Here is a 1,153,433-nt window from a genome sequence, read left to right as displayed (position 1 = left end):
AGACCTCATGTAAATTAGGGCCGGTTCCTCGGCAAGTGGTTTCAGGAACTGGCTCTTTACAAGATGCTAGTCGTTGTTATACCAAACTGAGTGGCCCAGACAGCTGAGGCGCTGACCTTCTGACTCCAACTTCGCAGGTTCAATCCTGGTTAAGTCTGGTGGTATTTGAAGGTGCTCAAGTACGTCAGTCTCGTGTCGGTAGATTTAGTGACACGTAAATGAACTCCTGAGGGACTACATTCCGGCACCTCGGTGTCTCCGAAAACGGTAAAAGTAGTTAGTGTGAGGTTAATCAAATGACATTATTATTATTATTATTATTATTATTATTATTATTATTATTATTATTATTATTATTATTATTATTATTATTATTATTATTATACCGGAGGTACACCCTCCCCGGGCATTTGAAATAAACACCTTTTAGAAGACCATCTATAACATAAATCCTAAAACAGCTAGTAGAAGGAGTTTGAACGTTTTTCAACAGAGGTCTCTACTGTCAACCTAGGTGCTCCCTCTGATGAGAGGACGGACAATTAAAATTCAAGATAAATTTGGTATTCATTAGTTGGTAAAACTGAATTGTTTGTAGATTATTTTTGGTATTCTAAAATTATCAACACTTCTATCTCTTCCCGCCAACTTAAGATTGTAACCAATAGGAAAAGTTTTACTTTTATTTAATTAACCGATGAGGAAATTTTGATATTAATTTGATTGTCCAATGGAAAATGGGGGTGTGTCAGGGCTTCGGCCCAGAGAAAACTAGAACCTTCCTCTCCGCTATAAAAGCTGCGACCGTTCGGGCCATGTTGTCTTTTCGATCGCTCCAGACAAGAAGTTTAGAGTGTGTTCGTAACGGAGAAAGGGGGAAGGTCCACCAGCTCATGGTAATGGCAGACTCTGTGCTGTTATATAATAATCTCTGAAGGATATCCGAGGTAAAGGTTTAAAGTTATTTCGTAATATAACTTTTATTGTCTCAATGTAAATTCTCAAAAAAGTCAGAAGAACTTAAAGTAACTTAGGGAATAAAAAGTGGGAACCCTCTTGTATTCCCTTGCAACTTGGCACTGAGGTTACTATGATTTTGTAACCCTCAAAATCTACCTCGTAAAATTTTTCCTGTCTTCTAGTCACTTCCGTAGTATAGGATTAGCCTCTGTAACGTCGGGCCATAAGCCCACATACTGTAGTATTTTAAGTGTTTTCATGTAAATTTCAAGGAGTGCCAGTTTTCGCCTCCTGACATTTTTATTTTCGGCCAGTTTTTAAATAAGGCCGCGTAGAATGGGTACTTGTTCCCCCTCTTAAAGTCAACTTCTATTATTCATTTTCTTTCAAGGTAAATCAGACTGTCGAGCAGACTTGGCACTGTAAACTGTTTAGTTTTGGTGAAATGTAGATTGTGCCTTTGGAGGCCTGAACTTGTAATTTGTTTAAAATATGGTCCCATGGTGGGTAATTGTGTCGAGCAAGTCGCTCCTTCTGCTGGTGTAAAATTTCGAGCTCCGTCTCCTTCAGTATGTACTGAAGGGGGCAATGGTGCACTTGGTAAATTTGTGACGGGGAGTTTCAAGCTCATGTTGTTAAATTGTTGTTATCAGATTATTCTAGATTTTCTTGTACTGTTTCTCGAGTTCACGGGCTAGATCTTGTAGCTGATTATTTGTTAATTGCTTGGCAAAGTGTAAAGTTTGAAAAGGAAAAACTTGAAGAATGAAATATATTCCAGATTTTAAAGTTTCTAAATTGCTATTTAATCTTTTCTCTCTCCACCCATTCATGCCCGCATTTTCTTTCACCTCTGTTCACCACGATATCTCCGTAACAATTATTATTATTATTATTGTTATTATTATTATTATTATTATTATTATTATTATTATTATTATTATTATTATTATTATTATTATTATTATTATTATTATTATTATTATTATTATTATTCCAAGAATAGGCAACTTATGCATTTATAGTTGTGACATCCATAAGACGAGAGAACGCTGTTAGGGGCCAACTCTTGGATTTTATTCCCACAGAACACGTTTCTACAGACATAAATTAAGAAAAATATACTCATATGAAAACGGTCGCGAAAGGTGGTGATGACCCGCAAACAACTCCTTAGTTAGAACTGATTTGTCACTGCTGTGTTGGGTAGAGCGATGAGAGTTATGAGGGTAGTGAGAGGGGGCCTGCAGTGTAGGGGCGTCACGTTAGGGCCTGCAAGGCCCACATTGCAAGAGGGCTTTTAGGGGGCCCCGCAGACTTCTTGCAAAGAAATGTAAAAATATAATTGTGCTGGATTTTAATTTATGACTTGATAAATTTGGTGAGTAAGTTAACACTACCATAGCGCTTCGCGTAATCGCAGGGGGAGGGGTTCAATATACACTCATGTTCGTAAAAAATTAGAACACCTTGAACGACTAGAGATAGGAAGTTCATATTCACAGGACCTGTTCATTAGTATGTTCTGCAGAAACGATTACCATTTCAATCACCTAGGCTCGGCATGTGTCCTGTTGCCTAGTAGGCACTGGGTCCTCCATAACTTGTTCCGTGCCTGATGGCATCGACGCGTGTATGGCTAGATCGCGTCCTGGGGTATAGCATAGCATTTCATGCTGCATTCACCTGGTTTCTCAGTTCATCTGTGGTGGTTGGCACTAGGTCACAGCGCCAAACCCGTTGTTTCAGCATATGCCACATATTTTCGATTGGCGACAAGTCCGGTGATTAGGCAGGTCAGGGCAACAGTCTAAAATCCTTGGCACGTGTTCGTGCAGCAGCATGTGGTCGCGCATTGTCCTGCTGAAATATGGCGCCTGGGGTATCGTGCAGGAAGGGTACTGCTACAGGTCCCAGGATGTCATTCACATAGGTCGAACTGGTCACAGTGCCCTGGACACGCACCAAGCGTGATTTTTGGTTGTACCCAATAGCACCCAACACCGTAAGGCCTTGAGATGGCGCTGTATGTCTTGTCCGAATGCAGTCAATGTGATGCCTCTCGCCCTGTCTGCGGCGAAACGAAATGGGGCCATCATTTTTTAAACAAACAGAAGCTGGATACGCCGGAAAACACTGTCTGCTGCCATTCCTGTCCCAGTGACGTCGATCCATACACCATTGCCGTCTAGCAGGTTTATGCACATTAGTCAAAGGAGAATTTGACGACGCGCCGGTAAACCAGACCGTAATAAACAGCGATAGACTGTCACTCCTCATAGTGTACAACGTGTTACACTGTTCCACTGTTGTACCAGAGCAGAGGGAGATGCAGATCTGCCCTGCAATGCCATTCGGATGAGGTGTCGATCTTCTCGTGGGGGGGGGGGTGCTACCAGATCCATCTCTCCGTGTTCTACGGCCTTCTGTGAACTATTCCGTACACACCCGATGCACTGCCGTCACACTTCGTCCTACACGAGCACCAATTTTCCGGATTGATGCACCACGTTCTCTCATGTCAGTGATGTGCTCTTTATCTAACTTAGTAATTTGACATTACGGTTGTCGCATACGTCTGCGAGGCATCTCGCACGTCTACTCATGTCACACTGATCCATTACCTTCGCAGGCATATTTTACCAGTCGGTGGTGGTGGGCCGAGATATCGATATGGATCTTGAACCTGAGGGTCGACATGGTTCAAATTTTAATAATTTCTTCAGAAGATAACCCTTATTGCAGCAACTTTTCAGAAGACAATATACCGTACATACACTAGTGAAACAAGAAGCGTACCTCGTTTAAAACCTTTGGAAAATAATCCGTTAGTCTATTCTGTTTGTTACTCTGATCCTCTCCTTCCTTCACGTTGAAACTTCTCATCAGTACCTCGCAGCCGAGATTCGTAAATGGAGCTTACCATCCGCGACGTCAGGAGTTGCTTTCGCACGTACCGGTAATTAATTCACACCCGAGGAACAGCGAGGCTTCGTCAATTTTCCGATCATTAGTACCGGTAGTTTTAGTTTTTCGATTCCCATCACATTAGCTTCTAGTATCACTGTAAACCTTTCTCTACTTGCTAACTGTTCCTCACAAAACTCAGTCCGGATCCATGGCTAAATGGTTAGCATTTTGGCCTTCGAACACAGGGGTCCCGGACTCGATTCCGGGCAGGGTAGGGAATTTTAACCACCATCGGTTAATTTCTCTGGCACGGGTTCTGCGTGCTTGTGTCGTCTTGATCATCATAATTTAATCCTCATCATGAGGCGCAGGTCGCCTACAGGCGTAATATCTTAAGACCTGCATCTGGCGAGCCGAACATGTCCTCGGACACTCCCGGCACTAAAAGCCAAACGCCAATCATTTTCACAAACCACAAATGCCGCATTGCAAAGTTAATGATGCACAAAAATCGAGTTCCAGAGTATTTTTTGCTTCAAGGGCGGAAATGTTTGCTTCGAGAAATCGAGAATTTCGTGTAACCGAATTTCAAGTAATAGAGAAATAAATACACGCGAAGAATAGAACAAACGGCCGAGAAATTTAAATGACTTCGAGATACTGAAAATTCGAGTAATGGAGGTTCGAGATATCGAGGTTAGACTGTATCGACATACATACATTGCATAGGGATCGATTGGAGGGAGCGGCGTTTCGGTACTTTTCTGTAGGGAAAATGTACGATAGTTAAAACCATTTATTTAATCACATTACACTCTGTTGTTTGTGAGTGAACCTGCCCTATTACTTGTTACACTTCACGTAAAAGAACCATTCGCACGTCGTAACTATCGGTTATGATCTCAGGCTAGGGTAGTTTGTTGCGCGGTGCTATGGAGTATTGCGAACTACGACTACTTCATTGTGGCGAGTGATAGTATGGTGGGATGACGGGACAGTAGTCTGACTCATAGCGTAAATACATAGGTGATGGACGCATTGCGCAGCTGAATGCCTATTCGATCGCATAAGCCAATCAATGGTCTCTCAAAGTGGATACGGAAGTGTGTGCGTGATAAAACAAAACAAATTTTCTCATGTTACATATGGTGTTTTAATGAAGATAATATGAAGCTAAAATTAAATTTGTTATATACATAATAAATATTGCGAACAATGTGACCTTGCGCGTTGGGGTGGCTTGCGTGCCCCAATGAAGCAGATAGCCGAGCCGCAGGTGCAACCATATCGGATGGGTATCTGTTGAGAGACCAGACTAACAAATGGTTCATCGAAAGAAGGGTAGCAGCCTTTCGGAAGTTGCAAGGGCGGCAGTCTACATGATTGACTGATATCGCCTTGTAATAATACTCAACATGGCTTAGCTGTGTTGATACTGATACACGGCTGAAAGCAACGGGAAACTACTGCCGTAACTAACTCCTGAGGACATGCAGATCTCTCTGTATGAATGATGTACTGATGATAGTTTCCTCCCGGGTAAAATATCTCGGAGGTAAACTAGTCCCCCATTCGGATCTCCGGGTGGGGACTACACGAGAGGAGACGATCATCAGGAACATGGATACTGACATTCTGCGAGTCGGAGCGTGGGATGTTAGAAGTTTGAATCGTTGTGGTAGGTCAGAGAATCTGAAAAGAAAGATGGATAGACTAAAATTAGAAGTAGTTGGTATAAGTGAAGTACGTTGGCTGGAAGAACTGAATTTTGGGTCAGACGACTACCGAATTACCAACACAAAATCAAACAGGGGAAATGCAGGAGTTGGTTTAATAATGAATAAGAAAATAGGGCAGCGGGTAACCTACTACAACCAGCATAGTGAAATAATTATTGCCGTCAAGGTAGACACCAAACCAATGCCATCCACAATAGTGCAGGAATATATGCCTACTAGTTCAGCGGATTGTGAGTAAATGGAAAGAATATATGAAGAGATGAAATGAAATGGCGTATGGCTTTTTGTGCCGGGAGTGTCCGAGGACAGGTTCGGCTCGCCAGATGCAGGTCTTTTGATTTGACACCCGTAGGTGACCTGCGCGTCGTGATGAGGATGAATTGATGATGAAGACGACACATACACCTAGCCCCCGTGCCAGCGAAATTAACCAATTAAGGTTAAAATTCCCGACCCTGCCGGGAATTGAACCTGTGACCCCTGTGACCAAAGGCCAGCACGCTAACCATTTAGCCATGGATCCGGACTATGAAGAGATAGAGGATTTAGTACAATATGTAAAAGGTGACGAGAATGCAATTGTGATGTGTGACTGAAATTCAGTGGTAGGCCAAGGGAGAGAAGGTAATACAGTAGGAGAATTCGGAATGGGGCAAAGGAACGAAAGAGGAAGTCGGCTGGTTGAATTCTGCACTGATCAAAATTTAGTCCTTGGTAATACTTGGTTCAAACAACAAAAACGACGGCTGTATACGTGGACGAGGCCTTGAGACACTGGGAGGTATCAAATAGACTTAATTATGATTAGGCAGAGATTCAGAAACCAGGTGTTGGATTGCAAAACTTTCCCAGGAGCAGGCGTGGACTCTGACCACAACTTGCTGGTCATGACATGCCATCTGAATTTGAAGAAACTGAAGAAAGGAAAGAATGCAAGGAGATGGGATCTAGACAAGATGAAAGAAAAGAGTGTGAGGGATTGTTTCAAGAAGCATGTTGCACAAGTACTAAATGAAAAGTCTGAAGGAATCACAATAGAGGAAGGGTGGATAGTCGTGAAAAATGAAGTCAGCAGGGCTGCTGAAGAAATTTTAGGAAGGAAGAAAAGATCAACTAAGAAGCAGTGGATAACTCAGGAGATACAAGATTTAATTGATGAACGACGAAAATACAAGAATGCTAGAAATGAATAGGGTAGAAAAAAGAATACTGGCGATTAAAGAATGAAGTGGATGGAAAGTGCAAGGTAGCTAAGGAAGAATGGCTGAAGTAGAACTGCAAGAATGTCGAAGGTTGTATGGTCCTAGGAAAGGTAGATGCCCCGTACAGGAAAAACAAGGAAACCTTTGGAGCAAGGAACTCTAGGTATATGAATATTAAGAGCTCAGATGGAAAGCCACTTCAAGGTAAAGAAGTCAAGGCAGAAAGATGGCAGGGACATATCCAACGGTTGTATCAAGTTAAAGATGAAGATGATTTGGTTCTGGAACAACAAGAGGCTGTTGATGCTGATGATATGGGAGACCCAATTTTGAGGTCAGAGTTTGACAGAGCTGTGAGAGATTTAAATAGGATCAAGGCACTTGGAATTGGTGACATTCACTCTGAATTACTGACTGCCATAGGAGAAACCATCATGGCAAGGTTATTCCATTTAGTGTGTAAGCGCCATCCGATTTTCGGCAGAATTTTGTTATACCTATTCCAAAGAAAGCCGGTGCTGACAATTGTGAAATCTACCGCACCATTAGTTTAGTATCTCATGCCTGAAAAATTTTAACACGTATTATTTACAGAAGAATGGAAAGGCAAGTTGAAACTGAGTTGGGAGGAGATCAATTTGGTATCAGAAGAAATGTAGGTACACGTGAAGCAATCCTGACTTAACGTCTGATCTGAGAGGATCAAATTAAGAAAGACACGCCCATGTACGTGGCATTCGTAGATCTAGAAAATACATTCGATAATGTTGATTGGACCAAGCAATTTAAGATTCTGAAAGTGATAAGGATCAGATACCGAGAACGAAAATTATCTACAATTTCTATAAAAAGCAGTCTGCAGTGATAAGAATCGAGGGCTTTGAAAAAGAAGGCTGCATATTGTCCCCCTCCTTTTCGACGTTACATAGAACAGGCAGTAAAGGAAATCAAAGAGGAATTTGGAAAGGGCATCACAATACAAGGAGAGGAAATCAAAACCTTGAAATATGCCGATGATGTTATTTTATCTAAGACTGCAGAAGATCTCGAGGAGCTGCTGAATGGTATGGGTAAGGAGTACAAGATGAAAATAAATAAGTCCAAAACAAAAGAAATAGAGTGCAGTCGAACGAAGGCAAGTGATACAGAAAATATTCGATTAGGAAATGAAGGCTTAAAGGAAGAATGTATATATAATGTTACTTGGGTAGTAAAATAACTAACGATGGCAGAAGTAAGGAGGACATAAAATGCAGACTAGCACAAGCAAGGAAGAGCTTTATTAAGAGAAGAAATTTGCTCACTTCAAACATTGATATTGATATAGGAATTAGAAAGATGTTTCTGAAGACTTTCGTGTGGAGCGTGGCATTGTATGGAAGTGAAACATGGACGATAACTAGCTCATAAAGAATAGAAGATGTTGAAATGTGGTGTTACAGAAGAATGCTGAAGGTGAGCTGGATAGATCGATTCACGAATGAAGAGACACTGAATCTAATTGGTGAGAGGAGATCGATTTGGCTAAATTTGACGCGAAGAAGAGATAGTATGATAGGACATATCCTAAGACACCCAGGATTTGTTCAGTTGGTTTTTGAAGGTAGTGTAGGCGGTAAGAACGGTAGGGGTAGACCAAGGTATGAATATGACAAGCAGATTAGAGCAGATGTAGGATGCAATAGTTACTTAGAAATGAAAAGGTTAGCACAGGATAGGGTGGCATGAAGAGCTGCTTCAAACCAGTCTGTGGACTGATGACTCAAACAACAGCATAATAAATAACATCATTTGTTATTAAAAAAACTCTGTGGTGTAGTGTTTAGTGTGATTACCTGCCACCCCCCCCAGATACCCTGGTTCGATTCTGGGCTCTGGCACGATATTTGAAAAGTGGTACGAGGACTGGAACGGGGTCGGCTCAGTCTCGGGAGGTCTCCTGAGTAGTAGGAGTTTGATTCCCACCTCAGCCAATCTCGAAGTGGTTTGCTGTGGTTTCCCACTTTTCACCAGGTAAATCCGGGGATGGTACGTAACTTTAGGCCATGGTCCCTTCCATCCCTCGCAAGTCCCCTTTTCCATCTGTGCTTTTATTCTGTATAAGTCCACTTTTATCTTCGGTTACATATCACTTAACCTCAGTTTCAAGGAAAAATGCAAGTAAAATGTAGTAGATCATAAACATATAAATAGCTAAATAAATATAAAAGTAAATAAACGCCCATGGAAAGTAACTTTCAAGTTACTTTTCGTCGCACCGACACAGATAGGTCTTATGGCGACGATGGGACAGGAAAGGTTTAGAAATGGGGAAGGAGGCGACCATGGTTTGTTTGAAGGTCACTACCGGCAGCCTGGAAGACGGCTTTCCGTAGTCTCCCATTTTAAAACCAGAAAAATGCTAAGGCTGTATTTTAATTCAGGCTAAGTTCGTTCCCTTCCGAAGCCTAGCCCTTTCGTAACGCACAGCCACCATAAGACCTGTCTACGTCAGTGCGACGTAAAACAATTGTATAAAAAGTAATTAAGCTCCAGGTACATGGACAGGCTTCTAAAATGTCCGTAATTAAAGGATTCCTACCCATCATATGTTGGTATATGCTGAGAATAGACTAAATCTACCCGTGTTCTGAGGTACATCCATGACTAAAATGCCGAGATAATACTGTATATCTGTCTATGTGGTAAAAGGTCTCTCACTTGTCAGAAATTAACATACGACGTAGAATATCTAAATACTATTTGCTATTACGTGTCATGAACTCGTTATGTAAACAAATAGACGTAGCCTTCCTTGAGAAATCACTGACAAGCAAGACACACCTCTCCCCTTTCTACCGCCTGCAGCTTAATTACCGCCAAGGAGTTACTCTTGTTCCACCCTTCGCCGGAACATCATATTGAAATGGATTTTACTCACGGTCTGCTCGTCTCTAGAACCTTCTACCATTCGAGGTGAAAATGCTTCCTCTTCCTCACTACTTCCACGCAGTAAAGAAAATGTATATGTAAATAGAAACCCATATGTGATGTATATAACTTGTATAAATTAGAATTTCAAAAATGACATGTGCAAGTACAGTTGAATGCGGGCGGATATTTATGCGTGCGGGTGTGTGAGTGGTTGTGAATTAGCGTGTGTACAGGGATATGTGTGTGGGTATAAATTACTGAGTCGTCATACTGTAATATGTATAGTATAAATCAAGATAATTTTTATTCCAAGAGTACAGTGTTTGGAGTGCAAAAATGTAATTTGAAATTGTCTACACATAATGTAAATATTCAGCATAGTTTATGTAAACATACACGTGGAATGGAGGAACTTTCGTGTATTTGACATGTGCAAGTACAGTTGAATGCGGGCGGATATTTATGCGTGCGGGTGTGTGAGTGGTTGTGAATTAGCGTGTGTACAGGGATATGTGTGTGGGTATAAATTACTGAGTCGTCATACTGTAATATGTATAGTATAAATCAAGATAATTTTTATTCCAAGAGTACAGTGTTTGGAGTGCAAAAAATGTAATTTGAAATTGTCTACACATAATGTAAATATTCAGCATAGTTTATGTAAACATACACGTGGAATGGAGGAACTTTCGTGTATTTGAGACTTTCGCTTCCTCCTTCTGCCGGCCCCTTGGTGTAGGGGTAGCGTGCCTGCCTCTTACGCGGAGGCCCCGGGTTCGATTCGACTCGATTCGATTCTCGGCCATGTCAGGGAATTTTCCCTGGATCTGAGGGCTGGTTCGAGGTCCACTCAGCCTACATGAATAGAATTGAGAAGCTATCTGACAATGAGATAGCGTATCCGGTCTAGAAATCCAATAATAACGGCCGAGAGAATCCCTCGTGCTGACCACACGACACCTCGTAATCTGCAGGTCTTCGGGCTGAGCAGCGGTCACTTGGTAAGCCAAGGCCCTTCAGGGCTGTAGTGCCATGGAGGGGTTCTCCTTCTACTACCCATAGATTGTACATACATAATTTAAGGAAAATAATAAATAATAATAATAATAATAATAATAATAATAATAATAATAATAATAATAATAATAATAATAATAATAATAATAATAACTCCATTGTTCATTTAAACGAGGGTATCAAGGACAGAGACATTATAGAAACACACAAGATATTATTTAGTGCCAATTGTTAGTCACTTCTATGAATGCTGTTGTTTGTCTACCCACTTAGATACGTTTCTTGGCACGGGGTCATAGACGAGGTGAAATAAGTTTTATGGCACGTTTCTACGGCAGAATGCAATTCCTGAAGCCAACCTCATGTTGAGGAGCTAATGAAGATGAAACGAGTGATAGTTAAAAAATTGGGTAAGAGGTAGAAGGAATCGTCTGTGGCCTATGAAATGGAACTCTCCCGGCATTTGCCTGGCGATGAAAATGGGAAACCACGGAAAACACTTCTCAGAAGTTGTTTCTTTTTTCAGGTATTATATTCTTACCATATGGTTTCTTTTTCAGGTAGTTTATCCATATACTTGGCAAATTCAGGATTTTGGAATGAGAATCATTATTAATTGGAATATGCACTAGAAAACAGGTATCATAAGCAGAAATACAGTGAAAAATCAGAATTTTTTACTTTCAGCCACTTTTTGAGTAGTATCTTACAGAATACTTTGCCAAGAACAGCGAACCAGAGAAAGTAGCTTTAGATCCAGACCAAATGATTCAAAACAGATGTATATACTGCAAACATTGGATAAAATATTACAATATTGATGAATTAAACATAAATCATATAAATGACCATGATTAACAAAAATACTGAATCATACTTATGATTCAAAGACATTGCGTATGTCAATATCACCACTTAGGCCTACTTCATCTTCCGAGTTCATCACGTCTTCTTAATGAAGCTCAAAATTAGGACGATATATCTCTTCTGAGTTTTAAAATAAACTTCCTTCATCTGATTTTCCATCTTAATCTTTTTCTGTGTCAGATTCTTTCCCTTGAACTGTTGGCATTGAGAGTGTCTTCACGGCATGTGACTTATAAAGAATCTTCTTACGAAAGTATATGAAAAACACATTCATTACACATATTTTCACCAAAATGCAAATAATTAATTTATAACTAAAAACAACTAACTAACTAAACAACTAACTAAACAACTAACTAACAATTTGAGGTTACAGTTACGAATCTCTTGGGGCTTGGCAATGTGCCTTCTGAGATTCACTATTCGTAAGGACAGAAATTATTATTGTAATGGATTAGAAAAGATCTATGCAGGTAATAGGTAAAATGCTTCATTGATTAAATATATTTTGTGACATTTATTTGTAAATTGTAATCTACGACTATTTTCAAAAATAATGTTACTTACATATTTATTACTAAACATTTATTTCGGCAGACTAAAGTACCTAACATTTATACATTTTCTCAGAACAGCCGACGATGGGGTTCGAACCCACGTGCCTCCCGAATGCACACCATGGCGGCCGCTCCACTCGCTAGTCGCTTCTACAAATGCCAGTGTGGATATTGTTAATCTAATCTTACTTCCTATAACTTAAACACGTAATGAACATGTCTACTCGTCAGCACCTTCGTATCTGGATAAGTGGTAGTGTCGGCTTCTAGTGCAAACCCGTCCTATTTTTGAAGTACGTATGAAAACCCATTCGACACACGTCTGAATTTATTTTTTGTTTTGTTTTTTTACAATTTGCTTTACGTCACACGACACAGATAGGTTCATGACGACAAATGGGATAGGAAGGCGCTAGGACTGGAAAGGAAGCAGCCGTGGCCTTAATTACGGTACATGGCCGTGCGGTTAGGAGCGCGCAGCTGTGAGCTTGCATCCGGGAGATAGTGGGTTCGAACCCCACTGTCGTCAGCCCTGAAGATTGTTTTCCTTGGTTTCCCATTTTCACACCAGGCAAATGCTGGGGCTGTTCCTTAATTAAGGCCACGGTCGCTTTCTTCCCACTCCTAGGTCTTTCCACTCCCATCGTCTCCACAAGACCTATCTGCGTCGGCGTGACGTAAAACAAATTGTACAAAAAATTACGGTATATTCCCAGCATTTACCTGGTGTGAAAATGGTAAACCACTGAAAACCACCTTCACGGCTACTGACAGTGGGATTCGAATCTATTATCTCCTGGATGCAAGCTCACAGCAGCCCGCCCCTTACCTTGTGGCCAGCTCACCCGGTATATGCATTTATGAGATCTTGGTGCCATATTTCGTGTTTACCCCAAAATAATAATTAAATCTCGGCCATAGACGTTCAAGGGAGATTCGGATACGTCTGTCATCTAATGATTCTGGAGTAAAACGGAACGTCGAATTTATTAGTTTATAATTAGGTGAATAAGTAAACGTGGAAGGAGCATTTCTCTCTAATACTTATTTCGATTTGAAGTGGAATTTTCGACATTAAATTACTTCGTGAGTTGGTGAGTGAGAGTATGGTGGGGGTAAAAAACTATTCCCAGTTTGCTGGTAGGAGCGTTGACAGAAGCCACAGTGTTTGGGCCCCATTGATTCCGAAGTCGTTAAAACAAAACTTAACAACACTATCGGATTTCACTGCTCCTCTTCAGTTTTATCCCCAAGAGAACAGGAAGCGAAACGAATGAGTCTTCAGGTTAGTACACCGAGGAAACCAATGTCCAACACCCAGTTGTTTGGATTATCCGTCTCCTGAGGGACCTACGCATCACAACCATGCAATAACAGCCTTTACACAAGAGACTACAATCAGCACCCGTACCTACACAGAGATTAATCAATACTGTCGACGAGTCAATTCTCCACATCGCTCACTAAATACATTACAGCATTATTATTATTATTATTATTATTATTATTATTATTATTATTATTATTATTATTATTATTATTTGCAAACTGGGAGATATTCTATTGACTGTGTCTCTATAGCATCAAATGAATTAGAGAGAGGGTGAAACCCGGCATCAGCATATAGCCTACTGCTGTCGAATAGCATTAAAGAATCTGCTCCAAACATAACGTCACCGTCCGACGGACGAATCACCACCAACAGTACCATGTGCCTTTACTCCATATAAATACTGCGGAGACGTTTGCAACTTCACTCATGAATGAAGTAGCATAGCTAATTCCTTTATGTAGCCTACGCATGGTTTTAAGCTTAACCCTTGGAACACTGAGAGTAAATATTCATATGAATATTGTTTGACAATATTTTTTGCTCTCACCTCCGTGGCTCAGGCGGCAGCGCGCCGGCCTCTCACCGCTCAGTTCCGTAGTTCAAATACCGGTCACTCCATGTGAGATTTGTGCTGGACAAAGCGGATGCGGGACAGGGTTTTCTCCGGGTACTCCGGTTTTCCCTGTCATATTTCATTCCAGCAACACTATCCAATATCATTTCATTTCATCTGTCATTCATTAATCATTGCCCCAGAGGAGTGCGACAGGCTCCGGCAGCCGGCACAATTCCTATCCTTGCCGCTAGATTGGGGCTTCATTCATTCCATTCCTGACCCGGTCGAATGACTGGAAAGAGGCTGTGGTTTTTCATTTTCTATAGCTTCAAAATTGAAGTAAAATAGCAATTGCGTAAGAAAGAAAATACACAATTGGCAGCTCGTGCTGAATTATATTGGTGGTTCTGCTCTGTGACATCCAGTCCACTGCAGTAAGTGTAATAGACAAATCGCAAATCGTATTCCATACGGGAAGTGCCAGCTGAGCTCGTGCGTATCCGTCCTCCAACCCTGAAGAAAAGCTTTACTCCATGACCCATCAGTTTTAAGTTCCCGAAAATGTACAGAAAAAATACAGGTAAACATTCATCTCAACTTGTAAGACCTATCGACGATATAAATAACTGACTTAACAACAATTAAAAAGCTTTAAAAATAGCCTTTCATCCGCTTATCAAAAAAATGTTGATCTAGTAGCGACACACTCATATTTACAGAGGTTCCGAGACCTGCATACATCTTTGGGAGTCAATCTTCTTAATGGAGGGGGATCATGATCTGAAGTTACTGAAGTTCCTGTTTTCAGTTTCATGACTATCGGAAGAATTCACTACCATTAAGGAGAAACATATTCATGATTACTTGTAGGCCTTAGAACTCCTTCATTCGCTTCGTACGATATTGTTTTGGGTCGTTGAATATAATTATGCTTAAGTCTTGGCCATTTACACTAAAGATAGAGAAATACAGTATACGTACACCCTCGTCATCTTTTATTACGTTTTTCTCCTGTATTTAAACTATTTGAGCTTTCTTTCTACTGAACAGAAGCATCACAAGTATACTGTACTATCTGAGAATGTTGACATGAAAGCATTTTAAACCATATCAATATCCACACAGTTTTAAAAGTTCTCTATTTACACTGATGAGTAAAGCGGAGGGAGATTCTTACCAAACAGCTGAGATTTCAACTTTCTCTGCTTGGTGCAGTGATTATCTCGCAGACGGTTACGCCAGTGCTACCTCTAGTGTATTATTTACTAACTCCATGGTCTCAGCAACACAGCTACTCCAACACACGCGAATAGGTCAGCCGTGCTGCGAGGCGCGCAGTTCTTACAGAACCTCATGAGTGACTCTTGGCCACATTTCGGAAAAAAAATCTGTAGTTAAGTGTGATCTCCTAATGTTCTGTCGTTCACAGATCTAAACAAGGCTGTTAGATCACCAGTATCTGAATGGATATCGATCTATGGCTCGATAACAGCACTCATTATGAAGGACGGGATCGCTAATCGCTGTATGTTATATCTTTCATTCTGGCGGGTCTGCAGCTCTGCACATCGTATTATAAAGCCGCGGCTGAAATACACTAAACAGTTGTATGAAAACCAAATGAAGTATCACGAAAGAACAAGAAATTCCATGACAACGAAAGTAGAATAGAAAGAAACACATCAAAGCAAGAAAAAGAAAACAAGATAATTTAAATCCCTGAAGTTCAGTGTAACACAGTAGTCAGGGGCAAACCCTACCTCCCCATGTCGCAACAGCCCCGAAGGGTCATGGCATACCCAGCGACCACGGCTCAGAGCGAAGGCCTGCAGATTACGAGGTGCCGTGTGGTCTACACGACAAATCCTCTCGGCCGTTATTCTTGGCTTCGTAGACTTAGCCCGCCATCTCACTGTTAGATGGCTCCTCAATTGTAATCACGTAGGCTGAGTGGACCTAGAACCAGTCCTCAGATCCAGGTAAAAATCCCTGGCCGGGACGGGAATCGAATCCGGGCCTTCGAGTAAGAAGCAGGCACGCTACTCATACAACACGGTATTATTACAAGCAATTACATACGAAATCTACAGAAAATAACTTTCAAAGTATGCCCTTACTAATCAGTCAGCCATTCACTAAAATGCTTGCAGAATATTGTACAGCTTCAGACATTGCACAACGAATAGGGCAGCGTAAAGATTACATCTCACCCACATACAAGGGGGCAGAGAGAGAGAGAGAAAGATGATTTATTACTAGACATAGTAATCATCAGCTTCCCGAGTGCACGGGTTGTCAACAATAGACAAAAAACACTTTACGTTTTTTACTGCGCAATAAATGTTTTCTAACCCCAATTACAGTGGCAATTGTTTACATGTGTTTATTTGTTAATGTTTCAAAACAGTCTAATAACCTAATATCTAAACTTTTCTAAACCGAGCTCGATAGCTGCAGTCGCTTAAGTGCGGCCAGTATCCAGTAATCGGGAGATCGTGGGTTCGAGCCCCACTGTCGGCAGCCCTGAACATGGTTTTCCGTGGTTTCCCATTTCCACACCAGGCAAATGCCGGGGCTGTACCTTAATTAAGGCCACGGTCGCTTCCTTCCACTTCCTAGGCCTTTCCCACCCCAGCGTCACCATAAGACATATCTCTGTCGGTGCGACGTAAAACAAATAGCAAAAAAAAAAAAAAAAAACTTTTCTAATATTATACAAAGAGAAAGAAACAATTTTCATATCTAATCTAATTCATTCTCTGCAAGAAACAGTAAAATAAAAACTAAAAAACGTAATTTTATCCCTACAATGATTTTGTTCTAGTTCCAACACTCATTGTTATATTTGTAGGATAGGGCTTAATGTAGAAGGTTTGAGGTACAATTTGTGATTCAAATCAGCTTTAAAAGTTATTTAGAGAGTTTTCACGGAGATGATTAATTGTTGCACAAACAGGTCTAGAGGTGCACTAATAACAATAATTTCGGGTGGTTAAATCTAGCCGAGTGCAGCCCTTGTAAGGCAGACCATCGGATGAGGGTGGGCGACATCTGCCACGTGTAGGTAACGGCGTGTTATTGTGGTGGAGGATAGTGTAATGTGTAGTGTGTGAGTTGCATGGATGTTGGAGACAGCACAAACACCCAGCTCCCAGGCCACTGAAATTAACCAATGCCGGTTAAAATCCCCGACACGGCCGGGAATCGAAACCGGGATCCTCTGAACCAAAGGCCAGTACGCTGACCATTCAGCCAACTAGTCGAACTAGAGGTACACTGAAGTCTAAATAATTATTTTTCTGAACTGCACTGTTGTAGTGTGCACCCTGTAGAGTGGGAAATTTTTGTGAGCGGTTGTTCTGACTCTGTTATTCTACAATGTTACACTTGCCCTTACATTAAAACGGGACACGTTAAAGCTCAAGAGGCATAACAAGTCAGGGTTGACAATAATAGAACTTACAGTTTTGCAGAGCAACATCAAGATATTTTTTAAAAAAATATTGGAACTGTTTTATAACTGAAAAATATAGCAATGGATTTCAACAAACCTCTGGCCAGACTTGAGAACATAATTATCTGATGATATCAGTGCGGGTTCTCTGGAAGTATGGGTGAGCACCAGGGGGCGCTCACCTGGCGTGCGCAGTAGGATGCCTTTTCTGTCGCTCTGAGCGTGACGCTACTCTGGAGGCAACTCTAGCGGAAGTGTCAGCTGTTTTATCAGAGTAAAGCATCGTGAAATTGTGTATTACTTGATTTTGGAAAACTAGCAGTGCTTTGAACTACTCCTTTTTTAGTTAATTGGTTATTAAAACCGTTGATAGTGTGGGTGCGATTGTCGTAAAACGCTTGGAATTTGTTCAGTTTACTTATGCAAGTGGACGGTGTTAAAATACTAGATTTTTAAGTGTTTTAGTTTAATTAGGCCTAAAGTTGTTCCCATTGTCATAATATAATTATAGAGGAGAATCGGGTAATATGGAATAGTCGGACAATATGGAATACCACAATATCTTGCCTGTAAGGTACTCCTCTCAGGTGGAAACTCGTCGAATTACGGTAAATGTTCTCATGATGCTTTGTATTCAGTTTCGACATGCTCGTGAGTGAGGTTAGTGCGTGGAGCAAGAATATTTGTTTTTCATACTTGAAAAGTTTTTGCAGGTAATTCTTTTAAAGCTTGTATTAATTACCAACACTGAGTTTAGTCCTGGGAAATCCAATGTTACATATTGTACAAGAGTTGCTTATATTGCTACACCAGTGTAACTTCCTTGTTGTGCAAAGTTAATGGCATGACGAATCCTTTAATTCAAACATGGTGTGTCGGGATATATGGAATACTGTTTCAGTTTCAAAGTAAAATGAGGTTTAAAATTAATTAAAATTAATTGCATTAATCCTGGTATATTATAACATTTAACTACCTATAGATCTCAGTTTCTGCATCTGTGACGTTTGTCACTGAATGAACAAGTGACTGTAAAAAGAAAACTCTGAATAATTAGTGTATACAGATTATCATTTAAGTTAATTACCAATTTTATTCTTTCGATTTTTTAAAATTTCTGTACGTCCACCTGTAAGAACGTTCCTTAAATATAACTGAAAGAATTTATTGAAGCTGTATTTTAATTTACATATTATTTACCCTACTATTCCATATTAGCCGACTATTCCGTATTACCCACCAAGTGCAACTTTTTGAAAGAAATAATTTTGACGTGAAGACATTAACAATTTACAATTTAAAAATATAGAGAATCTTGGCTAATTATTTGAATTTTCAAACCATATTTATTTATATTTCATAACTGATTTCGGTAAGAAGTTATACTGCCAAAAGTAAATTGTATTCCATATTACCCGATTCTCCTCTATTCTTGTGTGAGGGTTCGTAGAAATGTTTAACAATACCAAATTGTGCTGTGTCTAAGTATAAAAATTGTAACCAAACACGGAAGGTACAAGCAACATCCTTCACGCATTTCCGAAAGACCCATTACCAGAAAGATTCATGCTTGAAAATGGGGCGATGAAGTTAACGTGAAACGTGTAACAATGTACAGTGCCCACTTTAGGGATTAAGTTTATATGCGTGATCTGAAATCGGAACTTCTAGGTTTATAGTCAAAGAAGTTGATGAAGCTCCATGTAGTGCAAGGTTTAAATTTAATTTTAGGACGCACACCTATATCTCTAGATGACCACAAAAATTCCCATGTTTAATTTTTACACTCTTTCCAACATACTAACAACGAACAGGCTGTCACCAGAAAAATTAGGTACTAAAAGAGTGAGACTCGAAAGTGTGCTATTAGTACACCTCTCTCTCTCTCTCCTCTCTCTCTCTCTCTCTCTCTCTCTCTCCCGCCCATAAAGGAGACAAAAGGCGCTGAAACCGAAACTGAACCATTCAGTGAATTGTCGAATGGACATCAATTAAAAAGTAAAAGTAAACGGTTATAAAGTGAGTTGATTAAACTTAGGGCTAAAACTAGAACAATTCAGTCAGCCTTGAACGCCAAAAGTAAGCAAATAACTGCCTTTTACAGGAAAGCAAGAAACCTCGCTGTACGATAGACAATAGGAAGCAAAGCACTGACTCATCGATGTTTATTAAAAAGGTGTACATTCTTAAGAAAGTGTCAGGCCATTCCTTTAGCAGCACTCTCAATTTCAAAGTGGTTTGTTTCTAACTCGGTTCAGTGTCATGCAGGGATATTTGTAGACGACCTACATTTAATGAAATTCCAGGCGAAGTGTTTAAATACTGTGGAAGTATTGTGTATACTGATCATCACCAACATGAATGTTGATTCTCGTATCTGCTATGACCGAGAAGAGAACAAAATGATCGGACCTCACAGTCATGAACAGGTTCTGGTGTTTCATAGCACGGACTAAACGTTAGGGCCTGCAATTCACGCGGTTCCGGGCCTTGATGGGCCCCCACAGACCCTAGTCTAATGTCACACTGCACGGAAATGGTCAGGGCGATTTTGTAAAATCAGTCGAAATAATTCGTTTTTATAATTTTCACGTAGAGAAATTGCTATTTGGTTCCATCTAGCAACAGACATTATAATATTATGTTGAGTGCCTCACAGCACAGGTTGCCGTCTCTCTCAACATCGCGACACGCCCCTTACAAAAACCTTTTACTTCTTCCTCTTAATCTGTTTACCCTCCAGGGTCAGTTTTTCCCTCGGACTCAGCGAGGGATCCCACCTCTACCGCCTCAAGTGCGGTGTCCTGGAGCTTCAGACATCGGATCGGGGGATAAAACTGGGGTGGATGACAAGTACGTCGCCCAGGCGCCCTCACCTGCTATGCTGAACAGGGGCCTTGTGTGGGGATGGGAAGTTTGGAAGCTATAGACAAGGAAGAGGGAAAGAAGTGCCGTGGCCTTAAGTTAGGTACCATCCGGGCATTTGCCTGGAGAAGAAGTGGGAAATCACGGAAAACCACTTCCAGAATGACTGAGGAGGGAATCGAACCCCCCTCTACTCAGTTGACCTCCCGAGGCTGAGTGGACCCGTTCCGGCCCTGGTACCACGTTTCAAATTTCGTGGCAGAGCCGGGAATCAAACCCGGACCTCCGGAGGGTGGCAGCTAATCACACTAACCACTGCACCACAGAGGCGGACTACAAAATACCTGCACCAAATTATTTAAACATAATTACAGCAGTTAAAATTGATGCCAAAATACCATATTGTAGTTCTAAAATGATACTTTCTTGATGTGCAATGCACCAGAGATCGTATTACGCAGAAAGTTTGCTGAAGATTTAACGTTTGTCACACATTTATTCGACAACAGTATATAATGCCAATAAGAATGTGGCGCAGTAACAATCAGTCAACTTACTGTATGTTCAAACGAGATCTCTCTGCACGAATTTAATAATAGACTACGGTTATCAGTTGTGCGATTTGACTTTTTTCAAACTTTATTTGAACAATTTTTATTTATTTTGTTCGCATACTTTTGGTGTTGTAATCGAGTAATTTTTTGTAACTGAGACTTCCGTATCGGTTACAAGGTATACTTACTGAAAAATTAAACCAATTAAAGTGGTAAAAGGCCAGGATCCGCCAGCTGTGTGAAGTCATATGTGACTACATTGGGAGCAACATAGAAGAGCAAGGAGATGAAGTTTATCATAGGACACCATTCTCTCTTTCTAGTGACGATTACCACGATGTGAACTGGGCAATTCTTCACAAGTGGTTCCACTGACCGCCCGGTACTTAAATCGTCTGGCAAGTAGAATAAAATATACGTATTTTTCCTACCTGCTGTGTCCGTTTACATGGCTGAATGGTTGGCGTGCTGGCCTTTGGTCACAGGGGTCTCGGGTTCGATTCCCGGCACGTTCGGGAATTTTAACCATAATTGGTTAATTTTGATGGCACAGGGGCTGGGTGTACGTGTCGTCTTCATCAGCATTTCATCCTCATCACGACGCGCAGGTCGCCTACGAGTGTCAAGTCAAAATACCTGCACCTGGTGAGCCGAACTTGCCTTCGGACACTCCCGGCATTAAAAGCCCTACGCCATTTCATTTCTGCCTGCAGTAATTAAATATACATTAGTTATTTAGAGGTGTTACATTTTATTTGAGGGTCTACTAGTAGTAGACTATAAAAGCTCGTGTTGTAGTAATCCTTCAAATGACATTAAACATATTGGATTATTTTGACGTGCCACATCTAATAAAACTATTGAGATGACGGTATTACACTTCCTGCAGAGGAAGATTTTGATAAACGTGCTGTGAAAACAACTCATGTCACTGGATTGTGGTGAAATCAAACTGTGTCCTAAACTTAGGCCGCTATTAGCCGAGGGCCAGAGGATTTAATAACCCGGCGATTAGTGGCGCAACTTGTGAATAATTGCTCAGTTCACGTCGGAGGAATAGTCACTAGAGATAGAGAAAATGGTGTCCTATGATGAACGTCATCTTCTTGCTCTTCTATTAAAAATGAAAAGCCGAAGGGTTAGGGAAATGCGAAAACATCCTATGTCTGTTTCTCGAGTGACTAGAGGATTATATTATACTTTGGTTAACGATCTAACTGCGGACTGGAGTAAATATTTCAGTTGTCGTCACATGTCGAAATCGTCATTTTACTAATTGATTGACTACATGAAGGAACATATAACAGGATATAGCACAGGACTAAACAAGTGATTCCTAACAAAAGAAAAATTGGTCCCCACACTGGGGTAAGTCATGCAATAGTCGTTACTTTGTTTCTCTTAATAAATATTTTACAATTGTCCGTAAATTTGAAAAGTCTTGTTATTCTAATCCATCATATATTACTTTTGGTTAATAATTAGTAACTGACTCATTAACTCCTCTGATGAGGTTGGCGTCAATAAAGGTACCCGGTCGTAAAAACTAGCTGCGAAGATTTATCTGACTTCATACCCGACCCGTAAAGAAACGGGACAAGCGGTTGACATACATACTGTACGTAAGTACATACATATACATGTTGTTAGGGGTATGCGTGCAGATATTTTTTAGCAATAGAGAACGATGTGACGAACCACTATATATAAAACTTTCAGTAATCCTCGGAAGTTATTTTCGAGAGCAAAGAGATACGATGCTTTTAGAATAGGTTGCCTTGTTCTTGTGAAGGAATAGCTTCCCCTTGATAACAGGCGAGTCACGCGTCATCCGTGCCAAACTGGTTTCTGTTTATGTTTACGAGCAAATGTACTACTGTGACAGCTGAACGCTACCTATGCAATGCACGAGATGTTACGTAACATACTTGTCAAACTGGTCTTATATTTAAGAGCAACTGAACTACGATAACAACTGAAGGCGGCTACTACTGTAGTGTATGCCATGTTACGTTACATTCTCGCCAGACTGGTTTTGTTGTTGCTAGTATTTAGTTTCCGTCTTAGGGGCTTCAGACAACCCTGGTCATCGGTTTCGAGCCCTGGAGATGTATCGAATTGTCAGCGTTAATACTGCTTCATTTGCTGTTAAGTCCTTTAGGGGAGTGGGATATCTGTGGTCGTAAGCCCCGTGGTCTAGTGAGTATGGAAATGACCTGAAAACCTGAATCGGTGCGGGACCTGTACGAGCGTGTGATATAATTACTGGTTGGGATAGGCACGCCGGGACGTGAAATACGGTACGATTCCCGTTGTGCATTGCGTAAAGGTAGAAGAAAGATGGCAGTTCCTTACGCCAACGAAAGCAGTCATGGGATAGGATGTCCAAATGAGTAGCATCGGAATTGAATTATCGAAACGCATCGAACGTTTAGTTTCAAAGGAACAATGGACATGTTATACAAGTAAATAAATTAAACGTACCTACATTTCGTGCCTCCTTCGGGGCTGAGTGGCTCAGACGGTTAAGGTGCCGGCCATTTGACTCCAAATTCATGGGTTCGAACCAGGCCCAGTCCGGTGGTATTTGAATGTGCTCAAATACTGTACGTCAGCCTCGTGTCGGTAGATTTGCTGGTACATAAAAGTAACTCCTGCGGGACTAAATTCGGGCACCTCAGCATCTCAGAAAACCGTAGAAGTAGTTAGTGCGACGTAAAGCACTTAACGTTATTATTATTATTATTATTATTATTATTATTATTATTATTATTATTATTATTATTATTATTATTATTATTATTATTATCAGGTCATTAAAAGCTGAAATACGTTTAAGAAAATAGTAAAATAAGCGTGGTTTAAGAGGAAACAAGATGAAATATATGTCACGTGAGGTACATCGGTCGCAGTAGTTAACTACAGATTACTATGCGTAAGACGAGAACCAGGTCAAGCTCGTGGGGATGAGTCAGCTGTAATCTCTTATTGTGTATAAACGTCAAACATACACATCAACAAATCTAAGAAACATAAACAAGGTTACACGTTAGAGACATGTAGCTATTAACTTGAACGCCAGGCTGACGGTCGCTTTCATGAGTACAGATGAGTTATCAAATTATACACAATTCACAGATGTCGAACATACCTAAGAAGATTCCGCCACAACTACATCCTACATTTTAGTGTGATGGTGCTAATAACAAATCGCAGCAGATTACGCTACTGCGTGTTAAGATTATGTCGGTAGAATACAGTATACCTGTTAAGACATAAGGCTGCAGTAGAAGAAAGGGAGCAAGAATGTAACGAGAGCCACATAGTCAAGCAGGACAGAGCCGAACAAGGCGCACATCAGTGACACAGACATAAGAGTGGTGTGGTCGTAGGAACTACAGTCGTATTAGTAACACTGTTGTAGAAAAGAATGAGCTAACATACAGTAGGGTCTCCGTAATTCCAGGTGGACGGTAACAAGACTATCTCGAATAGAAAAGCACGGATTTACGAACGTACACGAAAACGCCTGTGTACAAAAAATGTACGTATGTTAAATATTACAGTACAACAGTTTATAAAACAAAAACCTACAGATTGCTTTACACAAAATTTTAAACTTTCTTTTGTAAAATAACAAAAACACTCTAGGCAAACTTCTTAAGTTAAATCATTTTATAGAATTTTTTATACGTTATAATGATGATGATTATTGCTATTTTAAGGTCATCGGCCCAAGAAACGCAAAGTGTCTTCTGTTTTAACTCGTAGTGAATAAGAAACAAAATATAAATTGCTCGAACACACGTAAAGAACCCGAACCACGTGCAGGGTAGGATTGAGGTACTGCCGATCTGCGTTCAAGGTCAATGTCTAGCGTTTTAAAAAGCACGTCTTCCGTGTGTTGTGATCAGCTTTCGCCACGTACAAGGCACTCGCGGACTGAAACTCTCGATTTATAATTTTTGTTATGGGTACATCAGTTTCTCTACTCGGATTTATGAGAATATCGAACTATCGAGACTCAAAATACTAAATCGATTCTGTACTGTACTCCCAAGCCATTTCGTTGCAGAAATGGCGTAACGTCTGACATGTCACAGTGAAACTCGTGGCAATTGATCAAAGTAATCACCCTGGGCCTTCCTGCAGGCTTCACTTCTCCGAATCCGGTTGCGACGCATTCGGGTCAAGACACCAGGGTTGTTCAGAATATCCTCAGCCGCTTAAACAATACGTTAACGGAAGTCATCCGAAGTGGTTACTTCAGTTCGTTGTACTTTGCGTTTCATGTTCCCCCAGACATAAAAATCCATTGGAATAAGGTCTGGAGATCTGGCTGGCCAATTGATAGTTCCACATCGTCCTGTTCACCGTTGAGAAAATGTCTGCACCATCGTGTAAAATCCAGGGGCTGCCTGGCCGAGGCGGTAAAGGCGTGCTCGGTTCTCCCGGAAGGACGTGTATTCGAATCCACGTCAGGAAGTCTTAAAATTTAAGAACCGAGATTTCCGCATCCGGAGGTGCAAATGGCCCTAAGGTTCAATCAGCCTATACCAAAAATGAGTACCAGGTTAATTCCTGGGGGAAAAGGCGGCCAGGCTTAGATCTAACCACTCTACCCCATCACGTGCCGAGGTTACGAATGATGGAAGCCTTTACCTTCCACCCCTCCAAGGGCCTACATGACATGTACGGAGATGACTTCGCTTTGTTTTTTTTATGGTGTAAAATCCACGTGGTTCTGCGTAGTCGAAGCGACACGTCCTCTGAAAACTCCAGTAACCTACTGTATCTACATGAGCAAGGTAACATTAATAAAAAGATTATTAGTCCACGTAACCGACCTCCTACTACACCCATCCAGGTATTGATTCAGAACCGGTGCTGGAATATGGATGTTCCACAGCCCATGAGTGGGATATATTGGGTTCGCACCCCTCTGTATGTAGTCGTAAAGATGGTTTTCCGTTGTTTGCCAAGTTCACACCAGGCAAATATTGGGGCTGTTCCTTAATTAAGTCCACGGTTGGTTCTTTGCGATCCTTGCCCTTTCCTGTCCCGTCGTCGCCGTAAGATCTCTCTGTGTCGTGGCGACGTACATCAACTTGTATAAAAATGGTAATCAGCTGTGAAAGACACTGCACCCTTTGAATGTGGTCAGGATGCACTCGCTCTTCATGCAGTGTCCTACGTATGGTCCAAGTTGGTACACCAACGGCACGTGTTATACTACGCGTACGGTGCCCGGGATCATCGTTTACTATTGTCAGGATGTCTTCTTCCGCGTCTGGGATTACACGTTGGCGTTCAGCCCTCGCGTTTCAAAGCGTGAAGTAACACAACCTGTATTGCGAATACGCTCCAGTACAGCAAGTATCGTTGCTGGATTCGGCACCCGTGTGTTGGGAAGCCTTTCCTGATAGATTCATGTAGGGCGACCCGTGTTCTGTTTTGCCACACGATATATCATATAGCATGTCATGGTATTCGTGGTATTCATACACTGGTATTATTCAAATACTACTACTACTACTACTACTACTACTACTACGAAGTAACTCGCGTACTAGTATGGACGATAATTCGCATCTCTGACAGCTGTTATTCAGGTCAAGGTCAGACAGACAGCTCATACCTCTAGTACGGTTTCATGTAGGGGGGCGGGGAACCCGTCCAACCACATCCCCGTCGCTAGGAACAGCAGACAACCGAATTGGTACCTGACAGATCTAGTGATTTTGTCGAACTGCTTACGTGGAATATTCTCCCACAGTGTGATTTTAATACCATGGATTTTTTGGAGCCCAACTCGCCGTGTGCAGAAACACCCCGTGTTGACGTGCACGTAAATAAAGTTTCTGACGTCAACGAAAGAATGCATGGGATAGAATTTCCAAGTGAGTATTATATCGGAATTGAATGGTCGAAGCACATCGAACGTTTTGTTTTATACCAATAAGAGACATGTTATAAAACAAATTAATTAAACGTACCTTCCTTTCGTGCTTCCAAACGAAAAGAACATGTTTAATGACAAATAAAAGCATTCTAGCTTACTGCTGATTTTGCAGTGCCTATTAAACGTATCAAAATAAACGTTGCCAGGCTGAGTAGCTCAGACGGTTCAAGCACTGGTTTCATGAACTTATCAGGCTCGATCCTGGCTCAGTCCGCTGGTATTTGATGGTGCTCAAATACGACCGTTTCTGATCGGTAGATTTAGTCACGTTAAAGAATACCTGTGGGAAAAATTCCGACACCGCGCGTCTCCATTGGCACGTAAAAATATATTATTATTATTGTTATTATTATTATTATTATTATTATTATTATTACTGGGCGAGTTGGCCGTGCGATTAGGAGCCACTAGCAATAATTATTATAATAATTGTGTTAGTCTATTATTACTAAATCTTATGGAAATAAAGTTAATCGCCCCACTCAAACTTCGTAGCTCGTAATCTGTCAGAAAACACTAAAGAAAATAGTGAACTTTTAACAAGTCCGAATTATTATTAATATTATAATTTCAGAAATGTCTCCGAAATTACCGAAACATGTACTTACAAATTGTTTTACGTCTCAGCGACACAAATAGGTCTTACGGCGACGATGGGAGGGAAAATGGATACAAGTGGGCAGGAAGCGCTCGAGGCCTTAATAAAGGTACAGTCCCAGCATTTCACTGATGTGAAAATGGGAAACAACGGAGAACCATCTTCCCGGCTGCCGACAGTGGAGTTTGAACCCACTATCACCAGAATGTAAGCTCACAGCTTCGCACCCCTAACCGCACGACCAACTTACTCTAAGCTCTAATGTAGGTCTGAGTAGCTCGGACGATAGAGCGCTGGTCTTCTGATCCTACCTTGGCAGGTTCGATGCCGGCTCAGTTCGGTGGTATTTGAAGGTGCTCAAATACGCCAGTCTCATGTCTGTAGATTTACTTGAATTTAAAAAAATACTGCGGTACAAAATTCTGGCTCTTCAGCGTCTCCGAAAACCGTGAAAATTAGTTAGTGGAACATAAAGACATTATTATTATTATTATTATTAGTAGTAGTAGTAGTAGTAGTAGTAGTAGTAGTAGTAGTAGTAGCAGTAATAGTAGTAGTAGTAGTAGTAGTAGCAGGAACATTATTATTACGGAAGTTTTAATTAAACGGGTCCATTACAGTAATCATTTTACCTATCGGCACTTACTGTCCAGTAATTAGCCTTCTGTCCGCCTCTGTGGTACAGTGGTTAGTGTGATTAGCTGCCACCCCCGGAGGCCCGGGTTCGATTCCCAGCCCTGCCAAGAAATTTGGAAAGTGGTACGAGGGTTGGAACGGGGCCCACTAAGCATCGGGAGGTCAAATGATTAGAGGTGGTTCGATTCCCACCTCAGCCATCCTGAAAGTATTTTCCCGTAGTTTACCACTTTTCAAGGCAAATGCCGGGATGGTACCTAACTTAAGGCCACGGCCGCTTCTTTCCCACTTCCTTGTCTATCCCTTCGAATCTCCCCATCCCCCCGCAAGGCCCCTGTTCAGCATAGCAGTTGTCCGACTCGTTGGCTGAATGGTCAGCGTACTGGCCTTCTGTTCAGAGGGTCCCGGGTTCGATTCCCGGCCGGGTCGGGGATTTTAACCTTCATTGGTTAATTCCAATGGCTCGGGGGCTGGGTGTATATGCTGTCCTCAACATCCCTGCAAGTCACACACCACACATAACACTATCCTCCACCACAATAACACGCAGTTACGTACAAATGGCAGATGCCGCCCACCCTCATTGGAGGTTTCCCTTACAAGGGCCGCACCCGGCAAGACATAACCACACGAAATTATTATAGCATAGCAGTTGAGGCTGCCTGGTCGAGGTACTGGTCATTCTTCCCAGTTGTATCCCCGACCCAATGTCTCATGCTCTAGGACACTGCCCTTGATGCGGTAGAGGTGGGATCCCTCGCTGAGTCCGAGGGAAAACCAACCCTGGAGGGTAAACAGGTTAGGGAAAGGAAGAATAAGCCTTCTATTAGAAATGCCCGTCGGCAATTCCACAGTAGCTATTTTTACTTCGAGCAATGTTCACACATGGATGCAACTACTGTTTTTGAAATTTGTCTCATTAATAACAATTTGACTGAAAACTTATAGCCTTTTCTTTCAGTGTCCACCGTCCTTTCATTGACCTGAAAAGTTTATGAATAAGCATAGACAACTCGCATTGTCTATTGTCAGAAATTCATCGTCGACTGTCACAATAACAGCACAGACATGTTTCGCCCATTTTTCAATTACTCATTAACTATTTCCTTTCATTTTGTCAGCTTGGATCACTGATTAATGCCATTGACGTCGTATAAATCACACACAACTACACAACACTTGATTCGCATGTATGTGCTGGTACGGATCTTCGACGTCGCTGTAAGGATTCTGTGTACATTTCACACAGAGTACCCTAGACCGGTTTTCGAGTGCAGCAATTGGCCTGGCACGCGAGTCAACCTCTCCTACTTACCAAGCCTTTAGGGGAAGTGCACAACAACATGTGTTGCCCTGCGATAAGAAACAGGTTCAACAAGCCCTATACTCTGCTACTGCACTTCCACTACGCGTGGACAGAATGACATGACCGGCGTATCTTGCTACGGCCGTTCAAAACACATTAGGTCCTGAAATATTTGGCTCAGTTATGGGCAAACTAATAAAACAAGGTAAAAAGTACATAGCATATATTGTGAGATGTATTTTTCTTTGCCGACTAGCTTAATATCTGTACGTATACCCCTAACATTCTGTATACATTAGTTATTGACGGTGTCATATGTGTTGCGCGCTAAATAATTCTTCCTAACGAAATGTATTTTTAAATAATTCTAATTAGAAATCATGAATGTTAGTTAATATAAAGTAATTTCTCTAAAAGTATTTACTTTGCAATGAAAATAATTTTAGTAACTAGTAGTAAATAAGGTAGATAAAAAACAAGAAACATTTGTTTATAGTACAACTTTCATTAATGTTAAGTATTCTCTCTTATAAAATACCGAAAAACCTTGTGTCAATAATATTTAAGATTTTTCTAAATAAAACCAGGTCTACAAATGTTATTTGCTCTTCAATTTACCCAATCAATATGAGCTATATTTCAGATATAATTTACTAATATAGCAAGAAAATGAAACAATGGTACAAATTTAAATTATACATAATTTTTATAAATACCACATATTTCTACATTGAGTAGTACACGTAGTATAAAAATGAGCTAGAACACTCTTCTCGCCCACGGGTTTTCTTTGAATTATGGAATGAAGTTCGACAAATGGTCTTCCAAGGACTCAGTTTTTCTACTTTTGTCTGCGTAAGTTTCAATGCTGGATTCTGAAATTGCCGGATTTTTTAAAGTCAAAAATTAATTCTTCAGTGTTTATTCCACTTTCCTTCTCAATTAAATTTTTTTTTTCAATATGCTTTACGTCGCACCGGCACAGACAGGTCTTACGGTGGCGATGGGTTAGGAAAATGCTAGGCGTAGGAAGAAAGCGACAGTGACCTTAATTAGGTTACAGCCCCAGCATTTGCCTGGTGTGAAAATTGAAGACCATGGTAAACCATCTTCACTGCTGCCGACAGTGAGGTAGAACCCACTATCTCCCGAATGCAAGCGGATAGCTACGTGATCCATATCACAGGTGCACTTGCTCGATCAGTATTCAACTTTCAAACAGTTTTGTCATCTTCTTCATTTGTTGTGTTAGTTTATTTTATGTTTCCATGTTCATTAAAATAACTATCGCAATATGATAATGCAATGAGGGAGTAAAATATTCACTCTACCACCAACAATGGAATATTTGGGTGGAAAGCAAAAGCTCGAGTGATGTTCCGTATTCGCGCGCAGCTACATCGGGCGACTAGTTGCGCCACTAGTCGTCCATGGCTAATAGGTTTCATTTACTGCAATGCCATGTCATGCATTTGAGCAACTACGAGTCGCCAGAGCAGTTGCCGGCTCAGATGACGGCCGGCGACTAGTTGCTCAGTTGCGCTACTAGTCGCCCGCTGCTAATAGGTCCCATTTGATCCAATGGTTCGTGACATACGAGAGCAACTAGTTGCGCCACTAGTCGCCCACGGCTGATAGCGGCCTTACACTTCATCTCTTGCCTGTTTCTGGTAGAGGCCGTCAGCGTGTTTATCTTGCATGTCATCTGTTCTGTAATCATACTGCACAAGCTGTCTCATATCTTCTGCCAGACGAAGTAATTAGTTACTAAGTTTACAAAACTGATAAATGAAACTTTTGATGTACTGAATTCAGGAATTCTTATTTTGAAAGGCGTTCACTCGAAAGTTCTTTTGGGTTTGCATAGAGGTTTAAAAGAGCCGGGCTGAGTGGCTCAGACGGTTAAAGCGCTGGCCTTCTGACCCCAACTTGGCAGGTTCGATCCTGGCTCAGTCCGGTGGTATTTGAAGGTACTCAAATACGTCAGCCTCGTGTCGGTAGATTTACTGGCACGTAAAAAGAACTCCTGCGGGACTAAATTCTGGCAACTCGGCGTCTCCGAAAACCGTAAAAGAGTAGTTAGTGGGACGTAAAACAAATAACATTATTATTATTAGAGGTTTAAAAGGGAGTTCTGCGCACATTTTCCTCAGTGTGCGATTATATGAAAGTAGTCAAAATGCCAGGTGTATGGACATCTTTTCCGGTTTCTCTAAGGGATGGCGCCAGCGAACAGTACGCAACATATGTAGTTGACAAATACGTCAGTTTGTTCGTCTGACATTAACCTACCAACATACACAAGTTGAGTCCGCTGGTAGAAACATATGGTGACCACGCTCCACCGATTAGAACGTGTGAGACATGGTTACGACAATTTAAACGTGGTTATTTCAATGTGAACGTCAGTGCGTGCTCTGGTAGACCACAACACTTGAACCCCGGCGAAACCGTTAATGCACAACGTTATCGCCAACAAATGATTAATTTAAATCGAGCATTGACCGGAAGACGACCTGAATGGGCCAGAAGACATGGCAAAGTGCTTTTGTTACACGACAATGCGCCGTCTCACACACAAAAAAAAACAGTGAAAGTTACCTTTTAATCGCTTGGATGGGACATCCTTCCGCACCTGCCGTACACTTCCAACCTGGCGCCATCTGACTATAACCTCTTCGCATCAATGCGGGACGCGCTCGCAGAGCAGCACTTCAACAATTCCGAGAAAGTTGCAAAATGGATCGACGAATGGTTTGCCGCAAAAGACAAGCAGATTTCCTGGTATGGTATTCATAACTTGCCTGAAAGATGGGTGAAGTATGTAGCAGCCTATGGCCAATATTTTGAATAAACAAAATATGAATTTCCCTTTAAAATTACGTGTTTTCTTTACAACAAAAACCGGAAAAACTTATGCATACACCTGGTATAGCTTTACTTCCATTCCATAAAGGCTTCTTTACAAACATTCCAATTGTGCTGTGTTGTATTGCAGACTTGAAAATACTCTACAACTTAACTTTTTTGCTGACATATAGACTTAATCAGAATTGTTTGGAAAACTTTATTTCTCATGTTAGAGCAATATTGGACATACTAATAAAAATTCTCTTCCGATAGAATTCAAGGATTGCTTGCGTCTTATAAGTATGAGCAGAAATGTGGCAGATATAATTTTGAACGGCTCCTCTTCCGTACCAATAGAGGATAACGGGAGTGATTACGACATTTCTCATATTTTCACGGATGTACAACCTAGTATGGAAGATGCATTCTCGTTGAAATAAGGGGAAGCGCAGTTTATATATCTTACTCTTGAAGATTTGCCTTTGACTCCTACGATGACGAAGTCTCAATGCTCTATTCAAGGCCTACGCTACTTAGCGAGTTATGTTTCGTGTAATCTCCGGTACGTAGATAGATACCTGGGTCGTCTTATTGTTGAAAAACTAAGTATACCTCCAGATGACAGAGCTAATGGCTGGATTGTCAAAATTTCTTGAGAGGCATTAATAATTCCAGATATGATGTTGCTAAAGAGTTTGAAATAGTAATTTTCGTAATTTCACTTTTTCGAAGACACAGAAAGTGTTGACAAGTTTGTGGCAAGTACGCTGTGAGAAATACCCCAGCCTATACTCTTAGTCTTTAAAGACATATGTAATAATCAGAACCTCCATTCGTATTCGCCGTTAAAATCTGGCAGGCCAGGCTAAGAGTGTAGCCCTGCTTCATAATATCTTCAGTGGCAAGTTCCGTGTACCCCATTCCCACGCTGAATAATTCCGGTAGGGCTCATATAAATATTTTCATTTTCGTGTACTTTTGCCATTATTGTTGTTGTGATATTTAAACAAACCTTATTGTGTCGGCGTCCACCCGTATCCAGTCTTAACACTGACAGTTCTCTATATTCGACCTATGTTACGATTCGATCACTTTCACTATTATGATCTGAGGGCAAAGCTTTCGATGCATGAGTTTTCTAGTTCCATTTTCTCACTTATTTTTACATAGAGTTTTAATATATTGTGTTTAAAATACTTTGTATATGTTAGTTTTGTGAATTTATAATAAAAATAATCCTAATTTGTTCGATGTATTTTGTCGGATATATGAACATCCTTCCGTCTGTTCAAAATTGGGTCAAGGGATTACAACAACTTCACTTCATAGACTTTAACTTGAATTATGCGCGCCCAGAACTGTATATTTAATGTTGCAGTTGGAAATAGCCTCTCCGGAATGAGGTCAAGCATGGGAAGTATTCTATACCGCTTACGAGTGGTGCTATATTATTACTCTTCTATATACCTTGGGTGAGCACATACCATCCCCACTGACCCACAAATGACAGCTATTATGTCGCTGGACTGTTACCAGAACTGCATGAGAAATCCACTGTTCTAGACCTTCAGGCAACGCAGTGTTGGAAACATCCTAGGAATATGAGCTACGAATTTTAGGTGAATAAATTATAATAAAGTATGAGAATACATTCATTACTTTTTCGTAAAAGTTGGAATACTTTTCTTCATCATCGTTATCCGGTCGATTAGATTAACAATTTGGCTTTCTCGACCACTACAAGCGCTAACCAATGCATTGTTTCACTTAAGCATTACTAGCGCTAATGTGAGTCAATGCAGAGTTTCACTAGCCCTTATAACTACATTCGGTGTGGATTTTTTTTTTAAATCAGACAAATGCATGAGGGTATTGAACCAAGGAACACATTGCAGAAAGAATTATATAAATAATTTTATTTGTCTAGGATTTGAATAAGAAAGCGTGTAAGGAAACAAGCGAGTTTAGACTCTTTTCCCGTAACTGCATTTAGGCAGGAAGTGATTTCCAAAATTTGTTTTTAGTTTGGTAGATCTATCCATGACTCATAATTCGAAACCTTTCTGGGACTTCAGCCTTTAAACTTTTGGCACAATTGAGGAAACTGCTTAAATTTACGTTTTTCTTAGTTTGGGGACCCCTTCTTTTTTCTCCTCAGTTTTAACACTAACAATGTGCCCTTAGCATTAGCCCATTAAACTCCATCTCCTCCAGGCGGTGCTTATTGTTTAGGAAGGCACTGTAGCAATATAAGAGATCTTTTCCTCAGTAGCTGATGGAGTGGCCACGCGGATTGGGTCACGTAACTGTCAGCTTGCACTCGGGAGATAGTGTGTTCAAAACCCACTGTCGCCAGCCCTGAAGATGGTTTTCCGGCGTTTCACATTTTCATACCAGACAAAATTCTCAGTTCACTTTTTCAGTCTAACCTCCATGGATTTCGAATCGGATGGTTGAGTCAGTTATGTAGCCTTTCTTGTTTGCAGTACATCAAGCTGTAAAATCGGTTTTGTTTTTCTCTGCAATTGACTTAACGTCGCACCGACACAGGTAGGTCTTATGGCGACGATGGGATAGGAAAGGCCTACGAGTGGGAAGGAAGCGTCCGTGGCCTTAATTAAGGTACAGCCCCAGCATTTTCCTGGTGTTAAAATGGGAAACCACGGAAAACCATATTCAGGGCTGCCGACATTGGGGTTCGAACCCACTATCTCCCGGATGCAAGCTCACATCAGCGCGCCCCTAACCGCACGGCCATCTCATCCGGTAGTAAATTGACTTACCCTTAGGGTGACATAGGAAATAAAACACCATCACGAAAAAATGTACTCAAAATATACTTTACAGTACAGATTGAAGCAACTCTTTCAATGAAATCTGCCGTTTCCATTCAAGAGATACGTCAAAGATATATCCACAGTTTTCCTTATATTGAATTTTCTGTTTCTTTCCTTCTTTCGTTTTTCTTTCTTTTATGCCAGTACATGTACAGTAGGGGCTGCCTGGCCGAGGCGGTAAAGGCGTGTTCGGGTCGCCCGGAAGGACGTGGGTTCGAATCCCCGTCAGGAAGTCCTAAAATTTAAGATACGAGGTTTCCACTTCTGGAGGTGCATATGGCCCTGAGGTTCACTCAGCCTACCCCAAAAATGAGTACCAGGTTAACTTCTGGGGGCAAAGGCGGCCGGGCGTAGAGCTAACCAACCTATTCCATCACGAACCCTGGTTAAAATGTTGGAAGCCTTTACCTTCCACTCCTCCAAGGGCCTTCATGGCCTGTACGGAGGTGACTTTGCTTTTACATGTACATTGCCTGATATCAAGTACTAAGATGTTGGTCTCCACGCACTGCTTCAAAGTGCAGGTACTCTGACCTGTTTGGCATTTTTCTGTCTTGGTTAACTCTGACCATTCCTTCGGCCACATATTTACCAGAAGAAATGTGTGAACACGTATCGAATGTCCCAGGATGTGTCCTATCAACAGGTTTCTAGGTCTAAATAAATTTCTCCGGACTATTCTCTTCGCACAAAGGTGAGCAAGCATCATTTCATTTATAGGCTCACATTTAACATTCTTCTGTCAACAACACATTGCAAGGACCTCACTTCTATTTCCTTCTCCACCAGGTATCGTCAATGTGTTTCACTTCCAAATAGTGCCAGGCTCCAGAAAGAAGACTTTATAAACGACTTTTAAATATGTATGTCTGCAGTATGTTTGAAAAGAAGAAATGTATCATCCTCAGAGGCGTTTTTCCTTGGTCGTACATGTATTGGTCCCCAACCTTCAACACTCATTTAATAATCGCATTACTAACTTCAAGCCGCCTCTGTGGTGTAGTGGTTAGCGTGATTAGCTGCCACCCCCGGAGGTCCGGGTTCGATTCCCGGCTCTGCCACGAAATTTGAAAAGTGGTACGAGGGCTGGAACGGGGTCCACTCAGCCTCGGGAGGTCAAATGAGTAGAGGTGGGTTCGATTCCCACCTCAGCCATCCTTGAAGTGGTTTTCCGTGGTTTCCCACTTCACCTCCAGGCGAATGCCGGGATGGTACCTCACTTAAGGCCACGGCCGCTTCCTTCCCTCATCATTGCCTATCCCTTCCAATCTTCCCATCCCCCTACAAGGCCCCTGTTCACCATAGCAGGTGAGGCCGCCTGGGCGAGGTACTGGTCATACTCCCCAGTTGTATCCTCCGACCAATAGTCTGAAGCTCCAGGACACTGCCCTTGAGGCGGTAGAGGTGGGATCCCTCGCTGAGTCCGAAGTAAAAGCCGAACCTGGAGGGTAAACAGATGATGATGATGATGATGATTACTAACTTCAAAGAACCTCGTTAAGTGCAAATTTGTTACATATTACAAAAGCAACATAAGTTAAAGGAACATTATAACATGTTATTACATTTATTTTACGTGAATTCTCACATCACATTTCAGTTTCTGTTGTAGGTGTTTACTTCCTCGTAACAAGAAAACTAGCCAGTTCCAAGAACACCTGCAGTAACATTAGCGAGAAAAGTGTTTAATGCATTTTATGCAAACTGAATTACAGTGGAAATTGTCAAACATCATCTGACTATGTGTTTTTAAGTGGATCCCACCACCCAATACGATAGATTTAATAATTCATACATTTGCAGGTTATTTTACACTACAGAAACTTACGATACGAGTATTCTCTATCCCCTGGATGTTTCTCCTTTTGAGAGTTCAGTGCTTTCAAGTGTTATCTAAATCGCAACCAATTCTTTGATGAACGTTCACTTGCTTTACCCATCACTTCAGAGGCCAGAATTATCTGGGATTGAAAGAATAATCAAACGTTAAATTCTTCAGAGAAATTATAGCAATACAAATACACGCTAGTTGGCGTTTATTACAAGATTCCCATCTTATATTTAACATTCTTCTGTAAACAACAAGTTGATTAATTTGAAGTTAATATTATCACATTACAATGACTAATTAACAGCAGAAGTCAAGGAAAGTACTAACCTCCTTACATTGTCAGGATTTACCTGTTATAAATAGTCCATTCCAGCAACTTCAGCTGGTTCACTACACAGCTATTGTCCGAAATTTGTTTCAGTGAAATCAAATAAATACATCTTTATTATAGACCGTTATGCCTATCAGCGTTCAGTCTGCAAGTCTCTGTGAAGTTACTAAATGCCGCCACATCCACGGTTTGTATCTACTGTAGTTCTGCGGCATCTTTTATTTATATGCCTCTTTTCTTTAAATCATTGAAAACTGAGTCTGACCATTGTCGTCTTGATCTACCTCTACTTGTCGTACCCTCCGTAACCGAGACCATTATTCTCCTAAGTAGTCTATTCTCCTCCATTGGCCTCACATGATCCCACCACCGAAGCCGGTCAATTAATTAAGTGCTGGAAATATCTTCTGTTTACCACTAAGTTTGTCACTAATTGTGTGTCAAATTCTGTAAAAATCTCATATATCACAATGTTAGGTAAGAGGGAAATGGCAACCTCATGAATATCGTAATTAGTTTTGGTCAAAGGAAACACCATAGCATTCCTCGTGCTCTGTCCAAAGACATACCGCTGAAGTGTTAGTCTGTAAATTTTCTGAACACTGTCATACGACAAGCTCGTTCATACATTCGTGGTGTGCACTAATATTTAGAGAGGCTGCTTAGCAGAGGGAGGGCTGCCTGGCCAAGGCGGTAAAGGCGTGCTCGGTTCGCCCGGAAGAACGTGGATCCGAATCCCCGTTAGGAAGTCGTAAAATTTAGGAAACGAGATTTCCACTTCCGGAGGTGCTTATGGCCCTGAGGTTCACCAGCCTACACCAAAAATGAGTACCAGGTTAATTCCTGGGGGCAAAGGCGGCCGGGCGTAGAGCCAAACACTCTACCCATCACGTGCCGACGTTAACAATGGTGGAAGCCCCTACCGTCCACTCCTCCAAGGACCTTCATGGCCTGTACGGAGGTGACCTTGCTTTGCTTTGCCTAGCAGAGGTGGCAGAAGTGTGCTGTCACACAGAAGGACGAAGGTTCGACTCCCAGTTAGGAAGTGGAAAAATTTAGAAACGATGTTGGCAGAAGTGTGCTCTCACACAGAAGGACGAAGGTTCGACTCCCAGTTAGGAAGTGGAAAAATTAGAAACAATGTTTCCACATGGTCGTGGGTCCACTAACATTATAGCAGAAATACATACTAGATTAATTTGAATGAATGGATGAATGAACAACGTTCTCTCCCAGGCACGGATAATCACGAACTGAAGAGAGAGTATTAATTTATTTTGATCATGATTTAGTTTTTGTCAGTACTATAAAATGCCAAAGATATTTAAATGAGTGGAAAGTTACAGTCTGTGTGTTACGTCTTCAGCCCAGAGGCCCATTCGATCCTCAGATAGCACTTTCAAAGGATATACGGTTACGGGGAAACGACAACAGTTAGCGCTACCAAACTGAGGCGTACTAGTCAAGATGCCCAGAAGAGGTAGTTTCCCATTGCCTTCCTCACTGGGCCAGAAGGTGCTATTGCAGAATGACTAACACTAAGAGCAACACCTTTCATAAGAATCATACAAACTGGTCGTGCTCTCAAAGTGTCATTACTCAGCAGCTTCCATATTGTCATAGCGATGGATGAGACTGGGACTACCGGGCGAGTTGGCCGTGCGGTTAGGGGCCCGCAGCTGTGAGCTCACATCCGGCAGATAGTGGGTTCGAATCCCACCGTCGGGAGCCCTGAAGATGTTTTCCGTGGTTTCCCAAATTCACACCAGGCAAATGCTGGAGCTGTACCTTAATTAAGGCCACGGCCGCTTCCTTCCTAATCCTAGGCCTCTCCTGTCCCATCGTCGCCATAAGACTTATCTGTGTCGGTGCGACGTAAAGCATATAGCAAAAAAAATGAGAGAGACTGGGACTTCGGTGGAAGCTACACTTTGCTCTGGCCTGTACAAAGAAACCAGCGTTGCCAACCGCACATTTACGGTTTTTAGCCCTCTATGTACGGTGTACTGTTTTCAGTCCTCTATGTACGGTGTACAGTTTTCAGTCCTCTGTGCACGGTGTACTGTTTTCAGTCCTCTATGTACGGTGTATTTTCGGTCCTCTATGTACGGTGTACTGTTTTCAGCCCTCTATGTGCGGTGTACTGTTTTCAGTCCTCTATGTACGGTGTACTGTTTTCAGTCCTCTATGTACGGTGTACTGTTTTCAGTCCTCTATGTGCGGTGTACTGTTTTCAGCCCTCTATGTGCTGTGTACTGTTTTCAGTCCTCTATGTACGGTGTACTGTTTTCAGCCCTCTGTGTACGGTGTACTGTTTTCAGTCCTCTATGTACGGTGTACTGTTTTCAGTCCTCTATGTACTGTGTACTGTTTTCAGTCCTCTATGTACGGTGTACTGTTTTCAGCCCTCTATGTACGGTGTATTTTCAGCCCTCTATGTACGGTGTACTGTTTTGAGCCCTCTACGTACGGTGTACTGATTTCAGTCCTCTATGTACGGTGTACTGTTTTCAGTCCTCTATGTACGGTGTACTGTTTTCAGTACTCTATGTTCGGTGTACTGTTTTCAGCCCTCTATGTGCGGTGTACTGTTTTCAGTCCTCTATGTACGGTGTACTGTTTTCAGTCTTCTATGTACGGTGTACTGTTTTCAGTCCTCTACGTACGGTGTATTTTCAGTCCTCTATGTACGGTGTACTGTTTTCAGTCCTCTATGTGCGGTGTACTGTTTTCAGCCCTCTATGTACGGTGTATTTTCAGTCCTCTATGTACGGTGTACTGTTTTCAGTCCTCTATGTGCGGTGTACTGTTTTCAGTCCTCTATGTACGGTGTACTGTTTTCAGCCCTCTATGTGCGGTGTACTGTTTTCAGTCCTCTATGTACGGTGTACTGTTTTCAGCCCTCTATGTGCGGTGTACTGTTTTCAGTCCTCTATGTACGGTGTACTGTTTTCAGTCCTCTATGTACGGTGTATTGTTTTCAGTCCTCTATGTACGGTGTACTGTTTTCAGCCCTCTATGTACGGTGTACTGTTTTCAGCCCTCTATGTACGGTGTACTGTTTTCAGTCCTCTATGTACGGTGTATTTTCAGTCCTCTATGTTCGGTGTACTGTTTTCAGCCCTCTATGTTCGGTGTACTGTTTTCAGTCCTCTATGTACGGTGTACTGTTTTCAGTCCTCTATGTACGGTGTACTGTTTTCAGCCCTCTATGTGCGGTGTATTTTCAGTCCTCTATGTTCGGTGTACTGTTTTCAGCCCTGTATGTGCGGTGTACTGTTTTCAGTCCTCTATGTACGGTGTATTTTCAGTCCTCTATGTTCGGTGTATTTTCACTCCTCTATGTACGGTGTATTTTCAGCCCTCTATGTGCGGTGTACTGTTTTCAGTCCTCTATGTACGGTGTACTGTTTTCAGTCTTCTATGTACGGTGTACTGTTTTCAGTCCTCTACGTACGGTGTATTTTCAGTCCTCTATGTACGGTGTACTGTTTTCAGTCCTCTATGTACGGTGTACTGTTTTCAGCCCTCTGTGTACGGTGTACTGTTTTCAGTCCTCTATGTACGGTGTACTGTTTTCAGTCCTCTATGTACTGTGTACTGTTTTCAGTCCTCTATGTACGGTGTACTGTTTTCAGCCCTCTATGTACGGTGTATTTTCAGCCCTCTATGTACGGTGTACTGTTTTGAGCCCTCTACGTACGGTGTACTGATTTCAGTCCTCTATGTACGGTGTACTGTTTTCAGTCCTCTATGTACGGTGTACTGTTTTCAGTACTCTATGTTCGGTGTACTGTTTTCAGCCCTCTATGTGCGGTGTACTGTTTTCAGTCCTCTATGTACGGCGTACTGTTTTCAGTCTTCTATGTACGGTGTACTGTTTTCAGTCCTCTACGTACGGTGTATTTTCAGTCCTCTATGTACGGTGTACTGTTTTCAGTCCTCTATGTGCGGTGTACTGTTTTCAGCCCTCTATGTACGGTGTATTTTCAGTCCTCTATGTACGGTGTACTGTTTTCAGTCCTCTATGTGCGGTGTACTGTTTTCAGTCCTCTATGTACGGTGTACTGTTTTCAGCCCTCTATGTGCGGTGTACTGTTTTCAGTCCTCTATGTACGGTGTACTGTTTTCAGCCCTCTATGTGCGGTGTACTGTTTTCAGTCCTCTATGTACGGTGTACTGTTTTCAGTCCTCTATGTACGGTGTATTGTTTTCAGTCCTCTATGTACGGTGTACTGTTTTCAGCCCTCTATGTACGGTGTACTGTTTTCAGCCCTCTATGTACGGTGTACTGTTTTCAGTCCTCTATGTACGGTGTATTTTCAGTCCTCTATGTTCGGTGTACTGTTTTCAGCCCTCTATGTTCGGTGTACTGTTTTCAGTCCTCTATGTACGGTGTACTGTTTTCAGTCCTCTATGTACGGTGTACTGTTTTCAGCCCTCTATGTGCGGTGTATTTTCAGTCCTCTATGTTCGGTGTACTGTTTTCAGCCCTGTATGTGCGGTGTACTGTTTTCAGTCCTCTATGTACGGTGTATTTTCAGTCCTCTATGTTCGGTGTATTTTCACTCCTCTATGTACGGTGTATTTTCAGTCCTCTATGTTCGGTGTACCGTTTTCAGTCCTCTATGTACGGTGTATTTTCAGTCCTCTATGTACGGTGTACTGTTTTCAGTCCTCTATGTACGGTGTACTGTATTCAGTCCTCTATGTTCGGTGTACTGTTTTCAGCCCTGTATGTACGGTGTACTGTTTTCAGTCCTCTATGTACGGTGTACTGTTTTCAGCCCTCTATGTACGGTGTATTTTCAGTCCTCTATGTTCGGTGTACTGTTTTCAGTCCTCTATGTTCGGTGTACTGTTTTCAGCCCTCTATGTGCGGTGTACTGTTTTCAGTCCTCTATGTACGGTGTACTGTTTTCAGTCTTCTATGTACGGTGTACTGTTTTCAGCTCTCTATGTACGGTGTACTGTTTTCAGCCCTCTATGTGCGGTGTACTGTTTTCAGTCCTCTATGTACGGTGTACTGTTTTCAGCCCTCTATGTGCGGTGTACTGTTTTCAGTCCTCTATGTACGGTGTACTGTTTTCAGTCCTCTATGTACGGTGTATTGTTTTCAGTCCTCTATGTACGGTGTACTGTTTTCAGCCCTCTATGTACGGTGTACTGTTTTCAGCCCTCTATGTACGGTGTACTGTTTTCAGTCCTCTATGTACGGTGTATTTTCAGTCCTCTATGTTCGGTGTACTGTTTTCAGCCCTCTATGTTCGGTGTACTGTTTTCAGTCCTCTATGTACGGTGTACTGTTTTCAGTCCTCTATGTACGGTGTACTGTTTTCAGCCCTCTATGTGCGGTGTATTTTCAGTCCTCTATGTTCGGTGTACTGTTTTCAGCCCTGTATGTGCGGTGTACTGTTTTCAGTCCTCTATGTACGGTGTATTTTCAGTCCTCTATGTTCGGTGTATTTTCACTCCTCTGTGTACGGTGTATTTTCAGTCCTCTATGTTCGGTGTACCGTTTTCAGTCCTCTATGTACGGTGTATTTTCAGTCCTCTATGTACGGTGTACTGTTTTCAGTCCTCTATGTACGGTGTACTGTATTCAGTCCTCTATGTTCGGTGTACTGTTTTCAGCCCTGTATGTACGGTGTACTGTTTTCAGTCCTCTATGTACGGTGTACTGTTTTCAGTCCTCTATGTACGGTGTACTGTTTTCAGTCCTCTATGTACGGTGTACTGTTTTCAGCCCTCTATGTACGGTGTATTTTCAGTCCTCTATGTTCGGTGTACTGTTTTCAGTCCTCTATGTTCGGTGTACTGTTTTCAGCCCTCTATGTGCGGTGTACTGTTTTCAGTCCTCTATGTACGGTGTACTGTTTTCAGTCTTCTATGTACGGTGTACTGTTTTCAGCTCTCTATGTACGGTGTACGGTTCGAATGTCAAACCGTAAGCGTTATATACACTTCTGCGAGAGTTTTAAATTAACATCTTTTATTATTGGAAATTCTGAAATTTGTATGCAATTTCCCCCCTCCTGTTTGAACATACCTCATTTCCTGTCCATGTATGAGGTTGCCTCAATTTCTCTAGGGAAATCCCAAGCTTTGAATGTTGTGGTTCACCTCTGACCTTGTTTCAGATTATCCAATAATGCGTCTGTACAATCTGACATGTGGGACTTCCTGTCTCACCCTGCTGCTGGGATTACACTAATTCAGAGCCTCTCAAACGCTTAAAATCTCACGCGTGCATATCGAGGCGCAGAGACTCCGTGCACTGTGCATCGTTCCGCCTCGGCTCAACTCGGCTTGACTCGGATGGTGTAGTGCGCTGAGAGCGACGAAGCGTTCGGTGATAGACGGCTTGTGTATCAGTGAAATAGATAAGCGCAAGAAAACAACATAATAATGGAGCAACCTGTTTCAAAGAAAGCAAAGACTTCCGAAAGTCAATTTTAATCGAACTGGGAACGATAAAGCCAAATGCTTAATCCGTGAGACAATAATTATGCGATAAGTTAATCAAAAAGATCTATTTTCCAATACAAAGGCTTTGCTCAAATCTACGAGAATGTTTCGAAGGAAGATTTTCCTAAGCTGCATCGAGGAGCAGCTAAGATTATTTCTTTATTTGGTTCCACACGCATATGTAAAAGGATTTTTTTTCCTGCTTTGACTTGTACGAAAACTAAATTGCGTGTGAGTAGGCCTATTTCTGATTGTAATTTAAAGAAGGCTCTCAAATTGCTGTCAGCCGGTCCCTTGTTGCAGGCATAACTGCAAAGATAAAGGAAATTAAGAGCTAGAGAAGATAAATTGTCTGCTCAAACCAAATTGAAAGAAGAGTGTTTTAACACCGGTAACGTTGTCCCATACAGCAGTGTCACCGCTCACCGCACATAAACATTTCGCAGTGAGGGGAGAATCAGCGGGCAAGGTGGAGAAGGCGAAGACCGGGCGAACGGGTGAGACAGGTGTAGGGGAAGTGGAGTGGGGGTTTGCACTCGGGTCAACCTAGTGAAGTCGTCTCCTGCACCTTGCGCCCGTGCACTGCACGGTGCATGCACCCTGAGAGGCCCTGTTCTAATTCAAACTTTATCAACTGTGGATCTCTTAGTCCTATATATTATGTTCACAGTGACACTCTTGAATCATCTCACACCGAACTTCGTCAATCGTTCCTTAATAAGCCATTGAAATCGTGTAGTGTGGTATAACATCAAACGGGTAACAGTGCAGAATCTAGTTGTAAATTTTATGGATTTTATTTTGTCGTTCCTGTGAGTAATGCCGGCCCCGTGTGTTAGGGGTGGCGTGCCTGCCTCTTACCCGGAGGCTCCGGGTTCGATTCCCGGCCAGGTCAGTTATTTGTACCTGTATCTGAGGGCTGGTTCGGGGTCCACTCAGCCTACGTGATTAGAATTGAGGAGCTATCTGACGGTGAGATAGCGGCCCCGGTCTAGAAAGGCAAGAATAACGGCCGAGATGATTCGTCGTGCTGACCACACGACACCACGTAATCTACAGCCCTGAAGGGCTGTGGGGTTGGGGTCATGAGTAATATTGTGATGTACTTACAAAATTCTTCTGCTTCAGTTTCGTGAGGGTGCGCTTTCTATGTTAATAATTTATATTAAATAAATAAAGATGGTGTTCACCTCTGATTCCGAAAGTAAAGCAGGTCCTTCGACACCCAAAAATAAAACTTTCTGTTAAAACACCCAGAAGGAAACCAATGTACAGCCATTCGTGGGAGAGTATGGTAGAGTATAACAAATGGTTGCGTCCTGTCCTGATCCAACATGCTAGGATAGGGCGAAATGTAAGGTTTGTAACGTGACATTTGTCTCGGAATTAAGTAACATTAAAATACACAACAAAAGCGAAAATCGCATTAAAAGCATGAAGGCTGTATTCTTTTCACGTCAAAGCAATTTCAGAGCTGTTTTCAACAAACAGACTAACGTAGAAAGTTTTCAGAAATTAACACACAGTACAGAAATAAAACCGCCTCTGTGGTGTAGTGGTTAGTGTGATTAGCTGCCACCTCCCGAAGGTCCGGGTTCGATTCCCGGCTCTGCCACGAAATTTGAAAAGTGGTACGAGGGCTGGAACGGGGTCCACTCAGCCTCGGGAGGTCAACTGAGTAGAGATGGGTTCGATTCCCACCTCAGCCATCCTGGAAGTGGTTTTCCGTGGTTTCCCCACTTCTCCTCCAGGCAAATGCCGGGATGGTACCTAACTTAAGGCCACGGCCACTTCCTTCCCACTTCCTTGTCTATCCCTTCCAATCTTCCCATCCCCTCACGAGGCCCCTGTTCAGCATAGCAGGTGAGGCCGCCTGGGCGAGGTATTGGTCATCGTCCCCAGTTGTATCCCCCGACCCAGAGTCTGAAGCTCCAGGACACTTCCCTTGAGGCGGTAGAGGTGGAATCCCTCGCTGAGTCCGAGGGAAAACCGACTCTGGAGTGTAAACAGATTACGATACGATACGATACGATACAGAAATAAAACTCTCTGGGTTTCTCGCGGAACACAATATGGCGTTTTGAACCATGGACCATTTACACCGTACTAAAACCGGCATTTCCTATTCCTATTTTATATACTTTCTGTTTACTATTAATGCACGTATTCTATGCATTTTAATGTTTGTGGGTGAAAATCTTTTACGTTAAAGTATACGGTTTATTTATAATTTCGGTACGGTTTTTCAATTTTCGGAGGTTGGGAACGCTGCAAGAGACCGATTCAAAAGTACTGTATCCATCGAGAAATGGAGTAGGAAGGAAATGTTACCAGAATGCTTAAAACAAGTGATACGTACCCAATAACTATTATGCAAGCTTATCCTTCTGAGGCATTTCCTATACCTGAAGCATATTATAGAGCCCACGATACCTCTCCATGTACATTATTACTACATGTGTATAGACGGAGACAGTTAACAGAATACCCCTCGCCCACGGATGACACTAAATGTGGTATAAGCAACCGCCCATCGCAATCATAGCAATCACATGCAACTAGTTTTATTAGTAGTAAAAATACCGAACTTATTGCAACTAATAAACTGTCACAACGCGTGATTAAACTATAATTTTCTGGTACAGTACATATTCTATGAACGTTATTTAGACATACCTTTGGAAGTTAGACAACCTTAGCTCTCTGAGGTTTTTCCTGGATTTTAACTAAGTTACACTAGATTAATTTCGGGGGTGGGGTGGAGAAATTATTGACTGTGCATAGAGATAACCACTCTATTTCACAACCACAACTTTTGGGTGGAAGGGAATGATTGAGCCTAGAGACGACCACTCTATTCCACAATTTCTGGAGTGTAAAAGAATGGTAGAGCATGGAGATAACCACAATGTTCCACAACTTCTAGGGTGAAAAAGAGTTATTGAGCTTAGATATAACCACTCTATTGCACTAAGTGCTGAGGTAACGAATAGTTGTAGCTATTACCTTGCAATGTTCAGAGACCTTTCGTGGATGGCACGAAGGTGGTTTTGGCTTTCCTTTGATGTGCAGTATATACTGTTGAATATTTACATGGATACCATGGCATTTTTGCTTTGAATTTGGAATTTCAAATAATTAAGAAAATGGGGAACTACCTTTCTCATAATCTCGCGTTTTACATGGAAATCAAGAATGTTTTATTTCGTTTTTATGATTTATTCAACGTAACTAAATTTAGTAAGAAAGTCATGTTAAGAAAAGTGCCGAAAGAAAAATCCTTACCGTATTTTAGAATTATTTTTTGACAAGAAGTTTGAAATATTATTTATGTTCAATAACGTAAAAACGAGAATATTTTAGATGAAGGACTGAGCAAAAAATGACGTGCGTGTAATGAAACACATGTATAAATGAACCCAATACTCTGTATACGAGTTACGACATCGCCAGCGAGGAAACTCCATTCAGGAAATGTAGAGGCAGTCATACATCATCCTCTAGGCTCTACAGGACCTCATTCAACGAACTTTTCAATTCTCGCTTAGATGACACCTCCCCTATGAAACAGAAATTATTCATTAATGTTGAGCACCACTTTGTTCGGTTCCATATTCTATTTACCGTGGCTGACGAGTTGCTATATCAATCTCACACCAAGAGCATTATCGACGCATTACGTGTCCTGTGGGTTCGAACACCATCGTCGAGATCAGTGAATACGATTTTCGTGTTATCTTATTTGCACCTCTCTGGCAAATTTCTGCTGAGCTTTACCTGAAAGACCACGTCACTCTCTTCCAAATCTGGCCCTCTCCTTTCCTAACATCGCCGAGAAACTTGAGAGGTTTGTTCGACTTCAAACAAGTACGAAAAGATATGATCTTCACGCATGGTTGGCCCAGCTTTAATTCTGAGCGCTACTACTACTAAAATATTTTCATTCCTCCCCTGAAGGGGGAGGCGGACCTCTTAGACGGTGACGCTGTCTCTCAGGCCGGGAGATTTGTTACGGTGAAGTAGGTGTTCGGAGAAGGTGAGGGGTCAGAGTGCAAAGCTGTTGTACCACGGACCAGCCGTGGCCACTTATGGGCGCAGACCCACTCTGCATCTACCGACGCTGAGCGCTACAGTTGTTGTTGTTGTTGGAAACGTTTTCATTCCCCACCCTGAAGGGGTGGGGCGGGCCACCTGGAGAGTTACGCCCTCCCTCTGGCCAAGAGCTTGGGCGGGGTTGGGAAGATTAGTAAAAAGTGGGAGATGGGAAAAGGCGATGTGAAGAATGGGGTGGAAAACGGAAGGGCCCTTGGCTAAGGGGGGGTTAGTATTATGATGACCGGGCGAGTTGGCCGTGCGCGTAGAGGCGCGCGGCTGTGAGCTTGCATCCGGGAGATAGTAGGTTCGAATCCCACTATCGGCAGCCCTGAAGATGGTTTTCCGTGGTTTCCCATTTTCACACCAGGCAAATGCTGGGGCTGTACCTTAATTAAGGCCACGGCCGCTTCCTTCCAACTCCCAGGCCTTTCCCTTCCCATCGTCGCCATAAGACCTATCTGTGTCGGTGCGACGTAAAGCCCCTAGCAAAAAAAAAGTATTATGATGAGTTTTATTGCTTTTTTATTGTAATAACAATACAGAGATTCATTACAGAGCAGAGATGCAGCCTAATGATTTATGAGAGTGGGCTAGGGAGGAGGTGTAACGCGAAGGTATTGTAGAATGAAGAGAAGTTGGCGAGGGAAGTAAGAAGAAGGCGGAGTAGATCAGGGGCAGGTGGAGGCGAGGGGAATAGGGTGACGGGGGTGGGACAGTAGGTGATCGAAGATGTTGACGAGGTGAAATTGGAGGAGGGTCAGGCGTGTTCGGACGGTGCAGGGGTTGTGGGGGACAATGCGAAGGTTCCACACGATGATGGCGACCATAGATGTGAATTACGGAAGCGATGAGGCGCTGGACGGCGGCTGAAGTGGGTAGTTGAATCCGCACCAGGAAAGTTGGTCCGTCTGAGTAATACATGGGGAAGGCGCGCTGTACAGGAATGTCTGCCTGGCGGAGGTTGTGGGCAAGGACGGCGGGCGCTACGCTGCGATAGACCCCTCGGATGACACAGCTGTAGACAGATGGTGGTGAGTGCGGAGGTAGCCGTGCCAAGTTCTCCGGAGAAGCGACGATATATCCCTCGGCAGATGGCTGCGTAGAAGGAGGGTGAGGTGTTTGAGCAGTGGTGGGAGGGAGGGGGAGAGAAGCTTGCGAGAGGAGAAAATGATGAGAGATAGTCAGAGTAGCAAGAGAAGCAGTGGTACGAGCGACAATGGTGGTGGTAGTAGTTGTCATAGTAGTGGTGGTGACAGAAGTAGTAAGGGAAGCTGGAGTAGATACAGTGGTGGTAATGGGAGGAAGGGAAGGACAGGAAGATACTGGGAATGGGGGTGATGGGGACGGAGGGGGCGTTCTGCCAGCACTCGCAGCCAGTTCTTCATCAGCCTCTACTTCAGCAAGGATGTTAGGTGGTGTAGGCACCAGTGGGTAGATGCGACGATTGATGAGAGTGCAGGGGCAGATTGGTAAAAGAGCAGGACCTCCGGTGCTGGTTTAGTGCCTTCATAGAGACATTTAACAAACTAGACACCGGTCGAGAGATGGTCTTCATAAATGTCCTCTTCCGGGATGGCGGAGTCAATGTCATGGACTACGCAGGTATATAACATTGCTGGGGAAGGCCGTCAACCTACTTAGGGACAGCCGATATGCTTGTTGGCCCGGCGAGGTTCAAGTAAAGTTGAGGCGTCACCCCGGCAGCACAAAAATACAGGAGATGTGGCAAGATAGCAGAGCCCACGTAAAATGAGACTACAACGAAAAGCCAGCGCTACAGTAGGTTCTGTGAATGTTATTCACCCAGCGTCGTGAATACAGCAGAGAAGAGAAGTCAGTTTGAATTCGCTTTCGAGCATCCTGAAAACATTGTCCCATGTTCCTTACAGTACATTAAAATTAGACGACTAATGGTGCGTTAAATAATTCACATACCAACACTCCAGCCATTGCACGCAGTCCATTGCAACCTTGTTCCACACGCCGGTGAAGTATTACAATGTCCGCACTGGCTTGTCTCACTTCAAACGTAATCTTAAATACGAACCCTCCCCGTTGTTTCTTACAATTAATATTAGGCTTTTCATTGTTAAAGTGCATATATACATCATATTTAGCTTATAGCTTATGTACATAATACACTGTTTATTACCATACTTGTATTTCCATTACTTTATTATATATTGTGTTCTGTTTTCGCATTGGTGTATCTTTCTCAATTTGAATGTTACTTTTTCATTATGACATATTTTCTCTTTATTTTTTTACTTGTATTCTCCGGACTTCTTTGTATTTCATTTGTTGAGCTTTGCTTTCTTTCTTCATTATGCGTATGTTCTTCAAATCTGTTATTTAGGTTAGTTATCTTTGATTTCCTAATAGAATAGTACTTTTCCGTTATATTCGTAGTACACTGTAATGTACGTGATAAAGTGTGAGAGGGGGCTACGAGCCCGAACTTCACCATTGCTAAATTAAAAATAAATAAATAAATAAATAAATAAATAAATAAATAAATAAATAAATAAATAAATAAATAAATAAATAAATAAATAAATATTCCAGCTAATAAATAAAACAGGCTTAGCTCGTAAATTAGTGAACGTATGGCGTATGTTAATAGGGACGTTTATTATTTTTTTTTTTTTTTGCAATTGGCTTTACGACGCACCGAGACAGATAGGTCTTATAGCGGCAATGGTGTAGGAAAGGCCTAGGAGTGGGAAGGAAGTGGCCGTGACCTTAATTAAGGTACAGCCCCAGCATTTGCCTGGTATGAAGATGGGAAACCACGGAAAACCATCTTCAGGGCTACCTACAATGTGGTCTGAACCCACTATCTCCCGGATTCAAGCTCACAGCTGCGCGCCCGTAACCGCACGGCCAACTCGCCCGGTAAATAATAATAATAATAATAATAATAATAATAATAATAATAATAATAATAATAATAATAATCGTATGGCCTCAGCTACCGTGTGCAGACATTTCAATTTGACGCCATCTGGCTATCTGCTCGTCAATTTCGACGTTCCGTTTTACTCTAGGCCACCACTAGATGGCAGACCAAGTAAACCGAAACTCTCTTGGGCGTCTATGGCTGAGATTTTTGTTTATGAATTTTGTCGGGTAAACACCAAATGTTTCACCAGAGATTTTTTACATGCCGACATCGTACGACATGGAGTGTCGAATGGACTTTTTTCCGCCCTTCAAAAATCCGACTACCTCTGCCGGGTTTGAACCCGCTATCTTGGGATCCGGAGGCCGACACTCTACCGCTGATCCACAGAGGCAGCTAACTCGCCCGGTTGTATTGTATTTTAGGGTGTAATATCGCCTCCCTCACGCGATTACCTCCCACACGTTTGGGGATACACCGTATTTATATATAATTTTGCGTGGAGTAAAATATGTTTAACAGCGTGAAAATCTGTTCGAGCTGTCAAAATCTAATTTTCGGTGTACGGTTTTTCTATGTAACCCCAAAAAAGGACTGCTGGAATATTTCTATAGTGCATACGTAAAGCAAATTTTAAGCAGTGAATTAAAAAACAACACCGTTGACTTAACAAAAATATGGTTATTACCATTAGAGCGCATGTTAATTGGTCATTCACCCAAGTTTCATTGACATCATACTTGTCCAACAAACACGCTTCCTTTGCTAGAGGAGCTGGAATTTTGCTCTGAAAAAGAGTTCATTAATGTGCTATAGACGTAATATAGAAAGATGCGTTCTGACAGTTCTTAAAGGGAGGTCCCTTTGCTGCCTGCCTGGGTGGGGAGAAGAGAGTAGGGGGCATGGTTACCATGGAAACGAGGGCAAAACCACTGCAGTTGTCATGGAGATAAGCCTGTTGGCAGGCTCGTGTTGCTTGGAGTTGCCAAACTTCTTACAGAACACAGCAGTCTGAACGAAGGAACAAGTGAGACGGAAACAAGTGGAAGGGAAAATGAATGCAGGAATGTGGCAACACCGTAAAATATTCCTCCCTCCAGCCCTAACTGTCAAAACGCTTCTTTTAATATTACGGGTATAGAAAAACTAACGTGGTACGAACTTTGTACTATTTAGTACTGAATTTCTAGCCCTATACATTTGTAACAATAGCTTTTTTTTTTCAAAATATATCTAATGATTGTAGTTTTAAGGTAGAAAGGTTCATCTCGGGACCGACATTGACGGTGGTGATAACGCTGGGTGCAATGATTACTTTATAAGTTCCGCTCCCCTACTCTTCCCTACATTTGTACAATGTTCATTTTTAGGACGTGATTATAGAGTTTTCAATGGTATGATAATTGCAGGAGCATAATAACGTTTGCTTCAGAGAGTTTCTTTACTCTCAGGAAACGATAATTATTGCAGTTATATCACTTCGACAACTTATTTTATATATTCCCTCAAGAATTGTGTGACTTTATATCCACTAACGCACATTTTAGCAACGGAATTGTTAGGGGGGAAAAGGAAGGGATGTAGAAAAGTTGAAAAGAACGAGCGTGAGAATATAGTAACAGTAAATTCTTATTTCAGGGGAACAGATTAGATGAATACAAATGTAACACATTTACAGCTTCTTCGCCGCCGGTTTGCCGGAATTTTACCATGCAGGTGTTCTTCAATATGCCAGAAGCCTGCGACATGGAGTTGTCTCATTTCAACGCTTTCGAATGTCTCCATCCTCGGATAGGATTCCACCCACTATCATTTGAAGACATGAAGAAAAAAACTAAATCGCTGTGAAAATGAGACGGCGAACAGGTTGATGATGGAATTTAGAGATCCCTTCTGCTCTAAAAGTAGTTGGATCGATCCCTGCTGAGCTTGTTTGAATCCAACAACTGCGTGTCGTTAACTCCCACTACGTAGAAAACTTATTCAAGACAAAATTCCTACTTTCCACTGTGTGATAAAACCGTTAGTGCGAAGAATAGGCGTTAAACAATATTATTATTATTATTATTATTATTATTATTATTATTATTATTATTATTATTATTATTATTATTATTATCATTATTATTATTATCATTCATTCATTCATTCATTATCATTATAGACTGTTATGCCTTTCAGCGTTCAGTCTGCAAGCCTCTGAGAATTTACTAAACGTCGCCACAATCCTCGATTTGCAACTAGTGTTGTGGCCTCATTTAGTTCTATACCTCTTATCTTTAAATCGTTAGAAACAGAGTCTAACCATCGTCGTCTTGGTCTCCCTCTACTTCTCTTACCCTCCATAACAGAATCCATTATTCTCCTAGGTAACCTATCCTTATTATTATTATTATTATTATTATTATTATTTCTTTGTTTCCTTATTATGGTTCATGGTGTGGGTTACTGTAATCACGCCCTAGTTCGTGAACCATGGGCAACGGCTGAGTGGCCTAGTAAGTGGTCCTCAGAGTCGGGATACCAGTTGCTATGGAATGGGAGTGGGCATCTCGGACATATTCTGAGTCATGGCCCTCCTTGTGCTCAGACGGCTAGGACTATACAATTCACCGGTGGTCCATAACCCGTTAGAGGAGAGATCCTCACTTGGACTATGTGCATGTAGGGTAGCATCCTGCTTCATAAATTTACCGAGCTCAGAACATGGGAGTAACGGAGTCCCACTCCCATTTGACAGGCGAAGGACTCCTTTGAAACAGCATGGCGAACGAAATGGAATTCGATGGGGAGCTATCAATATTAATGGGGCTTATAGAGGAAAGAAAGTAGAACTGGCTGAGTCAGCAAAGAGGATGCATCTGGATGTGCTAGGAGTAACTGATATTCGGGTAAGAGGAGATAACGAGGAAGAGATAGGAGATTATAAAGTGTACTTGACGGGTGCTAGAAAGGGAAGGGCAGAGTCTGGGGCAGGGCTCTTTATCAGGAATACCATTGCACGCAACATAGTTTCTGTTAGGCACGTAAATGAGCGAATGATGTGGGTAGATTTGTCACTTGAAAGAATTAGGACTAGAATTATCTCCGTGTATTCACCATGTGAGGGTGCAGATGAGGATGAAGTTGACAAGCTTTATGAAGCATTGAGTGACATCGTGGTCAGGGTAAACAGCAAGGATAGAATAGTGCTAATGGGAGATTTCAATGCGAGAGTTGGGAATAGAACTGAAGGATACGAAAGGGTGATTGGTAAATGTGGGGAAGATGTGGAAGGTAATGGGAATAGGAAGCGTTTGCTGGACTTCTGTGCTAGTATGGGTTTAGCAGTTACGAACACATTCTTCAAGCATAAGGCTATTCACCGCTACACATGGGAGGCTAGAGGTACTAGATCCATAATGGACTATATCTTAACCGACTTCGAATTCAGGAAATCTGTTAGGAACGTACGAGATTTCCGGTTTTTTTTTTCGATGATACAGACCACTATCTGATCAGTAGTGAACTAAGTACCTCTAGGCCTAGGGTATAGAAAGTGAAATCTGTCCGCAAGCGAATAAGGGTAGAAAATCTCCAGGACGAGGAAATTAGACAGAAGTACATGGATACGATTAGTGAGAAATTTCGAACTGTGGACAGTAAGCAGGTTCAGGATATAGAAAATGAATGGGTGGCATATGGGGATGCTGTTGTAGAAATAGCAAGGGAATGCCTAGGAACAACTGTGTGTAAAGATGGGAAAAGGCGAATAACTTGGTGGAATGATGAAGTGAGAGCAGCTTGTAAACGTAAAAAGAAGGCTTATCAGAAATGGCTCCAAACAAGGCCCGAGGCAGACAGAGATTTGTACGTAGATGAAAGAAACAGAGCGAAACAAATAGTTATTGAATTGAAAAAGAAGTCGTGGGAAGATTTTGGTAATGACCTGGAAAGGCTAGGTCAAGCAGCAGGGAAACCTTTCTGGACAGTAATAAAGAATCCTAGGAAGGGAGGGAAAAAGGAAATGAACAGTGTTTTGAGTAATTCAGGTGAACTCATAATAGATCCCAGTGAATCACTGGAGAGGTGGAGGGAATATTTTGAACATCATCTCAATGTAAAAGGAAATCATCCTGGTGGTGTTGCAAACAGCCAAGCTCATGGGGAGGAGCAAATTATGTTGGTGAAATTACGCTTGAGGAAGTGGAAAGGATGGTAAATAAACTCTATTGTCATAAAGCGGCAGGAATAAATGAAATTAGACCTGAAATGGTGAAGTATAGTGGGAAGGCAGGGTTGAAATGGCTTCATAGAGTAGTAAGATTAGCATGGAGTGTTAGTAAGGTACCTTCAGATTCGACAAAAGCAGTAATTGCATCTATCTATAAGCAAGGGAACAGGAAGGATTTCAACAACTATCTCATTGACAGGTATACCAGGCAAAGTATTCACTGGCATCTTGGAAGGGAGGGTGCGATCAGTCGTTGAGAGGAAGTTGGATGAAAACCAGTGTGATTTCAGACCACAGAGAGGCTGTCAGGATCAGATTTTCAGTATGCGCCAGGTAATTGAAAAATGCTACGAGAGGAATAGGCAGTTGTGTTTATGTTTCGTAGATCTAGAGAAAGCATATGACAGGGTACCGAGGGAAAAGATGTTCGCCATACTGGGGGACTATGGAATTCAATGTAGATTATTAAAATCAATCAAAGGCATTTATGTTGACAATTGGGCTTCAGTGAGAATTGATGGTAGAATGAGTTCTTGGTTCAGGGTACTTACAGGGGTTCGACAAGGCTGCAATCCTTCACCTTTGCTCTTCATAGTTTACATGGATCATCTGCTGAAAGATATAACATGGCAGGGAGGGATTTATTTAGGTGGAAATGTAGTAAGCAGTCTGGCCTATGCTGACGACTTGGTCTTAATGGCAGATTGTGCCGAAAGCCTGCAGTCCAATATCTTGGAACTTGAAAATAGGTGCAATAAGTATGGTATGAAAATTAGTCCCGCGAAGACTAAATTGATATCAGTAGGTAAGAAATTCAATAGAATTGAATGTCAGATTGGTGATACAAATCTAGAACAGGTCGATAATTTGAAGTATTTAGGTTGTGTGTTCTCCCAGTATGGTAATATAGTAAGTGAGATTGAATCAAGGTGTAGTAAAGCTAATGCAGTGAGCTCGCAGTTGCGATCAACAGTATTCTGTAAGAAGGAAGTCAGCTCCCAGACGAAACTATCTTTACAACGGTCTATTTTCAGACCAATTTTGCTTTACGGGAGCGAAAGGTGGGTGGACTCAGGATATCTTGTTCATAGACATGAAAGTAGCTAGAATGATTGCTGATACAAACAGGTGGGAACAATGGCAGGAGGGTATACGGAATGACGAGATAAAGGCTAATTTAGGAATGAACTCGATGGATGAAGCTGTACGCATAAACCGGCTTCGATGGTGGGGTCATGTGAGGCGAATGGATGAGGAGAGGTTACCTAGGAGAATAATGGACTCTGTTATGGAGGGTAAGAGAAGTAGAGGTAGACCAAGACGACCATGGTTAGACTCGGTTTCTAACGATTTAAAGATAAGAGGTATAGAACAAACTGAGGCCACAACACTAGTTGCAAATCGAGGAATTTGGCGACGTGTAGTATATTCACAGAGGCTTGCAGACTGAACACTGAAAGGCATAACAGTCTATAATGATAATGTACGTATGTAAGTATGTTTCCTTCTTTCTTCCTTAAGTCCAGTTAAAGAGCGCTTTTGAACTTGTTAGCTTGGTCTAACGGCTTACCCTTCTTATTATTATTCTCTTCCCAAAATCCCTTCATGATATCGCTGTGGTGTTTTTGCGTTCTTCTGCCCACTGTTTTACAGTGGTCTTTTTAGCTTTTTCCACGAGTGTGTGACTCGCAACCAGAATTCCAAAGATTACTATTATTATTAATGAATTTATTACTTTCATTGACCTGTCTCAGTCTCATCCTTGGCTTTGAAAACATGAAAGTGACCGAGGTATGAGTGATGCTAGTAATACCATTCCTTATGCAGCCAGTCCCTGTTATGAATGGTATGAAAATATCGCTCATAGGTTCAGTTGGGGCATGCATTTCAGTGGGCTTGGCAGACTGATATGTAATAGCAACTTCTGGCTCAGTGAGGAAAGCAATGGGAAACTACCTCACTCTTCATTTCCCTAGTACGCCTCTTCAGTGACACGCAGGCTGTCTATAACAGCTGTTGGCGTATCTTTGGAGGATCAAACCAGCTTTCGGGCTGAATACCTAACATACAGTACAACATACATTATTATTTTTATTATTATTATTATTATTGTTGTTATTATTATTATTATCATTATTATTATTAACTAAGCTCTTTGTGTGCATAAAGCGTACAGTATTTCCTATGTACCTTCAAAGTCTGAACCAATGAGATATGAAAATATCGTACAATGCACCGTTGCAGATTTCAGATTCATGACACACAGGAGTATCTATTTTCTTCTAAACATGAATTGTGCAACTACCAACTACTACGGTATGTACTATGAGGAATGTGCGGTAAATGTTTCCTGTCTTCTAATTGGCGTTTCATCAGATGCGGCTAAGAAAGCTGAGCGATAGGCCGACTTCCACGGATGCCATCACTAGACATTGGATTTGTAGCCCGCCAAAACCAGCAAGAAAGTGGGTTTGAAGGTGAAACTGGATGAAATATTAAGTTTAATAGTGCATAACATATGCGTATTTGCATATATTTGACATTAATGCATACATTTCAAATTGCAGATTTATTATAAATGTTTTCGACTTTTATTATCCATATTTTAACGAGTTTTACGAGCAGGCATTAACAAAATTGTAAAGTAATGAATGCCGTGACCTCTTTCGGCAATGAAATGATTCATGGCGAACTGGCACTTATCAAGATACACTTCCAAATCATACCAGAATAAGTCAAGAAGGTATAGAAACACGTGGATTGCTTTTTTGTGATTAGCTGGACGTTATGGAAAACGTGAAGCGTGAAAATGGAAGGTATCCAAGAATCCTCGGACTCTTTCAGCAAACAAAATATAAGTATGTCCATAAACGAAATCCAGACTACGACATCATGGTAGCTATAAACAAATATTTGGCTGATACTGATAGTGTAGATCTATCAGAACGTTTAATATCTCTCTTGCTCCCGAACTCAAGTATTATCTTGTCACATACGTAGATGTAGAGAGATCACTCTCCGCACTGAAACTAGTTTTAACAAACACCAGAGATTTACATTGGAAAACTTGGGAGAAGACTGATGTAGGGTACAGCAAAGTAAATTATGCCCAGGAAAAGTGTAAAATGAAAGTGGAACGTGTATTTAAGTGCGTTTCTTCAATTTTGTGTTTTTTTCACACGGTTGTATTAAAACCTTACTGACTGGTTTATCATGTGTATTAATGAACACACTGGGTCTTGTCTAGGAAAAGTGAACATATTGTTTTAACAGTGGACACTGATAGATGATACGTCTCACAAACTATGCACCGGGCGAGTTGACCGTGCGGTTAGGGGCGCGCAGTTGTGAGCTCGCATCCTGGAGATAGTGGGTTTGAACTCCACTGTCGGCAGCCCTGAAGATGGTTTTTCGTGGTTTCCCATTTTCAAACCAGGGAATTAAGGCTACGTCCGCTTCCTTCCCAGTCCTAGCCCTTTCCTATCATATCGTTGCCATAAGACCTATCCATATCAGTGCGACGTAAAGCAAATTGCAAAAAGAATCTACATGAAATACAGCAAAACGTTTTAAAGGAGATTCCAAATACCTATCTCCACGTCTGTAACGTCTTCAGTTTTTGAGATATAAGTATTCTTATAAAATATTTCAACTCCTTCACTTATTTTCACCTCCGTTAAGTGGATTTCCCGAACACAAAATAAATATATGCTCCTTTTTTTTTTTTTTGCTAGTTGCTTTACGTCGCACCGACACAGATAGGTCTTGTGGCGACGATGGGACAGGGAAGGGCTAGGAGTGGGAAGGAAGCAGCCGTGGCCTTAATTAGGGTACAGACCCAGCATTTGCCTGGTGTGAAAATGGGAAACCACGGAAAACCATTTTCAGGGCTGCCGACAGTGGGATTTGAACCTACTATCTCCCGAATACTGGATACTGGCCGCACTTAAGCGACTGCAGCTATCGAGCTCGGTCCCTTATTTTATTTTAAAGGATATTCCAAATACCATTGTCCACGTCTGTAACGTCTTCAGTTTTTGAGATATACTGTAGATATATTCATTTCAAAAATTCACCCGCTTTCTCAATTCTTTCTGCCTTCTTAAGTGGATTTTCCGAAAACAAAGAAATAAATGGTTTTTTTAAACTTTTAAATGAGATTAAAGAAACAAATTTTAACGTCTATAACATGTTCCGTTTTTGAGACATATGTATCCTCATAAACAGAATTCAATATTTTCTTCATTTTTCTTCACCCCCACCTTAAGTCGCTACACAGAAAAAACTTTTCTTTATTTTTAAAGGAGATTCCAAATACCAATTATCGCGTCTGTTACATTTTTAGTTTATGAGATAAAATTTAAAATGTTCACCAGCTTTTACAATTCTTTTCATACCCTTACGTGGATTTTTCGAAAACATAAAGTACGTGTTTATATTTAAAGGATATTCCAAATACCAATATTTACGCCTGTAACATCTTTGGCTTTTGAGATATATCTTTGTTCATAAAAAGAAATCACCTCCTTCAGTACTTTTCACCCCTCGTCATTAAGTAGACTTTCCGAAAACAAAAATACGTGTTTCTCTATTTTTAAAGTGGATACCAGATACCAGTTTTCACGTCTGTAACAACCTCATCAAAAATTTTCAACTCCTTCCTCACTTCTTTTCAACTCCCATAAGTGGATTTTCCGAAAACAAAAAAAACCTCGTTTCTTTACTTTTAAAGAAAATTCCAAATAACAATTCTCACGTCTGATACATCTTATTTGAGATATATATCTCCATAAAAAATAATTCAACCCTATTTTCGGTCCTTTTCACCCCTCCCCCCCTTAAACGGATTTTCTGAAAACAAATTAATACGTGTTTCTTTATTTTTAAAGGAGATTCCATTTTCCAATTTTCACGTCTGTTACATCTTCAGTTTTTGATATATAAGTATCCAAATTAAATTATTCAAACCTCATTTTCAGACCCTCCCCCCCTCTAAGTAGATTTTCCAAAACCAATAAATACGTGTTTCTTTCTTTTTAAAGGAGATTCTCAACACCAATTTTGAAGTCTGCATCATGTTAATGTTTTGGGATATGCTCATTTTAAAAAAATCACATTTTCACTTTTTTAACCCTTCTTAAGTGAATTTTCCGAAAATAACACGTGTGTTTTTTTAATCTTAAAATGGTTTTCAAATACCAGTTTTTACGTCTGTAACATGTTAAGTTTATGAGATATACTCTTTTTAATTCACTCCCCTTTTCACTTCTTTTCATCAGCTTTAGTGGATTTTCCGAAAATAATACGTGTTCCTTTATTTTTAAAGGATATTCCATGCACCAATTTTCACGTCTGTAACAACTTCAGTTTTTGAGACGTAAGTATCCTCATAAAAATAATTCAACCCCTATTTCAGTCCTTTCTACAACCCCCCGTTAAGTGTCTCTTTCCGGAAACAAAAAATACGTGCGGCTCGCCTGAGCAACTAGTTGCCCGACTGGTCGCCCTCGGCTAATAGTGCTCTAACACTCCAATATTTGATAGCTATCCAGCTGAACAGCAGTCACTTTTGTAGGTCGCCGAATAATGAGCTGTGTATGTCATACGGTTTGGTTTGAGTGATCATCACTGGTATATGTGTTGGACTGGCTGTACATTTGAAGCTGTACCATGGGTACCGTAAAATTACAGTAACAGATTAAAGAAGCAAGCTACAAAATCGTACGATTCATGTGTGAATGACTATGCATTGTAGGGTTAAGTGCATTACCATATTGTGATAGTTCTTTTAATGGACATGGAAACATCAAATGAACTAGAACAACAAATGAAGGAGATGACAAATCTATATGAAAAATAAGTAACTTAAGGAAGTAAAATATTCACTCCATCATAGCATGACAGCAAACAACCAATGAAGAAATATGTTACTCAGTTGCGCCACTAGTTGCCCTCGGCTAATAGATCGCATTTGATCCAATGTTTCGTGACTCGCCAGAGCAATTATTTGCGCGACAAGTCGCCCTCGGCTAATAAGTCCCATTTGATGCAATGGTGCGCGACTCGGCAGAGCAACCATTTTTTCGCGACTAGTCGCCCTCGGCTAAGAGCACCCTAAAACACTTCAATAACCGAACGCCATCTAGCTGAACAGCAGTCGCCTTTGTAGCTCGTCGAATATGAACTGCGTATGTCATACAGCTTGCTTCGAGTGATCATTAGCCACGTATCGTAATGTATACATTGAACCACATGGAACTTGTCGGTTAGATTATAGTCTTCTCCGAGGATATTGCAGGAAATTGGAAAGGAAACATTTATGACCTTGAGGAGAAAAAACTATCCACTTATTTGTAGGCAGTTAAAATGCGAAACAATGGCCAACCATAACGAGTGGTACCCATAGGACCGCAGAGTGGCTGAACGCACTGAGCCATGCTATTCACTAGGAGTTGCCTTACCGTACCTCATGTTGAACAACACACAGCAGATAATTAGAGCTTCGCTTTGGACTATTTTTCTTCTTACATCTTGTAGGTGGAATTACCTTCATTAACTCCATTCCGTTTGGTTTGAGGCCTGCAGAGAAGCTAATTGCTGGTGTAGGGTGACTTTCAGTATTTCACATTCATTAAAAAAGCTTCTTTTGTCTCACTGTAGCCTCATCATTATCTAAATATAGGAACGTAATTAATTCAGGAGAAGATAATTTTGTTCGCAGGAGCAACATAAAAAAAATTCCAACTACTGTACATGCTTGTTTATTTCCTCTATCGCAAACAGTGCACCAGTTACTATTCAGCTTTTGTATGTTACACATGTTTTTGTGTGTTCAAATGTATTGAAATGCTTTCTCTGGTGTAATTAATCGTATTTTATTTGTTTAAGGAGAAAACATGTATCAAAGGATTCTCCATTTACCTCCACGACTCAAAATCATCTCTCAGATAATTTAAAAATGCTATCCCTGTTGAACTGGGCTAATTTTGAGAAGAAATTTTCCAAGGTAACTTTGATGGCATTGAAATCAACAAAGCAAGTAAAACAACACAGCATAAGAAACAAGCAGAATCGAACGCCACAATGTCATTTTGAATACGGTGGGTGTGTTGATACATTCTAGTCAGTCACGTGCAACATTCTGTGAGAGGCCAACGATATGTAGGGCCTCACTTTGACTTGATAGAACACAACGTCCTTTCTGTCCATTGGTTCTGGCATCCCCTATGGAATACGTTAAGTGAATAAAAAATAGCACCTACTAACTAGTTTTAGCAATTTCTCAAAATATGTTGAATAAATATGATGTTAAATCCTAGTAAACTCTTGTTTATGCTAGCCATATCTGCAGCAAAGTAAAGCTGACATACCTTCTACCATGCTTAAAATAATATAAGAATTTTCTGGGTTTATTTCCAAGTTTTATTCAAATCAATTTCTTAGGAAGAGCTAGACGTTTGGAAAATTCTAACAAGAGATAAGCCAAGTTAGAACTCAGTAAATTTTGTTCACATGAAAATCAGTGACATGCTTTAAAATATGTTTAAAAAGTACATGCCAATTTTTAACCCCTTGGCCCAGTGCAAGGGTATAATTTCTCCAAATTGACTGCTGTGCAACTTGAATTGATCGACCAGTTGTGCTGGAGAAGTTCAGAGTGAAGAATGTGGCTACAATGGAGCTACAAAATGTTTCACTTTTACCAAGTGATGTGGTTGCGCATTTCGGATCACGTGGCCTTGAGCTTGCATTGTGGAGATGGTAGGTTCGAGCCCTGAAGATGGCGCTCTGTGGTTTTCCATTTTCACACTAGGCGAATGCCGGAACTGTACCTTCATTTAGGCCACGGCCATTTTCTTTCCAATCCTAGCCCTTTCCAATCTTGGTGACAAAAAACCACTAGAAAACGAAATATTCTGCGCTTACCAGCTAGCGTACGACTCCTATGTAGAAGGAGCGCCCATCCAAATGTACGTTTTGTCGCTTTGACCTTGAATTAACTTCATCATCGTCGTAAATAGAGAATTCTCAGATTCATTTGCTTACATAGGTTCACGGATCACGTCACCAAAGTGCAGTAGATGAATCTAACACTTAGTTGTAAGAGATTGATAGTTAGATAATAACTTTAAGTGGTTTAAATGGTAGAGTGCTGGCTTTCCGAGCTCAAAGTGGATAGTTCGAAGGAAGGTTAATGTTTACAGATGATTTCAAGGGCACGCAATGCTTTCAACTGTAGATTTTGACTGGGGCCAAATGCCTGGACGGTTGAGAATTACTGGATATTTCACACAATTGTTCGCAATTTGGGGCGCAAACACGTGATAATGATAAAGAGCCTTGGAAGGGCAGCACATCTGGAAGGATTCAAATTCTCGCCCCTTAGCCTCCTCCAGCCAATGTAAGTAGAGATAGTGTGGTCTGACGGTCGAGTGATATTTTTATAAACTTCTCACCAATACGGTCTGCAACTTGGCCAGTGTATGCAAGGGTTATGAAAAATAATGAAAGGTCACATCCCTATGGTTCAGGTCTTACGGTATCACGCCTATGATCACTTTTACAAAGAGTCAAGTAAGATTGCAGGGAGATCCACACAGTATCTTGTGTGATGTCCCACCACAGGCAGATGACGTTCAGAAGCACAAATATAAGCGCGCCACTCACTCTCATTAATGCTACATCGTAAACGACTTCGTTTAGGTCATTGTGAGGGAGGCCGTATGTTATGCTGGGATATTGAGAATAGTAACATTGCGATTAAAAGAGATAGAACTACATACTTATGTGATACCCAAAAACGCACATCACAAAAACACCAGCCTACTCAAGGATCAGGGTGTCTATGAGACATCCGAGTAATGTTGAGCAGCTTTATTGGAATGCAAGATTCTCACGTATGTTACCAATCGAGATTGTCTGGGATCAACTGGAACGGAAGTTGTAAATATCACACAGTCTTAACGAATTACAAGGCTTATTGGAACAACTCTGGGAAGCCGTTAACAGGATCGAATAAAACCCCTAAATTTCCAGATAGAATTACCGTAGGCATCAGGCCAGAATCGATATTACGCAGTGGGAAGGCTAACAGGAAATTTGTCATTTCTCTCAAATCTGGAATCATCAAGCAGTGAATTCATAAACATTTACTTAGAACCACATTGCATTTAAATGTTGAAAAGGGGTTGTACCTTAACTAAAACCATGGACATTTCATCCCTGTCCTAATCGTTTCCTATCCCATCATTGCCGTAAGACCTATCTGTGTCGGTGCGATGTCAAATCAATAATAATAATAATAATAATAATAATAATAATAATAATAATAATAATAATAATAATAATAATAATGGTTTATGGATTCCGGAGATGCCTAGTGCAGGTCTTTCCTGTTGAAGTCCATGGGTGACCTGCTGCACGAAAACCCATTCTCCGAATCTGAGGTACCCAGTGAATGTTGAAATCTTGGATCGAAGGCCAGCTTGCTAACTAGTTAGCCATATAGCCCTACAAACCAATAGTAAAACCTATAGAGATGTGGAATATTAGGGTATACTCTTATTACAAATTGTTGGTGCATAGTTTCTTGTGTTTGTCATTGTGCAATGCACACACACAACATTATTTACAGTCACGTGACGCTCCAATGGATGAAATACCGGCTAGTTCAATGACATTTCCTCAGGGGCGAATATAAATAAATGGTCATATAAAGAAACAGGACATAAGAAAGGTATTAGAGAATAACAATCCAGATCATCAAACAAAAGGCAGACACTGAGCTATTAACAAGGGAGTTTCTCGGTCAAACATCTGAGCCCTGAGGAAGCCTTCCTGACATCTTATCTACCTTAAGACGCTTAGAATGTGGAATGTCAAACAAAACCCTCGCTCAACGATGCCTCCTGTCGTCATTATTTATTATAACACACATCCCATTATATCCATGTCTAGATGTTATGAAGTGTCAGCCACATTGTGAGAGGGAGACACGTACAGGATTTAATTATGACAACAACCTCAGTACCTGACGTGTTTTTCATCATGCACTCATATCAAACTGAGTGAAATGTCCCAACGTCAACAGCTGGAGACATGTAATGAGACAGAGATTGTTCTTCTCTCATTAACTGAGGAATTCTCAAAGAGGGTGGATTTGAAGACTCAGAGTTTACTCCCTTCAATTTTACACCGCAGGATTCAACTAGGAATGGAATAAAATAATATATTCCTTTTCTGAAACTCTCTCCCTTCTTCAGCGGAGATGTACTGTATTTTCTTCATACGGACTTCAAAACTGACAAGAAATTATACATTTAAGTAAGATCGGCATACGTACACACATACATACATACATACATACATACATACATACATACAGACGTTTTTTTTTTTTTGTTATTTGCTTTACGTCGCTCCGACACAGATATGTTTTACGGCGACGATGGGATTGGAAAGGCCTAGGAATGGGAAGGAAGCGGCCGTGGCCTTAATTAAGGTACAGCCCCAGCATTTGCCTGGTGTGAAAATGGGAAACCACGGAAAACCATCTTCAGGGCTGCCGACAGTGGGGCTCGAACCCACTATCTCCCGATTACTGGATACCGGCCGCACTTAAGCGACTGCAGCTATCGAGCTCGGTACATACATACATACATACATACATACATACATACATACGCACACACATAAATCTCCATTATAGACTATTATGCCTTTCTATGTTCAGTCTGCAAGCCTCTGTGGATTTAATAAACACCCCTAAAATACCATGTTACCTAGTTCTGTTTCATCGTTTACGATATCTATTGTGTTTAAATCTTTAGAAAATAAGTTTAAATATCGTTCTCTTTACTTCTCTTACCCTCAATTATCCTGGTAGGTAACCTATCCTCCTCCACTCGCCTCACATGAACCCACCACCTAACCCGATTACAGCGAACCACGTTATGAACAGAAATCATTCAAACTTAGCATATATTTCCTCAATAAAAGTACGATCCTGCCACTGTTCCCACCTGTTACTACCACCGATCATTCTCAGTACTGTCATATATGTTACTTTTAACATAGGAATAAATTGCCCTGAGTCCATCCAGCTTTCACTTCCGTACAAAAACGAGATCAATCCGGTGTAAAGAAAACATTTGCCTTGTTGCACCTTGATTTAATCTCAATTATTCTACTACCATCCTGGGAGAATGTACGTTGGGTATTCAGCCCGAAGGCAGGTAGTTTCCCGTTGCTTTCTTCACTAAGCCAGAAATGATCTACCTGCTCCAGTTATTTATTTTTCAAATTCCCAGATGTTATTTAGCAAGCTTTCAGCATAATCTGCCATTAAGATTAAATCTTCGGCATAAACCAAACTATTTACTGCATTTTCGTCTAACTCCCACCAAGCCACTTCATACCTCTGAATAGATGATCCATATAAACCCTGAACAACAAAGGTACAAGTATACAACAGGAATGTGATGTCATGATTATGCGGGTCCCCATGTATCCGGTTCTATTCAGCATACCTATTCTGTAAATTATTCGACATTGTTTCTGACTGCGCAGTCGACGGTCTTCGATCACCTTAGAAGAAGTGGAGGACATGCTGGGTCAACACTTGGTACTTGGTGTCCGACCATCTACGATTTTTGCAGACATTCATCAATACGTGGAGGAGGAATGGTAAAAATGTATCACGGGGTGATGACTTCGCCTGTGTGAACGTCTACCTATAAACGTACATGTATATTGATGCCCAACATGGCCACGCATCGTAATGACATGGTTCTCTGAATACACGTTGGCAAACTGTTTATTTTGGAAGGACCGGACGAGTTAGCCGTGTGGTTAGAGGCGCATGGCTGTGAGCTTGCATCCGGGGGATAGTGATTTCGAACCCCACTGTTAGCAGACCTGAAGAGGGTTTTCCGTGGTTTCCCATTTTCACACCAGGGAAATGGTTGCTGAGCCTGTACCATAACTAAGGTCATGGCCGCTTCCCCGCTTTCCCTGGTCTTTCCTATCCCATCGTCGCCATAAGACCTATCTGTGTCCGTGCGACGCAAAGCGAATAGTAAATATATATATATTTGGAAGGGTAGGAAGTTGTGACCAGCTCAGCGGCTTGCTTACTGGCTTCTCATTCGAATAATCGAGATTCTAATCTCGATAATTTCCAGGTTCATTGAGAAAATCAAGTGGTGTGATTTGGCCGAAATTCGAAATGAGCCATGTTGCTCTATGCTAAGCTGAAGAAAGTATATTCCTCTCTGCATCGGAACTTTTGCCCTGATTGAACTATATATGAAACTGTTTACCGCAACCTACCTTTAATACTTGCATGAGTAGACCTAATCTATACCCATTTATAAATGCAAAATACCAGTTACTCAAGCACATATCACGAGAGGTGGAGTTGCAAGCTTGAATCACACGTGTATCCCTGGTGGTGCTAAATAAGTAACAAAGCTGGGATGATACCTCTCGGTCGGAGTCCATGAAAGAAAATGCTCTCAGAGATCCTTTTCATGACTCTCCAGTTCGTAATTTTGGGACCAGTTATCCCGTTATATCAACACAATATCGAATACCTCCATTAACCTGGAAGGGATATCAAGTTGACGTCATCTTATCTCAGGACGCTCAGGGCGATGATGACATTCAGTTACGCTCTAGATGAAAAATCCCGTGATTCAAATCAGTGATTTCCAACAACCACCCCTCATATGAGTTACAAATGAGTTTCAACAATAACATCAGGACCTATAAGGTCCTGACATCAACTTCAGACAGTGATATCTTCACTCCCTCAGTCAAAGACGATGATAGAAATATTGAATTTCCACAAACCTCCGGGGATAATTTGGACTTTACCACCTCTGCCCTAGTTACGCAGTTAACTACCATTCCTAGTGAATTCAATAGTTAGCATTAAGGTTCGAAAGTCATATTCCTTTCCTGGGCCTATTTTACACGTAATCTGAAAAATAAGTGTAAATGTTTGGTCCCTGTCCCCATTTAAAGCAATTTGATGTTGCATATAAATGCATATTACGGCCATTTTTATTGTCTTGCTCATATTTTTCTCATTTTGGTGATGTAAGGTATATTTGGTTATAATTTCAGCTTTTTTGTTTGAGTCTTTAACCAGGTACGCGCATCTGCGTCGAGTTTAAAACACAGGATTTTCAAATATAGTAGATATATATTTTTTATTTTCCCGGAACAGACAGGTAGCAGGTTTAGAAAACGTGATTCCAAGGAGAAGCTCCTGTACGGACGTCTTTCAGCACATCATTTTAGAGGGGCTAAATTGCGACAGGATACGCGTGAGCTCACTGAACGTGATGATATTGTGTTTCCACATGTGTACACCCCCTGTGTAACATGCTCCCGATATATATATGTTTTCTTACCTCGTGCATATGCATCGCTTCCTCGTAGTGACATTGGACTGCTACGTTTACCATCCATCTGTTGCCTTGTCTGCCTCACGACTGTGTGTGTGCTTGCTTTCCTCTCCTCGCCACCCCCTGACGTCATCATTGTTCCCGCACATTCCACGCCTGGCTCTCCGGCCTATATAAACTTGCCCTTTCGCCGTGATCGGCGATCAGGTGTGTGCATTAAGCTATTGTAAGCAGTGGGAGTTTTATATCGTCCGCGTCTGGTCCGTGCTGACTTATTAACCTGTGTGGAAACCTTCTACGTCTCGCTGGGTGAGCAGACTCATGTTTTATTACATATTCATGTTGATATTCTTTCTAGCTCCGCATAGACTTTGTTACAAAATTCAAGCTTATTAATTTCGGCCTTTTGGACTTTACTTACCCTATGGAGCACTTCCTTCATTTCTGTGAACATTGAAAACTGTGATTGGGGAGTTTTCCTTGGCGGACCAATAAGCGAGCTGGGACCTTACATCGTGTGTTTAAACGAACTTAACCATCAACGGGGTTTTGCAGCCTGATCCCTGCCTGTTCCCTTAATGCCCTTACCTGTGCTTGGTTTCTTCTTTATCCAGTTTCCCTACCTCTCCTTCTACCGGTGTTTGCTCTTGTTACTTCCTATTCTTCTTCTTCTATGAGAAAAAGTAAATACACTAAAATGGATTAGTAATGGTCTGCGAATTTTGATAGGTGTTCTTTCTATTTAATGGTTTTTAAATTCATGTCAACCTTGTTCTTCTAGTTACATGAAATTCGTTATCGGGGGATTAAATATTCTGAAATATATTGTGGTGGTTTCTATGCATTGGTATCCCAATGTTTACTGAATGTATATTCCACTAGTAATGTTTGTTAAAGTATCTTCGGGGTACGACCTTGTTACGATGTTGGTACCACTGTAACTATTTGAAATCTAGTCATCTGTCTATAATTGTCATAGAGGACTTGTACATACGCCTTATTTCTTAACTTAATCTTCTAACTTGTCTACTATTGCAGTACCTGACCAATACCAAAGGTTATGAGTTTCAATTGATATGCATAGTATTTATAAGCTTTTCGTTTGATGCTGTTACAATATATGTCATAATTCTTAAAACCTGATCCCTTGCGCCTTTTATTTATTTGGTGTCCCCTTTTCATTCTAATGCTCCTACTACGGAACACCTCTGGGGAAGGGCCTTGATTTGTGTTCTGCGCGACTAACTGCGCACTGCCCTGTTGCACGCTTCCAGTTACTCTGCTTGGCCTGACACGTAAACATTGTGCTTTGTCATATGATTGAGGGAGACTCTCCTCTCCTTTTCTGAGAAATCGTGTTTTAATACATGATCTATGCTAAACCTACGTAACACCTGTGGGTGGGGGAAGCAGACGAAGAATACACCCACGGTATCTCCTGTCTGTCGTAAGGCGCAACTAAACGGAGCGACCAAGGGATGATCGAATTAGAACAATGATATTACTTGTAATTTTTATCATCACGCGGGGAACACCAGAGATCGCCTTTACTTGCCAGTAGTACCACTACGTTTGGTACATAATAGGTTTGTAAAAATGAAATGGTGTATGGCCAGGAGATCCCAGGACGGGTTCGGCTCGCCAGGTACAAGTCTTTTGATTTGACTCAACTAGGCGACCTGCGTGTCGTGATGAGGATGAAATGATGATGAAGACAACACATACACCCAGGCCCCCTGCCACGGAAATCAACCAATGATGGTTAAAATTCCCGACCCTGCCGGGAATCGATCTCGGGACCCCTGTGACCAAAGGCCAGCACGCTGATCAGTTAGCTTTAGGTTTGTGAATAGTATCAACATAGTGTGAATCAGGGTGGGATTTACAGTGCCCGTGATTAACACCACTACATGCGGAATGTCACGGGCTTACGTTGCCTGTAATTAGTACCCACTATATGAGAAACACCACGGGATAGTACGAATCCCTGTGATTAGTACACCTATGTGAGGAACACCATAGGTTTGCGTTGCCTGTACGTGGCGCCGCAATGTGAGAAACACCATAGGTCTGCGTCACATGCGCGTATTACATTACCTGTGAGTAGTACCATAATGTGTGGAATAACGCTAGTCTACACTACTTTTGATTAGTACCGAAACATGACAAATAGCGATAAGTACCCTTATGAGGGGCCGATGACTTGGATTTTGGACCGCTTTAGACAACAAGCATCACCAATTCAGGATTGTGCTTCAGAAGCAGCCCCTTGGTCAGTAATAGTCTACTGTTGCTTTATGATAGTTTCTGGGAATTCTCCAACATCTAAGCAACAGCAACCTTCCTCCCCTGTTCAAGAAAACGAAGGTAATGAAGACCCTCCCAATGTGGAAAATGATCACCCGATTGTGTTCCTTACTGTCTTACTGGATATATTGGAAAAATTGGTGTACAGTGGAATTTCTCCATCCATCAACAATCATTGCGGGTCGGATACACTGTTTTAAATTTATGTTCACCCACACATTCTTCGTCATCAAGTTTTGAATTCTGGTCAGTGGATGATTTTGGACTTTTAAATTGCCACTACATTTCGTCTCATTTCGTACCATTAGGGGCCGATAACCTAGGCCTCTTTAAACAACAAGCATCATCATCATCATCATCATCCGCCTTTGTATCACTACAGTAGATATATTTAGCTCAGAATTAATTGGCAAACAAGTAAATTCCATGTTATCTCTCACCCAGTTATTCCTCGAAGTGTCCAGTTACAGCTCACGAATTTCAATAGATTGGCCTCAATAAACTTCCTGTTAGGCAGTTTCTTCTAACTTTCGCCGACAGATACCATAAAGCATGCTAATGCTTCGTTTTATGGATTTATGTAGAAAAACCAAGCGGGAACTGCCCCAAAAGGTATGATATTGACTGAATGTTGAACGCTTGAACGAACTGCAGATCTCTGTCAGATTGTATGATTAAATGTGTCTGGTGTTTTATCGCTGACGACGTTTGGTTATTTAAAACGTTTACTGTTAGTAATGCTCTAATTTCCGGCTCCATGGCTAAATGGTTAGCGTGCTGGCCTTCAGTCACAGGGGTCCCGGGTTCGATTCCCGGCAGGGTCGGGAATTTTAACCATCATTCGTTAATTTCGCCGGCACGGGGACTGGGTGTATGTGTCGTCTTCATCCTCATCATGACGTGCAGGTCACCTACGGGAGTCAAATCAAAAGACCTGCACCTGGCGAGCCGAACATGTCTTCGGACACTCCCGGCACTAAAAGCCATACGCCATTTCATTTTCAATGCTCTAATACTTGCTACCTATCACTAAAATTCATGATATATTTTATCGCATTCTAGGTCATATTTTATTATTTTAGGTCATATTTTGCTAATTTTTGGGCACATTTGCTTGCGTACTTTGTACCTGCTTAGGTCATAAACTTCCGAAGCCATGTTATCATATATCCTCCGGGGATACCTAGAGATGTTGAACCTGGAGAAGAACGTGTAAAATGGATGGAAACTTAACACCTTAAACTTATTTACGTTGCTAATGGTAAGTCAGCCTTTCACTCTGAACGATGAAGGACTCACCACACATCTCCTGGCCAGAGAGTGGGCGTTACCGTCCAAGTGGCTCACCCTATCCCTGCAGGGTACGGAGTGGAAACCAAAACACAGCCGTTGTTGAAACAGCACCCACACGCCTGGTCTGTGTTGTTTCACAACCCAGTCTACTGATTTGTCCAACGATGCGCGATGTGTGGCGGACCGTAACTTTACCAACTGCCAGTACCAGATAGGAATGTTCATACCCATAATCCGTTCCTTCCTAAAGCAAAGACGGAACTTCGAAGAAGCCAACGGGTAAAAATTTCTAAAGCAGACAAATGCCAGCATAAACTGGAAAACATCTATTTACAGTAACGAGTTCATGGACATAATATAAAGCGCACCAAAACGTTGTATACCAAGAGGTTATTGCAAGGTATATGTCACAGAATGGAATGAAGACAGCTAAAGGCTCCTTAATAAATTCGAAGACAATGGCGATCCTACAACTACTTCACATTTGCTGCAGTCACTAAACAAAACAGAAGGAAAATGTGGCAAGGAACGGTAGTATCTTTGGACCACACCAATTCTAGCAGGAAATCATGGACTTTCATCAAGAAATTAGAAGCGAAAGAAGCTACCAACAACAGAAGACCGACATACATCTGTATGGCATGGCTAACCACATGATCTTCAGTTCTAAGGCACTGAAGAAAAACACATCGAAAGACAAGCAAATACCCTCTTGAAAGCTAGAAAACACTCAGCCCCACAACTTCCGAATTCTCTCTTCTGTTTGAACGAGAGGATGCCACAGAGACTTTGAAGAGCATAAAACCTGGGAAAGAATCGTGTGCTTGTGGCATTTATCCAGAGTTTCTTATGCACTGTAGGCCAGGTACTATCCAAATATTTATTCTCCAACATCTAAGCAACGGCAACCTTCCTCCTCTGTTCAAGAAAAAAAAAGGTAATAAAGACCCTCCCAATGTGGAAAATGATCACCCCATTGTGCTCCTTACTGTCTCACTGGGTATATTGGAAAAAATGGTGTACAGTGGAATTTCTCCATCCATCAACAAGCACATCCTTTTATAGCAAGCCGGCTTCGGGCCCAGAAGAGGATGCAAGGAACAGATTCTAGCATTAGTTACTCATAATCAAAGTAGCTTCGAGAAAATGATAAACATGAGCGTGTTTTCAAGCCTGGCAGACACACTATATCAAGACAAATTTCTCCTGAAATTGCTAAGTGGCATACCCTGTCTGAAACTAACCACTGGTATCAGCAACAACAGATACTTTGAAGTGTTCTCAGAGGATTCGAAAAGCAGATCATATAAATTCAAGAATGGACTTCCACAAGAATCCATGTTGCCACCCACCGAGCAGTTAAAATTGTATATGTGTGATCTTGCAGAAACGAAGGTCAGACATTTTGTCTACGCCGATGACATCCCTATAGTTACCCAGAATTAGGGTTCTCAAGCTGAAGCAACGCTAACCTCAGACCTGAATATACTGGACGAATACTTCAAACATACATAGTTCTCTTCAGCCGAACTCCCCAACAAACCGTTATATCATGCTTTCACCTAAGGAACAGACGCGCTAGCTGCAGATCCATCGTCCCCATTAGAGGACCTACATTCCAGCTCTACAATAACCCTAAATACTTAGAAGTGAACTTCTATAGATCACCAACCTTCAATAATCTCCTTACCGTCCGACTTGTTGGCTGAACGGTCAGCCTACTGGCCTTCGGTTCAGAGGGTCCCGGGTTCGATTCCCGGCCGGGTCGGGGATTTTAACCTTAATTGGTTAATTCCAATGGCACGGGGGCTGGGTGTATGTGTTGTCTTCATCATTTCATCCTCATCACGACGCGCAGGTCACCTACGGGTGTCAAATAGAAGGACCTGCACCTGGCGAGCCGAACCCGTCCTGGGATATCCCGGCACTAAAAGCCGTACGACATTTCATTTCATCTCCTTACCAGCGTCGCAGCCAAGAATGAAAGCCTGAAATATATAGTACAGTAGTTTCCAGCGCTTGGGGAGCGAACACTGGATTCTTATTGTCAATACTTGGGGTCTTTCTTTCTTATTTGCAGAATATTTTTGCTCAACCGCCTAGAACAGCACACGCACCAATGTAATTGATACTCAACTCAATCAAGCATCCTTATTGGATGCATGCGCACGACAATACACGCTGGTTACTAATCCTAAGCAATATTGCACCTCGATTCTTAAGATGATATCAGTCACTTCTGAACACTTGGAGCAACATTCAGAACAGTCCCGTACTACCAATATACGATGATGTAACTGTACCCTGAAACAATAGACTCAAATAAAAACTATTGTTGCGGCGCACTTCATTTGAACTGCAAGACTGGAAATCTCAGTGGATACTGCAGACCCGACTAACACGTCACCACATTATCGGGAATCCCTGCAAGCGAGCTCCCGGATTTCAACTACACCAACGTCAGCGAAGGATTGTGAATCACTCAGAACCCGCCAAGGAAGATGTGGAACTATACTTCATGAGTGGTGGTGGTGGTGGTGGTGGACCTTGCTTTTCTGTGACTGCGGAGAAGAGTAGAAAATTGTGGACCATATAGCCATTAAATACCCTATCCGTGTGTTGAAGAGAACGCAGAGGGAACTCGAAAGTGTATTCAGTGAATCAGTTTCCTGATTAATTCTGAGCATGACAGGAATGGAGCATATTTCTTTGCGAATATTATGCATAGGCTCTATATTTAACGTGTCGTTCTGGAGTTGGAAGATCCAAAATCAGTCTTCAGAAATGACTCATCCCTGTCGACAACGTTAGCTGCGATTGCAGAGAACCCCAGACCATGGAACATCAACTTGATTGCATGCTGTGCCCTGCATCTTGCACAGTTTAAGATCTTCTTCTTGCTACACGAAAGCTGTTCAGGTTGCATGTCACTGGTCCACCATGGCGTGACTTAACTTTTGTCGTTTGGGCATGTACATATTTTGTTTGTTTCTGAATCGAATAAATAAATTTAACGTGTATACTGTAAACAGTCTTCCATCATACACTAAATACATTTTCATATCATGGTATGTCTCAGGAACCACCAAACCAATCAGAGTGCAATTTGACATAAATTTCTTCTTAGGTCATAAGTAATAGTTTTAAACAGTTTTAAAGAAACATTTTGAAAGATTCAACCATTAAGGGGTAAAAATAAGAGGAGTAAAACTCGAAACTGGAAGGATTTCAGAGTGAAACGTCGCGGGTTGCTATGATTTTTCATTTTACGGCGATTGATAACATTCATATCCCATGCCATGGCCGTGGGGCAAGTATACCTTGGTTTGAGATGGAGCAGTTGGACGGCGCGGATCACTTTCTGTTCCGTTGGCTGAAAACTGTTTACACATATTCCTTGCAATACCAAGCTCGTTTTTCAAACATGCATAATTTATATAATATTTTACTAAAGAAAGTATTCGTGCGAAGAGCTGGTCATTGCACTTGTCGGTTGGTGGACTGAAACGTATGTTTAAAGTGTCGCTTTTATCAGGCTGTGTGTATGAGTACCATGTTCACTGGCAACATTTTATTCAAACTCAGACCTTGTTTCAAGTGCATCTCTATCTGATTTAATTACTCATTCCCGTATCCCACTCCCCATACCGTACATCTGATATCAACGAACCCGCCTCTTCTCTGTATAAATGATTTAAATATCCGTTCTGTCACTTCAGCTTCAACTGTATATATGACAGCGAAACCAAAACTTTGACATTTTGCCAACGGTGTTGCCAAGCACTGCTAATGAGAGAAGGGTAAACAAACGCGAGGGCTCAGTTCTGAAGCATGGTAGGTAACTTTACACTCATTGAACGAGAATTCTGGAAGTTACGAATGGAATTATTCATGCATGATTAATTTGATCACAAAGGCCGTAGGTTTGCTACTAGCCGGATAGTAAGAAATAAATATACACTGCTAATACAAAATGAGGGAATGAAATGGCGTATGGCTTTTAGTGCCCGGAGAGTCCGAGGACATGTTCGGCTCTCCAGGTGTAGGTCCTTTTTTGACACCCGTAGGTGACCTGCGCGTCGTGATGAGGATGAAATGATGATGAAGACGACACATACACTCAGCCCTCGTGCCAGTGAAATTAACCAATGATGGTTAAAATTCACGACCCTGCCGGGAATCGAACCCGGGACTCTTGTGACCAAAGGCCAGCACGATAACCATTTAGCTATGGAACAAAGTGAGGAAATGATAACCCAAGCAAGTAACTGTACGTGACATGACCACGGGACAAACAGCTTCACGTGGAATCTGAAGTATAAGGACTTGTCAATTCTATTTATAAAGTCCTTCGTACACAACATAGACGGGATTCAAACAACGGTCACTCTTTTGGGAGTTGGTGACGATATCAAGCAGATATTGGTCCTATAACTCCAATAATAATAATAATAATAATAATAATAATAATAATAATAATAATACCTGGTGTGGGTTACTATAGTCACATGGGCAACAGCTGAGTCGCCTAACAAGTGTTCCAGAGAGACGGAATACCAGTTGCTATGAAATAGGTGTAGGTATCTCGAGGAGCATATTGTAAGTCATGGCACTCATTGTGTTATGACGGCTAGAAATGAACGATCCACCGATGGTCCCTAATCCATTAGAGGAGAGATTCTCACTGGAACTATGTTTAAGTAGGATAGCATTCTGCTTCACAGAAGTTTTACACAGCACGCTTAGAACGTTTTATTATTATTAATCTCAATCAGTTGGCTGTGCAACTTAATTTTTTAAATATACATGCACACAATGTGCAAGAATGTGAACTTATTCTCTACACAGTCTTGTCAGAGAACAAACCTCTTCGTGCACTCCAAGGCGTGGTAGCGACCACAAAATTGTTCGCACCATCAGCACTCACAATCATGATTCGGTTCGTTAAAACTAAGTAAAACGCATGCCGTATGATGGAAACCATGGACCGCTGCACGAGTCACTGTATGTCTGAGATCGAAGCAACTTAGGCACCAGTTGTTTGTTGTCATTGCGTCCGTTATGTAAAAGTCACTCCAAATTTCTGTCTTCTTCGATTTTAATTCATGTAACAGCTCTTGGTATTCTTTTGTAGATTGTAGAGTCATAGTATGTAGTAGGACCTGAATGAGGAAGCATTCTCAAGTCAGTTCATACACAAGTCTTGAGGGTGTATGATTGGATACGCATAGTGCTGTTTTACCGGGCGAGTTGGCCGTGCGGTTGGGGGCGCACAGCTGTGAGCTTGCATCCGGGAGATAGTGGGTTCGAACCCCACTGTCAGCATCCCTGAAGATGGTTTTTCGTGGTTTCCCAATTTCACACCAGGGGAATGCTGGGGCTGTATCTTAATTAAGGCCACGGCCGCTTCCTTCCCACTCCTAGACCTTTTCTATTCCTTCGCCGTCATGAGGCCTATGTGTGTTGGTACTTAATAAAACAAATTGTAAAAAATAGCGCTCTTTTAAGGAAAATTACTTTCACCCTTTCTATCTCGTTCAGGACTTCCTTTTTCAGGAAGATCCATATGATTTCAAGATTGTTTTGATTGATAGTTGACTACGTTTTAAGCTAGCTTCGAACGTATAGGAGTAACAGAGACCCACTTCCATTTGACAGGCTAGGGACTCCTTGGAAACAACTTCGCGAAGAAAATGGAATTCGATCGGGAGCTAACAATTATTAACAGGGATTATGGAAGAAAGTAAGAAAGTAGATCTGATATAGTCAGTAAAAAGGATCTGTCAGGAGTTAACAGTGTTCGGCTGAAGAGAGATAACAAGGAGGAGATTGCAAAGTGACTTTAACAGGTCTTCAAAAGGGAAGAGCAGAGTGTGGGGTAGGACTCTTTATCAGGAATACTATGACACGTATCGTATTTTCTGTAAGGCAGGCTAATGTATGAATGATGTGGGTAGGTTTAGCAGTTGAAGGAATTAGGACGACGATTGTCTAATCACCGTGTTAGGATCAAAATATTGATGAAGTTCACAACTTTGACGAAGCACCGAGTGACATAGTCAGGGTCAACAGCAAGGATAAGACAGTGCTAATGGTGGATTTCAATGCGATAGTTGGAAATAGAACTGAAGAATATAAGAAGGTGATTGGTAAATTCTGGGAAGATACGTAAGGTAATACGATTGGGAAGCATTTACTGGACTTGTGTACGAGTTTGTGATTAGCATTTATGAATACATTCTTCGAAACTACACATGGGAGTTTTGGGCCACCAGATTCATGATGGATATACAATAACCGACTTCCAATTCTTACTTAATGATGTGATCTGTAGTAATCTAAGCTTCTTTAGGCCTAGGATAGAGAAAGTGAAATCTGTCTGCAGGTGGGTAAGTATGCAATATCTCCAGGACAAGGAAATCAGACAGAAGTTTATGGATATGGTCAGTGAAAAGTTCCAAAGACTAGACACTAAGCCAGTTCAGGATATAGAAAGCGAATGGGTGCCATACAGGGATGCTGTAGTAGAAACAGCAAGGGCATGCCTTAGAACAACTCTATTTAAAGATGGGAAGAAGATAACATTTTTGTGGAATGATGAAGCTAGGAAAACTTTTAAACGTAAAAGAAGGGGGTATCAGGAATTGCTCCAAGCAAGGATCGGTGCAGATGCGGAACAGTAAGTTGATGAAAGAAACACAGCGAAATAAATAATTGTTGACTACATCAGGAAGTCAAGCGAAGATTTCGGTAAAAGCCTGGAAAGGCTAGGTCAAGCTGCAGGAAAAACCTTCCTGGACAATAATAAAGAATCTTACAAAGGGAGGGGAATAAAAGAAATTGAGAGTGTTTTACGTAAATTAGGTGTACTCATAGTAGATCCTAGGGAATCACTGGACAGATGGAAGGAATGGTTTGGAAATACTATCAACGTAAAATAAAATTTTATTTTGTCGTCGCAGACAACGGAGCTCAAGTGGAGGAGGACAATAATACAGTGGAATGGCTGTACGGTCGCACTTTCTCAAAATAGTTTCAGCGATGGGTTATGAGATGGTCAGAGCTGGGAAGATGTCGTCTTAGCCTTAATTAAGGAACAGCCCCAGAATTTTCTTGGTATGAAAATTAGAAACCATGGGTAACCTCCTTCAGGGCTCCCAATGGTAGGGAAGGAACCCACCATTTCCCGACTACAAGCTTGCATGCAGTAATGTATTCAATAGACTCTGCACCGAACGAATTGGCCGTGTGGTTATGGTCGCGCAGCTGTGAGCTTGCATTTGGGAGATAGTGGGTTCGATCCCCACTGTCGGCAACCCTGAATACGGTTTTCTGTGGTTTCCCCATTTTCACACCAGTCAAATTCTGCTACGCGGGGGCGAAATGTGTCGTACCAACGCACTTGGACCTGTTTTACGTCAGTATTCTCTTCCGAACACCAACCCCATACGAAGAAATATATTTAATATTGCGTGTTTCTCTGGTGGACTGTACTGTAGAGTGCGGTATTTAAAGAAGTGTGTTAAAACAAGTACAAACACCCAGTCACCGATTCAGGGGAATTACCTTCATGCTATTAAAATCCACAGCCTGTTTGATAATCGAAACAGGGACTATCTGAACTGAAAGTCTCGACGCTGACCATTCGGTTAAGCAGGCTCAAATGTTCACGCGGGATTGCTGTGGGATACGGCACAGAAACTCCTAACGCAACAGTCATACAAGACAGCCAGCACCCTGCTGTATAAATCGAGGGTCTTACCGAGGGACTTTGGGTTCAGTGTCTGGCTCGTACAAAGTGCTTAATCAAGACAGAGGTATGAAATGGGATTCACTCAGCCTCACGTGGTGAAACAGGTTGATATTAAAGGTAGAGAATCCGTTCATCCCATTTTCTCTCCACCCATACCTTATCATGAGATAATTTTCGTTCAAAGAAAGTCAAGTAATACTGCTGAGAAAGTCGTAATAAAAAACAACGTAGGCCTGTAGGCCATTTAGCTGGGCAGGTAAAGGTTTTCTATGAGGTTTTTACAGTCTCACAAGAGATAAGAAGAGTTAATTAAGATTACGATTGATGGTATGCCAACTTACTGTGGACATTGGTATAGAAATATACACTGACTTAGCAAATGCCATGGGATAGTCACCTAATGGCGTGTGGGGCCTCCTCTGGCCCTGCGAACTGCGGTGTGACGCCATGGAAGTGAGTCGACAACTCCCTGGTAGACCTCTGGACACACCTGACACCAAATCGTTTGCAGAGCGGCCGCCAATACTGGTCTGTTTGTGGGTGCAGGATTCATGGCACGGAGCCTGCGTTCCAGGACATCCCAGATATGCTCGATAGGGTTCATATCGGAGCTCCTGGGTGACCATGGCAGTCGTTGGATCTCCGCTGCATGTTCCTGGAACCATTCTCGGGCGACGTGGGAGCGATGTGGCGGCACGTTATCATTTTGAAACACCGCAGAACTGTCTGGGCGCTGGAAGGCCAAAAATGGGTGGAGATGGTCTCCGCGTACCATTCAAAGTCTCTTCCAGAACAACTAGGGGGCCCATTCCATACCAGGAAAATGCACCCCAGACCACAACCGAGACACCAGCGCCCTGGACCACACCTTCGAGGCAGGCGGGATCCACTGCTTCATGTGGTCTGCACCATAAACTGTGCCTCCCATCGGCATGGTGCAGTTGAAATCGTGATTCGTCCGACCATATCACGTTACGCCATTGTTCCAGTGTCCATCCGTGGTGACTGGCGACAAATACGCGTCGTTGTGCCCGATGACGTTGGATTAACAGTGGCACCCGTGTGCGGCGCTGGCTCCCATACCCCATAGAACCCATGTTCCTACGGATTGTCCACTGGGAGACGTGTCTAGCACTGCCTGTGTTGAAATGAGCCGTGATTTGTTGCACGGTTGCCTGTCTTTCACTACTGACAATCCGTCTCAGATGTCGCCAGTCATGGTCATCGAGGGTGGCTGGACGGCCGGTCATTCGTCTGTTGTGGGCGGTGACACCCGCATTCAACCATTCACGATACACCCTGGACACGGTTGATCGTGTGAAGCCGAATTCTCGCACAACTTCCGAAATCGCACTTCCCATCCGTCGGGCTCCGACCACCATACCCCGTTCGATCGGTGTCAGCTCACGACGACGTTCCATGTTACACCTGTCACATGCACAGCCACTGCTTACAAAGTCTCCTATACAATTGCCGCTGGCACAGGGGGCGTGTGGTGCGCAGACAACACACCTGCGCATCAGTGCTCCGCTATCCCATGACATTTGCTCAGTCAGTGTATATTCTCATGGTAAATGTGAAGCGTAAAATGCTGAAGTACTGACTGAAAGTTTTGCAACGTAATTAGTTGCATTTTCACCAGCTGTGCAGAATATCACTGGTAGGAAGTAGGAAAAGAAACTGTACGAGAATCGAAACAGAAAAGGATGTGGTTCAACTTGAGAATTTCCTTGTGGTCTAGCAGGCCACAGTCCACAAGCTGAGGGACAATTTATAGGCAGTAAGGATGTTCTATTGCTCGAATGCTGCACAGGTATTACCTCTGGAACTTTCTCCAATTTTTGAACTGGTAGCAAACACGGTTTTCAACTTACAGTAAATGTAAGTAAATGTGTTTATTTTTGTTGAATTTAGTTTCTTGTTTAAGACCAGTTTTTACACCCAAGATAGCATAGCACTGTTTCAATACAAATTACTGCTACACAGTTATTAAGTTATGTAAACTCATCCAATGTTAAATTTATGTCTAAGTAACTTATAACTAGAACTAACGACAGCAGATTCTTCTTTGATACAAAACGGAGCTTCCAGTGTATGATTAATGAAACCGGGAAATCTAGAGCTCTACCAGTATCTTTTATCAGAGAGAAGGGGGTTACCCTTCATTCCGAAATGAGAATATTTATGTAATGAGAAATGATTATTATTATTCCGTGTGGCTATTGCTAGCCTAGTGCAGCCCTTGTAAGGAAGACCCTCCGACGAGGCTGGGCAATATCGGCCGTGTATGGGAAACTTTGTGTTATTGTAGTTGAAGATATTATTATGCCTATCAGCTTGTATTCGGGAGATAGTGGGTTCTAACCCCACTGACGACAGCCTTGAAGATAGTTTTCCGTGATTTCCCATTTTACACCATGCATCTTAATTCACTCATCGCAGGGAATAACAAGATAAGTCAAAATAGTAAAGTTCTCAGGAGAACCATTTTTCTTGTTTTAAACAATACGAGATCACAGATTCACCAAGTGTTGTCAAACCATTCTGAGTCTTAGAAAACAGACATTTTAAATAAAGGTTTTTGGTTGGATTTTGTTTAATTCAAAAACTGAATGAAGTATTTGCTTTGGATCGTAAATGAAAGTGACTTGTCCTATACTGACCAGGCATTACTTTCAGATGTGGACCTGTCAAAACCAAAGCATGCTTATCACACTTGTGTATTATTAGCCAGTAACAGAGGCAGCTGTGCAAATTCACCGCCAATAATTCATTTAAAAGAAAATAATGTCCACGTCCATACAATTTTACAACCGGACGCCCTCCCCGACGTAAACTCTATGTGCAGGAATGTCTAAACTCTTGCGTACTTCTGTGTTGTGTGTATAGGAAGAAGTGTGTATTTAGATGGACACAAACACCCATTTCCAGAGCCATAGAAATTAACCAGATGTGGCTAAACCCAGGTAGGAATTGAACCCATGCCCTCTGAATCTAAAAACTAGCCAAGGAGCGGATGTGTAAAATAATAGGTGTTTTTCAGTAACTGATTCCATACAAACACCAACGTCAAGTGTTATTTGCACTCATAAGAAGATTTAAACCTCTTCTCCATAGCTACTGTGTAGAGATGAGAAGAATGCAAGAATAAGGAATGTGGCCTGCAAGCACGAACTTCCTGTTCTGCCCAGACAGATCGGCCCTTATCTGCTCTATCTGCTACACGAAAACATTGACTCACACTTTGCAGTTAGCTGGATTACAACCGACAAGGACGAAGAGCTGTCAGTAGAAGATAATATAAAGCAGCCTGGGTAGTAGCGGAGTTGCTATGGCAACCATTGCGTCACTGGCTCTGGTGGTGAAAACCCCTTCGCCCCGTACCTCACCGGGCATGTGCATTCTTCTGATCTCCCAACAATACTAACGTTAGTGCTCTCTATCCTTTGACAAGAACGAGATACATAATTTCATCATAATATTGAAGATTATTCATGAACACGAAATAGTCCCCAGTAAGAAACAGACATTTTCTGCGGCGATCCCAAAATGACTGAGAAAGAAAGCCGGGAAAGTAATTAAATTGCTTCGAATGTCACAAAAGAGTTCTAACCGGCAGTTAAATGTTTGACAAGGTTTTTAAATGCCTGGGCGTTTACGCTGAGAAATAAGCAGCAAACTTAGGATGATGTTTATAATACAATGTATATGAAGAATGAAAGTCGTATAAGGTTCAGAACGCTAGGTTTGCAATAGGTTTTATGGAATATATAACACCAATAACGTTCCAATTGGCCCCTTGGTCTGCTGGTAGTAGGTCCCGTGTTAGATTCTCCGGTAGGTCATATATTTCTAGATGGACCTGTGGACTGAATCGTGGTCCACTCAGCCTACAACTACAGCGTACAGAAATCATACAAAATAATAATAACAATTTTATTGCTTTTACGTATCACTAACTACATTTGACGGTTTTCGGAGATGCAGAGTGCCGGAATTTTGTCCCGCAGAAGTTCTTTTACATGCCGGTAAATCTACCAACACGAAGATGACGAATTTGTGCACCCTTAGATACCATCGGACTGAACCAGGGTCGAGCCCTCCAAGTTGGGGTCAGAAGAGCAGCGCCTCAACCGTCTGAGCCACTCAGCGTGGCCCGTAAAAAAGAAACAAGCTATGAGAACAACCGATCACTCGGTAGGCCAGTGCCCATTCTTTGGTAACACACGGTTTTAGACGAAGTATGAAACATACTTCTCGTTCATGGAAGTACTTACTTTCTAAGACAAGTGGTATAAAGGACTTAATTATTTTAATTTGTATGAAATCCCGAAGTTTCAGGAACAAGGATCAATGTTTCTTCTGGTTGGTGCAGATCCAAGTACTACTGTGGCCTCTTCATTGTTAGATAGCAAAAATAAAACGGTGCTTGCCGTAATTGGAGGAGCGATAATCAGATGTTACACTAATTGGAAGGGAGAAAGTAAATTATGAAGAATGTTGAAGTCCAGTTTCACATTTCGTGCTTTGTGAAAAATTTAAACTTCAATTCTATTATGCATTTAATGCTAGACACATTTCACGTTTTGTACACTTGACATCTCTTCAAACTGCTTATAAGCCTGAAGCCCAGTCAAAACAGTGAGCATTAATACTACAGAGAACTAATACGGGAAGTTTGGTTGTTTGTATACATCTGAGTGAGCCATATAGAGGCAAGAGTGTGTGCAAAAAATACAGTAGCATGGAAATAAATAGAAAATATTTGTAGTTTTAGTGAAGTTATATCACTGTTGAACTTTCGAACAATCATGACGTCACAGTGTTGCCTACGCGATTCAAAAGAAAAAATGCTTGATTTTTGCGAAATGGAGTCTGAAATATCAAAACGGAGGCTAAGTTTATAATGAAAGTACTTGTAATGAAATTGTAATGAGAAGGTCGGTGTTCTCCAATTATTCATATAATTATAATATTCAACTATGCGGGATGTTAGTGGATTCGTTCTTATGTTTTGGTACTTATATGTCGGACATGCGCAGATCTTTTCTCTGCTTATCTACACCTACAATACTTGCTGTAATATTCACTGTCTATCAGAAGTAACTAGAAATTTCAGGGCTCATAATTTAATGTCTCACTCCTGAACATCTATGAGTAGCGTAATTGAAGACCTCCCGGCAATGTGGATGTAACCAACTAATGAGTAAATTTTCAGGAGAGAGGAAAATTATTTTGGTGTATATTTCATGGTATACACTACTTGAACCAATTGCATATGAAAGTATATTCATCTATTCGGGAGACAGTGGTTTCGAACCCCACTGTCGGCAGCCCTGAAGATGGTTTTCCGTGGTTTCCCATTTTCACACCAGGCAAATGGTGGGGCTGTACCTTAATTAAGGCCACGGCCGCTTCCTTCCCAGTCCTAGCCCTTTCCTGTCCCATCGTCGCAATAAGACCTATCTGTGTCGGTGCGATGTAAAGCCAATAGCAGAAAAGCATCTGTTAAAACACCATTTTATTGTTATAACTTAAGGTTTTAAAAACAACGTATGAATTGGAAGTGATACAATAATCTGCAAGTATGTGTTAAGTTTGAATATAACAGAAGAGAAATCCTGTATCTGCATTTGGAACAAAAATGAAAGCAAATCATATTCATCATCATAGGTTGTTCTGCCATCCGGCAGGTCCAATCACGGCTGTGACCTCTATATCTCTCGATCTTGTGCCCTTTTCTTCACTTCTGCATAATCTTCCCTTCTTTTTCTAACGCTGTGTAATAACTGATATCGTCTCCTTCCCCTTCCTCCTTTTCCTTTCATCATCCCATCCATTGCCACTCGTAGTAAAGTATTATGTCTTAGATTATGCCCTCTCCAATTTTTCTTCCTTTTTGATTTACGGTCAGCACTCCCTTCGAACTTCCTGATTTGATATTGTATCTTCCCATCGTACTCCATGAATTCTTTTCCAAACCCACATCTCAAATGCCTCTATACTTCTCTGTTCTTCCTCCATTAATGTCCATGTTTCAGGGCCATATAGAACTACACTCCATGCGTAACACCTTTCAAGTCTCTTCTTCAGATCTTTCTCTAGAGGGCCATAAAACAGTTTTCTTCTTGTTGAAGATTTACTTGGCTAAGGAAATTCGAGCTTTTATGTCTGTTATAGAGTGAAGCTGTTCAGTCACAATACTTCCAAAATACTTAAACGTATTCACCTGTTCAATAATTTCTCCCACTAACTTGATTGTCTCTTTTTCACATTAACCTCCAAGTATCATGAATTTAGTTTTCTTTTTGTTTATGCTCATTCCATATTCTTTACATTTTTTTTTGTTTAATTCACTCAGAATTTTGCGTAGGTTCCTTCACATTAGTGTAATAATAAACATAACAACAATAAAAATACAATGTCAAGAAAATATTTTAAAATATGGATGTGATTTCGTCTATGGCCTTCATTTAAATGATGTGTTACACGTGGTGATGAACCAACACATGCACTGTCCATCAACTTGGCTGATATTCCATCCTTACACCACGGAGGACAAAGTTGTGCTGGCTGTAAACCTGCTTGAAGTTCAAATGTGTAAAGATGACACCACACCATAGAGGTGTGATGATGATACACACTATTTCAACTGAAATCTCATTTTTCAAAAATGTGTTGGTAAAATGTCGTATGGCTTTTAGTGCCGGGATATCCCAGGACGAATTCGGCTCGCCAGGTGCATGTCTTTCTATTTGACGCCAGTAGGCGACCTGCGCATCGTGATGAGGATGAAATGATGATGAAGACAACACATACACCCAGCCCCCGTGCCATTGGAATTAACCAATTAAGGTTAAAATCCTCGACCCGGCCGGGAATCGAACCCGGGACCCTCTGAACCGAAGGCCAGTACGCTGACCGTTCAGCCAACGAGTCGGACAATGTGTTGGTTACATCCTTATAATCACTAGGAACTTGTAAACAACCGAGAGGTCCCAGGTTCGATTCCCGGAGTGGTCGGCAACTTTTACCTGCAACAGAGAACTGGTTCGATATCCAGAAAACAATTAGGAAATTCTCTGACGGTTGACGGTGAAATAGTGGCCGATGTCTAGAAGGCCAGTATCCAGTATTCGGGAGATAGTGGGCTCGAATTCCATTGTCGGCAGCCCTGAAGATGTTTTCCCGTGGTTACCCATTTTCATACCAGGCAAATGCTTGGGCCGTACTTTAACTAAGGCCACGGCCACTTTCTTCCTAATTGACTCTGGATGAAAGTTACGTGTTAGAGGGTTTGTTCCGATGTAATCTCATTTTTAAGTGTTCTGTGCATTATACGTGATATACCCAGGGTGGCCACCGAAATTTTCTTTTGAGGGAATCGGTTTCTTAATAGCCATACTTACAGCGCGAATGTCATTATAAACAGGAAACATATAAGAAGACGACCGCTGTTCTTTACGCACTTCACTGGCAGTTCCATATTCTCTGAACAGTGATCGGAATATTTCAGAGGGAACTTCCGAGGGAACATTGAAAACACGAACCGTAGTCAAATTCACGTCAGCTGGAGAGCTCTTGACGTAACACCGTTCCCCAGCTTCATAGCAAAATTGTACAGGATCCTGAAAAGTTTGTAAGCATTTCTGATAAATGGAATCACTGATTTATTACCTTGATGTACACGGCTCGCTCCCGGGCATTCAGTTGAATAGCTTCCACTTGGTCGACGGTTAACCTTAGTGTGTTAGCAATCCACCGATGAATTTCCATAGACGAAGGTCGGGGACTTTGACCATCCCACAAACAGCGTACGGTGTTTTTCCGTTGGTATGTTGACATTTCCCCGTTATTGTCTTTCTTTCACTACAGTTAAATCCAGAAGGGTTGTTCTCTTAACCTTGTATTACACTTCATTGATTACTGGCGTATGCTGTGTATACTGTTGAGACGCAAGCGGACAAGTAACACCTCCTTCCTCTACCACAGGCACAGCACTACTGTGCTAATGAGACAGCTCCCGCAGAGCACCGAGTTCATGCGACTTGTGCTTGGCCACACTGCACGCCGTTACAGCGTTGCCAGAGCCTCGTTTCTTAACTCGCAATTCTATTAAACCTATTGGTGGCACTAGGTTTTGCAAGATAAACTTTTGTCGCGAATTTCGACGAGCAACCGCATGCCGACCCCCACGTGCGGCATTTTTTGTTCACCCTGTATAATTAAGAAGCGAAAAACATGACCTGAACTCCTTTGCTAGTTTTCCTCCCCGTGGTACAGTGATTAACGTACTTAACTCTAACTCGGAGGCCCCGTGTTCGATTCATGGCTAGTCTACAAATTTTAATTCTGGACTGAACGGTGGAATAGGGTCACTCAGCCTCACGAGATCAACTGAGAAACTCTTTGATACAAGATCCAGTGGAACCGGTCAAGAAATCCATACAATAGGGCTGAGAATGTCGCCATGCTGACCTTGTGACCCTCTAGTAACTGCAGGCCATCTGGCTTGGCGGAAGAGTTCTTCGGTGGGTAAAATCTACATGGAATGTTGCGCCTCAGGTTTGCTTTGCTCTGTATTGTCATAATATAACCTTTAATAGTAACTGTCATGTTGATGTGTAGAAAAAAGCAATTACTGTATTTATCGTCGCGATGAAGTCTTTCTGTTGTAAACAACATGCAGATGGAAAGCAATCCATTTCTGTAGCAGAGATTAGAAGTGCGACCCACAGTATGCCTGGAAACAATCCGAGATAGCTGAGTACACTACAATGCGTCACTGCGGTTTGATGGGGATAAATAAGCAAATGTACAAGAAGTGAAATTGTTCAGCATTGTCTCGTGAGGAAGTGATACTGAACTTCTGTGTATTGGGAATAATTTTCATGACATCACTGTGTATATTGCCTTTTTGTCTTCTTCTTCTTCTTAATCTGTTTACCCTCCACAGTCGGTTTTTCCCTCGGACTCAGCGAGGGATCCCACCTCTACAGCCTTAAGGGCAGTGTCCTGGAGCTTCAGACTCTGGGTCGGGTGATACAACTGGGGAGAATGACCAGTACCTCGCCCAGGCGGCCTCACCTGCTGTCCTGTACGGGCCCTTGTGGAGGGATGGGAAGATTGGAAGAGACAGGCAAGGAAGGGGCAAGGAAGCGGCCGTGGCCTTAAGTTAGGTACCATCCCGGTATTTACCTGGAGGAGAAGTGGGAAACCACGGAAAAACACTTCGAGGATGGCTGAGGTGGGAGTCGAACCCACTTCTACTCAGTTGACCTCCCGAGACTGAGTGGACCCCGTTCCAGCGTTCGTACCACTTTTCAAATTTCGTGGCAGAGGCGGGAATCGAACCCGGGCCTCCGGGGGTGGCAGCTAGTTACGCTAACCACTACACCACAGAGGCGGTCGCCTTTTTGTCTCCGGTTCAAAATTGTGCAGCCATATTTCTTCTTCCGTCACAATTCCTGAAAGGAAAGAAGTTATCCCGATCATTCTCGCACAGCACATTAGAGTTCTCTGCTTCCAGACTTTCTTGTTTCTTTATGAGTAGCTGTCAATATCCTTGGAACTCATCTAGATCAAACCTTTTTCAACCACAGCTGTTTCTCTATTCTGCATATATTTGCTTCCCCAGATTCCAAATGGCGTGACATTTCCTCTACAGTTAAACATTGTTTGCAAATGACCGTGTTTTTAACGCACTGGAGTTCGTCAGGGGTTTGTATCGTATGTGCTGTAGACTGCCAGTGCGATGAGGATATTGAACCTTGACTTGCCTATTTTTGCCGAGAATCGCTGTGTTCAACGATATACTGTAGGCATACTGCGGTGGACAGACACTTGTTTGAACCTCCCGTGAATACTTACCGTGGTTTTAATCTTCACAACACAGAAACTCTGTAACAGCACATTGCTTTTGACGGACGTCAAGCGCAGTGGCCATTTTCAATGAGTGTTACGATCGCACCACGCGTGGGTACTGGATGAATTAAATTCGAATACAATTGGTGAGGATACTTGTATGTAGGTATTCCATAAATAGCAAAGGTACAGGCAAACGATTTTGCAGAATATGTGGTATATGACTTTTGGAGTGACCCAAGTAATTCGAATTTCTGGTCGTTATTTGGTTTCTGTAATAATCAAAAACATGGCGCAAGAGTCCCGAAGGGCAATGGCGTACGAAGTGACATCTGCTCATCCCGAAGGCCTGCAGATTTTGAGGTGTCGCGTGGTCAGCAGGACGGATCCTCTCGGCCGTTATTCTTGGCTTCGTAGAACAGGGCCCCCATCTCACCGTCAGTCATCTCCTCAATTGTAATCACGTAGGATGAGTGGACCTCGAATCAGCCCTCAGGTCGAAGTAAAAATTCCTGACTGGGCCGGGAATCGAACCCGAGGCCTTAAGGTAAGAGGCAGGCGGCCTACCTCAACACCACGGGGCCAGCTTTGTTTTCTGTATTGTATTTTAATTCTTTCCCATCTTCCTGTAGTGAGGAAATATGGGATATTAATAAATAAAATGATAATTCGTTCATAATTCATTTTTCTACCGTGATGATAGCGAATATCGGGCCGATGACCTTAGATGTTAGGCCCCTTTGGACAACAAACATTATCATCATTATCATAGCGAATATCAGTTCCATGCGCTCAAGAAACATGCTAAAACAGTCTGAAGACTAGGTGTCGGTTTATCAGTTGTGGATATCATTGATGTCCTCCTCTGTGGTGTAGTGATTTGCGTTATTAGCTGCCACCCCCGGAGGCCCGGGTTCGATTCCCGGTTCTGCCACGAAATTTGAAAAGTGGTACGAGGGCTGGGGGTCTGCTCAGTCTCGGGAGGTCAACTCAGTAGAGGCGGGTTCGATTCCCACCTCAACCATCCTCGAAGTGGTTTTCCGTGGTTTCCCACTTCTCCTCCACGCAAATGCTGGGGTGGTGCCTAACTTAAGGCCACGGCCGCTTCCATCCCTCTTCCTTGTCTATCCCTTCCAATCTTCCCATTCCCCCACAAGTCCCCTGTTCAGCATAGCAGGTGAGGCCGTCTGCGAGAGGTACTGGTCCTCCTCCCTAGCTGGATCTCCCGACCCGATGTCTGACGCTCCAGGACACTGCCCTTGAGGCGGAAGAGGTGGGATCCCTCGCTGAGTCCGAGGGAAGAACCAACCCTGGAGGGTAAGCAGATTAAGAAAGAATATAATTAAGGAAGTTGTCTGTCATTTGATAAAAAAAATCATTTGTCTGACGCTGGAGGAAAAAGTCTTTCGGAGAAATCTACATTTAGAAGAGCAGGTAAAAATCACCATGGACTAAAGTCAGTGCTTCAGTGAACGCGCTGCTATAGAGTACGTAGTACACAGACTATGTTAGCCGCACACTGAGCAGTATAATCCAAATCGTCGAGTGTAATGTGCGGTTTGGGAGCTTGGAGAAACTTGTCCCTTTTCCTAATGTGCTGCAGTCTACGTTCCCCTTCATCTCTGATTGCTCTAGCTCCCTCTTAATCTCTGTCTCTCCTTTCTCTTCATCACGTACTCCCTCAGTCTGTCACGAATGGTCAGGCACCTAGAGTTTGTGATAGTCTGCAGTTAATCTGTTCATTTGGAGAAAAGGAGACAATTTAGTACTATCGTCCGCAGTTCAAGATTCCTTTTAACTTAATCATGCTCCGTTCCATTGGAAAGAATGGCTCCGAATCTGCTATTTGCTTTACGTCGCACCTACACAGATATGTCTTATGGCGACGATGGGATAGGAAAGGCCTAGGAATTGGAGGGAATCGGCCGTGGCCTTAATTAAGGTACAGCCCCGGCATTTGCCTGGTGTGGAAATGGGAAACCACGGAGAACCATCTTCAGGGCTGCCGACAGTTGGGATCGAACCCACTATCTCCCGATTACTGGATACTGGCTGCACTTAAGCGACTGCAGCTATCGAGCTCGGTACTCTGAATCTGAACATGTAAATGAAGTGAGTTTGGTCCCCGATTATTACTTCTTAGAGAATATAATAAGTCCATTAGCTCTGTGTTTTATTGCATTAAGGGTTGTTACTTCTTCTTCTTAGTCCGTTTACCCTCCAGGGTTGGTTTTTCCCTCGGACTCAGCGAGGGATCCCACCTCTACTACCTCAAGGGCAGTGTCCTGGAGCGTGAGACTTTGGGTCACGGATACAACTGAGGAGGAGGACCAGTACCTCGCCCAGGCTGCCTAACCTGCTATGCTGAACACGGACCTTGTGAGGGGATGGGAGGTCTGGAAGGGATAGACAAGGAAGAGGGAATGAAGCGGCCGTGGCCTTAAGTTAGGTACCATCCCGGCATTTGCCTGGAGGAGAAGTGGGAAACCACGGAAAACCTCTTCGAAGATGGCTGAGGAGGGAATCGAACCCCCTCTACTGAGTTGACCTCCCGGGTATGAGTGGACCCTGTTCCAGCCCTCGTACCACTTTTCATATTTCGTGGCAGAGCCTGGAATCGAACCCGGACATCCGGGGCTGGCAGCTAATCACACTAACCACTGCACCACAGAGGCGGACACGGGTTGTTACTACGGTTTAAAAAATGTTTAATACGAGAACCGAATAATGAATGATAATTAATACTTACTCCATTCCTGGTGGCATTAATAATAATATGTTCTACCAATAGTGTTTCCGCCTTCCTCATAGATAGTAAAATCACTGTTTTAATTTGTTTAGGATATTAAATGAGAGTATTAGATCCAATTTACACAAAGCGATTATAACTTATATATAACACCCACTGTGCCATAACAAGGAAAATAACTTTCACAGGTTACTGCCCGAAAAAGTTGACTGTCATTACTTTCTCAGCGTGCTTCGTCTATAGATTCTTACTTACTCATGCCAGAGGTATGCTGAAATCGGGGAGAGGTGGTGGCATGATAGCCGAGTGACATCATCCCTCAGTTCACACTGGGTTGGCCAGGGTTGAAATCTAATCCAATGTTTGTAGGAAATTTTGAAATATAATCATTCAGATCCCTGTGATTCGTATTCTATGTGCAACTGTATAATTGTGTAGTTGTTAGTTTGTTTAAAAAGTTCTGTATAAAAACTTCACCTCTTCAAAGTTTTTGTAGAATAATATGTCCGTCAATTTGAACTTGTACAAAAGAAGTCAAGGTCCTTCAGGCCAATGTTCAGCATAAAAAGCAGCTGTGGCCAATTTCGCCAGGAAGTTCAAGTCCGAGGTTATTGACGTGGCCCTTATTCAAGAGCCATGGGTAGTCAAGGGTAGAGTAGCAGAACTGGCGGAATCTGGAGGTAAGCTGATGTACAATGCAACATCGGAAATACCCAGAACATGTCTTCTTGTGTACAGTAAATTAAAATGTCTTATGATGCAGGAACACTGTTCACGGGACTTAACCGTGGCCAAGATTAAACTTGGAAATTCGAAGGGACCCAGAGAAATAACCATAGGCTCTGCATACGTCCCATATGACTCAACTAAACTGCCGCCATCAGAAAAAGTTGAGAACCTAATTTGCAACGCAAAGAGGAAAGGTGAACACCCAGTCCTCGGAATACATGCAAATTCACACCACACGGCGTGGGGCAGCACGAACTGCAATGCAAGAGGTGAGCCTTTACTAGAGTTTATTATCGGAACTGAGTTGACGATACTAAACCTAGGAAACAAGCCTACATTTATGAATAAAAATCGTAGGGAGGTAATGGACATTACATTAGGCACTACGCATATTGCAAACTTTATTACAGACTGGAAGGTGCTAGAGGAACCATCATTGGCAGACCACCAGCACATCCAATTTGCAATAGATGCGAGACTATATGGAACTGAGATATGCAGAGACCCAAAATGAACTAACTGGGACAGATACAGAGAAGTTCTAGGCAAGGCTGTACAAAAAATTCCAACTAACGTGAGAGGACAGGAAGAATTGGATGAGGCAGTGGAACTATTAGATGAGGCCATTATAGACTTATTCCATGAAAACTGTCCTCTCGAAGAAAATAAAAACACCAAAAAGTAAGGTGGTGAACAACAAACTAGCCAAAATAAAAAAGAGGTGTGGATGTTGTATAAAATATAAATTAGAAATGGTATGTGGGACGCATGTCATAGGAAACTCACTGAGTATAACCTAGAGATACGTAAATCAAAATCAAAATTGGATACTGTTCTATGAGAAAGTGGAATCACACACTGAAACAGCAAGTCTCCAGAAGGTTCTGAAAGCAACCCATATAAATCAAATGGGGACACTGCAGAAACCAGATCTGTCATTTACTCAGTCGGGGAGGGACACTCTGGAGATACTAATGGCGTGTCACTTTCCTGAGGCTGAGGAGATGACAGAAGAAGAAACTGTTGGAAGAGAGATCGGAGCTCGAAGAGCAGACTGGAACTGTGTCAACAGAATAATAAAACCGTAATCATGCAAAATGGGCAATCGACACGTTTCAACCTATAAAGATTCCGGGGCCAGATGAGATACTTCGGATACTCCTGCTATTTGCTTTACGTCGCACCGACACAGATAGGTCTTATGCCTGGTGTGAAAATGGGAAACCACGGAAAACCATCTTCAGGGCTGCCGACAGTGCGATTCGAACCCACTATCTCCCGGATGCGAGCTCACGTCTGCGCACTTCTAACCGCACGGCCAACTCACCCGGTACCGATAATCCTACAGGAAGGACGGGAGATAATAGCCAATGCCCTGACGGACCTATTCACAACTAGTCTAGCTTTAGGGTACGTGCCGAAATCATGGTCTGAAGCTAAAGCAATATTCATACCTAAGCCTGGAAGGGAAAATTATGCCCAAGCCAAAGCATACAGACCTCCTTCATGCTGAAAGCAATGGAGAAAATTCGGGATAAATACGGTATATCAGAAGAACGGTGCAACTGAACTCAACGTTACATGAAAATCAGTTTGCAGATCCACTGAAGTAGCACTCCACCGGTTGGTTTGTAAACCAGAGGAAAGCCTAGAATATAACGAAATTGCACTGTCGGCATTTCTAGATATAGGAAGAGCCTTCAGCAATACATCCTATGACTCTATGATCAAAGCATTGGAAAAGAGCAAGGTGAGTACAACCGTCGTCAAATGGATTAAATCCATGTTAGACAGAAGGAAGATAAAAGCAACCCTGTTTGAAGAAATGCTGACGGTTAGGGCCACCCGAGGCTGTGCTCAGAGAGGAGTTCTTTCTCCTCTCCTGTGGGACCTCGTGGTGAACAAAATCATAGCTATGCTCAACGAACAAGGTTTTTATACACAAGGATATGCAGATGACCTAGTGATTGTGAAACAAGGCAAGGTGATGAGTGTTATCCAGGACCTCATGCAAAGATCACTTAACCTTGTGGAGAACTGGTGTCGGGAACAACAACTATCAGTCAACCCGAACATATAACTCTGGTCCTTTTTACAAGAAGGAGAAAATTAGGGGGAAAAAGATCACTGAAGCCCTTTGGGAAAGATATATATATATGGAAGAACAGGCAGTGCACCCAGGTGTAGTGTTAGATAAAAATCTAACCAGGAATCCACATATAGAAAGGTACATAACCTCGGCCAAGGACTTGCTGTATGCAGGTAAAAGAGCCGTTGGGAAGACATGGGGCCTAAGACCATCAATGGTAATGTGGATACATACAGTGATCATTAGACCGTTGATGGCCTATGCTTAAATCATCTGGTGGCAGAAAGTAAGCCAAGGAAAAGTCAGTAGTATATTGGATAGCCTACAGAGAATGGCATGCATAGCCATAACTGGGGCCATGAAAAATACGCCGACAAAGCCTTGAATATTTTACTAGACCTATCACTATGCAATATGATAAAAGGACAGGCTAGAATGAGTACATATAGATTAGCACAGTCAGAGTGCTGGAATGCACAAAGACCCAATCTAGGACACGGTAAAATTAACAGAGTAATAACAGAGGAAGTTCTACACACGCCTTCTGATCATATTATACCAAAGTACGACTTTGAAAAACCTTTTGAGACCCTGATAATAAAAAAAGAATACTGGGATATCAACAAATGGAATACTGAAAAAGAAAATATTGAGTGGTGGACTGATATCTCAAAGACTGGGGATGGCACAGGAGGAGAAATCAACGGGAGAAGACCTGAGAGACCAATCCAGATGAGCCTGAGCAAACACACTACAGTCCTTCAAGCGGAAGTGATAGCTATCACAACATGTCTTGAAGAAAATCTGAAAATGAACTATAGGAATAAGAACATCTTCATTTTTGCGGACAACCAAGCGGCCATTAAGGCACTAGAAGCAGTCTGGATAATATCCAGAATTGTCTGGTATGGCCGTTCACTAATCCTGAACCTCTCAAAGTAAAACATTGTCAGAATAATATGGGTACCAGGGCATGCAGGTATAGAAGGAAATGAAAAGGCAGATAAACTGGACAGGAAAGGGGCAGAAACACGTTTTGTAGGCCCAGAACCTGTATGCGGGGTTTCCTATCGACAAGCCCGACACTACATAGGAAAATAGGTACGAAAGAAACAAATGAAGAATTGGAAAAATACTCCAGGATGCAGGCTTGCAAAGGAACTGATAAAAGGACCAAACAAGAAGCATACTAAAGAACTGTTGAAACTGAGCAGAGAAAATATGAGGTGGGTAGTAGGACTGTTGACAGGACACTGCCATCTGATGAAACACCTACATAGAATTGTAGTAATAAGAGACAACATATGTAGGAAATGCAATGAAGCAGAGGAATCAGCTGAACACATACTTTTCAAATGTGAGACTCTGGGTAGAATCACACTCTCCACTCTAGGACTACCAGGTGAAGAGAGGGAAAAAATCCAGGAAGACCCAATAAGAACAACCTGCAGCTTTGTGAAGGGAGCAGGCATATCTAGGTGGGAATGAAGGAAAACCATGGTAGCAAAATATCTTAGAGGTCGAGGCTAATTAGAAACTAAAATTTTGAGGCCCCTTGAAGAAAAGAATAAGAACAACTTGTACAAAAAATGTTTTAATGTTTTAATGTGGTGCCGATGGTGGGACATGAACCCACTAACTCCCCAACGCAGTCTTACGATTACACGGCCCGTCCCGCACAGCCTACTCACTTGGTAACCTTCTTCTTCATTTTTTTCCTGTTATTCATCTTCTGTGGCGGCCCTGTGGTGTAGGGGTAGCGTGCCTGCCTCTTACGCGGAGGCCTCGGGTTCAGTTCCCGGGCAGGTCAGGGAATTTTATCTGGACCAGAGGGCTGGTTCGAGGTCCAGTCAGCCTACGTGATTAGAGTTGAGGAACTACTGACGGTGAGATAGCGGCCCCGGTCTAGAAAGCCAAGAATAACGGCCGAGAGGATTCGTCGTGCAGACCACACGACACCTCGTAATCTGCAGGCCTTCGGGCTGAGCAGCGGTCTCTTGGTAGGCCAAGGCCCTTCAAGGGCTGTAGTGCCATGGGGTTTGGTTTGATCATCTTCTACTCATTATTATTATTATTATTATTATTATTATTATTATTATTATTATTATTATTATTATTATTATTATTATTATTGTTGTTGTTGTCGTTCCGGGGTACGCGTGGAACGCAGAGGTTAAAGAAGGTGCCGGGGTGAATGGATCTAACTACAATGTCAAGAATTAAATTTAAAACTTAAACTGAAGCTTATATTTTCAGAACTTCAAACTTAACAGTATTTTATGACAATAATACAGGTACAAGTAACAATCATTAAACAAGATTGGGGAAAATCCAAGATTCAGAACCTTAACTCTTTGGGCATTAAGCCCCTAATTTTACAATTTTACGAAAGGAAGAGGTATTATTTAATGAGGGGCAGAAATCCCCTAATTCAAGAGCACTTGCTCCCTAAATCACAATATCTAGCCTTCCAGAGGCACACTTTACAGTTACAAAACTTGGAAAAGAGCTAACAGACTCTCAGTTTCTTACTGCCTACTGAAGGCAACCTCAACTTACAAACACTGGCCGCTCAAGGCACAACGTGTGATATGAAAACTGATTTAACAGGGGTATTTGATACCCAACCTACGGGGTCCTTCATAGAAAAGGAACAGGTTAAATAACTGGCCCAAACACAAAATGAATGGAGGCGTACCCTGCAATCCAAGATAATAAACACGGCTCTAGGCCAATGAAACAGGGGCTATTCCCAAACTGCTGAGGTGACTCGTATAGAAATTAAAATTACCATATATCAGAATAAAAACAGTTATGAAACGTAGTCACCACAAACCAAGATGAAGGGGAGCTCGAGAGGGTTCATCACTATCTATTCCCGATTTACAGTTAATGAGATTTTTTACATCAGCCGGAAGAAAGTTACAGTTTTAGAAAAGAAAGTTACATAATTAACGATTCGGAACTCTCCCTCGTATTAAACTGCGGAGGTAGCAAGAAAGAATAAAGTTATGTGGCCATTACCATGTAGACGTTCTGTTGACCGATGAAAGAGGCCGCCCGCCTCCTGCTTTGACATGCACACTCAGTAAGATGACGATCAATTGGCCAAGAATCGTGAAAAGCCGCAGTTTATAAACCCTCAGGGAAGGTTCGAGATCATTCAGGAATAAACCAGCCACACCCGCTCAATTTAATTGGTCAAATTCAAAGTTACACTTCAGGATCGAACAAGAAGCCTGTGATAGGTAGAAAATTAATTACAGAAATTAGGGATTGGCTAGATTCAAAACTGGCGGAAATAAAAAGGAAATATTTCCAACCCAAAAATAAATGAACATCATTCATTTACACAAACCTAGAAATACAACACTTCTTTAAATTATAAGTTCTTACACCTCGCACCAGGGTGCGTGATCACAGTCTTTTAGTAGTGTCATCTGTGGAAGGAAGTCCAAACTTCTTGATGAATGTCAAATAAAAACTAGTAGAAATTCAGTCAGTTTAGGCAACTGGACAATAACAAAATTACATCCTATTTCTGTGGTGACATCTTCTGAGTAAAGTCCTAAGTTGGTGTAGTTCCGGTTTCACTGTTTTACCAATAGAGGAGTTCATTTAGGCGCTGAATTTGAATGCGCGGCGTTGGTGTGTACCTCCCTGTACAATTATTATTATTATTATTATTATTATTATTATTATTATTATTATTATTATTATTATTATTATTATTATTTTCAAGTCAACATTCCATCATTCTGACGTCTCTTAAGATTGATAATATTGTAGTTCATTTTAATCAGAAATTTTCAATTCCGAGTAAATTAAGTACATGGCAATGACCAGCTCTAGTACATGTATGAGGTTCTGCGGAAACAGCATTTCTCTCTATATTCATTTCCTCTAAATCCCTTTGCTGTGTTCTCAATGGACGACTTGCCACAAGATGTATACTGTGCTGGCGTAGTCTCTTTTCTAATTTGTGGAACATGCTGCAGTCTGAATGTCGCCTGTCTGTGTATTGCGGTTGTTGCTTGTCGTTCATTGCTATTGCAGTCTCCAAATAGAGGCAGCATAGCTACAAATTCATCATTTCAGTGCACAGGTTCCTCACGGGGAAAATTGAGTTCCGTTTCGTCTGCAGCCCCTGCAAAGTCGGCAACTTTACACACTTTACGTTGATGCATGTAATTGCTCAGCACAGGGATGGCACACCTATGACATGCGGGCCAGTAGGTGAAACGCAAACACGACCTCTGTCACTCGTCAGACACATACCACATATTTCAATGTTTTAACTTGTAATAAATAGATCAAACATTTAGCAACATAGCATATTTTAACACAAGAATTCACTTTTTCACTTCCTTTCACACTCCCCCCCCCCTTTAAGTAAATTTCTTTCTTTCTTTCTTTCTTTCTTTCTTTCTTTCTTTCTTTCTTAATCTGTTTACCCTCCAGGGTTGGTTTTTCCCTCGTACTAAGAAAGGGATCCCACCTCTACCACCTCAAGGGCAGTGTCCTGGAGCGTGAGACATTGGGTCGGGGATACAACTGGGGAGAATGACCAGTACCTCGCCCAGGCGGCCTCACCTGCTATACTGAACTGGAGCCTTGCGGGGGATGGAAAATTTGGAAGGGATAGACAAGGAATAGGGAAGGAAGCGGCCGTAGCCTTAAGTTAGGTACCATCCTGGCTTTTGCCTGGAGGAAAAGTGGGAAACCACGGAAAACCACTTGCAGGATGGCTGAGGTAGGAATTGAACCCACCTCTACTCATTTGACCTTCCGACGCTGAGTGGACCCCGTTCCAGTCCTCGTACCACTTTTCAAATTTCGTGGCAGAGCCGGAAATCGAACCCGGGCCTCCGGGGATGGCAGGTAATCACACTAACCACTACACCACAGAGGTGGACTTAAGTGAATTTTCAGGAAAAATACTTGTTTCTTTATTAGTAAAGGATCTTCTAAATACCAGTTATTACGACTATAACATCCTCAGTTTTTGAGATATGTGTCCTCATAAAAGGAATTCAACTCCTTTTCACCCCCAAGATGATTTTCCCCCCAAAATGCGGTTTTTTTAAATGAGATCCAAATACCAATTTTCACTTCTGTAAACACATCAGTTTTTATTAGATATAAGTATCCTCATACAATTAATTCCATTCATTTTTCTATTCTTTCACCCCCATTCATTGGATTTTCCGAAATCAAAGGAATGCGTGTTTCTTTACTTTTAAAGCAGATTCGAAATACCAGTTTTCACCTCTGCAACATTTTAAGATAATAGTACCTTCATACAAATTATTTAAGTAATTTTTCAATTCTCAACCCCCGTCTTTTAAACGGATTTCCGAAAACAAAAAATTCGTAATTTTTTATTTTTAAATGAGGTTCCAAATACCAAACTTCACGTCTGTAACGTCTTGAGTTTTTGAGATATCAGTATCCTAATAAAAAGAATTAAACCCCATTTTCAGTCATTTAACCCCCCACCCAAGTGGTTTTTCCGAAACAATAAATATTTCTTTATTTTAATAGAGGTAAAAATACCATTTTTCACTTCTGTAACACGTCAAGTTTTTGAGATATACTGTAGACATGCCATTTTAAAATTTCACTTCCTTTGTAGTTCCCCTTAAGTGGAGGTTCCGAAAACAAATAACCAATATTTTTTTCTTTAATTTTACAGGGAGTCCAAATACAATTAATTTACGTTTGTAACATTTCACGTTTCTAAGATATACTGTAGATATAGTCTTTCTAAAAATTCACCCCACTTGTCACTCCTGTTTAACCCCCATTAATTGGATTTTCCAAAAACAGAAAAGAACTTGTTGCCTTATTCTTAAAGGAGATTCCAAATACCAATTTTCAAGTCTGTAATACCTTCAGTTTCTGAAATATAAGTATCCTCATTAAAGGCATTCAACCCATATTTCACCCTTTTTCACCCCTCCTAGTGAGATTTTCCGAAAACAAGAAATACGTGTTCCTTTATTTTTAAAGGTGATTCCAAATACCAATTTTTACGTCTGTAAACTTTTGAGATATAGATACACTCATTTTAAAAATTCAGCCCCCTTTTCACCCCTTTAACGACAGAATATCCAAAAATCCTCCCTTACCGAGTACCTACATTGTAATATAAACGTACCCTCAAAATTTCATTTCGTTATTCCAGTAGTTTAGGCTCGGTGATGATGATTTGTTCAGTGAGTCAGTCAGTCAGTCAGTCAGTCAGTCAGGACATGTTCTTTATATATATATATATATATATATATATATATATATATATTACGCTTTGATAAAGAATTAATGTTATTCCCATACTTTTTTACAAGTTTTACTAGGTTAAAGGAAAAATATACCTTATTCTAAAAATTTGCCTGTTTTTAAAATGCAATTTTCAGTGATGCTTGCAAAATAAAATCATGAAACATTCAGTCGAATGGATTTATACAGTATGTTACATAATCTAATACCCAATTGAAGTCAAATGACCGGGCGAGTTGTCCGTGCGGTTAGGGGCGTACAGCTATGAGCTTGAATCCGGGAGGTAGTGGTTTCAAGCCTCACTGTCTACAGCTCTGAAGATGGTTTCCCATTTTCACACCAGGCAAATGCTTGGGCTGTACCTTAATTAAGACCACGGCCGCTTCCTGCCCACTCCTAGGCCTTTCCTATCCCATTGTCGCCATAAGACCTGTCTTTGTCGGTGGAGCATAAAGCCAATTGTAAAAGAAAGTGGGTTTCATGATAATTTTAAAAGAAAATAACAGATGGCATACTAGACAGGAAAAAGTAAAACATAAGAATGTAACTGACACGTTGATCGATAAAGGTTTGCCATCTCTGGCTTAGTACATCTTAGAGAGTGATGAAACTCCGACACGTTGAATATTATTACACCAGATATTCGAAATGTCTATTATTAGCAGAACAAGAGTTGACCAAGAAGGGTCTGTTAGGAAAGATGACAACGAGGAGAGTGGCAGAAAAAAGGAGAAACAATTGCGAGGCTCAGCCCCCTAGATGCCAACCCCCGCCCGAAGCGAAGAGTCCCTGAGGGTCGCCCTTTCTTTATTCCGTAGTGAGGTGCACATAATTCGTTAACGTCAGTGGTTGCATGTCGGCCATTTCGCCGCCCTTGGTTCTTGTGTCGAAATTGTTGACTATATCGCGTACGTGGTTAATAGATCCTTGTAAGTCATAAAGAAGATTGAAAAAATTAAGTACATGCTGTTTCTAGCAATGTCGCGACTTTTTCCTTTCTTTTAGGATTGTTATCGCCTCCTCCTCCTGTATGCGTAGTAAACTAGAGCATGTTAATGATAAAACAGTAGTGTGGTAAATTTATACAGACTGTCGTATTATCTTTCCCTGAAACGGAAGTCCCGTCGGTATGTGACAAATCACTGCCGACGTTAAGTTCCTTATCAGAAAATTCATTCTCGGTGCCCTTGATATGATGCCATTCTTCCAAAATATCTTCTTCTCGCCTCATAGCCGTTAATTTCGTCTTTACCAAGGATCTCTTGTTAAGGGTTTATAAAGTTTATGAAGTCCTCCAACTAAAAAGATAATGTAGAATTGCAAAATGAAAACACTCCATCCCTAAAAAAAATCACACCTTCTTTAGAAGGCGCACTACGGTCTAAACGACCGACCATGTTTTTCTCAACACTTCACTCAAGAACAAAGCAAAAAGTATAAATAATATCGACCATAATGTATAGTTTAACAAAAGAACAGAAGCTCCAATGGGAAACAACAACTTAGGAGACCTTAAGTCATAACTTACGGAACGGTTAAAAATGTCAAAATCATCATATTTTATGTTTCCAAATTCTATTAATCCCTGAAGTCTGCCCTTTAAAATGATGTATAATACATGCGAGTCTAACCATTAAAAATGGCATTAATTTAATTTAAACATGCGCTAGCAATAAGAAAATTGCCGGCAATGCCAGCGAAAATTAGATGAATTATGTTGCCATAACTGGTGCAAACATGGAAAAGCAAAAGAAGAAAGAATTCGATATGTCCTTTCCAAACACGAACACATCTTCTTGCCTGTATGAAGGAAATTAAGCCCATATTTAGAAATAATTTTTTTTGCAATTTGCTTTACGTCGCACCGACACAGATAGGTCTTATGGCGACGATGGGATAGGAAAGGCCTAGTAGGAAGTGGAAGGAAGCGACCGTGGCCTTAATTAAAGTACATCCCCGGCATTTGCCTGGTGTGAAAATGGGAAACCACGGAAAACCATCTTCAGGGCTGCCGACAGTGGGGCTCGAACCCACTATCTCCCGATTACTGGATACTGGCCGCACTTAAGCGACTGCAGCTATCGAGCTCGGTATTTAGATATCTGTCCAGTCCCCTGCTGTTGGAGAAGAGTATTCATGGCAAATGTAATATACTACAAGAGTGTCAATGCCATGAAAGCAAGAGTCACAACCCCAATGAATCGGTAAACAATGTTGTATGGTTTCGCATTCCTAAAGGCACTTTTGTGGGCATAAAAATATTTAGATTTGGAGTTCTGGATGCAGTGTCCAATTTTAATAAATGTAACATTGCCATCCTGAATGATGTTCCCTCCTCCTTGCCTATTCCTTCCACACTCCTCATCCCTCTACAAGGCCCGTGTTCAGCATAGCGGGTGAGGCCACCCGGGCGAGGTACTGGTCCTCCTCCCGAGCTGTATCCCCCCGAACCAATGTCAAAAGCTTCAGAACACTGCCACTGAGGCATTAGAGGTGGGGTCCCTCGGTGAGTCCGAGGGAAAAACCAAGCCTGAAGGGTAAACAGACGAAGAAAGAAAGAAAAGAAAGGCAATATAGGACAAGTTACTTTCATTTAAGATTCAAAGCAAATATTTTGAATTAAACAAAATCAATCCAAAACCATTATTTCAAAAGCTGTTTCATATAAGCCAGAATGCTTTGACGACATTTGGTGAATCGGGTGATTTCGTATTGTTTAAAAACAAAACAAATAATGCTTCCTCCGAGATATTAACTATTTTGACTTATCTTGTTATACCCTGGGATGAGTGAAATGATAGAGTAGTTGATTAAAGAGAAAAAAATAATAAAATTATCTGCAAAGGAAAACTATTCTTGATCAAATGCAATTATTACGAGCAAAACTGCTAGAATGTTGCTAAAACTAACGGGATAGGTTCATCTTTGTCAGGCTGTCCCCTTGTTCTCCTAAGAACTGCCTACCTGACTACTACACAGCCCGATTCAGCCACGGCCGTGTGATTAGGAGCGCGCAGCTGTGAGCTCGCATCCCGGAGATAGTGTGTTCGAACTCCACTTCCAGCAGCCCTGAAGATGGTTTTCCATTTTGAAACCAGGCAAATGCTGGGGCTGTACCTTAATTAAGGCCACGGCCGCTTCCTTCCCATTCCTAGGCTTTTCCTGTCCCATCGTCGCCATAAGACCTATCTGTGTCGGTGCGACGTAAAACAAATAGCAGTGGGTGATTCAGCCGCCTCCTACAATGCAGTTTTATGCAAACCACAATATTCATTCCGTCCTGAAAACGTCTGTCCCGTCGGTATGCTCAGACAACACAACCGAATACCTTGGTATTTAAAGCCTCACCATGAGAGGACGCCGTAATGTTATACTCGTATTAAACACTGGAAGACATGAGTGTGCCTTCTAGGTCATATGACCCCGACACGCCGGCAGAACACTAAAATGATATTGTGACCGCAGTAAACCTAATACTTGCTATAAGCTGCGCAGTGTTCCGTCTGGAAACGTAGTGTAGTCGGTAAATTCGTGGCGGAGCGGGCTTGCATGTCAGGTGGGAGGTTCGAGTCCGGAGCGAAGATTACAAATTTTTTAAATATTTGTTTAACACGTACCGCACGCAATGTAAGTAAAATGCTTTCATGCAAATTGTGTGTGAATGAATATGTTTATGACCCTAAGAAGGTCCGATTAGTTAGCAGGCTGGACACATACAGACCGGAAATAATAGGAAAACAACTGCCTTGACAATGATTTATCGCAGTAAATGCTCGATGTGATGACCGTTTTGGTTTATGCACATGCGGGCCTGGTGTCCAGTAGATCGTCTTGCGCGCTGAAGCATTCCAGGTGTAATTGCTCGGCAGGCGTCCGTGATGAGTTGCCGGAGCTGGTCGGGGTTTTCCGGCGCTTGAGTGTAAACGACGTTCTTCAAATGTTCCCACAAGAAGAAGTCTAACGGTGTTAAATCCGGTGATCTGGCGGGCCAAGAAACAGGGCCCCATCGTCCTATCCATATCCCTGGCAGTTCCTCGTTCAGATGGTTATGAACGGGCAATGCCGAATGTGGTGGAGCTCCATCCTGTTGCAACCACATAATCAAACGGTCGTGCAAGGGCACATTTTCCAGCAGCAGCGGAAGTTCCTGGCGCAGAAAGTGCAGTAGCGTGGACCCGTCCATTGGCCCTCAAAGAAATATTGTCCAACAGGCGATCCTCCAGGATTCCACACCAAATATTCACTCCCCATCGTACTTGATGGGCCGCCTGTCGCACTCAGTGAGGATTGTCCGGACTCCAATAGTGCATGTTGTGGCGATAGACGTTCCTATTATTGTGGAAGAGTGATTCGTCCGAGAACAAGATATGTGATACGAATGCTGCATCACGGTCCATCCTGCCTAATAGCCACGACAGAACTCCATTCGAGCTTCGAAATCCCGCACATGGAGCTCTTGGCGTAGCTCAAGATAGTATGGGTGACATTTATATTCATGCTATGTTAGCCAGACGGACGGTTGGCTGGTGTTCACCTGTCGTGCAATCGTCCTTTTACTGATGTGTTGATTATTACGAGCTGCATCCAAAACGGCCCCTTCTGTTTCACCCGATGTAACGGGCCTATCGCGGACTGGTGGCTGGTTGGAAATCACGTCGATTCCCCTTAGGCGTTTTTCAACAAGGCGGAATGTCGTAGCAGCAGGGTGTTGCCCATCGGGATACCGTTCCTGGTACAGACGTAGTGCCTTGCACGCGTTTTGTCCTGCTTCCACATAAATGTGGAGCATGTCAACGTATTCCTATGAGGAAAAACATGCCGAATGACAGCAGAAATTACAGTACATTCAGGCCCTAACCAGCAGAGTATGCGCAGGGCACAAGATGAATAACAAGGTTATTTTACTGTTTGAATGTGGCAAACGTAGGCCTGTGTTTACGTATTCAAACATCGTACCGATGCAAAAATATATGAGCCATGCAGGATTCGAATCGCCGCCGTCACATTCCGTTGATTGCTAGGCGAACTACTAACCACATCCACTACGCTACACTGCTGAAAAAATACGACGAGATTAGTAGAGTACATACGCCATCTGGTGCGGTGTTTAAGACATTAATTACTGCACTATTACCTAGTTTTATGCATTGATTCCCCTGTTCGTTACACTCGGTCACGAGGCACGACACATTAACACAGTTACATGGTTAAAAGACGTTACGTTGCTACATGATTTCAATGCGCTAGGGTTCATAAACATCATCATCATCATCATCATCATCAGTTTACCCTCCAGGTTCGGTTTTTCCCTCGGACTGAGCGAGGGATCCCACCTCTACCGCCTCAAGGGCAGTGTCCTGGAGCTTCAGACTCTTGGTCGGGGGATACAACTGGGGAGTATGACCAGTACCTCGCCCAGGTGGCCTCACCTGCTATGCTGAACAGGGGCCTTCTGGAGGGATGGGAAGATTGGAAGGGATAGGCAAGGAAGAGGGAAGGAAGCGGCCGTGGCCTAAAGTTAGGTACCATCCCGGCATTCGCCTGGAGGAGAAGTGGGAAACCACGGAAAACCACTTCTAGGATGGCTGAGGTGGGAATCGAACCCACCTCTACTCAGTTGACCTCCCGAGGCTGAGTGGACCCCTTCCAGCCCTCGTACCACTTTTCAAATTTCGTGGCAGAGCCGGGACTCGAACCCGGGCCTCCGGGGGTGGCAGCTAATCACGCTAACCACTACACCACAGAGGCGGACGGTTCATAATCATGTGCAAAATATGCTCATTGAACCTTAGTACCATACGGTATGCTGCAGGGTATTACCACCCCTATAACCATTTGCACTTTAGTAGGGCTGCAGCAAAGGGCATTGGAAGGGGCTGCTGAATCACACTGTATATGATTTAGGTACGGTATCGCTACCGATTTGTGTCGTGAATCTCAAAGTAGAACTTGTATGTACGCTCTCTTATAACAAGAGTGGGCTTTTTTCATGTGGTGGGTTGCTGCACACGGATAACGAAGAGCATGTTACGGTAGCGCCTGGGGGGGTTCACTCTATGATGCTACTTTTACTATCTTTAAAATATGGAAATAACCTAGAGCTCTGGGCAATGAACCGTCCTTATGTATCGAACATGGTACTCGGTGGAACATGTTGGCTCGCGGATATTACGGTGATAAAATAATTTTATGTCACTGACGACTGATCTACCGTGACACGGCACTCTTCAAAGCACCCCCATTATGACTGATTATATTTATAACATGGAATACAGAGGTTAACTGAGAGAAGCATTAGGTGCAGAGGTGCGTTAAACATCAGTTTAATCGTACAGCACATAACGGTATCAACGATGATGACGATAATAATAATAATAATAATAATAATAATAATAATAATAATAATAATAATAATAATAATGTAATTGGTTTTACGTCCCACTAATGGTAGCCGGAATGAGGCGCTTGTCGATGGTACTTGAAGAAGCTGAAATTTGCCAGCCTGGATTCGGTAGAATTATCATTGCGGAAAAGAATTGATGTGGGACAAAATTTTGATACGTCACCGCCTCAGGAAACCATAAGGAATAAGTTAGTCGAACTAAACACTAATAATAATAATAATAATAATAATAATAATAATAATAATAATAATAATAATAATCATTATAATTATAGACCCTAATTATTATAATAACAATAATAATAACAATAATAATGATAGTAATAATAATAATTGTACATGAGGTACACCCGCTCTGCACATGTAAATTAAGATCCTTGGAGAATGCCATCTAAAATATACATCTTGCAACAACTAGTGCATTTCTCAACAGATGTCACTACTATAAACTTATGTTGTGCCCTCTGGGGTGAAGATGTACTATTGAAATTCTAGAGTAATTTTGTATGTAAAGGTTTCCTAAACTGGAATGTTTAGCGTTTGTTTTTTATTTTCAAAAGTTTCAATACTTCTATCTCTTCCCGCCAACTCAAGGCTTTGCCTTTGATAGGCCTGGACATTTTTGAAAACAGATTCCTGAATGTAAATTGATAGAGCAATAACGCTCATGTAAAATTGGTTATTAGGGAGCTGCAAGCTCAAACTTGCTCATTTGCTATTAGTTGATCGTTCTGATTTTCTAGAAGTTGTTACCTAGCTTCAGAGCTAAATTTTGGTTCCTGAATTTGTAAAGTCTAACTTTTGAAAAGAAAAAAAGAGAAGAGAATGAAATATGGCTCTAATTAATCTTCTGTCTTATATCCACCCATTCATGCCCACACCTTCTTTCACCTCTGCGTTCCACATATTCCGCGGAATAATAATAATAATAATAATAATAATAATAATAATAATAATAATAATAATACCGAGTTTGTTGCTTTACGTGCTTTGGGGCACGTAGCTATGAGCTAACGATAAATTCGGGAGATCGTGGATTCGAAACTAACTGTTTGCATCCCTGAATATGTCTTTTCGTGCTACCCCATGCAAAGCCTCGGTCCCTTCCTTACTAATTCTAGCCCTTTCCTACCCCATAATCACTATAAGACATATCTGTGCCGGTGCGACGTGAAAAAAATAGCAGTTTAATACTACTACTACTACTACTACTACTAATAATAATAATAATAATAATAATAATAATAATAATAATAATAATAATAATAGTGGTGATAATAAAAGCGTGATCGTTTCACCCGCATGGATAAGGGTTCAATTTCTATAATTTTCAGACTGGAACAAGAGCTGGGTGCAGTCAAACTTTATTAAAAAAATTAAAAAGAGGCATGGTAGGAAAATCCCATGTTCTCGCACTTATATAAATTAATGGCGCTGTTTTGATGCAAACTTATAATCCGCGGCCCCTTTCTAGCTTCAACTAATCGTAATTAAACACAAGATAGACACCACGTTATTTCAAATTAAGATTTTATATTCACTAAGTACGCGAGTCTGGAGACCCGAATTGACTCACGACCTCGTTGTATTCTTGAAAACAACCATCACCTCCAGTCGTGCTGACTAAGGTATCTCAAAACCGTCACATGGTGAAGCAAAAGAGAAAAAAGTATTAATAAAAATTCGTGGTAAGTCGCCAGATTGCATGCAAACCGAAGTTAACTTTCTCCTACAAGTCCAGGGACGCCGACAATCATGTGTTGACATTGATGGAAACATGGATCATTCGTGGATTAATTTTTACTTCTCAGATCATCTATAAGGCCAGATCTATCTCAGATGAGATATACGGTCTTCTAGCTTGTTTGTTACATTCAAGAATTCGTTCTAGTCTCATCCTTACATTTGGCAATAGGAAAGTGGCTAAGGTATGAGCGATACCAGTAATGTCATTCCTTCTGCAGGCAGTCCTCGTGATAAATGTCACAAATATTGTCATGTAGTTATGTATTTCCCGCCTTTGTGGTGTAGTGGTTAGTGTGATTAGCTGCCACCCGCAGAGGCCCGGGTTCGATTCCCGGCTCTGCCACGAAATTTGAAAAGGTACAAGGGCTGGAGCGGGGCCCACTCAGCATCGTGAAGTCAACTGAGTAGAGGGGTTTCGATTCCCTCCTCAGCCATCCTTGAATTGGTTTTCCGTGGTTTCCCACTTCTCCTCCAGGCAAATACCGGGATGGTACCTAACTTAAGGCCACGGCCGCTTCCTTCTCTCTCCCTTGTCTATCCCCTCCAATATTCCCCATCCCCTACCAAGGTCCCCGTTCAGCATAGCAGGTGATTCCGCCTGGGAGAGGTACTGGCCCTACTCCCAGTTGTATCCCCCGACCCAATGTCTCACGCTCCAGGACACAGCCCTTGAGGCGGTAGAGGTGGGATCCCTCGCTGAGTCCGAGGGAAGAAACCAACCCTGGAGGTAAGCAGATTAAGAAAGAAAGAAAGTTACGTATTTCCAAGACCGTCTGTACTAGGCGAGCCGATCATGTCCTCTGACACTCCCGGTACCAAAAGACACACGCTAAATAAAATAAAAATAGTTATTGGTTACACAAAAACGAATAAAACACAGCGCTCCACACATATGTCGCTAGTTACCTCTCTTTATAATTGGATGCCGTTATGCATCAGTAGACTAAGCGCCATTTGACGAAAATTGAGATTTTAGCGCCATCTTGTAGAGGAAGGCATGAACTATTTATAAAAAATTCCCCAATGCATTACAAGAGGCCGTTAGTTGATAGTAAACAGAAAACCTAAGCGACAAAGCGGAAATCAGTAAAAATGTAAATTGCATCAGTAGACTATGCGATGTTCCTGTTTGCATCATTAGACCAAGCGCCACATTCCTCACATTGCGCGCGGATGACAGCAAGGGAGCCCGCGTTTTCGATAGTGCTGACATTTTTACGTGGTGATACATTGAGTGGTTTATCAAATGACGAAGTCCAGCGATGTATCAAGTACTTCCAAAAGTAAGGAGAAGGACAATGCTACTAATCCAGCTTGCTAAGAAGGTTGCGTCTGAGAATCATTCTCTAGAATTTGATGGTGAATCTCAGGAAGTAAATCTAAATAAATCAAGACAGGAACGACCACGGGAAAGTAGAGTTCCCTTCCACCAGGCATTAATACCTTTGTGGCCAAAAGGAAAACCTATCTCTGAAGCCAAACTAAGATACTTTTGTTCGCTGATGCACCTAATACCTGCAGATGCCAAACAATTTTACCAGAATCTTCAAGCAGATTCTGACATCGTGGATGACGTAGATTGATTTAATGGAGATCCTGATTTCAGGTTTGAATGAACTGAGTGCAACTATCTTATTACCTGTCCAGTGATTTGTGTGTATTTATGGGAGAAAATATCTGGAATCACATTTTCTGTCTCAACAGAACAAAACTTACCCATAGGCTTAAAAATATCACGTCAATACTGTAGGCCTACTCTCAGAATATAATAGGCCTATCGTGAAGGAAATTCCATTCAAAAATTGTACAGACTACATTGGCCCATGTCTTACCAATGTATTTGACTCAGATAAGTTGAAATTCCTCAAATCAGTAAGTCGTCATAGCAACGACTTTAGAGAATAGCTTTCCATCTAGAATTTCTCCATCTAAAACTTGAATAATGTACCGGAGTTATGGCGCGGCTCGCGGTGGATCAAGCACTTAGCGGGCCTATCCAGACAGTAGGAGATTCAGGTTTTAATCATGGCTGCCGCCACGTCATATTTTTTGAAGTTTTACTCTGTAGATACTCAACAGTAAGGGGTTATCGGTGTAGCATCGTGATGCGTTATTCGTACTTGAGGAAAACCTTAAATTGCATCAGTAGACTAAGCGCCATTTCTTCAAGAAAATCTATGCAGTGCGAGTATGAAAATGTTGAAATTTGGTGAGAAGGTACAATCTATTATCCTACAACACCAGTAATAACATATTTAGCAAAATTATGTTCACTCGAATTTACACATAGAACCAAATTTAAACGCGATTATCTGGCAACCAACTTTTGGCGCTTGGTCTAGTGATGCATAACGGCATCCAATTATTCCTCCTCAGTCATCGCACGCTGAAGTCCGGCTCGTTAGCTGAAAGGTCAGCGTTGGCGCCAGTAGTTCAAAGGTTTCCGGGTTCGATTCCCGGCTGAGTCGGAAATTTTAATTTAATGTTGTTTGTTTTACGTCCCACTAACTACTTTTACGGTTTTCGGAGTTGGGGATTTTAATCTCGTCTGATTAATACTTGTGGCTCGGGGACTGGCTGTGTGTGTTTGTTCCAACACTTTCCCCTTCATACACCGACACATCACACTACCAACCACCACAGAAACACTCAATAGGTATTACGTCCCTCTACATAGGAAGGGCATCCGGCCCTTAAAACAAGGCCAAATCCACATGTGCGATATATTTCACACCCGCAACCGCAGAGGTTTGGGAAAAGCAGTAGAAAGAATAAGAATGAGAAGATATTACCCGCCAATCTTCGAAGTTACGGTGCATTGTAGCACTTCGTAGGAAGATTCTGATAACCTGCCAAACGAAACAGGCCCCGGTCCTTATTAGTTCGGATTAGTGGGTTTTTAATTTATATCCATGAAGAGATGTCCGTATTATATTATTTTCTGTAATAACAGTCCAGAAATCTTTCTAATATGTTGTAATGTTGTTTCCTGTGTCATTTATATAATGTACTTGTATCATTTAAAAACTAATTGGCCGTTATTGATAAATTAGACCAAAAAATGATCAGCAGTTAAAATTACTATTTTCGAAGCCGATTCAATTTACCGAGAAGTGGGGCAGCCACTGTCTGAGCTGGAGTAAGGATCGGTGCCCGGACTTCATCCCATCCACTCGAATATCCACTAGCTCGATATTTGATTCGTAAGGCCATGCCAGCCTGTTATTAAACTGGCGAACACACATTACGTTAATGATGCATGCGTAGAATATTGCTGCGATATATCATCCATTTCAATTTTATCTTCCGTATAACTTATATATGTCGGAAACCTGAATTAATTCCAATACTGATTTATGACGGCTTCATAAGCCTCATATGCATGCATGTTAGGTGAATTTTGCTTCTTCTTTTTTCTGTTCAGTGATTCGTTTCAATCTCTATTCACCTGCCATAACAAAAAATGGTATAAGGTGGCTAATTTTTTAAGAAGGTAGTATTTTCTAGTCAAATTTCCTTTATACTGTCAGCTGCACTGTTTGATACTGAACAGATGTTACCTTGGATGAGAATTTACCTGAGATTTCACAATGAAGAAGGGCCTCCGTGGTTCAGGTAGCATCACACCGGCCTCTCACCGCTGGGTTCCGTGGTTCAAATCCTAGTCACTCCATGTGAGATTTGCGCTGGACAAAGCGAAGGGGGGACAGATTTTTCTCAGAGTACTCCGGTATACCCTGTCATATTTCGTTCCAGCAACACTTTCCAGTATCATTTCATTTCACCTGTCAGTCATTAATCATTGTCCCAGAGGAGTGCGACCGGCTTCGGTAGCCGGCTCAATTCCTATTCTCACCACCAGATGGGAGCTTCATTCATTCCATTCCTGATCCGGTCAAATGACTGAAAGCTGAAAGCTGGGTGTGGTTTATTTATTGATTTATTTGTTATGATGCTGGTGATGCTTCTTTCTTTAAAGGGGCCTAACATCTAAGGTCATCAGCCCCTATTTATTTATTTATTTATTTATTTATTTATTTATTTGTTTATTTATTTATTTATTTATTTATTTATTTATTTATTTATTTATTTATTTATTTATTTATTTTACACTGAAGAAAATGCAGGAATAATACCTCATTTACAACACTACATTTATCCCAATTTGAAACTAAGTGATTCCAAATTAACGCAGTTCATTGCACGAGGATTATGTATCACCATGAGGCTAAGGTGGGCGGAAACGGAGTATATGCCATGTAGAGGAACTGGACTGGTACATCTCCAAGAGAAACCTGTGCCATTGATAGAATGATAATGTAGCAAATATTGATACCAGTCTGGTTGGTATAAATGGAGAACAGTTACGAGAGTCCTGTGCGACAAGAGGATACAATCAGACCTCCGGTATTTTATTTATAAGGGTATGATCCATCCTGCCTTGACGTATGGACTGAAAACAGTCCCAATGACAAGAGTCTCTGATCTGGAGATGGATGAAATGGAAATGTTGCGATTGGCGTGCAGAGTGTCGAGGAAGGATAAAAATCAGAAATGAAATGATACGGAGCTGGATAAATGTAACCAGCATTAAATGTAAGATCCTAGTCAGGAGTTATGAATAGGATGGTTCTTCACGTCATGAGGAAAGGAAATGCCTTTTTGGGAAGAAGCCTCTTAGATATGCCTCCTTCCGGGAAGAAGATGTTTGCTCCACAGGAAATGGAAGGACTCTGTCATATCGGATATAAGAGAACTTTTTTCAACAGTAATGAATGGAGAAGACGGATCCGCATCAGCGAAGTAGCATGTCAGTGGAAATAATCATGCTAGTGAAGAAGGAGGAGAGGAAGGCGAATTGCACGAGGATAATGTCCAAACATATTCCAAGCCTCTTATTTGATGAAGCAACAATAATATCCCTAACTTATCATCAGAACGAAGGACCGTGCACTTGTTGACATGAAATGCAATGACACTTTCAGCACATAACAACTAACGCCCAAAGCAACTACCAGTAGCCCAGACAAAGGAACCAGTTTTGAGAATACACGCTTAGAGCTACCATCTAGGAACGCTTAGTATAGCGGTCGGTGTGTATAAATGGGCGCTAATTAATAAATGGAATGACTAGGTGCGTGATAGTCGTGTGACACTGTCACTGGCTTCCAATCATGGTGGTTGCGAATCCCGACCAGTATATGTGGGAAATTTTAAAGTGGAATATTACTTTCTTGTGGTTCGGAAGCCACTTAAAACTGGAGGTCCCGTGGCTGTGAATATGATATCATGTAAAACAACAAACTTGCTTTCTTAATTAATTAACTGCGAGTGTTGTCACTATTCACTTCTCTGATGAAAATCAACAAAGTTTTGAGTTTATTTTCTCATTATACATTACCGTAACGTTGAGTCTGCTACGCGAGAATAAAACAAATTCAGAAAAAGTCAACCAAGAGTTTCTTACTGTGTGTGTGTCGCCGTGAACATGTTAGTTTCTCAGATGCCTGAAGTGCTGTAATTTGGTCTAATTCGATGATTTGTCACGCTCTTCGTAGGCAACTCGCACTCTAGCTTCTGATCAGTTTATCAGTGTACGGACGATTGTGAAACTGAGTATACCGAGCTCGATAGCTGCAGTCGCTTAAGTACGGCCAGTATCCAGTATTCGGGAGATAGTAGGTTCGAACCCCACTGTCGGCAGCCCTGAAGATGGTTTTCCGTGGTTTCCCATTTTCACACCAGGCAAATGCCGGGGCTGTACCTTAGTTAAGGCCACGGCCGCTTCCTTCCCACTCCTTGCCCTTTCCTGTCCCATCGTCGCCATGAAACCTATCTGTGTCGGTGCGACGTAAAGCAAATAGCTAGCTAGAAACTAAGTATTTTACACAGGTTGCCTTTGACCAATTCTCTAGTGCAAAAAATAAAGTAAAATGCAACTGTGATGCTCGTTGGGAATTACACAGCTGACTTTCTCTAGCCACGTACTAGCTTTAGGCATTCGAAGTTGGTACATCTCTATTAATGTTAAGAGAATGCCGCCACTTTTACATGTGTAATATATTCTACATTATGTAAAAAAGAATAATGTGAGATGGAAGATAATAGTTGTATGGTTAGGGATTCCATACGTCCGGATTACTTACTACTGTACAGCATTGGTCCGGTATTTCTAAGAGATTGATACAGGACTCTAAATGTACCAGCATTGTAACGGATCGAATTTAAAAAAAATCGTAAACGTAGTCTTTAAGCAAAACATGACTAAGTCACACTGCACACCGTACGTGAGTTCGAAAAATTGCTTTTCGGCACAAAATCAGATAAACTAGGGAAAAGTTTGTCTACCTGAAGAGCTTTTGGATCTACAGCGACAAAAGCTCCTCCTGTATTTCCATCCGTTTTGCCTTCTACTCGTCAGTCAATGTGCGTGGCACAAATGCAGAACAGATCAACCGTTGTGCTTGATGGTATTCACACGGTTCTTGCTAATACCCAATCCCTCTGGTGGTCTTACCAGAGACAGTTGCCGATTTTATGCCTGCATCTGTCGCACTTGCTTCATATTTTCTACACTTCTGCTTGTTGACGGTTGACCCGTACGTGGCGCATCATCAAGAATTTCCTGTCCATCCCGAGTGCGTTTGAACTAGTCGCAAACTTATTTTCCGCTCACGGTTTGTATTCCGTATACTTTCACCAGTTCGCCTCTGTGGTGTAGTGGTTAGTGTGATTAGCTGCTACCCCAGGAGGCCCGAGTTCGATTCCCGGCTCTGCCACAAAATTTGAAAAAGTGGTACAAGGGCTGGAACGGGGTCCACTCAGCCTCGGGAGATCAACTGAGCAGAGGTGGGTTCGATTCCCCCCTCAGCCATTCTGGAAGTCGTTTTCCGTGGTTTCCCACTTCTCCTCCAGGCAAATGCCGAGATGGTACCTAACTTCAGGCCACGACAGCTTCCTTCCCTCTTCCGTGTCTATCCCCTTCAATCTTCCCATCCCCCAGCAAGGCCCCTTCAGAACCGATTGCATCTTTTCCACAGTATAAGTCGAATTTGTGTCAGTACCCACTTGAACCGCATAGAGTCCACAGCTTGTAACCAAATATGATATGTTTCCTTTAAATGAATTGTTTGAGAGAATTGTAGCCATAATATTTGACAATCCTCTCATCTATGGCAAGGTGTTTTGAAAATATACAAAAGTTCTGGATGGAAGCATTTAACATAGATATAAGTGGTCTCCCTTTGGAACCTTTATCTTGCTTCATATCATTATCAAGAGCATCATTGTTAAAGTGAATAAATCTGATGAATATTGAATTTTCATGACCGCATTATAATCGTAACCGACTTTCAACCTATTAGGTCGTGTTACGTACATTTAGTACGTGTTGAAGAGATGTTAAGTGCAGAACAAAATTGGCCAACCGGACACCAGTGGGATCCGAACCCACAACCTCACAACCAACCAACCTGACGCGAAATCGGGAGGTTGTGGGTTCGGAATGCCACTGATGTCCGGTTGGCCATTTTGTTCTGTACCTAACATCTCTTCAACACGTACATAATGTACGTAACACGACCTAACAGGTTGAAAGTCGGTTTCGATGAATAAAGCTCTTCACTTTTAGGTACTGATTTCGATACATGGCAGTATTTACAAATGTATATTCGCAAATCTGGCTCCTCTGACCATTAGTGGCTCTCAGAAGAAAGTCTGTGGTATCCTTAAAGTAGCAATATGCCTATGGAAACTCTGAGATCATCAGATTTGAATGAGAAGTATAATGTGTTCATATACGAGGATGGATTTCCGTGATTTCCCATTTTCACACCAGGCAAATGCTGGGGGTGAACCATAATTAAGGCCACGGCCGCTTCCTTCCAACTCCTAGGCCTTTCCTATCCCATCGTCGCCATAAGACCTATCTGTGTCGGTGCGACGTAAAGCCCCTAGCAAAAAAAAATCAATTCAAAATTTTCACTACTATTTAGAATTTCGTCTCCGATCTCAAATGGCGTGCAATTCTTCAAACTTTATTTCATTTCTTACCATTTTTCATTTGAGGCGTGGTCATTTTCTTGAATTTTCGTATACTAGGGTGCAAATTTTTCGTATCTTGCGGTTTGGTTGCCGAGTGTTCATTTTTATATGATTTTTACCAGAAAAAGTCATTTCAGGTATGTCCGTCTTTTCAGAAGCAATGAAATGTACTTTAACTGGTCCCGGAACAGTATCCCTGAATGTAATCTAAAAAATAAAGAAAGAAAGAACTATTGAACTTCACGTATTATCATTCTCATTTTCCGTTCGTTTAGGATTGAAAAAATATCTCCGTAAACATTGCGAAATGCAATAACTGCACGACATATTTTACGGGTTACTTAGATGTTATCTTCTCTTCAAGGAACACATAACGCTGTTGAATCAGAATTCACTTTTATTTGAAATAATATCAAGTAGAAAGCAAATAATCCATGCTGCAGATGCTTGCTTAGCTGCCGCTCCACGCGACATATGCCGATGTGAGGATAACACAAGCGCCCAGCCTACAAAGAGATCGCTTTTCTGTTAGTTCATATTTTCTGTATTAGAATTGTTTACATCTGCGGTTTCTTTGTGTGATGTAATAAGAAGAAACTTAATCGACATATTTTGCTGCTTCATGGATACTTATGAGGGAAATGTAATAAGGAAAAACTAATAATGTTCTTTCCCAGGTGGTGTAGTCATTTGCACCTTAAAATTGTGAATTCATAAGTACACGTTATTCTAGTTTTTGAAAGATGATAATATGCTTACCCAATTAGATAACATTGTTGATGACATATACGTTAAAATTACCTTTTGAGTATTCATGTGACTTAAGTAAACATGTCGACTAATCACCGTAGACCTATTTTTCATATGTTCAAAATACTTGTACCATTTAACACTTTTTTTTTAATTTGGACAACAACGTTTTTACGCATCCTGTATTAAACAAGAAGACAACAAATGTTTGATACCATAGCAACGGATGATTTATATAAAATTCTCCCATACAAGAGTAGGGCTTACTTTTATGCCAGGAAATATGCAAGTTAATAATAATTGCGTACTGTACGCGTAAAAGTTTGTTTCGATGGCTAGCTGAACACGAGACTCGGCACAGGGGTGTCCAGTCTTTATCTGACTTGTTACAGAGGAGAGGGAAGTAAAATAAGTATAATGGAATGCTAATTTTTGTTAAAGTTTATTCATAAAATAAAGTCAGAATTTAACATCACCTCAGCACAGCACTTACAATGAGTACTTCTCCTCGGATTGAACTGGTCCTGGTACATTGCAGGATTGCAATGTTTGTTCATGGTGCCACCATCTTCCGAGCCGGTCTCGAATATCTAGAAGGTCTCGAATATCTAGGAGGTCTAGATGATCTTGGAGCACTCGTGGTCTTGGTTGTAACACTGCACTGGGACACGAAATGGATTCAAAGTAATTGATCTGCACAAATGAGATTATGGTTAGTAGCAATCTTTAACGAGTCACAAGTAGCAATCAATTGTCTTCACAGTGAGATTTCACTAATCAGAAGAACACAGTCATTACTGATGGATTAAATTGAACTCAAAATTAAACTTGTGATGTATCAATCACGTAAAATAAATGTCACCTCATTAAAGTTCTTTTTGCAAGTCGCTTTACGTCGTACCGACACAGATAGGTCTTATGGTGACGATGGAGCAGGAAAGGGCAAGGATTTGGAAGGAAGCAGCCGTGGCCTTAATTAAGGTACAGCCCCAGTATTTGCCTGGTGTGAAAATGGGAAACCACAGAAAACCATCTTCAGGGCTGCCGACGGTGAGGTTCGAACCCACTATCTTCCGAATACTGGATACTGGCCGCACTTAAGCGACTGCAACTATCGAGCTCGGTACATTAAAGTTCAGTGTGAGAACATTGTCCGGATAACGACGAAGAAAACCAGGTATCCCGTTCTAACACTTCACACAACATCAAAGGAAAAATAATAAGTTCCGTGAATTTAGTCCCGTTCACTATTGCAAATGGCAAAAGAAAACACTGTCCTTCCTGGAACCGCCCTGGGTTCGACACAAGTCTTATCGGGATAATTAAGGAATGTTAAATGCACCAGATCGTTTAAATACAGTACTGAGTTTATGCTCACAAAAGAATCTGGTCACTTGTAAAGTAAAATCTAAGTTCGACGATACTGTTAATTATGATTAATTGCATCAGTCATTCGTAATATAGACGTACAGTTTGATAAAATGTTCCAACACCTTCGGTAGAATAATTATGCACTGTGATGCTTCACTACCGTAAATTCAATAACCTGAACAGTCTGAAAATATTGGATTATGTTTCACCACTAGCACAGTTTATCATTTGTCAAGATTAAATAGACTATAGAAGCATGGACAGTTGTGACGTTTCACTGACGATCAAGTTTCAACACTTCCAGTATTCAATGTTAAATAAATCTCTAAAGTTAATCACTGTCGTTCAAATACGAACATCAAATTATATAAGCGTAACATCGTGTTGGTGAGAAAATGTAAGTTTCAGTCACACTGTTCTCGTAAATGGTAAAACTCTTCAACTGTTCACATTTCATCTTAGGCGCAGTTTCTATCACCGACAATGAAAATATTCTAAGTCTTATAATGCGTCGTAGTACGCGGACTTAAATTTTCGCAGAAGGTCGAACCTGACGACTTGCGTTATGACAGTAAAATACACAACAGCCGGCCGTCCGATCACGGCTGTGGTACAAAGTGAACTGGCTTGACAAGCGAAATGCCTGCCTTTATATTCGGTATCCCCATGAAATTGTAACTGCTAATATGCTCCGTAATTTTCAACAGATCACTTTGAAACTTGGAAGTCATGATTATAAAAGATTAGGCTACACGGTGATGCAGTTCATTTCTTCTTATCTTGATTCACTCAGAAGGAATCAGTGGTAGAAAGGAATCGAACATTCCATCGGCTGACGTAATATAGCCTTGACCAAGTTCCCCAGTTTGTGACGTCACACTTCCCCGCTGCTCTCAACTGACATGCTGTCCGACTCGTTGGTTGAATGGTCAGCGTACTGGCCTTCGGCTCAGAGGGTCCCGGGTTCGATCCCCGGACGGGTCGGGGATTTTAACCTTCATTGGTTAATTCCAATGGCCCGGGGGCTGGATGATTGTGCTGTCCCCAACATCCCAGCAACTCACACACCACACATAACACTATTCTCCACCACAATAACACGCAGTTACCTACACATGGCATATGCTGCCCACCCTCATCGGAGGGTGTGCCTTACAAGGACTGCACTCGACTAGAAATAGCCACACGAAATTATTATTAGCTGACATGCTTGCAGGAGAAGCGTGCTCGGCGGGTAACATAACTCCACACACATCTGGGACTTTAACTTAGGACCGTGTTACGGGTATAGTACGAATGGTTAAGGAGCTGAAACATCTTGCCACTGATATATCATCCAGCCATTAAAGAATTAAAAAAGTGATTTTCGGTTGAAAATGTAGATGAAAACCCATCAACTTGAAAAAAGAAACGAAATTTATGCGCCATAAGGCATTGCTGATACCATTACTAACATATGAACCACACACGTGGATGTAAACTAAGGATGAGGAAAGGCTCTCCACTTCCGAGAGGAACCTATCGAGAAGGTAAATTGAACTGACTTCTGAAATTTGAATCTGTAGAATCTTATATAACTAAAAATAAAACAGCTGAATAATAAAAGCGACGTGCCAACTTCCGTATTCGGCATTAATTTACGACGGTCTGTGCATATTGTGAGATTGTAAGATGGAAATTATTTCAATGATTCGAATTTACGGCAAACGTATTGAACACTTTTGGTCCACTATGAAGGAAACCTACCTTCCTTACCTGTCAGCAAAGTTCATGATATCTGTCTCTTGGGTCGTATCGGGTTCTTCGTCACTTGCTGAGGTAAAGGTAGGGTTCAGTAATTCTAATCTGTCTACTCAAATGAAAGGTCTATTTAAAATATTCCTATTTATTCAAGTAATTCCTGAAGAATTTATGATTTATCAACGGTATCATTGAACTCAATCGTGTCCACTGGACACCACAACCATTTTTACATAGACGGTCAGAACACTGGTGTGAGCCTTTGACGTAACTGCCTGATAGGCATCCTTACTAGAAACCATTGTCTCAATTATTAATTAAAGAAAGGAAAGTCTGGAAATCCTTAAATTGGGCATCCATGTGAGATTACATGTACCATCATAGTGATTCTTTATGGTCCAGCCCTCGTAACATGAACTCTGGACTCTGAGTATAATTAAGGCAGTCCAATCGGTGTGTGACACACAGTGGTTATACGACATGGACCCTTAATTGAATCGATGTGACCTGCGACTATGTCATGGACCGACATCTAAACTTCTCAGTTACTTTAAAGTCATTGTGGATGAAGACCGCAAGGAAAATGATTGTACGGCGGCATATGGCCCTACTCTAAGTCACTGAGGTTGATGACCTCATAACCGTCCAAGTTTTTAAGCTGAAGGCTAAACACAATTAAGTTACATCGGTTGATGACCAAAGTTTCCACTTTATTAACCCCAGCACCTTTACTGCTCAATCAATAAAAGTCAAATAATGCAACAACAACAATGCTCACAATACTTTGTGGCAGTAAAATCCATTACCTTCGGATATGTCCCCTTAATCGTTACGTTAACATTTATATATACCCCAGAAAATAAACTACGATTTCCAGAATGCATCTTCAAGTTATTCGCTTGATTTAAAATTATTTCAAAATACGGTTTTCACTGAATTTAATAATTAAATAAATTTAAATGTTTTAATGAAAACTTAAAAAACATAAATTATATTTCCACTGACGAATGGTTTCTTCACAAGTCCCTACACAATTCTTGACGTAATTTATTTAATCATGTTTGATGTTTATCTGTTGATTCCTGTTGCTGGAAAAGAAATATTACATCATTCGTGTCCAGTTTATATCTTGTTTCATGACCTCACACTTTAAATCTAATCTAACCCTAGCCATTATTAACACTTGGATAACCCTAATAATTACGTACAAACCAAAAGTAACTTGTCGTATAATGTAAGCCAATTACGATGTCATATCTCGTCATAACATTTCATAAAGTTTGCGCGCCCCTCACAAACTAAACAATCATCACTACTACCGTTTTATATTTTGGACAACCCTGAAATTGGCTAACCTTACTCATTATACTCTAAGTTCGTGGTCTCAAATGTACATTACGATCTCAATTAAACAAATTCACAGTATCCAACAACTCGCACGTTATTCCCGGATGGAAATTTCAACTAGATTCCGTAATTATTTATCTCCGTTACCAAGAATGCAATCTCCATCCTACACGTAAACCACTACACGTTCCGTTATACAAAACTGTCCCCCCCTCGATCAGCTGACGGTCTCGGCACAAACGACTTTTCACTATCTGTTAGTCTCGTTATGAAACATCTGTTCATCTTGCCTGCCTGACCTAAAAGAATGAAACATTTAATTTCGCAAAAAGACTAATTACAAAATACGATATATTCTGACCAACCAAGTATGCACATAGATTTACCTTTAAAAGTTCCACAATCATTGTACACGTCGCAAATTAATACTGACGCGGATTCTCGTATTCTGCTTTCCATTCCCAACATTATAAAATCTTCCAAACACCTGATTCACAAATCCTATCTCGACTCACACGACAAAACTAACCTCTGTTTTCCAAACTCACGACTATCACTGACAAAAGAACTGGAATAAAAATCCTTACTAGAATTCACGACGTCTAATAACGCACAATGCTTTAATAATGAATAACTTCGCACATAAATCATATCGTATTTTAATAACTGGATTTTCACAAAAATGGCTGACAAATTTCCTGATGTTATTGTCACTCAGGCACGGTTTAAACGGACATAGAATACATCACACTCGTGACAAATTCACCGACATGCGTTATTCAACACTACGTACAGCGCTTCCATCCGATTGAAAATGGGCAACCACGGATCCCTTTTGCACCAACTCCATCAAAATTCCAACTGAAAATTTTACGTCGAATGAACATCTTAATTTGACATAACAAAATATAGGCAATAAACACACGGAAATGACGATCTACATTGGATGTGATATAACTTCGAAACCCTATTTAATAACTTTTTACAACATCATACGGCACTCGCAAGACTTCAAAAATTTATCCAAGTGGAAAATAAAACAAATGACGTTTTTTCGTCGTATCCTGACATTTACAAAAACCACATAGGGGCGACCAACTGCGTCGTATGTACCCCCTTCAATTACATACAAGTTAGACATCATGAAACAAGATATAGTAGGCGCTAAGGTGGCAAGTCACATACCTTAAGTCAAGCCAGCATTCATCTTAGGGCTCACATGTGACCCTGACATTTTTATTTAGCCATTTTTACATTTCTGGCTGTACAGATCATTTTATCATCCGGTTTCCTGGAAATAAGGCATATAAAATATTAAAATGCCCTTCACTTGTCATTCTTGTTGATCGCACACGACGGATTGTAATTATTTCCCGCACACGAATTACTTTCTTTACCACACACCATTTATACAAATTTCTTCGGTACCTTGACCGTCCTTTTTGTACAATTACTTCCGCTCAGGAAAAACTATCTCCACATGGAGTCAAGACCCCAGCCACATCGGCTAAAATCTGTTAGTTGGACTTAGTCTACATTTGTCGTTCGATTTTACACAGCAGTTCAACCCTCTGTCTTCAGCCTCGTGATACAAAATGCAGGGGTTTCAACATGGCGCCCCTCCTATATTTATAGCCATTTACCCCCTCTCTCCAGGCATTTTCCCTTGCCGCCAAGAAAATTTCCGTAACTTTTCTGACTTAACTGAACTGTAATTAAAAGAGTTTTGAAGGTAACCGCATTCTTGCTACATTGCTGGCGGTAGTGTTCATGGACATTTTAAATTTATACATATTAAATTAGCTGGATAAATTACCTCATTTGATAGGCACTATATTTTTGTCGACTTGGCGTGGGTACGCCATACACAGGCGCTCTTCTGAAATAACCCATCAAAATGGCTTAGCAGTCTCAAACTTTCTTCGGTATCCTTCCACGTACGGCACGTGCGGATGACGTCACGTATCCCAGAGCGTGGGACGGAAAGTAGCTATCCCCTTGCCACGTGTCAACTCCGTGCTATCAAGAAATCGAACTTCTTATTCCAATTGACAATTTAATACATAATATTCTCAGGGCACAAAGGTCATGGGTTCAGTATTAAGGTACACAAAGATTGATTCTAAATATACTATCGAATATTGTTGAGGCAGATTTGAAGATACCTGAACTGAAAGGGTGGAGAAGGTGGGTGTTCAGCAAAAATGGAAGCATCTTTCATAGACGAAAACTCGGAAAGGAATGAGAATCCATAGCAGTAGAAGAATAAGAATCATAGAATATTATCCTGATGCATCATAGAAGTTCGTTCAACGGTCATAAGTTCCCTGATAGGCAGACCCGGTGACACGAGCTCAAATAATCTGATGATTGTCATGCGAAGTAAATAATATCGGCAAATACGACGTTTGGTAGTGGTGGTAGTTATTGTTCTATGGTGAAATTTAACAAGGCAACCATCCCTAAACACGAATATTCTCTGGAGGAAATGTTTAATTGAATCGTCAGTCTTTTTCTTTTTTCAATTTTATAATAATAATAATAATAATAATAATAATAATAATAATAATAATAATAATAATAATAATAATAATAATAATAATAATAATAATGTTTTACATCCCATTAACTAATTTTGGTGGTTTTCGGAGATGCCGTGGTGCCGGAAGTTTGTCCCGCAGGAGTTCCTTTAAGTGCCACGAGGCTGACGTATTTGAGCACCTACAAAAACCACCGGACTGAGCCAGGATCGAAGTTGGGATCAGAAGACTTGTGCTTCAACCGCATGAACCACTCAGTCCGACTTTCAATTTTCTTTTCGTCTCAATGACACAGATTGCTCTTATGGCGACGATGGGATAGGAAAGTGATACGAGTGGCAAGGAAGTGACCGTGGCCTTAATTAAGTATATAGCCCCAGCAATTGCCTGGTGTGAACATGGGAAACAAAGAAAACCATCTTCTGGGCTCCCGACAGTGGGTTTCGAAACCCACTATCTCCGGAATGCAAGGTGATAGCTACCTGACCCAAACCACGCAGCCACATGCTCAGTTAATCATCAATCCTCGACCGATTGGTCAGCGTTGCGACCTTCTATTCAGAGGGACCTGTGTTCGATTACTCGGTAGGGACGAGTATCTTAACTGTGTCTGCCTAATTCCTCTGGTTCGAGGAGGGAGTGTTTGAGTTTGTCTCTTTATATACATACAAAACAACAGAAACAGAATAATGAACGCATCCCTTCATATGGGACAGTCCGGCCCCATGCCTAAATGATTAGCGTGCTGGCCTTTGGTCACAGGGGTCCCGAGTTCGATTCCCGGCAGGGTCGGGAATTTTAACTATCATTGGTTAATTTCGCTGACACGGGGTCTGGGTGTATGTGACGTCTTCATCATCATTTCATCCTCATCATGACGCGCAGGTCGCCTACGGGAGTCAAATCAAAAGACCTGCACCTGGCGAGCCGAACATGTCCTCGGACACTCCCGGCAGTAAATGCCATACGCCATTTCATATGGGACAGGCGTCATGAAGGTTATCCAGCCCTAAAACAGGGCCAAATCCACATGGGTAGCATCCACTATCCCATTAGAGAATGGGGAGAGCCACAAGAGCAGGAGAAATAATCGCGAAAAAGTAGAGCATGTAAATTATGGTGAAACCCACGGATTTTCACTATCCACTGTTCATTTTTAGTTTTTACATAAACATACAGGTGCCACAAATTGAAAGCAGTCCTGAACTCAGCATTACAACCTCTTGCCGCATTGGTCATACTTCAACTAATGGATCTGGTGCAGATTAAAGGCTACTTTGAGGATATGTACAATCAGAATCAGAAGAATAACTAAACTGTGAAGTGGTTTGCAATCCTACTCTTGCTTGAGCGGTTTTCCATGGTTTCCCAATAATATTCCATGAAAATGTCGGAATATTATATGGGTCAGAGCTGTTTTCATCCTGATCATTGCCTCAGTTATAAATATACACGTACATATATCACAATCATTCAGGTTATGAGATAAAGTTTAGTAATATCGTCACTCCAAGGTGACTGACGTTCGAACAGCAGAAATTGCGTGCAAGATTTTTTGCAATGAAACGTCACATCCTTCTATTTAATAATCCACATAAAACTGGAGATTCTGTACCTATGATCTCGATAACTGTCACGAACAAGTAATTAACGTTATTGACTTTACGTCCCAGTAACTATTTTTACGGTTTTCGGAGTTGCACGAAAATCTGCAAATGTGCTTGTTTTATATATTCCAGGACTGATGATTACCGTACGTGAACTATTTGTAAATGTGTTGTTTTTGACAGGACGCCTACTCTTCTACATTGTTTTATCCTGTTTATTCTTGTTTATTCACCGTTTAGGGGAAGAGCTATCAGCAATTTTAAGAGAAAGGTTGGGAATTGAATTCTGACTCGGCCTTAATCGGATAACGTTCCACAGAACTTCTTGTTCTCCTCAGATTGTCTTCATTTAAAAGACAAAACTTCGTAAAGAAAATATACAAGAATTAAGGAGATTAAATTTCAGGCCTTCGGAGAGAACGACTCCGGGTTGTGACTAAATATAACTGTACGCTGTACGTTATGGATAGATTGATGGATCGGTAGACCGGTATATGGACGGATAGGGACATAAATATATAGGTACATAGATGAATGGATAAACATATCGGTAGATAAATTGATAGATCCATACATAGATAGATAGATAGATAGATAGATAGATAGATAGAAAGGCAAATAGATAGTTAGGTACATGGATAGACAGATATGTAGATAGACATATAGACAAATAAATATATGGTAAATTCGATGTAAAAATAAATAGATACATACATACATACATACATACATACGAACATACATCGTACTAACTCATACAGTTTCCATGATGGTGTAACGAGAAAAGCCTGGCAGTGGAAAATAAGTGGCCATGGTCGTAATTAACGATATCCTCGGTAATTTTCTGGTGTGAAAATGGACAAGCACGGAAGACTGGCATACCACATAATTAACTTGCTCATTATTATTATTATTATTATTATTATTATTATTATTATTATTATTATTATTATTATTATTATTATTATTATTGCTATTACTAATTCACTACGTTGCGGCTTTTAGTTATTTGCTACAGGAATTTCGCACAGTTTCATGTGGGTCATATTGGAGAAACTTCGTGTTTAGTTTCTCACCAACTTGAATGTTCTTCGAGATGTAGTCAATGCAACCGAATTTTCGGAATGTTAAGTCACATTTCATGTAATGTTGAAGGTCCTATGACTGGTAAACTAGTGTTTCAACCGCCCTTATTGTAGTAACCCATTCTTAGTCATCGTTTCAACTAAATTGTTCTCCGTGTTTAACAGCCACTAGATCCTACTTATATTTGAAATTTCATAAATTCTGTAAGGGAGTAGTCTTCTCTAAAATTTATCTCAGTAATTAGGAAACAGATCTAGTCATATATACAGTGTATTTCATGAGAAAACACAGTCTTTCACGTATTACAATATATCAGTAATTCAGAGAAATGGCTCGTTAGTCAATATAGAGAGACAGAAAGAATACTGAAGCTACTGAACTAAGGTAAGAAAGAAGTAGGAAGGATCAACATTTTCCTACCAAAGGAACTTCTGTGGGAGTATTTGTGAAAATCTACTTTTGTTGAAAACAATAACAACCTTCTGTTTTATATTTTAATAACTGCTGACAGAATTTACACTGCCTGATAAAAAAGTTAAGCACCCAGAAGGAGTGGTCCAATATTATCCCAATTCAGTATACATGCATACCATTTATGTGTGAATAAATTATTGTATTTACAAGGATCTGTAATGTGTAAAGCGCCCACCTTGTGTATTCGTGATGGCACCGTCCTGTTGTTGATAAGTTGTTACCAGTCAACTGCTGTGAGACGTGCAGAGAATACTACGTACAGCACGAAGTAGCCGCGATGCCTCGCAGACGCGTTAGACCGCCTATCCACCAACTGACAGCATTTGGCAGAGGCCGCATTGTCGGACTGCATGGGGCTGGTTGTTCGTATCGTGCAGGCGTGTGGGCAATTCATATGTCACAGTGGCCCGATGTTGTACTCAACGGGTATATAAGGGCACCCAATCACGTCGTGCAGATTCGGATAGAGCAAGAAACACCACCCCAAGGGAGGACCGTCGTATGGTGCGCCAAGCATCGCGGGGATCCCATAACTTCCGCACCCGTCATCCGCGATCATGTACTGGAGGCTCTACAACGTCCTGTGAGTTCCCGCACTGTGTCTCGACGACTCTCATCAGGCGGGTTTGGGTCCTACCACCCCATGCTTCGGTTGCCATTGACACCAGAATAAAAACGCCTGCGTTTGGAGTGGTGTCTTGCCCAAGAGGCATGGACAGAGGACGACTGGCGTCGCAACATGTTCAATGTTAAGTCACGCTTCTCCATAACCTCCGATGACCATCGTGTACGGGTTTGGCGGCGTAGAGGGCAGAGGGCGGATCTTGCCCATATTGCGGAAAGACACACGGGCGTAATCCCTGGCATCATGGTGTGGGGAGCCGTAGGATATGGGTTCAAGTCACCTCTAATATTGATTCGGCAGACTTTGATGGTACAACGATACGTCACAGACATCCTGATGTCACAGTGACCCGATGTTGTACTCAGTGGGTATATAAGGACACCCAATCAGTCGTGCAGGTTCGGATCGAGCAAGAAACACCACCCCGAGGGAGGACCGTCGTATGGTGCACCAAGCATTGCGGGGATCCCAAACCTTCCACACCCGCCATCCCTTATGGCACTGCACCCTGGGACAGTGTTCCAACAATATAATGCACGTCTACACACAGCACGTGTGTCCATGGACTACCTAGAATACGTTGAGGTCCTCTCGTGGGCAGCACAATCCCCGGACCTCACCATCATAGAACACGTATGGGATGACATTGGAAGTGCACTCCGTCCCAGCACCAAACTGGAGGGGCAGCTCCAACAACTGTGGACGAACTTGCCTCAGGGGGAGAATCCAAAAGCTACTGGACACCATTCCGAACAGCATAAGGGCATGCTTTGCGGCCAGAAGCGTGCGACACCCTACTGACCAGGCGTCAACATTCCACCTGCAGCCCTGGAGATGGTTTTCCGTGGTTTCCCATTTTGACACCAGGCAAATGCTGGGGGTAAATTATTAAGACCACGGCCGCTTCCTTCCCACTCCTAGGTCTTTCCTAGCCCATGGTTGCCATAAGACCTATCTGTGTCGGTGCGACGTAAAGCCACTAGCAAAAAGAGGAAGCCGTTGAGGACCGTTGGCAAGGCGTTTTCTGTGGATGACAGCGACGTGATGCCTTCCTGCGCGGAGTACAGATGCCTCGTTAGGAAATCGGCGGTCTCGGACGTGTTCCTTCAATTTTGGAAACAGGTCGAAGTCAGAAGGAATAATGTCTCGTGAGTATGGAGGTTGTTCCAAGACCTCTCAAACCGGGTGACTTGGCCGTGCGGTTAGGAGCGAGCGATTCTGAGCTTGCATCCGGGAGATAGTGGGTTCGAATCCCACTGTCGGCAGCTCTGAATATGTTTTACCGTAGTCTCCCAATTTCACACCAGTGAAATGCTGCGGCTGTACCTTAATTAAGGCCACGGGCGCTTTCTTCCCACTCCTAGACCTTTCCTATCTCATCGTTGGTATAAGACCTATCTGTGTCGGTTCGATGTAAAAGCCACTAGCAAAGAAAAGACCTTTCAATGCCACCGTTGCAATAAGACCTTGACGTCGTTTGCGGTCGTACGACGCGATAGGGCGATCGTCTCGCAGTATACGCGGATCTTTGCACCGCATAGCTTAATGCAGATATTGCTTCAGAAAACGACAATAGTAGTCACTGTTGACGGTTTGCCCTCAGGCACAGCATTTGTAGTAGTCGTATGCCACAATCAGCATAAGCTTCACCCGACTGGGTTCCTGTCGAAATTTCTGTGGACGTGGCAAACCTGGGTAACGCGATTTATTCGATTGACGCTTTAATTCAGGTTCGTAGGCTCATATCCACGTCTCATCAATGGTGAAATTACACTGCAGAAATGCGTCTCCTTCATTGCGGTATCCGTCCAGGTGGATGCCAGCCAGTGCATACCGGTGCCGGTTGATGTGGAGCCCAACGAGACTTAATTTCCTCGGTATGTGCCACACCGTGTGATGACTACGGTCAAATAATACGGATAATTCCCGGACACTTGATCGATGGTCTATGGAAACGAGACGATTAACGATGTCGAAGTGATCTCGTGGAGTGGACGGCTGAGCTGTGCGGTGCAAGTCCGCAGTTTCATTCTGACCTACACGAAACGCCTTGAATCATCGTACAGCCATCCTATACGGTAATACATTTTTGCCGCAAGCTTCACGTAATATCCGATAATATTCTGATACATTTTTGCTGCGGGCAACCACAATTTTAATCCATGAACGGTGATCACTTATTGAAAACATGCTTCAGAGCGGTGAAAATGACTCTCTTCAGTTCAGCTACACCACACATCAACAACAACAACACCTCCTGACCGCTCGCATATCTTATTTGTGCATGCCCGATCTCCTGCGAGTGTCTGGACTACGTTGCAACTACTTTTACAGTCCTCGTATAAATATGCATGATATAAATATAATATTTTATTAGTACAAATGGGGAAGCTTCTGGATTTCTGTTCAGAATCACTTATTTTATGATACCATGGATATCCTATGAAAAAATTGCAGGCGTTCAACAATGTTCCGATGTCTTACTTGATTATCCTACCAAGTTTCAGAGCAATTGAAGCCTCCAATTCACCACGTTCAATTTATATCTGCATGAGTAAATAGAGGCGCTTAGAACCATAAGGGCTTAAGATATAGAAAGACGGTTTAGATAAAAATGGATGTTTGTGAAAATCAATTTTGTGTCCAAGTCTTCAGTCTCATTATGCAAGACTATACATCCTAAATTTCCTATGAAGCAGACATGGACCCACTATATGTTACGAAGTTTTAACCCGCGAGTGGTCGCTATGTGAGATTTTCTCTCACATTATTTTTTATTGTGATATTACTTCACAGTGATGAAAGGGAGGTGACTGTTCCCTCTTCTAGCTGAGTTTATAACTGTCGTGATTACAGCGATTCACATTTGAAGGGTAAGCACCCCCTCCCCTAGTCAAAACAAAGGTTCCTATATATCCGTGCGCGCTGTGTGAGAGTTTCTCTCATCGCGCGACCAATGGCGTTGGCGTTATGTTGAAGTGGAGCGGAAAACTTACTCCTGTTGTACGCGTTAGTATTTGTATTATGAGCACTCCTTGTTTTTGAAAATGTTATTGTGTTCAGAAACCTTGCTTTTTACGTAAATGTTACTAGATATAATGCATGTGTGAGATTTTATTTTTTTTACAACTCCAGGATGGAAGTTATTTTTATGTACATTGCATATGTTATTTTAAGTAGCAATTTGTGTATTTAATAAAGAGCTAATCATTTCATATTTATGTCCGGCTCCATTGGCTAAATGCTTAGCGTGCTGACCTTTGGTCACAGAGGTCCCGGGTTCGATTCCCGGCAGGGTCGGGAATTTTAACTATAATTGGTTGATTTCAATAGCACGGGGGCTGAGTTTATGTGTCGTCTTCATCATCATTTCATCCTCATCACAATGTGCAGGTCGCCTACGAGAGTCAAATCAAAAAACCTGCACCTGGCGAGCCGAACTTGTCCTCGGACACTCCCGGCACTAAAAGCCATACGGCATTTCATTTTCTTTATTTCATTTTTACCTAAAATATATAAGGTAGAAGTTGCGTTTGATTTCAGTGGTAAATTTCAGCCTTATGCCCCACAAAACTGTGAAAAATGTCACATTTATTTTAACGTGAGAGAAAGTCTCACGCGCGACCACTCGCGTTACATTTTGGCTAGCGACCACTCGCGGGTTAAAAAATTAGCATTATTATTAATGTTAACGTACAGTTCAAGTTAGTCTAATTACACGTGTTAAACAAGCCTGTGATCTTTCAACGTTGTTGTTCATAACTCTGCTTGACAATGGTGAATATCCTTAAAAACACATTTCCTTTCTTCTCTTACACCCCATTTCGAAAACCTGAGTTCAATCAGACTTGTTTTGTACTTATCCCTTCCTCCTTGATTGTTTACGCTGGGAAGGATATCAGTAAGAAGCGCATCTCGCCGCTGTTCTCATAGCTCCGCTTCTGAAGCAGACACAAATAAACAATATCGATAGAACTGATAAATTCAAGGAATATAGCTCATTAACGAAGACGAGTGACTGTACATGTTATCTTTCTAGATATTTTTCAAGTTGCTTTACGTCGCACCGACACATGTGGGTCTTATGGCGACGAAGGGATAGGAAAGAGCTAGCAGTGGAAAGGAAGCGGCCGTGGACTTAATTAAGGTACAGTCCCTGCATTTTCCCGGTGTGAAAATGGGAAACACGTAAAACCATTTTCAGGGCTGCCGACAGTGGTTTTCGATCCCACTATCTCCCGAATCCTGGATACTGGCCGCACTTAATCACATGCAGCTATCGCGCTCGGTGTCCTTCTAGTTATAGGCTTGAAAGGAATACATAAATTTCTTAAATCATATAGTTACACGAGTATTTATTTTTACACAGCAATCAGTATCTTAACACGATTCAAATCAATTGTCGAGTCTGGATTTAAAAGCTTCGAGAGCAAAAATGAGTAATATTAATTTACAGATATGTACCGTTTTGGCAAAATGGAGTTGTGTTTGGCTCGGTGAATGTAATAATATGGCATAGCACGTGACTGTGATGTTGTCATACCTCATACTGGCCGTGAAAGTAACAGTTAACAATTGGATGGGCAAGGCATGAGATATCTGCGCATTTGATTGCGGCCAAATTATTGTTGTCAGATGCAGGGGGGCGTTCCATCTCCAGAGTCAAGCGGGCACGGGCTTCTCCATGGGCCACAGTGTCAAGGGTGTTCCATACGTACGTGTATTCGAGGAATACCGCCATCACGACCCGCAGGGTCAGCTGCCATGGAGTATAAAATGTTAAAGACGAAAATCACAGTCGGCTAGCTCGTATGGTAAAATCTGTGAGACAGGCTTAGACTGCAGCAGATAACTAGACAATGTAGGGCTGGACAATAATGAATGTTGAGCGCCCGTGCCATCCAGCACCATATGGAACAGGAGTCAGTATATTACAGAGGTGCCTCTGGCCACCGTGCGCCAGAAGGCCGAATGATTGATATGGGCAAAGGAACACCGTCTTTGGACTTCTGAAGTATGGAGAAATGTCATCTGATCAGACGAGTCGAGTTACCAGTTGGTACATTAGTCCAAAATGTTGGTGATATAAGTTCACAATGGACCGAGCGAATTGGCCGTGCAGTGAGGGTCGCGCAGCAGTGAGTTTGCATTCTGGAGATAGTGATTTTGAATCCCATCGTCGGCAACCCTTGAGATGGTTTCCGCGGTTTCCCATCTTCACACCAGGCAAATGCTGGGGCTCTGTCTGATTTCAGGCCACGGCCGCCACCTTCCCAGTACTTTCCCTTTCTTCCATCGCAGAAAATCTTCGATGTGTTAGTGCGACGTAAAACAAGTACCAAAAGAATGAGTTCAGTTAATAATTTGTCATGATATTCATACGAAAATGACCAAAAATATCGCTTACTACTGTATCTTATATACGATAGTGAACAAAGCGTTTCATTGTCGACCGTTTATCATTGTAAAGAAACACCGAAAGGAAACGAAAGTTTATATTCGGAAGATGGGAAAGAGACAACAGTGACTCAGCAAAGTTCTATGGAATTCCATTATTGTTAAGAGTGACGTATGATCCCCAACCTTACCGCCTCTGAAGTCATTTAAGAGTTGTCCTGCCATGAAATTCTATTTCCTATGAAGAAGAGTGCGTATATATAGGGGATAACTAGTCATAATTTATTTTGAGTTATTTTATTCATTAAGGTAACCCACACAGGCTCTGTTGAATTTCCTTTCAAAGACGTCCCTAGTCACTCCTTATGCTATTCATATCAACACGGACCCCACTTCAGCTCTTAAATGTCTGACATGAGATTCCAGTAACTCGCGTCTATAACCAAGAACATTAACGTCCCAGTAATCAGCTATCGTCACCTATTAAATAATATGCATAAGAGTGGGCCCGTACATTCTCAACCACCTGAACGTACATTACTTCCTACGGTGACCACTGGATTGCAACGAATTTCAAGATCCACCCCCGACATCTTCAAGTGGTGAGAGTCTTGATAGATCCAACAATACCGCATAATTCCACAAAAGCAGCATCCAATAGTGTGACTTAACTGCTGATTTGCCCTCTTGTTTCAAGGGGCGAGTGGGTCGCACACAGCAAGAGCTCTGGCGTGAAGACTTTGGCCCTATAGTTTCAATGCTCGGTTTGTCTTAAAATCACAGTCTCCTGTGACAACTGTCGTACATCGTCCATTTCAGTCTTGTATTGATCCCCTGAGGAGTTGTAAAATGATACCACTCTTCAGCTAATGGTACTGTCTCTTAGAACTATCACTAATGCTTTTGGACACATTAAGTGCGCTGGAGATTTAAGTTTCTGCCTATTCTGATTGCAGCCATTTAGAATGTTACTTTCTGCCATGTTACCGCCAAACTGTATGTACACTATCAGAAATGTCTGTTTATTAAAAGAGCACGAGAAGGAATGAATTTCGTATTTCCTTTTGACCACTGAGATATGATGAATCTTCAATGTTCTCCATTATACTTGTCCATACACATGTTTATGATAGATCTTTCTAAGTACCGCCCTCTTCCCTCCCCTTTAAACTTTATCTCCTACATTAATTATACGTAATATTTAGTCACCATAGTAGGAAAAAGACGCCCATTGATAACAAATTGTGTTAAAGCGGATCAGGGCAGTCAAATCGAAGATACAAATTGACCGCCTAACTCACAACTTTCAACCATACTCAACTGCGACAAAGTAAGGTAATGCAATGTTAAGAATAAAACGTTGACAGTTCTATTGGTTGAATTTAATCTAGTACACACAAACACAATTACACTCTACAAAGAATAATAGCACTTCACTAATTAATGGTCATTTACAAAAGTATTTTGTCCTCACAGTGAGTTCCCGGCTAACTCGTATTTACCTGAAACGGGCGATCCTTCCTTAATTTGCATTGACAGGTCCTACCTTTTACTTGGCTTCTCATTCACCAGTGATTTCACTCAGCAGCCCCATTTAGACAACGAACACGAACTTTGGCTACCCCAATGACGACAGTACACTTGGTTCGACTCCAGACATGACCGATAAGTCACACAATCAATTCGCATGACCGCTCCACACACAAAACTACCGAACACTTATCAGTTGACAACACATCAACACCAACTCAACTAAAATCTTCACCACTGCTCAACATTCCACAAATGCCCTCAGGCCAGTTGGGAGCTGAGTAACTGATTCCTGTCAGGAAATACCGAGGGATGGTGGCCGCGTGAGTTCATAATATAGTAGTAGTAGTTTTGAAACCATCATTTATCAGGTGGGAGTCTCCATGATCCTCATGCGTGGTCTCGGTTTGAGCTTTACCTTCTAGCAACCATAGGAGTGAATAGAGTATTGTATTCGTGCAAAAATGAGGCTTTAATAGGAAATAAGAGATGCTCAACTACCACTATTATTGTTCTCAAGTTTATTTACAGCTAATTTCTAAATTTATTTAGTCACATCTGTTGTGAATTGAGACACGCCTGAGATTTCTGATAAGATGCGGCAGAATCTGGTACAACGATTTGATACTTGTATTCAGGTTGGTGGCTCTCATTTTGAGAAACTGACGTGTTAACTCAGGTTTTTCAATGGTGCATTAGTAACAATTGTAAATACGATTAAAATTAACGGTTTCTAAACGCAAGTTAAAATTAGTTGCAATCAGTCCAGAAAACAGCAATAGTGATGAACATGATGAATAAGCTGTCTTCTCAGATCCCAAGTTGTTCAGTACGGCTTCCCCTAACTACTGTTTAATTTTTACACCCTTTTACTTAAACAGCCTGCATATTATGATGATACACTAATGCACAAGTAAGCGTTCCGTTTCATGCATTTGTGAACTTCAATGTAATCCTATATTCATGAATAAAACTGTACACTTCCCTACATCCTAGCATCTACCCTGAAATTTTTTAATGTTGACATTTTGTAACAGGGAGTCTTTAACTTCGCCTCCTTCGCCGCACATTAGTAAGGAGACTCTTAAAAATCTGGGATTATACATGATACCATAATTAAAATTCCATTTTGTATTAGTCTGTGATATTTATTATACTTTTTCCTTCCCCTCGTATACATACCCTACGTTACACCAATATATAAATATGTATATACGTAGTACTTCCACAGTCACCAAGTTCGTGGACTGGCGCCTACAGTGTAGGCCACACGGAGTACACTCATGTACTACAGTCAATGGGTGGTGTGAATAAAAATGAGTCTAAGCTAGTGAGCGTGGGCTCGCTGAGTGCCTGAGTGTCTTCCTGCCGATGAGCTTCCACTCCGCATTTGCGGTGAATAAAAATATAGAGCAGAAGCACAGCGTACACTTGAGTGTCTGGAGCAGCCAGTCAGTATCACTGATCAAGGTCGTGCACGTGCCATGTATATAACACCTTAGACTGTGATAACACTTTGATGACTTCCAGGTAGTTCAATGCTTAACATGGCAGACGACAGTGTGGAATTTCATTCCGCTTTTATCTCCATTTTAAAGGAACATACAATTATGCTTTCAAAGTCACAGTTACCGGATAAGAAGCACAGGAAAACAAGTTCAATAAATGCAGTTCAGTGTGAACTACTCGCTAAATTTAATTTAAATATTTCCGTCCAACAACTGTCTGATTGGCTGAATGGTCAGCATTGAGGCCTTCGATTCAGAGGGTCTCGGCTGGGTCGGGGATTTTAATCGCCTCTGATTAATTCTTCTGGCCCGGAGACTGGGTATTTGTGTTTGTCCCAACACTTGCCTCTTCACATTCGCACAACGCACTACGCTACCAACCACCACAGAAACATGCAATAGTGATTACATCCCTCCATCTAGGGTTGCATCAGGAAGAGCATCCGGCCGTAAAACGGGGCGAAGTCCACATGTGCGACACAATTCGCACCCAGGACCCCACAGAGGTGGGAAAAGCGGTAGAAGGAGAAGAAGAATTTCCGTCCAACAACTGTTGGTAAAAAAATTACAAAACGTGAAAACGAGACTGAAATATAAAGTAGCATTAAAGCGTACGGGAAACAAATGCACATCGTTAAAATAATGAGAGAAGCGGCTGATGAATCTGATGAAGGGGGAGAATAATCCTACTATCGGCCGTCTGAAAGGTAAGAAATCATAGCCTGAATATTACGACATAAATAAATTGAGGAAAAAGATAGGCCTATAACGTTAATGACATTAATTATGAGGAAAATAATACATTGACCATTGAATGAAATTTTGAATGAGCCAGATCTGCAGGACCGGATGAGCTTGGCGTGCGGTTAAGGGCGTGCAGCTGTGAGCTAGCATCCGGGAGATAGTGGTTCGATCCCCACTGTCAGCAGCCTTGAGGATGGTTTTCCGTGGATTCCCATTTTCACACTGGGCAAATGCTGGGGTTGTACCTTAATTAAGGCCACGGCCACTCTCTTCCTACTCCTACGCTATTCCTATCCCATCGTCGGCATAAGACCTATCTGTGAGCAATTTGTAAGATCTGCAGAAGTTGTTATCCCTTCGACCTCCTACAGAGGCGTCATAACTCTGCAAACATCGGAGTTTCTCCAAATTCGGGAGTCATAGACAAAGTCAGGCCGTGATACATCTACACTGGCTGAATTCTTCCTTTCCATTGAAAGTGGCCTGTACATTAATGCTAGGGAGGCCTTTTCTGTAAATGTAGTCATTCCCATGAACATGTGGCTTCTGAATTTGTACATGAGTACAGTCTACAGTTCCGACAGCATAAAGGAAGCTTGAACGTTCTTGCCACGTAGCCCGTGCTTCCTGCATCTAAACTACATTTGTTGGAATTTTATCTAATAATCTGCTTTCATTTCTGTTCATGTCAAAACCTGCGAAAATGTTTTTGACTCAGTTCTCCGAGATGTCTTCACCAACTCCACTCTGAAACCCAGGGTCACCAACATACGCAAGAAGATTTACTTTTTTCTTCATTTGTTAGTGCACCACCTCTTGTTTCTTTTGAGTGCCCAAGGAAATGCTCCGCTAACCAATCAATATGCTCCTTGAAAATCCACAGCCTGTTTCACGTCATCTGACCGGGTCAGGAATGGAATGAATGAAGCGGTGAGGATAGGAATCGTGCCGGCTGCCAAAGCCTGTCACACTCCTCTGGGGCAATGATTAATGGCTGACAGATGAAATATAATGATATTGGAGAGTGCTGCTGGAATGAAAGATGACAGGAAATACTGGAGTACCCGGAGAAAAACCTGTCCCGCCTCCGCTTTATACAGCACAAATCCCACATGGAGTGGCCGAGATTTGAACCACAGAACCCAAAGGTGAAAGGCCGGCGCGCTGCCGTCTGAGCCACGGAGGCTCTTCAGCGTGCTCTTTACTGGACATAACACCCTGTAATCAAGCCGAGATGATTATCTGCGAAGTTTATATCATTTTTTTTCGATTAACCACCACCATTACCTCTGCCATGCTATTGAACTTGACACTATCATTTGGAGTCACCTACTGAGTTAGCTCAAGGAAACATGAGCAGGCGCTTACCGGAAGGAGTGCCTGCTTTATCTTTATTCACCAGAAATCTGGAGCGCCCACACTGCTACTCGAGCGACTGAAGTATGTGCTCAAGGTCACAGGTCCGCTGTGAGTGACTGCTTCCGACAGGCGGTTTTTATTCACCTCATTGCGAGTGCCCGCTCTAAATTCGCGAGTAAAGAGTGCGTGCTCATTTTTATTCACACCACCCAATGAGTTCGTGGACTGGCGCCTACAGTGCAGGCGACACGGAGTACACTCATGTACTACAGTCAATGAGTTCGTGGACTGGCGCTAACAAGAACAAGAACAAGAACAAGAATAAGAACAAGAACAAGAAAGAGAACAAGAACAATAACAAAAACAAGAACAAGAACAAGAACAAGATCAAAAACAAAAACAAAAACAAGAATAGCAATAAGAATGATTACTTCTGGGCGGAGTGGGTGCCCACGGCTAAGTTATCAGACAGTGTCGCTATTCGTCTCCGAAATCGTGAGTGTGGGATTCAAACGTCTGATAAACCAACTTCTACAATCTATCATCAATATTTATTTATTCTGGTGTGAAAATGCTATAAGTACTCCGGTTCCAGTCATGGGATAGATGATAACTGAGTATTCCCTTTCATCTCCGATGCATTCACATATTCTGTAGATAGTGATGTGAAATACTAAGCAGGTTGACATTTCTCTCACACATCAACGGTAGAATACAGGCTGACTGTTGTTGGTGTTGTTGTAAACAACGAGACTATCAGTTGACAGAGGGAAATAATTATCAGAATGGGTGAGGAAGGACGCTGGTAACTGCAAACAGAAAATCTGTAAAGGCAGAATTTAGTGTAATAAGAAAATAAAAAGGAATGTTGATCAATTCCCGTGGTGTAGGGGTAGCGTGCCTGCCTCTCATCCGGAGGCCCCGGGTTCGATTCCCGGCCAGGTCAGGGATTTTTACCTGGACATGAGGGCTGGTTCGAGGTCCTTTCAGCCTACGTGATTAGAATTGAGGAGCTATCTGACGGTGAGATAGCGTCCCCGGTCTAGAAAACCAAGAATAACGGCCGAGAGGATTCGTCGTGCTGACCCCACGACACCTCGTAATCTGCAGGCCTTCGGGCTGAGCAGCGGTCGCTTGGTAGGCCATGGCCCTTCAAGGGCTGTAGTGCCATGGGGTTTGGTTTGGTTTGGTTGATCAATTATCGAGAGAGGTTAGTTGCCGTTAATCGGTCACCAAAATTAGGGACGGAATCTGCCAACACAAATCCTGTTAAGTCTGTTAGAAAGCTAGATGGATATGCATAACTTCCTAAAATATATCAGTGCATAAAATGCCAAACTACATGCAAACACGGAGTCAGGTATACTGTTTCCGGAGGATGTTACACAACATACGTGAATATGTCATCGTTAGTCCCTCCCGCGGGCTGTACCCATGCATGCAATTAAGTCGCAAACAATGCCACCACATGGTTCAGTAACAGTATCTGGATTCGAGTCTAATATTTAATTAATATGCTACTGTTGTCGTAATTGTAGTGAAAGGATTAGCATAGACTGTTCAATAATGAGCTATTTCGGTTTCATTATTACTATATGCTGTATGCCTGCCTGTAAGTCCATCTATGTAATATATATAGGGGAAGGTTTCTTAAATTATACAGTTTTCACATCTGATGTTTTCAAATTATTATGATGCATTGTGGAGTCATTTTTAAATTAAAAACTGGATATCTACTATGTTTGGAGAAATATTCATTAAAGGAATGGTTTGTAGGTAACCACCAAGAAATCTAGAGTCATTCTTCTGGAAGTCTGCAATCGGTAAAAATTAAGGAACTGGTTTCTTAAATTGTGTCAATGGGTTCCTAAATATGACCACAAATACTGTTTCTTGGTCAACACAGTACTTTCACTTGCAATGAGATCTATGGCCACCAAACAACAACAATACAGGCCTCCCTTTCGTATCAAATTATTTGAGTGAAGAACTTGAATCAGAGATAAGGCTTTCTGCGGATTATGTTATACTGTATAGAGTAATAAATAAATTACAAGATTGTGATCAACTGCAAGAAACCTCGACAATGCCATGAGATGGACTGCAGGCGATGGTATAAATGGAGTCAAACGTCAGCGTGTGTATGTCATTAATAGGAAAATTCCTCTCAGGATTAATTAATGTGTTGATGGGGTGAAAGTTGTTATGGGAATCACTGTAAGTACCTACGTGTTAATATAATGAAATATCTTCATTGAAGTAATTACATAAACGGTATTGTAAATAAAGGGTACAGATCTCTGCACATGGTTATGGGGGTATTTAGGGGTTGTATTAAGGGTGTAAAGGAGAGGGAATGTAAGTCTCTCGTAAGACCCCAACTAGAGTATGATTCCAGTGTATGGGACCCTCACCAGTATTACTTGACTCGAGAACCGTACAAAATCCAGAGAATAGCAGCTCGATTTGTTCTGGGTGATTTCCGACAAAGGAGTAGCATTACGAAACTTTTGCGAAGTTTGTGCTGGGAAGACTTTGGAGAAAGGAGACGAGTTGCTTGACTATGTGGTATGTTCCGAGCTGTCAGGGGAGAGATGGCGTAGGATGACATTAGTAGACAAAATACTTAGAGTAGTGTTTTTAAAAGTAGTAAAGATCATAATACGAAGATAATGTTGGATTTCAACAGGACAAACTAGGGCAAATATTCTTTTATATAAAGAGGAGTTAAGGATGGGAATGATTTATCACGGAAAATATTGAATAAATGTCTAAAGTTCTTTGAAATTATTTAAGAAAATACTAGATAATAAACAGAGAATATGGCGACTGCCCTAAATGCAGATCAGTGACGATTGATAGATTATGGAAACAGTGCTTTAGTCATGTCAAAGAAACGTTCCGAATGTATGTTTCCTGTTCCTGATATTGTAAATATGCTGTCCGGTGTAGCACCAACAGAGAGTATATTACCCGTCCTCTACCTACTGGAAATAATAATTATTATTATTAGCGGAAAGTTTTGGTACAGCATACCACTGCACACGTCCTCTACCAACTGAAAATAATAATTATTAGCTGAAAGTATTAGTAATGCATGCCATTGTACACGTCATCTACCAACTGGAAATAATAATTATTAAGTGGAAATTCATGGTACATCATACCACTCTACACGCCCTCTACCAACTGAAAATAATATTTATTAGCGGAAAGTCTTGAAACTGCATACCACTATTGTGTTCACTTCACTTTCTCCGTTAGAGATCACACCAACTCGTCTACATGCTCTTTAAAACAAAAGAAGAATTTTTGTTCCTTTATGTACCGCAGAGAGCTCACTTTCATTTACGTTGAATATCCTAGTGGAATCACAGTTGTAACTATTGCAAGGGATTTCCAGTGGATCAAGGAATTCAAACACTCCCCCTTTATTGAATCCTCTCGACTGAAGTATGGAGGTTGCTTCAGGCTGCTTATTTGATAGATTTAGGGTCCTTCCACATTAATGCATAGAAACATTGTAGCAACTATTTTTCCTAAACTAAGCAATTTCCATAATTAACGGTTTCCAACCTTTACCGGTAACATTCATGAAACAAACGCTGGTACCGGTACTTCACAAACATCGTCATTTTACCTTCTTCAGATCCTTGAAGCCGACTCATTACTTACTCACGACAGTAAGTACGTGAAAATTAAGACATATTAATGCATTTTCATATTATATGTATATATTCTACTTTCAGACGTTCTTATCCTCCCACCGTGATGAGAAATTTACAGTGAAGCGATGGAACGCAAACCTTTCTCCGTCAATTTGTGGCATATGCTACTGTATGTTGGACGAAGGTGGTACGATTTGGGCACCGGTACAAATTATGTAACTCTCCCTTAATTTATCTACCGTGCGACTGATGTCTGGCCGGAGCTACGACATATTTTGTGAGATATAGTGTTTACAGTGCACTGTATCTTCTAGCATGCGCTAGAAAGGGGTCGGTGACCTTCCCGACCCGGATCCTCCAAAGCGGCCCGTGAGGTTAGCTTTGCCCTCGTACGTCAGGGTATGATGTCATAAACTCACTTAGGGGTAAAAACCCCCAAGTTGGTCATTGAGGTTAGCATTGCCCTCGTGTGTATGGGTATGACGTCATAATATCACCTAGGGGTCGAAAGCAACCCAGATCATTACCTGACCAATTGGGCCCCTCTAATTCAGTCTGTGAGGTTAGACTTGTTCTAGTACGCAAGGTTATGACGTTATTCCGAGTTTTAACCTCACTGAGAGGTCATTGAACCCGCATAGGTACGCTACTAGGTCATTGTATCGAAACCGACATAGCTACACTACTCAAAAAAAGCGTGGGAAAATGCTAACGCAGCACCCATTATTTAAAAACATATTTTGCCCTTCTACTACATAGTATGCTTGTGACGTCACGTATTTAGCCTTACTTTGAAGCACTATTTCGTGAAAAATAAGTTTAAGGTTTTCAATTCCTTTTTTTTTTTGCAACAGGTAGCCTCGTCTGTCAATTGAGACATTAAACATAATTGTAAGTTAAATATTCTCGGCGATATGTGCGTTCTACCTAATCGCTAAAAGGGTCTTAAATTTTTTCCTTCCTTGTACTGGCTGTCGAGGAACGGACGTCTACGTTAAAATAAATTTCCCTATGTCCCTAGGACCCAGGTGTATCATTTAGGATTTAAACGACGTGTGGTGGGGTTTTATAGAAGGAAGCAATGGTCGTGGGAACTCAGTGTGCTGTCATCACCATGAACGAGAGGAAGATTCACCTCGCCGTTGCGTAACGCGTGATAAAATAATTTCTTGTTAACGAGAATATTAGCGCAGCTCAAATTCGCCGTTGTTTAGTTCCACAGTTTGGGAAAAGAACACTCTCATGGGCTGGAGTGAAACGTTAGTACAGCGAGTTGAAGAGGACGTGAACCTGTTGAAAACATGGCCCACCCACGTCGCCACCGCACCAGCATCGCACCACAGAACATCCCAGCTGTTTTAAGGCATAATTTTTGACGCATGTGAGGTGCCAGTGTCGTGTCAGCCCCAGATTGAAGCTCAGGACTCATTCTTCCGAGGATCGAACCCATGACCGGGACGTAGGAGGAATGGTGTCGCTGAGATATACGTTAATATTATAAGGGAAATTATAAGTTAATAGTAATGACTATGTAATGGCAACAAGGCCAAGGAATCATAATTATAATGCTGATATAAGTAAATTAAGAATCATACAAGATTTAAGAGTTGAAGGCACACCAAAAGCTGTGAGCCACAAGTTGTGTAATTAGAAGTAAGGCTTGGTCGAAGTAGGTGAATCATAAGCTGCACCCTGCTAAAGGTGCGTAGTATATCTTCAGAAAAGGTGGGTAGCGAGTGAACGGAAGAGGCAATTCCGTTTTCGTGTGTCTGAGGACATTCTCCATAGGATGGAAACTTCGATGGCCTTCTCGAAGGGAGGCGAAAGTTAGTGAAGGTATAAAACAGGGGTACACACCCTGATCGAGGCTTTTTGGAACACGTCGGCTAGAAGTGCGGGCGGAAGCCCTGTCAGTCAGGTCTCCGATAATAATAATAATAAGGTCCAAGTGTGGACTTAGAGAATTCACTTCAATACTTCGACCACGCCAAGTCTTCTATGTCAGCGTCATTTGAAGCTAGGAAGGAGATTGTAAATACTGTATATAATTATACATACTCATCAGTCTGCTATTAAAGGAAGGTTTTGGGAAATAGAGGACTTCGTCTCTTCACACGTAGCAAATCTCCCAGGCCCATTGAACAATCCCTCATTACCGCTCGGAGGAAGTCAATCTGATTATTTATCATTCTCGTCGTGGCAAAGCCTGTGTCACGACAGGAAAAACTAAACTGGTGTCAGGTGTGGGGTACTGGGTTCGATTCCGCCTCAGTGAAGAGACAGATTTTTAAGAGCCACGCAGAAGAGGCTAGCTCAAGCAAGAAGATTCGCAGATCCGGTCCAGAGCAGCAGACGAGAGGCCTACCGTTCCAGCCTACGCAGAAGGAAGCGGACATCAGGACAGGAGAGCAGCAGGAGGCACCTGGAGGAGCTCAACGCCGAGACACCGAGAGAAGACAGCAGATATTCGGGCAGTGGTAAGTACCCACAAGTGTTGTAAATATGGCAGATTCCAATGTACCCAATGATGTGCCAGATAATGTTTCTGACTATGATAGTGCTGGGGATGCACAGGATGGACATTTATACGTGTCAGTTACTGAGGGATATCGGTTAATAGGTCATGAATTTAGTGGTGCCAAACCAGAGCAATTGCGTGAGTTTATTGCTAATGTGGATGCCGCACAGAGTATGATCAAGGATAGGGACCAACCGTTATTCTTTAAATATATTTTGACAAAGATTACGGGTTCTGCTCGCGAAAAGTTATTATCTAGATGTGACATAATCAACTGGGAAAGAGCTAAGGAAGCTCTTTGGGAATATTATGGAAAACAGGGCACTTTTGACTTGTATTTGTGTCAATTGTTCCAAAAAAGCCAGGGACCGAAAGAAACCGTGGCCGAGTGGGCCCATAGAATTGAAGAAATGGCGCTGATGTTTCGAAACGCTATCCTGGAGAATGAACCAATAGAATATCGTACAGGGCAGCGCAGAATGCTAGTGAAAATCGCGATAGCGGCTTTCACTCAGGGGATTCATACAGCGCGAATACAGGGTAAGCTACAGGATCGTAGCCCTCAAACTTTTGAGGCGGCTGTAGCTATTGCTAGACAAGAAGAAGCCATGATTAATTCCCAGAAGGAGAGAGAGGCACTCCTCAGGAATAGTACGGCTTCTAGAAAAGAAGGCGCGCACACCCAGCCGGTAAGCTACACGAAGGGTCGGTGGCAAGGCAAGGCCACGCAAGGGGCGCAAAAACCTAGTAAATCTCCCCATTATAACAAGGTGCTGCTAATATGCTTTAATTGTAATAAGGAGGGACATATAGCTAGAGATTGTAAGCAGAAGAATCAGAGTTCTAAGACAAAGGAATCCCTTACTCCTCGAAGAAACGCCGCAGGAGAGATAAAATGTAATTATTGCGGAAAGCCGGGCCATTGGGCACGGCAGTGTAGAAAGAAATTAGCTAACCAAAACAGAAATAGAGAGACCGGTAAGACCGGTAACGAGGTGAACATAGTGCGCACCTCTGGTTACCAACAGAGCGCGAATAAGGTGGGACCGAAATGCTTTAAGTGTAATGAAAGAGGGCACAAAAAGGCAGAGTGCCCACGTAGAAATTCGAAGCCGGAATTCAGGCGTTGTTACGCTTGCGGCAAGGTTGGCCACCTACAGTGGCAGTGTCGCACCAGATGCGATAGCGAGCCCAAAGGTAGAACAGAGTTCTTGCCTAGAAGACAGACTAGGAATGTTCAGAGTTGTAACGGTAATAATAATAATAATTCCCGTGATAAAACACGCGAAAAGACGCGATGTAGAATTTGTAGGCGATGGTCGCATTCAGCTAAAGAATGCTGGTTTAAAACCGAGAGAGAGGCTTTAAACTAGATAAGGGAGACAAGTCAGGGACGCTTGAGATCTCCCATAAGACCATCAGTCCCAGTAAGGTCGGACAGCATGAAGAGGGTACCGTATTAATAACGGTAACCGGGCGTAAGGATGCCTTAAGATTTTTAATCGACACAGGAAGTGATGTCTCTCTTATTAAGGAAGGTAGTGTTCCTTACGGTGCTTGGGTTAACCGCAAGGAAATTCTGAAGTTAAGAGGCATAACGAAAGGTTCGAAGCAAACCAAAGGAAAAGTTCGAATTCCCGTTGGTGGTAGATGTCCAGACTTCCATGTAGTGGACAACGACTTTAATTTGAAACAAGACGGTATAATTGGAAAGGACGTGTTAAGAGACAGCGTCTTAAATTATAAGGAAGGCTATGCTGTGATAGCAGGAAAAAGATACCCACTAGGGGCGAAAGGGGATATGTGGGTGGTGCTCGAACCAAGAGTGGAGAAAATCGTAGCCATAGAAGTAGACAAACCGTCAGCCGAAGGCTTGATAGAGCGGCAGGAAGTAAAGCCAGGTGTATACCTAGCTGAGTGTTTAACGAAAGCCAAGGATTATGTCGCACTCGTTAGTATGTTGAACACTACTGACAGGGAGTGGCGATTAAAAAGCCCAGTAGTTAAGTTACTGGATGTAGAAAGCGAAAATACAGCGGAGGTACACAAGGTTGAAGAAACCATAGCTGTAAAGGGCGATAGTCAGGCCAAGAGGCCGATCGCGCAGAGGGATGATAATAATAATCATAATCAGGAAGGTAAATCTCGAACGCAGCGAATACGGGAGCTGCTTAGAGTAGATCACTTAGCTCCCCAAGACAGGGAGAAAATTTACGCTATCTGCACGGCTTATCAGGATATTTTTCACTTAGAAGGGGATAAATTAACGCATACGAATATACTTCAACATGCTATCCCCACACGCGTAGATCAACCTCCAATTCATGTGAGGCAATATAGGTTACCCGAGGCTCAGAAAGAAGAGATAGGTCGTCAGATAAATCAGATGTTACAGGATGATATTATTACTCCTTCGACTTCCCCATGGTCTAGTCCCATCCTTTTAGTCCCAAAGAAATTAGATGCTTCTGGTAAGCAGAAGTGGAGGGTCGTAGTGGACTACAGACTTTTGAACGACGTCACCATAGGAACTACGTATCCTATTCCATTAATTTCTGAAATATTAGATGCCCTAGGAAAGGCGAAGTATTTTTCCACTATGGATCTGGCCAGTGGATACCATCAGGTATTGCTGAAGCCTGAGGACAGAGAAAAGACAGCATTTTCTGCCTTAGGGAGGCACTATGAATACAAGAGATTAGCTATGGGACTTCGAGACGCGCCAGCAACTTTTACGCGTTTGATGAAAACAGCACTAGCAGGCTTAGAAGGCATTAAATGTTTGGCGTATATGGATGATTTGATTGTGTATGCTAGCTCTGTAGAGGACCACAATCAGAGATTACGTGATGTTTTTCAGAGATTGAGAGAGGTAAATCTCAAATTAGGTCCAGATAAATGCGAATTTCTAAGAACGGAGGTAGCTTTCTTAGGACATGTAATTACTAAGGGCGGTGTTCAACCTGATGATCGAAAGGTTCAAGCAGTAAGAGAATATCCTCATCCTACCACTACGAAACAGCTGAAAGGATTTCTAGGCTTGTCAGGCTATTATCGTAGGTTTATTCCGAACTATAGTAAGATAGCGAAACCACTGTACGAGCTGCTTAAGAAGGAAGTACCGTACGAATGGACGGATAAGCAAGAGCAGGCATTCCAGATCTTAAAGAAAAAGTTAACAGAGAAACCGATATTGCAGTACCCAGACTTTGAGAAACCCTTCATATTGACCACAGACGCTAGTAATGAGGCCTTAGGAGCAGTGCTGTCACAAGGACAGATAGGTAAGGATTTGCCGATAGCTTACGCTAGCAGGACTTTAAATAAGGCCGAAAGAAATTATTCTGTGACAGAGAAAGAATTACTAGCAATTGTTTGGAGTGTGAAGTATTTTAGGCCGTATTTGTTCGGCAGGCATTTTACGGTAGTAACAGATCATAAGCCTTTGAAATGGGTATTTAATGTCCAAGACCCATCTTCTAGATTAATTAAATTCCGATTGAAATTAGCAGAGTACGACTTTGAAATAGTGTACAAGGAAGGCAGGCGTAACTGCAACGCAGATGCCTTAAGTAGAATTCCAGTTAGGAACGAAGAGCCTGATCAAAAAGTGCGAGTAGTTAAATCTCGTGATAATAACCAAGAAACTAGTAATGAGGAGCGTGAAGCTAATGACCCCTTAGGAGCACCTGTTAGCTCAGATAATAATGTGCAACCACGGAGACTCAGCTCTGAATCCGAGGACGCCACGGCAGAGGTGACAGAGCCTGAGAGTGGAAGCGAAGAAGGTAGTGATAGTGAGGATGTAACCGAAGAGGCTAGGAACGCTAGCCCGGAGCTAACAGAACAAGATAAATTAGAGATTATTAAGGAATGTCATGAGTCATTAGTATCAGGCCATCAGGGCATATCCAGAACGTATGCCCGGATAAAAGACCATTATCAATGGGAAGGGATGCAAAAGGATGTAGAAAGGTATATACGCTCATGCCCATCATGTCAAAAGAATAAGATTACCGGGCCTGAAGTAAGAGCAAAAATGGAGATCACAGATACTCCGAAAGCAGTCTTTGAGAAAATAGCACTAGATGTGGTAGGACCTTTAAATGTAACGGAAGCAGGAAACAGGTACATACTCACCTGTCAAGACCAGCTGTCTAAGTATTTAATTGCAAGTGCTATGCCGGACCAAAGTGCAGAAACCATAGCACGAACTCTGATTAATAGAGTAATTAGTATATTCGGTATACCAAATATTATACTGACAGATCAAGGTGCAAATTTTATGTCAGATGTTTTTAAGAAGTTATGTAGAATATTGCGAATCAAGAAGGTCCATACAGCGGCATTTCGACCGCAATCTAACGGTAGTTTGGAACGCTCTCATAGGGTGCTCTCAGAATATTTAAGACATTATGTATGCAGTTCACAAGATGACTGGGATAGTTATCTTCCTATGGCAATGTTTGTGTATAACACGACCAAGCACACTAGCACAGGTTATACACCATTTGAGTTAATATTTGGGCGAAAGGCAAATATTCCTGGTGTTCTCCAAAGGAAACCAGAACCAAATTATAACGAATGCCAGAATGTCTTGGAGCAGTTAACCAGACAACTGCAAGAGAGCCATGAGATAGCTAGAAAGACGTTAATTAAAACCAAGGAACGAGATAAGGAATACTATGATAAGGCTAAGAATGAAGTTTCATTCAAAGTAGGAGATCTCGTGTTGTTACGTAACGATGCCCTACGAAGGGGACGTTCAAGAAAACTTTCTCCACCATATCAAGGTCCTTATAAGATTACTAAGGTATCGGGAGTGAATTGCACGTTACAGGTAAACAAGCGTGGTAGACAAATTATTGTTCACCAGAATAGACTCAAAATGTACATTAATTAGAGAAGAATGTAAGGTAATGGTTCTTATTTAGGTCGCAGTGAGTTACACTTCCATCACTCCAACGGCATTGTGGATTATCGTGTACCGCTGATAGAGTTAGTTGAAATACTCTATCAGGTCGCGTCGAAATCAGGAAAGTACTAGAAATTTTAACCTAAGTAAGAGAGGAACCTAGGAAATTGGGTACGGGAGTACCATGGTGAGTACGTCCTAAGTACCCGTCAGAAAGACTACAGGTGACGAGACTGTATGTCCAGATATCAACTCGTCAAAAATGAACCGCAGGGTTCAAACTGAATATGGAGAGAATTCGAGTTCTTAATGAGGATTAAAATTATCTACACTTGCTATATGCACGTTCTGAAAAGCCTTCACTTACTGTCACTAGAAATTAAATGAGTAAATTAGGTAGCGTCGTATGTAAAATAAATGAGATCTGCTTGTAATTATTAAAATCAGAAAGGGCGTGAAGCCAAGCTTAGTTCCACTGAAACGAAATTCATTCATGGTACAGAAAAATTTCACAGATAAATGTTTTTTGTAATCCATATGATATCTAATTGAAGGTCGTTATCATGAGGATAACCCCGTGTGGTGTCGGGGATTTACGCAAACAACACTCTACACTTTGGTACTCTTCTTCCCATACAGTTACACAGCCAGAATAACACCACGACTCGAACCTGTCTGTCGTAGGAGGCGACTAAAGGTTCCACTTAGGGAATGGCCTTGTATTTAGTCCTTTATGCACGAATACGGGCGCCCTGAGTGAGGCATGGAACCCAGTGAGGCGGGTTCTGCCTGGGAAATATCACCATTAGGCCGGTGATTTTCCACAACAGTGTGATTCTCGTGGGAACAGAATCCACTGAAGGGAATGTTCTCACCACGTTGAGGACCATTCACGAGAAGTAACTCAGAGATTAGGTCAACGCAATGAGGTTACCTCAGCAGGCTCAATATTAGCATTTGCATAGATGCCGTATTTTCGATTGGCAAGTAAGGAGAAGTGACGCAGGTACGTCAAACAGGAAGAGAATTTTTGAATGGGCTAATGATGGCTCTACAATTTTGTTAGAGCTGCCCAAGAGTGAAGTTTCACAGAGATATCGGTTACGAAAAGGAATTCGTAGATTTATTTAAATTGCTCACGAGTATACTAGTAGACTAGTACAGAGCATAATTATGAGAAGACAAACGTTACAGTAAGACAGTCAGTCACATTAAGTGTGTATTCAGGTACAGATAAACAGTTGAGGGTAGGTTCCACAACACCTAACAGTATAGTGTGTAAGGGAGAGTAACGAAGAAAGTGAAAGTCGTGTTTACCTTGCAGAGAGGTGAGCGAACCAAGCAGATGGAATGGGTGGCAGGCCGCACGACCTGGAGAATGCTGGTCGTCGCAGTTATGTTGCTAGGGGTGTCCATACCCACCAGTCAATTGGATTTCAAGATGAAACGGTACGAGAATACAGCCGGAGTCTATTTTGATTATCAAGGAGAGGTACAATTATACACTGTAGAATGGAAACTGGTTACTTATATTAATCTTACACGTTTGGCAGATCTATTTGTGATAGCCCGTAGAAGTTTACAGAAGACTAAAAACCTCTGTATTCAGATAGAAAAGGAAGTACATATTAAGTGCGAACATGAGATAATGTTAGTAGAGCAACAATTTCAAAGGATTCAAGGGATTAAAGATTTAATTAGGAAAATTACTAGGATCGAAACACCGGAAGGCAACGGGAAACGAAGCAAGCGCGGGTTAATAAATGCAATTGGTACCATCGCAAAGACGTTATTTGGTACGCTCGATGACAGTGATGCAATGTATTACGAGGGCAAAATTAAGGAACTAGAACAGGAACAATTGTCCATGATACAAGTAGCAAAAAGTCAAATGTTAGTTGTAAAGTCAACTTTGCAATCTGTCAATAATACCCTGTATGACATCACAGCAAATGAACTCAAGCTAAGTGAAAGTTTTGAGCAACTTAAGAGTTTCATTCAGAATGAAACAACGGGTATAAATGAGGCTTTTAGACAATCAGAAATGCAAATATCATTAAATAAACACTTAATTGAATTGCAAGGATTTCTGATGCAATTGCACGAGCATTATCAGATCTTATTAGATAGTATTGTAAGTTCTCAGACAGGCACGGTGAGTGTCCAAGTGTTAAGCCCCGATGATCTAGTAAGGGCATATAAGAAGGCCCAAAGAGATTTCCCTAAGGGTTATGATCTGCCATATGATTTGCAAGTCACTTATGGGTACTTGATTCTAAAAATATCATCAGTGAGTGTATATATAACTCGAGATACCTTGGTGTATATTTTACGCACCCCTCTTACTAACAAAATAAAGTACAATTTGTACCATTGTATACCTTTCCCCTCTCCCATGAAGAGTAATCCAAACCATTTTGTGTATATATCTAATGAAAAACAGTATGTATTAGTTGATCAAGAAAGACAGACATATGTAGAATTAAGTGATGAACAAGTGAAACAATGCAAGTGGACTGACAATGGACAGAGATTATGCAAGGCAATTTTTCCTATTAATAATGTAATGTCAAAGGGTAGTTGTATTGTCAAGTTGTTAACTGGTGTTAGCTTTATTCCAGAAGACTGCAAGAAAAGTGTGATGTCGATTTATGAACTCTTATGGATACCTATTGATGATAACATGTATATTTTTGTATCGCCTCATGAAACTAAGGTCACCAGTGTTTGTCAGGATATTACCAGTGATATAAGTTTAAATGGTGTGGGAATAATACAATTCACAGACTTGTGTACAGTTTACAGTCCCACAAGTAAAATTCAGAGTGCAGGTTCAGTGAATACGACAACAAGGAAAGACTTAGTGCCAGAAGTAATGTTAATATATGATTGTTGTGAACAATTAGACAGTGAGATCAAATTAGAGGATGTACCAGAATTAAATAGGGTTACAGTAGGAAGCTTACTGAATCATATAAGCGACCTAACGTTAGCCAGTCATAAGACTGAAGATGTAGAAGCACTGGTAATGCAGAAAGAAAAGGAATTTAAAATGCAAATGACCCAACAGTATACAAGTGTATATCAAATTGTAACTGGTATTATTTTGTTTGCAGTACTTATAATAGTCTGTTGCTGTTGTTGTTACTGTTGTGGTTGCTGTAGAAGGTGTAGACCTTTAAGTAAATGCATAGAAGATAGTAGAGAGCGCTGTCCCAACTTATGTATTTTTCAGAATGTGATCGCTAATGACCACAGAGCTAAGGTCTCTGATGAGGACATTACTGTCCATTTTCAGCATCCTCGACTGGCTGAAAGGGCCCTCAGCCACTCAGGATCGCTGTCGGGATTAGAGTTACACGAACGCCCTACTACAGGTAGAGCAAGTATCAGAGATAACTTGGCACAGCGCACCCACGAACAAGAGCATGGAGACTCTAACAGGATGTAAGAGTAAGAGTAAAAAATGAATGCAGAGGTATTGCATTCATTTTTCCCCAAAGGGGGGAGGTGTCGTGTCAGCCCCAGATTGAAGCTCAGGACTCATTCTTCCGAGGATCGAACCCATGACCGGGACGTAGGAGGAATGGTGTCGCTGAGATATACGTTAATATTATAAGGGAAATTATAAGTTAATAGTAATGACTATGTAATGGCAACAAGGCCAAGGAATCATAATTATAATGCTGATATAAGTAAATTAAGAATCATACAAGATTTAAGAGTTGAAGGCACACCAAAAGCTGTGAGCCACAAGTTGTGTAATTAGAAGTAAGGCTTGGTCGAAGTAGGTGAATCATAAGCTGCACCCTGCTAAAGGTGCGTAGTATATCTTCAGAAAAGGTGGGTAGCGAGTGAACGGAAGAGGCAATTCCGTTTTCGTGTGTCTGAGGACATTCTCCATAGGATGGAAACTTCGATGGCCTTCTCGAAGGGAGGCGAAAGTTAGTGAAGGTATAAAACAGGGGTACACACCCTGATCGAGGCTTTTTGGAACAAGTCGGCTAGAAGTGCGGGCGGAAGCCCTGTCAGTCAGGTCTCCGATAATAATAATAATAAGGTCCAAGTGTGGACTTAGAGAATTCACTTCAATACTTCGACCACGCCAAGTCTTCTATGTCAGCGTCATTTGAAGCTAGGAAGGAGATTGTAAATACTGTATATAATTATACATACTCATCAGTCTGCTATTAAAGGAAGGTTTTGGGAAATAGAGGACTTCGTCTCTTCACACGTAGCAAATCTCCCAGGCCCATTGAACAATCCCTCATTACCGCTCGGAGGAAGTCAATCTGATTATTTATCATTCTCGTCGTGGCAAAGCCTGTGTCACGACACCAGGTGCGAGGTCCGCCTCGCACATATGAGGAGTGTCTGTTCAAATGTTGCTATTTCCACCATGAGAAAGTTGTTCTCTGGCAGTGACGCTACAGTTCTGCAACAGCAAGAAGAAAACTCTACTAACTACCCGAAATCAAGACATTTTCTTTCTGACAATGCCAAAGTTTATCTATTGTGATCCGTAAGCCAAAAGGGGGAGTTATATAACAATGAATATACAATTAGAGTTATGAACATATTTTGACGTATCAATAAACACCTACTGCTTTTCTCCCTTTAAAATAACTATCACCACCACCAAACAACTACTTTCCTTCCTGCAAAGCAACGTAGAGCAAAGAAAAATTGTCTGCGGTGTAGGTATTATTAGGATAGTGCTACAGAATCACTTTTGTATTTCCCCTTTATCTTGATGTTTCTGTAGGTATGCCGGATATATTGCCACCATGTTTAATACTAATTTTGTGGGGAGGAAACAAACATAAATTTAATTTAAGCAACTACTACAAACAACTTCTAAGATTTAAACTGGAAACATATTAAACAATTCTTTATTTAATAGATTTGTGGGCTAAAGATCACCTGCCATTAACATTCACCACCACTAAGTAACCAGCTGATACCTGTTCGTTTTTCACAGGTACCTGTCAACGGGAGAATCATTCAGATCAGTAGGCTTCCAGTTCAGAACCACGCATGGCTGGATAAGTTGCATTGTAAAGAAGACAATGAGAACAATTTCCTGCAGGTTGAAGAGTGAAGCCATACCTGTGCTCACCGAGGAGGTCTTTAATGTAGTTTCAAATGTTTTTAATACGTGGACACACCCAAATTTTTGTGGTGTGATCGATGGCAAACATATACGAGAAAAATATGCCATTAAGACTGAATTACTGTCTTACCAATATAAAGGATATTTTCTAAAGTTCTGCTCTCTTTGGTAGACCAAAACTCTCGATTAGGTTCTTACAGAAAGTAACATGATAGTGGAATATTTAAAAAATCTGAGCTGTACAGAATGATAAAAGATGGAACATTCCTTCTTCCCCGACCCATTGCATTACCAGGAACTGAGAAATGTCTCCAACGTTTTGCTCCATATCATTGTAGGTGACGAGACGCTCTGTTTGACTATTACGCTGATGGACCTTGTCAAAAAAAAGCAATCGTGGCGTGATGAGGAAAAGCGTACAGTTATTCGACTTCATGCACAGTCGGGCTTGGAGGGAAACTGAAAATTCCTTTGCGATTATGTGTCAGTACTGAAGGGTTTCTTCACCCCTATAACAGTATCAGTGGAAGCTCTTGATGATCCTGCGATTTCAGCCTGCATCCTTCACAGCCTCCTCCGGAAATAACGAATTCCTTGCCCAAATGAACACGCTATTGACAATTTTAAACTATCAGGAAACAACATGATTCCTCTGGCAGCTGACAGTGAAGGAAATTCTACCCACTATAGTTTCATGAAACGTGACAGGTTCAAGCAATGCTTTTGTAGCAGGGGTAGAGAATTGGTATGGCAATGTGATTATGTTAACCGGGTGGAATTAATATTTTTCCTAAAATAAAAATATGTACTTGTTTACCTATAGATTACTTTTCCTGTTACCCAATTGACATAATAACTAAATTAACATAATTATTAAAACAATACACATGATTATATTAAATGTACAATACCGAACTCAAATTTCGTAAAGAAATAAGCTTACTGTAATATTTGATACTGGGGAAATTAATTTTGCACTGGTTGTTTTTATTTCTAACTTGATTCATAATTATAGATTACGATATTTCTCATTAACCTGTCGGCCATATAAAAACTAAACTAGAATTTTAGCAATATATTAACCCAATGCTCTAAGATAAAACGAACTGTAATTGTTCCATTTCTAAATCGTTTAATGATTTATCCCTTCGAAACTGCAATTAAAAATTGACTACCCGCTGGAAGAAATACTTGGATTAGATGGGTAAATGCGTGGAGGAAATAGAAATATTTTTATACAAAATTACTTTTGACTAATAAAATATGTATTACAAGGCTCGATTAAATTTGATCCACCTTAGTACACACGTACATACATGCATACGTACTGTATATACTATACACACAGACACGCATATATACTGTAGACATACGTAACAGATGTGTAGTGAAATAGGTTGCAGTTCTTGTCCTTTCTAGCAGATTCTTCACACTTAGGTTATATATTGAACCGGGAACGCTGTACTAGAAGTATTTCTAAATTAAAATACTCGCTGCCCTCGAGGAGAGCCGATCGTGAGCTCTCTGCTGGCCGGTCAAGGACAAACTACGTCACTTCGAACATTCCATTCCTTTTACGGTAACTAGCTCAGTAAAAATGGTACAATCACTCGAACAAGATTGCCGTATATTCAGTATTAGAATGTACATAACTACCAAGTTTTATGAAAATTCGTGAAGGATTACCGGAGTTATTGCAGGTTGAAATGATACCTGAATTCCGTGACGTATACGGCAAGTTCAGTATAATAGAAGTCAGTTGACAAGCCCGACTACAGTATTATCCCGCAGCCCAGCCATGCTGGTTGGCTGATGGAAATTCTACGACGTGATATTGCCAGTTTTGAAAGTCTACAGTTAATCTCTACGTGTCTGTCTGTTAGGTCATCAGCCCAGAGGCTGGTTGGATCCCCAAATATCACCACCAAAGGTTATGCGGTTATAAGGAAACCACTTAAACCAATGGCAGCACCAAAATGAAGATTACTAAAATATTTGAGTCGGTTAGTTCCAAAACTCAAAATGTCCACAAAAATTAGAAAATGAGATATGTTATATTCCATAACTTTTGAGGCCCTCTTTTTTATTCATGATAATGTTTTGTTTCAGAACTCTTTTTATTCCTTTGATATTAGACCTTAAATATTCGGTTCTGTTAGAAAACTTAGTATGTTCACAACATGTTCTATAATTGAACTTGTCCCAAATAACCTGGTAATAGAAGGAAACTCATTGTTATATGGAAGGATTGCTGTTAACAATCCATAGGTCATTTTTACCCCATTACAACATTCATTCAGCACATGTTTAAAAAACCGAGCTCTTAATCTTTCGTTTTGAAATATGTTGTGATTATAAACTACGACCCTGATGTAATTTTGTGAAATAAGACTCCACGCAGTACTGGACATTAAATAATAATACCCCAGACAGATTAAATGATAGAATTGAAAAATACATAGGAAGAAGGAAAATCATTGTAAAGTTGTCCGACTCGTTGGCTAAATGGTCAGCGTACTGGTCTTCGGTTCAGAGGGTCCCGGGTTCGATTCCCGGATGGGTCGGTGATTTTAACCTTAATTGGTTAATTCCAATGGCACGGGGGCTGGGTGTATGTGTTTTCTTCATCATAATTTCATCCTCATCACGACGCGCAGGTCACCTACGGGTGTCAAATAGAAAGACCTGCACCTGGCGAGCCGAACCCTTCCTGAGATATCCCGGCACTAAAAGCCATACGACATTTCATTGTAAAGCTAGGGGATTTTAGAGACATTTTTCAGAAATTTGGAAATGCAATCTGTTCCAGTCAATTTTTTGAATTGGAAGAAAACAGTTGGTGAATTTCTGAAACCACCTGCTAACTGTCATTAAAAATTTGCTCCCCTGAAAAGATTTTCATCATACCAAGGAACATGACCACAGTAACTCATCGGGACGAAGCAATATATCTCACAAATCTAAGGGGGCCAAAAGGTGTTTGCAGAAGAGGCAAGAACCTAAACCAAATATTTAGTGAACCAGTACAGCTTGGTGTAGTACCTTGAGGTAAAAAAGTCAATGACGTTCTAAATATGCTCAAAAATCATTATGGAAGTAAATGTGAATCTAATTCAGATGTCAGCTTCTACAAGGAACTGGCAAATTCTAGACAACTCAACTTCCGAGAGCAGGAAGAACAACAGGGGGAAGGTGGGCTAATGATTGACTGTGATGCTGTTTGAAAGCGTTCGCCAAGAAGACAATATTAATTTACTCTTAATACTGAAGTAACCATTGAAGTTGAATATTTTCTCATTGAAAAACTTAGCATTGTCATCAAAAATAGCTATTTAAACAACGTAAGAATACAATCATTTAGTTCTATTAAGTCTGTAACTTCCCCCAGAATCTATTCCAAAACACATTGTGCCCATTGTTGTTTGTTCCAAAACTGAACGTATCCACTTGTACTTTCAAAACAACTTTCGTTATTATTTAACACTAGTGAAATCCTACATTATTGCCATGGTTGTTATTTCAATAATAACTATTGACTTTATCACAACGCACACTCCCATCGGTTTAATAACGATATTAACACTGATAACAGTCTCTTCATTTTTTCTCAATTTACTTTAACATGGGCATGTTGAGTTTTGCAAACAACCGACTAATTTTCAGTCAGTAAGGAACTTAAAACTTTGCATCTCAAGTAGTGCATTTGCGAAATTGTACTTTTCCAAGTGACATTAAAAGTCAGTAAACATTCATTAGTGATTATGAACATTGAAATTGAACTTATAGTCAGATACTGAATTCAAATACTAGAACTTGTGTTTTCGAGTGGAAGTATTATGTCAGAATTTTTAGAACAGTGCACTGAAACTCAGTACAGCTGAAATGCTGGTTGGTATTTAACCTCATATTACACTTCAATGAACAGAGTAACTTCAGTGAACGGAACTAATTTCATTGGCAATTGATTAGAACATCTTATCACTATCTCCATTTGTGTTTAAACTCGACGTAGTAGTATCAATGAACCAAACTAAATTCACTCCATCTAAATAATCTACTAAGTGCCACAATTACGTGTGAACGGAAGTAATATCATATGTACGCATTTAACTTCTTCGACTGAAAGTAAAATTATTGCAGTGAACACTGACATAGCATTGTGATGTGCAGACTTGTTAATAATCCAAGGTAGGACGTAGTAAAACTCTATAAGCATTTGTGTCCTCTTTCGTCGAACAGTGAACAGTGGAATGCAGAAGTAAATTATTTATTTTGCAAACAATCTTTAAAACCGTGCCAACTGAAATTTTAGTTAAGGATTGCGTGTCCGATTTCATCAACCTTCGACCGCAGAATAGTCTATTTATTCCCTGTTAAATCTGTGACAAGTTCAGTTACATTAAAGAAATGTTCGTGTTTGGTTTTATTTAAATCCAACAACGTACTTACACATTTTAAACGGTAAAACCATTCAAACTTCACTTCAAATTTCACCTTAACTAAGTCGAGTGTTCATAATTTTACTGAGTGAGTGAATCCTGTAAGTCGATCTCCCAGATCGCCTAGATCTTCTAGAAATTCCATAATGTATAGTGCAGCTTCCGGTGGAGAATTACGTGGTTCCGTGGTGCTGAGAGCTGTTCTCTGATCTGTATGGAAGGAGCAGCAACAGTGTGGAACATCACCAGCCGCAAGACCAAGGAACAAAACACCTTTTCCAAAATCAGCTGTACTTAAAGGTGATATGAACTTGTCATTCTTGAATAAACAACTGTTCAAACTAAACATTCATTTAAGAGCAAAACCTCTCTCTGTTTACATTCCAATCCGATGTGCCGTACTCGCCCTGCGAAAAACCATGCTCTTCAAGCTAGCCAAGTACGGGCATATTTTTCCTAGTACAATATACAATATTTCTCCTCACACACCACCCGTGCTGCGTATTCACATTATTTTCCTAAAATCCCTCTGGGACACCTTAACTTAAATACCCGTAACTGAAAACACTAAATGCGCAAGAAATTTGGTCACTTTTGTCAAGATGCTTCACATGCGTCGCAACATACATGAGGTATTCCAAATGCTTCGTCATCCACACGGAGGCTGATATTGAGTCCTCAGCGCAAAGACTGGTAGGATTCCCAATACATTCACCATAAAATGACATAGAAATCCCTGATGTCATCAAGGACGTGCACTACATAAATGAGGAATGAGGTAGTTCCTCACTGAAGCAGAAAGTGCTGTTTATACCAAGCCCACTGAAACATGTAAAGCAACTGACCCTTCCAGCCGTATCGCTAATACCTCAGTCACTTTTATATTGTCGAACCTAAAGTTCTAGCTGATGACGATACCAAGCTTGTTCTATTCCAGACCACAAAAATTCAGTGCGCTATAAACATTAGATCTCAAAGAGCGGAGATGGGCTTATGGAGACTGATAAAATCCAACAAAAAGTGTTCCTTGTTCATCCCAGAGGTCGTTAAATGACTAATGTAGAAATACACTGGCGGAAAAATGCAATTCCAACACCAAGAAAACATCAGTTTAGAGGAATGCATTATAAGTTAAGCAATTGTCTAGGTCACATATTTATTTCATTAAATTATTCGGGTCACAGGTTCAAGTATGCACGAGAAACCACGTCACATGTTTCTCCGTTAATAAACTCTCGTAGTCGCCAAGATTTTGAATGCAAGGATGCAAACGTGCATGTATTGTGTCCTACAAATGCAGTGGATGGAGTTCCACGCCTGTTGCACTTGGTAATTCAAATCAGAAACGGTTAATGCTCATTTCTTGGATGATGCTGGACTTGTCGTCCCATAATGTCCCATACGTTCTCAATGGCGAACGTTCTGGTGATCTCGCGGGCCAAGGCAACTGATCAACACTGTGTAGAGCACGCAGTGATTTGAGGACGAGTGTTACCCTGTTGGTAAATACCGCCTTGAATACTGCGAATGAATTGCAGCACAGCAGGTGCAGTCACCAGTATGACGCACAAATCCACTGCAGAGGCTCTTTGAATAACGACGAGAGTGCTCCTGCCTTCAAAGGAAATCGCTCCCCAGTCCATAACTCCAGTGTGTCGACGCCGCAGACAGCTTGGTTTCAAGCGCTCACCTGGCCTCCACCTTACCAACCTGGACTGGACTAAGAAGGAAAAGGCTTTCACCTCAGAGCACTATAGATCTTATCTCCGTCCTCCACTGAGCTCTAGCTTGATACCTCTGAAGTCGCAGATGGCAAGGATTCGGAGTTAGTGGCATGAACTTTAAAGGACGTCTGGCTGGGAGCAGTCGCTCAAGTAATAGATTTGTTACAGTTCGTTGTGTAACTCTGGTGCCAACAGAAGTACTAATGGCTGCTGCAGATGCAGTATATTTCTTACAACTTGTTTTACGTCACGCCGACCCAGATAGGTCATATCGCGGTGATGAGATAGGAAAGGTCTAAGAGTAGGAATGAAGCAACCGTGTCCTTAATTAAGGTATAGCCTGGTGTGACAATCGGATTCCACGGAAAATCATCTTCCAAGCATCCGACAGTGGGATTCGAACCCACTTTCCCCGAATCCAAGCTGATAGGTACGTGACGCAAAGTGCACAGCCACTTGTGGATGCAGCACTATCCTCCATAGCCGTACAGCGAAAACTGCGATCTTCCACCTTCATAGTGGCCCGTATGCAGCCAGACCCCGATCTTCCTAAGACAGTGCCTTCCCGTGATCATTGTTGTCAACACCTTCACACTGTGGATACATCCCTGCCAAGTCTTTCTGCAATATCGCGGAAAGAACATCCACCTTCTTGCAGCCCTATTACACGCTCGTTCAATGTCAATGATCTGATGATACCATCTTCCTGTTCTCCTTAGAGGCATGTTTGACTTACACCTATCTCACAACATCAACATGGGATGATTACTAACGCTCACGAAGTGTACAGCACGCGTTTAAAGCAAACTTGCTTTACAAAGTCATAGTAGCGCTACTAGCACAAGTTTCCGTCGACTAACGCGCATATTTGATTAGGCGTCATCTTTCAGATGTGCAAATACGCCTGCCGAATTTCGTTTATCAACTCATTGGTGCTGAGATTTCATTTTCTGCGAATGTATTAGCACCGTGGAATATCATGCGGCGCTTGTAAGAGTGATTCCAAGGAGATAAACTTATCAATAAATAATATGGACGGTAGTTGTATTACTATATTCCATTTTCTAGCCAGGAATAAAATAGCATACTTTTGAATGCAATCTCTAATATATATATTCAAATTTAAATTCAAAAGAATTCATCCCGTCGCATTATTTATAATGAAAACCAGTAACAAATAACTATCAAGAAACTGAAGATTCACTATGAGAAGGAGCATTAGTCTGCTGAAATAAGAAAACTTTCCAAAATAATGAAATTTGAATACGAAAAATTTGAACACAAATATTACAAGTTACTTCCCTTAAGATGGCAATAATATTATGAACAAGGGAGCGAATACTTCATAACTTGCATACTCCGAATGAATCAAAGGGCTTGATGTAGATGTTGATTCCCATAGGGAACCTAAAATATTTGTCCCGAATGAGTAAATTTATAATCCCTATGGGAATCAACATCTACATCATTTGATGGCCAGGCAGGCATCAATTTTCGAAAATGAGACATAGCTCTCATAGTGCATTGGCACTGCTGGTGGCTGCAAGTAGCCTATGCAGTGGCCTCCACGGTATGCACTAGCCTTGCGTCTTGGGTGGTGTGCTAAGTCCCAACTGACGAGCCTAACTTAGCACACGAGGGCGAAACGCAGGCAACCAAGAATGAGTTAGCTGGAATATTGGTATAATCAAAGGGCTTTCCAAAATTCTTGATAAAGTATCCTCCTGTTATCTTGCTATAATTGTTATAGCAAAGACTTTAAGAGAGTAAACAATGAAGATACCTTGCTTACGTGCACGGGGGTTAATACCTAGAATTTCGCATCGCTGCAGTAGCTGGACTGAGTGGTTCAGAAACGTGAATACTTGGAGTGGATTCGAAATAATAATGTGCAAACTTCCTTTCAGTCTTCTTTCTATGTGCTTAGGAACTATGATTAACTCATTCCTAGTAATGGCCAAGCAGATTTTAGGTCAGGTGAGATAAAAGGGGATGTAGTTGAGATGATGTTAACGGATATTTCGATATTATCCGGACTGAGTGGCTCAGGCAATAGAGCATTAGCTTTCTGAGCAAAATTGTTCGGTTCAATTCCGGTTCAGCCCGGTGGTATTTCAAGATGCTCATGTAGATTTATCGACACGTAAAAGGACTCCTGAGGGACAAATATAAGGTTCTTTGACACCTCCGAAAACCCCAAAAAGTAGTTAATTGGAAATACAATCAGCAATATTGTTAGTTGGATAGTGACTACTTGAACTTGTTCAACATTACGGTTTAAATTGTTGTCACCGTGGTTGTTTACCTAATATATCAGAACTAAACACGCGTATCGTATGAACAAGTTATTTTGCAGAAGAATTCCTTTGCCCAGTGTAATTTTAGATTATTGTTTTCTTTATTCACGTAATGCACTAATTTCAGAATCGTATTACTTTGGGTTCGTGTTTCCTGAGGTACTACAATCGATTGAACTAGAAATAAGATCGCTAAAGAGCACCACCTATTAGTAACTTCTTAACCATTATCTGCTATGTGTATGTTTCATGCGTAGGTGCAGAAAATTCAAATTTCATGTGTCCAAAAGTTAGTGGAAAGGACTGGAATGATGGAAACGAATAAATGAAATACCCTATATCGTCGTCGTAGGACCTATCTGTGTTGGTGTGACATAAAACAAATTTAAAAAGTAATACCCTCTCCTCCATAATAACAGGAAATTAACAGAGCACGGATGGAGATATTTGCAATGCTTATGGTTTTTCGTATATATCTGCAATCCCCTTTTTATGCTACTAAAACGTACCCGATATTTTGCAGTTAGTCTCGGATTTACAAACTTATAAAACTTATGTGATAAAAAGACGATGATGATGATGATGATACTAATAATGATAATAATACTTTTCAATTACGCTGGACTACCTTTACCTCTCTTACCTTCTCTGACAAAGTCCATTATTCTCCTTCGCCCGGAAGGACGTGGGTTCAAATCCCCGTCAGGAAGTCGTAAAATTTAAGAAACGATATTTACACTTCCGGAGGGGCACATGGCCCTGAGGTTAACTCAGCCTACACCAAAGATGAGTACTAGGTTATTTACTGTGGGCAAAGGTGGCCGGGCGTAGAGCTAAACACTCTACCCCATCAATTGCCGAGGTTAGGATAGTGGAAGCCTTTACCTTCCACTACTCCAAGTGCCTTCATGGCCTGTACGGAGATGACTTTGCTTTTGCCAATATTCTCCTAGGTAACCTGTTCTCCTTTCATACAAGCACTGAAGGCGAGTAAATTTTACCCATTTGCATTAACTTCTATATCTTCTCCAAATTTCCCCATCACTTTCACATACCTTGTGACTTCCCCGCTCGGAGAACCATCATCAAATGATAAATGCAACCAAGCAAGCAAAGGGCGCCAATCTTTAAGTTGAGGACTTAAAGATAAAATTTATAATCAAGCTTGGACAGACTCTTATCACAGGGGTGAGGTGATAGTACACTAATCATTAAGTAGGAGAATTAGAAATCAAAAGGCTAATTAAGGCAGATTGATTACAATGAACTAGAAAAATACTATTTATTATATTTAATATAAATGACGACGGTTTAACGAGAACTGAATTTAAAATAGAAAATGAATTTAATAAAAAATTGAATGACTCTACTTCGCGAAAACTTGCAATATCTTTAACTCGCTTGCTCACCATGTCGTCTTGTTCTGCTGGTCCTTGGAAAGCTTCCCTCCTTGTAGCGGGAACATCACCGTTCGTCTTGGATATCTCTTCATCTGCAGCTCAGTACCATTCCTGCCTTACAAATTGCACCCACCACTAATTGGAAGATGACTTCAAAACTAACACTCCCTATTATGCTTTATCCCATAGATTGGAGATAAGCCCTATGTCACAGTTAGAAGAACCACCTTGGGTTATATGGAGAGGATACTCAATTAAGAATCCTTCCAACTTTACTGATAATGTTCTCTGAAGTTTCATTTCTATCTAGATTAAAACTATCTATTGACTTAGACTGGTTCAAACCGGTCTTGTAGCCGTGCTGTACGTACTTCCTCATGAGAGTGGCTATACACCCCTCATTCAGAATTTCTAAGTATCGAGACGCAGAATCAAGTAGAAAATCAAGTAGAAGCTGTAGAATAACTCGTAGAATAATGTAGAGAGCGAATAAGAATGAATAAGAATGAATAAGTAAGTCCTGCCACGAGCTCCAACACGCTCTTTTATAACCTTCTCTCGCGCTAATTACAGGTCGCTTACACGTGGTCCAATCAGATGACACCTCTCTCCCCACTCCAGATATTAGAGTTGACGGGCCAAAACCATGATATCAACTGTTCTTCTATTCGTCCTTTCACTCAGTATCCATGGCAACATGACGCTCCTTTGAAAATATAGGCGTTGATCAGTTCGAATAATTCTGGTCGAAATACGGTAGCTTACGTTAGGACGCGTGAACACGTGCTCGCTTTTCTCAGAACTTGGTGTCTAAATTCGTCCTCCCTTCCTCCTCGGTGATGTGGCAAGATAACTGAAATCTACTGCAAGTTAATTTTAACCAACTGTCGCAAGAATCTAAGTGAATATTAGGATATTCAGCCCTCGTTTATAAGTCGTAGTTACAAAGTAATGAAATGATAGTGAGCAAATGATTAAACATGAATTATAATACAATTACATACCAAATAAATATCATGACGTTAAATTCCTCAATTAATTACACATAATAAAATTAACATAATTACACTGTAACGTCTGGAACGTTACATACGCCCCCATGAGTTCTTAACAAATATTACATGAGTTGAGAACTCACACACTTACTCCCACATTGACTTGAAATACCTCAATTACCTGCCCATAACGAGCGACATTATTTTCATACACTTAATTATATCTCACTCTTTCCATATCTCTCTTAGACTGCTTCCCATTGCGACTGTCTGTTATTTCAGTTCATCTTGAGGTTTAGATGCTAAATTATGCCCATCATGAGCAACTTTTCACTTTTGTAAAAAAAAACAAGATTACCCTAGAGAATATAACATAATATATACAATTCAGATTACAAACTCTGCCGAGTGTCTATCTGTCCTTTGACTCCCCATCTTTCCGACATTCTGTGCTAGATAGCAGTAACACGTTCTCTTCCAATCTTTTACATTAAAAAAATGGAAAACATATGATACAAACAATTTACACTTTTATCACTCTTTCGAATGTTTCAGCCTTATCTTGAAGCATGATGTAAGACACTTCACACAAATACACACGTGATTTAAGCTCACGGTAAAATTATTGCAAGTTAGAAATGCACATACGGGAAAATTAATTATTTGCCGTCGTCAGCTTTAATTAGCCTTATGTAACATCTCAGAAAACAAATATATATAAAATTTCATGGCCTCACATACGTAAAACAAATGATCTATCGTTAATGAACGAGCGTAAATCTACCGCCACACAAACACTTTCCTTGTTTACAAACACAACTAGGAAATACCACCACGATTGAGACGTAAACACATACCGCTCGTAGTCTGACATAACAAGTAGCAACTTCCCCGAGTTACTGACCTATATCTCACAATCCGGTTCAGCCACCTCACACGACAGGTATCTCCTTAAACTACTAATGTTGTACGAACCATTCATTACGCTCTCGCCATCCGCTAACTTGTAAGCACAGGGTCCTAGTTTTCTATGTACTTTATAAGGGCCTTTATATAAAAGAAAAAATTTCTTCGTTACCTTATCCTCACTATTTGACAACATAGGAACTCTCACCAAAACCATATCACCTACCTCAAAGTTATCCATTACCTTACGTTTCTGTTGCCTTTTACGTTTATCTCCAGATTTAATCAGGTTCTCCCGTGCCAGTCGTACGTAAAATTCAGCATTACGAGGTGGTTCCTCAGGCAAACCTAACACTCTCACTAGTTCATTCTGAGGCTTACAACCAAAATGAACTTGTGACGGCGTCAATCTCGTGCTTTCATGTTGAACTGCATTGATCCATGTCTCTATGCGGGATAAATGAGCCACCCAGGCTGTATGCTTATCGAACACTAAGCATCTAAACATGCGAGATAACTCTTTCATAACGCGCTCACACATATTACCCTGAGGGTATCTAATAGATGAATGAACCTGTGTAATACCTAGCTCTCTAATTATGGACTTCCATTTTCTCGAAATAAATTGCGGTCCACTGTCTGATAATATTCTAAGAGGAGTACCTAATTCAGGGATATACTTCTCTTTGATCATACGACTACAAGATTTTCCAGTGGCTTTTCTCATACCGTATAATCTGACCAATTTCGAGAAGGCATCAATAATGACTAAAATATATTGGAAGCCGAACTGTCCCTTTACCACAGGTCCAAATAAATCAGTACACACCAAGTCACCAGGTCTTTCTGAGATTACTGCCTGACGAGGTCCTTCTAAATAGCGGTTAGGAATTTCGCTACGCTGACACAGATCGCAAGTGGAAAGAATTTTTCTTATATCTCTTCCCATCTTGTCCCATATAAAATTCTGTCGGATCTCATACAGAACTTTATTAGCTCCAAAATGTCCTAATTCCTTGTGGATAAACCAAATCAATTCCACACGTAGCGCTTTGGGTACACAAATCCCCCAGAGATCCTCGCCACATTTCCTGGCTAGAAACCCGTTAACCAGTTTGTACGTGTGTCTACCATGCGACACGGTGAGCTGCTCTCCTCCCTGAAGTACAGACAAAGGTTCCCGACATTCTTCGTCTACCGACTGTTCAACCAATAGGTTACGTAGTCTTTTTAGAGCAGTTTCATTTTCCTTAGACAGACATGTACATATAATAATGCCCTCACGTGGCTCTAGAAGGCTACCTTCTTCGCACAACTTCGGATCACGTGACAATAAATCAGCAAGGACATTATTCTTTCCCTTAATGTGAGTTACCTTAAAATCATACTCTTGCAGGGCGAGTATCCATCTACTAACTCTGTTAGATGATAATTTACACTTGGATACAAAAGAAAGAGCATGATGATCCGTCCTAATTTCAAATTCGGTACCTAAAACATACATCCTAAATTTACTCAGGGAGTATACGATAGCTAGGAATTCTAGTTCCGTGATAGTATAACGCTTTTCAGCAGCACTTAAACCTCTGGAAGCTAAAGACACAATCCCTAAATTACCATCATCCATCTACTTGACATAGTGCACCAGCGATACCACAGTGAGATGCGTCCGTCAGCAACACATACTTCCTGTCGGGCATGGGGTATCTCAAAACAACCGCCTGCCTGAATCCTTCTTTTAATTTTAGGAAAGCTCTATCATGATCTTGTGTCCATTCCCACTTACTGCCAGCTTTCAATAGTTCTCTAAATGGCTCTAGTAAGTTACCAAATCTCACTACAAATCGTCTGAAAAAATTACATACACCAATATACGATCTGAGCTCCTTAATATTTCTAGGTGTCGTAGTATTCAATATTTTTTCAATTCTTGTGCTCTCAGGCGTCACTCCCATTGCCGATACACGGTGCCCCAAAAAAGTCACCTCTCGTCTACTGAAAACACATTTGTCAAGTTTCAGAGTAAAACCAGCATACTCTAATTTAGAAAAAACCCTCTCCAAGTGGTCCAAGTGCTCTTCAAAGGTACTAGATCCTATAACCAAATCATCGATATAAATAGTAGCATAATCTCCAGTATCATCTCCCAAGGCAATACTAAGTGCGCGAATAAGAGCTGCCGAACTCGTACGGGTCCCAAAAGGAACACGCCTAAATTGGTACAAACTATGCTTATAGCTGAAAGCAGTAAGAGGCCTGTCTTCTGATCTTAAAGGTATCTGCCAAAAACTACTCCTGAGATCTAACGTAGAAAACCAACTCTTACCCTGAAAATTCTGTATCAACTCTTCAATGGTTTGTGATCTCAACTGATCAGCACCAATGCGTCTGTTCATCTCCCTGCCATCAATACACAAACGTATTGATCCATCAGACTTAGGCACAACAATTAAGGGATTAACATATTGACTGTTTGATAATTCAATCACATCGTCTGCTAACATAGCTTGAATTTGATCCTCTACGGCTTTTGCATATTTGTGTGGTATCGGATATCGCGGTCCGCTGAATGGATTCTTATCCAGCACAGAAAAAGAATGTTCATACAGATGGGTAACACCAGGTTTCTCGGAGAAAATCTCCACGTGTTCACATAACACTTCAAATAACTTGTCCTTCTGGACTTCATTCAACTCATTTCTACTTACGGCTTCTTTCAAGCCACATATTTTATCCTCATGAATCCACAACTGACACAACTTCAGGCCCTCACTAGCCTCTTCATTTACTTTAGAAACCTCTTTCATTCTCCACACTGTACTACCTTCCGTTTTCCTCTGAATTTCCTCCTCAAACTTGACCTTAATATCCTCATTATTCCACCTCAAATTTAGCACTAGATCATTGTAATTTAACTGAGCCAATTTTAACGTTAACCAGTCAGATCCCAAGATAAGATCAAATATTAAATGCGGAATTACCAAACATATCTGAACGCTAATAAAATTATTAATACAGATCGGGACAGCTACTTGTTTACAAATTTGCTTAGACCTCTTTCCAACAGCCGTAATGATGAAAGTAGACTTAACAGGCATTTCCTCCAACTGAATACCCTGTTTCACTAATGACTCATACCACTGAGAACTAATACATGATATTTGGCTACCAGAATCAATCAAAACTTTAACCCAAGCCCCCCAAACTTTCAATTTAACCACGGGATTGACTACTTTATTACTTGAATCTCCATTATTCTGCTCGGGTTCATACAACAAATCGTCTCTAACATCGAGGTCATATGGTAACACTTTCATGGCAAGACACTTCGCTACCTTCTTACTAGGCTGGAATTCTGACCTAACATTACAGCCTCTCGTTAGTTTAAAGGTTCCCTTTGTGTATTGACGTTGGACTCATTAGTACATTGCTCTGGCCTCCGTTGGGAATTTCCTGTCCTATATTCAGCTGCTCCTCTCCTGCTGTTCTGCTGAGGTCTGAACTGATTGCGAGCTTCGTGATTCTGTGTACTACCGTTATGTCTCATTCCGTTGTGATGACTAAAGTTCTGAATATTCTTCGTTCTACTTCTAAGGTTACCTAACGCATCAAAACTGCCTAGTAGATTCTCCATCTCCTGAATAGTTCCAACTTTTTGCATACAGGCCGCTTCTCTCACCCTGTCCGGAAAATGTCTCAAAAGTAGTCTTACTACATCAGACCCCTCGGTTATACCATCTAAGTTCTGACAAATCATGACATGTGCCAGGAAGTACTCGGTCATAGTAACTCCCTCATGCTGTTTGTACCTCCCAAATACCACCCTTTCTCTCTCCCTAGCTTGTATCGCTTCATTCCAGAATTTCTCTCTAAATTTATTTCTGAATTCTTTCAGGTTCGTCATCGTCTGCCTATATACCATGAACCAAGACCGAGTTTCTCCTACAAAAGCATGGTCAATATTTTCCATAACGTCTTCCCAGTCCATAGACCCTTCCTCTAGACGCTTTTCAAACCGTTTCTCTATCATCTTAAGGAAATCTAGCGGGTTCGTTTGTTTCCCATTAAATTTAGGTAGTTCAATTTCCCTAATGTAGCTATTTCCTAGACATTGCCTTCCCGTGAAAACCTGTTTATCCTTTGCCACCTGTTTTAACTGATTTTCTGCTTTCTCCATCCGGCATTCTACCTCTTTGTCTCTCCTATCAATTTCGCTCTCCAAGTTAACCTGCTTCTCTTTCAATGTCCTAATTTCAATCTTATTCTCTTCAGCTATCGCAAACCTTTCTTCCCTTGCCCGGGTCTCATCTTCTATTCTAAGCTTTACCGTGTCAATCTCTTGTTGGACGTGGTCTTTAAATACCCGTATTTCCCCTCTTTGAGTCTCAACTCTCTTATCAATACTAGTGACGTGCCTCATTACTTCCTCCCTAGTAGAGTTGTTTTCCTTCCCCATTAATTCCAGGAATTCACTTCTCTGTTCCGCAAACTTTTCTTCTACCTTTTTCCCTTGCCGTACATATTCACTTTCCTGGTCCTCTAATCGCTTACTAAAATGTTCATTTTTTACCACCAGATCGCGTAACTGCTTACTGTGTTCGTCCATTCTCCGATTCGCTTCCTCCTTATTTTCCCTCATCTCCCTGCTTAATTCAGCTTTAGTTTGTTCTAACTGTTCTTTAAGTTCAGATTTAGTTTGTTCTAATTCACTTTTAAGCTCAGATTTAGTTTGTTCTATATCTGTTTTAATTTGTTCCAATTCATTTTTTATTTCAGATTTACTGTCCTCTATCTTACTCAATATTAACTGCATCATTCCCATTAATTGATCATTATTATTACTTTCATTGTTAGTGTTTACTTCCGCTTCGCCCCCCATCCTACTATCATCTGACTCCATACTGACTTCTTTCTGTTTGCCTTCACTCTCCATACTACTTACACTTCTATCTTCAATTTCCTCTACAAGACTACACAACTCTTCCTCTGAACTCAATACATTATTGCCTTTTATCGCCCGTCCACTGCGCAACATCCTCTCCTCTTTCGTCTGATCAGCCATGACCCTTCCCACAATCAAACACTCTTAATGAAACGTGGATATCCAAATTTTGCCCATAATACGAATTCTGATATTGTTACTGTTATTAACTGCTCCGTACTTAATGATTTTCTCGCCACACGTTGGAGCGGCATTTATGTGACTTCCCCGCTCGGAGAACCATCATCAAATGATAAATGCAACCAAGCAAGCAAAGGGCGCCAATCTTTAAGTTGAGGACTTAAAGATAAAATTTATAATCAAGCTTGGACAGACTCTTATCACAGGGGTGAGGTGATAGTACACTAATCATTAAGTAGGAGAATTAGAAATCAAAAGGCTAATTAAGGCAGATTGCTTACAATGAACTAGAAAAATACTATTTATTATATTTAATATAAATGACGACGGTTTAACGAGAACTGAATTTAAAATAGAAAATGAATTTAATAAAAAATTGAATGACTCTACTTCGCGAAAACTTGCAATATCTTTAACTCGCTTGCTCACCATGTCGTCTTGTTCTGCTGGTCCTTGGAAAGCTTCCCTCCTTGTAGCGGGAACATCACCGTTCGTCTTGGATATCTCTTCATCTGCAGCTCAGTACCATTCCTGCCTTACAAATTGCACCCACCACTAATTGGAAGATGACTTCAAAACTAACACTCCCTATTATGCTTTATCCCATAGATTGGAGATAAGCCCTATGTCACAGTTAGAAGAACCACCTTGGGTTATATGGAGAGGATACTCAATTAAGAATCCTTCCAACTTTACTGATAATGTTCTCTGAAGTTTCATTTCTATCTAGATTAAAACTATCTATTGACTTAGACTGGTTCAAACCGGTCTTGTAGCCGTGCTGTACGTACTTCCTCATGAGAGTGGCTATACACCCCTCATTCAGAATTTCTAAGTATCGAGACGCAGAATCAAGTAGAAAATCAAGTAGAAGCTGTAGAATAACTCGTAGAATAATGTAGAGAGCGAATAAGAATGAATAAGAATGAATAAGTAAGTCCTGCCACGAGCTCCAACACGCTCTTTTATAACCTCCTCTCGCGCTAATTACAGGTCGCTTACACGTGGTCCAATCAGATGACACCTCTCTCCCCACTCCAGATATTAGAGTTGACGGGCCAAAACCATGATATCAACTGTTCTTCTATTCGTCCTTTCACTCAGTATCCATGGCAACATGACGCTCCTTTGAAAATATAGGCGTTGATCAGTTCGAATAATTCTGGTCGAAATACGGTAGCTTACGTTAGGACGCGTGAACACGTGCTCGCTTTTCTCAGAACTTGGTGTCTAAATTCGTCCTCCCTTCCTCCTCGGTGATGTGGCAAGATAACTGAAATCTACTGCAAGTTAATTTTAACCAACTGTCGCAAGAATCTAAGTGAATATTAGGATATTCAGCCCTCGTTTATAAGTCGTAGTTACAAAGTAATGAAATGATAGTGAGCAAATGATTAAACATGAATTATAATACAATTACATACCAAATAAATATCATGACGTTAAATTCCTCAATTAATTACACATAATAAAATTAACATAATTACACTGTAACGTCTGGAACGTTACAACCTAGTTCTACTTTCGCATTGAAATGACCCATACGCGTTGTTGACCCTGACTACGACGTCACTCAGCGCTTGCTTGCTTAAAATATTCTTAGTTCGGTAAATTTTGTGAAGCAGGATGCTACACTCTTACACATAATCCCAGTGAGAATCTTTTAGGGACCACGATATATTATGTTCTCCTAGCTGCCATAGTAAAAGGAGGGCCACGACTCAGAATGTGTCCGAGATGCCTACTCCTTTTCTATAGCAACTGGTATTCTGGCTCACAGGCCAGTTGGCCACACAGCCCACGAATTAGGACGTTGACTAAAATAATGCACAGTATAAACAACGAATATTTTTAAATTCATTTCATACCGATGAAAAAAATAAGTTAAAATATATACTTGGATATCTTATTCAGTCTTTTATTAGAATATATTGGCTAGTCATTTTGAATATAGATATTTTAATAAAAATAATGGATTAACTTACTAGAAATGCCATCAAACTTTCGGTATATGGTGTTATAAGTCCTCGAAACCAGTAACTCTTAAGTGCTTTGAATTTTTGCAGTAAGTAATTAAATTAATCTATGGAATACGTAATAAATGGTGCTAAAGTGCAGCAGACCCCTTTATAAAGAAAAGTACGGTCTACCTTTCGAGAACATCTCCATGATTTACTGCTGTTCTACGAATATACAATCCTGAGGTTGTATAAAAAGTGTGTAAAAGTGGGCAAGCACTTGCTTTTTTATGCTTTCACAACCATAAAATTCCATGCTTTTGGAGTAATTGTGTGGTTTATCAATGTATTGTGCGGTTGTATACCGCTCTTCGGTTTTAGTGACTGTCACGAACTTCTAACACCTTCCCGTCCGACTCGCTATTTGAATGATCAGCGTACTGGCCTTCGGTTCAGAGGGTCCCGGGTGCGACTTCCGACCTAGTCGGGGATTTTAACCTTCATTAGTTAATTCCAGTGGCTCGGAGGCTAGGTGTTTGTGCTGTCCCCAATATCCCTGCAACTAACACACCACACATAACACTATCCTCCACCACAATAACACGCAGTTACCTACACATGGCAGATACCGCCCACCCTCATCGGACGCTCTGCCTTACAAGGGCTGCACCCGGCTAAAAACTGCCACAATAAATTATTATTATTATCACTTTCCTAATTCTGCTGTATGTAAAACCTCCATTAAGTTACTTCCCGTGCTTAGCCAGATTGAAATCCATTCTTCAGGTTCCTGCAAATCTGTAGATATACGGATTTTTTTACAAGTTGCTTTATGTCTCACCGACACTGTCTTAGGGCGACGATGGGATAGGAAAGGCCTAGGAATGGGAAGGAAGCGACCGTGGCCTTGATTAAAGTACATCCCTAGCATTTGCCTGGTGTGAAAATGGGGAAACCACGGAAAACCATTTAAGGGCACCCGACAGTGCGGTTTGAACCCACTATCTCCCGGATGCAAGATCACAGCTGCGCCCCCCTAATCGCATGGCCAACTCGCCCGGTAATATGGATTTTAGCTGTCAAAATATACGAACAACATTATGGTGAATGTGAAGTTTCTAAGCGAAAATTTAGGCACAGCAAATTTCTTGAACTATAAGGAAATTGATTGTGTGCACTTTTCATTTAGAAACAGTCAGCAGGGTTCTAATGGCAGATTACGTCATGTCCTCCACAAGTGTATCGTGCTGCAATTATTAATTGATTCTTGACTCAATAAATTCTCCATTAACCTTGAAGCACCGTTTGAGGATACCGCTCGACATTGTCATGCATGTTGCAGAACCGGTGGTAATTCAACTGCTACAGCACAAATACTAGAGAACTGTGCCAGATAGTATGTGTTATGAGCAAGTGGGATGGAGATGGAAAGTTTTAAATACAGCAGCAGTTCGCACGGGAATAAAGGTTGGGCACGTCTTGTTCCGCACGAATATACGGTCATTTTTATAACAGATATTGTTCTGATTTTCTACAGTATTACCTTATGGCTCAGTGATCAATGTGTGAAGCTACAGGTCTTTGTTCATTGACAATTACAACACAAATATTTTGGAATCTGATTGATTATACATTTTATAAGAACGGATACCGTGCCCGTTTGGTGCACCAGCATGAGACATTCTTGCAGGATGTCTTTACTCCGTGCAACCATCAACTTGAAAAAAGCATATAAGGTTAAAGGCACTACAAAAAATTTAAAAAGAGCAAATATTAGTGGAAAAATAATAATTTATTGAAATCCAAACTTTGATGAAGTTACAATTTAGAATTTTTTTCTTAATTTATGACTGGAGGAATTACTTGACTTAATTTTCTAATCTGCCGATCTCATTTGAATGTTCAAAATTAAGTAATGAAGTGTTTAGGGCATTTCGGATGTTCCCAAAATGCCTTATTAGATTTACTTTATCACCACACACACAAAATTTCAGTAACAATGAAATTAAACAGTCATTAATAATAAACATACATCTTCTTCATAGACTGTTATGCCTTTCAGCGTTCAGTCTGCGAAGCCCTTGAGAACTGACTAAACGACTCCAAAATCCTTTATTTCCAAGTAGCACTGTGTCTCGTCTATTTCCATACCTCTTAGCTATAAATTATTAAAAGCTGAATGTAACCATCGTCACGTTCGTCTCCTTGACCGAGCCCGTTTTTCTCCTAGGAACTCTATCTTCTTCATTCGCATCATATGACCCCAACTCCGAAGCCGGTTTATGCGTACCGCTCCATCCATCGAGTTCATTCCTACTTTAGCATGTATCTTCTCATCCCGAGTACCATCCTGCCATTCTCCCCACGTATTTGTTCCAGTGACCATTATAGCTAGTAGTGTAAATAGGACAGTTCGGCCGCCTCCTCCCGCGGGAAATTTGAATTCTAGCGGGAAATTTGAATTTTTGGCGGGAAATTTGAATTTTGGCGCGAGATTTGAATTTGTAAACAAAGCCAAGTGCTTTTTGACAGCTGTCATCGACAACAACGCATCGCTAACCTCACTGCTGCCATCTTGACGGGCTAAACCTCAGTAGTGCCAACTTAACCTAACTAGCGCGAGTTAAACAAAGCCACGTGTTTTTTGACAGCCACGTGCTTTTTGACAGACAACAACGCATCGCTAACCTCAGTACTGCCATCTTGACGGGCCTAAACCTCAGTAGTACCAACTTAACCTAACTAGCGTGTGGTAAACAAAGCCACGTGCTTTTTGACAGCTGTCATCCGCCATATTTAAACCACAGAGCACTGTGCTGCCCTCTTTACCGTAATAGATGTAAAATTCGTCACCTGTCATCGGCAGTGCTGCCATCTTGGCGGGCCTAAACCTTAGTGCTACCAACTTAACCTCACTAGCTCGAGATAAACAAAGCCACGTGCAGCTGTCATCCGCCATCTTTAATCCAGAGAGCATCGTGCTGCTCTCTTTAGCTACTTACCTTGGAAATGAGGTGGCGGATAATTTGAAAAATGCTTTTTGACAGCAGCCATCTTTAATCTAGAGAGCACCGTGCTGCCCTCTTTAGCTAGTTACCTTTGAAATGTGGTGGCAGGAAATTCCACATGACAGCAGCCATCTTTCATCAAGAGAGCACCGTGCTGCCCTCTATGTGGTGGCGGCAATTTGAAAAATTCTACATGCTCTTGTTTGGAAACAAACTCACGCGCTTTTTTGACAGCCGTCACCCGCCATCTTTAATCAACAGAGCACAGTGCTGCAATCTTTAGCTAGATACCTTTGAAATGTGGTGGCGGCAATTTGAAAAATTCTATGTGCTCTTGTTGGGAAACAAAGCCACGTGCTTTTTTGACAGCTCTCATCCGCCATCTTTAATCAATAGAGCACTGTGCTGCTATCATGCGGGCAATTTCGTCAGCTGTCATCCGCCATCTTTAATCCACAGAACACCGTGCTACCCTCTTTATGACATGTAGTAGCGGGCAACTTGAAAAGTTCTGTTAGCTGTCATCCGCCATCTTTAATCAAGAGCGCACCGTGCTGCCATCTTTAGCTAGATACCTTTGAAATGTGGTGGCGGCAAATTGAAAAATTCCACGTGCTCCTGTTTAGTAAACAAACTCACGCGCTTTTTTGTCAGCTGTCATCCGCCATCTTACATCGCAAACCTCAGTGCTACACTCTTTAGGTACATACCTTTGAAATATGGTGGCGGGTAATTTTAAAGAAAAATTCTACAGCAGCCATCTCTCGACGCTAATTGCACAAGATGGTGGCTATACATGACTCCTTAAAGGTGCTTATGCAAGATGGCCGCTATACATAGGTTCTTATGAGACTCCCTTGGGATGTTTGCTCAAGATGGCGGTTATACATGGCTCCTTATGAGATGCCCTAGGGATGCTTGCGCGAGATGGCGGTTGCTCTTATGAGGCGGCTTAAGGGTCCTTGCACAAGATGGCTAGAGACGCCCTAAGGATGCTTGTGCAAGATGGCGGACACAAGATGGCGGCTATACACGTCTCCTTATGAGACGCCTTAAGGGTGCTTGCGCAAGATGGCTGCTGCTCTTATGAAGAAAGCTGGCTTAGAGGCTAACGTGTCGTGCTAGTTCGATTCATAAATTTGGGGCTTAAATGCAAAATGTTAAATATCTCGAAAGCGGTGCATCGTAGAGCAAAACGGACAAAAAAAATTCTGCCCAGTACCCCGGTTCGCAGTACGAGGAACAAGAAAAACATAGTCTAATGATGAGATCAACGGTTCGGTTCCTACTTAGGCCCTTTGGCATTCGCTCTGTTTTAGCTTGTATTGAAGCAAGTCTTCGTAACATGATCAGGTTTAGCTATGGTAGAGAGTATAACGTGCCGTGCAGGTTCGATTCATTAAATTTGGGGCTTAAATGCAAAATGTTAAATATCTCGAAAACGGTGCATCGTAGAGCAAAACCTGATACCTAGGTTTGCAGTATCAGGAACAAGAAAAAAAACATAGTCTAATGATGAGATCGACGGTTCGATCCCTACTTAGGCCCTTTGGCATTGGCAGCTATCTAATTCTACAAGATGGGGCTATACATAGCTTCTTATGAGGCAGCTGTCCGACTCGTTGGCTGAATGGTCAGCGTACTGGCCTTCGGTTCAGAGGGTCCCGGGTTCGATTCCCGGCCGGGTCGGGGATTTTAACCTTAATTGGTTAATTCCAATGGCCCGGGGGCTGGGTGTTTGTGCTGTCCCCAACATCCCTGCAACTCACACACCACACACAACACTATCCTCCACCACAATAACACGCAGTTACCTACATATGGCAGGTGCCGCCCACCCTCATCGGAGGGTCTGCCGTACAAGGGCTGCACTCGGCTAGCAATAGCCACACGAAATTATTATTATGAGGCAGCTTAAGAGCGCTTGCACAAGATGGCTGCTACTCTTATGAGACTCCCTATGGGTGCTTGCGCAAGGTAGCAGCGACAACACGGTGACTATACACAGCTCCTTATGATACGGTCTAGAGGTGCTCACACAAGATGGTGGCTGCTCTGATGAAGAAAGCTAGCTTTGCATCGTGCAGGTATCTTTACAGCACTAAACCTCATACCTTTGAAATGTGGTGGCGGGTAATTTGAAAAGTTCTACGTGCTTTTTCTTAAGCTGTTAAGGCCTCCTCTTATGTCAAGGCATAGCTCTATCGAACAAGTTTAAACCTGCATTGGGATTTCTAGAGTAAGCACGTGCTGCAGTGATGACGTCATTATGCATGTTTAGACTTGCAAATCACTAAAGAAACATAACAAGACTAGAATCGAACACTGCACTCTATGCCGTTAACTTTATCATGTGATCGGAACATTGATTGAAGTGTTTAGAACACTAAATAAGTGATCAAGTCTATAATAGAACACTGTACTCGATACAACATGTGTTTAGAACATGTCAGGGGATACCTTTGTTCTACGAAGATTAGATTACCGCACATTCCTTGTAGGGCTAATAGGCTAAAGGGCTAATGGGCTAAAGGGATAAAGGGCTAATGGGCTAAAGGGCTAAAGGGCTAAATGGCTAATGGGCTAAAGGGCTAGGGTGCCTCTCCTCTCTTTATCCGGGCTTGAGACCGGCTCTACAAATAGAGGCGGAGTTAACATAGCCACGTGCTTTTTTGACAGCTGTCTTCTTGACGAACCCTAACCTCACTTTGAAGGACAATAGAGCGTCGCTAACCTCACTGCTGCCATCTTTACGGCAGTAAACCTCAAGGCTACCACCTTATGCATGTTATAGCGCGGAATTTAAAATCCAACAGCAGAACGTCGCTAACCTCACTCTTGCCATCTTGATGGGCTTAAACCTTGTTGTTGCTACCTTGGTTATACGCTTTTGTGTTAGTTTACTGTTAATCGCTAAGCTGTTCGCATCATCGAAGTAGAGAGTAACAAATGTCGAGTAGATTTAAAGAAGAATCTGTTAGCAGAAGATAAAAGTTCGTCATGGAAAAACCTATTTCCATTTATATTTGCGAAGTGTGTGGAAAAGCATTTTCCCGAAGCTATCACAGGAGACGTCATGAGATATCATGTAGGACAATTTTTCAATGCAAATATTGTAGAAGAGAGTTCAAGAACGCATACAACGCTCAACGTCATGAAGCTGCGTGTAATGTAGCTTCATCGAGAACAAAATACAAAGAGCTCAACCATATTCCAGCGAACACTGATTTATGTTTAAAAAGTACACCTCTGCGAGAGATTTTTAATTCTCCCTTGTTGTCTAGGCCTGCTGCAAGTTCTGTTACTAAGCACAAACTTCAAGATAAAGAGAGGCAAGATCATGATTATGATAATAAGGATAATGATGTTGATCAAAACAGTAGTAAAGGGAAAGTAGAAGAAGAAGAAAATTCATTGCCATCACAGCTTGATGATTTTATTTCATTTCCTAAGCCTACTACACGTTCTGTCGAAGTGCAAACATCTCAAGAAGAGATGCAAGGTAAAGAAGAAGGAAATTTCAACGCTTCATCGCTATCAAAACAAGTTAAGTTTGTACCTAGAAACGCTACTGCTGAAGCACGTATTACATCAAAACAAGTCCCTGCACATCAACTGTCTGCATATAGACTCAAAGTTCACAACAAGCCTCTGTTACCCTATGTAGATATAAGCTACTGTAAGGCCCCCAACGTACTCGTAAAACGTTTACAACAACTAAGAGCCTATCATGATGCTGGTTACACACAGTACAAAGAAGATATTTTTGAAATAGAGTATGAATTACGTCGTGTAGGTATTATTAAGTAAGCGCTTACCCTCACCTAAGTCATCAATCTGTAGTATATAGTCGATCGAGTAGCTATATTCGTATAGATTATTTCCCAACATTCTCCCTTCCTTAGGGTGTTAACTCCGCCTCTATTTGTAGAGCCGGTCTCAAGCCCGGATAAAGAGAGGAGAGGCACCCTAGCCCTTTAGCCCATTAGCCATTTAGCCCTTTAGCTCTTTAGCCCATTGGCCCTTTAGCCCTTTAGCATATTAGCCCTTTAGCCTATTAGCCCTACAAGGAATGTGCGGTAATCTAATCTTCTTAGAACAAAGGTATCCCCTGACATGTTCTAAACACATGTTGTATCGAGTACAGTGTTCTATTATAGTCTTGATCACTTATTTAGTGTTCTAAACACTTCATTCAATGTTCCGATCACATGATAAAGTTAACGGCATAGAGTGCAGTGTTCGATTCTAGTCTTGTTATGTTTCTTTAGTGATTTGCAAGTCTAAACATGCATAATGACGTCATCACTGCAGCACGTGCTTACTCTAGTTATCCCGCTGCAGGTTTAAACTTGTTCGATAGAGCTATGCCTTGACATAAGAGGAGGCCTTAACAGCTTAAGAAAAAGCACGTAGAATTTTTCAAATTACCCGCCACCACATTTCAAAGGTATGAGGTTTAGTGCTGTAAAGATACCTGTACGATGCAAAGCTAGCTTTCTTCATCAGAGCAGCCACCATCTTGTGTGAGCACCTCTAGACCGTATCATAAGGAGCTGTGTATAGTCACCGTGTTGTCGCTGCTACCTTGCGCAAGCACCCCTAGGGAGTCTCATAAGAGCAGCAGCCATCTTGTGCAAGCGCTCTTAAGCTGCCTCATAAGAAGCTATGTATAGCCCCATCTTGTAGAATTAGATAGCTGCCAATGCCAAAGGGCCTAAGTAGGGATCGAACCGTCGATCTCATCATTAGACTATGTTTTTTTCTTGTTCCTGATACTGCAAACCTAGGTATCAGGTTTTGCTCTACGATGCACCGTTTTCGAGATATTTAACATTTTGCATTTAAGCTCCAAATTTAATGAATCGAACCTGCACGGCACGTTATACTCTCTACCATAGCTAAACCTGATCATGTTACGAAGACTTGCTTCAATACAAGCTAAAACAGAGCGAATGCCAAAGGGCCTAAGTAGGAACCGAACCGTTGATGTCATCATTAGATTATGTTTTTCTTGTTCCTCGTACTGCGAACCGAGGTACTGGGCAGAATTTTTTTTGTCCGTTTTGCTCTACGATGCACCGCTTTCGAGATATTTAACATTTTGCATTTAAGCCCCAAATTTAATGAATCGAACTAGCACGACACGTTAGCCTCTAAGCTAGCTTTCTTCATAAGAGCAGCAGCCATCTTGCGCAAGCACCCTTAAGGCGTCTCATAAGGAGACGTGTATAGCCGCCATCTTGTGTCCGCCATCTTGCGCAAGCATCCTTAGGGCGTCTCTAGCCATCTTGTGCAAGGACCCTTAAGCCGCCTCATAAGAGCAACCGCCATCTCGCGCAAGCATCCCTAGGGCATCTCATAAGGAGCCATGCATAACCGCCATCTTGCGCAAGCATCCCAAGGGAGTCTCATAAGAACCTATGTATAGCGGCCATCTTGCATAAGCACCTTTAAGGAGTCATGTATAGCCACCATCTTGTGCAATTAGCGTCGAGAGATGGCTGCTGTAGAATTTTTCTTTTTAAATTATCCGCCACCATATTTCAAAGGTATGTACCTAAAGAGTGTAGCACTGAAGTCTGCGATGTAAGATGGCCGATGACAGCTGACAAAAAAGCGCGTGAGTTTGTTTACTAAACAGGGGCACGTGGAATTTTTCAATTTGCCGCCACCACATTTCAAAGGTATCTAGCTAAAGATGGCAGCACGGTGCGCTCTTGATTAAAGATGGCGGATGACAGCTAACAGAACTTTTCAAGTTGCCCGCTACTACATGTCATAAAGAGGGTAGCATGGTGTTCTGTGGATTAAAGATGGCGGAGGACAGCTGACGAAATTGCCCGCATGATAGCAGCACAGTGCTCTATTGATTAAAGATGGCGGATGAGAGCTGTCAAAAAAGCACGTGGCTTTGTTTCCCAACAAGAGCACATAGAATTTTTCAAATTGCCGCCACCACATTTCAAAGGTATCTAGCTAAAGAGTGCAGCACTGTGCTCTGTTGATTAAAGATGGCGGATGACGGCTGTCAAAAAAGCGCGTGAGTTTGTTTCCAAACAAGAGCATGTAGAATTATTCAAATTGCCGCCACCGCATAGAGGGCAGCACGGTGCTCTCTTGATTAAAGATGGCTGCTGTCATGTGGAATTGCCTGCCACCACATTTCAAAGGTAACTAGCTAAAGAGGGCAGAACGTTGCTCTCTAGATTAAAGATGGCTGCTGTCAAAAAGCATTTTTCAAATTATCCGCCACCACATTTCAAAGGTAAGTATCTAAAGAGAGCAGCACGATGCTCTCTGGATTAAAGAAGGCGGATGACAGCTGCACGTGGCTTTGTTTATCTCGAGCTAGTGAGGTTAAGTTGGTAGCACTAAGGTTTAGGCCCGCCAAGATGGCAGCACTGCCGATGACAGGTGACGAATTTTACATCTACTACGATAAAGAGGGCAGCACAGTGCTCTGTAGTTTAAAGATGGCGGATGACAGCTGTCAAAAAAGCACGTGGCTGTCAAAAAGCACGTGGCTTTGTTTACCACACGCTAGTTAGGTTAAGTTGGTACTACTGAGGTTTAGGCCCGTCAGGATGGCAGTACTGAGGTTAGCGATGCGTTGTTGTCTGTCAAAAAGCACGTGGCTGTCAAAAAAACACGTGGCTTTGTTTACCTCGCGCTAGTTAGGTTTAGTTGGCACTACTGAGGTTTAGGCCCGTCAAGATGGCAGCAGTGAGGTTAGCGATGCGTTGTTGTCGATGACAGCTGTCAAAAAGCACGTGGCTGTCAAAAAACACGTGCCCTTTTTTACCTCGCGCTAGTTTTGTTAAGTTGGCACTACTGAGGTTTAGGCCCGTCAAGATGGCAGCAGTGGGTTAGCGATGCGTTGTTGTCGATGACAGCTGTCAAAAAGCACGTAGCTTTGTTTACAAATTCAAGTCTCGCGCCATAATTCAAATTTCCCGCCAAAAATTCAAATTTCCCGCCAGAATTCAAATTTCCCGCGGGAGGAGGCGGCCGAACTGTTCTATTTACACTACTATAGCTACTTTGATGTCCGTTACTTCTAACTTCCGCACAGCAAAGCTGGTCTAAAACAGGTCTGTGTTCTTTCTTAAAGAGAGCCGCATACCGCAATTTCAAGCAGACTGCATTAGCTTTGCTGCACCTTGATTCAGTCTCACTTACTATACTGCCATCCTGGGAGAATACACATCCACCCGGCAACGCCGTGCGGTACCATATGGTACCAGTGCGCCTTACTTCAGATTTTCTCATGCTGATCATTACTCGCGACGTAAATATGACAACTCTGCTTTTGATTGTCAATGTGATACTCCCTATAAGGTCTGAAATCAATATAGGGTTTTATTTTGAGCGTTTGTTTGCGAGAACAACTGCTTGGAATTTGAGATCGTGTTGAGAGGAATAAAAATGACTGCCCGTCTACGGTAAGTTGCTTTATTTATTTATAAATTTTCACAATACAATTTTTATCGCGTGGTTTATTATCTTGAAATATCAGTCCAGGATTTGAAATAACAAGCAATTGGTCAGCATTTCTGTGTTAGCTGTTATGACACTATTTAGTCTGTTGGTACCGTATGGTACCGTACGGCGCTTACCGTACCTCTCTGTTCCTTTTCTCCTCCATGGCTCTAAGGGCGATTTTAAAGAAACAATTCATATTGTAGTTGCCAATAATGATTTATATGTGTCATTAAATTGTATAATTGTGGATTTTACTAGAAAATGTCCACGTTATAACACACGTGGCGAGCGCGATGTATCGCGTCCAATGATACGTGAATTTCATTCGAGTGGTTTGACGCTTGAAGAGGTGCTACATGTTAGTGAAGAAGAGGATACTGATGCTGAAGCCATATACATGAGAAAAAGGAAGGGAGTCTCGCAGATAACCTTACTGGAGGTGAACTCCGAGCACCTGCTGAAGTAGTGCTGAGCGAGTAAATTCCGCACAGGAGTAGAGAATCCATGTCCGATAATGATTAATAGCCCGCTAAAAGAGAAAATCATCACCTCGTACACCAGCTGTCCGGATGGCGGATAACCTAGTTCCCACAACAATCCATTACCCTAGTGCTAAATGTTCCACTTTTCGAAATATGATGCTGCCCGGAATATTTTGAGTTTAATTTTAACGACGAAATTATGAATTTCTTGCGCTCTGAAGCGAGCAAGAATGCGCTTTTTAAATATGAAGAAGATCCTAAAGTAACCCCCGAAGAAATGAAAGTATTCGTCATGACTTTACTTCTCAGTGGCTATGTGCAAGTGCCACCATCAGAACTAGGAAGGTGCAAGATATGTAACACTATATATATGGGTGGTATTTTGAAGAGAAATAAATACAGTTGTTCACGCTTCTTTTCTTTATTGAATATCTGACACTTTGAGATTCAATGACCTACATCACTATATCGTTCCAACAAACCAACGCCGCCACAAAGAACGCGTCCAGTGTAGTGTGGGCGTCTGTGTAAACTACTTTTTGCCAGTCTGAACTAGTGAAAAGTGGGAATAGGTTAATAAAACCTGAAGTCTGTAATAGTATCATTACAATTTCCTAAAGATATGTCTCGTCTGAGCTAATATTATTTTTCGGAATTCGCAAAGGGATGTCATGAATGAACCTAAAAACACCGTTTTTTCTTTAATGTATTACTAAGCAATTTGTAAGCGATATTCTGTGACAATATTAAGCATAAAATTTTATGGTATTCGAAGGAGGTAACAATTTCTACGTTTCACCCAAAAGGTATGTCAAGCGCCGTGCGGTACCATACGGTACCATGCCCTCATTTAGAAACCAATCATCCAATTTTTAGAAAAATGACTTTTAAGTGATCTATAGGATGTGAATGCTGGGAATATTAAACAAAAATTTTCAAAAAAGAAAATTGAGAACTCCGGCGTTCCCGGGTTAATACTAAGGCATTCAGCACAGTCTTCTATTAAGAACAAGTCGTCCGCATATGCCAAACTGCTCATTTCAATCCATCTAATTGAATCCCTCCCTTTCACATTATATTTTTCAGTAGAAGATCCACTTAAAATATCCACAATGTTAATACACAGTTCAAAAAAATAGAGGAACATATTTTGAACGTATGCCATGCTCCACAAAACGGTACCTCACGCCAAGGTATATTACCAACTAAATCTTTATTATTTACCGTTGAAGTATACAAAATAACATCGATGGATTCGCTTTCATTTTCAGAACACAAATGGAAATGTCCAAATAGGGGCGAAAACAAAGTGATAACAGTACTCCAGGGTGGATATTTATAACAGTCGGAGAGATTCAGTATGGTGCATGTCTTCCACGAGCATTCATCACAGCTTGGCACCTACGTGGCATGCTCCATATACGTTGACGGAGATCACGTTGTGATATCAGGTCCCATTCTTCAATGAGAGCCTGTTCGAGGTCTTGGAGAGTCTGTGGTGGAACAGAACGCCCACGAACACTTCTGTCAAGCCTATCCCACACATGCTCGATGGGATTAAGGTCGGGACTCACTGATGGGCATTTCATACCTTGAATGTCCAATTCTCGAAAGACAACTCTGGTGATGCGCGCTAAATGAGCCCCGGCATTGCCGTGCATGAGTACGAATTTAGAAACCAACACATGTTGTAGCATTATCTGCTCGATATACCCTGCAGCGGTAAGAATACCAAGAACGACGACAAGATCCGTACAGCCATCAATACTAATGCCACCCCACCACATCACAGAACCTTGTCCGAATCGGTCGCCTTCCTGGACATCATTTGGCATGTACTGCTCACCATGGCGTTTCTGTACACGTTGACGTCCTTCACGCTGTGTCAGGGGAAATCTGGACTCGTCTGTGAACAACACAGGTCTCCATTGGCGAAGTTGCCAGTTGAAGTGGGTACGGTCAAACAGAAGGCGAGCTGCGCGATGTTGCTGCGTTAAACGGGGCACTCGAACAGGACGTCTGGGTCGTAAGGACATTTCTCTTAACCGGTTCCCTACTGCCTGATCAGACACCGTGACTCAAGTGACCCTTCTGAGGTCTTGTTGTAGTTCTCTGGCAGTTGCTGAACGACGCCGCAACGCACAGATGGTCAGATATCGGTCATCCTGTGGGGTTGTCATGCGTCCACGACCTTTCCCAACCCTCCTTGTGAACTGGCCTGTCTCATTTTAGCAATTCAGCAAGCGTCGAATAACTGACGGGGATACATTGATATCCACAGCAACACGACTAAAAGTCCATTCTTCCTTGATCAAAGCGATGGCCCCTGCGAATTGAATCTCCTTAAGATGTCTCGTGAGATGTGCTTGTTTTCGTACAACGTGCTCGGATGACCGCAGTAGTCTGTTCACCTCACAACGACACACGGACGCAACATTGCTCACTTTGTTTTGAGAGGTCAGACGGCATTTATTGAAAGGATACGCCTACAGGTGGAGTATAACTTCGATTTGACATTCCCTGAGTAGCTAAGGTCTCAAGGTATGCTGTATGACCATTGGAACCCCATCTACCACATTAACGTTCACATACCAGACGTTACAAACCATGCTCCCGTAATTTTTGAACTATGTAGTAATACTAATTTTTTAATGAATTAAATCGCCCTTGACTAGTCTGAAATTTATTCGCTACATGCATAAAATCAAAAATCATTATTATGGTATGCCCATGATTACAGTTCTCCATTAATATGCCGGCAGTTCACGATATAATGTTTTAAAATGTAAATGAAAGTAACTTTCTATCCTGGCCTCCTCCTAACTAAATTATACATTTCTCAGTCATGCACGAACGTCGTTGACCGAAGAAGGCGTCAAAACATTAAGCACACGACTCATAACACCAGACTAAGTACATACACTGCATGGCACGATTTAAGTCACTCAAATGAACCAAGTTTGCGATGCCAGGGTTATACCAGAAAATCGTATTAACCACCTTCTCCATAAATATCACTGATGGTTAGACCCTTGAAATTATTTAATGACTGTTACGGTACACAAAGTTCGCTCATGAATTAGTTATAAGTTATGCTGAAATATATCAACAAATGTACAAGTCAAATCTGGCGTCGCCCTAGCAGATCGGTGTTAAATTCTCTCTTCATTATTGGTATAATTAATTACTATCAAATAAGTTATAAGACCCATTAAGGGATTTTTATATGAAAGGACTTCAATTCTGGTTTGAATTCCTTTTGAATTCTCTGAAACTCCGAACTAAATGAAGTTACATTCCTGTCACAGCAAGTGTCCGGACTTGAGACTCGCATGTAACGTCATTTGCCCCTGCAATAACCTGATGTAGTATTCATGTTCACTGTGATATTCTAGAAACAGGTGATGGCCTATTATATACAGGTTCAGTAAAGTTTAAGAAATGTAATGTACCATCCTAGTATAGACATGCATATGCCACTAAACTGCATTCATGAAATTCTTATACTCATATTTAAGTGATATTTTGGATTGAAAATTCCTCTAAATTAATTATCGTTGCAGTCATCCCATGAGTGCATTTCATTGCTAAATTCATGCTATATCTTCTATACTAAATGTACCTGGTGTGAATTTTTCACAGGTGCCGATATACATTTCTAACCGCATATCTTGTGAATCACCCAATTATGCTTATTTGAAGCTCCGAGCACAACTTCGTGCTGATTAGAATGTTGCATACCAAACCTAGATTCTCCCAGCCGTTGGCACTGTGATTAGAATGTGATAATTAACGTGCACACGCCTGTCACCTGATAGACAAATACATTAAAGCGGTTTTTAATTTAATATATAGACTTATTAGAGCTTAACTTGATGAATTCTTGTTGCAATAACTTATTTCCTCATCACACAGCATCACTTGACTATCTAGAAAACATTCCAAGACTTTATGTTCTTTCAATACGCCAATGCCCGTCACACGTGAGTTGACCTTCAAATAAGTTCATTGTAAACGAAATGATGCACTTATTGGCACGACTGGGACGTAGAATGTTTATGTTAGGAGTGTAATGTGCACTAAATCAACCCTATAGTCATGTGATATTTACCCTCACGCTGTGCTGTTTTACAACGAGGCTAATCTGATTCAAAATCTGCAACCAACCGATGCCGGCCATTATGTGAGCGCGTGATATGATTTCACGAAACTTTATTTTTTTACATCATTCTTGTTTTCAGGATATAACCTAATCTACCTCAAACGATAGGATAGAGCGATTGCTTAGTGCGGTGACAATTGCCATCTTATTCAAGGTTGTTGAAGCATGTACAAACATTCCTACAGTTTCCACTTCGATAAAAAGGGATTTGAATGAACAATTTGAGTGATTAAATGGCTATTTTGGCCTGTTCGCGGTAGAGGTTAGCTACTGACATATTTCGCTTCTGCGTGAACCTGATTTACTTACCGTTTGAAGTGAAGACTGGCACCCTGCTATTTCAAAGTGTACTCCATCCCATGTTTTAGCCGTACATGACTACACTGGAGATGATGTGTCCAGAAACTTCTCCCTTCTATCTTTCCACACCTTGGAGGGGAAAATATATTTCTTGGGCTTCTGGTTGAGCTCGCCTAGTCAACAGCCACTTCCTACAGCGGTGCCAAACGTCTCTGGCTGCTACTTGAACTCACGTGGGCATTAGCCGCTTCCACTTCGTACAGAGGTGCCGGACGTCTCGAACTACAGTATTATTTGAGGTGAAGTGGCCACTTCAACTCCCTCCTAGTTGAGCTCATGAGGCCATTAGTCACTTCCAGTTCCTACAGCGGTCTCAAACGCCTCACCTTTATATCTTGAGCCAACCTTTCCTCCTCCATGCTACTAGATTTATCACCTGAGAAGTTCCAAATGTAATTAATTCACTTTCTCTAAACTTCTCTTCCACGGCGTTGGCTGAGCATGCAAATTTTGCTCGGAGATGGTTGCGATAGAATAAAATGAAGAAGATATGACATTATTTCCGTGCCTTAGTCCCTGTTCGAGTCTCCTCTGGGCAGATGAGTTTCGTTCTAGTTCAACGTAAGGTTTTGAATTATTGAAAATACACCCGCAATTCAATGATAATTACCAGTTCATGCCTAATTATTCCCGCGTAACATTTTCGTTCTTGCACTGCAGATGGTTCGTGGGAATGATTTATTTATTTATTTATTTATTTATTTATTTATTTATTTATTTATTTATTTATTTATTTATTTATTTATTTATTTATTTATTTATTTATTTTCAGCGCAAATTAGCAGGCACACTTCCATGCCTGCCGGCTTGACTTATGTTTCATCCGTCACAGGGGTTTCTCACGTACGATATCAACACAATGATTATTCAACGTTTTACTTACATGAGCACGTCTCCAGTATTTTCTTTGCGCCGATGACCTTAGATGTTAGGTCAATTAAAACAACAATCATCATCAAGCAGTATTTTGTTAGATATTTAACTTATATTCTTTCTTCATCCTTGGTCCCCGCCGAATGGAATTTCAGCATTTGCTGGAACTCATTTGATCAACTTTATGTTTGCCATTCCGTGTATCGTCTAAATTGAACATTAGTTCCATCCCTCGTTTCTAATGACCGAATAAATATGTTCGCCGTTGCCCCAAGGGAAAAATGGCACAATACCTTAAGGATCATCCACGTTCGTTTGAACAATATTAAAAGATTGCTTCAAACGTTTACTCACTGAGAATTGCAAATTATGCTTCACTTAATGTGTTTTATCTCTCATAAGTAGTTCAATAAAAATGAGCTAATTTGATTTAATGTATACTTAGTGTATTATACACGTTCATTTTATACTACATGCAGCACTTAGGACAATGAGATCCTGGAGGCAATTTTCATATTTAAATTTAAATTAAGTTTCTACCAATGAATGCGAATAACCATACGAAACGGCAAAAACAACAACAACAACAACAACAACAATTTACCAACGACGTTTAAACAAGTACAAATAATAAAAATTCTCTCTGCACCAAGTCAGGTTAGATTGCTGGTGCCCATAAGGTAAGGAATAATACGAATGTCGCAAAGAACAATGAACGTTAATGGGAATGAATTTGATTCCAAAGATTAAGCTAAAAGTGAAATTTTGAAAATCCAGTAACAAAATCCCCTCTTACAATGTAAGGAAATCATTAGTCGTAATAGCGAAGGAAATTACGCAGGGTGGAGTTGAAATGTCACAACTCAAAAACTGACTTAATGTGCTTTTGCTCGCACTCACACGATATGTGTTCCTACTTCCATCAATCCATACGTATTCACCTCTCCCTTCAAGAGATCTTATTTAATCCTCGTCTCGTAGACTCCGTATGAGAAGTTCAATTGAGGAACGCAAGGGAAGTCAGTTAATGACTTCCTATTGCTGAACGTTAGAGACTCTTCCAAGACGTTATGATATGTGAGATAAATATCTATATTGACAATCGTACCATAGATTAAGGATACACGAGTGCAGGTTGGAACATCTACAATAAGAAAAATTAATTTACATATTTACTGATTAATTAAAGGAAGATTTCGTGCACATATACTAAGTGTTGGAGAGGGGCTGTCTGGCCGAGGCGGTAAAGGCGTGCTCGCGTGTTCGCCCGGAAGGACGTGGGTTCGAATCCCCGTCAGGAAGTCGTAAACTTTAAGAAACGAGATTTCCACTTCCGGAGGTGCATATGGCCCTGAGGTTCACTCAGCCTACACTCAAAAATGAGTACCAGGTTAATTCCTGGGGTCAAAGGCGGCCGGGCGTAGAGCTAACCACTCTACCCCATGACGTGCCGAGGTTAACAATAGTGGAAGCCTTTACCTTCCACTCCTCCAAGGGCTTTTATGGCCTGTACGGAGGTGACTTTGCTTTGCTATACTAAGTGTTGGAGCAAACAATAGTGAATGATTGATCATGCTCATTGTTTCCTAAGCGAGATGCTGGAGTCAAATAACGCAGATAACGGATGACTCAGCATAGCTACTACATTTCTACTCCCGGAGGAGAAGAAATATTCTTGCTTCTCTAATACTCATCTTTTCACGATTCATTTAAATAGCTCTAAAATGAATGGAAGCCGCCTTACCATTACTGATTCGACTAAAGACCTTTATTTCAACAGTGAAAAATGCCAGTATTTACCACGAATGCAGAAGGTATCTCGAAATTCTGAATTGTTCACCCCTCCAACAGAGTCAAATTGGACTTTAGAAATTCTGTCATGATTAATAAAGTAGATATTTTGAGTCGTCATCTTAGGTGGATCATGATGAGTGTATCATTCGTTCCAACTGGTCTCTAATAATTATTGTAGTTCACTAGTTCTCTTCAGGTTTAACTTATTGCAGGAATTGCTATTACATAACCTATTGAAACACAGGTTACACGCGTAGGTTGGGCTGATGATTGAGTGTTTCCTGGGTTTTTAACAATAACAAGCAAAATAAAAACAAAAACAGAAACTACATTTTATACCGTAAATATACGCACTTAGTCACTGCATCGCACAGCTAAAACATTATATAATTAATGCTTTAGCTTTGTAAGTGCGAATTTGGTTAAAATATGCCTTGCAGTACAACTTTGTTACAAGAACCATGGTTTACGTGATATTTCAGGATGATAGAGATTATACTGTCATAAATAGAGATATTGGAAGTCCATAAGGACACGTGACTGTTTAAGCGAGAAGTAATCAAATATAGTGAAGATTCCTCGCTGAGTTCCATCGGTGATTGTGAAGGTAATAGTTTCAAAACCTTCTGATAGGAGTAATTTTCAGACACCTGTCTATTAAACTTTACTCATTAACTTAAATATTTTGATCATTTACCTTCAATATAATCAATTGGAATCTTGCTTATAGTTTACATCCATCCTAAGTTTGAATGAGAGTTTGAATAAGGATTGTCTCACAGTTTTTGTTATAGTTAGAACTAGAACCTTAATGCAAGCAAATGATGTTAGAAACATGCCTCCCCCCCCCTCGAACTAGTTGCGTTCATAGGTGTGTTTAGAAGATGCCAGTCATCAGATATACACTAAATGACAATAAACTATTTTACGTAGCAAACAACATATCTGCTACACTAATACTCATCACCTTTCTGTTGTTGATTTTTATATTTTCTGTAAGTTTACTTTAGGTTTCTTGGGTAAACTTTAAAATACGGCACTTTCAATATTCTTCCAAGGCATACTCTTCTTACATACACATTTTGAAACATGAACATATCTGCCTTGGTTCCTCTCAGCCGATATGAATTTTGGATCACATGATGTACTTCTTGATGAAGTTAGATTTGTTGGTATCTGTAAGATTTATTACTTCCTGTACAGCCAATGTCAATGTTGTTCTATGAAGATATAGAACGATCTCATGGACACTAATGTGCTTTAGCACATATAATACTATATACACCCTGTATACAGTATGGGTGCTTGTAGGCTACATCTACATACCGGGTGAACTTGCTGCGCCTATTTTTCTTGAACATATGCAACCTGGTAACGAATGAAACCTCGTAGTCGTATCTTACGCGATATCTTACAAAAACTGCATGTACAAATATCCTGATGTATAATTCTCCGTACAATGCAAAACCGTATATGAGGCAATAATTGAGGCCTATCTTAAAGGAACTGTACCCTTTTATGTAATGCGTAGTCCACTTGTCTAATATTTTTTTATGAAATGTTGCTATGTTTCACAAACTCCATCCACTCCAATGCCTGTTGCTGAGTGACTGCGTACCTGATTGGTTTAGGTAGCCATTTCCATTTGAGATAAATTGGAGGAGTCATGTTACAGAAACGTGATAAGTTACGACCAATTATTGACGTGAATATTCTCCACCATATCCTACATGCTCGTCATATCAAAAGTGATAGAAAAGATGATTTTATTAAGACAATTATCATTGTATAAGCTTTTTTTTTTTTGCTAATTGCTTTACGTCGCACCGACACAGATAGGTCTTATGGCGACTATCGGATAGGAAAGGGCTAGGAGTTGGAAGGAAGCGGCCGTGGCCTTAATTACGTTACAGCCCCAGCATTTTCCGGGTGTTAAAATGGGAAACCACGGAAAACCATCTTCAGGACTGCCGACAGTGGGATTCGAACCCACTATATCTCGGATGCAAGCTCACAGCTGCGGGCTCCTAGCCGCACGGCCAACTCTCCCGGTCATTGTAAAAGCAATGGCACGTAAATAGTATACAGTGGACGTCATAGTTTACACCATGCAATTAATTCTGTCAGAGCGTTGAGTAAAGGTCAACATCTGGGCTATAACGCATTAGCCCACAAGGAAATTTTCGAAGTGAGGAAGTTGTACATAGAGAAATATGTCATTTAAAGGAACTACTGTAATTATCTGTGAGTGTGTGTGGGGGGAATGAGTGATACCGTGAAAAGAAGTGTGTGAGATATTGTGTGAATGGCAGACGGGTAGATCGAAAGGAAGTATGTGAGAGAATTTCAGACTGCTAAAATGAACGGAAGTAAGTAAGCAGAGAAATGAGTGAATGAATGGGTGATTACTTATCTCTCCATAGGGAGAGAAATTATAAAATACATGTACAGTGAAACCTACAACCTGTTTTCCAGTCATTGAGCGGGTCAAGGATGTAATGAATGAAGCATGTATAGGCTGTTAGAACGATGGGGTCGCCACTCCCAAAGTGATATATTAATGACTGATAGATGCTATGAAATGAGAATGGAGAGTGTTGCTAGAATAATAGATGACAGGGAAAAGCGGAGTACCTGGAGAAAAACCTGGCCCACCTCCGCTTTGTCCAGAACAAATCTCACATGGAGTGACCGGGATTTGAACCACGGTATCCAGCGGTGAGAGGCCGACGCGCTGCCGTAGGAGCCACGGAGGCTCACATGTACAGAATACAGTATTATTTAAACCATGCAAATATTGTAGGTCATATCGAATTTTAAACATAGATCTATGAAAATTTTTATATTTGCTCGCCCTTTATATTATATAATGCTAGTACTAACTTCGGTTTTCTAGTGAATACAGAGTTATAATGCGGTGACCAGAACGCTTCAAGTGGCTGCGTGGAATTATGTAGATACCTAGCTTCTCAGAACAGTGAGAGTCCAAATCCTCCTTCACTCGTGACATTTTCAGTTTAGTTTTTAACGCAACTAGGTATTCCTTATGAATACTTTACTTTCCTGATTTCTTAGATACCCGTGTAATGACCATATAGTAAATATCGCGATGTAAACACCGACTACGGGCAAACGTATTATGTAACTTATACCACTGTCAGCATTATGGTGGCTCAATTCAATCAAGTATTAGTTACATCCTGCACTCGAGAGAATGTTTATTAGAACTACTGGGGTTTACGTGAGGCATGATCCAACACACTGTGGTCTTTTCAGCAAGAAAAACCCGTCAATACATTTCTTTTAACTAGTTATTTTCCGGACAAAGATTACCGTTTCGGATCCGTTTCTAAGGGTTTAAAGACGATTGCATTGCATGGGAATCACCTGTTGTGGGTGTTCCAGGGACGTCAGGTTATAACGAAGAGGATGTGGATAAAGAAACTGAGAACTAAACACATACCATCTCACAAGTCATGATCCGAACATCAGCCAGGCGTCTATACTGAGCATATCGTAGTTGTGCCCAGAAAACCCGCTCTCGTCACTGACTCAGACCAAAAGCTACAAGTATGGAAACACTACATAGAAGAGCTATTCAAGAACACGAAGCTGGGCAACCATCACATCCACGAGGCGGAGTACGGCCCTTGGATCACCAAGTCTGAGCTACAGAAGGCGACCACGAAAGCAAATTACGATAAGGCTGCGGGTCCTAATCAGGTTTATATAGAAGTACTGAGATTGCTAGCCCCAAGGAAATCTCAGCACTATTCCGCTCATTCAGTAAAGTGTACGGCAGAGGCAGTAATCCATCTGACTGGCTGAAGCCAACCTTCGTCACCCTTTTGAAGAAACCCATTGTGAAAGAATGCGATGAATATCGTACAATAAACTTGGTGATCAACACCATTCGAAATGCAGAATACACCGTGCTGATTGCTGATAGCCAGAGAGGACTACAGAGTTTATTGAATCGCGTTGTGACGGTGTGGGCGGAATTCGGATTGAGGCTAAATGTCTACAAAACCAAATACATGATCATGGCCAAACAGTCAGTGGCAGATCGAGGCATGTCGGTGGTGAGATTACATCTCCAGAGAGCTGAAAATAATGACTTTCTGTGAGTCTTCAGTCAGTGAGCATTGTGAAGATTCTCTGGAAGTTAAGTTACGCATTGAGAAGGCGAGAACCACATGTGTCAAGCGCCAGACAGTCCTCAACCTGGACCTCAGAGTACGTCTTCTCCGTTGCTATACCTCTTCAGACCTTATTTACGGATAAGAATCGTAGACACCGTAGAAGCATATTTGATATAACTTGAGGCACTAGAGACGTAGTGCTATCGCCGTACGCTGTGGATAAGCCGGGTAGAATTAAAGGCTCCTGACATGGATGGTAAAGGAACAGAACGTTATCAGCACCATCAAGACCCAGAAACTCACCTACTTCCGTCATGTAATGCGACACCGAGATATGTATGGCCCACTCCATCTCTCTCTGCAGCGAAGGATATGTGAAAGACGCTGCCCTGGCAGAAGGATCACTTAGCTGGGAAACCTACTTCAATGGTTCGAGATTTCCTCAAGAGCTCTCTTTAAATCAGCCATCAATAGGATGACCTAGTGAACATGTTTGCCGCTTACAAACGTGGCACTTCAAAAAGCAGAATAAGAAGAAAACTACTGTTTTAAGTGAGCCATTCTTCAGAATAAAGTATCCCATGATTGAATCCACTGAAACCGAGCTCGATAGCTGCAGTCGCTTAAGTGCGGCCAGTATCCAGTATTCGGGAGATAGTAGGTTCGAACCCCACTGTCGGCAGCCCTGAAAATGGTTTTCTATGGTTTCCCATTTTCACACCAGGCAAATGCTGGGGCTGTACCTTAATTAAGGCCACGGCCGCTTCCTTCCCACTCCTAGCTCTTTCCCTGCCCCATCGTCGCCATAAGACCTATCTGTGTCGGTGCGACGTAAAGCAACTTGCAAAAAAAAAAAAAAAAAAAAAAGAATCCACTGAAAAGTGAAGACAGTAAAGATTCTTAGTTTTAATGTTTCCAGTACTGCTTTACAAACAAGGAAAAGACAAAGTATTTATGTTACGGAAATTCCGTGGTTTACAGAGGTGTGAGAAGGTGAAAGGGTGGACAGAGTAAGGATGAGAGCATAACTTAAAACACTAAATTTTGAAATTTTATTTCTTTCCTTTCTTTGTTTCTGATTTTAAACTTTGATAGATTTTCTGAATGAGCAACAAGTAATAACAGTCCAAGGGCTCGTCAGCTCGGATAACAAGATTGAATGATAAGTCCAAAAATCAGGTAAAATAGAGAAAATTGTCGACACAATAATTTGCAAGAAATGAGCTTTGTAGCTCTAAGGTTAAGCTATTTTAAAGAGCACATTTCCTCCACTCACTTACATTCCAACTCAGAGGCTCAAGTTTTCCGTCAAATTTTGCTCTAGATAACCTTCAAAACACTTCAGCTCCACAGTCTGTTACACACTCGCCTATAAATAATTACATTTTAACAGGGGCAATGACTGCCCTTACTAAATGGTCTAGAAGTACAAAATAAATTGTTTAAGAGGATCGGCCATGAACAAAATGCTAGGAATACCCTTAAAATCCTACATGGGCTTATGACCTGAAGTTACAGAGGCTAAGCCTGTACTACAGAGCGGTGACTAGATGCGAAATATTAAGTTCCAAAAAAAGGTTTGAAAAATTTAGAGTTTTAGAAAATCCTAGTCACCTCATACCAAGTTGAATGGGAATAAATACAGGGCGAGCACCCTTTATTCCCTAAGTTACATATTTCCCAGCAGGGTTTCGAATTGAGTCCTTAGACTTGCCTGAAAATTATTAAACTTTAGAATTTTACATTAAGAGAGAAGTTTGAAACCGTACCCTCAAATTAACTGTCTGGAGCTATCACATGTTAAAAGATGTCCGCCATTACCTTAAGCTGTTGGGCCTTCTGACGATGGCAGGCTGCCCTGTCTCCGTACACACACTCAGACCGGTACAACGAAGGATGACAAAACTGTCCTAAAGCGCCCAGCTTATATAGAATCTCAGGTGGAAAGTTCCCGGACTCTCTTGACCTAGGCAGAAGACCTGTACGCACCCCCAGTTTTAATTGGCTTCAAAAATATATACAAGCATTTGTGATTGGTTCATAACTTAAGTAAGAAGGAAGCCGTAGTACTGCTGACAACCTCAGCACATCAAAAACAAACTAGAAACATTTACGGTTTACAAAGCTAGAAAATTAAACATACCCTTAAATAATAACTGTCCGTCCTCCCGCCAGAGGGGGCACATAGGCCGATAGTAGAGACATCTAAAGATTAAAGGTCCAAATATCTTCAGGCACATAGTTTCAGATTCATATCACAGATGGCTTTCTAGAACGCACGCAGTTCAAATGGACGGAAAAGGTGTACCCCGGTACAATTTACGTACCGCCAAATAATATAATCATTAGTATCAGCTGCTGCATGTGAAGTGGTTGTGAGTGAGCTGAATAACTTCTAACATCAGGTCAGCGAAGGATTGGTAGGTTCTGTTGCTTACAACCTCCATAGATTAGGACTCAGATAACTATTTTGTGATTTCTTCGCAGAATATTCTCCTGATGCTCACCGCCCTACTCGTACAGTCAATTTCACCACCTCTCATCCAATCACAATTTCGGAACACGGTCAAAATCTAATACAGTCTAATCGTTTCCTCGTCATAGAACCACGGGATACGCAATATCATTTATTATTTCCCCGGCTCGACACTGGAATACACTACCTGTCTCTATTAGAGGATCCTCACCAGCTAGTTTCAGGCTAATTTGTCAACGATATCTACCAAGTTAGAGATGAAGTAGTAAATCGTCGTTGGCGTGTAATTTATATTAGTCTTTCTTCAAAGACTGGACATTTCGTAATCACACTGTTTTTTTTTATGGCGACGATGGGACAGGGAAGGGCTAGGAGTGAGAAGGAAGCGGCCGTGTCCTTACTTAAGGTACAGCCCCAGCATTTGCCTGCTGTGAAAATGGCAAACCACGGAAAACCATCTTCAGGGCTGCCGACAGTGGGGTTCGAACCTACTATCTCCCGAATACTGGATACTGGCCGCACTTAAGCGACTCCAGATATCGAGCTCGGTCACACTGTTTTATTAAGGATAATAGAAATTAGCTAATTTAACATTATATTTATAAATAGGTACTATAATCATGTCATAATTGTATAAATAATAATTTCCATCATCATTTATTTTTAATTTTTATTATTCTCTTTATAACGTTGTTTGCTTAAAATGTTGTTTATGTTTCACAGATCTAGAGAAAGCATATACTTTTTTTGCTAGGGGCTTTACGTCGCACCGACACAGATATTTCTTATGGCGACGATGGGATAGGAAAGGCCTAGGAGTTGGAAGGAAGCGGCCGTGGCCTTAATTAAGGTACAGCCCCAGCATTTGCCTGGTGTGAAAATGGGAAACCACGGAAAACCATCTTCAGGGCTGCCGATAGTGGGATTCGAACCTACTATCTCCCGAATGCAAGCTCACAGGCGCGCGCCTCTACGCGCACGGCCAACTCGCCCGGTGAGAAAAAGCATATGACAGGGTACTGAGGGAAAAAATGTTCGCCATACTGGGGGACTATGGAAATAAAGGTAGATTATTAAAATCAAAAAAAGGCATTTATGTTAACAATTGGGCTTCAGTTAGAATTGATGGTAGAGTGAGTTCTTGGTTCAGGGTACTTACAGGGGTTAGACAAAGCTGCAATCTTTAACCTTTGCTCTTCATAGTTTACATGGATCATCTGCTGAGAGATATAAAATGGCAGGGAGGGATTCAATTAGGTGGAAATGTAGTAAGCAGTCTGGCCTCTGTTGACAACTTGGTCTTAATGCAGATTGTGCCGAAAGCCTGCAGTCTAATATCTTGGAACTTGAAAATAAGTGCATTCAGTATGACTAAATTGATGTCAGTAGGTAAGAAATTCAACAAAATTGAATGTCAGATTGGTGATACAAAGCTATAACAGGTCGATAATTTCAAGTATTTACGTTGTGTGTTCTCCCAGGATGGTAATATAGTAAGTGAGATTGAATCAAGGTGTCGTAAAGCTAATGCAGTCAGCTCGCAGTTGCGATCAACAGTATTCTGTAAGAAGGAAGTCAGCTCCCAGGCGAAACTATCTTTATATCGGTCTGTTTTCAGACCAACTTTGCTTTACGGGAGCGGAAGCTGGATGGACTCAGGATATCTTATTCACAAGTTAGAAGTAACAGACATGAAAGTAGCAAGAATGATTGCTGGTAAAAACAGGTGGGAACAATGGCAGGAGGGTACTCGGAATGAGGAGATAAAGGCTAATTTAGGAATGAACTCGATGGATGAAGCTGTACGTATAAACCGGTTTCGGTGGTGGGGTCATGTGAGGCGAATGGAGGAGGATAGGTTACCTAGGAGAATAATGAACACACCGAGCTCGATAGCTGCAGTCGCTTAAGTGCGGCCAGTATCCAGTATTCGGGAGATAGTAGGTTCGAACCCCACTGTCGGCAGCCCTGAAAATGGTTTTCCGTGGTTTCCCATTATCACACCAGGCAAATGATAGGGCTTACCTTAATTGAAGCCACGGCTGCTTCCTTCCCACTCCTAGCCCTATCCTGTCCCCCCGTCGCCATAAAACCTATCTGTGTCGTTGCGACGTAAAGCAACTAGCAAAAGAAAAGAATAATGGACTCTTCTATGGAGGGTAAGAGAAGTAGAGGGAGACCAAGACGACGATGGTTATACTCGGTTTCTAACGATTTAAAGATAAGAGGTATAGAACTAAATGAGGCCACAACACTAGTCGCAAATCGAGGATTGTGGCGACGTTTAGTAAATTCACAGAGGCTTGCAGACTAAACGCTGAAAAGCATAACAGTCTATAATGATAATGTATGCATGTATAATGTTGTACTGCTTAGTACCTGCAAGATGACTCAATTGTAGTCTTTTTACTTTAATTCTGCACATGTGAATTAATATGATATTTTCTGGTTAGATGAGTCGAAAGACATTAATTTTACCATATGAAATAAATCTATTGAATTATATTTTATTTCTCTGACCCTAGTTTTTTATGCTCAGTGATATTTAACATGATGTAATCACATACCAGTTACGCATTGCTATAAATACACAGTTCAAAAAAATTAAGGGAACATAATTTTGAATGTATGCCACGCTCCACAAAACAAGGTCGCATACCCAGGTATGTTGCCAACTAAACCTTTATTCTTTACCGTTGAAGTATACAAAAGAACATCAATGGATTCGCGTTCATATTCAGGACACAAACGGAAATGTACTAATAAGGGCGCAAACAAAGTGATAACAGTCCTCCAGGGTGGATATTTATCACAGTTGGAGAGCTTCAGTATGCTGTATGTCCTCCACGAGCATTTATCACAGCTTGGCATCTACCTGGCATGCTCCGTATAAGTCGACGGAGGTCACGTTGCGGTATCAGGTCCCATTCTTCAATGATAGCCTGTTCGAGGTCTTGGACAATCTGTGGTGGAACAGGACGCCCACGAACACTTCTGTCAAGCCTGTCGGGACTCAATTCTGGCTATTCAATCTCTTGAATGTCCAGTTCTTGCAAGACAGCTCTGGTGATGCGCGCTATATGAGCCCTGGCATTGTCGTGCATGAGTACAAATTCAGGGCCAACACCGTATGCAGCAACCAACACATGCTGTTGCAGTATCTGATCGATATACCCTGCAGCGGTAAGATTACTACGGACGACGACAAGATCCGTACGGCCATCAATACTGATACCACCCCACACCATCACAGAACCTTGTCCGAATCGGTCGCCTTCCTGGACACCATTTGGCAGGTACTGCTCACCACGGCGATTCCATACACGTTGACGTCCATCACGATGTGTCAAGGAAAATCTGGACTCGTCTGTGAACAACACAGGTCTCCGTTGGCGAAGTGGCCAGTTGACGTGGGTACGGGCAAACAGAAGGCGAGCAGCGCGATGTTGCTGCGTTAAACAGGGCACTCGAACAGGACGTCTGGGTCGTAAGGACACTTCTCTTAACCTGTCCCTTACTGTCTGGTCAGACACCGTGACTTTAGTGACTCTCCTTAGGTCTTGTTGAAGTTCTCTGGAACTTGCTGAACGACGCCGCAACGCCCAGATGGTCATCCAGTGGGGCTGTCATGCGTCCACGACCTTGTCCAACCCTCCTTGTGAACTGGCCTGTCTCTTTGTAGCGATTCCACAAGCGTTTAATAACTGACGGAGGGGCATTGATATCCACAGCAACACAACGAAAAGTCCATCGTTCCTGGATCAAAATGACGGTCCTTGCAACTTGAACCTCGTTAAGGTGTCTGATGGGATGTGCTGGTTTACGTACAACGTCATCAAATGATCGCAGTAGTCTGCGTACCTCACAACGACACACGGACGCACCGCTATTCACCTTGTTTCGAGGGGTCACCTGACAGTTGAATGCATATCTACGCCTACAGATGGAGTATAACTTCGATTTGACATACCCTGAGTAGCTAAGGTCTCAAGGTATGCTGTACGACCATTGGAACCCCATCTACCCACATATCAGACGTTACAAAACATGTCCTCCTAATTTGTTTATACTATGTAGATGGTTGTTCACTTTTGCTCGACATTAATTTCATTCGTCCCGTAACCTCCGAATGCTTCATTAATCGCACCATTGTATAGCAAGAATTTGCGTGTTGACTGACTTAGGATCAGAAAACAGCCATGACATCGACAGGAATATTTAGAGAGTGGAATGGGAGATATCCCATTATAAACGTATTCTTATGCCCATTATGCACTTTTCTGGTGATGAATATTCAAAACCTGTATACAAACGTAGCGAAAACTTTGCTCATGAACTACCACAGTTAAGGAATAATTTTGCTATGGCGAAGGCGCATTTTTTAACAAGAACGTAATTCATCAAGTAATACATAATGAGCTCCAAAATACTACGTCAGTGGGTTTGTTACCCTGTAATCGGACTAAGCTGCACCACAATCATTGTACGACAATTACTCTCTGAGCACGATCCACAAGTGAAGATGCATATTCATCTCCGCACACTAAAGCCCAGGTTCTACAATGTATCGACAGATCGTGCCTCACAAAAACTTCGAGGTAATAAATTATTGGAGATATTTTACAGCCCCTGCAATAAACAATGTTACATGCATGTTAATACATTCATAAAAATTGTACATACACCACTCGAAATTGAAATTCAACCACCATAAAGATATCTTGTTTGTATTCACTGAAGCATTGAGCTATCGATTGGTTATACAGCAGACTGTTTAACGACTGAAGATTCAGCCCTGAAGGATTGCTTCCAAGGCAGCATCACATTACTTGTAACAGAAAAACCAATCAAAATATTCTGGGATAAATACTAATTAACTTTTTACGATGAGTGTATGGGTTTTAATAATAATAATTATTATTATCACTATAATAATCCACCTCCGTGATATAATGGTTAGTTTGATTAGCTGCCACCCCCGGAGGCCCGGGTTTGGTTCCCAGCTCTGCCACGAAATTAGAAAACTGGTACAAGGGCTGGAACTGGGTCCTCTCACGCAAGGGAAGTCAACTGAGTAGAGAAGGGTTCGCTTCCCACCTCAGCCATTCTTGAAGTGGTTTTCCGTAGTGCCCCACTTCTCCTCCAGGCAAACACCGGTATGATACCTACTTTAAGGCTACTGCAGCTTCCTTCCCTCCTCTTTATCCATCCCCTCTAATCTTTCCATCCACCACAAGGCCCTTATTCAGCATAGCAAGTGAGACAGCCTGGGCAAGGTACTGGTCCTCCTCGCCAGTGTTATCCCCTACCCAAAGTCGCACGCTCAAGCACACTGCCCTTTAGGTAGTTAAGGTTAGATCCCTTGCAGAGTACCGGGGAAAAACAGCCCTGGACGTTAAACGGATTAAGATATATATAAATAAATAAATAAATAAATAAATAAATAAATAAATAAATAAATAAATAAATAAATAAATTATAAGAAGATGAATCATATGGTCTCAACTACCATGGCAGGCATATTGACTTGATGCCATTTAGACTGCCTGCGTGTAAATTTCTACGTTTCGTTTTGCTCTAACATATAACAGAGGAATGAATCACAGTTCGGCTATTTTGTGGGTGAGTATTAATTTATATTGCGAGGTAAACACCAAGTGCATCACAAGGGATGCTTTATATTTTGCCTATGTATGACGTGGAGTACCGAAAGGATATCCTTCCTCTTCTTCAAGATTCCGATTATCTCTCTCACGCTTGAACATCTGATTTTTGGATCCGGAGGCCGGCACTCAACCACTGATCCACGGAGGAAGCTAATAACTTGCGAAAGTATGCCCTGAAGACAAACTCCCATCATTGCCGTTTTTTGAGACGTGATTGTAAGTGATGCCACTGATGACAAAATACAAAGGCACAGGTACTCACAGTCCAGTGACTGACAGAGTAGTTCTGGATGCGATAAGGAAGACTTGTACAAACATAGTCCATTGGCCAGAAATCGTGACATTACTTATCTGTTACAATGGTTGTCAGAGTTCTATAGGTTTCAGAGCATGGTTGACAGTTCCTGCAAAATTTCGAAAGATCTGATTTTTTAAAATATTCCAGAAAATACAAAATTAGGTGGTAATCTTCTGAATTGTTCTGCGTCCTTATTTCTTAAATAAAAATAAGCAGGTGAAAATATCTTCCATTGTGCTCGAATGCATAGATGTGCTTAATTTTTTTCAGCTGCTATCGGTTTTAAGAGAAGCTATTGGACGCAGAGAATATATTGCTTCGAAAACGGATCATTAACGGGAGAGTGGGAGGAGTCTTTGGCATGTTGCCAGATGCCTGCACTAGGATATTAAAACAAGGCCGATCATGTCTTTCTAAAAGGGTTTTCAGTCTTGGAGAACAGTTTATACATCTGATGAAGAACTACATCGTAAAGAAGAGAGGAACGAAAAAGAAGCATAGATTAATAAATGAACATTTAGAAACTTTTTCTTGCATGTTTGTATGGAAAATTAATTTTAAAACAACCTTCAATTTTTTTTCAGTCTATCGCACATAACTACAAATTTATAAAACACCCCTTCATACCTACAATGAATAAAAACCGTCAGGTATGTACCAGAAATTTAAAATATTATTTCAGGTATTTCGACATTGAAAAGCATCACATTCATCGTTTAATAACATCATCGGTATCAGAGTGAATGTATTCTGTCATCATTTTAGGCGAATCATGCTGAGTGTATCATTCGAACCTCCAAACGTGACATTTCACCTCGAAAATCTGAAATGCATTCATCTTCCTGAGAGGTGAAGTGTGTATGTATGTATGTATGTTTAGTCCTCAGCCCGAAGGCTGGTTTGATCCTCAACAGTTCCGCCATCAACTGTCATAGATGGCCTAGGCATCACTGAAGAGACGTACTAGGGAAATGAGGAGTGACGCAGTTTCCCGTTGCTTTCCTCACCGAGCCAGAAGTTGCTATTACATATCAGTCTGCCAAGCCCACTGAAATGCATGCACTAACCGACATTATGAGCAATATCTTCACACCATTCATAGCAAGGACTGGCTGCAGAAGGAATGGCATTACTAGCATCACTAATACCTCAGTCACTTTCATTTTGTCAAAGCCAAGGATAAAGCTGAGACAGATCAATGAAGGTAACAAAATTGCTCTAGCCCATACCAGAAGACATAGTGCACTGAAAACACTAGGTCCCGCCAGCAAAGGCAGTAGCTTGCTTTAATGCTGTGCCATTACGCCCTCTTCCGAGACTCTGCTGTAATAATAATAATAATAATAATAATAATAATAATAATAATAATAATAATAATAATAATAATAATAATAATAATAAATTATTATTAATTATTATAGTTATATAATTATTATAATAATATAGATAGATTCATAATAATTCATGAATTATAATTCATAATTAATAATTCATGAATGAAGATAGATATATAATAATAATTATTATTGTTACGGAGATATCCGTGGTAGTTAGAGGTGAAAGAAGGTGCGGGCTGGAATAGGTCTCAACTACAAAATTAAAGTTAATTTAAAACTTTAACAAAGGTTATATTTTCAAAACTTAACAGTGGTAACATAGAATTTTGAGCGTACAACAAATAACAACAGTTAAATCAGGTACACAGCAACTTTATAATTCTGGGCTACAAGCCCCAAAGTCTGAGCTCCCAGCTCACACCCACAATTCAACAAAGGGCAGAAAACCCCTTCATTACCTGGAGCTCTTGCTCCCGCTGAACAATGTCAGGCCTCCTAGAGGCACTTTCCAAAATACCAGAAAGAGCTGACCTGCTCTCGGTTTTTTTTTCTTTTACCAGCCTTATCAAAGGCTACAACAACCTTTACTTCTAACTGCCCTCAAGACACACATACAGTGAAACAGCGGTATCTAATACCCAACCTACAGGGCCTTTGCTTGAAGAAAACCAAACATCAGGATGAGTTATTGGCCCAAAGTACAGAAGGAACTGGAGGCGTGAACTTGCACTCCAAATAACACCTTTAAAGCCTGAGTGGCTCTAGGCCGGTACACAGGGGCTAATCCCAAGCTAGGGAGGTGACCCGTATGAGAACTTTAATACATTAATGAAGAGAAGAAGCGGTTATGAAAACGTGGTCACCTCAGTTTCGAAATGAAGGGGAGTTCGAGAGGGAAAAGCACTCTCTATCCCCGCTTTACAGTGAAAGAGATTTTGCATAGACAGAAAGGAATTTACATTTTAACAAGATGGGTTACATATTAAAGGATTCGAACCCTCCCAGAGAGTTAAACTGCTGAGCTAGCAAGAAATAAAGATGTTAAAAGGCCATTACCTTGTAGAAGAACTGCTGCTGGAAGAAAGATGCGCTTCCCGCTCCCTCCTACATATCCACACAGTGAATTAGATGTTATACTGGTGGAACCGAGACAAGAAAATCAGCAGTTTTTATACCCTCGTGGAAAATTCGAGACCTTTCAGGAATGAGTAGACACACCCCCTCAATTTTATTGGGTCGCTAAAAGTTATACATCAACATCGAAGAAGAAAGACACTATTGGTCAAAAATTAATTACAGAAATTCGGGATTGGCGGAGTTCAAAACTGGCGGACAGGAAGATTAATATTGCCAACCCAAAAAATAAAAGAACAAAATTTAGTAAAGACAAAACTTAAGAATACAAAATATCTTTAAGAGAGTTCATTCCATTGCGCCAGAGTGTATTACCATAGTTTTCTTGGGTAGAGACATCTGTTAGAGAATGTTCACACTTCTTGACAACTGAAAAACAAAAGTAAATCAAAAACACTCAGTGGCATCTTCTGATAAACCGTAGAGTTAGTTCGTTTTTTTAAAGTTCAGGGTTTCTCCTGTAGAGTAGATTAAATTGGCGCAAGATTTGAACTTGCGTCGTAGAGGTGTACCGCCCGGTACAATTATAATTATAATTATATAATTATCATCATCATCATCATCATCATCTGTTTACCCTCCAGGTTCGGCTTTTCCCTCGGACTCAGCGAGGGATCCCACCTCTACCGCCTCAAGGGCAGTGTCCTGGAGCTTCAGACTCTTGGTCGGGGGATATAACTGGAGAGAATGACCAGTACCTCGCCCAGGCGGCCTCAACTGCTATGCTGAACAGGGGCCTTGTGGAGGGATGGGAAGATTGGAAGGGATAGATAAGGAAGAGGGAAGGAAGCGGCCGTGGCCTTAAGTTAGGTACCATCCCCGCATTCGCCTGGAGGAGAATTGGGAAACCACGGAAAACCACTTCGAGGATGGCTGAGGTGGGAATCGAACCCACCTCTACTCAGTTGACCTCCCGAGGCTGAGTGGACCCCATTCTAGCCCTCGTACCACTTTTCAAATTTTCGTGGCAGAGCCGGGAATCGAACCCGGGCCTCTGGGGGTGGCAGCTAATCACGCTAACCACTACACCACAGAGGCGGACATTATATAATTATAATAATTATAGGTATAATAATAATAATAATAATAATAATAATAATTATTATTATTATTATTATTATTATTATAATATAATTATAATTTTTATTATTAATTAATTAATATATTATTATAATTATTAATATTAATTTATTATTATTATTATTATTATTATTATTATTATTATTATTATTATTATTATTATTATTATTATTATATGGCACTGTGAACCCCTTGTGGTATAATGGTCTATTTCACTGATGGTTTTGCCCCATCAGCTCCTATCATAGACAACATAATTCAACGAAAGTATGCCATCTAGTTTGGACGAAATAAAGCTTCAGTGAGTATCTGCATTTAATGTTCGAGAGACTTACATACACCTGAATAGATTCAGTTAGACAATGTAGGCTACACAAAAAATGCAAAACAATCACTTATCAAGATGACTTGAAACAACTTTTTCCTGTATAAATTGTTCAGAAAAAAAGGCACAGCGATTCTAAATCAGAACAAAGATATGACGTCAACTGAAGACTTAGCCCTTGAATTCTCCACACGATGGTACTGCCAGTCCAGCAGTTAATAACGGTAATCTTTTTCCCCGGGGGATAATTTTGCCCTGGTATCCTCTACTTATATCACAAAAGCTGTCAAGAATGTACCTTCCACCTATAAAATTTCTCTTAGCTGGTGCTAAATTAACTTAATTGATTGGATATAGAATTAAATACTTTAAGACCCTCTAGTTGGTACAGTGTAGTATAAAAAAGACGGTTTGGCATAACAGCTTGAGCCACGCCATGTGAAATAAAGCAATAAATGTGTTGAATTTATTCATCCAGAAAATGTCAAAAGGAAGCTTCCGTAACACATGGAATAATTCAACCATCAACTGCCCTCGGATATTACTAGCATATTAAATCACCGGTGCCCAAAGCTGAAACGGGACCCTTGTGTGCATCTCTCGCGGTTGAACGACAGCGAGCCGGCTCGAAAGCAACAACCCTGCCGGCCACAGTCATATACTTAGCACAGGACCATATAAAACGATAAGAGGCTGGGAGGGTGGAAGAGAGAGAAGGAGAGAGAGAGAGAGAGAGAGAGAGAGAGAGAGAGAGAGAGAAAGAAAGTCGATGCATCAATCCAAAGATCGATATATAGACCCTCGAGAAACTTTTTTTTCTAACTTAAAGAACTGTGGCTTCTCGCATTACGGGGAAGAATAAACCTTTTTTTTATTGGGTTTCGCTACACAAGTTCATGTAGGGTAGGTAGATTCGAATTTCAAAAGATTCCATACACAGTTGCCTAATACAGATCTCTATGAACTAGACCCAGATGGTAGGTTCAAATCCCATTATCGGCAGCCATGAAGATTGTTTTCCGTGGGTGCCCATTTTCACACTAAGCAAATTCTGAGGCCACGGCCAATACCTTCCCAATCTTAGCCCTTTTCCATCGTTCGATGTGTTAGTGCGACGTTAAACCAGTAGCAAAAGAAATCTGGTGTTACAATTTATTACGTTACATAAACACGCAGAAAATCTAACCCTCTTGAATTAATTTCAATTCATTGTCCGTTTAACTTCGAGGGTTGGATTTTCTCTCAAACTCAGTCAGGGATCCCACCTCAAACTCCTCAAGGGCAGTGTCCTGGATTGTGGGACATAAGATTGGGAAGTCAACTGAGTAGAGGAGGGTTCGATTCTCACCTCAGCCATCCTCCAACTGGTTTCCCGTGGTTTTCCACTTCTCCATGCAAATTCCGGGATGGTACCGAACTTAAAGCCACGGTCAATTTCGTCCCTCTTCCTTGTCTATCCCTTCCAATTTACCCATATCCTACAAGGCCCCTGTTCAGCATAGCAGGTGAGGCTGCCTGGGTGAAGTACTGTTCCTCCTCCCCAGTTGTATCCGCGAACAAATATCTCACTTTCCAGGACACTGCCCTTGAGGCGGTACTTGTGGTATCCCTCACTGAGGCCGGAGGAAAAGCTAACCCAGGAAATACGCAGATGATGAAGTGAAATGGAAAGAAATGAAATTACTAGATCCTTATCTTATTTTGAAAATAATTTTACTCTATTTGTAAATGGTTCTCTGCCACCTTTGCGTTTTTTATGTACTGAAACTGTTTTCAATTTGCTTTACATCGTTTTATGACGACGATTGGATAGGAAAGGGCAAGGAGTGGGTAGGAAGCGACCGTGACATTAATTAAGGTATTGGCTTGGTGTGAAAATAGAAAACAATGGGAAACCATTTTAGGGCTGCTGAAAGTGGAGTTCGAACCCACTATTTCTCGAACGCAAGCTCACAGCTGCGCGCCCCTAGCCGTAATGCCAACTCGCACGATACCGAAACAATTACTTTGCGATCTGCATAGATTAAATATCACACTTTTCACAACATGAGCAAATATCATTGACCAAAGTAGCATAGAAAATGGGTTCTGGGATACTTCCTTTTGGAACACCTCTCATAATAGAAGTTACATCTCCTTAATATACAATCAAATTTAAACCGTACGTTCGCTCACACGAATAACTTTCAAAACCTTTCACTGGAGTTCTTCTAATCCCTATTTTGCTTCAGGTTGCTGTAATTTAACATGAGAGATTCAATCAAATAATAACCAAATGCCTTCAAAAATCATTAAACATAGCCAAAATTTGCACCCTTTGACTTTTTCTAGACAATTATTTTTACCCATGTGTTCTGTTAAGTTAATCGCTGTTCACTGATAATTTTATATTTGTCTAAATGTGAAGTTGGGTGACCAGCATTATATCCTTCAATAACTTTTCTTACTGTTTGAAGAATTGATATGTGTCTTTAGTTTTCATATTTAAATGTAAACCTTCTTTATCGGAAGGACTCACTCTGGCAGCCTTCATATCATTTGGGTAGATACCTGTCTGTATTATTTTACTAATAATCGTTCGAATTATTGGTGTTATTATGTCTACGTTATCTTTTGGATGTTTCAATGTTAATTTATCCATGCCTGGTTAATTAATTTTGCCCATTCGTTCAATTATATTTGTAGTAGCTAGTGACAAGTAAGATAATGAAATTCTTTCTGGGCTATGTCGTGGCCTTACCTATGTATTAACTAATGTAGTTGTTCCGGAAAATGTTTTTGAAAATATATTAACTAATGTTTCTAGTAAATATTCTCCACCTAATTAATATCTTACTACTTTTCCATTGTCAGTTTTTTTAAGTATTTATCACGTCATTTAACACTTCAAGTTTTCTTCATGTCCCTTTTACAACTTTCGAATTGCAATATTCAATACATTTCTACCTTTATAATTATGACCTATTATCTAATTTCTCCGTCTTAATAATTTTAAATTCCATTTTTTCTGAGTTTACATTCATAATTTTCTTCACCTTTTTATAAAGTATGTCCCTTTCCATGATTTTTTTCAGTTTCAACACCAGGCAGCCATGGTTGAGTGCCCCTTTTTCCTTTTGTTACTCTATTTTTGATATTTAATTTTCTTGTTTGCCTTGTTAACTACCTCTATATCTCACGTGAATTCATTCTGTCGTTAATTTATTTTCATATACTTTCTATTTCTGTTCCTAACATGGAATTACTCACCCCCATCCTGTATGTTTGCTATAACATTTTTACTTGGAGCTCTTTTTACTACACCTGGTAACATGTAATATCTGCATAGCTATCATATACAGATCAGAAACCTTAGCTTGAATTACAGAGGAATAATTCAAAATTTCCCGTAACCAACGCTTGGTCGATGCATGATTTTGCTATTTCTTCAGTTACGTACTTTTTCTTGTATACTTGTTCATCCAGTGAACTAATAATAATAATAATAATAATAATGATAATAATAATAATAATAATAATAATAATAATAATAATAATAATAATAATAATAATAATAATAAACTGTTAATTTATACACGCCTGGTTATTTAATTTTGTCCATTCGTTCTGTCAGGGTTGTGGTAGCTGTCACAGGTAAAAAATGAATGCATTTCTGGATTGAGAAATGACTTCTTTATGTAGTACATTATGTAGTTGTTCCGGAAAAATTTTTGAGAAGTTATTAACTATTTTTCTAGGGAATTTTCCCAACCTAAGTAATACCTTACGTATATTATTATTATTATTATTATTATTATTATTATTATTATTATTATTATTATTATTATTATTATTATTATTAAGGTACCCTTGGTCATTCAGTGCTCACAATTCTTATTACGTCTCTCCGGCATTATGGACTAGCCTTGGCGTACCAAGATGGTCAATCGAATTTGAAGAATCCCTTGTCGTCCACCATTTGTGGTTACCATCGTGTGTATCCTTCCCACTCTCTCGTATCTAGTCACATGGTGAGCCTTAGTATCGTCATGTGTTACTATAAAAATTCTTACCACAGAAATATCTCACTCTACCGTCGTATGTTTTTCATGCTGGGGTGCAATGGTGATTCCTTCTGGATTTGACAGTTGCCGAGATTTGTCGATAAAACTATAATTAATTTACGTAGGAGTACCGCAGGTATTGCTCTGGATACGACACGTTCAGTAATGCGTTAGGATATTCATTTTATTGTGTTGTTATTCACGCTCCGTTCTAGAGTTTAGACCAAGGATGGTGTTCCTTCACAATGTTGCATATTACACCACTCAATCTCTAAACCATTTCCGATCTAAATTCACTTATTTAAGAAATGAAATTAATCCTGAAAATATAATAAAAGAACATCATTTTTAAGAACATATTTTCTCCTCCTGAAGCCTTCGTGGCTCAGGCGGCAGCGCGCCATCTTTTAACCGCTGGGTTCCGTGGTTCAAATCCCGGTCACTACATGTGAGAATTGTGCTGGACAAAGCAGAGGCGGGATAGGTTTTTCTCCAGGTACTCCGGTTTTCCCTGTCGTATTTCATTCCAGCAACACTCTTCATTATAATTTCATTTCATCTGTCATTAATTAATCATTGCCCCAGAGGAGTGCAACAGGCTTCGGCAGCCAACACAATTCCTATCATCGCCGCTAGATGGGGGCTTCATTTTTTTTTACTAGTTGTTTACGTCGCACCGACACAGATAGGTCTTACGGCGACGATGGAACAGGAAAGGGCTAGGAGTGGGAAGGAAGCGGCCGTAGCCTTAATTAAGGTACAGCCCCAGCATTTGCCTGGTGTGAAAATGGGAAACCACGGAAAACCATTTTCAGGGCTGCCGACAGTGGGGTTCGAACCTACTATCTCCCGAATACTGGACACTGGCCGCACTTAAGCGACTGCAGCTATCGAGCTCGGTCGGGACTTCATTAATTCCATTCCTGATCCGGTCGACTTACTGGAAACAGGCTGTGGATTTTCATTTTCTCATTCTGGTATTTATGAACGTGTTCATGTTTGCGTAGAAGGTTACCATTGCCAATTTCTTAAGCACTCCAGGCTATATTAGCCGCTGTATGTCCGTCGTTACCGGTCACGTTTTGTAATTGTAGCAGTAATGTCTTGACGACGTTACGACAATCGAGGCTTAGGCTATCAATCCTCCCCCTCCCAACTAGTTTCTGACTCCCTCTCTCTGCACCTCATTCTTCGAGTGATCGTTCCTTCACGATTTTCTTCTCATTTCGGTCGTCGTTTTTATGAACTTCTGATTCATAGGAGTTGATGAGCACAAGTTTTGGCAGCTTATAAACACGATATCGACAACAACAACCACAACAACCAATTCGTTACCATGATGACTGGACAATATTTCTACGTCGGGGGATGTAAAACCTAAATACCTGCATATCTTCATTGGTACAATCTGATGTGCAATTGAATAGAGATACCTAGTTTGTTCGTGCATAGAGACTCACGCACATTGGATCAACTCGCTTCACAACTTGGACAGAATTGGAAAGAAAAGGTGCGCGTTCCGAGTTCCGTCCCACGAAATCCTGTATAGATAGCACTGGTGCATACTTGTCCAATGATGTTACATCTAGTTTTCTATTATGTCCAGATTTTGAAGCAAGTTGGTCCACTGTTATGGGTAAATATCCCTCCATATGGCATTGTGATACAAGAATTGCTGGCCTTCCGGAATAAGGATGTAACCAACAGAATTTTGAAAAGTGAGGTTCCAATGGAAATAGGGTGTATTATCACCCTAGAGCCTCCGTGGCTCAGGCGGCAGCGCGCCGGCCTCTCGCCGCTGGTTTCCGTGGTTCAAATCCCGGTCACCACATGTGAGATTTGTGCTGGACAAAGCGAAGGCGGGACAGGTTTTTTCTCCGGGTACTCCGGTTTTCCCTGTCATATTTAATTCCAGCAATACTCTCCAATATAATTTCATTTCATCTTTCATTCATTAATCATTGCCCCAGAGGGGTGCGACAGGCTTCCGCAGCCAGCACCATTCCTATCCTCGCCGCTAGATAGGAGCTTCATTAATTTCATTCCTGACCCGGTAGAATGACTGGAAACAGGCTGTGGATTTTCGTTTTCATCACGTCTCTATGCTGTGGTCTCATCCTATGTCTTACATCTGTACTTCAAGCAGAATTACAGCCAACAGAACTTTGCCCTCCGTGGTGTAAGGTTGAAATATCAGTCATGACAGTGGACAGTGCTTCAGTTGGTTCATTACTAGGTGTAATATATCATTTAAATAAAGGCCATAGACGAAGTCTCATCTATATACTGAAATGTTTTCCTGATATTTGTATAGTTATTGATATTTTTATTATTACACTAATGGTATTTACTATCATTTGTGTTCCAAGTGCATGTACAGGATTTCTCTTCGGTTATATACAAACCTAAGATATACTTTCAGATTATTTTCTATTTTATTACATCCAATTAATGCATTATTTCCAAGAACCTTAAATTATAACAATAATATATTGTTTTCAATAGTTGAATTAATTTGTACACTTGTATAAGCAGTTGGATCAGGTAGTTTATACCCTGAAGTAATCCCCAAAATTAATTTTTCTCTCTCCTGAAGCATTACTGGTTTGTTGGTTACATCTTTATTCCGGGGACGTCTCCAATTGTTACTACTTTGATTGCTTCTGATTAGTGAGAGGGCTAGGGCTACCTTAGTCAAGAGTTCCGATCCTATTATGGGCGTGAAGACTGTTAGCAATAATGTCCGTATAAAAGGATTTACGTTAAAATTGCATCAAATAGAACAATTTATTTATATTCTAACCATGTAGCTAAATTTTAAACTGATCAAACCATTAATGTCATTAACTTCGGCATGAGAGCATTGCTTAATTATGACATTTCCCCGAGGATTGTCAATAATTGATACACTGAGACGAAAGACTAAGTGAACTTCTGTCCAAAAATGAGATAATTTTTAATTCAGTTCTGCTTACCGCACTGTTTCATTCATCAGTGAGATTACACTAAATAGAATTACAATACACTGGCAGAAAACGAAAACCCATACCAGGAAGAACTTGTGCCAGATAAACGAAATTCGGGAGGCGTGTTCGTACATCGGAAATTCGACGCCTATTCAAATGTGGGAGCTATAAGACGATTACCGGTGCTGGTAGTGCCACTCTGGCATTCCAAAGCAAGTTTGCTTTAAATATGCGCTGTTCACTTCAACAGCGTTAGCCATCCTCTGGTGTTGACATTGTGAGATAGGTTGAGTCAAGCATCCCTTGGAGGAAGCGAAGAAGGCAGTATCAGCAGCTTACTGAGTTTGAATGAGATAGTGTAATAGAGCTACGAGAAAGTGGATATTCTTCTCGTGATATTGCAGAAAGACTTGGCACGGATGTATCCACAGTCCGGCCTCACACGGACCACTACGGAGAGAGAAGACCGCCTTATTCGTCGCATGGCTGTGGTGGATCATACTGCATCTGCAGCAACCTTTAGATCTTCAGTTTACACCGGAGTGACACATTGAACTCTAACGAATCGATTACTTGAGAGATAGCTCCGCGCCAGACGTCCTATAGCGTTCATGTCACTATCTCCGAATCACTACCATCTGCAACTTCAGTGGTGTCAGGCTAGAGCTCATTGGCGGGCGGAGTGGAGATCTGTTGTGTTTTCATACGAGAGCCGTTTTTGTCTTGGTGCCAGTGATGGCCGTGGGTTGGTGAGGAGGTCAGGTGAGCTCTTGGAACCAAACTGTCGGAGACGTCGACACACTGGACTTACATCAGGAGTTATTGTCTTGGTAGCGTTTTCCTATGACAGCAGGAGCATTCTTATCGTTATTCCAAGAACCTTGACAGAAGATTTCTACTTCAGAGTGGGGCTGAACCGGTTGTGCTGCCATTTATTCGCAGTATTCAAGGGGTTGTTTTCCAACAGAATGACGCTCGTCCTCATACCATTGCTGTCACACAACGTGCACTACAAAGTGTATACCAGTTTCCTTGGCCTACAAGATTACCAGAATTATCGCCCATTGAGCACGTATGGTGCATTATGGGATGAAAAATCCAATATCAGCATTCATCGTTGCTGATTTTACTGACCAAATGCAACAGGCATGTAACTCGATCCCACAAAGTGGCATACGGCACCTGCACGACATAATGCATGCACGTTTGCATGCTTGCACTCAAAATCGTCGCGTTACTACAGAGAGATACCACCATGTCAATTGTCTTCTCGAGCATACTTGAACCTACGACCTGGAAAATTCAATCATATAAATATAAAAACCAAACTCCATGGCACTACAGCCCTTGAAGGGCCTGGGCCTATCAAGCGACCGCTGCTCAGCCCGAAGGCCTGCAGATTACGATGTGTCGTGTGGTCAGCACGACGAATCCTCTCGGCCGTTATTCTTGGCTTTCTAGACCGGTCAAATAAATAAGTTACCTATAAAATTGCTTGGCCTGAACTGCATTCCTCCAAACTAGTTTCTTCTTGGTGTTAAGATTTCATTTTCCGCCCATATAATTCAGCCGGCAGGTCAGCTTACCAGATATGAGTATACTGTATATTCCAGGAAATTCCAGAAATTGTAAGACACTTTCTTTGCCTTTTCTTAGATAGAATCTTCTGATAGAAGAAATATTCTGGTGTGGTGGGATTCAAGCTATTGAAGGTGCCATGCCCGAGACCACACTGTCGCTATTAATTGCACTGGAGGTCAATAAAATGTGAAGCCAGGTGATCTTCAGGGAAGAAAAGTTACATTTATCCCTTCAAATTGTCAATGCAAATATTCCTCAATGATTGGCTGATAATGATGAAACGATCGAAATTTATGAGTGTGACACTGAACTGAAGGCATTTTCATAAGTGTAAAAATATCGAATTAAAATTTCAACAGGTTGTGATATAACGAGACTAAGACGGGTTTTAAATGACCTTTACAACGTTACAAGTATTTAATTTTCCCTCAGATGTGTTTCTAATCCTTTTTTCCCGATCATGTCACAAGAGCTGAAAACTGGTTTCTTTCGATACTACTGGGCTTAGTGGCTCAGATGGTTGAGGCGCTGGCCTTCTGACCCCAACTTGGTAGGTTTGATCCTGGCTCAGAACGGTGGTACTCAAAGGTGCTCAAATACGTCAGCTTCGTGTTGATAGATTTACTGGCACGCAAAAGAACTCCTGCGGGACATAACTCCTGCATTCCGGCGTCTCGGAAATGATGAGGAACACTCACAACTTTGAGTTCTTCGACTTTACGATGCATGGTGGAAAGTGCTAAAAATTAGTTTTATAATTGTGGCGCATGGCACTCGGTTAATCGCACGCCATATTAGCACTAGCAAACATTCAGCTTTGGATCGAGGGAGTTCAACTGCCCTGGTATGCTACAGTATATACTTACATATTAATTGATACGGCATAGATTCTTAAATAATTACGCGTTCAAGTATGGCAGACCAATACATGAAGGGATAGTAAACGAAATACAGCTTAAATGTTAACTCGTAACCATCTATGACAGCTGATACGGAGCTGAAGAGGTTCAAAAAAGCCTTCGGAATGAGTATTCAACACACAACATCCCACAATTTTTTCATATTGACTGGCTCCATTACTAAATGGTTATCGTGCTGGGCTTTGGTCCAAGGGGCCCCGGGTTTGATTCTCACCCGGATTGGGGATTTTAACCTTTATTGATTAATTCCGGGACAGGGCGTGTGTGCCGTCTTGTGCATTAAAATTCACCGTAGGCAGGGCCCCAACCTCACAGAAGCGCAGGTCACCTATCAGACGTCAACTCGAAAGACCTGTACCAGGCCTCTCCGGAGGCAACATGCCATTATTATTTGTTATATTACGTTTGAACTGTTAACACTCACAAGAATGAGAAAGGGGATTCTTCTGATTCTGGTGTGTTACTGTTCAATATATATATAGCAGGCGGTCCGCGAGCACCGTACTTTCTACTTACAATTGTCCCGCATGCACTAGTGATGCATGGGATGCCTAATCACTTATTTTCGAAGGGGCGCTAAAAGTTGCTGTACTTTGGATGTTGTGAAACAAATACCAGTCACTTTACTGCACACGTTCCGCAACAGGGTGCATATGTAAACACGACAAATATGCAGAAAAGGAAATTTAATAACTTATTCATTTATACGCGTGTAGATATTCCACTCCAAAAAAGAGATAATTGTATGAAACATAAACTAATACTGTTCAGCGAAATACATAAGTAGAAGGCAGACGTCTGTTTGGAACTTCGGCTGCATTCCAACCAGGTTCTCCAAATTAAAATGATGTATCTGTATTCGTTGTCTGAACACAGTAGCAATTGCCGATATGCAGACAGCAAATGTCGTGCTGCTGTACCATACACCAGCCTAGTATTACACGATCGAAAACAATGTTTACTAATGCAAGGAGTTGCATTAGAAGGGTAGCGCTGAGTAACTTGCTGCGAGTGACAGTCCGGTTGTTATCTCTTCGTATTCTAACGTAACCTTCCTGCTGGCAGTAGTGCCCATGTGAAAATCAGTTAGTAGACATCCCATTCATCATTTGTGAATGCGAGACATTTATAAGTAGAAAGTACGGCGCTCGCGACCCGCCTGAACCACCTGATATATATATATGTGTGTGTGTGTGTGTGTGTGTCTGTGTGCAGCTCGTGCCTCTTTGCCGAACGTGTTCATCATTCATAATATACAAGTGACCATCGAAAGAAGGTAATTCTCACATCACAGAGTTGCATGTAAATGTGCGGTGTCAGTAGACATTCTTTTGGAACCTAAAACGATTGCAGGGCATGAAATAAACATTGAATACGTTGAAAGACTATGTAGACTAAACTTTGATCGTAAAAGTTCAATACGCATTGATTGTACGGTTCTCAGAACTGTGCGTAGAAAAATATCAACGCTAATATTCCAATATGTGTCCTAATACGCTTGATCAGAAAATGGACGAAGACCTTTTGTTTTTCTCGCAGAACATATTTTCGACAATTGAGCACTAGATGCCCCCTTTGTTGAAAAAAATTATCAATTCATTCAAGTGGTGTTGAATGGGAATATTATTAAACACTTTAAAGCACGTATATGTATTTTCGGTACTTGTCGAACAGCACACAATACTCAAGAAATATTTCTGTACTCTTCTGTTAATATCTAGGTCGATTCGCAATGATACTAGATCTAATCTGTCCCGCCCGAGAACGGCGTATGAAGGATGACAGCATTAGCTGTTAATAATACACAGATTGTTTGTTTAAACTCTTTCCTTCGGCGTTAAGTTTGGACGACAGTATTAACTTCAAGGTTCAACGATGTTCCTAATTCAAAACGATGCAGCTCACAACGTTCCATCAAAATCGTAATGATCGAGCAGGTCACTGTTCTTTGTGAGGTTAACAACCAAATATCGAATATTGATTCATATATCGCTCAATCATTCGATCATTTGTTAAGTGAAGATAACCATTCTTAATTCTTCCAATGACATGTAACAGACATGAGTTAGTATGATATAAGCAATAAAAGACATTTTCCTGAATGGAAGAAACGACAAAATTGACATAAATTCGTTTGATTTCACTTATTCACTTATTCTGATATTCATTAAATAATATTTCATTATGTTTATTAATGGTATACTTAGAGCTGTCTGTTAAGACTTCAACTCGGAAGCTGGTTGGATCCTCAAACAACCCCACGAAACGTTATGCAGTTACGGAGTTGTAAGTTATAAATATTGTTCTGAAATAATTTCAAACTAATAGAAGGGGAAGTTCGTGTTACTTAAGGCGAACGAACACAGATGCAAATGCTGTTGTAATATGGAAATGTTAATCATTAGAGATTTACAATGGTTTGAAAGGACTGGTATACTGCCGAGGTCTTAATAATGAATCATTTCATGGCGTATTGTTCTTCCTATTTTCCACTACAAACTCATGAACGAATATTTTGCTGAAAATTATGTGGACGATGGTCCGGAATTTTCCAGAGCATTTTGACCTGCAGATCTAAGCATCCGCACTAATCAAAACTTAACCTAAACTTCGTGTAGGATATCATTTTTGAAAGAATTCTGAATCCAATGGGGTTGATAAGTTTTATAAACATTGAATCACCTTGAAATGTAATGAACTCAGATTGTTTCCTAATCTACAGGACTCGTACTCAAATATTGTGCCAAATGTTACCTGTGTTTATAATTCTGAATTTAGTTATTATATAAATTTTTGGAATAGCTGAATAAATCAGATTCAAAGATTCGAATATTGATTCATATATCTCACTCATTTGAATATTTGTTAAGTAACTTAAAGATAAATAATCTTCTTTAATCTAATTCCATGCAAAAGAAACATGATTTAGTACATCAGCATTAAAATACCTTTTCATTTACATTGAACTATCTGTTTCGAGGAAAAACGTTATTCTACAAATATATCGGTCCTTGAAATGAACACAAAAACACATTCCTTTAATGCAGTATTTCTCTAAGTAACGTTAAACTGCATCCCTCGTTTATTTTTTTTTTCAGATGAACAATGCTATTGTATGTGACAATTAACAAAAGCATGCAGTAACCAATTTACGCAGGACTTTCATAAAAACAAGCACAATATTCAGATACAACGTGTTGTGAACATCAGGCTTGGTGTGTCGCTTAATTTGCAGCTCAAGTGCGGATTTCCATTCTCATTATCTCATCTTTTATCTCATGTCGTCAGTGTGTTGTTTTCAACTCCCTTAGCTTTATACTCAGATAATTCTGACATGCATACTTTCAAGGGATAAATATATAATTAAGGAACTAGTCTGTACAAACCTATTCGCACAGATATGAATAAGTTACTTACAAACGAAATGTTCGTGTCCATATCAATTTACATTAAACTCGCACTCACAAGCTAGTGGAAACAGAGAAACAATTCCGAAATATCTCTCCTCCCTATCGCTTTAAACTTTTTATCTCACGTCTATGCTCACTGTCACCTATTTCTCTAACTGATGTTTAACTACGGTAAAATACTGGACAGCAGCGAAGATTCGCTTATGTTAGAATAGGTCGATCAGTACGTAGAGATTGCTGGAAGCGCGTTCTTCTAATTATGTATTCCAAAATAAGAGTTTTGTCTGTACATTGCTCAGAATTGAAAAAAGAATGGTATTTCTGTATCGGTCATGTCCACAGTAGCAAGGAAACGCATCTTTTAATTTTTAGTCAACTCTATCTGTCTGTCTGTTAGTCAGTCAGTCTGTACGCGCATCACGAGAAAATGGCAGAAGAGAATTTAATGAAAATCGGTATATAAAGTCAAGTAATGAGGTACTACAATCTAGGATATAAATAATTGTGTTCACGTAGAGAGAAATGGTAGTTTAGGGGAAGGACTAAATTTACATTCTCAAATATTTAAGTTATTATTGGTCCTATCGATAAATACTACATACCTAAAGCTATATAGAATTACATTTTCGATCATTTATGTAATAAATTTTCAGCATACCGGCTGTTATACCAGATATTCACGAATTCCGATTTTTTTTTTTGCTAAGTCCGTATCAACGCCGAACCACGAGAAAATATGTGCACAGTATTGAATGAATACCGGTATGTATAGTCAAGGAAAATGGCACTACAGTCTAGGCTATAAATAATTTTATTCACGCTGGACGAAATGGTATTTTAGAGGAAGACACATAAAACTTAATTTTTAAATATCTATGTTCTTGGTCGTATCGAAAGGTACTACATAACAGTAGGTATAGAGAATGCAATTTCCGATCATTTGTGTCTTACCTAGTTTTACAGTACCAAAGATGGTAATAGAATGAATGAATTTAGACTTGTGTTGTTTATTCCATATCAACGGCGAATATTGCTAGCGTGGATATATTGCAAAATCGTGGTAACTGGCGATGGTTTTGTCACGATTGTCCTAAGGGGTAAAACCGCATGGTCATCGGTCGATATCGACAAGGAAAATTGTGAAAATGATTTTTAAAATTGAGAAAAACTGCAAAGGAACGATTGCTTCACGAATAAGACATAAGGGCGTCATGAAAGAGGGAAGGAAACTAAATGTGAAAGCTCATAAAACTTATCAACGGTAACATTACATAGACCATTGTTGTGATGTGATTTGTCTCTTCTGCTGCCACTCATCTCGCATAGATGGGACTACTGCTGCGCCCCAAGTAAAACAGCCTTCATGAATACTAGCGGAGAGTAGCTGGGGAGTGAAATAACAATGCACATGTTATAGGATTGTCCCATCAGCGATGGGTACTTCAGCTAGTAGGAGCTGCCCTTCACGAGTTACATTACATGATGTGACCGCCTCTGTGGTGTAGTGGTTAGCATGATTAGCTGCCACCCCCGGAGGCCCGCGTTCGATTCCCGGCTCTGCAACGACATTTTAAAAGTGGTGCGGGGCTGGAACGGAGTCCACTAACCCTCGGGAGGTCAGCTGAGTATAGGTGGGTTCGATTCCCACATCAGTCATCCTCGAAGTGGGTTTCCGTGGTTTCCCACTTCTCCTCCACGCAAATGCCGGCATGGTACCTAACTAAGGCCATGGCCGCTTCCTTCCCTCTTCTTTGCCTGTACCTTCCAATCTTCCCATGCCCCCGCAAGGCCCCTGTTCAGCACAGCAGGTGAGGCCACCTGGGCGAGGTACTGGTCCTCCCTTACAGTTGTATCCCCGACCCAAAATCTCACGCTCCAGGACACTCCCTTTAAGGCGGTAGACGTAGGGTCCCTGGCTGAGTCCGAGGGGGAAACCAACCCTGGAGGGTAAGCAGATGAAGAAACAAAGAAAGATCATTACATGATTAGGAAGTCCCGCATCCATGCCCTGAAATTATAACAATCCTCTTATAAGTTTTATTCGAAGCTGTGTTTTCCCAAAGGGTAAATTTTGTGTTCAATGATGTTACGAGAGAAATAAATTGAAAAATTAATCAAATAGCTGTGATAATCTTACCTTATAAACGATGCTGGAAGTGTCATTCTTCCTGAGTTACACCGGCATTGTGTCTGGTAACCACATTCTGGCTGACGCGATTGAGTTTTGCCACTGTAATGTTTCTGATTTCATTCGTAATATTTTCTCAGTTCCTGCAATATGTGAAGATTTGCTCGACAGACTTTTATTTCAGTTTACCCCACAAGTAAAATTCACACAGGGTTAGATCTGGAGAACGAGGAGGATATAGATCAGCACTGTTCACTCTGTCTGCGAACACTTCCGATATTGTATGCTGTATGAGAAGGGGTTGAATCTTGTTGAAACCACTCATGTGATTTCTCTTCTTCCGTTAACTGATGGACGAACGGCGTCCAAATATCTCCTTGGTGCCTCTGTGCATTTCCTGTCGTCTCGAAAACAATAGGCCCGATTATTCGTCTTGCACTAAGAGGAAACCGAACGCCGATCTTCTTATCATAATAACGGACTTCATAAACGCCATCAGGATTTTCTGCACACCTATAGCGAGAGTTATGACTGTTCATACGACCATTAAAATGAAACTAGGACTTTCACACATTTACATACGAAAATACGCAGTTGCAATGTTAACAGCTGAGATTCAGACTGGAGACTGCTGCTTGCCAGGTCGAACACGTGCAGGCTGCTTGCAAGGTCAAGAACTATGCGCACGCCTCCCGTACTGCAGAGCCCCAATCGGAGAGTAGAAACCTCTCTTCGACGGTCTTAATTGATATGAGAGATCCTGTGCTGTCAACTCACTTACGGGTCTATATGTTCTTTATGGCCGGGCGAGTTGGCCGTGCGGTTAGTGTCGCGCAGCTGTGAGCTTGCATTCGGGAGATAGTGGGTTCGAACCCAACTGTCGGCAGCACTGAAGACGTCTTTCCGTAGTTTCCCATTTTCACACCAGGGAAATGCTGGGGCTGTACTTTAATTAAGACCACGGCCGATTCCTTCACACTCCTAGGCCTTTCCTACCCCATTGTCACCATATGACCTATCTGTGTCGGTGCGACGTGAAACAAATAGCAAAAAAATGTTATTTATGAAAGACAAACCCGTGGTGCTCTATTCATTGGGGTCCTGACCTTCCAATATGACTGCTGCCCAACCAGATGGCCTCCAGATACTTGAGTGTTACATGGTCAGCGTGACGATATCTTGAGCTGTATTGCATGATTTTCTGGACTAATTACGCTGTCTCTGGGGTTAGCAGCTCCTCAGTTAGCCTCACTAAGCTGAGTGAATCCCGTTCAAGCACCCAGTCTGAATATAAAATCCCTGTACTGCTCACGAATCAAACCAAGGTCTCCGGGTAAGAGGCAGGTACACTACCCCTACACCACGGGACGGGAATTATCTTCTCTATGATAGTACCGAATTCCAATAGACCGGGTGAGTTGAGCGTGCCGTTAGGTTCGCGCAGCTGTGAGCTTGCGTCCGGGAGATGGTGTGTTTGAATCCCATCGTCGGCAAACCTGAAGATGGTATGCAGGTGGTTTCTCATTTTCACACCAGGTTGTACCTTAATTAAAGCCACTGCTGCTACCATCCCAATCTTAGTCGAAAACTTTCGATGTGTTAGTGCGATGTTAAACAAGTACGAAAAAGGAAAGGAATTCTAGTATTTTTGCAATGATTTTTCTTTTTTGTTTTTGCTATTTGATTTACGTCGCGCCGATACAGATAGGTTTTATGGCGACTATGGGATAGGAAAGGTCTAGGAATGGGAAGGAAGCGACAGTGGCCTTAATTAAGGTACAGCCCCAGCATTTGCCTGGTGTGAAGATGAGAAACCACGGAAAACCTTCAGGGCTACCGACAGTGGGTTTCGAACCCACTATCTTCCGGATACAAGCTCACAGCCGCGCGCCCCTAACTGCACGGCCAACTCGCCCGGTGCAATGAAATTAAAAGTCAACAGCAGACATTCCCTTGTCTCTGATCAGAATGTGTTTAGAAGTTTACGAGTACAGCTCCATGATCAATTCATCTCACTCACTGTCGTGACCGTGTGTGATGGTTGAAATCTGCTGATCCGAGATCAGTGAGAGAGGGAGTGATGGGCGTATCTCATCGTTAGTGCATTAGAACATGAGTTTAATTCTTATGAATGGCCAGGTAGCCGCTGACAGCGAACGGCGAACACGCTACTTCATCAGCAATTATGACAGGTGACTTCTAGAAAGATGTCTCATACAGTTAACTTGCTATTGACTTCATAACAAGGTAAGAAGCTACAGCTTCTTTTTTAGTTGTAAGAGTTTCTATTATTCTCTCCCCGGGTTCGAATTGCCCCATTATGCAGGTTTATGACCAGACGCTCCCTTTGACCCAGCTATCTTGCAAAGCAAAGTTATCTCCGTACAACCCATGAAGGCCCTTGGAGTGGTGGATGGTGAAGAGTTCCAGCATTCGTAACCTCGGCACGTGATGGGATAGAGTGGTTAGCTCTAAGCCCGGCCGCCTATGCCCCCAGGAATTAACCGGGTACTCATTTTTGGTGCAGGCTGAGTGAACCTCAGGCCCATATGCACTTCCGGAAGTGGACGACTTCCTGACGGGGATTCGAAACCACGTCCTTCCGGGCGAACCGCGCACGCCTTTACCGCCTCGGCCAGGCCGCCCCTGCAGCTATCTTGAGAATCTGTAAAATATATTGTCTGTTAAGGCACTCAATTTTGTAGGCCGTGGTTCGAGAAAGAGTAATGTCCGAAATGTTGGCACAAGATAGCAATCGGGCCTTTTGTTTGACCTACTGACAATATTTTTAAACTGGCTTTCTTCCTCAAATAAAAACCACTGTCGGCAGCTCTGAAGATGGTTTTCCGTGCTTTCCCATTTTCACACCAGACAAATGCTTGGACTGTACCTTAATTAAGGCCACGGTTGCTTCCTTCCCACTCCTAGCCCTTTCCTTTCTCATCGTCGCCATAAGACCTATCTGTGTCGGTGCGACATAAAGCAACTTGTAAATTTTTTTCCAAGATACCTTATTTGTCACCATGATGGGAAAGTATTCAATTTGAAGCAATATTTTGACCAATGCCACTTGCTTCTCACCAAGTAGCTGTAGCGTAAACGTGAAAAAGCATAGAGCTTGCGGCCTATCACACGGAAACATTGCCCATTTCTCGTCACTGGCGAGGCCTACGGTTCAGAGGAGCCTGGGTTCAATTATCGGCCGGATTGAGGTTTTTAACTTTTAAGTTAATTCCTTAAGCTCGGGGACTGAGTGTTTGTGTTTACCTTACTACACTCTTCTTCTTCTTTACCGGGCTCGATAGCTGCAGTCGCCTAAGTGTGGCCAGTATCCAGTATTCGGGAGATAGTAGGTTCGAACCCCACTGTCGGCAGCCCTGAAAATGGTTTTCCGTGGTTTCCCATTTTCACACCAGGCAAATGATGGGGCTGTATCTTAATTAAGGCCACGGCAAAGATAGACACACAATTACTACTAATGAATTCGACAGGTACCTTTCACTCTCCAAATCCGGCTGTAGCTGTGCCGAAGTCCGGGATATTAATACCCGTATGCTAACTCCTAAAACCAGGCGGTGGCTGTGCAAATTTTACCACGATTCCTAGGTATAAAAATTATTCGAAATTATCACCTCGTACTTCTGGAAACTCAGTTCTTTGGCGTTAATCATTTTAGCTTGAACCCGCTAATCTGTTGCCTTCATGTGGAACAAGTAAAGCATTTTATAGCTCGGGACACATCATTGCAGGCCTGAAGGTCAACCGACTCACCACTCCGCTCTCCACACCTCGTCCGTCTTTGTCGCCACGCTATTCCACCGTACCTTTAGTCGCCTACTTTACTTAGATGCCAGAGTCAAAACTACTCTTTTAAGTATATTTTATTACCACAACACATCATTATAAGTTAGCATTAGTCATTCATAATTAAGATAAGTAATGTTTTAGCATTGTGTGTTGTTATTAAAGGTCTGCATTACTGTATCTCTGGTTTTTACCGGCGAGTCTCGCTCTTCTCTCTGGCTCTCGGGAGTATGTGGTCGAGCGTCTGGTGCAGCCGGTTGCGGGCTGCCGATCGCCAGCGACTGGCCGAGTGCGACAAACGCTCGGCCGGTCTCCAGTAACCGGCGGACGCAGTGCCAGCCAACCAGCGAGCTGCGCAACACCGGACTCCTTGAGATCATAGGCCACTACTTTAGAGTAACCCTCACCTATTTCTTTTACAAATTTCATTCGTTTTTTACTATCAGTTGAAAATGAAAACCTACAACCTGTTTTCCAGTCTTTGACCGGGTCAGGGATGTAATGAATGAATCATATATAGGCTATTAGTACGATGGGGTCGCCACTCCCAAAGTGATTTATTAATGACTGATAGATGCTATGAAATGATAAGGGAGAGTGTTGCTGCAATGACAGATGACAGGAAAAACCGGAGTACCCGGAGAAAAACCTGTCCCGCCTCCGCTTTGTCCAGCACAGATATCACATGTAGTGACCGGGATTTGAACCACGGTATCCAGCGGTGAGAGGCCGACGCGCTGCCGTCTGAGCCACGGAGGCTACTTACTATCAGTTCTATATCCTAAAATATTACAATTGTATACGTTACATTTGAAGTTAATTAAATTTCATTTCGTGTGGCTATTTCTAGCCGAGTGCAGCCCTTGTAAGGCAGACCCTCCGATGAGGGTGGGCGGCATCTGCCATTTGTAGGTAACTGCGTGTTATTGTGGTGGAGGATAGTGTTATGTGTGGTGTGTGAGTTGCAGGGATGTTGGGGACAGCCATTGGAATTAACCAATAGAGGTTAAAATTCTCGAGCCGGCCGGGAATCGAACCCGGGACCCTCTGAACCGAAGGCCAGTACGCTGACCATTCGGCCAACGAGTCGGACAAACTCGTGTCCTCATCCCGAGGTAGTGCAGCTCTTTTCAGGCACACCCCCATTGGAGGTGAGCTGCATGTACCATTTCAACCACATACCAGCCCTCCTGTCATTCTTAAATTTCTGGCAGTACCGGGAATCGAACCCGGGCCCCCAAGGACGGCAGCTAATAACACTAACCGTTACGCTACGGAGGCGGACACATTTGAAGTGTGTTAATATGTTGCAGACTATTGGATTTTCGTCTTTGAGGTGATCATGTATTCCAGTAATTGTAACGTTATGAACTGTAATGTCTTCATATAGTATTTTGTTCCGTTCGCTAGAAAAACGGCGACACTGTAATATTGGACTATGTGTAGCCTATCTCCAGACTCGGCTACATATACATTGTACTAATATCGAATGCAGGATCAAGAAGGAATGCAGGATAGTTTTTAAACGTAATACTCACCAATTTCCTTTTTAAAGCGTTAATTTATAAACAAATTATGACCCGTAAATAAAGTTGCATGTGAATCGTAACTGTACAATTCGTTTTTCGTCAATGGTCCTCCCTGATGCACAGGAGTCATGTGTGTTCCTGTAGCTACTACTACAGCTGGCGGTTTGTACTTCTTCCTGTGAAGTAAATGAAAGTGGAATGATACATTTATAGAGTTTGAGGAATGTTTCCTTTCTTGTGATTACATGGTATGTTCGGAATGCTTACGAAATTGTGATGGATCAATAAGAGATCATCCACCTTGTCTGATTCCAAGCACGATCTTTTGCTAGACAGCAGGTGACTGGCCTGGCTAAAATTTCTCTCGCTGGCAGCACTAGTGGCAGGAATTCAGAGAACTTTTCTGGCTGCTACCCACAGCCTTGGAAATAACTCCGCGTGCGTTTTTCACCACTTCAAAAGCTGTCCTTCGGCACAGCTACAGCCGGATTTGGAGAGTTAAGGTACCTGTCGAATTCATTAGTAGTAATTGTGTGTCTATCTTTGTCGTCCTCATCCGAACTCCAGTACACCTTGGACATTTTCATGGGAAGAACTTGGTCACTGTTCGCTTGAATAGGCTCTACAAATGAATGAAAACATCCGTTATGTATTCCTGTCACCTTTAAATATGTATAAATCTTAGTTAGGATTACTGGTTACTAAAAACTATATTTCCAGTGAATTCCCACATATATCGCAAAAATTAGATCAAAACGCATTGTGGAATGTTTAGGTTGCGAAACCCTTCCCAAATATAGTACATTTTAGACGAAGTAATTTTTGATTTAACGAAAGGTGGAAGATTAGACAAAGAAAAATTCGTTTACTAATTTGTTTCAGAGAATCAACCTTACCATTTACAGGCAGTTCGGAGCAAAATCGTTGAACTTCAGCATACGCGACTTGCTTTTCTTCTGCTGTGAGTTTCTTCAAATGACGCCGTGATGGCCATAGAACCGTTGTAATGTAATGTATAGACTCCAGTTTGCACTTCTCTCTGATGAAGTGTGCTGCTCTTTTTTATTTTCGTCATGCACTGAAAAGGATAAACAATATATACATAATTGCATTCCGATAACTCAACAGTTTTATAAATGATCATACCTTATAAAAAATTTCGTTGTCACTGTCTTCTGGTTCTGTTATAACGTACCAGCGTTGTTATTTTTGCACTTTCCAGATCCAAACTTGCTTCTTTAAAGAGGGTTAGAAAAACGACAACTTCTCGTACGCACTCTTCATGGAATGTTTCTAAGAGTTTCGATTGCCTCCGGGAATCTAGTAGATCTCAAATATCGTCGATTTGACTTATGGTGGAATTGAGAATTAACAGTATTCAGTTCCACCACGTTACAGCTTCTTGCTTCAAGGAGTGCTGCAGATGCCCCGAGTGACTCGATCTCTTCAAATAGCCTACTATAATATCTCTTGCCGGGCTGAGTGGCTCAGACGGTTAAGGCGCTGGCCTTCTAACCCCAACTTGGCAGGTTCGATCCTGGCTCAGTCCGGTGGTATTTGAAGGTGCTCAAATACGATAGCCCCGTGTCGGTAGATTTACTGGCACGTAAAAGAACTTCTGCGGGACTAAATTCCGGCACCTCGGCGTCTCCGAAGACCTTAAAAAGTAGTTAGTGGGACGTAAAACAAATAACATTATTATTATAATATCTCTTGCTGATAGCAGACACGACAGTATTTCAGGAGCTTCGTCTTCTAAACATGTCTCTTGAAATGTGCGACGAAGCGCAGTCATCAGGCAGTGATCAAAGCAAGGCAAACGGTCGTAAGATTCAAGTGCCTTCTTCATATTAGCTCCTTGATCGATGACAAAGTAACATTTTGTAACATCATTCCTGTCAATTGCTAACTCAAGCAAAAACGTTCTTCGATTTCGTGCCGAATGTTCTCTCCTGTCTTAGATATGTCCGGAAGCTAAATTGTTAGCAAAACAAGCGTTTCTAGCTGCCACTCATCGTTAACATAATGCGATGTCACAGTCAAAAATTTTCTCTTCTTGTAGTTATCAGACCACAGATCAGCGTCTAAAGCGCACATTTTGTCCTTTAGGGCAAATATTAGCTTGGGCACCATTGTCGCCCGTATTTTGTCGGCCTTTTCTTTAACATGCCGTGATACAGTGGTAGGGTGTGGAAGAACATCTATATTGACTTTACCGTAAGTGGCGGAAACATTGATGAGCTCCTGCGAAATAGTTCATGAAGCCAAGCTTACTACAAGTATTTAACGGTAACAAATCTATTCCACTCATATCCAGCAACTTATCAACAAGAACATTCTTTACGCTGCTTGGTACGTCACATGTTCGGTGGAATTTTGATCCGCAATTACTTTTGCAGCGCCGAATCATACCTGTTGTGCTTGACTGGTAAGAAAGTACAGTATCACATGTGGCACATTCCACGAAACCATAAGAAGCCTGCGTGACAGGATCCACTACAAGTGCAAACGATTTCCAAGCTTCACTTCTCGCCTCCTCTTTCGAGATGTCTTTCTTCTTCAGGACCCACGAGACGCTCCTAATTCTCTCCAGAATACTTCTCTTCGTTTCTTGAATGCAGCGTTTATGACCTATACTTGGTTGATCCATAACGCTGCCTGCACTGCTCAAATCCCAGTCGCGAACTGATTTTACACACGATTTCTAATGCAAATCCGCACTGTAGAGCGCCCGGCGGGTTTAGTGTCACCGGCCGGGATTATGATTACGCTCGAGCGCCCGGCAGTGCTCGACAGTTCCACTGATCACCAAGAGGTGAAGGACGGCCGGTCACATGGTCCATTAGACGGCCACAGCCTTATCGCAGCGTGGGCTATTCCCAGAGGCACGAACTGGGCAAAGCTCGAGCGGTTGTTTTCTTCCAAATGCAGAGCTCTAGTTGTTATTATTAAGACGATAGGTTTTTCAGCAGCTGAAGATGGCCCACAAATAGTGTCGAAACCGATACTGTTATATTACAATGTTTGAAGTATCTTATAAGGAATAAATGCATTCACAAGGTGGAAAGTTCCCATTTTTATATTTGCGATTAGCAGTGTACTTATTACGGTTGTTTTCTACTATGTGTAATTCTGACTGTGATAATTAGGACATTCCACGAACGCCAACGATGTGAAGGCCAGAGAAACGACTCGGCAAGAAAGAATTCAGGGAAGAGTGTAAATGTACAGTATTTTTACACATGTGTACTGGGTTCTCCAAACTTTGGCTGATCATCCAGACATTTTAAAAACTGTAAATTTCAAGCAAGTTCAAAACTGACTGGAGCATGTGGAGTAGATAGATCAACTGTTTAGAATATTAAAAGGCCTATAAGACAGTGCTCAAAGAAACAAGTCTCACTTTAATACGTCGCGAAAACGCACAGTGTGCCGAATCCCCGTTCTAGGTGGAAAAAATTAATAACGTCGTTAATAGTGCTGGGATCGTATTAAAAGTTGGCACTATACCGTTTTCGAGGTCACTGAATTCATGCCTGGCATCTTCTAAAGTGTACGATGTTCGGGGTTAAATATTGAGAATTTCCTAACTCTCTTACTAATTTTACAACATATGTAAATCTGCATTTTACTTGAAAAATCTGAATATCTGCATTTAAAATGGAAATTATGAAAATTAACATTCATTAAATAAAATACACACTCGTCGAACCTTGTACTCACACTTACTTGTTACCTGCTTACTTACACATGCGTTATTTGAAGGGCGCCAGCTGTCACTCAGTACAGCAATAATAGAATGAGACTCTTGACTATCTCTAGGGTGTGGGGTAATAAGCTTACTTTTGACAACATACCATATAAGTTCTGGGAAAAGGAGATTGGCGTTCGGTTTCCCCATTAATTTTGAGGTTAAGATATTTTACTGTCAATGAAATGAAACTATGAATTCGTTTGATAGAACAATATATATTCTTTAAATAATATATCAAAAAATAGTGAGTCTTGTTGCGATAAAACAGATGAGAATATGAAATTATGACATTGCAACTGAAAGAAACTAGGCATGAATTTGAATTCTTCTTGACCGGACATTTAACAATTTATACGAAATATTTCCCTCACTTATTCACTTGACTGTACCTTCAACACTTTAAGTGTAATTACGACGTAATCCATTGCTCTGGTGTTTACTGTAGATGTGTCAAGCCTAACTTGGTGATACATCCTTGTGACTGCTTCTTCTCCATATCATCTGACTTCTTTGTAAGTCAATATGGCATGACCTCTTGGCAGGTCCAGGGTTGCCCTCTCTGACTCCATGGTAAGCCTTGCGTCCGTGTCTTCCACTAAGTGACGGACCAACCTGTTGGTCTCACTCTCTCAATGACCAATAATGGCTCACTGAGTCTTCACCATCTCTCGTTCACACTGGTTGACTGACCACCTAAGGCCTCTTGATCTAGTAGACTACTTCACTGTACTGCATCCGTATAAGTAATGACTAACGCTACAATATGGAGCTACCTTATATAGACGTAGGTTGACACAACTACGTAATCTCCAGAAATAACAATGACATACTCCCACCTACGCGACAGATATTACATCCAGTGGTGAAATAGCCCCGCGGCGACTGAGTCCGTGCGCGCATTGCTAAATAAATACGATGACGTAGCCATGGCTTGGCGATGACTTGGCAGAATCGCCAACAATATTGCACAATGCACCAACGTCACACCCAATCTCTGATATATACAACAATTCTCACTGTACAGGTATTGAGTGTTATACTACACATACGTATATATGCATACATCTAAGTACAATCTTGCAAGCAACAGGCAATTGCAAAATCGAATTAAATAAGACTGATAATTACAATAATAGTAACAATATCACAGATAAAATAATAATAATACTGACATAATAATAATAATAATAATAATAATAATAATAATAATAATAATAATAATAATAATAATACAGATAAAATAATAAAATAATAAAAATACAGATATCATCTTGTAACGGGATTTGAACCGTTACAATTCGCCTCCCTCATAAATAAATCGAAGAACAAAGAATCGATTGATTTATGAACAAAATTATATATATACACTGACTGACAGAGCAAATGCAACACCAAGAAGGAGTGGTCAGAACTTTATGCCAATTGCAGGGTAGACTGACGTCACTGAGGTATGCTCATGATGTGAAATGCGCCGCTGTGCTGCGCACGTAGCGAACGATAAATGGGACACGGCGTTGACGAATGGCCCACTTCGTACCGTGATTTCTCAGCCGACAGTCATTGTAGAACGTGTTGTCGTGTGCCACAGGACACGTGTATAGCTAAGAATGCCAGGCCGCCGTCAACGGAGGCATTTCCAGCAGACAGACGACTTTACGAGGGGTATGGTGATCGGCCTGAGAAGGGCAGGTTGGTCGCTTCGTCAAATCGCAGCCGATACCCATAGGGATGTGTCCACGGTGCAGCGCCTGTGGCGAAGATGGTTGGCGCAGGGACATGTGGCACGTGCGAGGGGTCCAGGCGCAGCCCGAGTGACGTCAGCACGCGAGGATCGGCGCATCCGCCGCCAAGCGGTGGCAGCCCCGCACGTCACGTCAACCGCCATTCTTCAGCATGTGCAAGACACCCTGGCTGTTCCAATATCGACCAGAACAATTTCCTGTCGATTGGTTGAAGGAGGCCTGCACTCCCGGCGTACGCTCAGAAGACTACCATTGACTCCACAGCATAGACGTGCACGCCTGGCATGGTGCCGGGCTAGAGCGACTTGGATGAGGGAATGGCGGAACGTCGTGTTCTCCGATGAGTCACGCTTCTGTTCTGTCAGTGATAGTCACCGCAGACGAGTGTGGCGTCGGCGTGGAGAAAGGTCAAATCCGGCAGTAACTGTGGAGCGCCCTACCGCTAGACAACGCGGCATCATGGTTTGGGGCGCTATTGCGTATGATTCCACGTCACCTCTAGTGCGTATTCAAGGCACGTTAAATGCCCACCGCTACGTGCAGCATGTGCTGCGGCCGGTGGCACTCCCGTACCTTCAGGGGCTGCCCAATGCTCTGTTTCAACAGGATAATGCCCGCCCACACACTGCTCGCATCTCCCAACAGGCTCTACGAGGTGTACAGATGCTTCCGTGGCCAGCGTACTCTCCGGATCTCTCACCAATCGAACACGTGTGGGATCTCATTAGACGCCGTTTGCAAACTCTGCCCCAGCCTCGTACGAACGACCAACTGTGGCAAATGGTTGACAGAGAATGGAGAACCATCCCTCAGGACACCATCCGCACTCTTATTGACTCTGTACCTCGACGTGTTTCTGCGTGCATCGCCGCTCGCGGTGGCCCTACATCCTACTGAGTCGATGCCGTGCGCATTGTGTAACCTGCATATCGGTTTGCAATAAACATCAATTATTCGTCCGTGCCGTCTCTGTTTTCCCCCCAACTTTCATCCCTTTCGAACCACTCCTTCTTGGTGTTGCATTTGCTCTGTCAGTCAGTGTATATAACACTGACACATATAAACACTTTAAATAAGTATACAACAATAATTTTCTTTTTTAGCATCCATACATTTTATAATACATCACATATGAGAATTTTTCTCGCACATTGCCATCGTAGATAACTGTTCAGTGTCCCATTCTCATACAATTCACAAGAGCATAGCCCTTAATTTAACACACACAAATAATTTTCAATCAATATACAACATTCTTCTCCTTTTTTTTAACATATCAAAATATTTTGTGAAAATTCACTTATATGAGAACTGTTCTCGCATATTGTTATCGCAGATAACTGTCCAATGTCCTTTTCTCCGTTTTTTTGTCACACAGTACATGACAATGTAGCACGTATTCTTCCAATATACCAAAACGACACTTGGTTCACACGCAAATCGCAGATGTTAGTTTTATTTTGCCAGTTTCTTACAAAAATTAATCATCTTATTATTATCTCAACAAATCTCACGTGAAGTACTCCTTTACACATATATAATACTATAGATACCGACAATATCCCCTTCCTGATCTTTTAAGGAATTATGCACACTCCCGATACGGTTCACAATAGTGAAATACCCCTGATACAAAAATAACTTCAACATATTTCCCGCCTCTGCAGATGTTGAAATGGAACTCGGAGTAGCACTCTGTCACTCAAACTGAATCAATTTTGCCCTTATTAACTTACATCTCTCAATAGGTCACATCCTACTTGGCAACAATAATTAAAGAATCAATACTATGGCTACAAGATGGTTCAATTATTCCGTAATCCAGCATAATGCTTATTTGTTCTTAGACTTCACTAGCATTTTTAAGTTGAATGGGGTACTTACCTCCCATAAATGATGAATGGTCATGTACTACAAATTTATGTTCATATACGTGTTCTTCCTCACTTACCACTAAATACATCTCGATGCTTACCTAACATCGAACAAAATTACTCCTCCTGTAATTCACTCAAATTACCTCACGTCACTGCCTCATACCGACTATCCCTCGGATACTGGTCGTACAGGCACGTAACACACCCAACAAAACATTTCCTCTCACTAGGAACAACTTCACTTACCTCTCATATATTTCAAAGAACACACGTCACCAACACACTTACCTCAGACCATCATAATTAACACGTACTTCTTTGCTAGATTACTCCCAGAACAAACACACACTACCTAAATTAAAGTCTACTCTACTTCCATGATTTGCAACCAAGTCAGCTCCTAAAACAACTGAATACACAAGTTCTGGTACAACAAGGCATAGTTGAAACTTACAATTATCTTCAATTATGATTGGTACCGCTATCATTTTATTTACTCACTTTGACTTACCCAACGGCTGTTATAATATTACCTTCTTCACATCACAATTTCCATCATCGGAGTTACTACTTCACTACTTACATCATATTCTCGGCATTACAAGTACTTACATCACTTTAACAGATCACTTCTTACGTCGAACTTACTATTATCATTAATTACTTCATTATCTACGACTACGGTATTACTTAAATATCTCACTTAACATTACTTAGGTCACAATCACACTATACTCTTAAATCTACTTTCACTACATAACTACTTATACTACATACCTGTTCAACTACTACCCTCAGCCTGTCTACTTAACTTACCCGATTCCCTGTGAATCTGAGATACTCTGGCTCGATAAAGACACCTGGATAACATTCATATTCGGCTTATCATAATCCCTCTGATAACTCAAATCCGTACGCCTCCCATCTTCCGATTCTCTCCGACTACTCATCTGACCTTCTCTCTCATAACTCAAATACATACGCCTCCCCTCTTCCAATTCTCTCTGGTTACTCCTCTGACCCCTCTCACCATTGACACAACTATTAATCCTCTGCTCATCATGATCACCCCCTCTCCTCTGATACACGGCTAACATTTTTCCCTCTCTCTCTCTACTATACTACTTTCCCCAGTTATCATGCGCTCTCTCTCGCGCGCGCGCGCCCTAGCACACATTCCTCCCAAAGCCTATCAATGAACACTTTAATCTCTCCTAAATTAGACATATTATTCCAGTACACTCGAAACCATATTCTACTTTCACCGATAAAAACATTCGACAAGATTTCCAGTACGTATTCCCATTCAGTATTATTATTCCTCAACTTACTAGCAAATCTTTTCTCAACTACTTTTACAAATTCTATAAAAATGAAATGTTCTCTAGAAAACCCAGTTAAATCACGATCCCTACTGAACAAACCACTCGCTACTATCATCTCACCCGCCGACTCACCTGCAAATTCCTGCCGTATCACTTCCTGGCAACTCAAAATTTCTTCTACCGCTACTCTCTCAGCATTCTCTTTCTCTATTCTCACTTCTTCCTTCAATTCTTCCTCTCTTTCTCTTACCTGCTGTGATAGCGTTTCCTGTTCGTTCCGTAGTTCAGTGACCTCCACAAGTTTGCTTTCAATTTCATTTCTACTAATCTGTTCCCTCGTATCTTCCCCAACTGTATTGCAAATCTTGTCCAATCTTTCCTCGACTACCTCATGAAATTCTTCCCGATTACTAGAACTTTTATCACTTAATTCACCGGGTGAGTTGGCCGTGCGCGTAGAGGCGCGCGGCTGTGAGCTTGCATCCGGGAAATAGTAGGTTCGAATCCCACTATCGGCAGCCCTGAAGATGGTTTTCCGTGGTTTCCCATTTTCACACCAGGCAAATGCTGGGGCTGTACCTTAATTAAGGCCACGGCCGCTCCCTTCCAACTCCTAGGCCTTTCCTATCCCATCGTCGCCATAAGACCTATCTGAGTCGGTGCGACGTAAAGCCCCTAGCAAAAAAAATCACTTAATTCTTTGATATTCTCTGTACATGTTCCTTTGACATGCTCAATCTGAGTATAAAGATCGCTCCGACTCGACTCCATTTCATATTCATTTTCAACACACTCTTCATTTGACTTACTTTCTAACTTATATTCATGATCATTTATTTCTAATACCTTAGTATCTATATTACCAATGATTGCACTGCTCCTACTATCAATTATTTCTTCTACTTGTTTATTTCTAGTATCAATTTGTCTCTTACAGTTTTCATTATTACTACTAATTATTTGATCCATTTTACGAATACTTTCGTTATTCCTACTAATCATTTTATCCAGTTTGCTACTTATGGAGTCAATCTGTTTATTAAAATTTTCATTATTAGTACTAATTAATTCTTTCATCTCTTCCTTACTATTTTCGTTACTACTAATTATTTGTTCCATTTTATTACTTAGAGAGTTAATCTGTTTATTGCAATTTTCACTACTACTAGTCATTTTCTTACAGTTTTCATTGTTGAGCTCGGTCATTTTGGCCATCAGCAAGTTAAAATGTTGTAAGGTCATTGCCCCTGAAACTTCCTTTTGAGTTTCAGTGTGCTTCTCAATTTCTGCACTTTTCTGAATTACCTCAGAAGCTTCCATCGTCTTCACCTGCTCCCTACTCTGAATTTCACCTTGGATGTCCGCCGAAGCAATGACCTCGTCCTCACATGACTTGTTATTGTCTTCCTTGTCCATCTTAGGTTCACTAGTGATAGTACGCGATCTCAAATTAATTTCCCTCTTCAAATCCCTTGACATATCCCCAAAATACAAATATATATCACAAAGTTACACTCCTAATATTTACCGGTAATAATTCCGTTGGCTTAAATGTGCATACTTTTCCCAAAATGAACCTATGATATGCTGTCATTCAGAACAGATTCTGAATTTATTCGAGTCCCACGTTGCGTCGACAGATTGTAGACTTCCTAAGTCGCTGACTGACTTTACAAATATTATATAAAACTGCATTTTACTTTAAAAATCTGAATATCTGCATTTAAAATGGAAATTATGAAAATTAACATTCATTAAATAAAATACACACTCGTCGAACCTTGTACTCACACTTACTTGTTACCTGCTTACTTACACATGCGTTATTTGAAGGGCGCCAGCTGTCACTCAGTACAGCAATAATAGAATGAGACTCCTGACTATCTCTAGGGTGTGGGGTAATAAGCTTACTTTTGACAACATACCATATTGTGCCCGTCGTAGTCAGTCTGCGAACACGAGACACCCCAGGGGTGCTCAGTCCGGTGGCTGTAGGCTTATAAAATAAATGAATGTGGCAGGATTATCATAGGGTTCATCAAATAAGCACGTTCCAGGTATAGAACATATATGACACTTTTATTTAATTAAATGCAATATTGGCCATCCTGAAATCTGTGATTATGATTATGATCGTTACGTTATGGAATTTAATATGGCTCTTGATGTAACAAACCTAGGCACAATCAAATGGGATGGTACACGGCAGTTGTTTCCCTAACATTCTAACAGAGTATTTACATTGTGAATATTTTTTTGTCTTTAAAGTTATTTGTTTAAAGTTGAATTAAAAATTTTCATTCAGAAAAATGAGGTCTGGGCCAAGCCTTCATCGATAATCTGGAAAAAATGCAGTAATTGTAAGAACGAGTATAATAAAGAAATATCCAAGATTCAAAAAGTTATCATTCATGGCAAAAATAAAATTTACAGTCGTTGTCTTAACAATAAAATGAAAAATTGAATTTGCCTTGGTTTTCTCTAAGTTAATCCGAGACGTCCGATATACCTGTTCACGTCATCTCACATCTCTTTTCGTGAGAATTTATACTGAACGTTAAGTATTTGACCAATAATTAAACAAAATAAAACGCCTTCTGGGCTTGCAAACGTAAGTAAATGGGGAGAATACCATCCATGTGGAGATCCTGTCCACTATCAATCGATAATATCAGTGTCACATATTTCAGAACAGAACACATAAAAAATAATCCTCTAAATACTAACAAATTACTACTTCTATAGCTAACTACGGAAATTGTCAAGAAGACTGTAAGTACCAAGAAGAAAATATCTACACTATGTACATGTCGACGAGTGTCGATCAACCGTATTACTCTCCTGTTAACGAATTTATTGAGTTACAGCAAGATTGAGTTATCACATGAGAGCGAAAAATTGCATCAACGAATGAGCTGATATAGTCACGAATCAGATATTATTTAGATATTTCGTCGAAGACCTGTTCTTCAGACCTAAGGCCTTCTCGAACATTCATCTGTACCTTGAGCTTGAAATTACTGGATTACTTGAGAAAATTTGGGATATTCCCACGAATTAAAAAGTACATCAATTAACATGGACTTTCATTTTCTTCATTTGAAGACACTAACATTAGACTACACTGCATTTATCGCGAATAATCCACTAACATGTGAAAAGCTCAGTTTCACGAAGATTTGTGTCATGCACAATTATTCCATATACTCTACACGTACAGTGTACCACAATGACGACCCTAACTTGTCGCATCCTAATCTCAAATATGTGTAGCCGTGAAATATCAGGACCTACCATCGTCCTACAAATACATAATATCCACTTAAAAGTGTCTCGATGATTAATTACTCCAACTAATTATCACATGCTCCCAATGCACATGTTCACATTAAATTCGTACATAGAATTCGGACTCAATATCCCGATGACACGTTGTCTCAGACACGAGGTACAAGTAGAAGTTCCAATACAAGGAAAATATAGAAAATGTGGACGAAATATCCTACCATTAAATCCATCAGACATAAAATAATTCATATTCGTGACGAAATTTACTCAATAAGCAAAGATGGTGTCGATAACACATGGATAACTCTATCAGAACCCTCACTGTCAAATTCGTGGCCACATGGTCATTAAGTAATCACATGAGTCAGTTTTAAGACGTATTCGAGCAAATAAACAACCATAAAATGTGTCAAAATAGCTTACTAAGAAGAAAGAAAGAATAGAACAAAACTACAGAGAACAGATATAAATGAGACGTAATCGACTTAACTTATAGAGAAATCTTCATGTCTGGAAGTCTGGGTTCTCAATCAGCCATGCCAGGATGAAAGAATCTGCATCCCGACGCCGCTGACGATGGTCGATAGTTTAGAACTTCATGGTGAAGCACTGGTAATCCATGATGTGAAGTTCCGTCCTCTTCTGGAAATATTCACGTCCACGTCTTCCGCGTCCACTCGTGAGAAAGCTGAAACTTACACAAAATGCTTTAGAGTAGGCTCCAAACACACACGTAACTGTATTTTGGAAATGACACGTACTTAAGGGATTGATATCTGCACATTCGACGTCTGATCACAGCACTGTTCTAAATTGTATCCAATTTTCAGAGGTGTAGAGCACAGGAGTGAAGCCAGTATTCACGACGTTCCACGCTGAGCGACTGAAGGTGATAGTCCAGGAACACGCCAGTGTGTGTGTGAGAGTGGGTACTCGTATCACATGACTTAAATATCATGTCTGGTGCACATGCACGGAAGTAAAGTCAATTTAGACACTAAATTCTTCTACTGTACGAATCTACAACTTCATCACCATTTTAGCCACAAGGTCGTGCAAATTATTTCAAAATTTCAGTTTTTAATTTATATCCTCTAAATGTGCTATTTTTTTTTATCCAGTTTATTTTAATTTAGCCCTTGAGCCTTCCGTAATTATGCACGTCGCCACCAAAGATATTACAAATATGTCATTCATATCGTTCCTCGCAATTACAGGTGACACGCGCTGGCCTCCTTCTTTCACTCGCCAACCTTCATTTTTTTATTTTTATTCCGTTAGCCAGCCGGCCGCTCTCCGCACAAAAAAACTCGTTCTCGCCCTTGTCCAAGGTCGCGCGCACCCCATCTCGCCGACAAGCGAACACAAGCCGCACCAACACCTGTTCACTCATTTGTGGCCTCACGGTCACAATATAAGTTCTGGGAAAAGGAGATTGGCATTCGGTTTCCCCATTAATTTTGAGGTTAAGATATTTTACTGTCAATGAAATGAAACTATGAATTTGTTTGATAGAACAATATATATTCTTTAAATAATATATCAAAAAATAGTGAGTCTTGTTGCGATAAAACAGATGAGAATATGAAATTATGACATTGCAACTGAAAGAAACTAGGCATGAATTTGAATTCTTCTTGACCGGACATTTAACAATTTATACGAAATATTTCCCTCACTTATTCACTTGACTGTACCTTCAACACTTTAAGTGTAATTACGACGTAATCCATTGCTCTGGTGTTTACTGTAGATGTGTCAAGCCTAACTTGGTGATACATCCTTGTGACTGCTTCTTCTCCATATCATCTGACTTCTTTGTAAGTCAATATGGTATGACCTCTTGGCAGGTCCAGGGTTGCCCTCTCTGACTCCATGGTAAGCCTTGCGTCCGTGTCTTCCACTAAGTGACGGACCAACCTTTTGGTCTCACTCTCTCAATGACCAATAATGGCTCACTGAGTCTTCACCATCTCTCGTTCACACTGGTTGACTGACCACCTAAGGCCTCTTGATCTAGTAGACTACTTCACTGTACTGCATCCGTATAAGTAATGACTAACGCTACAATATGGAGCTACCTTATATAGACGTAGGTTGACACAACTACGTAATCTCCAGAAATAACAATGACATACTCCCACCTACGCGACAGATATTACATCCAGTGGTGAAATAGCCCCGCGGCGACTGAGTCCGTGCGCGCATTGCTAAATAAATACGATGACGTAGCCATGGCTTGGCGATGACTTGGCAGAATCGCCAACAATATTGCACAATGCACCAACGTCACACCCAATCTCTGATATATACAACAATTCTCACTGTACAGGTATTGAGTGTTATACTACACATACGTATATATGCATACATCTAAGTACAATCTTGCAAGCAACAGGCAATTGCAAAATCGAATTAAATAAGACTGATAATTACAATAATAGTAACAATATCACAGATAAAATAATAATAATACTGACATAATAATAATAATAATAATAATAATACAGATAAAATAATAAAATAATAAAAATACAGATATCATCTTGTAACGGGATTTTAACCGTTACAATATATAGGGGTGAGGGGCAAGGGGAGGTTTAAAAAATGACCGAAAGCAACAAACGAATCGTCCATTTACGGGAGTAAAAACACGATTTGGATGTGTATGTTATAGTTTATAACAGTGGTACACATACTATTTAAAACTGGATAAAATATGAATAACAATGAGAATTTCAGTCCAGTATTCTTGTTACACCTTATTTGAGGGAATAGACGAAGGCAGTGTATGTAAATTCTTCCAGATTGAAAACGTATTTTAAATTGGTATTAAACATAGAAAAACGAAATATAAACAAAAAATAACATTTATTGTTTAAGTAAAAATATATTCGTCAAAACCATAACAATATTTCTTTATAACAAAATTTTATTTTCGAGTCCTGTTAATGACGTAGTTTTAGTAAAACACACCTTACACACGAAAACAATAATATATATATTTCCATATAAAAAGTCAAGATTACACTCAGAAACATTTCATAAAAGACGTGAAAGGATCATATTACAGTATTTACAAGTAATTAACTCATCAATCTCATCCCATTCATAATAACAACATGTCAAATATTAATTCGTCCACTGATTCGTCTGTAGAGTCCAGAGAATCGTAGTCGTTGCTATACTGGTCTTCTTCATTTGATGTGAAAGGATCTTGGGAGTCAGTAAGTAACTCAATAGATTCCATAGGTAGATTACCAGGTGTTTTACGTGGCATTGTTCGGTACTTGTTTATTGAGGGATTTGATGTAATTAACAACATCTTAAGCAAGTCTCTATTCGTTGAATTCCTGCTACATTTTCGAGTATGAAGGTCACGAAACCTCCGAGAATCTTTATTTCTAGCTTCTTGAGCGTCTTAAGATAAAGTTCCTATTGGCACAAGAAAATGTTTAATTACTTGAGTACTGTGTACTAAAATGTTATGCACAGTTACGGGCATATAATACCATGGATATAGTTTAACATACAAAGCTGCAGTTTGCGCACCAAATTCTTTGAATTTATTCACATTTATTTCAGAGCCAGAAGAAAGAGCAGCTAGTAATACATGATATCTTTTTATTAAGCCTTCATCTTTTCCCGCTTGTTCGAAAAGAATCTTCAGTAGCAAACGCGACTTTCTCCAAACTACGCGATTCGGTAATATCACAAACATTTTGCTTCTTCGTCTTTACGGAAGAATCCTTAAATTCCTTAGGGTGACGGCCGGCTTTGTTAGGGACACAACTTGTTTTCGGATCATACGCTGGATCAATGTCGTCTTGTTCACTTAACACGATGAAATCTGTCACATTTAACCAATCACCGATATATTTTTTTTTTTTTTTTTTTTTTTGGAATCGTTGTTCTCTTCTTCCTGCACTCTCCCATTTTTGTTAATATCACGGGATAACAATTTAATTTTGTTCCTTAGCTCCTGAAATTGAGTGTCAGTAAGAGTTGTAGGCTCTAATTTATCCATAACATATTGAAATATGACTTCTGAACGCCCCTCTTCACGACATGACCGCCACGCGTTGAAATGTTCTTCTCGCGGTAACGCCTACATAGTCACTGAAAATAAGAAAATAAACCATCATGCGCATTCGTGCGCAACCAAACCACTACAGATCCTGAATCTACAATAAATTTCCCATCGAATGACGTTTAAAGTAAAGTGGCACTATGAGGCACTCATAAAGTTTTTTTCGAGCAAATCCTAAAAACAATCCAATTTTCTACAACTGCTTCCTTTTACAGCGCATTGTAAATAATTTATTTAGTGCAGAACGCTTGTATTATGCTTAAAAGTGAGAACACATACCTCTTTTCACAATTCCATGAGCCACAGATTACAACACCTCGTTGAAATCACTAGAAACACTACGTTGGGTTAACTCTGACACCTCCTATCAACTTAGTTGATAACTGCCAGGAAGACGTTTCAGCACCTGTCCCCTCCCTCGTACGCACCAGAAAGCGGAAAGAAAGACTGAAGGTCACCATCTGGTTTATTCACTATCGAATGACCCAGGTTTCGCTTTGATTTGCGACAGTGAATTTTTTCCACCTAGTTATGGGATTCGACACACTGTGAAACGCTTTAAAACACCGGGTGAGTTGGCCGTGCTGTTAGGGGCACGCCGCTATGAGCTTGCATCCGGGAGATAGTGGGTTCGAACCCCACTTTAGGCAGGTCTGAAGATGTTGAGCGTGGTTTCCCATTTCATACCAGGCAAATGCTGGGGCTGTACCTTAATTAAGGCCACGGCCGCTTCCTTCTCACTCCTAGACTTTTCCTACCACTTCGCCGCCATAATACCTATCTGTGTCGGTGCGAAGTAAAGCTAATTCTAAGAAAAACACTTAAAAAGAGAAAAGAAAGTATGGTGTGAAAATAGGAAACCTCAGAAAACCATCTTCAGGGCTGCCGACAGTGCGGTTCGACCCCACTGTTCCCGAGTCTGGGAGTATCTTGAACACAGTAATGCTCGTAGCTAAACACGTCGGGTCCTACAAGAAACTCACTTCTTTTTCAACAGTGCGTTTCCGCGCAATCTTTTATTTAAGAAGTGACATATAGATATACCATCTCTTAATAGGAACAGGCTTGCAAACTTTTAGGCGCTTTATTGTAATGCAGAGTGAGAAAAAGGGAAGGGAAAACGCACTAATTACGCGTGACCTTGAAATCTGCAATGTTGTATTCACAGCCATAGCATTTTCATTTTTATTATTATTATTATTATTATTATTATTATTATTATTATTATTATTATTATTATTATTATTATTTATCGGTTTAGCCTCCAGGGTCGATTTTTCCCTCGGACCCAGCGAAGAATCCCACCACAACCGCCTGAAGGGCAGTGTCCTGGAGCTTCAGACTCAAGGTTGGGGATACAATTGGGGAGGATGATCCGTACCACGCCCAGGCGGCCTCACCTGCTATGCTGAACAGGGGCCTTGCGGGGGATGGGAGGATTGGAAGGGATATACATGGAAGAAGGAAGGAAGCGTCCGTGGCCTTAAGTTAGGTACCGTCCCGGCATTTGCCTGGAGGAGAAGTGGGAAACCACGGAAATCCACTTCCAAGATGGCTGAAGTGGGAATCGAACCCACCTCTACTCAGTTGACATCCTGAGGCTAAGTCGACCCCGTTCCAGCCCTCGTACCACTTTTCAAATTTCGTGGCAGAGCCGGGAATCGAACCCGGGCCTCCGGGGGTGGCAGCTAATCACACTAACCACTACACCACAGAGGCGTACCATTTGAAAGTCACCACGACAAATTAGTTGCGCGTGAAATTGTAATATTATTTTTGATCTCTCTCTGGAGAAGATCGCCACCAGTTTATTTCACATCTGTTGGGGATCTGATAGAACGGGAAACCCAATTACTGGCTTCTGAACGCACATCCCCATCCATGCGCGTTAACATTTTTTGTAAAGCTGTCAGAATCACAGACCTCCCATTTCTACTGTCTTCCATTAGTGATTACATTTCATAAATAAGTAAATAACAAATTTATTTATAAAAATATATAAAATGCTGTAATAAACAGTGAATGTGATTTAGAGAGGAAAATTAAAGCGGAAATGACAGCCATGCAGCACCCTCTCTATAGAGCTGGAAGGGAGGGGAATTCTGAGATTAAAGGATGTGGAGAGATTAAATATAAATCAACATTTCTACTTCTGACTTCATGTGCTAATAGTTATTGACGCTGACTTATTCCGAAATTCCGAGCGTTTAAGATAGTTGTATGTCTGTGTGGTCAATGTACAGTCGTAAAGCAAAAAAAAACGTAATCTCCGTATAGGCCATGAAGGCCCTTGAAGGGGTGGAAGGAAAAGGCTTCCACTATCCGCAACCTCGGCACTTGTCGTGGTAGAGTGTTAGCTCTAATCCCGGCCACCTTTGCCCTCAGGAATTAACCTCGTACTCATTTTCGGTGTAGGCTGAGTGAACCTCAGGGCCATGTGCACCTCCGGAAGTGGAAATGAATAAAAATCCAAAGCCTTTTTTCCAGTCATTCGACCGGGTCAGGAATGGAATGTATGAAGCCTCATAAAGCGGCGAGTATAGGAATCGTGCCGGCTGCCGAAGCCTGTCGCACTCCCCTGGGGCAATTATTAATGAATGAGAGATGAAATGAAAGATTATTGGAGAGTGTTGCTGGAATGAAATATGATAGGGGAAACCGGAGAACCCGGAGAAAAACCTGTCCCGTCTCCGCTTCGTCCAGCACAAATCTCACGTGGAGTGACCGGGATTTGAACCATGGAACGCAGCGGTGAGAGGCCGTCGCACTGCCGCCTGAGCCACGGAGGCTCTTGAAGTGGAAATCTTGTTTCTTAAATTTTACGACTTCCTGACGGGGATTCGAACCCGCGTCCTTCCTGGTGAACCGAGCACGCCCTAATTTACAGTCGTACCGTTTAAAATATACAGAGGATGCAAATAAAATGTGTACACATTATCATAACGAAGCTGAATTCACACAAACACAAAATGATGAGCAACTTATCATCTTAGATTTTTCCAGTTTTCCAGTTATAACAGTTGCTCAAAATGCTCACCATCGACGTCGATACACTTCTGAGTACGTTTAACTACTGATCGAGCAACTTTTGCTAAGGTGTCCTCAGCGTCTGCAGCACATGTCATTCCAACTTCTTCCCGAAGGGCTGCCAGTGTAACTGGTTCTCTACGGTATACAACATCTTTAAGAGTTCCCCCAGATAGAAGTCCAACGAAGTTAGATCCGGAGAACGCGGAGGGAACTCCATCGGACCCTTTCGTCCTCTCCACTGCCCTGGACGATTGTCATCAAGGTACGTACGTACATGTAGGTGGTAATGTGGTGATGCACTATCCTGTTGGAAGTAAAATTCCTCATTTCCATAGAGTCTGCGAATAGCGGGTAAGAAGGTTGTGCGTATCATGTTCATTTGTTCATTGTTGTCTTTCACATAAGAACAGTTAGCATAACGTACCAGCAATTTTGCTCAATCATCTACCTCTGACGCGCCTCGTGCCTACTACTGTAGATTAACTACAAAACAACACAACACATTCTTCTGTCTGAATGCAATAGCAATGCAATGAAATACAATACAGTAGTGTGAGCTGGCGCAGCGTACCGCACGCAGCAGAGGAAATACCCGCGCGCGAGTTGAATTTTACATTAATTTACTTTACATGAAGTAAATGCCTAATTTTACACAAATACCTACCTAAAAATTCAGTAAAATACAGTATATCTGTTTACAGAACATAATACTACACATTACTGTTGTTCTTCGATCCAGCTTTGTGATTTATTAAATATATATCTCCTGCCAAAATGTGAATACGCTTTATTCGCACCCTCTATATGATATCTTGTAAGCACGTTCCGTCCTTTATCGCACTAACCTCTAAAATGACCGAATAAGTAGCTGCGCGGTTTGGGGCACGTATTTGTCAGATTGTATTCGGGGGATAGTGGGTTCGAACGCCGCTGTCGGCAGCCCAATAGATAGTTTCCCGTGGTTTTCCTTTTCTCACACCAGGCAAATGCTGGGACTGTACCTTATTAAAGGCCACGGATGCTTCCTCCTACTTACACTTTCCTATCCCATCGTCGCTATACGATATATCTGTGTCGGTGCTAGGTATAAACACACCCTCTAAGTCCGGCTCCATGGCTAAATGGTTAGCATGCTGGGCTTTGGTCACAGGGATCCCGGATTCGATTCCAGACAGGGTCAGGAAATTTATCATCACTGGTGAATTTCACTGGCACGGGGGCTGGGTGTATGTATTGTCTTCATCGTCATTTCATACTCGTCACGACGCGCAGGTCGCCTACGGGAGCCAAATCTGAAGACCTACACCTGGCGAGCCGTACATGTTTTCCGACCCTCCCGACACTAAAAGCCGTAAGACATTTCTTTTTTTCACACCAACTAACATGGCAAACCAGCTGACACAAGCGCCACTCCAGCGACAAGTATGGATCTGAGCATTCAGTCAATCAAAGACCGGTCCCTTGGCTTAGTGATCAATATCTTGGCCTTCGTTCCCCTGAGCCTCGTGTTTTATTCCCGTTTGGGTGACGGATTTTAATATTATGCAGTTAATATCCTTGTGTCGGGGACTGAGTTGTCTAATGTTCCCCAAAATATTATTGCAACTCATACACAACACATAATACTGTTCTCCACCACAATAACACGTAATTCACTATATACAACAGACGCAGACCACACTCCTAGGAGGGTGTGCCTTTGAAGGGCTGCACCATGTCATATTATTATTATTATTATTATTATTGTTGTTGTTGTTCCGGGGTATCTATGGAACAGCAGAGGTGAAAGAAGGTGCCGGGGTGAATGGGTCTAACTACCACATCAAAGATAATATAAAACTTTAACAAAGTTATATTTTCTAAGTTTTAACAAACAAGAATAACAAAACTTTAACAACAATAACAATGGTATGGCGATTTAGAACCAAGACTTATAAGGATCCAAGATTTCAACCTTTAAACATTCTTCGGGTAGCAAGCCCTAATTTTACAATTCTGAGCTCCTAGTTCAACTTTAACCAAGCAACAATTTGTTCAAAAGGGCAGAAAACCCCCAATACATGGAGCACTTGCTCACAATTAGAATATAAAGCCTCTCTGAGGCACTTTTACAACACATGAAAAGATCTGACACGCTCTCAGTTTTCCACGCCTATTCAAGGCAACACCAAAAATGTCTTATACTTTCTGGCCTTCCATGGCCTAGCTTACAAATAGAAACAGGGGTATCTCGTACTCAACCTACAGGGCCTTCCAGTAAAAGAAATAACCGTTAAATAAGTGGCCCAAACAAAAAGAAGGAGGCGGATACTTGCACACCTCTATGTAGCTTCTTAGAACCTAAAAGGCACTAGGCCGATGAAACAGGGGCTATTCCCAACCTATGGAGGTGACTCGTATAAGAATTATTTAAGACATTAAGGAAGAGAAGAAAATCAGTTACCAAATCGGAGTCACCTCAAATCAAAATGAAGGGGAGCTCGAGAGGGTAAATCACTCTTTATCCCCGAATTACAGTTACAGATTGAATTAAGTTTTTACATAATCCGGCAGAAAATTTTATGTTAAGAGAGATAGGTTACACGGTAACGGTTTCAGACCTTTCTCGCGGGTTAAACTGCTGAGCTAGCAAGAAATAAAGATGTTAACTGGCCATTACCTTGCTGAAGAACTGCTGCCTGATGAAAGAGGCACCAACCGCCTCCTGCTTCACAACCTCACACTTAGTTAGACGTAGATTAAGTGGCCAAGAGATGTGAAAATCAGCAGTTTATAAACCCTAGGGGAAGGTTCGAGACCTTTCATGAATAAGTAACCCACACCCTCTCAATTTTATTTGATACCTTACAGATACACACCAAATAGAAGAAGAAGCCGGTGATTGGCTGAAAATTAAATACAGAAATTCTGGATTGGCTAAATTCGAAACTGGCGGAAAGAAAGATAAATATTGCCAACCCACAAATGAATGAACGAAATTTAGTAAAGAACAAACTTATGAATACAAAATTTCTTGAAATAAAGTTCCTTCACTTCGCACCAGGGTGCATGATCATAGTTGATAAATAGTAAACAAAAACAAGTCGAAATTCACACCGTGACATCTTCAGAGGAAAGGTTTAAGTTGGTCCCGTTTAAGTTCAGTGTTTCTCCAGTAGAGGAGAGCCAATTGGTGCAAGATTTAAACGTACGGCGTAGAGATGTACCTCCTAGTACAATTATTATTATTATTATTATTATTATTATTATTATTATTATTATTATTATTATTATTATTATTATTATTATTATTATTATTATTATTATTATTATTATTATTATTATTATTATTATTATTTGTATTACTATTAATTTGATTTCTTTAGATCCATGGCGTAGCTTAGACAATGAAACCTGCTGTTCTGCCGAACCATATCTTACAACACTACATTTTACATAAAGTTTAACAATATATTACCCATATTAAAATCATAAACCTCACACAGTTATAAGGAAAAGATTAAAGGAAATTGAGAAAGAAAGAAAGAAAGAAAGAAAGAAAGAAAGAAAGAAACTTACAAAAATATCTCAAAATTAAGAAATGTGTCCTAATTTGTCAATAAAAATAAAATGAACACGAATTTTAGTAACACACGGAATGAAGGAAGAACACAGTAAAATACGAAGGGCGTACTCTATTGTTTTACACTTTATTCTTTTCAACCCAAATGAAGTACATTACACATCAGTTGTTACGTCTACCTCTTCAACATAATCTCCGTGTAACTGTATGCACTTTTCCCATCGATGTGTCAGTCTCTCCACGCCTTCCTGAAACCATTCTCCACCGGGTGAGTTGGCCGTGCGGTTAGGGCCACGCAGCTGTGAGCTTGCATCCGGGAGATATTGAGTTCGAACCTCACTGTCGCAGCCCTGAAGATGGTTTTCCGTGGTTTCCCATTTTCACACCAGGCAAATGCTGGGGCTCTACCCTGCTTAAGGCCATGGCCGCTTCCTTCTCATTCCTAGGCATTTACTATCCAATCGTCGCCATAAGACCTCTCTGTGTCGGTGCGACGTAAAGCAGATTGTAAGAAGAAACCATTATTTCGGAGTTTTGCGTACCCATGCCCTCACAGCTGTGTCCAGTTCTGGATAATCCGCAAGACGGCGACCAGGCAGAGGTTTCCTCGTGTTCCCGAGTAGGTGATAATCACTTGGTGCCAAGTCGGGAGAGTATGGTGGGTGTGACTGCACCGTGAATCGATTGTTGTTTCGTTTGTGGCTCATGGTAATGAAGCCATGTCTCATCACCAGTCACAAGCCTAAACATGAAGTCTGCTCGATCTTGAGCATGGCGTTGCAAAAGTTCTCTGCACACGTCCACACGCCTCTGCTTTTCGTCTGCAGACAAAAGTCTAGGCATCCACGTGGACTGCTCGGTGTTTTGGCTAATTCCCGTTGCTGCCTCCATTTCCGTATATGTGATGCATTTGTTTCCTTGGATGGCCAGTTCGACCCGGGCAATGTTGGCTGGTGTTGACACTGTCACATTCCTTCCAGAACTGGTTCCCTTGTCCACCGATGTCCGCCTTGGTTTGCAAACTTCCACCCAGTTTTAAACTGTTTCCCGTGACGGCGCAGGTTCTCCACAGACTGCCACCAAGCGCCGATTAATTTCTGCAGTGGTCACGCCTCCTTTCCATATGAACCTAGTCGTATAGCGCTGTCCCTGACGGTTGCTTTCCATGCTGTCTGCTCGTACGCTTACAGTGTTGTTATGAAATGGCTATGACGAGTGCATTCGTTGGCCCCTGTGCGTGTGCTGCTAACAAACGGTGGAACAAGACACTAGTTACACGCCACAACCTTCAAAAATGAAATGTGAACCATGCCCGGATATACAAAAGATAAAGTGTGAAACAATATATTACGCCCCTCGTAGAATCCACGTAGGCCTATTTACACTCAAACTAATACGCTCAAATGCCGCTGTCAATATTTCCTTTTCAAATATCGATACAGATGTGGTGTTCCAGAGATTCCATGTTAGAATTGTACTAACAACTAAGGAATTATTGTACAGTATGGATCTGTGATTTGGTACTTTGAGGATTACATTTTCTGCAGCTCTGGTCGCGAGCAGCTGGAAATATTCTGTTATATAAGACGGGGTATGCTTGTATATTATTTTTGGAGTAGTAGCAAAGGATGATAGCTACGATGCTAGTTAAGTTTAAGCCAATTTAGCTCGTGGAATGCAGGAGTTTATGATGAAATATTGGAATGTGCATTAAAACGCGGACGCAAGCAGTCTGAGCTCTCTGAAGTCTGTTACATTTGAGTTACCTTTACAGTATCTTGATACACCTGTCATAATAATATTGTTTTCCTGCCCATTTCAATAATTTAATGAACAGTTAGTACCGATAATATAGTTTATGGATTTTCCAAAATTTTAAAAATGTGTTTATTTTTAAAGAAAATTTCAAATACCAATTTTAACGTCTGTAACATCTTCAGTTGTACGATCCTGCCCGTATGTGTGTCTTACCCTACAGTTTTCTTTCCCAAACAGTAAGTCATAATATGTTTACCATAGCGATTGAGAACGAACTTTGACTTAAAAGGCATTCAGAGCGTCACGGTTCATCTCAGCTACCCCAAAGACTATGAATTCGTCACTAATATCGATATTTTCGGATTTTTAAGTTTCACCCCCTTCCTTTAGAGGTTGCGTGAAACCCAAGAAAGGGTTTCTTGCCCCTACAGTATTTTTTCCAGATAAAAGCAGAAATAAGTTCTAAGAAACAAATCTTAATCTTCACATACTGTTGGGTAGGCAACCCGCTGATCGGACTTGTCTTGCGGTTTGCTTACCTTCACCTATATTATTTTTCACCCCTTAGTGCCGAACTGCCAATCAGATTTCGTTCAAATCACTTAATATTCCCTCTCAGATGTAATAAGAACAAGGTGTGAAAATTTCAGCGAAATCGGTCCAGTAGTTTTTGAGTCTACTAGCTTCAAACATACCAACATCCAATTATATCATATATATACATAGATAGATAGATAGATAGATAGATAGATAGATAGCTAGATAGATAGATAGATAGATAGATAGATAGTAGATAGATAGATAGATACGAAAGAATATATAGTATATAGCTTAATATTTAAGGTAAGAATCCACGTTAGGGCATCAAATTTCACTGAAAAACGTACAGACATACCATTTACAACTTCCAGTTTTAGTACATGTATAGATACCGGTGTCATGTCTTCGCTGAGAGCGTGGGAAGAAATCGCAGATTTCCAGTGTGTGAAGTTTTTCCTTGCTCTCTTACTTAACCTCGGTTAACACAGATCTGAGGTATTTGGTAGATGAAATTCCTATAGAAACTTTTAACATATTCAGCTGGAAATATATGCAGTGTTTTCTAATATTTCAGTATGATCAAAAATGGCATACTGGCTTGTATGTTTAATCTCTGTTGCGTCCAAAAATATTGGTTTCTATTTTAAATAACTACCCATCATAATCACTATTGATTGGAGTTGTCTCTCTCCTTCCCTCGGATTTCACGACCGGATTTGATCAAAGCTATCGTTTAGACGTGCGGGAATCTATTGATACAAAAGTTCGTTCATAACATTTATCATAAAATGAATGCAGTTCAGATATAAGGTTGAAATGATCATAGCACGTTGAGCACTTTTTTACTTGTTTTGCTATTCCTATAATTTGATTTACGTCGCACTGACACAGATAAGTCGTAAAGCAACGATTGGAAAGAAAAGTACTATGAGTGGGAAGGAAACAAGCGCGTCCTTGATTAAGACACACACCGGGCGAGTTGGGCGTGCGGTTAAAGGCTCGCGGCTGTGAGCTTGCATCCGGGAGATAGTGAGTTCGAATACCACTGTCGGCAGCCCTGAAGATAGTTTTCCGTGGTTTCCCGTTTTCACACCAGGCAAATGCTAGGGCTGTACCTTAATTAAGGCCACGCCACTTCCTCCCAACTCCTAGGCCTTTCCCCTCCCATCGTCGCCATAAGACCTATCTGAGTCGGCGCGACGTAAAGCCACTAGCAAAAAGAATTAAGACAGCCCCAGCATGTGCCTGGTGTGAAAATTGGAAACCACGGAAAATCATCTTCAGGGCTGCCGAGAGTGGGGTTCGAACCCTCTATCGTCCGAATACAAGCTCACAGCTACAAGACCCAAACCGCGCAAACACTGGCTTGCTGGTATTTTTACTGCTTCGATCAGAAATCAACCATAACGTCCTTCAAGCAGTACAAGTTGGCTCGCATTTAAGAGAATCGGTGAGCTATGAAAATTGACAAAATATAAACTTCCAAGATGATCAGAGATACTTTAGTCATAAGGATTTGCAGCACCCAGAATCTCATTACTTATAAGGAATTTTATCAGCTATATATGTCCCACAACCCATTCATTTCGTATTTTCGGAGAGATCAGTGTTCACATGGGTTATTGAAAGGAATTAGTACATTTAGCAGGCGTTGTAACTTTCATTTGTTATTGTAAATACTGAAGTTTTCAACGTAGCCACAACTATATTGAGGCCTGCAGCTTCATCATATACAGTGTTAATGAAACGTAATGCTATTTATTGTAACACTTGTTCTTAGGTAATAGAGGAGGTTCTTCAATCCGTTGATGAGTGAATGAATAGACCATACCTGTTTTGCTAAGCGGACCGTAAAGGTACTACTTATATTGACTATGACCAAGGTAATATTGCTGAAATCTGCTTGATCATCTTTCAAAACTCGTCGCTGAGGCTTCTTTATTTATGATGATTGAGAAAGGAACTTGTCTGCAAACTGGAACCGTTTGAACCGCAAAAGGCAATCAGTTGATATTACACCCGTCAACAAATTAAGCACATTGGCAATTTACCCGCCAATATCTAATATTAATGTATAATTTACGGTTAGATAATAATATGTGCGTTGTTTAAATCATGACAACCCTGCCTACTTCACAGCTAGGAACATTCACGACTAGTAAACATGTCCAGTGGACTAGAGTTGAGGTGCCGTTTAAGCAAGCTTGTCAGCGTTGCCTCGCTTCTATGTCCAGTGCACTAAAATGCCTTGTCATACGCTGTCGATTGCAGATCGCATCAGTTTCTTCAATTTGATGCAACAGAACACGGAACAAATTGGCAATGCTAACATTGTTCACTTGAATCAATGTGTTGTCTCCAGGTTTGCGAAAAGTTCCAAGAAAAACATTCAGTACCAAATTACGTTTAAATGGGCGTTTCTCGTGCATCAGGTTGAGTGAGTACTGAGGGTCAAAGAAGGCTGTTTGTTTTAAACGGGCGTATCTCGTTGACTTCGTCTCTGAAAATACATGGAAGGAAATATTACATCGAGGGGTATACTACAGTAATTGGTATCATCAACCAAACTTTCTTCAGGAACCCCACTACCACCACCATCACCGTCATACTCATCTGGAAATGTCCCCATGAAAAAATCAAATATACAAGACGTGATGAAAATCATGACTTACTTTCCTCATGAGCACAAGGACTTCTACACAGAAACCTTTTCTTGGCCAACCACAGAATAAAAACATTGAAAAAAGAGCAGTTTGGATAAAAAATATTGCTCTTAATGATATTATTTTGCTTATCTAATTTGTTCTATAGAGTAAGAAGCAACGGGGATATCAAAGTACTAGTTGTTATTTTCACCGAGCTCAATAGCTGCAGTCGCTCAAGTGCGGCTAGTATCCAGTAATCGGGAGATAGTGGGTTCGAACCCCTCTGTCGGCCGCCCTGAAAATGGTTTTCCGTGGTTTTCCATTTTCACACCAGGCAAATTCGGGGTATGAACCTTAATTAAGGCCGCGGCCGCTTCCTTTCCATTCCTAGACCTTTCCTATCCCATCGTCGCCATAAGACATATCCGTGTCAGTGCGACGAAAAGCAAATTGCAAAAAAAGTTTGTTTTTTCCTGAACTTAAATCGTACTCGAACATCAGACTCAGATATTAAATGCATCATTTGTTATTAATAAAGTCTAGCACAATGAAATTTTCACCAACTCTGTATTTCCTAAAGCCACCGAAATCCATTTATGTAATACAATGCAAAGAATAAATTACACGTTTATCGAAACAATACAGCAAAGTTTGGCACTAAGGGAGTGCAACGCTTGCTAATGTCTGAATATAACGGTGTTCCTGGCAATATAGCAATCGAATATAAGACTGCGCCATTTCCTAATAAGCTTAAGAAATATCTCTTAGTCACTCTGAATGTGTAACAGTTATTCCTCTCATATTCTTAATTTGAAAAGTCACCTTAAAAGTCGAAACAGTTATTCCCCCTACATTTTTACTTTGACAATAATCCACCTACTTACTGTAATCCTCTCTTTTAGGTAAATAGTTATAGTCAAAGCATATGTAAAACCACTATAATTACTCTTTAAATTTTAGACCTTAGACCTTAATCCGCCATTGTTATAATACTCTATGCATTGTTCCTCTCGACAGAGCTCTTGCTCTCCGGAACCTGTTTATCAATAAACCAAATCAAATCATATTTTCAGAAAGTTTGTGGCTGAAGAAAATTATGGTTCTAAGTTATAAAATGTGAGTCTGAATTATAAGTTATATATTATTTAGCATAATTATTATACGAAATTATATAAAGTAAATTACATTTATTTAATTCCAGTTAATTCTAACACGATTTCTCAAGTCAGAGGTACTTTTTTAAAGGAAGTAAGTCTGTAAACATTATAATTAAATAAAAATAGGATGCTTACTTGAAGACAAAAATGTGTTTGATATGACATCAATTTATAAATTATCAATCAGATAATCCCACCGTCGGCAGCCCTGAAGTTGGTTTTCCGTGGTTCCCCATTTTCACACCAGGCAAATGCTGGGGCTGTACATTAATTAAGGCCACGGCCGCTTCCTTCCCAGTCCTAGCCCTTTCCTGTCCCATCGTCGCCATAAGACATATCTGTGTCGGTGCGATGTAAAGCCAATAGCAAAAAGAAAATCAATCAGATAAAATACTAAAATGCATATATTGTACTTAGTTTAGTCTTCACACAGCTTTTTTAATTCTCTCAAAAGTTTAGTCAATATGACATACGCCCCTTTAAAATAATCGATTCATTTGTATACTCATGTTCATAAAAAGAGAACACCTTGAAAGACTCCTGATAGGAAGCTCGTATTCACAGGAAATGTTCATTAGTATGTTCTGCAGAAACGATTAGAATTTCAGTCACCTAGGTTCAGCATGTGTCCTGTTGCCTAGTAGGCACTGGGTCCTTCATCTTATAATTACGTTCGGTGTGGATATTTAAAAAATAAAAAAACCATCTGAGGGTATTGAAACATTACAGAAATAATTATGTAAATAACTTAATTTGGCTAAGACCTGAATAAAACAGAAAACGAATCAAGAAGCAAGCGATTTTAGGCTGGTTTTCCCGAACTGCATTTACGCCGGAACTGATTTTCGAAATTTGTTTTTTAGTTTGATAGAGCTCACAATTTGAAACTTCTCCGGGCCCTTTATCCCTTCACGTTTGCTCACAATTGAGGAAATTGCTTAATTTTATGTTTTTCGTACTATGGGTACTCCTGCTTCGCCTGCTAAGAAATGTCGTCTTCCACCCGCCTCATGAAACCACACTCGAAGCCCGTTTACATGCACAGATTCATCCACAGAATTCTTTCAAAATTTAGCATTTATCTCCTCCTTTCGTGTACCTTCTGCCATTGTTCCCACCTCTATGTACCAGCAATCATTCTCGCTATCTGCATGATGTTAATTCCAACTTGTGTCCCCGCCTGTTGCCATTCTATGATGAATGCAGTACTTTTGCATCTGTCTCCTGACAGCTGAAGGCCAGAACGAAATATAGCTTCCACCAAAGTCTCAGTTTCATTCATGACGTTGACAGTTTGGAAGACTCTGTGGTATGGCTGGTGCTGAGCAGTGCTTAATTTATAAAATTATAGGTGCCGGAACACATAATCATACATTTTGTCCCCTTTTCAACAACCTCGATAATCGAAAATTCCTATCAAAACTTACAATGATATATCCTATTTTAAAAAAATACTTTACTGAAATTCAGGTTTATAAAACATAATTTCTTATATTCCTCCTGCCATTCGCATCACACGGTTCACCCGTTGTCACATTCACCGGTGCCGGTGCAGCGGCAAATTATATTTACGTCACGATTCAATACACGTGTAGGGTACTATTTTAAATCTCTGGTGTGTACTATGTTCCGATACCTTGTTATTGAGCAATCTTCTTTAAAATGTTCAAAAAGTCCCTTTTAGGTGTAGGAACGCTGTTCCGGCGCGTTTCGGCCGAAATTCAGCACTGATGCTGAGTAATAACATTAAGTGAAAGACTTATGCTCCGGAGAGTTACGGAAGGTGTTCCTAAAGGTCGATTCACACATCTCCGGGACGTGACGGCGCTCTCCGTGTCCGTGTCCGTTCTTTCCGACATGAATATTTCACGTCTGTTCTCACACTTCAGTTCCGTGCAGTTATAAGTCGGCAATCAAGTGTTCCATGATGAGTTTTTTTTAGTGATGATGAACTGTTAATGATAGCTATAATCTTGGATGAAGAGGAGAAAGAGAGGACGAAACAGTGGGTTCATCCTATATGGAAACGCAGAGGTAAGGAAGAAGAGTTTTCTACTCTATATAAGTGCTTGAAGGACGACGAAGTAAAATTTCACGGATACACTATATTTGCTTTCAATTACTTAAAAAATTAAATAATAATTACTTGAAAAATTAAATAAATGAAATTGTTGATTAATTTTTAATACCCCTGACTTTGTAGGTTGGGAGCAGAAAGTGCCCTGCCGCACCAAAGTCGGTGCCTATGTACAGACAGACTGATTTTCTGAATCTTAAAAGCAAAAAATGTTAGTTACCTACCGTCAGCTTCCATTTTATCGCCAATTTCGTCCCATACACGTTTCTTCAAACCACTATCCATATATTTCGAATCAGCTAAATTATATAGAAAAGAGTGTGCCTTCACTAATTCAATCAGCAGTTCGTCCTTCATTTTGGGAGGTAAAGAACAGTTCAAACGTACACAGATAACATCAGTACTCAAAGAAAGCAGAAAAGCAGGAAGGAGGGAAGAGAGAAATCACGTCCGTGAAAACAAGAAAATATCGTTGGCGAGCGAATACGTATTGCCGGCACGGATCACGGAGAAGCACTGAAGGTCACGGCGAATGACGTCAACGGAAGTGTTGGAACTAACCCCTTCGTTTACATGGCGACGATATTTTATTTTCACGGAAGATACCGTCACGTCACGGAAAGCGCCGTCACGTCCCGGAGATGTGTGAATCGACCTTAATAGGGTAAGTCATACGGTAGGTGGGACGAAATTCTGTCCCCGCACCTAGTTTCGTCCCTCTAGGGATTTCCAGTTTGCACGGTTGCTACCTAATGTTTACCAGCGTGCACACGCGTAGTCTCATCCCGTTGTCTTGTGGCGAGAGTTGGTTGTGTGCACCACGTTTAGTTTCCATGTACAAAGAGAATTAATTTTCATGCCGAGCTCAGTTAGTGTAGCATTCTAATTAACAGTCCGTTATTCCTATGCTGAGGACTGATATGTGTATGAAATACTGGACTGCATTTCAGTCGTGTGGTGTAGTTCCTGGCGTGTAATCGCTACAGTGAGGTGGTTGGTGTGAGTTACTGTAGCCATTGTTATAAATCAGGGAATGTTCGTAATTTCGTCCCCCTTGATTTTATTTATCTATTAAGTTCATTATTATTTTCAAATGGGTAAACGCAAGCAGTCGGATAAGGAGTCTGTAAAAAGTATATTAAGGCAGTGAAGGACAAAATAATGAGTTTCAAACGTGCAAGTAAGGCATTCAACATGCCAGGAGCAACACTGAAAGACGATGTTAAAAGAATACCAAGGAAACATTTTTCATAAATGGCCTTCAAGTAATTCACTATAGGGAATGTGTTTGATAATGTTAGAATGGAAAAATATATTAAATCAAAATGTACTTTTGATAAATTTTGTGGGGGACGAAATTACGAACATATTTTTGTAGATTCGTTCTTGTAATGTTTATATCAAATATTGACTACCTTACGTTACAACAGTTTCGTTGTAACTTTGCTTAGGTGGAGAATATATTCACCAACTTCTATCCTTGTCCATAATATTTCTGAATTTCTACAAATCTAAATCTGCTAAGGGGACGAAATATGGACCTTACTGGCACGTTAAGGAAAGCAATGGCATACTACCTCATTCCTCATCTTCATACTACGCCTCATTTTAACGTCACTATCGGCTTTTGCGCTTTCCCATAGCCACATAACCTCCGTTGGTGCTATTTGAAGATCCAACCAGACTCTGTACTGATAACCTAACAAACAAAATAATAATGTTATTTCTTTTACGTCCCACTAAGTACACTTTATGGTTTTCGGAGATGCTGACGTGCCCGAATCTTGTCACGGAGGACTTCCTTTACGTGACCCGAGGCTGAAGTATTTGAGCATCATCAGGTACCACCGAGTGAACCAGAACCTGCCAAACTGCGCTCAGAAATCTAGCTCTCTACCGTACGAGCTACTCAGCCCGGAACAGCCTAACAAAACTTGAGTCCACCCAGCCTTCACTCCCGTACAACAAAGAATATTTCATCTAAGAAATCACCTCCTTCTAAAAGAAAATCGTTGATTGCAACTGATTCGATTTCTCATTTAAATTCTCTTGAATGTCAACCGACTGTAAATCTTTCCACCGGAATCGTGCCTAGAAGCTGAGATACACAGTAAGCTATCAATCACTTAATACTAATATGGTATATCATTCAAGCATCACACGCACTCCAATGCAGAGTTATGCTGTCTGCTGTGTTTTGTCCACCCTCAGCGAGCAGCGAGCCTCTCCAATAAATTTCGTGCAATTCATTAGCTCATTAAGTGCCAGTTAGTCTTCTGTGAACCTTTAAGGTAAGCAACTATGTTAGTTTATGGCTTGGTACTTCCGGTAGCTAATACATCGCTGTTCGTATCACTTCACCAATTTATAGTAACACTAACTGCAAATCTGAACATTTGATCGTGAATTTGCTTTTGAGAATGACTGTACGAAAGTTGCCAATGGATATACCTGTGCCTTGCTTAACCCTCAGGTAGGTTAGGAAACTCTACCGTGACTGCACAGCCCCAGGGTACACAGAGGAACAGAATATAAAATACACCTCAGAATGCTACGCAAAATTACAATTCAAAATATGGTGATAGGAGGAATAATATTAATATTCATAAGGATTAACATGCAAAATTGGTAGGAATAAATAACTGTACCTTCAATTTTTAATAAACAGGCTTTATTTACCTCGCAGCGGAGCAGTTCAACGCTGCAGTAACCAAGAGCTCCATCTGTTATGAAAAAAATATTCCGTGTATCACTGAGTATTATATTAAAAATTATTGCTTTCACCCACATCTGTTGAAACATTTATTGAGTAAATTCCACACTTATTCGAATTTAACTCTCTCCATGGTGTTAAATTAACATGCGGTATTGCTTGCAAAAATATAGGTGCAATTCCTCTTCACACTTCAAAGAGACTAACTATAATGCACTCATCTCTTAACAGTAGTTGTTCTTGTCATTGCCCGTGAGAATTTACTTATTCTTAAAACACCTTTGATTATTTATTGATTGATTCCTTTTTTATTCAAATAACGAAACTACTTTAATTTTAGTCTATTCTACAGTCCACCTTCACTGTACGGCAGTGAAAGCTAGGTTTATTTAGGATATGTTCTTCATAGATCCCTGATGTTTATGAAATTCTATGTTAGAATACAAAGTTACTGAAGCGAATAACAAGTATACACTAGACCGGACAACAGTTATGCTGTGAGGTTTGCATAAACGTCAGGGGCTCGACATACCAAAACACTTAGAAGTAATGTTACTCTCACTACATCACGAAAGAATGGGCTAGGCAACACTTCCTACTAGACAATTTAGTTTGCATTCTAACCTATTATTGCTTAACATCCGGGCTCTAGTTATTGACGATGATGCTTGTAGTTTAAAGGGCCTAACATCAAGTTCATCGGCCAAATCTAGTTACTCATAAACCGAGCTCGATAGCTGCAGTCGCTCAAGTGCGGCCACTATCCAGTATTCGGGATACTGTGGGTTCGAACCCCATTGTCGGTAGCCCCGAAGATGGTTTTTCATGGTTTCCGATTTCAGGAAAATTCTGGCTGGGGTATGCTGGGGCTGTACCTTAGTTAACGCTACGGCCGCTTCCTTCCCACTCCTAGACCTTCCCTGTCCCATCGTCGCCATAACACATATCTGTCGGTCCGACGTAAAGCAACGCGTAATTTAGAAAAAAACAGAGAGAAGCTAGGTGCAAATAAGAGGATTATGGGGCACGCAGTAAATTCAGAGAGCTTGCAGACTGAACACTGAAAGGCATAAAAGTATATAATTAAGATATAAGTATGTTATCTATTTATTTATTTATTTATTTATTTATTTATCACCATTAAAGCAAAGGAATAATGCCTTATACCTACTGTAAGGATACGGTATACGTCGTAACGTCACACTAAAACACCGAAGGTTTATCTGCCTCTGTGGATCAGCGGTAGAGTGTCGGCCTCCGGATTCCAAGATAGCGGGTTCAAACCCGGCAGAGGTAGGCCTAAGATAGATTACATTGGTATAACAATGATCTTGAAACTGAACACAAACAAGCTTGCAGTTTTACGCGGATGTTGATATCGTAATCATAGTCGTGGCACCTCCTGCGTTATGTGGAATTCGAATGATATGGGCGTGATTTTTCTTTGCTTGCGATTTTACGTCGCACCGACACAGATAGGTCTAATTGCGACGATGGGAGAGGAAAGGCCTAGGAGTTGGGTGGAAGCGGCCCTGGCCTCAATTGAGGTACAGCCCCAGCATTTGCCTGGTGTGAAAATGGGAAAACCACGGAAACCATCTTCAGGGCTACCGACAGTGGGATTCGAACCCACTATCTCTCGGATGCAAGCTCACAGCCACGCGCCTCTAACCGCACGGCCAACTCGCCCGGTCGTGATTTTTTTGCTAGTGGTTTGACGTAACGTCACACTAAAACACCGAAGGTTTTCGGCATCGGAAGGATGGTACAGCCGTAGCATTTGCCTAGTGTGAAAAAGGGAAACCACAGAAAACTCGCATTTAAGAGCTGTCGACGGTGGGATTCAAAACCACAAACTCCCAAATGCAAGGTCACAACTACACGACCCTAACCGCACGGCCAACTCGCTCCGTACCACGGTGTGCTAGTGGTAAAGTGTTCGACTCACGATTATAAATGGGTAACATTGTGAACAAGGAAGGAAGTTATATGAATTTTTAAAATCTGTGTCCACCACCTTAAGTTTTTAACATTTCTACATTTTGATTACTTTTTAAATCTATTCATGATCTCATCCATTCATAAACAGAGTTTAAACAACTATGCATAATAATGGCCTGTGGCCTCCTAAGAGGCCTGGTTCAGGTCTTTTGAGTTGACGCAATATAGGCGACCGGCGCGTCTGTGAGGATGGGGCCCTACCTGTGATTAATGAGCTATTGGAATTAACCAATGAAGGTTAAGATCCCTGACCCTGCCGGGAATCGAACCCGCGTCCCACTGGACTAAGGCCAGCATGCTAACCATTTAGGCATGGAGCCGGACGTAACTATGCATGAAAATACAAGATTTGAAAGAATCTGATGACGTTCTTGTGCAAAGGCAGGCGCAATTTGGCTCAGTCAGCAGCGCTCCAGCTCAGCCATGTAAAGGAGCAGTGTATGCAAGAAAAAAAAATGTTGCAAGAGCTCCGAAGGACCACGGACTACCAAGCGACCGCTGCTCAGCTCGAGGTGTCGTGTAGCCAGCACGACGGATCCTCTCGGCCTTTATTCTTGGCTTTTTAGACCGGGGCCGCTATCTCACCGTCAGATAGCTCCTCAATTGTAATCACGTAGGCTGAGTGGACCTCGATCAAGCACTCAGATGCAGGTAAACCTGACCTGGACGGGAATCAAACCCGAGGTCTCCGTGTAAGAGGCAGGGACGCTACCCCTACACCGCGGGGCCGGCAACAGTGTACGCATTCCGACGAAATGTACATACCACAAGCTACTTCCACGGTCTGCAGTTACAACTAGGGCAGGAACGCGTATAAAAACAGATTTAACCTTTTAACATTTTTCTTTCTTTCTTTCTTAATCAGTTTACCTTCCAGGGACGGTTTTTTCCTCGGAATCAGCGAGAGATCCCACCTCTACCGCCTCAAGGGCAGTGTCCTGGAGCGCCAGACTTTGGGTCAGGGGATACATCTGGGAAGAATAACCAATACCTCGCTCACGCGGCCTCACCTGCTATGCTGAACAGGGGCCTTGTGGAGGGATGGGAAGATTGGAAAGGACAGGCAAGGAAAAGGGAAGGAAACGGCCGTGGCCTTAAGTTAGGTACTATTTCGGCATTTGCCTGGAGGAGAAGTGGGAAACCACGGAAAACCACTTCCAGGATGACTGAGGTGGGAATCGAACCCATGCCTACTCAGTTGACCTCCCGAGGCTGAGTGGTCTCCGTTCCAGCCCTCGTACCACTTTTCAAATTTCGTGGCAGAGCCGGGAATCGAACCCGGGCCTCCGGGAGTGGTAGCTAATCACACTAACCACTACACCACATAGGCGGACTTTTAACATTTTTATGGTGCCTAATGTCTCCTTCTGTTCAGTGCATTAAATTATGGTGAAAATAAGTTGGCCGAAGAAGAATACCCTGGCTTAAGAACATCAGAACGTGAACCTCTAAAACATATACAGAGCTTTTTCGAGCCGCAAGTGACAGGGCGAGCACAGCCAAGATGGTTGCCAACATCCGGAACGGATAGGAACCAGAAGAAGAAGAAGAAAATAAGTTATCTTGTACGTAAACGCCTTTTATACGTTTAATTATATTCATTCCATTAGGTTATGCGGGGGAAACAGAATGAATTATTTTGACATGTAACAACCAAGTCCGCCTCTCTGGTGTAGTGGTTAGTGTGATTATCTGTTATCCCCGGAGGCCCGGATTCGATTCCCGGCTCTGCCACGAAATTTGAAATGTGGTACGAGGGCTGGAACGGGGTCCACTCAGCCTCGGGAGATCAACTGAGTAGAGGTATGTTCGATTCCCACCTCAGCCATCCTGGAAGTGTTTTTCTGTGGTTTCCCACTTCTCCTCCAGGCAAATGCCGGGATGGTACCTAACTTAAGGCCACAGCCGCTTCCTTCCCTCTTCCTTGTCTATCCCTTCTAATCTTCCCATCCCCCACCAAGGCCCCTGTTGATCATAGCAGGTGAGGCCGCCAGGGCGAGGAACTGGTCATTCTCCTGAGTTGTATCCCCCAACCCAATGTTTCACGCTCCAGGACACTGCCCCTGAAGTGGTAGAGGTGGGATCCCTCGCTGAATCCGAGGGAAAAGCCGACCCTGTGGGGTAAACAGATTAGGAACGAAAGAAACAGGTAAATTCTCTCCTGACTAAAAAAATGAACGACGAATGAACTATACGACTGTATCCTGTAAACGTAATATACTCAGCCAGATGGAATGCAGTGGCTTTTCTTGCTCTTTGAATCCACGTATCGACATCTAGTTTTTACAAGACAAACTATTACAAGTCTCTTCCCGCGCTCATGCCGTTAGCTCAATGAGCGATGCTCTCATTTTCACCTCTGTTCTTACAGAACGAAAAATAAAATTCTATCTGAAAAGGCAAACCTACAACCTGTTTCCCAGTCATTGACCGGATCATGGATGGAATGAATGAAGCCCGCATCTTGCGGCGAGGATAGGAATTGTGCCGGCTGCCGAGGCCTGTCTCACTCCTCTGGGGCAATGGTTAATGATTGACAGATGAAATGAATTGATTATGGAGAGTGTTGCTGGAATGAAAGATGACAGGGAAAATCGGAGTACCCGGAGAAAGACCTGTCCCGCCTCCGCTTTTTCCAGTCCAAATCTCACATGGAGTGACCTGGATTTCGACCACGGAACCCAGCGGTGAGAGGCCGACGCGCTGCAGCATGAACCACGGAGGCTTCGAAATTCTATCTACATGTATATATAATTGACTGACTGACTGACTGACTGACTGACTGACTGACTGACTGACCGACCGATTCATCATCGCCGAGACATAAAGAAATCAAATTTTAGGGATACACTTATATTACAGTGTAGGTGCTCATTAAGGGAGGATTTTTGGATATCCCATCGCTATACAGGTTTAAAGGGGATGAAATTTTAAAATGAGTATGTGTATATCTCAAAAACTTCACAGTTGTCCGGCTCCATGACTAAATGGTTAGTATACTGGCCTTTGGTCACAGGAGTCCCGGGTTCGATTCCTGGCAGGGCCGGGAATTTTAATCTTAATTGATTAATTACGCTGGCACGGGGGCTGGGTATATATGTCGTCTTCATAATCATTTCATACTCATCATGACACGCAGGTGGCCTGCAGGCGTCAAATCGAAAGACCTGCATCTGGCGAGCCGAACTTTTCCTCCGACACTCCCGGCACTAAAAGCCATACGCCATTTCATTTTTTTCTTCACAGTTGAAAGACGTGAGAATTTGTATTTTTAATCTCCTTCAAAAATAAAGAAACACGTATTTTTTGTTTGATGAAAATCCACTTGAGGGGGGTTAAAAGAAGTGAAAATAGGATGAAATTTTAAAATGAGTAAATTATATTTCAAAACTTAACATGTTACAGATGTAAAAATTGCTATTTGAAATCTCCTTTAAAAATAAAGAAACACGCATGGTTTTTTCAGTAAATCCACTTAAGGGGGTTAAAGGAAGTGAAAATAGGGTGAATTTTTAAATTGAGTCTATCTCAAAAACTTAACATGTAGCAGGCGTAAAAACTGGTATTTTGAATCAACTTTAATAATAAGGAAACACGTGGGTTTAGTTTTCGGAACATCCACTTAAGGGGAGAGGCAGGTATAAAGGACAGAAATAGGGGTTGAATCCTTTAATGGAGATTATTATATCCCAGAATCTGAGTATGTTACTGATGAAAATTTGTATTTGGAATCTCGTAAAGTATAAATCTCAGGTATGTACTAGTGTTGTACCGAGCGAGTTGGCCGTGCAGTTTAGATCGCGTAACTGTGAGCTTGCAGTCAGGGGATGGTGGTTTCGAATCCCATCGTTGTCAACCCTAAAGATGATTTTCCGTGGTTTCCCATTTTCACACTAGGTACAGCAAATGCCGGGGCTGTACCTTAATTAATGCCATCTACGATACCATCCCAATCCTATCAGTTTCCCATCCTTGCCTCACCGAAATCCTTCGATGTGTTATAGCGACTTTAATCCAACTAGCAAAAACCTAGTGTTTTGTAAATATTCGTCTTGCGTTAGACAGACTGAAAAATGTTAAGATTAAGGTAACTTCAAATCACACAACAAATAACTGACCGAGCCGCTGCGGTCAGCTAGATAACCCTGGGGCTATGTTTTAACCAACTTTGTCATGATATATGCACGAATGTCAAAAACACCGCAGACTCTAATTAAAGCCAGCTTTACTCTGCACAAGGCCGGAGCTGTGAGCACACGCGTCACCTCGGAAAGTCTCGCAACGCTCGGCTCGTCATAGCGTTCGTTGTAGACTGCTCTTTCATTCAGACTTCTTTCTTCCGGCCCGGAAATGGAGAGCACTCATTTACTGTATCTATCCTACCTCCACCCTCACAGCTCTTCCAGCATCCCCGGCCTACTGCACACACAAGTGCTAATGTGTTTTTCCCCACGTTATTTCTAAAATGCTTGCTGCAGGCTACTAATGCTAAAGCCAACATATCGATTTTGTAATTCGAACTTAATCACTTCGTATCATATTTTCGTCGAGTGTGTGTGCTGCAACAGAGATGTAGAGAGAAACGCCTTGGAGGGAAAGCCTCGACTATTCTATAGCCCAGGAATTCTCTCCAATAAGCTGTTGTCACGGAGTTTGCTCCTGTTCTTGGCTTCCGGCATGTTAAAGAACTCCTGTGGGACATGATCCTGACGACCTTTAAAATCTGTGCCAGTTGAATAGATGACAAACATTATTTTATCATTCGCGTTATTATAAACTGAAATATTTAACCTATTATTTTTGGGTTCATTGAAAGTGTTATGTTCGTAGAAATAAATGCTTAATTAGAACTTTTCATTCCACGTTCTTTATGAAACAAATTCCTTTATTTCTCCTGACGTAGATCCTGTTCTCATTTTTAGTTAGAGAGTCTTCCTTTCCCATGGCGAGTTATTTCAAACTCTTCATGAAGCTGCCAGTTATACAAATCAAATATCTGACTTGAGCTCAATGCAGTAGTATCATAATCTTTTAAGACAACAGAAACGCTGGAGATGTAATGTCCAATTTATTCTGTAAACATCTTGTGGTACATGTTAAATAAGCACTGGTTCGTGAAATTCCCTTCAGGGGAGAGTATGATTATGTTTTTATTATTCTTGTTTCGCTGAGGCCCCTTTGACCACGTGGTTCCTAACTCCAGTGAGCTTTCTTCTTATCAGAATATTACTTCATCTGTCCCATGTGGGTTGCTTGCCTTTCCTGAATCCACTTCACTCCCACTCCAGAACGCAATGTTTTAGCTGTCAGTGACTGGAGAGTGTCGGATGTTCTGATCAGCATTATTAAATTTATTCCTGTTGTATGTAACCTTGGAAATATTTTTTTTTTTAATTCTAGGGTTTTTCGAACCAATTTCGTTCATTTAGAATTTTTCCCCTTCCCTCTAGAAATGCTGTTGAAGATTCTTGAGATCAGTCTCTTGTTGTCCATTCTGACTATGAGGCCGCAGGAGATAAGTATCTTCCTTCTCACGGATGATGTTATACTTTCTAAGTGTTGTTATGCCTGATTTTGTATTGACCTCCCCCTTTAATGTGACCCATGATTTTCTCAGGATATTTCGTTCCTTCAGTTCCAAATTTAAAAGTTGACCCTTTTTGGACCATGTTCAAGCATTCTGATGTACACCGTATCGAAGGTCTTACTACGGTTTCATAGCGTCGAAGTTTTAGGCGAAGGGAAAGGTATTTCGACTTGTAAACGTTCTTACAGGGATGGAAAGTTCTCTCTCCAGATCGGTACACCTGGCTTTCATGGCTAGGTCCGCACTAACGTTTGATGTTATCCATTCTCCGAGGTATTTTTAGGAGTTAGTCTTCTTTATTACTGTATCCTTGTGTGAGATTGAATTGGGTGCATCGCTGATGTCGGTGATGAACTCCGTTTTGTTAATGGCAAACCTCAACCCTCTTTCAGCTGTTATTTGACTGAGGGTGGAAAGTGGTATGTATCTTCCTCCGTACTTGATGCTAGGAGTGTGAGGTCATCTGCGAAGGCCAGACAATTGATGTTCGACTTGTCCTTCTTGAAGCCGATTTTTAACCCCGAGTTGCCTGATAGAGTTTTCGCCCATTCAATTCACGAATGACTTTCTCTAGCATGCAGTTGATGAGAATAGGGATAAACCATATCCTCGCCTAACACCTGTTCTGATATCAAATCTTTTTACGAGATCGCCTCTGAATTTTACCTTTGACCTGGTATTTGTTAAAGTAGCCCTTACGATGTTCAGTGTCTAATTGTCTAGTCTCAACTCAACAAGGGTCTGAAAGAGAGATCGTTTATCTATGGAAGTCAACGAAAATTACCACAAGGTGTGAAGAGCTAAAGTTTTTGTGAGGACATTTTTCAGGTTCAGTATCTGTTCCGCACATGATCTTCATTTCCTGAATGCGGCTTGATACACTCCAATGCAGGAATAAAACTGAGCTTCTAAGTACCTTAGAAAGTATCTTGTAGGTCACCGAGAGAAGTGAGACTCCGCTATAGTTTTTAAGTCAGACTTGTCTCCCTTCTTGTGCAAACAGTGGATGATAGCCAATGTTCAATCACTAGGTAGTTTCTCTGTTATTGAGATGTCAGATATAATCTAATGAATACACTTAATGGAATCTTCGTGTGCATATTTTCAGAGTTCTGAGATGATAACCATTTTCACCCGCTGCTTTCTTGAACATAGGCTCACAAATAACTTTACGGATCTCCTTCTTCTTTGGTGGAAGGGAATTTGGGTTAGGAACACCTTTTATTTTAAAGAGTAGTTCCTTTCTTTGTACCTCTGAATTGAAGAGATTGTTAAAATATTCTGCTAGGGCAGATGTGCAATCCTCATTGTTCGTATTCATCTTCTCATCTGATCCCTTGAGGGGAAGTGTAGGACATGAGTAGGGGGTAATTTCTTCCCTGAGGGTTTGGTCCTTATTGTATGGCCTCATAGCGTTTCTGCTCATTCTGGCGGTAGATTTCCGTGTTGTTAAGAAGTTTGTGTTGTTAACATTGCTCTTTTTACTGTTCCACTTGAGCCATGCTTGCCTTTTCTCTACAATTGCATTGTAACGTGCCGTGGTCCACCATGGATGTTTGTTTCTTCTGCTTGACTGGATGGATTTTGCTGCTGCATCTATTATTGCCTTCTGCAGTTGAGGCTGATCCTTTTTTTTATTGTCAGCTAAGGTTTTGGTGAAGTCATAGTTATCTTTCAACATGATTGCATTGAATCTTGGAACCTTCGACTTTCTGCAGCTGGGATCTCTATGTGTTGTGAGAGGAATGAAATTAATTTTGACCACAGACAAGTAGTGATCTGAATCAATATTTTCTCTTGTTAGGACATTGACATCTATACCTTCTTTGTGATTTCTTCTGCTAATTGCGCCGTGGTCAAGTCGGAACTCCCCTAACATGGGGTTCACCGAGCTCGGTAGCTGCAGTCGCTTAAGTGCGGCCAGTATCCTGTATTCGGAAGACAGTGGGTTCAAATCCCACTGTCAGCAGCCCTGAAGATGGTTTTCCATGGATTCCTATTTTCACACCAGGCAAAGGCTGGGGCTGTACCTTAATGAAGGCCACGGCCGCTTGCTTCCCACTCCTATCCCTTTCCTACCCCTTCGTCGCCATATGATCTATATGTGTCGGTGCGACATAAACAACTTGTAAAAACAAATCAACATGGGGTTCGGACATCGTGTCTTCGCTTCCCTGGACAGGCGTTTAAAAGCAGTGCACTTAAGGACTAGACTGTACTTTCAGCATAGATCGATCAGTTGCTCTCCATTTCTGTTGGTTTTCTTGTGGGCTGGATATTCCCCAATTGTGGTCTTGAATTTCCTCTCTTTCCCGATTTGGACAATGATGCCCCCATTAGGATTATTGTGTGGTGTTTCGGTATCCTGCCCATTGTCTGTTTTAGTTCTGCCTAGAACTTTTCAACCAATTTTCTATCTTTATTGTTGGTATCGTTGATTGGCGATTCTTTCATTTAGAGATGAGAAGGAAACGGTGGAGTTAATAATTTTGTTGTTGACTATGAAACCTTTTTTTTTCGCTAGGGGTTTTACGTCGCATCGACACAGATAGGTCATATGGCGACGATGGGATAGGATAAGCCTAGGAGTTGGTAAGAAACGGCCGTGGCCTTAATTCAGGTACAGCCCCAGCATTTGCCTGGTGTGAAAATGGGAAACCACGACTATGAAACCTATGCTCAGATGTAGCATAATATATTTCATCACTCTTTGGCCTGGTTCTCCCTTAACCGGGCGAGTTGGCCGTGCGGTTAAGGTCGCGCAGCTGTGAGCTTGCATCCGGGAGGTAGTGGGTTCGAACCCCACTGTTGGCAGCCCTGAAGATTGTTTTCCGTAGTTCCCCATTTTCACACCAGTCAAATGCTGGGGCGGTATCTTAACTAAGGCCACGGCCGCTTCCTTCCCACCCCTAGGCTTTTCCTGTCCCATCGTCGCAATAAGAGCTATTTGTGTCGGTGTGACGAAAAGCAAATAGCAAAAATATATCTGAATGTTATATTTCGTTAGGTCTTCTAATGAATGTTTTAGTCTCCCAGTTTTAAGGAGGTAATTGACACTGATCGTTGCCAAGTAGTTAATGTGTTTCTTCTTCTTACATGAAGGTGCAGGCTCCCCAGATTCCGAAGGTCTGCAAACCCGGCCAAGGGCCGAGGTGGACCGGTTATCACCTGGTGTAGTTTTCTTGTTTACTTTTTGCTCCAGGTATCCAGAGTTACGAAGAAGTTTCGTGTGCTTACTCGGAGGTAACGAGTTGTTAGCTAACAAGGTTGTGAGCTTTGAAGCCCCCATCGGTGATCTGTTTTGTTTTCTTCTAGCTTATATCCGGGAGATAGTGGGTTCGAATCCCACTGTCGGCAGCCCTGAAGATGGTTTTTCCGTGGTTTACCATTTTCACACCAGGCAAATATTGGGACTGTACCTTAATTAAGGCCACGGCGGCTTCCTTCCAACTCCTAGGCCTTTCCTATCCCATCGTAGCCATAAGTCGGTGTGGCGTAAAGCCACTAGCAAGATTAATTGCTTCTTATGCATTATGTATGCAGAATACATCATCAAGGCGCAGTGAAGTGATGTATACGACTGTAATGCAGTGATGTACTTAGAAAATTGCTTCTTACAAATCGTGCATACATCCCGCCTGCAGCGTGGTACTGCTGGTGGCATTAGCCGAGGGGCAAAAAAAAAGCTACTACCTACCTCACAAATTTCGGACTATTCTTTAAGCTCCTCCCTCGCACACACCATTCGTAAAATGTAAAAGAATAATATTTTATGAAGTGCGGACATTTTTCTCTACGTTCCGAAAAGTTATTTGTACTTATCTCCCAACATCGTCTGTACATGCAGTATATATATTTATATCCTATTTTATGTTTATGAACCGGCTTCAGTGTTAGGGTCATGTGAGGAGAATAATGGACTCGGTCATCGAGGGTAAGAAAAGTGGAGGGAGAACAAGTCGACGATTGACAGACTAATTTTTAATGATTACATGGTAGAGATGTTGGAATGAAACGAGGTCACAGAGGTACTTGCAAATACAGAATTATCGAGACGCTTCATTTAAATACACAGAGGCTTGCAGACTGAATGCTGACAGATATAGCGGTGTGTACTGAAGATATATGTATGTACATAACAAAGTTAATTCGATTTCCACTTATTTATTTATTTATTTATTTATTTATTTATTTATTTATTTATTTATTTATTTATTTATTTATTTATTTATTTATTTATTTATTTGAGAAGTTTGAGAGTATGATATATACAGTATGCCATTGTGAATGTTCGCTGTTTGACTATGGAACATTTCCTTGTAATTACAAAGAAATAGTTTACTGATGGAGTCAGCTGCTTCAAGCGTGAATTCTTTTCATTGCGCGTTTGGAGATCTTGAAGTGATTGTAGAGGAGTTCGTTAATTATTACCGATCATTATTTTTTTATTTGAAATAGAACTGATAATAAAATCACTTTAAGGAAAGGTATAACGTCTTGATTGAAATTATCGCCATTAATTTGATCGTCTGTTTGAACAATATAATGAACTCTGGCTGCTCCTTCTATAGACTGGAACACTTCAACGAAAAGTCCTTTCCTTACATTTTATTCTCTTAACAGAGAATCCTTTAACTGTGGAGTACTGTATATTATAACAATGGTCTCGACCTAAAGGGAAACTCTCCCTAGTAAGGAAAGAAACTATGTTTAATTGTCATGAGTCTCTTTCTAGTTAACTGAGATAGTTGAAAGGATAGCAAAGTTAATTTGATTTCCACTGTGTTGTTGAAATATGCCATTCTAATTTCAGCATGGGTGATTGTTAACATCCATTCCAGCATATAGAATGTCTTTGTATTTGTCGCCCTCGCCAATCTAACATACTTACTCCAGGGAAGTGATCGGAATATGAATTTATTGGAATTTTGTAGCATCATTTATAATTGTATCCCATGTGAGCAAAAGGAAATTCACAGCCAACACACAAGAAATGCTCTAAATTCTATTTAAATTCGTTTGGCTATTCCTAGCCGGGTGCAGCCCTTGTAAGGCAGACCCTCCGATGAGGGTGGGCGGTGTACGTAACCGCGTGCCATTGTGGTGGTGGATTGTGTTATGTGTGGTGTGTGAGTTGCAGGGATGTTGGGGACAGTACAAATACCCAGTCCCTGAGCCAAGGGAATCAACCATTTAAGGTTAAAATCTCCGACCCGGCCGGGAACCGAACCCGGGACCCTCTGGACCAAAGGCCAGTACGCTAACCATTCAGCCATGCAGCTGGACCTATAAATTCTATAAAACGATATTGTACTATGTAAATACACAGTACTTACATTTTGTAGAAACTCAGCAACATAGTAGTATTATGTTTGTTCCATACATTATTAGAAACTGCACTGCCGGAAAAAAACATGCAACAGCCTCGAGGACGATATAAATTTATTGACAAGCGATGTGACACGTAGTTTATCAGTGCAGGAGTATATGATTACAAATTCATACCAAATGAAACACATATGCCACAGTAAAGGGTGCTCAAACAGACGTATCAATACACCGTGTACCCCTCTCTGGTGGTAATGTAGGTGTGTATTCGCGCATGTGAACAATCATAAAGATGCCGAATGGCATCCTGCGAAGGATTGTCCCAAGCATCTTGCACATTTTGATGCAATTCGGCTGTGGTTCATGCAGGTCTGGAGAACGCTCAAGTTTCCGCTTCATCATATCCCATACGTGTTAAATTAGCGAGAGAACCGGTGATCTTGCTGACCAGGGCAGTTGTATACCTCGTAGAGCACGTTGCATCGCCGTAGCTGTATGTGGTTGTGCACTGTCCTGCTGAAAAAACACATCACCTTACTGTCGGAGAAATGGCAGTAGGACAGGTTCAACAACTCCCACACCATGAAGCCTAGAGTGGACCTGAGTGTCGCGAGCGAACGCGCTCCGGAATAGGCCGTACACGTGTACGTCCGTCACTTGCATGCAGACTGGAACTACTCTCGTCACTGAAGACAACAGAGTGCCGTTCCTCCCTTTAGTCGACTCTTTCACGACACCGGAGTAGCAGCGCTTGACGGCGTCGTTGTGCTAGTTGTAGCCAGGCCATAGGCACACGTGATCGTAACATTTCCCAATGGTTCTTGGTAAAACTAAAATGGCGTATGGCTTTTAGTGCCGGGAGTATCCGAGTACAAGTTCTTCTCGCCAGATGCAGGCCTTTTTATTTGACGCGTCGTGATGAGGATGAAATGATGATGAAGACGACACATACACCCAGCCCCCAGTGCCAGAGAAATTAACCAATTATGGTTAAAATTCCTGACCCAGACGGGAATAGAATCTGGGACCCCTGTGACCAAAGGCCAGCACGCTAACCAGTTAGCCATGGAGCCGGACGTGGTTTTTGGTGACACAGCAGGTGAAACATGTGACCGGATTTCATTCCTGCATGATGTTCGGTCGGCCACCGCTGCTCGTACGATGCGTCGATCTTGACGTACGTCTGTACTATGTGGACGTCCGGAGCCTGGTCTACGGGTATGGGAATGTTCCCCAAACCACTCCTTAAAGCAGCGACACACCACCGATACATTGTGCCCAACATGTCCAGCAATCCATCGATACGTCCGTCAGGCTTCCCGCAGGCCCAAAATGCAACCACATTCAAATGGCTCCAGTTGTTCAACAGGAGCCCGTACTCGTCTGCGGGGCATGGTTGAACCCTAGAATGAATGTTACAAACACTGTACACCTCTAACCTCAGCACAGTTACTTTCTGAAGAATCAAAGCAGAGTGCGCACGGAAAGGCCTCCTGAGCGCCATGTCCGTGACAAATGTATCACTAACACAACAAACCCTCAGTATACACATATTATATCCTGGTGCCAGTAAACATAGTCCTTGCCTGTTGTTGTTTTCTCCGGCGGTGTATATTTCGTTATTTAAAAATATCTAATCGGGATATAAGAGGAATATTTCAAATATTCCTTCAACCGTGACACCAGCTGCGTCTGTTTTTATCTGAACCACCAGTATTGATGATAACAGCGCTTCAGCTCGATTTTTCATTGTATGCTGAAGATAGAAATGGGTATTCTCTCCTACTCCTTTCTGTAAAATGTCCAGCGACTGTATATGATAATACGTTTATCGCTGTTTCAAATATCCATGAGGCACAAATATCCGAGGTATGGTGTCACATCACTTCACTGTGGACGGTACAACGCGGATTACTGTTTTTCTCCCTCAGTTTTTCGTAAAATGTAACTAATAATTACATTGTACGGTTAAATGGCTTTTTCTTGTGAATTAAAACGTATGAGACGTTCTGTTTGTATAAACGTGGTGTATCTTCCCGGAAATATGGGCTCATAATTTTCGTCAAGAAGTATTCGCTATTCACTTTGACGTTTTCGAGAAGCCCACGGATCATCATCGCAGCATAGCTGAATCCTTCAACAGCCAGGAATCCCTTCCAGAAATGTTTCGTTAAGCGGCAGACAAAGTCACTCGTCGCTATGTCCCTTTGCATCGATATTGAGGTAGGTAACGGCATTAATTTTAACACCGTCAAGCGGGTAAATGTATTCCTCTCCCAATATTCCCAATATCCAATATCATCTCCTCATCCAGTATCTAACTTCCACTTGTCGCTCATCAGGCAGTACTACGCAGTTGTTCATTCCTTCTTTAATGTATTACGTTTACAGGTCATTCACATCAACCATGAAACTGCATTCCATTCCCAAATATTGACAAACTGATGTATTTTCAGTCAACTATTCCACATTGACTCTGCTAGGCATCGCCTGTTATGTTCGTAAGATTACTTGCACAGCAAATGAACGCATGTCACGCAGTCCAAAATTCATCTCCTTCGGTGGAGTCCCATTCTGAGTGCGCTTTGAGTGTAATATACAATCAGTGGATTTCGTTGTGTTAAAAAGTATCACATTGACAGACAAGCATGTATTCCGGACAGTTAATCCATTGTTTCGACACGATTTTAAAATGATTTCATACCTGAACTCTATCCTCTCTTTCTGGGGACAATTCTTGTGTGTAGCTTTAATTATTTGCTCATCTTCATTACATAACTTCTCCACTGTCGATCCGTCTGTGAACTTCACAATCCATTATTTTTCAGTTAACAGTACTATAATGTATATAGTGCAAGGAATTTCGTTCTTTTCCAGGACGCATGAGTTGTTATATACTGGATAACTTAACAATAAAATGTCGCTGTTAATTATTAGGTGAGAAAACAGCTGCATATGGACATCAAACAGTTCCAAGAGTGACAGTGAATACTGGAAAAGTTCAACTTAAGGAAATGAGACGAATAGAGAGAAAATATGAAAACGTTTCTCACCTGACCTAGAAGATCTCTCACGATCCTTCTAGGATTAAACTAGTCTTCACAAGGCACGACCCTTTGCAAAACTTCCAGAATTTTTAGTGGAATCTATCACTTGATCATGCGTTTGCATGCATATGTCGACTAAAACAATATCAATGGACAAATTATTATTATTATGACAATACATTGTAGTTAAGAGATATCCCGGTGGCAATGATTGCTTACAAGAGCATGACATCGAAGTAAAATTTAAACATACATCAACAACAACAACAACAACAACAAACATTTCTATTAAAAGTAAACATGACAAGAAATTTTATCTCAACAAGAAATCTTACAATAACAAAAGAAGGTTAAAAGGAAGTACATTAAAATGAGAAAAATTACCTGATAATTATAAATGACAATCGATCATTATAACATTATAAGTAAAAGCAAATTAATGAATACGAAATTTCCAGAAAATTACTTAAAAGTGTATTGTATGGAACACTGTTAAGGACGAGCTAAATATGTTACGATGTTTCGTTCATTCATTTATGAAATTCCTCGGCTGTATTTAGACGTTTCCTCTGATTATCGTGAATTTAACGTACTTTTTCCTTTGATATTTCCCTCTACGTCATAACAAAACGTGGAGGTTCAAGGGATCCGGTATCCGAGCACGAACCGGATTCCACCAGTGGCTTTAAGTTGTTCTCTCCACATTAGCTAGATCTACTTCTAGTGTTCTGTAATCCATGGCATGCTCACCTTACTTATATGTATTTGAGAAGGACTATGAGCTGGACTTAAATAACTTGATATGTTTGTTTACAGAATGCGTATTTGCGCTTCTCGAGGGGCAAGGACCGTTGCTGGTCCTGGAGCCACCACCTCGCTTCGAATTCTCCAACACAACTGGTGGTCGACTGGACTGCAGCGCTCGTGGAAGTCCCTTGCCCACGGTGAAGTGGCTGTTGGCCGATGGTTCTCCAGCTGGTGGTATTGCAAGACTCCGCTACCAAGCAAGCAACGGGTCACTCATTTTTCCTCCGTTCAGCGCTGCCGAATTCCGTCTGGATGTCCACCGAGCCGTATATCGCTGTATGGCCAGCAATACCCTGGGGAAAGTGCTGAGTCGAGACGTAAAGCTGAGAGCTGGTAAGTACTAACACCAAATACACAATAGACAATACTGAACACTTCCGTATTCTCCCATACTAAACTGAGAAACCTGTTGACAGTGGCGTACCTGGCGGCCCGACCTTAAACATCAGGTGTCAAGTTGAAACTACAAATGTTGCATGTTAAAATTGATAGAAAAACGAAACTAAATAATTATTTCTGCCTTGTTCTACTACGAAAGTTGAATGTTTATGCTGAAAGAAATAATGAAACTCAGTAATGATTTAATTTTGTCCGAATCCTTGGTTGAATTGTCAGCGTTGAGGTGTTTTGTTCAGAAGGTCCCGTGTTCGATTCCCGGCTGGATCTGGGATTTTAATCACGTCTAATTAATTCTTCTGCCTCAGAATATGAGTGTTTGTGTTTGTTACAACACGTTTCTCTTCGTATTCACACAACACACTACACTTCCACCACCACGGAAGCATGTAATAGCGATTACTAGATCTCGGACTTTTAGGTGCTAAAATGTTCTTTAGTTGCTTAAAATAGACTCTCAAATAATTATTTTAATAGGCATCAATTACAAACCATGTCTATCTTGCTAAATGCATAATAACTGATTAGGGAGAAATAGATAAATCAAGTTTCACTCCCCTCATTGCTGTGAACGTCACATAATATAATTTTACAATCAGATATCAAATGGGAAAACTCCTGTAACCACTTTTTAATTAACGACAACTAGGAACCTGACACTTTCAGCATAATTCATAATGCATAGTGCACTACTACACTCAGTTTCAAGGCCGTCCGCTAGGTGCGCTGGCAATCAATGTCTTGCTATATCTCGCCAAATATATTTGCTAGCACTGAGACGTTACTTCTCGTTATAAACATGAATAAGAAATTGAAATTGTGACTTTCTGATACCAGCCTCCAATTCTGTACGTATAAGTGCATTAACGTGCCCTCTGAAGCTGTCTAGAAGCCTACTTATCACGTGAGGCCAACGAATGATGCTCTGGGAATTCATACAGAGGCCAACACGTAGACAAATCTTGTTTCCCTCGGGCTGGGGCCTTTAAATATTTATTTAAAAGCATCTGGCCCTACTACTTTGAAATTGAAACAAGAACAGCACGGCTTATGAATAGTGGTGATATAATTGTAAAAAGTTGTAAGAATTATACGCCCTCCGTGTAACAGTTAAAATAAGAATAATTAAATGCAATAAATCACTGAAAATATTTTACGAAATAAAATCATCGAAATTAGAACAGATGCTATTAAAATACATTATAGCAGGTTAATTAAAGTTACACGAGATTGTAGCTTACATGGTGCAGAAAAAATATCGGACAGATTTGTTTCTTTAACGTAAAACATATACTCCCTAAGTGTGAAAATATTTGGCACATTATTTGGTTAGACTTTACTGCAGAGCATCGTCCACCCACTTCTAAAACCTTGCATTATGAGGTGCTTTCCTTTACTCCTTCCATTTTGTCCTTAGTTTATTTTCGTAGAATGGTGACCGAAGTACCAGAGGAAGAAGCCACCCTCCTTTAGGTCGGGTGATCTTGTGGGCAAATTTCAGCTTAATCATTCCTCAAAACATATAAGTTTCTGACGAGCCTGTTCAGTGCTGCCGGCAACAGCAGTTCTGAAAGCTAACGTTAGCAGTATAGTATAAATTTACTCCATTTGTCACGAAGACCTAGATATTAGATCGCTTATAGTATTAAAAGCAAATGACTACTTAATTCATCACCTAAACATTTCCATTTTTCCTAATAACTGAGTTCGTATTTCTTTGTTTGAATTCGAAAGTTTTTGCAGCACAGTATGCAGTGATTGATCTTGCATTCTGAATCTAAGAACATGTCAGTTTACCGCTCTTCAAAGGAACTAACGCCAGGCACATAATTACAATGTTTCCATGAGGTTTGACAGTATCTTTTCAAAAATAGTTCGCATTTTTCGGTCATTTGAAAGCCTATAGGTCATAGATGGGCTAGTACAATGTGATTTCTGAGCAAATACAATTGTTCACGTCATTCATGGTACTGTATTGTAACCCTAGCGTGTTCCACAGTTACAGTGTTCGGAAAATACTATTTTATGAACTAGATACATCAAAATACACTTATCAGATTTCAATTTATTTCCCTATAGTCAGAAAATTACTGAAGAAGATGTCATATTTATTGTCAAGAAAGTTTTGAATTTCAATCTTCCAGTTCCCCATGGCATAGGAAGTTGATTGAAGTTTGAATGCCAGTTCTTCCACAAATGAAGTGATCTGTTGTACCGGATTAAGGTACACTCGCCCTCGGATAACGAAACTGAGCAGAGTTTTCTTAAAAATAAACTTCCTACTTTTGAATACAGACCGGGAAGTCTGCAACACAGACGTCTCTCACAGTAAATACTTACGGCTGTTTCCAATACCTATAAATTGTAATAACAACAACAAATCATTTCTTACCACAGGAACATCTTAAAAATATACACGCTATGTTCCCATGAAAGGAGCCATCAAGCAGAAAATCATATTTACTATCGGCTGTAGACCTATGTGAAGAAGTGCATGCACAATTGGCAGACAAAGTAATTACGATCATTTTGCCCAACAAATTTGTATCTAAATGCTTTCTCTAGCATTGTGTATAAAATAAATAAGTGTCAGAGCCAGCTGAATGCTACTCGTGATTGATTGATACAGATATTGAATATCTTGAGACAAAGAAAAATCACTTTTCTTCTCACAGGAAATAAGAATAAGTTTATTTTAACTTTCATAAGGATACGTTCTCTGAGATAAATACAGAATTGAATAGAATAGGAACGCTGTGAGCATGTTTAGAGAGGATATAGACAGTAAAATGGGTTGACAACTTCATTGAATTTGTCTAGCGGAATGAGTTTAAACTCTGCTAATTCATTCCTTCTTCTTGTTTTTCTTCCTCTTTTTCTTCGTCTTTCGAATGGGCCTACTAGACACCACGCTTGTTCAACTTTTGGGCGTCGACCTTTGTCCAGTATTGTTGCACCTTCTCTCGATGTAACTCATTTCTTTCCTCTAACCTAGGGCTACCTTTCTTTTGTGGAGGGTTTCCTGAAAACCACGGACTTCCTTCAGGATATCCATTTGTTCCCTCTGATTTGTAAGTCTGTCAACCGCAGTTCTTTAATGTCCTCCTCATTTTGCGTCGTCCTGGTTGTACGGACATTTTTGTAAGCTACGCTCCCTGGAAATAACTGAGTGAGTTCACCGTGCGGTTAGGCTCGCGCAGCTGTGAGGTTGCATTTGGGAGATAGTGTGTTCGAAAAATACTGTCGACTGCCCTGAAAATGGTTTTCCGTGGTTTCCCAATTTCCAAACACACAAATGGTCCTTTCCGACTCCTATAAGACCTATCTGTGTCGGTGCGACATAAAACAACTTGTAAACTAAATATCTGGAAATAGAGTTCTAACATGTTACATCGCTGATATTCCCCATCTTCCAGTACGGGACCTAGGATTTTCCGGAGACTTGTTCTCTCCCTGATTTCCAGCTTTTTTTTCTTTTCAATCAAGCCTTTTCTGTTTAGTGACAGACAATCCATTTCATACAGGGCTTCCGGACGGATGACTGTTATGTAGGGTTTTAGCTCCAGTTTCAGTGACAGGCAACGCTCGATGTACGAGTAATTCATTCACATCAACAATCAGAATGCACTGAGAGTTAGTGGTAGAATGAGTTTTATGTAACAGTGAGGTTTTATAGTTCATTGAAGCTAATTCGGAATAGATAAAAGAGGAAAATGTCTTGTCCCGGAAATTTCGACAAAAATAACAAATAAAAACGTTAATAACAGATCATACCAGTAAGAGATATAATTATAATTCTTCAGATATTACCTGTTTACATATATTTTAATTTTCAGGTTTTTCTAATTTTATTTATCCTCAATTAGTTTCTATAACCTGAAAAACGTCATAGTTTAAGATTAATTAAGACTAAACTGAAAATCGCCTATTTGGAGCTCTTACTTCCATGTGAGAACGATAATCCTGAACAACTCCGGAGCATTTACCTTCGGAAAGTTAAAAAATTATTATTATTATTATTATTATTATTATTATTATTATTATTATTATTATTATTATTATTATTATTATTATTATTATTATTATTATTATTATTATTTGCTAACGAAATATGAAATTCTGTCGAGTTGGAATTTCATCTCTCGGAGATTATTCTTCACCAGTTCCACAGTATCTTAACTAGAAGGACCTTAAGCCAAAGACGTCAGTCATCTCTTTTTTCATGGTGTGGGGGACCAAAACAGCGAAATGCCGAATTACAGAGTTCCTAGTGATAAATATATTTACAGTGCAAACTTAAAAAACTAGTGAAAGAGCAACGAAGAGAAATCAATTAATGACAGGAGTAGAGGAAGGAAATTAAAAACAAACAAGGTCACTGTAGGGAAACAACAATTGACAACAGAAATAATGACAAATTAAAATAACGAGGAAAATTAAAGATTAAAATTAAAACGAAGAGAAGAACTTATAGCTAAACATAGTAAGATCAATAGAGATATGACACATAAGTAACGGTATAGTACAGTAAAGAATAAATATAACATTATGTACAATAGAGGGGACAGCAATGAGGAGAGAAGAAAAGGATATGAAGAAAGGAGGTAGGTTATGTTAAGGAATATTTTATTAAAGGAAGTTTACGAAGAAAACAACATCCAAGTTCCTGTCAGAAAATAAAGAGGTAAGGAGGGTTGGAATGCAAATAAATGAAGTTCTTTGAACAAGAGAGAGGCGGCGATACGGGATATGAAGGGGTGGATTTATCCTGGTTTTGCGAGTTAGGACATGTAGGGAAAAGAAGGATACGGGTTCAGGATAACGAAATAAACCGTTAACAGCGTTATATAGAAACCAATGGGTGCCTCAGTACTAAGAGCCAAGGGGCACCAAGTACCACATAGCACTACTTCCCAGTTCCCTCACATCAGCCCTGCCTCTGTCAAACTGTGATTTTAAAATCTTCACTGAATTTGGACCTGGAACTTAGGACTAACAGGAGAGAATCCGCCAACGTTGATCTTAAGATAATGCTGACCAATTTGAGTTCACTGACTTACTGAAATCCTACTTACTTTATTGTGGCGACAAACAGCCGGAGAAAAGGAAAAGTAACTTCCCATGGTAATACCGGTAATATCGGCGAAGAGGTGTCACTAAAATACATAGAACCCGACTGATATTTACATGCAGCTCATGATCTTCGACTGCGAAGGTCATTCATAACCAATCGAAAAGCACAGACCGCGCTGAACACAAATATTGAAAACAATGAAAAATAGTGCTTTTATAAAATCTTTCCTTAATCCATTTATCGTCCAGGGCTGGTTTTTCCCTTGGATTCAGCGAGAGCTCTCACCTCTACCGCCTCCAGGGTGGAGCGTGAGACTTTGGGTCGGAGATGAAACCGGAGAGGAGGACCATTACCTCGCTAATTCGGCCTCACCTGCTATACTGAACAGGGGCCTTGTGGGGAATGGGAAGATAGGAAGGGATAGGCAAGGAAGATGGAGGAATCGGCCGAGGTTTTGAGTTAGATACCATCGCGGCAATTGCCTGGAAATACGTGGGAAACCACGGAAAACCACTTCGAGGATGTCTGAGGTGGGATTTGAACCCCGTCTATTCGGTTGACCTCCCTAGGCTGGGTGGACACGGTTCCAGGCTTCGGTAATACACTTCAAATTTCGTAGCAGAGCCAGGAATCGAACCCGGGCCTACGAAGATGATATCTAATCACACTAACCATTACACGACAGAGCTGGGCTCACCTTATCTAACTCTTGAAAATAAAACGTTAAAAATTTACAATTTAATGCTTTGGTCGAATACAGAGAACAATTCATTAGCTAATTCCATACAATTGAAAAATATTTTGAGATACTCATTCAAGTAAGGACTGAACAGAGCGGCAACCTATAATTCAATCTGCAAGCAGAATGTTTAAGAAAGAAGTAGTCATGAATTAAAAAAAGGGTGAAAGGAATATAACTTGATCATCGTCTTTCTTTATTAAATGTAGGTATGAAATCTGAGGGACACGTTGTCATGTAATTATTTCTAAACGCTTTGTATGATTCGGTGTTTCTAATAAGAGAGGTCCTCAAATTGATGTTCAAGTCATGATTGACTTTGGGAGAAGGAAGATAGGAAAAAAGGAGACTCACTGTTGGATTATCCATAAATTGTATTTATATGGAACAACCTATCATGCTTGGAAATGTACAAATTAAAGCTTTCGTTCTGAATGTTGGCAGTATGTATTTGAAGGCATTTTTTAAAGCCAACGGTGTAGTCATGTTGAAACACATAGCAATCTGGGCGATGTCATCACTTGTTTGGTTAACCACATGCTGTCGACTAGAGGAGGAGCAGCAAGAAACTGGCCACACTTTATTCTTCTTCTTCTTTTCCTGCCGCTTTTCCCACACCTGTGGGGTCGCGGGTGCGAACTGCGTCGCACATGTGGATTTGGCCCTGTTTTACGGCCGGATGCCCTTCCTGACGCCAACCCTCTATGGAGGGATGTAAGCACTATTGCGTGTTTCTGTGGTGGTTGTTAGTGTAGTATGTTGTCTTAATATGATGAGGAGAGTGTTGGGACGGACATATACACCCAGTCCCCGAGCCAGAAGAATTAATCAGAAGCGATTAAAATCCCCGACCCGGCCGGGAATCGAACCCGGGACCCTCGGAACCGAAGGCCAGTACGCTGACCATTCAGCCAACGAGTCGGACCAAGAAACTGGCCACACTACCACAGTTAAACTCCGGCTCAGAATGACTTGTCTTGATGAAAGCCCTGACTAGATAGCTGACATCCAGGTTTTCATAAGGAACTTGGTTTCATGTTGTGTACTTTTCAATTTTCCCTTCCATATACTGATTTCCCGAATTATTTCAGATCGTTACTAATGTGTATTAATCCCTGTTTTACGGTCGGATGCCTTTCCTGATACTTCACTGATTTGGATCCATTTGGTCTATTTTTTTGTGTTTCTGTGGTGGTTACCAACGGCCGTGGCCGTGTTGAAACACCGGATCCCGTGAGATCTCTGAAGTTAAGTAACATTGGGCGTGGTCAGGAGTTGGATGGGTTGCCACGCGCTGTTGGTGGGGGGTAGGGAATGGAGGAGCGGAAAGAAACTGGCCACCCTACCGCACGTAAACTCCGGCTCAGGAACACCTCTGTGGAGGTTCGGACCTGCCTTCGGGCAGAATAACCCTTACCTTACTGTGGTGGTTAGTATTTTGATATGTTGCATATAAATGAAGATGTGAATTAAATACACATTCCGCAAGCTAGAGAAATTAGACACACAGGGCTCGAACCCCTGTTCTGGCCGGAAAAAGAATTTCGGTCTCTATGAGCTGAAGGCCAAGAAGAAGTATGTTACACTTTTTAAATTATTGAATAAGGATAAATGTTTTAATTACCCTGCGGCACCATACAGTTGAGATGGTTATTACGACAGTGCACGCTGCACTGGTCCCCTCGGCGATTCGAGAAAATTATTTCCACTCTTTATACATTTTTTCCGCACTTATGTCATTTGTTGTGATTATCACCAAAAGTACGTTGCAGACTAGCGGTAGAATTGGAATGTCCTTAAATGAGCCAGAAATTATGCAGACACAGGTATATGCAGTCATGTCTCGCATGAGAGCTTAATTTTAAACAATTAGGTAACCAGACGGGAACAGAACAAAGAAAAACATGGTATACAATGTAAACTGCAAGATCTCCAAGATCCCAAAATGTTTTAACGTTGGATGGATGTCGGAATTTTTCCGTGGAGTTCTGTAAGCTGCTAAAAGCCAACGACACGGAATTGTCTCATTTTTATAACCTTATAAGCCACCCCCCTGGATTTTTGCCTAATCGTGATCTTGTGAACAGAATTTGGTTAATTAACCCAACTGCGCTAGCTACGCCAACCATAACATTTTCCTGCTAAGTGTATTTCCTTCTGAATGAGACTTTCTGTACTTGCACTATACAGTAAATACACATATATTTCAAATTTCATGCAAATATGAGGCGCACAGTCTGTATGAACCTGGTCAGCTGCAACTCAATGTTGAAAATATCCTAGAAATATGAGGTACGAATTTTAGGTAAATAAAATATAAAATGTATGAGAATATATCCTTTATTTATTCGTAAAAAGTGCAATCCTTTTCTTAATCATCATTATCCAGTCGATCAGATTAGCAGTTTGCCTTTTTTCTACCAGTACGAGCGTTAATGTTAGTCAATGCAGAGTTACACTTTGACATTCGTTGTGGACATTTATCATAAAATAATAAAAAATCCTGAGGGTACTGAACCAAGGAACACATTACATAAATAATTATGTAAATAAATTAATTTGGCTAGGATTTGAATAAGAAAAAGACTAAAGAACCAAGCGATTTTAGGATGTTTTTCCGGCACTGCATTTAGGCGGGAAGTGATTTTCTATTTTTCTTTAGTTTGATAGAACTATCCAAGACTCACTACTTGAAACCTTTTCAGGCATTTTGGCCCTTCAAATTTCTTCACAATTGAGAAAATTGCTTAATTTTACGTTTTTCGTAGTATGCGGAGCCCTGCTTTGTCTGCTAAGAAATGTGTTCAATATTAATACCAAAATATGAATACGTAGGTTGTTTCACGCCTTCTTCCTAACATTGTATGCAGAAATACTGGCATGAATGTTGTCTTAACGAGCTGCATTACTCCTTTTATTGCATTTATTTGGGCACTCCCCGTTTTGTCTTAATAGTAATAATGGCGTGTGGCTTCCGGAGGGACCTACTGCAAGTCTTTGGAGTAGACGCCTTATAGGCAACCTGCGCATCTGTTAGGATGTGACCCGACATACGATGAATTCAAATGATGAAGACAGCACAAACACCCAGTCATCATGCCAGAGGAATTAACTACTGAATTTTAAAATTCCCGATCCGGTACGGAATCAAACCCAGGAACCTTTGGCCTGATGGGCAGCACGTTAACTATTTAGCCATGGAGCTGGACGTTTTATTAGTAAGACTGCTGTGTGTTTTGTCTGATAAACGTTGTGTTATCTAAAGTGGAGTAACTGGAAATGTAACTATTCGTAGAACTCGAATATAAAAACCACGATCAACACATGGGAACATTCGGAGCTTTGGCTAGATTGATGATGATGATGATGATGATGATGGCCCTTTTGTTGTGATTATCGACCACTGGGAGGTACGACAGAGGAAGGAATTGCATTCAGCTCTTCTCTGACATTGAATTGATGTCCCTAGTATGATATACTGGGGGAGGACACATTTAATATGAATCCGTTTAGATCAGGGCCAGTAATTAACTTCAGCGACTGGCCGTGGGACACATGTACTGTTTAATAAAATGATGTAATAAAACATAATATTTTATGGAACTTCAAAGAGGCAAAAAGAGGTTTTACCTGCTATTTTAAATAAATTTATGTGGTGTATTAATCAGTATTCTAAAATCTAGGCCTTTTTGGTGTAAAAGCATATGCACATATAAGGATAAGTGTGTATCAAGTGCTTTGAACTTAATAACTTGTGATGTCTGCTTTTTTACTCCGTGGTGCTCAGGATCGACACGTTTTACAAGTGCTTATAACCCTAACCGTATCTTAGTGTTGATTTATAAATTTCAGTTTTATGTTATGTTCTATATTATGACAGCAGACAGTTTGGTGTATTTATTTAATGCTGTATATGTTTCTTCTGAAAATAATTTTGCAGAAATCGAGAATACCTTTAGGGCTGAAGATTCCCCTAATTTTACCGTCACACTGTAGGTTTAATAGCTCCAGTTGTTGTAGCTCGACGTCAAAACTGAATATAGACGAAACAAGATAATTATTTGTACCAATTGTGTAAAATACAGGTATTCGATACCCTCAATAACTGTTAATAGAAATTTCTGGACACTAGTTCTGAAATTTCAATTTCAACTGGAATGATTTGACTGTACTGCATGTACCATGTGTCATCGCACCGACACATGGCAACGGTGGGATAGGAAAGGCCAGGCATGGGAAGGAAGCGTTCGCAACCTTAATTAAGGTACAGCCCCAGCATTTTATTGATGTGAAAATGGGAAACCACAAGAAACATTTTCAGGGATGCCGTCAGCGGAATTTGAACCCACTATCTCCAGAATGCAAGCCGACAGCCACGTGACCATAGATAAGTTCATCTTTGCCTTGTGATACCAGGTTCTAATCTTTGCAGTGTCTGGTCACGTCGAGGACCACACGCGTGACCTGCGTCCTCTAGAAGAGGACCACGACATAGTCACCTAACTGCTGCTTTGTAAATTACATCATCATCTTCACTATTCATTTCATCTAATACAAGTCTTAAAGCTGCGGTGTGTTAAGGCCGTACTTCGTACGAAATGATTTCGCTTTGTGACACCACCTGATGTATCATGCAATGCAACTGACGCTCTTTCCTCTCACGCGCTACCACTTTTTCTTTATCTGTTCCACCATTCCATGTTTAAATCACAACATGCTGAATGCACCGTCTGTAGTTATTCTGCACATTTATTTCCCACTAAGTTCCATGTCATCCAAAGCTTTTACAACTTCGTCAAAAGGACACTACCTTTCTTGGTTCCATCCACGCTCTTCAACACTATAAATTTAATAACTATAGTGGGTGCATGCACGATTCTGATTAATTTGAGTTCTTCTGTAATTTATAAAGTCCATGCTCATCCCCCTGAAACACACCCGTAACTGCGCAGTGTCCAACATTTCAGTACTCTCATCACACGCAATGCGAAATCTCTCAGTCAGTTTCCAATTCTCACTCAGCTGATTCCGAACACCACACGCTAGTTCTTCCACATGCCTACTTACAGCGTATCTTGACAGATATGAAACAAAAATCCTCTTTTTCTCGGTACACAAAATTTCACTAACCCTCACAAGTCACTTCTTTACAAATTCTCTTTATCCGAATTGTGTTCCAAGTTTTGAAACCTCGTAACTTGCTTTCGTAACATACTTTGCTCCAAATTTCCTCCCTGGAGTGGACACTGCATTCAGTTCAGGCAAATGCTGGCGTTGTACTTTAATTAACGCTGCAGCCGCTTCCTTCCAAACCCTATCTCTTTTCCATTGTAGCGTCACCGAAAACTTTCAATGTGTTAGTGCGATCTTAAATCACTAGCAAGTAAAAAGAGTTCATGTGAACTAAATTGATCAAAATCCCGTGAATATTTTGTCTGGGAATGCTACCTGATATTACACAACTTCAATGACAACGTTACAAATAACGCACATCAGTTTGTTCCCGTAATCTTTTACGAAATATAGTAATTGCCCAGCCAACACTCATTACATTTCTTGAACTCACTATCAGTTTTGCACTTTTTCGAGAGTATTTTACATTTTGTTTCTAACACTGCTGCTCTGGGCTGAGTGGCTCAGACGGTTGAGACGCTGGCCTTCTGATTCCAACTTGGCAGGTTCGATCCTGGCTCAGTCCGGTGGCATTTTACTGTAAGATGGTCAGATACGTCAGTCTCTTGCCGGTGTATATTCTGGCTCGTGAAGGAACTCCTGCAGGACAAAATTCCGGCACCTTGGCGTCTCCGAAAACCATTGAGAAGTAGTTAGTGGGGCGTAAAAAGACAATAAAATTGTTATAACGGGGTGGAAATATAAGTACTCAGTCGCCGTAAAAACCTAATTTACCTTAGAAATTGCACAAGTCTCTTACTTTTTTTTATATTTCACATACTCCCAATATATGGATCACATGATTTGTCCGGCTACACAACCAGTACGTGGGAAAATCCACCTAGGTAAAACAAGCTCTCAAGCATCCATAAACGTGAGACAACTTTAACCTAATCAAGATATTATTTCTACTTTTAGAACACTGTGACCTTCACATCAAATTTTATTTTGAGAATCAAACCTCAACGGAACTATTATCATCTAGTAATTTGCTCGTATGACACAAAATATTTTAACAACATGATCTGTTTTTTAACTATGTCCACATATGATGGACAGAGTCATTGTGACTCTTAAAAATTTAAGGATAAGTCATTGTTTTAGCGTTTTACCAAGAATATCATGTGATTCTTATTATAATTAATTGTAGGCTGAAGATGTCTCACAAGGAAGATCCGAAACATGTCCCTTTTATAAAATTAAATAAAAAGTAATAATATTGTAGGCCTACATTGGTATTATTATTATAAACACTACTGAATATGTGAAATCACTGGGAATGCAGAAACACTGGAAGAGAGTGGAAGGACAAGACAGTGAGAAGGGTGTCGAGAGCGCTACATATGGATTGAATGACCTGCATGACTGCTGGCTGATGTAGACTTGTACTGTCAACAATGAGCTACCTGTTTCTACAACAATCTGCTACATTAATGTGTAAAAACGTCCTCCCTCGAACACTATATGGTTTTATGTTTGAGGGAACAACTTTCGCAAAGCCTTAATAGAAAATAACTTCCAGTTCAGGTGAGGCACAGAAAAAGTCTTGATGAACCGGATATGGTCCATGAATATTTCAGCATTCAGTCAGTAAGCCTCGTAAACTAATCGTAAGTTACCCCTCTAGGATCCTCTATTTGCAGCTTTCTCTGTGATCTCGTTTAGCTCCACCTCCTACCTTTTCATTATTAAAAGCTCAAACTTACCATCGTCAACCTGGTATCTCTTTACTTCTCTTTATTCCTTCCAGGTAATTCACCCTCTTCCAATCACCTTACATGACACTACCAATCATACCATCAAACTCGGGTCATCCAATACAATTTCACCTATCAAGTTGGTTCTGCCGTCTGCTCACCGTGAGTGTTATCCTGTCCATGTTACCATCCGTTTGAATCAGCAATCAATCTCGCTACTTCATGTCTATCATTTCCAGTAAGGTGTCCTGAATCCTCACAACATTCATTCCCATGTGGCAAAGTCCATGTGATAACTGAGCGATAATATGTGCATTCCGTCAGTCAGCTCACTTCTTTCCAACGGAATACCGTTGGGGAGAAAACACATCCAAAGTACTGGAAATGATCCGTTTGTTCCAGATTCGTAATTCCTATTTGTCATTCAATCATCTTAGGTTTCTTCCCACAACTTACATCACTTTCTTGAAAGGCTGTTCCCCAAAGCCAGTATTGTATGCCGTAGTGTTAAGCACTGGAAAACCGGGCGAGTTGGCCGTGCGCGTAGAGGCGCGCGGCTGTGAAGCTTGCATCCGGGAGATAGTAGGTTCGAATCCCACTATCGGCAGCCCTGAAAATGGTTTTCCGTGGTTTCCCATTTTCACACCAGGCAAATGCTGGGGCTGTACCTTAATTAAGGCCACGGCCGCTTCCTTCCAACTCCTAGGCCTTTCCTATCCCATCGTCGTCATAAGACCTATCTGTGTCGGTGCGACGTAAAGCCCATAGCAAAAAAAAAAAGCACTGGAAACACTTATGTTGTGTGTGAAATTGTATATGATGATGCTCCACTTAGAATGTAACCAGGTGTATGCATAAGCTTTTACCGGTTTTTGTGGTAAAGAAAACACGTAATTTTTGAAAGGGAATGCATTTTTTTGTTTATTAAAATTATTGGCCATCGGCTTCTGCACACTTCGCCCATCTTTCAGGTAAGTTATGAATACAATGCCAGAAAAACTGCTTGTCTTTTACGGCAAACCATTCGTCGAGCCATTTTTCAACTTCCTCGAAATTGCTTTAAGTGCTGCTCTGCGAGCGCGTGCCCCATTGATGCGAAGCGCTTATAGTCAGATGGTGCCAGGTCGGGGTAGTACGGCGGGTGCTGAAGTACGTCACATCCAAGCGATTTCAATGTATCTTTCACTTGTTTTGCTGTGTGATACGGCTCATTGTCGTGTAACAAAATCACTTTGCCATGTCTTCAGGCCAATTCCGGACGTCTTTCTGTCATTGCGTGATTTAAATGAATCATTTGTTGGTGATAGCGTTGTACATTAACGGATTCGCCGTGCTTCAAGAGTTCATAATACACAATACCGCTCTGGTCCCTCGAGACATAAAGCATTGTTTCCTTGCCGAAGCGATTTGGCCTTGGTGTTGAAGGATCGGCTTCGCCAAGTGAGAGCCACGATTTTCTCCGCTTCGAGTTTCAAAATAATCCATTTTTCGTCACCGCCCACAATTAGGTACAGAAATGATCTTCGTGGAGTTGAAACAGCATTTCACAAGTGATTTTGCGATTTTCCATCAACGAAAGTACATCATTAAGTTACATGAAAATAAAATAGTACACGTATAATGCAAGAAATTATACAGAAAACAAGAAATGTTATGATTTCCAAGGAAGAAAATAAAGTAATATATTAATGTCATGCGAGAGTGTAGGATAATAATTAGAATCATTCTCTTAGAAATCCATAAAAATTACATAAGTATGTAAAATTTCCTTACCTGTAGCGTGAAATAATTGCAACGAAGTCACTCAAAAATGAATGCAATATTTACAGAATAGATCTTAATACTGTATATATCATTACAAGTGGTAGAGCATAATAGCTATAACACAACTACGAAAAAATCCTCCGAATGAGTTGGCTGCGTGGTTCAGTGCGTGTACCTGTTAGCTTGAATTGGGGAGATGGTGGGTTCGGATCTCACTCTCGGCAGCTTTGAAGGTGGTTATCCCTGGTTTCCCACTTTCACACGAGGCCAATGCTGGAGCTTTCCCCTCATTACGGTCACTATCACTGTCTTCCCAGTCCTAGCCCTTCCCTATCTTATTGTCACAAGAAACCTCTTTGACTTGGTTCGAAGTTAAACAACCAGCAAAAAATATATATATTAAAGGTTAACTTAAATAATTCTGTTAACTTAGCTGTACGATTTACAGTTGATTAGCTGTGCAATGACTAACTACTTTTTTTTTTTTTTTGCTAGGGGCTTTACGTCGCGCCGACACAGATAGGTCTTATGGCGACGATGGGATAGGAAAGGCCTAGGAGTTGGAAGGAAGCGGCCGTGGCCTTAATTAAGGTACAGCCCCAGCATTTGCCTGGTGTGAAAATGGGAAACCACGGAAAACCATCTTCAGGGCTGCCGATAGTGGGATTCGAACCTACTATCTCCCGGATGCAAGCTCACAGCCGCGCGCCTCTACGCGCACGGCCAACTCGCCCGGTGACTAACTACTAGCGTACATTCTAAATACAACACTATCTATCACACAGAAGCTTACAAAAATTGTAGTAAGCCCTATATTACAGCCCTTAGCTGACGCATCTAACACTTTCGTGAAAAGGCTCTAAGACTGTTAAAATTAACGCATTTCAATTATCAGTGCCCCGGTTTACTAATGAGTATGCATCACTGTTTATTTATTGAATAATCATACGAAGGATCAACAGTCAACAACTTCAAGTAATCCTATGTACCGTATGACTGATTTTCTGATGAAATGTGGAAACAAATTTAATTATGTAAATGAACTTCAGGGAATATAGGGGAAATATCTATAAACAAGAATAAGCCTGAAATTTGGACGGACTCTGGACTCGAACCCAAATACTCCTTGTTCTATTATACAGTTACTTACACGTTACGACTTACGACGTTACTTACGTACACGATACAGTATTCTCGCCGTAAAACGATTGGGTTTCACACTCAAGTTTTGACCCAGACTGAATGAACGTGCCGATATTGCCAATAGTGACACATGATTTAGTCATTACCTTGTAAAATCATGAATTAGGATACTGAATACCATAAGGTACTTAATTCATTACTATTAATGTTTAAATAAGTATGGCCTTTAGACACAAGACAGGAATACTCATAGTAAGCAGGTATTTATGTAAACTGTGGTAACTTTGTAAGGGAAACACCTCCATAACGTTGAAGAATTTAATTACTTAGTAAGTAAAATGACAACTGACATTAGAAGTAAAAGATATCTATTTAGCAGAATTAACCAAGCAAAACAGCCTTCAATAGGAGATTGAAACTCTTTACGTCAATCAACATCAATTTTAGGCTGGGTAAAACATAAGTGTGGAGCTTTTCCTACTACGGGAGCGATACCTGCGCACTAAGCTTGATACAGACAAATGTTGAAGATACTGTATTTTAGGTATTCAGGACTAGCAATGAAGATTTACTGTGCAGTATAGGAGGGCCACTGTGATTGACAAAGTACATGAGGTCATTGGACATATTCAGGCATGGGAGTTACTAGACACTGTTTTGGAGGATTCAATGGAGGGAATATATTGTAGGGGCTAACCTATGCTGGCCCGGTCTAGAAAGCCAAGAATAACGGCCGAGAGGGTTCGTCGTGCTGCCCACACGACACCTCGTAATCTGCAGGCCTTCGGGCTGAGCAGCGGTCGCTTGGTAGGCCAAGGCCCTTCAAGGGCTGTAGTGCCATGGGGTTTGGTTTTAACCTATGCTGGACTACATAAAACAGCTGGCGGTGGAGCTGGACGGTCAATCTTACGTGGACGTGAAGAGATTGGTACAAGACGGGACTTCTGGAGAATTGACACCAACCAACATCAATGCAGACGCCCTTAGAATAAGACGGGTAGTAATGAATTATTGTAAAATATTTCAAATTCTGATGAGATTTTCTTGCCAGCATCAATTAAAGCCTTGACGATTATCTCAAAGAATGTTAATTTCTTTCCAAAGGACTATACGTGAATGACAGCCAGAAGTATTGTTTTTCAAACGGTAATAAATATTATACAATATCAAACCGTCTCCCAATTTAATAGAATCTATCCTACAAACAATCAGCAGTCGTCAGTGGCGTAGTCGGCTAGTCCATGTCCATATATTCCCGTAACAGCAGCTTCTATCGCCGTTTTCATCGTTCGTATTCTAGAATGTATAAATACTACTACACATGCCGCTGACTTCCGGGACATTAAGGAAGTACTACGGGATAAAATCCCACACCGTGGTGTCTCGAACCATGTACTGTATAACAATACCGAGTGGACGATCAGAAAATAGTATTATTATCTAAACTTTCAAAACCATTTCTAACCAGCTCTATAGCTTAATGGTTAGCGTGCTGGCCTTTGATCCAAAAAGTCCCAGCTTTGATGCCCGACTTTGTCGGAGGTTTTAACCTTTATTGATAAATTTGTTTGACTCGGGGGCTGGGTGTTTGTGCCGCCTTCATCGATCTTAAGCACGGCCCCATCCTTACAGACATGCAGGTCGCCTTTAGGTCTTCTACTTGAAAAGCAAGCCTCTCCAGTGGCCGTTATTATTATTATTATTATTATTATTATTATTATTATTATTATTATTATTATTATTATTATTATTATTATTATTATTATTATTATTGTTATTATTGGGTATTAGGAAGAATTCCAGGGGAGAACATTTTATGATTACGATATTAATAATAAGCCTCCTTGGCTCAGACGGCAGCGTGTCGGCCTCTCACCGCTGGTTACCGCGGTTCAAATCCCGGTCACTCCATGTGAGATTTGTGCTGGACAAAGCGGAGGCGGGGGACAGGTTTTTCTCCGGGTACTCCAGTTTTCCCTGTCATCTTTCATTCCAACAACACTCTCCATTCTCATTTTCATAGCATTTATCAGTCAGTCATAAATCGCTTTGCGAGTGGCGACCTCATTGTACTAACAGCCTATATATGGTTCACTCATTACCTCCCTGACCCGGTCAAAGACTGGAAAACAGGTTGTAGATTTTCATTCATTTCAGTATAAATCATATGAGGCAAAGACCAAGAAAGGAATGAATCCAATCGAACAACGAGTTGCCGAATTCTTTATATCTATCATCTTTTCATGATAATCGCTGGCAGTATTCTTGAAAATGGATCAGTTAACGATTGAGGGTAGCTTTGTGTTAAAATGGTCTACATATGTTGTACCAATGTCTTGCCCACTCTTCGCCCACCATGGCCTGGAAGTTGGTATAATGACTTCCCACCCAGGTGGAGTGAGTTCGATTCTCTGCTCTATCAGGAATTTAAGGGACTAGAGCGAAATTCACTCAGCCTCTACACGATTGAGAAGGAAGGAGGCTCAAATAAAATTCTAGACTTTTATAGAAGTGGTTTGCTACTCGAAATCCAGTGAGTACCCAAAATGGCACCACTAATATTTTTTCAATTCTAGACACGATTCTAGCCACACACAGGCTAGAACATACACATTGAGTACATGGGCTGTTAACCACGATGTTCCAAGATCCTTCATGAAATAACAGTATGGATTGTTGGGAGGTTAAGTCTCCTGCACTCTTAAACAGCGGTTCGGTGTAGGATTGAGTTGTCCTCAGGAATTAACCATGGACTCATTTCAGTTGGAGAATGAATGAAACCCTGGACTATTTGTCTCTTCATATTTGGTTCTTGATTTTCTAAATTTATAGACTTCGGAGTCACATTGTTACATAGGAAACTGTGGTTTAGATAAGTGCTTTTAATTTCTAAATTTTTTCAATGAAATATGAACTCAGACACGAAATAGAAATTCGGTATGCTTGTTTCGACTGAGGGAATTAAGGTGGCTGACTTGCATATTGTATTTAAAACAACTCTTGGGTACCATCTGGTAAAATCTGGCACACCACCGTATGCTAATTGTTCATTAATTTCAATTTAAGAGTGTATGTTCAAAAGGTGCTGTTTCCGAGTTAAGAAAGTTGTAGGAAAAGCGCAAGAATCGGAAAATAAAATCCACAGTTCCAGCCCATCGGACAAGCAACTCGATGCTGAAATCATCTTAGGAATATAATATAATAAAGTAATAGGTAATAAAATATAATAAAATAAGAGAATATATTCTTTATTTATTCCTAAAAATTACAATTCTCTCCTTAATCATCTTTATCCGATCGATTAGATTAGCAGTTTACCTATTACTACCATGAAGAGCACTAATGTGAGTCATTGCATTGTTTCATTTAAGCACCAATGCGAGCGCTAATGAAGAATTTCACTTGAGCACTTATAACTACATTCAGTGTGGTCATCTTTCAAAAAATCAAAAACTCGGAGATTATTGAACCAAGGAACACGTTACATAAAAAATGATGTAATGAAATTAATTTGGCTAGGATTTGAATCAAAAATAAGACGAGTAAGGAAACTACCGGTTTTAGGCTGTTTTTCAGTAACTGCATTTAGGCCAGAAGTAATTTTTAACTATTTTTAGTTTGATAGAGCTCTCCAAGACTCAAAATTTGAAACCTTTAAAGACCTTTTAACCCTTCATACTTCGGCATGATTGAGGAAATTGCTTAATTTTACGTTTCTCGTATTATGGGGACTACACTTTGTCTGTTAAGAAATGTTTTCAACACTAAAAAGGCACTTGGAACGTACCCATAATCTGGTTTGATACAACGTTTAAGGAATTACATATTCCTGCTCTGGATTACTCATGGGAATCGATAACACTGAACTAATCTAATGCATGTGGACGGAATACTAATTTATTTTTTTGGAAGTGGAGATAACATCCTTTCAACAGACACTCGTCAATTACTTATTTAAAATTATCTTCGCCAGTTATAAATGAACGTGTTTTTCCTTTCCCACCTGCAGTTCGACTGTATTGCTAATGGTGTCGTAGCGAGAAATTAAATTACGGACGTGTTAATGGATGGAGATCTCCCCCTGAAACCTGGGAGCGTCGAAACGTTCATATTACAGTGACACCATCATGAAGATGACAAACACGACTATCGTTACCATCTCCTTATTGCCTTAAAATTGATCTCACGAAGATAGAATCTTCACTTCGTCAAGATTTGAGTACAGAGTTATAAGTTTTTTGTTGCAAAAAATCGTTTATAAATCCATGGATAATGAAAACTTTATATTGTACCTTCCCCTGTCTTTACTTATCCTAGCTGAGAGGAGACGCTGCGTGGTACGTTCGGAAATAAAAACATGGGCCGAAAGGTCTATCTAAAATTTACGTAAAATCACAGGACAGGTTCTGGAATACATATTCGTAAATGAGAACTCGAAGAAGTAAATGGGTGGAAATAGTTTATTGCCAAATAAAGCATGACGTAAGAATAGTATTCTTCTCAAATAAAATGAATTAATTTATAAAAATATATAACAATATAAAATATGCCGTCACTGATTCATATATAAACACGGGTCTCAAACCCAAATTACAATCGTTGTGTGGAAAACGGTGGTGTTATTGACTTTTGACGGAGGTTCAAATAAATTAAACTGCGCATGGCACGTAGCCTCCAACTGAATCGTCTCTTAACATGAAATTATAATTACAGATTCGCACCTCTCGGCCTGATAAAATTAATTCGAACTAGTCGGTATACAAATACAACAAACACTTGCTTGGGACTTGCATATACCCACAAAAATACACTGAATTTACAATCACAGGGTCCGCCCCGGAACAAATTGGAGATGGATAAAACCTCACAAACTGAAAATTGGCTCGTGCTGTAATCCCTTTAAACAACGACGCACACAATAACAACAGACAAATATCACAATGGACAAACACACAAGGTAAAAATAAACACAACCTGAAAAAATAAAACTAATATTTTTAATTGATGTCATCGTCTGGATTTATGTCACGAACCCAAGACCTCTATGGCTCCGAACGTCAGGTGTCATGCATAAAACAGCGGAGTGTTGCCAGTTAAAATTAACAACTCCTGATCAGATGTGGAGAGAACGTCATTACCAAATATGTTATACGTGAACAGCCTAACATTTCCTTGGGCGGTATAACGAGTTTTCTGTGTACACCAGGTTCATTCATTTGGGGCTCAGTCACCCCTCACTGAGTCTATACCTGTATCAATACGTCATGGGGTGAATAGCTCATTGCTCCTCACGGCTTACAGAAACAAGTCTCGCCTTTCAACACATGGTCAGGCAGGAGGCTCCCTGACATAAACATGAGTCTTGTTACGACACACCAAACTGTGTCTCATATTATTCCGAATCTAGGCCACTCATAAACCTGTACTCAAATACAAATATCTCATCTCTCATGAAGATAGCTTAACCCTTTTACGGCCCCTTACGGCCTCGTATCTAGAATACCCAGCTTCGCATCCAGGCTCTCACTTGGTCTATTCTCATATCTAAGCCTCCTCGGATTACTTTCACAAATATCTCACTGCGGTATCACACACACACACATTTCGGCTATTCATAGCCACACATCTATCCTTTCTAGGTTCGCGTCCCCCACACGGCTATGGTTTAGTCTGTCGCGAGATTATGTGAAAGACCCTCTCTGAGTTACAACGCTGTAAATATCTCTCTGCTCTAGCTGCAAGCTGAAAAACATTCCCCATGCGTAAACATGCACATCCTAACGTTATTAACTGCGTCGTCTTCGATACCAGGTTCCTCGTTCGAATCTGTATAGGTACGTTGACCTCCAACTCATTCTGAAGACTTTGACATCAACATAAAACTTGCGTCACATAGCGCATAAGAAATCTACATTCAGAGTAGCGTAATAACCACTAAACTATATCACTATCCTCATATCATTTAAAGCAAAGCTAATAAAATACATGGCTGGTGAAGGCGGTCAGCCCCAAGCCAAATTATTTAACCAACACTTGAAATAAACATGCCTATGGCATTGAAAGGTACATATTTAATATTTACAACACTGAAAAGGCCCTGAGTCGAATCTATAGCTTCAAGTCATGCCTATATGCAGTTCAACGTATCTGAAACCATCCGTCATTGCCTCAGCGCGCCCTCCAGGGCTGTGTTGTGGAATTAGCACATTCTATCGCTGTGTTCACTGGGTCCTGACTTCTGGCACTCGACTCCTGGGAGCGATTTACAGATGCCGTCTTCTTATTCGATACTCGGCACGTCCTGAAAACTGGATGTTGTAGTATGACACTCCTCTTCACTGCCTTGTATGTATTCGCATACAATGTTGTGACCTAGGCCAGATCCAATTGACTATATTTGCTACTAATAACAGCCCGACCATGAGTAGCGCCTATTACGGGTATGATACCCGGTCACAACAAGTCCGTATTGCAGTTAACTTATGTGTTCCGAATTGGGGAATTCGATCAAGTTACTTTATCTACTCACTCACTGTAAATGCTCGGGCGAGCTAGTCTACTCCCTAAATGCGACTTTCTAATCACTTTGTTAGAGGCACTTTGTCTATAGGTTTGATACGAGTGACACGCATTACGCATCGATCTGCCAGCAACTTGCCCTAAGCTTTTTCTCAAGCCTTCCCTTTATAGTATTGCCAGTTTCCGTTGGACTCGGCACATCCCCGCGCTGACGATAGATGGTCTTTATGTACCGGTCGCGTCTCTCAAACGCCTGTTTGAATTCAACCAAGGAAAAACTTTAACAGGCCTACCTCTCACCCCTAGGGAGCAAATAGTGCTCCATAATTTCAGTCAATATTTCCCAGTGTTTTTCAGTCGCTGAAACTTGCACTCGCGTGGAAATAAGATCTCAAATTAGTATGCTGCCAGGCCTGGGGTGCTCAGATTTGGTTACGTGTTGTTGGCACTATTGGCTCCGGGATCTTAACGAGTCATTTCAAAATAAAGCATCCTTCACATTAGGGTTTACAAGAGTAACCGCAGGGACTGCACCTTGTGCTACAGTGAACCCATAATTCTACGGTGAGAAAATATTTTTTTCTCTCAATATTTATTTGATATCAAGAAGCTACTTTTATGTTTGAGGGCAGCCATGTTGCGCTCCTAAGAGCCCCGATGTCACGTGGGAAGGATCTCACGGCGAGCTCGTGAAATACCGGGACACCTCGGTGGAACTCGAGTGCCCGACAATTCTTTAAATTCATGGAATTCTACATAACGAGGGATTTTGGCAACACAGTAAATAAAGAAATAAATAAGTAAAATTATTCGTACACCCTACGTGAAGACAGAGCCCCCAGGGAAAAACATAAATGCAGTTAAGCCTAAGTACATGTTAGTATCAGATCAGTGAACTAGCTACACGTGCCAATGTCAGGGGATGAAGAAAACGCGCGAAACGCACGGGCAGAAATAATTTATTTCCCCTGTTGTGAGTGTAGTAAAATTATAAGACTAACATCTAAATTAATCCCAAGCCTGTCCGGAGGTCTGGGACAAGTCTCATCAAAATTGGTCTATTAGACGCAAAATTGGCAGATTACACAATCAAGCCTCATAGTGGGGATAGCGTCCCTTCTGAGATTATAAAAGAAACCCCCCACCGTAGATTTGTCAGTGTCGATCTGGAACTTGAAGCCGCGGGAGCTTGTGCCCGTCGTCATTGGAAATTCGCGCCAGATTGATCGACAAATAATTAAATACATGTCCGTGGCTAAGGTCCACATACTCGGGTAAGAAGAGAAAGTGATTGGGAAAGTTCTGAACGTTAGCCGACGAACTAGGAAAGTGTAGGCTGGTTGAAATATACACAGCAGGTTTTTATTTATATCATCTCATGTACGCTTGAAAGTGAAGAGGGTTTGGGGAAGCTATTCAGAGTAGTTCTGCTCCCTTTATCTGTTGAACACCTGTTTTATTGGAGTAACGGAGAGAGACTCTGGGAACGAGTCAGACAGTTGTAGTCGACTGCAGAACGAGGGAAGTCGTGGTGCAAATTACAGAGAAAGTGCCTGATTTATGTGGTAATTTTAATATCGTGTGTGAGAAGGGTAGTGTTTGTAAGAGTGAGATTTTGGAAATGAAAATGTTATCTGTGAAAATGTGCGGCTAAGCCCGAGGTCTGCTGGTGACGATGTGACCAGAATGCTGGGAATGATGCCATTGTTCAGGTCTGTCTATATTTGTATTATGTTGTAGTTAGTTATTGTTCTGTCCCAACAAATTTTTTTCAAGATGATTGTCGGGTTGATATTCGTAATTATCAGGCGAAAGATGTTGTAATTTTGGGTCAGCGCGTGAAAGTTTCAGTGTGTAAATTTCATGTCAAGAACGGTAAAATGCGACGTTTAAATTTTGGTGGTAAATGTTGGATGAGATAGTGTCCAAAGCGTGGATTTTTGGAAAGTTATAAGTGTAAATTAGTCGTGGCGAATATCTAAATTTCAAATATCAGTTGAAGTCAGAAATGTTTGTCGATAATAACAATAATAATAATAATAATAATAATAATAATAATAATAATAATAATAATAATAATAATAATAATAATAATAATGTCTACCGCGGGATAAGGAAATTTTTCTATGTTAAAATGCATTTTACCAGTATATTTTTTTTCAAGGATCGCAGGTATATTTAGATAATTTCGGTGAAATTTGATAGAGTTACAATTATTAATGGGAAGGAAATTTTGAGACATCGTGTATATCAATGATACGAAAAGTCGCCGTGTGCTCTTGGATTCTTGAGGTCTGAAAGTCGTAATAATAGTAAAGTAAGAGATGTGTTTAATAATTGTTGCCGTTTTCACCAGGGGATTGAATTATGAAAAGGGGTCTTGGAAATATAAGAGAAAGGGATTGAGAGCGACGAATTTATATGTATGTGGAGATGGATGAAATGAAGCTTGGATTTTAAGTGATACCGCTGGAATAAAGCGAGGAGAATGAGTTTGAGACAGGCTATATTTTTGAAGAGGAAGTATTTAGGAAACAGGCTGTGTTGAGGCAGGCTGTATTGTTTTCCGCAATCAATCCGAATTTGAGACGACTACTGTGTGAAGCACCGTAAATTTATAGAAAGGTCCCAAGTGAAAACGACTGTAGTAAAATGTTTAAATCTTGGTAGTAAACGTACAGCGATTTTCTACTTAAAGCCCGTTTGATATTAAAATGATGCGACCTCAAGGATAAAAAGAGCACTTTGGACACACGGTTGGTGTTGTATTGAATTTGTTCACTGGATAGGTCATTGATAAAAGTAGTTGGAATTGATGATAGGCGATTTGAGAGTTTCGAATGCGGCAGTGATGATTATTATTTTGTAGGCATCCACTAAATGGTAAAAGTGTGTTGGGAATTTTCATTTGCTTCCCTAAAACTTCAATGCACAGGCTGAGATTGTGTTCGAGGTGGAGAATCGTTCGTCACGTATATTTATTTTTAAGTTCACGTATTGTAATGAGGTAGAGACTTACTGTATTTTTCGACTTGCATTCATTTGATAGTAAGAGACGTTGGTTCCGTCGTGCGTTATTTGTCTGACCAGATTTAGTATTAAATGTCGGAGTTGTTTGAATTGCTAGTTCGCCTGATATGTTAAGGGAGGCGTAGTACGACCCACTTTGACGCCCGACGATAGATTTAGGACGTCACATGTTATCCTTGGTGTCACTGATGATGAGACGTCCTAGTTCACGCCCGACGACAGAATTTGGAAGGTATCATGTACATAGTGATTAGTGTTAGGATGTACAGATTTCAAGTGAGCCCGACGATAGGTCTGGGATGGCAGCTGTACACACTCAAGTCTCAGATTAGATGTTTCTTTTTTTTTTTTTGTTGAAGTGGCCTGGACGAAGGTAGCATCTACAGTATGATATGATTTATGAAGAGGGTCAATGCGTTGCTCTCCTTGAGATAACGGGACCGCTATCGACGAGTGAGGGTTGTCCAAATGTTGGATATCGGCCCGATATAGATTAAATATTTTTACTGTAATTCTCCGTGCGTGTTAAGCTTTAATGACTTCGAGATGTTAATTTATTTTTACGGACTTTATTGTTTTCTCGTTTTGACGTCCGTTTCGTTTGATAGTGTGCATATTGACACTTAGTGTATTAATGTGAGACTTGAGTTGCGAATGCGGTTTCGATTCGTCAGCCAGTGACAATATTTTATTTTCAATCTTGTCGTACTTTCATTTTTATTCATAGTTGAAGTAAGTAAGTAATCATTTTATAAGTAGTGTGTTGGGACAGACAGAAAATAGATAGATCTGTACGGGTAGCATTGTTTTTCAAGGGAAAGAATTCCTTAAAGTTGTAGTAAATTTTAGCGTGGACTGGTAATTTTATTAAGCATAACAAACCCCTTTCTAACCTGAAAATCGGTTCGATAATAATACTTTTCAAGTGACTTTCCACTTTTTAATTAACTTCAGTGTTTGGCATTTCTTCTAAATGCATGATTAGTAAGTGTTTCCTGCATTTCGCAGTTTTGTTCCTTTAGAACGACATAACGTAAGATCCTCACGGATCATGTTGTTGTTGGTTCCTTCCGAACAGCTGTTTTGGGTGATGCACATTTAGCATCGGGATTACCTTGTCACTTAAGGGTGTCATGAATGACAAATACATGGTGGGATTTTATTTCAATTGTAAATGATGCTGTTAATTCGTAGTGAACACCATGCTTTCACATAATATTTCGCAACCTATCCAAAGCAACTGATAGTCAGTTTGGTTCGATTAAGGGTCCATTCGGCGGGTGTTCCTTATCCGTGAAGGGTATTCGACTGGTGGATAACCTTAATTGAGAGAAAATCAGGCGTTCTACTTGTTGAAAGTCAGATTTTCCACGGATCGTGTGGATTAACTCTCAGTTCTCGTTTGGAATAATAGGTGCCCGGTTTTCAGGTCTTCCCTTTTTCAGTTTTTCAGTTTCGCTGTCCACTAACATATTAACTTCTCCGAAGCAATTCTTCGATATTGTAAGAAACAAATCAACGTTATGTAATGTGACTGTGTTTGGAACACTCAAAAATCAATAATTTATTTAAAAAATTATTTTCAAGAATGCATATTAAATTCATAATGTTATCGTGCTAATTTCAATCAAATAAAAGTTAGTAAGCACATTTTTGCTCCTCATTTCAAGTAGTTAGGCTCTCTTCTGAACCCCATCGTTTGGTTAAGATCGTGACCGAATTTATTCCCGCAACGACCCAGGATTTAAGAGTTCTAGATTGTTCTACTGTAGCAGCCGTGGGCGACCAACGATGGAATGGTAAGTTCAAGGGTTCAACAGGGTTCGCCTCCCCCTAAGACACGGAGTTTGGGCTCTGCTTGTTGCTATATTCAAAAATTCCTGTAACGTAAAATGATGATTTTTGGAACGTAATATGGTGATACAGTACAATATACCAAGCGACTTTAGTGCGAATAGGTTCGCACAGCTGTGAGCTTGCATTCGGAAGATAGTGGGTTCGAACCCCACTGTCGGCAGCCCTGAATATGGTTTACGGTAGTTTCCCATTTTCACATCAAGAAAATGCTGGGGCTGTACCTTAAATGGCCAAGTTGCCGATTACGATGTGAAGCATCGTCAGCATGATGAATCCTCTCGGCCGTTTTTCTTAGCTTTGTGCACCGGGGTCGCTACCTTACTGTCAGATAACTCCCTAACTACTCGTATAACAACGTGGGCTGATTGGACCTAGATACAGCCGTCAGATCCAGGTAAAATCCGTTATCTGACCAGGGAATCGAAGCCGAGTCGTACTAGTGGGAGACAGGCAAACTACCCCTAGACCGCGGAGCCATTTCCTAACTTATAAAAAGTCCTAGACAATTTCTCTTGAGTACTGCGCTCAGTCACTAAAATGTCTCCCCACACCGTGTAGTATCCTCCTCTGGCCACGGGAAGTCCATCGAAGAGCAGTTGCCTTCCTCGATCGAAGCAGAATATTAACATCACTCATCATCTACAGGTAATGGCACAGCGTGTCCCTTATGGTAGTGTAGCTACTTTCACACTAACAGAAATTTGGTTTCAAACTGTGGATATTCCTAAGGTAAATACAAGCGTGAGGAGAAATCTGCAGAGTGTTAGTGCGACGTTGTTCCACTAGCAAAGCCGAAAATGAAATGCTATAGCAATTCAACTGCAGCAAACCCTGACGTCTTATATCGAATCTCAGAACAGATTAGGACAGGTATTCGAGTTTCTATTACAAAACTCATTTTATTACAAAATAGTTTAACGTCGCAGTTCTCAGCTAGACTTTAGGAGACGACGAATTAGGAAAACGCGACGACTGGTGAGGAGCCACCGTGGACATAATTAAGGTAGAGCCCCAGCCAGAGGCATAACTAATATGATATGGGGGCACGTGCAGGAAACAAAATTGGGCCCCTTCAAATGGCGTGTAGCCTCTAGAGAGACCTTGTTTAGGTATTTCGAGTCTGACGCCTAGTAAGTGACCTGCGCGTCTGTGAGGATAGGGCCCTCTCTATGATGGAATCTAATGCTGAAGATGACACACACACACTCATCTCCCGAGGCGCTGGTATTAACTAATGAAGGTTAAAAACCTCGACCCAAAGGGGAATCGAATCCCGGTACCCTTGGACCATAGGCCAGCACGATAACCATTTAGCCATGGAGCCGGCCTATGAAACCTATAAATAACACATATAACTTAACTGAAACAGATCCCTTAATGCAGTCAGTATCCATTCAATATATACAAACGACTTACTATAAGATTACAAAACGAATTCATTTATTTTGAAAGTTAAACATTTTGTAGCGATGGAATTATACATATGAATATAATTATATGAATATGAATGTGTTCCTGTCTTTTGTATTTACATTTATGAAGCTGAACTGTACTGGCATTTTATTCTAAAGAAACTGGGATGCAAAGGCAATGACGATTTCAATTCGATTCTGAGGAGAAGTTTCACTTTCGAAAATGATCGTTTTGTGAAAGAAACAATAACAAGAACAATTAGGTCTATTGGTATTTTGGTACCGGTTTTCACTGCTTTTAATAATAATTTTACACATGGATCGTTGAGAGATCTTTGCCGCTCGTGTTACGAGAGACAGGTCTATCTTAGACTCAACACAATAATAGTAATTTACATGCAGATGCAACGATGCATTAATTACTCTACACGCTCACTGTAAAAGCAAACTTTCACGATCCACTCTACAAGCACATCACGATGTGACCTTTCCCATGCAGAGTGGCAATTTCCTTTACGTTGCACCGACACAGATACGTCTTATGGTCACGATGGCATAGCAAAGGCGTAGGAGTGGGAAGGAAACGGCCGTAGAATTAAGGTACAGCCCAAGCAATTGCCTCGTATGAAAACCATCTTCAGGGCTATCGACGATGGAGTTCGAACCCACTTTCTCCCAAATGCAAGCTGACAGATACGTGGCTCAAACCGCGCAATCATTCGCTCGTTCTGTAAAGTGCTCTAATAATTTAATGACTTTAAAATGGTTTGATCACAAAGAAGATTTTTTAACTTGAGTTATTTCAAGGTAATGAACCAAGTACTACTTTCCTTCCCAAGAGATCAACGGCGTAGCTCCGGATGAATCACAGTCTAATGGTTCATTGTACTACTCTTGTAAACAGTATTAACACAAGTCTATCATCCTTATGCCCTTAACTAGAGAATGTACCCCCATTATTGTGTCAATCAATCAATCAATCAATCAATCAATCAATCAATCAATCAATCAATCAATCAATCAATCAATCACTACTGAACTGCATTTAAGGCAGTCGCCCAGGTGGCAGATTCCCTATCTGTCGTTTTCCTAGCCTTTTCTTCAATGATTGCAAAAAATTGGAAATTTATGTCATTCCACGCCATCTCTCCACTGACAGTTCGGATCATACCACTTAGTCGAGCAGCTTGTCTCCTTTCTCCAAAGTCTTCCCAGCCCAAACATTGCTACGTTTTGGTATTGAACAAATCGAGCGGCATTTCTTTGGATTTTTTCGAGTTCTTGAATCAAGTAAACCTGGTTGTGGTCTTACCAGAGACTTATATGCCCTGTCCTTTACATTCTTACTACAACCCCTAAATACCCTCATAAGCATGTGCAGAGGTCTGTACCCTTTATTTACATTCATATTTATGTGATTACCCCAATGAAGATCTTTCCTTATATTATAATAATGGCGTATGGCCTCCGAAGAGGCCTGGTGCGAGTCTTTTTCTCGGAGACGGCCTATTAGGAGACCTGCATGTCTGTGAAGATGAGGGCCTTACCTAGGATGATTTATAATGCTGAATACGTCACACACACCCAGCCCCCGAGCCACTGGCATTAACCAATTAAGGTTAAAATTCCCGACCCGTTCGGGAATCGAACCCAGGACCCTCTGGACCAAAGGGCAGCACGCTAAAAATTTAGCCATGGAGCCGGACATTCCTTTTACAGACCTAGGTACATACAATGATCCCCAAAGGGAACTTTCATCTCTTCATTCTTCATTCATTCTTCATTATGACAAGTCCCTTGGTTTCACAGTTGTGTTCAAAGCAAGTTGTACAGGATGAACAACATAAAGCGAAACCAGTCCAGCAGCCAGGCAGCGCAGCCTGCACACGAGAGGTGCGAGCGTGGCAGGAAGTCCGCAGCAAATACATTGTCGCGTAAGCTATTTCTAACAAACAAACAAACAAACAAACAACACAAAAATACAAGTACTCACATATATCACGCCAGAAGATGTTGAAACTGCCTCCCTTCGTTGTTCAAGCATTTCTGGCGCCTGCTTTGGAAATTGTTCATTACCCTCTGCCCTTCCCTCTGAGAAATGGCAGCAATTTATTGACGAATGTTATTTCGAAGTTGATTTAAAGTGTGTGGATTTATTTGGTACCCTCACTTTCTCTTTCAATGCCCAACCCCCGCCCCCTCCGAAATAAAAAACGCACGGGGTTAAATCGGGGGACCGAGGAGGTCGTATGTTTTTAGTGATAACTCTATCTTCAAACACTGAATGGATTTCCGGTAAGGAGAAGTCGGCTGTATGTGACGTCGCAGAGTCCTGCTGGAAAAACGCAACACATCGTTCCCTCTCAGCTAATTCTCCAAGAAAACGGCCGCAAACTAGTTTGCACATACCTATCACGACAGATAGTTACCGAAAAAAAATTGGGCCTATTATTATCTCGCCGCTAATAGCGCACCACACCGCTAGATTTTTTTTTCATGCAGGGGTACTTGGTAAAGCTGATTAGGCATTTTAGTACTCCAATAAGGATTAATGTGTGTATTGATATACCCACTTAGGTGAAACCACGATTCGCACGAAAAGAACGTTAGATTAGGGTCGATTTCTCCTTCATGTATCACGTTCGTAATTAGTTTTATTAACTTAAAGCCTTAAAGCATAAAATAGATAACAAAACAGAAGGGTAATCCCAATGTTGAAATTCCAGGTCACCCGGTTTAAGTTCTTGCACTGCAGCAATTTTATACGGCTTTAACTTCAATAACTTTGTGCCCGTTCGAACAGAACCATAGGAAATTTGCATTTCCTGAGCAAGTCGTTGAAGTGATTTTGTAGGAGAGCTTTCCAGACCGTTACCAATATTACCTACGGTTTCTTGTGTGAGTACTGTACGTTGTTTATTACGTTTTTAATCAAGAAGACTTCCCGTCTTACATAATGTATTTACTAATCTATGAATCGAAGTCCGACCTGGAACTTGAACATCAAGAAAGTTCTTTTGAAATAATCTCCTTACGACTATCGCACTTTCTGTACGGACGGATGAATCGTAAATGAATACTCTTTGGGGAACATAATACCGAAACCCGACTTGAGCCACCTGAGCCATTTCACTGAATTCACCCACTGTACTAGAGTCAGCAACGAAGCACGTGCCACGTTTGCTAACTTTCAACAAAGACTGAAACCTGGCACGGAAGCGCGAACTTGAGTACATCCGGCACTGTATTTCGTCACCGACCGACTCACTCACTCAGGAATTCTCGCGCACAGGATGGAGCGGTTCCGCTTTATTCTGCTCACCCGGTATTTCTTGCGGGTTAGACCTTCATAGATAGCAACTATACCATGGACAGTGTCGTCTCCTTCCTGCATAGTCTTCAGTGTAGGTAAAATGGTAACGCTAGAAGATTCTCATCTCAGGTGCTTCTTCCTATGGGGAATTTATTCTACAATAGATCCTATCAGAATTATACTTCAACTGAGTGGTATTTAAAATTTCTTTTCAAAGTCCTTTGATGAAGTACTTTTCATTATCTGTACCGATGGTTCTTTTACAACATGGGTAGTATTTGTCCTTGGACGAGTCGTTTTTTTTCTCTGATGGAAGTCTTCGGTATTCCAGGAGTCGTCTTTGCTCCATGGAAGTTTAATGTTAATCTTTGAAGAGTTGGTTCAACGGATTTTCATCTTCCGTAGCGTCTTCGTGAAACGCAAAGCACATGGAATTTAACGTAATGTTATTGGTTTTACATCCCACGACCTACCTTTACCAAGAAATTTACTTGTTATGTGTGTACTTGGTAGATTCCTGTACCATCACTCACCTCTGGCAGCGTGAACATTCGAGTCGCCAAACGTGTATTTTGAATTGGCAATATTATTGACTTATCAATGGCAATAACAACAAAGTCGATCGCAAACCTTGAATAAATTATTTAAATAACGTGAGCATTATTATTATTATTATTATTATTATTATTATTATTATTATTATTATTATTATTATTATTATTATTATTATTATTATTATTATTATTATTATTATTATTATTATTATTATTATTATTATTATTATTATTATTATTACTTTCTTTATGTAGTCCGGCTCCATGGCTAAATGGTTAGTGTGCTGGCCTTTGGTCACTGGGGTCCCGGGTTTGATGCCCGGCAGGGTCGGGAAATTTAACCATCATTGGTTGATTTCCCTGGCACGGGGCTGGGTGTATATGTTGTCCTCATCTTCATTTCATCCTCATCACGACACACAGGTCGCCTACGAGCGTCAAATCGAAAGACCTGCACCTTGCGAGCCGAACCCGTCCTGGGATCTCCCGGCACTAAAAGCTATACGCCATTTCATTTTTTCTTTCTATCTTTCTTTCTTTATTTCCCTCTTTCTTTATATCTTTCTTTCTTTCCTTTCTCTTAATCCGTTTACCCTCCAGGGTTGGTTTTTTCCCCGGACTCAGCGAGGGATCCCACCTCAACCGCCTGAAGTCAGTGTCCTGGAGCGTGAGACCTTGGGTCGGGGGGATATAACCCGGGAGGATGACAAGTGCCTCACCCAGGCGGCCTAACCTGCTGTGCTAAACAGGGTTCTTATGGGGGATGGGATTTTGGAAGGAAAAGCAAGGAAGAGGGAAGGGAGCGGCCGTCTCCTTAAGTTAGCAACCTCACAGTCACTTGCCTGAAGGAGAAGTGATAAACCACGGAAAACCACTTCCAGGATGGCTCAGGAGGGAATCGAACCCTCTCTTCTCAGCTGACCTCCCGAGGCTGAGTGGACCCCGTTCAAGCCCTCGCGCCACTTTTCAAATTTCTTGGCATAGCCGGGAATTGAACCCCGGCCTCCGGGGGTGGCAGCTAATCACACTAACCACTACACCACAGAGGCGGGCAATATTATTATTGGTAGTAGTAGTAGTGGTAGTAGTAGTAGTGGTAGTATTGTTTATGGACAGCCCCTTGGTGCTGGGATAACATATCTACCTTTTACCTGGAAACACCGGGTTCGATTTCCGGCCGGTCCAAGGATTTCACTTCTGCCCACAGGGCTGGAACTGGGTTTAACTCAGCCTCGTGAGAACTGTGAAGTTGGTTGATACTAGAGGCAGCGGACCCGGTTCAAGATGTCATTACGCTGAGCACGCAGTGTTCCAGGACCTGCAGGCCGTTTGGCAGTGTCTTGGTATTACAAGGCCCTAATACGCTATCACGCCACGGGATTTTTCTTTTATGATTACACATGTTTTCATTTATTTTATTATGTATATATTTATTTTAAATTGTGCCAATACATTCCCCTGGAGAAATCCTGATATCACTGCTTGTTTTATGAAACAGGACCATCTGGTTTATTTATTTATTTGTTTATTTATTTATTTATTTATTTAACATTGTTATTGGTTTATACTTTTACGGTTTTTGTGGACTCTGGCTTGCCAGAATTTTGTCCCACAGGATTTCTCTTAAGAGCCTGCAAATCTACCGACACCAGGCTAGCGTATTTTAGCACCTTCAAGTATCAATGTGCTGAGCTGTGATCAAACCCGCCAATTTGGGCTCAAAAAGCCAGTACTTTACTATCTGCGTCACTTATCCCTACATTGTCCGGCTCCATGGCTAAATGCTTAGCGTGCTGGCCTTTGGTCACAGGGGTCCCGGGTTCGATTCCCGGCAGGGTCGGAAATTTTAACCTTAATTGGTTAATTTCGCTGGCACGGGGGCTGGGTGTATGTGTCGTCTTCATCATCATTTCATCCTCATCATGACACGCAGGTCGCCTACAGGAGTCAATTCAAAAGACCTGCACCTGGCGAGCCGAACTTGTCCTCGGACACTCCCGGCACTAGAAGCCATACGCCATTTCATTTCATCCCTACATTTATTTATTTCTCGTATTTATTTATTTATTTATTTATTTATTTATTTATTTATTTATTTATTTATTTATTTATTTATTGTTAACATTATATTAAAATAATAGACTGCGCTACCCGATACCACTAAATTTGAATACCAGTGATCCAAATGACTTCATAACTTGAAGAGTAGAGAGAATTCTCTCGGGACTTCTCTTTCTTTGAGTATAGCTCAGCTTGGGCGGTGGTTCACTCTCAGTTTGAATATGCTCAATAAATGATGGAATACTCTCTTTCAATCGCCACTCGTAGATTTCCAGACTAGAACAAGAAGGAATAAACACAACACAACACAACTTAGTTCCACTATCTAAACGTGTGTTCCTTCAACGAGAGTCACATTACAGCTTATTCCCTCGCTAAGGACCTCTGTCCTCCGCTAAGCTTAAGAGTCCTCTCTGGGGAACATCAGTTGAGTGAGATGCAAAAGAGTTGGCTGCCAAGGGACGTAGCTCAAGTTGCATATCTCTCTGGGTGAGTTGTAACCAAAAGAAAATAACGCTGTCGCTTATAGAGCTACAGAGCAGAAAACTAAGCGTAGTTAAAGATGAGGGTTTAAACCAACATAATCATGACGCTATTTATTAAGAAATTGTTATAACCCTCGTTGACGGCTTAGATTTTCGTTTTGTTTATTGGAGCACTAGCGTTATCTAGCTGAAGACACAAAACGCATGTTACTAATGAAAGTTTATCATTGCAATGTTGGTCCGGCTTCTTATCTATATTTTCAGAGTAGTTACCGTCGGTTCAGAGGGCCCCGGGTTTGATTCCCGGTCTTATTTAAAATTTTAACCGTAAATGGTTAATTCCCTTTTGTTCAGAGAATGGGTATTTTTACAGTCTCCAGTATCCCTGCAACCCACATACCACACACAACACCATCCTCCACTACAATAACACCCAGTTTTCCATACATAGCAGACGCCACCCGCACTCGTAAGAGGGTCTGCCTTACAATTCTAGCAATAGCCACAGGAAATTATATATTGCAATGGTGTCTGCCTGAATAGCGGGACGGTTAGCACAGAGGTGCTAACGCTGGGCATTTCGTCCCGCGGACACACAGCCTTGTAAGTGGGTGGACAGGCGATGAGCTTGTGGTATTCAGCCACAGTGACGTTGTGATTACGTCACAGGCTGTGACGATCAATGTCAGGCGATACACGAGCTCAAAATGGTGGCAGAAACTAGTGAAAATGAAATGGCCACACCTAATCTCTGCAGAGAGCCAGTGGGAAGAACAGATTCTTTTTTTGCTAGAAGTGGATCGTGCAAAATGCCTACTACGAAGGCAGCTTGTTACATCGAAAACGCCACTACAAAGCGAAACATGCTTTCTGCATGTTACTGTTCTAGGGGATGTTTGAATAAAAATGGTTGAAGATAGATTTTTAATACTATTTTCTGAGATTCACTGAACAGAGAATGTCATGAAACACTGCGCAAAATCAAGCACAACACTTTTTGAATTATGTACTACGTTTTACTAAATGGATTTGCAAGCTTCGGCTCTGTATCTTTTACAGACCCTCAAAGAAAAACCAGCGCACAGAATAGTAAAAGTTCCCCGCAGATAGAATTTTTCACAAACATTTGAAGCTATTGTTGTTCGAAGAACATAAAATACCATAGCGTCGTTCACGGTAACGTGTCAGTTTTATTTGAATGAGTAAATATACGAAAATCAAATCATGTCAATTAATATCGAGTGCAGTACAAATCACACAAGAATATTTGAAAAAAGCTATTTTGTGATTAGAGTGCCTTTCTTTATACAGTGCTCTACTCCAAGCAATATTTCGTTGAAAATGGTGCGAGGAAAGTTATGTGCGTAGTTACGATCGAACGGCACTGCTTTGCCGTACCGGATTTGTTCGCCAAAAGCCTGGATTCAAATTCAAATCTCTCCTCAGTGTTTATGAGGAGGGAGGGCATTTGACACTGTTGCTGATGATTTATCCGTCAGATGGAGACGTTAAACCGTAAGTTTGGTGTTCTTTGACAGGAGTAGGCTATTTGTCAACACCATGTTTCACTCTCTCCCTATCTCATTATCATTATTGCCATGAAATTACACCGAGAAGCGCGCAGATCGCCCATAGAAGGACCTGTAGTAGGCCGGCCGAACTAAAAGCTATACCCTAAATAAATCACACATAATTTAAACGTCATAGTTGAATAGTCTTAAGGGGAGTCAGGTCTGAAGTTTGGAACTTTTAGAATTTACTACTTATCACAACTAAATTTAACACGCAAGCATGTATTAAAAAGACAGAGCACCACACAAAGTTTGGATGTGATTCGTTAATTAGTTGAAAAGTTTTTAAGAAATAATGGGTTTTTAATATGTTAAGCGGTAAATGTTCTTTCTGACACAGTTTTCATTATTTTTGGTTTTAATTTGACAGACTTATCAAAAATACTCATATACTTAATAATGAATCTGTGTTTTGTAGCCACGTGTAAACTATTTGAGATATAAGTTTTTCAGTTTTTCATTATCCTTGCAAGAGGCAAAACTCTAGTTTGGTGCTATTTTAGGAACAAAAATATGAAGATAATATTCATCTTATAATAAAATGCAGAGCTACTTTTAATTCTTGTACATACGGAAACTTTATCAGAAAATTTGAGGTGAATCTGATTAGAAATCTGTAGCAAGGAGCATTTTGTACATGGCAATGAGCTGATAATGTTTTATGCAAGAAAAATGCAATAGAAATTTTTAAGAGACATACTTGCAAGAAAACTGCTCTGGACTGTTAGTTATTCCCTCAGACTTCTGTCTCCTCTTATGCACAGCGTAGGCCACGTACCAGGTAAATATATTCCAGCGGGAACATTGAAATGGTTGTCCTCTACTCTTGAAATCCGGCATTTAGAGCTTTAACAATGGCGTTAGAGCAAAAGTGATAACGGGATTTGAAAGAGGAAGAATTGGGGGATATTTAATCCAATGGCTGCCAATATCAGATGTAAGCTGATGCTCTGTGAATCGTAAAACTGCCGCCATCCGATGAGATACAATGCCGTAAGGGGCGGTTTCCAAATACCGCTTGTTCCGGTTTAACGCAACAGATGACTCGCGTGTGCATGTTGGCTGATCATTGGTATCTCTAACTACAAGTAAATTACATTTTCTCTCTGACAAGGAGAATATAAAACCAAATCAAAAAAGGACCAAAGTCATCTACGTACAGGCCATGAAGGCCCTTGGTGTGGTGGAAGGCAAAGGCTTCCACTATTCGTAACCTCGGCATCTGATGGGGTAGAGTGGGTAGCTCTACGCCCAGCCGCCTTTGCCCCCAGGAATTAACCTGGTACTCATTTTTTGTGTAGGCTGAGTGAACCTCAGGACCATCTGCACCTCCGGAAGTGGAAATCTCGTTTCTTAAATTTTACGACTTCCTGACGGGGATTCGAACACACGTCCTTTCTGGCGAACCGAGCACGCCTTTACCGCCTCGGCCAGGCAGCCCCTACGGAGAATATAACGTTCTTATTTTTTATTTCTTTGAGAGGTTGCCACGCGCAAGCCATGTCATGTGTACCACGAACTCCGGGCAACAAATTTGTTTGACGCGAGGTATTGCTTTTAACGTGTTTCTGCGTATTATACTGCGAATTTATGTAGGGTGAGAGGGTATAATATTATTCGGAACACTTGTGTTAAAAATACATTCAGGCTTAGGAAGAGACACTGATATCTTCTAGTGACGAAAAGAGTGAGAGAGACAGAAACAGTTTATTTGACAGATGTTAGGCTTAATGGTGTTATCCCTCCTCAAATTACTACTGCTACTACTACTACTACTACTACTACTACTACTACTGTCGAAAATGAAGATAACAATGATGTTAATGTTAACTAACAAAATGCAAGTCACCATGACGACGAACCTAATATCAATTTTTAATTTCTTAAACTAAAATCATTTGGACATTTTATAATTAGAGATTTAAAACTTTTAACATGAAGACAGTTCGCCTCTGTGGTGTAGTGGTTAGCGTAATTAGCTGCCACCCCCGGAGGTCCGGGTTCGATTCCCGGCTCTGCCACGAAATTTGAAAAGTGATGGAACGGGGGCTGGAACGGGGTCCACTTGGCCTCGGGAGGTCAACTGAGTAGAGGTGGGTTCGATTCCCACCTCAGCCATCCTTGAAGTGGTTTTCCATGGTGTTCCACTTCTCCTACAGGCAAATCCCGGGATGGTACATAACTTAAGGCCACGACCACTTCCTTCCCTCTTCCTTGCCTGTCCCATCCAATGTTCCCATCCCTTTACAAGGCCCCTGTTCAGCATAGCAGGTGAAGCCGCCTGGGCGAGGTACTGGTCATTCTCCCCAGTTGTGCCTCCGGACCCAAAGTCTGAAGCTCCAGGACACTGCCCTTGAGGCGGTAGAAGTGGGATCCTTCGCTGAGTCCGAGGGAAAAACCGACCCTGGAGGGTAAACAGATTAAGAAGAAGAAGAACATTAAGACAACAAAGTTTAGTGATTCTAACAGTGATATTAACATGAATATGAAATAATAATAATAATATGCCAAATACTAATTGAAATCTGCAGAAGTAATTACAGAAACTGGAAATTAATAATTCATTTTTTTTTACAAAAATGAAATGGCATATGGCTCTTAGTGCCGGGAGTGTCCGAGGAAAAGTTCGGCTCGCCAGATGCAGGTATTTCGATTTGACTCCCGTAAGCGACCTGCGCGACCTGATGAGGATGAAATGATGATGAAGACGATACATACACCCACCCCCCATGCCAGCAAAATTAACCAATTAAGGTTATAATTCACGACCCTACCGGGAATCGAACCCGGGACCCTTGTGGCCATAGCCAGCACGCTAACCATTTAGCCATGGAGCTGGACATTTTTTTACATAAAGTAAATTACAGGACATATGCATGGATATATAATGAATCATCAAAAAATGTAATCTATATACTTTCAAAACCGAAGAGAGTACAAGATTTTTAGTAAGACCTTACGTTTTACCTTAATTTAGCTTGATAGCTTTAGCAGTACTGCAGCATTTTAGCTTGGCAGGGAAAGGGTAAAAGTTAAAATGATTTGCTTTTCAAAAATCGCAATTCAGTCATGACTCCCCTTACGAGGTTTGGATATCGATAACCATCACTCTCGTGTCGAAACATGACTGGTAACCAGTGTTGTTGTGGTGACTGTAGTAGTAACTTAGGACTTGGGTAGGGGCACTGGACTTGAAATAACGCTCGTACTATTCTAATGGCCGCCTCTGTGGTGTAGTGGTTAGTGTGATTAGCTGCCACCCTCAGAGGCCCGGGTTCGATTCCCGGCTCTGCCACGAAATTTGAAAAGTGGTACGAGGGCTGGAACGGGGTCCACTCAGCCTCAGGAGGTCAACTGAGTAGAGGGGGGTTCGATTCCCTCCTCAGCCATCCTGGAAGTGGTTTTCCGGGGTTTCCCACTTCTCCTCCAGGCAAATGCAGGGATGGTACCTAACTTAAGGCCACGGCCGCTTCCTTCCTTCTTCCTTGTCTATCCCTTCCAATCTTCCCATCCCCCCACGCAAGGCCCCTGTTCAGCATAGAAGGTGAGGCCGCCTGGGCGAGGTACTGGTCATCCTCCCCAGTTGTATCCCCCGACTAAGAGTCTGAAGCTCCAGGACACTGCCCTTGAGGCGGTAGAGATGGGATCCCTCGCTGAGTCCGAGGGAAAAACCGACCCTGGAGGGTAAACAGATTACGAACGAACGAACGAACGAACTATTCTAATGTTTTCCTGGAGAATTTGGAGAGAACTGAAATCAGCAGTCAGTATAGCCAAATCATTAAAGAGTATTACTCCTTGCACTTTTGAACGTGAAAAGTCATCAGAAAACTATTTTCTGCCAGTGTATCAGTAATGACGCCTGCCCGTAGAATAGGGGTAGCGTGATTACCTCTTACCTAGAGGCCTCGCGTTCAATTTCAAGACTTTATAGGGATTTTAATTCTGAAGTAAGGAATGAAACAGGCTCGCTCAGATTCATGAGGCCAACAAAGGAGTTGTTGTAATGAGAGACAAAGGACCCGGTCAAGAAAGCTAATCAATACGGCTGAGGATATTGTCTTGCTGGCTATATGCACTCCAGTACCTCTAGGCCTTCTGGCTGGGCAGCAGTCACCTTGGCATATAATGGCCCTAGCGGACTGTTTTACCACGGCTTAAAGTTATGAAATATCGGAAGTGATGGACTCCTCAGAAAAATTATTGAATCAAACACTTCAAATTACTTTTTCGTCAACAATTTTCGTTATATGACTTATTTTCAAAAATAACTTTTGAAGAAAAGTTCAAGAATCCCTCCCCCTTCCCAAACTTGGTAATACTATGGTGTGTCTGGTATATTCATCTGACGCCCCGCTGTGAAATAATTGTTAGCCGACAAGCGCTTTTAAGTTATTTACATTGTGTTAAAAATGTAGGGTATGAATCGCTCGCCTGCTGGTGGCAGGAGTGTATTGGAAAGGGGAATGGAGATGTATGCATCCTGACTTGGGAACGTTCAATATGGCACTTCCTTAACGTGAGGTCGTTATTTATTTATTTATTTATTTATTTATTTATTTATTTATTTATTTATTTATTTATTTATTTATTTATTTATTTATTTATTTATTTGTGGCAAAGTTAGGGCTCTTGACCCTCTCTTACACTTAACCACATTATGCAGCTTGATAATGAATACAAACTTAATATTCAAACTTAACACACTGTATATAATATAATAATAATATAACTTAATATAGACAAACTAAAAGATTACATCCTAAGTCAAAAATGACCAAATAAATTCAATATTAACTACTCTAGGTGGAATTCATATAATATAACAGTAATTTATGTAAACTTTGGGGAACTATTTACTCAAGACATTCACTCACACATTCACACATAACTACACGATATAGCCTACGTATTCAAGAGGAAATCTTTAGACTGTCTTTTGAAGGTAATTGATGAGGAACAATTTCTAATGTTATTCTAGCGCCCGACACAAGGAAGGAATTACTGAAAGCAGATGTATGATGTGGAGGTATTGCAAGTGATGACCCAGATCGCGTGTCACGGTCATGTAAGGAAGATAGAAAACTGAAATTAGTGGAGAGATATTCAGGTATATTTTCAGTCAAGAGTCCATGGACAAGGGTTGATACATGGTGATTTCTCTGCTGCTCTACTTTTAAACAAGAAAGTTGTGCATAAAAAGGGGACACATGCGAGGCAAAATTCAATGAAAAAATAAATTTAATGCAGGAGTTTAAAGGTCTCTGCAGTTTCCTATTTCGTTCACTGGTAGCATCCAGCAACACAACATCACAATAGTTAAAAATTGGAAGTATCAATGTTTGAACCAGTTTTATTTTTAAGTTGAGAGATAATACCGTCTGGTCAATCTCAAGGGGATGAAGTGATGAATGAACTTTCCTGCATACGTTAGTAACATGCTCATCCCAGTTTAAAGTTTCATTTAGGGGAGCGTCAGTGACTCTTTCCCGTCATAGACAAAGTAATAGTTTTGTAACATGCGCAACTTTCCTGGTCCTTCGTGATTTCTCACCGTTCACGGCTAAGAAAGGTAACTGATAAAACACAGGTCTATAATAGCGTATGGCCTCCGAAGAGGCCTGGTAACAGGTCTTTCGCAATGACACTTACAGGCGATCTGTGCAACTGTGAGGGTGAGGCCCTGCCGATGATGAATTCTAGTGTTTAACACAGCACACGCCTCATTCCCGAGGCAGATAAATTAACAAGTGAAGGTTAAAATCCCCAATACAACTGGGAATCGAACCAGGGGCCCCTTGGTGCAAAGACCAGTCTGCTAACCAGTTAGTCAGGGGGCCGGACATGAAAGGACCTGTACCAATATAAATGAAAAGAGGAAACAACCAAAACAAAAGAGCTGATATTGATAAACGTATGGAGTTGAAAAGATTCTAAATGAACTCTAGAACTGGCAATGTTAAATCTTGTGGTGGCAGCCATATAGGGTAGCCTCTACTTGCGTAAATAAAATACATAATATCCGCAAGATATGAAATAAATCTACGAAGTTTTATATACCTAAGTAAATCTAATACACTGAGGATTCTCGTGGTGACATGAATGTGCATAAATGTTTTGGCTAGAAAAATTTACATTCTGTTCAAGAAGTGTAATTCCTAAATTCAAAATAATAATAAAATTTTCGATCATACGTACTGGAACATGTCACAAAGAAACTGAGATATACAGATTGTCAAGAATGCATCTCTAATGCACCAGCGAAGTTTCATCACTCTGAGATGTATATCCGTGAAAATAATAGAGAAAATTATTGGTATAGAAACATTTGGAGGCGTGACATTAGACCACACGTTGTTATGATAGGTTGCATTATGGGAGGTTGGTCATCCCTTTCACTTTCCGATATTTGATGCGAACAAACAGCTGATATACACTTCAAATATGACTCTGAATCTGTCGGTTCATTCTCAATAACCTCAAATTCAGATGTGTCACTTTCATCTACCAACAAATTTCGCACTGCTTCATTACTAATTTTCCGTAATGAAGTGAAGATGCCATTTTTAGACAGGCACTGTAATAAAAATGTATATAATCAATGAAATAACAATATATATACAGAAGTAAATAACTCGCACCGAACGTAAAACTGCGAAATAAAATGACATAGAATAGCAAAGGAGAGCCAGTGAAGGCTTGTGTAAAAACACTAAAGAAATAGCGCTCAAACACATCTTCGGAAAACTGCACGCATGTATTTTCGTGAGATTGCGCCCAAGGAGATTGCAAATATGAATGAAACATAAATCGCGGCAGCGGTGGATATCGAGAACGACAAGAATTAGTTTGCCATGACATCTGTTGAAGAAATCAGGAAAATACGAGAATACATACCAACTTATTGAATATTCGACAGTTGTCAGTTCTAGGGTTAACGAGGAAAGTGCATTTACGCTTTTCCTAGGATGGTTTTCAGCGTATGACTTATCACAAATGAAGTACCGAATGGAAATGAGGAAAGTTCATGGTATTTTACATGATGAATTCGACGGTGACGAAACGTTAACAGCTAGATCTCGTACTTTTCACAGTAGTTGGTAATCTTTAAGCACATTTATTGCAACACCAGATACGCAGTAGCACTTCCATATTTACACGTTTTAAACGCTGGTGATATGCGTCAAATAAGAAACAAGAATGGGCAGATTTAGGAATGTTTTCCACTGCTTCGTATTTGGTTACGTAGCCGCAGCGCTACCAGCACATCTCTGGCGCGGAGATGATAGTTGGTTGTACACTAACGACTGCAAACACAGAATGTCGCTGCGAACATGCATGACGAATTCTTCATTCTGTAAGATAATTGCAACTGATACCCTTCGAACGAAGGATTTTCATGGACGGAAACCATAGACGTCCAAGAGCTGTATGTACAGTATGTGCGTGGGCACCGAGTGAGTTGACGATGCGGTTAGGGGCGCAACTGGGAGCTTGCTTTTGGGAGATGGTGGGTTCGAACGCCATCGTCAACAGCCCTGAAGGTGGTTTCCTGTAGTTCACATTTTCACACCAGGCAAATGCTGAGGCTGTACCTTAAGTAATGCAACGGCCACTTCCTTCCCACTCCTAGTCCTTTCCTATCCCACCGTCGCCAGAAGACATATCTGTGTCGGTGCGACGTAAAGCAACTAGGAAAAAAAAACTCATGTCATGTGGTCTCCGATCGCCGTTCTTGAGCCCAGAAGCAGCATGCTGTTATCGTCTACGTTAGAAGAAACTACGTCACATTCCATGGTGAGCTTTGTAGTCCTCCCTGATTGCGATACATCTGTGATTTCTCCAGCTCACCCTCCTTCAAGTTTCTAGGTCAATGGGTCTCGAGGTCGGTGTGCTGTAACCTGCTTGAGTACGATTCATCGGTTCACATCCTGCAATTTTTTTCGCTGTTTATTCCTCAGTACAGTGAGCAGCTTTATATTATTTTGTATCATTACTTAACTCTCCGCATAGTCAAGAGCATTTTCTTTAGTTCTTAGTCATTCTCCTTTGAAACCGGCGTCCAAATCTCGGTAGGACCCTGTGGCGTGTGACGTGGCAGTACTTGACAGACAACGCATTAACATACGTTTTCAAACATACTTGAACACAGGGACTGATTATTGAAATTATTTCATCTTTTAAAACAATCAACCAGTCAATCAATCAATCAATCAATCAATCAATCAATCAATCAATCAATCAATCAATCAATCAATCAATCAGTCAATGACTTCCTCACTTTCTAGGTAGGCTACACAGTAATAATGTTTCAAATATTTCAATACTTTCTGTGAGATTGCAAGGACAACAGGAGTAATTGTATACGTAGGGATTTTATAAGACGAGCACCGCTATTTTCTTATCAGCTGATTCCTCCCTTCATCACCCCTGCCAACGAGAAAAGTCATGCTTGGATTACGAAACAACTTCCCCCACCCAATCTTGCCTCTCCCAACTCCCTGTAGCTACTGCTGCCTGAAGAGTTACTGAAAACCTAGAAACTTTATATTTTAATTTTTAACTTTAAATTTAAAAATTGCTGACAATTTCTTAGAATTGCTCAGAATAGTCTCTCTGTCACCTGTTAGACGGACTTACTTTATTTGAATTTCATCCTGTATACACAAATCACGCTTGTTTCAATAAATTAACCATAATTCCATCAGCTCATATCATCTTAAATATCTGGAACCATCTCAGGAATAGAGTTCAACACATAAATATCGTTCAGGCTGATTTGCCTCTTGTATAAGAGAAATCTGTGCCTGTGTTATTGACTGTCGAGTATTAGTGTGCTGCGTTGGTGCTCTATGAATATACACGATAATCCTGATTGCAATTGTTGTCCCGTTCTGGTGAATATTTTATGACGGGATTACAGCGATGGAGGCGCCCAGCTTGTAGCACGTAAATTAAATACTGCCATACCTAGCATATGTTGTGCTAACCTAGGCCAGTATATCCATCACAGCTCTTCATGCCTGAGAGATAGGGCTCGTATCATCATGGTAACATACAAATTTCCATCTACTTTTGTTATTGTACAAGCTATACGCGGTACGGAGTTCATACTTTTGGTAAATAATTTAAATACAACGACGAACAAAGAAATATCCACAGTTCTCGCTCTTCAGGCAAGCAACTCAATGTTGAAAACATCCTAGGTATATGAGCTATGAATTTTAGCTAAATAAAATATAATAAATTATGTGAAAAATTCTTTATTTATTCCTAAAATTTACAATCCGTTTCTTAATCATCGTTATCCGGTCGATTAGATTACCAGTTTGCCTTCTTCTTCCACTACGAGCGCCAAATCGAATCTATGCATTGCATCAATTAACCACCACTACGAGCTCTATTGTGAGTCAGTGCAGAGTTTCACTTAAGTCGGTGTGCACGTTTTTCAAAAATCACAAAACGCCTGAAGGTACTGTGCTAAGGAACACATCACAAAAAGAATTACATAAATAAGTTAATTTGGCTAGGATTTGAATAAAAAAATAAAACGAATACCGGAACAAGCCATTTTAGGCTGTTTTACGAAACTGCATTTAGACCGGAGGTGCTTTTTAGTTCGATAGAGCTATCCAGGACTCACAATTTGAAACCATTCCGGGCCCTTTAGCCCTTCAACGTTCGGTACACTTGAGGAAATTGCTTAATTTTACGTTTTTCGTAGTATGGAGACCCCCACTGTGTATGCTAAGAAATCACAATTGGGAAGTGAATTTTCAATAGCTGAGGGTACAATACAACAATTGAATAGGTGATTTCAAAAAAATTTCAAGTCCAGTTAGTTTTCAGGACAATCAAAAAATGAAATTTCATTTAAATTGCAGTCTATATATCGCCATCCGATATAACGTCTTCCGATATAACTCCACCCTGAATTGTCGCCCACGATGAGTACGATTAAAGTAGCATAGCATCTATTTTGATACAGTACTTCCTCCGCCTACCACCATCCGCCATTGGTAGCACAGGTACTTTGTTTACAGTGTACTCTATGCATCGCCAACTGTTTATTTTAAAATTCTAAAGTTATCGGCAGCAAGCCGGAGTATTTATCCTCAAATGGAAACATGACTCCGACCTAATTCTTTAGGAATATGAACGGGCAGGAAGCTCCCGAGTCTCGTTATCTCGAGTGGCGTTGCGCAAGGGATTTACTGTACCTGCTCGGGAAGAATGATCGTGGTATACAGGGTGTTTACAAATGAATATCGGAGTTTTAACGCCTTATAATATTGAATACGTTAAACTTACAGTTATACATTATATGTCAAATGAAAGAGCAACTCAAACAGTTTTGTTTGTTGGCACCAGTGCGCATGTACGTGCAATGGTTTCGCCACAATCCGCTAGACAGCGGTAGTAGCAAAGATGGCGACTAGTGAACAGAAAGCTTTTTGTGTTTTGCAGTTTGCAAAGACAGAATCTGTAGTTAATGTGCAACGTGCGTTCCGCATAAAGTTCGGTTGTGATCCTCCAAGTGATAATAACATTCGCAGATGGTATCATAAGTTTGAAGACACCGGTTGCCTTTGTAAAGGGAAGAGCAAGGGACGACCAAGATTAAGTGAAGCGAGTGAGAGAGTCATTCACTCGTAGCCCAAAGAAATCAGTCCGGAAGGCTAGTCGTGAATTACAACTTCCTGCGTCGACCGTTTGTATAGTTGTAAGAAAACGCTTACAGCTACGTCCTTACCGTTAACAGTTATTACAGGCTCTAAAGCCGGCAGACCACAGATTACGTGCCAACTTCGCAAACGACATGTTGTTACATGATTATGAGTTTATGAATCGTGTTGTTTTCAGTGATGAATCGCTCTTTCACCTTAGTGGACATGTAAACACTCATAATGTGCGCATCTGGGGCTCAGAAAATCCTCACGAGTTGGTACAAATGCAACGAGATTCCCCTAAAGTGAATGTTTTTGTGCAGTATCCCGGCGAAAGATTTATGGGCCTTTCTTTTATGGTGAACGTACTGTAACTGGTGCTTCTTACCTCGATACACTAGAGCAATGGCTCTTCCCTCAGTTGGAAGAAAATGAGCCAGAGAACTTCATTTTCCATCAAGATGGTGCGCCACCTCACTGGCATAACGACGTACTACTACCGCTGTCTAGCGGATTGCGGCGAAACCATTGCACGTACATGCGCACTGGTGCCAACAAACAAAACTGTTTGAGTTGCTCTTTCATTTGACATATAATTTATAACTGTAAGTTTAACGTATTCAATATTATAAGGCGTTAAAACTCCGATATTCATTTGTAAACACCCTGTACAATGAGAATTTTCTTACGGCTTACCACCGTGGACTATTACTGAGAATGGCTTTAGAACTCTGGACAAAGCAATGCAGAGTAAAGAGCTTTAGAACAGCTCACCTTGTCCCTATACAAGCTTCAGTCCTTTATGTGTTATCTGCCCTGTGCATGCAAGTTTTTATGATGAATAAACGAACAACATTAAGTGTAAGAGAGAAGTAAAAAGTGTATGCTAATAAAGAATAGTATCCTCCTGCTAGTCATCAGAACGTAGTAAATCACTTTTCATTGTTGTGGGAAGAACCGTAAGTACACGAAGTGTTTGAGACATTCGAAGAGATAAACGTAAGTGGACGAATGAAACGTCTCTGTTATCCAAAAACTTGAGAAGTGCTAAGTGTGAGGATCTAGAAGAAGATGTGTTTATAAGGATAACCCACGTCAACCCGATAAACGAAACTGCAACCGATGAGGTCATTAAGGAACAAGTAGAACTAATTGGTGACAAATTAGGCGTTACGGGCACTGCATACGCTAATGGTTGATATTTAGTGTTTTAAAAACCCCACGAGCTGGCGTAGCGCGTGAAGCATGAGTCGGCAGAAGCTGACCTAGCAGTTGTAGATGCTTACTACATGGATCAAAACGCTTTATTTTAACGTACGCAACCCGATAAAACAATATACAATGTTACTCTAAGAATTTGCAAGAAATCGGATGTCAGAATAACTGTCGTATTTTACCGGACGAGTTGGCCGTGCGCGTAGAGGCGCGTGGCTGTGAGCTTGCATCCGGGAGATAGTAGGTTCGAATCCCACTATCGGCAGCCCTGAAGATGGTTTTCCGTGGTTTACCATTTTCACACCAGGCAAATGCTGGGGCTGTACCTTAATTAAGGCCACGGCCGCTTCCTTCCAACTCCTAGGCCTTTCCTATCCCATCGTCGCCATAAGACCTATCTGTGTCGGTGCGACGTAAAGCCCCTAGCAAAAAAAAAATAAACTGTCGTATTTTGTACCAACGCTAACGGAAGTGATAACGGAAGGGTTACAGTGATCGGTAAATCTGCTAAAACTCGGTGTTTCAAAAATATTAACCCATTAGCTTACGTTTAGTATATGAACAATAGAACGGCATGGATGACCACTGCCGAATTCGACAAACGGATCAAAGTTTTCAACAATGAAATAAGAATAAAGAATCGCAATGTGTTACTAATTCTTAACAATGCGTCATGCCACAAACTTCCAGCTAATATAAGCAATAATATGGTGGAATCTCTTCCTCCGCAATGCACTGGATATCTTCAGCTTTTGGACGTAGGAGTAATCGCACATTTTAAAGCGCATTATAGGTGGTATCGAGTGTAAATAAAAAATGCATTCAAGAGATCGGTGATGGGGTTCTGTTGTCAGTTTGTCGTTAAAGCATGTTCTAATTTTACATCATAGTTGCAGGGAAGAAATTTCAGCTACAACAATAAGTAACTGCTGATCTCACAGCTGGAGCTGATTCATCTCAGGAAGACCAGTCAGACCAAGCATTAGAAGAAACTCCGGAATGTCTCCCAATGGAACAACTCTCACGGTCGTGGAACTCATAGCAACGTGCCAAAAAGATCCACTGTTTCAGGAACTTTCCACTGACGACATTGTTAACTTTGTAAAACCACCAGAAAGTTCAAGTGACAGTGAAAATGAAATGTCTAAGCTGGTGCATCAGAAGATGACTAGTAGAGAATCTGAAGAGTCTGCAGAACGCTTAAGGGGTTATTTTGAACATCATGCGTCCTCAATTGAAACACGCTATCACTATTAATAATCTTGACCATAGTGGCCGGTATTTGATCCGTACATACTTGATCACAACAAATATGTAGGTGGATGGTCCGCCTAGTCAATACTAAATATTAATTATTTATATTTATTGACATAAGTCTAGTAGGCCTACATGTTTCGAGAATCCTAAAACATTCCCTTCATCAGCTAGTCAAATTAAAATTTAAATTCCTGTACACAAAAAGAACTAATTAAAAGGGGGGCCTTCATTAAGAAATCGTATTCGTTTTATCGTATTCGACTGGATGGAATTAAATTCCATGCATCCACTCTTCGATTTTTAAAATGTCAAATTGTATTGGCAATAGTTTTGGATTTCTTAACGGGGACCCCCTTTTAATTAGGTCTTTTTGTGTAAAGGAATTTTAATTTTAATTTGACTAGCTGATGAAGGGAATGTATTAAGATTCTCGAAACATGTACTAGACTTATGTAAATAAATATAAATAATTAAAATTTAGTATTGGCTAGGCGGACCACCCACCTACATATTTGTTGACACGCCATCACCTAATTGCCATTAATCCAGCTATTACAGTTCACAGTGAGATCCGTAAAGTTCAGTCCAAGATCGATTATTTTTTTTAAAGAATTTAATGTGCCGGTACAGTGCTGTGTGTATATCACTTATGTACTGTATACTTCATTGAAATTATTTTTCGGACCTGGGTAAATATAGTTTACTCTTCCCATAACTGTATAAAATGTGTATGTTACATCTGTCACTAAATTCTACCAATACAAATTCCTTTCATAAATTACTCCAGAAAATCATTGTTGCATAAGTCGTTTAAAAATTAATATTTTAAAACTTCACCTCAATTTATAGCCACCCTATTTAAAGTACCGATTAAACTCTGAACAAATGAGGGTGTTATAAGGAATTTTTAAACCCATTTATTAATAATCCACTCAGTGAAATTTCCTGGAAAAGTTGAATTTTGTCATTCTCACCTCATACTGCCAGAGGTGTGCAAAGTTAATGAATTTGTGATGTTTTTTGAAATTAATGGCTCTTATCTTGAATGGAAACACGCCGGATAGTAAATATTTATTGAAAGAGTATACGTTATTACAAAATATGGAACTGAAAGAAAACACTTGTAATATTATAGGGAAAATGCTACAACTACCTCTACTGTATAGCTCACAAAGCATTTCTTACCCCGTTCTTTCACTAATTTTCAGTAACACCACCATGATCTTAGTTCTCATTAGATGGATCAAAAGATCCAACAAGGTGAGTTCTTAAATTTCCCTGCATCCATCTTCAAGTTCATCATCAAAGACTCTGAACTGTTAGCGGTTTGTTGTAAGCTTTACAATCAGCAATTGTCAGTTTCGTGTTAGACTTCAAGATAAGAAATGCTCTGGCGTCACTATTCTTATCGGCATCTTCTTCTATCTTATTGCCCCTTTCAAACTTGTACTTTGGAATGCAAAAACTCTCTTTGTCGTTTTCCTGTGCTGGATTTCAAATGCATATGGAAACCTGGAGAATAAAAAAAAGCAAAGCATTTAAAATGATTTATTTTTTTGTTGGTATCCTTCTGGCGATATTACTTTCACATATAAAACTATCCAAATAAATGTTGGATGTGCTTGGGGTAAAATTGTGGAAGTTTACCGCAAGGTGTGGTTCAATTTCTCTTTCTACTTTTTTGAATTTGCTTTAAGTCGCATCGACATAGATATGTCTTATGGCGAAAATGGGAAGGAAGCGACCGTGGCCTTAATTAAAGTACAGGCCTAAGATTTCCTAGCGTGAAAATGGGAGACCACGAATAACCATCTCCAGTGCTGCTGACGGTGGGGTTCGAAACCACTACTCCCGAATGGAAACTCACAGCTGCGCGATCATAATCGCACGGTCAACTCGCTCGGTAATATGGCGCCAAACAAACGATTTCTTAAAAATAGGGAGTTAATGCTTTCTTTGAAATCGCTGTCTCAATTATTCGATTCCGATATTCTAGCCGTAATATTTACAAACCTTTTGTTATAACTGTATGAAGATAATAAATGACCTTTTTGTTTGAGGTACTGTAAGGGGTATATTTTACGACGCCTGCTTCATCAAAGGAGCGCCTTATCATACGAATCCGCACAATCCACACGACCTAATACCCGTTCGGACTACTTTCTTCTGTATTCCTGTGCACCGCAAAAATAAATTAAATAGAGCGTTTGTAGTCACATGCACCAGATTATGGAATTCGCTGCCAGCTCAAGTCAGAGAAGCTCCTTATCAAGATTTAAGGTCGCCTTCCGAGACTACCTGCTGAAGACAAGGTGACCGAATTGTTGCATCGTAAAACCTGCCTTCAGCGGAACCTTTATCAACCGGAAAAATGACCTTATCGGGAAATTTTCCCGTCCCGCGAATTATGGTTCAATAATCATGTACGTTTACCTGAACCAGTCTGACGCTAAAAAGGAAGGAGATTTTTGCGACTATAATGAGAAAAATATGTAAATTTCCTTCCTAAGACTTTTCAGTGCATGCGTATTCCAAATGGATCTAAGATGGCCGAGATACTGATAGATGTAACAAATTTTTGATCAGTGCAATTATGTTAATGTGACTGGGGAATATTACAGAGCCATTGATCTAGAAGTTGAGACAGAGGCGGCTTTTAAAAACATCGAAGAGTTCGTCACCCATCACCTCCAAGAAAAGGAAACATAAATTGATGGCGGTGAAGACGATGAAGAAGACGGATCATGTCACGTGAAGTCCCACCGGCATGCCGTATCAGCCGTAATGAACATTCAGTCTATTTCGCTAACGAGAAATAACGCAGAATTGTTCGACATTATTTGCCGTCCCCATATATTAACTGAGATCCGTGTGTCCAGTGTATAATTATTTAGTACGGGAAGAAATAAATGACAGTACTGTACAGTATTACTACTGGTGTTATTTCTATAAATATGTAATGTGTATTAAATAAGTGTGCCGGGCTGAGTGGCTCAGACGGTTGAGGCGCAGGCTTTCCGACCCCAACTTGGCAGGTTCGATCCTGGCTCAGTCCGGTGGTGTTTGAAGGCCCTCAAATACGTCAGCCTCGTGTCGGTAGATTTATTGACACGTAAAAGAACTCCTGTGGGAGTAAATTCCGGCACCTCGGCGTCTCTCAAAACCGTGAAAGTAGTCAGAAGCAAATAACACTACTATTAAATAAGTGTAGATACTGTACTACGTAGTGTACACTGTCAGGTAGTCCTAAGAAAGAAGTGATTTATTTTAAAGCTAATGAACTACTGTATATAAATATGCTATTAGAGTCACTATTGTGTCTACTACAGCACAAAATTATATAATATAATGCTGGATTATCCAGCGGAGGTACGCACTTATGATTTTTGTGTTATTTTTTAACCACCTTTATGGACTGAATCCTGCATACAGCGGAAAAAGATACCGGTACCTTGGGTTTCATCTGAGGACAGGTTTTACCGTAGTATGAATGAGTGTGTGCCTGAGAAATAGTCAGATTGTTTTAATAACATGTAATAGGACGGAATAATGTTTCAATGCAGCTGTAATGAAGACACTGTGAGTTATTATGTATTAATAATGCTATTGGCTTAACGTCCCACTAACTGCTTTTACCGTTTTCGGAGAAGCCTAGTTGTCGGAATTTAGTCTCGCAAGATTTCTTTTACATGCCCGTAAATCTACCGACACGGCGCTAACTTATTAGAGGACCTTCGAATACCACCAGACTGAGCCAGGATCGAACCTGCCAAGTTGGGGTCGTAAGATCAGTGCCTTATCCGTCTGACCCACTCAGCCCGGGTAGTTAATATGTAATAACTTATTATTACGTATATGGTAATATTTGCGTTTTGATCTTAAATTTTATTCCTAGAATTTATTACGATCATGTACTGCATATTTTCGCCTATTTCAGTATTAAGTTTCGTTAATGTGTTTATACTTGCTCTTGAAGAATAGTATTATTATCTTTAATTTAAGGTTTCAGTAACATTTTGTCATGCTTAACTTTGAGAATCTTAATTATCTGATGTTTATTTAAGTCTTAAGTTTAACATATATTATGTCAGTTTTATTTTAGTTTGTTGTTTATTTTAACCATAAATGTAATTTAATTTTAATTGTATTAGTATTTTATTTTAGATTGTAAACGCCACATGGTTGATTGTAAGAGAGGGTAAATAGTTCTAACTTCGCACTGAGCATCGCAATAATAAATAAATAAATAAATGGATGGATAAATACATAAATAAATAAATAAATAAATAAATAAATAAATAAATAAATAAATAAATAAATAAATAAATACTAAGCACACAGCACACGTTGCTTCAATCTCTGCACCGCCGATGAAGGCTCTACAAACAAGTTCGAGGTCAAAATTTTTAACACCTCTTGTAATCTAATGCACGATCTAATGCTCTTGTTGGATTGATGGAGAATTCTTGACAAGATATGGAATGCACGCCCATCCCCAGATCCGAAGTGTTGTCAAATTTTAACGGCCCACAAGCACTCAAGCCATGCATTCGTGGGCATCGATCCCCTCCTGAAATTTGTTCAATTTGCTGTCCCTTACAACATGCAAAGCGCTGCCGGTATTATTTTGAATTACCTCGTTGATACCAACTGTTTATATTCAAATATTTTCACGCAGATTTTATCCGCTAGAACAGCAGTCTTAAGGTCATGTGCGATGTATCAATAAGGTTTTAGAACTGGTGTTGCACCTCTAGTGGTTATTACGTGAACTACTCTGTAGTACGTACTTCCTGTGAAATCCATTACATCAATAGAATACTTTTGGCAGCAACTGCTCAGCAGGCAGCTGCGTACAAGATTTACCGAGCTGTCTAGTGATGAATGGGGAAAGGTTATATTAGCCTGCAATGAGTTTAAGTTTGGAACTAGTTTTGATGATAATGATGATGATACTTGTTGATTAAAGGGGCTTAATATCTAAGGTCATCTTACTGAAAGTTATTTTGGAAGACTCAAAACTCAATTACTGATAATTGGCATTAGTGGAATGTTAAAGGAAAGCCATGCAAGTTTACTGAATACAAAGAAGATTTCACAGTGGTTTCTTGTACAAAATTTGTAGCTTTCCTTTATTTCAACGCAGGCTAGAACTACTACAACCGGGCGAGTTGGCCGTGCGCGTAGAGGCGCGCGGCTGTGAAGCTTGCATCCGGGAGATAGTAGGTTCGAATCCCACTATCGGCAGCCCTGAAAATGGTTTTCCGTGGTTTCCCATTTTCACACCAGGCAAATGCTGGGGCTGTACCTTAATTAAGGCCACGGCCGCTTCCTTCCAACTCCTAGGCCTTTCCTATCCCATCGTCGCCATAAGACCCATCTGTGTCGGTGCGACGTAAAGCCCATAGCAAAAAAAAAAGAACTACTACACAGGCTTCCACCAGTAGCCTGGAGCAATTAATCAGGTAATTTCCTTTCCCCTAAAGTGAGAGAAACTGAAATCAAGAAAGTAGACTGAATCATGGGTTCACGTAGAGTTTCGTCAATGAATGAAGTGTCGCCTGAAGGCTCAAATAGGGTTGAAAATAAATTTGCTAGACTCCCAGACTTGAAAAGGAAGTATGTAGATTTCATGCGTGAATACAGCGGAATCGGTCACATGGTATTTGCAACTCCCGAGACTCCTAACTCATTAAGCGGGGACCTAAACCTTTGAACATAGAAAAATGGGGTTATTAATAATATTTTTCCACAACAATGAAAATGAATACTGAAAGGAAACTTAGTATAATAAAGATATTATTCCTTAATAATGTGACTACATAGGTGTATTTATAAACTAGCAGTTACCCGCGGCTTTGCTCGCGTGGATTTGTAAGAAGTAATCGTTCCTCGGTAGGTACTGCACTGAGACATTATTTGAAAATCACTAAAGTAGGAAATCTCACCGAAAAATTGATTTTCACTTACTCAAGAAACTCTTTGTAAACCACATTTGTGGTATTGCCTTTTGGGGCTAAGATGACCATGCGACATAGAAATGTACATGAGAATAACAGTCTACTCTCAAGTCAAAGAAAGCAAAAATGACAACATGTTACTTTGTTAAAACAGATTTCAAATACCAAATTTCACGTCTGTAATATCTTCAGTCTTCGAGATATAAGTATCACCGTAAAAGTAATTCAGCCCCTTTATCAGTCCTCCCCAACCCCAACCCCACCAACGTGGATCTTAGGAAAAAAATAAATAATACATGTTTCTTTATTTTTAAAGGAGATTCCAAATACCAAGCTTTACGTGTGTAACATGTTGAGGTTTTTGACATATATTGAAAATACCTATAACGGTACCCATTTTAAAAATTCATCCGCTTTTTCAATTCGTTTTACCTGCTTGAAAGGATTTTTCTAAAGAAAACAAATACGTGTACCATTATTTTTAAAGGAAATTCCAAATACCAGTTTTTATGGCTGTAACATCTTCAGTTTATGAAATAGAAGAATCCTCATAAACAGAATTCAACTCCTTTACTTATTTTCACCCCACCCCGTCTTAACTCGATTTTCTGAAAATAAAATAATGCATGTTTCTTTAATTTTGAAGGAGATACCAAGTACCAATCTTCACATCTGTAACACATTTATTTGTTTATAGATATAAGTATACTCATACAAATAATTCAACTAATTTTTCAATTCTTTCACCCCACCTTAAGTAATTTTCCGAAAACAAAAGAATACGTGTTTCGTTATTTTCAAAGAATTCCAAATACCAATTTTCTCATATATAACATGTTTGGTTTTGAGCCCTCATATAAAGAATTCAACTAATTTTTCAATTCATTCACCCGTTCCCCCTTAAGTTGATTTTCCGAAAACAAAAATACGTGTATCCTTACTTTGAAAGAAGAATCAAAAAAATTAATGTCTGTAGCATATCAAGTTTCTTGAGATATAAATATTCTCGAAAAGCAATTCAGCTTTTTTTCACCACCCCCCATCCCATACCTTGTCAAGTTGATTTCCCTACAAAAATGTGTTCCCTTATTTTTAAAGTACATTCCAAATACCAATTTTCACGTCTGTAACATTCATTTCTAGAGACATAAATATCCCCACAAAAATAATTCAATTTCTTCCATTTCCTTTCACCCTCCCCCCTTAAGTAAATTTTCCGAAAACAAAAATACATGTTTCTTTATTTATTAAGGAGCTTCCAAATGTCAAGTATCATGTCTGTACCAGCTTAAGTTTTTGAGATATATGCATCCTCACAAAAATAATTCAACTCCTTTTTCACCCCTCCCACGTTGATCCCCGCGCCTAAAATGCGTGTTTATTTATTTTCAAAGGACATTAAAAATACCAATTTTCACGTCAGTGAACTTTAGTTTTTGAGCTATAAATATCCCATTATAAAGAATTGAAATTTTTCACTTCCTTTCACCCTCCCCCTAAGTGGATTTTTCGAAAACAAAATATACATGTTTCTTTATTTTTAAAGAAAATTCCAAATACCAGTTTTCATGTCTGTAACATCTTCAGTAGTTGAGGTTTAAGTACCCTCATATAAAGAATTCAACTTCTTCTTCACTTCTTTCCACCACCCTTCCCCCTTAAGTGAACTTTCCGAAAACAATAAATACATGTTTCTTTATTTCTTAAGAAGATTCCAAATACCAATTTTCATGTCTGTAATATCTTCAGTTTTAGAGATGTAAGTATCCTCATAAAAGGTATTCAACCCGTTTTTCACCTATTTAAAGGGGATTTCCCGAAAATAAAAAAATACTTGTTTCTTTACTTTTAAAGTAATTCTTAATACCACTTTTACGTCTGTAAACTCTTAAGTTTTTAGATGTAGATATGCTCATTTAAAAAATTCACCCCATTAACGACGAAATATACAAAAATCCTCCCTTAGTGAGCACCTACGCTCGAATACAAATGTATCCCCAGAATTTCATCTCTTTATGTCCAATATTCTGGCTCGGCGATGATGAATCAGTCAGTCAGTCAATCAAACAGGACATGTTATTTTATATATAGATCGTACAAACCTATGCCATAGGCTATATAATTAATTATTCAACATGGCGGTGTATCGTGGCCACTATTTTTCCGTTTCCCTGATCATTTACAAAAACATGAATATTTTTCGATAATTAATTCTTTAGTGTGATAAGTAATGCTATAGCTATAATATGAACTAGAATCAGTGAAGTCCATCAAGTGTAAATATTTTTTAATGAATTTATTTTCAAGTAGTCGATTTTTCTTCAAATTTCATTTGAAAATATTAAAGGGAAAAGAGGGGCAAATGATTTTACTAGCCCCTTAATATCATTTAAGAACATGAAAACAGGACAACAATACCTTAAATGGATCTGTAGATATTTTAAGTGAACGTTCATATTGACTGTCCTCCTAGTGAACCAATTGGAATTGAGGAAATAATAATGATTATTATGAAAATATAAGCATTCGTGACGTGTCTTAGAATCTACAACTACAGAAGTGATATTAAATATATTATGGAAATTAAGTTAATTATCAATGAAAACATTGCAGTAAATACGCAATTCATATAACTAGACAGCTCTAGAGTAGTACAGGTGATGATGGTGATTCACTTAATGTAAAATGAAAAATTGATTAAGTTGGGATCAAAACTGAAAGTCATAAAATTTGATTATACCTTCCATTAAAAAAGAAATGGTTCTGATATCAAGCCAGTTTGGGAATACTGCACGTAGACGCTACATAAACTACATAAAAGAAAGCTAGCGCAGACGATATTTTGCATGCTTTAATTCACAAGAGACTCGCAACGAAGGCGCAGGAGTAGAAGCCACCGTTAGTGTGCGCTCTCCTTCTGCTCTTGTATTCCATTATTCTTCATTCCATTTATTTAGACGTCCTTGCGTTTCTCTTTCATGATTTATTACCTTTATGAAACGTGGTCCATTCAGGCCACGGTAACGCGACTGCTCATCGCCACGACGACTTGCCTCTGTACGCTCGTTGTGACCACGCTATGGTTACATTTTCTTTTACTGAGCACGCTTCATTTCCATGCTAGTGTTTTCACTCCTTCATTCTCATGGGAGAAGTTTAGTGCGATATACTGTTAATAATAAGAAGTGGCAGCGCTGGTGCTAATATGGCACTAATGTAACTAGTTCTCGCTTTCTCCAAACAAAATCAAGTTCCTCATATTATCGCATTAGGTGTTCTTCGAATGAACTTTGACAGATAAATCTCGTTTCTCACCTCAATGAAATCAGTAGCTCGTAGTGAATGAGTACAAAAATGAATCTTGGATCAATATCGCTCCACGCTTCTGCTCTTGAAAATGCATTGTTGTCATGTGTAAAAGAAATGTGTTTAATATTGTATTTTCAATAAAAATAAAACTATTTCCAATTCAGTTAGGTGGAAATGTAGCAAGCAGTTTGGTCTATGCCAATGATTTGGTCTTAATGGCAGATTGTGCTGAAATCCGGTTGTATAAAATCTTGGAAATTGAAATTAGGTGCAATGGATATGATATGAAAATGAGCCTTTCCAAGTCTAAGTGTTGTCAGTAGGTAAGAAGCCTAACAGATCTGAATGTCAGGTTTAGAATACAATACTGGAACCGGGCGAGTTGGCCGTACGGTTAGGAGCGCGCAGCTGTGAGCTCGCATCCGGGAGATAGTGGGTTCGAACCCCACTGTCGGCAGCCCTGAAATGGTTTTCCGTGTCTTCCCATTTTTACACCATGCAAATGCTGGGGCAGTACCTTAATTAAGGCCACGGCCGATTCCTTTCCATTCCTAGGACTTTCCTGTCCCATCGTCGCCATAAGACCTATATGTGTCGGTGCGACGTAAAGCAACTAGCAAAAAAAGCAATACTGGAACAGGTAGATCATTTCAATTATTTAGGATGATATATATTTTGCCAGGATAGTAGTACTGAAAGTGATATTGAATCAAAGTGCAGCAAAACTAATGCAGAGAGCTTGCAGTTGAGATCAAGGTATTCTGTAGAAAAGAGGTCACCTCCCGGACGAAACTATATTTACACGTGTCTGTTTTCAGACCAACTTTGCTGTAAGGGAATGAAAGGTGAGTGAACTCAGGATGACTTATTCGTAAGGTAGAAGTAACAGACATGGAAGTAGTGAGAGTGATCGTTGGTAAAAACAAATGGGAACAATGGTAGAAGGGTACTCGGAATGGGGAGATGAAGGCTAAATTAGAAATGAACGCTGCTGATGAAGCTGTATCCATTAACCAGCTTCGGTGATAGGGTCATGTGAGATGATTGGTGGAGGATGGGTAACCTAGGGAGACTAAGACGACAAAAGTTGGACTCAGTTTCTAACAGTTTAAAAATAAGAGGTATAGAAATAAAGGAGGCCACAAAGCTAATTAAAAACAGACAATTGCAGCCGCATTTAGTAAATTCACAGAGGCTTAGAGACTGAAAGGCAAAACAATCTGTAATGAACATTTATGTATTGAAAGACAGTCAAAATTTCGGAGGTGTATAACATGTAGAAGGCTCTTCTGGGAGGAACAAATCAGATGTTTTCCTAGAGACAGTGCTACTGTAAGAATAAGTTTACTCATCTACTGAGTATATAATGTATTCAATAACGAGCGTACTACATACTGATTAAAGTCGGGGGTCTGACAAGACTCACGAGAAGTACACCCCACTTCCAGGTCGGGAAAATACAATGTTGTTGACCTCATGGATAGCGTCTCACAACTTTTACTTCACATGAACATTACAAGCAATGGTTACATGCATGTTGAGTAACGGACACCCAAATTTGCTTGATGGGACCATACTCGCGTGGCAATAAGACCTAGTCTAATAAACACGAGTACTCAGAAGTGTGTACCTGTGTTAATAACAAAACGAACAAATGATATTCATAAATAAGCCGAGCATTGCGTTAGGCTCACATTAGCAAGCTGACACTTCAACAATGAAATCTGTCACGACGCGACGAAACAGCAGTCATATTATCATTTTCAGCAAAAGTGGGTCACTGGAATTGGAGCTGTCCAATACCCTGTACACATCGGCTGCAACGATAGCGAAGGAACAAGTCGAAAGGAAATTGATTTGGAAGTATGAGATGAGTCGTCAAATTTAGAAGCAGGAAACAAACGACATAAAGGGCAGTTTTGTTTTCAGATTTCAAGAAATAATCAAATTCATGAATCTGACTCATTAAAAGAACAATAATTAACAAATTTATTTTCCAATTACTTTACTTCTAAGCATTATGCTCCACGTACCAGGTGGAGCAGTACTACCCGTACTTTCTCCTTATAAGTGTCCTGCATTCACTAATGTCGAATGGGATGCCTAATCTCTAGCTCACAAAGGAGCGCCACAAAGATTGTGAAACAAATAACAGTTATTTTACCATACACACTCTGTAACAGGGTGCATTTTTAAATACGGCAAAGATGCAGAAAATAAAATTTAATAACTCATTAATTTATAAATATACAGTTGCTTGTATGTGCCTTGAACGATTAATTAACTCTGAATTGTAACTCTATTCGGCGAAACACGTACTGTATATAAAAGGCAGGCGGCTATTTGGAAACTCTTGCACAAACCGTCTGTGAGCTTCAGCTGCATTCCGACCAGATTCTCCATAGATTGAAATTATGTACGAGTACTCGTCGTTGCTGAAGACATCACTGTGTTGGTGAACCATATGCCAGCCTACTACTCAGGCTTACTAAAGCACGGGGGCTCAATAGAATGGTAGCGCTGAGGAACATGCTAGCGAGCTTCTCATCGTATTCTGATGTAATCTTCATGAAGACGGTAATACCCCTGTGATAATCAGTTATTAGACTTCCCACTCATAATAAAATGCATGCCGGATAGTTATAACTAGAAAGAACGGCACCAGTCGGCCACCTGAGACACAGATTTAAGGCATAGATGCAACTATTGGCCTAACGATGTCTGGCATGGATTTCTTTACGTCACATACCTGTCCTGTTTATATTTATTGCACTATAAACTCTTGTTCATTAAAAGCAATTTACATGACGTTTTACGAGTCTTCCCTTCTCTAATGAAAGGCAACCTATAACATGTATTTACCCGAACTATCACTCAACAACAGGCGCTGTCGTAACATGAGGAAACAGTAGCGTTTATTATTATTTCAACAATATGAGTCTCTGGAACATTCCTTCAGCGAACTATCCAACGGTCCTGTAACGTCACACCTGTTAGTAGACGTCAGTCTCCTTTTCACAATGTGAGCTTTTCCATACATCTAATTCATACCCACTAATCATCCTCTTCTTTCACTTCTTACGTGTATTTCTTATCCTAGTTCTTATATTCACTTTCATTCTGTAAAATTCAGCTCTAATATGACTTTTCTACCTGCGTTGACGATCAATAATTATGCATCTAAATCTTTTACTGAATCTTAAAACATTATAACTTGTGTCACATTTCCACCCCTGTGGATCAACCTGACAGTATTATTCTGGGTAAAGTCTGTCTACAATATTACCCGTCCCTGTTAACCAGAAGTGTTTGCGATATTTTAGTATTTATTATCGATATACTGTAGAATTTCAGCACCTACGCGTATATTTCACCTCAACCGGAAACTAAAAAATATTTTGTTTGTTACTTTCGACTCTTCATTTCATCATGAGGCAAATGTCCAGCCTAATTATCAATTTACTATTTATCGAACTGCTGGTATTCCTCTTCAATTCCTCGTACAAACTCTGCTCCATACAGTGCTAAATACAGTCTTCCATATTTTATATCTGATAAAGTATTTGTGAATTTATTTCTACAGTAAGTACCTGGTTGAGTGGTGACGTTGGAAAATATTTAATTTTGCGCTGTGTATTATAAACTTAAATATTATTGTATCTATTTGTTGTAAAGTCCATACCACACTTATAGCCGACTTATTGCCATCCTTGCTGACCACAATTGTATTTTACTAACATAAATCTTCCATATCTGTACAATGGTAGTTGTGCTCTTCAGGATCGCACCTGCTGTTGATGTTATTAAGAAAACATGTCTCTGAAGATCACGTCGGATATTTTTAGGTTTGCTGAGTGAGTTCGCTTCGCGGTTTTGACTTTGCTGCATTTTTTCTTGTATTGGGGAGATGAAGGGTTATAACCCCGCTAACAGCAGCACTGAAGATGCTTTACTGTAGTTTTGCAGGCTGTATCTTCATTATAACCACGGTTACATTCCTCCCTGTCCTAGCCCATTCCTATCCTATCGTCGCCAGAACATCCGTCTGACTTGGTACGATGTTAAACTACTAACAAAAAGAAAATTCAGGAAAATATTTATTATTGTCCGTCTTTTCTTTCCATTGCTCACAAAGCTAGCAGTAACTAGTAACAAAAACCATAACAGGATGAGATATTTACTCTTGTTTTCCGCCATGATTTAATTCCATGTACCTTCTTGCATATTTTTTTCTAAATAATAATTAATGTTATTGGCTTTGCGTGCAACTAACTACTTTTACGGTTTTTGGAGACGCTGAGGTGCCGGAATTTAGTCCCGCAGGAGTTCTTTTACGTGTCAGTAAATCAACCAACACGAGGTGGACTCATTTGAGCACCGTCAAATACCACCAGACTGAGCCAGGATCGAATTGCCAAGTTGGGATCAGAAGACCAGTGCCTCAACCGTCTGAGCCACTCAGCCCAGCACACATTTTTCTCCCGTCTTTAAAAACAACGAACCCGCGAATATATATAAAATGAGAGTTTTGTTTGTACATTGCTCAGAATTGAAAACGAATGGTATTTCTGTACCAGACGCGTCCATAGTAACGAGAAAATATACTTTTTTAATTTTCCGTCACGTCTGTCTGTCTGTCTGTCTGTCTGTCTGTCTGTCTGTCTGTCTGTCTGTCTGTCTGTCTGTCTGTCTGTCTGTCTGTCTGTCTGTCTGTCTGTCTGTCTGTCTGTCTGTCTGTCTGTCCGCGCATTACGAGAAAACGGCTGTAGATAATTTAATGAAAATCGGTATGTAAAGTCAGAGAATGAGCCACTATAATCTAGGCTATAAATCATTTTATTCATGCTCCAATGGTAGTTTAGGGAAAGGCCTAAATGTATTTCTCAAATATGTTATTAGTAGTCCTATCGATAAATACTACATAACTAAAGTTATATAGAATTAAATTTCTTATCATTTATGTCTTATACACTTTTAGCGTACCGGCTATGATAACAGATGTATTGATGAATTTGTATTTTTGTTGCTAAGTCCATATCACCGTAGAGCCTCGAGAAAATGATTAAACAGAATTATTTTTATGAAAATAGGTATGTAGAGTCGGGGTATAAGAAGCTACAGTCTAGGCTATAAGCAATTTTATTAACCCTGGATGAAATGGTAGTTTAAGGGAAGGCGCCTAAACATTTAATTTTAAGTACCTATGTAAGTGGTCCTATCGAAAAGTATATAAGAAAGTTATAGAGAATATAATTTCCGATCATTCATGTTTTATTCATTTTAACCGTGCCGACTATGATACAAGTGGTATTTAAGAGTCGGAGGAAAACTAAATGTGAAGGCCTACAATGTCCAAAGTTCATAAAATTTATCAACAATAACATTATATTGACCATTGTTTGTTGTGATGTTCTTTGTCTTTTATTCTGCCTCTCGTCTCCGATAGATGAGATTATTGCTGCGTATCCAATGTAACAGTCTGCCTGAATATTGGTGGGAAATAGACGTGGAGTTACTTAACTTTCTTCTTTAGCATACCATTCCTCTGGTTCATAAATTTTCTGATACTAATGTTACGTAACACACTGGTTCATCATAGTATTCCAGTAATTCGATCCCTACCCTGATGAGCTGATTTGCATGACCAGTGTCCAAACTTAACGGAATACGGCAGAGGAGTGTTCACTGCTTTCTGCGCCCCGGTCATTCCAACTTTGGAACTTCGGACTTTTACATCGGCAGCATGATACTGTTCGTTAAAAGTGAGGAAATGTGTGGCTTTTAATTCGATCGAGTGTTTCATATGATAGTATTGCTTATTAGCACGTCATTCCTACTGACGTCCTTGTAATCTATGTTGATTTCAGTTGGGAAAACTATTAAGACAGTCTTTCTGAGGATCTAAAAATGGCAGGTGGAGAGTGAGTGTCTGCCATTAAAATGAAAATTCTCCAAATTGATTGTGACTGATGGTAGGCAAGAGGGCCTACCATTACAATGAAAATTCCCTAACCCAGTCTTCACATGAGAAAATACTTTAAGTGATTTCCCCATCGCGTTTCTGGGGTAACGGTAAGAGCTACGGTATGCAATTTAATACAATCTTACCCACAACGTGTATACTACCTAACGTAGAATTCTGTATACAACGTAGAATTCCATAGCGAATCAGGGGTACATCAGCTACATCACCTGCATACACCCCAGCGTCAGTGGGTAGGGTCTGACACATCCCACTCTGAAGAGTCTAGTGTCAGACCTAAGACGAAACGCTGGTTAATAGAGCAAACGCCGGAAAAGCCATCCATCTAATTTTTGATCTGATTACTAATAAATTATCCACCTGAAAGTGGGTTATTTTTAAACTTTAATAAACTAATCGGGTGATTAGGGGCTGCCTGGCCGAGGCGGTAAAGACGTGCTCGGTTTACCAGGAAGGACGTGGGTTCGATTCTATATCAGGAAGTCGAAAAATTTAAGAAACGTGATTTCCACTTCCGGAGGTGCACGTGACCCCGAAGTTCAGCCAGCCTACACCAAAAATGAGCATCAGGTTAATTCCTGAGGAAAATGACCTTTACCTACCACCCCTCCCAGGGCCTTCATGGCGTGTATGGAGATGCCTTTGCTTTGCTAATAAGGTGAGTGAAATGATCACTGAGTAATTAATTCAAAATATGGATGAAACGTTAATCTAAAACCGGACTTCACAACCTTGTGAAATGTTACCAAACTTCACACATTCTATAAAACTTACGTAAGTTTTCTGTTTACTTGTCCATTCGGAAAATAATGCTAACGCAATTTTAAAGCGGTTTTCCTTTCTGCTTATGAAGTGTAACATTGAATTTAGTACAAAGCAAACAAAAATCCAGCAGCTTTCTAGATACCTGCCACTACAGCCTGACGGCCCATGATTATGGGGAAAACGCTCTGCTGGCGGCTATTCTTCCCGAGCATGTGTGGGGATTGTTCAGAACCATGACAATATTTAAGACCATTTGTTTTGGAGCTCTGCAATATTCCTGCACTGCAGTACAGGCTTAGTGAAAAGAATCAACTAACTGTCCCTCACCCTCAAACCCCATCCACCCACAACGCACGCCACATTCATTAACCAGTAGCATGGTTAGCACAGCTCCTGGCGGCAGCGCATTGGGAATAGATTTTATATTGACATTTACTGCAGACGTAGGGATAATTGGATGTGTGTTTTTTTGGCTGAATTGCTCCGTTCCTTTGTTACCTTTGAAACGCGCGAATAGAGGGCGGTACCACCAACTGAGCCCGCTTTTGATGTGTTTGGCCGCGAGCTTTGTTATCAGCCCTTGTTATCCTGTCCGCCTTCCCCACCAGCTTTGCCAGTGTGCACCTCATCCTTGTCACTTCTATCCTCAAGGTTCTCCAGCTTCCGTTACGATTACAGGCTCTTTAATGACCATCATTACAGTAGATGTGTCAGAACATGAAGATAATCAGTGAGCCTTTATATTTTGCCTGATTCATTTCTCTCAGATTCAAGCCTGAATCCTTCATTGAGAGGTATTAAAAAAAACCGCACCTCCACACAACCTTCCTTGAAGTGGAAAGAATGATTGTTTGCAGGGCTGAGCCGCGCAGACAGTTAAGGCGCTGGCTTTCTGAGCCCAAGTTGGCAGGTTCTATCCTATCTCAGTCCCGTGGCATTTGAAGATGCTGAAATACGTCAGCCCCGGCACCTCGGCGTCTCCCTAAATCGTAGAAGTAATTTAAGGGACGTAAAACAAATAACATAATATACCGTATAATTGTAGTTTCGAAACATTTTACTCATTCTTCTGAAAGTCCATTAAATTTCTTTCGACGCCACATAAGTATGTGGGAGGTCGTAGAACGTTCCCTTGTCAAAATACCTCGAACACTAATGAGGTCAGTGTTTTCACCCTTCCTAGTATATATTGGACCTTAACGAAGCCGATGGTTTTCCTTTTCCTAGAATATATTGGGCAGCAACAAGGTCGATGAAATGAAATCGCGTATGGCTTTTAGTGCCGGGATTGTCCGAGGACATGTTCGGCTCACCAGGTGCAGGTCTTTCGATTTGACTCCCGTAGGCGACCTGCGCGTCGTGATGAGGATGAAATGATGATGAAGGGGACACATACACCCAGCCCCCGTGCCAGGAAAATTAACCATTGATGATTAAAATTCACGACCCTGCTGGGAATCGAAGCAGGGACCCCTGTGATCAAAGGCCAGCACGCTAACCATTTAGCCATGGAGTCGTACAACAAGGTCGATTACCTTCCTCTTTCTACGGTAGAGTGAACTGGATTGCAATAGGACCGATGATCTTCTCTTTCCTAGAATGTATTGGAGTGAAACAAAGTCGATGACTCTTTTCTTCCTGGAATATATTGGAGAACAGAAAGGTCGATGAACTTCATCTTCCCGAAATTTTGTTGCACATCAAAGGGAGGTTCAGCCGAGCCTGGACTGGGTAGAGAATGACGTCATTACGTTGGAACCCCGCAATTCGCCACACAGCAGACCAATCGAGTGAGACTCGTCGCGCCTTGGTCAGACCATGGTGTCGTTACTGTCATATGCCTTAACGTCGCAGGAGGCCTCAGTCGGTGTGGTAACAACGAAAAATGTTGAACCGAAAGCCTTCCGTCTCTAGATGCTCCCACGGGCTTCTAGTGTCGGAAGTGTGCGAGTGAGTGTCGCTGTGGGCGTTCACAGCCCGAGGTTGAGGAGCAGGGGCGTATCCGGGGGGGGGGGGGGGGGGTTACAGTGGTTAGAACACTCCCATGGGAATTTTACAAAAATAACATAAACAGAAATTGACAATAGACAATAAACTAAAAGGACATTACAAGACATAATTGTAGAACCAACGGATCTGTTGAATCTGTTTTCTAAGAAACCTGGAAAGTTGGACTCAGGATAGTAAACTGAACATACCTTTCGCTGTAAAACTGTTCGCCTTGATCATATTGTTCCTGTTCTGTATTTTGATGTAAGATTTCTTAGAGTACTGCAATCTGAATATCAACATACATGATTCACTTGTATCAATGTAGTTATAATGACAAGTCCTGCCTGCATGCGCGCACCGCACTCGTATAAGCACCATCATTGTGTTCTATCATCACTTTGTAACTATAACCCCCCCCCCCCCCCCCCCACAATCGACCTATCCTGGCTACGCTACTATTGAGGAGACAGTACGTGGAGTGTTGTGTCTGTGGAAATGAGTGTTTGTTCTGCGCGTGGATTTGCCTCTCGAGCCAGCTGCTGAACATATTGTCTCTGGTGCAGCGTGCGAGAGGTCGCTGGGTATCGACATGGGAGAGTGAAAGAAGTGGGACTGAGTGAGAGGGCTGCCTCAATGTGTCATGAAAGTTGTGGTCCTTGTATGCCTGTGTGTCAGTGTGTAAGATTAAGTAGTTCATAAATATCTTTGTCCGCCTCTGTGGTGTAGTGGTTAGCGTGATTAGCTGCCACCCCCGGAGGCCCGGGTTCGATTCCCGGCTCTGCCACGAAATTTGAAAAGTGGTACGAGGGCTGGAACGTCCCTCAGCCTCGGGAGGTCAACTGAGTAGAGGTGGGTTCGATTCCCACCTCAGCCATCCTGGAAGTGGTTTTCCGTGGTTTCCCACTTCTCCTCCAGGCGAATGCCGGGATGGTACCTAACTTAAGGCCACGGCCGCTTCCTTCCCTCTTCCTTGCCTATCCCTTCCAATCTTCCCATCCCTCCACAAGGCCCCTGTTCAGCATAGCAGGTGAGGCCGCCTGGGCGAGGTACTGGTCATACTCCCCAGTTGTATCCCCAGACCAAGAGTCTGAAGTTCCAGGACACTGCCCTTGAGGCGGTAGAGGTGGGATCCCTCGCTAAGTCCGAGGGAAAAACCGAACCTGGAGGGTAAACAGATAATGATGATGATGATGATGATAAATATCTTTCAGAGTCTGGCCCCGCGGTGTAGGGGACAACGCGTCCACCTGTCACCCGGCGGCCCCGGGTTCGATTCCTGCCCGGGTCAGGGGTTTTTAATTGTAATGATTAATATCCCTGGCCTGGGGACTGGGTGTTTGCGTCGTCTTTAATGTTCCTTTTCTCACACACAACACTCCAAACTTCCGCCATTCCAATAACACGCAGGTTCATACCCCATGTTGCCAGTAGGGGCAAAAGATCCACAAGGGTCGACGTCCCGAACAAATAGCAAAAAGAATTATCTTTCAGAAGTTAGCACTACCAGTTCTTAAGTTCATTTATCTACAGTGTAACAAGGTCGATAACATTCCTCTTACCTCAGTAGAATGTATTCGACAACAATAATATCGATAACTTTCCCCTTCCTAGAATGCATTGGAGATCAGTACCTAAAATATATTGAACAGTAACAAGGTCGATTGCAAAAATAAGGTTGAAGACCTCTCCCTTCCTAGAATACCCAGATGGCCCTTTATCACCGGCAGGTAAGAAAATATAGACAAACCATTCAGACAGGAGAGAGCACGAAGTGTTTCCTATATTGAAGGGGCAATATCTACGAGGGTGCCGCTAGTTCAGAGAAAATCAGCAAAGAAAACTAGATTTTTCTGTTTTTCACAAACTGCTTACGTCGCTCCAACACAGAAGGTCTTATGATGACGATGGGATATGAAAGGGCTAGGAATGAGAAGGAAGGGACCGTGACCTTAATGAAGGTACTGCTCCAACACTTGCCTCGTATGAAAATAGGAAACCACGGAAAGCCGTCTTCAGCTTTGCCGAAATTGGGTTTTAAACCCACCATCTCCCAATGCAAACTGATAGCTACGTGGCCCAAACCGCACAGCCCCTTGCTCGGTGAAACTGGAAACAATGTTGGCTACTTAGGCCTACATATAAGTGAAACATCAAAATGTCGCACTATAATGCTTAATAATAATAATAATAATAATAATAATAATAATAATAATAATAATAATAATAATAATAAATATTAATTTTAAAAATATCTGTGAAAATTCTGGATAGGTTTGACCAATGCCATTTCAAGCATAAAGAAACAGATTTCTGATTTTCTTATTAGAAGTGTTCACTCATAATGCAGGTGTTCGAAAGCTTGCCCCAGCTGATCGATACACTGCGTCTTCCTGTAATATCGTCAACTCGCCTGAGTATATCTGGCGTCATAGACGCAAGTACTGAACAATTCTCTGACGGAAGCGTAAGGGGTTCCGTTTGGATCACCTTAGTTTTAATGTAAACCTACAGGAAGAAGTTGAATGGGGTTAAATTGGGAGATCTTGCTGGCCAAAGTAAGGGGCCATCTCAACCAGTCCAGCGTTCAAGATACACTTGATTAAGATTATTTCTCACAGGTCAGAAATAATGAGGTGGTGCGCCATCCTGGTGGAACCAATGCTGTGTTCTCAATCAAAGTGGAACCTCTTCCATCAAAACCTCCAAACCATTTTGATGAAATTTAAGATAACATTGTCCTCCAGGTCTAGGTAGGAAAGGGACAGATCCGACAAGCTGGTGCCAAAACATACCGTACCAGACGCAGTGTCTCTATTCATGTCCCTCATGAACTCAATTAGGGTATTGAAGGGGCTGAAAATGAAGATTTTGCCTGCTGATGCTGGCGTTATTTGATGAATAACACTCATCGCTCCACAGAACGAGTTGAATGAATACAGGACTATTGTGGAATATTTGAAAAACCCTTGTGCAGTAATCAATTCTACGTTGAAAGTAGTTTCCTTACATCTGTTAGCTGAGGTGAACTTTGTATGAACGTCACGCCCTCCCTTCCAAATTTTGTGCAATGTTGCTTTCGAAACGTCCAGCACACCAAATGCCAGGCCTTGTCCTGCTTAATGCTAACATTACGTAAAATTTCGAACACGAAATTTCGATCACAAACAGAGATTAATTCGGTACAACGCTGATGATGAGAATAATAATACGATGTACCGACATAAGAAACTGTACTTACCATGTGTTGGAATTTCTTCAAAATAACGTACAGCAATTACCCCGCGTTGTCCGCCTCTGTGGTGTAGTGGTTAGTGTGATTAGCTGCCACCCCCGGAGGTCCGGGTTCGATTCCCGGCTCTGCCACGAAATTTGAAAAGTGGTACGAGGGCTGGAACGGGGTCCACTCAGCCTCGGGAGGTCAACTGAGTAGAGGTGGGTTCGATTCCCACCTCAGCCATCCTGGAAGTGGTTTTCCGTGGTTTCCCACTTCTCCTCCAGGCGAATGCCGGGATGGTACCTCACTTAAGGCCACGGCCGCTTCCTTTCCTCCTCCTTGCCTATCCCTTCCATTCTCCCCATCCCTCCACAAGGCCCCTGTTCAGCATAGCATGTGAGGCCGCCTGGGCGAGGTACTGGTCATACTCCCCAGTTGTATCCCCCGACCAAGAGTCTGAAGCTCCAGGACACTGCCCTTGAGGCGGTAGAGGTGGGATCCCTCGCTAAGTCCGGGGGAAAAACCGAACCTGGAGGGTAAACAGATGATGATGATGATGAATTACCCCGCGTTCTCATGTACTTGATGCCTGGACATGAAATGATCCGTCAGTCCATTACATCGTACGTTTAGAAACATGTTCTGAAAGCAATCGATGCAAAGAGTCGTACCCCGGTATATTTTTCCAAGAGGAAGCTTATCGACTCCTCGTCTGCGAGCTGAAGCATTTTCCTACCTTTTCACTACAGCAGAACAATTGAAGTGTATTCCTCGTTAGTAAACGCACTGGTAACACCAGCCATGTCAGCTCAAACTGAATGTGTACTGACTACTGCACGTAGTAGCTGTACACAACAAAAGACAAATGTAATAATCTGAGCGAGTTCAGGGCTCTTGTACCTCATATTTTGACCACTAGAAGGATGAATCACAATCTCGGCTCGTTACGGCATTGCATTCGGCAGCTATTCAACATGATCTGCCTGCTTGGTGGCCAGGGTCGTTAAAGCCTCAAGTCTATATGATCTGACACCGTGGTTAAGCAGTTCGAGTCCCGTTTTTGGAAAAAACTTCACCATCGGCCTGTTAGCCACTGGGCTAGAAGATTTTTTGGTGCACAATTTCTGATCATTAGATTGCATACAAAATGCCTGGACTCAATTTCAAACCTACCCGCATTGGCATCTGGAGATTCGATCGTCGGAAGGAAACGTTAAACATTGAGCAAACAACTTGGTGTTACTCTAAAGAACTAAGCTATGTGACGGCACCGAGTTTCATTCTCTCCCTACTACATTAGTACCGCGCGAGTTGGCCGTGCGGTTAGAGGTGCGCAGCAGTGAGCTTGCATCAGGGAGATAGTGGGTTAGAATCCCACTGTCGGCAGCCCTGAAGATGATTTTCCGTGTTTTCCCATTTTTCACACCAGGCAAATGCTGGGGCTGTACCTTAATTAAGGCCACGCCCGTTTCCTTCCCTTCCCTAGGCCTTCCCGATCCCATCGCCACCATACGACCTATCTGTGTCTGTGCGACGTAAAGCAAAGAGCAAAAAAACTTCATTAGCATCATCATACCCCAACCAGAATCGCAGGTCACCCATGGACGTTAATTAGAATCACCTGCCCCTAGTGATCCCTACGATAAATCAATCATTAATTACACCGTTTGAATAAAAAAACAGTTCGTGCCCTCTCCTGTTTGAATAGCTGTCTATATTGGCTTTCCTGCCGGCGCTGACGGGCCGCCTAGTATATTGGACAGCAACAAGTTCGGTAGCCTTCATCTTTCTAGAATATTCTACTTCTCAATTTGCCATCCTCTAAAGGGTTGGCAATCAACATCTCGGTCTTGAGTTTAGATCCAGCGTCGAGGAACAGGGACATCGTGGTCAACCCGTACTTATCATTCCTCATTTTATGGCCGAGGTACTCCAGCTTCCATTTTATGATAGTCAGCTTGACTTCACGCTTCTTTCTTCGTCGTTCTAACGTCTCAGGAAGCACGATTCTGTCCCTCAACGAAATGGGAAGTAACCATCGATTCACCCACATAATGCATGCCTCCATCTCCTGCAGAGAGTCTGAGTAAGAGTCCATCCTTATATTCCAGACAGTAACGTGGGAAAAATGTAGGCGGGGACCAAGCTGACCCATATGTCCTGTTGTAGGTTGCGGTTGGTAAGCAATTTCCTCATCAGCTTTTTGCCAATTGTATACATCTGTATTTGGTTAAGTTTTTCCAACGCTTCAGGGTTGAAATCATGAAGATCACACTCTCTAGGTAGTAGAGTTTTTAATGGGATTACGGGCGTTTCGTCCATGACGGAAGTAAAGCATTATTATATCAAATATAGAAATCCGCCTCTGTGGTGTAGTGGTCAATGTGATTAGCTGCCAACCCTGGAGGCCCGGATTCGATTCCCAGCTCTGCAGCGAAATTTGAAAAGTGGTACGAGGATTGCAACGGGGTCCACTCAGCCGCGAGAGGTCAACTGAGTATATAAGGTTTCGATACACTCTCAGCCATCCTCGAAGTGGTTTTCCGTGGTTTCTCACTTCTACTCCAGGCAAATGCGGGGATGGTACCCACCTTAAGGCCACGCCGCTTCCTTCCCTCTTCCTTGTCTATCCCTTCCGAACTTCCGATCCCCCCACTGGGCCCTTGTTCATCATAGCGGTTGAGGCCGTCTGCCCGAGGGACTGGTCCACCTTCCCAGTTGTATCCCTCGACCCATTGTCTCACGCTCCAGGATACAGCTTTTGAGGCGGTAGGGGTGGAATCCCTCCCTGAGTCCGAGGGAAAATCCAACCCTGGAAAGTAAACGGATTAAGAAAGAAAGAAGAAATAAATATGATCGAAACGTGGCTCACAAAACTTCTGCATAATGCTTCCGCCTATATGTATCAGATGACACGCGACTACAATTCCACACACACATCATTTAGCAAACAGATCATCACAAAGATATACCGTGTGATTCAGCCGCGTCTATGGCAACCCAACAAACATGGGACATGGTTATAAGGTGGCTATTCCCCTGCAGGCGTACTGTATGGTACTAACGTCCAGTGAGCACATTTTGCACACGATTCTGATCCCTAGCGACATGTTATATCGTCCTCTTGCAAAAATTTTACGCCTTGAAATCATGTAGCGACGTCCTTTGACCATGTAACTATGTTAATATGTCGTGCCTCGTGACCGGATGTAACGAAGAGGGGAATAAATGCATAAAACAAGGTAACAGTGCAGTAATTAAAGTCTTAAACATCGAACCGTAAGGCGTATAAACTTTACTCTCGTCGAATTACCAGCATTTTTCCACCAGTGTAGCGTAGTGGATGTGGTTAATAGTTCACCTAGCAATCGACGGTATGTGCTATCGGCGATTCGAATCCTGCAACGTTTAAATATTCTCGCATCGGTATGATGTTTGTATACGTAAACACAGGCCCACGTTTGCCACATTCAAACAGTAGAACAAAGCTGTTATTCATCTTGCGCCCTGCGCACACTCAGCTGGTTAGGACCTGAAAATAATCCCTGCTGTCATTCGGCAGGTTTCCCACAGAGAAATACGTTGATACGCTCCGCATTTAAAGGGAAGCAAGACAAAACGCGTGCGAGGCACTACGTCTGTACCAGTAACGGTATCCCGACTGGCGACACACGGTTGCTACGACATTCCGCCGTGCTGAAAGACGCCTAAGGACAACAGGCGTGATTTCGCAACAGCCACCAGTCCGCGATAGGCCCTTTACATTGGGTGAAAGAGAGGAGGCCGTTCTGGAGTTAGCTCGTGAATCCACACATCAGTACAAGAGAGGTTTCTTCTTATTCTTCTCTTCTTCTTCTTCTTCTTCTTCTTCTTATTCTTCTTCTTTATCTGTTTACCCTCCAGAGTCGGTATTTCCTTCGGACTCAGCGATGGATCCTACCTCTACCGCCTCAAGGGCAGTGGCCTGGAGCTTCAGACTCTGGGTTGGGGGATACAACTGGGGAGGATGACTAGTACCTCGCCCAGGCGGCCTCACTTGCTATGCTGAACAGGGGCCTTGCGGGGGAACGGGAAGATTGGAGGGATAGAAAAGGAACAGGGAAGGCAGCGGCCGTGCCATTAAGTTAGGTACCATTCCGGCATTTACCTGGAGGAGAAGTGGGAAACCACGGAAAACCACTTCCAAGATGGCTGAGGGGGTATCGAAACCTCATCTACTCAGTTCACCTCCCGAGCTGAGTGGACACCGTTCCAGTCCTCGTACCACTTTTCAAATTTCGTGGCAGAGCCGGGAATCGAACTCGGGCCTCCGGGGGTAGCAGCTAATCACACTAACCACTATATCACAGAGGCGGAAGGGCGGTTGCAAAACAGGTGAACACCAGTCAGCCGTCCGTCTGACAAATACTGCATTAACATGCATTTCAACCATACCACCTTGAGCTACACCAAGAGCTCCATGGGCGGGATTTCAAGCTCGAATGGAGTTCTGTCGGTGCTATTAGGCAGGTTGGACAATAATGCAGCATTCGCATCGCACATTTTGTTCTAGGACCAATCGCGCTTCCACAGTAATGGTAGTATCAATAGCCACAACACGCATAATTGGAGTCCGGAGAATCCTCACTGGGTACGGCATGCGGTCCATCAAGTACGATGAGGAGTGAATGTGTGGTGTGGAATCCTGGGGGATCTCCTGATGGGACTTTATTTCTTTGACGGCCATCGGACGGGACCATGCTAAGTGCAATTTCTGCGTCAGGAACTCCCTCTGCTGCTGGAGGATGTGCACTTGCATGATCGCTTGATGATGTGGTTGCAACAGGATGGAGCTCCGCTACATTCGACTTTACCCGTTCTCAACCATCTAGACGTCACTGCCATGGAAATGGATAGGACTACGAGGCTCTCTTTGTTGGCCCGCCAGATCACCGGAATTAACGTCGTTAGATTTCTTCTTGTGGGGGAATTTTTAGAACGTCACTTGCAATCAAGCGCCGGAAAACCCCGATCAGCTCCGGCAACTCATCACAGACGCCTGCCGTGCATTTACACCTGGAAAACTTCAGCCCGCAAGACGATCTATTGGACATCGGGCCCGAATGTCCGTAAACCAAAACAGTCATCACATCGAGCATTTGCTGCGTTAAAACATTGTCAGGGCAGTTGTGTTTCTATTATTTCCGGTACGTATGCGTCAGGCTTGCTAACTAATCGGCCATTTCTAGGGCCACAAACACATTCATTCATATACAGTTTGCATGAAAGTGGCTATTGAACTTACATTACGTGAGGTATGTATTAAACAAATATTTCGCCCCGGACTCGAACCGTTCACCTCACACGTATGCCCTCTCCGCCGTGCCTTTATCAACTACGCTACAGTCACGTACGTCACACTGTGCAGCTTATAGCATGTATTAGGTTTACTGTGATCACAATATCAGTTTATTTTTTCGCCGGCGTGTCAGGTTCACATGATCTAGAAGACACACGCATGCCTTCCAGTGTTTAATACGGGTATAATATTACGGTGCCCTATCATGGTGAGGCGGTAAATACCAAGATATCCGGTTGTGTTGTCTGAGCATTCCGGCAGGGCGGATGTTTTCAGGACGGAATTGATATTGCAGGTTGCATAAAACTGCATTGGAAGGGGCGGCTGAATCACATGGTATAGGCCTATATCACACAGCTATATCGTGACATGGATTGAAGACACATCAGCCCGACCTTGTGACCTGCACTCATGTCAATGAATTAAGTTAAGACAATGTGAATGCATAATATCTTTACATAATTGCATCCGCACAATTCGCCAGGTCATTCTAAACAAAACTTCGCATCATATAGGAAACCACAACATAACAAACACATTTGTAGCTATCTGACCTCGAAGAAATCATACCGTCTTATCTTCCACACCGTCCGACTCGTTGGCTGAATGGTCAGCGTACTGGCCTTCGGTTCAGAGGGTCCCGGGTTCGATTCCCGGCCGGGTCGGGGATTTTAACCTCCATTGGTTAATTCCAATGGCCCGGGGGCTGGGTGTCTGTGCTGTCCCCAACATCCCTGCAACTCACACACCACACATAACACTATCCTCCACCACAATAACACGCAATTACCTACATATGGCAGATGCCGCCCACCCTCATCGGAGGGTCTGCCGTACAAGGGCTGCACTCGGCTAGTAATAGGCACACGAAATTAAATTAAAATCTTCCACACCTTAATTTATTCTTATACATATTTCGAAGATCCTTATATACTCAAATACGAGGGTCGAGTCATAAGTCATGGCAACTAATCCTTTTTCTCGCGAACAGGAGACAACACATAAAATCTAAGATATGCATTTGGAAATATAGGCCATGTATTTATGCACAGTGCCTGAAGACAAATTCTGACTTCAAGAGATTCTCGTAGGAAAGTGACAGAACACAGGCCATTGGCAAACATTGTTTTATTATGGTATAGACAGCAAATATACAAGACTACGTACAAAGGACAGGTCTCCACTGGTTACAGACCTTCGAAATAATCACCCAAGGTTTCCACTGTGCGTTGCCAGCGGTGGGGTAGGCGCTGAATACCATTCACTGCATGTGTATCGCTAACGTGTGACACCTCTCTCCGAAATGCTGTTACGATGTCCTCTTTGCTAGCAAACCGTTGCCCACGTAATGGCATCTTGACTTTGGGGAATAGATCATAGTCACATGGGCTAAGATCAGGCAAATAAAGCGGGTGTGGAAGAACCTTCCATCCCCACCATTCTAAGCGACGCTGAACGATGGCTTCTGTGTGAAACACTGGCGTAGCCAAGGGGGGGGCCCACTGGGGCCGCCCCCCCCCCCAAAAAAAATGTTTCCTGAAACTAGAGCGAGGATCAGCCGTTGTTTTACGTACGATACGAACAACTTAAAACTTACGCCGAAATGACGAATTAACGTAGCGACAAAGAATATACTAGCAGGGCTCAATACGGCCATTCATAATTCTCATTATTTGTACTGCTTGAATGAAATGAAGTCACTTAGGATTGTGATGCGCGGGGATATTTCACTGTAGAGGCCTCAGTATTGGGAATGTGTTGACAAATGCCAAAAGATGAGGAAGGGGGCAATTAGCCAGGGATTACTCAGTAGGGGGCCGGAACGTGACCACCGAGATAACGGGGTCCACAGCCAGAAACAGTTGAACAACATCGTGTCAGCTTTTGCAGATCAGTTCCAGGAAACTGGGGTTGTACCGTGGTTGAAAGATGTGCTGTGTTTAAGTTGCAGCGTTCGGAAGACTGTGACAGGGTTGCGATCCGCACGTTAGTTTCTCATTTTGTGCCATATAATAACTTTATTTGTCACTAAGGGCAAAATAATGTGCATCCTCCGTAAGTTATGATTTTTTAAAAATTCTAATAGCAAGACAGATCGCAGATGCGTACCTTAGTTCTATAGGTGGGTCCATATATTGTGTCAAATGCCCGGGGACTGATTGGAACTTCAAATGGCACCATCAAAAGTGCATGTAACTATCTTGTAATTAGCTGACGTGATAACTCAGTTCCAATGGTTCTATCTTCTCATCAAGACGGCCGAGGCTTGAGTCGCAGTCGATGCATGAAACATTTTTAAAATGGGAAGTCACGTTCTATTGATACAGATTCTGCTTAAAACACTAGGTCACGTGCCTTACCTTTCTTTAGTACTTTTGAGTAATAACCGCATCATTTATGGTGGTGTATTTTGAGTATCAACCATTCTTCGGGCTTACCTTGTACCTTAAATGGTGAGTGGATGCAGTGGCGTACCCACGAAATAATATCAGTGGCCAAGTCTAGGCCAGTAGCGTGGATACAACTTTTCCATGGAAGGGGTTGTGAAAAGATGTTTTATTTTGTATTTAGAATTTGCTTTACGTCGCACCGTAGGTCTTATGGCAACGATGGGAAAGTAAAGGGTTAGGAGTGGGAAGGAAGCGGCCGTAGCCTTAATTGTATGTTGTATGTTCAGTCTTCAGCCCTAAGGCTGGTTGGATCCTCAACAGCTCCGCCATCGGCTGTCATTAAGGTGTGAAAATGGGAAACCACCGAAAACCATCTTTAGGGCTGCCGACAGTGGGGTTCGAAGCGGATGCAAGCACACAGCTGTGCGCCCTTAACCGCACGGCTAACTCGCCCGGTGGATATGAAAAGAAACCCGGTCCTACCGAGTGCGGTGACGGATCTTCTGTAGATATTGATGGTTTTGATTGTTACCATGTAATTATATCCAACAATCGAAATCATAGCTTCTGTACTCTAAACCGGCTGCATTATTGGAACTGTTCGTAAAATTGATAATATCGTTCTTCGTTTGTGAGGAAGTAGAATCTTCATTTAATTTTTTTTTCTAAAAAAAAAAAAGAACCACTTTGGTACTACGCCCCGTGAAGGTGACTACCTGCCAGGCCGTAGATATTTCGATCACGGGAGACTCATGGCCAACTCTATTGCACCCACAAACAAGGCTGTATCTTCCCGATCCCATGCCTTTCTTAACTCTGTCAGTGGCGGGCATCGAATGCAGGATGCCTTAAGTCTAATTCTAAAATAAGGTGACCTAAAAGTAACAAGCCGACCCCGCGGTGTAGGGGTAGTTTGCCTGCCTCTTACCGGAGGCCCCGGGTTCGATTCCCGGCCAGGTCAGGGTTTTTACCTGGATCTGAGGACTGGTTCGAGGTACACTCAGCCCACGAGCTTATAACTGAGGAGCTATCTGACGGTGAGATAACGGCCCCGGTCTAGAAAGCCTAGAATAACGGTGGAGAGGATTCGTCGTGCTGACCACAGGACACCTCGTAATTTGCAGGACTTCGCGCTGAACAGCGGTCGCTTGGTAGACTATGGCCCTTCGGGGCTGTTTCGCCATGGAGTTTGGTTTGGAAAAGTGTACAGAGAAGGAAGCGACAGCCCTGCAATGCTCTTTAGCTTCCAACTAGTTCTTCCTTCCGGTCTCGTGCATTTAGGACAGTTGGAAAACGTACGCCTTAATAAATGCTCTTCATAAAACCTGTGTAAACATACTAACTGAATCTATTTATAACAATAATCACAAACGCCTCCTTTTCATGTGGTTCAGTTGGTTGAGTCGCTGTCCTTCTGAGTCCGAGTTCGCAGGTTCAAATCCCGACTTTGGTCGGTGGCTCTCAAAACGGTGTTGAAATGGCAACAGCTCCATTTCGTTGGTTTCTGGCACGTTAATAAAAATTATACATACGAATATTAGCGTCATAAAACTGTAACTTAATGCTACTATATTCTGCACCCCAGGCTTGCGAGGGAAACGAAATAACAATTTGCTTTACGTCGCAACGACACTGATAGGCCTTATGGTGACGGTGGGATAGGAAAGGCGTAGGAGTGGGAATGAAGCGGTCGTGGCCTTAATTAACGTACAGCCCCAGCATTTGCCTGGTGTGAAAATGGGAAACCACGGGAAACCATTTTCAGGGCTGCCGACAGAAGAGCTCGAATCCACTGACTCCCGGATGCAAGCTCACAACTGCGTTGCCCTAACCGCTAGGGAAACTAATAGGACAAGGTAAACACTCCCTAGCATATGTTGTGACATATATTTTTCTTTACCAACTAACAAAATATCTATACCCATACCCCTTAAATTTGATATTTATTTATTAGTGCCTTTTTTACAGTGGCGAAGTTAGGGCTCGAGGCCCTCTCGTATACTTAACCACATACTAATCAAAATCTTAAATAAAATACTGAGATACGTAAAACAGTTAAAACTATAAAAATTAATAGTTTTAAAATTAAATTTAAATACATTACTAACTAAATTAATATTAAAACAAATTAATATTGAAAAGTGCGGCTGCATGGCTAAATGGTTAGCGAGTTGGCCTTTGGTCACAGGGGTCCTGGATTCGATTCCCAGCAGGGTCGAGAATTTTAACCATCATTGGTTAATTTCGCTGGCACGGGGGCTAGGTGTATGTGTCGTCTTCATCATCATTACATTCTCATCCCGACGCGCAGGTCACCTACAGGTGTCAAATAAAAATACCTGCACCTGGCGAGCCTAACATGTCCTCGGACACTCCTGGCACTAAAAGCCATACGCCATTTCATTTCAATATTAAAAACTCTTAAAAATGACATCCTCAGGCACGCACACATTCACACTTCAACCATTCAGTCAGCTGTCCTCAGCAGGTAGTCTCGGCAGGTTTAATTTAATTTCGTGTGGCTATTTCTAGCCGAGTGCAGCCCTTGTAAGGCAGACCCTCCGATGAGGGTGGGCGGCATCTGCCATGTGTAGGTAACTGCGTGTTATTGTGGTGGAGGATAGTGTTATGTGGTGTGTGAGAGTTGCAGGGATGTTGGAGACAGCACAAATACCCAGCCCCCGGGCCACTGGAATTAACCAATGAAGGTTAAAATCCCCGACCCGGCCGGGAATCGAACCCGGGACCCTCTGAACCGAAGGCCAGTACGCTGACCATTCAGCCAACGAGTCGGACGTCTCGGCAGGTGACCTTAAATCTTAATAAAGAGCTAGTTTCTCTGACCTGAGCTGACAGGGAATTCCATAATGTGACGCCGATCACCACAAATAATCTATTAATTGTATTTGTGCGGTGCAGTGGAATAGAAAGATAGGATCTTGAACGTGTATTTAAGTTGTGAAATGATGATAAAAAGGTGAATTTAGAAGAAATATACAGTGGCTGACTTTCAACTAACACTCCTAAACACCATCGTTAAAGTGTGTAGCTGCCGACGTTTATCATGCTTCAGCCATGAGACAGCCTGATAGTATGGGGTGGTATGAACATCGTACCCGATGTTGTAAATAGATCTCAGGCAGGAATTCAGTGCTCGTTGAATTTTAAGTATTTCTTCTCTCGTCATATCAACTAATACAACGTCACAATAATCAAGAATAGGGAGAACCAGTGTCTGTATTAGTTTGGCCTTAAGCTCAAATGAAAATACATCCCTTTGCCGTTTAAGAGGGTGAAGCACTCCAAAAGTCTTTTTTACGTATTTCTTTCGTGTGACCAGAACAATCAAGTGTTTCATTCATAATTAAGCCAAGATTTTTAACCGGTTTACTGTGGGGAATAATGTTCCCAGTCAGTAGGATAGGCGGGATTGCGACATTGTTTGAGCAGCTCAGTAATTTTCGTGGTGCAATTATGATTGCCTGAAATTTTGTGGAGTTTAGTATAAGAGAATTTCGTTGTGCATATATACTGAGTCATCAGAGGTCATTGTTAATATCTTGTCTTGCAGTGTCGATATGTTATTTCCTGTCACAGATGGTATGTCATTGATATAAATACAGAAAAGTAAGGGCCCTAGAATACTGCCCTGCGGGGCACCACTAAGTTTCATTTTCCATTTAGAGGCCTTGTCGTTTACTGTTACACGCTGTTGATGGTTACTCAAATAATAAGAAAAGCGCAGCCAGGTCGAAAGTTAGCAGTTCCATTTACTTTATCATAGTCGGAATTTCTATAGTGTCAAAGGTGCTACTGAAGTCAAGAATGTTAAGTTTAGTGAGCATCGTTTGTCTATAGCGTTTCTTCTTACCTTCAAAAGTGCTGTCGCGGTACTGTGACCCTTCTTAAATCCAGATTGCAAAGGGTCCAAAGGAGCATTTTTATTTAGGTATTCCAGAACTTGCTCATATACTAAACGTTCAAAGGCTTTAGAAAGCGCAGGGAGTATGAACACATGACGAATTTCAGATTGTGGGTGTAAACTCTTAGGTACCAGTATAATATTCAATATTGACTGTTTTCCGGACAGCAGGGAAAATTCCGTTTAGTAAACAGTAGTTCGGTATGTGCGTCAGTATAGGCAGGACAGCACCAATAGTTTTATGTATAAAAGTAATAGGATTATCATCTACACGCGTGGCCTTTGATTTAATCGAGTACAAAGCCTTTTTAACCTGATTTTCTGTGACACTGTGAAATGTGAATGGTGGATTGGCTGGAGGGGAGGGCGGTGATTCGGTGCAGTTAATTGGGGTAGGTTGAATATTTATTCTACTAGAGTAATCGTTCAGTTCGTCAAGTAGAATGTCAGGAGTTGTCTGGCTCTGTTGATGTTTTCCTATTACCAGAGCTCTAAATTGGTCCTATGCGTGACTGGAATTAAAGTTGTTAGCTAAATTCCGGAAATATGCACATTTTTTTATTTCTGATTAACTGCTTTGTGCGATTTATTAAGATGCGGTAAGATTCGAAGTCTGTGTCATCTAAGGTTTGTTTATAATGTCGAAATAACGAGTCACGGTGGGCCATCATTCTCTTGGTTTCAACATCTAGCCATGGAGAAGGGCGAGAAACCTTTATTCGACGTGTATGTGTGTGTTTCTTTGCCGCATTAATCGTATAAAATGTCACTTCTTTATAGCTTATCACATGACCATTATTATAATAAAATTACCGTATTTATATTCTGGCTTGGGGACTTGGTTTTTGTCCCAACATTTTCCTCTTCATATTCAGACAACATACTACACTGTCAGCTAATGACTTAAACATATTTAGGAGAGGACATTCCGTATCACTTGAAAGAGTGGAAAGCATTGCGAAGTAAAAACCATATCCTAATGAATGTATTCATTTGTATATCCATTGTCCACTACTGGCGAAGAAAACTTCCGCACGGTGTGACCACTACTGATGTTAACCTTCCGTTGGGCGCAACTGACCTGATTGGCACACGTATTAATTCTTATCTCGTATTCGTCATTATCGGGTCCGATTCCTTAGCTGAATGGTCAACGTTGGGGCCTTCGGTTCAGAGGGTCCCGGGTTCGATTCCCGGCCCGGCCGGGGATTTTAATTACGAGTGATTGATTCCTCTGGTTCGGGGACCGGTTGTTTGTGTTTGTCCCAAAATTCTCCTCATCATATTCAGACAACGCACCACACTACCAAACACCACAGAAATACGCAATAGTGATTACATCCCTCCGCATAGGGTTGGCGTCAGGAAGAGCATCAGGCCGTAAAACGGGGCTAAATCCATATGTGCTACACAGTTCGCACCCGCGACCCTACAAGGTGTGGGAAAAATTGGTAGAATAATAATAAGAAGAAGATTCGTCATTCGCAGCGACCTAGCTACTTCCACCTTTCAGTAGTTTCCTGTTTTCACGTGAAGCCCTTATCGGCAGTTCATCAGAATATATTATTTTACTTACTTGATACTGAAATAATGCAGTAGTTTATTAATATTCACAATAATAGTAATATTATCCATGCTGATGCTCGTCAGGCACATTGCGCCCGAACACGATGTATATTTCTATTGTATTGTTTTGTTTCAGTATTTATACTAAAACAAATCGACTTTCTTGTGATAATATTTACATAGACATAAAGTGATAAGTACAGTTTAAAGGACAAGTATTAAAAATAATGTAGAAGTTTTCTCCAGCAAATGTTGTAAATTATTCTTGTTTCTGATTTCTAAAGGTGTCTATCAGGCTCATTGCGCCCGCTGGTGGGGAAATGGAATTCCAATTTGACATCAAGTGGTACGGATTGTCCTGGCATAAATATTTGGGGATTGCGAGAAAACAGTTCGCGGGTAGATAATGACCTATGTGGTACGGAATGTCTGTGGTACGAAATGTCCGGACACCCTCTTACTTGGATCCAAGGACACTCATTTCCTTTTTAGGTATTCTATACCACCTAAACTCTGGAAGTTTGGTCACCTATCAAAATAAATGCCCCCCCCCCCCCCAAACTGAAATCCTGGCTACGCTACTGGTGTGAACTGTTGCGTTATCGTGTAGGATTATGGCATTGTCCAAAAGATCTGGACGTTTGGTTCGCACTGCACGGCGCAGTTGATACAACAAAAAGGAACTGTAATAAACTGCATTGACAGTGTGCCCATCACGCACTGAATGGCACACAAGAACACCTTGAACATCGTATGCCAGGATTACCATAACCTGCTTGTGTGACGCTCTCACTCACACACTGAACTTGGGGGCATGCTTAGACCCACACTGTTGTTTACATACACCATTTAGTGACATCATACGCACGTACATGCCGTACGTTTCCAAATGAAAATCTTATATTTTCCGTGCTGCTTCCTGTTCGCAAGAAGAAAATAGTTGCCTTGACTTATGACTCGACCTATATCATCGAATCATTATCATAACTTAGAATATTTCCTTATCCAGATATTCACATATTTCATACGTATTAAATCGTCGCAGATTAAATATTCTCAATCTAACATACAAAATAATATTTAAAACCACAATTATTATTCATTACCGGATTTACATCATCACGAGGTAACACCTCAGCTGTGTATAATACCATGTCATTTATCATAAGAAAATCAACTTGCGCCTCGCTAAATAAATTATCATAAATAAATCACGTTTCACTTTAGTAAATATTGTATTAATTCGCGGTCTTATGATAGTTAAGTGCGTAATTATTATTTCATTCCGCCTCATAGCAAACCTACAATTTTACCTCTGGACCAAAGGCTCTAAATTTTACCAACATTATCTAAATATCATCCTAAAACGAAGTAAAAAGTAAAGCTCTGGTGACCCGCGAGAGTGTATGATGACACCTCATTCCTCCTTCAAGTTCATAATAGTGAAAAAGTAAGTTTCCTCTAAATTATCTTCTTACAATTAACTCAACATTAATATATTTCGAAGAAAGAAACTCTATAATAAATTACAATGTATGAAATGAAAATCCACAGCCTCTCTCCAGTCATTTGACCGGGTCAAGAATGGAATGAATGAATAAATATTGCAAATTAAAGAAAATCTTATCCGTCGATGAGCAGGTCTGATGCTCATGGTTTGGAATGTAGATTTACTTGTCGTCCTCCCGCATTTTCATTTAGCACTCCATCATAAGATAATTTATCTTTCGCCTGAAAATCTCTTCATAGTGTACCTGGAACGTTTACATCTCAAATTACTACAATATTGCAGTACATTTACATGGTTTACCATATTTACCAGCTTCAATATATTGTTATTCAGTTTGTATATTAAATTATAGGAAGCAGTAAAATTATTCTCATTCAAAAGCTATCCATACATAACATCCATCTCTCTCGAATCATTTTACAGGACAACTCTCGTCTTATTCAGTCTCGTTCTTAAAACAAACATATGATAAAATATTACCATTGCACTATGATATTGTTGAGAACCTGACATTTTACAAAGTGATTAATTTAAAGTGCATTGCTACAAAATGTACACCATAGAATAACATTATCATTTATAAAATTATTTTATCCACAATTGTCAACCTCTCCTTGTAACAGATGTATAGGTTGTCGTCCATTTTCTTGTATCTAACAATTAAAGTCGTCCATCGTGTTCGACCTAATAATTAAAAACGTCTCATATCCTCTCTACTCACATTTATACAAAATACTAAGGAATATATTAAACAGCAACTAGGTCATGGCCTCTCATTTCCTAGAAAAGTTTGATAACAACAAGATCGAGCATCTTTTCTTTCCTAGAATATACCGGACGGTAAGAAAGTCGGTAATCTTTCTTGTGCTGGAATCTAGTGTACAACACAAGGCCAGCGACATTTCATTTCCTCAAATATATGAGACAGCAAAAGGTTCAGTTAACTTTCCTTTCGTAGAATATATTTCACAATAACAAGGTTAGTGAGCTATACCAGAGAAGAATAAGAAGGAGAAAATTACTGATCCTGCCAAAACTGATCCTTAAATTGGTGACACGTACTACTATGAAGTAAAGTTAAAATTAAATACGCTGGTAGGGATGTTGCAACCACATAAACCCCGCACTCAGTTATGTTGCGTGGAGATTTTGTATGGTTTTTGTAACCGAAATATAAATCTAGTACCCAGAGGAGAATGATCGACATTGCCGACTCAAACTCCTACTAATTAATGCTTTAGTTAATCAAGCGCACTGTACAACAGTGCTCCACGCTGTACTTCACGGCTACAGTCAATGTTCACTGAGGGTGGTATAGCGTTGCTCCAGCATCCACTTGCTATATAAGCTGAACTCTATTCGCAGGCAAAGCAAATTGAGTGTCACTTCACCCATTTTGATCTCGACGCTGTGTAGGTTGGAGACTCTTCAAAGCATTATGACGCAGTAAGGACCTTGGCTCTCTCTATTTTAGTTTCATCTGTGGAGAGGGAATGACTAGCTTGGAGGATAAGCTGTAGACTATGATGAAACAGAACCAACTTCAGCTTACAGTTATGTTTTCACAAGCCGACTTTAAGTTAATAACAATGTAATTGGTTTTAAGTCCCAATAACTACTTTAACACTTTTCAGAGACACCAGGCCTGAAAGTTAACTCCTCGGCTTCAACAATAGTCTCTCATATTTTGACTAAAATTACCCGTTCCAAAGTCGGAGGAAATCGAAAATTTAACCAATAATATTTTATGGCTAGAATATAACAAATATTCGTGGTCTAATAATTATGTTATAGGCTTAACGTCCCACTAACTACTTTTACGGTTTTCGGAGATGATGAGGTGCCGAAATTTAGTCCCGCAGGAGTTGTTTAACGTGCCAGTAAATCTACTGATACGAGGTTGACGTATTGGAACACCTTCAAATACCACCGGACTGACCCGGGATCGAGCCTGCCAAGTTGGGGTCAGAAGACCAGCGTCGCAACCGTCTGAGCCCCTCAGGCCAGCTGCTATTTGTGGCGTACATTTAAGAGATTTCTATCCTCTTCGATTATTAATCTCTGTTTCCTCTGGCAATATTCTTATTCTTTCGCTACTTTTCCCACGCCCTGATGGAGTTGTGGTTGCTATCTCTTTCACACATGTCACATTGGCTCTGTTCTACGGCCGGAAGCCCTTCCTGACGACGACGCTATATGATGGAATGTATTCACAACTGCGTTGTTCTGTGGTGGTTGGTAGTATGCTGTGTTGTATGTACGATGAGAATACCCAGTTCCCGAGTCAGAGGAATTAACCAAACTCGGTCTGTAATCGAATTCGCGACCCTCTTTACCAAAGACCACAACGCCGAGCATTTAGCCAATGAGCCGGACATGTTTCCTAGAAATATTGTGATGTACAGCATGGATCTTATAGTTAAAAATCGCCATGCTAAGTACCTAAGACGGTAGAACCGAAGCCCAATGTGAGCAGATTTGCTGGCACGTCATTGAACTCCGAAAATCGTCGAAGTAGTTAGTAGTATATCTTGGACCCTATGGCTAAAAGATAAGAGTGTTGGCCTTAGATCCAAACGATCTAGGATTCGATTCATGGCCAGGTCGGGGATTTTAACCTTCATTGATTAATTCCTCTGTCTAGGCGAGTGTGTGTGTGTGTGTGTGTGTGTGTGTGTGTGTGTGTGTGTGTGTGTGTGTGTCGTCTTCAACATTGCAATAGGGAACATGTATGAACAGGGGTTTAAATTAACAATATGCCAATCTGATAATAACTTTCATGCAGAATTCAAAAATGTGGTCAGAATGTAGAAATGTAGAAATAATAACTTCAGACATGTTAAAAATCTGAGTTAATGTAAGAAAGTAGCACGTGACGTAAGTACGCTATCTCATTGGCTGACGTCATCGTCCAGGTTGACAGTATTGGCAAAATGAAATAACACATAGTGTGCTTTGACAAACAGGATACAGTTCAAGTATTTCTCTTTCACATTTGTGTCTGGTAAAGTTATGTTCAATTCCTATACATTGTGTGTTGAGTGTTAGAAGTATTTTTTTGAAATTAATTCTGCGGAGACAGTGAGGCAGAAAAGTTATGAATGGTGTACAGCTCTGATGTGCACTAGTACATCGCATACCAGCCCGAACAAATTATATATCAATGTGCCAAGGGACCGTAAAACTACGAATAAATGGGTTTTGGTGAGCCGGAAAAATGCCCGTGATATATAGGAAAAGTCTACAGGTTATTGCTGTGAAGATCAATTTTATGTAAATTGTTTTTCTTTAACTTTTAATCACTTTTCCATGTCTGCTATTCAAGTGGTAAAACTTTGAAATGAAATCTATGATACTTTAAATGAAATCTTCAGTTACGTCTTGGAATATGAAAGTAATAAACATTGCATGAGTTAATGCTGATTATTAAAGTATTCTACAAACCTAACTCAAGTTTGTGTGATCCATGTCTAGTTAATAAACCAAAGGATTTATGAACCAAACTGATTGCTCTAATTATAACAATTTATTTTGGATTGTGACATTTATTTGTTTATCTATTTATTCACGTATTTATTTATTTATTTATTTATTTATTTATTTATTTATTTATTTATTTATTTATTTATTTATTTATTTATTTATTGAAGAGTTGAAATTTGTAAAAGAATAGACTAATACTCTATAATACAAAAGAAAGTAAGCGTGTAGATCACGAAAAAACAACGTAAATTTAGAAGAAAAATGTATATCTCTACAAAACCAAAGCTTGTTGGTTGGGGTGGTCTGAGTCTTATAAGTTAACTATGCTCATTCATTATAATGATATTAATGAAATAAATAACATAATTGCACACTACAATGAAAATACATTACTACAAATAACAGTGATGTTGGAGTTTACAATACTGTCCAAACTTAAGCCTAAGTTCTAGATTATACATGCCAAATCAATAAATCGAAAGGTAAAATTCACAGCACTGTGCCATTTGGTGATGGCCCTGTACCGATAGTGTGTCGTTCTGGTTCGTTTCCGATTCCTTTTACCTGGCACGTTTTTAACTAGCTCGCACTACGTGAGTTTTTATGGCGTGAAATATCAATATGGATCCCATGCGGAATGGATTAGCCTTTGTGGCGTATCAGAATGCTTTTAGAAGGTTCAAATGAATGCTATGACCCTTTGATCTTTCTAACCATTTGTTTATATATCGCCAGGTGCGTCTTCTTTTCTTTGAGTCCGTGCCTGTGTCGATCATACGTTATCTCCTTTTCTGGTATGGTTGACTTTTATTTTGGTCACTATCTGTTGTTTCATTACGTCATATCTTGCGTATGCTTTGGTCCTCAGCCCCCTGTTCACCCTATGGGAGCTTAGGTACTTTTCCCCTTTTGCTCCTTGATTTTTTCTGAGGAGTGGATTGTTGCCGTTCTGATACGTCTAATTTTGTGTAGGCGTGTATTACGTGGGCGTTTTTACTTTATATATGATGCTTACATACACTGACCAGATAATAAGTTTCGTGCTATGAATTTGAATAAGAATCAGGTGGGAAGCGTGAACTGTGTGAACCTCCTGGCATAATCAATTACTGAATGTAGTCGCCCACTTGCCTTGATTGTCGGCGACAGTTGTGTCCATTTGAAATTGCACGTATATATAAAACCTTCATTATTTTTCCTTGACCTGGTTAATTTCATACTATAATCTATCAGCTTCATTCTCCGTATTGATGAATTAAGAATGAAAGTATGAAGAATGAGAATCAATACTTTATTACAAAATGTTTAAAGTTATCTACATTGAAACAGTACCGGCTTCGACCTGTAAAAAGGTCATCATCACCTGTTGGTGAACCTGCTTAATAGCGATTGTACGTAAAACATTACTAAAACTAATTTAACAAGAATGCCTTATTCTAATATAATATTACTATTAAGATATATACATAAGGTACAATATGGGGCTTAGACTCGTTGGAGTTCCATTCAAAAATCTGTGCTGTTGCCAACATTATGTCAAACAATATACATATATCCATATGGTGCAATAAAGGGCTTTGGCTTGCTGGAGTCCCTTGAATGCCACACACTCCAAAAATTGCATAACAGAGGTTGAAAATGCAGTTCCTATAGAATAGAGGATCACTGAGGTTTCGGTGTTAATTTCATGTTAAACATTTTCTCTTCCTTCTTTTCTTTCCTTGATGTTTGTTTGAATAAATTGTGTATTCGAGTACTTCTCAGCTTTAACTCTCAAGTAGCATCAGTCCCTGGTAGATTTGATTTAAGGGGCCGGTCTCCTGTTCAAGGCCTGAATTTATTTTGTTTATTGTGCCTCTGTGGACTGCATACGTGTGTTTGGGGTGAGGGTTTGGCTCAACACCCAAGGCATTCCTATAGTGAGTGACAAAATTGTCACCGAAACACTCTTCTTGCTTGAATGCTCGCTTGTAGAAAACTAGAGAAATGAACTAAAGGTGTTTAAAGAATCTGTATTTTTTCAGGAATGATAGTTTATAGAAGTACGGTACTATAATAATGGCCATATTTTCATGTTAGTACAGAAGTCCGATTTGTTACTTAGTATTAGTGAAACCAAACCAAACCCCATGGCACTACAGCCCTTGAAGGGCCTTGGCCTACCAAGCGACCGCTGTTCAGTCCGAAGGCCTCCAGATTACGAGGTGTCGTGTGGTCAGCACAACGTATCCTCTCTGCCGTTATTCTTGGCTTTCCAGACCGGGTCCCTACCTCACCGTCAGATAGCTCATCAATTCTAATCAGGTAGGCTGAGTGGACCTCAAACCAGCCCTCAGGTCCAGATAAAAATCCCTGGCCTGGCCAGAAATCGAACCCGGGGCCTCCGAGTAAGAGGCAGGCACGATACCCGAAAATTTAAAATATTTTTAATATGGGAACCAATCTAAAAATAAATTGCAAAGGTGATTTAAGTGATTTCTGTTCATGTTCCTTGTTATCCTAATACTATTAGTCACAGTACATTTCAGTACAATGCAAGTATATAAACGATGCCACATCGCACATTTGCTTTTGAACCGCGAATTCCTCCAGCCACAAATGAATCTTTTTTTTCTCAAGAATGATGCCACCATGGTGGCATCTACACATGGTGAATTGTCTGACTGTGCTTTTTTGAACCCTTCTTCTATAATTTTGATTTTATTCGCGATCATTAATATTAAACATTCGGCTTTTAGTAATAGCTGATGCACAATGGCTTGTAGAGCTTCATGTGGTAATGGACGGTGACATCACAGCCCGCCACTTACATTAGAGGACTTTTTACTTGCTTTGCGGAAGGAGACTTCTAAATACACTGACTGACAGAGCAAATGCAACACCAAGGAGGAGTGGTTCGAAAGGGATGAAAGTTGGGGAAAAACAGAGTCGGCACGGACGAATAATTGATGTTTATTTCAAACCGATATGCAGGTTACACAATGCGCACGGCATCGACTCAGTAGGATGTAGGACCACCGCGAGCGGCGATGCACGCAGAAACACGTCGAGGTACAGAGTCAATAAGAGTGTGGATGGTGTCCTGAGGGATGGTTCTCCATTCTCTGTCAACCATTTGCCACAGTTGGTCGTCCGTACGAGGCTGGGGCAGAGTTTGCAAACGGCGTCCAATGAGATCCCACACGTGTTCGATTGGTGAGAGATCTGGAGAGTACGCTGGCCACGGAAGCATCTGTACACCTCGTAGAGCCTGTTGGGAGATGCGAGCAGTGTGTGGGCGGGCATTATCCTGCTGAAACAGAGCATTGGGCAGCCCCTGAAGGTACGGGAGTGCCACCGGCCGCAGCACATGCTGCACGTAGCGGTGGGCATTTAACGTGCCTTGAATACGCACTAGAGGTGACGTGGAATCATACGCAATAGAGCCCCAAACCATGATGCCGCGTTGTCTAGCGGTAGGGCGCTCCACAGTTACTGCCGGATTTGACCTTTCTCCACGCCGACGCCACACTCGTCTGCGCTGACTATCACTGACAGAACAGAAGCGTGACTCATCGGAGAACACGACGTTCCACCATTCCCTCATCCAAGTCGCTCTAGCCCGGCACCATGCCAGGCGTGCACGTCTATGCTGTGGAGTCAATGGTAGTCTTCTGAGCGGACGCCGGGAGTGCAGGCCTCCTTCAACCAATCGACGGGAAATTGTTCTGGTCGATATTGGAACAGCCAGGGTGTCTTGCACATGCTGAAGAATGGCGGTTGACGTGGCGTGCGGGGCTGCCACCGCTTGGCGGCGGATGCGCCGATCCTCGCGTGCTGACGTCACTCGGGCTGCGCCTGGACCCCTCGCACGTGCCACATGTCCCTGCGCCAACCATCTTCGCCACAGGCGCTGCACCGTGGACACATCCCTATGGGTATCGGCTGCGATTTGACGAAGCGACCAACCTGCCCTTCTCAGCCCGATCACCATACCCCTCGTAAAGTCGTCTGTCTGCTGGAAATGCCTCCGTTGACGGCGGCCTGGCATTCTTAGCTATACACGTGTCCTGTGGCACACGACAACACGTTCTACAATGACTGTCGGCTGAGAAATCACTGTACGAAGTGGGCCATTCGCCAACGCCGTGTCCCATTTATCGTTCGCTACGTGCGCAGCACAGCGGCGCATTTCACATCATGAGCATACCTCAGTGACGTCAGTCTACCCTGCAATTGGCATAAAGTTCTGACCACTCCTTCTTGGTGTTGCATTTGCTGTGTCAGTCAGTGTATTTTTAATGGTAGAAAACAAACCAATTTATCACAACGTAATATGTTTCCGTACTAATTTATGGGCGTACTTTTTAAAAAAATGGCTTTTTTAATTGCGCATGTTCCCTATTCATCATACTGGGTCTTTCTTACAAACACAGACCGAGCGCACGGTGTTTGTACTCTGCGCTACTGTAGCTGCATCAGCCCAACTTACGTCGCGCGCGGCCGGCCTGCTCTAAGCGTGTATTCAATCTTATATGAAATCTTATCTTATATAAGATTCTGAAAATGTCGTCCTTCATAATGAGGAACTTCGTTGTCCGACTCGTTGGCTGAACGGTCAGCGTACTGGCCTTCGGTTCAGAGGGTCCCGGGTTCGATTCCCGGCCGGGTCTGGGATTTTAACCTTAATTGGTTAATTCCAATGGCACGGGGCCTGGGTGTATGTGTTGTTTTCATCATCATTTCATCCTCATCACGACGCGAAGGTCGCCTACGGGTGTTAAATAGAAAGACCTGCACCTGGCGAGCCGAACCCGTCCTGGCATATCCCGACACTAAAAGCCATACGACATTTCATTTTTCAGGGACTTCGTAAATCCTCTTCGGATTTTCTGCACACCAATAGCGAGAGTTATGACTGTTCACACGACCATTGAGATGAAACCAGGCCTCATCCGAAAAGAACACAAGCTGTGTGTGTCGAATAAACGATCATTCTATGATGCAAGATACCACTCACAATATCTCACTCTTGTGGCAGGATCAGCAGGTTTTAAACAGAGGGCCCGTGTGAACCTGTACAGTTTGTGTGTTACAGCTTTGTAGCTCTGTGTGCAGAAGAAACCCACACCCCTACTTGTGCTAATTTTGTGAGTGATTTATTCGGTGACCGTTCAAGATTCGCACCAATGTCATCTAGCTTTTACTCTGTTGAAACTGTCCGTGTGCGCGCATGTTTTTTATTGAGCACCGAGCCAGCAGTTTCAAATGTATTTACAATTACGTGAATCTGTGCTCTTGATGGTGGCACTTCACCAAGATATTGTTGGACAAATACATCGCGTACTCGTCGAGCCGACTCGTACTTAATATAAATTTTACATACGAAAATACGGTGTTGCAATGATAACTGTATCACCATGTTATCAGCTGAGATTCAGACTGGCCATTGATGCTAGTTCGAACAGGTGCACGCTCTTTACAAGGTCAAGAAATATGCGCGCTCCTCCCGTATTGCTGCTTGGGTCTCCGAGGGTAAAAACGCCGCTGGACGGTCTGGGTTTATAAGAAAGTCCCTGTAGGTAGGGCCGCATCCTCACAGACGCACAGGTTGCCTATAGGCGTATATTCGAAGTACAGTCACCAGGCCTCTCCGGAGGTCATACACCATTGTGTAAAAAATTACATTGGTTATTGCAATATGAAAAGTTAAGACTGGTTGGTAAAGTCGTCCGTACACTATTCGTGTTAACTTCATGCACATTCATTCATTTTAGAAATAATGTGTGCTGCCGATGCCGATCATGTTCCTGAGATGTAATTCGTCATCACCTCCACATGTTTCAGCGTGTAATGTTTACGAGAGAAGCTATCCCATAATGGAAACTCTTTTAATGTTGGCACGTTTCGTTATTTATAAGAGGTTTCACTGGTTTTCAGATATGTATAATTTAGTAAAAACTTTGAAGATCTCTAGGGATGCCAAAATTCAGACTGCTAATGTTAGAGTCTGAAACCTAAGAACATTATCGTTTGCAAGTCTGCAGCCATAAAAATGAGTTTGGAAGGAAATCAGTATTTATTATTATTATGAAACTTGTTATTATTATTATTATTATTATTATTATTATTATTATTATTATTATTATTAGTATTACTATAATTATTATTATTGAATTTACGTCCTACTAACTGCTGTAACAATTTTCGGAGACACAGTGGGGACGAATGCTTTTCCCGAAGTTCATTAACATACCAGTAAATCTACCGACACTTGTACTTGAGCAGCTATACAAACGGACTGAGCCTGGATCGAATCCCATCTGAGCCACTTAGCCCACTAGCTGTATTTTTGTTATTTTGAATCACTAGAAATGAATTATGCGGCCAGTATCCAGTATTCGGGAGATAGTAGGTTCGAACCCCACTGTCGGCAGCCCTGAAAATGGTTTTCCGTGGTTTCCCATTTTCACACCAGGCAAATGCTGGGGCTGTACCTTAATTAAGGCCACGGCCGCTTCCTTCCCACTCCTAGCCCTTCCCTGTCCCATCGTCGCCATAAGACCTATCTGAGTCGGTGCGACGTAAAGCAACCAACTAGCAAAGAAATGAATTATAACTGAGTGCTAATGAAAGTCCTGTTTGTATACGGACATAGAAGAAGGAGGGTCAGACAAGTAATAATGTAAATGGAATTATTTCACACATTACAGATTTTTTTTTGCTAGGGGCTTTACGTCGCACCGACACAGATAGGTCTTATGGCGACGATGGGATAGGAAAGGCCTAGGAGTTGGAAGGAAGCGGCCGTGGCCTTAATTAAGGTACAGCCCCAGCCATTACATAAATAGGTCCCTTTCGATTTAGTTTCATTTCGTCGTTGCCGGGACGAAACCTCCTATGTGTTAATATTTTTGGTGATATACTGACCCGCAGCACATACGTTATGAAGAGCGAGAATGCCTTGACAACCGTCACACAATATTGCACCTTAGATGACAGAACCTTACCGGCCAAAGTTCTAAGCTAAAATATTTCACATAGGAGGTTTTGTCCCGGCAACGACGATTTGCTCCCACCTTATAAATGGAAAATTCAATTAGGAAATAATAATGGCAGTGAAACTCGTGTGTTTCTTTGTATGAGTAATCAGAACAGCACATCGACGGAATTATCTACGCTGAGAATGTAACTTGCATATGCTCTCTATACTCTGAGGTCCCCTTTTCGTGATGCGAAAATCAGTGATTTTGGCAAAATAATTACACTTAATACCTTTATTTTTTCTATAAGCCAAATACATTTACTTGAGATAAATAATGTACACTCTGTGTACAACTTTCTCTTCAGCTGAGTTCATTCAAGCGTGTGGATAGCCTATATATTTAACTGAGTATATTAGGCTTCGACGAAGTGGGTGGAAGATGTAAAAAGAGATGCAATAGGAAGTGGGCTTACAGTGGATATGGTTCACAACAGAAAATAATTTAGAAGTCGAGTGGACAGCATCAAAACATTCCAGGAGAAACCACCAAAATGTAGACCCAAACTGGCCATATCTGAGAAAGAAAGGAAGATCAGAAGTGAAAGAAAGAAAAGGTTCTGGGAGGAGAAGAAGAAGAAGAAGAAGAGAAAGCCTTAAGTTCAATGCGGTCTATAGGCGGCCAAATTCGGAAACCAGAAGAAGAAGGCTCCCAGTTTTTTTTTTCAGTAAGATATTTTTCATAGGGCGTGGCCTCCAGAAAGGCCTTTGGGCAGGTCGTTCGAGATGTCGCCTTATGTGCGACCTGCGCATTTGTGAGAATAGGGCCCTTCCTATGTTGAATTCTAATGCTGAAGACGACACGCACACAAACACAGCCCCCGAGTCTTCAGAAATAGTCAATGAAAATTCAAATCCCCGACACGGCCAGGAATTGATTCCGGAACCTGTTGAACTAAAGGCCACCAGACCAACACTTTAGCCATAGAGCTGGACGTCCAGTAATTTGATATAGTGAGTGAAAGGCCGTCAGGATGTAGAAAGTTCTATTGATATATCAGTTGCAACATACAGAATACTGCATGGAGGAAATTTTCCTCTGTGATACTCCAAAATATCCCTACATCGTCCAGTGCTTTGAGAAAAGTTATTTGAAAGCAGTAAATCCTCATTTCGGTGCTACTATTGTATTTTTGTCTGAAAATAACGGGCATGAATGTAAACTTATTAAATTGAATGCCATATTACCTGTTAAATACTGTGACGCATCCTTTCAATCTTCTCAATCTGCTGTCCAAACTAACATTCTTATATAAAAATATTTTCTTGACTTATTAGTTATGCAATTTTCACATACAAGATATAATGTCCGCCTATGTGGTGTAGTAGTTTGAATGATTTCCTGCCACCCCCTCAGGCCCGGGTTTGATTCCCGGCTTTGCCACAAAATTTGAAAAGTGGTACTACAAGTGGAACGGGGTCCACTCTGCCTCGGGAGTTAAACTGATTAGACGGAGGTTTGATTCCCACCTCAGCCATCCTATAAGTGGTTTTCCGTGGTTTTCCACTTCTCCAGGTAAATGCCGAGATGATACCTAGCTTAAGGCCACGGCCGCTTCCTTCCTTCCTTCCTTCCTTCCTTCCTTCCTTCCTTCCTTTCTTTCTTCTTCCTTGTCTATCCCTTCCTGTCTTCCCATCCCCCCACAAGGCCCCTGTTCAGCATAGCAGGTGAGGCCACCTGGGCGAGGTGCTGGTCCTCCTCCATAGTTGTATTATACGATCCAAACTCCCACGCTCCATGGCACTGCCCTTGAGGCGGAAGAAGTGGTATCCCACGCTGAGTCTGAGGGAAAACCCAACTCTGGAGGGTAAACGGATTAAGAAAGAAAGAAGGAAAGGAATAATAATAATAATAATAATAATAATAATAATAATAATAATAATAATAATAATAATAATAATAATAATAATAATAATAATAACAATTCAGTTTACAGATGTGACATTTTAATGTGAAAATTTCAGAGACAGGGGAAAATTGCGTTAAAAATGAAAACCTACGAAAAAAAATAAGGTGGAATATCCATGTTAAAATAGAGAGGAATGGACTGAGATAATTAGGGCGTGTTAAGGCTGGTTTTACCATCTACCTGTAAACTAGATTGTAACTACACTGGATATAACCTTCCCGGAAGTGTAAATCCCTTGCCTGTATGGCTTGCGTATTACCCTTCGTGTAATATTTAGGTAGCTACCAGGAGGTAGACACAGATGTATAGGAGGTTTACTGTACTATGTTTCAGCAAATTCTCGCTTTCGATTGGTGTACCTCTATCGTCAGATGTATAAATCACATTTTGATCGTTTTCTTTTCCTTTACTTTCATCAGACATGTACCACAAACATAGCTAAGCAAACGCGTGGTGTTACTGAATCAATCTCGGAAGCAGGTTTTTTAAAAATTAAATTGCAAGGACGTAATCCAATGTACATGAATGAAATTAGCAATATGATTATTGGTGAAGTTTAAGCAGGAATTCAAAGGAATACTATCAAGTTGATAAAGTTGCATTTAACTTCCAAACCGTAACTGTTTACGGTACTAAATAAATAGCCCTTCTTAGTACCGATTGCACTATGCAGGATCTATGTAACATTCCGGTAATGTTAGATATTTATGCGCGAACGAGTGACAAAAGTTGCTCAAATATTGACAACGATGTTGACGAAGATAATAATAATAATAATAATAATAATTATTATAATAATAATAATAGGGTAAACTTGGCAAATATGGGCACCATAAGGTATATCTGAAGAAAAGGAGCACTAAAACAACTTCCATTTTCCTGGTAAAAAATCCTTGAAAACTTACAACCATTTCCATTCGAAAAAAGCTTGAACTAGCCTCTATCCCATAGTGGTTGACATACTGTTCAGCTTCGCAGCAAACCCTGCAACTGCCCATATTTGCCAAACTCTTAAGGTAATACGGGCACATTTTCTGGTAATATGGGCACAAGTTATTAAATCACAATTAGAGCCACTGATATGGTTATATTCATTTCGTATTGTAACAAGGTGGTTGTATTGAACATACATATATGAAATAAGGGTAAATATATATTATAATTAAACACTGATCATGAACAAATGCTACCAAGGAAGTAGAACTAATACCATTATTAAGTTATCAACTCGGAATCACTTGAATTGAATTAGAGAATGTAAGTAACACAAAACTGGCCAAAACTGTGTGTAATATGAAAAGTAAAAGTATTAATCTAACAGAAACAGTCACATGAGAGCACTCTGAGTCATAGAAACTGACAAGATTTTTAACTGCCCTCATCACAATAGAAAGAATCGCCTTCCATCTCTATGCACTCCTCATGGAACCACTTAGCACATGAATCACAACACTTAGCCCACTTCTGCCCTTCATTCTCATCATAATAATTCCCCTTACACTCAGGACAAATACAGGAAACTTTGTTGCTCCGTATGGCTTTACGCTTTGCGGCTAAACCTCCTCTACTGACTCCTTTTCTGCGCTGAAGCCAGAGTTTCTTCACTTGCAAGTTCTCTTGCAGAACACTTACGTCTTCCCCGGTTACTAGTCGTCATCTTCAGTTTTGGACTGGACTAATTTTTTACTTTTTCACATACAACATGGCCACCCCTCGTGTTCATTTGGAGTCCTGACTCATCGGCATTAAATATTCTGGCCGGCTTGTTAAGCAGATTCAAATCCTTCATCTTTTTTATCAAGAATTTTAAGTTTGTCTAGGCACGTTATAAGTTCTAGATGCTTGTAAATGATTACAATCGCCATTTCTTACTGTTATTACAACACGCGACATATCCTCTTTATCCCATTTCTGGCGGATACCCGCTCGTTCATTCCCATTTTGCATCATAATCTGGAAAGAAAGGAAAAATTATTTATTTTTTGCGAAATAGCTACACGCTATATTAATCGATTAACATGAAAACGTACAGATTGCCGTAGAAATAAAAAAGAATAAGGCTATCTCAGAGCCCGTCACGTAAATACAATGTAATTTGATGATGCCCATATTACCTACAATGTCACTGCCCATTTTTGCCTTAGTGCCACATTTCAGAAGTTGGCATTAATGGGAAAGAACTAACTCCCAAGCGCGTATCCTCTCGCTACAACATACCCTACACTAACCTTGCAAACTACCCCTAGTAATATTTCTTGAAAAATAAACTTATTTTGCGTGTAGTGCCTTAAGTAAATTAACTGAGTTATTATAACGCCTCGATTTTGGAAGAGTAGACTGGTCTACTTACCTCAAACCATGTTCTTTTCAGCTTCCGTTAGCACAGTAGAAGACATCCTTTAACATACTGAGCAGGCATGACACTTCACGATCACCAGCCTAGCAGTGCGCATGCTTCTACTCGCTACCATTGCGTGAGAAATGAAAAATTTCTTAAATCTGCCCATATTACCTTAGTGCCCATATTTGCCAAGTTTACCCTATCTCTTGAAAAAACACCATTCATCACGAACATCGGTGAATCTCCTTGTACTTTGCATCTGGAACAGGGAGAGATCAGGAAAACCAACAGGTTTAAGTACTTGGGAGAATGGTTGGAATCTAATCTCACTGAAGGTATAGCTTTGTCAACTCGAGTTAACAGGCTTGAAATGGCCTACCAACTGAAGAAGAATACCTATAATAAAAAGTGTCCCTCTCGTAATACTAAGATGAAGCACTACCGGACACTCATCCGCCCTGAAGCCTTATATGCTTCAGAATGTTAAACACTCAACAGGAAGGGACTTATGGAAGAACTTGAAATCCGGGAAAGAAAGATAATGAGGAAGATTCTGAGGCCAGTCAAGGAAGGTGATAGTTATAGCAGACGGCCTAACCAAGAGCTCTACAAGTACTGTGAAAGAATAACGAATGTAGCAAGGAAGAGACGCCTAGCATTCTATGGGCACATCTATAGGATGCATCCGACCAGGTTGACCAACCGTCTTCTCAGCTACTGGCAAAATAGGAAGACCAAGTAACCATGGTTGATGGAAGTGGATAAAGATCTACAGGAACTGGGAATTACAGAAGGAAAAATAAAGGATCGGACAACACTCAGGAAGATACTTAAGCATAAGGAGTTCCAGAACAGACTACCAACGAAGAAGACTGGCGCCCTTTGGACAAAGGAGAGGAAGGAGCAACACAGCCTGATGATGCGCAACTACTGGGCAAACATCAAATTCCATTCCAAAATGTAATAGTTGAATGTCGTGGTCCTTCGCTGGCCTATACGAAATAATAATAATAATAATAATAATAATAATAATAATAATAATAATAATAATAATAATAATAATAATAATAATAATAATAATAATAATAATACCGAGCTCGATAGCTGCATTGGCTTAAGTGCGGCCAGTATCCAGTATTCAGGAGAGAGTAGGTTCGAGCCCCACTGTCGGCAGCTCTGAAGATGGTTTTCCGTGGTTTCCCATTTTCACACCAGGCATATGCTGGGGCTGTACCTTAATTAAGGCCACGGCCGCTTCCTTCCTACTCCTAGCCCTTTCCTGCCCCATTGTCGCCATAAGACCTACCTGTGTCGGTGCGACGTAAAGCAACTAGCAAATAATAATAATAATAATAATAATAATAATAATAATAATAATAATAATAATAATAATAATAATAATATGACGATGGTGATGGAACCTGGAAGCACAAAACTTCTGCAGTTCTACTACGAGTGATGTGCAGCCCCTGTTTGCCATTTGATCAGCTCCATGGTCATTACAGGATAAATCAATTACTTCAAGAAATTAATTCATTATTGCAGATTGAAATTGGTTATTATACTGATTATTTTTGTTTTGTTTTTGTGTTTGTATTTTTGCTACTAGTTTAATGTCGCACTAACTCGGAAGTTTTCGACAACGGAAGGATGCGAAAGGGTTAGTACTGTGAAGGTAGCGACCGTGTCGTAATTAAGGTGCAACCCCAACATTTTCCTGGTGTGAAAACGGGAAACCACGGAAAACCATCTTCAGGGCTGCCGACAATGGGATTCGAACCTACCATCTCCCGAGTGCAATCTCACAGCTACTTGACACAAACCACGCAGCTACTCTCTCGGTCCGACTTCACTAAGATGTATTTGGAAAAACTGGAAGCAATTTTCTGACTGATCAGTGTTTTTGAGCCTCGTTTTTCTACATACTGTGCTTATCTAGGTTATGTGCAATGCAGGAGACCGGCAACGAGTTCTGTCTCTCAAGAAATATCTGGTGGGAAAAGTTTTATCCGTGTCCCGAATTGCCGATAATTACCTTCGCATACCTGGAATTCGCCGTGTCAAGTAGTCACCCAGAAGTCGCCGAATAAAATTAACCTTTTACACGACGAGGTTATCTCCTTTGCCTGTAGACTGCAGAATCAGTCCTTGGACAGCAAGAAAAGAATTCCAAACAAAATTATACAGGCATAAATGAAAGGAAGTAGTTTCTGAGGAATACATAGGTTACGATGCATGGACCTAAGTAAAATTTTGGACGGGAACAGTGCAATGGACGAACAATCGTTTAAGCATGGTTTAAAATTGCGAGAAACCATGTGAACTCCATCCGAGATATATTTGGATAAGGGGAAATTAAGACCATTATGATGCTGATGATGGTGAATGTCAAATTACCTGTTTAATATTTTGAAGTATCCTTTCAATGACTGCTTAGTCAGTAATTGGTATTTGCACTATTGCTCTTGTATTATGTTCATAACTCTTTTACTGAATTTACAAACATATAAAACTGCTTTTATATTGAAAAATCTGAATATCTGCATTTAAAGTGGAAATTATGAAAATTAACATTCATTAAATAAAATACACAATCGTCGAACCCTGGACTCACACTTACTTCTTACCTACTTACTTACACATACGTTATTTGAAGGGCGCCAGCTACCACTCAGTGCAGCAATAATAGAATGAGAACCTTGACTATCTCTAGGGTGTGGGGTAATAAGCTTACTTTTGACAACATACCATATAAGTTCTGGGAAAAGGAGATTGGCGTTCGGTTTCCCCATTAATTTTGAGGTTATCTAATTCTGTCATTGAAATAATACTATAAATTCATTTGATAGAACAAAATATATTCTTTAAATCATCATCATCATCATCATCATCATCTGTTTACCCTCCAGGTTCGGCTTTTCCCTCAGACTCAGCGAGGGATCCCACCTCTACCGCCTCAAGGCCAGTGTCCTGGAGCTTCAGACTCTTGGTCGGGGGATACAACTGGGGAGAATGACCAGTACCTCGCCCAGGCGGCCTCACCTGCTATGCTGAACAGGGGCCTTGTGGAGGGATAGGAAGATTGGAAGGGATAGACAAGGAAGAGGGAAGGAAGCGGCCATGGCCTTAAGTTAGGTACCATCCCGGCATCCGCCTGGAGGAGAAGTGGGAAACCACGAAAAACCACTTCGAGGATGGCTGAGGTGTGAATCGAACCCACCTCTACTCAGTTGACCTCCCGAGGCTGAGTGGACCCCGTTCCAGCCCTCGTACCACTTTTCAAATTTTCTTGGCAGAGCCGGGAATCGAACCCGGACCTCCGGAGGTGGCAGCTAATCATGCTAACCACTACACCACAGAGGCGGACTATTCTTTAAATAATATATAAAAATAGTGAGTCTTGTTGCGATAAAACAGATGAGAATATGAAATTATGACATTGCAACTGAAAGAAACTAGGCATGAATTTGAATTCTTCTTGACCGGACATTTAACAATTTATACAAAATATATCCCTCACTGTTTCACTTGACTGTACCTTCAACACTTTGAGTGTAATTACGACGTATCCCTTAAATCTGGTGTTTACTGTAGATGTGTCACGCCTAATTTGGTGATGTATCCATATGACTGCTTCTTCTCCATATCGTATGACTTCTTTGTAAGTCTGGATGGTATTACTTCATTGCAAGTGGTATCCTTCGATGACTCCATGGTAAGCCTTTGCGTCCGTATCTTCAACTAGGTGACCGACCAACTTTGGCCTCACCCTCTCAATGACCAAAGACTACTGGCTCACTGAGTCTTCTCCATCTCGTTCACACAATGGCCAACTGTGGCCTCTGCTTCCAGTAGAATAATGACTGTCCACTTATCCATTTGACTTCTTCACTGTTCAGCTTCCGTTTAACTAATGACTGACGCTACAATATGCACCCACCTTTTATAGACGTTGCATGGCACACCTACGTAATCTCCAGAAATAACAATAATTTACTCCCACCCACCTCAAACTGTTGCATGTAATGGTGAAATGCCCTGGGGCTCCTGAGTATCTGAGCGCATTGCTAAATGCTCACGATGACGTAGCCATGACGTGGCGATGACTTGACAGAATCACCAGCAGTATTGCACAATGTAAGGATGTCTCACTCAACATCTGATATATAACAATTCTCACTGTACATGACTTGAGTGTTATTCTACACATACGTATATATGCACACATCTAAGTACAATCCTGCAAGCGACAAGCATTGCAAAATTGAATTGAATAAGAATGATAATTACAATAATATCACAGATAAAATAATAATAATACTGACATAATAATAATAATAATAATAATAATAATACAGATAAAATTATAAAATAATAAAAATACAGATATCATCTTGTAACGGGATTTGAACCGTTACACTCTCAATAAGCATAATGTGATATATTCTAAAACAGAAATCAAAGTTACAACACCTACTTAATCCGTATAATAACATAATTTCAATAATGGTAGAAATACCGAACAAATATGTGAAGTGAATCATGTGAACTCGTATATGAATGACCTGGGATATAAAGCTATCAGTTCACAATGCAGAGACTTTACTCTTTCTAACACGAGTTACTAAGCAAGACTACATCTTTGCTGATCACTCTGAAAATTCTAGAAATATTTCTCTTAATCTTACATTTACTGCATGTGTTTCCACAATATGATTCTTTTTATTTATTAAAAAGCAGTCGCAGCTAATGTATTGCTGTACCGACCATGCGATATATGGTCCAAATTCTACACCGCTATTCAATGTCCGGATGCTTATCATAATTCCAGCCTGGCTCCATGCCTAAATGGTTATCTTGCTGGCCTTTGGTCACAGGGGTGCCGGATGCGATTCTCGGCAGGGTCGGGAATTTTGACCATTATTGGTTAAATCCGCTGGCACGGGGACTCGGTGTATTATCATTTCATCCTCATCACGACGCGCAGGTCGCCTAAGGGAGTCAAATCAAAAGGAATGCACATGGAGAGCCGAACATATCCTCGGACACTCCCGGCACAAAAAGCCATACGCCAGTTCAATTCATCATAATTCAAAATATTTACTCTGGAACTCTGAATGAACGAGTTTGATGAGAATTGACTGTGATTGTGCAGACACCGAGTCACTGCAACCCTCTCAACTGCATCCCGAAAGCGGGGATCTCTTCATGGCGTGTACGAGGAAGTTTGTTTCAAATTCCCGCATCACGTGTTTACCTTTTCAGATAAAAATCACAACGCACGGATGTAAAGCGCACTTCACAAGTTTCGACGAGCAACTTTGATGTTTACGGAGAGAACAAGACGAACACACTTGTTACACATCAACTCCACCCTAATATTTCAAAATTTGAGAAAGATTCTCGTCCACGAAGCATGCGAACTCCAAATAGATCCGCTCTAACAATACATACTGTAGTTATTGATGTACTGATGTACACAGTCCGGTTTCGTACCTCACTGGTCAGCGTCCAGGCTTTAGATTCAGAGGGTTCCGAGTTCGATTCCCGGCCAGTTGGAATTTAAACTGCGTCTGGCTAATTTCTCTGACTCGGGGACTGAGTATTTGTGTTCGTCCCAATACACGTTTCTTCACAAACGCACTTCACTACCAACCACAACGGAAAACGCAATAGCGAATACATCCCTCAAAGCAGGGTTAGCGACGGGAAGGGCTTTCTGCCGTAAAACAAATCCACAATTGCAGGGCACAGTTCGTACTAAACCTAAGGTCCAGGTTAAAATCCCTAACCTGGCCGGTATTCGAACGCGGAGCCTCCGGATGAGAGGCAGGCACGCTAATCTTAGACCGTGGGGCTGGCTTAAGTAATAATAATAATAATAATAATAATAATAATAATAATAATAATAATAATAATAATAATAAAGCCACGGACAATTCCTTCCTACTCCCAGCCCTTACCTGTCTCATCGTCGCCATAAGAAGTATGTGTGTCGGTGCACCGAAAAGCAAATTGTAATAATAATAATAATAATAATAATAATAATAATAATAATAATAATAATAATAATAATAATAAATAGAGTGATGTAACACATGCTCACTTTGCTCCCCGCCTTGACGTACAGAGGGCCGGCGAAGTCTACACCCATAACTTCTAAGTGTTTTCTTGGATGGTTTCAGCTTGTCGTAGGGAAGAAGAACTTCAATTCCCTGTCAACGTATATTATTATTATTATTATTATTATTATTATTATTATTATTATTATTATTATTATTATTATTATTATTATTATTATTATTATTATTATTGTTACCGTGTTTTGGTGGTAGGTAGAGGTGAAAGAAGGTGCGGGGTGGTGAACAGGTCTCAAGCTACGAAAGTAAAATTAATTTAAAATTTAACAAGGTTATATTTTCTTTTCAAAATTAAGAATAACAATTACGGCAGGTACAGAGTAGCAAGGCAACAACAGTTCCAATTACAGGATTTACAGGATTTGGGCTTCGAGCCCCAAATTCACAATACTTGAGCAATTAGCCCGACTTTACTCCAAAATAAATTTTACCAGAGGGGCCGAAAACCCCGTTCATGTTCCAGAGCACTTGCTCCAAATTACACAGAAAAGCCTCCTCGAGGCATACAACACTTAATTTTCAAGAAAGAGCCACTCGCTCACAACTTTAAGCCTCTCAAAGGCCACACCAAACTCCACCTTCAAGTTGTCCTCTCTGGACATAGACACAGGGGTAAAATACCCAACCTACTGAGGTCTACTAAGTGAGAAAAGATTAATTACTTGACCTCTAAAATAACAATTTGAGAGGAGGCGAACTTGCGTTCCTAATACGCTTTGTTTAAAACCTACTTGGCACTAGGCCGTTAATACAAGGGCTAATCCCATACTAAAGAGGTGACTTAAGAAGGAAACAATTTACATTAAGTCGAAGAAGAATAGGTTGAGAAAAATATAAGTTCACCTCAAAACAATATGAGTGGGAGCTCGAGAGGGTTAAGCACTCTCTATCCCAATATGTAGTTTAAAAGATAGAATAGATACCAGTTTCTTTACATTTTAAGGAAGGTTACATAATGGAAAAACTTCGGACCCGCCCCGAGAGTTAAACTGCTGAGCAAGCAAGAAAAGAAGTAATTAATCGGCCATTACCTGGTTGTTGACCGCTGCCGGAGAAAGAGGCGCTTCCCGCCCCCTGCTATGTACTTTACACACTGAAAGATGGAACAGAAGTGGCCCGGAGACCCTAAAATCAGCAGTTTATATCCTCTCGCGGAAAGTTCGAGGCGTTAGGGGAATGAGAACACCCTCCCACAAAAACTTTATTGGGTAGGATACAGCAACATATTCAAGTTGGGGGAAGATACATCCGATTGGTCAGAAATTAATAAAAGAAATTCAGGATTGGCTAAATACAAAACAAGGGGAAAGAGAGGGGTATACAGCCAACTTAAACAATAACAGAAGGAAATTTAACAAGAAACAAACTTTTGAAATAAAAATTTCTCCAAAAAAAAACAGTTCTTTCACTCCGCACTAGGGTGCACTATAGTTGATCTTCAGTAGTGTCCTCTAGAAGAGAAAGTTCACACTTCTTACTACAAGCAAAACAAAAATACCTCGAAAATGACACAGTTCAAAAACTCCAAATTTTCCACGTAGTGACATCTTCTGAGAAATTTGAAAATTAATACCGTCAATAAAGTTCAGACTTCCTCCAGCAGAGGAGTTTCAATTGGCGCACATTTTAAATTAGCGGCGTGGAGGTGTACCGCCCGGTACAGACCTCCCCCCCCCCCCCAAAAGTTCCTCCAGGGGTGACACATGAAATTTGTTTGAAAACAAGGTCCAAGTTTTGATGTCGATATGGAGATTAATTGCCGAAGAATTTATAAGATTTTCTTAATGTGGTTTGATTCAGTTTCAAAATTTTTGTTGTAACTGGAGAAGTAAAGTTTTTATGTTTGTAGAAGTTGAATTCAGAAGGAAAACTTTAGTTTTTAAAGTTGAGGAAAATTTTCTAAGTCCACCAAATATTGCAGTAGAATACCCAATAAAAGGTAGTAAAGTTGATCTGGAATGTCCATATAGTTGATGTTGATTAAGTTGGATGGCCAGACCGGCCGTTGCAGCTTGCGTCCAGAGGAGGCCGCTCGGACCCCTCAAGTACCCTGAGATACCGCTCGCCCGCACTATGAGGGGAGCAGTGGTGTTGAAACACGCCGCGCCCGCGGTGAACATATACAGGCTGCGGGCAAGTAGCAGGTCGTGCGCCGCACATCAGCCTTGGCCGGGAGGAGGTCTCCGGCTCGCCGTACACTGGTCGACCTCGCTGGAAGAGAGGGGGCCCATCCTCTATTCCAGTAGCGGTACAGCGCCGCGCGGCTGCAGGGGCACTGAAACATTAAAGCTAGGCGGCAGAATTTTGTTGGACCATCATCTTTTTTTTTTTTTTTTTGAGGGCACAGGCTTTGTGGAGAGGTTGAGGGGCCAGCGGCGTGCAGAAATTCATTTCAGACGCGAGCCACTGTGTGTAGTGGAGCAGGAGACGGGAGCGTGGTAATGGCCGTGGCAAGGATAGGACGGCAGTTTAACGGTGCGGGGAAGGTTTACAAAAACTTACATATGAAACAAAATATTATAGAAGGGGCAGAATTCCTTAAGAGTGAAAACTCAAAAAAAACCCTTAATATTCCTTTTACGATTATATGAAGCAAGTTAACCCAGAAATTACAACGGTTTCACCTGTGACAGGTGAACCCTAAATATCCTCTCGGTGGCTGGATTGCTTAATAATAATGTGACCGGCGTAAGGAAATCTAGAATGATACACGGCCCATGAAATCTGGGGGCAAGCTTGCCCGCGGGAACAAAATTCTTGACCATTACTTGGTCACCTACCTTCAACTGGGTGGGTCTCCGTCCACGATCATATCTTTCCCTAACCTTTTCATGAGAGACTTTAAGATTGGCTTTAGCCTTCTTCCAAAGATCTTTAATATTATCCGGATCTATTGTCTCGGGTAGAATGTCACTCAGAGACCAGAGGTTAGAGAGCGGCGTGTTGGGAACGAACTTGAACATCAAAGAAGCTGGAGTAAACTTATGTGATTCATGAACCGCCGAATTCAAAGCAAAAGCTAACCAATGCAGGGACGTGTCCCACCTGGAATGATCTTCATGGTGATAGGCAATAAGCGCGGACCTGAGATTACGGTTAACCCGTTCAGCCAGAGATGGTTGAGGGTAATAAGCAGAAGTAGTTACATGAGAGATGGACAAGTCAAAGCAGAATTTACGAAATAAATTAGATGTAAAAGCCTTAGCATTATCAGATACAATATATTGGCACGGACCAAAAGAAGCAAAAATAGAATTTAGGCAAGTAATGGTGGACTGAGCGGTAGCCAGCTTAGTCGGAAATAACCAGGAAAATCTAGTAAAGCCATCTACGCATACAAAGATGAACTTGTTGGCATTTCCCTTTGACTGGGGGAAGGGTCCTACATAATCAATATACAGGCGTTCCATAGGGCGCGACGCTTGATGCGAAGACAAAAGGCCTACCTTGGTGGACATGGTGGGTTTACTGAGCAAACAAGATTTACAAGCTTTTACTAGTTCACGGATTTCACCGTCCATACCCTTCCAGATGAACATTTCACGAATCTTCTCACGAGTTTTAAAGATTCCAAGATGCCCTCCTAATGGGGTCTCATGATAGTATTTGAAGATCATAGGCACAAGAATAGCTGGAACGACAACCTTCATCATCTTATCATGCCTCGAAGGGCAACATAGAACACCATTCCTCAGAACATAAGGGACAACATGTTCCCCAGAAGAAAGGGTTTCCATTATCGGAGCCAGCGTCGGATCTTCACGTTGGTATTTCTCGATATCCCTAAAGAGCATGGGAGCATCAGTTAAGATGGCATTAACATCAGATAGCATGGACTCGGGAGGAGATGAACTATCGACCGGTTCATGGTTCTCAACGTCGTTGGAAAACATTCGGCTGAGTCCATCAGCAACAACATTTTCGGTACCTCTGATATGCCGGACATCGAATTGGAAGGCAGAAATACGGATGGCCCAACGGGCTATACGACCAGTACGACGCGGCCTACCTAAGACCCAGCTTAAGGCTTGATTATCTGTCTCCAGGTCGAATTTGACATGTTCCAGATAGAGACGGAACTTCTCTAAGGCAAATAAGACTGACAACCCTTCGAGCTCATAGATAGAATACTTGGCTTCTTGAGCCGATAGAGTCCTAGATGCATAGGCGATGGGTCGCCTCCCTAGTTCAGTCTCTTGAGGAAGGACTGCAGCTACTGCTGACGACGACGCGTCGGTTTGGACGATGAATTTCTTCGAGAAATCAGGCATAGCAAGTACAGGGGCATTACAGAGAGCTAATTTAAGATCTTCAAAAGCGGCTTGTTGAGAAGGTCCCCACTCGAATTTGATGCCTTTCCTGCGAAGAAGGTTCAAGGGCGCCGCTCTATTAGCAAAGTTAGGAATGAACTTCCTGAAGAAATTCACCATACCAATGAACCTGGCGATACCTTTAATGTCATTGGGAGGTTTAAAATCACGGATGGCCTGTGTTCTAGAATGATCGACCGCTACACCATCAGGTGACACAATATGCCCTAGGAACGACATAGAGGGCTTAGCAAAGGCAAACTTGGACAACTTGACAGTTAACCCAGCCTTACGAAGGCGATCGAGAACTTCTCGCAGATGATCTAGATGTTCTTCAAAAGTCTCTGCAAATACGACGACATCATCCAAGTAGTGATATAAGTACTCAAATTTGATGTCGAAGAAGACCCCATCTAGTAGCCTAGTGAGTACAGCTGCTCCCGTGGGGAGCCCGAAAGGCACGCGGTTGTATTCGTATAAATTCCAGTCCGTGGCAAACGCTGTAAGATGTTTAGACCCTTCGGCTAGGGGAATTTGATTATAGGCCTGATTCAAGTCCAAGATAGTAAAGAACTTGGCCTTACGGAAACATGAAAAACAAGAATGAAAGTCGGGAAGGGGCACAGATTATAACACCACCTTCCGATTGAGAGCCCTATAATCAATGACAGGCCTGAAGCCTCCTTGGGATTTCGGGACTAGAAAAATAGGTGACGAATACGCCGACTTAGAGGGCCTAATAATACCATCCTTCAACATCTGATCAATGATTTCTTTCAGAGCCTTCATTTTAGGTGGCGATAGCCTATAAGGTGGAAAACGGACGGGAATCGAATCCGTGACCTCAATTTTGTATTCAATAAGGTCAGTAACGCCAAGAGTATCCGAGAACACCTCTGGAAATGACTGACATAATTTACGAATACTATCAGCCTGCTCCTCAGGTAGATGTCTAAGGTCTAACAACATCTCATCCTGGGTAGGCGAAATAGATGAACATGATACAGAATTACACTTTAGCAAGGGAATTTTACAACTGGACGCAAATTTGAACGTGCACGACTTACTCTGAAGATCGAGCACAAGACCAGTGCGAGAAATGAAGTCCGCTCCCAGTATGATGGGGCAAGACAAGTGCTTAGCCACAAACAGTTTGGTTTTCCATGTGAATTTAAAAATACGAATTTTGACCTGTACAGAACCTAAAATTTCTAATGGAGATGAATTAGCCGAAACATATTGAACAGTAGATGAGCCATAGTCAGGTAATTTACAAACAGACTTCAATTTTGAATACCATTGGTCCGAAATAATTGAACAAACACTGCCTGAATCTAATAGAGCTGTTATAGGCTCGTTATTTAACTCAATCTTAAGAAAAGGAACAGGTGCGGGGGAATCCGCCGCAATCCTAAGACATTCTTTGGGGCATTCGAAAGATGGATTTGCAAATTGAACGTTCCCTGAATTCACGACCTTTTTGCCAGGGGCTGAGCCTTGAGAAGCAGATTGAGTCGACTCAGCCGAAGCCGCTAGTCACATTTTATTATTGGCATTGGTGGAATTTGCACCAGAAGTTGAGCAGGAGGGGGTGCTATTTGAGTTTGGGCAATTCTTGGCGATATGTGAGAAAGCCCCACATTTAAAACAGCCTTGTGATGAACCAGCTCCATTATTTGCCCTACTAGACTTGATCAGTGGACACTTATTGCGAAGATGGTCAGGCGACCCGCAAGTATAACATTTACGAGGTGTGACTGATCGGCGAGGTGGAGGCCGAGTATTACTAAAAGAAGGCGGGGGTTCTTTCGCGACACGTAAAGAATCGGCGTATCTCACTCCTTCCGCTGAGACGGCCAACGCTTCAAGTTCGGAGAAGGTTTGCGGGCACGCCGCGAAACACAAATATGACCTATAGGGTGGTGAAATTCCTTCTACAATAGCCTGTACAATCTGGTATTCAGGAAAATGAAGAGCAAACACCGTAGTATAGAATTTAATATCTTGGATAAAGTCTGCCAAGTTTTCATCCAAACGCTGTACACGATAATAGTACTTCTGAATAAGGGAGGACCTGGCCCTAGCCGGGATGAAGTTAGCTAGCAAGTGGGCGTGGAAATCCTCAATAGATGATTGCTCGGCAATGGCTCTTACTATTTTATCAGAGAGAATACCAATTGCATAGGGATAGATAATTTGCAAAATTTGACATGGAGAAAGAGAAAACACAAGGGCATGATCCTGAAATTCGACTAAAAATCTTAAAAAGGAAATTACTTCACTAGTGGTATTAACGGAAAACTTAGAGATACCTCTGAGCAACATTGCCAATGGATGAGGCAAACTGCTGAACCCGGGTGACATAGTAGGTAAAGGTTTCAGTGGCAAGGAAGTTAATTCCGAACGTATATTATTCAACGATGCACGGCGTCCAGACTCGTTGTCCAATGGGGCAGAGATAGTTTGAGCAGCAACGGTTATCCTATTAACTTCTCCCTTAGGAGGCTCTTCCTCGGAACCTGCATTCATCGTGGTGGGTTGATCAATTTTGGGAGGAATTTCCCCAGTTAACAATTGAGTGACCTTGCTAGATAACTCAGAAATATTTTCAAGTAGCGTACTAGCTTCCTTCTTCTGAACGTCATTCAACTTTAGAAACAACAGATCGTTAACTCTATTTGAAAAATGAAACAGCCTGGCTTGCACACGCTTAATTTGATTAGGAGAAGGATCATTTTCATCAAAAAAACTAACTACAGAGGCTAGCCCAGTAATATTCTCGACGATCGTGGAAAGAGAGTCGTCAATTTCTTTCTCTCCCAAGGTGGGGATGGAAATGGGCAATTCAAGGGACTCTCTAAGCTTGTTTGTGTCTACCGCAACCGTGCCTCCAGATTGCACATTTCTGATAGTCAATTCATAGATCAACTCCTCCTTGCGCAAGTAGTTAAGATGGAGAACATCGCGAGGGCCGGGCATAATGACAGAACAATTTTGAAAAACTCAAAAATTCCAGCAACTGAGAAAATGGTTAGAGTTCGGATCAAAACAATGTTTAGCCGTCAAAAGGGGCTAAAATGAGACCCATTCAACCACGCTCTGCTACCACTTGTTACCGTGTTTTGGTGGTAGGTAGAGGTGAAAGAAGGTGCGGGGTGGTGAACAGGTCTCAAGCTACGAAAGTAAAATTAATTTAAAATTTAACAAGGTTATATTTTCTATTCAAAATTAAGAATAACAATTACGACAGGTACAGAGTAGCAAGGCAACAACAGTTCCAATTACAGGATTTACAGGATTTGGGCTTCGAGCCCCAAATTCACAATACTTGAGCAATTAGCCCGACTTTACTCCAAAATAAATTTTACCAGAGGGGCCGAAAACCCCGTTCATGTTCCAGAGCACTTGCTCCAAATTACACAGAAAAGCCTCCTCGAGGCATACAACACTTAATTTTCAAGAAAGAGCCACTCGCTCTCAACTTTAAGCCTCTCAAAGGCCACACCAAACTCCACCTTCAAGTTGTCCTCTCTGGACATAGACACAGGGGTAAAATACCCAACCTACTGAGGTCTACTAAGTGAGAAAAGATTAATTACTTGACCTCTAAAATAACAATTTGAGAGGAGGGGAACTTGCGTTCCTAATACGCTTTGTTTAAAACCTACTTGGCACTAGGCCGTTAATACAAGGGCTAATCCCATACTAAAGAGGTGACTTAAGAAGGAAACAATTTACATTAAGTCGAAGAAGAATAGGTTGAGAAAAATATAAGTTCACCTCAAAACAATATGAGTGGGAGCTCGAGAGGGTTAAGCACTCTCTATCCCAATATGTAGTTTAAAAGATAGAATAGATACCAGTTTCTTTACATTTTAAGGAAGGTTACATAATGGAAAAACTTCGGACCCGCCCCGAGAGTTAAACTGCTGAGCAAGCAAGAAAAGAAGTAATTAATCGGCCATTACCTGGTTGTTGACCGCTGCCGGAGAAAGAGGCGCTTCCCGCCCCCTGCTATGTACTTTACACACTGAAAGATGGAACAGAAGTGGCCCGGAGACCCTAAAATCAGCAGTTTATATCCTCTCGCGGAATGTTCGAGGCGTTAGGGGAATGAGAACACCCTCCCACAAAAACTTTATTGGGTAGGATACAGCAACATATTCAAGTTGGGGGAAGATACATCCGATTGGTCAGAAATTAATAAAAGAAATTCGGGATTGGCTAAATACAAAACAAGGGGAAAGAGAGGGGTATACAGCCAACTTAAACAATAACAGAAGGAAATTTAACAAGAAACAAACTTTTGAAATAAAAATTTCTCCAAAAAAACAGCTCTTTCACTCCGCACTAGGGTGCACTATAGTTGATCTTCAGTAGTGTCCTCTAGAAGAGAAAGTTCACACTTCTTACTACAAGCAAAACAAAAATACCTCGAAAATGACACAGTTCAAAAACTCCAAATTTTCCACGTAGTGACATCTTCTGAGAAATTTGAAAATTAATACCGTCAATAAAGTTCAGACTTCCTCCAGCAGAGGAGTTTCAATTGGCGCACATTTTAAATTAGCGGCGTGGAGGTGTACCGCCCGGTACAATTATTATTATTAAGGAAGAAAGTGGTAAAGTGCTACATATGGAGCATTTCACTGTACGGAGCAGAGACGTAGACCATGAGAATGAAGGAGAAGAAATACCTAGAATGTTTTGAAATGTGGTGTTGGAGGAGAAAGGAGAAGATCAAGTGAACAGATCGGGTGACAAAGGACGATGTACTGAGACACAAGGGGCTTATACACGACGTCATCGAAGGGAAGATCAAAGGAACTGCAGGATGAGGAATAAGAAGAAGAATTCAACATATGGATGACATGAAGAAAGATGGGAGCAGATTGAAAGAAGAAACTGAAAACAGAGAACATTGGTGTCGGAAATTCTCCGTACGAAAACACGAACCAGCCACTAGGCAGATTATTATTATTATTATTATTATTATTATTATTATTATTATTATTATTATTATTATTATTATTATTATTATTATGTGGGTTCTAATTGCTGACGCTCTTAAGATACGCATGCGATTAGAGAATGGACTCGTGTTCTAATTTTCTCAAAGTGAGATCAAATGGAGTTACTAATACACGGTAACGCATGACTTACATCACCCATATTGACATAACTTGTTAAGACAAGAAATCAACCCTCATATACCTGGGTAAGAGGAACGACCCGTTAGGTCAGTTTACTGTGAACGAGGAGCCTTCATAACCCAGGCAGAGAAAACCAATCAGAATGTTAGCTGTCCATTCAGTCGTCTGTCCATCTCTCTGTTCGTGTAACTTTTTCAAATGTACGTGAATAATGTAAAGCATTAAAGTACCGGCACTCGGGGAGAGTAAATCGGAAATTGCCCCGAGCTTTCACAACGCATTCTCTCTGCCCCTGCGCCGCGCCGCGCTACGCCACGCCGCATCCTTACAAACAAAAACGATGGCGTGGAACTAGGTTCATTAATGTCAATGGCTCACTGGCCACTCTTACACTGCAAGAGATATGGCAGCTCAAATATTGATGAATTCATTTCCTGCATTCGTCCGACTCGTTGGCCTTCGGTTCAGAGGGTCCCGGGTTCAATTCCCGGCCGGGTCGGGTATTTTAACCTTCATTGGTTAATTCCAGTGGCCCGGGGGCTGGGTGTTTGTGCTGTCCCCAACATCCCTGCAGGTCACACACCACACATAACACTATCCTCCACCACAATAACACGCAGTTACGTACCCATGGCAGATGCCGCCCACCCTCATTGGAGGGTCTGTCTTACAAGGTCTGCACTCGACTAGAAATAGCCACACGAAATTATTATTATTATTTCCTGCATTATTTTTGGTAATTCGTAAATCATACGTAGTAGGTAGGGGAATTCTTCTCAGAATATTAGAAGAACCTGTGATGAAGATCACACATACTAGAAGGTTATTATGGAGTATTGTACGGGAAAGGTCTGGTGTGTTGTCATTTAAATATCAGATGTTCTTTCTTTATCTGGCTTCTGAACCCACGTTCCAGCCAGTCACCCAGAAGACTTGAACTTCTCTGCAATTTTCTCTGTCTAATCCTTACCCCCAAGGCGTCCGACTAGCAACGCCGATAAAGAAGTGATTGGTGCATTTCACGAGATGGATTCCATATTATCCTGTTGTGCTGTGTCGTGTTGCCGAGTGATATGTGTTGATTGGTTCAGTGTGTGCAGCAGTCACGTTACTAGAACGTCACCACCAGGTATATAAAAACAGGATCGCCGTGAACAAGTGCGGAGTGTTGTTTAGTAGTCGATTTTGCCTTCTGTTGTGTTGCCGAGTCATAAGTGTTGAGTACTTCAGTGTGTGGAGTAGTCACGTGAGTTGATTGTACAAATTATCGGTCTAGTCTGGAGTCGAACCAGAGAACAGCAGTCGTGCGTTGTGATAACCAACGGACATACGTTTGAACCTAGCTGCAGGAAGCTGCTGTATGAAATGAATGAAGCGGTGCGAAGTGAAGTGAAAGGTTAGACCTGTCAATCAAGATTACGAGGGATTGTCGTTCGAGGTAAAGAATGCCAGCTGGAGACCCGCTATAACAACAAGTTACTTTTGCAAACAGCCACTAATTAGTGAAGTGTTGTCATTCATTATCAAGTATAATTGCTAGCTGGGTTATCCTACATTAAATTAGTCCTATAAAACTATCGATGTTTTATTCGTAACAATAGCGGAAACATCAAATTCGTGGATATCTCCATTAGAGCACATACAGCTAAGATGCATTAAATGTATAGGAGTGTGAATGAGTTTTTCTGTAATGTTTGTTCCGTACATCTTTTAGATACAGAAGACATTTGGAACTTTGTGATAAATAAAGTAATTGACAATATCTCCGTTATAATTCTCTGTGCGGTAAAAATGCATGAAATTTAAGAGATCAAAAACTTTATTTTCCACAACGTTTAATATGTACAATGTTTCGATACTGTTATACTGTTACGCATCTGTATATTAATGAAAAAATATTTAGCCTCTAAAGCCCGCAAACCTTGAACTTAAATAATCTTTTCCGAAAAAGTCTGTTTAGCCGTCTTCCCATGAAATAACACACTGACAGACATACAAAAAAATTAACTGGATCTACTTTCGAATTTTGTATACTCCTTCCTCCGACCCCTTACCTTCACAGCTGAGGAAACGTGACCCTATGAATTACCTGCACTTCTTGATTATGTTTATCTATTTCAGCCGACCTTCTGCTCCTCTGATAAAAATTTGGAGAGGTATTATAGTGAAGGATTTAATCTGGTCTAAACATATAATTGCTCTTCTACCTCTCCATTGACAATTAATTTCTCAAGACTAGTTCCATCATGGACCGGCCCCGGTGGTGTAGGGGTAGCGTGCCTGCCTCTTACCCGGAGGCCCCGGGTTCGATTCCCGGCCAGGTCAGGGATTTTTACCTGGACCTGAGGGCTGGTTCGTGGTCCACTCAGCCTACGTGATTAGAATTGTAAGGAGCTATCTGACGATGAGATAGCGGCCCCGGTCTAGAAAGCCAAGAATAACGGCCTAGAGGATTCGTCGTGCTGACCACATGACACCTCGTAATCTGCAGGCCTTCGGGATGAGCAGCGGTCGCTTGGTAGGCTAAGGCCCTTCAAGGGCTGTAGTGCCATGGGGTTTGGTTTGGTTTGGTTTGGTTTGGGTTTTTTTAGTTCCATCATGGAGAATCACATGCCCAAGGTATTGTAAAATGCAACGTCAGCAAATTATGGATAGTCTGTGATGAATATCTAGTTCATTTAAAATGGAGATGTGAGTTCTCCTGATTGTCCATGGAATACGTAGCATTCGCCACCAGCACCACATTTCAAAAGCATCCCTGAGATTTATAGCTGATACCTTCATTGTCCTGATAGCCTCCGTGGCTCAGACGGCAGTGCGTCGGCCTCTCACCGCTGGCTTCCGTGGTTCTAATCCCGGTCACTCCATGAGAGATTTGTGCTGGACAAAGTGGAGGCAGGTCAGGATTTTTTCTCCGGGTACTCCAGTTCTCCCTGTCATCTTTCACTCCAGCAACACTCTCCGCTATCATTTCATTTCATCTGTCCGTCTGTCCGACTCGTTGGCTGACTGGCCTTCAGTTCAGAGGGTCTCGGGTTCGATTCCTGGCCGGGTCGGGGAATTTAACCTTCATTGGTTAATTCCAGTGGCCCGGGGGTTGGGTGTTTTTGATGTCCCCAACATTCCTGCAACTCACACACCACACATAACACTATCCTTCCCCACAATAACACGCAGTTACCTAGATATGGCAGATGCCGCCCACCCTCGTCGGAGGGTCTGCCTTACAAGGACGACACTCGGGTAGAAATAGCCACACGAATTTCTCTGTCAGTCATTAATCATTGGCCCAGAGGAGTGCGACAGGCTTCTGCAACCGGCAAAATTCCTATCTTCGCCGCAAGATTGGGGCTTCATTCATTCCATCCCTGACCCGGGGATTGTCTGGAAACCATGTTGCAGGTTTCTTCACTTTCATTGTCCATGATTAAACACCATACAGGAAAATGATGACCTCTAGCGTTTTCACAAGTTGTTTCTTTGTGTGTTTCTTAATCTTTTTACCAGACCATACCTTCGCAAAGCTTACCACTGCATTTCGGGCCATTGCTATACGCCACTTTACCTCTTTGTGTATTTAGTCCCAGATAAAAGCGAAGTAATATTCAAAATTACGTGTAAAGACAAAAGTAGACCTTAATTATAAAAAAGCCAAACCAAACCCCACGGCACATAACGCCCTTGAAAGGGCTTTGGCCTTCCCAGAGACCGCTGCTCAGCTCGAAGGCCTGTATATTACGAGGGGCCTTGTGGTCAGCATGACGCATCCTCTCGGCCGTTATTCTGGGCTTTCGAGACCGGGGCCGCCATCTTACCGTCAGATAGCTCCTCAAGTTTAATCACGTAGGCTGAGTGGACCTCGAACCAGCCCTGAGGTCGAGAGGAAACTCCTGACCTGTCCGGAAATCGAACCCGGGGCCTCCGTGCGAGAGGCAGGCACGCTTCTCTTACACCACGGGGCCGGATGTAATTATAAAGGCCGTATAATAATAATAGCAATAATAATATTAATAATAATGATGATAGGACTTGTAAGCCAGAGAAGCTGAGTTCCCCGGAAATTGTTACGCTAGTATTTATATAGTGAATTGCTAATTATGTCTGTCAGTTGCCTGTTCAAATTTTCATGAAAATATGGAACCTAATGAACATCAGTTAGTAAGTTTACATGAGCTAGTGGAAAGAGGAACTAACTTACGAATATTTTATGCAAATGCCCAAAGTATTCGTAACATATGGAGTGATTTTTCTATATTAATTAATAATTTACAATTTCCAGACATTATAATAATTGTTGAAATATGGTTATTTCCGGATGAAGAGAAATATTACCACTTAAAGGAATATGATTCTTGTTTCTGTTCTCGAATCCGTAAAAGAGGAGGTGGAATAGTTATTTATATCAAAGAACCTTATAAAGCAATAGAAATCGTGTCTATTAATAGTCTTGATATTCCATTTAACTTACTATTACTTGAAGTACTGGTACTTGGTATCAAAGTTTCAGCATGTTATAACCCTCATGTGCAATATTCTAAAGATTTCATAACTTTATTAGGAAATGTCTGGAATAAACATAGCAAGCATCTATGTATTACTATGGGTAATTTTAATATTGTTGAATTAGAGCAGACTCCACTTAGTAAAGATGTAAAGAACCTCTGTGACAGCTTTAATCATAATGCTTGCAATACAATTTTTTTCCACTAGAGTCACCAATAACAATAAATCTCTCCTAGACCGTCCATAGATAAATGAACCTTGTAAATGTAATTTACATAACATCTTCCATGACTTTAGTGACAATAACATGTTGGTTTGTGACTTAGAGATATCACCCACGGCTAATATAACTAGAAATTTCATAACATTTCAGAAAACTAATATTAATAAAGTGGATGAGTATCTGTCCAAAAATCCATCACCGATTACGGAAGACGATTGGTGTGATACCATAGTTAACAAAATTGTTGAGTATGTAACAAAAGCTAGTACAGAGGCTACAAATTAAAACAATAGGTAGAAAAATATTAAAAGAGCAAGACGTTTTTGCCCATGGATAACTCCTGGACTTTTAGATCTTATTCACAAAAGAAATAAATTATAACCTACAGTAAAATTAAGAGGCAACAAGTTAGATTTAAAATGGGATGTGGTTATGTATCACAACAATTGAGGATAGATTACACATTGGTGTGTAATAGGGTTACCAAACTTAAGAGAGAATTAGAGAACTCATACTATATTAGTAATTTAAAGAACACAAGTAATCAGTGGAAAGTAATAAATGGGATATTAACAGGAAATACTAACCAAAGCAAGGATATTCATTTGGAAATACATGATAAAATAATTACAAATCCAAAAGAAATTTCTACAACATTCAATGAATATTTTACTAGTATAGTTAAAGATATGGCCAACAATATGCAATTTAATGATCCTCTTAATTTAGGGAGTGGATCGAGTAATTCTTAGTTTATAAGTCCAACCAATGAAAATTAAGTTGCTAATATAATAGGAAAATTAAAAAATATTTGTAGTGAAGACTTCTAAGGTATTAGCAACAATACAATTAAGAAATTGTCATATCATTTAAGTTCTCATATAACTAAATTAATCAATAAATCTATACAAGAGGGTAAATCCCTAAAATACTTAAAATAGCTAAGGTCTTGTCTATCTGTAAAGGAGGAGACAAAACTGAACTAAATAATTATAGGCCTAACTCTATCATTCCTATTCTGCTAAAAATTTTGGAGCATATAATTGAAGATAGATTATTCAAATTTGTAGATAATAATTTCTTTTATAAATATCAATACCGATTTTTACCAAATCCAAGCACATACAATGCTGTTGAAGGTATTGTCATTAAATTACAAGAAGCTTTAGTTTTAGATTAATTAGCATCGGGCATATTTATAGATATCAAAAAAGCTTTTGATACAGTTCATTGTGGTACTTTAATCAATAAATTGGAAGCATCTAGCGTAAGGTGTCTTGCGCTAGACTGGTTTATAGACTACCTTACAGATAGGGAACAATTTTCGAATTGTATGAATACCAACAGTAATTACCAAACTATCTCAGGCGAAGTCCCACAAGGCTCAGTGGTAGGACCGTTACTTTTTCTTATTTTTATTAACGATATTGGTAACTTACATTTCAGGAGTATATTATCACTTTTGCAGATGACACCAATATATGCTGTACCGGTGATAACATTCAAAAACTTGAACAAAATACGCCGCATGATGCAAATTTAATTGAAATTTGGTTCGGTAAAAATCGATTTAAAATCACTCTCACAAAATCCAATTATATTTTATTTCATAAACCTAAAAATAATTATTTTTAGATTTACATTTGATGTTTTCTGGGCAATCAATACCTAGAGTAAGGGCTGCTAAATATCTTGGACAAATTATTGACGAATCACTAACGTGGAAGAATCATGTTGAAGCTATCTGTGACAAACTGATCCCAGCTATTGGCATTCTAAATAGACTGAAATACAAACTTTCTCATGATTTATTGGAAAGTGTTTTCCAAGCGCTAATTGAAAGCCATGTTACTTATATGATCCATGCATGGGCATGTTGTACTAAAGAATTATTCACTAGAATTGTTATACTGAATAGAAGAGCATTGAAAATACTATTTTAAATTATTGCCTTTGTTAAATCCTACTGAACAATTGTACAGACTATGTAATGTTCTCTCACTTGATAGCCTACGACAGAAATCTTCATTGGTTATCATATATAAAATTATTCGTAATTTGGCAAACTCAAATACACCATGCAAAACAAATTCAGTAATTCACAATTATAATACAAGAAATGCTAATAATATCCACTGCAGTGGAATCCGTTCAAATAAATATGGAAATAATTCCATATGGCATTATTCTGTTAGTCTCTACAATAAACTGCCGGGAGATATAAAGAACGCCTCTTCAATACAAATGTTCAAAAATAAGTTAAAGGATTATCTTAAGTATAAAAAATTACAGATTTAATAAATTTTTAAACTGACTGTTACATTTTCCTTCTTGTATATTTAGTAGTTTTTTGTCTGCTTCTTTACTCTTACTGTGTATCATTATGAAAGAATTCAATCTGATAAAACAATACATATATATATATATATATATATATATATATATGATTATATTTATAGGATATATTAATATTTTATGATACTGACGTAACTTGTGTGTGATACGTAGTACTTAGATCTATTCATGCAACCAAAATTACTATTAACTAATTTGATGTAACAAATTTATATTACTGGAGTGTATTAATTTACTTTATAAATACTCTGCAGCCAGGATAATATTAGAATAAAAAATAAAAAATGAATTAAAAAGTTGGAAATAAACAAAACCGGCACAGTTACATCACTTATTCCACTTCGAAAATATCAAAAGGAATTGTCCTCATCTGTGGGATCTGTCTCTGTGACTTAGACCGATATACGATATCGAATTCAAATGATTCCAGACCTGGATATTTTGTGTTAGGGGACACCCTGGCGTTGTTTGGCAGTTCCCCACTTTCAGATCTCTCGCTGTGTCTCTTGCATGCTGCTTGCTGTTACTTCTCCTCTCATACCCAGGCCATCGACAGGGTTTGCACCAATAAAATTACGGCATCCTGCCTTTGTTCGTCTGAGGGGAAAGCGCCGCACACTTTTTGCTACGGATTCGACACATTTATACACACGGTCACCCAGCGTTCTTAAGTTCGTTCCTTAGCGCTAAGTTAAAAATGTTCCTCAGTGTTAAATAAATCCAATTGGACCCTGATATGATACTGTTCAATATAAGTCAACGGAACGTTAGAATGAAAGAAACCACTATGTCGTGAAGGACTGACTGAGAAGTCATTTTTAGCGCACTACTCTTAGCATACCAAGCAATTGTTCCTGGCATGGCCCCGAGCTATCGTATTTTAAACACGTAATACTAGCTATAGGATTTATAGAGCACGACAGCCGTACGATGTCATCACTGCCTTCTCTCTCAGGCGGCCATGGTTCAAGTTCCGGTCAGTGGAATTTTTTCACATTCCAGTGGTTTAGAATCCATGTTCTGGTTACAGTCGCGGTATCAGCATTCAGGGCTGAGTGGCTCATTTGGTAGACCGCTGATTCTCTGAGCCCAAATTGGCAGGTTCGTTCCCAGCTCAGTCCGCTGGTACTTGAAGGTGTTCAAGTATATCAACCTCGCGGTACATAAAAGAACTCCTGCGGGGCAAAATTCTAGCACCACGGCCTCCAAAGACCGCAATAATTATGGTTTTTTTTTTCTTTTTACAAACTTGTTATTCCGCCCATCCGTAGCTCTAGCGTATAAGAGTCACACATCCACCTCTGCATCCCAGTACAAATTTGGGTGACATGTGCGGAGGAGAGTCTGATTTCTTCAAGTTCTCCGATTGCTTTTGCAGTGTTCATTTCGGTGTCACTCCATAATCATTCATCTGTCATCGCGCAAAAGTATGAAGCAACGAGCTCGATAGCTGCAGTCACTTAAGTGAGGCTAGTATCCAGTATTCTGGAGATTGTGGGTTCAAACACTTAGCCCTTTCATATCTCGTCGTCATCATAAGACCTATCTGTGTCGGTGCAACGTAAAGCAACTTGTAATAATAATAATAATAATAATAATAATAATAATAATAATAATAATAATAATAATAATAATAATAATAGTAATAATAAAAATATGAGACAGCTTCATCCAAGTGCATTGCTGGGGCTTCATTACTTGACTCACTACTTGTCTGGAATCTAATTAAATTTTTTTTAAATTTGCTTTACGTCGCACCGACACAGATAGGTATTATGGTAACGCTGATCACATGCCACCTAATAATCTGCAGGCCTTCGGACTGAGTAGCGGTTGCTTGGTAGGCCGAGGCCATGAGATTTGGTGAACGAGTGGAAACGTAATAGATAAATGCATCTGAACTGCGATAATCGGGATCATTTCACCTCGTTGTGTACCTGATCTATTATTATTATTATTATTATTATTATTATTATTATTATTATTATTATTATTATTATTATTTACATCGTTATGCCCTACTCAGGAGCGCGGTTGAACTTGCTTAGCTGATGTGTTGGCCTTCTTTTCCTCCCAAAATCTCTTCATCCTCTCGCTGAGCTTCTTCTTTCGTTCTTCTGTCCAAGTTATAGTAGCTCTGGTGTTGGATTTGTCTTCGAACATCTTCAGCAACCTCTGAAGCTCACTACTTCAGTTGTAACCATGACACCGACATAGATCGATGTCCCCAATACTTTTAACTTGATAGCATGATGGAATCAACCTATATTATTATTATTATTATTGAAGGTATTGTAGTGTCATGATATCAGCGTTACGACTTCCTCAGCCATTTCACTTGCCTTTCTTGACCGAGTCAAAATAAAATAAAATGTTAAAAATATGTTTCTTCATTTTCTTGGGAATGGTGTTTTTAATTACGAAAGGAGCTTGGGTCATCTTTGTCAATATATTGGTGCGACGTCTGAGAGTCCATGTGGATATGGTTCTTGTACTGGAGTGCTTTCTGTAACATTAGGGCCTTGGATTAGTAGAAGAGCGACTGTGACCTGTTCCCCATATGTTAGTAACCATCGCGACATTCGTCTGACCTTGAAGAAATTCACTTTAAACACTCTTCTAAAGTGAGTTATCGAGGCTGCGTGTTCACCCTTTTACGACTCTCAACATCATCTCAAATTCTTGGCAGAGTCGGAAATGAAACGCGAGCCGACTCTGTGAGGAACCTACTATACTGGGCCCCAGAACAAAGATTTGGTGAAGAAACCTACTAAGATAATTGTTATCCCGTAAAGGCTATTCAAAATCTTCGCACCTGCCTTTTATCTCAATCAAAGTGTCAAGCTAAGACACTGATTTCAGTACCTAATGCGGTGTTTTAGCTCTCTGTGCCCACTGATCTGGTTAGCAGTAAGGAAGAGAGGGACAAAGTAACCGAGAGAGGAAGGTGAATACAATTACAATTGGCTTTACGTCGCACAGACACAGATAGGTCTTATGGCGGCTTTCAGTATCCAGTATAATAATAGCTAGGAGTGGGGAGGAAGCGGCCGTGGCCTTAATTAAGGTTCAGCCGCAGCATTTGCCTGGTGGGAAAATGGGAAACCACGCAAAACTTTCTTCGGGGCTGCCGACAGTGGGGTTCGAACACACTATCTCCCGAATGCAAGAAGCTCACAAATCATCGTTTATATATTCTTCTTGTTGGCAGTTTTCCCAATTTATTGGAATTGTCAGTTGTTTTGTATGCCTTTCCTGATGCCTACACTCTCTGGAGGGATGCATTCACTGTGGTGGTTGGTAGTGGTGTGGTATATACACACGATCACAGACACCAAGTGCTAGAGTTAGATGAATCATATACTATACACCGATGAAATCCTCGACCCGGTCGGGAATTGAACCTCGGACTTTCTGAACCGAAGGCCAGTACGCCGACTGTTCAGACAAACAATCGTACGCATATAACCATTTGTATAAGGAATGTAAATTTTTTTGGCCGTTATTTAGAGATATTTTTCATTTCCTCATCCCACATTCTAGCATATCAATTGTTAACTGCTTAGGCTATCTATTTTCAGGGACATCCTAATATATTCTAAATCAATGACTTATTCTGAAATATTACCGGCTAATGCATAAGCCATGTTTAAGTCGAAGTCCTGGATAATGGGCTATGTACAACCCTTGAAATTATTGCTTTTAAGTCCCAATAATCCCTTTTACGGTCTTTGGATATTCCGAGATGCTGGAATTTTGTTAAGTAGGAATTATTTTACGTGCCGGTGAGTATGCCGAGACGAGTGCCTTCAAATAACACGGAACTTACTCGGAATTGACATGGGTTCGAATCCCCGTCAGGAAGTTGTAAAATTTAAGAAACGAGATTTCCATTTCCGAAAGTGCACATAGCCCTGAGGTTCACTCAGCCTACTCCAAAAATTAGTACCAGGTTAATTTCTGTAGGCAAAGGCGGCCGGGCGTAGAGCTAACCACCCTACCCCATCAAGTTACGAGGTTACGGATAGAGGAAGCCTTTACCTTCCACCCCTCCAAGGGCCTTCATGGCTTGTACGAAGATGACTTTGCTTTTTGCTTGTTGTTTAAAGGGGCCTAACATCTAGGTCATCGGGCCCTAAGCCGGAATTGAACCGGAGCCCGAGCCATATAGACCAGCTGAAGAAGAGTAAATGTACCTTTCGTGGTATTTAAATTAATGAGAAGGAAGTAAATATTCGTTTAATAGTGTTATTTTTTGATATTTCGTCAATTTCTGTGGAATTTAGAAGACGAGATGTTGCCGGAATTTTGTCCGCTGGAGTTATTTAATGTGTGTTGAGCCAGCGGAATATTGTTTCGGCAGTTAAACACTCTCAAATACCATAGCTTATATTCAGCCCACTGCTTTGGGAACATAAAGACAGTTAAGAACCAAAGGAAGAGAAGGGGAATTGTCACTTTGTTAAAACTGATATAATGGTAAAAAAAAAAGAATAGAAATGTATCGGTGGGAAAAGGTCTCATACTATCACAATACACTAACCATATTTCAAAATGCACGGTGGTAATTTTCATTTGTCACACAGTTCTTGAATAAATTAGTTTTGAACTTTAAATTAGTTCTGCAAAAATTGACATTTCCCCTTTTCTTCCTGTTGTTTTCAATTACTGACCGATTGCGTCCCTGAAGTCGACTAGCTTCAGTTTAGAATAATTTGAATGGAATATCGACTTTATACTCATCCAGTCTCTCATTGCAGTAAAGCACGAAGTACCCAGTATGGATATTATCACTTGTAGAAAGCAACGTTATGGGGCAGGTGCGTTATTTTCGAATACGTGATGATAACCTCGCAACGTAGTTTCCCTGAAGTTTACGGTTCCGCAGGCTGAATATTAATAAACATCGATTCACATATAGTAATGAAGTGACTTTGTTTACCGACAAGGCAATAATTAAATTTATTGTATGATTATTTATGGAGCAGATTTAAATGTTTCGCTGTGTCATGCTAATTGAATGAGCTGGACCCGAGCCGTGGCATGGACAGACGAGGGTGGAAATAGGACACTGTATATCCTGCAGACGCAGACATGATGAGATACACTACCAGTCCCCAGCAGCTACGAGTGTGGATTGAGTTATCTACGCCACAGTGGGACTTGGCCTCATTCTATGCGGGAAATCACCGCAGGAATTCTATCTTTGCAGCTTCGTGTAACCCCTCCATAAAACCTTACCTTACTGTAGCCAGTAAACAGTCTTAAATTATCTATAAAAGAGGACAACAATTTAATAATTTAATAACAGATTCAAGACGTTCACGTTGTATTAAAACCATTTTATTCATCCTGACTTTCCCCAGTTTATTGTGGTCAGCACGTGACGTGATATTCACTATAGCGTATTTCTGTGATGGTTGGTTGTATAGTGAGCTGTGTGTATATTATGTTGCAGGCTCTTGTTGAGTGGCATACTGGGACGGCTAATTCTGGCACTCCCATACGGCCAGATGCCCAGAAGTAGTGGGATAACATTAACCCAAACTTCGTTTTCTATAATTTTCTTGCTTCTTCTACCACCTTGTTAGATAAGACTCGACGTCTAGCTCTTCAAGAATGAGAAACAGGCTCCTGGCTGAATGTTCTAACTTCCCCGAACATTGGAACACTGCTGGATAACAACCCATTTAAGATTACCATTATCATACTTGTGGCTGTAGAGCAATGTCTGATATGGGAATCATGCTCTGAGCTGTGTCAAAGGCAATCGAAGCTGGTCAAGACACTGGTCACAAGTGCATTAACGTCAATATTAATCTCAATGAGTGTTGCCATGTCTACAAATAAAAGTCGATAGACGTACCTAAAAATTTCTGGAGTTTTAATGATAAGTTCAATAGTTTCTCGAGCACTGAAATGATATAAAATAACTAAATTAAAGAATGCAATAATCATATGAAGTTATTATGAGAAAAATATGCAATTTCACACACCCGTACACTCTGGCCACTCTATTCTTTTTCTCCTTCTTCTCTTTCTCCTCTCTTTTCCTGTAGATGTAGTTATTCATCAGGCGTAGACATTGTGTGCCAATTTTGAAGTTGTAGCAGGATGCAGATTTTATATTCTATATGCGGGTCAGGGATTTCCCTTCGAATGATGCGATCAAGCCTGAGTTTTGAGATCAATAAGAGGAGACAGATTACGTAATTCGAGCCTAAACCGAATGCGCGGAATGACGTAACAAGTGATGCTGTCGATGAAACGTCACGCAGCGAGAGGAGGAAAGAGTTTTTCGCCACAATATATTATGTACCATTAATCATTATTATCCATTTTCCTTAACTTTGGATTAGAATAAATTTCGGGAAATCTATTTTGTTTTTTCGAGTTTTCTGGTGAGTTGCAAGTAGCCAAACGGAATAATTATAGTTCTATGGTTCAGAGGAAAGTTGTTCATGTGGGATTTACGTGCGTAGGCCTATTGGCAGCTAGACATGTACAGTATAATCTACATCGCGCCTTGTAATTTCTGTGGGAGAAACTAGAGCCCATTTTAAGCTGATGAATTACAACCAATATCATCGAAAGCGTTTTGTCTTTGTCACCTTTACCGTTGAGACCTTGGGATCCTGGAACAAAGTCCTCATTTCAAAGAGGGTTAGCACAGTTTCCAATGTTTTCTTAATTTCAGTCTTTTGATAATAATAATAATAATAATAATAATAATAATAATAATAATGTCCGCTTCTGTGGTGTAATGGTTAGTGTGATTAGCTGCCACGCCTAGAGGCCCGGGTTCGATTCCCGGCTCTGCCACGAAATTTCAAAACTGGTACGAGGGCTGGAACGGGATGTCAACTGAGGAGAGGGGTGTTCGATTCCCTCCTCAGCCATCCTCGAAGTGACTTTCCGTGGTTTCCCACTTTTTCTTTACCTAAGTTAAGGCGATGGCAGCTTTCTTTCCTCTTCGTTATACATTCCTTTCAATCTTCCAATTCCCCCCCCCCCCACAAGGCACCTGTTCAGCATAGCAGGTGAGGCCGCCTGGGTTAGGTACTGGTCCTTCTCCCCATTTTATCCCTCGACCTAAGTCTGCCTCTCTAGGACACTGCCCTTTATGCGGTAGAGGTGGGATCTCTCGCTGAGTCCTAGGGATAAGCCAACCCTGGAGGGTAAACGGATTGTGAAAGAACTATAATAATAATAATCACAATAATAATAATAATAATAATACCGAGCGAGTTGGGCGTGTGGTTAGCTTCGCGTATCTGTAAGCTTGCATTCGGGAGATGATGTGTTCGAATCCCGCCGTCGGCAACCCTGAAAATGACTTTTCCGTGGTTTCCCATTTTCACACCGGGCAAATGCTGGGGCTGTATCTTAATTAAGGCCACGGCTGCTGCCTTCCCAGTCTTAGCCCTTTCCCATCCTTGCGTGACCGGAAACGTGGGGAAGGCTACCGACTCACCTCAGCTGTAGATTCTCGATGACTGGAAAAGTTTAGCCAACTTTAGAAACACAAGATTTAGAAAGATTGATCACGGAGTAAAAGTACAGTTCGTGACATAAAGACTGAGAGTCCCTTCATTGAAAGATACAGTGTCATTCCTTGTATACGTCGTGCCGTGCTATGATCTTTGGGAAAAAATTATCTATTGTCTTACTGTTTTTAATTATTATTTGCTTTACGTCGCTCCGACACAGAGAGGTTTCTTGGCGACGATGGAAGAGTAAAGGCTTATGAATGGGGAGGAAGCGGCAGTGGCCTTAATTAAGGTACAGCCCAGCATTTGCCTGGTGTGAAAATTGAAAACCACGGAAAACCATCTTCAGCGCTGCCGACAGTGGGGTTCGAACCCACTATCTCCCGGATGCAAGCTCAGAGCTGCGCACCCCTAACCGCACGGCCATCTCGCCCGGTTAGTCTTGCAGTTTAATACACACTTTGCCAATAAACTTGCTTAGTTCCATTATGTTAGGAAAGCGCCAAGAAGCGTTTAGCGGATGTTATCTTTTAAACTAGTTTTCTAGGCATAGGGAGGGCTGTCCGGCCGAGGTGGTAAAGGCGCGCTCGGTTCACCGGGAAGAACGTGGGTTCGTTTCCTCGTCAGGAAGTTTACTCAGCCTACACCAAACTTGAGTACCAGGTTAATTTCTGGGGGCAATCTGACCACTCTGCCCAACCAAGTGGCGAGGTTACGGATAGTGGAAGCCTTTACCTTCCACCCCTCCAAGGGCCTTCATGGCCTGTACGGAGGTGCCTGTGCTTTGCTTTTGATCCTTGTTATTGGCAAAGTGTAGAAAAATTCCTGGGTACTAACTAACTAAGATATCTCTAACAACGAACGTTCACGAATTGGTTTAAAATCAAATACGATGGGAAGTTCAGCTGTAACCAGTGCTTACTGTTAGGTTCCCACAGCGGTAGTTATACATGTTTGTAAGCCTTAGGTAAGGCAACATTAGAGAGCTTATAGAAAAGGCAAGAGTAAGAGGATACTATCTACACACCTGTATACATCACCATTGACAATTTTGAAAAAGCATTTTATAATCTACGCAGGTTGAACATCTGGACTGAGGATGGTAAATTAGTATCTTAACAAAAATATGCGTGAGAGATTCGCCCTTTCAGTCGTGTCCACTGAGCAAAGCTGTGGTATGGAACTGCGGGTATAATGGATGACATATCTAAATAATTGTCAGTGTGGGTAGAGGTCGGCTGTTGGTAGGAGTCACCTGTCAGTGGCGGCGTGAAGACATGCCCACAACTCCGGGTGTTAATCTATAATTTAGCCCTCGTACCGCCCTACGTGGCGGCCGTTATTTTGTGTCCCATGTTCACGCCATGACCATGTGATCCGCTGAAAGTAGGCTAACTTACACCCAGCTTTAGCAATTACTGGATTTCCAGGAGATAGCAGGGAAAGCATATGGAATGCGTCTCTGTTCATTCATACCGAGATTACGGATACCACTGCGTGATATAAAACACGCATTAGTTGGAAATATCCTCGCAGAATATTTTCCCTAATTACCTATTCCACTGTTAGGCGCTACGTCTCTACCACAATGGCGCAGTCTGGTAGTTACTGCCGATATCCTTCTGTTGTCAGGATGGTGGGTTCGGTCTGGGCTGAACTCTGGCATTTGACAACTTCCGGAAAATTAATGAACTCTTACTAGACAATAGTCAAACACCCCAGCTTTTCTGAAAATCTCAATGTCTAAAATTATTCTAATTGGTTTTTGTGGCAATGGAAGAATGCTTTCATTAATAACCCGGGAAAGGTCATGCTCACTCCTTGGACGTGAAAGGTCCCACTGAGTCTCTGAGACAAGCTTGTTTCAAATGACGAAATACTGTATTGTACTGTTCTCTCATTTACTAATTACCTGCTATTTGTTATGTTTTCTCGGATTAATTTGCATTCTGTGCATTTGATTCTTCTGCTTTCCGCTAATTTAAAAGAATATTTCACACATTGCATAATTAATAGAAAACATAGTTCAGTATGTGGATACTCATTATAATGTTAGCTTCTAATAATTACAATATTAACACTATTTGTAATAACAATACAACACAAAAAGTACGCCATACACTGTGGGCACTTCAGTCCCTACTGAACCAACCTATTTCAGTTGTTGATGCCCAAAAATATTGGGCATTATATTTCGGTAATAAATTGAGGTTCGTTCCCCACATAAACTGTGTCAGCTTACGTGCCGTCACTTCCCGCTTTACTGTAAGTTATAGGTTTTCTGACGTCACACGCATAAATGCTCGCAGAGCGTTCCATGTTTTCTGCGTTTTACCGGCTGTCTAATACGCCTCTCAAATCTGATCCATTTCTTCTTCAAACCTCAGCTTCCTTGACACTGTACACTCTTTTTTTCTGCGCAACCGTCGGAGGCAGGGCCCCTATCTGTTGCAACTTCGCAGTTACAAAGTACTTGGAAAATTTGATCTCAGAGATCTTCCAGCTTGAAGGAAGACGGCCGACCTAAAGCTACTTTACATAGCAGCTCATGGTTTCATTAAGTCACCCGAATTTATTTATTTTCCTTGACCCCCGCCCCCCATCGAAGTCCTTTCCCGTAGTACCAGAATGAAGATTCTCTTCCATATATCCCGCCCCCTCCTTTCCCTTATAAATATTCCAGCCATATATAATATTTCATCTGTCCGACTCGTTGGCTGAATGGTCAGCGTACTGGCCTTCGGTTCAGAGGGTCCCGGGTTCGATTCCCGGCCGGGTCGGGGATTTTAATCGCTTCTGATTAATTCTTCCGGCTCGGGGACTGGGTGTATATGTCCGTCCCAACACTCTCCTCCTCATATTCAGACAACACACTACACTACCAACCACCACAGAAACACGCAATAGTGCTTACATCCCTCCATAGAGGGTTGGCGTCAGGAAGGGCATCCGGCCGTAAAAACAGGGCCAAATCCACATGTGCGACGCAGTTCGCACCCGCGACCCCACAGATGTGGGAAAAGCGGCAGGAAAAGAAGAATATAACATTTCATCTGTCAGTAGGAACTTAGATACTGTATCTCCTTATCGCATATTTCCTTCTGTCATGGTATTTCCAACATACAGTAGCTTCATATCTTTTCTTTCCGGTTCTTCTTCTGATCCGCCATTCTCTCTCTATCTCTCTGGTTGCATTTATGTGAATTTTCCTTTCTTTTTGTCCTTGTTTATGTACGTAAATAAAATATGGAATTTAAGTTGCAGTAGTCTTGCACAATTTATTTTGTTTGTATTGTGTGTCCTACGGAAATGTTCATTCCCCATTTTAAATTAACTGTGTAAATATTGCACGTAAAAGATTTATTCGTTTTCTCTGTAATTCGGCGCTATTCTGTCTCTGATTTTCAATAAAGAAATAACAAAATAATATTTATCGCCCCATAAAACAACAATAACCATCGTCATCATCACGTTAAACAACTTTTTTAGACAATTCTCAGACACTGACGTTTCTAAATAACTAATGTATAGTAGTTTAGTTGAGGGACTGTTAAATATTATTATTCGTCGCCATAAGACCTATCTGTGTCGTTGCGACGTAAAACAAATAGCAAAAAAATATATATTATTATTATTAGTGTTATTGGGCACATACTTGGAGCAGTGGCTTCGCTGCTGGCTTTCCTCCCAGACGACCAAGGTTCGAATTGCGGTGTACCTTAATATGGAAATTCCAACTGAAAATATTGTAAGGAAAAGGACATCCAGGCTTAATGACTTGGAAAGAACTCAAAATGATCCCGGATGGCTCCAGAGACTCTAGAAATGTCTGAAATACGCTGAATAAAATAGACATTATTATTATTATTATTATTATTATTATTATTATTATTATTATTATTATTATTATTATTATTATTATTACCGTGGTTTGGTGGATCAGCAGAGGTGAAAGAAGGTGCCGGGGTGAATGGGTCTAACTACTTGTCAAGAAAGAATTTAAACTGAAATGGAAGGTTATATTTTCGAAAAGCAACAAGTTAACAAATTCTCACTTAGTGAGATAACAATTACATAGCAAATTGAAAACAAGACTTTCGAAAAATCCAAGACTTCAAATCCTTAACACATTTGGGCTACCAGCGCCTAGTTTTACAATCTTTGAGCTTCAAGATCAAAATTTACAGAGGAGCATAAATTTACAAAAGGGCAGAAATCCCCTAATACCTGGAGCACTTGCTCCCTAATTTACAATATCAGGCCTCCTAGAGGCACTTTTCCAACACTTGAAAAGAGCTGACACGCTCTCAGTTTTGCAAACCTATTTAAGGCAATATCAGACCTCACAATTACTTGCCATCAAGGCACAACTCAAAAAAAGTGAAACAGGGGTATCTCGTACCCAACCTACAGGGGGCTCCGTGTAAAAGAAATGACAGTTAAATAAATGGCCCGAATACAAAATGAAAGGAGGCTAATACTAGCACTCCTCTATTTAGCTTCTTAAAACCTAAAAGGCACTAGGCCGATGAAACAGGGGCTATTCCCGAACTATGGAGGTGACCCGTATAAGAAAGAAATTTAAAACATTAAGGAAGAGAAGAAAATCATTTATCAGCATGTAGTCGCCTCAAACCAAAATGAAGGGGAGCTCGAGAGGGTAAATCACTCTCTATCCCCGAATTACAGTTACAGATTTTATAAAGTTTTTACATAAACCTTTAGAACTTACATTTTATAGAAGTTGGTTACATGTTAAAGTTTCGGACCTTTCCCGCGGGTTAAACTGCTGAGCTAGCGAGAACACAGATGTTAAACAGCCATTACCTTGCTGAGGAGTAGCTGCCTGATGAAAGACGCGCCTCCCGCCTCCTCTTCACGTACACCCGCTTAGTTAGCTGTTGATCAAGTGGCCAAGAGACGTGAAAATCAGCAGTTTATAAACCCTCGGGGAAAGTTCGAGACCTTTCATGAATAAAACAGCCACACCCTCCCAATTTTCTTGGCTAGCTTACAGTTACACACCAAATCGAAGAAGAAGCCTGTGATTGGTAGGAAATTAATTACAGAAATTCTGGATTGGCTAAATTTAAAACTGGCAGAAGGAAAAGCTAAATATTGCCAACCCACCAAATAATGAACGAAATTTAGTAAAGGAAAAAACTTATGAGTACAAAATTTCTTCAAAAAAGGTCCTTCACTTCGCACCAGGTGCATGATCATAGTTTTTTAGTAGAGACATCTATGGGAGAATGTACACACTTCTTGAAGAACAAAACAAGTTGAAATTCACACAGTACTCGCAACTTCACCATTTAAAAAATTACGGTAGTGACATCTTCTGGGGAAAAGTTTAAGTACGGTAGGTTTAGTTCCAAGTTCAGTTTTCCTCCAGTAGAGGAGTGCTTATTGGCGCAAGATTTAAAAGAGCGGCGTAGGGTGTACCTCCCGGTACAATTATTATTATTATTATTATTATTATTATTATTATTATTATTATTATTATTATTATTATTTAACCATTTTATTTACATTTAGACAGGTCTTATGACAACGATAGAATAGGAAAGGGGTGGGAGTGGGAAGAAAGCGACCGTGGCCTTATTTAAGTTACAGCCCCTGCATTTGTCTGATGGGAAACCACGGAATAACATCTTCCGGGCTGCCGATAGTGGGGTTCAGACCCACTATCTCCCTAATGCAAGCTGGTAGCTACGTGACCCAAACCGCACTGCTATTTGCTCAGTATTATTATTATTATTATTATTATTATTATTATTATTATTATTATTATTATTATTATTATTATTATTAATATCATCATCATCATCATCATCATCATCATCATCATCATCTATGTAACCATCTCTCTCTCTCTCTCTCTCTCTCTCTCTCTCTCTCTCTCTCTCTCTCTCTCTCTCTCTCTCTTTCTCTCTCTCTCTCTTTCCACACGAACCCCAGCTCTACTCAATACAGTTACAGTCATATAGATATTAAATTGTCGTGTTATTCCCGAGCGTGGTACAATTAGTATGCACATTTGAACACAGGTTTGCCGTCAGGTGGTCTCTATGTCACCGGTTCGAACTAGTACCACCTGCATTTCCCAGGCTACAGGTGACACAGATCACATTACTACGTTCTACAGATTGCCTCTCTTATGTTATTAAGGGTTCTACTGAAATAAAGCCATTTACTGGTGGAAAATAATCCAGGCCCAGCTGTATCTTAGCCTACTTTGCTGGGCTCTTTTGTAATTCCATTCTTTATATTCCATAGCCTGGCTCCCATCTTCGCTCATTATTCGTCTTTGTCCTTTGTAACGCATCTCGGCGTGGGCGTCACAGAAAGGACCCGCACACCGTGGATTGCAATTTCTGGGCCGGAGGACCTGAGGCCGATGTTAGCGCTAAAGATTGCTAGAGAAGTTCATAACACGGAGAGGTGAAGTGTTCGGTTCTTTCTGGTGGTGTCATGTGATACTTTAGCAGTACTGTTTAGCCATGTATTCGTAACAAGTGTTAATGAGAATCACTATTTGTATTCTTATTTGTGCGCGCAGCACTAATACTTTCAAAGACTAGGAAGGAATATAGAGTAATCATATGTCATGACGGTTTTCTTAAGACGAAGACAACTATCCCTACGGATCACATCGCAGCGTACAACATTAAATGGTGATACACGAATGGATAGAAAGTGAGAAGCAGTTTTTTTATTATTTTTGTGTCAGAATCATCTAATGTATGCAGTTTAAGTTACACTAGAGTAAGTAACAGTACACAAGATTTGATCCAAAATTTTGCTGTATCAAGTACGTTCTGTATACCTTGAAGGAGTTCATTTTCTGTATGCGAATTATTTATTTATTTATTTATTTATTTATTTATTTATTTATTTATTTATTTATTTATTTATTTATTTATTTATTTATTTATTTAGCGTATGGCTATAGGAATACATTCAGAATTAGGAACTAGGCTACATCAGTGAGGTGTCAACACCATTACCATCAGAATGATAAAGTGTGCTACTGTAGACTTGAACATCAAGTTTATTCAACGACTGGATTAATGGTGGTGGACAATTCACAACGTCTGCCTGTGGTCCGCTGTATTCTGAAAAGATATCTTATAGAGTCTGCTGGTAAGTTCCATAATCACAGTTGGGTGATCTCCGGAAGTCCCACTTATTAAGAGAGTATGCATATCGGCCATGTGTTGTGCGAAACCTATTCAGTGGCGACCAAGTCCTGCGAGGTAGATTCAAATCGCTTGGATCACGATTTGGATTGAGCAGCCTAAACCGCCCTGGAGCTGCTTGTGACCATTGATTATTTCCATCTCTCACTTAGACTAAATTGTTTCTGGCAGCTCCTTGCCTGTGGTGACTGAAGGGTGGCGGGATTTTAGTCTACAGCTGTAAATGTCCTCGATGTAACTATGCGAAGGTAGAAGAGTGTTTGGATGAGATCGTATTGTAATCCCGAAACAATGAGCTTGAACTCTGCAGATCTAGTAGAGCAATATGAAAGGAATGGTAGCCATTATATTGTTACAGAGATTAGTCTCATTGAATTTTTTAGCTTGATCCCCGCATTCACACTTGACCATCTGAGAATCCATGTAACCCCCTCTCGCTAAGGTCATGGATCTGCCCGTACCTGATCTTAACCTAGCCAAGGATTGTCAATTCTCTTTGAGGCCAGTCGACATGAGAACGGCGCGAAATTTGCTATACTTTCCTCCCTGAGTAGGCAACCGACGTTACAGATTTCAGTTATCGTTTCTCCGCCATGTGAAAGTGAGATGATGAGCTTACAAGAGCCGACGGGCCGGTTCAGCCCGGTACCTGCCCTGCATGCAACTAAGGCTCTCGAAACGATACTTCACAATCTAGCATGTGTAGCAAAGAAAATTTTCTGTGTTCCAGCCACAAGTGCACCCAATGAACGCGAATTCATTATATCGCGATTTGCAATAACGAACAACATTAAGAGCTGCAGTCTGCTAATTTGTATAATTCGGTTTTCCTTCAGGATAACCTTTCTATTCTTTACAAATCGACAGTGTGGTTCTTGTGTTGATATCTAATGTTACAAGTTAAGTTATTAATTGTTAGAGACATAGTGAAATATTCCCTTAAAATGATTAAGATTGCAGCACGCTTTTATAGAAGTTTAACGGGAAAAACAACTATTTTGTATTAGTTCGGATTTTCGTTGTATTTGAGAACGTGACAAATATTATGTATTGACTGGAAATTTAAGTTAAAAGCATTCCCAAAAAGATATTTAGTTAAGAGATCTATTTAGAAAAATGGAACATTTAGTGCGTTATTTCTGTGAAAAATAATGTATTTTCATTCAAATAGGCCTAATTGCGATGCTAGAAGAATATAGGCACAGTACTTCAATTTTCTACTAGATTATTTTCAGATGTTATTTCGAAATTTACATTAAAAACTGCTACAGAGTTAAGAAAATATGTATATATTTTTCCGGATAATTAAAGAACTTTTACTAGAAAATAGTCACACACCCCAGCTTCTCTGAAAATCTCAATGTCTAAAATTATTTTATAGGTTTTTGTGGCAATGGAAGAATGTTTTCATTAATAACACGGGAAAGGTCATGCTCACTCCTTGAACGTGAAAGGTCCCACGCATTAAGCCTACGCATTAAGCGCCAACCCCCATAAACTGGGAAAAGGACAGGAATAAAAGAAGGAGAAGAAGAGCTTAGAACAGTATATGATGATGATGATGATGATGATGATGATGATGATAATATTATTATTAATTATAATACTAATATCCGCCCCTCTGGTGTACCTCTCATACATATACATGAGAGGTAAGCTTACATGAAGTGTATCTATCATAAATATCCAATTTTACGGGCAAGTGTTACGATCGCCGAATTTACAACGTGTATTCCCTACCTTGCATGCTGCTGTTCTCTTCGATCTTGTGCTTGCTACTCCAGAAATTGGAAAAATACGGCTTTAGGGGTAATGTGCTGGATTTGCTTGAGAGTTACTTGACAGATCGAGTACAGTATGTCAAAATTAATCAACATCTAAGCACACCAATGAGGATAATAAAGGGTGTCCCACAAGGCACAGTATTAGGTCCTTTATTGTTTATTATATTTATTAATGATCTAGAGAAAACAATAGCAAATGCCGAACATACGCACGTCGTAACATATGCAGATGATACAGTCATTTATGTTGAGGGTGATAGCTGGAATCTCGTCAGACAGAGAGCAACTCGAGCACTGCTTAAAGTTCAAGCATGGTTAGATAATAATGAATTATTTCTAAACATTAAAAAGACAAAATTTATGAATTTTTCTGTAACAGATACACGAAACGATTTTAATGAATTAATTGTACACAACATCAACTGTAAATTTAATTGTAACTGCTACAAAATTTATAAAGTAAATAATGTTAAGTATTTGGGATTATTAATTGATTCGAACATGAAATGGAAGTCACATTACCGATTTAAGAAAGAAAATCAGAAGAACTGTTTATATATTTCATAACTTAAAATACATATCCAGTATAAAATTGTTAGGAGAGGTTTATTACGCTTTAGTTCAGTCTATTCTTAGCTACGGAATTTTGGCATGGGGAGGAGCCTACAAAAATGTAATCAATAAAATACAGGTTGTTCAAAACCTTATATTACGAATAATGTACCAGAAAGGAAGATTATACCCAAGTAGTCAATTATATGCTGAAGCAAATATATTTAATGTAAAACAGCTCTATGCCCTTGAAATATACAAATATATTAACAAAAACAAAAATATAATTGAGAACATTAAACATGAATATTCAACACGCAGTAAGATGAACCACCGTTGTATGTTATACAAACCCAAACTTAGCATAACAAAGCGCAATTTCTTGTACTTCATTCCAAAATTCTTTAATGTCCTTCCCGGTTCTTTACAAACTACTTTATTAGGTCAGAAAATGAGTCTGAAGTGTCTTAAATCCTTTGTCAGGGATAATAAAACTGTTATGGAAGAAATAACTAAATGAGAATATCACGTCACCATATCCAATTTCTATTCAATGCTCCACCATGTGCTGTTGATCATATCCGTCATTCACTCATACCCATACTCGTATTTCAGGCATCATTTAAAATATATTTCTCACTATGTAATTAATATTCTAAATTACCACACACAAGGTTTCACCTTACGTGGTATTTTACTGATATCTACTCGACTCTGTTGAGGTTGGTGTGATTTTGTATAATAATAATAATAATAATAATAATAATAATAATAATAATAATAATAATAATAATAATAATAATATATTTAATGTGTGCAAGAGATAGTTAGAAGTTCAATTTATTTTAAGTATTAATATGTTGATAATAATAATAATACTACTACTTCTGTAATATATGTGGTTTAGTTATAAGATTAATATTTCTCAAGTAATAATGTTATTAGAAGAGTTATGTATATATAAAACAGAGTCCTGTAAATATGTAAACGACATGATGAATGAATAAATACTACTACTACTACTACTCGCCGCATCAAGCATTCCACTACTCCGCTCTGCCTGCGCCATTCATCACGTGACTATGACGTCATCCTCTCTACGCTTCGCCTTCTCCGTTGTCTGTGCGCTGCGTGCTCACCTGTTGGACACGTGATGATATGCTTCTCGAACTTGCTGGCTTGTAGCCTCCTCACCTTTCTAGATTTTTCTACACCACTATATATTTCCCACTCCGCTGTTCCACATTTGAGTCTGCTTTCGTCTCGGAGTGGTGGAGCACCAAAATAACCGTGCTACTTTGTATTATATCAATTCCATCTGGACTGTATATCTTCAAACTATTTGGTGAGCAAGATTTATCATTATTTGGACATTAATATTTCATCTGGGTCATTTGCCTGCTGAACATTTCTTCCGCCGACTTAATACCTTGTATTTTAAAAGCTCATATGAAGGACTGCACTTCTACACGAACTGCGCTATGGACAATATAAAATTATTTGTAATCACTTCAGTTGTCTTCTAAGACGTATGTCATTTGTAAATTCTGTTCTCGTAACATAGGAATATCCGGTGAAGAAAATCCTTTCCCCCTTCTGATCCTTATCTCACTTCCCTTTCCCCTTCCTTTCGTACTTCTTTTATTTCAGGGTTTGCTCCCACTTTTCTTACTCAGTTTCTGTATGTATTCTTTGTACGCTTGTATTTGTTCAATAGGCTTTTCTTACATGCATTTCGGAAATTCTATTTGTAAATGTGGCACACTTTTCTAATTTTCTCAAGTTTTACATATTTATCTTTCACCGCTTGTTAAAATTTGTCTTCGATTTATTTATCTTGTTACTATGTTTGATTGTTAAATATATTGTATTCATATTGTTAATTTCTGGTCTTCCTATTGGCCTAGCTCCTTCTTACTGCGCTTTTCCATGGTTTAATCACTTATTATTATTCTTATTATTATTATTATTATTATTATTATTATTATTATTATTATTATTATTATCCGTGCTATATTATATCACTTCGCTTGATAATATTTGTTTATCGCACGCTATCTCACTACAGTATTTGGTATTCACAGCTCCCTACAGTATTAGTAATCAAATATACACAACAGTATGATAACAGAGCTCCCTCACAACACAAGTTAAAATAATGTTCTCTCATGTTTGTTTCACTTGCCGGTTTTCATAAGCTTCATAAACTTCATTTTTCTACTTTTTAACACCCACGTCTAAAATGTTGATTACGTCATTCATTTATATTGGAAGTAAGCTGGACTTGGTGCCTTTTACTTTAAACTGGCTATCTTGCTCATTATTGGGCGTAGGATATAGTACACTGGCGGAAATAATATCCAAACACCAAGAAATGGTTGTGCTAGATTAACGAACGTTGGTAGGCGTGTTTATACATCTGAGAGATGACGTTGATTCAAACAACCCGCAATTCCCATTAGCGTGGCGGTAGTAGCGCCCCCATAACATTGCACATCAGGTTTGCTTTAAATGCAGGCTGTACAGTGCGAGAGCGTTAGCTACCTGTGAGATTGGACGCAGTGACTGTGAGTGGATCAAGAATGCCTTTACGACGACAAAGAGGCCAATATCAACAGCTCACTGCGGTTGAAAAAGGCTGTGTAATAAGGCTGCGTACTATTGCGCTATTGAAGAACGACCTTGAAGGAATGTCTCTACTGTGCATGCGTGCTGGCAGCAGTGGTCACGAGAAGGTATGCTTGCAAGAAGACCGGGCTTCGGACGTCCCCGTGGCATCACCGAGAGGGAGGAACGCCATATTCGGCGTATGGCTGTGGCGCAGCGGACTGCGTCTGCATCAGCAACTCGAGTGGCATTTGGCACAACAGTGACGCAACGAACTGTTTTAAATCGGTTACTTGAAGGACAGCTCCGAACTAGACGCCCTGCGGCGTGCATTCCACTGGAGCTCACTGGAGGATTGAGTGGAGGTCCGTTGTGTTTTCCGATGAAAGCCAGTTCTGCCTTATTGACAGTGATGGCCGTGTGTTGGTTAGAAGGAGGCCGGGTGAGCGCCTGCATTCCACCTGTTGACACACTGGACCTACAACGGGAGTTCTGGCCTGGGGAGCAATTTCCTATGACAGCAGAAGCACTCTTTTGCATATCCCAAGCACCCTGACTGCAGATATGTACGTCCGTCTGGTGATTCGACCTGTTGTGCTGCCATTCATGAACAGCATTCCCGGGGTGTTTTCCAACAGGATAATGCACGCCCCCATGGCACTGTTGTAACCCAACGTGCTCTGCAGAGTGTCGACATGTTGCCTTGGCCTGCTCGATCTCCGATCTGTCCCCAATAGAGCACGTATGTAACATCATTGAACAACAACTCCGGGTCATCCACAACTGACATTAACCGTCTCTGCCTTGACGGAACAAGTGCAACAGGTATGGAACTCCATCCCACAATCTGACATCCGACACCTGTGCGACACAATGTATGCACGTTTGCATGGCTGCATTCAAAAGGCAGGCGATTACACCGGTTATTAAGGGATAAGCTTGGCATATTTGCAATGACATTTTTCGCAAGGATATTAACCTGTAGTCTTCTATATCTAATCAAATAAATGTGCTACTTTGACAAACGTATTGCAAAAGTGTTCTTATTCTATATTCCTTATTTCATGGTGTTTGGATATGTTTCCGCCAGTGTATTTTGCACGCTGAAAACAAGCATGTAAAAATACAGTAAACATTTGTCTAAACCTCAATTTCATCAAAATTTACTTCCGGTGCACATCCACATTTTCAACTAAATCTATGTATAAAAGGAAATCAAGATTTTTTCGGTTTCTTCATTTCACTGCCACTGTTACTCTTAGTGTGTCAGAAATCACTCTCAAAAGTATCGCCTGCTACGAAGCATCCTGCTAAACATAAAGCTCGAGAAGAGCCGGGCCATTGAAGAGTGTTCGGCGCGACCCGATCTTCTGTTTACTCGTGGATAAGAGGTGGGATCAGGGCCAAGAGCCATGTTTTCTCGTCTCTAGCTACGAGATGGTAAGCATTCAACTACTGCCCTCTGTTCAGGATGTTGGCAGTCCTTGCTTTACATAGGTGTAATCATGGCTTTTGGGCTGATCCAATTACTTCCCGATATATTCTTAAAAACGTTATTCTCCGACTTCAGTCTCTGAGCTGTGGTTACACGGCCATGTAGTGGATGAGCACTTTCTCGTTCAACTCGTGTCCTTTCCTTGTTTGGAGCCACTTATCTTCGAATATATTCTAGTGCAATCTCTCCACACTGATAAAGCTTATCGACCGGAGTACACCGTAAATAGCATGTCACAAACATGCAGGTCTCATGCAGGGCCACGTTCATATCGTTCACATGAGATGAAGAGTACCAAAGAAGACAAGCATACTCTGCGACGGAGTAGCTAAGACCACTGCTGGTGTGCATATAGTGTGTGGTGGTTGACTACCCCAATTCAATCCAGCCACTTTGGGCGAAAGGTTATTCCGCTTGGAGACATCTTCTGTATAGTTCATGCAGTGCTTTTTGAAACTGAGAGATCTATCAAGCGTTAGTGCCAGATATTTTGGAGTGCCTCAGAAGTGCACCTCGATATTTGACCATACAACTCTTCCTCTGATAAGCTAGTGAATTTTTGGGATAAAAGACATAAACTTGCGTCTTTGCAGGGCTAGGCCTGAGCTGGTTTTGCGCTGTGGTAGGCTTATTAGTTTTCTGGGTCAGTAGTAAGATTTATTTCCACTGTCTCAAAAGTGGTGTTTTGTGTCACCAAGGTAAGATCGTTAGCATACGAGAAACTTCTGGTATTTGGACGTACTGGCTGGTCATTTGCGGATATCTTGAAATGTAATGAAGACAATGCAATTCCTTGGGTTGGGCCATTTTTCTGTATTCTCCATCAGCTGCGTCGCCTTTGGAAGTCGACAAAAAACCGGAGCTTCTGGAGGAGAGCAGCCATAAGACTCGTATGAACACTATCTTTTTTTTTAAATTGTAGACCTTAGCTCCACATTTGTAACCTTGCGGGATTCAAATCCGTCCTCTATAAACTGTACGAGATTTATAAGTAGGCCAATGTAGAATTTACTAGGACTGACTCTGGCTTGCTCTGGTATAAGTAATGCGTCAGTCGCTGGTAATACACGATTTGGAATCAATATTTCCAGTAATTTGTAGAAGTGGCGCAGAAGCGTTATCCGTCTGAAGTACTCACGATGATGGTTCCCTCCTTTGCAGGGTAGGATAATAACCCTGCTCTTCCTCCACACCTTCGGAATTTGACTACTGCTCATGCAGATGTTGAAGAACTGCATATCCCATTCCTTCCTTTTAGGTCTAAGATGCTTCATCTGCTCTGACTGAATATCATCCAGGCCTGCTGACTTCCTTCTTTTACATTCTTTAACAGCCTTATCCAATTCTAACATGCTAAATGGTTCAGTGAAGATGTTCTTGCATTCCAGGTGCAGTACTCTATTCATGTTCAAGGCGTTCTGACTTTGTGGGCTGCCTTTCCATTCAGGAGTAACTGATGTGCAATCTTGTTTGCATTGATGTTAGTGTGCCCAGTGGTTCGTGTGGTCGTTGCCTAGGTGGCTCAGTAGTCTCCATGCTTTGTGGTTGTTTCTTGCCATGTTTAGTTCTACTATTATTCTGATCCATTGATCCCGTTTCGCTGCGTTTTGAGAGTATATTATATAGTTACCTGCCTCCAAGGTTTCATCACCGAACTGGTTTCCTTCGAATAGAGTTTTATATTCTATGAAATAAGCATCTAGGTCAGAGATACACTGACTGGCAGAGCAAATGCAACACCAAGAAGGAGTGGTCAGAACTTTATGCCAATTGCAGGGTAGACTGACGTCACTGAGGTATGCTCATGATGTGAAATGCGCCGCTGTGCTGCGCACGTAGCGAACGATAAATGGGACACGGCGTTGGCGAATGGCCCACTTCGTACCGTGATTTCTCAGCTGACAGTCATTGTAGAACGTGTTGTCGTGTGCCACAGGACACGGGTATAGCTAAGAATGCCAGGCCGCCGTCAACGGAGGCATTTCCAGCAGACAGACGACTTTACGAGGGGTATGGTGATCGGGCTGAGAAGGGCAGGTTGGTCGCTTCGTCAAATCGCAGCCGATACCCATAGGGATGTGTCCACGGTGCAGCGCATGTGGCGAAGATGGTTGGCGCAAATACATGTGGCACGTGCGAGGGGTCCAGGCGCAGCCCGAGTGACGTCAGCACGCGAGGATCGACGCATCCGCCGCCAAGCGGTGGCAGCCCCGCACGCCACGTCAACCGCCATTCTTCAGCATGTGCAAGACACCCTGGCTGTTCCAATATCGACCAGAACAATTTCCCGTCGATTGGTTGAAGGAGGCCTGCACTCCCGGCGTCCGCTCAGAAGACTACCATTGACTCTACAGCATAGACGTGCACGCCTGGCATGGTGCCGGGCTAGAGCGACTTGGATGAGGGAATGGCGGAACGTCGTGTTCTCCGATGAGTCACGCTTCTGTTCTGTCAGTGATAGTCACCGCAGACGAGTGTGGCGTCGGCGTGGAGAAAGGTCAAATCCGGCAGTAACTGTGGAGCGCCCTACCGCTAGACAACGCGGCATCATGGTTTGGGGCGCTATTGCGTATGATTCCACGTCACCTCTAGTGCGTATTCAAGGCACGTTAAATGCCCACCGCTACGTGCAGCATGTGCTGCGGCCGGTGGCACTCCCGTACCTTCAGGGGCTGCCCAATGCTCTGTTTCAGCAGGATAATGCCCGCCCACACACTGCTCGCATCTCCCAACAGGCTCTACGAGGTGTACAGATGCTTCCGTGGCCAGCGTACTCTCCGGATCTCTCACCAATCGAACACGTGTGGGATCTCATTGCACGCCGTTTGCAAACTCTGCCCCAGCCTCGTACGGACGACCAACTGTGGCAAATGGTTGACAGAGAATGGAGAACCATCCCTCAGGACACCCTCCGCACTCTTATTGACTCTGTACCTCGACGTGTTTCTGCGTGCATCGCCGCTCGCGGTGGTCCTACATCCTACTCTGTCGATGCCGTGCGCATTGTGTAACCTGCATATCGGTTTGAAATAAACATCAATTATTCGTCCGTGCCGTCTCTGTTTTTTCCCCAACTTTCATCCCTTTCGAACCACTCCTTCTTGGTGTTGCATTTGCTCTGTCAGTCAGTGTATATGAAGTTCTACAACTGTGTGGTATGGATGTTCTGGTGCATTGCTTCAGAGCTGCATCAAATATATCGTAAGATGCAGGTATCGTCACTACAGTACACACTTCAAACAACCAACATCTCTGTGAACTTCGAACAGTCGGCCATTTCGAAGTTATAACTCCTGCGGAAAGGAACGCTCCTGTGTCATACTGCAGCGTATGCTTCACGCATTATCGGTCTATGCTGTGTGTTTGGTACGGGATTACAGACTGACTTCACATACACTGCTGGCTGATGTTGTCGCTCCTGAATATAAGATCGGGATTATAGCCTTCGCTGCATCTACTAGTGCTGTAGGAACCTGCTAGTTTAGCATCATGCATAAGAGTCAATTGAATCACTTCTGCCACCGCTTGCAGTGCAGTGCCATTCTCTTCATCACATTCGAAAACCCTAGCTCTTAAAATCGCCAATTACTAGCCGAGTATATTGTTTCTGGAAGTTGGAAGATTTCTTGGCTTTGTAGTCAATACTGAGTGGCTTATACAGAGATGATATTGTGCAGTAATCGGTCATTATAATGAGATATTCAACATAATTTCCCTCTGCGAATGCTGTGGGTTGAATCTGAACGTCAGGTAGAACAAGAATGGCACTTCCGTACTTATAGTGGAGTCTCTCAACAGTAAGGCACATTCCATTTGCTTTTGTTCGATTTATTTCACTGCCTCTGAGTCTCCTGTACACATAAAATGTAGTGTTTGTGTTGAACACATAGGTCTTTTAGCAGTTCCTCTTTGGCTTATGGTATGCCTTTTACTGCATGTTAACAGAAATTATTTTAACAGTGGTCTTGATGAGAGTGTTCATGGTGATGTTTCTGGAGTGAAAGGTTCACCCGACATTGCCGATGGCCAGAAATCTCCCGATTCCTTATCAAGTCGCTATCAATTTGCAATCTTCGGGGAGGTACTTTTCGTTATCCAATGAGACATGATTGCCGAGTGACATCGTCGCTGACTCCTCACCAAGGAGGCCACGGTTCGGAACCCGCCAACGCATGCGGACTTTCGAAATGAAAAGTCACGTTCCTAGATTTCACTTAAAATTGCAGGCTCACTGGCTGTGGTGACGATATCTATAGTCAAGTAAAACCAATATGTTGCTTGTAAAGGAAGTGAATTTCACACTTATAGAAAACTCCTTTCATAAAGTTGCAAATCACCGAAGAGTACATTCCAATAACTTGTCCGGCTCCTTGACTGAATGGTCAGTTGTTCTGACATTCGCTTCCGAAGGACCTGGGTTCAATTCCCGGCCGTGCCCGGGATTTTAACTACTTGCGGTTAATTCTTGTGGCTTGAGGACTGGGTGCTTTTGTTTGTCTTAATACACTTCTCTACATCTACACACAGTACATCACATTAAAAACCACCAAAAAATACACGATAGTGAATACTGTACATCCCTCAATATAGGGTTGGCGTCAGGAAGCGCACCTGGCCGTAAAGCTGAACCATATAGGCCTGCGCATTAAGCGCCAACCCCCATAAATTGGGAAAAGGACAGGAATAAGAGGAGGAGAAGAAGAATAAGAACTTAGAACAGTGTATGATGATGATGATAATGGTGATGATGATGATGATGATGATGATATTATTAATAATAATACTAATATTCGCCCCTCTGGTGTAGTGTTTGGTGTGATAAGCTGCCACCCCTGGAAGCCCGCGTTCGATTCCCGGCTCTGACACGAAATTTGAAAAGTCATAAGAGGGCTGGAACGGGGGCCATTCAGCCTCGCAAAGTCAACTGAGTAGAGGGGGGTCGATTTCCACCTCAGCCAACCTCGAATTGGTTTTCTGTTGTTTCCCACTTCTTCTCCACGCCAATGCCGGGATTTTTCTGTTATATGTTTTACGTCGCACCGACACTGATTGGTCTTACGACGACGATGGGATAGGGAAGGCCTAGGAATGGGAAGAAAGCGGCTGTGGCCTTAATTATTAAAGTACAGCCCCAGCATTTGCCTGGTATGAAAATGGGAAACCACGGAAAACCATCTTCAGAACTGCCGACGGTGGGATTCGAACCCACTACCTCCCGGATGCAAGCTCACAGCTGCGCGCCCCTAACTGCACTGTCAACTCGCCCGGTAATGCCGGGATTGTACCTAAGTTAAGGCCACGGCCGCGTCCTTCCCTCTTCCTTGTCCATCTCTTCCAATCTTCCCATCCCCCACAAGGTCGCTGTTCAGTATAGCAGGTGAGGCCGCCTGGGCGAGGTACTGTTCCTCCTCCTTCTCCCCAGTTGTATCCCCCCAAGCCAAAGTCTCATGCTCCAGGACACTGCCCTTGAAATTGTAGAGGTGGATACCTCGCTGAATTCGAGGGATAAACCCAGTCCGCAGGGTAAACGGATTAAGAAGGAAAGATATCCTAATAATAATAATAATAATAATAATAATAATAATAATAATAATAATAATTGTTACGGAAATATCCGTGGTAGTTAGAGGTGAAAGAAGGTGCGGGCGGGAACAGGTCTCATCTACGAAATTAAAGTTAATTTAAAATTTTACAAAGGTTATATTTTCTTTTCAAATCAAGAAATAACAAGTATAACAAGTACTCAGTAGCATATCAACAAATTAAGAATGTACAATTGCAATTTGTTAATGGATTTGGGCTTCGAGCCCAGACACGCAATCCTTGAGCAATGAGCCCAACTTTACCTATGTACAAAGTTCAACAAAGGGGCAGAAAACCCCAATCATGCCAAGGAGAACAAGCTCCCAACTACCCAGTTAAGCCTGCTCGAGGCACACAGAAACCAAATTTAAGAAAGAGCAACCCGCTCTCAAAGTTCAAGCCTATTCAAAGGCCACACCAAACTCCACCTTTAAGCTGCCCTCCGGGCACACAAGAACAGGGGTAATGATACCCAACCTACTGAGGCCTATTCAGTAAAGAAACAGGTCAATTACATGGCCCAAAATTCTGATTAGAATGGAGGCGTAACTTGCACTCCTATTACCTTTTTAAAACCTACATGGCACTAGGCCGCATACACAAGGGCTAATCCCATACTAAAGAGGTGACTTGTATAAGAAGACTTTATTACATTAAAAAAAAGAAACGGTTGTGAAAACAAAATCACCTCAAAACAATAGGAGTGGGAGCTCGAGAGGGTTAGCACTCTCTATCCCAATTTATAGTTAAAGAGCCGAAGTTTTTACAAAGTGTCTATTACATTTTAAGGATAGGTTACATGAGAAAAGTTTCGAACCTGCCCCGAGGGTTAAACTGCTGAGCTAGCAAGAAATAAAGTTATTAAACGGCCAATACCTTGTGGATGAACTGCTGCCCGAAGAAAGAGGCGCTTCCCGCCCCCTGCTACATAATCACACTAGGAGAGATGTTACTGAAGTGGCCAGGAGACCAGAAAATCAGCAGTTTATATACCCTCGTGGAAAATTCGAGACGTTTCATGAATGATTACAACCCGCCCACAACATTTTATTGGATAATGGCAAAAACTAATACACCAGACGAAGAAGAAACACCTTATTGGTGAAAAATTAATTACAGAAATTCCTTATTGGTCAAATTCAAAACTGGCGGAAAGAGAAGGGTTATACTGCCAACCCAAACAATGACTGAAAGAAATTTAACAAAGAACAAACTTATGAATACCAAATTTCTTCAAAAGAAAAGTTCCTTCACTTCGCACTAGGGTGCACAATTGTAGTTCTTAAGTAGTGCCATCTAGGAGAGAATGTTCACACTTCTTACTACAGAGAAAACAAAAATGAATTGAAACTGACATAGTTCAAACACTTCAAAATTTACAGTAAAGACATCTTCTGAGAAACCTTAGAATTAATGTGGTTGTTAAAGTTCAGGCTTTCCCCAGTAGAGGAGTTTCAACTGGCGCAATGTTTGAATTAGCGGCGTGGAGGTGTACCGCCCGGTACAATAATAATAATAATAAGAAGAAGAAGAAGAACTTGAAATCCAGGAAAGAAAGATAATGAGGAAGATACTGGGGCCAGTCAAGGAAGGGGACAGTTATAAAAGACGGCCTAACCAAGAGCTCTACAAGTACTGTGAAAGAATAACGAATGTAGCAAGGAAGAGACGCCTAGAATTCTATGGGCACGTCTACAGGATACATCCTACCAGGTTGACCAACCGGATTCTCAGCTACTGGCAAGATAGGAAGACCAAGTCACCATGGTTGATGGAAGTGGATAAAGATCTACAGGAACTGGGAATAACAGAAGGAATCTTAAAGGATCGGACAGCACTCAGGAAGATGCTTAAACATAAGAAGTTCCAGGACAGACTACCAACAAAGAAGACTGGCGCCCTATGGACAAAGGAGAGGAAGGAGCAACACAGCCTGAGGATGCGCAACTACTGGGCAAACATCAAAGCCCATTATAAAATGCAATATTTGAATGTCGTGGTCCTTAGCTGGCCTATACGAAACAATAATAATAATAATAATAATAATAATAATAATAATAATAATAATAATAATAAGGCAATATAGATAATAAAGTTCCAGTGCTACGAAGGGCACCCTGTCTTAAAAGTGGTTTTAATTCAGATTACTATTAATATTTTTTACAATTTGCTTTACTTCTCACCAATACAGACAGGTCCTATGAGGACGATGAGGGTAGGAAACGGCTAGGAGTGGAAAAGAAGTGACCTTGGCCTCAGCTCTATCACTTGCCTGGTGTGAAAATGCGAAACCACGGAAAACCACCTTCAGGGCTGCTGACAGTGGGGTTCGAACCCACTACTTCCCGAATGTCAGCTGAAAGCTACGTGACGCAAACCGCGTAGCTACTTACTCGGTAATTCAGATTATCGGCGAGGGCAGGTGATTGGAGAACAGCCAGGAAAGAAAAGAACAATAGTAATTCCTTTGTCCTTCGCTTTCTTCGGGTGGGGTCGCTGGGATTGTGCCACACATGTTTTACAGCCAGTACTCCCCATGCAGATGGATGTGTCCAGTCCTTGTGTGTATTCTGTAATGTGTTCCGTGTAAATCAAGTCAAACACGAACACCGATACCCAGTCCTCGGGCCAAAGCAATTACCAAGGCACGCCTCTAATCACCGGCCTATCGAAATCGACCCCAAGATCCTCTGAAACGGAGGCCGCTGCCCTGACTATTCATCCAAGGGACCATACTATAATAATAATAATACCGGGCGAGTTGGCCATGCGCGTAGAGGCGCGCGGCTGTGAGCTTGCATCCGGCAGCCCTGAAAATGGTTTTCCGTGGTTTCCCATTTTCACACCAGGAAAATGCTGGGGCTGTACCTTAATTAAGGCCACGGCCGCTTCCTTCCAACTCCTAGGCCTTTCCTATCCCATCGTCGCCATAAGACCTATCTGTGTCGGTGCGACGTAAAGCCCCTAGCAAAAAATATAATATAATAATAATAATAATAATAATAATAATAATAATAATAATAATAATAATAATAATAATGTCCACCTCTGTGGTGTAGTGGTTATTGTGATTAGCTGCCACCCCCGGAGGCCCGGGTTCGATTCCCGACTGTGCCACGAAATTTGAAAAGTTCTACGACGGCTGGAACGGTGTGCACTCAGCCTCGGGAGGTCAAACTAGTAGAGGTGGGTTCGATTCCCGCCTCAGCCATTCTGGAAGTGGTTTTACGTGGTCTCCTCACTTCTCTTCCAGGCAAATGGTACGTAGCTTAAGGCCACGGCCGCTTCCTTTGCTCTTTCTTGTCTATACCTTCCAATCTTCCCATCCTCCAGCAAGGCCCCTGTTCAGCATAGCAGGTGAGGCCGTCTGGGCGAGGTACTGGTAATTCTCCCCATGTTCATCCCCCGACCCAATGTCTCACGCTCCAGGGCACTGCCCTTGAGGCGGTAGAGGTGGGATCCCTCCCTGAGTCCGAGGGAAAAACCAACCCTGGAGGGTAAACCGATTAATAATAATAGTAACAACAATAATAATAATAATAATAATACCGAGCGAGTTGGCCGTGCGGTAAGAGCCGCGCAGCTGTGATGTTCCATTTGTGAGATAGTGGATTCGAACCCCACTATCGGCAGCCCTGAAGATGATTTTACGTAGTTTCCCATTTTCACGCCAGTCTATACCTTATTTAGGCCACGGCCGCTCCTTCCCACTCCTAGCCCTTTCCTATCCCATCGTCGACATAAGACCTACCTGTGTCCATTCGACATACAGCAAATTGTAAAATAATAATAATAATATGCCTTAGCCACCGTGGTCAGGCATATTAATTGAATGGCATCTTAGCTGCCTGCGCTTCAATTTTGACGTTTTATATGCCAGAGCAAAGCAAATCCCTGTAGGGTGATTTACATTATGGCTGAGTTGGATGCAGTTCGTAAATATGTCAACAGAGATCTGCGTCTCGTCGTCAGCGTACGACACGAAGTGTTGTAGAATTTGCTTTGTCGCACCGACACAGATGGGTTTTCTGGCGACGATGGGATAGGAAAAGCCTAGGAGTGACAAGGAAGTGACCGTGGCCTTAATTACGGTATAACTCCAGCATTTGCGTGGTGTGAAATTGGGAAACCACGGAGAACCATCTTCAGGGCTGCCGACAGTTTCGTTCAAATCCACTATCTCCCGAATGCAAACTCAGAGCTGCGTGCCCCATGCCGTACGGCAAACTCGCTCTGTGGTTCGGATTCAGTTACAACTGTAAATTCTGTGTCATACAAACAGCAGAGGTGTAGTCACTGGCTTCTCTCTAAGGTAGCCATGCTTCGAATACCGACCAATGTATGTGGGAACTTCTAAATCGTCGCTCTGTGTTTGGATTTCGCGAACGTCCCATGACTATGATTGCGATATTATCAGTGCCATAAAACCCTCCTAATTTTCTAACCACTTGAGAAATAGGGTTGACTATATTTTAGAAGCACCAAGATTTTGTGTCTTGCTTAAAGGTGTTCTCGTAATCTGTTCCTCAAACAGACCCTCCATAGTTTATAGGGAAAGTCCATTAACCCAAAAATACGCTAAAATGGGCCATACATTCATATGTGAGATGTGCGCTAGTTCGCTGTTACTCATCTTCACACATAACTCACTACTCCAATACTCTCACCACCATAAATAATATCGAGACAAGAGTGAAAGATACATTTTATTCTAGCTCGTACCAAAATTCTACATTCATCAAGAGACTGTCACAGGCAATTTTTTGAAAGTTAATATCACACAAATATGTCCTGCTTTAAACAAACACATATCTTTTTATTGAAATTAACGCATTTATATTATATGGAACGTTTCTTATAGCAAAGCAAAGTCATCTCCGTACAGACCATGAAGGTCCTTGGAAGGATGGGACGTAAAGGCTTCCGCTATCCGCAATCCCGACACTTGATGACGTAGAGTGGTTACCTGTACGCCCGGCCACCTTTGCCACCAGGAATTAACCTGGTACTCATTTTTGTTGTCGGCTGAGTGAACCTCAGGGCTATGTGCACCTGCGCAAGAGGAAATCCTATTTCTTAAATTTTAAGACTTCCTGACGGGGATTCGAACCAACGTCCTTCCGAGAGAAACGAGCACGCCTTTTCCACCTCGGCCAGGCAGCCAGGTGCAGGTATTTTGATTTGACACCCGTAGGCGACCTGCGCGTCTTGATGGGGATGAAATGATGATGAAGACGACACATACACCCACTAGCCAATGATGGTTAAAACTCCCGACCCTGCCGCGAATCGAAACCGGAACCCCTGTGACCAAAGGCCAGAACGCTAACCATTTAGCCATGGAGCCGGACATACCTTCGTGTTACACTCTGTGTAAACCAACATACCTTTCAAGTTTTGGAGATCCGACTTCCTTCTAGAAAATTCCTCATTGATTTATTCCCATGAGCCATAACGAGATTAGCACACGTCACGATCAGCGATTACTATTAGTAGTAGTAGTATTAATTTCTTGTTTCGTTTCACCCTCTTTGAGGTACGTTGAATCAATCATTTGTGTGTGGTTTTTCATCTTTTCTTACTGCCCAGTATCTCTTCATTCATTCTGATCTTCGTTTACTCTTCTCTTCCAAGATAATAAGTGTTGGCTTTTAATGTAGATTAACCTTGCAACGTTATAATTTCATCTTTAGTTATTACTTTACTGTTAGATCGAATAGTGAATTTTCTGTAATTTTTATTTCTACTAAGTTAGATCTTTTTCAGTTTCTTTAAACCAGTTGGGCATTGTTTTGGGGTTACGGAAGAATTCAAAGATTTGTTTGCTTAATTTATTAGAGTTCATTCTGAGAAGATGACCGTAAATATTTATCCTTCTTTTTCGCATAATTTCTGAGAGTTTTTATTTTCTTGTAGTGTTAATGTACATTATCTTATTATCCTGAAATGTTGGTCCTTTGTTTTTGCTCGAGTTTCTCCGTCTGGCCTTTGAAACTCATGTCCAGTGTTTCTGCTGCGTATAGTGCTTCTGGGTTAATCACTGTTTTATAATGATTAATTTTGTACTCCCATGAAAGGGATTTCTTGATGTATGTATCTTTTATTAGTCGGAGAGCCAATTCAAGTTTATTTTTCCCTAGATTCTATTGCTTTGCATTCCACGGCATTCCAACTAATCCATTCTCCGAGATATTTGAATTCCTTTACTGTCTCAATATTTTGTTCTTGGACTCTGAGGTATTTATTTAGGTGTTTGTTATTTTTTCATGATTTTTGGTTTATTATTATTGTTATTTATGTAGTAGTAGTAGTAGTAGTAGTAGTAGTAGTAGTAGTAGTAGTAGTAGTAGTAGTATTCAGCTTGCCCCCTATTCTGAGCTTGCGGGTCTCATTATCTGTCCTTCCAATGGTTTTCTTTTTAGATAGAAGGCTGGAAGACCCTCGTGCGGCCAACCTCTAAAACGGTTCTTTGACATGCAGTTAAAACATCTAATTACTTATCACCGAGCTCGATAGCTGCAGTCGCTTAAGTGCGGCCAGTATCCAGTATTCGGGAGATAGTGGGTTCGAACCCTACTGTCGGTAGCCCTGAAGATGGTTTTCCGTGGTTTCCCATTTTCACACCAGGCAAATGCTGGGGCTGTACCTTAATTAAGGCCACGGACGCTTCCTTCCCACTCCTTGCCCTTTCCTGTCCCATGGTCGCCATAAGACCTATCTGTGTCAGTGCGATGTAAAACAACTAGCAAAAAATAACTTCATTCCCACTCCTAGCCCTTTCCTGTACCGAGCTCGATAGCTGCAGTCGCTTAATTGCGGCCAGTATCCAGTAATCGGGAGATCGTGGGTTCGAGCCCCACTGTCGGCAGCCCTGAAGATGGTTTTCCGTGGTTTCCCATTTTCACTCCAGGCAAATGCCGGGGCTGTACCTTAATTAAGGCCACGGTTGCTTCCTTCCACTTCCTAGGCCTTTCCTATCCCATCGTCACCGTAAGACATATCTGTGTCGGTGCGACGTAAAGCAAAATAAAAAAAAACCTTTCCTGTCCCATCGTCGCCATAAGACATATATGTGTCGGTGCGACGTAAAGCAACTTGCAAAAAAAAAAATACTTATCCATAAATATCCTAAATACAGATTGGCCTCGCCAGGATTCGATATGGAACCTTGGGTGCTTTGGGTGGTGCTGAACCTTTTACGGTAGCTGGCTTCACGTTTATCTTACACATACAAATGTGACTGCGTACTTAAGAGATAATATAAGCAAGTAATTTAACTCAGCCGAATGACTTTTCTGTCTATATTAGAATGCAGACTACAAAAAGTCCTTATGGTGACTCTTCGGGAAAAAAATGAATGGATGACACGAAAACTTGTCAAATATTCTGAATCTCTAGGCGTGGCATTTCCAATTGCATTGGTTAATTTTCTCGAGTTTAAAGCGGTGGATGTTTTGTAAAAAGTGATAACATAGGAACACTACTCTCATCTTTCAGTAAACAGATGCAATGTGTAGGTAAGAACACGGAAGGCATAGTGTGACAACCATCTATACTGCTAATTATAAGAGTTGGCATCTGACATTTCTTAGAGGGCGGTCCATCTACTGCCTGCCGAGGCGGGATAAAGGGAGTGGCTGTGTGGTTGCCATGGAAACGAGGGTGGAGCGACTGCGGTTGCCATGGAGATAAAACTTTAGGGCAACTCGTCTTGCTGGGAGTTGCCAAACCTGTCACTGTCACTGATAAGAACCTGATTGTATAAGAGTGATCGCAAATGGGACGACACCGCCTGGCCAGGTAGTCTACAGCAGATTACAGCGGTCAGAATGAAGGAGGGAATAAGTGAGCCGGAAGCGAGGGGTAAGAGCATGTAGAAAGGAATGCTGGAATGTGGCAACATCGTGAAATGGCACGTGTAATGCTCCTCCCTCCAACCTTATCTGTCAGACGCCAACTTTAGTTAAGTCTAGTATAGCTGTATGCTTTGTGACACAGACACCCACGTCACTGTTGCCTGGATAATTGCGGTTATGCAATAAGTGACGCCACCACTTAGAAAGTTCTTAACGTAATCCACTCCCACCCAATTTTCGAGCAAAGGGATGTTTGTAAGTTAATTATATCTTTCAGAGTAAGGGATTTCAAGTTTCATCATTAAATTATCTACTGCCATTATAAATCTAATTTAATGGCAGTTTTAACATATGATGTATCAACTTAATTGTGATATTACCCCAACTCAGGGAAAGATTAACTCTTTTATGCTAGCATATTTCGGTCCCAGCAAGCATCTTTGTACTACAAACAAATGAGTGCTTCATAAACTTCGCTGCGAGTTCTGTTAGCTGTTTCTCGCTGATTACACTCTTCTGATAGATGACTCAAATGTTCCTTGCGGCTTGAAGTCCTCCAATCTGTCCGATTGTCGTGAAGTGCGCTGAAAATACCTGGGAATTGTTTCTGCCCTATAAAAATAATCACTATCGTCTCCGGCAGAGTAAGAGGAAATTCTATCTTTCTTACGTCCAACGCTCGAATGTGGTTTTATTCCTGGACTTCCTCCGATTCACTCAAGGGAAATTCAAGGTTAGATATACATTTTTAAATACTAGTGAATTTTATTTTATGTTATGGCTTCCCCATCTAACAGCCTGAAGATACTCAGAAGTATCTTACCTGAGTACAAAGTTGGAGGAGCAGTATCTAGCTAGGACCAGTACTGACAATGTTGGGAGCAAAGTATTTTATTAACAGCGAAAACGCTTAGGAGGACAGAAAATGAGTGTTTCGGAAAGAGCAGAGAGCAGCCTTCTATGGAATATTACAGGGAGCTCCCAAACATGTGCTATGTAATCGGGGATGAATAGTATACCCCGAAACAAAACAAAATTGTTCCTATGAATATATCGATGGTTTAGAGCAATACTATCTTAACTAGCAATTTTCACATCGGAAAAACTTCCGTATCTGCTGATCAGCATTAACAACACTATACACCGGTATTGTCTATTTATTATATACCGGGCGAGTTGGCCGTGCGCGTAGAGGCGCGCGGCTGTGAGCTTACATCCGGGAGATAGTAGATTCGAATCCCACTATCGGCAGCCCTGAAGATGGTTTTCCGTGGTTTCCCACTTTCACACCAGGCAAATGCTGGGGCTGAACCTTAATTAAGGCCACGGCCGCTTTCTTCCAACTCCTAGGCCTTTCCTATCCCGTCGTCGCCATAAGACCTATCTGTGTCGGTGCGACGTTAGGCCCCTAGAGAAAAAATATTTATTATATCTGTTGTTTATTGCTCTGTTGGTCTTTGTTGGTTTCCTTTGCTTGTGTGATAACGTTAGCGATTTCACCGTTAATTATTGTATTGTAATTTTATCAACGTCAACAATTGATTTCAAGTACCAGAGTTTGTGAAAGGTGTTGGCGTAACGTGAAATTATGTGTGAACAAGAATCGCATATTTTTTACGTGTTGTCGCCGAGTTGAAGGCGGTGGTCAATGCCGCTGGGGTGGTATTGAAGAAACCATTAGTGTGGATTGGTTACGTCCGGCTAGTGACAAGATCATTGATCTGGATTGGTGAGGTCAGGCTATAGACACGACCATTGGGCGGGATTGGTTAGGTTCGGCCAGTGACGAGACCATTGGTCTCGATTGGTTAAGTCCGGCTAGTGACCAGACCATTGGTCTGGATTGGTTAGGTCTGGCTACTAACAAGTCCATTGGTCTGGATTGGTTAGGTCTGGCTACTAACAAGTCCATTGGTCTGGATTGGTTAGGTCTGGCTAGTGACAAGACCATTGGTATGGATTGATTAGGTCCAGTAGAGACAAGGTTATTGGTCTGGGTGGGTTAGGTCTGGCAAGTGACAAGACCATTGTTCTGCATTGGTTAAGTCCGGCTAGTCACAAGACCATTGGTCTGGATTGATTAGGTCCGGTAGAGACAAGACCATTGCTCTGGGTTGGTTTGGTCTGGCTAGTGACAAGATCATTGGCTTTGCATTGATTAAGTCCGGCTAGTGACAAGACCATTGGACTGGATTGGTTAAGTCCGACTAGTGACAAGACCATTGGTCTGGATTGGTTAAGTTCGGCTAGTGACAAGAACATTGGTCTGGACTGGTTTGGTCGGGCTAGTGACAAGACCATTGGTCTCGATAGATTATATCTGGCTGGTGACAGGACCATTGGTCTGGATTATTTAAGTCCGGATAGTGACAAGGCCGTTGGTCTGGATTGGTTAAGTCCGGTCAGTGACAAGACCATTGGTCTGGATTGATTAGGTCTGGTAGATACAAGAGTATTGGTCTGGTCTGGCTAGTGACAAGATCATTGGACTGGATGGGTTAAGTCCGGCTAGTGACAGGACCATTGGGCTGGTTTGATTAGGCCAGGTAGTGACAATACCACTGGTCTCTATTAGTTAAGTCTGGGTAGTGACAAGACCATATGTCTGGCTAGTTACAGGACCATTTGTCTGGACTGGTTAGGTCCAGCTAGTGAGAAGACCGTTGGTCTGAATCGGATAAGTCCGGCTTGTGACAAGACCTTTGATCTGGACTGATTAGGTCCTGTAGTGACAAGACCATTGGACTGGGTTGGTTAGGTCTGGCTAGCGACAAGTACATTGGTCTGGACTGGTTAAGCACGGCTAGTGACAAGACCTTTGGCCTGGATTGGTTGAGTCCGGCTAGAGACAGGCCGTTGGTTTGGATTCGTTAAGTCCGGCTAGTGACAAGACCATTGGGTTAGGGACAAGCAAAGGGGGTCTGGAGGCCTGCAATATAATAATAAACAACGAAAACGCTAACGTTTTCGCACAAATTAAGGAAATCAACCGAGTCCAGCAGTGCAATATCAACAGAGGTAATGAATAGACAATAGACACAGAGGGCCTAACAATGTGGTGAATACTGGTATTAATGCATATCAGCAGATAAATAAGTTTTGCCGATGTGGAAACTGCTAGTTATGGTGATATTGATCTGAACGGTCGATATGCCCCACGATCAATGGTTTGCGAGATACAGACTTTCCAACATTACATGGGAACTACTGATAACAGACTTTCCTGGCACATCCCACGTCTAGTAGCAGTCACCATGTTAGTATACCAACAAGGATACTGTAGTCTAATACAAGAAGTCGTCAAAATAATCACCATGCATTTCAATGCAAATCTGAACACGGCACCTCTTTGGTTGTCGGACACATTCGAACACTCCAGGCATTTTATGTATTCGATGGCAACCTTTTTCCACATGCTGGTGAAGTACTGATATGTTGGTATCGGCAAGCCTGACTCCTTAATCCTAATTACGAACTCTCCCCCAATTCCAGCTAATAAGTAAAAAGACGTACCTCGTCAACCGTAGGGCATTTATTCATAGGGAGATTTTCTTTGTTGTGTATCTACGCTCCCATTACTTCCCACAGGTTTGGAACACCCTGCCTGTATATTATCTTCATCCACCTCTTCTTCTTCTTCTTACCCCACTTTTCTCACACCGGTAAATACAGGTCTTTTGATCTGATTCCCGTAGGCGACCTGAGTGTCTTGATGGAGATATAAATGATGATGAAGACGACACATTCACTCAGCCCCCGTGCCAGCGAATTCAACTAATGATGGTTAAAATTCCCGACCCTGCCGGGAATTGACACTGCCAGCACGCTAACCATTCAGCCATGGAGCCGGACCTCACACTGGTTATAAGCTGTGTCGCACATGTGGACTTGAGATCGCTTCACGTCCAAAGACAAACACCTAGTCCCCGAAGCAGAGAAATTAATCAGATGCGATTAAAATTCTAACCTGGCCGGGGATTAAACGGGAGATCCTCCGGAAGGAAGACCTCGACAGTGACCATTCCACCAGTCATCCAGGCTACGGAATATACAATTCACAATAAAGAACGTCATATAGGTGCACAAAATGTTCAATAAAACCTTTAAGGGGCCGGTGACCTACTGTAGATGTTAGGCCCTTTGAAAACCGAGCATCATCAGCAAAATCCTTCAACTTAATCCTTAAGCTGTGAATGAAAAATAACCCATGAGAGTTGTAGGGTGAACTCCTAGGCAGTTGTGAAATTTTCAGGACGATCAGGTAAATAATGATACCGAGCGACTTGGCTCGGTGGTTTTTGTTGCGTAGCTATGAACTTGCATTTGGTAGATAGTGGGTTAGATTCCCGTTATCGGAAGCCCTGAAGATGGATTTCCGTGGTTTCCCATTTTTACACTCGGTAAATGTTGTGGCTTTTGTCCATAATTAAGACCAGGGTCGCTTCCTTCCCATTCCTAGCGTCTTCTTATCCCGTCGTCGCCATGAGACCTTTCTATGTCGGTGGGGCGAAAACCAAATAGCAACATAATAATAATCATAATAACAGCAGTGTAGCCTGCGCAGAGGCCTAGTGTAGGTCTTTCGACTAGACGCTTCATAGGCGACCTGCGCGCCTGTGAGGATGGCGCCCTACCTAAGATGAATTCTAATGCTGAAGACAGCGCACACACACAAACACACATCCAGACAGCAAGCCGGAGGAATTAGCCAATGAAGGTTAAAATCCCCGACGCAACCTGGTATCGAACCCGGGACCCATTGGACCAAAGGCCAGCATGCTAACCATTTAGCCATACAGCTGGAATTAATAATAATAATAATAATAATAATAATAATAATAATAATAATAATAATAATAATAATAATAATAATAATAATAATTGTTACGGAGATTCCGTGGTTCCATAGAGGAATAGGAAGCGCCTGGATTGAATGGCTTGACAAGGGCTTACTTAGAGCAGCATTTAACATAACAAATGTGGTAATATTATTTATTTCCTTTCTTAAAATTGAGAGATAGGAAATCTGATATAATAACAAAACAATTGAACAGGTTAATAATGAACTCGTCAGCTGTAACAATTTCTTGGGCTTAAAAATCCTGAAACTAGGTACAAAACCTTAAGATAATTACCTGGTCTTTAAACTGCATAGACAAGAGCATTATTGCTCCTGGCAGATACAATATATTGAAAGGGAAAGATTTGCTCCGAGCCGGTACACTTCACAGGAGTCTGAGCTCCAAAATACAAAAGTCAAGCCTGAAGAGACAATCAGTTTCTTATGCCACACATAAATTACATTAGGCAACCCATTGGGTGACTCCACTTCAAAAGTGTCATACACGGTTGCCCCATGCTGAGCTTATCCCTTGCTCACCAATAATAGCAGTCACTGTTCCCAAAGGGTTCTAAAACGGAGAAACAGTTACCCTATGAAGGTTAAGAATAATTAGGGGCATATTTACCCATAGTTCACGGCCTTAAGAGTAAAAGGAAAGGTCACACATATGCAAAAGGCAAGGAGACGAAACACCAACACTCCTCATAGAAATGTCTAGAAACCTACGTGGGCTTAAGGCCCAATGATACAGAGGCTAATCCCATATTAAAAAGGGTGACTAAATGAAGAACATTTAAAGCCGAGATCAGATTTCCAAAATTTAGAGATTGAAAACTTTATGCACCCAAATGAAATGTTGAATGGGAGACGGCAGACGATCACCACTCGCGTTTCCCTTACATTACATATTTCCCAATGAAGAATAGAACTAGAGTCCTAAGACTTCGCCGAAAAATCCTACCTTCAAACCACCAGATTACAAAATTACATAAAATATGAAACGACTGAAACCTTCTCCTCAAACTACCCGCAGGCGCTATAACATGTTAGTGTGAATTCTGCCATTACCTTTTATCACTGGATGTTCTTCAAGCAGGCCGTGCCCCTGCCACTCTAGGCCTCCATCAAGTAGCACTCCCAAGCACTAGAGCAATGCAGAAAAGACGGCCCCAAAGTGCCCTGCTCTTATGGTTACCCTAGAGGAAGCTTTCAGATTAATTTGAAGTACACTTTGCTGATAGGCTGAATTCCCATACACACACCCGTGTTTGATTGGCTAGAGAGCATATTTACAAGCATCTTATAGGTAGACTAGCAAGATACCCGTGCTTCGCTACGATATTATACTGAAATTTATAATTAAATGCTTAACGTTTCATATATAATCCGCCGAAATTTGCGATCTGGCTCGTTTTCTTAGAGATTACGGCAAAGTTCCTCCCATTTTTCATTCTTTCTTTCCAGGAATCGATTTCGTACTTCCTGGGCTAGGTCCAGGTATTCCACCCGGTCAGATGGGCCCCTAAAGTTTTGCCATCTTTTTCTGTAAGCATTTTTAATATGGATCAAATCCTTGAGGAGATCCGGTGTGGTGCCGTCTTGGGTGCCTTGGTGGTACTAAACCCGCGGACGGACTGCATTCGTAGTCATTACCCGGCCAGGACCCGTTTCCAGTGCGGTCCGCACATTTTGCCTTTTTTTACGTCGCACCGACACAGATATGTCTTATGGCAACGATGGGAGAGGAAAGGCCTAGGAAGTGGAAGGAAGCGGCCGTGGCCTTAATTAAGGTACAGCCCCGGCATTTGTCTGGTGTGAAAATGGGAAACCACGGAAAACCATCTTCAGGGCTGCCGACAGTGGGCCTCGAACCCACTATCTCCCGATTGCTGGATTCTGTCCGCACTTAAGCGACTGCAGCTATCGAGCTCGGTCAGCACGTTTTGACGACGGTCCAGAACATCATTATTATTATTATTATTATTATTATTATTATTATTATTATTATTATTATTATTATTATTATTATTATTATTATTATTAGGGTGGGTGATATTAGTTGAATTTAGGTTATTATTATTATTATTATTATTATTATTATTATTATTATTATTATTGATTATTGATGTTCTGGACCCCACATCAAGATGCAAGACCGCTACTTGGCAGTAAATTACATCTGCTGCCATTGTCATTACTGACAATGTGACCAGCACCATTGTGGCGCGTAGGCAAGTGTGCCGTATTTCTGGCGACGATACGAATGATATACTTTCGTGCATTATTGACCTTATTATAGATGTGAACAATTGCACGGTCAATATAATTCCTATCGCTTATTTTAAATGTGTTTAAATTCTTATTTATATGCTAGGAGAATATACAGTAATCTAGCTTTAAGTTCTCCAAAGGAAAAGATGGCTCTTGGAAACGAACCCAGGAAAGATTAAAAATGATCGGTTTATGATCAGAATAAGTACATTATGAACAGTAAAATCAATTGGTCTCAACTACTTTTTCACCCCACCGACACCGACGTGAAGTTTATTTATACCCCACCCCCACCCCAAGAATAAAGAAGGCGTGTTTCTTTATGTTTAAAGGAGATTCCAAATACCAATGTTCGCGCCTGTTACCTTCAGTTTTGAGATATGAGTATTCCCATCAAAATAATTCACTTTTATCACTTCCTTTCACACTCCCCCCCCCCCCCCCCAAATGAATTTTCCGGCAAAAAATACTTGTTTCTTTAATAGTAAAGGATCTTCTAAATACCAATTATCATGACTCTAATATCTTCGGATTTGAGATATGTGTCCTCATAAAAGGAATTCAACTCCTTTTCACCCCCGCCACCCAAATGATTCCCCCCAAAAACGCGTTTTTCTTTTTTTTAAAGGAGATAAAAATACCAATTTTCACGTATGTAACAACTTTAGTTTTTATTAGATGTACGTATCCACATACAATTAAATCAATTAATTTTTCAATCCTTTCACCTCCGCCCGCCTTCATTGGATTTTCCGAGAATACGTGTTTCTTTACTTTTTAGAAAAGCTTCCAAATACCAATGTTCACGTCTGCAAAATCTTTAGTTTTTGAGATAATAATATCTTCTTGCAAATATTTCAACTAATTTTTTAATTTCCCTCCCCCCGCCCCCCGCTTAAGTGGATTTCCGAAAACAAAAACTACGTATTTCTTTATTTGAAAGAAGATTTTAATTACCAAACTTCACGTCTGTAACATCTTCAGTTTTTGATATACCAGAATCGTAATTAAAAGAATTCAACCCCTCTTTCATTCACTCTTACCCCCACCCCCACCCAAGTACTTTTCCGAAAACAAAAAGTACGTGTTTTTTATTTTTAGTAGAGATCAAAAATACTATTTTTCACTTCCATAACATGTTGAGATTTTGAGATATATAATATAGAAATGCTCATTTAAAAATGTCACCCCCTGTTTAGTTCCCCTTAAGTGGAGTTTCCAAAAAAAAACCTATGTTTCTTTACTTTTACAGAAGATTCCAAACACCAATTTTTTCGTCTGTAACATTTTACGTTTCTGAGATACACTGAAGTTATAATCTTTCTAAAAATTCACCCCAATTTGTCACTCCCGTTTAACCCCCATTAATTGGATTTTCCAAAAACAAAAAATACGTGTTTCTTTGTTTTTAAATGAGATCCCAAATACCCATTTTCAGGTGTGTAATATCTTCAGTTTCTGAGATATTATCCTCATTAAAGGCACTCAACCCCTTCTTCACCCTTTTCACCCCTCCTATTGGGATTTTCCGACAACAAAATATACGTTTTTTTTATTTTTAGAAGAGATTCTAAATACCAACTTTTAGATCTGTAAACTTTTAAAGTTTTGAGATATAGATACACTCATTTCAAAAATTCACCCCCCTTTTCACCCCCTTGGCGACGGAATATCAAAAAATCCTCCCTTAGCGAGCACTTACAGTGTAATATAAATGTATCCTCAAAATTTCATTTCTTTATGTCCAGTAGTTTTGGCTCGGCGATGATGAATCAATCAATCAATCAGTCAGTCAGGACAAGTTACTTTCTATATATAGATTGAAAAACAATCCTCAAAGAGAAGGTTTACCATCTTCCAAAATAAATATTTCCTTGTTAATTAATTTGTTTCTAGTCATTCGAATGCGTTAAAAAATCAATGGTAGAGCCATCTAACTGTAGAACAAGAAAGTTTTTGGGAGTATAAATATTAAAGTCCGTTGACACTGATGGCCGTAGAGAAGGTGCGCAGTTTAAATAGCCGGGGAGGCTGTACCCCTAGTACAGACCTCCACCTCCTAAGGTTTTACAGTGGAGTGAACAGTTGTGAAATCTTGAAATACATGAAAAAACATTGATTTTAGTAATACATAGGTGATATGGAGTATGTCTTATTTAAGAGTTCATTCTTGTTTGTTAGTTTCGGTTTCTTAAAGAACAGTTGTCCTGATAACTGAACCAACGTAATCCATGACCGGGCTGTAGTGTCCAGGGTTGACGGCAGGAGTGGCCGCCACGGCCGGTGTCTAGATGAGAGGCTCAAATCGCTTGGGTACCCTGAAATACCATCCTCCCAATGCAGTGAGATGAGATGCCAAGACCAAAAGAATAAGGTCCCGCCCAAGGATAGAGTGGGAGGTGGAGTACTGCATTCCAACATCTTCCCATAATGACAGACCTTAAGAAGGTAATTTTTGGAGTCTTAGTTGGAACGAGGCGGGCCCACATCCCGCGCCGGCATTTTTCTCCCAACTTTATTTCTCGTGGCCTCAGGTGTAATGTTGGGAACTGTAACACGAAAATTTTGGCAAAAGTAACTGTTGTACAAGGTTCTCCATAGAGTGTAGATCAAGGCTGGTGACTTTGGAGGAGGTGCAACACGGAGTTAATGATTAAATTTGGAGGCAGGGGCGGCTTTTGGCAGAATACGTAGAAGTCTGGGAAGGGAAGGTTTATACAAATGAATATTAACAAGAAAACAAAAGTTGAAATTTAGGGTACAATTTAATCATATACTTTCAGATGGAAAAGGTCCGAGTCGTTGGCTGAATGGTCAGCGTACTGGCCTTCGGTTCAGAGGGTCCCGGGTTCGATTCCCGGCCGGGTCGGGGATTTTAACCCTCGTTGGTTAATTCCAATGGCCCGGGGGCTGGGTGTTTGTGCTGTCCCCAACATTCCTGCAGCTCACACACCACACATAACACTATCCTCCACCACAATAACACGCAGTTACCTTCACATGGCAGATGCCGCCCACCCTCATCGGAGGGTCGGCCTTACAAGGGCTGCACTCGGCTAGAAACAGCCACACGAAATTATTATTAGATGGAAAAGAGGAGCAGGAGTCCTCCTTACCTTGACTTCCTATAATACTTAACCTTTTAACATACCCTAAGGAAAGAAATATAATTAATGGAACGGTTTAATTATTTGGTGGCATTTAAGAAACAACGAGAGAGGCCTTCACACAAGCTTTGCCTGAGAAAGGTGAACACGAAAAATTATTGTAGTCTCCGGATTACTCAATAGAATGGTAACAGGAGTGAGAAAATCCATAATAACACAAGGTCCATGAAATCTTGGGGCAAGCTTGCCAGCGGGAACAAGATTGTTAACCATGACCTGATCTCCGACTTTTAAATAGGCGGATTTTCGACCACGGTCATACCTATTTTTTACTCTCTTATGAGAAGCCTTAAAATTATTCTCAGTTTTCCTCCATAGATCCCGGATATTCTCTGGATCTATTGTCTCTGATAAGAGCAAATTGATAGACCACAAGTTAGACAATGGAGTGTTTGGGACGAACTTGAACATAAAAGAAATTGGTGAGAACTTATGGAACTCACGAACGGCCGAATTAAAGGCCAAAGATAACCAATGCAAGGATGTATCCAAACGAGAGTGATCTTCGTGGTGGAAGGCAATAAGTGCTGATCGAAAATTTCGAATAACCCGCTCAGCGAGAGATGGCTGGGAGTAATAGGCAGAAGATATTGCGTGAGAAATAGAGAGATCAAAACAGAACTTACGTAATAGGTTGGGAGTAAAAGCCTTAGCATTATCAGAAACAAGATAGTGACACGGTCCAAAAGTTGCAAATACAGAATTGAGGTAAGAAATAGCAGTTTGTGCAGCGGCAAGCCTAGTTAGAAACAGCCATGAAATCGGGTAAATCCATCCACACACACAAGGATGAATTTATTGCCGTTCCCTTTTGATTGCGGGGAATTTCCCTCATAATCAATGTAAAATCGCTCCATGGGGCGAGAAGCTTGCTGCGTTGACAACAACCCTACACTGGCAGATAATGGGGGCTTGCTAATCAGACAAGTTTTACATGCCTCAGCCAATTCTTTAATTTCGCCATCCATGGTTTTCCAGATGAACAGTTCCCTTAATTTCTCTCTTATTTTAAAAATTCCCAGCTGCCCCCTACTAGGGTCTCATGGTAATACTTGAAGATCATAGGTACTAGAATGGGCAGAACAACCATTTTTATCTTTTGGTCGTGCCTTGATGGGCAACATAGGATCCCATTCCTCAGCACATAAGGGACGAAATGTTCCCCAGAAGGAAGGGTTTGAATGATGGGAGATCTTCACGTTGGCATTTAGCAATATCGTGGTGTAACATAGAGGCATCAGTAACGATGGCACTTATACCAGAAGGAGTGGGGAGAGAAGGCGGAAGGCCTTCCTCGGAATCAGAGAAACGTGTGGGATCACTAGAAATCATCCTATATTACCCATCGGCGGCCACATCCTCAGATCCACGAATGTGTCGCACCTCAAACTGGAATGCGGAGATTCTAAATGCCCAGCGATCAATTCGCCCAATACGACAGGGCCTAGCAAGCACCAAACTTAGAGCCTGATTATCGATCTCTAGTTCGAACTTGGCATGCTCTAGGTAAAGACGGAATTTTTCTAAGGCAAAAAGTACAGCGAGTCCTTCTAGTTCATACATGGTATATTTTGCCTCTTGAGGTGACAAAGTACGAGACGCATCGGCCATGGGCCACCATCCGAGTTCTGATTCCTGTAGAAGGACAGCAGCAACAGCAGATGAAGACGCGTCAGTCTGTACTATGAAATTGCTAGGAAAATCCGGCATACAGGGGCATTGCAGGAAGCTAATTTGAGATCCTCGAAAGCGGCTTGTTGAGAAGGACCCCATTCGAATTTGACACCCTTCCTGAGAAGAAGATTCAGGGGTGCCACCATACTGAACCTTTCCAATTGCCATCTCATAAATAAGCCCTTCCTTGCTTAACTACCAAGGAGCAAAAACATATCTGGTGCAATGATGGAATTTTGAAAAAAATAGAAAAATAGGAAAACCGAAAAATATCTAGTGTTCAAATACTAACTTTAGAGAAAACAGTCAACAAGGGCTTTGTCCAGGCCAATTCAACAACGCTCTGCTACCACTTGTTACGGAGATTCTGTGGTTCACAGAGGAATAGGAAGCGCCTGGGTTGAATGGCAGGACAATGGCTTACTTAGAGCAGCATTCAACATAACAAAATTGGAATTTTTATTTCTTTCCTTTCTTAAAACTGAGATAGAAAATCTAATAGAATAACAAGACGACTGAGCAGGTTAATAATGAGTTCGTCAGCTCTAACAATATCTTGGACTTAGAAGTCCTGAATTCAGGTAAAAAAAACTTGAGGTAATTACCTAGTCGTTAAATTACATAGAGAAGAGCATTATTGATCCTGGCAGGGACGATACATTGAAAGAGCTATATTCGTTCCGAGCATATACACTTCGCAGGAATGTGAGGTAATCAGTTTCTTATACAAAACTTAAAATTACACTAGGCATCCCATCGGGTGAACCCACTTCAAGGTTTTCATAAACGGTTGCCCCATGTTGGGTTTATCCCTTGCTCAACAATAATAGTAGTCACTGTTTTCAAGGGGAACTAAAACTGAGAAAGAGTTACCCTATGAAAGTTAAGAATAAACAGGAGCATAATTACCCATACTACACGGCCTTAAGAGTAAAAGGTAAGGTTATATATAACCGGTCATTAACAAAAAGAAAGGAGGGGAAACACCTGCACTCCTAATAGGAATATCTAGAGACCTAGGTGGGCTTAAGGCCCAATGATACAGAGGCTAATGCCATACTAAAAAGGATGACTAAAGGAAGAACATTTTTAAAGCCAAGACAAAATTTCCAAAATTTAGAGGTTGAAAATTTTAGTCACTAACTACAGTCCTCAGACTTCGCTGAAAATCCTACCTTCAAACCCCAAATTACAAAATTATATTAAAAGAAAACGGCTGAAATTTTCCTCTCAAACTACCCGCAGACGCTATCACATGTTTAAGTAAATTCTGCCATTACCTTGTATCTCCGCCTCAACTACGCCTCAATCAAGTCGCACTCCCAAATACTGGAGCAACTTAGACAAGACGGCCCTATAGTGCACTGCTGATATAGTTCTCCTGGGGGAAGCTTCAAGATTAAATTGAACCACGCTTTACTGATAGGCTGAATTCCCATACACACCCCTGGGTTTGATTGGCTAGAGATCATTTTTACAAGCATCTGATAGGTAGATTACAATAACGGAGGAACAAGCTGAAGTGTTGGGTACTTGGGTACATTAAAAACAACCGCCCCCCCCCAAAAAAAAATATTTAAAACCTTCCAAGCTAAAAATTTCCTCGTTAATTAATTTGTTTCTAGTCATCAGATTGCACTAAGAAATCTGTGGTAGAGCCATTTAACTGTAGAAGAAGAAAGTCTTTGGTAGTTTAAATGTTCAAATCCGTTGAACATAGAAGGCACGCAGTTTAAATAGTCGGGGAAGGTGTACCCTGGTACAATAATAATAATAATAATAATAATAATAATAATAATAATAATAATAATAATAATAATAATAATGTCCGCCACTACGCCCTATGGATACCATAGTATCTTCTCATTCGAATGGCTCAAGTTCGACTCCAAGCGCGACCTAAGACTGGTTTGAATACCTGAGGTAGAGTGCTCTCATTCTCAGTTAAAATAAAATTCAGTAAAAATTCCCTTTCTTGGCCATGTTAGAAATTTATAGTTTTCCGCTTCAAAAACATAAGCTACGGCAACTTCCTTCCAGACTTGATACCCAATTAATTAAAATTTCACACAGGAACAGATGCTATAATAATAAAATTTATCAGATAACTTCAGGAACAGAGAGTCCTCTTTCACGCTGGCCAGTTTCAGCCAGCCGGCGTTCTCGTTGTTTTCACACTACCGACTGCAGCCTACGTACAGGATTGTATTCTACTTGTACGTGTTTCCATGGTGGTCGTAGGTGTGCTGTGCTGTGCTGTTCTGCACCTAAATGAAGACAGGTAAGCCGAACCATAACGTAGATTGTCTTTAGAAAATGTTATAAGGACGTTTCCTTTCTCTATAACGTACATTGTGCGCTTTGCAGAATATGCGACCGCAGAGCTTCATATTAGGCCATAATACCTCCCTAGAACAAGCTGAAAGGTGATCGTTATTACGTGACCTTTCTTCTGATCGAGTTCTTTTGTCCCCTATGAAAAACCGTATCAAAATGAAGACGACCTGTTTTATGAGCCTATAAATGATGCATAAACTAACCAATTCAGTGCAATAGACCAAATGGTATACAAGGGCAAAAGAGAATATTAATAAGTTTCCCTAGGTCTCTAATATTCTATCTTCATATGTGTAGCACTACTGTTTATTACAATGATTTTCTTGCACGAAAATGTAGAATTTAGGAAAGAGGGGATTTTGACATTAAAGAACACTACCACTAGATGGCGTGTAGGGTGTTACAGTTTAAATATCACTGCATGAGTGCAAGGAATCATTTGAGTTCTTATTTGCTATCTGATCAGACAGTTACAACATAGAAACAGGTAATTACAGCAAACTCTCTGTTTTCCGGGCTAATCACTGGACAAATTTGCACGGATAACAGGAAACACGGATAATACAATTTTGTGCACTTTAGTGCACTAGGAAACTTTTCAACATACAATACTGCTTGAAAATGCAATAATGTCAAACAATTAACGTATAAAACTACCACTTTTATCAACAAAGAAGGCCAATATAAAAATGATTTACAACGTTCATTGCTGGTAAAATAATTGAGATACAAAGAGTGAATTCTAAGAGTTTCTGTTTACTATTTTTAATGTATCCAACTGTCTGAACAGCAATCCCATAATTCTCTGTCCGAATCGTTGGCTGAATGGTTAGCGTTGAGGCCTTCGGTTCAGAGGCTGACGGGAACGATTCCCGGCCGGGTAAGGGATTTTAATGGCGACTGATTAATTCTTCTGGAGCGCGGTTTGGGTGTTTGTGTTTGTCCCAACACTTTCTTCTTGATATTTTTTTTTTGCTGGTTGCTTTACATCGCACCGACACAGATAGGACTTATTCCGACGATGCGACAGGGAAGGGCTGGGGGGGGGGGGAAGGAAGCGGCCGTGGCCTTAATTAAGGTACAGCCCCAGCATTTGCCTGGTGTGAAAATGGGAAACCAGGAAAACCATCTTCAGGGCTGCCGACAGTGGGGTTCGAACCTACTATCGCCCGAATACTGGATACTGGCCGCACTTAAGCGACTGCAGCTATCGAGCTCGGTCTTCTTGATATTCAGACAACACACTACACTACCAATCACCACAACAACACGCTATTGTAATTACACCCCTCCATATAGGATTGGAGTCAGGAAGGACATACAGCCGTAAAACATGGCCAAATCCACATGTGCGACACAGTTCGCATCCGCGACCCCACAGATGTGGGAAAATCGGAGGAAGAAGACGGATAATAATAAGATTCTCCTTTCTCTAACTTTTCAATTAATTCAAGCTTTTGTTTTAAAATTAAGAGCACTTTATTTCGCTCCGTAGCCATGACTGCTATCACAGAACACCAAAAGAAAACTGCTGTACAGTATATTGTTTAGCGCTTAGTTCTCGAACAAAGCACGCGGTCGAGAACGCACTCGAATTTCAAGAGCGCTGTTCACACGTATTCAACATGTCGTGACAAAAATAAAGGAGATAAAATTAAAATAACAAAACAGTAAAACTCGAAGATATACGGATAACCCGAAAACTGGATAATCCGCGCACGGATAATCGGGAGTTTGCTGTAAATGAGTAAACAAATATAAACGGCTACTCGTTCTTTACAAGTTTCAACTTGATCATATCGCGGCGGAAGCACTTTGAAATACTACTAAAAACATTTAGAGCTGGCACAAGATATACACGAGCCATACAAGGATGGTTTCAAGAATTCCGATCCGGTCGTTTGATCCTGTTCGACTAGTGAGGTATGATGTGTGACCATCGCCGAACTGCACTTAGCATGGCAACGTAATTACGCGTACACTATTCGACTATTCTCTTAGAGAATTCGCCAACTATTCACTTTGGAACACATGACACGATGTCTGGGAGTTTGCACTGCAAAGTTTCCTCGAAGAGAAATGTTCCGTTTTCGAACAGGAAGTACTCATTTTTTGCAACTTTACACACGGTAGTACATTAATAACGGGAAACACACAGGAACAGAACGAACCAGCATAACACATGAAATTCTTTCTTAAGTTGAAATATTTAAATACTATCTATTATCAATGATACATGCATGCATCCGGTATTCAACATGGCGGAGAGTGTATTATGTGCAGTTGAATACCTCTAATATCTAAAGATGAGTTCTGACAGCTAGGGCTGGAGGGAGGAGCATTGCACGTGCCATTTCACGATGTTGTCACATTCCAGCATTCCTTTTTCTTACCCCTCGCTTCCGGCTCACTTGTTCTTATTTATTTATTTGGCATAAGTCTGTACAGAGTTCTCCTCCATTTTCACAGACACTATACATAGGTGTACATAAATGCCTGAATGAGTTTTTTTTATGAATGATTCCATGACCGAATTAAATTGTCATGCATGCATGGATAAATGAATGAACACTTCTCTCCCAGTCACGGATAGCCACCAACTGAGGAGAGAGCATTCGGTTCGCAGGATAAATGCATGGATGGGATTATGCATAACTACTGCCCGGTCGTGTTATCCACCCCTGGTGAGGAAAGGAGCCCCATCCCCAAGGATAACACGTCCGGCCCTTTCACTGGTTCACTTGTTCCCTCGTTCATTCAGACCGCAGTGTTCTGTTGTAGACTACCTTGCCAGACTGTGGCGGACTTGGTCTCATGTTCCGTTATCTTTAACAGAGGCTGATAAGCTCGGAGAGCAGAGCGCTGGCCTTCTGATCCCAACTTAGCAGATTCGATCTTGGCTCAGTCCGGTGGTATTTGAAAGTGCGCACACACGTCAGCCTCGTGTCGATAGATTTACTGGCGCGTAGAAGAGCGCCTACGAGACTAAAACTCGTAGCCTCCGCTTCAAAGAATTCCTTTGCGGCACATGGGCTATCATTTCCCTTCCTTGGTGATGAATTGTCATACCACGGCTGGCGGTATTTTTTTCACGAGGTGGACGAGTGCTGGGCCTCCCTCTCCCTCGAGGAGTATTCATCGTACTCGACATATATATTGAAATACAATAATTGCACGTAATTAGTATTTTATATACCGTTAGATATTTAATAACGGCCACAAAACAGAAATAGAATATCTCTCACACTGAACTGGTTGCGACAAGATCTAACACAGAAGTGAGAGGTTTGGCAACTCCGAGCAAGACGAGCTGGCCAGAAGATATAACTCCATGGCAACCTCAGTCGCCCCACCCTCGTTTCCTTCGCAACCATACTCCCCACTCCCTTTATCCCGCCAAGACAGGCAGTAAACGGACCTCCCTCTAAGAACTGTCAGAAATCATCTTTAGATATTAGAGGTATAGAAAATGATATCTAACATGGAAATAATGTCCATATAGCATATGTTCTTCTTACTTGTGAGATTTTTTCCTGAAAGTTTGGCCATCCCTTATTGTTACATTCTGTATAGTTTGAAGATATATTTATACCATAACTACCGGGCGAGTTAGGCGTGAGGTTAGGGACACACTGCTGTGGACTTCAATCCTGGAGATAGTGCTTTCGACCCTCAATGTCGTCAGGCCTGAGGATGGTTTTCCATGGTTTCCCATTTTCACACCAAGCAAATGCTGGTCCTATTTCATTTCTGCAACTATAATTATTGCTTTCTATGCAGGAATCGAAATTTTTAGCTGAAGAGCAACCCTTCACGGATCTCAATTGACATACAGCATATCTTTACTTTGGGTATTAGGATTTGTATTTCCTTTCACTATTGGGGGATTGATTTGCATACTATTGGTATCAATTGTAATAGCCGTAGATTCCATTCTATCTATTAAAAAAAGCTATTAAATTTCGGGGAAAATGTTCTCCCTCTGAATGCGAGTTTGATCCTAAAAACTCTGCACGGATTCTTTTTTCCCTACAATTTTGTTTTCTAATTGACGTAATCTTCGTCAGATTTGATGTAAAATTTATAAAACTCTAGAAGGCTGAAGAGAGGATTGAGGAGGCCAGATAACTTACAAGTAATCAGTTCGGGGCCGATGACCTTCAATGTTAGATCCCTTAAAACAACAATCGTCATCATCATCATCAGTAATCAGTTCAATATTCCCTGGTAATTCAGGGGTGGCAAAAAAATTGTATTAATTTTAATTTAATTAGTTTTGTTTTTGAAGGTATATTGACACCATACCTACTGGGCGAAATGGTCGTGCGATTAGGGACACGCTGCTGTGAGCTTGCATCCAAGAGATAGTGGTTTCGTATCCCACTGTCGGCAGCCCGAAGATGGTTTTCCGTGGTTTCCCATTGTCACACCAAGCAAATAGTGGGGTTGTACCTTAATCAAGGCTACGGCCACTTCTTCTCTTTTTTCCTTTTTTTGCTAGTTGCTTTACGTCGCACCGACACAGATAGGTCTTATGGCGACGATGGGACAGGAAAGGTCTAGGAGTGGGAATGAAGCGGCCGTGGTATTAATTAAGGTACAGCCCCAGTATTTGCCTGGTGTGAAAGTGGGAAACCACGGAAAACCATTTTCAGGGCTGCCGACAGTGGGGTTCGAACCAACTATCTCCCGAATACTGAATACTGGCCGCACTTAAGCGACTGCAGCTATCGAGCTCGGTCACTTCTTCTCTACTCATAGGCCTTTCCTATCCCATCCTCGCCATAAGACCTATCTGTGTCGATGCGACATAAAACAACCCAAAGCAAATTAGAGATAGCATAACTTTCAATGTGAAACATTACATTTGCTGTAAACCTGCAAAGTACATCAAATACACCTAAAACTTTACCCTTAATTTTCTTTCTTTCCTAATCCGTTTACCGTCCAGGGTTGGCTTTCCCCTCGGACTCAGCTAGGATCACACCTATACCGCCTTAAGAGAAGAGTCCTGAAGCGGAAGACCTTGGGAAGAAACTACAACTGTGGAGGAGGACCGGAACCTCGCCCAGGCAACCTCGCCTGCTATTCTGAACAGGGGATTTGTGGAGGGGAGATGGAACCGGCCGTGGCCTTAAGTTAGAAACTACAGAAAACCACTTCGATGACGCCTGAGGTGGAAATCGAATCCGCTCTACTCAGTTGACCTCCCGAGGCTGAGCGGACACCGTTCCAGTCCTCGCACCACGTTTAAAATATCGTGGCAGAGCCGGAAATCGAACCTGCGCCTCTAGGGATTTCAGTTAATCACACTAACCATTACATTATGTGGTGTTTTTGTGTGCACCTGTGTCTTTATCTGAGGCTAGGGGCGCGCAGCTGTGATCCTGCATCTGGAAGATAGGGGGTTCGAACCCCAGTGTCGGCGACTCTCAAGATGGTTTTCCGTGGTTTCCCATTTTTACACCAGGCAAAGGCTACTTCCTTTCTAAACCTAGTCCTTTCCTATCCCATCGTCGTCATAAGACCTAACCGTGTCGATGCGACGTAAAGCAAATTCTACGAAAAAGCATCCCGAGCCCGATAGATGCAGTCGCTTAAGTGCGGCCAGTATCCAGTATTCGGGAGATAGTGGGTTCGAATCCCACTGTCGGCAACCCTGAAGATGGTTTTCCGTGGTTTCCCATTTTCACACCAGGCAAATGCTGGGGCTGTACCTTAATTAAGGCCACGGCCACTTCCTTCCCAACCCTAGCCCCTTCCTGTCCCATCGTCGCCATAAGACCTATCTGTGTCGGTGCGATGTAAAGCAACTTGTAAAAAAAAAAAAAATTACATAATTATGTTGTATACGAAATAACTCAAATTGTGACAAAATAGTAGCACTCGTCAAGTTTTTTGCTTATTTGCATTCAACGCGCTAATCTGCATTCCGCAGTCCAACGAGATCAGGAAGTGTATGTTACGTGCTAGTGCTGCACTCGTTCGAATTGGTTGCACGCATTCGAATTTCATTTCCCGTCGGAGCCCCACCTGGTGTTGTTGAGCATCGAGAGTGTACAACATTGAGTTTATTTGCTTAGCATGACATATCCAGTGGGATAAATACAATGGCGTGAGGAAATGATGGATGAAATATAAAGATGAATAGACCTATGATGTAGAAATAGTAGTTTCAGCTGAATCCAGTAGAAATATTTTGGTGGACGTTTGGAAAACTTTCTATGAGGCAATATAATTTGTCCGCCTCTGTAGTGTAGTGGTTAGTGGGATTAGCTGCCATCCCCTGTGGTCCGGGTTCGATTGCCGGCTCTGTCACGAAATTTGAACATTGGTACGAGGAACTGAACGGGGTTCTCTCAGCCCCTGGAAGTCAACTCAGTAGAGGGGGGGTTCGATTCCCACTTCATCCATCCTCATAGTGGATTTCGGTGGTTTCCCACTTCTTCTCCAGGCAAATGCCGGGATGGTACGGCCACGGAAGCTTCCCTGCCTATCCCTTCACTCTTCCCACCCCCTATAAGGCCTATGTTCAGCATAGCAGGTGAGGCTGCCTGGGCGTGGTACTGCTCATCCTCTCCAGTTGTATCCCCAACCCAAAGTCTAACGCTCCAAGACATTTCCCTTGAGGCATTATATGTGGAATCCCTCGCTGATTCCGGGAAAAAATCAACCCTGGAGGGTAAACGGATTAAATTAAGAGTAATAATAATAATAATAATAATAATAATAATAATAATAATATAATTAATAGACTCAAGGAAGTTTGGGTGTGGCCTAGAGAGTATGAAATCACGCACAGTATAATATCGTGAGTATATAGAGTTCTTCCGCCTGGCTAGTCAACTCAGGAGACGATCTGTGCAGAGGGCCCCATGTTCGATACCCGGCTAGGCCGGGAATTTATTCGCACTTGGTTAATTCCCCTACCTCGAAGTTCGGGTGATTATGATCGCCCTGATACACACCTTCATTTACATACATTACATCACACTACCAAGCACCACAGAAATACACATCCCTCCACATGATTTTGAAATCAGGGAGGGCATCTGAGCTTAAAGAAATGGGCTTGATCTACATTACGCAGAAATTTGGGGAAAATACCAGGAAGGAAGAAGGATTTCTTTCATGAACATGGATAGTCTTCAGGACAGGTATAGCTGCTCGGTGGTCCAATCGAGAAACCGCAATGAAAAATTACCACTATGTATTCCATTGTGAGCCTAAAAATGGGGGCTAATTGTATCTTCAGAAGACGTTCATGGCGTGGGGTGAATATATTTCAATCTCGAATTTATATTGGTTTAGTTGCAGGCGGTAGGAGTGAGATTGATCTGATCACAATTATAGTTATAGAAGTTATTGGCTTTACGTCCCACTAACTAGTTTTAGGGTTTTCTGAGACACCGAAGTGCCGGAATTTTGTCCCGCGGGAGTTCCTTTACGTGCCGGTAAATCTACTGACACTAGGCTATTTGAACAGCTTCAAATACCACCGGACTGAGCCAGGATCGAACCTGCCAAGTTGGGGTCAGAAGGCCGGCGCCTCAACCGTCTGCGCCACTAAACCCGGCTTAAATGTAGTTAGTGGGACGTAAACCTAGTAACAGTATTATCATTAACTTTATTCATATAATTTATACATCTACCGTGTGATTCAGCCACTTTTTCCAGCGTAGTTTTATACAACCGCAACATAAATTCCGCCCTGAAAATATCTGCTCTGCCGGTATGCTCAAACAACATAACCGGATATCTTGGTATTTACCGCCTCACCTTGATAGGACGACATAATATTATACTCGTATTAAGCAATGGAAGGCATGCTTGTGCATTCTAGGTCATATGAACCTGACACGCCGGCGAAACACTAAATTGATATTGTGATCGCAGTAAACCCATGACATGCTTTAAGCAGCACAGTGTGCCGTACGGAAGCTGCGGAGGGGGCTTCCGTGTGAGGTGGGAGGTTGGAGTCAGGGCGATGATTCCATATTTTTGAAATATTTGTTTAATACGTACTGCAAGTTATGTGCGCTCTATACCCGTTTCCATGCAAATTGTGTGTGAATGAATTTGTTTGTGGCCCTACGAAGGCCCGATTAGTAACCAGTCTGGACACATACGGACCGGAAATAATAGAAACCTAACTGTCCTGACAGTGTTTTATCGCAGCAAATGCTCGATGTGATGACCGTTTCGGTTTATGCACAATCGAGACCGGTGTCCAATAGATCGTCTTGAACCCTGAAGCATTCCAATTGTAATTGCTCGGCTGTCGTACGTGATGAGTTGCCGGAGCTGGTCGGCGTTTTCCGGCGCTTGATTGTAAACGATGTTCTTCCAATGTCCCCACAAGGAGAAGTCTAACGGAGTTAAATCCAATGATACCGAGCTCGATAGCTGCAGTCGCTTAAGTGCGGGCAGTATCCGGTATTCGGGAGACAGTAGGTTCGAACGCCACTGTCGTCAGCCCTGAAGATGGTTTTCCGTGGTTTCCCATTTTCACACCAGGCAAATGCTGGGGCTGTACCTTAATTAAGGCCACAGCCGCTTCCTTCCCATTCCTAGGCCTTTCCTGTCCCATCGTCGCCATAAGACCAATCTGTGTCGGCGCGACGTAAAGCAACTAGCAAAAAAAAAAAAAAATCCAATGATCTGACGGACCAAGAAACAGGGCCTCTTAGTCCTATCCATTTCCCTGGCATTTCCTCGATCAGATGCTTACGTCCGGTTAAGTCAAATGTGGCGGAGCTCCATCTTGTTGCAACCGCATCGTTTAACGATCGTGCAAGGTCATATCCTCCAGGAGCAATGGAAGTTCCTGACGCAGAAAGTGCAGGTAGCGTGGGCCCGTCCAATGGCCCTCAATGATATAAAGTCCAATCAGGCGATCCCCCAAGATTCCACACCACAGTCCGACTCGTTGGCTGAACGGTCAGCGTACTGGCCTTCGGTTCAGAGGGTCCTGGGTTCGATTCCCGGCCGGGTCGGGGATTTTAACCTTAATTGGTTAATTCCAATGGCATGGGGACTGGGTGTATGTGTGTCTTCATCATCATTTCATCCTTATCATAACGCGCAGGTCGCCTACGGGAGTCAAATAGAAAGACCTGCACCTGGCGAGTCGAACCCGGTCCTGGGATATCCCGGCACTAAAAGCCATACGACATTTCATTTTCCACACTACACATTCACTCCCCATCGTACTTTAATGGGCCACCGGTCGCACCCAATGAGGATTGTCCAAACTCCAATATTCCATGTTGTGGAGACTAACGTTCCTATTATTGTGGAAGCGTGATTCTGCTGAGAACAAGACGTGCGGTACGAATGCTGCATCATTGTCCAGCCTGCCTAATAGCCATCGACAGAACTCCATTCGAGCTTCAGAATCCCGCCTATGGAACTCTTGGTGTAGCTCAAGATGGTATGAGTGAAATCGAGGTGGTCAGCGAAACAGTCGTTTAAGCCAGTTTTTTTAAAACAAGTAGAGAAACAGCAAGTTAAAATTACATAATTATGTTTTTTCTTGGAATTTGGAAATCCCACATTTTTGGTAGTGGTGTATTCCATGACGTTTGGGTAACTTATACTGCACCCGTCCACCTCCCGAGTCCCAGACTAGCATTTATCTCAGGGGTGTCGGTTCATTATTTAAGTCATCAAATATAACTATAGCGGCATAAATGAACACGGGAATGAACGGAGCAATTTAAAATTAAAATTGGCGAAGGCTCGATTGTAAACTTGAATTTAAGGACTCCATGATAGGACTAGGAAGTGACTGTTAACTTTAAAAAGGGCATCATCTAACTACAATAAAAAGATTATGAGAATGGTTTCCTTTGAAATAATTTGCCAGAAAGAGCAGTTTATTACGCCATCCGACGTACGAAACTTTCATACATTTGGCAACGATATTTAAATTTTCCACACATGTTACATAAACAAATCACTTGCTATACCGCAAGTGGTATCAATATCGTGCTGGGTTGCTTCTGAAATAAAATGACATTTTGAGGTATAATTTACGGATCGATTCCATTTGAATCGAACCGTTGTTCAAGGATATAGCTTCCTTCTATCGGGAGCCCGAGCATAACCCATGTTACGGTCGGCTTCTCGATTTGACTAAGATGATGTACTCCGGCTATATACATTTTTCCGAGACCGGTACTCGGACTGGGTAATGTTTCTCGTGAATTACGAAAAATGGATTCCACGGACAGTTCCTATCTTACGATGTCCAGCTGATGCCATACCAATGAATTAGCATTTACATTTTATTTACACATGATCTGAAATGTTACAAAGTAGCCTCAGTAGACTACTGCCACAGATGAGATAACGAGAAACGGTGGGAAATACCGTGGCAATGACCTCCCCTCGCGTCGCGGGCGAAGTAAACAAACACACCAAGTATTACTGTAACTCGTCCCGTGCGGAAACCGTACGATAGCGAGGTAACAAATGACTATAATATTATCACTCTTATTATTGAAACATAAGAGTCGAGGGATGTTGTCACCAATTAATTAATTAACTATCGTCAGAAATATTCATTTATCCATGAAATTATCATCCTCGAAATTATTATTATTATTATTATTATTATTATTATTATTATTATTATTATTATTATTATTATTATACTCAACGGTTCCTGGCACTGTTACGTTTGATTAATATCGTCATTATTATGCGGGATGCAAACACAAATGGTTATTAATGTTATTATTATATCCCTCTTGTGGTTATTATTATTATTATTAAATAGGTGACTCCAGATTTTATTATTATTATTCACGTCACTCAAGAGGTTATTATTATTTATGAACCGCTCACTTCCGCCAAATATATTAAGATATCGGTCGCAATTATAATTATTTCACTGATCAACCAACGGCATCATTACTGTTATTATTATGACAATTATTATTAAGCTGACCGCGATGATTTAACATCGTCCTTACATTGTTATTATTATTATCGGTTGCATATAATCATTTAGATTCCCGTTTAACATCTTTATCAACGCTCATTTAAGTAAGGCGGTCCAATCATTTATCTGCAATATTTATTATTATTATCACGACATCATGATTGTCATCGCTCGTCATTACAATGATTATAATATACGATCATTTATGTGGAATCTGAACTCTCATTATCCTTAGATCCGTAGTATCTCGACGAATAGCGGTGCAGTCTATTTATTTCGTACATGCTGTCACGGGTTCGAATTCTACCCGCTACGTAACTCAGTATTTCTCTGTGACACTGCCCGTACATTTTACACTCATTTCAATATCCTAAGTGTCTCTCGTACGGAATTTATTTTCTTTTCTATCTCAATATTCCTTGATTCATTTATTTCTCACAGAATTATCAACTGACTTATTTATTTATTTCTGACATCGTACGACCTTTTATTATCTGACTGCAGATTCTTTAACATTTTTCTATCTCATTTCGATCTACGCCTTAGTTTGTTCTCCACAAATAATCGTAACATCTTGAAATTATATTTACCAAAATTTGACAATCATGGTTTCGTAATATTAGTCCTACGTGTTCCGGCTAATGAATTGCAACTTTAAGACACGACATTTATACGTAAAAATATATTGGACCGTAATTTAAACCACACGCTCATTAACATGTACGGATTATTAGCACCGATCTACATTTCAATATTATTAATTTATCAAGTTAAATTACCACACACTTTAATTCCGAATTAAAAAACGACATCCCGTCATTAAATGATTCCCGACAAACTCAACACCTGATCACTTGAATTTATTATTACGCATTGATCACTAAAAATTTCCAATATCTCATGAATTATTATTATTTCCAAATTATATTAAAAAAATAATTTTCGCCTGTTACACGGTAGTCCACTCTTAATATGTTTAACGCATAACCCCTCTTACAATTTCGATTTATTCTGGCACTAATCAACTCCAGATACGATTTACTTGGAATATTATTATTATCATCGCTTCTCACAAATTTAACAACTTCACTTTGAAAATATGAACATACTAATCAACAACAAACACAACTGGTATGACGAGGCTGGATTTTCCTTCAGTGTCATTACATAGCTCGTTAAAATGACAAAACAGAAAAACACATATCGGGTCTTATTTAACTATCATAACCAAAATCAAATGAAAGAAAATTATTGACTACAAAGAAATATGAATGCATGCATGACTTAACGTACTACACTATATATACAAATTTACATCTCCAACAAACTGAATACATAAAAGACCCGATTATTTACATTGTTATATTTACTACTGTCCGTGCTACAAATTTAGGATGGGGTCGTTAAGCGACTCATCTTGTTACAGAAGGTAACCAAGTATAATCAAATTATTCCCATTTTTCCCAATCACGCTAACATTTCCCAAATATTATATACATTATGTACTCATCTTAGTTTCTCGGTATTCCATTACAGCCTTGCAGATGAGAGGCTCCTTTCGGCCCCTCTCTGCATTTTACTCCTCCATTCTTGATGGCGTAGTTCCACAAAAGATTTCCTGGCACATTACCATTTTACACTAATACCTTAATTATCACCAAAACTTCACCATTGACAACGTTAACACTGAATACTTTAACTTTTATACAACAAATTAATATCCTAGACCCAAAAATTTAATATTTACACTATTTTAATCTTCGTCCAATTACCGCACATTGGACCTGGACACGTACGATGAGGTGTCAAATTTTACGCCCGTCGCGATTTATGTCGTCCGACGCGATACGCCCGTTTCATACGGCACTCTTGAAGTGTTTATGATAGCGGTTCGATATTGCAAAGTACAGGCTATTATTCCCTTAAAGTACTGTTCGTCACACAGTCTGTTATGTACGTACTTATTGTGGTACTATTTATATTACTCTTTTACAGTGCAATTAATTTACTTCACTGATATTTATAACTGACAAACACTATCCTACGTTAACTATTTCCAGTTCATGTTGCTTGAGCGCGATCACATTTTACAAACACTGGCGGATGCTCGCGCCATTAAATGTTGAGTTACTGTATGCCCGTAAAATTCGAAGTTAGCTGCGACCGACGGTTCACCTCCAGAGATTCATTTCAAGTGTGTTGGCGAGGATCCCTTGTCCCGTATATATGGATGGAGCTTTCTCCCGCGGATTCATTGACGTCATACCCCTGAGGGAGGGGGTGGATTTTTAATATCGGTACTTGCACTCCGAATTGGACGTTAAAATTTACATCAAATTAATCCACTCCGCTAGCATATCTGCTGGATTAAATATGAACTCCTGGTGATCACAGATTTAGGAGATACGGGTGGATTTAGCTCCTCACATTTCGCGCCTTTAGAAGCGTCCCTTACAACGTGGTCTTCGTCCAGTCAATGACAATCAAGCTGTCTGGTTTCCAAGAAATCCAGCCTCCAATTTATTTAATTTGCCAATAATTATTGATTATTTTTCCATGCGTGACATCTAATAAATTCATTACATCGATCCGTGTACTCACAATAATTTATTACTGATTACTTTTGAAGTTACGAGAATATCTCATCCATCATTCCTTAAGATGGTATCCCTGAGTCTTACATCAAATTTTTACGATTGGCCGGCAAGCGGTCACGTGATTTAAATCTCCACCTGCCCGAACCTAGGCTAGCGAATGTCCTGGCAGCCGCTGTAGCTTTCCATGACGTCACGGAATTTCCGTCCTGCCAAAAATATCCCAGCGCATTACTCACGTAGCGAGCTTCCTTTGAATCACCTACCCCCTTTCTCTTTCTGACCAAGACTTATTTGTAGACTTGTATTTCCTTGTTCGCCAACTAAGGAGATCCCCTGCTGTGAAGTAGCTAAATGTTGGTGTGTCGAGCTAATCCGTCAGGCTCCAGTCTGTCGTCCTTCCTTCGCTCCTATTTCGACATTACATATATGAAATATTTTCAACTACACTTCTGTATTTCAATAAATGTACCATATATTATTTTAATAATCAAATCATGACTGACCATGGGCCTAAGTCACTCGGGTTCAATACACAATGTTAAAAAATCTTTTGTTAAGCAGTTTTAGATATATTTCAATTTTTAAGTGGAACTTGCAACACTTTTCCTTGGTGAGACCACGGTTGCACTGACATTTGTTTGTACATAAGAAAGAAGAAAATGTATTTGAATAAATGTAATGTAGTGAATCATATCTTCATCCTAATAGTTCTTTCACAAGTTTTAATATGAATTTAAAGTGACTACACAATACACAATGTAGTTCTGTTAGTAAAATATTGAGATTATACTCTTGTCATTACAAGCAAAAACTTTACAATTTTGTATACTCCTTCAGTATGTTTCTTGCATAATTACACAGTACTACACATAATCAGGAATATCAAATACACTGACTGACAGTGACAATGCAACACCAAGGAGGAGTGGTTCGAAAGGGATGAAAGTTGGGGAAAAAACAGAGACGGCACGGACGAATAATTGATGTTTATTTCAAACCGATATGCAGGTTACACAATGCATCGACTCAGTAGGATGTAGGACCACCGCGAGCGGTACAGAGTCAATAAGAGTGCGGATGGTGTCCTGAGGGATGGTTCTCCATTCTCTGTCAACCATTTGCCACAGTTGGTCGTCCGTACGAGGCTGGGGCAGAGTTTGCAAACGGCGTCCAATGAGATCCCACACGTGTTCGATTGGTGAGAGATCCGGAGAGTACGCTGGCCACGGAAGCATCTGTACACCTCGTAGAGCCTGTTGGGAGATGCGAGCAGTGTGTGGGCGGGCATTATCCTGCTGAAACAGAGCATTGGGCAGCCCCTGAAGGTACGGGAGAGCCACCGGCCGCAGCACATGCTGCACGTAGCGGTGGGCATTTAACGTGCCTTGAATACGCACTAGAGGTGACGTGGAATCATACGCAATAGCGCCCCAAACCATGATGCCGCGTTGTCTAGCGGTACGGCGCTCCACAGTTACTGCCGGATTTGACCTTTCTCCACGCCGACGCCACACTCGTCTGCGGTGACTATCACTGACAGAACAGAAGCGTGACTCATCGGAGAACACGACGTTCCGCCATTCCCTCATCCAAGTCGCTCTAGCCCGGCACCATGCCAGGCGTGCACGTCTATGCTGTAGAGTCAATGGTAGTCTTCTGAGCGGACGCCGGGAGTGCAGGCCTCCTTCAACCAATCGACGGGAAATTGTTCTGGTCGATGTTGGAACAGCCAGGGTGTCTTGCACATGCTGAAGAATGGCGGTTGACGTGGCATGCGGGGCTGCCACGGTTTGGCGGCGGATGCGCCGATCCTCGCGTGCTGACGTCACTCGAGCTGCGCCTGGACCCCTCGCACGTGCCACATGTCCCTGCGCCAACCATCTTCGCCACAGGCGCTGCACCGTGGACACATCCCTATGGGTATCGGCTGCGATTTGACGAAGCGACCAACCTGCCCTTCTCAGCCCGATCACCATACCCCTCGTAAAGTCGTCTGTCTGCTGGAAATGCCTCCGTTGACGGCGGCCTGGCATTCTTAGCTATACACGTGTCCTGTGGCACACGACAACACGTTCTACAATGACTGTCGGCTGAGAAATCACGGTACGAAGTGGGCCATTCGCCAACGCCGTGTCCCATTTATCGTTCTCTACGTGCGCAGCACAGCGGCGCATTTCACATCATGAGCATACCTCAGTGACGTCAGTCTACCCTGCAATTGGCATAAAGTTCTGACCACTCCTTCTTGGTGTTGCATTTGCTCTGTCAGTCAGTGTATGTCTTCACTATCACCCTCCATATTATGTTGTATATTTTCGTCTTCCTTAGTTCTATTTTGAGATACCAGACTACGGTATTGTAAAATAAATGGTGAATGGGCGGAACATATTTCAAAAGGTCATTCATATCTTTAAGTTTCTTTGGGTTTATTGGTCTTGGGTTGGAATATTTTTGTATTAGCTGGACATACTGTAGTTCAAGAGGAGTGTATTTATTCCTTCTCTTTACCGAGCTCGATAGCTGCAGTCGCTTAAATGCGGCTAGTATCCAGTATTCGGGAGATAGTAGATTCGAACCCCCTGTCGGCAGCCCTGAAGATGGTTTTCCGTGGTTTCCCATTTTCACACCAGGCAAATGCTGGGGCTGTACCTTAATTAAGGCCACGACCGCTTCGTTCCCAGTCCCAGCCCTTTCCTGTCCCATCGTCACCATGAGACATATCTGTGTCGGTGCAACGTAAACCCAATAGCAAAAAAAAAAAAAAACAATTCCTTCTCTTTTGTCCTTTAACGATATTCACATAATTATGTAAAACTCTATAGCATCTAAACAACAATACCTAATACAGTATTTCCATGGTTGTTAAACAGAGACTTTCAGCATTGAAATGCGACTGAAGGCAACAGGTTCTTTATCTTCAGTAAATCCACGATTAGTTATTTTATCTGTTAAAGTCTTGTAACTTACAAAATCAGCCTGTTACATTTCATTTATATTTTATTACCTGTCCTAGTATATTTTATACGATCTCGTACCCAGCGGGTGTATACACATACTTTTCCACTCTTTTCTTCCTCTCTGTGAGTCCAAAGTCCCTAACACAGGGTAGGTAGCTATGACCTGATGCTAGATACTTGTGAACTATTTCCTTAACATTTTGTTTGTGAATAATTTGCAACCAGAAACATATTAAGGACATATTCTTATTTTGAGCGGAACAGTTATCAGAATACACGATTAATTTATCAATATTTTGAAAATTGTTGGAAGAGTATACTTAATTAAAAATGATATTATGTCATCAGCACTCCGTCCTGCAATACGTTCTGGCCATACATGCATATGCGCATCATCTGAAGTATAATCATGCACACAAATGTTGTAAGTCCAAAGTTGTCTCATGTAGAAAACTTCACATAGCTTGTTTTAAGTCGAATGCTATCACTTTCACGGAACTGTGGTCTTTAGAATAAGCTGTATCAGTCTTTATATTATTATATGCCTGTTGCGCTCTTAATTGATGTAAATCAAACTCTTTTGGAATTTTGCTTTTTCAACATCTTCTTACCCATCCGAAAGTCTTATGCGCAGTGAATCTACACACCTCCCATGTGTCAGTAGATGGTGAGGATAAAGAGAAATTTAATTTTGTTTTTAAAATATCCCTGTAAATATACTCACTAACAATATCATCGTCCGCTTCTGTGGTGTAGTGGTTAGCGTGATTAGCTGCCACCCCCGGAGGTCCTGGTTCGATTCCCGGCTCTGCCACGAAATTTGAAAAGTGGTACGAGGGCTGAAACGGGGTCCACTCAGCCTCGGGAGGTCAACTGAGTAGAGGTGGGTTCGATTCCCACCTCAGCCATCCTCCAAGTGGTTTTCCGTGGTTTCCCACTTCACCTCCAGGCGAATGCCGGGATGGTACCTAACTTCAGGCCACGGCCGCTTCCTTCCCTCATCCTTGCCTATCCCTTCCAATCTTCCCATCCCCCTACAAGGCCCCTGTTCACCATAGCAGGTGAGGCCGCCTGGGCGACGTACTGGTCATACTCCCCAGTTGTATCTCCCGACCAAGAGTCTGAAGCTCCAGGACACTGCCCTTGAGGCGGTAGAGGTGGGATCCCTCGCTGAGTCCGAGGGAAAAGCCGAACCTGGAGGGTAAACAGATGATGATGATGATGATGATGATGATGATGATGATGAACAATATCATCAAAATAATGTTCCTGGTTCATCCATGTAAGATAATGTTTAGACATCACAGCTGCATTAAGACTTTTTTCTTTGGAGCAGAAACTCTAAATAATGACTTTCACGTGTTGGAAAATTATTAATATGGTTTACAACTAAATTGGACTGATGATCAGTAGTTTTATTGGGTCTATTGACATGTCTTCCACGACCATCCTGTTTTGGTGTTCCCTCAGTCTGTTTCTTGGAAACTACCCTCGAAAGTCTACCGTTACTGATTCCAAGCAAAGACATGAATGCATGTTTACAAACTCTTTCATCACTACCATTTATCGAAATATAATACTCTCGGGTATGTTGTCCCCTGCTCTCATTTCCACTTGCACCATATCTTTTCTTCGCTAGGTTTACTTTCAAACACCCACTAATATGCGTATTTTGTAAACTAATGTCACACACATATTTCAAAACCTTTTGAAAACTGTTTCACGTTTCTCTTCACTGAAACATTCGTAACACTTATATTCACAACCACATGGTGGGCCTTGTTTACGTTTGTGCACTTCCTTGCCTGTTCTCCCTACATATTCTTCTCCTGCATTTCTTTTCCTCTTCTTTATATTCCTGTCCCGGTCTCGAGAACCAAGAATAAAGGCCGAGAGGATTCGTCGTGCCGACCACACGACACCTCGTAATATGAAGGCCTTCAGGCTGAGCAGCGGTCGCTTGGAAGGCCGAAGCCCTTCCAGACCTGTGGTTCCATGTGATTTGGTTTGGGTTTTATATTCCTGTCCAAAGAATGTATACCTTTTGACCGTTCCCTTCCACGGTTTTTCACTGTTTTTACGTTATTCACATTCCTCGAGACATTACTCTCGCCCTGAACGTCAGCCTTATTTGATGTTATTAAGCGTCATCCAGATACTAACCTCTCATTGGCTGTTTGACGTCGGACCAATGATGCACTCAAACAAAATGGAATTCTGTTCGAGGAAAGAAATTAGTGGCTTCTGAACAATACGTACGAGGTGAAATGAAATGAAATGCCGTATGGCTTTTAGTGTCGGGAGTGTCCAAGGACATGTTCGGCTCGCCATGTGCAGGTCTTTTGATTTGGCGCCCGAAGGACACCTGCGCGTCGTGATGGGGATGAAATGATGATGAAGACGACACATACACCCAGCACCCTTGTCAGCAAAATTACCCCATGATGGTTAAAATTCCCGACCCTGCCGGGAATCGAACCCTGCACCACTGTGACGAAAGGCCAACCCGCTAACCATTCAGCCATGGAGCCGGACACGTACGAGGTGATATTGGTCTAAGCCAGGGATAGCGAACCTATGCAACGCGTGTCACAAGGTGACACGCGAACATGATTTCGGTGACACGCCACATGAACATAATAATGTTTTTATATACGTCTTGTACTACAGACAATACATATATTATAGTGTTTCACGTGTAAGAAATAAATATCAAAAATTTAAATACTTGTTCCATTCTGACGTGCAATATGGCTAAACTGTTACACTGATAGGTCTGAAAGTCAAGTGAGATGAGTGTCGTTTTCTGGTGGTTTAGTATACGGACCTTGCAAACATGTTTTTAGTGCCGAAAATAACAGAAACTTAACAAAGGTAGTGACCGGTTTTTTCAAGAACACTTTACAAGAAAATTCGGAATGATAGAAAGATGTATTGCCTGCGTTCGAGAACAATTGTATTCCCCACATTTAATGTAAAGCGCCATTTCGAGCCTAATCGTTCAAATGTTTGTCATCATCATCATCATCATCATCTGTTTACCCTCCAGGTTCGGTTTTTCCCTCGGACTTAGCGAGGGATCCCACCTCTACCGCCTCAAAGGCAGTGTCCTGGAGCTTCAGACTCTTGGTCGGGGGATACAACTGGGGAGTATGACCAGTACCTCGCCCAGGCGGCCTCACCTGCTATGCTGAACAGGGGCCTTGTGGAGAGATGGGAAGATTGGAAGGGATAGGCAAGGAAGAGGGAAGGAAGAGGCCGTGGCCTTAAGTTAGGTACCATCCCGGCATTCGCCTGGAGGAGAAGTGGGAAACCACGGAAAACCACTTCCAGGATGGCTGAGGTGGGAATCGAAACCACCTCTACTCAGTTGACCTCCCGAGGCTGAGTGGACCCCGTTCCAGCCCTCGTACCACTTTTCAAATTTCGTGGCAGAGCCGGGAATCGAACCCGGACCTCCGGGGGTGGCAGCTAATCACGCTAACCACTACACCACAGAGGCGGCTCAAATGTTTGTTCCATTCCAAATGAAGAATGGAGAGTGTTCGTTTCAAAAAATATCGAACTTTACACAAAACAAACAAGTTCTTTTGTATCATATTTCCACCCTAGGAATAACATCAGTGCGGTTGTTATGTCTGTCTCACAGCATGCATGGGAAACCGCTTTATGACAGTGAGCTCTTGAAATAACCTTTCTTATTGACATCCGACACATTATTTGAGAACTTGCCTAACAAACAACAAATTAAGAATTGAAGGCATGCCAGCCAGCTGAGCTGCTGTCAAGGATAGAATAATAAGAATGAGTGAAGAAGTTTCTGAGCAATTGAAAGCTAATTTGGATAACTTTCAGATGTAAGCAGTATGTTTTGATGAAAACATGGATGTGACCTTACAAGCGAGGATAGCTTTTATTCCAATTTTCTTGTGGAGACGTGATGAGGGAGAAATCAGTAAAATTGTTGAGCATACGAACTACGACAACATGGAAAGATAATGAAGCTAAAGGAGGAGTGGAGTCCATTGGCAATATTAGTATTTTTGATTTTTATATCTAATATTTATTTTCTTGCAATTTGTTTAACGTCGCACCGACACAGATCGATCTTATGGTGAGGATAGGAGAGGAAAGGCTTACGAGTAGTAAGGAAACCGCCGTGGCTTTAATTGAGGTACAGGCCCAGCATTTGCTTGGTGTGAAAATGGGAAAATACGGAAACCATCTTCAGGGCTGCCTACAGTGGGTCTCAAACCCACTATTTTCCAGATGCAAGCTCACAGCTGGGCCAACTCGCCCAGTAATAATAATATTTATTGACGAAGTGTGTTACAATGGGAGCTAATTATTTACACTTTTACAAATAATATTAGGTATTCTAAAAAATAACATATTTAAAAATGTGTTGTTTAGTATTTGCAAAATACGAACACGGAACATGCAATCAAATATATTTACAAGATATATATCTAACAAGTAAATAAATCATTAAATAAATAAATGAATTAACAAATATTATGAAACATAATTGGAATTTGGAAAGGAAGTCGCGGTTGGGAGGGGGGGGGGGGTTTGTAGGTTGTAGCAATTTCTTAAAGGGAATTAACAAGTGGCACAGTCAACAGTGGAGAATAATAAACCAGACTTAAAATGGCACAGCTGTTGGAAAAGGTTCGCCATCCCTGCGTCTAAGCCACATGATAGAAAGGTAGTTCACCTCACTAGACGACAGATTACACCAATATCTCATTTTCCGTGTTTGAGAGGGTTGGACGACTGTTGAGCTGATGCCCTCAATTTATGTTCATGCAGTATTCGCCAGACGGATGGCTGGCTGGTGTTTTCCTGTTATGCAGTCGCCCTTGTACTGATGTGTGGATTATTCCGAGCTGCCTCCAGAACAGCCTCTTCTGTTTCACCCGATGTAACGGGCCTATCGCGGACTGGTGGCTGCTTCGAAATCACGCCTTTTGTCCTTAGGCGTCTATCAACACGGAGGAATGTCGTAGCAGCCGGGTATCGCCTTTCGGGATACCGCTTCTGGTATAGACGTAGTGCCTCGCACGCGTTTTGTCTTGCTTCCCCATAAATGAGGAGCATTTCCTATTTACATCCAGCCAGAAACCCGCCACACCAAAGGCAATGGGTGCAGGGAGATGGAGCTACAGCCAACACCGTGAGGAGGCCACCTACCCTTCTGCTACAACACTTTGGTGATCGTTTAACTTCCCTTCACCTCCACTCTCACTGAATCTCACACCCCCGATACGACTGGATATGGGGCATGTTGATAGAATCTGTTTAACATCCTGAACCTTGACACTCACCGGATCTCACGCCCCGAGATGCCTATATATGTGGCATGTAGATAGAATACTCTTAACTTCCCGTAACCTCGACACTCGCCCGATCTCACTCCCCTATCTGTCTACATATGGGGTATGTTGACAGAATCCGTTTAATGTCCTGTAATCTCCACACTCACCGGATCTCACGCCCCTAGTTGCCTGGATATGGGGCATGTTGATAGAATACATTTTCCAGTCAGGTGACCCACCTAGGAATATTTCCGAATTATTTTATTTTATTTTCAAAATCTTCCTCCACTCGGAGGCTGCCTAGGACAGAGAATACACATACAATTTCATTCAAAAATATAACAAAATAAGTAAGTAATGTCTCAGTCTGGCGAATACAAGTGGTGTCTGAGTATCAAAAGAGAACCCCTGAGTGCTTTCAGCCCCCAGTCGATGAACTCCTTGGTACTGATGTTGAAGACCTTCATCAGCTCTATCGTCTTCTTAGGGACTGTCCCTCTCGCACCGATCATGAAAACCCTCACTTCTACATTGTCCAGTTCGTATTTATTCTTATAATACGGCACTGTAGGCAGGTAGACAGACTTCTTTTCTCGGTCCACTTCGTTTGGTTGGTCGGAGTGTGTTTCAAATCTTACTGTGGGGTCTTCCCTTTAATGGCGATCATATCAATCATTCTCGTGCTGCCATTTACTCCGATGCCATGGACTTCCTCATGCACTAGAAATCCTTTCTGACGGAGTGTCTGTGCTATGGATGACCTGATGTTGTGATGTCTGGTGTTTCGAAGAGCTTCACCGAAGGCACAGGAACCCAAGAGGGCCGATGACCTTCGATGTTAGGCCCCTTTAAACAACAAGCATCATCATCATCATCAGGAACCCAAGACCTGAGGTAATGTTTCAATCTCACTACATCTTCTGCAGCGGTTACCATCAAGGGACCTTCCCGGTACAACTCTTACAGGTGCAACGTTACATGCCATTTTCAGCGCATCTCTCCACTCCGTGCTAGAAAGGCCATCGTGGTTTCTAACCCAGCGGTTTGCAGGAGAGAACTCCCTGTACAGACACACTCCATGACCTTTGCTTCTCAACTGGCACCATTTCTCAAATTCAGATTCTCGCAAGTTATTTCTGAGTCCTTGTGACAATCTCTGTTCATCATCATGCTCGACAATCTACAGGACCATTACGAACAATACGTGAGACATGAGGTGCACTTTCTAACACCTGCTGCACCAGCGCAATTAGATACGTGTTACCGTCATCACCTTGCATGTTGTAATGACGTATCTTGATGTTGAAAACATGTTTCAGTCCGGTGGTATTTGAAGGTGCTCAAATACGTCAGCCTTGTGTCGGTAGATTTACTGGCACGTAAATGAACACTGCTGAACAGAATTCCTACACTTCGGCGTCTCCGAAAACCTTAATAAAACTAATTAGTGGGACGTAAAATCCATAACAAACGGGGCGAGTTGGCCGTGCGGTTAGGGGCGCACCGCTGTGAGCTCGCATCCGGGAGAGAGTGGATTCGAACCCCACTGTCAGCAGCCCTGAAGATGGTTTTCCGTGCTTTCCCATTTTAACACCAGACAAATGCTGGGGTTGTACCTTAATTAAGGCCACGGCCGCTTCCTTCCCATTTCCAGGCCTTTCCTCTCCCATCGTCGCCATAAGACCTATCTGTGTCGGTGTGACGTAAAGCAAATAGCAAAAAAAGTTCATAATAATATTATTAACACCGGTTGATAATTAGCAGGGCCAGAATTTCAATGAAATATCATCTCTTAAGCTGGTACACCATAAACATTGCTAACTTATTAAATATCGATAAAATTGCGTATTTATTAAGCAATTTTGTCGACATTTGTTTGGAACTTGAAACTCAAGAATGCTTGGACACAAGAGAGGAGACAAGCCCATAGTGAAAGGATGTGTTGCATCCGGGAGATAGTAGGTTCGAATCCCACTATCGGCAGCCCTGAAGATGGATTTCCGTGGTTTCCCATTTCCACACCAGGCGAATGCTGGGGCTGTACCTTAATTAAGGCCACGGCCGCTTCCTTCCCATTTCCAGGCCTTTCCTCTCCCATCGTCGCCATAAGGCCTATCTGTGTCTGTGCGACGTAAAGCCCCTAGCAAAAAAAAAAAGAATGTGGAAGTTTTGGGAAGATAAGAAGAACAAGATGTACAGTGCTAAGTAATGTTTCTACGTGCTCTTTAGAGGGCAAAACGCATTATATATACCAGACAATTATGCACATAATGTTCTTTGTAACTCTGAAGGTCTGCCAGAAATTATACGGTGAAATGTTAAGGAGCGTGAATTCACATGTCGAGCGAGGTACAGCTGAATGAAAATCGTTAGTGGTGCATATCCAACAATCATTATGCTTTTTCTCTCTGAGGGTGAAAGTTTGAGACGTAGGAAGGCATGGGTAATGAAAGAAAAGGTTGGCCAAGGTAAAATAAATGTACGTAACCTTGAAAGTGAATAGGCTGCCTCACTGAGATAAAGATTGTAGTAGGAAGTAGTGTCCCAATATTTGATGTAGGGGGTGAGCGGACAGAGGGGGGAACCGGTGGTAAATTATCATTGAAATCTTCACTATTGTTTTCGGCAGTGCACAAATCAATGTAGCATAAATGGGAACAAGCTATCAATAACCTGTAATATTTCTTTCCAGTCGTAATGCAAGACTTCATGGTGGGAGCAAGCAGTGTGGACGTGCTTCGAGGGAACAGCGCTCTGCTTCGATGCACGGTAGCCAGTTTCGTCCGGGACTTCCTCACGGTTACTTCTTGGCTTCAGGATCGTACCTTCAACATCTATCCGTCTAGCGATGGTGGTGAGTCTTTAACAATATATATCATAGAACATTTTGTGTTCGAGTAGACTTCATCCAGTGGAAAGATACTGTAGGGGCATTATTTCGGAATTCCTGGTGAAAATTTGTGGTGAAACGCACCATTGAAATGGTAATTCTGTCACATCTGTTTTCTGAAATTGCGCACGTTCGTGTCATGAAACAAATACTCGATCTACTTTAGTGCGAGTTTCTTTCACATGCTTCAAGAAAGTGGAATTATAATTGCATGTCTCTTTCAAGATGTACTATATTTTGGGGTGAGAATGGAGACTTGTACATTCATAGAAGATGATCTCGATGTAAACAATGTTCTTTTTATAAGGGTGCCCTTGCAAAAGGTTCCAATATTTACAGTGGAGGCAGCATGCAACAACCGAAGGAAAAAGGTCCTATAAACATTGCTGCCAACCCAATATGATCCACTACAACTACCGTCAAAAATCACAATGTTCCAGTAATTTACGGAGGATCGTGTGCAACAAAAGACGGAAATACGTTCCTACCTACACATTGGTCGTAAGCCTACTAGCGTGTTATGTTATGGTCTTATTATGATGGGGCAGTGGCCCATATTCATCGTAGGATAAGTTTTCAACAACACTCTGTATATCTTGTCACCAAAGTGTCCTTATTTCCTCGTTTGCTCTTCTTGCCGTCACTTTAGCAACGGTAGTGCTTCCCCACTCCCGCTGCTCACAGACGTGGTCTCCTTGGATCCACCTTGACTGATCAAGAGAGCAACATTCGTCAGTTGAGATTTATTTGGTTTAAAATGACATTGTATAAAATAGATTTCCCAATTTCCCATAATGCATAAAATAAACCGTCTGTAGGTCATGCAACGAACCAGGTCATGATATTTCGTGATATTTATATATTACATGTATATGACCAATTAAATAAAACTTACTTCACTCAGAATCAATGTAATAAACTGTATATCTCACAACATTTAGTAATAATATCTTGCACGGTTCTGTCGTTGCTACTCTCCATGAAATTTGTAAACAATACTTCAGATTCATTAAACAACGGTTCACATCCTAGAGTTTATTAATGGAGATACGATCAGTCTAAATGCTGGATAATGAATATGAGGTTTCATAATGATGGGACACGTCTCTGTGACTTGAATTCGGATTCCATTTAAAATTTAACGTCCTTCGACTTATGACTAAAACAATATTAAAATCACCTAAAGATGAAAGGTTACCAAAGAACTACCGGTAGATGTTGCTTGGTTTTGTTTTGTTTCTTCTAGTGGTTTAGCTTCGCACTAGCACATCGAAGGTTTTCGGTGGCTAGGACTATGAAGGTAGCAGCCCCAGGATTTTCCCGGTGTAGAACGATGGAAAACCATTTCCATTGGTATTCGAACCCACCATCTCCTTAACTAGGTATTGTGCCCATTATTGACAAGTTAGCTTCTATAGAATTACAGCAGTAATGCCATTCAACGAACAATCACCAGTGAACTCACTACCATGACAACTGCATGATTTTCCATTCACACATTTACCAACGTTTGGAGTTTACGTCTGACCCCTTGGTGGCATATTCCTTATCAATTGCTTACCAAGTAATTTCTTAATTGATTTCGAAACAAGTTCGAAATGTATCGAATATCTCCCTTGATGAATAATTCCAATCCGTAATTTCTCTTGGGAGAAGGAAGAATAGCTGCTCGACTAAGTGGTATGCTCCAAGCTGTCAGTGGAGGAATGGCGTGGAATGACATTGTCAGACGAATAATATTGAGTGGTGTTCCTAAAAGTAGGAAAGATCACAACATGAAGATAAAGTTGGAGTTAAAGAAGACAAACACTGGCAAATATTCGTTCATAGAAAGAGGAATTAGGGATTGGAATAATTTATGTCAGTCTTAAAGTTCTCGGTACACAACAAGTCAGCTAAGACAAGGTGTTGATCGTCATTCATTTGCCCTAACGTTTCAAGATTTTCAAAGTTCCAAACGACAAAGGCAGTGGATGTTACCTCATTAGAAAATGGATAGTGCAGTTTGAGAAAGTGGCTGCTTTAATGGTCTGGGATGAAATGCAGATGCTAGTGGTAGTCAAGAAATCGATTACAAATCTGGCTAACCTTTTCATCCAGAGTGAAACAGGAATTTCATTCTGGTGTAAATTATGAGAAGTACTTAAAGAAGAGTTTGATACAAAGGCGGAGATCCACAAGTTACTCAGTAAGCGTAAGAAATAGAAGGACGAATCGCTACCTGACTACTTTTCCGTGATGAAGGAAATCGCAAGCATGGGTGATATCGGTAACGACTTTCTTTTCCGGTCTATTATTTATGGTTTCGGGAATGTTTCTGGAAACATTATACTTCTTTATAGTGCTAAAAATCTCAAAGACTTTAAATAAAAACTTCATGAAAGAGTCAGCCAGGAGATTGTTAAAGAAGATCGTCGTCAGAGAGGGTTCTTCGAGAGTATACCTAACGGAAATAAAGAGATACCAATGTTTTAAAGTCGTTTAATTGCGGGGAATTAGGAGAAGTCAGTTTCTCATCCAAAGTAAAGTATTTGGAATGTTTTCTTTGCCACAAATTTAGTCATTAATCGGTCGACTGTTCTTCCAAAGCAAAGCAGGTAAATAGGAATCCAATAAAATGTGTCTCGAATACAGTAAGTGAGATGAAGAAAAAGATTCAGATTGGTCCCAAAACAGTCCAAGCATTGACATATACTGGATGTCATCTTAACCTCATTCTGAAGGACATGACTGGTATTTCATTGAAAGATTTTGGGAAAAAGTAATTTCGCCTTGAGGATATTTTCCCACCAAAATTCAGGTAGTGGAAGAAGTATTTGAAATTGACATTTAAGAAGTATCCGCAGACGAAATAAGCATGCTATCAGTGATTATGGGAAATGAACGCTTCAATCAATCAGAAATGACTATCAATCATGAAGGTATCCGCATAACCAAAGAAAAGCCTGATATGAGAGGAATAAGGGGGAAAACTGCCAACATGTATTGTTTGAGTGTCGATGTGACTGAAGAAGAAACGCTGAACGTAAATGCAAAGATTACAAGAGAATACGAGGGAAAATATCGTGGAACTAATTGGTATGAGGTATGTTGAACATCACAATGAAAGAAAACGAACCAATTTTCAGCACACCAAGACGTTTATCACCATCTGAGAAATCCATTGCTGACAGTCAAGTAAAGGAGTGATTAGAGCCCGGTATCATCGAACCCACTTCATCAGAATACGCAAGCCATGCTATGGTGATATAGAAGAAAGACGGATCGCCACGAGTATGCATTGATTATCGCAGAATTGATAAAAGAGTTGTCAAAGGCCGATGACACCCGTTGTCAATGATACAAGACCTGGCGGATAAGTTACAAGGATCAGTCCTATTTAGCACCCTGGATTTAAGACATCGATTTTTCCACGATCCTTTTGAGGACGAAAGTAGAAAATACACCTCGTTCGTAACACACTCAGGTCATTAACACTTCACGAAGGCATTGTTGGATTATGTTATTCTCCTGCTGTGTTACAAACAATGAGATTGTAGCGGGAGATATGAATTTACCAAATGTCAATCGGGGAGGAAATGTGAACGACAGGAAGAATGACCAACAAGTGGCAAAAAGCTGATATGAGAAGGACAGCTGATTCAGATAGTGATGGAACCAACTAGAGGGAAAATATCCTGGTCGTGGTGCTGGTAAAACCAGATGAGCCCTGTAGAGAAACCGAAGTAATAGATGGTTTAGTGATCATGAAGCTGTTTTTGTTGTAGTTAAAAATAAATGTGATAGAAAGGAAGGTCTTAAAAGTAGGACTATTAGGCAGTACCATATGGCTGATAAAGCCTGAGGCAGTTTAAAAAAAGTAAATATGATCGGTGGAAAACGGTAAAAATAATGTAAACAGACTTTGGGATGTGTTTAAAGCAATTGTTGAGGAATGTGAAAAAAGGTTTGTACCTTTAAAGGTGATCAGGAATGGTAAATACCCGCCTTATTATAATAGAGAAATATAGAGACTAAGAAGGAGGTGCAGACTGGAAAGAAATAGAGTTAGAAATGGCTGTGGAAGCAAGGAGAAAAAAAGGAACTTACTAGGAATTTGAATATACTCGTAGCAAAGAAGGCAGCTAAGGATAACATGATGGCAAGCATAATTGGCAGTCATGCAAATTTTAGTGAAAAATGGAAGGGTATATATAGGTACTTTAAGGCAGAAACAGGTTCCAAGAAGGACATTCCAGGAAAAATTAATGAACAAGGGGAGTGTGTATGTGAGGATCTTCAAAAGGCAGAAGTATTCAGTCAGCAGTATGTAAAGAGTGTTGGTTACAACGACAATGTCCAGATAGAGGAGTTGACTAAAGCTAAAGAAGTATTAAAATTTACATGTGATAACAATGGCATTTGCAATAAGATACAAAAGTTGAAAACTAGAAAAGCGGCTGGAATTGATAAGATTTCTGTAGATATACTAAAGACAATTGGTTGGAATATAGCACCATATCTGAAGTACTTCTTTGATTATTGTTTGATTGAAGGAGCTATACCAAATGAACGGAGAGTTGCCATAGTAGCCCCTGTGTATAAAGAAAAGCGTGATATACATAAAGCTGAAAATTACAGGACAGTAAGTTTTACATGCGTTGCATGTAAGCTTTGGGAAGGCATTCTTTCTGATTATATTAGACATGTTTACGAAATTAATAACTGGTTCGATACAAGGCAGTTCGGGTTTAGGAAAGGCTATTCCACTGAAGCTCAACTTGTAGGATTCCAGCAAGATATAGCAGTTATCTTGGATTTAGGTGGTTAAATGGACTGTATCGCGATTGACCTGTCTAAAGCATTTGATAGGGTGGATCATGGGAGACTACCGGCAAAAATGAGTGCAGGTGGACTAAACAAAATAGTGACTGAATGGGTTGCTATATTTCTATAAAAAAATATCTTAGACAATTAGAGTAGGCGAAGCCTTATCTGACCCTGTAATAACTAAGAGGGGAATTCCTCAAGGCAGTATTATCGGACCTTTAAGTTTTCTTATATATATGTATATAAATTATATGAGTAAGGAAGTGGAATTAGAGGTAAAGCTTTTTGCGGATGATGTTATTCTGTACAGAGTAATAAATAGGTTGCAAGATTGTGAGCAACTGCAACATGACCTCGATAATGTTGTGAGATGGACAGTAGGCAATGGTATGATGACAAACGGGGTGAAAAGTCAGGTTGTGAGTTTCACAAATAGCATAAGACTTCTCAGTTTTAATTACTGCGTTGATGGTGTGAAAGTTCCTTTTGGGGATCATTGGAAGATTCTAGGTGTTAAGGTAAGGAATGATCTTCATTGCGGTAATCACGTAAATGGGGTTATAAATAAAGGGTACAGATCTCTTCACATGGTTATGAGGGTGTATAGGGGTTGCAGTAAGGATGTTAAGGAGAGGGCATATAAGTCCCTGGTAAGACCCCAACTAGAGTATGGTTCCAAGTCCAAAGAAAAGCAGCTCGATTTGTTCTAGGTGTTTTCCGACAAAGAGTATCGTTACAAAAATGTTGCATAGTTTGGGCTGGGAAAAACTGGGAGAAAGAATACGAGCTGCTCGACTAAGTGGTATGTTCCGAGTTGTCAGTGGAGAGATGGCGTGGAATGACATTAGTATACGAAGAAGTTTGAGTGGCGTCTTTAAAAAGAGGAAAGATCACAATATGAAGACAAAGTTGGAATTCAAGAGGACAAATTAGGACAAATATTCATTTATAGGAAGGGGAGTTAGGAATTGGAATAACTTGCCACGGGAGATGTTCAATAAATATCTAATTTCTTTTAAATCATTTGCCGGCCCCGTGGTGTAGGGGTAGCATGCCTGCCTCTTACCCGGAGGCCCCGGGTTCGATTCCCGGCCAGATCAGGGATGTTTACCTGGACCTGAGGGCTGGTTCGAGGTCCACTCAGCCTAAGTGATTAGAATTGAGGGGCTATTTGACGGTGAGATAGCGGCCCCGGTCCAGAAAGCCTAGAATAACAACCGAGAGGAATCGTCGTACTGACCACACGACACCTCGTAATCTGCAGGCCTTCGGGCTGAGCAGTGGTCGCTCGGTAGGCCAAGGCATTTCAAGGGCTGTAGTGCCGTGGGGTTTGGGGTTTGGTTTGAAATAATTTAGCAAAAGGCTATGAAAACAACACATAGGTAACCTGCCACCTGGGTGACTGCCCTAAATGCAGATCAGTATTGATTGATTGATTGATTGATTGATTGATTGATTGATTGATTGATTGATTGATTGATTGATTGATTGATTGATTGATTGATTGATTGATTGATTGATTGATTGATTGATTGATTGATTGATTGATTGATTGATTGATTGATTGATTGATTCCATCCCCTGGTGGTGCAAGGAATAGTATTGATCTGCATGGATGACATCATAACTCCCGGCAAAGACGACAGTGCAGCATTACAGCGTTTGAAGCTGGCGCTGGATACAGCTAAAGCATATGGAATTGTACTAAATAAGAAGAAATGTAACTTTCTTAAAACTAGTATTGAGTTTTATGACATCTAGTCGAAAATGACAAAATCTACCCTTTGCCAGAGAATACTGCCTCTGTTATGAACTTCCAGGAACCAACAACTGTAAAACAGGTCCAGAGTTTCTTAGGCTTCTCTGGGTACGTCTAAAGTTCACCCGGAACTATTCTGCTATAGCAAGACTACTAAGCGACTTGCTGAAAAGAGAAGCCGAGTACACGTTTGAGAAGGTATAGAGAGATGCATTCACAAACTTGAATGCAACACTTTGCAACAAACCAGTTTTAAGAATCTTCAATTCTTCTTATGAAACGGAACTTCATACAGATGCCAGTAAACACGGGTACGGGACTGTTCTCCTTCAAAAAATTGTGACGTACCCACTCGGCCCACAGATGGGTGACAAAATTATAACGTGGCGGGTCACTTTAATATTAATATAAATAAATGATATCTCATTGTTCCTCCATAAACAATATCCCATGGGCGCCAGCATTCTAGCTTATGGCTTGAAAACGAAAGTTGATAATTAATAATAATAATAATAAGAATAATAATAATAATAATAATAATAATAATAATAATAAATTCGTAAGGAGACTCAAACAACTCCCAGGGCTGGGGTGACGGAACACAAATCATTAAGTACGCTAACTTGGAATTTAAGGATCATGAATAATAATTTCAGAAAATACAAATAAAAACAGCTATTTATTAGGATGAAAAACGTGACGTAACGGCGTATTAACGAAATCTGAACTTACGGAAGCAAAAGAAAAATTGAATGAAATTAACTCTAAGAAAATGTACTGTTGCGCGAAGACTTGCAGTAAGTTATACCATTAGCTCACTATTTGTAGACTCTGTTATCTGGAAGCTGATGATTGATGGATTACTCGTACCGGCTGCGTCATCTGTTGTTGGATTCCAGTCCTACTTCAGCTTTTCCTGCCTTTAACACTTCCTACTGCACTCTCCAGCTCTTGTCGGCGGGTATATAGCCGTCAAAATCTCCCTCCATCAACCATATCACATGGTCCAGTAAGATTTGAGGTCTTATCCCTTCTCCTATGTATTGCTAGGAATCCATCACGTTGCTTCATTACGTTCATTCACATAGGCCGAAATTTCCCGCTGAAATAAAGCCTCAGGTAGCGAACTTCGAAAAGTAGGCGTTCATAATGTTTCAACTGTCTCTGAGCCTGAAACAAGTAGCACTTCCGTTGAGGGCTCACACCTATACTTTGCCACTTATGTTTCACTTGTTTTTAAAGCAGCTTTACATTCACTCATTATCCAACATAACAATATTTTACAAAATTACATCTTGATGATTCCACCTACAACTTAATTACAACAGATAATGTTTAACACATAAAAGTTTCCGAAAAAAACACACACATTATAACTTAGCGAGTTTCAGATGTCTCACTTTCTCAAATGTTCATCATCTCTTGCAGATATTATGAATCCAGTGTATGCAACACTTGACAATTCAATTTATATATGTACAAAATTAACACAAAGAAAATATATCGTATTACTCTTTCAAGTTTTTTATACGTTCTTGCTGTATGTATATCACTTCACACACGCTAACACAATGACGTGGTTTTAGCCTACGGTAAAATTATTGCAAGTCTTTAGGATGACTTCATATAGCCTACGGGGAATATACAAATCTTACTCTGCAATATTAACGATCCTCGTTATATATAAATCAAATTCTAGATATCCCACACATGGCATTACATAAAGAGAACGGACGTAACCGTGGTAATGAACTCGTGTCACTCGTATACACACACATCGTGTAGAAAGCAAAACAAAACTTAGGAAATTCCACCTTCCAGAGAGCGGACGCTCCTCGCTGCGACAGGTATATTATATAAGAGATAAGCGTGGCCTATATTTCAGCTCTACGGAAAATCCACCGGACTCGTAATATATTTACGTAAACTCCTAATGTTGTACGAACCCAGTAAAATGCAATCGCCGTCAGATAATTTATAAGCACAAGGTCCTAGTTTCTTATGTATACGATAAGATCCTTGATATCATCATATCATCAATAAAAACCGTGGCGAAATCCCCTGTGTCACCACCTAATGCAATATTTAATGCTCTAATTAAAGCTGCAGAACTTGTCTTCGTCCCGTAGGGAACTCGCTGAAACTAATACAAGCTGTAATTATGAATAAATGCTGTAAGAGGCCTGTCCTCTACCCTAAAAGGAATCTGCCAAGAACTACTTCTTAAATCAACAGATGAAAACCATTTTTTACCCTGAAAACCCTGAATTAACTCTTCAGTTGTCTGCGATTTTAACTGGTCAGCACAAATACGTCTATTCATATTTCTCGCGTCAATGCACAGTCTAACGCTTCCATCAATCTTAGGCACAACGATTAAAGAATTTAAATACTGGCTATTTGACACTTCAATAATCCCATCGGCTAATATAGCTTGTATCTGATCGTCAACTGCCTTGTCATATTTGTGTGGGATAGCTTACCGTGGCCCGCTGAAAGGACTGTCATCCAGCACTGAAAAAAGAATGTTCATAAACATGTGTTTTACCGGGTCTCTTAGAAAAAATCTCAGCGTGTTCACATAACACTGCCAACAATTCGTCCCTCTGGACTTCTTCTAATTTACTGTTACTCGCAGCTTCAAATAAGGCATCCTTCTGATCCTCTTTCAACCACAACTGGCATAAATTAAACCCCTCACTGGCTTTCTCCTCATATTTAGAAACCTCAATAACATTCCACATAGCACGAACATTCGTTTTCCTCTGAATTTCATTTTTCAGTTCGAGTTTGACACACTTATTATCCCACTTCAGATTTACCATTGCATCTTTGTAATCTAACTGAGCAGATTTCAAAGTCAACCAGTCACATTCCGAGATTGGATTACATACCAGGTGAGGAATAACCAAACATACCTGTACTGAAATTTAACCCTCTATACAAATCGGCACCGCGACTTGCTTGCATATTTGTTTCGACTTTTTACCATCAGCTGTAATAATGAATGTAGACTTAACAGGCATCTCTTCCATCATCATACCCTGTTTAACTAAAGAGTCATACCATTCTGAGCTAATACATGATTTCTGACTTCCTGTATCAATTAACGCATTAACATACGCCCCCCATACTTCTAATTGAACCACAGGATTAACCACTTCATCACCCGAATCTAAATAATTATGATCTGGTTCACACATAAGATCTTCCTTAACATCTAGGTCATATGGCAATAGTTTCATAACACAGTTTCTAAGTATTTCTTGGTAAGACTGGAATTCTGACCCAGCATTACAGCCTGCATTTAGTTTAAAGGTTGCGATCGTGTACCTACACTTGGCTCGTTAGTAACTTGTCCTCTGACTTGTTGGGCATTTCCCGTTCTATTTTCAGTTGCTCCAACCCTACCGTTATTCCTTGGCTGAAACTGATTACGATTCTCGTAGTCTTGCTGTCTTCTATTGTCCCTTGGTTCACTATGAGGAACAAAATTATGTGAGTTTCCTGTTCTGTGCCCAATGTTTCCTAGTGCATCAAAACTCCTTAATAACTGCTCCATTTCCTGAATAGTTTTAATACTTTGCATGCACGCTGCTTCGCGTACTCTGTCCGGAAAATGTCGTAACAGTAATCTGACTACATCAGAATCAGCCATGTTTCCGTCTAAATTCTGGCAAATCATAACATGTGACAAGAAATACTCAGTCATAGAGACGCCTTCATTATGTTTGAACTTCCCAAATACTAACCTTTCTCTTTCACGGCTTTGAACGTTTTCGTTCCAATATTTGTCTGTGAACTTCGTCTTAAATTCCTTCAGACTTTTCATGTTACTTTTATAGACTGAAAACCAGGAACGCGTCTCTCCCACAAAAGCATGATCAATAATGTCGATCGCCTCTTCCCAGTCCATAAACCCTTTCTCTATCCGTTTCCCAAACCGTTCTTCTACTATTTTAAGGAATTCTAGTGGGTTAGTTTGTTTCCCATTGAACTTCGGTAATTCTATTTCCTTACTGTAAATCCCTCCATGACTTTGCCTCTCAGTGTTACGTAGCCTTTCTCTTACTTCTCGTCGTATGCGTGCTTCTGCCATCGCTATGCGGTTCTCTACATCTTGATCTCTTCTTTCAATTTCATTCACTACAGTGTTCTATCTTTCTTTCAACGTCTTAATTTCCACTGTATTGCCTTCTACCATCGCAAACTTTTCTCTTTGTTCTCTAGTGTTGTCTTCTATTATACACTTAACCGTATCGATATTGTTTTGTACCTGTTCCTTAAATTCTCTTATTTCTTCCTTTGGGTCTCAACTGTATTATTAATACCTGTCACCTGTGTCTCTAACTCCTTTCTGGTGTTGTTGCTTTCTTTTTCCATTAATCCCAACAACTCACTCCTCTGCTCTACCAATTTCTTTTCTACCTCTTGTTTGTTTTGCTTAGTTGTCTCTTTCTGTTCCTCTATCTGCTTGTTAAATCTTCCATTTGGTTTAAATAATTCTTGCAACTGTTTGCTGTGTTCGTCCATCCTTTTATTAGCTTCGACCTTGTGTTCATTCAATGCCTTGCTTAATTCTCGTTTAGTTTGTTCTAGTTCATTTTTAACTCTGATTTAGTTTCCTCTATCTTACTTAACATTAACTGCATCATTTCAAGTAACTGATTATTATTACTGTCATTCTTAGGGCTAACCTCCGCCTCGCCCCCATCGTACTATCGTCTGAATCTAACGTAACTTCGTCATTCCTACTCTTATTTCCTTCGCTATCTTCGCTCCGATTATCAGTATCCTCCTCTGCGCATTTATCTACCTATTCCTTAGAATTACTTAAAGTACTACCCTTCAGCGCGTGCCCACTACGCAGCGTCCTGTCTTTCTCTTCTTGCTCAGCCATGCTACCCCAAAATCAAACACACAAGAAAAATATACTGTGGATACACAACTGTTACCCCCAAACTACTGATTTTATCCGTTCTATACAAGTACTTAATGATTTACGAGCCCCACACTTGCGGCGACAATATGTGACGTACCCACTCGGCCCACAGATGTGTGACAAAATTATAGGTGGCGGGTCACTTTAATATTAATATAAGTAAATGATATCTCATTGTTTCTCCATAAACAATATCCCATGGGTGCCAGCCTTCAAGCTTATGGCTTGAAAACGAACGATGATAATTAATACTACTACTACTACTACTACTAATAATAATAATAATAATAATAATACGTAATGAGACTCAAAAAACTCCCAGGGCAGGGGTGGCGGAACACAAATCATTAAGTACGCTAACTTGGAATTTAAGGATCATTAATAATAATTTCAGAAAATACAAATTAAAAAGCTATTTATTAGGATAAGAAACGTGACGTAACGGCGTATTAACGAAATCTGAACTTACGGAAGCAAAAAAAAAAATTGAATGAAAATAACTCAGAAAATGAACTGTTGCGCGAAGACTTGCAGTAAGTTATACCATTAGCTCACCATTCGTAGACTCTGTTATCTGGAAGCTGATGATTGATGGATCTCTCGTACCGGCTGCATCATCTGTTGTTGGATTCCAGTCCTACTTCTGCTTTTCCTGCCTTTAACACTTCCTACTGTACTCCTTACATAAAGTCGTAATGAGTCCTAATTTTAAAAGCAAAACCACAATGGGTTATGTTCATGGAGAGAATACACTTGTATTCTTCCGTATTACGGAACAGTAGCGTAACTAAATTTATAATAAAAGCTCTCCTCCCCTATACTAGTCAAAACCGGTCTCCCGTTGACTTTACATCTGGTCATTGAGATAACAGGTCCCAATGAGAGTAACGCTTGAGTAGTATATACTCAGATGCGAAGTGAACTAGGTTGAAGTCTTCTCCGATGGGCAGACGTAGAATCGTCGTAAGAGTGTCTTCCAAAAGTACGAGTACCAGTGTGAATCTGAATACGAGTAAGAGTGTCCTCTCCAGCTCTTGTCGGCGGGTATATAGCCCTCCATTAACCATATCACATGGTCCAGTAAGATTTGAGGTCTCATCCCTTCTCCTATGTATTGCTAGGAATCCATCATGTTGCTTCATTACGTTCATTCACATAGGCTGAACTTTCCCGCTGAAATAAAGCGTCAGGTAGCGAACTTCGAAAAGTAGGCGTTCATGATGTTTCAACTGTCTCTTCATAAGGTGGAAAAGGTAAGGTGTCTCGTAACCTTGATGACGTACTTTTCCTGGAAATGGGCTGCAATTAGCCTGCTGACTCTGGTCACATCACAACGGCTATTGGAAAATTTACTGCAAGCTATTAATATGAATGATGTTTAAATACTTTACACAATATGTGGTTCGTTCAGAATACGTTACAGCCGCGATACAAAGAAATGAAATGATGATGTGAAATGGATGATTAAAATCCTATATATATATATATATATACATATTAATTTATAAATGACCTATCAGTGATTAAATATATACATCTTATCAATTAAATACACAGTTCAATAAGTTATCACACGCTGTGATGTTCCAAACATCACAAAATTCCTGATGATAAGTTTCCCCCTGTATATTTTATGAGTAAGAGACCACCCCACAAGAAGGCAGACACCACAGTTATGAATCGGAAGTGCTGACCGATATCACTGCATTAGAAGAGTTCAGGAAATGTATGTTGGATGTAAATGTAAAGACCATGCACAAATAGGACTTGATCCCGAAAGTAGCAAGATGGGTTTTAATACTGGAAAGGTTTCAACGTACAACAATACACCGCAGTGGAAGCAGATTGCCGCATGTTGATACTTTAAGCCGACACCCTGTCCTGTACGCTGTATTCAATGGATTGATTGCCGAGTTGAAAAAGGTTCAGAGAAAGACCATACATGAACATCATGATCCGAGATGATATGCTGTTCTAATTCCGAGAAGGTATAAAAGTGCTAATGCCTTTGCTGGCAGGACCTAGTGTTTACAGTGCACTATGTCTTCTGGTGTGGGCTAGAGCAATTTTGTTACTTTCATTGATCTGTCTCTATCTTATCCTTGTCTTTGACAATATGAAAGTGACTGAGGTATGAGCGATGCTAGTAATGCCATTCCTTGTGCAGCCAGTCCCTGCAATGAATGGTGTGAAAACTTTCCTCATAGGGTCGGTTGATGCATGCATTTCAGTGGGCTTGGCAGACTGATATGTAAGAGCAACATCTGGCTCGGTGAGGAAAGCAACGGGAAACTACCTCACTCCTCATTTCCCTAGGACGCCTCTTCAGTGATGCCTAGGTCATCTATGACAGCTGATGGCAGAGCTGTTGAGGATCCAACCAGCCTTAGGGCTGAAGACTGAACATACACATACAGTTATACCAAAAGGCATAAAAGAAGCATTTATCAAGAGCGCGCACGAGAAGGGACGTTTCTCAGTTTGATGAACTGAAGATTCAGTCAATGAAGAATTTTACATTCCAAACGTCAAGAAAAATGTCATCGTGACTTAGCCAATTTCGTAATATGATTTTGGTTTATCAAAAATTTGGCAGTCAAGAATGTTTACTAAACCCACTTTTCCAGAAAAGCCTACCATTAGATACCAACCGTATTGATCATCTTGGACCACTGGAGTAAACACAAAAGATTGTCAGATAAACATTCTCATTGATAGGAGGATTTACGAAGTGTATGTAGATATATTCTACGAAGTCTACAACTGCCGGAGAAGTGATCGCCAAGTTAGAGTAACAGAAGGCAGTGTTCGGGGATTCGGCACAGTTAATCTCTGCTCGAGGGTCTGAAAGGAGTATCAAGAATATTGTATATCTGAGAACATTTCTTATAAGCTGATACCCAACTGATTGCCACGTGCCAACGGACATGTAGAAAAAAATTGATTTTAATAGTTATACCAAACCAGTCATGATGTCAGATGAGAACTCAACAAACTCGGATAAATATGTTGAGGTTGTACAAAGGGCCATGAACTCACCGTATCAACGAAGCATCAGCAGGACTCCCTTTGAACATCTTGTGGGGATTAGAAAGTGCGATAAAACTGACATCTATATATCTATATATATAAAATAACTTGACCTGACTGACTGACTGACTGACTGACTGACTGACTGACTGACTGACTGACTGACTGACTGACTGACTGACTGATTCATCATCGCCGAGCCAAAACTACTGGACATAAAGAGATGAAATTTTGGTGATATATTCATATTAAGACGTAGGTGCTCGCTAAGAGAGGATTTTTGGATATTCCTTCGCTAAAAGGGTGAAAACGGGGGTGAAATTTTAAAATGAGTTGCTCTATATTTCAAAACTTTAAAAGTTTACAGATGTAAAAATTGGTATTTAGAATCTTCTTTAAAAATAAGGAAATACGTATTTTTTGGTTTTCAGAAAATCCCAATAGGAGGGGTGAAAAAGGGTGAAAATGGGGAAAAATGGGTTGAATGCCTTTAATCAGGATACCGGTACCTATATCTCAGAAACTGAAGATATTACGGACCTGAAAATTGGTACTTTTAATCTCTTTTAAAAATAAAGAAACACGTAATTTTTTTGTTTTTGGAAAATCCAATTAATGGGAGGGTGAAAAGGGAGTGAATTTTTAAAATGAGTGAATCTATATCTCCAAACTTTTAAAGTTTGCAGATGTAAAAATTGGTATTTAGAACCTTCATTAAAAATAAAGGAACACGTATTTTTTGTTTTCGGAAAATCGCAATAGGAGGAGTGAAAAGGGGCTAAAAAGTGGTTGAATGCCTTTAATGAGGCTATTTATATATCAGAAACTGAAGATATTACAGACCTGAAAATTGGTGTTTGGGATCTCCGTTAAAAATAAATAAACACGTATTTTTTGTTCCTGGAAAATCCAATTTAGGTGGGGGGGGGTGAAAAGGGAGTAATATTTTAAAATGAGTGTATCTATCTCAAAATTTTTAAAGGTTATATATGTGAAAATTGGTATTTAGAATCTCCTTTAAAAATAAATAAACACACGTATTCTTTCGTTTCTGGAAAATCCAAATATTGGGGGGTAAAAAGGGGGGAGGGTAAATTTTTTAAAATGAGTGTGTATACATCTTAAAACTTTAAAATTTACAGATGTAAAAATTGGTAGTTATAATCTCCTCTAAAAATAAAGGAAAAAGTATTTTTTGTTTCCTGTAAATCCCAATAGGAGGGGTGTAAAAGGGTGAAAAATGGGTTGAATGCCTTTAATGAGGATACATATATCTCAGAAACGAAAGATATTACAGAACTGAAACTTTGTATATGGGATCTCCTTTAAAAATAAAGAAACACGTATTTTTTAGTTTTGGAAAATCCAATTAATGGCGGTTAAACAGGAGTGACAAATTGGGTGAATTTTTGAAAGACTATATCTACAGAATATCTTGGAAACGTAAAATGTTACAGACATAAAAAGTGGGTGTTTGTAATCTCCTGTAAATCTAAAGAAACATAGGTTATTTGTGTTTGGAAACTCCACTTAAGGGGAACTCAAAAGGGGTGAAATTTTAAAATGAGAATTTTTACAGTTTATCTCAAAAAACTTAACATGTTACAGAAGTGAAAAATGGTATATTTTATCTCTATTAAACATAAAGAAACGTGTATTTTTAGCTTTCGGAAATACCACTTGGGTGGAGGGAGGGGGGTAAAAGTGACTGAAAATGGTGTTGAATTATTTTAATTAGGCTACTGATATCTCAAAAATGAAGATGTTACAGACGTGAAATTTGATATTTGCAATCTGCTTTAAAAATAAAGAAACACGTATTCTCGGAAAATCCAATGAAGGGGGGGGGTGAAAGAATTGAAAAATTAATTGAATTAATTGAATGAGAATACATACATCTAATAAAAACTAAAGTTGTTACAGACGTGAAAATTCGTATTCGGATCTCCTTTAAAAACAAAGAAAAACGCGTTTTGGGGGGAAACCATCTTGGAGGGCGGGAATGTAAAGGAGTTGAATTCCTTTCATGAGGACACATAAATCAAAAACTGAAGAAGTTAGAGTCGTGATAATTGGTATTTAGAAGATCCTTTACTATTAAAGAAACAAGTATTTTTTGCGGGAAAATTCACTCGGGGGGGGGGGGAGTAGTGTGAAATGAAGTGAGAAAACTAAATTATTTTTGTGGGAATACTTATATCTCAAAACTGAAGGTAATAGACGTGAACATTGGTGTTTGAAATCTTCTTTAAACATAAGAAACAAGCATTCTTTTAATTTGGCGGGGGGGGGGGGTGCCGGTAAATAAACTTAACGGCGGTGGGGTGTAGAAGGAGGTGAGACCAATTGATTTTACTGTTCTTAATGTACTTATAAGGATCCTCGGCAGCGCGCCGGCCTCTTACAGCTGGGTTCCGTGGTTCAAATCCCGTTCACTCCATGTGACATTCGTGCTGGACAAAACGGAGGCGGGACAGGTTTTTCTCCGGATACTCCGGTTTACCTGTCATCATCCATTCCAGCAACACATAATAATAATAATAATAATAATAATAATAATAATAATAATAATAATAATAATAATGTTCCGGACCGTCGTCAAATGTGCGGACCGCGCTGGAAACGGCTCCTGGACGGGTAATGACTAAGAATGCAGTCCGGCCGCGGGTTCAGTGCCGCCAAGGCACTCAATATTACACCACGCCGGATCTCCTGAAGGATTTTATCCATATTAAAAATATAGGAAAAGATGGCAAAGATTTACGGACCCAACTGACCGGGAGGAATACCTGAGCCTAGCCCGGGAAGTACGAAATCGATTGCTGGAAAAGAAGATTGAAAAATGGGAGGAAACGTGCCTTAACCTAATAGAAAACGAGTCAGATCGGGAATTTTGGTGGGTTCTCGCAGAAAACGAGTCAGACCGCGAATTTCGGCGGATTATATATCTAAAACAATAAGCATTCAATTATAAATTTCAATATAATACCGTAGCGAAGCACGGGTATCTTGCTAGTATAAAATAACTTGTCCTGACTGACTGACTGACTGACTGACTGACTGACTGACTGACTGACTGACTGACTGACTGATTCATCATCGCCGAGCCAAAACTACTGGACATAAAGGAATGAAATTTTGGGCATAGATTCACATTAAGATGTAGGTGCTCGCTAAGAAAGGATTTTTGGATATTCCTTCGCTAAGGGGGTGAAAAGGGGGTTGGAATTATAAAATGAGTGTATCTATATCTCAAAACTTTGAAAGTTTACAGATGTAAAAATTGGTATTTAGAATCTCCTTTAAAAATAAGGAAATACGTATTTTTTTGTTTTCAGAAAAACCCAATAGGAGGGGTGAAAAACGGTAAAAAAAAGGGGGTTGAATGCCTTTAATCAGAATACCGGTACTTATATCTCAGAAACTGAAGATATTACAGACCTGAAAATTGGTACTTTTGATCTCTTTTAAGAACAAAGAAAGACGTATTTTTTTGTTTTTGAAAAATCCAATTAATGGGAGGGTGAAAAGGGGGGTGAATTTTTAAAAACAGTGCATCTATATCTCAAAACGTTTAAAGTTTACAGATGTAAAAATAGGTATTTAGAATCTTCATTAAAAATAAAGAAACACGTATTTTTTTGTTTTCGGAAAATCCCAATAGGAGGGGTGAAAAGGGGTGAAAATGGATTGAATGCCTTTAATGAGGATACTTATATCTCAGAAACTGAAGATATTACAGACCTGAAAATTGGTACCTTTGATCTCTTTTAAAAATAAAGAAACACGTATTTTTTTGTTTTTGGAAAATCCAAATAATGGGGGTGAAAAGGGGGGTGAATTTTTAAAATGAGTGTATCTATATCTCAAAACGTTTAAAGTTTATAGATGTAAAATATGGTATTTAGAATCTCCTTTAAAAATAAAGAAACACTTTTTTTTGTTTTCGGAAAATCCCTATAGGAAGGGTGCAAAAGGGTGAAAAAGAGGTTGAATGCCTTTAACGAGGCTACTTATATTTCAGAACCTGAAGATATTACAGACCTGAAAATTGGTATTGGGGATCCACTTTAAAAATAAGGAAACGCGTATATTTTCGTTTTTGAAAAATCCGGATAATGGGGGGTGAAAAGGGGGGTGAATTTTTAAAATGAATGTGTCTATATCTTAAAACTTTAAAAGTTTACAGATGTAAAAATTGGTATTTAGAATCTCCTTTAAAAGTAAAGGAATAAGTACTTTTTCGTTTTCTGTAAATCCCAATAGGAGGGGTGTAAGAGGGTGAATAGTGGGTTGAATGCCTTTAATGAGGATACATATATCTCAGAAACTGATTATATTACAGAACTAAAAATTTGTATATGGGATCTCCTTTAAAAATAAAGAAACGCGTATTCTCGGAAAATCCAATGAAAGGGAGGGGGGGGGGAAGAATTCTAAAATTAATTGACTTAATTGTATGAGAATACATACATCTAATAAAAACTAAAGTTGTTACGGACGTGAAAATTGGTATTTTGATCTCCTTTAAAAACAAAGAAATACGCGTTTTGTGGGGGAAACCATCTTGGGGGGCGGGAGTGGAAAGGAGTTGAATTCCTTTCATGAGGACACATAAATCAAAAACTGAAGAAGTTAGAGTCGTGATAATTGCTATTTAGAAGATCGGCCTCTCACAGCTGGGTTCCGTGGTTCAAATCCCGGTCACTCCATGTGACATTCGTGCTGGACAAAACGGAGGCGGGACAGGTTTTTCTCGGGATACTTCGCTTTTCCCTGTCATCATTCATTCCAGCAACACTGTCCAATATTTCATTTCATTTGTCATTCATCGATCATTGCCCCAGAGGAGTGCTTCGGCAGCCGGCACAATTCCTACTGTCGCCGCTAGATGGGGCTTTATTCATTCCATTCCTGACCCTGTCGAATGACTGGAAACAGGCTGTATATTTTCGATGTACTTATTCTGATCATAAACCGATCTTTTTAATCTTTCCTGGGTTCGTTTTCAACAGCCAACTTTTTCTTCGGAGAACGTTCTTATATTACAGTAGATTCTCCTGGCATATGAATAAAAATTTAAACACATTTGAAATAAACGATAGGAATGAGATTGACCGTCCAATTGTTCACCTCTATAATAAGGTCAATAATGCACGGAAGTATGTCATTCGTATCGCCAGAAATCCCGCACACTTGCCTACGCGCGACATAGGTGTTGGTCACATTCTCAACAATAACAATGGCAGCAGATGTAATTTACCGCCAAGTAGCGGTCTTGCATCTTGCTGTGGGGTCCAGAACATCTATAATAATAATAATAATAATAATAATAATAATAATAATAATAATAATAATAATAATAATAATAATAATAATAATAATGTTCTGGACCGTCGTCAAATGTGCGGACCGCGGTGGAAACGGGTCCTGGACGGGTAATGACTAAGAATGCAGTCTGGCCGCGGGTTCAGTACTGCCAAGGCACCCAAGACGACACCACGCCGGATCTCCTGAAGGATTTGTTCCATATTAAAAATGCTTATAAGAAAAGATGGCAAAGATTTAGGGACCCAACTGACAGTGTGGAATACCTGGACCTAGCCCGGGAAGTACGAAATCGATTGCTGGAAATAAAGATTGAAAAATGGGAGGAAACTTGCCATAATCTATTAGAAAACGAGTCAGATCGCGAATTTCTGCTGATTATATATCTAAAACAACATTCAATTATAAATTTCAGTATAATACCGTAGCGAAGCACGTGTATCTTGCTAGTATAAAATAAATTAACTCATCCATAAGGAACTGGTAGAGAACTTCGGGGAACAGAGAGATCACTTGCGGGAACAAGCAAGGAGTCAAATCCTGAAATTCCAAAGAGAGAATCAAGAAACCTTCAACCAACATCGACGACCTGCACGTCAATATCAGCTAGATTATTTGGAGGCTGTAAAGTGTACTCAAGCTGGTACAGGCATCAAAATGAGAAGTACATACCTAGAACCGACCGGAGTAGTTAAGCTGAAATCCAACCACACCTATGACATCCTACGAGAGGGTGATCATTTGAGTCCAAAGAAGACATCCACACGCGCCTAATTCATGAAATCATGGCCAGATGGGTACCAGTCATCTGCGTCAGATGACGTGTGGAATGGCCAAATGTGGGAGTCCTATCCAGTAGGCAATGGAAATATACGAAATCTGAAAAAAATACAGAACGGCTTTCGCTTATGTAAAGACCAGAGAGAGAGAGTTTGATATGAAGATCGTATGAAGTGATTGATCTTTTGTCATGTAGCAGCGTCCTTTTTGTCCTTCAGTAGTTATATCCTCATGCGTTTCTTGTTGGATCATTGCGATTCGTCTAAATAAATCCCACAATACTGTAATAAGATGATGATGAAGAAGAAGAAGAGTGTTGTTTCTATTTTTTTACGACCGAGCTCGATAGCTGCAGTCGCTTAAGTGCGGCCAGTATCCAGTATTCGGGAGATAGTAGGTTCGAACCCCACTGTCGGCAGCCCTGAAAATGGTTTTCCGTAGTTTCCTATTTTCACGCCAGGCAAATGCTGGGGCTGTACCTTAATTAAGGCCACGGCCGCTTCCCTCCGACTTCTAGCCCTTTCCTGTCCCATCGTCGCCGTAAGACCTATCTGTGTCGGTGCGGCGTAAAACAACTAGCAAAAAAAAATATTATTTAACGTCGCACCAACACAAACAGGTCTTCTGGCAATAGTGGTGTAAGAAAGGACTAGGACTGCAAAGGAAGTGGCCGAGGTCTTAATTATGGTACAGCCCCAGCATTTGCCTGGTGTGAAAATGGGAAACCACAGAAAACCATCTTCAGGGCTGCAGACAGTGGGATTCGAACCCACTATCTCCCGGATGCGAGAAGAAAAAGATGACTGTGTAGGGTTTTGTGAAAAAGGACACAATATTTATTCGACGATAAGCTTCTTTCACAGTTGTGTGGTAGACATTTGTTCATTTCTCACAAGATATGAAGTTTAGGACCCATGGTTGAAGGAATTACATTTCTTGCTTTAATGCATACTATCTCCTCTCTAAATAATATAGCTGTTTTTCGGAACACCCTGCTGATTTGATAAGGCTGACATTTAAGAAATGTACATATAGCTTCCAGTCTCTAATTACGCAAAGTGGCAAGGTGTATACAGTTCAAACGCTACCAGCTTACATATTTACAGTTTCCTAAACGTCGCACAGGCACACTTATGTCTTACGCCTACGATGGGATAGGAAAGGGCTGGGAGTGGGAAAGAAACAGCCGTTAATTAACGTACAGACCCAGCATTTGTCCGGTGTGAAAATGAGAAACCATGGAAAACCATCCTCAGAGCTTCCGACAGTGGGGTTCGAAACCACTATTAGTAGACGAATGAGTTTGAGTGGTATCTTTAAAAGTATGAATGATCACAATATGAAGAAAAAGTTGAAGTTCAACAGGACAAATTGGGGAAAATATTCGTTTATAGGAAGGGGAGTTAACGATTGGAATAACTTACCAAGGGAGATGTTCAATAAATTTCCAATTTCTTTTTAATCATTTTAAAAAAGCCTAGGAAAATAACAGGTAGGGAATCTGCCACCTGGGCGACTGCACTAAATGCATATCAGGATTGATTGATTGATTGATTGATTGATTGATTGATTGATTGATTGATTGATTGATTGATTGATTGATTGATTGATTGATTGATTGATTGATTGATTGATTGATTGATTGATTGATTGATTGATTGATTGATTGATTGATTGATTGATTGATTGATTGATTGATTGATTGATTGATTGATTGATTGATTGATTGATTGATTGATTGATTGATTGATTGATTGATTGATTGATTATCTCCCGAATGCAATCTGACAGCTTCGTGACTCAAACCGTGCAGCCAGTCGCTCGGCCTTAGAATTATTAATTTCTAACGTATTTCTCTGACGTTTTGATTCAGTTTAAGGAACTTTAATATCGAATTGTATCATAGGAAATAAGAATTTTGATTCTTCTTCTTCTTCTTTTTTACCAATAAGGAAATTGGTAAGAAAGGTAAGGGAAAGGATGGGCTTGGAAGTGCTAACACATTAATGAAGCTTTAGGACTCGCAAGCCTAACTCTGCGTATGGAACAGTTTACAGTCGGAAAGGAGAGACGAAAGAGAGGAAAATACGCTTGTTCTAAGCACGAAACACTCTTGTGTGCTTCTGGAAGGTAATAGACGCTTATCTTACACATATCCATAGTTTTAGATTATTTATATATGGAAAATCGTAATTTCCTTTGATGGGGTATTCATGGACGAGTCATTTCTAGTTCTCTCAGCGAAAGATATTTTATTGCTCCAAAGCATTTTCTGCTAGTCGAATTTAAGCCCTGTGCAACTTCGTACAATATTAAATATTACAGCAAAAGAAGTATGCATCGCAGAGTATGTTCGGCTGAGAGTTAAGCGATTGGAATTTCATTAAAAATGTAATAATGCATTATATTAATTTTATTAGTAGCTATTAGATAAAGTGAACTTCACCAGGCACCTACGCCAACGAAGAAGAATTTGCTCCGAATATTAGTTTTTGAAAAGACAGTCTACCGTCTTTATGAACCATTCATTTCTCTAGTACCTTACAGTAATTTGTGCCACTCAACCGCCTCATTTGGTTACTAGAAGAGAAGATAAATTTTATTCACATTATCTCTGTTAATTTACTATTGTACACTGCAATTTCTTATACTTTTTTTGCTAATGTTTTTGAATCACGTCCACCTATTCCTACAGAAAGGGAGCGAAGCAATCGAACATGATTCGATCTGCGACCTCCAAAATGAAACCCCACTTGTAAAAGATGATATTATCGGTGAGCCAACACAAAGGTATTTTATATCAACTTCACAAGTGCTAGTCACATAGTCTGCCACGCGGCTAAGGGTGCGTTGGGGTATTTAGTGACGAAGTTCATAGCAGAAATATGAAAGAACAGTAGGAACCGCTAAGAGAAACTTAATGAAGCATTATTCCACAGGTTCGGAAGTATGTAAGGGTTATGTTAAGCATCATGCGCCCCGAGTGAACCCGAATGAGCCCCACGGTGAACTCCAGTTAAGTCTAGTAATGAACAGCCATTCTACGAGTAAAGTTTTAGAAAAATCTCAAACGTGATCGGGATGCACCTTTCCGCTAATAATGGAAAAAGCGTACAAGTTAGACTGAATATTCGTGAATTAAGTACGCGCTCAGTCGCCGAATACAGACGGTAGTAATCACACAGGCCTTTATAGGAAGATAAACATAGGATTACTTCAACCCAACACTTCAACTGTGTCCATCCTCAGCAACGGATCAAGAGAAGAAAGAAGAAATCAAACCAAGTGCAGAGTTTTAAGAACTCCACTGTTTACTTGCACCAACTTTTAACTAAAGGAGGGAGAATTTTGAAGGTTATTTACAGGGTGACATCTGAGTTGTGAGTGAATATGTATGTGCATTATCTAAGTAAATTAAGCCAGTTAATTTTAAAATTGTGTTTTGCTCCATCTAGTTTTCCAGTTTTCTAGTTTAACCAAACGCTCCCAAGTTGCTAGACTGTCTACGATTCTATATCACAACACCTTGTATTCATTATGAGTAGATATCGGATCTTTAGGTCCCAAAAAACATATGTTTTAGGCGTCTACATAGGTGGAAAAAAGTATAAAATAGGTTATTATGGTTTAAAATAGGCGCAATGAAGTTAACGAAATCTATCTGATGGAGTAATGGGCAAGTATAAATAATAAATAATATTATTATTATTATTATTATTATTATTATTATTATTATTATTATTATTATTATTATTATTATTATTATTATTATTATTATTATTATTATTATTATTATTATTATTATTATTATTATTATAACAACAGAAAATATTTAAAATAGAGCATGCAAGACATAATGTAGCATTCGTTTACAATAGTTTGAATTTGGTTGACATCAAATCACTAGAAGTGGCAAATAGCTTACAACAAAACAACAAATTTACTTATGCATCACTGTCATTCTCACTGCGTTTCCGCTATAATTTTGTGCGCAGTAAATCATTAACAACATTTCCAAACGTCGTGGTGTAAATTTATGTCTGGATAGGATTAGCTTGAATGTTTTCATCTGACAATCTGCTTTTGTAAACACAGACAATGATTCAGTGAGACTGAAACTTGACGATTAATTGTTTTGTAGTGTTTGATAAGAACGTGAAATTAATACGAATACATGTATGCAAGATCCCTTGTTTTCTTCCCTTGTAGTAGGCTCCACACCGTGGGCCATCTTAATACACTATGCTTCACCTTCTGAGAAACTGTTAACAACGTTTTCTGTTCAGTGGATGTTCTCACTGTTATACTGAACAGCCTGTAACCATAGAGTCCATCCTGTTAAAATAGGTGCTGGAGCAGAGTCAGATTGGGCATTTTTCTTAAAGCAACAACTCTAGTACTTCATTTTCTTCTTCTTAATCTGTTTACCCTCCAGGGTTGGTTTTTCCCTCGGACTCAGCGAGGGATCCCACCTCTACCGCAGTGTCCTGGAGCTTCAGGCTCTGGGTCGCGGGATACAACTGGGAAGGATGACCAGTACCTCGCCCAGGTGGCCTCACCTGCTATGCTGAACAGGAGCCTTGTGGGGGATGGGAAGATTGGAAGGGATAGACAACGAAGTGGGAAGGAAGTGGCCGTGGACTTAAGTTAGTTACCATCCGGCATTTGCCTGGAAGAGAAGTGGGAAACCGCGGAATATCACTTCCAGGATGGCTAAGGTGGGAATCGAACCCACCTCTACTCAGTTGACCTCCCGAGGCTGAGTGGGCCCCGTTCCAGCCCTCGTACCACTTTTCAAATTTCGTAGCAGAGCCGGGTATCGAACCCGGGCCTGCGGGGGTGACAGCTAATCACACTAACCACTACACCACAGAGGCGGGCGTACTTGACTTTGAAAATACTTATTTTACTGAAGAAATGCAATCACAGCAGGAAAATGCTGGGACTGTACCTTAATTAAGGCCACGGCCGCTTTCTTCCCATTCCGAGCACTTTCCTATCCCATCGTCGCCCATATGACCCATCTGTGTCGGTGTGTCGTACAGCAAAATGTAAAAAATAACTAAATCATTCACTTTTCGGATCTAATTTTCTTCTGCAACTCAGAGTTGTGCATGTGCGAGACAAGTACCTGGGAAACGGTGAAACACACAAATTCCTGGTTCCTAGTTTGTCTCATAAACCCCACACTCGCCCTCCCGCCTGCTTAGCTTGCATCCTTATCTTACATGCCTTCCGCGAAAAGTTAATTATATAATAAATAAATAGTATTCCAGTTTATGTTATGACATTATAAGATTTAAAGCGAGAACAGTTTCTTACGGGCTCAAAAAGGTAAAAATAGGTCGTAATGTTGAAATAGGCGTACAGGATTTATAACATTTCATTTATTGTGACGGTAAGTGTATAATACGGATAGATGTCGCTGATAAGCTTGATAGGGTCTTAATGAAAACAATAGGGAAAAACCTAAAGATACTATGTTTAATTATGAGTGACGTTCAATGAGGTTTAAATTTTAAGTTCTGATATCATTGCGTTTGTCCATAAGCAAGCGCATAGAATTATTTCCTGTGGATACTTGAAAAGCATTTTTATTTTTAAGAAATATTCGCCTGTGTACTCTGATATAAACCTCAGAGATTATAATCATTGAGTAGCTAGAGTAATTTACGAAACTCATAAACGTGGACATGACCGCGGGGATAAAAGAGATTGTATTTTGTAGTCTATCGCGGAAATAATTAGCTCGCGGAAGTTGGAAGCAAGGAAATTGGAGACGAGAAGAACATTGCCTTCAGCACCTGCAGGGAAGAGAAAAATTTTACTAAGTGACAAAAATATATTGCTCAACCACATCTTCTACAATACATCAGGTTGTTTGCAAGGTCCGCAGGCTACAGAGTGTGGGAACCACTTAGTTGACTTATAGGAGGACTAATAATAATAATAATAATAATAATAATAATAATAATAACAATAATAATAATAATAATAATATTGATGTTTACGTCCCACGAACAATTTTCTGACGCTCCGCGGAGACACCGGAGTGCCGGAATTTCGTCCCCCAGATTTTACGTGCCAGTAAATTTACCGACACGAGGCTGACGTACACTTATGTTTATAAAAACTAGAACACCTTGAAAGACTGGAGATAGGAAGGTCATATTCACAGGACATGTTCTTTATTATGTTCTGAAGAAATGATTAGCATTTGAACCATGTCGGCCCTCAGATTCAAGGTTCACATCGATATCTCGTCGCCCTATCACCGACTGGTAAAATGTGCCTGCGACTCTCGTTGACGCTTTAAACCGAAAGGATGTCTCGCACACGTATGCGAGAACCGTACCGTCAAATGAGTGAGTTTGAAAGAGGGCGCATTATTGGCATGAGAGAACGTGATACATCCGTGTGGGACGAATTGTGTCGGCAGTACAATGGGTGTGTACAGAATGGTTCACAGAAGGCCGTAGAACACGGTGAGATGGGTCTGGTCGCACCACCTAGATCACCCCCCAGAAGATCGACCCCTCATCCGAATGGCAATGCAGGACAGATTTGCGTCCTCCTCGGCTCCGGCGCAACAGTGGAACAGTGTAACACATCATACACTATCAGGAGTGACAGTCCGTCGCCGTTTATTACGGTCTGAATTACCGGCGCGTCGTCTACTTCTCCGCCTACCTTTTACTAATATGCATAAGCATGCTAGACTGCAATGGTGTATGGAACAACGTCACTGGGGACATGAATGGCAGCAGATAGTGTTTTCTGATGTTTGTTTGAAAATGATGGCCGCATTCTGGTTCGCCGCAGACATGGGGAGAGGCATGTCAACTCAAGGCCTTCTGGTGTGGGGTGCTATTGGGTACAACCACAAATCACAGTTAGTGCGTGTCCAGGGTACTGTGACCAGTTTGACCTACGTGAATGACATCCTGCCACCCGTAGCCATACCTTTTCTGCACGGCACCCCAGACGCCTTTTTTTTTTTTTGCTAGTTGCTTTACGTCGCACCGACTCAGATAGGTCTTATGGCGACGATGGGACAGGATAGGGCTAGGAATGGGAAGGAATCGGCCATGGCCTTAATTAAGGTACAGCCTTAGCATTTGCCTGGTGTGAAAATGGGAAACCACGGAAAACCATTTTCAGGGCTGCCGATAGTGGGGTTCGAACCTACTATCTCCCGAATGCTGGATACTGGCTGCAATTAAGCGACAGCAGCTATCGAGTTCGGTACGCCATATTTCAGCAGAACAATGTGCGACCACATGTTGCTGCACGATTACGTATCTTCTTGTTGTCACAGGGTGTCATACTGTTGCCCTGGCCCGCCCGATCACCGGACTTGTCGCCAATCGCGGTATATGGTGAAACGACGTGTGCGGCGGCGCTGTGACCCGATCCAACCACCAAAGATGAAGTGTAGAACCAGGCAAATGCAGCATGGATGGCTACAACCCAGGGCGCCGTTCCCGCCATATTCTGCCTACGCGTCGATGCCATCACGCATGGAACAAGTTATCAGTACCCATTGAGGACCCAGTGCTTACTAGGCAACAGAACACATGCTGAACCTAGATGATTGAAATGATAATCGTTTCTGCAGAACATACTAATAAACATGTCCCGTGAATATGAACTTCCTATCTCTAGTCTTTCAAAGTGATCTGCTCTTTATGAACATGAGTGTATCTGAGCACCTCCAAATACCGCCGGGGCTGAGCCAGGTTCGAAACTGCAAAGTTGGGGTGAAAGCCAATGCCTCAAACGTTCGAGCTACGCAACCCAACGACAAAAATTGCTCCAATTAAGTTGCATGAAATGACATACACAGAGATTGCTATGCTAAGCTACGCTGACCTAAACAATGCCAAGCTAAATTTTACAGATCGCCAAGGAGGCGATTTTCATATCTGTAGCTGGCTTCGCACATGCGCACAGTCACTTTTTCCGGTATCTAGCATATATGTGTGTGTGGCTTTCGTGGATTGCCTCAGTGCAGTAGCTATTGTATTGCTTAATTGTTTCTGTCTTTGTTAATTATCATGGAGGGGAGACGAAAGGAAGGAAGACTGATTGAAGAGGTACAAAAATGTACTTGTCTGTAATATTTTCAATTGGATTTAGGTCTCACCGACACAGATAGGTCTTATGGCAACGGAGGGACAGGAAAGGGCTACGAGTGGGAAGGAAGCGGTCGTGGCCTTAATTAAGTTTCAGCCCCAGCATTTGGCTGGTGTGGAAATGGGAAACCATGGAAAAACATCTTCAGGTCTGTCGACAGTGTAAAACGATTAAAGATAACCATGAGAGATAACTGTTGGCAAGAAATAAATGAAACTCTGGAAATGTATTTTAGGTATCATTTATTGCTTTCGCATACATTTTTACCCTACATTCTAAAATGTGGGTATTTCGTATTCTTTTCTTCTTAAAATTACCCTCAGTAACAGAGGGAAGTTCATGAAACTATTCCTGATTTAGACGAAAGTAATTTTTAATTCTTCATCATTCCCACGCTATTCTTGATGGAACTCGCCATGAATTATTATCTTTACAATTTCATGTAGGCCCTATACAGAATCTTCTCTTCTTTTTGTTTTTTCTCTTTCTTCATCTTCCACGACAGCTGCCGATATAAAATCCCTCTTTTCAATTAATCCGCCATCTTCCGGCTGCCTAGCAAAGTTTAGCTTAGCTTTTTGTCCGTGGCATAGCACAACATAGCTTGGCATTGCTTAGCATAGCGTAGCTTATATTAGCTTCCTGTGTGTGGTGATCTTAAAGGAGGAAGCTATAGATGTGTATCGCTAGGCACTGCATGATGTACCTCTCCAGTTTTTATTTTATGAGGAAATAATTTTCCAAATTCATGTGTTAAACAATGGTATCCCTAGAATTTTATCAATCATTCCCTTTCAACGAATGTTCTCAAATCCATGGTTATTTCTGCTTATAGGGGATAAGAGCATCTTTAGTGTTCACAGCCATAGAACCATGCATTCGAAACCTTTCTGATAATCTGTTGTGGCCTGTAGAAGTAACTTATATAAAGTCCAAAATGCAGTTAGTTCCCTTAGGACTGCGTAACACTACCCTTTGATTTGCGAGGAATAACCAAACGAATGAGTATGGCAGAACTTGTTGAAGTCCAGAATCCAAAAAAGGCACGTTTTATTCCTAGTCTAGCATGACTGACGTCTTCGTGCGCGTCATTTTGAAGTAACTCCTGGGAACTTCTATATTCTGAAAGAAGATGTGCGGAGCTGAGTGGCTCAGACGGTCGAGCCGCTGGCCTTCTGTCACCAACATGACATGTTCGATCCTGGCTCAGTCCGGTGGTATTCGAAGGTGCTTAAATACGTCAGCCTCGTGTCGTTAAATTTACTGGCACGTAAAATAACTCCTGCGGGAAAAATTCCCCTCACCTCGGCGTCTCCGAAAACCGTCATAAATAGTTAGTGGTGCGTAAAAAACAAAAGCATTATTATTAACATTAAATAAAATGTGATTATAAATGTATTCCATTCCTAGAATATTCTTCTTCCTTTCCTTAACTCAGAATGTTATGAATGGGAGAAACGAAAAGGAAAGGAACTTACAGAATATGTGACAGGAATAATGTTTCCACGTGACATGAATATAATCCCTTTAGTATTTAACATGCAGTCTTAGTGCTTCTGTATTGCATTATGCATTCATTGGCTTGTGGTGTGAACATTCAAATATATAGTTCTGTTGTTTTCAGGTGAGGTAAATTACAAGTTATATTTGACTTGTGTGAGTGTATCATCAAATTCTTAAGTTCGGCGGTGATCTAATTGTTTGAAAAGTGTCAAATTTTCTAGATGGGGTATGCTGTCAATCTTTCAACGTTGAGCCTTAAGGTTAGGAATCAACACCAAGAATGTTAGCCGACATTTAGAATCTCCTCACGTACTTGAAGATAGCTGACCATGATATGGTAAGACGGTTCTAAAATTCATACTGTCAAAGATGAAAAATATAATTATGTAAATTTCATCTCCGACAAGAATGGCGGTTAATTTGACAACATCCAGCTTAATAACTGAGCGGTCCACAATTGGACTGGGAAGCTATGATTGAAGTCTGCGATGTTTGTACCCTGCCGCGTCCTCTCTGCCCTCTCTCCAACTTAAATCAAGGACGATCTCTATATGAAGTTCCGCAATAACCATTTCATAGGTCCAAATAACCACAGTAATGCATTTAAGAAGGGGCCGATGACCTAGATGTTAGGCCTCTTTAAACAACAAGCAACATCATCGTACTTTTAACAAAATACTTCGCAACAGCAGGAGTTATTGCACTACCCCTAGATACACATATATATGAAACTGGAGTCCAGGATGTCCCAAACACTTTGTATAGTCTCTACAGTGTGATTCATAAACGTCAACAGATTACAACATTGACTTGACATACTCAGTTATTAAATATTTCTCAATATCCCTCTAGATCAGTGATATTCTAAGTGTGGTATGCATACCAATAGGTAGAGGCACCTGTTTGTGGTGAAAAGTTTTGCCCAATTTCGTCATTTCTTAAAGGTTATTTCGGTATATTTGTCGCTACTTTTCGTCAATAATTTCGCTAAATTTTATGTGCTTTTCTCGGCAATAGAACATGTAAACTAGAATGTAGTTGATAGCATATTTGCAGTAAAACACCATATTTTATTTTTACATATGTGTAAGAAAAATGAGGTGTGTTCTTCTGCTACGTACGTATGTTACACATAGCAAAGCACGGATATTTGAAAAATTTCATCCTGCCACTTTAACAAGCAGGGTCTAGCCTATCCTACGTATATAAGTTGTAAAAGACAAAGATACCATGAGTTCAGTACTGCTCGGAGTCAGAGCTGTTCTTTTGTCAGATATTTTATTACACTACGTTCAGAATCACTATCAACATTACTTACTGGGATCCATAACGTCTTCACTGCAGCTTACACAAAGTGCCCATATTCTGATTTTAGGGAAAGAAGAATGGCAATCACGATAATAACTTTACCTGCTCTGCATGAAATACAGTACAGTCTGGATCCCTAAACACTGTGTATGGTTTAAGATATTCTGTTGTTGAAAGGTTCTCGTAGGATGAGAATTTGTTTTTTTTAGATGAGATACTTAATTTTCTAAATGAACTCACATTATTCTTACTGGATCAAAGAGTTGTTTCACATAATTTTGACAATAATTTCGTGATCTTGCTTAAAAGGTAAAGAGTTTCGCGTTTTGAGCCAAAGTTGTAAAATTCCGCAAATATTTCGCTATTTCACGGTTGGCGAAAAACAGGTGCCTCTAGCAATAGGGGTACGCAATTTTATCGTAGTTTCTAAATATTTCTAGTGAGTAATTCAGAAAAGAGTTGAGCCTGCTTACTTTCCATAAAACGTTGTTTTAATTTAGTGTTTTTGTCTACCACTACACAGAGCAACCTTTACTAACTATTCATTCTAAAATAATTATGTGTCAGTTTGTAGCTCCAATTGACTATGTACGTAAAAATGCTTACTTATACTGCACTGCTCTTTATTTAATCTTTCGAAATCCACTCATCCATTTCAATTTTTCAGCAGTAAACAATGGTAATTGTTGCATTAAGTTATACTCGTGTACGTACATATCGTTCCTAGGTAATGAACACCTGGCAATTCCACACACGAGAAAACCACGTTTCTCCAACTGTCTTGTGAACGCCTGAAGAAGCGAACAGAAGATTCCGATGGTCGAATAATTGGTCTATCGTTAAGGAATGAAAATTCCAGGAAGAGTTCTCCAGCCATTGCTGATCACCCAGTTTTGTACTTCTCTGTAAACTTTACTCCGCAGTTATGAGGCCTCCTTTGCTCAGAGACGATTATAGGCCTATAGAATACATTATTTTTATTATTGGGGAACAGGGTGATGTAGCGGTTTAGCTGTTTGCGTGTCATCCCGGAGACCGTCGTTTTATTCCTGGTGTTGCTGGAGTGAATCACGTGGTGTCAGGAAGGGTATGTGACGTTGATCCCCGGCGGAGACCCTGGGTAAGCGGAGTAAGCTGCGGATGATGATGATGATGATGATGATTATTATGATGATGATGATGATGATGATATTTTATTTTATTTGGCACGCAGCAACAATGGTTTGTTATTTCTGGTATCATTTCAATATACTCGTACGTAAGACAATTGGATTTTTGGGGTACGCCAACCATAAAGTTTGAATACCACTGCTCTAGAGCACCCAAGGAATCTAGACGTGAGTTTCCTTAGAAGCCAACTGAAAAAGAGTATCCAGATCCATTATATAATTTTCAAGAATACACATCTAGCCACATACATGATGCCAGCTTTATATATCATGGGCACATAAAGCCCTTGGAGGAACTGAACCTGCCAAGACGACTGCTATCCACAAATATTTCCCAGTTAATATTATGGAAATTTCACGAAAATATAGTAATAACAACGTTATTTGTTTTACGTCCCGCTAACTCCTTTTACGGTATTCTGAGACGCTTCTTCAGTCGTTCACAAGACAGTTGGAGAAACGTGGTTTTTTCTTGTGTGGAATTGCCAGGTGTTCATTACCTAGAAACGATATGTATGTACACGAGTATAACTTCTGCTTGTAAATCTGCCGATACGGGGCTAACGTATTTGAGCACCTTCAAATAAAACGGGACTGAACCAGGATCGAACCTGCCAACTTGAGCTCAGAAAGCCAGCGCCTTAAACGTCTGAGCCAGCCCATCTGGTTTCATGAAAATAATTCTGGATCAGGTACCAGTAATATAAGCATGTCATAACCCACCTCGACAGCAGCCATCAAGCGCACCACAGTACAATCACCTTCAGGCTGAACACCATGAACCAGTCAAGGATTGAGGAGATATTAATAATGTCCGTCTAATGATATACAACACCGCTGATGCTATCAGAGGACATGTGGACTTATATGTGCACCATCCATTCGCAAAGAAAGAACCGCGTAAACGTACGGGAATGATAAGATTAGTTAAAACTTAGATAACTCCATTGGTTTGATTAATATCTGGCAGAGCCAAAGTCAAACTAAATCACCTTCTTCAAAGCTGAAGAGGAGATTATGTGCTCTGGCATTGTGCTGTAGCAAACAAGTGCCAGGTCGGTTTTTGAGGCGTCGTTGGCAATTTCTACTGTTTATTCATGAGTTTTAATAGTGAACATGGTTATCCGACGGAATCGTGGCCCTTTTTGTGAATTATTCTACTTGGTTGTAATAGATTTGGTGCCAACGATAGTAGCCATCTTAATCGATCTTGTTTTGTCAGTCGTAGATTGCATGTTACAAAGCAACCATCCATAGAAAATAGTGCACACACTATACTACGTTTAATGAAAGTAACTTTCAATAGAGGGTGGTGAAGGGGGCCGTGATAACGTGGTACTTGGTCAACCCCCTCTTCTTAAGAGTGCAATCTGATCTCTCAGTTAGTTTGTAATACTTCCACCGCAATCGCTAGGCGCTAGATCTTAGCTAAACTGTTATCGGTTCGCTATGGTACTCTGCCATGAATTGTCGTAGCATTAATCTTTGGTACTCCTCTTAATCACCTTCCTAACTCGGAATGGAGACCGATTTACAGACAATAAATAAATGCCTTCACTGTGATAAAACCTTTTCTCAGAAAGGCTTACTTGTCCATATGGGGAAGAAGCATACATGTAGGTTAAATCAGAAAGAGAATAAGTACGATGCCCCGTCGGATCGATCTACTATGTCCACGGACTCCACGGGAATATTGTCTTCATGAGGGAGAAATTTTAGACCACAATATAAATATTCCGACTCTGGGACAGAAACTGAAGATGTACAGGATGAACAGAACAAGCAGGCTGCGAACAGGCCGAAAGATAATTCTGGTACACGAAGAGCCTTATGTCCTCACTGTGTTGGATATTTTCAAGGAGCAAGAGGAGTAAACATTCACATTAGTCGCTATCCTCAAATAAATCGAAATACCTTGTTAACCAACTTCACTCAACACGTATCTCAGAAGATGGTATTATTCCCACTGAGCATCAATATCATATCATAAGTTATAACTTTCATTTCCGTGTTGACGTGTAACATCCCACAATTAATTCTTATTATACATCAATATCCTGTTCAAGAGGGGATTCCTTTCCAATCAGAATTAAAAGAATGGAAAAACAAATTCACTCAGTTCTTCAGTGATAACGATTCTGAGTTCGATACACTCGTGTGGGAGTTGTCCGGATTTCTAAGTGACTCTATCAACCTCTCACCTGGTCCGAAACACTCTGCTACAAAATATTACAAAGCCAGGAAGAAACAACACCTCGGACATCAAGGTAAAGCATATAGCAAGTCCTCGAATCCATAACGTGCAACCAAAAGAGAACGCCAAGAAAAAATTAAAATGTGACTATCAGCTCACTCAGTTTCTATTCTACAATCAGCGAAAGAAAGCCAAAATACAAAATCTGAATCGAGCAAGGTCGATATTTCCGAAATATTTACTGCTTACTCCGATTTATTTTCCATTGAAAATTCCAATATAAAACATGATTACTGCTCCAAAATCAGTGGCGTAGACCGTGTAGAACTAGATGAAACGTAAGTCCCGCAATCACAAAAGAAGACACTTCCATAGCAACATGTCGAATTGTAGTAGATACAGCTCCTTTTTCCGGCCGTGTCCTAGTACGAGTCATCAGGGGCGACACTGTATGAGAAATCACAGCAATCATTGCGACTCGAATGCTTTCAACTGGCAAAATACCTCAGTGTCTAAAGCGAGCTACAACCATGTTGACACATAAAAAGGTGACGTTGAATATGTGTCGAACTGGAGACCAGTAACAATCTGTTCGGTAATTGGAAGTATTATTGAAAGGGAATTAGATCAGCATTTTCTTTCCTTTGTAACTTTTTTTTGCTATTTGTTTTACGTCGCACCGACACAGATACGTCTTATGGCGACGATTTTGTAACTTTCAGCGAACACCAAAGAGGCAGAAGGGGATCGGTGTAGAGCTGTATAAAGAGTACACTCCGGCCAACAATTGGATTAGGCATTACCAAGGACTTCCTTGTTGTGATTGGCGAGAGGCAATCAAGATGACATCAAATTATTCTGCAGTACGAACTATTCCGGGCAGAACGTAGGGCGGAAACCTCTGTCGCAAATGCTTCAGAGAGAAAGAAACACTGTCTGACACTCTGAGTTCTTGCCCCTACGGCGATGTACTGAGAAACTCACGTCACCACAAGATAAAATCATTGATAGCAGAAGAACTCCCCAGTAAAAACTTCTGTGTTCATGAAGAAGTCCACGGTTTGTCTATGACAGGCAGTACAAGACAAATTGACGTACTGTAATTGCCTTTAAAGATAACGACAATAAAGACTTCATTATCGACCCGACCATCCGATTCGAGCACCATGTTGGACATCCTAATGAAATCCACCTCGAAAAGCTAAACATTTACGCGCCCACCATACCGTTCTACAAAAACAAATACCAGCTGAATGAAGTAGGGATTATCGGCCTAATGGTTGGTGCTCGTGGCACAATACCTGTCTTGTTCATAGAATTCTGGAAGAAGTTCTACCTGCCTATGAACAGCATTTAAAGAATAGTTACCACCACCGTACGTGGATCTGTACACATCCCGAGATCTTATTTGTTCAGACTTCCATAATTTAAAAACTTTATTACCGCGATATTTTGATATGATAAAAATTGATGTACCTTGATACGCTTTACTTTGTCCATTGTGGCAACCCGAAATTTCGGGAAGCGTTGATTCATTCAATAAATAGAATGTGAATTAGAGGTAATTTAATATAAGTTTCATGAATCCTAGCGCGTCTGGTCAACTAACTACAAAAGCCATCTCATCAATACGAACCAGCTACTAGAACTGGCCTATGATTAAGTTCCTCGTTTTCTTCTTATCAATTTCCTTTCAAAAGTAAATATTTAATTAATCCATCCACTTTGTTACTAAGTTGACATGTAACTCTATAAATTCTCCGTGATACGTAATTCACATGTTTGTGAGTGTATTACTTCATCTCCCTGGGGTTATCGAGTGCTATACAGGAGTGAACACAGCTGTGATGATCGTGCTTGGTTATGAAACAGGGCACTCAGTTACAAAGCCTCACATTTTGTATACCAGATACTTTAACTTTATTTTGTGGATTTGAGTTAACTTCCCGTTCTTTCTTGAATTGCCATCAACGTGAACGGTAGTGACCTGATGTTTTTCTACTCTCGATGACTTATACTGGAGCGTGTGAATACCATTTGTGCTTGTTTCAGTCGCTTTACATTAGTGGAATTCAGTTCATCGTTTCGCTAATATAATAATAATAATAATAATAATAATAATAATGTTACGTATAATACACGACGATAGGCATAAATGGGCAAGAAAATTAATGTCTCTGCTACGACTCTTAATTCTCTTATAACTGGGACTGTGTAGACATCCTCTGCTATTGTGTGTGACTGCAAGTGAATTGAGAAACAGTTTTCTCTCTCTCGTATTGAAATAGAAGTGATTTATAACCCCAATGCTCCTAATCCTTATATCGATATCACGCTCAAATAGTTCAGCTGTATTGAAGTACAGGCACAGCCGGTTGGCATGAAAAGTGAATAAGCGTGTAAGATCTGTGTCGTTAGATTGATTTATTTGTTTTGATATGGTTTGACCAAGCACTAACACAACGAAGGTTTCTGGGAATGGAAAGATGGGGAAGGGCTAGGATTGGGATGGTAACGACCATAGCCTTAATTAAGGTAGAGCCCCATCATTGTCCTGGTGTGAAAATGGGTCACCGCGGAAAACCAGCATCGGGTCTGCCGACGGTAGGATTCGAACCCACTACCTCCCCAAAACAAGTTCACGACTACGCGACCCTAAGCGCACGGCGAAATCGCTCGGATTTAATACTGCTGTTGTTCTTACGTCCTGGTGACAAATTTTACGCTTTCCAGGGACGAAGAGATGCCGGAAGAGTTATTTTAATCTACCAACACGAGTTGATGATGATGATGATGCTTGTTGTTTAAAGGGGCCTAACATCGAAGGTCATCGGCCCCACCAACACGAGTTAGACCTAAAAATACCAGACTGGGCCTCCTGCTCTAGCATTTCAGTCACTCAACTCAGTGTTATTAATTTGAATGACACATTAGAAAACTTCGACAATAACAGGTTTCTTTTTCCTCTCCTGGAAGCCTGCAGTGTGCACACATCAGAGCTCTATGCTATCTGTGCAGCTCTGGGGTACGCGCTGTCCGATCAACGCAGCCTATGTCTGCTGTGTACCGACTCCTTGAGCTCGCTACAATCTATTGATATAATGTTTCCCTCGGCACCCTCTAGTGCAGCAGATCCAGGACCTGCTGTGTTGGTGTTGGGATGCCGGCACCAGAATCACGTTTATGTGGCTGTCAAGTCACATGGGTGTAGAGGGAAACGAGTTAGCTGAAAAAGCTCCCAAGGAGGCTGTCACATTGCCGCTGACTTACAAGGTTCCAGCCAGTGATACCCGTTCTCAGCTGAGACATTTGGTTATGTCCCATAGGGAGATGCAGTGGCATGGCATCCCTCCTCCAAATAAGCTGAGAGCGTTAAAAGGAACTACGAAGGTATGGAAGACTTCCCTTGAGAGAAGCAGTGGTATTATGTCGTCCTCGGATCGGTCACGGCATAGCAACGCACTCCTACTTACTGAAGGGCGAAGCCCCCCCCCCCCCCCCCATCACTGGTGTGCACTTGCGGCGGTTATCTTACCGTGGTATTCATCCTTACGGAGTGCGTGGACCTGGCCGATCTGCGCCGTAGTTTAAAACTCCCAAGTACCATCTCCCTCATACCACGAGGTGACGAGCAGTCAACCGACCTAATCAACTGTATTATGAGGGATAATGGCCTGTTTTATCGTGTATGAAAGTATATTTTCTATTAGTTATGTTTATTGATAACTACGCGTTTATTCCATCGACTCTATTTTAGTTTGTGTATTGTAATGTGTTAGTTTAACTTCTAACTTGAATGATATATGTCGCTGTACTTCAAAGCAATCCCTTATTCCATTTTGATCTATATTTTATATTTTTATCAAAAAAATAAAGCATTGCGAATTATATTCACTGATTACTTTTAATTTCATTACCATTTTTCATCATTTCTTTAAAATTCTAGTTAATGGATACATTTTAAAATTTTAATTATCATGTCATTTCGTTCCATCTCATACCATTAGAGGCCGATGAACTAGATGTAAGACCCCTTTAAGCAACAGTCATCGTTATCATTACATTAGGAAACTCATGTTTGCCGCAAAATTTCGACACTCCAGCACCTCTCAGGATATAAATAGTAGTTGGAAGTTACATGCATTAACGAACTACGCTGTCCGTTGAGTCTGTTGAGTCGTAACTTGAGAAAGAACAAATATGAAATATCACTTCTGAGATGTCCAAGAAATATATTTCAACCCATTTATCTTCTATTGTATATCTGAGGCAAAAATTGTATTTGCTCTTTCCGCTCTGAACAACCACCTCCACCATCTTTGCTATTTATTACATGAAACTTAATGCATCCAACCAGTCTCATATTCCTGGTACAATTGGAAGTCGAAGCGTACTGAAACGTACATAAAGCGACAAAAGCTAATCTCTAGACTAAGGTGGCAGATCGTAAATCAGCCCTCGTTCAATGTACTCTATTGGTGAATTTTTGGTTTATATTGATCAGCAAAGTTCCTTTGCCCTTGTCTTTGACATCACTTCAGGATTACCCTCATCTCTCCCCAAGTTCGTATCACCTTGACCACTCAGACATAACCAAATCATATTTACATACATGTGAGCCGTTCCGTGTACAAGGATGCTTACTATGTCTAACACGGCAGTAGTTATAATTCATCTCTAGTGTGTGAATGATGAATAATATAAGCGATGTTCCTGTGCGTATTCTCTGCAATTCACGTCCCGCAACACATGTTCCTGCATAGAGGAGGTAACAATACGTATGTACATATTTATTTCGTAATAATAATGCGCATGACTAGATAGACAGACTGACACATTTCCGTGTACTGGAGGAATTCAAAGTAGACAGGAAAACAAGCGAATTAATATTGCAAACACTAGCATACACTACTTCAAAAGTTAAATTGTTAGGGAATTGTTCAAACCATTTGATGTTAAAACAGGAGTCCGACAAGGAGATAGGTTGTCCCTTTTATTGTTTAATCTTATTTTGGAAAAAGAGATTAGGACTTGGGAAAAATAAGTTAAAGAAATAGCCCTTGGCAGATTACGTGAAAACAAAATTAATTTACATCGTTTGGCCTTAGCTGATTACTTAGCACTGTTGTCTAATAACAGACAGGAAGCGATTTCATCCATTGAAAACCTCCACGAAAGTGTATCCAGAGCAGGACTCCAAATCTCATACCAGGAAACCCACTACATAGGAGGATCTCCTCGGTACCTAGATGGGCAACCAATGAAAAGCTAATATGGCAAAATATCCCAAGTGTCATTCAGATACCTGGGAGAAGTCATCCAGCCTTCAGGACTGAATCGTGAAACAAACAAAGAAAGGATCTCTAAACCACAAAGAGAATACAGACTCACTTGGACAGATATAATAAAAATTCCATATCCCAAAATGCAAACTTAAGATATTACAACATTGTAATCAAACATGAATTTGGGGGCAGACCATTTATTACAGATGTAGAAAAGCAAGAAGGAAAAATCGAAAAGAAAGTATTTGGACCAGTCTGTACTGGGGGAATCTGGACGATATGGAAATGTCATGACCTGTACCAACACTCAGAAAAAATCTCGGACACATTTAGGAAAAGACGTTTGAAATTTCACGGACATGTTCTAGGAATGAGTAATCAGAGGTTGAGGTTGCCTTCTTAATGTAAATTAAAATACAATTTTTCTGCTTGAGGTTGGAAAAGATCTTCAGGAAGTAGACATGAAAGATGATATTGTATTAGACAGATTTAAGTTCAGAAAATTAGTCGACAGTCGCCGCTTTACTCTCCGTCCAAGCACTACCACCAACAAAACCTAGTCAGAAGATCGCAAGAAACGGCACAGCGAAAAGATGAACAGGTTCTGGGGAAAGGAAAAGGCAATGACATCGGCTAAATAAGTTTAACCGTGCTTCTTAGGGCCGGTATTATAATAGTGGTTTAAACTGTTGGTTCAGTTTAAACTTCGGTTTATCTGTTAGTCGCGTATTATAAAACTTAATCTTAAGTTTAACTAGAGATTAATTTTACTGCCACTCATCTACCGTTTAAACTGAAGTTTAAGAATACATAACCTTACAACATGGCAGAACGAATGGATCTCGAAGATATTTTTGAGGTGTTTGAAGAAATACTAAGCGATGATGAAGAAGTGGTTCAAATTATCGAACGACCACGGGCACCATGGGTTTTTCGAGCAAGGGCACGTCACTTTCATACATAGAACAAAATAGAGTTTTTAAATAGTTTTAGGCTTACAAAACAGACTGTCATAACCCTATTTCAGCAAATAGGTGCTAGGATAAAATAGGCAACGAAAAGGTAAGAATGTAAATAATGACTTCTTGAACTGTTTGAATGTCAAAAGTGTAAAAAATAAAGTAACTTCCTTTATATAGTGAATATTTCTGTACTAATTGCACAAGCAATTCTATTTCCTTACAAGTAAAATTAGGACAACATTTATTGTTTTTATCCGCCATTTTACCTACAAGAAGTAAACAAAACATTATCGATAGTCATCTTTTCTTGCAAGTCACTGCAAAACATTATCGACAGTCATCTTTTCTCGCAAGTCACTGCTACCAAGACCGTATATTTCCTTCTTCACCTCAGTTTAACTTAGGCCGGCCATTATAAGACTGAACATCGGTTTAAACTCAAGTTACAGTTTAACTCAATCTTCAGTTTAAACCTTCATTATAATACCGGTCCTTAGTTGGTCATTACGAAGAAAGACTTGGTCTTAAGGGGAGACGTATCCAGAAACATTGAGAAAATAACAATTCCTTTTTATTAACTTTCGTGAAAGCATGTATCAAGGAGAATATAATTCCAACATTGTACATTGAAATTCGAACTCGAAATGATATTTGAAAATTAAAGAATCATGCACTGCAGCATGCCACGCTCATTACGTAGACTGCATGGCAACGAAATAAGTTTTTTACACAGTTTTATCAGTGAAACTTCCGGCAATGATTTATAGAAGGCCATAAATTATATTGTTGATCAGAACAGACGATTTAACATTGGAAGATGTTAATGAAAAAAGAAGCGTACGATTAAGGTCACTTTTTGGAGAGGTATAGTCTGGTAACATTATTATGAAAAGTTTTCCATGAATCACTGAATTTCATTAACGTCATAATTCAGGCACAATCATCTCAAGAAATACTATATGGAATTTCCTTAAATTCTGAACACAAGTCACCGAAATAAACATAAAGCATGATATAACGAAGTCAGCTCCCGAACGAAACTATCTTTACAAAGATCTGTTTTCAGACCTACTTTGCTGTTCGGGAGTGAAAACTGGGTGGACTCAGGATATTTCATTCATAACTTAGAAGTAACGGACATGAAATTAGCGAGAATGATTGCTGGTTCAAACAGATACGATGTCATGAATAATATTAATTTTATCCAATAAAATATTCAGAAGGAATTATGAAAAAATTACCGCCAAGTGCAAAAATTACAAAAAATGAACAGAAATATTTAGGAAAGAGTTACCCCACTTTAATGTCTCAGTACGTACGTAGATTATTAATATATTTTACATTTTAAATTTGATGTTATAGCTTGTTCTAGAATGTGTACCGAAGAACAGTGGCGTATGGGAAAAATTAATCATTCAGTAACTTTAAGTAACATTACCAGAAGGCCCTTAAACATTTAGAGTAAATCTTCAGGTCATTTAAAATGAGTGTTCCGAGTTTGATTTAGATTTGAGGGCAAATAATGGAAGGCACGTGCAATCAAATATATGACTATAAATTTGCCTACGTCTCCTCTTAATTGCTGGCAGTGCTGAAAGCCTGCAACCTAGTATTTTGTCACTTAAGGAAAATTGCAGCGAGTGTGATAAGAAAATGAGCATTTCCAAGACTATAATGATATTAGTTGGGAAGAAACTGAAGGAGACTGATTGAAGATAGGAAAAGCAAAACTGGAACGGGCGGTTCATTTCAAGTCTCCACTGATATTAACATAGTAAAAGAAATCGTATCGAGGTGCACCGAAGTTAATGCAGTGAGCTCACAGCTGCGACCAACGGCATTCTATATAAAGAAGTCAGCTCCCGGACGAAATCTCTTGATACCGATCTATTTCAGACCTCCTTTACTGTACGAGAGTGAAGACTGGGTGGACTCATTCATAAGTTAGAAGTAACTGACATGAAATTAGCGAGAATCATTGCTGGTCCAAACAGATAGGGTACTCGGAATGAAGAGATGTAGGCTAAGTTAGAAATGAACACGATGGATGAAGCTGTAATAATAATAATAAAGTAATTTGCTTTTCGTCCCACTAACTACTTTTACGGTTTTCGGAGACCCCGAGGTGAAGAAATTTTGTCCCGCAGGAGTTCTTTTACGCGCCAGTAAATCTAGCGACACGAGGCTGGCGTATTTGAGCACCTTCAAATACCATAGGAATGAGCCTGCCCAGTTGGAGTCAGAAGGCCAGCGCCTCAACCGTCTGAGCCACTTAGCCCGGCGGATGAAGCTGTATGTATAAACTGGCTTCGGTGGTAATGTCATGTGAGGCGAATGCAGGAGGATAGCTTACTGAGGAAAATTCAATCATCCCAGGGAATACCTAGATAAGTCAAAGAATTAAAGTTCTCAGGGGAAGTTTTTCTTTTTGTTTTCAACAATACGAAATTACCGATTCACCAAATGTTGTCAAACCATTCTGCGTTATATGAAGCAGCTTTTTGAATACTGGTTTTGGTTTGGTTTGTTTAATTCGGCATTTTAACGAAGTACCTGCTTTGAATCGTGAATGAAAGTGACTTGTCCTACATTGACCAGGCATTATTTCCTGATGTGGACCAGTGAAAACCAAGTGTATTGTTAGCTAGAAATATTTAACAACACTCTTAACAAAGGCAGCTGTGTAAATTCACTAAAAATAATTCATTTACAAAAAAAAAAATACACGTCCACAATGAAAATGAAAACCTACAACCTGTTTTCCAGTCAGTGACCGGGTCAGTGATGGAATGAATGAAGCCCGCAACTTGCGGCGAGGATAGAAATTGTGCCGGGTACCGAAGCCGGTCGCACTCCTCTGGGGCAATGAATGACTGACAGATGAAATGAAGTGATAGTGTGGAGTGTTGCTGGAATGAAAGATGACAGGGAAAACCGGAGTACCCGGAGAAAAACCTGCCCCGCATCCGTTTTGTCCAGCACAAATCTCACATCGAAAGACCGGGATTTGAACCACGGAACCCAGCGGTGAGAGACCGAAGCGCTGCCGCCTGAGCCACGAAGGCTTCGCACGTCCACAGTAACAATAGAAAATGTACTACACAAGACAAACTGACTTATCTGGTTGAAGCCATTTTTATTAACAATATTCGGAATATTAAAATGATAACTCGTCCGCCTCTGTGGTTTAGTGCTTGGTGTAATTAGCTGCCACCCCCGGAGGCCCGGATTCGATTCCCGGCTCTGGCACGAAATTTGAAGAGCGGTACGAGGGCTGGAACGGGGTCCACTCAGCCTCGGGAGTTCAACTGAGTAGAGGTGGGTTCGATTCCCACCTCAGCCATCCTCGAAGTGGTTTCCCGTGGTTTCCCACTTCTCCTCCAGGCAAATGCCGGGATGGTACCTAACTTAAGAAGGCCATAGCCGCTTCCTTCCCTCTACTTTGTCTATCCCTTCCAATCTTCCCATGCCCCAGCAAGGTCCCTGTTCAGCATAGCAGATGAGGCCACCTGGGCGAGGTACTGGTCATCTTCCCCAGTTGTATCCCCCGAGCCAGAGTCTGAAGCTCCAGGACACTGCCCTTGAGGCGGTAGAGGTGGGATCCCTCGCTGAGTCCGAGGGAAAAACCGACCCTGGAAGATAAACAGGTAAAGAAGAAGAATAAGAAGAAGATAACTCAACTTACCTGGTTCTTACCGACGACTGTTTTGTAAGTTATTCTTGAATAACCTGGATATAAATTTTGGCTATTTATTCAGTATTATGACGAAGTGACTTATCTTGTTAGTGACAATGAAGAGAGAGTGTTTTTGATACTCCGTTCAGTCACGAAATGTAAACTTGTGGGAAAACAGAAAAAAATGACTGGTGAATAAACCAGAAACTATTTGTGAACTTATTTGTCTCTGAGGATTAATATTTACAGAAGGACATCGTGGATGTAGGACATGAAGTTTTATTCTTTATTAACTTTGCCTATAGATCAGTTTAAAACTATGTGACTTGCGGGAATTTAAAACCATATGAACAACGCTGTATTACTGACTTAAAGAAAAACCAAAATTCATACTCTCTGTTTTTTCCCCAACTTTCATCCCTTTCGAACCACTCCTTCTTGGTGTTGCATTTGCTCTGTCAGTCAGTGTATAACATACTAAATATCGTGGTATCAACTCTCCTTCTTTTTTCACTCTATTTTCAGGGTGAATATTTTTGTTATGGCTTTGATCACAGGTTTATAGCGTGAAAATTATTATGAAACCTAATACAAAAATGCTTAAAGTAAACAAACATAGAGCTACGAAGTGTCCACAAAGGGAAGTACCTCGCTGAAACGTAAACTACGTAAATATACGCACGGAAGGAAGAATTCCTTCAGTATGAGAGGTCAATAAAGTCTGCGTTGAACGACACTTCAACTTTGGCAGCGAGATACATGCCATTCACTGACACGCCATGCCATAAAGAATCGAGAACTGCTGGAGGTGAGCCAAATGTAAGAGCAGTACTTACGGGAATGAGTTCTATTTCATTTTAAATGATAAGTTTATTTTATTCTGACCTCGTGTTGAGACTCAGCTTCTTATGGTCATTAAATTACTCTTTGTTATATCTACGATAATCTACCTTGTTTCTCTCCCCATACATTACATGCATTTCTCCTTACTCTATTGTTCAGTTCCTTCTTATCGCGGAAAACTGACATGGAGGGGGGAAGCTTGCAGAAAACGTAATCAGTAAAACACAAACAAAACCTTATATTACGAGTTACCAGAAATAAAGATTTTACCCAAGTAGTCACTTATACGTTGAAACAAAAATGTTTAATATAAATCAGCTATATGCTCTATAAATATACACATATATTAACAAAAATATAATTGAGAACATTAACTATAACTATTCAACACGACGTAAGATGAACACCGAATAAATTTTGGGTCACGTAACTATTAGCTTGCATTCGGAAGATAGTGGGTTCGAATCCCACTGTCGGCTGTCCTGAAGTTGATTTTCTATCGTTTTCCATTTTTACACCAGGCAAATACTGGGACTGTATCTTAATTAAGGCCACGGTCACTTCCCTCACACTCCTAGCCCTCTCCTATCCCATCGTCGCCACAAGACCTATCTGTGTTGGAACGACCACTACTGAAAATAACGGAGTGTCGCGTTATCAACGTAACGACAACCTCAGTCGTACTGACTTCATATATCAGACAGTTCCTCAGTTGATCACGAGGGAACCCCGCCCAGGCTTTCACTTCTCACCGCATGATTAAAGTCTTTGGATGAGCCGCGAGTCAGGCATCGAATTCTGAGCCTCTTGATTAGAATCAAAGGCTATACCATTGCATTTTATTTCTTTATTTATCGTCGCATCAACTCGTACAGGTTTTTGGCGACAATGGGATTTGCAAGAGTTTAGACTGGGAAGGCAGTGAACTTAATTGAAGAATTCCTCCGTCATTTGTCCGAAGAACAGACGGTGAAACAATTAACAAATGTCGCAGATTGAAGGTACCTTCAATTATTTACCAAATGCTGTGAAGCTCTACAGTAGAATGTACATAGATTAATTCAGAAATTTTACAACATAAGGTACTCGACGGCTCAAAATATTTACAACAGTGTAATGAATTAAATGCAACTCGCTTTGCGTAGCAGTCAAGCTCTTTGACCCGCAGGTTCTAAGATTCCAACAAGAGGGAGATAATCCCTTCTGGAATATTTATACAGTCAAAGGAATGTGAAGCCTTAGCTTCCATAATATTTATAATACGCAGGCTTTCTAACCCCGAGATATCGTTTTACATCATAATACAATTTTCCCCTTTTGGGCTATGCATTTACACGCATGACCGAGTCTGTCATCATCACAGTATAAATCAATAGTTTACTGCTATACAAACACCTCTACACAATTAATATTGACGCTACCTTCGAAAATAGAAATGATTTACAGAGGCATATGGCCCACACTACTCGGCCGAAGAAAGAGAAAATAAGGTTTAAATGTACAAGTACGCAGTGAAATGGAGGCGGAAATCCAAGCGCTCCAATTTAATGTTAAAGCAATATCCCCAAGTAGGCGTCCAGCCCTATGACACAGCGGCGAATCCCATACTACCAGGTGACTAAATATTTGAAAATTTATAGCTCGAAAAGAAATTTATGGGGTTGAAAAAACTTAGTCACCTTATATAAATTTAGAGGAAGTTTAACGGCGGTAAATACTCGTGCTTCCTTACATTTCAACTATTTCCGAAGGGGAACGAAAATATAAAAATCTAAAGAGGAAAAGTTACATTTTTCCTAAAAGTGAAAGCCCTACTTATAATTTGAGAATGGTGCCGGTCACCAAACAGTTAGATACTAAAAGGGACGTAGAAAACTCTTCCCTAGCTTCACACGCGGTAGTTCACTTAATAAAATTGACTGCTATACCTTGCTTATTATGGTGGCATGATGCCGAAACCCCCACCTCACGACTCCCGAACGAGACAACCTCTCCCCATAGTCCGTATAACACTCGATAAAGCTTCCGCAAGATCAGACAGACTATTCTCGAAGTTTGAGTCTTATATAGGGGTTTTGTCAGAACCGTACGTTTTAGTTAAAACTCTTTTGATTTGGTTAAACGAAATTCATATCAGATGTTCCGATAGCTTGATATCACGCCATTTGTGTCCGCCTTCGTAGCGTAACGGTTAGTGTTATTAGCTGCCGTCCTCGGGGGCCCGGGTTCGATTCCCGGTACTACCAGAAATTTAAAACTGACAGGCGGGCTGGTATGTGGTTGAAATGGTACCTGCAGCTCACCTCCAATGGGGGTGTGCCTCAAAAGAGCTGCACCACCTCGGGATGAGGACACGGGTTTCTTGTCAGACTCGCTGGCTGAATGGTCAGCGTACTGCCCTTCGGTTCAGTGCCACTGACGGCTGTTTGTTTTAATATTTCTAATCTTGCGCTTTGTGGTATACCTATTTTAGCTGGATTTTATTCCAAGGATTTAATTTTAGAAATTGTTAGATTATCTTATATTAATATATTTAGTTTTTTTAATATTTTTTCTCTACGGGGTTGACTGTATGTTATTCTTTACGATTAGTATATTATTCAATAACAGGTGAATTTAATTCCACATCATTTCATCCATTAAATGATGAAGGATGAATTATATTAAAGAGAATATTAGTGTTGGTCATAATAGCAATTTTAGGGGGGTGTATATTAAGTTGAGTTATATTTCCATCACCTTCTATGATTTGTTTACCAACCACTTTAAAATTGTTAGCTTTGATTGTAAGAGTATTGGGGGGGTTGATTTGGATATGAGGTATCTAAGTTTTCTTTGTCGGGGATTTTAACCTTCATTGGTTAATTCCAGTGGTTCGGGGGCTGGGTGTTTGTGCTGTCCCCAACATCCCTGCAACTCACACACCACACTTAACACTATCCTCTACCACAATAACACGCAGTTACCTGCATATGGCAGATGCCGCCCACCCTCGTCAGAGGGTCTGCCTTACAAGGGCTGCACCCGGCTAGAAATAGCCACACGAAATTATATTATTACGCCACTAGTGGGGCGGATTAAATAAACTGCAGGTTAGGTAACTTCAGAGAATGAAAATAATGAATGGAAGATCAACAGTTTGAGTAACATCTAAATACAAACATTCTCCCTGACAAGTAATGACATCTGTACCCTAGGTTAGGTAACATTTTGTTGTCAGAGACATTTAGTCCTCAAATGGAAAAGCTGCTATGATTTCATACAGTTCACAGTTTTTCTTAGAGATGGATGTACCGTCTAAGAATCCACAACTTTAAACTTCCCGGGAGGCCTTACAATGACACCATTATTATTATTATTATTATTATTATTATTATTATTATTAACTTTCTGTGGATCTGTGGTAGAGTCTTGGCCTCTGTATCCCAAGACCACGAAATCAGACCCGGCAGAGTTTGTCGGATTTTTGTAGGTTGAGAAATACGTATTCGGCGCTCCTTGGCGTACGATGTCAGCACGTAGAAGATCTCTTGTGCATATTTGGTGTTTACCTGCATACTGTCCGCCTCCGCATCGTAACGGTTACTGTTATTAGCTGCCGTCCTCGGGGGCCTGGATTTGATTTCCGGTACAGCCAGAAAATTAAGAATGGCAGGAGGGCTGGTATGTGGTTGAAATGGTACGTGCAGCTCACCTCCATTACGGGTGTGCCTGCAAAAGAGGTGCACGACCTCAGGATGAGTACACGAATTTGCATTTCTTCACCCCAGCCACAGATCAGCCACCAGAGATCTATTTCTCTGCCATCTTGCAAAGCAAGGCAAAGTCATCACTATACAGGCCATGAAGGTCCTGGGAGGGGTGGAAACGGCTTTCGCTATTCGCAACCTCGGCACTTGGTGGGGTAGAGTGGTTAGCTCTACGCCTTTGCCCCCAGGAATTAACCTGGGACTCATTTTGGTGTAGGCTGAGTGAACCTCAGAACCTGTTGCCCCTCCGGAAGTGGAAATCTCATCTCTTAAATTTTTCGACTTCCTGAATAGGAATCAGACCCACGTCTTTCCGCGTGAACGGAGCACGTCTTTACCACCTCGGCCAGGCAGCCCTTATTTATCTGCCATCTGGCATAATAAAATGGAACGTCTAAAATGAAACGGAGGCAGCCTATATAGCATCAAATCAAAATGCCTTGATACGATAGCTAAGCCAACGGCCGTAGCCGTGTTGAAACACCGGATCCCGTGAGATCTCCGATGTTAAGCAACATTGGGCGTGGTCAAGATTTGGATGGGTTGTCACGCGCTGTTGGTGGGGTTAAGGGACTGGAGGAGCGGAAATGAACTGGCCACACTACCGTACGTAAACTCCGGCTCAGGCACACGTCTACGGAGGTTCGGACCTGGCTTCGGGCAGAATACACCCTTACCTTACCGATAGCTGAGGCTTTGTGATAATAATATACTGAGAGTAGTAGATCCAGGCATTACTTTTTCTTAACTTTAAAGCCACGTGTGGAGATTAAATTAAGACATCAAATAATTTTTAATGTTGAAGGAAATAGAATTAAATGTTCCCAGCATCATGGTTCATTGTGTTTCTCCCCTATTGAATCGTAGTCCGAAGATGTAACTACAGACCAGCATGAAGAATAATCTCCTCTTCATGAGACGTTGAAGGAGGAACACTGTCCATCTGGAGACGCTGATACATTTGTGTGATATTGTATTGGAGTGGCTTGGCAAGAAAAGAAATCCAGTCAGGAGTATGGTCAGAAGTGGCTTATAGTGTGAGCTGTAATCCCACGCCGTCAGCCAGAACATGGGAACTCCATTACAAGTGTAAAGGCTTCAGCATTGATCAGTACAGCGTTGGGAGAGAGCGGCCTATAACGTGTGGGGGCGGGATCTTCTCTTTCAGACCAAACGAACTAGAGGAGAAAGTTGGGAGGGTGAAGAGCAGCTACTTGAGTAAAGCTGTTTCATCTCCAACTTACCGCTAAATCTGTGTTCGTCATGGCAAACAGACTGTGTTCCAGCTTGGCCTGCATGTTTTGCGCGAATTCGTCTCGAAGGTCGTATGCACTATTTGTAATAACCGTGCGAGCTGGGTACCTATTACGGGTAAGGTAATAACAATAATAATTCCGTGTGGTTATTGCTAGCCTGGCGTCTGCTGTGTGTAAGAAACTGCATGTTGTTGTGATGGAGGGCATTGTTGTGTGGCATATATGAGTTGCAGAAGAGTTGGGGACAGTAACGCCCATTCCCTTGGTACGACCTGGAATCGAGCCTGCACCCCGAGAAGCAAATGCCAAGTCAGTGGCTACTCAGCCACGGAAACGGATGGTTATGATGTTGTAAACTTCCATTCGGGGGATCGCAGATTCGAGCCCCTCCGTCGGCAGCCCCGAAGATATTTTTTCATGGGTTTCTTTTCTCCACACGAGGGATGTACCAGGCGTTCACGAGATCGCACAGTACGCATCGGGAGGATCGGATCGTAAGTAGAATTAAATGAATGTTATGAACTCAAGAGCACTATCGTTCACTTCATTTCATGACTTCACGGCAAATACGATCCGTACGACGCGAGAGCACGACACACCGGTAGTTCATTATTAGTGGAAGAGCTCTCTCGCATCAACTCAACGTGTGATTACTTAACCGCACCAGTGAAAATTTGGTTATATGTTTACAAATTAGGATATTTGAAGTGATTAAAAACATATTTTATATTCCATATTTAACCATATTTCCGGCTTTAGTACATGCATTCACGTATAGGTCTATGTACATAATATAATAATTTATTTTAAGTGCGTCTGTGGCTCAGGGTACAGCGCTGCGCTGTCTCACCGCTGGGTTGCGCGATTCAAATCCCCATCACGTCCACGTGACTTTTGTGCTGGACAAAGCGTAGGTGCGATAAGTTTTTCTCCGGGTACTCCGGTTTTCCCTGTGATCTTTTATTCCAGCAACACTCTCCAATATCATTTCATTTCATTTGTCAGCCATTAATCATTGCCCCAGAGGAGTGCAACAGGCTTCGGCAGCCGGCACAATTCCTATCCCTGCCGCTTGATGGGGCTTCATTCATTTCATTTCCGACCCGTTCGAATGACAGAAAACAGGCTGTGGATATTCATTTTCATTTTTCAATTATTCTTGTCTTCTCTTCCTTATCTGTTTGCCTTCCAGGGTCGGTTCTTCCCTCGGACTCAGCAAGGGATCCCACCTCTACCACCTCGAGGGCAGTGTCATGGAGCCTCAGACTCTGGGTCGAGGAATACAACTGGGGAGGATGACCAGTACCTCACCCAGGCAGCCTCACCTGCTATGCTGAACAGGGGCCTTGCGGGAGGATGGGAAGATTGGAAGGGATAGACAAAGAAGAGGGAAGGAAACGGCCGTGGCGTAAAATTAGGTACCATTCCGGCATTTGCTTGGAGGAGAATTGGGAAACCACGGAAGACCACTGGCTGAGGTGGGAATCGAGCCCACTGCTACTCAATTGACCACCCAAGGCTGAGTGGACACCGTTCCAGCCCTCGTACCACTTTTTAAATTACGTGGCAGAGCCGGGAATCGAACGCGGGCCTCCGGGGATGGCAGCTAATCACACTAACCACTACACCACAGAGGCGGAAAATTATTCTTGTCAGAAAATAAATTCAAATTCATCTTACTGGCATCAGTATTTCAAAGCTAGATTGTGGACAACCTCCTCTTCCTTGCTGGGTTTGGCCTTGTTACCCAACCTGATGTGTCCTATAGTCTACAGAATGTTAGGGGTATTAGTGCAGATATTTCTTTTAGCAATGGAGCACAATGTGACGAACCACTAAAACGTATATTGTTCTGTGGCTTTTATTGAAATACTTATTTGCGGCTTTTATGTTTCAACAAAATCACTAACTGTAGTCATTTTATAACAAGGAAGATTTGTTACAATACAGATTTCCTTTACATACTATTGTACCATTTTATATTTGAACATGCATATATTTTACTTTATATTTTGAAGATGTTAAGGCCCTGTTTATAAACACATTTAGCCATTTTGTAGGTCTATATACACAGGTCAGGACACGCATATTACTTACGGACCCACCATATTGGGACTAAGTTTGGGCGTTCCCCACAGTATTTCTTTGTTGGATACAGGGGAGTTTCGGATTTAAAAATGGATTTAAGGACAAAAAGGTGTTAAAATTAGTTTCTTGCCTTTGATTACATGTAATTAATAGTTTTACCATAACCTGCGAATTGTGAAATAATGCTAATTTATATATTTTATGATCTATAAGCACTCGGTTTTCATATATTGTGAGCAGTTGCAATGGCATTAAGAACAGACTATAGGACAAAGTTATCATAATCATTGTTTCAGCCAGTAGGCCTAATTTATGGTACCTAAGCATGAACAAAGTAATATAATGATCAAGGAGTGTGAATGGCTAAAATTGAATAATTACATACAGGCTAAGACCTAACACAACATGAGGCCAATTACAATAAATATTAAAGCCAGCAATTTGGGCTACATTTCTAGTAACAGGGATAAACGCGTATATTAAAGAACTGCCTTCGTAGTGTAATGGTTTAGTAATTCGCCTTCCTCGGGGTCCGGGTTCGATTCCGAGTACTGTCGGAAATTTAACAATGGTATGTGATCGAAATGGTACCATCTATTGCGGGTGTGCCTGAAAAACAAAAGAGCCCCAACGCGACGAGATGACGACACGAGTTTACTGTTATAACGTAATACATTTTATTACAATTCGCTTTACGTCGCACTGACACAGATAGGTCTTATGGCAACGATGGGAGAGGAAAGACCTAGGAGTGAGAAGGAAACGACCGTGGCCTTACTTAAGGTACATCTCCAGCTTTTGCCTGGTGTGAAGATGGGAAACCACGGAATACCATCCTCAGGGCTGCCGACAGTGTGGTTCGAACCCTCTATCTCCCGAATGCAAACTGATAACTACGTGACACAAGACCCGCAGCCGCTTGCTTGGTGATAAACATTTCATATAATAATAATAATAATAATAATAATAATAATAATAATAATAATAATAATAATAATAATAATAATAATAATAATAATAATAATAATATATTATTATTATTGAATAAGTTATGCAAATTTTACCTTATTATTTATTTATTTATTTATTTATTTATTTATTTATTTATTTATTTATTTCATAATCCTTTTGCCGTCCGGGGTTGGTTTTACCCTCTGACTCAGCGAGGGATCCCACCTCTACCGCCTCAACCATCCAGGGTTGGGTTTTCCCTCGGACTCAGTGAGGGATCCCACCTCTACCGCCTCAAGGGCAGTGTTCTGGAGCGTGAGACATTGAGTCGGGGATACGAATGGGGAGGATGACCAGTACCTCAGCGGGGCGGCCTCACCTGCTATGCTGAAACGGGACCTCGTGGGGGGGGGGGGGGAGTTTGGAAGGGAGAGGCAAGGAAGAGGGAAGGGAGCGGCCTGGCCTTAAGTTAGGTAACACGCCGGCACATACCTGGAGGAGAAGTGGGAAACCACGTGAAACCACTTCGAGAATGGGTGAGATGAGAATCGAATCCACCTCTACTCAGTTGACCACCCGAGGCTGAGTGGACACCGTTCCAGCCCTCTTACCACTTTTCATATTTCGTGGCAGAGCCGGTAATCGAACCCGGGCCTCCGAGGATGGCAGCTAATCACGTTAACCACTACACCACAGCGACGGATATTATGTATAGTACGGGCACAATATAACACGTATTTGCACCCTGTGGTAATGAATGGGACAATGGCGTGAACACTGCTAGGGCTGGCACAAGACAATGCTACGCTTTAGATAATTTATATGACATATTTTCACGGCCGGATGCCCTTCCTGATGCCAAACATAGTTGAGGAGCTAATGAAGATGACATGAATGATGGTGGCTGAAATTGGAAAATGGGTAAGGAGGTGGCCTATGAATTGGAGCTGTCCCGGCATTTTCCTGGAAGTGGAAATGGGAAACCATAGGCAAACATTCTTAGGCCAAGGACGGTGGGGCTCGAACCCACGCGTCTCTCGAATGCAGAGATTGACTCCATGGCCGCAGCGCATTAACAGGCGCGGTCACTCCGGTCGGTATCTACGAGTACTGTCAAGCAATATGAGGTGGAAATACTGAATCTTATCAGGAGATGCACTTCATGTACTTCTTGAGGTGGAAAGATATAAGAACGAAAAGGCAACTTACAATTCTGAACATACTGTATGTGCTCTTTGTAGAATGATGTGCTACTCTAAAAAGCGTTTCTGTCTAAAATTACCCTTCAGCTTAAACTACAAAGAGTACAGGTAGATACATAAAATATGTCCCAAGATATTATAAATGATACATTGAGTTTGCACTGTATGTTAAAATAGCTTGCCAATTTATGCAGGGAAATCAACAAAATAGGCTGGCACTCATAGGATAATCTGAGCCACGGTCGCTATTTTCCCAGTCCTGACGTCCCCTCCTCCCTTATTTCCAGAAGTCTCTGAAGACCATAGAGGTCTGTGCTACTTTAAATCTGAAAACATAGTTGTAATGGTAAATGGTGATTACCTTAGCGGAATGGAATATACTGTAAGTTGTATGCGATCCTGTAGGCAGTTCCGTAAACCCTGGCCTGTGTATTGTATGTTCATTCTCAGGGCCTCTACGTTTTTGAGTTGTAGTTTTACTAGCACAAATCCGTTAGCTGCTCATCACTTGTATTCAAGGTTGTGTGATCGAACCCCAACACAGAAGTTTCACGTAGGGATTGCTAGAAGGCGAGGCCGCCTGGGCAGGTACTGGTCATCCTCCCCAGTTGTATCCACCGACCCAGAGTCTGAAGGTCCAGGACACGACCCTTGAGGCGGTAGCGGTGGGATCCCTCGCTAAGTCCGAGGGAAAAACCGATCCGGGAGGGTAAACAGATAATGAAGAAGAAAAAGAAGATTGCACGAATGCAAGACATCTACTTTCATTGATTCAATGATACATTTTGTGAACTCACTCTAGCACTGTGATGTCTCATAAGTCCAATATAATAATAATAATAATAATAATAATAATAATAATAATAATAATAATAATAATAATAATTGGCTGAATTGTCTCCGAAACATCGTTTGGTTCGAACAGTACCGGGTTCGATTCCCGGTTGGGCCGGGGATTTTAGCCGTGTCTCCTTAATTCAATTGACTCAGGACTGGATATGTGTGTGTGTGTGGACGTTTAGTTGCAAATCTCTTCATATGCATACAACACATCACACTACCAACTACCGAGCAAGTTGGCCACGCGGTTTGGGTCACATAGGTGTGAGCTTGCGTTCGGGAGGTAGTGGGTTCGAATAACACTGCCAGAAGTCCTGAAAATGGTTTTCGATGGCTTCCCATTTTCATGCGAGACTGTACCTCAATCAAAGCCACATCCACTTCCTTCCCAATCCTACCCGAACGTCGCCAAAAGATCTGTCTGTGTTAATGAGACGTAATGCAAATAGCAAAAAATAATTGACTGCCAAGTGCCACAGATACACACGATTGTGATTACATCGCCCCCTCCCTCTCCAAAGTATTTCTTACATTTTATGGACCTTCACTTAATGCCACATTTGGCCATCACAATGTGGCAGTAAAAATAAATGTACACACTTATAAACAAAATATTAAATATCAGTTACAATCAGTTTGTACACACATAACAGAATAATATATTTAAATTACAATAATGAAAAACGTAACAGGCTGGAGTGACACGTGAAGTTGGCAGTCCTTTTAATATCAATCCTGCTAAAGAGCAAGCAGATAATTCTTGCCAATGTCCACTATAGGAAACACCTTGCAGGAAATACGATTGTATATAGAAGGAAGAAAATGTACCGACTCGCGCAGTTACTGAATATGGGCACAATAAATCGTTATGCCTTGACCACGTAATATGCTGATTGTATGTACGGGAGAAGTTAGGGAGAGTTTCTGTAGTCATCTGTAGAGACCCATAGTGGTTTGGTGTAAGGAAATGCATCTGTCTCTAAATCTAGACCAAACCCACATATAGTGCCGATCACAAATAATTGAGAAAACTGTCAGAAATAATAATAATAATAATAATAATAATAATAATAATAATAATAATAATAATAATAATAATAATAATAATAATAATAATAATAACCGGGATTCATGAAGTCAGGAAAGATTTGAAAAGGAACAACATGAGGGAAGTGGAAGCAACAGAGAGAGATTTTTAGAGAACAAGTTTTAAAAATGGAATTATTCCAAGATCGGGAAAGAAAACAGGCTTAAAATGGTACGAGGAGAGGAAGAGGATTCATAGTGACCAGATGAAGAAGTATTGGAGGAATAAGAATGAACAACAAATGATGAAGCATTGAAATTGTCACGTGGCCCTAGACGAAGGAATAATGAATAATAATAATAATAATAATAATAATAATAATAATAATAATAATAATAATAATTGTACCGGGCGGTACACCTCCACTCCGCTAATTTAAAATGTGCGCCAGTTGAAACTCCTCTGCTGGAGGAAGTCTGAACTTTATCTACACTAGTAATTCTCTATCTTCTCAGAAGATGTCACCATGCGGAAAATTTTGAGTTTTTGAACTGTGTCATTTTTGATGTGTTTTTGTTTCACTTGAAGTAAGAAGTGTAAACTTTCTCTCCTAGAGGACACTACTGAAGATCAACAATAGTGCAACCTAGTGCGGAGTCAAAGAACTATTTTGTTGAAGAAAATTTATTTCAAGAGTTTGTTCTTTGTTAAATTTCTTTCAGTCATTGTTTAAGTTGGCAATATTTACCCCTTTCTTCCCCTTGTTATGAATGTATCCAATCCCGAAATTCTTCTATTAATTTCTGACCAATCTGGTGTATCTTCCCCCAACTTGTATCGGTTGCGGGGTCCTATCCAATAAAAACGTTGAGGGAGGGTGTTTTCTTTCCCCTGACGCCTAGAACCTTCCGCGAGAGGATATAAACTGCTGATTTTAGGGTCTCCGGGCCACTTCTGTTCCATCTTTCAGTGTATTAAGTACATCGCAGGAGGCGGGAAGCGCCTCTTTCTTCGGCAGCGGTCAACAATAAGGTAATGGCCGATTAATAAATTCTTTCTTTTCTTGCTCAGCAGTTTAACTCTCGGGGCGGGTGCGAAGCGTTCTACCATGTAACCTTTTCCTAAAATGTAACTTCTCTTTTCATCTATTCTCTCGTAAAGCTACATACTGGGATAGAGAGTGCTAACCCTCTCGAGCTCCCACTCATATTGTTTTGAGGTGAACTTATTTTTCTCAACCTATGCTTCGATAACGTAAAACAAATTGTTCTTTTCTAAGTCACCTCTGTAGTATGGGATTAGCCCTTGCATCAGTGGCCTAAGAGCCAAAGTAGGTCTTGAAAACAAAGTGTATTAGGAGTGCAAATTCGCCTCCTCTCAAATTGTTTTAGAGGTCATTTAATTAACCTGCTTTTCATTTAATAGACCTCAGTAGATTGGGTATTTTACCCCTGTGTTTATGTCCGTTGAGGACAACTTGAAGGTGGAGTTTGGTGTGGCCTGGGAGAGGCTTAAATTAAAGAGCGTGTGGCTCTTTTGGAAACGGAGTGTTGTATGCCTCGAGGAGGCTTTACTATGTAATTTGGAGCAAGTGCTCCAGGGTTTGATTGGGGTCTTCTGCCCCTTTGTTAAAATTTGTATATCGGAAAGTTGGGCTAGTTGCTCAAGAAGTGTGAACTCAGGGCTCGAAGCCCAAACTCTGTAACCCCTGTAATTGTACATTTCAAATTGTGTTTCGGCTACTAAGTACCTGTTCTTTGTTATTACTTAATATTGAAAAGAAAATATAACCTCGTTAAATTTTACATTAACTTTGATTCCGTAGTTTGAAACCCATTCACGCCCGCACCTTCTTACACCTCTACCTACCACCAAAACACGGTAACAAGTGGTAGCAGAGCGGGGTTGAATGGGTCTCAATTTAGCCCCTTTTGACGCCTACACATAGTTTTGATTCGAACTCTAACCATTTTCTCAGTTGCTGGAATTTTTTGACCTTTTCAAATTGTTCTGTCATCATGCCCGGCCCTCGCGATGTTCTCCTTCTTAACTATTTGCGCAAGGAGGAGTTGATCTATGAACTAACTATCAGAAATGTGCAATCTGGAGGCACGGTTGCAATAGACACTAACAAGCTTAGAGAGTCCCTTGATTTGCCCATTTCCATCCCCAATTTGGGAGAGAAAGAAATTGACGACTCTCTTTCCACGATCACGGAGAATATTACTGGGCTAGCTTCCGTAGTTAGTTTTTTTGATGAAAATGATCCGTCTCCTAATCAAATTAAGCGTGTGCAAGGCAGGCTATATCATTTTTCGAATAGGGTTAACGATCTGTTGTCTCTAAAATTGAATGACGTTCAGAGGAAGGAAGCTAGTACGCTCCTGGAAAATATTTCCGAATTATCTAGTAAGGTCACTCAATTGTTAACTGGGGAAGTTCCTCCCAAATCTGATCAACCCACCATAGTGAATGCAGGTAGTGAGGAAGCGCCTCCCAAGGGAGAAGTTAATAGAATAACCGTTGCTGCTCAAACTATCCCTGCCCCATTGGACAACGAATCTGAACGTCGTGCATCATTGAGTAACATCCGTTCTGAATTAACTTCCTTGCCACTTAAACCTTTACCTACTATGTCACCCGGGTTTAGCAGCTTGCCTCATCCATTGGCAATGTTGCTCAGAGGTATCTCTAAGTTTTCCGTTAATACCACCAGTGACGTAATTTCATTTTTAAGATTTTTAGTGGAATTTCAGGATCATGCCCTTGTTTTTTCTCTTTCTCCATGTCAAATCTTGCAAATTATCTATCCGTATGCTATTGGTATTCTCTCTGATAAAATCGTAAGAGCCATTGCCGAGCAATCATCTATTGAGGATTTCCATGCCCATTTGCTAGCTAACTTCATCCCTGCTAGGGCCAGGTCCTCCCTTATTCAAAGGTACTATTATCGTGTACAGCGATTGGATGAGAACTTGGCTGATTTCATACAAGACATTAAGTTTTATACCAGGGTGTTTGCTCTTCACTTCCCTGAGGATCAAATTGTACAAGCTATTGTGGAAGGCATTTCACCATCTTATAGGTCATACTTGTGTTTTGCGGCGTGCCCGCAAACTTTCTCTGAACTTGAAGCGTTGGCCGTCTCAGCGGAAGGAGTTAGATACGCCGATTCTTTGCGTGTAGCGAAAGAACCCCCGCCTTCCTTTAGTAACACTCGGCCTCCACCTCGCCGACCAGTCACACCCCGTAAATGTTATGCTTGCGGGTCGCCTGACCATCTTCGCAATAAATGTCCATTGGTCAAAAGTAGTAGGGCAAATAATGGAGCTGGTTCAGCACAAGGCTGTTTTAAATGTGGGGCTTTCTCACATATCGCAAAGAATTGTCCCAATTCGAATAGCACCCCCTCCTGCTCAACTTCTGGTGTAACTTCCAACAACAATAAAAAGTGACTAGTGGCTTCGGTTGAGTCGACTAATCCATCTTCCCGAGACTCAGCCCCTAGTAAACAGATTGTAAATGCAGAGAACGATCAGCCTTCAAATTCATCTTTTGAATGCCCTAAAGAATGTCTTAGGATTGCGGCGGATACCCCCGCACCTGTTCCTTTTCTTAAGATTGAGGTAAATAACGAGCCTATAACAGCTCTCTTAGATTCAGGTAGTGTTTGTTCGATTATTGCGGCTGAATGGTATTCTAAATTGAAATCGGTTTGTAAACTTCCTGACTATGTCTCTTCTCCTGTTCAATACGTTTCGGCTAATTCATCTCCATTAGAAATTCTAGGTTCCTTACTGGTCAAAATTCGTGTTTTTAAGTTTTTATGGAAAATTAAATTGTTTGTGGCCAAGCAATTATCTTGCCCCATTATATTGGGAGCTGACTTTATTTCTCACACTGGTCTTGTGCTCGATCTCAAGTCTAGGTCGTGCACATTCAAATTTGCTTCTAGTTGTAAAATCCCACTATTAAAGTGTAATTCTGTGTCATGTTCTTCTATTTCGCCTACCCAGGATGAGATGTTGTTAGACCTTAGACATCTACCTGAGGAGCAGGCCGATAGTATTCGCAAACTGTGTCAGTCGTTTCCCGAGGTGTTCTCTGATACTCTTGGTGTTACTGACCTTATTGAATACAAAATTGAGGTCACGGATTCGATTCCTGTCCGTTTTCCACCTTATAGGCTATCTCCACCTAAAATGAAGGCTCTGAAAGAAATTATCGATCAGATGTTGAAGGATGGTATTATTAGGCCCTCTAAGTCGGCGTATTCATCGCCTATTTTTCTAGTCCCGAAACCCCAAGGAGGCTTCAGGCCTGTCATTGATTACAGGGCTCTCAATCGGAAGGTGGTGTTGCAATCTGTGCCCCTTCCTGACCTTCATTCTTGTTTTTCATGGTTTCGTAAGGCCAAGTTCTTCACCATCTTGGACTTAAATCAGGCCTATAATCAAATTCCCCTTGCCGAAGAGTCTAAACACCTTACAGCGTTTGCCACGGACTGGAATTTATATGAATACAACCGCGTGCCTTTCGGGCTCCCCACGGGGGCAGCTGTGCTCACTAGGCTACTAGATAGGGTCTTCTCCGACATCAAATTCGAGTACTTATATCACTACTTAGATGATGTCGTCGTATTTTCAGAGACTTTTGAAGAACATCTAGATCATCTGCGAGAAGTTCTCGATCGCCTTCGTAAGGCTGGGTTAACTGTTAAGTTGTCCAAGGTTGCCTTTGCTAAGCCCTCTATGTCATTCCTAGGGCATATTGTGTCACCCGATGGTGTAGCAGTCGATCATTCTAGAACACAGGCCATCCGTGATTTTAAACCTCCCAAGGACATTAAAGGTATCGCCAGGTTCATTGGTATGGTGAATTTCTTCAGGAAGTTCATTCCTAACTTTGCTAATAGAGCGGCGCCCTTAAACCTTCTTCGTAGGAAAGGCATCAAATTCGAGTGGGGACCTTCTCAACAAGCCGCTTTTGAAGACCTTAAATTAGCACTTTGTAATGCCCCTGTACTTGCTATGCCTGATTTCTCGAAGAAATTCATCGTCCAAACCGACGCGTCGTCGTCAGCAGTAGCTGCAGTCCTTCTTCAAGAGACTGAACTAGGGAGGCGCCCCATCGCCTATGCATTTAGGACTTTGTCGGCTCAAGAAGCCAAGTATTCCATCTATGAGCTCGAAGGTTTGGCAGTCTTATTCGCCTTAGAGAAGTTCCGTCTCTATCTGGAACATGTTAAATTCGACCTGGAGACAGATAATCAAGCTTTAAGCTGGGTCTTAGGTAGACCGCGTCGTACTGGTCGTATAGCCCGTTGGGCCATCCGTATTTCTGCCTTCCAGTTTGATGTCAGGCATATTAGAGGTACCGAAAATGTTGTTGCTGATGGACTCAGCCGTATGTTTTCTAACGACGTCGAGACCCAGGAACAGGCCGACAGTTCATAACCTCCCGAGTCCATGCTATCTGATGTTAATGCCATCTTAACTGATGCTCCCATGCTTTTTAGGGATATCGAGAAATACCAACGTGAAGATCCGACGCTGGCTCCGATAATGGAAACCCTTTCTTCTGGGGAACATGTTGTCCCTTATGTTCTGAGGAATGGTGTTTTATGTTGCCCTTCGAGGCATGACAAGATTATGAAAGTTGTCGTTCCAGCTGTTCTGGTACCTATGATCTTCAAGTATTATCATGAGACCCCACTAGGAGGGCATCTGGGTATCTTTAAAACTCGCGAAAAAATTCGTGAAATGTTCATCTGGAAAGGTATGGACGGTGAAATTCGGGAACTTGTAAAAGCTTGTAAATCTTGTTTGATTAGTAAACCCACCATGTCCACTAAAGTAGGCCTTTTGTCTTCTCATCAAGCGTCGCGCCCCATGGAACGCCTGTATATTGATTATGTAGGACCCTTCCCCCAGTCGAAGGGAAATGCCAACAAATTCATCTTTGTATGTGTAGATGGTTTTACCAGATTTTCTTGGTTATTCCCGACTAAGCTGGCTACCGCTCAGTCCACCATTACCTGTCTAAATTCTATTTTTGCTTCTTTTGGTCCGTGCCAATATATTGTATCTGATAATGCTAAGGCTTTTACATCTAATCTTTTTCGTAAATTCTGTTTTGACTTGTCCATCTCTCATGTAACTACTTCTGCTTATTACCCTCAACCATCCCTGGCTGAACGGGTTAACCGTAACCTCAGGTCCGCACTTATTGCCTATCATCATGAAGATCATTCCAGGTGGGACACGTCCCTGCATTGGATAGCTTTTGCTTTGAATTCGGCGGTTCATGAATCTCACAAGTTTACTCCAGCTTCTTTGATGTTCAAGTTTGTTCCCAACTCGCCGCTCTCTAACCTCTGGTCTCTGAATGACATTCTACCCGAGACAATAGATCCGGATAACATTAAAGATCTTTGGAAGAAGGCTAAAGCCAATCTTAAAGTGTCTCATGAAAAGGTTAGGGAAAGGTATGATCGTGGACGGAGACCCACCCCTTTGAAGGTAGGTGACCAGGTTATGGTCAAAAATTTTGTTCCCGCGGGCAAGCTTGCTCCCAGATTTCATGGGCCATGCATTATTCTTGATTTCCTTACGCCGGTTACGTTGTTAGTAAGCAATCCAGCCACCGAGAGGATATTTAGGGTTCACCTGTCACAGGTGAAACCAGTGTAAATTTTGTGTCAACTTGCTTCATATAATTTGAAAGGAATATGAAGGTTATATTTTTTTTTTTTGAGTTCAACTCTTAAGGCATTCTGCTCCTTCTATTTTATTTTATATGTAAGCATTTCTTGTAAACCTCCCCCGATTGTTAAACTGCCATCCTGTCCTGGTCACGGCCATTACCACGCTCCCGTCTCCTGCTCCACTACACTCAGTGGCTGGCCTAGATGAAACGCCATGGATATCTCCACGCCGCTGGCCCCTCAATCTCTCTACATGCCTGTGCCCTCAAAAGATACATGATGGTCCAACACAATTCTGCCGCCTAGCTTTAATGTTTCAGTGCCCCCGCAGCCGCGCGGCGCCGTGCAGCAACTGGGGCGGGGGATGGGCCCCCTCCTCTCCAGCGAGGACGACATGTGCATCCCGGCCAAGGCTGATGTGCGGCGCACGACCTGCTACTTGCCCGCAGCCAGTATATGTTCACCGCGGGCGCGGCGTGCTTCAACACCTCTGCTCCCCCTCATAGTGCGGGCGAGCGGTATCTCAGGGTACTTGCGGGGTCCGAGCGGCCTCCCTTTGGACGCAAGCTGCAACGGCCGGTCTGGCCATCCAACTTAGCCTACATCAACTACATAGACATTCCTGTTCAACCTTAATACCGTTTCATGGGAATTCAACAGCAATATTTGGTGGACATTGCAAAATTTTCCTTCGCTTCTAAGTATTAAACGTTATCTTCAGAAATTCAACTTCTACAAATATAAAGACTTTACTTCATCCGCAACAACAAAATTTTGAAACTGAAACAAACTAAATTTAGAAAATCTCATAAATGCTTCTGCAATCTATCTTCATATTCACATCATAACTTGGAACTTGTTTCAAACTGACTTCATGTGTCATCCCTGGAGGAACTTTTGGGGGGGGAGGTCTGTACTGGGCGGTACACCTCCACTCCGCTAATTTAAAATGTGCGCCAGTTGAAACTCCTCTGCTGGAGGAAGTCTGAACTTTATCTACACTAGTAATTCTCCATCTTCTCAGAAGATGTCACCATGCGGAAAATTTTGAGTTTTTGAACTGTGTCATTTTTGATGTGTTTTTGTTTCACTTGAAGTAAGAAGTGTAAACTTTCTCTCCTAGAGGACACTACTGAAGATCAACAATAGTGCAACCTAGTGCGGAGTCAAAGAACTATTTTGTTGAAGAAAATTTATTTCAAGAGTTTGTTCTTTGTTAAATTTCTTTCAGTCATTGTTTAAGTTGGCAATATTTACCCCTTTCTTCCCCTTGTTATGAATGTATCCAATCCCGAAATTCTTCTATTAATTTCTGACCAATCTGGTGTATCTTCCCCCAACTTGTATCGGTTGCGGGGTCCTATCCAATAAAAACGTTGAGGGAGGGTGTTTTCTTTCCCCTGACGCCTAGAACCTTCCGCGAGAGGATATAAACTGCTGATTTTAGGGTCTCCGGGCCACTTCTGTTCCATCTTTCAGTGTATTAAGTACATCGCAGGAGGCGGGAAGCGCCTCTTTCTTCGGCAGCGGTCAACAATAAGGTAATGGCCGATTAATAAATTCTTTCTTTTCTTGCTCAGCAGTTTAACTCTCGGGGCGGGTGCGAAGCGTTCTACCATGTAACCTTTTCCTAAAATGTAACTTCTCTTTTCATCTATTCTCTCGTAAAGCTACATACTGGGATAGAGAGTGCTAACCCTCTCGAGCTCCCACTCATATTGTTTTGAGGTGAACTTATTTTTCTCAACCTATGCTTCGATAACGTAAAACAAATTGTTCTTTTCTAAGTCACCTCTGTAGTATGGGATTAGCCCTTGCATCAGTGGCCTAAGAGCCAAAGTAGGTCTTAAAAACAAAGTGTATTAGGAGTGCAAATTCGCCTCCTCTCAAATTGTTTTAGAGGTCATTTAATTAACCTGCTTTTCATTTAATAGACCTCAGTAGATTGGGTATTTTACCCCTGTGTTTATGTCCGTTGAGGACAACTTGAAGGTGGAGTTTGGTGTGGCCTGGGAGAGGCTTAAATTAAAGAGCGTGTGGCTCTTTTGGAAACGGAGTGTTGTATGCCTCGAGGAGGCTTTACTATGTAATTTGGAGCAAGTGCTCCAGGGTTTGATTGGGGTCTTCTGCCCCTTTGTTAAAATTTGTATATCGGAAAGTTGGGCTAGTTGCTCAAGAAGTGTGAACTCAGGGCTCGAAGCCCAAACTCTGTAACCCCTGTAATTGTACATTTCAAATTGTGTTTCGGCTACTAAGTACCTGTTCTTTGTTATTACTTAATATTGAAAAGAAAATATAACCTCGTTAAATTTTACATTAACTTTGATTCCGTAGTTTGAAACCCATTCACGCCCGCACCTTCTTACACCTCTACCTACCACCAAAACACGGTAACAATAATAATAATAATAATAATAATAATAATAATAATATACAGTACAATAAGTAATATTAGGTTGTCATTATGTTATTGTTTCAGTGCGAATGTGCGTAATATTTAGCTTTTGCCTCATGTTTAATCGTTTAAGTAATACCGATATCACTGTCTATTGCCACACTTGCTTTCCCTTTACGTTTTTATGTATTGTGGTCTGTCTATGCACCGGCTAATGGTTCCAGATTATATTTTATTCCTTTTTTTCATTATGATGTATTTTTCATCCTGCGTTTTACTTTTAAGCTTTGGATTTCCTTCCTTTAGTTTGTTGAGCTTTCCTTTCTTTCTTCAATTTATGTTCTCCCAATTTTGAATCTAGCTTATTTATCTTTGATTTTGTAACATAATGGTATATTTCCCTTATTATCCTGGTTAAATATAAGAGAGTGTTACGAGACCTAACTTCATCACCGCTAAAGTCACAGATAAATAAATACTCTCATAATAATATGAAGAGACCTGTAACCTTTATTTACAACCACGTTAAAGTGATTACTGCAATGAAGACATTTCCTTACATTAACACCAAGGTACTTACTAATCTTCATGAGGTGCTTTCACACAATCACCATCGTAATTAAAACTTGGAAGACTTTTCGTCTAGGTGAAACTTACAACCTGACACGGGTACACAGGCTAGTAATGTACTTCAAGAGAGCCAGCTGCAATTTATAGAAGCTTAATGAAAATCGATTAGTTGGCTGTTGACACATTATAGGCAACCTGCGTTTCTAGTAGGATGGAGCCCAGATAGGTGTTATGGCGACGATTCTAGGAGTAGGAAGAAAGCACCCGTGGCCTTAATTAAGGTATAGCCCCAGCATTTGCCTGGCGTGGAAATGGGAAAGCACGGAAATCGGAATGAAGTAATGAGGGTTAAAATCCCCGACTTGGCCGGCAATCTAACCAGGAACCCCCTGATCGAAGGCGAGAACGCTGTCTATTTATTATTATTATTATTATTATTATTATTATTATTATTATTATTATTATTATTATTATTATTATTATATACGGATTGAATAGCTGGGGACGAAGTTCCACTGACGCATGTGCATGCTACTTTGTTAACAAACAGACTTCTCGAAGTTCTAACATAAAATCCTTGGCTGAGGATTATTTTCTTGTGGTGTGAAACAGCATCCCAGTGTTTCTGTAGTGATGTTGGAAAATGAATCGTTGTAGTTTCCCAGGTGGCTCCAGAAAAACAATTAAGTGGGAAACTATTTTCACTATTATACAATAACTTTCATGGTTATGCATCCCACTAACTACTTGTACTGTTTTCGGGGACACCGAGGTGCCGGAGTTTTGACCCGCTAGATTTACTTTTTACGTATCGGTAATCCGTCGACAAGAGGCTGGCATATTTGAGTACATCGGGCTGAGCGGGGATCGAACTCGCCAATATGGGTTCAGAAGGCCTGCGCTCTACCATCTGAGCCTCACAGTCCATCATTTATTATTATTATTATTATTATTATTAAACACCCTAGAGACATTCTGGTGAATGTAAATATCTGCCTTTTTATAAGTATAATCCCAGGACTCGAACAATGTTCACAGTTTAATTTCAATCTGTTCAATCTCCAACTTTCTGAGAGTTATTAAACAAAACAAAAAAATACCCAGTTAATGAGGATTTAGAAAAGAGGGACGTTTTCATTCTGGCAGTAAAAATGGAACTGCTCCCTATTATTTCTTAGAACTTCGCATTATCTTCATTCATTCGTGTTTTGAAATTACTGTAGACGCCCACAAGGAATGAGATGTACTACTTGACGACAGAACTTGAGACGTGTCAGCAGGAAACAATAGCGGAGCCCTGATACGGGGAGAGAAAGAGAAAGAAAGAGAGAGAGAGAGAGAGAGAGAGAGACTCTGCAATTGCTACAATAGGCCACTAATGCAGCACAGAGCGCGTTCCTCTGCTCAGCTGGTTCCCTTGGATCTTAGCAGCAACCACACAGCTGTTGTGACGAACTTCTCCAGCATTACCGCTAATTTCAAACCCCTTCTTCAAATTTGTCACCATGTCTTGAGTAAGCAGTGACAACGGAATCATTGGGTATCCGCATTTAGCCCCAATGTAGGTGCATTTAGAATTTGGTATTATCGTAATGCGTCAAAGGAGAAAACAGGAAGCAAGCTTGTACGTGACTGTTGATATCAGAGTCATAGTCATGGGACTTCAGTTTTATGTTGAATTCAAACCACAGGGACGGGGCATTTGTTCTTAAAAATAACTATCGACACTAAATACCAAGGTGTCGTCCCATTTGCGATCACTCTTATCAGTGACACACAGACAGTCAAGTTGTTGTGAGGGAATTCCCTACTGAAGGACTGATACAGGAGGACAACCCTCAAGTAACTGGCGGAACTACATACTAGGATTCTTACGAATCGTACGTTGAAACTCATTAAGTTACTTATATTTACCTTTTGAGACTTATGTGTTAATATCAGGACTGACAGAGAATAAGCAGGACTCCAATGAACCTTTTATTCAGAGTTGCCAGATGGTTGTGGGTGTAAAGGCGGTTAAATGAGTGTTAAGGAATAGGACAAAAGATGGGCGTAAAAAAAAGGTTGAATTCAACACTTTCTAAATTCAAATGATTTTGCTGTAACGCTTTGCCACTTTGGCAATGCTACCCTTTTTGAAGCAATCGCAGCTCATCTCAAACTTAGCAGTTAGCCTACACTTTCTTATACAATAAGGGACAATATTAAATTACTGCTTAAATAATGCTCAAACTGTTCAAACATTTATACTAACACGTTAAGTAAACAGCTGCTCAAAATATAATTAGCCTACTCTCATCTATATGTATGTATGTCTACCCCTTAGTCTCGTTTCTTAATACCGGGTCGGGGATGAGATGAGATTAATTTATACGGTATGTTTTTACGGCCAAATGCCCTTCCTGGCACCAACCTCAGTCGAGGAGCTAATGAAGATGAAATGTGTTATGGTGAATGAAATTGGGTAAGGGGGTGGGAGGACTCAGCTCTGGCCTATGGATAGGAACTGCCCCGATATTTGCCAGGAAATGAAAATATTAAATCACAGAAAACCTTCGACGGTCGACAGTCGACCGAGGGGGTTCAAACCCACGAGTTTCCGGAATGCAGGGCTTGGTTCCCTAGCTGTAGCGCGTTAAAACGCGCGGCCACTTGTCTATTTTCACCTATACAAATAAAATTATAATTTTTGTCTGTACACTCGGATTAGATGTACAAGATTCTAGAACTTAATGTTAAGAAAATTTTTAGATTTAAATAAGTTGAAGAAATGATAATTCTATAATGATCGCGCGAAAATATGATTTTGCACACGGGAAATAGTGGGTTCGAACCCCCTTGTCGGCAGCCCTAAGGATGGTTGTCCGTAGTTTCTTATCTTCACAACAAGCAAATGCTGGGGCTGTACCTTAATTAAGGTCACGGCCGTTTCCTTCCCACTCCTAGCCCTTTCCTATCCCATTGTCGCCATAAGGCCCATCTGTGTCGGTGCGAAGTAAAGCCAGCGGTAAAAAAAACCATGTCACCAAACATCCCTGACATTTCCGTAAATTTCTGTAAGAGTATCCATTATATAAAGCATAAGGCTTGCCTCTCTTCGTCTCAATGACCTGCATGTCGTAAGTAAGAACCAAAGTTACATCAACGATGGATGTCTACGGCTGGAATAATTACAGTATGTTAAAAACTATAGACTAATATATCCTCAAAAAACGTTCAAGAGAAAGGGGACAGGTTGGGAGAATCCTTATCACGCGGTTGTGTGGAGTACCCCCTGATTAGCAGTCCCCCTGCTACGTGGACGTTGGAAAACCCTGATAGGCTGTTGATAATTTTACAGTGATCGCAAATGAGACAGGAACTGGTCTTTCTTCACATTCTTTTCTTCCACTATAATGGGAGTGATCGCAAAAGGGACAAATCTTGCTGTGATCGCAAATGGGACTGATCGCAAATGGGATACAACCAATACCAAGCCAGCTTGTAGTTTTGAGTAACTATTACCATAGCCAAGGTATCTTGGGTTTTACATGGAATTCGAACCACGTGGGCTTGACTTTCATTTCACACACCTCACATATGTTTGTGGGGTTTCGAACCGCAGTGGCTTAGTGAGATGCCAGTCGGCTCCGCTAGAATAGGAAAAGGCAAGGATCTGAAAGTAACGGCTGTAGCCTTAGTTAAGGTACGCCACTGGCACTTTCCTGGTGGAACAATGGGAATTTAAGTAAAGCAATTTTCAGGACTGCATTACGTAGTCTGTGAGTTTCACTTGTCGAACGTTTGCGGGTAGCGGATTGAATGAAGACACTATTTCACTCGTATATCAGACATTATGCGACTTACTTCCACAGAACCAGTGGGCCAACGTTAAGTTACATTACCATAAGGGAAGGAAAACAAAGTAATCTCCATACAGGGAGAAGTAGAAGGTGTAGGCTTCCACTATCCGTAACCACGGCTCTAAGCGGTTTAGAGCTCTACTGTATGCTAGGCCGCCTTTAACCCTAAAATTAACCCTGTACTCTGTTTTGGTGCAGGCTGAGTGAACCTAAGGGTCATATGCCTCTACAGAAAATGATACATCGTTTCTCACCTTTACCGCCTCGAGCTAGGCAGCCCACATTACCGTCAGCTACTTCCTTTGAATTACGTTCTCTGCAAAGGCAGATATCATTACGTTGAAACAATCCACTTTACGATGTACACCCTGTAGGTGGACTACCTCTCCCCTTCAAGGAGGCATATCAGTACTTTTCATTGATTGATTGATTGATTGATTGATTGATTGATTGATTGATTGATTGATTGATTGATTGATTGATTGATTGATTGATTGATTGATTGATTGATTGATTGATTGATTGATTGATTGATTGATTGATTGATTGATTGATTGATTGATTGATTGATTGATTGATTGATTATGAAATCGACAACCCGTCGAATGACAATTTTGTCTCCTGCAATCAACGTACACCGTCCTGGTCAAGATCTGGTTGTCTGGAAGATAATAGGGAAGTACAGTAGGCTACTAGAAATAATTAATAGCAGACATGAATAGTCAAAAGTCCCAGACAGTAGACACTGCGCATGCGCGAGGATGCAAAGCACTGTTTACACGTTGGCGTTGGCCGAGGGACCGATTGTCGCTCTAAGTCGTATCTCATTATTACATCCATATGCGGCATGTAAAGTTCGAAGGTTTATCGACACAACGAATGTTATGAGAACACATCTGGTCGAAAGTAGTCAAAGTAAAGTCTAGTTTTAGGGGCAGTGACACAAGTAATACTCGTGTGGCTGTACGTCGAGAGTACAGTTGGCTCAGTGGTATCGAACTCGCGCCTTAACCCCAAGTCGAGGTTTTGAACCTCACCACGACAGCATATATTGCTTATTATTTTTAACTTAAATTGACATGAAATTTTTGTCCTTACCGAGCGAGTTGGCCGTGCGGTTAGGCTCACGTAGCTATGATCTTACATTCCGGAGATGGTGTATTTCAATATCACCGCCGGCATCCCTGAAGATGGTTTTCCGTGGTTTCCCATTTTCATACCAGGCAAATGCTGGGGCTGTACCTTAATTAAGACCACTGTCGCTACTTTCCCAGTCCTCGCTCTTTCCCATTCTTCCGTCGCCGAAAACATTCGATATATTGATGATTATGATGATGATGATGATGCTTGTTGTTTAAACGGGACTAACATCTAAGATCATCGGCCCATTCGATGCGTTAGTGCGACGTTAAACCACTACCAAAAAAGGAAAAGTTCCTCTTTTCACGTGCATTCCAAACGAGCTATGGTAATAATAATAATAATAATAATAATAATAATAATAATAATAGTAATAATGTCCGCCTCTGTAGTGTAGTGGTTACGTGATTAGCTGCCATCCCCAGAGGACCCGGGTTCAATTCCCGGCTCTGCCACGAAATTTGAAAAGTGGTACGAGGGCTGAAACGGGGTCCACTCAGTCGCGGGAGGTCAACTGAGTAGAGGTGGGTTCGATTTCCACCTCAGCCATCCTCGAAGTGGTTTTCCGTAGTGTCCCATTTCTCCTCAAGGCAAATGCTGGGATGGTACCTCATTGAAGGCCACGGCCGCTTCCTTCCCTCTTCCTTGCCTGTCCGTTTCAATCTTCCCATCCATCCACAAGGCCCTTGTTCAGAATAGCAGGTGAGACTGTCTGGGAGAGGTATTGGACCTCCTCCCCAGTTGTTTCCCAAGGGCGGAAGTCTCACTCTCCAGGACACTGCCCTCGAGGCGGTAGTGGTGGGATCCCTTGCTGAGTCCGAGGGAAAAACCGACCCTGGAGGGTAAAGAGATTAATAATAATAATAATAATAATAATAATAATAATAATAATAATAATAATAATAATAATAATAATAATAGTAATAATAATAGTAATAATAGTAATAATAATAATAATAATAATAATAATAATAATAATAATAATAATAATAATACCGGGCGAGTTGGCCGTGCGCGTAGAGGCACGCGGCTGTGAGCTTGCATCCGGGAGATAGTAGGTTCGAATCCCACTATCGGCAGCCCTGGAGATGGTTTTCCGTGGTTTCCCATTTTCACACCAGGCAAATGCTGGGGCTGTACCTTAATTAAGGCCACGGCCGCTTCCTTCCCACTCCTAGCCCTTTCCTGTCCCATCGTCGCCGTAAGACCTATCTGTGTCGGTGCGGCGAAAAACAACTAGCAAAAAAAAAAAATAATAATAATAATATATGGCATCAGTAACGTGTAAAAGTATTTTAATATGACGTCATCTGGGCTGTCTGCGGGTAAATTTCGACCTTCTGCCTTACTCCACCCGATGATAGAGTAAACCAATTCTCTCTTGGCCGATCTATGGCAGACGACACGGAGCTGCGATTGAACTTCCTTCCAGCCATAAAATATCCGACTGCCACCGCTGGGTTTGAAAGCACGATATTTGGATCCGGAGGCTGACACTCTACCACCGCTCCACAGAGGGTCACCTATTTGAGGGGTCGTAATCTTCGTAGTCGGAGAGCCACTGGGAAGTAGCCCATGGCAGAGGACAGTGAAGCCCCTGTCGTCAGTTGAGAGAATGTAGATTGAGGAAGAGTCATCTTCTCCAGCGTATTGCACCTCAGCTGACTGGTAGAACCATGCCAGAGCGTACCGTGAGCATGGTACTAGATATGATCACGCTCTGTCAACCAGCGTCAAAGGTCAGGACACTTTAGCACGTTATGCTGAGGCTGGAGCGCATCCGTGGCTGGTTAGCCGCTCATACATTTAATGATATTTTGGACAACGCGTTGCTTCATTTCAACCAGAGCGTTATTCCCAATGATCTTCCAGCACGATAACCATCTGGCGCACCAAGCCGAAGTTGTTCAGGCGCGGTTTCGGAGAAGGACCGAGTTCATGGTTTCACGTTGGCCTCCCAAGTCACTGGACTTGAACGTCATAGAGAACGTATGTGCACTGTTAAACCGAAAGACACTCAACGCCTATAGAGACGACCCACCGAGCAATCCAGACCAGTTGCGAGAGCAATTTCTCAGTCACGGAAGATCTCACCCAGGACGAAGACAATTTCCGCAAATTGGTTGATTCCAAGTCGCCGAGAATCCACAGTTTTCGGGAAGCCCAGGGCATGAATTAGGTCTGTATGTCTGTTCGCTACTCTATGCGATTTTTCCCTCTTTATTTTATAGAATGAAAAAGTTTATTTTTAAATATCAGCGTCCTTTCCTTTCCTCTTTACCATGGGACACGTAAGGTCGAGAACGAGCCCACGGGTTGTTGGGTACAAGTACTTGTCCACTTTATTCTACGTTGTTTTAAGGACGATCATAAGACGCCAAGGACATCACCTGAAATGGTACCAAATTATTACAGGAGGAAGTAGGGTTCGTACTCGGGACCTTCTACGTCAAAGACGCCTAAACTATGGAACACGTTGGACAAAGACGAGCATATTCGTTTGTTATGTGCCCGGCCCAGCCTAGTATTAACCCCGAGGCGTTGAGTAGCACGCATTACATGTTCTTCATGTAATTTTACAGTGTATATAATAATAACGCCCATAGCGTAAGTTCGGATTCACTCTACGAACTTCCAAGTCTCCTGTAACAGGCGCTATGGGACTTCAATTTTGCAATTAAAAAGACGGACAATTACATATTTCCAGTATGGCCTACAATACTTACCAAAATTACAACTAACGAAAAGCCTAATGAACATACGCTTAGCCTAAATATTCCCTTGTGTCTAGCATTAATTTTGAATTGGATTGTACATAATATTAAGAAGAAGAAGAATAGCATGCCCTTAGCTACCTAGGTGTAGATCTTCTGCCACCTATGTTGTCTGCCTACCAGTTTTGAAATTTCAATTGTGCTGCTACTTAGGAATGACAACGGAGTTCTATTGTTGAGTTAATTTAATTTTGTCGGGTGACATTGAGTGTGCTACACGAGATCTTTAACGAGCTGCCAAAAAATTGCATGGATTGCCCAGAATTATTTACTGACCTTCAAAAATCTATTATCTAATCCAGGGTCGAACGTGGGAACTTGGGATCATCACTGATCCACTGAGGCGGCTGGACATGACATACCAGAATATAACACTGGTCCGGCTCTGTGGTGTATTGGTTAGGATGATTACCTGCCACCCTGGGTGGCCTGGGTTCGATTGCCGGCTCTGCCACGAAATTTGAACAGTGGTGCGCGGAACGAAAAGGAGTCCACTCAGCCTCGGGAGGTCAACTGAGAAGAGGGGTTCCATTCCTACCTCAGCCATCATCGAAGAAATTTTCTGTGGTTTCCCACTTCTACTTCAGGGAAATTCTGGGATTGTAAGTAACGTAAGGCCATGGTCACTTCCTTCCCTCTTCCTTGTCTAACCCTTCCACTCTTTTCGTCCCCCACAAGGACCCTCTTCGGCAGAGCAGGTGAAGACGCCTGGGAGAGGTACTAGCCCTCTTCTCCAGTAGTATAGCCGACCAAATATCTCATTCTCCAGACACTGGCCTTGAGGCAGAAGATGTGGGACCCTTCGCTGGAGTCCGGGGGAAAACCAACCCTGGAGGGTAAACTGATTAAATAAAACTAAAAAATATATAACATGGACCCAGTTAATTAAGCACAGTGTCAAAATGATGGTTTTATTAAATGAGTGGGTCCCGGTAACATGCCGAGTGTTCCAAAAATATGAGAAATAATCGCAGCGTGGATAGCACACTACAAAACAACACACGCCCTATGGTCGACCACTTAAGAGTTACACATTACAAAATTGTAGGACTGCTGGGATTATGTGTACCTTGAAAACCCCACTTCGGATAGTTGTGTACAAGAAGTGATGCAAGAAGTGTTACAAGAAGTGCTCAGATGTGTCACAAATTTGATGGCTTTTTGGCTACTGAACAGTATATTTTCCAGTGTTGTTGGGAATCGTGCATGATATTATCAACGAAACAATCTGACGTTACATAGGCAATGGAGAAACAGCAGATGTCATCGAACTCATAATGTTTAGATAGTATAGTAAAATTAAATGATGCAATACCTTAAGACAGAATTCCTGAGTCCAAAATGAATAAGGCATGTCCCCTACATTCCAGCTGATGATATATACAGTGAGGACATCTCGTACGAAAGAGATTAGGATAGTTCTCATTTAGAAGGAACGAAGCAAAATGCTCGCAATACATTAATTATAACGAAGTAGCAGATGCTGAAGATCAATAATACACCTCACCTCCAGATTGGTTCCATTATACGCCGGCTAATCAATTTCCTATAACCATGGCCAGATTGCTAATGCAGAGACTCATTTCCATAACGATCCTCTACAACAGGGCCCTGTTCTCTAGCAGCGATGGCCAACTGGCGCCTTATCCGTCTCGAGGATTGCGTTACTCAATCGCCCGAGAGTTAGTTCATTTAATCAAGATGTTTATATTACTGTTGAATAATGGTCATACACCACCTGAACTACGGTTACCCTAATGACCTGTAAAAAAAATCTTCAGCTTCTCGAGAGATTGTGCAAACACCACTGATAGTCTTAACTCCACCACAAATAAATAACGGTTCCCTTATCATTTTCCAGTCCACCTTCATGGCTAAATGGTTAGCGTGCTGGCCATTGGTCACAGGGATACCGGGTTCGATTCGCGGTAGGGTCAGGAATTTTAGCCATCTTTGGTAAATTCCGCTCGCACGAGAGTTGGGTGAATGTGTAGTTCTCACCATTTTTTCATTATTAGCACGACGAGCAGGTCGCCTACGGGTGTCAAATCGAAAGACATGCACCTGGCGAGCCGAACATGTCCTCGGACACTCCTGACACTAAAAGCCATACGCCATTTAATTTCATTTGTCACTTTCCAGATCTAGGACTGACAACGGAAATAAAATAATATGCAAACTTCTTATATTAGGACTGTAATTTGTAAAACGCTGTTTTCTGTATAGCTTTTTGCTTCGTGCTCAAAATACACATAACTTCTTTCCATCCACAAGCAGCAACGCTTTACCGGTTTTTTTTTTTTTTTTTTTTTTTTTTTTTTTTTTGCTAGTGGCTTTACGTCGCACCGACACAGATAGGTCTTATGGCGACGTTGGGATAGGAAAAGTCTAGGAGTTGGAAGGAAGCGACCGTGGCCCTAATTAAGGTACAGCCCCAGCATTTGCCTGATGTGAAAATGGGAAACCACGGAAAACCATCTTCAGGGCTGCCGACAATAAGATTCGAACCCACTATCTCCCGTATGTAAGCTCACAGCCGCACGCCTCTGACCGCGCGGCCAACTCGCCCGGTCTTTACCGTTTTGGCTGAGCATTTCATAATGCTCACCTTGATGATGGCTTGTGATCTCCGTCAGCAATAACCAGGTGGCCAGCAGAAAGAGATTCATTCTTTCTTTAAAAATTTGCTGTACGTCGTACCGACACATATAGGTGTTACGGCGACGATGGGATAGGAAAGGGCTAGGAGTTGGAGAGAAGCGATCGTGGCCTTAATTAAGGTACAGTTCCAGCATTTACCTGTTGTGAAAATTGGGAAACCACGGATAACCATCATCATGGCTGCCGACAGTGGGATTCGAACCTATTATCTCCAGAATGCAAGCTGATAGCTAAATGACCAAAAACCGCGCAGCCACCTGGACGGTGAGCTCAATTAAATAAACGCATACGTGCCCACTGATCCATTCAGGAATAACCCGGTACGTTTTAGTATTACAATTTAATATCCAACATTTATAGGCCTATATTCAAAGTACCCGGTCCGACTCATTGGCTGAATGGTCAGCGTTGAAGCCTTCGGTTCAGAGAGTCGCGGGTTCAATTCGCGGCCGGGTCGGGGATTTTAATCGCGTCTGATCAATTATTTCGGTTCGGGCACTGTGTGTGTTTTTGATCCCAAAACTCTTATTTTCGTATTCGGACAACACAACACACTTCCAGTCTCCACAGGAACATGCAATAGTGATTACAACCTTCCACATACGATTGGCGTCAGGAAGGGCATCCGGCATACTAACTACTTTTAAGGTTTTCGTAGACACCAAGGTGTGGAATGATTTCCCGTAGGAATTTCTTAACATGTCAGTAAATCTACCGACACGAGGCTGACATATTTAAGTACCTTCAAATACCACCGGACTAAGCCAGCCTCGAACCCGTCAACTTGAGTTCAGCAGGCCAGCTCTCTAGCGCCTGAGATACACAGCCCGACACATTTCATTTCAAAAGTCTCACTGCATTTATAGGGCTGCCTTGGTGATTATCTTGTGATGGTATCACTCGGCTCTGCTAAGATGTTGCTATTTGCTCTCGTATGAATAAATCTATTCACAATAACTGGATTTGGATGGGAGACCGAAATTAGTGAGGACAATCAGAGCACGTTTTATGAAACACTTCCCCAACATTTAGTGAGATAAATGTATGTCATCGCGTTCTTACTTTTGAGTCTTGATATTGAGAAGAGATGTCAATGTAAATTCAGTGCTTCACAGAAACTCAAACAAATCAGGAAGTTTAAACTCTAGTGGTATTAAACTTGATGGTATTAAACCCTATCCTTGCCCAATGACGTTGCCTTATTTTCAATTTTTTTAACTTGTTGTGTGTATTTTGGCCCCATAACGTATAGAATTTGTTTTTTAAATTATGCAGGGTAGTCGGAAACAACGTGAGCCGGATATGTAAGTGTAAGAGGTTTGGTCATGGTGATAAAAGATTTGAAAAAATAATTCGATATTTAGCGCCGTTGTCATTTTGTGAGCTACTAAAATTAGCCAATGACCCACCAGCAACGAACACACCACCGTACACACTCATTCACTCAAGCCTCACACACACTCTGCTACCGTAGACACGCACACGCACATACGCACACACATACATACGCACACACGCACGCATACACACACCAACAGGTCCGTGAATACTTACCAACTTACCTCATGAGACGAGGCCGTGGACGGGCTGGAACAGACTAAAACAGTCTGGAGCTGGACTCGAACCAAATTAGACTAAAGGGAGGAACGGGAGACGGAAAGAACCCAGAACCCTTCCCGATAAATGAAAGAACGGGGTCAAAATACATGGGGATTTATTAATGAAAATAAAGCAAGATAAAGCAATAAGAAAAAAATTCAAGTTTGAAACATTACTCACGGAGATATGCGTAGAAAATTATCGTGTAGATTATTCATCCAATCATATCAAGAGGCAGATTGAAAACATATCAAACATGGCCACACAAGCCTCTTACAATCACAAAACTTGTAACGTACGATTTACTTCCTCCACATAATTTCGTACACGCGACATATGGCACATTCGTCCTCGCAATGAACTAATATCGGTGGACATACATCGAAAGAACTTACATGCACATCAAAAAAACATCCACGTTACATCTCACACATCTCCATGTATATGGACCAGCATCCCAGAGAAGAGATCCATCACGCAATAATCCCCCATTTGAAAAGCACATCATCCCAGAAGGAAAAAATTAAAGAATAAATATGGCTGCCATAGTTACGAGGCGAGTAAACAACACTAACAATTAAAGAAGACTCATTCAAATGAAAACAACAAACGTAATATATATAATTAGGCCAGCAAATAGCCCGAGGAATGAAAATAAGAAAATGTAAATAAAACTTAAAAAAATAACACTGTAAGAAAAGGAGAATGCTGTTAATCAGGCAGGCATACAGCACAACCACACGTACACACACACCATAGAGACCCAAAAGAATTGTATACAGGTAGAATAATCAGTTTTGTCCAGACACATAACGAACACAGAGAGATCCGCATAGCAAGACAAGTGCTTCCATGGACTCATGAGCTCAATACAAGACGCGTAATATAACCAAGGATTGCCGCATCAAGGCAAGGCATATCCCCACTTAAATCACAGTAGCATCATCGTAACCATCACGCCCACAACGTATTCATATCGCCTCGCCACGGACGAACATGAATACCAGTCATAGCGTCAAAACACAACGTCACGCATCAAGAGCTCGGCCATGAGAGAAATCGACGAATAAATAAAAGGCAGTAGGTCTCAAACTTCAGATCACATACACGCCAAACGAACATACAACCGACCAAAACCATCCTCCGTCCTTGCAGGTTTATGTCACACAAAAAGAACACACAAATACAATGGAAACTAACAGTAAGGTGAAATGCAAAATTAACAGTAAAATATATACGACTAATATGCCCACGCAACCATAGCAAGCCAAAAAAAGGTTACCTTAATAGTCAGGCGTTGCTCAGAACTTTAGGTAGTCACAAAATAGCGACTCACATAAAGAGTCGGGCATACAAGCGGATAAATCCACAGCAGGAAAAGCAGACGACACAGGTAAAAGATCTCGTATCTCAAGATGCACATTATTACATCGGCCGCCATGATGGCTACAACCGTCATGCGAACTTGTTTCAAAGAAGGCGAGCACAAGACTCACTAAGAGGGCACTTCGGCTGATGGCCGGAAGCGCGCTCTGTCAAGGAGAAAACGAGTCATACGTCACGTCCAGGGAATAGATCGACCAAAAAGTCGATAGCGGTCAAAGAAAGTATTACATACAGAGGAGTGCGCCACCAAGGGAAACTTGGTGCGGCACACCAATCAGATCACTTTGCTGAGGAATTCAAATGGACTTCGCGAGGCGGTGATGCTAAATATGCGCGTGGTTTAAGACCGGCTAGATAGCACCAGTCGAATAAAAAACTTTCGCTAAGAGGAAGGGTTTGAAAAGGAACCTCCGAACTGACAGGATCGTGCCATTTCACCGGCTGAAACCCACGGTGTATTTGTGTTTGGTGCTGATTTCTCTGCATGACCCTCAATTCAGTCTTACGCCACACGTAGATTTAGCAGCAGCACCTCGTAAAGCCCATTTGAATTCGCCTGCGAAGCGACCTGATTGGCTAACTTCAGCAGTTGATAAAAATATTTCATAGGAATTAAGTTATTTATTTACGTGCTCTTGAAATTTATTGATTACATTTAACCTACTTCTTCTTCTCCATCTTCCTGACATTAACCCAATTATTTGGGGTCAACACAAAGTGTGGATTCGCCCAGTTTTACTGCCGGATGCATTTCCTAACGACTCGTGTGGAGGGATATATTCACTATTGCACTTTCCGCGGTGTTTGGTGAGGAAATTTGTTATTATTAAGTGAAGGTGTGTATTGAGACGAACACAAACACCCAGATACCTGAGCAAGGAGAATTGACGTGTCGCAGTTAAAATCCCCGACCCTGTCGGGAATCGAACTTGGGCCCCTCTGAACCGAAGGTCACTACGCTGACATTTCAGACAAAGAGCCGGAAAAAATTTGATCTACTTCCTCACATTCAAATATGAAAGAAACTACGGCCTCCTCTTCAGAGCAGGAGACGGATGGCGACACCAAACTTAGGGGTCCTCTTGTAATTCTATGACAGAGAATACCTTTGTTCATTTTTTCAAAACTATCACTTGAAATGTATGCAGCCCTATGTGGACTGCTATACGTGTACTGCAATTGACCACGCCCTGCGTTGCTACCCTCTTGCTGAGTAGCTACGTGCTAGTTGAAATTTATGCAGCCCTGTGCGGACTGCTATCTGCGCACTTCATCTCATCACACGCTATTTTGCTACCCTCTTTTTAGTAGTTACGTGCTAGTTGAACATTTTTCAGCTCTAAGCATCCTGCTATCTGTACACTTCGGCTCATCACGCCCTGCGTTGCTACCTTCTTGTTGAGTTGCTACGTGTTAGTTGAAATTTTTGCAGCTCTAAGCGGACTGTTATACGCGCACTGCAATTGACCACGCCCTGCGTTGCTAACCACTTGTTGACTACCTAGGTGCTAGTTGAACTTTATGCAGCTCTAAGCGACCTACTATTTACGCACTACAGTTGTCCACGCCCTGCGTTGCTACCCTCTTGCTGAGTTGCTACGTGCTAGTTGAAATTTTTGCAGCTCTAAGCGGACTGCTATCTGCGCACTTCAGCTCAACACGTGCTACCTTGCTACCCTCTTGTTGAGTAGCTAAGTACTAGTTGAACTTTTTGAAGCTCTAAGCGGACTGCTATACGAGCACTGTAATTGACTACGCCCTGTGTTGCTACCCTCTTGTTGAGTAGTTAAGTACTAGTTAAACATTTTGCAGCTCTAAGCGGACTGCTATCTGCGCGCTTCAGCTCAACACGCGCTACGTTGCTACCCTCTTGTTGAGTAGCTACGGGCTAGTTGAACTTTATGCAGCCCTGTACAGACTGTTATCTGCGCACTTCAGCTCAACACGCGCTGCTTTGCTACCCTCTTGTTGAGAAGCTACGTGCTACTTGAACTTTATGCAGGTCTAAGCGGACACTTCAGCTCAATACGCGCTGCTTTGCTACCCTCTTGTTTTGTAGCTACGCACTTTATGCAGCCCTGTACAGACTGCTATCTACGCACTTCAGTTCAACACGAGCTGCCTTGCTACCCACTTGTTGAGTAGGCACGTACTAATTGAACTTTATGCAGCTCCAAGCCGACACTTCAGCTCAACACGCGCTGCTTTGCTACCCTCTTGTTGAGTAGGCACGTGCTAGCAGAACTTATGCAGCTCTAAGCGGACACTTCAGCTCAATACGCGCTGCTTTGCTACCCTCTTGTTGAGTAGGCACGTAGTAATTGAACTTTATGCAGCTCTAAGCGGACACAACAGCTCAACACGCGCTGCCTTGCTACCCTCTTGTTGAGTAGGCACGTGCTAGTTGAACGTTTTGCAGCTCTAAGCGGACTGCTATCTGCGCGCTTCAGCTCAACACGCACTGCCTTTCTACCCTCTTGTTGAATAGGCACGTGCTAGTTGAACTTTTTGCACCTCTAAGCGGACTGCTATCTGGGCGCTTCAGCTCAACACGCGCTGCTTCGCTACCCTCTTGTATGTAGCTACGTGCTAGTTGAACTCTATGCAGCCCTGTACAGACTGCTATCTGTGCGCTTCACATCAACACGCGCTGTCTTTGCTACCCTCTTGTTCAGGATCTGCGTGCTAGTTGAACTTAAGTGGCTCTAAGCGGATTGCTCGCTAGTTACCAAAAATTACATTATGCAATAATTCTAACGAATCTTTCTATAAGCGCTTTTACAGCGAAGAAAGAATTTGTTTACATAATCTGGATTTTTACGCTTCTCTTCGTCTATTCTAAATTTTCGTATTAATAACAGTTAAATTCTGGCAGATTCTTGGTCCGATTTGAGGTGGAATGTCCCGTACCCGTTCTATGACCTTGGACATTTCTTCAAATCATGAATATGCCAGGAGACAAACTCGCGCCTACCCGGTAGAAAGTTATTATGATATCCTCTAGGTCACGCTGGTCTACATCAGTGAATTTCTACAAATATTCCAAAATACATATTCTGGACAGAAAATGTAAAATAAACGCATCACAAATTATTTTGCTAGGCCACGCTGGTCTACGTCAGTGAATCTCTTCAAATATTCCAAAATACATATTCTGGACAGAAAATGTAAAATAAACGCATCACAAAATATTTTCCAACATGATAGAAAATGCATAAATCGTAACGTCATGTCGGCATGCTGCATCACAGTAACGATGTTGATTTAAACACAACGCCATGCGATTTCGTTGATTTCTAATCGTACACAAGTGAACGGTTTGTTCGGGGAGAGGTGTACGTTTGGATTGTCAAGGCACGCCAGTGCTGTACGTGGTCTGGGAGTGTGTGGATGTGGGTAAAACTTGGCTCGTTGGTCTAGACGATACGTCGGTAGAATATCCAGCGGGATGTTTCTAATAGGGTAAGTGTTGACAAAAGTGATACTATAAAACCCACAGCGTGAACGATAGATCTCGGAGCTGTCGCCACTTAGTCACTACACCACTCCAGTAATTTCAGCACGTAGTCGTTCTATAGCACTGCAAGGAAACTGAAGGTAGATGTCATCCGAGCTACAGCGAATAGGTACTCTTTCAAATTGAACGCAGAAGGCTGCAACAAATAGGCCTCCATTCTAGGAGACCCATATTACGAGTATCTGTTCCAATACGTCTGCGAAATCGAGTCCATAGAATAAACTGGCCAAAAGCTCACCGGAACTGGAGATGGATGTGTTCTGTAATGAAAGTAGAGCATCATTAAAATCTGATACATGGCGTATAAGAGTGTGGAGACAGTACAGTCAAGTGCAAGAACTTCATCCATTTCATGGTAAATCAATCATGTTCTGGGGTGAAAACAAGCTAAGTTGTCGACAAAGTGCCTTGACAAAGGCACACTGAATAGCCCACGATATCTATTGTGCAAATTACAGACTGGCAGTGGGCGATAATTTTCTCCTAGCACATGACAATGCTACATCAGATCGGTATGAGGTGAGGTTATGCTTTCCTCAATAGTACAATATCGTCCGGATTGACTGACTTACCCGATCACCCGAAATAAATCCCATAGAACATGCACTGGACATGCTGAAGAGGGCAATCGTACGTCGTCCTCATCCACCTGCTTCCTTGCTGGAAGTCACGCAGGCAGCCAACCGCTTGCCACTGACAGACCTCAATGCCTCCAAATGTAGAACTACTGTACAATGTCAAAGGAGGACACTATGGCCCGAGATTGCAGCTAACGAGGGTTTCATGTGTGTTGCCAGTAGAGAGTGCGTGAAGAAAGGCGCCGTAATATTACAACTGGGCAACACATATTACGCCTTTAGTTGTTTTTGATCCTTTTGAGTGCTTCAGCGTATGGATGCCCAAATACATACGTATGCGACAGCTGTGTACCTTTATGTCGAATATGCAAAACTTTTATTGGTGATTGTAGCAAAGCATCCTGTTGGGCGTAGACAACTACCAGCTTTAATAATAACACATACTTTACCTCCCTTTCAAAAATATACATTCGTATCGTATCATTTGTGTTTCCTCGTCAGAATTAAAATATTGAAGTGAAACCTTCATGAATAGAAACATGGTGGTTTTCAGCTTTCTACGGTTTTCATCTACTTGCAACGGGTCAATGTGTTTGATGTTGGTGTTCATTAGCAAAGTCATTAGCTAATTTAGGTTCAGTTAATTAAATCTGAAGAAGTCTGTGTAAACAGTATTGCTTTGAAGCTTGTACTTCAAAGAATGAATAGCACTAAGTTGGCTTAGAAATGATACATCCATGCACGTGGATCTCATACAAGGACACACTGATCTACCGTCACGGGCGAACGTCCATTACCTCCAGTAAGCCATACGATCGGTGAATGTATGTAGGCGGGGTGCTACAGAGATAAAATACGGCGTTCTTTACCAATGATTCGTCGGCACTGCACAGTGCTTGGGTAAAAATAAAAATTATGTCACTTATAAGTACTGGATGATTAATGACAGACTTGGACCTGGTTAGGTGCACAGTCGATAGACATTCAGCTGTTCTTAAATGTGATATGTTCGTGTCTTCGGGTTGAAAAACCTTTGTAAGTGCAAAAGTACGAAAATAGTATATCGTAAGTCCTATGATAATTAATATATGTTTTAATAATAATAACAAATCTGAGACACTATCATTTTCTCCATTTTTCGGGCTACATTTCAGCTCTTTGGCTGAAAGGACAACGTCGTGGCCTTCGGATCACAGGGTTCCGGGTTCAACCCCAGCCGGGTCGGGAATTTTAATCGCGTCTGGTACATTTTTACTGGTAGCGAGAAAGTAATGTGTTCGGCAGAGAATGGTCAGCCGTTCCACATGACACTCAAGTGTAATACGAACGGTTCCCCAAAAGTGCAATTGAACACTTTCAAGTCACAGAGCCAGAAGAATTAACCAGATGAGGTCAAATTCACCGACCCAGCCGGGAATCGAACTCAGGACCTTTCTTACCGAAGTCCATAACGTTGACATTTCAGCCACGGATTTTGTCATTATTATTATTATCGTTATTATTAATAATATTATTATTTGAGTAGTAGCAGTAGTAGTACAGCACACAATAAAGTCAATTATATTTTGTGTATAATATGGCACATATTTTGCCCATAGTTTGGTATCGTTAAGTAAACTTTAGACCACCTCAATGTGTTGATCTTTAATTATGAAATGCTTGTGTTGAATTATGAATAAAATAGTTTTGAAAAACATATGCGTAAAATATTGCAGTCGGGAGAAAATCAATCGCATTATGAGTGAATATCATCTGATCCAACAATTCCCAATAACTGCATTTAATTGAGAATTCAAACTACTGCTTCAATGATGGCATGACATTATACGAAAACCGTGAAAGGTATCGTCTGATGGTTTAAGAACCAGCACCCGTTCATTGTGGGGAAATAGATCTCACTATCTTTCAGCATTTAAGCATAATTTTACAATAACATTATACATTTATAAATAGGGAAAGCCTTGTTTAGGCACTAATAGGTTAGAATGCAAACGTATTTGAACAAGGCGCAAGTATCACTACCCACTCTACAGTCATGTCGGCGAGTTGCATAAATTTTAGGGGTTCTGATAGTTCAGATTGCTGATAGTTATACAAATCTCATTGGAGGGCCATTGTGTGGGTTGAAAACACTTGGGCCTTGGTTAAATACTTTTGTATTCTAACCTATTAGTTCCTAAAAATCCTTACCGTATATATGAAGTTCACATCCTACTCTAGTGGCAGATGGTGTTTACACTGAACCAAGCTTGTTAGCTGCACGGAACAAGCCGTAAGCTTGCATTCGGCAGAAGATGGGTTCGAACCCAGGCCACGACCACATCCTTCCCAGTAAAATCCCATCATCGATAAAGACTCATCTTAGTGCGACGTATAAAGCCACTAACCAAGAACAATATGTACAGTGCACTGTATTATCTGGTGCGGAAGATTAAAAAAACCTGTGGCGAAAGGATCTAATAATGTTATTGGATTTACGTCCCACTAACATTTTATACGTTTTTAAGACACCGATGTGCCGGAATTTTGTCCCGCGACAATTCTTAAACATGCCAGTAACTCTACTGACACGAGTCTGACGTATTTGAGCACCTTCACATACCACCGGACTGAGCCAGGATGGAACCTGACAAGCTGGACTCAGGAGGCCAGCGCTCTACCGTCTGAGCTACTCAGTGAGGCGTGAAATGATGTTTGGTCAGTATGAAAATGACTGAAATATGAGCTATGTTAGTAACACTGCACTGTATGCAGCTGGTCCCTACTCCAGGCAAATGCCGGGATGATACCTAACTTAAGGCCAAGGCCGCTTCCTTCCATATCCCTTTCAATCTCCCTACCACAAGGCCCCTGCTCAGCATAGCAGGTGAGACCACCTGGGCGATATATTGGCCCTCCTGCCCAATTGTATCCCAGACCAAATGTCTCACGCTCCAGGACACTGTCCTTGAGGTGGTAGAGGTGTGATCCGTCGCTGATTCCAAGGGAAAAACGAACCCTAGACGGTTAACGGATTAAGTAATAAAATAATATGAAAAGTTACTCTTCTTCTTTTGATACCGCTTTTTCCCACACCTGTGCGGCCGCGGGTGAGCACATGTGGATTTGGTCCTGTTTTACGGCTGGATGCCCTTCCTGACGCCAACCCAATATGGAGGGATGTAATCACTATTGCGTGTTTCTGTCGTGGTTGGTAGTGTGGTATGTTGTCTGAATATGATGATGAGAGTGTTGGGACAGACACATACACCCAGTCCCCGAACCAGAAGAATTAATCAGAAGCGATTTAAATCCCCGCCCCGGCCGGGAATCGAACCCGTGACCCTCTAAATCGAAGGCCAGTACGCTGACCATTCATCCAATGAGTCGGACAATAAGTAGTTCCTAGAGAAAAATATTCGAAAGACTAGAAGGCCTAGGTACCTGAAAATTTTCATGCAGGTCGCAGCAATACTCGGTGACCGAAAATTAATAATACGGAAATTTCATAAAATGTGAGAGAAGATTGCTGAAAATCGAAACTTGCAAATGAAGTCCTTCCCATTAGCATAAAAAAGTGTATACTTCATACTTACTGTCTTGTTCTTAAGAAAATCAGAATGTTGAGGGGCGGAGTTGATTTTAAATATTCTCAAAGGCTTGAAGAGCTAGGAAGATTCAACTTGTATGGATACAGAGATACCTCCTGACCTAAAATTCACCCGGGTATTCCGAGAGAGGGCCGACCGGTGGTGTAGGGAGAACGTGACTGCCACTTGTCGGGAGACCCCGGTTTTGATTCCCGGCTAGGTCAGAGATTTTGACCAGGATCTGAGGGCTGATTCGTGGTCCATTCAGCCTACGTGATTAAAACTGACGAGCTATCTGACGGTAAGATAGCGGCCCCGGTCTAGAAAACCTAGGATAGCGGCCGAGAAGATTCGTCGTACCGATCACATGACATCTCGTAATCTGCAGAACTACGGGCTGAGCAGCAGTCGCTTGAAAGGCCAAGACCCTTTGGGGCTGTTACGCCAAGAGATTGGCTTTTATCTCAAAAAAGGTTTTCCTTCAGAAAGAATCTGAAGCTGTCTCAACGACCTAACCCTCACGTTTAAACAACGACAGTTCCTCATCATCTCGACCTTCGTTATTATTATCAGATAAGTGCAACAAGGTGAATTTGTTTTTCTAGCTAGCCAGTACCTTCCCATTATTATTATTATTATTATTATTATTATTATTATTATTATTATTATTATTATGTGTGCTTAGCGTCCCTTGAAATTGAGTGCAGAAATATTGTTCTGAAAAGGGGTTCTAATGTACCAGTGCTATGCTGAGGTTCAATCCCACATCCTTGAACTCGCTTTCCATGCTGCTGCTGTTAAGAATAAAGGTTTTGTCAACCTTTCGTAACACTGACTCTCACAGTCAATATATTCCCCCTTTTCACTAATCCACTGGAGTTCATTAACTCTCATTGCATTATGCAAATAAGTATTGATCTTCTTCCTGGAAGATTCGGCGGCCCAGTTCTGTTGCTGGACTAGTCTACAGCAGCTTTGTTTAAATTTTCATTCTGAAAGAACTCGTAAAATCTTTCAATTAATCTTCATATCTCAGCTACACCCTCCTTACGAAGTGAATATCATGAGACCGATGTTATCAACTGACTGTCTCGAAAGGCGATTAAAAGACACGTTGTCGATATTCAACTGGAACAAAGTACACTCTGGCGATGGTTCGAGGATAGTAAAAAAATTAACAGTCCCGACAGGCTAGAGATTCACTCCATCCTCAGTGACTTAGGGATAAACTGGAGACTTAACTGGACTTACTAACCTCAATGTCGAAGAAATCACGACAGTATCAATGTGAAGTTTTAGACCACATTATTAAATTACACAATAATTCAATGTACATAGTAACAGAGTTGGGAAGTTAAAAAAATTACATGTAACGATTACATTCTTAGTAATTTTTACTTGTAATTGTTACTTCTTAAAAATTGTAACTTTTCCTTCTAATTGCAATAAAGTTTGCCGGGCTGAATGGCTCAGACCGTTGAGGCGCTGACCTTCTGACCCCACCTTGACAGATTCGATTCTGGCTCAGTCCGGTGGTATTTGAAGGTAGCAATAGGTCATCCTAGTGTCGGTAGATTGACTGGCATGCAAAAGAACTCCTGCGGGACTAAATTCCGGGGACCTCGGCGTCACCGAAAACCGTAAAAATAGTTAGTGGGACGTAAGCCAATAACATTTTCACTATCTTGGTTGTTTATTTATTTAGCGTATGGCATTACACAAGGAAAAAACAACTATTCATACATACAAACTACTGCAAATACAAATAAGAACCCCACTGTCGGCAGCTCTGAAGGTGGTTTTCCGTGGTTTCCCATTTTCACATCAGGCTGTAACTTAATTAAGGTCACGGCCTCTTCTTTCCTACTCCTAGCCCTTTCTTGTCCCATCGTCGCCATAGGACCTAACTGTGTCGGTGCGACGTAACATCTTGCAAAAAGTATGTACATATTTGAAGCACAATACGCCTCGAAACCTTGATCACTGGAGGCAGATCACTTATTAAAGATAGAGAAACACGAGAGGAAAATATTGAGGAAACATCTTTGGTCCAGTCTACTCAAAGGGAATCTCGATGAAACGGAAGTCTCCGGAGCTTTATCAGTATTCTGAAAAGATCACTGGCACCATCAGGAAAGGCGATCTATGGCCACATTCTCAGAATGAACATTGACAGGTTCACCAAAAGAATTCTCAACCTTGCTGTCTCATTGAAAGTCCGGAATAACTGGCTTAGAGTGAAATAGAAAAAGACCTTCAGGAAATTGGCATCGCATAGGAATTTATTCAAGATCGACTCCAGTTCGAAAAAGCATTCAACAACCATCATTTTTCTGAGAAAATGAATATCAGGACAAATAAACAATGGACTGAAGAACGGAGGAAACTGCTTAGAGCCAAGATGACGAGATTTTGGGAGAATAAAAATAAGCATCAGCTAAATAAGTCCTACCGGGCTGGGTGGCTCAGACGTTTGAGGCCCTGGTTTTCTGACCCCAACATGGCAGCTTCGATCCTGGCTCAGTCCGGTGGTATTTGAAGGTGCTCAAATACGTCAGCCTCGTGTCGGTAGATTTACTGGCACGTAAAAGAACTTCTGCTGGACTAAATAACGGCACCTCGGCGTCTCCCAAAACCGTAAAAGTAGTTAATGGGACGTAAAGCAAATAACATTAAATTATTTAATTAAATAAGTTCTATCGCGCTCCAGGGTTGGGCATAATGCTGAAAATATTATAGAAATAAATAAAACATACAAATAATAAAGTACATATTACTGGAATGACATAAGACAAAATAATGTTAGAGCTTAACGTCCAGTTATCTATCCACCCAAGGCTCGATGGTGTAGAACTGAGGAAGTCTCTCGGATCACCCATAGAAGCTCTCAAATTACAATCCGCGATGATGTGCAGGATGTTTTGCTCTGCAATCACAGGTGGGAATTGATTGCTTGCCCCACTTGTGTAGATTGTAGGCGGATGAGACTTATCTATATACAGTATGTCTCAGAAGTTCAAAGCTCTTGAGCTTCTGTGTGGGGTCGATAAGGTTACGCACTTCAGATGGAGCACTCTCAGTCTTGAAGTCATGCCACTTTACATCAATGTTGAAGTTACTACTAGGAAGCAGTTTGGTTATTCGTAGAGGTGGATTTCTGGAACGAAGCCGGTTTACTGTCAAATGTAGAATGTCATCGTGAATTGGCAATTTGGAACTGTTCATTACTTTCAAATGTTCCTTTAGTAGTGCGTCTTGTCTTCTTAATGCAGAAGGGGCTATATGGCTGAGTGTTGGGAGCTAATATAGTGGAGTAGTTCTTATGTATCCGGATATGGTTCTCATTGCTATATTGTTCAGTTGGTGCTGAGTTGTAGCTCCCACTAGATCTGTGTGGGTCTTGTTATTAATAGCGTTGTACTTGCCTTCAGTGTTCCTAACAAATGATTTATTCACAGTTCACACTTGTGTAATTCCTCTTGAGACTATTGCACTTCTTCGTCCTGCCAATGATTTGACACTTGACTTTAACACACTGTTTTCCCCCAAGCGAACTAATGACTTTCTTGTTGTCGTGGACTGCTGACAACCGATTAATCTCGAGGCTAAATCCAATGCTACAGAAATGAGCTTTTTTTGTCTCATACTCAGAGTAAAATTAGAACTCCGATAGCTCGCTCAGTGATCTCATGGTTAATATGAGAAAGACGAGGGAAAGTAACCAATTTTTAGCTAAGCTTTGAAATCTATAATAAGAAATAAGAAAAACAGTATAGCATTTAATCTTTCATCTCGGGTAGAGAGGATCATCTAATTCCACACCTGACCTAAAAACCTGGGTCGCAACACATACAACGGCTTCTGTAAAAGTAGTGATATTTTAGAGTAGTTTCGTAATATTTAGAAATTCATAACTCCCATAATATCTGGTCAAATTCAATGAAGTCCATCAAAATACAGGGAGTAATTGAAATAAGGTACGTCTGTCTCAAAGGTGAGAGAAGAGACTGTTCTAAGCAACCTACGTGAAAAAAATATCAGCTCTCTTTAAATTTTAAATATTAAAAGTCAACGTTTCCAGATTTTCAGTAACTCTTCAAGCCTGTTGTAACTAGAGGGGATTGGAGCCAGGCGAGGTTAGTGAGGGGAAGTTGTTGTGTTATCCAAGCAGGACCTTGCCTATTGGTAGGGTTGAGAAGGGGAGGAGTCAGCTGATCAGAGAATAGCGGAGCTCGTCTGGAAAAATTCCTATGTAAAAAAATTGCTGCTGCTGCTGGTGTTGTTGTAGCAACCTCATATACAGGATTGAGATATATGTACCTGTAGTATAGTGTAGCCTACCTAATAAGTGTGAAAGTGATTGATTGATTGATTGATTGATTGATTGATTGATTGATTGATTGATTGATTGATTGATTGATTGATTGATTGATTGATTGATTGATTGATTGATTGATTGATTGATTGATTGATTGATTGATTGATTGATTGATTGATTGATTGATTGATTGATTGATTGATTGATTGATTGATTGATTGATTGATTGATTGATTGATTGATTGATTGATTGATTGATTGATTGATTGATTGATTGATTGATTGATTGATTGATTGATTGATTGATTGATTGATTGATTGAAAGGACAAAATAATTTCGATAATCAACCCTGGTGTGGAAATCTCTGAATAACAGTGACAAAAGCCCGATCCCTTGAGTATCTTCGGTTGGGAAAATGTTCCTGATAAATTCGTCTCACTCTTGCTCCCATCTTGCCTCACCATAAATTGAAATCATATCACACATTTCATGATTCGATAAAGCCATTTCGCCTGTATAATACTCAAAGCTCGTCTGCAGGTACCAGTGCGTTGACCTCAAGGCACAGCATTGGAGAAGAGGGTAAAGTTGAGAAATCACACCTGTGTTGACGTTTTCTTCGTTAGAGGGAAGTATCCTGTGCGTATTGACTTCTCAGAAACATTGACTGAAGTTTTGTGATTTAGTTTCTCCTACGGAACGGCCGTAGCCGTGTTGAAACACCGGATCCCGTGAGATCTCCGAAGTTAAGCAACATTGGGCGTGGTCAGGAGTTGGGTGGGTTGTCACGCGCTGTTGGAAGGAATGGAGGAGCGGAAAGGAACTGGCCACCCTACCGCACGTAAACTCCGGCTCAGGAACGCCTCTGCGGAGGTTCGGACCTGCCTTCGGGCAGAATAACCCTTACCTTACCTTACCCCAACCGTCGGCTGTACTGAGAATGGTTTGGGGACCGATGACCTTCGATGTTAGGCCCCATTAAACAACAAGCATCATCATCATCATCCTGAGAAAGGTTTTCTGTGGTTTCCCATTCTCCTGCACTAAGGCGAACGCCGGGACAGTTCCTAGTATAGGCCACGGCCGCCAACCCCCTCACATTCTCCATGTATTTCCTTCACTGTAACAAATCTCCTGACCTGAGAGACGGTGTTACCGTCTAAGAGGCCCGCCTCCCCCTTCAGGGGAGGAATGCAAACGTTTTAGTAGTAGTAGTAGTAGTAGTAGTAGTATCCTGTAGAGGAGCAAAGTCGTTTAGCGCTCGTTCAGTCTAGCACGATCGGATATGCTTGTGGTTTGTTCCGGTAAATGACTCGAGTGTCCCATTTTCTCAACAATGTACATCCCTTGCTTTATGTTCTTTTACTCGTTGTTTACAAGCCAATTCTGGCGCTCCTCAAAATGATTGAAATTGCAAGTGACGGTGGTTGTGTAGTAGACAGATTTTCAAACGAGTATATTTTGTAGTAAAAAGAGTAATTCCAGAAGAAGAAATAAGTGATATTTTGCACAAAACGGTAGGTGATGATTCGATACCTGCAGATAGTGAAAGTGGGTGTGATTACGTGCACAGCTAAAACACTGGAAGCGTTAACAGTAATATGGACAGGAACAAAGACCGAGTTTCCTTTCTGTCGTCCATCGGCTCCAGTATTTGACGAACATACGGGTGTATATAAAGCAATGAGAATAACGATGTTTTATCTTTTCTTAATATATTTTTCAATAATTATTTCTTTAATATGCACTAATATAGAACTCAGCAATCAAGTAGGCGGCTTTTTAAAAATGGCTGGGTCCGAGCAGTGGTAAGATGACCAGGCAGCCGGTAGTTACCATTGTTCTGATGGACTGAATATCCATATGTGGCTGAGGTGCGTGACCAGTCTTAAAGAAAATAACTGATAGGAAGAGCATTGTCAGATACGCGATATGGTATGATGTTTGATACGAGTGTTCACAGAATGAATTCACTGAGACAGGCGTTTAGATTCAATTTATTTTCATGTGATCTTCAACTCATGGCCGGTTTTGTAATTCTCTTTCTCACCACTGAGTCTTCATTAGTGCCTCATCGTCGTCATAGGTTAGTGACATCGTTACTGGCTTCCCACCAAGATGTCCGCTCTTCGAATGTCTCAATGCATGTCGAAATCTGGAAATGAAATATCACCTGTATAATGTTCGTCTCCGTAGCGTAACGGTTAGCATTAATAGCTGCCGTCCTCGGAAACCCGGGTTCGATTCCCGGTACCGCCAGAAATTTAAGAATGGCAAGAGGGCTGGTATGTGGTCGAAATGGTCCATGCAGCTCACCTCCAATGCGGGTGTGCCTAAAAAGAGCTGCACCACCTCGAGATGAGGACACGAGTTTACGTTTTATGTCCTCGGACACTCCCAGCACTAAAAGCCGTACGCCATTTCATTTACCTCCCTGCTTTTTGCATTCCATGTAAAATAGAAAATCTGTTAAATGATCATGATATCAACATGCATATAAAAGCTATAAGCTGGCTCCTTTATGTAGACCTACCTTTCCAAATCCTGGACATGGCTATATACAAATTAAGCTGATGGACCACTGATCTCACATTGCTGAGTTAGCAATTACTTATGATGGAATGGCCAGTTCCTTTATTGTCCGTGAAATTGAAATGCAAAATTACATTTATCACCTCTATTTTATAATCACATTTTTTGCTAGGGCTTTACGTCGCACCAACACAGATAGGTCTTATGGCGACGATGGGATAGGAAAGGCCTAGGAGTTGGAAGGAAGCGGCCGTGGCCTTAATTAAGGTACAGCCCCAGCATTTGCCTGGTGTGAAAATGGGAAACCACGGAAAACCATATTCAGGGCTGCCGATAGTGGGATTCGAACCTACTATCTCCCGGATGCAAGCTCACAGCCGCGCGCCTCTACGCGCACGGCCAACTCGCCCGGTCACAAATTATTATAATTATTATAATTTGTATAATTATTATTATTACCGGGCGAGTTGGCCGTGCAGTTAGAGTCGCGCAGCTGTGAGCTTGTTGTTTTAAGGGGCCTAACATCGAAGGTCATCGGCCCAATTATTATTATTATTATTATTATTATTATTATTATTATTATTATTATTATTATTATTATTATTATTATTATTATTATTATTATTATTATTATTATTATTATTGCAACAATAATAAGCAGCAAGTGAGCCTCTGTGACTCTGTGACAGCGCATCGGCCTCTCACCGCTGGATATCGTGGTTCAAATCCCGGTCACTCCATGTGACATTTGTGCTGGAAAAAGCAGAGGCGGGACAGGCTTTTCTCCGGGTACTCCGGCTTTCCATGTCATCTTTCATTCCAGCAACACTCTCCATTCTCATTTCGTAAGATCTATCAGTCATTAATTAATCACTTTGGGAGTGACGACCCCATCGTACTAATAGCCTACATATGATTCATTAATTACATCCCTGATCCGGCCAATGACTGGAAAACAGGTTGTAGGTTTTCAATAAGAAGCAAATCATATTCACTTCAGTGCATGAAACCTAACTACAGAAATAATACTGACGACTTTTTATGTTATAGTTGTAATCTTCTCTGGAAATAAAATAATAATTTGGTCTGTGGACTACAATTTTACTTTAATACTTTGTGTTTAACCTGGACTAGATATACAAAAATCAAAAATAGGTTCAGTTAATCTGTTGTTTGTTTGCCTGTCTGCTTCTTTGAGTCTATAGCACAGGAGAGCGGCATACCAGATTTCCTCAAAACTCAGTTTTTAGCTTCAGGAATATTCGGGGTGTAGACTAGAATATATATATTATTATTATTATTATTATTATTATTATTATTATTATTATTATTATTATTATTATTATTATTATTATTATTATTATTATGCAGTGCCGTAGCAATATTAAGAGGGCTAAAGCAGGAAATTACAATATTTTACGTTGATATCAGCTATATCGAATAAACTGACTATAAAAATGGAGTGTAAATTATAATTTTCCAACTTTTATATTTGACGCTTTTTGTATCGTTAGAGGGCCAATAACAGAGATATTCACGATTGCTATAACTTATTTATTTAGCGTATGACTTTACAGATTGGACACTCGGTAACAATATGTTTGATGGTCTGCTTAGAGGGACCAAAATCGCAGTTAGGTTTAGGTATTTTTTCCATTTGTAGTGGAAATCTGTGCGGTTACTGTGGCCCAAATCGTATCCTCTTAAGAGTAGACCAAGTTTTACGAGGAAGCTCAAATCCAGGTGGCAACAACGAACCAGTTTGTGACAGAGTTGACTCAGGCCTAGTATCTTGTCTTCCCTGCCATTCTTTAATTAGGCCTATATTGTAGTTGGTATTCTTCAATTATATTGCAGTTCTTATTGGTGTATTTCGAGATCTTAGATGGGCATCAAAGATATCGCCATGCATTGGTAACTGGGGATTATTCATTACTTTCTTGAACTCCCTAAGGAGAGCGTTTTACACGGGAAAATATTGCTTAGTTGGCATGGTGATGGGTCCGCCTCTGTGGTGTAGTAGTTAGTGTGATTAGCTGCCACCCCCGGAAGCCCGGGTTCGATTCCCGGCTCTTCCACAAAATTTGAAATTTGAAAAGTGGTACGAGGGCTGGAACGGAGTTCACTCAGCATCGGGTGGTCAACTGAGTAGAGATGGGTTCGATTCCCACCGCAGCCATCCTGGAAGTGGTTTTCCGTGGTTTCCCACTTTTCCTCCAGACAAATGCCGGGATGGTACCTAACTTAAAGCCACGGCCGATTTCTCCCCTTTTCCTTGTCTATCTCTTAAAATCTTCTCATCTCCCCGCGAGGCCCCTGTTCAGCATAGTACGTGAGGCCGCCTGGGCGAGGCACTGGTCATCCTCCCCAGTTGTATCCCGACCCAGAGTCTGTAGCTCCAGGAGGCGGTAGAGGTGGGATCCCTCGCTGAGTCCGTGGGAAAAACAGACCCTGGAGGGTAAACAGATAAAGAAGAAAAAGAAGACTTGGTGACGGGCTAATAGCAATGATGGTGGTAGTGGTTGTTGTGATGAATTTATAAGATGAAAAATCGTGGGGTTATTATCCCCTATTATCAGAAATAAAAGCAGAACCGTGAGAGGACGATCACTCGCAGAATTACGGAAATTATGAAAAAAAGAATTATAAAATTTAGGCGGGGGTGTTGTAAACCCGAACAGCAAGTATATAATTATTATTATAATCTTCCTGGTCTTTTCCCCGTCTTTTGGTATCGGTGGTTTGTGTGGATTTCCCTTAATTTTACGTCTGGATGTCCTTCCTGACGCCAACCCAACGTGTAGGGATGTATATACTATTGCGTCTTCTTATTGTGGCTCCTAAGGGGGTGTGGTGCGTTGTTTGTAGATGAAGAGAAGTGTATTAAGGGGAACACATACGCCCAGTCTCCAATCCAGAGGAGTTAATCATACGCAGTCAAAATCCTTAGCCCCGACGGGAATCGAACCCGAAACCCTCTGAATCGAAGTTCAAGACACTGACCATTCAGCCAAGTAGCCGGATTGTGACTTACTAGTTTCTTCAGCTCATCCCAGGTATTTTTGGGCTTGCTGGAGCCACCATGACTCATTTTGGCTTTGGCCGTGGGTTTAAGGCTGGATGCCTTTCCTGACCCCACGTAAATTTTAAGAAGAAATTCTCAACCCAGGATTGACCGGGCTTCGAACCTCAGCCTACTGGTTGGAAACTTAGGAGCTAAGCCACTGGGTTAATCATGCCCCCAAATAATACACAGGCGGAAAAATATCCAAACACCATGAAATAAGGTATGTAGAATACGGATATTTTGGCAATGTCGAGGTAACATATTTCATTGATAAAAGGTATAAGACTACAGGCTACTCGCGAGAAAAGCCATCGCAAATGTGCCATGATGGTTCAATAATAACTGGTGTAATCGCCTGACTGTTGGATGCAGGTATGCAAACGTGCATGCATTATATCGTGCAGGTCCCAAATATCAGCTGTGGGACGCAGTTCCATGCCCGTTGCACTTGGTCGGTTAATACGGGGATGGTTAATGACGGTTGTAGATGACGTTGGAGTAGTCATCCAATGATGTCCCATACGTGCTCGACTGGGGACAGATCGGGGGATCGAGCAGGCCAAGGTAAGATGCCGACAGCCTGTAGAGGACGATGGGTTACAGCAGTGGCATGGGGGCGTGCATTATCCCGTTGGAAGACATCCCCAGGAATGCTGTTCATGAATGGCACCACACCAGGTCGAGTCACCAGACGGACTTACACATCTGCAGTCAAGGTGCGTGGGATAACCACGAGAGTGCTCCTGCTGTCATTGGAAATTGCTCCCCAGACAAGACTTCTCAGTGTATGTCCAGTGTGTCGACGCCGCAAACAGATGGAATGCAGGCGCTCAACTAGACTCCTCCTAACCAACATACGACTATCACTGGCACCTAGGCAGAACCGTCTTTCATCGGAAAACACATCGGACCTCCACTCCATCTTCCAATGAGCTGTCACTTGACAGCACTGAAGTCGCAGATGGCGGAGGTTTGGGGTAAGTAAATGCACGCCGCAGCGCGTCTGGCTCGGAGTTGTCCTACAAGTAACCGATTTCCAACAGTTCGTTGCGTCACTGTGGTGCCAGCTGCCGCTCGAATTGCTGTTGCAGACGTCCGCTGCGCCACAGCCATAGGCCGAATACGGCGATCCACCCTCTCGGTGGTGCCACGGGGACGTCCAAAGGCCGGTCTTCTTGCGAGCATTGCTGCCAGCACGCATGCACAGTGGAGATATTCCTGTCAAGTCGTTCTGCAACGGCGCGGAAGGAAAATCCACCTTCACGAAGCCCTACTATACGGCCTCGTTCAACCGCAGTGAGCTGTTTTATACTGGGATGTTCGTCGACGTTTGCGTTCTTGACCCACTCACAGTCACTCCGTATAATCCCACAGGTACCTAACTCTCCCGTACAGTACAGCCCGTATTTAAAGCAAATCTGCTGTGCAACGTCATGGGACCGCTACTATCGCCATGCTAATGCAGTTTGCGGGAAACTTGAATCAACGTTATCTTTCAGATGTATAAACACGCCTACCAACGTTCGTTAATCTAGCCAAACCCCTTCTTCATGTTTGGATATTTTCCCGACGGATAATAATAATAATAATAATAATAATAATAATAATAATAATAAAGCAAATCTTTGTGCGTGAAATCGGAACAAAAGGGAAAAATATTAGTTTCACTTCGGATTTCTAACAATGATGATGATGATGATGATGAGAAGAAGTTTTCAGTATGCTTTCCGCCGCACCGACACAGACAGGTCTTATGACGAAGATGGGATAGGAAAGGGCTAGGAAATGGAAGGAAGCATCGGTGGTCTTAATTAAGGTACAGTTACAGCATTTGCCTAGTGTCAAAATGGAAAACCACGGAAAACTATCTTCTGGGCAGCCGACAGTGGGTTTCGAACCCACTACCTCCCGAATGCAAGCTTACAGCTACATGTTCAAACCACACAGCTACTCGCACGGCAGAAAAAGAAGAAAACGCATTCTTCTCACTGCGTGAGCCGTAAATACGAAAACGAATACCGATCACTTCTGGTTTATAATGATTCATTATTAATAACGTTTCATGTTTATTCACGAAATGTAAACCTCTACTCACTGCACAACTGGCGATGTGAGCTCTGGACACAGAGAGCTATGGGCACGGGAGAGGAATGCTTCCAGTGGTCGTTGTTGACAACGCTGCTTTACATCATGTATGGGTAAACGCGGAGCTACTCGATGAGCCAGTAAACGCCACGTAGTTCGGTAGGGGAAGGCAGTGGCGATTACTGATTCTTATACAAATACCCATTGCGACTTATCTGTATCTTACAGTTCAGTAAACGAATATTAATAAATTACAATATATTAATTTTAATACGGTTTTTTTATATTGGTAATTATTTAACTAAAATCTGCTTTTATTTCAGTTTACTAGTTATTTTCAGCTGCACTAACAGCTGTTCGTTACTTAAACGGGGTCGTGGCGTAATTAATATGAGCGGGCGTTGCCCTCAAGGTGGCCCACACCACTCCCTTAGGGTGGGAAATGAAACTTTCTTAGGTAGATAGATAGATAGATAGATAGATAGATAGATAGATAGGCAGACGGACTGTGAAAATAGTTGTTCAAATAAACACGTAGGCCTGCATGTAATCAGACAAAATGTTAGCTACAAATAATCATAATTTCAGGTGCATAGCAACTGAAGAATTTTTTGAATACATTTTCACTTACTTCATCATGACAAGGATGTTTGAAAACGTTGGTTTTCACTGACATTTATTCGAGATGTAAATCCAGTACTTTTGAACATAAAAGGTAAACGGCATTCATTGTCTCCTCTGGGAACGGAAAAAGACTGTCCTTCGAATCCATAATGAAATTTCTTTGCAGGCGCTGATTTCGGTGGCTTTGAAGGTGCCATCTCGATGGTAAAACCCTCCACTGACTGTTTCATGATACGAAAGTGTGACAGACAAATGAACACTGACCTGCCACAATGCCGTTTCTTGTAGTTTTCAAGAACCTCTTGTGGACCGTGAATTAATAAATGCCGATGCACGGTCTCCAATAACAGTTGTTCAGGTGGGATTGCATACAGCTAGTGAAGCTGGAAGTACCTTGTGTCGCTATTAAGGATGAGTTTTGGATACTATGTAACGCAATTTATCGTATAAAAATGAGTTATATTACAAATAATTATATTATAAGGAGTAAAGGGGCACATTTTATACTCCTCATGTCTCTGAAAATTTACTAATTTACTTTTGATGTAAATCTTTGTACGTCAGTGTAATTGCATCTCAGCACCTGTCTCAACATCTCTCGGTGAAGTGGACAACCGGCTGACGTAAAGTATTCACGAAATATTGCCTTTCAAGTAAAATTAATAGAATAAAATAATATATCTTCGTTGCGCCTCAAAATATCGCTATGTGACAATGTATAAGGGAGAAATACTGACACGTGTACCACTTAGAACGAAAATTTTTTGATATACAGGCTGTTTCTATATTCCCATTACAGACTTAAGGGCTTGCAATGGGGACCAAGATGGTTAAGTTTAGCATAGGAACTTGTGTCCGGAAACGTACCGTCTTCCCTCTACCCGTGACCCACCACAGCATATGTTCAGATCTCCCTCATGTTCGCTACCGATTACAGTATAGTGTGCGCACTTTTTAGTGATAGATTTTTGTACTTGTTGGAGAAGTAAGAAGGGTTCCGTTACTACTGCCAACTGAATGGAAATGAAATCTGAATTGAATCGATAATATGATCGATCGATATGAATTTTTTAAACCTTTATTATTTTAAGCAAACAACTGTGTCACACACACAATATATAATACTATATGACATTTCCCGTTGCGAAACGTGTTCCTAGCATGAATTCTATAGTTTGGCTTTGCTGTGTAAACAACAACAGTACGAGTACTTAAAGTGTACGCCAGATGTCGCACAGCGATGATAAGCGATTCTTAGTTTGTGTTTCAAAGGTTGCCACTACGAATCTCGAAAATAACCGAAGTCGACCACTTCAGCACTAGGGTGTAAATCTATCACTAAAAAGTGCGCAGATAGTAATGTCTCATAGTGATGTCTCATATCCCTACAGGTTTGCTGGCATTCAGTTGAGTGTGTGATCCGTACGGAGACGACTTGTACTTGGGATTTTCGATCATACTACAGTACAGCAGTAATTCTGTATTACGTACAATAGTTCATCTGCACCAAAGATTTCTGAAATAGTGGATAGGTCGTGGTGGCCCGATTATTTAGCCCGGACGTTCGCCTGACTTGATACCGCTAGACTACTACCTGTGGGGTCACATGGAAACTTGATTTACGAGACCGCTGTGGAATCCGAGGAAGAACTACTGGCTACGGCGGATGCTAGAGGACAAGGGAGTGGTGATCGTTTATACGAGAACATGATATATAGGTACCGTGTCTGTGTTGACGTCGGTGGTCTTCGCATCGAGCCCCACCTGAAATTGGACCCACACGACAAGCAACAGGAGTCGGACAGAGAGCCGAAAATGGGGGAGCTGTGAACGTGTGGTGTGGTAGGTTTTGTGCGGATAGCGGGAGGACGGTACGTTTGATAAATTTAACCGTCTTGGTCCCCACTGCAAGCAATCTAAATCTGTAATGGGAATTTAGAAACACCTGTAGTTCATGCAACACTGAACCTTAGATGACAGAAACTTTCTGGTCAGTATTCTGAGCTGAAATATAATCACATAGCGGTTTTTCTAGGCTCAACGACGATATATGAGGGGCTCCGGTTCAAAAAAAAGCTTAATACATTTCTAGCCTACCGAGCTCGACAGCTGCAGTCGCTTAAGTGCGGCCAGTATCCAGTATTCGGGAGATAGTAGGTTCGAACCCCACTGTCGGCAGCCCTGAAGATGGTTTTCCGTGGTTTCCAATTTTCACACCAGGCAAATGCTGGGGCTGTACCTTAATTAAGGCCACGGCCGCTTCCTTCCCAGTCCTAGCCCTTTTCCGTCCCATTGTCGCCATAAGACATATATGTGTTGGTGCGACGTAAAGCCAATAGCAAAAAAAAAAAAGCATTTTTAGCCTATTTGAGTTATTACTGACGTCCGGAAATCCGGAACATAAGTTGCCCGATTGCGCAAACGTCTGTATCAAGCTCATTAAAAGGCTGTTCAATACGAGGCTCCGTGGCAAAGCCTTCTTAATACACTTACAATTCTGTGTGGTTTGTTGATGGTCTACAATAACACACTTAGCTGCATTTTCACTAACATTACGCAGCACGTCGGTGAGCGAATTTGTTAAATTATGAAGGGAGTATCAAGACCACTGCCTCCAGGTCTCAGGGACTCCATCTATGAGTAGAGTCGCAATAAGTATAGAAAAGAGATGACATAATAAGGACTGAAGACTGAAGGACTGAAGACGTTCCGAAACTGGATGAGAAATGGGCAAGGAGTGGTTTCTGTATGATTGGAAGGGAAGAAATCGACAATGACATGATAAATTCATCAGTGTTGCCTTTCCAATTATCTAAATTAAAAAGAACATTATTCACGCGAGAAAGGAAATCCATTCTTGTCAGTGGTGCCCGTAAAGCTACATCTCATGTTAGCTAAAAATGGTTTAAAGAAATTAAGGAATTTTACATTTCTATTTTAGATTTCGGATTGGAATTCCTGTCTCAGCAAATAAAATTGAAGACATGAGGAAGCTACTGTAAAAAAAATCACTTTGGGGATTCATGAAGTGGTGTGCCTAATTTTTCATATTTCAAAGGCGTGATGGATGGAGATATAGGAAGAATATTACAAGACAAACCCTCCCAATGCTCTTTTTAACCACGTGATCCAGAGGAGGGTTCTGTAATCCATAGAGCAATGTTGATTGTATTAAAATAACACGTACTTGGACTAAAACAGTTTTCAAACAGTATCTAGAAACTGTGAAGCGCTGTTCATTCTGCATCGTTCACTAGTAGTAAATTTGAAATATTTTGTGCAGACACAAAACACAAACCAGAAATCAAATATTATTTAAAAACGATTTTTATGAACTCCGTAGCAAAATCTGGCTAATGTAGAATCAAAACGTAAATTCCTATCGGTTCATTACAAATAATCTCATGAAATATACCGTGAATATAGAGTGAAAATAATACCAATAATGTTTTTTTAACTGGAAAACAGTTCTAATATTAAGAGCTATTCTATTATTGGTTTTCGTTATTTTTCTTAAAACCATACATTATACATTTGGCAGGTTTTTCACCGGAGGCCCTTGTATATCATTTTCGATTCACTCTAGTGATAACGTTATTTGTTTTAATGGCCCTTAAATTCGTGCATAATTTAAGTGAAGTTGGAGAAATACCTACAGTATCTACCTACACAAGTTCTCGTTCCGTCCCTGAAGGGCACGGCGGACGTCCCTAGAGAGCAATGCCGTACCTCAAGACAGGGTGAAGGAGATGTTCGGAGGTGAGAGGGTTAGCTGCCTTGGCCTATACTAGGAATTTTCTCGGCATTTCCCTAGTGTAGGAAAACGGGAAACCACGGAAAACCATTCTTAGGACGGCCGACAGTGAGAACCAGACAGTCTCCGTCTCCCGGATGCAGAGGTGTAGAGTCACGTTAGAGCCATGGCAACCTGTCCTCTGGTTGGTTGGTTGGTTGGTTGGTTGGTTGGTTGGTTGGTTGGTTGGTTGGTTGGTTGGTTGGTTGGTTGGTTGGTTGGTTGGTTGGTTGGTTGGTTGGTTGGTTGGTTGGTTGGTTGGTTGGTTGGACAACGGGCCATTCGTGGCTACTCTGAATACGCCGACCAAAAATTGACCCGATGAATATCTCTAACATACCAGAAGCCAATGACATGTAGCTGTCCCATTCAAACACCCTGAAATGCCACCTGGGATCAAATCCGCTACGTTTGGAATACAAACTGACAGTGAGGTCAACGATCTACTCCAGACACTAACTTATGTAGAACAAATATTTTCATAATGAGAATCTTATTTCCTACATGACACAGCATAAGCCTCCAAGGACTTGTAGCTTGTGAGTCATATCTAGCAAGTACAGACATCTAGCACAGACTACCAAAGTTTTATTATTCTTATCCATGGGCCTTTTTCATGTCATCTATTCTGTGCAAACTTTCTCGATAGACTTACGTTATACCTTGATCCTGACGACAGTGGGGTTGCGAGACGTAGTATGTCTCCATGTTTAGTCACTTTTATGTCTCTTCTCTTTCTTCGAACCGGACCGAGTGCCTCAGACAACAGTGCATTTGCCGTAAGTCCGGTGGTACTTGAAAGTGCTCAAATACGTCAGTCTCGTGTCGGGAGATTTATCGGTGGAGTGCCAGTACCTTCATGTCTCTGAAAATCCGTTAACGTAGTTAGTGGGAAGAAGAACCATTATTATTATTATTATTATTATTATTATTATTATTATTATTATTATTATTATTATTATTATTATTAACTCCGCAGCCTAGGCCGATTCGATTTCAGGCAGGACAGGAAATTTTACCTGGACCTGAAGTCTGGCTCGTGGTCTACTCATCCTACGTGATTACAATCGAGGAGCTATCTGACAGTGAGATGTGACCCCGGTTTAGAATAAACAAGTATAGCGGCTGAGAGGATTCGTTGCACTGACCATGCATCACCTCGTAAACTGCAGGTTTTCTGGCTGAGCAGCAGACACTTGAGAGGCCGAGGCCATCGAGACTTCAAAGCCACGGGGTTTCTGTATGTTTATTATTATTGTGCCGTAGTAGAACTCTCCCAGAGTTTGAACTGCCGCTATTTCAAGTCACTATACTGCCATCTAACAGAGACACGTCAAAACTCCATATCCACGAAGTTCACTATATTTCGAAGAGAGGCCTCTTCTGCCGACTTTCCAGTGCTACCTAGTGTTGTGTACTGTAACTCACTTATCTAGATAGTTTGTGTTTGGAGGTTTGGTACCTGATTACTCTTCAGTTGTTTATTTGTTATTCTGAAGTTGTCACCACTGTTCTAAGGTAAATGAAATGGCTTACGGGTTTTAGTGCCGGGAGTGTCCGAGGACATGTTCGGCTCACCTGCCGCAGGTCTTTTGATTTGACTCCCGTAGGCGACCTGTGCGTCGTGATGAGGATGAAATGATGATGAAGACAACACACACACCCATCCCCCGTGCCAGCGAAGTTAACTAATGGCGGTTAAAATTCTCGACCCTGCCGGGAATCGAACCCGGGACTCCTGTGACCAAAGGCCAGAACTCTAACCATTTAGCCATGGAGCTGAACTGTCCTAAGGTTTATTAGCCAATTGGAATCTGCCTTATCATATTAGATTCCACCAAGAGGAAAACACATTACATCATTTTTCTAGAATTTTGGACCTAATGTTAATCTTCATCGCGACCGTAAAGAGTGCAACGTAAGTGAGATCTCCCGTGGGTGATTCTGTGGGTGGGGCTGAAGTAAGGAAGTGGCATCATTAGGTAAAGGCAGAAAATTTAATCTAACCATGTGAAGTTGTTGTACGTTTAGTAAAGGGAAGATTCCAGCGTTTCTCCTTAGCATGTAATGGTTAGGTCGATCTGCGTTTACCAGGAATTTAATTGAATGTATGTTTCTCTTCAGATTTAAACTCAAAATGTAGGGCTTTCAGGCAGTATTAGGGCTTAATAATAATAATGTTATTTGCTTTACGTCCCACTAACTACTTTTACGGTCTTCAGAGACGCCAGTATTAGGACTTAACATTAACACCCCTGTTGGGCATTTTGTAGAATATAAAGAAGCACGAGTGTGCACCCACGCTCCCCTTCTTCACTTTGTTTTCTGATGACAAAGTTTTAAATTCCAATTTCTTCTACCCTCCTTTCGGTCCTTAATTACTTTTTGTTAGTTATCAAGTAGTATGACATATCCACTGCGTCTTCGGGCTGTATACCCTGTTAGGTGTTCTCTTCATTCGTGACGTAAGAGTGCTTGAGTGTTTTCATCCTCCGTTTCCATTTTGTTCTCGCTCTTTATAGTCTACATTTCTCTCTTTATTTTATCCCTTCTCATGGCTTCGACTCTTGTAAAACCTTCTGGATCTTTCGATCCTTCCTTCGAATGTGGTTCCCCTATTATATAAGGGTAGCAAGTATAATATCTGTTTAAGCTGTTGAAACAGAAAGTATGTTCTGCTTCAAGTGTTTAATGGTGTTTGACACTAAACGTTAATGTATTCCCTGACCCATTAAGGGCGTTTATAAAATATAAATTGTAAGTTGTGATTCAGGGTTCAAGACCCTTCTATTGCAACCTTATTCTGGAAGATACGTCTCCCTTTTGAATTGTGTAAACTTCTACTTTCTCTCTGCTATGTAAAGTCAATCCTATCTCTGTAAAACCAAACCAAACCCCATGGAACTACATCCCTTGAAGGGCCTTGGCCTACCAAGCGACCGCTGCTCAGACCGAAGGCCTGCAGATTACGAGGTGTCATGTGGTCAGCACGACGAATCCTCTCGGCCGTTATTCTTGACTTTCGAAACCAAGACCGCTATCTCACCGTCAGATAGCTCCTCAATTCTAATCACGTAGGCTGAGTGGACCTCGAACCCGCCCTCATGTCCAGGTAAAGATCCCTGACCTGGCCAGGAATCGAACCCGGGGTCTCCTGATAAGAGGCAGGTACGCTACCCCTACACCACGGGACCAGCCCTATCTCTGTAACTGTGTAAATTTATAAGACTTATTGGTCTGAGTTCTCTGACTAATTCGAAATGGGAGTTGTTCCTCCCCTATTTTAAAAATACTGAGATCGTAAGCTCCCCTGTATTTATTGTCAACGTTTCCCTCAACTGCAGTCTTTGTTGTTCTTGCTTGCAAAGATCGGAAATGAAAGAAAATAAATTTTTCAACAGATTTTGTTAACAAACTTTAAACTTCGCTTCATGCTTTGTCCAGTCATTCACCCTCACGCTTCTTTCCCTCCCTGCTCCGCGGAAATGGCGATAACTATTATTATTATTATTTGAAAGGTCCTAACTTATTATTATTATTATTATTATTATTATTATTATTATTATTATTATTATTATTATTATTATTATTATTATTATTATTCCTTTCTCCTCATTACAAAGTCCTATTTTCTCCGATGTACAATTCCACTTGACCTCTGTGGAACGGTCAGTTAGTCAATGTCCTTAGTTTCCGACATATGGGGTTCAGTCCCGGGTGAAGTCCATGTCATTTGACAGTGGAGAGATTCTTCGTGGCTTACGGAGGCCAGGCTTGTCGGGGCCATTACCAGGAGCTGTTTAAATTACTGAGCGCGACGGCTCTCTATGTCGATACGTTGAAAAAAGAAACATTGCTGGCCCCGTTATGCAAATGGCCTGCCTCACATACTTTTCCCTCCTGCTTCCATTTCATCTCATCATCACGCTAAGTTAGCCATTCATTTTCATCTGAACTCTGAAGTTTGCTATTTCATCATATGACATTTTACTGCAGTCCAAACGTAAATCTCCAAGTTCATTTGTTTATGCACAGATTCCGTCCTACAGTACAGAATAAAGTCAACACGTCCAAAGAAAAGCGCTATCATAAATGGAAGTTCAAACAAAAAATACATAATCAAACCACCGAAACTAACCTCCTGACGCACAATAAAATCAAAAGCCGATCTACGCGCTTTCGTAATTTAACAGCGGAGAGGTGTTTCGTTATTTCTCCATATAGCTAGGTCGGCCTATTTATCTCTTGTATAGGTCTCAGAATGAGATAAAAATTAACTTCATCATCATCATCATCAGTTTACCCTCCAGGTTCGGTTTTTCCCTCGGACTTAGCGAGGGATCCCACCTCTACCGCCTCAAGGGCAGTGTCCTGGAGCTTCAGACTCTTGGTCAGGGGATACAACTGGGGAGTATGACCAGTACCTCGCCCAGGCGGCCTCACCTGCTATGCTCAACAGGGGCCTTGTGGAGGGATGGGAAGATTGGAAGGGATAGGCAAGGAAGAGGGAAGGAAGCGGCCGTGGCCTGAAGTTAGATACCATCCCGGCATTCGCCTGGAGGAGAAGTGGGAAACCACGGAAAACCACTTCCAGGACGGCTGAGCTGGGAATCGAACCCACCTCTACTCAGTTGACCTCCCGAGGCTGAGTGGACCCCGTTCCAGCCCTCGTACCACTTTTCAAATTTCGTGGCAGAGCCGGGAATCGAACCCGGGCCTCCGGGGGTGGCAGCTAATCACGCTAACCACTACACCACAGAGGCGGACAATTAACTTCATACAAATATTAAACTTATTCCGTCTCTCTTGCTCAACTTTTACTATCAGATTTAGGTCTAGACAGTTACTACAATCATATACTTGGGAGTTACGGAGACTTCCTTGGAGTTTGCTTCGTAACACTTGTTTTACCACAAAGTCTACTATTATATTTTCAGAAAATATTTTACTGAGTTTATTGACGTTCTGTTTCGATGGCAGATAAACAGGGCTTCTTCTGCCTCGAGCACTGTGAGATTCACATGGCGGCAGTCTTTTCAAGAAACTGTATTGAGAATTGTTTTCTTCTTTCAGATCGTTCTTTCTTGGAATCTCTACCTCTTGTTTATATTGAAACATGGTTCAATACCTTTCTTTAACTTGAAAACAGCTATCCTTCATAATTTTCTTATGTTTAAATTAGAGCATGTTTCCGTACATGCCGGGCTGAGTGGCTCAGACGGTTAAGGCGCTGGCCTTCTAACCCCAACTTGGCAGGTTCGATCCTGGCTCAGTCCGGTGGTATTTGAAGGTGCTCAAATACGACAGCCCCGTGTCGGTAGATTTACTGGCACGTAAAAGAACTCATGCGGGACTAAATTCCGGCACCTCGGTGTCTCCGAAGACCTTAAAAGTAGTTAGTGGGACGTAAAGCAAATAGCATTATTATTATTAATTTCCGTACACAGACTGCTTGATCGCTGACTTAGTAACAACAAAATACACTTTGAGATTTTACTTCAGATGGTCCCTTTTGTTCACCTTCGGCTTTGTCAGGTACAAGGTTTCACATTTCAGTTGTCTTCCAGAGATTTCATTCTATAGTCGGGAGTAAATGTCACCTGATGTTTTTTTCTTGCGAAAGAAGTAAGTGCCAAAACCAGTTGATTAGTTTGGTTTTTTTTACAGTTGGCTTTACGTCGCACCGACATAAATAAGTCTTACGGCGACGATGGGAGAGGAAAAGGCTAGGAGTGGTAAGGAGTTAGCCGTGGCCTTAAATAAGGTACAGCCCCAGCATTTGCCTGGTGTGAAAATGGGGAACAACGGAAAACCATTTTCAGGGCTGCCGACAGCGGGGCTCGAACCCACTATCTCCCGAATGCAAGCTCACAGCTGTGCGGCCCTAACCGCAGAGCCCCTACACTGCGGGGCCGGACTGCGTATGGAATATATATATAAAAGTAGAGAGTAATTTTACCTTCTAATTTTGGGAGACAAGGAAAATCCACAGAGAAATAGGTGGAGCGCGGAGTAATGTTAGGGAACATCTTAAATGTTTCGTCATACCAGTATTTTAAAATATGACATCACAAAATAGGTCGGTTAAGTTCCGATTCCAACAGTGCTACCAATTCTTAACAGTGTAAATGTATCATTTTATAGCTATCCCAGATATCTCAAAAATTATCCAAAAAAAATATACCGATTTTCGGTAGTGTATTGTGAACAATGTAGCATTTTATATATCCCGATCATAATTATATTAAAGGGTATTAAGCAAGGATCCATATTTGATGAGATGTAGGCTAGTATATTGATTGTACTAATTTTTTCCGCGCATTGCACAAATTTGTGACATTTGATGGCGTGTCCTCTTCATTGACGCCCAGGCTGTCTTTGGGAGCTGATGAAGGAGCCATTGAGCTAATGATTTAACATACATATTGAACCCGCATGATAGGTGGACGGGTACAATATGTACAGACACTATTCCATTAAAACGACCAAACTTAGAAGAAACGTATGGAAAATTTTCTTAGGAGTAGTGTCTCATTTATTATGGACTAAATTATTCCATCAGTCCAATTACTTTCGTCACATTTACACGTAAGAAATGTGCAAATGTTTGGGCTTGTGCATATGAAACGAGTTTAAAATACAAAAGCAGAGAGTAATTTTACCGTCCAATTTTGGGGGCCAAGGAAAATCCACAGAGAAGTAGGTGGAGCGCGGAATAATGTTAGCTCACTTTTTTTACCGAGTGATTGGGTTACGCGGTTCAAGGCATGTATATGTGAAATTGCATAGTGTTTTTACACCAGGCAAATCTGGGACTGTTAATCAATGCTCCCGACGCTTCTTTCCCATTTCTAAGCTTGTCCTATCCCCTCGTCGTAAGAACTCTCTGCGCCGCCGCGACGTAAACCAACTATTGCTATTTGTCAAATGTGATGAGAGCGAAGCCAGAGAAAATTTTACATGTAAATTACGCCGTAATCTAGTGAGGTAGTTTGACAAGGCTTATCTCAATAAGTCACATAATATTATTGTACAGAGCGCGTTGGCCGTGCGGTCAGGGTCGCGCAACTGTGAGCTTGCTTTCGGGAAACAGCGGGTTTGAATCCAACCGTCGGCAACCCTGAAGATAGGTTTCCGTGGTTTCCCATTTTCGCACCAGGAAAATGCTGGGGTTGTACTTAATTAAGGCGACAGACTTTCTCATCGTTTCATCGCCGAAAGCTGCCGACTTGTTACTTTCTTTTTCTATCCGCTTTACTTCGCACCGACGCAGACAGGTCTTATGGCGACGACGGTACAGGAAAGGGCTTGGAGTGGGAAGAAAGCGGCCGTGGTCTGTATTAAGGTACAGCCCCAGCATTTTCCTGGTGTGAAAATGGGAAACCACGGAAACCCATCATTCCGGGCTGTCGAAGGTGGGGTTCCAGCACACAATCTCCCGAATGCAAGCTGATCGATACGTAACTCAAACCGCACAGCCACTTGCCCGGCCGATGTGTTACTGTGACGTTAAACAAGTAGAAAAAAATTCTTGCAGCACAATTCATTGTATGAGAAACAGCTTTCATAACAGACATTTATACTAGATGCAGTAGATAGTGACATGATGGCCGTGCGGTTAGCCACGGCGATGGCGTCTCCGTTGCTGCCTGAGCGGGGCTGGTACTAGAAGTGGTGCCAGCTCTGGTAGTCGTGGTGACGGTTGGGGTTATAGGATCGAACCCCGGCTGTCGACAACTCCGGTCGGATCCCGGTTTAAGGGGAGCCCTGGGGGCACACCCGAACAGACTATTCATTCTTATAATGATCACGGCGAAGACGCAAGCCGGAAGAATCTCATAAGGTGTCATCCATTAAATAGTTTACGTTCACCCGAACGTGGGGGAAGGGTCTTACTAGAATGTGACAAAAGTGTACGATAGTTCTTCGTGTTGAAAAATATTATGACCAGTTTTGAGACAAGTCTGCAAGTGCAAATAACTAATGGTAATAAATTATGAGGAATAAAATGGATGTACATTTATCTTAACAATTTTCTTCCTTAGGAAATTCGCACCATTTTGCGTTATACATTACCTATAATCCCTGTATAAAATCTCACAGTTACACTTAAATTCATAACTCCGTAGCTTCGGTAAGATGTTTTCCGAATGCATATCGAAACCAGCATTAAGGTTATGTGCCTAGAATTCACTCATTAATTTTTTGCTGTGAAGATGGCACTACATCTCACTCATACTTTATGATTTATATGATTTCCCAGACAAGGAAGGGGGGAAATTTATTTTGGACATTCACTTGGGGGGAGGTGGGAGGTGGGAGGGGGTTAAATTTTATGGCATTTTTGCAAGCGTATTTTAATGGATGACCCCTAACCAGTAAACTTCTCTAATCATTTACTCACCTACTCACTGTCCGACTCGTTGGCTGAATGGTCAGCGTACTGGCCTTTGGTTCAGAGGATTCCGGGTTCGATTCCCGGCGGGGTGGGAGATTTTAACCTTAATTGGTTAATTCCAATTGCTCGGGGGCTGGGTGTGTGTGGCGTATTCGACATTAGAAATCATCGTAGGTAGGGCCTTCATCTTCACAGACATGCAGGTCGCCTAATAGGCCGTCTACTAGAAAAAGACCTGCACCAGGCCTCTCCGGAGGCCATACGCCAGTATTGTTATTATTACCTACTCACCCATTCCATAATCCCTTTTCATCCGTTCTGTCATTCATCTACCTAATTCATACAGGCCCATTATTAACCCAATAATTTTTCCATCCCCTTCACAAAGATGTAACAGCTGTCAGTACATTGGTAAAACAGTTCAACACTAGAATTCCCCAGACATCGCACAACAACTCTGTAACAAATTTTCAATCATTTGCTAAGAGGCTGATAACCGTTCCATTCCACCAAACCATCACACCAACCCCAACCACCTTTCTCATTCCCACACGTAACTTATCCCACCCACATCTCCTGGCCAGAGAGAGGGCTTAACCCTCTCCATATCCTGCATTATCCCTTCTGGGTAAGGAATGAAAACTTGTCTGTTGTATCAGGTAATCATAAAAAAAAAGTGGTCGGGGTAAACTGGTCCCCGTTTTCTTCTTGATCAAGATGGACAGAACAAAGGAGCCATGGAAAACCACAGAACGACGCACAGTCCATAGTGAAGGAAGTGCGGAGGAATATTTTAAAAATAAGCCTAATCGAATAGAAACGGAAATATAGCAAATAAAATAGGAAAAATACCTACGTCGCTTTTCGTGGAAAAGCTAGCAATGAAGATGAAGGTGAATATGATGATGTTGTTGATGATGATGATGATGATGCATTTTCTGTAAAGACACATCTAAGGTCAAGCAGAGTTGAAGGATGGATTCGTTCTTGATCGTGCTTAGAATGGGTTCGGCCTTAAAGCTGACGACTGCGACTATTTAAAACGTGAATTCTCTGTAAAGAAACTAAAAAGTAACTGAATATTAGGTGTTTTTGAATGTAAGACACGCCGATCTGAGTGCCTCAGACGGTTAAGGCGCTGGCATTCTGACCCCAACGTGGCAGGTTCGATCCTGGCTCAGTCCGGTGGTATTTAAAGGTGCTCAAATACGTCAGCCTCTTGTCGGTAAATTTACTGGCACGTAAAAGAACTCCCGCGGGACTAAATTCCGGCACCGAAGGCCGAAAAAGTAGTTAGTGGGACGTAAAGCAAATAACATTATTATTATTATTATTATTATTATTATTATTATTATTATTATTATTATTATTATTATTATTATTATTATTATTATTATTATTATTATTGAATGTAAGACATATGTTGATTGGGAAATTTGGCAATAGACTTCAGTGTTTGCACCATGCTAATCTTAAATTACCGGGCGAGTTGGCCGTGCGGTTAGGGGCGCGCGGTTGTGAGCTTGCATCCGGGAGATAGTGGGATCGAATCCCACTGTCGGCAGCCTTGAAGATGGTTTTCCGTTGTTTCCCATTTTCACACCAGGCGAACGCTGGGGCTGTACCTTAATTTAGGCCACGGCCGCTTCCTTCCAACTCCTGGGCATTTCCTATCCCACTGTCGCCATAAGACCTATCTGTGTCGGTGCGACGTAAAGCCACTAGAAAAAAAAAATCTTAAATTCAGTGCTATATTTTGATAACTTTTCAACATCAGGTTAATGTTCTATTGCTTGAAAATATAAGATTAAAGTACTTATATTTTGTCACAAAAATTCAAAATACAAATATAATTATTCCACCAAAAGAATAAGCTATTCTGGCCGGAGCATATAACCCATGAATTGAGGGGAAAGTGGTCATCATGCAGGAAAGTAGGAAATTCTTGACTCGAGAAATTTGAACTAGTACACAATTTGTAATAATTAGGCCGTTGCTGGATACCATCCATACATCAATAGCTTCCACACCATCACAGGTAAAAATGAGACAGCCATTTTTTATTTTAACTTCTGTCAGTAGATAAATGGGAGAGAAAAGTGTTGGGCTAGGCATGTATATAATTTATTTTTAATGTATCATATTTGGCAGACTGGTGGGGTTTTTACCATTATTCAGAACTCAACAAATGTGTGAATCTTTGTATGATCATTAGGGCCCGGATATTTAAAAAATGCATATGCGCATATGCAAATGCATATTTTGAAGGTTAGTGCGTATACAGGTATATTTTTCTCTTATGTGTGATAGATTATTTAAGATTTCTGAATTAAATGAAAAACCTAATAAATTCTATATGTTGACCATCCCTTGGCTACACGAGAAGCTTTCTCCTCATCAAGGAAAGGGCTTTCAGTGTTGCAATACAAGCAAGTAGATGACATTCCTTTCTCCTTACAGTAGCCTACCAAGTTTTGCTTAAACAAGTACGTTCATCTGTTACCTTGCTCTTCGTCTATTGCAGTGTTTGACAGATTAAACTGTAAAAATGCCTAAAGATAAGAGTTCTACGTATTTTTAATTAAACAGTGGATATCAGGCAATAGTGACTATACAAGTGACGGTGATGCAGTATACTGTCAAGTGTGCAACAAGAGTGTTAAATATGATAACAAATTTCAAACTGAATAGCATTTTAATAACAACTTCACATCTCAGATCAAAAGGGAAGAGCAAGAAGACGCAACAGCTACTTTTATCCGACGTGAAAACATGGAGTGAAGTTAGTATATTTTCTGCTAATATTTGTAAAGCTTTTGTATGCAGCAACATTCCACTGTATAAATTGAATAATCCACATCTATGCTTGTTTCTCGAAAAGTATTGTGCTAATCAAAGGCTACCAGATGAATCTACCCTTAGGAAGAACTATTGACTTTCACTGCACCCTTCTGTCATTGATTCGATACGATCTGACATAAGAGGGAACTGTGTCTGGATATTGGTAGATGAAACAACCGATTCGTGTGGTCGATTCATTGCAAACTTCATAGTGGGTAAATTATGTCTGGAGGAACCCGGCAAACCCCATTTACTTTCGTGCAAAGTGTTAGAAAAAAACAACCACGCTACAGTTGCAAGATCTGTTAACGTTTCCCTGCGACTTCTGTGACCTAGTGAATCGGAGAGTGATTGTTACAAAGTGCGCCTTTAAGTCACAGATGCAGCTTCGTATATGTTGAAAGCTGGTCAGTCTCCTCAAGTATTAATTACAAATCGCATCCATGTCATGATTGGCCCTTGGATTGCGTTGTATTGCAGAAGAGATATGTGCCATTTCTTCATCTGTCAACAAAGTAATTTCAAGTGGGAAAAAACTGTTCCTAAAAGCATCGGCTCGTGTACAGTTGTACAAAACTCATCTGCGTCAGGTTTCTCTTCCGCTGGAACTTGTTATCACAAGATGGGGAATTTGGTTATCCGCAGTATCGTTCTACCAGGAAAACTTAAACCAAGTGAAAGATGTAGTTAAAAGTATTGATGATAGTCATATCGCGTGTGTTCGTGAAGCAAAGTGCGCATTTGCGTCTGAAACTGTATATAAATCTATCAGTTCTATCCATGTGCATTATCCGTCAATTTCGAAGGCGATTAAGGGCTTAGAAACTCGCGGTGCACTCCTAGACGGATGCCTTCAGTTAATTCAAAACACCATCAGTTCTTTAAATGGTGTCCATGGTGAAACTGGAGAAAAGTTGAAAGGAAACTCAGTGCGGTGTAGGACTCAACTCCAGAACAGAAGAAGATTCGCTAGTTGCTTTACGTCGCACCGACACAGATAGGTCTGATGGCGACGATGGGACAGGGAAGGGCTGGGTGTGGGAAGGAAGCGACCGTGGCCTTAATTAAGGTACAGCCCCGGCATTTGCCTGGTGTGAAAATGGGAAACCACGGAAAACCATCTTCAGGGCTGCCGACAGTGTTGTTCGAACCTACTATCTCCCGAATACTGGATACTGGCCGCACTTAAGCGACTGCAGCTATCGAGCTCGGTAGAAGAAGATTCAATCCATAAACAATACATAAGTGGAATCAGGCAGTCTTTGCCGGAAGAATGTTCTTAGCAGTCACTGCCAGTTTACAAGTATTGCCTAGTTACGTCCGTCGACGTAGAATGATCATTTTCAGCGTATAAATTAATCCTGTCCGACAACAGAAAGTCATTGACCCCTGAAAACATTGAAAAACTCTAGATAACCTACTGCCATGCATCATTTTGATAGGAATGAAACATGTTTGTCAATTTAACACTGAGTTAAAATTAAATAATACGTTTGGTAAGTGTATTTTGTTTTATTTTCAGTGCATATTTTCGTGCATACTTTCAACATTTTTAGTGCATATGTGCATGCATATTTTTGGAGATTTTAGTGCATATGAATCCGGGCCCTAAAGATCATCCCTGAGAACATCATATGAAATTGGTACCGGTGCTTAACAATAATAATAATGTTATTTGCTTTACGTCCCACTAACTACTCTTTTACGGTTTTCGGAGACGCCAAGGCGCCGGAATTTAGTCCCGCTGGAGTTCATTTACGTGCCAGTAAATCTACCGACACGAGGCTGACGTATTTGAGCACCTTCAAATACCACCGGACTGAGCCAGGCTCGAACCTGCCAAATTGGGGTTAGAAGGCAAGCGCCTTAACCGTCTGAGCCACTCAGCCCGGCACCGGTGCTTAAAAAGCTCCTTTTGTTTCGATAAGAAAGCGATTAATTACACCATCCTAGCATTACTTCATTACGATGAGAATTTTTCTCCTGTCTCCCCTTTATGTTGTTAAATCTGTTACAACCACTAAGCAAATAATGATCATTTTTCTTCTTTTGCTCTTACCAAGAACTTTCATTTAGTTAGATTTTTAAGAACTCGCCAACATACCGAAGTGCAACTCACAAACAACTCAGTGGAACAACATTGTATTTGTACACGCCGACACTAAATTTAATGAGACATAAGCGTAATGACACAACAGGCATTAATTTCCAACTGGCGCCATTTACGACTACATCACTTTATGGGTAACAAACCGCGAGTCTCACACATGTCAATAGATCAACAACATATTTAATGTTTTAAAGAGAATAGCGTTAGCATTCAAGTTAAAAGTATCGCTAAAACCAGATTATAGCAATATTCTGTCATATAATCATTGAAGGGTCGTTAAGCGAATACAACTGTCGAACAAATGTAAAAACACAATATTGTGGAAAAGGCACAGAAACTTAGAAACGTCGTTGATAAATAGATTACGTATTGTGTTAAGCACAAGTAGCTACTATTATATTCACCAGTGGCGGGGCTGAGTAACTCAGGCAGCTGAGCTCTGGCCTTCTGAGCTCAATTTGATGATTCCGATCTTAGATCAGTCCAGTGGAGTTTGAAGGTGCCTCGTGGTAGATTTACCGACACGTAAAGGTTCTTACGCGGGACAAAATTCTGGCACATTAGCATCTTCGGAAACCATAAAAGTAATTAGTGCGACGTAAAATTATTATTATTATTATTATTATTATTATTATTATTATTATTATTATTATTATTATTATTATTATTATTATTATTACTATTTCCGGTTTCATGTGTAAATGGTCAGCGTGCTCGGCTTTCGTTCACGTTCACCGGGTTCGATTTGCGGCCAGATCGGAGATATTAACCTTCATTGGCTAATTTCAATGGCTCGGGGGCTGGGTGTATGCGCCGTCTTCACCACTAGAATTCACCATAGGTAGGTCCCCATCCTACTGGAGGCGCAGGTTGCCTATACGGAGTCAACTCGAAACACCTGCACCAGACCTCATCGGAGGCCACACGCTATTATTATTATTATTATTATTATTATTATTATTATTATTATTATTATTATTATTATTATTATTATTATCATCATCATCATCATCTGTTTACCCTCCAGGTTCGGTTTTTCCCTCGGACTTAGCGAGGGATCCCACCTCTACCGCCTCAAGGGCAGTGTCCTGGAGCTTCAGACTCTTGGTCGGGGGATACAACTGGGGAGTATGACCAGTACCTCGCCCAGGCGGCCTCACCTGCTATGCTGAACAGGGGCCTTGTGAAGGGATGGGAAGATTGGAAGGGATAGGCAAGGAAGAGGGAAGGAAGCGGCCGTGGCCTTAAGTTAGGTACCATCCCGGCATTCGCCTGGAGGAGAAGTGGGAAACCACTGAAAACCACTTCCAGGATGGCTGAGGTGGGAATCGAACCCACCTCTACTCAGTTGACCTCCCGAGGCTGAGTGGATCCCGTTCCAGCCCTCGTACCACTTTTCAAATTTCGTGGCAGAGCCGGGAATCGAACCCGGGCCTCTGGGGGTGGCAGCTAATCACGCTAACCACTACACCACAGAGGCGGACTATTATTATTATTATTATTATTATTATTATTATTATTATTATTATTATTATTATTATTATTATTATTATTATTATTATTCCGGGGTTTACTGTGGAACACAGAGAGGTGGAAGAAGGTGCGGGCTGAATGGGTCTATCTACGAAAGTCAAAGATTCTTATAAAACTTTGAAATAAAGGTTATATTTCTTTTCAGAAAATCAAACTACCAACAAAATTCTTCAGTTTGTGAAAGAACACAGAATTAGGTACAATGACAATTTTGACACCAGAGTAGATAATTTACAAGTTCTTTGAGCTTCAAGCTCCAAAATTACAATTTTACAACGTCGCTAATGTAGCATTTGGTTATATAAGGAGAGATATCTCCTAATAAATAATTTTCCAGAGCACTTTGCCCCAACCGTTACAATTTACGGCCTCCCAAATGCACCACTCATTATTGCACAAATCCCAGAAAAGAGCTTACATGCTCTCCGAACTCAACAAAGGAGACTGCGCTCCCAAACGCTTATAGCCTACTCAAGGCAATTTTATCAAATCTTATCTGGCCTCTCTAGACACAACCTACAATTTACAATCTAGTTCAAACAGGGGTATCTAATACCCATGCTACTGCGCCTTCGTGATAAGAAGAATAGGTTAAATTACTGGCCCCAACTCAAAAATGTATGGAGGCGTACAATTGCGCTCCTAGAAAACCAAGTATAAAAACCTATTTGGGCTCTAAGCCCGATGATACGGAGGCTAATCCCAAACTACTGAGGTGACTAGAAAGAAAGGTTAATTAATGACTTACAGGAAGAGAAACAGTTACAAAATCATAGTCACCTGAAGCTAAATTGAAGGGGAACTCAAGAGGGTAACGCACTCTTTATCCCCCATTTACAGTTCAAGTTTTTATGAAATTTTACATTATCAAGGAAAAGAAGTTTACATTTTAGGAAACGGATTGTTACATAGTTAGAAATTAGAACCTCCCCCTCGGGTAAGTTTGCGGAGATAGCTACAGAGATAGACAACTGGTGGCCATTACCTGGGATGATGTTCTGCCTGCCGAAGAATGAGGAACCCCGCCTCCTCTCTTAACACACACACTCAGACTTTCGACGATCTATAAGACAAGGTAGCTTGAAAAAGCCGCAGCTTTTTTACCCGAGAGAAGACTCTGGACTAAATCCGGACACACCCTCTCATTTTTATTGGCAGAATAAAAAGCTACAAGAAGCCTATGATTGGCTGAAAAATAAATACAGAAAATTTCTTATTGGCCAGACTCCAAAGCTGAAGGGATGAGAAGGAAGTGTTGCAAATCCTGAAGTACCAAAATAAATGAAAGTTAATTTAGTTGCGAACACTTATAAACACAAAACTTCTTTAAATCATTAATCTTCCACCTTGCACCAGAGTGCATGACCTCAGTTTTTTGTAGAGATATCTATGGAGAAAAGTTCAAACTTCTTGATGTACACCAAAACAAAACAAAGAAATCCAGTCAATTTAGGAAACTTCAAAATGACATATTACTCAATTATTCAGTAGTGACATCTTCTGATCAATGTCGCAACTTTATGTATTAGCAGTTTCACGTTTTGTTCGATAGATAGAGTTCATTAACGCGCTTATTTTAAATGTGCGGGGTTGAGGTGTACCTCCCGGTACAATTATTATTATTATTATTATTATTATATGAGAAGAAGCCCATTAGGACAACCCAAGGTGCTTAGAGGCATGCATCTGCCTTCCTTATGCCCTTATTTCTTTCGCTCTTTTACTGTGAGCTTCCTTTCTGTCTTCAGACCAGGTTGCTCCAGTTTTCTTCCTTAGTCTTTCCTCTTGGTTAACTTACCATGTGTGAATTTGGGATCTGAAGATTAACCTGTTTTGGACTTCTACTGGTGTGATTCCTGCCTGTTTCAAATCAGTTCTGATTTTGCCAATCCATTTCATTGTGTCTGTTTTCGCATTACTCAGGTTTCCGTAGAATTCAACTATTTGTTTTTTAAGTCTGGATGCATTCTTTTAATATATCCATAGGATCTTAACCTGAGTTTTATAATGTAATCGTGAATATTTGTGTATTGTTTGATTTCCTGTCTGCCTCTGAGTCGGTATTTTCCGTCGGGGTTCAGGGGAATTTTCTCATTGTATATCTAGGTCTCCGTTGAATACTCAGCGTATCTGCCTTCCAGTCAGAGAGTCGCTTCCCGGCCAGGTCAGGGAATTTACCCTCGTCCTGCTTGGGGACTGGATGTTTGTGTTTGGATTAACATACACCTCTTTATCTACCCCATCACGTGCCGAAGTTACGGATAGTGGAAGCCTTTAACCTCCACCTCTCCAAGGGCCTTCATGGCCTGTACGGAGATGACTTTGCTTAGCTTTTGTGACAATAAGGTACGGTCAAGCTTTCAGCACACATTCATGACACTTAGAAGAAGAAGATATGTTATATGAACATGGGACCGGAAACGCTTTACTCCAACATCAGAACTCATTTTCGGCAACTCTACATAGTGATAATTATAAGCTATAAATTTCATTTTTGTTCCGTATTGAAGTGCAATTATAGGAAACTAGCGAATGTACCCGTGCTTCGCTACGGTATTCTACATTGTATTCGGTTATCGAAGTAAATAGTGTACATGCAGTAAATAAGATTGTTTTAAAATTGCATGTCTCTTAGCGTTATCCGAAAAAGAGCATGGGGAGTTCCCCGTACGTTGTTTCCAATGTAAAGTGTTTGTTACGGATTTGTGATATAGCGGCAGACTCACTTGCCTACTGCCATTCACAATCGAGTTGGGATGATTACGTAATAATTGCAGGCCCCATTGCCTACTACGCGGACAGAATCGATTTGGGGAGTTTTCGTTAATATGGCAGCCCCCTTCCTACTTCCAGACAGATTTCAGGTGAGGAGTTTTTATTATAATGGCAGGCAATTACCCTACTATCACTCGAAATTGAGTTGTGCAATTATCATTATAATGCCAGGCCCATTTTCCTACTGCCAGCCAGCTTACTGCCAGTCACACCAAGTTGGTGACTTTCCATCAAAATAGCAGGCCACTATGCCTAATGCCAGTCACATTTTAGATGAGGACATTTCTTTATAATGATAGGCACCCTTGCCTACTGCCAAACACAATCGGGTAGGGGAGTTTTAAACAAAACTGCATGCTCACTTGCCTTCTGCAAGTCAAATCGAGAAGGGAACTATTCATTATAATTGTAGGCTTTCCTTACTAATGACAGTTACACAGGAGTTGGAGAAGGAACCCTTTCCTACTGCCAGTCAAAGTCGGTGTGGGGAGTACTTATTACAATAGCAGACCCACCCTTTCTCGATCGCTAAAAATCGACATCAGTGAATATATATAGATCGACATACGAAAGTATATGCGTATTTACAATATTGAAGACCTTCATTTACATATTAACTGCTGCTAAACGTACGTCATATCGACAAAGGATTATACCATAAGACACGCCGGATTTAGTGGCCTAAATGGCTGGTCCTATGATATGTCATCTATTCTTGGGTCAGATTGAGTTAGAAACGTGGAACAGGGTAAAGGTTTTGTAAGATTATCTCACATTACATTACTTTTCGGATACATACATAGCATTTGGCTCACATATGGCTACTGGGTGGGCTAATTTTCGTGAAGAGTTTAATGATTCTGTATTTCATATAAGTAATTGAAAGTATGAATTATGCATGTGAAAATTCCAAATTGACTTAACATCGATTAAAGAGAAAAATCAAACGTAAAAGGGATACAGATACGGCAAAAAGTCATAAGACCACGGTTGTAGATCATTCCAAATTGAACGGAGATTGTGCAATCCGTTATAGGATAGGAATTTCCGAAGGTCTGCACCATCATTAAAATTGCCTGCGTATTTCGATATTCTTCGGGGATTCAAAGTGAAAAATTTAATGATCTAGGAAGTTTTCCGTTCGTTACAGGCTTAAACGTATAATTTTGTCAAATTTCAATTATCTTCTTTTTCTTCTGGCAGATTATGGCGCAATTTGGATTTTGGGCGAGGCGGGTAAAAATTAGTACTTTCAGGAAACTAAACCAAAAATTATGGAGATGGTCATTATTACCCCTTAAACGGAAAGCTGTACGAAAATTTCGCCAAAATAGTCAGTGTAGAGGCACACAGTCGTTACGATTTGATTTATATAGATAAGGAATCTGCTCCATGTAAAACACCTTTTGGGCTATGTCCGCTGGACTTAACCTGCAAAAGTGACCATTCATGATATCTCCCTTAGTAATCCTCCTGACGAAAGAATGCACATGAAAAAAAGGTTTAGAGGTGGAATTCCATCACTTTTGGTCGATTTCCAGTCAGGTTGGTCTTGTTCTGTATATGTTGTGGAAGAGTAAAATCACCATTTCGGTTCCCTATAAACCGCCAGTCCATTCCGGAACATGAAATGTTATTTACGTTTAAAACCTACCTTTGGACAGGTGGATGCTAAATATAAATTTTGGTTCGAATGTCTTCAGTAGTTTTCAAATTGTAAGGAGTACGCTTTACACGCACCCGCTCGGGAGTTAAGTCCGATGGGACTTGTACAGAAAAACGGTCCGTTAATGATATCTCCCTTATTAATCCTCGTATCGAAATGATGCACATGAGAAAAAAGGTTTAGAAATTATTATCTACCAAGGTAGGTAGATTTCCATTAAGTTTGGTTGTGTATATTTTGTGGAAGTGCAAAATCACTGTTTCGGTTTCGTATAAACCCCCAGTCAGTTCAGGGATTTAGAAACAATATTTGCCCAAAACCTAGCAAGGACAGGTGTATTCTAAATATGAGTCTTGGTGGAAATACATCCAGTAGTTTGTAGCACTCGCGTACATACGGCGTAATTAAGGAAGAAATAATACAGTTAAGAAAGTTGAAAGTAATAGAAAATGGATTATAACTGCGGACAGCCGGATAACGACAAATATGTAAATGCCAAGTGAATGTATTGGAAAATCAAATGCCCCTCAATAAATTATGCTAGTGTGAGTAATGGATATAATAAAGCGGTAACAGAGGAGAAATTTAGGTCAGTGATTCTTAGGTAAACAAATAATAAGAAGATGACTAATGGTGTTATTACTTAATCTATTCGAGGGCGGTTATAATATCCAACGATATTCCGCCAATATCCCGCAGATAGGCCGATTGACGCCTCTCTTGCCTTCTACCCAAGGAACAACCACGAATTTAAAAGCATGATGAGGAAAATGGCAATACGTTTCTTCCCTGCTGGCATGCAGTCAGAGACGTTGCCATGGTAACCTGTAGTTTCGTTGTCGGTCTGTCGGTCACTGAATGCAGAGCATGATACCAGCGGAAAATTGTAAATTTCTCCGTCATGTGAAGAGTAAGGTAAATTATGAACATAACGAAAGTTGTTTATAATGAAGAGACGTTTCACTTACGGTAAACGAAGTTTACAGAAAATCAATAGTATAAGAGAAAATGGAGGAAACCCATTCTGGTTTTCCTATAAACCACCCGTCTATTCGACGATTGTAAAATAATATGTATATAGAAACCTTCCCCGAGATGAGTATTCTCTAAATATGAAGTTTGGTTGAGATCTATCCAGCCGTTTCGAAGTGATGGTGGAAAAACCATTCAGGTTTTCCTATAAACCCCCGTCTATTGAAAGATTTTAAAATGATATGCATATCGAAACCTTCCCCGGGATGAGTATACTCTAAATATGAAGTTTGGTTGAGATCTATCCAGCCGTTTCGAAGTGATGGTGGAAAAACCATTCTGGTTTTCCTATAAACCCCCGGTCTATTCAAAGATTTTAAAATAATATGCATATCGAAACCTTCCCCGAGATGAGTATACTCTAGATATGAAGTTTAGTTGAGATCTATCCAGCCGTTTCAACGTGATGGTGGAAAAACCATTCTGGTTTTCCTATAAACCCCCCGAGTATTGAAAAATTTTAAAATGATATGCATATCGAAACCATCCCCGAGATGAGTTTACTCTAAATATGAAGTTTGGTTGAGATCTATCCAGCCGTTTCGACGTGATGGTGGAACAGACAAACAAACAGACAGACAAACAGACAAACAGACAAACAGACAAACAGACAAACAAACAGACACGAAACGTAAAAACCACCGATTCGGTCTTGAGTTGACCTAAAACGGATAAATATCTGAAAAATTGGCAAAACAAAAGAAATTACAGACAGCGGACCCCCTACAATTTTATTTATATAGATAAATATGATATATTATACAATATATCAAGTAAGTAATATTACATTAGTCTTGGGAATAGTTTCAGCCACTTAGTGGCCAACTTCAGCCAAACAGGAATTAGACAGATCATGTGATAACTAAAACATATTGCGCCGTCCCCGACTCCATGAGAGGACGCATGAGATCCAGGCTAGCTTAACTTCGATCATCCTGGCTAACATAATCCATCATTTGGGCTATGAGTTCCGAATATGAGAAAAGCATGTCATACTGAGTCAAAGAAATCCTAAATTACACCTAAGTACAGCTCTTATACGTTACTTATTAGAATTCCTTACGCTATCAAGATGTTGCAGCACTTACCCACTTAAATCTAAGTCGCTACGCTACAATACACATTGAAAGAAGGATTTAAGTTTTACACATCTCATTTATTACACACTTGTTCCAATCCAAGGCTTGAACACTATGCTATCCTCCCTAAAAGAATTTCTAATCGAGGAATCTGCATGTTTCACCTGAATATCCCATCCATCTTTGGCGAGATTTGTTTTAATTTTCTTAAATCTATCTACTTCTGCTACCCGAATGTATAATAAATCATTTAATTTTTCTCTTAGCCTCCTTCACTTCCAACATTCTTTGGTTAACATATCATTTCTGGCGTGAGAGGAAATTGAGGAAATGGCAGTATCGGGCAAGACATATATAAGCAACGTTCACCTTAAATCTGCCGGTAATTGACATGTCCGGCATCAGCTATGCTTAACATAAGAAATGCTATTTGAATTAAGTATCTTTGAATGAGGATATTGAATTTTTAATGCACCAAGTGCTTGAGTTTTAACTGACTAAATAATCAGGGAAGGATTGAAATCAACGACAAATCATTAAAGTACGTATAACAGATTATTTAACTAAACGGTATTAAACCTTAGCTCGTGACTGCCAAAATAAAATTATAAGTCATAAATGTCGAATTCACCATATTAGATTAAAAAGAAATGACTAGATCAAATATTAAGTTGAAATTATTAGATTTGAGTAACTAAGTTAAAATATCTTTGGGTGCACCCTAGCAAAGAAAAATATTTACAATATAATACATTATAAGCTAAACTGTAGACTGAGGGTGGTTTAAAAATATTCAGGACGCATTTTAGGCCTAGAACTACATCTCATGAATTGGAATCGGAATTCTCCTCTACTACCTTTTGAAGCCTTCGAATTAATTACTTGCTCTTACTCCGAGGTCATAGTAGTTTGCTGACATATGGTCATTCCTATCTTTCACACTCCCTAGTGATAGATACCTATCAAAATTGACTTGGGAGGATAGTTCCCTAACATTTCCACAAACAACTGATTTACAATTCTGAATATTCATGCTTCTTCCTTTACTGCGTGAATATTGATAAGTCTTCTTCTAAATTAATGTAATTTTTAATAAATGATTCAACAAGTACCATAAAGTTTCAACATACTATTCTTAATCTGAATCTTCTCACTACTCTGACTGAGTACACGTGCGATTTCATATATTCTCTAACGACTACTCTACTAGTTTCATCTAAACTATACTAGCTAGTGTGGTCTACATTGTGCGAAGACTCGACCATAAGATAACAATTCATACACCTACAGTCAGCCATCAGTGATAGGATGTTACCTAAGAAGTATACTACATTTCCTTTCGCCTGAGAATAGATCAGAATTAGAAAAACATCTGTGACATTGTGAATATGCTCGATTTCATCCTCCTAATTGAGGCCTCATAGGTACTTTCAAGTATGCTCGCTAGTCAACAGGTGTCACTTCGATCATATATCAACTTATTCATGCTTGCTCGTAAGAGAAATAGTAAATAGAGATACGACATATTAATTACCATTTAGTAAAACTCAATTTGAAACCATTAAGTCCACTACTACATCACCATGCTCATATTCGCGAAGAATCAATAACTACCATCATTCTAAATTATCAATCTCATATCAACTTCTCTTAAAATAATCATTATTTCACTCCTAACATATAACACGTCTCATTTACCAAATACGTGTCCATTCTTTCTCAATTGTAGCATTTAGTATTTCAATCACGGCTTATGGACATATCTCACGACATTATGGCTTTAATTCCGTCATAACCTTAAATTATTGTAAACACATCTATCTATTTGGCAAGCATATCCTACTGCTGGTCCCTATCTTGACATTCTTTGGTCATAACCAACGTACACACGTACCTAAATCTACCTTTGACATAGTACACAATTTACTGTCACCTTAACGAACTCCGCATTTCACATTACCTGGATCACTTTTCGAACTTAGGCTTTCATCACTGATTGACCACCTATCTATGGATTTGTCATTCAGAATACGAAGATTACCTAACCACCTTTTTGTATACCACTTTCGTCGTTTCATTATTTCGCACGGAATTACTTAGCAAATTGTATTAAATTCAAATATGAATATTAAGCATCACTACATTAATTTAAAAATAAGACTTATTTGAATTCAGCAGCTCCAGTCGTCGGCTTATGTCCAGCTGACAGGACATAGGGACACGCCTCCTTTTATTTCCCTATGCGAACAGGGAATGCTCGCATAATTCTCCTCTGGGCTTAGTCATCTCTCGGCAGGCAACGTCATCCGACAGCACCCATTTGGGCAGTCTGGCCTATCATCTTCTTGGAACATCTTGCTCATTTCTGGACTAGTTGGACTAGAATAACAGACAGAATCAATTAGCGTCGTCATCATGGAATAGCTGTGATATAATCTGCTTAATGCGAAAGATTGTTCTCCTTGAAAGAGTTGATATACTCGACATATAATAATCTTGGGGTAATGTGATTCTACGACTCTAAACGAACAGATTTTGCTCATTTATCTCTTCCAAAAGTTAATATAGTAATCCCACTTCTTCAGTTCTTTAACTTGAATGATATCAAGTAACACGTCAGCAAAGACTGCAGTGACGTAAGCTTGTCGTGGTTTATGCTTGAATTTCCACGTATCTAAAGTTCGCGGAACGAAATTAAAAAATCTTCTGCTTGATCTGCGATGTGGCTACCAATAAATCTGCTCCTTGTTTCTGCTGGAATGATTTCTTGTTGATACCTTCCTTTAATACTGACGCTGTCGCTTTCCGCACTCGACTCTGATTAAAAGTAGCTCTTCAAATTTTGTTTTCCTATATTTTTTTTAATAATCGCCAGTAACAATATCCACATTCCTTCTTTTCCACTGCCTTCTGTATCTAAATTCTTTCCACTAGCGCCTGAAATGAATACTGCTGCTTTCGCTCGCGGTATCTTCAGACATTTTGACGTTAACTATTCTCGGAGATTTGGACTCCATCTTTGTTCTTCCTACGGACGGAACTTTACGTAACAGTGAAATGGCACAATATGTATTTCAGACAAGGACAATGTTGCAGGAATAATTATAACATTAAAATACATATACAGTAGAATCTCGATTATCCGACGTAAACGGGACCTGGAGTACGTCGGATCACCGAAAATGTCGGATAATACAGAATAACTTTGAAAATTAACTGAAACAAACAGGAATGACATGTTTTACGGTGCTCTGCTTATTGAATTACAGTACATGCAGTATTAAACGAAAACATTCCAGATGTCTTACGAAAAGAAACTTTTCTCCACAGATATTAAGCTACCTAATACCGTACCGTTTTTGCCACCGATCACGCCACCCAGCACTGGCAGGAAAATTAGGGTCCTCTTCATTAAACTCCTTCTGGAAATACACAGCCTTTTCCTACAGAATGGTGCCAGATATTGGCAGGCCCTTTTCCCGGTGTTCAGATACCAAAGAAATAGTGCTTCACTTATTTTTTCGTACTGACATTTTTTCATTGTTTTTCTCTGCTCTGGTAGAGCACAACTTCTCAATTTCTTCCCTCTGTTTTATCCAGTCTCCCACTGTAACACGTCCAGCACCATAATCTGAAGCCACATTATGAAGAATTTCCCCTTTGTCCAGTCTGTTTAATGCACTCAATTTGTGTTCCATAGAAACAGTCACTTTCTTCCATTTACTCGCCATACTCACAGAGGATATGAAAACTATAACATCCGCACCCAACCAATACTACAATGACTGAAGACTCACTGCACCTGTCCTTGAGAAAAACCCACTCCTACCGCCAGCGTTCAGGCCAGCGCTTGTCCCATGGTCGCACCCTCCACAGCGGGTGTGCCTGAATTTAATCTCCACCAAAAGTTGAAATTAAGTCTGACAGTGTCGGATAACACGGAATGTCGGATAAGCGAAGGTCGGATGAGCGAGACTCTACTGTAATGACAAAATTATGGTTGTGATCTTGTGATAATATGATGTCTTTAAGTTGACTTAGGACCTCAGGCAAAGAAGTAAATATCTATAGTGCTTGTTCCCCATCCAATCCTTTGTTTACATGGCCTGCCTGCTTCCTCCAGCATGACAGTGCTTATTCTACATCAGGCATTAGATATACTGCACATTTCACTACAGAGATTTACTTCTTTGCCTGAGGTCCTGAGTCAACATAAAAACATCATATTATGACAAAAACATCACAACCATAATTTTGTTATTATATGTATTTGAATGTTGGAATTATTCCTGCAACATTGTCCTTGCCTGATATAAATGAATCAGTCGGACCTGAAGGGTAATAAGTCAGTTTTTACAACTTTTCAGGAGAAGCAAAAAACATTCCACTGTTTAAACTGTTTTATATATTTGTATCAGAAGATTTATATGTTATAGATAATGAAAAGACACTTTTATGTCGTCAAGTTTGTTTGCATTATTGGGAATTTTATCATCATAGGCTTTGATGTTTGGCATAGTTATCCCTGAAAAAAGTTTTGGTTTCCCTAAGAAGAATGTATGTTTAATGGGAGAGTTGATGTAGATTGCTGCTTCAACTACCCCTACTTTTGCAGTTTTATACGTAAACTGTTTAAAGCTTGCTGGTGTGAATTGCTGTTTGTGGTTTCTCTGCAGATTTTTAGTTTGCACAGACGGTAGAGTTTTCTTAAAGAAGAGCGGCCACCAGTTATCGAAGTTAATTATTTCTTCTGTTTTCACCATATGAACTTCAATGTTTTTCTTGCTATTTGCTAATATATCTACGTATTCCATTGGAGTGTAAATACGATCACTTTTTTTAATCTTCTTTTTGAATACTCCAAAAGTCCTGACGCACGGCAAAAACGAATGGATTGGATTCTCCCATTGGCTGTCAAGGCCATGCACATTCTGATCATCGTGTGGTTCTTGTTCTGACCTGGACAGCCATCAGAGAATAAGTTGACATTAGATTCAAGATACGGCGCTATAAGGAATCAACTCGAAGAGTTAGTTCTTTCTTCCACCGTATAACAATTCATGGTATATGATTCAGGCAAGAGGGAGAAGTCTGACTTGATTCCTTCTTTCACCGTTCGAAGCGCATCACATTGGTTATATGTTTCGCTTAGAAAAATAAAAAAGACATATTGTGACTTATTACCCTTTAGCTCCGATCGATTCAAATATGTTTTAGTTATCACATAGTCTGTTTAATTTTTATTTGGCTGAAGATGGTCACTAAGTGGCTGAAACTAGTCCCAAGACTGTTGTAATATTACGGTATTTACTTAAAAAATTCCATTGAACTCTATATAACTCTACATAGAACATTAATCATGGGAAATACACATTAACAGAACTCACCAGCATACCACACGATACTCTTCCTTACAGGAAATGTGCAAAATGCCCTCCGTTAGCACTGATGCATGCATCAGTCCACCGTCGCACTGAATCCTGGATTTGCTGATATATCGCTTGATATCCACAGACACGTGAGAGGGACTTTTTAAATTTGATCGCATTGACAACGACAAGACTTAGTAAAAACTCTTTTAGTTATATGACTTGTAAGATTTTTGCTCTTCCATAAAACTGTGTGTGAGAAATTGAGAGCATAAAGAAAATGTCAGTGTTCACCCTCTTACAATTATTACAGCGATGGGAATGAACTATAAAATTAAACACAAACAATTTTTAGAAATAGTCTTGCAGTGTAAAATTACACACACGAGTTCGTCACTGCTATACAAACAAATAATTTATTTCTCTGTCATCCTTGCAACATGCTGGTTGGATCACACACACACCCTCGTGGACTTAGCCCAGTTTTACGGCTAGGCGCCCTTTCTGAAACCGGTCCTTCGTTGATGAATGTATTCAACTCTACCGGTGCGTGTTTATGTGGTAGTTGTCAGTGTGTTGTGTTGTGTTGTGTTGTGTTGTGTTGTGTTGTGTTCTGTTGTGTTGTGTTGTGTTGTGTTGTGTTGTGTTGTGTTGTGTTGTGTTGTGTTGTGTTGTGTGTAGATAAAGAGGTGTATGTTAATCCAAACACAAACATCCAGTCCCCAAGCAGGACGTGGATAAATTCCCTGACCTGGCCGGGAAGCGACCCTCTGACTGGAAGGCAGATACGCTGAGTATTCAACGGAGACCTAGATATACAATGAGAAAATTCCCCTGAATGCCAAAAGAAGTTAGTTGGAGAATGTAGTGAACGTGTGTTTACTTTCATTTAGTGGTCATAGGAGCAGGCTGAGCATGTTTCAGACAATTTTTACATGCCTGGAATTAAGGACATAGTAGTAATAGATACAATGTAGCACAGAATAAGATCTATTTAATTCGTAGGTATGTTGAAGGTATTTTCATTGTGATAAAGCAATTCTCTGGTCTTCGAATGATGTAATTGTCATCATGGCCGAGTTACTGCTTTTCATGTTTATTCAATGAACAATTAAATTATATTACTAGAAAAAAGTTATCTGCAGAACCGAAATGGCAAACTCTCAATATAATGGCTTAATACCTTTCAGTAATGTAAAGATCTACAAAAGCATTCAAATTCGTCATTTGCACTGCTTCCTTCAACTGGTCATAAACTCCCGTAATTTTCTCTACAATGAGCTGTAGAAATTCCTTGATTTTTAACAGGGTCAATTCCTTGCAAAGTACGTGTAGAGGACTCAGATAAAGATACGTCTTCAAATAATCTTGTCCAGTCAGGTTCAGGAGATACCAGCGAACTCAGCTTTTCAGAAGCACTCAAAGCAAGTTTATGAATGAACAATTTTGTTGCTTCTGGTTTAAAAGCATTTGTTTGTTGACGAGATGGTCCTGATTGTCGTTTCCAACTTCAAACCATTTCGATTGTTGTCGAAATTGTTCTTACAGCTATATCACTGACTTAATAAATTTAACGAAAAGTAATATTTCCCTTGAACTATGTTCAAATTACATGGCGATTTAGAACACAAATGCATACAAGACTGAATAACTGACTCCTGCTGATCAATGGAATAAAACAGATATATCCCACAGAGCAGACAGAAGTCGACGTTCGAACAGTTTGAACCAACGATAATGAAGAAAGTACCAATGCACCGCTCGATGGTAGTGTCAAGTTTGATAATCAATAATACTTTTAGACTTGTTGTTGCTCAAAATTGTGCTTTAGTGTATGAAATGAAATGTCGTATGGCTTTTAGTGCCGGGATATCCCAGGACGGGTTCGGCTCGCCAGGTGCAGGTCTTTCGATTTGACACCCGTAGGTGACCTGCGCGTCGTGATGAGGGTGAAATGATGATGAAGACAACACATACACCCAGCCCCCGTGCCATTGGAATTAACCAATTAAGGTTAAAATCCCCGACCCGGCCTGGAATCGAACCCGGGACCCTCTGAACCGCAGGCCAGTACGCTGACCGTTCAGCCAACGAGTCGGACGCTTTAGTGTAAAACGCTATGGAAATATTTTGAAAGCGCACGAAATACATAAAATTCACGTTCATTTAAACGCAGAAATAATCGCGCTATTCGAGTAAAATCTTCAATATTCACCTGTAAATTAGAAAAATATCGTTCCCTAGCTCATTAATAAAAGGATAGAATTAGAAAGGAACAGGCGTTAGCTTAGGGACAGCATAGGATTGTCTTTATGAAAACAAAGTGGGAAAACAAGAAGAGAGTACTTCAAGGATGGATGAAGATATCTCACCCACATGGTTACATTCTAATTTGAGCAGTAAGTTAATGTAGTGATGTACCCACACTTATGTAATGGAAGTAAATGCAACCTCTGTGACATATAAATCAATTGCATTCAAAACGGAAAGAGAATGTTATTTTTCAGCGAGTGTATTTTTTCTCTAGGATGAGGACGGGAGATGAAAACATTAATGGTCATGGACACTATTCGTCGAAAGAGAATGACAATCGAAAATTCTTCGTGAAGAGGATTAAAAGTACATGAATTGGAGGAGAGGACGGGCACTAAGGGGAGAACCATTACAGCTAAGCTGCTGATAAAATTTCTCTCAGAGTCCTTGTCCGATACGACAGTAGGATAACCCAGAGTGCGAGTAAGGTAGTACGGATTGAGAATACTGGTGCATGCTAATTATGTTAAAAGCCGATTTTGAACAGGGAACTAATACAGGCAGTAAGTCAGGGATTTGGACATACGCGAGCTCGGCATATGCAATTACTCAGAGAGGAGAGAGAGAGAGAGAGAGAGGGACAAAGGGAGAGAGATAGCAAGCCTAATATAATGTATACAACAATACATACTCCTATGCATTGTGCTATTCCAATTACATCAGTTAATTCAATGACGTAATGGTGTTTCCACTTCGTGTTTTACATTATATCAAATTAGTAAATTATTTGTCTTACAAGTGGGAGTTCACTGGTTGTACGTACTATACCCATGTGGGATGGGTCATCTGCTCATAATTTGATACAAAATATGTAAATTAATGGAATAGTGATATATTCGAATACATATTAGAAGCTAGGGCTGGCGAAAATGTTGCGACACCTGTCAGTATACTTGGGACAACTTGGAGCCAGCGATATTATGTAGGAACAATGGCTGGATTATTTCGATGTCGCAAGGTCTGGCAAGTTGAGATGCTTATCGGACAGTGTATACGAAATATCCGTTCCACGAGTTATGAAAATGGAAAGGTGGAAAATCGCCACAAAGGAGCTAATTGCTACCAGGAAGTGGAGACTGTTATTTCTGAACAAGGCCATTTGCAGTACAACACAGGTTCAGAGAAATGTTGCCAACGGGCATATTTGTTCTCAAGTTGGTGATGGGAAATATTTAAAAGAACCGCTTCAATTTTGACCAATGACAAAAGTTCTTGGTCAGCCACAGGTACGCTAGCGTGACGAAGCAAAACCTGAACTTCAGCTACCTTTTTAAATTAATAAATAATAAAATATTCAAACCATAGAATTTCAAATGTGGGTATTTTAGGAGATAATCCCGACATTGATTGATAATCATTTTGTTAAATTAAGGTATCAATTTCTAGGAATTGATCCTAGCTGGATTGCTATTGGTCAGGAGTACATCACACTGACAGGGACGCCGATCAGTGCTCGAAAAGTGGAGGACAGATATCCATTAATATCTTCCTAGTCTACAATCGAATTTATGATATTACAACGTGTGAGTGTTAATTATCAGACCGTTCAGTGGCATAATTTAAGACATTCAAGTTGACTTACATATACCTATTTCGGGAAACTACCCCCACTCCCTCAGGGTTGACCTCTGATGAACCGAACGGAGAGCCCAGCATCTAAAAGTATAATGGACTGGAATGACAGGAGACCAATCAAACCATATCAGATCAGACGACAGGTTGACCTAAATGCAAGTCGAAGCTCTGTTGCTCCGTGTAATACTGTCAGCCCCGCAATCCAAGTAGTGATGGTACATTCAAAAATGAACAATTATATTCGTGATAACAGTGTTTAAATACAAGTTAACGTGACGATGATTCTTATATCATGAGAATTCACAGTAAATAATTTCAATTATTGGCAGTTGCTGATAGCAATTTGATAAGACATTGTGTCTGGCCTACTATTGTAAATAGGAAGGTGAGACGGGGGACTTCGTCGTGTGCCGAAAACCGAGTAAGCGCTGCGAACACTAGTTGGCCAAAAAAACATTTCGGGAGTGCCGGATTTGACAATTGCGAATCGCGCCGGTGTTGTACGAGACGATACTTCGTCGTAAGTATCAAGTTTCCATGGTTCGGGCAAGGAACGAAGAAAATTAGTGAAAGTGTAAGAGGTCTAAGGCACCGTTGAATCTAATAATGTATCATTCTTAGTAAAATATTAGTTAGGATGTGCGTTGTGTGTGAACGCCCAATTGAATTCCATTTCTTGATGGCCAACAGGTTGACCATCTAAGGCCTCTCATCCGTCTTACATAGGAATTCTACCCAGTGATGAGTACCAAATTTCGCACTAAGATGGGGAAATGTGTAAATTAATAATGGTTACTTAACGTAACACACGGACCGCTTCTCGGATTCCTGACTTATTTAATATAGACGGATGGACATAATTTAGATTAACGTAAATATGGGTTAAATCCATTAATGATTAATTGCTTGTTGTACATAACGTAAATATGGGTTAGATCCATTAATGATTAATTGCTTGTTGTACATAACGCAAATATGGGTTAAATCCATTATTGATTAATTGCTTGTTGTACATAACGCAAATATGGGTTAAATCCATTAATGATTAATTGCTTGCTGTACATAACGTAAATATGGGTTAAATCCATTAATGATTAATTGCTTGTTGTACATAACGTAAATATGGGTTAAATCCATTAATGATTAATTGCTTGTTGTACATAACGTAAATATGGATTAAATCCATTAATGATTAATCGCTTGTTTTACATAACGTAAATATGGGTTAGATCCATTAATGATTAATCGCTTGTTTTACATAACGTAAATATTGGTTAGATCATTTAATTTATTGCTTGCTTGTTGTACATACAATTTGATTTGAATTCATTTAATTTGTTTAGTGTTTGCTTGATGTACTTCATTATTATTGTACTTCATTATTAGGAATTAAGCATCTTGTTACAAGAAATCCAGAGACTTGAAAGTGCTTGTGTAATTAGATGTGTACGGAAGGTTAAGTGATTTAATAATAATAATAATAATAAAATTCCGAGATTTTACCGGTTGTGTTTAATGGATTAAATTATCGGGCTTAAAACACGATATTTAAATGGAAACTGTGTTAAAATTCGAGCCTCAAATAAATGAATTAAGAAGATGATTAGGAGTCATTAATGAAATACTAATTTCTAATTGGGTCCCAAATAATGTGTTAAATAAAATTTGAATTAATTAATGAATGATTGTTAAAGGTCTAAATTCAGTGTTAAAATCGCGATGGTAATGAATTAAATAATAGTATAATTATATTAGGCTAAAATAGTAGTTTGAGGCCACGTAAATATTCCGAATCCATGTTTGTTATGATTTATGGGAAATAAATAGTCAATACGGCCTTGATTCGTGAAGGATAACGTCTAACAAATAATCCAGTGAAATTTGGGAAACGAGAAATAAAGTCAACTAATGAATTAAATGGGAACGTACTACGTCGTCTAAAATCAGTCATGAACTCTGTGAATGATAAATATATAATTAGCCTGAGATATGAGGATAGAGAGATATCTGATGCTTGTTGCTTTTAGGGGCCTAACATCGCAGGTCATCGGCCGTAGAGAGATATACATGTCAGGCGTAGTCACAGAGAAGCTACGATGAAATATAAATGTGAATCTACGATGCAATATTAAATGAATCTACGATGTAATATTAAATGAAACTACGAATAAGTGAATCTACGGTACGATGAAATATATAGAATTATTAGCGCCCGGGTAATGGATTATATCAGCCCGTGGGACGCAGGCAGAGAAAGACTGAATTGCGGAGAGTCCGAGATCTCACCCCGTTCAAATACTTACGAGAAAGATGAAAGCTGCATGTTAAGTTGTTGAAGTGTTAAGTTGTTGAAGCATTACGACCCCAGAGATCATAATGGTTGATGTCCACACGAATAAACACATGGTAAATCATGACTTATGAAACGAATGTAAATGGAAACCGTTATTATTATTATTATTATTATTATTATTATTATTATTATTATTATTATTATTATTATTATTATTGACCCATAATTTTGACCGTATTAATGAAGGGACGATATTGAACATGTTAATGAGAAAAATAACTAAATATTTAACACCGGTAATAATAATCATAATGTTATTGTGTTGACAAATTATAGTAATCAAAATAATAACAATAATAATAATAATAATAATAATAATAAAAATATTTTAATACTGATTACCAGTAAACACAGCCAGTATATTGAGACATCTACGAACGTTAACAAATCATAATCCGAATAATAATGATAATAATAACAATTAATAATAATAATAATCATAATAATAATAATAATAATAATAATAATAATAATAATAATAATAACGATTGTGGTCGCCGTGAGTCGGCTTGTTTCTGACCCACAGCATAGATTTCCCTTTGAGGCTTACGTTCATAAGGGTGCAAATAGGACCACGGACCGTAAATGTCATAATTATCGGAGATTAGTGGTAAAGCTTCCGATACTTTCATTGTCGCCTTGACAGTGGTAAAGAATAAGTTAAGCTTCAATTTGACGAGCTATTCCTGGCAGGCTCGTGAATCTGGATGTGTAGGCTAGGGTTGGTCCGTCTAATTTATTCCCGTTTTAGTTAATATGACATTTCCGAGATAGGAATTCGGGCTATCTGAGTTGTAAATACCGGGAGGTAACTCATCAAATGGAACGTGGAGATGATTGTAATTCAGGTTATAATCGTGCTCACGTCTCCTCAAATGGTATTTCAGGTCTTCATATCCAAGCACACGGATATTGGTACGATCCCCATGGATCGGCTGTTCTACCTCAGATGTTTCATCCACACCATCCGTGTGGTGAGGTAGAACGAAACGGTGTATTTTTTTTTTCAGGCTTGTAAGTGTGATGTATCAAACAACGTCAGTAATTCATGTTTACAAATGACATAAATAAATTGCTCCTTGTTGCAATCTCAAAAGGAAACAGTTACCATATCTTTTTAACGTAGATAGTCAGTTATGCCCATGAAAATCAATTCTATTACTTCCCAGTCCTATTTTGGAGTCCTTTATTTGTGTGTGCCAACGGCCGTAGCCGTGTTGAAACACCGGATCCCGTGATATCTCCGAAGTAAAGCAACATTGGGCGTGGTCAATATTTGGATGGGTTGCCACACGCTGTTGGTAGGGGTAAGGGAATGGGGGAGCAGAAAGGAGCTGGCCACCCTACCGTACGTAAACTCCGGCTCAGGCACACCTCTGCGGAGGTTCAGACCTGCCTTCGGGCAGAATACACCCCCCCCCCCGTATTTGTGTGTCTACGAATTAACCCTTCCCCTACCTTAATTTGCATGTTACGTTCATACATGTGTGATTCTAGCGCCCTATATTTGTATACTGATTTTTATTTGATGTTTAAAAGGTATGTTTTAACGTTTCGAAGGAAAATTCAAAATTCTTAACCAATTTTTTTGAGTTTCGTACCATAAAACACAAAGCTATTATACTAACTATTTCGTATAATGCAATCGACCTTTTCTGCCTTATCTTCACCCAAGAATAATGTTCAATAGAAAAGCACATCAATTTTCAAAATGTCATAAAATTTCTAAAAATGTTATAATCTTGAAATTGTTTTCACCAAGTTGAAGTATTTAATTCATAGAATGTTGTGAACTATGATCTCCTAATTATCAAAAAACAGAAAGGGAGCTAGACGTAATTTTTGACAAAAGTTTAAAAATAAGTAATCATCCTTGTTAAATTGCTTATAATAATAATAATAATAATAATAATAATAATAATAATAATAATAATAATAACAATATTCACAATATTAACAAAGTACTAGTTTACAACATACCCACATTCATTAGCTTTAATTTAATCCATCATAGAGTTTTTATCTCAATTTTAAGGACATTTAAATGTATTTTGAATGCAAGAAGATGTGTAAAAAATTACATTAAGGAAAAACAGCTCTGACCGGGCGAGTTGGCCGTGCGCGTAGAGGCGCGCGGCTGTGAGCTTGCATCCGGGAGATAGTAGGTTCGAATCCCACTATCGGCAGTCCTGAAAATGGTTTTCCGTGGTTTCCCATTTTCTCACCAGGCAAATGCTGGGGCTGTACCTTAATTAAGGCCACGGCCACTTCCTTCCAACTCCTAAGCCTTTCCTATCCCATCGTCGCCATAAGACCTATCTGTGTCGGTGCGACGTAAAGCCCCTAGCAAAAAAAAGCTCTGAAGTTTTAAAACTAAGTTGTGAACATAACCCACTTACTTGGCCTTTAAAACTTACCTGCTCCATAGGTTGGACCCTCTTTTAGAAGTTTTGTCTTTCAGTTTTCTTCTGCCTCTCAAGTACCGCCTCCTCTGCTTTTGTTCTTCAACCGAGCTCGATTGCTGAAGTCGCTTAAATTCGGCCAGTATCCAGTAATCGGGAGATGGTGGGTTCGAGCCCCACTGTCGGCAGCCCTGAGGATGGTTTTCCGTGGTTTCCTATTTTCACACCAGGCAAATGCCGGAGCTATACCTTAATTAAGGCCACGGCCGCTTCCTTCCACTTCCTAGACCTTTCCTATCCCATCGTCGCCATAAGACATATCTGTGTCGGTGCGACGTTAAGCAAAATAGAAAAAAAAATGTTTTTGTTCTGCAGTACTTTGATTTGCAACTGTACTGTATCAGCTTCAAGCACACCAGATGATGTGTACTTGCCAGGAGCAATTCCCATCCTCTTCGGTATTTCTATTTCCACTCTGTCTCTCCAGTTGAAATGGCAAACAGCATCCATCACTCCTAATTTTAAGGTATCAAGCCCCTCATTTATGTCTCCTTAGGGCACCTTCCCCATACCATGGCACTGAATGATTCATTATTTTGAGTCAATCCATGCAAGGACTTGGAAAGCATTTCTGGGTCGGTGAGTCGCTCATATATAGACTTCCCTGCTTGAAGAATGTCGAAGGACAGGCCTGGTTTGAATTTAAATTTTTCTAGTTCATTATTTACTTTAGCTCGCTGATAAGAGCACCAGCTTTCACCTCCTACAGGTGGGTGGGACGGTCCTTTTTTGCTGTCAAATGGTACAATGTGGCCCATATGCCATTTGACATGGCGTGAATACTACTTGTGTTGGAACGTAAGACAATTCCAAATAATTTTGCATCTTATCGATGAGTGCTCCTGTCAGTTGGGGAATTCATAATCACAGTTACTGCAGAAAAATGGAAGGGAAATTCCCCAACCAAATCTCAGAATTTCTAGGTTTTTACATAAAGTGTATTACAACTGAAGCAACACGGACGCACCACAATTCACTTTGTTTTGAGGGGTCAGCTGACAGTTTAATGCATGGCTACGCCCACAGATGGAGTATAACTTCGATTTGACATACCCTGATTAGCTAAGGTCTCAAGGTATGTTGTACGACCATTGGAACCCCTTATACCAAATTAACGTTCACATACCAGACGTTAAAATACATGTTCCCCTAATTTTTTGAACTGTGTATTGTTGAAGTATTTAAAATCATAACATTCGTTCCAAAACCGCGCATGCGCCTTGTTGCTTAAATTTGTAATAAAAATTAGACATTCTCTCAAAAATACTAAGCCGAAAAAAATAACTCTTTACTCACATCATTTATGTACATAAGAAAACGTAAAGGTCCAATAATACTGCCTTGAAGAATTTCCCTCTTAATGGTTATAGGATCAGATAATTATTCACCTACTCTAAATCGCTGAGTTCTATTATCTAGAAACATAGCCACTCATTCAGTCACTCTTTTGACTAGTCCAATTCCACTCATTTTTGCCAGTAGTCTCCCATAATCTATCCTGCCAAATGCCTTGGATTGGTCAATAGCGACACAGTCCATTTGACCTCCCGAATCTAAGATATCTGTTATATCTTGCTGGAATCCTAAAAGATGATCTTCAGTGGATTAACCTTTCCTAAAACACAAATGCCTTATATCGAACCAATTATTAATTTCGCAAACATGTCTAATATAATCAGAAATAATGCTTTCCCAAAGCTTATATATAACACATGTCAAACTGACTGGCTTGTAATTCTCAACGTTATGTTTATCACCCTAACTGTCGTCGATGGATAAATGAAAAGAAAATGAGAGCCTCTTAGCTTGCTTTCTCAAAAAAAAAAGTATAGTATTACAGATACCATTACTGCCGACCTCGATAGCTGCAGTCGCTTAAGTACGGCCAGTATCCAGTATTCGGGAGATCGTGGGTTCGAACCCCACGTCGGCAGCCCTGAAAATGGCTTTCCGTGGTTTCCCATTTTCACACCAGGCAAATGCTGGGGCTGTACCTTAATTAAGGCCACGGCCGCTTCCTTCCCACTCCTAGCCCCGTCCTGCCCCATCGTCGCCATAAGACCTATCTGTCTCGGTGCGACGTAAAGCAAATAACAAAAAAAAGATACCATTACTACATCCGAATGAGGTAAAACGTCGACATTTCTTTATATTTTTATCATATTTAGGAAATTCGTAAAATAATAATTAACCATTAATATTGCCGTTAATGTCTACACCAGATGTACTGTGTGCCGTATGTGAAACGCATTTTAATACTGTTTATCATCAGGACAGGTACGCGGGCTCAAATGATGGTTGTTCCGAAACGAGACAACCGGTTGATGAAAAAGTCGGATCCTGTTACCAGGACCAGCACGGAATGGTAAGAAGAACATCTGACCAAGTCCTAAACTGGACTTCAGTACCCCGCCGAATCTACATTTACATGGAAAATCGACATTATTTACATTTACATTTGAAGATGTCCACCATTTCATTTAAGGCTACTTAAGGGGTTTGCAACCCGCCGGGCAGGAGAGTGTGTAGGGTCACCTAAATATCTAAATAGCGGCGGCTGCAGTGAAAAGAAGAAACACGCCACCAAAGTAAAGCATCTCGAGAGCTTGTCTCATGTCCTGGATCCAAGGAAAACGCAGTCCTCTGTTACCGTGTTCAAAACATGTCTCGTTGTATACTGTTACAGTGCATATGACAAGCAGAGAGGTGAATTATAATGTTATTGGTTTTATGTCCCACTAATTACTTTTACGGTTTTCGAAGGCGCCGAAGTGCCGAAATTTTGTCCCGCAGAAGTTCTTCAACACGACATTTAATCAACCTACAACAGGTTGACGTACTTGAGCACACTCATATACCACCGGACACAGCCGGGATAGAACCACCAATTTGTGCTCCGAAGGTACTCAGAGATATTCTTTCCGCCTAAATTTCAAGGCAGTTTAGGGGTGAGGGTTGAGGATAAATGACCTTGAATACATTTTCGCAGCCATAGAAAATGTAATTAACATCTACCTTGTCCCTGGGATTTCCTACTCTCTTCTTGAAAAAATAGGATAATTTTACAGCGTCCGGGTGGTGTTAACGTTTAAGCAAATATGGGATTACGGGTTTATGTTCCATTCCCCTCACCCGTCACGAGACAACCGGTTGATGAAAAAGCCGGATCCCAGTAATATAGAGTAGGATTGTTACTAGGACCAGCACGGAATGGTAAGAAGAACATCTGACCAAGTCCTAAACTGGACTTCAGTACCCCGCCGAATCTACATCTACATGGAAAATCGACATTGGAAGATAGCGTGTTAAATATTTACATTTGAAGATGTCCAGCATTTCATTTAAGAGGCTACCTAGCTTAGGTGGTACAGGCACGCTCTGTTCACCCGGAGGGATGCGAGCTCGATTTCATGTCAGGAAGCCGAAACATTTAGAAATGAGAATTACACTTCTAGAGCATCCAGCCTACACTAGAGTCTACTAGGGAGCCCGGCATTCAACTAACCACTTCATCTCATTTACCACCGAAGTTACATGAACGAACCTCAATAAAGTTTTGCCCCATATGTATTTTTGGTGCCCCTAAATCATGCCATATTAAAAAATAAATAACGTCACTTGTTAGGTTTATGTGAAGTATCAGGACAGTCCAGGAGAATGGACTGTAACTGGAAACCTTTGTCAAAACATGCACAGATCGTACTTTGTGGCCTGTTTAGTGCTTCAGGTGTCATTATAGCATTCGATTTGGCTGAACGGTCAGCGTACGGGCCTTCGGTTCAGAGGGTCCTGGGTTCGATTCCCGGCCGGGTCGGGGATTTTAACCTTAATTGGTTAATTCCAATGACACGGGGGCTGGGTGTATGTGTCGTCTTCATCATCATTTCATCCTCATCACGACGCGCAGGTCGCCTACGGGATTCAAATAGAAAGACCTGCACCTGGCGAGCCGAAAACCTTTCTGGGATATCCCGACACTAAAAGCCATACGACATCTCTCTCATAGCATTCGATGCTATGCACACCGCCACAGTGCATCAGTATGGCCTCCCTTGTGGAAAATAGCCCAAATGGTTAGTGTAAACAACACTGAGTTGTTGGGACGTAAAACCACTGTCGTGTGACACAAAAGTTCAAGATGGTATCAATAATGCTTGAACAAAGATTTATCTTTCAACATTTTGTTGATTCTTGTTATGATCTACTCTTCCCTGTGCATCCTTTGTGAGTTGCACCGTCGAAGAGAAACGTAACCTCAGTTTCTGAACCTGATGGAAGATAATGTTGAATAAGGCTTTGTCTACCTTAAATTATTATACATTTTTTCCCTTTCGATAAATTATTCTAATTGTTTACATATTTTAAATTCTTTATATACAGTTTGGTTGTGTGCTGCGCAATCGCATTGAATACTCTTGGTCTGAAAGTCAACAATCTCATAATTATCTTGTTTTAGGTAAATTATTTATATGTATTACATAAACCACAAGAACGCCAAATTGCAATGCACATTATAATTCCTATTTTCAATAACTTCGCATTTTTACGAGATTATTGATGAGACTATAGACACATAGTGGTCACCTGCGGTCAGCAACAGAAGCTGATGACCACTACTTGCGAATCTTGGCTCGCAGGAACCGAAAAGACACCGCTAAAGGGCTGCGTAATTCCTTTCTGGCGACAACTGGGTAGACTGTATCTACTCAGACATTCCGAAATCATCTCCATAGGCCACACCCACTCTAGAGTTCCTTGGCGAACATCTGCGCATACACCCGAGCGAAGTTTCACCAGGCACGAGTGGGTAAGGGAACACGTAGACCGGAACCTGGTCACACGGCGTTAGGTCTTCTTCAGCGATGAGTGCAGAATTTGCCTGACAACTGATAATTGTCGGAGGAGGATGTGGAGAGACCGAGTGCCCCCAGAAATTAGGTGTTGCAGAACTTTTTTTTTGGTATGTAGTAGAAATATTTACCTATCTGTCAACATTTTGTTGATTCATGTTACGATCTACTTTTCCCTATGCATCATTTGTGAGGTGAAACCTCGAAGAGAAAAGTAACCTTAGTTTCTGAACCTGATGGAAAATAACGTTTAATAAGGCTTTGTATGCCTTAAATTATTAAACATTTTCCCTTTCGATATATTATTCGAATTGTTTACGCCTTTCAAGTTCCTTATATATATTTCGGTACTATGTGGTGCACTCTCATTGAATACTCTTGGTCTGTAAATCAACAGCCTCATAATTACCTTAATTTAAGTAAATTATTTATAGCTAATCAAGAACGCTAAATTAAAATACACATTATAATTTCTATTTTCAAGCAACTTTGCACTTTTACGAGATTGTTGATTTGATTATAGACACGGGACGTTCAGTTTTACATAAAAATCGACCTATACGTAGCTGAATTTTCAAATTCGTAAATCTCAAATGCATCCCACTCGACTACCACACACCTACCTGGAAGAAAACGACAAGAAATTATCGCATTTGAACACCCTCACGTGTTATTGACTTCAGCAGGGACCAAACCTCCTCCCTTGGGGACAAAGAGGCATGGACCAACCAACTATGCCACTGAATTCGGCGACTGCCAGAAAACTCAATTAATGCATTTCCCTGGTTTCATTCATGTACCCAAGAAAATAAGTTGTATTTATTGGTTAACCAATCAGTATAATTAATGGCATATGGCCTCCAAGGAGGCCAGGTGTTGATCTTTCAAACTGACGCCTATAGGCGATTGTGAATTATAAAATTCAAGATGATAAATACGCGGTCCCCAAGCTAGATAAATTAGCCAGTTGCCTTTAAAATCCCGATCTGGTGGGGAATCGAACTCGGGACGCCTTGGATCATAAGAAAACACGCTAACTAATCAGCCATTGAGCCGGGAGATCAATCAGTAAAACCCATAAACTGGATTAGATACTACAAAGCCAAAACGAACGAACTTAACAAATTTTAGCCTTAAATTAAAGGACAAGTCGTCTTTGCACTTATAAGCAACAATTGGCATTCTTTACTCTATGGAAGAAACTTTGAAGTATTTTCATTAATTGAAGGAAATGCATTATTGTATCAATATTGGTTTCCCCACAATCTCATGTAAGCTGCCATCTACCGGCACAAGTGTAAAGCAATATTCTAAGTCACGCAACCGCGAGATGGCAGCGCGGTGGCCTTTTGTACCAAGCTTGAAATGTGAGAAGACCAGGAACTTCTTGATGAAACGCATATAGAGCATATCCCACATATCTTGCAATTACATTCACAGATGTAATCCTACAGTGGACTGCAAGACTTCAGAACTTTTCAAATACCCAACGTTATTTATAACGCCGATGTTACACGTGTATTTCAATGCGCATATTTCTGTTAATCCGAAAACTCGTGACAAAAATACACGAGGTTTTGATGGTTTATGCGTTAACACAAGTCCTGGTAATTTCATGATTTGCATATGACTTCTGACATAAAGTTATTTACAACACCACGGGTCTCCAAATTACAGTATGTATTACTTCTTCTAATTGTTCTCGATAAATAACTTACCGGGCAAGTTGGCCGTGCGGTTAGCGGCGCGCGGCTGTGAGCTTGCATCTGGGAGATAGTGGGTTCAAACTCCACTGTCGGCAGCCCTGAAGATGTTTTTCCGCGGTTTCCCATTTTCACACCAGGAAAATGCTGAGGCTGTACCTTAATTAAGGCCACGGCCTCTTCTTCCCACTCCTAACCCTTTCTTATCTCTTCGTCGCCATAAGACCTATCTGTGTCGGTGCGACATAAAGCCAATTGCAAAAAAATTACGTAGGGATAAAACGTTGGAGCAGGTAGATAATTTCAGGTATTTAGGATGTGTGTTCTCCCAGGATGGTAGTATCGTAAGTGAAACTGAATCAAGGTGCAGTAAAGCTAATGCAGTGAGCTCGCAGTTGCGATCAAGAGAATTTTGTAAGGAGGCAGTCAGCTTCCGGACGAAACTATCTTTACATCGGTTTGTTTTCAGACCAACTTTGCTTTACAGGAGTGAAAGCTGGCTGGACTTAGGATATTTTATTCATAAGCTAGGAATAACAGACATGAAAGTAGCAAGAATGATTGGTGGTACAAACAGGTGTGAACAATGGCATAAGGGTATTCGGAATGAGGAAATAAAGGCTAAGTTGGGAATGAACTCGATGGGTGAAGCTGTAGGTTACGCATTAACCGGCTTCGGTGGTTGAGTCATGTGAGGCGAATGGAGGAGGATATATAGGTTACCTAGGAGAATAATGGATTCTGTTAGATTAGAGAGAGAAACCAAGACGACGATAATAATAATAATCGTATGGCCTCAGCTGCCGTGTGCAGACATTTCGATTTGACGCCATCTGGCTGTCTGCTCGTCAATTTCGACGTTCCGTTTTATTCTAGGCCCACTAGATGGCAGACCGAGTAAACCGGATCTCTCTTGGGCGTCTATGGCTGAGATTTAATGAATTTTGTCGGGTAAATACCAAATGTATCACCAGAGATCTTTTACATGCCGACATCGTACGACATGGAGTATCGAATGGACTTTTATCCGCCCTTCAAAAATCCAACTACCTCTACCGGGTTTGAACCCGCTATCTTGGGATCCGGAGGTCGACACTCTACCACGGATCCACAGAAGCAGCTAAGACGACGATGGTCACACTCATTTTCAAAATTTTCAAGATAACTAGTTACACTGAGCTCGATAGCTGCAGTCGCTTAGGTGCGGCCAGTATCCAGTATTCGGGAGATAGTGGGTTCGAATCCCACTGTCGGCAGCCCTGAAGATGGTTTTCCGTGGTTTCCCATTTTCACAACAGGCAAATGCTGGGGCTATACCTTAATTAAGGCCACGGCCGCTTCCTTCCCACTCCTAGCCCTTTCCTATCCCATCGTCGCCAGAAGACATATCTATGTCGGTGCTACGTAAAGCAACTAGCAAAACAAAAAAACTAGTTTCAAATAGAGGATTGTGGTGGCGATTAAGAACTACACAGTCTTGCAGACTGAACGCTAAGGTGGTGGTGGTGATTATTGTTTTAAGAGGAAGTACAACGAGGCAACGATCCTCTATATAACACCAATCAGAGGAAAAAATGGAAGGGATCCGACACTTCGAAAAAATGAAGATATCGGCCAAAGGAAGACAAGGGCCACGAAGGGCGTGAAATTGAGACTCCCTAGCCCTCGCAAACCTAATAGCGTCGGGGTCGGAAAAGAACAAGAGTTGACCAAGTGAGCTCGGAGAGGATAGATGAAAGTGAGGAGCCTGGCACAAGTAAGTGGAAGCAATGCCAGGACTCAGCTAAGGGCCCCGTGGTCGCCAACCCACGCTCCAAAGTTCAGTGCCCCTGGGACCCCTTTTAGTCGCCTCTTACGACAGGCAGGGGAAACCGTGGGTGTTATTCTACCGCCCCCACCCACAGGGGGAACTGAACGCTGAAAGGCATTACAGTCTATAATGAATGTCGTCCCTTAAGAAACAGTACCACTTATCTGACAATGCTCTTTCTATCCATTATGTTCCTTAAGACTGGTCACGCCTCCTAGCCACGTTGGACATTACAGTCTATAATGAATGTCGTCCCTTAAGAAACAGTACCACTTATCTGACAATGCTCTTTCTATCCATTTCTATCCATTATGTTCCTTAAGACTGGTCACGCCTCCTAGCCACGTTGGACATGTAGTCCATGAGAACAATTTTCGTTATGTTCATTTTCCTATACCACCGTTTAAAGGAATGAACCATACCGTACCATACCGTACCGTCTGTTGGCATCTAGTATTTGCGCACTCCGACGGTAAAATGTATTTAAGGTTCATTTTCCTTTATACATCAGCACATGGAAATGAGCACAACCAAAATTGCTCTGATGGACTGCATATCCATATGTGACTGAGTGTTTGTATGTTGAGTAATCAGCCCAAAGGCTGGTTTGATCCTCTACAGCTCCACACACACAGCTGCCATAGATAGCCTAGGTGTCACTGAAGAGGAATACTAGGGAAATGAGGAGTGAGGTAGTTTCCCGTTGCTTTCCTCACTGAGTCAGAAGTTGCTATTACATATCAGTCTGCCAAGCCCACTGAAATGTGTGCACCAACCGACCCCATGAGCGATATTTTCACACCATTCATAACAGGGACTGGCTGCATAAGGAGTGGTGTTACTAGAATCGCTCATACCCCGGTCACTTTCACATTGTCAAAGCCAAGGATGAGACTGAGACAGGTCAATGAAAGTAACAAATTTATTCTAGCCCATACCAGAAGACATAGTGCACTGTAAACACTACATCTTGCCAGCAAAGGCATATGTGACAGTACGGAACAGAATGGATACGAAGAGCATTGTCAGATACGCGGTATTGTTTCTTAAGGGACGTTATGTATGTATGTATGTATGTTCCATCAATATTTTTATCTTTCCTAACAAAATAGATTTCTGGAGAGGAGATTTTAGAGTAATAGTGGAGATAATTCTCTGGGCGGTGATAATTGGAACTCAACATATTCGCAGCATAGATAACATTTTCTCTAACCCTGAAGAGCTGGATGTGTAAACTGATGAAGAGGCTGTGCCTTACGTTAAGTGGTTAAACATTGCAATGGCTATCACAAGACACTCACCACTATCTCTCAAGAAACATTCGCGAACTGTCTGATAATATTTTTTTTTGTACTAGTGGTTTAATGTCGCGTTAACACCTCAAAGGCATTCGGCGGCGCAAAGAGGGGGAGGGGACAAGATTGGGAAGGTATCAGTTATGGCACTCATTAAGGTACAGCCCCAGAATTTTCCTGTTGTGAAAATAGGAGACCATGGAAAACTATTTCCAGGGCTGCCGACGATGGAATTCGAATCCACAATCCCCCCAATGCAAGCTTACATCTACGCGACCCTAACCGCACATCCAACTCGCTAGGTTGACCGATAGACATTGGTATACTATTGGCATTACATTGGAAACAGAGAAGCAGCCGCTAACCAACAAATAAGTTTATCATTGGTTAGAATATGTGAACAGTTCGTTCAATCAAATAGCCTTAAATGTTAATAATATTGATTTTGCAATACCAATTTGCGAATTTCTGTTTCACATTGGTTTACATATATTTGATTTGTGAAGTTTATTTATTCTTGGTATTAAGCTGTCCTTACTAAACATTCTAGTCCTCCGAAAACCGTCAAACGTAGTTAGTGGGATGAAAAAACAATAACAAATTATTATTAAAGTATTCCAGTATATTGCTATATACATCGCTATATACATGGCTTTACGTCGCACCGACACAGATAGGTCTTATGGCGACGATGGGACAGGAAAGGGCTGGGAATCGGAAGGAAGCGGTCGTGGCTTTAATTAGGGTACAGCCTGGTTTGCCTGGTTTGAAAATGGGAAACCACGGAAAACCATGTTCAGGGCTGCCGACGGTGGGATTCGAACCCACTATCGCCCGGATGCAAGCTCACAGCTGCACGCCCCTAACCGCACAGGCCAACTTGCCCGGTGCGCTCCATTGTAAATTTTGTCTTACAAGTAGAGTATTTCTTATTACTGTAGTTTTTTCATTGATAATATTAATGAATGCACTTATTAGAATTTCAAAACAAATTATGGTTGTACATGAAGGTGCTTTGTTTGTCTGCGAGACAGACTCATTTTTATTTTGTTTTTCTATTTTGTCAAACGTTTATGTTATTTTTTAAATTTCTATGTGTGTACTAAGTACTTCCTTTTGTAATTGGAGGTAACCTCTGTAAAAGGGAATTTTCAAATAAATAAATAAATAAATAAATAAATAAATAAATAAATAAATAAATAAATAAATAAATGTCAATAAGGGAAATGTTATACCATTTGGTAAACATTCAGGCCACTCTATCATATGATTCTTGGGAAAACTAAAGTCCGCATAGCTTCACAATCACTCAGCGTATGACAACCCTAATCGGCCACTTGAAGTGAACAATTAGTGGATAAAATAGCGACTAGGCTCGTTTAATTTGTAAAAAAAAAAAAAATTCATACACACAAAATGTCACCATGGGAACAGTCATAAGAATAACAAAAGTTCATAAAATCACGTTAAAAACACCAAAATCAGTTAGTACATGTGGCAATAACTATATCGCCTGAAATACGGAGAATACGAGAGAGACAGTCGCAGAGACTTAAACAAATATGCATGGACCACATCACATTCTATAAACCAAGCTGAAGGGAGAATTTAGGACCTACATAACTATTGCTCATAGAAATGCTACACTAGTCGTATTATTATAAAATGAACTCATCACAACACTGTAATAAATATATAGGACGACAAATAGCAAGAAAATAAGAACCACTTTTTTCTCCAGGTCGATTTTACACACAGGCATGGTTTTCACTTACTGCGTTCTCAGTACTACTACTTATCCGACATTCTCTTCGCTGATGAATATAAATTACTACTTTAATTATATCCTTCAAACCCATATCCAGCATATACTAAAGTAATCACCGGCACGAATTCCACATAATGTTCTCAGGGGTGATCGTCCGAAGATTCACAGACTTTTCGAGTTCTGATGAATGGTAAAATTCCCACTACTCTGTCAAATATGATATATTAAAAATAAATCTAAAATATGCCTAGCCCAAACCTTTTCTCTCCCATTTATCCACTGACACAGGTTAAAATGAAAAATGGCTGTCAATTTTTGCCTGTGATGGTGTGAACGCTGTTGATGTATGAACAGTGTTCAATAAAGGCCTAATGGTCACAAATCAAATAATAGTTCAAACTTCCTATAGTCAAGAATTTTCTACATGCCTGCATGATTACCACTGTACCCTCAGTCCGTGGGTTGTGTGTTCTCACCAGAATGGCTTATTCCTTTGGTAGAATAATTATATTTGTAATTTGAATTTTTGTTATGCGACAAAAATATAACTGCCTACCTTAATTTTCTATTTTCAAGTACTGGAACGTTAACCTGATGTCGCAAAAATTATCAAAACATAGCATTGGTATAGCACTATTTAAAAAGGTGAAGTTCATTTTCAACATTCCTACCCACAAAATATGTCTCGATCAAAGGTACCTCATTTTCTGCTATGTTTTAGTTTCTTTACACAATTTTCTCATTTTTAACAGTCGCGGTCATCTTCTTGAAAGTCAAAACTTTTTCATGGGCCCATTCTAGGCACGACCAACAACGAATCCATCCTTCATCTCTTCTTGACCTTAGATGTGTCTTTACAGAAAATGCATCGTCATAAATGTTATGTATTACAGTTCAAATACAAACGTTTATTGAATAATAAACAAGAGTGATACAATCACGATACAGTTCTTCCAATGGAGAAATCCCTTTAACCATAACTTGTAAGAGTCTCTGCTCTGGAATGAACCAAAATCACTTCTTTCTTGTACACAATCAGAACAAAGAGGAACAAAAGTGTATTCTTTTACAATAGTCCCACAAGATAAGCACTAACATTCAGCTTCAGTATAAAAGGAAGAAAATGAAAACCTACAACCTGATTTCCAGTCAGTGACCGGGTCAAGAATGGAATGAATGAAGCTCCCATCTTGTGGCGAGGATAGGAATTGTGCCGGCTGCCAAAGCCTGTAGCACTCCTCTGGGGCAATGATTAATGACTGACATAGTGGAGACTGTTACTGGAATGAAAGATGACAGGGAAAACCGTAGTACCCGGAGAAGGACATGAACCGTCTCCGCTTAGTCCAGTACAAATCTCACATGGAGTGACCGGGATTTGAGCCACGGAACCCAGCAGTGATAGGCCGGCGTGCTGGTGGCTGAGCCACGGAGGCGTCGCAGTCTGAAAGGAAAACTATCCAAAAGTCAAGCAGTCTAAACGCAGAAATATATGACAAACTCCACCAATAGATTATACTCCAATACTCTTCAGCTTGCAGGTTGCACCATGTCCCAGAGTGAAACTCCCACGACAGCCAGTCCCTCCAACTAGCTGGTAAACAGTTTTACTCGACCATAATTCGTCGTGCCCGGCGTCAAGTGTAAAGGGTGTCGCTAGGCCGGCATGCCCATTCGCCTCGGTGTATGCACACAGGATGACGTGATGTGCCAGCCACACCCAACTGCTTGAACGTCACCCAGAGCTCGCAGCCCGCGCTGCTCAAACAGGAACTACCACAATCATCACCATATCCTCATCATTACTAGCTTTTCCACGAAGAACGCGGGTCTTTTTCCTGTTTTATTTGCTGTTTCCGTTTCTGTGCGATTAGGCTTATTTTTAAAAATATTCCTCCGCACTACCGTTACTATGGACTCTCCGTCGTTCTACGGGTTTCCATGGCTCCTTTGTTCTGTCCATCTTGATCAAGGAGAAAACGGGGACCGGTTTAACCCGACCGCTCTATTTTTATGATTACCTGCTACTACACACAAGTTTTCATTCCTTACCCAGAAGGGATAAGGTGGGATATCGGAAGGGTAATGCCCTCTCTCTGGCCAGAAGATGTGGGTGGGATAAGTTACGTATGGGAACGAGAAAGGTGGTTGGGGTCGGTGTGACGGTTTGGTGGGAGGCAGTGATTATCGGCCTCTTGTCTAAGGATTGTAAATTTGATACAGAATTGTTTTCCGATATTGTTGTTCTGTCTCACTAATGTACTGACAGCTGCTACTTTTTTGAGAATAGGGTGGGAAAATGAATGGGTGAATAATTGGCCTGTGTGAATCAGGTAGGTGAATGATGGAACGGATGAGAATGGATGGTGGAATGGGTGAGTAGGTGAGTAAGTGATTATAAGAGTTAGCTGGTTATGAGGTTTTTGCATGTTTGGGTCTTCCCCGTGGTCATTATAGGAATGAACAGTCTGTGTGGGTGCTCAAACCGGGATCTAACCCAAGTTGCCGACAGCCGGTATTGAATCATAAGACCTTCAAAATGTCGTATTATCCTTAATACACTCCCACCGATACCACGACCACCGCAATTGCAACCACTTGTAGTGCCAGCTCCACTCAGGCAGCAACCAAAGTCGCCACCACCATGACTTACCACACGGCCATAATGTCTGCTCAGTCTCACAGTGGCCCCACGACCACAATGTGTCCTTCGAGGGTACAGCGCGTCACACATTACCTGAGACCGAATCCGCCCCCGAGAAAAGTGCAGATTGTGCCCAGCGAAGATACTAAAACCGTGATCCCATCCTGCATAGACCCTTCGGGTGGTCTCGAGCAGAGGGAACCACGGCGTATAACGTGACTTTGAAGTCATCAAGCCTCGTATTGGCCGTGTGGGTAACAGCTGAACACAGGATGTCTAAGACCCCAGATCTCAGCGCATTTGATGGCATCCAGATTTTCGGTGCCATAAGTATGGGCCATTCGATCTCCGAAACTGTGCACGCACAGGGATTCCCACTTACACGAGACAAGACTGTACCCCGAGTACATGGATTCATAAAAAACCACCGCCGTCTTGGTTAACTCCCACGGTGCCCAATGTGTTGATAGAGGGTCACCGTTGGCTAACTCGGACCGTAAGTGTAGATACGCGGTCCGCAGTGCATCAGATTAATGTTACCCACACTAAGCACTACAGGTCTAGGATTATAGGGGAAGCTGTGGAAATACGTAAACATCCTAACAATGTCAACAGGGACACTGCCTATCAATTAAGTAATAAGTGGCTGCCAGCCATTACGGATTTACGTAGGTAGTTATCTTCCCTGTCCTGTCTATATTGTTACTTCGTCTCGATGTTTTACCAAATTCGTACGTTCGTCATCACCAGTTGATTCATTCCCAACTATGTGTTATGTGTTAATGCCATACATTCATGCGTGTGTACACCGGGTAATATCCCCATCCCGCCTCCCTCCCACACCGTCTCACATCACCATCATCCACTGGTTTTCTCCACATACTTTCTTTCCATTCTTCAGCTCTGTTGTATTCTATTCTGGTGTCTTTCGTAGCTTTTATTTTATTAGTTTCTATTTTCTTCCATCACATTCTTCACTGATTCGTCTGATGTCCTCTATGATACAACTCAAGCACGCACGGTGTTATGGAACATCTCATTTGGAGCTTAATGTTATCGTCAGCTCCCGCTTGGAGCGCTGTGCCAGCATACAGCGAGCCACCTGGTGATGAACGAGCGTACCAGTACAGCTCCAACAGTAAAATATTCTTAAATTCAAACTCTCATTATTGTAGAAGACTTCCTCGTGAACAGTCGAGATTATCTTCTGAAGACGTGGAGCAAAACGTAAAGAGTTTCACCTTGTTTTCTTGACACGGCATAAACCCAGAAGCCCATATCATGTCTACAAGTACGGACCATGAAAGCATCAATATTAACAATTGCTCATATGTGTATTTTATTCATAAGGTGCAAATAACTGGCATGTAAGTAGCCAGAATGATTGGTGGTACAAACAGTTGGGAAAAATTCCAGGGGGGAGCTTGGAGAGAAAGTAGTAAGTCTTAGAATGGAATGAACTCTCTGGATGAAAATGTGGATATGAATCGTGGTAGGAACGTTTGTGGCGAATGGAGAAGGCTAGTGTAATAAGAATATCTACCTCATGTCCGCTTTACATGGGCACGTTGCTTATGTGAAGTGGGTCGGTGTGTGCGTGGGCGAAAACGTCATCGAGTGCCACGTGCATTTTTGCTTCGTACTATAACACTAGAGGTAGTGGATTATCATCCCAGCCTTGAGGATGGATCTTCGTGTTTTCCCATTTCCGCGCCAGTCTGTACCTTAACTAATATCACGGCCGCTACCTTCCCAATCCTTTCCCATTTCCCTTCCTCGCGTTGATGAAAACTTTCGATGTGTTATTGCGACGTTAAGAGCCCTAGCAAAAATGCATTTCCCAACCCTAGCCAGTGTGAATTGTACATACATACTCCATGACATACTTAGCAGTAAGTACTTGGAGGTGTTGACCACGGTGAACCCTGTCCGTCAAATGAAGCAATAACAACGACAATATCGATCACTTCCTCACACTCGCAGTACATTTATGTCGAGTTTATATTGCTCACTAGTAGAGGAACTATAGGCAAGAAAGCTTAGAGTTTTACTACCGAGTCATTTTATGACAAGGTAAAAAAGGGAGAGCAATTCATCGATGTATTTTACGATACAATATTTGAATGTAACCTCTTGGATTGCACTTGGCCAAGTGAAATGTGCATCTGAGAGTTTCTTCTCAATCTGTTACTCTGCCTTAGACTTCTTACTGGCAATCTCCCTTGTACACTCGTAATAAGTCCTTAATTTAATTTGCACACCTTTAAGCTTAAAGCATCTGTATTCGTAGTCCAGTTCACATGAATATGGTTTTAGTCGCCAATATCAGTCTCGTAGTTGCTTCAAAAAATATGTAACTGAGCACGTGGACTCGCGGTTTAGGTCACGTAGCTATCAGCTTTCATTCAGGAGATAGTGGGTTCGAAGATGATTTACGACCAACGGCTGCTATAAATAAATTCAAGTGGACTCTAAAACATTAGAGTACCACTGAAATGCTAAAGCGATGTAAACACAGAGTATCGTGGAGTCTCACAGAGATAGCAGCCCCATAGTTTCCTATTTTCACACCAGGCAAATGCTGGCACTGCATCTTAATTAAGGCACGGTCGCCTCCTTCCCACTGCTAGCCCTTTCATATCCTATCGTCGCCATAAGACCTATCTGTGTCGGTGCGACCTAAATCAACTTTTAAATAAAAGTGAAATTACTACCAATCTAAACCCCATGGTGCTGCAGCCATGATGGGCATTGGTGTAACAAGCACACACTTATTAGTCCGAAGGCCTGCAGATTACCAGGTGACACGTGGTCATCTTGACGAATTCTCTCGGCTGTTATTCTTGCTTTGTGTTCATATGTTCAAACGCTCTTTTCTTCAGCTTTGTTTCATTTTACATTTTAATGCTTATTAAAAGAGATTAAACATATTATTATTAAGAGAAGAGTCGTATTCTAATTAAAGAGGGGAAACCATTTTCTTATTATTAATGAAAAAAATTCTCATTAAAGAGAATAACCATACTCTTATTATGGAAGAAATAACTTAATCGGCTAGGCCAGTGCATCTCATAATTTTTACATCCGCCTTGGAAAGCTTGCCTTCAGCTCACGTCAGGGAATCGCGATTGATTCCAGAAGTGGTGTCGCTACTTAGAATATTTCTTAGTAGATCAAGTTTGGAGGGTGTTGCTAACACTTGGTATTCATCATCCATACTTTGATTCTCGACGTAAATCCCTAGTTCTTCTGGTTTTATCGTAGTTGCCAACTTAAAGCTAGAGGTCGTTCTGAGGAAGGCTACTTCCAGTACGTCACACTTTAAGTGACCGACTTCAATTGTGCATGTGTATTCATTGTACGCCATCTGTTTAATATATGCACATATATAGGAAATTATATGAGTTTTAACTTTTAACAACCAACTTACCTAATGCGTATAAATTACCATCTTCAGTCCCTTTCCTTTTTAGTATTGTTGTTAGCCATCATGTGATTCCACTCACCACTCGGCTTTCACCTCTTGGCGGGGATACGACACAGTAGCTGGTACAAGTAAAGATAATCTTGAATCTGTTGCGGATTTTTCCAACGACGATCATTCCTAACAAGGAAATATTGGTCTGTCGACATTCAAACGAATTAAACCGGGCGAGTTGGCCGTGCGCGTAGAGGCGCGCAGCTGTGAGCTTGCATCCGGGAGATCGTGGGTTCGAACCCCATTGTCGGCAGCCCTGAAGATGGTTTTCCATGGTTTCCCATTTTCACACCAGGCAAATGCTGGGGCTGTACCTTAATTAAGGCCACGGCCGCTTCCTTCCAACTCTTAGGCCTTTCCCATCCCATCGTCGCCATAAGACCTATCTGTGTCGGTGCGACGTAAAGCAACTAGCAAAATAAAAAACTAATGAATTAAGGGAAGGTGGTAGTGTTTGTTGATGTGGTTCTTTTATAACGTAAAATAAACCACTTGCTAATTGGCCCGTATTGATCATGAAAGTAATGATGAGGACTATGGAATGGGTAATGGAAAGCTCACTCAAAAATTGAGAGAGAAAGGAATCATTAAAGGGCTTCCATATCATCAGGAGTGGTACCTAATTACGTTCTGTTAAGCCTTTGTTGTACAAGATCCCATTAGTGATGGCTAGTGCACTTAGTTCGTTAAGAATAATTAAGAAATAAAAATATAAGAAATTTACTACCGGAGTATTTACATAAAAATGTAGGATGGCAAAAGTAGAATCATTACACAACTGTTGCTTCAACCTATAATCAAACATGTTTCATATTTCATCATTATTCTACTCGAGAATTCATATAGTTTGTGGGGTTAGTAGCCTAGTGGAAAGCTAACTAAGCTTTTAAGCCCAGGATCATACATTCCATTGCGGCCAAGATAGGCGGATTTAGGGAGATGGGAAATTGAGTGGCTTGCAATGTGTAACTACCGCTGAAGGATGCATATTTAATCACCACGTTATACCCATAGTATGAAATATACCACGTGCAGCACATTCGGACGGCGCAGTGACCTACAGGTAGCGAACCTACCTCTTATCCGGAGGCCAGGGTTTAACTCCCGGCCAGGTCAGGGATTTTTAACCTGTATCTGCGGGCTGGTTGGAAGTCCACTCAACCTGGTGTGAAAATGGGAAACCACGGAAATCCACCCCATTGTCGGCAGCCCTGAAGATGGTTTTCCGTGGCTTCCCATTTTCACACCAGGTAAATGCTGGGGCTGTACCTTAATTAATGCCACGGCCGCTTCCTTCCAATTTCTAGCCCTTTCCTGTCTCATCGTCGCCATAAAACCTATCTGTGTCGGTGAGACGTAAAGCCAATAGCAAAAAAAGTAGCAACCTAAGTGAGAGTAACTGAGAAACTATTTGACTTTCCATGAATTTATCCAACTTACAAACTGATTATAAGCTACAAATCTCCACGTATTTCCCGGTCGCCATGCTTATTTTTAGATTTTTTCGTTTTTACTGCTAAATTGTATCGTGTTATATTAAGCACCTCTTTATCAGGAATGAGGTTATCGAATAAACGAATAACAGTTACACTTCCCTTGATTTCATTTATATTTTGGAACTCGTGACAACACACGATTTCGATGTCAGTTGGGATATTTACACCGTGATATACTGTCGAATAAAACAGTTTCTTTACTGAATGGTAATCCACATCACTATTACAAGTTTCCTTTACATCGCACCGACAGAGAGAGTTCTTACGGCGACGATGGGATAGGAAAGGTTTAGAAGTGGGGAGGAAGCGGTCGTGGCCTTCATTAAGGTACAGCCCCGGCATTTGTCTGGTGTAAAAATGGGAAACCACGGAAAAGCATCTTCAGGGCTGCCGATAGTGGGGTTCGAACCTATTCTCACCCCAATGGATGCTCGGAGCTGCGTGCCCCTAACCGCACCCTCGTCACTATAATGACTGTGTAGAGCTCTTGCTGGGGTCGAAACAATAAATAGTTTCTGTTCACTCACGTTCATACTAATATTCTGGCATGCTTTAGAGCTCAGGTTCTATGCAACCTGGTTAGTGAATCGGAAGTCATAAAAGAAATGTCTTGTTGAGATGAGCTTGCAACAGGATCACCTGTATGTATGTGTGTATGTTTGTACGTATTTATTTTGTACTAGCGAATGTACCCGTGCTTCGCTACGGTATTCTACATTGTATTCGAATATCGAAGTAAATAGTGTACATGCAGTATATAAGATTGCTTTAAAATTGCATGCCTCTTAGCGTTATCCGAGAAAGAGCATGGGGAGGTCCCCGTACGTTGTTTCCAATGTAAAGTGTTTGTTACGGATTTGTGATATAACGGCATGCTCACTTGCCTACTGGCATTCACAATCAAGTTGGGAAGTTTACATTATAATTGCAGGCCCCATTGCCTACAACGCGGACAGAATCGATTTGGGGAGTTTTCGTTAAAATGGCAGCCCCCCTTTCCTACTTCCAGACAGATTACAGTTGAGGAGTTTCTATTATAATGGCAGGCAATTACCCTACTATCACTCGAAATTGAGTTGTGAAGTTATCATTATAATGACAGGCCACTTTTCCTACTGCCAGCCAGCGTACTGCCAGTCACACCAAGTTGGTGAGTTTCCATCAAAATAGCAGGCCACTATGCCTAATGCCAGTCACATTTTAGATGAGGACATTTCTTTATAATGGCGGGCACCCTTGCCTACTGCCGAACACAATCGGGTAGGGGAGTTTTAAACAAAACTGCATGCTCACTTACCTTCTGCAAGTCAAATCGAGAAGGGAACTATTCATTACAATTGTAGGCCTTCCTTACTAATGACAGTTACACAGGAGTTGGAGAAGGAACCCTTTCATACTGCCAGTCAAAGTCGGTGTGGGGAGTACTGATTACAATAGCAGACCCACCCTTTCTCGATCGCTAAAAATCGACATCAGTGAATATATATAGATCGACATACGAAAGTATATGCGTGTTTACAATATTGAAGACCTTCATTTACAGATTAACTGCTACTAAACGTACGTCATATCGACAAAGGATTATACTATAAGACACGCCGGATTTAGTGGCCTAAATGGCTGGTCCTATGATATGTCATCTATTCTTGGGTCAGATTGAGTTAGAAACCTGGAACAGGGTAAAGGTTTTGTAAGATTATCTCACATTACATTACTTTTCGGATAATAATGTGACAGCTACATACGTAGCATTAGGCTCACATATGGCTACTGGGTGGGCCAATTTTCGTGAAGAGTTTGATGATTCTGTATTTCATATAAGTAATTGAAAGTATGAATTATGCATGTGAAAATTCCAAATTGACTTAACATCGATTAATAGAGAAAAATCAAACGTAAAAGGGATACAGATACGGCAAAAAGTCATAAGACCAAGGTTGTAGATCATTCCAAATTGAACGGAGATTTTGCAATCCGTTATGTGATAGGAATTTCCGAAGGTCTGCACCATCATTAAAATTGCCTGCATATTTCGATATTCTTCGGGGATAAAAAAATGAAAAATTTAATGATATAGGATTTTTCCATTCGTTACAGGCTAAAACGTATAATTTTGTCCAATTTCAATTATCTTCTTATTCTTCTGGCTGATTATGCCACAATGTGGATTTTGGGCGAGGCGGGTAAAAATTAGGACTTTCAGGAAACTAAACCAAAAATTATGGAGATGGTTATTATTACCCCTTAAACGGAAAGCTGTACGAAAATTTCGCCAAAATAGTCAGTGTAGAGGCGCACAGTCGTTACGATTTGATTTATATAGATAAGGAATCTGCTCCATGTAAAACACCTTTTGGGCTATGTCCGCTGGACTTAACCTGCAAAAGTGACCATTCATGATATCTCCCTTATTAATCCTCCTGACGAAAGATGCACATGAAAAAAAGGTTTAGAGGTGGAATTCCATCAGGTTTGGTCGATTTCCAGTCAGGTTGGTCTTGTTCTGTATATATTGTGGAAGAGTAAAATCACCATTTGTGTTCCCTATAAACCGCCAGTCCATTCCGGAACATGAAATGTTATTTACGTTTAAAACCTACCTTTGGACAGGTGGATGCTAAATATAAATTTTGGTTCGAATGTCTTCAGTAGTTTTCAAGTTGTAAGGAATACGCTTTACACGCACCCGCTCGTGAGTCAAGTCCGATGGGACTTGTACAGAAAAACGGTCCGTTAATGATATCTCCCTTATTAATCCTCGTATCGAAATGATGCACATGAGGAAAAAGGTTTAGAAATTAATTTCTACCAAGGTAGGTAGACTTCCATAAAGTTTGGTTGTGTATATTTTTTGGAAGTGCAAAATCACTGTTTCGGTTTCGTATAAACCCCCAGTCAGTTCAGGGATTTAGAAACAATATTTGCCCTAAAACCTATCAAGGACAGGTGTATTCTAAATACGAATCTTGGTGGAAATGCATCCAGTAGTTTCTAGCACTCACGTACATACGGCGTAATTAAGGAAGAAAATAATACAGTTAAGAATGTTGAAACTAATAGAAAATGGATTATAACTGAGGACAGCCGGATAACGACAAATATGTAAATGCCAAGTTAATGTATTGGAAAATCAAATGCCCCTCAATAAATTATGCTAGTGTGAGTTATGGATATAATAAAGCGGTAACAGAGGAGAAATTTAGGTCCAGTGATTCTTAGGTAAACAAATAAGAAGATGACTAATGGTGTTATTACTTAATCTATTCGAGGGCGGTTATAACCTCCAACGATATTCCGCCAATATCCCGCAGATGAGCCGATTGACGCCTCTCTTGCCATCTACCCAAGGAACAACCACGAATTTAAAGGCATGATGAGGAAAATGGCAATACGTTACTTCCCTACTGGCATGCAGTCAGAGACGTTGCCATGGTAAGCTGTAGGTTCGTTGTCGGTCTGTCGGTCACTAAATGCAGAGCATGATACCAGCAGAGAATTGTAAATTTCTCCGTCATGTGAAGAGTAAGGTAAATTATGAACATAACGAAAATTGTTTATAATGAAGAGACGTTTCACATACGGTAAACGAAGTTTACAGAAAATTAATAGTATAAGAGAAAATGGAGGAAAACCACTGTGGTTTTCCTATAAACACCCCGTCTATTCAAAGATTTTAACATTTTATGCATATCGGAACCTTCCCCGGGATGAGTGTACTCTAAATATGAAGTTTAGCTGAGATCTATTCAGCCGTTTCGACGTGATGGTGGAAAAACCATTCTGGTTTTCCTATAAACCCCCCGTCTATTCAAGGATTTTAAAATGATATGCATATCGAAACCTTCCTCGGGATGAGTTTACTCTAAATATGAAGTTTGGTTGAGATCTATCAAGCCGTTTCGACGTGATGGTGGAAAAAACATTCTGGTTTTCCTATAAACCCCCCGTCTATTCAAATATTTTAAAACGATATGCATATCGAAACCTTCCCCGGGATGAGTATACTCTAAATACGAAGTTTGGTTGAGATCTATCCAGCCGTTTCGACGTGATGGTGGAAAAACCATTCTGATTTTCCTATAAACCCCCCGTCTATTCAAATATTTTAAAATGATATGCATATGTAAAACTTCCCCGGGATGAGTATACTCTAAATATGAAGTTTGGTTGAGATCTATCCAGCCGTTTCGACGTGATGGTGGAAAAACCATTCTGGTTTTCCTATAAACCCCCCGTCTATTCAAGGAATTTAAAATGATATGCATATCAAAACCTTCCCCGGGATGAGTATACCCTAAATATGAAGTTTGGTTGAGATCTATCCAGCCGTTTCGACGTGATGGTGGAACAGACAAACAGACAGACAAACATACAATGTTATTTATATAGATGTATGTCCCTTAGTCCCTTTTCCAGCAGGAACACTTTGGTCGAGAAAATAGGTACTGTAATTAATTCACTCATTAAACATTTCATCCGGCTCCATGGCTAAATGGTCAGCGTGCTGGCCTTTGGTCATAGGGGTCCTGGGTTCGATTCTCGGCAGGGTCGGGAATTTATTCATAATTGGTTAATTTCGCTGACCCCGGGGTTGGGTGTATGTGTCGTCCTCATCATCATTTCATCCTCATGACGACGCGCAGATCGCCTACCGGTGTCAAATCAAAAGACCTGCATCTGGCGAGCCGAACTTGTCCTCAGACACTCCCAGCACTAAAAGCCATACGCCATTTCATTTTTACCTCTCATCTTTATCACATTTCTGTCATTTCTTCAGGTGTTTCCTCTTCCGACTCTTCGTCTTCAATCCGGGAAGGTGTAAGCAGGTCCTATGGCCTTTCTTTGCTTGCGTCTTCTACAATATATCAAGGAAAATTTCCCCATTGAATCGATTTATTTTCCAAACAAATCCATTTTTGTCTGTCTGTTATCTGTTTGTTGTCTTGTTACGACATCACAGGAAATGACCGAATGTATGTTCTTGAAACTTGGAAATAAGGTTCAGTTAAGACCGTGTTTTTGCACTGTACTATACAGTGTGTTATTTGGGTAGTGTACAGCGGTGTAACGATATTAAGGGAGCTTAAACAGAAAATGTCAAACTTCCGCATTACTATTAGTTGTACCGAAAAACTGTGAGGTTGGGCAAAATTGAATGTATGGCCTTTCATGTTTCATATGTTTTTACTATTCAAGAAATAATAACGGAGATAGTCGCGGTTATTACACCTTTCACAGAGTTCTAAATATCTCCGCAAATATTACTTCGATCAAGACGATGTACATGCTGGTGAAGTTGTTCAAAATAATGTTCACGGTATTTGTATTATAACACAAATAATAATTTCGCCCTTTTGTTACATCAACACAGTATTTAAGAAGTATTTTGACTTCACATCGCCACGTAAGAGAATGCTTATTTTGCTGCACACGTTAAACACAATTTTCAACAATACATTTTATTCTTCAGGACTACTGTGCTTTATCTCCTGTCTCTTCCACAAGTTCGAGCTCGCAGGAATAAATTATTTCACATTCAAAGATCCAGAATACCCCATCACTTAAATTCACCACATATTAAAATTATGTATTGTTATAACAAATTTGCTGCAAAAATAGATATATTTTCAGGATAACACAAAAATTTAAAGGCAGTGTTTCCAGTTTATAAATTCATGTGTTAATTTCTTGTCCTGTCATAATATCTCCTTAGTTAGGGTACTTACTGTTGCCGTTTCTAATTAGTTTGTTTTACTTCATGTGCAGTATATTACGGTGTGAAAATATCCTTGTCGTACTTTAGATCAGTATTTTCTTTTTATGTTTAATAAGTTCTTCTTCATCTTCGATATTTTGAACGACTTAGCAATAAATACGTCATGTAAACCTCTGTTATGATAGCACGTTTGCTAAAAATGTACAAGATATAATACACCGTGAATGAGATATTCTAATATTTTCGTATTTATTTATTTATTTATTTATTTATTTATTTATTTATTTATTTATTCCTTGAAAATACAGAGCACTAGGCCCTTTTAACACAAATATAATATGTATATGTCAGTAAAACTAATAAAATACGAGCAAACAAAGCAAATAAGGGCAACGACTTTTAAATCATTTTCCTGAAAGAAAAACACCCGACTACATTAAATTTTTTTCCTTTCCCTGAGAGCTGGGGTGGGGGCATGGGCTCCCTTGATTGTAACAGGAGTTGAGTCATGTCTAAGAAGTAATATTATGGATGCGGAAATTTTCTCTCAAAACGGGCGTGTTGATCATAAAGACGGGATAAATTCAACAGGAGGGGGAATATTAACACTTATGAAAGAAGAATTTGTAAGCTATGAAAACGTTAAAGATGAGAAACAAGAAATTCCAGGTGTAAGGCTATTGTCTAACGATAAGGTGCAATTTGTTGATTTTGGGCTGTACAGACCTGGAAAGGATGATGCTGACACTGGCGGAGATTTTTTAATAAGGTAATCATCCACGTGAGGAAAGGCACAGCAACGAACTTCACTGTAGCTAATGATCTCAGTTTACCGAATGTTAAATGAGAAGGTAATGAGAATAAGAAAAAGCATCACCAGTAAACGCCTTAACATATGAAGAAGTTTATCAAGCCATCAGCACTGTTTACAATGGCTTTTATTTTTTATAATCATTATACCAAATGGTCGGCAAGTTTATCTGGTACCGGGCGAGTTGGCCGTGCGGTTAAGGGCGCGCAGCTGTGAGCTTGCATCCGGGAGATAGTGGGTTCGAATCCCACTGTCGGCAGCCCTGAAGATGGTTTTCCGTGGTTTCCCATTTTCACACCAAGAAAATGCTGGGGCTGTACCTTAATTAAGGCCACGGCTGCTTCCTTCCAACTCCCAGCCCTTTCCTATCCCATCGTCGCCATAAAACCTATCTGTGTCGGTGCGACAAAAAGCCACTAGCTAAAAAAAAGTTTATCTGGCAAGACAGCTGAATAAGAACCAACTGGAGGAAAACTATCCTATACGTGCATATAAAACCAGGTGAGCTATGTAGACAAACCTAAGTGTTAGGTGGTACAATTGATCGCGAAACTGAAGCTGTTTTGGTTGTAGTTTCTAAATAATTGTGGTTGAAAGGAATGTTTTAAAAATAGGAATATTAGGTAGTACCATATGGTTGATAAGACAAGCATGAGGGAGTTTCGTAAAAGTAATTATCATTGGTCAAAAATGGAAAATAAGAGGTAAACAGCGATAGAATCAGTTTAAAGTTGTTGAGGAGTGCGAAAACAGGTATCTTCTTCTTTCTTCTTTTCCTACCGCCTTTTCCCACACATGAGGGGCCACGGGTGCGAACTCCGTCGCACATGATTATTTGGCCCTGTTTTATGACCGGATGCCCTTCCTGACGCCAACCCTATATGAAGGGATGTAATCTCTATTACGTGTTTTTGTGGTGGTTGGTAGTGTAGTGCGTTGTGTGAATATGAAGAGAAAAGTTTGGGGACAAACACAAATACCCAGTCCCCGGGCCAGAAGTATTAATCAGAGGCGATTAAAATCCCCGACCCGACCGTGAATCGAATCCGGGACCCTCTGAACCGAAGGCCTCAACGCTGACCATTCAGCCGATGAGTCGGACCGAAAACAGGTACCTATCTACCTGTAAAGTTGGTAAGGAAGAGTGAAACTCATCATATTATATCAGAGAAATAGAGAGATCAAGAACGTGGCGCAGGTTGGAAAGAAGGGGAGTTAGGAATGGTTGCGGAAATAAGGAAAATTTGAAGAAAATTAATAGGAAAATAAATTTAGCACAAATGTCAGCTAAGGATAAAATGATGGCAAGCATTTTCGCCAGTCATATGAATTTGAAAAATTCAATTTATGTGCAGGTACTTCAAGGCAGAAGCCGATTCCAGGAAGGACATTCCAGCAATCATTAATGAACAAGGGAGCATACAGGCGAGGATTTAGAGAAGACAAACATTTGGTCAGTAGTATGAAAATATAGTTTGATATAAAGACCATGTCTAGATGGACGAGGTGGCTGGTACAAGCGAAGTACTGAAATTTGCCTATGGTAACAAACATATTTACAAAAATCTACAAAAGTTGGAAACTAAAAAAGCAGCTTGGAATTGTAGATTGCTGGGGTTATTGTAAAAGCGATTTCTTGAGATATAGAACCATGTTTGAAGTACGGATTTGATTACTGTTTGCACGAAGCAGTTATTTCAGATGAATGGTGAGTTGATACAGTAGCCCCGAAGTCCGAAGAAAAAAATGATAAACATATAGTAGATAATTATAGGCCAGTCAGCTGGATAAGTGTTGCACGTATGCTCTGGTAAAGCATCCCTTCTGATTGTACTGTATTAGATACGTTTGACAAATTACTATCTCGTTTGCGATAGGATAGTTCGGGTTTTAGAAAGGTTATTCCAGTCAGGCACAACTTGCATGATTCTCGCAAGATATAGCTGATATTTTAGATTCAGGATGTCAAATGGTCTGTATCGCTATTGACCTATCCGAGGCTTATGACAGATAGAACATGGCAGACTACTGACGAAAATGAAAGCCACTGGCCAAGACAAGAAGTGAGGCAAGGCTACAGTTTTTACCCCCTCCTTTTCAATGTTTGTATAGAACGGGCGTTAAAAGAAATGAAAGAGGAATTTGGAAAGGGAATCACAAGCCGAGGAGAGAAAATCAAAAGCATGAAAATTGCAATGATATTCTTATTCGGAAGATAGTGGGTTCGAACCCCACTGCCGGTAGCCCTGAATATGGTTTTCCGTGGTTTACCATTTCCACACCAGGAAAATGCTGGGTTTGTACCTTAATTAAGGCCACGGCCGCTTCCTTCCCACTCCTAGGTCTTCCTTATCCCATCGCCACCATAAGATCTGTCTGTGTCGGTCTGACGTAAAGCCAGTTGCAAAAAAAGAAGATGATATTGTTATCTGAGTTTCCAGAAGATCTGGAGAAATTCCTGAATGGTATGAACAGAGTCTTGTGAAAAGAGTACAAAATTAAAAATACACAAGTCCAAAAAAAAGTAATGGAGTGCAGTCGAACGAAGTCAGGTGATGTAGGAAATATTAGATTAGGAAATGAAGTCTTAGAGCAAGTAGATAATATCGTTACTTGGTTAGTAAAATAACAAACGATGGCAGAAGTAAGGAGGACATAAAATGCAGACTAGCACAAGCAACGAAGGACACTCTTAAGAAAATAAATTTGCTCACTTCGAACGTTGATATCGGAATTAGAGAGATGGTTTTGAAGACTTTTTGTTTCCAGCTTGGCATTGTATGGAAGTGAAACATGGACGATAACTAGCTCAGAAAGAAGGAGAGTAGAAGCTTTTGAAATGTGGAGTTACAGAAGAATGCTGAAGGTGAGATGGGTAGATCGATTCACGAATTAAGAGATTCTGAATCGAACTGGTGAGAGGAGATCGATTTGGCTAAATTTGAAGAGAAGAAGGAGCAGAATGACAGGACACATATTTCGACACCCAGGACTTATTCAGTTAGTTTTTGAGGGATATGCAGGCGATATTAGCGTAAGGGTCGGACCAAGGTATGAATATGACAAGCAGATTAGAGCAGATGGAGGATGTAGTAGTTATGTAGAAATGAAAAGATTAGCACAGGATAGGATGGCATGGAACGCTGCATCAAACCAGTCTACCGGTTTTAATGACTGCAAGCACAGCTACGAACTACTGAACCATCATGAACATTCTCATGATCACAGGCGTAATGTTCTTACGTACATCACCAGACAAAAACAGTTCATGCAGGTTGATAAATTTCTGTTTACACAGTACGCTAGGGGTTTTATGTCGCACCGACACAGATAGGTCTTATGGCGACGATGGGATAGGAAAGGCCTAGGAGATGGAAGGAAGTGGCCGTGGCCTTAATTAAGGTACAGCCCCAGCATTTGCCTGGTGTGAAAATGGGAAACCACTACACAGTACGAAGAAGAGGTAAACTACTGGCGAAGTATAATCTCAAGAATAGTTTCTGTTGTACGATTTTTGGCGGTTGGGGGTTTACCTTTCCAAGGAGACAATGAGGATTTTGGATCAACTTCAAATGGTTTATACCTGGGTTGCCTTGTGTTAATCAGTGAATACCACCTTTTCCTTGCCCAGCACATCGGGAAATATGGTAACAAAGGTCAAAGGCACACCTCATACCTGTCTTCTCAAATATGTGATGAATTTATTGAAGTTATAGGGAATTGTGTGCTTAAAACTGTAGATGATGAAGGAAAAGAAGCTAGACACTACTCATAGTAGATTAGACGCCTGACTGCTCTCACACTGTTCAGTTGGCTATTGTGTTACGATATGTAGCACCTCAAACAGAGCCAAATCCTGTAGAACGACTCATTAGGCTTCTGCCTGGAATATCACATACATCTGCTGGACTAGAAAAAGCTGTAGTTGACTGTCTTGAGAGTTTCGCAATCAACATCAAGAATCGTAGGGTCCAAAGTTATGATAATGTTTTCAATATATCAGGAGCTTACTCAGGTCTTCAGGCCCGAATAAAGCAGCAAGTCCCCTTGCTGAATACATACCGTGTGCAGCACATTCATTAAATCGTGTTCGTTCGGTTGCAGCAGAATGCTGCACTGCAACAGTAGTTTTCTTTGATTTCGTCCAGGAGTTGTATACTTACTTTTCTCTGTCAACGTACAGGGAATATTTTGAAGCAATTCTTGGCAAAAAACGGTACGCCAGTGCTAAAATCTTTATCAGAAACCAGATGATATGCAAGAGCAGACCCTGTCAGAGCAATGGTAAAAGGTTATGAAGAAATACGACAATCGTTGAGGCAGCTATTTGAAGACGCCAGTGTAAAACCTGCTTGTAGACTTGAGGCACAAAACATTGAAACTAAATTTCTTAATTTCGAGACCACTTTTCTGTTAGTTGTGTGGAATGACATTTTGGAAAGAGTTGACAAGTGTTCTAAAAAATTGCGGTATCAAAATCTTAATCTTGAGGGAGGAGTAAAACAATTGAAAACCCTGGAAGGATTCATCAAATCGAAAAGAGATGAGTTTTTCATATATGAGCAATCCACTTTGAAAATAGGTGGATGTGATGTTCCAAGCTACTCAACAGTAAGAAAACGGAAAATATTTGCAGAAGAAGGATTGAAGGAGTCCTAGATGCAAGAACTATTTTCAAAAATAATTATTTCCTTAAAATAATGGACACACTTATAGGATCAGTATTGATTGATTGATTGATTGATTGATTGATTGATTGATTGATTGATTGATTGATTGATTGATTGATTGATTGATTGATTGATTGATTGATTGATTGATTGATTGATTGATTGATTGATTGATTGATTGATTGATTGATTGATTGATTGATTGATTGATTGATTGATTGATTGATTGATTGATTGATTGATTGATTGATTGATTGATTGATTGATTGATTGATTGATTGATTGATTGATTGATTGATTGATTGATTGATTGATTGATTGATTGATTGATTGATTGATTGATTGATTGATTGATTGATTGATTGATTGATTGATTGATTGATTGATTGATTGATTGATTGATTGATTGATTGATTGATTGATTGATTGATTGATTGATTGATTGATTGATTGATTGATTGATTGATTGATTGATTGATTGATTGATTGATTGATTGATTGATTGATTGATTGATTGATTGATTGATTGATTGATTGATTGATTGATTGATTGATTGATTGATTGATTGATTGATTGATTGATTGATTGATTGATTGATTGATTGATTGATTGATTGATTGATTGATTGATTGATTGATTGATTGATTGATTGATTGATTGATTGATTGAACATAGCAAGAAGGAAAGAAGCATATGAAGTCGTAGCCCCCAGATTTCAAAAGTTGCCTCTACTACTGACTTGATCATCCCAGTCATCAGAAGTGAAGAACGCTGCTTTGAAACTTAGTTCGCTGTACCCTGAAGACATCAGTCAAGATTTTGTAAATGAGTGTGTACAGTGTCAAATGCATGTTGAACTCGAGGGATTCCAAAACTTGCTTAAAGTGTATTCTTACATTGAGCAAAACAATTTGTCAAGTACTTTTCCCAAACTTGAAATTGCAATTAGGATGTTTTTGACCAACTGTACTGCAGAAAGGCTTCTTTTTTTTCAGTTTTAAGCAGAGTAAAATATGCTAAGAGGGCAAAAGTTAAGGTAATTAGTCCTTATGTGCACTGAGAAAGATTTATCTTTGAAAACCAACTTTGATGAAATTGTTTGGTAAGAAAAAATCAAGGATAAATATTGTATGTACAGTACAGTAGTATTATATACAAGTAGCCTATAAACAAAACTTGTATTTTTTAAATGTGATCGAAATAAATTGCAATAAATTAATGATAATTTATGAAAATCCACAGCCTGTTTCCAGTCATTCGACCAGGTCAGGGATGGATTGAATGAAGCCCCATCCAGCGGAGAGGATAGGAATTCTGCCGGCTGCCGAAGCCTGTCGCATTCCTCTGGGGCAATGATTAATGAATGACAGATGAAAAGAAGTGATACTGGAGAGTGTTGCTGGAATGAAATATGACAAGGGGAAAACCGGAGTACCCGGAGAAAAACCTGTTCCGCCTCCACTTTGTCCAGCACAAATCTCACATAGAGGGAGCAGAATTTTAACCACGGAACCCAGCGGTGAGAGGCCGGCGCGCTGCCGCCTGAGCAACGGAGGCTCTGTGTGTCTTATTTCTAAAATTATTTACTACACACAAACTATCAATCTGAAGCAACAGCTTTAAAATAAAAATAAATACAGCCTGATTCTTATTTGGCTATTACCTTTATTTGGCTTGATACATTTTATTATGAGAATTAAATTTATTTGCATAATGTGCTGTTTTAAAACTCATATTGAAAACTTTAATATTTGATTTGTAAACAATTATTAATTTAGTGGAACAGAAAAATGAGCGGGGGGGGGGGCGGCGGCTAAATATCACTTGCCCAGGGCGCTAACTACCTGAAATCGGGGTCTGCTCTTATAACAACAATAACTACGACAGGATAAACAATATATATAATATACCACACTACTATCTATTAAATTCTGCTTCCTTTAACCTCTTTACATAGTGTTTTCTAACTACCTCTAGAAACTTGCTTATATTCCCGGGTTCTTTCCACTCTTTCGCTATCCAGTTAACGATATTCTGTTCGTTACCCGTCTGTTTCATTGCTTTCAATTGTCCCACACTCATGAACTTCTCTCTCTCTCCACACGAGTTCCCTTACATGCTATTAACAAATGAAACCCTTCTCTTGTATCACCGCACAGTAAACATATCGCATTGTCCTTCAATTTTTTTTTGCCTAGTTGCTTTACGTCGCACCGACACAGATAGGTCTTATGGCGACTATGGGACAGGAAAGGGCTAGGAGTGGGAAGGAAGCGGCCGTGGCCTTAATTAAGGTACAGCCCCAGCATTTGCCTGGTGTGAAAATGGGAAACCACGGAAAACCATCTTGAGGGCTGCCGACAGTGGGGTTCGAACCTACTATCTCCCGAATACTGGATACTGGCCGCACTTAAGCTACTGCATCTATCGAGCTCGGTGTCCTCCATTCTTGACCAACCCTTATTCATATAAAAACCCATCATCCACCAAATTAGACCTCTTTTCTCTAATCTGTTCACGTTTTCTATTATTATTATTATTATTATTATTATTATTATTATTATTATTATTATTATTATTATTATTATTATTATTATTATTAAATATGTTTGTTCTTCTCTTCCCAGATGGCAAGTTCCACATGCTGCCCAGTGGTGAGCTTGTGGTGAGGAACACAGGTGGAGCCGATGGCTACTCAAGCTACCAGTGTCGTGTAACCCACCGCCTGTCCGGAGAAACGCGAGTAAGCGGCGCCGCTGCTCGAATCACTGTGACAGAGCCCAGAACAGCGCAAGCACCGCGCTTCATTGAGCGCCTCATCAACCTGGAAGCGCGTCGTGACGAGCTGGTGGTACTTCCCTGTGTTGCCCAGGGACACCCTCCACCTGACTACAGGTTTGTTCTTTACTTCATATGAAGTGGTAGGGTGTCACTAACGATCGTCTGTCATATAGCAGTTCAGGGGTTGCCAGGCCGAGGCGGTAAAGGCGTGCTCGGTTCATTCGGAAAGACATGGGCTAGATTCCCCGTCAGAAATTCAACAAATTTAAGAAACGGGGTTTCTATTTCTGTAGGTTCATATGGTCCTGAGGTTCACTCAGCCTAACCCAAAAAAGAGTATATGGTTCATTCCTGGAGGCAAAGACGGCCGGGCGTAGAGTCAACCACTCTACACCATCAAGGTTAAGAAGAGTGAAAGCCTTTACCTTCCACCCCTCCAAGGGCCTTCATGGCCTGTACAGAGGTGACTTTTTACTTTTTGGAATAGCAGTTCACAAAGCAGTACCACCTTTTTGAATTTCAGGAGTTATAGTTTCAAGCAAATAATCAAACTCGGGAGTTATCGTTTCAAGCTAGGAATTTAACCTCAATATCATCTCTTTCAGACCTTTAGTTTCAAATTTCCATAACAGAATTGCAGTTCCGACTCTATTCGCTCTTTTTAATGGCCACGGTCTTGTCCATCATCATTTTCTATAATTGCTAATTTCATCTTCGATTTACTCTATTATGGTCAAGGCGCAATAATGTTTGAAAGTCCCTTAATTATTCTCATTTTCCTCCGTCGTGGAATCATGTTTACCGTATCCCTTAAACTAATCTCAGTAAACTGGCTCGTCCATTGTCTCTTCCAAATGTGATCACCCTTACCATTCAAAAATGTCCTTGGCCGAGTAGCGAAACGAGTGACTCGGCGCAGTTCTCGGTAGGTGTAATTCCGCCTTAAAGTAGTCAAGTGCCTACGGCTTAACGCAGTGGTTAGCCAGTTCGAGTCCCACTGGTGGAAAAGTAATTCACCATCAGAATCAGTACTGAGGGCTATCAAGGCTAACGGTGAAGCCCAAACCTCAAATGAGAACGTTGGAAATGTAAAGAACCTTATAATGTAAGCATCTGACACATTGTTTCATTTACAAAACTTGAAAAATACGAGAAAGATGTTGCACGTGTTTCTGAGAGCAAGGCATTGAAGACTGACATTGAAGACCCGGCTCTGCGTCCCTCACCCCTAGACTCACCTTTAATCCGGCATTACTCGCTAGGTCTTTACGTGCGTCGTTACTCGCTGATGAGCGCAGCGCTCAACTTTACGTTTAAAGGCTATAATATGTCCATATAAATATGGAGGTATTTTTAATATGTCCATTTGAGATAGTTATTTATTTAGGAACACGGCCGAGTGGAGTGGCTATGAAGGCAAGCTCAACATTCGGGAGACGCGTGAGTTAAAACAAGCTATGTACATTGATATCACAGTTTGCTATAAACGAAAGTTCCTCTCCTTCGCCAGAACTTGCAGACACTCTGAAACAGAGATATGATCACTTCCGTAAACCTCATCTGTTTCATACAATCAGTCTCGATGTTCAAGACGTTCCCTCCTTCGTTTCACACAACCACGAAAGTATCTGATCACTGGATGCCACAATAACTTGTAAATATTGTCTAACAACAGCCACAGTATAAACATTTCGCATTAAACACAAGCATAAAACAAAACCTGACTTATTACAATGAGCGAAATATAAGTAGCACAGTTCCTCGCTTCTGAGCGCACCACTCACCAAATATACACTGCCGTGCCTAATAATGAATTGCGGGTGTTTATCTTCAAAGATAATGAAAATAACTGACACATCCCTTTCATAATAATCTGTTACAAAGGTACAGGGACTTACAAATGTGGAGGTTTTGTAATATTCCAACAAGAAGCAATATACTACGAAGGTGAGCGCCGCGCTCACCACGCGAGTAACCGCGGGTAGCGGCTTGCTGCTGAAAGTCCAACAGGTGCGGGACTAGTGGGGGGTGGGTGGATAGGTGTGCTAGGCTTCACTCCGTCAGATCGCCACTGATGAAATGAAATGGCGTATGGCTTTTAGTGTCGGGAGTGTCCGAGGACATGTTCGGCTCACCAGGTGCAGGTCTTTTGATTTGACGTCCATAGGCGACCTGCGCGTCGTGATGAGGATGAAATGATGATGAATACAACACATACACCCAGCCCTAGTGCCAGCGAAATTAACGAATGATGGTTAAAAAACCATTTAGCCATGGAGCCGGACATCGCCACTGGTACGGAACAAGCATGCGTTCCTCATCGTATGTACATCATACTTCTGACTTAATTATTATATTCTAGATAAGAGTGTGCTGGTATTTCACTCCCGTTTACTTCTACATCCTTATAGGAAGACACTGCAGGGCTGCTGTTAAAGGAGTAATATAGTTTCTTTTTTTTAGGTATAGGTAGATCTAATAAAATGAAATGCAATCTTTCAGGTTTATTGCTCTGTTTTGTTGGTTGGAATCGAACCCGTGATCATGGGTCGGACAACACCACCGATCTCCCGAGGAAGTTAATAAACCAGTGAACGATGGGTACGACCGCCGGTAATGCCGTAAAATTCAATATTTGTATTTAATAATAATAATAATAATAATAATAATAATAATAATAATAATAATAATAATAATAATAATAATCATGATCAGAATAATAAACATGGCATCTGTGTAGCCTTGGTGGTGTCCTAATCAGGATGTAATAAATTGCGAAGACGTCATAAACATCCAGTCCCCAAACAAAGGAATATTAACAGTATGACAGGGTTGAATCTTAGAATTGAACTGGGGCCATCGGATCAAAGACAAGCATTCTATCCATTTTACCACAAAGCCAGACTTTAATTTGCTTAAATTTAGGCTACCGTCTCCAACGATCAGGTATTAAGTATGGCAGTAGCAGAGGCCAGGGCAGTAGCTTGTGAAGCAGCCTTGACAACACAGCAGGCTTTTCCGTTGGCTATTGGCTGCAGCTCAAAGCGCTTAAGGTTTGACGTTCACTAAACCAACTATCGAAGAGGGGTAACCTAACAAAGTCTAGTGGTAGCCCACGTCTTGATCCGAGCATTCGCCACTGATCAGAGTGTTGGCCGGCAGGGTAGAGAAGGTGTAAGCATACAATTTATGATCGCGTGCCAAAGGCCTGGATTCACTTCCCCATCTCTCTGCAGTGTTCATATGGGGTGAGGGCATTTGACGCTCTTGATAGTGAATAATATTAATATTATATGTTTTACGTCCCACTAACTTATTTTACGATTTTCGGAGATGCCGAGGTGCTGGAATTTAGTCCCGCAGGAGTTCTATTACGTGCCACTAAATGTACTGACACGAGGCTGACGTGTTTGAGCACCTTCAAATACCACCGGACTGAGCCAGGATTGAACCTACCAAGTTGGGGTCAGAAGACCTGCGCCTCAACCCTCTGAGCCACTCAGCCCGGCACTCTCTTGATACTGATTCGTCCGTTCGATTGTGAGGTTAAGCCTTGAGAAGAACCCTCGGCATTATTCCACACGAGTAGACCCTGTGCCAACACAGGGTTAAACCCTCTGTCTTCCCATTATAAGCACCACCACTATCATCATCAGCATCATCAGCATCTTAAGCATCGTCATCAGCAGCGTCATTATCATCATCACCAGCAGCAGCACCATCAGCATCATTATTAGCATCGCCACCATCAGCATCATCACCATCAACAGCAGCAGCATCAGCAGTATCATCAGCATAATCGGCAACATCATTATCATCATCACCACCATCAGCATTATCATTTTCACCATCAGCATCATTATCATCATCACCACCATCAGCATTATCATTTTCACCATCAGCAGCATTATCAGCATCACCACCATAATCATCATTATCAGCATCACCACTATCATCATCAGCTGCAGCAGAATCAGCATCATCATCCCACACACTGATGCACACATCAACGATGGGCGAGCCGAACATGTCCTCAGACCTTCCGGAGACTAAAAGCCATACGCTAATGAATAAAAACCATAATAAATGTACGAAAATGCGAATAATTTTGAAAAATAGTGCAATTAGTTCACACTACATGCATCGTTCTCGCTAGCGTAGCAACGAGCATTTTATTTCCTACAGCTCAATCGGCTATTACTTTCTATCAGCTTCAGAACGTCAGCTGTGAAAACATAAGTATTAAGCATTTATGTTCACTATAATTTTCACGTGGACGGCAGAAGGGAATCCGACAATTTCATTTTTAGCATTGCACAGTAATAATTAAAAAGCATCACATTGAAACTATTGTATGTTTTCCACTTCATACCCTTGTGAGGTTTTGTTTTCAACACTGTTTCTATTAAAAGAAAGAGTTGAAGTGGATTGGATGTCAAAGTGACACGAGAGTTTCCCTTTCAAAGACCTTTCTAGAGTTTCATGTTTCTATTCATACCAAACAACAACATCGTTGTCACTAAGTTTTTCTCCTTAAATCTGAATTAGAGATTCATTTGATGATCGTTTGTCATATCTGTAAAGAGCGGCCGTTCTTTTTGCATGATGAAGACCGAAAAATGCCATTTTAGTTAAGATTGTTAACTATGATCGTGCTCTGTGTCCTATACTGTTCGAGGCAATCAGTTTTCAATAAAGTATGTTCATTGCCTGCAAAGTTGTGTTTAAATGCTTACGTTTATTTTTATAGGTTTCACGGGTTTCAGCAGATTTTCAAAGGGGTTCGTGACACACACAGAAAAAGGTTAAGAACCCGTCTTGTGGCACAAGTGAGTTTGGTTTTACCTCACAGTGTCTAATCCTGTATCATCCCATCTCACTATAAGACAGGGATGCACACAAAAGCAGGCTGGCAGGTGCGTCCGACTTATCTGTCTCCCGTTAACTCATCACTTCCCGTTACACAGCGCAGGAATGCCCACACTTCGCAGTTCAGATCCGTATTTAGACCGTGTTGATCTGTCCACGGTACAGGGGGGGGGGGGTATTTATGTACGATAATTATGTGAAAAGAGTCTTGCAGGTAAGACGTTAGGTGATTTGTAACACAATTTCCAGGTGTACGCCCTCCATATAGAGGGGCCGTGTGGAAACTCGTAAACAAATTGAGAGAACCTGGTTCTTTACTCGATAAGAAGCGAAGTATTAAAAAATGTTCGAGAAAAAAGTAAATGAAATCGAAGAGAGATTAGAACATACGCGTTAATTTTAATTGTGATCTCATGTAATGCACGGATAAAGTGAGCGAAGTGCTGTCTTTGTAGCTATGGCGTGGAGCGGGGAGTGATGAGTCAACGGGAGGCGGATAAACTGAGCGCGCCTGTCGGCCAGCCGATGACAGAAACTCAGTGTATATGCTTGGAGTCACCGTGAGTTACGGAGTCGCTTTATCTGTAAAGCTTGCTGGCTGAGCCTTGCCAAAACCACTGTTATCACAATTAACCATGGATGTGTTCGGCTTTTTAACAGATTGGCTTGATACAGGTGTGTGGTAATAATGTGAAAACAATGTTATTTGAATTTTCATATTTGTTTACATGTTATTACGTGTTCAATTCTAGATATACAGTATTTCCATGTTCAACTTAAAAGGGAATGAATGTAAGTTACATAAATATCATTGCCTTCAAAACGTGCAATGATAGCTGCCTCTTTGTTAGTTCCACCAAGTGAATGGCTGTGTGCTTTGGGTAACGTAGCTGTCAACTTGCATTCGGTAAAGAGTAGGTTCGAATCCCGCTGTTGTCAGTCCTGAAAGTAGTTTCCCATGTTTTCCCATTTTCACACCAGGCAAATGCTCGAGCTGCACCTTCCCGCCTAGCCGTTCCCTCGCCATGAGACTTGTCTGTGCCGGTTCGAAGTAAAGTAAAGTAACGTAAATTATTAAAAAATATCATTTCCAGAAATGATTTTTACTCTCATATCTGTTAGAATGTTCAAGTATGTCGCCCGTTGATTATTCAACCCATTTGGACTCAGTATCCATTAGGCTACGACGTTACCGAGCTCGATAGCTGCAGTCGCTTAAGTGCGGCTAGTATCCAGTATTAGGGAGATAGTAGGTTCGAACCCCACTATCGGCAGCCCTGAAGATGGTTTTCCGTGGTTTCCCATTTTCACACCAGGCGAATGCTGGGGCTGTACCTTAATTAAGGCCATGGCCGCTTCCTTCCCACTCCTAGCCCTTTCCTGTCCCATCGTCGCCATAAGACCTATCTGTGTCGGTGCGACGTAAAGCAACTAGCAAAAAAAAGGCTACGACGTTCACAGCTCTGTGCATTTTTCTAATTCGTGATCTGTGATTTCGACTCTTTAAAAGGCATTTACGCGTTCATAGCATTTTCTACTTGTGCCATCGCATATTTATACGGGGACATAGCGAATAAATGAACAAAATCTTGTAAACATGGCTCAGCATGCACCAGGTAAAGCCAAGGCATATTTAGATGAACCAGTTACCATTGTTCATAAATATGACGGTAGAATGGAGCACCATCGGTGAGCCTCGAACTCAGACCGGTTTGTCGAAGCCTCACCCTCCCCTATTAGAATAATTCGCTAGCCGAGTCGGTATTGCATTTTCGGGTCTGTAGACTGTCCGATGGGGCGGTAAGTTCTTTAGTAATAGTCTCTATACTAGGGGGAAAAGTTAATTATGAGAGGAATACCATTTCATTACTAATGAGAAGAGAGACAATATCTCGTATAACAAATTTTTACTTATACTAGTGAAACACATTATTTACATGGGTATGCCATACAAACACCTTACATACAGTAATTTGGGTGATCTTAAATATTCAAACTTAAGAAGGCGTTCCCTCTCAAACTATTACACTACCTCAGACTTAGAGAGGCGTTTTCTCTCTAATTATTTCACTTTAAACTTACACTGATCACTTTACACACAAATCTATTCAACATAGGCATACCCCGCTGTAATTCTGTTTGTTTGCCGAGAATTAATATATTCAAACTATATCAGGTTGTGATATAGGCCTACGAACACATATGAACTGAAATATACGATGGTTACTTGTGTGTACGCTCCCAAGCCTTTGAAAGTCGTGTTACAACACTTCCCTATGTTAATCATTGCCGAATAGGCAATATAATAAACACGCTCATTTCATTAGGATTTTTATCAGTACACATGACACGACAGTATCCACACAACGTTGCTACCTATGGACAAGCACTTAGCGACTTCAATACCAAAACATTATAAACATAGCATTACAACACTTCCTGCAAGAAAAGGGGCAAGAACAAATACATTTCACATACACACAATGAATCACAGGTGGCCTTAGTCACCTGCCGCTTGTGACAGTAAGCTTTACCGTCTCCTGCAATGAACTCAGGACCTTCTGAGACAGGGTATACCTGACCTGGAATTCCCTACGCGTGTGAATAATTAAAGAAATAAATTGGAGGGGTCCTTCATTTAATGCTCATCTGGAATCACCGCGACGTTGATAATACTTAAATCGATGCACGTAATCGTTGCACCGAGAGGCACGAAATAGCTACTTGTATCTGTTTACTTTCAGTGTAGAAAACACTTTTCTTCGTCCCTACAGCCAGGCTCGTAAATCTATTCAGCTGATGGCCTTCCAAGACCCATCTCTAAAGGGCGGGCGCTGGGCCGCCTTCATACAATGACTTCGCGGTAAACGACCTTGCTTTCTTTTTCTCGAGCCACAATGGCCTCACATTCAATATCGGCTATGTCCGGCCGTAATTAACATATTCACAACACGAGATCCACTTCGTGTACATTACTAAAGAGCTCCAAGGGAACTTCACATTTTTATCTCACAGTATATATCACGGCTATGGCCTACTCACTCGTTTCGTTTCTCCTCTCGATACTTCGAATACCGTGCTATTTATTGATGAACTCCTGCCACATGGGTCCAAATTAACTTGCGCATTCGCGAACTAATTAGCGATGTAAGATACCCACTGTCTCGATGCCTTGTTCCAGGTGCCTTAGTTACTAATTAGGAGGGATCTCTACCAGGTGAAGCGCACAAAAAAAATGAATTACTGAAAAATCTTGATGACTCGTATATGCTATGGAAAGATGATAACTGGAGTCACTTTTACAGAATATTTAAGCCCTCTCTACTTGACAACACTTCACACTTAATTAAGCCAAGGTCCTTATAATTACGTCATGCATTATCGAACCCTTATACAAGGATGGAAGTAAAATACGGTCGTCCCAAAACCATGATGAAAGTATTCTATAAAAGACCCAAATAAAAATGAAATTATTATTATTATCCCTCTGAAATGGCGTGCTTGCAGTCTACGTTACATCTAAGTGGAAAATCTACATATTTACAATGGGACACGACCTTCAAAGATCTAAATACTTGGAAATGTACTCAGCCTTCTGGATACCACGTTCACAGCTTTACAGGAGGGCACACCATGGGCTTAAGCTGCTTGCATCACGTCATCGGCGATGTGAAGACCCATGATGACCTCCTGGCAGGTCATACACATGACAGCGACGTTCCAGACGTTCTCGGCTACCAGGCGAAATTCCGGCAAACAGCTAGATGACTCGTTGACTCCGGTACACAGGCAAAACTCTGGCATTCAGCTGGATGTCGACGTTCTCATAGACATGTAAATGAGAGGAAGTTATCTCATGTGAATGCGTTAGTTTAATACACATCACAATTTGAATATATGGTTGGATCTGCTCGATAGGACGAGCATTCCAACCCAATGCCGGTATTGTCTCTGTAGCCCGACACTGCTCCCTTCCCATGTACCTATTCTTTTATAAACAGCATACAGCTATTCTAGGTCCTGAATAAAGAATGTCACTGGTTAGGCCACTACTGGGTTAAAATTTCTCGTCTCACACGACCGCACTTCATGCATATTCTATTTCACCTAGTCATGCGTAAGTCAGCCTCTGAACTGCATCCAAGAACGAGAGAAAATACAATTGAGAGATTAAAGTTTTTGTTTTAGAATATAGATTGAAAATGAATTCAAGTGTTACGATCAGGTCATTAAATATTTTGTACACTTTTACCTTAAACGCAAACCTTCATTTAGTAACTAAGCTCCACAAGTTACCATCCGTAGCTGCGTGTAATCACAGTGCATGCGTAGATTCTTCAGAAGGAAATAAGCCAATATCTGCGCTTTACCCGGCTAGAGCTTGGAATGGAACTGAAATGAAACAAATTCCGTGCTTAATCCAAAGTTATCGGGTAATGCCAGACATACGCGGGCAAAGCACACATTTTCTAGTCTTCTTTTTATACAAGTTGCTTTACGTCGCAATGACATACACGACGATGTGACAGGAAAGGGCTAGGAGTGGGAAGGAAGCGGCCGTGGCCTTAATTAAGGCACAGCCTCACCATGCGTCTGGTGTGAAAATGGGAAACCAGGGAAAACCACCTTCAGGGCTGCCGACAGTGGTGTTCGAACCCTATCTCACGAATACTGAATACTGGCCGCACTTAAGTGACAGTAGTTACCAAGTCTTCTTGCTTTACCTGTAACAATTACAAGATGGTCGGAAACAATGCGAATGGTGTATATGAACGTTATAGGATTAGTCATACTGATCAATAATTTAAAATATATATATTCAATACCTCACGCCTTTTGTCATTTTATCAGCCGTTAAAGTTAGCCAATCACCTATTTCCCGCCAATATTCAGTCAGGCTGTTATACTCGGTACGCAGCAGTAATCCCATCTATCGGAGCATAAGAGACAAAGAACATCACAACAAACAATGGTCAATGTAATGTTATTGTTGATCAATGTTATGCCCTTTCGATATTGTAGGCCTTCACATTTAGTTTTCTTCCGACTCTGAAATACCACTCTTACTACGGTAAAACTGAATAAAACATAAATGATCGGAAATTGTGTTCTCTAAAACTTTTATTACGTAGTACATTTCGATAGGACCAATAACATAGGTATTTAAAAATTAAATTTTAGGCCCCTTCCCCTAAACTACAATTTTATCCAGAATGAATAAAATTGTTTATAGATTAGGCTGTAGTTTCTTATTCTCCGACTCTATATACATATTTTCATTAAATTCTGTTAAGGGACCTAACATCGAAGGTCATGGGCCCTAACCCGTTTTCTCGAGGCTGGACGTTGATATGGACTTAGCAACAAAAGTATAAATTTAAGAAATCTGTGATATCATAGGTCGGCCCCGTGGTGTAGGGGTAACGTTCCTGCCTCTCGCCCGGAGGCCACGGGTTCGATTCCCGGCCAGGTCAGGGATTTTTCTCAGGGCTGGTTCGAGGTCCACTCAGCCTACGTGATTAGAATTGAGGAGCTATCTGACAGTGAGATGGCGGTCCCGGTCTCGAAAGCCCAGAATAACGGCCGAGAGGACGCGTCGTGCTGACCACACGACCCCTCGTAATCTGCAGGCCTTCGGGCTGAACAGCGGTGGCTGGGCAGGCCAAGGCCCTTTCAAGGGCGTTAAGTGCCGTGGGTTTTTTTTTGTTTTGTATAAAGACATAAATGGTCGGAAATTTAATTCTGTATAACTTAAGTTATGTAGGATATATCGATATTGACCTCTCTCAGGACCACTAATAATATAAATATTTCAGAATTAAAATTTAGGCCTACAGTTTCACTCAGCGTGAATAAAATGATTTATACCCTAGATTGTAGTGGCTCGTCCTCCGACTTCACGTACCGAATTTCATTAAATTCTCTTTAGCAGTTTTCTCGCGATGCGTGTACTTACATACATACATACAGACAGACAGACAGACAGACAGACAGACAGACAGACAGACAGACAGACATTATGGAAAAGTAAAAAGTGCATTTCCTTGTTACTGTGGACATGACCGATACAGAAATACCATTCTCTTCAAATTCTGAACAATGTACAGACAAAACTCTTATTTTATATACAGTATATAGATTATTATTATTCTTGTTATTATTTTACAATCTGCTTTACGTCGCACCGACACAGATAGGTCTTATGGTGACAATGGGATAGGAAAGGGCTAGGAGTGGGAAGGAAGCAACAGTGGCGTTATTTAAGATACAGCATTTACCTGCTTGTGAAGATGGGAAACCACCTGAAACCATCTTCAGGGCTGCCGACAGTGGGGTTCGAACCCACTATCCCGATCCAAACCGCACAGCTGCTAGTTCGCTTTATTATTATTATTATTATTATTATTATTATTATTATTATTATTATTATTATTATTATTATTATTATGTCCGCCTCTGTGGTGTAGTGGTTAGCATCATTAGCTGCCACCGCCGGAGGACCGGGTTCGATTCCCGGCTCTGCCACGAAATTTGAAAAGTGGTACGAGGGCTGGAACGGGGTCCACTCAGCCTTGGGAGGTCAGCTGAGTAGAGGGGGGTTCAATTCCTACCTCAGCCTTCTACGAAGTGGATATGCTGTGTTTTCCCACTTCTCCTCCAGGCAAATGCCGGGATGGTACTTAACTTAAGACCACGGCCGCCTCCTTCCAACTCCTAGGCCTTTCCAATCCCGTCATCGCCATAAGACCTATCTGTGTCGGTGCGACGTAAAACCCCTAGCAAAAAAAGTAGCTTCTTCCCTCTTCCTTCTTTATTCCTTCCAATCTTCCCATCCCCCCACAAGGCTTCTGTTCAGCATAGCAGGTGAGGCCGCCTGGGCGAGGTACTGGTCCTCCTCCTCTGTTCCATCCCCCGACCCTAAAGTGTCACGCTCCAGGACACTGCCCTTGAGGCGGTAGAGGTGGGATCCCTCGATGAGTCCGAGGGAAGAACCAACCCTGGAGGGTAAACAGATTAAGAAATAGACAAAGATTATTATTATTATTATTATTATTATTATTATTATTATTATTATTATTATTATTATTATTATTATTAATACCGGTACCTTCATAAGTGGTGAAATCACGGCCCTTGGCCCTCCCTTGCACATAATCACATTCTTCATTACAGGTTGTATTCCTACAAATGAATAAAGTGACGATGATGATGGCGGTGGAGAAGACGTTCTCACCTTCAAGTTTTCTATAGGAAGTCCAGACCCCTTAACAAATTGACGGGGGGCTGTTATTTCTGTGTTTCAGGTGGGAGCTGGGAGGTATCACTATCGAGGATGACGAGCAACGTTACAGCTCTGGAGGTCTGCTTATTCTACCTCGTGCGCGCCCCAGTGATTCCGGTCGCTACGTGTGTGTGGCCTCCAACTCAGCAGGCAGTGCTAGACTGGAGATAACTCTTCTGGTATCTGCGCCTCTTTCAGCCCGTGTCCTCCCAGTGCTGCTTACAGCTGCCCTGGGTGAACCAGCGGAGTTCATCTGCACAGCTACTGGCCACCCTATAACCTCCATCTCATGGCTCAAAGACGGTCAGCCACTCTCTGGTGTTCGGGCTGGACTTTCGGGGGAAGTTCTTCCTCTGTCATCCATCTCCAAGGACGACCAGGGAATGTACCAGTGCTTTGTGAAGAACGAGAATGACATGGCTCAAGGGACGGCGGAACTCCGGCTAGGAGGTAAGAAGGGTTTTCTTCTTTCCCAGGAAAAAAAATGTGACGCATCAAACTCTATCTGGGTTGGTTTAAAACCCGGCATCAGGCGCGTGGCGAGGGAATACCTCATTCCTTGATAGCGCAGGGGATTTGGGCACGTGTCTATCCTTCTATAGCTGGGCCCACGAGAGTTGGAGACTGACACTTAAACAGTGAAAGCAGTAACTACGAAGTACGCTGGGTTGTCATAGTTACCTCCATCTGCGGTATATCACCCTTTTATACAGGCTGAATTTTTAAAAACATTTAGGCCTAATGCAATTCAACGAACTTTGACTCGTTCTTAAGCTCGTGCTAATAATTCCAGCATTTAGAACATTGCAATACATATGAGATTTCATAATCATTAACAAAGTTAGTTTCTGACAATAACCTCAAAAATTTTAAATATTACATACAGGAAAGAACAGTACAATTGGCCATTGACTAACTTACAAAAATCTAACAACGAAAAAGACAAAGACAAAGTCACCGCCGTACAGGCAATGAAGGCCCTTGGAGGAGTGGAAGGTAAAGGCTTCCACCATTGTTAACCGCGGCACGTGGTGGGGTAGAGTGGTTAGTTCTACGCCCGGCCGCCTTTGTCCCCAGGAATTAACCTGGTACTCATTTTTGGCGTAGGCTGAGTGAACCTCAGGGCCATATGCGCCTCCGGAAGTGGAAATCTCGTTTCTTAAAATTTACCACTTCCTGACGGCGATTCGAACCCACGTCCTTCCGGGCACGCCTTTACCGCCTCGGCCAGGCAGCCCCTCCTAACAACGAAAATAATATTCATAAAACGAACACCTAAATACATAAAGCACCAGCATCTAACACAGTACCACTCCGAATAATATTTCAGAAGCGACTGAGAGCAAGCCAACCCATGTGGCGATAGCTTCCTTAAATCTGGCATAGTTGTTATCGTTGCCATTGCAAAAGACCATTTTCGAACAACGTTAGTCAAGTTTTTCCCCGTCGGTGGCGCTAAACGTCAGACTCCTGTTCCCGTGGGCCATGGTATAGGCATTCCAAGTTCATTATTTTCCGCATCAGTCTCCAACTGTTGCTTGTTGTTGAAGGTTCGTTGTCCTTGTTTGTGGTGCATTATTTGCATCCTTGCAGTTCAGTGAGATTTTCCCTTAGCTTGTTCCTTGTTGCGTTAGTATTTCTGGCATTGTTGAATACTGTAAATATATTGACTATATGTGTATATATTGAACTATGGGTCACGGTACTGCACGGAAAGTGGTACAATGGATAGATGAAGTGGAAAAGGAGATGAACAGGAAGGAAGAAGCAGGTGAAGACCCAGATGATATAATTGACAGTTGTAGTGATAATGTTGAACGAACTGAACAAAATAGTGAAAGTGAATTTGCGGGAATTTATGTGGAACCCGTTGTTGCAAATTCTAACCAATTGTACAGGGAAATAATAATAATTTGTATTATTATTATTATCATAAGATTATAGCTTTCACATCTCAGTAACTACTTTTTACGGTTTTCTAGGACTCCTAGGTGCCGATATTTTGACCCTCAGGAGTCTGGTGGACTTGAGTACAATACCCTACATTTGTAACTAAAGTATTTGCAAAACTATAATAATCCATATGAAAATAAATACAGTAAGCTTTAATTAAACATTTAAACCTAAAACTGAACAACTATAAAGATGATTTTCTTCATTTATTTCATGGCTGAGGGAAAATCCCACAAGGTGCCCGCTTCCGTTCCTAGTAACCTCGCGCCTTGTGCCGGGTTAAAGCAAAAATAATGTTATTGGTTTTATGTCTAATTGACTACCTGCTTTCAGAGACTCCGATATGCCGGTAACTTTGTCCCTTAGGAACTTATTTATGTGCCAGGAAACCTCTCGAGGTGAGGCCGGCATGTTTAGGCATCTTCAAACACCACTTGACCAAGCCGAGATTGAATCAGCCAATTTGGGCTCAGAAAGCCAGAATTCCACAGTTTAAGCAAATTAGCTCGGTTAAGTTGGTCTTCTTGAAAACAGTTACTGTAGGGTAACTCATACAAATTTCGTGATTTTTAGTGTTCATTTTTATTGCAAATGCTGGTGGTAACAACACATAAAGTTATAAAGTGAACATTTCTCATAGAGATTACTTCGACTTTACAATAAGCGCTCAAAATACTCTGCCTTCTCCTTAATGTTGAACTAAACACATCCTACCAAAATCCGTGTCTTTCGTTGGAGCATTGTGTAGGGTGTAGCGTATCATCTTTAGATAACCCCAGAGGAAGAAGTTATCGATGGCTGCAAGGTCCTGGGGGTGATGTGGCCAAAGTAATTTTGGATCAGCCCCATAGACTCGTGTGGAGTATGTTAAGCGGTTCTGTCCTGTTGAAAGTACACTTGTTTCAATTAAGTATTATCCACTTCGTCAGAGAATTCAATTAAAATAAGTTTATACTCTGCAGAGTTCACTGTTGCATCCAAAAGAGAGCTGAAACCAAAACTCTCCCTGCTTCCCTTCAATAACTTCGGTGTATAGTATTACCGAATTTCGATGCACCTGGTAACCCATTTGTACTGTACCAGAAATTTCAAAATCTTTCTTTTGGTATAAATCATCTGGATCCGGTTATAGTATGGTAAGAGAAGTTTCTAATTAGAGCCTCCATATCTCGTTATTTTAAATCCTTCGCTTGATGAAGTAGCTGCAGACGCTCCAATTTCCATGGCAAAAATCAGTGAGGTCAGGCGTCCATTTCCTTACACTGATTCTCACCTAATACTGACGGGAATATCTGACAGGAAACCAATGGGTATTTTCAAGTATCATTCTTATGATAGCTGATCTACTACCTGGTATTAGAACCTTCACTTTTGCTACGAATCTGATGAATAAGTGTGAAAATTCTTCTTGTTCATCTCAGTTTCCGAATCCACGGTACAGATTAACAACTACAGCTAAGAATAGCATTTGGCCTTCCCTGTGTCAGCCCCACCTGAGTTGCTCAGATGACTGAGTACGCGCCTTCTGAGCCAAAGTTCCATGAGTTCAATCCAGGTTCATCCCGGTAGTATTTGAAGGTGCTCAAATACGTCAGCCTCGTATTGGTAGATTCACTGGGACGTCAATGAACTCCCGCGGGAGGAACTACCGGCACCATGGCGTCTAGATAACGTAGACGTAGTCAGTGGGAGGTAAAACTGGTATTAAAAGTGCGATCAAAAAGTTTCCGTTCGACGGCCGTACTGTCCTGAATCGGGATGCCAATCAGGCAAAATCACCATGAGGATTGAGGCACTCATCCCGACGACGCAACAGGTTGAAGATCCCCGTGCGGTAAAACACCGTGTCCTGTTGCGTGAAGAAGTCCGTAACCGTCTGCTGCACATCCTGGTCTAGCAGAAAGTTTCAACTTTTCAAGGCCTTTCTGAGAGGACCGAAGGCGTGAAAATCGCATGGAGGAAGATAAGGAATAATTGCCCTAATCGCCTCATCTACCGCCCGCTTGTTGTTGTCCGTAATGTATGAGGCTGGCCTCCCGGATCGACCGGCGTCTAGTATTGAAACGGGACCCGCACGGAACTGGTGCACCATTCCACAACGGTGGTTTTCGACAGACATGCTGCCCCTTACACAATCTTCATTCTCTGATGGATGTCCACCGGTATTAGTCCTTCGGCAGTCCAGAATAGAATAACAGCACGTTGGTCCTGCTTGGACGCATTTGGTAATAACATCGCCATAGTTCACGTGGCCTCTTTTAACGCACGCACCTCGGCACGACGACTGCCACACTAATCCCTTCGCTTTTTTTCTTCTTTTTTTTTCGGGGGGGCCCCCAAAGCCCGCTCCCCCGTCGTGACCAACGACTCTATCTACATGGCCTCCGACATGCTATTATTTCTAAGAAGAAGAAAGAGATAGCAGGGAAGAGTGGGAAGTGATACAAGGAGTATCTGCCTGTTTCCATGTCAAACACGCTACCAGGCGATATTGTATTAGGTATATGGTGTTGAAGTATGGTATTGAAGGGTCAGGGAAAAACCACATAGGCAGAAAGAAGAAAGAGCCTACATGTAAAACCTGACATCTTTTGATAGCACATGCAAGGATGTGGGCTGGAGAAAGACCAGAGGTTGTGTTAGTTAGGAACAGGTAACATGCACAAAACATAAACCAATTCCTTGCCATTCCATCGCCTGGGGATCAGTCCGTCTGGGCACTGCTGTGACTAGCACGGTCCTTGCCGGCTGCGGAGCCATGCGTCGAGTACCACTAGGGCCTGTCGCACGACTCCACCTCCTTGGGGTACCTCGTACCCAGTCTCCGATCCCGGAGAATGAGGCCAAGCCCGCCGAGGCGGGGGCCTCCTGGAAAGGGGTGGGTCATGGCGCCGGGCCTCCTTCCTCTCTGCCCGCGCCATGGCTCGGTAGACTGGGCAACTGCGATGGGAGGCCGGGTGGCCCCCCCGAGCAATTGGCGCACACCGGCGCCTCCCTAAGTGCTGTGCAGGCCGTGTAGTAGTGATCACCACCACAGCGGTTGCACCTCACCTCGAGCCCACAGCTGACCTGACGGTGGCCCCACCTCAGACAGCGGAAACACTGCAAGAGCTGCTGAGGGGAACGTTTCACTCTCACCTGACTGCCGCTACCCGCTGAGGTCCTCTCCTGATTGGCTCCTCGGTTGACTACTGTCCTGGGAGCAGTCCTGGGTTGCGGCTTGGCGGTCCTCTCCTGGTGAGCCAGCGCCGCCTTCTGCTTCCTGGTGCGGCGTCTTCTTCTTCTTCTTCTTCTTCTTCTTCTTCTTCTTCTTCTTCTTCTTCTTCTTCTTCTTCCCGAGGGTTGCTTCTCGGCGGGGGAAGAGGCCTCGTCCTGGTGGCCCTCTTCCCAGCCTGGTGACCCCGGGGTAGTTGGTGGCTCCGCTGCGTCGCCATCTTCTTCTTTCCCTTGGCTGGCGGCGGCGTCGGTCGGTCCCAAGGGTTGCTTCTCGGCGGGGGAAGAGGCCTCGCCCTGGTGGCCCTCCTCCCGGCCTGGTGACCCCGGGGTAGCTGCCGGCTCCTCTGCGTCGCCATCTTCTTCTTTCTCCTGGCTGGCGGCGGCGGTGGCGTCGGTCGGTGCTAACACTCGACTGCGTTCCCTGTCCTGGGGGGCGCACATCGAGGTCTGCAACTCGACAGACGTGCAGGCAGGCTGGACCTGGGCAGCAGTCTCAGTACGCCAGGGGGCGTCCTTCTCCACCGCTGTGCTGCTCTCCACCATCACGGGCGCGTTCCTGGTTTGCGCCCGGGTAACAGGCCCTTCCTGGTAGGCCTGCGTCTGCTACCACTTCGCCCTGGTTGTCGCCTTGTTGGTCTGCGTGTACTTCGTAAAGTACAGCTTTCCAACTGGAGTCGCGCCGTCGCGGCGCTCGGGAGCGCCGCCGTCGTCCTCGGTCGTTGGCTCCGTCTGCGAGGCTGCCTCCTGGTAGCCCGAGACGTCCAGGTGCTCCCTGAGTCCTGGTAGCCGGGCAACCTGGAACTGCTGGGACGCGCGCTCCTCGTAGATCCTGAAGCTGGCTGCGTCGTTAGGGCGGATAATGATCGCCCAGGTAGGAACCATAATGCCGATGATCGGCAGGAGTGTCTCTCCGATGTACTCCGCAGTCGCGTTCAGGTTGTCGAATACTTGGAGCGCCCCCTTGTGGTCGTCTTCCCCCGGCCGGTTGAACACCACCAGTCCAGGGCGTTCGTAGATGGGGGTATCCGTCGTGTCGAGCGCGTCTAGTATCCTCTCGACGGCTGCCTCGTAGTCGTAGTCGACCAGTCTCACTGGTAGGGTCGGCTTCTCCATCCTGGTCCTCCTGTAAGATAACCTGAAACAGAAGAAAGAGCGAGCACTGAGAAGTGCTACAGCTCAGACAATGCTCCTTCAAAAATGTACTAATAAGTACAAGTGCCTGGCTGATACTTGAAAAGTACAGAGCGCCTGGCAAGGAGAGAGAGAGCGCAGCGAGAGGCACGTATGTCCTTTCACTACGACAGTCAGCTCGTCCTTTAATCCCTTCGCCTACATGTCTGTGCTTATCTACCCGCATTTGAGTCGCGCTATGTTGTATGTCCGCTGCAGCAACGCCCTCAAGCGGAAACGTTTGATCACGCCTTATATTATTATTATCAGTGCCTTTTGCATACCAGAAAGGGTGACGGTACTCACCCGAACTTCTTCATAAAGTGAGTCTCACACATTTCATACATTGTTTATATCTCCAGATGTACTGTCTTCTCCTCTTCCAAAGGTACCAGTACTGATTTCACAACTGCCCAACTCTGAAGAAATTTCCACTTCCATCTGTTTTCCTGGTAATAAACTTGTAAAATCTTGGCATAAATTACAACCTAACATTTTATCTTTCATATAAAGCCTCTCCTTTCTCTGAAAGCAGTCATTTTCCTGAGTTAATGCCCAACAATCATGCCCATCTTGTTCAGAATTGTTTCCGTTTTGAACTGCATTAAATCTCTCTGTATGCGATGTTTCCATCACAAGCTCTCATTCACTTGATTAGTAGGTTCTTGAAAAGAAACGCCATGCTTTCTGTTACTGCGCACCGATACAAGATAATTATTTTATTCATTTTACATCTTTAACTTGTGAACCACATGCACCCTTTTCTCCTACTAAATAACTATGACCGAGCTCGGTAGCTGCAGTTTAAATGCGGCCAGTATCCAGTATTCGGAAGATAGTGGGTTCGAACCCCACTGTCGGCAGCCCTGAAGATGGTTTTCCGTGATTTCGCATTTCACACCCCTTCCTGTCCCATCGTTCCCATAAGGTAACTTCTAAAAAATAACACTATGAACTAGCTTACCTCGAGAGCCTCCGAGGCTCAGACGACAGCGCGCCGGCCTCTGACCACTGGGTTCCGTCGTTCAAATTCCGGTTACTCCATGTGAGATTTGTGCTGGACAAAGCGAAGGCGGGGAAGGTTCTTCTCCGGGTACTCCGGTTGTCCCTGACGTCTTTCATTCCAGCGAAACTCTTCAATATCATTTCATTTCATCTGTTAGTCATTAATCATTGTCCCAGATGAGTGCGACAGGCTTCGGCAGCCGGCGCAATTTCTATCCTCGCCACTAGATGCAGGCTTCACTCATTCCATTCCTGACCTGGTCGAATGACTGGAAACAGGTTAAGGATTATATTTTTTCGCTTGCCTCAGTAGTAAAAAACAGGTATTTATGCTTTTCAAATTATTAAAAACTAAAGCAGTATGAAATTTAAACATAGGTGTACTGTACATTAACCCCAGATTAACTATGACAATTAGCTATTTACTAGTTGTTTGCTGCTACGTTGGTATTAACAGCACTTGGTGCAACAGGGATACCATTAGACTGTTCTGGACAAGAACAGTTCGTTTGGAGAAGGGTGAGATTCATAACCCCTAATTATTTTAGAAAGGCAGTTTTGAGCATCTTCAATCATGTGCTCTTACGTACTGTATCTATTGCATACCGCCACAAAAAATCACTGATTGCTATTTTCATTTTATTTTTTACCATTTTTCTTCACGTCGCACCGAGACAGAGAGGTCTTATGGTGACGATGGGATAGGAAAGGCCTAGGAGTGGAAAGGAAGTGGCCGTGGCCTTAATTAAGGTACAGCCGCAACATTTGCCTGGTGTGAAAATAGGAAACCACGGAAAACCACCTTCAAGGCTGCCGGAAATGGGGTTCGAACCTACTATCTCCCGGATGCAAGCTCACAGCTTTGCGCCACTAACCTCACGGCCAGCTCGCCCAATAATAATAATAATAATAATAATAATAATATATAATATATAATATAATTATATTATATAATATAATTATATTATTCATTCATTCAACTTCGCTAATCGGCCAACTAGGGACCACGATAAGCCTCACTTTACATTCTGGCATTTGTTCGTCTTTCGCTTGATCCACATCGTCTTCATTAGCTCACTGTGTTTAGCACGACTCAAATTTATTTCTAATTGAGGATAAATATATACTTAAATTGTGAAGTGCTGGTCATGAAACCAATCTTCTTCCAAACTATGGTGATTCTCTATCGTCCTTTGGCACAAGAACACGGCTCGTATAGTTATTAGTAGACAGAATTGAATGAACTTGTAGCACCGTGCCTTCCGTTCAGTTCGGATGTAGGCCTATCAGACAAGCTGTGTTAGGGCTGAAGCAATGTTATGTGTTAATTTGTTATTTGTTAACATAGCCTTGCCCTATCGATCACGGAGTTCCAAACACCGTACTCGTCATGCCCGTGTCCTACTTGCAGAGTAATCCAGTGGAGAGTGAAGTGCTCGTATTAGCTCCGCTACCAATGTAGCTGGTAGGTTATTATAATTATTTACGAAAGATACAAAGGGATCGTGGAAATGACGTATTCAAGTTCTGGACAACGAGAGGTAAACTGTGGATGGTACAGAGGGGAATATATAAATAGCAATGTACAAGCAGACAGGAAAATACAAGGACATTAAGGGGGTGAACAAGAATTGGCAACTTCAGATGAACAAAACACAAGGCACTTTCCATAACAAATCACGAAGGATATATTACAAATATCGGTGACAGAGATAATTTGGATTAACGTTTACAATTACATTCATTAACCAGAACAGATGTTTCCCAACCAACAGTACAACGATAAAGATAAACATTAGGGAAGATAGGAAAAAATGGAATAGGAGAATGAATTAAATATCAGCATTTTAAAATACCAATTATCAAGTCCGGGCATACCGAAAGAATTCACCTGACTAGAAAGTAGTGTGCTATTTCAAATAACGAGTTCCAGAAAACACTAGATGTAACATAGATGTATTTAGCCCAACAGGATAAATGTAAACAAGTTCAAGATAAGACTACTACGCAGTAGAAGAATGTAAACAAATTTTGAAGTACCCGAAGTTTTCAAGAGTATTGACACACAGAAAGTTCATTTTCACATAAATTTGGACAGCGTTCCAAACAAAGGAATTAGACATCCAGCTGTTCCTTTGTGGACCGAGCTCGATAGCTGCAGTCGCTTAAGTGCGGCCAGTATCCAGTATTCGGGAGATAGTAGGTTCGAACCCCACTGTCGGCAGCCCTGAAGATGGTTTTCCGTGGTTTCCCATTTTCACATCAGGCAAATGCTAGGGCTGTACCTTAATTAAGGCCACGGCCGCTTCCTTCCAACTCCTAGACCTTTCCTGTCCCATCGTCGCCATAAGACCTATCTGTGTCGGTGCGACTTAAAGCAACTAGCTAGTTTCCTTGTGGATAAATAATCAACTAAAACCAATCGGAAACATAGTCATACGAAGTTTAGAATACCTCGTGGTCGAAGAATAAGTCCTATACTGGTGTGAAAATTTACATCAGCGTAACATAAAGATGTTGCCCTCTCTCCAACAGCTGAAAAAACGCCCCGAAGTAGCGGGCAAAGAGAGCTAGTCATATAGGCCATTTGGAGAGGTGAGGTACAGGGGAAGTCATAACATACAGCACTAGAAACGCCAAGAACGTCCATGAAGAGTGTAGAGTGTAGAATCTAGAGCCGATGACGCCATCCATGTTTGACGCAGGTAATCGGTTGACAGTAGTCCTGTATCTGTGGCAGTGTGCGGATGTCAAACTCTGCGAAGAAAGCAGCGGAAAATGACGAATGTGGTGGAAGTGAACTGAGAATGTTACAAGAGAATACACTATTACTGGCGTACCTTTCAGTCCATTTTAGAATGAGATTGTCTTTCCTGTTGTCCACTTCCTCTGTCTCTACTGTGAATATGTAACTGGTGAAGCAGGAGTGATATCGTTGTATTTAGAGAAATGTAGAAACGTCTATAAACACGACAATATCACTAGCAGAGGGAAGCATGTTTTGATTTGGGAGCTATGCATTCAGCGCCGTTATTTTCGGTTGCAGTTTCTCACGGTTGAAAAGAAATCTCTCGTATTGCCCCTTGTCCCTTGTCCACTTCTGGTATGTATTGGTTAAGCATACTTTGTCGACTTCTCAAGCAACGCCTTTATTTATTGGTGTTCAAAATTATCGATTTTAGAAATAAAGCATGTGTTGTTAATGTTTCAGACACTCCTCCTCAGCTGGTGTATTCCTTTATAAGACAAACAATTCAGCCTGGTCCATCCATCTCTCTAAAGTGTGTTGCAACTGGAAATCCCCCGCCGAGCATCAGGTGGACGCTGGATGGATTTCCTCTTCCACAGGGAGATCGGTGAGTGAATGCTTAAGCTATTTCAGAAATACATAGACTATAATCTGACCATGTCTAAAATTATTTAGTGTCTATCTTCACCATAGTTCAAGATGTATTTTAATATTGATTGATTTCTGTTAACTCAAAGAAGGTTGAAGTTTGTCTTAGTCTACAAGTTAGTTCAATCATGGATACAAGACAACTGAGGATAATAGGGACCTGGATGTCATCGCAGCAACTTTCATTTTAACGCAAATTACAGAAATATTTTATTGTAATTCTGCTTACCATAAAATATATGTTGATGAACAGATGTTTAGGTGAGGCTAAATCGGAATTCAACCTAAAACAAAAAGGTATTCCATATGTTTCAACAATGTTGTAATATTACCTAACCATAGGGTTATATTATTACACTCTAAACGAAAGGCTTAACATATGAACACTATTGTTTATCCCACATTGTTGACGATACAAATCAGTAGCTCCAGAACTATTTTACCCACCGTTACGCGTATTTCATTTCACTTATACGCCGCAGAACTAGCGCATTATTCTTCCAATGTCTTTACACGAAGAAATTTAAATTTTAAACCCATTCAAATTTGAAACAGAATTCACGTTTATTTTATCTTTCTTTTAAAATTTGCTTTACGTCGCAAAGGCACAGATAGGCTTTTGGCGACGATGGGATTGGAAAAGTCTAGGAGTGGGAAGTAAGCGTCCGTGGCATTTGCCAGGTGTGAAAATGGAGAACCGCTGAAAACTATCTTCAGGGCTGCCAACAGTGAGATTTGAACACCATATTTCCTGAATGCAAGCTGATAGCTACTGTACGCGACACACACCGCGTAGCCACTCCCTCCACTACTCAAGTTTTAACGCCTTGCTGTGTATTTCTGAAATATAAGTTCACTGATAAACGCTATTGCTATTGTAGGAGTGCAATAACTTCTTAAGTCAGAGATCTGCACTGAAACTGAGTTACATTTCTGCATTTCATTCTATGTTTCCAACATTCAAATACTCTGTACCCCTCGGATTTTAAACGAAAGGGTAGGACTGGGTATCACCTAGCCAGCGTGACGGATTTCACCACCTCCAGTATATGTTGCCGCGGCTTAAGTCTCTCCTCAGTTGTCCTCCCGAGGATGAACATTCCCCCTTACATATATCAGTGCCAATTAGTAATCCAAAGCAGGAACAAGAATCAAACCCCAGGCCTGCCAGGCACACTAACCACTAGAGCAGTGCAACGTTCTGCTGTTAATTTATATATTTCTCAGATGCGTAGGGCATTTATATAATCCAGAATGTAAGTTAATAAATAACAAGAAGCAATCTTAATACCAGTGCCACAATTAATTGTGTAAATTTAGTAACACGCCGATCATAGCATTAGATTCTTTTTACAAGGATAGTGTTTTTCGAAGAGCCTCCGTGGCTCAGACGGCTGCGGGTCGGCCTCTCACCGCTGGATACCGTGGTTCAAATCTCGGTCACTCCATGTGAGATTTGTGCTGGACAAAGCGGAAGCAGGACAGGTTTTTCTCCGGGTACTCCGGTTTTCCCTGTCATCCTTCATTCCAGCAACCCTCTCCATTCTCATTTCATAGCATCTATCCGTCATTAATATATCACTTTGGGAGTGGCGACCCCATCGTACTAATAGCCTATATATGATTCATTCATTACATCCCTGACCCGGTCAATGACTGGAAAACAGGTTGTAGGTTCTCCTTTTCAGTGTTCTTCGAGTTGAGTTGCAACAACATCCAGGTCTTTTTAATGTAAGTATTTTAGTGAAAGTATGTCTAATTTTATAAATACCGTCACCCGGGGTTACTTTACGCAAAAGGGTAACTTGAGATATATCTCAGAGAAAAGTGTGAGTTGAGATCTTAAAATGTCTTCTGCACATTTCAGTGGTAAGACAACTATCCGTACTGTAGAAATACAACAATGTATTTAGCTAATAATATGTTGTTTCAAGTGCCATAGTTGTTGGGAATATATTTTGTTTTGCTTCATGTTCTCCCGCTGCACTTAAAATTCCCTAACAGTGTCCTTAAAACCAGTATATTCGTCCTTGGGTAACACGTCTCGCGTTGTGTTGAAAATAAACCAACATCAAAGACTACAAAAAAGTAATGAAAAGATAAAGGCACGTGCATGCATTCACAGAGATTTGGATATTTCAAATAAAGGGAAGAACTTGACATGAGAATTAAATTCGTCCAAATATTCTCCTTCAGTAGGCAAGATGGGTGAAGTGCTTATACCATTGAGTAATTATTATTCCACTCAACATACTAAGCTAGGTTGCCACATGAGCTATCCTAGGAATGCACCGCATGAATCTGTACACGGAGAATGTATTTTACTATAAGTACGTAGAGATCACTACTTGTAAGAGAATTATCATAACAACATTATTTCTCGGGATTAGGATTACGGATGATTTTACATCATTTACCCTTTCGAAAGCTTTCAAGATCATTCAGTGATTGAGACGCTTAATAACTCTGATTTGTCTATGTGGAAACACATGACTAGTGGACTGAGAATGCTGATAGTTTCTACGAATACGTGGATGAAGTTAAGGGAGAGAGCGATATTTCAGTCCATAATGGATGATATAGAATATTTAGTTTTAGAAAGGAATCAAGTCACAGGCTGTTAGAAAAGGAAATGTTCGTTATCGATTATAATTACATCCATTGCTAGATTGCAATCAAATTACTGTTTAGTAAACAATGTAATACACTTTACCTCAACTGAAATTGACCTCTAGATATTAGAAAGAAATGTTAAGTAATTGAAGGAAAACGTGTACATTGTTATAGCACAAGAAGAAACCTTTATGAATGAAGCAAGACAAGACAAATGATACTAGGGAATGAAGGAGAAACATTTCCACGTGCTCGAACCACTTGGGAAAAAGCACCATGAGGAAATCAATGGCATATTTTTACGAAAACACATTCGATTGAGAAGGAAGTGGAGGAAGAGGCGCAGCCTGGAGCTGAAGAATCGTTTTGCCATAGGAGAATAGGAAGTACTTTATAAGGATATTTAAAATATAGTAGTCAATCCTACGACGATGGAATCATATCTTGAAAACAACTTACATGATGTAAGATAAAAGAGGAGAGAGGTGTAACAGATACTTGGAGGAAACTAGATTCATCACAAGGAAAGGGAAACCAAATTGAAGATTGAAAATTTGCGCGCGTGAAGATGACATTACAATTATTAAAATTTTAACATTTAACGTACACTGTGGACTACAGTCGTTCTGAAATGCTGTTGTTCGCCATTATTGTTTATTTTGCAGACAAACACAAATTGTGAAGTGCATAAATAAACTCAAAAAGGAAATGGAATAGAGAAATATTATTTTAGAGTTGACAAAGTATTCTGAAAAATTAATTATAAAGTCTTAATGTTGCGATTAAAGACAAAGGAGAAGAGGAGGTGTAAAGAGAGAAGAACAATATAACTTACATAGGGAAACATTATTGGTTTTACATCCGACTTACTACTTTTCCGGATTTCGGAGACACACATAGGGAAACAGATTTATTCTTGTACAAGTACATAATATATAAGCATAATATATATGTAACGGATGAATACATAAGAAGTTGAAAACCAAGTTACTGAAGACTGTCAAGAATCAAATATGTAATAACAATATTGTCGTCCAGGGAAGGAGCCTATGAGCTTAATCTACACAAAAATATAACCACAGGTATAAAAATGAACCATACAGAGAAGTTGAAAAGTAAACCACGGGATCGGAGTATAATTTTATTAGTACGAGAATCTGGAAAATGTCTGATAATTTCATGTAAAATGAGTGCCCATGTCAACACTCGACTTGTTTTAAACGAATTGGTGGAAACGGACTTGGATCAGAGGAACTGCTATCGTATATACAAAATCGCAATAAATTTAAGAGTAAAAATTGTCAAGGTGTACAGTATTGAATGCAGAAAGCAGTAGTGATCACATCTTGCAGGAGTGGTCAACGTTTCGAATACTGAATCAATACTGATGTCAAGACTCAGGAGTTTAAAAGATGAAGATATTTCAGCCAAGGAGAAGTTATCCATATAAAGCAAATACCTCCCAGAAGACATTGTGAATATCACTGACGATATGAAGTTTCCTTAAAGAACCCAAGAAATGAACTTCAGAGTAACCCAGAGAACAATCGAAACGATCGTGCTTGGAATTAGCTGGACTAGATCTCACACTTGTGTTAAAGGTGTCATTTCTACTGTGATGAAGAAGAAGGAAGTGAAACATGGCAGGCTACACACAAGGAAAACAGATGGCACATGGACACATGAAGGTCGAATGTAATCAGCTTGAGGCAGACCTCACACACGATTGGTCAATAGTTCAGGACATTTGCAGGGAGATAATCGTTATAGCTGTCAAGAGATCATAACCCTTGGAAGTAGCTGAGAGGCCTTCGTCCATTTGTAGATTTATAGTGGCTGATGACGATGACGACAATCCCTAGAAGCACATAAGCCTTGGTAGGCAAAGAACATAATGGTACAGAGGACTGAATCCATGAGTTAAGGTACAATTGGTTCAAGCAGATGTTAATCCCGTAAACCGAAATTCCACGAAAAAACCAAAGGTAACATAAGATGAAAAATTAAAGCAATAATATACTGTAGATTTAACAGGAGATTTGCAATAGTAAAGAAAATTACGCAGAGGAAGTTACAAATTACGGAACTAAGGACAATAATATCTACGAAGGTCCCTGTATAAAGTGAAGAAACTCAGGCGATAACTATTGCATTAGAGGAAAAATGGTGAATGAGACTAATTCTGGAAATATTATAGACCTGAAAAAGACCCTACGATCTTGCTTTATGTTAATAATGATTTTAAGAAAATGTATCTGACTACTTAATCGATACCTCGTTTATAATTTTTATTCAGGATTTCATTGAGAGTATGTATGTTCCATAATAAAGGAAACATTTACATTTCGAGTAAGGAATGCATTCTCGCATTCAGTGCAAAGATGTTTAAGAATGTCCACACAAGCCACATAATGCTACTCTATCTTGTTTAGAATGAAGAGATTTTGTTCTATATGTGAGAACAGCAAGTAGGTATCGGAAATATTTCCTGGTAGATATAGTGTTCCGTACAGATCTTAAAATGGCGAGGACTCGTACTATAATCAACCTATCATTTTCCATTCTTATCTGTGGTTAAGATTTTCTAGTCGCATTAATGTTCTTCTTTTTCGACTTGAGTCTAGCTACTGTATTTCATTTGTCATTTCACTGGTAAACCACAGCTCACAATGTCTTTGAACAACATATTATAAAATGTTATTTCCATATTAATTGAAGCAATGGATTTCTTAGTAATGGAAAGTGGAAACAAACCGAAAGTATTTCTTTACAAGCAGGCTATAAAATTGAACAAGTGTATGTCATTCTGCAAGATCAGTGAGTGAGAAGTCAAGTGATGATCGGTGTAAATCTGCAGTGCATACGACCTGTGGTATGTTAATAATTTGCTACAACAGTGATCGAAGAAAAGTAACAAGTTTCACAGAATGGTGTGGTAAAAAAAAGAATAATCAACATGAACTCCATAAAGAATATGCCGCAGTCAGCCTCTGAAGATATTCAGTTTCATTGTTATAAAATAATAAAAAGAGGACAACCAATCACTCTGCATGACCAATTACAAAATAATGGTCTTAAATTTACAATGATTGCTATGATGACAGAGTTGGATACTACGACGAAGATAAGCAAGGAATGTACAAGTATTAATCCTTAGAGAATTTGACAAGGAAGTGCTTCCAACATACAAACCAACTTCGTTGTCCTAGTAACAGAAATATTCTCTGCAGGTTTTAAAAAAACACTCCGGCGTAAAGATGGTTTTATTTGTCAGAAAATATAGCCTATAATACTAGGTAATATTTTAATCAGTCTGTTTTTTCTGATGGTTAGGGAATTCTGAATATTCGTAAATGTAAATGGCAAAATCAGGGATTCATAATGTACTTACACCTAAATGTTCTACCAACTGTCGTGAAAATTTGCACACAGGAAGACTACCAATTTTCATGGCCAAATGGCATGGAAACGATGTATGTAACGATGACTATATAACAGTACATTGCGAAGTCCTCTTGAGTTTGTCAAATGACATCCTAACAGCCTTTATATCATGCTTAGAAACTGCATATGTCTTATTAGAGGGAATGTAATGAAACAAGTGTTCGTAAACAGGATACAAGAAAACTGGTCGTGATTGGTGATTCCCTGTGGAATATATACTGTAAGTATGTATAAAGTAGCTCAACGTAAGGGCGATGTTTCTGACCTCATAGTACCAAAGAAATTCAACCATGTAACTAATATTACTAGTTAATTTGAACAAAATGTATTCCAATAGCAATTATGTCATCAAAATAGAGAGCATTAAAGATCTGAAGAAGTGTGAAAGAAATCCCGGTTGACGGTACCTAAATGACTTCAAATACTGTGAAGAGCACTTCTGCCTGCAGGTTTGTGATTGGCCAGTATGTCCCAATGCATGGGGATGTCGTCAGTCACGTGAACATCACCAGTGTGAGAGTGGAAGATGGGGGCACGTACCAATGTACAGCAATCAACAGAGTGGGCGAAGTGACACACAGCGCTCAGCTCAATGTATACGGTGTGTAGCTTCCAGTACATGTTCACATATACACTAGTTATTCTAACTTATTTAATTTGTAACACACTCAAAGGGTAGGATGACAAACTGTTTACCTTGCACTTTATTTCATTTTGATGGATCCTAGAAACTAAAACTTAAAATATAATTGATTAAAAACTATGAGAAGTTGTTACAAAATTTTGATTTACTACTATACGTTACAAATGGTAATAAATACCAATATGTGTTAATTGAATACGTGAAAACATGCTGATATGAACAAACCTCCAGAAATTATTTATGTGAGTAAACTGATAGTTTCTGGTAATTTGGATAGAACATCGGAATTAATTTCAAAATGAGCTATGAAATAAATAAGAAAAATCTGATTCCTCGTCACTCTTAATTAAACGATGATATTCTCAAAAGTAATTGGCAGAAAATGTGATTTGTTTCAAATTAGGCATTATTTTAAATGATTTCATATGATATTCCTTCTCTGAAGGATTGTAGGAGCTACCATACTCGTGAAAGATACTCCATATTTCAGAGTGCTTGTAAGTGCGTGAACCCACAGTCTAAAGAACAATGAATACTTGGTAACACGATAGAACATGTAAGATGTTCCAGGATACGGTATAAGCGTAGAGGTAAGCTAATGCTGAGCTGTCGATAGCTTCACAAAGAGCGCCGCATTCATTCTCGATTGTGATTCATACAGATTACTTTCAAAATAATGACGAATGAAATGTACCTCTCTGTAAACGTATTTTGTCTCAAATTAAAGCACTTAAATAAAACTTTGTGCACATGCATTCACAGAGTTATTTTATCAGTCTGAGTCAACATTGAAATTATGCACGTTTCATGGTAAGTATGAGTCTGAAGGTTAAAAATTTTTATAACGTGGAGATGGAGAAATGCTGCTGGGAGAAGTCTGCTCAATCCATTGAGTGTTACGAGGAAGAATTAGTCACAAAATTCTGCAATTCTGGTACTAGGTTCACTACAACACAACCAGAAGAACGTAACGCTATTCAAGACTTCATAATTCCCTTGTGAATGGTGCATTCCAGTGAAAGGGCACAGTAATAAACTTTTACAGTAGGTTACCACCAGGTAAGAAATTAATTTTATTCCCATCTTCCTACAGCTTTCCGATATCTTCACCCCAACGAAGCCTGATATCCATCACCACCTTTTTCATTGATGAGAAAAATTCTAATTCAGTATTAGGGATGGATTCCAGGATAATTCGGACAGTAATCGGTTACATTAACTATGAGACCATGGAAACTATGGGCATTCATTCAATATTTTGGTATTTTACTGTACTGAATTTCACTTGAGAAAAACCTGCATTCTAAATACAAAGCGAACGGAAATATGTGCCCGACTGATCATATTCAGAATATTTGAGCGGTCTTCCAATAAGATTTCCACGGCTTGGATAAGGAAACGTTTTCTTAACATCTTTAAGATTTTGAATCAAAATATTCCAATCATCAGTCTACTATATTATAAAATCAACGGAACACTGATGGTGTGATACTCTCCTGTTGATTATAAAGAACAAACAACTTAAAATCCTTTACTAGTTCCTTCGTTATCACATCTCAGTTTGTTGGTTTAGTTTGCACGTCAATGAGAATGTGCAGTAAATAAGATAGGATATGGCACAGTCAATATAATTTGGAGACTGAGGTAGAGGTGTATATAGTGGTAAAACTACCGTGATTGGAGTCTTCGAAATTAAATGAATCCCGGGCCTGGACAAAAGGAATAAGTAGAATATGATGAGATTGGAAAAATAAAGACATAATAAGACAGGCATGCTAGGGGTAATATGTGCAAAGTAATAAATCATTTAAATAAACAAGGTGAGTATTGAATGAATTAATAATTGTTTAAGAACATGTGCAGAAGGACTTAAAAATAGTAGCATAAACGTAAAAAAGAAGACAGAGAACAACTCATGTCATCCAAATTTTAAGAAGATAATCAGTAGGTAAGAAGGAAGAATGGAGTCATATTTGAATAATAACATTAAAGTACATTTCAAAACAATTCTACGTCATGAAGATCAATGGTGGGGAAGCTAACACATGAAGAACAGAGGAGCACAGAATTATAAGAACCACTAAATTAGGATCGTCAGTATTGGGAAAGAGAGCTTAATAATTATAAAATATTTAACATCAATCTGACGACGAAGGAAATGGATGAAAAGGAAGTTATAAAAGAGAGGATCCGAGAATTTTACTTTGTAAAGCCACGAATTCGAAGCAATGACAGAAAGTAGTACAGGTCTTAAATATGCAAGTGCACAACAATGTATGGGTAAGCAAAAGTGTAATATTACTCTCAAAAATAATTGTACACCCATGTATGAATAAATTGCATTTCATAACTAGTTACTTAACCATCAAACATTGGTAAAGATATCTTATAACATAGATATACATTTTTATGTAGTTTATTTTCTTACCGATTGCCTCGAGTTTTTACAACGATTTGTTTTGTCCTTCGACATTAAAATGGATTCTGAAGAAGTTTAGAGGAATGTTTCAATGAATACATTAACAGTGGTAAGATAAGAATAATAATGTTTATTGTATTTCACATTTACTTTTATCTGCTAAATCCTCAGTCCGAAGGTTTGTCGAATCCTCAAAATAGCACAACCAAAGGTTACGCGGTTGTAGGAAAACTGCAAAAACCTATGTCGGCGCAATAATGGGACCTACGAGGCAAAATGATTGCTCGACAGAATGCGAACAGGTTTGTCAATGCAGAGTGATTGTCCCTGAGATGGCGAACGTTGCAAATGGGATGTCTCATTAGGATAGTTCCCACCCTGACGTTATAGGATCTCCAGGAAAGCTCTTCAAGACATTACGCTTTTACAATGCCTCACTAGGTGCCCGAACATAATTCCTATTGACCATTTGCAGGACATCTGCACAGCTCCCTTCAGTCACCCACAAGTGAGGACGAACTGACCCACAAGGTACAGAAAGCATGGGTCGCAATTCCGCAGAACGTTATCCAAGGCCTACTGACTCCATACCACGATCAACACTTGTACTGACCTACACTATGTGATCAAAAGTATCCGGACACCCACAAAAACATACGTTTTTCATCTTAGGTGCATCGTGCTGCCACCTACTGCCAGGTAATCCATAGCAGCGACCTCAGTAGTCATTCCACATCGTGAGCGAGCAGAATGGGGCGCTCCGCGGAACTCACGGACTTCGAACGTGGTCAGGTGATTGGGTGCCACTTGTATCAGAAGTCTGTACGCGAGATTTTCACACTCCTAAACATCCATAGGTCCACTGTTACTGGTGATAGTGAAATGGAAACGTGAAGGGACACGTACAGCACAAAAGCTTACAGGTCGACCTCGTCTGTTGACTGACAGAGAGAGCCGACAGTTGAAGAGGGTCTCAAGTGTAATAGGCAGGCATCTCTCCAGACCATCACACAGGAATTCCAAACTGCATCAGGATCCACTCCAAGTACTATGACAGTTCGGCGGGAGGTGAGAAAACTGAATTTCATGGTCGAGCGGCTGCCCATAAGCCACTCATCACGCGGGTCAATGCCAAACGACGCCTCGCTTGGTGTAAGTAGCGTAAACATTGGACGATTGAACAGTGGAAAAACGTTGTGTGGATTGACGAATCACGGTATACAATGTGGCGATCCGATGGCAGGGTGTGGGTATGGCGAATGCAGGGTGAACGTCATCTGCCAGCGTGTGTGGTACCAACAGTAAAATTCGGAGGCGGTGGCTTTATGGTGTGGTCGTGCTTTTCATGTAGGGGGCTTGCAGCCCTTGTTGTTTTGCGTGGCACTATTACAGCACAGGCCTACATTGATGTTTTAAGCACCTTCTTGCTTCCCACTGTTGAAGAGCACTTCGGGGATGGCGATTGCATCTTTCAACACGATCGAGCACCTGTTCACAATGCACGGCCTGTGGCGGAGTAGTTACACGACAATAACATCCCTGTAATGGACTGGCCTGCACAGAGTCCCGACCTGAATCCTATAGAACACCTTTGGGATATTTTGGAACGCCGACTTCGTGCCAGGCCTCACCAACCGACATCGCTATCTCTCCTCAGTGCAGCGCTCCGTGAAGAATGGGCTGCCATTTCCCAAGCAACCTTCCAGCACCTGATTGAACGTATGCCTGCGAGAGTGGAAGCTGTCATCAAGACTAAGGGTGAGCCAACACAACATTGAATTCCAGCATTACAGATGGAGGGCCCCACGAACTTGTACGTCATGTTCAACCAGGTGCCCGGATACTTTTGATCACATAGTGTATGTTCATGTGCGCGCAGAGAGACACTCGAACGTGCTATCATCGCATCACTGCCTCTCATCCGTCCACCTAACTCAGGCATTGTATGCACACCCCTTCACGGTGCTGACATTTCCATTTTCCTCAATACATGAATTGTACATCAACCCTGAGACAAATTCTGTGTTAGTTTGCCGTGTAATAAACTCACTGGCGCAATGTTAAGATCTATCTATACTGTATGAGGAACAAATTCATACTATGACTAAGCATGTTGATATATAGAGAATGGTTTGAAATCTGACAACCTTCACTAAAGGAATGTCACAATATTGTGCAAAGAAATAAAGCATTTGCTCCATAGCTTTCTCTTCCTATTTTTTTCATGTTTTCTTTCACGTAGTATTTCATTGTGTAACTTAGTTTGAAACAATGTAAGATGTGAAAACTTGTTTGCTGTAGGTTCACCGTACGTGCGGCCTATGGGTGAAATATCTGCTGTTGCTGGTGAAACACTGCGCATAAGTTGTCCCGTGGCTGGTTACCCAATAGACAATATAAAATGGTACCGAGGTAAGTATAATTAACAACATTATTTGAACATGTATGAACTATACAGTAAAGTTACACTATGTAGATGAAGCCAATGATTGCTGTTCCGTATCAGTGTTATTCATATGATGATATAGATACGAGGGTCAGGAAAGCGGCGTCAGTCCAGATGGTATACACTATACGGTACTGAAATTTTAAATATTGATTACGTGGTATCAAATTAGAAATATTACGTCATATATAAGCCGTGATCAAAATTGTCGGTTTGAGGGCGTTGCTGCAGCGGACATGCAACGTAGCGCGGCTCCGATGCGGGTAGATAAGCACGGACATGCAGGCAAAGGGATTAGTGTGGCAGTCGTCGTGCCGAGGTGCCTGCGTTAAAAGAGGCCACGTGAACTATGGGGACGTTATTACCAAATGCGTCCAAACAGGACCAACGTGCTGTTATTTTGTTCTTGGCTACCGAAGGACAAATACCGGTGGACATCCATCGGAAAATGAAGACTGTGTACGGGGCAACATGTCTGTCGAAAACCACCGTTGTGGGATGGTGCAACAAGTTCCGTGCTGGACGCGTTTCGATACAAGACGCCGGTAGATCTCGGAGGCCAGTCTCATCCGTTAAGAACAACAGCAACAACAAAAGCAACAACAATCCCCATGCGATTATCACTCCTTCGGTCCCCTTAAAAAAGGCCGTGAAGGGTCGACGCTTCCTGTCGGACGAGGATGTGCAGCGGACTTCTTCACGCAGCCGGACACACGGGGATCTTCAACCTGAGGCGTCTGTAGGATGAGTGCCTCATTGCTCACGGTGATTTTGGCTAATTGGCATCCCGATTCAGGACAGTACGGCCGTCGAACGGAAACTTTTTTCCCCCTTATATTAAGTGGATTACTGAAAGAAAAATTCAGGTTCGAAATTACAGAATCGAATACTGTCGCAGACGGGTGCATTTAAAAAACCTTAATGTATGAGAGCCGGCCCGGCGGTGTGGGAGCAGCGTGCCTGCCTCCTACCAGGAGGCCCCAGGTTCGATTCCCGGCCAGGTCAAGGACTTGTACATGGATATGAGGGCTGGTTCGTGTTCCACTCCATCTACGTGATTACAATTGAGGAGCTAGCTGACAGTGAGATGGCGGCCAAGAATAACAGCCAAGATAATTCGTCGTGCCGACCACAAGACACCTCATAATCTGCAAGCCCTCGAACTGAGCAGCGGTCGCTTGGTAGGCCATGGCTCTTCAGAGCTGTTAGAATAAACTCGTGTCGTCATCCCGAGGTGGTGCAGCTTTTTTCAGGCACAACCCCAATGGAGGTGAGCTGAATGTACCATTCCAACCACATACCAGCCCTCCTGCCATTCTTAAATTTCTGGCAGTACTTGGAATCGAACCCAGGTCCCCTAGGATGGCAGAGGGCTGTTCAACCATGGGGGTTGTTCCTTTTTTTAATGTAAGAGACCCATGGCAAGATAGTTACTGACACTATGAAAGGATCTTCCTTTCTTTTTGATCAATATTCCAAACACATTAGTCTCATATAAATCTATAGCAGTTCAAAGAACGTTAAACAAGTAACATTATTATTATTATTATTATTATTATTATTATTATTATTATTATTATTATTATTATAGTAAATACATCACTATTCACTCTGACAAATTAAATCACATATCAGTAAAGCACAACAGTCCAAACAACATTGAAACATATAATTTACTAATTCACTTATGCTAATTAAAGATCCCCCTAAATCTCTCAAGAACAATTTAAAATACGAAAATAATTATAATAATAAGACTACGAGTGCAGTTCCGCGGAATCCTATGATGTCACTGGAGCATGGCATAACGGGACGTTCCAACACCGCCTAGGTGGCGTTGGACGTTCCCGGTAAACAGCTCGCATGACGTCACGGTCGTAGTTGGACTACAGTAATGAGGAGAGAGGAATCACAGAAGGAATACATCATTAAGATAATTTCAAACACTTCAGCATATTAGGAAATTGTGCACAGACATCAATAAACATGCTTTAACACTTGTTCATAATATTTATCAATTCATAAAATAAAACAGAATTTAAAGTGTGATTTTAGAGAATCTGACGATGTTCCTTCAAGAGCGAAACATGCCATTCTGTTTTTAAATAAATTACATATATTTTCAGGTATAATCATTGTTACTAAATGTTTCCTTTTCCAGATTTTCTCATTTTTTTATTTTAAGTAAAAACAAAGCAAAGTAAAGCAAAGTCACCTCCGTACAGGCGATGAAGGCCCTTGGAGGAGTGGAAGGTAAAGGCTTCCACCATTGTTAACCTCGGCACGTGATGGGGTGGAGTGGTTAACTCTATGCCTAGCGCCTTTGCCCCCAGGAATTAACCTGGTACTCATTTTTGGTGTAGGCTAAGTGAACCTTAGGGCAATATGCACCTCCGGAAGTGGAAATCTCGTTTCTTAAATGTTACGACTTCCTGACGGGGATTCGAACCCACGTCCTTCCGGGCGAACCGAGCACGCCTTTACCGCCTCGGCCAGGCAGCCCCTATTTATTTTAAGTAATTTTGACAAACTAAGAAATTTCCCTGGTCCAGTCATGTAAATAGAATGAGGATTGGATTTATTTGATCTTGATTGTAGTCTCTAAGGAAAGATGCACTCTTCTTGTATCAGCCGTTGAATTTCTATGTTCAACCAGTCTCATCTAGCCTGTGAATATTACTTCAAAAATTGTCTAAAAAATGGCACCGTATTTAGATTTAGTTTTGATTATTGCTTGGAAGGGAAATGATGTTTTATTGGAAATATCGAAATATATTTAAATTTACGATAGAATATGACTGAAGATACCTCTGCTTTACTTTCAAAGGCATTCTATTACAGGGAAACAGGGGGCAGGACGTCCTGCCGTGTGTTTATTTCTCATAGCGTTACTACTTTCCGGTAATTACCTATCAGATCTTGAAAAAGCGTTGAACGCCTGTTATTTCAGTCAGCTTTTAGCATTCCTTGGCGTATGGTAGCCATTTTGCTATTGTTCACCATCGCCATCCTATTTTCTGTTATACTGGAAATTTCTTATTTTTCTTCTTAATCTGTTTACCTTCCAGGGTCGGTTTATCCCTCGGACTCAGCGAAGGATCACACCTCTACTGCCTCAAGGGAAGTATCCTGAAGTTTCAGACTTTGGGTCGGAGGATACAACTGGGGAGAATGACCAGTACCTCGCCCAGGCGGCCTCACCTGCTATGCGGCACAGAGGCCTTATGGAGGGATGGGAAGATTGGAAGGGACAGGCAAGGAAGAGGGAAGGAAGCGGCCGTGGCCTTAAGTTAGGTACCATCTCGGCATTTGCCTGGAGGAGAAGTGGGAAACCACGGAAAACAACTTCGAGGATGGTTGAGGTGGGAATCGAACCCACCTCTACTCAGTTGACTTCCCGAGGCTGAGCGGACCCTGTTTCAGCCCTCGTACCACTTTTCAAATTTCGTGGCAGAGCCGGGAATCGAACCCGGGCCTCCAGGAGTGGCAGCTAATCACGCTAACCACTACACCACAGAGGCGGACATATTGGAAATTTCAACAGATTAATCCATCAGAATGTTTCTTAAGACATTTGTTTTTGTGAGTAAGGAGATGATTCAGGTAACTTAATAGCAAGTAAAAATCAAAGCAAAGTCATCTCCGTACAGACCATGAAGGCCCTTGGAGGAGTGGAAGGTAAAGACTTCCACCATTGTTAACCTCGGCACTTGATGGGGTTGAGTGGTTAACTCTACGCCCGCCCGCCGTTGCCCCAAGGAATTAACATGGTACTCATTTTTGGTGTAGGCTGAGTGAACCTCAGGGCCATGCGCATCTCCGGAAGTGGAAATCTCGTTTCTTCAATTTTACGACTTCCTGACGGGGATTCGAACCCACGTCCGTCCGGACGAACCGAGCACGCCCTTACCGCCTCGGCCAGGCAGCCCCTAACTTAATAGGGAATATGTTATCATTCAGTTAGTGTCCATGTTACACAAGTGGTAAGACACAAACATTGCTGCCCGTCCCCCTAAGTGTAATTGTACGAATAGTTAAATGTTATGTACCTATATTTCCTATTTAACATCCACTCTTAACGTTGAATAACGGTAGATAAGATGAAGAGATCCACTAGCCATTGTGGTAGTTTAAAGTTTTATCACCGAGCTCGATAGCTGCAGTCACTTAAGTGCGGCCAGTATGCAGTACTCGGGAGATAGTGGGTTCGAACCCCACTGTCGGCAGCCCTGAAGATGGGTTTTCATGGTTTTTCATTTTCACACCAAGCAAATGTTGGGGCTGTACCTTAATTGAGGCCACGGACACTTCCTTCCCACGCCTAGCCATTTCCTGCCCCATGGTCGCCATAAGACCTACCTGTGTCGGAGCGACGTACAGCAACTTGCAAAAAAAAAAGTTTTACTCTCCCCCCAGCCAAAAATATAAAAGGACGTAATGCCATTTCTCCATGCTTGTCTTATGAAAGGTAATCCATGTAAATGTAATCTGACTGACACTGTCGCCGTGGCGGAACTTCCCTTCTAAGAGAATCACCATAGTATACAGAAAACAGAGCTCGATAGCTGCAGTCGCTTAAGTGCGGCCAGTATCTAGTATTCGGGAGATAGTAGGTTCGAACCCCACTGTCGGCAGCCCTGAAAATGGTTTTTCGTGGTTTCCCATTTTCACTACAGGCAAATGCTGGGGCTGTACCTTAATTAAGGCCACGACCGCTTCCTTCCCACTCCAAGCCCTTTCCTGTCCCATCGTCGCCATAAAACCTATCTGTGTCGGTGCGACGTTCAGGTTAATATTTAGAAAGAATTGCTCCGATATTTCAAATTTATTGGAAAAATCTCCAGATAAAGCTTGGCTTTCCTTGCGGAAAACTAAGTATGAAGTCCGGATAGTGCCGACAGAACAACTTCCGGCTGGCCTCAACAGGAACTGGGATGTGTGGAGATCACAGCACCTACTAATTGGAGTCGGAAGATCTAAGTCTTCACATAGGCAATGGGGTTTCACTGATAATAGTAGGTGTGTCCGTGGGGATTCATATGTGTCAGTGCCTTCTGTCTATTCTCGTGTTTCGAGCAGGATTTGATGCTTACCAGCAAGAACGTCCTAGAAGTACCTCGCTTTTGGGCAAAGAACATCTGATTTTCAACTTGGTCAAAACATTGTTTTCTGGCTACTTTCGGGTTTTTATTTGTAATTTTCAAAAGTATTTTTCTATGTTGAAGTAGTAGGCTCCTGACAGGTAAATAAAAAGATTAGCTCTTAAGTCTAAGAGGCACTTCTTACTAATAAAAATATTTTTTCACAAAATGAAGGGACGCTATTCGGAAATAGACGGCATAACCACGACTTGTCCAACCAAAAACAATTAGAGTATATTTGTTTTCAAGCTCGTAGATGTCATTTTTGAAGGGCGGAAGTAAAGTTTAAAATAATATAATGCTACGGTTTACCTACACAAAAGTTGCATCTATGTGATACGAAATTGTATATACACGAATGCAAAATTGTGTAAAAACATAGCATATTAGATACAGAATGTATGTAGGTAAAGCAATAACCGAGGCAGAAACAACTTTCACATAAAGCACACTGCATAAATTACACAGAAAAATAGTCTTCCTCTTTTACAACTTGTGGATAAACTAGACAGCACTGTTCGAGTTTCAATTGATGTAGGCTCTTTTCAAAAATGCCCTCATTTGTAAAATTGTTTCCTGGTCAGTAATAATGTTATTGTTCTTACGTCTCAATACCTACGTTTCGTTTTCGGAGATGCTGAGGTACTGGAATTTTGCCCCAGAGGAGTGATTTTGTATGCCAATAAATTTATCGATATGAGGCTGGCTCATTTGAGCACCTCCAAATATCACTGGGCTAGGTCGTGATCGATCCCGCCACCTTGGGCTCAGAAGGCCAGTGCTCTACCATCCAAGCCACACAGCCCGAAGTTTTCCCAATCGCATCTGTGTATTAATAAATCATCCTCAGGCCTTTTTGATGAACTGATTTGTGCATGAACAAAGTCATTTTTCCTGTGCGATTCATTCGTTATAGCTTAGTGAGGCTTCATTATTTAAACTTCTTTTCAGATCTAACTTGAAACAGTCATCCTCGCTCAGAAGGCCTCTTTATTTTTCGTACAAAAAGCTCTACCCATTACCGAGCGAGTGACCGCGCAGTTCGCGTCACATAGCATTCGAGAAACAATGAGTTCGAATCCCTCTGTCGACGGCCCTGAAGATGTTTTTCCGTGGTTTCCCATTTCCACACACAGCAAATGATGGGACTGTACCTTAATCAATGCCTCGGTCGATTCCATCCCATTCATAGCCTTTTCCTGTGCCATCGTTGCCATAAGACTTATCTGTGTCGTTGCAACATGAAGTAAATGGAAAAAATCGGTATGGCTCCTTGACTAAATGGTTAGCGTCCTGGCCTTTTGTCCAGAGGGTACCACGTTCGATTCCCGGTCGGGTCGGGGAGTTTAACATTCATTGGTTAATTCCAATGCCTCGAGGACTTGGTATGTGCGCCGTCTTTATCATTAGAATTTATCCTAGGTAGGGCCCCATCCTCACAGATGCGCAGGTTGCCTATACGGTGTCAACTCGAAAGACCTGCACAAAGCCTCTTCGGAGACCACGCGCCATTATTATTGAAATTCTGCGTAAGTACTTATTCCGCACAAAACTCATTTTTACCGGGCGAGTTGGCCGTGCGGTTAGGGGCGCGCAGCTGTGAGCTTGCATAGTGGGTTCGAACCCCACTGTGGGCAGCCCTGAAGATGGTTGTCCGTGGTTTCCCATTTTCACACCAGCAATTGCTGAGGCTGTACCTTCATTAAGGCCACGACCGATTCCTTACAACTCCTAGCGCTTTCCTCTCCCATCGTCGCCATTAAGACCTATCTGTGTCGGTGCGACATAAAGGAAGTTGTGACAAAACTCATTAATAAACGTGAGATTGTACTGGAATTGGTCAGCCTTGTCTTTTTTTTAAGAATCTACCAACATAATTTCTACAAATGCATAACATTATTTACATAATGGCTTTCATATGAAGCTTAAGGGATATGGAATTTGTTGCGAACGCTTAAGAATAAATGACGTGATTTTGTAGATATTTCATAGCTTTTATGGTCGAACATTTTCATGCCAGTCGATACATTTAAGATCAGTGGTGTTTCTTTTTCAGGTTCCCGGCCTCTTCCCATCAATACTCGCCATGTGGTATTTCCCAACGGGACACTAGTGATCGAGAAGGTTCAGTCTGGAGAAGATGATGGTTCATACCAGTGTGTTGCCAGTAACAAGCAGGGGCGTTCCTCCAACGGAACTGCACAGGTGAACGTAACGGGTACGTTTTGTTGTTGTTAATGGTGACCAGGAAGTAACACAGACATACACTGTCCGCTCAAACATTGATCTGTGGCATATTTTCTATGGATTAAGAAGCATTTATAAATTGTCTTTTGAATAAAATCAGATACTAGGGTACATGAAAACAACCTTCAAATTTCCCCTGAGTGAAATGAATCAATGTGATGTACATAGGAGGTATACCATGAAGCTCAATCTTACCACAGCTCGTTGCCCACAGCGGACACTATTTAGCGTGTAAGAATAAAAATCTGTATATAGTACATTTTTAAATACACTGTCAGTATTGTGCATTATTTTGCGTACTGATGTTTAAAATCTTCGCTTAAGTCTAATCGTTAGAAATTGGAATAACAATGTGGACAACATTTTGTCCTAAATTGATTCCTTCGTCCTTCAGCGGATGATTTTGGTAGAGAATATTGTGACTAGTCATACAGCTTCATTCCCTTACAATTTTATATGCACCTTACCTTTGCACGGAAAGGGTTTATTTCTATTACACGTAAATTAGCAATTTTTCTGCCTTTCTACATAATTTCTAGGTGACCTTCATTCAATAAAGCCGTGGATTTTCATTCCATGATTCCATAAAACTTCACAGTTATTACTAAATCATTTGTTTTCTCTCGTGTCTGATCACTCACACAATATGCAGTAGTTGCCATACCACTCTGCAACCTTCGTTTATTTCCCCAGTTTACCTGTATTTAAATAAGCAACGTCTCTCTCATGTACTGACGACATTTTAATCAGATCTTCAGCACGAAAGGTTTTCTATCGAGGAGATTCCTTGTATCGTGGACCTTAACATAACATTGACCAAAGAGCATTACATACATACATACATACATTTACCTTGTGCATTCTTATACCTTTCAGCGTTCAGAGGAGAAATCTCTGCGAAAAAGTAGAATTAAGTACTTCCACAATCATTAGTTAATAGCCAACACCCGACTCCTTCTACCTTTTCTCTCGAAATCATTTATACACAATCTAACAATCGTCTTTCAATGTTTCCTCTGCTTCTGAACTTGGATTTCGCTTATTTCCTACGATTGCCTTCCTTAAATTGAATTCAAATTTTTATAAAGTAGCCAAGTACAGACTTCTGAGATATCACCTTAATACTGTGTTCAACCATTTCATTTGACAGATTCTACTGGCTATTTTCCCAAGACACAGATACAATTAGCTCGTTCACTTTGGAAGTCATAAACATTGCCAGCTATGATGTAAGTAGCATGTTTTAGGGAAAATGTGTTTTAGAATTAGCTCGAGGAAGCTGGTTATTAATACCTTATTTCCGAAGGGAATACAAAGTTGTATCTTTAGAGTCATGCGCTTACATGACCATAGATATATATAGGAATATACTATAACACAAACTTTGAAACAATGACATCCACATTAGAAAGCCAAGTTTCCAAATGATTCCACCTTTGGAGCCTCACAATCAGTAACTCTCTTTTGATATCTGTTACCTCTAGCTAATGAATGATTCATTCTGAACCCTGTTCAACTATATTTTCCGTATAGTATTATCAATCTGAGAAGTGAGCGAAGATTTGATCCAGAAGGTCATTCGGGATATCTGGTGACGAGTCTGAAGGTCGTTGATGGCGCTGTTATCAACTTGAGCTTGTCAAAACGCGGAGTGATGATTCACATTAATACTGAGAACGTGTATGTTGAGTTTCGTGACATTTGCAACGATACCGAAGCAGATTGTCCCTTATTGAGAGAGCTACATAACAGCCCTTTCCGATGCTAAATGAAATGAAAATCCACAGCCTGTTTCCAGTCATTCGACCGGGCCAGGAATGGAATGAATGAAGCCCCATCTAGCGGCGAGAATAGGAATTGTGGCGGCTGCCGAAGCCTGTCGCACTCCTCTGGGCAATGATTAATGAATGACAGAAGAAATGAAATGATATTGGAGAGTGTTGCTGGAATGAAATATGACAGGGAAACCAGAGTACCCGGAGAAAAACCTGGCCTGCCTCCGCTTTGTCCGGCACAAACCTCACATGTAGTGACAGGGATTTGAACCACGGAACCTAGCGGTGAGAGGCCGGCGCTCTGCCGCCTAAGCCTCGGAGGCTCCGATGCTAAACATAGGTACCATATTCTGCAATCCAACGAATGTGCAAGAAGTGTGCTTTCTTGATATCAAAGAATGGGATCAGTGTTGTATTGAATAAAAAAAGGCCAAGGCTGACTGCAATTAATTCCAGAAGGGAAAAAAAGAGGCAAATCTACGTACATCAGAAGTGGTGAGGAAAGTGAAGGCCCTTGTCTCAGGTGATAAATCTGCCCCGCAAAGGACAATCGCACGTAAGTTGGGGTTGTCCATTTCAGCAGCTAACGCCTTGATCAACAAGGACCTGCAATTAGAAAAGCGGCATAAGCTGATGCGTCGTCACATTTCGGAGCGTCGCACTAACGCAAGAAAGATGCATGAGGGCTATCTGGCAGGGGGACAGATGGAGAGATGTGGTGACATTAGACGAAGCATATGTGTACCTTAGTGATTGCAACAAACCCCGCTCGATTTTCTACCGCCCTAGAGACAACAAGTCAAATATTGTATAAAGAATGCGGGGAAATGTTTCCAAGGGGCTTCATGATCATCACTGGATACTGCTACAATGGCAAGTTAACCATTCACCGTGTCGCTAATAGTGTGAAGGGGTATTCTACATACTGTCAGCAACACAGATAATTCATTTTACTGACATTCCGGTAAAGGCACCCAATGGGTCACCAATGGCCTTCTGTGCATTTGGACTCCTAAAAAGAGCCTTAGGAAATAGACGTCAACACACTATCAATGGCCTCTGGAAAGCCTGACAGGAGGAGTTGGAGAAGATAGACATGCTAGCTCTGCGAAAAATTCTGCTGTGATGGAAATTACGTTATCGGGCTATAGCTAGAAATTCTGGGTTTTCAATTGAGCATGATTGTAGGTGGAGACACTATATCCTTCAAGAATCGTCCCCAGAGATCTCGAACGACGTTCTGTAATTCGGTTAACGAAATAACGTTCTCCTTGCAAACTACAGTAGGTTACTCATGCCACATACGAGTAAACATTTTACAACTGCAGCATCAGGAAGGACATTTTGAAGTTAAAGTGAGTAATATATTTCTATTTTCATTGATATCTCCCTGAATAATTCACATAGGTTCTATTGTTTCACTATATTTTCACATTCCAGGAAGCACTTTCAGGTTTGAGCATTTCATTAGGAAAATAATTATAACTTCCGTGAAATAAGCTTGATTTAAATTATCATGTTTTAAATGTTGAATATAATCATCAAAATCATCATGAAAATATAAATTCTGGTACATTGCATCTGTCAGATATTAGTCTGTGAAAGGTTGATTTTAAAATACATTGTACGTATTAAATCCAATGTTGCAGTACACTCACCATCAGGGTAAACTGTGTTTCTACAGCAGGTCTTTATATACAGTTACTGAACTCATTGACTCCTCGAACCACTTCTTATGTTTACATTGTCATCAGAATATTTCATTAAAGGAAAAAGATACGATCTACCAACAGACACTCACTTGAAATGGCGCCCATTTCTGTTTACTATGAATCATACCTTGAGGTAAATTCCCAACGCCTTTGAGATTGCAGGACAAATAACGTTATATTTGTAAACCTACTTAATTCTACTCCAGAGAGGTAGAATCGTGGAGTTGTCCGTAAGAAGTGAAAAGAAATTTTCCGCATGGAATGATAATGGGCTCAAAGCAACATCTACAAAGTAGAACGTTCATTAAATATCTTTAGTCCACGCAAGTAGTACTAAGTAGCTAAGCAACTTTCTTCATACAATGTAAAGTATATTACTAGTGAGAAGTCACTACTCTTACTTTACATCATGTTCACCGCGAACTGGTGAACATTATGCTACACTCAGGCAATAAAGTGAACTGTGTATTTCGATATTGTGCTACGTCCACCAGCACTTTAAAAAAGGCTTCTGTGTATGTGTCACAGTAAACAATGATTTCATTCTGTAATGTGCTAGATATTAATTTTAGCACGTTGTTTCTTAGCAGAGTGTCATATTATTTATCACTCAATGCGGAGCTTGATGACATTACATGATGAAGAGTACAGACCAAATGAAGCAATAGATTCCAAGTACTAAAGGTGCTTTGCACCTCATCAACATACAGTGAATCCCTCTCTTGCAGCCACATAGAGGATAGGTGTCCAGTTGCACTTCCTCTGGAAACAATAATCACCACCACCAACATTTAGCAGCACCACAGGCTTGCATATAGATGATCGTACAGCCGACGAATAAAATCCTATTGTATAGTTCCCCCAAGCCTCTTGCACCTGTTAGCGTAATTCTTCAAGGTTAGTAGCTCGCCGTGCAGAATGGGTCAGATATCGTCTTATCATGTCCCAAATATGTTCAATGAGAGAGAGATAGAGATATCTAGCGATCGTGCTGACAACGGCAGTTGTCGAACACCACGGAGATCACATCGCGCAGTGACAGCAGTATGTGAAAGATCATTATCCTGTTGAAACAAGACATCACCTTCCTGTTGCAGAAATGGTGGCAGGATGGTGGATCAATACTCCTGTTCAACGGATCCTCCACAAACACCAAAGTTGAATATGAATTATTGCATATTGGGTATCACTCCACGATGCGATAAATATGGCCCTTACGTCGGGAGGTGAATACACTCTGGAAAATGACGCTCACCAGGTCGACATCACTTGCATAACGGGAGAGCACAATTCCATTCTCCATACATCCTCGGTCGATTCCACAGGAGTTGTGCGCGATGGTGCTGTAATAAAGGAACAATCTAAGCCAAAGGCATACGTGCTCGTAGTCGTACTACAAGTACACTTTTCCCAATGGTACATGTGCACACTTACGGTTTACCAGTAATGCCCTTATAATACGTCTATAGTACGTGGTTGTCCCGAACCTGATCTACGGGCGAGGGCCTGCTCAACTGATCGCTGTTGATAACATCGCCACACTACGGATGCATCATGGCCAACACGTGCAGCAACTCGTTGATAAATATTCATCTCACCTCACCAAATCCCTCGACGCAACCTCTCTCAAACGGCTGTAATTGCACAGCAGGGAGATGTAACCATCTTTGAAGCACGACTATTCAACATTCCAGGTGCACGATACTGTCCGGTACGTGACTGGACACAAGGTAACGAAGTGAGTGGTATCACGTCACCTGTTGACCGAAGTCATTGAAACGTTCATCAACGTGTTGTTGTTTGAGTCATCAGTCCATAGACTGGTTTGATGCAGACCTCCATGCCACCCTATACTGTGCCAACCTTTTCATTTCTACGTAACTATTGCATCCTACATCGGCTGTAATCCGCTTGTCATATTCATACCTTGGTCTACCCCTACCGTTCTTACCACCTACACTTCCTTCAAAAACCAACTGAACAAGTCCCGGGTGTCTTAAGATGTGTCCTGTCATTCTATCTCTTCTTCTCGTCAAATTTAGCCAAATCGATCTCCTCTCACCAATTCGATTCAGTATCTCTTCATTCGTGATTCGATCTATCCATCTCACCTTCAGCATTCTTCTGTAACACCACATTTCAAAAGCTTCTATTCTCTTTCTTTCTGAGCTAGTTATCGTCCATGTTTCACTTCCATACAATGCCACGCTCCACATGAAAGTCTTCAGAAACATCTTTCTAATTCCGATATCAATGTTTGAAGTGAACAAATTTCTTTTCTTAAGAAAGCTCTTCCTTGCTTGTGCTAGTCTGTATTTTATGTCCTCCTTACTTCTGCCATCGGTAGTTATTTTACTACCCACGTAACAATATTCATCTACTTCCTTTAAGACTTCATTTCCTAATCTAATATTTCCTACATCACCTCCCTTCGTTCGACTGCACTCCATTACTTTTGTTTTGGACTTATTTATTTTCATCTTGTACTCCTTACCCAAGACTTCATCCATACCATTCAGCAATTTCTCGAGATCCTCTGCAGTCTCAGATAAAATAACAATATCATCGGCAAATCTCAAGGTTTTGATTTCCTCTCTTTGGACTGTGATTCCCTTTCCAAATTTCTCTTTGTTTTCCTTTACTGCCTGTTCTATGTAAACATTTGAAAGGAGAGGGGACAAACTGCAGCCTTGCCTCACTGCTTTCTGGATTGCTGCTTCTGTTTCAAAGCCCTCGATTTTTATCACTGCAGACTGATTTTTATACAGATTGTAGATAATTCTCCGTTCTCGGTATCTGATCCCTATCATCTTCAGAATCAAAAATAGCTTGGTCCAATCAACATTATCGAATACCTTTTCTAGATCTACGAATGCCATGTACGTGGGCTTGTCCTTCTTGATTCGATCCTCTAAGATCAGACGTAAAGTCAGGATTGCTTCACGTGTTCCTTCATTTCTTCTGAAGCCAAATTGATCTTCTCCCAACTCAACTTCAACTTGTTTTTCCATTCTTCTGAAAATAATACGGGTTAAAATTTTGCAGGCATGAGATACTAAACTAATGGTGCGGTAGTTTTCACACCCGTCAGCACCGGCTTTCTTGGGAATAGGTATAACAACATTCTTCCGGAAATCGGATGGGATTTCTCCTGTCTCATACATCTTGCACACTAAATGAAATAACCTTGCCATGCTGGTTTCTCCCAAGGCAGTCAGTAATTCAGAGAGAATGTCATCAATTCCAGGTGCCTTGTTCCTATTGAGGTCACTCACAGCTCTGTGAAACTCTGACCTCAAAATTGGCTCTCCCATTTCATCAGCATCAACAGCCTCTTCATGTTCCAGAACCAAATTACCTACATCTTTACCTTGATACAACTGTTGGATATGCTCTTGCCATGTTCCTGCTTTGTCTTCTTTCCCTAGAAGTGGCTGTCCATCTGAGCTCTTAATATTCATACACCTAGATTTCCTTTCTCCAAAGGTTTCCTTGATTTTCCTGTATGCAGCATCTACCTTTCCTACAACCATACAACCTTCGACATCCTTGCACTTCTCCTTCAGCCATTCTTCCTTAGTTACCTTGCACTTTCTATCCACTTGATTCTTTAATCGCCTGTATTCTTTTCTGTCCTCTTCATTTCTAGCATTCTTGTATTTTCGTCGTTCATCAGTCAGATCTAGTATCTCCTGAGTTATCCACTGATTCTTAGTTGATCTTTTCTTCCTTCCTAACATTTTTTCAGCAGCCCTACTGACTTCATTTTTCATGACTCTCCACTCTTCTTCTATAGTGTTTCCTTCAGCCTTTTCATTTAGTCCTTGTGCAACATGTTCCTTGAAACAATCCCTCACACTCTTTTCCTTCAACTTGTCTTGATCCCATCTCTTTGCATTCTTTCCTTTCTTCAATTTCTTCAACTTCAGATGGCATTTCATGACCAACAGGTTGTGGTCAGAGTCCACGTTGCTCCTGGGAAAGTTTTGCAATCCAACACCTGGTTTCTGAACCTCTGCCTAATCATAATGAAGTCTATTTGATACCTTCCAGTGTCTCCAGGTCTCGTCCACGTATACAGCCGTCGTTTGTGGTGTTTGAACCAAGTATTGGCAAGGACTAAATTATGATCAGTGCAGAATTTAACCAGCCGACTTCCTCTTTCGTTCCTTTGGCCCAATCCAAATTCTCCTACTGTACTACCTTCTCTTCCTTGGCCTACCACTGCATTCCAGTCTCCCATCACAATTAGATTCTCGTCACTTTTTACATATTGTATTAAATCTTCTATATCCTCATATATTCTTTCGATTTCTTCATCATCCGCTGAACTAGTAGGCATATAGACCTGCACTATTGTGGTGGGCATTGGTTTGGTGTCTATCTTGACGACAATAATTCTTTCACTGTGCTGGTCGTAGTAGCTTACCCGCTGCCCTATGTTCTTATTCATTATTAAACCAACTCCTGCATTTTCCCTGTATGATTTTGTGTTGATAATTCGGTAGTCGCCTGACCAAAAATCTTGTTCTTCCTGCCAACGTACTTCACTTATACCAACTATATCTAACTTTAGCCTATCCATCTCCCTTTTCAGATTCTCTAACCTACCACAGCGATTCAAACTTCTAACATTCCACGCTCCGACTCGCAGAATGTCAGTATCCATCTTCCTGATGATCGTCCCCTCTCGTGTAGTCCCCACCCGGAGATCCGAATGGGGGACTAGTTTACCTCCGGAATATTTTACCCGGGAAGAAGCCATCATCAGTACATCATTCATACAGAGAGAGCTGCATGTCCTCGGGAGTTAGTTACGGCTGTAGTTTCCCGTTGCTTTCAGCCGTGTAGCAGTATCAACACAGCTAAGCTATGTTGAGTATTATTACAAGGCCGTATCAGTCACTCATCTAGATTGCCACCCTTGCAACTACCGAAAGGCTGCTACCCCCCTTTCGATGAACCATTCGTTAGTCTGTTCTCTCAACAGATACCCATCCGATATGGTTGCACCTGCGGCTCGGCTATCTGCATCATTGGGACACGCAAGCCTCCCCACCGCGGCAAGGTCACATGGTTCGCAGAGGAGGCGTTCATCAATAACTAACTTATTAACTAACCTAGAAATTCAGGGAACGTCACAGGAAGTAAGAAAAATGGACTTCGTGCCAGAGAAGTTTAGTCAGAGAGGGACTTAAAAATAGGCCAAAACTAAGGAAAGTTAACGAAAACTTTTCGAAACATTCTAAAGATACTTTCTGGTCTGTAAATGAAGAACTTCCAACGATATCTTCCTCCATGTGGTGTATCCATTGTTTACTACAGTAGACAGTGAATTACAACTCTGAAAAACTACCCAGTACTGACGGTGTTATCTAAAGCACACTGAGTCGTCTCCAGAGGTACTCGGGATTGTGCACGTTATTAAATATATCGTGGATTTACTGGCCGTACGAGTGGGAAAAGAGACTTGAATGTTACTTGTAGTGCGGTACATGTGCTGCCGCGCAACGTAGACTCTTCCCCTAGGAAGAGCAACCTAAGTAAAGAAGAATGTTTTCTCAGATCTTCACCGGCAATGATTCATGAAATGGTTAGTATGTCTCTGTCAAACGCTAACAAAACGTACCTCATGCTATAAGTGGTCGATGATTTGTCACATATGGTATGAACACCGCCACAAGCCCCGCAACGCAACTTCCTACATCTGTATAATGTTAATGAGCTACACTCGATGTTGTTTGTTGTTTTGAACCCATCTCGCCGACAACTCCGCGATTCTTCCTTTTAAGTAGGATTAAGTAGTATCGTTGTGCTCCACAGATAGCGGACATCATCAAACGAGGCATGATTTTTTGCATTAACAATAAACGCGTGAAGGAATCGAACCTGAGGTATCTTAATTAATCATACGATGGATGTCCGACTCGTTGGCTGAACGGTCAGCGTACTGCCCTTCGGTTCAGAGGGTCCCGGGTTCGATTCCCGGCCGGGTCGGGGATTTTAACCTTAATTGGTTAATTCCAATGACACGGGTGCTGGGTGTATGTGTTGTCGTCATCATCATTTCATGCTCATCACGACGCACAGGTCGCCTACGGGCGTCAACTCGAAAGACCTGCACCTGGCGAGCCGAACATGTCTTCGGACACTCCCGGCACTAAAAGCCATACGCCATTTCATTTCATACGATGGATGATGTTTAAGAAATGACAGCGGTAAGTTCAGTTTACTTTATATTCTAATAAGCACCAATTCATCGAGAACTGAGCATATTGCATGAAAGAAATGCTAATTTGGAACATACTGTACTTCCAATATAGACATCTGGACAGTGGAGTTAAAAGTTTGAAAATTATGTGGAAGAACATTTTGTATTTAAATATTTATAAATAGGCTTTTAATTTTTTATTCAGTTCATGGAACAAGTTGTATCGTGCACAAATTCAGTAAGAATAACGTGATAAAAGAAAATATAAAAATATGAAACATAAATTATGCCAAATATAAGTAAATACGTAAATTAACAAGTGAACTATACTAGCATAGTAGTTGTATAGTTGTAGCAGCCACAGAATAGCCGTTCTTGAAGCTGTCAGAAGGTCTTCGAGAGCCACGCGGAAGGCTCTATGTGGGCATCTGAAGATGATGTGTCGCACTGTCTGGAATTCTTCACCACAGTCACAGCTTGGAGAAGGTCGAATGCCTCATGAGTGCATCGCAGAGCCACTTCTTCCATGCCCAGTGCGCACTTTGTTTAATGGGACCCATATACTCCTCGGAAGATGAAATCCGGGCGGGGACCACGTAGAGTCGAAGATCGATTTCCATTCATCAGCGGCTATAGCAGTCAATTTTTCATTCCAGGTTCGCAGTCCACAGTACGGATCCATGGCAAAATGGTTAGCGTACGGACATTCAGTCACAGGGGTCCGGGGTTCAATTCCCAGCAGGGACGGGAAATTTAATCATAATTGGTTAATTTCGCTGGCACGAGGGCTGGGTGTATAGGATCTCCCATATAAACTAAGACCGTCCAAGCGGCACTTTTAATCTCCAGTAAGTAAGCTGCAGGATTGGAGGCGCGCGCATAGTTCTTGACCCTGCAAGCATCGTGTACGTGTTCAACCTCGCAAGCATCAGTCGCCAGTCTGAATCTCAGCTGTTAACATGGTGAAACAGTTATCGATGCAACACCGTATGTTCGTATGTAAACGTTATTTTAAGTATAAGTCGGCTCGACGGGTACGCGATGCATTTCTTCAGCAATTTCTTGGTGAAGTGCCACCTTCACGAACACGTATTCACGTGACTGTAAATAAATTTGAAGCTACTGGCTCAGTGCTCAACAAAAAGCATGCGCGCACACGAAGAGTTTTAACAGAGGAAAAGCTAGATGACAATGGTGCGAATCTTCAACGATCACCGAATAAATCACTCACAAAATTTGCACAAGTAGGGGTGTGGGTTTCTTCTGCACACAGAGCTACAAATCTGTTACACATGAAACCGTACAGGTTCACACGGGCCCATTGTTTAAAACCTGCTGATCCAGCCACAAGAGTTAAGATATTGTGAGTGGTATGTGGCATCACTGAATGATCGTTTATTCGACCCACAGCTTGTGTTCTTTTTGGATGACGCCTGGTTTCATCATAATGGTCGTGTGAACAGTCATAACTCTCGCTATATGTGTGCAGAAAATCCTTATGGTGTTTATGAAGTCCCTCATTATGACAGGAACATTGGTGTTTGGTGTGGTGTTGGTGAAAGACAAATAATTGGGCTTTTTTTCGAGACGACAGTAAATGTAGAGAGGTACCAAGATGACATTGTGATGCCGTACTTCCTTCAGTTAACGGAAGAAGAAAAATCGTGTGGGTGGTTTCAAAAGATTCAGCCCCTGCTCATACAACAGAAGATTCCCTTCTTACAATCTCGGAATTATTTCCAGACAGAGTGATCAGTGCTGGTCTATTTCCCCCTCGTTCTCCAGATACAACAGTGTGTGATTTTTACTTGTGGGGTAAACTGAAAAAAGTGTATCGAATAAACACTCACACATTGGAGGAACTGAAAGAAAACCTTACGAATGACATCCGAAACATTACAGGGGCAGAACTCACTCGCGATAGCCAGAATGTGGTTACCAGACACAATGCCTGTACAACTCAGCAAAGACGACACTTCCAGCATCTTTTATAAAGTCAGATTTCATATAATATTGTATGCACACTTAAAGCAGAGCGACCACGTGCGACAACGAGTAAATAGAGCAGAGTACAAACCCCGTGCGTTCGGTCTTAGTTTATATGGCAGACCCTGTATGTGTCGTCTTCATCATGATTCCATCCTCATCATAACGCGAAGGTCGCATACCGGCGTCAAATCATAAAACCTACATTTGGCGAGCCGTTCACAAAAACCAGAACACCCTGACAGACTAGAAGTAGGAAGTTCATATTCACAGGACATGTGCATTAGCATGTTCTGAAGAAATAATTAGCTTTTGAACCATGTCGGCCATCAGGTTAAAGGTCCACATTGATATTTCGGCGTACCCCCACCGACTGGTAAACTGTGCCTGCGGCTCTCGTTGTCGCTATAAACCGAAAATAATGGACCAGTGTGACTTGAGCAGACGTGCAGGATGCCTCTCAGACGTATGCGAGAACCGTACCGTCAAGTGGGTGAGTTTGAAAGGGGGCGCATGATTGTCATGAGAGAACGTGATGAATCCATCCGGGAAATTGCTGCTCGTGTGGGACGAATTGTGCTGACAGTGCAACAGGTATGTAAAGAAAGTTTCACAGAAGGCCGTTGAACACGACGAGATGGGTCTGGTTGCACCACCCAGACCAACCCCCGAGAAGTTCGACACCTCATCCAGATGTAATTGCAGAACAGATCTGCGTCCTCCTCGGCTCTGGCGCAACAGTGGAACAATGTGACACATCGTACACTATTAGGAGTGACAGTCCGTGGCCATTTATTACGGTCTGGGTTACCGGGGCGTCGTCCACTTCTCCGCCTACCTTTTACTAATGTGCATATATATGCTAGACTGCAATGGTGTACGCAATTATGTCACTGGGGACAGGAATGGCAGTAGATAGTGTTTTCGGACGAATTCAGTTTGTGTTCATTTGAAAATGATGGCCGAATTTTAGTTCGCTACAGAAGGGGGAGAGGCATTACAATGATTGCATTCACACAAGGCGTACAGCGCCAACTCAAGGCCTTATGGTGTGGGGTGCTATTGGGTACAACCAAACATCACAGTTGGTGCGTGTCCAGGGCACTGTGATCAGTTTGACCTACGTGAATGACATCCTGCGACCCGTAGACATACCATTCCTGCACGACACCCCAGACGCCATATTTCAGCAGGACAATGGGCGACCACATGTTGTTGCACGAACACGCACCTCCTAGTTGTCACAGGGTGTCAGACTGTTGCCGTCCGACTCGTTGTCTGAGTGGTCAGCGTACTGGCCTTCGTTTCAGAGGGTCCCGGGTTCGATTCCCGGCCGGGTCGGGGATTTTAACCTTCAATGGTTAATTCCAATGGCCCGGGGGATGGGTGTTTGTGCTGTCCCTAACATCCCTGCAACTCACACACCACACATAACACTATCCTCCACCACAATAACACGCAGTTCCCTACACATGGCAGATGCCGCCCACCCTCATCGGAGGGTCTGCCTTACAAGGGCTGCACTCGGCTATAAATAGCCACACGAAATTATTATTATACTGTTGCCCTGGCCCACCCGATCACCGGACTTGTCGCCAATCGAAAATGTGTAGGATATGGTGAAACGACGGGTGCAGAGCTGTGACCCAGTGACAATTACCAAAGATGAACCGTGGAACTAGGTGAATGCAGCACGGATGGCTATACCCCAGGACGCCATTCGCGCCTTATATGTGTCGATGCCATCACACATGGAACAAGGTATCAGTACCTATGGAGGACCCAGTGCCTACTAGGCAAGAGGACACATGCTGAACCTAGGTGACTGAAATCCTAATCGTTTCTGCAGAACATACTAATGAACATGTCCTATGAATATGAACTTCTTATCTTTCAAGGTGTGCTGTTTTTTATGAGCATGAGTGTAGTTCTAAACATCTCTTACTTAATGTATACTGTGTGTCGTAAATAAAATATGTCATAAATGTCATAAATGAACACTGAACTACACTATTCTATTTATAATCTTATTTAAAATATCTTAGCCTTGTCTGTTACCTACAAATATAATCAATTTACAAAATTTAATCAAATCTTCCAATCCAGAAATTTTCGTTAGTTAAATGTTGCAGCTACTTACTCTGTTCTCAAACACTCCCTAGAGTGGTATCTCCTCACTCCACACTACACTGTAAGAAAGAAAATCCTGTTTGAAAATCCATGCGTAATAGAATATTCTAATTTACTCTCAGAAATTTGCAATTGTTCTTGGACTCATTCCTTCAATTACAGAAAATTATTAACGGGAAATTAAAGCGATAAGGAAAGATCAATCGTGAAAGTTTTTTCCTCCTCGCAAAATCGTTCATAAATTAATGTGAAAAAATCATGCCTCTGATCATCTTTTAGCAAGCTGGTGAACTGGGAGGTTAAGGGACACACACAGACACAGGTTATAACATACTTATATTAATAAATCTTCGCCATAAGATCTGTAGTATTGTTTTGTTCCAGTACCCCCTAAGATAACCCCTTTCAGCTTCCGCTCCGACCTGCACCTGGGCGAGCGGGTTGGAGTGCAATGTGTGGTGAGCAAGGGGGACCCGCCCTTGAAGATGCAGTGGCTCAAGAATGGGCTGGAGCTAGGGCCCAGTGAAAGTGAGGGCATAGTGGTGCGAAATCTGGACGAGTTTACGAGTGTGCTCAGCATTGGAGCCTTGGCCCGCTCTCACGGCGGCAACTACACATGCCTGGCCCGCAACACCGCGGCTCGAACTGCTCACTCGGCCACACTCTCCGTGAACGGTACGCTGCCCACAGCAGCCCTCAAGAGCTCAAGGGACACAAGGAGAGAACTGCCTGCCAATCACCGTGCCATGACAACATAGCACTATCACAACTTCTAGATGACTTTCTTTGATGTTCTTTATTTTGTATACAATAAGATTGTGAACAATTTGTAGCCAAGTATTGTACAACTGTAGAAAGTTTTGTAGAATTAGTAATGAGTTATTTTAAGTATGTAATCTATTTCGGTTTCTACCACTCTTTTTACTTTACGTATGCAAACTCATGAGATTAATTTTAAATAGCGCTTCAGGACTAAATCAGGTAACTTTGCCAGCATATATCAGGATTTCAAGGTATGGTGATAAATTAAAAGCTTTATACTTGACGAGATGCATTCATTACACACGATCGTAATTTGACGATTAGACTCAGAGAAAGGTGCGCTATTCTTCCGCGTAATGGTCTATAAATTACAGCAGATATGTGGCTGCTTTGACGACACCCGCCGGTGATAACCTTGGATTATTGGCTATTCTTCATATCAAGTTGATTAGACATTTCCTTCACGAGAGTACACAAGTATAAAGATTGGACTTTCCACCTAATCAATACTATTATTTGTTATTAGGTACTTAAAACCTTTTACATTTCACACAACTCGCACCTGTTTTATTGTAGAAGTCAAAGTATGTTAAGAACGTCAAGACATGTGATACTTTATTATTAAATTTTAGAAAACATAGACTTCCTACTGACGCAAGTTTTATAAAAACATAATACCATTTAAATTATAAATAAGGCGATTTTAAAACTTAAAATGAGAGTATTTAGCATTGTAATACAGAAATCAAAAGAATGTGTGTGTGATTGAACATCGAGATCAGTGAAATCATAATGAACTGCTAAACAATTTTAGATTTTCACATTCCTCATCCAAGCACATTTTAACACTACAATGTATCAATGTAACTTAGAATTAGTCACTCTAAAATTAGAATAAGTAGTGCTTTAACATTATATGTTATTTTTAAAAAAGATCAAGGTTCTTCAGCAGCTGAAGATGACCCATACATCGAAACCAGTATTATGATGCAGAACGTTTTAAATACCTGACAATAAATAATGGTATTGATTAGGTGGAAAGTCCAATCTTTATAGTTGTGGTCATTGGCATTATCAATACGGGACATGAAGCTAATAGATTATGAAATTCACGAGAGTAGTAAGTCAGAAAGCTGCCTAGTCAAGGCAGTGAAGGCGCGTACAGTCCATCCGCAAGAAGATGGGTTCAATTCTCCGTCGAAAAGTCTGATAATTAAGAGAGACAATTTCCAGTTCTGAGATTCACTCAGTCCACAACAGAAAGAAGTAACAGACAAAGGTGGCCAGGTATAGAGATGACTTCTTTAACTCACTTAATGCCTAGGTTACACCTAGTGGAAACCTTTACCCTCTATTCCTTCAAGGTCTGTACGGAGTTGACAAAACTTTCTTTGGCGAGATATATATCCACTGCCCAATATTAAGTAAGATCGTGAGACGTTTACGTTAAGAGTCTGCAATGTTATCTACAAGTTTACAGTGGCGAAGGCTCTAGCTGGGCAAAATTTAGGGATGTGTTCCTTAAACAGGATACAGTATTTTATTTTCTGGCATGGAGTCGGAAATGTAGTCCCATTTTCTCAAATTTATTAAGGTTCTATTAAAAATACGAAACCTCTGTTCATACAAAACTCTTGATCTGCATCCGTCTACATACAGACTTCAGAACGTCAAGTCACGTTGATTCCTAAACACGTGCAGTAGTCTCCAGCACGTTTCTTTTATCATAATTCTGTGATAAGGCTGAGCCACAAATCTATATACAACTCAAAAATAATCTCAGAATTTTGTTTTGTTAAAGAATTCTCTGCTACTATAGATCATTCCATGTGAAGAAAACAGTATTGATCTTATGACAACATGATTGCAATATCGAAAGGCTCTGCTCAACAGCATCACGGGGAACATACGTACGTTTGTGAAACTCAGTTTTTCAGTTCAAGATAAAAGGCAGAAGAAACTAAATTTAAAATTATATTCATGAAATCAAGGGAATCGTGGGGGAGGGGAGGGATTGTTTATAGCGCCTCATTTTGATATTTACATCATAACGGAAGAACGGTGGAACATAAATTTGTGAAACTCAGTTTATAAGTTCAAAATAAAAGAGGAATGAAAATAAGCTCCAAATTAAGCCTAGGAATATGAAAGAAAGCAACAAAGCAACAGCTGTGTGCGCCTTGAGCTTCCTCCCTGCGAATGGATTTATGAGATGGAAAATTCTTCAGTAGTTATTTTAATAACGCACGGACAAAAAATTCCTCATCCATTTTCTTTCTTTCATAATATACTGTAATATAAAGTAAAGTATAATATTCCTTAATCGCGAGAAATTAGGAGTGTCTTCGCTCTTGTAAGTCCATAAGAGCAAGACTGTTTTCTTAACATGGAATGATCTATAGTTGTACACAAGAATCTTCAGTACTACTTGCTGATTTTCATTAAATCATTATAAAGTTAGTAAATGAAGTATGACGTGATATTATTTCAGCTATTACTCAAGGTACATAATACAAGAGTTAGGTATCGCCGGAGAGATGCTCAGTAGCTGTGATAAAACTGTGACACCACGCAGGACCCACACGCTGAACCACATAGAGGTATTTGGAATAAGAATCGCCATGCACGCAGAAGTTAGAACCTAACAATACACGGCAGTAGCATATCTGTGGTGTAAAAAAGCACGTATTTATTTTCTGTAAAAAGCAGTACTAGTGTTCAGTTTTCAGTATGGTTTGGTACGTCATTGAATGCTCCACAAATCATACCAGACACCCAAACGAACGAAACATAGTTTCTTTCATTCCCTAAAGAAGCTGACCTAAATAAACAGTGGGTATGTTTGTAAAAGACGTGATTGCTTTCCAACAAATAATGCAAGGATTTGTTCCGGACATTTCGGTGATAAGAATTATCAACAACATCTTGAGTTACTTCAGTTAATCCACAGAAGAAAGCTGAAATCAAATCGTGTTCCACATTTCAAGTTGCCATGTTATAAGGGCATACTAGAGGCCGAGATTCAGAGAATACAAGATCGATAAAAATGACCAAGAAAGTAATAAAGCGAAGAAATTGAATAAATTCCATTGATTCTATAGATCAGTGTGTTTGATAATATTATTTAAAACACATCATTATTATTTATGTATAACACTCCCCTGTTTACTTTTGTGAAAGGAATTTTAAATGTGCTGTATAGAATAATTCCACAAAAATATCAAACCGAGGCGCAAATTGCCAAATTGATATTACTTTTCGTTTAGTTCAAGAATTGTGATTTTACAATATATAATTTAAAATCTCTTATTACAGAAGGAAGCAACGGAAAAATATTTTTCAATAGCCATATTTTCTTCAAATCTTTTGACATTGAGCATACTGAGAAATACACCAAATAACTTGCATTTTCCGTACCTTGATATTCACAAGTAATTTTGATTTGTCAATCTCACCTTTCTATATATCAGAGTATGACCTTTTCAGTATGTACATTGTTATAAATTATTCTCTTAGTAGTCTGAAAGGACACTATTTGTTTAGGTCAGAGTGTGGTCAGTTAGTCACGAAAAACATAGGAAAAGTCGTCAACACAACAAAATATTCGATGGAATAAAATTTCCCTAGGGATCCTACGACACCTCAACGACCTCAACAGAATATTTGAACATTTTCTTCGACAATGAATCAGTTTCCCGCCACTACACCGTGACTGGCTGACATTGCACGCGCAATGCTAAACACACCTGCTCACTGTCTAGTCAGTTGCTTAGAGGAGAGGGTAACAACGAAGTTCAGAAGAAGTCATTTGCGTTGGTGGCTGTGAAATCTGGAAAGAAATTACAGAGTGCTGAAGATTTTGTTAACGTTTTTGATCAATAAGACCAAGCAAATTACTGTTCAGGAGCTACCACAGTTTGAAATAGAAAGAGGTAAAGAGATATCTTGAAAAACGATTTCAACATATTTCAAGTATTCAAGCCATACATAAAGTTCATTATTTAGGAGTATTGGGAGAATCTATATATATAACTGGATGTTGGTATGCTTGAAGCTAATAGACTCAAAAACTACAAATAAAATTCAGGAAACTCAATCGTCAAAAGTTACCAGTGTTTCGCCCAGAGTGCGGCATGGGCTCATCAGTTGGATACCGCACCTTTTCCAAGACACTGGCCGGCTAGCACGCCGGTAGCGACACCAACGCAAGCCATACATGTGATAAGCACAATGCAGTGCCGACGTACTAGGGGAGAATTGCATCTCCACTTGCTATACTGCCCTCCCGGGCTAGCATGACCAGAATACGGCTTCCGATTGAGATAGCTAGGAATAAAATTCAGGAAACTCAATCGCCAAAAGTTACCAGTGTTTCGCCCAGAGTGCGGTGGTGTCGCTACCGGCGTGCTAGCCGGCCGGTGTCTGGGAAAAGGTGCGGTATCCAACTGATGAGCCCATGCCCTACTCTGGGCGAAACACTGGTAACTTTTGACGATTGAGTTTCCTGAATTTTATTTCTAGCTATCTCAATCGGAAGCCATATTTTAAACTGAAAAACTACTGGACCGATTTCGCTGAAATTTTCACAGTTTGTTCTTATTACATCTAAGAGGGATTATGAAGTGGTTTGAACGAAATCTGATTGGTAGTTCGGCACTAAGGGGTAAAAAATAAAATAGGGGAAGATAAGCAAACCGCAAGACAAGTCCGATCAGCGGGTTGCCTATCCAACAGTATGTGAAAATTATGATGTGTTCCTAAAAACGTATTTCTGCTTTTATCTGGAAAAATTACTGTAGGGGAAGAAACCCCTAGCACCCCTAAAGGAAGGAGGTGAAACTTAAAAATCCGAAAATGACGATATTAGTGACGAATTCATAGTCTTTGGCGTAGCTGAGATGAACTGTGACGCTCTGAATGCCGTTTAAGTCAAAGTTCGTTCCCAATGGGTATGGTAAACATATTATGACTTACTGTTTGGGAAATAAAACTGTACGGTAAACACACAAACGGGTGGGATCGTACAACTGAAGATGTTACAGACGTTAAAATTGGTATTTGGAATCTTCTTTAAAAATAAACACATTTTTTTTATTTTTGGAAAATCCATAAACTACATTATCGGTATTAAATGTTCATAAAATTATTGAAATGGGCAGGAAATACAATATGACTACGACAGGTTTATCAAGATGAGTTATCTGACCTATTTATAAGGAATACTGTGGAGCAGCGCACTGGTCCACTAGTATGTTATAGAATGTGAACATCTTTCATGTGAAAAATCAGTACCTGAAGGGGATGATTTGGGTTTGACACACATTAATTAGTCCAGATTGCGAACAAGTGGGAAATACCAAGTTGCCCATCCCGCTTGACTAGAAATGTTGACTTGGATATGAACAAAATTCTAATTTGGCGGGCTGCAGAAAAATCAACCCTCAGTTGGTACACCAAGTTCTGGTACACACAATTGGAATACTGGGTAATAAACAAAAAAGGTTAACAGCATGTAAGAGAAACCCCACTTGTTTCCAAATAAACTGACTATTTCACTTCTTATGTATTATTTTGAGTAATAATAATAATAATAATAATAATAATAATAATAATAATAATAATAATAATAATAATCCCGATCTGTCTAGGGAGAAAATCAGGTGGGATTAAAGTCAACTGCTTGACTTTTGCTGACGACTTTGCTATACTATCAGAAAGTCCAGAGGTCGCAACCATCCAGATTAACCTCTTGGAAAGAATCGCCAGCCAAACAGGACTGAGGATCTCAGCAGAAAAGACCAAATTCATGACGAACATCAGAGATGGACCAAAATTCCTAGAAACAGAGATAGGACGGATAGAAAGGGACAAAAAGTTCAAGTACCTTGGTGAGACGATACAGGAGAATGGACTAGAAAAAGCTGCAGTGGAAGATCGGATCTCAAAAATGGAGAGAGCATATGGCTTGAAAAAAGACATCTACAAGAAGAAGTGCTTATCTTGGAATTCCAAATTAAAACATTACAACACCGTGGTCAAAACAGAATGCCTGTATGCTAGTGAATGCCTGTCCATGAATTACAAGCTGGAGATGCTAGAGGTCTTAGAAAGAAGAATCCTCAGAAAAATTATGGGAGCTGTCCAAACTGAAAGCGGATGGAAACTTCGGAGTAACAAAGAAATTTACCAGAACGTGGAAAGAATCTCAGAGACCATGAAGAAAAGGAAGCTGGCGTTTCTTGGACATCTATACAGAATGAACGCAAACGGACTTACCAAACAGATATTTGATTACTTCTGGAGAAAAAAAGACCACTACAGCATGGATTAAGGAAACGAAGAAGGATATGGAAACGTTAAGTATCTTGGAAGACCAGCTGTTCGAAAGGAATACGTTTAGGAACACACTGAAGAATTTGGAAGGTGTTCAAGTCGCAGGAAGAACTAGGAAGACCGGAAGAGCCTGGACAGATGAACAACGGAAGCAGGCCAGCGGACGCATGAAGGAGTATTGGACACAGAGAAAACTCCGCACGAAGAGAAAGAAATGAAGTTGTAGCGTGATCCTTAGTGGTCCATTCGCTTGTATAATAATAATAATAATAACAATAATAATAATAATAATAATAATAATAATAATAATAATAATAATAATAATAATAATAATAATAATTGTTACCGTGTTTTAGTGGTAGGTAGAGGTGAAAGAAGGTGCGGGCGTGAACGGGTCTCAAACTACGGAATCAAAGTTAATGTAAAATTTAACAAGGTTATATTTTCTTTTCAAAAACAAAGAAATAACAAGCATGGCAGGTACAAAGTAGCAAGTCCAAAGGGTAGTTACAATATTTACAGGATTTGGGCTTCGCGCCCTGACTTCACAATGCTTGGGCAATCAGCTCAGTTTTACCCCAAACACAAGTTTCAACAGAGGGGCAGAAAACCCCATTCATGCCTAGGAGTCCTTGTTCCAAATTACACTGAAAAGCCTCCACTAGGCATACAACACTCAATTTTCAAAAGAGCCACACGCTCTCAACTTTAAGCCTCTCAAAGGCCACACCAAACTCCACCTTCGAGTTGTCCTCACTGGACATAGACACAGGGGTAAAATACCCAACCTACTGAGGTCTATTAAATGAAAAGGGGCAATTACATGACCTCTAAAATAACAATTTGAGAGGAGGCGATCTGCACTCCTAATACACTTGTTTTTAAAACCTAATCTGGCTCTAGGCCACTAATGCAAGGGCTAATCCCATACTACAGAGGTGACTTTAGAAAAGAGCAATTTGTTTTACGTTAACGAAGAATAGGTTGAGAAAATAAGTTCACCTCAAAACAATGTGAGTGGGAGCTCGAGAGGGTTAGCACTCTCTATCCCAATATGCAGCTTTGAAAGAGAATAGATGAAAAGATTGGTTACATTTTAGGAAAAGGTTACATGGTGGAAACGCTTCGAACCCGCTCCGAGAGTTAAACTGCCAACCTAGCAAGAAAAGAAGTTATTAAGAGGCCATTACCTGGTGTTGAACAGCTGGAGAAGAAAGAGGCGCTTCCCGCCCCCTGCTATGTACTTTACACACTGAAAGATGGAACAGAAGTGGCCCGGAGACCCAAAAATCAGCAGTTTAAATACTCTCGCGGAAGGTTCTAGGCGTTTTAAGGAAGAGAACACCCGCCCACAATCACTTTATTGGCTAGGGTACAGAAACATATCCAAGTTGGGGGAAGATACATCGGATTGGTCGGAAATTACTAAAAGAAATTCGGGATTGGATAAATCTAAAACAAGGGGGAAAAGAGGGGTATACAGCCAACTTAAACAATAACAGAAAGAAATTTAACAAGAAACAAACTTTTGAAATAAGAACTTCTCCAAAAAAAAATAGTTCTTTCACTCCGCACTAGGGTGCACTATTGTTGATCTTCAGTAGTGTCCTCTAGAAGAGAAAGTTCACACTTCTTACTACAAGCAAAACAAAAATACGTCGAAAATGACACAGTTCAAAAACTCCAAAATTTCCAGGTAGAGACATCTTCTGAGAAACTTGAAAATTAATACTGTCCATAAAGTTCAGACTTCCTCCAGCAGAGGAGTTTCAACAGGCGCACATTTTAAATTAGCGGTGTGGAGGTGTACCGCCCGGTACAGACCTCCCCCCCCAAAAGTTCCTCCAGGGGTGACACATGAAATTGTTTGAAAACAAGGTCCAAGTTTTGATGTAGATATGGAGATTCATTGCCAAATAATTTATAAGATTTTCTTAATTTGGTTTGATTCAGTTTCAAAATTTTGTTGTTGCAGGTGAAGTACAGTCTTTATGTTTGTAGAAGTTGAATTCTGAAGATAAACTTTTAATACTTAAAGGTGATGAAAAATTTTGCAATGTCCACCAAATATTGCTGTTGAATTCCCAAGTGTAGTCATTGCTTATAGTAACTGTTCATGTAGTTGATGTTGATGAAGTTGGATGGCCAGACCGGCCGTTGCAGCTTGCGTCCAAAGGAGGCCGCTCGGACCCCTCAAGTACCCTGAGATACCACTCGCCCGCACTATGAGGGGAGCAGAGGTGTTGAAGCACGCCGCGCCCGCGGTGAACATATACAAGCTGCGGGCAAGTAGCAGGTCGTGCGCCGCACATCAGCCTAGGCCGGGAGGAGAGCTCCGGCTCGCCGTGCACATGTCGTCCTCGCTGGGGCCGAGGGGGCCCTTCCTCAAACCCAGTCGCGGCACGGCGCCGCGCGGCTGCGGGGGCACTGAAACATTAAAACTAGGCGGCAGAATTTTGTTGGACCATCATCATTTTTTTGAGGGCACAGGCTTGTTGGAGAGGTAGAGGGGCCAGCGGCGTGCAAATATCCATGGCATTTAATCTAAGCAAGAAACAGTGTGTATAGCAGGAGACGGGAGCGTGGTAATGGCCATGGTAAGGACAGAATGGCAGTTTAACGGATCGGGGAAGGTTTTACAAAAAATGCTTACATATAAAACAAAATAGAAGGAGCAGAATGCCTTAAGAGTAGAAACTCAAAAAAAATATAACCTTCATATTCCTATCAAATTATATGAAGCAAGTTGACACAAAATTTACACCGGTTTCACCTGGGACAGGTGAACCCTAAATATCCTCTCGGTGGCTGGATTGCTTACTAACAATGTAACCGGCGTAAGAAAATCGAGAATGATACAAGGCCCATGAAATCTGGGGGCAAGCTTGCCCGCGGGAACAAAGTTCTTGACCATAACTTGGTCACCTACCTTCAAAGGGGTGGGTCTCCGTCCACGATCATACCTTTCCCTAACCTTTTCATGAGACACTTTAAGATTGGCTTTAGCCTTCTTCCAAAGATCTTTAATGTTGTCCGGATCTATTGTCTCGGGTAGAATGTCACTCAGAGACCAGAGGTTAGAGAGCGGCGTGTTGGGAACAAACTTGAACATCAACGAGGCTGGAGTAAATTTATGTGATTCATGAACCGCCGAATTCAAAGCAAAAGCTAACCAATGCAGGGACGTGTCCCACCTGGAATGATCTTCATGATGATAGGCAATAAGTGCGGACCTGAGATTACGGTTAACTCGTTCAGCCAGAGATGGTTGAGGGTAATAAGCAGAAGTAGTTACATGAGAGATGGACAAGTCAAAACAGAATTTACGAAATAAATTAGATGTAAAAGCCTTAGCATTATCAGATACAATATATTGGCACGGACCAAAAGAAGCAAAAATAGAATTTAAGCAAGTAATGGTAGACTGAGCGGTAGCCAGCTTAGTCGGAAATAACCAGGAAAATCTAGTAAAGCCATCTACGCATACAAGGATGAACTTGTTAGCATTTCCCTTTGACTGGGGGAAGGGTCCTACACAATCAATATACAGGCGTTCCATGGGGCGCGACGCTTGATGCGAAGACAAAAGGCCTACCTTGGTGGACATGGTGGGTTTACTGAGCAAACAAGATTTACAAGCTTTTACAAGTTCACGGATTTCACCGTCCATACCTTTCCAGATGAACATTTCACGAATCTTTTCACGAGTTTTAAAGATACCCAGATGCCCTCCTAATGGGGTCTCATGATAATACTTGAAGATCATAGGTACAAGAACAGCTGGAACGACAACTTTCATCATCTTATCATGCCTCGATGGGCAACATAGAACACCATTCCTCAGAACATAAGGGACAACATGTTCCCCAGAAGAAAGGGTTTCCATTATCGGAGCCAGCGTCGGATCTTCACGTTGGTATTTCTCAATATCCCTAAAAAGCATGGGAGCATCTGTTAAGATGGCATTAACACCAGATAGTATGGACTCGGGAGGTGATGAACTGTCGACCGGTTCATGGGTCTCGACGTCGTTAGAAAACATACGACTGAGTCCATCAGCAACAACATTTTCGGTACCTCTGATATGCCTGACATCGAATTGGAAGGCAGAAATACGGATGGCCCAACGGGCTATACGACCAGTACGACGCGGCCTACCTAAGACCCAGCTTAAGGCTTGATTATCTGTCTCCAGGTCGAATTTGACGTGTTCCAGATAGAGACGGAACTTTTCTAAGGCGAATAAGACTGCCAAACCTTCGAGCTCATAGATGGAATACTTGGCTTCTTGAGCCGACAAGGTCCTAGATGCATAGGCGATGGGTCGCCTCCCTAGTTCAGTCTCTTGAAGAAGGACTGCAGCTACTGCTGACGACGACGCGTCAGTTTGGACGATGAATTTCTTCGAGAAATCAGGCATAGCAAGTACAGGGGCATTACAGAGAGCCAATTTAAGATCTTCAAAAGCGGCTTGTTGAGAAGGTCCCCACTCGAATTTGATGCCTTTCCTACGAAGAAGGTTTAAGGGCGCCGCTCTATTAGCAAAGTTAGGAATGAACTTTCTGAAGAAATTCACCATACCAATAAACCTGGCGATGCCTTTAATGTCCTTGGGAGGTTTAAAATCACGGATGGCCTGTGTTCTCGAATGATCGACTGCAACACCATCAGGTGACACAATATGCCCTAGGAATGACATAGAGGGCTTAGCAAAGGCAACCTTGGACAACTTGACAGTTAACCCAGCCTTACGAAGGCGATTGAGAACTTCTCGCAGATGATCTAGATGTTCTTCGAAGGTTTCCGAAAATACGACGACATCATCCAAGTAGTGGTACAAGTATTCAAATTTGATGTCGGAGAAGACCCTATCTAGCAGCCTAGTGAGTACAGCTGCTCCCGTGGGGAGCCCGAAAGGCACGCGGTTGTATTCATATAAATTCCAGTCCGTGGCAAACGCTGTAAGGTGTTTAGACTCTTCGGCAAGGGGAATTTGATTATAGGCCTGATTCAAGTCCAAGATAGTAAAGAACTTGGCCTTACGAAACCATGAAAAACAAGAATGAAGGTCGGGAAGGGGCACAGATTGTAACACCACCTTCCGATTGAGAGCCCTGTAATCAATGACAGGCCTGAAGCCCCCTTGGGGTTTCGGGACTAGAAAAATAGGCGAAGAATACGCTGACTTAGAGGGCCTAATAATACCATCCTTCAACATCTGATCGATAATTTCTTTCAGAGCCTTCATTTTAGGTGGAGATAGCCTATAAGGTGGAAAACGGACAGGAATCGAATCCGTGACCTCAATTTTGTATTCAATAAGGTCAGTAACACCAAGAGTATCAGAGAACACCTCTGGAAAGGACTGACACAATTTGCGAATACTATCAGCCTGCTCCTCAGGTAGATGTCTAAGGTCTAACAACATCTCATCCTGGGTAGGCGAAATAGATGAACATGATGCAGAATTACACTTTAACAAAGGAATTTTACAATTGGACGCAAATTTGAATGTGCACGACTTACTCTGAAGATCGAGCACAAGACCAGTGTGAGAAATGAAGTCCGCTCCCAGTATGATGGGGCAAGACAAGTGCTTAGCCACAAACAGTTTGGTTTTCCATGTAAATTTAAAAATACGAATTTTGACCAGTAAGGAACCTAGAATTTCTAATGGAGATGAATTAGCCGAAACATATAGGACAGGAGATGAGACATAGTCAGGTAGTTTACAAACAGATTTCAATTTAGAATACCATTCAGCCGAAATAATCGAACAGACACTGCCTGAATCTAATAAAGCGGTTATAGGCTCCTTGTTTAACTCAATCTTAAGAAAAGGAATAGGTGCGGGGGAATCCGCCGCAATCCTAAGACACTCTTTGGGACATTCAAAAGATGCATTTGAAAATTGCTCGTTCCCTGAATTTACAACCTGTTTACTAGGGGCTGAGTCTCGGGAAGATGGATTAGTCGACTCAGCCGAAGCCACTAGTCACTTTTTATTATTGGCATAGGTGGAATTTGCACCAGAAGTTGAGCAGGAGGGGGTGCTATTCGAATTTGGGCAATTCTTGGCGATATGTGAGAAAGCCCCACATTTAAAACAGCCTTGTGATGAACCAGCCCCATTACTTGTCCCACTCGACTTGATCAGTGGACACTTATTGCGCAGGTGGTCAGGCGACCCACAAGCATAACATTTACGAGGGGTGACTGATCGGCGAGGTGGAGGCCGAGTATTACTAAAGGAAGGCGGGGGTTCTTTCGCTACACGCAAAGAATCGGCGTATCTAACTCCTTCCGCTGAGACGGCCAATGCTTCAAGTTCCGAGAAAGTTTGCGGGCACGCCGCGAAACACAAATATGACCTGTAGGGTGGTGAAATCCCTTCCACAATAGCTTGTACAATCTGATCCTCAGGGAAATGAAGAGCAAACACCCTAGTATAAAACTTAATATCTTGGATGAAGTCTGCCAAGTTTTCATCCAAGCGCTGTACCCGATAATAGTACTTCTGAATAAGGGAGGACCTGGCCCTCGCAGGGATGAAGTTAGCTAGCAAGTGGGCATGGAAATCCTCAATAGATGATTGCTCGGCAATGGCTCTTACGATTTTATCAGAGAGAATACCAATAGCATACGGATAGATAATTTGCAAAATTTGACATGGAGAAAGAGAAAAAACAAGGGCATGATCCTGAAATTCAACTAGAAATCTTAAAAATGAAATTACGTCACTGGTGGTATTAACGGAAAACTTAGAGATACCTCTGAGCAACATTGCCAAGGGATGAGGCAAGCTACTAAACCCGGGTGACATAGTAGGTAAAGGTTTCAATGGCAAGGTAGTTACTTCAGAACGTACATTATTTAATGAGTTACGGCGTTCAGACTCGTCCAATGGGGCAGAGGTTGTTTGAGCAGCAATGGTTTTCCTATTGACTTCTCCCTTATGAGGCTCTTCCTCGCTACCTACATTCACCGTGACGGGTTGATCAGTTTTGGGAGGAACCTCCCCAGTTAACAATTGAGTGACCTTGCTAGATAATTCAGAAATATTTTCAAGCAGCGTACTAGCTTCCTTCCTCTGAACGTCATTCAACTTCAGAGACAACAGATCATTAACTCTATTTGAAAAGTGATATAGCCTGGCTTGCACACGCTTAATTTGATTAGGAGAAGGATCATTTTCATCAAAAAAAACTAACTACAGATGCTAGCCCAGTAATATTCTCGACGATCGTGGAAAGAGAGTCGTCAATTTCTTTCTCTCCCAAGGTGGGGATGGAAATGGGCAAATCAAGGGACTCTCTAAGCTTATTGGTGTCTACTGCAACCGTGCCTCCAGATTGCACATTTCTAATAGTTAACTCATATATCAACTCCTCTTTGCGCAAATAGTTAAGATGGAGAACATCGCGAGGTCCGGGCATGATGACAGAACAATTTTGAAAAACTCAAAAAAAATTCCAGCAACTGAGAAAATTGTTAGAGTTCGGAATAAAACAATGTTTAACCGTCAAAAGGGCTAAATTGAGACCCATTCAACCACGCTCTGCTACCACTTGTTACCGTGTTTTAGTGGTAGGTAGAGGTGAAAGAAGGTGCGGGCGTGAACGGGTCTCAAACTACGGAATCAAAGTTAATGTAAAATTTAACAAGGTTATATTTTCTTTTCAAAAACAAAGAAATAACAAGCATGGCAGGTACAAAGTAGCAAGTCCAAAGGGTAGTTACAATATTTACAGGATTTGGGCTTCGCGCCCTGACTTCACAATGCTTGGGCAATCAGCTCAGTTTTACCCCAAACACAAGTTTCAACAGAGGGGCAGAAAACCCCATTCATGCCTAGGAGTCCTTGCTCCAAATTACACTGAAAAGCCTCCACGAGGCATACAACACTCAATTTTCAAAAGAGCCACACGCTCTCAACTTTAAGCCTCTCAAAGGCCACACCAAACTCCACCTTCGAGTTGTCCTCACTGGACATAGACACAGGGGTAAAATACCCAACCTACTGAGGTCTATTAAATGAAAAGGGGCAATTACATGACCTCTAAAATAACAATTTGAGAGGAGGCGATCTGCACTCCTAATACACTTGTTTTTAAAACCTAATCTGGCTCTAGGCCACTAATGCAAGGGCTAATCCCATACTACAGAGGTGACTTTAGAAAAGAGCAATTTGTTTTACGTTAACGAAGAATAGGTTGAGAAAATAAGTTCACCTCAAAACAATGTGAGTGGGAGCTCGAGAGGGTTAGCACTCTCTATCCCAATATGCAGCTTTAAAAGAGAATAGATGAAAAGATTGGTTACATTTTAGGAAAAGGTTACATGGTGGAAACGCTTCGAACCCGCTCCGAGAGTTAAACTGCCAACCTAGCAAGAAAAGAAGTTATTAAGAGGCCATTACCTGGTGTTGAACAGCTGGAGAAGAAAGAGGCGCTTCCCGCCCCCTGCTATGTACTTTACACACTGAAAGATGGAACAGAAGTGGCCCGGAGACCCAAAAATCAGCAGTTTAAATACTCTCGCGGAAGGTTCTAGGCGTTTTAAGGAAGAGAACACCCGCCCACAATCACTTTATTGGCTAGGGTACAGAAACATATCCAAGTTGGGGGAAGATACATCGGATTGGTCGGAAATTACTAAAAGAAATTCGGGATTGGATAAATCTAAAACAAGGGGAAAAAGAGGGGTATATAGCCAACTTAAACAATAACAGAAAGAAATTTAACAAGAAACAAACTTTTGAAATAAGAACTTCTCCAAAAAAAATAGTTCTTTCACTCCGCACTAGGGTGCACTATTGTTGATCTTCAGTAGTGTCCTCTAGAAGAGAAAGTTCACACTTCTTACTACAAGCAAAACAAAAATACGTCGAAAATGACACAGTTCAAAAACTCCAAAATTTCCAGGTAGAGACATCTTCTGAGAAACTTGAAAATTAATACTGTCCATAAAGTTCAGACTTCCTCCAGCAGAGGAGTTTCAACAGGCGCACATTTTAAATTAGCGGTGTGGAGGTGTACCGCCCGGTACAATAATAATAATAATAATAATAATAATAATAATAATAATAATAATAATAATAATAATAATAATAATAATAATAATAATAATAATAATAATAATAATAATAATAAGCTATTAATAATACAACTCTCACTAATCCGCCATAAACAACTACCCCTCTAGTTGTTATACAATAAAAAAGATAATATTCTAAATGGTAAGATTACCTCAAACTAAATTATTAAACATTTTCAATAAGAATTTTTTAAATATGGTTAGGTTATCTAAAACATCACAATGTACCAGTTAATGTTAATACTACTAGAACAAAAATTACATAGGAGACTCTGTTGAAAATTGTATCTGGTTTATGTACCTCGCGTCAACACTAATCTCTTGTTCCCAATCTGGACAGGGTATATTTAGTTGTTCGGAATGTGGACAATTTTTGCTTTGTTCTCAATCTGGACTGTTCGCAATCAAGACACAACCGCGTTCTCTGCAATAGTGTGAGCCACATGTGCCCGGATGTTGCGTTATGTGTTCCATTAACATGCACAGATAGTGAAGAAGCTTATGACGTAAATTACAAACTACAAATAAAACACAGTATTATGCTAGTCTGACTGTCAGAGTCAGATTACCACTAGTCTGTTACGGTCCGACTCGTTGGCTGAACGGTCAGCGTACTGGCCTTCTGTTCTGAGGGTCCCGGGTTCGATTCCCGGCCGGGTCGGGAATTTTAACCTTAATTGGTTAATTCCTATGGCACGAGGGCTGGGTGTATGTGTAGTCTTCATCATCACTTCATCCTCATCACGACGTACAGGTCGCCTACGGGAGTCAAATAGAAAGACCTGCACTTGGCGAGCCGAACCCGTCCTGGGATATCCCGACACTAAAAGCCATACGACATTTCATTTCATTATGTGTTACATATTATAATCATTATAAAATATCAAAGCCATTTTCTTGACAGTGCTGATGTAGTTATTTTATTATTATTATTGATTATATACAGTCGTATCAGCACACACTTCATTAAAACATAACCGGTTTTGGGACACTAAGGTCCATCATCAGTGTTAAAATTTAAATTTAATTTCACATAAGTGTGTCGTCAAAATGAGTTAAATTGAGTTTAAATTGTAGCCCTGTTGACATCAACTGTAAAAATAAGAAAAGAAAAGAAGTGGAAAATTATGAAATTAATACATATAAACTTACAATGTTGTTGTAAAAGGTATGGTCATACCATAGGAAAGGCTGGCTTTTCCTCATGCTCAGGCTGTTGGTCGAGTACTAACAACACTACGGAACCGGCGCAGCAAGCACATGATGTTACGTCACCTCAAGGTTTCGTTGGAAGCACCTGATGTTACGTCAATTCAACATTGTAAACAAGATGTTGAATTAAATACACGTGAAAATATTGAGATATTTTTGGCGCAGACAAGGAAACCAAATAAAATTTTAAATGAAACAGTCGCAAGCAACATCTTGTTTACAATCCTGAGTTGACGTAACATCAGGTGCTTCCAACGAAACCCTGAGGTGACGTAACATCATGTGCTTGCAGCGCGGTTCCGCAGTTAAAGCTGAACGTTTGTTAGTACTCGACCAACAGCCTGAGCACGAAGAAAAGCCAGCCCTTCCTATGGTATGTCCATACCATTTACAACAACATTGTAAGTTTATATGTATTAATTTCATAATTATCCACTTATTTTCTTTTTCTTATTTTTACAGTTGATGTCAACAGGGCTACAATTTAAACTCATTTTAACTCATCTTGACGACACACTTATGTGAAATTAAGTTTAAATTTTAACACTGATGATGGACCTTAGTGTCCGAAAACCGGTTATGTTTTAATAAAGCGTGTGCTGATACGACTGTATATAATCAATAATAATAATAAAATCATTATGTGTTGATACATACATTATCATTATAGACTGTTATGCCTTTCAGCGTTCAGTCTGCAAGCCTCTGAGAATTTACTAAACGTCGCCACAATCCTCGATTTGCAACTAGTGTTGTGGCCTCATTTAGTTCTATACCTCTTATCTTTCAATCGTTATAAATCGAGTCTAACCATCGTCGTCTTGGTCTCCCTCTACTTCTCTTACCCTCCATAGCAAAACCCATTATCCTCCTAGGTAACCTATCCTCCTCCATTCGCCTCACATGACCCCACCACCGAAGCCGGTTTATGCGTACAGCTTCATCCATCGAGTTCATTCCTAAATTAGCCTTTATCTCCTCATTCCGAGTACCTCCTGCCATTGTTCCCACCTGTTTGTACCGGCAATCATTCTTGCTACTTTCATGTCTGTTACTTCTAACTTATGAATAAGATATCCTGAGTCCACGCAGCTTTCGCTCCCGTAAAGCAAAGTTGGTCTGAAAACAGACCGATGTAAAGATAGTTTCGTCTGGGAGCTGACTTCCTTCTTACAGAATACTGCTGATCGCAACTGCGAGCTCACTGCATTAGCTTTACTACACCTTGATTCAATCTCACTTACTATATTACCATCCTGGGAGAACACACAGCCTAAATACTTGAAATTATCGACCTGTTCTAGCTTTGTATCACCAATCTGACATTCAATTCTGTTGAATTTCTTACCTACTGACATCAATTTAGTCTTCGAGAGGCTAATTTTCATACCATACTCATTGCACCTATTTTCAAGTTCCAAGATATTAGACTGCAGGCTTTCGGCACAGTCTGCCATTAAGACCAAGTCGTCAGCATAGGCCAAACTGCTTACTATATTTCCACCTAACTGAATCCCTCCCTGCCATTTTATACCTTTCAGCAGATGATCCATGTAAACTACAAACAGCAAAGGTGAAAGATTACAGCCTTGTCTAACCCCTGTAAGTACCCTGAACAAAGAACTCATTCTACCATCAATTCTCACTGAAGCCCAATTGTCTACATAAATGCCTTTGATTGATTTTAATAATCTACCTTTAATTCCATAGTCCCCCAGTATAGTGAACATCTTTCCCTCGGTACCCTGTCATATGCTTTCTCTAGATCTACGAAACATAAACACAACTGCCTATTCCTCTCGTAGCATTTTTCAATTACCTGGCGCATACTGAAAACCTGATCCTGACAGCCTCTCTGTGGTCTGAAACCACACTGGTTTTCATCCAACTTCCTCTCAACGACTGATCGCACCCTCCCTTCCAAGATGCCAGTGAATACTTTGCCTGGTATACTAATCAATGAGATACCTCGATAGTTGTTGCAATCCTTCCTGTTCTCTTGCTTATAGATAGGTACAACTACTGCTTTTGTCCAATCTGAAGGTACCTTACCAACAATCCACGCTAATTTTACTACTCTATGAAGCCATTTCATCCCTGCCTTCCCACTATACTTCACCATTTCAGGTCTAATTTCATCTATTCCTGCTGCCTTATGACAATGGAGTTTATTTACCATCCTTTCCACTTCCTCAAGCATAATTTCACCAACATCATTTTCCTCCTCCCCATGAGCTTGGCTGTTTGCAACACCACCAGGATGATTTCCTTTTACATTGAGAAGATGTTCAAAATATTCCCTCCACCTCTCCAGTGATTCCCTGGGATCTATTATGAGTTCACCTGAATTACTCAAAACACCGTTCATTTCCTTTTTCCCTCCCTTCCTAAGATTCCTTATTACTGTCCAGAAAGGTTTCCCTGCTGCTTGACCTAGCCTTTCCAGGTTGTTACCAAAATCTTCCCATGACTTCTTTTTGGATTCAACAGCTATTTGTTTCGCTCTGTTTCTTTCATCTACGTACAAATCCCTGTCTGCCTCGGCCCTTGTTTGGAGCCATTTTTGATAAGCCTTCTTTTTACGTTTACAGGCTGCTCTCATTTCATCATTCCACCAAGATGTTCGCCTTTTCCCATCTTTACACACAGTTGTTCCTAGGCATTCCCTTGCTGTTTCTACTACAGCATCCCTGTATGCCACCCATTCACTTTCTATATCCTGAACCTGCTTACTGTCTACTGTTCGAAACTTCTCACTAATCATATCCATGTACTTCTGTCTAATTTCTTCGTCCTGGAGATTTTCTACCCTTATTCGTTTGCAGACAGATTTCACTTTCTCTACCCTAGGCCTAGAGATACTTAGTTCACTACGTATCAGATAGTGGTCTGTATCATCGAAAAATCCGCGGAAAACTCGTACATTCCTAACAGATTTCCTGAATTCAAAGTCTGTTAAGATATAGTCTATTATGGATCTGGTACCCCTAGCCTCCCAGGTGTAGCGGTGACTAGCCTTATGCTTGAAGAATATATTCGTAACTGCTAAACCCATACTAGCACAGAAGTCCAGCAAACGCTTCCCATTCCCATTAGCTTCCCATATCTTCCCCACATTTACCAATCACCCTTTCGTATCCTTCAGTTCTATTCCCAACTCTCGCATTGAAATCGCCCATTAGCACTATTCTATCCTTGCTGTTGACCCTGACCACGATGTCACTCAATGCTTCATAAAACTTGTCAACTTCATCCTCATCTGGACCTTCACATGGTGAATACACGGAGACAATTCTAGTCCTAATTCTTTCAAGTGACAAATCTACCCACATCATTCGCTCATTTATGTGCCTAACAGAAACTATGTTGCGTGCAATAGTATTCCTGATAAAGAGCCCTACCCCAGACTCTGCCCTTCCCTTTCTAACACCCGTCAAGTACACTTTATAATCTCCTATCTCTTCCTCGTTATCTCCCCTTACCCGAATATCACTTACTCCTAGCACATCCAGATGCATCCTCTTTGCTGACTCATCCAGTTCTACCTTCTTTCTTCCATAAGCCCCATTAATATTGATAGCTCCCCATCGAATTCCATTTCGTTCGCCAAGTTGTTTCCAAGGAGTCCCTCGCCTGTCAAATGGGAGTGGGACTCCATTACTCCCATAGGTCCGAGGCTTGCTTAAAATGTTCTGAGCTCGGTAAATTCATGAAGCAGGATGCTACCCTACTTGCACATAGTCCAAGTGAGGATCTCTCCTCTAACGGGTTATGGACCACCGGTAAATTGTATAGTCCTAGCCGCCTGACCACAAGGAGGGCCAGGACTCAGAATATGTCCGAGATGCCCACTCCCATTCCATAGCAACTGGTATTCCGACACTCAGGACCACTTACTGCCACTCAGCCGTTGCCCATGGTTCACGAACTAGGACGTGACTACAGTAACCCACAAACATGAACCATTGTTGATATAAAAAATATTATTTTAAGTTATTCGTTCATAATATTTTCGTTTTTGTTATTTCAAGTGAGAAAACTGCATTTACGAGTATATTATTGCCAGTGTTTTGATTACTTTTTTTGCAATAAACCGATGCCTGTAAAAAATAATGTGAATACAGAATTATAATCAGTAAACTAACTTAGTATGAAAAGTAAAATTTTACAGAGGTCAGTCAGTCACACACCACATTTTTACTTATAACATCCTTATAAATTGAGGTTCAGATGTGTTTTTTCTGCGAAGGAGCAGCTGAAACCTTCCTTTCCAAACAGTATTTTACAAAACAGTATTCTAAATAAACTTTCAGAGAAATAGGCAAAGAAACGTGTTCACGTGATTAGAGAGTTGACATTTATGTCAGTCAGTCACGGAAAGTTTGGAACCAAGTATTTAGTGCGATTTTTATTTTTAAGCCATGTATTTCATATCATTGTAATTGCCCAGTGTTCCTTTATCCTATCATGTTATTAGAGTTTTCAATTTACACCCACCACAACGTTTATATAGACATTGTCTTGCTGAAGTGTATTGTAAATATCAGGCAGTCACAAATGAAATTGCTCTATATTAAACCAGTGCTAACAGTGTTAATATACTGGCTTATCAGTTCGTATATCTAATGTTAACCTAGAATGTGTTCCTCTTAGCACTGTTACAATCTTTTATACAGACCATATTAATATTTCAGATTAGCTCAATGGCTTAGCTGGTGGCTTTTCACTCGGAAGGCTGAGGTTCTAATCCCCGTCTATCCTGATTCCAAATGTTCATCTCAAGGATCACGAGGCATCAGGACGGGTATCTGGTCTTCAACCCCCAATCAAAATCGAAATGAGGCTGTGTGGCTTCAGCAACCTCAGATATAACTGGGATAAGCTAATGAAAATGTCCCTGTATTAATATTTCAGATACGCTACCTGCATCATCACACTGTACTCGATCTCATATTAGGTATTACTCTAATGTAACAGTGGAATGTCGTCTAAGGTGGTGTTAAAATGCCAAAAAATTTCTCTCATCTCTAAAAGTGTGGCTAGAAACAGAATCGCTCGCAAATGTGTATTACTTCATGCAGAAGATAAAGCGGTGCGAGATGTCTGGGTTCACTTGTCACAGACCGCTAACCGTGGTGGGGAGACCTGCGCGTGATACCTATCGCTTAGGTCCGTATTCACCAACGTGAGTAAAAGCTTTTATCTTGGATTAAATCTAAAAAAGCGAGATAAGAGTTGCATTTGTATTCATCAGCAACATTATCTCGGTTTAAAATTTTATCGGAGAAAAGTTGGCCGGTAAAACAGAAAATCTAAGCTTTCCTTTCAAGATGGCAGCCTGTAAACGGATTGAATATCTAATTGAAAGAGAAAATCAGAGCGACGCGTAATATAACCAAGATTATGCAGTAAAACGTCCTAGGTGGATAAAATGAACGCGCTATGTACTTTGAAGACTACGATGACACTGATTTTGAAACACGTTTTAGGCTACATAAAGCTTCGACATTGTCGGTCTTATCCATGGTAGAACATAACCTAGAATTCCCAACACATAAGTAGGCCTAAGGTGAACTCTTGCATGGTACACGACTGAATGACTTTTCAACGAAGAATTAAGGAAAACTGCCTCATTTTTTGAGTGAAATATACAATGTTTAGGCTATAATTTTTCTTATTCTCAATGATGTTAATGTTTTCTGCCACCAAATTCAATAACAATTCATTCTCTTGGTAAGTCATACTCGGCTTCCTCCTTCGTTTCTGGTTAATAAAGGCAATATAATCTATGATATATTTTTTCCAAACGCCAAATGAAACCAAAACCTGTTTACATTTCGATAGTGGCGGCAGCATGTAGCCATTTGCTTTCCGTGCGTTAGTATGAAAATATCAAGGTTCAATTTCAGTTTGAAACGAAAACTTAGTCTTCGTAAACCGAGATATTAAATTCTATGATCGTTAACCGAGATAATGACATTATCAGAGTTTTGGAAATATAGGATAACAGCAAATGTTGGTGAATACGTGCCTTGCCCGAATTACCTTGTTACTACTGTACTTTCGCAAGCGTTACCTCTACGATACTTCGAATGAAGAGTTACATACGTAGTTAAGGATATCCCCGACTTGTAGAATAGATATCTGGTGCTGATCATGCAGACTGACGGTGAAAAACTGGACCACGTCTACAGTAGAAATTTCACACCTTACGTAACTTCCTTAAAAGAGGTAGAAGTAAAACCTACCAGTGAACAACGCCATTTTAAGTTGCTAGGTGTAGTATGGGTAGCATTCTACATTATGCCAATAAAATAACCGTGATGCAACAATCCATTAACGGCCTTGGCTGCCCAACCAGATGGCCTACAAATACTTGAATACCAACCGTACAGTGTGACCTCCTCGACTGTACTGCTTGTCTTTCTTGACTGGATCCACCACGTCTCTATCAGACAGTTCCTCAGTTGGTCTCACGAGACTGAGTGAACTAAAATCACTGAAGTGGTCGGGAATCGAACCCGGAACTTTCGGATAAGAGGCTTGCACTCTACCCCAACATTACGTGGCTGGCCAAGGTTTACCTGGCAGTAGGACTAATTCGGTGTACAGAATTCATTGTTCAGGTTAAAATACCTAAACATACTTTTGTTGACACAGTGTTTAAGATGTCGTTGCCTAGAAGAAACTTGCCGGTCTAGGATCATGTTATCATGGTAGGAGGCAATTTGGTGCCCATAATCTTTCTTTAATCTCATGAGTGCTCTGCTGTACCTGATGCCCACTAATACTGTATATGATGCACTGTAGCAATAGGTCATGTCTCTACTTCTCTTTCCCTTTCTTGATGTGTTCTGTTTTACGACTAACACTCATCAGTGTTGACACTAATTGATTGTCAGGCTCTCCTCCTCGGGTGTCCCTTGGGTAGAGTAATGTAGAACTGTGTTGTGTGTGTGTGGATGTGTTTCAGTGCCTCCAGCTATCACTCCGTTCTCGTTTGGAGAGCTTTCTGCAGGTGAACGAGTGCGGGTGACGTGCAGTGTCAAGCGGGGGGATCCCCCGCTCTACATCACGTGGCTCAAGGACGCCCGTTCTCTCCCGACCACCCCCGGCCCGCATGATGACCTTGACCTGATCATCCAAGATGTTGAAGAGTACTCTAGTGTTCTGGCGATCCGTAGCGTTAGCTCTAGACATAGCGGCAACTACACCTGTGTGGCGAGCAACCGGGCCAGGAATACAACATACACCGCGCAGCTGCTGGTCACTGGTAACTAGCATGTGGGCAGTAGACCCTTGTGGCGAGGCTCCTTGGTACCGTGGTCTTCAAATCAGGACAATTACTTGAATATGGTTAGATCTTAGGTGATGTATGACAGAAACTGCTCTGTGTCATACTGGAGGTATTCAGTAAACGTTCAAAGGAGAACTTGTACCTGGAAAATGAATAGTAGATACAGTCGAACTTCGATAACTCGAAGTGCTTGTGGAGGATAAAAACACTTCGAGTTATCGAATATTCAAGGTATAGAAAAACAAACATACATCTTCGACTCCACCAATGCCATTATATTTTCTCTGCACCTGCAAGTTTGTACTTCAAAACCAGCTTTATTATGCCTTTATAGGAAACATTTTCATTTTAGATACTTAAAAATTCGTATTGAAGAGAAGTTCTTATCCTTAATTTCCCTATGCTGTTTTCATTGTAACAGCATACTACCTACAAATGTCTCTAGCACATTGACAGCAGCACCAAACACATCCTCACAAAGTGATGACTGTCCTCAAATAAAGCTGCGAAATGTGGCCAAGGAGAACGAGGAACTCACAACTTACACAAAACTCCGTACTGTCAACTGCTTGCTGTGTGTTGCAAAGTAGCTCAAAGTAGGAATTTAAACTACATATAAAAGCCAATTAATAAAATGCAAAACGTGGATATTTTTGACAAGGAGAGTGTCTTCTTAATGTCATTCAAAAGGGAGCTCACACAGAGAGAAGTCATAAATTAAATAGAATATCATGCTTGAGTACTTTGAATAGTTTTAGTCATTAGGTTCATTTACATTAACAATGTATATTTTAGGAGAAATTAAAATATTAATTTGAAACTCACACTTAGGCCTACTACTGTCCGTAGTCCATAAGTAAAGTATAAGGTTTCATATTTTAATTTGTATTCTATATCATTTATAACATCAGAAATAAGAAATGGAAATGTTCTGTAAGTGAGCAGAAATGCCGGTTGAACAATAAATCAAATAAGTGAATAAACTGCTGTTGAACGCGGCTACTCAAGGTTGTGATGTGGAGTACCGTCAATCTGTTATAGCATGCGGCAAGTCAAACAATACACTATGACTAAAATTTGTATACTACTTGTATAAGGAGGCGAATTAAGTTAAGGTTCGTTCCACAGGAACTAGATTTTCGTGCGGATAATGTGTAAACGTAAGCGTAATGTTTCCCATAATTTCGAGTTACGGAAAAACATTTTACATCTGGGCTTCAAATATAGTTCGAGGTATCGAAAAATTCAACTAATAGAACCTCGAGTTATAGAAGATGTACCTGGGTATATTCCGACCGGAAACGTAAATCTCTTCGAGATATCGAAAATTCGAGTCATACACGTTCGAGAGGTTGCATGAACGAATCGTATCCATGAAATTTCATTGCAATTTTTGTCCTAAATGGAGGTTAATAATTTTTTTCACGCAAATAAACAGTACAATTAGTGTTAAATTCATAAATACTATTATTACTAGAGAAATATAGGTACGTAACTATTTCACCGTAGACATGACTCTCCTGTGGCACTCCGCTTCTTCGTACCGTCTTTTGTTTCCTTGCTGAGGTCCAGAGCTAGCACCGGCGAATGGAAATGCTATGTCTGTGAATTCTCAATATCTTTGTCCATCATGACTAGCGCGGGCAGTTCAAACTGGAAAGTGGAGGTGATAATAGTAATAATGTTAATTGTTTTACGTCCCTCTAACTACTTTTACAGTCTTCGGAGACGCCGAGGTGCCGGAATGTAGTCCCGCAGGAGTTCTTTTACGTGCCAACAAATCTACCGACACGAGGCTGTCGTATTTGAGCACCTTCAAATACCACCGGACTGAGCCAGGATCGAACCTGCCAAGTTGGGGTTAGAAGGCCAGCGCCTTAACCGTCTGAGCCACTCAGCCCGGCAAGTGGAGGTGAAAAGTAGATCGTAAATAACACAAAAATAATTTTTGTTGAAAGAAAAATACCATGAACGGCCGACCAATAATTATAATAATTAATGAGTTATGGGCACAAGTCAACAACTCGCCCCACCAATTACCATCAGGCAAAGCAAAGCAAGGCAAAGAACATCAAAGAAGTTAAGTGAGCAAAGACTTCATACACAAACGTGTTACATGAACGTAAGACATACTGAATCACTGTGACGTAGGCCCTAGTACAATTCACAGCCGTAATGTAGCAAAGTATGTGTGTACATATTTCTCTAGTAATAATGGTATTTATTAATTTACCGCTAATTTCACTCTCAATTTGTTTAAATCAATTATTATCTTCCATTTAGGTCAACAATTGTAATGAAATTTCATGGATACGATGCGTTCACGTGCCCCATTTGAGTTATAGAAGTTTGACTGTAGGGAAACCGGGGCAAGATGACGAATCAACCATAACTTTTGTAGTTTTTTGTTCACTAAGTTAGCTACTATGTGACCTTGGGTCCGATATCTCACACGTACAACTTACACATAGAAGTAAATTTCTGTCAGCCTGTGACAAGCAATGGTAGGGGTTGCCTGTCTGGCTCTGTCGCACTTAAATATCTGAGGTATGTCCGGCTCCATGGCTAAATGGTTAGCCTGCTGGCCTTTGGTCACAGGGGTCCCGGGTTCGATTCCCGCAGGGTCGGGAATTTTAACCATCACTGGTTAATTTCGCCGGCACGGGGACTGGGTGTATGTGTCGTCTTCATCATCATTTTATCCTCATCACGACGCCCAGGTCGCCTACGGGTGTCACATCAAAAGACCTGCACCTGGCGAGCCGAACATGTCCTCGGACACTCCTGGCACTAAAACCCATACGCCATTTCATTTCATCTGAGGTATGTGCAGGAAGCTCCTACTCACAGTATGAATGATCCGTCTTATTTTCTTTAAATGTCAATGTATTTCCAACTTACTTCAGTGTTAACCGAATCTTGATTGCAAGGCGTCTATTATAAGGGCAAACCGCTTCCTAAGTAGCCTGGGGCAAGATGACGGGGGCAAGTTGACGAACTCGTCATCTTACCCCAAGCCAGGTATAGGCTACACGTAGTCACCGGTACCCTTACGCTAATTACAGATATACCTAGAAATTTCAACGGAAGACGGATCGACGGGACCGGGATGAAGTAAGCATGATAGCTGCAATGCATGCTATCAAAGAATCTCACATGTCTTGTAATGCAACTACGAGCAACGCAATTGAAAGATTTGAAGCATGTGGAATTGATCCATTCAACCCACAAATATTTGATGAGGAAAATTTCTCTCCAGCAGTGACAACAGAAGGATATTATGAAGAAGAGTGAATAAAAGTAGCCTATGTTCATCCTCTAAATGAAGACTGGATCAATGTGTACTACTACTACTACTACTGCTGCTGCTACTACTAAAACGTTTTCATTCCTCCCCTGAAGGGGGAGGCGGGCCTCTTAGACGGTGACGCCGTCTCTCAGGCCATGAGATTTGTTGCGGTGAAGGAGATGCTCGGAGAAGGTGAAGGGGTTGACGGCCGTGGCCTATACTAGGAACTGTCCCGGCATTCGCTTTAGTGCAGGAGAATGGAAAACCACGGAGAACCATTCTCGGGACAGCCAACGGTTGGAGCCAGCCATGAGGTCCATCCCTTTTCCGTCTCCCGAATGCAGAGGCGTAGAGCCACTGTAGAGCCGTGGCCACTCCTCCTCTGCTCGGTTGGCCGGTCAGAGTACAGAGCTGTTGGACCACGGACCAGCTGTGGCCACTTATGGGCCGAGATCCATTCTGCATCTACCGACCGACCAATGTGTCATAATTGTAAAGCGTGGTGGCATGAAGACTGCTCAAGTTATGAAGGTAGTGGACGGTTTCTTTGTGATATGTGCCGAGTACATTCCAGTTTAAAACTGTTTCCTTCAGAGTTCTTGTATTCAGTGTAGAGCACTGTAGTTATAAATTTTAGGAGGAACTTCTAAAACATATTCTTGATTTACTTTAAAGTATTTTAACATTTTTCAAATGTATGTTCTTTAGAAATGTATGTCCTTGTGTAGTAGGTCCTACGTAATTAAAATTAACTAACTTCAAGTTTTGATGGTGTGTTTAACAAATTTCAGTGAAGTTCCTTGTTAAAACAGTTGAGAAGAATGCTCGTCATCTTACCCCAATAGGTTCGTCAACTTACCCCGGGCACGGGGCAAGATGGCGAATTTACATAAAATTAAACTTTACTACTGTAGCCAACGGCCGTAGCCGTGTTGAAACACCGGATCCCGTGAGATCTCCGAAGTTAAACAACATTGGGTGCGGTCAGGAGTTGGATGGGTTGCCACGCGCTGTTGGTGGGGGTAAGGGAATGGAGGAGCGGAAAGGAACGGACCACCCTACCGCACGTAAATTCCGGCTCAGGAACACCTCTGCGGAGGTTCGGACCTGCCTTCGGGCAGAATATACCCTTACCCGTACCTTACTACTTTATGAAAAAGCTATTTAAACAAGAGCTTTGAACTTTGCAGTACTGTTGCATGAAAAGGTAAGCAGTAATAAGCATGACATCACAGGCGTAAAACGCGCCATGTTCCGGCGGAATATCGAAAGGAAGCTTATCGTCGTCAACTTGCCCCGTTCTTCCTTACTTCTCAATTCCTTACATAGTACAGATGCTATTCTTATCCCAGACCGACAGATCGAACATATTATTACTATATTGTTATTTTCAGTGTACTTAGCGCCCGGAAACCTTAGAGCAGGACTCCACAAACCACAGGAGAAAGATATCACAGGGAAAACTCTACAGTGAGCTCCACTATTAGCTGTCACTGGGATTGTTACATGGTTCCTCTCAATGGTTGAGCTACGTTACTGAGGCTAAACAGTTCGAAGTTGTGCAAATGCGTTAGACGGATGAGGGAGCTAGACATAATTGTTTCCAATTTGTGTATGAACTAGAACCTCAAACTGGTACAAAGTAGAAATGAGGCTACCACAAACCGGTAAATTGGTAGTTACTAGGTCCCGTAACCATCAGCTGGTAGGTATAGCCAACAATAATTCATACTCTTCATATTTGGCACACCATAGTCAGATTCCGCTGTGCAATCAATTACACTCATTCCTGAGATTCACACAAAAATCATAATTCATTTTCATCTTGATCTTTAAAAAATTCGGAGTAGCAAGCAAGGACTATTCACCTCAAATATTTTCGAATCTGTATGAGATATCGAGAGTGGCATTCGCTACAATCACTTACTCATAGAACAAACATGAAGAACAAGATGTGGTACCCGCGAGTGACATAGTATTCTCACCAAGACAGCCATGTTTCAAAAGCCAGCCTATGAATGTGTATGTTCTGAAATGGTAAGTCTCATCCCTCTCGTTTATATTCCACATAAAAATGGAGGTCTCGTGGCTGTGGTTACCACATTAATAGTCATGTAAAAGTTCATCCTTGCTTTCTTGCAAACATTAAACGTATCGTTAAAAGTGTGCTTTGTTAAACATCCGTTCTAGCGGTTAACAGTGCTAACAGACGCTTCAGTGTTGGTATTTTATTTTGCAAGTTTTCTTAAACGTGCCTGAAGACAACAATATGGAGTTAGCATGTTTATATACCGTCAAATATTACCTACAACAGCAGGGGAGATCTTGATATCTTGGCAGCAAAAACGTGATGTTTTTAATCATTCAGTTAACAACTCCACCATTATTTAAATGCAGCCATGGCAGTTTCACCTTCAGCATAGTTGATATGAATGGGCCACGTTAAGAGGTGGATTATTTTCGAAATCAAACTGGGACGTTCAGAGTAAAACAACACTCAATCTGCATTAATAAATACAGGGTGTATCATAATTAACAGCGCAAACTGAGACAGCTGGAAGTACACGATACTAGAAGCAAAATAGTCTTAGAAAACACGAATCCGCAAACGAGCAGTTTGCAAGATAATTTCGAATGTGTGCTTCCCAGCTTTTACTCACTTGACTGTGTGTGTAAACGTCATCCTAGTTATGAAAAGGTACCAATAAACATTAAGGGTAATCGGGAGATAGTGGGTTCGAACCCCACTGTCGGCAGCCCGGAAGATGGTTTTCCGTGATTTCCCATTTTCACACCAGGCAAATGCTGGGGCTGTACCTTAATTAAGGCCACGGCCGCTTCCTTCCCATTTCTAGGTTTTTGCTATCCCATCGTCGCCATAAGACCTATCTGTGTCGGTACGACGTAAAGCAAATTGCAAAACAAAAATTAAGAAAAGGTAATAGATAATTCGTCAGAAGTGCTGTTTAATGAACAATAAAACAGTCCTACTAAGTATGTTACAGTTGCATGTTGCAGTTACAGTACTATGTACTTACTCGTATTTAAAGGAAGGGCTCAACTTCTATCATGCATATATATTCCGCTGCTTGGATGGAATCTATGACCATTAGTGTTCTAATTCCATACTAGAACCTGATACAATACTTATGTGTATGTTTGGAAACTGAAAGAAATTAAATCTCGTTGTAGGAACTAAAGTTTAAGGTTTTTAACTGGAAACCATAATTATTTTCTAGTTTTTATCCGTGGCCTTAATTGAGGTACAGCCCCAACATTTGCCTGGAGTGGAAATGGGAAACCACGGAAAACCATCTTCAGGGCTGCCAAAAGTGGGGTTTGAACCCACTATCTCACGAATGCTGTGCGCCCCCAACCTCACGGCAACTCGCTCGGTATTTTCTAGTTTTCGATACCTTTCTTCATCTGTAGGTCGTTATCACAAGACATATTTTTTTCTTTTTTAATTTTGAAGCCTTTCTATCAAGCAACGATTATATCAGTTACATATACTGCACTGATTAATCACGTTACGCTGTTTCAGGTGCAACAGTAACATGTTATTTTGAAGCTGTTAATTACAGTAATTGCCTTAGCCAATTTTCGGAAATTGTTAAACTTAGACGCACTATTCCAGGATACGATAGTTATCATCAGATTTAAGGGGAGTGAACCCACTATATAGATGTCTGAGAGTTGTCTAAATATTATACTTTGAGCAATAATGTTTATCTTACATCATCCAGCATCTGTTTTCAATAAACCTGTCTACCAATGTGAGCTCGAACAACAACTTAAATCTAAGTTTATTATTTTATAATCTCTATTATTACAGTATTATTATCACTATATTTTATAATCTTTATTATTACAGTATCACTATATTTTATAATCTCTATTATTACAGTATTATCACTATATTTTATAATATTTATTATTACAGTATTATTATCACTATATTTTATAATCTGTATTATTACAGTATTATTATCACTATATTTTATAATCTTTATTATTACACTATTATTATCACTCTATTTTATAATCTTTATTATTACAGTATTATTATCACTATATTTTATAATCTCTATTATTACAGTATTATCACTATACTTTATAATCTTTATTATTACAGTATTATCACTATATTTTATCATCTTTATTATTACAGTATTATCACTGTATTTTATAATCTCTATTATTACAGTATTATCACTATATTTTATAATCTTTATTATTATAGTATTATTATCACTATATTTTATAATCTTTATTATTACAGTATTATTATCATTATATTTTATAATCTCTATTATTACAGTATTATTATCACTATATTTTATTATCTTTATTATTACAGTATTATCACTATATTTTATAATCTCTATTATTACAGTATTATCACTATACTTTATAATCTTTATTATTACAGTATTATCACTGTATTTTATAATCTCTATTATTACAGTATTATCACTATATTTTATAATCTTTATTATTACAGTATTATCACCATATTTTATAATCTTTATTATTACAGTATTATTATCACTATATTTTATAATCTTTATTATTATAGTATTATTATCACTCTATTTTATAATCTTTATTATTACAGTATTATTATCACTATATTTTATAATCTTTATTATTACAGTATTATTATCATTATATTTTATAATCTCTATTATTACAGTATTATTATCACTATATTTTATAATCTCTATTATTACAGTATTATCACTATACTTTATAATCTTTATTATTACAGTATTATCACTATATTTTATAATCTTTATTATTACAGTATTATCACTGTATTTTATAATCTCTATTATTACAGTATTATCACTATATTTTATAATCTTTATTATTACAGTATTATCACCATATTTTATAATCTTTATTATTACAGTATTATTATCACTATATTTTATAATCTTTATTATTACAGTATTATTATCACTATATTTTATAATCTTTATTATTACAGTATTATTATCACTATATTTTATCATCTTTATTATTACAGTATTATTATCACTATATTTTATAATCTTTATTATTACAGTATTATTATCACTATATTTTATAATCTTTATTACTACAGTATTATTATCACTATATTTTATAATCTTTATTATTACAGTATTATTATCAATCTATTTTATAATCTTTATTATTACAGTATTATTATCATTATATTTTATTCGTCGCCATAAGACCTATCTGTGTCGGTGCGACGTAAAGCCCGTAGCAAAAAAATTATATTTTATAATCCTTACTATTACAGTATTATTATCACTATATTTTATAATCTTTATTATTACAGTATTATTATTATTATTATATTTTTATAATATTCATTTATCTTCATCTGCCGAGGTTCCCACACCTGTAGGGTTGCGGGTGCGAACAGTATCATTCATGTGGATTTGTCCCTGTTTTAAGGTCGGATGTCCTTCCTGACGCAAGCCCTATGTTGAGGGATGTTTCACCATTGCGTGGTCCTGTGGTGGTTGGTAGCATCGTTTGTTGTCTGAATATGAAGACAAACGCAAGCATTCAGTCCCCGAGCCAGATGAATAAGTCAGACGCGCTTAAAACCTCCGACCCAGCAGGGAATCAATGTAGGGACCGTCTGAACCAAAGGCCTCAACACTTATCATTCAGCCACGGAGTCGGAATTTATTATTATTATTATTATTATTATTATTATTATTATTATTATTATTTCATGCTGGACTGATTTCTTTTACGATCAGTTCATTTTGTAATTAGTATTCCTTCCTCTACCAATCATTGTAATGTTTCTAAATGCCGGAGATTTGAAAGAACTTCAAATTTCAATACGGCAAGTCACTGGTAATATTGTCCGAATGTAATCAGGTTAAATTGGGCGCCCAGCTCCTTCAATGAATGGTCCATGTAACAGCCTTCGGTTCAGAGGTACCTGAGTTCGATTTCCAGCCGATTCTGGGATTTCATCCGCATCTGGTTTATTCTTCTGGCTCTGGTACTAGGCGTTTGTGTTTGTTGTAACTCATACCTCGTCATTTACATACAACATTCTACAGTGACAACCACGACTGATATACGTGTATTTTTTTAACATATCCCTCCACTGAGTGTTGGCATCAGGATGGGTATCCGTTACTAAAACTGAGCCAAGTCCAAGATCCCGCCAGGGTGTGAGAAAAGCAGCGCAGAAAGAAAGAATAAATAAGGAGAGGAAGAAAGAAACCATCGCGTTACATTAATCAGATCAGAAGAACGAGAGAGGCCTCATAATTTTTGAAAGGGGCAGATTCTATTTTCAAAACCACCAGACTTCATATATCAATATATGTTTCACGATTTCCTCATTCATTTGAGTTTTTGAAGGGATTCTACCATAAGAACATTACTGAATACCTCACCACAGAACCAATGTTCTTCGTTATATTTGTAACGATATTTATTACTTCTTATAATGTTGTATAATTGTCCAGAAGAAAATGACCAACGGTAGCATGTGAGCTTCATAAGTCGCGCCATAATCCTTCCCTTTCCTTCTCTCCAATCTGCTTGCATGATCAAACTGGAAATCTTATTTTGCTTTCGCAGTCCAGGAATGAGATAGCTGTGTGTAACTTGACTATCACCGCCTTGGATGACTTGCGGTTGACATAAAAGCCTCCTACTTCTTCAAGCCATGCAGGTAACCTTATGCTTATTAGCATGAAAAATCTTTTCTTGATCTTAATTTTTTAATGTTTTACCTCATTGATTGCTTAACACTGTAATGTTATCTATACACTTATGTATATATTGATATGTTTTTGTTATTTGTTGTGACTAATTCATCTTACAGCTTACAAGATTCTTTTAAGTTGTTTAAACCTCAGGATACGAGGCCAACAACAATGTTTGATACATTTTCCTGCACTAACGCAAACTGTTTTACAATTGCTCCGCAATTGGCACTCTCAAACTGTAGTATTCCTCTCATTAATGGTTCTAAAATGTCATGTTTGAAGGAATCCGCTATAAAATCAGCTGTTGAAATATTTTCTCTTAATTCTTTATCTGTAAGCTCACTTCAAACTAATAAACTCGTCTTCAAGTCTGTGACTTCTCTATCTGATAACTCTTGTTCCTTCCACAAATATCCGTCCTACTACCACATTCCCCCTTTAGTCCCATAATACAAGAACAAAGCTCTTTACTTTTGTCACAGAAATGGAGAATTGTTTGAGGAAGGGGGGGGAGGGTCATAACAGTCATCTGAACTTATTAACACATTATGCATCGAGCGGTAGTATTCTAAATATCGCTATAAATTTACAAAATCGTACTGTATGCAAATTCCAACTTATCCCATTTCCGAATAAAGATCTGAAGCAATGCAAGATCATTAAATTAAAATCTGCATTTCTTTACGAGTAAGAACTCTGGTTGATCTATTCTATAAACGAGTGGTGAATCCTTACAAGATCAGTAAATTAATATCACTTTGTGAAAAAACGTTAATGTAACTCACTTCAATGAAGTATAGCAATTCTGTAGAAGATCTTTACTTCAAATCATCTACAGTTGCTTGTTCAACTTTGCAATAATTTGATGATGTAACTTATTAATGATTAGCTGATATAACCTAGTGAGAAAACACTACAGGGCGAAATGCTTTCTTCCTTTCATGGAGAGAGAATACTTCCTTTGATTATGCACTGGCGTTTTAAGACACCAAGGTTAATTCTGACAGGATTCTTAAAGTCCAGTCATACATTTTCGTGACCCACATGGAGTGATGTCTGAGGGTTTGTAGTGCAAATGCGAGAACTCTATCATTTACCTACAGAAGTCGGAATCTGTTACATCAGCTTGTACTTAATAAAAGTGCACAACGTTTGTTGGGTCAAATAGGGAATTATTTTCTTCTTTCTGAAAGGCTATAAAAAGTATCAAGAGGTCTTAGCCACTGTTTTTTGTGACATATTCTTGTAACATTACCAGTCTTGTTAGTTTAAGAAACGACTCCATCAGTGTTTAAAATGCTTATTAAAACTAATTACCGAATTCCGGTCAGGAATGTATCTTCAAAGTAATATTGTAACTACTGTATATCCCTGAATGGTACCAGAAAAATACTGTATTACCAGTTACGTCTGAAAATCATTACGATACTTCCCCTAGTTCGATAACCGGCACATTACTTCTCTCTCCATCACAAACAAAGCAATAAACTTACCTGTGAACGCTTTTATTCTCTTGTGCTGCTTGTTTTAGATTGTTAGATATAATTTTGCTTCAGCTGTGATGTGGACTGTACCTTCCTCTCCATGTTTTGCTTGTCTGCAGCAGTCACACCACACCAGCCGTGGCACGCCTAAAGCACCCTTCATCTCTCACTCTTACACTCTCTTCTTTCCTGCTTCCTCTTTCATAATGCTCCTAAATTATTCATAGAAAGTAGAACTACTGCTTTTTGAGCTAAGATGGAATATCATGACATTATCAAATTAAAGAAATGTTATTCTGCCAGAAGCATAATTGTGATATATTTGTAATCATGTGTTATTTTCCATTCTTATACTTTTTCATCACAAATTACTGTGGTTCTCTTCAGAGAACAAAAGTTTTACTGCCTCTGAAAATGATAAATCTTTGTAATTTCAATAGAATATCAGGCAGCAGAATTTGAATTAATATAAATAATTCTTATGAAAATGCGCAGTAGATTTAGATATTCCTTGCTCTAAGTTAAAGTCTTAAAGTTGTTATTGCTGAACTATCTAATGTCAAACTATACATCTTCTCCCACCCTCGACCATTGAGCATCACTTATTCACGTTCAATGAGAATAATTTATATTTCTTCCCCTCCGTACACCGAGTGTCATTTCCATTTCTTCCGTCTCCCACTCCATTTCTTCATACTCGTGCACCGTATATCACTCCATTCCTTCTCCCTCGTACACCGAGTGTTACTTCCATTTCTTCACCCTCGTCGGCCGAGTATCACCCTGTTTCTTCCGCATAGTGAACTGAGTGTCACTTCCACTTCTTCACCCTCGTACACCGAATATCACTCTATTTCTTCCGCCTAGTGAACTGAGTGTCACTTCCACTTCTTCACCCTCGTACACCGAATATCACTCTATTTCTTCCGCCTAGTGAACTGAGTGTCACTTCCACTTCTTCACCCTCGTACACCGAATACCATTCTATTTCTTCCACCTAGTGCACTGAGTGTCACGTCCATTTCTTCTCCCTCGTACACCGAGTGTCACTTCCACTTCTTCACCCTCGTACACCAAGTGTCACTTCCACTTCTTCTCTCTCGTACAACGTCTATCACACCTTCTTCTCCCATGTGCAGCAAGTATCACTTACGTTTCTTCTATATCGTACACAAAGCATCACTTCCGTTTTTTCTTCCTCGTATACCGAGTATCACTTCTATTTCTTCGCCCTCGTACACCAAGTGTCACTTCCATTTATTCACTCTTGTAGACCAAGTGTCACTTCCATTTATTCACTCTTGTAGACCAAGTGTCATTTCCATTTATTCACTCTTGTACACCGAGTGTCACTTCCATTTATTCACTCTTGTACACCAAGTGTCACTTCCATATCTTCCACCTCTGCATCTCTGTCACATAAATTTGTCCTCCCTCATGCACCAAGTGTCACATTCCTTCTCCCTCGTGCACTGGAGTCACGTACATTTCTTCCCTGTCGTCCACCGCAGTCACGTACACTCCTTCCCTGTCGTGCACTGCAGTCACGTACACTCCTTCCATGTCGTGCACCGCAGTCACGTACACTCCTTCCATGTCGTGCACCGCAGTCACGTACACTCCTTCCCTGTCGTGCACCGCAGTCACGTACATTTCTTCCCTGTCGTGCATTGAGTATCACATTCCTCCACCCTCATACATCGAATGTTATTTACAATTCTCCCCGTCGTGCACGCATTTGTTCGGAAGAAGAAAACTTGAGTAATCAAAATTTACAGTACCAGTACACAGTATATCTATGTAGATATACAGCAAATGCCTTGTTTGAACTTTCTTACTTGATTTGCTTTAAGCCGAAGAAAATTAAGTATGGTTATGAAAGGACTGACGTCTTATTGCAGTTTTCATTCTGACCTAAAAGTTCAAGAAGTCGTCTGTCTTGATCGGAGATATATCTTTTAAGTTGTCCCACTCAGAGTCAGCAAATATTAATGTCTCAAGAATTAGGATTTAAAGTAAGTGAAAAAATGTTCAGTAGACATTTGCCTTAAAATTGGCACGGTTGGAGGCTGTGTAACAATATTGTGTATTTGATAGCAATTAAAGTGAATGGTTCCTGTCTCAGCATCCTTCACATTTCAGGTTATTCGTGATCCTAACAGTACTTACCTACGAGAAAATGGTGCTACTGATTATAAATATAAAAAAGGGCGATGAAGCATTTAGTAAAACGGAGTAAACCATCTTACAATTACTGCAGTGAATATATTGAGAGTCCACCTCTGTGGGTTCGATTCCCACCTCAGCCATCCTGGAAGTGGTTTCCCACTTCTCCTCCAGGCAAATGCCGGGATGGTACCTAACTTAAGGCCACGGCCGCTTCCTTCCCTCTTCCTTGTCTATCCCTTCCAATCTTCCCATCCCCCCGCAAGGCCCCTGTTCAGCATAGCAGGTGAGACCGCCTGGGTGAGGTACTGGTCATCCTCCCCAGTGGTATCCCCGACCCAGAGCCTGAAGCTCCAGGACACTGCCCTTGAGGCGGTAGAGATGGGATCCCTCGCTGAATCCGAGGGAAAAACCAACCCTGGAGGGTAAACAGATAAAGAAGAAAAAGAAGAAGAAGAATAGGACAAACGGCCGGGGAATTTAAGTTACTCCGAGATACTGAAAATTCTAGTAACGGAAGTTCGAGATATCGAGGTTCGACTGTATTTCTAAATAAGCCAATACTTATGAGGACATTATATGGAAGGTTTGTCCTAGCGGATGGTTATTAGTGGTGGGAGTGTCTGAGGATATGTCTGCTCGCCTGGTGCCTTTCTGTTAGACGCCCATGGCTGCCCTGCACGTGTGGGTGTGAGGTCATGATAGTGCGGTAGGGAGAGGGTGGAATCCGATGTCAGCTCATGGCCTACTCCTGTCGAATAACACCAAGGTGTCTGCCCAAGGCTTCACGTCCCCATCCGACGGCCTAATCACCGTCAACAGCACCATATGCCCTCACTTTACATGAACACTGCGGTGAGGTTTAGAACTGAATCCAGGCTTTTGGCACGCAATCTGCAGGCAAACATTCTGAAGGTGACTTTTTTTTTTTTTAACCAACTTGACTTGAACCAGCTAACCACGATGTCAAGCCTTAAGGATTTTGGTCACTAGGTGGGCTTTTTCTGAAGGTGAAAGAAAGGCAATAACTGGTGCAGGAAGAAAGGAAGGGGCCTTTGAAATGTAGTGCTACCGAAGGATGCTGAAAGTGAAATGCTTAGACCGGATCACAAAGGAAGAATATTCTGAATCATACTTGTGAGGGGAGAATGATTTTGCAAAATTTGTCCTGGAAAAAAGACAGATTGATATGACATACAGTACACCGAGCGATACAGGACTTGTTCAGTTGGTTTCGGAGGGAAATGTGGGATGAGTTGAAGAGCCAGGACATCAATATGGCAAACAGTTTAATGTAGATACAGGATACAATCAGGGCCGTATTTACGCCACGGCAAACAGGGGCCTTTCCATGCGGCGGCAAAGTTTGGGGACGGGATTTTTTCTTTCAACTCAAGATATATTATTGTGCTGAGTAAGAAATGTATAAATTTATTATGCGCGCTCATGGCATAATCCCTTATTGGATATTTTTAAATAATTGTCAATTAATTAAGCAACGTTTTAACTTCACATACATACTGATGTTTGATGTCCGACTCATTGGCTGAATGGTCAGCGCTGAGGCCTTCGGTTCAGAGGGTCCTGGATTCGATTCCCGGCCGGTTTGGGGATTTTAATCGTCTTGAATTAATTCTTCTGGCCCTGGGACTAGGTGTTTGTGTTTGTCCCAACACTTTCCTCTTCATATTCAGACAACACACTACACTACCGACCGCTACAGAAATACGCAATAGTGATTACTTCCCTCCATATAGGGTCGGCGTCAGAAAGGGCACCCGGCAGTAAAACAGGGCCAAATCCACATGTGCGACACAGTTCTCATCCGCGACCCCACAGGTGTGGGCAAAGCGGTAGAAAAAGAAGAAGAAGACATACTGATGTTTGATGCCTGACCAGACTATATTGCTGCGTCATGTGCATCGCAGAAATTACGCTTTTACATTCTTTATTGTTACTGTGCAATTCATATTACTTCAGAGGTAAGTAACACCTGTTTTAAGAAGTTTGATTCGATAACAGGGTTTGATAAATGTATGCCCGTATGTGGACACTACTTCGCGTTGCGTCATTGTGATGAATCAAACCGTACTTCCGTTCTTCTCTGTTTAAGTGAAGCGAACAGGAATTTATCTCACGACCATTGAGAGGGAACTCTAAATCCATAGACGATGATGATGTAATTAGACATTGCCCTACAGAAAGTGCGAAACAAAACTAATTATAATAACTAGCATGTACCCGCAGCTTCGCCCACGTTTATTAATTCAATCGTTGGATGTTTTTAAACAGTCTGAAAGCAAAAGAACATTAGGCCTATGAATTACATTATTTTAATTATATTCTTATTTTCATTGCCCAAGATACGGGGTTGGTGGATGGTACATATAATATTAAAACAATATAAAAGACCATATTGTATTAAAAAACATACTAATTTCTCCTGATACAGCTTCCGGATAAACCATATTAAGTGTCCTTTCTTTTTTAGCTGATATGTATAGTGGTTTTTTCTTTTCATCTCTTGAACAACTCACGTACACTTGACCATGGGAGAAGCACCGTTTACGAAGATCGAGTCCTACAACTTTAAGCGATTTTCCTTGTGCCTTGTTGATGCACATAGCGAAACTCAAGTAAAACAGGAACCGCAGACGTCTAAATTGAAACTGTATACCCGAAGTGATTATTTGAATCTCAGGAATGAATATTACATCGCCCGCGGCATGCCCGGTCATGATGTTATCTTCGGTAATATTCGGCATCACTTTCTTGAATGAGAGTCGTGCTCTGTTGCAAAGGGAAGGAGGATTCACATTCCTGAGAAGGATAATCGGTGCCGCAAACTTCAGCTCCAAGATATTCGAAGGTACTTCAGGTGATTCGAAGTTGTTCAAAAGCTCTGTCGTGTAGTCGACAGCCTCATCTGTATTACATGTCGTGTCAATAGCCTTTCACATTTGCAGAACACTGGTAGTTCTTGTAAAAGTTGGTTGTTGATGACATTCACAGCCTCATGAGTGAACATGAGTGAACATTTTTAAGTGGATGAACTAATAATAGCCTATAATATAATAATTTCGTGTGGCTATTTCTAGCCGGGTGCAGCCCTTGTAAAGCAGACCCTCCGTTGAGGGTGGCCGGCATCTGCCATTTGTAGGTAACTGCGTGTTATTGTGGTGGAGGATAGTGTTATGTGTGGTGTGTGAGTTGCAAGGATGTTAGGGACACCACAAACACCCAGCCCCCGAGCCAATGGAAAAACCAAGTAAGGTTAAAATCTACGACCCGGCCGGGAATCGAACCCGGGACCCTCTGAACCGAAGGCCAGTACGCTGACCATTCAGTCAACGAGTCGGACACTGGATGAACTGAATGTCGGGTAAATACTGAGCTTTACCCATAAAAAGAAATTGAAACGATCAAAAGTAATAAAATAATTAATGAAGGCATGTCTTGACCTGTATAAAGATTCATCTAAGAATACGCCTCTGTTAACAAATTCAAGTCTCTCCTTGCCATAGATTTCGCTGGACATTGCACACGTACACACAGACAAACAGTTCCGGATATTACCTAATAAATATGGTTCCTTGTGTCGGGCTTCCTATTCCATGGACTTAAAATGGCTCCTTGACTTGTAGGCTATTGCCTATCTCATGTATGTTGCCTAGCGACAGTGAATCTATGCATTTAATCCTGGTGACTGACGATGGATGAGTATTACTATTATAAATCTATTTCCGGTGACTTTTCAAGAAATGCAAGATTTTTCCTCTACTATTGAGACGATTTGGAAGATTTTCGTACAAACCGCACATTCTAACTCTCTCTGGTTTAAGAGCTTCAGTTTCGTGAAACATGCACGTTAGCGTTTTATATATACTCGTACATACATGTTATTGGTTTCACCTCTCACTAACTACTATTACGGTTTTCAGAGACACCGAGGTGCTGGAATTTGGTCCGGCGGGAGTTATTTTGCATACCGGTAAATTTACCGACATGGGCTGATGTATTTAAGCACCTTCAAATCCCACCGAATTGTATTTTTGTATTTTTGTATTTTGAATTTTATCAGAGAAATTGTACATTTTGTATAAACTACAACCCTAACATACCTTATGGTAAAATAGGGTTCACAGCACTTTGGAGATTAAATAATAATAATAATAATAATAATAATAATAATAATAATAATAATAATAATAATAATAATAATAATAATAATAATTGAGTGAGGATCGAACTTGCAAATTTGGCCTTAATTGTTTGAGGCACTCTGCCCAGCGGAAAAAAAACCTCTTCAGAAATGATAAGTGACATAACCACAGCTTAATTGCTTTTGGAAGAATTACATATTTTGTAGTCCGCCTCTGTGGTATAGTGTTTAGTGTGATTAGCTGCCAACCTGGGAGGCACGGGCTCGATTCCCGCCTCTACCACGAAATTTGAAAAGTGGTACGAGGGCTGGAACGGAGTCCACTCAGCCTCGTGAGGTCAACTGAGTAGAGTGGGGTCCGAATTCCATCTCAGCCATCCTTGAAGTGGTTGTGTGTGGTTTCCCACTTCTCCTCCAGGCAAATACCAGGAAGGCACTTAACTTAAGGCCACAGCCACGTCCTTCCCTCTGTCTTGTCTATCCGTTCCAAGGCCTAAGTTCAGCATAGCAGGTGAGGCCACCTGGGCGAGGTACTGGTCCTCCTCCCCAGTCATATACGTGACCAAATGTCTCACGCTTCAGGACGCTGTCCTTGAGGCGGTAGAGATTGGATCCCTCGCTGGCCGGAGGAAAGCCAACCCTTGAGATTAAACGGAATAAGCAAATAAATAAATAAATAAATAAATAAATAAATAAATAAATAAATAAATAAATAAATAAATAAATAAATAAATAAATAAATAAATAAATAATATGCATATTGTGTATTTTCTCCTCTTTAATGTTTTAAATTTGTATAAAATAAAGAAATAGCCTTGTAAATCCCTTAATGGCTATGGCCTCCTGCAATGCAGGGACAATGCTCAGCTTAATTCATCAGGTGAGCAGGTCCTAAGGAGCATTATTATATAGGTTAAAAGTTTATATTGATTATTAATTTTCACTAGCTTCCTTGACAAAAGTTCACGTATACTGGCAATTTCGCTGGGAGGAGGGCCGAAAAAATGTTTACTATAGTCGTGGATGGAATAATAACGGAGAGGTGGACAGGGTGGCGTCGGGAACTATATCAAACAACATATAGCCTAATTACCCAAACAGCAACGTCATGTTAATTAATGAGGTCACAAGGTCGAGGTATACCTTGTTCGATCTATTATACAGTGCTGAGATCCAGAGCAAAATGTTCTGCATTTAAGCCTTTAAATGGGGGTAACTCATATTCTGTAGATTCATTATGAACGCACAGTTCCTTACAAACAAGTATAATCTCCAACGAGACATGAATTCTTCGAAATGTGATCCCAAATTATTCCGATAATTTTATTAACAGGTTCACACCATCATTTTTTTTTTGCTAGGGGCTTTACGTTGCACCGACACAGATAGGTCTTATGGCGACGATGGGATAGGAAAGGCCTATGAGTTGGAAGGAAGCGGCCGTGGCCTTAATTAAGGTACAGCCCCAGCATTTGGCTGGTGTGAAAATGGGAAACCGCGGAACACCATCTTCAGGGCTGCCGATAGTGGGATTCGAACCTACTATCTCCCGGATGCAAGCTCGCAGCCGCGCGCCTCTACGCGCACGGCCAACTCGCCTGGTACCATCATTTTTAGGGAGGAAAATGTTATTGGGACAAAATCCAAAATTCTTGTTCGTATCCTAATAGAGTTTACCTGTCTAACACATCGAATATAGTAAAAGAATTTCCCTTTACAAATACTGTATACGTGTATAAGTAATTCTGCTCCGTTATGTCATCTAGTGTGGTCTAGAACGTATTTGATACTTTCATTGACCTGTCTTAATCTCAAACTTTGACAATACACCGAGCAAGTTGGCCACGTGGTTTCAGTCACGTAGCTGTGAGCTTTCATTCGGGAGACGGTGGATTCTAACCCCATTGTCGGCAGCCCTGAGGATTGCTTTCCGTGGTTTCCCATTTTCACACGAGGCAAATATTGGGACTGCATCTTAATTAAGGCCAGGCTCGCTTCTTTCCAAATCCTAAGCCTATCCATCCCATCGTTACCATAAGACTTATCTGTGTCAGTGCGACGTAAAACAAATAAAAAATAAAAACCAGGTACATTTCGTGGAATGCTAGTAATTCCATTCCTTATGCAGCCAGTCCCTGCTAGGAATGGTGGGAAATATTCATGCATAAGGTCGGTTAGTGTAAACAATTTGGTTCGCTGGGATGTACCTTAATTAAGGCCACGGCCGCTTCCTTCCCAGTCCTAGCCCTTTCCTGTCCCATCGTCGCCATAAGACATATCTGTGTCGGTGCGACGTAAAGCCAATAGGAAGAAAAACCCACTTGGGTTAGTGCGAACACTGGAAAAGAAAGGACAATATACAAGGTTGACGTCAGGAAGACCATCTGGTAGTAAAACGGGCCACATCCACATGTGTGATACGGATCGCAACCACATCCCACCAAATTGTGGGAAAAGTGGCAGAGAAATAAGAACAAATATTTATAAACAAAAAAAAGGAAAAATGGAAGGCCCAGTATGAGGGACAGTAGAAAATATTGCATTGAATGTTTGAAAGTAATATTGGCAGTGGAAGCGAGTACTATTCTAAGAAGTACAACTACTTCTAGTAGCTCAACTGGGCAACCACCCCTTCTTACCACTAACCAGAAGGTAAAAACGAAGTGGTTCGATCGTTGGAATAATGCGCAAGAGAAAGAGAATGGCCGCGATGGCCGTGAAAATGAAAATACCCCTACGCTTCACAAACCTAATACCATCGGGATCAGAGGGATTGACCACGGCAAGTCGGATAGGAAAGGAAACCCATTCTGCCCGGCTGAATGGCTAAATGGTCAGCGTATTGCCCTTCGGTGCAGCGGGTCCCGGGTTCGATTCCCAGCCGGGTCGGGGATTTTAACCTTGATTGGCTAATTTCAATGGCTCGGGGACGAGGTGTGTGCGCCGTCTTCACCATTAGAAACCATCGTGTGTAGGGCCCCATCCTCATAGAAGCGCAAGTCGCCTATACGGCGTCAACTTGAAAGGCCTGCACCAGGCCCCTTCGGAGGCCACACGCCATTAATTAAATTGCATATCTCCTTTTCCTTTACCTGTTACCTATTGCGACATTAAAAATGTTAAATCATACATTTATCATAGTGCATTTATGCATCTGTGTCCGACTCCATGGCTGAATGGTTAGCGTACTGGCCTTTGATCACAGGGGTCCTGGGTTCGATTCCCGGCAGGGACGGGAATTTTAACCATAATTGGTTAATTTCGCTGGCACGGGGGCTGGGCTTATGTGTCGTCTGCATCATCATTTCATCCTCATCACGACGCACAGGTCGCCTACGGCCGTCAAATCAAAAGTCCTGCATCTGGCGAGCCGAACTTGTCCTCGGACACTCCCGGAACTAAAAGCCATACGCCGTTTCATTTCATTTTTTATTATATTTTGTGTGTGTTTGTCTGTTTCTTCGTTCGTTCGTCCAACCCTAGTCCCGTTTCTGAAAGGAGTCAAGCATGAGGTGAGATGAATCTGCGTGGCGTTTTTTTATGAGCGGATGCCCTACCTGACGTCAATCTCATCAGAGAAGTTAATGAGTTGAAATGAATGACGCGATATGATAGTAGGACGGTAGAGGGTGAAAGCCGGTGCCGGCACATAGCGTACTCCTGTCGAATAGCACCAAGGCGTCTGCTCACGGCTTAAAGTCACCATCTGACAGACGTATTACCATAAACAGCGTCACATGCCCTCACTCCATATGAGGACTGCGGAGAGGTTTGGAGTTTAATCCAGGCTTTTGGCACGCAGTCTAGTGACTTGAAATACTATACCACCACCTCCCCTACCTTGTCGGCCAACATTCTGATGACGGAGCTCGATAGCTGCAGTCGCTTAAGTGCGGTCAGTATCCAGTATTCGGGAGATAGTGGGTTCGACCCCCACTGTCGGCAGCCCTGAAGATGGCTTTCCGTGGTTTCCCATTTTCACACCAGGCAAATCCTGGGGTTGTACCTTAATTAATGCCACGGCCGCTTCCTTCCCACTCCTAGCCCTTTCCACTGTCCCGTCGTCGCCATAAGACCTATCTGTGTCGGTGCGACGTAAAACAGCTTGCAAATACATACTGATGGTGCAAAATTTCTTCGACCAACGGGATTCGAACAAGCTAACCTCGGTGTCGGAACGTTTACACTTCAACGCCTTAACGATCATGGCCACCAGGCGGGCAATAATGTGTTTATGGGTATAGTAATAATAATATTATTAATAAAAATAATAATAATAATCATAATAATAATGTCCGCCTCTGCGGTGTAGTGGTTAGTGTGATTAGCTGCCACCTCCGGAGGCCCGGGTTCGATTCCCGCCTCTGCCACGAAATTTGAAACGTGGTACGAGGGCTGGAACGGGGTCCACTCAGCCTCGTGAGGTCAACTGAGTAGAGGTGGGTTCGATTCCCACCTCAGCCACCCTGGAAGTGGTTTTCCGTGGTTTCCTACTTTTCCTCCAGGCAAATGCCGGGATGTTTCCTAACTTAAGGCCACGGCCTCTTCCTTGTCTCCCTTCCAATCTTCCAACCCCTCCCCCCGACAAGGCCCCTATTCAGCACAGCAGGTGAGGCCGCCTGGGCGAGGGACTGGTCCTCCTTCCCAGCTGTATCCCCCGAACCAATGTCTCACGCTCCAGGACACTGCCCTTGAGGTGGTAGAGGTGGGATCCCTCACTGAGTCCGAGGGAAAAACCAACCCTGGAGGGTAAGCAGATTAAGAAGAAGACGAAGAATATGTTTTAGTTATTCTGGCAAAGTTAGGGATATACCCCTCTTTCTTACACTTAACCAGTCTTAACGTAGAACAATGTTAATAATGAAAAACTGAAATGGCGTATGGCTTTTAGTGCCGGGAGTGTCCGAGGACATGTTCGGCTCGCCAGGTGCAGGTTTTTTGATTTGACGGCCTTAGGCGACCTGCGCGTCGTAATGAGGATGAAATGATGATGACGGCACATACACCCAGTACTCATGCCGGCGAAATTAACCAATGATGGTTAAAATTCTCGACCCTGCTGGGAATCGAACCCGGGACCCCTGTGGCCAATGGCCAGCACGCTAATCATTTAGCCATGGATCCGGTCAGTGTTAATAATAACAATAATATGAAAACAGCCGGGCTGAGTGGCTCAGACTGTTGAGGCGCTGGCCTTCTGACCCGAACTTTGCAGGTTCGATCCTGGCTCAGTGCGGTTGTATTTGAAGGTGCTCAAATTCGTCAGCCTCGTGTCGGTAGATTTACTGGCACGTAAAAAGACCTTCTGCGGGACTAAATTCCGACACCTCGTCGTCTCCGAAAACCGTAAAAGTAGTTAGTGGGACGTAAAGCAAATAACATTATTGTTATTATTATTATTATTATTATTATTATTATTATTATTATTATGTAAACAATATTAACAATTATAACAGGAATAGTATTAATAAAATAATGAAACATAGTGATATTAAGAAAGAATCATATCATACATAAAAACAATTTATATCATGTATATAATATACATTGTAAGTAGAGTACATTAAAAATAAATGAGTGATAAGTACTAGCTATACTACTTAAAATAGTTTCAAAATATGCAAATTACCAGAAGATGTCGCCTTCAATTGAGTGGTGAAGAGAAGGATTAGTAAGGAGAAGCAACAGAAGAAGAAGAAGAAGAAGAAGAAGATATGTGAAAGGAAGAGGAAAATAATGATGAAGAGGAAGCAGGAAGAGGTGTTTCCAGGTCGAAACTTGTTGATTAATACATATTTACCTAGTATTTCGACACAGGCATGTTTAAAAGCTGAGCTGCTGGACATGCTTCTGACGTTCACTGGTTGCGGTAACGGTGAATTATTTCACTTAGTTTGTTGTTCTGTGTACCCCTCTCCCTGGCACTACAGCCCTTGAAGGGCCTTGGCCTACCAAGCGACCGCTGCTCAGCCCGAAGGCTTGCAGATTACGAGGTGTTGTGTGGTCAGCACAACGGATCCTCTCGGCCATTATTCTTGGCTTTCTAGACCGAGGCCGCCATCTCACCGTCAGATAGCTCCTCAATTATAATCACGTAGGCTGAGTGGACCTCGTACCAGCCCTCAGGTCCAGGTAAAAATTCCTGGCCTGGCCGGGGATCGAACCCGGGGCCTCCGAGTAAGAGGCAGGTACGCTACCCGTACACCACGACGGCCGGCTTGTTCTGTGTACAGTAAGGGATAAATACACGGTGCTGCAGGATCGGATATTTTTGTTATGGTCTGTGGAGAGGAGTTTGATACGATCACAAAGATAGACTGGTTGAGATGGTTTGAGAATATTATGCAAAATGCAAAGAGTATGACGAGTGCGTCGTTCTTGCAGGCGAAGCAACCCGAGCCACGTTTACGACGGTGTGACATGGTCAACGTAACGAAGCCCACAGATAAATCTTACACAAGCATTCTGAGCACACTGTAATTTCCTTCCCCATTCTAGTCCTAGGTAATAAGCGAATGAGGTAATGCGAGTGATTCAACAGGAATTACCATTAGTTTAAAAGGGAAAATGAATTTGAATTTACTGAGACAGTGTAGCGTTCCGTATATAATATACCTAGCTGTCAGAAGAAGGTGAAGGAATTCTGTATCTGAACAGCTCATGTTTCATATGTAGCGTGAATCGACCAGGGTACTCCCCGGCTGGCAAATGAAACACGTTTCAATACATTAATTTTCTTGAGACGTACTTGTCCGGTTTTCAAAATAATCACGGTGCTGAATTTATAATGTTTGTAAGTGTAAGTCTAGGTGTAGAAAAGAGCGTAGTTCTGTTTAAGAAAAAACAAAGTTAGGGAGTGCCCTTATCTCAGCATTTGCCGACACCCTGGAAAAGTACGTAGGTGGATCAAGAGGTTAGTTGCACTAACGCGCCGCAGCAGCGCGCTGTGTGTCGCAAACGTGGGCACAGCGGAGAAAGGGACAGACACTGTCCACACGTCTGTTGGGCAGGTCGCTGTGGTGTCTCCTCTAGTATTGTGTGAATAGCGGCCAAATGCAATGGCGCGTCAACTGGACGTTCACTCCAAATATGAGATACGTGCGACAATCCGATTCCTATGAGCCAAAAGGAAGAATTGCACGGACATTCATCGTGAAATTAGTGCTGTGTATGGGAAGCGGACCATTTCCCGGCAAGGTATCGTAAAGTGGTGTCAGCAATTCGAAGCCGGACGCACGGATATCACGGAGAGCTATCGCGAAGGCAGGCCCGCAACGTCCAGGACCCGTGCAAAGGTCAACAGTGTGAATGCGATCATTAGACAGAACCGGCGCATTAAACTGAGAAAAATCGCGACGCAGCTGAACATGTCGTATGGCAGTCTGTTCGCCATTGTACACGAGGACCTTGGATATCGTAAGCTGTGTCAAAGATGGGTCCCACGTTTTCTCACCGATGAGCACAAGGGACAACGTTTCCAATCCTCCCTGGCATTTTTGCAACGCTATGCCGCAGACGGCAACGGGTTTCTGCGGCGAATCGTCACAGGCGACGAAACGTGGGTCCACCACTTCATCCCCGAAACGAAGATAACATCAATGGAATGGGTGCACCCCTCATCACCACAACGGAAGAAGGCCAACGTTCAACCTTCAGCCGGTAAGGTTATGGCGACAGTGTTCTTTGGCATGGAGGGTTTGCTGCACGTGGGAATTCATGCCGAAAGGAACGACGATCAACGCGGCGTCGTATTGTCAAACGTTGCACCGGTTGCGTAAAGCGATTAAAGAGAAGCGCCGGGGGAAATTGAGCGCCGGTGTGATTTTGTTGCACGATAACGCAACACCTCACAAGGCCCACCAAACGAGAGAACTACTGCAGCGTTTCAAGTGGGAGGTCTGGCAACATCCACCCTACAGTCCCGACCTAGCGCCATGTGACTTTCATCTGTTCGGTAAGCTCAAAACGGAGCTCGGTTGTCGACGTTTCCAGACCGATGAGGAGGTGAAGGCCGCTGTCTCCGAGTGGTTGCAGAACGCTGGAGGAAATTTCTATGCATCCGGCATCGACAAGTTGGTTGTGCGTTCGCAGAAATGTTTGGAGTCTCTTGGAAACTATATGGAAAAGTGACGTTACAGTGTATGTCGTTATAGTCGTGTTGCTGTTGTATAGGTGGTTTAATAAATGGCCATAACTGGGAAGTGCAACTTATTTTTTGATCTGCCCTCGTACTACAAATCCGATAACGAACCACTTGGTACCATTTCTGAAAGTGAAAATAGAATGTCGATATCTTCGACGGCCCATGAGTTATTTGAGGTGGCCATCTTAGCTGAATAACCCCGTATGCCTATATTACGTGTATAGTATATTTCACTAGTTTCAGGCAGTATGTTTCAGCAGTTAGAGAGAACAGTGAGCGACAAGGTGTAAGATTGTGTGCATTGTAAAGTACGTGTATGAAGATCACGATAGGGTCCATGCACACCTAAGAGAAAGCCGATGAGGGGCTATAGATTTCGCTACTGCGCTGTAATTTGAAGTTCCTGGTTAAATTGACCAGTTATTTGATAATGTGCTGTGAATAAATATTAGTATTTTTAATTCTACCACGATGAAGATCTACGTGGGAACATCAACATCGTAGCGCTATAGGGACGATGCTATGGAATGGTAGAACGGAACATCGTTCGACCACAGTGATGTCTGCCATGACCATCTAAACGAAAATGGAGCCCTATCTAACCTGATGAAATGATATTATCGTCCGCGTCTGTAGTGTACTGGTTAGTGTGATTAGCTGCCATCCCCGGAGGTCCGCGATCGATTCCAGGCCCTGCCACAAAATTTGAAAAGTGGTACGAGGACTGGAACGGGGTCCACTCAGTCTCGGGATGTCAACTGAGAAAAGGGGCTCCGGTTCTCACCTCAGCGATCCTCGAAGTGTTTTTCTGTGGTGCCCTACTTCTTCTCCAGGGAAATGCCGGGATGGTACCTGACTTTAGGACACGGTCGCTTCCTTCCCTAATCCTTGCCTATCCCTTTCAACCTTCCCATCCCCCACAAGCCCCTTGTTCAGCATACCAGGTGAAACCACCTGGATGAGGTACTGTTCCTCATTCTCCTCAGTTGTATCCCCGACCAAATGTGTCACACTCCGCAACACTGCCCTTGAGGCGGTATGAGTAGGATCCCTCGATGTCTCCGAGGGAAAACTCACCCCTGGACGGTAAACTGATCAAATAATAATGATAATAATAATAAGTTATATTATCGGGAAGTGATTAGCGGAGTCCGCCTTTGTGGTGTAGTGGTTAGTGTCATTAGCTGCCACCCCCGGAAGCCCGGGTTCGATTCCCGGCTCTGCCACGAAATTTGAAAAGTGGTACGAGGGCTGGAACGGGGTCCACTCAGCCTCGGAAGGTCAACTGTGTAGAGGTGGGTTCGATTCCCACCTCAGCCATCCTGGAAGTGGTTTTCCGTGGTTTCCGACTTATCCTCCAGGTAAATGCCGGGATGGTACCTAACTTACGGCCACGGCCTCTTCCTTCCCTCTTCCTTGTCTCCCTTCCAACCTTCCTATTCCCCCCGCCCCCGCAAGGCCCGTATTCACCAAAGCAGATGAGGCCGCCTGGGCGAGGTACTGGTCATCCTCCCTAGTTGTATCCCCGACCCAGAGTCCGAAGCTCCAGGACACTGCTTTTGAGGGGGTAGAGGTGGGATCCCTCCCTTAGTCCGAGGGCAAAACCGACCCTGGAAGGTAAAGAGATAAAGAAGAAGAAGAAGATTAGTGGAGATATAGTTTATTTCGTGTAATGTTAAGTGGTAAAGTAGTTTGATTTCATTGAGTTTGAAGACAGCTTAATAATTTAAAGGGAACGTGTATTATAAGAATCAGTAAACGTATCACTTGTTTGATTTCGCTTGGTGTTTAATTTTTAAGGTAGCCTGTGTATCATAGAATGGGGTAGTGAATTTAACTTTATTTGTTAGTTTATGGTCTTCATGGTAGCTGTGAATTAGAACCGGCCGTGACGTTAAGCAGTGCCATTTTTTAGCCGATCGCAGTTGTGATGTTTGAATGTGGAGTTAATAGGGTCTTTCCACTTGACTTTAAGCGAACCGATTTATTGTGGTAAATATATCTGAGCCCGCCTCTGTGATGTAGTGGTTAGTGTGATTTGCTGACACTCCCGGAGGCCCGGGTTCGATTCCCGGCACTGCCACGAAATTTGAAAAGTAATACGAGGGCTGGAACGGGGTCCACTCAGCCTCGTGAGGTCAACTGAGTATAGGTGAGTTCGATTCCCACCTCAGCCATCCTGGAAGTGGTTTCCCGTGGTTCCCACTTCTCCTCCAGGCAAATGCCGGGATGGTACCTAACTTACGGCCACGGCCGCTTCCTTTCCTCATCCTTGTCTATCCCTTCCAATCTTCCCATCCCCTCGTAAGGCCCCTGTTCAGATTAGCAGGTGAGGCCACCTGAGCGAGGTACTGGTCATCCTCCCCAGTTGTATCCCACGACCCGATGTCCGAAGCTCCAGGACACTGCCCTTGAGGCGGTAGAGGTGGGATCCCTCGCTGAGTCCGAGGGAAAAACCGACCCTGGAGGGTAAGCAGATTAAGTAAGTAAGTAAGTAAATATCTCTGAGCTATCTAATGAATTTTCTTCTTATTTTAGAATCACATTGTTGAATTGCGTCATAGTGGAAACAAAATATATGTATATCAGGAGTTATTCAAATGATCGTGAGACTCTTGCGTACAGGATGAGCCTATTGTATTGGAACTCGCATGGGATAGGACGACATTCCTTGATTCATCAGTCTTTTGAATTTGGGTTTTGTATGGAACAGGGCAAGAGGCCAAAGTAAGATATTAATGTTTTGCGATTTATCATCCGAGACTCTGCTAGCAGTACAATTGGAATGTTTGCCCACTACTTTGTCAGTCTACTGCCAACGGCCGTAGCCGTGTTGAAACACCGGATCCCGTGAGATCTCCGAAGTTAAGCAAGATTAGGCATGGTCAAGGTTTGGATGGGTTGCTACGCGCTGTTGGTGCAGGGTAGGGGAATGGAGGAGCGGAAGGGAACTGGCCACCCTACCGTACGTAAACTCCGGCTCAAGCATACCTCTGAGGAGGTTCGGACCTGCTTTCGGACAGAATACACCCTTACCTTACCTTTGTCAGTCTACTCAGATGTTATGATAATTAACCGGGTCATCTTGGATCAACGGATTTTAATATATTCGAACGTACTCGAGTCTACATCGTATAATTTTCCTTATTTCTGGCTCCATGGCTAACTGGTTAGCGTTGTTGTTTTCTGGTCACAGGGGTCCTGGGTTCGATTCCCAGCAGGGTCTAGAATTTTTACCGTCATTGGTTAATTCCGCTGGTATGGGGGCTAAGTTTATGTGTAGTCTTCATCATCACAATCAGCATCACGACGCTCAGGTCGCGTACAGGCGTAAAATCAAAACACCTGCACCTGGCGAGCCGAACATGTCCTCGGACACACCCGGCACTAAAAGCCATACGCCATTTCATTATTCCTCGTGATTTACTGCCGAGAATGAGCCCAGAGGAGTGCGACAGGCTTCAGCAGCCGGCACAATTCCTATCCTCGCCGCAAGATGGGAGCTTCATTCATTCCATCCCTGACCCGGTCACTGACTGGAAAACAGGTTGTAGGTTTTCCTTTTCTCAGTGACATAACAATATTTCAGGACGTCACAACAGGAAATGTCATTTTTTTCTATTGACATTTACTGTGTTGAAGAACTTAATACAAGTTGTATGAAATGCGAAAACCTCTCTGTGAAATATTTCAGCTCAGAACTTTGGCCGGTAAATGAAATGCCGTGTGGCCTCCGGAGAGGCCTGGTGCAGCTCTTTTGATTTGACGCCTATAGGCGACCTCCATGCCATGATGAGGATGAAATGATGATGAAGTTGGCACGTATACCTAGTCCCCGTGAGAGGGGAATTAACCAATTATGGTTAAAATTACTGACCCTGCCGGGAATCGACTCCGGGACCCTTGTAACCAAAGGCCAGCACGCTAACCACTTAGCCATGGAGCTGGACACTTCGTCCGGTAAGGTCCAACACTGCGCGAGTTCTGTCACAGAATTCTCGCTCTTGATGGCATATGTGCTGCTGACATGTTTTTCTGTCACAACACTATCACATTGCTGTTGCTCAGGGCGAAACGACGGTTTCTAACCTTTTATGTTTCCCGTCCAGTGAAAAATAACGGAGATATTCGGGATGAATACACTTTTCCAAAAACTTCGAAATATCGACGAAAATACCGTATGCAGCAAAATAAACGACACTTACATTTTTGTTCATCTGATATTCACGGTTCCCTAGCAACGAAGTGTTTACTGTATATGTATAATAGTTTGACAGTGAATTCAATGTGATTAGTTATAAAAAGTATGAGCTGGGCCAGGGGCTCTTGCGTCTACATGGGCTCTTATGGGACTAACTCGGCAGAGATGAGCTAGAGCTAGAAAACGTTGTTCGGGATCTGTGATGGCCGCTGGTGGCACTGTTATCAACTTGAGCACGTCAAAACGGGGAGTGATGATTCGCGCCAGTACTGACAACGTGCGTGTAGAGTTTCGTGAAGTTTCGTGACATTAGCAGCAACCATGCCGAAGCGGATTGACCCTTACTGGGAGGGCTACATAGTAGCCTTTTCCGATATTAAATATAGCTGTTCTGCAATCCAAGGAATGTGCAAGAAGCGTTCTTTCTTGATATCAAAGAACGGGATCAGTGCTATATTAAATAAAAAAGGCAAAGGCCGACTAGGCTTAACTCCAGAGGGGATAAAACACGACCAGTCACCAGCCGTACACCAGAAGTGGTGAGGAAAGTGACAGCCCTTGTGTCTCGGGTGGTAACCCTGCCCCACTAAAGGACAATCGTACGTAAGTTGGGATGTCTATTTCAACAATTAATACCGTAATGAACAAGGACCTGCAATTAGCAAAGCGGCATAAGGGCCGAGTTCACAAGCTGTTGCCTCGTCACATTTCGGAACGTCACACTAACCCGCAGGGCCTCTCAAACGCCCAAAATGTCAAGCGTGCAAATCGAGGCGCAAGGGCTCCGTGCACTGTGCATCGGTCCCGCTCGGCTCGGCTCGGACCAACGCTTCGTCTCTGGGCTACTCGGCTGAGCTCGGCTCAACTCGGCTCGGATTTGGAGCGCTACGGAGCAAGTGAGGAAGAGGGAGACAGGGGGAGCGAGCGAGACTGGCGTGGGGAAAGAGAGAGACAGCGCTATTGCCCCAAATCGAGGAGTGGGGGGCTGCACTCTGGTCAACCAAGCGAAGTCGTCTTTTGCACCGTGTACAGTGCATGCACCAGGCGCATGCACCCTGAGAGGCCCTGCGACTAACGCAAGAAAGCTGTATGAGGGCTATCTGGCAGGGGACAGTTGGAAAAATGTGATGACATTAGACGAAGCATATGTTTACCTTAGTGATTGTAACAAACCCCACTCGATTTACTACTGCCCTAGAGATAAAAAATCAAACATTATATAAACGTAAGGTAAGGGTGTATTCTGCCCGAAGGCAGGTCCGAACCTCCGCAGAGGTGTGTCTGAGCCGGAGTTTACGTGCGGTAGGGTGGCCAGTTCCTTTCCGCTCCTCCATTCCCTTACCCCCGACCAAGAGCGCGGGACAACCCACCCAAATCTTGACCATGCCCAACGTTGCTTAACTTTCGAGATCTCACGGGATCCGGTGTGTCAACACGGCTACGGCCGTTGGCAAAACGTTATATAAAGAATTCTGTAAAGAATGCCAGGAACGTTTTCCAAGGGGTTTCACGATCATCGCTGGATACTGCTACAAGGGCAAGTTAACCATTCGCCATGTCCCTAATAGTGTGAAGGTGAACTCTAAATTCTATCAGCAAGAGGTTTTAACATTCATTTACAACACAGATATCCCTGCACGGTATGGTAGGGTGAAAGATCAGGTATGGGTGCCACACTTCCCTTTCGAGTCGTCTGTTCTTAGAGAGAATGGAGATGGAAACACTGGAATCCGTGCAATTCCTTTTACTGGCATTCCGGTGAAGGCACCCTATGGGTCAACCATAGATTTCTGTGCATTTGGACTCCTAATAAGGACCTTAGGAAATAGACGTTCACGCACTGTCAATGCCCTCTGGAAACTCTGTCAGGAGGTGCGGGATAAGATAGACATGCTAGCTCTGCGAAACAGTCTGCGGCAATGGAAATTACGTTGTCGGGCTATAGCTAGAAATGTTGGCTTTCCAATTGAGCATGATGGTTGGTGGAGACATGGCTTTTCATAAGCTAATTACCCTTCAAACATTATCCCCAGAGGTCCCGAACGACCTCCTGAACTGTGAAGATGGCGGCCGCGTGCAAATACTTCTGAGACCCTGACGCAATAGGATCGCGTTACCCGTTTCACTTGCCTTCACCCAGGCTATCTTTTTCATAACTGTATGAGACTAAAGGAGTTTCTACTCGGCATTACCTTCCTTACCAACTGTTCCTCCCAACTTTTGGGGAGAGGGGTGTTTGTAATTACTGTATAATTTCTTTCTTTGTAGGTGGGAGGATGCTGTAATACTGCTGCGACAGGTGACTAGAATATGAACTTACAAGGGGGCATTCCCTACTCGTCACCACCGATTTCGCTCAAATTTATAGAACATGCAGGGCTTGGCCAGAAATGAAAGTACCCAGCATTGGAACTCCAGATGGCCAAGTGTATAGAAAATAAAAATGAAAATAATAATATAGACGCGGCTCTCACAGCGTATAACCCACTTACGTTAGTGTGCACGCCGAGGAGTAGTTGGCGTAGTGGTAAGAGCTTGGACTAGTAATTCGATGGTCGTGAGTTTGACTCCGCGTGTGGAGAGTACTTCTTCAATTATCATATTATTTATTTATTTTAATTTATTTTATTTATTTTTATGCAAAAGGCATATAGGACGCTATTTTTTTAATGAGCGCACAATTGTAGAAAATTTGGAGTTGCGAACTTTCCCGACGTGTTCAAACAGAAATTATTCTTTTTTCTCGTTTATTGGCTATCTCCCCTCCTTGAGGAATGTGCCATAAACGTGAATAGTCGTTTCGCTGTAAGATTCGTTTCCACCTGACAAGTGAAGGTTGGTCCTGGCGGCTGTATACAAACAATAGATTCTTGGCGCAGCTAGAAAAAATTCTGACAATTAAATCCCCATTTTTTTACCTTTTCTATGTCTTTTGCGTATAAATAAATAAATAAATAAATAAATAAATAAATAAATAAAATGATTTATTCACCTCTTTGCTTAATTGGAAAATGAATAATATAAAAGTTGACAGAAAAAACAGTCATTACACGGGGCGTTGAACCTACGACCATCGAAATACCAGTCCGAGCTCTTACCGCTACGCCAACAACTGCTCGGCGTGCGCACTAACGTAAGTGGCTTATATGGTGCGAGAGCCGCGTCAACATTATTATTTTTATTTTCCATACGCTTAGCCATCTGGAGTTCCCACTTCGGGTACTCTCATTTCTAGCCAAGCCCTGCACGTTCTATAAATTTGAGCGAAATCGGTGGTGACGAGTAGGGAATGCCCCCTTGTTAGACACTTTCCTGTTAGGAACGTAAGTTTTAGGTTATAGTCATTATTCGCATGATCTATGTCCTTCTCGTGCTCAATCATGTATGAACAGGCGCTTTACAGCCAAACGTTAATTGGAAGGAAATGGTTCGGTTATCGTGAGCCTTTTTTCTGTGCTAGATATCCTGAGATGTTACATAGCCTCCAACCGATCCTTAACCAGTACCCGAAAACGTTGAGAGCTCATCATAACTTGTTTGAAATTGAGATTCACATCTTGCATTATTGTAGATTTAATTACTGCATTTCAAATTTGAAAGCCAATTTACTCGAGACTGTTAACATACTTGGACTAGGAAGTAGATATAGTGTCATCAAAATAAATGTATTTGTGCTACACCACGATCAATACAAACCTTTTGTACGGTTAGTGGAATTCAAACAAGAAAGTTTAATCTGCCAGTCAATTGTCCACAAACTCTTAAGTACTGTGTCTCCAGCAACATCACGTTAGACCTATCAAAAATATGTAGTTCAGTAAATGAGTCTTGAGAGTAGCGGCTCAGCAGTTCTAGATTTTCTCAATTAAAAACACTGTAAATGATCGTTCCTAACATGTTATGTCCATATTTCTAGCGGATTGAGATGAAATTTAATATAATCATCAAATAAATGTGCACCGATTAAGTCTCTAGACAGTGAATTGTGTGTTCGAAGACTTACTAATATGCTTTTCTAATGTCATTGTCTCACACTGTACACTATATCCCGAGGAATGTTCCATTATGGTGGGCTGCATTCATAACGTCATCGGCCTCTTGACGTACGAAATAGACAGGTATAAGCAAGATTATACAGAGTGTTCCAGGAGGAATGGTCAATATTCAGGGATATGACAGAAACGATCATTTGAAGCAAAAAAATTCCACTGAACATATGCCCTATTCCGAATGGTTTCCAACATATAACGAGCCGGCCCCGTGGTGTAGGGGTAGCGTGCCTGCCATTTACCCGGAGGCCCCGGGTTCGATTCCCGGCCAGGTCAGGGACTTTTACCTGGACCTGAGGGCTGGTACGAGGTCCACTTAGCCTACGTGATTAGAATTGAAGAGCTATCTGACGGTGAGATAGCGGCCCCGGTCTAGAAAGCCAAGAATAACGGCCGAGGGGATTCGTCGTGCTGACCACAGGACACCTCGTAATCTGCAGGCCTTCGGGCTGAGCAGCGGTCGCTTGGTAGGCCAAGGTCCTTCAAGGGCTGTAGTGCCATGGGGGGGTTCCAACATATAACACCTTAATTTTACCTTTGTTTTTGGGCTAGTGGCGTGCACGTATGTGTCTTACCCACCCAACCTTTTAGACGTTTTATTCTAGCACAATTTACTTCGTGGCCTTCAACATCTTTGATCGGGATATCTGTCTGCCATTAAACTAGTCCGTTGAACGCGCAATTCTCCATGGTATGTTGTGAGTGGAATAGTGCGAGGGATTGAAAATGTATCAGAGAGAATCATCGATTAACTGTGTTTGTACACGCGCTACCACACATCTACACTAATGAAGAACTTGCAGATATGGTGTATGTTTACAGCTTCTGCAATGGTAGTGCTCCTGCTGCTGTCGAGGAATACCGTCGACCCTCGGCGCTTTCCGACACGTCGCATTCCTCATCATAGAGTGTCTTCAGAGCATTGCGTGAATCAGGTGTTCTTCCAAGTTTCCATTTTTCTTCTGAACGTGTAGTACAATAACCTGTGTGGGAACAGCAACACGGTGCGGCGTAGTCCTACTACCAGCACATGGCGACTTTCTGCATGTACCAGTGTCCCACGAACACGTGTGTGGCGAACATTGCATGCTGAAAACTTGGACCTATTTCAAAACGTCAAAGAGGTTGGGTGGGTAAGACAAATATGTGCGTACCACTAGCCTAAAAGCTCATGTGCGTTAAACGTGTCCTACCTCGGAAACCATTCGGAATAGGGCATATGTCCATATGAATTTTTTTTGCTAGTTGTTTTACGTCGCACCGACACAGATAGGTCTTACGGCGACGATGGGACAGGAAAGGGCTAGGAGTGGGAAGGAAGCGGCCGTGGCCTTAATTAAGGTACAGCCCCAGCATTTGCCTGGTGTGAAAATGGGAAACCACGGAAAACCATTTTCAGGGCTGCCGACAGTGGGGTTCGAACCTACTATCTCCCGAATACTGGATACTGGCCGCACTTAAGCGACTGCAGCTATCGAGCTCGGTATATGAACTTTTTGCATCAAATGATCGTTCTTGTCATATCTCTGAATATTGACCATTTCTCCTGGGACATTTTGTTCCTTATGGTATTCCTGTGTGTAATCAATCAACACTAGATATTTGACCTAACAATCTCCAAAAGACATATTACTCAATTTCCCGCTAATTGATCAGATATTCTGAGATAGCTTGAAATGAGATAAGATTGAAATAAAATAAATTATCCGCGTATATTACATACGCTAATACTCGCATTTTGACTGTTATTCTCACAATGGTTAATTAATCAGACAATATTCAGTATCTTAACAAGTTCTGAACACTTTAATTTAAGGGAAATAAATTTAAAATAGAACGTAATCAGTAAACTTTAAGGTAGATACTCCAAACATGTTGCAGAGCAGTGACATTTCTTTCCACATAGATTCATAGCATATTCCACCTTAAAATTTCAAAGTGGAACATTGACATATTACATATTAACTCATTCATTTATAAAAATTATTCCACTCCTTTTTAGTTGAGGAGTTTTTGATAAGTAATCAGGAGTAACCCTAGGAGGTTAATCTGGAGAAAATAATTTGGCAGTAGCAAGAACACTGCAAACTCCAATGAACCAAAAATTTCAAAAGTGCGTTGCACACATATTTTGTTGATTTTAAACGTTCTGATAATTTTCTATAAGTCATGTTACCCTTCATTAATAGTGAGTAATATTAAACAGTTACAGTTTAACATCACTTTTTTACGAAGCTCTTCAATTCCACAGTTCCTCCAACGTGGGTGGTAGAGCCTAAGAACAGCGCAGCCAAGTTGGGCCAGCAGGCGATGCTTGACTGTCGGGTGGAAGGATTCCCTCAGCCGTCCATCACCTGGAAGAAATCCTCTGGTAAAATCCTAATTACTTTTTCCTGTTCATAAAGTCTTTGGAAGTAAAATAACATCAATATAAAAAATCATTTTACTGTAAATTAAAGTCAGGAGAACGTCATAATGAATGTTACGTAAACACAGTGAACCCCGATAAGACGCGTTCGTTTAATACGCTATCCCGTGTTAAATGCACTTTTTTAAATGTTTCCCCTTGACATATCCTTAATAGAATACACCCTTTTTATTGCGCATTTCTACCTGCCTAAGACGACCTTTTACATGGGAATATTCTTCGCTAGATGTTTTTTTTTTTTGCTAGGGGCTTTACGTCGCACCGATGCAGATAGGTCTTATGGCGACGTTGGATCAGGAAAGGGCTAGGAGTGGGAAGGAAGCGGCCGTGGCCTTAATTAAGGCACAGCCCCAGCATTTGCCTGGTGTGAAAATGGGAAACCACGGAAAACCATTTTCAGGGCTGCCGATAGTGGGATTCGAACCTACTATCTCCCGGATGCAAGCTCACAGCCGCGCGCCTCTACGCTAGATGTTTTAATAACGCTTAAATGAACTAGAAAATCCTCACTACGGTGACAAGCCTAAGGAGAATGTCAACGTAGTGAGTGGTGAGGATTAAGAAGAGGTATCTTATTAATGAACTACATGGATTGAAGCCCTCGGAGTAATGAACATGAAATGAAACATCATCTGTGCCTCTTCAGATGAAATGGCATTTGTGTGAATTCACAATTATATCATGTACAACCCGTGAAGAGTCATTGAGGGAGTTCACATACGAGGTTCATAAGTGTAATATTGTTAGACCCAGCACCATTTTGTGTTATGCATACATTTTGAGATATTATTACTAACTGCCCACAAAAAATGGCTGTGAATCTGCTCTCCAGTGCACTAGGATTTAATAATGTGCTTCCTATCATTTTAGATGTTCTATTTGAATTAAATTATTAGTAAATTTTGTTGTCTAGAAATTACTTGTGTGGCTGCAGCCTTGTCAATTTAAAATCCCAGAATAGTATGGAAATTAATTCATTGTTGATGGTTTATGTACTTTCTTTAGACCGCGTTTAGATATAATGGGACAAATTAAAGTGTTTTAGTGATATTTCACTTTTCCTGAAATAGAATATTATTTGTTGTGATTTACTTAGGTGAAGGCTGCATATCCGAAAAGATAAGGGCGTGTTTTTGGCCCTAAAAGGATGTGGGTTCGATTCCCCATCAGATAGTAGGAAAATATGGAATTCTGGAAAGGCACTTGGACCTGAGGCTCACTAAACCTGCACAAAAAATGAGTAGCAGGTTAATTCTTGGGAACAAAGGTGGCCGAGCAAGTAATTTCAGCTATTTGTTTTCTAACTATTGGGAACTCAGTTTGTAGGAGCGTCGGCTCACATGACAAAGTGATGTTCAAGGAGTATTATATAATTGTATTTCTGTATCACTGAAAACGTAGTCAGTCGGATAAATGTTTTATGAGGAGTCTCCTTGTATATACGGGAGAGGCAACCATTAACTAAAACCCGAACTGAGGCTCCGTCATTTCGAATATCTCCCATCTCCCTATGTATAATACTTTGTACAGCTTAGTGATCAACGATAAATGGACATGTTTCTGAAGAAATGACTATCAACACTGATGTATAATAACTGTACGCTTACATACACATAACTGAGCAGACTCTTGTACTGACGAATATATCTCGCCCTATGCGATGGCCCTTCGTAATAAAATATTTCATTTCATTCTAGTTAATATTCATGTGTCCAACACGCACTTTGCCAATAAATTTGTATAGTTCTATTATGTCGGGAGAGTGACAAGTAGAGTTTAGGGGAATTTGCAATTAGTGTAATGATTTAAATTGGTTCTAAAAATGTGCCTCTTTTAATGATAAAGTGTAGATCATTTATTTTGGTCTGCTTATATACGGAGACTTAGAATTTTTATCCGATCACATTTCGTGCCAAAATGTGCGTAACGTCTTTGAGATCCTTATCTTTAATAAATCTGTAACGGGCGTCAAAAACCTGGTATCTGACTATGCTCTTCATAACCATCATTTCCCTTAAGACTGGTCACGCCTTTCAGCCACGTACGGATATGCAGTCCATCATAACAATTGTCCTTGTGCTCATTTCCATATGCTTATGTGTACAGGAATATGAACCTCACATGCATTATACTGTATATTATATTCCTACATTGTGAAGAAAGTCGAAAGTGTTCGTTGGCTTAAAAATTGTAACATTTTATATAAGGAGTAACCAGCGTCATAGAAATGCGTAGTTTTCGTCAAAAAATACTCATTTCCGAACGTTAATTAACAGTTAAAAACACTGTTATGCCACCTAATAACATAGGGAGAGGGTGGCAAACATTCAAATTATAGTCTGTCCCTAAACTTTCTGACAAAACTATAATATTATTTTCTTTTTCACAGTTGACTTCTTGTTGCTTTGGAGGGCTACCTTGAGAATAATCCCCACTAAGGACGCAGGATAGAAGATAGTTATGGAAAGTATGAACGTACTCGGTGTTACTTTACCTGTTACTGGTTGCTTTAAGTATCCTAGGAAAGAGTTTAAATTACAGGAAATAATTAGCAGCTGATGGAATAACATATGACTTACTCTATGTTAAACTAATCTCTGCTACTCAGGAACCATCGCTCTAAAACAAGTTCCAGCTTTATGCACGGTTTCCACGCGGTCTTTTCAAGAGCGTTTTAGCGGGGTTTTACTGTAATAAAATGATTATAAAAACAAGATCTACTCCTGCTTTGAAGTTCCATTTTCTTATGTCAATAGGACAGAAACCGGACCAGTACCACGCCGTAATAGGCCAAAGTCTCAAGCACGCACATGGACTTGACCTTAGTCCAAGCCAACCAGGGTTACAACTCTTACCCAATGGATCTCTTTACATCGAGACTGTTTCTCAAGAAGACGAGGGCCGCTATGTGTGTGAAGCTAGTAACGGTATTGGAGTTGGTCTCAGTGCCATGGTGGACCTTACAGTTCATGGTAAGTACCCAGTAGTGAGTATAAATTAGATTTAAACCCTGGAATTGTGGAACACACTTCCCTACTGTATTATAACTAGAAATCGGATTTGTACGCAAATGTATATTTTGTTTGCCGATATGTAGACCTCCAAAACCGACAAGGAAGTGCGTTTGGAGGTGAAATTGGATGAATTATTAAGTTTCATAATGCATACAGACTATGCATCTTTTCATATATTTGAGATTAGTGCATCCATTTCAAATTTCGGATTTATTATGCATGTTTTGGATTTTTATTATGGATGTTTTAGGGTGATTTACAAGCAGTCTTCAATAAAATGTAAAGTAATTAATGCCGTGAACTATATCGGCAATGAAACACTTCAGAGGGATCTGGCACTTATCAAGACACAGTTCCCAATCATACCAGAGTCTATCAAGAAGGTAGCATTATGAGAATTGCGTCTTGGTGATTCGCTGGACATTATGGAGAACGTGAAGCACGAAATATAAGGTATCCCAGGAAACCTTGCACTCCGTCTGCAAACAAAATATTGTGATGTCCTTAAAAGTAATCCGGGCTACGACATCGTGATAGCCATAAACAAATACACTGACTGACAGAGCAAATGCAACACCAAGAAGGAGTGGTCAGAACTTTATGCCAATTGCAGGGTAGACTGACGTCACTGAGGTATGCTCATGATGTGAAATGCGCTGCTGTGCTGCGCACGTAGCGAACGATAAATGGGACACGGCGTTGGCGAATGGCCCACTTCGTACCATGATTTCTCAGCCGACAGTCATTGTAGAACGTGTTGTCGTGTGCCACAGGACACGTGTATAGCTAAGAATGCCAGGCCGCCGTCAACGGAGGCATTTCCAGCAGACAGACGACTTTACGAGGGGTATGGTGATCGGGCTGAGAAGGGCAGGTTGGTCGCTTCGTCAAATCGCAGCCGATACCCATAGGGATGTGTCCACGGTGCAGCGCATGTGGCGAAGATGGTTGGCGCAGGGACATGTGGCACGTGCGAGGGGTCCAGGCGCAGCACGAGTGACGTCAGCACGCGAGGATCGGCGCATCCGCCGCCAAGCGGTGGCAGCCCCGCACGCCACGTCAACCGCCATTCTTCAGCATGTGCAAGACACCCTGGCTGTTCCAATATCGATCAGAACAATTTCCCGTCGATTGGTTGAAGGAGGCCTGCACTCCCGGCGTCCGCTCAGAAGACTACCATTGACTCCACAGCATAGACGTGCACGCCTGGCATGGTGCCGGGCTAGAGCGACTTGGATGAGGGAATGGCGGAACGTCGTGTTCTCCGATGAGTCACGCTTCTGTTCTGTCAGTGATAGTCACCGCAGACGAGTGTGGCGTCGGCGTGGAGAAAGGTCAAATCCGGCAGTAACTGTGGAGCGCCCTACCGCTAGACAACGCGGCATCATGGTTTGGGGCGCTATTGCGTATGATTCCACGTCACCTCTAGTGCGTATTCAAGGCACGTTAAATGCCCACCGCTACGTGCAGCATGTGCTGCGGCCGGTGGCACTCCCGTACCTTCAGGGGCTGCCCAATGCTCTGTTTCAGCAGGATAATGACCGCCCACACACTGCTCGCATCTCCCAACAGGCTCTACGAGGTGTACAGATGCTTCCGTGGCCAGCGTACTCTCCGGATCTCTCACCAATCGAACACGTGTGGGATCTCATTGGACGCCGTTTGCAAACTCTGCCCCAGCCTCGTACGGACGACCAACTGTGGCAAATGGTTGACAGAGAATGGAGAACCATCCCTCAGGACACCATCCGCACTCTTATTGACTCTGTACCTCGACGTGTTTCTGCGTGCATCGCCGCTCGCGGTGGTCCTACATCCTACTGAGTCGATGCCGTGCGCATTGTGTAACCTGCATATCGGTTTGAAATAAACATCAATTATTCGTCCGTGCCGTCTCTGTTTTTTTCCCAACTTTCATCCCTTTCGAACCACTCCTTCTTGGTGTTGCATTTGCTCTGTCAGTCAGTGTATTTGGCTGTTACTGGTAATGTTGATCTACCAGAATGTTTAACACCTACATTCACTCCCCAAATCAAGTACTGTCCTGTCAAATACGTAGATGTAGAGAGATCATTCCCCGCATTGAAGCTATTTTAACAGTCAAACGCCGCAGATTTAAACCAGAACACTTGGAGAAGACTGGTGAAGTGTTACTATAAAGCAAAGTATGAACAGGAAAAGTAGGGTGTGCAATGTAAAGTGAAAGAGGAATATATATTTAAGTGTGTTTCTTCACGTTTGTGGACATTTTTACACAGTGTTGTTAAAACCTTATTAATTGATTTATCATATCTAATTATAACTAGAGAACGAAATCTCAAAAGTAAAACATTGACCAGAGGTGGTTACAGGGTTAAGGAACGGTGGTTGTAGGATTACATCAGCTGTTCATTTAACTGATATGAAACCGCTCAAAAAATTAAAAGAGAATAAGTACTTGGTATTGTATGTTCCTTGCATTTAATATTTTATCAGACTTAATTTCCATTATTATTAAGATATAATAAAATGCACCTCCCACGAGGATACCCACAACAAATACACAGTTCAAAAAAATTAGTGGAACATGTTTTGTAACGTCTGGTATGTGAACGTTAATTTGATAGATGGGGTTCCAATGGTTTTACAGCATACCTTGAGACCTTAGCTACTCAGGGTATGTCAAATCGAAGTTATATCCATCTGTAGGCGTAGCCAAGCATTAAACTGTCAGGAGACCCCTCAAAACAAAGTGAATAACTGTGCGTCCGTGTGCCTTTGTGAGGTACACAGACTACTGCGGTCATTTGAGCACGTTGTACGTAAACCAGCACATCCCATGAGACATCTTAACGAGGTTCAAGTCGCAAGGTCCGTCACTTTGATCCAAGAAGGACGGACTTTTCGTCGTGTTACTGTGGATCTCAATGTCTCTCCGTCAGTTATTCGCCGCTTGTGGAATCGCTACAGTGAGACAGGCAAGTTCACAAGGAGGGTTGGACAAGGTCGTGGACGCATGAGAGCCCCACTGGATGACCATATCTGACCATCTGGGCGTTGCGGCGTCGTTCAGCAACTGCCAGAGAACTGCAACAAGACCTCAGGAGGGTCACTGGAGTCACGTTGTCTGACCAGACAGTAAGGAACAGGTTAAGAGAAGTGTCCTTACGACCCAGACGTCCTGTTCGAGTGCCCCGTTTAACGCAGCAACATCGCGCAGCTCGCCTTCTGTTTGCCCGTACCCACGTCAACTGGCTACTTCGCCAATGGAGACCTGTGTTGTTCACAGACGAGTTCAGATTTCCCCTGATATATCGTGATGGACGTCAACATGTATGGAGACGCCGTGGTGAGCAGTACATGCCAAATGTTGTCCAGGAAGGCGACTGATTCGGACAAGGTTCTGTGATGGTGTAGGGTGGCATCAGTATTGATGGCCGTACGGATCTTGTCTTCGTCCGTGGTAATCTTACCGCTGCGGGGTACATCGAGCAGATTTTGCTACAGCATGTGTTGGTTGCTGCATACGGTGTTGACCCTGAATTCGTACTCATGCACGACAATACCAGGGCTCATCTAGCGCGCATCACCAGAGCTGTCTTGCGAGAACTGGACAATCAACGGATGGAATGGCCAGCAATGAGTCCCGACCTTAATCCAATCGAGCATGTGTGGTATAGGCTTGACAGAAGTGTTCGTGGGCGTCCTGTTCCACCACAGACTCTCCATGACCTCGAGCAGGCTCTCTTTGAAGTATGGGATCGGATACCGCAACGTGACCTCCGTCGATATATACGGAGCATTCCACGTAGCTGCCAAGCTGTGATAAATGCTCGTGGAGGACATACACCATGCTGAAGCTCTCCAACTGTGATAAAAATCCACCCTGAAGGACTGTTATCACTTTGTTTTCGCCCCTATTTGGACACTTCCGTTTGTGTTCTGAAAATGAACGCGAATCCATCGATGTCCTTTTGTATACTTCAACGGTAAAGAATAAAGGTTTAGTTGGTAATACACCTGAGTGTGAGGTATTGTTTTATGGAGCATGGCATACGTTCAAAGACATGTCCTAATTTTTTGAACTGTGTATTATATCTACAGGTTCAATTGTTTCTGAGAAACGAGGAAGTTATACAATATGAGGCTATTGGTATCAAAATGAGCAATCACCAATTTTCGTCAAAATTGAGCTACTTAACATCGTTGTATTATGCTACTAGCCCTCTACTAAACTATGTGTATAATTTAGATATAACCCAGGAAATACCTCATAAGTATAAGGTTGTATACGTTCAGAGATATGGCCAAATAACTATTAAAGAATATATCTGTAGTAGTAAATTATAATTCACCAAAAATGAGTACCAGGTTAATTCCTGGGGGCAAAGGCGGCCGGGCGTGGAGCTAACCACTCTACCCCATCAAGTGCCGAGGTAACGTATCGTGGAAGCCTTTACCTCCCACCCCTCCCAGGGCCTTCATGGCCTGTACGGAGTTGACTTTGCTTTACTTTTAGTAAATTATAATTGAATTATGTATCATGACAGTTTATTAGTTGGAATAAGTGTGTTACATTTCGAAAACGAACAAAAGCAGTGGCACGTGATAGTGATGATTACGATGATCGGACGGTCTTTCCCTCATATTGGCGGTCATCCGCGACTGGGGGAGGGGGGGATGTATTCATTCAATCATTAATGTGCTGAACTATGTTTCTTTTTTGTTTTTGTTTTTTGTTTGCAAAAAGAAAGAACAAAATCCTATAGTTTAACCACATGAAAGTACAACGTTGCTTTCAAACAGAATAATCTCCGCCATCTGTTGGGATCAAGTGGGACATTTTTCATAACTAACAATCATCTCTTTCCGTTCCGGCCATGTAAATGCTGACATATTGTTTCAATTGAGTTATAAAGTGAGACTGCCCTGCTAATTTGTCGAATTTGTAGTTATATTGGAGGTATATTCGGTGTTCTGAAACTACATGAAGGTGAACGAACATAATTATTATATTATCAAAACAAGCTGTAACTTTCTGCGTAGAGTACCGTACTGTGATGGATACGATGCAACAAATCTTGACACCTGTGTCAACCACAAAAGCGAGCAAATAGATTGGGGATCAAAGGATATGGAAATCAGTTGTTGCTAAAAGTCTGAGGTAATAATAACCTGTGCAGAGTAGGAAGACGACGAGGAGGAGGACAAAGGATGAAAAACATATTGGAAAGTGGTTTCAAACTAAATTTTATGTTCGGAACCGTAAAAGTACAATGGTTCCTGTATGTCAGCAAGCTCAACTCCGCACATTCAAAAGAAGCACCTTAATGAACTCTATCTAGCCAACAAAACGTGAAACTGCTACGGCATGAAGTTGGGACATTAATCAGAAGATGTTACTACTGAATAATTGAGAAGTTTGGCAGTTCTAGGTTCCTAAACTGATTAGATTTATTTTGTTTTGTTTTTCTGTAGGCTACATCATGAAGTTTGGACATTTCTCAATAGATGTCATTACAAAAACTGAGGTCATGCACTCTGGTGCAGGGTAAAAAGAATTTGTTAATGAAAGAAATGTTGTGTTTATGGGTTTTCTCAAGTAAATTCATTTATTTTTTCATATATTTTAAGGTTTGCAACATTTCCTTCTCATTCCGCCGGTTTTGAATCTGGCCAATAGGAATTTTCTGTAATTATTTTTCAGCCTATCACAGGCTTCTTGTTGGTTTTTTGGGTGTAACTTTTGATTCTGTTAATAAAATTGAGAGGGTGTATCCGGATTAGTCCAAAACCCTCCAGAACCGTCCCCTCGCATATACAGGGTGGCCCACTTAAACCTGTCACCGCAGATATATCTGGAACAACAAGAGATATTGAAAAATGGCTTTCACGGGCAAGAAGGCAGAGAAGGGGCTAATTAAAGTGAATACTATGAGCCAGTCAAAAACGTAGGAAAATAGTATTTTCAACATCAACTTACATTTTTTTAAATGGACACCCTGGATTATTTCGTAAGCAGTCGTTAATATGAAAAATCACATAAGTAATGGCGTTTATTTCATCGCAATAGGTCAATTACATCCCGAGATATTGCAACGTGAATTTGACGCTTGAGATAAACGAAACGCTCAGCAGTTGCACATCCCGAGATTCCAGCACGAATCTCACGGTCCTCTTACTCGCGATTTGATTGCCGTACTACAATGCGTCAGGCGCTATACTTAATGCTATTTGCACTGCTATCAAGAGGGATGAAAATAAGAGAATTTCGTTACAGTAACTTTGCTGTATGAATTATGTACATTCTGAAGTAGTACAGTACAGAGTACTGCAATGTACTGTGTAGGTAAATAAAACACGCAAGACGAAACCGTTATTTACATATTTTTTGCTGTGGCAGGAAATCCTTCTCTTATTTTCATCCCTCTTGATAACAGTGCAAATAGCATTAAGTACAGCCCCTGTCGCATCGTAGTACGGCAATCACATCGCAAGTAAGAGGACCGTGAGTTTCTCACTTGACTCTCGGGATGTGCAACTGCTGCGCGTTTCGTTTATTTCAAGCGTCAATTTCACGTTGCAATATCTCGGGATGTAATTGACCTATTGCGATGACACAAACGCCATTACTTATGTGATTTTTCATGTTAATGATTGCGCACGAAATAATACAGGGTACCCATTTTAAAAAACGTAAGTTGATGTTGAAAATACTATTTTCCTACGTTTTAGACTGGCTCATAGTATTTACTTTAATTAGCCCCTTCCCTGTCTTCATGCCTGTGAAAGTCATTTTTCAATATCTCTTCTTGTTACGGATATATCTGCGGTGAAAGGTTTAAGTGGGCCACCCTGTATAAGCTGCGGCCTTTCCGGCTACCTTGTCTCTTGATCGCCGTATTTCTGAGAGTGTGTGTGTGTTAAGACAGGAGGAGGGGTGCCTCATTCTTCGTCAAGCAGACCAGCAGCCAAGGTAATGACCACCAGACTAATTTTTCTCTAGCTACCTCCGCAGACTTATACGAGGGGAAGGTTCAAATTTCTAATTATGTAACCTTCTGTTTTCTAAAATGTAAACCTCATTTCGGCTAATGTAAAATTTCATAAATTCTCAAAACTCTAAATCGGGGATAGAGAGTGCATTACCCTCTCGAGTTCCCCTTCAACTTGGTTTGAGGTGACTACGACCTTGTACTTTGTTTTTCTTTTCTGTAATGCATTAAATTAACTTTCATTCGAGTCACCTCAGTAGCTTGGGATTAGCCTCTGCATCATCGGGCCGAGAGCCCAATTAGGGTTTTAAAAGTTTCTAGGAGTGCAACTGTACGCCTCCATTCATTTTGTGTTCGGGCCAGTAATCTAACCGGTTCTTTTTCCACGAAGGCCCAGTAGTAAAAGTAATTTCAATTGTAAATTGTGCCTATAGAGGCCAGAGATTGTAAGATTTTTTGATGTAATGTTGCCTTGAGTAGGTTGTAAGAAATTCTTTAATGTTGGAGAGCATGTAAGCTCTTTTCTAAGTGTTCTGCAATATTGAGGGGTGCCTTTGGAAGGCCGTACTTGTAATCCTTGGAACAAAGTGCTCTTAAATTGGGATATTCCTGTCCTTGTCTAAACATTGAGACTTTGCAGATTTTGTAAATTGGATCTTGTAGCTCAAAAACTTGTAAATCGGGGGCTTGAGGCCCAGAATTGTTAAATTTACTATTCTGGAGCTCCCTAATTTTATCCCCAGTTTGTCATTATTATTTCACTAAGAGAAAAGTTGTTAAGTTTTTAAAAAAAGAAATATAACTTTATTTAAAGTTTTAAATTAATTTATGATATTGTAGTTAGACCCATTCTACCCAGCACCTTCTTTCACCTCTGCGTTCCACAGATACCCCGGAACAAACGATAAATCACATGTTTGGTTTTCTTTGATTATTCGCATACAACCCGTTTTCTATACATATAAGAAAAAAATAATTCAGGTAGAGTGGACAGAAACGCATTAGATAAACAAAACTACTTCTACTGTAAAATGCAGGAAGGTGGGAATTTGCTCCTTTTGATACCAATAGCCTCATACCATGCGCCCATTTTTTTTATTCTTTGAGTGACTGTATCTTTAGGTAAATTACGAAATAAGGAGATCTCTGTTCAATAAATGTTAAATGTATACAGTTCTACAAAATTAGAGGCACACATTTCAGTTTTATTTAATGTAAGACGTTTTTCTACAAAGAAGATAATGAAGTGAGTGACTTTCGTAAGTGTGAGTTATGCTCTATTTGTTTTAGTCACCTGCCTGTTGGTGTCGTCAGTCCATTTGTTGCAACTCTCCATTCTGTGCTAACCTTTTAATTTATACGTAACTGCTACATCCTACATCTACTGTAATCTGTTTTGTCATATTCATACATTAGTCTACCCCTACCGTTCTTACCGCCTACACTTCCCTCATTTACTGTTCTTACCGCCTACACTTCCCTCATTTTTTTACAAGTTGCCTTACATCGCACTGACACAGATAAGTCTTATGGCGAAGATGAGATAAGAAAGAGCTTGGAGTGGGAAGGAAGCGGTCGTGGCCTGAATGATGTTACAGCCTGCTGTGAAAGTAGTAAACCACGAAAACCGTCTTCAGGGCTGACGACAGTGGGGTTCGAACCCACTATATTCCGAACACAAACTCACAGCTGCGCGCCCCTAAACGCACAGCCAAATCAATCTTCCCTCAAGAATCAACGGAACAAGTCCTGGGTGTCTTAAGATGTGTCCTATCATTCTATATCTCATTCTGGTAAAACATCCACCAAATTATTCTCCTCTCTTCATTCCCGATTCGATCTACCCACCTTACCTTCAGCATTATTGTGTAACACCACATTTCGGAACCTGCTATTCTCCTTCCTCCATGTTTCACTTCCACACATTGCCACGCTCCAGACAAAGGTCTTCAAAAATATATTTCTAATTTCTATAACAATATTCGAAATGAGCACATTTTTTCCTTAAGAAAGGTCTTCCTTACTTGTGCTAGTCTGCATTTTGTGTCCTCCCTTTTTTATTGCTATTTGTTCGGGGCGTCGACCCATGTGGATCTTTTGTCCCTCCTGACACCATATTACATGAACCTGCGTGCAATTGGAATGGCAGTAGTGTGAAATGTTGTGTGTGAGGAAAGGAAGATTAAGGACGTCACAAACACCCAGTCCCCAGGCCAGGGTTATTAATCATTAAAATCAAAAAACCCTGACCCGCCGGGAATCGAACTCGGGATCGCCTGGTGACAGGCGGACGCGTTGCACCCCTCACCGCGGAGCCGGACTGGGTCCTCCTTACTTCTGTCGTCATTATATATTCGATTATCCAAGTAACAATGGAGCCTCCGTGGCTCAGACGGCAGCGCGTCGGCCTCTCACCGCTGGATACCGTGGTTCAAATCCCCGTCACTCCAGGTGAGATTTGTGCTGGACAAGGCGGAGGCGGGACAGGTTTTTCTCCGGGTACTCCGATTTTCCCTGTCATCTTTCATTCCAGCAACACTCCCCATCATCATTTCATAGCATCTGTCAGTCATTAATAAATCACTTTGGAAGTGGCGACCCCATCGTACTAATAGCCTATATATGACTCATTCATTACATCCCTGACCCGGTCAAAGACTGGAAAACAGGTTGTAAGTTTTCTTCCAAGTAACAATATTCATCTACTGCTTTTAAAACTTCATTTCCGTATCTAATATTTCCTGCATCACCAGACTTCGTTCGACTGCGCACCATTACCTCCGTTTTAGATTAATCGTTATCCTGTACTTCTCCAAAATTGCGTGCGTCCATACCATTCAGCAGTTTCTCTAAATCTGCTGCAGGCTCAGATAAAATAACAATATCATGGGCAAATCTCAGAGTTTTGACTTCCTCTTCCTGAATTCTGATACCCTTTCTAAATTTCTGTTGATTTTCTTTACTATCTGATCAATATAAACATTTAAAAGGAGAAGGGACAAACTGCATTCTTGCCTCACGCCTTTCCGCATTGCTGCTTCTTTTTCATAACTCTCGATTCTGAGCACTGCAGACTGGTTTGTTTACCTGTCTATACCAACCATTGTTTTTACTCAAGCAGACCGGTGCGCTTTACAAGTTCCTTAGTTGAGGTACACACCACGTTTTATATAACCGGTGACGTTGTTAACTTTATACGTTCTGTGTCCGACCCCAACATGTGTTGTAAGTCCCACTAACCACGTGTACGATCATGGGGGACGCCAGGGTGCATGGAATATTGGCCCTCAGGGGTCCTTTTACGTGCCAGTAAATGCACTGACCGAGCTCGATAGCTGCAGTCGCTTAAGTGCTGCCAGTATCCAGTATTCGGGAGATAGTGGGTTCGCTATTTTGCTTTACGTCGCACCGACACAGATAGGTCTTATCACGACGAAGGGAGAGGAAAGGCCTAGGAAGTGGAAGGAAGCGGCCGTGGCCTTAATTAAGGTACAGCCCCGGCATTTGCCTGGTGTGAAAATGGGAAACCACGGAAAACCATCTTCAGGGCTGCCGACAGTGGGACTCGAACCCACTATCTCCCGATTACTGGATACTGGCCGCACTTAAGCGACTGCAGCTACCGAGCTCGGTTAGTGGGTTCGAACCCTACTGTCGGCAGCCCTGAAAATGGTTTACCGTGTTTCCCATTTTCACACCAGGCTGTACCTTAATTAAGGCCACGGACGCTTCCTTCCCATTCCTAGGCCTTTCCTGTCCCATCGTCGCCACAAGACCTATCTGTGTCGGTGCGACGTAAAGCCAATAACAAAAAATGTACTGAAATAGGATTTCACATGTTATCACTCCTAAATCCTTACCGACTGAGCCTGAAATCGAATACACAATCTTGAGGACAGATGACGTGCGCGTTATCAACTCTGGGACCCATCCGCTCTGATCAAAATACATGTTCGTGAACAATACATTGCCACCCCCAGAGGCCCGGGTTCGATTCCCGGCTCTGCCACAAAATTTGAAAAGTGGTACGAGGGCTGGAACGGGGTCCATTCAGCCTCGGGAGGTCAACTGAGTAGAAGTGGGTTCGATTCCCACCTCCGCCATCCTGAAAGTGGTTTTCCGTGGTTTCCCACTTCTCCTCCAGGCAAATGCCAGGATGGTACCTAACTTAAGGCCACGGCCGCTTCCTTCCTTCTTCCTTGTCTATCCCTTACAATCATCCCATCCCCCACCAAGGCCCCTGTTCAGCATAGCAAGTGAGGCCGCCTGGGCGAGGTACTGGTCATCCTCCCCAGTTGTATTCCCCGACCTAGATTCTGGAGCTCCAGGACACTGCCCTTGAGGCGGTAGAGGTGGGATCCCTCGCTCTGAGTCCGAGAGAAAAGCCAACCCTGGAGGATAAACTGATTAAGAAGAACAACAATACATGCGTATCTTAATACGTAGACTTTCACGACCACTAAATGACATTACAATATTAATTTGGGGTCGCGTAATGTTTATAACGAAGCATTTCGATGTTGGTCGCAGAGCAGAGCAATAACAAATAACGTAATGACAACTGTCATTCCATAGTAACAAGACTCAAGATACAGAGACTCTGTTAGAATTATAGTTCATTCCAGGGCCTCCAGAGTCAAGGAGAAAGATATTGACAAGTTAACTAGGGTGGGTAGCCATGATCTAGCCGTCACCTTTGCTATTTATAAAGAGGAACATTTATACCAAGAATCATTCGTGAGGCGATAGGAATTTCTAAACACCCGGATAATTTCAACAATGAAAGAAAAGGTACTGAGTCGAAATGGTGAGATGAGATCGATTTGGCTAAATATGACGAACAGAAGAGTTAAAATGATAGGACACATCTTAACACACCCATGACCTGTGCACTTCGTTTTTTGAGGGAAGTGTAGGCGGTAAGAACGGTAGGGGTAGACCAAGTTATGAATATGACAAGCAGATTATAGCAAATGTAGGATGCAGTAGTTACGTAGAAATGAAAGGGTTAGCACAAGATAGGCTGGCACAGAGTGCTGCATCAAACCAGACTATGCACTGATGACTCAAACAACAACATTAATGATTTTTAAGGAGGAAAATTAGTGTTATTTATGTACAAACCAATACAGCTCTATAAAGTATTTATATATATATACGTAAACAAACAACAATAGGCCTACACAGGAGAAGTAATCATAGTTTATACTGTCTCTCTAAGTTAATTAATAAGTTATTTTCTCGTAACTATATTGGGTCGATGCATAAGTTCGTGCTTTTCTTATATTTACATTTTATTTTATTTTACTGCCAATGCCACGCACTATAACTCACAATCATTCAGTTATGTATTCACCTCCATTCTCTATGACCTGCCAACGTTCAGGTAGCAGTTGAATGCCTCGCCTGTAGAACTGTTTTGGTATTGACTGGAAGAAATCTGTTAGACACTGGTCAATAGAAGCTTAGTCAGGAAACTCTTGCCCCTGAATGTGGTTAGAAAGTGAGCGGAAAAGACGGAAATCTGAGGGGCAAGGTCAGGGCCATACGGAGGATGAGGAAGAGGTTCCCAGCCAAGTTCAGCAATCACACCTTTGGTCAATTGTGCTGTATGCGGCCGAGCGTTTTCATGGAGCAATAAGACTGGTTGTTGGCTTTGTGTTTTGTTGTCAATAGCAACGGCAAGCCGTCTTAGCTGGTCACTATATATAGCAAAAGTAATCGTTGCGTTTTTCGGAAGAAGTACATGGTGAATAATGCCATCTTTGTTCCACAAACACACAACATTATATTTTGTGGATGGGCACTATCCTTGGCACGGGGAGTTGCTTTTTTTGATGGGCTGAGCCACTCTTTCCTCTTCTTCATGTTGACATTCTGGCACCATTTCCCATCACCGGTGACAATGTTCGAAAGAAATGCTTCGTGCCTATCACAAGCCAACCGGTGCCAGGCAAGCAACGACGAACAGATGTTTACTCGCTGATTTTTGTTACTGTCACTTAGCACATGTGGTACCCAATACCCAATTTCTGTACCTTACCCATCGAATGCAAATGGCGTAAATTAGTTGACTGATCACATCCATAAACTTGCGCATTTCCCGTGTTGTTTGACGATGATTCTCATAAAGCAACAAATTCAAGTGATTGCGTCAAAATCTGAAGGTCTTCCAGAACGTGGATCATCAGACAAGTTAAACCGTCCTGCTCGAAAGTGGAAAAACCATTTTTGAGCTGTTGTTTCAGCAATTGCTTCATTCCCGTACACTTCACAGCTCCTGCTGCACTTGATCCTCGGTTAAACTCAAAGAGTAAAGTGTGTCGGAAATGCTCACTATTCTCAACTTGACATTCCATATCCGTTTACCTGAAATATACACAAACAATACGTTCACAATCAAGAAAACATGTGTTTCACAACACACAAACTCCAAACTCCTTTAAAACAACGGAATAACGGTAAGCAATCCCTTCACGCCGCATTGTTGCCAACCCAAAAGAATACCGCATGAACGTATGCATTTATGAACTTAGATAACAAGATATAAGTAATGACAATTCTCTGATTATTTACATGTTTTATGGATAGCTATTACGTCATTGACACTCTCTGGATCTAGTTCAGGTCATTTGTCTCCTGCTAATAGACCCGAACAGCTGAAAACTCGCTCACATGGGGCACTTGTACACTCACGAGCAAAATATTTTCGGTTGAAAATGGGAACAGGTAACATTTGGGCATAGATTTCGGCCATCCCTGAGGATGGAGAAGAGACGAGCGGGATAATGTCACATGTGTTCGTCTTCCAGGAGGTGTGCACTCACAAGTCACTCCTGCTCGACTGTCATTTCTCTGGAACTGAGTCAGGTGTTTCTATGATTAAACATGTAGTAAGCCAGCAGTTAAGCCACTGAGCTAATCATCTCCCACATTTTCTAGTCTACAATAAATTCTCCTAAATACGCTTTTTTTTCTTTCTTCCCTTAACCTTGTCCATTTTCTTCTGTCCACATTCACAACCCACAGATTACTGGTTGGATGCATTTATATTCTATTTAGAAAATAAAATGTCTATCCATTTCATCACAGCAGTTACGAGCAGGAGTAAACGTAGGCTACATGATTGTACTGCTTGGTTTGAAGAGTGGTCAGAGTCGTTACTGCAGGAGTGAAGTTGGTTGCTCGTTGCCAAGTGAGGGAAGGCCAGCAGTTCAGTGTACAGTTCTGATTACTTTACGTGCCAGTAAATCTATAGACAAGATGCTGGCACACTTCAGAACCACTGTGAGTCGTGATTGAACCCGCCAACTTGACGTCAGAAGGCCAACGCTCTTTTATTTGAACCATCCAACCCGGCACTATTATATTTATTTATTTATTTATTTATTTATTTATTTATTTATTTATTTATTTATTTATTTATTTATTTATTTACTTCCCATGGTTTATTTTCCCCCGGACTCGGCTAGGGATCCCACCTCTACCGTCTCAAGGGCAGTGTCCTGGTGCGTGACACATTTGGACGGGGATACAACTTGGGAGGAGGTCCAGTACCTCGCCCAAGGGGCCTCACCTGCTATGCTGGACAGGGGCCTTGTGGGCGATCGGAAGATTGGAAGATATAGGGAAGAAAGCGGCCGTGGCCTTAAGTTAGATACCATCCCGGCATTTGTCTGGAGGAGAAGTCGGAAACCACGGAAAACCACTTCTAGGATGGCTGAGGTGCCCTGCCCTCCCGAGGCTGAGTGGACTCATTCCAGTCCTCGTACCACTCTTCAAATTTCGTGGCTGAGCTGGGAATCGAACCCGAGCCTCCGGGGGTGGCAGCTACACTAATCACTACACCACAGAGGCAGACTCGGCATTATTATTAGTAGTAGTATGAAAAATGAAATAGCGTACGGCTTTTACTGCCGGGAGTGTCCGAGGAAGAGTTTGGCTCGCCAGATGCAGGTCTTTTCATTCGACGTCCAAAGGTGACCTGTGCGTAGTGATGAGGATGAAATGATGATGAAGACGACATATAAACCCAGCCCACGTGCCAGCGGAATTAACCAATTATGATTAAAATTTCCGACCCTGCCGGGGATCAAACCCGGGACCCCGGACACCAACGGTCAGCACGCTAACCATTTAGCCATTATTATTATTATTATTATTATTATTATTATTATTATTATTATTATTATTATTATTATTATTATTATTATTATTATTATTATTATTATTATTATTATTATTATTATTATTATTATTTGCGTATGGACTTCGTTGGATCACGCATTACATTTATGATTCGCCTTTCTAACAGTCCATATTGTTTTCGTTCTTTCACTGTGTGCCTGTTTTCTTTCCTCTGTCCACTTACTCCCCGATCTTTTAGGGACTTCATTCCCTGGCTTTACTACCCATCTATGTATCTTCTGACGGTAAATGTTTCTGTCCAGTATTTCTGATGTTTCTATCTGGGTCTTTTCCAGATCACTTTTAACATATTTCATCCATGGTACGTTCTTCAGTTTTTCAGTATATGTCAAAATCTTGTAGGTTAGCATTGAAAACGATAGTCTGTGAACGTGTCCATAGAATTTCAGTCTTCGTTTCCTAATGTCTGCGGCAAGGTTCGATAGTCTTTCCGCAGCTTTGCGTGATTTGAGTCTATACACCTCTTCTTTTTTCTCTGAGCCCAGAATTTTCCTCAAGATCTTCCTTTCCTCCTTCAAGATGTTTACGAGATCACCTTTATTATTAAGTACCAAGATTTCACTTGCATACAGCGCTTCAGGTTTAATCGCCGTATTATTATTATTATTATTATTATTATTATTATTATTATTATTATTATTATTATTATTATTATAGTCTTATTGCATAGATATCCACATTCCCTGAAATACTGTGTATAGAAGAGTATCCCAGATAGTGTTGTGCACTGTGTTACAGAAATATAAATAAAACCCCTTGTGTCCTGTTGTAGCGCCCGTTCATTTCAAAGTGAGATCCAGGAAGGAAATGGTTCGTCGTGGAAGCTCAGCTAGTCTGCGCTGTCAGGCTCTTGGGGACTTGCCCATCAGTTTCAGCTGGAGGAAGGAAGGGACTTTTCTTGAACTTCAAGGGAGAACGAGGTAAGTGACTTCTATCACATGGAAACAGATCTTCCTACCATTTTGAACAGAAATATGAAGTGTGAGAGAACATTCATCTGTCCCTGTGTTGTCGGTTACCCCTCTTTAATGCCTACATGAAACGCTGATTGCCTTTCATTAATAATTGACGCAAAACTGGATAACTTGCAGTTTCACGGACTTTTGATATCGTGTTCATACTCACGGGACTAGTGACAGTGTTACTCAACTACCATTCCTCTCCATAAGACATTCCTAGGGATTGGTGAAGACAAGTTGCCTAATACAAGAGAAAAATAGCAAGTTCCGTAGATAAAATTCGACTGACAGCTACTCCTCCTGGATCGAAGAATTTCCTCGCCGGTAGGATTTTGATTTGATTCTTAATTTAATAAAACCGATTCTTTCTAACATTCTTGATATTACAGCACTGAATTATATACATTCACATCTATCATCAGTTTATTTATTAAGTTAACCCGTTTAACCTCCAGGGTTGGTTTATCCCCCGGATTCAGCGAGGGATCCCACCTCTACCGCCTCAAGGGCAGTCTCCTAGAGTGTGAGATATTTGGTCGGGGATAGGCCTACAACTGGGGGAAGGGCAAGTACCTCGCCCAGGTGACTTCATCTGCTATGTTGAACAGGGGCCTTTGGAGGGGGGAGGTATTGGAAGATTGGAAGGGATAGGCATGGAAGAGGGAAGAAACGGCCGTTGCCTTAGGTTAAATACCATCCCGGCATTTGCGTGGAGAAGTAGAAAACCACGGAAAATTACTTCGAGGGTGACTGAGGTGGGAATCGAACACCCCTCTACTCAGTTGACTCCCTAAGGCTGAGTGGACCCCGTTCCAGCCCTCGTATCAGGTTTCAACATTCGTGGCAGAGCCGGGAATCTAACCCGGGCCTCCAGTGGGGGAGTCAGCTAATCACACTAACCACTACACAACAGAGGCGGATCTGTCAGCAATTTCCTGAATATAATCTGGAAGTCCTTTTGTATCAAATTGATTATATGTTCCAAAAAAGTATTCCATCCACTTCTGCATCAATAATTACGGTTTGCCCCTTCGCGGCAAAAAAAAAGATACGGAGACATTGTATGTACTCTGTACTTGCACCACATCCTTTACCAGACTTCACTCCTTGTTGTTCTGACGTCACATTTTCTCAATATTTGTATCTCGGAAACTCGTCTCACGAATTCAGCGGTTTGAATCTCTTAGAAAAATTCATTAATGACATTATCTTAGGAGTTCTCGCTAATCTATAGTTAAAACCGTATGCAACATCTCAGTAACAACTTGTTCGCTTGTGATATATTCTGGGAGTGAGGATAAGATATAAGCTCCGTGTTTTGAGCCAATAGTTCCCATCGCTCTGACTGCAAGTACCATATCTGAAAATATCTTTATGGTATTAGACAACTAAATCCATAACATTTCCCAGGAAGTGTAAGAAGGAATCACAAGGATGAATTAAGCCATACTTAGGAAGACACTGAGTCAACTCTACTTGTTTTGCATGTTCCGTTGACGAAGTTATTCCTTTGTCGCATATCTTTGATCAAAACCTATGACGCATCAGTATCTATTGTCTTTCCCTCACCAAGTGAACAAAGTAGACCTAAAGTCGACACGCAATCTGCAGTCTTTCTTGCTCCACGCATTTTCCCTGTCGTCCCGATTGTGAACAGTCTCGATTGAGGACATCCCATTAATAGTCTCGACTGCATACACAAAATATTCGGGAAGAGATCCAGCTCTTTCTAAGGTTTTCCCCTTTCGTTGTTGCGGGCAGTCTCGATTGCGGGCACACCATTAATAGTCTTGACGTGCCTCGATTGCAGACAGTATTTCCTAGAGAAAAACCCTCGTGAAATAAAGTTAATAAGTAAACAAATATATAATAGTTAATAATTCAATATTTATTAATAAAAAACAATTTCTTTCGTTGCTATATATACATCATCATCATCTGTTTACCCTCCAGGTTCGGTTTTTCCCTCGGACTTAGCGAGGGATCCCACCTCTACCGCCTCAAGGGCAGTGTCCTGGAGCTTCAGACTCTTGGTCGGGGGATACAACTGGGGAGTATGACCAGTACCTCGCCCAGGCGGCCTCACCTGCTATGCTGAACAGGGGCCTTGTGGAGGGAGGGGAAGATTGGAAGGGATAGGCAAGGAAGAGGGAAGGAAGCGGCCGTGGCCTTAAGTTAGGTACCATCCCGGCATTCGCCTGGAGGAGAAGTGGGAAACCACGGAAAACCACTTCCAGGATGGCTGAGGTGGGAATCGAACCCACCTCTACTCATTTGACCTCCCGAGGCTGAGTGGACCCCGTTCCAGCCCTCGTACCACTTTCCAAATTTCGTGGCAGAGCCGGGAATCGAACCCGGGCCTCCGGGGGTGGCAGCTAATCACACTAACCACTACACCACAGAGGCGGTGCTATATATACAACCAAATTAAATTAAAACCTCTTCTACACGCTTCATGTCACGTGCAGAGAGGCTATAATTTTGTCAATTTGCAAAAAAAAAATGAAATTGGACCACAAATAGTAAATATAATGTATTTTAACACATCTTCACATAAAGTATATATTAACCAGTTGAAACTTAACAGAGTGGTTTATTTTTTAAATTTATTCATCATCATCATCATCATCATCATCTGTTTACCCTCCAGGTTCGGCTTTTCCCTCGGACTGAGCGAGGGATCCCACCTCTACCGCCTCAAGGGCAGTGTCCTGGAGCTTCAGACTCTTGGTCGGGGATACAACTGGGGAGTATGACCAGTACCTCGCCCAGGCGGCCTCACCTGCTATAGTGAACAGGGGCCTAGTAGGGGGATGGGAAGATTGGAAGGGATAGGCAAGGATGAGGGAAGGAAGGGGCCGTGGCCTTAAGATAGGTACCATCCCGGCATTTGCCTGGAGGTGAAGTGGGAAACCACGGAAAACCACTTTCAGGATGGCTGAGGTGGGAATCGAACCCGCCTCTACTCAGTTGACCTCCCGAGGCTGAGTGGACCCCGTTCCAGCCCTCGTACCACTTTTCAAATTTCGTGGCAGAGCCGGGAATCGAACCCGGACCTCCGGGGGTGGCAGCTAATTACGCTAACCACTACACCACAGAGGCGGCTTTAAATTTATTAAGGTATGTTAAAATTAAGTTCTGTTATATACCTTTAGTAAATAAATTTTCTTTGCACTTTTTCGTTGTCTCCTTCAAATAAATCCAGGTAGTAACACCATTTTTACTAATTCTAAATTGTCTGTAACTATAACCACACGATAAAGTACATGCCTTACCTCTCCCCGTCTCTATAAATTCCATAATAGCACGTGAACGATTAATGAACAGAGGCAAGCAATAAACTCAACACTGCGGTAGAGCTGACGTTCCGTATGACAGCTATAAAGTCAACCGTTGGCTGAACGGTTAGCGTACTGGCCTTCGGTTCAGAGGGTCCCGGGTTCGATTCCCGGCCGGGTCGGGGATTTTATCCTTAATTGGTTCATTCCTACGGCACGGGGGCTGGGTGTATGTGCTGTCTTCATCATCATTTCATCCTCATCAAGACGCGCAGGTCGCCTACGGGAGTCAAATAGAAAGACCTCCACCTTGGCGAGCCGAACCCGTCCTGGGATATCCCGGCACTAAAAGCCATACGACATTTCATTTCACAGCTATAAAGCACAACTGTATTGGTAAGAGGGGTGAAGGGGAAAATCCTGGAACTAGCTGGCGTTCTTCCCAAATATTTTTTGTTCACAATCGAGACTATTAATGGGCTGTCCGTAATCGATACTATCCGCAATCAATACGCAACCCCATTTTCCCTCTGTTCCTTCTTCTATCTGATTTTTTCCTAGTGGTTTGACACATAAACGTTTTAGGCCACGGAAGAATGGGAAAGGGCTAGGAATGAGAAAGTAGTGTCCGTGGTCTGAATTAAGTTATAGCCCCAGCATTTTCCTGGTGTGAAATTCGGAAGTCACGAAAACCATCCTTAGGGCTGCCGACGGTGGGATTCTTTTTTTTCTACTGGTTTTACGTCGCACCGACACAAATAGGTCTTATGACGACGATGGGATAGGAAAAGCCTAGGAGTTGGAAGGAAGCGGCCGTGGCCTTATTTAAGGTACAGCCCCAGCATTTGCCTGGTGTGAAAATGGGAAACAACGGAAAACCATCTTCAGGGTTGCCGACGGTGGGATTCGAGCCCACTATCTCGTGGATGCAAGTTCACAGCCGCTCGCCCCTAACTGCACGGCCAACTCGCCTGGTACGCTGGGATTTGAATCCACCATCTCCCGAATTCAGGCTCGCAGCCAAGCGATCTTAATCACAAGGCTGATTCGCTCGGCTCTGCCGGCTTATCGTTGCAGTGACATACATTGGTTTTCGGAGCCTTTAGAATGAGGAACGGCTACGATTAAAATGTTAATAGTTTAGGCCCTAATCAACGTACCTACAATTCTAGTATTTTCTTTGCGTGAAAACTGGAAATAACACAAAAATATTCAGAGGTTCCAACCTAACAATTCTCGAATAAAATCTTACAGCTACACGATACGTACCGGGTAGACAGCTCTGTTCGACATTATGGCATGAGGACTATTTCGCGGTCTCATATCGTCTCTGTAGATTTCACATGCGCTGTTCAAATATCCGTTTATTTCTACAGTAGTTGTGAAAAGTACTGCACAATTCTTGCCATAAACTGTCGACATACCACGAAAAATAGCGGTTTGCCAAACGTTTTCATTTATTATAATTCTAACCACATCATGTTGTTCTGCTGAACTCATCTTATTCAACAGTCTGATGTTCAAACCAATATCTGTCACTGTCCGCACCAGCTCGCCTCAGCAGACAGTTGTGGCGCCCTTCGGGAGCAGGTTAGTTGGTGAACTAATTCAAGGATAACGGATATAGTGCAGGATTCAAATGGTCTTCCTCTCAGCACTACAATAACACTGTCGACTTTTGTTAAAGATCATCCACTCTGACTGCAGACTGCTAAAGTTGCAACGATCACAACGAGGATAGTACTAGAGAATGAACCGTTGTACACATACCCCAAGCTGTAAAGGCGTTGTTCCTCTTTTTGTCTAATACTCGATGTGCAGTATTAAAAATGGACTTCACCAAATCTAAACTGTATAGTTAAATATTTATTACACTAGACAGTCAACTACACCTGAGGAGCCATGTCAGATCCAAACAGAATCGCAACTCTAGGTCAAAGGAACTTAACTTGAACCACAGGATATTTGGCGAACAACGCCCACTGTGACTACTCATGTGATGTCACTGATGGTACAACGTTATTCCTTCCTCCCTTGATAGACTAGCACCACTAACACACTAGAATAATTAAGTGCGACCAGTATCCAGTATTCGGAAAATAGTTGGTTCGAGCCCTCAAGATGGTGTTCCGTGATTGCCCATTTTCAAACCAGGCAAATGCTGAGGCTGTGTCTTAATTAAGGCCAGGGCCTCTTCCTTCCCACTTCCTATCGTCGCCATAAGACCTATCTGTGTCGGTGTAACGTAAGGCAACTTATAAAAAAAATCCACTGGAATAACTGCTACGAAATCTCATCCATTTCTACAGTTCACAAGTAGAATCCGTATATTGTTGATCGAGCCGTATTGCTGTCTATTGGGAATTCCCGTGGCCTGTGAACAGAAGTGCGAAGTCTTAAATTATACTATGTGCATATTTATCAAACACTTTCCAGATAGTAGCTATCAAAGGAGGCCATGTGCACCTGGAAAGCTGTTGAAGGAAGATTTTAGTACTTAATGCCGCTGGTCTCTAACAGCATTAGATCGCACCGAATTAGAGTAGATGAAATATTCACCAAAGAAGACCTAGTGCAGATCTTTCGAGTTGACGCCGTAAGGGGACCTGCGTATCTGTGAGCATGGGTCCATACCTATGATAAATTCTAATGATGAAGACGGCACACACAGCCAGCCCCAAGCCATCGTAACCAATGAAGGTTAAAATCCCCGACTCGAACGGGAATCGAACCTGGGACTCAATGAACCATTTAGCCATGGACTCGGCCATCAAATAAGATATAAGTGATTGAGATACAATTCAATATTAATGGGTGGTAATCACACCGCCGGCCCCTGGGTGTAGGGATAGCGTGCCTTCCTCTTACCCGAAGGTCCCGGGTTCGATTCCCGGCCAGGACAGGGGTTTTCTCCTGGATATGAGGGCTGGTTCGATGTCCACTTAGCCTACGTGATTACAATTGAGGAGCTATCTGACAATGAGATTACGGCCCCGGTCTAGCAAACACGAATAACGACCGTGAGGATTCGTCGTGATGACCACACGACACCTCGTAATCTACAAGCCTTCGAGATAAACAGTGGTCGCTTGGTAGGCCTTGGTCCTTCGGGGCTGTTGTGCCATGTTATTTTTTGTAATCACACCTCAGAACAAGACAAAGGCCTAATCCTACGAGAGATCATCGACCTACCGTCCAAGTTGAGGATTTAGAATTTATATTCTGGCTAAAACGATTTCAATTAATGCCGCATGAAGGAATTTTTTTCAAAAGAACTGAAACAAAAACTAATGTCGTAAGGGAACGGACTGTTACACAGAAAAGGCATACTACCATGTACTACTCTCATCAGAAAAACTTAAAACCATTGACCTCAACGAAATAACCTGTATACAAAATAGTAATGCGATTGGGTGCTAAAAATCGTTATAGTCGTTATGTTGGCAATGGTGAACGTCGTGGTGAGGGTTTTGTTATAGTGTGAAGTTAATTTCAAAGTGAAACTTCAAAGCGTATTACAGTAACATGCCTAAGCAGTGAGTACCATATGGGTGCACACATCGTCGAAGAATGGGGAGTGGAATCCATTTTCATAGCCTAGTCAATTCTGTGCGATAAGTGATTAATAAAAGTAGGCTATAGACCAATACCACAACCTACTAGGGGTGTCTATCGGTACATGTTGTTCGTGATCTTTAAATTGTTCATGCAGGTTCTCATTTTCTCGGCCAGAAATATTTAATAATTGGCTTCGAGCGATTTCTTGAGAACAATGGTTTCCTACAGCATAGAGCACTAAAGTATAAGGAGTATAATTTACGACTTCTTAGCAGAGTACCGATGGATTTGAATGCAGAAAAGCGATTACAGCGACGTTATCGTCTCAAAGAAACAGCATTATTACCCCTATAGAAATTAAACGAATGTGAACTAACTGGACATATACATGTTCAGAACAAATAAATGAAAATCCACAGCCTGTTTCCAGTCATTCGACCGGGTCAGGTATGGAATGAATGAAGCCCCCATCTAGCGGTGTGGATAGGAATCGTGCCGGCTGCCGAAGCCTGTCGCACTCCTCTGGGGCAATGATTAATGAATGACAGATGAAATGAAATGATACTGGAGAGTGTTGCTGGAATGAATTATGACAGGGAAAACCGGAGTACCCGGAGAAAAACCTGTCCCACCTCCGCTTTGTCCAGCACAAATCTCACATGGAGTGACCGGGATTTGAACTACGGAATCCAGCGGTGAGAGGCCGGCGCGCTGCCGCCTGAGCCACGGAGGCTCAGAATGAATAAATAAATAAATAAATAAATAAATAAATAAATAAATAAATAAATAAATAAATAAATAAATAAATAAATAAATAAGGCAAGCAAATAAACTAGTAAATGAAACTGCACTTACTACTGAATGATTCCAGTAAGATCGTAAATGAAATAACTCTTTTTGCACTGTGTGCTGACGAATGTGAATTACAAGTTTCCTGAGCTAAGTGACGTATGTGGACTGGCTTGCAGTCTTTCCTGTATATCTTCTAACGTCTCCTGCGTGAGAGCTGGTCTCCTTCGCTGCGTTTTCTTATTAGTTATGGAACCAGTACTACGCCGCTTGTGAACGAGTTGTTGCACATACGGTTTTGATTGTACTATAGAACAGGGAAACTGACTACGGAATTTTTGAAGGCAACTTTTAACTGGTGTCTTCTTCTTATGCAAAGAACACTCCACCAAAAGTATTTACAGTGTACTTAACCGTCACGTAATAACTTCACAACACTCCTTAAAATCCAATAGTTACTAGCGAACTACTGCGTTAGCTGTCAAGACTTCTTATTACGCCAAATTGACACATGCCATATTGCGCACTCTTGTGAATTCCCGCAGCCTGCGGACAGAAGTGCGAAATCTTAAATTATACTATCTGGATATTCATTAAACACTTTACAAATGGTAGCTATCAAGTAAGACCACGTGCATTTGTAAAGCTGTTGAAAGAAGATTTCATTCCTTCAGTACTTAATTTCTGGAATGTCTTCAAAATATCTGAGTTCGACGACCGATTCAAAAAATGAATTTCCTGAAAAAATCAATATTTTTGATATATTGAATTTTAGAAACAAGCTCTTCAGTTGCACCGTCCGCGTTAAGGAAGGCCATGCCATTAGGCTTAAAACGTACCAGAACCAGGTCTATGGCTTTAATACGTAGTTACATTTTTAATTCTCAAGGTGTGGGTAAAATCAAGTAAGTTGTCATTGTTCGACAACTCACCACAAGAAACATGTATAGTCAAGAAATCGTAGTGTTTGGCGTAGCTACATCTATACACCTAAAAATTAAGGAAATCTGAAATATCAAGGTCCAAGAAAACGGTCGCTTCGACATGGATTAACACTTGATAGGGTAAAGATGCTTATCTATGAGCCGATCATAACTTATTATAAAGATAAATTTGGATTTAAGGATATTAAAGTGATAATATCGATGATAGGAGATTGAGGGACTCTTCCTCGATTCATTGTGAATTTTTGGAAGCAGTTTAATTTAGAGGTTCCGGAACTACAAACTACTGTATAATATTTGTTAGCCTTATGAGGTTCCATTTCATTACTGAGAAATCATTGCTACGAGTTATAAATCATATAGTTTAAAGATATTATGAGAATAACCTAAAAAATAACGCTGAAGGGCCTTGGTCTACCAAGCGACCGCTGCTCATCCCGAAGGCCTGCAGTTGACGAGGTGTCGTGTGGTCAGCACGACGAATCCTCTCGGTCGTTAATCTTGGCTTTCTAGACCGGGATGAGAATAATCTAATCAACAAAATTATTGTAAACCAAAATTATAATTTAATTTGTTTCGTTATGCTTCGTTCATTGTGGCAATCTTCAAATGAGGGAAATTTTGTAAATAAAAAATGAGTAATCTATTATTACTTTTATTAGCTGCAGTCCCCGTCGTCGACGGAACAATTACTTAGCATGTGCATGATTATACTTCCCCCCCCCCCTCATATTATTCCCCATATTCTTAGGTGCGTAAGTGGGCATGCCTCCCCTGTCAGCGACTTGTCGTGACGTACTCGCTTCCGTATTCTCTGCGGCCATTTGCAGTTTCAGAATTATTTTTTATTATTGCTGATCTTTGTTTGATCCCTTCCTTCCTGTATGAAAGAAAACCAATTATCGATTCCAGAAATATTGACAGATAGACAAAGCCGGAACGAGCTCCATGGGAACTCTCTTTATAGTCTACAGAGTTAGTTACTGGCTCTTGGACTTAACCCGTCGCACGGCTGCCACTGACCTTACTTTTCACTGTATCAGAAAAATAGCTCACTGCATGAGCCCCAGCGTTGCCTGTCTAAGGTGCCCACTTGCGGTAGTAGTAAGTTAGGCTGGTATTCGGTACAGCAACACTACAGTTGCTGTCAACATATCTCAACATTACGACGAATACATAAACATAATCTGAATCTATGGAAAATCTGATCATAACGCAGCGAAGTTCGCAGACGGTATGCACATATGTTTCCAAATAGCCGCCTGCCTTCTATACAAGTATTTCGCCGAACAGAGTTGCAATTGAGTGTTAATGGATCGTTCAAGGCATAAGCAACTCTTTGGTAGATTGGAATGTCTGTACTTATTCAACTTTACATTCTGCATCTTTGGCGTGTTTACAAATGCACCCTGTTACGGAACTTGTGTATTAAAATTACTGCTATTTATTTCACATCCGGAACACAGCACGTTGTAGCGCTCCTTTGCAAACCAGTGATTAGGCATCCCGTTCATCATTAGTGCATGCGGGACACTTATAAGTAGAAAGTACGAAGCTTGGGTGACACCTGGTATAACAAACCGTAAGAGTGATACATTAAGTTTTATGCTTTGGGTCCTTTCGGAAGCACCCCTTCCTGCTGAAATTTTTTTGACCAGCGTATATCCAAAATCACACTCGATATTATTCTAAACTGAAATAACAAGCTTCATTAAAACCCACTCATCTATTTACCCATGATGCTGAGACAAACACAAACAAATATTAAACTGAACTCGATATAGGTCATTACAGTGGCGTTATTATTCTTTTTGAATACAATATTAACAGACTGGAATGTCACATTTAAAAGCAATACTATCGTATGAGAAACTTGATCAAATGAGAAACGGTATAGTTTCTCACTTTTCACGAAAAGTACTACGCTGGCGTTCTAACGATTTCAAGTTCCAGAGCTGGAATAACCTGGCCGCAGACACCGGTGAACATTGATCCGCCGTTTTTTATTAAGTGTTCACACAACCCATTCTTATCATAGCCTTATACCAGGGATCGAATAGCTGAAATGCTATGATGAACCAGTGTGTTTGAACCAGAGAAATGACGTACTAAATATGAAAGTTATCTAATTCCCGAGCTACTTCTCGCCAAAACTTAGGCAGGCTGCTCTACTTGGCAATATCTGTGTTCCTATGGTCCTATTGGAGATCAGTGGCAGCAGAAGTGACAAGACACATTTCGACAAATAATAGTGAATGTAATATTAATGTTGATCAATGTTATGTGGATATTGTAGGACATCACACTAGTTTTCTTCTTACTGTGACATTAGGGCATCCGATAGAAAGGGAGTCCTTCTTCTTCCTTTCATGACGTTCCTTCACGACCTTTTCTAATTTCGAGAGTCATCTTTATCATCTTTACAATTTCTCTTTCCGATATGGACTGATGAACACGCGGTTTTTCACCGTAAGACAATCAAGACAAAATCACCACCATCGCCAGTTGTCGCGACTAAACAATATTTTCTTGTTAGAGATTCTCAGCGTTGACTTGGAATAAGCAACAAAACTCTAAATTATAAATCAACAGCATGTGTTATCATAGCTTGTACGGTAAAAATGTTGTAACCTTTTGATGATAATAATAAATAAAATCATGAATAAAAATATATAAATAAAATTACTCAAAAACTTATTAAAATTAATAAGCATAATTAACCGAAAAATCCGTAGTATGGGCGCCAGAGTTCACCAGAATGGATCCCTCGAATTTAGATAAGAGCATGATAAACTGTATATCCCAGGGCGTGTACATAATGCTGCGTACTGGTACATCTGCTGCAGGCCTTACCTAACCTCCTGAAAATGACTAATTAGGTAGGAACTGCACCTAGGTTCATCAATAACACTGATTCTAAAATAGCTAACTATATTCTTAACAAATTCCGTGCATGAGCACCTCATCAACGTACAACATTATACATATAATACACACATAAAATATTGCTGAAAGACTCCATATTTACAACAACAACAATAATGAAAATCGTGGGAAAACGAAAGCGAGAACTAAGCTACCATTTGTCGATAGTCCGATGAACAATGTACATGTATGAAGATAAATACCCTTCACTGTCTCTATATCAATTCGACTTACCGATTCTCATAATCGGCAGTTATCACATCACACAGATACTGTACCTTGTACTACTGTGTTCATATTTTAACACTTGTTGTAAAGATATATACACACGTCTGTCGATCCTCAACATAAATTATGGAAAGTCTGAAATAGCTTTCACCAACATATAATGCTAGGCCGCTACAAGTGCTACAATACTTAATGCGCAAGCACTCTCCACAATCATCCACTTTCCACGAACATAACAAGACTACGCTCCACGAACGTTTGAAGTACAGTCCATTGCAGCCGTGTCACTCCAGTACCGTGTATCAGCACCATTTCCTTCCCGTACAGTGCGTCAGTTGTAGTTCTCTTATACAGTGTCACTGGTTGTAGTTATCTTCCTTCTCGTCCCTTTACAATCACCTCGGTTGCCGCCGTATGATCAACCTTTATAGACATCAACATCCCCCTCCTCTCAGATGATACGTCTGGATTGGTCCTTGCCAGCCAATCATGAGTGAACATCTTGTCAAGACATGCCCTAAACTTCTCCTTTCTCCCAAGAGATAAACAAACTCTGGGGTATATTCCATGAGTCACCAAACTTTCCTAATACAACAACAAGCTCATCTCATCAGGCTGGGATATATACATGACTCATTGAATATCCCGACACAAGTACATCACAACAAACACTGGGGTATCCACATGACTCAACCAAATAACCAGAGTTATTAAAGCAATATTTTCCCACTCGTGCAAAACAAATTACTCATACCTAAATATGTGGATATCTTCCAGCTTACAAATATAAATGGCAAAATATACAAATGAAATACTGATAATAATAATAATAATAATAATAATAATAATAATAATAATAAATCGAATACTGACAATAATATCTCTAACTTCTACATATAATTCGGGGGTGTGATATATGTACTATCACAATGTATAAGACATAAATGATCAGAAATTGTTTTCTCTACATGTCTTGTTATTATCGATAGGAAAACTAATAACATCGATATTTTAGAATTACATTTTAGACCTTCCGTAAAGTATGATTTCACCCAGCCTGAATAAAATTGTTTAGAGCCTAGACTTTATTGCCTTTTACCCGACGTTATATACTGATTTTTATTAAATTATGTTCTGCAAATGTTTCTTGCCTCAACGCTGATACGTATTAAGCATAAAATATAAATTCACTAATATATCTGTTATCATAGCCGGTACGGAAAAACTGTATAAGATATAAGTGATCCTAAACTGTATTATCGATAACTTATGTAGTGTTTATCGGTAGGACCATTAATAACGTAAGTACTGGAGAATTAAATTTTAGGCCTTCCCCTAAACTATCATTTCATCCAGCGTTAATAAAGTGATTTCTATCCTAGATTGTACTGCCTTATTTCCCAAATTTTCATACCGATTTTGATTAAATTCTGTTCATCCGTTTTCTCGTGGCGCGGTTCATGATGCTATCACGCCCGATACAGGAATACCGTCCTTTTTGTAATGTTGAGCAATGTGCAGACAAAATTCTTCTAGTATATGTATAGGGTAGTAGTAGTAGTAGTATTGGCTTCAAGGTAGCGCTGGTGTCCCAGGACTTGAAACTAGATACAATTATACCAGTATTGACCAGGAGAGTGTTGAATCATCACATAGGGTGACCATTGTTAGGGCTGAGATTCGAACCTCCATCCTCCGAACAATCCCTCTTTCCAGGTTTGATGTCTTTTCGCCCCATCCGTGGCTGCGAGTGCGCAATAGCTGATTTTTTTTTTTTTGCTAGTGGCTTTACGTCGCGCCGACACAGATATGTCTTATGGCGACAATGGGATAGGAAAGGCCTAGGAGCTGGAAGGAAGCGGCCGTGGCCTTAATTAAAGTACAGCCCCAGCATTTGCCTGGTGTGAAAATGGGAAAGCACAGAAAACCATCTAGAAGACTGCTGACAGCGGGGTTCGAACCCACTATCTCCCGATTACTGGATACTGGCCGCACTTAAGCGACTGCAGCTATCGAGCTCGGTGCGAACTGAATGGTATTACAGCCGGAATTCATATACGAGCAGTGTGCTAGTAGTTCGTGAATCATCATTTGGTCCGTACAGTAGTTCATCTATTAATTTTAGCACATACTATAATTTAGTAAAACATATTCAAATTATGTCTGATATATAGTAAAGTTTTTAGAAATAGGGATTAAATAAACATTACATAGTAAGACGGCCGTGAATATAGTGCCCACTTGACGGTCGCTAACAGGTGACGTGCGCAAACAAGCTTCACGGTTACTTAATACAGACTATTACCTCCACTATGGTTTAGAGCTCACTGCGTAATACACCAGATCATTCATCAACTTTTTAAGAAGTAAGCGGTGCAATCCCTGCCCACGTGGAGGAAAGATTGTCCTGGGGCTGCCTGGCCGAGGCGGTAAAGGCGTGCTCGGTTCGCCCGGAAAGACGTGGGTTCGAATCCCCGTCAGGAAGTCGTAAAATTTAAGAAACGAGATTTCCACTTCCGGAGGTGCATATGGCCCTGAGGTTCACTCAGCCTATACCAAAAATGAGTACCAGGTTAATTCCTGGGGCAAAGGCGGCCGGGTGTAGAGCTAACCACTCTACCCCATCACGCGCCGCGGTTAACAATGGTGGAAGCCTTTACCTTCCACTCCTCCAAGGGCCTTCATGGCCTGTGCGGAGGTGTCTTTGTCTTTTAATGCTGATGGATGTTGGTGTTCTCGTAATTTTTCGGCGTCATCTGCTGAACTGGAATTGGGTAAAATGACACGGCAAGGAAAGGACTCATTTTCCAAGGGGTGGTGGGAAAGTCTGTGAGGGTATCTTAATCACAATCGAGTCGTTTAACTTGTTAAACTCAATCTCATGAAATTTTACTCTATCGCAACAGAGGTATCATGAAAAGTGACACAGTTATATTCGTTTATTTCCAGACAGTGGTAATTAAAATTCGATGCAAAGCATTTCCTTCTCAAGGGCCAGACGTCAATAAGAGGTGAAAGTAGCAGGTTTCACACGAGACAACATATTATTAGAGTTCCCCAGATAAGACAAGACTTCAATCACTTATTTAAAAAGGAACATCGCTCCCAACAATCTCCGAAGAGACTGTATCCCCCAGCAATCAAAACGCCAGTGAAGCAAAGCTGGCAGAAAAGGAACAAACATGGAACACAAGGAGATTAAAAGGAGTTACCATAGTTACGGAAGCAAATAAACAGATTGTTAGCGCATGCCGTCTGCCGAAATGCCATGGCCACTGGACCTCCGAGAAGAAGTTGTTCAAGGCCTATATGGATATAGAATTTAATTTATTTTACTTGCCTTATTTTATTTAACTTTATTTAATTTTAATTTGTAACCTGATGTGAATAAGAACATGTATTGGGCGGAAGCCTGTTATGTCCAGCAATAAATACTGAAATAAACATGAGTCAATTGAAACAAGTAGAATTCAGAGTAAGAATCCGAAATAGGCAAATAAATTGGCTCAACAAGCCGCGAACAATAGTAAGATAAAATTATGATGATAATAATAATGATAAAAGCAACATCCATAAGGCACTGAAAAAATAACACAGATCCGATAATCACACAACGCCTACACACACACACACGCGCGCGCGCGCGCGCGCAGAGACCAAATATGCAAAGTAGAATAAATAATATAGTATCAAGACACGTTACAATAAGAACCGTAACAGCATGACAAGAGTCAGTCGATGTCTCATGAGGTTGATCTGAGAGCACTGATCAGATATCTGGGTCACTGCAACATAGGTCAAACTCACCCAGTCAACACAATAACCAAATAACAACACACGCGCTATATGACATATTCATATCGTACATAAAGGCGAACATGAATCGTACAGCATCAGCGTACTACGTACTACGGCGCACTACGACGAAATTCAAGCAATACTAACGGAAAATAATTTACATATACTTTGCATCTCTGAAACCTGGCTGACTCCTAGCATCCCTTCCTCCATGGTGGTTATCGATCGATATGATCTAAGACGCTTCGATCGGTCGGATGGAAGGCGTGGTGGCGGGACAGCGATTTACTGTAGAAACGATCTACAGAGCCGAGTGATATGTACTTCTTCCCGGGGTGTACGAACACGGCCGGAATTCATGTTCGTTGAAGTAAATATCAACAGACAAAAAGTGATGTTTTCTGTCATATACAAACCGCCTGGTGTAACTGATATGATCGAATTCGAAACAACTTTACTAGACTTCCAGGCTATTTATGAACACATAATCATTATGGGTGACTTTAACTGTAACCTACTTAATACGACTCATGACAGTAAACGATTAGTAGATTTGTTTAGTACTTGTAACATGACTATTCTCCCACTACAACCCACGAACCACGTGTATGCAACAAACCGTTTATCACACACACTCATAGATCTCATTATAACGAACAACCCAGGTAAAGTAATAACCCATGTACAAATCCCTGTACCATCCATTTCGACCCACGACCTTATATATTTATCCTATTCTCTCAATGTGCCTAAATACAAACCCAAGTACATAACTGTCAGAAATACGAAGGACTTAAACTTGGATTACTTGAAATATGACGCTTATCAACTACCGTGGGACGATATACGGAGTCTAAATGATACTGACGCTAAAGTTAACTTGTTTAATACGATGGTAAAGAACTTATATGACAGACATGCCCCCAAACGTCGAATAAAGGTTTCTCGCCCTTCTTGTCCATGGCTAGATGATGAAACCAAGAGAATGATGGCCCACCGTGACTCTTTATTTCGACATTATAAGCATACCCTAGATGACGCAGACTTCGAAACTTACCGGATCTTAAGAAATCGCACAAAGCAATTAATCAGAAATAAAAAATGTGCATATTTCCGGAATTTAGCTAACAACATAAATTCTAATCGTGCATGGGACCAACTTAGAGCTCTAGGAATAGGAAAACATCAACAGAGACAGACAACTCCGGACATTCCACTTGACGAACTGAACGATTACTTTAGTAGAATAAATATTCAACCCACCCCAATTAACTGTACCGTTTCACCGCCCTCCCCTCCAGCCAATCCACCATTCACATTTCACAGTGTCACAGAAAATCAGGTTAAAAAGGCTTTGTACTCGATTAAATCAAAGGCCACAGGTGTAGACGATATTCCTATTGCTTTTATATATAACATTATGGGTGCTGTCCTGCCTATACTGACGCACATACTGAACGTTTGTTTACTAAACGGAACTTTCCCAACTGTCTGGAAAACAGCCAATATTATACCGGTACCTAAGAGTTTAGACCCACAATCACCCTCTGACTATCGTCCGGTGTCCATACTCCCTGCGCTTTCTAAAGCCTTCGAACGTTTAGTATACGAGCAGGTTCTGGAGTACCTAAATAAAAATGCTCTTTTGGACCCTTTGCAGTCTGGATTTAAGAAGGGGCACAGTACCGCGACAGCACTTTTGAAGGTTACTGAAGACATTAGAAATGCTATGGACAAACGACTGCTTACTATACTTACCCTTCTTGACTTCAGTAGCGCCTTAGACACTATAGACATTCAGACTATGATAAAGAAAATGGAACTACTAAAATTTGACCTGGCTGCGCTTAAGTTTTTTAGTTCTTATTTGAGTAACCGTCAGCAGCGTGTAACAGTAAATGACAAGGTCTCTAAATGGAAAATGAAACTTAGTGGTGCCCCACAGGGCAGTATTCTAGGGCCCTGACTTTTCTGTATTTATATCAATGACATATCATCGGTGACAGGAAATAACACACACCACCTCTATGCTGACGATCTTCAGATTTATCGACACTGCAAGACTTCAGACTTAGATGAAACAATACAAGATATTAACAATGACCTCCGACGACTCAGTACATACGCACAACGAAATTCTCTTATACTAAACTCCACAAAATCTCAGGCAATCATAATAGGAACACGAAAATTACTGAACTGCTCAAACAATATTGCAATCCCGCCTATCCTACTGAATGGTAACATTATTCCCTACAATAAAACGGTTAAAAATCTCGACGTAATTATGAATGAAACACTTGATTGGTCTGATCACACGAAAATCATCTGTAAAAAGATTTTTGGAGCGCTACACCCTCTTAAACGGCAAAGGGATGTATTTTCATTTGAGCTTAAGGCCAAACTAATACAGACACTGGTTCTCCCTATTCTTGATTATTGTGACGTTGTTCTAGTTGATATGACAAGAGAAGAAACACTTAAACTTCAACGAGCACTGAATTCCTGCCTGCGATTTTTTTACAATATTGGGTACGATGTTCACATTACTCCATACTATAAGGCTCTCTCATGGCTGAAGCCTGATAAACGTCGGCAGCTACACATTTTAACGATGGTATTTAGAGTACTAGCGGAAAGTCAGCCACTGTATATTTCTTCTAAATTCACCTTTCTATCATCATTTCACAACTTAAATACACGTTCCAGATCCACTCTTTCTATTCCAGTGCACCGCACAAATAAAATTAATAGATCGTTTGTAGTGGCCGGCGCCAGATTATGGAATTCCTTGCCAGCTCATAACTTTATGTATGGTTTTGATTAGTATGTGGTTAAGTGGAAGAGAGGGCCTCGAGCCCTAACTTCGCCACTGAAAAAAGGCATTAATAAATAAATAAATAAATAAATAAATAAATAAGCATAAGCTCAAGCCAGACGTCGAAGCGGAAGAGAATATAAAAGGTCTCCAATCAAAAGCCACAAACAAAATCATCACACACACACACACGGATAAAATGGATCAATGTTACCTTCCGCCCCTACGTAGGAACGAATACATAACAAGCAGGCATGAAGAAAAGGAAGGACACTGAAAGAAGTCTGCTGCAAATAAATAAATAAATAAATAAATGAATAAATGAATAAATAAATAAATAAATAAATAAATAAATAAATAAATAAATAAATAAATAAATAAATAAAAGAATAATACACAGAACAGGGATCTCTCAGCACACTAAACCAGCATAACTATGGCAAGCCAAGGAAAGGAAAATAAGATAAATACCTGAAGCTCGAAGGAATAGAATCCATAGATTCTAAGTAATCATATACATTGACTCAAAACAGAGAGTCACACTGGGTAAATTAAAAATATTTTTAAAACTGCAGTTAAAAGAGATGAGAAACGTCTCATAGCCCAGCGCCTCCATCTTTCTAAGCAAGCCATTATTGTCCAGATCAGAGAGCAAACGACTCAAAGATAAGTTAGAAAGAAAAGCTTCGACAATCCATCATTACATAAGGTGCCATCTGTCTAATCGGGATGAACTACACGTCAAGTTAGAGAAAATCAACCAGTCACAACCTACTGGTCTATGACATCGTAAAGAATGTGATATCAGAAAGTACGAGTAAAATATGAAGGTAATTAGATGTGGCCCAGATTAAGAGAGAATTAGACAGCAGGAAACACTTTCAGAGAGCTGGCAGTGCCGTATGTAGGCCTATATTACAATATCTGCTCAGAATTGTGCAAGAAACGGACACACTTTCTCTGTCGTGTGAACTCCTCAGAATTGTTGTTCTACCATGACGACGACAGCGGAGCCTGAGGCATGTTTTTTGACCTTTTTTTATTGTTACCGTATTTTAGTGGTAGGTAGAGGAGAAAGAAGGTGCGGGCGTGAACGGGTCTCAAGCTACGGAAGAGAAACTAAGTAAAATTTAACCAGGTTATATTTTCTTTTCAAAATTAAGTAATAACAAAGAACAGGTACTTAGTAGCCGAAACACAATTTGAAATGTACAATTACAGGGATTACAGAGTTTGGGCTTCGAGCCCTGAGTTCACAATTTTTGAGCAACTAGCCCAACTTTCCGATATACAAATTTTAACAACGGGGCAGAAGACCCCAATCAAACCCTGGAGCACTTGCTCCAAATTACACAGTAAAGCCTTCTCGAGGCATACAACACTCCGTTTCCAAAAGAGCCACACGCTCTTTAATTTAAGCCTCTCCCAGGCCACACCAAACTCCACCTTCAAGTTGTCCTCAACGGACATAAACACAGGGGTAAAATACCCAATCTACTGAGGTTTATTAAATGAAAAGCAGGTTAATTAAATGACCTCTAAAACAATTTGAGAGGAGGCGAACTTGCACTCCTAATACACTTTGATTTTAAAACCTACTTTGGCACTAGGCCGTTATTACAAGGGCTAATCCCATACTACAGAGGTGACTTAATAGCAATTTACATTACATTACGGAAGAATAGGTTGAGAGAATAAGTTCACCTCAAGACGATGTGAGTGGGAGCTCGAGAGGGTTAAGCACTCTCTATCCCGATATGTCGTTTTAAAATAGAATAGATACCAGTTGTTTTTACATTTTAGGAAAAGGTTACATGGTTGAACGCTTAGAACCCGCCCCGAAAGTTAAACTGCTGAGCAAGAAAAGAAAGAATTTATTAATCGGCCATTACCTTATTGTTGACCGCTGCCGAAGAAAGAGGCGCTTCCCGCCTCCTGCTATGTACTTAATACACTGAAAGATGGAACAGAAGTGGCCCGGAGACCCTAAAATCAGCAGTTTATATACTCTCGCGGAAGTTTCTAGGCGTTAGGGGAATGAAAACACCCGCCCACAATGTTTTTATTGGATAGGACCCCGCAACAGATACAAGTTGGGGGAAGATACACTAGATTGGTCAGAAATTACTAAAAGAAATTCGGGATTGGATAAATCTAAAACAAGGGGAAAAAGAGGGGTATACAGCCAACTTAAACAATAACAGAAAGAAATTTAACAAAACACAAACTTTTGAAATAAAAATTTCTCCAACAAAATAGTTCTTTGACTCCGCACTAGGGTGCACTATTGTTGATCTTCAGTAGTGTCCTCTAGAAGAGAAAGTTCACACTTCTTACTTCAAGCGAAACAAAAACACATCAAAAGTGACACAGTTCAAAAACTCAAAATTTTCCACGTGGTGACATCTTCTGAGAAAGTAGAGAATTAATAGAGTAGATAAAGTTCAACCTTCCTCCAGAAGAGGAGTTTCAACTGGCGCAACTTTTAAATAAACGGTGTAGAGGTGTACCGCCCGGTACATTTATAAATATTATATTTCGTACAACTAAGGAAATTTAGCCAGAGACAATAATATCAGTAATTTGACATGAGTTACTAGCTCATTTAACCCACCCTTTTTGCAAACTACGAAAGACCCACCACTGGCTGCAGAGCAGACAGACGACCATGTCACACGAAATGTGTCTAGATGCTATCAGATGCTGTCTCGATTTTATTAGACGGACGTCTGTGCTTCTTTCAACCGAATACCACGGAGTTCGATAGCTGCTATCGCTTAAGGGCAGAAGTACGTTAGCGCCCACTGAAATAATGCTGAAACTTACCATAACATTTCTCGCAATATCTACTATAACGTGCAAGATAGAAATGCACCAATTTTACCCCGTCAAGGTAAAGCCATTATGATTCTAACGGATTGCAATTTATAGTATTTAGACTTCTAGTTTCTTATAAGGAATTTTTTGAATATGAGAAATTTCTCAAGGTCTTATTCAAACATGTCGTCATGTTGGTACACATTGCTCCTAAACTATTCTACCTAGAGATATGAAATTTTGCACACTCATGTATGACTGCACAATGATACTAAAACTCTGGATTTTTAATGTTGCTTCTAAACTGTGTTTTTATAAACCTTTCTTTTTTGCTAAAAGTTACAATATTTTAAAATTAAATTTTAATTTATAGCTGAAGACATAAATATTTACCAAATGTTAAAATTCTAGAGTTTCAAGACTTCCATGCATCTATGAATGTATGGTGATAATTTGGAAGCAATGGTACCAATACTTCAGTAGTAATGTGTACCAACATGACGATATGTTTCAATAAGACTTGAAAAATTTCTCATATTCAAAAAATTTCCTTACAATAAACTAGAAGTCTAAATACTATAAATTGCAATCCATTAGAATCAGAAGGGCTTTGACCTGACATGGTAAAATTGGTGCATTTCTATCTTTCATGTTATAATAGATATTGTGAGAAATGTTATGGTAAGTTTCAGCATTATTTCAGTGGACGCTCATGTACTTCTGCCGTTAAGTGCGGCCAGTATCCAGTATTGGGGAGATAGTGGGTTCGAACCCCACTGTCGGCAGCCCTGAAGATGGTTTCCCGTGGTTTCCCATTTTCACACCAGGCAAATGCTGGGGCTGTACCTTAATTAAGGCCACGGCCGCTTCCTTCCCAGCCCTTACCTGTCTCATCGTCGACGTAAGACCTATCTGTGTCGGTGCGGCATAAAGCCAATAGCAACTGAGTACCTCTTTTAACTGAAGTATTACGCCATGAAAGGTAATTAATCATTTAAACTGCACATTGCATTCCGCATTCTCCCCACACGAAGCTGAGGATATTTTCTCACCGTAATCAAATTCTGAATCCTGAGTTCGAGTTGCTCACGAGAACGTTTCGCTCCCTGTATTTAGTAGTAGTAGTAGTATTTTATTATTTTCCTCCAGATCTATAGTAAATTTTACCCAATTGATCTGTTAAATGAGGAAAATAACATTGCCAGTCCATACATGCACCAGCAGCCTACAACTAAAAGAAAAACACGAGACTCTTGGGCATGCCATGAGGTCCATGAGATACTCCAGAAACGTGACCATACCTAGTGAGAGTCACCACAGTAGTCATCATCAGTCCCTCATGCCACGTCCGTCGTATCCATGGAATAAAAAGGAATAAATGAATTAAAAATTTTAAAAAATTAAAAATAAAAAAAATAAAAAATAAAAAATCAAACAAACAATTGGCCCACGGTCAACCCACTTCCAAGGAGCCGTTAGCCATGGCAAAAGACAAACACATAATTGAAAAATAACATTAGAATACAACATCGGCCGTTCGGCATGTGCCATCTAAGGAAAGAACTACACCTTCCACCTGACTGGCCTCGCCGACGCGGCACATTCCATCACAGCTATTGTCATATCTCCTGATCTAGTTACTCTGCTGATCCAGCCCCCACGTTCCAATACTTGTACTACTTCCTCGTCAAAACAATGTCGTCATTCTTCGCCAACATCCACCTAAATCAAGCTCTTGTTCTTCAACTAATTACTCTTCATCGACCAAATATACTTATCCACCTAAATCAAACCCTTATCCTTCAACTAACTACTCTTCCAAATTACCTTAAGATATCACACCAGACTCCATATTAAAATTCCCATACTTTACTCTTAAATCCAATCAACTACATGTCTAACATATAGCAACTACCATTACACCAATTATTCACTTTTCTCAACCTTATACCACCATATACCAATCTAAACTCATATTTCAAATTATCTTCAAACTTCCATCATCAATACACCAAATATTCACTTTCCTCAACCTTTTTCAAACTTTCATACTCAACAATCTCATACCTCCCATTCGCCTCTTATTCATATATCATACCAAACACAATTCACATACAAATAACATAAAATTACCATACTTCACTCCTAAATCCAATAAACAACACATCCAACATATACATCTATCATTACACCAAATATTCACTTTTCTCAACCTTATACCACCATATAACATCTAAACTATTAAAATGCCAAGCCAAACTACACATTAAATTTTGATCCAAGACACATTTCCCCAGCGATTTCACCATACAACCACCGATCCAGACTCACTTATTATCAACTCCATCTCTTATTCCACCTCCTTCTAATCATCACATCCTCTTCATACAAATAGCACTGTACCACCAACCTACTCACTCTCTTTACTTAACTTTCTACTTCTCGTTACAACACCCTCCTCCTTTTTGTCTTTCTTTCCCCACAAATCTTTTACACTCATGCTTCTCCCTTTCCTCAGAGTCTCCCCTCTGCTAGGTGTCACTTTTATTTATTTCTGCCCTTCGCGGTAGACCTCCGAGTACACCTCCGAATATGCCTCCTTACATGCTTCAGCGACAACGGTCTTGATTGCTGTCCTCGGCGACATATCAATCACTAACCCCTCTTTATCAAGAATTTTGAACGGAGATGCCACGGAGCATGTCTCTATACTAGATTCACTCGGCACACAACCTCTTATTGCCCTATCTTCCAAACCAAGACCGTCTTCTCAGGGACTATCCACATGCACCTACTCATCTGCACGGGCAATTTCTTCTGCTCCTCTCTTGGTGATATGCACATTTTCCACCTGCACTCCCTCGTCTACACTCGTTTCGTCCTTGTTTAAATCTTCCTCCATAGATAAAAGTTTCTCTAGTCCCCACTTCCGAGACCATTTTCCATTGGACACCACCAGCACTTGGCCTCTAACATAAGCTCTCAACCCTTGCAGCCTTGCCTTAATCATATGTTTTCTCAGGATTTTAAAATTTCTATTCCCATCTGTACCCCAGTCTCTCTTAATCCACATTTTTCAGCCCGTATGTTTCCAGCATTTCTGATTACTAAGTCTGCCGTCAGCGAAGATATCAACGTGACCTTTATAGGACTGCACCCCTCAGCCTTCCTATCAGCTTCACGTCATCTATATCTACCTCACTGAAGTTGATCTTCATTTTTTGCTGTATTACATCTACCACCTTGTGTATTATGTTCTCTTTAGACTCATTCTTCTCTTCTTGTACTCCATAAACAAAGATGGCTTTCTTCATGCTTTCATGTCTGTGGGCTTCAACTTCTTTCTTCAAGGTCTCCATCTCCTCTTCCATGTTTTTCTATTTTCTTCTTTAGAAGGACTATCTCTCACTGCTCTCCATTTTGCCTTTGACTTCATTGGTGCTTTCTTGAATCCACCGTCTCGCTGTTACATGCTCCTTGCCTTGTTCTTGTAACATCCGTTTTAACAGCTCAAACGGACAAAGTTCTTCAATAACATCCTTAACCACTTTCCTTATTATTTCCACGTCCTCCCTATTCATGTTGCCAGTGCCCTGTGGGCCTGGGTTTACTTCTACACCCCAATAACCAGTAGGACAGTGACTACAGCTCCCACCAACAGCATCTCGCCTTTCAGTCTCATCCCTAAGCTAACTTCACTGTTTTTGGCTGTAGCATTCTTCTTACTTCCCTGCCATCCTCCAATGATGACCCTATATTGTTCGACGCTAATCATCTTTCTTGTATCACTCAACTCGTCCAGTCCTCACCTCACTCCCACTCCGCCCACCTGGCACACTTCGCACTACACATCCGCCCACCTCACTCGCCTTGGTGAGACTGGTCCCTGTATTTAATACTATATAATTCCACTGACAATGCCACTGCCTTTCTGCGTGTATTTTTCTTCGAATTGTAATATTTATTATCTGGGATTGAATTGTTTCAGCATAAAGAATATCACTGTCGCTGAAGGTTTGGAGTCAGAACTAAGTATTGATGGCGTCCAACCTGCAGATGGTGGAATCTACACGTGCTTCGCTCGCAATGAATTTGGTCATGACCAGACTGCAATTCATCTGCTAGTTCAAGGTAAGTTGTTATTCTGTATCCTCAGAAGTGACTCATGAGTTCCAGAGAACATAATAAGCTGAATGGCAGAGAACCATCAATGGCCTGGTAAAATTTCTGATTATATTAAATGAATTTTAGAGTTTACTTAAGCTGAGACTTGGTCTAACGACTAGCAGTGCCCAGGAAGCGACTAGAAGAAGCACTAAGAAAGCTTTGAACAGGTTACTACAGGGCCGAGCAAACGCACTGTACTACAAAGTGTCACAGAGCAGTTTACGCCTAGCAGAGATATCGTACAAGATATGACCGGAGTGCGCCAGCGGTACCTCGAATATTCTTGTGTTTACGTTTCGATATTCGACCTCGTCATTTGTAAGTGACACGGAGTGCAGTGTTGCTTAATAAAAACCCAGGGGTATACGTGCAGATATTAAGCTAGTAGGCAAAGAAAAATACATCTCACAATATATGCTATGTACTTTTTACCTTGTCCTATTAGTTTTCCTAATGTGTTTTGAACGGCCGTAACAGGATACGCCGGTTACATCATTCTGTCCACGCGTAGGTGAAGTACAGTAGCAGAGTATAGCGCTGTTGAACCTGTTTCTTATCGCAGGCCAACACATGTTGTTGTGCACTTCCCCTAAAGGCTTGGCAAGTAGGAGAGATTGACTCACGTGCCAGGCCACTTGCTGTACTCGAAAACCGGTCTAGGGTAGTCTGTGTGAAAAGTACACAGAATCCTTACAGTGACGTCGAAGATCCGTTCCAGCACATGCATGCGAATAAGTGTTGTGTAGTTGTGTGTGATTTATAAGACGTCAATGGCATTACTTAGTGATCAAAGCTGACAAAATGAAAGGAAATAGTTAATAAGGTATGAAAAATGGGCGCAACATTTCTGTGCTGTTATTGCGACAGTCTACGATGAATTTCTGACAATAGACAATGCTAGTTGTCTATGCTTATGCATAAACTTTTCAGGTCAATGAAAGGACGGTGAACACTGAAAGAAAAGGGTATAAGTATTCAGTGAAATTGTTATTAATGAGACAAATTTCAATAACCGTAGTTGCACCATCGTGAACATTGCTCGAAGGAAAAAGAGCCCTGTGGAATTGCCGCCGGGCATTTGTAATAGAAGGCTTATTCTTCCTTTTCCTAAACTGTTTACCCCCCCCAGTGTTGGTTTTCGCTGGGACTCAGCAAGGGATTCCACCTCTACCGCCTCAAGGGCAGTGTCCTGGAGCGTGAGACATTGGGTCGGGGGATACAACTGGGGAGAATGAGCATTACTTCGCCCAGGCGGCCTCACTGGCTATGCTGAACAGGGGCCTTGCGGGGGATGGGAAGATTGGAAGGGATAGACAAGGAAGAGGGAAGGAAGCGGGCGTGGTCTTAAGTTAGGTACCATCCCGGCATTTGCCTGGAGAAGTGAGAAACTACGGGAAACCACTTTCAGGATGGCTGAGGTGGAAATTGAACCACCTCTACTCATTTGACCTCCCGAGTCTTAGTAGACCCCGTTCCAGCCCTCATACCACTTTTCAAATTTCGTGTCAGAGCTGGAAATCGAACCCAGGCCTTCGGGGGGTGGCAGCTAATCACACTAACCACTACACCACAGAGGACAGAAGGCTTATTACTGGACAGTAAGTGCCGATAGGTAAAATGGTGACTGTAATGGACCCGTTTAATTAGAATTTCCGTAAAATAATATTATTACTAATAATAATAATGTCTTTACGTTCCACTAACTAATTTTCACGGTTTTCGGAGACGCTGAAATGCCAGAATTTTTTACCGCAGTATTTTTAATGCAAGTGAATCTACAGACACGAGACTGACGTATTTGAGCACCTTTAAATGCCACCGAACTGAGCCGTCATCGAACCTGCCAAGATGGGATCAGAAGACCAGCGCTCTATCGTCCGAGCTACTCAGACCGGCATTAGAGCTTAGAGTAAATTGGTCGTGCGGTTACGGGCGCTCAGCTGTGAGCTTGCATTTTGGTGATAATGGGTTCAAACTCCACTGTCGGCAGGCGGGAAGATGGTTTTCCGTAGTTTTCCGTAGTTTCCCATTTTCACATCAGGGAAATACTGGGACTGTACCTTTATTAAGGCCTCGAACGCTTCCTTCCCACTTGTATCCCTTTTCTCTCCTATCGTCGCCGTAAGACCTACTTGTGTCGGTGCGACGTAAAACAATTTGTAAGTAAATGTTTCGGTAATTTCGGAGACATGTCTGCAATTATAAGATTAATAATAATTCGGACTTGTTATAAGTTCACTATTTTCTTTAGTGTTTTCTGACAGATTACCAGCTACGAAGTTTGAGTGGGGCGTTTAACTTTTATTTTCATAATAGTTAGTAATAATGGACTAACACAGTTATTATTATTATTATTATTATTATTATTATTATTATTATTATTATTATTATTATTATTATTATTATATTGGTAGTAGCTTTACGACGAATGCAAGCTGACAGCCGCGCGCTCCTAATCACACGACCAAATCGCCCAGTAATTATAATAATAATAATAATAATAATAGTAAATGTTTACGTGCCAATAGAGACGCGCGGTTTCGGAATTTTGCCCACAGGTATTCTTTAACGTGCCTGTAATTCCACCGATCAGAATCGGACGTAATTGAACACCTTCAAATAACAGCGGACTGAGCCAGGATCGAGCCTGCTAAGTTCATGAAACCAGTGCTTGAACCGTCTGAACCACTCAGACTGGCAACGTTTATTTTGATACGTTTAATAGGCACTGCAAAAGCAGAATGCTTTAATTTACCATTAAACATGTTCTTTTCGTTTGGAAGCACGAAAGGAAGGTACGTTTAATTTATTTATTTTTATAACATGTCCCTTATTGGTATGAAGCAAAACGTTCGCTGTGCTTTAACAATTCAATGCTGATACTACTCACTTGGAAATCCTATCCCATGCAATATTTCATTGACGTAAGAATCTTTATTTACCTACACGTCAACACGGGGTGTTTCTGCATACGGCGAGTTGGTCTCCCAAAAATCCATGGTATTGATATCACACTGTGGAAGAATATTCCACGTAAAGAGTTCGACAAAAGCACAAGACCTGTCACGTGCCGGTTCGGTTGTCTGCTGTTCCTAGCGACGGGGATACGGTAGGACGGGTTTCTGCCCCTACATTAAACCGGACTGGAGGTATGAGCTCTCTGTCTGACCTTGACCTGAATAACAGCTGTCAGAGAGGCGAATTATCGTCCGTACTAGTACGCGAGGTACTTCGGACTAGTAGTAGTAGTAGTAGTAGTAGTAGTAGTAGTAGTAGTAGTAGTATTTGAATAATGCCAGTGTATGAATACACAAATACCATGATATGCTGCTAGTGTATCGTGTGTCAGAACAGAACACGGGTCGCCCTCCATGAATCTATCGGGAAAGGCTTCCCAACAGACGGGTGCCGAATCCAGCAACGATACTTGCTGTACCGCAGCGTATTCGCAATACAGGTTATGTTACATCACGCTTTGGGAAGCGATGGCCTGAACGGCCACGTGTAATCCTAGACGCGGAAGAAGACATCCTGACAATGAAATGAAATGGCGTATGGCTTTTAGTGCCGGGAGATCCCAGGACAGGTTCGGCTCGCCAGGTGCAGGTCTTCTGATTTGACTCCCGTAGGCGACCTGCGCATCGTGATGAGAATGAAATGACGATGAAGACAACACATACACCCAGCCCCCGTGCCGGGGAAATTAACCATGATGGTTAAAATTTCCAACCTTGCCGGGAATCGAACTCGGGACCCCTGTAACCAAAGGCCAGCACGCTAACCGTTTTACCATGGAGCCGGGCATCCTAACAATAGTAAACGATGATCCCGGGCGTCGTACGCGTAGTATAACACGTGCCGTTGGTGTACCAACTTGGACCATACGTACGACACTGCATGAAGAGCGAGTGCATCCTGACCACATTCAACGGGTGCAGTGTCTTTCACAGCTGATTACCATTTTTACGAGTTGATGTACGTCGCCACGACACAGATAGATCTCACGGCGACGACGGGACAGGAAAGGGCGAGGATCGTGAAGAAGCAACCGTGGCCTTAATTAAGGAACAGTCTGGTGTGAACATGGCAAACCACGGAAAACCGTCCTTAGGGCTGCCGGCAGAGGAGTTCGAACCCACTATATCCCACTCATGGGCTGTGGAACATCCCCATTCAGTAGGAGAAGGCAATTTCCAGCACCGGTTCTGAATTAATACCTGGATGGGTGTAGTAGGAGGTCGGTTACGTGGATTAATCACCTTTTTATTAATGTTACCTTGCTCCTGTAGATACAGTATGTTACTTGAGCTTTCAGAGGACGTGTCGCATCGACTACGCAGAACCACGTGGATTTACACGATGGTGCAGACATTTCCTCAACGGTGGACAGGACGATGTGGATGTATCAATTTGCCAGCCAGATCTCCAGACCTTATTCCAATCGATTTTTATGTCTGGGGGCACATGAAACACAAAGTATATCGAACTGAAGTAACCACTTCGGACGACTTCCGTGAAGGTATTGTTTAAGCAGCAGAGGATATTCTGAACAACCCTGGTGTCTTGGCTCGAATGCGTCGCAACTGGATTCGGAGAAGTGAAGCCTGCAGAGAAGCCCAGGGTGATCACTTTCAACAATTGCTACGAGTTCATACTTCAGTATGTCACATGTTATGCCATTTCTGCAACGTAATGTATTGGGAGTACAGTACAGAATCGATATAGTATTTTGAGTCGCGAAAGTTCGATGTTTTCGTAACAATGTACCGGTAACAAAAATTATACATCGAGAGTTTCAGTGCGCGAGTGCCTTGTACGTGGCGAAAGCTGAACACAACACACGGAAGACCTGCTTGTTAAAACGCTAGACATTGACCTTTAACGCAGTTCGGCTGTACCTCAATCCTACCCTGCACGTGGTTTGGATTTATTACGTGTGTTCGAGCAATTTATATTCTGTTTCTTATTCACTACGAGTTAAAACAGAAGCCACTTTGCGTTTTAAGTGCCAATAACTTTAAAACAGCAATCATCATCATCATCATCATCATTATCACGTACAAAATTTCAATAACATTCTCGTTTTATATTCATCACTACTGAAATTGGAACTGTAAGTAAACATTTAACTTAAGTAGGTTTCCTAGAGTGTTTTGTTAATTTACAAAAGAAATTTTAAAATTTCTTTTAGTGTAAGGCAATCTGTACGTTTTTGTTTTCGAAACTGTTGTGCTGTAATGTTTAACATCGGTACATTTTTTGTACACAGGCGTTTTCGTGTACGTTCGCAAATGCGTGCTTTTCTATTCGAGATAGTCTTGTTACCGTCCACCTGGAATTACGGAGCTCGTACTGTATTTTAGTTCATTCTTTTCTACAACAGAGTGTTTCTAATGCGACTGTAGTTCCTACGACCACGCCACTCTTATGTCTGTGTCACTAATGTGCGCCTTGTACGGCTCTGTCCTGCTTGACTGTGTGGCTCTCGTTACCTTCTTCTTCCTCTTCTTCTACTGCAGCTTTATGTCTTAACAGGTATACTGTATTCTACCGACATCATCTGAACACGCAGTACCGTAATCTGCTACGATTTGTTATTAGCACTATCATAGTAAAATGTAGGATGTAGTTGTGGAGGAATCTTCTTAGATACGTTCGACATCTGTGAATTGTGTATAATTTGATATCTCATCTTGTGCTCATGAAAGCGCCCGTCGGCCTGGCGTTCAGGTTAATAGCTACATGTCTCTAACGTGTAACATTGTTTATGTTTCTCAGATTTGTTGATGTGTATGTTTGATGTTTATACACAAAACGAGATAACAGCTGACTCGTCTTACGCATAGGAATGTGTAGTTAACTACTGCGACCGATGTTGGATCACGTGACGTATATTTCATCTTGTTTCCTCTTAAACTACGCATATTTTACTATTTTCTTCAACGTATTTCAGCTTTAAATGACCTGATAATAATAATAACGTTAAGTGCTTTACGTCCCACAAAATACTTCTACGGTTTTCTGAGACGCTGAGGTGCCCGAATTTAGTTCTTTTTATGTACCAGTAAATCTACCGACACGAGGCTGACGTACAGTATTTGAGCACCTTTAAATACCACCGGACTGGGCCAGGTTCGAACCTGCAAAGTTGGAGTCAAAAAGCCGGCGCCTCAACCGTCTGAGCCACTCAGCCCGGAAGAAGGCACGAAATGTAAGTACGTTTAATCTATTCAGTTGTTTTTTTGTATTTTGCTTAACGTCGCAGTGACACAGATATGTCTTATGACGACGATGCGATAGGAAATATCTAGGAAGTGGAAGGAAGTGGCCGTGGCCTTAATTAAGGTACAGCCCCGGCATTTGCCTGGTGTGAAAATGGGAAACTACGGAAAACCATCTTCAGGGCTGCCGACAGTGGAGCTCGAACTTACTATCTCCCGATTACTGGATACTGGCCGCCCTTAAGCGACTGCAGCTATCGAGCTCAGTTTATTTAGTTGTATAACATGCCCATTATTCCTTTGAAACTAAACGTCCGATGTGTTTCGATAATTCAGTTCCGATGCACAACGGGGATCGTACCGTATTTCACGCCCCGGCGCGCCTATCCCAACCAATAATTATGTCACACACTCGTACAGGTCCCGCACCGACACCGGTTTTCGGGTCATTTTCATATTCGCTAGACCACGGGGCTCATGACCGCAGATATCCCGATCCCCTAAAGGACGGAACAGCAAATGAACCAGTATTAACGCTGAGAATGCGATACATCTCCAGAGTCCGAAACCGATGACAAGTATTGTTTGAAGCCCCTACGACGGAAACTAAATACTAACAACAACAAAACCAGTCTGGCGAGAATGTAACGTAATACACTACTGTAGTAGCCGCCTTCAGCTGTTATCGTAGTTCAGTTGCTCTTAAACATAAAACCAGTTTGACAAGTATGTTACGTAACATCTCGTGCATTGCATAGGTAGCGTTCAGCTGTTACAGTAGTACATTTGCTTGTAAACACAAAGAGAAACCAGTTTGGCACGTATGGCGCGTGACTTACTGTTAAAAAGGGGAGCTCTTCATTCACAAGAACAAGGCATATTACCTATTCTAAAAACATCCTATCTCTTTGCTCTCGAAAATAACTTCCGAGGATTACTAAAAGTTTGATATATAGTGATTCGTCACATCGTTCTCTGTTGCTAGAAGAAATATCTGCAGGTATACCCCTAACAACCTGTATATATGTGAGAATTCCTTTTTTCAGTTATGAAAATGAATGAGTTGTTCACGTAAATCAAAATATCCCCCAAGTAGTGAATAACATTCCAAGACAACCATTCACTAGCTAATCGACATCGCGCGGGCGGCCCGCGCAAAACAACAGCATCTGAAGGCAGGAATATATTCATATCTGCACGTAGACATCCTACACCCACAGCTATTACTCTGCGCCACGAGTTTCGAGACGCCACAGGAGTTAATGTAAGTACACAAACTGTGCACGAGAGACTGCATGATATGGTAATGTATTCAAGAAGACCCGTCAGGGGTCCTCCACTTCGATGATATCACAGAGTGGGTCGCGTTCTATGGACTAGAGCACATCAGACTTGGGCTCGAGATCAATGATCCAGAACGTTGTTCACTGATGAAATACAAATTGGTTTACGCCATGATGACAGCTCTCTGCGCATATTGAGGGCAAGAGGGGAACGTTACAATGAATCATTCGCAGTAGAACTTGACCAATTGCTTGGAGGTTCAGCACTATCCTGGGCGGGTACCATGTTCAGCCGCTATACACCACTGGTACACATTCAAGGAAACATGGCGACCGCAGTGTAAAAACACAACATTCTCCTACTCATGGTAAGAGGTGGTAGAGGGACTGTAGGGGATGAGTTTACTCTACAGGGTCATAACGCTCGTCCACATCGTGCAGCAGCTGTGAATGGATACCTGGAGGGACGTGAGATCCACAGAATGGACTGGCCAGCGTCTTCTCCGGGCACGAAGTGTATAGAGCATGCGTGGATCTTTCTTAAACAATTTCCAACCGTCAACATCCATCATTAACGATTCAGGCTCTAAAACATGCTGCCATCGAGGAGTGGGACCGTTTTCCTCCAGAAATGTCAAATGATTTGGTGCTGAACATGCCCCGTCGCATTCAAAAGCGCTTCAGAGTCTCTGGAGGACTATCATCTTATTGATTCATGTGACTTCATTGATTAATTTGTGATCTTCTAACTGAGGAGGTTCCTTAATTTGATTTATTTAGTCATATACTGACTGTTCTTGTTCTCATACGGGTCCAAAGTTACCGAGAAACGTTTTCGTTGTATTTTACTATCCCGAGTTTCACAATAAATAATGTCTTATCCTTTCCACCTCGACACCACAGAATCTGGTGCATGCTTAACATTTTTTGATGAGTATATTTTTGTGTTAACCTTAGAACTGGCGGACGAACAACTATGACCCATTGCATGGTTCCGAAATCGGTAGTGTCGTATTTGTGACATTCCTAACCGTAATATTAACGCCCATATAGGTTTTCGTTTAAGTTGATAGGAGTCAGCACTCATCATAATGTGTCTCTTGACATCTTATGGACAATATTTTAATACTAATGTGGGCTTTCATTTATTCTTTTTTACTTAAATAGATTATGAATTTGGCGCACTTCTGTCTATTTACAGCACACACACATTTATTTACTAAAGAATCATCGTGAAAACAATTCGCGTTTGAAGGATAGTGACTTAACGCATGCTTTTGGAAATGAGTGCGAGTCGTCTATTATTTCGAATATAAGTGAGGACGAACAATATGCTAATGCAGATGCTCAGCCCAAGACCATTTTCCAGAGAAAATGTATGAAAATTTGTCTACAGAAGCCTTATAATGAATAGATGGCTTTCAATATCTCAGATTTTATCAACTTTGCCAACACTTCTGTGAAGCAGGAATTCAAATTTAAAACTATACCTTGATCATCGATCAGGATGCAAACGTAATTTTTAATTTTCTTTTTATTTATGATTTTGTACGTTTGGTCTCGATATATTTTTTTGAAATATTTATAGTGGCTAGTATATTTGATATGGATGCCATGTCAGTCCAATTGCCACAACATTTGGTTACTTTCTTCGGGTAACTAGAGTACATGGACTTGTGAAGACGAAGCGTGACAATTTAGTTTTTTATCTGTCCAATCATCATATGAAACATGCCGATGTAAATGTGCACTTTCAATAGTAGCATAAAATGTGAGTTGTGAAATGTACGGTTTTTTAATTAAAATTTTGTATTCACTTTGGTAGTCGGTCTGATGTAGTGAATCACAGGCTGTGCGGAATATATAGCCTGAATCAGTGGAAATACAGGAAGCGCCGGTGTGACGTCACCTCTGTCCGCTGCATATGCTACCAATTAAAACATGTTCATCCTGTGACGTCATCGCGCACTGAACTGCGTGATCGTGACCTCAAGGAAAGAGGAAATGGTTTTAGGCGTCCGGGTTGCAGCGATGTAGGAGAAACGAGAAAACCGACACATAATATCTGGTGTGAAAAACACAATTGACGTCTTGGACATCGTAACGTTAATACTGACTGCTTGAAATATATAACTGGTCAGACATTATGAACAATTAAATGTCGGCTATATGTTATAAGAAAACAAAAATTTTAGCTTATGTGAAAGACAGCTATTTTCTCTGAAATTTAGAAGGGACCTATACAGAAAAATTACCCTGCATTTTCTGTTTAATTTTTTTAGTTTATCAATGGTAGAATATAATGTCTGGGCGATTTGTAATCGATGATTGCGTCTCAAAGGTTGTGATCTGGCAAGGTACTTCGGAATTTCAACTTAGCAATGTTTCGTAAGAGAAAATAATTGTTCGCACACATATGTCAAACCGAACATACATAATATGCGTGAAACAAATGCATAGAACCTCGGAAATCTGGTTTGGGAAGCTTCCTTATAAGTCCTCCTTCTGTTTATCTTTCTCCTTCGACAAATCGCTACATTGTAAATTTAACAGTTCTATTTTGTACCTATTAGGAACATTGTTGGCATCCACTGCACAAAAACGGAAACGTGGTAGAAAATGTTTCTACATCTTGAGACCTAAACTCAAATATTCTTCAGAGAAACTAATATCAGGAGCACGCTCAATATTGTTATCGAGAGCGCTTCGGCTGACTGACATCTCCAGTTCCATACTCACAGCGCCGGTTGTCTAGGCAACATAACATTACTCAGCTCTCTGCTGACGTCGCAGGAATTGACAGGCTTGCTCTTCGCTCCGACACACCACACCGCCTGAAATAGTCTGACTCTGGACTAAATTATCGTTTGAATGCCATATTGGTTTGGTGTAACTACGCCAATAAAGATAACTATATATATTGTACCTTCCCCTGTCTTTGCTTGGTCTAGCTCAGCGGAGACGCTGCGTGGTGCGTCCGAATAGAATAAAGTATGGGTCAACTTAAAACTTAAAATAACAGGACCGGTTCTAGAGTACATATTCGTAAATGAGAACTCGAAGAAATAAATGGGTAGAAAAGTGTATTAACCAATAAAACATGAGGTTACAGTAGTAATCTTCCAGTGGCGGCGCGTGGATAAAACATGTGGGGGTTCACTGCTATGGAAAATAACGTGTTCAAATTATTATTGTTACTTGATGTTTACATAGATGTAAAATAGTGACATTGTTTGATTAGAAACGTGACTTTGCCTTGCAGAGACACGGCTACAGCTCAAAGAAGTTACCAAAACAACGAAGAACGAAAGAGTATATGAGGTGCAACTTTAAGCTGATCCAATTTCCCCTCATTTTGAAGACGTAGCAATAACTTCTTCAAGAACGTGTTAGGCAGACTACTGTTATTTGTGTGTTAGCGTATTTTGCTGTTTACTTTTCATAAAACACGTATTACTAATGAAATTTTTTATTTAATTACATAAACTTAGACTACGTACGCCTATTGATGCTATACAAACCGTAGTTAGCAAAATATTCTGGCTCATTGCGGTTAATTGCATTAGAATGGCAAAATCGCCAAATTAAAATCCCTTCAAAACCTACCACATACGGCAAATTTTAACCGCGCGCTCTGACAATGCTTCGGCTAATTTCGGAACTGCTCGATGTAAATCGTGTCTATCGCTGGTCCAGTTACCAGCGATCCCTGGGCTATGTTGTTCCTGCTTCTCATAACACCTCGCCTTGCGCACCCTCCTTACGTCTCACGGCCCCGTGCCCTGTGTCCTGAAATTGAACCTCTTCGCTGGTTCCGGAGTGCAACCGAGTGTTGATGTCAAAAATGCCGCTACGCGCGCAGATATACGGAGCAAATTTAAGGAACAGGCTCTGGTAAACTATTTTACCTAGACTTATCTATTTCTAGGGAGTTCACTGAACCAGTGAACATATAGAACGCGCCGCCACTGTAATCTTCCCAAAATAAATCTACACAATTACATTATAAATTGCCTTCACTGGTTCAAATATATACACGGGTCTCGTAACCAATTGTATTATAAAGTCATTGTGTGGAATACGGTGGGCTTATTGAGTTTTTGCGGAGGTTCAAGTAAGTTAAATTGCGCATGGCACGTAGCCTCAAACTGAATCGTCTCTTAACATGAAATGATAACTATAGATTCGCACATCTCATCCTGATTAAACAAATCCGAACTAGTTGGTAAACAAATACAATAAACACTTGCTTGGGACTGGTATTTACCCTCCAAAAAGACACTGAGCTTACAACACGGGTCCGCACCCGGAACAAATTGAAGAGGAACATAACCTCACAATCCAAAATCAGCACGTGCCGTGATCACCTTAATCAAGGACGCAAACAACAACAAAAATAACACACATGGGAAAAATACACACAAGATAAAATAAACACAGCCTGAAGGAGAAAACAAATATGTACATTTTATATCATCGTCTGGGTCTAGTCTCGAACCGTTCGTATCCCACTATCGGCAGCCCTGAAAATGGTTTTCCGTGGTTTCCCATTTTCACACCAGGCAAATGCTGGGGCTGTACCTTAATTAAGGCCACGGCCGCTTCCTTCCAACTCCTAGGCCTTTCCTATCCCATCGTCGCCATAAGACCTATCTGTGTCGGTGCGACGTAAAGCCCCTAGCAAAAAAAATAGTCTCGAACCCAAGACCTCTAAGGCTCTGGACGTCAATTGACGTGTATACGCACAACGGAGTGTTGCAGGTTAAAATTAGCAACTCCTGGTCAGCTGCGGAGAGAATGTCAATAACAAAATATTTTACACGTGAACAGACCAACACTCCAAAGCCGGGATAACGGTTCTCGTGTGAACAGCGAGTTCATTAATTTGAGGCCCTGACCCCTCGCAAAGAGTCTTTGCCTGCGTAAACACGTCAGTGAGTCAACAGCCCATTCGTCTTCCCGGCTTTCAGAAACTGGTCTCGCTTTTGAAACACATGGTCACGCAGGAAGCTCACTAACAAAATCTCTCATGAGTCTTGTTACGGCACACCAAACTGTGTCCCACATTATTCCGAATCTAGGCTACTCATCGGCCTGTTTTCAAATATATCTACCATTAGTGTAGCATACACTCTTTAAGTTCTTCACGGCCTCGCGTCTAAAATATCCAGGTTCGCATCCTGGCTCTTACTCGGCCTATTCTCACATCTAAGCCTCCTCGGCCCATTTTCAAAAATATCTCACTGCGATAATACACACTCATTGCGGCGCTTCGTGGCCTTCCATCTAACCTGTCCAGTTTCGCTTCCCACATGCGGCTATGGCTTAGTCTGTCGCGACATTATATAAAAGGACCTCTCTGAGATACAACGGTGTAAATGTCCCTCTGTTCTCGCTGCAACCTGAAATACATTCCCCGTGCGTAATCATGCACATCCTAAAGTTTTCAACTAAGTCGTTTTCGATACCTGGTTCCCCGTTTGAACCTCTATAAATAAGTTGACATCCAACTTATTCTGAAGACTTTGACATCAACCTAACACTCGTGTCACTATATGGCTCAGAAGAAACCTAAATTCAAAAATCACGAAATAACCACTAAACGATTACATTACCCTCGTTCAATCTAGAGCAAAACTAATAAACACACGGGTGGTGCAGGCGATCATTCCTAAACTAAATTACCTAACCTATAATTGAATATACATGCGTATGGCACTGAAAGTTGCATATTTAACATTTACTTTATCGGAAACGCCCTGAGTTGAAACTATGGCTACAAGTCGTGCTTATATCAAGTTCAACTTACCTGAAAGCTTCCATCATTGCCTCAGCTCACCCATATAGGAAAGCGTGTAGTGGAATCAGTCTATATTAGCGCTGTGCACTCTAAATCCTGAAGTCCGGTACTCTGCTCCTGGGAACGCCATTACAGATGCCGTCTTCTTCCATGGTACTCGGCAACTCCTGAAAACTGGATGATGAAGTATGACACTCCTCTTCACTGCCTAGTTTGTATTCACATACAATGCCGCGACCTAGGCGAGATACAGTTTGCTATATCTGCTTCTTATGGTATCAGTCCGACCATGAGAAGCGCCTGTTATGGGGATGATACCCGGTCACTACAAGTCCTTCTGGCAGTTAATCGACACATACCGAACTAAATTTGGGAAATCGTTCTAGTTGCATTATTATTCACTCACTATAATTGGTCAGGCTAGCTAGTCTAAGCCCTGAATAACGCTCTCTAATTTATTTTTGTTAAATTTATTTTGTCTAGAAGTTTGATACGAGCGACACACACTAAGCACTGGTCTGTCAAATAATAGCCCCGAGCTGTTTCAGAGACCTCCCATTTATAGCACTGGTAAATTCCGTTGAGCTCATGTACACTGACTGACAGAGCAAATGCAACACCAAGGAGGAGTGGTTCGAAAGGGATGAAAGTTGGGGAAAAAACAGAGTCGGCACGGAAGAATAATTGATGTTTATTTCAAACCGATATGCAGGTTACACAATGCGCACGGCATCGATTCAGTAGGATGTAGGACCACCGCGAGCGGCGATGCACGCAGAAACATGTCGAGGTACAGAGTCAATAAGAGTGCGGATGGTGTCCTGAGGGATGGTTCTCCATTCTCTGTCAACCATTTGCCACAGTTGGTCGTCCGTACGAGGCTGGGGCAGAGTTTGCAAACGGCGTCCAATGAGATCCCACACGTGTTCGATTGGTGAGAGATCCGGAGAGTACGCTGGCCACGGAAGCATCTGTACACCTCGTAGAGCCTGTTGCGAGATGCGAGCAGTGTGTGGGCGGGCATTATCCTGCTGAAACAGAGCATTGGGCAGCCCCTGAAGGTACGGGAGTGCCACCGGCCGCAGCACATGCTGCACGTAGCGGTGGGCATTTAACGTGCCTTGAATACGCACTAGAGGTGACGTGGAATCATACGCAATAGCGCCCCAAACCATGATGCCGCGTTGTCTAGCGGTAGGGCGCTCCACAGTTACTGCCGGATTTGACCTTTCTCCACGCCGACGCCACACTCGTCTGCGGTGACTATCACTGACAGAACAGAAGCGTGACTCATCGGAGAACACGACGTTCCGCCATTCCCTCATCCAAGTCGCTCTAGCCCGGCACCATGCCAGGCGTGCACGTCTATGCTGTGGAGTCAATGGTAGTCTTCTGAGCGGACGCCGGGAGTGCAGGCCTCCTTCAACCAATCGACGGGAAATTGTTCTGATCGATATTGGAACAGCCAGGGTGTCTTGCACATGCTGAAGAATGGCGGTTGACGTGGCGTGCGGGGCTGCCACCGCTTGGCGGCGGATGCGCCGATCCTCGCGTGCTGACGTCACTCGGGCTGCGCCTGGACCCCTCGCACGTGCCACATGTCCCTGCGCCAACCATCTTCGCCACAGGCGCTGCACCGTGGACACATCCCTATGGGTATCGGCTGCGATTTGACGAAGCGACCAACCTGCCCTTCTCAGCCCGATCACCATACCCCTCGTAAAGTCGTCTGTCTGCTGGAAATGCCTCCGTTGACGGCGGCCTGGCATTCTTAGCTATACACGTGTCCTGTGGCACACGACAACACGTTCTACAATGACTGTCGGCTGAGAAATCACGGTACGAAGTGGGCCATTCGCCAACGCCGTCTCCCATTTATCGTTCGCTACGTGCGCAGCACAGCGGCGCATTTCACATCATGAGCATACCTCAGTGACGTCAGTCTACCCTTCAATTGGCATAAAGTTCTGACCACTCCTTCTTGGTGTTACATTTGTTCTGTCAGTCAGTGTACATCCCCGCGCTCACAATAGATCGCTTTGCGGGCCGGTCGCGTCCTTCCAACGGCTATTTGAATTTAACGAAAGAAAAATTTAACATGCCTACTTGTCATCGCTGTGTTGTAAGTAGTGCATCATAAGTACAACCAACATTATCTGGTGTTTTACTGAAACTTGAACTCGTGTTGAATTAACATGTCGAATTTCCATGCTACCAGACCTGGATTGCTCAGGATTGGCTACCTGCTGTTGGCACCACTGGCTTCACTTGACAAATTTAAACATCTTTATCTATTTCTCGCAATCTCACTTCTCTTTATCTGTCTCACTTGGGAAAGTGATATCCGGGGTTTCCACGAGTAGGTTCAAAATAAAGCTTCCTTCTCGTTGGGGCTTACATGAGTATCCACAGGGACTACAGCTTGTGATCGGGTGTTCACTTCCCCCTAAGATACGGAATTCGGGCTCTGCCTGGTGCTATATTCAAATATTCCTGTAACGTAAAATGATGATATTTTTACAGTAATGGAGTGATATATATTCAAAAGAAAACGATCACTTGAATTTGTCAATAAAAGGTTTATCAACGATTTCTTTTGATTTTGGTCACCGGTTCTGTTTCCAGGGAAAATATTCCCTTCAACCCTTTTGCATATGTCACCATTTAAATCAAAATGTATCATGAAAACTCTTGTTTAACTACTTTTAATACGAGGCACTCTTACCACACCCTACTTTGCGATCATTTCAGATTCTCCTGCACTGCCTACGAACGTGCGCGTATTGGACCAAGATAGTAGGCGAGTGAGTCTGGCGTGGACACCAGCTCAGGATGGCAACAGTCCCATAACACGGTACATAGTTCGCTACAGCCCAATACAAGGTACGTTACCTCATGTCATCTAATTTCTGAAATACCCGATACATGAATTGAAAAGGTACTCTATGATAAAGTATAACAGTTCAGTATTATGTACATATGAATTATAAATATCATGTCAATACATCACTTTCAGACTCCTGGAAAGGCCCCAGTTTAGAAGTGGAAGTGGATGGAAGTCAGAGTAGCGCCCTCGTTACCTCGTTGCATCCAGCCACCCTGTATAGCTTCCGGGTGATAGCTGAGAACACCCTTGGTCCTGGAGCCGCCAGTCAAGAGCTCTTAGTACGGACACAGGAAGAGCCTCCATCTTCTCCTCCACAGCATGTCAATGTGGAGGCTACCAGTTCCACTCAGCTTATCCTTACCTGGGAGCCTCCCGAAGAGGAACATTGGAATGGCCCACTTCTTGGTCACTACGTGGGACATCGTCAGCTCGGGTAATAATTCATAATTTTTATAAAAGCTTCTATGAATTAGTGTCACTTTAAACACATAGTAAGAAAAAGTATTTAAGATCTTAATTGTTTTAAAACTGTTCAGCTCCGTAACTGAAGTTTCTTTTTCTTCTTACAATCTGCTTTACGTCGCACCGACACAGATAGGTCTTATGGCGACGATGGGATAGGAAAGGGCTGGGAGTGGGAAGGAAGCGGCCATGGCCTTGAGGGCACGTGTCTGTGAAGACCACAGTAAAGTAGTAGAAAATCACTATTTTTGTCATCATAATTTGGACAGATATACTTACCAGGCGTATGCATAATTATTTTCCGGTTTCACATAGAGATGGCGCCAGCAAACAGTACGCAGCGTATGAATTTGAAACATACGTCAGTTTGTCCGTCTGATATTAACCTACAACACACACGAGTTGAGTCCGCCAAACACTAGCGTCTGATTTGTATCGTTCAGTGATCATGTCGACGTTTGTGCCTGAAAAGAACACTTGCAGCACGCATTGCTGTTCTTATTTAATCAAAAAAAAGGCTGTGGAAAGTCACCGTTTGCTGGTAGAAACATGTGAACACGCTCCATCGATTAGAACATGTGGGACATGGTTTCGACAATTTAAACATGGTGATCTGAGTCTGATGGGATCAGAGCGGTATTGTGTATTATGAACTCTTGAATCCTGGTGAAACCGTTAAGGCACAACACTATCACCAACAAATGATTAATTTAAATCACGCATTGATCGAAAGACGACCGGAATGGGCCAGAAGACACCGCAAAGTGATCGTGTCACACGACAATGCGCCGTCTCGCACAGAAAAACCAGTGGAAGACAACTTGAAATCGCTTGAATGCTAGATCCTTCTGCACCCGCCGTACCACCCCGACCTGGCGCCATCTAACTATCACCTCTTCGCATCAATGGGGCACACGCTCGCAGAGCAGCACTTCAGCAATTTCGATGAAGTTGGAAAATGGCTCGACCAATGGTTTGCCGCAAAAGGCAAGCAGTTTTTCTGGCATGGTATTCATAACTCACCTAAAAGATGGGCGAAGTGTGTAGAAGCCGATGGCCAATATTTCGAATAAACAAGAAATGAATTTCCCTTGAAAATTACGTGGTTTTTTACCGCAAAAGTCGGCAAAAACTTCTGCATACACCTGGTATTCTAGGTAGACAAAAATTACCATGTGTAATAAATGGTCGTTTTAAGAAAATTACACCCTAAAATAGTGTGCCAAATTACATTGGTCTATCATTAATAGTTACTGAGATACTGGACCTAAATTTTTTTACTTTGTATTATTCTCCTGTAGTGGTGTAACTTTTTAGAATATTAATTTTACTACCTTTGTAAACATTAATCACAGACAAATGAAATTCAGCACACTGTTTTAGGGTGCAATTATCTAAAAAAAATTGTAGCCCGTTATTTATTAAAATAAGGCCAATAAAATTTTCAGTAAAATTTATGAAAATTAAAATACATGCACTTTTCTTGACAAAAATTATTTACCAAATATCATGATTGTAGTCTACTTTGTACCGACATGCTGTGTGTAGTAGCTGTAAAAATATAATTCATATCACATGAGTGGTTTTACCCTTCCGACAGCTTCGAGTGATTTTGCAGCCTTAAAAATATCCCAAGGAATAAACTGTCGTAAAAAATTAACGATGAATTGTAGCCAGTATGTAATAAGCTAATAAAAATCTATAATGTTCATCCATTGCACATGACAATCTTTGTCCACCTGGAATAAGTATTACCGAGCTTGATAGATGCAGTCGCTTAAGTGCGGCCAGTATCCAGTATTCGGGACGTAAAGCATAATGTAAAAAATTGTAAATATTATTATTATTATTATTATTATTATTATTATTATTATTATTATTATTATTATTATTATTATTTAAGAAGTTCAGCTTAATTAGGTCTGTGACTTAGTTTCTGGCTTTCGACCCAAACGGCCGAGACTCGAATCTCATTTGATCTCGAGCTATAATTTTCAGGAGGGTCATCCGCCCTTTTGAGCCAAAAGTTCAAAATACGTCGGGGTGTCTCCAGGAGCCCCAGAAATAACAGAAATAAGATCAAAACATTTTAATATTTCAAAAATTCATTCTAACTTACGTACTTCTCGCCCTTAAATATGAAGAATTGGAGAAGTAATGTCTATGTACTATGAGAGTGAGAACCAGCACCGTATGGAGATCGAAGGTTCGTATCCTGCCTCTGACAATTGAGGACCAAAAAATGGAAAAGGTTGAAAATACCGAAATATGAAAAATGTGATTTTTTGTAATAAGGAGATGTATTAGCTATGCCGCATACTGTGGTAACTTGTGCATGAGCCTGAGGTCATTAGTTTAGTTGGTAGGAAGTTCAGTAGGTAGAGCCACAGTCCAATGTGCCCACCTAAGTTTGGTGAGAAGTTTGAATGTGTCAGCGTCTCGCGCTGTAGTTCTTCTGTGCTTTTACTTGTGTCAATGTGCTATCACTCATGTATTTTCTCATTTCTGAGCACTTAATTAAAGAAATGAAATTTATAGAAGCTAAATATTATTATCTAATTACGGGTATATGAAATGTATTTGATGTAGTATACTTGCACTTCAAAGGCCGTAGGTAAACATTCATTCCTGGTCTCCTCTGGTAGAGAAGGCTGAAAGTGCCATTGTGCTCGGAAACTCTATTATTGGCGTTTACTCAAAAACATATCTCTAGCACTTCCACTCATTTCTACCTTTGGTCCTCCATTGTTATCATGAGGGGAAAATACTTCATTCCAGAAGCAGGAATAGTACTCTTTTGAGAACCGAAAGCAACCATTTCAGCCATTGACTTAAAATAACAGTGCCCCATACCACACCACTCCCAAAATAAACAGACTATTTATCAGACAAATCCTACAAAGTTAAATACACGGACTTGATGGCCAAGAAAGCCCAATCCTCCAAACATATGCACGAAAATAGGTTTATTTCCTTTTCCTTCTACGAGTATTTTTAATGTTTTCAGAAGTATAAAAATGTACATATGATAACAGTGTGATAACAGTGACATTTACAATAAGATACAAGAGTTGAAAACTAGAAAAACGGCTGGAATTGATAAGATTTCTGGGGATATACTAAAGACAGTGGGTTGGGATAAAGTACCATATGTGAAGTACTTATTTGATTATTGTTTGCTTGAAGGAGCTATATCAAATGAATGGCGAGTTGCTATAGTAGCCCCTGTGTATAAAGGAGAGGGTGATAGACATAAAACTGAAAATTACTGGCCAGTAAGTTTGACATGCGTTGTATGTAAGCTTTGGGAAGGCATTCTTTCTGATTATATTAGACATGTTTGTGAAATTAATAACTGATTCGATAGAAGGCAGTTCGGTTTTAGGAAAGGTTATTCCACTGAAGCTCAACTTGTAGGATTCCAGCAAGATATAGCAGATACATTGGATTCAGGAGGTCAAATGGACTGTATTACGATTGACCTGTCTAAAGCATTTGATAGGGTGGATCATGGGAGACTACTGGCAAAAATAAGTTCAATTGGACTAGACAGAAGAGTGATTAAATGGGTTGCTATATTTCTAGGAAATAGATCTCAGAGAATTAGAGTAGGTGAAGCTTTATCTGACCCTGTAATAATTAAGGGGGGAATTCCTCAGGGCAGGATTTTTGAACCTTTATGTTTTCTTATATATATAAAAGATATGAGTAAAGAATTGGAATCAGAGGTAAGGCTTTTTGCAGATGATGTTATTCTGTATGGAGTAATACACTGACTGACAGAGCAAATGCAACACCAAGGAGGAGTGGTTCGAAAGGGATGAAAGTTGGGGAAAAAACAGAGTCGGCACGGAAGAATAATTGATGTTTATTTCAAACCGATATGCAGGTTACACAATGCGCACGGCATCGACTCAGTAGGATGTAGGACCACCGCGAGCGGCGATGCACGCAGAAACACGTCGAGGTACAGAGTCAATAAGAGTGCGGATGGTGTCCTGAGGGATGGTTCTCCATTCTCTGTCAACCATTTGCCACAGTTGGTCGTCCGTACGAGGCTGGGGCAGAGTTTGCAAACGGCGTCCAATGAGATCCCATACGTGTTCGATTGGTGAGAGATCCGGAGAGTACGCTGGCCACTGAAGCATCTGTACACCTCGTAGAGCCTGTTGGGAGATGCGAGCAGTGTGTGGGCGGGCATTATCCTGCTGAAACAGAGCATTGGGCAGCCCCTGAAGGTACGGGAGTGCCACCAGCCGCAGCACATGCTGCACGTAACGGTGGGCATTTAACGTGCCTTGAATACGCACTAGAAGTGACGTGGAATCATACGCAATAGCGCACCAAACCATGATGCCGCGTTGTCTAGCGGTAGGGCGCTCCACAGTTACTGCCGGATTTGACCTTTCTCCACGCCGACGCCACACTCGTCTGCGGTGACTATCACTGACAGAACAGAAGCGTGACTCATCGGAGAACACGACGTTCCGCCATTCCCTCATCCAAGTCGCTCTAGCCCGGCACCATGCCAGGCGTGCACGTCTATGCTGTGGAGTCAATGGTAGTCTTCTGAGCGGACGCCGGGAGTGCAGGCCTCCTTCAACCAATCGACGGGAAATTGTTCTGGTCGATATTGGAACAGACAGGGTGTCTTGCACATGCTGAAGAATGGCGGTTGACGTGGCGTGCGGGGTTGCCACCGCTTGGCGGCGGATGCGCCGATCCTCGCGTGCTGACGTCACTCGGGCTGCGCCTGGACCCCTCGCACGTGCCACATGTCCCTGCGCCAACCATCTTCGCCACAGGCGCTGCACCGTGGACACATCCCTATGGGTATCGGCTGCGATTTGACGAGGCGACCAACCTGCCCTTCTCAGCCCGATCACCATACCCCTCGTAAAGTCGTCTGTCTGCTGGAAATGCCTCCGTTGACGGCGGCCTGGCATTCTTAGCTATACACGTGTCCTGTGGCACACGACAACACGTTCTACAATGACTGTCGGCTGAGAAATCACGGTACGAAGTGGGCCATTCGCCAACGCCGTGTCCCATTTATGGTTCGCTACGTGCGCAGCACAGCGGCGCATTTCACATCATGAGCATACCTCAGTGACGTCAGTCTACCCTTCAATTGGCATAAAGTTCTGACCACTCCTTCTTGGTGTTGCATTTGCTCTGTCAGTCAGTGTAAATAAGTTACAAGATTGTGAGCAACTGCAACGTGACCTTGATAATGTTGTGAGACGGACAGCAGGCAATGGTATGTTGATAAACGGGTTAAAAGTCAGGTTGTGAGTTTCACAGTTAGGAAAAGTCCTCTCAGTTTTAATTACTGCTTTGATGGGACGAATGTTCCTTTGGGGGATCATTGTAAGTATCTAGGTGTTGATATAAGGAAAGAACTCCATTGGGGTAATCACATACATGGGATTGTAAATAAAGGGTACAGATCTCTGCACATGGTTATGAGGGTGTTTAGAGGTTGTAGTAAGGATGTAAAGGAGAGTGCATATAAGTCTCTGGTAAGACCCCAACTAGAGTATGGTTCCAGTGTATGGGACCCTCACCAGGATTACCTGATTCGAGAACTGGAAAAATCCAAAGAAAAGCAGCTCGATTTGTTCTGGGATGGGAATAATTGGGAGAAAGAAGACGAGCTGCTCGACTAAGTGGTATGTTCCGAGGTGTGAGTGGAGAGATGGCGTGGAATGACATTAGTAGAAGAATCAGTTTGAGTGGTGTCTTTAAAAGTATGAAAGATCACAATATGAAGATAAAGTTGGAATTCAAGAGGACAAATTGGGGCAAATATTTATTTATAGGAAGGGGAGTTAGGGATTGGAATACCTTACCGAGGGAGATGTTCAATAAATTTCTAGTTTCTTCGAAATCATTTAAGAAAAGGCTATGAAAACAACAGATAGGGAATCTGCCACCTGGGCGACTGCCCTAAATGCAGATCAGTATTGACTGATTGATTCATAAAATCTGACTGTTGTATTCGATGTTACCCCAGTCCAGTGGTATTTAGAGGTACTCAGATACGCCTCCCTCGAGTCGATAAATTTACTAGCACATGAAAGAACTGCGGGACAAAATTATGTCACATCGAATTAACAGAAAACTCTAAAAGTACTTAGTGGGACGTAAAACCGGTATTATTATTATTATTATTATTATTATTATTATTATTATTATTATTATTATTATTATTATTATTATTATTATAACCACAATAATATTGTTTCGTTTAGTTCTCAGTTCGGAATATTATTTCATTGCTCGGAAACAAATAGCGGGAGGAAGTTTGCCCTCACCCACAGCCTTCCCCTTCATGTGCGGCTTTGAATTGTTTCTTTGAAGTGTTAATCACTGTACCTGTTTTTAACATAGCACAAGGCTAATGAATGGGAAAGAATATTGCTGGTCTGCGATGTATAAAACACTTTGTCCGTACAAACAAAGAGGGTTTTATTTCATGTTGCCTAAGGGTTCGCTGAAGTGTGTATTCTGAATACCACGCTATGTTTGATATCACATCTTTTGTACGCTCATTATGACACATCATACTGAAATTTAGTACTTTTCAGCATCAGGGTAGCTAAATTTTTTTATAGAGTAAAGGAATTCTAATTACCGACATAGAAAAGGGTGGATATGTTATTCACATTCGCCCTGCGACTCTTAATGAAAACATATAGAAATCTTCATAACGAATAAAAAAATACTGCGGATTTCATAGATACAACTGGACCATTCGTTTCCAAATATTATTGCCCTTTCAGTTAACGTTTAAATGAAGGTTGTCTTTATTCGGGTCAGATATACCACAAGACAAGAGAAGATAAACCTACAACGCATGCAAAATATGTATGGTAATGAAGTAGATGACAGGTTACAAATAGGAAAGTATTAATACTGATAATCTATATACAAAATTATGAAGAATATGAACAAAAGACATATTTACAGAACTAAGTAAAAGAGTTAAAACATTTATTAACGGAATGATAATGTTAAGAATATCAATAACAGCGATAAGTTGATGAAATCCATAAACACCACTTAACTACACAGAGAGGTTGGCTAACTAATTGCTGGTTTCAATAACTGAGGAGTGTCTGTTCACAAGATGCTATTTGCACATCCAGAAAATAAATCAGTATTTTGTCCGCAAGCATTAAAGTAGTTGAATATTATCCATTCCCATGTGCAATCCAGACCAGGAAGATGTAATTCCTCAAAATTTGTGCCAAACACGATCATGGTTACGTTCCATGTGCCTTTTACTTTACGTTTCTTGCGCTTTTTCCCACAACTTTCTTAAAATATAAATAACACCTTTTGAACAGACAATCCTCAATTGTTATAAGGACAAAATAGTTATCCTACACAGTTATGTATTTATTGTTGATAGGGATATATATACCCCGGTATATATACAGGGATGTTACACTGACTCTGTCCAGAATTTGTCAACTTTTAGTGCGATAGGCTTAGCCAAAACTGAGACTTTTCATCATACATCTTGACAGACACGATGGTCAACATCGCAGGTGTTCAGTTGTCTGTAGCTCACCACAGTCCGAAGAGACTGTATCGACGGGTAATTTACAAATCTACGGATTTACTCTGGTGTTACCAACGCCAGATCTGAGTCTCTTTGAGGACTTCCAGAACGACCAATCCTCTATGTGGCTGGAAGGTAGCAATTTCCTTGGGTCCATCCAATTCAAGAGATTGGAGTTTTCTCCTTCCATTTGGTGACCCTACTGTTCTCCAAATAACCTTGGAGATGCTCCTAAGATTTTAAAAATCCTTTCCCGGACTTCAGTCTTGGTTTTGAAGGCTGTTATCTAAGGGATGGATGTGAAAGCTGTAGAATTTATTAAAACCTTTCGTTATTCGCGGCAATATCCTACCCGGCGTCACAATTAGCAATGCCAGTAAGGTAAGTGAATGGGACTCAAGACACCAGTGATTATTTTACACATTTCATTGAGGACCACGCCAATCTATTCGGCGTGGACTGACTTGTACCATACTGGGCAGGCATATTCACCAGCAGAATAGCACAGGGCCAGAGCTGTAGTTCTGATTGATTGGGGATGTGTGTCCCACGTTGTTCCAGCGACCTTCCGAAAAAATAAGCTATTTCTAGAAGAGACATTTCGTTTTGATTCTATGCAGTACTCATCGAAGGTGAGAATATGATCCTAAGTAACGTCCAAGTATTTGGTATGAGACCAGTGGTCCAATACCTTTCGGTTCCGTGACATCACGAGATTACTGTTGGCCTTTCTATGTCGTATGTGGAACGCACACACTTGGAACTTGTTCGGATGGGGCACAAGCTGGTTATTGTTATAAAAGTTGCCGAGCTGCAGTTGCCTGACTGGAGGGCGAGGGCATGGTCATCGACATATGCAAATAGCGTGGGTGCTTTCTTGTAGTAGACCGTTCCTTTGAGGTCACCAACGACTACGCTGACCCGGAAATTCGACGAAAAATCACTGATTCCACAGTAGTGTAGCTGTAAGTTTTGTTAAATGAAGGTCCTTGGTTAGGTTGTGAAATTTGAGTAGACTGGGCGAATTGGCCGTGCGGTTAGGGCCGCGGAGCTGTGAGCCTGCATCATCGGGAGGTAGTGGGTTCGAACCCCACTGTCGGCAGCCCTGAAGATCATTTTCTGTAGTTTCCCATTTTCACACCAGGCAAATGCTGGGGCTGTGCCTTAATTAAGGCCACGGTCGCTTCCTTCCCACTACTAGGCCTTCCCTCTCCCATCGTCGCCATAAAACCTATCTGTGTCGGTGCGACGTAAAGCAACTTGTAAAATAAAAATTGAGTAGGAGCAGCCTGTGGGTCACCGTTTCGTGCGCAACGCCCGTGATTTCTTTAGACTCGAAACTATCTTCTAGAAGATGCCTTTTGTTCTGCTTCCCTGCAGCCCTCCTGGGAGTTGAGATTGTGGTCTAAAGTAACGCCCAAGTACAGTGCGTTTGCTTACGGATGGGGACGAGAAAAAGCCTGCTAGCCACGGGCGGGCTTGAAAATCGCCAGTCAAGGTCGAGAAGGCGACAGTTGTAAGCCAGCCGGCTGTGCAGCGCATGTGGTTAAAAATGCAACAGGCTAAATACCCGCTTGAACAGAGAATTTTTATGTACGATACATATGTAAAATCAGTCATGTAAAGAGGTGCGCAGACAATTTGCAGTGAAATATCCTTGTGCTCCAGTTCCGGGTAGAGAAACTGTTAGACGGCTTGTTAACAAATTAAGAACAAGGGTATCGCTAAATGCTTAAATTCCTAAGCGAAAAGGAAGAGTACTGACGGAGGACAAAATTGGTGACATCAGTGCGTCATTCACACGCACTCCGAAAAAATCTCTAAGACGTGTTTCACAGAAAGTTAGTGTTTCAAAAACATCCGGTTTTACTGCCACTAAAATCAAAATTAAAACCGTATAGAGTGCATATCGTGCATGAATTACGGCCTAGAGACGATGAAAAACGAGTTCAGTTTTGTAATTGAATGTTACAAAGTATTGTGGACGGTAGTGTGGATTGCCATTTAATATTTTTTTCTGATGAGGCGTGGTTTCATCAACGAGGACATGTTGCCTCACAGAACAATCGGTATTGGAGTACACATAATCCCCATTTAATTCGTGAGGTTCCATTGCATGACGAAAATATTTGTGTTTGGTGCACCGTTACAGCGAAGCGAATTATCAGGCCCATTTTTCTTCAGGATACAATAAATGCACGAAGATATCGCACTCTAACAGTCGCGCCACTTTTGCAAATGTTATCAGATGAGGTGAAATTTTATGGGTATTTCCAAGATTCAGCGACAGCCCATACAGCTCATGAATCTATGAACGAATTAACTGACGTGTTCGGAGAAAGGATCATTTCTCAGGGTTTATGGCCGCCACGTCCCCCCGACCTCACAGTGTGAGATTTCTATTTGTGGGGGAACACTAAAAAATAATGTTTACAGAAATAATCCGCACAACATAGACGAACTGAAAGAGAATATAACAACAGAAATAGTGAAAATTACCGAACAAGAACTTACCCTGTGAACCGTAATTTTATTAACGATGTCAGAACTGTGTGGCAGCAGACAGACATCACTTCCAACATCGCCTATAACAAGGTAAGTACCGCGTAGACTAATTAATTACTTAATGTGTCTTGGTAGCACTGTAATGTAGACAGTAGAAGCATACAGACACCTAGAGATGGGGAGATTATGAACGAGTGATTCATAATGAACGAATCACTGCACTGAACGATTGAATCATGATTCAGTGAACGAAATGAATCGACTCGTTTGTGAATCGAAAGCTGAATCGGGAGATGGTAGCCGCAATTCGTTCCTTGGTTCTTGCTTGGGTCCTCGTTCGTTCTGATTCATAACGCCAAATCGGGTATCCACCGTATTTGAATCAATGACAACTTGTGAAGAACGACTCTGTTATTTTTTATTTGACTTGAACTAAAAGTCCGGTTCACAAGTCAAATACTCCTAACATAACCTTACAGCAATTTTGTTTTTTAAATAAGAAAATATCACATCGTTTCAAGTCACGTACTTCACGGAACTGTGATATACGGCGCGTTGCGAAATGTTAGGTTAAGTTTACTTCAAGGTTCCCTTTCCCGTTCTCGTTCTCGTGAACTACTGTGAACTAACGTGTGAAACATGGCCACAAAAATGTTCATGTCTACTATAAATTTCAAATTCGATTGTCGTATAGTTTCGAATGGTAGCTACTTAAGTTTGGAAAGGATTAATCGGACAGTTGTGTAGCATTTTTCGACTGTAACCTCTAAAAAGGATATTACTCTTGTTAAAATGCTAGCAGTTACCTTGAACATTTCACTTCTTGTAACTTGTAAAGCAGTAGCAGTGGTTTCATTTTCGGCTCTCCGTCACGTGGTAATCGAATGAACGAATTAAATGAACGAATCAAATGAACGAATCATTCTAGTGAATCGTTTCAAATGAATAGTTCTTGTAAATGGATCAGATCCCATCTCTAGTTAGCTGATTCCCGCCTTACAGCGTAGCTAGTGCCCGAAAAGCGATGCTTCGACCTTGACTGGCGCCTATGAAGCCCGCAAGTGGCTAGTGCCAGAGAAGCGAGGTTTCTCCCGGCCCCACCCCTAAGCGAACGCACAGTTTTTAGGATTCAGAGAGTGGTCCAGAATTACTGCGTCCCATGTCACCACGCATGAAGTGCAAAATCTGGGACGTACAGTTTCTTCCAAGTCTGTAGCCTGACTGCTGTGGAATGAGAGGTGTGTCGATCACTTCAATAAGGCGATTCAAAATCATTCATTCCATCATTCTATAGAAAAGGCAAAGAAGAGATATTGGCCTGTAACTTTCTGAACCTTCAAGACTTGTATCTCCTTTTAGGATTGCGATCACAGTACCATTGGCCAAATCTGTGGTATCTTGAATGAAGCAAGACAATATTGTTGAATAACTTCACCAGCTACAACTTTTTTCCATTGGCGTGAGTGCTTTAATTGCTCGATACAGATGTCGTCCAGACCTGCTGCCTTAAAACTTTTACAATTACAGATAACAGCTTTTAATTCATTCACGTTAATTGACATGGCTAAAGTACTACTAGCCTTGTGTTCAGTATTGAGAGTCTGTGAGCCTGGTTTCGATCGTGTTTTACCATTGTTAAGAAACTGTGAAGCAATTAACCTGGCTGTGATATTAGCATGGATTGAGCATTTAGGTGGATTGTTATTTAACGTTTTCAAAAGCATCCAAGACTTTTGGCTACTAACTGAGAAATTCGTTTCTTCCGCGACCTTCAACCAAGTTTTCTCTTCTATTTCTTTTCAAAATTGAGGAGAGTAAGTCTCCCATCCGGATAAAATTGTGTTTTTGCTGAAAAGGTTCTTCGAAAAGGGAGAAGTACTTCTCTAACAGAACTTCAGAATCAGGTAAAAGTGTGTTCACCGAGCGAGTTGGCCATATGGTTTTGGTCACGTAGTTGCGTGCTTGCATTCGGGAGGTGACGGGTTCGAATTCCTCCGTCGGTAGCCCTAAAGTTGGTTTCCGCTCTTTCCAATTTTCACTCCAAGCCAAAGATGGGACTGTACCTTAATTAAGGCCACGGCCGCTACCATCCCAATCCTATCACTTTTCTATCCTTGCATCGCCGAAAACCTACGATTTGTTAGTGCGACTTTAAACTATTACAAAACAATGCCTATTATACAGCTTCGGGATATCGTTAAAGAGGAAGCCTTCATTACAGCATCTAAAAAGCTGTCTTAATATTCTGGTACAGGTGGGATTTCACTAATGAAGTTCTCAAACGCCCCTCAGGTAACATTCTTGAAATTATACCTTCTCCGGAAATGTGCTCTAATTGATCGGGCTATGGTGGTAAATTCTAAGACGATGTTGAGAGTTGGGTAGAGGAGAATATAGATTCCATGAAAAGTGCAACCTTGGCACGTTTTTGTAAACTATCAAAAAATAGTGGTATGTTTAACAAAATGAACAGTACATATTATAAATATCCATATCTAGTGATAAACATATTTTAAAATCATTATTATTAAAGTTTAAATTTAGTTTTCAAGGTTTCAAAATGGAAAAAGTAGAATTTGTAAAAAATATTAGTGCTAGATTTTGTCTCAAGTTTCTCTCTAATTATAAATAATACTCTAATGTGCACTCAATAATAAATAACTTTTAAAATGCAAGAAGATTCAGAGTAAAACTTAAGAAGTCGTTAAATTTCTTCATGAGCTCTAATGCTAATTTAAACAAACAATCTTACTTTAATTTGTCCTTATACCTATATACTATTATCTCCTTTAATCTGACAAACATTTTTTCCAATTTTGCTCAGTTATAATGTTTTCTGCCAACTGTGCAATACCCGTTACAATTCCTGTAACACCCGTTACATTCAAAATAGTGAAATAACAAGAAAAACAGTGATTGTCCTTTTTAAAATGATTTGTTTAGTTTTTCTAGAGTTTCTTTAATATTCAATAAAATGTTCAAGTTTCTATTAGTTGTCATCTCACAGAGTTTATTGATTTTCACAATCTATATCAACTAGTGGGTATTTATGTATGTTCAGTCTTCAGCCCTAAGGCTGGTTGGATCCTCAACAGCTCTGCCATCAGCTGTCATAGATGGCCTAGGCATCACTGAAGAGGCGTACTAGGGAAATGAGGAGCGAGGTAGTTTCCCGTTGCTTTCCTCAACGAGCCAGAAGTTGTTATGACATATCAGTCTGCCAAGCCCACTGAAATGCATGCACCAACCGACCCTATGGGCAACATTTTCACACCATTCGTAGCAGGGACTCAATCACTCAATCACTTTCATATTGTCAAACCCAAGGATAAGACTGAGACAGCTCAATGAAAGTAACAAAATTGCTCTAGCCCATACCAGAAGACATAGTGCACTGTAAACACTAGGTCCTGCCAGCAAAGGCATACAACTAGTGGGTACAGTATGTTTTTTAATATTTAAAATGCTGGGAAAAGCTTTATTTCAGTAAACAAAGCCCATAGTACACACAAAAGTAAGAGCTATCTTTTGCAATTGACAAGATTTTGACCAATTGTTATTTCATTCTCCAAATTTGTCTTTTTTTACTGTCCAACTGTAATACACGTTACAATGGAATGCCTGAGAACTGACTGATTTCACAATACTGCTGAGTTAAATGCTCACTGGCAAAATAAAGTTCCAGGTTATAACAACGTTTCCATCGACCAGAATTAAAAGATGGTGAAAGATTACTGGCATGTATGAGATGCAGCTGGAAGTTGTTAGCCCAATGTAATACGGCTTCTTCATTTCCGTTGACGTGTGCGTAGCCCCAGGCTTCATATTTTGCTTACAGAAGCTGACGGAAGGCACAACTGAAAAAGAAAAAATTATCCTTGTGGCTTTTAAACTGAGGAGAAGCACAAATGCTGAACTTGACCCTTATTATCTCAATGACGTTGTGGTCTGTAACAGATATACACAAAGCCTCAAGGCCAAGACGGACAAATGTCGCAATTCCGCACTGCCTGTGCGGTCTTTCGACCATAAGTCACAACCCAGAAATTTTGGGACGTCGTTAGTGGTCTTTTCTGTGCGTTTCCTGAATATAAAGCATGTCATAGTTGTGAGCTTGACTGGCAAGTGAGTTCATTGAACAGCTCCCCATTAGATGATGACAGACTTATACTATACGTTATGGTATAAGATAGTTAACTCTGGACCGGGCGAGTTGGCCGTGCGGTTAGAGGCACGCGGCAGTGAGCTTGCATCCGGGAGATAGTGGGTTCGAATCCCACTGTCCGCAGCCCTGAAGGTGGTTTTCCGTACTTTTCCATTTACACACCAGTCAAATGCTGGGGCTGTACCTTAATTAATGCCATGGCCGCTTCCTTCCAACTCCTAGGCCTTTCCTATCTCATCGTCGCCATAAGACCTATCTGTGTCAGTGCGACGTAAAGCACAGTAAATCTACTGACACGAAGCTGACATATGTGAACACCTTTAAATACCACCGGACTGAGGAATATAACTATTATCGTTTTCCGAAGTAAATCTAATATTCTTACCCATAGATTTTCTTTTAACGAGCGACGCTTTTATTTTCCAAGTCAGTTAAGTCATTAATAATAGTTACAGGATCTCCAAAAAATAAAATGTATTGAAATCCATTTTACTAACGTTTTTCTTCTGCAAGCATTGCATCACCGCAGAAGATTACTATTATTATTATTATTATTATTATTATTATTATTATTATTATTATTATTAGTTGCTTTACGTCTTACTGACGCAGATAAGCCTTATGGCAACGATGGGACAAGAAGTGACTAGGAGTGAGAAGAAAGAAGCCGTAGCCTTAATTAACGCACATTTGCCTGGTGTGAAAATGGAAAACCACGGAAAACCATCTTTAGAGTTGCCAACAGTGGGGTTCGAGCCCACTGTCTCTCAGATATTGGATACTGGCCGCGCTTAAGTGACTGCGGCTATCGATTTCGGTTTTTTATTATTATTATTATTATTATTATTATTATTATTATTATTATTATTATTATTATTATTATTATCATCATCTGTTTACCCTCCAGGGTCGGCTTTCCCTCGGACACAGCGAGGGATCCCACCTCTACCGCCTCAAGGGCAGTGTCCTGGAGCTTCAGACTCTTGGTCGGGGATACAACTGGGGAGAATGACCAGTACCTCGCCTAGGCGGCCTCACCTGCTATGCTGAACAGGGGCCTTGTGGAAGGATGGGAAGTTTGGAAGTGATAGGCAAGGAAGAGGGAAGGAAGCGGCCGTGGCCTTATGTTAGGTACCATCCCGGCATTTGCCTGGAGGAGAAGTGGGAAACCACGGAAAACCACTTCCAGGATGGCTGAGGTGGTAATCGAACCCACCTCTACTCAGTTGAGCTCCCGAGGCTGAGTGGACCCCGTTCCAGCCCTCGTACCACTTTTCAAATTTCGTGGCAGAGCCGGAAATCGAACCCGGGCCTCCGGGGGTGGCAGCTAATCACGCTAACCACTGCACCACAGAGGCGGACATTATTATTATTATTATTATTATTATTATTATTATTATTATTATTATTATTATTTAGCTTTTCCACCTCCTTGCAGGGTCGCGATTACGAATTGTGTCGTAAATGTAGACTTAGCCCTCTTTTTCCGTCGAATGCCCCTTGTGATGGAATGTATTCACTATTGCTTATTTTTGTGCTGGTTAGTAGTGCTGAGTGAAGTACGTAAATGAGGACGTGTGTACAGAGACTAGAGACTAACATAGACACACAGTCCTTGGGTCAGAGGAGTTAATCAGAGAAGGATGTAATCCCCCACCTGGTCGAGAAACGAACCGGGAATGTGACCCTGATGCTGGCGCTGATGATTCAGCCAGGGAGTCGGACCAAAGATCTCAAATACCTCAGCCTCGTGTCGATAGATTTACTGGCACGTTAATGATCTGCTGTGGAATTAACATCCGGCATCTGGGTGTCAATAAAAAGCGCTGAATTAATCAGTGAGACGTAAAACCATTATTATTATTATTATTATTATTATTATTATTATTATTATTATTATTATTATTATTATTATTATTATTATTATTATTATTATTATTAAACTTATTTTCGTGTACGGTTTAAATATATTTAAGGCTTCCTTCTGACACTGAATTAATAATTCGCCATAATCGTTCTCAGTGGAATTTTCTCTATTCTGGCAAATTATTATTTTGTTAGTTTTGTCGTAATGTTTTAGTAATGATAAGTTCTGCAGCATCATCAGTTAAAATATTTAGTAATACATGAAATTAAAAAAAAATTATAATAATTACCTTACGTCCCACTAACTACTTTTACGATTTTGAGGTACGCCGAGGGCCCAGAATTTAGTCCCGATGGAGCTTTTTAAGTGCCAGTAAATCTACTGACATGAAGCTGACATATTTTAGCACCTTTAAATACCACCGGACTGAGCCAGGATTGAACCTGCCAAGCTGGGGTCAGAAGGCGAGCGCCTCATCCGTCTGAACCACTCAGCCCGGCATACATGAAATGTAGGACATGTATAAAGTGCAAAACTATGAATATAAAAATCATCGTAACAAAGCCATTGTGCCAACGTGCATATGAATCCATGATTTAGACTTACTCTCTGAAATGTAACTTCCTCCGTGCTGAAATGATCGTCTTGACCACCATAGCTGAAATCAATTAATTCAACGGAGGGTCTTAGTTACCCAGTCTAAAACCCATGACAGGGTTGCAAATCCAAACAGATATCTCTCGTACTGCCGTCAAGATCTCGGAAACAGCGAACTTTTCTATAATTTAATATTTGAGAGATCTTCTACAGCAGGGCCTCTCAAACGCCCAAAATCTCACGCGTGCAGAGCGAGGCGCAAGAGCTCCGTGCACTGTGCATCGGTGCCGCTCGGTGCCGCTCGGTATGGCTCGGATCAACGCTTCGTCTCTAGGCTACTCGGCTATGCTCGGCTCTACTCGGCTATACTCGGCTCAACTCAGCCAGGATTTGGAGCGCTACGGCGCAAGTGGGGGAGAGGGAGACAGGCGGAGCGAGCGAGACAGGCGTGGGGAAAGAGAGAGACAGCGCTATTGCTCCAAATCGAGGAGTGGGGGTCTGCACTCTGGTCAACCAAGCCAAGTCGTCTTTTGCACCGTGCACAGTGCATGCACCACGCGCATGCACCCTGAGAGGCCCTGTTCTACAGTAATCACGCTCTTGCTCTACAATAGTTTTCTGTCTTTTTCCGTCGCTCTTTCCCACACAGTGATGGTGTCGTGACGCAATGTTTCGGCTGCATGCCCTTCCTGATCGTAACTCTCTGTGGGAGGGATGTATTAATTGTTGCCTGTTTCTATAATGCTTGTTAGTATGATGTGAGGATGAAGAAGTCTGTACTGAACCGATCACAGACCCTCAGTCCACGAGCCAGAGTAATTAACTGAATGTATCTAAACTTACCGATACGGCCGAGGATCAAACCCGTGACCCTCTGAACCGAAGGCCTCAATGCTGACCATTCAGCCCGCGAACCGGATAAAACAACTACAGTACTGTACTTATGGATAGAAAATATAAAATTTCCATTATTCCTATATGATTTCCTTCATAGTAGGATATTAATACGCATTTATTTAGGGCCTATTAATTAATTCATTTATTTATTTACTTGTATCCAGAGAGCATCCGTGACTCAGGCGGCAGCACGCCGGCCACTCACCGCTGGGTTCCGTGGTTCAAATCCCGGTCACTCTATGTGAGACTTGTGCTGGACAAAGCGGAGGCGGAACAGGTTTTTCTCCGGGTACTCCGGTTTTCCCTGTCATCTTTCATTCCAGCAACACTTTCCATTATCATTTCATTTCATCTGTCAGTCATTATTCATTGCCCCGGAGGAGTGCTACAGGGGTCGGCAGTCGGCACAGTTCCTAAGCTCGCCGCTAGATGGGGGCTTCATTCATTCCATTCCTGACCCGGTCGAATGACTGGTAAACAGGCTGTGGATTTTCATTTCCACTTGTATCCAGAGCTGGGAAGTAATTGAGAAATATTTGAATTACTTGTAACGATTACCTTTTTAGTAATTATTACTCGTAATTTACTTCTGGATATGGAATTGTTGTCGTTACATTCTATTAATCGATATACATCGCATCGAGAGCTTGGGTTGTGTCCTGACCCTTAATACCACCTTGCCAACACAAAGCCTGCCTGAATTAATACCATGTCGGAGGCGATGTACATTTAAGCTGGTCGCCATGCCGGAATAGAAAGCGCGCTGGTTCATTTACTCACAAGTTGTTGTTGTTGTTGTTGTTGTTGTTGTTGTTGTTTGAGATTTAGATAATCGTGCACAATGTCGTTGAGAATGAAACCGGAATGAACATGTGCAGGCAAAAAGGTTTAGGAATTTCTATTCCTCTACTTGAATAAAAAGTTTGAATTAGTTACCGGTATTCTGAAACTAATCAAAACACGAACGCGACATGCAAATTTTGCTTTGGAGCGATCGTTTTGAAAGTCTGTTTCGGCTCACTTAGTGATGGCAGCTACTAAATATCTCTATGCTAAAAGTAGCAAAGTGGAGTAATGTCTCTTCCCTTTCAAACTTCAAACTTCGGTATCATTCAGTTCCCATGTGAAAAAAAAGGAAATGTGAGTGATTCCTTAAGGACCCGCGTTCTGTGAAGTAATTGTAGTTGTAATTGCAATTTTACTGAGCATTTGTTGAATTGTAATTAGTAATTGTACTTGAGTAAAATATTGCTCTTGTAACTGTAATTGAGCCCAATTATTTTATTTTGCACTTTTGTCATTACTGCTTGTATCATTGGAAGGCATATTTGCATGCATACACTTGATTTTTTGGTAATGAACCATAGATTCAGCCAGATGAGAATTTTGTGGCCTATGTAGCTTTTAACAGACACAATACTGTATGTCCATAGTGAAAAGAATTAATTTCTTGTTTGAAGATATCTTCTTGAATTTTAATGAAAATTATAAATAATAAAATATTAAATATTGATACTGCATACCGGACCAAGAACAACACTAATAAAATAACCTTTAATTCTAATAGCATAGAGACCAATAATAAATACAGTAAATCGCGAGTATATAAACAACCTTGTTCTTAACTATTTTCTAGGGATTCGGAGACGAAGCGCCAGTACAACTTTACCACCGTAACGTTCCGTGGAAGTGGCAAGGAAGAAGCACGTCTAGATGGCCTCAAGAAATTCTGTCAGTATGGACTCGTAGTTCAGGCCTTCAACGGTAAAGGACCCGGCCCACTCTCAAAGGAAGTTGTAGCGCAGACGCTAGAAGACGGTGAGATTTTTTATATAATTAACAATATAGATATGTTGAATGGAATATTTGGGCGTGGTATTTTCAACTGAAGTTAATATTATGTCAAAAAGTATATCGTCGTTGCCGGGACAAAACCTCCTATGTGATAATATTTTGGAGATATACTGACCCGCAGCACATACATTATGAAGAGCGAGAATGCCTTGACAATATGCACACAATATTACACCTTAGATGACAAAACCTTACCGGCCAAAGTTCTAAGCTAAAATAGCTCACATAGGAGGTTTTGTCCCGGCAGCGACGATATTTATTCTCTCTCGTAAGTGAATCTTTAGCAGAAATATTCGATAGATCGATAGATAGATAGATAGATAGATAGATAGATAGATAGATAGATAGATAGATAGATAGATAGATAGTGAATCATACTGTCAAGGTAAGTGCTGTAATGACCTTTCTTGCATATGAGCACTTTTACTATATACAGTCAACATTCGATTCAATAGACCCTGTTTCAATGGAATCCGGATTAACGACATAATTTGACAAAAAATATAGGTAATGAAACTAATTAGAAACAAAAATTATTGAACGAAAATGGAACCAGAATACTATTTTAGAGGTTTAGAAATCTTATCTTTTGTGAAATTTTGAATCACGCTGGTGATAATTACAGTGAGAATGACGTTGAGCAATAGCTGGACATCGATGAACATGACACAAGCTACCATATTCTAAGCCACGGGGATATTTCTGAAGATGTTCTATGAGGCGATCAGAAAACTGACTATGAAGAAGCAGTTTCAGCTGATCCAAAATTTCCGGTAGTTAGATTTTTTTATTTTCCTGAATCCCGGGTGCGCTGATGTAACAATCCTAATGGAAGGCATTTTGAACATTTCTAACAGGAAGGAGTTACATGTGGTATGCTGGTATGTTCCGTTTCTGTGTGTTTCCCATGATTAATGTACTGTGTAGAGTTGTAGAAAGTGTGCTCTAACATGGAAATAAAGCCTTTCCGGACCTATGTCCATATAACACCGTATAATTTCTTCACTACGTGTGAGGACTGTGTTCCGAAAGCTCGGCCGGACCTTATTGTTGCACCCTGTATTTACATATACGTACATATATATACATACACATATATACGTACATACATAAAATACATGGGTCATTATGGCCCTTAGCCGGCCAGGATGACTTCTGTCGCTGGCCTCAGTGGCTCAGACGGTTGAGGCGCTGGTCTTCTGACCCCAACTTGGCAGGTTCGATCCTGGCTCAGTCCGATGGTATTTGAAGGTGGACAAACGCGTCAGCCTAGTTTCGGTAGATTTACTGGCACTTAAAGAACTCGCGCAAATCTGAATTCTGGCACCTGCCGTCTGAAAAAACCGTAAACGTAAATAGTGGGGCGTAAACCCCATAACATTATTATTACTATTATTATTATTATTATTATTATTATTATTATTGTTACGGGGATACCCGTGGAATGCAGAGATAAAAGAAGGTGCGGGCTGGAATGGGTCTAACTACCAATCTGAGATATTGATTAAAATTGCATTAAAGGTTATATTTTCAAAAATAGCAACTGAACAATTTTCACATAAAACTTCAGATTTTAACAAATAATAACAAGCCAAATCAGGTACAAGACCAGGAAGGCCACGATTTAGATATACTTTAACAATCTGGGCCACAAGCCCTAATTTTTCCAATTTCTGAGCACTCAGCTCACAACCACATATTACCAAAAGGCAGAAATCCCCTAACAATGCCAAGCCTCCTAGAGGCACATTTACCACAAATAAAAGAGCTGACCCGCTTTCAATGTTTCAAGCCTATTAAAGGCAATACCAGACTTTTACACCTGATTGCCATCAAGGCACAACTTACAATGAAACAGGGGTATCTTGTACCCAACCTAATGGGCCTTAGTAGAAAAATAATAGGTTAAGTTAATGGCCCAAAATGCAAAACAGAATGGAGGCGTGAATCTGCACTCCTACATGAAACTTCTAAAAACCTAAGAGGCAATAGGCCGATGAAACGGGGCTATTCCCAAACTATGGAGGTGACTCGTATACAGAATAAATTTAACACATAGGGAAGAGTAGAAGAACGGTTACGAAAACGTAGTCACCTCAAATTCAAAATGAAGGGGAGCTCGAGAGGGTAAAGCACTCTCTATCCCCGATTTACAGTTAAAGATGAAGTTTTACAAAAGTGATGGCAATTTACATGTTTGATGATAGGTTACATAATAAAGGTTTCGGACCTTCCCCGCGGGTTAAACTGCTGAGCTAGCAAGAAATAAAGATGTTAAGTGGCCATTACCTTGTTGAAGAGCTGCTGCCGGATGAAAGAGGCGCTTCCCGCCTCCTGCTACACTTCCATACACTATGCTAGATGTTGTTCGAGTGGCCGAGAGACAAGAAAATCAGCAGTTTTTATACCCTCGTGGAAGATTCGAGACCTTTCATGAATAATCAAGCCACTCCCTCTTTCTTTACTGGTCCGTCTTGAAAATACACTATAAGTCGAAGAAGAAATACACGATTGGTCAAAAATTAATTACAGAAATTCTGGATTGGCTAAGTTCAAAGATTAATATTGCCAACCCATAAATGAAAGAACGAAATTTAGTAAAGAACAAACTTATGAATATAAAATTTCTTCAAATAGGATTCTTCCACTTCGCACCAGGGTGCATGGTCATAGTTTTTTAGTAGAGACATCTATCAGAGAATGTCCACACTTCTTGATCAATAGAAAACAAAACAAGTTGAACTCCACCCAGTACTGACAACTTCGTAATCACAAAATTTACGGTAGTGACATCTTCTGAGAAAACTTATGAGTTGATACAGTTGTTAAAGTTCAGAGTTTCTCTTGTAGAGGAGTACTTTAAGGCGGAAAATTCAAATGTGCGGCGTAGAGGTGTACCAGCCGGTACAATTATTATTATTATTATTATTATTATTATTATTATTATTATTATTATTATTATTATTATTATTATTATTATTATTGACTGCTGTTCAGCCAGATGGCCTTCAAGTATTGGAGTCACGTGGTCAGCCTATGATTTGACTTGTCGACCTCAATGGCGCAGTTAATTAGTCCTTGTCCTATTTTTCGCAAGACAGTGGCTTCATTGGTGGCTGAAGTCGGAGGCAATTGAGGATGATTTAAAGATACCTTTCCTTGTCTTTGACTTCTTGCCCATTAAGGAACTCCTACAGATCAACATTCTGGCCTCTTTTTAAAGTCTACAGCAATTGAGCAGACCTTAAAGAAATTATAGTAGTAGTAGTAGTATTAGTAGTAGTAGTAGTATATTTAGAATGTCTCAAACCTTTTGGGTCCAATTGAAGCAGGTGATAGTGGGTCCATAATCGATTATATTGAGGCAGGGAACCAATGGTCGGAAATGCATATTTATTGTTTTATAGACATACACAGCGTGCACCGCATAACAACAACGTAGCTCATAGTAATTGTTCAAAGTGACGACCGCCAGTCTCAATGCACGCATGGCAACGGAGCATGAAGTTGCGCCACACTCCCTCAAGGATCCCTGGTGTCTGTTGTGTCAGGAGACTGGCAGCTTAAGCCCTAGAGAACAGGTCTTAGTCCGTTTCTACGGGGGTTTCATACACCAACGACTTGACGTAACCCCAGAGGAAAAAGTCCAGAGGTGTGAGATTTGGCGATCGCGCTGGCCATGGGACAGGACCTCCACTTCCAATCCAATGATAAGGGTACGTGTTGTCAGGTGTTCACGGACATTAACATCGAAGTGGGCTGGTGCACCGTCGTGTTGAAACCACATCATTTCAACCACCACAACAAGAGGTATAAGTCTCCAGGAAATGTGGCAGCACATCTCGCAGGAACACCAGGTAACGTGGACTAGTTAAACGGGGAGGCAGCAAATAAGGTCATATTAGATGATCTTGAATAATGTCCGCCCACACGTTGACAGAGAATTGATGTTGATGGCCACCGATGTGGGTGGCGTGGGTATTGTCCCCACTCCAGACATGGCTGTTGCGGCTGTTGAAAACACCATCACGGGTGAATGAGGCCTCATCCGTGAAAAATACAAACTCTACAAAGTTTGACACTACAGCACTGCGTTGGATAATCCATTGACAGAAATGAACGTGCGGCTCAAAATTCGTTGGTCCCAGTGCTTGGACACGTTCTTAAGATAGGGGTATAATACCTAATTCGCCAGTTCTCTCCACACTTCATCTTTCGAAGTGTGCGTTTCACGGGCAAGTTAACGGGTGCTTATTGCTGGCTGGTCGGCCACACGATCCAACACCATCTCCTCAAAGTCTGGTGTTCGGACATGTCTTTGACGGGAAACTTGGCCGGCTCTGTAATGGCGTGAACGACTCCGTCTCTCGTAAATTGGTAACCACGGAGATAAACTTCTTCCATTTAGGACGACGCCTGTTCGGAAAGCGTTCTCTGTGCATTCGTACTGCTTTACGGGCACTACATCCTGCCGCATCGTATATTAAATGCATGTCTTCCAAATCTTGCGACGAGTAACGTTTCATCTTTAACTACGTGTCATGCACTGTGCATAATAACACACCTCACCGTCGACACATCACTAGCTGTCTGATGCAATGGACAACTGACACCAGCCATAGTTATGTGCGTGTGGCACAGGATAATGCGCCGGTGCTATGCATGCGATCCTCACATGACACACGAGCTATGAGCTAAATCGTGTACAGTACGTCTGTTTGGTGGTCAGGGGTGTACGCTGTTTATCACCCACTGCCTGTTACAGTGTACAACAGACACCCGGGATCTTTGCGAGAGTCCAGCAGAACTGCTTGCGCCGTTGCAGTACATGCATTGAAACTGGTGGTCGTCACTTTGAACAGTTACTATGAGCTGCGATGTTGTTACGCTATATGCTTATAACACAGTTAATGTGCATTTCCGACCATTGGTTCCTCGTCTCAATATAATCGGTTGTGGACCCACAATCACCTGTTTCGTTTTGACCCGAAAGGTTTGAGACACCCTGCAGATGCATGCGTATATACAGTTCTTTTAAACTTGAAGTTATGTAATCCGCTAACGGCCGTAGCCGTGTTGAAACGCCGGCTCCCGTGAGATCTCCGAAGTTAAGCAACATTGGGCGTGGTCGAGAAGTGGATGGGTTGCCACGCGCTGCTGGTGGGAGGTAAGGGAATGGAGGAGCGGAAAGGAACTGGCCACACTACCGCACGTAAACTCCGGCTCAGGCATACCTCTGCGGAGGTTCGGACCTGCCTTCGGGCGGAACACACCCTTACCTTACCTTTTATTTAATCCAACAAAAGGAATTTCCAAAGGAGAAAATAATTTTTTGAAGCCGAAGACATCTTCATAACAAACCATTCCGATCCCTGGAGGAGTGGAAGATAAAGCCTATTTTTTATAACGTCAGCACTTAGGGCCTAATGGACAGAGTGGTTATCCCTATTCCCGGTAACCTTTCTCTTGACAGATTGACCTGTTTCTTTTTGTTTTTGTTCTCTTTTTGGCTAGTTGTTTGACGTCGTACTAACACACGAAAGGTTTTCGGCTACGGAAGAATAGGGAGGAAAGGGCTGTAGCCTTAATTAAAGTACAGTCCGAGCATTTACCTGATTGGTGTGAAAATGGAAAACCACTGAAATCCATTTTCAGGGCTGTCGACAGTGGAGTTCGAATCCACCATCACCCGAATACAAGCTCAAAACAACGCGACGCAAACCACGCGGCAAACTCGTTCGGTTTAACATGATACTGATTTATATTGTAGGTTAAGAGAAATTTAGGACCATATGCCATTCTAGAAGACGAAGTTAGTTTCTTTTCTGAACTTCTCAACTTCCTGACACGGAATCAAACTTATGTGCTTTCTCGTGAAAAACATACTTTATTGCCTATATTGGGAAACTCAGAGCAATTGCACAACAAATCATCTACAATCAAATCGTGAAAATCAAGAACCACCTAACTTTACGTTTTGTCATTTTGGAAGTTATTGCGGAAAAAATATTCCAAGATAGCCTACTATCCATATATAGCATAAAACACCCAAATCCGAAGGTAACCAGTCAGCTACAAGCTGTATATTATTGCGTGGAAATCGCAAACCAACTTAATCCATGGTGCTAGCGAGTTTCTGCTTTCCATAAATATTCTACCACTAGTTGGAAGCACTATCGCATGTCGACAGAACATGAGAATGACACAGAAACCATAACTTTCGAATTCCAGCGAAATCTCCCTCTTCCCATCACAAATGTTTGTGATGAATTCTACCTCAGGCAGATGTCGGATGTTTAACTTTGGTGTACATCTAACGTCAGACAATAAACAAGTAATGTACATGTAGGCCTACAGTGAAGTATACGGCCACAGAGGGTGTTCTGATGTTTGCAGTTTGTTAACCCTTTGTTGCATTGTGTAACATATATGCAACATCGATTAACAAACTCTTTTTCACGCCTATGGTGGGCACTTCATGAACCAATGCATATTTCACATGTGTTCCAAGATGTGTATATAAGAGTTTTGACCTTAATTACTCATAGGCTGGCTGTACTGTGGCCTTAGAGTAGCGTATGTTATGAGATGGGAGAGCCTACACCCCTTTGTTGCATGATGTAGCATATATGCAACATAGATTCAAAAATTGATTTGCACGCCTCTGATGGACATTTCATGAACCAGTGCATGTTACACATGAGTTCCATAGAATATCTTTGACCTTAGTTACCCATTTGTATATATTTTATGTAGGGACTAGTTGAATGGCAACCGTATCAAAGAGAATGTTTATTCATGATGTAGCATATATGCAGCATTATTGATATTTTTTCAATATTTTTCCCGTTCTATTAACCTTATGGAAAGTCCAAAAATAACTTTTAAACATGAAAATAAAAAATCATGTATTAAAGGGTTAAGGATTGAGTTATGTAGGTACTGTATTAACTACCTGCAAATGTGGGGCAGAATACGTTGATTTTTATTGTAAAAAAAGGTTCACTTGACTACTGAAATGCAGATGATATTGTAGACAAAACACATATTTTCAAATACAACAGAAAAAATAACTCTAAATAACCTCATGAACATTAAAAACCCTAAATAACATCAAGCTCATTGGTTTCTTCTATTTCATTTCCATTGTCTAATTTCAAATTCTGATAATAGCCTTGGTGAACGGGAGGTATAAACTTCAACATGGACATTATACCACGCATTATAGCTGCTTTGATGTGCCTACCATTAGGATTCCTTGGTTCCAGAACAGTGTCATTTATTCTCTGTGCCCTTCCCTTACCCTTCTGCAGACTTATGGTAGAACTAGCAAGATACCCGTGCTTCGCTACGGTATTATACTGAAATTTATAATTGAATGCTTATTGTTTTAGATATATAATCCGCCGAAATTCGCGATCTGACTCGTTTTCTGCGAGAATCCACCAAAATTCCCGATCTGACTCGTTTTCTATTATTTTACAGCACGTTTCCTCCCATTTTTCAATCTTCCTTTCCAGCAATCGATTTCGTACTTCCCGGGCTAGGCTCAGGTATTCCTCCTGGTCAGTTGGGTCCGTAAATCTTTGCCATCTTTTCCTTTAATCATTTTTAATATGGATAAAATCCTTCAGGAGATCCGGAGTGGTGTCATATTGGGTACCTTGGCGGCACTGAACACGCGGCCGGACTGCATTCTTAGTCATTACCCGTCCAGGAGCCGTTACCAGCGCGGTCCGCACATTTGACGACGGTCCGGAACATTATTATTATTATTATTATTATTATTATTATTATTATTATTATTATTATTATTATTATTATTATTATTATTATTATTATTATTATGTGTTGCTCGAATGGCTGATGACAGGGAAAACCGGAGTATCCGGAGAAAACCAGTCTCGCATCCGTTTTGTCCAGCACGAATGTCACATGGAGTGACCGGGATTTGAACCACGGAACCCAGCTGTGAGAGGCCGGCACGGTGCCGTCTGAGCAACGGAGGATCCTCATAAGAACATTAATAAGAGTAAAATCAATTGATCTCACCTCCTTCTACACCCCACCGCCATTAAGTTTATTTACCGCCACCCGCCTCCCAAAAAAAATTAAAAGAAGGCTTGTTTCTTTATGTTTAAGGGGGATTCCAAACACCAATGTTCACGTCTATTACCTTCAGTTTTGAGATATAAGTATCCCCATAAAAGTAATTTACTTTTTTCACTTCATTTCACACTACTCCCCCCCCCCCCCACTAAGTGAACTTTCCCGCAAAAAATATTTGTTTCTTTAATAGTAAAGGATCTTCCAAATACCCATTATCATGACTCTAACTTCTTCAGTTTTTGATTTATGTGTCCTCATGAAAGGAATTCAACTCATTTACACTCCCGCCCTCCAAGATGGTTTCCCGCCCAAAACGCGTTTTTCTTTGTTTTTAAAGGAGATCCAAATACGAATTTTCAGTTCTGTAATATCATTCGTTTCTGACATATATGTATCCTCATTAAAGGCATTCAACCCATTTTTTACCCTTTTACACCCCTCCTATTGGGATTTACAGAAAACAAAAAAATACGTGTTCCTTTAGTTTTTATTAGATGTATGTATTCTCATACAATTAAGCCAATTAATGTTTCAATTCTTTCACACACACACACACACACACACACCCGCGCTTCATTGGATTTTAAGAGAATACGTGTTTCTTTACTTTTAAAGCAGATTGAAAATATCAAATTTCACGTCTGTAACATCTTCATTTTTGATATATCAGTAGCCGAATTAAAATAATTCAGCACCATTTTCAGTCACTTTTACCCCAAGTGATATTTCCGAAAACTAAAAATACACGTTTCTTTATGTTTAATAGAGATAAAAAATACAATTTTTCACTTCTGTAACATGTTAAGTTTTTTTAGATATACTGTAAAAATTCTCATTTTTAAATTTCACCCCTTTTGAGTTCCCCTTAAGTGGACTTTCCTAAAACAAATCACCTATGTTTCTTTACATTTACAGGAGATTCCAAACACCCACTTTTTACGTCTGTAACGTTTTACGTTTCCAAGATATTCTGTAGATATAGTCTTTCAAAAAATTCACCCCAATTTGTCACTCCTGTTTAACCGCCATTAATTGGATTTTCCAAAAACTAAAAAATACTTGTTCCTTTATTTTTGAAGGAGATCCCATATACAAATTTTCAGTTCTGTAATATCTTTCGTTTCTGACATATATGTATCCTCATTAAAGGCATTCAACCCATTTCTCACCCTTTTACACCCCCTCCTATTGGGATTTACAGGAAACAAAAAAAATACGTGTTCCTTTAGTTTTTATTAGATGTATGTATTCTCATACAATTAAGCCAAATAATTTTTCAATTCTTTCACCCCCCCCCCCCCCCCGCTTCATTGGATTTTAAGAGAATACGTGTTTCCTTACTTTTAAAGCAGATTGAAAATATCAAATTTCACGTCTGTAACATCTTCATTTTTGATATATCATTAGCCGAATTAAAAGAATTCAACACCATTTTCAGTGACTTTTACCCCCCTCCTCCCAAGTGATAATTCCGAAAACTAAAAATACACGTTTCTTTATGTTTATTAGAGATTAAAAAATACCATTTTTCACTTCTGTAACATGTTAAGTTTTTTTAGATATACTGTAGAAATTCCCATTTTTAAATTTCACCCCTTTTGAGTTCCCCTTAAGTGGAGTTTCCAAAAACAAATCACCTATGTTTATTTACATTTACATGAGATTCCAAACACCCACTTTTTACGTCTGTAACATTTTACGTTTGCAAGATATTCTGTAGATATAGTCTTTCAAAAAATTCACCCCAATTTGTCACTCCTGTTTAACCGCCATTAATTGGATTTTCCAAAAACTAAAAAATACGTGTTTCTTTATTTTTAAAGGAGATCCCATATACAAATTTTCAGTTCTGTAATATGTTTCGTTTCTGACATATATGTATCCTCATTAAAGGCATTCAACCCATTTTCACCCTTTTTACACCCCTCCTATTGGGATTTACAGGAAACAAAAAATACGTGTTCCTTTATTTTTAGAGGAGATTCTAACTACCAATTTTTACATCTGTAAATTTTAAAGTGTTAAGATGTAGACACACTCATTTTAAAAAATTCACCCCCTTTTCACCCCCCCCCCCAATATTTGGATTTTCCAAAAACAAAAAATACGTGTTTCTTTACTTTTAAAGTAGATCCCAAATACCAATTTTCAGGTCTATACTATCTTCAGGTTCTGAAATATAAGTAGCCTCGTTAAAGGCATTCAACCTATTATTCACCCTTTTACACCCTTCCTATTGGGATTTTCCGAAAACAAAATATACGTGTTTCTTTATTTTTAAAGGAGATTCTAAATACCAATTTTTACATCTATAAACTTTAAAAGTTTTGAGATATAGATACACACATTTTAAAACATCACCCCCTTTTCACCCCCCCCCCCCCTATTAATTGGATTTTCCAAAAACACAAAAATACGTGTTTCTTTTAAAGGAGATCCCAAACACCAATTTTCAGGTCTGTAATATCTTCAGGTTCTGAAATATAAGTAGACTCATGAAAGGCATTCGACCCTTTCTTCAACCTTTTCCACCCTTCCTATTAGGATTTTCCGAAAACAAAATATACGTGTTTCTTTATTTTTAAAGGAGATTCTAAATACCAATATTCACATCTATAACCTTTAAAAGTTTTGAGATATAGATACACTCATTTTTAAATATTACCCCCTTTTCACCTCCTCCCTTAATTGGATTTTACAGAAACAAAAAAATACGTGTTTCTTTCTTTTTAAAGGAGATCTCTAACACCGATTTTCAGGTCTGTAATGTCTTCAGTTTCTGAGATATAAGTAGCCTCATTAAAGGCATTCAACCCTTTTTCCACCCCTTTTCACTCCTCCTATTGCGATTTTCCGAAAACAAAAAAATACGTGTTTCTTTATTTTTAATGAAGATTCTAAATACCAGTTTTTACATCTGCAAACTTTAAATGTTTGGAGATATAGATTCACTCATTTTAAAATTCACCCCCTTTTCACCCTCCCATTAATTGAATTTTCCAAGAACAAAAAAATACGTGTTTCTTTATTTTTGAAAGTGATCAAAAGTACCAATTTTGAGGTCTGTAATATCTTCAGTTTCTGAGATATAAGTACCGGTATCCTGATTAAAGGCATTCAACCCCTTTTTCACCCTTTTTCACCCCTCCTATTGGGATTTTCTGAAAAGAAAAAAATACGTGTTTCCTTATTTTTAAGGAAGATTCTAAATACCAATTTTCACATCTGTAAACTTTTAAAGTTTTGAGATATAGACACACTCATTTTAAAATTTCAACCCCCTTTTCACCCCCTTAGCGACGGAATATCCAAAAATCCTCTCTTAGCGAGCACCTACATCTTAATATGAATATATCCCCAATATTTCATTTCTTTATGTCCAGTAGTTTTGGCTCGGCGATGATGAATCAGTCAGTCAGGACAAGCTACTTTATATATATAGACTAGCAAGATACCCGTGCTTCGCTACGGTATTATACTGAAATTTATAATTGAATGCTTATTGTTTTAGATATATAATCCGCCGAAATTCGCGATCTGACTCGTTTTCTGCGAGAATCCACCAAAATTCCCGATCTGACTCGTTTTCTATTATTTTACAGCACGTTTCCTCCCATTTTTCAATCTTCCTTTCCAGCAATCGATTTCGTACTTCCCGGGCTAGGCTCAGGTATTCCTCCTGGTCAGTTGGGTCCGTAAATCTTTGCCATCTTTTCCTTTAATCATTTTTAATATGGATAAAATCCTTCAGGAGATCCGGAGTGGTGTCATATTGGGTACCTTGGCGGCACTGAACACGCGGCCGGACTGCATTCTTAGTCATTACCCGTCCAGGAGCCGTTACCAGCGCGGTCCGCACATTTGACGACGGTCCGGAACATTATTATTATTATTATTATTATTATTATTATTATTATTATTATTATTATGTGTTGCTCGAATGGCTGATGACAGGGAAAACCGGAGTATCCGGAGAAAACCAGTCTCGCATCCGTTTTGTCCAGCACGAATGTCACATGGAGTGACCGGGATTTGAACCACGGAACCCAGCTGTGAGAGGCCGGCACGGTGCCGTCTGAGCAACGGAGGATCCTCATAAGAACATTAATAAGAGTAAAATCAATTGATCTCACCTCCTTCTACACCCCACCGCCATTAAGTTTATTTACCGCCACCCGCCTCCCAAAAAAAAATTAAAAGAAGGCTTGTTTCTTTATGTTTAAGGGGGATTCCAAACACCAATGTTCACGTCTATTACCTTCAGTTTTGAGATATAAGTATCCCCATAAAAGTAATTTACTTTTTTCACTTCATTTCACACTACTCCCCCCCCCCCCCCCACTAAGTGAACTTTCCCGCAAAAAATATTTGTTTCTTTAATAGTAAAGGATCTTCCAAATACCCATTATCATGACTCTAACTTCTTCAGTTTTTGATTTATGTGTCCTCATGAAAGGAATTCAACTCATTTACACTCCCGCCCTCCAAGATGGTTTCCCGCCCAAAACGCGTTTTTCTTTGTTTTTAAAGGAGATCCAAATACGAATTTTCAGTTCTGTAATATCATTCGTTTCTGACATATATGTATCCTCATTAAAGGCATTCAACCCATTTTTTACCCTTTTACACCCCTCCTATTGGGATTTACAGAAAACAAAAAAATACGTGTTCCTTTAGTTTTTATTAGATGTATGTATTCTCATACAATTAAGCCAATTAATGTTTCAATTCTTTCACACACACACACACACACACACACCCGCGCTTCATTGGATTTTAAGAGAATACGTGTTTCTTTACTTTTAAAGCAGATTGAAAATATCAAATTTCACGTCTGTAACATCTTCATTTTTGATATATCAGTAGCCGAATTAAAATAATTCAGCACCATTTTCAGTCACTTTTACCCCAAGTGATATTTCCGAAAACTAAAAATACACGTTTCTTTATGTTTAATAGAGATAAAAAATACAATTTTTCACTTCTGTAACATGTTAAGTTTTTTTAGATATACTGTAAAAATTCTCATTTTTAAATTTCACCCCTTTTGAGTTCCCCTTAAGTGGACTTTCCTAAAACAAATCACCTATGTTTCTTTACATTTACAGGAGATTCCAAACACCCACTTTTTACGTCTGTAACGTTTTACGTTTCCAAGATATTCTGTAGATATAGTCTTTCAAAAAATTCACCCCAATTTGTCACTCCTGTTTAACCGCCATTAATTGGATTTTCCAAAAACTAAAAAATACTTGTTCCTTTATTTTTGAAGGAGATCCCATATACAAATTTTCAGTTCTGTAATATCTTTCGTTTCTGACATATATGTATCCTCATTAAAGGCATTCAACCCATTTCTCACCCTTTTACACCCCCTCCTATTGGGATTTACAGGAAACAAAAAAAATACGTGTTCCTTTAGTTTTTATTAGATGTATGTATTCTCATACAATTAAGCCAAATAATTTTTCAATTCTTTCACCCCCCCCCCCCCCCCCCGCTTCATTGGATTTTAAGAGAATACGTGTTTCCTTACTTTTAAAGCAGATTGAAAATATCAAATTTCACGTCTGTAACATCTTCATTTTTGATATATCATTAGCCGAATTAAAAGAATTCAACACCATTTTCAGTGACTTTTACCCCCCTCCTCCCAAGTGATATTTCCGAAAACTAAAAATACACGTTTCTTTATGTTTATTAGAGATTAAAAAATACCATTTTTCACTTCTGTAACATGTTAAGTTTTTTTAGATATACTGTAGAAATTCCCATTTTTAAATTTCACCCCTTTTGAGTTCCCCTTAAGTGGAGTTTCCAAAAACAAATCACCTATGTTTATTTACATTTACATGAGATTCCAAACACCCACTTTTTACGTCTGTAACATTTTACGTTTGCAAGATATTCTGTAGATATAGTCTTTCAAAAAATTCACCCCAATTTGTCACTCCTGTTTAACCGCCATTAATTGGATTTTCCAAAAACTAAAAAATACGTGTTTCTTTATTTTTAAAGGAGATCCCATATACAAATTTTCAGTTCTGTAATATGTTTCGTTTCTGACATATATGTATCCTCATTAAAGGCATTCAACCCATTTTCACCCTTTTTACACCCCTCCTATTGGGATTTACAGGAAACAAAAAATACGTGTTCCTTTATTTTTAGAGGAGATTCTAACTACCAATTTTTACATCTGTAAATTTTAAAGTGTTAAGATGTAGACACACTCATTTTAAAAAATTCACCCCCTTTTCACCCCCCCCCTCCCCCCCAATATTTGGATTTTCCAAAAACAAAAAATACGTGTTTCTTTACTTTTAAAGTAGATCCCAAATACCAATTTTCAGGTCTATACTATCTTCAGGTTCTGAAATATAAGTAGCCTCGTTAAAGGCATTCAACCTATTATTCACCCTTTTACACCCTTCCTATTGGGATTTTCCGAAAACAAAATATACGTGTTTCTTTATTTTTAAAGGAGATTCTAAATACCAATTTTTACATCTATAAACTTTAAAAGTTTTGAGATATAGATACACACATTTTAAAACATCACCCCCTTTTCAACCCCCCCCCCTATTAATTGGATTTTCCAAAAACACAAAAATACGTGTTTCTTTTAAAGGAGATCCCAAACACCAATTTTCAGGTCTGTAATATCTTCAGGTTCTGAAATATAAGTAGACTCATGAAAGGCATTCGACCCTTTCTTCAACCTTTTCCACCCTTCCTATTAGGATTTTCCGAAAACAAAATATACGTGTTTCTTTATTTTTAAAGGAGATTCTAAATACCAATATTCACATCTATAACCTTTAAAAGTTTTGAGATATAGATACACTCATTTTTAAATATTACCCCCTTTTCACCTCCTCCCTTAATTGGATTTTACAGAAACAAAAAAATACGTGTTTCTTTCTTTTTAAAGGAGATCTCTAACACCGATTTTCAGGTCTGTAATGTCTTCAGTTTCTGAGATATAAGTAGCCTCATTAAAGGCATTCAACCCTTTTTCCACCCCTTTTCACTCCTCCTATTGCGATTTTCCGAAAACAAAAAAATACGTGTTTCTTTATTTTTAATGAAGATTCTAAATACCAGTTTTTACATCTGCAAACTTTAAATGTTTGGAGATATAGATTCACTCATTTTAAAATTCACCCCCTTTTCACCCTCCCATTAATTGAATTTTCCAAGAACAAAAAAATACGTGTTTCTTTATTTTTAAAAGTGATCAAAAGTACCAATTTTGAGGTCTGTAATATCTTCAGTTTCTGAGATATAAGTACCGGTATCCTGATTAAAGGCATTCAACCCCTTTTTCACCCTTTTTCACCCCTCCTATTGGGATTTTCTGAAAAGAAAAAAATACGTGTTTCCTTATTTTTAAGGAAGATTCTAAATACCAATTTTCACATCTGTAAACTTTTAAAGTTTTGAGATATAGACACACTCATTTTAAAATTTCAACCCCCTTTTCACCCCCTTAGCGACGGAATATCCAAAAATCCTCTCTTAGCGAGCACCTACATCTTAATATGAATATATCCCCAATATTTCATTTCTTTATGTCCAGTAGTTTTGGCTCGGCGATGATGAATCAGTCAGTCAGGACAAGCTACTTTATATATATAGATAGTGGCCTGTACCACTGTATGTGAACCGTACATGCACTTTATGCCCTCCCTGGAACCTCAGAACAGATGCCTTTCGGAAGTCCACGCTTATGTCAGAAGGGGTTTTGTTTCTTTTTGTAGTTTTTTTTGGTAATGGTGTTAAACTAACAAAATCCTCTTTCTGCATTTCCACTACAGTGAACGGTTTCTTTCTCCTTGCATTTCGGATCAGGTTCGCTCATTCTTGAGGGGTGTAAACGTATTTCGTACGTCGCTTTAACTTTTCAATGATGCCAAAATCTGCATCACAAGGCAAATATGTATGACCAGGCACCTAAAATCTATGTTCTATGCTCTCAAACCAGCCCATTTCCAAAATGTTGATCCACACACACATAATGGGAAAGTTCTTATTTTGTGCCACACAAGAATCACTATGAACAATAAGGTGTTTCATGTTTCCTCTAATTTTGGGGATAACTCGAAGCAAACATCCGCTCCCTGTCCTGCCATACACTCTGGCCAAACACACATAAATGCATCACTTGTATTACAAACATGAACACCAAAGTTGTAGGTCTATAACTGTCTTAAATAAAACACAACTTCGGTTGAAATCATAGGTGTCGGTAATGCTTGTTGTAAATCCGTTGTACTAACCAACGTGTCACACGCAGGATCGAGAGACATTTTTTTTGCTTCAGATAGACTTTCTTAGCCCTTGTCAGCTCTCTTTAGATGCAGACGGTGACTTAATGCCATATCTTCAAGTGGGATATTTGCAACTTCGTCACATACTTTACATGTGTCACTTCGTGGAAGTTTGAAGCCTATGTTGAAATAGTTATTGAAAATGAATCTGTATTTAGGAAGTTTTAAAGGAACAGCTCCATTACCATGGAAGTAGATGACATACACTCAGTACATTTCCTCGACTGAACCGACACTGAGGATATAATGCCCATTTATATTCTGTGAAAGTGAATAATAAGATCTGTATCTAGGGAACAATCCAATGTGCTTCTTTGGAAACTCGATATCATCATCTTTGCACTTATGCTTATGCTGTTGTGATGCTTCCCTCGTCTATTCATTTTCGGAGTCTGTAAACATGATGACTCGCCATTCGTAATAAAATATAACCTAACTTAATATTTACAATGACTATATTCTGTTAATAAGTTTAATTACAATGTATAAATATATTTATTTGTATTTCAAAACTGAGCTTTGTACTACTGTATACTGGAGTAATCTTATGTGTATAAAAATATTGGTGATAACCTTTGTATTAACTTAAACTTAATCAGGTACATTAGGAAACTTATAACTATTTGTAAAATAATAAAAGTACTCCGTACCTTTTAAATAATACAATTGCTTCTTTGAGATTCCATGCAATGACATAAATGCATTTTTGCACAACCTGATGTCTAAGTTATTTATTGTTTTAACATAATATTCAAATTTGCTATGTCTTCTTGACACTTCAGCATTTAATCTCTCCTTAGAGTACTGTTCTTTTTACAAGGAACACGTTTAACTAGGCCAAAAAAGTTAGACATTTTGGATATTTTCATCTTCTAATGTATAAAAAGCATTAAATAGTTATTTCTTCCTGTCTTCTGCAATATCCTCACCATTCTATTTTACAGCACTGGGTACTGGCATACACTTTAGCAGGTATAACCTTACCTCCGCGTGCAATATATTCTCCACTTCTCTTGCTGCTATTATCTTTCAATTTTTCTGGATTTCTCTTCCTCTTTTCGCTTTGAATTTCTATATTTTCTTCATTTATAACCAAACTAGGTACTACTTTCTATGTCAGCCATGTTGATTATAATCCCAGGTTTGCAACCTGCTCTTCCATTGGTTGGTTAGGTAATCATTTAGTCAGTCGGAACCCAGGTATCAGAGAGATTTGGGATACCTCCTTATTAAATTCAGAAGTGTGAGACTGCTCTGTAAGGCCTGTTATCTTATCCTTTTTAGTATTTGTTGTAACCAAGGTTGAAATGTACATACACAACTTTTATTTGCTTCACTTTATGATATTTACACAAATAACAGAAATTTATTTTGAAGCAAAAAGGAATATTGAATCTTGAGAAAAGTCTGTCTTTATACAATATGTACAGGTTTACAGTCTTTATATACACTTCTATCTTGAAAAGATAGTCTTTGTGAATTGACACGTTGATAGTCGAGAACTATCTGGCACACTAACATGAATGTCTTTGAGAGTCCTTGTTTGTTGAAGTGCCTGAATTCCTAAAAAGCAAGTTCAATTGATTGAAGAAATTCCACCTAGCGAAACTAAGGGAGCTTGCGTAAATTAGGGAATGAAAATGGCTTGTAAAAGAATTATGGAACATAGGCAGCGGAAACAGGTAAGGGAGCGGTGACCAGAGGTGAAACCTCGTACTGCCAGAAATTCAGTCCACCTGGTCGAAGCACATTTTCAAGAGGAGTAGCCTCCGTGCTCGACGTAGGGTGTATTCTGGAGCTGGACACCGGGCAAGTGGGCAAGTGAGCAGGCAGGGAGCTCCTATTTATAGTACACTCGATGGTCAGGCACGCGCACTGAGGGCTGCGCGTCGAAGCTAGCAGAATGATACACAGGCGCGCGTGCAGCTGGCTGGTGGAGCGAGAAAGGGAGCGCCGGACATACAACACCCTCCCCTCCTAAATACGCCGGTACGGCGTGAAACGGCGGCGGCGCTGGCGGCGACTGCGATGCTGGGGCGGAGCTGCTGATGTCTCTGTTGTATTGTCCGGAGCTGGAACTGGGCGGAGTGGCGCTGTCTCGTCCTGAAAGGAACCCATTGTTATTAAATGATCTAAAGCGCGTTCAGCAATAGATTTATCAGGTTTAGCAATAGCATCAATAGCTGGACAGGGGCGGTAGCGCAGACGTATCTGATCTTGATGGCGGCAGATACGTTTCTCCGTAGTCTGTATCTCGTATAGACGATGACCCAAAGATCTGCAGATGACTCCAGGTATCCATAGTGGGTTGGATTTGAATGTCCTGGTGTAGACCTTGTCGTTGAGGGAGAACTTCGTTGGTGATGTCTTATGCTGGGCCGGAAGAGGCTGTAACAGAGAAAGTAAAGTTCTGTGAGGTCGTCCATGGAGCTTCTGTGCAGGAGTGATATTATCAGCGCCTGGTAGAGTTCTGTAGTTGTTTAAGAGTTGGAGCAAGGCTTGGTCTTTAGTTAAGCCTGAAGAGACAGCTTTCTTCATACTTCTTTTAAATGTCTGTACGAAGCGTTCAGCTTCACCATTAGATTGAGGGTGAAAAGGTGGTGCTAGGATATGACGAATGCCATTATGTGTACAAAAGTTCTGAAAAGCAGTAGCTGTAAATTGAGGTCCGTTGTCCGAAATGAGTACTTGCGGTAAACCTTCTGTAGTAAAGATTTTCTGGAGAGCACGAATGGTAGCTTCGGTTGTAGTAGTCGAATGCATATCCACTACATATGGAAAGTTTGACAGTGAATCGATGACTATTAACCACATGGAATTGAGGAAAGGACCTGCGAAATCGATGTGAACTCGTTCCCATGGAGTAGTAGCAGGAGGCCATGAAGCAAGATCAGAAGACGGGGCGTTCTGATTCGTTTGACATTGCTCACAATGACGTATTAGCTTTTCGATGGCGGCATCAATACCGGGCCAGTAGCAGTGTTGACGGGCGAGTTGCTTTGTTCTGGAGATACCCCAATGGCTTTGGTGTAATAATTCGAGAACTTGTTTCTGTAGGCTAAGTGGGATAACCACTCGGAAGATGGTGCCTGCTTCTAGTAATACAACTCCGGCACGAGTCGTGAGACGATGCTGCATACGATGATAAGGTGCCAGGTGGGCAGGAAGTGTGCTCTGAAGAGGCCAACCGTTGCGGATGTAAGTACGTACAGTAGCAAGTGTACTATCCTTATCCGTAGCTTTAGCTATGCAGGTAGCATCAATAGGAAAACTGGATACAGTATCTTCAAGTTCTATGTCCAACTGAAGACATTCAGATTCTTGAGAATCGAAGGCAGTATCAGGACCAACGGGTAAGCGGGAGAGGGCATCAGCATTACAATGCTGGGATGTGGCTCGATATACAATCTGATAGGAATAATCAGAAAGGAACATGGACCATCTTTGAAGCTTTCTGAGGGAATTCTCTGGGATCTTATTACCAGGATGGAATAAGTGTACGAGAGGCTTATGATCGGTAATGATCAGGAAATGGTTGCCATAGAGATATTCATTGAAACGGCGAATACCAAAGATGATGGCTAAAGCTTCTTTCTCTATCTGTGAGTATCGACGTTGATGGTCATTAAGTGTTTTCGAAGCGAAGGCGATGGGGCGTTCTTGTCCATGACGATCCTTCTGGGAGAGAACGGCACCGACACCGTAGTCTGAAGCGTCAGTAGCTAGCGTGATGATCTTGTCGGGCTGAAAATGAGTGAGTTGTATAGCTTGAATTAAGGCGTTGTTTATTGTTTTCCATGCCTGTTGGCATTGCGGAGTCCACTGAAACTTAACACCTTTTTTACGTAGAGCGTTTAATGGAGCTGCCACTGTAGCGAAGCGTGGAATGAACTTATTATAATAGTTCGCTTTGCCTATGAAGGACTGAAGCTGCTTGAGGTTCTGAGGTGCTGGCATGTTTACTATCGCTGAGACATTCTGTGTACTAGGACGAATTCCATTCTTATCAAGTATATGTCCTAGGTAGTGAACTTGAGGCTGAAAGAAGGTACATTTAGCGAGATTCGCTCGGAGGCCATTGTCTTTCAATTTCTGGAGAAGGAGGCGTAGATTGGTTAGATGTTCCTGATGATCTTTTCCAGTAACAATAATATCATCCAGGTAGTTAGCACAACCGGGAATGGAGGCGGTGAGTTGAGCCAAATAGCGCTGAAAAATAGCCGCTGAGGATGAAATACCAAATGGGAGCCGCTGGAGCTGGAGCAGTCCGAGAGGAGTGTTGAGTGTGAGAAATTTCTTAGATTCTTCGTCTAAAAGTAGCTGGAGATATGCTTCTTTAAGATCAACTCGAGAGAAGAATTGTCCACCAGAGAGACGACGGAATAAGTCTTCTGGACGTGGAATAGGAAAGATATCTGTGTCGAGTTGTGCGTTGACTGTAGATCGAAAATCGCCACAAAGTCGAACATTACCATCAGGTTTCTTGATTACCACGAGTGGAGTAGCCCATTGACTAGAAGTAACTGGTACAACAATTCCAGTTTGTATCCATCTTTCTAATTCTTTCGTGACCTGGTCTTGAAGTGCTAGGGGTACTGGACGGGCTTTGAAGAAGCGAGGCTTAGCTCCGGATTTCAGCTGTATGTGAGCTGTATAGTCTTTGGCTGTTCCGAGCTGAGAGTCGAAGACTTCAGGAAACTGCGCTAGGAGAGCGGTAACGTCAGAAGTAGGATGCAATGTAGATACGACGTTAATGTTGTCATGTATCTGGAAACCAAATAAGTTAAATAGATCCATGCCCATAATGTTTGATGCAGTGTAGTTGTTAACTACGAGAAGAGGAATGGCCTTCTGAATTCCTTTATAACTAGCCTGAAGCTTGATGTGACCTTTGATGTCAATTTTCTTCTTGTTAAATGTCACGAGCTGGATGTCAGCTGGAGAGCATGAAGGTGAACCTAAGTTGTGGTAGGTAGTCAGGTTAATAATAGAGACAGGTGATCCAGTATCTAATTGAAAATCGACAGATCGATCAGAGAAGGAGAGAGGAATGATGATTTTGTGAGAATCCTTTGTGGGAAGAATAAGATTGATCTGATCAACTTCCATGTCTTGGCGGGGCTGTATATGCTTCCGGCGTGCTGCAGTAGTCTTAGCAGGGCGGAGCGAACTTTGACAGACAGTCTTAATGTGTCCAAGTTTATTACATCGTTCACAAGTAGCTTTGAAAAAACGACAGTCACGACGTTCATGATGCTTGAAACAACCTCGGCAGGAAGGCAGGAGTTTCGAGGTGCTTTTAGAATTGGGCTTCCGTGTAGCATTACGAGAGGGAACCTGGCGAGAATGCTTGGTGGAGAGCGCCCTATCCGGACGGTTCACTGTAGCAGAGGACTTGCGGGCCTGAGGCGAGACTTGTGCAACTTCGTGTGGAGAAGCTATGGCTGCGGCAGTCTTGGTAGTAAGCTCATAAACCGTAGCAATACGCTGGACGTCTTCTAAAGAAGGGTTACTCTGCTTGACAGCGTCAAAACGTATTTTGTCTTCAGGAGTATGTAAAATTATCATGTCCCGAATGAGAGAATCAGTGTAGGATGAACCACAACCGTCCTTGGAGCAGATGAACTGGCAGGGTTTAGCTAGACCACGCAATTCAGTTATCCATTCAGTATGTGTCTGATGGGGTTGCTTTCTGCTCTGAAAAAATTTATAGCGAGCAGCCACTATGTGAGGAGCTTTGGCATAGTGTTCCGTGAGACGGGCCAGGAGCTGCGTGAAGGGTACCTCAGATAAGTGTTCTTCCGGACTTAATTTACGTAGTAATTCACACGTAGCATTGCCAACCGAACTAAGAAATAGTGCGCGGCGGCGTTGATCATCTGTGACAGAATGGCAGATGAAATGCTGTTGTAAACGGGCTAAATAAACTGACCATTCTTCCTTAGCTGGATCAAAAGCAGAGAACGGAGGAATAGCTGATGGCTGTGTAGAGACAGAAATAGCTTGAATAGCCTGAATTAATGCTGCCTGTTGTTGTTGCATAAACTGTTGTTGTTGCTGCTGTAAGGCTTGGAAGACCGTAGCGAGTTGTTCCGCAGTAGCCATTGCGAGATGCGTGCAAGAAAGAGTAAGGTAAGCTGTGTGTCAGAACTGGCTGGAGTGTCGTTGTTGTTGAGCACGTCGCCGTAGAGTTGACAACTGGGCCTGTTGAATTGTAGTGTCGTGATTACCTCGTTGCTATAGAGTTGGCGATTGGGGCTGATGACGTATAGTTTGTTGCTTTTTATCTCGTCTCCATAGAGTTGGCAACTGGGGTCGAAGAATTGTAGGTGGTTGTTTTTACCTCGTCGCCATAGAGTTGTGTTGTAACCAAGGTTGAAATGTACATACACAACTTTTATTTGCTTCACTTTATGATATTTACACAAATAACAGAAATTTATTTTGAAGCAAAAAGGAATATTGAATCTTGAGAAAAGTCTGTCTTTATACAATACTAGCAAGATACCCGTGCTTCGCTACGGTATTATACTGAAATTTATAATTGAATGCTTATTGTTTTAGATATATAATCCGCCGAAATTCGCGATCTGACTCGTTTTCTGCGAGAATCCACCAAAATTCCCGATCTGACTCGTTTTCTATTATTTTACAGCACGTTTCCTCCCATTTTTCAATCTTCCTTTCCAGCAATCGATTTCGTACTTCCCGGGCTAGGCTCAGGTATTCCTCCTGGTCAGTTGGGTCCGTAAATCTTTGCCATCTTTTCCTTTAATCATTTTTAATATGGATAAAATCCTTCAGGAGATCCGGAGTGGTGTCATATTGGGTACCTTGGCGGCACTGAACACGCGGCCGGACTGCATTCTTAGTCATTACCCGTCCAGGAGCCGTTACCAGCGCGGTCCGCACATTTGACGACGGTCCGGAACATTATTATTATTATTATTATTATTATTATTATTATTATTATTATTATTATTATTATGTGTTGCTCGAATGGCTGATGACAGGGAAAACCGGAGTATCCGGAGAAAACCAGTCTCGCATCCGTTTTGTCCAGCACGAATGTCACATGGAGTGACCGGGATTTGAACCACGGAACCCAGCTGTGAGAGGCCGGCACGGTGCCGTCTGAGCAACGGAGGATCCTCATAAGAACATTAATAAGAGTAAAATCAATTGATCTCACCTCCTTCTACACCCCACCGCCATTAAGTTTATTTACCGCCACCCGCCTCCCAAAAAAAATTAAAAGAAGGCTTGTTTCTTTATGTTTAAGGGGGATTCCAAACACCAATGTTCACGTCTATTACCTTCAGTTTTGAGATATAAGTATCCCCATAAAAGTAATTTACTTTTTTCACTTCATTTCACACTACTCCCCCCCCCCCCACTAAGTGAACTTTCCCGCAAAAAATATTTGTTTCTTTAATAGTAAAGGATCTTCCAAATACCCATTATCATGACTCTAACTTCTTCAGTTTTTGATTTATGTGTCCTCATGAAAGGAATTCAACTCATTTACACTCCCGCCCTCCAAGATGGTTTCCCGCCCAAAACGCGTTTTTCTTTGTTTTTAAAGGAGATCCAAATACGAATTTTCAGTTCTGTAATATCATTCGTTTCTGACATATATGTATCCTCATTAAAGGCATTCAACCCATTTTTTACCCTTTTACACCCCTCCTATTGGGATTTACAGAAAACAAAAAAATACGTGTTCCTTTAGTTTTTATTAGATGTATGTATTCTCATACAATTAAGCCAATTAATGTTTCAATTCTTTCACACACACACACACACACACACACACCCGCGCTTCATTGGATTTTAAGAGAATACGTGTTTCTTTACTTTTAAAGCAGATTGAAAATATCAAATTTCACGTCTGTAACATCTTCATTTTTGATATATCAGTAGCCGAATTAAAATAATTCAGCACCATTTTCAGTCACTTTTACCCCAAGTGATATTTCCGAAAACTAAAAATACACGTTTCTTTATGTTTAATAGAGATAAAAAATACAATTTTTCACTTCTGTAACATGTTAAGTTTTTTTAGATATACTGTAAAAATTCTCATTTTTAAATTTCACCCCTTTTGAGTTCCCCTTAAGTGGACTTTCCTAAAACAAATCACCTATGTTTCTTTACATTTACAGGAGATTCCAAACACCCACTTTTTACGTCTGTAACGTTTTACGTTTCCAAGATATTCTGTAGATATAGTCTTTCAAAAAATTCACCCCAATTTGTCACTCCTGTTTAACCGCCATTAATTGGATTTTCCAAAAACTAAAAAATACTTGTTCCTTTATTTTTGAAGGAGATCCCATATACAAATTTTCAGTTCTGTAATATCTTTCGTTTCTGACATATATGTATCCTCATTAAAGGCATTCAACCCATTTCTCACCCTTTTACACCCCCTCCTATTGGGATTTACAGGAAACAAAAAAAATACGTGTTCCTTTAGTTTTTATTAGATGTATGTATTCTCATACAATTAAGCCAAATAATTTTTCAATTCTTTCACCCCCCCCCCCCGCTTCATTGGATTTTAAGAGAATACGTGTTTCCTTACTTTTAAAGCAGATTGAAAATATCAAATTTCACGTCTGTAACATCTTCATTTTTGATATATCATTAGCCGAATTAAAAGAATTCAACACCATTTTCAGTGACTTTTACCCCCCTCCTCCCAAGTGATATTTCCGAAAACTAAAAATACACGTTTCTTTATGTTTATTAGAGATTAAAAAATACCATTTTTCACTTCTGTAACATGTTAAGTTTTTTTAGATATACTGTAGAAATTCCCATTTTTAAATTTCACCCCTTTTGAGTTCCCCTTAAGTGGAGTTTCCAAAAACAAATCACCTATGTTTATTTACATTTACATGAGATTCCAAACACCCACTTTTTACGTCTGTAACATTTTACGTTTGCAAGATATTCTGTAGATATAGTCTTTCAAAAAATTCACCCCAATTTGTCACTCCTGTTTAACCGCCATTAATTGGATTTTCCAAAAACTAAAAAATACGTGTTTCTTTATTTTTAAAGGAGATCCCATATACAAATTTTCAGTTCTGTAATATGTTTCGTTTCTGACATATATGTATCCTCATTAAAGGCATTCAACCCATTTTCACCCTTTTTACACCCCTCCTATTGGGATTTACAGGAAAAAAAAAATACGTGTTCCTTTATTTTTAGAGGAGATTCTAACTACCAATTTTTACATCTGTAAATTTTAAAGTGTTAAGATGTAGACACACTCATTTTAAAAAATTCACCCCCTTTTCACCCCCCCCCCCAATATTTGGATTTTCCAAAAACAAAAAATACGTGTTTCTTTACTTTTAAAGTAGATCCCAAATACCAATTTTCAGGTCTATACTATCTTCAGGTTCTGAAATATAAGTAGCCTCGTTAAAGGCATTCAACCTATTATTCACCCTTTTACACCCTTCCTATTGGGATTTTCCGAAAACAAAATATACGTGTTTCTTTATTTTTAAAGGAGATTCTAAATACCAATTTTTACATCTATAAACTTTAAAAGTTTTGAGATATAGATACACACATTTTAAAACATCACCCCCTTTTCACCCCCCCCCCCCCTATTAATTGGATTTTCCAAAAACACAAAAATACGTGTTTCTTTTAAAGGAGATCCCAAACACCAATTTTCAGGTCTGTAATATCTTCAGGTTCTGAAATATAAGTAGACTCATGAAAGGCATTCGACCCTTTCTTCAACGTTTTCCACCCTTCCTATTAGGATTTTCCGAAAACAAAATATACGTGTTTCTTTATTTTTAAAGGAGATTCTAAATACCAATATTCACATCTATAACCTTTAAAAGTTTTGAGATATAGATACACTCATTTTTAAATATTACCCCCTTTTCACCTCCTCCCTTAATTGGATTTTACAGAAACAAAAAAATACGTGTTTCTTTCTTTTTAAAGGAGATCTCTAACACCGATTTTCAGGTCTGTAATGTCTTCAGTTTCTGAGATATAAGTAGCCTCATTAAAGGCATTCAACCCTTTTTCCACCCCTTTTCACTCCTCCTATTGCGATTTTCCGAAAACAAAAAAATACGTGTTTCTTTATTTTTAATGAAGATTCTAAATACCAGTTTTTACATCTGCAAACTTTAAATGTTTGGAGATATAGATTCACTCATTTTAAAATTCACCCCCTTTTCACCCTCCCATTAATTGAATTTTCCAAGAACAAAAAAATACGTGTTTCTTTATTTTTAAAAGTGATCAAAAGTACCAATTTTGAGGTCTGTAATATCTTCAGTTTCTGAGATATAAGTACCGGTATCCTGATTAAAGGCATTCAACCCCTTTTTCACCCTTTTTCACCCCTCCTATTGGGATTTTCTGAAAAGAAAAAAATACGTGTTTCCTTATTTTTAAGGAAGATTCTAAATACCAATTTTCACATCTGTAAACTTTTAAAGTTTTGAGATATAGACACACTCATTTTAAAATTTCAACCCCCTTTTCACCCCCTTAGCGACGGAATATCCAAAAATCCTCTCTTAGCGAGCACCTAAATCTTAATATGAATATATCCCCAATATTTCATTTCTTTATGTCCAGTAGTTTTGGCTCGGCGATGATGAATCAGTCAGTCAGGACAAGCTACTTTATATATATAGATGTACAGGTTTACAGTCTTTATATACACTTCTATCTTGAAAAGATAGTCTTTGTGAATTGACACGTTGATAGTCGAGAACTATCTGGCACACTAACATGAATGTCTTTGAGAGTCCTTGTTTGTTGAAGTGCCTGAATTCCTAAAAAGCAAGTTCAATTGATTGAAGAAATTCCACCTAGCGAAACTAAGGGAGCTTGCGTAAATTAGGGAATGAAAATGGCTTGTAAAAGAATTATGGAACATAGGCAGCGGAAACAGGTAAGGGAGCGGTGACCAGAGGTGAAACCTCGTACTGCCAGAAATTCAGTCCACCTGGTCGAAGCACATTTTCAAGAGGAGTAGCCTCCGTGCTCGACGTAGGGTGTATTCTGGAGCTGGACACCGGGCAAGTGGGCAAGTGAGCAGGCAGGGAGCTCCTATTTATAGTACACTCGATGGTCAGGCACGCGCACTGAGGGCTGCGCGTCGAAGCTAGCAGAATGATACACAGGCGCGCGTGCAGCTGGCTGGTGGAGCGAGAAAGGGAGCGCCGGACATACAACAGTATTGACATCGAGCAATCCTGCACTCTGATAGTTCAGTGAACATATGCCAGATGGACCCAGCTCACATAATATGCACTTAGCTCAATTTTCACCAAAAGGAGGGATACCCCCTTTTTCCACTAAGCGCTTCAATTCCATGTCTACTTAGGGAACGCTTTTACAATTCTCTTTGACATGTGACATTTTACTGAACCACCTACAGAAGGTAAAGGCTTTAAATGCACTCTCTTTTTTTTCTAGTCTCTCAGAGATCTAGTTTCGTTATATTTTGGCGCCTATGTGTTGCTTGTCTTGGGGACGAATGATTTTTGCAACATTGATGGCCACTAAGAGGTTAAGCACCACTTACGGCACTGAATAGATAATGGAAATTCACCACTTAATCATTTATTTCGTTTCAACAATTTCTTACATTTCTTGGTTTAGTTATATATGCATGAGATGCGTTTTCAATCAACAGATTTCATTGATTTACAGAAATGTAGTTCACACAGCCTTCCTTAAATCGATGTATTACATGCCAATATTATCAATGATAAGAATTATACTTTCAAATTAAAATGCTGCCGGCCACTGCAATCTCCTAGTGAGCGAGCTCCTTCCGGTTGGCATAGCGAGTGGCCACGAGGTACAGACAGTTGCCGAAGTGATGGTACTACACATAGAATACTACTACAGATTCAGTACTATATACATTTCCATTTATTTAGGAACAACCTCCTGTATTTAGAGGCCGCCATTAAAACAAGGTAAAACACACTACATTTTTATCTATACAGTTCTATTAATTTAAGTAAAATCTAAATTATAGCGAAGATATGGTAAACAATATTTAGTGCGGCATTTCAGTGCTGTAGAGGTGGTGTCTCAGGTTCTTGATGTACCCTTAGAGGATGAGAGTCACGATTTCGGAGATGAGCTTCATTGGAAGTTGGATAAAGTGATGAGTTGCGGTACCACGAGCTCCGACCATTATCTCTATTATTTAAATTTCCTGAGGGTAGTGTTTAGATTTGTAGTATGGGATAGTGGGTTTGTATACAGATAACGTATAAGCGACACCTTTACGTTACAGATGGTGCTGTAAGTATTGACATTGTTCTAAACAATTCTCACACTCTGCTGGATAAAGATTTCGGTCTCACGTCAAATGTTTAGTTACAGTTCTTCCAATTTGTGAGGGCTTGATTGGCACAGCTTATCTTTTAGATTTCTCCACAAGTAAAAATCACACGGTGTAAGATCGGGGTTTCTAACGGGCCCCAAACATTCTCACTTCACTTTGTGCGGTTGCAGAATTAGATACTGTGTGAGGTCTTGCCGAATGTTGTTGAAACCAAGTACAACCTCGTTCCTCATCGGTTAGCTCTGCGAAAAAGCAAACTCAAAATGTGACCGATGTACCCCTCTGAATTTATGGTCTCCGTGAAAAATATTGAGCCGATAATCTTCCTAGCACTAATGGCACAACAAAGGGTTAAAACATTTTCTTATTCTTATTGATTTGATAAAGTTACAGGCAATCTAATAAAATGCTAAATATCTCAAAAGTACACTTTGGAGAGATACCTCCTTTTTACACTAAGCCCAACAATTTTTCGACACTAGCACTACAGAGCAGTCGAGACTGTCGAAAATATCGACCTTTGGCACTTTTGACTTCATACAGGAACTATTCAGAATGTGGAAAGAATCCTGACTGTATTATGGAGTTGTCTTCAAGAGAAAGATGTCTTGTAATTTCTTCTGCATACTCTGTTGCAGTTCCCGAAGCTTCACCTCGAGACGTAAGGTGCACTGCCCTGTCATCCGAGTCTCTTCAGGTTAGCTGGCAGCCCCCACCGGAGGCGCTAGTCCATGGCGTAATACAAGGCTACAGACTGCTGTACGAACCTGTCTCTTCCCCAGAACAGCATGGTAAGCTCCTCTTCAGTATCTCAATGGACCAACGTACTTCGCAGAAGGATTTAATTAAAATGTTACTGTAAATATCTAAATTGCTCTGTCAGGTTTCATGGAGGGTTTGTCCGAAATGACTCCAGTTGTAGGTACCGTACTTCATTTAGTGATTTGGTATAACTTCGTCATAGTCCGGCTCCATGGCTAAATGTTTAGCGTACTGGCCTTTGGTCACAAGGGTCCCGGGTTCGATTCCCTGGGGGGTCGGGAATTTCAACCAACATTGGATAATTTGTCTGGTACGGGGGCTGGGTGTATATGTCGTCTTCATCATCATTTCATCCTCATCACGACGCGCAGGTCGCCTACTGGTGTCAAATCGAAAGACTTGCACCTGGCGAGCCGAACATGTCCTCGGACACTCCCGGCACTAAAAGCCATACGCCATTTCATTTCCTTCGTCAGAGAGAAACAGAGTGCATGTGTTTGTTTGTTTGTTTGTTTGTTTGTTTGTTTGTTCGTGTTTTATAGTGAGAGATAGATTTTGTTAGTGTTTTAAGCTTCGCACCAACTCGGACATTTATTTATTTATTTATTTATTTATTTATTTATTTATTTATTTATTTATTTATTTATTTATTTATTTAACGAGCTCGATAGCATCAGTCGCTTAAGTTCGGCTAGTATCCAGTATCATGGAGATAGTGGGTTCGGACCCCACTGTCGGCAGTCCTGAAGATGGTTTTCCGTGGTTTCCCATTATCACACCAGGCAAATGCTGGGGCTGTACCTTAATTAAGGCCACGGCCACTTCCTTCCCACTCCTAGGCTTTTCCTATCCCACAGTCGCCATAAGACCTATCTTTGTCAGTGCGACGTAAAGCAACTTGCAAAAAAAATATTTATATATTTATTTATTTATTTATTTATTTATTTATTTATTTATTTATTTATTTATTTATTTATTTATTTATTTATTTATTTATTTATTTATTTATTTATTTACATTTTGCGACGATGGGATAGGAAAAGAATTTTGCACTGAAACGTTTTACGTATTATGGAAATCCTTAACTATGCTTTTGGTGAACGTCTCAACCGCCAGACATTCTATTTCACCACAGCCCAATCCACTATTTACACCCGTGATGGTGACGCTCGGGCTACCGAAACAGCTTCCAGTGACCACAAAATAAACTATACTCCACCCGCACTTACATCCGGGAGCTAGTGGGTTCGAATCCCACTTTCTGCAGCTATGGGGATGGTTTCCATTTTCACACCAGGCAAATGCTCGGGCTGTACCTTAATTAAGGCCAAGGCCCCTTCCTTCCAACTCCTAGGCTTTTCCTACCCCATTGTCGCCATAAAACCTGTCTTTGTCGGTGCGACGTGAAAGAGGTTGTGAAAAGAATACTCCACCTGCCGGTTTTATTGGAATTGGGGAACTTGTACTCTGGGATCTTTTAAGTCTACTGGCAAATTAGAGACGTTAAATAAATTATATTTTTGCAAGTATTATAATTAACTGTCACTTCGGATTATTTCATATGTTGCAGATGTGATAGAGTCAAGAACAAAGATAACTACAGCACTTACTACGGTCCTCCATGGTTTACTCAAATTCACCAATTACAGTGTTGAACTACTAGCATTCACTCGAGTTGGGGACGGGGTGAAGTCACTTCGAGTGTTCTGCCACACTAAAGAAGACGGTAAGTAAATTACTTTCTTCTATTACTCACTGCCCATTGATGAAGCTAGTGACAGGTGTTACTCATTAGGCAGATGTCCATATTTTTTGCAATACATGACCAAATCTCTGATGATCGAGTCACGAGACTCTGAATAAAACTGGGTATTATCTATATATATAAAATAACTTGTCCTGACTGACTGACTGACTGACTGACTGACTGACTGACTGACTGACACTGACAGATTCATCATTGCCGAGCCAAAACTACTGGACATAAAGAAATAAAATTTTGGGGATATATTCATATTAAGATGTAGGTGCTCGCTAAGAGAGGCTTTTTGGATATTCCGTCGCTAAGGGAATGAAAAGGGATATGAAATTTTAAAATGAGTGTATCTATATCTCAAAACGTTAAAAGTTTACAGATGTAAAAATTGGTATATAGAATCTTCTTTAAAAATAAGAAAATACGTATTTTTTGTTTTCAGAAAATCTCAATAGGAGGGGTGAAAAAGGATGAAAAAGTGGTTGAATGCCTTTAATCAGGATACCGGTACTTATATCCCAGAAACTGAAGATATTACAGACCTGAAAATTGGTACTTTTGATCTCTCTTAAAAATAAATAAACACATACTTTTTGTTTTTGGAAAATCCAATTTAAGGAGGGGGAAAAGGGGGGTGAATTTTTAAAATGAGTGCATCTATATCTCAAAACTTTTAAAGTTTACAGATTTAAAAATTGGTATTTAGAATCTTCATTATAAATCAAGAAACACGTATTTTTTTGGAAAATCCCAATAGGTCGAAAAGGGGTGAAAAGGGGTTGAATGCCTTTAATGAGGATACTTATATCTCAGAAACTGAAGATATTACAGACCTGAAAATTGGTGTTTGGGATCTCCTTTAAAAATAAAGAAACACGTATTTTTTGTTTTTGGAAAACCCAATTAATGGGGGGCGTGAAAAGGGGATGAATTTTTAAAATGAGTGTATCTATATCTCAAAACTTTTGAAGTTTATAGATGTAAAAATTGGTATTTATAATCTCCTTTAAAAATAAAGAAACACGTATTTTTTTGTATTTTCGAAAAATTCCCAATAGGAAGGGTGGAAAGGCTGAAAAGGTGTTGAATGCCTTTAATGAGGCTACTTATATTTCAGAACCTGAAGATATTACAGACCTGAAAATTGGTGTTTGGGATCTCATTTAAAAATAAAGAAACACACGAATTTTTTGTTTTTAGAAAATCCAATCAATGAGGGGGTGAATTTTTAAAATGAGTGCATCTATATCTCAAAACTTTTAAAGTTTATAGATGTAAAAATTGGTATTTAGAATCTCCTTAAAAAACACGTATGTTTTGTTTTCGGAAAATCCCAATAGGAAGGGTGGAAAAGGGTAAAAAAAGGGGTTGCATCCCCATTAATGAGGCTACTTATATGTCAGAACCTGAAGATATTACAGACCTGAAAATTGGTATTTTGGATCTACTTTAAAAATAAAGAAACAGGTATTTTTCGTTTTTTGAAAATCCAAATAATGGGGGGTGAAAAGGCGGGTGAATTTTTAAAATGAGTGTGTGTACATCTTAAAACTTTAAATGTTTACAGATGTAAAAATTGGTATTTAGAATCTCCTTTAAAACTAAAGGAACACGTATTTTTTTTGTTTTCTGTAAATCCCAATAGGATGGGTGTAAAAGGGTGAAGAATAGGTTGAATGCCTTTAATGAGGATACAGATATCTCAGAAACTGAAGATATTACAGAACTGAAAATGTGAATATGGGATCTCCTTTAACAATAAAGAAACACGTATTTTTTGTTATTGGAAAATCCAATTAATGGCGGTTAAACAGGAGTGACAAATTAGGGTGATTTTTTGAAAGACTATATCTACAGAATATCTGAGAAACGTAAAATGTTACAGACGTAAAAAGTGGGTATTTGGAATCTCCTGTAAATGTAAAGAAACATAGGTGATTTGTTTTTGAAACTCCACTTAAGGGGAACTAAAAAGGGGTAAAATTTTAAAATGAGAATTTCTACAGTATATCTCAAAAACTTAGCATGGTACAGAAGTGAAATATTGTATTTTTTATCTCTATTAAAAATAAATAAACGTGTATTTTTAGTTTTTGGAAATACCACTTGGGTGGAAGGGGGGCGGTTAAAGTGACTGAAAATGGTGTTGAATTATTTTAATAAGGCTACTGATATCTCAAAAATGAAGATGTTACAGACGTGAAATTTGATATTTGGAATCTGCTTTAAAAGTAAAGAAACACGTATTCTCGGAAAATCCAACGAAGTGGGGGGTGAAAGAATTGAAAAATTAATTGACTTAATTGTATGAGAATACATACATCTAATAAAAACTAAAGTTGTTACAGACGTGAAAATTGGTATTTGGATTTCCTTTAAAAACAAAGAAAAACGCGTTTTTTGGGGGGAAATCAACTTGGGGGGCGGGAGTGAAAAGGAATTGAGTTCCTTTCATGAGGACACATAAATCAAAAACTGAAGAAGTTAGAGTCGTGATAATTGGTATTTAGAAGATCCTTTACCATTAAAGAAACAAGTGTTTTTGCCGGAAAATTCACTTGGGGAGGGGGAGGAGTGTGAAAGGAAGTGAAAAAAGTTAATTATTTTTATGGGGATAATTATATCTCAAAACTGAAGGTAATAGACGTGAACATTGGTATTTGGAATCTCCTTTAAACATAAAGAAACACGCCTTCTTTTAATCTTTTTGGGAGGGGGGTAAATAAACTTAACGGCGGTGGGGTGTAAAAGGAGGTGAGACTAATTTATTTTACTATTCATAATGTACTTATAAGGAGCCTCCGTTGCTCAGGCGGCAGCGCGCCGGCCTCTCACAGCTGGGTTCCGTGGTTCAAATCCCGGTCTCTCCATGTGACATTCGCGCTGGACAAAACGGAGGCGGGACAGGTTTTTCTCCGGATACTCCGGTTTTCCCTGTCATCATTCATTCCAGCAACACTGTCCAATATTTCATTTCATTTGTTATTCATCGACCATTGCCCCAGAGGAGTGCTTGGCAGCCGGCACAATTCCTATTCTCGCCGCTACATGGGGCTTTATTCATTCCATTCCTGACCCTGTCGAATGACTGGAAACAGGCTGTAGATTTTCGATGTACTTATTCTGATCACAAACCGATCATTTTTAATCTTTCCTGGGTTCGTTTCCAACAGCCATATTTTCCTTCGGAGAACGTTCTTAGATCACAGTAGAATCTCCTGGCATATAAATAAAAATTTAAACACATTTGAAATAAACGATAGGAATGAGATTGACCGTCAAATTGTTCACCTCTATAATAAGGTCAATAATACACGGAAGTATGTCATTCGTATCGCCAGAAATCCCGCACACTTGCCTACGCGCGACAATGGTGCTGGTCACATTGTCAACAATGACAATGGTTGCAGATGTAATTTACCGCCAAGTCTTGCATATTGCTTGGGGTCCAGAACATCTGATAATAATAATAATAATAATAATAATAATAATAATAATAATAATAATAATAATAATAATAATAATAATGTTCTGGACCATCGTCAAATTGTGCGGACCGCGCTGAAAACGGGTCCTGGCCTGGTAACGTCTACGAATACAGTCCGGCCGCGGGTTCAGTACCGCCAAGGCACCCAAGACGACACCACGCCGGATCTCCTTCAGGATTTGATCCATACTAAAAATGCTTATAAGAAAAGATGGCAAAGATTTAGGGACCCAACTAACCGCGTGGAATACCTGGACCTAGCCCGGGAAGTGCGAAGTCGTTTGCTGGAAAGAAGATTGCAAAATGTGAAGAACTTTGCCGTAATCTCTCAGAAAACGAGACAGGTCGCGAATTTTGGCGGATTCTCTCAGAAAACGAGTCAGATCGCGAATTTCGGAGGATTATATATAAAACGTTAAGCATTCAATTATTCATTTCAGTACAATACCGTAGCGAAGCACGGGTATCTTGCTAGTTTATCATATTTGATGAGCATCCCGTAGACGTACTTGCTGAAAATTATGAGAATTGATATCATTGTAAATTGTATGTTATTCCGTGTTACTTCGGTCTTTCATATTTTGTAATGAAATGTAACATATTTTGTACTTTGACGAATAAATTATGCTACTACATTTACATTAGATCAGGCTAATATCTCTGAACGTATCTTTCATTTATCTTCAGTCAAGGATGAAATAACTTATTATATTTTTTTTCTATTTGTTTTACGTCGCACCGACAAAGATATGTCTTATGGTGACGATGGGATAAGAAAGGCCTAGGAATGGGAAGGAAGTGGCCGTGGCCTTAATTAAGGTACAGCCCCAGCATTTGCCTGGTGTGAAAATGGGAAACCTCGGAAAACCATCTTGAGGGCTGCCGACAGTGGGTTCAAACCCACTATATCCCGATTACTGGATACTGGAGAAATAACTTACTAACAACTAATGTCAGTCCATTCCAGTTCTGTAAATGACTAATAATGATGATGAGCTCAAAAAGTGCCCAAACAAGTGGCCATTCAAATATATATTATACATATAAAAAACTGGAAAAACAATTAGATTTCCCAGAGTCATGTGCTTGTGACAGCAAATTCCTCAACCTTCTTCCATAACGAATCTCACTTACAGCAAAGTTATCATAAATAGCCATACCATTTATCTTTTACGGCATATAACACGAATAATTATCAAGCTTTAACTATCCATAAATTGATTTTGTTGCTGTCGTTTCAATTTAGGGCCTATAAGCATAATTGATCATCATTCCGTAGATATGACCTGTGTGTTGAAAATTCGATAATCGATGCTATTTTGGTCTATTATTGTGTTTTAATTGAGCCGTTCATTTCGTATTATTCCATAGCAAATCAACAATTATTCACGCTTATTAAGGGAAGGCGAGTAAATTTCAGACACAATAGTTACTCAATGTATATGCCCGTTTTAAGATGCCGGCCAGATCTCAAGAAATAGAAGTCCCCCAAGCCATCTTTGGCGTACTGAACCATCAGACAAGCTATCCAACTAATTACTTTTCCCCTGAAGCAGCAGTGCGGTGAAGTCCTCGTATTACTGGAAAGAGTGAGATAGTAGCTATAAACAGACCCGTACCGTCGATTTCTGATTAGCGGCTTCACGGTGGAAGAAACATATTTGATGAAAGCTAAAACTCCCGAGGCAAAGAGATGAAAATGTTATTTATCTATCTATATATAAAATAACATGTCCTGACTGACTGACTGACTGACTGACTGACTGACTGACTGACTGACTGACTGACTGACTGACTGACTCATCATTGCCGAGCCTAAATTACTGGACATAATGTAATGAAATTTCAGGGATACGTTTATACACTGACTGACAGAGCAAATGCAACACCAAGAAGGAGTGGTCAGAACTTTATGCCAATTGCAGGGTAGACTGACGTCACTGAGGTTTGCTCATGATGTGAAATGCGCCGCTGTGCTGCGCACGTAGCGAACGATAAATGGGACACGGCGTTGGCGAATGGCCCACTTCGTACCGTGATTTCTCAGCCGACAGTCATTGTAGAACGTGTTGTCGTGTGCCACAGGACACGTGTATAGCTAAGAATGCCAGGCCGCCGTCAACGGAGGCATTTCCAGCAGACAGACGACTTTACGAGGGGTATGGTGATCGGGCTGAGAAGGGCAGGTTGGTCGCTTCTTCAAATCGCAGCCGATACCCATCGGGATGTGTCCACGGTGCAGCGCCTGTGGCGAAGATGGTTGGCGCAGGGACATGTGGCACGTGCGAGGGGTCCAGGCGCAGCCCGAGTGACGTCAGCACGCGAGGATCGGCGCATCCGCCGCCAAGCGGTGGCAGCCCCGCACGCCACGTCAACCGCCATTCTTCAGCATGTGCAAGACACCCTGGCTGTTCCAATATCGACCAGAACAATTTCCCGTCGATTGGTTGAAGGAGGCCTGCACTCCCGGCGTCCGCTCAGAAGACTACCATTGACTCCACAGCATAGACGTGCACGCCTGGCATGGTGCCGGGCTAGAGCGACTTGGATGAGGGAATGGCGGAACGTCGTGTTCTCCGATGAGTCACGCTTCTGTTCTGTCAGTGATAGTCACCGCAGACGAGTGTGGCGTCGGCGTGGAGAAAGGTCAAATCCGGCAGTAACTGTGGAGCGCCCTACCGCTGGACAACGCGGCATCATGGTTTGGGGCGCTATTGCGTATGATTCCACGTCACCTCTAGTGCGTATTCAAGGCACGTTAAATGCCCACCGCTACGTGCAGCATGTGCTGCGGCCGGTGGCACTCCCGTACCTTCAGGGGCTGCCCAATGCTCTGTTTCAGCAGGATAATGCCCGCCCACACACTGCTCGCATCTCCCAACAGGCTCTACGAGGTGTATAGGTGCTTTCGTGGCCAGCGTACTCTCCGGATCTCTCACCAATCGAACACGTGTGGGATCTCATTGGACGCCGTTTGCAAACTCTGCCCCAGCCTCGTACGGACGACCAACTGTGGCAAATGGTTGACAGAGAATGGAGAACCATTTCTCAGGACACCATACGCACTCTTATTGACTCTGTACCTCGACGTGTTTCTGCGTGCATCGCCGCTCGCGTTGGTCCTACATCCTACTGAGTCGATGCTGTGCGCATTGTGTAACCTACATATCGGTTTGAAATAAACATCAATTATTCTTCCGTGCCGACTCTTTTTTTTTTCCCAACTTTCATCCCTTTCGAACCACTCCTCCTTGGTGTTGCATTTGCTCTGTCAGTCAGTGTATTAGAGTGTAGGTGCTCACTAAGGGAGAGTTTTAGGATATTTCATCGCTAAAGGGGTGAAAAGGGGGGTAATTTTTTAAAATTAGTATATCTGTAACTCAAAAACTTAAAGGTTTACACACGTAAAAATTGGTATTTGCAATCTCTTTTAAAAATAAAGAAACGCGTATTTTTTGTTTTAGGAAAATCCAATTAAGTGGGGTGAAAAAAGATGAAATGTGGTTTAAATACCTTTTATGAGGATACTTATATCTCAAAAATTGAAGATGTTACAGACATGAAAACTGGTATTTGGAATCTCCTTTAAACATGTATTTTTGGTTTTGGGAAAATCCAATTAATGTGGGATGAACAGAAGTAACAAAGCGGGTGAATGTTTAGAAGGACTATATCTACAGTATATCTCAGAAACGTAACATATTACAGTTGTAAAACCTGGTATTCAAAATCTCCTGTAAAAGTAAAGACACATAGATATTTTTTTTTAAATCCACTTAAGGGGAACTAAAGGAGGGGGTGATTTTTAGAATGAGCATATCTATATTATATCTCAAGAACTTAACATGTTACAGAAGTAAAAATTGGTATTTTTAATCTCTTTCAAGAATAAGAAATATGTGTTTTTTGTTTTCGGAAAAACCACTTGTGGGAGGGGGATAGATAAAAGGACTGAAAATTGGGTTGAATTATTTTTATTAGGCTACTGATATCTCAGAAAATGAAGATGTTACAGATATAAAATTAGTGAATGGAATGTCCTTTAAAAATAAAGAAACGCGTATTTTTTGTTTTCGGAAAGTCCACTTAGGCGGGGGTGAAAAAAATTAAGAAATTAGTTACATTATTTGTATTAGATTACTTATATCTCAAAAACTAAAGATGTTGCAGACGTGAACATTTGTATTTGGAATCCCCTTTAAAAGTAAAGGAACACATATTCCTCTGATTTCGGAAAATCTAATTAAGGGGGGTGAAAGAATTGAAAATTAATTGAATTATTTGTATGAGGATACTTATATCTTATGAAAACTAAAGTTGGTACGGACGTGAAAATTGATATTAGAATCTCCTTTAAAATAAAGAATCGCGCATTTTAGGGGGAAAATAAACCTGGGGGGAGGGGGTGAAAAGGAGCTGAATTGCTTTTATGAGGACACATATCTCTAAAACTGAATATGTTACAGTCGTGATAATTGGTATTTTGAACCTCCTTTATAATTAATCACGTATTTTTTGTTTCCGGAAAATTCACTTAGGGGAGGAGGGTGAAAGGAAGTGAAAAATTGAATTATTTTTATGTGGATATTTATATATAAAAAACTGAAGGTTACAGATGTGAAATTTGGTATTTGGAATCTCCTTTAAAAATAAAGGAACACGCATTTTTTGGAGGGGGGATCAACTTAACGGGGGTGGGGTGAATAAATATTTGAATTCTTTATGTGAGGATACTTATATCTCCAAAACTAAAGATGTTACATGCGTGAAAAATGGTATTGGGAATCTCCTTTAAAAATAAAGTAACACGTCTTCGTTTGTTTTCGGAAATCCACTTAGAGTGGGGAAAGAATATAAAAATTCGTTGAATTATTTGTATGAGGACACTTATATCTCTGAAAGCCAATTATGTTACAGACGTGAAACTTGTTATTTGGAATCTCCTTTAAAAATAAACACGTATTTTTTTGTTTTCGGAAAATTGACTTAAACTGGGGAGAGCGGTGAAAATAAGCAAAGAAGGAAAACATATTTTTTGTCCACTTAAAGAGAGAGGGGGTGGAAAGAAGAGAAGAAGAAGTTGAATTCTCTTTATGAGGAATCCTACATCACAAAAGCTCAAGATGTTACAGACGTGAAAGTTGGTATTTTGAATCTCCTTTAAAAATCAGGAAACACGTATTTTTATTTTCTGAAAATCCACTTAATGTGCTGAAAAGAATTGAATTAGTAGGTGAATTTAGAAAATGAGAACCGGTATATCTACAGTATATGTCAAAAATTTAACATGTTACAGACATGAAACTTGGTATTTGGAAATTCCTTTAAAAATACAGGAACACGTATTTCGTATTTTTTTTTCGGAAAAGGCACTTAACGGGGGGGGGGGTGAAAAGAAGTGAAATAAGAAGTGAATAATTTTTTATGAGGATGCTTATATCTCAAGAACTGAAGATGTTACGGACGCGAAAATTGGTATTTATAATCTTCTTTTAGAGTAAAGGAACATATATTTTTTTGTTTTCGGAAAATGGGAAGGACTGATAAAGGGGATGAATTCTTTTTATGGGGATTCTTATAGCCTATCTCAGAAACTGAAGATGTTACGACGTGGAAATAGATATTTGGAATCTCCTTAAAAAATAAACATTTTCTTTTTCGATTTTAGAGAAGACTGTTTCTCACATGTACAGTTCTATGTTGCATGGTCATCTTAGCCCTAAAAGGCAATAACACAAACGTGGTTTACAAAGAGTTTCCGGGGTAAATGAAACTCAATTTCTCGGTGAGTGTTTATACTTTAGGGATTTTCAGATAATGTCTTAGTACAGTACCGAGGAACGATTACTTTTATCAAATTACGAAAAACACGCGAGCGAATCCGCGGGTAACTGCTAGTATTAAGTATGATCCCTAGAACGTACAAGAGGCATGATTATTTCACAGGTCTAGCTGCTGGCTTCCCACTCGAAAGTCTGAGTTTCCAACCCCGGTCGATCCTGGATTGAGAAGATTTTCAATTCAAAAATCACGTGGCGTCAGAAGGGTACCCAGTTTTTAACCCCAGCCAAAACTAAAATAAGCGTCTGCGGCTCCAGGGACTCCAGGAATATTGAGATTAGCTGAAGGAAGTTCCTTTTTTATGATCAGTATAACGTATATTACTGCAGATAGAGGTTATGAGAATACAGACCCTAACAAAAGTTTAAGACAACGCTGTAATTTTTGATAATGTAATTATTATTATTATTATTATTATTATTATTATTATTATTATTATTATTATTATTATTATTATTCTGCCTCTGTGGTGTAGTTGTTAGTGTGATTATCTGCCAAACCCGGAGGCCATAAAATTTCAAAAGTTGTACGAGGAAATCCACTGAGCCTCGGAAGGTCAACTGAGTAGAGGGGTTTCGATTCCCACCTCAGCCATCCTCGTTGTGTTTTTCCATGGTTTCTCACTTCACCTCCAGGCATGCCGGGATGGTACATAAGTTAAGGCCGCGGCCGCTTCCTTCCCTCTCCCTTGACTATCCCTTCCTATCTTCCCCATTCCCCACAAGGCCCCTGTTCAGCATAGCAGGTGAGGCCGCCTGGGCGAGGTACTGGTCCCCCATCCAAGTTGTATTCCCGTCCAAATGTCTCACGCTCCAGACACTGCCCTTGAGGTGGTAGAGTTGGGATTCCCCGCTGAGTCCGAGGAAGAAGCCAACCCTGGACGGTAAACATATTAAGAAAGAAACAAATAATAATAATAATAATAATAATAATAATAATAATAATAATAATAATAATAATAATGGCGTATGGCCAGTGCAGGTCTTTCGAACTGACACCTGTACGCGACCAGGCCCTCTGTGAGGATAGGACCCTACATGTGACGAATTATAATGCTGACGACGGCACACACACACACATACACCCAGCCCCCGAGTAGTAGGAATTAACCAATAACGGTTAAAATCCCCGACACTGCCGGGAATTGAACCCCGGACCAATGGGACTGAAAGCCAGCACGCTAACCACTTAGCCATGGAGTCGGACTATTTCATAATGAAAGGTAATATGTTTTACCTGTAGTACATTGGTAAGTAAATCATATAATTGTTTCCTGCGGGACTAAATTCTGGCCCCTCGGCGTCTCGGAAAACCGTAAAATTAGTTAGCGGGACGTAAAGCCAATAACATTATTATATAACTGTATTTAACTGTATTTGTTGTCGTTCAACCAAAAAAAGAAATAACTTGTTTCTTTACCAAGCCATGTCACTGATGTAAAATTGTTAGGATCATACAGACGAGAAAATCTATATCCATGAAATTAGAACATTTTTGCGGTTATTATTATTATTATTGTTATTATTATTATTATTACGAAATTTCTGTGGAACGCAGAGGTGTAAGAAGGTGCGGGCTTGAATGGGTGCTAAAATGATACCACAATTTATCTCATCTTATCTTAATCTGTTTAACCTCCAGGGTTAGCTTTTCCCTCGGACTCAGCGAGGGATCCCACCTCTACCGCCTCAAGGGCAGTGTCCTGGAGCTTCAGACTTCGGGTAGGGGTATACAACTGGGGAGAATGACCAGTACCTCGCCCAGGCGGCCTCACCTGCTATGCTGAACAGGGGCCTTGTAGAGGGATGGGGAGATTGGATGGGACAGGCAAGGAAGAGGGAAGGAAGCGGCCGTGGCCTTAAGTGAGGTACCATCCCGGCATTTGCCTGGAGGAGAAGTGGGAAACCACGGAAAACCACTTCCAGGATGGCTGAGGTGGGAATCGAAGCCACCTCTACTCAGTTGACCTCCCGAGGCTGAGTGGACCCCGTTCCAGCCCTCGTACCACTTTTCAAATTTCGTGGCAGAGCCGGGAATCGAACCCGGACCTCCGGGGGTGGCAGCTAATCACGCTAACCACTACACCACAGAGGCGACTAGCACAATTTAAAACACTAAAATTTGGATTTTTTTCTCTTTCCTTTTTTTTTAAACTTGATAAACAAATAACAGTTCAATCGAATAATGGTGAGCTCGTCAGCTCTTGTAACAATAATGATTTGAAATCCTAAAGCAATCAGGTACTATAGAGAAAATTCTTGACATAATGATTCCAAAGAGATGAGCTTTGTATCTCAAAAGTTAACAGTGTTTCAAAGAGCTCTTTTGCTCCACTCAGTTACACTCCAGGAGACTGAGCTCCAAAATTTACAACATTCCAGCCTCTCAAAACCACAAGTTTCTAATCCAGATTTTACATTAGATCCCTCTTGACAACAACGTTCATTGTCATTCCTGCTCGACAGTCGGATCCATATTAGACTGTGAGTAATTAGAAATTAAACAGAGTCAATAAGTGCCCATTTTAAACGGCCTTAGTGGTCAAAAGAACAGGTTTAAGAAATCGGCCATAAACAAAATGCTAGGAGGCGAATCCCTTGCACTCCTTTTGAAATACACTTTGAAACACCTAAGATTGTATATGGGCTCATGGCCCGAAGTTACAGAGGCTAAGCCTACACTACAAAGGGTGTCTAGATGGTTACATTTATTAAGTTTCCAAAAACAGAGTAAAGATTTAAAGTTTTAGAAAATTATAGTCACCCCCGCACCAAGTTGAATGAGAATTAAAAGAGGGTGAACACTCTTTATTCCCTAAATTACATCTTTCCCAGCAGGGATTTAAATGAAGTCCTTAGACTTGCTAGAAAATTTACATTTAAAAGATAATATTGAACTTCAGAAATTTACATTAAGAATTAATTCTGAAACCTTTGCCTCAAGTCAGCTATCTGGAACTACCACATGTTTAAAATATGTCTGCCATTACCTTGAGCTGGTGGGCCTTCCGACGGCAAGCAAGACTTTCCCCTGCCTCCACTATGTACGCACTCTAGACTGGAGCGATGAAGAAGACACCATGGCCCTAAAGTTCCCAGCTATTAAAGCAGAGGGGAAAATTCCAGAACTCTCTAGGCCGATGGCCTGTACAAATCCCTAATTTTGGTTGGCTACCTAATATACACACCAAAATTTCTGATTGGCTAATAATTTAAGAAGGAAGGAAGATATAGAAGTGCCTTTTTCTGTTTTGTTTTTAAATGCTATTAGTTCGCGGCGTCGTCCCATGTGGATCTTTTGCCCCTACTGGCACCATATTGTATGAACCCGCAAGTAATTGAAATGGCGATAGTGTGGAATGTTGTCTGTGTGAGGAAAGAAAGATTAAGGACGTCACAAATACCCAGTCCCCAGGACTGGGATGTTAATAATTACAATTAAAAAACCCCGACCCCACCGGAAATCGAACCCGGGGCCGCCGGGTGACAGGCGGACGCGTCGCCCCCTATATCGCGGGGCCGGACTGTGGAAGTGCTAGTAACCTTAGAACACAAAAATCTACGAACACTTCAGTTTTGAAAACATAGAAATACCAAAGTTCCCTTTAAATTTAATTGTCCTTCCTCCCACCAGAGGCGGTCTTCTTCATTGCATGTCGATAATCTTATGACTTACTAAGTAAGTGATGATAAGCGTAATTTTTTATGATTTTACAAATGAATTAAGGCAACCCAGAATGGAAATTGGTATCTCAAACATACACTGACTGACAGAGCAAATGCAACACCAAGAAGGAGTGGTCAGAACTTTATGCCAATTGCAGGGTAGACTGACGTCACTGAGGTATGCTCATGATGTGAAATGCGCCGCTGTGCTGCGCACGTAGCGAACGATAAATGGGACACGGCGTTGGCGAATGGCCCACTTCGTACCGTGATTTCTCAGCCGACAGTCATTGTAGAACGTGTTGTCGTGTGCCACAGGACACGTGTATAGCTAAGAATGCCAGGCCGCCGTCAACGGAGGCATTTCCAGCAGACAGACGACTTTACGAGGGGTATGGTGATCGGGCTGAGAAGGGCAGGTTGGTCGCTTCGTCAAATCGCAGCCGATACCCATAGGGATGTGTCCACGGTGCAGCGCCTGTGGCGAAGATGGTTGGCGCAGGGACATGTGGCACGTGCGAGGGGTCCAGGCGCAGCCCGAGTGACGTCAGCACGCGAGGATCGGCGCATCCGCCGCCAAGCGGTGGCAGCCCCGCACGCCACGTCAACCGCCATTCTTCAGCATGTGCAAGACACCCTGGCTGTTCCAATATCGACCAGAACAATTTCCCGTCGATTGGTTGAAGGAGGCCTGCACTCCCGGCGTCCGCTCAGAAGACTACCATTGACTCCACAGCATAGACGTGCACGCCTGGCATGGTGCCGGGCTAGAGCGACTTGGATGAGGGAATGGCGGAACGTCGTGTTCTCCGATGAGTCACGCTTCTGTTCTGTCAATGATAGTCACCGCAGACGAGTGTGGCGTCGGCGTGGAGAAAGGTCAAATCCGGCAGTAACTGTGGAGCGCCCTACCGCTAGACAACGCGGCATCATGGTTTGGGGTGCTATTGCGTATGATTCCACGTCACCTCTAGTACGTATTCAAGGCACGTTAAATGCCCACCGCTACGTGCAGCATGTGCTGCGGCCGGTGGCACTCCCGTACCTTCAGGGGTGCCCAATGCTCTGTTTCAGCAGGATAATGCCCGCCCACACACTGCTCGCATCTCCCAACAGGCTCTACGAGGTGTACAGATGTTTCCGTGGCCAGCGTACTCTCCGGATCTCTCACCAATCGAACACGTGTGGGATCTCATTGGACGCCGTTTGCAAACTCTGCCCCAGCCTCGTACGGACGACCAACTGTGGCAAATGGTTGACAGAGAATGGAGAACCATCCCTCAGGACACCATCCGCACTCTTATTGACTCTGTACCTCGACGTGTTTCTGCGTGCATCGCCGCTCGCGGTGGTCCTACATCCTACTGAGTCGATGCCGTGCGCATTGTGTAACCTGCATATCGGTTTGAAATAAACATCAATTATTCGTCCGTGCCGTCTCTGTTTTTCCCCAACTTTCATCCCTTTCGAACCACTCCTTCTTGGTGTTGCATTTGCTCTGTCAGTCAGTGTATCTTCACTACCACGGAGTACTGTACTAGATCGGTAACACGTTCAACTGCATTAATCTCCTAAAAGTCGATGTGTCTTCCTTTACTACTGAGGCACATCCACTGCCGTTCCACACAATGATGACATATTTACTGCACTCCAGTTGCGTTGTTTCGTTCCCAATTTCCGCTATCTTTCGCGAAGATCCTCAACAACGCGTTATTCAATTGAAGACTACTTCCAAAACTGCTTACATCTTTAAAAAACGTTTTTCTTAAATCGTGGAAAACTAATAATTCCTTTCCTTAATGGTGGCAGTGGCCAATTTTTTTTCAGTTCAATATCTCGGTGAACACGCATTTATTAGCCATACTTATGAAAATCAAGGCTCGATATTTGGGAAGTAATTAAATATTTTTGTTTGGATGTAGATAGGTTTGAAATTGTACTCTGGAATGAGAGAATTTTTAAAATGACTTTATCATTTAGATTTAAGTAATATTATAATTATTTACAGTACCGGTCAAAAGTTTAGGACCCCATACAAAAATCATGAAAGCCTTCTAGAACCTAAAATTGTGCTATTAGACCTCTCTGGTCTTTTTTCCTGAGCTCTTGCATCTAATGTGATATACGTCACCTGATTTCATTGAGTTGCGCCAAGTATTGTAGAAGTTACACATTTTTAACTGTTGGAAGGTCACATCAAAAAGTCAGAATTATTGGAAATATTATGTTCGATATACTCTAATTGGTTTCAAGTATCACCACCAAGATTCTTTTGTAGACTTAGCAATACATTATTTTAGTATAAATATAAGAATTCCGAAAAAATGCGGCACCTAATTGTGTGTTTTTCTTTTCAAACCAGCGCTAAGACGGACAATTTTTCCTTGTTCTTGTTATAGGTCTCAGTGTGAGCTATTGGCATCATAAATATGTTCTTGGATGCCACCTTCAGAGTGCAAATGAAACTGTCAGGGCAGATACGTCTAATACCGATAGCTTGCCCTGAGACCTTGGGTCATACCTGACATAGACAAATAAAAATCAACCACCTTGGCGCTACTTTGAAAAAAAAACACGCAAAAGACTGTGCCGCATATTTTTGGAATTTTTATATATATAGTAAAATGGCCCCTGCCTATTTATAAGTCTACAAAAATCTTGGTGGTGATATTTGCAACCAATGAGAGTATACGATGCATTTCATAATATTACCAACATGTTTGATGTTTTGGTGTGACCTTCCAAGATGATTATTTTTCTGAGAGGAAGTACAACTAGGCAACCCTCCTCTATATAACACTAATCAGAGAGAAAAAATAGAAGGGGTCCGACACTTCAAAAAATGAAGGTGTGGGCCAAAGGAAGACAAGGGCCACGAAGGGCGTGAAAATGAAAAACTCCCTAGGCCTCCATACGTAATGCCACCGGGGTCTGAAAAGAACAAGAGTTGATTAAGACAGTTGGGATAGGATATATCAAAGTGAGGAACCTGGCACAAGTAAGTGGAAGCAATGCCAGGATTCAGCTAAGGGCCCCATGGTCACCAACCCACGATCCAAAGTTCAGAGTCCTTGGGGTCCCTTTTAGTCGCATCTTACGACAAGCAGGGGTTACCGTGAGTGTTATTCTACCGCCCCCACCCACAGGGGGAAAAATTCATAACTACTACAGTATTTGGACTATATGATTTCTGCTTACAGAGATTTACAGTACCGGTCAAAGGTTTAGGACCGCGTGAAGACACTAAATGTCATCTATAACCTAAAACTGTGCAACTAGGGATCTGTAATTTTCTGTCCAAGCTCTCACATCTAAAAGGTTATATGCTGCTTGATTTTACTGAGTTAGTCCAAATACTGTAGTAGTTATGAATAATATTATTTGGACTAACTCAGTAAAATCAAGCAGCGGTCCTAAACCTTTGACCGGTACTGTAAATCTCTGTAAGCAGAAATCATACACTATGAAATAATATTATCATTACCATAAAAACTGTAAAATATTACGATAGTTTTCTGAAACTCAAAATCTGTTTATAATATTAATCACGCCTTTTTAGTGACAACATATGATTTTGAACATTAAATCAAAATGAACACAACAGTTCAAATTCTCAGGTCATCGTCCTCTTCAGTGGGATGACGTAATTCATTCAGTTTTTCGTTTTTCGTCTTCTTCCAGGAGGTGATAACAATATCCTGCAGCGTATACTGTGTTAGTAACTGTTGACAACATGAACTTAAATAGAACTTGTAGGAAAATTTAAAAGAAGGATGGAGAGAGTTTTGTAACCCTAACAACAAAATAATATTAGTAACGTTGCTTATGGATTGAAGAAGTTCTGGAAATAATACACGTAGGGAAAGTGTACCAGTGTACATGGTGGAAGGAGAGAGAGTTTTGAAAAATTACGTCATATTTGAAGCTAAGTTGCGCAGGAAAAGAGGAAGTTTAGCCATGAAATGGGTAACAGATTTGTTAGACGAATTTATTGAGAGATTGAAACCGCCATTACCTCACTTTTTTCTTAAGTGGAAAGAAGCACTTTTGGAAGTGGAGTCTTCAAATGAATGGAGAGGAAGGGGAGGACCCGTTCACTGGCCCGCCAGATCACCCAGTCTAACGCCACTTCACTTCTTCCTCTGGGGTCACTTAAAGCACGTAGTGTTTACATAGCAGCCTGAAGATCAGGGTTACCTTCGGCAACCTATCACCGAGGCATGTCAACCTGTTACACCTGACATGTCACATCGTGCAAGAATGATTTTTACAACGTCGTGTTGAAATCTTCATAAACCAAGGTGGTCAACATTTCGAACACTTGTTACACTGAATATGCAAGGTACCCTACTTCTCCTACCTACAGACCATCATGTCGTAGTCCAACCTGGCTACGTAATATGGGATAAAAACTGCCCTTTTCAGGACCAAATAAAAATTCACTCTTTGGAACAGGAGTGAAGCCCTTGTAAGGCAGACCCTCCGATGAGTGTGGACGTTATCTGCCATGTGTAGGTAACTGCGTGTTATTGTGGTGGAGGATAGTGTTATGTGTGGTGTGTGAGTTGCAGGGATGTTGGGAACAGCACAAACACCCAGCTCCCGGGCCATTGGAGTTAACCAATGAAGGTTAAAATCCTCGATCCGGCCGGAAATCGAACCCGGGACCCTGTGAACCGAAGGCCAGGACGCTGACCATTCATCCAACGAGTCGTACTTGAGCAGGATGATATGCAGTCACTGCAAACGTCGTTAATCGAGAAAAATGTATACCAGCCTCTGAATCGAACGTACCACGAAACAGCTCGGCTGATGCAGCAGCAGTGATGCGTGATTTAGCCACGTTAGCTACCGCGAGCCATTGCGCGTAGGTACCACGTTGTAGCCCTTACAGACTCTTACTGTCGAACGTAAGATCCGCAGCTGTGATCGTTTTACACATTCATTGTAATTTAAGTAATATAAATAACACTGCCGCTAAAAATTTCTACCATATTCGCGAGCAATATAAAAAAAGGTCCGCCTCTGTGGTTTAGTAGTTAGTGTGATTAGCTGCCAGCCCCGGATGCCGGGGTTCGATTCCCGGCTCTGCTACGAAATTTGAAAAGTGATACGAGGACTAGAACGGAGTCCACTCAGCCTCGGGAGGTCAACTGAGTAGAGGGGGGTTCGATTCCCTCCTCAGCCATCCTCGAAGTAGTTTTCCGCGGTTTCCCACTTCTCCGGGCAAATGCCGGGATGGTACCTAACTTAAGGCCACGGCCGCTTCCTTCCCTCTTTCTTGTCTACCCCTTCCGATCTTCCCATCCCCCCACAAGGCCCCTGTTCGGCATAGCAGGTGAGGCCGCCTGGGTGAGGTACTGGTCCTCCTCCCCATTTGTCGACCGAATGTCTCACACTCCAGTAAACTGCCCTCTTGGCAATAGAGGTGGGATCCCTCGCTGAGTCCGAGGGAAAAGCTAACCCTGGAGGGTAAACAAATTGAGAAAGAAAGATTAGTTGTATTAAGGCCTTAAAGAAGCAGGTACTAATGTCTTTTGGATGACTGATATACCCGTTAGTTGGGTTACATAACTCCGAAAAAATAAGGCGCAGTTGAACCACGCAGCATTTTTGTCAGGTATCCGCGAGAAGAGAAGTTCTAAGAGTCCTTCAGTAGGTTTATAAGTGACGCCTTTTACGATGAGACTGTTCTTAATCTTAACATCAGCATCCCCCGTACTAAAACAGCCATCTTCATAGCGAATACCGTATGTTGTGTCGGTGCGTCCTATTAAGATATTTTCTGTGCAAGAAGTAAAGAATGAACCATAAGTGTTTTGAATAAATGTTTTCAACTGATCAGGATACTCTGGTGTGATCAATACCTCATAGATCTTTTTTGTGATGTAAGGGGTGTTTTTGCAAAAACACCCGTAGGTAAAATCATCACTTGAATTGACGGTAAAGAGACGTCAAGATCCTCTTCCTCCTCCTCTTTGTCGTCTTCTCCTTCAATCTACATCTCTTCTTCCTCCTTCTCCTTATATTGAGATCTAACCAAACTTGTAGTGGGCGCAGATGATGTAAAATCCCTTTTAGAGAGATACCGAGTTGCGTTTTAAAAAGAAATCAGTATCTGCTTGAATACGCTTAAGCTCTTTAAATTTACGTCAAATATTGTTTCGGGCACGGGTGCAATCGCCTTGTTTGATGTTGACATGATGTCGGTTTCGGATCACGTGCAGCCTGTAGCTGCTGTGTCGATGCTTATAAAATGATCAAAGCCAAATCCCATGCGATACCGACCATAATGAACATTAATTTCTTTATCAGTAACTAAGAAGCCGTAACGTTGCGATGACCAACATGTATCACACAGACGTTTAAAGCCATTGAATGCCATATCAGTGTTAACATAATCATCGTATACGCGTGTCGCATTTTGCGCTCATCTTGTCGAAAAAGCACAATGATATTAGCGTTGTCGCGTACCAACTGCTTCGGCTCACGAAAATAGGTTTGACATACACTGACTGACAGAGCAAATGCAACACCAAGTAGGAGTGGTCAGAACTTTATGCCAATTGCAGGGTAGACTGACGTCACTGAGGTATGCTCATGATGTGAAATGCGCCGCTGTGCTGCGCACGTAGCGAACGATAAATGGGACACGGCGTTGGCGAATGGCCCACTTCGTACCGTGATTTCTCAGCCGACAGTCATTGTAGAACGTGTTGTCGTGTGCCACAGGACACGTGTATAGCTAAGAATGCCAGGCCGCCGTCAACGGAGGCATTTCCAGCAGACAGACGACTTTACGAGGGGTATGGTGATCGGGCTGAGAAGGGCAGGTTGGTCGCTTCGTCAAATCGCAGCCGATACCCATAGGGATGTGTCCACGGTGCAGCGCCTGTGGCGAAGATGGTTGGCGCAGGGACATGTGGCACGTGCGAGGGGTCCAGGCGCAGCCCGAGTGACGTCAGCACGCGAGGATCGGCGCATCCGCCGCCAAGCGGTGGCAGCCCCGCACGCCACGTCAACCGCCATTCTTCAGCATGTGCAAGACACCCTGGCTGTTCCAATATCGACCAGAACAATTTCCCGTCGATTGGTTGAAGGAGGCCTGCACTCCCGGCGTCCGCTCAGAAGACTACCATTGACTCCACAGCATAGACGTGCACGCCTGGCATGGTGCCGGGCTAGAGCGACTTGGATGAGGGAATGGCGGAACGTCGTGTTCTCCGATGAGTCACGCTTCTGTTCTGTCAATGATAGTCACCGCAGACGAGTGTGGCGTCGGCGTGGAGAAAGGTCAAATCCGGCAGTAACTGTGGAGCGCCCTACCGCTAGACAACGCGGCATCATGGTTTGGGGCGCTATTGCGTATGATTCCACGTCACCTCTAGTGCGTATTCAAGGCACGTTAAATGCCCACCGCTACGTGCAGCATGTGCTGCGGCCGGTGACACTCCCGTACCTTCAGGGGCTGCCCAATGCTCTGTTTCAGCAGGATAATGCCCGCCCACACACTGCTCGCATCTCCCAACAGGCTCTACGAGGTATACAGATGCTTCCGTGGCCAGCGTACTCTCCGGATCTCTCACCAATCGAACACGTGTGGGATCTCATTGGACGCTGTTTGCAAACTCTGCCCCAGCCTCGTACGGACGACCAACTGTGGCAAATGGTTGACAGAGAATGGAGAACCATCCCTCAGGACACCATCCGCACTCTTATTGACTCTGTACCTCGACGTGTTTCTGCGTGCATCGCCGCTCGCGGTGGTCCTACATCCTACTGCGTCGATGCCGTGCTCACTGTGTAACCTGCATATCGGTTTGAAATAAACATCAATTATTCGTCCGTGCCGTCTCTGTTTTTTCCCCAACTTTCATCCCTTTCGAACCACTCCTTCTTGGTGTTGCATTTGCTCTGTCAGTCAGTGTAAATAAAAACAATCTACATATTTATTACGTCCCATACATGAATAACGTCTTGTTGTTCTGTCGCAACATTATGAAGGATCGTCAGAGAATTGGGAAGCACATCATCTGGTCGCAGTACTTGCTAACGCACATTAAAGTGGAAATATTTCAAACCAACTTTAACTAGATCCTGCTTGATAAGTTACGGAATCAAATAGAGCGGTTGATAGAGTGACTTCGCGAAAATGTAAATATTCTGAAAGCGTATGCCACTTAAAGGAGTAATGAATATGAGTAAAAGATTCGTCTTGCCGGTAGTGACACATTGAATAGTAGAGAGAATCAGTTTTCCATGAGCGACTTTGCGTAGTTGTAACAGAACTAGGCAGATGTGACGCCATGTCACTAACAGGTAGTGAGTCTTGCTGCTCTCTAATCTTCATGCTAACTAAATGAAGGAGTAGTATAGGATAAGTATATCAAACGAATGGAACAAGAAGTAACTATCAGTTCGTAAAGAGAGCAGAATGGTAAAACAACGCGCAGCAAGAGCGAGAATTTCTCCTAAGAATAAAGCCATATTGTGCAAACGTGCTCGAATTATTCCTGAACTGAAACGAGGTGGATTCTTTACAGCGCTGTTTGCTGGACTAGCGGCTGTAGGAACTCTACTAGGTGGTGCTAGTGCTGTAGCAAGAACTGCCAAGGCTGTAGAAGATTTTTTTTGTTTTTTGCTATTTGCTTTACGTCGCACCGACACAGATATGTCTTACGGCGATGATGGGGTACGAAAGGCCTAGGAAATGGAAGGAAGCGGCCGTGGCCTTAATTAAGGTACATCCCCGGCATTTGCCTGGTGTGAAAATGGGAAACCACGGAAAACCATCTTCAGGGCTGCCGACAGTGGGGCTCGAACCCACTATCTCCCGATTACTGGATACTGGCCGCACTTAAGCGACTGCAGCTATCGAACTCGGTGGCTGTAGAAGAGGCTAAGCAGCAGTTGAAAGAAAGTTAACGTCATAAGATGATGGAAACAATTGCATTGCGAGGTAAAGGTGTGCACATGAAGCTAACACCATACATGAAAGGTCTCGGTATCTATATATCGCCAGAAAAATGTCTACTGAATACACTGCCACATCGAGCTTACCCACGAAGAAGTTGTTACGTTTGCTAAACAACTAGGCATTCACGATTTTCGCGGTGTGTTTATGCAAGATCAGCTACCAGTATACCCACGTCAACGTGAGAGTGCTGTTATCAACTTAGACGACAATCGTAGGCCTGGATCTCATTACGTTGCCTACGTAAACCGTAAATCTAAAGTGTTGTATTTCGATAGTTTCGGAGACTTACCACCTCCATTTGAGCTCATATGCTATTTCGGAAGCAGTGCCGTCATAGTTTACAATAAAAACTGTGCACAAAAACTAAATTCACGCATGTGCGGTCGATTATGATTATTGATCGTATATGAAACCCATACTGTAGACACAAAGCATCAGAGTGCACGTGATGTCCAACGATGCAAGAACGTATACCATACACGTAGAAGGACCTGAAACAACTCCCTACTTTAATCCACCGATCGCATTCAATCAGCTTCATTGTCTCGGACTAGGATCATCTGAAAGCTACAAAAACATCTATAACGTACGAGATGGTATAAACAAGTTCTGTTTCGATGAGTATATGCTAACGCTACCGCCAGCCGATATTCATGACTACGTTGGAACTGTGTTAATTGAACAGTATGGTGATGAGAGTTTTGGTAATAACAATTACAAGTTTTCTCTTACAATAAGCAACACATTCATAAATACATCATTGAGCCTACTTTCAAGACTGACATTAAATCACAACCTCATTCGATTGCTCGTATTTTCATCAAGATAACTCGTACCTAATGTACGTCTTGAATCTGATCAACATTTAACTGACTACCATGTAAGCATTACGTGTAACATTATTACAGACTTGTATAGTTATCAACAACTTCACATGTCCTGCACTACTTTATCATTACAGAAGAAAGTGGTCATAGCATACGAGAAATACCACCAACAGTGCTTTATCATCCTGTGACTGTAACACACATTAGTGACATTAACCTTAGGCTTGTCAATAAACGTAATCAAAAAGCAAACCCCATGGCACAACAGCCCCGAAGGGCCTTGGCCTACCAAGCGACCGCTACTCAGCCTGAAGGCCTGCAGATTATGAGGTGTCGTGTGGTTAGCACGGCGAATGCACTCGGCAGTTATTCCTGACTTACTAGACCGGGAATAAACATAATCAGCTCATTCATTTGGATCGTCATACGTATGTAGCGTACAGACTTCATCTTAATCCGGTATGAAACAAATTTATAAAACATAGTGTACATCAAAGAAACACGCGCCACATGTTTGCGAGAAGTCACCGAGTTAACAGATGTTCATAGGTAAATTCTGCCTACTTTCAAGACTGACTTTAAATCACAACCTCATTCGATTGCTCGTATTTTCATCAAGATAACTCGTACCGAATGTACGTCTTGAATCTGATCAACATTTAACTGACTACCATGTAAGCATTACGTGTAACATTATTACAGACACAGCAATATGGAAGAAATGCTAGACGTTATGAGCACGGTGGAAACTCAAGAAAGTGTACGCAGTACGAAGTGAGTTCCATTCTTATCAACCTTTTACGCTAGGATTCAATAACAATGATGAAATTCGCATCATTATCAATCAGCAATATGTATACAATCTACCTCATGAAAGCTACCTCTTTAATGAAGGACGCAGAGATAAGTCAGATGGTAGTGGTCCGAGCACATCTCAGCTAAACAACCATGGCCTAGCCCTTCTCTTCTCTGAGGCGCGTTTTGAAGTAAATAGTATAGAAAGAGATAAATCAAAGAATTTCGTTATTACAAGTGCAATGAAACTCTACCCATCTTATAATGCAGAAGAAAGTATGAGGGGCGTACTATATTGTTTTACAATTTACTTTTGTACGTACGGGTATTGTTCACATTTCAATTTTGAAGGTGGTGACGTGTAACTAGTGTCTTGTTCCACCGTTTGGTAGCAGCACACGCAGGGCCCAACTAATGCACTCGTCATAACCATTTCATAACAACACTGTCAGCGTAGGAGCAGACAACATGGAAAGCAACCGTCAGGGACAGCGCTATACGACTTGGTTCCTATGGAAAGAAGGCGTGACCACTGCAGAAATGCATCGGTGCTTGGTGGCAATCTGTGGAGAACATGCGCCGTCACGGAAAACAGTTTACAACTGGGTGGAAGGTTGGAAAACATGACTCATGGTAATGGTAATCACCAGTCACAAGACTAGCAATGAAGTCGACTGGATCTTGATCATTGCGTTGCAAACGTTCTCTGCACACGTCCACGCGCCTCTGGTTTTCGTCTGCAGACAAGAGTCTAGGCACCCACGAGGATGACACCAACCCCAACCGTAAGTGGCCGTGCACGATCCGCTGCAGGGTGTTTCGGCTAATTCCCGTGGCTGCCTCAATTTCCGTAAATGTGATGCATTTGTTTCCTGGGATGGCCTGTTCGACCCGAGCATTGTTGGCTGCTGTTCACACTGTCACATTCCTTCCAGAACTGGCCCCCTTGTCCACCGATGTGCGCCCTGTTTTCCAACCTTCCACCCAGTTGTAAAATATTTTCCGCGACGGCGCATATTCTTCACAAACTGCCACCAAGCGCAGATGAGTTTCTGCAGTGGTCACGCCTTCTTTCCATAGGAACCAAGTCGTACAGCGCTATCGCGACGGTTGCTTTCCATGTTGTCTGCTCCTGCGCTGACAGTGTTATTATGAAATGGCTGTGACGAGTGCATTTGTTGGCATTTGTACGCGTGTTTCTACCAAACAGTGGAACAAGACACTAGTTACACGTCACTACCTTCAAAAATGAAATTTCAACCATACTCGAACGTACGAAAAATAAAGTGTAAAACTATATAGTACGCCATTCGTAATACCTGACAGATTACAGGATGGTGTCCAAAAGCTACTAATAACTGGATGATTAATGAGAATAGTACTTTTACAGGTATGCTATTATAAAAATATATTCTTGGCTTCGCTGGAGACAAAAGTCGCACTATAATCAACGCAAAACAAGAGCTAATTCTGATCCGTGATCGAAGTGATTACAATGGTCTTAAAGCAGTACAAACACCAGTAGACTCGAAAATTACTCTTCAACGTATATTGCAGAGGATTCCTCGTGTAACATTATCTGATCTAGTAAAACTTCGATTGCTCAAGATTGTTGAAAATTATACACTATTACCTATATGTTTTCGAAGTTAGGAGCTGTATGATTATAATGTGTTACCGCCAACAAACAAGCATAGTTGGGCAGTAAAAACATCTCGTTTTAGTGAAAATCCTCTGTACATTATTTGCGGATTTCAAACTCATCGGAAATTCAACCATGAAAAATATAGCTCTCGGCTTGATTACTGCAAAGTAAGAAGTATTAGACTCTGCCTCGATGCAATTAGTCAATTTCGAGAAAAAGACATTCGGCTTGCTCTATGACATGGTTTGTAAATTCCAATCATCGTATTGCCAGAAAGAAAGTCGACCGCTATTTTCTCCTGAAGAATTTAAATATAAAGCACTAATTTTAGTTGTAGACTGCTCTTATCATAAAGAATTTATAAAATAATCTCCTGTCGATATTCGTTTAGAATTTTAAACATCTGAAAATATTACTGCTAACACTAATGCCGATTGTCATATTATTCATATGACTGATGTCACTTACCATCCACTATCAAATGTTGTTGTTGTTTGAGTCATCAGTCCCTAGACTGGTTTGATGCAGCTCTCCATGCCACCCTATCCTGTGCTAACTTTTCATTTCTACGTAATCACTACATCCTACATCTACTCTAATTTGCCTGGCATATTCATACCTTGGTGTACCCCTACCGTTCTTACCACCTACACGTCCCTCAAAAACTAACACAACAAGACCTGTGTGTCTTGAGATGTGTCCTATCATTCTATTTCTTCTTCACGTCAAATTTAGCCAAATCGATCTCCTCTCACCAATTCGATTCAATACCTCTTCATTCGTGATTCGATCTACCCATCTCACCTTCAGCAATTTTCTGTAACACCACATTTCAAAATCTTCCAATCTCCTTCTTTCTGAGCTAGTTATCGTCCATGTTTCACTTCCATACAATGTCACGCTCGAAACGAAAGTTTTCAAAACCGTCTTTCTAATTCCTATATCAATGTTCGAAGTGAGTAAATTTCTTTTCTTAAGAAAGGCCTCCCTTGCTTGTACTAGTGTGAGTTTTATGTCCTCTTTACTTCTGCCATCATTGGTTATTTTACTACCCAAGTAGGAATATTCATCTACTTCCTTTAGGAATGCATTTCCTAATCTAATATCTCCTGCATCACCTGACTTCGTTCACCTGCACTCCATTACTTTGTTTTGGACTTATTTTTTCTCATCATTTACTCCTTCCCCAAGACTCTGTCCATTCAATTCAGCAATGTATTCAGAGCTTCTGAACTCCCAGATAAAATAACAATATCATCGGCAAATCTCAGGGTTTGATTTCCTCTCCTTGGATTGTCATTCCCTTTCCAATACCTCTTTGCTTTCTTTTGCCACCTGTTCTATATAAACATTGAAAAGGAGAGGAGGAAATCTGCAGCCTTGCCTCACTCTTTCTGGATTGCTTCTTCTTTTTCAAAGCTCTCAATTCCTACCACTGCAGACTGATTTTTATACAGATTCTAGATAATTCTTCATTCTAGGAACCTGATCCCGATCACTTTCAGAATATCAAATCGCTTCGTCCAATCATCATTATGGAATGTCATTTCTAGATATACGAACGCCATGTACGTGGGCTTGTCCTTCTTAATTCGATCCTCTAAGATCAGACGTACAGTCAGGATTACTTCACGTGTGCTTACATATCTTCTGAAGCCAAATTGATCTCCTCCCAACTCATTTTCAACTTGTCTTTCCATTCTTCTCTAAATAATATGTGTTAAAATTTTGCATGCATGAGATACTAAACTAATGGTGCGGTAGTATTCGCACTCTCCAGCACCGGCTTTCTGCCGAAACCGTATGGTTGTTCTGCATTCATCACTATCAACAGTCTCTCCTCGTTCTGAACCACATCATATAAGCCTTTACCTTGATACAACTGCTGGGTATGTTCCTGCCACCTTCATGCCTTGCCTTCATTCCCTAGAAGTGGTTTTGCATATGAGTTCTTAAAATTCATACACCTAGTTTTCATTTTTCCAAAGGTTGTCTTCTTTCCCTAGAAGTGGTTTCAACATGAGTTCTTAAAATTCATACACTTCGTTTTCCTTTCTCCAAAGGTTCCCTTCATTTTCCTTTATGCAGCATCTACCTTTCCTAGAACCATACATCCTTCAACATCCTGCACTTCCCCTTCAGCCATTCTTCCTTACCTGTCCTGCACGTTCTACTTTCTTCATTCTTTAGGCCTAATCGCCTGTATTCTCTTCTACTCTCTTCAGTTTTTGCATTCTTGTATTTTCGTCGTTCATCACTCAGGTCTATAATAACCTGAGTTATCCATTGATTCTTATTTGATCTGTCCTTTCTTCCTAATATTTCTTCAACAGCACTACCGACCTTAATCCTCGCGATTGACCATTCCTCCTCTATTGTATCTCATTCAGCTTTTTCATTTAGTACCTGCGCAACATGTTCCTTGAAACAATCTCTCACTCTCTTTTCTTTCAACTTGTTTAGACTCCATTTCCTTGCATTCGTTCCTTTCTTCAGTTTCTTCAACTTCATATGGCATTTCATGATCAACAACTTATGGTTAGAGTCCACGTCTGCTCCTGGGAAAGTTTAGCAGTCCAATACCTTGTATGTGAATCTCTGCCTAATCATAATGAATTCTATTTGATACCTTCCAGTGTCACCAGGTCTCGTCCATGTATATAACCGTCGTTTGTGGTGTTTGAACCAAGTACTAGCAAGGACTAAATTATGAGCGGTGCAGAATTTAAACAGCTGACTTCCTCTTTCATGCCTTTGTCCCGGTCCGAATTCTCCTACTGTGTTACCTTCTCTTCCTTGGCCTACCACTGCATTCCAGTTCCCCATCACAATTAGATTCTCGTCACATTTTGCACGTTGTATTAAATCTTCTATCGCTTCATATATTATTTCGATTTCTTCATCATCCGCCGAACTAGTAGGCATATAGGCATGAGCTATTATGGAGGGCATTGACTTGGTGTCTATCTCGGCAACAATAATCCTTTCACTATGCTGATCGTATGCTGCCCTATTTTCTTATTCATTATTAAACCAACTCTTGCATTTCCCCTGCTGATTCTGTGTTGATAATTCTGTAGTTACCTCGGCCAAAAATCCTGCTCTTCCTGCCAGCGTACTTCACTTATACCTACTACATCTAGCTTCAGCCTAGCCATCTCCCTTTTCAGGTTATCTAATCTACCACAACGATTCAAAGTTCTAACATTCCACTCACCGACTCGCAGAATGTCAGTATCAATCTTTCCGATGATTGAACCCTCTCATGTATTCCTCACACGGAGATCCGAATGGCGGACTACTTTACCTCCGGAATACTTTAATCGGGAGGAAGCCACCATCAGTACACCAATCATACAGAGAGAGCTCCATTGTTTTCAGCCGTGTACCAGTATCAACAGAGCTAAGCCATGCTGAGTATTATTACAAGGCCATATCGGTCAATCATCTAGACTGCCGCCCTTGGAACTTCCGAAAGGCTGCTACCCCCGTTCAAAGAACCACTCGTTACTCGAGTAAGTGAGGCTATTAAGATGTTCGATAAACATAAAACCTTACATCAGATGCCAAAGCATTTGATTCAGCATTTACCACCAGGCCTTTTGTCTAAGTACGCTGCTCATTTCGTAGATGCTTTCTGGGGCATGCTACTGATTTCAGTAACACGTCAATCGACGCAGCTTCGTGCGACTTCGCCGGCGACATTACAAGCATCGAGGTGAAAATCGTATCGATTGGGATGAACCTAATCCGAAGATTATAAATTATGGACAGTGTATGCGTGAATTGCACCTTTATATGCTGTAAATGATGATGACTCTGAAGGAAATTAAACACATTCGTCTCACCAAGGTAAGAACAGCAACAGCTTCTTTGAAAAGCATAGTATATATTCAGTACACAATTTGTAAATCAGTTATTACTTTCTTAAATTTTGGAAAGCTTAACGGACATACTACATCTTCGCAGTAAGAAATCAAGGAGTATGACCTTAAAATTACAACGATTGTAGTAATAGTTAACATAATTTTGTAAATTATTAAACACATAAATGAAAGTGAAAACCTACAACCTGTTTTCCAGTGAATGACCGGGTCAGGGATGGAATGAATGAAACCCGCATCTTGAGGCGAGGATAAGAGTTTTTCCGGCTGTCGAAGCCTGTCGCACTCCTCTGGGGCAATGATTAGTGACTGACAAATTAAATGAAATGATAATGGAGAGTGTTGCTGGAATGAAAGATTACAGGGAAAACCGGAGTACCCGGATAAAAACCTGTCCCGCCTCCGCTTTGTCCAGCACAAATATCACATGGAGTGACCGGTATTTGCTCCACGGAACCCAGCGGTGAGAAGCCGGCGCGCTGCCGCCTGAGCCACGGAGGCTTTAAACACATAAATATTACATTAAATTTTAAAATCGTTCTACTTATTTCACCTTCTCTCGCCTTCTTTCCTAGTCATCACTTATATCTAAGATGTAAGCTAAGACACTGCTAGCCCTATGATTTTTTCGCTTCCTTGGCTCAAGTAGCAGTGTTTAGTTACATCTTGCACGCTGCATAAAGTCCAAATCCTGTTAAACCTTGCACGAAGTAGTCTGGAGTGCTGGAGCATTTTAGCGAAAATGTCGACGTGATCTCTAAATGTCTGATCTATCTCGCCGACATTGCTGTAGATTAAAGTTTTGAGTGTAGCCTCCACCTCCGCCTAAAGTAGTAGATTGTCAGAAAAGACGGTCAGAAGCAGGTGATCCTCAGTGGATTGAGTCGAAAACAGATGATCCTCAGTGGATCGGGTCAGAATCAGGTGATCTTCGGTGGATCGAGTCAAAAACAGATGATCCTCAGTGGATCGGGTCAGAAGCAGGTGATCCTCAGTGGATTGAGTCGAAAACAGATGATCCTCAGTGGATCGGGTCAAAAGCAGGTGATCCTCAGTGGATTGAGTCGAAAACAGATGATCCTCAGTGGATCGGGTCAAAAACAGATGATCCTCAGTGGATTGGGTCAGAATCAGGTGATCCTCGGTGGATCGAGTCGAAAACAGATGATCCTCAGTGGATCGGGTCAGAATCAGGTGATCCTCAGCGTGGGTCGAAAAGCAGGTGATCCTCAGCGGATCGGGTCAAAAGCAAGTGATCCTCAGAGGAACGGGTCAGAAGCAGGTGATCCTCAAAGGATAGGGTCGAAAGCAAGTGATCCTCAGTGAATCGGGTCAGAAGCAGGTGATCCTCGGTGGATCGAGTCAAAAACAGATGATCCTCAGTGGATCGGGTCAGAATCAGGTGATCCTCAGTGGATTGAGTCGAAAACAGATGATCCTCAGTGGATCGGGTCAGAATCAGATGATCCTCAGCGTGGGTCGAAAAGCAGGTGATCCTCAGCGAATCGGGTCAAAAGCAAGTGATCCTCAGAGGAACGGGTCAGAAGCAGGTGATCCTCAGTGGATCAGGATAAAAGCAGGTGATTCCCAGTGGATCGGATCGGAAGCAAGTGATCCTCAGTACAGCAGGTGATACTTAATAAACGTTGGCGCTCGTTATTGTTAATGTCTGCATCGTATTAATTTTTACTTACCAAGTAATAGAAAGAACTATCTTAAATGCAGTTCTATTAAGAGTTTCTTTGTACGTTATTAAAAAACTTTGAAAAGAAACAGTCAGGGGTAAGTTGATCTATTCCACCAGTTAGAGGGTAATTTTTGATAAATTTTAAGCTAAAAATCAGTTTTCTACATCTGACGTTTTAAGAGGTATTGAATTTTGGAGTTAAGAGTTGATTTCAGCCCCAACATATTTTTTGTATAAACGTCATTTAAAGTATTCTTCCAACACTTTTTTTTAACGTCAAAAGCAATTTTGCCCCATAACGTTATAAAGAAACAGTCTGGGGTGAGTTGATCTATATCACCGCTTAGAGGACAATTTTTGATAAATTTTAAGCTAAAAATAAATTTTCTGCAACTAGCAGTGGAGAATATGTTAAACTTTGAAGTTAAGAGTTTTTCGTCCCCAACCTATATTTTTACTCTAAACGTCATTTAAAGTATCCTCCGAAACTATTGCAGGCATTTTACCTCAAAACTTTGAAGCAGTGTAGAGAAGGGCAACCTGGAGTAAGGAGGGGTAGCCTGGCGTAAGGAAGTGTAGCCGCTTAGCGTAAAGTTAACCATGCACTCTAGCTCAGCTTTAAGGCCCTAAGGTTACCTAGACTTGCTCAAGCCGGGACGTGTAGCCAGGCGTAAGGAAGGGCAGCCCAACAGCGTGAGATTAACTCCGCACTCTTGCTCAGCTTTAAAGCCCTAAAGCTACCTAGTCTCTCAAGCCGGGAAGGGCAACATGGTGCAAAGAAGGGTAGCCGACGTGGTTAAACCTACACTCTTACCTAGCACGAGGTTAAGCCTATATCTATTCAACCCCTAAGGTTTCCCAGACTTATTCCGGGAAGAAGTGCAGCAATTAGGTTAGCGTGGTGTTAAACCTACTCTCTTACGTAGCGTGACGTTAAGCCTACACTCTTACCTGATGTTAGGTTAAGTCTACACTCTAGCTCAGCCCTAAGGTTACCCCAGACTTTTGCCAAAATGTAGGGAAGGACAGCCTAGAGTAAGGAAGGGCGGCCGGATGGAAGGAAGGACAAGCGGTTAGGCTGGCGGGAGGTAAGCTTACACTCTTAGCTAGCGTTAATTTAGGATGACTTAAGTTAGATTAACTTAGCTTAGCTTTAATTAGGTAATTTTTCATATCGCCCGTGCTGTGGCGTTATAGCCACGCCCTTTGTGACGTCATCGTGTGGATTTTGGATTCCGCAGAACTCTCCAATTATCACTATTGGGGTGCTCGAGCACTGTAGTTCCCACGGAGTCGGCGCCCCTGGTTATTGTATTTAATTTTCCCTCATTGAGAAGTAATATTATATCTTCAATCTTTTGTTACGTGCAGCCGTAAAGAGTAGTTGATTGAAGTTGTGATGCTTCGTCTCCCCACAAGGCTCATTTTTTTAATACACCTATGACGAGTTAGATCAATGAAGTGTCATTACAATACACTGGCCAGGCTTAGGCATCTACTGGACCTAACCTCGGCAGGTCACTGTTCTTAGAAGCTCACTTTTGTATTTTAACACATATCATCTGATGGCTCCGTAACAACACTGATAAAAATTTACAACTGGTATTATGAATAAGACTAAAGCAAGATTGTCATTTTATATGTCTGTTGATATCCATGGGATCTCCATTTTTAAATGGAAACCAAACCACAAGGATATGACTATTAATTTTAAAAATCACACACATTGCCCGGGATTCGAACAGCGGTCACCTTGGTGAGATGCAAGAGACAATGCCACATTATTATTTATTTACTTACTTACTTGCTTAATCCGTTTTCCCTCCAGGGTTGAATTTTTCCTCGGACTCAGCGAGAGATCCCACCTCTACCGCTTCAAGGGCAGTGTCCTGGAGCGTGAGACACTGGGTCGGGTGACACAACTGGGGAGGATGACCAGTACCTCGCCCAGGCGGCCTCACCTGCTTTGCTGAACAGGGGCCTTTGTGGGGGATGGGAAGATTGGAAGGGATAGACAAGGAAGAGGGAAGGAAGCGGCCGTGGCCTTTAATTAGGTACCATCCCGGCATTTGCCTGGAGGAGAAGTGAAAAACCACGGAATAGCATTTCCAGGATGGCTGAGGTGGGAATCGAACCAACCTCTACTCAGTTGACCTCAAGAGGCTTAGTGCACCCAGTTCGAGCCCTCGTAGCACTTTTCAAATCTCGTGGCAGAGCTGGGAATCGAACCCGGGCCTCCGGGGGTGGCAGCTAATCACACTAACCACTGCACCACAGAGGCGGCCTATTATTTATTTGCCCATCAAAATTCGTTTATGATTCTTCATCGTCAAAATGTGACTGATTAGATCAACATTCACTAGTGTTTTTTACACTTTGCTTTACGTCTCACCGACACAGTCTTACGGCAGCGATGGGATAGGAAAGGGCTTGAAATGGGAAGGAAGCGACCGTGGTCTTAATTAAGGTACAGCCGCAGTATTTCCCTGGTAAATAAATAAATAAATGGCGTATGGCCTCTGGAGAGGCGTGGTGCAGGTCTTTTTCTAGTAGACGGCGTATTAGGCGACCTGTATGTCTGTGAAGATGAGGGACCTACGTAGGATGATTTCTAATGTTGAATACGCCACACACACCCAGCCCCCGAGCCATTGGAATTAACCAATTAAGGTTAAAATCCCAGACCCGGCCAGGAATCGAACCCGGGACCCTCTGAGCCGAAGGCCAGTACGTTGGCCATTCAGCCAACGAGTCGGACTCCCTGGTGTAAAAATGGGAAACCACGCAAAACCACCTTCTGGGCGGGCGACAGTGGGATTCGAACTATCTCCCGAATGCAAGCTGATAGCTATGTGACCCAAACCGCGCGGCCAACTCTTCGGTGTACTCGAATCACACTAATAAATAACTACAATGTTGAACTGATGATATCTAGAATATTTCACAGAAGCACATCATTTGAAGCATTTTGATTAAAGTTTCATGTGCAAGTTGTAGTGTCGAATTAAAAAACACAATAGCTTATAAAAGAACAATAGTCCGTTGTTCCGTGCTGTATTAATTTGATATCTGACTAATAATATTGAACGTATTTCCTTTTCCCTCTTAACTCTCCTTTATAGACCATCATGCTGGGCGTAACTCGAGTGAGTACAGCGCACGGAAATTGCTCAATGTTAACTGGTGACATCGCCATTAATTCAACTCTCCCTTAAATTGCTTCTTCCCTCACATTTCGCTGTTATAAACATTGGAATTGCCTGTCTTATTAAATTGATTTCCACAGCTATGATTCACGGTCACTCGCACAGTGGTTAAAATGTAATAATAGTCTTATTGTTTGTATGTCTCACTGACTACTTTTGACAGTTTTCGGAGACGTCCAGGTGCCGGAATTTTGTCCCGCGGGAGTTCTTTTAAGTGGCAGTAAATCTACCAATACGAGACTGGCGTGTCTGAACACCTTCAAGTACCACTGGACTGAGCCAGGATCGAACCTGCCAAGTTGGAGTCAGAAGGCCAGCGCCTCAAGTGTCTGAGCCACTCAGCCCTGTGGCAAAAATGTGTATATATTTATATCTCATTGCTGAGACTGTTGACCAAGATCGCTAAGAAAAGCCGAAGAATTTGGTGCAAGAGCAAAAGAACCAAGCAAAAAACTTGTACAATTTGTACTATTTATTTATTTATTTATTTGCTGAACATAACAGGCTTCCGCCCAAATACATGTTTCCATTCAAACCAAAAAATTAATTAAAATGAGATAAAATAAAATTCTAAATCTACTATGTGGGCACTCACATGGGCGGGAGACCGAGCCACATGTAAGTGCCACCCCTATACTATGTGGACACTCGCATGGACGAAAAACCGTGCCTAATGTGAGCTCCACCCCTATAATTCTAAATAACTTAATCTTGTTCCCCCTCACACAGGCGGTAACCAATCCACATGATAGGCACCATACCTATAGCTACTGACCGGACGTGCTGTTCCACCCTGGTGAGGAAAAAAATGGAACCACCCTCCCAGGAACAACACGTCCGGCCCCCCATACAGTTGACAAAGTTAGGTCCTCACCATTCCGTTTGGCGGTAGGTCACACAAGAGCTGGCGCCCAGTTCCAAATGTATCCTGCCTCTCTCTCTCTCCTTTCTCAACCTCTTTCTACTGTATTAACAGTTGTCAACTACACTAGGGAGAAAAGCTTGTAGGTTTTCATGACTGTTGTTATCGTGATCACAGCCACAAGACCTCAAGTTTTACGTAAAATCCGAAACATTGAAACATGACTCTTCTTTTCAAAAAATTCCAAATGCCCTGACCGTTGTTCGAATCGTAGTGGCCTTATTAAGAAGCCAGTGATGGTGCCCCTTGGTTATCACGCACTCTATCTCTTTATGTATCTACACATATTTTTATTCCGTTCGTGAAGGGGACAGTGGGCCTTCAAGAGGGTAACACTGTCTCTCAGGCCATGGAGATGTTATACGGTGAAGAAGATGTGCAGAAAAAGTGAGAAGGTTGGCGGCCGTGTCCTATACTAGGAACTATCCCGGCATTCGCCTTCGTGCACGAGAAAGGAAGGCAACGGAAACCATTCTCAGGACAACCGACCGTCGTGACCAGCCCCTCTCCATCCCCCGAACAGAGAGGCATAGAGCCGTGGCCACAAGTCCTCTGCTCGGTTGAAGTGCAGAGCTGTCAGACCACGGACGAGCGATGAACCGTGGCCACTTGTAGGCCAAAGTCTATTCTGCAACCGCCGACGTCACGCACTCCGCAGCAAGATAAATTGGTATATGAAGCGTTGAGGAAAGGTATTCCCAACTACAGTTCTCCAGCGTTAACAATATACAAGGAACATCCACCAAAAATAAAAATCTAATTGTCTTATGTCCACTGTCCAAGCAGGCGGCATCTCCAAATAAAAGTCAAAAACTCACCCGTAAGGATACTAATGTTTCACCCCTGTGATACCACACTTTCCCAAGAAACGCCGGTAGCGACACCAGCAATCTATGTTGTGATGAGCACAATCCAGTGCCGACGCACCAGGGGAGAAATCTCCACTTTTTATATATGCCCTTCCGTGCTAGCATGACCTGTACAAATTAATAGAATATATAAAAGAAAAATACAGAAAAACATAGTCGTAGACAGGAACAATTGGAGGAAGTTCATTTTCTTCTTCTTTATCTGTTTACCCTCCAGGGTCGGTTTTTCCCTCGGACGCAGCGAGGGATCCCACCTCTACCCCCTCAAGGGCAGTGTCCTGGAGCTTCAGAATCTGGGTCGGGGATACAACTGGAGAGGATGACCAGTACTTCGCCCACGCGGCCTCACCTGCTATGCTGAACAGGGGCCTTGTGGGGGACGGGAACATTGGAAAGGATTGACAAGGAAAAGGGAAGGAAGCGGCCGTGGCCTTAAGTTAGGTACCATCCCGGCATTTGCGTGGAGGAGAAGTGGGAACCACGTAAACCACTTTCAGGATGGCTAAGGTGGGAATCGAATCCACCTCTACTCAGTTGATCTCCCGAGGCTGAGTGGACCCCATTCCAGCCCTCGTACCACTTTTCAAATTTCGTGGCAGAGCCGGAAATCGAACCAGGGCCCCCAAGGATGGCAGCTAATCACACTAACCACTACACGACAGAGGCGGACGGAATTTCATTTTATGAGGGTTAAATTATGACTTTTTCCGGGTTCCGGCTGAGGTAGCTAAATAAACTGCAGGAAAATCTATCGTAAGATTACAAATATTTTTTCCCAATGCGGCATGGGTCATGCTAGCCCAGAAGGTCATATAGCAAGTGGAGATATATTTCTCCCCTAGTACGTCGGCACTGCGTTGTGCTTATACAAGGTGTACAACTTTGCTTCCGTCGTTTGCCGATGGATGGCGACAACGGTACGTAGCGGCCGAACGAAACAGATCGCAGACGTCAGGCAGTTAGCTTGGACCTCGGTCAATATAACCCCATTCAAAAGTCGATGTGTGTCTGCATCATAAAGATGTTCTCGATTGAGCATGGCAGTGTACCAGTGTACGAGCCAAATTCTCGGCATTTGCGGGAGGTGTTACTGTTTTGTTTCAATATGAAGAAAACAGCGGTTGAGTCTCATCGAATGCTCTCGCGTACGTATGGTGAGGACCTATTAGTGGAAGAACGTGTCGTGAGTGGTTTCAACGCTTCAAGAACGGTGTAGTGGTGGAAGAGAGAAATTTTTCGAAGATGCAGAATTGGAGACATTGCTGAGTGAAGACTCGCGTCAAACTCAAGAAGAATTGGCACGATCAGTGGGAGTGACACAGCAAGCCATTTCAAAACATCTCAAGACCATGGGCATGATTCAGAAAGAAGGAACTTGGTCCCGTATGAGTTGAAACCAAGAGACGTTGAACGGGCACGAAAAATGGGTTCGCTACGATAATCCAAAAAGCAAAAAAATCATGGCGATATCCCTGTCATGCTTCAACGTCGACGGCAAAACCGAATATTCACGGCTCCAAGATCATGCTCTGCATTTGGTGGGACCAGCTCGGCGTCGTGTACTATGAGGTGTTGAAACGCGGTGAAGCAATCACAGGTGCTTGTTATCGAACGCAATTAATGCGTTTGAGCAGAGCATTGAAGGACAAACGGCCGCAATACAGCGAGAGGACGATAAAGTGATTTTGCAACACGACGACGCTCGACCCCACGTTGCAATAGAGGTCAAAACATACCTGAGAATGTTAAAATGGGACGTCCTACCCCACCCGCCGTATTCTCCAGATAGATAGATAGATAAGAAATGGGTGAGCCCTGTCTTCGCAGAGCTCCACACGTTGGTCTATGAAGACCCTTTGTGCCCCTTGAACGGGTTTGCCTAGTCCAGCCCTAGTGCTCCTATAAAGGATACTAGTGTCCGGATATTGGCATTCCTGATGTCTTCCAGGCTCACAAAATGTGAGCCAAGGTATCGATGTCTGGTGCTTGCAAGAGCCTCGCACTGACATAACACATGCGCGGAGGTCTCCTCCTCCTTACCGCATCTTCTACACATCGGATCCTGGGTGATTTTCATGATGTGTAGGTGTCTCTGTAAGGTATTGTGGCCTGTTAATAGTCCAACTACCATTCTCATTCTGGTCCTATTCAAATTCATTAGGACCTTTTTATAACTTTGGCTAGGCCCTTTGATAAGTTCACGTGCCTGCCTTGCTATAGTTAACCTCTTCCAAATATCTAAGTGAGACTGGTTTGTCCTCTGGGATATTACAGTCTCACGCTTCGGAGTGACACTCCCAGGAAGGGCTCTGGTCCTGTGAAAGAACCTTTTGAGCCTTGTTTCGCTAGTTTGTCAGCTTCTTCATTTCCACTGATACCTGTGTGCCCAGGGACCATAATAGGGTAACTGAGCTAAATTCACACAGCTGATCTAACATCCTTTGGCATTCCCATACCAGTTTTGATGTTGTTTTAACTGCACATAGTGCTTTTAGCGCTGCCTGGCTATCACTGCAAATAGTGATGCGTCTTCTGTGTCCAGGCATATTCCATATATATACAGCACAGGCTAGTATTGCGTATACTTCGGCCTGGAAAACAGTCGCATATTTACCCATAGGAAGGGAGAGCCTTGTCTTAGGCCCCCAGACCCCGGCGCCTGTGCCCGTCTCCGTCCGCGAGCCATCTGTGTACCATGTACAGCCCCCAGACTTAAGATGGGCCCCAGCATCCGCGCCCCACTCCTCCCTTGTGGGTATCACCACTGTAAATTTATAATTCAAATTAAAGCTAGGCTTCATCAGATCCCCGATCATCATTGCCATAGGGCAAGTCTGGTGGAGCCTTGTAAGAATAGAGGCATGACCTCTATTCGGGTTTTTGAAGGACCATCCTCCGAGTGACCAGAGGCGATAGGCACTCATTCCCGCTATTACCTTAACATATAAATGTAAGGGGGAAAACCTATGATGGCCTCCATTGCACATAATGGTGTAGTATCCAGTGCCCCTGTTATTCCTAGACACACAAGCCTTTGGACACTGTTTAAATTGGTGGTCACAGTTTTACTCTCCGAACCTGGCCACCAGACCAAATATGCATAGGTGATCGTGGGCCGTACAATAGAGATATAGAGTCACTGGACCACCTTAGGTCTTAGGCCCCAAGTCTTCCCGACGGCCCTGCGACAGGCCTACATAATCGTGCGAGCCTTATCCACCTTATGATCTATATGTTTCTTCCAAATCAGTCTTGCCTCAAGGATTACCCCTAGGTACTTACCTGAGGTTGTCTTAACTAATTTTTTCCCAAATAGGAAAGGCTCTGACAGTCCGTCTAGCCTCCTCCTCCTGGTAAATACCACGAGCTCCGTCTTATCGGGATTAACCGACAAGTCTGTCTCGTGGCACCATCTTTCCACCCTACGTAAAGAGCTCTGTACGAGCTCGGAAACCGTGCTGGGGAAATTTCCTACCGCCATCAGGCTTATGTCATCTGCATAGCCTTGGGCGTATATTCCTCCAACATTTAACCTGGTAAGTAGTTCATCCACTACCAGACACCATAATGTTGGTGAGAATACTCCTCCCTGTGGACACCCCCTGTCTATATTAGCTCTCAACATTACAGCGTTGAGGGTAAACAGAACTTGACGGCCCTGCAGTGAGGCCATAATCCATTTTATGAGCATACTGCTCACTCCTCTTCTCTCTAGACTACGTTCTATGGAGCCCAAAGATGTATAGTTAAAGGCCCCTTCTGTATCTAGGAATACAACCATAGCAAGTTGTTGCTGATCCAAGTACTCTCCAGCCTAGAAACTAGCTGGTGTAGTGCCGTCTCAACCGACTTCCCTGGTTGATATGCATGTTGATGAGAATGCAGGGGAAAGTCCCTTAATACTTGCTCCCTGATATGTCTATCCACCAGTCTTTCCAAGGTCTTTAGTAGAAAAGACTTTAGACTAATGGGTCTATAATCCTTAGGTCTAGTATATGAAGACCTTCCGGGTTTAGGTATATACACCACCTTCGCCTGACGCCACAAGGAGTACACGTACCCCATAGTGAGACAGGCTCTAAAGATTCTGACCAGGTATGGTATATGGACACCCCCCCCCCCCGCTTCCTGAAGAAGTGCCGGGAAGATCCCATCCACCCCTGGGCTTTTGTAAGGGGCAAAGGATTCTAATGCCCACTTAACCCTTCTTGAGGTAACAATCTCTGCGGCTTCCTTCCAGCCACTTTTATCGGGTCTGAAGGATCCGCTCGATTCTACCTCACTATTCGTGACTACCGAACCTGGAAAGTGGGCATCAAGAAGTAAGTTCAGGGTCTCCCTCTCTGTGGATGTGTATCCACCCGAAGGCGACTCCAGTGAACCCAGCCTTGCCCTTCTATCCAAGGTTAAAATTTTATGAAGCCTTGCCGCTTCATGTTGACTTTCAATGGATTCACAAAACTGTCTCCAAGATTTCCTAGAAGCCTTTTTGACTTCTGACTTGTACCTTCTTTGTGATTCTTTGTAAGAATCTAGGCTTTCTTGATCCTGAAGTTTCCTGTATTTATTCCAGAGCCTTCGTGTATTTCTCCTCAGGTGTTCAAGATAACTATTCCACTTGAAGCTTCCTGTTACTATTTTTGCCTTAACAATAGGGCAGTTTAGTTCATAAGAGATAACCAGTGTCCGTGTGAGAAAACTCACTCTGAGCTCCAGCTCCTATTTTTTAAATTATATTTGAGGGTCCTCCCTCCAGTCCCCTCCGCACGTCCTCCCTAAAAGACGTCCAATCGGTTCGTCTAGGGTTTCTGTAAGACGGGATCTCGAGGGAGCCCTCTATATAAAACACAATGTGTCTATGATCTGACAAGGAACGCTTCAAAGAAACCTTCCAGTCTTTAAATTCCTGTATGATTCCCATGGAACCCAGGGTAAGATCTATGATCCCCTCACTCCTATTATTAATGAAGGTATGGGTATCACCAATGTTCATGATCTCAAGATCAGTTGTACATAGAAATTCTATGAGGTCCTCTCCCCTTCGGTTTGTATATTTACTTCCCCAAATGCTGTGATGAGCATTGGTGTCACATCCTACTATGAGGTTTAATCCTTGTTTCCTACAGTATATCACTAGTCTCTTGAACTCCTCCGGCGGGGGTGGAGATTCAGAGTCTCCTGGGAAATATGCAGAGCAGACAACCAATTCTTTTGGCTGTCCGCCCTCTTCATATCTCACTAGGACTGCTACCAGGTCTCTAGTAATGAAGCCTGGTATAGCCCAGGCGTTGTGATCTTTAACTAGTATACATGCTCTAGGCTTCTCCTCTGCTATTCCACTGAATAAAGTGAAACCTGCACATTTTAGTCCCATGATATGCCCCTGTCTAAACCAGGGTTCTTGTATCAGGGCGACCGAAAACCTGCCCTTCTGGATACTTCTAATAAGTACCCTAGAGGCCGCTATACAACGTTGTATATTTGCTTGTATGAAAGTAATCATTCTTACCTTCATGCAATACTTTACCTCTTGCGGTCTCCGGAACGTGCTGCTCCGACTCCCGCGATGAATCTTGAGGCTTGGCTGGCTCAGGTTCCTGTCCGGGCTCCTGCTCTTCGCCGTTAGTCTCGGTATTTTCTGTGGTGGGGTTGGTCCTCTGCTTGTCACGCTTGCCCTCCACCAAGGTGAAGGTAACCACATGCACCCCGCAGAAGATCTTCTTCCCCACCACTTTCTCCACTTCTCTGGAGTCCATGCTAACCACAAGTCGGACACCTCTCTTCTCCTCCTTGCGGTCGTAGACCCTCCAGCTGGTGGGATTTAAGCCATGGTTCTGGCGTGCCATTCTTCCCAAAAGGACGTTATTGTCCTTTGGTTGTCCTGGTATCCAGACCATGACTCTCTTGTAGGAAAGAAGTTTATCCATGCCCACAATTGTGAGCCTGGCTCCTTCCCACGGTTGTATACCTGTAACAAGACTGGAAAGCCATGCTACAATCTCGTCGTTCACGGCTACGATGACGGCCGCACCTCTCGACAGATAGCAATCCAGAAACTGAGGCTTATTGGGCCCCTGCTCCGGAAGCTAGTCTATCAGATTGGTGATAGCCTCTTCCACAGCTTCCACCTGTTTCTCGGTTAGCTGCTGGTCAGGATATCCTACGGGTACTATGGCCATCCTGATCCCAGATTTAGCTATCCTGGCATATTCCACCTTGGGTTTTTTGCGGGTCTGCAGATCTTCTTCTGGGGTTGCCCCCGACAGAAGTCGTTTCCCCGCTGGCATCTTAGTGGGTGGGGTCCTCTGTGCCCTAGAAGCAGAGCCCTTTTCAGGGTCCCGCCTCTTGTGCCCATTGGATCCCCCCACAGTTGTTACTGTCGTGGTATTAGAAGGCCCCTCAGCTCCTGGAGTTAAGCCCTCTTTGGCCTGCTCCCGGGCCTTTAAGGCCTTCTTATATCTCCTCTTCTCAGCGCCAGAGCGCTGTTTCTTCTTCTTCTTCTTCTGGACCTGTAGATTGCCCACCTCTTGAGTGAGCCCTCTAACTGTCGAAGATGAACTATCCGAGGATATCTCCGAAGAGTCCCCTTCGGTTGTTGTTGTTGTAGTGTTTCTCTCGGAGGCCCCAGAAGAGCTCTCCGGTTTATGGATGGCTGCCGTATTCATTCAAGTCCCACGAGTAGCTAGGGAAATATATGTCCGCCCAGGCAGAGCCCCGCATACCTGGGTAAGGCTACTTACTTCGAGAGGGCGCCAAGTATCTCGAAGGCTCCGTTCAAGACACATCTCCCATGTGCCATGCACCCCATCGGCACGGGTCGCATTACACCTTAGGGTTGGGCGGTGCTTTAGCTTCCTCCTCCTTGTATACCGAACGGTTACCCAATGGGGCTCCATTCGGCATCGCAAGAGAGGAGCTACTAGTCCCCCTCATCACGAAGAGGATCTTCAATTGAAGAGGGTAACCAGGGTTAGCCCCCTACAATTGTAGAAGCACAAACGAGGGGGCGTATTCTCCAGACATTGCTCCCTCTGATTATCACCTGTTTCGATCAATGGCGCATGGCCTGGCTGACCGACACCCCCGATCTCATGAAGAAGTCACAAATTGGATCGATTCGTGGATCGCATCAAAAGATGAACAATTTTTTCGACACGGGATTCGAACACTGCCCGAAAGATGGGAGAAAGTCGTGGCCAGCGATGGTCACTACTTTGAATGATACATGTGTAAGTAATCTGTTTCATTAAAGCCTCCAGTGTTGGGGCAAAACGGCGGAAGCAAAGTTGTACACCTTGTAATTTCAATGCAGAGTGGGTGCATTCAACATGAAGAAAAAATAAATGAACTCCCGATTTAGAATATCCTTGAAGGCACTCATATAATTTAAAATATAGTACGGTATTTACAATACAACTCTGTTGAAAATAAATGGTAATTGTAGAGTCGAGTTAAGATTTAAGATGCTCCAAATGTAAGGGACGCTCACGTCACAATAAGTTATATACTCTCTCGCATTTAAATTTACAAAACAAGGACTATTTATCTTATATCTGAAGGAGTCTTGCTTAGAATGTGTATGCTTCCTTCAATGTAATTGTTACAGTGTTTTAGTGGATCAGCAGAGGTGAAAGAAGGTGCTGGTTGGAATAGGTCTCAACTACAAAATTAAAGTTAATTTAAAACTTTAACAAAGGTTATATTTTCTTTTCAAAATCAACAAATAACGGAGTATAACAGGTACCAAGTAGCAGATCAACAAATTAACAAATTATAGTTCGTTACAAGATTTGGGCTTCGAGCCCCAATATTAATTTCTTAGCTCTCAGCTCACCACCACAATTGCTAAAGGGCAGAAGACCCCTAAATGCATGGAGCCCTTACTCCAAACTTTTAACTCAAGCCTCCCAGAGGCACCTTTCACACACAAGAAAGAGCAGATGCGCTCTCAAAGTCCTCAAGCCTATTTAAGAGGCCATAAACTGACTTTACACTAACAGCCCTCAAGGCACACATATAATGGCACAGGGGTACCTCGTACCCAATCTACTGGACCTTCACAAGAAGAAAACAAAATATCAGGTTAAGTTACTGGCCCAAAGTACAGAAGGGATTGGAGGCATGAACTTTCACTCCCAAATACACTTTTGAAACCTAAGTGGCTCTAGGCCGAAACACAGGAGCTAATCCCAAGCTAAGGAGGTGAACCGTATGAGAAAACGTTAATAAGTTAAGGAAGAGAAGAAACGGTTAGGAAAACGTAGTCACCTCAATTTCGAAATGAAGGGGAATTCGAGAGGGTAAAGCACTCTCTATCCCCGTTTTACAGTAAAAGAAATTTATAGATTTTTCATAGACAGAAAAGGAATTTACATTTTGAAAAGGTAGGCTACATACTAAAGGTTTCGAACCCTCCCCGAGAGTTAAACTGCAGAGCTAGCAAGAAATAAAGATGTTAACAGGCCATTACCTTGTAGAAGAACTGCTGCTTGAAGAAAGAGGCGCTTCCCGCCCCCTGCTACATATTCACACACTGAGTTAGATGTTATACTAGTGGCACCGAGACAAGAAAATCGGCAGTTTTTATACCCTCGTGGAAAATTCGAGACCTTTCAGGAATGAGTAGACACACCCTTTCGCTTTTATTGGATAGCTTAAAGCAACATATCTATGTCGAAGAAGACATACATGATTGGTTGGAAATAAATTAAAGAAATTTGGGATTGGCTAAATTCAAAACAGGCGGATAGAAAGGATTAATGTTGCCAACCCAAAGATAACAGAACAAAATATAGTAAAAACAAAACTTATGAATACTAAATTTCTTAAAGAAAGTTCATTCCTTCGCAACAGAGTGCGTAATCATAGTTTTTAGTAGAGACATCTGGTAGAAAACGTCCACACTTCTTGATCAAATACAAACAAAAACACATCAGAATTAACACAGAGCTATCTTCGGAGAAACTGTTGAGTTAATACAGTTTGTTAAAGTTCAGGCTTTCTCCTGTAGAGGAGTTTCAACTGGCGCAATATTTGAACTAGCGGCGTGGAGGTGTACCGCCCGGTACAGTAATAACTATATGTTTTGCACCATCTCTCAAAATACACTTCTCAAAAAAAAAAGAAAACTGGTCACGTTTTAGATGTTCCTAATTACAATGTACGAATGCATAGTGGGGTGGGAATTGTATTATTACGGCAATAACAGAAGACTCCAATGTATTCCGAATGTTCGGGAGGTATCAGTATCAGTTGGTTATGAGTACCTCAATTCAAAGTGTGTGAGAAGGTTCGTCTGTGTTCAGTGTAGTCATGGCTGATCATGCGGATCGAGGTTTGCAACGGAGAAAGTAGTTGTCATAGAATGAAACCGCTCGTGTAATTACACTGCTTCATGGAGGCTACTCGCAGAGACGCGTTGCCAAAATGCTAGGGGTTGCTCAAAATACCATTTGGTATATATGTAAACGTTTCCAGGAGACTGGAAGCGTTTACAGGAAAATAACACCGGGGAAAGGTCGTTTGTCCGTCTAAAAGCTCTCCGAAACTGACAATTTACAGCAAGAGCACAACAGATGGACCTACAGGAGTACGATTTAGTGACCGAAAAGTCAGAAATACACTTCTAGAGGCCAAGTTTTGATCCCGACGACCCGATCAAGTACCTGCATTGCTCAGATGACATCGTGGCAGGAGACTGCAGTTTGACAGATATCATCTGCACTGGTCGCTAAGACACTGGTGTCCTGTACTATTCTTGGATGCACTCCGTTTCGCGTAATATCATTCAGATGGTCGTCTGAGAATCTGAAGAAGACCTGGGGAGCGATTTTATCTGACATCCATGCAAACTACCTTTGCTTATGTAGGCGGATGTTATGGATTGGGCAGGCATACGTCTTGACACGAAAATCGATCTCCTGATCATTCGCAATGGATCCTTAACTTCTCGACGGTATACTGATGAAATTATAGTGCTACATGTGGTTCATCACGTGAGTAAATTTTGAGAAAACGCAATACTCACGTTAGATAAAGCAAGAGCACATGATGCCAACAACGGTCAGAAATTCCTGCAAGAATTCATACAACGAATGGAGTAATCATCCAGATGTCCAAACTTGAATCCGTCTGAACAAGTCTGAGACCAAATGGAACAATACAACCGAGCGCTAAATCCACCACCCCAAACATTACAAGCACTTGAAGATGCCCTCTTGGAAGAAAGGAGACGTCTGACTGAATTAAACGTCCAGCGCCTTGTCAGATGCATAAGAAGGCGTTGTCAACTGTCATCAATGCGAGGAGCTGGCAATATACCTTATTAGGACAAAGTTTGAATTCAAGAGTAGAAATTGGCGCAAATATTCGTTTATAGGAAGAGGAATTAGGGATTGGAATTATTTACCATGGGAGATGTTCAATAAATTTCCAAATTCTTGGCAATTATTTAAGAAAAGACTAGGCAAACAACAGATAGGGAATCTGATACCTGGGCGACTGCCCTAAATGCAGGTCAGTGGTGATTGATTGAAGACGCTTAATTAACATATAGCCATTTTAATGTAAGACCAGGGATTGTGGTATGACGTGTTGTGCATTGACGTAGTGTATTCAGTGTTCAAGGAAATCGTTTTATTTCAATCCTTAATTGCTGCATAGAAGAATGTTTCTTTTCATTCCCTGTTTTCATTTAAACATGTGTGCATATCATTAAGGTATGAACATATAAACAAAGTGACCAAATATATTCTTGAGCAGCGTATTTAGATGGATTTATAATGTTTAATACATGCTAAGGCACTATCGCTCCCGCTCCAGGTGGTATGTTAGCTATCTCAAAGGTGGACTTGTGTCAGATGTAGAAACACAATCTGCAACATAGTAACTAATCAGTTCAAGTACTGTTCCACAAAACTGATGATGATGATGGTGATGCTTGTTGTTTAAAGGGGCCTAACATCGAGGTCATCGGCCCCTAATGGTACGAAATGAAATAACAAAAAAATCAAATTCATCCACTGACTAAAATAAAATAAAAAATGTCATGAAGAATGAATGGATGGACATGAAACCTACAAAAATCAAAAACAAACAAACAAAAACAGTGGATCCGACTCAAAAAGAAGGTAGTTAATTAGAGTATTACTGAGTAAGGGACCATTTATAAAGCACAATGAGGCTTGATGTCTGAAGGGGTGCTAAATTCACGTCTGAGGCCCCACAGAATGGTACATGTCGCGAGTAAAGTAGAACCATGGTATTTGTCATGTTGGGGTACTAATCAAAAGTAGCGAAGACTCAAGGTGGTCCACACAAGATGGTACTACTCACAAGTATTGCAATTCGTACAGGGAACGCAGACCTATGGTGTTTCTCACACAATGGCGCCACTCATAGCCAACGCAAACCGGTAAGGTTCCTCACCTAGGTGTACTAGTCACGGGCGCCGGTATTCCCGTGGTGTTCCTCACATAGTGGGTACCAATCACAGGCAACGCTGACCTACGGTGCCGCACATATAGCGGTAGAACTCACAGGCTACGCCCAGACCCGCAGTGTTGCTCACATGGGTACAACACACGGGTACTGGAATCCACCAGGCCAGGCTTTTTACTGCAAGTAATCACAAACCTATTTCGTACCAATTTCGTGATACTACTCGCAAGTACATGCAACCCATGGTGTTCCCCGCATGATCGTACGAATCAAGAGTAGTTTCATGGTTCTAATTCAATCATCCCTTGGTCGCCCCTTGTAGTCGCCTCTTACGACAGGCAGGGGATACCGCCGGTGTATTCTACATGTGCGTCCCCCACCCGCAGGGGGTAGTGTGTTTGGTCCGCGAGAGGTATTTTATTTCCCTTAAGTCCGCGGCAAGCCGGTTAGGAGCCCCCTGTCCGCCACCTGGGACGCGTCACGTGGGAGTATCACCTCTCCTCCTGCTACGCCAGCGTAGTAGGTTCGTGGTTTCCACAAAACTGAGCCAAGTAAGAATATTGTGGAACCTTCTAACCAGTGAGTTACGAGGAACTCCTACTAAAAATATGCACTTCAGCTGGTGAATGGTATTGTTGTCATTTATTTCCCATTCGTAGTAAAATCTAGAATTACCTGTCACTCCAAACATCACTATTGTGTTTTACCACACCTGAATCAAAAGTATAAGTTCAGGAACTCATGCCTTCGTTACTGAAACCATTAACTCGAAAACTTCTTGAACTTCATGTCTTGCTTTGTGGAAAAACATCCTTAATATCCACCGAACAGTGTGGCGTTGCAATGCTAGACGGTCTGACGAGTACTCATAGACGCGAAAGAGTGGTGAATTCGATTCCAGTGCTCGCCATATTTGAAACTGGTTGCATTATTTCCCCTCCTGTTAATTTCAGAATAATGCTGGAATGTTTGATTTTAAGGTTTCGGCCATTTTTATAGTGGCTTTACGTCGTACCGACACAGATAGGTCTTATGGCGACGATGGGACAGAAAAGGCCTAGGAGTTGGAAGGAAGCGGCCGTGGCCTTAATTAATGTACAGCCCCAGCATTTGCCTGGTGTAAACAAGGGAAACCAGGGCTGCCGACAATGGGATTCGAACCCACTATCTTCCGGATGCAAGCTCACAACCGCGCGCCTCTAACCGCACGGCCAGCTCGCCCAGTCGGCCATTTTTAGTCCAACTGATAATTACAAGTACACTGACTGAGAGATATACAACAACAGACCGAATATCGATCAGAATTCATATGCACTTAGTTACCGGGCCTGTTGAGTTAATCTTCTGAAGTGAGACGAGAATAAAACCTTTAAATACTGTATTGAATGGCCTTTAGAATTAACTGATATTTTTGAGCCATTCCTTTGAACAATGACAAGAATGGTGACCAGTTCTTCCGTATTTCCTGGGAATTGCATTACAGTTTATTTTAGTTCCTCCCGGCTACTGTGTTGATCTTACATTTCTCCCATATTTAATGAATAATCAAGATAATGAAATTCGATTTATATGTTATTACTAGAGCCCGGAAGTTAGGCAAAATGCCTTTTTATCTGATGGATATATTGTAAATCAGATAGAGATAAATATGTTTTCGTGCATTTAGGAAGTGTAGAGACAATTTTTATTTTGCCTTTTTTGCCTATTTTGGCTTCCGTTGCCTAAGATTTAAAGATTTAAAGCCTTATTTGCCTTTTTTTGATCGTTATGCAATTCTTTTCTGCGATTTACACATTTTGAAAAGCACATAATGAATTTCCGTACATCGAAGACAAAAAAAAATGTTGCATAAATTAAATTACGTATTCCCGTCACAAATATCTATTTAGAATATTGTTCCCTGTAAATCGTTTATTTGTTTTCAGGCATTCGAAAGCTTATTTTCTCAACACATTCATTTAACCTCTGTAGATAGCAGAACCTTCATTAGTGAAAGGAATGCACAAGCATAATGAATACCTGGAAAGGGAGAGGATGAGGGAAGTACGTCTCTTCTCCTTCCTCGCAACCCTTTTGCTGTGACAATGCGTAATTACCTGGTATTCCCGATTTCGAAATTATAGGATAATGCAGAGGACGGAAAGAAATCACTTCTGTCTAACAGGTCAAACTGAAAAGGAGCTGTTAGTCTACTGTTGAACTTGTTAAGGGCAACTCGGGTGTTCGTGCTGACTTGTTTATCATGCCGAAATTTTCATCGTTGCGTGGTAAATTACATGGCTATGTTCCCGAATTCGGTTTGGATACACTTTCTACTGGTGGAGCTGTATTCTTTTGCAAAATCTGTGAAAAATCTATTAATCGCGAAAAAAGTACTTTATAATTCAACATTTCGCAACAACGAAACATAAGTCTAGGTTAAGTATTGTTGGCCCTAAGATCAATTTAATATCAACAGCAGTCACAACGTCCATCAGACAATCTCAGTTTTCCCTGGATCTATGTAAAGCTTTTTTGGACTCAGGAATTCCGTTCTGGAAACTGGAAAATCAATCCCTCAGGACGTTTCTGGAGAAGTACACTAAAGAAGAAGTTCCGTCAGAATCCACATTAAGAAAAGCAGAAAAGAAGATCTGGATCTCCATTGATGAAACTACGGATGCAATGGGACGTTACATGGCCAACGTCATGATTGGAACTATGGAAGCAAACGAACTGACCTATCATCAGTATTTCTTCTGATGACATAAGAGATGGAGAGAGCAAATTGTTCCACAGTAGCACAGTTGTTCACAAATTCATTAATGTTGCTCAGTCCGGATGGAATACGGCATGATGATGTCCTACTTTTGTCACAGATGCGTCACCTTACATGAAAGAAAGCAGCTACAGCCTTGAAAGTTCTCTTTCCTAAAATGCTCCACCTCACATGTCTAGCCCATGGACTGCACAGAATTGCTGAAGAGATAAGAAGTTTGTATCCTCACGTGGATAAGTTAGTTTCGAATATCAAGAAAATCTTCCTAAAATTACCCTCCCGAATCCGGGTTTTGAAGGACGTGGCACCAGAGCTCCCTTTACTTCCACAGCCAGTTGTCACCAGATGGGGAACCTGGATCTCAGCAGTCATACTGTACATTACAGCAACAATTTGGACAAGATACGTGAGGTACTTCATGCTGTATCAGTAGACGAAGTTGCTTCAGTTCGCGAGGTAAAAATCTTGTTAGACCATAAAGAGCTCACCAATGATCTGGCATTTATAGCAGCACATTATAGTGTGATACCGGAAGCAATCTTGAAGTTGGAGAAAAGAGATGATTCGCTTGGATCATCTATGGCGATCTTCGAAGATGCAATAAATCAGCGGCTGCAAGCACCAGGAGAAAAAGGGAGCAGTGTTGGTGAAAAGTGTAAACGTGTTCTGAGTGCTAATGTGGACATTGAAAAAATGAAGAACTTTCGTGATGTTCTGAAAGGTGAAAATTCTGTTTTAACTGGCATGTGTCCTTCCGAAATAGCTTGTTTCAAATTTGCGCCAATCTCTTCAGTGGAAGTAGAACGTTCCTTTTCCATGATGAAAAACATTATTTCTGACAAGCGTCTGTCTATGACAGTTGATACTTTGAAAAAGCACCTTGTTGTTGCTTGTAACCAAGGAAAGTAAAAGTAAGTACGCTAAATATGTGATAAAAAATGAATGAGTATTTAAAATACATATTTTCATTAATAATGAGTGAGATTCCTCTTTGCTTTCACTCCTAATACTGTAAATGCCTATTTTAATTACAGTACTGCCTATTTTCAGTATTTCAAGTGCCTTCTTGCCTGCCTATTTTAACCAAAAATAAATGCCTAACTTCCGGGCTCTAGTTATTACCAATCAAGGAAGGCCATCTCCGTATAGACCATGAGGACACTTGAAGGATTAATCTCGTTATTAGGTGTGATGGAGTAGTTAGCCCTAAGCCTGAGCACGTTAAACGCAGGATATAACCTGGTAGTAATTTCTAGTGTAGTCCGAGTGAACCTCAGAATCTGTTTTCAGTTACTATACTAGTTGCAATATTATGTTTAGTTAGATTGTATACGATTACATAGTACAATAAACTTCTTAAAGTTAACACTACACTGCACGTTAGAACGATTCCAGCACATGATAAATATTTCTAACTCACTATACTTACGCAAGATAAAGTAATCTTTCGTGCATGATGAGACAAAGGTGGAACATCTGTGTAAATGAGCGGAAAGAATTTATTTTCCATAAGGTTGGCAGCAACACTTTAGCGGGAGGAAATAGTTTAATGTCCTCCGGAGCAAGCGCTAAAATCACATGAAATGGCGTATGGCGTTTAGTACCGTGATGTGTCCAAGGACTTCGACTCGCCAGGTGCAGGCCTTTAGATTTGACGCCCGTAGTCGACCTGCCCGTCGTGATGACGATGAAATGGTGATGAAGACGACACATACACCCAGTCCCCGTGCCAGGGGAATTAACCAATTAGAGTTAAAATTCCCGACTCTGCCGGGAATCGAACAGGGGACCCCTGTGACCAAAGGCCAGCACACTAACCATTTATCCATGGATCCTGACATCACATGCAATAATAGCATAAAATTGGAACCTTGTGCCACTAAGAAAAGCCATAATGATGCTGGCAAATCTTCTGCCCATATTCAAATATAATAAAAGTGATTGGGCATTAGAATCCTTTGCCCCTTATAAAAGCCCAGGTGTGGATGGAATCTTCCCGGCGCTTCTTCAGGAGGCGGGAGAGGTCCTTATACCATACCTGGTTAGAATTTTTAGAGCCTGTCTCACTATGGGGTACGTGTACTCCTTGTGGCGTCAGGCGAAGGTGGTATTTATACCTAAACCCGGAAGGTCTTCATATACTAGACCTAAGGATTATAGACCCATTAGTCTAACGTCTTTTCTACTTAAGACTTTGGAAAGACTGGTGGATAGACATATCAGGGAGAAAGTATTAAGAGACTTTCCCCTGCATTCCCACCAACATGCATATCAACCAGGGAAGTCGGTTGAGACGGCACTGCACCAGCTGGTTTCTAAGCTGGAGAGTGCCTTGGATCAACAACAACTTGCCATGGTTGTATTCCTAGATATAGAAGGGGCCTTCAACTATACATCTTTGGGCTCCATAGAACGTAGTCTAGAGAGAAGAGGAGTGAGCAGCATGCTCATAAAATGGATTATGGCCTCACTGCAGGGCCGTCAAGTTCTGTTTACCCTCAACGCTGTAATGTTGAGAGCTAATATAGACAGGAGGTGTCCACAGGGAGGAGTATTATCACCAACATTATGGTGTCTGGTAGTGGATGAACTACTTACCAGGTTAAATGTTGGAGGAATATACGCCCAAGGCTATGCGGACGACATAAGCCTGATGGCGGTAGGAAATTTCCCCAGTACGGTTTCTGAACTCGTACAGGGCTCTCTACGTAGGGTGGAAAGATGGTGCCACGAGACAGACTTGTCGGTTAATCCCGATAAGACGGAGCTTGTGGTATTTACCAAGAGGAGGAGGCTAGACGGACTGTCAGAGCCTTTCCTATTTGGGAAAAAATTAGTTAAGACAACTTCGGTTAAGTACCTAGGGGTAATCCTTGAGGCAAGACTGAGTTGGAAGAAACACATAGATCATAAGGTGGATAAGGCTCGCACGATTATGTAGGCCTGTCGCAGGGCCGTCGGGAAGACTTGGGGCCTAAGACCTAAGGTGGTCCAGTGGCTCTATATCTCTATTGTACGGCCCACGATCACCTATGCATCTATAGTTTGGTGGCCAGGCTCAGAGAGCAAAACTGTGAGTACCAAGTTAAACAGTGTCCAAAGACTTGCGTGTCTAGGAATAACAGGGGCACTGGATACTACACCATTATGTGCAATGGAGGCCATCCTAGGTTTTCCCCATTACATTTATATGTTAAAGTAATAGCGGGAATGAGTGCCTATCGCCTTTGGTCACTCGGAGGATGGTCCTTCAAAAACCCGAATAGAGGTCATGCCTCTATTCTTACCAGGCTTCACCAGACTTGCCCTATGACAATGATGATCGGGGATCTGATGAAGCCTAGCTTTAATTTGAATTATAAATTTACAGTGGTGATACCCACAAGGGAGGAGTGGGCCGCGGACGCTGGGGCCCATCTTAAGTCTGGGGGCTGTACGTGGTACACGGACGGCTCGCGGACGGAGACGGGCGCAGGCGCCGGGGTCTGGGGGCCTAAGACAGGGCTCTCCCTTCCTATGGGTAAATATGCTACTGTTTTCCAGGCTGAAGTATAAGCAATACTAGCCTGTGCTGTAAATATATGGAATATGCCTGGACACAGAAAACATATCACTATTTGTAGTGATAACCAGGCAGCGCTAAAAGCACTATGTGCAGTTAAAACAACATCAAAACTGGTATGGGAATGCCAAAGGATGTTAGATCAGCTGTGTGAGCTTAGCTCAGTTACCCTATTATGGGTTCCTGGGCACACAGGTATCAGTGGAAATGAAGAAGCTGACAAACTAGCGAAACAGGGCTCAATGGGTTCCTTCATAGGACCAGAGCCCTTCCTGGGAGTGTTACTCCGAAGTTTGAGACTGGCAATATCCCAATGGATAAACCAGTCTCACCTAGATATTTGGAAGAGGTTAACCATAGCAAGACAGGCACGTGAACTTATCAAAGGGCCTAGTCAAAGCTATAAAAAGGTCCTAATGAATTTGAATAGGACCAGAATGAGAATGGTAGTTGGACTGTTAACAGGCCACAATACCTTACAGAGACACCTACACATCATGAAAATCACCCAGGATCCGATGTGTAGAAGATGCGGTAAGGAGGAGGAGACCTCCGCGCATGTGTTATGTCAGTGCGAGGCTTTTGCAAGCACTAGACATCGATTCCTGGGCTCACATTTTGTGAGCCTGGAGGACATCAGGAACGCCAAAATCCGGACACTGGTATCCTTCATAGGAGCACTAGGGCTGGACTAGGCAAACCCGTTCAAGGGGCACAAAGGGTCTTCATAGACCTACGTGTGGAGCTCTGCGAAAACAGGGCTCACCCATTTCTTATCTATCTAATAAAAGTGATTTGGTATTTGGTTTAGACCTTTCCTTAATATGACGATGTGACTACCAGGTGTATGCATGTCTTTTCCGGTTTCACTAAGAGATGGCGCCAGCGAACGGTACGCAGCGTATGAATTTGACACATACGTCAGTTTGTTCGCCTGACATTAACCTACCAACACACAAAGGTTGAGTCCGTCAAACACTAGCGTCTGTGTTATATCGTTCAGTGATCATGTCGACGTTTGTGCCTGAAAAAGAGCATTTGTGACACGCATTGCGTTTCTTATTTAATACAAAGAAAATGGCATTGGAGAGTCATCGTTTGCTGGTAGAAACATGTGGTGAACATGTTCCATCGATTAGAACATGTGAGACATGGTTTCGAGAACTTAAACGTGGTGACTTCAATGTGAAAGACAGTGCGCGTTCTGGAGGACCACAAAAGCGCGAAGACGAGCAATTGCAGACGAAGCCTGCCGAAACCGTTAATGTACAACGCTATCGCCAACAAATGATTAAATTACGCATTGATCGAAGGATGACCGGAATGACCCAGAAGGCATGGCAAAGTGATTTTGTTACATGACAATGCGCCGTCTCACATAGCAAAACTAGTGAAAGACACCTTGAAATCGCTTGGATGGGACATCTTCCCGCAGCCGCCGTACTGCCCCGACCTGGCACCATCTACCACCTCTACGCATCAATGGGGCACGCGCTCGCAGAGCAGCACTTCAGCAATTTCGAGGAAGTTGGAAAATGACTCGACGAATGGTTTGCCGCAAAAGCCAAGCAGCTTTTCTGGCATGGTATTCATAACTTACCTAAAAGATGGACGAAGTGTGTAGAAGCCGATGACCAATGTTTTGAATAGACAAAAAAATGAATTTCCCTCAAAAAATTACGTGTTTCCTTTACCAAAAATCCTGCAAAAACTTAAGCATACACCTGGTAATTCGTCCCATTTTACAGTTTGGTCATAGGGGTCGGGTGGACTTACTCGACTCAAATGGGCATGTTAGAAAATCATAAGATTAAACAAGAAATGGTACATCAAACTCTTCTACCATTTCTTAGATGTCACAATTGTGACTGCCTGGATTTTCTATCGACGAGTTAATGCCCGGCTGGGTATTCAAAATACCAAGACAATGGTATCATTCCGAGAAGATTTAATACTTTCACTCTATCAGGTGGGGCTATCAAACACCCCCAAAATGAGGACAGCCATGTTTTGAAGCTGAAGGAGAGCTCATAAAGGAGAGAAGGAAGGCCCCAGCAGCAGTTTACCCTACACAGCCAGTCCGACGAGATCGTTTGGAATACTGGCTAATACACACACACACTCAACAACAGTGCAAATTTACTTCATGCAAGGGAAAGTTTGTCAAAAGTGTGATTTAATATTGTGTATCACAAACAAAACGAACTGTTTTAAGGACGTTCGCCTCAAGTAAGCAAACATAAAATAGGAATTGAACTTTCAGAATAAATATTGTAATATATTACCGAGTGCTTACCTTAATTAAGGCCACGGCTGCTTCCTTTCACTCCTAGGCCTTTCCTATCCCATCGTCATTGTACCGGGCGGTACACCTCCACGCCGCTAATTTAAAATGTGCGCCAGTTGAAACTCCTCTGCTGGAGGAAGTCTGAACTTTATTGACGGTATTAATTTTCAAGTTTCTCAGAAGATGTCACTACCTGGAAATTTTAGAGTTTTTGAACTGTGTCATTTTCGACGTATTTTTGTTTTGCTTGTAGTAAGAAGTGTGAACTTTCTCTTCTAGAGGACACTACTGAAGATCAACAATAGTGCACCCTAGTGCGGAGTGAAAGAACTATTTTTTTGGAGAAATTTTTATTTCAAAAGTTTGTTTCTTGTTAAATTTCTTTCTGTTATTGTTTAAGTTGGCTGTATACCCCTCTCTTTCCCCTTGTTTTGTATTTAGCCTATCCCTAATTTCCTTTATTAATTTCCGACCAATCCGATGTATCTTCCCCCAACTTGAATATGTTGCTGTATCCTACCCAATAAAGAGTTTGTGGGAGGGTGTTCTCATTCCCCTAACGCCTCGAACCTTCCGCGAGAGGATATAAACTGCTGATTTTTGGGTCTCCGGGCCACTTCTGTTCCATCTTTCTGTGTGTAAAGTACATAGCAGGGGGCGGGAAGCGCCTCTTTCTCCGGCAGCGGTCAACTACCAGGTAATGGCCGATTAATTACTTCTTTTCTTGCTTGCTCAGCAGTTTAACTCTTGGGGCGGGTCCGAAGTTTTTCCATCATGTAACCTTCCTTAAAATGTATCTATTCTATCTTTAAAAGGCATATCGGGATAGAGAGTGCTTAACCCTCTCGAGCTCCCAATCATATTGTTTTGAGGTGAACTTACTTCTCACAACCGATTCTTCCTTAACGTAATGTAAATTTGTTTCTTTCTTAAGTCACCTCTTTAGTATGGGATTATCCCTTGCATTTGCGGCCTAGAGCCAAATTAGGTTTTAAAAACAAAATGTATTAGGAGTGCAGTTCGCCTCCTCTCAACTTGGTGTTTTAGAGGTCATGTAATTATCCCTCTTTTCATTTAATAGACCTCAGTAGGTTGGGTATTTTACCCCTGTGTATATGTCCTTAGAGGACAACTTGAAGGTGGAGTTAGGTGTGGCCTTGTGATAGGCTTAAAACCTTGAGAGCGGATCGGTCTTTTGCAATTTGTTTCTGCGTGCCTCTAGGAGATATTACTGTGTAATTTGGAGCAAGTACTCCTGGGCATAATTGGGGTTTTCTGCCCCTTTGCTGAACCTTATGTACATGTAAATTCGGGCTAACTGCTCGAGAATAGGAAGTTCGGGGCCTGAAGCCCAAAACCTGTAGATACTATTGTTGCTCTTTGTTGCCTTGCTACTCTGTACCTGCCATGCTTGTTATTTCTTTATTTTGAAAGAAAAATATAACCTTGTTAAATTTTAAATTAATTTTACTTTCGTAGCTTGAGACCTATTCACCACCCCGCACCTTCTTTCACGCATAACTACCGCAAAAACACGGTAACAAGTGGTAGCAGAGCGTGGTTGAATGGGTCTCATTTTAGCCTTTTGACGGCTAAACATTGCTTTGATTACAACTTTAACTATTTTCTCAGTTGCTGGAATTTTTTTATTTTTTCAAAATTGTTCTGTCATCATGCCCGGCCCTCGCAATGTTCTCCATCTTAACTATTTGCGCAAAGAGGAGTTAATCTACGAATTAACTATTAGAAATGTGCAATCTGGAGGCACGGTTGCAGTAGACACAAACAAGCTTAGAGAGTCCCTTGATTTGCCCATTTCCATCCCCACCTTGGGAGAGAAAGAAATTGACGACTCTCTTTCCACGATCGTCGAGAATATTACTGGGCTAGCATCTGTAGTTAGTTTTTTTGATGAAAATGATCCTTCTCCTAATCAAATTAAGCGTGTGCAAGCCAGGCTGTTTCATTTCTCAAATAGAGTTAACGATCTGCTGTCTCTAAAGCTGAATGACGTTCAGAAGAAGGAAGCTAGTACGCTGCTTGAAAATATTTCTGAATTATCTAGCAAGGTCACTCAATTGTTAACTGGGGAGGTTCCTCCCAAAAGCGATCTACCCACCACAGTGAATGTAGGTAGTGAGGAAGAGCCTCCTAAGGGAGAAGTCAACAAGATAACCGTTGCTGCTCAAACCATCTCTGCCCCATTGGACAACGAGTCTGAACGCCGTAACTCATTGAATAACGTACGTTCTGAATTAGCTTCTTTGCCACTTAAACCTTTACCGACGATGTCACCCGGGTTTAGCAGCTTGCCTCATCCATTGGCAATGTTGCTTAGAGGTAATTCTAAGTTTTCCGTTAATACCACCAGTGAAGTAATTTCATTTTTAAGATTTTTAGTTGAATTTCAGGATCATGCCCTTGTTTTTTCTCTTTCTCCGTGTCAAATTTTGCAAATAATTTATCCTTATGCAACTGGTATTCTCTCAGACAAAATAGTAAGAGCCATAGCCGAACAGTCATCTATTGAAGATTTTCATGCACACTTGCTTGCAAATTTTATTCCTGCTCGCGCGAGGTCATCTCTGATTCAGAAGTACTATTATCGTGTACAACGCTTGGATGAAAACTTGGCTGATTTCATACAGGACATTAAGTTTTATACTAGGGTGTTTGCTCTTCACTTCCCTGAGGATCAGATTGTACAAGCCATTGTGGAAGGTATCTCACCATCCTATAGGTCGTATTTGTGTTTCGCGGCGTGCCCGCAAACTTTCTCTGAACTTGAAGCATTGGCCGTCTCAGCGGAAGGAGTTAGATACGCCGATTCTTTGCGTGTCGCGAAAGAACCCCCTCCTTCTTTTAGTAATCCTCGGCCTCCACCTCGCCGAGCAGTCAATCCCCGTAAATGTTATGCTTGCGGGTCGCCTGACCATCTTCGCAATAAGTGTCCACTGATCAAGTCGAGTGGGACAAGGAATGGGGCTGGTTCATCACACGGCTGTTTTAAATGTGGGGCTTTCTCACATATCGCCAAGAATTGCCCAAACTCAAATAGCACCCCCTCCTGCTCAAATTCTGGTGCAAATTACACCAATGCCAATAATAAAATGTGACTAGCGGCTTCGGCTGAGTCGACTAATCCCTCTTCCCGAGGCTCAGCCCCTGGTAAACAGATCGAAACTTCAGGGAACGTTCCATTTGCAAATCCTTCTTTTGAATGCCCCAAAGAGTGTCTTAGGATTGCGGCGGATACCCCCGCACCGGTCCCTTTTCTCAAGATTGAGTTAAATAACGAGCCTATAACCGCTCTATTAGATTCAGGCAGTGTTTGTTCTATTATTTCGGACCAATGGTATTCTAAATTGAAATCTGCTTGTAAATTACCTGACTATGGCTCATCTACTGTTCAATATGTTTCGGCTAATTCATCTCCATTAGAAATTTTAGGTTCCTTACTGGTCAAAATTCGTATTTTTAAATTTACATGGAAAATCAAACTGTTTGTGGCTAAGCACTTGTCTTGCCCCATCATACTGGGAGCGGACTTCATTTCTCACACTGGTCTTGTGCTCGATCTCCAGAGTAGGTCGTGCACATTCAAATTTGCGTCCAATTGTAAAATTCCCTTATTAAAGTGTAATGCTGTATCATGTTCATCTATTTCGCCTACCCAGGATGAGATGTTGTTAGACCTTAGACATCTACCTGAGGAGCAGGCTGATAGTATTCGTAAGCTGTGTCAGTCGTTTCCAGAGGTGTTCTCTGATACTCTTGGTGTTACTGACCTTATTGAATACAAAATTGAGGTCACGGATTCGATTCCTGTCCGTTTTCCACCATATAGGCTATCTCCACCTAAAATGAAGGCATTGAAAGAAATCATCGATCAAATGTTGAAGGATGGTATTATTAGGCCCTCTAAGTCGGCGTATTCGTCACCTATTTTTCTAGTCCCGAAACCCCAAGGAGGCTTCAGGCCTGTCATTGATTATAGGGCTCTCAATCGGAAGGTGGTGTTGCAATCCGTGCCCCTTCCTGACCTTCATTCTTGTTTTTCATGGTTTCGTAAGGCCAAGTTCTTTACTATCTTGGACTTGAATCAGGCCTATAATCAAATTCCCCTTGCCGAAGAGTCTAAACATCTTACAGCGTTTGCCACGGACTGGAATTTATACGAATACAACCGCGTGCCTTTCGGGCTCCCCACGGGAGCAGCTGTACTCACTAGGCTGCTAGATAGGGTCTTCTCCGACATCAAATTTGAGTACTTGTACCACTACTTAGATGATGTCGTCGTATTTTCAGAGACTTTTGAAGAACATCTAGATCATCTGCGAGAAGTTCTCAATCGCCTTCGTAAGGCTGGGTTAACTGTCAAGTTGTCCAAGGTTGCCTTTGCTAAGCCCTCTATGTCATTCCTAGGGCATATTGTGTCACCTGATGGTGTAGCTGTCGATCATTCTAGAACACAGGCCATCCGTGATTTTAAACCTCCCAAGGACATTAAAGGTATCGCCAGGTTCATTGGTATGGTGAATTTCTTCAGGAAGTTTATTCCTAACTTCGCTAATAGAGCGGCGCCCTTAAACCTTCTTCGTAGGAAAGGCATCAAATTCGAGTGGGGACCTTCTCAACAAGCCGCCTTTGAAGATCTTAAATTAGCTCTCTGTAATGCCCCTGTCCTTGATATGCCTGATTTCTCAAAGAAATTCATCGTCCAAACCGACGCGTCGTCGTCAGCAGTAGCTGCAGTCCTTCTTCAAGAGACTGAACTAGGGAGGCGACCCATCGCCTATGCATCTAGGACCTTGTCGGCTCAAGAAGCCAAGTATTCCATCTATGAGCTCGAAGGTTTGGCAGTCTTATTTGCCTTAGAAAAGTTCCGTCTCTATCTGGAACACGTCAAATTCGACCTGGAGACAGATAATCAAGCTTTAAGCTGGGTCTCAGGTAGGCCGCGTCGTACTGGTCGTATAGCCCGTTGGGCCATCCGTATTTCTGCCTTCCAATTCGATGTCCGGCATATCAGAGGTACCGAAAATGTTGTTGCTGATGGACTCAGCCGTATGTTTTCCAACGACGTCGAGACCCATGAACCGGTCGACAGTTCATCACCTTCCGAGTCCATACTATCTGATGTTAATGCCATCTTAACAGATGCTCCCATGCTCTTCAGGGATATCGAGAAATACCAACGTGAAGATCCGACGCTGGCTCCGATAATGGAAACCCTTTCTTCTGGGGAACATGTTGTCCCTTATGTTCTGAGGAATGGTGTTCTATGTTGCCCATCGAGGCATGATAAGATGATGAAAGTTGTCGTTCCAGCTGTTCTTGTACCTATGATCTTCAAGTATTATCATGAGACCCCATTAGGAGGGCATCTTGGTATCTTTAAAACTTGTGAAAAGATTCGTGAAATGTTCATCTGGAAAGGTATGGACGGTGAAATCCGTGAACTAGTGAAGGCTTGTAAATCCTGTTTGCTTAGTAAACCAACCATGTCCACCAAGGTAGGCCTTTTGTCTTCTCATCAAGCGTCGCGCCCCATGGAACGCCTGTATATTGATTATGTAGGACCCTTCCCCCAGTCAAAGGGAAATGCCAACAAGTTCATCTTTGTGTGCGTAGATGGCTTTACTAGATTTTCCTGGTTATTTCCGACTAAGCTGGCTACCGCTCAGTCTACCATTACTTGCTTAAATTCTATTTTTGCCTCTTTTGGTCCGTGCCAATACATCGTGTCTGATAATGCTAAGGCGTTCACATCAAATCTTTTTCGTAAATTCTGTTTTGACTTGTCCATCTCTCATGTAACTACTTCTGCTTATTACCCTCAACCATCTCTGGCTGAACGGGTTAACCGTAATCTCAGGTCCGCGCTTATTGCCTATCATCATGAAGATCATTCCAGGTGGGACACGTCCCTGCATTGGTTAGCTTTTGCTTTGAATTCGGCGGTTCATGAATCACATAAATTTACTCCAGCCTCTTTGATGTTCAAGTTTGTTCCCAACACGCCGCTCTCTAACCTCTGGTCTCTGAGTGACATTCTACCCGAGACAATAGATCCGAACAACATTAAAGATCTTTGGAAGAAGGCTAAAGCCAATCTTAAAGTGTCTCATGAAAAGGTTAGGGAAAGGTATGATCGTGGACGGAGACCCACCCCTTTGAAGGTAGGTGACCAAGTAATGGTCAAGAATTTTGTTCCCGCGGGCAAGCTTGCCCCCAGATTCCATGGGCCGTGTGTCATTCTCGATTTCCTTACGCCGGTTACCTTGTTATTAAGCAATCCAGCCACCGAGAGGATATTTAGGGTTCACTTGTCACAGGTGAAACCTGTATAATTTCTGTGTTAACTTGCTTCATATTATTTTGAAAGGAATATAAAGGTCATATTTTTTTTGAGTTTTCACTTTTAAGGCATTCTGCCCCTTCTATAATATTTTGTTTCATATGTAAGTATTTTTGTAAACCCTCCCCGCACCGTTAAACTGCCATTCTGTCCTTACCACGGCCATTACCACGCTCCCGTCTCCTGCTATACACATTGTGGCTTGCTTATATTAAATGCCATGGATATCTGCACGCCGCTGGCTCCTCAACCTCTCCACAAAGCCTGTGCCCTCAAAAAAGATGATGGTCCAACACATTCTGCCGCCTAGCTTTAATGTTTCAGTGCCCCCGCAGCCGCGCGGCGCCGTGCTGCGACTGGGTTAGAGGATGGGCCCCCTCTTCCCCAGCGAGGACCACATGTGCACGGCGAGCCGGAGCTCTCCTCCAGGCCAAGGCAGATGTGCGGCGCACGACCTGCCACTGGCCCGCAGCCTGTATATGTTCACCGCGGGCGCGGCGTGCTTCAACACCTCTGCTCCCCTCATAGTGCGGGCGAGCGGTATCTCAGGGTACTTGTGGGGTCCGAGCGGCCTCCTTTGGAAGCAAGCTGCAACGGCCGGTCTGGCCATCCAACTTAATCAACATCAACTACATGGACAGTTACTATCAGCAATGACTATACCTGAGAATTCAACAACTCTATCTGGTGGACTTAGAAAATTTTTCCTCAACTTTAACACTAAAGTTTTCCTTCTCAATTCAACCTTCTACAAACATTAAGACAGTACTTCCGCTGTTACTACAAGATTTTTTGAAACTGAATCAAACCAAATTAAGAAAACTTATAAATGCTTCTGCAATCAATCTTCATATCCACATCATAACTTGGACCTTGGTTCAAACAGATTTCATGTGTCACCCCTGGAGGAACTTTGGGGGGGGGAGGTCTGTACCGGGCGGTACACCTCCACGCCGCTAATTTAAAATGTGCGCCAGTTGAAACTCCTCTGCTGGAGGAAGTCTGAACTTTATTGACGGTATTAATTTTCAAGTTTCTCAGAAGATGTCACTACCTGGAAATTTTAGAGTTTTTGAACTGTGTCATTTTCGACGTATTTTTGTTTTGCTTGTAGTAAGAAGTGTGAACTTTCTCTTCTAGAGGACACTACTGAAGATCAACAATAGTGCACCCTAGTGCGGAGTGAAAGAACTATTTTTTGGAGAAATTTTTATTTCAAAAGTTTGTTTCTTGTTAAATTTCTTTCTGTTATTGTTTAAGTTGGCTGTATACCCCTCTCTTTCCCCTTGTTTTGTATTTAGCCTATCCCTAATTTCCTTTATTAATTTCCGACCAATCCGATGTATCTTCCCCCAACTTGAATATGTTGCTGAATCCTACCCAATAAAGAGTTTGTGGGAGGGTGTTCTCATTCCCCTAACGCCTCGAACCTTCCGCGAGAGGATATAAACTGCTGATTTTTGGGTCTCCGGGCCACTTCTGTTCCATCTTTCTGTGTGTAAAGTACATAGCAGGGGGCGGGAAGCGCCTCTTTCTCCGGCAGCGGTCAACTACCAGGTAATGGCCGATTAATTACTTCTTTTCTTGCTTGCTCAGCAGTTTAACTCTCGGGGCGGGTCCGAAGTTTTTCCATCATGTAACCTTCCTTAAAATGTATATATTCTATCTTTAAAAGGCATATCGGGATAGAGAGTGCTTAACCCTCTCGAGCTCCCAATCATATTGTTTTGAGGTGAACTTACTTCTCACAACCGATTCTTCCTTAACGTAATGTAAATTTGTTTCTTTCTTAAGTCACCTCTTTAGTATGGGATTATCCCTTGCATTTGCGGCCTAGAGCCAAATTAGGTTTTAAAAACAAAATGTATTAGGAGTGCAGTTCGCCTCCTCTCAACTTGGTGTTTTAGAGGTCATGTAATTATCCCTCTTTTCATTTAATAGACCTCAGTAGGTTGGGTATTTTACCCCTGTGTATATGTCCTTAGAGGACAACTTGAAGGTGGAGTTAGGTGTGGCCTTGTGATAGGCTTAAAACCTTGAGAGCGGATCGGTCTTTTGCAATTTGTTTCTGCGTGCCTCTAGGAGATATTACTGTGTAATTTGGAGCAAGTACTCCTGGGCATAATTGGGGTTTTCTGCCCCTTTGCTGAACCTTATGTACATGTAAATTCGGGCTAACTGCTCGAGAATAGGAAGTTCGGGGCCTGAAGCCCAAAACCTGTAAATACTATTGTTGCTCTTTGTTGCCTTGCTACTCTGTACCTGCCATGCTTGTTATTTCTTTATTTTGAAAGAAAAATATAACCTTGTAAAATTTTAAATTAATTTTACTTTCGTAGCTTGAGACCTATTCACCACCCCGCACCTTCTTTCACGCATAACTACCGCAAAAACACGGTAACAGTCATAATAAGAGCTATCTGTTTCGGTGTGATGTAAAATAAATTGTAAAAGAAAGAGTGTTTGCCGTCATTGCATTACGGGATTAATTAGTCACGTGAGTTTTCACGTTATAAATCTGCCAAAACCACTCTAAGAACTGATAAACAACTTTTCCTTTACGCTAGAATAGATAATGCATGTCTAGTATTAAAATAAGGTGAAAATAAATACCCGCCTCTGGTGTGTAGTGGTTAGTATGATTAGCTGCCACCCCCGAAAGCCCGGGTTCGATTGAAAAGTGGTACGACGGCTAGAACGGGGTTCACTCAGCTTCGCTGAGTCCGAGGGAAATGCCAACCCTGGAGGGTAAACAGATTAAGAAGAAGAAGAAGAAGAAGAAGAAGAAGAAAATAAATACGCATGCATTGTAGGGCTCAAAAGGATGTTATTTCAGTTGCTCAAAGATATAGCGGTCTGACAAACCCCATGATATCAGTTAGGTCAGAAGAAAGAATTATACCAGTTAAGGCTTAATATCTAGTGAAGTCAAAAGATTGAACTGTGTTAGACTACATATTTTCTTGTTGCAGCTCCTGGACCTCCTAGTGACATCAAAGCTCTGCTGCAGAAGCCTGATACGGCCCTGGTCGCATGGCTGCCTCCTGTTCATCCAAACGGACTCATCATAAAGTACAATGTGTACGTGCGTGTAGTGGAGAACGGACGTCAGGTTGACGCCCGTTCCATTCCCCACTTAATCACTTCTCGTCTTCAATACCAGCTACCGGGACTCAAACGCCAGCTCCGATATGAGTTTTGGGTAACAGCATTCACGAAAGTGGGGGAAGGAAAGAGCACGGCTGTTGCACCTCTCACAGCAGCAACCAAAGGTACGTACTTGTGTGACTACAGTGGAACCTCAATATCTCGGAAAATTTCGAGATATATTGTTTTTGAGCATGTACAGCACATAATTGAATCATATGTATCTACGGGCTTATACTGAATACATTATTTTTAACAGTATTTAAGGTTCGAACCCCACTGTCGGCAGCCCTGGAAATGGTTTTCCATGGTTTCCCATTTTCACACCAGGCAAATGCTGGGGCTGTACCTTAATTAAGGCCACGGCCGCTTCCTTCCCACTCCTCGCCCTTACCTGTCCCATCGTCGCCATAAGACCTATCTGTGTCGGTGCGACGTAAAGCAACTAGCAAAAAAAAAAAAAAAAAAAAAAATTACAGTACTTAAAACTACACAAACAAACTCTATTTTACGGCATCACTTTAATTATAACATTTATTATAGTAACTCTTTAGAAGACAGGATACAGTACATACTATAATGAAACAAAAAACATACCTCCGTGAACACCTTTGGAAAAAGTTCGTTCGTTAGTCTCTTCAGTTTGTTACGGTTAACCTTTTCTCCTTTCACGTTGAAACTTGGGCCGATGACCTCAGATGTTAGGCCCCTTTAAAATATGCTTGTTGTTTAAACAACAAGCAGCATTGAAACTTCTCGTCAATACCATGCAGCCGAAATTCGTAAATGGAGTTTGTCATCCGCGACTTCGGGAGTTGCTTTCGTACGTGACCGGTAATTAATTCACACCCGAGAAACAGCGAGGCTTCAAACTACGCTATACTGTACTACACTAAAGAGATAAATACTAATATTAAAAACACTAAATACTGAAGAAAAATGCAAAAGATCACGAACCAGTAGCGAATACTATACACGCTGAATGAGATACGTCAACCACGTGCTGAATGTAAATATTAGATTTGGCAATTAGGTTTCGAGAGCGTACTCTGTCGATATAAGTAGATATGAATGGCAGCTTGGGATTGGTTGGATATCTATGTTTCAGCGGATAACCACCAGACAGGGCTAAAATCGGCCAAAACGTCAGTTTGGAAATAAAGCAGTGCGGAGTATAGCCAGCACAGTGTACCAAACTAGAACGTAAACACACCCACAAGACTGAGCGCGCTGCCACCATGCCGGGATGACTGTCATCCTTGTTGTGTTGGCTGACCTTACGTTCATTCTTCTTGTAAAGTATAGCATTACTCTGAAACTTGGTAATAGCTAAACCATCATCCTTTCTGCACAAAACTACTTCCCTACCCTTGCAGATTGTAACGGTCAATCCATTTGCTAGCCTAAACTTATTTTCGAAAAAATGACCCTCAAGCTAACGGCTACACGCCTTGAGCTGTGAGCCGCGTAGTCAATTTGCTCAGTACACTCGTATTTCCTGATATATCTTAAAGTAAACATGAAAGACGAGAAGACCCTATAGATCTTTATATGAGATTATACGTATTTTGTTTGGTGGTATTGTTAATATGTATATTATATTTTGTTGGGGTGACACAAAGATAAATGTAACTCTTTGTAATTTAAACATTAATTTATGAGTATTTGATCCGTTAATAACCTAAAGTTTGTTGGTTTGTTGGGGTTTTGTCGGTATTAAGAGTCGCTTCTTAAATTATTAAACACTATCCAGATAGTCTAATAAATGAACATCCACTGCGTATTTGAAAGAATAAAAGTATTATATTATAGTCTGGCCCCGCGGTTTAGGGGGCAACGCGTCCGCCTCTCACCCGGCGGCCCCGGGTTCGATTCCCGGCCGGATCAGGGGTTTTTAATTGTAAAGGATTAATATCCCTGGCCTGGGGACTGGGTGTTTGTGTCGTCTTTAATGTTCTTTTCCTCACATTCAACACAATACACTACCGCCATTTACATAGTATACACAGGTTCCTCTCATATGGTGCAAGTAGAGGCAAAAGATCTTCCCTAGGGCGACGCCCTGAACAAATAGCATTAAAAATATTATATTATTCCTCATTCCAATTGTACAATCTTCTTCTATCTCTTTTCCCCACACCTGTGGGGTCGCGAGTTCGAACTGTCTAGAACAAGTATATCTGGCCCTGTGTTACGGCCGGATGTCCTTCCTGACGCCAACCCTGTGTAGAGGGATGTAATCACTATTGTGTGTATCTGTGGTGGTTGGTAGTGTGGTATGTTGTCTGAATATGAAGAGGAGAGTGTTGAGACAAACACAAACACCCAGCACCCAAGCCAGAATAATTAATCAGACGCGATTAAAATCACCGACCCGGCCGAGAATTGAACCCGTTACCCTCTTAACCAAGGGCCTCAGCGCTGACCATGCAGCCAAGGAGTCGGAGATTCCAGTTATACATTATGGGGCATTTAATAGTAATCCACTTCCACACTCAAAATTCCCATCCGTTTGCCGTGTAGTATGAAATGCCATACCGAGCTCGGTAGCTGCAGTCGCTTAAGTCCGGCCAGTATCCGCTATTCGGGAGAAAGGGGGGTTTGAATCCCGCCGTCGACAACCCTGAAGATGGTTTACCGTGGTTTCCCATGTTCACACCAGGCAAATGCTGGGGCTGTACCTTAATTAAGGGCACGGCCGCTTCCTTCTGACTCCTATCCCTTTCCTGTCCAATCGTCGCCATAAGACCTATCTGTGTCGGTGCGACGTAAAAGAACTTGTAAAAAAGATGAAATGCCACATTTGTTGGACTGCCATCTTCAGTGACCTAAGTAGTGTACAAGCAAGCGTGTTTCCTTTTTTTTATCCTACTCCTTGTACTGTAGAAGCATGTAGTTGTCCAGCTCTTACAGTGACAATTTGTGGAGCTGTGGTTTTCCAAAGACGGCGCTGCAGAATATTCCAGATCTTCTACTGGAAAGAACGGCCGTAGCCGTGTTGAAACACCGGATCACATGAGATTTCCGAAGTTAGGCAACATCGGGCGTAGTCAAGATTTGGTTGGGTTGCCACGCGCTCTTGGTGGGGGTGTGGGTAAGGGAATGGAGGAGCGGAAAGGAACTGGCCACCCTACTGTACGTAAACTCCGGCTCAGGCGCAACTCTGCGGAGGTTCGGACCTGCCTTCGGGCAGAATACACCCTTATCTTACTACTGAAAAAAACGTGCGTTGTTTTAGAATCGGAAACCCGAAATGCTGAAATACGGTCTCCCAGCCAACTGTGGAAAACGTGAAATGATTACGCTCCTTAGTTATATTACAGTAGGTTACTATGACTCTATCGTGGCAATTTATTGTCGTGTATTGGAATCAGGGAAGGGAACATACTCATTCCCTTAGAGCAGGCCTTTCCAACTCGAGCACTTAGTGCCGGGGCGCACGAGCGCTGCACTCAACAGCACCTTTCCCCTCCAACCCCGCGCAGTGGTGGTGCATGTGTGCGTAAGAGACAGTACATTCATCTCATTCTCTCTGTGTGTGTGTCATTCTCAGTGGAATCTATTCGATAGAACAGACAGTGGAGCAGTTGGTTTCACCTTCCTTAAAAATGTCGTTTAATCCTTCATGGGTGGATTCATATTGCACCCGTCCACCTCCCGAGTCCCAGACTAGCATTTATCTCAGGGGTGTCGGTTCATTATTTAAGTCATCAAATATAAATATAGCGGCATCAATGAACACGGGAATGAACGGAGCAATTTAAAATTAAAAATGGGGAAGGCTCGATTGTAAACTTGAATTTAAGGACTCCATGATAGGACTAGGAATTGACTGTTAACTTTAAAAAGGGTACCATCTAACTACAATAAAAAGATTATGAGAATGGTTTCCTTTGAAATAATTTGCCAGAAGGAGCAGTTTATTACGCCATCCGACGTACGAAACTTTGATACATTTGGCAACGATATTTAAATTCCCACACATGTTACATAAATAAATCACTTGCTATACCGCAAGTGGTATCAATATGTTGCTGGGTTGCTTCTGAAAGAAATTACAATTGGAGTATAACTTATGGGTCGATTCCATTTGAATCGAACCGTTGTTCAAGGATATAGCTTCCTTTTATCGGGAGCCCGAGCATAACCCATGTTACGGTCGGCTTCTCGATTTAACTAAGATGATGTACTCCGGCTATATACATTTTTCCGAGACCGGTACTCGGACTGGGTAATGTTTCTCGTGAATTACGAAAAATGGATTACACGGACAGTTCCTATCTTACGATGTCCAGCTGATGCCATACCACTGAATTAGCATTTATATTTTATTTACACATGATCTGAGATGTTACAAAGTAGCCTCAGTAGACTACTGCCACAAATGAGATAACGAGAAGCGGTGGGAAATACCGTGCGGAAACCGTACGATAACGAGGTAACAAATGACTATAATATTTCACACTCTTATTATTGAAACATAAGAGTAGAGGGATGTTGTCACCAATTAATTTAATCCACTATCGTCAGAATATTCATTTATCCATGAAATGATCATCCTTGAAATTATTATTATTATTATTATTATTATTATTATTATTATTATTATTATTATTATTATTATTATTATTATTATTACACTCAACGGTTCCTGGCACTGTCACGTTTGATTAATATCGTCATTATTATGCGGGACGCAAACACCAATGGTTATTACTGTTATGATTATTATTATATCCCTCTTGTGGTTATTATTATTATTAATGAATAGGTGACTCCAGATATTATTATTATTAATGAATCGGTCACTTCCGTCAAAATATATTAAGATATCGGTCGCACTTACAAATATTTCACTGATCAACCAACGGCATCATTACTGTTATTATTATGACAATTTATTATTAATCTGACCGCGATGATTTGACATCGTCCTAACATTGTTATTATTATTATCGGTTGCATATTATCATTTAGATTCCCGTTTAACATCTTCATCAACGCTCAATTAATTAAAGCGGTCCAAACCTTTATCTGCAATATTATTATTATTATTATTATCACGACATCGTGATTGTCATCACTCGTCATTACAATGATTACAATATACGATCATTTATGTGGAATCTGAACTCTCATTATCCTTAAATCCGTAGTATCTCAACGAATAGCGGTGCAGTCTATTTATTTCGTACATGCTGTCACGGGTTCGAATTCTACCCGCTACGTAACTCAGTATTTCTCTGTGACACTGCCCGTACATTTTACACTCATTTCAATATCCTAAGTGTCTCTCGTACGGAATTTATATCCCTTTCTATCTCAATATTCCGTGATTCATTTATTTCTCACAGAATTATCAACTGACTTATTTATTTACTTCTGACATCGTACGACCTTTTATTATCTGACTGCAGATTCTTTAACATTTTTCTATCTCATTTTGATCTACGCCGTAGTTCATTCTCCACAAATAATCGTAACATCTTGAAATTATATTTACCAAAATTTGACAATCATGGTTTCGTAATATTAGTCCTACGTGTTCCGGCTAATGAATTGCAAATTTAAGACATGACATTTATTCGTAAAGAAAAATATTGGACCGTAATTTAAACCACACGTTCATTAACATGTACGGATTCTTAGCACCGATCTACATTTCAATATTATTAATTTATCAAGTTAAATTACCACACACTTTAATTCCGAATTAAAAAAACGACCTCCCGTCATTAAATGATTCCCGACAAACTCAACACCTGATCCCTTAAACTTTATTATTACGCACGGCTCACTAAATTTCCGATATCACATGAATTATTATTATATCCAATTTATTAAAAAAAATCTTCTTCAAAAAAAAGTATTTTTATTTTTATTTATTATTATTATTAATTAAAAAATTATTTTTCGCCTGTTACACGGTAGTCCACTCTTAATATGTTTAACGCATAACCCCTTTTACAATTTCGATTTATTCTGGCACTAATCAATCCAGATATGATTTACTTGGAAATTTTATTATTATTATCGCTTCTCCCAAATTTAACAACTTCACTTTGAAACTGTGAACATACTAATCAATAACACAACACAACTGGTATGACGAAGCTGGACTTTCCTTCAATGTCATTACATAGCTCGTTAAAATGACAAACAGAAAAGCACATATCGGGTCTATTTAACTATAATAACCAAAATCAAATGTAAAGAAAATATTCTTGAATACAAAGAAAATATGAATGCATGCATGACTTAACGAACTACCCTATATCTACAAAATTTACATCTCCAACAAACTGAATACATAAAAGACCCGATTATTTACATTGTTATTATTTACTACTGTCCGTGCTACAAATTTAGGATGGGATCGTTAAGCGACTCATCTTGTTACAGAAGGTAACAAGTCTAATCAAATAATTCCCATTTTTCCCATCACGATAACATTTCCCAAATATTGTTTACATTATGTACTCATCTTAGTTTCTCGGTATTCCATTACAGCTTTGCAGATGAGAGGCTCCTTTCGGCCCCTCTCTGCATTTTACTCCTCCATTCTTGATGGCGTAGTTCCACAAAAGATTTCCTGGCACATTTCCATTTTACACTAATACCAGGAAACAAATGTCTCTAATTTCAGCCTCCTTTCACCACTGTCCCAGGCAGGTCATTACCCCGTCGTGCCAGCCCCCTCGCAGAATACCGCTAACCGTCTCAAAGACATTCTTGCGCCCTACCCTACTTCTCTACAAATAGCACATGTCAATACACAGAGCATTGTCCCACATTTCTCAGAATTCTCCGAAATATTTTCAACCTGTAATCTGCATACTATAATGATTTCAGAGTCCTGGCTGCGTCAATCTATACCTTCAGCGCTGGTTAAAATGAGTGGATACACTTTAATTAGGAACGACAGAGAGGGAAAGCCTGGAGGCGGAGTCAGAATATTTATACGCGATGATTTGAAATACAAGGTAATATTTAAATCGCCAAGTGAATACTCTCACAGAGCGGAGTTCTTGTTTGTAGAAATTGAAATTCGTGGTACGAAGTGTTTACTCGGTGTAGTGTACCGCCCACCGAAGACTGGAAACATCACCGATTTAGAAGAAGCGCTACAGGATTTAATATTCAGGTATGAACATATGATTTTAATGGGAGACTTCAACACTGACCTGAAAAATGAAACCACTGAGACTAGGCGACTGACATGCATGTTTGAATCAATTAATATGACAATTCTGCCCTTGCAACCCACACACCATGTTGCAACCTCGCACACACTCCTCGACCTAATCATTGCAAACAATAATGACCGTATATTGACACATGGACAGATGCCTGTGCCAGGCCTTTCCCGCCATGACATGATTTACGCTGCATACTCTTTAAAATGTCCAAAATACAGGCCTAAGATAATCAAATACAGGGATTTCAAAAATTTGAACGACGGAGCTCTCATTGAGGACGCTGTGAGCACACCATGGCACACAATTCAGTATATAAAGGACATTGACGACAAAGTATCTCATTTTAACGAACTTCTCTTAACTTTATACGACAGACATGCCCCATTACGTACTGCTCGAGTAAAGCGACCCTCTAACCCGTGGCTCAATCAAGAAATTCGTGATAAAATGAAAGATAGGGACTCAGCCTATAGCTACTACGTAAAACATCCAGCGCAGGAAAATTTTGAGAATTATAAAAAACTTCGAAATAAAACCACGCAGATGATAAGAAACGCTAAAATACGCTACTCGTACGAAATTTTAAATACACATGACTCTGCTGTTGCATGGAAGACTCTCCGAGATATGGGTCTAAGTAAAACGAAGACAAAGGACAGTAACTGTAATGTACCTTTGGATGATCTGAATGAGTATTTTAGGTCAAGAAACGTCCAGACGAACGGAAATACCAAGAGAGCCACTATTGACAGAATATTTTCAAAGGGAAAGCATGGTGGTGAAACATTCTACTTCTCTCACGTGACTCCAGGTGATGTAAAGAGCGCCCTTAATGACATAAAATCAAAGTCTACTGGACACGATGGAATAAACCTGTCCCTTTTAAGAAGAATTCTAGACATCATTCTTCCTACAATAACGCATATTATTAACACCTCTCTTATGACGGGAATCTTTCCTGGGAACTGGAAAAATGCCATCATCCGACCCTTGCAGAAAAACAGTACCCCCACAACCCTTGACGATTACCGCCCTATTAGTATTCTCCCTGTACTAGGAAAAGTACTGGAGAAATTAGTACACAAACAAATGACAGCCTATCTCTTACATCATAACTTACTCGACAGATATCAATCAGGGTTTAGATCGAACTACAGTACCAGCACAGCATTAGTAAAAGTAACTAACGACATTCAGCTAGCAATGGATAACGGACAAATTACAATTCTTACTCTTCTCGACCTCACAAAGGCATTTGATTGCGTAGATAAAGACATTTTACTAGCTAAATTAGAAATGATGAAATTTTCTAATAATGTATTATGCTGGGTACGTTCCTATCTCAGTGGACGTAAACAATGTGTGTCAGTGGGAGACAATGTGTCTAGGTGGCGAAATACTGAGATGGGGGTAGCACAGGGTGGGGTGTTATCACCACTTCTGTTCTCGCTATACATGAATGACCTATCAGAACAACTGACGAACTGTAAATATCACTTATACGCTGACGATATCCAATTGTTTATTCATACCAAGCCGAATGACATACAAGAAGCAACCATGAAATTAAACGAAGACTTATTTAACATTAACGAATGGACTAGTAGCCACTGCCTGAAAGTAAACCCATTAAAATCGCAAGCCATCATAATAGAATCTAGAAAAGCGCATGCCAAGTTAGAAAGCATCAACGTACCGGTTGTCAAGATCAATGAAACACCTATAGCACTGAAAGACTCCGTTAAGAACCTTGGAATAATTTTTGATAAGTATTTAAGTTGGTCAGAGCACGTAACAAAAATTTGTCAACGTGTATTCGGTTCATTACACTCACTATACAAACTGAGAGATTTTCTACCTGTCAAAACCAGGAAACTGCTCATTCAAGGACTAATACTACCAATATTTGATTATGGTGATGTAGTCTATAATAACATAAGTTGTTCACTTGGTTCTAAACTTCAACGGGCGCATAATGCCTGCATTCGATTCATTCTAAATGTTCCGCTCCATTCCCACATCAGCCCATTCCTCCATCAGCTGTCCTGGTTAAGATTATGTGATAGACGTAAATACCATGCTGTTTCTCTTCTTCACAAAATACTGCGAACAGGTAAACCACATTATCTGAGAATAGATTTCAACTACCTCTCTCCCTCAAGCAGAACACCCTCAAGGTCATCAGTACAAACCCTGCTGTCCATCCCCACTCATCACAGTAGTACGTTTAACAAGTCATTTGTACCGGGACCATACGTTCCTGGAATTCTCTCCCGGCTGAAATTAGAGACATAAGCAACCTAAAGCTATTCAGAAGAATGTGCTGGAAATTTTACCTACACTCAGATTGATTTACTCTTAGAAGTACTCTTAAATTTTAGATTATTAAGTTAAATGAATAAAATGTCAATGTAAGGTTAGAAACATTATAGTTTATATTTTTCGAGATATAGCTCTAATAATAGTAATTATTATAAATTAATTTTAAAATGTTAAAATGATTTTTATGATGGTTTACATTTCATACAAATTACATTTCACATTAACTTTAAATTATAATTAACTTATTTTTAAGTAGTTATAATGTTCAGTATATTATGTTTATACAGGTGCATAATTATATGGTTTGGCATAATAGCAGGCTTCATAGCCTGAGCCCCGCCATGTACAGAAAGACATTAATAAATAAATAAATAAATAATTATCACAACTTCACCATTGACAACGTTAACACTGAACACTAACTTTTATACAACAAATTAATATCCTAGACCCAAAAATTTAATATTTACACTATTTTAATCTTCGTCCAATTACCGCACAATGGACCTGGACACGTACGACGAGGTGTCAAATTTTACGCCCGTCGCGATTTATGTCGTCCGACGCGATACGCCTGTTTCATACGGCCTTCTTGAAGTGTTCATGATAGCGGTTCGATATTGCAAAGTACAGGCTATTATTCCCTTAAAGTACTGTTCGTCACACAGTCTGTTATTTACGTACTTATTGTGGTACAATTTATATTACTCTCTTACAGTGCAATTAATTTACTTCACTGATATTTATAACTGACAAACACTGTCCTACGTTAACTATTTCCAGTTCATGTTGCTTGAGCGCGATCACATTTTCTAAACACTGGCGGATGCTCGCGCCATTAAATGTTGAGTTACTGTACGCCCGTAGAATTCTAAGTTAGCTGCGACCGATGGTTCAGCTCCAGAGACTCATTTCAAGTGTGGTGGCGGGGATCCCTTGTCCCGTATATATGGATGAAGCTTTTCCTCGCGGATTCATTGACGTCATACCCCTGAGGGAGGGGGTGGATTTTTAATATCGGTACTTGCACTCCGAATTGGACGTTAAAATTTATATCAAATTAATCCACTCCGCTAGCATATTTGCTGGATTAAATATGAACTCCTAACGATCACAGATTTAGGAGATACGGGTGGATTTAGCTCCTCACATTTCGCGCCTTTAGAAGCGTCCCTTACAACATGGTCTTCGTCTAGCCAATGACATTCAAGCTGTCTGGTTTCCAAGAAATCCAGCCTTCAATTTATTTAATTTGCCAATAATTATTGATTATTTTTCCATGCGTGACATCTAATAAATTCATTACATCGATCCGTGTGCTCACAATAATTTATTACTGATTACTTTTGAAGTTACGAGAATATCTCATCCATCATTTCTTAAGATGGTATCCCTGAGTCTTCCATCAAATTTTAGCGATTGGCCGGCAAGCGGTCACGTGATTTAAATCTCCACCTGCCGGAACCTAGGCTGGCGAATGTCCTCGCAACCGCTGTAGCTTTCCATGACGTCACGGGAATCTCCGTCCTGCCAAAAATATCCCAGCGCATTACTCATGTTGCGAGCTTCCTTTGTGTCACCTGCCCCCTTCTCTTTCTGACCAAGACTTATTTGTGGACTTGTATTTCCCTGTTCGCCAACTAATGAGATCCCCTGCTGTGAAGTAGCTAAATGTTGTTGTGTCGAGCTAATCCGTCAGGCTCCAGTCTGTCGTCCTTCCTTCGCTCATATTTCGACATTACACAGATGAAATATTTTCAACTACACTTCTGTATTTCAATAAATGTACCATATATTATTTTATCAATCAAATCATGACTGACTATGGGCCTAAGTCACTCGGGTTCAATATTTTGTTCTCAATGCCGAAGGGAAAGCTCACTGTTTAATTTGTCATGTCATTTTAAGCGTACAGTCTTCAACCGTTCGGCGACACTACCACAATAAACGTGTTTCCACCTATGATGACATTGTTGGCGCTGCAAGAACCGAACAAATTGCTAAGTTAAAATTGGAATTGCTAAGTTCTTCAGAGATACGTAATAACTTACTCATTAGGAATTGTTTTACTTGCAATTTAGGAGATTTGTTTTCGTTTTTGGTTTTGTATTATTAAGAACTGTTTAGAATTAGACTTAGATGTGCTGCTAAGAGAAAACACCGGGCGAGTTGGCGGCGCGGTCAGGGGCGCTCAGCCGTGAACTTGCATCCGGAAGATAGTGAGTTCGAGCCCCACTGTCGGCAGCGCTGAAGATGGTTTTCCGTGGTTTCCCATTTTCAAACCAATTAATTAAGGCTACGGCCGCTTCCTTCCCATTCATAGCCTTTTCCTATCCCATCATCGCCATAAGACCTATTGCAAAAAAGAACCCACAAAGATAACCATTTTAATTATTTTATCTCCCTGTTCCACAGATACTTGAAGCCAATATTTTAGAAGGCGCAGTTCGTGCACGTTATGGGCTATTGTTGCTCTGACAATTGCAAAAAAAGCAGATGTTTTCAATTCTGAATTTAAATAAATGGAGAACTAGGACTTCTCTGTCTGATGCGGACTTAGAGGCTGTACTTAGAATTTCTACTGCCAAATCGATTGTACAGTACCCATTATTGGTAAATTAGTTGCCGCAAAACGATGTCAGCAATCGACTTAAACGCTAAATGTACATTAAGGCAAACGCAAAGTAAGTACAGAATAAATTGTGTGTTTATGTGTTCACGGAACTGTCATAAATAATATTGTTTTCATAAGCTGCGCGTTGTCTTGACGACTTGTGGCTCTGCCTCTGTCACTTCCCCTGCTTCCCCCACCACCTCAACAGTGCTATAGCACAGCACCGGGGCTGCCGTCGGGGCCGGCCGGGGCCGTGGGAGCACCTCAGTTGGAATCGCTTGCCTTAGAGAGTAAACTGAGACCAGGTGGCGATCGTAGCTGGTTAGCCGTTCGTCGCTGATTTTGGAGAGAGCACGTGATTAATTATGTTACTGGCTTTCCATCCCACTAACTACTTTTACTGTTTTCGGAGAAGCCGAGGTACCAGAATTTTGTTCTTCAGGGCTTCTTTCATATGCCCGTAAATCTACCGACACGAGGCTGATATATTTGAGCACCTTCAAATACCACCAGACTGAGCCAGGATCGAATCTGCCAAGTTGGACTCACAAGGCCATCGTTCTACTAAGCTGAACTCCTCAGCCTGGCTTGCACAGGACACAGGACTGAATCGCACCATAGTTGCTTTGTATTTACGTTATATTAGATGTAAAAAATCCATATCAGTTGTACGTTACCTGCACCTGGTAAGCCGAACTTGTCCTCGGACACTCCCGGCATTAAAAGCCATACACCATTTCATCGAAAGTAATTTAGTTTTGGGTATCAGTAAAAGGTGAGTCCGTTCTATGATAACGGGCGAGTTGGCCGTGAAGTTACCAGCGCGCAAGTGTGAGCTTGCAACCGGAAGATAGTGGGTTCGAATCTCACTGTCGGCAGCCCTGAAGATGGTTTTCCGTTGTTCCCCATTTTCACACTGGGCAAATGCTGGGGCTGTACCTTACTTAAGGCTACGGTCGCTTCCTTCCAACTCCTAGTCCTTTCCTATCCCATCGTCGCCATAAGACCTATCTGTGTCGGTGCGACGTAAAGCAACTTGTCAAAAAAGTCACGATGTTACGGTTCTGGTGTAATTAACCGCAATGATCCAGAATATTTAGGTAACTACGATTTGTATAGCATCAACAGGCGTACGTAGCCTAACTTTGTGTAATTAATTACACTTTTATTCAGTACAGTAATTCGTGTTTCACGAAAAGTAAACAGAAAAATACGCCAAGACATAAATAACACTAGTCTGCCTAACACGTTCTTGAAGCATTTATTTCTACGCAAGCAATTTCCTTTGCTTTGTGTGACAATGAGGAAACCACGGAAAACCATCCTCAAGGCTGCCAATATTTGGATTCTAATCCTCCATCTCACGAATGCAAGCTCATAGCTACGTGGCTCTAACCACATGGCCAGCTTGCTTGGCATTTTAGACTTTGTCAGAGGCTGTAATTCAGTAGATGTAGAATATTTTAATCCAAAAATCAGTATTTGTGTTCAGGGACAAACGCCCTCTGCTAATATATTCTGTCAAATTTTGTGCTCATAAACTATTATTTCATGAATATTATAATTACAATACATTGTATGTCGATGGCCTAGTTAGAAAACCACGTATCTCCCAACGTTTTACCTATCCATTACTTCCCTTAAGACTGGTCACGCCTCCCAGCCACATATGGATATGTAGTCCAACAGAACAATTTTCGTTGTGTTCATTTTCCTATGCTGGTGTATAAAGGAAAATGAACCATAAATACATTATACTGTAGGAATGTGTAAATATGTCACGCAAATATACATTCCTACAGTATAATGTATTTATGGTTCATTTTCCTTTATACATCAGCATAGGAAAATGAACACAACGAAAATTGTTCTGTTGGACTACATATCCATATGTGGCTGGGAGGCGTGACCAGTCTTAAGGGAAGTAATGTATAGGAAGAGCATTGGGAGATACAAGGTTTTCGAATTAGGCCATCGATATGGTGTATCTGACTTGAACTTCATAAAAGGATATAAACAAAGTGTGTTCTAAATACATTTTAATATCTAGTTACAGCAAGAGTCGTCTCTTTCGGAGGGATGCGATTAGTGGCCTGGAAAGATGACGTGGTTTTGCCGTGCCAAGCTGTGGGCATCCCCGATCCTATTCGACAGTGGAGAGAAAGTGGTGATGCACCAATCGGAAGGCAGAGATTAGATGTAGCTCTTAATGGATCTCTCCTGTTATCAAATGCTCAAAGAAGTGACCAAGGGGAATACACATGCCATGTAGCCAATGAGCACGGGAAGGACCACATAAAATACCAGCTTGTCGTCCAAGGTAAGTGTTTATTATTACGACTATGAGTTCCATCTCTCCGCTTCCCCAGTTTTGAAATACAGGGTTCCTTTTATAAACCCAGATCGAGCGCACGGTGTTTGTACTGTTGGGAGATCAGAAGAATGCACATGCCCGGTGAGGCATAGGGCGAAGGGGTTTTCACCAGCAGAGCCAGTGACGCAATGGTTACCTTAGCAACTCCGCTACTATCCAGGCGATTTTATATTATCTTCTACTGGCAGCTCTTCGCTCTTGTCAGTTGTAATCCAGCAAACTGCAAAGTGTGAGTGAATGTTTTCGTGTAGCAGATACGAGCAGATAAGAGCCGCTCTGTCTAGGCAGAACAGGAAGTTCGTGCTTGCAGGCCACATTCCTCATTCTTGCATTCTTCTCATCTCTACACAGTACTCTGTGTCACAGCAGCTGCCTCAGCCCAACTTACGTAGCGCGCGACCGCCCTGCTTTAAGCGTGTATACAATCTTATATGAAATCTTATAAAAGATACTGGAATTGTCATCCTTCATAATGAGAGGCTTCATAAACACCATTAGGATTTTCTGCACACCAATAGCGAGAGTTATGAGTGTTCACACGACCATTAAGATGAAACCAGGCCTCATCCTAAAAGAACACAAGCTGTGGGTTGAATAAACGATCATTCAATGATGCAAGATAGCACTCACAATATCTCACTCTTGTGGCAGGATCAACAGGTTTTAAACAGTAGGCCTGTGTAAACCTGCACGGTTTGATGTGTAACAGCTTTGTAGCTCTGTGTGCAGAAGAAACCGTAACCCCCACTTGTTGTGCTAATTTTGTGAGTGATTTATTCCGTGAGCGTTCAAGATTCGCACCAATGTCATCTAGCTTTTCCTCTGTCGAAACAGTTCGTGTGCACGCATGTTCTTTATTGAGCACTGAGCCAGTAATTTCAAATGAATTCACAATTACGCGAATCTGTGCTCGTGAAGGTGGCACTTCACCTGGAAATTGCTGAACAAATGCATCGAGCCGACTCTTACTTAAAATAACATTTACACACGAAAATAAGGTGTTGCAATGATAACTGTTTCACCATGTTAACAGCTGAGATTCAGACTGGCGACTGATGCTTGCGAGGTCGAACACGTGCACGCTCCTTGCAAGGTCAAGAATATACGCGCGCCTCCCATAAAGCTGCTTAGGTCTCCGAGAGCAGAATCGCCACTGGACGGTCTGGGTTTATATAAGAGAGACTCTGTATAGTCGAAACCCTTTATTGCGACATCGCTTTTAACGACGTACTGGACATAACGGTGAAATCTCTCGATCCCCTTTAAATCCGATTTATTATTATTATTCTTATTATTATTATTAGTATATCGCGTACTTTCAAGGAGGTATATCACGATAGTAGCCTATTTGCACGACCATGGTAGTATAAACACGGAAATACCCAATAGAAGGTCGTAGCAACACGTGGAAAATACTAGGGCCCACCAAGGTCAGGTGGATAAAGAATAAATAATTTACTACTAAGTAAAAGAAGTTAATACTGACTAAAATAAAACAACAGCCTTAAGTTAAACAGGAACGTTAATAATAGGAAAGAAAAGATTGACACAAATCAAATAATAAGTCCTGCATATAAGACACAGGGAAGATTAAATTAAATTAGGAATCCTTGGACATCGAGTTAGATTCAAATTAAAATCAAAAGAAACTGCTTTCACTATTCAAATCGTAGGATAAATCTGGAATATATTTCAGGGTAAATTAGGAAACGTAGTACTTAAAGAAAGTTCCAACCCTAAAATCTTGGTTTGATTACACTATGGTAGTAGAGTAGAAAAATGCTTTTCTATGACTACTTCAGAAGTTCATCAACATAAATCAGAAAAGCCAAGTTACAGATCCCCAAAAAGCACCAAGAGCAGATAAGGCGCACGTAATATTAATAAAACATAGAGGAGAAATTAGAAATAAAAGCCACCAAGTAAACTAATTATTTAGTTTAAAATGTTAATACTTTAGAACACCAAGAACCGCAGAAATACGAAGCACGAACTCTAATTCACATACCCAACCAGAACAAAAAACACTCAACTCACGTCATATGTCCACCAGCAACAGTCGTATCAGACGTCAAATGTCAAAATATAATAATTACATTCACCAACCAAGGGTTGTGAATGTAACCAAGGTAACCGGTCACATGACCAAGGAAATGGCTACCCTTACAAGATAATCAACCAAAGCTAGAACCAGTCATTTGAAAACAATTTTTCTACTCGTACATTCTCCCATTTTCACACAATGCTTCGTATAGTAAGATATTAAAGATTTTCCAGACAGGATTAATGCATAATACCTCCTTTTAAAATTAAGACGTACTCTCGAAGGTATAGTAGAAGTATGGAGACGAACTTGTCACAATATCATTGAATACATTAATTTTCGTATTAAAAGAACATCTCTAGAGTGGTTAACAACCCAAAATCATTCTATGAATAATTACATAAAAGCCCCACGAAAGTTTATAACCTATTCACAATAAAGATAACCAGAAATTCAGTCTCTTTGGTTAATCGACTTTTTCACTAACAGTAATAATTGAATTTTACTTATTACAATTTAGGTGTAGATATACCCGACGACACGAAACAGTTCGCTGATAATTACTGTTATCACATCTATATACTTCCAGTATCAAAACGAAGATTGTAGTTACTTACAGTTTCCCAAGTTGACAAATAAAATACATCAAAACCGACTGGTGACTATCACCACACGGCGATAGAATTACCCCGGATCAAAAGGGTACATTTTCCTCCTTTTTCCTCTGCTGATGCGTAATTTAAAGATCCAGCAGCAAGAGCAAGATTTTTCTTCTTCTATCCTCCATTCAGGAAAAAAAAAACAGATGACGACCGAAAATATCGTCGTTGTGTACAGGCAAATAGAGTAGAGACAATACACGACACTGAGCGAGATATCGAGGGACAGCTATTGGAGCTCACTCTAGCGGATAGACCTGAACGGTACTGATTCTGTCATAAGAGCACGTGTATTTTTGTGTGAAGTTTTTGGTGTTATTTATGCGTTTTCAGTGAGTTGACATAATTAAATAGTAGCGTGTGTCATTCCTTGATATCTCCTCTCAACATGAGGGGAAAGGTATGTGCTGTGTTTGGCTGCAATAATTACGAAGTAGAGAAAAATGCGCGGTCGTTCTTCAGGTTCCCTCGTGACAAGAACATGCAAGTAATATTGTGTTTGCATATATATTCTTCCAGTGACAGAGATTTTTATAGTACTTCATAATCTTCTGACCTGCTCGACCCATGTTTTAACGGGCTTAAAATATAATACGCATATTTTATTGTATAGTGCAGCAGTTAACCTTCAATACCGATGTGTTGTTGTAGGTGTGATCTGTGGGTTTTGAAATGTCACAGAAGCGATTTGGATAAAGTGTACAAGAAAGAAGGGATGTTACGCTTGTATGAGAATTATAAGATCTGTTCAGATCATTTCCAGGCCAGTGACTTTAGAAATCCTCGACAATACAGCCAAGGGTATGTTACATTTTTGCTCTAATTGTACGTAAATATTCCTTAAAGCATCACTATCGACAACGTTTTCATACTTTTCTTTCTTTATCCCTCTTCTCAGATTAAAGCCGGGATTTTATAGATTATCTTTCTGTTAGTAGGCTTCATGTTAGGAGGAAAATTGTCCAGCTATTAAATGTTAATTCGCCGGGCTGAGTGGCTCAGACGGCTAAGGCGCTGGCCTTCTGACCCCAACTTGGCAGGTTCGATCCTGGCTCAGTCCGGTGGTATTTGAAGGTGCTCAAATACATCAGCCTCGTGTCGATAGATTTATTGGCACGTAAAAGAACTCCTGCGGGACTAAATTACGGCACCTCGGCGTCTCCGAAATCCGTAAAAGAGTAGTTAGTGGGACAAAAAATATTATTATTAAATGCTAATTCATTGCATCATATGTGTAAGGAATATCTTTCTGTTAGTAGGCTTCATGTTAAGAGGAAAATTGTCCAGCTATTAAATGTTAATTCCTTGCATCATATGTGTAAGGAATGTGCCGATATTTTTATTGACAAGTGTTTTAATGTGATGATACAATGTTTTTAAATGAGAAAAAAGACAAATCCAACCGTAAGAGTTCAGGCAGGAATGCTAAAGCTAAAAAAGTAATGCATAAATGAAAGATCAAGCCATTTCACACCAGTCCATTTCACTTCTTGTTTATATGTCTAATTTCAGTCTTTGAATAATAACCTTTTAAATAATTCTTCATGCATTTATCCAGAATTGCTTTAGCAAACTTCGAAGTTAATATCTCAATAACACTTTCTTTCTAGACGTAATTTATTTATCCATTTCCGTATATACATTTCCATTCATATTTGAATTTAGCGCGATTTGTACAGGTCAAGTCACTAGGAGCGCCACCGTCGAATTGTCTCCTATTTTAGCAAGGCGAAATCCGTAAGTGTCGTGTATTGTCTCTACTGTATTTGGTACAGGAACAATGCAGTACAAGTTAAGTTGGGTACATGCTACAAGAGGGCAGCACAACACATGTCTTGACGTTCACTGGAGGCTACTGCCTGCGGGAGGCACCAGTACTACTAGCACTTTGCAGAATGATAATGTGGCTTATTTTAAATGCCCTTAAACAGTCCAATTTCCGTCAGAAGTATTATTATTATTATTATTATTATTATTATTATTATTATTATTATTATTATTATTATTATTATTATTATTACGGTAATATCGTGGAAGAGAGAAGAGTAAGAGGGTGCCGGGGTGAATGGGTGGACAGGGATATAACCAGAGCATAAGTTTAAGCATTAAATTTTGAAATTTTATTTCTTTCCTTCTTTTCTTTTTTGATTTTAAAATGCGACGTGGAATAAATAACAGTTAAATAGAATAACAAATGAGCTCGTCAGCTCTGATGAAATGGCGTATGGCTTTTAGTGCCGGGAGCGTCCGAGGACAAGTTCGGCTCGCCAGTTGCAGGTCTTTTGAGCTGACACCCGTAGGCGACCTACGCGTCGTGATGAGAATGAAATGATTATGAAGATGACACATAAACCCAGCCCCCGTGCCAGCGGAAATAACCAATTATGGTTAAAATTCCCGACCCTGTTGAGAATCGAATCCGGGACCCCTGTGACCAAAGCCCAGCAAGCTAACCATTTAGCCTTGCAGCCGGACGTCAGCTCTGATGACAGCAGCGGACTATAGTCCAAAATCAGATACAATACAGGAAGTTATCGGTACGATAATTTACAAGTGATGAGCAATAAGCTCTAAACAGGTACACTTTTACAAGAATAGGTTTGCTCCACTCACTTACATTCTAGGAGACTCAGCTCCAAAAGTTACTAGAGTCCAGCCTCTCAGAGGCACAAACTTCTTACAACATTATGCCAGATAAACTTCAAATATAGTGTTTACAGTCACTTCTGCTTAACAGTCTTTTACAAATTCGTGTATCAGTAATTACAACTTAAACGGGGGCAATGCATGCCCATACTGAATGGCCCTAATGTAAAAGTAAAAGGTTTAACACGATCGGCCATGAACAAAACCTAAGAGGTGAAACACTGCACTCCCTTTAGAACAGGGCCTCTCAGGGTGCATGCGCTGTGCACGGTGCAAAAGACGACTTGGCTTGGTTGACCAGAGTGCAGACCCCCACTCCTCGATTTGGAGCAATAGCGCTTACTCTCTCTTTCCTCACGCCTGTCTCGCTCGCTCCGCCTGTCTCCGTCTGCCCCACTTGCGCCGTAGCGCTCCAAATCCGAGCTGAGTTGAGCCAAGTATAGCCGAGTATAGCCGAGTAGAGCCGAGCTTAGCCGGGTAGCCCAGAGACGAAGCGTTGATAAGAGCCATGCCGAGCAACACCGATGCACAGTGCACGGAGCTCTTGCGCCTCGCTCTGCACGCGTGAGATTGTGGGCGTTTGAGAGGCCCTGCTTTAGAAGAGCACTTAAAACCCTAAATGGGCTTATGGCTCGTAAGTTGCAGAGGCTAAGCCTACACTACAGAGGGGTGACTAAAATAGAAATATTAAATGCCGAAGGAGTGTGGAGAATTTAGAGGTTTAGACAATTTTAGTCACCCCTTACCAATTTGAATGGGAATCAACAGAGTATGAATACTCTTTGTTCCCTTAATTTACATGTTTCCACCAGGCTAAGTGGCTCAGACGGTTAAGGCGCTGGCCTTCTAACCCCAACTTGGCAGGTTCGATCCTGGCTCAGTCCGGTGGTATTTGAAGGTGCTCAAATACGACAGCTCGGTGTCGGTAGATTTACTGGCACGTAAAAGAACTCCTGCGGGAATAAATTCCGGCACCTCGGCGTCTCCGAAGACCTTAAAAAGTAGTTAGTGGGACGTAAAACAAATAACATTATTATTACATGTTTCCCAGCAGGGATTTGAACAGAGTCCTCAGACTTGCCAAAAATGTACATTTAAACTATGATTTTAGAACTTTACATTAAGAAAAGAAGTTTGAAACCTTCCGCTCAAGTTACAATATCTGCCTGAAGCTATCATATGTTAAGAAATTTCTGCCATTTCCTTGAGTAGTTAGGCCTTCCGAACGACGACAGACAGCCCCTGCCTCCTTAATGATCCGCCGCACTCTCTAGACCGGAGCGATGAAGATGACGACACTGACCTAAAGCGCCCAGAGTTTATAGCATTTCTGAGGGGAAGTTTCCAGAACTCTTTTCAGATAGGCAGGATGCCTGTACACACCCCCAATTTTAACTGGCTAGAGAAATATACACGGCATTCCTGATTGCTTAATAACTAAGGAAAAAGGAAGCCATAGGAGTGTTGACAACTTTGGCACATAAGAAAACAATCTACGAAAACTAAGGTTAACAAACTTTGAAAATTGCAATTCCCTAAAGGCTGATGGTAGAGACATCTAATGGTTGAAGGTCCAAGTATCTTGTATTGCATTAGTTCAAGATTCATAGCACAGATGGTCTTCTAGAAGGCGCGCAGTTCAACGGGACGGAGGTGTACCCCCAGTACAACTATTATTATTATTATTATTATTATTATTATTATTATTATTATTATTATTATTATTATTATTATTATTATTATTATTGTTATTATTATTATTATTATTATTATTATTATTATTATTATTATTATTATTATTATTATTAGTACCGAGCTCGATAGCTGCAGTCGCTTAAGTGCGGCCAGTATCCAGTATTCGGGAGATTAGTACGTTCGAACCCCACTGTCGGCAGCCCTGAAAATGGTTTTCCGTATTTTCACACCAGGCAAATGCTGGGGCTGTACCTTAATTAAGGCCACGGCCGCTTCATTCCAACTCCTAGCCCTTCCCTGTCCCATCGTCGCCATAAGACCTATCTGTGTCGGTGCAAAGTAAAGCAACTAGCAAAAAAAAATTATTATTATTAATATTATTTGCTTTACGTCCCACTAACTACATTCCCGGTTTCCGGAGACGCTGAGGTGCCGGAATTTTGTCCCGCAGGAGATCTTTTACGTGCCAGTAAATTTACCGACACGAGGCTGACGTATTTGAGCACCTTCAAACACCACCGGACTGAGCCAGGATCGAACCTGCCACGTTGGGGCTAGAAGGCCAGCGCCTTAACCGTCTGAGCCACTCAGTCCGGCATTATTATTATTATTATTATTATTATTATTATTATTATTATTATTATTATTATTATTATTATTATTATTATTATTATTATATTTGCCTTTATTCGTTGTGGCAAAGTTAGGACTCCTGGTCCTTTCTTACACTTAGCCACACTTCATTAACATTGTACATATGAGAAAAATATTCATAATCTTATAAACTAGAAGTACCATGACAAAAAAATAAGCACAATAAATATTCTTAATCTAAACTTAGAAACTACATAAGCGCAGTAAATGTACATTCACTCCGGAAGATCCATCCAACCTGGCGACACACATCAAGGAGATGCTCACGGCAAGATGACTTAAAGGAATTTAAGCTTTTTATGGCTCTAATGTTATGGGCGCGAGAGTTCCATATTGTAGCTCCATTCGCAACTATAGAGTGCATATAAGTCTCTGGTAAGGTCCTAACTAGAGTATGATTCCAGTGTACGGGACCCTCATCAGGATTACTTGATTTAAGAACTGGAAAAACTCCAAAGAAAAGCAGCTCGATTTGTTCTGGGTGATTTCCGACAAAAGAGTAGCGTTATGAAAATATTGCAAAGTTTGGGCTGGGAAGACTTGGGACAAAGGAGACGAGCTGGTCGACTAAGTGGTATGTTCCGAGCTGGCAGTGGAGAGATGGCGTGGAATGACATTAGTAGAGTTTGAGTGGCGTCTTTGAAAGTAGGAAAGATCACAATACAAAGAGAAAGTGGAATTCAAGAGAACAAATTGGGGCATTTTTTTTGCTTTACGTTGCACCGACTCAGATAGGTCTTATGGCGACGATGGGACAGGGAAGGGCTAGGAGTGGGAAGGAAGCGGCCGTGGCCTTAATTAAGGTACAGTCCCAGCATTTGCCTGGTATGAAAATGGGAAACCACGGAAAACCATTTTCAGGGCTGCCGACAGTGGGGTTCGAACCTACTATCTCCCGAATACTGGATACTGGCCGCACTTAAGCGACTGCAACTATCGAGCTCGGTGGGGCAAATATTCATCTATAGGAAGGGGAGTTAGGGATTGGAATAACTTACCAAAGGAGATGTTCAATAAATTTCTAGTTTCTTTGAAATCATTTAAGGAAAGACTAGGAAAACAACAAGTAGGGAATCTGCCACCTGGCCACTGCAGATCAGTAGTGATAGATTTAGTGATTGAATGGAAATGGGAAACCGCAGAAAACCCTCTTCAAGGCTGCCGACAGAAGGGTTCGAACCCACTATCTCAAGAATGCAAGTTGACAGCTACTTGACGAAAACTGCCCCAGCCACTCGCTCGATTTTTCCAAAAATAACATGATGCGACTGTTTATGAAGTGACTAGAGGATTCGATTCCGATAAGGAAAAGCGATATCCTAAACGAGATCTGGCAGCCTAGAGGCTTTAAGAAATTTGGGTGAGAATGGAAATTAATCCGAAAAGTCTGACACGGCTGATTGAGCAAGAATATGACCTTTCTCGACGGTTTGTTGCGAGAAGTCTTAAAGCACTGAAGTTTCGTCGATAAAAAATGTCAGTTGCTCATAAATTAATCTCTGCTGATCCGGCTGCGCACCTTAAGTAAGTAAGTAAGTAAGTAAGTAAGTAATTCGTCTTTATTCGTGGCGAAGTTAGGGCTCAAGGCCCTCTCTTACACTTAACCACAATATTTAAAATGATTAACGTACATATAATATTTAAATGCAACAGATCTTTTAAAATAATATGGTACTAATAGAAAATTTGGAGATTGTAATAAAAAACTATTATAGAATGTACAACACTACAATCTAAGTGTACATGATAATAAATATAAAACTAACACTAGTGATAATAAGAGACGGAAACACAGAAAAAAACCTATAACTGGCAAATATATTTCTAATTATTATGAATATATGCTCATTCACGCACTCATTCACACTACACACATCGAAAAGTCAGCTAGAGGTATTCAGAAAGTGATTTCGGCAATCCATCTTAAATCTCCTACGAGAACGCAAATCCCTAATGGTAGCAGGTAGGGTATTCCACAGCCTCGCGGCAGTGACTACAAAGGAGCGGTTGTAGGTCCTGGAGTGACTGAGAGATATTGTTAAACAGGAGCCAGATCGTGTATCGTGGTTATGATAGGAGGAGAGGTAATTAAATTTTGAAGAGAGATAATTCGGTACACCTGTGTTTAGAACTCCATGCAGAAGAGACAACATGTGGAGACTGCGACGCTCATGAACACGAAGCCATGACAACTCCCTGTAATAAGGTGAAATGTGAGAACCATATCGCAGCTTAAATATGAATCGAATACAGGTGTTCAAACTCCGTTCAAGCATCTTGTTACTGTCTTGAGATATGTCCGTAAGTACAGTGTCGCAGTAGTCTAGAATTGGTAAGATTAGGGATTTTACCAGTTGTATTTTAAGATTTTTTGGAAATATAGTAGAGTAGCGTTTGAGATGAAAAAGGGATTTCTGCACTTTACGGCATGTATTTGTCACTTGTTCAGTCCAGTTGAGGGTCTCAGTCATTATAACGCCTAAGTTTCTTACTGACGTACAATAGGGCACGACAATGTTATTTAAAATAATTGGGGGTACATGTCTACTTTTTAACAAGTTGAGGTTTATTTTGGTACCAAATATAATAGCCTGAGTTTTGTTAGGATTTATTAACAAGCTGTTATTTTTTGCATAGTCATTCAGTCGTCGTAAGTCAAAATTTACTCTGTCAATGGCTACATCTATGTCTTGTGGATGTGAGTGATAATAAATCTGAAGATCATCTGCATAGATGTGGTACTTGCTATATTTCAATGCGTCCCCTATGTCGTTCACACTAACAACAAATAAAAGTGGGCCCAAAACCGACCCCTGCGGGACACCTATGGATTTGTTGTGCCATCCTGAGAACATTGTTCCTACTGATACTCGTTGCCGACGGTCAGTGAGGTAGGAGCTAAAAAATTTAAGAGCGGTCGTATTAAAGTTGAGACTACTGAGTTTCAGCAATAGTAACCCAGGGCTAACTGTGTCAAAGGCGCTGCTTAGGTCTAGTAGTGTTGCTACAGTCACATATCGTTGGTCTATCGCTTGTCTGATGTCGTCCGTAACTCGCAGTAATGCTGTCGCGGTACTATGTCCTTTTTTAAAGCCGGATTGAAAAGGGTCAAGGAGGGAATTTTGGGTCAGGTATACAGTGATTTGTGCATGAATCAGACGTTCAAGTGCTTTTGCGAGGGGTGGCAGGATGGACACAGGGCGGTAATCTGATGGAGAATCCAAGGTATTGTTTTTCGGGATAGGCCTTATTAGTGCGTCTTTCCAAACGTTAGGGAATACTCCATTGGTCAGGCAGTAGTTGAATATGTGAGTCAGTATTGGTAGTACAGCCCCGATGATGTTTTTAATTAATTTTATAGAGATACCGTCATTACCTGTCGCATCAGAAGTGCTAGAGTACAGCACACTTTTAACATCATTTGCGCTAACGGTGTGGAAAGAGAACTGGTCGCACTCGGAAGAGCGTGCTAAGTTTGTGGGATTAGCTGGTAATGGAACTGGTCCGACTTTAGGCTGAGAAAAGTAATCATTTAAGGTATCTAGAGATATGGTGGGAATGTGCTCTTCTACGGCTTTGCCTATGCCCAGAGATCGTAACTTCTTCCAGGTTTGGTTTAAATTATTATTTCTCGCTAACTGTTGAAAGTAGCGGCATTTACTGTTTCTAATTAGCTGTTTAACTTTGTTTCTAAGTATCCTGTATTGCTCAAAGTCATCTTTGTCACGTGTTCGTCTGAACTGTCTGTACCAACGGTCACGGCTGGCCATAACAGATCTTATCTCGGTCGTCAGCCAGGGAGAAGGGGGGCGGGTAAATCTTACCTGCCTCTCCGGAGCATGTTTGTCATACAAGTTCAGCACTAATGAGTTGAATCTGTTGACTTTTGAGTCAATGTCATGAAAATTACGTATGTCATCCCATGGTAAGTTATATGCGTCATTACGTAGGTCATCTAATTCAATATGTTTTATGTCTCTTAAAATAACGTAGCGTGCTTTATACTTCGGTCCTCTGATAGAGTAACATAAGTACAATAAGTCGTGAGTTGAAATCCCAGGAGCTGGGATCTGTCCGTGCTTAACGACTTTCTGGGGTTGATTTGAAATTATAAGGTCAATTAAAGTGTGAGTCGAGTGGTCAGGGTAGTAGACATGATTCGTAGCGTTAAGTGGTAGGATTTCCATGTTCAGAGCATGGAATATGTGACACAACTTATCCGATTCACTAGTTTGTTTTAACAAGTCAGTATTAAAATCCCCCATGACTATGACATCTTCGTAGACCGAGATAAGATCAGTTAAAGCTGCTTCGAATTCCCCCATTTGTCTAATATTAGGTGGCTTATATACAATTCCTATTAATATTTTCTTATTACAGTCGAGTTCAACAAACATATACTCAGGTCGCAGGGGAAGGCTTGGGTCTGAGGTGCAGATAATCTTGCATTTTAAATCATTCATGTAGTAAAAGGCTACTCCACCACCTCGTCTGTCAGTACGGTCATGTCGTAAGAGCGAGTATCCGTCGAGATTTACAGCACATGACGGCAAATCTCCACGTAACCAGCTTTCTGATATGCCAATACAATGCACCTTATTATTTTCGAAAATTGCCTGTAGTTCTTCTAGGTGAGCTGCAATGGATAGTGATTTTAGGTGACGACACGAGAGAGCTCTCGGGTGATTCATCAGCTGTCGCCTCAGAATGGATCCCGTTGCTTCAGAGTATGGGAGGGGTGAGGGTTGAGTTAAGAGGGGAGGCGAGGAATGCAGGTCATTGACACAAGGGATAGATTCGTCTACCAACATAACAGGAAAACTAATAGTAGGTACATGAAATAAGATGAGCTTACCTGAGAACAGCACTGAATACATCCACTGACTATTACATACACACACTCACTCACACACAAACGTAAACTACTGAAAACACACATAATAAAATTTAACAGTCCACTCGTTCATCCTACACAGCTAAGGCATTTAGTTGCGCAATCGTGCATATTTGAAACTTTGTGTTATCTTTCAAAACACATATTCTCCCGTCCTGAGTCCAACAGTTTCTTGGTCCCCAAAAGTCCCTAGCACGATTTAATATACTTTTCCACAAACTTGTGAGGGACTCTGTGATAAGAAGTCCACTCCCCTTCAGTGCACGCTTGGCTCGCCACACACGATCACGATCATGATAGCGCAGGAATTTAATTATAATCGGGCGATTTCCTTGCGCAACCACTTGTGCAGAGGTCCGGCATCGGCGCCCCAGCCGGTGACAGCGGTCAACATCACTCATTGAGAGCTCAATCGAAAATTTAGTTTTTATTATATCCAAAGACTTATTATATACATCTTCAGACGGTTCTTCCGGGACGCCGTGTAGCAGTAGGCAATTTCGGCGACTATATTGCTCTGCCTCATCTAATGCCTCATCCTGTTTCTGAATTTTATCCTCTATCGCGCTTAGTTGTTTCTTCAGGTCACCAATTGCAGTTGTTACTTGCGACTTGAATGCCTGGAATTCGCCGTCCAGCGTTTGAAGTACAGTCGGAGGGTTGGCAGCACTTACAGCGGAGTCCAAGCGAGCTTGAAAGTCCTTCATCACTTCTTCAAATTCAGTTATTTTCCTAGTTGCTTCTTTCAAAGCCATGACGGGAGTGTAGAACTGACGCTTGTCAATTTATGTTCCACAACTATGCACAGATGAAACGCTTTCTGCAACTTATTATGCGAATCGAGTAGGATGTTTACGGAGCGAAAATTACTCACTCATCACACTAGTCGCCATTTGTTTTTGTTTTTTCTAGTGGCTTTACGTCGCACAGTCTTATGGTGACGATGGGATAGGAAAGGCCTAGGAGTTGGAAGGAAGTGGCCGTGGCCTTAATTAAGGTACAGCCCCAGCATTTTCCTGGTATGAAAATGGGAAGCCACGGAAAACCATCTTCAGAGCTGCCGACAGTGGGATTCGAACCCACCATCTCCCGGATGCAAGCTCACAGCCGCGGGCCTCTAACAGCTCGGCCAACTCACCCGGTCCTTAATTTTTGCATGTGGATTATAAAATTCATATGCAAACAAATTGTAAATCTCGGACTTCTTTCTATAAGCGATGAAGCTTTGTTTCAGTGGGGCAGTGTTGAATGTTTATGTCGGCACACCATGCATGTGTGTAAAAGGAAAGGAACAAAACTGAACGCATCTCAGATGAAATACAGTCTTATCTGTTATCCTTCTACAGTACTCACACAAAGCCGTCCTGAGTAGCTCAGGCGGTAGAGCACTGGTATTCTGAGCTCATGTAGGCGAGTTCGACCCCGGTTCAGTCCGGTAGTATTTGATGGTGCTCAAATACGTCAGCCACTTGTAAGTAAATAGAAGGTGTGTCTAAAACGTACGTAGAATGGACAGATATCGCAACGGTAACGTGTGTTAACACTGCGTGCATATGCATGTGAATAGAGGGAAATCTCGAGAAGGGCCGCGTAGCGCTGAATACACGGAATTGAAGCAGATTAGTTTCCTGTAGCCAGTCGAATATAGTGCGTGTGAAGACTCGTGTCGTAGTGCAATGGAGCAATGCATAAACATGAAGGTTTGTTACAAATTGGGAAAAACATCGATGGAGACTATGCGAAGTTGGTGGAAGTGCGCGGAGTAGAAGCTATAAGCAGAACGGACGTGGTAGATGTAACCGCTAAATTAAGCTCATACATCTTAGCCTGTAGGTCAGTTAATGCCATATAACTAACGTATAGCAGCTATCTTGCCAGTAATCTACCACCTTTACATAAGGTTAAGCCGCACACGAAACCGAGGCCTATCACAACATAAGCGGTCAGAAGCAGGTGATCCTCAAATAAGTCAATCAAAAGCAAGTGATTCTCAGAATATCTAGTGAAGAGTAGCTGAGGATCTAGTGGTGATCCAGTGCGTATCTAGTGAGGATCAGGTGAGGATCAAGCGAGGATCTAGTCAGGATCGTGTAAGGATCTCGTAGGTGGCGTTAGAAAGGGCAGCTAGGCGTAAAAAGAGCATGATAGCTGGTGAGGTAAATGCCAAACTCTTAGCTGACGTTAAGTACTTTTCAAAGGACTCTCGTAGGTGACCAGTCACTCAATCTATCCCTAAGGTCACCCAGACTAATATGAGGAAGGGCAGCCTGTTCACAGGAAGAACAACTGGTGAGGTTAAGCTCACACTCTCAGCTAGCCTTAGGGCTAAGTTATGATGGGTACTTTCCAAATGACCCTCGTAGGTGACGCAGCAGGAAGAGCAGTCAGGCATAAAAATAAAGCAGGGCAGCCAATGAGGTTAACGCCGCACCCTTACCTAACATTAAATTAGGTTAAATCCTTTTCGAATGACCCGCGTAGGTGACGTCAAGAAGGGCAGTTGAGTGTAGAAAACATCAGCTAGAAAGCGCAGCCAGTGAGGGTAATTACGCACTCTTAGCTAACGTTAAATTAGGTTAAGTAGCCTACTTTTTAAATGACCCCCGTAGGTGACGACAACAAGGATAACATAGCGTAAAAAAACAACCGGGCAGCCAGTGAAATTAACTACGCACTCTTAGCTAACGTTAAATTAGGTTAAGTACGTTTTAAATGAACGTCGCAAGTGAATTCAGGAAAGGCAGATAGGCGTAAAAACAGCAGCTAGGAAGAGCAGTCAGTGAGATTAACTACGCACTCTTATCTAACTTCTAAATATGTTAAGTACTTCTTGACTGACTCTCGTAGGCGACGTCAGGAAGGGCAGCCAGACGTAAAAACAGCAGCTGAGGAGGGCAGCTAGTGAGGTTAATATGAGCTAACTCCTCACTCTTAGTTAACGCTAAGTATTTTTTGAATTGCCCTCGTAGGTTACGTCATAACCAATCATTCAATCAATCACTTGACAATCAAGCAATAATCAATCAATCGATATCGAGGTTGAGTTTGGCAGAACTTAACTTGGCCGAGCGATTCTGATCCTGCCGCAGGACCCGTACAAATACCCTACTATTGCCGGTGCTATGTAAAGCAAATTGCAAATTATTATTATATATATACATAATTCGCTAGGGCCATCAAGGACCACGTTAAGTCTTGTTGCATTTGACACTGAACTTGGCCTTCTTTAGAGCCCAAATTTCCCTCATTCTTTGTGAGTGGGCCTGCTTACGCTCCTCTGTCCAAGGGGCACCGTGTCTTCTCTTCGGTTGCTCGTCTCGGTTTAGCCCGTTCGTCAATATTTTCATGCGGAAGAGATCTCTGTTAATGGCGTCTTCAGCTGAGATATGTAGCATTTGAAGGTCTTCTTTGGTATTTCTAAACCAGGGAATTGTGGTTTTGGGGTTTGAATCAAAAAAGTGAAATATTAGTTAACTTTCTTCCGTCCATTCTTTTCAGATGACCGTAAAATCGTGCCCGTCTTTTTCTGATTGTGTCGGTAATTTTCTCTATTTTTCTGTAGACTTCCTTGTTGGATCTCTTTTGATGGACTCCATTTCTGTACTTTGATCCCAAGATTCCTCTCACAATTTTGCGTTCTCTTTTCTCCAGTTGTTCAAGGAGTCCTTTGTTGGCATTTAGAGACAGGGTTTCGGCTGCATATAGAACTACTGGCTTCAGAACTGTTTCGTAGTGACGTATCTTGGTGTTTTGGGAAAGGCATTTTTTGTTGTAGATTGTGCGGGATGTTTGGTAGGCTATTTCCAGTTTGCGTACTCGCTCCTGAAGTGCTTCTTTGTCCAGTCCATTTTTCATGATGATCTCACCCAGGTATTTGAATTTGTCTACTCGGGTGATGTCCCCGTATTTTGTATGGAGTTTTGGTGGAGCCTCTTTGATGTTAGTCATTACTTCTGTTTTCTCAAACGATATCTGCAAACCAGTTTGTTCGGCAATTTCCTTTACAATTTCAACTTGAGCTCTAGCGGTTTCTATGTCGTTTGAGAGAACAGCAATATCATCGGCAAATGCTAAGCAGTCTGTTGCGATCCCCTTAGATTTGGTTCCTATTCTCAATGGACTGTAGTTGGTTTCCTGTAATCTCACCCGCCAGGTTCTGATGATCTTTTCAAGAACACCGTTGAAGAGTATCGGGGATAGCCCATCACCTTGTCGGACTCCTGTTTTGATGTCAAAGGAATGCGAGAGACATCCGTGGAACTTCACCTTGGATTTTGTATCGGTCAGGGTGGCTCTAATTAATGCCAGCAGCTTCAAATCAACTCCAAATTCATTTAAGATGTTTAGCAGGACTTCCCGGTCAATGGAGTCGTACGCTTTCTTAAAGTCCACAAAGACAGACACATACTGCTTGGACCTTAGTGTACAATATCTGATGATCGTTTTGAGATTTTGTATCTGTTCAGCTGTTGAGCGACCTTTTCTGAACCCTCCTTGGTATTCACCTATTTGATGTTCGACTTGTGCTTCCAAACGCTCCAGGATGCCAAGTGATAGAATTTTGTAAGTCACGGGTAGCAAAGATATTCCTCTGTAGTTGTTGATGTTCTTCATGCTGCTTTTTTTGTGTAATGGATGGATCAAAGCTATTTTCCAATCTTCGGGTAGGGTCTCCTTGTTCCAAATTTCTTCTATTTGCTTTTGCAAGATATCAAGTGATTCCTCTGGGGCATATTTCCATAGTTCTGCTACTACTGAGTCTTCCCCCGTCGCTTTGTTATTTTTGAGACGGGCAATGTGGCGCTTGATTTCATCTCTACGGGTGGTCGGAAATCTGGGTACCTGAGTAAGGGTTCCTTGGTTTCAAAGGGGCTTTGCGGTTTAGAACAATTAAGTAAATTCTTGAAGTAGTCTGCCAGAATGCTGAAATTTTCTTCATTTGACGTCGCCAGTGAGCCGTCCTTTCGCTCAAAGCATAGAGATGGTGGTTTATAGCCAGTGAGTTTGCGTTTGAAGGCTCTGTAGTACTCTCTGCTTTCATTCTTCCTAAAGTTTTGTTCTATCTTTTCAATGAGAGATTTTTCGTCTTTACGTTTCTCAATTCTGAACACCCTAGCTGCTTGGGCACGTTGGGTTTTGTAGGTTTCCCAATAATTTTCTGATTTCGTAGAGTAGTACTGTTTCCACGCATTGAGTCTTTCTTGGAGGACTGATTCACAGGTACCATTCCACCAGGCATGCTTTTTGCTTCTCTTGATTTCTGCAACGTCTTTGGCGGCCTCAACAAGGAGACTTTTGGCGTTGTTAAAGTCACAGTCATTTGGTCTAGCCTTCTCCTGGAACTCCTCGACCCTTTGCCGAAGTTTATCATTGTCGAAGCGTGCGATCTGTTTGGTTGTCTTCCTTGTGTTTGCGGGAATTGGTTTGAATTTTATAAGAGACATATAATGATCTGAGGCCACATTGATGCCTTTCATTACTTTGACATTCATAATCTCAGGGCTGTTTCTCCTGGAGATTGCAACATGATCAATTTGGAACTCTCCGAGAGCTTGGACGGGAGAACGCCAAGTCATTTGCTTTCTGGGTAGATGGCGAAAGTGGGTCGACATGACCTGTAGGTTGTGATTTTCGCAAATGGACACGAGTCTTTTGCCGTTGGGATTGGTTCTTTTGTGAGCAGGGTAATTTCCTATAACTTTCTTGTACTTCCGTTCACGACCTAGTTGGGCCTTAAAATCACCCAAAAGATGCTTGACATGGTGTTTGGGGATTTTGTTTAATTTTTCATCCAGTAGGCCCCAGAAATTATCAACTTCGTCTGGATCAGACTTGTTCTTATCGTTTGTAGGAGCATGTGCGTTAACTAGGGCGTAGGTTTTGTTCGCGCATTTAATTTTGAGTATAGACAATCTGTCATTCACAGGTTCGAAATTTGCAACCGATTTAAGGATCTTGGTTCTAACAGCAAACGCGGTTCCAAGCATCACAGCTCCATTGAGGATTCCTCTTTGCGCTTTGCTCTTGAAAAATCGGTAGCCTTCGTATTCAAAAATCTCTTCATCTGGGTACCTTGTTTCCTGTAGGGCCATTATGGATATCTGATTTTCGTGAAGAGCTTTGGTGAGGGTTTTCAGCTTGCCAGTTTGTGTAAGTGAATTTATGTTGAAAGTTGCTAGAAAGGTTTTAGATTTTGGCCTGAGTTTTTTACTCTTTGGGGTACACCGAGACGCTCCGACTCGTCTCTTGCATGTTGTCGAGTCTCCCCCTGAATCCGAACGAGACTCGTGCGCCGTGGCGTTCACGACGAGGGATTTATCCGAAGATTTACCCCCTGGGGTATGTTTCTTGAAATGTTATGCCATCATGCTTTTTGACTTGACTTTGCTTTGGACAGGTACCCATCCTTTTACAACTAGGGTTGTTAACCCTAGAGGTTGCCTCAAGATGTTTTCTGGCTTCTGTCCATTTACCAGTCTTCGCCGTAACCCTGGCAAGGGACCAGTTTTTTTTTTCACGGTGGTATTTTATTTCCCTACTACCCTCTGACTCTGCTGGTGGCAGAGCCAGCGAGCTTCCCCAATTCCAATGGGACACGCCCGATGGAGGTAACCGGTAAATCCCCACACGGGAATTATTATTATTATTATTATTATTATTATTATTATTATTATTATTATTATTATTATTATTCCTCACAAAGGGGATTAAGTACATTAATCGCATGAATGAGATGCTTCATCGTTTAAATCGAAAAATGAGAATTCCAACATTGTAACTACGAACTATTAAATATCATGATTTCCTGTTTATAGTGAACAACGCAAATTTGGTGCAAGTTATGCATTTCTCATATGTCGCTGACAGATTTTTGTACCAGTTGTTTCTAGTGATTATTTTATTATTTGTCTGGAGCGATGGCCTCGCGCGTTGATACGCTACGGCTATGGAACGAAACTCCGCACCGCATTCGGGAGACGAGTGGTTTCGAAACCCACCGTCGGCTGTCCTGTGGTTTCCTGTTTCCACTTCCAGGCAAATGCCGCGATAGTTCTCATTCATAGGCCACAGCCGATAGCTTCCACCCCCTTACCATTCACCATCATTCATTTCATCTTCTTAAGCTCCCCAACTGAGGTTGGCGGCAGGAAGGGCATCCGGCCGTAGAAACATAGGCTACCATATAATTTCATATCACCTCATCCCCGATCCCGTATCAGGAACCTGGACCAAGGGGTAGACATACATGCATTATCTCGTTATTTGTACGCCTTCATTTTTTTCTCAGTTTGCTTTACGTCGCACCGACACAGATAGGTTTTATGGAGACGATGGGATAGGAAAAGGCTAGGAGTAGAAAGGAAGCGACCGTGGCCTTAATTAAAGTACAGACCCAGCATTTGGCTGGTGTGAAAATGGGAAACCACGGAAAACCATCTTTACGGCTGCCGACAGTGAAGTTCGAGCCCACCATCTCCGAATGCAACTTGACAGCTGCATGTCTCATCATTATATTTAGTCCATTGTTAGACTGAATGTCTTTCTTTCTTTCTTTCTTTCTTTCTTTCTTTCTTTCTTTCTTTCTTTCTTTCTTTCTTTCTTAATCCGTTTACCCTGCAGGGTTGGTTTTTCCCTCGGACTCAGCGAGGGATCCCACTTCTACCGCCTCAAAGGCAGTGTCCTGGAGCGTAAGGTTTGGGTGTGGGGATACAACTGGGAAGGAGGATCAGTACCTCGCTCAGGCTGCCTCGCCTGTTATGCTGAACAGGGGCTTTGCGGGGGGACGGGAAGACCGGAAGGGATAGAAAAGGAAGAGGGAAGGAAGCGGCCGTGGCCTTAAGTTAGGTACCGTCCTGGCATTTCCCTGGAGGAGAAATGGGACACCATAGGAAAACCACTTCGAAGATGGCTGAGGAGGGAATCGAACCTCCCTCTACTCAGTTGACATCCCAAGGCTGAGTGGACACCGTTCCAGTCCTCGTACCACTTTTTAAATTTCGTGACAGGGCCGGGAATCGAACCTGGACCTCGAAGGGAGGCAGCTAATAACACTAATCACTACACGACAGAGGCGGACTTGCATGTCTTACACCAAAATAAATTTTTAATCACAGTCACATCCCGTCTTAGTGTCATCAGATGTCCGGGCCAATGGCTGGGTGCCCAGCATCTTGGCTTTCCGTCCTTGGGGCCCCGTGTTCAATTCCCGACCAGGTCGAAGAATGTTAATCTTAAAATGTTTATGTCTTTGGTCCGGGGACTGGGTGTTTGTGCTGTCCCTAACATCACTCAGCTCGTACACCACACACAACATTGCCCTCCAGCATACTATCGCACTGTTTGCCATATACGGCAGATGCTTCCCACCTTCTTCGGAGGTTCTACTTTACAGGGGCTGTGCCAGGCTAGCAATAGCCACACGAAATTTTTAAAAAGCGGAATTGAATGGCGCACTTATTCGCAGTGTGAATGATCTGGTTCGAGTTCAGCTGATGTTCTGAAATCGTTCCTATTATAATTATAATTATCACCATTCTTATTATTATCACTTTTCCACACCCTGGTGGGGTCGCGGGTGTGAACAGTGTAGCACTTGTTGACATGGCCCTGTTTTCCGGCCGGACTCCCATCCTGTCACCAACTACATGCATTCACTATCGCGTGTTTCTGTTGTGGTAGGTAGTGTGGTGAGTTGTGTGACCGGCCAGGAGTCGAACCCAGGACCATCTTAATAGAAGGCCTCAACGCTGACCATTCAACAAACGAGCCGGATAATAATAATATTATTAGTAATATTCTTTTGTCCAGCTCCATGGCTAAATGGTTAGCGTACTGGCCTTTGGTCCAACAAGTTCCGGGTTCGATTCCCAGTAGGGTCGGGGATTTTAGCATTCATTAGTTAATTCCTCTGGCTCGGAGGCTAGGAGTTTGTGCTGTCTGCACCATTAGAATTAATCGTAGGTAGGGCCCCCTCCTCACAAACGCGCGGATCACCCATACGGCGTCAACTCGAAAGAACTGCATCAGGCTTCTCCTGAGGCCACACGCATCATCATCATCATCATCATTATTATTATTATTATTATTATTATTATTATTATTATTATTATTATGTATGCTACTCTGTTTTAGTGCCCCCAAGCGCGCCCCTGCTGTTGGTGACAGGAAGCACCCAACACTCGCTGCAACTGCAATGGAAGCTGGGAGATAATGGAGGCAGTCCTGTTCGCGGCTTTGTTCTCCACTACAAGTTGGAGCACGGGGAATGGGAGGAAGAACAACTGGAGAGCACGCGCAATACACACGTGTTAACGGGACTACGCTGTGGCACTCAATACTACGTTTTCGTCACGGCTTACAACCGCGTAGGAAGTGGCGACCCCAGTCAAACATTGCCAGTGCGTACTCGGGGTTCTGTACCGCTCCGACCAGCGACCGGGGAGCTCCTCACCATCAACTCCAGCAGCATCGGCCTCCACCTACACCTCTGGCCGGATGGAGGGTGCCCTATGCTCTACTTCGTAGTAGAGTATGCTGCGTACGTGGTGCGGGGAGCCGAACATTGGATAGTGGGTGAGTTGCAACTTTATTCTCAAAGCTCTGTAATACAATAGATGTTTCCCAAACAACTAACAAAATGCGCTCAATATTTTGAAATTAATGTGTAATTTAGTAAATAAAAAAGTGTTTGGACATCTTCAAGTCATTTATGATCTTTACTTCACTAGGCTGTGGTCCGGTTCCTTGGATGAATGGTCAGCGTCGAAGCCTTCAGTTCAGAAGGTCCCAGGTTTGATTCCCGGTCGAGTCGGATATTTTAATCGCGTGTGTTTAGAATGAGCATTGTTTATTTCTCAGTTACTGTCCTCTTTGTCACTATTGGAGTCTTTATCTTCACTGCCGCTCTCATCTACACGCGAAAGGTTGGAGAGAAATCCTGTTCACGGTACGTCTATAAGCCCACGCAACGACTACTGCTACTGTCAGAATTATTGGCTTGTTTCTTAGACGGACCTGGTAATCAATATATTTTCCTGCCTTTCGGAATCGCATGTAAATTGTTACTGGTTCTCCGGCGTTTCGAATTCAGTGTTGCTACATAAATGGCGCAATTCTTCATCGAGAGGAAGCTTCACAGGAAAGCCCTTACCTCGTGAAACTCCTCAACTCTATCTTCCGCTTCACCCACTCCCCAACACCTTGGAAACTGGCCAGAGTTATAATGTTACGCAAACCTCTCTCGGATCTTACCTTCCCCCAGAACTATCACCAGTTTTCCTACTATCCATTCTTTCCAACAATTTCTAAGTCCTTCATCTCACCAGAATCAACGTCATCATTGAAGACAAGCTCATCCTGAACGATGAGCAGTTCGGCTTCATAAGTGAGCATTCCACTATTCACCAACTCATGAGGCTCACAGAAGAAATTGCAAGAAATTTCAACCATAGGATTCACGCTGGAGTCTGTTTTCTAAATATATCGCGACCGTTTGACAGGGTATGACATCAAAGCCTTGTCTATAAGGACAAATTATTACCATTCCCACTATATTTGATCTACTTCATTTCTTGCTACAGATGGACCGTATAAGGTAGAGGTCAACAAAACGCTGTCGGGAACCCGCACCATTGGTGCCGGTGTCCCGCAGGGTGAGTTGTACCTCCTGTAGGCTACATTTCAATTTATACATGTCAAACGTGCCCCGTCCACCGCTTGAGAAAATTTACATGTATGCAGATGGCACTCCCATTACCTCTGTACCTTAGTAACACCCCCCCCCCCTCCCCCAGAGTCCAAAACTACCTTCAGGAAGTCCTCTCCACTTTTAAACCCTTGCTTCGAAAGTGGAGAATCAATATCAATGTCACCAATAGCTCCACCCTACACAACACTTCACCCGCTCTCCTCACGTCACTTACCTCTCCCTCCAATACTCCCCGCCCACCGCAAGCACCTCACACACGTACACAGGACTCAGTCAGTTAACAACACGGCGTAAGGGAGGACGTTAAATACGACAAGATTGTCTTTAAGGTAATCAACTCTATTATCCTTCTTTCTCGCGAACATACATTTTTAACAAGGTTTTCTCCTCAAAATATTTTCTATTTCACTTCTCCTTTTCTCGTTTCAGACACATTTCAATAATCCTACCAAACTCAACTTCAACTACGGTTATTTTATCAAGATTTCCCCGATAAATCACATATAAGAAAATCCTGTATTCTTCAATTTATCTTCAAGATCGACAAAATGTACACGCCTCCAACATGAAGAACCTTATCGCTGTTTTTAATTCGCCATTTGAAAACTGACTTGTTGTGTTTTTTAACCAACATGAATGAACTTTATCTCATCATCATCATCATATGTTTTAATTTTCGAGCCATTTTATCATATCTTTTAGCTTATGTATCATCTTAACATCAATGTATTTTAATTGTCTTGCCATTTTACCAATTTTAGCTGAAGATGTTCCATAATCGGAACGAAACATGTACTAGAGGTTATATGGATTATATTATGTAATTAATAAGTCTATTATATAAAAATTGATAAGTATTGGAAGGTGGGAACTCACTCATAACTTAACCTTAGTTGTGTTGAGCCAATACGGAATAAACATGAGATTTATAAGCTGCACCAATAGTAGTGTCACTCTTTCCTACAAACGCATTATAGTTGACCGCCAGCCACTGGTCTTATTCGGTGAGATGATCCGGTGGTCAAACGTAACTACAGTGGCGGAAAAAAATATTGTGGGATCGAGCAGGCCAAGTCAACATACCAACACCGTGTAGAGCACGTTGGGTTACAACAGCGGTATGGGGGCGTGCATTATCCTGCTGGAAAACACCCCCGGCAATGTTGTTCATGAATGGCAGCACAACAGGTCGAACCACCAGACGGACGTACACATCTGCAGTCAGGGTGCGTGGGATAAACTCGAGAGTGCTCCTGCTGTCATAGGAAATTGCTCCCCAGAGCAGAACTCCCGGTGTAGGTTCAGTGTGTCGACGCCGCAGACAGGTGAAATGCAGGCGCTCACCTGACCTCATTCTAACCAACATACAGCCATCACTGGCACAGAGGCAGAACCGGCTTTCATCGGATAAAATAATGGACCTCCACTCCATTCTCCAAAGAACTCTCGCTTGACACCACTGAAGTCACAGACGGCGGTGGTTTGGGGTAAGCGGAGTGCACGCCGCAGGGCGTCTGGCTTGGAGCTGTGCTTCAAGTAACCGATTTCGAACAGTTCGTTGAGTCACTGTGGTGCCAACTGCCGCTCAAATTGCTGCTGCAGACGCAGTTCGCTGCGCCACAGCCATACGCCGAATACGGCGGTCCTTCCTCTCGGTGGTGCCACGGGAACGTCCGGAACCCGGTCTTCTTGCGAGCGTACCTTCTCGTGACCACTCCTGCCAGCACGCATGCACAGTGGAGACATTCCTGCCTTGTTCTGCAACAGCGCGGAACTAAAATCCACCTTCACATAGCCCTATTAAATGCAAGGCCTCGTTCAACCGCAGTGAGCTATTGATACTGGTCTCTTCGTCGTCGTAAAGGCATTCTTGACTACCTTCCGCTTCCTTTCCACTCCTAGCCTTTTCCTACCCCTTCGTCGCCATAAGATCTATCTGTGTCGGTGTAACGTGAAGCAAATCGTAAAAATAAATTGAAAAACACCAGAATCCAGAAGACAACCCTGAAATTATATTCTGGTGTAAATTCCAACCCCAATGAACTCATTTCCTCACTGAGCAACTACGATGCTGAAGACCTCAGATTCAAACTGTCCAGATCCCTGTTCAACTAAATATCCACCCACCAGCGTGCAGGTTACATTCTGGCCATCTCGTTTTCGTTCGAAAGGTACATCACTTCCACATCTCTGCAGGTAAATAGAAATCAACTCTCACGAAATTGCACTCAAGGTCACGTGGGCCGAAGGGCTATAATTGCTCAATAGGTTCGGGCGTATCGAGATGTGTGGTCTGTCTGTCTTTCGAGAGAAATGGATAGTTATCAGATGAATTCCGTTCATGCAAAAACTTGCTTACCTCTTGTACTTTTAGTTCCCTATCCATACTTATGGAGGGTAAAATACAACTACAGGAATATATAACGTAAAACACGCACTGCACTTCAGTAATAATATGAAAATAACATGACGGTCAGCACGAATGGCGAGTTCAATTGGCGAAAGAAACAGTGTGATTGGGAGTAAAAACATGCTTTAAAAGAAAAGCAGGCCGTCGTTCTCGAAAGAGAAAAATGTAGTAAGCATCCAAACAACATATTGTTCATAAATAATCCATCAGATGGCAGAGAACGTCAGTAGAACACATTGTCGACAAAGTTTTCTTCTTCTTCAACCTGACCTTTATCTACTCACTTCTTTGGCCTACCTTTACGGCCGGCTGAGACTGGAAGTGCGATGTGCTGAGTGCATTATTTGAACTTAAACAACCGTTCTCCGAGCTAGAGGAATCAATCCCCAATCAAACCAGGCATCGAACACTGGACCCTCTGAACCCATGACTGCTACGCTGACCATTCAGTGTCGCGTCGTCTTCAGTGGCATCGCTTGGCATTATTGACCGGATCTACTGCCTCTTATATCAAATAGCTCCCCATTTAGTCTCATGAGGCTATTTTTTTGCTAGGGGCCTTACGTCACACCGTCTTACGGCGACGATGGGATAGGAAAGGCCTAGGAGTTGGAAGGAAGCGGCCGTGGCCTTAATTAAGGTACAGCCCAGCATTTGCCTGGTATGAAAATGGGAAATAACGGAAATCCATCTTCAGGGCTGCCGACAGTGGGATTCGAACCCACGATCTCCCGGATGCAAGCTCACAGCCGCGCCCCTCTACGCGCACGGCCAACTCGCCCGGTAGTCTCATGAGGCAGTATCGGCAATAATAATAATAATAATAATAATAATAATAATAATAATAATAATAATAACAATAATAATTGAGACACTGCAAAACTGTAATCCTTCCAGCTGCTTTATATGCAGCAGAGTGTGTGAATACCACCTCTGAGCTAGCGGAATCAATCTCCACCCAAACCAGGCACCGAACACTGGACCTCTGAGCCCATGACTTAGGAAAAGAGAATTGCGACGTATTATTATTATTATTATTATTATTATTATTATTATTATTATTATTATTGGCTACCCACTGCGGTTCATGTACTTTAACTTTAGATTCCAGAGATGGATGTGTTCGAACCCAACAGTGGGCAGGCCTCAAGATGGTTCTCCGTAATTTCTCATTTTCACACCAAGACATTCTAAGGCTGTAACTGTATGAAGGTCACGGCCGTTACGTTTCATATATCATAGTTGTCTGAAACCTTAATGAGCTAGTGGTACGTTAAATACGTAAACATGAAAAAGCAAAGTCATTTCCGTACAGGTCAACAAGGCCCTTGGATGGCTGGAAGGTCAAGGCTTTTGCTACCCGTAACCTCCGCACTCAGCCACCGACTTTTCCCCCAGGAATTAACCTGGTACTCATTTTCGCTGTGGGCTGAATGAACTTGAGGGCCATGTGAACCTCCGAAATTGGAAACCACGCTTCTTAAATTTTCCGACTTCTGACGGTGGATCGAACCGACGCCCTTCTGGGCGAACCAACCATTCCTTTACTTCCTCGGCCGAACAACCAAATAATAATAATAATAATAATAATAATAATAATAATAATAATAATATGGCTACAAAGCGAATTAATCACGCCAAGACACAGGCGTAAAAAGCAGGCCACCAAATCTCTTTGGAGAAAACGCAATTCATAACTAACATCAAGCCACCACCAAGAGAGCTAAATGTAAACCAGGGAGCAATTAAACGGACAGATAAATTTAAATACCTTCGCGAGTGGATAGATCTCTGAAAAAGAACCTTTAGCGTCGCTCATGAATAAAAAAGAAATGGCTTATCAACTGACCAAAGACGTTTACAACAAAAAGTCCATATCCTTGAAAGCAAAACTCAGACACTGCACTATCATAAGACCAGAGGTTTTGTATGCAGCGGAATGCCTTGCTATGAACAAGAAAGGCCTGATAGAAAAATTGGAAATGAAAGAAAGAAAGAAAGAAAGAAAGAAAGAAAGAAAGAAAGAAAGATCTTAAGAAAAATTGGCCCAATTAAAGACAAAGATGAATAAATACTTCGGCATAATGATGAGCTGTATACTCATGTCCAGAAAATGTCTGATGTCATGTGGAGAAGGAGAATTGCATTTCATGGCCACTTGCTAAGCATGAAACCCAAACTATTACCGAACCAGATTTTTATCTATTTTAAGTGGCCTCCGTGGCTCAGGCGGCAGCGCGCCGGCCTCTCACTGCTGAATACCGTGGCTCATATCCCGGTCATTCCATGTGAGATTTGTGCTGGACAAAGCGGAGGCAGCACAGGTTTTTCTCCGGGTACTGCCGTTTTCCCTGTCATCTTTCATTCCAGCAACACTCTCCAGTATCATTTCATTTCATCTGTCAGTCATTAATCATTGCCCCAGAGGAGTGCGACAGGCTTCGGCAGCTGGCAGAATTCCTATCCTTGCCACAAGATGGGGGCTTCATTCATTCCATCCCTGACCCGGTCACTGACTGGAAAACAGGTTGTAGGTTTTCATTTTCATCTATTTTAAATATAAGAAGACCCAGCGAACTTGGTTCAAGGAGGATGAAAGGGACCTACAGGAGATGGGGATCACTCAGGAGGAAACCAAAAGACCACCAGGGTTTTCAAGTAAAGCCAAAGTTGAAGACGGGAAAGACGTGGACGGGGGAGAGAAAATAGCAACACCGGCAACGAATGAAGGAGCACTGGGCGAAGAGCAAAGCCCAGAGAAGACAGCTGAAATAACGTGGCCCTTAGTAGGCCGATACGAACAAAGAGAGGGAATAATAATAACAATAACAATAATAATAATAATAATAATAATAATAATAATACCGAGCGAGTTGGCCGTGTGGTCAGGGTCGCATAGCTGTGAACTTGAATTCGGTAGATGGTGGGTTCGAATCCCACTGTCGGTAGCCCTCAAGATGGTTTCCCTTGGTTCCCATTTTCACATCACGCAAATGCTGGTGTGCTACCTCGTTCCGTCGCCGAGAACCTTTGATATGTTAGTGCGGCGTTAAGGAAGCAGCAAAAAATAAACAAAAGTAATCGAATTACTTGTAACGAAGACAGTTTTTAGTAATTGTTACTTGCAATCTTTACTTTGCAATTTTTATACGTTATTTACTTCTTACCAAGTGAGCTGGCCGTGCGATTAGGGTCGAGTAGCTGTGAGCTTGCATTCGGGCGATAGTGGATTCAAATCCCATCGTCAGCAGCCCTGAAGATGATTTTCCGTAGTTTCCTATTTTAACACCAGGCTGTACCTTAATTAATGGCACGGCCGCTTCCTTTCCCATTCTTCCGTCGCCGAAAACCTTCAGCGTGTTAATGCGACGTTAAACTACTAGAAAAACTATTACTTCTTATTCTTTAATTGTTTACCCTCCAGGGTCGGTTTTCCCTCGGACTCAGCGAGGGATCACACCTCTACCGCCTCAAGGGCAGTGCCCTGGAGCTTCAGACTCTGAGTCGGGGGATACAACTAGGGAGGATGACCAGTACCCCGCCCGGGCTGCCCCACCTGCTATGCTGAACAGGGGCCCTGTGGGGGGATGGGATGATTGGAAAGGATAGGCAAGGAAGAGGGAAGGAAGTGGCCGTAGCCTTAAGTTAGGCACCATCCCGGCATTTGCCTGGAAGAGAAGTGGGAAACCACCGAAAACCACTTCGAGGATGGCTGAGGTTGGAATCGAACCCACCTCTTCTCAGCTGACCTCCCGAGGCTGAGTGGACCCCGTTCCAGCCCTCGTACCACTTTTCAAATTTCGTGGCAGAGCCGGGAATCGAACAAGGGCCTCCGGGAGTGGCAGCTAATCACACTAACCACTACACTAGAGAAGCGGGCAAACAGTTACTTCTTGAAATAAAATTAAAAATCGATATACATCACATCGAAAAGTTGTTAGTGATGGGAGCTACATCGTGTCCCTGTGCTAAAAACCATGAAGTAGGAGCCTATATGCTTTATTGTAAACTTCGCTTTCATTCCAGCCCTATGCGTAAAATTGGCATTCTTTGGACTGATTGTAAATTTACTGATTACTTGTTGAAAAAGTAATTTGTAACTGCAATTGAGTAAAACAGTTGTCAGGTAGAGCCTCCGTGGCTCAGGCAGCAGCGTGCCGGCCTCTCACCGCTGGTTTTCGTGGTTCAAATTCCGGTCACTCCATGTGAATTTTGTGCTGGACAAAGCGGAGCTGGACAGGTTTACCTGTCATTTTTCATTCCAGCAACAGTCTTCAATATCATTTCATTTCATCTATAAGTCATTAATCATTGCCCCAGAGAATGGCGATAAGGTTCAGCAGACGGCACAATTTCTATCCTGGCCGCTAGATGGGGCTTCATTCATGCCATTCGCGACCCGGTCGAATGACTAGAAACAGGCTGTGGATTTTCATTTGTCAGGTAACTGTAATATATCCCACTTCTTTCCGGTACTGTTCCCATTACTGGATACGTTGGATTAAAATGGTGGAGAATATGTCCTAGAAGTTACGAACAACCTGTACTTTTTTATTCAGTAATCTATTTCCTAAATAGCGCTTACTTGTTTCAGCTGGTAACAACATTGGGACGGACAAGACTTTCCAGCTGGTCGGACTATCTCCTGGCATCACCTACAAGCTCCGCGTCACTGCTCACAATGCTGCTGGTGCTACGCTCTCCAACTACGTGTTCACTACGCTTAGCGAACTCGGAGGTAGGTGTACGTTATACAGCGGCATAGCCAGCGGGGGATTAGAACAGCCTCCTCCCCCCAATGGACATTTTACAAAAAACAAAAAAAAAAATAGAAAGGATAAATAAGTGAAAGTCGACTCGATGCGTTGACTCTTTTTGAACATTTACAGGAACATAATTGTAAAACCAAGAAATCTCTTAAATCTATTTTCTAAGAAGCTTCGAAAGTTGAATTTTAGTTTGTACCATTCGCTGTAAAACTGTTGAACATGATTGAATTTTTCTTGTTCTGTATTTTAATGTACGATTTTGTACTGAACTGCATCAGTATCAACATAATTCACTTGTATCAGTGTCCTTACAAAAACACTCATGCATGCGCGCATAAGCACCTTCATTATGTTCTATAACTGTTTTGTACCTATAACCCCCACCCTCCCAACGGTCGATCCTGCCTACGCTACGCTACTGACTTCTTTTTCTTTTTTCTCTACCGTTTTTTTTTCACACACCTGTGGGGTCACGGTTCCGAACTGCGTCTCACACGTGATTTGGCCAACCCTATATGGAGGGATGTAATCACCAGTGGGTGTTTCTGTGGTGGTTGGTAGTGTGGTATGTTGTCTGAATATGATGAGGAGAGTGTTGGGACGGATACATACACCCAGTCCCCAAACCAGAAGAATTAATCAGAAGCGATTAAAATTCCGGCCGGGAATCGAACCCGGGACCCTCTGAACTGAAGGCCAGTACGCTGACCATTCAGCTAACGAGTCGGACTAGTAACACACTCCCTAATAGTCGACATTAATGGAGAATTGGTCCGCAATTTTCCCTTAGTCCGCCACCCCTGGAGGCACGGGTTCGATTCCCGGCTCTGCTAATAAATTTGAAAAGTGGTACGAGGGCTGGAACGGGGTCCACTCATCCTCAGGAGATCAACTGAGTAGAGGGGGGTTCCGTTCCAGCCTCAGCCACCCTCATAGTTGTTTTCATATTCTCCAGGAAAATACCGCGATGGTACCTAATTTAAGACCACGACCACTTCCTCCCCCCTTCCTTGTCTATCCCTTCCGATCTTCCCATCCCCCACAAGGGGCCTGTGCAGCATAGCGGGTGCGGTACCCTGGGCGGAGTACTTTTCTTCCTCCCCAGTTGTATCCCCGACCTAAAGTCTCACGCTCCAGGACACTGCCCTTGAGGCGGTAGAGGTGGGATTCCTCACTGAGTCCGAGGGAAAACCAACCCCGGATGGTAAACCGATTAAGAAAGAAAGAAAGAAAGAAAGAGGGAAAGAAGGAAAGAAAGAAAGAAAGAAAGAAAGAAAGATTTTGCTTTTACCAGCCGGCCCCACGATGTAGGGGAAGCGTGCTTGCCTCTTACCCGGAGGCCCCGGGTTCGATACCGGCCCGGTCAGCGATTTTACATGGATCTGAGGGCTGGTTCGAGGTCCACTGAGCCTACGTGATTACAATTGAGGAGCTATCTGACGGTGAGATAGCGACTCCGGCCTAGAAAGCCAAGAAAAACGGCCGAGATGATCCGTCGTGCCGATCACACGTCAGCTCGTAATCTCCAGGCCTTCGAGCTGAGCAGCGGTCGCTTGGTAGGCCATGGCATTTCGGGGCTGTTACTTCAATGGGTTTGGTTGGTTGGTTGGTTGGTTGGTTGGTTGGTTGGTTGGTTGGTTGGTTGGTTGGTTGGTTGGTTGGTTGGTTGGTTGGTTGGTTGGTTGGTTGGTTGGTTGGTTGGTTGGTTGGTTGGTCGGTCGGCGGTCGGTCGGTCGGTCGGTCGGTCGGTCGGTTGGTTGGTTGGTTGGTTGGTTGGTTGGTTGGCTGGTTGGTTTTTTATCACAGTCGTGACCCTGTTGTGGGATCGAGTAGTGTAACCTTCGACCTTGCTGCTATTCGTGAGGGAAACGGAGAGATTGGATCCCACCGTCGTCTGTCCTGAGAATGGTTTCTCCGTGGTTTTCCATTCTCCTGCACTAAGGCGAATGCCGGGACAGTTCCTCTACATACCACCCACCTCACCTTCTACGCTAATCACACCACTAACCCGAATCTCTCCGGCCTGAGAAACGGCGTAACCGTCTAGGAGGCCCCCTGTACCCTGCCCGGGTACGGAGTGAAAACTTTTACCCACGCACCATGTTTCAGGGGGAGTTTCCACTAGGTATCGGAAGGTTTCCATGGGGATAGCGTCCCATTCTTCCCGAAGAGCCGAAGCCAGAGAACGTGTTCATGTTGTGTACTGGGGTCTGGAAAGAATTTTTAACACCTTTTTATTACTGTATTAACCTTTTACAATAAACATGTATAATGTACACAAAAACTGATGGCATACACTCTCTGAAGTTCATTGTCCTGGTTCCTTAATGCTAAACAAAATCATGTGAAACACTGATCACATTTTAACTTTTTGGTTTTTGTCGGTTCCTTAAGTAGTCCATGACCCATTAACACCTTATACTGACCTAATAATTAAAATATTCAAACACTGTTACGCCACGAATTAAAACTGATATAATAATGAACCAAAACCTGTTGACATCTTCTGATTTCACTTATATGTCCTGTAACCGTACAACAGGGTTACAGACTCCATTCTGTATTTATTATTATTATTATCATTATTATTATTATTATTATTATTATTATTATTATTATTATTATTAACCCGATTCATTAGATTTTATATATTCTGTTTCTCATCAATTAGACTGTAATAATTAGGTATCACGTATATTATTGTATTTCATCATAGGTTAAGTGAATATGTTTGTAATTATTCTGTATTGTAGTAAGTGAGATTTGTTGGTTTCATATTGTCATGCTGTGGCTTGTAACTTTGGCTAGATGAGCTGGCATAGTATTTTGCAATCGAGGCTATGTTTAACTGGGAATGTTGTGTACAAGGAGATTTCCCAGTGACGCATTCGGCATAGTCATTTTCGGACCGCTTGGGTACGCTTAGACGACACATGACTGATGACATCAGTGCGTGGACACGTGATTGCGACCAAGTGTCAGTATTCGCCAGCTACTGTATGTGGAAGTGGAAGGGATGAACAGGAGTAGGGAGAGGAGTCGTCATCGGGAGGTTATATAAAGTCAAGGCGACGGTAGGGAGATGTATTCTGTTAGTATTCAGTTCATTATTCTGTTCTTACTCAGTTCAGATGATATCAATCAGTTAATAGTACTCAGTTCATAAGCAGTTGATATCGTGGAGATCATATGTAACAGTCAGAAAAAATGGAAGAAGTGGTCTTAGTGTGATGGTCAGAGCTAAGAGTTGTGTTTGAAGAAGTAATCATCGAGGAAGTCTACAAGTGGTGCTTGTATCCGAGCAGAGACGGGTACTATGCTGATAAAGAAACATCATCTTCTTGTGAGGATGGACTTCACAAGATGTTTCAATAATATTTTCCAATTATTTAAAATATATTGAGTGGACGTAATTACATTGGAGCTCCCTACACGCGTACATGGTATGTAGGCCAACTCCTTGTTACATAAGAAGATACCAGCAGACGGCTCCCGACTTCAGCTCACAGGTTTTCCCAAGAATTTCAAGTTCAACAGCGGAGTATGCAGACAACAGGTAATTAAAGCATCAGACATGTTATGCATTCATAACATGAAGAAGAGTGTAATCAGCGGCGATATCACATCTCACTTCAAGTTCATGCCAATAGTTTTTTTTGTTTAGATTAAATTTTCCTTTTCTTTGTACCGCAAATCTCACGTTATATTTCTTTTGTTAAATTAAAAGACGTAAATGATTGTTCATTGTGACGTAAATTTAGTCATAAACTCAGTTTTATTTTTAATTATAATAAGTGATTCCAGTTCCATGTACAATCCTCAATTGTGGAAATGCAACAGTAATTTAATATTGTCCTGATCCATATCCCTGTATATTGCCAAATATGTGAGTTTATCACCTCACGCCTTGAGATAATTGATATAAGAGGTATGCTCTACCGAATTTTGTTGTTTTTCTTAAAAAAGCAACTGGCGCTCAAACAAATGTTATTTATATTATGTGGAAGATATGAAGGTATAAGAGTAGTGGTCGGAGTAGCCACAACGTGGCGCCCAACGTGGGGCTCGAAAGGTTCAGAAAAAGTGTTTCTGAATGGCAATATACATGGATCAGTTCTTTTAATGAGTACGCACATGTTAAATTCACCGAGTAATGTTAGGAAGGTCATTTTGTTGAAGTTTGTATTTAAGGGGTAATGTCAGAGGAATTGCAAGGGGAAATAGCTTTGAGATCGCGAAAAATAAGTAGGAAACCGAAGATGGACAAGGATAGCAATATGCAGTCAGGTGATGAGGCTGAGGTTATTGTGTCCAAGGAAATCCAAGGTGGTAACATAAATAGGAAGTTGGTGACTAAGGTGGGACCTGCTGAAAGTCAGAAAATAGTAGAAACTGAGGAAAACGCTGTCACGCAAGATCAAAGTAAAGGGGTGATTGACCTGGGTTTATTTAATTTGCTGATGTCCAAAATGACTGAGCAGAATAATGCCATGAGTGAGAAAATTGAAACGGTTATTAGTGAGAAAATTGAATCTCAGAATAATATTATGAGTGAGAAAATTGAAACGGTTATTAGTGAGAAAATTGAATCTCAGAATAATATTATGAGTGAGAAAATTGAATCTCAGAATAATATTATTAGTAAAAAAATTGAAGCTCAGAGTAATGCCATAAATAGTATTAATAAGAAGATTGATGATGTTAGTAATAAGATAGATCATAAGGTGTTAGAAATAAGTAAGCAAATTAATAATTTAGAAAGTAAAGTAAATAAGGAGTGTAGTGATATCAGAGCTGAGATGGAATTGGGTCGGAGCAATCTCCATGCGGAAATAGAACAAATTAGTGAGACATGCATCAAACAGATTGATGAATTAGGCGCCAAGATCGAGTCCAATAAAGGAGAAATCAATGAGTTAGTAGAAGAAAGGTTTGAAAAGATAACCAATACAGTGGGGCAAGAAACTAGGAAATGTATTAGTAGGGTAGAACAGGTGGAAAGAAAACTTGGAGAAGTAGGTGATCTAGAGAGTGAACAAAAATCATTATCACAGAAGGTGAGAGAATCGGAAGAAAAATTACAGGAGAAGTTAAGAAAAATTGAAGAAAAGGCTGAGGAAACATTGGAAGAAAAATTTCTGAGTTGCCAGAGAGAACTCCAGAAAGAAGTGCGTGATAGTAGAAATGTACGTGAAATAATTGTAAATAATGGTTTAATCACTAGAGATCATGATTTACCTAAGTTTTCTGGGAAAGAATTTAACCCGATGGAATTTATGAGAGTAGTAGAGAAGAAATTTGCTGTTCAATTAAGAAACAATATTATTAGCTGGGAAACTGTATTGGAGATCTTATCTAATGCTTTCGTAGGAGAGACTAAGTCTTGGTTTCAAGTATATAAAAGCTCGATGTCTAGTCTAACTGAATTTAAGGAGAAATTCATGGCTAAATTTTGGAGTGAAGGTGTTCAGAGTAGAGAGAGAGAGAGAGTAATGTTTGGCAGGTATAATTCTAACGAGGGTGTTAGAATGACTGAATACTTTTTGGCTCATGTGTTGGTGTGGAGAAATTTAGAATGTATTGGACCTGAGGCTGATATAGTTAGACTTATGGCTAAGCACTATCCCGATAGAATAAGAGAAGCTGTTTGTATGCAAAGAGTGGAGACTATTAAGGAAATGGAGATTTTGTTGGAAAGTTTTGATGCTTTAGGTAGTAGCTTGAATCATAGTAGGACACTAAATAGGAATGTAGAAGGAAGGGGTAACCAATCTAATAATCAGGACAGGACTATGAATAATCGTAACTACAGAAGAGAATATCAGGAGAGACCTAATAATAATTTCCACAGGGAGAGAAATTATCAAAATAGTTCGGAAAATTTCAGGACTGGGAGGCGTGATTATGGTAATCAACCAGAAGCTGGGAGGCGAGAGAATACAGGCCATAATAATAATAATGACGCTAGAGGAAATAGGCAACAGGGGAGGCCGACTGAGGTGTGTAACCAACAAGTCGTAACCGAACCAAGTACTTTAAACGAGCAACGGACTGTATAAACAGGTCACTGAGACAGTCCGTAAATGGTGAGTTCACGTATAAGGTAGATAAGTATGACAATGTCGACCAGCCTATAGTTGTAAGTGAACATGATTGTGACCTAAGTAGCAATAATTCAAATATTTTAAGTGACGACTTAATCGTAAACAATAAATTTTATAAGTGTAATTTAAATTTAGATATAAGGCAAGATTTGTTAAGTGATCTTATATTATGTAATGAGGATAATTTAAGTAGTGTTACTGTTACACCGACGATTGAACTGCTGATATGGGGCAGAAAAGTTAAGATTTTGTTGGACTCTGGTAGTGAGAAGTCATGTGTAAATTCCAAGCTGTATGAGGAAGTTTTGAGAGAGAAGTATGAGGTAGCGGAAATTCCAGTGAGGAATACGTTCATCGTAACAGCTGTTGGAAACAAGTCTCAAAGAGTGAATAAACAAATAGCTGTCCCCATTAGCATAAGTGGAGAATGTATTTTCCAACCATGCTTAGTCGTGCCTAATTTAGTTTATGCCGTTATTTTAGGTACCGACTGGTTAACGTGTCAAAAGGCTAAATTAAATTTTAATCTGTGTAATGTCAATCTTATTTGGGGAAAGAGTAGCAGGGAAGTCAGTTTACCATATGATGTTTTGTCAGAAATTAGTGCGAATAAAGTGTGTTCTAGTACGGAAGGATCTTGTGAAATTCCTAATATTAGGAAAAATATTGATGTCTGCCATGTGTCCATACAGAGAGATTCTAGAGATGAATTGTATGAGACAGTGGAGAAATGTAAGTTAGCGGAAAGTCAGAAGGACGAATTGTGTGAATTATTGATATCACATAGTGATGTTTTTAGCGATCGGCCTGGTAGAACACATCTTTACGAACACAAATTTAATGTTATTGATAACTCAACTTTTGTAGGACCGAAATATCCCATTCCGTTAAAATACGCTAGCGCTGTTGAAGAGCAGATTGACATTATGCTAGACTATAATATAATTGAACCATCATGTAGTCCTAATTTAAATCCACTTGTTATTATACCTAAGAAGGATAACACGGTAAGATTGTGCATGATAAATTTTGTAAGACTAAATTGGATGAATTTGAACTTGGTGACAAGGTTTTACTCAGAGTGCCACTTCCGTCATCAGCAGAAGCTGGTCAATTTTCTAAGTTTTTCTTGTTATATCAGGGATACTTCACCGTAGTGAAACGGATTGGGAAATGTGCTTATTCATTAGAAGACAAGGAAGGAAATATCGTAGGCACATACAATATAAGAAATCTTAAGAAATATATCATGTGAGTTTGTTGATTAATTTTCATTATTATGTTAATTCACCATATTTTATGAAGCTGGCATTGCGAACAGGACTTCAGTGAAATTAGCGTGTGTTGTGATATTAAGTGAAGCATGGCAGTGCAATAAACTCCAGTGCTTGGAGACAGTGTATATAATGAAATGTCTTCGAGAATTACTTTTGAACACTCAATGAACGTTTGAAACGACAGAAGTAAGAAAGAAATGTAATCTGTATGTAAATAATACTGTATAATCAAAGTGAAAATGATAATTGATAAATGTTTTATATGTGTAACAACGAACATCCAGATGGATGATACTATGTACCAAATTTGTAAAGGGCATTTTTATACATGTATCTATGGTGTACTCGATTTCAGGTGATTGTGTAGATATTTCATGAATCAATCGATTCATTTAATCGATTATTTCATGAGGGAGGCGTTCTGTAACCGTACAACAGGGTTACAGACTCCATTCTGTATTTATTATTATTATTATCATTATTATTATTATTATTATTATTATTATTATTATTATTATTATTAACCCGATTCATTAGATTTTATATATTCTGTTTCTCATCAATTAGACTGTAATAATTAGGTATCACGTATATTATTGTATTTCATCATAGGTTAAGTGAATATGTTTGTAATTATTCTGTATTGTAGTAAGTGAGATTTGTTGGTTTCATATTGTCATGCTGTGGCTTGTAACTTTGGCTAGATGAGCTGGCATAGTATTTTGCAATCGAGGCTATGTTTAACTGGGAATGTTGTGTACAAGGAGATTTCCCAGTGACGCATTCGGCATAGTCATTTTCGGACCGCTTGGGTACGCTTAGACGACACATGACTGATGACATCAGTGCGTGGACACGTGATTGCGACCAAGTGTCAGTATTCGCCAGCTACTGTATGTGGAAGTGGAAGGGATGAACAGGAGTAGGGAGAGGAGTCGTCATCGGGAGGTTATATAAAGTCAAGGCGACGGTAGGGAGATGTATTCTGTTAGTATTCAGTTCATTATTCTGTTCTTACTCAGTTCAGATGATATCAATCAGTTAATAGTACTCAGTTCATAAGCAGTTGATATCGTGGAGATCATATGTAACAGTCAGAAAAAATGGAAGAAGTGGTCTTAGTGTGATGGTCAGAGCTAAGAGTTGTGTTTGAAGAAGTAATCATCGAGGAAGTCTACAAGTGGTGCTTGTATCCGAGCAGAGACGGGTACTATGCTGATAAAGAAACATCATCTTCTTGTGAGGATGGACTTCACAAGATGTTTCAATAATATTTACCAATTATTTAAAATATATTGAGTGGACGTAATTACATTGGAGCTCCCTACACGCGTACATGGTATGTAGGCCAACTCCTTGTTACATAAGAAGATACCAGCAGACGGCTCCCGACTTCAGCTCACAGGTTTTCCCAAGAATTTCAAGTTCAACAGCGGAGTATGCAGACAACAGGTAATTAAAGCATCAGACATGTTATGCATTCATAACATGAAGAAGAGTGTAATCAGCGGCGATATCACATCTCACTTCAAGTTCATGCCAATAGTTTTTTTTGTTTAGATTAAATTTTCCTTTTCTTTGTACCGCAAATCTCACGTTATATTTCTTTTGTTAAATTAAAAGACGTAAATGATTGTTCATTGTGACGTAAATTTAGTCATAAACTCAGTTTTATTTTTAATTATAATAAGTGATTCCAGTTCCATGTACAATCCTCAATTGTGGAAATGCAACAGTAATTTAATATTGTCCTGATCCATATCCCTGTATATTGCCAAATATGTGAGTTTATCACCTCACGCCTTGAGATAATTGATATAAGAGGTATGCTCTACCGAATTTTGTTGTTTTTCTTAAAAAAGCAACTGGCGCTCAAACAAATGTTATTTATATTATGTGGAAGATATGAAGGTATAAGAGTAGTGGTCGGAGTAGCCACAGTCCATCTTTCCATCCGTATGTATTGCTGAAACGATTGTAAGTTCAGTTGCCTTGGTTTCCGTCGGTGTTCCATAATGAAGTGAATGGTTGCTGCAGTGAGCCATAGAACTGCGTTGCTGACCGTGGCCGGGAGGAAAGCATATCCTATGTTGAGAAATCGATATTCTAAGATGGGATGTGGAGTATGTTGCCTATTTTTGCGAAAGACCACGCCCATATGTCCGCACTTACACAATACTTAGCACGATGTATTAATGTATCTCTTTGTTGACAATGTTCACAGATATTGGACCCGTCCAGATACCGTCCATGTCGAAATAACTTGTCCTTTGTTGGTATAGTTTCGTTTATTGTTAAATATAAAGTTGTTTTCCACTGAAGAGGAATCCGTTTACTAGCAATATTATTCCATATTAGTTTCCAGTGTCGCGAAGGATACTTTGCCTGTATTGGAGGTGGTTTAATATTCTGGTTCATTATGTGGTTATAGATGCATTTTGATGTTACAACTGAAGTTGGATCTATTAAAGTTCTTCGAAGGTTATCTACAAAGCTCAAAACTCGTTTGAAATGCAGTGGCAAATTATGATGGGAAGTGAGAAAGGCCACGCTTCGGATAATATTATTCAGAACCGCCTTAGCATTATCGTCATCAGGTCTGCACTCACAGTTAATAACATTTCGCGAGATAAGTGCAGTGCATTTAGCTTCTGCAGAAACTAGTCCTAATCCTCCACACTTAATGCTTTGGTACAATTGTGTTCTGGCTATCTTGTAGTGGTGTCCTCTCCATAGGTACTACCCAATAACTAGATCCATTTTCTTGACTATTATAGGTGGTGGAGGTAAAATCTGCGCTACGTACCACAGTTTACTTAGTGCAAAGGTGTTAACTGTCCAGACTTTTTGACATATATTGAAGTTTCGAATGTGTTGAGCAAATAGGACAGCGCGAATTTTAAAGAGCAATTTTCTCCAGTTGTTTTCTATCATTTGAGTCAAATTCGCAGAAAATGTTATTCCGAGGATTTTATGTGTTTCGGCAAAAGGAATCCATTGATCTTGTGTTGGCCAGGGCCCAAATGGTAGTATGGCAGATTTGTGTGGATTAATTTTTGTTCTAGAGTGATGTTGATAGTCGTCTGTGACCAATCATAAGTCTTCGAGATGTTTGGGTTCTGTCAAGATAACAGTGATGTCGTCCGCATAGACGTGCGCTTGTAAGAACGTTGCACCTAGTTGTATTCCTGGAAGCTTCAAAGTTAATTGTCTGATGAATGGTTCCACACTGATGCCGAAAAGAACTCCAGAGAGTGGACAATCTTGTCGAAATCGATCTGTGAATGTGGATTGTTTTGGAGAGAAGCCATTAATTTGTAATCTGGAAGTTGCATTGTTGTATAAGTTTCGTAGTGTTGTGATTATCCTGTTGGGAAAAGCAAATCTTCTTAGGACAGACCATAGATAAGAATGTCTAACGCGGTCAAATGCTTGTTGAAAGTCTATACTGACGAGTGCGGCAGAGCTGTTGGGTTAAGAGGACATGTGCAGCACAAAGTTACGTAGAGTTGCGAGTCCATGTATGTTGTTGGAGTTATTCAACACATAATGCTGCTCGGAACCAAAGATATGAGGTAAGGTGAGTCGTATGCGTCTGGCAATAATTTTTGCAAACAAGTTGTAATCTGTATTAATTAGTGTCAGCGGACGGTAATCCGACAAGGATTTGGGTGATTTAATCTTAGGTACTAACACCATTATTCATTCAGCGAAATTGTACATCTGTGCTTCACTTGTGAATAGTTCTTGGGAAAGTAACAGTAAGTCGTCCTTTATGTATTGCCAATAGGATTTGTAAAATTCGAAAGAAAGACCATCAGGACCGGGTGATTTTTTACAACATGCGTCGTTAATAGCTTGTAACAGTTCATCTTGGTGTATGTCGCTCTCTAGTTGCTGGGCGTAATCTACTGATAGTTGTTTCTGTATAGGTTGTAAAAAGACTTGGACTGTGGTGCATTGTTGAGACGAGCCCTGAGCAAAAGCTAATTCAGAATGATTGATTGCTATTTGAATAATATTGTCAGTTCCTGTAATGGACCCCCCTGTGATTTGTAGTTTTGAAATAAAGTTCTTCCTATTTCTACCCTTCTGTTTGGCAATATGGTATAACGACGTCCTTTCGTCTTCGTCTAAGGAAAGAATACGTGTGCATGCCTGTACACCTTGTATATCATGTTATTTCATCTGACAGAGTATATGTTTAATTTCCGTTAATTTATGCTGTAAGTCATATCCATGCTGTTGCACACGACTGTAGTCATGTAAGGCATGTTCGTAGAATTGCTGAGTGTGTCTTCATTCCAGAGCTGTATGAAAGGACAAATTTCGGAGGAAACGTCGTATGGCAGGTTTAGCCGCGTGAATCCACCAGAGGAGTTGTGAAGAATAATGCCGTTTCCTGTCGTCTATTCGTTCCCACATCGTAGGAAAATGTTTATATAGCATCTGGAGTCTTTAGGGCCGATGACCTTCGATGTTAGGCCCCTTAAAACAACAATCATCAGCATCGAGTCTTTAAAAGGTTATTGTTCAACTTCCAATATCCTCTTCCTATCACTGGAACATTCGTGTCAACACGTAATTGAAGGAGTACTGTTTGATGGTCAGAGAAAGGGACTGGGATGACGGATATTCTGTGTGTAATTGTGGACATTGAATGAGAGAGATAAAATCTGTCTAGTCGAGATGCTGAATTGTGGCGGGGAAATGTGAATTCAACATAATTCCCGTGTTTCATTTCCCAAGCATCTGTTAAACGGAGCTGCTAGACTAGTTCGGAGAGCGCTACCGAGTTGTTAATGTTGGGTCCGGTTTGATCCTTCGGGTTGAGGACGCAGTTGAAATCACCTGCAAGTACAATGTTGGTTCCCCTCGTGAGATGAATATTGAGGTCTTCGAGAAATAGTTTTACGAATGGAAGTGGTATAGTTTAGTTAGGGGCAGATATCCCCTATTTCAAGAGCACTTGCTCCCTAAATCACAATGTCTAGCCTCCCAGAGGCACACTTTGAAAAAGAGCTAACAGGCTCTCAGTTTTCCAAGCCTACTCAAGGCAACATCAACTTACAATCACTGGCCTATCAAGGCACAACTTACAATTTGAAAATAATTTTATACAGGGGTATTTAATACCCAACCTACGGGGCCTTCATGGAAAAAATCAGGTTAAAGAACTGGCCCAAACACAAAAGGAATGGAGACGTACACTGCGCTCCAAGACAATGAAAACTTTAAAACCTACAGGGCTCTAGGCCGATGAAACAGGGGCTATTTCCAAACTACTGAGGTGACTCGCATACAAATTACTGTAATCCATAACAAAGGTTGCAAAATCGCAGACACCTCAACCCAAGATGAAGGGGAGCTCGAGAGGGTAACTCACTCTCTATCCCCAATTTACAATTAAAGATTTTATGAAGTATTACATTAGCCAAAAGAAAAGTTACACTTAGAAAAGGTAGGATACATAGTAAAGATTCGGACCTTCCCCTCGGGATAATTTGCGGAGGTAGCAAGAAAGAATGAAGTTATGCGGCCATTACCTTATAGATGTTCTTCTGACTGAAGAAAGAGGCCGCCCGCCTCCTGCTTAAACACACACACTCAGTAAGACGACGTTCAATTGGTAAGGAAACTAGAAAAGCCTCAGCTTATAAACCCTCAGGGAAGGTTCGAGATCATTCAAGACTAATCAGGACACACCCTCTTAATTTTTATTGGTTAACACAAAGTGAACAAGAAATACGGGATTGGTTGAAAATTAATTACAAAAATTTGTGATTGTCTAGATTCAAAATTGGCGAAAAGGAAAGGAAGTATTGCCAACCCAAAAATAAATGAACATAGATTAGTTATGGACAACATAGAAATACAAAACTTCTTTAAATTATAAGTTCTTACACCTTGCACCAGGGTGCATGATCATAGTTTTTTTGGTAGTGTCATCTGTGGAAGAATGTCCAAACTTCTTGATGAATGGCAAACAAAACAAGGAGAAATTCAGTCAGTTTAGGAAACTTCGCAACAAAACAGTTACTTAATTTTTCAGTCGTGACATCTTCTGATTAAAATTCTAAGTTCCCGTTGTATTAGTTTCCACTTTTGTTCGATAGAGGAGTTCATTAAGGCACTTATTTTGAATGCGCGGTGTTGAGGTGTACCGCCCGGTACAATTATTATTATTATTATTGTTACCGTGTTTTTGTGGTAGTTATGCGTGAAAGAAGGTGCGGGGTGGTGAACAGGTCTCAAGCTACGAAAGTAAAATTAATTTAAAATTTAACAAGGTTATATTTCCTTTTCAAAATAAAGAAATAACAAGCATGGCAGGTACAGAGTAGCAAGTCACAAAGGTAGTTAGAATATTTACAGGATTCGGGCTTCGCGCCCTGACTTTACAATGCTTGGGCAATCAGCCCAACCTTACTTCAAAATAAGTATTAACAGAGGGGCAGAAAACCCCATTCATGCTCAGGAGCACTTGCTCCAAATTACACCGAAAAGCCTCCACGAGGCATACAACACTCAATTTTCAAAAAAGAGCCACTCGCTCTCACTTTAAGCCTCTCAAAGGCCACACCAAACTCCACCTTCAAGTTGTCCTCTCTGGACATAGACACAGGGGTAAAATACCCAACCTACTGAGGTCTATTAGATGAAACAAAAGGGGTAATTACATGACCTCTAAAATAACAATTTGAGAGGAGGCGATCTGCACTCCTAATGTATTTGTTTCAAAACCTAATTTGGCTCTAGGCCACTGATGCAAGGGCTAATCCCATACTACGGAGGTGACTTAAGAAAAGAAACAAATTTACATAATGTTAAAGAAGAATAGGTTGAGAAAATAAGTTCACCTCAAAACAATATGAGTGGGAGCTCGAGAGGGTTAAGCACTCTCTATCCCAATATGTAGTTTAAAAGATAGAATAGATACAAGTTTCTTTACATTTTAAGGAAGGTTACATAATGGAAAAACTTCGGACCCGCCCCGAGAGTTAAACTGCTGAGCAAGCAAGAAAAGAAGTAATTAATCGGCCATTACCTGGTTGTTGACCGCAGCCGGAGAAAGAGGCGCTTCCCGCCCCCTGCTATGTACTTTACACACTGAAAGATGGAACAGAAGTGGCCCGGAGACCCTAAAATCAGCAGTTTATATTCTCTCGCAGAAGGTTCGAGGCGTTAGGGGAATGAAAACACCCTCCCACAAACACTTTATTGGGTAGGATACAGCAACCTATTCAAGTTGGGGGAAGATACATCCGATTGGTCAGAAATTAATAAAAGAAATTCGGGATTGGCTAAATACAAAACAAGGGGAAAGAGAGGGGTATACAGCCAACTTAAACAATAACAGAAAGAAATTTAACAAGAAACAAACTTTTGAAATAAAAATTTCTCAAAAAAAAAACAGTTCTTTCACTCCGCACTAGGGTGCACTATTGTTGATCTTCAGTAGTGTCCTCTAGAAGAGAAAGTTCACACTTCTTACTACAAGCAAAACAAAAATACGTCGAAAATGACACAGTTCAAAAACTCCAAAATTTCCAGGTAGTGACATCTTCTGAGAACTTGAAAATTTATACCGTCAATAAGGTTCAGACTTCCTCCAGCAGAGGAGTTTCAACTAGCGCACATTTTAAATTAGCGGCGTGGAGGTGTACCGCCCGGTACAGACCTCCCCCCCAAAAGTTCCTCCAGGGGTGACACATGAAATCTGTTTGAAACAAGGTCCAAGTTATGATGTGGATATGAAGATTGATTGCAGAAGCATTTATCGAAATGGCTGAAATTTAGTTTGATTCAGTTTCAAAATTTCTTTTAGTAATAGCGGAAGTACTGTCTTAATGTTTGTAGAAGGTTGAATTGAGAAGGAAAACTTTAGTTTTAAAGTTGAGGAAAAATTTTCTAAGTCCACCAGATTTTGTTGTTGAATTCCCAAGTGTAGTAATTGCTGATAGTAACTGTCCATGTAGTTGATGTTGATTAAGTTGGATGGCCAGACCGGCCGTTGCAGCTTGCGTCCAGAGGAGGCCGCTCGGACCCCTCAAGTACCCTGAGATACCGCTCGCCCGCACTATGAGGGGAGCAGTGGTGTTGAAGCACGCCGCGCCCGCGGTGAACATATACAGGCTGCGGACAAGTAGCAGGTCGTGCGCCGCACATCAGCCTTGGCCGGGAGGAGAGCTCCGGCTCGCCGTGCACATGTGGACCTCGCTGGGGAAGAGGGGGCCCTTCCTCTAACCCAATCGCAGCACGGCGCCGCGCGGCTGCGGGGGCACTGAAACATTAAAGCTAGGCGGCAGAATTGTTGGACCATCATCATTTTTTTGAGGGCACAGGCTTTGTGGAGAGGTTGAGGGGCCAGCGGCGTGCAGAAATTCATTTCATATGCGAGCCACTGTGTGTAGTGGAGCAGGAGACGGGAGCGTGGTAATGGCCGTGGCAAGGATAGGACAGCAGTTTAACCGCGCGGGGAAGGTTTACAAAAACTTACATATGAAACAAAATATTATAGAAGGGGCAGAATGCCTTCAAAGTGAAAACTCAAAAAAAAAGTATAACGTTCATATTCCTTTCACGATTATATGAAGCAAGTTAACCCAGAAATTACACCGGTTTCACCTGTGACAGGTGAACCCTAAATATCCTCTCGGTGGCTGGATTGCTTAATAACAACGTAACCGGCGTAAGGAAATCGAGAATGACACACGGCCCATGGAATCTGCGGGCAAGCTTGCCCGCGGGAACAAAATTCTTGACCATTACTTGGTCACCTACCTTCAAATGGGTGGGTCTCCGTCCACGATCATATATTTCCCTAACCTTTTCATGAGAGACTTTAAGATTGGCTTTAGCCTTCTTCCAAAGATCTTTAATATTATCCGGATCTATTGTCTCGGGTAGAATGTCACTCAGAGAACAGAGGTTAGAGAGCGGCGTGTTGGGAACGAACTTGAACATCAAAGAAGCTGGAGTAAATTTATGTGATTCATGAACCGCCGAATTCAAAGCAAAAGCTAACCAATGCAGAGACGTGTCCCACCTGGAATGATCTTCATGATGATAGGCAATAAGCGCGGACCTGAGATTACGATTAACCCGTTCAGCCAGAGATGGTTGAGGGTAATAAGCAGAAGTTGTCACATGAGAGATGGACAGGTCAAAGCAGAATTTACGAAATAAATTAGATGTAAAAGCCTTAGCATTATCAGATACAATATATTGGCACGGACCAAAAGAAGCAAAAATAGAATTTAAGCAAGTAATGGTAGACTGAGCGGTAGCCAGCTTAGTCGGAAATAACCAGGAAAATCTAGTAAAGCCATCTACGCATACAAAGATAAACTTGTTGGCATATCCCTTTGACTGGGGGAAGGGTCCTACATAATCAATATACAGGCGTTCCATGGGGCGCGACGCTTGATGCGAAGACAAAAGGCCTACCTTGGTGGACATGGTGGGTTTACTGAGCAAACAAGATTTACAAGCTTTTACTAGTTCACGGATTTCACCGTCCATACCTTTCGAGATGAACATTTCACGAATCTTCTCACGAGTTTTAAAGATACCAAGATGCCCTCCTAATGGGGTCTCATGATAATACTTGAAGATCATAGGTACAAGAACAGCTGGAACGACAACTTTCATCATCTTATCATGCCTCGATGGGCAACATAAAACACCATTCCTCAGAACATAAGGGACAACCTGTTCCCCAGAAGAAAGGGTTTCCATTATCGGAGCCAGCGTCGGATCTTCACGTTGGTATCTCTCGATATCCCTAAAGAGCATGGGAGCATCTGTTAAGATGGCATTAACATCAGATAGTATGGACTCGGAAGGTGATGAACTGTCGACCGGTTCACGGGTCTCGACGTCGTTGGAAAACATACGGCTGAGTCCATCAGCAACAACATTTTCGGTACCTCTGATATGCCTGACATCGAACTGGAAGGCAGAAATACGGATGGCCCAACGGGCTATACGACCAGTACGACGCGGCCTACCTAAGACCCAGCTTAAGGCTTGATTATCTGTCTCCAGGTCGAATTTGACATGTTCCAGATAGAGACGGAACTTCTCTAAGGCGAATAAGACTGCCAAACCTTCGAGCTCATAGATGGAATACTTGGCTTCTTGAGCCGACAATGTCCTAGACGCATAGGCGATGGGGCGCCTCCCTAGTTCAGTCTCTTGAAGAAGGACTGCAGCTACCGCTGACGACGACGCGTCGGTTTGGACGATGAATTTCTTCGAGAAATCAGGCATAGCCAGTACAGGGGCATTACAGAGAGCTAAGGTCTTCAAAAGCGGCTTGTTGAGAAGGTCCCCACTCGAATTTGATGCCTTTCCTACGAAGAAGGTTTAAGGGCGCCGCTCTATTAGCGAAGTTAGGAATAAACTTCCTGAAGAAATTCACCATACCAATGAACCTGGCGATACCTTTAACGTCCTTGGGAGGTTTAAAATCACGGATGGCCTGTGTTCTGGAATGATCGACGGCAACACCATCAGGTGACACAATATGCCCTAGGAATGACATAGAGGGCTTAGCAAAGGCAACCTTGGACAACTTGACAGTTAACCCAGCCTTACGAAGGCGATCGAGAACTTCTCGCAGATGATCTAGATGTTCTTCAAAAGTTTCTGAAAATACGACGACATCATCCAAGTAGTGATACAAGTACTCAAATTTGATGTCGGAGAAGACCCTATCTAGCAGCCTAGTGAGTACAGCTGCTCCCGTGGGGAGCCCGAAAGGCACGCGGTTGTATTCGTATAAATTTCAGTCCGTGGCAAACGCTGTAAGATGTTTAGACTCTTCGGCAAGGGGAATTTGATTATAGGCCTGATTCAAGTCCAAGATAGTAAAGAACTTGGCCTTACGAAACCATGAAAAACAAGAATGAAGGTCAGGAAGGGGCACAGATTGCAACACCACCTTCCGATTGAGAGCCCTATAATCAATGACAGGCCTGAAGCCTCCTTGGGGTTTCGGGACTAGAAAAATAGGCGAAGAATACGCCGACTTAGAGGGCCTAATAATACCATCCTTCAACATTTGATCGATGATTTCTTTCAATGCCTTCATTTTAGGTGGAGATAGCCTATATGGTGGAAAACGGACAGGAATCGAATCCGTGACCTCAATTTTGTATTCGATAATGTCAGTAACACCAAGAGTATCTGAGAACACCTCTGGAAACGACTGACACAACTTACGAATACTCTCAGCCTGCTCCTCAGGTAGATGTCTAAGGTCTAACAACATCTCATCCTGGGTAGGCGAAATAGATGAACATGATACAGAATTACATTTCAATAATGGGATTTTACAATTAAACGCAAATTTGAAAGAGCACGACCTGCTCTGGAGATCGAGCACAAGACCAGTGTAGGAAATGAAGTCAGCTCCCAATATAATGGGGCAAGACAAGTGCTTGGCCACAAACAATTTAATTTTCCATGTAAATTTAAAAATACGAATTTTGACATGTAAAGAACCTAGAATTTCTAATGGGGATGAATTAGCCGAAACATATTGAACAGGAGATGAATCATAGTCAGGTAATTTACAAACAGACTTCAATTTTGAATACCATTGGTCCGAAATAATTGAACAAACACTGCCTGAATCTAATAGAGCGGTTATAGGCTCGTTATTTAACTCAATCTTAAGAAAAGGAACAGGTGCGGGGGTATCCGCCGCAATCCTAAGACATTCTTTAGGGCATTCAAAAGATGAATTTGAAGACTGATCGTTCCCTGAATTCACGACCTTTTTGCCAGGGGCTGAGCCTTGGGAAGCAGAATTAGTCGACTCAGCCGAAGCCGCTAGTCACATTTTATTATTGGCATTGGTGGAATTTGCACCAGAATTTGAGCAGGAGGGGGTGCTATTTGAGTTTGGGCAATTCTTGGCGATATGTGAGAAAGCCCCACATTTAAAACAGCCTTGTGATGAACCAGCCCCATTCCTTGTCCCACTCGACTTGATCAGTGGACACTTATTGCGAAGATGGTCAGGCGACCCGCAAGCATAACATTTACGGGGATTGACTGGTCGGCGAGGTGGAGGCCGAGGATTACTAAAAGAAGGAGGGGGTTCTTTCGCGACACGCAAAGAATCGGCGTATCTAACTCCTTCCGCTGAGACGGCCAATGCTTCAAGTTCAGAGAAAGTTTGCGGGCACGCCGCGAAGCACAAATATGACCTATAGGATGGTGAGATACCTTCCACAATGGCTTGTACAATCTGATCCTCAGGGAAGTGAAGAGCAAACACCCTAGTATAAAACTTAATGTCCTGTATGAAATCAGCCAAGTTTTCATCCAAGCGTTGTACACGGTAATAGTACTTCTGAATCAGAGATGACCTCGCGCGAGCAGGAATAAAATTTGCAAGCAAGTGTGCGTGAAAATCTTCAATAGATGACTGTTCAGCTATGGCTCTTACTATTTTGTCAGAGAGAATACCAATTGCATAAGGATAGATGATTTGCAAAATTTGACATGGAGATAGAGAAAACACAAGGGCATGATCCTGAAATTCAACTAGAAATCTTAAAAATGAAATTACGTCACTGGTGGTATTAACGGAAAACTTAGAGATACCTCGGAGCAACATTGCCAATGGATGAGGCAAGCTGCTAAACCCTGGTGACATAGTAGGTAAAGGTTTCAATGGCAAGGAAGTTAATTCCGAACGTATATTATTCAACGATGCACGGCGTTCAGACTCGTCCAATGGGGCAGAGGTTGTTTGAGCAGCGATGGTTTTCCTATTTACTTCTCCCTTAGAAGGCTCTTCCTCGCTACCTACATTCACTGTGGTGGGTAGATCGCTTTTGGGAGGAACCTCCCCAGTTAACAATTGAGTGACCTTGCTAGATAATTCAGAAATATTTTCAAGCAGCGTACTAGCTTCCTTCTTCTGAACGTCATTCAGCTTTAGAGACAACAGATCGTTAACTCTATTTGAGAAATGATATAGCCTGGCTTGCACACGCTTAATTTGATTAGGAGAAGGATCATTTTCATCAAAAAAACTAACTACAGATGCTAGCCCAGTAATATTCTCGACGATCGTGGAAAGAGAGTCGTCAATTTCTTTCTCTCCCAAGGTGGGGATGGAAATAGGCAACTCAAGGGACTCTCTAAGCTTGTTTGTGTCTACAGCAACCGTGCCTCCAGATTGCACATTTCTAATAGTCAATTCATAGATCAACTCCTCCTTGCGCAAATAGTTAAGATGGAGAACATCGCGAGGGCCGGGCATGATGACAGAACAATTTTGAAAAACTCAAAAAATTCCAGCAACTGAGAAAATGGTTAGAGTTCGGATCAAAACAATGTTTAGCCGTCAAAAGGGGCTAAAATGAGACCCATTCAACCACGCTCTGCTACCACTTGTTACCGTGTTTTTGTGGTAGTTATGCGTGAAAGAAGGTGCGGGGTGGTGAACAGGTCTCAAGCTACGAAAGTAAAATTAATTTAAAATTTAACAAGGTTATATTTCCTTTTCAAAATAAAGAAATAACAAGCATGGCAGGTACAGAGTAGCAAGTCACAAAGGTAGTTAGAATATTTACAGGATTCGGGCTTCGCGCCCTGACTTTACAATGCTTGGGCAATCAGCCCAACCTTACTTCAAAATAAGTATTAACAGAGCGCAGAAAACCCCATTCATGCTCAGGAGCACTTGCTCCAAATTACACCGAAAAGCCTCCACGAGGCATACAACACTCAATTTTCAAAAAAGAGCCACTCGCTCTCACTTTAAGCCTCTCAAAGGCCACACCAAACTCCACCTTCAAGTTGTCCTCTCTGGACATAGACACAGGGGTAAAATACCCAACCTACTGAGGTCTATTAGATGAAACAAAAGGGGTAATTACATGACCTCTAAAATAACAATTTGAGAGGAGGCGATCTGCACTCCTAATGTATTTGTTTCAAAACCTAATTTGGCTCTAGGCCACTGATGCAAGGGCTAATCCCATACTACGGAGGTGACTCAAGAAAAGAAACAAATTTACATAATGTTAAAGAAGAATAGGTTGAGAAAATAAGTTCACCTCAAAACAATATGAGTGGGAGCTCGAGAGGGTTAAGCACTCTCTATCCCAATATGTAGTTTAAAAGATAGAATAGATACAAGTTTCTTTACATTTTAAGGAAGGTTACATAATGGAAAAACTTCGGACCCGCCCCGAGAGTTAAACTGCTGAGCAAGCAAGAAAAGAAGTAATTAATCGGCCATTACCTGGTTGTTGACCGCAGCCGGAGAAAGAGGCGCTTCCCGCCCCCTGCTATGTACTTTACACACTGAAAGATGGAACAGAAGTGGCCCGGAGACCCTAAAATCAGCAGTTTATATTCTCTCGCGGAAGGTTCGAGGCGTTAGGGGAATGAAAACACCCTCCCACAAACACTTTATTGGGTAGGATACAGCAACCTATTCAAGTTGGGGGAAGATACATCCGATTGGTCAGAAATGAATAAAAGAAATTCGGGATTGGCTAAATACAAAACAAGGGGAAAGAGAGGGGTATACAGCCAACTTAAACAATAACAGAAAGAAATTTAACAAGAAACAAACTTTTGAAATAAAAATTTCTCAAAAAAAAAACAGTTCTTTCACTCCGCACTAGGGTGCACTATTGTTGATCTTCAGTAGTGTCCTCTAGAAGAGAAAGTTCACACTTCTTACTACAAGCAAAACAAAAATACGTCGAAAATGACACAGTTCAAAAACTCCAAAATTTCCAGGTAGTGACATCTTCTGAGAACTTGAAAATTTATACCGTCAATAAGGTTCAGACTTCCTCCAGCAGAGGAGTTTCAACTGGCGCACATTTTAAATTAGCGGCGTGGAGGTGTACCGCCCGGTACAATTATTATTATTATTATTATTATTATTATTATTATTATTATTATTATTATTATTAATATTAATATTACCAGACCCTATTTATGTACATGTCCCTGGAAGCCAGGCATTTTCTACGATACATTTATTTTGTGTTGCAATTATGTTACAAACTTTAATCTCAAATTTTACGGGAGATTTTTCAACCACGTAAATGTCACAAAGAAAAGTCCCACCAAGGGTCACCGTTTATAAAATTGTATCATTTTACTTATTATCACTAAACCCATGGCCCAAGAGCCCCCAAGGGCCATAGCCTACCAAGCGGCCGCTGCTCAGCCTGAAGGCCTGCAGATTACGAGGTGTCGTAAAATTTGGCGAGCATCCATTTCCACTGACGCGCGCGCGATGAAGTGGCGCGATAACACTATCATGAGAAAGGCGTAGCCTTGAAAATATGTCAGTTGGAGTGTCATCTCTTGCTCATTATCGTTACTAAGAGTACGAGGCATAATTCCCCGATGTCCTGACCCGTAGAAACTCCGCTTAGCAAAACAACATTCGTTTAAATGAGCGATTCTCTACAGGTTTGTTAGCGAGAGTGTTAAGAAGAAAATATTTGGTTTACGGGCAGTTGCTCAACCATAAAACACTATTCTTTTTAATTCCCCACGCATATGCATGGGACTGGCTTCACTTTGCGTAGCACCTTGAAATTCTCTATCTTTGTTGCATGGGTGTCAGAATATTATCGAGTTTGTGCTGTGGTAGGACCTTCACGTTTCCACTCACAGTCTATTTCGGTATATTCGTAATGTTAGAAATGCCCTTTACAGATTTCTTGCTTATGAGGTAAGGTAAGGGTTATTCTGCCAGAAGGCAGGTCCGAACCTCCGCAGAGGTGTTCCTGAGCCGGAGTTTACGTGCGGTAAGGTGGCCAGATCCTTTCCGCTCCTCCATTCCCTTACCCCCCACCAACAGCGCGTGGCAACCCATCCAACTCCTGACCACGCCCAATGTTGCTTAACTTCGGAGATCTCACGGGGTCCGGTGTTTCAACGCGGCTACGGCCGTTGGCTTCTTGCTTATGAGGCAACCAATTATTACCCCACGCTGAAAGTCACCAAGCTCACCTGACCTACCCATACTACTGTTCCGCAGTTCCACTGAGCAATACAGCTACTACAAATACTCAGTGTTTTCCTTCCTCCTCTGAAGGGGGCAGGCGGGCCTCTTAGACGGTGACGCCGTCTCTCAAGCTGGGGGATTTGTTGTGGTGAAAGAGATAAAAAAAAAATTGTTGTTTTTTTTCTAGTTGCTTTACGTCGTACCGACACAGATAGGTCTTGTGGCGACGATGGGACAGGAAAGGGCTAGGACTGGGAAGGAAGCGGCCGTGGCCTTAATTTACAGCTCCAGCATTTGCCTGGTGTGAAAATGGGAAACCGCGGAAAACCATTTTCAGGGCTGCCGACAGTGGGGTTCAAACCTACTATCTCCCGAATACTGGATACTGGCCGCACTTAAGCGACTGCAGCTATCGAGCTCGGTATGTGGTAAATATAGGCCGTGGCCTATTCTATGAACTGTCGCGGCATTCGCCATAGGCCTGCATCGGTCGAAGCGACTTGTGACGCGCGACACATGTTGCTCTAGACCAGGGATGGCGAACCTATGGCACGCGTGTCACTAGGTGACACGCAATCACGATTTCGGTGTGGCACACCACATGCACATATTAACGTGTTTATATACGTATACATATCTCGTGCATCTACAGTATGTACCTATTCTATTCGCACGGGCTGTTTGCTTTAGTACTTCAAAGCACTGCCAGAAAAGAATAAACTGAAAAGGAGTTTATTCACTGAACATGTATTCAACAAAGCCTTCAGAAAACATATATCTACTGTATCTGTTTGCAATCATGTTAACAAAACATATACAGCTTCTAATCAAGAAAAGCGCGCCCATAATCTGGTATCTTTCCTATTCGTACAAACAAATTGAACACTTGACATAAACAAAAAATACATGGTTTCTGGAACATGTTAGTATCTAGTGGAATGTTCCCTAGCATCGTCACCGCATAGAATACACTAATTTCTTGCACATGTCCGGGCTGATTTTCTGCCATTCCTGAAGAATCACACTTTTAAGTACCTCATTCGTACGCACACGTTGCCTACGGAGATTCCTCTTCAATGTAGCTCAAATATGTTCGATGGGATTTAAAACCGGGGACTGGGGAGGTGTTCTAATCTGCTTAGGAATGTTCCAGATCAACCCTGTCTTATTAATATCAGCAGTGTGTTTTGGGTCATTATCATGCTGGAACATATAAACAGGTGGCATCCCCATTTTTTTCGGCACTCTGCTTCACGTTTTCCTTCAGGATTGCATTATAGCCCTCCTTGTTCATTATTCCGTCAATGAAATGTATGTTACCCACACCTCTGGCCGACATACAGCCCCAAAGCATTACAGACCTAACACCGTATTTTACAGTTGGGAGTGTATTCGCCACATCTTTGTCCGTACTAATTTTTATCCATATTCTGTGGATGCCATCTGACCCAAATAGGCTTATTTTTGTCTCATCAGACCAGATAAAATCATTCCAGAATTCGTTATCCTTACTTACATGCTCCTTAGCGAATGTCAGTCTAAGCCTTCTGGTTTCTTTTCTACTTACATATGGCCATTTCCGAGGGATTCTTTCATAGTACCCATGCCGGTACAGGGTCCGATGGATGGTGGAGTTGCTGATCTTCTTTCCAGTTCGTTCCTCCGTGAGTTGTCTCAATAATGGTGCACTTAATTTGGAATCTGACTTCATCAGCCGAACAGCAAACCGTTCTTCCCTTTCAGTTAAACACTTTCTCCTCGATTTCCTTGGCGTGTTCTTAACAGGGCCTTTGTATTTAAATTTACCAACCACATATTGCACCGTAGAATGTGTTCTATTAACCAGCTGTCCAATCTTTCGTAATGAAAATCTTTTAAGTGCCAGTTTAAGTATACTTAGTGTACTTAGTGTACTTAACTCTGCACTCCTACCCATGTCCACCACAGATACACTAGGAAGGAAAGTAACGCACTTGACCAGTCGTATGCCATCACTGAGACTTTTCCGTGCATCGCAAACAAACAGTGGGCATCCTGTTCATGTGTACGAATACAACTGGTACACGCGAGCACAGATATGGTGTCCCGATATAAACAAAGCACGGTATACCCCCACCTCCACGCTTAACGCATTGGTGCAGGTAGACAGCCCGCTACAAGACTGTTGTGATCGAAATGGGCACAGTGGCGGATGTATAGCAATACACACACTGTGCCTTCAGCACTACCAGTTCACTCCCTCCCCTCCTTTTCAGTACTGGAGTGCTCTTCGACACTACCCCTTCACTCCCTCGCCTCCTTTTCTGTACTGGAGTGGGGCAGTGTTGATTGTTTACGTTGGGACACCATTTCTGTGCTTGCATGTACACGCATTTGTCGATGTCGGCACATTCATATCAAATATTCTTGCCTGTATAGAAATAAGTATGTTCTTTTGCTAATGAATCATCATTGACAAACCATGTTTCTAGCCGTAAAGTACGTTTTATTTCAATGTTTCAATCGTTAATGTGAATATACGAGATTTCATAAGAAATTGAAGCCTGTACGAATAACAGAGCCACAAACTGTATAGTCATAGTGTTTCAGGTTTAAGAAATAAAAACCGAAAATCTAAGTTCTAGTTCCGTTTGGAAGTGCATTAAGGCAACGTTGCAACACTGATAGGCCTGCAAGTCAAGTGAAATAGATGTCAGATGCGGCCGGCGAGCCATTCGCTCACCCACATCACTTTGGCTTGTGTGTGGTTGTCAGCAGCGCGTAAGTTTTCTTACTGTGTAAAAGTTTATTGTTTTGAAATTTTTAAGACTAATACTTGTCAAGAGATTACCCCAGTTTCGAGAAATGGAGACATTATCGCACTCTATTTCAAAACCTCATATTGCAAAAATGAATTATATTGCGGTCCTTTTTTTTTTTTTTTAGTGGTTGGATATTGACAGTTCAGAAATGATGTTGACTGAATTTCAAGAAAGCACCACATGGGTGAACAAATTCGTACAATCTGGTGAAGCATTTTTTTTTTTAATCGAGTGTGTTGTTTATGGTGAATACTCTCTCCAGAAGCCGGAGAACTTAATAGGTACTTAACCAGTGGAACAGCCTCCCACAAAAATTTTGGACCATGAAGAAACTTGTTACAGCGCTATTTATCCATACGCCTGCGAGCATCTATTTTCTACAATGTACGTTGTGAAGTCAACCGTCTTGGTTCAGACCTAAGTGCCTCTTGTGTGTTAATGAAGACAACAAGTTATGAACCTAACATAAATGACATGGCCGCTAAGATTCAGCAACAAGTTTCACACTAAAGTTGAAAACGAGATTTTACTTAAAGTCCTTTAGCAATATTAGTATTTCTGATTTCCATAATTAATAATACTTAATTACGAAGTGTGTTACAATGAGTGATTATTATATTGTTTTACAAATAATCTTAGGTATTCTTAGAATATACTTGTTTAAAAATGTATTTTTGCGGTATTGGAAAAATGCAACCACGGAACATGCAATCAAATATATTATTTTACAATATATATTGCACCCATAAGGCGGGCAGCATTAGGGTACAATATATGTAATAACATGTTAGGAAACATAATTCGGAATTGTGATGGAAGGTGGGGGGGGGGTGTTGTAGCCTTTACAAAGGAAAATAACAAGTGGCACAGTAGACAGTTGAGAATAATAAACCAGACTTAAAATGGCACACTAGTTGGTAAAGATTCGCCATCCCTGCTCTAGACCCTCATTCAACAGTCGAAGATGACGACATACACACGGTGTAGTGCTACTCGCCAAGTCGTGCGCTACCGTCGACCATGCACACGACTCATGAGTTTCTCGACATGTCGCGCTGCAACAGTGAGTCAACAATATCCATACTGCCCTGTCACACGTGGAGGGCAGTAGTTGCTACCCACCAATGGATCGGACTGAAAATGACACGGAGAAATGTATTATTGATATAGAAAAACTTCCGGAGGCACAGCTGGTGTCATGACGGTGTTTTGACGAGTCAACCTTTCTTTCAGGATGACATACAATTCATCAAATGATGTGACAGACGTCCTACAATAACTAAAGAATTCCACTGCATCTGCTCTGAGACGAGAGTACATTGTATAAAATATATTCGTTGATGTTCGATCTTGAATAATAGGATGGATCCAGAACCTCCTCTTCCTTCTCCTCTTCTTTTTCTGCAAAAGGGACAATAATACTATCGCAGGTAGCTCTTCCACTTCAATTACCTCGACTGCGAAAGACCGTGTCGCTATTAGAATTCGCAAGTCAAGTCGCTATATAAAGAAGTGGCGCGACACCACTGATGCTTCAAAAGTCTCCCCGTTTACTCGCACCCTTAAGTGCAAGAGAATGGAAAGCAATGGAAAACCATTCTCAGGACAGCCGACGGTTGGGACCAGCCCCCTTTCAGTCTCCCGAGTACAGAGGAATAGAGTCACGGTAACGCCGTGGCCACCCCTTCTCTGCTCGGATGGTCGGTCGGAATGCAGAGCCCTCGGACTACGGACCAGGGGCCCGTTCCACGAACGAACATTGCAACTTTTCACTTTGCACTTTTCAGTTCAGATGTTGTTCCACCATCACTTTTCAGATATAGCTTGTTATGTTCCTCCATTAGTACAGAAATGCAAAGTGCAAAGAAATGAAGTGAAAAGTTTTCAGAAATCTTGCAAAGAGATGATTCCCTTTTCATCTGTTAATTAACGATTATGTACACTAGTCTCTCGGCGTAGAATTTAGTTTAGTGATATGAACACGTTACGACAAAAGCTTTCGTTAGCATCAATTGAGGACAGTGATGAAGAATACAACAAGAGAACGTACAAAGACAGGATTAATTTTCATAACCTCACTTCGACGGAATTTCGTGAGTGATTTCGTATTACCCCAACACAGGCTGACTATATTCTTGAAATGATCAGTAATTTATTGAAAAATACGACAAAAAGAAGTCAATCCCTTTCCGAAAAAGAACAAATTCTTATATGATCACAATGGTTAGAAAATGGTGCCCAGCTGCACGGTCTAGCAGCAATGCAAGGGACATCAAAATCAATTATTTGCAGAACTGTTACCAAAGTCGTAGATGTTACAGTAAATGTAATATTTCCTAACACAGTACGTTGACCTGATAATCCACATAATATAGCGACAGGATTTATAATGAAGGGTGAATTTCCTTCTGTGTGTGGCTGTGTTGACGGTACTCTCGTTAATATTGATGCGTGTCATCATTTTAGAGGATATTTTTATAGTTGTCAAAAAGGATGTCCCGTTTCTCCTTGACAACTTCCAATACAGCTAGCTTCTTGTAATAACCTTTATTTCCCATGATAACAACTTTAAAACTAACGGTACCACAACTATACCGTCAAGTTCGCCGCGAAAAATAAAGCATTAAAATCATACAGTATTAGGCCTATATAGTTTGCCCATGAAATAAACTTGATCGGTAGCTGCAGTCGCTTAATTGCGGCCAGTATCCAGTATTCGGGAGATAGTGGGTTCGAACCCCACTCTCGGCAGCCCTGAAGATGGTTTTCCGTTGTTTCCCATTTTCACACCAGGCAAATGCTGGGTCTATATCTTAATTGAGGCCAAGGCCGCTTCCTTCCACTCCTAGTCCTTTCCTGTCCCATTGTCGCCATAAGACCTATCTGTGTCAGTGCGACGTTAAGCAATTTGTAAAAAAAAGAAACTTGTTCGGATCACTCATTCGCAAAGACTTTTCACTTTGCGAAGAAATTGAAAAGTACAACCTAGATCTAGGTAAAACAGAAAGACTTTGCACTATCCAAGAATTGAAAAGTGAAAAGTGCAAAGTTGAAAAGTTGTAAAGTTCATTCGTGGAACAGGCCCCAGGCCTGTCCATTTGTAGGCCGAAACCTAGTCTGCAACCGCTGATCAGCAGTACAAACCTCCCTGCCTCCTGCGTCATTTGTTGTTGTTTCCATTCGTAAGTTACATCACACAACTTATGTCATGATTCCCCCCACCCTTCTCTAGAAAATATTAAACTCAGAAAGTGCTCGGATGTTTCGGATATATTTCTTTCACGAGACACTTCATCGTTGCTAATATAAAATATTTATGTTAGAAACAATCCAGCAATAAATACATGTTGCGTTAGTTAGTTACTCAGTTATTCCGCATTTTATTGTCAAAAAGTCAATAAAATCATTTGCTTAAACGAATTCTAGAAGGAGTAATTATAGCCCCAGGGACGCCTAGTTTACGCCAAAAAAATACTAATTTCCCCTTGTTAATTAACAGTTTAAAATACTGTTATTTATTTATTATTTATTTAATCTGTTTGTCCGACTCATTGCCTGAATGGTTAGCGTTGAGGCCTTCGGTTCAGAGGGTCCCGGGTTCGATTCCCGGCCGGGTCGGAGATTTTAATCGCCTCTGGCCTGGGAACTGAGTGTTTGTGTTTGTTTCAACACTTTCCTCTTCATATTCAGACAACACATTACACTACCAACCACCACAGAAACACGCAATAGTGATCACATTCCTCCACACAGGGTTGGCGTCAGAAAGGGCATCCGGCTGTAAAACAGGGCCAAATCCACATGTGCGACACAGTTCGCACCCGCTACCCCACAGGCGAGGGGAAAGCGGTAGAAAAAGAAGAAGAAAAAATTTTTAAATCTGTTTACCCTCCAGACTCAGCGAGGGATCCTGCCTCTACCACCTCAAGGGCAGTATCCTGGAAGTTGAGACATTTGGTCACGGATACAACTGGGGAGGAGGAGCAGTACCTCGCCTAGGCGGCCTCACCTTCTATGCCGAACAGGACCTTGTGGGAGATGGGAAGTTTGTAAGGGATAGGCAAGGAAGAGGGGAGGAAGCGGCCGTGGCCTTAAGTTAGGTACTATCGCGGCATTTCCCTGGAGAAGGTGTGGGAAACCATAGAAAACCACTTTGAGGGTGGATGAGGTGGGAATTGAACTCCCTCGACTCAGTTGACCTCCTAGGCTGAGTGGAACGTGTCCCAGTCCTCGTACTACGTTCCAAATTCCGTAGCAGAGCCAGGAATTGAACCCGATCCTCCCGGCGTGGCAGCTAATCCCACTTACCACTACACCACAGAGGTGGATAAAATGTCGGTATAGTACCTAATAATATATGGACAGGGTTGCGTATGTTCAAATCATAGTGTGTCCCTTAACATTTTTGTTAAAACTGTTGATTAACCTCGCAGAATATCGTTGTCCTCCATACTATTTACTCTCCTTGTAAGTCAGCTCCATCTTAAACGTGCCCATAGCCAAGAAACCTTCAATTTTACGTTAATTCCGAACCGGAGGAATGTGGATTTACATTTCAAAATCCCCACCTGCATTCGCCGGGACCAACCACGGCCTTATTTAATAAGAAGTCACTGACAATGCCACTCAGCTATCACGTCCCTATTGCCTAGACAAGGCCTACTTGTAGAGTAAGTGAAACACCAACCGAATATCCCAGAAGACAAAGACTGCCCATAACTTCAATATTGTAAGTTGATACGCACACCTCTGACCGGCTCCAAGGCTGAGTGGTAAGCGTACTGGCCATCGATTCAGAAGGTCGCGGGTTCTATTCCCGGCCAGGGCGGTATTTTAACTTCGTCTGGTTAAATCCTCTGCTATGTCAGGGAAAATTGTTTTTGCAGAATGAATGCATAACTCTGCATCCAGCACAACATCGGACAGACAATACCTAGTTTTACTCTTACTCCGGTTTTGGAGTAAAGGCTTGTAGAGCCAAACATCGCAACTAATTTGCATGCCAATGCGTGGACACGCGGAAACTCTCTTTGTTTCAAGTTCCTATATAATGTAAGGAGGCCACCTGGAATCCTGTAATGCCTACGTTTCAAAATTATGTTACACTGAATCCTTATCAAACAAAGACAAAGACACCTCCGTACAGGCCATGAAGGCCCTTGGAGGAGTGGAAGGTAAAGGCTTCCACCATTGTTAACCGCGGCACGTGATGGGGTAGAGTGGTTAGCTCTATGCCCGGCCGCCTTTGCCCCCAGGAATTAACCTGGTACTCATTTTTGGTGCAGGTTGAGTGAACCTCAGGGCCATATGCACCTCCGGAAGTGGAAATCTCGTTTCTTAAATTTTACGACTTCCTGAAGGGGATTCGAACCCACGTCCTTCCGGGCGAACCGAGCACGCCTTTGAATCCTTATCAGTTCTCTTTAAAATTTGACTGCGACCTGTTCAAAATTTACAGAAAATATTTTTTGTAATTCAGGAGATATTTCTTCGACATTCGAAAGCCTCCGTGGCTCCGGTGGCAGCCCTCCGGCCTCTCACCACTGGGTTCCGTGGTTCAAATCCCGATCATTCCGTCTAAGTTGTGCTGAACAAAGCGGAGGCGGGACAGGTTTTTCTCTGGCTACTCCGTCATCTTTCATTCCAGTAACATTCTCCAATATTATTTCATTTCACCTTTCAGTCTAATGCCGAGCTTTAGACCCGAATTTTTTATGATACCAGCAAATATCTCTGTTGGTTAAAGTCGGTCGTGGGGAACGATGTCGACGAGAAGAACGGTGTTGTAAAGGTGAACGGCTGGAGCGGCAATGTTCAGTCGGCATTGCAGTAACTAACAGTGTAAGTTCACTAATATGAGTTTGTAATGACGCACTAGTTGCAGTCTGGGAAGCTGATGTCATTAGGTTAAATGTGTCCCAGTACTCTCGGCACAATGAAAAGAGCGATAGCGTATGTTGTGAAAATATAACAGTTCACACGCGGAAGAAAATGATTAATTTCTATTCACAAGTATCACGTCGGGGTCACCAATTTCCTGTCCGGAAATAATATTTATTTCTTTGTCAGGTTTCACCAACATAAAGTCTATCTAGACAATTAAGCAGGAATAATTATCTATCGTAGTAAGGGAAAATAACAAATAACAAGAGAGTTCGTAATTAAGTAGATGGCGCCGAAAGACACTGTGACCGTTACGTCACCGTGATAAATACCACAAATCATTGCCCCAGAGGAGTACGACAGGCTTCGGCAGTCGGCATAACTCCTATCCTCACCGCTAGATGGGGGCTTCATTCATTCCTTTCCTGACCCGGTCGAATCAATGGAAACAGGCTGTGAATTTTTCTTCGATATTTCTAAACCATTGTTGAATTGTATGATGATTCGCAATAACATTCGGTGTTACAATAGGAAAAGTCACATGGTTTTCAAGATGGAAATTCTTAAAAATCTTCTCATGTAATTGTTTTTCGAAGAATGAAAGTTCCATCTTAAAAACAAAAATTATTTCCTACATAGCACCAATCAACACATTTTTGCATTGCAAAGAAACGTTTAAATCACTTAAATGGTTTGTAATGTTGGCTAAAACACAAGATCAGCATCCCAGCGCGTGCGTTCCTTTTCCTAGCCCTCAGACGCTGAGTTGGAATAATCCGATTTAATGCACATCTTCATGTACGCATAACATATCGTCCCTGTTCTGCCAAAACGGCAAATGTTACAATGCTCTTCCTACCCATTATTTCCCTTAAGACTGGTCACGCCTTCCAGCCACATATTGATATTCGGTCCATCAGAACAATTTCCGTTGAGTTCATTGTCCTACGTGTGTGTGTAAAGGAAAATGAACCTCACTGTACCATACTGAAGGAATGTATGTTTCCATGACATTTACCCACTCCTAGAGTGTGATGTATTTAAGGTTCATTTTCCTTTACACACGGGCATAGGAAAATGAACTCAACGAAAATTGTTCTGATGGACCGCATATCAATATATTGCTGGAAGGCGTGACCAGTCTTAAGGGAAATAATGGATAGGAGGAGCATTGTAACATTCGCCGTTTTGGCAGAACAGGGACGATATCATTAGAGGCATGGTTTCATTCACATTAACAATAAACGCTGCGAAAAATATTTTGAAGCGATTTTGAAATATCTTAACGAATCATATGATTCTGGTTAAGAAATTAGTGATTTCTTATCGCGAATTACAGCGAATTAAAGCGACAAGGTCAGTTTAAATTGAAAATTACTTATTTTGCGATAAGTGCAAAAATGCAGCGAAATTCATGGAAAATAACGATCTTGAAACTGTATTTCACCATCACGTATGTGAAGGGAAACAGAAGACAGAAGAAGGATTTCTCATTTCGACAGAAATATCTCTTTGTATTAATATTCTATAAAATCCCTTTATAGTAAGGCCAGATAGGGGTGAAAGCTATGGTCATATAGGGTGAAATGGTAATTGTTTATGTAATCTTGGTTAAGGCCACATTATAGTTCTAATCAAAATTACATAAGGAATAATGAATGATAATCAATATTGCTTCTCTTTATATATCTACCATTCACATAAATAATTCACAAATCTCACGAATTTAACGTTTTATGAATAACTTTAGGAAAGCATTTACGCGAAATTAAAGCGATGGGGTCAGCCCTATTTCGCTAAATAACGCGAAAAATTATATCCTTTGCGCGAAATCGAGCATAACTTAATGCGATAATACCATGCCTCTTCATATCACACTACAAGCCACCACAGATAAACGGAATACTGAACATTTGCCGCTATATAGGGTTGGCGTAAATAAATGCATCCAGCCGTAAAACTGGGCTGAATCCATGCAAAATTCCGACCCCACGAAATCGTGAAAAGTCTAGGAAGGAGAATAATATGTTCATATCACTGCTGTCAGTAATAATCTGTACTGAATAACTATCATTAGTTGTAACTCTGAATTTTCTATAGTTGATGTAATCTCCTTTTTATGTCTCTTTTCACAGGTACAGTGAGTCCGAGTCATGTTGTCACTCGTACAGATCATCGAACACCACTTCACAAAGATGTAAAAATGGTGGTCCTGGCTGTGGTGTCGGTGGTTGCACTGCTCCTTAGCTTCCTTGGAGTCTGTTTCTGTCTGAAGAAACGTAAGTCATATAGAATTTATTACACTCACATCAACGACAGCTAGTCAACAAAGTAAACGATAACAGATTCTAGTTTGCAAGAATATTAATTACTTTTCCAATATTTCTTGACTGTCCATAGAAGGAAGTGTCCTTCTTTCGTTTAACAAAGAGCATATTTACTTAAAGAGAATTGTAACTAGTTCCCTTAGATGGACTCTCATTCATTTATCCATGAACTCATACCTCCGATTATTAACTTTTCTCTACATGAACTCTCTCACCATTCATCAGTGAAATCATTCTTCAAGTCTTCAGCCCGTATATTAATTCATCCACCCATACAATCATTCACTCGCTCATTCATCCATCACCAAAAAAATCCCTCTGCCAATCAACTTCCATCAAGACATACATACAGTACATACCAACAACCCACCATCATCAAAATAAAATACTAGCCAAGAGGCAGACACCATTCTCCTATCACCTTCTATAGTCGCATTCCTTCAACCTTCTCCTGTAATGCTTCACACCACTTTCACCCGCCCGCATCTCTTGGCGTGAGAGAGGGGGTAACCCTTTAGGGCAGAGGTGCTCAGTAGGGTGCCCGTTGAGGCTAGCCCAGTGCGGCCGGGCTGGCATGACGTAAATGCAGAGAGCTTACGTACCAAGCGTACATCACAGTCTAGCGAGAGAGACAACGCACTTGGCACAAGCCAGGAGTGACATTCGATTGTGAGTACGAAGCTCTCCTCGCACCATTCAATGAAATGTTGTTTGAATACAGTGTGTTTTTAAAGACACTGTAATTGCAAGAAAACCAGACCTTTTAAAAATATTCTGAACATCAAAAGTCTGGAACTGGGAACCATGTTACCCTTTAATTACTCGGTATCTAACTTATTCATTAGAATTTTGATCTGCCGCATTTTAGATTTGCCGTGTTCTACGCTTCAAACTTGCTTGAATGTGCACATCGGTATTGTGCTGTCGCTGTGGCAGGCTTCACGCATGCGCGAGCGATGGTGGCATCATATCTTACGGATCTGTTACTGTATAGGAAGGGCATATTTCCAATGTGCTATTTCTTCAGAACTTCAGTAACTAAACATTCCTGATTAGCGCTGCCATCTCTATGGATTTTGTACCAACTCATACTTCTTCGAAAATTAATAGTCATTATATTAGACTTCAGTAACCCGCAATATCTTTGGTATCCCGTGGTCTTTAAGCTGGTGAAGACTAGTTTGAGTTACTGTTATTGTGTAGTTTCTCATTGTGTATGCACTGGCTGCGAAAGCATACAGAGTAATCGTGCCTGTCAATTGTGCTTTCATATAGATTTGTTATTTTCATCGGGAAAGGCAACTATGGTCTCGATAGATTCAATATTAAAATGTGATACCTTTACATACAGCGCAGTTAGGCGAACCGCAGGTCGCCTACGAGTGTCAAATCAAAAGACCTTCATCTGGCGAGCCGAACTTGTCCTCGCACACTCCCGGCACTAAAAGCCAGGCGCCATTTCAGTTAGGCGAATGGCAAGCTCCTTTTTTCTTAATTTGCTTTACGTCGCACCGACACAGATAGGTCACATGGCGACGATGGGATAGCAAAGGATTAGAAGTGGGAAGGAAGCGGCCGCGGCCTTAACGACGGCACAGTGCCCCAGCATTTGCTTGTTGTGTAAACGGGAAGCCACGAAAACCCTTCTCTAGGGCTGCCGACAGTGGGGTTCGAACCCACTATCTCCCGAATGCAAGCTCACAGTTGCGCGACCCTAACCTCACGGCCAACTCGCTCAGTGACAAGCATTTTACTCAATACGTTATTATTACTGTTAAATTTTGTGAACACATATATTTCTACTCTTGCGGAAAAAAATATCTAAACACCATGAAATAAGGAATGCAGAATACGGAAATTTTGATATTATATTTGTCTAGATAACATAATTTAATTGATTAAAGGTACAAGACTACAGGTTAATATCCGCGCGAGAAAAGCCATCGCAAATGTGCTATGCTGGTCCATTAATGACCGGTGTAATCGCCTGACTGTTGAATGCAGAGATGCATACGTGCATGCATTGTGTCGTACAGGTCCCGGATGTCAGCTTGTGGGATGAGTTCCATGCCTGTTGCACTTGATCGGTCAATACAGGGACAGTGAATGCCGGACCAGATGGTCGTATACATCTGCAGTCAGGGTGCGTGGGATAACCACGAGAATGCTCCTGCTGTCATAGAAATTGCTCCCCAGACCAGAACTCCCGGTGTCGGACCAGTGTGTCGACGCCGCAGACAGGTGGAATGCAGGCACTCACCTGGTCTCCTCCTAACCAACACACGGCCATCAATGGCACCAAGGCAGAACCTGGAAAACACAACGGACCTCCACTCCATTCTCCAATAAGCCCTCGCTTGACACCACTGAAGTCGCAGACGGCGGTGGTTTGGGGTAAGTGGAATGCACTTCGCAGAGCGTCTGGCTCGGAGCTGTCCTTCAGGTAACCGATTTCGAACAGTTCGTTGCGTCACTGTAGTGCCAACTGCCGCTCGAATTGCTGCTGCAGACGCAGTCCGCTGCGCCACAGCCATACGCCAAATACCGTGGTCCTCCCTCTCTGTGGCGCCACGGGGACGTCAGGAGCCCGGTCTTCTTGGGAGCATACCTTCTCGTGACCACTACTGCCAACACGCATGAACAGTGGAGACATTCCTGCCACGTCGTTCTGCAATAGCGCGGAAGGAATATCCACCTTCACGTAACCCTATTATACGGTCTCATTCAACCGCAGTGAGCTGCTGATACTGGCCTCTTCGTCGTTGTGAAGGCATTGTTGACCCACTCACAGTCACTCCGTCTAATCTCACATGTAACTAATGCTCTCGCACAGTACAGCCCGTATTTAAAGCAAACCTGATATGCAACGTCAAGGGGCCGCTACTAGCGCCACACTAATACGATTTGGGGGAAATTTGAATCAACATCATCTTTCAGATTTATAAACAAACCTATCAACGTTCGTTAGTCTAGCACAACCCCTCCGTGCTGTTTGGATATGTTTTTACGCCAGTGTATTTGACGAGCCGCCACTGCTTATTATATCAGGAACGTGTCTATAATAAACCCCTCTTAATTTATGACAGTGAAATACAGTAATATGTTGAGGTACAGGTAAACTTTATTGCATCCGGTCAATATACGTAAAGAGAGAAAAAATAGCTCATTTATCATAGTATAAGTTACATATTGAAAATTATCTGGATTTCTGTCCACTATCACGTCCCATATCCAGTCCTTTTTGTCACTGATCTCACTCACTTGCCTGGTATACACACGCTCCTTTACCATACCACATAACCAGAAATCACAGGGTGTCAAGTCTGGAAAGTATGGAGGCCAGCGCAGTGGTCTATCACGACCAATCCATCGACCAGGAAATGTGTGGCCGACATAGGCAAGAACAGCGAGGGCAAAATGTGATGGTGTGCCATCTTGTTGGAAATGCCCTGCAAGACAGATCTGTAGTAGTAGTTCACCGACGAGAAAGGGTGTCAAGCTTTCTTGACCACGTCCGCTGCCTCTCATATCAAACAGCTTCTCAGTTGGTCTCAGAGGTTTGAATGAAAGCCACTACCCGGAAATAAAATCCCTACACTACCTGCAAATTCAACTCAGGGCCTTCGAATAAGAGGCGGGAACGCTACCCCTACACTATGAGGCCGACGTAGACAAAATCTAGAAGCTGTACAATATTCATGAAGCCATGTGCAGTGGGCGGTAACTCAAATGAATCTCCCTGGTTTCCACACTGTAAGTGTAAACACCGTTTATGTACTGTAGATTGTAAATGGTTCCTATTTTCATTTTCAGGAGCAGGATCTGGCCCATCCCCTCACCCTAGCTTGCAGGATGTACAGTCTACTGCCACACAAGACAACAAACAGAATCTAGCTAGAAGAGAGCAGTATTACGCTACAGTGAGGAAACTTCCTTCGTCTCCAGCAACACTGGAATGTATACCAGGTGAGGTGACACAAGGAATTATCTTTGACAATAGTGAAACTTAACTTCAATTCTTCATTTCCTTTGTGAACATTTAAGCCTATTAAACCCATAAAAACTACCTTTATTACGCGTTTACAGAATATTCAGAAGATATCCGACCATACGCCACATTTCACGTTCCAGGACCACCCAGTTCTGACAACACAAAACTGCAGACATTTGTATATCGTGACAGCGATATGTCACCGACGAGAAAGGTAAACTAATTACGTCATCAGTGGCTTCATTACGTAAAGATATAAAAATCTGGTATTGAATCTGTGAACCTTGATCACACTTGTATGTTGTAAACTAGTATTAATATGTGACTAATGAAGTTGTTAATATCGTCAAAGCACATCAGATATCAAAGATTATCAAGGACAGAAGTACCAAATTTTTATATTTTTAAAATTCGGATATTTTTGCAAGCTTTTGTTATGCATGTGAAAATGTGGCAAAACGCTTTTAATATGACATAGTGTATCAGAATATACGTGTTCATCCTCCATATTGGAGTTTAATCTGAAAATTATAAATTATACCAACATCAGAAATAAATTTCCGGAAAGCTCTCCTCGCTTCAGGACAAGTAGATAGTCCATCCAACAAACAAATAAATAATCTTACACATACGTTATTTTTTAACGTTTCTCCTCGTTCCACATATCAGATGCTACAAAACAAACAATTTTTAATATAGAGGGCTAGTCAAAATTATGTAACAAGTGAAATTATTGGACTTAACAATTACCATTCAGCATTTTCGCCATCATGCTCAATACATCAAGACAAGCGATCCGCCGTACACAAATTTTCCGGGGAATGGATGATATCACATCCCGCATCCAGTCCTTTGGGTCATTGACATCGCGCATTTTCCTGTTATACACACGCTCTTTTACCATACCACACCACATAACCAGAAATCACAGGGTGTCAAGTTTGGAAAGTATGGAGGCCAGCGCAGTGGTCTATCACGACCAATCCATCGACCAGGGAATGTGTGGTCAGATAGGCACGAACAGTACAGGCAAAATGTGATGGTGCGCTATCCTGTTGGTAATACTCTGCAAGTCAGATTTGTAGTGGTAGTGAATCAATGGCGTACTGCTGCAACATCGTTAGGTACTCGCCTGAATTCACTGCTGAGGTATCAAAGAAGTAGGATCCAATTACCCCAACCGTGGTCTCACCGCACCAAACATTCACCTTTGAGGAGTCACGTTTATGCTCCTGAATGACTCGACGTTTCCCACTGCCCTAGAAAATTGTGTTATGTCGGTTGAGAAGCCAACTTGTGTAGAACGCAATGACATTGATAATGTCTTACTAGATATTCGTCAGTTCACATAAAATCTCACTGCATTTCACTCTAATGCGTTTTCGCGCCATTGGTAAAGCCTGGGGAACCTACACTTAAGAAAATGGAAATTGCAACACCATGAAGGCATTGATCGTTTGTGTTTATTTTCAAAATATGGAACGATGCCACGTAGGTATGTAAACGATCAAAGTTTCAGACCAATTGGATTGTTGCTACAGGTCTCCCCACGTGATTGTGCGCGGAGGAATCAACTCCACTATACGGACTCTGGTGTAGCGTAGTTGTCTTGCAGTCTGTGCAGTGAAGTGTTCCCCGTCAAACATGCCTCGACGACAGAGAAGAGCACGCTATCAACAACTGTCGCCGTTTGAGAGGGTTCGGATAATTGGGCTGTGTGAGGCTGGATTATCGCTAAGGACTGTCGCTGCACGTGTTGGCCGACAGGCATCTACGGTACAACGTGTATGGCAGCAGTGGTCAAATGAAGGTACCCACACTCGTAGACCTAGCACAGGCCCAGCGCGACAGACAACTGTGAGAGAGGATCGCCGCATCATTCGGATGGCCCGGATCGAACCCCATGCAACAGCAGCGCAAATTCGAGCAGCTGTGGCACCCCACCTTACACAACAAACAGTTGGTAATCGCCAGCGTGCAGCTGGCTTACGAGCCCGTGTCCCTGCAGAAGGTGTTCCATTGAGCCCACAACAGCGACGTGTAAGGCTGGCCTGGTGTCGAGAAAGATCGACGTGGGTCGACAAATGGCATAGGGTCGTCTTTAGTGATGAATCGCGCTTCTGTCTTGCCCGCAGTGATCGCCGGAATCGTGTGCCCCGACGTACCGGGGAGAGGGGCCGCCCAGATCTTATTGTCGGGAGGCACACAGGGCCAACACCAAGCATTATGGTCTTGGAAGCTATTGGCTTTAAAGTGAAATCACAATTAGTGCTTGTTGAGGGCACTATGACTGCTCGACAGTACGTTGATAGGGTACTCAATCCAGTGGTTGTCCCTATGATGGCGAACATTGCTAATGGGATGTTTCAGCAGGATAATGCCCGGGCTCACACTGCACGCATCTGCAGAGAAGCTCTCCACGACATCACAACCTTAGAATGGCCCGCCAGATCCCCGGACCTCAGTCCTATTGAGCATGTGTGGGACATGATGGGTCGACAACTGGCCAACCGTCCTCAGCCACCCACAACTCTGGAATATGAAGAGGAGAGGAGAGTGTTGGGACGGGCACAAACACCCAGTCCCCGAGGCAGAAGAATTAATCAGAAGCAATTAAAATCACCGACACGGCAGAGAATCGAACTCGGGACCCTCTGAACCGAAGGCCACTATGCTGACCATTCAGCCAACGAGTCGGACACTGTGACAATACTCCCCCCATTATTGCCGAGCTAAGCCCAGCCAGTGAGCGAGAGATCCCGGGGTGGACCGTTCGTTCCTGGCTTTCCATTTTTGGAGGCATTTAAGGGGAAAAAAAGCGGTGACGACTAAGCAGAAAAAATGAAATTTAAAAACAACACTCTTACATTTATTAACGTAAGCATCAATAACACAAAAATATCCTTGCTGGGATTTAATTACAATGATCTTTCATAATGACTGGCCTTCCTGAAGCAATTAACAACCAAAATGTAATCCTCGTCCTCCAGTTTTACTGTTCTGGAATGAAAATTAACAAAAGATTAGGCCTTCACTGCCTTCAAAAATTAAAATATTTAAATGAAAGTATCCAGAGACTTCAATGAGAATTTACACAAAATTAGCAGGCAGCTATCTCGCTTACTATTCTACAATAAAATTAACTTAAGGTTCCATTAATTTATTGCAATCTCAACACGTGGTCAATGTTGAATTCTGACGAATTTCAATAAAGTGTGTAACGTCCATTAATAACACCAGTAGAAATTATGATGGAAAATCAAAATTAATTCCAAAATTACAATTGATTAATTATTATTATTGTTATTCTCTAACGTTATCTGTGTAGCATTTACCTTTATCATCACACGATCGTGTTTATAAATTAGTATATCTCACTAAATAATTCTCATGGTAATTATGACACACTTTAGCTAATTAGTTAGTCATCCAATTAATTATTGTCATCACTCGTTATCACCTAAATTCAGGCTGATCATGCCGTTTGTGAACATTAAATTTATACTTGCAGGACCTTTGAAGTTTTAAATCAGTTTGAAAATATTTTGGAAATTTAGTATAAATGTATTGAAAACGTTCTCATATCCAAGTGTGAGTTAGTTAAAGATTGCTTTATAAATCGCTTGCCTTTACTGAAAAATAACGAGACAATCTTTCGTCTAAATCTTTGGAAAGTGCAAAATTAAATCCTAGCCTGGTCTTACTCGACACTATTTTCAACAAATGATTCCTTAAAATATGCTAAACAAGCCATCATGGTGGCAAAAAACGTTGAAAATAATATGTGCCGTTGCGATAAATGCACGACTAGATTAAATTATATTAAACAATCGAAAACATGGAAAATATTCATAATTACAACACACACACCACATTCACACAAGGTAACACGTATTTTTATACACAATATTTACAACAAATCCTGCCATTATAAATTAATTCATTATACTTAGCATGGTCGCGTCAATAATATCCGGAGGATGAATTCCCGTCTGGAAATATTCTCACTCCAATAGTGGCTAGTGATCGAAATTCGTGGTATCACTTGAAATGAAATACTCATTAAATAGCAACGGAGATCCATCTAAATTTCTGAAATTAACTTGAAGATTCTAATAGAATTCCATAATCATCACCATCACATGGGTTACAAGTCGCAAATGTAGCGTTCGTGAGCCTTAATCACATTATTATTACTCCCTATTCATGAAATGTATTCAACGTGTGTTCCACTTATAATAAATCACATTGTGCTCCCAAAGACACAGCAACAAATCCTTCAATAATAGATTATTCAGTTAATATCCCGCAGGACTGCCATATTCCAGGCGCATCATGAACTGAGCACATTCAATCTCACATATAAGGAATCTAAGATAAATTATAGCTCACGACCGTTTAATTCCATTCTTAACCCTATCTTTACTTAAATTTATTATTATTTTAAGTGATTATTAGATCTATCAGTCCTCGTGAAATGTCGTGAAATTAGATGACTCGATCCTAAAGAATGCAAGTGATCTTAAAATGACAATAAATTCGATCTTATCTCACAAATTTTACACGTAACTCCACTCCAGATTATTTCCAATATCACAGGTAAACAAATGAGATTTATCGCGTGGTCAGTGATTTTTAAATCTGTCTAAATCCTATGTATGAAAACTCATTCAAAGACAGACTACACGGCTAATCTAATAGATTTCAAATTTCAGTCACACACACGTAACTCGACTACCATGACACCTCAAGAAATGAAAATGAAATAACTCAATCTACTACAAGAACTAATAGAGCTACGATTTAGAGAAGAAAATCCTCTAGTTTTACAAAGATAAGAAAGAAAATAAACAGTTAAATTGTACTCAAGTTTAGCTGAGGTTCGATTCCAGGTTGAAGTCCGTCATTCTGGCATTTTCCCATTTTCACACAAGGCAAATGCTGCGGCTGTACCTTAATTAAGGCCACGGCCGCTTCCTTCCAAATCCTAGGCCCTTCCTATCCCATCGTCGCCATAAGATCTATCTGTGTCGGTGCAACGTAAAGCAAATAGCAAAAACGTTTTAAAAACTTTGTTTTACGTCGCAGCGACAAAGATAGGCCTTATCGTGACGATGTGATAGGAAAAGCCTAGAAGTGGGAAGGAAGCGGCCGTGGCCTTATTTAAGGTGCATCCCCAGCATTTGCCTGCTGTGAAAATGGGAAACCACGGAAAACCCTTTCCAGGCCTACCGACAGTGGGGTTCGAACCCACTATCTCCCGGATGCAAGCTCACAGCTGCGCTTCCCTAAACGCACGACCAACTCGCCCGGCCCCTCTACTTCTCTTACCCTCTATGACCGAGTTCCTTACGTAACCTATCCTCGTCCATTCGCCTCACGTGACCCAAACATAGAAGCTGGTTTATACATACAACATTATCAAATGATGTAAGGCTGGTGTATTTGAGCACATTCAACTACCACCGATCTGAGCCACTCAGTTAGGCTACGTTATCAGCCCAGAGGCTGGTTGGATCCTCAAACAGCACCGCCAGAAGTTGTGCGGTTATAGGAAATTGCAAAAACTGATGACAAAGCAAAGTCATCTCCGTACAAGCCATGAAGACCCTTGGAGGGGAAAGGCTTCCACTATACGTAACCTCGGCACTTGATGGGGTAGACAGTAGCAGTTCTAAGAAGCTCGCCCCCTCCACCGCAATAATTGAAAATGGGCCCCACGTTTCTTGATAAGGAACGTCAAGTTTATTTCGTAGTACAAGGTTGTATATTATTACAATGAACAGCAATGATGATAATAATAATAATAATAATAATAATAATAATAATAATAATAATAATAATAATAATAAGTTACACAATTTAATTTTCAAATCCGAAGAAATAAAAATAATATACGTAGGCCTATATGGTACGAACACACACTCGCAAGAAATGCAAATTCCAATATTATAGTAACCAAAACACACTGACCGCCACAATATTAAGAAATTATCACGTTCCTAGGACCAAATAATTTACAACTCAACCGTCCATCGTAGGCCTATTTAGCTACACTGACTGCCGAGACTTATAAACAGCCTCGAAACCTCAGTATTTAGAGTTTAAATAAGGAGGATGCATTTGCTATCGCATCTTCGCTGACTATGGGTTCTCAGAACTGGCTAATTAATTAAAAAGCGTCGTTGATTGTCGTGAGTGGCAGGAAGGGAGGTTATTATTTTAACGGGCTGGGAAACCCACATTCTTTCAGAAGTAACTTCCGTACTCCTATTGACGAAAGAAGCTCTGCACTACGACGGCCAAAGTGTGGAATACAAATAATACAGTGTTGTGTGCTATAACTTTTTCAATATGTAAAATCACTCTTCAGTCACTGAAGTAAGAAACAATCATGGGCCCCTCACAAGCCATGCTCCCCTTCCCCGCCCCGCGGGTTCTGTGGGGTCCTTATCACCGGCACTGGGGGTGCCGTGGTTAGCTCTACGCCCGGCCGCCTTTGCCTCCGGGAATTAACATGGTATTCTTTTTGTGTGTGTGTAGGTTGAGAGAACCTCAGGGCCATGTGCGCCTCCGGAGGTGAAAATCTCGTTTCTTAAATTTTTCGACTTCCTGGCGAAGAATCGAACCCACATACTTCCGGGTGAACCGATCACGCCTTTACCGCCTAAAATAAGGCGTACTAGGCAAGATGAGAAATCAATTTTATCATTGCTTTCCTCACTGGGCCAGTATGACTGACCCCCATAACACTCAGACACCATACTGTCACAGCCACGGATGCAACAGGTACTTCGGTAGAAGCTACATCTTGCCCTGGCCTGAACCAAGAGACTTGACATACTTGACTTATTTCCTTTAATTCCTAGTTGAAACATTGGGTCTCAACGGAATTTATCAAGCTTGTTCTATATCCTGCCAATGCTTTCAGCTCTCTCCATGTCTTGTTGACTCCAACCATCTCCCTGTCTATGGTTCCCTCCCAAGTGGTCCTCGGTCTGCCTTGTCTGAGGCTATCTTGCGGATTCCAATTCAGTGCCTGCCTTACGATACTTTTTTGTTTACAACCGATAAACTTCATCTTCGAGTGCCGTATTGACGCTAATATGAACAACTGTATTCCATAACAGAATATAAAATTCCCGTTCAACCTACTCAATACTTCATTAGACCATTCTTGTTATAAACTAAGATATGTTTCGGCTCTTATTGAGCCATCTTCAGCTAGAAAAATACAATTGTTCTGCAAATGTTTACAGCATTTTTTAACATTTTAACTGGCACTTTATAGTATTGAATACATACTATATTCAAGTATTTTAAAAAGTTAAAATATTTGTGAATAAATATAAGCAATTAGAAGGCTGAGGCCCGGGTTCGACTCCCGACCCTGCCACGAAATTTAAAAACTGGTACGAGGGCTGGAACAGAGTCCACTCAACCTCAGGAGGTCAAGTGAGTAGAGGGGTGTTCGATTCCAGCCTAGCCATCCTTGAAGTGGTTTTCCGTGGTTTCCCACTTCTCCTCCAGGCAAATGCCGGGAAGATACCTAACTTAATGCCACTACCGCTTCATTCCCCCTTCCTTGTCTATCCTCTCCAACCTTCTACCCCCCACCCCCACCCACAAGGCCCCCGTTTAGAATAGCAGGTGAGGCCTTCTGGGCGAGGTACTGGTCCTCCTTTCCAGTAGTATTCCCCGACCCAAAGACTCATTCTCCAGGACACTGCCCTGGACGATGTAGAAGTGGGATCCCTCGCTGAGTCTGGCGGGAAAACTAACCCTGGAGGGTAAACGGATTAAGAAAGAAATTAAAAGGTTTTTGTTTGCTTGTTGTTTTAAGGGGCCTAACATCGAAGGTCATCGGCCCTAAAAGGTTTTTAAATATTCTCATCATTAGATAAATATTTGAGAGTGACACCAAATTTTGATGAATTGATGTGAATAAAATATTTTTTAAACTTTAAAGAGTGCCGGATATATCACATTGTAGATTGTAGATTCCAGAAATTGTTGACTATTTCACTCGATAAACAAAACAACAGTAGATGTTCACATAATCTACTTTCATCAACAAGAACAGAAGTTTCACAGGCTTCCTTATTGACAAGAAGGTTCTCAGATCTAATATCAACATACATGAACAATCTACAACGTGATATCTTCCGGCAGCCATTAAACTTATCAAAAATATTTAATCCACACGAATCCATCAACAAGTGATGTCACTCTCAAACATCTATCTAATAATGAGAAAATATTTTTAATATTTTTAATTACTTACATTTAATCACACGGTCCGGCTCCTTGGCCGAAGGGTTCAACGCCCCCCCCCCCCCCCCCCGGTTGGATTCCTGGCCTGGTCGGAGAATTTAACCCTAAGTGGTTAATTCCCTCGGCTTGGAGACTGGGTGTCTTTGCCACAAAATCCTTGCAACCCTCACACCACAGACAAGATTTTTTTTTCTTTTGCTAGTTGTTTTACGTCGCACCGACACAGATAGGTCTTACGGCGACGATGGGACAGGAAAGGGCTAGGAGTGGGAAGGAAGCGGCCGTGGCCTTAATTAAGGTACAGCCCCAGCATTTGCCTGGTGTGAAAATGGGAAACCACGGAAAACCATTTTCAGGGCTGCCGACAGTGGGGCTCGAACCTACTATCTCCCGAATACTGGATACTGGCCGCACTTAAGCGACTGCAGCTATCGAGCTCGGTACACACAAGATTACCCTTCACGTCGTTTCCTATACATGGCAGATGCCACCCAACCTCGTCGGAAGGTTTGCCTTACAAGTGCTGCTCCCGGCTAGGAATAGCCACATGAAATTATTATTATTATTATTATTATTATTATTATTATTATTATTATTATTATTATTATTATTATTATTCATAAATATTTTTTAACTTTTGTAATGTTTTAATATGTATTCGGTACTATAATGTACCGATTTAAAGGCTACAATTGTGTAAACATTACAAGAACAATTGTATTTTTTTTTAGCTGAAGATGACTCAGTACGAGCCGAAACATTTTTAGTCTGTTTATAATGACAGATTAATAGAATGGTCTAATAAGTAGGTGGAAACTGAAGTTTTTATGTTCTATTAAGGAATAGGAAAGTTGTTTATGCTTTCTTGTAGTCTTCTCAGGGTGTGGCCGATCCACTTCCAGTTTCTTCTCAGTATATGTTGCTGTATGGAACGTTGATTTGCGGCCTCCCAAAAGTCCTTGTTTCAGATGGTCTTTGGCCACCATATTCTCATAATGTACCTCCAGAAATTATTTATAAAATTCTGTAGCCTTGTGGTGATGTGTTAGGTCAATTTCTGGGTGTCGCTTACATACAGTAAAACAGATTTAACATTTGAGTTGAATATTCTCAGCTGCGTTTTATGGGAATGTCAGGGTATCTCCACATTGGTCGTAATTGCAAAAGCTCCTTTGGTTTTATTTATACGATTCACTACATCTCTAAAAGCATCTGCATCCTGGCTGACCATGCTTCCTAAGTAACAAAATTCCTCTATCCTTTCTATATCCATTCCATCTATAGAGTCAGGCTAGAATTGTTACGATCGTTTATACGCATACCCTTAGTATTTTTGTTGCTTATCTTTAAGCCTGCTTCTTTAGCTTCTGTTTTTATATCATCCATCAATAAATGGCAATAGGTGGAATCTTAAATCTATAACATTCAAATATATTGGCCATAAGTATCATAAATTAACCGTCTGAAATGAACTCGTCTATGACTTGGTTGTTTAATAATGCTATTTGCTTTACGTCCCACTAACCACACTTTTACGGTTTTCGGAGACGCCGAGGTGCCTGAATTTAGTCCTGCAGGAATTCTTTTACGTGCCAGTAAATCTACCGACACGAGGCTGACGTATTTGAGCACCTTCAAATACCACCGGACTGAGCCAGGATCGAACCTGCCAAGTTGGGGTCAGAAGGCCAGCGCCTCAACCGTCTGAGCCACTCAGCCCGGCACTTGGTTGTTTAAGAGTCTCCTAGTTGGATAAGCACTCGTCATCTAAACCCATGTCCGCGGTATTATATTATTATTATTATTATTATTATTATTATTATTATTATTATTATTATTATTATTATTATTATTATTATTATTATTATTATTATTATTATTATTATTATGTGAGTGCTTAAGTGAAAGAGGCATTATAATAATATATTGTCTCTAATGGCCCTTCTATTGCTATGGATGTTTAGAAAGTACAGCGGGTGGAATAATATTTGTTCCGCAAGAATTTTGTAACGTGCCGGAAGCCAACGACACGGAAATATCCTGAAATCCCTCCAGTATTAGTCAGGATCGAACCCGGTATTTTGAGTGTAGGGGGTCAATGACTAACTCACTGCACCGCTGAAATCTGATCAAGTGAAAGAGGCCTGTGCCAATGAATGTACTGGCACCCTGAAGAACCCCCTTTTTCAGGGCTAAATCCATGCACTTCTGCATCCAACTGTAGTTGAGTGACAGCAAAGACATAGAATTTTCTTAGTTTTGTGAAAGTACGGCGGTGCCCAACAGTGCCAGTGTGTTACAATTAGACTGGCTGCGTTGTGTGATAAGGAAAACCCTCACAATGTTCGCTCAGGGTTGCTGGATTGAATCTTAGAGCAGTCAGAGGTATCTAAGAATAATGAAATTCGAGACATCTAAGTCAGTTCCTTTACTGGCACGTCTAAAAGGATTTTAAAATATCAGCATTTTAGTGTCTCTTAAGTTGAACAACAATTCAAGTACGTTAAAAACATTCAGAATTATTAATATTACAATAGCTACCCTAATAGAGACACCAGCAATAACACGACACTTACAAATACTTGAGGATGATGACTGTAGAAGCATCTAATCCCTGAAATACTTTTCTATTTGCTTTACGGAGCACCGACACAGATACATGTCGATTGGATAGGAAAGGGCTAGGACTGGGAAGGAAGCGGCCGTGGCTTAATTAAGGTACAGCCCCAGCATTTGTCTGGTGTGGAAATGGGAAACCACGGAAAACCATCTTCAGGGCTGCCGACAGTGGGGTTCGAACCCACTATCTCCCGGATGTAACCTCGCAGCTGCGTGCCCCTAACCACATGCCCAACTCGCCCGGTAATCCCTAAAATAACAAGAACAACAACTGGAACAAGTAACAGCCTGCCAGTTGTATTATCGTCTGTAAACGGAAATAGAATTTGAAATTCTGATAAAGTTGAACAGAAATTATGTAACAGTGGCCCTATGTGGATAAGTAGTGAAAGATGCATTTGAAGCTTTCTAGTTTTGATACATCGTAAAATTGCAAATAATTATGACTGAATATTACCCACCTTAATGTAATTAAATCTAATCTAATCGAAACTAATTCTATTTTATCTAACACAAACATAACATGTACTTGGATTTATAATAAATAGTTACAAAATATTGTTGTTAATATATGTACTATGTAGTGTCATAAATTTTATGCTCTGTAGTAGATACTGCATAGTTTGTAGGGTGGTGAATTTTGATGGATGGATGTGCTAACCTTATTTATTTATTTATTTATTTATTTATTTATTTATTTATTTATTTATTTATTTATTTATTTATTTATTTATTTATTTATTTATTTATTTATTTATTTGCAGTGATGGGAAAAGTATAAGGAAAAAGTAAATGGGCTGAATTAGAGGTACCTGAGAAATATTTTGCTTAATTACAAATTACTTTTTCAATGAGTAATCAGTCAAATTACAATAACTTAATACAACGCCAGTCTTAAGGAAATCGCTGACATTTTTCGCATAGGGCTGGAATAATACAAAAGTTTGAAAGGAAATGTATCACTTAAAATGTTCTGTTTCTTTAGTACAGAGGCTATCATCACTAGGTGAAACTAAATATGATACCTTGGAACGTTCGAAGTGATCTTTTCCCGTCATTGCTATTTTAGTTAGTGACTTTTAGCGTTTCAAATAATTTGCCATTTACTTTACAAATAAAATGAATGGTCCTTTAAATGTTCATCACTAAGCTTTGTCCTTTTTGGAGGAAGTAGGCATACATCTTTGCACTTAGGAAAAGACGCCCGATAGCGGCATTTGAAGGAACACCTAAGGTTAATTTAATGAACGCCACTGGGATAAGTATGATGTCTTCAGAAGTCCTGGAGGGGCAAGAAAGTACCTCATCCAGCACTGGTGAAGCAGCTGGTTCTGCTGTAATAGAGCTGAAAATGTTATCTTCATCATCATTTATATTTTTCGTCGTTTCTGATTCAATACTATGTGTTTCAATTACTAGAATGTAACGATTACTAACATTTAACGATTACAATTTTATTTCAAGAAGTAATGTAACAGTTACAAGTAAAATTTTCTGAGAATGTAATCGTTACAAGTAATTCGATTACTACTACTCACTTACTTCCCAACTTTCTTTGTTTCCCTGCTTCTTAGAAGAAAGGGCGAGTTTGATTGATATCCATTTACTCTTAAAATTGTCTATAAATACCATGATATATATATACCAACTACAGCTCCTTCACATAAATATGTTGTATTTCCATTAAAATATTTTGTTTTCGTTCCAGTCTGTGAAAAGTGAATACTGCAGGGTGAAAAGGTCTCGCCCAAATGACGAATATGACAGCTTTGGTTCCGAATCTGACACAGAGCCCGGCACATCAAGTCGTACAGAATCATCAAATCAGCTTGATGACGGAGGAATTCCAGGTGACCTCAGCCGCTCTCACCATGCACCTGTGGCTCGTTTAGCCAAAGGGGGTTTGGACTCGATGTACCCTGGATCCGAATGGAGTCCACCAAGAGAAGCATCGCCAGCAACGGAACGAAGACCATTCGTTCGCAGATATTGTCAAGCTCATCTCATTAAGTGAAACATATAAACTATTTATATGATAAGATGGTGCCCGTCCTTAAGCAATTTGCACATGTAAGTGGAATTATGGAGCAAACTATGCTGAAAAACTGTGCTAAAATATGGTTTCTACTTTCTTACAATGTGACAAGTGGCTGTGTTCAAATTCTGTGACACAAACAGTAAACTCTCATATTATAGCAACAAAATTAACTTGTAACAACTTGGACCAATTTATAGATAACATCCCTCGTGATACTTATTAAGAACGAGATGATTTATACCAATACCGATATGTTATTATACCATGTTAAGACTGTGTAGATATGTAGGGCTTTCATTCTAGAATTACCAAGCCCTTCAAGATGGTGACTGCAAACCTGTACTTTGGAGAGATACTGAGGACTATTATTTTTATCAAGAGTGCATATGAAGGTTTTATTGGTAAAGGCGTTTATCAAATATACACACATTTTCAAACACAAAACGTGGCCAAAAGTAAATACTTCATTTACCGCGAAATTTGTCTTGACCACTTAATTATTCTTTATATAAACGCATGATTTAAAACAGAAAATGTTTAACCCTTCATGTGTTCTCCCTTATTTTCGGCAAATTTCAGTCATTTCTTAAATGGCACTTGCGAGTTAACGGAATATGCATAGGTAGGATGCATGTACCTTTTCATGCCACTGAATATGAGAATAATCCTCATTAACCCTTCAAGCTGATTTTTATATGTACAGCAGCTTATTCCCTCAGCAGTATTTACATTTTTGATTCATTGTGGTGGTAGTGATTACTGATTTAAGAGGAAGTACAACTGGGTAACCATCCTCTTTTTTTGCTTCATATCCACAGCATAGTCGATTACTGGATTTTGTAGTAGGGCTCTACAATCACTAAATTGTGTTCTCCTTTGTTCTTTTGTTCCCTCTCTCTCTCTCTCTCTCTCTCTCTCTCTCTCTCTCTCTCTCTCTCTCTCTCTCTCTCTCCTCCCTCTCCCCTTCCAACTGGAAATTCGTTAAATGACACTCCTGATAACATATAAAGTTCTCGCGGGACATCGCTTATCGACATGTTATTCAGGTTTTTGTAGACACCTAAGATTTTTCCCCTGGGCCGATGACATTCGATGTTAGGCCCCTTAAAACAATAAGCATCAAGATTTTTCCCTTGATTGATACGTTGTCTTTTTTTTCTTTTCACGCGTCACAGCAGAGTAATTGGGCGAGGAATATATAAGATTTGAAACCTCACTGGGAGTTCAAAGATGTGTGCTTAACTTTGGTGGACTCCAGCGATTGAATCTATTTCGTAATATTTCGTGAAATAGTGCACAGAAGTCGGGAATATTTGGTGAGATAAATGATATAAATATACAGTCGACTCTTTTTAATTCGAATTCTAAGGGTGATACGAAAAGAGATCGAATTATCCAAAATTCTAATTAACAAAAACCTGCATTACAGTGTTAAAGAAAAGCAGTAAAACAAAATTACCAACATATAACATGCAGTGGACCATTCCTTAAAATTCCCACTACTTTGTCCCTGGTCCTTGTATTGCAAGGTGCAAACAATTTATCTCACAACTAAAAGGTACCAGTACACGAAAACACTTTTGAGTACGGAACTGCACTACACTTTATTTACACACAAGTTCACATATTGAACACATACGGGCCTAACAATCACAGCTTCCTGTTCTCATTTAAAGATGTCCGTGACTTTTGCTTGCTTTGATTTGTTTACTGTTACATGGTTAACAAAATCTCAAATTTAATTTATTGCATGAAACACGTCGTCACAAACGTTTGCTCGATATCCAATAAATATTAAATTGCCAACCACTCTGAAAGCTTCAGAAGGTGTTGGTACAAGTTCTTCAGTTACTTCATCTCAGTTGTCGTATTTACCTTCATCATGGTCATCAGGTGGATCATGTTTTCAATTCCTCCACAATGTCTTCCTCAGTCAGCTCTTCACACACCGAAATTTCACAGTCAACGGCCAAATATGCGTCATAACTGACGTCATTCGCAATTTCTTGTCACCATTCAGACTAAATCTCCTGGTGCGACATCAACATTGTTTTGCTTTTATTTTCTTCCATTGTTGAAACTAGCTTTACGGAAACAGTTCCTAATAGATTGTTTACTAACCTAATTCCTAGCTTTGTTCGACATGCGGCTGGTATCCAGCAAATTAATGTTCGTTTTTCCGTAGCGTTGAAAGCATCTTAAGAACAACCTGCCGTCGGTACAAATGTTTTCAATTATGTATCATTCCTTCACTCGTAGGCTGCTCCACTGACGTCATTGTGCGAGGTAAGTAGATTATATTAATGCACTTGAGTTTAGGGGCTTTGAAACGGGCCATGCCGTTATCGATAAACCACACGATTCCCCGGTTATATCTATACAAACTAGTATCTAATGATTCTGGCCAGTTTTCGAAAAGTTCACTGGTCATCCTGGCCTTCTCGTTAACCTTCTACTGCAGTGGAAGACTTTTCACAGATTTAAAACACCTTGATTTCGCTGATTTATCTATCAGTAGCAGTGATAGCTTTTCAGCTGTTTGCACCAGATAAAACAGTTGATTAACCTGATTCGAAACTTTGTTTAACACGCGAATAGCATCCAGGATATTAACGTTGAATTACTCCGTAGAGATTTTTCCGCCGCTGCATTCTTTCCCTTTAAATGTTAATGCTTCATTCGGCATGTGCATGAAGAACAATCCTTTTTCATCAACGTTAAATATGTCTTTCGGCTCATAATCCTCAGTGAGTTCATACAAACCCTGTAACCACCCGTTACTTTTTTTTAATATTACCTGAGGCTAGTAAGTGAGATTGAATCAAGGTGTAGTAAACCTAATGCAGTGAGCTCGCAGTTGCGATCAGCAGTATTCTGTAAGAAGGAAGTCAGCTCCCAGGCGAAACTATCTTTACATCGGTCTGTTTTCAGACCAACTTTGCTTTACGGGAGCGAAAGCTGGGTGGACTCAGGATATCTTATTCATAAGTTAGAAGTAACTGACATGAAAGTAGCAAGAATGATTGCTGGTACAAACAGGTGGGAACAATGGCAGGAGGGTACTCGGAATGAGGAGATAAAGGCTAATTTAGGAATGAACTCGATGGATGAAGCCGTACGCGTAAACCGGCTTCGGTGGTGGGGTCATGTGAGGCGAATGGAGGAGGATAGGTTACCTAGAAGAATAAGGGACTCTGCTATGGAGGATAAGAGAAGTAGAGGGAGACCAAGACGACAATGGTTAGACTCGGTTTCTAACGATTTAAAGATAAGAGGTATATAACTAAATGAGGCCACAACACTAGTTGCATCGAGGATTGTGGCGACGTTTCGTAAATTCTCAGAGGCTTGCAGACTGAACGCTGAAAGGCATAACAGTCTACAATGATAATGTATGTATGTATATAATATTACCTGAAGCACCTTCACTACATATGTTTTGGGATAAATGGCATATCTTTCTTTGAGCCGAGTTAACCAACGCGAACTTGCCTTAAAACTTTGAGTGTTCATTTTACTAGCAAATTCCTCAGCTTTGACACGAACTAATGGACAGCTTAATGATATTTTGCTCATACGTGATTGTTTTTTTTTTTTTTTTTTTGCTAGGGGCTTTACGTCGCACCGACACAGATAGGTCTTATGGCGACGATGGGATGGGAAAGGCCTAGGAGTTGGAAGGAAGCGGCCGTGGCCTTAATTAAGGTACAGCCCCAGCATTTGCCTGGTGTGAAAATGGGAAACCACGGAAAACCATCTTCAGGGCTGCCGATAGTGGGATTCGAACCTACTATCTCCCGGATGCAAGCTCACAGCCGCACGTGATTGTTTAAACCACTCACCAATGACGGGAAATTCACCCATCTTACATGTTTCCCACCGGGCGAGTTGGCCGTGCGGTTAGGGGCGCGCAGCTGTAAGCTTGCATCCGGGAGATATTGGGTTCGAACCCCACTGTCGGCAGCACTGAAGATGGTTTTCCGTGGTTTACAATTTCCACACCAGACAAATGCAGGGGCTGTACCTTAATTAAGGCCACGGCCGCTACCTTCCCATTCCTAGGCCTTTCTTATCCCATCGTCTCCGTAAGACCTATCTTTGTCGGTGCGACGTAAAGCAACTTGTAACAAATACGTTTTTTCCTTTATTTTTAATGTAGTCTGATAATATGTTCGGCAATATATCGTAGTCTTTAGCAACGTCACTTTTCTTTCTTACACCTCCTTCCGCCTCTTTTACAACTTCTATTTTCTCTAATGTTAAGCTAACATACGCGCCACGCTTCGACATTGCAAACACCATTCACTAAAAAATTACAGCCTAATAACAGAAGGTCCTTTGGTCACTAGCTTCTGTAGGCCTACAATTATGAAGATTTGCGCAAATTGTTTGTTCTTACATCTCAATGGGTAGTTGAATGGCGCCGATTTTGCAGGGGGGCAAAGCGTTTTATACCACCCTCCAAAATTATTTTAGGGGGCAGAGTGCCATTTTGCCACCCCCTAAAAAAATCTCCTCCTAGATGTTAAGTCCCCTTAAAACATGCAGTTTGGTAGTCTTCGGAGGCTGCTAAGGCGTTAAATCTGGAGAAGATAGTAGATTATTTTATATCAAGAAATGAGGCTAGGAAGAGAGCATTCCTTCAGAGAACTACATCTCTCAATGGAGATTGTTCAGTCGGTACATCAGGTGGTAGAGCTTTTCACATTTCGTATCCTGGAATAAACAGTATACAGTAATAGGTAATTTATTAAGAAAATGTACTTATGAAGCAAGTTCCTTTTTTTACTTTCGATTATTTCTGATAGCTTCGTACATAAAACATTCCTTTAAAATATTTAATTATGAATCAAGTTCTATTTTTCTGTTTACTAGTGAATATTATTGAAAACTCTGCACATAAGATTCGTTCAAAAACGTATTTGAGAAAAAACTCTATTATTGTTCTGTTCTTTTTCTGTTTGTTTTTGAATATTTTTATTATCAGACTTTACGTCTGATCTTAGAGGATCGAATTAAGAAGGACAAGCCCACGTAATGGCATTCGTAGATCTAGAAAAGGCATTCGATAATGTTGATTGGACCAAGCTATTTAAGATTCTGAAGGTGATTGGGATCAGATACCGAGAACGAAGAATTATCTACAATCTGTATAAAAATCAGTATGTAGTGATAAGAATCGAGGGCTTTGAAAAAGAAGCAGCAATCCAGAAAGGTGTGAGGCAAAGCTGAAGTTTGCCCCCTCCTCCCTCATTTTCAATGTATACATAGGTAAGGCAGTAAAGGAAATCAAAGAGGAATTTGGAAAGGGAATCACAATCGAAGAAGAGGAAATCAAAATCTTGAGATTTGCTGATGATATTGTTATTTTAACTGAGACTGCAGAAGATCTCGAGAAGTTGCTGAATGGTATGGACGAAGTCTTGGTTAAGGAGTACAAGATGAAAATAAATAAGTCCAAAACAAAAGTAATGGAGTGCAGTCGAACGAAGGCATGTGATGCAGGAAATATTAAATTAGGAAATGAAGTCTTAAAGGACGTAGATGAATGTTGTTACTTGGGTAGTAAAATAACTAACGATGGCAGAAGTAAGGACGTCATAAAATGCAGACTAGCACAAGCAAGGAAGAGCTTTCTTAAGAAAAGAAATTTGCTCACTTCAAACATTGGTATAGGAATTAGAAAGATGTTTTTGAAAACTTTCGTGTGAAGTGTGGCATTGTATGGAAGTGAAACATGGACGACAACTAGCTCAGAAAGAAAGAGAATAGAAGCTTTTGAAATGTGGTATTATAGAGGAATGCTTAAGGTGAGATGGATAGATCGAATCACGAATGAAGAGGTACTGAATCGAATTGGTGAAAGGAGATAGATTTGGCTAAATTTGACGAGAAGAAGAGATAGAATGATGGGGCACATCTGAAGACACCCAGGACTTGTTCAGTTGGTTTTTGAAGGAAGTGTAGGTGGTAAGAACGGTAGGGGTAGACCAAGGTATGAATATGACAAGCAGATTAGAGCAGATGTAGGATGCAATTGTTATGTAGAAATGAAAAGGTTAGCACAGGATAGGGTGGCATGGAGAGCTGCATCAAACCAGTCTATGGACTGATGACTCAAACAACAACAACAACAACAACAACACATCACAAATGTTTGCATTAACAGTTGTTCCTCATTTCACATGCCTGTGTTCATCTCAATCTTGCCCCCGCCACCACCACCACCAATAATCACCCGAAGTCGGCGGGCCTGAAAGAGGGAGCTGAAGGACGTACTGTTTGGATACTGTACCTGCACACAAAAGAGGTGGATAATCTTTCACTAATGGGGAGAGGGTGAAGACTGCATGCCATGAAACAAAAGACGTGATTGCCCTACAGCTCTCTCTGAATAACTGTAAACCCATGAAAAAGACATACACTACATTATCCAGTTCTACACGTTCATAAAATTACTTATGAATTTCCTATATTTTACTGACATTGGAATCAAAGAAAACTTGCTCTATTACTGAAATCCTGCCTTCAAATTATCCGACAAACAGATCAAAAATTCGAAATTCACGCGAATTTTAACATGATTTTTAAATAGGAATTTCAAGGTGGGATATAATCATGCTTGTTTTCAAATTACCCAACAATTCCAATTATCGACTTTCGAATTACAAAGAGTCGAATGTATTAATATATGGCTAATAGTTCACAGAAAAAGAAGCTCTGAACATCAGACCACGCTGGGTACGCAGTCACTGAAAACATGTTAATAATAATAATAATAATAATAATAATAATAATAATAATAATAATCAGCGCATGGTATTGTGTAAGTTTCTTGCTGTACACTTTTCTCAGAATAAATTGAACCTATAGACATGTTTGTTGTGAAAATTCACAGGATTTGTAAGTGTACATGCCGCGAGGGGGGGAGGGTTGAATTACATTTTGATAAAATATTAAATGTGCAGAGCATGCATACCATGCGCTCATACTTTTTTTCCAGCTACTACACACATTACGTCGAACCTGTTCAAGGAAAGAATAAATAATTCCCGCACAATAAATTTCGATTTCTTCTTATTGCATTGCAAGAAGATGGTAATATTTCACATCATATGTGTTATAGGCCTAAATGCCTATCCAATATTTTAGAGGTAGCTTATCGTCTTCCTACACAAAAGCCTCGTGCTTGACCTCCGGCTTTGAAACGGGGTTCACTCAATCACTTGAGGTCCAGTGAGGGGCACCTTACCGAGTCAAGGAAGCCAAGCAATACGGCTAATGAATTTGTCACTCTGACTGCGTGATCTCCAAATATCTGCAGGTTGAGTGGACAGCAGTCACCCTGGCAAGCCAATGCCCTTAGTGTTTGTATTGCCTTCAGTTTAGCTATTTTAATATACCGTAAATGATCCATCAGCACTTACAGATAACTACATATCACATTACGAAACATCCGTCATTGTAGCAGAGTTCTTTCTAATTATGATGTATTCAAGTGGCATTTCCAAACGTAAATATGCTGTACATGTTACCAGTTTGGCAGCAGTAAAGACAAGTATAGTGCCTATAACTTTTACGAATCATAAAAAAGTAAGTGAATGGAAGTATCTGACTGATGCTCGCAAAATCACTCTTTGTCTTCGGAACATACGACGACGATAACGTTTCAGTTCAAAACTCTTTTATTTCCACTAGTAAGGTATAAAATTCTCACTCGAACAGAACGTTCTTCCTGCAGCACAACTACCAGTTTGTTCTACATCTTCTACGTTTCAAAGTTTTTCTTGATTGGTGAAATGTCTGCAACGAGGTACTGAGTTTTTTTGGGTAAGTGAGAAGCACAATATCCACATTGGTGTAAACAATACTGTACATGTATCTCATTTCTCACCATCACATTTCGAAAATGATATTATACGGGGAGTTTCTTCTTCTTCTTGGATCGAATGGGCCTACTTTGCACCACGCTTGTTCAACTCTTGTCCCGGTATTTACGCATTTTCTGCGGGTGTAACTCCTTTCTTTCATCTGTCAAGGGAGTACCTTTCTTCCGGGGTTTTCCCCGAAATCCATGTACTTCTTTACAGGGTACGTCGTACAGACCATCTATCTTCAAGATCTGATATTCCCAGTTCTTCAATGTCCTTCTGAGATACAGGGAGTTTATAATTACTTATCTCAGTGCAAATCTCATCATCACCAGTAAAGAAAATTGGATTACTGTTCTACAAAAAGTGGGTGATGAATACCCGAAAACAGATTTGCGGAATTTTTAACGTTATTTAGATAAAGATAAATGTAATTAATGCTTGGTAATCCTACGTAGATGGTGGAGCATCAAGGGTAAGTTACGAAAGTAGGTCTCAAAATAGCACCATATCCAGCCACTGACTGAATTAAGATAAGTTCCTGAACATCTTATTAACTCAGTCAAGAACAAACTACAAACTGGTCGTGTAACTGCTCTATATTACAAATATTGTTCTTCACTGAGAAGATTTTTTCACGTTTTTACTAATTACAAGAGACCTGTTTATAAGCTATTAAAATTGTATTTCTGCCAAACCCACATTTTTCCTGGTCTCAGCAAATTCAACGCATGTTTATCTCGGAATTGTGTGAGTAGAACTGTAATGTTATTTAAAATCGTCAATAGTTTTCTTGTATATCAGATTACTGAACTTCCACATGTGATCTCTGGACAGTACAAGAACCACAATTAGAAAATAATTTACTTTCATTTACTTTACATACTCCATGTATGTGAGGGCACTCAAAGGGATTGTATACTCTGTCAGAAATGCGTAAGAAAAATCATCCACCTTTTAAACGCAAATCATCTTAACCCTTTATATCCTGGTACATTGAAGTACCAGCTCAAATTTAGCCCTATGTAACATCACAGAATGTTGGACCAGTAACGTTGACTCCTGAATCTAATGAAGGCATTGAAAAACTTTAAATGGCCTGGTTCATGAATATGACACTAAAGAACAGCACTAACTTCTCATATTTCCAGGTTATGAACAATTTTTGGCATCTGCTTTCCAAACATCTAACTTGTATTTCATTTTAGCAGAAAATATCCACAAAAATCATAACTTTCATTGGTACTGGCATGTGAAACACAGTGGAAAATTATATTTTCAAGATTTATCCCATTGCTAGTAGTGTTTGATTTCTTTCATTTCTCGAAATGTAAATGGTACATTTACGTACCTACAGTATTATAGACGTTCCATGCTATGTTCGCTTTGACAACTAGGTTAGTTTTTTTCAGCCAGCTGTGATAATTACGCATTGTGTTCTCTTCTAGTGGTGTAATTTATGTGCGACTGATGGTACTTTAGAGTACCTCATTAAAAAAGGGTACTTTGGATTGGTGAAATTCAACAATATTTATACTGTGTCTTACCTGAAGCGTATTAAAACACGCAAGAAGCTATTTTTTTTTCATTTTCTCAACTTTTCTTTTTTTTGCATAGGAGGGTTGAGTGGATTTTGTAAACCGTGATTAATAATGTACCTGTTCTGCTGACAGTTTTCGATCCTTATCGAAATTTGCTGTATCGATCAAGATTTCTTCTTCACATTTATATAAAGAGCAACTTATTACTTGAATGTTAACTCTTTCATGAAATATATCAACAACACATCAAGCAACTATCACCATTATGCTGTTGAATATGCATTTTACAATTTTCTTATATTTTGAATATATTTTTGCTCAAATGGAATATTTCCTCTCTCTGCAGAACATATCCGGTACATGCGTAAACAAGGGGTAAGATAAGTTTGATGTCAATTTTAACACGTGCTAATGAAATTACATTGATCTACCCCGGTGATAAGAAAGTCTAATTAAGATGAATGTTACATTGTACCAGTCACTTTGTCTTAAAACTCGACAACCATTAAAAATATTAGAGGTAAAGTTTTACATGGAATTTGAGATATTCCAAAAATACGAATTTATCAGAATTTGCAAATATTCTTTATGGATATTCAAGATTAACAAGATTGGATTTTTCTACATGATAGGTCAGACGTTTATTTATTTTAATTAATATTTTATTTTTGACGGTCATAAATGCCGTTCTTAAACACGCATATCTTTCTTAAATAATAAAGAATTTCATTTTTCATAAGAGGGTATTGGTTTTTTACTGGTTGTGAAGTATAATATAGGCAAGCTATAATATATTATTTAAACTGCAACGAATAGGCATACTAATCGTTTTAAGACATTAGTTCCTTGATGAACTGAAGTAAAGGATGCTGGTTAAAAAGCAGAATCTCTCACTAGTTTCCTGTACGAAACCTTTATATTCTAAGGAGGATAATGAATTTATTACTGAGGGTAATTATTCATTCCTCGTTCATGAAGAGAAAATATCACGATGTGGTGTCATTCATTTCGACATTGATAATAAGGAGATTATTTTGTCAAGAATGTAAAGTAGAGAGGCAGATTAAAGAGTGTTCATTCCTAAGACTGATTTTCTATTACTGAACATTTTTTGAGACAGATTACAGTAGCAACACTTAACAATAGCCAGTCACAGCACAGGATATAAGTTACATATCAGGTAGCACTTACCCCGAATAGGCCTGTCTCATCCTTTTGCACTCCGAAGATCAAAGTCTCAGTTCCCCCTCTCCCCATCCAAGGAAGGTTCCACCACATCTTCCTCCTACGCGGTAATATATAAGAGGTACTCAGAATACAAGTGGCAGTCTACAGAAAAGTTTGCGGGTTATTTGTTGAGTTCAAAAATATCAAATCAATGAATTAATGTATAAATACAAAATTACCTTTTAACTACATCATAGGTATATAATGATCTAAAATACAGTTAAATTCATAGCTGGAATAAAAAAAATGAAAAGTAAACCGCGGAATTGCGTCCCTTGTCCACTGAAAATGTTTAAATATTTTACGTGTCAATATTGTCGGTGTACATTTAAATAATCACTTCCACATGATACACAGCTTAACATTGTGTATCAGTATCACTCATAAATAATTTTCTTGTAAAATAGAACAAATTGTAGGAAATTTCATCTCATTTCCATATCGTGTTCTTTCCTTTTTATATTTAAATGATTGTACCCTACGCATTCTCGAAGATAAGTATCTTGTTATGAAAAGTCCTCAAGCTACCAAAATAAATCGAAAAGGACGCTAAACTTTTCTTCTGTTCTCTGGAGTAACGTTTCTGTCGACAGGAAGAGTTCTTCCTTACACCAATTTTAATTTTCGGATTAGAAAATCTTGCACACTGTTTCGCTGACGTTTTCTAATTAATTTTTGCCGGGCCGAGTGGCTCAGACGGTTGAGGCGCTGACCTTCTGACAGCAATTTGGCAGGTTCGATCCTGGCTCAGTCCGGTGGTATTTGAAGGTGCTCAAATACGTCAACCTCGTGTCGGTAGATTTACTGGCACGTAAAAGAATTCCTGCGGGACTAAATTCCGGCATCTCGCCATCTCTGAAACCCGTAAAAGTAGTTAGTGGGACGTAAAGCCAATAACATTATTATTATCTTCTAATTAATGTTCAGGTTTTCCAAATCCTTATCCTTCCTCTTTAATCACTTCTTTATTGATAATATTCTTCTCTACATTTTCTCACTAGGTTAACTATCATCAGCAGATCTATTAATTGTAAGGATATTATAAAGCCACTTAAAATTATTTCAGTTTATTTCAATAACTAATTTGGTGATATTCTTACGTAATAAGTTCATATTCTATTCTGCTGTTATATGAGTTCATATTGTGTCTTTTATTAATAATTATGTTTTAATCTACTGTTTATCACCTAATAAATTATTTAAAATGTTAAAAATGAAACTGTTATAACTCACTAGAACGTAATCAATACACAATTAATTACTATGATTTTCTTTTCTCCTTCGTTTTTAACATCCGATTTGTTCCCTTTTGCCACAGTTACCAAAATTCTTCACTATCTATTTACTATTATTCAAATAATTATTAAACGTCATAATACAAGTGAATACAAGAGTAATTACTAAGAAATCACAAAGTAAACAACACAGGTTGCTAAGTGAAGTGGACTTGTATCACCTGTCTTCAGATAAATGGGCTACTTCTTCAGTGTTCTGGCAAAGTACTACCAACATTTACAGCCTTTAGCAATTTTTCACATTTTTGGGCTTACGCCACTTGTATCCTGAGCGCCTTAATGAGAATATAAAGTATTTGGCTCCTTTTCTACCCCAGTTGCCAGTCTACGTATTTCTGATTTTGGTGATGAGAATTACCCAGAGAGAAATGGATTCACAAAATCTGCAAAACAACCCCATCTGAATTGTTTTCCTACTACTGGGTTACTGCTGGCATAAGAAAAAAAATTTCTTTCAGATATGTCAATGGGCTTCAGGAAGTCACCTTTGATTGATAGTCTAATGTCATCACCAGGAATATGTTCAAACGTATTGAATGTTTACGACAAATTTTGATGACGTTTATTTCCATTAATATTCTAGCAAAGTGTTAGTAATGTAAATTAAATGTAAATTGAAGGATCCCTTTCATAGAAATATATTATTTTACTATAAATTTTACAATGAGTAAATAATGATAGTAAACAAATTGTTCAACCATAACTCAGTTCTGCAAGATAAAAGTTCGTATTTCTACGGCTAAACCAAGACGGTAAATAATCACAATTACTAAGCGCTGTAATTTTAAACTCTTGAAGATGTATGATATTATCAATGTGTCCATTCACAGTAATAAAATAGCGCACTTTCCTGAAATTCTCAGCTCGCAAGTTATTTTTCCATTGTTTTGATAGAAAACAACATTGTGATTATTGTTGTTTCTTTTGTCTCATATTGCGGGTGTGTTGCGTACCGTGTTAATTATTTGCTCCTTAATTCCTGTCATCTTTAATATCAAAACAATCCAATAAAATGAAACACGTGCGATGTCCGCTACAGCGAAAGAGAGGTTACCTTGATTGCACCAATCAGAACTCAGTCCATCTCGCTGACATAGCTGCGCTCGATAGCTGCAGTCGCTTAAGTGCGGCCAGTATCCAGTATTCGGGAGATAGCAGGTTCGAACCCCACTATCGGCAACCCTGGTTTTCCGCGGTTTCCCATTTTCACACCAGGCGAATGCTGGGGCTGTACCTTAATTAAGACCACGGCCGCTTCCTTCCTACTCCTAGCCCTTTCCTGCACCATCGTCGCCATAAGACCTACCTGTGTCGGTGTGACGTAAAGCAACTAGCAAAAAAAAAGACATAGCTGCGAGCATCCATAAAAAACAATATCATTTGTATCGCTGCGAGACATCGAGGCACTAAGGCGGACAGCGAAACAGCGAGGCATTTTGGACATGTACTGTTCCATTCAGTTCAGTGCTTTTGTTTTGGCAGCGATGTGGACATCGATAGCGACACACTTGGCATGTTTAGGCAAGACCGACTCCAATACTCAGACCGTAATATAGAAAAACATGGCTGCCGAAGAAACCGGATTGCTGGGATTGGCTAACGCGAAAACATCACATAAAATGGCGGTAATTTAACATGACAAATGTAACATCATAGGTAAAACTACTGTTGCATGTACGAAAACGCATCAGCAACAACTACCCATCACACAAAATAAACTAGAATCACATATATTCTAATAGAAAAGAGAACAAGCTGATTATTATTAAATTTCAATTAGTCAAATAACGTTTTCTCTTAGATTTCACTTTGCTGGATAGATGAAAATACTTGATAAAACCGTTAAAATGAGATTTATAATAACATTCTGAATGTTTCAAAATAAATTAAGGTGCGAAATTCCTCAATTTATTCGCTCTCATGAGAACTATGAAACATAATTTGTTGCCTTAGTTTTGAAGTGGTGGAAAATTTCTTATATTCAGCACCCAATGAAAGGGAAGTACGCCCCAAATAATAATGTTATTGGCTTTACGTCCGACTAACATTTTTACTATTTTCGGAAACGCCGAATTGCAGGAATTTAGTCCCGCGGGAGCCCTTTTACGTCCCAGTAAACCTACCGACACGAGGCTGGCGTATTTGAGCACCCTTAAATATCACTGGACTGAGGTACGATCGAACCTGCCAACTTGGGGTCAGAAGGCCAGCGCCTTAACCGTCTGACCCACTCAGCCCAAATACACCCGAAATAATTATGTTAACCCAGAATCTTAACGCTAACATAATGTTGACATTGGCATAGCAGCACTTCACACAATGATGGTAACCTTAGTAACGAAACGTTCAGACGCTAAAGGTATAATAGTTGGACGAGCTTCAGTTTCGGTGCAGTCTGTTTGATAACAGACAACCACAGCATGAATCGCAAGGTGTTGGTAGTGTATAACCCTGCGTTACAAACACAGTTAATCCCTTCAAGTCACTATTTCTTCTGTGTAACAGTATACAGATTGCTCCGTCACAATTACAAGTTTTGTTATATTCCAAGATCCAGCCAAACATTTCCACAGGCAAGCACAGATGATTGTAAAATGCACTTGCATCTAAATCACTCGACACTTTGAAGCACATATACATTGACGGAATGTCAAAATATCAATTATATTCTATGTAAATTAATAATTATAGAGAAACATGATCGTTTGGAAGTAGAGAAAAGTCTTCCCTAACCTCAGATTTATTCTCAAAAAGATGTATGCACACTACAGTTTTGTCATCGACTTCAAAAGAATCACGATGTATATTCCTAATACATTTCTTAATGTTTTATTCCCTAGAAAACTTAAGAATAGTTGTATGAGAGGCATTACCACAGTTAGACTTAAACCTGGTTCACAACACGATCAAAACAAACAACACATTCTTACATTACAGATCCTAAGTGTCCACTGACTCATATAAATACACTCGCACGCTTATATTCTACAAAGAAACTAATATTTATCGTCAACTTTTATGAAATTACACAGACTACATACTACAATAAAAACAAACCAAAACAAACCCACATTTCTAACGTATCCGGCTACTCGATTCTCCATCTTTGAACGATCGAGAGTAGCATTAAGGTGAGGATTGGAGTCGGTCTTGGTTTAGGGATGTTCAGAACACGTCTCCTACTAAAACGGCTCGAACACCACCAGTCGCTGCGCCGTCTTCTTCAGGCTTTCTATACAATGAAACAAGCTCCAACTGACGCCTTTCACTGCCAACTTGTTGTAACATCGTCCTGACAGTGTTGCCACTATTTTATTTACAGCCTTCCTAATAGCTGATTTCATCCAAATATAACAGAATAATGGTTAAAAAAACTCTACGCACCACAATATTCTCATTAAACTTTACATTTCCTTATTATCTAAAAGAAGTGTATAAAACCTATAAATTCAATTACCAGAACACAGCTGCACTGATCGTGAATCTTCGTCCTTTTCTTATTCTTCTTCTTCTTCTTTCCCTTTGTGCCGTTAAGCGTCGGGTCATTTCAGCCATTTACTAAAGTTTCTTCTGTCGTGCGCTGTTCCCTTGTTATACGTCCGGCTACTCTCACGTTTCTCTGAATAGTTAATTTCGCTCCACGTGGATTATTAGCCCTACGGAAGCTAGCATGTTGAGGCGGCTGCCCTCTTAGCGGTCATGCCAGCCCGATTTCTGTCAGGATATCTTTCCTTAGCCTTTGGGGTTCACTCCCTATCTGCAAGGCAGCAGTTGTGGTTCGCAGTTCCTCTGCCTACTCCGCCGTTGAGATGTTTACAAGGTTCCTTCTTCCGCCTTCGTAGCCATTGACTGCCAACTTCTGATGAATTTACGTGCCATTTCCTCCCCAAAGGCTTCATCTGGCATCCAAAAGTGGAACTCCTCCGCCCGTAGCCGCTGGTCCCCCTTCTGGTTGTCATGTTTGGTAATGGCTGCCTGACCCTCGACCAGACAGTCGCAAGTCGTACCGTCTACTGTCACATACGTTAGCAGGGTATTCCTGACCTGACCGGCGATCGTAAATCACTAAATAGAATTAAACATCCATACAATTAGAATATTTTAACTGAATGAATTTTTTGTGGATTTATAAATGTGATGCCCAGTCTAAAAGGAAGTTATACCGAGGATTACAAATAAACGTATTACCATATATAGAGCTTGAGTACTATATGCCCTACCTAAAACATAAGATGCACATCTGAAGTGTAAAATTTTCCGTTATTATCTTCCTTTTCAGAGATCCAGTTTCGATTATCGGCCATTACATAATGCTAAAAAGTGCAGGGAGTCTGTTACTTGGTTTGAAAAGATACTGTACATACGGTCACCACCATCTCCGGTAGCGGGAACACGGAACATACTTTTTACCATAAACATAATCATAAGCCGAATATTATTTATCGTAGTTATACAGTATAGACATACCAGACAAATATATTACCCAAGTAGTTATCTTCGGGGATGAAATAAGGGAAGAAATATAAATAAGGCGTTTATAAAATGATCAAACACGCTGATACAAGATTCTAAGGTAAAATCTATTCATAAAAATGGAAATAATGTATACACATGACTTAATGTTAATCCTTTCAATGCCGGACTGAGTGGCTCAGACGGTTGAGGCGCTGGCCTTCTGACCCCAACTTGGCAGGTTCGATCCTGGCTCAGTCCGGTGGTATTTGAAAGTACTCAAATACGTCAGCCTCTTGTCGGTAGATTTACTGGCACGTAAAATAACTCTTGAGGGACTAAATTCCGGCACCTCGCCGTCTCCGAAAACCGTAAAAGTAGTTAGTGGGACGTAAAGCCAATAACATTATTATTATTATTATTATTATTATTATTATTATTATTATTATTTTCAATAAGACATACTTTGAAATTCAATGCAATAATAGTAATAGAGATTCGCTCTAAAATAAATTTATTTATTCTTATTTCGTGTCTATGTACGATTGGTAGGAGTACTTTTTTCTTCTCTCACTTCTTGTGATTGCTTCCGTAGCATTTTTCATTTGCTCATCGTGTAATTTTGCTCTACCTATTAAGTCCGACTGTTGAAACGTCAATCCCTTGTAGAAATATGTCCATGGGATCATGTCTGCTTTCAACGTGGAGTGATACTAGCCAAGAGGGGATTATTTTAATACTGTAACTTGTTCCCTTAACATCATGTTCATTCTACAGTAATTTGCATAGCAAAGCCAAGCATACAGGCCATGAAGGCCCTTGGAGGAGTGGAGGGTAAAGGCTTCCACTATCTGTAACCTCGGCACTTGATGGGATAGAGTGGTTAGCTCAAAGCCCGACTGTCTTTGCCCGCAGGAATTAACCTGGTACTCATTTTTGGTGTAGGCTGAGTGAACCTCAGGGCCACGTGCACCTTCGGAAGTGGGAATCTCGTTTCTTAAATATTTCGACTTCCTGACGGGGAAGGGAATCGAACCCACGTCCTCCTGGGTCAATCGAGCACGCCTTCACCGCCTCGGCCAGGCAGACCCCATAGTAATTTATACGTAGTTATTACCTTTATAATAGCCAATGAATCCGTGATTAGCTACTGGATATATTTTCAAACTCGTACAATGAGTATTCAGATTTACTGGGCTTGCTCGTAGAGGATAACTGACGAAAGTGACTTGACCCAAATTCCAACTATTTAACCTGTGCTTCTAAGGGAACCTTAAAATCGTGTGTAGGGTTCATGTACTGAAAAAGTGTTTCCAATATTGGTTGCTTTCCATTGCTGACTTCCATAATCTCAGGTGACTCTTATTTCAGTTTTTACAATTTGCTTTGCGTCGCACCGACACAGATAGGTGTTATGGAGATGATGGGATATAAAAAGGGCTAGGAGTGGAAAGGAAGCGACCGTGGCCTTAATTAAGGTACAGGCGCAGAATTTTCTTGGTGTGAAAATGAGACAAAAAGGAAAAAACTTCAGCGCTGCCGAAATTGGGGCTCGAACCCACTATTTCCCGAATGGAACCTGATAGTTATGTGACCAAAACCTCACAGTCACTTGCTCAGTGATGACAATTTCGTCGGTGAGTTGAGTTTTTTAATACCGGTTATCTATATTCCATGTTTCAAACTTCTCAACTGTGAACGTCAGCACTCGAAGATTTAGATCTTTTGAAATACATCTGCAAAATAATAATAATAATAATAATAATAATAATAATAATAATAATAATAATAATAATAATAATAATAATAACAGCTCAATTTCAATGTAATTTCCACAACTCTCGCTGTCAGTCTGTTACACAAAAATACAGCATTCCAAAATAATGATGCCTTTTACTGCCTGCTTTCGAAAGCGCGTTGTTGTGGCATCGTCCCGATAGTGATGCCACTATTTTATTTACAACCTTCCTAATAATTGATTTCAACCAAATGTAACAGAATAATAGTAAAATAGCTCTAAGCACCACACTATTATCATTGAATTGTATATTTTCTTATAATCTAAAAAAACTATAAAACCTGTAACTTCAACTACCAGAACTACAGACATACTGATCGTGAATCATTAAAAGGAATTAAACGTCCGCATAATTAGAATATTGCTGTAGTAATATTAGTAGTAGTAGTAGTAGTAGTAGTAGAATTATATTGCTAGAATGCAGCAATGCTTCAATTACTGTAACGAAGAAAAGTTTTATTGTAAGAAATATTAGCAGTATCTTAATAGAGATAACATACGTCGTTCATCTGGAAGTATTCTTTAGTAAGAAGTATACTACTAACCAGACGAAACGACTCGAAATAAACGGAAGTGTCATACTTGAGAACAGTACCGACTTACTTGGAGTTTGGGAAACGTTCAATACATTCACTTTTTGGATATTATCATCCTACTATCCGAACGGGAGGAAACGTGTCGTACTTCTGCAAGGATTGTCGTTCCATGAATTCCACACACATTCAATAACCCTGTACTTTACGAGAGACATTCGGTTAGCGAGAACAAGAAGAAAGGAAACAGAAATATCATCGCGAATATCAGCATCCCTCGGAGCCTTCCTGCAAACCAAGAACAAAGGAGAATGAGGAGAGTAGTATGGTGTATAAAAGAGCAAATACTCAAATTTTAATTAAATATTCAATATTAGAGGATGTTTTCATTCGTGATTTACTATTGAATTTATTTTTTTACAGTTTACCTGTTACGTAACGGATCATACGCTAATCATTTCCCCAATATATTTTTCTTCCTTCTCACTTTTCACAAGAATGTCGTGTAGAAAACAAATTTATTAACTTACTTATACGCAGAAACAATCAGTGATTTTCGTGATATCCGAGTATCATGAAAGTCAAATGGACTTATGAACTCCAAGAACGGTGAAAATTTCTGTTCGAGTCCCATTGTTCCGGACTGTGTGGGTATTGAAAGAAACCCATCATATCAAAGGGTTACGAAACAAGACAAAATTAGTAAAAGCAAATGCATGAATAAACAAAATGTTGGACATTTTCTGCTTCAACTGACAATCAAATAGGTTTTCAAATAAATATTTATTTGATGCTCTAGACTAGTTCAAGGAATGTCTGGTCCTTCTGGAAAGAAGCCTGAAGCGATCTAGCTTATAGGATGATGAATGAATTAGAAGTGTTCTTCCATTTCGTCTGCAGATAGCAACTAAGTAAAATAAAGGACGAAACTATAAAACGAACGTGCTTCCACTGTTAGGGATAAGAAATTGATGATAAATGGCTTCGACACAACATGAAACTATCGAAACTAAGGGATGATCTGGCACAATACGAGACACCGATAATACTTTGATATGACGAAATTTTTGCTTCGATCATCAGTGAACGCTGTAATGATGGTTGGCATTAAGGTAACCGAATTGTAATGCACTCTTACGAGTTTTCAATGATAATGAATGCTGAGGTTGAAATAAAGTGGTCAATATGAAAACCACGAGTGTGAAAGACAGGTTATCCAGCTATCAGAGGATTCCAAACAGTATCCTCTTCTTCATTCGGAGAATAATGTGACGTATAATCCATTATTTGTTTCCTCTGTATATCATTTTTTAATGTTTGCCTATCACCCAGATAGTGTGACCAGAATGTTTGTAGATCTCATTTGTGTTATATTGTCAATGTAGTGTAAAAGTAGTATTTTCTTCAATCAGAAGATCATCAGATCTCCTCGGACGATTGTGTTGTTGTGTTAATGTAATGTATTATGTTGATGTTGTGTCATACCGTCAAGCTGTTGGCATTGCAATCGGACGTATATGGGCATAATCCGATATTATGTGATTAAAATTAACTTTACTAAGGACTGTTTTAAATATAATTGTTAAAAAGCTATTTTCTTGACCAGAAGTTATAGACTGTATAAAGAATGGTTCTAATTTTGATCATGTTATTTCAAAGTAATGAGAGTTTACTGTTATAATGAAAAGCAAATCTTCGTTGCAAAAAGTTGCCAGTGATATGTATATGAAGAGTTACCACCCATACAGTTTCTTGTATTACAGTGTATTTTGTTGTCTCTGTGACCAGTGTAACATGCCTCAGGCTTTTTATGGAAGTATACCCCAATTTGTCCTTGTTTGTAATTGTAATATGTAAGCAATCTATTCGGTTGTAATCTTGACTTGTAACATACATAACACTGACCGTTATAAATATATGTTACTTTATGCTAGTTAAGTACTGACAGTATAGTAATTTAATGTGATGAGTGTTTATGAAGATTTCCAAATATGTCAGAAATTAATATTGGCTATTATTCTAAATAGAACATTTTTAGTCCAGCTTCTCTTGACAACCACATCAATACAAAATGAAAAATGTGATGTGCATTGTATTCAAGCTCAATCACCAGTATTCATAGAAAATCGGAGTTATTCAAGAATACCATAGTCTGACGGTTGTATGAAATACATTTTCAATATTTTATTAAAAGTTGAAATACATTTTAAACATAGGTTATTTTTAAATGTCATCCATTTTCCTAAATGTCCCATCATATTGACTGATAACGAATTCCCGTTTCACCTAAAACCAAATGACTGATTCATAAAGGAGAATGTGTTTTTAGAAGTATTGGTCAAAATGTAGGAAAATTCTAATGGTACTGGTAACCGTTTAAAATGTGCATCACCTGATTTATCAATGACAAATTGCATTAAAGACTTTTAAAAATATTTTTCATCAAAATATGTTTTCACAGAAAATTAGTATTTTCAACTAAATTTCAAATAAAGCGCTGAAACTTGCCATGTTCTGTAGATATTTTCTGGTCATTGTGATTCCAAAATATTAAAAGAGACCTATCCACCTTTGTAACCGATTTTGTGTTCAATACCACTATATAAATGACTAAAAAGCTCTAAGATACGATTCCGTTCCTTGAACTGACAATTGCCATCATGAAAACTATTCTTCTCGAACGTTTCCACATTCACTTAAAGCTAATACAGTAAAGATAATGCAGGACAGTCAACGAGATATGAAGGGACTGCAATGTGAGCTCTATCTAGAGGTAGGACCTGGAGTGACCTACCCTGTCATAAGAGCATGCGCATTAGTTGGCGAAGTTTTTGTTGTTATTTGTGCGTTCGGGGTACGTTAAGTCAATCACCAATGATTTGCATTTAGAACAGTCACTCAGGTGGCAGACACCCTATCAGTTGCATACCTAGCCTTTTCTTAAATAATTGCAAAGAATTTGGAAATTTTTGAACATCTCCCTTGGTAATTTTTCCAATCCCTAACTCCTCTTTATATAAACGAATATTTGCCCTAATGTGTCCTCTTGAATTCCAACTTTATCTTCATATTGAGATATTTCCTACTTTTAATAACACCACTCAAACTTATTCGCCTACTAATGTCATTTCACGCCATCTCTCCATTGAGAGCTCAGAAAATACCACTTAGTCGATCGGCTCGTCTCCTTTCTCCCAAGCCTTCCCATCCCAAAGTTTGCAACATTTTCGTAACGCTATTATTTTGTCGGGAATCACCCAGAACAAATCGAACTGTTTTTCTTAGAACTTTCTTCATTTCTCGAAACAAGTAATCCCGACGAGGGTCCCATGCACTAGAACCATACCCTAGTTGGGGTCCTACCAGAGACTTATATGCTCTTTCCTTTACGGCCTTACTACAAACCCTAAATACACTCAAAACCATGTGCAGAGAACTGTGCCCTTTATTTACAATCCATTTATTCAATTACCCCAATGAAGTTCTTTCCTCTTATTAACACCTAGAAACTTACAGAGATCCCCATAAGGAAGGTTCACCCCATCAACGCAGTAATTAAAACTGAGATGACTTTTCTATTAGTGTAATTCACAACCTGACTTTCAACCCCGTGTATCATCATACCATTGCCTGCTGTGCATCTTACACCGGTCAAGTTGGTCGTGCGGTTAGTGGCGCGCAGCTGTGATCTTGCGTCCGGGAGATAGTGGCTTCGGACCCCACTGTCGTCAGCCCTGAATATGATTTTCCGTGGTTTCCCATTTTCTCATCAGGCAAATGCTGGGGGTTGTACCTTAATTAACGCCACGGCTGCTTCCTTCCAACTCCTAGGTCTTTCCTATCCCACCGTCGCCATAAGACTTATTTGTGTCCGTGCGACGTAAAAACAAGTTGTAAAAAAACTTCTATCTCACAACATTGTCAAGGTCTTTTTGCAGTGGTTTACAATCTTGTGACTTATCTATTACTCTATACAGAATAGCATTATCCGCACAAAGCTTTATCTCTGATTCCAGTTCTTTGTTCGTATCATTTATACAATATACAGGTATAAGGAAGCATAAAGTTCCAATAATACTGCCTTGAGGAATTTCCTTCTTAATGATTACAGGATCAGATAAAGTTTCACCTACTCTAATGATACGAGTTCTATTTTCTAGAAATATAACCATCAATTCGGTCACTCTTTTGTCTAGTCCAATTATGCTCATTTTTGCTAGTAGTCTCCCATGATCTATCCCATTAAATGCCCTAGACAGGCCAATCGCGATACAGTCCATTTGACTTCCTAAAACCAAGATATCTGCTATATCTTCCTGAAATCCTCTAAGATGGGCTTCAGTGGAATAACGTTTCCTAGACCGGAACTGCCTTCTTGCTTGATGATGTTTGTTGTTTAAAGGGGCCTAACATCGAAGGTCATCGGCCCGAACTGCCTTCTATCGAGCCGGTTATTAATTTCTCAAACATGACTAATGTATTCAGAAAGAATGCCATGTCAAACTGATCGACCTGTTATTTTCGGCTTTATGTCTATCACCCTTTCCTTTATACACAGGGGCTACTATTGCAACTCTCCATTCATCTGATATAGCTCCATCATGCAAACAGTAATCAAATAAGTACTTCAGATATGGTACTATATCCCAACCAATGGTCTTTAATATAATCCCAGAAATCTTATCAATTACAGCTGCTTTTCTAGTTTTCAACTTTTATATCTCATTATAAATGTCTTCGTTATCGTAGGTAGATTTCAATACTTCGTTAGTATTAGTCATCTTCTCTGTCTGGACATTATTCTTGTAACCAACAATATTTACATACTGCTGAGTGAATACATCTGCCTTCTGTAGATCCTCGTATACACACTCCTCTTGATCACTAATGTTTCCTGGAAAGTCCTAAAAATCTGTTAAAATCAGTAAGTAAGTGTGAGTGTGATTCCTTTATGTCACCTCTCAGCATGAATAGAAAGATACGTGCTGTGTTTGGATACAATAATTATGAAGTGTAGAAGAATTCGCGGTCTTCTTCCGATTCATTTGTGACAGTTTGTAAGTATATATTGTCCCCGCTCAAAGCCTGAGTCCCAACCAGCATTTATCTCAGGGAGTGTTACGGTCCGAATCCATCGCAACTAATACATAACAAAAAAATTATTTTGAGATATAAGATCTCAAACTAAATGTAAGGGCGCCATCCAATCAGTACTACAGGGTTGAACGGGACACTCTAATCTTTAACTTTAAGGCTCATCATAAAACACACAAATTATATATCTATTCAGATCAAAGGAAAATTATGAAGGCTCCGTCCTAGGAATGGGGACGGATATTTAAACGGTCACCAAGGGTTTACTATTCTACAAGAACAAGAACCTGGAACTGTTTCCTTGCAAATGCTAAAGGAGCATTTTATTTAAGTAAACAAAATAATGTTTACACACAACAAAATCTGTTGACCCTTGATTTGCCGGTAAATTGGCAAATTATTCCTGAAAAATGATTACATAATATTTATTACTTTTGACCACCCTTCCATTTGGGTGGTGGAACCGTTGATATCTGAAGGTATCAGATTTACCTTCGTTAACACCATGACCATATTTGTTATCGCCTCCACTTTGATTGAGATGAGACCAACCCGGGAAACCACAAACTCTTCCCGGGTTCCTAACCAAGATATGCTAATCGTTAGTTGAAGGAAACGACAAAGAGACTCTAACCTAATGGTCCAGATGTAGGGATTTGCCTTCATTTTACAACTATTAACTTAACTCATTATTCACAACAACTGACATTATTACGTTAATTCGTCAGCTCACTTCCCTAGTATCATTCATCATCAGCATCCGAAATAATAAAATAAAATAAAAATATTAAAAAATATTATTATTACTATTATTATTATTATTATTATTATTATCACCATTATTATTAATAGTGGAAATCGTGATTATCGTAACCCGTAATCATCCTCGCTATAACACTTCAACTTCTCGCTCTTATTATTCTCATCTAAAAAATAAAAATAAAAAGTAGCTTCCTTTTTATTCTTCTTCTCCTTCTTCAAATATTCTCATTATTATTATTATTATTATTAATTAAAAATCTCAAATTTTTCATTTCAACTCCCAACATCATTATCGTGTCCAAAATATAAAAAAGTAAATTCTTCTTCTTCAAAAAAATGTAGCTTCTTTTTTTTAAATATTATCATTATTAAAGTGGTTTGAAAATTTCAATATTTTCAATTCAATTCCCACCATCATTATTGTTTTCATAAATAAAAATAAAAAATTCTTCTTCTTCTCCTTCAAATATTTATTATTATTATTATTATTATTATTATTATTATTATTATTATTATTATTATTATTATTATTATTATTATTATTATTATTATTATTAATTTAAAAAAATTAATTTCGCTTGTTACACGGTAGTCCACTCTTAACATGTTTAACGCATAACCCCTTTTACAATTCCGATTTATTTTGGCACTAATCAATCCAGACATGATTTACTTGGAATATTATTATTATTAATATTCTTATGCTTTCGAGAATCTTTATTTTTATTCCCCATCTTTATAATTTAAAACACATACGTTCTCTCCCAAACAGAAATCACCAAGATCCGAATTCACATCGGTCGGGACATAATAGTGTTCGAACCCGCAACCTTATTTTCGTACTGTCGTTAATTCATGGAGACCATATGCTCCTAAGACAATTCTCAAATCCCATAACACCTCACAGTTGGGCAACTACCTCCAATCTCTGCAAGTGTTAAATTATTCCTTCCTTTTCCATTTTGAAGTCCATTTATCCATCGGAACTCTTCAAAACATTTTAATTAATTAACCCTCGGTGTGTGGACTCTATTCTGCCACTCAATACACCGGTATAGAAATACAACCTCTATGTTGGCCTTAAGATCCATCTATTTCTTCATCAACATCAGTACAATTCACTTTTATTTCGGGCCGGATTTCTGTCCCACAAACTCCAAATCTCAACTTTTGGCTCAAATCACTCTGGGCCTCAAACATAGCGTGACCATATTATCAAAATGCCTATCTCGTTTCTACCAAAATTATTTATGATTATATGGAGTCCAAAAACGTTAAATCAACAATTAGTGTTAAAGTCGGATTCACTGCCCAAATAAAATATTAATGCCACATAATATCTCCACATTTAAATTACTTTGATTTGCAATCATTCTATCCAACTAGGCCCGTGCCTTTATTCTCAAAGATTATTATTAAACACGCCTTTACACATTACCCAATATTAATGTAACTACTTCGACACTTCTACCGATTATTATTATTTTGTCCACTGGCGAACTTCGCGATATTTACAAACAAATCAATGGACTTCATTCCGTCCCACAATAATTTAAATCACTTGGCAACCCTACCTCTGGATTATCTTAACAACATGCCTTAATATCTATAAAACATCCGATAACGGAAAAACACTTTGGAAGCACTTCTAAATGAATATTAACATTATCTTTACGTGAAACGTGTTCCATATCATATCAAACAACTCAAGCACTTGAATGAACAACTCAACCCTACTATACTCTATTTAATAATCAAAATTATGATGAGTGCTCGATCTAATCATGTACATATTAATTTGTCCCTTTGTCTATCTATCTTTGAATTTATACGAGCCGAAAACGGCTCGTTTCACAATCAAGTTACCATGATAAAATAATATGATTTCCTCCCCCTAACGATAGCAGTCTACAAATATTTGAAAAGGTTACTCATCTCTTTTTTGTAGTCTGCTAAGCCGGACGAGAAGCACAGGCCCCGTCCAGTCTTAGCCCTGCATTCCATTGGTATTCATGCCAGCTTGAAGAATTAATCCTTGACCCTTTTCAACTTTACACATTTTGAATAAAAACAAATAAAATAACTGTTGCACTTTGGAATAATTTCCACCCTAAATTCTACTCACAAATTTTACACTCTCGGCCTTGTATCTAGCACACTTAATGTAGATATACATTCTTCATTCCTTTCCCGGACACTAGGAACATGGGATACCTCGGGATCCCCTTTACAACGGCCCGTGCGCGCACTTGAATTTCCCGTCTCACGTTCGTGTAGCTGACCAGGTATCAGTTTAGAATCGACTGTTTACTAGTGACCGTTCTCACGTAACGCACTTCCTAATCTGTTGGTAGAATCTCACACTCCGTAAGTTATGCTTTACTGAGTCCTGTCTATTTGAAACACTTCATACTAGTATACTGCTCAAGACTGTAATATCAGCTACATCACGTCATGAATCACTGTGCTATGTAACAATATAATACTTCGAACCCTACTCCACGAGTAAGTACACACACGCACCCCTGGCGTAATCACGGCTCGAACAAAATATCAGAAGTTGTCACGCACCCCAGGCGTGGTATCCGCTCGAACGCTTTGTCAAAAGTAGTTGTTAGTCCTTGTCCACGACCTCATGTTTTTACTCGTATCATCTCTCTTCCAAGTTCAAGGGAGGTTATCTTAGGACGCGCAGTCCCGATATCCTCATATGACTATTTGCGCCTTTGCCGGTGGCTTAAATATGATATCCAATTATGTAATTATGTTCTCAAATGCTCTATACCAATTCTCAACTATTATCGTTCGCTGGTAATGGATATATTTGCGAATTTAGCTGCCGTATCCTGGCCTGGGATTTCGCGCTCTATTGTGGCGTCCTTTGCCTCCAGCCAATCATCGGATAGCATTCATGATTTCTCAGAATTACACCATGCAATCTCGCGCAATTATTAACTTTTTATAAGTTTTATAATATAGTAAGGCTCTTAAATTCCACCTTATTCTGAATTGATATCTCACTCCCTTCTATCAGTTTAATCCGCGGAGTTAGCCTCGCTAGTGCTTCTTACAATACGAAGTTGTCGCCTTGCTTTGGTCAAGTGAATTTTTCCATTGGTCCACCTAAACCACGTGACCGGGAAGACTCATATTTTTTCTTCCAGTGCCAACCCCGCGTTCAACTCCCGCTAGTACATGGAGATACCCTGCCTCCATTTCTCAGAAATTTGCACCCGGCTCTCTGCGCTGTTGCTACTACCTATTCTGCCCGGGGCTATGAAAACTTTCCGCAACTAGTCAACAACTCGTGCCTTTCTCTTTCCCCCTTCGTCACAATTTCTGAGAATTCTAATTCTGCCGTTCATTGTGTTTGTTAATCTCAGTGGAGACAATAGTCTGTGCATGTTTCACCATACCATCTCGGCCTGGCCTGCTCTTACTGTATGTACAGTAAGATATTCTTTATTCTGAAAATGAAATATATATTCCTCAATAATTCATCATAATTGCATGACGCTTATCACACCCCCACCAGGGCGCAATGTTGTGTTTCCATATATATTCTTCCAGTGACAAAGAGATTTTTGAAGAACTTCGTAAACTTCTGAGCTATGCGACTCATACTTTAACTGGCTTAATGTATAGTATGCTGATTTCACTTTGTAGTGTACCTGTCCAAGGCTTCATTACATAAACAAGCTACCGTGGTTCACAAATATGACGTTAGAATGGAGCACCATCAGTGAGCCTCGAACTCAGCCCGGTCGTCGAAGCCTCACCCTCCCCTAGTAGAATGATTCGCTAGCTAAGTCGGTATCGCATTTCGGGTCAGTAGACCGTCCGATGGTGCGGTAATTTCTTTAATAATACTCTCTATAGTAGGGGAATATTAATTATGAGAGGAACACTATTTCATTACTAATGAGAAGAGAAACTATATCTTGTATAACAATTTTTAATATTCTAGTGAAACACACCTTATTTACAGGGATATGCCATACAACACTGTACATGTGATATTGAAGGTTATCTTGACGTTAATGTTCGGTAGTCTTTCTCTACTCTTCATCATACGTTCAATTATTCTAACTTAAGAGGCGTTCCCTCTTGAAATATTTACACTTAGACTTAGAGAGGCGTTTTCTCTCTGATTACTTCACTTTACACATACACGGATCACTTTACACACAAATCTATTCAGTATGGACATACCCTGCTGTAATCCTGTTTATTTGCCGAGAATTAATATATTCAAACTATATCAGGTAGTGATATAGGCCTACGAACAATTATGAACTGAAATATTACGAAGGTTACTTATGTGTACGCTCCCAAGCCTTTGAAAGTCGTATTACAACACTTCCCTATGTTAATCATTGCCGAATAGGCAATATAATAAACACGCTCATTTCATTAGGATTTTTATCAATACACATAACAGGACAGTATTTACACAACGTTGCTACCTATGGACAAGCACTTAGCGACTTCAATACCAAAACATTACAAACAGAGTATCATATCACTTCCTGCAAGAAATAGACAAGAACAAGTACATTTCACACACACACGATGATTCACATATGGCCTGAGTCATCTGCCGCTGGTAACAGTAAGCTTTACTGTCTCCTGGAATGAGCCCAGGATATTCGGAGGCGGGGTATATCTAACCTGGAATTCCCTATACGCTGTGAATACTTGAGGAAATAAATTGGAGGGATCCTTCTTTTAATGCATATTGGAATTTATGCGACGTTGGCAATACTTAAATTAATGCACGTAATCGTTGTGCCGAGAGGAATAAAACAGTTACTTGCATTTGTTCCCTGTCAGTGGAGAGGACACTTTTCTTCGTTCCTACAGACAGGCTCGTAAATTTACCCAGCTGTTGGCCTCCCACGACACATTTTCAAAGAGCGGGGCACTGGGTCTCTCTCATACAATGGCTTCGCGGCAAACGACCTCGCTTCCTTTCTCTCGGGCCACAATGGCATCACATTTAATATCGGCTATGTCCGGCCGTAATTAACATATTCACAACGCGATATCCACTTCGCGTATATTACCAACAGATTCCAAGGGAACTTCACATTTTTATCTCACAGTATACATCAGGGTTGCGGCCTGCTCAACCATTTCGTTTTTCCTCTCGATACCTCGAATACCGTGCTATTTATTGATGAACTCCTGCCACACGGGTCCAAATTACCTTACGCATTCACGAGCTAATTAATTAACGATGCATACCCTACTGTCTCCATCCGTAGTTTTCAGCAGCATTAATCACTAGTTTGGAGGACTCCTTACCAGGTGAAGTGCACAAAAATAAACTACTGAAAAACTCTTTGATGACTCATATTGGCTCTATAAAGATGATAACTGGATTCAATCCTTATGAATATTTAAGCCTTCTTTACTCGACAGCACTCCACACTTAATTAATCTAAGGTCCTTATAATTACGTCATGCATTACCAACCCTTATATAAAAAATGGAAGTACAGTATGGTCGTCCCAAACCATGATGAAAGTATTCCATAAAGACTCAAAATAAAATGAAATTATTATTTTTATCCCTCTGAAATGGCATGCAAGCAGTCTACGTTACATCTATGTGAAAAATCTACATATTTGCAATGGGACACGACCTTCAAAGATATAAATACTTGGAAATGTACTCAGCCTTCATGATGCCACGTTCAGAGCATTACAGGAGGGCACAGCCATGAACTACTCGAAATCCATAATGTAGTCAGGGATATGAAGTTCTCTGGTGACTAACTGGCAAGTCGCGGACATGATGGCTTGACCTCGTTCGACGTTCCAGAAAGTCTCCGCTACACTCAGGCAAAATTCCGGCATTCAGCTGGATGTCCCGTTCTCTCTGCTACACAGGCAAATTCTGGCATGCAGCTGGATATCCCGTCACTCCGACGCTCTTTCAGACTCCTTATGTAAATGAGGGGGAAATTATCTCATGTGAATGCGTTAGTTTATGACACATCACAATTTAAATACATGGTTGGATCTGCTCAATAGCACGAGCATTCCAACCCAATGCCGGTAATGTATCTGAAGCCCGACACTGTCCCCTTCTCATCTACTTATCCTTTTATAAACACCAGACAGCTACTGTAGGCCCTGAATAAAAAACGTCGTCAATGGTTAGGCCACTACTGGGTTAAAATTCTCGTGCCATACGACCGCACTTCAGGCATATTCTATTTCACCTAGTCATGCGTAGGTCAAGCTCTTTACTGCGTTATGGATTTATATAACGTGACACTGCCCTTAATTATGCCGACACTGAGCCGTTCACTCACTTTCTCTATATCTCTCATTTATATCGAGCACACACACACTCCATGCACTGAGATACCTGCCTATTTAGGTTAATTGAGACGTATTAGTTTAGGCATATATGAGGCTCGACGCACGACCTCTTCGACACACGGACAGCGGTCATTACGGTTTCGTACTGTTCCTAATATATTAATTAGCGGGACATTGTACTCGCAAACAGCTTACTTAGATTGTGGTTATTTCCGCATATATTCATAGACTTTAATAAATTACTGCCTTACACTGTTCAAAAAAAAATGATTTCTTCATAAAGGACTCACACACAAATCACGACGAACTACTACCGAACTGGCATTGCACTGAAAATGAACTGGTGGAGTCTGCCTCTCAGCTCCTAACTATATAGGCGAGGTGCTCGGATGCTGAGAGTGGGGGAAAAATGCAACCCCTTCTCAGAGTTTGCTCCGGTAATATGCAACGTAGAGTGACGAACAGGTTATCAAAATGTAGCTCCTGTATTCCCATTTTCACTGAGTAAATGTTTTTGAAATAGCTTCGTAGATTCTCAAGCAATCTTAAAAGCGTCCTTTTGTCTCTGTCAGTAAATGATGACGAGCACAGGGGATTCCTTGTGTTCGCTGGCACGGTTAGGGTCCAACATCTGTTAGTCATTAAGACGCACCCTTGTTTACAGCGTAGTTACTGCTCTGTCAGTTAAGTAGAGCACTTCTCGGTCTCATAATTATGCGAAAAATTCCCTGATTCAAATGAATGTTTGCGCTTGATTATCCATTGAGTATCTCGCGTTTTATAAAAATTAACCGGGAAAAAACAGATGAATTCGATAAGTTGGCAGTGGTGAATGAGCGAGGAAAACAGGGTATAATGTTAGTTTTCACGTTGGATATACTCTCTGGGCTCAGCTAGTGACCTAGATTCTCTGTCACGTGATAACGCGTCTCTTTTCATCTCGCTCGCGGTTGGAGTGAGAAAACTTCACGTGCAAGCGCTCTTGCACTACCTTGCTGCTAATTACCAGCAACTGGAGCTAGGTCGCGCGACTCTGGATACTGCAAATCGGGTCCCGGAGCGGGTGGAAAAATTCTAACTTGGGCAGTTTTTATCGTAGAATGACGTGGAAAACGGCATATCTCATCTCCTGGATATCATGACATACCATAGGTGACGTTGTGAACGGTCACAGTAGTACAACACTTAAAATTCAAACCGATGTGTTGTTATTGTCGTCGTCGTCATCTGTGGGTTTTTAAATGTCCGAGAAGTAACTTGGTTAGAGGTACAAGAAATAAGGGACATAACGCTTATATATAAGAATATAATATCTGTTCAGATCATTTCCAAGTAAGCGAGTTCGGGAATCCCCGATAGTAAAGAAAATTTGTTTTCTGTAATTCGAGGTAAAGGTGGGAATAATATAACCCCTCATTCATGCAAATATAGATCAGCTTTAAAGTTAGCAATGACATATGAGATATTGCATCCTTCAGAGTACAGGAATTGCTCATTAGATGACAGTACATTGCTGCTAATGAAATCCGAATTTTTTAATGTTCAGTCTCCCGTATATCTACCTCCACTAAATATAAGGAGTGCATTGAAGAAAACTGTGAAGATATTCCCAACATTTCAATTCTGGAAAATGCATATGTATACGTGTGTGGCTGGTTGAGTTCTAAATTACCCCATTTAGAACGCCGTAATGCATCTTCAAGCACGAAAGAAAGTATGGGTTACTTAAAATGGTACATATTTTGTTAAAACAGAACGATGATGGCATAATGTAACAGCAAATATTGCTTGTAAGGAAATTTCTAATGTTTCTGAGGCTAAATTTATAGATATTCTTCCTTATTAGCAGGCTTCAAGTTAAAAGGACATTTGCCCAGTATATAAATGTTAATCCAGTGAATCACATTTTTAAGAAATGTGCCAATCTCTTCATTGATAAGTATCTTAATATGATGATACAACCAATTTTAAATGAGGAAAAAGGACATTTTAACCGTAAACGTTCAGGAAAGAATGCTATTGGGAAAAAATGTAATGCATGAATGAAAGACAAGCCCTTTAACAATAGTGTATTTCATATCATTCTTAATATACAGGATGGTCGAAAACAACGTGGACCGTGTACATGAGTGTCAGAGGGTTGGTCATACTAATTAATACATACATACATACATACATACATACATACATACATACATACATACATACATACATACATACATACATTATATATATTATCATTATAGACTGTTATACCTTTCAGGGTTCAGTCTGCAAGCCTCTGTGAATTTACTAAACGTCGCCACAATCTTCGATTTGCAACTAGTGTTGTGGCCTAATTTAGTTCTATACCTCTTATCATTAAATCGTTAGAAACCGAGTCTAACCATCTTCGTCTTGGTCTACCTCTACTTCTCTTACCCTCCAAAAAAATTCGATATTTCGCGCCGTTGTCATTTTATCAGCTGTTGAAGTTAGCCAGTCAGATCGCTTCGCAGTCAAATTCATACGGGTTTTGTGTTGCTAAATCTGCATGTGGCTTAATACCAGCTTGAGAGCCATGCCGAAAAATCAGCATAAAACATAAACACCTGTGGGATTCAGCCGGTGTCATCTGAACGTATTATCGGCACACATTTTCTGGATAGATTTGTGTACGAGTTCGAGAAGTAAGGAGGGAGCTCTCCCGGTTCCGGTAGTGCTGCCAACTGAATGGAAATGAAATCTGAATTGAATCGACAATACGATCGATCGATATGAAGTTTCTAAACCGTTATTATCTTAAGCCAACAACTGTGTGACACACACATTATATAACATTTCTCGATGCGAATCTTGTTCCTAGCAAGAATTCTATAGTTTGGCTTTGCTGTGAAAACAACAACAGTACTGGTACATAAAGTAAACGCCAGATGTCGCACAGCGATGCATAAGCGATTCATAGTATGTGTTTCAAAGGTTGCCAGTACGAATCTCGAAGATTGCCGAGTTTTACCGATTTAGCACTAAGGTGTAAATCTATCCAGAAAAAGTGTGCAATCATGTCAGCTCGGAGGTCCATTTTTCAAATTCCTCCCATGGCGAAGTTTTCTCTTCGATTGATGTTCTCAAGTTAGTTTCAAGCCACTTGAAAATTTAGCAATACCACCGCGCAAAGACTATTTCAAATCGCCCGCGAAGCGATCTGATAGGGTAATTTCAGCAGCTGAAAAAATTACAACAGCGCGAAATATCCAGGGTTTTTTTGAAATTATACTGTACATCAGTGTGATCCACTCTATAACGCTTATATACCTGGTTCATGTTGTTTCCGACCACCCTATATGCCAAATGTCAGATTTTAAATAATATCCCACTAAATAATTCTTCTTTCATTTATCCAGAATTGCTTCAGCAACTTTGAAGTCAATATCTGAATAACATTTGACGTACAGTAATTTATTTATCCATTTCCGGATACGAACTTCCATTGATATTTGACTGTTGCCAAGTCAAGCCACTACGAGCGCCAGTAGCCAGTAGCGAATTTTCTCCCACATTAACAAGGTTAATTCGGGAAGTGTCCTGTATTGTCCATACTGTATTTGCTTAAGGATAGCACATAAGTCACATGGCACTTGACCTTACCCTAGGCCCTAAGAATTAATTACACAAATCGCTTCAACCCCACAAAGGAACATATAACCATTTAGTTTCTGTACTCACAAGTATACGAGGTTGATAGAGATCAAAGTTGCGGAAGCAGACCATTGGCATTGTAAATGATCTCACCGCATCTGCACTTTCTCGTCCGGTCGTGAGTATGACTACGTTGTTGTTTCGGCACCCAGAGAGTTGGCTGTACAGTGCGGGTCGTGTAGCTGTAAGGATATAGTGGGACTGAACCGAAAAATCAGTAGCCTTGTTTCCCATTTTCAAACCAAGTAAATGCCAGGGAAGTACCTTAATTAAAGCCAGTAGGGGAGCTGCGTGCGTCCCACACCACCTCGTCAGCATTTGTTTGCTGAGTCAGCACCCGAGGTCATTGACCCCGGCGACGGCCATTGACACCGTGACGTCATGAACACGTGATCGTGACGTCATCACAACGTGATCTTGTTTGTAAACAAAGTCACGTGCTTTTTTGACAGCTGTCAAGCGGCCATCTTGCATCGCTAACCTCAGTGCTGCCCTCTTTACGGCACTAAACCTCGCGGGCGGGAAATTTGAAAAATTCCACATGGTTTTTTGACAGCTGTCATCCGCCATCTTTAAACAACAACGCATCGCTAACCTCAGTGCTGCTATCTTGAAGGGAGCAAAGTCCTCATAGATGCTACCGTAGGCACGTGGGCGTGCGAAATTTTAAAATTCCACGGCTCTTATCTTAGGCTAACCTAAGTAAATGGTTATGCATTATTGACTTCGGGAGAGTATAGGGGGGTTTAAAGAGGTAGTCCTCTTTCCCCTATCTCCCCTTACCAAAAATAAGGGATGGGTGAGTGAGAAATGTGCTCTCTCTCTCTCTCTCTCTCTCTCTCTCTCCCTAGAGGTCCACCACCGTAGCGATGTCTCCTCTACAAAAAAGATTGCCCTGGGACCAGGGCACACTCGCTTCTTACGAGACAAGCAAGGACACATTGTCTTACACTCGTATTTATACCTAGAGAATGCTTAGATCAGCCTGTGCGCGGGCACGTCCTGCTATCTACTGCTCATCGATCTGCGCACACATGCGATCGTTGAACGCTCTATCGGAAGAATTTTAGTACGATAGTCGATACATGCAGGTGCGCGCGCACACATGCGATCGTTGCAGGCTCTGTCGGTAGTGGCGAGTAATTTGAAAAATTCCACGGGCTTTTTTGACAGCTGTCATCCGCCATCTTGCATCGCTTACCTCAGTGCTGTTATCTTTACGACACTAAACCTTATTCTTAGGCATGTGGTGGCGGAAAATTTGAATTTCCACGTGCTTTTTTGACAGCTGTTATCCGCCATCTTGCATCGCTAACTTCAGTGCTGCCCTCTTTACGGCACTAAACCTTACGGGCGGGCAATTTGAAATTCCACGTGCTCTTGTTTGTAAACAAAGCTACGTGCTTTTTTGACAGCTGTCATCCGTCATCTTTAATCAACAGAGCACCGTGCTGCTTTCTTTACGGCTACTACCTTAACCACGTGGTGGCGGGCAATTTGAAATTGCACGTGCTTTTTTGACAGCTGTCATCCGCCATATTTAATCAACAGAGCATCGTGCTGCCATCCTTACAACACTAAACCTCACGGCTACTACCTTAGGCACGTGGTAGAGGGCAATTTGAAAAATTCTACGTGCTCTTGTTTGCAAACAAAGACACGTGCTTGTTGACAGCTGCCATCTTTAATCAACAAAGCATCGTGCTGCCATCTTTACTACAGTAAACCTTATCGTTTGACATGTGGTAGCGGGCAATTTGAAAAATTCCATGTGCTCTTGTTTGGAAACAAACCTACGTGCTTTTTGACAACTGACAAGCTAACAGCTGCTAAAACATTCCGTCAGCTGTCATGATTAAACAACACAAACTTTAGTGCATTCGCGAACCTAACCTCTTATCTACCATCTGAAAGGGGACTATCCTTAGTTTACGACAAGGTGCCCTTCCCGACGCTAATTACACAAGATGGCAGCTGCTAACTTAGAGGCTACTGCACAAGATGGCGGCGATTGCTATGGCCTCCTACTCCTCCTCTGTCAATGCATAGCTTTATCGAACAAGTTTAAACATGCATCGCGAAAGCAAGAGTGTGCACGTGTTGCAGCAATGCATGTTTAGACTTGTACACATACTTACGAAGCTGCTGTTCAAAACATATTATAACTAAAATTACAACAAGTGTTGAGAACACAAAATCGCATACTATAGTTCGATGTTCAGAACACTGCATTGCAAGGCTAGAATCGAACACTGTTCAGAAAAAAATTCCCTTCTCAACATACTTACTGAGCTGCTCCTCTAAGACGATGACATACTTACGAATGTGCTGAACACGTTCTTTCTTGACATACAGCCTCTAATTCTCCGAGTATTTAACTAAACTTTTAAGAAGAAGGGGCGGGAGGAGGAGGAGAAGGTAATACCTAAGATTTAATAAAAGAATATGCCAATTCTACATTATTTATTTACATCTTGTATATACAAGTTTTATCTTGAATCTTTTTGCCGTAGTGATGTTCGTGTACTTCTCCCTTCTCGATGCAATTATTATATGTATAAGATTTATCTTAGAATGTTCGTGTACCTTTCCCCTTCTTGTATGTACAAGTTTTAGTTGATGCTGTACCCCCATGGAACACTGGTAAGGGAATCGCTATCCCATACACGTTTGTTATTGCAAGGAAGCAATGAACAATTATTTTGTTTCTATCGTATACACATGCTGTTTACGTGATTGAATCTTTTTGCATACAGAAAGCGGCATTTCTAGAGGTAAGTACAAAGCGAGGTGTAGAGAAAACCTACCGATAAGAAAAACACTTAGAATATTTGGTAGCGAATATTGAATAAACAACACTTGCAGGACAAAATTCCGGCACTACAATACGTTGAAGCTGCAGCGAACAACCGAGCGATTATAAAAACAAAAAACTTACTTTGAAGCTGCAGCATCGTAAGAGGCTACTAAAGGGGCTTTGAACTTGCGAGCGTAGAAGGGGCGCTGATGACTAGGTCTGTCGGATGGGGACCGTCAACAAGGGCATCCGGTCGTTCATTGAGCTGACTGATAAGAAAAACTGAATTTCGTATAACACACTGGGTAGAAATACTTCGAAGTCCTGACATACTCACAAAATTCTTTATCAATTTTTTGTTTTTGTGCAGTTAAGAAAGCCATATCGAAGAAACCAACCGATAAGAAACTTACATTGAAAGCTGCACTCAAAAACTAACTAATCTGTTATTTGTTGCAAGACTAGGGTTTAGATTAAGCGCTATATGCATAAACAGCAAATTTTTCTACAAAAACATTATAGTAAGAGAGTAAAAAATAATTTCGATCTAACACAATACACTATTAAAAAAACATATATGTATAGTTTCCCAATTCATGGTTATAATTACGCATCAACAAAACTAATAACACAAGATTTGTTCTCTATTCCACGGTATACAATGCAAATAGAACGTTGATTTAGTTCTTCTATTTCTAAATCAGTTAGCACACTAAATCTATTGGGTAGAAAAACTTGAAAGTCCTCACAGACGCATAAAATTCTTTCTCCAAATTTTGTTTTTAATTTTCGTAGCGAAATCACTTTAAATTGCTGATTTAGCGGTAGACTCGTCAGCGGCTTCGTGGTTGGAGTCGAAATATGACCTATCTAGTTAATCTTCTCCGTGGTTTTTCTACAAAAATCGAAATACTATTTTTTAGATTTTTAAAAACTATGTAAACATATGAGATCGATAAAAAAGATCGAAACATACCTTAAGATGTGCACGTTTCAAGACTGCTACTCAGATGAATGACGATTAAAAACCGCAAACTGCTACTCGGATGAATGACGACAGTAATTCTTGATGTATCGAGAAAAAAAATATTAATGTATGTCTGTAGCTTGAAAGAGAGCCTAGAAAAGTTAGCACTTGCGTCGCACATAGTAATGAAAGGATATGAAAGGGCAATGAGTCGGCGGCTAGAAGGTTAGTCGGTTCGTCAATAGCTAGCCTAGCTTTCTTTACTGAGCTAAAATACATGCAGCTTGCAGATCTTTATCAGCTAGTGTAGAAGTTGCTTTCTAAAAATGTAACCAACAGATTAGGCTTACCTTAAGATGAAGGATGCTCGCTGGAATAATGTTGTTAGCAGACAATGATATTCTAAAAAACAAAGAAAAAAGAAATTATAAAAATCAATAATAATAATAATAATAATAATAATAATAATAATAATAATAATAATAATAATAATAATAATAATAATAATAATAATCAAAGAATTAAACTTGCCCATTTTAGCAGATACTACTAGACGGCACACGATGATGAGCTTGAATCAAAGTACGGGAATTCAGCACGTTACACACACACGGAGCACTGCTACTGCTATGCATCCGGTGCGACTGTGGGCTTGCTCGTAAGCAGGAAGTGAAATACAGTTGTAACAAAAGTTTATGCATTACTTCTTTCAGCACAGGCCTTTAGAGTGTGTAGGGTACTGTCAAACCCTTAAGGATATAGATTGAATATTTAGCTGGTAAGTCGCCTTCCTAGTTCTGTTTCCTGAAGAAGGAGAGCGGCAACCGCTGATGACGAGGTGCATGTTAGGGAGTGGTCCTTGGGGCTCTGAACTTAAGGAGCGTAAACGGGGCGCTGAGCTGAGAATTGTGTGCTAAGAGGAGTGATCCCCAGGCACTGAGCTGAGCAAAAAAGAGAGGGAGCCAACATCTACGGTATCCCCTGCCTGCTATCTTTGAACTCGGGGAGCGTGGACGGGGCGCTGAGCTGAGCAAAAAGAGAGGGAGCCAACATCTACGGTATCCCCTTCCTCGGGCTCTGAACTTAAGGAGCGTAAACGGGGCGCTGAGCTGAGTCTTGTGTGTTAAGAGGACCTATCCTCGGGCACTGAGCTGAGCAAAAAGAGAGGAAGCCAACATCTACGGTACCCCCTGCCTGTACTTGGGGAGCGTAGACGGGGCACTGAGCTGAGTTTCATGTGTTAAAAGAAGCGATCCTTGGGCACTGAGCTGAACAAAAAGAGGGGCCAACATCTACTGTATCCCCTGCCTGTACTTAGGGAGCGTAGACGGTGCGCTGAGCTGAGTTGTATGTGTTGGAAGAAGCGATCCTCGGGCACTGAGCTGAGCAAAAAGAGAGGGAGACATCTACGGTATCCCCCGCCTGCACCTAGGGAGCGTAGACGGGGCGCTGAGCTGAGTTTTATGTGTTGGAAGAAGCGATCCTTGGGTCCTGAGCTGAGCAAAAAGAGAGGGAACCAACATCTACAGTATCCCCTGCTTGTACTTAGGGAGCGTAGACAGGGCACTGAGCTGAGTTTTAAGTGTTGGAAGAAGCGATCCTCGGGCACTGAGCTGAGCAAAAAGAGAGAGAGCCAACATCTGCTGTATCCCTTGCCTGTACTTATGGAGCGTAGACGGGGCGCTGAGCTGAGTTTTATGTGTTGAGGAAGAAGCTATCCTCGGGCACTGAGCTGTGCAAAAAGACAGGGAACCAACATCTACGGTATCCCCTGCCTATTATCTTGGAGCGACCTCTTAGGGACTTTGTGCTGGGGTGAGAACAACACGTGATGCCGAGGTGTCGGAATTTAGTCCCTCAGAATTTCACCTCTAACGTCGCAATACGAATGCCCCCGCCTGTCCCTATTAATCATTACCTCGGGTTCCGAAAACCAACAAAATAGAACCGAGGTCCTATTCCATTATTCCATGCACACAGTATTCAGGCGCAGCCGGCCTGCTTTAAGCACTCTAATTTGTTCAAAGTAAACGTGCCGGCCCACCTCGACACTCAATGAAGAGCACCGCGGTAGGATTTCATCGGGGTCCGCCTACGGCGCGCAGGAACCGCACGCGGATAACCACGGCGGCTGCGCGCTTTCGACTCGCCACCACCGGCAGGACGTCCCACGAACCATGCCAGTTAGACACCGACGAGCGATGAACCGACAGCGTGGGACACAAATCCAACTACGAGCTTTTTAACCGCAACAACTTTAATATACGCTATTGGAGCTGGAATTACTGCGGCTGCTGGCACCAGACTTGCCCTCCAATGGATACTCGTTAAAGGATTTAAAGTGTACTCATTCCGATTACGGGGCCTCGGATGAGTCCCGTATCGTTATTTTTCGTCACTACCTCCCCGTGCCGGGAGTGGGTAATTTGCGCGCCTGCTGCCTTCCTTGGATGTGGTAGCCGTTTCTCAGGCTCCCTCTCCGGAATCGAACCCTGATTCCCCGTTACCCGTTACAACCACGGTAGGCGCAGAACCTACCATCGACAGTTGATAAGGCAGACATTTGAAAGATGCGTCGCCGGTACGAGGACCGTGCGATCAGCCCAAAGTTATTCAGAGTCACCAAGGCAAACGGACCGGACGAGCCGACCGATTGATTTTGATCTAATAAAAGCGTCCCTTCCACTTCTGGTCGGGACTCTGTTTGCATGTATTAGCTCTAGAATTACCACAGTTATCCAAGTAAAGTGGTACGATCTAAGGAACCATAACTGATTTAATGAGCCATTCGCGGTTTCACTTTAATTTGGCTTGCACTGAGACATGCATGGCTTAATCTTTGAGACAAGCATATGACTACTGGCAGGATCAACCAGGGAGCTGGCTGGCTCGAGAGCCGAAATCGAGCGTCGTAGCCCGCCGCCGACGAGTGCGGCCTGCGGGACACAGACTTGCTTTGCTCCGTTGGCCGACCGAGTGGCCGCAAACTAAAATTTCATAGGCCGCCGAGCACGGGCTCTCACCCGGCCGGGCGTGCCTTCACTAGGGATCGGGTCCCTTCATCATCCATCGTCACATCTCCACTTCGACCGCTGCCGAGGCCGGCAGGACCGTACGAGAGGCGTACGATGCTACATTTTCACGCCCGAGCAAGGGCGAGCGGTTACCAATATTACTGTGCGCCGCATATGAGCATGAACACTGGGTGTGCAGAGGTTCTTTGTAAATCTACCGAGCCCCTTCAAATACTACCGGACTCAGCCAGGATCGAACCTGCTATGTTGACAACACAAGATGCTGAGGTGCCGGAATTTCGCCCCTCAGAATTTATTTTTAAATCTACCGAGCACCTTCAAATACCACCGGACTGAGCCAGGATCGAACCTGTTATGTTAATAACACAAGACGCCGAGGTGCCGGAATTTAGTCCCTCAGGAGTTCTTTGTAAATCTACCAAGCACCTTGAAATACCACCGGACTAAGCCAGGATCGAACCTGTTATGTTAACAACACAATACGCCGAGGTGTCGAAATTTTGTCCCTCGGGAGTTCTTTGTAAATCTACCAAGCACCTTGAAATACCACCGGACTGAGCCAGGATCGAACCTGCTGTTTTCGGAGACGCCGAGGTGCAGGAATTTTGTCCCTCAAGAGTTCTTTGTAAATCTACCGAGCCCCTTCAAATACCACCGGACTGAGCCAGGATCGAACCTGCTATGTTAAGGTTAGAAGGCTAGCGCCTCAACCGTCTGGGTCACTCAGCCCGGACCGGCAAGAGAGAACAACACTTTCGGGCGTAAAGTCTCTCCAGGATTCTAAACTAAGTCTGCTGCTGCTGTGTAATTACTTATTGTACAGTTTGCGAGCGAGCAATAGACTTTGTACTGGGCGAAACTTGATGACACATCGCATTCCCGCGAGTGTGTACTCGCACTGGCCGACTCTTGCAGCTTGTGTGTGTGAGTTTGCTTCAAGTTTACTGTAAAAAATATTCATACAACTTTTTTTGTAAAACACATCCCCACACCCACGATATTTCTTTCCCGGGGATTTACGCATCTCAGACTCGGTGCATTCAACAGATATGCCCTTACAGCTTCGCAGCATTTAGCTTACTACGGTCCGGTGCCGGCACATAGACTACTCCAGCAAGGCTTGCAGGCTTTTTACACGCAGCTTCCCAGCTGTAAAAAAAAAACACAGCCCGGCACATAGCCTGCTCAAGGCTTCAAGATGTTGCAAGCAGGCTCAGGGCTGAGTCCTGGCTAAACTCCTTAAGAGCAGCAACCCTCAATCCTTTGAGTTGTGTCCTAGCTAACATTCTCGACCAATAGGACTCGAACCTCAGTGTACGCCCGATAGATAAATCACGATCAACAGCGTTATGCAGTGCGAAGTAGCGGGGTTCGAACTACACTGTCCTCAGCTCCGAAAATAGCAAATGCTAGGGGGCGGCTAGCCGCTTCCTGCTAATAGCCTAGTCTTCCTAACAAGTTTTACGGCCGAATGCCCTTCCTGAAGCCAACAAGTAACAGGACCGGGATTTTAAATCGCAAGAATCTGTTTTATAGCCTGATACCCTCCCTGACACCAACAAAGAACAGGACCAGGATTTTAAATCGCAAGAATCTGTTTCACGGACGAATGCCCTTCCTGACGTCAACAAGTAACAGGACTGGGATTTTAAAGTAATGTATATTTTTGCTAAGTCACTTCCGTTTTGCAAGCAGAGAGGTTGCTTGCTTTGACTCTGAGTTCGTAGGTCTGTTCTTACAGTTGTTGCACAAGAATAGTTAATGCGAGTCGTGCTAAGCATCAGTCGCATCATACGATCAACAGCGTTATGCAGTGTGAAGTAGCGGAGTTCGAACTACACTGTCGTCAGCTCCGAAAATAGTACACGCTAGGGGGCGGCTGAGCCGCTTCCCGCTCCTAGCCTAGTCTTCCTAACAACGTAAGAATCTGTTTTTACCGCCGCATGCCCTTCCTGACGCCAACAAGGAATAGGGCCGGGATTTTGAATCGCAAGAATCAGTTTTACAGCCGGATGGGCTTCCTAACGCAACAGGACCGTGATTTGCAAGCAGTAGCAGAGAAGTTGCTTGCTTTGACTCTAAGTTCGTAGGTCTGTTCTTACAGTTGCTGCACAAGAATAGTTAAAGTATGTCGTGCTGAGCAGCAGTCACCCAAGGTTGTAGTTTTTCTGCTTACTCCTCTCGTCGTGCATGCTTTAACTCGAATCCTAACTAGGTCCGTCGGATGGGGACCGTCAACAAGGACATCCGGTCGTTCTCAATACGACACCTTTGCTTGCAGCTTGCTTGTCCTGCTAGCAGTAAGCCATGTAGTTAAAGATGTCGCCTGACAAAGTTGCAGGCATGTGGATTTAGCCAGCACTTTGTTGATGGTTGCTGTGGAATTGACGAGTGCTGTAAAGATAGCAGCACGGTGCTCTGTTAATTAAAGATGGCAGCTTGTCAAAAAAGCACATAGAATTTCAAATTGCCGCCGATGTCAAAGGTATGTGGATTTGTGCCGTAAGGATGGTGGCACGATGCTTTGTTGATTACAGATGGCCGCAGTTGCACGTGGAATTTTTAAATTGCTCGCCACTACGATAAAGATAGCTGCACGATGGTTTGTTGATTAAATATGGCCGCAGGTTTGAAGAGCACGTGGATTTTTTTAAATTTCCAGCCCGTCAGGTTTAGTGCCGTAAAGAGGGCAGCACTGAGGTTAGCGATGCAAGATGGCCGCTGTCAAAAAAGCACGTGGCTTTGAAGAGCACGTGGCTTGGATTAAAGATGGCCGTTGACAGCTGTCAAAAAAGCACTGGAATTTCAAATCGCCCGCCACCACGTGTAGCAGCACTGAGGTTAGCGATGCAAGATGGCCGCTGTCAAAAAAGCACGTGGCTTGGTTTAAAGATGGCCGTTGACAGCCGTCAAAAAACACGCGATTTTTTTCAAATGGCCCACCACCACGTGCATAAGGTGGCAGCCATAAGGTTTAGCCCTGTCAAGATGGCGGCACTGAGGTTAGCGATCGTCTGTTGTTTAAAGATGGCCGCTGTCAAAAAAGCACGTGACTTTGTTTACAAACAAGAGCACGTGGAATTTCAAATTTCGCGCGCCCACGTGCCTATAAGGCTCAGTAACGTAAAGATGGCAGCACTGAGGTTTAGTGCCGTTAAGTTGCCAGCACTGAGGTTAGAGATGCGTTGTTGTTTACAGATGGACGATGACAGCTGTCAAAAAGCACGTGGCTTTGTTTATAAATTCAAATTTCGCGCTGAGATTCAAATTTCCCGCCCGTGAGGTTTAGTGCCGTAAAGGTAGCAGCACTAAGGTTAGCGATGCGTTGTTGTTTAAAGGTGGCGCATGACAACTGTCCAAAAATCACGTGGCTTTGTTTGCAAATAAAAGCACGTGGGCATGACGTCATGGTCACGTGACCGGGGTCAATGACCACGCGTGCTGACTCACCAAAAATATGCTGACGAGGTAGTGGGGGAGGCACACAGCTCCCCTACTAAGGCGATTGTCACTACCTTACCAGCCCAAGGTCGCTTCATATCCTATTGTCCTTCAAAACCCGTATGAGTTATTGAGACGTCAATCACATAGCAAAAACATCTCAGGACACTTAAAGCTTATTGATTGTAACTGAGCGCACGTGCTCAGTCGGAAAGTGCAACCTGCGAAGTGTTCTTTTCCCTGATCAGCTAGAGAGAGAGAGAGAAAAACAGTACGCTCAGTAAGAGTATCATCGAGCGAGTTGTCCACGCGGTTAGGGGCGCGAGCTATGAGCTTGCATTTGGGAGATAGTGAGTCCGAATCCCACTGTCGGCAGCCCTGAAGATGGTTTTCCGTGGTTTTTCATCTTCACTCCAAGCAAATGCTGGGGGTCTAACTTAATTAAAGCCAAGGCCGCTTCCTTCCCACTCATAGCCTTTTCCTATCCCATCATCGCCATGAGATCTAATTAATTCTAATGTGTATTTAAACATTGCACATACTTTCAAATTACTAGGCCATCGTCCTATTTAATTCTCACTAAATAAAACTTGAATCACCTGTACGGAGTTACAAATTCAAATAAATAAGTGTTCACCAAATAAATTATTTTAATCATGACCTCGTTCACCCAATTAAATGGAAATTGAATAACCTTTTTCAATAGATTCTACCCTAAGTACCGAGCTCGATAGCTGCAGTCGCTTAAATGCGACCAGCATCCAGTATTCGGGAGATACTGGGTTCGAACCCCATTGTTGGCGGCTCTGAGGATGGTTTTCCGTGGTTTCCCATTTTCACACCGGGCAAATGCTGAGGCTGTACCTTAATTAAGGGCACGGCCGCTTCCTTCCCACTCCTAGCCCCTTCCTGTCCCATCGTCGCCATAAGACCTGTTCGTGTCCGTGCGACTTAAAGCAAATTGTTATTCTACCCTAAGTTTCTTGATCATCCTTAACCATAATCATACCCTTCATTGCACGAGATATCAAAATAATTACAGCCATCATGATATAAAATCTGAATGGAATGGACTTACATAGTGGTGTCTTTCGTCAGCCGTCCGGTTAAGATCAGTGTAATCGTGATCACCATCCGATCCTCTCTACATAGGATTTAATGTTTCGTAGCGAAGTGCAGTTCAGGAACACGTCCTGGCTTCCATTTCTTCAGACCGTGGTTGTGGGTAGATTGGCCCGTTTCCTCGAACATAAGTAGAAATCCTCCGTTGTAACCCAAGATCTCTTGAAGTATCCAACGATTTCACGAACACGTTTCTTCTGTTCCACATAGTTAGTCACCTTTCGATTGAACGATAGGGCTGACCAGGAGGGGAGGGAATCAAATGAGGTGGTAGGATTGAGGCTCTGGTCATGGGGGATTCCATCGTTAGACATGTCGGGAAAGTGTGTGGAGGAAAGGGTACCAGGGTAGAGTGTTATCCAGGAATTCGGTTAAGGCAGATGTTGAGGAAAGTAGAAGAGAAGGAGGAGGGAAAGGAGACGGTGGTAGTGTTTCACGTTGGTACTAACAACGTAAGACAAGTAGGTATAAGTACCAACCTAATTGGGGATGTGTGGGACCTGGTAAATGCAGCACGGATGAAGTTTAAAGAAGCGGAGAATGTTATCAGTGGAATACTGTGTTGGAGGGATACTGACTAGAAGGTGATTGGGGATTGAAATGAGACTATGGAGTGGATATGTGGGAAACTGGGAGTTAGATTTCTAGATCCTAATGGGTGGGTAGGAGATAGGGATCTGCGCTCAGATGGCCTTCAATTAAACCTCAGTGGTACATATAAGTTAGGAAAATTGTTTAGAAGGGTTATAAACAGGTACATTCAGGGAAATGGAGTGGCCTAGAGAGCGGTGTTAAGGGAACAGGGAACTGGAAATCAAGTAGGCATGACATAAAAATGTAAAAATCTAAAAGTATTGTAAAGAAAGGAATAGAATTAAGTAATTGAATAGATATATACTTACCAGATATTGTAATAGGAGTTGAATCATGGCTGAGAAATGATATAATGAATCCAGAAAATTTTCCACGGAACTGGAGGGTGTATCGTAGAGATAGGACAGGAATGGTAGGAGGGGGTATTCATTCTGCTGAAAGAAGAATTTGTCATTTACGAAAAAGTTAATGATGAAAAACATGAAATTCTAGGGGTAAGGCACATCTCTAAAGATAATAGGCAACTTGATGTCTTTATAGTGTACAGACCAGGAAAGGGTAGAGCAGACGCTGATTCAGAATTATTTGATAAGATAATCAGCTATGTGGGAAACGATAAGGAAAGGTACGTGAGTGTAGCAGGTGATTTCAAGTTACCAAATGTCAATTGGGAAGGTAATCGAACGACAGGAAGCATGACCAACAAATGGCAAATAAGTTAATATGGGAAGGGCACCTGATTCAGAAAATGATGGAACCAACAAGAGGGAAGAATATTCTGGATGTGGTGCTGGTAAAACCAGATGAGCTCTATAGAGAAACCGAAGTAATAGGTGGTATAAGTGATCACGGAGCTGTTTTTGTGGTAGTTAAAAATTAATGTGAAGGAAAAGAAGATATTAAAATCAGGAGTATTAGGCAGTACCATATGTCTGATAAAACAGGAATGAGGGAGTCTTAAATAAGTAATTTTGATCGGTGGAAAACGGAAATTAAAAATGTTAACAGACTCTGGGACGGGTTTAAAGCAATTGTTGAGGAATGGTAAAGATCCACTATATTATAATAGAGAAGTAAAGAGACTAAGAAGGAGGTGGAGTTTGGAAAGAAATAGAGTTAGAAATTGCTGTGGAAGTAACGAGAAATTGAAGGAACTTATTAGAAAATTGAATCAAGCAAAGAAATCAGCAAAGGATAACATAATGGCAAGCATAATTGGTGGTCATACAAATTTTAGTGAAAAATGGAAGAGTATATACAGGTACTTTAAGGCAGAAACAGGTTCCAAGGAGTATATTCCAGGAATCATTAATGACCAAGTGCGAGGATCTTCAAAAGGCAGAAGTATTCAGTCAGCAGTGTGTAAAGATTGTTGGTCACAAGGATAATGTCCAGATAGAGGAGGTGACTAATACTAAAGAAGTATTAAGATTTACCTATGACAGCAATGACATTTACAGTAAGATACAAAAGTTGAAAACTAGAAATGCAGCTGGAATTGGTAATATTTCAGGGGATATACTAAAGACAATGCGTTGGGATATAGTACCATATCTGAAGTACTTACCTGATTATTGCTTGCATGAAGGAACTATATCAAATGAATGGAGAGTTGCTATATTAGCCCCTGTGTATAACGGAAAGGGTGATAGACATAAAGCTGAAAATTATAGGCCAGACAGTTGGACATGCATTGCACGTATGCTTTGGGAAAGAATTCTTTCTGATTATATAAGACATATTTGCGAAATTAATAACTGGTTTTTATAGAAGGCAATTTGGGTTTAGGAAAAGTTATTCCATTGAAGCTCAAATTGTAAGACTTGTAAGATTCCAGCAAGATATAGCAGATATCCTGGATTCAGGAGGTCAAATGGACTGTATCGCGATTGCCCTGTCAAAGGCATTTGATAGGCTAGATCATGGGAGACTACTAGCAAAAATGAGTGCAATTGGACTAGACAAAAGAGTGACTGAATGGGTGGCTCTGTTTCTAGAAAATAGAACTCAGAGAATTAGAGTAGGCGAAGCTTTATCTCTCCCTGTAATAATTAAGAGTGAATTCCTCAAGGCAGTATTATTGGACATTTATGTTTTCTTATATATATCAATGATATGTGTAAAGAAGTGGAATCAGAGATAAGGCTGTTTGCAGGTGATTTTATTCTGTACAGAGTAATAAATAAGTTACAAGATTGTGAGCAACTGCAAAATGACCTCGATAATGTTGTGAGATGGACAGTAGGTAATGGCATGATGATAAACGGGGATAAAAGTCAGGTTGTGGGTTTCACAAATAGGAAAAGTCCTCTCAGTTTTAATTACTGCATTGATGGGGTGAAAGTTCCTTTTGGGGATCATTGTAGGTACCTAGGTGTTAATATAAGAAAAGACCTTCATTGGAGTTATCACATAAATATGATTGTAAATAAAGGGTACAGATCTCTGCACATTGTTATGAGGGTATTGAGGGGTTGTAGTAAGTATGTAAAGGAGAGGGCATATAAGTCTCTGGTAAGACCCCAACTAGAGTATGGTTCCAGTGTATGGGACCCTCACCAGGATTACTTGATTCAAGAACTGTAAAAAATCTAAAGAAAAGCAGCTCTATTGGTTCTGGGTGATTTCCGACAAAAGAGTAACGTTACAAAAATGTTGCAAAGTTTGGGCTGCGAAGACTTGGAAGAAAGGAGACGAGCTGCTCGACTAAGTGGTATGTTCCGAGCTGTCAGTGGAGAGATGGCATGGGAGGACATCAGTGGACGAATAAGTGTGAGTGGTGTCTTCAAAAGTAGGAAAGATCACAATATGAATATAAAATCGGAATTTAAGAGGACAAATTGGGGCAAATATTCGTTTTTAGAAAGGGGAGTTAGGGATTGGAATAACTTACCAAGGGAGATGTTCAATAAATTTCCAATTTCTTTGCAGTCATTTAAGAAAAGGCTAGGAAAACAACAGATGGGGAATCTGCCACTTGGGCGACTGCCCTAAATGCAGATCAGGATTGATTGATTGATTGATTGATTGATTGATTGATTGATTGATTGATTGATTGATTGATTGATTGATTGATTGATTGATTGATTGATTGATTGATTGATTGATTGATTGATTGATTGATTGATTGATTGATTGATTGATTGATTGATTGATTGATTGATTGATTGATTGATTGATTGATTGATTGATTGATTGATTGATTGATTGATTGATTGATTGATTGATTGATTGATTGATTGATTGATTGATTGATTGATTGATTGATTGATTGATTGATAAGCACGTTTATAATTTATGAACTCAAGATAATTATCCAAAATGCAATCGTGATTCAGTCCTCTAGTAATCTGATTTATTTATTTTTTCAGAAAGTGGAAAGATGAACTGAAGATGTCACAGTTATTAATATTCGTGAATGTTTTTCGGTGCAAATTACAGTTAATTCTGTCTTTACAGTAGGAAGTTAATGCAGCCAATAATTGTTCACACATTTGGATGTTCGTAAATCGGTAGATAATTGTAGTTTATCAATTATGATTGCTATGAAGCGAAAATCAAAGTCACCGTGTGATCCTTCTCACAGTCAATACATCACTATTCTTGCGGCTTGTACGTCGCATCCCTAATTGAATCATCGCATTCTTCAGATGTTGATTCACTGCTGCTACTATCAACGCCTCAGGAGGAGAACTGGATGATGATGATGATGAGGAGGAGGAGGAAATAGTACTGGTGAATGCCATCAAATGTGTACTCCCAGAAGCTGAAATTTCTGTTTTCTATTATGAATGATGCCATCATTAACTTCCTGGCCGAAATATGCAACATTTTCTGAGAAAGGGAGAAATTCATTGTGTTATGAACACACTGGTCAATCATCGCTATGAAAAATAATAGTTGAAAACATTAATTTTACTTGACATACAACAATCTTGCGAAGGTTTTTCATCTACAACGGATTCCAGGATAAGTTTTACCATCTTCCCTCCTCGGCCTGTCATCATTACATAGGAAGCTTGAAACAGTTGAAACTGACCCGCTGATAACCCTTGTCTAGTGTAGAAATAGTGTTGTCTAATTTGTAACAATAACATTACACATCAAGATATTACTATTTTTTATAAGTCCACAATTTATTTTCAGGAAAAGTGTCATATATCTGTATAATTCAAAGCGAAGTCTTCGATTAAATTACAGGATTTGTAGGATTAACGTCATAAGTAAACATGATACAGCAGAAGTGAGAGATATTTTGCTGCAAGAAGGTCATATTTTGAAATATGGCTTTTTCGGTTAGTATTATCTTAGTTCCAAGAACGCCATGTTTTAATTTGTGACCATCTTGCATTCAAAATTCACTTGTCCACTTGTGTCACTTATTGAAACAGTGCAGTATTGATGCAAACAGAAATATTCTTACCTGTCTCTCTCCCGGAGTTTAAACGTCCTAACACGAAATGTAACGTTCTTCATGCAAATCCCGTGGCAATAACACGACGGTGGCCACAGCACAACTGAAATGTGCCAGTATTGCCAGTTTTTTCGGGGGGGGGGGCGAAGCCCACTCCCCCGCGTGACCATCGACTCAATCTACATGGCCCGACATGCTATTAATTTCTAAGAAGAAAGAGATAGCAGGGAAGAGTGGGATGTGATACAAGGTGTATCTGCCGGTTTTCGAGTTAGACTCGCTACCACGGCAAGAGTTTGTGTTGGTAAGGTAGTGTTAAGGTGTGGTATTGAAGGGTCAGGGAAAAACCACATAGGCAGAAAAGAGAAAGAGCCTACATGTAAAACCTACATCTTGTGATAGCACACGCAAGGATGTGGGCTTGAAAGGTCCAGTGGTGGTGTTAGTTGAGAAGAGGTATCATGCACCAGCCATGAACCATAGTCTCGGCATTCCATCTGCCTGGGGATCAGTCCGTCTGGGCACTGCCGTGACTAGCGCGGGCCTTGCCGGTTGCGGAGCCATGCGTCGAGTGCCACTAGGGCCCGCCGCACAGCGCCACCTCCTTGGGGTCCCTCATACCCTCTCTCCGATCCCGGAGAATGAGGCCAAGCCCGCCGGGGCGGGGGCCTCCTGGAAGGGGGTGGGTCATGACGCCGGGCCTCCTTCCTCTCTGCCCGCGCCATGGCCCTGTAAACAGGGCAACTGCGATGGAAGGCAGGGTGGCCCCCCTCCCAGTTGGCGCACACCGGCGCCTCTTTAAGTGCTGCGCAGGCTGTGTAGTGGCGATCACCCCCACAACGGTTGCACCTCACTGAGAGCCCAAACCTCTCCTGCCGGTGGCACCACCTCAGACAGCGGAAACACTGCAAGAGCTGCTGAGGGGGACGTTTCAATCTCACCTGACTGCCGCTACCCGCTGAGGTCCTCTCCTGATTTTCTCCTCGGTAGACTACTGTCCTGGGAGCAGTCGTGGGTTGCGGCTGGGCGGCCCTCTCCTGGTGGGTCGGCGTCGTCTTCTGCATCCTGGTCCGGGGGCGGCGTCGTCTTCTTCCCGGGGGTTTCTTCTCGGTAGGGGAAGAGGCCTCGTCCTGGTGGCACTCCTCCCGGCCTGGTGACCCCCGGGTAGCAGGTGGTCCTGCTGCATCGCCGTCTTCTCCCTCTTCCTGGCTGGCGGCGGTGGTGTCGATCTGTGCTGACACCCGACTGCGTTCCCTGTCCTGTGGGGCTCACATCGATGTCTGCATCTCAACCGACAAGCTGGGAGGCCGGGCCTGGGCAGCAGCCTCAGAACGCCAGGGGCGTCCTTCTCGACTGCTGTGCTGCCATCTGCCGTACAGGGCGCCTTCCTAGATTGCGCCCGTGTGATAGGCCCCTCCTGGTAGGCCTTGGTCTGCGTCCACTTCGACCACATCATCGCTGGCGGGCTCGGGAATTCGGTCTGCGTCCACCTGGCAGAGCCGAACCGCTAGGCCTGGGTCGAACAGTCGTGGCTCCGCGGGGTGGCACGCACCACCTGGGTAGTGGCATCGTTGGTCTCCTGCTGGGTGTCCTGGACTGGGTCGGTGTTAACCGCCCTATGCCGTAGCCTCCTCGGCGTCTTAGTGATGGCCTCCCTGGTCTCTGTCTCGGCCCTCGGCGTTCGTCCCTGGCACGCCGTCCCTCCCTGGTAGGCGGATGACCTGGAACAGAGTAGAGAGCTCCTTCTCCGCTTCGCGCATCCGCTCCTGGTCGTGACGCCTGATGATGAGGCCTCCTAGTAGGAAGCTCTCGACGGACATGGTCGTCGAGATGAACCTGCCTCCGTGGCGGGGACGCCGCATTCTGTCAAGGACTGGGCCCCGTTCAGAAGATACAGGACGCTCCGGCCTGTAGTACACCATCAGCGCCTCGCACTCCGGGTCCGTGTAGCCCTCGGAGAAGAAGAAGCCGTTAGGGGGGGTCCCACCCATCCCTGTACGGTTCAGTCTCCACCTCGATCTCCGGCGCCTCCTGCTCCAGCTCCGGCTCGGGTGCCGGTGTTTACGGCTCCGTGCTGATCTCCGTCGCTGGTGGGACTCGGTTGAAGAGGCTCCGGACCGTGAGCCCGAACTCCCTCGCAACTTCTTCGGGTTTCCTCTGTTCCATCTGGCTGCAGTAGTCCTCCTGAAAAGAAATTCTGAAAGAGAGAGAAAGCGAGCAATGAAAAGTGCTCAGCTCTGACAAAAGCTCTTTCGGAAGTGGACCAACAAGTACAGTTGCCTGGCTAGCACTTAGAAAGTACAGGGCGCCTGGCGAGGGGAGGGACAGCGGAGCGAGAGGCACGTACGTGTTCTCGCTAGCACAGTGAAGCTCGTCCTCGTATTGCCAGTAACTAGCAGCTGTATTTTAAGCGTGTGACAACGCCACAATTGCTCTCTACTGGCGTGTACCGCAATTAGAGTTCTGACGCTGTAGCATATAAAAGTGCTCCTCAAGTCAGCTTCTTCCACACCAATAACTCAAAAATGATAAATTCGGAGTTGTGACACTCTTGTCGCAAATGAGCGGTAAGAAATGTTACTGACATGAGAACGAACTTAACACTCCGTAATACATCTGCACACATAACAAATCTTACTGACATCGAGTACGAACTGTCTGTTACCGCCTCTGTTAATGTACCAGCTGTCAAAGAATATTGCTTTCACGATACGCTACTCGTAATTTCTCGGCGCAATAACTTGACTTGTATAGATATTTCACTAATTTTCGGCACATTATCAGATTCGATTTCACCGAGCTCGATAGCTGCAGTCGCTTAAGTGCGGCCAGTATCCAGTATTCGGGAGACAGTGGGTTCAAACTCCACTGTCGGCAGCCCTGAAGATGGTTTTCCGTGGTTTCCCATTTTCACACCAGGCAAATGCTGGGGCTGTACCTTAATTAAGGCCACGACCGCTTCCTTGCCAGTCCTAGCCCTTTCCTGTCCCATCGTCACCATAAGACCTATCTGTGTCGGTGCGACGTAAAGCCAATAGAAAAAAAGATTCGATTTTCAACCTCGTATCCCGGAAATCCTAAATGCACGGAAATAAAGATGATGTTTCTTCACAATCTCTTGTAGACAGCAGTTGCCACGCAATTTTGGCGAGGTGTTTTGCCATAGTATAAAAGCTTGTATCCTTCACCAATGTGACAGATTTTCGCACCTTTTCTCTTTTTCTACTGGATACAGACAACATCTACCCGTCGTATCAGCCAACTCGCGGCTGCGCCCAGTCATTGTCCCATTGTTGATCGTCGCAAAGCATGTAATTTGGCCTCGTTTCATTAACCTACTCCAGCCCTGGGTAGATAGCCACCGCACATTTCTCATACAGATCGGGTGGCATCGGATTGCTAAAGGCTACAAAAGAAAATCCCCGGCACTCCACGTCGTACGAATCATTTGGTGTCTACCCGACAAAATTCAATAAAAACTCAGCCATAGCCCAATCAATTGAGTTTCGGCTCGCTAATGCGAAATGGCGGAGTTAAACGGGAGGTCGAAATGTTTACTGATTTATTTATTTTTTAAATTTTATTTACGACGCACAGACACAGAGACGTCTTATGGCGTCGATGGGATAGGAAAGGGCTAGGAGTGGGAAGTAAGCAGCCATGGCCTCAATTAAGATCCAGCCCCACCATTTGTGTGGTGTGAAATTGGGAAACCAATGAAAACATTTTTCAGGATTGTCAACAGTGCAGTTCGAATCCACTATATCCCGAATGCAAGCTGATAGCTACGTGACCCAAACCGCAAGGCCACTTGTTCGGTAGGTCGAAATTGACATGCAGGCAGCCTAGTTATCGTCAGCTCAATATGCGGCACCTGGACAGGGGCCATTCAATTATCATTTTACTTGAGATTTGCCACTACGGCTAACACCTCTATTTGCATATCATATTGACAGACTAATTAATTAATTTACTTTGTGGTGTCTAGAATCACTTCAAACACTTTAAAATGGTAAGGTTAATTATATTTTTGAATTGCCTCGAATCCCACCTCATGCCAAATTTTCATACCCACTAGGGCTGACAGTCGAAGTCCCACCGCCCAAAGAAAAACTCCTCCCTGGATCCGCCCCTGGGATCAGAAGTCAACTGTAGAAAGAAGCGCTATTTATGGAATTCATAAAATTATACTCTATGCTTTTATGGACTAAGAAACTTCTGATGTCTCGAATACTGAAGAGAAAAACTAAAATAATTATTTGTAAAGTTTCAGTGAGATCAGAACCAACATTTGCTACTGAAGCATGACCTCTGTCAAGATCTGATGAAAGGTAGCTTGGTACGGTATCCTCAACAGAAAAATTTTTAAATGAACTTTTGGGCCAGTAGGAGAAAATTAAATGTGGAGAATATGATACAACTATGAACTTAATAGGCTATTTAATGAAGGATATATTTTTAAATTATTAATTGTAAGAAGCTAGAATGGGCATGTTTATATATTGTCCCCTTATAAGCTCCAAACTGCGGTGATGCTCCGAGCTAGTCAGTGGATCCAGGCCACAAATACTGAGTAACATATATTGATTTGAAACGGACTAAGCTAGAATATCTTATGACATAAATGGACGCCAGACTGCGACGTAAGTCTGATGAAAATGTATTTAACAAATAACTGAACATTATGTATTATACATAACTATGCCTTTTCCAAAAGTAGTGCTTAACTCCTTAGACTGTTGCCAAAGTTAGTGCTGGTTTTACTCTACAGGGAGGCTATTTAATATCTGGATCGCGGAGAACATCAAGCTGATTTTACTATATAGGCTATATAGGAGTGGTCATTATACCAGGCAAAGTCATATGTATATATGAATGGTTATCAGAGTTCAGGATATATCTACACTAGAATTTACACGAGTCTGTTCAGAATTTTGTATTCATGCTAAGGTGTGAAACCATAGTGTTTTTAATAACATTTTAACTGGGGTTGAGTAAGGAATATTAAGTTCCTAACAGCTCTAATCTGTACTAACATTAGCTTATTCATCTCATACTTTTCACAGCGTGCCCATATAACATTCAAACTTTGTAGGTAACTATGAACAAATACAGCAGAGACAATACGCGACACTCAGCGAGATATCGAGGGATAGCTATTAGAGCTCTCTCTAGCTGGTAGACCTGAGAACTACTGATTCTGTCATAAGAGCACATATATTTGTGTGTGAAGTTTTCGGCGTTATTTATGCGTTTTCAGTGAGTCGACATAATTAAATAGTAGCGTGTGTCATTCCTTGACATCTCCTCTCAACATGAGGGGAAATGTATGTGCTGTGTTTGGCTGCAGTAACTATGAAGTCGAGAAGAATGCGTGGTCTTTCTTTCGCTTCCCTCGTGACAAGAAAATGTAAGTAATATTGTGTTTGCATATATATTCTTCAAGTGAAAAGAGATTTTTATAGTACTTCATAACCTTCTGACCTGATCGACCCATATTTTAACTGGCTTAAAATCTAATAGGCTACGCATATTTTATTGGATAGTGCAGCAGTTAACCTTCAATACCGATGTGTTGTAGTAGGTGTGATCTGTGGGTTTTGAAATGTCACACAAGTGATTTGGATAAGGTGTACAAGAAAGAAGGGACGTTACGCTTATATAAGAATTATAAGATCTGCTCAGATCATTTCCAGGCCAGCGACTTTAAAAATCCTCGACTATACAGCCAAGGGTATGTTACATTTTGGCTCTAATTGTACGTAAATATTCCTCAAAGCATCACTATCGACAACATTTTCATACTTTTCTTTCTTTTATCCCTCTTCTCAGATTAAAGCCGGGATTTTATAGATTTTCTTTCTGTTAGTAGGCTTCATGTTAAGAGGAAAATTGTCCAGCTTTTAAATGTTAATTCATTGCATCATGTGTGTAAGGAATGTGCCGATATTTTTATTGACAAGTGTCGTGATGTGATGATACAATGTTTTTAAATAAGAAAAAAGACAAATCTAAACGTAAAAGTTCAGGCAGGAATGCTAAAGCAAAAAATTTATGCATGAATGAAAGATAAACCCATTTCACAGCAGTCTATTTCACATCATGTTTATATGTCTAATTTCAGTCTTTAAATCATAACCTTTTAAATAATTCTTCATTCATTTATCCAGAATTGCTTTAGCAACTTCGAAGATGATATCTCAATAATACTTTCTTTCTAGACGTAATTTATTTATCCATTTTCGTATATGCATTTCCATTGATATTTGAATTTAGCGCGACTTTTCAGGTCAAGTCACTAGGAGCTCCACCGTCGAATTGTCTCCCATTTTAACAAGGCTAAATCCGTAACTGTCGTGTATTGTCTCTACTGTATTTGCAATGAACTAACGAGGATTATTATTATTATTATTATTATTATTATTATTATTATTATTATTATTATTATTATTATTATTATTATTATTATTATTATTATTATTATTATTATTTGCCTTTATTCCCAGTGGCGAAGTTAGGACTCATGGTCCTCTCTTACACATAACCATACTTCTTTAACATTGTACATACGAGAAAAATATTCATAATATTATCTTAAAAACTAGAAGTAACATGACACAAAATAACATAAGCACAATATATATTAGTAGTCAAATCTTAAAACTATCGTTACAAACTTAAGTAACATGACACAAAATAACATAAGCGCAGTAAATGTTCATTCACGCACACATTCAATCCACAAGATTCATTCAACCTGGCGACACACATCAAGGAGATGCTCACGGCAACATGGCTTAAAGGAATTTAAGCTTTTTATGGATCTAATGTTTTGGGGGAGAGAGTTCCATATTCTTCTTTTTTGCTAGTAGCTTTACGTCGCACCGACACAGATAGGTCTTATGGCGACGATGGGATAGGAAAGGCCTAGTAGTTGGAAGGAACCGGCCGTGGCCTTCATTAAGATACAGCCCTGGTGTGAACAACGGAAAACCATTTTCAGGGCTGCCGACAGTGGGATTCGAACCCACTATCTCCCGGATGCAAGCTCACAGTCGCGCGCCCTTAACTGCACGGCCAACTCTCCCGGTGTTCCATATTCTAACTCCATTCGCAACAAAGGAACAGCAATATCCTGCTGACGTGCTGAGAGGGATAGCAAGTGTGCAGCCGAAGCGTGCGTTATGCTGGAGTAAAGAGGATAGGAAATTCAGTTGTGCAGATAAGCAGTATGGGATATTCTCTTTTAATGCTCGAATGATAAATACTGCCACGTGGAGGTTTCTATATAGTTCAAATGTTAGAAGGGAAAGTTGACGATAATAAGGGGAATATGAACTCCATAGCGAAAGGACAAGACGTATCGAATACAAGAGTTCATAGCACGTTGTAATCGGTTTAGATGTCCTCTCGTGGCCTCTTTAGTATTACGTCACCGTAAGAAAGTACAGGGATGATAATAGGATGTATAAGCCTAATTCTCACGTTTAGTGTCAGCATATATGAATGATATTTAATGGGTCAAGGGGGGCTTACACTTTTCTTCAGACATTGGCAATGTGTTCTCCCCAGTCACGGCGCTCGTTTGTAATTACACCTAGATTTCTTACCGAATTTTCGAACTGTATAATTTTAAGAGATAACGTTAGTGGAGGGAAGTTTATATTGTTTGCCGCACTGATTTATTTCATCTGCCCAACAATAATAGCTTTAGATTTTGATGGATTAATTATAATATAGTTTTTATGAGCGTATCTACAGATATTATTCCAGTCGGTGTTCATATAACCTGTTGCTTGACTGATGTCCTAAATTTTGGAGTGATAATAGATTTGTAGATCAGCAGCATACAAGTGATATTTACAGAGCCTTAGCCGTGTCGATATATCATTAGTATAGATAACAAAGAGAAGCGGTCCAAGTAATGAGCCCTGAGGCACTCCTGAACATTTCGCTACACATTCAGATGATGTATTCTGGAGAATTACGCATTGCTTTCACTCGTTAAGATATTAGAGAAAGAATTATAGAGCTGTCTGTCCAGAGTGAAGTGATTTTAATTTTGCAACCAGTATTTCTATATTTACTGTGCCAAAGGCGCTGCTGAAATCAAGAAGTGCAAGTAATGTCACATGCCTTTCGTGCATAGCACGTCCCATGTAGCCTGTAACCTTCAGTAGGGCAGTGGATGTACTGTGCCATTTTTGAAACCCGACTGTAAAGGGTAAAATAGTTTGTATTAATTAAAATATCTTCGAAAACATCTTCTTAACAGGGCAACACTGAAAAGGAATCTTACACTGGAGCAGATACTTGGATGACGTAATTTGCATACATCACTAATTCACACCAGTTACTAAACACACTAAATCATTTACACAAGTCCATCAGCTTCACAATGGAACCAGAAACTAACAAGAAAAGAAAATATTTAGACATCACAGTCAGCAAGAATAATGACAACCTGTCTTACAAAGTATACAGGAATCCCACTTCGACGTCGCACACTGTTGACAACGAGTCGAACCACACATACACACACAAAATAGCAGGAGTAAATACAATGATACACAGAGCTATTTCCATACCAATGAGCACAATGGATTTCAATGAAGGGATACAAATCATAAAACAAATCGAGAAGGAAAACAACCTCACTCAGGGCACAGAAGATAAACCATTAAATAAACATTAAAAATGCCCGGGAAACCACCACACATGACAGGAAAAGATACGTGGTTCTCAACTACAAGAACACATACAAAGTAGCTAATATTTTCAAGAAACAAGGTTTAAAATTAGCCTTTAGAAGGAGCAACACACTGCAGGGACACATCGGCAAGTGCAACCTAAATAAAAAAGAGCCTTTCTCAAAGTCAGGAATCTATGAACATAATTTATACACAAGACACAAAGAACACAAAACCGCAATCAGTTATAATCGGCATTCAGCCTTCGGGAGCACATATACGACAGTTCACACCGTTTTCAGACATCAGCAGAGATCTATTAATTTTACACATCGAAATTAAAAAGTAAACCTTTGAATATAAAGGAGGAAAACGAAATTTACATCGCAAAAATGTATCGTAACAAACCTAAATGACCATACATTATTAAAAATTCCTCCTCGTCGCCCTACTTACGAAAAATCCGGACAACATGTACTCCTTAAATTAGCGCTTAACGGCCTTTAGAGTATGGTTTATCATGATAACATCGAACAGAATCTCTCTATTTCAATTCCACACTTTATTACCGAAAATCTATTTCCCCTATATGTCTCTAAATTTCATAAAATATTACTTAAGCTGGTTTGGCTCTCAAGTACAGAATTTATATTGAAATTGTTGTGTGTTTGACAGACTGGAAAGTTCTTATGTTACAGTATGTAAAGATTGATGGTTACAAGGCTAATGTCCAAGTTGAGGAGGTGACTAATACCAACCAACTAGTGAAATTTACCTTCGATAACAAAGACATTTACTATAAGTTACAAAAGTTGAAAACTAGAGAAGCAGCTGGAATTGATTAGATTTCTGGGGATATACGAAGGGCAGTGGGTGGGATATAGTACCATATCTGATGCAGTTACGCACTTGATTACTGTTTGCACGAAGGATCTGTATCAATGAAAGGGGAAATGGTAGAGTAGCCCCTATGTATAAAGGAAAGTCTGATAAGCATAAAGCCGATAACATACAGGCCAGTCATCTTGACACGTGTTACATGTAACATTTGGCAAAACATTCCTTCTCATTATATTAGACATGTTTGGGGAATTACTAACTAGTTTGATAGAAGGCAGATTGGATTTGGAAAATGTATTTCACTGACGCTCAATTTGTAGGATTCCTGCAACATATATCAGATGTATAACATTCAGGAGATCATATGGACTTTATCGCGATTGACATATCTAAGATTTTTGCTACGATAAGATCATGAGAGATTATTGACAAATATTAGTGCAATTGAACTAAACAGGAACAGAAGAGTGACTGAATGGGTGGATATATTTCTAGAAAATAGAACTCCGAGAATTAGAGTAGGTGATTCATTATCTGATCCTGTAATCATTAAGAATGTAATGCCCCATGGCAGCATTACTGGACCTTTATGGTTTCTCGTTTATATAAATAATATGAGTAATGAACTGGGATCAGGGATAAGTTTTTGCGGACGATGTTATTCTGTATAGGATAATAAATAAGATAAGATTTTGAGCGACTGCTAAAAGATCTCGGCAATGTTCAGAGATGGACAGCAGGCTACGGCATGACGGTAAGCGGGGTGAAAAGTCAGGTTGTGAGTTCCACAAATAGGAAACGTCCTCCCATTTTAATTACTGTATTGATTGGTGAAAGTTTCTCATGGGGATCATTGTAAGTATATATGTGTTAAAGTAAGGAAAGATCTTCATTGGCGTAATCACATAAATGAAATTGTTAACTGAAGTTACAGACCTCTTTATACAATTAGGTTGATATCTAAGGGTTATAGTACAGAACGAGTTGACCATGGGGTTAGGAGCTCGCAGCTCTGGGCTTACATTCGGGAGATAGTGGGTTCGAACACCACTGTTGACAGCCCTGAAGATGGTTTTTCGTGGATTCCCATTTTCACACCATCCAAATGCTGGTGCTGTACTTTAAATAAGGCCTCGAATGCTTCTTTCCCACTCCTAGCCCTTTCCTATCCCATCGTCTCAATAAGGCCTATGTGCGTCGGTGCGACGTAAAGCCAGTTGCGGTGTTTTAATAAGAAGTGGAGGTTCGTAACCATCAACACAAAACTCTGACCTGTCTCGGTAAGCAGTAATATTTCTTTTTGCTTTTACATTTAAATGTATTGATTTGTAACTTACGAATGAATGAACGAACTGAGGTGGATTTCACCTTATCACTCCCCATAAGTTGAGTGACCTTCATATAAACCACCAAATGCAATACAAGTGCACAAGAGGATCATAGATATATGGGTAAACATACAACCAAAGACGATATTCAAGACTAAAGGATATTTGTCTATTCATCCCAGGCGTTAATCAGTGGTGGAGATGGGAGATACAGGCTTGAGGAGGTTGAAAAACTTTCGTTGTTGAGCAGATAATTACATCTTATAGAACAAAATGTATGGTCATCCTTCTATACACTCCTTTGTAAAACAACATGATGGAAATCTCTAACGTAATAGCTTGGTTTCGATTCACAAGGATGTCACTGCGTCGCCAAGTGCTGAAATTCTGAAGAGAAACTATGAGTATACACAGAAGTCCTCCAATACGTAAACCACGCTGTGTGCACATGCATTGCAATAAATCAAAAGTTGTGATACCAGACTCACGGTACCATACTAACAAACATGTAGCACACGGTTGGATTTTAACACGAGCCGCCAGTGGATTTAATACACATTATAATTAGATAGATAAGGTGCGTTAGAAATAGCATTAGACAGTTAACAGTTTGGTGTTTGCTTAACTCAGATAATGACTTGTCTCTTTTCTAACATTTGATTAGGTGGTAATGTTGAATCAGTTTCTTGCATAAAGGGCAGATACAGGCTTGAGGAGGTTGAAGAAATGTTGTTGCTGAGCAGATTTTTAGCTGAACCCGTGGATTGCCAGTCGTATGACGACACTTCTTTAACCTTGGAGTTCTGTTGTCCATTTGGTCAGTCACTGAGCTCGAACTGTAGAATTCGAGTTACATACCCGCTCGCTTCTTGTTCCTCGAATCTAGAACTCTGTCGTAGGATATGTTAGATGGTACGAGTGGCATCATCCGGATGTCCTCAATGAAGAAGGCTTCTTTTGTCAGTGCATAGGCGAGTCTAAAGGGTACAGAGCTGCTTACTCCCAAAGCCTTCTTCAAGAATCTTGCTTTCATCTTTTCTATACTGTTCATATAACCTAATGTCAATTTGTCCAACATGATGTCTATCCCGTAGGTGACTACCTGCGTTATGACCGTGTCCAACAGTTTCGTTGCAGAGTGGAGGGAATTCTTGTACAGATTTATTTATGCCCTATATAGCCCTGATTCCTGCAACTGTTCCATTGCAAGTGTTGACCGAAGGACGCTGTGGTGGGTTGGATTCCTACGCCTAGGCAATTGAATTTGTTCACGATTTCTATAGGTCTGTCCTTTAGGGTGTCTTTTGGAGATTATCAAAAATCAAAATTTCTTTATTTGCAAATGAGGTGTCTACCTCGGTGGCAAATGGTACACTAAAATACATTATTGTCAAGCACTAAATATTAAATTAACAAGAGAAGAAAATTTTCCTATAATGCTATATTATACAATTTACGATAACAATTTTTTCTATTAAATACACAGATCATCCATAATAAATATATATTGTTTACAAAAGTTCTACTTATAATATCTCCTGTAGTTACAAATATAGTCAACTGATATACAGTATGTGGAATTACTTCAAATGATACTATACAACTGGTATAAAATTAAAATTTACATTGAATTTAGTTACTTTTTTACCCATTCTGGAACCTAAGTAGCATAACGACCTGCTGCGTCTTAACCAGAGCCCCTTTTGCCACCACTTTTCAGAGTTCCTGAAGGGCCTTCACAGCTACCGTAGCGGTCCCAGGGCCCTCGAAATCCCCACTATACATCACCCCTACAGGCAGTCCCCTATTTTGGCTGTCCAAACTCCGTAGACCAGCGGATGGAATTAATTTATTCACACACATTTTTTATTTACATTAACCTGCACTGATCGAATGCCCTCTAATATTTTATTTATTTTCTCTGTTGCTGTTTATTCTCTTCTTGAATATCAGTACAGATTTTGGAAAAGGACCAAACACTACCCCTGGTAAACTGCTCCACTCCTTCACACCCTTCCCAATGAATGAAAATTTACCCCAATCGCTACTGCTAAAATTCCCTCTAATTTTATATTTGTGGTCAGTCCTGCCGATATAACTATTTTCCAACCGAAACCTCTCACGGATGTCTCCCCATGCTTCTTCTCCTGTATAGGCTCTGTATAACCCTGTAAGTCTAGTTTTCTCCCTTCTCTTACTTAAAGTGTCCCACCCTAGTTCCTTTAACATTTCTGATACACTACTCTTTCTCCTGAAATCCCCTGTTACAAATCTTGCTGCTTTCCTCTGCACACTATCAATTTCTTTCATTAGGTATTCTTGGTGAGGATCCCAAACACTGTTTGCATGTTCCAATAATGGACGAACCATACTTAAGTAACTTTTCTCTTTTAATTCTTTGTTGCATCCTTTAAGTAGCCTCATTATGACATGTAACGATCTGTATGCTTTCCCAACAATGTCATCCACATGACCCTTCCAGTGCAAATTACTTTCAAATCTCACACCTAAGTATTTGCACTTGCCATCTTTTGGGATAACTACCTCATCCAAAGTATATTCAAATTCAGTTATAAAACTCCTGTTTGTAAATGTTGTAACAGTAGATTTGCCTCCATTAACCTTCATATTATTCTATTCAACCCATTGTTGGATACCCTCAAGGTCCCTTTGTAATTCTGAACAATCCTCAATGTTATTTATTTCCCTATAAACAATTATGTCATCTGCATACAGTCTTATTTTTGATGTTATATTATTCCCTAAATCATTTACGTATATTAAGAAAAGTAACGGACCGATTATACTACCCTGTGCAATTCCTTTCCAAACTTTCTCTTCCTGCTGTACATTATTTCCTACTTTGACTTTCTGAACCCTTGAATTTAGAAATGTTTTTATCCAACGTGGGACCCTTACATCCAATCCTATTCCCTCCAATTCCTTTAATAATATTCCATGTTCCACTCTATCAAAAGCTTCGGAAAGATCTATGGCTATGCAATCTAACTGGCCTCCTGAATCCAACTGATCTGATATGTCCTGTTGAAATCCCACCAGTTGTGCCTCACAAGAAAATTTCTTTCTTCATGAACCAATTTTTATCATCACATATCCCTCTGATGTACTTTGATAAACTCTCCAGTATTTTACAAACTATACTGGTCAGGCTGATTGGTCTGTAGTTCTCTGGTTTCCTTTTATCACCCTTTCCTTTATAAATTGGTATTATTATCGATTCCTTCCATTCCTTTGGTATTACACTATTATTTATGACATAGTCAAAGAGAAATTTTAAATAAGGCACTATGTACCACCCCATTGTCTTTAATACCTCCCCAGTAATTTGATCACTTCCTGCTGCTTTTCCTTGCTGAAGCAGTTGGATTTCTCTGAAAATATCTTCATTTGTGAATGAGAAGCTTCTTGTTTCCCTCTGTGTCTCTCCCTCTCTATCTTCTGTTTCGGTTTCCAACTCCTGACAATCATCTACTGAATCTCTGAATTCCCTACTAAATACGTTTGCTTTCTCAGTATCTGTTAAACAGAGTTCACCCTCTACTCCCACCATTATAGGAATTTGGATTCCTTTTCGATTCCTGATATATGAACACAGTTTTTTCCATTTCCCTTTGTGGTCATTACCCTCTTGAAGTATGCCATTCATATAATTCTCTTTTGCTTCCTTTTTCACTCTATTCAGTTCCCCCATTAGCTGTTTTCTAGTTTCTCTACTCTCCCTACCCTCTTTGATTTTCCTGTTTACTATTCTACATTTTCTTTTTAATTTTCTTATTTCCCTTGTATAATAAACAGGGTCTGAGGTCATTTTACCCTTCTTAACAGGTACAAATCTCTTCTCTCCTTCCCAAATGATTCCTTTAAATTTAGCCCAAAGTGTATCCACGTTACTCCCTTCACTTATCCAACAACTGAATTGTGATTTAAGTCCCAAATTCATCAACTTTAGTTTTTCTGTACAATTTCTTGTCTTGTGTGACCCTCTTATTAAGCCTTTTTGGTACGAGTCCTACATCCATTATTACAGCCTTATGGTCTCCTATTCCTTCAATTACCTCAGTTTTATCAACAATTTCCCATGGTTTAACCAAGAATACATCTAGTACGTTATTGAGACGAGTCGGTTCTTGTACTACTTGTGTAAATCCTCCCTCCCAAATTAACTTATTTGCCAGTTTCTGTTCATGGGCTTCACTAGCAGCTCCATTCCATTCAACTTCAGGCAAATTTAGATCTCCCCCAATTATTACCATATCATTATTATTGTTTTTATGAGTATAATCTATTATTTTCTCAAATATTTCCCTGTCCCTTTCCTCTATTCCAGGCCTGTATGTTCCTATAATTCCCACCTCCTTCATATTATCACAAACTAATTTTATCCCTAATATTTCATCCCTTTCATCGGCAAACCATTCGTGTGAACAATAAGTTTCCTTCACCAGAATAAACACCCCCTCCCTTTTTATCTCCTCGGTCTCTACGTTAGACTGTATACCTTTCTGGAAATACTTCTCTATTACCCACCCCTTCTCGTAACCACGATTCCACTCCTATCACCACATCAGTCTCATAAGATTCCATCAATGTACCGAATTTTAATTGTTTATTTACTACACTCTGACAGTTTACGAAGAGCAATCTCAGACCTCCTTCCTCCCTAAAACTTGACTGTTGCAATTGGGTAACTTGAAATTCCTTACTTTCCTGAGTTTCATTTTCAAGTTACCCTCTATTTCCCCCCTCGTCAGAAAAACATTTGTTCTCTCTTTTTTTGGTTTATCGTGAAAATGTTTTAACCCGCCTATTATTCTAATTTTTCCAGTTTTTGAAGTTCTTCTAGAAGTTGAGCCCAGTGCCATGTCAGCTGCATACATTATTTGAGTACCTGATGGAGAGTCTTTGGTAATATTGACGATGACCAAGGTAGCTATGTTAAAAAGTAACATGCTTAAGGGCTCTCCTTGGAGTACGCAATTTCTCTGGTGTCACTTCATATGATGCAGCGACTTAGAGATTAATTACTACTTGATTGAAATCTACGATACTTGCCAAGATTGCGACAAGTCGGCGGTCTTCGATCACTTAAAGAAAGTTCCGATGTGGATATTTCTGTCATCAGATAAAAAGATTTCCTGTAATCTATGAAGACGGTATAGCACCATAGCCCAACTGGTAAGAGCATCCGAAGCGAATACGCATGCTAATATTGGTCATTTACGAGTATCATTCAATATAACGACGAACGAAAAAGAATCCTAAGTGCAAGAAAAATATGTAGAAGGTTTTGAAAACGTGGAGGAATATGTCATTTGCAAAGGAAAATTTGAAGAAAAATTTGCAATTGCCCTGTATTCAAATGTCCAAAGTGGTGTAAAATGCGATCAAAATGGTAGAGATGATTTGTTGTGGTTTTCCCGTTGCTATAAAGAACATCCAATTCAGAACTAGATATCATATTGGAGCAGTTTGTTAAAGTTAAGGGCAACAATTCCAACGTTGCGATTGCACTCAATAGAGTGCAAGAATTCTTGATTGGTATAGTAAAATAATTAGTGATCCATTGTTGTTTACGAACAATGTTCGAAAGTTGAGACGTTAACAAAAGAAGTGCACAGTGCAAAATCGTTCAACGAGAAAGTATTGTCATCGCATAAGTGAGCAGAATCAAACGAGTATCGTTCCTCTAACAATTGCAGCGAATTTTTACTCCAGGCAATCCAGGATCAAAATACCAGATAAGAAGACGAAGCAGAAAATGAAGAGCAAGGTTCTCAAGTATGCTGCCGAATTTCCCATTTATACAAAGGAACATTTTACTAAACGCAATCAGAATCTCTTCCGTTAGATAGTACTGCGAAAATCGCACTAAAATGTACGTATGCGTGAACAAAGAATTACAAAATATTCGTGAGGAATGACGATTCCAGCCCTGTGATTCAGATCAAGAACATTTCTGACCTCGCTGAAGGCTTATCCTGCCCCACCCAGCTAGGCACCGTTGTTTAAGAGTGAAGAAAGCAAAACAATCAACGACGATAGTTCAAGTACTTGTAATTTGACCATAGAGTTAGCAAAGAAAATAGACACTCTTTCTCTAGAATATATGGAAGAATTAAATAACTAAGCTTGTAATACAGGAATGAATATGTTACACAAGAACATAGCTGGAATGAGATTTAACATTGATAAATTGCGCTGATGCTAGATCAGTTACATATCCCTTAAAAGTTATACTATTATCAGAAAATCAGTTAATTATTGACTGCGATTATTTTGCCCCTCCTGTAAACACAACACACACGAACTTAAAAATGTATGTGCATGCAGAGGTTTCTCATGACGTATTTACCATTTTCACACTGTCTTCCGAAAATTCTGGAATGATATCTGCTAAGAATAATAATAAAACTCATTCAATCCTAGCAGTTTACAGATATTCGTCCAAAGAAATGAAATCGTTTATCATCCAACATGAAAAACGTGGAATACATTGTCCGTGCTAATCATACAATAATAATAATAATAATAATAATAATAAGCGATAACAATATGCATATCTTACAAGTACACACATATGAATGTAAGAACACTATGTATTATTGTAATTTAATGAATAAGGAAGGAGTCTAGTCGTTTGTGAATATTCCAACAAGAGTTACGTATCATTCGAAAATATGCCTAGACTATATATTTGTCAAATCCGCAAGATTAGAATTATCTTCAGTGGTAACGAGAATAAGTAATAGTGACCACGACCCGACATTTCTGTTAGGTAGTTCGACAAAGAATGAAAGACCTATCCTAAAATATACTCGTGTAACTATTGCTCAGTATGACACAATAGTGAATATCATTCAAAAAGAAAATTCGGATGCAGTAGTTCAGAAATTAGATGTGAACATAGTCACAAATCAGTTACATAAACGTTAACTCATTATATCCATGAAAGCACAGTTATTAAATAATCCGAATTTAAGAAACGCGTAAGCGGTAAGTTACATCAGTGCTTCACAAAACAACGAAATGTCCGCAGTCAAACACCTGATACAGACCTTATTAACAGATACAAGCATTAGAGAAATTGTATTCAGGGGGTAGTTAGAACAGCAAAGGTCATATATTATTTCAAACAATTTGAAAAAGCTAGCTCAAGCTTAAGTGACGCATGGAAATTCATTAATGAAATAGCAGGACGGAAACAAAACTCCAAAGAAACTGTACAGCAGATAAATTTTGGGAACTCCCTCATAGCATATAACAATTTGTATAGCGGATTCCTTTGTACATTATTTTACTGAAATTGGGGCGAATTTACCAGTTCCATAGAAATTACGGATGAAACATACCTCAAACTGCAAACTGCAACGGGGTTAAAAGTCAGGTTGTGAGTTTCACAAATAGGAAAAGTCCTCTCAGTTTTAATTACTGCATTGATGGGGTGAAAGTTCCTTTTGGGGATCATTGTGTTATCTAGGTGTTAATATAAGGAAAGATCTTCATTGGGGTAATCACATAAATGGGATTGTAAATAAAGGATACAGATCTCTGCACATGGTTATGAGGGTGTTTAGGGGTTGTAGTAAGGATGTGAAGGAGAGTGCATATAAGTCTCTGGTAAGACCCCAACTAGAGTATGGTTCCAGTGTATGGGACCCTCACCAGGATTACCTGATTCAAGAACTGGAAAAATCCAAAGAAAAGCAGCTCGATTTGTTCTGGGTGATTTCCGACAAAAGAGTAGCGTTACAAAAATGTTGCAATGTTTGGGAGAGAAAGAAGAAGAGCTGCTCGACTAAGTGGTATGTTCCGAGCTGTCAGCGGAGACATGGCGTGGAATGACATTAGTAGACGAATAAGTTTGAATGGCGTTTATAAAAGTAGAAAAGATCACAATATGAAGATAAAGTTGGAATTCAAGAGGACAAACTGGGGCAAATATTCATTTATAGGAAGGGAGGTTAGGGATTGGAATAACTTACCAAGGGAGACGTTCAATAAATTTCCAATTTCTTTGAAATCATTTAGGAAAATGCTAGGAAAGCAACAAATAGGGAATCTGCCACCTGGGCGACTGCCCTAAATGAAGATCAGTATTGATTGATTGATTGATTGATTGATTGATTGATTGATTGATTGATTGATTGATTGATTGATTGATTGATTGATTGATTGATTGATTGATTGATTGATTGATTGATTGATTGATTGATTGATTGATTGATTGATTGATTGATTCCTGCAATATGCATACCTTACAAGCACACACATCTGAATGTAAGAACCACTGATCTCTATACATGGATCGCTGATGGCAGCTCTCCGCTGCAGGAGAAAGAACGCCAAGTTTAGCGCGCGGTCCACCAAGTTGGCTTACCCATACTAGAGCTCTCCTTATGGGGAAGCAATGATAATATAGGCAACTTTAAATCGCAATTAATGGCGCATTGGAATAATTACAAATATAGAGACATGTTCCCTCAAAGCATAAGGACATTGGGATCACTGACACGTCATTCCGAGGTCAGTAAATCTCCGGGATAGCAATAAAAATGAGTGTATAAAAACGGCAGCCAATATTAACTTAGGTGCTGAATACATGCAATTAGCAATCGTTAACAAAATACGAGTGAAAAATAGTTCCCGGAAATATTGCTGTAAATTGTGTATATGTATGCCACGAAGTCATGCATTCCTAAATTGATGCACCTATAAACGTAGCTCACTATACAGGCCTAGATTCAACATATCGTAATCGGTGCTTGATAATGAATTCTTGTTTCCATGAAATAACGCGCAGTTTATCAAATTAAAATATCACTGAAGCAAATGTACACATTTATAAAACTTTTCAGCTTAATTTACCACAGTGAAAATTACACAAAAATTAATGTACATAATTATGAAACATAGAAATGTTACCTGTAAATATTCAAAACTTTTCAAGGTAACACTTAACCAGCAGCTTAATTTACCACAGTAAAAATTACACAAAAATAAATGTATATAACTATGAAACATAGAAATGATACCTGTAAATATTCAAAACTTGTCAAGATATCACATAACCTAAAGCTTAATTTACCACAGCGAAAATTACACCAGTAATAAGGAAATTTTATGTCTATTAGACACAACAGTCCTATTCGCAATATGTATCAAGATGGACAGTTCAGTCCATTATTAGTGCCTGTGTATCACTACCCTGTTAATGTCTTTCCTTATCAAATCTCTATGGATTCTCTCTGAAAATTCCTTACTTGCAGTAAATGTTCATGCAAAATGAAAACAGTTGGCTATGCATCACTTCTAAAGCGTACAGTTTGCCCACATCTATCAAAACAGTCTTCCTCAAAGTGATCCGAGCAGAGAAGAGCTGTTTTAGAAGGCTCCCAAATCTACCGCCTGATACAACTAATCCATGATCTTAAAAGCTCGGGTCTCGAGAAAGGAAACCTACAAAGAAATATTTGTCATTTTGCTCCCAGAATATGCGAAATAAGATACAATAAACATAAAACTCAAAACACTACCCTAGGAAAATTATTATGTACAGTATAACATTCACCGATTAAATAATTTCTCTTTCTGCTGATCGGTTCTGTTTGTACATCCATAAGCTGAACACTACGGCATGTTAATACCCCGTAGGATGTTTCGTCCTTCAGATTTCACATAAAAACATACACATTGAAATTGAATCTTGTAATTTACGAGCATACTACAAGGCAACGAACCTAAATTCGTAAAATACACTACTATTCCCTTTGCAATTACACAGCACAGAACATCCGTGGAACTACAATCAAGAGGCCTGGCGTCACTGAACGAAGCTTAAACAAAGCAAGCGCGCTCCTCGTGGTCTACTGCACCATGCGCTCGCTGCCATCTTCCTACGTCAGTCATCTTCAGTTCGGCCTACTGCCACCCAAGCTACCAGCCATCTACGTATAGATCAGTGGTAAGAACACTACGTATTATTGAAATGATAAGCTGTTAGCTAGGACAATTAAAGGCTTATAGACTTTTATAATGAAATCTTTTCAGCATATTTTCATTCTGCCACTAAAGAATGGAATATTCCCAGACAGATAAAAAATGTAAAAAATTACTCCTATTCAAAAATCCGAAAGAAAGGACGATAAGCAAAATTATCGGCCATAATCTGTAACGTTTCACTTTTCGAAATTATTAGAGAAATTCGTAAAAGCCAGAATAAATACATAATTTTAGAAGAATGTAATATCCTCTCACCACACCAAATCGGATTTAGGCCAGGAACAGGCATCGAATGTGCTATTTTTACCCTAAAGATCATTTGTACGAATCAGTAAACGAAGAATAGCGAACAATGGCCATGTTTCTGGACTTGAAGAAAAACATTTGATACGGTAGATCACAGAGTATTAAAAAGGCTGGAAGAAGTAGGTATTCGTGGAACACACAGTGGCTCGCATCCAGCTTCCTTACAAATAGGAATAAAAGAGTAAAAATTCACGATAAACTAAGTAAACTGAAAATAGTACAAGCAGTAGAACAAAAAGGAGCGTCTTTGGACTAGTACTATTTATTGTATACATTAATGATCTGTGCAACTTAAATCTAGATGGAAAAAATATTGGCATATGCCGATGATACAGTCAACTCAATCAGTGGTCCGTCATGGGAAAAATTTACAAACAATGCAGCAGAGCAATGAATATAATAAATGAGAGGGAGAAACCCTTTACAATATGTACTGGGAGGTACATCTCAACTCCGCACATTCAAAAGAAGTACCTTAAAGAACTCGATCTAGTAAACAAAACGTGAAACTGCTACTGCATGAAGCTGGGATATTAATCAGAAGATGTCACTACTGAATAACTGACAAGTTTGTCATTTCAAAGTTTCCTAAATTGATTGGATTTATTTTGTTTTGTTTTGTTTTGTTTTGTTTTGTTTTGTTTTGTTTTGTTTTGTTTTGTTTTGTTTTGTTTTGTTTTGTTTTGTTTTGTTTTGTTTTGTTTTGTTTTGTTTTGTTTTGTTTTGTTTTGTTTTGTTTTGTTTTGTTTTGTTTTGTTTTGTTTTGTTTTGTTTTGTTTTGTTTTGTTTTGTTTTGTTTTGTTTTGTTTTGTTTTGTTTTGTTTTGTTTTGTTTTGTTTTGTTTTGTTTTGTTTTGTTTTGTTTTGTTTTGTTTTGTTTTGTTTTGTTTTGTTTTGTTTTGTTTTGTTTTGTTTTGTTTTGGTGTACATCAAGAAGTTTGAACTTTTCTCCATAGATGTCTCTACAAAACTGAGGTCATGCACTCTGGTGCAAGGTGGAATAATTTGTTATTGAAAGAAATTTTGTGTGTATGGGTTTTCTCTAGGAAATTAACTTTCATTTATTTTTTGATATATTTCAAGGTTTGCAACACTTCCTTCTCTTCCCGCCAGCTTTGGTATCTGGCCAATCAAATTTTTTCTGTAATTATTTTTCAGCCTATCACAGGCTTCTTGTTGGTTTTTAGGGGTAACTTTTGAATCTGCCAATAAAAATGACAGGGTGGGTCCGGATATAGTCCAGAATCCTCTCGAACGATCCCCTCGGGTATATAAGCTGAGGCTTTTCAGGCTACCTTGTCTCATTGATCGTCGAAGTTCTGAGTGTGTGTGTTAAGACAGGAGGAGAGGTACCTCATTGTTCGGCAGGCAGAACACCAGCCCAGGTAATGGCCATCAATTTTCTAGCTTTGTAGCTGACTCCACAAACTTATCCGAGGGGAAGGTTCTAAACTTTAACTATGTAACCATCTCATTCTTAAATGTAACAGCCTTCTTTTTTAATGTAAACTCCATAGGAGTCCTTAATTGTAAATCGGGATAGAGAGTGTGTTACCCTCTCGAGTTCCCCTTCTATTTATCCTGAGATGACTACGATTTTGTAACTGTTTCTCTTTTCCATAAAGCATTAAATTAGCCTTCTATCAAGTCACCTCAATAGCTTGGGATTAGCCCCTGTATCATCGGGCCGAGAGCCAAATTTGGATTTTATACTTAATTTTCTAGGAGCGCAAGGGTACGCCTCCATTCATTTTGTGTTCGGGCCAGTAATTTAACCTTTCCTTTTTCCACGAAGGCCCAGTAGGTTGGGTACTAGTTACCCCTGTGTAAAATAGTAACTTGTAGGTTGGGCCTAGAGGGGCCGGAAACTGTATGATTTTGTGTAATGTTGCCTTCTGTAGGCTGTAAGAAATTGGGAGCGCAGTCTCCATGATTAACTTTGGAGAGCATGAAAGCTCTTTTCTAAGAGTTTTGTAACATTGAGGGGTGCCTCTGGAAGGCTATAGATTTGTAACCTTTGGAGCAAAGTGCTCTTGCTTTGGAAGTTTTCTCCTGGTCTATGTAAACACTAATTGGCGATAGTGTCAAGTCGAAAATTAGGGGCTTGAAGCCCAAATCTGTTAAATTCCCTAATTTTGGGTCTCCAATTTTTGTATCTCTATTGCTATTTTGTACCTGATTACCAGTACCTCAAATTATTGTTTGTTAATTAAGAGATTCTAAAGGAAATATAACCTTTATTTAATGTTTTAAATTAATTTTTGATATCGTAGTTAGACCATTTAAGCCCACACCTTCTTTCACCTCTCTGCGTTCAACAGATAATCTGGAACACAATAAATCAAAATAAAACATGTTATATTTCGTTCTCGCACAGCCTTTAGAACATTTACAAATTACCATTCATGAAAATGTCTGCACAAGTAGTGACTGCTCTTGTTTCGTACTACAAAAAGCTACCTTAGTATATTAAATGTTAGCCACCTGAAGTGGAATTATCGCACCACTCACCTTGAAACCCGACTATAAATCCGACTTAAGAGACTGGCTTCAGCCAAAAATCTAAGAAGTGTTTCCTACCCACTTGTACATTCTATATTACAGTATTGTATCATAGGATGGAGTGGTGAATTAGTTTAATACATAATTACTGTTTCTGTTGGACAGGAACTAATTTTGAAAATCATACTCTACAAACTGAAACACTTTCCTACAATAGAGTTTTACAAATTAACAAAGATTATAAATATACGTCAGGTATATACAGAAGTAATATTACTGCAGGCTACAGTTTTTAAATATCCCAAATTTCAGAACCAACCAGGCAAGTACCATAACACAAGACTGCAAGTTGAATTTGGTTTGCCACTCCCATACAGAAACACATTATGTGGACAGAGACATACGGGTTATCTTAGTCCTGGTATTTATAATACCTTACACCGACCCCCAATTCGGGTTACAAATGTCAATAACAAACTTGGAATAAAACGAATTTTGAATACCTGCCCCTCGCACACAGAACTTAAACATTACATATCATCTAAAATGATTTAGTATAATCTATAAATAGTCCTTAGAACTTGACTGAACACAAATTGAAAACCTGACAGAGAGGATTGACCTCATTTAACGTTTCATTCATTCATTCATTCATTCATTCATTCATTCATTCATTCATTCATTCATTTCAATTCATTTCAAAGACCCTGTAGGCTCATACGTAAGAATTGTACAGAACATTACATACTGGCAGGTATTTACATGTCTAAATATAGTGTGTATATATAAAAAATTATCAATAAATAGTTGATCATATAAACACATAAATATATAAACTATGTACATCATCAATACGAGGATTACAGGAAATTATTTCTGACTGTATTTACATTTACATAACATAAGAGATTGAGATGCAAGAATAGATACGGACACTTTGCAAAATTGTTTGGGAGAATGACATAAATGACAGAGCCACCGTGGCTCAGGCGGCAACGCGCCGGCCTCTAAACTCTGGGTTCCGTGGTTCAAATTCCGGTCACTACATGTGAGATTTGTGCTGGACAAATCGGAGGCGGGACAAGTTTTTCTCCGAGTACTCCGGTTTTCCCTGTCATCTTTCATTCCAGTCACACATTCCAATATAATTTCAGTTCATTTGTCAGTCATAAATCATTGTCCCAGAGGAATGCGCCAGTCTTAGGCAGCCGGCACAATTCCTATCCTCGCCGCTAGATGGGGCTTCATTCATTCCATTCCTAAACCGGTCAAATGACTCGAAACAGGCTGTGGATTTTTCTCCTAAATGACAACCGATGTTTTGTTTTCAACAGCTCTGTGCCTTTCCCACAAGTAACGCTTGACTCTTTGCCAATGTTGGTGCTGTTGTTACCTCCACGGGGATGTTATTAAATATTTGGATTGCAGAGAACTTCAGGCTGTTTACCACATTTATAGGAACGAACAATGTATAAGGCAAAGTCATTTGCGTGATTAGTACTGTATGAATGGTGGTCAGAATTCAGGGTATATATAGTATTATGGTATATTGTTTTATGTTTTGTTTATACATGAGTAGGCCTATAGCTGCACTGAATTCTGTATCCATGCTTAGAAGTGGTATCTCAGAACACAGATATAGATATTTGATTGGTGTTAAGTAGGGAAGGGTAAGTATATTTCTAACAGCTCTATTTTGTACTACCATTACCTCACTCAAGTCAGACGTCTTACAGCTCATCCAGATAACATTCAAATATTGTAGGTGAATGTGATCTAAAGAGTTGTAGATCTGATTTAGAAGAAGTTGTGGTATAAGATACCTAGGTTTCTGTAAAATTCCTGCAACAGGTGTGATCATTTTAGTTATATATTCACATTGACTGTCCAGTTCAAGTTTCTGTCAATTACCAACCCAAGGTTTTTGACAGTACTCACTAATGTTGTTTCAGTATTGTATTATATTTTACTGTGTGGGATTTCATTCTGACCCTGTTTTATCATTATCATATAGTTAGACTTTTGCATATTAATTGTTAATTTATTTGCTTGAAACCAAAACCGCAGTGGATTGACATCCTTCTGTATATCGTTAACAACCGAGTCTATATTTCAACAAGTATAGAACATGTTCGTGTCGTCAGCATATAGCGTGATACGTCCTTTTAAGCGGCAAGTTGCTATGTCATTGATGTAGACTAGAAAGAGTATCGACCCAATGCAGACCCTTGTTGAACACCTTATGTCATCTAATTGCTGAGTTCCTACAGTTTTTCAGCACTACATACTGTTTTCTATCAGAAAGATATCATCAATGCATTTCAAAGCAACACCACGAACTCCTGCTCTCTCTGACTTAGCTAACAGTCTTTTATGGCCCACTGTTTGGAAGGATTTCGTTAGATATCTAAACAGCAAAATTATTACAATCTATTTACCCTTGCAGCAGATTTATGAGATATGCAGTTACTATTTCAGTGTTAGAATTCTCACGAAAGCCATACTGTGCATTGTAAAATAAATTATTTTTATTTAAAAAGTGAGAAGTCTCTTTTTAACAACAATTTGTAATATTTTGAGATCATTGAGAGAATATAAGGATTTCTCCCATCCCCACCCTTGGACACAGGAACTACTAGCTAGTTTTAGCTCACTAGGTAACGTACTATATGCCAAGGAATCGTTAATGATATCCGTTAGCATCCCGCTTAAAGAATACTGAAATTCTGTATAAATGTGTACCCATAAACTATTATTATAAGACAAGCACTGTAAAATATTGACGACAAATATTACCTACCTACTATCTATGTAACTGTGTATTTTAAAACAAATTTAAGTCATTTGTCACCACTGCATTGATAATTCAGTTAAGTCCACACACAAGAATTGCTTATGTGGCATTCGCTGTTTTTATTATTATCTAAAGGAAGGTACATATGAAACTTTGACAACCTACAATTACCTTATTACAAACAGGATTTTGAGTTTACCTGAGTACGGGTTTCATAAGTAAAGCACATAATAGAGTGTACAAACCGTTCGCCATCGGGAACATTTCAGTTATTTATATAAAAGTTAGAAATATTAAAGTAAAATGGGTCATGATACAATTATGTGTGCCGACGTAAATGTTGATTTCGTGAAATAAGACAAGAGTAGAAAATGACTAACACAACTTGTAAATTCACACAGGGTTAAACACACAGTAAAAATTCCTACAAGAATAACACAATAACACACACCCCTGATCAAATGTTTATAAATATAAATAAATACTGTCACACAATATAGGTATATTGTTCTGGTTTCAGTGACCACAGAGCATACATTGATATAACTGAATCAATCAGTTATGAAACTTCAAAAACCTAAAGCGCAGATCATTCATCCATACCATTCACCCATACCACTCAGAACAGGAAACCTGCAACTCCAAATACAATTTGAAATGACCACCAAACAGAAAACAAGCTAGAAAGAAAATGTTTAGGGATTTGGATTTAGCATGATCTCTAATGGAATAAATAAATATATACAGTATTTGAATTCACAACTGGGCACAATGTGTTTTGCTTCACGTGTTTTGAAATCTTGCACAAGCATGCTAACATTACGATCTGCTTATATCCATGCACATTTAAAATGCGGAGTAATATTTCGGCGTATGACGCCTGATGTTTAAAGTACTTTCAGGATAATAAAGAGAACATAGAATTTTGATGAATGTTGAAACAAGAGAATTTGCAGACCTCTATTCAAGACTTTAAACATTCTCCTATTACCCTGTATCTATATCAATCAAACAATCAATCAATCAATCAATCAATCAATCAATCACTACTGATCTGCATTTAGGGCAGTCGCCCAGGTGGCAGATTCCCTATCTGTTGTTTTCCTAGCCTCTTCCTAAATGATTGCAAAGAAATTGGAAATTTATTGAACATTTCCCTTGGTAAGTTATTCCAATCCCTAACTCCGCTTCCTATGAACGAATATTTGCCCCAATTCGTCCTCTTCAATTCCAACTTTATCTTCATATTGTGATCATTCCTACTTTTAAGACACCACTCAAACTTATTCGTCTACTGATGTCTTCCCACGCCATCTCTCCACTATATCCCAACCCATTGTCTTTAGTATATTCCCCGAAACCTTATCAATTCCAGCTCCTTTTCTAGTTTTCAACTTTTGTATCTTACTGTAAATGTCATTGTTATCATAGGTAAATTTTAATACTTCTTTAGTATTAGTTCCCTCCTCTATCTGGACATTATCCTTATAAACAAAAATCTTTACATACTGCTGACTGAATACTTCAGTCTGTTGAAGATCCTAACATACACACTCCCCTTGTTCATTAATGATTCCTGGAATGTCCTCCTTTGAACCTGTTTCTGCCTTAAAGTACCTATACATACCCTTCCACTTTTCACTAAAATTTGTATGCCCACCAATTATGCTTGCTATCATGTTATCCTTAGCTGACTTCTTTGCTAGATTCAATTTTCTAGTAAGTTCCTTCAATTTCTCCTTACTTCCACAACTATTTCTAACTCTATTTCTTTCCAGTCTGCACCTCCTTCTTTTATTCTCTTTACTTCTCTGTTATAATATAGTGGATCCTTAACATTTTTACCATCTTTAAAGGAACAAGCCTATTTTCACATTCCTCAACAATTGCTTTAAACCCATCCCAGAGTCTGTTTACATTATTTACCATTTTCCAGCGATCATAGTTACTTTTTAAAAGCCTGTTTTATCAGCCATATGGTACTGCCCAATAGTCCGAAATTTAATACCTTCCTTTCTTTCACATTTATTTTTAATGACCACGGAAACAGCTTCGTAATCACTAATACCATCTATTATTTCGGTTTCTCTATAGAGATCACCTTGTTTTACCAGCGCCACATCCAGAATATTCTTCCCTCAAGTTGGTTCCATCACTTTCTGAATCAGGTGCCTTCCGCATATTAACGTATTTGCCATTTGTTGGTCATGCTTCCTGTCGTTCGCATTACCTTCCCAATTGACATTTGGTAAATTGAGATCACCTGCTACTATCACATTCCTTTCCATATAATTTCCAACATTGCTGATTATCTTACCAAATAATTCTGAATCAGCGTCAGCGCTAGCCTTTCCCGGTCTGTACACTCCAAAGACATCAAGTTGCCTATTATCCTTAGAGAAGAGCCTTACATCCAGAATTTCATGTTTTTCATCCTTAACTTTTTCGTAGCTTACAAATTCTTCTTTCACCAGAATGAATACTCCCCCTCCTACCATTCCTATCCTATCTCGAAGATACACACTACAGTTCCGTGAGAATATTTCTGCATCTATTATATCATTTCTCAGCCATGATTCAACTCCTATATATCTATTAAATTACTTAATTCGATTCCTTTGTTTACAATGCTTCTACAGTTGAGCACTAATATTTTTATGTCATCCCTACTTGATTTCCAGTTCCCTGTTCGCTTAACACCGCTCCCTAGACCACCCCGTTTCCCTGAATGTACCTGCCTATAACCATTCTAAACAAGTTTCCTAACTTATATGTACCACTGCGGTTTAAGTGAAGGCCCCTCCTACACAGTATTCCACAGATAACAATCTCCGCTTCCTTAAACATCATCCCTGCTGCATTTACCAGATCCCACACATCCCCAACTATGTTGGTACTTATACCTGCTTGCCTTACGTTGTTAGTACCAACGTGAAACACTACCACCTTCTCCTATCCCTCTTCCTTCTCTTCTACTTTCCTCAACATCTGCCTCGACCTAATTCCTGGATAACACACTACCCTGGTTCCCTTTGCTCCACACACTTTCCCCATATGTCTAACGATGGAATCCCCCATGACCAGAGCCTCAACCCTACCCACCTCATTTGATCTCCTCCCCTCCTGGTCAGCCCTATCTTCTCTCACTGCAGCAGAAGCTACTTCCTCCTCCCTTTTCTCCATCCCATGACCCTGTTCCACCTGTCTTTTCCTTTCCACTACACTACATTTCCCTTTCCTACCTTTTCCCTTCCTCCTACTTCCACACACCTCAGCAACAGTTCCGTGTTCCTCATCTTCCCTCGGTTGTTCTATCTGCAGTGACTCGTACCGATTTCTAATAGACACCTATCCTGAATTCTGATCCTGAACAGAGCCCTTAGCTTGCAATCTCATTCTCTTTAAAACATTAGACCACCTGTCTTCTACAATTCCCCCATTTCCTTCCCATCCCTCATTTACACCTACTGTATCCTGTACATTATTTGAGGGAGGCCTACTTTCCTTCCTGTCCTCTGAGAGAATCCTAATTATTTCCCTCAAACTCTCCAACTGCTCCCTCATACTCCCTAATGCCTGGCCACACCCACAGTTCCTACAGTTGCACTGCTTAGCCATTATTTACGGAATAATGGTAAGAAAAGGAAAAATAAAATAACTTATTCTGTGCGAATAAAAATGAAAGGAAAGAAATATTGCCTATAAAAATGAAAGGAAAGAAATATTTTCTGGGATTGTTCACAAAAATCACACAACAACGAGGTAATTAGTATAAGCTACTACTACACTACAATACTACTTAGTTGTACAAATTATTTTCTAAAACACCCTAACAGAATGAAAATTGCTGTTAATTACTTAAAACCAAAAGTAATACACAAGAATTAGGTCTACACAATTCTAAACTGCAGTTAAGTCTGCCCTAATTACTGCAAGATAATTCTAGTAAGAGAGTTAATACAGATACCGCAGATACTAACGATACTACAGATACTATACTACACAAATATTTCACAATAATAGAATAAACACACTAATTTATAATAATATACCTACTATAATACACTACAATGATTTTAAACTACGTTCAGACGTATAATAATTATAATACAACAGGTTATTACTAAGCACATCTCTTATTTGTTTATTTGTTTTATATATCGTTTCAATACCTATCCAGTATCAAAATTTACTTTGTATACATGTATTTGATGACGAAACAATAAATATACTGTAATAAGACTAACATAATTTTACATTACCTATAAACACAGAAGCCTATATGCCTATGTTAACATGCTATCTTAATTGTAAACAAGCTATTTATAGGGTTGTTTTAAGGTAAAGAAAAACAGTAATTTGAAAATAGTTATATAATCCTGTAATTTGAACAAGAATATTATCCTTTCCTAATGTAGGTACTGTTCAAGTATATGCAGCTTCTGCATGAAAATATTTGAATCGATTCTCTCTCTCTCTCTCTCTCTCTCTCTCTCTCTCTCTCTCTCTCTCGCTCTCTCTCTCTCTCTCTCTCTCTGTCTCGTTACTGTACATTTTCGTTTCATCACAGTATTATTCACGACTGAATTATAGAAAGGGTCTTATTAATGATTAAAGAAATACGTGAGTAATCTATGTCACTTCTGTTTTCCCGCTTTTTTAATTACATAAAACGAGTAATATACAATTTTCAGGTTTTCACACATATTCAGTTACGGTATATATAATTATTCAAAAATGCATATTTACATTTCCATAATATTTACATTTACATATATATGATAATAAAGCCTACCTTGGTTCAAATAAAGAAAAGAGGAAAACATGTATATGGTAGATACTCCATGTATCAAACACTTATTCACATCTTGATGTACTACACATATTAGTCTATGTCAGTTCATTTTGCTCTTGACTTAACAATCATCATTGTCAGTAACTGAAAACATAATCCGTTTTACCATAGCCGTCTGTAGGACGGCTGTGGCGTGAGATACTTGGCAACGCAGGAGCGACATGTGGCTATCGGCTGCTCACGCCATTCACTTCAATGAAGTAACTGTGAGATCGTGCTGCTTTTCTTTTGAATTACAGCTTACAAGTTCATAATGATATACTTAAGTGTGTGAAAAAGCGTAGTTCTTGTGTAGTGCCTGGTTGTAAGACCAATTATGCATCTTCAATTAAAGTATAAGCCTGCGTAAGGTCTTTTGAATTTCTTAAAAATATAGCATGTCCATAAGAATAGATTTGTGCTATTCCACGAGCCAACTGGGTACCAAATGACAGGTCAATTATTTGCATGAAACATTGTCATGATTCCAACCTTATTACCATACGAATGTACGTAAATAAGGATGGCAAGGAATGCGAATATGCAATTCAAGACCCCGTTTTGAGTGATAGTGCAGTTACAAGAATATTCCCAGGCTTGCCCTCTTATCTTAGCAGTAAGGAGAGTGTAAAAAGTAAATCACCAGGAAACAGAATAAGAGAAGCGGAAAAGTGGCCAAAAAATACAGAAGAGGATTAGAAAAGGAGAACTGAAGAGGAAAATAAAAATGCTTCCTTTGAACACTTTATCATTGAATGTTCATTCGAAAGTTATTGCTCATTCACCAGAGGGGTTTGTACATATTACTGAAATTGTATGTATATTGTATAAATTAGATATTACATCTGTACCAAATACAGTAGAGACAATACGCGAAACTCCGCGAGATATCGAGGTCTAGCGGAGTGACCTAGAGTTACTGATTGTGTCATAAGAGCACGTGCAATTGTCTGTGAAGTTTTTGGCGTTATTTATGCCTTTGCATTAAGTTGACATAAGTAAATAGTAAGTCACGCAGTGATAGTGGTACGGTACAATACTCTACTTGTGCGAGTTAAAGGTGCGCGGTAGTGGTAACCACTTGTGTTTTCGTTCACGTGTGGTGCGGGAGTGACAAGCAATGGAGACCGACAGTGGAGGAACGTCGGCGGTAACAGGGAATTCCTTACGAGTGGAGCGTGAAATTGTAGTACCTATGGAAGAGGAACCCATAACCAATTCATCCAGTAATACGACACGACAGCAAAGTTCTCAGTCCACTGAGTCTGATGTACAGAGGCGTAATACCGAAGTGGTAGACCGTTCTAATTCTCAACAATCTAACAATCAATCCGAGGCGTCCCAAGTGGCTTCTACCCCGGAATATTATAATCGTTTTCATCATGGACCTTTCTTTGTATTTGTTGAATCCATAAACGAGCAAAATATCGGCAACTTACACCCAATGGCACTTGGTCGCCGATTTTATGAAACCAAACTCAATGTCAAATCGATCCAACGTAAAGGACGTAATCGACTACAAGTTACCTTTCATACGGCTTCTCAAGCAAACGCCTTTCTGAGTAATCCTATGCTTGAAACCCTCAAAATTAAAGCGTACATTCCATCCTCACAAGTGTTAAGAGTAGGCATTATTCGTGGAGTTGAAAAAGGTTTATCGAATGATGACATACTACAGTACCTGGAATCCGAGGCACCAGTTAAAAGCGTGCAACGACTTAATCGCCGTGCAATTCAAGATGGGGAAACCCAATACCTGCCCACGGGTTCAGTAAAAATTGTTTTCAGATCACAAACATTACCCTCCCATGTCGCCTTATATAAGGTGTACATGGAAGTTGAACCTTACATCTTTTCACCCATTCGCTGCCGCAAATGCCAGCGATATGGCCATACAATTCGACAATGTCAAGCGAAAAACGCTCGTTGTGGGAAATGTGCGCAACAACAAGAAACCCAGGCATGCACGGAGCAATTTACGCAATGTGCGTACTGTAAAAAAAACCATGTCACGGGTTCATCAATTTGTCCAGAACATAAATATCAGGTCACCATTAAAAATTAATGAGTACTGAACACATATCTTTTCCCGAAGCTAAAGCCCGAATCGCCCTTCCCATTTATCATTCCGAGCAACAAGAACTTCAATTCCCTCCTCTATCGTCAAATCCCCCATCCCCTTCGACTCCCAACCCGCGTAAGCGTAAGTTCACCCAAGTAATCATGCAATCTCCCCCTCCTACACCCGAACCCGGTTTCGACCGTCAAGGATACATGGCCATTCTGCGAAACGAACCTTCAGTTCCAGTACATTCGATTCCGTCAACGAGTGCCATGCAACAACCTCTGCCACTAGCATATCCTTCAAGTGCACCCACATCTGCTAGGCAGCAACCCTCTGCAACCCTTCAAGATATACATTATCCTCCTTCCAAGGAACGCCTTCAACAAGAAATCCAGCAATTGCTGGTAATGTTAATTCAAAGTATGGGTCACGAGCCTCAACTTCACCATGTATTATATAAGCTACGAGACTCTATCATGAACATACTAGCATGATTACTTTACTCCAATGGAATTGTCGAAGTGCCGCCTCAAAAAGACATGAGTTACAAATTTTGCTGAATGAAACACGAGCTCATTTTATCTGTTTACAAGAAACGTGGTTTCAACCACATTTCATTTTTCGATTACGAGGTTATCAAGTTTTCCGACATGATGGTAACGGCTTTGATGGAGTTGCCACATGTGTTCATACTTCCTTATCAGTTACACATTTCTCTTTACAATATATCATCCCGCACACTTATGCTGTAGGAATAGTACACCATAATACCTGTTTCATCAACATCTATTGCCCTCCCCACATTTACATTACTCAGAATCAATGGATGCATTTTATCCAACAATTTGACACATTTCCACATCTTTTTCTTCTCGGTGATTTTAATTGCCACCCCACTGAATGGGGATGTATGGTGGATACAATCAAAGGTTCCAATTTACTTACTACTTCAACTCATCAGAATTTGTTTCTTTTAAATGACGGCTCCCCGACCCGTTTAACTCCGCCTGGATCTCCACCCAGCGCAGTAGACCTTACTTTCTGCCGCACCACTCTGGCCCCTGTCACCACCTGGCATACATTATCTGATACTCACACTAGTGACCATTTCCCAATTCTTATCACATATGGTATTCACCCACCACATTCCCAGTTTCAGACACCCTCCTGTATAAGTAACGTCCGATCTTATAAAAACTTCAATGTTTCTACCTATCAATCATACCTCAATTATATCTTGCAGCAGAAACATAAATCCTCTCTTTCCTTTTCCCTCTTACTCCCTTATTTAACCCAATATTTAAACATGTTTCATCCGTGCCGACCATTAAAAGTGACGACCCATCCACAGGAATACGAACTAAAATGGTGGGACAAAGAATGTCACGATCTTATTCATAAACGCAAACAATTATTCAAACAATATCGCCAATCGATGACGCAGCAGCATTATTTTCAATTGCGAAACCATATCGCGAAAACAAAACTCGTCTTTAATGCAAAAAAGCGAAAAGCTTGGCAATCTTTTATTTCTCAATTAACTCCACAGCTTCCAGCAACGAAATTTTGGAACGCGATTAGCATGATCACGAGAACTTTCCAATACCAAACTTCTTCTGCTTATCCGCGACAAGTTCTAGAAGATTTTTTATACGCCCTTGCCCCTGTTACCGTAAATCCATTCTTTCTACCCACCTCAAAGAATAATTCTTGTTCTTTTATTTCCCTTTTGAATCCAATTACATATAATGAATTACACTCTGTATTATGTACCGTCAATAGCTCATCACCAGGACCTGATGCAATTACTTATCAAATGCTCAAGGCCTTACCCCCATGTCCAAATTTATTTACTCAAATATTATAATAGTATTTTAGAGACATTACATGTACCAGCATCATGGAACGAGTTTTTCATCACACCCATCCTGAAACCAACAAAACGACCTACTGAACCTGACAATTTCCGAGGCATAGTTCTGGGATCGTGTATACGCAAAGTTTTTTTGTAAAATCCTTATGAAACGAATGGCGTGGGTATTGGAATATCACTCGCTATTACCCAAGTATCAGTTTGCCTTTCGACGGGGTAATAGTACACAAGACCCTATCATTATTTTCTTACTCGACATCTTATTAGCAAAATGGCGGAAACAATCTATCGTAGCAGTCTTTTTGGATATTAAAGGTGCCTATGATGCTGTGTTATTGCATATCCTCTGGGAGAAATTATCTAGTGCTGGATTCTCCATCCAATTCATTTCTATTTTAAATCAACTATTTACTAACCGCCGGTTAACTATTAAATCTCCCCAACACACAATTGATAGCCGTTACACATCACAAGGTTTACCACAGGGATCGATACTCAGTGGAATTTTGTTTGCCCTTTACATGAAAGAGCTCGAATCTCTTGTGCTACCACACGCCCGTATTCTAGCTTACGCGGATGATTATGTGATTTATTGTACTGACTCCCACATTGACCTTTGTAGAGACACAATATCTCGGGCTTTAAGTTTAGTCTTTCAGTGGCTAACGGCCCATGGACTTTCCCTTTCTATACCTAAATGTGCAGCGATGATCTTTACACATAAACGAACCTTTGATAAAAGCCCTATTAACTTTGACACCTATAGCATTCCCTTGGTTTCACAACACTTATATTTAGGAATATATATCGATCAAAAACTCACATGGCAAACTCATATACGACACCTTATTCGGAAATCTGATCGGTATATCACCATTTTACGAACGGTAACGAAACGTGCATGGGGTGCTGACCCCTTGTCAGCACTACAGCTATATCATGCAACCATTCGGTCCATACTTGATTATAGCGCCCATATTATTGATTTAACCTCTAAACATAGTTTATTAGCGTTGGATCGTCTCCAATTTTCAGCACTACGTATCAGTGTGGGTGCCCTCCGCACAACACCAACTAACGCTTTATTAGTAGAAACTACGGAAGAACCACTGTACATTCGCAGGATAAAACTCTCCCAAAAATTCCTACTTAAACATATTAGTAGAACGAACTCCCTTATTGTCCCTAAATTACAATTATTATATGAATATTATCAACAGCGTCCTCCTCCCAATCATCGGTATCCCGCCATATATATGGCTTATGCTGAACTCCACCGTCTTACTGAGACTATATTTCGTACACCACGTGTTAATACGTATTCATACCACTATGATATTCAAACATTCCGTCCTTCTATTATCATTGCCCCTTCTGATGCATCAAACCAATCAATGTCTGCACCTTATCCCACATTATATGCTCATAAGAAATTTAAAAGTCCCATAACTACACCAGATTACCACCTATTTACCGATGGGTCAAAATCAAATACTGGAGTCGGAGCAGCATTTTACGATCCACAACTACTCATTAGCTTTAAATATCCGTTACCTAATAATTTAACTATTTTTACAGCAGAATTATATGCCATATACCAAGCCCTCGTATATGTTCAACAGTTGCAATCCAAAAAAATAAATATATTCAGCGATTCTCAAAGTGTTTTACAAGCTCTGCATTCACTCGCCCCTCATACAAATACATATGTCTACGAAGTCAAGTCTCTTCTATTTCGACTTGAAACATCCGGTTTTGTTATAACGCTAATATGGATTAAAGGGCATAATCGGCACGTAGGCAACGATATGGCCGATATAGCAGCGAAAGACGCCAGTGCAGATACCGCGAATATATTACAAATCAAAATTCCGATTCCCGACTACTTTCCACATATCAAAACTGCAGCTCAACACACATGGTGCACACAATGGCGATTATCTGCTCGTACGAAAGGCCAACATTACTATCAAATTCAACCGAGTATTCCCACTCTGCCGTGGTTTGCAAATGGTACGTATACACGACGTCACATTACCAATATTATCCGACTACGTTTTAATCATGCCTTAACCCCAGTATATTTAACTCGATTTCACATTACGAACGACCCAACTTGTTCCTGTGGAGAATCTGAGGGCGATAGTGACCACCTGTTTTTTCATTGCCCCCAATATGCACATCACCAGACCATTTTAATGCAGAAATTACTCAAAGTTCAAGTATCTTTCCCTACACGACTTTCAGTTTTGTTGCACCAACCTTCGCCTACGATCATTACTATTTTAAACGAGTACCTTGATAACACTCACATCAAATTGTAATTATGCTTTAGTCTTTCAGTTGTTTTGTTCAACCTGTTTGTGAGGTGGCACTTCTAAATGTCCATGGTGAGTAGATACTGTCTCAAGGTTTTTATTACTTTCCGATCTTGTACAGTGTAACACGTTACTCCTATTCCAGCTTACTAAGTTCTTTGTGTCCCTGCTCAGTACCGCATGTAATACCTCCATGAAATTCCTCATACCCGATATAATTTTTCTTCTTTAAGTGCATCTATCCACGTGTGATCATGCTAAAATCGGGCATTAGTGATGTAATCGTGTGCTTTTTGTGATATAAGTGTAATATATTAATGATCTTGTGACTGGGAAAGAATTTTTTGAATCCCAAATAAATATCCGCAAGACAAGACAAGACAAGTAAATAGTAGCGTGTGTCATTCCTTTTTATCTCCTGTCAATATGAGTGGAAGGATATGTGCTGCGTTTGGCTGCAATAACTATGAAGTGCAGAAGGATCGCGGTCATCCGTTTCCCTCGTGACAAGAAAATGTAAGTAAATACTGTGTTTGCATATATATTCTTCCAGTTCCAAAGATATTTTTATAGTACTTCCTAAACTTCTAACCTGCGCGGCCCATATTTTAACTGGCTTAAAATATAATAAGCATATCTTATTGTATTAGTGCAGCAGTTAACCTTCAACACCGATGTGTTGTTATAGGTGTGATCTGTGGGTTTTGGTTTAATTCAGAAAAATGCACATCCATATGTGTGTGTGGCTGGTTGTGTTCCAAATTACCCTATTTGAAATGCCGTAATGCGTTGTCAAGCACTGAAGAAAATATGGGTAATTTAAGAAATGTACATATTTTATTGAAACAATTTGATGATTCAAATTTGCTTTACCCTAATGTAATGGCAAGAATTGCTTATAGGGAAATTTTGAAGGTTTTGCTGCTAAATTTATAGATTTTCTTTCTGTTAGTAGGCTTCAAGTTAAAAGGAAAATTGTCCAGCTCTTAAATATAAATTTATTGAATCATATGTGTAAGGAATGTGCCGATATTTTTATTGGCAAGTGTCCTAATGTGATGATACAATGTTTTAAATGATAAAAAAGACAAATCTAGCTGTGGAAATTCTGGCAGGAATGCTAAAGCTAAAAAATTAATGCATAAATGAAAGATCAAGCCCTTTAACAGCAGTCTATTTCACATCTTGATTGTATGTCTAATTTCAGCTTTAAATAATAACCTGTTAAATAATTCTTCATTTATTTATCCAGAATTGCTTTAGCAACTTTGAAGTTAATATTTATTAACACTTTCTTTCTAGATGTAATTTATTTATCCATTTCCTTATATACATTTCCATTGATATTTTTATTTAGCGCGAATTTCCAGGTCAAGTCACTGGAAGCGCCACTTGAGAATTGTCTCCCATTTCAACAACGCTAAATCCGGAAGTGTCGCGTATTGTCTCTACTGTATTTGTCTGTGCCCATGGTTAGTAGTAGTATTAGAATAAATACGTAGTAACCTTAAAGTTGAGATTCGTGTGAACGGTGGAGTGATACCTAATGAAACCGTACTCACTAGTGATGAAGTTATTTTTTGGAACTCTCTTTTGAATGACTGGACTTATTTAGGGGCAGCAATTCGGCATTGTAATTATTTTCATAATTGTATCAATAACGAGTCGAATCAGTTAGTTACCTTAATAGGTAGGTTACTCAAAAATTAAAAGTCTCACATAAGAATGATAAAGATGAAAATTCTGAGGAGTTCAAAAATCTTAACATATTGCATGACCAATTTGTAGTAACTTTTTGAAGAAACAAAAGTACAATATAACAACAGTTTTGAATGCATATCTAATTTACAGGCAATGTGTAAAATGTCATCAGGCTATAAGGTTCAATGATATTTTGGCATTACCCCATCCAAGGCATCTGAAAAAATTATGCTCTGCAATGTCTATATTCCCTAAAGAGGAAACAAAAAGCATACATTTTCTGAAAAACATGGTTGAAGGCTTATTCGTAAATTTAAAAAAATTGTAAACTTGCAGGTCAATGTCATTCATATCAAACAAAGTTTGGACATGAAAAATAGTAATATACTTGGAACAGCTAATAATTATAATGAACAAATTGCTAAGAGAGACGTTTGTTTCTTGGTTAGTTCTGTTGTTGGTAGTTTTAAGGAAGTGGTGAAGCTAGTTGCAGTAAAACAACTGAAGGGATCAGAATTAGTAGAAATTGCTAAAACTGTAATAAGACAGATTCAAGGATGTGGCCTGAATGTTTTATTTGTTATTTTTTATAATAATAGAATTAATAGAGTGATGTTTTTGAACTAACAAATGGTTAGATTATAAATATTACTTTCAAATTGAGGGAAACCCCATAAAAATTGTATTTTAAGACAGCATACATATTTTCAAAAATGTTAAAATAACTGGATCAATCCAACGAATCCCTCTAAAACATTTTGCGTCCCTTTCTGGACCGATCTTGAATGCTTCAATATTGAATTTATCGACTGCAATAACAAGGATTTTAACAAAACTACTGGAGCACCATTTGCGGACATTGTCGGAAAGTTAACGGAAAGTTAAATCACAAGACTTTCTATCGAAATACATTTGAACGTCAAAATGTACGTCTGGTAAATAATCTATTATGAAACTACAGTTTAGGCACTTTACAGATACGACTTCAACGGTACAGCATATTTCGTTAAGATGATTTTGATCTTGTGGTGCATCGTTAATGTGAAACGACCTCTAACTCACGTGTTGAAACTAAATGAACTTCAGAAGCCATTCTATGACCTTCACGACAAGCGGCTATCTTCTTGTCTAACTTCCTCTCCTGGATTGCACAATGGAAGCAGCTTGCTGAGAAAAATTCTTCGTCGGACATATTTTTACATGAGATACTTACAATGCACTGTACCATTGCACGTTTCTAAAAAGGAAATAATTGTTAATGCTCTTAGCTCAATGTATCGTATGTACTACCAGGGAAATTTCAAAGTGACAATTTGGAATCGAGGTTTGGACAGTGTAAACAACTATCTGGAAGTAATTACAATATCACAATTACAAAAATTCTCGAAGGAGGAAAGAAGATAAGGACTAAAAGTGTTCTTGGTCTTCATTCTCGGAGCTGTTACCTTTTCAGTAGATAGTATGGAATTCATTGAGCGTAATGATACTAGCTGTGAAACTGTAGCTGCAGATCAATGTGAAATATTATTAGGGGTTTTGGAAGAGAATTATCTGGAAAGTATTGAATTTTATGAGTCTGATTTTCTCTATACTTCTGGTTATGTAGTTATTAAGCTCGGTGCAAATGTAAGTTGTAGTTACTGTTGTGAATTCCTAATTAGTATTAAGGACTGTCAAGATGAGTATTTTCAGAGAATGAACAGGGGAGGACATTCAAAGCCAACTGATGTTATTTTTTTAATCGGAAAACATGTTGTGGGAATTGCACAAACTCTTGATTAAGCAAAGTATGAAAGCAAATTTTGACTGTATGTAACAAGACATACGTTCTTCGCCATTTAAGTGAAATGGGAGTCCAGAATGATGAAATATTAATGAGTCTGCTCAAATAATCTTGTTGCTGTGGTGGCGATCGCTTGAATTTTTAGAGGAATGCAATAAAACAATAAACAATGTTTTACGATATAGGTAACTTAATTACTGTAAGAAAATAACTGGAAAAACAAAAGGGTAATGCTTGTTGTAGCCTAAAATAACAATGTTGAAGTAATATACACTGCTGTTTGTAGAAAGTGAAACACCAAGACCGAGAGCTGAGATCACAATGCAATTTATTCCACATATTAGGGGCATGACAAGACGCAAATTATTACAATTACAGAACTGTACATGCACGGTGACCGCGGAAATTCAGTACGGCTTAGCGCCAACACGCGCTGCAATCAGAGCCGCTAGACGTCGTGGCATGGAGTCAAAGAGCGCCTGAATATGCTGGTGGGGAATACTCTGCCATGCGGTTTGTAGGAGCGTCCATAAATCATCAACAGTGGCTGCAAGAGAACCTGAACAACAAGGTGCCGACCGACCATATCCCAGACATGTTCAATGGGTGACATATCCGGTGAACGGGCAGGCAAGGGAAGCAGTGGTATCCATCGTTCTTCGAAGAAGGCTTGCATATTACTCGCCACATGCGGCCGGGCATTTTCCTGCTGGAATGTGGCGTCTGGAACGGCCTGCATTAGGGGCAGTGCCTCGGGCTGTAAAACCTCCCTAATGTAGCGGTAGCTGTTCAGATTGCCCTCAAGGCGTAGGAGGCGAGATCACATGTTATAGGCAATTGCGCCCCAAACCATCACACTTGGCGTTTGTCCGCTATGCCGTTCAACAATACAGTCTGCCCGATGGCGTTTACCACGGCGGCGTCTAACGCGTATGCGGCCATCACTGTAGAACAAGTTGAAGCAGGACTCGTCCGGAAACACTAAATTTTGCCACAAAGCACAAAAGTGTCGGTGTTCACGTGCCCATTGCAGTCTACGGCGTTGGTGGTTGCTGGTCAATGGAAGCCGGCGCAATAGCATGCGTGCTACCAGTCCGACCCTCAGAAGACGGCGTCGAACCGTCGATGCAGACATCCCCACACCCGTTGCAGTGCTCCAACGTCGAACCAACACTGTGGACGAAGCTGTTCTGTCCGTTACGGCCAAGCGGACAAGATGACGGTCATCTCGCGCTGTGATCACATTGTGTCGTCCAGTCCCCTGTCGGCGCTGTGTACAGCCCTCTTCTCTCCACTGCTTCCACATACGCCTCAGTGTTGAAGCAGCGTACCCTGTACGAGCCGCAATGTCACAGAACGACAGACCCATCTCCCGGAGCCCTATCATTCTGCCCCGTTCGAACGCACTCACATGCTTATATTCCCTCCTGTGATGTCGGCGAGGCATAGTGGCACTTAGGTACACGATTCCACGTCGTATGACGGCTCCGCACTGACTGAGCGTTGCGGAACACTGCCCTGGCCGGTCACACACAGAAGAGCACTGCTGGGCCTACGTGCGTGCCATCTCTCTGAGTAGAGTACCTAGAAGAAAGCTGGACCAGAGTTTCGATAGAAGAATTCTGGACCAGCGGCAGCCACTGCGCATGCCCCGTGCGCTTCACTCCCTGAAGGGGCCTCTCACTTGGCAAGGCACGTGCGGGGGGGCGCCTCTCGCTGTCAAGGCTACACACAAGTGTGGAATGTCGCTCCTTGCGGTAGCTTACTACTGCTATGCTTAGGGTGGGTGGGCGTGATAGGTGACATCACTTGTTTTGGTGCGTAATTGAGTATCTTTTTACTGAAAGGTATTGTAAGAGCAAAACAAGTTCACTATTAACCTCACTCTTCTAGTAGAGATTAAAAAAAAAGATCCTCTATTGAGTGTAATAAAAGTGCTTAGCTCAAATATCAAAAAAAAATATTCTACCCTACTTGCCTATGTGATTACCTCTTGAAATGTTTATGTTGGTGACAGGAAAGACATTTTGACAAAAATCATCATGTTAGATATGGTACTAAATTTATATATTTTTTTTTTTGCAGAGTTCTTTTTACTTGTTAGGGTGCATGTAGGAAATGTTAACTACACTTACCCAGAGGTCTTTATGTAAGAGGTAAATATTTCTTGAAAGGCAAGGTTCTGTGAGTAGATTTGCTTCTAAAAGTTACTTGGTGGAGTTCCTCTCACTGCTCAAGGTGAGACAGCTACATGTTAAATAATTGCAGCAACTGGATTTGCTTGACAAGGTTACTTGCTGCCCAAAAGGTGAACAGGATATGAGATTTTTTTTTTTGTAAAAAAGAATCGCTCCTCTCCTCCAGCTTTGGTCTGTTGAAGGTTAGCGAGTAACAACTCTAGCCAACTGGTTGGTGATGAGTGAAGGACAACACAAAAGTGCTTAGTTTAATTAAATAATAAAAATATTTTTCATGACTACTTACCTTTAATTATTTTTTCAACAGGATGCACATCTAGCTGTAATTCTTGACGATAGATACACGCATTGTTTACTAACCTTACATCAATAAATGTCATCTATGAAATATCATTGTACTAGGTAAAAAACAAATTTAAAAAAAAACTCGGATAAAGTCTGAAATCAGAGGTTGATTAAGACATTCCGTTGTTACGAACGCGATAGTATGAATTTTTACATACGGAATAAAACAAAAACATCTCGCCATTTTTGTTGGATACGTCGGCAACTGTGTATACTCATCGAGGTCAAACAGCTCATACATGAGAGTGTCATGTCTGTGATTTCTTATTATCTTTGTCCAAGATGGCTAACACAAAAAAAAATGCATTATGATCTCTGAACTAATAAATTAGTTAGGCAATCACATGATGTGCTATCTCATCAAAAATTATATCGAATATATATATATATATATATGTTTAGCACGGAAGATGAAATAATAAATCGTCTAATGAATCGGTTAGGGGTGCGTGAATTCACCGCAAAGAACAACAGCAAAGAACTTCAGTGAACAAAGACATCAAACACGACAGTGTTTTAACAAAACAAAAGAACGTGCTGCCACGTAGCTGAAATATTGGTTGAAAAACTGTAAAGCATGGTTTCTTTTTAAATAAAAATATTACGAATTATTTCTTAATCAACCTCTGAATTGAGACAGTGTGTGAGTGAAAGCTATAATTTGTCACACCTACACAGGTTGGTGATTTGAGGATAGAAAAATAAAATCTGGTAAAGGATTCAAGGTTATAGCATTTGGATGGTGTAAAAACAAAAAAAAATATGTGTATGCATATATAGGTTAGGATGAATTATTCAAGCAACTCGAATAATAAGTGGAACATCACACTGTTTTATTTACCTGTTAGTTCAAAATACATGATTAAATTCTTTCTTACATGCTTCACAGTCTTTAATCATTGGAATCGCTCCGTCAAAACCATCAACCTCGTCTTGTCCTCTGTAGCAATAATGTCTGACACACGGGCTGCAAACTGCTATTTCCAGTTTTGCTTTTACATAGTAGGGTAGTTTCTCCCATGCTTCATCTAAATCTTTAGCGGCATATGTTGAGAGAAACCCAGATGGTAAATAGCGAATTAGATGTTGTGGCATTCGAAGTAAACTGCCATGTGTATAGTATGATGTAATAGCCTCACTTACTAATGAGAAATATATTGTACGTAAAGGATCAGGTTTAATACTTGGTGTACAAAGTTCACATTTACACTGGATGTTACGGTTTCTCTTCTCACCAAACTCATTCTTTACTTGTCGCTCCATGACTGATGACACGCACACACTGTTGCCAACAAAGAGAATACCTTAATATTTATTCACACACTTTTTTAAATAGTGTGCTACAGTTTACGTTACGTCACACTGACATGGTGTATACTCCAGTTAGCTTTAAAGTACACTTCTCTTAGCAGTTACCTAGTGTTAAAATAGCGAACTAGAGAGAATAATTTTATGATTGCCAACGAGGAGGATCGAACTTGTACTCATCTAGATGTGAGCGAATTCACTTGCTTTATATAAAAATTTTAATGCTAGGTGTAAGATAATCTCACATTATATTACCAGACGCAACTTTATTGTGTGTAAAATTATTATTTTGTAGACATATGTTTGAAGCAGATCATTCCTTTGTAGTGTATATCTATCCCGGATGTTTTCTGCAAGCAGCTTTCGCATAAACCGGTTAACGCCTTACTTCTTTCGCGGTCATTGCTGGTCATGGTCGTGCTTTGACCACGGTTTCATCAAGGCTACAAAAAAAGAAGATGCGTGAACTCAAGTGCGGATCGCTACGCAGCTTACTAGCAGATGTTGTATCCAGGCAGGTTTTTTGAAACTAGTTGTTTTTTTTTTCAAATTACATATCACCGTTAGAACAGGTATATATACTGCGATCGCTTGCTGTAGGTACGTTACAGTTTCAAACTGCCTTCGAAATGCCGTCCGTCCAAGAAACTCTCTTTGAAAAGCTGCTCGCGCTGCGGGAAATAGTTAGATTAATGGAAATGTGTGAGATAAATAATATAGTAGAAGTGCAGGGCTCATTTGAAAGAGCGATCGTTAACAGAATTCGGCATATGACTAACGAAGAGTTTCGGCTTCTCGTTAGGCTGCATACACGTATTTTGTTACGGCGCGAAAGCCCGAACTTCAATATATTATTTATCCACAAATTTAGTTTCTTCTCGTGCAACGCGATGTTAGCAGAACTAAGAGAGCTAATGGACGATCACGGAAGTGATGGCGATATTTTTGGTGAGTTTTAACTTTTTTCTAAATTTCAAGACTTCGTCTATTGTCGGATTGCGAAATATTTTAATCTTACATTAACTTTTTCTTTCTATATAGGAGAAGATTAAGAAGTGATCCTGGAGGAGGAGGAGAATTTAATTTATTTGAACTGTTATAGGTGAGTGCAAAAATATATTTTATTTATCTTGCTTTCTTTTCTGCTCTTAGGAAGATAAACTAATTAAATATAATTTTTTTACGTCGCACTAACACAGATACGTAAAGGAGTAGGAAAAAGGTTGGAATTTAATATTAAAAAAATTACAAGAGGTTATCTTTAGTTAAATTTTGTTTATTATATTTTATTAAGATACATGTTACACAAATGTTTCGAATTAATTATGCAGAGTTGAGGTGGAAATATCTTCTTGCTTGAGGTAATGTCCAACGTTGTCATCAACAAAACAAACAGCACAGTTTCTTGGGCAAGGGAAGTCTGCAACAATAGAGAGAGGACACTATAAGATGGTAAATCTATCAGACATTAGAGTAAAAAATTAAAAATATATTATACTAGCGTACTTACTATTGATTTTTTTTAGAATACATATTCCTTCGGAATCCATGAATTATGCGTGGCGTCGAATCCTAGCCACGCTACGAAAACTTTGTCGTTCTTTCTTTTTAAAATTTTATCAATGAGGTATATTTTAGGATGTTTTGTCTTCTGCAGTTCTTGTTCATAGAACGCACCAAATATTGGTTTATTTTGATAGTCGTGAAGCAAGTAAGTTCTCGGTGATGTTTCTTTTACTTTTCTTACAGTAAATAATTCATTACTCCAATTAGGAGTATAGCCCTTTGTAAAATATCGCTTAATTTTACTTATTCGTACTGTGTCACCTACTTTAAATTTTGGTGGATAAGGTGACTTCTTTTTCTTCATTTCCCGTAATTTGTACACAGTAGCAAGTTGTTGTAGATTGTTTGTGACGTCTATAGGTTTCATACCAATCGTACGATGTTTTCGATTATTATATTCATCTAATAGTTTTGGTAGCATGCGAAGCCAGTGGTATGATCCGCACGCCGAGAATTTCCTCCACATCCACTGCTTCAGTGTTCGATTGAAGCGTTCAACTACGCTTGCCTTCAAGCTGCTCCCTGTCGAATAGTGCTTAATTTTTCTTATTGTAATCCACTGTTGAAAAATCTTATTATAAAATTCTTTTCCCCTGTCAGTTTGCAGATGTTTTGGATAGCGTTTACATTTTGAATAGATGCGTTCCATATTCTCCACTACTTCGTTTCCTGTTTTTGTTTTAAGTGGAACTGCCCAGGCATACTTTGAATAAACATCAATAACAGTTAACATGTATTTATATCCACTATTAACTTTCGAAAACAGAGACATATCAACAAGATCCGCTTGATGTAAATCATCTCTCCCCCGGCTAATAACGCTCCGTCTTTCAAAATTCTTTCGCACTGGAGCGAGGAGTTCTTTCGCTATTTCTTCTCTGATATTGTTCATAAAGTATAGGTAAAAGAATTCGTTCTGTGTCGTCTATTCGTTTCTTGAATCGCAGTCGATCTATAGCCAGTTGTTGCCAGTTGCTTCTTCTGTCTTCACATCCAATTTCATAGATTACTGAAATATCCTTTGAGAATCTAACCGCTTTAAATATATTTGCGAACGGAAGTTCGTCCCACCGCGCAGTGTTCATTTATTCGATGTACCTCGACTTTCGAAGTTCTTCTTCGATTGACAAGATTTCGTTTTCGTGTGACGAATGACCAGCACTTCTAGATGCTATTAACTTTTTCAATCTCTCCACTAGACTGTTTGGATCATTCCAGTGAACTAATTCGATCTTCTTTCTTTGTTCATTTTTCCACTTGGCTACTTTTGATCCTCTTCCTGTACGTTTGTATTTGTGTACACTTACAAATTTTGGTGTGCTCCTTCCTTTTTTCACTTTTGCATCTTCTACTAATGGCTTGATAATTTTTTGAAATTTGAGCGATTTCGTGCCTCTCATTGGCTTGCCTGCGTCATACTGTTTCCTGTGCACGTTAGTGTAATTTAATATATGACTGTAAGCTGACAGATCCTTATCATCATACAACTGTGCGTCCGGATCTTTCTGAAATATTAATTCAAGGAGACCTTCAGTTAAAGGATAGTTAAAATTGTCAATTATAAGATTGTTATCGCGAAACAGTACTTTTTTCTCCCTAAATAGTGTTCTCCATGAACTACTCGAACCCCGAATATTCTATCAACTTTGTGTCTCAATTGTGGGTTAAGATAATTTTGCAGGAGAGTTGTAACCTTTCTGTCCAGAGTTTCTTCTTCTTCTTCTTCCGATTCTTCTTCTGCCTCATCACTTATATAACTATTTAATTTTCGATTTTTCTTTGCAACTAATCCATTCGAGTTAACTGTAAGCTGCTGTAGTTTATTTAATGGTGCAGTTATTGGTTTAAATGTTTCTTCTAACTTTAGTTGGTTTAAAGCCATATCTGCTTTAAGAGAGTTATATTTTTTTTTACATCTTTTCTTAATTTTGCTAGTCTATCCTTTACACGACTTTTTTCCACTATGTTCGCCTGCATTTTTTAAACTGAAGCGTAACGTCTATTGTTTTACTCATATATAGTATATTCAAAGAGTATATGGAGCGGAAGATCGTTAGTATTCCATTGTTCAGGGTCTTTTAGGCGGAATTGAATTTCATCACCTTCCTTTACAGCAATTGGTGTACCTACTTCTAATTCGATTGGATTGTTCACGTGATTAATCATCGCATATACCAGAGAACCACGTGTACTTGTTAACGGTGTAAGTGTACCCGTGTAGGGAAGCTTATACATAAGACGACAGTTTTGTAGCATATATATTGGTGACTGATTTGACGGTAGACTGTTAATTTGAAAAAGAGCTTTTCTTGGTTTTTTGTGCAGTTCCTTTTTCATCACTTCAAACTCTTCTTTTGCAGTTGCAAACGTTTCTAAATACTGTTTGTTAACAACATCTTGCTCGTGGATAGGTGAATCAACATTTGTAATTCGTTTGTTCTTCATATTTAATTCTCCGTTAGATTCTACTGGTAGAGAATTTTTCTGAAGTTTAGATACGACAAGTTTTAACTCGTCAACTTCTCTCCGTGCAGCTGCATACTGTTCTACAAAGACTTTATTTGCAACATCTTTCTCATTTAACGGATTATGTACGTTAGTAATTCGCTTATTTTCCATACTCAAAGTACCACCCCCATCAACGTTTAGTTTCTGTTGATTGCTTATTTCATTCTTCAGTTTTTCGAGTTCTTCACGCGCTGCTGAATGTTTTTCCAGGTATGCTTTATTAATCGCATCCGTCGAATGAATAGGTTTGCCGATGTTTGTTACTCGTTTATTTTGCATATCTATCGATCCATCGTCATTCACTTGTAGTAGTCTACCTTTTGTATGCTTTTCTAAAAATAAAAGCGAAATTGCATCTTGTTCCTCTTCAGGATCTGCCACACCCGATATTCTCTTGTTGTTCATGTTGAGGATATTGTCAGTTACAGGAAGGTGATCATCCACAATATCACGTAAAAGAGAATCAACATATTCTATGCGTGCAGAAACGTCGTTAACTCGTTTCTCTAAATTTCTCTGCACATGGTTAGTGTGCGTACGCATTGTGTCAAGCGAAACTGCTTCGTTTCCATTCATCGCTGGAGCTATTCCTTTCAGCCTTTTGTTCTTAAAATCAACTGCATCCTCTTCTAGTTCACATATGTCATGTATTTCATTTTTAAGATCTAAAATGTCACGTTGTATTTCTTCTTTATTAATACAGTCCTTAACGGTTTTTAACACATAATTTTTATTACAAGCATCCTCCATGTTTATAGGATTGCCGACGTTCTTTAAACGTTTACCATGAATACTTAAGTTTCCGTCAGATGTTGATGTTACGTAATTTGTATTAACCATCATTTTTTCATCTACATATGATTTAGTAGCAATATCATGACGTGATGATGGTCGCGTTACATACACGTTACTGGTTCTGTTGTTTGATGCCATCGTGATGTTCTTTCTCTACTCAACAATTCGAAAATGAGTTCGTTAATGTATACACTCTCGTATTTATATCACATAAAATATATCGAATCCATTTCGATATCGACCTTTGCTTATTTCGCTATCCTTATCGATAACGAGAAAGCTGAATTTCGACTGTGACCAACAACGATAACATAAATCAGTGAACTGGTTGTAACTCATATCGGTGTTCACGTGATCGTCGTAGACATGCCGAAGATTTCTTGCATCTTGTTTAAACAGAATAATGAAATTAGCGTTGTCTCTAATAAGTTGTTTGGGAATGCAGGAATAGGTCTGACATAAGTAAAAAAACATCCACGATATGGTGTCGACCTCTACTAAAGTAGTCTTTCATGTGCTGCTGTTTGTCGCTTGCTACATCGTCAAAAATAAACACGGAATTTCTTTGAGCTTTTTCTGGCGGTATTACGTGCTCACGATCAGAGTAAAACTCGCATTTTATTTCTTTAATAGATTTTAAAAGCTTCTCTAGCTCAATATATTTCTTCTGCGACAATGATTTTGAGTAAACATACACATTCTCAAAACGTAACCCGTTCGGTTGCAATAACAAATTAATCATTACATTAGTCTTCCCTGCATTCGATGGTCCGCATATGAGACAGCGTATTGTGTCCGGCAACAGTTTACTATGTTTATTTTTCTTTCCTTCTGAACGTTTTGTGTCGTTCAGATTTGCAACAGGTAAAGATATCGATTGTTTTATTGTCTTCACCATCACTTTCTTTTGATGATGATAATTTTCAACGATCGAGTGCACAGTGGATTTCTTTTTTCTCAAAGTTATTGTTGATTACTAAATAAACACGAACTTTTTTTTTACCTTCTGTTTTACTTATCTAGTTCCAAAATGGTTCGTGCATCACACTACACGTAGTATTAAGAAGTGCTGGAAGAGCTGTCCTGTTATAGTGATCTAATACTATGTTGCCAACTTCACAACCTCTCATATACCGACAAGAAGGCGACCATTTTCTATGTTCTGTTAACGGATCATCATCTTTATCCCACGAAAATAATTCGATTCCGCAAAAAATACATTTAACTGCGTCTAGGTATCCCGTGAAGTAAAATCCAGCTTTAGCTAAACTTAAGGGGTCTATCCACGGTACACGCCATCTAGCGAAAGTCCTTATCCGATCTACCTCAGATTTTAAATTTAACGGACGAGGAATGTACGCCATGTCGCTGTAAAATGAGGAGAGCAGAAAAATATCTCTCTTATATATATATCTTTCTACCTTTCAGAAAAAAAAAAGAAAAAAAATAAACTTACATACATTTTTAGTACTCAACAGTTGCACATCGTGTAAAAATGTAATTCGTATATAACAACACACTTGATAGCAGGAGCTCTTATTTGAGTATGCTGCGTCGAAGACGCAACGTTGTAGCAGCTCCATGTAAACGAGTAGGGAAAGGAGGAATAATAGGCAAAGTTCTTAATAAAGCTATAGATAATTTACCAGTAGAATTGCACATACCAGGTTATGAATTCTGTGGACCTGGGACAAAGTTAGAAAAACGACTTAAGCGTGGTGATCAAGGAATAAATCTATTAGATAAGGCATGTAAAGAACACGATATCGCTTACGCTACATACAAAGACCAGAACAGAAGGAAAGAAGCAGATGAAATCTTAGCCTCTAAGGCTTGGTCTCGTGTAAACTCTCAGGACGCATCATTAGGAGAAAGAGCAGCTGCACTAGCAGTTACGGGTATTATGAAAGCGAAAACTAAAGTAGGTGGTGGTAGACGAAGAAGAAAATCAAAACATCGAAGAGAACGAGTAAAACCAAAAAAAAGACAACATGCTGTAAAAAAAAAAGAAAGGTGGTTTTCTTCCACTCCTTCCGATATTTGCAGCCTTGTCGGGCTTGGGCGGTCTAGCAAGTGGAGCTGCGGGCATAGCATCGGCTGTAAACAAGGCGAAAGCTGCACAGGAAGAATTAAAAGAAATGAAGCGCCACAATCGAATGCTAGAAGCGATGCGTGGGAAAGGGCTTTCTACTCGAAACAAAGGAAAGGGCATTTACTTAAATCCTCCAGCATACAAAAGATAATGGAAGGTCTGCCGAATAGAGCATTAACTAACATAGATCTGTATCGTTATGCATATCGTTTAAAAATTCCCTACTTCAGAGGTGTGTTTATGCGAGATACGTTACCGAAAATTTCTCGTAAAAATGAGAGTTGTATTTTGAATTTAGATCCGATAAGTAAATCTGGTTCGCACTGGGTTGCGTTCAGTAAACGAGGTGCGAATGTCTACTACTTCGATAGTTTTGGTAATTTACGTCCCCCTAAAGAGGTATTAGAATATTTAAGAAACTGTTACATTCGATATAATTTTCATTCTTATCAAACTTTTAATTCATCAATTTGTGGTCATCTGTGTTTACTATTTTTATACTGTATAAATAAAGCAAGACCTTAGTATTTGTGTTCAGTGTGCACGATGCCGTATGAAAGACGGATTACACTCGAGGGTAGAGGCTCGAAGATTGATGTAGTATTAGAAACTCCGATTTATTTGAATAGAGCTTCTTTCTATGAAATAGGTCTTGCCGCACTATTTACATCTAATAGTATTCGAAATGTCACTAGTAAAAATAATAAGTTTGCTATATATTTGAATGGTAAAAAAATTCTTTTGAGTGTAGCAGAAGGCATTTATGAATTCGAAGATCTTGTTGCAAAAATAGAAAGTTTGCTAACTATTAAAAATGTGAAACTATTTCTGCGGGAGTACACTCCAAAACTTAGTTTTTTTATCTCGACTACTAACAACAAACCTACTATGCATTCTCCGTTTGACATTGATTTCAATGTACCGAACAGTGTTGGCACTAGCTTAGGTTATCTGTTAAATGTATATGAGAAATATGCTAACCATGAATCACAGCTGAATGAAATAGGTAACGTAATCGTTAATAGCACAAATAACCAGATTGGTAGTAAAATGAAGGGAGACAAAACAACTGTACTCACATTACCGGAAGGTAGTTACACTTTTTCGGAAATAGGAGCTCTAGTTCAAGAAGCAATAATTAACAACTTTCCTATTCTCGAAGAGGAGAATGACCCTCTAGATGGAGATAGTAAACTTATTACTATTACTTACGAAAAGACCTATCTTCGCTGTAAAATGTCCTCCAACCTAGACGTAGACTTTGATGTTTCCGATTCAATTGCTGATTTGTTAGGATTTTCACGCCGAAAATATGATGCTAATAAATTACATATTTCAGGAGAGATTATTAAAATTAATAACGTGAACTCGATTCGTGTATGTTGTAATCTCGTGTTAGGTTCCGGTTCCTACCTCAACGGTAAACAAACACATTCGTTATACAATTTTAAACCGCTTGTTCCAGCAGGCTATCCTATCGTAGTTCAACCGTCAACTATAAGCTTCTTACCGGTAAACACTAGTGTTATTCAACATATATCCGTTGTACTCGAAGATCAGTTCGAAAACCCAATCGACTTACAAAATGAGGATGTAACAGTAGAGTTAATTATTCGTCCAGTAAAAATACAGTAATCATATATAACATAAAGCGTACACTTATGTACTATCATTCGAGTAAGGAACAGTTGAACAACAACATCATGGTAGTAATTTACAACAACCAGTCAAAAAACCGAGGATTAAAAGAGGAAGCAGCTAGAGTAGTAAAATATAGAGTAAAGCTAAAAAAACAATCTCATCGTGTACGCGACAAGAAAAAATTAACCACAAACAATAAAGACTTTTTACAATCGCTAGGCTACCGACTACTATAAGTTCTATTTCTCCTACAGAAACTACTTTACTCTCTTTTCGTGTGCGTAATCAAGGTAACATCACTCTCTTTTTGTGTGAATTCACTTTACAATGCTACCGATTACCCCCCCTAGGATAAAGCATATAAATTCTAATTCTGTACCAAAAACTACTTTAGTCTCTTTTTGTGTACAATCACGCTAACATCAAGGAGAAATATGTTCAACGTAACGGACAAAGTTATATTTGACAACAGAGTTGCTAGGCGGGAAGTAAGGAGCTATCATCCATATGCTGGCAAGAAATATGAAAACAACGATGAAATTCGAGTTCCTGTACACAACCAAGAACATATATTTTTACCCTCTGAAGCTGATGTTCACATCGAAGGTGAAATAGTTAGATCAAGCGCAGATAATACACCATCAGCTACAGCCGTTCCCGATCAAAACTTTGCAGCAAATCTCTTCGATGAAATGCGTATTGAATTGAATGGGAAAGAGATTGAAAGAACACGACGTGTAGGCACAACTAGTGCTATAAAAATTTTCGCCTCTTATTCTAAAAATGAAATGTTAGCGCTGCAAAATGCAGGCTATTTTCTATCAATTTCTACACCACCAAACGAAGCTAATATTGCCCACGCAACTACAAAGCTGTTCCACGCAATTATCCCACTGAGTCTTCTTTGTGGATTATTTGAAGACTACAGGAAACCATTCATAAACTGTAAACTTGAATTTATCTTTATTCGTTCTAGAGATGACAAATGTGCACTGTTTTCAGCCAACGCGGAAGATACAGCTAAGGTCAAAGTACGAAAAATGTATATAAAGCTACCAACTCTAATACTGTCCGACGAGGAAGAAGTTAAACGCATAAAGTTAATCCAAAAAAATCCTTCTATTCCTGTAGCATTTCGATCGTGGAGTTATCACGAGTTACCTACTATTCCAAATTCAACGAAAATTAATTGGACTGTTATGACTACGTCACAAATAGAAAAACCGAGAGTTTTTATGCTTGCTTTCCAAACCGATCGTAAGAAAATTAATGTTTCTTCTTCTCTGTTCGATCACTGTAATATTCGATCCGTTGGCGTATTCTTAAATTCAAACTTTTATCCCTATGAAAAGGCTGTAGCTAATTTTAACAATGGTGACTACAGTGAATTGTATGATATGTTCATCAAGTTTCGTAATGCGTACTATCAGCTTGATGATAATCGTTCCGAACCGAACATATCACGAAGTGAATTTCACTCGCATTGTCCTATTGTTGTTGTTAATTGCATGGAACAGGTTGAATCGATAAAATCTTCTTCTGTAGATGTTCGCGTTGAAATTGAAACGAACGAACCTATTCCAGCCAACACTACTCTGCATTGCATTATTATTCATGATCGCATAATAAATTATAAACCACTAACGAATGAAGTATTTTTCTTCCAATAATCTTGCGCGAGTTTTTCTTCCTTTTTTTTCCTTGCTAATAGTGTATATAAACGAGAGAGTGAAGATTCTCTGCTTCAGTTCTTCGATATCAAGCACACCATGAGTGCAAAACCCAGAGGAGTGATAGTTGACATTCAGAGGTTACCTACTGGAGGTTACGAGATAGCCTGTTGTAATATAGATTCGTCTACAAATGTGTTATCTACTGCTCTATTAGGTATGAGTGTACCTAATTTAGATTTCACGCTTACGTCGTTTTTCAATCTTCTCAGTGAACAACAATACCAATATCTGGTTGTGTGCAACTGTGTTAATGAGTTACGTCTATTAGCACTGCAAGAGTATCCTCGTACATGCATAATTGACTTGAACACTATAGAAGGTGTACCTGATTTAAGAACAATGCGTAACGAGTGTTTCCCTGTTGACTGTCCGCGCCATTTACCACATGTTGCAAGACATTCAGGCAGCTGTGCTATGTTCAACGTTCACGCAGTTCATAGTTGGCTAAAATCGACAGATGGTGTGATGAGAATAGTGTGTTCAGTGATAAACAAATTTAAGAAAGAAGGTGTGAGCAGATTCAATAAATTTGAGTGGGCTTTCTTCCCTGAAAACATATTATCTATTTACGAACAACATCAGTTAAGTGCGCTCTGGCAGTATCTACCAGATCATCTGAAGGCGAACTTACACCAGGCTTGTCAGGATTCAGGAGCTAACAACAACGACATCGTCCGAGCTTGATATCAGCTACTAATACATCAATTATTAAGGTGAAAAAAAATATAGATATAATACCATCCTTTTTTCCTTGGTTGTTTTTTTTTCGGTTTTATTCTGCTTCTAACTAATTTATTTATTTTTTCTCCTCTGCAGGTGTCTCCTCATAGTGGGATCAACAACAACAACAACGACGTCTGAGCTTGATATTAGTTACTATTTCATCAATTATTAAGGTAAAGAAAAAAAATAGTTTCCTTTTCTTTTCTTGCTTGCTTTTTCTGTTTTATGCTGCTATCAACTAATTTTTCTTTCTTTTTTTCCCCTCTGCAGGACTCTCCTCTGGTGGCGGTAGAAGATTCAGTCTCTGCAGATCTCTCCTCGTGGTTGCAGTTACAAATTCAATCAGAAGTTTATATTTTGAAAAACCTCTGTAGTTTCCTATTCAATAAACTTGATTGTAAAAAAGAAATATGTTCTCTTTTTTTTTCATTCTCCTACTCCTACTTTAGTTAAGAGTACAAGGAATAAAAGGAGAGGCTGCGCAGGATAGTTTGAAAGAAAATCAAACTTTTTGATCATCTAGTGTAGAGTTTTTATTTTTTTCGAAAAAGAAAAAAGATTAAATAAAGGTTTACAATGCACTTTAATATATAAATGATAGAAAATTAACTTACAGTACAATACTAGTTAGTACAATAGTATACAATGTACTTAAACAGCGAGTGTAATTCTATAAGATTCCTTTTTTTTCATAATTAAATAAATATAATAGTATGCAATGTACTTTAAAAGTATAAATACAGTACAATACATTGAATAAAAGAAACAGCGAGTGAAATGTTTATCTAGTTTGAAATTCTATAAGCTTACATTTTTTTTTCATTAATTACAGAATGAAACAAAAGTTTCTCTAAAATAAAAAATGATTAAAGTAATCATAGGAGCTTCTCCTCTTATTACTTAATATTCACCTTCAGAGAAAATTACATTATTTTACATACAGAGGGGTAAACTGATGACAAAGTGGAGGAGGTGTTCACAAAAAAAGCAAACCTACTTTGCAAGATAGCTATACATTAGTTATACTTCTTTTCTCTGCAAGACTGTAATGTCCAAATGGTAATGTATTAATTTTGTTATCTGTGATGTACCTTTTGTCATCATTAGCTGTGAGTGCTAGTTTGTATTGACGAACCGTGAACACAGAATGAGAATTGGAAGTAATGCACACTTGTAGTTTGGTCACTTGTTCACCTTCATACAGACAACGTCTATACTGATCAATTGTAAGGTGATCGACAACATTTTTTTTGACACCCTTAGCTTTACATGTAGGTTTCTCTTTTTCACACAACTTAATAGCATACATCTTTGGTCTCAAACCTACAAATTCTTCAACAATACTTCCACCGTTTTCATCCTTCATCAAACCTATTTCACCTGAATTTTTTCTTTCAATTTGGAAAGGATTATTTTCATCATAATTTCCTGTATCAAACAAAACTGAATTTTCCTTCATAAACTCATATATATCAAATGAAAAATTGTATATTAAACTGTCGGTGTCAGTGTAGAGTAGTTGTGAGTTTGATTCTGTGTTTCTCAAAATAACGTTGTAGTGAAAATCGTTCATTTTCATTTTTGACAAATCTAAAATTGTAGCACCGAGGTAAACCGGTTGATTGTGATGAATTTGAAGTTTCTTCATTTCGATAACCATACACTGTTCGTCTACTATAATACGACGTTTGAAGTTTGCTCTTGAGATCAACGTACCAGCACCATAACGTCCCTTCCACTGTGTGACCCATCTGACGTCGCGCAGCTTCCTTACGTTCATTAATGAACGACCAAAAATTGCGTTATTCATTAATTTATAGAAACTTTTCTCGAACTCATTTTTTGCTAACTTTCGTTTCTCTGTGTTCAAATCAATGTAGCATTTTAACCATGCGCTCTGATTAAACTGAATCGCTCTGTAAATGTGAGCTACTTTCATACCTAATTCTACACACTGTTTTAATAGCCTATAATGAAGAACATACCGTTCCTTGTTGTAAAGAGTGCTCATTAGTTTCGTAGATTTTTCAGGACACAATGGATAATCGGCATGTTTATCATGAAGTTCTAGCGGGTAGATTAAATCAACTTCTACCATAAACCCAACATCTGCTTCATCTCCTACATTCATAATGTCTAAATTCTCAACGTTTTCGACCCATTGAAAGCCGCCCGTTGGAAGAAACTGTTGCATAGCGAATCCATACAAATTGTTCACGTCAAAGTACATTATGTATGATTCCGGTTTGGACTCATCGTATGTTAACATGTACTTGTTATTTGCTACTGCATGCCGCGTAACGCATTGCACATTACCACCGCGTATGGAGCGTTCGAAAAACTGCAGCATGTCGATATCCTGAAGTAATTCTAGCTGGACAGCTGTTATTTTCTTCATAGCACTCCATGCCATAGACGGTACCGTGTAGAAATGAGCGGCATCAATACCATATGTCTCTTTTCCACTCAATCTAAAGTTTTCAAATACATCGGCCAAGAGTAAAGTATCGATTTTCAAGTAAAGATCAGAATATTCACCCAACGATTTACAGTTAAACTTATTCCAAATAAGCTGAGCAAACGCGTAGTTTTCTTCCGAAACAGTTTCACCCTTTAAAGAGCTAAAGAATGAACTCCTTGACGGTAAACTAGTGTCGTCTAACACCTCCATACTAGTAACATATTCGTATGGAAATATCCCTTTCCGAGAAGCGAGTTTAAACTGTAAATCATCGGTGAAATACCGTCTCGTTACAAGCTTTGACTCGTCACTAAGTAATAGCGACATTTTGTCCAGCGAAAAAGGAATAAAGTTGTAAGTGTCTATAAATCTTAGTTCAACACACTGTCTTTGGTTATAACGTATAAAGTTTGAAAATCCTTTGTATCGTTCCATGTTCACTGCTAATAGTTTAATGTTCGTTCTGTGATTTGTCACAACATCCCCTCCCTTCCTATGCAGTTCTCTAATTATGAAATGACCATCATAGGCTGTCAAATTATGGAATGCTACCGGCAAGATAGAAATTTTACGATACTGTAAGTTACACAATTGATGTGCTGATCCCCTGTAAACACCCGTTAAATGACAATGATCGCGAACTTTAATTTCATTATCTGCAATTTCCTTCTCACATATGTGACATAATGTAGACGAAAGAAATTCATTTTCTTGCTCAACAGTTAATGCTAACATTGGTTTCGTATCAAAATAATAGGGCGCAAGCGTGTCCACCAAGTTATACATCTCATCTACGAACCATTTTACACAATCACTACCTCGATAGAGTTTGAAAGAGCACAAATCTCTGTCAAAACTACAGTGTAAATAATATGCTACGCTGTATGGCACATGTTCGTGAATTGGAGTTGAATGTGAGGTGTCATCACTTGGAAAACAAGTAGACACAGGTTTCAGTATGCATTCTGTGTCAGCATACACAATAAAAGGCACTGGCTCTTTAACCTTATACTCGGTAAAGTACACTAGCCGTTCGCTATCCGAAGGCATTATACTTTTGCCCACCGGAAATTGTATACAGTTATTAGTATGCAAAGCTAATTTTTCCTTATTAGAAAAGTAAGACAAACACCGTCTGCAAATATAAATTCTATTATGGTTCTTCGTAAGAGATGAGCGCACAAGACGTGGAAGATTCTTAATCAAACAAAAGTGATACTTCTCATTGTCGCCAATCTGAAGCATTACAAGATCTACGATCTTTTCACACTTTTTATGTGAAATGTACAATGGTACAAGAGTAAACTCTTTTTTGTCATCATTCCGTCCTATGCACACCCAGTTGTTCTCGTCATACTGCGCTCCGAATACATTCACGGAGATTTCGTTTTGATCTTCAAATTTTCTCATGTATCTCATTTCCATCGGGATTGGTATGTCTTTTAAATTTAAAATTGCATTATAATGTGGATAAGAAGAAATGCGATCTACATGATGTTTAGCTGGAACTAAGCCAGCAACTACACTCCACGCAAAGCAAGCATCTCGTGTGTTCCGCAGATTAATAACTGCTTTCTTGTTTCGAATTGCTGTAGGCAACGTTAGACTAGTTGGCGACTTGCCCACGTGAAAACCTACATTTTTATTAATGTTTATCCGCAATTCGCGAATTCGTAGCAGAGACCATCCCGAATCACGAGCCTCGAACTCTGATAATTTTTTCAGAATCGGTCTCGTTACATGTTCGTTGTACCATTCTCTTAAATTAGTAGCTTCAGTAATTTCAGCGTTCCTTGAATGAAAATAATTGTTATCGATTTTATCGTGAAGGACATGTTGTGTGCAGAGAACGGTATTTACTTTTAATGCTTGTGTCTTGAGTGCTTCCTTCACGTATTTATTAAACCACACGTAAGATTTATCTAGGAACTCTTCGGGGAGTAAGAAATCATTGTTAACATTTACCACCGCTAGTGTGTACACTCTGCGCCGAAAAGCTTCCTCGATTTGTTTACACTGGAAAGCAGACAAATCTTCTATCTGAAAAGTTAGTCCATTAACAGCGCGAGCGTGAAAATAAATTTCTAACATCTGATTACGCATTTCCTCTAGCTCGTTAAGATTTTCAATCAGCTTGAACTGAGCTTCTTCTCGCTCGTCGCTAGGTTCGAACCGATATGAAATTAGTATTGATCCATTTACCTCCCTCATAAACGCGTGAATGCGTTCAAACGCTCTATCAAAATGAGTTTGCATTCTACCCGCATCTTCATCTGTCTGTAAATTAATGTCTAGTTTCCTACGTTTGCTGCTCGAAGGATACTCCATGACTACAAAAAAAAAGAATTACGATTTGGTGCTAAATTTTTCAGCAATCTCAAGACAAGTCCAGCAGTTGCTGTAGCAACGACTTATCAAGAATGTACAATCCGTCATTACACAGTATAACCATCGAGCTAGGTCACTACCTTCTGCATCGCGTGAACAGTGTACAGCTTCGCTAGGAAACTCCTCCTGAAGCTTCCCTAGCAATGTATTACGGTAATAGGAAATGTTATTTGAATTTTGTGACGAAAAGGAAAATTCAATTTTATAAATTTCTTCGAATGTATTATAGCCAAGAAATAGTAGAAAATGTTCATTACTTGAAAGTTCACTCAAAAGAAATCGCACTACAGCAGCTGTCACTTCCTGCTGGCTTTCATAAGCTTTACTCAGGTTCGTCACATATACTGTATAATTAAAAAGAGAACCCCCTCTGTTCCATAGTTCAATACAATTAGCACTCACTTCTTGTTCTTGTTGTGCGCTCAGTTGTCCCGCTTCATCTTCAACAGGCTGTGAAGTAGCGACCACATCCTCCTCTCGATGTACTTGAAGACGACGACTCTGTATGCTTGGATATGCTTGATGTTCAGTTCCTGGTTTAATCTCAACTTTCTTCCACTTCATCATATTACCACCTCGGACCTGAAAAGAAACACCACATACTATTTTCAATTAACAAAACAATTATGCGAATACGGCGAAAAAAAAATTACATTAAGAACGAAAATACTCTCTGCATACTTACTTAGTTAAAATAGATGTCGTAACTGATGACATTCTACTGTAGGAAGCACACTTGATGGTAGCCCCTCTCCATGCCTCTGTACATCATTTTCAAGTTGTTTTTTAAAGAATTTATTTCTTCTATTTCTTCTGCTGTAAGTTTTGAGAATTGCGCCGGCAGGAAAACACTCACAGTCTCCTCATCTTCCCCTTCTATATCAACGATTATTTTCCTCCCAAATCTTGTTTCTACCGCTCTCAGCGCTTTAACCTTAAATGGATGGTTAAGTTGCAACTCACTTAACTTTCTATTATGAAATTGTGGTGCCTTGGCAATTTTGTTTAATTTCATTAACATATCCATTTTGTTGAAACTGCTATATCTTTTTTAAAATTAACAAACTAAATAAACTTACACTTACTGAAGAGGAAAGAAAAGTAGTAGTAGTAGAGAACTCTTCCCACTAGATGATAGTTTTCATGTTGTGCTCTGCTCCTTAAATACTCCCTGCCACCACCTTCACTCCTCACCAGTAGGCTGGACTTGTCACTAGTTCACCTTCACTCAAAATTACAACCTACAATAAACATCCTGTTCGTGACAGAGATAACCTTCAACAAGTTAGAAAGCGGATCTTGCCTAGTAACAGCTGCACTGTAGCACTCCTTAGTGTTTCCCCCTCACCCCTCTAGTAAGAGAGGAGTGAGGGATCATTTTTTTTACATAAACTAACATCCTGTTCAGCTTTCACCAGCAAGTGACCTATTAAAGCAAATCCAGTTGCCACATAGTTACTGTACCTTGCCCACAAGAGTAACCTTTCAAGAAAATTAATTACCTCTTACATAAAGACCTCTGAGTGTGTTGTCCTCATTCTACATGTGGTTGACCCCCTTAGCCAGTGAAAGCTACTCCAGCA

The 1,153,433-nt window shown here is 41.0% G+C and overlaps 1 protein-coding gene across 1 annotated transcript; it reads left to right on the top strand.

Annotated features, from left to right (window-relative positions):
* Positions 1-280,017: 280,017 nt before the first annotated feature.
* On the top strand, positions 280,018-1,040,521 carry LOC136863821 (cell adhesion molecule Dscam2). Its single transcript, XM_067140158.2, has 28 exons — positions 280,018-280,420; positions 476,775-476,936; positions 649,342-649,609; positions 661,669-662,096; positions 672,202-672,346; positions 677,912-677,917; positions 678,894-679,045; positions 683,808-683,918; positions 691,150-691,311; positions 705,539-705,829; positions 729,531-729,830; positions 766,337-766,456; positions 769,270-769,485; positions 785,482-785,629; positions 810,812-810,954; positions 827,046-827,177; positions 827,311-827,614; positions 846,881-847,062; positions 876,540-876,692; positions 878,234-878,389; positions 943,604-943,903; positions 957,964-958,233; positions 980,012-980,452; positions 988,592-988,735; positions 1,022,973-1,023,116; positions 1,026,978-1,027,130; positions 1,027,251-1,027,369; positions 1,039,757-1,040,521. Exons 1-28 carry the CDS (start codon positions 280,018-280,020, stop codon positions 1,040,060-1,040,062), a joined length of 5,859 nt encoding a protein of 1,952 aa, XP_066996259.2. The 3' UTR covers positions 1,040,063-1,040,521.
* The last annotated feature ends 112,912 nt before the right edge of the window (positions 1,040,522-1,153,433 follow it).

Source organism: Anabrus simplex, chromosome 2 (genome assembly GCF_040414725.1).
Source record: "Anabrus simplex isolate iqAnaSimp1 chromosome 2, ASM4041472v1, whole genome shotgun sequence".
Classification (NCBI taxonomy): Eukaryota; Metazoa; Arthropoda; class Insecta; order Orthoptera; family Tettigoniidae; genus Anabrus; species Anabrus simplex.
This window is presented reverse-complemented; position numbering and strand designations above follow the sequence as displayed.

Bases quoted from the DNA above. Each gene is read 5' to 3' on its own strand.
- LOC136863821 (XM_067140158.2), top strand. From the start codon at position 280,018: ATGGCATGCTCACCTTACTTATATGTATTTGAGAAGGACTATGAGCTG. The intron at 476,937-649,341 runs GTGAGTCTTTAA...TTCTCTTCCCAG, and splicing joins CTATCCGTCTAGCGATGGTG to ATGGCAAGTTCCACATGCTG. The intron at 878,390-943,603 runs GTAAGTAAATTA...TTCTTGTTGCAG, and splicing joins CTGCCACACTAAAGAAGACG to CTCCTGGACCTCCTAGTGAC.